This window comes from Ambystoma mexicanum, chromosome 8, assembly GCF_040938575.1.
Source record: "Ambystoma mexicanum isolate Mex_15411 chromosome 8, UKY_AmexF1_1, whole genome shotgun sequence".
In the NCBI taxonomy this organism is placed as follows: Eukaryota; Metazoa; Chordata; class Amphibia; order Caudata; family Ambystomatidae; genus Ambystoma; species Ambystoma mexicanum.
Window position 1 is genome coordinate 1,489,792,501 of NC_090929.1, and position 975,175 is coordinate 1,490,767,675.

The 975,175-nt window shown below is 47.1% G+C and overlaps 2 protein-coding genes across 4 annotated transcripts; both read left to right on the forward strand.

Annotated features, from left to right (window-relative positions):
- The first annotated feature begins 196,663 nt into the window (after positions 1 to 196,663).
- On the forward strand, positions 196,664 to 231,521 carry LOC138473137 (rootletin-like). The gene is made up of 2 exons (XM_069611669.1): positions 196,664 to 202,478; positions 226,504 to 231,521. The coding sequence occupies exons 1-2, from the start codon at positions 196,824 to 196,826 to the stop codon at positions 226,534 to 226,536; spliced, it is 5,688 nt and encodes a 1,895-aa protein (XP_069467770.1). The 5' UTR covers positions 196,664 to 196,823; the 3' UTR covers positions 226,537 to 231,521.
- Positions 231,522 to 465,499: 233,978 nt separating this feature from the next.
- MFSD13A (major facilitator superfamily domain containing 13A) lies at positions 465,500 to 974,078 on the forward strand. 3 transcript variants are annotated; one of them, XM_069611670.1, is made up of 9 exons: positions 465,500 to 465,588; positions 485,834 to 486,101; positions 570,490 to 570,569; positions 600,926 to 601,375; positions 637,900 to 638,017; positions 726,599 to 726,695; positions 828,521 to 828,692; positions 905,531 to 905,724; positions 964,700 to 974,078. In XM_069611670.1, the coding sequence occupies exons 2-9, from the start codon at positions 485,937 to 485,939 to the stop codon at positions 964,954 to 964,956; spliced, it is 1,533 nt and encodes a 510-aa protein (XP_069467771.1). In that variant the 5' UTR covers positions 465,500 to 465,588; positions 485,834 to 485,936; the 3' UTR covers positions 964,957 to 974,078. The 3 variants fall into 3 exon arrangements, with proteins under 3 accessions (XP_069467771.1, XP_069467772.1, XP_069467773.1); XM_069611671.1 differs by lacking the exon at positions 465,500 to 465,588 and adding an exon at positions 485,667 to 485,742; XM_069611672.1 differs by lacking the exon at positions 465,500 to 465,588 and adding an exon at positions 565,934 to 566,099 and having other exon boundaries at positions 485,973 to 486,101.
- The last annotated feature ends 1,097 nt before the right edge of the window (positions 974,079 to 975,175 follow it).

Here is a 975,175-nt window from a genome sequence, read left to right on the forward strand (position 1 = left end):
ACATTTTTACTAAGCCGCTGTTAGACGATCTGGACTCTCTAGGTGTCACCTACACTAACTATGCAGATGACACCCAGATTCTCATCCCACTTTCTGGAAATTACAAACAGGAATTGACCTTGTTGAATGAGATATACCTCATCATCCAGGCATGGATGGCTCGTCATGGTCTATGCCTGAATGATGACAAAACGGAACTCATCATACTGGGAACTACACAGAAAATCAAGAAATGTAGCCAATACTACACAACCTTTGTCATAGATGGTCACACAATTACAGTTGCAAAGGAGGTAAAAACACTAGGCTTTTACCTCGACTCTAGCATCACCATGGCAAAACACGTTAATTCTATGGCATCCTCCACTTGTAAGCTGATTAGAGCAGCTAGACCTACCTTTCTTCATATAGGTGCACAACGCTGGCAAGATGTTACGCTCAACTGGTATCCACGTGGACGCCACCCAGCCCTAGTTGGATGATTTGCACTCTCAAACCCTCTCCCAGTCCCTTGGTAAGGCCTCTGGTTAAAGATGGGTCTGCAATATAGGAGAGTTGGATTCAATACCAGACTGTCTTTATGTTTTTCCCACCTCCCTTGGCCTCAACTCCTTCCTCCGCCTTGGGCCTTCTCACCTTAATATTATAAAAGGTGGATTCTCCGTCCTGCTCCTCGTGGCAGGGGAGCGTAGATGTGGGGGGTCAGCAGCGACCAAGTTACTTCACTGGTGTAAGCCCCCGTGGGAATCCAGGCCTGCTGCGACTCTGTAGGTTTGCTGCTTTACAGTCTTTATATGCAGTTCTTATGTTCCGCTTAGTTCGAATAATAATGTCTTGCTTCTTTCCTTTTAGGTATGGAAAGGTATTTTGGTGTCGTCATGCAGTTTGAAGATGAGCATGGGCCGGTAGGCGAAAGCGCGGTGTGCGCGATGCTGTCCGGTGAGTAATGCGCGGCGACGTTTCGCCTTTTATATTGCTAACCTGTGTCTTTTTTCTCCTTGCAGGTCGCGATGTTGCTCGCCGAGCGCCGTAATGTTCCAGCGATGATACGGACCAGGAGAGGACTACCCAAGTAAGAATTGTGTGGCTTTCTTCGTTCGGGAGGAAACGTGAGTAAATGCTTACTAATGCTGTCTTTCTTTCTCCTCTCTTCAGGTTATGGTATTCCAGGATGCATGCAGTGCCGGATGATGGAGTTTGTACCTTCAGGTGAGTGGAACTGAAGTCGGCGATGGATTGAAGACAGGATACTGTTCCAGGTAAGTTTCGTAGTGTTCTTTCTCTCTCTGCAGGTCCTTGGTTTCAGGTAAGCTGGCATCAAAGAACTGGACATGGTGAGCGTTACGCTGCCCACAACAGAATAACGCGAAGCGTGTTCTGCTGTTTGGGTGCGGTTTAAATAGTCTCAGGTAAAGTAGTCCAGGTAAAATTGTCCCAGGCCTGCCACACCCAAAGTAGTCCAGGTAAAGTAGTCTCAGGCCTGCCACACCCAAAAGACTAGACCGCATAGCTCGGTTCCTTGTAACTGAGCTATGTGTGTGCCTCCATGTTGGCTAACCCCCCGACCCCCACCCCCTAAGTTAAATAGTCCCAAGTAAATAGTCCCATTCTAATGTTGGTCTTCATGATGGTTATGAGGCTGGCGCCAAAGGCGCCAGGACTGACTCCAAGAGAGCCTTGGATGAGGTTTTAAGGCCTTTGACCTGGCCCTAAGTGGAAGGCTGACTTGCCAGTGAGGGCCAGGGGTAAGGGTCATGACACAAGAGCACTTGTGCTATCCAAGCTGTATTATTGCAACGCTCTTTACCTGGGATCCAATAAATATATCACGCAGAAAATCCAAATACTGCAAAATAATGCCCTTAGAGCGGCACTAGGAATTTCCAAAAGAGAACATATAACAACGATTAGAAGACAATCTAACTGGCTCTCCACAGCTGACAAAATTAAACTTAAAACTGCACCTCTAACATTCAAATGCCTCAATAACGCTACACCAAGCTACCTAACAGAGAAATTCAATAGAAGAGTCTCATCTAGACCTACTAGAGCAGCCTATTCAAATTGCCTATCAGTTCCCCCCTTAAAAATGACTACAACAGGGGGAACTAGTTTCCCCATCAAAGCGGCCCAACTGTGGAACTCCCTACCACCTACTCTAAGGACTAACTAATACCACCCACTCTTTAGATCAAATATGATCAAATGGCTCAAAGAAAATGACATATAGTCTAGTTGCTCCAGCTACTTAACTTAGTAACCTACTGGACCCTCATCTCCCATTGCGATGACTCCTCTCTTGTAACATTGTACAACCTGAATGTTGTACTGACTGTTTTCTGTAATGCACCTGTACCACTTGCTGTATTCTCATTTATTTGTACCGTGATGCCTATGAAACTTTGTAACATGCAAGCCTAAAGTATTCTTATCTCCGCGCCCTGATACCTTCGGATCTGGCGTGCGCTACAAATCAAGAAACAAAACATACATCACAGAAACCTGTTTAGATGACAACTACAAAGTCACACTACACAGCTGTCTAGCCAACAACTTCAAATGCACACAGGTAAACAGAAAAGGAAAAAGGAGGTATACTTGCAATAGCCTACAAAGAGCACCGGAAAATAAAAACAGACGGCCCGCTGAACATCAGAAACTGCGAATCACTCGTCCTTCACCCGACAGCCAACTCAAACAAACCTCACATTCACACTCATCTATAGACCACCAACCTACGGCGCAACCTTCGTACAGACCTTCATAGTAGCCATCAGGAATGTAGCCATCAAACAAGACCTCAGAATTCTTTGGGGAAATTCAACATATGGTTTGAAGAAGAAAACGCAAACTCTCAAAAATCACCAATCAAGCAACTCGAGACAATGAAACTACGCCAGATCATAAAAGGAGCGACACACACCACACAGCAGGACACTCTCGAGGCAATCTTTATCAACAAAAATATGATCTCTACTGCGCCACCAATATAAATACTATGGAGCGACCACCTCATCATATCATTTGTGATCCAACTGCCAGCAAAAGCACCCAAACAACCCCCAAAACTCTGATCTGAAAAAGAACAGTTTCATCAAAAAAAGTTGTAACTTAGAAGAACTGGAATCCTCGAACCCAGAACTGGAATCCTCGAAACCATTGACCGCAAGCCTGGACGGAACCGGCCTAGACGAAAAAGCAGACCTAATCCAGAAATGGATTGGCGAGACAATAGACAGCATCTCCCCGGAGAAATCCTTCCTCACTTCACAAAAGAAAGCAGTGGCAAGATGGATCACACCCCGCCTCAGAACAATGAAAAAATAAATAAATAAATGAAAATCCTAGAATGGAGGAAAAAACTACGACCAGGCAAAAAGAATAAACTATCAAAAACAAATCAGAACATACAAACACCCAAAAATAACTAACTATTCAACATCATAAATGAGATGAGAAACCCACCTGCATGCAACAACACACTAGTACCTTCACACAAACTATGCAACAACCTTGCAGATCACTTCACAAATCATAAATCGAATCATACAAAATAGAGCAAATCTACCAGAACGTGCACCATACCCTACCGACCCTGGAACCACAGAACAACCTGCAAAGCTTCACACACACACACACATCAGAAGAGGGATTCATTAAGCTAGTGAAACTTAGCAATAAAGCTGGCTCCCCAATGGACCCCTGCCCACCAGACATCTATACATCAATCCTTGCACATGGCATGCCATTGGAATGCCACAGAAACATCTTCAACCAATCGCTCTCAATGGGGAGAGTACCATGGTCTTTCAAATCTGTGTACAGCAAGGGTGATGTGGAAGACCTCTCCAACTACAGACCGATATCAAGCATTCCCTGTCCGGCAAAATTGCTAGAAACCTATGTCTACGAACTAACACTGGAAGACGTAGGAGTACACCAACAATTGGACCAGGTAGAAGTCGGCTTCAGACCTATGAGTGGGACAGAGACGGCACCCCTCGCAGACTGTAACACAAACTGTGCACTGATACTACTTTACCTCTTTGCAGCATTCAACAGTCAGCCACAACATCCTAATCAAGAGACTGGAAGAAATAGGGATCACTGACATTGCTGCTCTGGATTAAATCGTTCCCATCTGAAAGAACACAAACAGTATGGATAAAACCATTCAAATCCATGCCGCGGCACAGTACGTGTGGAGTACCGCAAGGATCCTTCCTATCCACACTCCTCTTCAACATCTACTGGACTCCACTAACCAATCTCATCAAAAGACATGGCCTCACCTGCTACAACTAGGCAGAGTACACCCAAATCATCTACAAAATCAAAGATGTACAAGAGGAGAACACAACGCTAGTAGACGGTCTGAAAGAACTCTTCAAATGGATGAACACAAACAGCCTCAAACTCAACCCGGGCAAGAGCGAAATCATGATTATATAAAAACCAGGAAAACAACCAATACATCCCATGGCCCACAGAACTAAGAACAGCACCCACACCATCAAAAATAGTAAAAAACCTTGGAATCCTAAGGGACAACAAGCTAACCTTAGAACCGCAAGTAAACGCAATAATCAAGAAATGCTTCTTCCAACTACAGCTGATCAAAAAAAAAAATACAAAAAAAAATAAAAAGCCCTACCATTCCCTTCCTGCAAAGTACACAGAACGCAGTGGCCAGACTTATCCTCAAACTCTCACAAAGGGACCACATACCTCCTGTGCTAAAGAGGCTACATTGGCTGCCAGCCAAAAAGCGAATCCCATTCAAAACAATGTGCATAACGCACAGAGCAATCCACGACCAAGGAGCAGAATTCCTACAAAATAAAAAATTAAAATTACCATCTACCAACCGACCAGAACACTCAGACCAGCAACGACATCCACCTGGAACCTAAACCGTACACAAGGGAAACACTTGGTGGATCAGCATTCTCTTGCCTAGCCGCAAAAATGTCGAATCCCCCACCCTGCCCCGAGAGAAAGACAAAACATGAAGGACCATCTAAAATTCTAAAAAACTCCTAAAAACCTGGCTCTTCAACTCAGAACCGGACGAAAACGAATGAGCAACACCCACACCCCTCGTAATGAACACACATCGCAAGACGGAGGACTAGACCATAGCACGACATTAGTAGGGAGGTGGAGAGACTCCGAGTGGCAGGGAGACCCGGGCTCCCATGGAAGGCCCTGCCGGAGGCTAACGAGAGATGGGAGCATTCTAGGTTGAACCACAGACCGATTAACCATGGGGCCCAGGCAGATCAAGGGTACAGGGAAGAGGTTATGCCAGCGGTGTAGACATCCATTTCTAAACACGGGGGTGGGGGGTGAGGAGGCATCCTCACTAAGTAGCCCTGCAGACAACCCAGAACAGAATATAGGAGGGAGACCACCCAGCCTAGCACACCACAATACGCGACACTGCCAAGGATGTGTACCGTAGGTGGCCAAAGCGGAGGAGGAGGTACGATGGAGCGCCACCACTAACCCACGCACTAAAAAACTCATTCCTGTGCTTCGACCTCTCATACTGAGCAAAACACAGCCATACCTATATTGCACAAACCACACGCACTTCAATACACTACACTGCAACTACGAAACAAACCACACATAGCTTCACTCGACAGCACATGGAACTACCGACCGAAAAATCACACCTATACTCAACGAACGGTGTAAACCGAACTGAAGTCGCCAATAGCACATCACAGCTCTCCTGTGCTTTTCCCGCTCATTCCTACTAACTTACCCTACCCTCTTACTTTTCAGATCTGCCAGAGCGCCAGGCTACCACAACCGTGGTGATAGTGCACGGTATAAATATCCTTTAACATAACAGTCTAAGATAGAGCCTGTGTTAGGAGTAGATGAGGGGAAATGGGTCATATGGAACTTCTAGGGTGCTGTTATTTATGCCCGGGTAACCGTTTCATGGGTGACCGTCAATGTAGCCTGTCAGCCAGTCCTTTTCCTTCCAAGTATCAAGTCTAGACCCTACTTTGTTCCCGTGGCTCTTCTCAGCTTGACGGCTTCCTTTCCATTTGCAAGACTTTCCGCATGATCACTGACCCTTGCTTGCTCCTCGCAGGGCTGGCAGACGTTCCATTAGCCCAGTGCTGCCATGCTTCCTCTTTCTCCGCTACTAGCAACTCTCTCAACTTCCAGATCTATACTGCCTTCCCCTCCCCAGGGGTTCCGGTTGCAGACACAACTGGTGGCACCAGATTGCACTGCAAGCTCCTGTTGCCAGTTTTCCTGGATTAACCCTAGACCTCGGGCGGTGCATTTGACTTTGTATCCTGAGAGCTGGCCTCTCAGGAGCTTATCTGGATAAACCTCCAGTGTTGGCAAGAGAGAATGCTTTGCAAACCTGCTGAGACTAGACCGAAGGTGCTCCCAGGGGATCCCTGGCCCAGTCCTGCCTTTCCTTGCGGGAACCAGAAACTATGCTTAAAAACAGTCCTAGCCCTGGTTACTGGCATCAATAAAAGAGGGTGAGTAACTCGCTTCAGCTCCTTACCAGCCATCTTGCCCACATGTCCTACTGGGGACTTTACAGTGGTCATACCAGCAAAGTACGGGCTAAGCCATACAAAACATTGATGGATGGGCCGGACGCAAATGGACATTCTGTAAGGCTGATCAATTGCAAGCTAGGACATGGCCCACCCCATCCACTTCAGCGTCCCCCACCACTAGCACCAGTAATGTGCAGGCCCCCATATCTTGTACTCCTTTTATTTGGGTCCCTACTATGCAACCCCCGTCCCACTGCAGAAAGATTTGCTGTGGACCCCCAGGATGTGTAGACAGACACATTGGGTGTCATTACGAGTTTGTCGGTCCGGAAACAACAGTACCGCTGTTTCCGGACCAGCAAACTACAGGTTCTGCGAGTTGGTGCCTGGCAGGCTGAACGGCACCCGCTCACAGACCTCGACGGATGCACCGGCACCATTCATGAATGGTGCATTGGTCCTCCCCATTCCAAATGGGAATGGGGAGTAATATTTTCTGGCACGCGGCAATGGGGAATTACCAGGACCGCCAGGGCTGTAATGCCCCGGTAAGTCCGCATTGCCGGGTGCCGGAAAAAAAAGACTGATGGGAGCCGTGCCGGTATTTACCGGTACGGCTACTGCCAGTGAGGCCCATTTAGTACAATACGAGTTACACTTCTTTGATAGACCTGAACAATTCACAGATGACCAAGGCTTGGTTACATTTACCTTGTCTTATGAATGCTCTAGTCCGGACTACTTTATTTATCCTGGGAAAAAGGACCCTATGCTGCACGATTTTTGACACATTGATCACAGAATTTAGACCCAGGTTTGAAACAAGTACCCAAAGTAGACGGCTATCTCAGGATTGATAAGCTTGCCTCAAGGGCATCAAGATCTAATTCCATATGTGGCTCATTTGCAACAATTAGAGGTGGAGGCGAGGTGGACGGATGAGTCCGCTGCAGCTGCTTCCTATAAAGGGTTGACAATGGAGCCAAGGACACCATCACCATGGGAAGTCAGTCAATCAACCCACCTCAACAGCAGAGCTAATCAAATGCAGATTGATCAAAAGCAACAAAACTATCGCAAGGAAAGACAATGGGATATAGGAGAAGCTCCTTTGACACAAAAGGAACAAGTTACTTACCTGTAATTGTTGTTCTCCAGCATGGGACTGGCATGGATTAACATGCTCATGAATATTCTCCGTCGTCAGGCTGGGAATCCTCGGTAAAGAAAAATCAGTATCAGTTTCGTTTCTGATCGGTCTTTCGTAGTAGTAACCAATCACTGATCTCTGTCTCATACTGACCACAGCCAATGACTGCCCTCTCCCTAAGCCCCGCCTCTGGCAGCCATCCTCAGATTTGGTAGCACGTAAAGTGGCAGTATGACCAAGTGAAGAGCCGCAGAGGGGTAGGCGGGAGGGTTCGCATGTAATCCATGCCAGACCCATGCTGGAGAACAACAGTTACAGGTAAGTAACTTGTTCCTTCTCCAGCATGGGGTCTGGCATGGATTTGCATGCTCATGAATATAAGAATACATAGCAGTACACACATGCACAACCACGGGAGGTGGCAAAAGGCTCAACATTAAGCAATACAACAACTCAACATTAAGAATCTCTTACCTCCTCACCAGGCTCACCTTAAGCGAACAGGTTGCGCAGCACTGCTTGGCCGACCCTGGACTGGACTCCTCCCTGGAATCCCGATCGACACAGTAGAATCTCGTGAAGGTGTGCGTCGCTCTGGTCGAATGGGCTCTCGGACGGCCTGGCAGCGGTTGGTTAGCCAACCGGTGGCAGTGCATGATGCAGCCGGAGAGCCATCTGGAAATAGAAGACTTCGAGAGAGCCTTCCCTTGATTCACAGGTCCAAAGTTCACAAACAGCTGTGATGTCCTCCGAAAACTCTTTGTGCGGGCCACGTAGAACTTCAGCGCTCTAGCCACATCCAGCGAGTGCAAATTCCTCTCGGCCGCGACGAAGGAGACGGGAAGAAAACAGGTAACACCAGGGGCTCGTTAAGATGGAAGTCTGACGGCACCTTGGGCATAAAGGAGGGGTGTGTCCTAAGCACCACTCTCGAGGCATGGAAAGTCAAGTACGGTGCTTTGCAGGATAGGGCCTGGATCTCTCCCACTCGTCGTGCGGAGGTAACGGCCACCAGGAATGCAGTCTTCCACGACACAAACTTCGTCGGGCGGAGTGCATCGGCTCGAATGGGGGCCCCATGAGCCTGGTCAGCACCACTTTAAGTTCCCACGCCGGGGCCAGGGCCTTCACCGCGGGAACGACCGGAACAGTCCTTTCATAAACTCTTTTACCAGTCGATGGGACCACAGGGACGTCCGTCCTGTGGTTCTGGTATATCTGGAGATCGCCGCCAGATGAATCTTAATGGAGGCATGGGCCAGCCCAGCCTTTGCCAGAGATAGCAGGTACGGCAGCACTTGAGGGGCCGTAATCCGTAGCGGGTTGATCTTCTGTGCTCGGCACCAGATAGAGAAACTCTTCCACTTGTGACCGTAGCATTTGAGAGTCGAGGACGCCCTGGCCTTTGCAAGAACCTCTCTGCAGTCGGCCGGTACATCGTACCCTCCAAACTCTAGCGCTGCAGGAGCCAAGCCTGCAGGTTCAGAGACGCCGGGTCGTGGTGGAAGATGGCGCCTCCTTCTCTGGAGAGAAGATCCGCGTCCGCCGACAGCTTGATGGATGGGGACGTTGACAAGTCCAGAAGGTCCGGGAACCAGATCTGCCTCGGCCACGCCGGTGCGACGAGGATCATCCTGCACCGGGACCTCTTGAGCTGGTTGATGAGTCGAAGCAACAACGGCAACAGAGGGAACGCATACAGGTATAGGCCGTCCCAGGGGAACGAGAACGCATCGCCCATGCTTCTCGGCTGGGGAAACCTGCTGGCGAACCTCTGGTACTTCGAGTTCGTCGCTGTTGCGAACAGGTCGATTTGGGGTTTGCCCCATCGTCGAAAGAGTTGATCCACCTGATCCTGGCGCAGCTCCCACTCGTGACACACGCGCAGCTCCCTGCTGTGCGAGTCGGCGATGGTGTTTCTTTCTCCTGCCAGGTGGAAAGGAACCAGGAACATCCCCTGGGTGACCGCCCAGTGCCACAGATCCTGTGCCTCCTTGGATAGGGCTGGGGATCTGGTGCCTCCCTGCTTCCGTATGTAAAACATTGTCGTGGTGTTGTCCGTGAAGATCCGCACCACCTTGCCTTTGAGCGACGGGAGGAACGATTTGGGAGCCCAGAACACGGGTCGGACTTCCAGGATGTTGATGTGCAGGAGCTTCTCCTCCGGGAGCCAGAGGCCTCTTGCGTGGAGATCTCCGGTGTGGGCGCCCCAACCTTCCAGGGAAGCGTCCGTCGTCACCGTCTCCTGGTACGCCGGCATCTGAAAGTCCTTGCCCGCCGTGAGGTCCGCTCGAATGCCCCACCACTGAATAGCCCGCCGGAACACCTCGTTGAGGGGGACCCTATCGTCGAGCGTGCCCGTCGCCTGCATCCAACGGGCGTCGAGAAATTCTTGAAGAGGGCGCATCCGTAGTCTGCAGAGGCGCACCAGGTAGATGCAAGAGGACATCATCCCCAGGAGGGACTTGATGGACCTCACCCTGGCCACGTCCGTGGCTAGCAGGCGCTGCACTTTGCCCAGAATGGTCTTTGTCCGTTCTTCCGACGGTGCCGCCAGGCGCCTCACTGTATCGAGCTTCGCTCCCAGAAACAGGGCCACCTGCGACGGCACCAGGTGGGACTTTGGGTAATTTATGGCGAATCCCAGGTCTATGAGTAGCTGGACGGTCCTTGCAGTGTGTTCGACGGCGAGTTCCCTCGTCGTTGAGCGGATGAGCCAGTCGTCCAGGTAGGGGTAGACGTGAATCCCCTGAAGGCGCAGCCGCGCTGCCACAGGTGCTAGGCACTTGGTAAAGACCCTGGGGGGCGACTTCAATCCGAACGGCAGTGCTCTGAATTGGTAGTGGCGTCCCTGGACGACGAACCTGAGTAACTTTCGGTGACTTGTGAGGATGGGAACGTGGAAGTATGCATCCTCCAGGTCCAGCGACGATAGAAAGTCGCCTTCCTCCAGCTGTCCCAGCACGTGCTGGAGGGTGACCACCCTGAACTTTTGTGACCTGATGTATTTGTTCAAACGACGAAGGTCCAGGATGGGGCGCCAGCCGCCCGTCTTCTTCCTGACGAGGAAGTACCTTGAGTACACCCCGGAGCCCCGGAGCCTCTTCGGGACGAGCTCAATTGCGCCTTTTCTGAGCATCGCCCGTACTTCCAACAGCAGTTGCGGGACGTGATTTTCCTTCCTGGCCACAGGTGGAACGTGAGGGCACTTCTTCAGGAATTCGATAGAGTGTCCTCTTGCCAGGGTATCCAGCACCCAACAGTCGGTGGAGATGGACTTCCACACGCCGACGAACTTTGTCAGCCGGCCTCCCACCGGGGTGCTTCGGTGGGGCCCGACGCCACGGCCGGTTCAGTCCTGCTTGGCGGTGGTGGCCTTGCCGCCCTGGCCACCTTGCCGACGGCGGCGAGGCCCTCCCTGCTTGCCGCGACCCCTGTAGGCATCCTGAGACGAGGAGTGTGCCGCCTGGCGGTAGGACGACGAGCCACTGCTGGATCCCTTGGAGGCCCCCTGTCTGCCTCCGGAGCTTCGAAAGGGCCGTCGTTGCTGAAGGGCTCCTAGGGCGCGGGCCGTCTCCGTGTCCGTCTTTATGGCTTGGAGGGATTCGACCGCCTTCCCGAACAAGTTGCTGCCGTCGAACGGCATGTCCAACACCCTGGTCTGGACGTCCTGACGGAAGTCGGTAGCCCGGAGCCAACCCCGTCGTCGTAGGCAAACTCTGTTGCCCAGCTGGCAGAACCCGGTATCAGCAATATCGGTTGCCACTGTTATGGCGTGGTCCGACGCCACCTCGCCTTCTTGAAGTATCTCCAGGGCCTCGGACCTCTTGTCGTCCGGTAGGAAGTCCAATATGGGGGCCAGTTTAAACCAGAGCTCCCTGTCGTAATGGGCCACGATCGCCAGGGCGTTGGCCGCTTTGATCGTCATCGCCGCCAACGAAATGACCCGTCGCCCCATGGCGTCCAACTTCTTTCCCTCGCCGTCTGGCGGGGAATTTGACGTTGAGGCTCCTGACCCCGCCGCTTTCTTCTTCGCCGCCGCCAAGACGACCGAGTCTGGCGTTGGCTGGGCCCTGAGGCACAGGGGAGCGGTCTCGGGGACCCAGTACTTCTTCTCGTACCAGTCCCGTTTGGCTGGTGCCGTGGAGGGGTTCTTGAGTACCGACAGGCCCTCCTCCCAGATGTCATCGATTAGAGGCACCGCGATGACAGTCTTCCTCTTGGCCTCCCGGCGCTGATAGAGGAAACCTTCCTTTTCCTGCTCCTCCGGGCAGAGTTGGAACAATTGGGACGCCCTGGCGATCATGGCGTGGAACGAGCCAATTTCGTCGGGCGGAGAGGCCCGTGCGACGGGAGACGGGAGACCTGTTCCGTCGTCGTCGCCGTCAGAACCCGTCATCGATCCCACCGCACCGTCATCTCCCGACTCGTGGGAGGATGAGGAGGGAACTGTAGGCCTTACGGGGGCGAACGGAGGAGAGGGTTGGATCCTCCGTCGTTTGTTCTGAGGACTTCCCGACGGGCCAGGTTGCGGGTCCTCCGGCCTGGGCCATGGTAATCTCGTCCTTATCTCAGAGCATAAGGACTGGATCGCAAACAAAATGGCCACCGACCTATCCTGAGGCCTAGGTTCCGGCTGCGCCAGACGGGAAGGCTGCTCTTCCTCGCCATCGTCGTCTTCCTCGGTTATCTCCCGAGGATCTTCCTGGCGGGATCGAACCCTCTCGAATTGGACTTTCGAGATCCCTCACGACCCCGGTCAGTTCCCCCTCTGAGGCTGACTCTGAGCTCGAGGAGGCTACCGTGCCCCCCCCCCCTTTTTCCATCACGGGGGCCTGGACAATGGGCTGAAAAGAGGATTCTCTCCTTGGCGGCAGGGAAACTCTAGTCCCGGAGGCAGTCTCCGCTGGCGGGGTCTCTGCCGGCTTGGCCAGAGTCGCCGCGATCGCCTCGATAGAGGCCTTCACCACCTTAGGTGCGTCCTGGGCCTTCTCCTTAGGGGGAGGGGCGACACCTCGCTCCCCCTCTTCCGAGATCGGACAGGGCTTCTCCCGAAGCTTACCCGGGGTCTCGGACTTCCTCTTCCCCGAACCGGAGCGCTGGCTCGTGGTTGACGGTGCCGGGGAAGGTGCGCCCTGCCTGGCGACCGAAGAGCCCGACCTTTCGGCGCTCCCAGAGCCAGCGGACTCGCAGCGCTTGGCCTGGTGTTGGGCCCCCGTTGCCGGGGCGCCCGCACAGGACTTAGAAGCCCGCTCGGACCCTTTCTTCTTCTTCTCACCCGTTGAGCCCTTCTCCAACCAGCTGGTGAGACGGGATCGACGGTCCCTCATGGTCCGCTCCGACAAGTTCTTGCAGAACTGGCAGTCCTTCTCTACATGAGTCTTGTCCCCATGAAGACAGTAGAGGCATCGCGAATGTTCGTCCTCCTTAAACACATTCTGCAACCCGCATCCAGGGCAGCTGCAAAACAGCTTGGGTCCGGGTGACGAACTCGCGTCCTGGTCCATCTCGAAGTAGGCCGCAAATCTTCTGGAATCCTCCAAGAAGTTGATTCGATGAAATCTTCACCCTTGAGGGGCATAGGAAAATCCTGCAACGGGTCCCCGTTAACGGAAGTAGAAACGGTGGAGCTTGAGGCTCGATTAACCGAAAAAATGTGAAAATTCACCTGAAAAAGCGTGACACACGCATTAAAAGCTCGAGAGCTAAGCACGAGGACTCCCAACACTTGAACGTGCGGTAAAAATCTGAGGATGGCTGCCAGAGGCGGGGCTTAGGGAGAGGGCAGTCATTGGCTGTGGTCAGTATGACGCAGAGATCAGTGATTGGTTGCTACTACGAAAGACAGATCAGAAACGAAACTGATACTGATTTTTGTTTACCGAGGATTCCCAGCCTGACGACGGGGAATATTCATGAGCATGTGAATCCATGCCAGACCCCATGCTGGAGAAAGGTGGGATCCACACCCCAAGACTGCTACATCTGGGGCGGTGAAACCCATGCAGAAACAGATGTAGCATTGAAGCTCACTAACAAGTATAGAAAGAGACCACAGATCAAGAGAAACTGTTTATATTGTGGGCAGGCGGGTCATTTTGTTTGGGAAGTGCCCCCAGTGGGAAATAAATGCCACAGCTCGTTCTTAAAGGACGGCTAGAGTGCAAGCCTTTTAACTCATCCCATAAAGAGGGGTTATTTTGTGTTACAATCTGCGTTTTCCTTGATGCTGCGGCCCTTGGAGGTCCGTGCTTTGGTGGATTCAGGGGCATCTGGCAACATTGTGGCCCATAGTTTTACCCCATGTCACAAGATACCACTAGAAGCCAAGGCTAGAACTATCCCTATTTGTATGGTGTATAGTTCCCCCATGTCCTCAGGGGATTTTTGTTTAGAGACAAAGCCTATTATTATGGTCACTTCTGCAGGCTCCGTGTAAACAATAATATTTCATTTAATTATTTCTTCATACTAGCCAACATGACCTACTTCAATCTGTAGGTGTTTATCCAGTCCTGGTATTTTACTTTGCATTCTGAGACTTGTAGCTCCACTTTTCCCCATTCTAAGTCTCGGACCTCAAGTCCCAGAATGCAAAGAAAAAAACAGGACTGTATAAGCAAGATTGTACGGGTAATGTTGGCAAGTATGTTTCTTCCAACTTCCTGGTGACTCTAGGGACGTCCTGTTTGAAGTTATGTAATTTGCATATGGACTGGATGAAGTGGACAAGGAAGAAATCGTCTTTTTTTCTCAACATTCTGTACCCAGCACTGTTGGCAGTTTTCCAGTCTAAAGTTACCGGATTCCATAGAAGGCATGTGCATCTGCTGCTGTCCAGGTTGACAGAAAATATGTTATTTGGAAAGTTAGCAAAACAAGCGTTTGAGTGAAGGCAGGTGCCCTTTCTGGAATGTGTAATGTCTCACAGGGGTATTGTTATGAACCTGCAGAAGGAGAAAGCAGTATTAGAGTGTCCGCCACCATGTTCCTTGAAGGAGGTACAGTGATTGTTGGGGTTCTCAAACGTGTACACGAGCTTTATTGAGGGTTACTCTCTTGTAGTACAAGAGCCTTGACAAAAAGAAAAAAAGACAAAAAAGAAAAAATAAACTATTGACGAGAAAGCCAGGAAAATGCCTTCCAATCATTAAAAACGAAATCAAGAAAAAGAAGGTATGGCCCTCAACCCCCACGTGTGGACACATCTTTTAAACAGATGCCTCATCCACTGCCATGGAGGCAATTTTGTCCCAAATCAAAACACTTTTGCTAACGGAACATAACAAAATATGATCTGTAACATTTAGCCATCAAAGCGGGGCATTCTCCAAATGTCATTATGTTGTGGGAGCTGAAACCTCCAACTGTCTGGACTGTCCACAAGAACCCGGGGATTTTGAGATCGATGAATTGTGCCAACAATCATCATGCTATATGGATTCTTCTAAACCCATACCTCCCTATCCCACCGACAGTCAATTTTGTGGTTACCTATAGACCAGGTAACCGGCATGGGAAGGTGGGCACTTGTCGAGAAAGAGGGCAATATGTATGGGATTTTGTGGAACTCTTCGACCTGCCACCTCCTGCTTTGGGAGTGGATGTGAACTCACAGGAGGTGGATTTGTGTTCCAAGTTCAGAAACTTGAGTGTAAGATTAATCGGGTAGACTGTGTCCATGAGGAAGAGGCATTTTTGTCCAATGGTGTGCTCTTACGCAAAGATTTGTTTGCGCCTAAACAGCCTCAACAAAAAACAGCTTGTTATGACAGCCCATTAAGGCCATCTGGGGAGATTGGGGGGAGGGTGGCGGGGGGGGGCAGAGGGAGGATGGCGCGGAGAGGCCTATGGAATTAGTGCACGAAAATGAGCATAAATATGAGTGCTATACAATAAGTAGATATCTCAAAAAGTCAAACACACTGACAAATCATTTTTAATATATTATTTTAAAAGGTTCATTTGTTCAAATAATTACTCACTTCTAACATTCTTATGTAGTACATACTTGGATGAAAAGAAAAAGAAATGTATTGACAAATGTCATTTGTTTAAGTATACACGAAACTCCATGCACATTAATTATATAACATGATCTCAAAGTTGCATAATATAGGATATCCTATTTGCTTAGTTTTGAGTTGAAATGTCCATATTTTAACAAACATTCTGCCTGCCTGCTAACTCATGTTTCGACCATTGGTCTTTCTCAAGGCAATATGGGCGATCTGCAGTGATAGGTCAGTAATTTGTGTTCAGCATCCAAAACCAGTTAGATTGTCGATTGCCTGCCAATATATCCTCCAGTGCTGGAAAAGATAGAGCAGAACAAGAACCAATTAGTGTTGTGATGCAAGTTAATATTGTGTATTATCCTTGATGGTGTGTATCTAGTTTTAAGAATCTCTGGAAAGTATCTCTTGCCAACCACTGACCATGGTCCAAGGGCGTAGTCAATCACGCAGAGTTACTTTCAGCTTTATTTCATTTCAAATATGATCTAGAACCAGAATATATTATTGTCAGAGTTTAATATTACTTGAGTAGTGACCAGAAAAATGATGAGGTAAGTTCTAGATCTGCAAACGGTTGCAGAAAAAGGTGCTTCCCATGCAAGTGTATCTGTGGGATAAAAAGATATATGCAGGGCTTTAAGTGGGGTAAGAAATCGAGGGGGGGCCCTCACTTGGGGGCGTGGCTTGTGGGAGGGGCGTGGCCTAAAAAGTACGCAAATCGTAGGGTATACACACAAATATATATAAATGTTACATATTTGTGCGCGCACCTTACTATGGTTTGTGTACTATGCAAGCCATCTTTTCTAAACATAGAGATATGTAACATATTTCTACGTTTATAAAAGATGGCTTGCAAAGTACACAAACCATATAGTAAGGTACGCACTCAAATATATAACATTAAAATATATTTGTGTGCATACCCTACGGTTTGCCTAGTTTTCAGGCCATCTTTTTTTTTAAGATTTCGGGTTTATAAAAGATGGCTTTGAAAGTACACAATTCAAGCCATCTTTTATAAAGCTTTGACTACGGACAAAATTGTCCGTCGACAAAGCTTTATAAAAGATGGCTTGAAATGTGTACTTTCAAAGCCATCTTTTATAAACGTAGAGGAATCCCCAGGTTCGCCGAGGGTTAAAGACACCTCGGTGACCTGGGGAAACAAAGGGACAGTAACTGCCTCTGGTGACCTCTCGTGCGAGGGGTCACCAAAGGCAGTTACTATGACTGACAGAAGTGGCAGCCAGTCACAGCGTCGCTGTGGCTGTCTGCCACTTCTGTCGGCTCACCTGACTTCATGGCAGGCGCATCTCCCGTCGCGGCTGCGGCCGCGACGGGATAATGCATTCCGTCAATGTTACGGTTGGACGGGGGCCCCGGCAGGGCCCCGGCTCAGTCCCACTTGTTGGAGACTGCCGGGGCCTGGCCCCGGCAGGCCCCGGCCCACTTTAAGCACTGGATATATGACATGAGGTGTATCCTACTCTCAAAGTACTAGGGGAAACTAATCCACATCTTTATAACGTTAATGAACCAAACGAGGTCTGACAATATGCCCATTAATCTCCCAATTTTTAAGCAGATGTTATGCATCCATGCTGCATGTGTTCAGCCCAATGTGCCAGCATTTACCCACCAATTTATATATACCGCTAAGACATCATTACGTGGCATATGACGTCATAGGCAGAACATCTACATTGCAGCGTATTGATCATACTATGGAAAAATAATGAGACTTGTTTGGCTTAACTATCACAATTGTTGTATATTGCTGTATTTAGGAACACTAGGATAACAGAGTTCTAAGATTTATTATATTTTAATTAGGATTCCCTCAAACTAAATAAAGGTAAATCTTCAGTGGTCAATACTGCCAATCAGAATCCAGAGGCTGCAATATATACATGTTGCCATTCGCTTGGATAATTAATCCAAATTAATTACACAAAAAATGTTTCAGTCATCAATGAGAGTCAAGTAGAATGTTGTGCAAGTACTGTTCTGTTAGGTTTAGCTAGTGCACTAAAAGTGTCAGTATATCTCTTCCAATCGTGATATACGAGTCATATGTTTATTAGATACACAATTAAAATCTGTAATCCGCATCTTATAGGGCAAACAGAATGAACATACATATTGTTGATAAATACATTTAAAGTGATTTGCACGTGCTTGTATTGCGGAATTGGCAGAGTTCAAGTACTTGGGGTCTCGATTAATACAAGTAATACAGAAGCCAACACAGTAAAAGCATTGAGGGCAAAAGTTACAAATGTTGGCTAATCAAGCAATGCTCATAAGGCTCATAAGTAAGAAATTCTGCTGCTTCTCAATGATCCAGATTGTAGAATTCTACAACTTTAATGTCACGGCTACCATAATGTATGGTGCAAAGTCTTTATTCCATATTCCTGACCAGGGGTGTCACGGTATTAGTTTTATGGCGGTACGATAACCTTCTTGCCAAATTACGGTCTATCATGGTTATCGCAGTATAGCAGGTGGAGTTAACCAATCTTAACAAATATTTTCTAAAAGGTCATAAATTGTCAGATTTATCATCACAAACAAAACCAGGCACCCAGGGCCAGAATTGGGCTTTTCAACATACTTACCACTGACATGCCACCCCTTGCTTCCACCAAACACAAACACACATGTGGAGAGGGTGAGGGGCGGGAGGAGCCCTGCTGAGAGTGGCAAAGCAAACTGAATAGCTTTTCTTAAGTGGTCATTTAGGCTTTTAGCTCCCTCACTGGCTTCTGGTGAAGATGAACATGTTGCCATCTTTATAACCTGCATGTCACAGATCAATGGAGGCTGATGGTAGTATACGCTTGTGCGCATACACACGCACGTTCTCTTTACGTTGCAGCCTTTAGTTTACTTGTGGGCCAAACGGTGTTCAGTAATCACAGACATGTTACCCTTTGGTATGGCAGCAGGGAATACCCACAGAGATGAGTGAATTTCGTAGTGTGACTTATTATATGTAAATTCAATGATAGAACCAGGGAAATACCCCATTGTCATATGTTTAGGAAACATTATCCATTATAAATATACAGACCCGAAGTCCGCCAACCCAAAGTAAACCCTTTTCCTTCTTGGCAAAGTATTTATTCTTCCTTTTGCTAACATATTGATTTTGTGTCAGGCACGTGTGGTTTATGGAATGGCATTAAAAACTGCTCCAACTGAAACTACTTGGCAGATGGCACATCCAACAGTGCAAGACCAAGACTGCGCAGCACTTGCTTACTGCAGCCTTTCCAAATCAGATTGAGAAGCACACTTAACGGTATAAACGGTATACCAGTACAAAACAATGTGACAGTTATTATTGTTCAATTGAGTGGTTCACGGTATCTTTAATAGTATACCGTTATACCGTTACATCCCCGACTCACTGTGGGCTGCAATAGAGGGTCTCACACCTTCCTAGGGAGACTCCCAATCAAATGATCAGGGGATAACTGGGACTGATATCCCTGAAGACAAGGGTTGATTGGGCCTCACTGTTTATACAGGAAATGCATTTTAGATGAGCTACCCCCGATTTTTGGCATTTTGAAACATGAAATTGATGGGGAATATGGTAGAACATTCAACTGTGGGTAAATATGTAGGACCCAGCTTGATAGAATTTGCTCCTCGGAGGAGCAACTTGGAAAAACCTACATACGTTAAAACCCAACTTATGGAGATCCAATTGGATTCTCACCTCCGAGGACGCAAATTACTGTACCATTTGAGGTATGAATCCAAGGCTTTTGGAGTTCTCCCAAAATACCTGTGCAAATTTTCCAATGGTTATTTTACAGCACAGTTTTTGCAGATACACTTAATAATTATAATTCCCAGAAAAGAAACACTGTCAGATTGAAGGCGAGACCAACATTGATGAGATTACTGTAAAAAAACAACAACAAAAAATACAAAAAAAATAAATCAGGGAGTGGCAGGAACTCTAAAACATATACTGCTCTTTTGCACAGCCTGCACCGAATTGGGGTCCATGGATTTTAAATCCTTCTTGGATTCAACAACTACCTTGGCCCTGTAGGAATGGTGGCTGCTGCTATTGAGCGTGAAAGCGCTCCTTTAGTTTTAGCCAAAGTACGGTTCTTCAAGGTTATCCTTAAATGTAGAGGATTAAGTACCTAGGGGATAACCCGTGGAACAATTGTTGTTTTTGTATTGGAATGTTTAATGAATTGATAACTTTTTTTATACATGGATTTTAAAGTGATGGATTGTGTTCTTTTATGAATTGCAAAAAAAGGTTTGTAAATCAAATGTTGCAAAAAAAAAAATAAAAAAAAACAAAAAAAACAATGATATATAAAAGTCCATTTGAGCCACGTCACACATTCCGCAATGCCACCTAAGTTACCCTCAGTTCTGAACCACAACAGCAAGGCATCGTGGGTATGCAAATCAGCCAAAACTAGCCCCTTCTTCCACCTCTTAGCTGCCCTTCCCCCAAGTTCAAAAGAGTTCCACAAATGTCTTAAGATGACCTTTCCCAAGTTCAAGGAAATGCAGTTCCACACAATCGTCGGGGTTCCCTTTGCCAAGTTTCAGAAAGCACAATTCAAAAGAAAAGGAGTCTTGGGGCTCCATTCTCAAGACAGCATTTTGCAGCACCTCACCTCTTAGAGTTCCCTTCCCCAAGACTTTAATGTAACCACTAGTATTTGTTTCAGTCTTTCAAGCTTCAACACAACTTTGGTTAAATAGGAGGACTACAGAATGGGCGCCCCTCATTCTGTAGTCCTCTATATATTTCACTTTACTTGCATGAAGCCTCCCTGTTCCTGGAGGCAGCTATGACCCATCTTTGTTGATTTGATGTCCCGTGAGTACTATTCAGCCTAATGAATATGGGAAATGCTTGATGGCAGAGGGGCACTTGAGAAATAGAATACTGTACATCCTACCAGACGATGATTGATGAAGGCCAATACTGTGCTATCCACATCCAAATTCTCCCCTTCATTCAAATAGAATAAGAACCGTTGATCCATGCTACCCAGTGGTGGGGTGCGACTCTGGAAGGTTGATCCTGCACCCTTAGCGAGGATAGCAAGAGGAAGATATACTGGTGTATCCAGAGTAAAGAAGCCAGTGAAAGCAAGATTTGGTGGTTGCAGATGGTCTTCATAAGTCAATTCCGACAGACCAGACAGGGATCTACAGGATGACCAGGGCAAGAGAAGGCTGAATTTTGTGGCCAGCTTTTAGATGACACACACGTGCAAATGTGTGCCCCTGATGAATGTCTAGTAGTAATTAGCTTAAACTCCTCGCATACCATGTGTTGCCTTGTGCACGCCGGCAACGGCAATTACACTGATTTTGCGCGGACGCCGTCCTCTCTTCACTGCTCGCCCACAGCTCTGGCTGCATGCTCATCAACCCAGAGGCTCCCACACCTGTGGCAGCTCAACGGACCACTTGCCTTGGCCTTCACAAGCACTCTGCGATGTCGGCCGGCATACTGGCTCCTCCTCAGGTTCCACCACAGCTGCCTCCTCACGACATGGGTCCCCTGCTGGTCTCTCCCACACAGGTCTCCCCGTTGCTCTCTCTGCTACACCACTGGTCTCCCTTCATACACCTGCAGCCACTTGACAGGTTGCAGGTGTGAACTCCCAATTAGACTTGCCTGACAAAAAGGACATGCCTGATCCTCACAGTACTCTGCAGACATCTTCCTCGTCCCAGTACCAAAGTGGTTAAATGAAGGTTTAGTGTTCATTACTCTTAGTCGCCTCTTCCGAGTACCAGTACCGTCAAGATTTAATGTGGAGAAATTAGGATTTTGCAATATAAAGGCCCAGGGAGGTTTAGGTTGGTCTTCATTAGGGAAAGGGACACCCCACTCCTAATCCCCAAGGACCCTTCACCCATGTGATCCTAACAAGAATAAATCATTGTCCATTTGAAATTAAATAAAGTTGAAAGTAACTCTGCATGATTGACTATTCCCTTGAACCATGGTCAGTGGTTGCCTGCAGTAATGGCAACAGATACTTTCCAGATATGGTTAACTAGATGCACACCTTCGAGGATAATACACAATATTATAAACCATCAGCCAGCACTTCCAATCCACAGTTTACCTCAGTCTTCTTTTGGATTATTATTATTGTGTTTTGGGGAAAGATTGGGAAAGGGGTAAGTTAGGATAGAATTCTAGACAGGGGATATATATATATATATATATATATATATATATATATATATATATATATATATATATATATATATATATATATAGTTTAACTTGACATCCTGCAAGCACCCTTGTGACTTCTTTTATAATACAGTAGGGCATCAGTTTAGAGAAAGCGTATTATTTTTCTGGACTAAATAAACAAACCCTTAAACCAATATCCAGTGGTCCAAGTCCTGTTTCTGACCTACCACACACATACAAAAAAATATGTTCACACTGACTGTGCCCTTACATTTCCCTGCACCAATATATGCTGGTATCCATAGAAAGAAAAAACAAATTCGAAAATAACAAAAGTAGACACTTAAATATTTTTTAAATGTTTGCACATTTAAAAAAAAAAATAGATGGGGGGTGGGGTAAGGGTATAACCTGAGGAAGGAGTGGGTATAGGTATAGTCGACTTGCATTATTAAAAAAAACAACAAAGAAATAAAAAGGTGCTAAGAAAAAAAAAGTCATTTCCGTTTTTCGACCCAAAAAACGTGCTAATTTCCACTTAGTTAGTATTTATTTGGTTATTTCACGGTCCTCCATATATGCTGGTATTCCCATAGTAGAACATCCCTTGTTTGCTTTACGCAGAATGCCCGTAATGATACTATAAGACAAGTAGTCCAAGCTGGCTCTGTCAGTATCCCCACTAGAACATACTGTTGGCTTTGCCTGTAAAAATGGCATACCGCAATAAGAAAACATGTCCAAACAAGCCAGTCTAGACACACAATAACAATCATCATGTTTGATGTACCATTGATGCCCAGTAAAAATAATACCATGCCACAGTAAAAAAATGCCACACTGTCTACACCAAAGCATGTCAGTTTAGCCACATAATACCACTCATGTTTGCTTTTCCCGTGATGCTCAGCAAATAATGACATGCAACAGTAAGAATATCCAGCCAGGCTGGCTGGACCAAATGCCAGTCCAGTCACAACATACGTTTTCCCCCCTCTTCATCCCCACACCCAAATCGGAGCCTCTCGGCACAGCACAAAACCAAGAATGAAAATGTAAGTGACAGACACAGACACACACACACACACACACAGACACACGTTGTATTCCTCGACTTCTACCCTGTTCCGTACTCTGCTTCACATGCTGCCTCACACAAAGGACCACTAAGTCCCGTGCAGCAAGAAGAGGAAAACAAAAACATGACTACAACCCCCAGAATGCAAATGGCTGAGAGCCTATATGCCAGGAATGGCTTGGCACCTCACATTTTGCATAAATCAAAACAAGAGCTCTTAACACTCGCCAACAGGCTTCTGAAGGTGATAGAGACCCTTATCCATCCGGACCAATGTGGATTCATGCCCAATAAATCTACTCGCATGAATTTACGCAGAATCCAACTGGCGCTGAGCAGAGCCAAAGAAATACCGGCCCCACTTGCCCTCCTGGCAGTGGACTTGGCATTTGCCTCGGTGGGGTGGGACGCTTTGTGGGCAATCATGGACCGGAAGAACTTGGGGCAAACATTTATATCATGGGTCAGGCTGCTCTATGCATCCACGGAGGCCACGGTAAGGGTGAACGGTAGGTCCTCTAAATAATTTCCCTTGGGTAGGGGTACGAGACAGGGGTGCCCGCTGTTTCTGCTTCTCTTCCTCCTGGCCATCGAACCACTTTCTATTGAGCTCAAAGCTAACACCAACTGGACCGGATTCGCCTGGCGCGGGGGGGGGGGGGGGCTGGGAGGGAGAAGACAGCCTCTCGCTCTACGCGGATGACCTCCTTGTGTACCTTAGTAATCCGCGCACCTCATGCCCTATTGTCTCCCTCATCCTTAAAGAATATCAAAACTTTGCGGGCCTGAAAGTGAATGAAACCAAAACCATTTACTTCCCAATCCAGGGTGGCGAATCTGCGATTCCTGAGACCTGCCCATACCATACCTCTATCAGGGAATTTACATATCTAGGCATACGACTCGATCCGACACTTTAATGGTTCCTCCAGCTGAACCTACAACCGGTACTAGAGCGATTTAACAAAGACACTTCCCACTGGCAATCACTCCCCCTATCAGAGCCGCATTATTCAAAATGATGACCCTCCCCAGACTCCTTTACGTTCGCCAAAACGCCCCATTTACCATCCCCAGACAAACCTTCACACTTATTGATAGGAACCTCTGCACGCTATTATGGGGAGGGAAGCAATCCAGAATCGCCCTTGACACGCTCCAGAGAATGGTCTGGAAGGGGGGGTATCGGTCTACCCTGTATACGTACGTATTACCTCGCGACACAGATCGGAGTGGTAAACGATTGGATGCATGCAGACCCCACACTACCACACATCCGTATCGAGCTAGAGACCATGACCCCATTAACCCCGCTGCAGACTCTGTATGCCACCAAAAACCACCTCCCGAAGTTACCCAAGACTACGCATCATATCCGTCGCGCTTGACGGGAGGCACACAAACTGATCAGCTGGAAAGGAAAGCCAACACTGTCCCAACCTATATGGCACAACGCACTCCTTCCAGAAGTAGTGAAAATTGGCTCTTTCGCTCACTGGCACGCAAAAGGGATACACACACTGGCACATGTGATACAGGAGGGTCGCCTCCTGGACTTCGGGACCATGCAGGTGCAGTTTGATCTGGCGCCCATGGAGCGGTTTCGGCATGCGCAGCTGGCCCACGCCATCCACACCCAATTTCCAGACACGACAAACATACCCCCATGTTCTCCCATTGAAACCAATATCCTCCCACAACGCTCTCTACAAGGCCCTCAACTCTTTCACGGCTACACTGCTCAACGGGCTCAAAGCAAAGTGAGAAAGGGATGTGGGCCAACTGGAGCCGGAAGACTGGGTTGATGCATTAATGTCCGCCAGGGAAATCGGGATAGAAAAAAAACTCTTACTAATACAACTGAGAATCCTTCACCGCTCTTATCACTCGCGTACTGCAATGGCCAGATGGGGGGGCTAGAAGATGGACATGCATCAGATGCAAAACTGAGCCAGCCACCTTCTACCATATGATATGGGACTGCCCAGTGCTACAGGTCTTCATGATCTCTGATGCCCTGACAACGCCAATCCCTAGGTATCCCAAAATGGTACTCTTGGGCATCTGGGGAGAAGTAGACTTGACAAAATATGAAAATATGTTCCTGTCAATAGCGTTAGGGGCAGGCAAGAGACTTATCGCGGCTAAATGGGGTTCTGCAGACCTACTGTGCCTGAACCGCTGGAGTAATGAACTGGACAGATGAGCGGCTTCAGAACGCCAGATCTATAATGCACGGGGTTGCCCCCGCAAATTTGAAAAAATATGGGGCAAATGGCTTGATGGTCATTGAAGCCTGCCGATGGATGCAGATCAACACCTCGAATAACACTACTTGCCTGCTTGTCCTGCAACTGTCCTAGGCCCTTGACCCTGTGGGGCCCCTCTTGCTCTTAATATTGCTATGCCCCTCTCATTTGTTGTATGCTGATGATTCATGCTTATTGTTATGCTTTTTAAACCCAATAAACAGAGTTATAAAAAAAAAAAAACCAAGAGCTCTTACATATATGTAAGATAAAAAAAAATATCCTGCTCTTAGTTACTGTTTAAAGCAGTCTTTTACTGTGATGCATGATATGAGCACAAGTGGCACCCCGCACCTGAAAAGTTGAAACATACAGACACCAACTGGTGGTTTTCAGTTTAATAAATGGTATCATTTGTAATAGAGTAGAATTTTGGGGAGGTTGGCATACCCTATTAGCAAGGTGAATAGCATAGCTTGTTTTGTTAAAAACGCTCAAGATCTTGTGGTGATGGTACATGTAAGAATTCTGTATGAACAAAATGTTTCTTACAGCAGATCGGGATTTCTCTGAAGTGCAACTGGGCCCTCATGTCACTGCTAATGGCCATATTATTCCCTTCTTGCTCTGCAGCCACGGTCGGACTGGGGCCATCGGTCGTTCGGCCACTGGCCGAACGACATTGAGGACCTGGGGGCCGTTTTTTTTTTTTTAGGTGTTTTTAATGGTGAACTTATGTTTGTAACTTACAAGTAATGCAAGTTACTTTCTGGCTGCTGCCCAAGCAGCTCGCCAGCAGCGGCAGATGTGATGCCAAGCAAGGTAACACACACACGCACGTTGTTACCTTGCTTTAATGATTTTTATGATGCATGCATGCATGAATGTATGCATGCATCGTAGTAAGGAAGAGGGGCCGAAGTGCAGTGCTCGCTGGCCTGCCTCAGTGTGGCCTCCTCAGCCCAGCCTGAGCCTCAGGCCCGGTCATCCGGCGACAGCGTGGTTGGTGCCAGTCAGGCCGCGCTCCTGTGTGAGACAAGTGCAAATTCTAACACCTGTCACTTACTGGGCTGGGCACTGGGCTGCAGCCTGCAGGGCTGGTCCAGTGCGCACACGCGGCACAAAAAAATAAAAGTACACTCTCCATTTCAACTTTGCTGGTACCAAGTAACAACAAATTTGTTGCACTTGCAAAGTTGAAAGCAACTTGTCCGAGTGCCTGGGAGCTGCCGGAGACCGACAGCGCAGGCCAATGAAATGACAAACTGCGCTGCCAGTGCCAGGCCTGAATTGGTCAGGTCAATTCCATGACGTCTCTCTGGAGTCAGGATATTGGGCCTGGGCATTTTGGGCGCTCAGTCAGCCGCACACACAGAGGCGGCAGCAGCAGGCAGTCTGAGTCTGCAATAGCGCCCCACCCCCCCCTCAAGTTCTGGCTTGGGCACCTAGTGGCGGCTCAAGCCACCCTCCCAGCAGCAGCCAGTGTGCTGTGCAGCAGGCAGCCATCCCAGCACAGCCGGCAGCAGCGGAGAGGAGGAGCCGTCGTTGTCATCGACTAGATTCACACTCGCCACCACTTTGGCTTGTGTATTTGCTGCTTGCCTTGGGCCTTGGCCTGGCTGAGCCCGAGCTCATCATTTGAACAGGAGGTATGACTGAACAGTTGTGGCCTGCTCTGGCACCAGGCAAAGGGCGTTGGGGACGGTGTAGGTGCTCTGCCTCTGGGCACTTGGCAGTCCAAAAGGCAGGCGAGTGAGTTATTCTTGTTCAGAGATTTCATGGCCTTGGCAGGCTGGTTTGGTTTCTGTTGTGAGTGCATTTGCTATTATCGGCCGTCTTCATTGAACTTCTCTGTGGTGGAAGTAGTTTAGACAGCACGAGGTTTGTGTTTTCTTGTCATGTTGTGCATTTTCTGTCACAAATGTATTTTCTTGAGGAGATGTTTTTCGAACCAGATTGGGAAGAACTGGAGCAATCAATCTTTTTTCTATTATGTGGCAGATGGTGCATTATTACACATTTAAAGTCTCGCGCTGATGAGACTAAAGATGTACATAATGATGAACACCGGGAAGTGAATTTGATATCAGTATACGTAATAAGTGTACTCAATTCTGTTTATTTCATTGTCTCCTCATGGTATCTTGAATTTCCCATTTCATGTAGCTTGCTGCAAGTAACTATTTCTGCTTTATGTGAATTCTGCATACTTTATTCCACTATCATGACATTCGGGCTTCTTAAAACATGTCTTCATGCCTGGTTAGTCCAAGGTATGCAATACTATGGCTATCAATATTTACACTGCAATTAAAATGACACACTGGACTAACGTTGCACAATTTGCATCCGAAATACAAAGTATTTCATGAAACAATAAGAAACATTTAATTTGCTTGCAGTTTTTCAAAGCGTACCAAATACATATCCATGAAAAAGGAATATGGATATGAAATGTTTTCTTAATCGGATAATTCCTCACAATGCGTCTAGGTCCTAATTAAGTAACCACAGGGGTACAGCAAGCACAACAAAGTCCAATATCTGCTTTCATGAACAGAAATGTGGGCGCGGGCAGCCGGTGCAAATCCTGTCTACCCCAACCCTGTCCTCCTGGGAGATTCCCCACAGAAATAGCCAGATTGAACACTGTGCACTCTGCAAAAAAAGCATTTGAATGGGACAGAATGGTTATAGCATGCACAGCGAAAATATTACACATCTTATGCTGCATATGAAGCTATGATCTGCATTTGAATTTCTTAGATGAGTAACATGTAAGCTGATACACAAAAGTACTGAAATACAAAATAGACCACAGCAGGAGATCAAACAGACAAAATAGATAGAATGCCTAATATGTCAAATGATTAAAAAAAGGGAGGCCTGAGTGATATGGGACTCCAGGGCTTTGATACGTCATTATTTCCCCAGGACCGCACCATTTCAACCCATTTTTAACACAAATGTATTGGTGAGAAAATCCCCTAAACATCCCTTCGTGGCAGTGGGTCCCTGCCCGCCCAACCCCCCCCCTCCTCTCCCTCTGCCTATAACCTCCCCCCTCCTGGGCAGCCCTCTGCCCGGCAGCCCCCGCGGCTAAGGGCCCCAGGCCAAGGGCGACTCCTACAGTGCGGCTCCCTGTGTGTCTGCAGGTGTCCGCAGGGGACGCCAGGCGCCAGTTCCACCTGTTCTCCGTTCCCCGGCCCACCCCTCCTTCTCCTGGTTACATCCACTTGGGTCCTTGCCTCACTGTATTCATAGTTTTGGTATACTATGGTGCTTTTTTTCTCCCCTCGCAGGATTCTCAAACTTAGGTGGCCTGGTACCTAATACGCATTACTCTTTGCTCTGATTTGTGTTATACTAGGGTGCTTTTTCTCCCCTCGCAGGATTCTCAAACTTAGGTGGCCCGGTACCTAATACGCATTACTGTTTGCTCTGATTTGTGTTATACTAGGGTGCTTTTTCTCCCCTCGCAGGATTCTCAAACTTAGGTGGCCCGGTACCTAATACGCATTACTGTTGGCTTGCTCTAATTGTGGTAACCTGTGCTTGCCGCTCACTTCCGGTCTGCGTGCTCTCGTTTCGTCTGTCTCCCCCCCCCCACCTCCCTCCTTACTCCATGGTGCTCTCCGTCTCGCCTATCTTCTCTAACTGCTTCTCCATCGACTATCCTGCTCTCCTCACTAAATCTGGTAGGAAAAAGTTTAAAAAGGACATCCTGGTCTCCAACCCAGGCCTCCCTATCGCTGACACCTACACTAATGCCTGCTCTAAGGAAACTCTCACTGACATCCTCTTTTTCGTGCCTTCGCCTGACCTATGGACCCTTCATATGGTCTCTGTGCTCTCTCCTTTCTCCTCCTCTCCCATTAATGGTGGCACCCGTTGGGATGTCCTCTTGGCCCCCTTCCGCTCCTCTAAGGCCATCATTAATGTCTACGCTAACGGGACCATCTTGGTCCAAGGCCCTCAGGCCAACCTTCACCTCTTCGATAGACGCTTCCCACTCCTCATCAACTTCCTCTCCTCTCCTGCTGTCCCCCCTCCTCTATCCTTGGCTACCTTGCCTCTACCCTCCCTCCCTGCCCCCTCTCGTGCTCCTTCTTCACCTCGTGCTCGTGCTCCTTCTTTTTCACCTCCTTCTTCAATACCTCCGCAGGGAGTACCTCTGATCTGTACCCCTCCCCGGAAGTTCTTCAAGGATGGCAGCCTTCTCCACATTGCCACACTAAACACTCGCTCTGCCATCAAGCACTCCTCCAATATCTGTCACCTTCTTGAGGAACTAGACCTCGACGTCCTTTGTCTCACTGAGACATGGTTCACATCCAGCTCTGCCACCAGCTTTGACACACTCCTACCTGACGGATACAAGATCCTCTCCGTGCCCAGGCCCAACCGTGCAGGGGGTGGTGTTGCCCTTATCTTCCCTGAGTGGATTCCTGCCACTGTCACTCCTACGCAGACCTACTCCTCTTTTGAATGCCTTGTCTGCCGACTCTCTCTCTCTCCCAGCCATTCCCTTACCGTTGCTACTATCTATCGGCCACCTGGTCAAATTTCCTCCTTCCTCTCTGAGTGGGCTGACCTCTCCTCCGCACTCCTGTCCTCAACCACTCAACTCCTCTTTCTTGGCGACTTTAACATCCACCTTGATGCCTCCTGCCCCCCCACTGGTCTCTTTCGTGACCTCTGCGACTCTCTCTCACTCTCTATTCTCCCGTCTGGGCCTACTCACTCTGCTGGGCACACTCTTGATGCTCTGATCTCTTCTGACCTTCCCCTCTCCGTCCCTCTCTCCACTCCTCTCTCCTGGAGTGATCACTTTCTCCTATCCTCCCACCTCACCCTGCCTACCCCACAGGTAAAGCCACCCTCATCACTGCCACCCACCTTCTCGGTCATCCGACCCATGAAGCGTGTGTCAGTTGAGGCTTTCGCTGCTACCTTCTCGCCCCCCCCTGCCCCTTCGGCTGACTCCCACCCTGACACAGCCCTCTCCATGCTCCACTCTGCTATATCTGTTACTCTTGATTTCCTTGCCCCCGTCATGAGAATCCGCCTGAAGCCCAAAGCCAAATGTAACTCCTGGTACGACTCGGATCTCGCCACCCTAAAACGCAAGTGCAGGGTTGCAGAGAGGAAATGGCGTGCTTCATGTTCATCCTCTGACAAACTGGCCTGCCGCCTGCTCCAAAGGCAGTACCGGCTCTCCGTTCTCACCAAGAAGAGAGCCCTTATCCAAGCCCGCATCTCTGCGGCATCAAACAACTCCGCCGAACTCTTTAAAATCTGCAAGGAGCTGGCCAACCCTGTTGCAGTCTCTACCTCTCCTGTCCCCTCCCAGGCCCTCTGCACTGCACTGGCCTCTCACTTCATCTCTAAAACTCAGGACATCCTGTCCTCGCTCTCCTCCTTTCACCTCCCTCCCTCCCTACCCGGCCCTTCCTCTGGCCCTTCTGCGGTCACCCCTCCTCCCTCTTTCTCTGCCTTTCCACCTTTCTCTGCTGACGAGGTTTCCAGACAAGTCCGATCTATGAAAGTCTCGTCTAAACAGGTTCACCCCTGTTCCTCCAAAACTATCAAGGACCACATCGACTCCCTGGCTCCTGCCCTGGCTGACTTTTGCAACCACTCCTTCGCCTCTGGAGTCTTCCCTTCCCCCCTCAAGCACTCCCTTGTGCACCCTCTTCTCAAGAAACCCTCTTCCGACCCCTCCTGCCCGGCTAACTATCGCCCTATCTCCATCACTCCCTTCCTGGGCAAGCTCCTGGAGAAACTGGCCATCTCCCAGCTTAACCTCCATGCTGAATCTGTTGGTAGTCTTCATGACCATCAATCTGGCTTCAGAGCTGTCAGAAGCACGGAAACTGCTCTCCTGAACATCCGTGAAGACCTGCTCTTGAACCTTGATTCCAACACTCCGTGTGTTCTCATTCTGCTCGATCTCTCCTCTGCCTTTGACACTGTCAACCATGCCATCCTGCTCAACCGTCTCCGGGAAAACCTGGGTATCACTGGTCAGGCTCTGGCATGGTTGACCTCTTTCCTTTCAAATCGACCCTCCCAGGTCCAACTGGGGTCCTTCCTCTCCGACATCTTTTTCTCCACCTGTGGTGTCCCCCAGGGATCTAATCTCTCTCCCTGGCTGTTCAACCAGTATCTGGCACTCCTTGCCCACCGCATCGCCGCTCTCTGCCCTAATTTCCAGTGCTATGCGGACGATACCCAGCTCATTTTCAGGCTACCCTCAGCCTCCCCCTCTCCTTCCCTCATCTCTGACTGTCTGTCTGCTATCCAAGAATGGTGTGCCGCCAATGACCTCTGCCTTAATGCCCGTAAGACTGAGATTCTACTCATCGGTACTCCCACTCCCTCCTTCCCTGTAGCTCTCTGGCCTGCCTCCCTTGGCCCCCTCCCTGCTCCTACCTGCAAAGCAAAAAACCTTGGGGTCATCTTCGACTCCACACTCTCCTTCTCTCCTCATATTTCTGACGTCGCCAAGAGGTCACACTACCAGCTGCACCTCCTCAGAGGTATTCTTCCCTTCCTCTCCTTCCCCCAGAAGCTCACTGTCTCCCGAGCCCTGGTTCTCTCGAAGCTGGACTACTGTAACAGCCTCTATCTTAATCTGCCTGCCTCCACTCTCCGCCCTCTGCAACTCATCCAGAACAGAACTGCGAGACTTGTCCTTGGCCTCAAGCCCAGGGACCGTATCTCTCCAGGACTGAAATCTCTACACTGGCTCCCAGTGGCTGCGAGGATAAAGTTCAAAACCCTCTGCATTGTCCACAAGGCCTTCTGGGGCCTGGGTCCTAAATACCTTCAACTCTCTCTTCCCAAATATCTTCCTTCCCGAGCCCTTCGCTCATCCGCCTCCAACTCCCTCAGGGTTAGCCGCTTCTCGAAGCAACGAGCTGGGGGTAGATCTCTCTCCGCGGCAGGGGCCTCCCTCTGGAACAGCCTTCCTGCCTCCCTGAAACTTGAGGAGAACCATCTCCGGTTCCGGAAGCACCTCAAAACCTTCCTCTTTGCTTCTGCTTTCCCTCTCCCTCTCCCCTGCTGAGCGGCTAATTAATTTTCACTGAAGCTGCACTGATCCTGCAATTGGACCACTCTAAACGGCCTCGGTCCTGGGCCCTGCCACTCTCCACTTGCACTGATGCCCTGGAACCCCTTTGCACTGCGGGTCTGTCTCTGTATCCCTACAGTCCCCCCTCCCCCAGCACTTGTTCTGCACTTACCTCACACTTGCCACCAGCTGGCCCTATTTATTTATTTATTACGTACGCCTCTTACCTTGTACTGCACTTCCCCCCCTCCCCTTCCCCTTGCACTATTCCCCTCCCCTACCCCTGCACTTGCGCGATCTGAATGACACCTGGCCTAGTAGGATCGTTTTCTGTCCCCCCTTGTACCCCCCTCCCTGCCTCCTCGCGCCTTGAAACACTTGTGTATAGGCGCGTTACAAATACCATATCATATCATATCATATCATAGTGACACGCATGCTTCCACTTGGAGCCGCAGACACATAACCCCCGTAAAGCGCAAAGCGACCCTTCTTGGCATACCTACTGCGCTCTCCGGGACGTGTCGGATGGACCGGAGAAAACAGTAGCCAACTAGCCACCAAGGTCTCCTCCTGGGGGACAAGAAAGCATTGGAACTATAGTACTACCTCATGCTCTTCGACAGCCTATGTAATGAGGAGCATTGGGAATGTTTTTTTTTTTAAACTTGTCTTTATTAGTTTACAGATATCAACATTCACCAAACATTGTAACAACGACCCCCCCCCCCCGCCAACACCCCCCACTTTCCCCCCCAGGGGGCACATGTGATTTGATTTCAGGGATTACATTATGCACTAAAAATGTCCATTACTTTAATGTTGTGTGGGCACCATTGTTCCATAAAGTCTGACTGGAGATACTCTAGGACTCGTCCCCATTCTTTTGCAAACCTGTCCCTCGTTCCTTGGATTGTGTGGGTGACTTTTTCCATCGCCAGCTGCGCCCAGACTTTTTGTAGCCACGTGAAAATCAGTGGGGTGTCTTTCTTTTTCCAATTCTGGGCTATTGTTGTCCATGCCGCAATGAGAAGTCCCATAAAGCTTCTCCATTATGCTTTTATGTATCTTCTAGCAGTTTCATCTCTTATTCCACACATCCAAACTCCCTCTCCCATTTGTCCCACATCTGGGAATATTTTCCCCATCTCTCCCTTAACTTCTTCCCAAAACGGTTCTATTCCTTTGCAGGCCCACCAGGTGTGTTTCCACGTCCCCACCTCTCTGCATTCCCTCCAGCATAGATTTGACGTTTTTGGGAACATTGTGTGGAGTCTTTCGGGGGTATAGTGCCACTGTGTAACTATTTTAATCCACATTTCTCTTACTTGTGCTGATCTGGGGATCAGTGTCCATAAGTCCACCCACTGTTTCCTCGTCGGTTCCTCCCCTAGAGTTCTGCCCCATTTGGTCATGTAAGTCCACTTAATTTCCTCCTCTTGTGTGTTGATAAAGGAATATAGAGTCGAGACCCATTTCTTTGCCCCTGAGTTGGTTATAACGTATTTTTCAAACGGAGTGAGGGTTCTCGTTGCTGCCTTCTCAATTTCCGGGGATTTTAGCCAGTGTTTGAGTTGTTCGTGTCTAAATTTATCCCGGTTAGACTGTGATGAGCGTGGGTGGCAGGATTCGTATGTTCTAATTTCATTGTTAATGAACATTTCCCCAATTTTCGTTATTCCTGCTTCCTCCCAACTTTCATATGCCCCCTGCTCCATCCCCGGTGGAAACTGTGGATTCCTACAAATGGGTGTGAATGGGCCTAGCGTGGTGGTCATTAAACCTTTTCGTGTTTGGCAGTCCTGCGCCTCCATAGTTGTTTTCATTATTTCACTAATCCATAAGTTGGGGTGTCTGTGTTGTTTCTGTTTCCAGAGTAGCTCCACAAGCGGGGTTCTTGCTACTGCTCTGTCTTGTGTTGCCCATATCGGTTGCGTATTGTCTCCCAGCCATTCCCTTAGAACCTTTAACTGGGCCGTGTGGTAGTATTTCTGGAAGTGAGGGAGCCCGCCTTTGGAGCGGTTAAAATTGCCCTGGCCAGTCTCGGCGTTTTCCCCTTCCACAGAAAGGACGTGATTACTTTCGCTCACGTTTTAAAGAAAGTCCTGGGTACCCCCACCGGGAGCGCCTGGAAGTAGTATAATAGCTTTGGGAGGATGGTCATATTCACCGATTGAATTCTGCCCCACCATGAGATCAACAGGGGGTTCCATCTTTCCAACTCTCTGCGTACCCTTGCGAGTAGCTGCGGGTAGTTTTTACCATAGAGCTGCCCTACCCTATGTGTTAATGTTATTCCCAAGTATTTAATGCCTTCCTCTGCGATCTTGAGGTTCAATGCTTTTGCCTCTCTTTCCATCTCTCCCCGATCTCCCATCAGTATTAAGATTTCCGATTTGTGCCTGTTAATTTTTAGGCCCGAGATCTCCCCAACTACTAGTCGAGCTCCCCAACTACTGCTGCTAATGTTCGGTCCGGCTCCTCTAGTGCTATTAAAATATCGTCCGCTTATGCGGTTACCTTATGTTATATGCCTGCCATGTCTATCCCTTTAATGTGTGTGGCTTCTCTTAATTTCATTAGTAGGGGTTCTAGAAAGATAGCGTATAGAAGTGGGGAGAGCTGGCAGCCCTGTTTTGTTCCACGGGATATTGAAATCTTTTCAGTAACCTCCCCATTGATGGCCACTCTGCAGGTTGGGGAGTTATAGTTCGCTCTTATTCTTGCAATAAAGTGTTCCCCAAAACCCATGAATTGCAGGGTCTTAAATAGCATGGACCATTCTACCCGGTCAAAGGCTTTCTCCACATCTACTGCAAGTAGAATAGCCGGGTATGCGTTATGCCTATTTTTTCCACCAAGTGAATGATCCTTCTAAGGTTGTCGTGGGTTTGCCTTCCTGGGATAAAGCCCGATTGGTCTAGATGGATTAGTTTTGGGAGAAGTGGGGATAATCTTGCTGCTAATATCTTAGTGTATATTTTGGCGTCGATATTTGTCTATATGATGCTGGGTATGAAGGGTTCTTCCCTGGTTTGTGAAATACTAGGACCTTCGCTTCGTTCATTGTGGGGGTCACGTTGCCACCATCTTTAAACGAGTTTAGAAGCTTGGTTAGGACCGGGATTAGCAGATCCGAATATTTTTTATAAAAAGGGGCAGTGTAGCCATCCGGGCCTGGTGCTTTGTTCATCGGGAGATCATTTATTGCTTTTTTAACTTCCTCTTCCCTTCCTCTTCCCTTATAGGGATCTCTAGGGCCTGCCTGTCCTCTTCTGAGATTTGTGGAAAGTTGAGGGTTTTTAGATATGTATCCTGGGCATCTACCTCCGGGTGGCCTGTGGAGTACAGTTTCTGGTAGTATTCTCTAAACACTTCCCCTATGTCTTGTGTGCGTGTGTGGTGTTCCCCTTTCGCGTTTATAATGTTCTTTATCGTGGTGTCTTTCTGTTTCGCGCAGAGTTGTCTTGCTAGCAGCCTATCTGCTTGGTTTGCTTTTATGTAGTATCTTTGTCTTCGGTACAGTAAGCTCCTTTCCGCTCCTTTTGTGCATAGCGTCTCTAGTTGGCCCTGTGTGTGTCTTAGTGTTTTCTTTAGAGCTCTAGTGGGTTGTGTCATGATTTTCTCCTGTAGTTCCGTTATTGACCTTTCCAGTTCCTTTTCCCACATATACCTCCGTTTCTCCTTCGTGATTTTTAGTGCCATTATCTTCCCGCAGATAACCGCTTTGAACGCCTCCCAGACAGTGCTCATAGATACTTCCCCAGTGTCATTATGTCATTTTGCGTGAAGTATTCTTCTATCATTTCCCTTACGGATTCCCCCGTAACCGGGTCTTGGATTATATCCCCAGGTAGCCTCCACCTCCAGAGACCATTAGATTTCCCCGGGAGTTTCAAATCATGCCACAGGGGTGCATGGTCAGATAGTGCTATAGCACCCAGTTCTAACCCCTGGATCTTGCCCATGAGCCCCACTGATGCCCAGAAGTAGTCAATTCTTGACATGGAGTTATGCACATGTGAGAAGTATGTATACCCTCTTTGCTCTCCTTTCAGTTCCCTCCACACATCGTTTAGGGCAAGTTGGTCCATCTGCTGCTTGAGGCGTTTTGACGGTGCCCCTTGGCCTTGTACACTCCCCGAGCTTCTATCCAATTGTGGGTTCCATGCCAAGTTCAGGTCACACCCCATTATCACCTCCCCCCTTGCAAAGGTTTCCAGTTTTCCCAGGGTATCTCTAAGAAAGCCATCCCGTCCCACATTGGGCGCATATACTGACGCAAGAGTGATCCGCTGCCCCTCTAACACCACGTTTGCGAATGCATACCTTCCCTCCTTATCTGTGATTGCGTCCTCCAGTATGGCATCCCTTCCATCCTTCACCGCAATCAGGACCCCCAATCTTTTTTCTGTTGCATTCGCCTGAGCCCATATTTTGTATCCCCTTACTCGGGTTTTCTGTTTGTCCCTTGCTCTAATATGCGTTTCTTGGAGGAGCAGCAGGTCCACACTTTCCCTTTTGAGTAGTTTCTCCAGTTTCACCCATTTCGTGGGATGATTCATCCCCCTGATGTTATATGTTACAATGCGTATCTTCCCCATTTCGTAAGGAACGTGCCCCTTAACATTGAATCCCCTTTCTTTGCCACTGCTCTGGTTTTCATGCCCCAACCCCCGTTTCCCCTTCCCTTGAACCCCCCCCAACCAATAACCATAAAGCAAACATGTTGCCCCCGAGCAGGGCAAGGGTCCCTACTGATGCCAGGGCGTTGCGCCCACAGCTCCCTGCCCTCCAACCTCTCGGGGGAAATTTTCGTAGGGGATCCTAAACCCCACATTACCGTCTGTCCTTACCGGATTCCAAGCCGAAGGGACCCTCCCGGGCCGCCGTCTCTGACTTTCTTGCAGCCATATTTTCTCCGTCCCCCCTCGAAAGTGCCTTGTGTGGCTGCCGCCGGGGATGCCCATGGTGTTCCTTTTCTCTTTATCTGATCAAGGCAGCTTCCTACGGCTTTCCCTTCCCGCGTTTGGCCTTTTTTGTTTGATTGTTTCCCAGCCTCTTGGTTTGCTCATTTGCTCCCCTCCTGATATTGCGTGATCTGCTTCCTCCCCGTCGTCCTGGAGCCCCAGAATATTGAAGCCCTCTTCACATGTGGTCGCTCTCCTCCGTCTCCCCTCCCATGTGAAGGTCATGCCAAATGGGAAGGGCCACTTGTATCGGATTCCTTTCGCCACCAAAGCCTTGACCAGTGGGGCCATCGCTGTTCTTTTTTGCAATTTGACCAGGGCCAAGTCTTGGTAGAGTTGAATTTCTTGTCCGTTCATAGTGATACGATCCATTTCTCTAGCCTTCCTCAGGATCTGCTCTTTTTGTGGGTATGAGGAGAGCGCCACCAGGACATCCCGTGGTCTCTCTCCCGGTGCTCCAGATCTTTTTGGTCCCACCCGGTGGACCCTGTCCACTCCGGTTGTATCTATCTCTGGTGCATCTAGTATATCCCTGAAGACCTCCTTCACTGCAGTCATCAGGTCTTTATCCAGTACTGTTTCCACCATGTTTTTGATGCGTATGTTTGACTGTCTGCAGCGGTTCTCCAGATCCTCACATTGTATTTCCAGGTTATGGGTGAGTCTCACCAAGTGATCCTGTGTTTCCCTAACCTGTTGCGTTTCCTCCTCGACCCCCTGGACCGTTCTTTCCAATATGTCTGTTCTCTCCTCCAGTTTGGCCACGTCGACCCTGAGGTCCAGTACCGCCTGTTTCATGTCGTTTTTCATCATCGTGAACTGCTCCTGTACTGAGGACATGAATTTTTCCTGCAGTTCCTGGAACCAAGATTGCATATCATCCCTCGAGGGTGGGTGATGGGGGTTCGTCTGTGCCATGCCTTCGCCTTGTTGGTTCTCCTGGGGTTTCCCTTTAGCTTGCGATGTGGTGTCCGTTGACCACACTTGTAGGATGTTTGCGTCATGCTTTGAGATCTACGGGGCCAGTTGGGTAGCGTTAGTTTTGCTTTTTGCCCTTGACATGTTCCGTTCGATTTCCTGGGATGCGCTTGGGCTTCTGTGTTCGCCTATGGGCTAAGTGATGTGCCCCCTGGGGTGCTCTTGGAGATGCCATCGTGGTTCACCCGATGTCGCCCACTTTTGTTGAGCCCGTGCGTGTAAGGGCCTTTTTGACCCTTATTTGCTTTTGTGGGTTTCTCTGCCTGGTCAGGGTATCCCATCTCGGCAGCGGGGCCACCCTGCGTGGGTCTCGTTGTTCCGATGGGTTCCCCTTTCTCCCTCCCACTGGGCGTCTGTGATGCGCCCGGGGGACTCCTTCCCCTGCACCCCTCATCAGACTGCCGTTACCGAGTCTCTTCCCTTTGGTATTTAAATTGCCCCGCTTCTGCTATGTGGGGGTGCCGGGGGAATTCAGCTGGTTCGGGCTCTGTTTCCCCTTTCTGCTCTGCTCACCTGTGGGGGGCGGGGGGAGGATTTCTTTCTGGGTGTCCGTCTCTCTGTCTCCCCATGGCTATCCGTGGGGCCCGCTCGGGGCTGGAGCCATTCGCCAGCCTTCGGCGCAGTCTGCGCACCTCCCTCAGTTTGTGCGTAGCTGTATCTGGCCCCTTGTTCCTTGTGCTTCTTGCTGGTTGCGCCTCCTGGCCGTATGTTGGGGACCCTGCCTCCACCACCGCCCCCCAGCGTCTTTGATGGGGGGGGGATGGGCCGGCAGCCAGCTCCACCGCCTGCAGGCCGCCGCCGCACCCCGGTCCGGTTCTTTTTGGTTAGTATGCCTTTGCGGGGCTCATGGGGGGGGGCAGGGGGTGGTTGCGCCCCAAATCCTCTGACTCTTTTCTTTTTACTTGCGAGGCGTTCTCGTCTTGTTCCGCTGCGGTTGTGTTGTCGGCCTGGCAGCAGGGACCTCCCGATGGGGGAAGGGCGGGCCCAGCTTCCCTCACTTCCTCGGCGCTCCCAGCACCCCGAAGGTCGTTCTGTTGGACCGGAGGTCTTGGGGAGCGAGGGGGTGGCGATCCGCTCTCTCGCCGCATGTGTTTTGTTGCTAATTCATGCTTATTTTGGCGGCCCGGGGAGAGCGCGATTTAGACGCGACTCATCACCCCGGCGGCCATCTTGGAATCCCATTGGGAATGTTTTAATGCATTGTCCAATGCTTGTAACACACATACCTAGTGCTCTGCCTCTGTCTTGAGCAGCCTCTAGAATGGAACGTTGTGCCGCACCTTTGGCACACTTCCCTTGCACTCCTGAATAGCCCATATAATGAGCACTGGCTCACACCTGCCCAGACCTATAGCACACACAGCTTGTACTCTTGGGCAGTTTCTGGAACAGGATCGATGGCATTTTGATGCAGTGAAGCCTTTGTCGCTGGTATTTGATACGCCTTCAGAGGGCAGAGGGCATATTTTCTCTCCCACCTTTTTGACAAAGTGGCGACACATACTAGCACCGAAGGGAAGGGATTGCTCCCCCCTTTCACGAACTTTATCCATGACCAGAACCACTTTATCATAAGCTATCCGCATAACTAAAAGACAGCTGGCCTGCTTTATCACACTCCTGCCTGCTTGCCTTAACACTGTGTCACACTGGCAGCAAGTAAGAGGGGGCGATTCAGGATTTGTCACACACACACCGAGTCTACACAGGGACAGGGGGTCTAGGGTCCGACTGAGCTGAGAATACAATTGTCTCGGGCACCAAGGAAAAAGTGGCTCAGTTGCAATAGCAATTCATTCCTTTTCTGACCGACTGTTTGAATAGTACCCGAGGGGGGAGATTTTTTGATAAAATGTGATGCAAATTGTGTAATTTAAAGAATATTGATTCAGCAACAATGGTCAAAACTACTAGCCGCATAGTGAAGTAACTCATTAAACTGTTACTGGCTCACACCAGCATTTTGCGTTTTTGGTTTGGCCTTGGAGGATACTGCACAGGTGCAGCGAGTACTGCACTGCGTGGAACGCTTGTCGCATGCTTACTGTAGCATGATTGGGTGAAAGACGAGAGCATCTAGAAGCATCTCCTTGCCTTGATTACACTACGGTAAGCGCCGCCATCCTGCGCTGTATTTTCAAAAAATGCATTTTCTGCATTTATTTGCACTCAACCATTCCTGATTACCCTGCATAGAAAATCGTATGCCTAGAATCTCTATGTATTAAGGAGCACCTCTTTGTTTATTTCTGCCTCATTCCGGAGCACGAGGAAGTGCCCCCATCCAACATGGCCGACCGTCGCTTCCTGGAGTCTCATCTGCCCACACAGGATCCCTGCACAAACCAACGGCATCCGCTGATTGGCTATTGAGCATTCTTACTCCCCATTGGGCACCGGCAGGCGAAGCCGGCCCACGTTCACTAAGGCCCAAGGAACGAAGGCTGCTGCCTGTTTTACGCCTGTTCTATGCTGATCGTATGCCGATCCCAACTTAATGGGGTAACTCTACACTCCTTCTCAGTGCGCCGATTCACTGTCAAGCTGCGCAGACTACGCACTGCACGCCCGACACCATAACCTGCATTGGAGTCGATGCTCCATCCTCCCTGTGTAAGTCATTGCCTTAGATTAGCATCACCACGTGACTTGATTGCCATCTGCTTGTTCTCTTATTGCCCACCTACGAGGAGCACATGCCCTGTGCACTCACTGTCTGCTCATCCCATGTGCTCTCCAGTGGCACTAAACCTGTCCATTGCAACATCGTCTGCTACTAAAGTGAATTCACCGGCAGTTCATTACCTTGCTCTGTTTATTTAGCCTGTACTCACTGTCTGATTACGGTCTATCACATTCACAGTAATGTGCATCTGCTCATAATTGCATACTGTGTACCACCTTGCCTTGCTGCATACAGCTGCCTTACCTGATTATGCTATCCTTGACTACTCATATCCCGTGTACACTGTATCCCACGATGTGCATTAAGCCACAGGGTCAATAACTAGCCACATACTATTATTGCTGTACCCTATGATCGCTATCAATGCATTTGTGTTGTGCCTTATGGTCGCCCTTCTGGCCACTATCAGACCACTTGCTCTTAGACCATACTAGGTCAACATGCCCCTCACCAATAGCCTAACTGCTATATACTCACCCTTGCACACTTTCAGTGCCCTACCCACCAGATTACTGCCTACCTTTCTCCTCCTTATACTGCACTCTGGTTGGACCGTATTTAACCACACCACCACCACTGTCCGCCACTCTCAACTGCATCACACCACAACTATGCCATCCTTCGCTCACCACACCAACCCCTACCTTAACAATCCAGCCCTCTGGATCCAACACTTCGCTACTAGACCTTTACCAAACATACCCTGCTCCATCACCTTGAGAAATGCGGGACTCGCTTCCCATCACTCTGCGCATCGTAGCAAACCCCCCCAGACCCCCACACCGCCCACACTCACGCCTAATCCTCCACCATCCCTTTCCAACTCCTCTAACTTGAGCAATATCAAAGGTGCGCTTATCAATGCCAGATCACTCTCGGCTCACGCCCTTGAAGTAGCGGACCTCATCCTCAACATCGACCTTGACTTTATAGCAATCACCGAAACCTGGCTCCATCCAGCCTCAGGTCCTCTTCTCTCCCTCGCCATCCCTCCAGGCTATAACATTATTAGACATGATCGTAATTCCAATCAATCCAAAGGTGGTGGCATTGCCATCATCCATAAAAATGCTCTAAACTTTCACCTCTCGGCCACACACCACTTTTCCACTCTGGAAGCACTGACAGCCAAACTGGCTATTACCCCTAACCACTCTATCACCTTCCATCTACTCTACCGGCCACCCGGCCCGCTCTCCACCTTCGCGGAGGACCTCTCCAACATCTTCACTCTCAACACCAAAACCAATTCCCAGGTCACAATATTGGGGGATTTCAACCTAGGTCTTTCTGACCCCAAGGACACTGATGCCATGACTATTGACAATATCCGTACGAATGCTGGATTCACACAGTTCATAAACCAACCCACCCATGACAAGGGTAGAACCCTTGATTGGCTAGCCGCCCATAACTGTCCCATCAACATCACCTCTAACCAACAGTGCTCATGGACTGACCACAACCTAATTACATTCAACATCGAGTCCAAACCCGTCAGCCACTCAAGCATCGCACCTGCTACGGCCACCCGTAATAAACGTGATATCACCTGCGACAGACTTCTCCCTCTCCCCCTTCCAGCTCTCAATGACCAGGCTCTTTCATGCTCTGACCCTACGGCCTTGGTCGACGGCTTTAATCGGGCTATGCTTAAAGCCCTAGATACCATTGCACCCTCTAAACTGAGAAAATCCAAACCTCGAGCCCATCTGAACTCCTGGTTCACACCCCAGCTTAGAACTTTACGCAAAGAAAAACGAATTGCGGAATCTCACTGGAAAAGTAACCACTCTCCAGCCAACAAATCATGTCTACTCCTGGCCACCCTTAACTACAAGGATGCCATACTCCAGGCAAAAAAAGACGCATACAATAAACGTATCCAACAAGCCAAATCCAACACCAAAGAACTGTTTACAATCCTAAAAGAACTTGAAACTCCCGTTACTACACCTGACACCTGCACCAAAGACAGCACCTGGTGCTCCAAAATCCAAGAGGCTCTCATAGGCAAAATTGCCACTCTCCAAATTAAAATTAATAACAAACAAACTAGCCTCCAATCTAACCCTCTACCAATCCTTATACCTACCATAAACTACTCCATCCCTGACTCTCTGACTCCTTTTAGCTTCTCTCCACTCTCCATTCCTGAAGTGGAAAAGATCATCGCTAGCCTTAAACCTTCCAACTGCCATGGTGACCTTTGTCCTGCGCCTATTATTAAGGAAGCAGCGCACGACCTAGCACCCTTCATCACTACGCTCATCAACTCCTCCTTTAGCTCTGGGATTGTTCCGGACAACCTGAAGGATGCGTGGATCATCCCGCTCCTGAAAAAACCTACTTTGGATCCCAGCATACCTACAAACTATAGGCCAATCACCACTGTCCCATTTCTACTAAAAATCCTTGACCGTGCGGCGTACCTACAAATTCAAGAATACCTTGAATCAAACAAACTTCTGGGACTCAGGCAATCGGGGTTTCGGCCACGCCACGGCACTGAAACTGCCCTTATCGATTTAAAAACGCAGATCGAAGATCTCAAAGACAAAGGCAAACTTGCGCTATTACTTCTCCTGGACCTCTCGGCTGCTTTTGATCTTGTTAATCATAAAATTCTTTGTCACCACCTCAAATCAGATGTTCACTTCTCAGACAAAGGCTCTATTTGGATCAGTTCCTTCCTCAATAATAGAACAATGCGTGTGTTCTCTCCACTAGCAGCCGCCCCACCTGCTCCTGGCTCCTGTGGCGTGCCTCAAGGGTCCTGTGTCTCGCCCATGTTATATAACGTGTTCACCAAACCCCTTTTTGATATTCTGGACCATCTGGGTGTCACGTATACCAATTACGCGGACGACACCCAGATACTATTCCCTATCACAGGTGACTACACTACTGATTCCCTCGCCATCAACGCCATCTACCAGGTTATCCAAGCTTGGATGGCTCAACACGGACTGTGTCTAAATGATGAAAAGACAGAGCTCCTCATTCTTGGCTCACCACAAAAACTCACTAAACTCGACCCTGCTTTTAAGTCCTTCACCATTGATGGGAATACCATCCTTATTGCTAAGGGCACGAAAACCTTAGGGATTTACATTGACTCGACCTTATCCTTGACTAGACAAACTAACTCAGTCTCATCAGCAGCAGCTTATACCTGTAAGCTTATTACTGCATGTCGCCCATTCCTTTCTACAGCTTACTGTGTGACCTTGGCCAGGACCCTCGTACTGTCCAAGGTTGACTACTGTAATGCCCTTTACCTTGGTACCTATCGCTGTAACTTAAATAAGTTACAAATTGTCCAAAACAATGCGATTAGAGCGGCCCTCAACATTCCCAGGCGCCAGCACATATCTGACACTAGGCGTAACCTTCACTGGCTCTCTATCCCAGAGCGCATTTCCTTGAAGTCTTTGGCTCTCACCCATAAATGCCTTCACAACCAAGCACCCTGTTACTTGACAAACAGATTTGCCCTCCATAGTTCCACTAGACCTCGCAGATCGGCCCAAGCCAACTGCCTTGTCATCCCACGATTCAATCTCCAAAGATCAGGTGGAACCAGCTTCCCTATCTTGGCAGCCAAACTTTGGAACTCACTCCCTAATGAGCTGAGAGCAGAACCTTCCTTCCTGAAATTCAAACACCTTACCAAAGCCTGGCTGTCCTCCCAAGACATCTAACACTGCTCACTGCCCTATTTGTACTCTGACCTACCTTTGTTTTTGCATTCTGCTTAGCTACTTACTGCTACTCTCCCGATTGCAAAATCTTGTAATTCTACTGTAAAAACATTGTTATACTGCCATGTTATGCATTTATCATGTTGTATCCAAGTTATGCGCCCGGTTGCCCCTGGGCCTGGTGCGCTATATAAATAAATAAATACAAATACAAATCATCATTCAAGCCAGAAACTGTGTGAAACCTCCTTGTTCCCTTGCTAGTGCCTTCATATGAATCCACATAAAAGGATAAATACTTTACAGTTAAGCTGGAACATACACAGTTAGGATTAGCATGTTATTTTGTTACTACCTACAAACATACTTGCATACATAGAAGCAATAGCCTATATTTGTTATGCATGTGTTTGAGTTGAACGAGTTTCCATTCAATTTCATATGGGGTAGCACAACGGCAGCCATGGGGTGAAATTCAAGCAGGGATAGCAGCTTTCAGCAATACATGGACAAGAAGAGTGACATGGGAGGGGCAGAACTGGGACAAGAAGAGTGACATGGGAGGGGCAGAACTGGGACAAGAAGAGTGACATGGGAGGGGCAGAACTGGGACAAGAGGCAGCATGAAAATGTGTTACTGTGGTAATGCAAGCACAGATTGTTAAGGCCGGTAGATGTTGTGCATTTTCTTTTCAATCAATGAGCCAAACTGTACTGGAGATCGGAGCTTGTGCCTTGGAGTGCATGGGGTCTTGAAAAGCGTGTTATTTACCTAATGCACATGTGGTGCCAGCAGACCAATCCCCCGGAACCACCTGCCTCCATTTCACCCTCTCACTGTCTTTCTCTTTCCCACTACTACCATCTATCTCTCTCTGTCTCTCCTTCCGTCCCCCTCTCTACTACTCTCGCCTCTGCTCTCATTCCCTCTATTTTATTTATTTATTGTGCATTTTTAAAGGCGCTTATACATCAAGTAAATTGTGTTTCAAAGCGCTCCAATTGTTTCTCTTACACACACACACACAACTCCCTGCTGTCTATTTGAAAGCTTATATTCACATGACCTTTACGCATTTACTGCAATCCCAGAGTTCCCTGCACTAGCACGTTACCATCTGGAAATTCTTTAGCAATTTGCATCCACCAAATGAAACAAGGAATGCATCAAAACATCACAAATCATCCTCTATTGTTTTTTAGCTACATTTCTATACAGCTTTTATGGTCCTGGATGCTCTACTCCTTTTTTTGTGACAGACTGTATGGTATGGTTTAGTCCACAAAAGGAACATTATGATTTTCCTCAGGCGTTTACACAAAATATAACATGCAACAAACATATAAACCTTCCATAAGTAGCATTTTCTGTAAAGTCGTGAATTGGCGCGATTCATGGATGATGGTTTGAGGGACACTTTTGTGGCGAGGGGTGGGCCACTTTCTTTGGGTGTCCGGGCCTATTTCTTGTCCTAGTCTGACCATGTCTGCAGTGGGTGGAGTAAATCACTCGAGCAAACAAACTATAAATAGAAAAGGGAGCTCGGAGAGTAGACAGGGTAATGTTGTTCATGGTTCTAAGGTTGCTGTCACCAGAGGGGTACCATTGCCACCAAACGTCAGGGGAGCAACCACTGTTGCGAAGTTGGGGAGCAGGGGGGATCAATATCACCAGAAATACATTTTGGATTATAGTGTTGGAGCGCTTTTGCAGGATTACTTTGCTAAATTAAAGTGTCGGTGTCCCAGACAGCCTTAAGAAACTCACATGTCCGATAGATGGTTCACAGATTATTTTACATGAAATCTACATTTGTTGGCAGGGTTTTGAGACTGTAGAGTAATTTGATTATGGGTGTATCCTTGGTGGCTTCTCAATTTGCCATGGGCTCCCTTCACCCTAGCCCAGACTCCCCGTCACCCACGGTCAGCATGAACACTAAAAATCAGTAACCCCTACTGTCAAAGGCAGACTCTCTACCATTGGTGGGCCTAAAGGCCACAGCCTTATCTATCTTACTTCCTCCGAGGCTCCGTAAGGGTAGCCTACTCTAGTGTTCCCCCCAAATCGCGGTCTAAATGCTCCTTGAGATGGTTCCAGTTTCTACACTCTTTTTCCCTCTACCTCTCACTCCCTTTCACTCCTCTTCCTGGGCTTTTTCCCTCCCGTTACTTTTAAATAATTTCCCCTCCTACTTCCTCTCACGTCCTCCTCCCATCTGCTCTCCCACCTTCCCTCCATTCCTCCTCTCTGTCACTGCGGTCTCCTCCCTCCTACTCTCTCACAATGTATGCCCTGGTAGGCCTCCGACCCCAGGTCAGAAGAGCTCCCTGTACCCCCTTGACACAGTCAGGCCACCTCTGACCCCGTCACAGTGGTCTGTTGTGAGGTAAATTAGCTGTATGCAGTGATAAAATGGTTAAACCCTGCAGGAAGGAACAAAGGACCTGCCATGAGTAGGACAAATGGATCCAGTGTGGACTGCCATTCACTTAGGACGGATAACTTATTTTTGGAAAGCATGGGCAAAAGAGATTCATCAACCCCCATTAACTGTCATCCAAAGGAATGATGGACTCTAGAAGTTCGCCTGTGGAAAGAAAATGGTCACTTGTAGAGCATGGGGCCTAGAGGTTTGTTCATGGACGCACTACTGTTCACTTCTAGTGGCAGAAGACATTGCCCCTGGCCAAAACACTACATTTAACCCCCAAGAAGTACAGATTCTGATCAGTATTCTGATGACAAAACACAATTTTACTGGTTACATGTTGGGCATTTTCTCATTCAGAGAAACACGTTTACCTGTTGTAATGATTGGTTTTCTGGTACCAGTAAGATATTACCTATTATTACCTGAGAAATGTGATGTTTTTATGGATTGAGGTATAGAGAATCTGTCTCCCATAGGAAAGGTGAATTCTGGGATTTTTTTCCATGGACAAAAACCACTAGTCCCTTGTAGGAAGTAGGGGTTCTGCGTATTCACACATGGACAAAGAGCCTTTCAAATATAGGAATAATGCGATTACTCAGCTGTACACAGCGCTGCAAGAGAGTAATGAAGGCTAGCGGAAAAATGGGAAAGGGTTTTGGGAGCACCATTGTTGCAGAAGACATGGTCCAAAGTCTGAGCCGCCATCCCAAATTTTCATGCAATACCTGCCTTAAATTGATCCAATTTAATATAGTGCACAGGGTCTATCATACAATGCATAAGTTACACATGATGAATGCAGCACTCCCCCATACTTGTCCAAAGTGCAACAGAGTCTGCTGATTTGCGGCACATGGTCTGGGGATGTCCTCAGATAACTGTATAATGGCTGGCGGTGGTATATCGAATTAGCGCCCTTCTGGGGAGGGAGCCAGTGTGGAACTCCTGGATATGTCTGTTGGGGATACTCCCGGGAGGGAACAGGGTGGAACGTAGGCGCTCGAATGCGGTAGCAGCCTTCCTACTGGTTCTAGCAAAGCGCTGATTGGCTATACCATGGAAGAACCCCAGTGGTCCCCTAATACAACAATGCCTCCAGGACATTCTGAAGTGCGCCACCGCAACGAGAGACATAGGGCCTCATTATAAGTGTGGCGGTCCGGTAAAAACTGTGCCGGTAAGCCTACCAGCACTGTTGTTACCGGAACGGCACACTAAGAGTCTGCGGGTGGGTGCCGTAACAACCGCCAGGGTCAGACCTGGCGGGCGGAACGGCACCCACCTGCAGAGTTTCACAGAAGCACCGTCACCGTTATTAAGGTGCCGGTGCTTCCATGGTTCCCATTCCCGTTGAGTACTATGGGACTCAAATGGGAATGGGGCTTAACATTTACTAGCGCCCGACTTCCCGGAACGCTGGGGTCGTAATCCCCCGGTGATTCCGGCAAGCCAAGCATCAGTAGATATTGCACGTCGGTGGCAATCCGCCGGTAGTACCAGCAGGGTTACGGCCAGACTTGTAATGAGGCCCATAGTCAAAGAGCAAAGCACGCAGGAGGGCTTGGTGGATGTGAGCCTGTAGTGGAGCGCACTCATCAATGACTGATCACTGGATTACCTGCGCCCCCTCCCCCTCCGAGGGCGCATGAAGACACTTGCAGAAATAGAGAGTTGGATAGATCGGTAAAGGGCCCAGTGGCACTAGAGACAGAGGAGACTCCCCCCATGAGAAACAGGGTTGAGACTACTTCAGGGATTTTTTTTATTGGAGAGATGGGTTTCCGTTCATATTGGTTTGTATGTTCTTTTGCAAAACGTAATAAATAAAAGAATTATAAAAAAACAAATATAGGAATAATGTGTATGTGGGAATTGCTGATGGCCAAATAACCTTTACCTGTAGACAAAATGGGCTCAAGGATGATCACAAGCACAGGGAACCAGTCATTAAAAAGTGAAACATGCCAGTAAGAGCTATACAAAGTCAAGCTATTGTGAAGTTGGAAGATTTGATTCTAGTGACTAGCAAAGTGGTGGCTGCCAGTTAGTTACCTACAGGAAAGATTCGTTCTGGGGAGTGGACACAGGATAATCTGCTAGTTACTTGCAGGAGGGTTAGAGTTTGGGTATTACCAGGGACAGAGAAATTAGCCACCTGCAGAAAGGTTCTGGGAATTTTAAAAGCGACAAGGGACCCGAGAGGAACAAATGGAAGAGTTGCTGTAACCTTAATGACTCCAGCTGAGCTTCCACAGCACCCTATTGTACCAGCCATGGTTAGGGACTGTCCAAATGCCCCCGCAAATTACCCCCATCTTACATATGAGTAGCACAGATAAAACTCAAGGTCAATGTATTACTACGGAGTCAAAACATTAACAGAAAAAACAAGAATAGATTATTGATCAACAGACAATACATTATGGGCCTCATTACGACAATGGAGGTAGCCATGCTGCTATTTACGGCATGGCTACCCCCATACCGGGTATCGGGTACGGGTTCTCTGAATGCAGAAATACCGGGCTATTCTGACCTTGGAGGGTTCGAAATTTCCCCGGACCCGGTAAATCCCCATTCCCATTTGAGCCCCCATAGGGCTCAATGGGAATGGGGAGGATGCAAACAACGGGCCCGTTAATGACGGGCCCGTTGTTTGCACCCTGGTCTGCTCGTGGGAGCCGCTAAGGATGCCTGGTTTTAGTGGGTCCTGTAAGGAGACCTCGTAATGAGGCGGTAGTGGGTAGGGGGGGTCGGCAGGTCTACCGGCCCGTTAACCCCCTACCGCCTAACGTGTAATGAGGCCCTATGTCACTATCGGAAGGAGGGATGCAGGTATTCACATACCCTTGGATGTAAAACATTTTATTAAGAATTACCCGGTTTGGGTCTTCGAGCATGGACTGGTGACATGCCTCGGGTAGTAAGGAGAGGTGCTCAGGTGGGTCAAGCAGAGATATAAAATTGATAGAAAAGGTGGGTTCCACGAGTTCACACGGCTGGAGAAATTGTTGACGGTAGGAAGAATGGGTTCATGCAGGGATGGAGAATCTGCCATCTGCAGGGATGGAGAATCAGCCTTCTCTCTAGAGACTGTGAACTTTGCCTGTAATGAAGGATGGGCATCTTCAAATTCACTCAGGGAAAGTAGAATAAGTCACATGCCTGATGGGAAGGTTTCGGGTTATGAAACCTATAAGATAGCTTGGCAATTTAAGAGCCTGCCCCAGACAATTGTAATGAGACTAGAGAACACAGGTTTGAAGCGTGGAAAGTCCAACTCAGCTTTTCGCCAGTTTGAGGTCTATATATTGAATACCATCACAATGGCTAATAAAAACATCTATTCTTAGAGGACTCGGAGGCTGGAGGAAACCGGCAGGATATGCTACACAACAAGATGGTTTTCAATTTAGTAGCAGAGAACTTCTCAAAACAGTAGTGCCATCTGGAATTAGCACACAAGTACACATAGCCTCCCATCTCTGTGATTGGAAGGTCCAGAATATCACAGGGATACAAATGCTCACCCTCCTAGACAGGATGTGCTGAAGTGGTTAGCCAAGGGACTCAGAGCAGTTCACCTGCACTGCGGGATAGACTCGGTGGATCAGACCAGGCATACAAAGTCGGTCACCTCAGATAGTGGACATCCTTACAAAATAAACAGAAAGCTGGAAAGGGACAAAGGATTTAACAAAGAAACGTAACTTCCTCTCCCTGAGTTGATGCCCAGGAACATGAGGTCTCTCAATATAATCTCTGGGACCAAATAGGTTTAGGAAATTGACACAGGGATCGAAATCCAATTTCAGAACCACCCTTAATACTGGATGTACTCAAGGGAATTGCACAGGGATGCCCAACCCCCCACCATTAGAAAGCCTCAAGATTCTTGGAAGATTTCTGGAGTCCTCTGGGTGAGGCTGCTGACCTTACCTGGCCAACCATCTCTGTCCTCTCTAAAAGGCAGCAACTGAGTGATTTTGGATGCTATGGCAGTGCAATACCTGGCCTATTACTGCAAACACTCCTCTAGAAATAAAGTGTTCTGTATTCTGCACATTCTGTCCTCGTCCTCTCTCTGGAGAGATCTCATCCAAAAGGCACTCGGTTTCCACATATATCCCCTTTTATCAATCTGCACCCCAATAGTAGGACACCTCCCTCCACTACCCTCTCTGAGGTTGGTCCTGCTCTGCTCTCTGTCCGCCTCTTCCCTTGAGCCCCTCCTTCATGATCCATCAGAATCGCTCTCTATGCACTTAGCCAATCCAATCGAGTAGTTAGGATAATAATATTACGGGAGTGCTTTATTATCCTAACAGCCTTGCTTTATTAGCAGACTGCTCTTTGGGGCGGTGAGCATTTTAACTTCTATGGGTTTAGGACACTCTGGGAGAAACACGTACATGAAAATAAAGAAAGCCATACTGAAGAGAAGAGCGTGGTCTTGTGAGAAGGCACAAACCATTTAGATGTCCCATCATTTCACTGAACACTTTCCAAGTTGGAGGGCTACTCGGCTCAGGCAGTACTTTGAAGTGTTCAGAATTTCAGACAATATTCTGTCGAGTTGATAGGGGTGGGCTGTAGCAGTGGATGGCTTTGCTCCATTCCGTCTCAATCTAGCGTCAGACTGACAATTTCTCTCTCTCGCTCTGGCTTAGTGACCTGGCACAGTATTAGTCCAGCAGCTTGCACCTGCAGACTGTGACGATGATACTGGCCAGTTCGCAAACATTTGTATCAATTTCACATGGGGGTAGACTGGCATATTGGTAGGCTCATGTGCAGCATGCTGTGTGTTGAGTTTGTAAGGCCTTGAATGCTGCAGTCAGCTGCAGCAGTCAAGGCAACACTGGTATAGTCATCACATGCCAAATAGAGGCAGAAGCGAGTTGAAAGGGAGTGGAGTGGTTATGGATGGTCTCATTAGTACGACAGTGTTATTGCCAGCCCAGCACAGGACTCCAATTAAAATTGAAGTCTGTGTGTCAATGGCATAACACAAAATGTTGGGGGGATGGGGGCGAGTGATCTGTAAGCCCTGTTGATGGGCTCCACCAAGTTCCTCGAAGAAGCTCAAGGTTTAGAAATCGAGGGGAGCTGGGAGCTATTCAGCTCCTGCTTGTAGCCGAGCGGACACCTACATCTACCAGGAGCTGCTTTTGGCTACCCAGGCCTACTGATGCCGTTTAAACACACCTATGTGAATGTAACACTGTGCATTTGGGACAAGCTATGAATCAACATTAGGAGATAACTATATGACTTTTAAAGCATAAGGGGTTGTAAATATCGACAAAAATATATATCTTTGCATCTGAATGATCATGCTGTCTGAGGGGTAGGTCATGACCTGCCCGTGGTGAAACATACCAGCCAACAGTTTGCACAGACAGTAACATTATTATGGGTCAGCTTTTGTTGCTGGTCAGGGGGTGGGAGTTTCTGAAGGGGAGGGGGAAATGGGCGGCACCAGAGTGGGCTCTGGCATTTTAAACAATTCAAGGTTAGTGGCAGCAGGTGCATATTTTGGATTGGAGTGAAAATGTCTTTTTGGTTTCACCGAAAAACCAAAAGTGTAGAAAGACTGCTCGGAGACCACTCGGAGCAGCCTTTCTAAATCAAACCGTAATGTCCCCGCCATGCAGGAGCGCGCAGAGGGACATTCAGGCGCCCGCCGGGCAGCGCAGGAAGACAGAAGCTGGATGTGTATTAGGTAAGTGTGTGCGTGCATGTGTGTAGAGGGGTTATGTTTGTAGTGTAGAGGGGAGGGATCTTGGGAGAAAATGTAAATCTGTTTATGTGAGTCGAGCATGAGTGTTTGTGGTATGAAAGGGAGGGGGTGGGTAAGCATGTCTGTTAGTGTGTGCGTTTCCGACGGAAGGGGAGGAGGGGCGAAACGCCCCCGGAATGCAACAGTTTGGAATATCGAAGGGCAAACCAAAGTGGCTATAATAAATCAATCTCTTTTTTTGCGTGCTGAAATATCACACAGAACCAGTATTTTTAGAGGAGTGAAATGAACATCTCCCACAAAGTAGCACAAGTGTACAAGCATAGTGTGGGAAGCCATCAGTGGTGTAGGGGATTAGCCCCCCGAGAACATATTTAATACAATGCTTTAATAAAATGGGTGCACTTGACCGCACCATTTCTGAGAAAAGGGGAGTAAAAAGCTGTACAAGGTACAATTGGTTCTCCATCGTAATACATAAAACATTCAGTAGATGTGACGCTGAGTGGGGCACGAAGCAGGGGTGTGGCCTCAAAGGGGACCGGAATGCCCAAAACAAGCAGTCATACGGCCCTGCAAATGTGTCCTTTGGGTCATGCAGCAAGGTCTGCATTACTCTCCTTTGCATCCGGTCTGCATTTTGTAAATAAATCTCTCTGGCCCAGTCCGTAAATAAATCGCTGTCTTTTACATCAAACTCAGTATAACAAAATTTGGTCAGGCTCATTTTGTTAAAAGCTGTATTGCATCAGGAGGACCACCAACATTAGCACTCACATGCTGGGGTGTCCCCTAAATGCAATTTTCCATTTTTACAAAACAGGGTGCAAAACTAAGCAGTAAAATCACCTTTACATTTTACTCTAATATGTAAAGGCCGCCTGCAAATTACATTCATGATGGACAAGTCTGCAGGATACCCATGCCTTTACCAGGTGTTACGCAGGCAGAGTCCACAGGAAGCAATGCGTTTGTTTTAGGTCTGCATGAAAACTGGGCAGTTTTGTAGCAGGCGTAGGCACGACGAGGAGCAACAGTATTCCCCCTCTCGCATCCCCCCCATTCTGCCTGCAAAAATGTTTTCCCATTTTGCCCCAGAGCTTAACACGAGAGTAAGACTGGCGGAAGCCTTGCGCGCCTTATTTGTACAGCTTTTAAAATGAGCCCAAAAGATTCACTCTGTAAATAAATCAACTTTGAGAATGGGGCAAAGGGACCTTGCTGCGCTGCATTAAATCAAATAGCATTTTGGGAACATCAAAATGACCTCGGGTTTCTATAGTGGAAAAAGTATATATAGTCTGTGAAAGTGAGTTACGAGACAAGGCGCAAGGGTAGAATAATTGGGCGGTGGGGGAACCAAAGGTCATGTTCCATATTCTTGAGTGGGCCAGGACACCCTTAACCTCGCTGGTTGTTGCACCCATGCCAAAACCCCCATATGTTTTAAACGGAAGTGTCGCGGGTGAACACATAAAGCACCCCAAAACCATCTGCAGTCAGTGTTACTGATCCTAGGTGTCTTCATGACAGGAACTGACATTACCCATAACCCCTGCAGCCGTCCATTTGCCTTTACTGCCAATTATTCTTTGCGCATGCACCCCCATGCACTACTCCTTATCCCCACAAATTGGCATGACACAGAATTTCAAATGGCAACCTTGGCCGCAGTTTTATTTCCATGACAACAGAATTATTTGTACACATTTGTGAACTTCATTCTGCCCGTGTGGCGTTTGCTTGCCGGACTTCCTTTGCTTCCCCCTCTCTTTGTTACCGTAGGCCCCCAACTCCCCCGACCCATTGTACCTGTTCCAATCCTGCCCGCGCAGGTGTCCGTGGGTGGGGAGAGCGCCGTTTGTTTTTTGGGGGAAGCTGAGCCTTATTTGTCCCTACCAGACGCCCCCGCCGTTTAGGCCCCCAAGAGGCGCTGGTCCGGAAGAGCGAAGACCCATTCCGTTTCCTTCTGGCTCGTCCGGAGTCTATCATTTGTGCTTGGTTGCCCAAACACCGCCAACTTGTCACATCCTGGCCTGGGTGTCCTGCGACAGCAACACCCCAGGTCTCCTGCTCTTTTGCTTGTATTTCGTGGGTGGGTGGGTGGAAAACGAAATTTCTTCCATCAGCGAGGCGGCGACCGGGTCCCAGTGCAGGAGCGAGATGCCTGGCACCCCGGTCCCGCCTGCTTAAATCCTGATGTCCCCGCCCATTTTCTTTTGTTCTGCCCTTCGCGGGCTTTTGGCCCATTAGGCCTTTGGCGCCTTTCCGCCCCTCGCCTTTTGACCCCCAGGGGATGGTTCCAGGTCCTGGCGGCATGACACCGCAGGGGTTAACCTGCTGCCTCCTCCATTTTTAGCTGATTTTTCCGTCGTCAGCTCCATAACCCCTGCAGCCGTCCATTTGCCTTTACTGCCAATTATTCTTTGCGCATGCACCCCCATGCACTACTCCTTATCCCCACAAATTGGCATGACACAGAATTTCAAATGGCAACCTTGGCCGCAGTTTTATTTCCATGACAACAGAATTATTTGTACACATTTGTGAACTTCATTCTGCCCGTGTGGCGTTTGCTTGCCGGACTTCCTTTGCTTCCCCCTCTCTTTGTTACCGTAGGCCCCCAACTCCCCCGACCCATTGTACCTGTTCCAATCCTGCCCGCGCAGGTGTCCGTGGGTGGGGAGAGCGCCGTTTGTTTTTTGGGGGAAGCTGAGCCTTATTTGTCCCTACCAGACGCCCCCGCCGTTTAGGCCCCCAAGAGGCGCTGGTCCGGAAGAGCGAAGACCCATTCCGTTTCCTTCTGGCTCGTCCGGAGTCTATCATTTGTGCTTGGTTGCCCAAACACCGCCACGCCACTGAGTGGGTTCTCGCCCACTGTGGCTCCCCTTCCTCCTGTCTCCTACTCCCCTTCCAGTAATTTGCTAAAGATGTCCCCGAAAAAAGAGCTCAGTTTCGTTCGTGGACAAGTTTTCCACCGTCCGATAGGAAGTACTCGGGTGTTTCCCCATCACTCAAGCCATGCCTATTCTGATCGGGGACCCCTGCCCTTGTAATTTTGCAACACCCCCCCTCAGCCTCCTTCTTCCCTTCTCAACTACTGCCTGGCTCTCTGCCCCCTTCCCTTGCGCCGGGGGAATCCCTTCCGACCCTACAGTTTCGCCCAACTGTGCTGCTATTTCCTGCAATGATCTCGTAATGTCCCTCAGCCGGACACCCCTCCCCAGGCTGGTCAGGTCGTTCCCTCCCAGGAGTATTACCAACCCTCCGGTTTCTGCCGCCTACTCAGCAATTTCCATAGCTGCCCCTCTAGCTGCGCCAACTGCATCCCTGGCACCCCGTGCCACTCCCTCTTGCCTCGCCGGCCATCGGCGCCTCCCGCCGCCGAGTCCAGCTCGCCTTAGCCTTTGAGATGCATGCGCGCCCCACTACCTACACGGTACGTTTCCTCCTTCCTTGTGCTGCTGTGAAGTGACAACAGGAGGGAACGGCATGGTTAACTTATATTTTGTGTGTCTGATATATCGTTTGCAACAACCTGAAGACCATCTCCCCAACTTTTGCTGTCTTCCGGCCATGCCTGCTCGGGGACCCTTCTGCCCCTACCACCTTTCCATCTTGCTCCACCTTAACCAGGGTGGGCCAGCTCTGGGACACCTCTGCCCCTGCCACCTTTCCAACCTGCTCCGCCTTAACCAGGGCGGGCCTGCTCCTGCTCCACCTTACCAAGGTGGGCCAGCTCTGGGACACCTCTGCCCCCGCCACCTTTCCAACTCGCTCCGCCTTAACCAGGGCGTGCCTGCTCCGGGACATTTCTGTCCTTGCCACCTTTCCTTCTTGCTCCACCTTACCCAGGGTGGGCCAACTCTGGGACACCTCTGCCCCTGCCACCTTTCCAACTTGCTCCGCCTTAACCAGGGCGAGCCTGCTCCGGGACACTTCCGCCCCTACCATCTTTCCGTCTTGCTCCACCTTAACCAGGGTGGGCCTGTTCCGGGACACTCCAGCCCCTGCCGCCCGTCTCCTTACCATCCCGCTCTGCTTTAACCAGGCAGGGCCTGCTCTGGGACACTTCTGCCCCTGCCACCCCTCTCCGCCTTAGCCGTGGCTGGCCTGCTCCGGGACACTTCCCTGCCCCTGCCACCTTTCCGTCTTGCTCTGCTTTAACCAGGGTGGGCCTGTTCCGGGACACTCCTACCCCTGCCATCTTTTCCCCTTGCTCCTCCTACTGCACCCGCAAAAAGGCTCCTCCCCACTTTTTATCCAGCAAAAGCTTCCCAATCAATTTAACCTGGCTCAGCCTGCCCTTGCAGGAGTTCCCCTGTTAGGAGAGGGCCATTCCTGGCGGGTGAGGTTGAGCTGACTTCCTTTTGCTTGATTTCCAAAACCACCCTGCCTTCATTGCCCCTTCTCTTACTCTTATCCCTTCCTTTCCTTAATGGAGGGCTCTACCTTTCCATATTCCTTATCGTGTTGGCCCCATTCTCCTGGCCCCTACCCCTTAACGGGTTGCCCGAGCTTTGTTCTTGATATAGTCAACCGATACTTGGAAATGGGAGGTTTCCCCTTCCCTTGACATGTTCGGCCCATTTCCCCTTCTTACTCCTCTGCCGATGGGACCTTTCCCTTCCTTCCGCCGGCCAAAGCTCTCCCGTCATGGACCCAGCGGCCTGCCCGCCCACAGCTGACCCCGGCTGATGGGGTGCTGTTCCCGACCCCCACCATCTGCCTTGTCCTCTCCGACAGGGTAATGCCCTTTGTGATCCATCCGTGTGCCATTCCAGTGGCCATGCTTTGCCACACCACCGGTCTCTCAGGATTGCGTCAAAGCCCCGGGACACCGAGGGCTAGGGAGCAGTTCGAGCCCCCCCAGAAAAATGACCCAATAGAACCACATGCCATCCTGTATCCTACTTACTCTGAATGCGCATCCCCTCGTATTCCTATAAGAATCCAATCACTAACCCAGCCAACGAGATTATGGATTCTTGCACTCTACCTCTGCGCTCCAACCCCTGGTCAATGGCCTGCCGGTATCCTCCTGTTGGGAACCGCCGCCCAAACCTAGGCATACGAGTAGAGCCCTTGCATGTCGGCCCTTGGGTGCCATCTGAGCCCCTTCTCTATAGTGCGACGCAGTGTTTGGTCTGTGCGCCAACCCTTTACCTTTTGCAGCCATTCATAGCAATGCCCCCCTCTATGCGTTCTGGAACAAACCCCCTGCGCATGAACAAATGTGTACCGTCAGTAACCCCTTTCACCACCCTGAATCCAAGGTTGCTGCTGGACCCAACACCCCTCGTTGCTCTGCGCCGTCCTGCTTCCAAAACTCGCACGCTGCCCGTGCTCTCAATTCCCCGCATAACCCTTCGGTTACCGTAAGATCCCCTCTTCCCTTGTGGGCTAATTTGGTTGCTGGCTTGAGCGCTCATAACTCAGCATGTTGGGGTTGGCCGCCCTATTCAGCGCGCCAACTTAACATTGACCGCCACAATCCCCGAGTTCTCCGTTACTCCTGCGGCCTTATGCTGCAGTGGGCTAGCGGACCCACCCTTAGACAAGCCCAATTCACCCCGGATATATCTGCGCCATACTGCTCATGGTGCCAATTTTAACCCCTCCTCGGTGTGCACCCTATGCAATGGTCCAGCAATGCCATAGTGTTTCCGGCGCCCTTCAGTGATACCCCATCTATCATGACCGCGACATGCCATAACGCTCCTTGCGCCACCTCCATTACCGACCTCGAGGTGTTCCCCCCTATAACGGACAGAGTCCCTTAGTGTCATCTCGAATTCATTTCCACGCGGCACCCGCCATTGCTTTTTGTTGCATCCCAGCTACCTCATGCGACCTGTCCTACCCCTGATGGCGCCCTCTCCCATTGGTCTTATGGTAACTTGACGCCCAACCGTTGTGCCCCTTCGGTCTTATCTTTAACCCAACCATGGAGGCACCCTCCCTTCCTGTACCAGGCATTCTCCTTCCCCGCATGTGTGCGCATCACTTCCAACTTGCACCCTACTGCACCCCCCGTTCGCACCGCGGCGAACCGTTCCAGCCCAATACAAAAACCTACTGTAACATGGCGGCATTCTCCTGCCCCTACCCCTGCAGTGTTGGCCAAACTCCTTATAATGCTACTGTTGCGCTATGCATGCCGCGCCTTAAAACAAAGCGTTTCCCGAGCATAAATGTATGTATCCCCTCCACATCGCTGCCCGTAAGGCCCCCCCCACCGTGCTGGGTGGGCCTTACTACCTCATGTTCTAACCTCCCACAACGTAGCGCCGAAATTTGGTTTACCGGAACCAACGGCCCCATTCCTTTTATACCAACTGCTCTGCCCATTTAAATATCCATTTTTAGTCGGCCCCTTTAAAGTATACCTTTTTAGTCGGCCCGTTTACTTCATCTGTATTTAGTCGGCCCATTTAAATTATACATTTGTAGTCGGCCCGCTTCCACCCTGAAACAACCTTGACACCTTGTTCACGGGATCAGAACCCGGCGCCACTATCCTTACTTCTTGCTTTAGTAATAACTGGCTTTTAACTAGCGCTACGAACCCTCGGTTTCGGCTGAACAGCTGAGTTTGGCCCCGCCGGGATTCGAACCTGCGTTAACAGGCTCTGCACGGATGTCGAAGCGAGCGCTCTACTCGCTGTGCCACTTGACCGGCTACCCCTTTCCTGACATCAGCTGCCCCGTGAAAATGCCATACTCTAATAATCTCTCTTGTTCCGTTACAAACGTGGTTCCCAAACCACAATCAGCAGTGCTGCGCACTGGGGCTTTAAAACCCAACGCTTGTCCTAACTCCCATAACTTTAGCCTTCCATACACCACACCACCCCACACTCATAATTTAGCATTTATACAACGCTACGCTCTCCTCCCTGTGCTATCCGGCCGGTATTCCATACATTAATTGCACTCGATAAACCAACAGCTGGGTATCTCCTCTTCCTTCCCTAGGCCCTTGCCAGCGATAACAAATGCAACTGCAGAACCTGTTGGCAGTTAAAACCTTTAAATGACTTGACTCTCGCCCCTCTACTTTCGTATCCCTGAGGGGCATCTCGCGCTCATGACCCTCTTGCTGGTCGGCCCATGCTCTACACCCTGTTCTAATAACGTGGTGTCCGCCCCCGCCTCGAGCTGCCGTTTGCACGCCTCCCGGCCCCCGTGCCCCCACACCATTTTTAAAACCGCCCCCACAACCTACTGCCTCACGCTACCAAGTAAGGGTGATAACAACTGCGGGGGGGGGGAACATCGCATTCGGCGGCTCCCACGGCAACGTACTCCCCCCTGCTTACCTACGCACCTCCCCGCCACGGCCCGCACTCCCATCTCCTCACGAGAGCGCTGCATCCTCCGGGCCTCGCCTTGGCAGGAACACTTCCATCGCTCGAACCTGTTCCTTTGCATCTCCTCCACAGCCACAGGAACCTGATCAGCAACCAGCACGAACCGACGCGAACTCTTCTTCCTGGAAACGAAATTTCTTCCATCAGCGAGGCGGCGACCGGGTCCCAGTGCAGGAGCGAGATGCCTGGCACCCCGGTCCCGCCTGCTTAAATCCTGATGTCCCCGCCCATTTTCTTTTGTTCTGCCCTTCGCGGGCTTTTGGCCCATTAGGCCTTTGGCGCCTTTCCGCCCCTCGCCTTTTGACCCCCAGGGGATGGTTCCAGGTCCTGGCGGCATGACACCGCAGGGGTTAACCTGCTGCCTCCTCCATTTTTAGCTGATTTTTCCGTCGTCAGCTCCATAACTGGTGTTTAAGGAAAAGACACAGCTGTATCGGACCTCAGAATGGGAAAATTACTGTATTATATCCATTACCTTTTATGTATTTTAATTTTTGTTTATGACTACGTATGCAAGTGTATAGTTAAAGGTTGAATTATTTTTTAACCAATAAAACAAAGAAAATTAATCTTGGAGTAGGACAACATACCTTTCGGGTTTCTAATGCGTGGGGGGGGGGGGCGGAGGAAAACATCTAGTTGAAAACTTCTAGGTCCCGAAAAGTGAAGAGAGAAAAAAGAAAAGAAAAAGAAGACGGACACACACGGGTTATTAACGCCAACTTTTCCCTACTTCCAAGATGTGCGTCCAGGGGAACTGCGATCTTCCTTACAGTCCCTACTGAGAAGGACCTCCAGCCCAAGAAGGTGCATTTACCAAAATCTCTCCAGCCATGGACCTCAGTCCTAACATGCAGCAGCTCCCTGGGGAGGATGGAGGAAACAGCACAAGAGGGGTTTAACTCTTGGGTAGGACTCCCTTAGGTTCCCTATAAATGGTCCCCAGAGAATTGTAGACATGCCCCTTCCAGCAGTCTCCAATCTTTCAATATCTCTGGGGGGGGGATAGGGTGGAAGTAGCAGATATGATTAACAGCGCTTCACTGGTCCCTGCGGTCCAGCAATTTGCACCCACCGCCCTCTGCTAAGCCCTAATTGACTGTCTGCCGACAACAATAGGAAACCATAACCCAAATGGAAAAACAGTATTCCACCTGAAAAGCGACTCCTTGGTGCTACTCGGATGGGGATATCGTGTGTGCATTTCCATCACTAAATAATATGGCACCAGCATATTAAGTGTGCAATAAAAGTAGTCCGCCTACCCAAGTACCGAAGCACCAACAGGGCAACATGCCACAGTATACCATCTGCCTCGCTCAATAAACTGCAAGATTTTAAATACTTGGGGAACCAACATTACCCATTCCATTTGGGATAGGCTAGTCCAGTGCTGGTTTTAACTTTGCATTCTGGGACTTATATATCCAGGACTACAACTGGTCATTCCAGGGCTACAAGCTACAGAATGTAAAGTTAAACAAAAGAAGTAGGCCTGAACTTGCATCTCCCGAATGGAATGGCTAGCGCTGGCATGCATGCTTCTGCCCCCCTCCTACAGCAAATAATCATGCACTGGTTTCTATGAAGGTTTTGTATAGTCAGGTGTATCAGAGCGTAATCCAGTGCACGCTATACGCGAAACTGTCTTCCCTCACTTCTGGTTGCATCTCATGTCAGCCATGGCTTTCTCACAGAAAAGGTGAAATGGAGGACATATTAGCACGGTTAATGGCACGTAAAACGTTTGCACACGTACACATGCACACATTCTACTCTTTGGCCTTGGTGCCGTATTAATGCGTCCCTACAGATATCGAGCAAGAGCGCTGGCATGCTTGAAATCTGTGCTGCGACTGCCTGCAAATCCCATGGTTATTTTTGCAATGTATCCTGTAAAGATGCACCGTTTTCTACAACATAAATTAATGTTGGGGACCAGGCTTCCTTATTTGCCTTCTGCCGTCTCCTTCTCAAGAGGGGCAGTGACGTGTCCAGACTCTTGGCTGGGGTGGCCCCAGTGGGGCACCGACGTATGCAGGGGTGGCATGAAATACGAGCACACGCACAATGATCATGGTTTAGGATAATGGGGTGGCACAGAAGAGGGGATCTCTGCACCCATTGTGAAAATAAAAAAGGTGGGAACCCATGGTGAGCGATACAGGTGGTAAAGGGGACTATACCTGCCTGGCACAGAACACCAACGATTTACTGAAAAGCTGCACATTTTAGGAGTTTGCAATCGTGCAACACAGTGCCTTTTTCTTCATAATGCGTTAAAGAGTTCTATAATACAACCCCAAATTCCCCTGCCCCACAACCCATTCCTCTAGCTATACCCTAATGTTTTTGGTGCTTCGATACAGCAGCATCACTGTGGGCTCAGGGCTGAATAAATTGATCCTCAAACCTAAAATTTGTTGGAAAGGAGAGAGGGTCTTCGCACCCCCACCTAGGCAATTCTGAATGAGAAACAAACGATAGATTGCACTTTGAGAGAGCAGGGGGGAGGAAGTGTGCGTAATCACGTAATGCATGCATTATGAGCTATGTAGTAGAGGCAAGTGTAAATGTCTCGGGAGGATAGCTCAGCGGCAACGTGCTCGCCTTGGAAGCAAGGCGACACGGAGCAACACGTGTTTGGTCCCCGGGTCCGCGCTTAGAAACCTCTGGGTATTAAGCACGTTATAAATAACCGATCATATGATCTTGGTTATTGGCAGCCATTTTGGAACATAGTATCAAGCACAGTGAAAGCACCAAACTTGTTAGTGTTAAGCCTGCATCATTTGCACAGACATAACCCATACGAGTGAGTTTCAGGGAGTTACAAGCCTTTCGGTGTCTCAGAGGCTGTAGGCCTTTGCGCCCGGGAAAATGTGCTCTCCAAGGCCACGAGAAGAGGGAAGAGCATCTCTTGGCAGTTACTATCCCACGATACAGATAGAATGGCCCCTCACCCCCAACCTCCCCACGTCAGAAATACAGCCCTACTATGCCTTCATCCCAAGACCCCCACATACCACGGTGCCAGCCAGACCCAGACCACTGACCATAAAGCTGATCGATCAAAAATAAAGGCCATCTCGCCTTCACATCTGGGGCACGCGATTTGTGCCGAGAGGTGCCAGGCAGGAATGAAATTATAGCCGAAAACGAGGGTGGAAGACCTTGGTGGCGCATCTCGGAATGAGTGAAGTATGAGAGTTGGTATGACCTCGGCTCTCCCCCTGGGTCCATATCTGTGTCTGCCAGGTGCACCATTACTAACGGGCTTGTTATGCCCCGTTCTACTGCGGATGGCGAGCCTAGCAGCACCCACGTGGATGGAGACGGACAAGAAGGCTGGGACCAATGGCCTAGCATAGGGTGACCACCGGGGTCCCGGCAGTTTTTTTCATTTTTGAAACCCGTCTGGGGTTTGCATGTTTGGGGGGCTACCGTAATTAAAACCATAATTATTTTTCACAACACTTTCACAATTTTGAAGTTGGAGGGTTGGCTCGAACCCCCAACCTCTCAGATACAAGTCAGAACACTTACTGACTGTGCCACAGAGACTGGCTTGGAAATTAATGTACAGCAAGCCATGTAATATCAATTAGAGCTAACACTCTTTTTGAATTAACATGCCACAAGTCAACGAGAAAACTGCACAAATGAGATTATATACAGTTTATAGAAAGGAGAAGTGCTGGAAATATGGTTGGGAGGGCGTGTTGGGGGAGGGGTGGTAATTGCTCGGCTGCAATGGGGAAGTCCCTCTTTTATGTTGTTGGCCGTCCCGGTTTTTTTTTTTTTAAATTTGGTCACCCTAGCCTAGCATCCCCTGTGAAGTGGGCTGCCCATGTATAGGGTCTCGCCAACCAGCCTCACAGGTTTTCACTGTATGCAATGATGATATAGATGACGCCAGGCGCCCTTTTAGCTTGTGGCAAAACCCGAATTTGGATAGAACATTAGGCGGCAGCAGAGTTCTTTGCTGACGCACTCCTGTTTTATAGGAATGAAAACGTGTTATCCTTGCAAGCGGTGTCTCGGGTCTTTTTCACTAGCGGGTTGCAATTGCTCTAGTGCGAGTGTACAGGGGCTTGCCTTCAACTTCCCTCCATCTATAACATTTGAAACTGGGGCAGAAAGAACACATTCATTCCTCTTTTAACTGAAAACTTTGGGTAGACCTACAAGAGGCAGTACAGCATTAAGACATCATCATCTTGGTATAGGCGATGAGGGGGTTACCCAGAGGGTACATTGCATTGTCCTTGTAGCGCACCCTAACTTAGTATAAGAAATGTGATCACATGACTTATTTGTAATTCAGTATAAAAATATGTTCTATGTGATGGTAACTGTAACCCTGTATAAAAATGCTACAATGTATTGAAATTTTCGCTGTGATACCCGCGGGTCTGGGCGAGTAACAAATGTAATGAAATAAAAAATAAAATAAAAATAATTGCACATCACACCATGGTGCCTTTTGTGGGCATTTTGCTTTCCTCAATACGGTACCCATGCCAGCCCATGGTCTTCAAACCTTTTCATGCTGAGCCCCTGTCCCATCTCCCTCGAGCAAAATAATTGCTTGTGGGCTCCCCTCACAAGCCACATATGCTTATTATTAAATGCTTAGTTTTTCTATTTCGGTTACTTGTTGTTTGAAAGTTACTTGTCGTTTTAATTATTCAATCCAATCTCTCCCTAAATATCTTCCCTCTCAAGCTCTTCGCTCATCCGCCTCCAACTCCCTCAGGGTCAGTCGCTTCTCCAAGCAACGAGTTTGGTGGTAGAGCTCTTTCTTCGGCTGGGGCCTCCCTCTGCAACAGCCTCCCTGCCTCCCTGAAACTTGAGTAGAATTATCTCCCCTCAAAACCTCTCTTGGCTTCCGCTTTTTCTCCTCCTCGCCCCTGCTCACTGAAACTGCACTGGTTACCTGGTCACCCTCTGATCTCAGGCCCAGGTCCCCTCCCCCGCCAGTTACTCCTGCACTGCCTTCCTGGCAACCCCTGTACTTTGGGACTGATTTTTTGTATCCCTACAGTCCCACTACAGCACTTGACACCTGATGTCTGCACTTACCCTTGCACTGCCACCTGCTGGCAGTACTTTTACTTCTTTATTCATTTTATTTTTCCATGTACTGCCCCCTCCCCGGTTCCCCCCTGCACTTTCCTCCTTCCCCTTCCCATGCACTTGCGCGATCTAAATGACACCTGGCCTAGTAGGATCATTGTCTGTCTTCCCTCTGTTCCACGGCGCTTGCATCGCCTTGAAACACGTGTGTTTATGCGCGTTATACATGCCATATCATATCATATAAATCTTGCTTTATTTCGGTGAGAGGGACCATAATAGTGCAATCACATACAAAACAATTCAATCAAAGAATCACCTTAAAAACACAGAGTAGTATGTACAAAACCAGATAATCCTCCATCTTCATTAATGATATAAATGCTCGTTAGCTAAATGAAATACACTTTCCCGTTGGAATAATAAAAACAACAAACTAGACCTTTAAAAAAAACATTTAAATCAAATTACACATGATGAGCAAATACACTAGGCGAACAAATGCTAAAACATATACAAGCGTGAAAGGATACAATGCATACCTATATTAATATTACTCAGGCTATGCTATTTAAAAACAGTTGTTCTCTTTACCCATGATCTGTGAATGTATTTAGCAACCGCAACAACTGTAAGTGCACCTCTAGTATGTTTACTAGAGGTACATTGCTCTGGTACCATGAAGTAGACATTTTTCTGTAAGGTAAATTCTCCTGTAGGGCAAATACAATGGGTACACCAATATGAAATGCTCTACTGACTTTACTTGGGCTTCAAAAAGTGGACACTTAGTTGATTTATTGCTGAGAGCAATGGAGGGACTGGCAGTAATCTAAATTGGATATACAATGAGCGCAACAGCTTAGGTCTCATTTGGTCGAGGTATAGCTTGGGTCATTTTGGCTTTCCCAGTAGGTTCTCAATAACCCAGAGGTTTGAATTTTATCTGGCATCTCGGATTTGCATTTTTTCAAGCAATTCTGTTTTGAGATCCTTTCTTATGTCAGCATCTGAGCCAGGCGCGTCCAGGGATCCATACGACATAAGTTGCAGAGAATGTTTCCTACGTGGACAAACCACTGTAAGGAAGAGCCACCCTCTTCGCCAAGTACATCCAATATTGCATCTCTGAGCTTTCAGGCACACCCCTTACCCGTAACCAGTAAGAGTGACCCGAGCATTACATTCTGATCAAAGTATGACAAGCCCAACTTCTCTTGCAGAAGGACTATTTGGTAAACCCAATATCTTCTTTAAATAAACGAATTTGCTGTGACCCATAACTTCGTACAACTCACGTGCCCCCATATTTCCGCCCTGCACAGTGCAGATTGTCAAGCTTGTGTTTTGCATGTCCCAAGGCATGGGCTCACAGGGCCATTTCCGTGCCTGGCTGAAAGGTGACTAATGGCACCACGATGCCTGCACGGGGTAATTCCACTTTGAGATCCCATTTACCTCTGTGGGAAAATCTTACCCCTAGGAAGTCGAAGACTTCCAACTGCTCAACAGCAATATCATTTGCATGTGTTGCAATGATGCGGACACGCGACCCTCCCCCTCCCCCTTTGTAAAAACCATGGATTTTGTTTTACTGAACTTAATTTTCAACCCCTATCTCACTACCACCTCATTATCTTTGCATAATAAAAGGATGGCAGAGAGTATTAATTGGGGGGGGGGTATTCCACAATAAAATATGTGGTATGCCATCAAAGGCAGTGCGGAGATCAATAAACAGAGTGCACACATTCATACCTCCGAGTGGAACGTATTTGCTGATTAGCAAGGACAACCTAAAACATTGGTCCACCATACTTGTGCCCATCCTAAAACCCACCTGCAGGTGACGGATCAAGAAGCCTACGGCCACCCATGCCTTTAGTCTCCCAAGGACCGCTTTTGCGAAAAGGTTTCCTGTTGTGCCAGGAGGGAGATTGGGTGGGAATTCGGGGGCAAATCTCACAAACCTTTCTTCTAAAACTGAATTTCCACTATAGTCCATGACCTAGGGATGCAGTTGAATTGGTTATTGCAGTGAATAATTTCGTAAGGTATGGGGTGCATATCAGATTCAGATCTAAAGAAATCCACCAGAACTTTAAAAAAACATTCACAGTAATTCCCTTTTTAAAGAGCTTTGTGCCTCCCCCATCTCCCCAGGCATCTTTGGGGACCCCAATCGGGGCCCAGCTCCACAGTTTGAAGACCACTGCTTCTAAAGGAATTATAATTTTATTATGATTATAATTGGCTTTTTATAACACACTTAATAATGAAGAGGTTTCAAAGCGCGGATCCAGGATACAAACCTATGTTGCTCCGTGTCGTTTTGCTTCCAAGACGAGCGCATTGCCACTAATCTATACTATCCTTTAATGTAGGTGCCTATGATGGCATTCTGACTTGTTCCATACTGCATTTGCCTATGTTCTGCTACCTGGGGACATCTGTGTATGCAAATTTCATTCAATTGGCTTTGCATAACCATACTCATCGCGCAGGACAACCGGGCATTTGTCTTTCGTAAAATCAACATACACTAACAGAGGATATTTTCTTTTAATAGGGTTTGAAAATGTTTAAACGTTTGCTCGTTTTAAACGCCTAGAATCAATGCCAAAGTTTTCCCTGCAGTCCCGAATGTGACATTTCACCTTTAGTTTGATGTTTATCACCAGGTCATATAGTGAAGTGCTCGACCCTTGAACTGGGAGACTGCAGGGCGAATCCCCAGGTTGCACTTAAAATCATACATTTTGAAAACATGCCCCACAATACAGGTTTGGTGGTAGCCTGCTGGTAAATCCATCGAGACACTACCAACTGGTAATACCGTTAGCACCACTCGGTCTGCCGGAATTACTGCCAGATTATAGGTGACTTTAAATCCTGTGATTCCCCATAGGACTCCATGGGGTTAATTGCCAGGTATTACTGGCATTTTTTGGTGGGGTGGCGGAATTACTGGCATCTCAGGGCTGCAGGTAAATCCAGCCACCCCACCATCAAACTTTCAGTGTGCCGGTGGGTTAACGGGCCGGTATGTGGTAATACCAGCACGTTATTACAGCACTGGCACACTCATAATGAGGCCCTTTGTCTTGTTTTACACATAGCCTCTAAAATACCTTGGGGGGACGGCATCTGTCCGGTTGCCCCCTTCACTTGAGCCCTGTCTTTGGGAGTACTACCTTTTATTGATAGGTACGAGGCTCACACCTGGACGTCCGCAACAGAAAGCCGTGCAATCCATCTTTTGCATACATCATCCCTGAGCTGTGCACTGTTCTGTCTTGCATGAAGGTGTTGGGAAAGGCAAATCGCAACGTCGTACTTACTGTGCCCAGTTTGTATTTCTCAACTATGTACTGCAACAAAGCCACTAACAACCTCCTTCTCAACCACACTTTCGCAGTACAGGGGGTCGCCTGCCATGGTCATCCGGCAGGCGCCCCTGGGTGCTATCTCTGTGAACACAACACAGTCCCACTATGTGTGGGGGTTGGGGCCTGCCCTGGACATCCGGCAGGGCCCCTGGAGCTATGGGACATCAGCACCATGAAGTGGGGTCACAGCCTGCCAGGCCTCTGACCGTGCGGACATCGGCTGCCATCCTGGCATGCGGGTCCCACGGCATCAGGGCGTGCAGGCCTGTGCTTCCACGTGTAGGCCTATGGCCTACATCGATAATGAGACACGGACTCAGTCGTTCCTCTTTGGGAGTCTGCAGCCGCTCTGTCTCACTTGCCTGCAGGAGCTCCTTTTATTAGCTTGGGCCATGACACAGTCATGACCCCTCTTAAAGGGGCAATACACGTGGGAGAGACACCTCCCCTTAAAGGGGCAATGCACATTGGGAGGGTCACCCATAACACTGACCAACCACGCCACCTCAAACGGCAAGAGAAAACATCCTCCTGAACATTCGAAAACCACACATTTCTCTAATGCAACTCTGAGACGTGTCCCCATGTGTAAAGAATACACAACAACCCCACTTACAAAGAACTCCCGCTGCAGAGGCCAGTTTCACCAGCCAAGCACTTTCCCCACTTCTCCCCTGAACAACCCAATCCCACCTTCCCTTTCAGATCCTCAAGAGCGCCTGGAGCAGTGCGCTGTGTAAACCCACAACATAACCATACATGCCCCATTCATTCAGATGTTTGTCGAGTCCTAGGTTTTCTTTGTAGTCTTAAATCAACGTGATATAACTCCATAACTACAAGTTATAGAATTCAAAGAAAATAAACAGGCCTCGTCTGGCACCTCCAGAATTGAACTGGGTACAGATAGGACATGAATCCGGAACAGAGCACCACCACCGTGCAGCAGTAGCACACATTTTAAGGTTAAATTCGAACTCTGGGTTATGGCCACTGTTTCACGCAGGGCGGTGGGAACAGCGAAAAAACGTCACGAAATTGATGTGCCTGTTGCAATAAATGTTTTCTGTAAAGTGTTAGTGTTTCCCGCAGCTGGGTCCGCTACGCATTATACCAAAGACAGAAATAAACACTACATAGGATGGCCATATAACCCCGTCACAACGTTTCAATTCCAGTGATATGCTCCAATAAACATGCTTTCTGGAATTGTAGTCTGCAACTGACTAAACGGTACTTTACTTAAACATCCGATACAGATAGGCTGTGAGAAAAGAAAGACTGGGACTGAATAAATCAAATAGCCCGGGTCACCTGGCAGCCCCATATCAGAGTTCAGTCACAGCCCATTCTTGAGAGGAAAGAGCCCACCAATAAAACGGGAACACACATTACATTGGGCGAACTGCACAGACGTGGTTACCTCTTTCTTCAGAAGTCAAGCGCGTTTTTCGTTGCTGGATTAAACTCCAGTCCTTGATTTCTGCACTCGTATAAGAACCGGGCTAATATTTCGACTGTCCAATAAACCGTTCTGGAGGCAAAGCGCCCGAGAGCCGTGAGTGCGGCGGGATTTGCTCACCCCTGACTGAAGCGCTTTGATGCGGGTGTCCGGGATTATGGGCTCTGCGCACACAGGCGCGGCGCCTGTAACTGCCCCGAGCCGACGCCGGGCGCCTCCCCGCTTATCTGTTCCATTGTATCTACCCGACAGCCCTCAACACACCTCCCATGGTTACCAAGCGGAAAGAAAGGGCCGAGAGCACTCACTCACTCACAACTGAAAGAGGCGGCGGCGGCGTTACCGAAACACGCTCCATTAGGCCATCGTGGATGGTTTACCAGAAAACCTGACCACAGGCGCAGCGAACTTTATTTAATTCGTCATTTCAGCTAATAAACCACACGTGCGCAGCGCCACCTAGCAGCCTTCACTAGATGTTCACCTCCAGGTCAGAGCAACCCAAGCAAAGCACCATTGCATGCAAATTAGCTGTAAAGCTAGCTTTTGTATCCCATGTGACAAAAGTGTCATTGTCTCAGAGCGCTATTTTCTGCCTAACGTCATCAGCTCAAAATGGACAGCTCTGAAAGATGAAATATTACCAGTTCACCCTTATTGCAGTTCATCACTCCTTAGGTTCACATATTTCTCCTTTCTTAGGATTTCCTTAGGATGGCTTCAGTCCAATGAATCCAAGATGTCCACCCTCTAGTGGGTGTTTTTCATCCTCTCTCAATATATGCAATATTGTCACTCTTCTGTCAAGACTATTCTTTGATTTTCAAACTCTTCACTTCCAGCAAGGAATGTTCTATAGTGTCTGCTCCCCCACAGATTCAATCTCGTATGTCCTAATCTGAGCCTATTCAGCTCTATGGGCCTTACTGCAAGTTTGGTGGTATTGTGGCGGTAAATCCGCTGAAAACTGACTTACAGGTACCATCACTTTGTCCCGTGCAGTTACCACGGGATTACAAGTGGTGGATATTCCCCATTTTTGGAGTCCCAGGACGTCATGGAGATTTTTGGCAGAGTGACCAATGGCGGAATTTTTGAGTTAAAGTGGAGGATTTACCTCCGGCAGCAAGCAGGAGGTGAATGTGTCATTTGTCCTCCACAAATCAGCAGAGTTACCCTGTGGTAATTCTGCCGGTGGTAAATCTGCTAAAAATTATAGGGCCTCATTATGAATTTTGCAGCATGTCCATGGTAAATCCATCAAGATACCGTCAAACAGAACTGCTGTTACCGCCACGTGGACCTGCAAATTTACTGCATTATTACAAGCGGTGGTAGATGGTGTAAATCCCCATTTTTCTGAGTCTCTAGCCCTGCATAGAGATTGTGGCAGAACTCCCGCTGGTGGAAACTCCGCTGGTTTCACCGTTTTAACCTTCACAATCTGAGCCATCTGACACTGTGCGTTTTAAGGCCTGCTGTATATCAATAATAATTTTATTTTTGAAGATTTGAATGGCTTTCTGTTAAAACATATTCATGCTAAACAAGGTGTTGACATGCACATTTTGCATGTAATTGGACTTTGGAAGGTGACACCTTTGCTGTTTGAAGAACACAAAAAACAACTATCAGAAGAAGTGATCGACCTATATCATAGTGCAATCAATAGTACTAGACAACCAGACAAATGTAAAGAAATCAATATTTACACTGGGGAAATGGTTTGGAAACAATTGCAGGAAGAGCATTACAAGCTACTGCAAAAAATGTATGGTTTAAAGGAAATTACAGTGAAGTGCTTCCTAAGAGTAAACATGCACAAAAAGGTTTTTATGTTTATGGATCAGAGTATTGCAGATTGAAGAAGAGACAGCAGAATGCTGTATCCTATAGAAAGGGAAACCAGCTTGCTGCATTTAGCTTTTTACAGTTTGAAGTGGATTCAGCAATATATAATGTTGCCTTGATCAAGAAATTCAAAATAATTGGAAGCATTGGACAGTTGTGGACTGTATAAAAGGGCGACTTAGTTGATGCTATGCCAATAAGTGCCATATCTAATGCCTGCAACCAGGTGCAAGTAGAGAGTGACTCATATATCACTGCAACGCCAAATCGATATGACCTAGATTAAGAAGCACTGTATTCTTTTAATTGGCTAAGGAAAGCCACACTGCTTGCAAAGACAAAGGGGGTATTTACGAGGTAGGAGGTAACCATGCCGCTATTAGCAGCATGGCTACCCCCTTACCAGGTACTGGTTCTGGGTTCCTTGAATGAGGAATTACCGGCCCATTCCGACCTTGGAGGGCCCGGTAATTCCTCATTCAAGGACCCATCACTATTCCCATTCGAGCCCCCATAGAGCTCAATGGGAATGGGGAGGGTGCTAACAATGGACCTGTTTTGTTAGCACCCTGGTCTGCTCGCGGGACCCGCTAAGGGCACCTGGTAAAACCAGGCGTCCTTAGCGGGTTCCCGCGAGCAGACTCGTAATGGGGTGGTAAGGGGTTGATGGCTCCGGCACCTTTACTGGTGCCGTTAACCCCTTACTGCCTCACTTGTAATGACCCCCAAAGTGTTGTCACCATTACTCCATTGTGCATTCTACTACTGACAGCTTTTTAAATGTAAGTGGGATGTCAAAAAACTGCTTTAAGAAGAGCTGTGCTATTAATGTATTTAAGTACCCAGGATGTTAAGTAAAACAAATGTTAACTTCTGCCAAATGTTTTATGAAAAGAAAATGACAAATATTTAATACAAAGGGCCTCATTACGAGTTTGGAGGTAGCCATGGTGCTATTAGCGCCATGGCTGCCAACAAAATCGTGTCCGGGTCCGTGGTCTGTGAATGAGGAATTACCGGGTCATTCCAACCTTGGAGGACCCGGTAATTCCTCATTCACAAAACCATTCCCTATTCCCATTCGAGCCCCCATAGGGCTCAATGGGAATGGGGATGGAGCTAATAACGGGCCCGTTAATAACGGGCCCGTTATTAACTCCTTGGTCCCCTCGCGGGACCCTGAAAGGGCATCTGGTTTTACCAGACGTCTGTTCCGGGTCCCGCGAGGGAACCTCGTAATAGGGAGGAATGAGTTTACCGGCACCATTACCGGTGCCGGTAAACCTATTCCGCAAGGGTCGTAATAAGGCCCAAAGAACTGTAACTGTGTTAAATGAAGTTTTGCATTGTCTTATTTTTTTAATTAAAACTTTCTTTAAAACTTGAGCCATACGAATTTTGTTTGAAAAGAATACAATCTGACTACACACATAGGTGAAAACCAATCATTTGCTTTAGTTTGCAGAGAAGAAAATGCACACATGCAATAGATGCAATGGCCTACAAGACAATGGATAGAGTGCTTTTCCTATTTTATTATTATTGTATTTATTGAGCACGGACCTAGCTTTGAGAAGCAACGGAGTGCTTTACAGAGGTATACAACAATACACACGCATAACGGAGTGCTTTCCAGAGGTAACAACAGGAACAGATATACAACAGGGATTGGTATACAGAGGGGCACAGAGGAGGGGTACTGTACCGGGTAGCGGGGAGGAAAGGGGCGGGCGCTGTCTAGCGAGTCAGGTAGCGCGAAGGGTGATTTGATGGCGTAGGTGTTAGCCATTTCTTCTACCTACTGGTGTAAATTGGTATACCCTGAAGGTTAGTGACTGGGGATTATTTGCTGAAGAAATAAGTTAAGTGCAGTTGAACTTTTAATTTGTACCAATAAAATGCAAAATAAATGAAACCTAAACTCTGCGAAATTTTTTACCACATTAAAATCCTAAATAACTGCAACCAAAGCGTTGAAACTAGGTTGACATTTTTCCAACATTTAAATCCAGTAAAAATGCGTGCCTAGTGTTACTGGATTCCTTTTACCGAGAAAAAGTTGGAAACAATCAAAAATAAATCTTCCAATGTAAGACCAAACAATCCTTGCTTGTAAAACAATGCAAAATAAATGCAGAAAGATTGTGTGGTGTTACTGGATTGGTTTTTATTAAGAAACAAGTTGAAAAACATTCTAAATAAATCCTCCAATTTAAGACCAAACAATCCTTGCTTGGAATAAATCCTAAATAAAGGCAAACAAAATACAAAGCTTGAAAACAATACAAAGGCAATCCAAAAACAATGCAAAAAGTGGATTTCTTTTTTGCTAGGGCGTGTTTTCTAATTGCTTGATTGCTTGTGCCTTCATGAGCTGACGCCTCAAATACACTGGCCCCAATCTACGAATCAAGCAAGTTGATCATGGCAGCCTGGGCGTCCTGTAGCGTGGCTCTTTAAATTGCCAGTAAGTGATTTCTCCTACTACCTTTTATAACAACCTTTTCTAACATGTTGCATGCGTATTACCTGTTGTCACAAGTCTCTCCCCTTCTCACCTGTTTCTGTTGTTTGCTTGCAACCTTCTGTGGCATCTTCTTTCTCACGGTCTGGGATTTGTATAAACCGGTGTGCTGGTCCTTGGATTCCAGCGTGATGTTCTCAATCTAACTCAAGGATATGTTCAGATGACCAGGACGGAGACCAGAAAGAAATTATGCTCGCACTCGGAGGCACGGAACGCCGTGACCCGAGCGAGGGTGAAAATCCAGGAAGATTGGAGGTAAGGCAGAGGAAAGGGCAGAAGGAAGGGGAATTCAAGGAACCGGGAACCAAGAATCAGAAAAAAGCTCTGAGCGAACTCCAGCAACACACTTCCAACTACAGCAAGTGGTAGCATTGAGACACGCAGAGCCGCAGGGGCGTGTCTGTTTTGTAGAACGTAGAGCGTGGAGCGCAGAGACTGGTAAACAGCGTTCCGTATCAGGCGGCCATGTTGGAAGGATTACTGTATTCAATCCCCTATGGGTCAGGGACCACGAAGTCCAGAAGGGACGCAGACGACGGTTCATGACAGTATGCCTCCTCTGAAGCCAGCGCCTCTGGGTTTGCCCAGATGGATAAGATGGTATCTTCGAACCAGCCTGGGGGCATTCATGTTTGACATGGGTTCCCAGGTGCGCTCACTGGGAGGGTATCCCTTCCATTCGACCAAATATTGTAGTGGACCACGTCGGTACCTAGAGTCACAGATTCTGGAAACCTCATATTCGAGTTGGTCATTGACAATCACTGGGGGAGATTTTGGAGCTGTTCGAGATGGCTGAAGATATGATTTTAACAGAGGGGTGTGGAAGACTGGATGGATCCTTTTCCATGATTCTGGTAGTCGAAGTCGAAAGGCCACTGGATTGATGACTTCTTTTATAGAAAAGGGTCCGTAATATCTGGGAGCCAATTTATTTGGTCACAGATGTCGGGGAAAATGCTTCGAGGATAACCAGACTTTATCGCCTACTGAATAGGAAGGCCCAGGCCTTCTTTTAGAGTCAGCATAATGTTTAACGTCTCTTCGGGCCTTTTCTAAGTGTTCTTTTGCTTCTTTGTGTACATTAATAAGGGTTTCAATCCAGGAATCAACCGCAGGAACTGGGGTAGGGTGTGGAAGAATGGATGGTAGAACTGAAGGATGAAATCCTTGATTACAGAAGAAAGGACTGGTTTTGATAGCTGAATGATCCGAATTGTTGTAAGCGAATTCGGCCACAGGTATTAAGAGTGACCAATCATCCTGGACCTTGGTGGCAAAGCTACGAAGATACTGTTCTAGAGTTTGTTTACACGTTCAGTGGCTCCATTGGTCTGTGGGTGATAACCGGAGGACAAGGCACATTGGATTCCCAGTATACAACATAATTGTTTCCAGAACTGGGATATGTACTGGGGTCCTCGGTCAGAAATGATCTTGGAGGGTAGCCCATGAAGCCGGAATATGTTTTCCAGGAAGATTCCGGCAAGTTCAGATGAGGATGGCAGTTTGTATAAAGGTGTAAAATGAGCCATATGAGTAAATAAGTCAATGGTAACCATGATAGTTGTGTAGCCCCTGGAAGATGGTAGTTCCACGATAAAATACGTGGCAATGATTTCCCAGGGTCTTGTTGGTATTGCTGGTTGGAGCAGGAGACCTGCCGGTTTCTTATTATCATGTTTTTTTCTGAACGCAGACTGCACATGTCTGGATATGGATCCTGATATCACCCTTCATCTTCGCCACCAAAACTGTCTTTGTATTAGATGGAGGGTGTTGGTGATGCCACAGTGTCCTGAATGAAAAGTATCATGACATAGGCTTGTGCAGGGCTGGACTGGGCACCAAAAGTGGCCCATGGAAAATGTTTTCCAAAGTGGCCCATATTTCGTTGAACTAGCGAGCACAGCGTGTGAGCCCAACCCTTCTAGGAGCGGATACTCCCAATCCCCTCCTTCTAGGAGGGGATTGGGAGTATTCCCCAAGTAAATGTTGAATACAATTAGTCAAAATGATTGGATTTAAATCATGTTTTAAACATATAATGATTAAAAAGTGATGTTTTAAATAAGTTCTTGATCTCTCAGAGTAGATCTTCAACGATTGAGGGGCCTGGGATGTTACACATTTTGCAGATGACAAAAGTGAATTCATCCGGGTTTAAAGGTGCCAGACAACATGCATCCTAATCCATTTCATCCTATTCCTATGCTGGGAAGGGCACGCAGATAAAAGGAATTCTTAAACAAGCATTGGGAATGCTAATAGTTTTGGATTTTGTGTAGGTATGGGAAAGGCATTTGCCAGGCACTGCCATAGTGGTATTAACTGGATTGTAGTAGCTGCAAAGTGGTGAGAGTAGCTGGGCATATAATAGCAATGCCTTTAAATGCTACACAAGTTTAAACTGTTGGCGTTGCCAATGCTTGATTTTAACATGACTTCATTGAAGGACAGGCGTAGGGCTTATAAATCGAATGGTTGAAAGCAAAACTGGTTGACACTTCTATTACACCAATAGCACTTTTATAGTTCCAATTAAGTCATTAACTCTCAGAAGACTGATCTGAGAAAACACGGGCAGGCACTTTGAACACAAAGTTTGATGGGAAGGCTTGAAAAAGCTAGCTCAAGGAGATCTCAGGAGGACGCATTTTGGATGGAGAGGGGCAGAAAGTGGATGGAAATGGCCATAGGGATTAGCATGGGCATGGGCAGTCAATGGGTCAGTAAATAACCTGAGCTGAACACAAACAACCCTCACTCCTACTTACCTGCCCCTCTGAGCAGAACACAAAAAACCCTCACTCCTAATGACCTAACCTTCTGAGCAGAACACAAACAACCCTCACTCCTATTTACCTACCCTTCTGAGCAGAACACAAACTACCCTCATTCCTATTTACCTGCCTTTCTGAGCTGAACACAAACAACCCTCCCTCCTACTTACCCACTCTTCTAGGTCCCTTGGCAAAGTCAGCAGCAGGGAAGTTGGGGGGGGGGGGGGGACGAACCACGAAAAAAGTCCTGTTATCCCCCCAACCCCTAGATGCAGAGCAGACGTATCCATACAGTATCATTCAACTTTTTGGTAACATAAGTGGGAGGTGGCATTTTAACACATAACAAATAAAATAAAACTGCAAATCATCACAGGTGCAGGAAACTCATCTATTAGAGGTCTGTCCAGGCGCGCTGGGGCAAAATACATGCAAACCTCCTAATTTGCATCATCCGTCTTTGATACTTGGAGTCACCATGGTAGTGACTTTAGAATAAGCTGCCAAAACTAATTCAAGTGGCAAATAACGTTGTGGTGCAAAACACCTGAATTGCACTATTATATGTGCAGCAACTCTATTGTCATTCAGCTTTTTTAATAATACTATAATATATTAACACAAACTATGAAGTGAATCACTTATGGAGCTGCAGATAAGACGCAGTGCGATTCAATGATCTGCCCAGGATCACACACTTTGGTTAAACAGTTAAGCAACTGAGCACATCTTCCCAGGTTTAGATGATATAGATATTTATTAAGGTTTTGCTTTGCATTACATGTGCTTAAATACTACTTTATAGCAATGCCTTGGAAGCAAAGCACATTACATAAGAAACTAGACGTTCATAGTAAACTAACTATGAACTATATACATTGTCATAGAAATATGTTGAGCAATAACAGTATGGCTTTAATGTTATCCTCCCCATCCTGCATGCAAAGTCACAATAGCATCATGTAGATTAGTAACCCCCCCTCCCCCAACCCTTGGGTTTTAAAGTCACAGTCATTATTTCATGAAGCCTGCAGCATTATTCACCCTTTACACTTCTGATCCCTCCCTTCCATGCACATTTCTAAAGGGAGAAAAGTCCCTGCTAATGGCTCTGGTGGTCGTTAGCAGGTGCCCCTCTCCAACTCACCTCCACTTAGGAACATGTCCCCCCCACGCCCCAACCCACAGCAGCGTTGTCTCGAGGTCCTTATTAACATGTTTGTTGTTCATTTATGGGGAAGAAACCCAGATCATGTTAGTTCTACGTGCACAAATACACACCTGTGTTGCAGTTGCTTTGCCGACCGTGCAATACTTCAAACATATATTGTGTTATCACATGCGCTGGTTTTGTGGTGGTATTTTTAATTCAAGGCGACACAAAAGCGCCTCCCCACAGAACACACAAACTCCCTGGTCATTAATGGCGAGCCCAGTGAGGGATCAAATGTGCAGGCGTTCTAGGTCCGAACATGCGAAATAGGCGCAGGTCACTCAGTTATAGCTCCCAGACGCCCGCCTCTGTGCGCCTTCTTGCAGATGAGTGGGGCTGGGCAGGTAGCAGAAGCCCTGCACGTCCAGGGCCTCCTCATTCTGGCCAGGGGTGCAGCAGGAAGGGTGGCCCCCTGTGCGGGTCCCCCAGCCACACAATCTCAGCTGACAGGGCTGGGGGAACGTTCTAAAAGAACCTTCCCCCAAAAGTAAGGCATTGCCCAAACACCTGTAAAATGCGGCATACTCACTGGATCCGGAGACCCGCATTGGCGCTGCAGGGCTTCAGGCAGCTGTGCTAGGGGTCGCCGTAACGTCAGAGAGGGACCCGGCACTTCCTCCCCTTCACCCCCTTTCCCGTGGGTCTGAGCACTCACTCCAGGCTGTGTTCTCTCACTTTTTCGCCTCTCTCTCACCACCCCACCGACCCACTCTGTGCCCACCCACACCCCACTCTGCATCCCCTCTCACCCCTTTCTGTGCCCACTCACGCAATCCTTACTGTCTCTCCCCCTCACCTCTCGAGGGCTCCAGAATCCCTCCTTCCTCCTCCCTGTACGGGGAAGCTGGGTCTCTCCCCTAGAGCAGGTCATTAGCTTAAACCAACAGCCCCAGCCAATGGGACAGGGGCTGCAGGAGGATTGCTAGCCATTGCAGGGCTGAGCCCCCCCCCAACCCCTTCGCCCCGGCTGGTGAGTGCAGTGCCTGCATGGATGGATCATGTCATGAATTAATTATGTATCCTTCCCCCAAGAAAAGAGGCCCTATGTCTGCGAGGCCTACCGGGGAAAGTCCCGGTGTCCCTGTGGGCAAGTCCAGGCCTGGGCTTGTGATCCTTTGTCTCAGTCCAGGAGTGGGAATGACCAAGCGATTGTCCTTGAACAGATATCCGTCCTTTGTTTTGAGATTCCATCGATTGTTTCTCTTAAACTCCTTCCAGGTTTCAGAGGACTGAGTTTAAATTTGAATGTCCTCCAGGAGGGTGATTGCTTGGGCAACAAATATTGTGTGGGGAAACATCTTAGGAAAAGTCCGATCTTCAAGGAGTTCATAATCAGGACGTCTGGATAAGGGATCGGCTATTATTTTGTGTGTTCCAGGGACATGGTGAATTTGAAACTGGTATTGAGCAAAAAAGAAGGCCCAATGGGCTTGATGACTGTTTCTGCATTCTAGGGATTGTAGGACTTTCAAGATTCGGATGGTCCGTGCGGACTTGCACCGGGTGTCTGGCTCCCAGGAGGGGATGACGCCAGTCAGTGAAGGCTTGACGGATGACTAGTAATTCCTTTTCCAAGACGGAATAATGAGTTTCACTGGGAGTCAAGATGCGAGAAAGATAGGCGATGGGGTGTTCTAGCTTGTCACCCAATGTTTGTTTTAGGAGTGCCCCAATGGCGTAGTTGGAAGCATCAGTTTCAACAAGAAAAGGTCGATCAATGTCGGGTTGAGCTAGGATGGGAGCTTGTGTGAACTCTGACTTCAACTGTTGGAACGCCGTGACCCAATCACGGGTGAAAATCCAGGAAGATTGGAGGTAAGGCAGAGGAAAGGGCATAAGGAAGGTGAATTCAAGGAACCAGGAACCGAGAATCAGAAGAAGGCTTTGAGCGAACTCCGGCAACACATTTCCAACTACAGCACGCGCAGAGCTGCGGGAGTGTGTCTGTTTTGTAGAACGTAGAGCGTGGAGCGCAGAGACTGGCAAGCAGAATTCCGTATCAAATGGCCATGTTGGAAGGATTACTGTATTCAATCCCCTACGGGTCAGGGACCACAAAGTCCAGAAGGGACGCAGACGACGGTTCATGACACCTGTTCACATTCCTCGGCTCGCTGGCACTCACTGTCTTCTGAACACCTGTTTGCGATCCATACCAGGACTTCTCTGCAATTGTGGCACACATGGTAAAATTCTCCCATTCTTACTCGCTGACTGCTCGTGGAGAGTCACATGTACATTATTTCATGTTAATATACGCTCATAAGTACCAATGTTCTACATTCCTGCGTACTAATAGTCAGGTTTCCCCTTTGCCTCCACGCAGCTATGCAGTAAGGAAGGTGCTAAACCAGGGCACGTGCAACCGTAGAGAGGTAGCAGCAGTGGTCAAAAGGGCGGGACCGGTTGGGAGCGGTGCTCCTCTACTTTTTTTCTTTACGTTTTACTGTTCCTATACATTTATTTAAAAAAGAAACCGTTCCGGAATGGTTTAACATTTAAAACAAAAGTGTAGGAAGAAGTTTAAACTGCACTGAGCATTCCCTTAAATAGCAGGTGTGTTTGTTTGGGGGTTTGGATTGCACGTGGGAGGGGGCATGGTGATGGTGTTTGTGGGGAGCGGGGGCAGGCCATCACGGAACATAGTTCCACTACTTCTTTTCGTTCACTTCGACCACTGGGTAGCAGGACTGCTAAAAGGAGTAGCTTGGCGCGCCACAATGCCGAGCAGCTCTGCTCCTCTCCCCACTAGTCCTGGGTTTAGGTGGCTGCTTCTGGCATATAATGCTGCCGTCTTGAGCCTGCTAACCTCCCTCGCAGCCAATCTATACCTTGCATGGACTCCGGTGGCTGTTCTCCGAGGGTCCCGCTACCACCGCTCCACTGTTGCTATTTTCCACACCTCCTTTTAAATCCGGCTGCTTCTGGCATATGTGGTCATGCGTTCTTTCTTCCTTGTCTCTCTCTACCCTCTCCCACTCTGCAGGCACCCACATCTGGTATATGCAGCAGCCACCATTGACAGGGGTTCCCCATCCTTATTCTGTTTTCTTCCTTGCCAGGGGTGCTTCTGGCAAACGAAGCTGTCGCCTTGCTCAAGCATCTTCTCCTGCTCTGCCTAAGTTCGATGTGGGCTCCTCTGACCACTGATCCTGTGTTTCAGTTGTTCCTCCCAACCTTAATACCATCTAGGTTTAGCTCATATATGTTTGTTTCTGTGTGCAAGACTTGATTAGAGTTAATCAGAAAACTTGTTGCCCCTTTCTCAGGACGCTTTTCGGTATCTCTTCATTGCTCCTTTTCCTTGATCCTTGAGGAGAGACACGACCTTGCCCTCTTCAACAAAACCCAGCAAACCCTCCATAAGGCCGAGGACAATAGCCCAAGTGAGCTGCAGCAGATGTCAATGGTACACAGAGCGTATCAACGCTGATAAACTGGAGCGAGAGAGACTCCTGCTTCCGTGGTACCGGCCTTGACTCCAGTTATAGAGGAACGCCAAGCAGTTCATCACAGCCGGTGAGCCGAGGGGAGTGCTGATAAGAACCGGACTGTAGTGAATGGAAGTCGCAAGTGGCAAAGTAAGAAAAGCTTAAAGAACTGTAACATTATAAAGGGGAGACCAGCTGCAAAAGAGAGCCAGCACCACGTGGGTTCTGCTGCATGAAATCCTGGTCAAACCCCATTTGAATGATACTACAGATTCCAGAAGGCCGTAAGAGAGCTGCCAAGATAGAAAGTGGTCATACAGGGGGTTGAGCAAAATCCCTGTACAGCCAAAAGCCTTTGACCTAGAACTATGAGAAAGCAAGGGAAGTAAATGCTGCAAACATTGAAAGTAAATGTGAATGTGAAGTTAGCAAGAGTGAACCCGGAAGAGGGACACTGACGAAAGTCCAAAGAAACAGTGGGCCTCATTCCGAATATGGTGGTAGTCATGGCGCTGTTTGCGCCATGACTACCTCCCATACCGGTGCCGACTCCGACCTGGTTTAATGGGGATTTACCGGTGTAGTCCGACCTTTGCAGGACCGGTAAGTACCCATTGAAATAGGCAATCCCCATTCCCATTTGAGCCCCCATAGGGCTCATGGGAATGGGGAGGGAGCTAATAACGGTACCGCAATTTGCGGTACCGTTATTTGCTCCCGCTAAGGGACCTCGGAATAGGGCGCAAAGGGATTACCGGCACCGGGGTCCTTACCGGTGCTGGTAATCCCTTTGCACCCAACTCAGAATGAGGCCCAGTGTGTTGACAAGGGTGAACCCGGCCAAGGGATGTCCACTGGAACTGTTTAATAAAAACAAAGATTTGTGAGCGAAGGAAAAGCCACAGTGAACCCGGTGGAGGGAGGCTGGAAGTAAAAGAAAGGTCAGCGCCCGGGAGTGGGGGACCCAAGTGTGAATCCATCACCCGAGAAAAGCCATAGTGAACCCATTGGAGTGAGTCTAAAGGCAAAGAGGGGTTTGCACCCGGAAGAGGGGGACCCAGGGGTGAATCTATCACCTGAGAAATACGTACAATAGAACTTTGTGTTTGTTTGTTGTTTTTTTTCTTCGTAAAACCTATCAGGCCCTCGGGACCACAAAACCACGACCACCAAAGGCCTTGATATCGATAAGAACTGTTTTAGGATCCAAGCCTGGAAGAGGGAGATTCAGGGGGTGAAAAGCTATCACCCAACACCACGAGGAACAGGGGTCAGTGCCCGGAAGAGGGGGACCCAGGGGTGAAGAATCCTCACCCTAAGTGAAACTAGGAAACAAACTTTCATTTTTTTGAAGGAACCTTTGTTTTGTTATTTGAAGACATCAGAGACTCGAAGGCAAAAGACTTTCAAAGTGGAAGAAACTTGGCCATCGAGGCCCTGATAAACTGGAACGGAACTGTCGACTCGTGCTGTGAAAGTCTCAGACACTGGTGACTCCTCCCACCAATCCTCCTCACCTGGGTCTTCGGTTGAACTGTCCTGTGTCTCCGTCTTCTTCTTCCTTCTGGCTTTCTTTGTCTCTTTTCCCTTGCGTTCCTTCTTCTCATGGAGGTAAGGGCGAGCTCCTGCGGAACCCACGTTACCGAGGTAAGGTACGCCTGACAATGGGGACCCCAAGGAGCCTACCCCAAACAGGAAAAAAGCCTTACAGCTGAAAAAACCCTGAGAGAAGATGTAAGTCCAGAGGAGTGTTTGAGTAGCTGATCCTTGATGAAAGGTTTCTGTTGATTGTGTCCTTGTAGTCAAAGAATGAAGTATTCCTTGGGGTAGGTAGTGTTTTGATAAGCACAAGTAGTACGTTCCAGAGTGGAGGTAGCAGGTTCTCCTGAACCAAAAACCTCAGGTGAAAACAGCAACAGGATGTACTGTGTGAGAGGCAGCTCTTGTGCGCGTGTAGAAGTAGAGCAAGATACCAAACTTCTACTAGCTGGGTGAAAGCAAGCAAGGGAGAGACCAGAGATGAAAAGGAAGAAAGGGTGAGTGGGTGCGAGACCCAGAAAGGTGAAAGGCAAGGAAAGAGTGAAAACCTGCAAAAGCTCCGATACGGCTGTGGGCTGGAGAACGCAGGGGAGCGAAAGAGCCAGAGAGAGAGAGGGGGAAGCAAACAGGAATCCAAATGCTTCAGAGTAGATAAATGCAGCGGAACAGAGAGTGAGCGAGGAAGGCTCAGTAAACAGTAGCGTCTCACTGATAAAATTTGGTAGCAACGTTCCGGGCTGCGTCCTGCAATCAGGTAAATACTGGTGGCGGCCATCTTTGAGGAAAACACTAGACCGCTGCTGACAAAGCGCAATGGAAAGTAGTGGGACATTCTAATGGAGTCTCCACCGGTGCCAGTGTTTCCAGGGGCGAAGCCTGACAGTATGACCCCTCTTCATCGGGGGGCCCCCTGGTTTGCCTGGATGTTGTCTACGGAACTGTCTGATAAGACGAGGGGCCCGAATGTGGCTTCTGGGCTCCCAAGTTCTCTCGTAAATGGAGTAGCCTTTCCAATGCAGCAGGTACTGTAGGACACCACGTCTGTATCTGGATTCGATGAGTTTGGAGACTTCGTACTCTTCAGGCTCCTGATGTTGAGGTACTTTGAGACCTGGAATCTTCCTCCCATAAGGGTCTGGCACATAGGCTTTTAAGAGAGATGTATGAAATACTGGATGCACTCTCTTAAGTCTTTGTGGTAACTGGAGACGAAAGGCTACCGGATTGATCTTCAAGAGTATCAGAAAAAGGGCCCATATACATAGGGGTAAACTTCCCTGCATGGACCCAGCGGGGGAGATATTTGGTGGATTACCATAGCAGGGTGCCCTGGTTCCAAGGAGGATTCAGTCTTCTTTTCTTATCAGCCAATGACTTGTAGCTCCTTCTGCTGTTTTCCAGGGATACGAGGGCAGCTTTGTGGGTGCGCTTACGGTCTTCTAGTATTTCTTCTATCGTGGGTGCTTTGGAATGAACCGCACCTCTGTACGGGATGTGCTTTGGGTGGTATCCATACGTACAGAGAAAAGGACTCATGTTGATGGCTGTGTGTTTAGTGTAGGCGAATTCCGCCATTGGAAGGAATTCGGTCCAGTTGTCTTGTTCCTGATTGCAGAAGCATCGTAAATATTGTTCCGAAGTGGAATTTAGTCTTTCCGTTTGGCCATTGCTTTGAGGGTGATAGCCAGAAGACAAAGCCCTTTGGATTCCCAATTGTCTGCACAGCGAAGCCCAGAACATCGAGGTGAATTGGGAACCACGATCAGACACGATGGTACAGGGAATTCCATGTAACCGGACTATGTCACTTAAGAATACTGTGGCAGTCTCAGTGGCTGAAGGTACCCCACGCAAAGGAGAAAAGTGAGCCAGTTTGCTAAATGAGTCAATAGTGACCATGATGGACATGTGACCTTTTGAGGGTGGCAAATCCACAATGAAGTCCGTCGATAGATGTTCCCATGGACGAGATGGAAGTTCTTCTTGTTGAAGCAAACCTATGTGTCATGAGGTGAGGTACTTGTTGGAAGCACACGTCGGGCACGATGACACATAGGTTTTGACATCCTTGTATACTGTGGGCCACCAGAAATGTCTTGAGATGAGATCCAATGTAGCCTTTTAAACCCTTGTGGCCAGCTGTGGGAAGAGCATGGCACCAAGAGATCGCTCTTGCTTTTAGATCCTTAGAAGGGATATACAGGGCATGGTCTCTAATATAGAGGCGCTTCCTTTCCTTCAGTCGATGACGTAGAATACTAAGGATGCAGTTCTTCGGTAGGCCTGATCTGGCCTCCTGTAGAAAGATGTTTACCACAGCTAGGAATTTCTTGCCAGCCATGTCCCTGGTATTGACCGGTTTCTTCCCTGATGCTGCGAGATAAGGCATCTGCTAAAATGTTCTCTTTCCCTGGGAGGTAGGTGATATCAAAGTCAAATTGAGAAATAAATATGCCCAGCGGGCGTGACGAGAGTTCCGGATTCCATCTGCTGGAGTATGCGCAGGTTGCTGTGATCGGTGCGCACAATGAAATGATGGGCAGCTCCTTGGAGCAGGTGACGCCACTACTCGCAGGCTTGTTGTATGGCAAGCAGTTCCCTCTCTATGATGGAGTAATTGCGTTTACTTGGTGTGAGAGTCCTAGAATAGTACGCTGCTGGGTATTCGATACCATCCTTCCCTTCTTGTAGAAGTGCAGCTCCTAGAGCACCCCCTGAGGCATCTGCTTCTAACACAAATGGAAGGGTCTGATCTGGTTCAGAATGGGAGCCGTGGTAAAGGCATGCTTTAGTGTGCGAAAGGCTCCGTCAGCCTCTTGGTTCCATTTGAACAGTATACCCTTTTTGAGAAGCGAGGTGATAGGCAGGACTATTTCAGAGAATCCAGATATGATGCGTCTATAGAAATTGGCTAAACCAAAAAAATGCTGTAGTTCCTTGACATTCCTTGGCACGTGCCACTGGAGGACTGCTTTGATCTTTCCTGGATCCATCTGGACTCTGTCCTGAGAAAAAATAAACCCTAAGTAGGATAAAGAGGGAACTTCCCAGAAACAATTTTTCTGGTTTGGCGAATAGGTGGTTGTTGCGTAAACAGAGGAACACCTTGTGGACATGTTTACAGTGTGCAGATAGGTTTGCCAAGAAGACCAAAATGAAGATAAACCACTACGGTAGAAAACAGTAGATCTGCAAAGACCTTGTCCATGAACGGCTGGAATACCGTGGGGGCATTCACTAGTCCGAATAGCATAACCTGGTATTCGAAATGCCCTAGAGGTGTCTGAAAGGCCGTCTTCCATTCATCGCCATTACTTATCCTTAACAGGTGGTAAGCACCTTGAAGGTCCAGTTTGGTAAAGACAGAAGATCCCTGTACAGGCTCCAATACTTCCTTAATCAGTGGCATGGGGTATCTGTCTCTGACAGTGAGGTGGTTGAGTCTGCGATAATCGATACATGGCCGGAGCTCGAGGGTACCCTTCTTTGGAATAAAGAACAGAGCGGCCCCTGAAGAGGGCAGGGATTCCCTGATGAGGCCATTCTGGAGGTTAACGTCCAAATACTCCTTCAGAGCCTTCTGCTCTGGTAGGGAAAGAGGAACTTCCTACCAAAGGGTTTTGAAGTGTCAGGAACCAACTCAATTGCGCAATCTTCCTTCCGATGAGGAGGCAGGATATGGGCTATCTTATCCTCGGTATTGCAGAGGTATGGACTGTGCCATGGATGAGGATAAAGAGATCCTCATACTTTCCTGAGGTTCTGGGTCTGGTTTTAAAAAGCAATGCTGTCTGCAAAGGAGGAGTTGAAGCAGATCCTGTTGGCAGACCAGTCCATTCCCGGGTTATGGCGGCGCAGCCAGGGAATACCCATTATGACTGGGAAGTGAGCCGCCCGGATGACATCAAACACGATCACTTCTCGATGTTGGAACATAGAAACCTGGATAGGTCTAATTTCCTGGGCTATGGGTCCTGATGTCAAGGGAGATCCAGCCACCCCTTCTACTGGAATGGACCATTGCTTGTCTTGTAGAAGCAGATTGTTGTCATTTGCCCAAGAAACGTCTATAAGGTTTCCAGCCGCCCTGCAGTTGAGCACGGCTAGAACTTCCAATGATGACGAAGGGTCTATGGATAGCATTACCTGGAACACCATTAGCCTGGTGTCTTGCGTGGCATCTTCCCGCTGAGTGAGATTGCAGGGACTGGAGGTAGTACCCCCAAACCTTTCCCTGATTAGGTTCGAGGAGTGGCGTTTCCCTGCCGACGTGGTGGAACTCCGAGCCAGTTCCTCAAAAGATGTTTCTGAGAGCTGCAATATATACATAATCCGAGGTCTAAACGTCTCTTGAGTTCCTCCGTGGTTAAAGGACCCAGACTGTACCAATCTGCATGGGTTCATCACCCTGAAGTCCGGGAGTCCTCTCTGAAGATAAGGAAGGGTTATCCAAGGGAGACTGAGACGGTCTGGTTCTTCTTCTCTCCTGCCGTCGTTCCGAGAGACGGAACTCGATTTGTAAGGAAAGAGTCACCAGTTCCTGAAAGGTAGCTGGTCTTGCTATGCGAGCTAGCTTGTCCTTTATGTCTTCGTGAAGACCTCTTCATAAAAGCGTTCGTTGAGCAGAGCCTGGCCATCCTGCATCGGTAGCCAATTTTTGGAAGGCTGACACATAGGTTTGCACATCTTGGGATCCTTGTCTTAAGTCGAGCATCGCCTCATAGGATGAGAACTGAACCTCTGGTCGATCAAACCAAGCCTTAAACAATTGTGTAAACAGGTTGTAATGGTTCATCGCAGGATCAGATTTGGTGATTAGAGGTGTGTGTTCCAAGCTAGAGCGTTCCCTACCAGGTTTGAGATAAGGAAGCTCACTTTGGCACGGTCTAATTCATAAGCTCTGGGACAGAAAGTAAAGTACACTAGACATGCGTCTAGAAATTCTTTTAGGTTCTTGGGATTCCCATCATATTTCCAGAAAGGAAAGGATAAGGGAGGGAAATCTCCCCTGCTGTCTTCTGGTACTGCAATCTGTTGGTGCAGAGTGACGTTTTCAGCTCGGAGTGACTGTACCTCTAGAGTCAACCCCTGTGAGGCGGCGACTAGTTTCTGATACTGTTCCAGAGAGGCCATGGGAATCTCTGGGCGTTGCAAACTCTCAGACACCGGTGACTCCTCCCTCCAATCCTCCTCAACTCAGTCTTCGGTTGAACTGTCCTGTGTCTCTGTCTTCTTCTTCCTTCTGGTTTTCTTTGTCTCTTCTCCCTTGCATTCCTTCTACTTGTGTAGGTAAGGGTGAGCTCCTCCGGAGGCCACGTTGCCGCGGTAAGGTACGCCTGACAACAGGGACCCCAGGGAGCCGACCCCAAACAGGGAAAAAGCCTTACGGCTGAAAAAACCTTGAGAGAAAATGTAAGTCCAGAAGAGTGGCTGAGTAGCTGATCCTTGATGAAAGGTTTCTGTTGTTTGTATCCTTGTAGTCAAAGAATGAAGTATTCCTCAGGGTAGGTAGTGTTTTGATAAGCACAAGTACTAAGTTCCAGAGTAGAGGTAGCAGGTTCCCCTGAACCGAAAACCTCAGGTGAAAACAGCAACAGGGCGTACTGTGTGAGAGGCAGCTCTTTTGCGCGTGTAGAAGTAGAGCGGGATACCAACCTTCTACTAGCGGTTTCGGGCTGGAGAACGCAGGGGAGCGAGAGAGCCAGAGAGAGAGTGAGGGAAGAAAAACGGGAATCTGAATGCTTCAGAGTAGATAACTGTAGCGGAACAGAGAGTGAGTGAGGAAGGCTCAGTAAACACTAGCGTCTCACCGACAGAATTTGGTTGCAACGCTCCGGGCTGCGTCCTGCAATCAGGTAAATACTGGCGGCAGCCATCTTTGAGGAAACACTAGACCTTTGCTGACAAAGCAGAATGGAACGCAGTGGGACATTCTAATGGAGTCTCCACCGGTGCCAGTGTTTCCAGGGGCGAAGCATGACAGAAAGCTTGAGTGTGTTCCAGTGCTCCAAGATCCCATCTTGTCCCGTGCTCAAAACGTGAGGAAGGGAGACCCAAGCTACCGCATCCTGACATATTATTTGTGAACACTTCTTTCTTTTCTTGGAAACTATCCCACACCTTTTTTGTATTAGTTGTAAGGTTTGGCAATATGTTTCTTAGTATAGGCCCTTTTCATTTTGACACAACGCCATTGGGACTGCCTTATTTTCATTTTGATGGTTGACACCTGCTCCCATCTTAGCTTTAGGTTTAGATCTTCCCAACCTGCATACAGTTTAATAAACACCCTTGAACTGTGATCACTTGTGTCTGTCTTTACTGTTGCAATCATGAGTTCCTTACACCATGTAGAGAGAGCTGAGGTACAAGTGTCCCTATCGGCCTGCATTAGCTATAGTAGATTTTGAAGAGGGTGGAGAGGCACTCCCACCTGTTAGGATGTCTGCAACAATGGCCAACAACAGCACGTGCACGGACGTGCGCTCCACCTCCACATTAATTGCAGATTATAATTCCAGTCTATCAGTTAGTAATGGTGACCGCGAGAGAGACAAGAGTAAAGAACAGCCTGGACTTCGATCTGCGTACAAACACATATGTAGTTGGGTGTCTTTCAGGTTGGAGTAGGTTTGTGTGTGTGTACTTCTTGAGGTGTCGAAAGCCTGCCTCAGCAGTGGGGATAGCAGTGCTGGGGTAATCGAGCAGAGGTAGGCTACGAGGATGTTGGCCGTGCAACATGTAGAATGGAGAGAAGCCTGTTGATGAACGAAGGGTGTTATACGTACATTCAGAGGTACACAGCATGGAGAGCCAGGTGTCTTGATATTATTAAGAGACGCACTGAAGAAATAGCTTGAGAGTCTGGTTAACCCATTCCATTTGCCCGTAGGTCTCCAGATGGTAAGCTGATGAAAATCGTGTCCATGCCCATGTGGGATGTGAGGGCCTGCCAAAAGCGGGAGATGAATTGGGGCCCACGATCAGACAGGATGACAGAGGACAAAAAGGCAGAATATGTGCTTGAAGTACAGATAACCAAGACAAGCCAAAGGTAGGCCATTTTAGTGAAACAATCTACCCAAACTAATATGGCATCCTTACACATATCAAGTTGTAAATCGGTGATGAAGTCCATGGTTACCATGTACCAAGGTTTGTGTGGAATCGGCATGGGTTGTACCAGTCCCATGGGTTTATTCATTATATTTTTACCTTGAATACATATTGCACAGGTCATGAATCTTCTTACTGACCATTGTAAGGAACTCATAGTGGCCACAGTGAAGACAGACACAAATAATCACAGTTCAAGGGTGTTTATTAAACTGTATGCAGGTTGAGAAAACGCCTAATCTAAACCTAAATCTAAGATGGGAGCAAGCGTCGACCATCAAATGAAAATAAGGCAGACCTAGTGGCATTGTGTCAAATAAAAAGGGCCTATACTAAGGAACCCATTGCCAAACCTTACAACTAATACAAAAAGGGGTGTGGGATGGTTTTCAAGAAAAGAAATAATATGTCAGTATGCAGTATTTTGGGTCTCCCATCCCCACTTTTTTAGCACAGAGTAAGGTAGGATCTTGGAGTACAGCGCACTCTCGAGCTTCCCCAGCACGAGATGACAGTTCTGTTCCAGTTTATTAGGAGTCTCGATGGCTAAGTCTCGTTTCTCTTGAAAGTTTCTTGCCTTCGAGGGCCTGACATATTCAAATAACAAAAACAAAAGTTCATTCAAGAAAATGAAAGTTTGTTTCCTGGTTTCATTTAGGGTGAGGATTCTTCACCACTGGGTACCCGTCTTCCGGGCGCTAACCCCTCTTTACTTTCAGCCTCCCTCCACTGGGTTCACTATGGCTTTTCCTTCTTTCACAAATCTTAATGTCTTTTTAAACAGTTCCAGTGGACATCTCTCCACCTTGTTCACTCTTGTCAACACACTGTTTCTTGGGACTTTAGACTTGCCCCCTTATCATCAGCATCCCTCTTCCGGGTTCAAGCTTGCCAACTTCACATTCACATTCGTTTTCAATGTTTGCAGGATTCACTTCCCTGGCTTTTTCACAGTTCGTAGGTCAAACGCTCTCGACTGTAAGGGGATTTTGCTTGAACTCCTGTATGACTGCTTTGACCTATCTTGGCGACTCTCCTATGGCCGTCTGGTATCTGTAGTTTCATTCAGATGGGGATTGACCAGGGTTTCATGGAGCAGTACCCACCTGGTGCCGGCCTTCTTTTGCAGCTGGTCCCTCTTTTACAATGTTACAGTTCTTTTAAGCTTTTCTCACTTTGCCACTCTGCAGCTTTCATTCACCACAGCCCGGTTCTTATCGGTTCTCCCCTCGACTCACCGGCTGTGATGAACCGCTTGGCGTTCCTCCTAACTGGAATCATGACCGGTACTACGGAAGCAGGAGTCTCCTTCACTCCGGCTTATCAGCGTTGATACACTTCATGTACGGTTGACATCTCCTGCAGCACACTTGGGCTATTGTTCTCGGCCGTACGATTCTTTCAGCAGAGTTTTTGCAGGGTTTTGTCAAAGAGGGCAAGTTTGTGTCTCTCCTCGTCAGCCTCTCGAGGTTTGTCGCCTTTCTCCTCCTTTTGAACTGCCAGGTCTGGATAGCTGTCTCGTTGTGCGGTTTGCCTTGCTCATACTGTGCTCTCTTGCTCCACCTTTTATCCCTGTGGGGAAGGGAAAGTTCCATCAGGTGTGTGTGATTCTGATCAATTTCCTGACTTTGCCTGACCCTTGCATCGGGACATGTCAGGTAAATGGCTCTGGTGTTAGTCCATTCTCTGGTGTGGCGTGAAAAAGTTTGTGTCGGAAAGGGGGGTGGGGGCAGTGGTTTTGAATGTCCTATGTGGTAGGATGGGGAAAAAGTGTTGAAAGAAGGGGGATGCTGAGTTTCACCCATCAGTGTCCCACTCCCACTCCCCGAGGAACTCCCATCCAGGTGATTCTCCCTCACTGGTCCACCCCAAAGAACTGGATTCAATAGCGATGGCCGTGTCCTGGCCAACTGGATGACAGATCCCTGGGGACTAGCTAGGGAGACACCGTCAGGTTTCTTACACGTTCAGGAAGCAACTAAAAACTAGCCTTTCTCACTGACTATGAAGCTATGAAACCTTTTGTATTTCCCTTTCCTTTTGCTCTCTCCCTATATCTCCCCCCTAACTCCACCTACATCCAATGCCTCTATACCTGTGGGCTTTCGTGCACTTTACAAATGTCAAAATAAATAAATACATTAATTACATGGCCAATAGCATCCTGTTTCATACTAGGCAACCAACACAAGCTTTTGAGGATGGCAATGGCCTTTTTCTGACCGAGATGCTAATAGACCTTCACGTTGTGGGACCATTCCGAGGCTTGTTGCCTGGTCTCCTGGGTAGAAAGATATAGGCATCCCTGGATATACAGAAGTCCCTCCTGGAACTCCACATTCCAGTCTTCAAGTTCATTGGCATGGGGGGATAACCAATCCTTAATAGCTGTGGTCATTGGAAAGGGCGGAGTACAGTGACAAACAGAATGCTCGGTCAGGAGGACGGTGTCTGGATAGCGAGGCAACAGGTCTCTGACAGTTACACGGGATAAGGAGTCGGCCGTGGCATGTTTCATGGCAGGACGATGCTTAATCGTAAAGTTAAACGCCGAAAAAACCAGGTGCCAGCCTGCCTGTTGACCATTAATGCACCTTAGGGAGGTTATGTCCTGGGTGCTACGGTGATCTGTGTAAACCACTGTGGGCCATTTGTCACCCAATCGATAATGTCTCCAGGCCTCGAATGCCTCCTCGATTGCCAAAAGCTCTGTTTTCGTTACTGTGTAGTTGAGTTCAGTGGACGTAAATTTATAATTCTTGGGACAAGATGGGGCCTACAGTGTATAGGTGCGTTATAAATGTCATATCATATTATAAGTCTTTGATAAGGAACAAACCAAACGTCTGCCCCCACAACGTTCATACAACTGTCCTATCAATTTTGTTTCTGATGCCCTAATCTCCACCTGCAGGGTGTATTCCCTTACTAAACAAGATGACCTGGTTCTTAAGGAATATCTGGAAACCACTATCAAGAACGGTTTTATTTGTACCTCATCTTTACCAGCTGTTAGTCCTTTGTTTTTTGTGCCTAAATGGGAAGGCAACTTCCGGCAGTGCATCGACCACCGCCGGATTAACCTGGGACCATAAAGAATTGATACATGATCCTGCTTATCTCCGTCTTCATTGATCAACTCCTTCAGGCTGTACTATTCACCAAGAGGGGCCTTGTTAAGGTGTTGAAGAAGGAAGCTGACCCAAAGGTGTTCTGGTGTTGGTTATAAACCTTTATTTCTCAAATAGAAAACCTCACTGTCCTGATCTATAAGAAGGGATTCTCTGCCTCATACTCAAACTAAAACTAAACGAATTGCCAGAATGTTCGTCAAATGAAAGTTACACCGTCCTGTGTCAAATCCTAATCTAATCCTCACACTATAACTAAAGGATAAACTAACACAAAGTTCCTCCTTCAGGAGAATGGCTCCCTTCTCCTGCTTCTTGAACAGTGTCCAACAAATGTTCCCTTTCAACAGAAAATACAAGATGGAATGACTCCCTTTTCCACGGTTTACAGGCTTCCCCCAGTCTTTATACAATGTCCAAGAGACTGACCCCCCTTCTCCCGGTGGAAAAATATGCAGTTCCCAATATAACCAAGGGGAATGACTCCCTTTCCCTGGTGTCTCCAGTACAACTCTTACCCCAGAGCCAAGAGAATACCTCCTTTCTCCTTGGATTACTTTGTACAGTTCAACACAAGCCAGGGTGAATGACTCCCTTCCCCTGGCGTCTTCAACACATGTTCTAGGCCTGCACCAGGAGAATGACTCCCTTCTCCTGGTGTTGCTTGATTCAGTTCACAATATGGCCAGCGGGAATGACTCCATTCCCATGGCGCCTTTATCACAGATCTTTGTCTGATACCAGGAGAATGACTCCCTTCTCCTGGTATTACTGGTGACCATTGGTTTCCTCACTATCACTGCGCCGAGAAAGTTTTCCTCTGACACGTTCCTTCTCTCTGTTGGGGTCCCAGACCCTATTCTGGTGGCCAGTGGTCTCCTCATTGCCACTCTGTGAATAAGATTTCCTCTGATGCTTTCCTTCTCACAGTTGGGGTGCCAGACCCTTTTCTGGTGGCCAGTGGTTTCCTCGTTACCACTGCGCCGAGGAAGATTTTCTCTGATGCTAGCCCTCTCACTGCTGGCGTCTCAGACCCTTCTTTGGTTATGCGCATTAAGGCACTTGCTCATTTTGGGCTGCGGAAAAACCACCTTAGCCTCTGTGTCAATCCCTGGATCCCCTACCGATCTCATATACCTCCCATTACCTCTTACAGGGTTTAGGTACATTGCCAGGACTTCCTGGGATGGGGGACACTTTTCTGACTCTGTGAACTTCTCTCCTCTGCACTTGTGGCTTAACGGCATCTTCCTGGCTTCAGGATTTGTTCCGTCTCCCCTCGGCAGGCAGAGAACTTCCTTGGCATACTCTTGCCACTCTCCGCTTTTCCACAGCGGTCAGTCGGCATTTGAATCTCCTGCTCTGGAGACTTCGGATGCCAGCTGCTTTCCCCAATAGGACTGGATACCGCTGCACCTGCCACCAATGGGCTTCATATCATGGCTGCATTCAGCTCTGCTGCCCGGCTTCTGCCCTCTAACAATCCTTTGTTCCTTTTTATACTTTGTATTCAGTTCCTCCGATACAGACTGCACAATTTCTTCTTGTTTGCGATTTACTTAATCCTATTATGTTATGTTATTGGACACTTGTATATTGTCTTTTTTTACCATTGGTATGATCTCAAAGCGATGTGGGTTGAACGCTCACGAGTACCGTAGTCCAGGTCAGTGGAGAGAGTACAGTAGTAAATAGTGCTTGGGTGCACTCAGTATGTGTGCAGCCAGTCTGGTTAGCTGCATACTCATGCCTCCTTGGGGGCGACCTTATACCAGTGTTATCACAGTCAATGATCTTTATGTCTCCTGTGTTCTTCCTCATCCTAGTGCTTTTGGTCTTAGGCCCCATGTTACAACAAAACATTGACTTGCTTTTAATGTAGTGGGTCCGGACATTAGGGAGGGCTAAGGAATGTCAGAGAGTAGCAACATTCATTGGGATGTAGCCCAAGGGATAGTCCTTATAGCCAGAAGGGAAGTCCCTCCCCATAAGGTGCTCCTGCCTGCAATAAATCACCCCTAGGGGGACTATTGGGCAGCGGCTGCACCTCCCTAGCCTCATGGAAAAGGGCTCCTCCCTTGGGTGAAGTGACAACACCCTGTGAATCATCACATACCCTTCCCCTAATGCTTCTGGCTTCCCCATCTCCCTCTAAGGGAAATCGGAAAAGGAAATCGACATTTTCCTGTTCCTTGTCCTTCCTGTTTTCCACATGAAAACAGAAAGGCTGGAGATCAAGGAACCAGCACATTATCCTTGGGTTTGTCTCTTTCCTTAGACTGAGCCAGGTGAGTGGTGAGTGGTCAGTTTTTAGGATGAATTTTCTACTTGTCACGTAGTATTTTAAATAACCCACCGCCTATTTGATTGCTAAGGCCTCAGGTTCGATGATAGCATAATTAATTTCCCTTGGGAAGAGCTTCCGACTGATGTATAAGACTGGATGCTCTATCCTGTCATACTCTTTGGATAATACAGTCCCTATCCCTACCTTGGAAGCATCCGTCTGAAGGATGAATTCTTTGTTGAAATGTGGAACTTTCAGAACAGGCTCACTGCATAAGATGTGTTTCAGGGCCTCATTACGACTCAGGCGGTAAGTGATTGAAATTACCGCCATGGCGTAATGAGCGTTAACGCCATGGTCCGATGGCGATAAGAGCGCCACATTACGACCCATCGCGCACGAGCATTACGCCATGGCGGTAACGTAAACTACGCCATGCCGTAAACAGCCCTTACCGCCCTCGTTAACAGCGCAGGGTGACCTACCGCCACCCATCATTGCACCGACCGTAGTCAGCGGTCACCGTAATTAGCGGTGACCGCAATTAGGCGGAACCGGAAATAGCGTAATCGCGGCGGAACGGGAAACAGCACAGCGGCCATCTTAAAAAACACAATCCATTGCCATCCTACCCAACCACACCACAACCAACCCTCAAACCCTGAGATTCCCATAACCCACCCATTTCCACAGCCAACCATGCCTAAAGTTGTCAAGAAGGCATGTGACAGGCAGCGGCAGGAGCGCTTCAGTCGAGAGGAACTGCAAATGCTTGCAGACACGCTCCAGGAGAAGGCTGATGTTGTCTTCTCCAATGAGATGACCCGAACAGCCATAGGCCGCAAAAAGGAGGTGTGGGAACTTGTGGCACAACGTGTCAGTGCTGTTGGAACCACCCCACGCACCTCCAAACAGTGCCGCAAGAGATGGGACGACCTGCGGATCAGGGTCCGGGGCATTATGTCTGCCAACCGTAACCTGGCCCTGGGAACTGGCGGGGGAGCAGACTCCCCACTGAAGATGCAGCCATGGGAGGAGACATGTGCCTCTCTGATTGGCATTGAGTGCATCGAAGGTGTCGGCGAGATGGAGAGAGGGGCCCCGAGATCTGGAGACACAGGTAGGTGCCTCATATCCAGCCTTGCAAGACACCCTGATACACGTGCACCTGACAATCACAATGTGGCAGACGCAACACATCAGCAGATGAGCCACACCCTGCGCACATGCAGCATGTACACTGTACAGTAGGCAGACACACACCTGCATGCAAAACCGAACCTAAAGGGAGGCAACCTGTATGTCACGGGCTACTAACTCCACCATCTATCCATTTCACTCTTCACAATGCCTGCTCAATGTCCGCTGAACCATCAATAACAGTCACCCTCCTCTGCTCCACCACAGGCTCGCAATCGGACACTGGCAGGGACGACAGCACCAGCACCCCAGCCAAGAAGGCCAGGAAAGTGGGAGAGGGCAACCATGCATCCACCTCTGCTGGACCCAGGCAGAATCCACGCCAGGCTGAAGAGCCCAGGGCATCAAAGTCCCCCGAGGAAGGGGTCGTGACAGCACCTGCAGCCCAACCACACCCACTGTTGCCCACTGAGGGCAATGCATCAGCAGGGAGCAGTACTGTTGGGGAGACTGCAGCCATCGCTGCCTGCTCCGACAGTGATGTGGAGGATGACACCGGACTTGACCACAACACACAACTGCACTCACCACACCTATCCCCAATCAGCCATCATGGAGATTACACCCAGGGCCCATCGCCAGCTAATTCATGGCCAGCAACTCCAAGCCCAGTGGGAGTTGTGGAAGATGGGAGTAGCCCCATTGGTCCCCCATTGGCACCCCCCATTGGGCCAGAATTCCAGCTGTCGCTGGAGCAGATTGCCAACAGGCAGGAAGCACTGGGCACACTCCTCACGCAGCATGTAGCAGAATGTGTAAGTACCAGTGCAGCCATGGAGAGGAGTGCTGATGGCATCAGGGCTGCCATCCAAACTGCCAGCAGGGACATTTGCACCGAACTTGCTGCAGGGCCGCAGATGATGAGCCAGCTCATCCAGACAATTCTGGACACATGCCGTACTGAGCAGCCCGCTACATCCTCGGCTGCAAGTTCAGCACAAGCCTCTCCCGTCCGCAGGTCATCCAGGACCCTGAGGAGCACAGGCAGGGGGGCCCCAGGTTCCGGGAGAGGGGGCAGTCAATAGTGTGCTGAACTATACTCATTTCACCACGGGCACTGTCACATGTTTGCAGGGTGTTCAGGGGGGAGGGGGAGGGGGGTATTGGGTGTGTTGGAGTGTACAGGGGGGAGGGGGAGGGGGGTATTGGGTGTGTTGGAGTGTACAGGGGGGAGGGGGAGGGGGGTATTGGGTGTGTTGGAGTGTACAGGGGGGAGGGGGAGGGGGGTATTGGGTGTGTTGGAGTGTGCAGGGGGGAGGGGGAGGGGTACTGTTATACCTATTCAGTAGTACAATACACTTTTTCTTTTCTCACAAACTAAAAGTGTGGACATTGCTCATTGCGTATCTGTGCTTTATTGTTACAGTCCACAGTGTTGACATACCAGACACACACAGTGCCCCAAGTGCCATCCATATGTCACACACTCGCTGTGTGTGCTAGAAGAATCGGTCAATGACATTCTGACGCATTATATGGCCCTCCTGTGCATCGCTGCCTCCCTGAGGTGCTGCCCCTTCCCCATCATCATCATCCCCATCATCAGGTGGTTGTGGTTCTGCGTCAGGGGGCAGAGGCACGTTTCGTCTGATGCACATATTGTGTAGCATGACACATGCCATGACGATCTTTGCAACCTTCTCATGGCGGTACAGGAGTGCCCCGCCAGACCTGCTGAGGCAGCGGAAACGTGCCTTCAGTAGGCCAAAAGCATGCTCTATCACCACACGGGTACGTGCATGGTTATGGTTGTAGTCCTCCCCATGCTGGTTTGATGGGTTCCGGACTGGTGTGAGGAGCCACCTCTTCAGGGGATAGCCCGCATCACCTGTAAAATGTGAGAAAAGAATGTGTCATGAACGAGATTGATATGTGAACAAGACGCACAACCATGCCTTGATTCTGACTGTTACTGTGCACCAATTGGAGTTGTCGATATGGATTTACACCGTGCAACCAGTATGTGTTCATGGCTATCATGTACTGTTTTGCATGCTAAAACACAATGCAGGGGGGACGATTGCCTTGTGAGTGGCCATCCACTGTGTCCGTTCAGGACGTCATTCATGTGACCTTGCACGTGTCCTGTGAGCTTGAAGCTCACATGATAGCAACATCGATGTCTGGCTCATTATGACCCCAGTGAGCATTACTGGTGTCAATGGGGACAGTTTGTGGGTCTTGTAGTGGTGCATTGATGTCCCTGTCTGTCATGTGCCTCCTTTGTGCGCAGTTGTGGGGGACAGGCCTTTCAGTAGTTGGTGCATGGTGACGTGCATGTTGGTGTTATTCTTTAGGGTCAATGCGGCCACAATTTGCACAATGCACTTGCAAATGGTTGTGTCGTTTTTGGGATGCACTTTCATTCACATGTTGGGATGATTAGGTCAGGCATGATGTGTACACTTCTCTGTTGACGTCAGTGCTGCCACAGGGAATGATCTGGCTACTGCTAGTTGCACCCACCCCCCTGTATCTGCCAGATGTAATATGCATTGGTACGTCATTCAACACCCACTTTGCATTTCCATGCTCATGTCATTAGACTCACCGAGTAGGTAGGATCTTGGGCCTGCATGTCGCTCCATGTAGGGTGGTATTGTTGAGTTCCGAAGGATCATAGAATCATGGGTTGATCCGGGGAATCTGGCACAACAATGTGTGATGATCCTGTTGGAGTCACAGACCATTTGCACGTTGATTGAGTGGAAATGTTTACGGTTGCGGTACGGTACCTCCATGGCATGTGGGACCACCAATTCAACATGGGTGCAGTCAATGGCACCAATGCAACCAGGTATGCCGGCCAGTGCATGGAAACCCACTTTGGTGTTGGCAATCTCCTGGGCAGACCGTGGAAATGAGATGTGGTCATCTGTGTGCTTGAGGAGGGCATCGAGCACTTGCATCAGTGTACGCGAGAATAATGGTTGTGATATGCCATGCAAGTGCCCCACTGTGTGCTGGTAGGTGCCTGTGGCCAGGAAGTGGAGCACGGACACTACCTTCAGTAGGGGGGGGGTGGCAGTGGGTGTATCAATCATGCTGACGATGTCGTTGTGTATCATGTCCACAATGGTGGTGATGGTGTCCCGGTCCAGTCGGTACAGGGTGTGGATCTGCTCAGCGGTGAGGTTGAATGGGCTGGGTCTGATGCGTGGGATTGGGGGCTGCCTGCGTGGTGGCACTGGCTGTGCTGGTGGGGCTTGCTGGGCCTGCCTTGCCCTCCTTCTCCTCCTGCGTCTCCTCTGTGCAGCCTGTTGTTGTTGTTGTTGTTGTTGTTGTAGTTGTAGTTGTTGTAGTTGCTGTTGTAGCACTCGCATTGCTATCAGGTCCTCCAGCCCCAACATTGCTAGTCCTATTGGTATCATTGTGGAGTGTGACTGGGTGTGGGAAGGGGTGGGGTGTGCTCTTTTTGTACTTCCTGTGTCTGTATTGCCTTCACCTGTGCTGTTTCTGTGCACCTGTGGCAGCTGCATTCACTTTACACGGCCCTTTACGGTTGGTTCGCGATGGCGTAATTTGCACCATGACGGTAAGGTACTTAACGGCCTGGGTGATGGTGTTAGGGGCATGTCCGCTTGGGTCGGCATTCCCGCACCTTTCCGCCATGGCGCTAAGTACGGTGTGGATGTTCGCGTGCGCGCGCCCTTGGCGCAGTCAGTGGCTGCGTTAGCTACGATGCCGCTAGTGACATCGTAGTTTACGGTCACGGGTCGTAATCGGCACGAGCGGAAGACGATGGCGGTAATCGTTTACCGCCATCGTTTTTCGCTTTGCGCCAGGGTCGTAATGAGGGCCTCAGTGTATTAAAACTTGCCTGATCTTCCTTCTGCCATCTGAGTTTTTGTGGCTTTGCATTTTTCAATTAATCAGTGAGGTATGATGTTATGTTAATGTTAAAGGATATTTGTACCGCGCACTATCACCACGGAGTGGCCCTCTGGCGCTCTGGCGGCTCTGAAAAAGGGAGAAGGGGGGGCGAGTTAGTGGGAATAAGCAGGAAAAGTGCAAGAGAGCAATGATGTGCTGTTGGCAGCCTCAGCCCGGTGGGTCCGTTGGCTGGGCGTGGGGTGTTTTACGGTCAGTAATCGTTGTGTGCTGTTGTGCAAGTCTATGTGTGGTTTGTTTTGTTGTTGCAGTGTAGTGACGTTTATGCGGATTGCTGTGTTTTAGGTTAGTGGTTGTGTTTGGTTAGAGTTTGAGAGGTGTATGCAGAGGGATGAAATTGTTAGTGGATGGGTTAGTTGGTATTGCTGTCCTTGCAATTGTGTCTAGGTGTGATGCTTGCTATCATTCACTATTCCTACTGAGTCTCGCCCTTACTAATTTTCAATATTCTGTCCAGATGCGAGGCAGGCCAGTGATAATGATTCCATCCAAGTGTGGCACTTGTCACATGCTAACATTCATATTTCTATCTAGATGCGATGGAAGCTAAAGTTAAGGATTCCATCTAAGTGTGGCACATGCTAACATTCACATTTCTATCTAGATGTGACAGAAGCTAAAGTTAAGAATTCCATCTAAGTGTGGCACATGTTAACATTCACATTTCTATCTAGATGCGATGGAAGCTAAAGTTAAGGAGTCCATCTAAGTGTGGCACATGCTAACATTCACATTTCTATCTAGATGTGACAGAAGCTAAAGTTAAGAATTCCATCTAAGTGTGGCACATGCTAACATTGTTACACCTGTCTAAAGTGGCGCAGGGTAATCTTCACCAGTCTCTATATGTGTGGCACTAGTTAATATTGGTTATTACGCTGGTGTGTAGTGGAATGCAACATTTAGAGTTTAGCCAAGAATGGATTGCGGCTGGTGGTCACAAAAGCTCTCTAGGTATGCAAGGTGCAATTCTATGGCAGTTTATGCTATGGAAGGTAGGGTAGGGTGGCGAGGGCTTTCTGAAGTAGAGTGATTGCTCTACACCCCACCCATGCCACACTCACGGTTTTGTTGGTGTCTGGCTTCCTTTGCTTCCCCTGCTGACACCTGCAGACACATCTTGGAGCTGCCTCTGTAGGAGCCACCCTTTGCCTTGGGTCCCAAAGCCGCAGGGGCTGCCGGGCAGTGGGCTGCCCAGGGTTGGTGAGTTTGAGTAGTCACCCGACCAATCAGGCTCACGGGCGGAGTAGGAGGTGAGAGGAGGCAGAGATGTCAAGGGCCCTAGGATGCTAGGGGTACGGGGGCGGGACTAACGGAGGGAAGCTGCTGTGGGTCTAGGGACACAGAAAGGGCCTCGTAGCCCCAAAATGGTGGAATGGGGGGGCAGGGACAACACAAACACACACGCTTACCTGGGCCAGGATGGAAATGGCCCAGGAAGCGAAAATGCCGCGGGTTAGGCCCTCCAGGCATGTTTCTTGGGCTTGGCCAATCAGGGCCAGGGGAGGACACAGGGGGCGGGACTAAGGGAGGGAAGCTGCCGTGGGTCTAGGGACGCAGCAAGGGCCTCGTAGCCCCAAAATGGTGGAATGGGGGGGCAGGGACAACACAACCACACACGCTTACCTGGGCCAGGATGGAAACTGCCTCTGACGCCAGGCACATGGTGAAGACTCTGGGCACAGACTCAGTCCAGAGGGAAGAGCTTTGAACTGGTAATGCTTCCCTTGAATGATGTTAGGCAAAGTTTGAATGCAGTACCCTCTGGGAACACTGCAAACAACTATGACTACAGGTATAGGTAACCCAACCTTTGGTATAAGCTTGTACTACACAGTTTTGTTAGCGCGTTGAGCAGCCAGACTTATCTCAAGAGGGGAAATGTGAGCAGTAGCGGAGTTACACAAAGATTCACAGTTGCAGGTATTCAAATAAACTTACACTCAAGGTTTTTTCTTGCATAAACAATTATTAATTTATCAGTCAGTTATAAAGCCTTCTCTAGAAGGGAGCAATATAATAGTAACACAAATGCAATTCAATACCGTACACTCGAGTTTCTGAATCAGACAAGACCCTTTTGGGATGGCCCACCGACACAACCTACACCCACAGGTTACTTCAATAACAAGGGTGCTGAGGACATTAATATCTTACTGTTGGCATTCAGAACACTCTTGTAAAGTTGGTAAATGGCAAAGGTTATTAGAACACAAGAGACCACAAATATTCCTAAGCAGGTAAGTACTTCTAGATTCTCCAAGAAGTCATACAATTCAATAGGCTAAGCCAAAGTCAGATATAAAGGAGAGTACTAGACTCAACGCAGAGATAGATTTAAGGCCCAGGTTGCTTATATCTGCCGGATTGGAAAAAGTTAAAGAACTCCTTCTAGCTTCAGAGTGTGAAGATATCAAGTATTGGTCTAGTACGGAGTTACCCAAGCATTTAAGGATTGAAGGAGTGTTCTTGATTGAAAAAATAGATTTACCAGTTAGGGGGGCATGACCCCCTCAAACATCCCCTGCCCCATCACCCTGAGAAGTTGAAGGAAAATTGCTGACCTCGAGCGGGAAGACCTCTTGCTGGACAATAACCAAAGAAAGTGTAGCTTTTTGAATGGCTAGGACAGTGTTTGCAGCAAACTCGATATCTTCACATGAGCCTAGCCCCACTCCTTTACTGACATTTCTTTCGATAGTTCTCCAACATTGTAAAGCCAATCTGGAAGATGCAGGGTTTTTGCAAGGTCGTTGTTCAGACTCCCATTGCAACTGGGTCCAACAAAAGGGGACGCTAGGGACATCCCCATTGCTGCTTCACAAGCAAGATAAGTGATTTTACTTCTTAAAGGATACATTGGCAATTAAAGAAAGTCAAAGGATGATTTTCCCACAAGAAGAGTTTTGCACTGTACGGCTAACCACTGCAATGGGCCCTTCCTGGCACAGACTGCCAAGACGCCATCGTCCACGGCACTCCGCTCAAAACACCAGGCTTCTTAATAGTGCTTGTGCGCCTGTCAAATGAGTCATCACAGCAACAAACAGCAGTCAATGGGAAGGTCTGACCAGAATGCACTCCTCCACGGCACTCTGCTCACTTATGGTCAATTGCAGTATGGCTCTTGTATTCTCTTAACGTTTTGTTGTACCCATGGTTTTCACTTTCCCCCCTTGCAGCCTGGTGGGAATACCTACACAGTTGAGGCACCAGTTTCATTCAGAGATGTCCAGGACCATAAAATGATAGGACATCCTTTGGTAGCACTTCATTGAGACGATTGTCAAGCAGTTGCTACAGACTTACGTTACAAACCCCTTGCATTTCCCACATGCACAAGCTGCTTTAAGCACTGTGCATTTTTGTGACCTAAAGTGTCCTTCCCCGTGAATTGCAAGCCTATGCTCTTTCAAAAAATATATATTGCTTTTTGTTATTTTCAAATGGCAATTACAATACTTCAAGCATTCAGCGTATTAGTCAGAATTTGATAGATTTTTGGCTAAAGGTACTGCTAGTTCTCAGATCCACTACAAAAATTGCATGTTTTCCTACCCAGCAGTGTCAGGGGAACGCAACCATGCATTGCTTCCGCCAGTATGCATGGATGACATTAGGATACAAGGGCAAACGTTTACTGCACAATTATTTCTTTTAGTAATTTTTTCAGAAAATATGGTAATTATAGCTAAAAAAGAATCTTGGTTGATCCAAACAAATGAACACTTTCTGTAAATGGAACTTATTTAAAAGTTTCCCAGATACATTACCTACCCTCTGCAAGCACATCATATTAAAAAATTAAAAAAGGAACAGTTCGTATACTGGCATTAAGAATTCTGACAGGACTAAGTCATGTGTTTTGCTAACTTCTAGGGACCCTGCTTTCTCCCCACCGCTTATGGACAAATAGTTTGGAATAAACCTCTGGTATTACCCAGTCAGCCCTGGAAAAGCCCTTGGGTCTCTTTTGGTCTTTGGGGGAGGTGTTTCTTGTACAGCCCTGACTTTTTCCCATTGGGGTTGCACTAGTCCATTACCCACAAAAAAGCCTAGATATTTTACTGCCGACTGGCATAAATGACACTTTTTGGGATTAACAGTAAAGCCGGTTTGCTTCAAAGCATGGGTGATCTCATATAAGTAGAATATGTGCTCCTCCTAGGTTTTGCTGTGGATCATGATATTGTCCAGATTCCACCACAGAAATGGGAAAAGGGTCGCACTATCTGGTCAATCAGTCGCTGGAAGGTTGCTCGGGCCCCATGAAGTCTGAAAGGAAGGACTTTGAAATTAAATAATCCTCTGGGGATGGTGTGAGAAACCTGAAGGTGTCTCCCTAACTAGTCCTCAGGGATCTGTCATCCAGGTGGCCAGGATACGGCCATCGTTATTGGATCATGTTCCTGGGGGTGGACCGGAGAGGGGGGATCACCTGGATGGGGGTCCTTGGGGAGTGGAAGTAGGACACCGACGGGTGGGACACAGTATCCCCCTTCTTCCAACACCTTTTCCCCACGTAGGATATGCAGAAACATTACCCCCCCTTTTCCACACGAACACTTTCGCACACCACGACAGACAACAAACATGTTCCAACACAAGGGTCAGGCAAATGACCAGAACCACACACACCTGATGACCCTTCCCCTTCCCCACAGCGATAAAAGGTGGAGCATGAGCGCACAGGACGAGCAAGGCAGACCGCACAATAAGAGAGCTAATTCAGCACAGCAGTTCAAGAGGAGTAGAAAGACAGCGCAAACTGAGAGGGTGCCCTTTCCAAGCCAGGCCCGTGAAACCTCCACAGAAGGGATCGTAAGACTGTGAACAATAGCCAGCGTGTGTTGCAGCAAATGTAAACGGTACACAGGGCCCTCCTCCACTGATAACCAAACCGAGGGGAGATGCTTGCCACCGTGGTACGACCTTGACTCCAGAGACAAGAAAAGCCCAGCGGTTCATCACAGCTTGTGAGTTGAGGGGAGAGCCGATTAGAAACCAAACTCTGTTTGAACAAAAGTAGCAAACAGCTAATTGAAGAAAAGTACAAAGAACTGTTAATACGTCAGGGGAAAACCAGCTGCAGAAGAGTCCGGGACCATGTTGTTGCTCACTCGAGAGACTCTGGACGATCACCCTATTGTTGAAACTATCGTTACCAGAAGGCCTTGGGAACAGGGTGAGAAAGGGGTCAAAGTGGTCATACAGGGGTCTAGTAAAATCCTCTGTACAGTCAAAAGTCTTTGACCGGCAGAAGATTGTAATGCTAAGGGAAGTGAATCCCGCATCGTAAGAAAGTAGAAGAAAATGTGTGATTAGAAAATGTTGGCAAGAGTAAACCCAATGGACGGACGCCGACAAAGGGGCGAGGTCTAAAGTACAGGTGAACAGTGTGTTGATAAAGGTGAACCCAGCAGAGGGATGTCCACAGTGTACTGTTTAAAAATACATTAGGACTTGTGAATACAAGAAAAGCCATAGTGAATCCGACAGAGGGAGGCTGATGATCAAGAGGGATCTGCGCCCAGAAGAGGGGGATCCAGGGGTGAAAAGGCATCACTCAACGCGCAAGCAGAAAGGAACTTTTGTTTATTCTTTTTGAACACATCAGACCCTCAGAGGCAAGAGACATTTTGAAAAGAGACTTAACCACTGAAGGTCCTGATACCTGACAGCGGAACTGTAGTCTCGTGCTGGGAAAGCTCAAGCGCGTGCTGTGCTTCGGAGTCCCGCCTTGTACCATGCTCAAAATGTGAGGAAGGGAGACCCCGACCATCACATCCTGATTTATCGTTTATGAACACTTATTTCTTCATTGTGAACCCTGTCTCACACTCTTTTTCGTTTTCAGTTGTAAGGATTGGAAATAGATTTTTTTAGTATAGGCCCTTTTTATTTGACAAGATGCCACTAGGACTGCCTTCATTTTCATGTGATGGTCCTAGCTTGCTCCCATTTTAGCTTTAGGTTTAGATTAGGCGTTTTTCCAACCTGCATATTCAGTTTCATAAACACCCTTGAAACGTGATCACTTGTGTCTGTCTTTAATGTTGCACCATGAGTTCCTCACAGAGGATAATGCCGTCTTCTCTTTATGAGAAGGTTTCAGTGGCACCTGCCGATAGCCCTTTGTTAGATCAATCATGGACATATATAGACAGCCGCTCCCAGTCGGTCGATCAGCTTATCAGTCCGAGGCATCGGATTATTGTCGAACTGGGACACTGCATTCAACTTTCGAAAGTCTATACAAAACCTCAACTACTGATTAGGATTGGCCACAAGGACTATTGGAGATGCGCACGGGCTCTGAGATGGCTCAATTATGTCTGTGGCTAACATTTTCTCCACCTCCTGGAGGACTATGTCCTTTCTTGCCTCCAGAATTCTATAAGGCCTTAAGTTAATTACTTTTCCTGGGGGTGTGTAAATGTTGTGTTTGACATCGTTCACTCGCCCCCAGGTTCATTACTCGAAGACATTCGGAAACTGGTCCAGTAAGTCCTGGATATCTTGTTGTTGTTGCTTAGGGAGATCAGAGGGGATCAAACTACATCCATCTGTTTCGTCAGATAACAAGGTAGCCATTAGGACAGAAGAATATTCTCCTAGGTCCTCTTTCCATTCCTTTAAGAGGTTGATATGGTAGATTTGTGTTGTAAATCTTCTGTCCGGCAGAGCGACCTTATAGTCTTAAGGACCTGTCCTTTCCGAGATTTCATAAGGTCCATACCATCGTGAATGAATTCTGTGCTCTGAGGTGGGTAAGAGGACTAATACTTTCTGCCTGATGGAAAAGGACCGGGAAACCGCCTTCTTGTCATAATGACTCTTCTGACCCTCTTCGGCCTGTCCTTGATATTTTTGCACTATGTCCCACACTATAGTCATGTGCTTTTTGACCCTCTGAGCTGTTTGGGACATAGGTAATATGGCCTCTTCCCTTTACCTCCCAGGTCTCCTGTAGCATGTTCAGTACATCTCTGGAGTCGTGTCCGTAAAGGAACTCAAAAAGTAGGCATGGGGAGTTTTTCTGATGGCAAAAACGGCCCAAGTATCATTGTGTTCCAGTTGCGTCCATCTGGTTCCACTAGCTTTTTCAAAATGTTTTACAAGGTTTTATTAAAATGTTCTACTAAGCTGTCTGTTGGAGGATGGTACACAGAGGTGTACAGGGTTTTTATCTGTAAAATTTCCTCTACTTCTGCCATCAACCTTGGCATAAAGGTACTCCCTAGATCAGTCAATATTTCTTGTGGCAAACCTACCCATGACAGAAAAGGGATTAGGTGTTTAAGAATCTGTTGTGAGGTATTATTTTTCAATGGCAAGGCTTCCGGGTGCCAGGTCGCATAATCTAGTATCACTAGAATATACTTATTGCCCAGTTTGGATGGCTCTAACGGACCCACTATATCCATGCCAATTCCAGAGAACGGCCCTCTATTATAGGGAGGGGTTGTAGTGGTGCAGGTGGAGGAGATTGTGGAGGTGTTTTCTGGCATAGGGGACATGTGGCTATAAAGTTCTTAACATCAGCGTAAACCCCTAACCAGTAAAATCAGTTGATAATCTGCCCCAGTGTTTTTCTGTTCCCAAGTGTCCAAAGACAGATGAGCATGAGCCATTTCGAGGGAAATTCTTGTATGACTTCTAGGGATGACAATCTGAGGCCTGACTATAGCTTCTGCAGTAAGGGCTCCCCTAAATAGAAGGCCTTGTTTTAGAAAAAACATACCCTTGGGCACCACTTTTAAGAAGGCTTTCGGTATGATGGTATCATTTCGCAGAGCGAAAGCTAGGTCCGGAATCATCTCTGCCTCTTCCCGGGGTTACTGTAGTACAATAGCAGGGGGTTCTTCATCAGCCTCTCCAACACACTTAGTGCCTCCTTCTGTGAGTTCTTCTTCCTGAGCCTCTCTGGGTTTGGGAAAAAGAGCTGCTTCTAAATTTCCCTGTGTGATGTTCTCTCCTGTTCTTACATGGTAAATGTGTTTCCCATTATTCTGTATTAATATCCTTATGTCACCCTATAGTCTGGGTCTGTTACTCCAGCCATTATTTCAGGCCATATTTCCAAACTAAACCAGAGTCGGACATTAGACAGATGTAGATACCCTTAAGGAGGTGACATAATTAGTGTTGTGGGAATCAACTGACGTTTTCCTACTCCTACTTGTATAGAGACATCTTGACTGCTGTGTAAGTCAAACCCTATAGATTCACTAGTAGCTACAGTGGGACCAGTGGCCTGATTGCTCAATTTGGAGTATTTCAGGGTTCCGCAATTTATATCAGTTGAGTCTACCACCATATGTAAGGCTGTCGAATGAAGGAAGGTGACACAAATGTGGCATGGTTTTGGTTATAAACATTTCTTTCTCAAGTAGAAAACCTCAATTTCCATATCTCTAAGAGGGGTTTCCCTGCTTGAAATTAAAACAAAAGGAATTGTCAGAATGTCCATCAAATCAAAGTAACACGATCCTATGTCAAATCCTACTATAACCTTCACACTTTAACTAAAGGATAAACTAACAGAAAGTTCCTTCTTCAGGAGAATGGATCCTTTCTCCTGCTTCTTGAACAGTGTCCAACAAGTGATCTCCTTAAACAGACAATGCCAGGGGGAATGACTCCCATGCCCTGGCTTATAGCCTTCACCACTCTTTATACAATGTCCAAGAGAATGACTTCCTTCTCCCGGTGTAAACTTGTGTAGTTCCCAATCGAACCAGGGGGAATGACTCAGTTCCCTTAGTCTCTCCAGTACAACTCTTAGCCCCGTGCCAAGAGAATACCTCCTTGCTCCTGGTGTTACTTTATACAGTTCACCACAGATCCAGGGGGAATGACTCCCTTCTCCTGGTGTTGCTTGATTCAGTAAACAATATGGCCAGGGGGAATGACTCCCTTCCCCTGGCACCTTTATCACAGCTCTTTGTCTGATACCAGGGGAATACTCACTTCTCCTGATATTATTTGGTACAGTTCTTTCTCACTGTTGGGATTCCAGACCCTTCTCTGGTAGCCTGTTGTTTCCTCACTACAGCTGCGCCAAGGAAGATTTCCTGTGATGCTTTCCTTTTCACTGTTAAGGTCCCAGACCCTTCTCTGGTAGCCAGTGGTTTCCTTGTAACCACTGCGCCGAGGCAGATTTTCAGTGATGCTAGTCCTCTCACTGCCTGGGTCCTGGACCCTTCTTTGATTATGCCCATTAACTTCCTTGCTAATACTGGGCTGGGGAAAAGCCACCTTAGCCTCTGTGTCAACCCCTGTTCACTTCGGTCTGCCTCCACTCGGCGGGCAGAGAGCTTCCTTGACCTCCTCTTTCTGCTCTCAACTTTTCCAAAGCTGTCAGTCGGCTGTTTTTCCCAACAGGACTGGATACTGATGCACCTGCCACCACTGTGCTTCTCGTCATGGCTGTGTTCAGCTCCGCAGCCGGGCTTCTGCCATCTAACAGTCATTTGCTAATTTTTATACTTTGTATCCAGTTCCCCCCAATGCGGATTGCACAAGTTCTTCGTCTTTGTAATTGACTTAATCCTCATGCCTCCTTGGGGCCACCTCGTACCAGTGTTATCACAGTCAATGGTCTTTATGACTCCTGTGTTCATCCTCGTCCTAGTACTTTTGGTTTTAGGCCCTATGTTACAACAATACGTATGCCTGCTTTCAATGTAGTGGCTCTGGACATTAGGGAGGGCTAAGGAATGTTGTGGAATAGCAACATTCATTGGGCTGTACCGCAGGTGATCGTCCTTATCCCCAGAGAGGTAGTCCCTCCCCGTGAAGTCATCCCACATTAAAACACTGCTAGGGGAACTATTGGGTAGAGGCGCACCTCCCTAGCCTCATGGAAAAGGGCTTCCCCCTGGGGAGAAGTGACAACACCTTGTGAATCGTCACAGCCTATAATCGAGTGGAAGACAGTGTTTTGTACTTAATATGTCTAATTCAAATATTTAGTGATGCCCATTGGGTTATGTAGCGTTCCGTTACAATTCCAGCATTTTATGAATTAGGTGTTCCATGAACTACTGGACACCTTTGTGATCGCTTACTTAGATGACAACTTGGTGTTCTCACCCTCATATCAGGAACACATGGTACACATCAGAGAGGTTCTATGTTGACTCTGTCAGTATTCCCTCTACACGAAATTGGTAAACATTATTTTCCATGCCCAGAAGGTTGCGTTTTTGAGGTTCCTTCTGTCTGCACAAGGTGTCCATATCAGTACCTCAAAATTCAAGGCTATTCTGGAATGACCCAGAAAAAAAACTGCAAGCTTTTCTTGGCTTCACCAATTTTTACAGGCGCTTTTCAACAATCATGGCACCCCTGACATGATTTACCACTCTATCCATTCCATATGTCTGGTCTAGCCTAGCACAGGAAGCCTTTGATTTCCGAAGGATGCGTTTACCTCTGCTCCTGTTCTGCAATACCTGAACCGTGAACTCTAATTTTTTTTCTAAAAGCAGATGCTTCTTCTTTTGCCTTAGGGGCGGTAGACTCTCAAGAGTGTTTTCCGCAACAGGGTACATGCAACAGGTGGCCTTTCACTTTCGGAAACTCTCGACAATGGAATTGCATTACTCTGTTACTGAAAAGGAATTACTGGCTATTGAGGATGCCTTCCGTGTTTGGAGACATCATTTATTAGGGGGTGAATTTCCTGTCACAGCTTTCACTTATCACTTTAACCTACTGACCTGGCCCCATTGAAATGTACCAATAGTAGGCAAGTCTGCTTGCATCTTTTTTTCCTCTGCTTTTGAATTACGATCAAATTCTGCCCGGCAGAAAGACCGGAAAGGCAGCCGTGCTATCTAGGAACCATGGTGGAGACACATAACCACACACACTCGATTATGTTCTACAGAAACAACATTCTGTGGCAACCTGTATGGCACCACCCGCATTAGTTACTGATATATCCGTTCCCGGGTCCTTACCAATGTAGAGGACCTCATAGAATGGAATGCAGAACTTTATGAAGGACTTTATGAAGGCTTTTGGGAGACTTATTTTTTATTTTTATACTATGTAAAAGGGAATTTATTTCTTCCAACTAACTCTCTCAGGGAACAGGCCTAACGTGTATCATGATGCCAAAATCGTCAGACATCCAGGACAGAAGAAGACCTTATCCCTCTTACATGAAGCACCAGTATATGCAATAGGTGACCAGGTCTGGTTGGCCACCCGCTATTTGCGAATATATGGTTCAAGGAAATCAGTTCCCCGTGATGAAGGCCCTTACCAGATCACTCGAGTCATCAACTCTGTTGCCTTTTGATTAGATTTTCTGCTGTCCTGGAGAATACACCCAGTTTTCCATGTCTCCCTCTTAAGATCCTACAGGGCTACCAACTTCCTACAACCTCTTCCCGCACCTGTAAAAGTTGGTTCTGCTGTAGAATACGAGGTGAAGCAAATCCAGGCTTCCCGATAATTGGTGGGGTGCGGTCCCGAAGAAAGATCTTGAAAACCAGCTTCCGAAGTGCCTGTTGCTTGTCTCATGTCCTGTTTTTATGATCATCATTCAGACAGTCCGCAGGGACGATGGGCCTTGGGGAGAGGATCTGGTATGCGGCGAGCGGCGTGAGACAACTGGAGGTTGCACAACAACAAGCGCAAAAGAAACCACACTTTCTGCATCACCAGCGCAGCGCATGCAGCATCCCCGAATGGGTCATCGCACACGCTCCATTAAAGGATTCTGCACCTTCTGGAAACGTACTCGGCGGGGCGCTGCATTAAACCTTATAAGCCAGGTAAGACATGGCCCCTGCACCTCACAGCTGTATATCTTCCTGCCACGACGCTTATGTGTTGATTGCTTTCCTGCTTCCTGAGACTCACTGCCCCCTTGATTCCTGGCTCTGACCCTCATTCTGGATTGTGATTTGGCTTTGTCGATTTCGTTTTTTTTGATTACTTGGATATTCAACCTTGGACTTCCTTTCTGACTACTCCTTGGATTGTGATTTTGTTGTAGACATTTAGTTTTTGGACTCTTGTTTTGTACTCTTTCTGGATTCCCGTGGATTTGTTCTGCAGGGCTAGTTCTAGATGTTTCCCTTTCCTTCTTCACCTTCATTACACAAACTGCTCCCACCTGAGTCCTTTAGGTGTTCCGCGTGCCGCCCGGGATAGCTCCTCACTAGATACTCCCTAGTTTTTGCTTAGGACCTGTTTTCGCGCTTCCTCGGCTGGTCCTTATGCCCCCCTCCTCCTTTCTGGTTTTTCTCTGAACTAACAACAGGAAATTGGATATTGAGTTGGGGTTGGTGGGTTCTGGCTCTATACATATATGAATCCTGTCCCCTTGTTTCTTTACAGCTCCTGAGCATGGGTGCAGGTGCACCTTTCTGGCCTTTGGCCCAATCATCCTGCTGCAGAGTTTATTTAGACCCTCGACTGGACATTTGGGAGAAAGTCTACTTAACGACTTGCCTGGGAAGCACACAGAGAAATTGGTGAGTCCTGACAATAACTAAGATAGGAGGGCGAAAAGATAAATATGTCAGCTAGATACACAATAACGTACATGTCTAGGATGTAATGGAACGTCAGTCATTAACTTTTTAAAGGTCGCTGGGGCATTGCACAAGCCAAATGGCATTACTGTATATTGAAAGAGGCTGTGCCGTGTACAAAAGGCGGTCTTCCATTCAACCCCGTGACGCATCCGGACAAAGTTATAGGTCCCTCTCATGTCCAGTTTCGTGAAGATGACAGCCTGTATTAACTGGTCTAAAAGTGCACAGATCAGCAGAATCAGGTATTGGTTCTTTATGTTAACCTGATTAATTCTTCTGTAGTCAATACAGGGTCTTAAGTTCCCTTCCCTTTTCAGCACAAAGAAGATAGGACTGGCTGCAGAAGTGCCTGTTCATCCTTTGGGGTCAAGGAATACACTCTACCAGACAGGATCATTGCCGCTGGCATGAGGTCTATCGGGCAATCGTAGGGACGATGTGACAGTAAGTGTTTGGCCTGCCGTTCATCAAAGACACCTAAGTAGCCGTGATATTCAGAATGTACAACTTGGTCAATGCCCCCGATGAGATGGCCGATGGATACTAGAGCCTGACAAGGAGTCTGGAGTGATGGCAGACCAGTGCAACAATGTTGAAGATAAAAGGGAGAGGTGAATTCAAGTGTTTTCTGGGCCCAGTCGATAGAAGGGTTGTGACATTACAACCAGGGTATCCCCAGAATGATACTGAACTGGGGGGCTGCGATAAGATCTAACAAATTCTTTCACGGTGCTTGGAATGCATGAGCAGGGTTAACTCGGTTGTGCGTTGACTAATAGGATTGGATATTAGAGACGTAACATCAACAGCTCCAACTGGTTCAGGTTCCACCTTTTCTTGGCGAGGCAAAGGGTAATGTCAACATAATTGCTGGTAGCCCCTGAATCAAGAGTGGAGTCAACAGCTATCCAAGTCATTAACGCTCTGGTAGGAATCTTTTTAGAAAAGCAGTGGAGCTAAATTAGCACATATCGATTAGCTCTTAACATGAACACAAAAAAGTTAGATTCTTTTTCAAACATAAAAAGTTGTGATTTATTACATTTTCAAGAGTAGATATTTTTTTAAAACAGTGACATATGCCATCCTTGGCACAGAAAAACATTTTATACACAAAATATGCAATGATTATGCATATAGGTGGGTTAGTACATCAATGGTGACTGTAATTACATGTACTGCTAGTGTTGTGGCAGTACGTAACAATTGTCGACACACACAGAGTTCAGGTGTTTCTAGTACGGTGAGTAGATGGAGCGGCCAGCGGTTGAAAGTGTGGAACCTGCTGGTGGATGCACGGGACTGCCTTCAGGACTGGGGAACTTTAGAGCACAGGAATGCTTGTTAAGTGCCAGGCACCTGAAAATGGTGAGACAAGGGATGAAGTGTTATAAAGTAAGATTTTAAAAACAAGGAGTGTTCAAAGGGAGACACTGCGAAAAAAGGAACCTACCTAGGGTAGTTGGAGTGTCATGGCAAGCGTGGTTTGATAGGAGCCCGATTCTGGGTAAGTCACTGGCGAATGGGTTAGTCCATGAAATGGGCCAACGGTCTCTGAAACAATTTGGAAACCCGAGTTGGTTGGGATGTAATGAATTACAATGAACATTGATGGCAATGGTAGTTTACAAAAAGTTACCTGGTCTGGTCAGAAAATTGGGTCCCAGGTGGTTCTAGATGAAAAGATGTCTCTATCTAGGGCGCGGAGTAAAGTTGTGGTCTGTTGTAGACAAAAGAGAAGGGGAGTAGGCCTTGTTAATGTTGGGCAGCTAGTTGCAGAGGTAAAAGGCGATCGTGAGGCATAATATTGCAGGCGCAAGTGTCATGGTGCTGGTGCACAGTTATACAATCAATATCGAGTGCCTGTGGTCGCGGTAGTTGCCTAGGTAGTAGTAGGGCATGCTAGTGCAGGCGTCAAGTATCATGGTGCTGGTGCCCAGCGGTACTATCAATTTCAAATGCCTGTGGTCGACAGGTTTTTTGGGATTGTGTTCGTTATTTTTTATTTATTATTGCGGCCTGAATGTGAATAAGAGGCCGATGCCCGTGTAGATGAAAGTTACGGTTTTAGAGGAAGAAAAGTCTGGTGTCCCATGGGGGTTGGGGCTCCCGTGATGTAAATGCAGTGGGTGGTGGCAAAAGGGTTGCAGAACCGCTATGGCTGGTGGATCCCAAACGTTTGTGAAAATGGGAGCAATCTGAAGCGAAGCTTACCTCTGCAATCGAGCTGTGTCGGCGACTGACGGTGCTGACTGATACGTGTGCATGCGTATATGGATCGAATTGTCCAAGGCGCGGTCATGTGGCGCATGCGTGGAGCGGCTAGCGGTACTGTACCTGCGCATGCTCGTTGCCAGGAAAGAGGGTTAGTAGTCTATGGGCTAGCCGGCAGGCCTCGAAAACGTCAGGGAATAGGGCAACGTAATAAGTAGTAGTTATCTAAGACGGTCAGTGTCAAAATAAATCAAAAGATGGTGCGAAAAAGCAAGAAAGGGCTGCAAATACATATATTTCTTGGTTCGTGGTAACTGTGGTTTCTGAGAAAAAACGTTTAAATATTTTTAAAACAAGCATGAAAGAACAAGAAAATCTGTTAATTCTATAAATACTTCAAACATAAAATTGCTTATGATTTGTGGCATACAGGCAACATGTCAAACAGTGGTCCAAGGGGTCCTGTATCTGCAGACATTTGTTGGTTCACAGTAAGTAAGATCTCAAAAAAGTGGAACACAAAAGATTTTTCAAGAAAACATGGATGAACAGAAAATTCTGCTAATCAAGGATGGTATGTAAATCTAAGAATGGTTACACCTTAGATGGGAACGAATCTGAGGAGGCTAATGGTCTGAATAGATTCAGGTGGGAACTGTACAATTGGGGACAGCGCCTGGTGGTGTTTAGGGGTTGGCTGTGTACACGGCACATGGATGAAAAGATATATGGATCATTTGTTAAAGAAGAGGTTCCACTCGATGGATATGTTAAGACCGTCTTTGACAGAGTCAAGGCGGTATATCCACTTCTATTCCAGTTTGCGGAGTGCCAGATCGCGATCACCTCCGCGGAAAGGATTGTTGACGGTCTGCAAAATGACCCAGAAAATGTTGTTATGACTGTGTTTTTCCAGCTTGAAATGGGCTACTAGGGTTTTGTCCTCGACGAGATTCTTGACACAGGAGCGGTGTTCACAGATTCATTGTTTAACTTCTCTTTTGCATTTACCGATGTAAATTAGGTCACAGGGACATTTGATGGCATATACTGACCATTTTGTTTTGCAGTTGCTGAAGTTAGGAAATGTCCATCTGGTCTCTTTTAAGTCGATGTGTTTGATGTTTTTGGTTAAACAGCACACTGAGCAGTTGCCACATTTGAAATTGCCTTTTACGAGGGGGAGATCCCACAGCGTGGTCTGCCTTGTCTTTTCTTTTGTTTTGTCTTCGTATGTGTGCACTAAGCGATCTTTTAGATTTCTATTGCGTTTAAATGCAAATCTGGGTCTTTCTGGTTTGAAGGCATCTGTGTTCAATTTGTCCCAGTGGCTGAGAATGCTCTTCTTGATACAGTTGCTAATGGACGTGGTTACACATGTCATCCTTGTTGTTTGCATTTCTTTGACTGTTGGGGTGAGGCACTGTTCTCTGTCAGTGTGTTTAGCTCTTCTGCGAGCTTGACGTATAACGTGACCGGGGTATCCTCGTTCTTTGAGACATATGCTGAGATCGCTGCTCGTGGAGTCATATTCGTTCGTTATTGGTGCTGCAGTTTCTTCGTAGTCTAAGGAACTGATCGAAGGGTAGGTTCATTTTAAGGCCTTTAGGGTGGAAGCTGCTGTAGTCCAGAAGGGTGTTCTTGGACGTGGGTTTCCTGTATAGGGTCGTGGCTAAACAGTTGTTAGAATCTTTGTAGATGTGAAGATCTAGGAAAGGTATCTTATTTTGGTTTTGCTCGAAAGTAAATTGGATGCAGGGGTTGCGTTTGTTTAGCCAGTCTACAAAAATGAGCAGTTGATCATACATATCTTTCCAAGTCATAAAAACATTGTCGATGTATCTACACCAACATCCAATAGAGTTTTTGAAGGGATTAGAGGTGTGGTAAATGGAATGCTGTTCAAAAGAGTCCATAAAAAGATTTGCCACGTCTGGGGCGAAGGTTGCCCCCATGCTCGTGCCGTGACACTGCTGGTAAAAGGTTTCTTCGAAAATGAAGTCGTTTTCTGTTAATGCTATCCTTGTGCATTCTAGCAGAAAAGAGGTGGGTGGATCTAGGCAGGTTCTTTTGTCCAAGTAGGTAGCCAGAACTTCTATACATTCCATTTGTGGAATGCTAGTGCAGAGTGACTCTGCATCAAGGGTCCCTAGTAGATCGTTGCTGTGCACAGTTAAGGTTCTTAGCTTTTTGATCATTGCAGTAGTGTCCTGTATGTAAGATGGCATAAGGCTGATGGAAAGTAAGAACCAACAAGAAGAATTGAAAACCCTTGAAGACAAAATAAAAACAGACTGCGTAATCACAGAAATCAAAACCCACCTGGAGAAAATAGAAGAGATAGCTAAATTAAAAAAACTTACATCTGACAAAAAACTTTGGAAATTACAAAACGATATAAAAGCCTACAAAGAAGAGAAAACTTACCCTTACCTAGTATCTGGTTTCTATGACCAACTAAACCAAACAACATCTAACAATAGACAAAACCCAAGAAGGAACAAGAAATTTGTAACATTTTCAAACAGCTCTCACAGCAGTGACTCCGATTTTACAAGCAGTGGACAAGCAGGGACAAACCAAGGAGCTAACTAACCACAGCAGCAGTTTTTTCAAGGGCGAGGCAAACGCGGTCGGCCGAGACACCAAGGGCCCCACCAAATGCGAACCCGCCAATGGGTCCCGCCAACACAAACATTGTAATTCCAATTTTCAATCTCAGCGACCACATCTTATCCTCCGACAAAATCAACCTTCTCAGTAAAGGTCTTAGCTTTATACTAAACACAAAAACTGACCAGTTCAGTACAGAAGTAGAACTAAGAACATTCTTCAGAACTATTCGCCTATGCTATTTCTTCAGGTATAACCTAGAAAAAGATCTACCAGAAACAACAGGTCTAAAACCTCCGTCATCCTTTACACCTCTGTCATCGATGGTATGTCCGGAGATCCTCAGTTTTGAAAATCGCATTTTGCTAGAAATGCGAAAAATGTTTAGAGATAATACTATCCACTATAAAGACAATCTTACCAGATCACAACGTGAGGCACTCAAATCACTAGAAGGAGATCACAACTTTTTCATCAAACCAGCAGACAAAGGGGGAGGCATTGTCCTTTGGAGTCGCCTCCTCTATAACAACGAAGTGACCAGACAACTGTCCAACACTAAGTTTTTCAGACAAATTCCCGCCAATCCAACCACCAGATTACTGGCCGAAATCGAAAGCCTAATGTGCCATGCTTGGCAAGAGGGTTGGATAGATGAAGAGAAGGCCTTCCTGGTAAACCATCATCCAATTATTCCAGCCTTTTACCTGCTCCCAAAAATACACAAAAATACAGAGAGGCCACCAGGACGACCAATAGTAGCCGGGATCGGCTCAATATTGGAACCTTTATCGATCTACATCGATCACTTCTTGAGACCTTTCATCAGACTTATGCCATCTTACATACAGGACACTACTGCAATGATCAAAAAGCTAAGAACCTTAACTGTGGACAGCAACGATCTACTAGTGACCCTCGACGTAGAGTCACTCTACACTAGCATTCCACAAATGGAATGTATAGACGTTCTGGCTACCTACTTGGACAAAAGAACCCGCCTAGATCCACCCACCTCTTTTCTGCTAGAATGCACAAGGATAGCATTAACAGAAAACTACTTCATTTTCGAAGAAACCTTTTACCAGCAGTGTCACGGCACGAGCATGGGGGCAACTTTCGCCCCAGACATGGCAAATCATTATGTGGACTCTTTTGAACAGCATTCCATTTACCACACCTCTAATCCCTTCAAAAATTCTATCGGATGTTGGTGTAGATACATCGACAATGTGTTTATGACTTGGAAAGATACGTATGATCAACTGCTCATTTTTGTAGACTGGCTAAACAAACGCAACCCCTGCATCCAATTTACTTTCGAGCAAAACCGAAATAAGATACCTTTCCTAGATCTTCACATCTACAAAGATTCTAACAACTGTTTAGCCACTACCCTATACAGGAAACCAACGTCCAAGAACACCCTTCTGGACTACAGCAGCTTCCACCCTAAAGGCCTGAAGATGAACCTACCCTATGGTCAGTTCCTTAGACTACAAAGAAACTGCAGCACCAACAATGAATATGACTCCACGAGAAGCGATCTCAGCATACGTCTCAAAGAACGAGGATACCCCGGTCACGTTATACGTCAAGCTCGCATAAGAGCTAAACACACTGACAGAGAACAGTGCCTCACCCCAACAGCCAAAGAAATGCAAAACACAAGGATGACATGCGTAACCACCTTCACGTCCTTTAGCAACTGTATCAAGAAGAGCATTCTCAGCCACTGGGACAAATTGAACACAGATGCCTTTAAACCAGAAAGACCCAGATTTGCATTTAAACGCAATAGAAATCTAAAAGATCGCTTAGTGCACACATACGAAGACAAAACAAAAGAAAAGACAAGGCAGACCACGCTGTGGGATCTCCCCCTCATAAAAGGCAATTTCAAATGTGGCAACTGCTCAGTGTGCTGTTTAACCAAAAACATCAAACACATCGACTTAAAAGAGACCAGATGGATATTTCCTAACTTCAGCAACTGCAAAACAAAATGGTCAGTATATGCCATCAAAATGTCCCTGTGACCTAATTTACATCGGTAAATGCAAAAGAGAAATTAAACAACGAATCTGTGAACACCGCTCCTGTGTCAAGAATCTCGTCGACAACAAACCCCTAGTAGCCCATTTCAAGCTGAAAACAAAGTCATAACGACATTTTCTGGGTCATCTTGCAGACCATCAACAATCCTTTTCGCGGAGGTGATCGCGATCTGGCACTGCGCAAACTTGAACAGAAGTGGATATACCGCCTTGACTCTGTCAAAGACGGTCTTAACATATCCATCGAGTGGAACCTCTTCTTTAACAAATGATCCATATATCTTTTCACCCATGGGCCGTGTACACAGCCAACCCCTAAACACCACCAGGTGCTGTCCCCAATTGTACAGTTCCCACCCGAGTCTTTTCAGACCATTAGCCTCCTCAGATCTGTTCCCATCTAAGGTGTAACCATTCTTAGATTTACATACCATCCTTGATTAGCAGAACTGTCTGTTTATCCATGTTTTCTTGAAAAATCTATTGTGTTCCACTTTTTGAGATCTTAGTTACTGTGAACCAACAAATGTATGCAGATACAGGACCCCTTGGACCACTGTTTGACATGTTGCCTGTATGCCACAAATCATAAGCAACTTTATGTTTGAAGTATTTATAGAATTAACAGATTTTCTTGTTCTTTCATGCTTGTTATAAAAATATTTAAACCTTTTTTCTCAGAAACCACAGTTACCACGAACCAAGAAATGTATGTATTTGCAGCCCTTTTGTCACGTCTCGGCTAAATTGGAAACTGCCTTGGCGATTGTCTGAGCGCTATCCGGCACGTAAAACTCCTTGAAACTACAACTCCCACAACCTTTGCTATTATAGCCACGTGACATACACGCATGACGTTGCTGTGTTTTCATTTGTTGGGAACTACATTTAACTCCCATCTATCCGGAGATCGAGTGCTCCTAAACTGCTGTTAGTTACGAGCTCTGTTCCCGGATACCCGTTTGAATCCTTGACTACCTGGCGCTTGAATCAAGTTATTGTCTTTGCCTTGTCCTTGTCTGCCTCCCGACGCCTGCCTCCTTCGATTGTTCCCCTTGGATTAAATGAACCCGGCTTACCCATTATTGACCTCCCACTTCTAAATCCTTAAGTTTTGGTGACCCGATAACCCGAACATTTCCGTAAGGGAAATAGCGTGAGGTGAACGCTAGCTTCCCTGATCTTTTCATTTCTTTCCTTGCCCACTCCTGTTGCTTTGAACCTTTTTGGGACGCTCTGCTGTTTACACTTTGGATTGCTTCAAACTTTTTTGGGACGCTCTGCTGTTTACACTTTGGATTGCTTCGAACCTTTTTTGGGACGCTCTGCTGTTTACACTTTGGATTGCTTTGAATCTTTTTGGGACGTGCTGCTGCATTGACACTGGATTACTTTGAACATTTCTTGGAACGCCCTGCTGCTTTCACCGTGGTGTTCCTAGGATACTGGCACACCTTACCTTCACCCCTTCATCCTCTTTGTTTTCTGCATTTCGATACTAGTAGGTTACTGGTATTTAGTTCCTACGGAGCAGGTAAGAGTGGGTAATTGTGGGCGGTGTTGGCTGTTTATTCTCCGGCACAACTTGGCTGCATTTCCTGAACAACTGTATTGTTCTTTGTCCCTCTAGCTCTGACGATTCTGCTCCGGCCTTTTCGCTCAAGCCCCCGGCCTGCCAGGTGTATTGATCCCTGTAGGCTGAGCTCTTGGGAGGGAAGTCTTTGGCACATCACCATAAAGACCCAAGGTTCCTTGAGTGAAAGGAGCTTCCCTAGGGGAAGGATTATCTGCAACGACCAGAAAACAACCTCTGAGTTGTGACACCTTTCTTGCTTTTTTGCACCATCTTTTGATTTATTTTGACACTGACCGTCATAGATAACTACTACATATTACGTTGCTCTATTCCCTGACGTTTTCGAGGCCTGCCGGCTATCCCATAGACTACTAGCCCTCTTTCCTGGCAACGAGCATGCGCAGGTACAGTACCGCTTCCCGCTCCACGCATGCGCCACATGACCGCGCCTTGGACAATTCGATCCATATACGCATGCGCGCGTATCAGTCAGCACCGTCAGTCGCCGACACTGCTCGATTGCAGAGGTAAGCTTCGCTTCAGATTGCTCCCATTTTCACAAACGTTTGGGATCCACCAGCCATAGCGGTTCTGCAACCCTTTTGCCACCACCCACTGCATTTACATTACGGGAGCCCCAACCCCCATAGGACACCAGACTTTTCTTCCTCTAAAACCGTAACTTTCATCTACACGGGCATCGTCCTCTTATTCACATTCAGGCCGCAATAATAAATAAAAAATAACTAACACAATCCCAAAAAACCTGTCGACCACAGGCACTTGAAATGGATAGTACCGCTGGGCACCAGCACCATGATACTTGACGCCTGCACTAGCATGCTCTACTACTATCTAGGCAACTACCGCGACCACAGGCACTCGATATTGATTGTATAACTGTGCACCAGCACCATGACACTTGACGCCTGCAATATTATGCCTCACGATCGCCTTTTACCTCTGCAACTAGCTGCCCAACATTAACAAGGCCTACTCCCCTTCTCTTTTGTCTACAACAGTCCGCAGCTTTACTCTGCGCCCTAGATAAAGACATCTTTTCATCTAGAACCACCTGGGACCCAATTTTCTGAACAGACCAGGTAACTTTTTGTAAACTACCATTGCCATCAATGTTCATTGTAATTCATTACATCCCAACCAACTCGGGTTCCAACTTGTTTCAGAGACCGTTGGCCCATTTTATGGACTAACCCATTCGCCAGCGACTTACCCAGAATCTGGCTCCTATCAAACCACCCTTGCCATGACGCTCCAACTACCCTAGGTAGGTTCCTTTTTTCGCAGTGTCTCCCTTTGAACACTCCTTGTTTTTAAAATCTTACTTTATAACACTTCATCCCTTGTCTCACCATTTTCAGGTGCCTGGCACTTAACAAGCACTCCTGTGCTCTAAAGTTCCCCAGTCCTGAAGACAGTCCTGTGCATCTACCAGCAGGTTCCACACTTTCAACCGCTGGCCGCTCCATCTACTCATCGTACTAGAAACACCTGAACTCTGTGTGTGTCGACAATTGTTACATACTGCCACAACACTAGCAGTACATGTAATTACAGTCACCATTGATGTACTAACCCACCTATATGCATAATCATTGCATATTTTGTGTATAAAATGTTTTTCTGTTCCAAGGATGGCATATGTCGCTGTTTTAGAAAACATATCTACTCTTGAAAATGTAATAAATCACAACTTTTTATGTTTGAAAAAGAATCTAACTTTTTTGTGTTCATGTTAAGAGCTAATCGATATGTGCTAATTTAGCTCCACTGCTTTTCTAAAAAGATTCCTACCAGAGCGTTAATGACTAGGGTAGTTGTTGACGCCACTCTTTTCTCAAAACTTCCACCCTACCCTCTGGAGTCAAGCCTCCTTATATAAAAAAAAAATAGGGTTCCTTGCCTTACCTCATACAGCCCCTGAATCAATCAAAACAAGTACTGTACAGGGTTCTCACCGTAGGATCATGAGTTTGTCCGCCAGCAAAAAATGAGTCTTGTTGCTAGGGAGGCCATTAAGGGGTGGTTGACGAATCCGGCTCATCCAACACCCTCGGTCTAAGGATGAGCCCTCCCAAAAGCTTCTGTCTTCTTCTGTCTTTTTGGAAATTCCTTTACATAATGTCCTGTCTGCCCACAATAGAAGCATGCATAGGTGGTAGGTCGCAATCATTCTCAGCAGCGGTTAAGGACCCCTTATCGGCCCAGTTTGCATGGCTTTGGGGGACAACTCGGAAGACACTGAAGGCACCTGACTATGTCACTAGGGGGGAAGGAAGGTGTCTTCTGAACCTCTCCTCTTCGTTCAGCTCGCTGTGCGTCCACTTGCAACACTAGATCCACCAAGTCAGGGTGCAAAGGGGGGAAGAGCAAGAACCACGGCCAAGGCATCCTTAAGTGCCTCACTTAAACCCTTGTAAAACACAATAGCTGTTTCTGCTCTGGCTAACCAGTTTTGGCTGCCAGTTGATAAAAACTTGTGACATAGTCAAGAAGTCCCATTCTCCCCTGGTGTTACTCACCACTCCGAAATAGGCCGAAGATGCGGAGGAGTGACCTTGGAGATGATGGTGGAAGAATCGATATTCAGCCTTCCATCCCAGCTCCCCTGAGTACAAGACTCAGGCTTCCTCAAAGAGGGGCTCTTTTCTACAATGTACCTCTCTGCTGTTTCAATTGGGACAGACAGAGGTGTCAAATGAATAAAAGAGCGGGGAGAACACACACCGCCAATACCAATGCTGCAAAGGAATACAACGATATTAGACAGTGTTGAAGTTAAGGCAAGTAACCAGAACAGTTGAATTAAATGGAAAAACTACCTAGATAGGTATTGGAGTGGAGCTTTCCCCGAGGTGGATCTAAATAAGGATATTTGAGGAAATGAATCCAGCAAACAGAAGACAACGAAAGGAGAAAATAACAGGTGTAGAAAAGTTCTGGATAGTAGACAGCAAGTCCTCTGATTTAGTTCCGTATGCAGAAGCGGCAACCTAGAATGAAGTACCGCAAGAGACAGAAATGAGCCGGATCCAGTAACGTTCCGAGTCAAAAAACCAGACGAGCACGACAGGAATGAAGGAGGAGACAAGCCAATCCAATAATCAGGCAAGGGTCAAAACCAGGAATTCAGATGAGGAATCGTGTGGGAAGACACGAAGAAGTAACGGACGTAACCGCGTGTAGCTTGTAACGATAATTAGCAGCAACGAGCCCCTTGAAAGACGGTGGTTTTATAGCCGTAAAGGGGGCGTGTCTTGCCGTATGTCTTCCACGTACAAGACGTGTCAGCTGACCCGGAGTCCGTCGTAGTTTGTACAGGCGCCATGGCAGCCTGTATCTGGTCCATAGAGGAGCTTGTAAAGAAGTCGTATTCTGCAAGGAGGCCTGCGGGGAAGCCTGAAGTGTAACACCTGGGTTAATTTTAGGAGCTCTAGGTCCCAGTCTTGGGCCTTGAAACAGGTATCAAAGACTTTTTTTTTTTAATTTAAAAAAAAAAAAGAATTTTATTAAATTTATGTAAACCAACAAAAAATACAACCAAACACGCATTGCAATTCTCAACCAATACATAAACATCAATCAGTCCTTGTCCACAGACCCCCCAATCCCACCCCCCATTACGGGCCTATTTGTCCTTCACATTCCGTATCTGCTGCGTGAGGCAGGGTATCACTATCCTCGGATTCCGCTGGATCCAATATTGTTCCAAATAGTTCAGCTATTAATAATTTCTATGCCATCAGGGTACCCACTTCTTCTTCCCCATTCATGTTACTTGCCTCTTGCCATACCACAGTTTCAGCCTCCGCCCATTTCTGCAATTCCTTCCACCACACCTCCACCCATGGTCCGTGACACTTTTTCCACCCCATGGCAATCCTCTGCTTTGCAAGCACATATGCCCAGTCTTTCAATTTCCCAATATGTTTAAGTTTCCGTGACCTGGGAAACCCTCCTAGCAAGCAGGCCCATGCCGTGTCTATGACGAGCGTGACCCCTTTCTCAGCTAGTTTTTGTGCCACTCCTCTCCAGAAGCACTCAATTACTGGGCATGACCAAAACATCAAAACATATGTGTCATATCAGCGTTCTCCACGTCGCACTTAGGGCATGCCTGTCGCTCAGCATTTCTAAACTTAGATATCCTCAGAGGGGTCATATATGCTCTATGCGTTACATACAGTTGTATTTGCTTCAATCTGGCATTCCTTGATACTTTCTTATGGTATCCTAGGGCACGCTCCCACATCTCATCCTCCATCTGGGCTCCCACTTCCGCTTCCTAATCCAATCTCAAATGTGTCAATTCTTTCCCAACCTTAGTCATTACCATTTCATACAATCTAGAAATCTCGTGCCCTCCCTCTGCTATGTCATATATTGTCCCCATAATGGCGCCTGGTTCCTCCACCAATACTGTCTCAGGCCACGTTTTCCGAATTTTCTGCACCAACCTATGATACGTAACATATTGGCCCCCATGCAGTCCCGTCTCTTCCCTTAGTCCTTCAAAATCCTTGATGGTCCCCTCTTGCCAGATATCCCCTAACGTTACCAGCCCGACCGACTCCCAGTAGCATCTGACAATCACCCTCAGTTGCTTATCTCCCCCTACCAAAGCAACCAGCGGTACCTGCGGGGAACACGGAAGCGGGTCCCCATCATTCGGCATGCTTGGCGCCACATTTTCCACCCTAGCATTATCATCCCAGAGCGCGCCTCCATTGCTAACTCAGGCAACCAGATAATTTCCTTCAAGTAAAAACGGGGTACAGTCTCGCCCAAACAACCTAAATTCAGGGGTCGCTTCATCGGAGAGCCATGTGGCCACATATTGTAATTGACCCGCTACATAATAAACCTCAAAATTAGGCAGTTTGATCCCCCCTTTCTCATGAAAATTCTGCAACTTCCATAGCGCCACTCTGTTCCGGGTGCCATGCCATAGGAAGTCCCCACACATATCGTTCAGTTTAGCAAAAAATCTCTTAGGAATCATATATGGTATATTACTGAAATAATGCAGAAGCCTAGGCAGGACCACCATCTTAAGCATCGCCCCTCGTCCCATCATTGCTAAGGGCAGCTTCTCCCAAAACTTCATAGATTTACAGACTTTTTCAATAGCCATCTCAGTATTATGTCTATGTTCCTCTTCCACCGTATGATACACATCTATTCCAAGGTAGCGGAAGGAACTAACCGTCCACGGCACTGACAAAACTGGTAATCTTTCTACAGGGGTTCCCTTATAACTACCCAACGGGAATATGCTAGATTTTTGGGGATTCACTGCTATGCCGGACAGCCCCGCATACCTCTCCATCACCTCCAGAATATACTGAAGATTTTCTTCTGGGTATCTCAAGTATAATAACAAATATTCTGCATATAGGGATATCAGGTGTCTTTCCCCCCCTACCTCAATACCTATCGTATCATATTGTTGCCTGAGGTATACCGCCAGGCGCTCCAGAGCCAAAATGTACAACATCGGGGACCCGGGACACCCCTGTATAGTGCCCCTACTAAGTTGCCATCTCTCGGATATCACCGCTCCCGTTCTAACTCTGGCTAGTGGCACACTATACAGCATCTTCACCCACCTCGAAAGCTTTTACAGCGTCTAAAGACACAACCGCCATTTCCCCTTCATTGTTACTCCCCCATTCTACTACCCGATGGAGTCGCCGGTGGTTGTGAGTTATATTCCTGTTCGGGACATAGCCCGTTTGGTCTGAATGTATTAATTTACTAATTACTTTTCCAATCTGTTTGCCAGGACAGCCGTCAATATCTTGCCGTCCTGGTTCAGCATCGATAATGGCCTGTATGAGCCACAGCTATGCCTTGGTTTATTAGGTTTGGGGAGCGGTATTATGATCGCTTCTCTGTGCGACTCAGGCAACCGTCCCACTTCAAACGCCTCATTAAGCATTTCTAGCATTGGGGGGAGTACTTCCTCTCTATATGCTTTATAAAATTCACTAGGGAACCCATCCGCTCCTGGGGTCTTACTGGTAGGCAGCTGCCTAACAACCTCCTCCAACTCCTCCAAAGTAATTGGTGCATCAAGCTCTTCTCTTTCTTCTGCACTGATCTTGGGCAATCCTATATCCTCCAAAGTTTCACGTCTCTCGTCCTGGCTGCCCCCCCTCCCTGTCCTCATACAGTACCCTGTAGTAATCCGCAAATTCCCTATTGACTCCCTCTTGGGTGTCTGCTACCTCTCCATCTTCTCTGGTTATTGTCCTAATCGGGGGCCTAGGGGTTTCACTCTTGTACAGCCACGCTAAGGGATGGCCCGTTTTATCCCCACCCGCATGCTGTCTCTCAACATACTTTTTATAATTCAGGTTGCAGAGCCTATCCCAGTGTTCCGCGCACTGCTGCTGTAGTTTAAGCACTAGCTCTGTATCGACATTTCCCTTTCTTAATTCTCTTTCTAGTTCATCTTCTGTTCTTTGTAGGTCAGCCATGGCCCCACCCTGCAGGCCTTTTGATTTAGCAATGACAATCCCCCGCATCACCACCTTGAAGGCCTCCCATAGTGTGCCCGCCGAGTCAACACTGCCTGTATTCACCTCGAAATAATTGATAATCTCATTTCTGATATCCTCTCTAAAAACTGGATCTTTGAGCGCCTCTGCATGGAGGCGCCATGTCGGAATCCGCGCCCTAGGGCGGCAATATTGCCACCACAGGACCAGGGGCGAGTGATCCGACAGGACCCTCGGTTTATACTCTATTTGCGAAATCTCTATCACTACATCTGGTGTGGCAAAAATATAATCAAGTCTTGTGTGCAGCTGCTGCGGGGCTGATTAGTGCGAATATTGTTTCTCCCCAGGATGCTTCGTTCTCCACACGTCCACCAACCCAAAATCATCTAGTAGCGTCTGCAATGCTTTAGCTGCTGGGGCTGGCCTGTCAATCTTGTCATCAGATCTGTCTACCTTGGGGTTCAGTACACAATTGAAATCCCCTTCCCAAATCACCGCACTACCTACACACATACTTAGGTTGGTGCACAGGGTCCTGAAATATGCCACCGTGTTTTGATTAGGGGCATACGTGTTTACAATGCACACCTCTTTATTCTCTACCACCCCTTTCACTATAACCATCCGCCCCTCAGTATCTACCACTTCCTGTGTCAGCTAGTACGGAACGTGCGGCGCCACCCAGACCAGTACTCCCCTAGCATAGGCAAAGTACGAGGAACCCACTACAGTACCTTTCCATTTTTCCCCAACCAGCTCCAACTTTTCACGCGTTAAATGCGTCTCCTGCAGCAATGCAATATCTATCTTTTGTCTTTTCAAGTATAGCATTACCTTGTTCCTCTTTAGATAACTGTTAAGTCCCCTGACATTCCACGTTACTATCTTAAGATCTCCCATAGCTCTTTAGTACCCATCTTCCTTCCTCCTAGCCAATCCCACCCGCTCACGCAATACGGATACGACCCTCTAGCTCTTCCATATAGGCTCTTATGTAGACTTAAGCTCCCCATAACTATGTACATACCAAACTCCCCTCCTCCCACCCCTCCCCCGACCCATCCCTCCCCAAACAACTTTCGCCCAGCTCCATTCCTGGATCTCAGGCACTCCCACATCTAGCCCCGACTATCACACACCTATGTTCGGGGCCCAGCAGGGTAAAGCTGCCCTAGTGGCCGCTTAACTAACAATACTTGGGGGGGGGGATTGCTCCAGTTCCGTTACTCCTGTTTCTACATGTATTACGCTTTATGTGAATGCTAGACCACTATGAATACATTTGCACTATATTCCAGTCCGTACCGAGCTCAAGGCCCGCATATTAATCAATGTTCAACCAGTCTCATTTCCCGTATAGACAGGATCACCCACCCACTTACCCCCCTGTGTAAATGGTGCAAGCTCCTCAGGAATCACCATCTCGCCGGTCTCGGTCCACCTCCTTTTCCAGGCAACCCTGCAAATCCAACCATGCCATCACCTCCTCTGGAGTATCAAAGAAGAGGGCTTTGCCTTTATGCAACACCTTAAGCTTCGGGTGCCTGCTTCGCGCAGCCTCCTTTTGACGGCCACATAGTTGTATCTCTGCCGCTGCACCAGCATCGTATAATCCGGGTATGCAGTGACGTTAGTGGAAGCTCTTTCTATTGTTCCGCCTTTACGAAAGAATTCTAGAATCTTTTCCCTGTCTTTATAATTCAAAATCCTCGCGATGATCGGTCTCGGTGGAGCCCCAGGTCGTGGTTTCCTCATCAAAGCACGATGCGCTCGTTCCACCGTAAACCCTTGCGATAGTTTGTCAGCCCCTATCTCCTGGAGGATCATGTTCTCCACATAGTTAGTGGGGTCCTGGCCTTCTTCCCCCTCCGGCAGGCCGATCACCCGTATGTTATTTCTTCTCGCCCTCCCTTCCGCTTCTTCTACTCGATTTTCGAGATTGGCAACCTTCTGTTTTAGCACATGGACTTTCTTGGCATTACTAGTGCTAACCTCTGTGTTGGTCTGTACTGCGCTTTCCAAACCAATGGTTCTTTCAGCCAGCGCTCTTACATCTTGTCTTAACAGTGTGAGTTCAGTCCCCACCGCATCAATTTTAGTTTCCAGGGCTGTCCATAGGTCCGCCATAGCCAAGCCCCATTTCATGCTTAACTCCGTTATAGCCTCCAGGATCTGATGTTTGTCTCCCTCTGGGGCTTCCTCCGTAGAAGTCGCATCCTTGCTCTGCGCCAACACAGTAGGGATCCTCTGCGTCTTCGTGAAGACCTCCATTGTCGATTGTTTGGCCTTAGACTTCGCTGGTTTCACCAACATGATGTCACCCCACGTACGTGTGCGGCACCAGCTCAATGTCGTTGTCAGCTCCACAGGTTCCGCCGGTTGTTAGGGCCTTTATCTCTCGATTTTTGTGTAATTACGACCCATGCAATCGCTCTGCAAATGGATTGCGGCCTCCCACGTATTCCTATCACTGGCTTAAGCCTCCATCGTCGAGCTGCCTGAGCCCATGCGGCCTGTGCTAGGTCAAGCGTCTACTTTGGAGAGTGGTATTCAGTTCTGGCAATCAGTACCTGGCCTTTTCCCGTGTGCCACGGTGTTTCTACTAGTGGTGCGCCAACATGCAACACCCCACTAGCCTCCTATGTCTCACAGGCCATTTTATGCGACTTTACTTTGCCTCTCTATCACGCTTTAGCATCAACCTTCCTACATCCACCTCTGCACATCTGCTGGCCACCTCTTTCGGTAATGCACGTATGCGGGCTTGTCTCTGCTTATCCTCAATCACTCGGCACCAGCTGCCGTACCAACTACGCAGCGGGGCCTTATGACACGGCCATCACAGTCCGCAGTGTCTCCTCAAGCCACTTTGCACTGCCGCGATATGTTAAGTTCGTGTAGCGCAAGTCCATTCCACGGGCGGTCCTTACCATCGGTGCCTCCGACTTCCCTCTCCCCGCGATCGCGGCCTTCCTGTCCACAGACCGCCACCGTGTCCAACTTTCGCTGCCAGCCGTCCCGGCTATACGCAGCGAGACGTTCCCAGTGGACGCTTGCTGAGGCAGCGCTCCTCCGATACAGGGTCCAAGGCCCTCCTAGCGTCCTTCAAGTACGGCCGGCGCCCCTGATTTCACACGCAGCGGGGTCCAGCCGTAACGTGTGTGCCCACAAGCTCCGTGTCGCTTATTCAAGCGACCTCACATCACAAAGTCGCCAACTCCAATCCGCCTCGGGGTTGCTATATATTGACAGTTTCAGCGGGGACACTTAGTATCCGTGCGCAGCCAGGCGTCTGCAGACGCTCGTTACAGTGCCAAGCGTCAGTTTCGTTTCGGATCAGCTTTCCCTTTGTGTGCCGCCATCTTGGCAACAAAGTATCTTCACGACTGTAGCCAAGAAGTCTTTTTTCTCTGCGATCCGCAGGCCCAGCTCACTCTCCTTTTCAGATTCCTGTAGCATAGGTATTCCGATGCTCAATCCTGTGATTTCAAGGCACACATGCCAGTTGAAAAAGCGTAATTTAGCGAGATGTCGTCGGATCATCAGGCGCCCTGCACGGAGCACTTCCTACTCCATGGCTAGTTAGCCACGCCCCAAGGTATCAAACACTTTGGTCATTTCAGTAAACAACAGATCAAAGTCATACAGGACAGGGATGCAACCTTATAACAGAGAGTTGGCCCAGGTGGCGGCTTACCTCCCAAATGGGAGAGCACGAATTCCACCTTCGAGGTTGCATTGGGGAAGGCAGCAGGCCAACACAAAAAGTGCAGCTGACATTGGTTTAGGAAGATGCATAACTTGCAAGGGTCTCCCAAAGAACGTTCAGGGGCTTTCAAGGTAAAGGGTGTGGGTCCACCTGCCTGTTTAGCGGGGTTATCATGTGCACTGTCCCCATGTCATCAGGGGGAACAGTAAAGCATCCCCCTTGTATGGCATCAAAACGCTGATGAATTGCTGCATTGGCGGTATTCATATCTGCCCATAATGCTGTTATAGCTTTTATGAGGGCTACTAAGGGATCCCCGGCACCCTCCATGGTTAATTTAGGTGGGAATGAAGGTTTGAGCCCCATGTGAGTTAACATCCATCTTCACAATTGACAAGCCAGAGAAACCGACAACTCACTCTACTGGCCAATCAATTGTGCAAAAGGAAAGGGAAAGTGGAGGTCCGCAGGGCGATCTCGGCAGATGGTAAGTCTGAATTGCAAGATCCGCATGAGGACGATGAAAAAGAACCTACCCAGACAGCATAAGGGCACGATGCTAAGGGGAGGAGGAAGGGGGTAATATACACGACACAGTCGCCAGTTCCAAATAGGTCAAGGAGCCCGAGGAACAATCCAAGGGAAAGAAGAAGAGGTTCAGAATACCAAGTCCAAAATCCGTTATCTAGAGAAATCCAAAAAGCAGTCCTAGGTCATGAGAGCCAAGCCGAGCCAAACACCAACACCAGGGAATCCAAAAGGCAGAAAACCACGTAGCAGAATAAGTCCAAATCCATAAAAAACGCTGAGCCAAACACCAAAGACAGAGGGTAGTCCAAAACCACAGCAATGTTTGACACGCACGGGAACATTTTCTTTTCCATTCATAGCACATCATTCCATTCCATTCACGGATGTGGACATATACCCAAACAGCTACTGGCACATGAAGGCAATGACGCCCCCCATTATTTTATATATTTTTTCAATAGAGTGGATTTTAGCATATCTGACCACCACACACGTATGTGAATTGTCGCATTCAAAACAAGAGCACGCTTGGAACGTGCAGTATTTACATGCTACATCATCCAGGAGCTCTAATTCCCGGATGACATCTAAACAAATAGCAGCCACCTTGGTTTACAACGCAGGACAGCTGGCCGCTGGATATCGGTTGCGGTTCGGCTGCTTCCTCGGCATGTAAACGCCCAATTTGCCCTTAAACTGTTGAACCATTACGTATCACAGACTCTACAGGCAGCTAAATACTTAACCTTTGCATGGCATTGTTGAATTTTTCTATAGAATCGCGCCGCTTACCAGAAGTAGAGGCAGGACAGAGGCTTCAATTTGTACCTGTTTGGAACTTTGTGAATTTTTGGAGGGTTGCCTTTGGAATGTGGGCAGGCATAATCAAATAAGGTAGGGTTGCCTTCTCTAGATATATTCTTTGCAATACATTCTTTGCAAAAAAAAATATTTTGCAGCGTATTTCTTGTTTTGTCACTGTTGATCCTTCATGGCAAGCATGTTTGTTGATCACAGCCACTTTTTCTTTGGCAGGGTACCAGTTCCTCCATCAGGGATTTTTCATAGATATTCTGAAGCTAAATCTTTTACTCCTAGAGTGTGGAATCACAACACAAGATCCTCACCAGGTGAATGAGCACTTATCAAATCTCATTACAGATGTACGTAAGTAGAGGAATTATAGACCTATGGACATGATATGATATGGCATTTACAACGAACCTATACACAAGTGTTTCAAGGCGCGGCGAGGCAAGGGTGCGGAAACAGAGAGAGGACAAAAGACAACGATCTTACTAGGCCTACTGACATTGAGATCGCACAAGTGCAGGGGAGAGTGGAGGAGAAAGGTGCCAGGGGAAGGGGAGAATGGTGGAGTGACGTACAAGGGATCAAAAACAAGAAGTGCAGCCAACAGGGGGCAAGTGCGAGGGTTAAAGTGCAGACAGCAGGTGTCAAATGTGCAGGTAAGGGGACTGTAGGGCTACAGATACAGACCCAAGTGCAGGGGTTGCCAGGGCCCGACTTCAGAGGGTAGCCAGGTGATCAGTGCAATATCAGGCAGGAGATCAGCAGGGGAGAGGAAGAGGAAAGGCAGAAGCAAAGAGGAAGGTCTTGAGGTTGCTTCCCGGAAACAGAGATGGTTCTGCTCAAGTTTCAGGCAGGGAGGCTGTTCCAGAGGGAGGCACCAGTCGAAGAAAGAGATCTACCACCAACTCGCTACTTGGAGAAGCGACTGACCCTCAAGGAGTTGGAGGTGGAGGAGCGAAGAGCTCGAGTAGGAAGATATTTCCGAAGAGAGAGCTGGAGGTATTGCGGTCCCAGGCCCCAGAAGGCCCTGTGGACAATGCAGAGGGTCTTGAACTTGATCCTTGCAGCCACTGGGAGCCAATGGAGAGATTTCAGGGCTGGAGAGATATGATCCCTGGGCTTGAGGCCAAGGACAAGTCTTGCAGTCTTGTTCTGGATGAGTTGTAGAGGGCAGAGAGTAGAGGCAGGTAGATTTTAAAAGAGGCTTTTGCAGTAGTCCAGCCTAGAGAGAACAAGAGCTCTGGAGCCAGTGAGCTTCTGGGGGAAGGTGAGGAAAGGAAGAATACCTGTGAGGAGGTACAGTTGGTAGTTTGACTTCTTCGAGACGTCAGAGATGTGAGGAGAGTGTAGAGTCGAAGATGACCCGAGGTTCTTAGCCTCACAGGTGGGTGCAGGAAGAGGGCCAAGGAAGGCCGCTCAGAGAGTGACAGGAAACGAAGGTGCAGGTGTGCCGATGAGGAGGATCTCCATCTTACTGGGATTAAGGCAGAGATCATTGGCAGCACACCACTCCTGGATTGCAGACAGACAATCCGAGATGAGAGAGGGAGAAGAGGCAGCAGAGGGGAGCCTGAAAACGAGCAGAGTGTCATCTGCATAGCACTGAACGTTGAAGCAGAGAGCAGCAATTTGGTGGGCGAGAGGTACCAGGTATTGGTTGAACAGCCAGGGAGAAAGGTTAGACCCCTGGGGAACACCACAGGTAGAGAGTGAGATAGAGGAGAGGAAGGACCCAAGTTGGACCTTGGAGGGTCGGTCCGAGAGGAAAGAGGTCAGCCAGGCCAGGGCCTAATCAGTGATACCCAGGTTATCACGTAGCTGGTTGAGTAGTATGGCATGGTTGACCATGTCAAAAGCAGAAGAGAGATCGAGTAAGTTGAGGACAGAGGGGTGATTAGCATCAAGGTTAGAGAGCAGGTTTTCATGGATGTTCAGGAGAGCAGTTTCCATGCTTCTGGCTGCTCTGAAGCCAGACTGATGGTCATGGAGACAACCAACAGATTCAATGTGAAGATTAAGCTGGGAGATGGCCAGCTTTTCCAAGAGTTTGCCAAGGAAAGGAGTGATGGAGATCGGGTGATAGTTAGCCAGACAGGAGGGATCGGCTGAGGGTTTCTTGAGAATAGGGTGCACAAGAGAGTGCTTCAGTGGGGAAGGGAAGGTTCCAGTGGCAAAACAGTGATTGCAGAAGTCGGCCAAGGCTGGAGCAAGGGTGTCAAGGTGGTCCTTAATGGTTTTGGAGGAGCAGGGAAGAACCTGTTTGGATGAGACTTTCATAGATCGGACTTGTCTAAAAACCTTGTCAGGGGTAAACAGAGGAAAGGCAGAGAAGGGAGGAGGAGAGGTGGCTGCAGGGAGGCCAGAGGTAGAGGAGAGAGTAGAGGGAGAAGGAGGAGAGGAAGAGAGGGTGGACAGAATGTCCTGGGTTTTAGAGATGAAATGAGAGGTCATGGCCGTGCAGAGGGTCTGGGAGGGGACAGGAGAGGTAGGGACTGCAGCAGGATTGACCAGCTCCTTGCAGATTTTAAAGAGTTCAGCCGAGTTGTTAGATGCTGCAGGGACGCAGGCTTGGATGTGAGCTCTCTTATATTGAGTGAGAGATTGTAATATGTAAATCTAATCTGATGTACATGTGTTTACACCATAGATCCTGTTACAAAAGAAAGAAGACTAAAAGTCAAGGGAAGACTGATTGCTCCTGAGGAAGGGGGGTATCCCCGAAACGCATAGAGCTAACCAAAATTGGAACATTTATGTTTTTGTGAAATTATTATCTTACTATATGTTTGAATGCTTTAATGTATACCGCAACAAAATATAGATCTACCAAATGAATCGTTTATGATGAAACAGTGAGAATAATTATTTAAACCCATGAATATCTAAATTTGACTGTAAGTGGTGCAACAAAATGTGGATTCCCATGTGAGGGGTCATGCATTTAACTAAACAACTTAGCATTGAAGAATTGACTGGTACCTAGTAACTAAAGGTGTGCGGGGAACATGTCTATCTCACAGAACGTGGGCACTTTTTGTATGTTCTTCTAGTAGTACAAAGCCATATCCTCATTGTAAGCACAGAGTCCAGAACACTGTGGAATCCAAGAACGAAGAACACAACGCACTTCACTTGGAAAACAACAGGTGAGAAGTGCCAGTGCGGAAAGACAGAGTGCTTATGAGTCTTCCGGCAATGGAGTGTGTCATGTGATAATGTCACATGACGAGGTGTCCATGCGTGTCGTGCCAGAAAGTGGAGTCTTGTCCTACATGGCCTGGCCAGGTGGCACAATGGTAACCACCAGGGACGTGGTTTCAACCAGCTGGGTTGATGCAGTGTTCCCGACATAGTGAGTCTGGGGAGCACGGTTGTGACAGCAAAAAAGAAAAAGCCCTTAGGTACCACGTATGCCCAATCTGATGGACTGCCCCTTTTGGAGTGGAACCAAATTTGCATATTGCCATTCCCCTTTCTGTAATGGCTTGCCGGATAAAGGACAATGGTTTAGAGGGTTTCCCAGAGCTGAGCCAGATGTTAAGATTAATTCTAAACCTTCCAGCCATCACCTTTTGTTTTGCTTCAATCTGACAGAATGGTCTGGTAATTCGATGCAAGAAAATTCAGTGGAACCTCCAATTAAGGTTTCACTGAGAAGCTGCATAGACTGCAAAGCCAGAAGCAGATCCCAAGGATGCTGGGTAGACTGGGAAGAAGGACGGGACAACTCAAAGCTTTGCAACAGGTGAATCCCATAAGGCTCCAACTGAGACCCTCCTCCCTAAAGTGTCTCTTACTACTTTGATAGCCCGCCATTGAACCCTTCCCAAAGAGTAAACAATCAGAGATGCAACTGAACTCTCTTCTAGAGGAAGTGAAGAATGTTAACATCCCATAACCAAAAGTCTGGAAAACCCTTCAACGCTCATCGTGCCAGATAGGCGGACCAATGGTGACCGTACAACTGCAGAACTGATGGATGATCTCTGTGCTGAAAATGTACTGTAAGCTACAGAGCGAGTCCCTTACACTGCAACCCCAGCCTTTTAGCCCCCCAGCCATCAAAAGAAAGCAAAAAAATCAACTTGTTGAAATACAGTCTGCAGGGACCTCTGAGGGGAACTGGGAGACTAACCTCCAGGATCACCTCCACTTGGCATACAAAAGGATTTAAAGGGAATACACTACAGTTTTAAAGTTTCAGTGATTTAAAGTAGAACCACAGCCCCCTCCCTCCTTATCTATGCCCATACACTTGAAATGAGAAGGGTTGGTGGGAAGGCATACAAAAGGCCCACCCAAATAGCAGTCCAAAAGGAAAGGTGAGAGCCTCAAACATCCACGACATTGCATTGTCAGAGCTGGCACAATACAGGGAAAGACGAGCCTTGTACCAAGAGTCAAAACCCCTCATTACAGTTTTGCCGGTATCCCACCAGTAATTCCAGCGGGATACCACCAAAACTGCCTTACCGTTTCTGTTGCCCGATGTCCCGGTATTAACCGGGATACTAGGGGCAGTGGAGACGCTGGTAAGTTCCCATTCCATGGAGTCCTACAGGACTTCATGGATGGGATTGCTGGAATTACCAGCACAGTGGTACCACCAGTGCTGGTTTTTCCAGCATTTATTTGCTAGTAGGGGCCTAAACTACCGGCAGGTTTGCAGGTAGGGGGCTGAGGTACCAGCATTATTTTCGGATCTGGGAACTCATAATGAGCCCCTTAGTCATCTAAGGACACCCACATCTCCAGTAGATCTCCAGAAAAAGCGCTGGTGTGGAACTAGTAGCCACAGTCTGATGGAAGACACTGGACACTTCAGGTTACACTCAGGGAACTAGTAGCCACAGTCTGATGGAAGACACTGGACACTTCAGGTTACACTCAGTTACATGGATATATGACATGAGGGTAACACCCACTAGCTCTCACGAGAACTGCCGAACATGGGACATTCCCTCAGCTCTCACAGCATCATTCTACACCAACATTCTCCACTCCCCCATCCACCTCACATCACCAGTATTCCATGCAGCAGTGCTGCATGCATGCAGACCAGACAAGCACAGCACAACGCTGCAACCTCTGTACACACCCAAAGAACAGGCTACCATAAAACTAAGCCTAGCCGAGGGGAAGACACCATGCCAAGCACACTGCAACCCCTGCAAACCGTTCATTATGTGCACATTACACAACCCAACAACAAAACAGAACCATAGAGACTCGAACAAATACCCACACACAGAGAACAACCAGCACACTCTTCCATACACCCTCCTGAGGGCCAGAGCAACCTGACTTTATTTGTAAGTGCTCTTTTTCTGGTCCCTCTGATTATGTATTCAGTAGTTCAAAGTTGTATTTCTCAGTTCCTGCGAAAAATTTGCAAAAACCCTAGGCTGGTCATCCCGTGCTTAGAGACTGGTCTCCAGTATTAAGCGTGTTATGAAAGATTAATTAATCATGACATTATGGATAGGATACTCACAGAAGTTGGGAGACCCATGTACAATGACAAGTAGACACTGGAATGGTTGCACCCTTTACCCACATTGGCCTCAGCTACACGTCAACATCTTCAGCCAATAATCGCCCCCACTGTCCGAAATCACCGCCAAAGTCAGCAATCAACCCTGGAGTCAAAAATCACCTGCAAAGTCCGAAATCACTACTACATTCATGTCTGTCTTCACAGCCTTGCATCTTCTCTCTACAAATTGACAAGGGGGGTCCTGGGAGTCCCTCTGCCAGACATTAGTCCCGGTTACGAGGGACTTACCCAGAGTCTTTAGTTCACTATCTTTCACAGAGAAGAAATATCCCAAACATATCAGTCTTTGTCCTGCCCTGGGGCAGTCCAGCACCGAAATGCTAGGCAATTCTCCTCTGAACAAGAGTACCAACAGCATCCCCAGACACGTGTTTCGGTCGGGTTGGACCTCATCAGTAGGGAGGAGCTGTGCCTCTCTAAGAATAGTGAGCAAGGGGTCCACGTCTGGATTCCCCTAGTAACTTAGGGTGAGACCCAAAGTTACTTAATTATGCAAATTGACAAGGGGGGTCCTGGGAGTCCCTCTGCCAGACATTAGTCCTGGTTACGAGGGACTTACCCAGAGTCTTTAGCTCACTATCTTTCACAGAGAAGAAATATCCCAAACATATCAGTCTTTGTCCTGCCCTGGGGTAGTCCAGCACCGAAATGCTAGGCAATTCTCCTCTGAACAAGAGTACCAACAGCATCCCCAGACACGTGTTTCGGTCTGGTTGGACCTCATCAGTAGGGAGGAGCTGTGCCTCTCTAAGAATAGTGAGCAAGGGGTCCACGTCTGGATTCCCCTAGTAATTTAGGGTGAGACCCAAAGTTACTTAATTATGCAAATTGACAAGGGGGGTCCTGGGAGTCCCTCTGCCAGACATTAGTCCTGGTTACGAGGGACTTCCCCAGAGTCTTTAGCTCACTATCTTTCACAGAGAAGAAATATCCCAAACATATCAGTCTTTGTCCTGCCCTGGGGCAGTCCAGCACCGAAGTGCTAAGCAATTCTCCTCTGAACAAGAGTACCAACAGCATCCCCAGACACGTGTTTCGGTCTGGTTGGACCTCATCAGTAGGGAGGAGCTGTGCCTCTCTAAGAATAGTGAGCAAGGGGTCAACGTCTGGATTCCCCTAGTAGCTTAGGGTGAGACCCAAAGTTACTTAATTATGCAAATTGACAAGGGGGGTCCTGGGAGTCCCTCTGCCAGACATTAGTCCTGGTTACGAGGGACTTACCCAGAGTCTTTAGCTCACTATCTTTCACAGAGAAGAAATATCCCAAACATATCAGTCTTTGTCCTGCCCTGGGGCAGTCCAGCACCGAAATGCTAGGCAATTCTCCTCTGAACAAGAGTACCAACAGCATCCCCAGACACGTGTTTCGGTCTGGTTGGACCTCATCAGTAGGGAGGAGCTGTGCCTCTCTAAGAATAGTGAGCAAGGGGTCCACGTCTGGATTCCCCTAGTAACTTAGGGTGAGACCCAAAGTTACTTAATTATGCAAATTGACAAGGGGGGTCCTGGGAGTCCCTCTGCCAGACATTAGTCCTGGTTACGAGGGACTTACCCAGAGTCTTTAGCTCACTATCTTTCACAGAGAAGAAATATCCCAAACATATCAGTCTTTGTCCTGCCCTGGGGCAGTCCAGCACCGAAATGCTAGGCAATTCTCCTCTGAACAAGAGTACCAACAGCATCCCCAGACACGTGTTTTGGTCTGGTTAGACCTCATCAGAAGGGAGGAGCTGTGCCTCTCTAAGAATAGTGAGACCTCATCAGTAGGGAGGAGCTGTGCCTCTCTAAGAATAGTGAGCAAGGGGTCCACGTCTGGATTCCCCTAGTAACTTAGGGTGAGACCCAAAGTTACTTAATTATGCAAATTGACAAGGGGGGGTCCTGGGAGTCCCTCTGCCAGACATTAGTCCTGGTTACGAGGGACTTACCCAGAGTCTTTAGCTCACTATCTTTCACAGAGAAGAAATATCCCAAACATATCAGTCTTTGTCCTGCCCTGGGGTAGTCCAGCACCGAAATGCTAGGCAATTCTCCTCTGAACAAGAGTACCAACAGCATCCCCAGACACGTGTTTCGGTCTAGTTGGACCTCATCAGTAGGGAGGAGCTGTGCCTCTCTAAGAATAGTGAGCAAGGGGTCCACGTCTGGATTCCCCTAGTAACTTAGGGTGAGACCCAAAGTTACTTAATTATGCAAATTGACAAGGGGGGGTCCTGGGAGTCCCTCTGCCAGACATTAGTCCTGGTTACGAGGGACTTCCCCAGAGTCTTTAGCTCACTATCTTTCACAGAGAAGAAATATCCCAGACATATCAGTCTTTGTCCTGCCTTGGGGCAGTCCAGCACCGAAATGCTAGGCAATTCTCCTCTGAACAAGAGTACCCACAGCATCCCCAGACACGTGTTTCGGTCTGGTTGGACCTCATCAGTAGGGAGGAGCTGTGCCTCTCTAAGAATAGTGAGCAAGGGGTCCACGTCTGGATTCCCCTAGTAACTTAGGGTGAGACCCAAAGTTACTTAATTATGCAAATTGACAAGGGGGGTCCTGGGAGTCCCTCTGTCAGACATTAGTCCTGGTTACGAGGGACTTACCCAGAGTCTTTAGCTCACTATCTTTCACAGAGAAGAAATATCCCAAACATATCAGTCTTTGTCCTGCCCTGGGGCAGTCCAGCACCGAAATGCTAGGCAATTCTCCTCTGAACAAGAGTACCAACAGCATCCCCAGACACGTTTTTCGGTCTGGTTGGACCTCATCAGTAGGGAGGAGCTGTGCCTCTCTAAGAATAGTGAGCAAGGGGTCCACGTCTGGATTCCCCTAGTAACTTAGGGTGAGACCCAAAGTTACTTAATTATGCAAATTGACAAGGTGGGTCCTGGGAGTCCCTCTGCCAGACATTAGTCCTGGTTACGAGGGACTTACCCAGAGTCTTTAGCTCACTATCTTTCACAGAGAAGAAATATCCCAAACATATCAGTCTTTGTCCTGCCCTGGGGCAGTCCAGCACCGAAATGCTAGGAAATTCTCCTCTGAACAAGAGTACCAACAGCATCCCCAGACACGTGTTTCGGTCTGGTTGGACCTCATCAGTAGGGAGTAGCTGTGCCTCTCTAAGAATAGTGAGCAAGGGGTCCACGTCTGGATTCCCCTAGTAACTTAGGGTGAGACCCAAAGTTACTTAATTATGCAAATTGACAAGGGGGGTCCTGGGAGTCCCTCTGCCAGACATTAGTCCTGGTTACAGGGACTTACCCAGAGTCTTTAGCTCACTATCTTTCACAGAGAAGAAATATCCCAAACATATCAGTCTTTGTCCTGCCCTGGGGCAGTGGAGCACGAAATGCTAGGCAATTCTCCTCTGAACAAGAGTACCAACAGCATCCCCAGACACATGTTTCAGTCTGGTTGGACCTCATCAGTAGGGAGTAGCTGTGCCTCTCTAAGAATAGTGAGCAAGGGGTCCACGTCTGGATTCCCCTAGTAACTTAGGGTGAGACCCAAAGTTACTTAATTATGCAAATTGACAAGGGGGGTCCTGGGAGTCCCTCTGCCAGACATTAGTCCTGGTTACGAGGGACTTACCCAGAGTCTCTAGCATTTCGGTGCTGGACTGCCCCAGGGCAGGACAAAGACTGATATGTTTGGGATATTTCTTCTCTGTGAAAGATAGTGAGCTAAAGACTCTGGGTAAGTCTCTCGTAACCAGGACTAATGTCTGGCAGAGGGACTCCCAGGACCCCCCTTGTTAATTTGCATATTTAAGTAACTTTGGGTCTCACCCTAAGTTACTAGGGGAATCCAGACGTGGACCCCTTTCTCACTATTCTTAGAGAGGCACAGATCCACCCTACTGATGAGGTCCAACCAGACCGAAATACGTGTCTGGGGTTTCTGTTGGTACTCTTTTCAGGGGAGAATTGCCTAGCATTTCGGTGCTGGACTGCCCCAGGGCAGGACAAAGACTGATATTTTTGGGATATTTCTTCTCTGTGAAAGATAGTGAGCTAAAGACTCTGGGTAAGTCTCTCGTAACCAGGACTAATGTCTGGCAGAGGGACTCCCAGGATCCCCCTTGTTAATTTGCATATTTAAGTAACTTTGGGTCTCACCCTAAGTTACTAGGGGAATCCAGATGTGGACCCCTTGCTCACTATTCTTAGAGAGGCACAGATCCACCCTACTGATGAGGTCCAACCAGACCGAAACACGTGTCTGGGGTTTCTGTTGGTACTCTTGTTCAGGGGAGAATTGCCTAGCATTTCGGTGCTGGACTGCCCCAGGGCACGAGAAAGACTGATATGTTTGGGATATTTCTTCTCTGTGAAAGATAGTGAGCTAAAGACTCTGGGTAAGACTCTCATAACCAGGACTAATGTCTGGCAGAGGGACTCCCAGGACCCCTGTTGTTAATTTGCATATTTAAGTAACTTTGGGTCTCACCCTAAGTTACATGGGGAATCCAGACGTGGACCCCTTGCTCACTATTCTTAGAGAGGCACAGATCCACCCTACTGATGAGGTCCAACCAGACCAAAACATGTGTCTGGGGTTTCTGTTGGTACTCTTGTTCAGGGGAGAATTGCCTAGCATTTCGGTGCTGGACTGCCCCAGGGCAGGACAAAGACTGATATGTTTGGGATATTTCTTCTCTATGAAAGATAGTGAGCTAAAGACTCTGGGTAAGTCTCTCGTAACCAGGACTAATGTCTGGCAGAGGGACTCCCAGGACCCCCCTTGTTAATTTGCATCTTCTCTCTACAGCCACACATCTTCCCACGCAGCCACACATCCACTAACATGATACACTATCCTCCACAGTCAAATATCCCTCTCCATGTTCTTGCATATTCCCAAACAGCCAAATCACCCTACTCACCAGCTGCTAAGCCACAAACAGCCACACATGTGAGCCCTCAGCCAAGCATCACTCCCAGCCTTACAACGCTCCCTTAGCCATGCATCACCCCTTATTGTCACGATTTAGCCCCATTGCCACCCATCTTACACCACAGTAACGGATCGCTGCCCCGGTGACCCCCCAACCCCATAGACAACTTATGGGTGTAAACTTCAATTGGCCTCCACAGCCTCACATCTGCCGTCCAACCTAGCTTCAGTCCAAGCTAGCTTCAGTCCCATCACACAGACACACACAAATCACCTGCAGAAGCCCACACTGGTAGGAGACCAACCCCGGCAGGCTTCTAGGCTTCCACTCAGTGTTGCACTTAAGGCATTTGTGATGTTATTAAGTAAGTTCAGAGAAAGACAAAAACACTTCCAAAAAGCAGGATACAGGAGGTGAAATAATTGCATAGACTGCACTGTTTTTTTTTTAAACACGCTTTATTGGCATTTCAATATAACAATCCCACAACTTCCCCCACCCTCCCTAGCCCCCCAATCCCTGTTCCTCCATCGACATCAACACCCACATCAGTCAATACCACCAGTACCCAAACCCCCCTCCCCTCACTCCAACTTCCCAATAACTCCATTATTTCCATTTGCTTCCATTAATCATAGCACAGCAGGCTTCCATGTCCATTGTTCGTTGAGGGATGGGCCCCATTACCTTCCAGTCACCTCGCCAAACACCCTCCTCCCTCGTATCCTCCTCGCATTCCCCTTCCTATATCTGTTCCCTCAAGGTGGGCGTGAATCATTGTCTTTCGCCAAGTCATTTAACAGTTGGGACCAGTGGAGCGTCACCACTTCTCGCTCCTCCCCCATTACCCCATTCTGCAGTACCGTCAGCTCCGCTAGTCCCCACCTCTGTACATCTTTACACCATAAATTGATCAGCGGGCCCTGGGGCGATTTCGACGCCATTGCCATTCGGCATTTAGCCAGTATGAGCAGAAATCGGCCCATTCTATTCCGAACCTTATTACTCTTCCCCCCTGGGAGTTTCCCCCATAGGCAGGTCTCCGGGCATCGTTCCAAGGTAGCTCCCAATATCTCATTCAATCCTTGACGCACTTCATCCCAATATTCCATTATGACCTCACATTCCCACACCATATTCCAAAACCCCGCCCCTTCCGAGCCACATCGAGGACATTCCCCCGTCTGACCCCCCCCATCGCCTTAAGTGCCCGAGGGGTGACGTACACCCTATGCAGGATATTAAATTGGACCAGCTGGAAGCATGCATTTCTCGATGATTTCCGCACCAGATCCCAAACCTGTCCCCATTCGTCTTCTGATATAGACCGCCCCATATCCCTTTCCTACTTTTCCTTAACCTTCAGCTCTCATTCACCCCATCCCTCCCCCAGAGCCCGGTATATACGAGAAATACGCGCCCTACCCCCCTCCTTGTTAAGTAGCACTCGGAGAACTGGAGATGGTTTCGGCTCTACAGGAATACCCTCCAACAACTCTGCCAGTCTGCGAACCACCGCTCCATATGCCAGAAAGATCCCCGACGGCAAGTCAAACTTATCACACCACTCTTGACAAGTAAGAAGCCTCCCATCCTCAAAGAGGTCCCCCACCTTCTCACATCCCTTCTCCCTTAACCTCCGTACCCCTACACTCCCAATCGCTTGGCGAAGCTTCAGGTCAGCCCCCCAAGGAAGGGCGCCCTCATATCGGCCCCTCACCCCTTTGCCACCTACATATTTCCTCCATGTCTCCCTTACCGCCTCGAATACCACTGATGTCCCTACGTTTCCCAGCGGATGCCACAGGAGCTCCGCCGCCCTGTGGCCCAATCGCCAGGGCCCCACCAATACCTGTAGAAGCTCTGCTCCTGGCTGTTCCCATACCAACACTGACTGCAGCTGTGCCGCTACAAAGTAGTTTTCATAATTCGGAAGACTCAGCCTCCCCTTCTCTCTAGTTCTTCGCAGCGTCTGCAGGGACACCCTTCTCCTTCCTACCCCCCATAACAATTCCCCAATCTTGACATCCAGCATTTTAAAAAACACTTTCTTCGCCATATATGGTATATTCGCAAAAAAGTAAAGCAGACGTGGAAGGACCACCATTTTACACAACGCTACTCTCCCCATCAATGATAAGGGCAACGCCTTCCAAAACTGAATGGAGTCGCCTATTTTGGATAACGCCCTCCCCGTGTTATGCATGAATGTGTCCACCACCTCGTGAAATACCTGTTCCCCTAGGTATCGAAAAGACTGTCTCCCATCTAATCCCCAATTCTGGCAGTTTCTCCAACGGGCACTCCCGTAACCCCCTCAGTGGGAACAAGACCAACTTTTCCGTGTTTATACGGAACCCTGACATACGCCTAAAGTTTCGTAATACTTCTAAGAGATCTGGGAGATATGTTTTAGGGTCCCGTACATATAACAACAGGTTGTCCGCATAAAGGGATACTATATGTGTCTGCCCTCCCACCTCAATACCAGCTTCCGCCATCTCCTGCCGCAGGAACGCTGCCAGAGGCTCCAAAGCAAGTGCAAACAAGGTTGGAGAGGCCACACACCCCTGCCTTGTCCCCCAACCCAACTCCCACGTCTCCGACACCCAATTGTTTGTCCTCACCATTGCTAGCGGTTTAGTATTGAGCAAAGCCACCCATCTACAGATGTGCTCCCCGAACCCCAGTTCCCGCAACACCCGAAACAACCACTTCCGTTCCAAGGAGTCAAAAGCCTTCATAGCGTCAAATGACGCAATTGCCATGTCCTGATTTCGGCGCTTCACCTGGTCCATCACATGATGCAGCCGAGAGATGTTGACCGACGTGCTCCTACCCCCCACGAACCCATATTGATCGGGGTGTATTAAACCCGGCGCCACCCTCGCCAGCCTAGCGGCTAAAATCTTCCCCAGGATTTTCCCATCTATATTCAACAACGAAATGGGTCGATATGCTGCGCAGTCCCTCGCATCCTTCCCTTCTTTTAGGATCACTATTATAGTCGACTCTCTCATCGATTCCGGGAGACACCCCACCTGAAATGCCTCCTCGTACACCTTTGGAGTTGCGGAATCAGGAGGTCCGCAAACTCTACATAGAACTCCACTTGGAGTCCGTCGCTACCCGGCGCTGTACCCCTCCTCATGGCACCAATCGCCCAACGGATGTCCTCGTCTCCCAACGGGGCCTCTAGCTCTTCTCGACAATCCTCCCCCAATCTCCGTAGCCTCACCACCTCCAACAAATCTTCCACCTCCGTATCTACATACCCCCCCTCAGTTGCATATAATCCTTTATAGTACTCCACAAAGACATAATTTATCTCTTTCTGAGTTCCAACTAGCTCCCCCGTACTAGATCGAAGCTGGGTTATTACTTGAGTCAGACCTTCCCTGTTAATTAGCCAAGCCAGGAGCTTACCCGCCTTATCGCCCTCCCCATGAAGCCTAGCATCTCGTCTGCTATTATCAAATTGGGCAAGTTCCAACAGGGTCTCCTGATGGCGTTCCAGTGCCCGCGCGAGAGCCTCCCCCACCTCTACCCCGCTAGCTACCTCTCTATCCAGTTCCGCAACCTGCGTCTCCGTTTGCCGCAACGTCTCTAAGAGCCGCTTCCGCATCCCCACTGTCATGGCCACACATTCCCCCTCTTACAGTCGCTTTAAAGGCCTCCCATAATACTCCCCTGGAGTCCACCGTACCTTCATTCAACTCAAAATACGAGGCAATCTTCCCTCTGAGCTCTGCTACGAACGCCCCATCCCGCAACACCTCCCTCTGCATCCGCCATAACCGCCTCTGGGGTCCCAGACCGGGCCCACATAACGTCGTTACCAAGGGGGAGTGGTCCGATAGGGTGCTTCCAAGATACATCGTCTCTCCAAAGTAATGACAATACTCTCTCCCCGTCACCAAATAATCTAGGCGCGAGTATGAGCCATTCACACTCGAGTGGTAAGAGTATCCTCTCTCCTCCCCATGTTTCTCCAGCCACACCTCCACCAGGTCCAACTCCCCCATTACCTTCCGTAGTGAACCCGCCATACACTTCTTAGCTCCCCCCCTGGTTCCCCGTCCATCCAACCGCTCATCCAAATGACAATTAAAGTCTCCCCCCCACACTATCATTTCCCCTCTATAAGCTCTAGACTGCACTGTTTAAAGTTTATCTTCAAGTTGTGGAATCACAGAAGTAGTCTCAAACATGTTGATGTTATTTGTCTCGTCTTGAGACATCTCACGGAGTCTCTCCCGTCGCCAGATTAGAACTTTACCAAATTCAATTGCCTTTCGTTTTTTTCTCGGGTGTGAAAAACAGAAGGCAAGCAAATTCTACCTTCTTACTCAACTATTGGCTTCCATTTTCTTTCTTTCTTTTGGGAGACATGCAATACCACAATTTAAAGGAGGAAAGTACTTTGACTTCCCAAAAATATAATATTCCCGAATCTATCTGTCGCAAACACTTGTCGCACCCACTCCTTGCAGCTCCCTGACTGGACTGCCCGGTTATTAAACCTGGACTGGCAATTGATGTGTTTGGGGGGCCGTTCGTACCATCACTTGTCATCTATAGAACAAGTCCTGAGTGCCACCAGATCTCCTGTAAATGGCACCGGGAATGTTCATAAATCCCAGGAGATATAAGACACATTTCCAACAATATATTTCTCTGAAGGGTGTAAAAGAAAGATTTTACCAAACCAAATGCAATCACATTGTCTCCTATTGTAGGTCACGTGTTCGGGTCGCAGGTTACCAGGCAGACTGGTCCCAAAACCGACCTGGACAGTTTGCAACTTTTTGGTACCTTCTGAGTCGGCAACACATTCTCTGGAAGCCTGAGCACAGAACATGTCACGCCATCATCGTAACATAAATTATTGCTTTACAAGGGCAGCCCTAAAAAAGAGACCGTAAAAACATAACCTCTTTTTCTTATGTGTTGCAAGTCTGGGCATGTTTAATGAACTGCTTGTTTTGTACAGAATATCAACATATATCTAAACTATTTGCTAAAAATACTTGCTGGTTACACGCAGACAAACACACTTGGGAGCCTGGAGGGACACAGAAAACGAGAGGCAAAAAGACCGTGTAAATATAATTGCTGTCGAACCCTTTCTACAGCACGGAGATCCCCTTATTGGTCACATGGAAACTGTTTCCCCAAACTTCTCAACATTTCTGAACTTTAATCGGGGCGATTATTTGTAGGGGAAAATCTAGGTGGTTTTGTGAGTGCAGGGTCTTTACTCATGAACTATGTGTTCCTGTAACTCCTACCAATGTATAGTGCTGCGTTGCTTCCTAAAGCTAGGTTCACGCTCAATAAATCACCCAAATAAAATAATAACTAATAAACGTACGAGATAATGTCGCCCTCGGCTCTGTATCCTACCTCCCACTTTAATTTAAACCAATCCAACACAAGGCATAGATTTCAAGCTGGTGATTCTTTGCAGAGGAGGATTGTGCATCAAGTCCCAACATTAGTGTAGTGCTGCCCCTTTAAGGGCACACGCACACGGCGTAGGGACATTTCACTCCACCGCGTGCTGTATAAATAAAGGGGGCGTTCCCGGCCATGCAGAGCGACCGTGGAGCCTGAACCAAATGCAAGTTTATGCAGTGGCCTTTGTGAACGGCATAGCTCTCAACCATTTGTCTCGCAAAGGCGGGTGAAATCACCCGATTTTGTTTTTGGCGGGTGAGACGCCCATTGGAATGAATGGGCGTGCAGGAGGCTTGGCGGGTGAGTCAGTCCTTTGCAAGGCGGGTGACACCCGCCAAAAGCGGGTGAGTTGAGAGCTATGGAACGGGGTGGGGCTCACGGTACTCCGGACATTGGAGAGTTACAACAATTAGCACACAATTATGAATGCTCCACTTGGGACAGAAAGGGCTTATTTTTTCTGTGCAAAATTTGACATCAGGTTTTATCCAAATTCTTGTACCCTATCTCTATTTTTAGTGGCTCTTTAGCGCTACCTCTAAGCTGAAACTACTGCAGTGGAGTACGAATAGGAGAGAGAGGGCCTGTGAATAGGGGGACATAGCCTTTGGCTGTTGTCAACCACCAACAGATTGCCCATGGCCATGCTAATGCCTATGGTCATTCCCACTGACTACCTGCCTCTCCCCACCTAAAAGCACACCCTCCAGGATTCTCTTTGAGTAACCTCTAAACTTTTTACTGTACAGGGCATGCCAGTGTTATTTCACAGACTTCTTCTGAGAGTTAATGCCTTAATTATCAGCGGTGCAGAGGACATCCTTCCTGTACAATATAATTATTGTGTTTGTCTTTGCATTTAAACCATACTAGTCTTCAGCAAATTAAGGCCTTAACCTTGTTTGATGGGCTTCCACAGGAACATCAAGCTGGTAGACTGTTCAAGACACTCTGTCCTTAACGCTGGATCATCCTGTCCTTGGAACGCAACATTGGGGGAAACCACCTACACTTTAGGAAGAGCTAAGAGCCAAAACTGTTTTAACAAGCCTTCTGAGACGAAACCAGCAAATTTGACCCCTCTCCCCAAGGGGTGTGACAAATCAAGGGAATTCATCCCTTCTCCCCAAGGGGAGCCTCCCCCTTTGAAGCTAGTGAGGTGAGCCTGCTGCGCAAGACCCTCCCGAGGACAAGGACTTGTGTTCTGCTGGGGAACTCCCTACGCCATTCCCTGTGATGGTATTCATGGGACAAACTGATATGCAAAGCACAACCACATTATGAACATTGGCCACATACGAGAATAAGGTATGTCCCTTTCAACAAGAGAAAGGCTCTGTCGCTTTAAGAAAAAGCCTCCAATTAACTGTGGCGATAAGGTTGCAGAGAGACAACATGCCGAATGAGGGAGAACGAGAGGAACACATACCCCAGCAGGGGAGGCCCGCCATAAGCGTAACACATGATGGAGGTGGAGCAAAGCAGAGCCTAGAAAGCCCCCGAATTTCAGATCCACTGTTTTAAAAAAATATATATTTTTATTATTTTGCAACAAACATTAACCTAAAACCCCATTCCCCCCTCCCTCCACCACCACCCCACCGCCCTCGGGCTAGTGTTTTCGTACGTTCGATTGGGGCCAAGGAATTGATTAACCATATTAGCTTAAGTCCAACAACTTCAAGCGCTTGGGGAACCAATGCACTCTGTAATCTTCCTTAAGGAAGATTAGAACCTCCCCCCATTCTCTAGCGAAATGTGACAGAGTATTGTTCATAGCGTAAGTGGCCCATTCTAGCACTGCAAGGACCCACACTTTCCGAAGCCAGTCCTGATGTGTTGGGATGACCTCCCCCTTCCACCACTGTCCGATCAGCAACATCGCGGCCATGGTTAGCATTGTGTTCGGCTTCCTGCTGCCCCAACTATCTCCCTCCTCATACCCCTCCCCGAGCCCCATCCCAGCAAGACCATTTCCGGTGACACAATCTCCTTAACCCCAAATTCCTGGGCTTGGGCCTCCTGTACCTCCCTCCAAAAATATTTGAGTTTGGGGCATCTCCATCAAATGTGTGACCATGTACCCTCCCACCACCACCCCTTCAGCTTTCTCATGTGGACCCTGGATATATTTTTTGTAGGCAGGCCAGTGTATAATGTCACCTATATAACAGCTTGTACCAATACTCCTGCAGCTGGGTTGCCTTAACTACTTTCAGACTTCTTTTCCATAATCTCTCCCATACTTCCCTCGGGAGCTCCCTTCCCATCGTGCCTTCCATTGTCCCACGTGGAGCCATACCGCCGGGGGGATAGCCTTGTCCAAGAGTTTATACATGTTTGAAATGAGTCCCTTAGTTCCATCCTGTGCCACAAGGTATTTTTTTAACAGCGTCAGATTGTGGCATGCCGCTGCCTTCACCGCGGGGTTCTGAAGCCAATGCCGTAACTGAAAGAACCTAAGCCTTTTGGTTTCTCCCACCTCGAAGCACTGTTTGCAGTCCGTGAAAGGTCTAATGGTGGATCCTGGAACAAGTCTCTCACTTTCCTACATCCCTCCTCCCACTGTTTCCCAAATGCACCTGCTTCTGTGCCCGGAGAAAATGTGGGGTTGTTGAATATTGGAGTGAATGGAGAGGGAAATGTCGTGATCCCATACTTCCTTATCAGTTTATCTCACGTTTCCGCCACCAAGCTCGTGATAGAGCTCTGGTACATATGTTTTGGTCTGTGGTGTCGCTGCAGCCACAAGACTACTTCTAGATCTTGCTTCACCACTGCACGGTTCATTGCCACCCACTGAAACCCCTCTTTCCCCGTAAACCATTCCCATGTGATGCGCAGTTGGGACGCCTCATAGTACAACCTAAAGTTAGGAAGTCGCATCTCTCCTTCCCCTCTCTGGACGACAGTAATGCTCGACTGACCCTTGCCCTCCCATATAAAGTCACCCGTTGCTATCCCCAGGTCGCAAAAGAATTTATTCGGGACCATAATCGGAAGTGCCTGAACTAGGTAGAGCAGTTTAGAGAGCATCCCCATCTTCGCTGCAGCCATTCTCCCCATCCAGGAGATCTTAAGCACCTTCCATTTTAAGAGATTTGCCTTGATTGTTATGATATGATATGGCATTTGTAACGCGCCTATACAAAGTGTATCAAGGCGCGACGAGGCAGGGGGGGGAACAAGGGGAGACAGACAACGATCCTACTAGGCCAGGTGTCATTCAGATCGCGCAAGTGCAAAGGGTAGAGGGAAAGGGAAAAGTGCAAGGGGGGAAGGGAGAGGGGAAAGTGCAGTAAAGGGTTAATAGCATACAGCAAACAGGATAAATAACAAGGGCCAGCTGGTGACAAGTACGAAGTAAGTGCAGACAAGTGCTGGGAAGGGGGGCTGTAGGGATACAGACACAGTCCCGTAGTGCAGGGGTTGCCATGGAGGCAGTGAAGGGGAGAGTGGCTGGGCCAAGGACCGAGAACGGTGAGTGGCCCAGTTGCAGATTCAGTGCAGTTTGAGTAGTATTAGCAGGGGAGAGGGTGAGAGAAAGCAGAGGCAAAGAGGAAGGTTTTGAGGTGCTTCTGGAACCGGAGATGGTTCTCCTCAAGTTTCAGGGAGGCAGGAAGGCTGTTCCAGAGGGAGGTCCCTGCAGCGGAGAGAGATCTGCCCCCAACTCGTTGTTTGGAGAAGCGGCTGACCCTGAGGGAGTTGGAGGCGGATGAGCGAAGAGCTCGAGAAGGAAGATATTTAGGAAGAGAGAGAGTTGAAGGTATTTTGGCCCAAGGCCCCAGACAGCCTTGTGGACAATGCAGAGGGTTTTGAACTTGATCCTCGCAGTCACTGGGAGCCAGTGCAGTGATTTCAGTCCTGGAGAGATACGGTCCCTGGGCTTGAGGCCAAGGACAAGTCTCGCAGTCCTGTTCTGGATGAGTTGCAAAGGGCGGAGAGTAGAGGCGGGCAGATTTAGATAGAGGCTGTTACAGGAGTCCAGCTTTGAGAGAACCAGGGCTCTGGAGACAGTGAGCTTCTGGGGGAAGGAGAGGAAAGGAAGGATACCTCTGAGGAGGTGCAGCTGGTAGTGTGACTTCTTAGAGACGTCGGATATGTGAGGAGAGAAGGAGAGTGTGGAGTCGAAGATGACCCCAAGGTTTATTGCCTTGCAGGTAGGAGCAGGAAGAGGGCCAAGAGAGGCCGGCCAGAGAGCTGCAGGGATGGAGGGAGTGGGTGTGCCAATGAGTAGAATCTTAGTCTTACTGACATTAAGGCAGAGGTCGTTGGCGGCACACCATTCCTGGATAGCAGAAAGACAGTCAGAGATGAGGGAAGGAGAAGAGGAGGTCGAGGGTAGCCTGAAAATGAGCTGGGTATCATCCGCATAGCACTGAAAGTTGGGTCAGAGAGCAGCGATGCGGTGGGCGAGAAGTGCCAGATACTGGTTGAACAGCCAGGGAGAGAGGTTAGATCCCTAGGGGACACCACAGGTAGAGAAAAAGATGTCAGAGAGGATTGACCCCAGTTGGACCTGGGAGGGTCGATTGGAGAGGAAAGAGGTCAGCCACACCAGAGCCTGACCAGTGATACCCAGGTTATCACAGAGATGGTTGAGCAGTATCAAAGGCAGAAGAGAGATCAAGCAAAATGAGAACACATGGAATGTTAGAGTCAAGGTTCGAGAGCAGGTCCTCACGGATGTTCAGGAGAGCAGTTTCCGTGCTTCTGGCAGCTTTGAAGCCAGACTGATGGTCATGAAGACTACTAACAGATTCAGCATGGAGATTGAGCTGGGAGATGGCCAGTTTCTCCAGGAGCTTGCCCAGGAAGGGGATGATAGAGATTGGGCGATAGTTAGCCGGGCAGGAAGGGTCGGAAGAGCGTTTCTTAAGAAGGGGGTGCACAAGGGAGTGCTTGAGAGGGGATGGGAAGACTCCAAAGGCAAAGGAGTGATTGCAGAAGTCAGCAAGGGCAGGAGCCAGGTAGTCTATGTGGTCCTTGATAGTCTTGGAGGAACAGGGGTGGACCTGTTTTGACGAGACTTTCATAGATCGGACTTGTCTTGAAACCTCGTCAGCAGAAAACAGGGGAAAGGCAGAGAAGGAGAGAGGAGGGGTGGCTGCAGAAGGGCCAAAGGAAGGGCAGAGAATAGAGGGGGGAGGTGATAGGAGGAGACTGAGGACAGGATGTCCTGAGTTTTTGAAATGATGTGAGAGGCCAGTGCCGTGCAGAGGGCCTGGGAGGGGACAGGAGAGGTAGAGACTGCAGCAGGGTTGGCCAGCTCCTTGCAGATTTTAAAGAGTTCGGCCGAATTGTTAGATGCCGCAGAGATGCGGGCTTGGATAAGGGCTCTCTTCTTGGTGAGAACGGAGAGCCGGTATTGCCTTTGGAGCAGGCGACAGGCCAGTTTGTCAGAGGATGAACATGAAGCACGCCATTTCCTCTCTGCCACCCTGCACTTGCGTTTGAGGGTGACGAGATCCGAGTCATACCAGGAGTTACATTTGGCTTTGGGCTTCAGGCGGATACTCATGACAGGGGCAAGGATATCAAGAGTATCAGATATAGCAGAGTGGAGAGTGGAGAGGGCTGTGTCAGGGTGAGAGTCAGCTGAAGGGGGAGGAGGGGGCGAGAAGGTGGCAGCGAAAGCCTCAACTGACACACGCTTCATGGGTAGGATGACCGAGAAGGAAGGTGGCAGTGATGGGGGTGGCTTTGCCTGTGGGGTAGGGAGGGTGAGGTGGGAGGAGAGGAGAAAGTCATCACTCCAGGAGAGAGGAGTGGAGAGAGGGACAGAGAGGGGAAGGTCAGAGGAGATCAGGGCATCAAGAGTGTGCCCTACAGAATGAGTCGGCCCAGACGGGAGAATAGAGAGTGAGAGCGAGTTGCAGAGGTCTCGAAAGAGTCCAGAAGGGGGACAGTAGGTATCCAGGTGGATGTTGAAGTCACCAAGAAAGAGGAGTTGAGTGGTTGAGGACAGGAGTGAGGAGGAGATTTGACCAGGTGGCCGATAGATAGTAGCCACGGTAAGGGAATGGCTAGGAGAGAGAGAGAGTCGGCAGACGAGACATTCAAAAGAGGAGTAGGTCTGCGTGGGAGTAACAGTGGCAGGAATCCACTCAGGGAAGATAAGGGCCACCCCCTCCAGCACGGTTGGGCCTGGGCACGGAGACGATCTTGGAACCGTCAGGTAGTAGTGTGTCAAAGCTGGTGACAGAGCTGGCCGTGAACCATGTCTCAGTGAGACCGAGTACGTCAAGGTCAAGTCAGAGGAATGTTTGACGGCAGAGCGAGAGTTAAGAGTGGCAATGAGGAGAAGGTTGCCATCTTTGAAGGACTTCTTCCGGGGAGGGGTACAGATCAGAGGTACGCCCTGCGGAGGTGAAGAACGAGCAAGAGAGGGGATGGGGGGATGGTAGAGGCAAGGTAGTCGGGGACAGAGGAGGGGGCAGAGCAGGAGAGGAAAGGAAGTTGATGAGGCGCGGGAAGCGTCTATTGAAGAGGTGAAGGTTGGCCTGAGGGCCTTGGACCAAGATGGTCCCATTAACAGCATAGGTTGGTTGTTTGCCGTATTCCATCCTGCTAAGGTTGAGGTTATTTTAATTTCTAAATATTTAATCCATTTGGGTTCCATATAAATGGTGACGATTCCTTCAGCACGGCCACCTCCCTTCCCTCGACCGTAAGGTTTTGAATTTCTGATTTCTTTAAGTTAATTTTAAAGCCTGAGGCTGCCCCAAACTCAGACAAAATTTCCATACATGCCGACAAGTATTCCCCTGGGGTTGTTAACGTCAAAAGCATGTCGTCTGCGAAGGCCGCTACTTTCTGTTGTATACCACCAATGGGATCCCATGGACTCCTTCTGCCCCCCCTTATTCATTCCAGCAGTGATTCTAAATATATAGCGTACAGGAGGGGGTTGAGAGGACACCCCTGTTTTGTCCCCCTACACAATTGAATACCTTTGGACATTGAACCATTGATCCAGAAACGTGCCATTGGGGATACATAATTTGCCTGAACAATTCTCAAAAAATTCCCACCCAGGCCCATCTTTTACATCACCTCGAACAGAAAGGGCCATTCCACCCGATCAAAAGCCTTCTCAGCATCAAGAGGTAGTAGGACCACGGGGATCGAGGACTCATTCACTTTTTCCACCAGGTGTGCCACCCACCTTATGTTGTTGAAGTTTTGCCGGCCCTGAATAAAACCGGACTGGTCTGGGTGGATCAATGTCTGCAATATTCCCCCTAGTCTGTTGGTCATAATCTTTGTGTACAGTTTTGCATCCATGTTTATTAACGGTGATGTGCACTTCTTCTCGTCTTTATTGGGCTTAGGGAGGAGGAGGATTTTCGCCTCCTCCATTGACGCCGAGATCCTGCCTGTCTCCCTGAAGCAATTGAATAAACTTGTCAGCTGTGGGACCAGCAATCCCGCAAAAGATTTAGAGAAATTAGCTGTGTAGCCATCTGGTCCCCGCACTTGGTTTGAGGGGATATCCCTTACAGTCCTGCAGACCTCATCCTCCGTGATTTCCTGCCTTAGTTGTTCGCTTACTTGCTCTCCTACCTTGGGAAGGCGGATCCTCTCCAGGAGGTCGACCAGGGTGTTTTCTGGCTGGTTCTGGGACGTATAAAGGTCCTTATAGAAGTTGGCAAAACACTCCTGGATCTTTTTTGTACGAGTGTACCGGATGCCCCTCTAAGAAGCTGTGCAAAAAATCTGTCGGTCTTATTAGCCTCGGCATAGAATCATTGTCGTACAGACAGTAGTTATCTTTCTGCTTTCTTTGTTCTCAATATGTTGAGTTGGCTCACTGCCTGACGATATTCCCTCGCTGTTCTCCTAGATTGGACGTCTGTGGCCTGTGTCCTGTTTGCCTTGACGTCAGCCTGTAGTTGGGCTTCCCTTTGTGCCTTCAATGCAATAAGTACCCCCCTGGTTGTGGCTTTGAATGCCTCCCAACGTACACTCTCCCACGTATCTGAGACCTTATTAAGGGCAAAGAACTCTCTGATCCTCTCCTCCAGTTCCCCCCTGACCACCAGGTCCTGCAGGAGCTCCCCCGGCAACTTCCAACCCCACATTCCTGGTCTAAACCCAGGCATTTGCCAATCCATTGTGACCACCTTGGGGTCAGCTATGCCCAGAGGACCCACCTCAATACCCGAAACTGCTCCTAGGCGGGGAGCTGAGACCCAAATGTAATCGATGCAGGACTGTGTCCTGTGAACACTGGAGAAGAAGGTAAATCCTTCCTTATTCCCCTGCACCCCCCCAGACATCCCTTAAACCAAGGGCTTCGAAGCTGTCCCTGAGCGAGATAGATGCCACAGCCCCTTCGTACGCATTCCCCCCTTTACTCTTATCTAGATCCCGGGACCATGCCATGTTGAAGTCGCCCGTAGTACCATACTGCCCTGTGCAAGCCCTTCGGGTACCCCTAGTAAATCTCTCAGAAACCCCTCTTGTCCCACATTAGAGTCATAGATAGATGACAGCGTATACATAGCCCCTGCATATTTCCCCACTACAATAGCCACTCTGCATTTCTTCGAAGGGTTAGAGGCTTGATAGACACTTGAGTAGCCCCGCAATTTCAGTCGTACTTGGTCTTTCTGCTGAAGATGGGTCTCCTGAATTGCCAACAAGTCGGGCGTGTTACTTAGTGAACAGCCTTGAATGTTCCCTTTTGAGGAGGAAGTTAAGCCCTCTCACATTATGTGTGGACCACTTGAATCTTTATCCTCTGAGGGTTCCACCCCCCCATATTCCCATTGCCAGCTCCTTTCCCTGTCCTTTTCCCCTGTCTGCTCCATTCTTCCCTTTTTTCTCCCCCCTCTCCTTTAGTTCCTTCTTCTCCTTTGTCCCTATATAACCCCTTATTCCTCTGACCTGTGCCCATCCACTTTCTCCCCCATTTCCCCCCAAATCCCCCAACACCCACCCCCCCTCCATCATTCTCCCACTGTTGTCCATTCCCATTGGCGGGTCCTCGTCAGGTCTCTGCCTGGGGAGAGTGGTCCTCCTGGTGGTCTTGGCTCGATTCCAGTCGTAGAAGGTCCTCTCCCTCTTGAACTGAGGTAATGCGTTTTTGGAATCCTTTCTACTCGAAAATCAGTCCAAAGGGCAATGTCCATTTGTAGTGGATTCCTTTTTTGGTCAACTCCCTTATCACCGGGCCCATTAGCCTCCTTTTAAGCAGAGTGCTGCTCGCCAGGTCCTGAAAGAGGGATGTTGTGGTGCCCTTGTATGTGACCAGTTCCTGCACCCTAGTTGCTCTCAGGACTGCTTCCTTCTGGGCATGCCATGAGAATGCCACCAGCACATCCCTTGCCCTGCCAGTTCGATGTATCCTGTCCAATTTGATGCTTTCTGGGCTTATGTTTCCCAGGAGTTTCGCAAAGATCCTCTGTACTTCCCCTTTTAGATCCCTGTCTGCCACGGCTTCTGGGAGGTTTTTGATCTGTATGTTAATCCTCCTTGAGCGGTTCTCCATGTCCTCCATTTGCAGTTCGAGATTGTGTGTGGCCACTTGGAGCTGCTCCATTGCTTCACCCTGTGCCGTGGTGTCCTTATCCAACTCTTGCAAACCTTGTTCCAAGAGGTCCGTCCTGTACCCAAGCTGGCCAACCTCTTGCCTTATTTCCGTTAACGCTGAGTTGAGGTCCATTCTCATTAGTGGGAATTGTTCCTATAATGCTTTTGTAAGTGACTCCTGAAGGGACAACATGTCGTGGTGGAGGTCCTGCCTCGAAAAAAAGGTCCTATGGGGTCTGACCCCTCGGTCCCCCCTTGCTCTGTCATTTCTTGGGGGCCTTTGCCCTTGCCCTTCGCCTCTACTGGGCCCCATATGGTGGGGATGGTGCCCAGCATGTCCGCTGAGGGTGCCGTCTGTTTTGAGGCTTTTACCTTTGCTGATTTGGACATCTGTTTTTTGCCTTTCTCGTCCCACCTCACCTCAGGTTGCTTTGTTGTGTTGTGGCAGATTCCCCTGGCTCTCCTTCTTGTTTTGGGTATAAGAGGGTGGGCTGCCAGTCTCCCCTTATTGCCCACTTGCTGCCCTTCTCACACATCTGCCGGGCTCCCTCCTGTTTAAGTCCTGTGTGGGTGGGTTGCCCTCCTGGACCCACGGGTTTCAGTTCCCCCTTCTTAAGAGTGCTGCTTGGTGCTGTGCCAGGGATGAGTACCTCCAAGCTTCCTCTATGTGGGTTTGTCCTCATATTCCCTGCCCTTTCGACAATGGGCCGTTAGTTTTCATGCCTATGGGGTTCTGATGGATTCCCTGGCTCCTGGCTGCCCCATTGCTGCACGGTGTCGTCCGGGGTGTGCCAGCTCTCCCCCGCGTTCTGCGATGCTCCTCCCGTACAGAGTAAATCCCTCTGAGCTGGTGGCAGTAGCCGGCGGTGTGGTGACAGCAGAATGGTGATGTGAGGGCCAGGTGGGACCCCGCTCTTGCCTACTGCGCCTCTGATCCTGCCGCCTATATGCCACTCCTCCTCTTCCAGCTGCAACATGCTGCCAAGCCGTTACTAGTGCCTGTATTCCCCAGACCCACTGCTGCGTTATCGTTAGTGTTTCCTTTCCCATACTTGTGCTTATGGTCGGGTCCTTTGCTCTGCCGGCTCCATCGCTTCCTTCTGTGGTGGCCCCCTGCAGCCTGAGCGGGGGTACCGCTCTCCCTCCAGCTTGTGTTTATGTAGCCACTGGACCTGGATGTGCTTGCTCTTCCTCTCGGCCCGTGCTGCTCCTCCTGCACTGTCCGAGTCCCCCTCAGCTGGTGGCACTTGCTAGCAGTGTGGTAATGCGAGGGTCTGACGGGTCCTCGCTTCTGCCTGCTGCTCTTCAGTTCCAGCCACTTGTGTGCTGCTCCTCTTCCTCCAGCTGCTAGGTGCCGTTGGGACGTTTTTAGCGCCTGTGGTATCTGGTCCCACTGCTACATTGATGTTAGCGGTTTGTTTCCCTTGTTTGCGACTGGTATCAGATTCTTTCCTCTGCCGGCCTCTCCGCTTCCTTCTCTGGGGTCTGTGGTGGCCTGGGGCAGCTCCCTGCAACCCGAGCGGGCATGCTGCTCTCCCTCTTCCTCCAGCTCAAATTGATTTAATAACTGTTTTTTCTCTCTGTTCTCAAACACTTGTGTGATTTCCAATGGCTCCAGGGTGGTGAAGACGCCGTAGAAATTCGGCGGGCTTGCAGAGCTGCTGCCGACACGTCTACCTAGTATTAGCGGCCATCTTGGATCTCCAGATCCACTCTTAACGTGGGAGACAGATGCTGCAGCATGTACAGGTGGAGAGAAGCCTGGGAGGAGAACCCAGGTACCGGTGGCGGTGTGACCACAGTTACTTCGTAGTGGTCAGGCTTCCCGATCAACATGTCGACACCACCCGGATGAGAGTGCAGCAACCTTTCCCGGCAGCAGAAGGAATACCGGAATGTCGAGCAGAATGAGAAAAGGACGCCATTGAGCTGACAAAGAAGTTGAAGGAAGAGAACGGTCCTGAGCGACTGAAGGCACTGTGTACATTCCCCCATTAAGATAGAGGTAATGGGGAGAATGGGAGGACTGGGAGGCCACACGGGACTCGTTATGTATGGGAATGTACTTGTCCCAGTGCAATTGATGAACCCCTGAATATAAAATTGAAGGAAACCTGTCCTAGTAACGCTGAATATAAAATTGATGAACTTGAACTATAATAATCTGAGAAGGAGAACCTTGAATACACTGGGGAATACGTACATTAACAATGGAGTAATAAAATTGAGAGAAACTCATCCCACTGTACTTGAACTATAATAATCTAAGAAGGAGAACCCTGAACACACCAGGGAATAAGTAGATAAACTCTGGGGTAACAATTTCCATGGGGAGAGAAAAAATACCATAAAGTGAAGGCAAGAGAAGCCTATGAGATAAAAAGTACACAGGAGATACCAAAGCTGAGAAGAGGGAACACTAGTTATCCCCTAGAGATACCCCATCCAAGAGAGTATAACTTTCAAGAATACCCAATGCCCAATAGCCTGGATCAAAGGACCAACCAAAGTTCAAGAAAGGATCTGTGCCAATGGGAGGCCGACCTGGGTCGCCCGATTGACGACCAGACCTGGGTGGACATCTGGTCACGCACCAACTCCTCCTCCACTTGTGTAACCAATAAGGAATGTGAATATAAATTGATGCTGCGATGGTACTACCCCCTCTTCGCCTGCATCATATGAACCCGCGTGTGGACCCAGCCTGCTGGAGGGGTTGCCCTCAGCAGGGCTCCTTTTTCCACATGTGGACCTGCCCAAAGGTCCGGCAGTTCTGAGAACGGTGCCTGGCAACGATCAAACAAATCACTGGGATGACTCTTCCCCTGGAACCCGAAACGGTCCTTCTGGGGGTTCCGACTCCCGGAGTTTTCCCCCGTACTGGAAACAGGGTGAAACTGGTAACCCAATGCCTCTTCGCAGGCAAAATTGTGCTGCCCCGCTTCTGGAAGTCTCCGGACGGCCCATGTATGGCCCATTGATGGGGAAAACTGTGGGACATCCTGATTGCAGAAAAAGTGACCGCAGCAAGGGCGGGAGTCCTGCACCGCTTTCAGAATGTATGGGCCCCGGTCTTAGACTATGACCAGCAATTCCCTGCCCTAACTTTCAAACCACTTGGCGCTCGATGGGTCCTGGAGGACCAGGGACTCACCTGAGAGGGGGGTGTGGCGGGTGGTCTGGCAGAACTAAGGGGGGGAGAGTGGGGGGGAGCGGGGGAAATATTGAAGGCTTGGGAGGTGGCTGAAGGGAGTAAAATTACCAAGCATTGTTGTTTGTAATTGTCCTGTCTTGGTTTAAAATAAACATATTTAAAAAGAAAGGACTTGTAGAGGGCAGTCCACAAAGATAGGGGAAAAGCCAAAACCCTTGTGAGAGAGTAAAGAGTTGATACAGAAGGTGACCAGAGAATATATGAAAATAGGATATTAAGAGGAACTCTGTAAAGAATACCAGTACACCATCAGGAGAAGGGAGTCATTTTCCTGACTTTAGTTTGTTAGATTAGTGGTAGGGTCAGTTAGGGTTAGAGTTTTGGACAGCAGACTTCTTCATTCAGACATTTCCTCACTACTGACAAGCAACTTAGTTATTCATATAGGTAGGGAACATCCCATAGTATTAGGGAAAGATAGGCCTCATTCCTATTATTTAATAAACGCGTATTGGAAATGTCATCACAGTTCCCGCGTTCTTCTTCTGACCCACCACAATGGGAGCCACCCTCTTTGGGACTAGGGAGGTGGGCCTGGTAAGCTTAACAGCCCCAAGGGGACGGGACAAGCGGGATTTCATTGGAGGTGACCCCCCCTTAGAGGGCAAGCAATCCCAAGATAGAGATATTTGTTATTCATCCTTTTCACACAAAGAAAAGGGATATACTGGTTGGTTATATAGGAATTGAATGATGCACTGACCCATAACTTCCACACAAATGGTTTACTTATCTTCTGACCCCTTTGAGACACACGTGCCTGAATAAAAAATGCAGAGAACAAACACACTCCTTTTCGGGGATGGAACAAAAGGATACAACCCGCACTGAAGAGAGGAGAGCGGAGGAGGCAGATCAACACCTGGCATGACGTTCAACCGTGCGGAGAGGCCCATGGAATGCTAAGACACCGACAGAGGAAGAAGCCAGTGATGCCCGGAGAGTCTCGCACCGAGAGACTGATGGTGGGTCAAGGAAAAAGAACCACAGTGTTGCGTGGGGGAGGACTTGACACTAACTATGGCTGAGAACAGAGAAGCTGCAGAGGAACCAACGGTGCAGACCTCAAAGCTCCACGTCTGCCCAAGGAGGACTGCAACAGAGAACCAGGTATGCAGTGGCTCTGGGTGATGTGGGAAGGGAAGGCCACTATACCCCAAGGCAAGGTGCCAGCAAACATACCCCAGGGTGGGGCAAGAGAAGGCATAGTCCAAGGCAGGTCACAAGAAACTATATCCCAAGGCAAGGTGTCAGCAAAGATTCCCCAGGGTTGGATGAGAGGAGCCATAGCCTAAGATGGGCTACAAGAAAATAAACCACAAAAGGGGGTGTCAGATAACATACCCCAGAGGTGGGTGAGAATGACTATACCCCAAGGCTGGAGAAAGAGAAACCATACCCCATGGTGGGGTATGCAAGATCATAAAACAATATAGGTTGAAAGCAACCCAATCCCAAGAGAGAACGTAACAAACCAAAGTCCAAGGTCGGCAGAGAAATCTGACAAGCTAGAAAAGGTTAACAACCACTGAAGAGAGCTGAACAAGACTCTTAGGTGGGGAACCCAGGGAAAATACCTGGTACCAAGTAGCAGATCAGAAAACAACCTAGGTTGGTTCGTCGACCAGAGACTGAGACAAGCTATCTGATAAAGTGTAGTACGTAAGGGACTAATCAGAGATGGTGTGAGATTGAAAATTATCTTTATGGGTGGAATAATTATAGGATGACTGACAGATAAAAGAGGGGAGTTCGTGACTCTGTTTTTATACCACTGGGATGATTCCCTTTTTGTTAAATTGTTTCCTACTCCTGCCTCGCAGCCATAAAGTTACTGATCTTGACGGCCTCCCATTGGGTCTGAAAGGTGGGGAGATAAATAGGTGTTAGGTTTAAAGTCATTGGGCCTCAATACAAGATTTGCGGTAAGCCACAAATGGAGGTGGAATGGTAATACCGGCATCGACTACCAGTCCGGGCCATTACGAGTCAACCACCCGCAATTACCGCCACCGCTTGAACCGTGCCCCTCCGTACCGGCAGGCACGCGTACACGCGCCCTTCATGGCAGCAATACCGGGACGCCGCTAACAAGAGGACATCACAAGTCACGCAGGCATGTACCTACCGGCATCCCGAAGGCGGTAAATAGGGTTTCCACAATGCCGGTATTACAGGCATCGTGGATCACCCGTAAATAGCAATCTGCTCTGTTCCCAACTGCCACAGGTGCACACAATCACCACAGGTGGAGGCAATGGAGTCTGTACCAGCACAAAAGGAGCACACACACACCCCTTCCCACACCAAAATTATCCCACTTGCAGTTGCAATCTTGGGGTTGGAGGACATGCCTGCATTGCTACACCAGCAACAACAACAACAGGCACCACAGAGGAGACGCAGGAGGAGAAGGAGGGTGAGACAGGCCCAGCCATTCCACCAGTGCAGCCAGTGGTACCTTGTAGGCCGCCACCAATCCCTCACATCAGAGCAAGTCCATACAACCTAACCCCTGTGCAGATCCACACCCTATACCGCCTGGACTGGGACACCATCACCACCACTGTGGACATGATACACGACGACATTGTCAGCCTGATTGAAATCCGCACTGCCATCCCCCCTCTACTGAAGGTAGTGTCTGTGCTCCACTTCCTGGCCACAGGCACCTACCAGCACACATGTGCATCCGGAGAAACGTACCACTGCCACCTGACATTGACCTGCATGCACTGGGTGAGGATGAAAATGATGATGGAGGAGAAGCAGCACCCTTGCCAGTTCGCGATGCACAAGATGGCCGTGCTGTGCGCCAATCAGTGATTGACGATTTCTTCTGAGACACTGGGATGCTGATGGTTCTGTGTTAGTACTACACTGGGCACTGGGATTGTGTGCATATGGACACAGGGTGTGTGGGGGGTTGGGCACTGTGCACTGTCATGAATTGAATAAACACACACAAAATGAACAATGTCCAGTCATGATATGATTTTGCACACAACGGGTGTATTGAAAATTAAACATCATTGTGGTTGAACCCTCCACCTCACACACAAACTCCCCCCTCCCCCCAACACCCCATACCCCCTCCCCCAACACCCCCAAAACCCCATGCCCCCTCCCCCATTTTACATCCCACACATGATATGCTATGAATGTTTTTCATCAAAATGCAGTCAGCACATGCAGGGTGGCCCTGCTAGTGGCAGTCTCTCTTATGTTCTGGGGGCTGCATATCTGTGTGGCGTGCTCTGCGCCTAGTGAACTGGACACGGCTGGTCTGAGCGGAGCTTGCAGGTGTGCTGGATGAAGTGGACGTCCCTGCTTGTGCATCTGACGGTGCAGGACGCCGCTGCTGCAGGTGATCGGCAATCCTGCCCAGGACCTGCGTCACTGCTGCTAGACTCTCCTGTATCACCATCATGTTTTTGTTCATGGCCACAATGTTTGCAGCATTTGTCACACGGATTTCCCGGCGGGTCAGGTCACCCTCCGCAACGTACTGCCTGACCAGCTCAATCATCTGATCCTGGCGGGCCTCCATACTGGTCATGCGGGCTTCCATGTCACAGTTGGCTGTGGAGGTGGACGGGCCACTTGCGGGGCGGGCCAATGGAGGGGTGTCCTCTGATGGGGACCAAAGATGTGGACTCCCCAGTACTCCGGACTGGTGCTGATGTGTGCTGACTGGGGTGCCCTGTGTGGTGTGCTGGGGGGTGGGCTGGGGGCTCGGCGTATGTGCGCCATCCCCATGGAGGTTGTCGTACATGTCTGATTGGTCTTCAATGTGGCCCTCTGCCTCTGCAACGCTATGGGGGGCTGAGGCAGCTACGTCCCCGATTGAGCTGGTGGCGGCAGACTGTGTGCCATCCGCCTCTGTTTCCACGACAGTGGACAAGTCCAGTGTATCTATGTCTTCAGGTGGTGTCTCGGATGTTGTTTGCCTCTCCTGTGGCCTGCCCTGTATTGGTGGTGCTGCTCTGGGTGTTGATATTGCCCGAGAGGTTGATGGTCTTGTGCCTTCTTGGCTGGGGCTGGATCCCTTGGAGGGTGTTGTGGCCTGTGCGGCAGCCTCCTGACCGTCACTGTCAGCATCTGTGCCTGTGGGGGACCAAGAGAGGCAGGGCATCAGTGATGGTGCTACGTGCATGATGCATACATTGGTGTTGTTCCCATTTGATGCATTGCATACTTGTAGGTGTGGCGGACAGGGTGCTTGCAATAGGGGGGGCATATTGGCATACGTCGAGTACTCACATTTTTGCACTGGTGTGTGCTGTGTGGCCTACCGTTGTATTGCGGTTTGCGTGATGTGTGACATGTGATGTTTTGCTGTGTGTTGGGTGTCTATTGGTTACGGGATTGGCATGCAGCATGCATATCAATGTGCCAGTGTTTGAGCCACCATCTGGACATGGATCTGTTAATGTGTGTATGATGGGCCAAACATTGCCTTACTTCACTATCACATTAGTTGTGCTACATCATGCTTTGGTTATCTGTGGTTTGTGGGGACACTCACCTCCATCTGCCGATGACGGCACCCCTAACTCCACGTCTCCAAATCCCTCGATCGATTCTATGCTAATGGTGCTGCTAAAGGTCTCCTCTCATCTTGACAGTTTTGTGGGAGAGTGGTCCCCGCCGCCTGTTGCCAGGCCCTCCCTGCGGTTGACAGACATGATGCTTTGAACGTGGAGACGTAGGTCGTCGCACCTTTTCTTTACATCCTTCGCAGTGCGGGTGGTGGTGCCAACCGCAGTGACCTTCCTTGCCACCTCCTCCCAGATTTCTTTTTTGCACAGTTGGGCTGGGCGCCTTAGGTCTGTTGCGAACACTTCATCAGCATGGCCAACCAACGTGTCAGCTAACATATTTAGCTCATCATCAGAGAACCTCTTCTTGCGCAGGCGGGGGGTGGATTTCCTGGTAGCTTTGGACATTTTCAGGTTATTCGGGCTGCTCTCGACTCAGTACCATTGCTGTGTTTGGAGGATTGGGATGGTGTGTATTTTTTAGGATGGCCGCCGGCGCATTTCCTGTTCCGGCGCGATGACGTTACTTCCGGGTCCGGTATTACGGATCCGGTATTAACATGATGGTATTGCCGGGTCCGTTATTTAGGGGTTGCTCCTGGGCAGAGGCGGTATCAGCGGGTTTCGGGATGCCGCTATTGGGGGGTTGGGGGCTCTTTAACGGCATGGCAGTGCTGCCATTACCGGCATGGAGGTACGCGCATGCACGCTCTCTCATAATCAGCCGCCATTTGCGGCGTCGAGGGTACACGGATGCGCTAGTAGTGCCATGCCAGTAATGACAGTGTTTTTACTGCAAATCTCCTAATGAGGCCCATATTGTTGTTTCCTCTGACCCACCTCCCTGCCTGCTTTTGTTCTAACACGATATTCCCGCCTTTCTCTTGGACCAGGGACAATAGGGCCTGTAAAGTCCCCAAAAAGCTTCTAGGGCTTCTTCCCCTTTGACTATTCATTATCACAATCTCAGACTCCCCTAGACAAGTGATCCTCTCTCACTCGTCCACCCCTAGGGTTAGGATCCGAAAGCGACGCCCCTCCCCTAGCCACCTGAATAGAGGATTCTCAGGGTCTACATGAGAGAATACCCCTAGGTTTCTCACAGACCACACACATTTGAGCAGATGGGCATGGTTGGTCAGGGGACATTGCATGTGGGCACAGCATTGTGGGAATGGTTGCAGCAATGTGTGTGTGACACATAGCCAGTTGGCCTTTGGCCTGTGTGTGGGGATGGCAGGGTGTCCATGCTGAAGCAGCTCATGTATTGCTTGAATGCTTGTGATCCTTCAAGCCCCCACATCTCCTCCCCGGGTGGCACACACCTTGTGTGAGTGGGTGTGGTGGCTTCGTCTATGGCACTGCCATGGATCTATGGGGCGCTGCTTTGCAGCCAGCAGTGTTGCGCTGTGGTACAGTGATTGGCTAGCTGCGCCCATGTCGGAGTAGTGGGACATGTACTTCCATGTGGCTCGTCTGCTATGCCTACATGGTGCAGGAAAACTGACGCTGCAACATAATGGTGTGACTGCTGCACGAGTTTGTGGTTGCTCACGCACCACTATTCCACTGGCATTGGGTGCACCGGCAGGGGTGTGGTGTGCATGGCACTTGAATAGGTCACTTGCCACCCCTTCCCACTGCTGTTATGCTCAGGGGTGCCCTTGGTGCCTTGCCCCATGGCTGTTGTGGAAAGTGGCTGATGTGGCACCCTGTCACTCCACCCTGATTGGACTGCCCAGCTTCTGGGTCTGCTGACATGTGTCCCTGTCCACTGGGGTGTCTTGTGCTAGGCTGACATTTGGCCATGGACTTGTGCTGAAGGGAGGGGGGTTTGACTCACTTCCTGCCTGCTGGCACCCACCCCTCCACCTCCGACCCCCTCTATACCCTCCATGTCCAGGACTGCGCTGCACTTCTCCTCCTAGGCAGTGAGGACCAGTGGTTCTACGGTCCCACTTCCAGTCGCCAGCGACACCTGGCGGTGTTGGGACAGGAGTCATTCCATCGTTTCCTGCAGTCCTCCCCGTCACGTGGTACGCTGTCCACTGCAGTAACTTTCTGGGTGATGGCATGCCAGATGGCTGTTCTGCACTGGCCTGAGGTTTTTCGCTGCCTACTGTAAGGAAAGGCTTGGTATCATCAATGAAAACCGACATAAATGAGACAGAGCTCAAGGGTGGGGTTGCTTAAACGCCTATATAAACTTAAATCTAAGGATGGGAGCAAGCTACAGCCATCAAATAATAATAATGCAGTCCTAGTCCAGTCAGGCCTATACTTATAAGCCTATTGCCAATCCTTACTTCTAAATACAAAATGGTGTGGGACAGTAATTTAAGCAAAAAAGGAAAAGTGTTCAAGAAACAATATGTCAGGACAGTTGAGCAGTTGACCTCCCTTCCCCATGCTTTCAGCATGGGACAAGGCAGCACGCTCGAGCCTTGTGCACCGTCTGGCTTCCTCGGCACAAGGACACAGTTCAATGGTTCTGCTGGTCTCAGACCACTCTAACAAAGCCTTTAAGAAACAAAAAGGAATCGCAAAAGAAACGTCTCTTGTCAAAACACAGGATTCCTCCACTTTGAAACAAAGTTCACTTTGCTTGTTAACCACAGACTTCCTTTGCCAGAATACAGGCTTCCTCCGCCTTGAAACAGAAGTTCACTTTACTTGTCAAAACACATAGTATTACCTTCTTTCCCAGTGACTGCTGGTACTTGTAGTTCCTTTTGTTACTTGTAAAGTTGAAGATCTCAGTAAGTTTCTTTGCCATTCAAAGTCTCTTGATGCAGAGGGTCTGATGTAGCAAACAAAACGCAAACTTTCATTTCCTTTGTCAAGATTCTCACATTCACATGTTCACGATTGGTCTCCCTCCTTCGGGCTCGGACCACCGGTCCCCCTCGTCCGGGCTCAGACCCCTTTTCTACAATTTTCACAATTTGGTGTCCCACATTGAGGCCCAGACAATGGATCGCCCCCTTCCGGGCTCAAACCCTTTTGACACCAGAATCGAAGACTTTCGACTTTGTGCAGGATTTTGCTTGACCTGTCGCAAGACCACTTCGATTTACAATTCTTTATAACTCTTTAACTTTGACTTTTGGTACTTCTCAGCTGGATATCTTACAGAGTGATGAAGAAATGTATCTAAAACTTTAAAAAAAACACTTGAATGGTATTTAGGGAGTGCAGCCCATACCAAAGGCTATTGAGCTTAGGTCTTTTTTCACTATCAGTTTCACACGTGCCCAGCACAGAGACTTGACACAGTGGGTTGCACCACAATCAGAATTTATAACAACCAAAGAAATCATTGTTCGATTGTCAAGAATTTCTGTTACCCAAAGTGGTGCCCGCTTTTCCTCTTCTTTGCGGCATCTATTCCTTCTGTGCAATTCACTAAGCGGAAGCACACATCAAGATGTCATATGAAGATATTGATCATCTCACAGAAAACAGAGCAACCGCACTCGGATTCTCTCCCGAAGAAGCTGATGCCATTCTAAATATGATCAAAGACACCCACCAATCGACACAACATTCAGACCCACAAAAGAGGATCAAACAGCTGGAATATATAATTAGGAAAATCATTAACAGAAAATTGCACGCAATCATTTTGGGTCGATATTTCAGAACACAGAGAATTCCTCAATAATAATAATAATAATAATAATAATAATAATAATAATAATAATGTCTCTATATACCATTAAAGGGATAGTCCAGTAAAAAATGTTATTTTAAAAATAGATAGGCAACATTAAAAAAATAATACTAGCACTTTTTTTTAAAAACTTCCTATGTAAAATTTTGAGCTATTCAAGCTCAAAATTCGCAAAAGCAAGCACATGGGCGCATCCATTTTGTGAAATGGATGCCTGCCTGTGCTGGCTTTTGCTTTTGCTGCACTAATGAAGGAAAAGCCAGCCAGCTGTAGTAAACAAAAGCTACCGCTGGGTGGCTTTTCCTTCATATGTGCTGTACGCGGAGGACGGGGACTGGAGACCAGAGCAGGAAAGCTGCAAAATAAGCACTAGCTGCGTTTTTTTTTCTAAGTTTTCCGGGCTGGAGGAGCTTTAAAAACGTTGTATTTATGTTTGCGGTCACTTTTGAAGCGACCGCAAACATAAATACAACGTTGTGTTTGAAAACGCTGTGGTTTTTCTTTCCACGTTTCTCAGGCTCCTCCGGCTCAGAGGAGCCTGAGAAACTCGGCAAGAAAAACCGCAACGTTTTCAAACACAACCGCGTTGTGTTTCTGCCTGCTGTGGCTATCACTTTGGGTCTCCGGTGCTCCCCCAGAGGAGCACCGGAGACCCAAAGTGAAAGCCAAGGCACGCAGAAACACAACGCGGTTGTGTTTCTGCCTAAATCTGCCTTCCCATTTGGGGCTCTCGGGCTTCCCAGGGGGGGCCCGAGAGCCCCAAATGGGAAGGCAGATTTAGGCAGAAACACTGCAGCATTTAGCATTTCCCATTTGGGTCTCTCGGGCTCCCCGTGGGGAGCCCGAGAGACCCAAATGGGAAATCAGCTGTAGGCAGAAACACTGCGGCATGTAAACACAACCGTGTTGTGTTTCTGCCTGCCTTGGCTTTCACTTTGGGTCTCCGGTGTTCCCCTGGGGGAGCACCGGAGACCCAAAGTGATAGCCACAGCAGGCAGAAACACAACGCGGTTGTGTTTGAAAACGCTGTGGTTTTTCTTTCCGAGTTTCTCAGGCTCCTACGAGCCGGAGGAGCCTGAGAAACTTGGAAAGAAAAACCGCAGCATTTTCAAACACAACGTTGTATTTATGTTTGCGGTCGCTTCAAAAGCGACCGCAAACATAAATACAACGTTTTTAAAGCTGCGGTTTAATTTCTAAGTTTTCCGTGCTCCTCCAGCCCGGAAAACTTAGAAAAAAAAACGCAGCTAGTGCTTATTTTTAAAAAAAAATGAATAGCACTTACCGAGATTCAGCTGCAGCTTTCCTGCTCTGGTCTCCCGTCCCCGTCCTCCGCGTACAGCACCAATGAAGGAAAAGCCACCCAGCGGTAGCTTTTGTTTACTACTGTTGGCTGGCTTTTCCTTCATTAGTGCCGCAAAAGCAAAAGCCAGCACAGGCGAGCATTCATTTCACAAAATGGATGCGCCCATATGCTTGCTTTTGCGAATTTTGAGCTTGAATAGCTCAAAATTTTACATAGGAAGTTTTTTTTAAAAAAAGTGCTAGTATTATTTTTTTTAATGTTGCCTATCTATTTTTAAAATACATTTTTTTACTGGACTATCCCTTTAAGACCCACCTTATGCAAGGAAAGTAAAAGATTTTGTTAAGAAATGGGAGCAGATCCTTAATAAATGCTCCCTTGACCTAATTGTATTAACTATTAAGGAGTTTACTGTCAATATCGACACTCTAGAGAAAGAAATCAAAGAGCTATATACAGAAATCACGGCACTAACAGATGCGGAAACCTTTACAGATATAGTCACTGACATCAACAACCGTTTAGAGGCATACAAAAGCAATCTGAAAGAAAAAAAGATTCGTAAGTTCAAAAGGGACACTTATGATTATCTAAACAACGAGGTCTACACATGGGCCGATAAATATCAGTTTCAACCACCACGAAAAAACAACCCATCTACGGACAAAAGTAGTTCAGATTTTGACAAAACTCCGGGTGTAACTAATAAAACAACTGCTCCTCTACCATCATTAGCAAACGACCCAGGAGAACCACAAGTGGTATAGAAAGTGTAAACACCTCAGGCTCTACTTTTTTAGGCACAGACCAAAAATGAAAAGAACGAGGAGGGGGAAGAGGAAAAGGCAAAGGGATTCTGACAAGATTTCAGCTACAACAAACTTAGTAGTGAACCTATCTAAAAGGGTTCTACCAATTCATGAAACTAGAACATTGCAAAAAGGCCTGATGTTCGTACCCATCTACAGCACTAACATTTTCAGCACCAAGGTAGAGATACACAAACTGATTCGTAAACTCAAACTCAAAGTATTCTTTGCAGAACTAAGCACGGCAGAGGTTTGTCCCACAGACGATTCAGATTTCATCGAATTGAAACCTAAAAGCACATTTACAGCTCCTATAAACGTGCCTTCGATAGAAATCTTTGAGAAAATTGAACTGGCAGATATTAAAAAACTCCACTTTGGAAAATCCAAAGACAACAATCTAAACAGAGGAGAGCTGTCACAAACCTGCATATTATACTCAGACACCGGTATTACCATCCGCCCTGCCGACAAGGGAGGAGCATTAGTAATTCTCAACACCAAAGATTACTTGCAGGAATGTGAACAACAATTAAATGACGGATAAGTTTATGCCAAATTGGGAACAGACCCAACGAATGACATTAAAAAAGATCTGGAAATAATACTGAAATCAGCAGAAGAGATGGAATGGATCTCTCATAAGACCAGGGCGTTCCTATTTACAGCATATTCACAAACACGACATTTCTATCTGTTGCCACAAATTCACAAAAGTTTAGTTGATCCACTAGGACGACCAATAGTAGCAGCCACTGGTGGCATCTTACAACCATTGGGTACCTACATTGACTTTTTTCTTCAACCTTTGATACAAAAAATGTCCACCCTTTATTAAGGACAACACCCATTTTCTTCAGATTCTGAACTCAGTAAAACTCAGCGAGGACGATATCCTATTCACAATTGTTGTCTGTAGTTTATAAACCAGCATCCATCATGACCAGGGACATGAAGCAGTTGGATGGATACTTTTACAAGAAGAAGGGATAGGAGCCTCTAAAGAATTTATTATGGTACTCCTACAATTTATTGCAAACAACTCCTATTTTAAACACAAAGAAATCTATCTACAAACCTCAGGTGCGGCTATGGGAGCGACCATGGCAACAGCGTATGCAAACCGCTTTATGCACAAATTTAAAGTTACCCACATCCTTAACCATCCCATTTGTTCTAAGAATATTAAGAAATGGGTCCACTATATCAATGATATTTTTGGAATATGGCAAGGAGAGCGAGAACAACTCAAATAATTTTTTATCTTCATGAATACGATTGATCCCAGAATTCAATTCACGGCAGAGATTGGGAATCCAGGAATACATTACCTCGATGTACAAATCAATATACAAGACCACCAAATATCAACGACCCTGTTTATTAAACTGACTGATAGGAACAACCTTCTACATAGGTTAAGTTTTCATCCACAGCAAACACTAAATAATTTACCCTACAGACAAATGCTGAGGATCAGATAGTGAGCAACCCAAAGGAGTCTGATGCTCAGCTAACCAATTTGTGTACGAAACTCAGAGAAAGGGGGTACCCTGAGATTGATCTGACAACGACAATATCCAAAACAAGCACCGAAAGCCGAGAGAATTTGTTACAAAACAAAACTGAGGTAACCATACCCTCAATTGTGTACGTCTCGAAATTCTCAACCCAGAGTCAGCAGATTAAAAAAAAACATTATTAAACATTTGATTATTCTGACCAGTGATGAAAAAACAAAAGATTTATTCAGCAATCCTCCTACCTTTGCCTATCAAAGGAGCAACAATCTGAGGAACTTACTGGTTAAAACTAACACTAAGCATCGGCTGAAGGCCACAAACATAGGAACCTTTCCATGCCTAAATTGTGGAAACTGCAACAACATCATCAAAGGATCAGCAGTATTTCATCCCAACAGGGATGAAAAAATACCCTTGAGAACATATGCTATTTGTCTTACGGAAAATGCAGTATATTGCATATGATGCTTGTGTGGCATCTATTATGTAGGGGAAACAGGAAGAAAGATACGCATACGGATGAACAAGCACAAATCGTGCATTAGGAATAGAAATGCCAACTCGGCAGTAGCAAGACATTTTAATGAGAAAGGACACAGTATCTCCCAATTGAAGTTTCAGGTATTGGAAACTATTGATACGAAAGATAAAATAAAATACTTTAAGAGGCTGAGGGCACAGAGAGAAGCTTATTGGATACACCGGCTAGATGCCTTAAGTCCTAATGGAATCAATGAAGAGTGGGATCTCACCTGTTTCCTTTGAAGTATTGTAGTGATATTTTTCTTGTTGCCAAGCCAGTAGATCATACCTCTTTACATCTTGAGTACCAGTTTGTATATTTGTTTCATGTACATCCTAACTAGGATTCAATATATTTGGTAATAGAGAATTTAGGTTAATGCCAACACTCACACATAAGCAAACTATTGTTGGTATACACGGGCAGCTGCAGTGATATGTAAGTAGACCAATATAAGACGACTACTTAGCATATTCATGCTCAGCCGGATTGGAGATCCTCGTTCTTCAACAAATTATTTGGAAATTGGCACAATCTAAGTGTAGCACTTCCAAGGCTAATTTACCATTCATAGATGCCCGCTGCGAACTCCGCATAACCATAGTTCTTTTTTTACCCTGTCTCACAAGCTTTTTTCCTAATTTTAGAGTTAAACTCATTAATACTGGTTTTATAATTTACCATTACGTTTATGGAACAAGGATCACTTGATTTATGAATAATTTGCAGATGGAGCGTTTATTTGTATTGGCTTACATTTTTCTTTTTTTCTTTTTTCTCCCCTGATCATTCGTTAAATGTAGTTTTACTGATGTTTGTCACCGTCACGTGGCCTGTACGTGCATTACCATGCATTTGAATTGTGATATGTAATGTTACATTTTCTTAATGGAATTGTGATCGTTCATGTGTTGATTGATTTGAAATATTGGATTGGTGTTGATCGAATATAACAGAAATGCCCTGATGAAGGACTCACCAGTCTGAAATGCATTGGAAGAGATTTGGCATCTCCAAATAAATCATATATATTTAAAACTACATAGAATCAATGAGTTTGAAGTATTATCTCAGAAATGCAGCAAACCCTTAACGAGCGATGAAGTAATTTATCTAAAACTTAAAAAAAAACACTTGAGTGGTATTTAGGGAGTGCAGCCCACACTGAAGGCTATTGAGCCTAGGTCTTTTTTTCGCTATTAGTTGTCCCTCCCTGCCTGACTCTGCCTGACCTCATTATCGGGACAACATGGGGACTGCCTATAGGAATCCATTGCTCATTGATTCCTATGGATAATTATCATGACTCCCATCTGCCTCTTCTTCGTCCCAGTAGTTGGACTTCTAGAATGGAAGTAGGGATCGTGGGTGTGATGTCGTCACATTCCTCCCCTGTCACGTGTGAGGGAACACGAGGCAACAGGAAGGGGAGGGACGGGATATGACGAAGTAAGGGACTTCGGAAGTTCGTGTGAATGAATAAAGACGTGTTAAGAGAAACTCCGCGTTTGCGTATTATTTGTATTGTGTAACGTCCTACACAACTCGACACTGGCGACGAGGGAACCCAAGCAGCACATCACATGAGAGCATACGGCGGGTGTGAGTAGATACGCTCCCCGCCAGCTAAAACTTCCTGGAAGTCCGAGCGAGGTCTCGTACGCACCTGCAATAGACGACAGTTGGTCAGCGGGTGGAGCGGGTCGGCTCCCCGCGATTGTCGCACGCAGTGCGCGAGTAGAGCACGTCGGCTCCTCGCGTTGACCCTTTTCCAAAAGAAAAGGATTTAACGTGCGAGTGGAGCGTAGTTCGGCTCCTCGCACGAAAGCGTGTGAGTGGAGAGCGTCGGCTCCTCACAGCGCTTCCCGCCGAAAAGGAAGGCGGCAACATCAGCGGGTGAAGCGCGTCGGCTTCCCGCGACGGCCCTCAGGCGAGGGATTTAGTTCTGCGAGTAGAGCGCAGCTGGGCTCCTCGCAGTGAAGAGTGTGAGTGGAGAGCGTCGGCTCCTCACAGCGCTTCCCGCCGAAAGGGAAGGCGACATCATTCAGTGGGTGGAGAGTGTCGGCTCCGCGCGATCGCAAGGGTGAAGTGTGTGAGTGGAGCACGTCGGCTCCTCACAGCATTTTCGCGCCAAAACGAAGGCGGCAACATCAGCGGGTGAAGCGCGTCGGCTCCCCACCACACAGAAGGTACATTGATTTCATATCTCTTCACATAGCAAAGAGACTTCCCATCGCCACCAAGACAAGACACGTGTCTAGTGTCATCCAAGCTTCCACTCCAAATCAAGGCACAGTTATACGTCCCCTGTCATGCTTGATGATTCTTCTGAGGAATCACTTACAGTACAAATAACCCCTGTCAGATCAACTCGCACAAGCATGACGGACGGCCTAATATCTCAGCTACCCCCCAATTTTGACCTGAGCGACTCCAGCACACTGGGACCAAGGTGGAAAAAGTGGGTGAGGGACTTTGAAGTCTGTCTCAAAGCGGTAGGACCTTTGGAGGATGAAAGGAAACACAGCTTGCTCACCCATGCTATAGGATCAAATGTGAGAGATATTTTGGATGAAATTCCTGAAGATGACATAGATACCTACACCAAATTGAAAACAACCCTAACCAACTACTTCACGCCGCACACAAATGTGGACTACGAGCGTCACATCTTCCACACCACTAAACAGCTAAAAGGTGAAACAATGGATGCATTTGTAATGAGGCTAAGAATAAAGATGAAACATTGCGATTTTAACAACTACTCGAATGAAGAAGCCCTTCGCTCACAGATTATTGTAGGATGTGAAAGCAGTGAATTCAGAAAAAGGCTTCTACAAAAGGCTCGAAATCTGGAAGAGATTCTACGCCTAGCTCGTTCCGAGGCGGCACTAACAGCACAGGTAGAAGGTCTTGATGACATCACCATCATCCACGGGAAGCATGAAAATTTACACAAACTTGAGAGTAACGCTAAAGGACACACAGACCCATTCTGTTATCGGTGTGGACATGAATATCCTCATGAAGGCATCTGCCCTGCCATGGGTCAAATCTGTTCTGCCTGTGGAGGAGAAAATCATTACAAAGCTGTATGTTTCATTTATCGCAGCAAAACCAGAGGGAGTGGAAGGAACAGACGCCCCTCACCAGAGAAAGAATTTAGGCGTATGAGTCCCAATCGTGAGTCACACTACCAGAATGACACATCACGCCGCCGACAACGAGAAGAACTGTCAGAGAGAAGACAATCAAAACCCACACATGAATGGCGCGACAACAAACCTTCATCTTCCGGGCGGAGAAGACGCCCCCGACGATACGTCAGGTGTCTGGTGGAACAATCACATTCTGACAGCATCTCCAGCACCTCCTCAGAGGACAAACCCAAGAAGGAATCAAATCTACGTAAAGGAGAACCAAGAATAAAAGGCTACCTATATGCACTGGGAAACCCTACAGCAAAAGAGAATAGCCCCACTCTCGTCATCAATGTCAACCAAGTGGCGGCTGAGTTCCTAGTCGACACAGGAGCCACTGTGAATGTAGTGAGTGAGGAAGTGTACAACAACATGCCAAATGCACCACGACTACAACCAGCGAGAGCACTCATCTTCCCATATGGTTCCAAGACGCCACTACCTTGTAAAGGCTTCTTCACGGCATCATGTCGATACAAAGATCACGTAAAAGAAATACCCATGCATGTTCTCGAAGCAGCCACAGATAGTGGATGCATTCTAAGCTACAAGTCCGCAGTCGACATGGGTCTAATTCATGTCTTATACAGACTCATGATGCACAAGCACCTAGATCCCACTGCCAACATTGACAAGATTTTCCCTGCATTATTCAAAGGACTGGGAAAATTGAAGGACCGACAAATTGAATTGCACATAGACAACAATATCCCTCCGGTGGCACAACACTACCGTGGTATTCCCATCAATATACAGAAGCAAGTAGAAAACGAATTAGTGAAACTTTTGGAAGCAGACATAATCGAACCTGCTGAAGGCCCCACTCCTTGGGTATCCCCCATTGTACCAGTCCCAAAGAAAGACTCTGCTGACATTCGTATTTGCGTGGACATGAGAAGACCAAATGAAGCAATCCTGAGAGAACGTCATCAATCTCCCAGAATAACAGACATGGTGCATTTGCTTAACGGAGCCACCATATTTTCAAAGTTGGACCTCAATAAAGGGTACCATCAGTTGGAACTCCACAAAAGATCCCGGTACATTACCACTTTTGCTACTCACCTGGGCCTCTACAGATACAAGCGGCTCAGTTTTGGAGTTTCTTCAGCAGCCGAGATATTTCAGTCAGAAATTCATAATGTAATAAAGCACGTACCGAATTGTCTAAATTACAGTGATGACATCCTTGTGTTTGGACAAACCCAAGAACAGCACGACGACACCCTCATGCGCGTATGCATGGCACTGGAAGAAGCACACCTCACCCTGAATAAGGACAAATGTGAATTTAGAAAACCAACCCTGCGGTTTTTCGGCCACATCTTCTCCAAAAATGGAATGACTCCAGATCCCGAAAAAGTCAACGCACTCACAAACACAACACCACCGACCTCTGTCACCGACTTGAGATCATTTCTGGGTCTGGCAAGCTATTGCACGAGGTACATTAAGGATTTTGCATCCGTCAGTGCACCTTTGAGAGCCCTCACTAAACTGAACGTTGACTTCCGATGGACGGACGAATGCCAACAAGCGTTCCAAAGCATCAAGGATCGCATCGCTGATGCCAAAAACATGGCATATTTTGACCCACAGAAACACACAGAGCTGATAGTGGATGCCAGTCCAGTCGGCCTAGGAGCCATCTTAACTCAACTAGATCACAATGATAACCAGGCCATACACATAGTGTCATACGCCAGTCGCAGCCTATCAAAAACTGAACAAGCATATTCACAAGCGGAGAAAGAAGGCTTGGCGGTTGTGTGGGCATGCGAACATTTTCATCTGTTCCTATATGGAAAACCTTTCACCATAGTCACTGACCACCAGGCACTACTATTCATCTATGGAAATGCTCAAGCCAAGATGCCTCCCAGAATAGCTCGATGGGCCTTAAGGCTACAGGACTATCAATTCAACATTATTCATCGACCCGGAAAGGAACAGAATCCTGCAGATTTTCTTTCACGTCATCCCATTCAAGACTGCCACTCCGATCCATCCATTGCGGACCAATACATTAGGTATGTGGTCCAAGAATGCACACCACAAGGACTGGACATGGAACTCATAGCCAGAGAAACCAACCTGGACCCAGCAATACAGGTCATTTTGAGATGTCTTGAGACAGGACATTGGAAACAAGCAAAACAACTCAAGGAAAGTGCGGAAGAAGTAACCAAACAAGACATCACCTGTCTGCTTACGGTGAAAGAAGAACTTGCAGAAATAGAGGGACTCCTACTGAAAGGGACAAAACTAGTTATTCCTCGCTCATTAAGGAAAAGAGTCCTTGATCTTGCACATGAAGGACACCGGGGAATAATGTCCACAAAAAGGATGTTAAGACAAAGGGTATGGTTTCCTCAGCTAGATACTCAAGTGGAAGAACTACTGAAAACATGTCCCACGTGCGTAGTTCTTAACCCTCAAACCAGACCAGAACCCCTCAAAATGACTGACTTACCCAACGGAACTTGGGAAGAAATTGCTGTAGATCATTTTGGTCCTCTGGAAGGGGGTGAATATGTCTTAGTAGTCATCGATGAGTACTCAAGATTCCCTGATGCGCAAGTTGTGTCATCAACAGCAGCACATCACACCATCCCCGCATTGGACAGGATGTTTGCCACATACGGGATCCCAAAGGTAGTAAAATCGGACAATGGACCACCATTCACAGGCCAAGACTTCAAAACCTTTGCCGAGTACATGGGTTTCCACCACAGGAAAGTAACACCGTTGTGGCCTCAAGCGAACGGCACAGTTGAACGGTTCATGGGAAGCATCAAACGAACCACGCAACTAGCTCGCTTGACAGGAGAGCCACTGGAAAAATTACTATGCAAATTGATGAGAGACTATCGAAATACCCCACACAGTACCACTGGCAAGTCACCATCAGAAGTCATGTTTGGCAGGAATGTGCGAACTAGGCTACCACACATAGAACTCGAGGAAGAACGGTACAAAGGAGACACTGAAATGAGACTGCATGATGCGGCCCAGAAAATGAATATGAAAACCATGGCAGACCGGAGAAGGAGAGCCGAGGAGAATAATCTAGAGCCAGGGGACATCGTCGTAGTGCGACAGCCACAACACCGCAAAAACATGGCGTCGTTCAATGCAGAGCCCCTCACCATCACACAGAGGAAAGGCTCTCTCATCACAGCTGAAGGAGCAGCCCACACAATAACAAGAAACAGCTCTCATTTCAAGAAGATGCCTGGAATCATACCACTAGTCGAACCATGCGTACCAATGGACACTCAGATGCGAGATGCACCCTATGAAGGAGACCAAGATGACTCCGACGCTGATGAACTCCGCTGGACACCTCTGGAGTCGCGTGAGAGAAATAACTGGAGACCCCAGAGATCCCGACGTCGACCACCGCGCCTCATTGAGGAGATGCCCTGATAGTGAACTTAATGTTTAGTATCGGGGGGGTGTGATGTCGTCACATTCCTCCCCTGTCACGTGTGAGGGAACACGAGGCAACAGGAAGGGGAGGGACGGGATATGACGAAGTAAGGGACTTCGGAAGTTCGTGTGAATGAATAAAGACGTGTTAAGAGAAACTCCGCGTTTGCGTATTATTTGTATTGTGTAACGTCCTACACAACTCGACAGTGGGATTTGTAGGTTTTCGTGGAGATCATCGACATGGTATTCCTCCCATTCCGATACACCCCTACCTGTCATGGGAGATTGTCAGCAGAGTCCCATCATACAGAGTCCCATCAAGGAATGGGAGGAATACCATGTCTTGCCTGAGGGCGTGTCTCCCATAGTCCCAAAGGACCTCCTGCCCAGGTGATACTCCCTCGCTCGTCCACCCCCAGGGTTGGGAAACAAGAGTGATGGCCCTCCCCTGGCCACCTAAACAAAGGATCAAAGAGAATCACCTTGGAGAAACGCCTCTGCTTTCTCACACTACTGCCGCACAGCTTCTGAGAGTGGGCCACAACCTCATCAGTGAGGACCACAAGCTCTTCCTCACTGAACTTGGGTTTCCTCAAGCAATTTTTGGGCACCTTGCCACTGGTCCTCTCCTGTGACATTTTGGCTTGTTTCCATGTCCGGATTGCTGCAGGAAGTGGGAGATTCTGAATGGATTGACTTTTTCAAGATGGCCGTCACCATGCTTCCAGATCCGGCGATGACGCAATTTCTACCAGCGATTTTTCCAGTGGTAACGATTATTTCGGTGCAGTTTCCACCTGGTGGCACTAGCGTTCCTGCCGGAGTGGGGCACGCATTCATGCCAGGTTGTGATGCAGTGCTAATACTATCGCACGACACAGGGGTAACGCTATTTCCGCTCTGCAGAAATTGCACCAGAATACCACTGGACTCTTTGTGCTCAATTCACCCTTCCAATCCGCAATACCAAAACAGATTTTTCACCCACCTCTTCTTGGGATCATGAGTAGGTTGCTGTCCATTGATCAAAGTTGTCATGTTGGACGGTACCTTTGTATTTTCTATTGCAGGTAAGTTGGTACAGTGTAGATATTTTAAAACAGAGCAATGTATTTTGAAGTAGATTCTTTTGATAGCTGTTAGTGAGTGCATATTGTTGTGGTTTGTATAGACAGGTTGTCTTTTTTTAGACCGATAATCAGTACAGTGTAGTCCCCAAGTACCCACAAAGGAATGTCCACACACTGTATTAGTTAAAACACAGTCTTTATACAATTAAGGTTCAAAATTATATACACAATCACAATAACTCACTTTGTGCTCAGTTAATCTACAATGGCAAATATATACAGTTCTAAGTGGTACCACAATTATTATCAGATTTCATTAAAGTGTCATGCTTGCCCCAGTGTCTCTCAAGCCAGTAGAAGCCTGGCCATTCAAAAGGACACTTATCAAAAACCTATGGGTGTTCTGTGGGATTGTCGCCAGTCCTTCTGCATACTGGTCCCAGGCCCCAAGGGACACTAGGGAAATCTCTACAGGAGCACCGAAGGCGATCCCTGTAGAGGAGGGGAGGACAGTGGCCTCCACCTCAGACATGGGATAAGGGTAAGTCAGGCTGACAGCCTGGACTCCAAGTGCCTTACCTTTACACTTGAGGTCACCCTTCTTGTGATCCAGAGCTCCACAATCCCAACAAGTGCCAGGAATGCGGGTTACGGTACTGGAACCACTGGGAGCCTGCTTTGCAGCAGGTGTACCACTACTCTTATTCCCACACATAGATGATTTATCCACACGAGATTTTTGGGTCTTAGGAGAGAAAGGTTTTGGTTTACCTGACTGTGATTACTTTTGGGACTCCTCAGCTTTCTGAGAGGTCCCCTTTTCTTTGTCCTTGTCCTTCTCACTGGAGTCCCTAGGGTACACCCGGTGGGAGACCCACTTGTCAGCCAGCCTGCCCAGCTTAAAGGGATCCAAAATGTTCTGGTCAGCAACATACTGGCACAGCTCTGGTGAACAGGCTTCATAAAAATGCTCAAAAACCAAAAGGTGGGACAATTCAACAAAGATTTTCACCTTGTATCCATCAATCCACCCCATCATGTTCATGTGCGCAGCACTCACCCAGTCAACCCAAGACACATTCTCTCTTTTCTTAAAATCCCTGAACCTTTTAAGGTATTGGGTAGGTGTCTTGCCAAACTTGCCAATCAAAGCAGACGTCATGCACTCATACTGACCCCTTTCTTCCACACTCAGTTTCAGAATACAGTCAAATCAAGTCTGAGGCACTCTGCTTAACAAACACTTAGCCCAATCTCTCTTATCAACATCATGAATTGCACAAGCCATTTCAAATGCTTCAATCCACCGAAGGATATCAGAATCCTCCACATACACACCAACCAAGTCTTTCATAAACTTGGTGGCTGGGGACCTGACACTCTCAACTGGTTTTGCTGAAGTCTCCACTCTAGCTTTCTCCAGCTGGATTTTCTGACACTCAGTGTCCTTGTTCTTAAGTTCTAGGTCCTTATCTTTGAGTTCTGGATCCCTATTCCTGAGCTCCACTTGTTGTGCCAACTCCTCTTTCTTAAGCTCAGCTTCTATTTCCAACTTACGGTATTCAAAGGCCAATTTCTTCCCTAATAACTCAAGTTACAAGGCATTCCCTGAAGAAACATTGCTGGAGGTCGGAACAGAGGCAGCAGGAATGGTGGCATTCCCAGAATCAGATTCAAAAGTAACCCCAGGGGCAGGGACCTCATTGGTTACATCCTCCCCTTCAAGAGCTTCACAATCAGTCTGGTAGTCCACCAGGACAGCAATCAGCTCAGCCATAGACTTATCCTCAGTCTAATTCCCTGGCTTCACAAGCACTCTGGAGAGCCTCTAAACTCATCCTAGTCAATTTACCATTTGCAATAGATTCCATTGCTTATAATGCAGTTATCTAGCACACAACTAAACCTCAATTTAACAAAGTGCAGATATTTTGTAAGTGGCACGGTTATACACTGATTCTTAAAACTAGTGTAAAGACTGGAGGGGGGTGTCTGTGCTCCTGCTCGCTATATGGTAGAGGAGAGGCGCAGAGGACCCCAGCCAAGATTCTCTATTTGGTAGCTATGGTCGAGCAATCAAGGCCTAGATTCTCAGGAGGTGATGCAGACTGGTTCTTAAGTACAGTGTAGTCCCCAAGCACCCACAAAGGAATGTCCACACACTGTATTAGTTAAAACACAGTCTTTATATAATTACGGTTCAAAGTTATATACACAATCACAATAACTCACTTTGTGCTCAGTTAATCTACAATGACAAATATATACAGTTCTAAGTGGTACCAAAATTATTATCAGATTTCATTAAAGTCCATTACCTGTGCTCAGGTCAAATGTCATACAAATCAATTAATAAAGGTTACCAACAATAGACATAGGAGGAAAGCAGTTGGTTAGAACAATTGGCAGAATACTGGCCCTTACCACTAGACACAGTTCTGTGTGGAGATCTCCCTCACCTGGGCAACCTGTAAAATAAAGATATACTACAAGCCCAGTCCATATATTGTTCAATGAGTCTTATTCCCTTCTAAAATGTGTCTACCACCCCAATGTACCTGGAATAGCAGAGTTCCTCGAGGAGGCGTCGAGGGATCCTTCTTGAGTGACTCCCTTTAAAGCAGGACCCACGGATCGTCGATGGGTCTCGAAGAAAGTTAACTCGTCGTTGAGAATCCTCGATGGAAGTTTGGCGGCATCGAGGCAGCAGCTTTGGTCCTGGTGGTGCTCGTAGACGACGTCCTGCCATTGGTCGAAGTGTACGAAAAAAAGTAGTGGAACTATGTTCCTGCTGGCCTGCCCCTGCTTCCCACAAACCCCATTGCCACAACCCCTCCAACACACAATACACCCCCCCAAACACTTGCACCTGCTGTTTAAGGGAACGTTCAGTGCAGCACACTGAAAGTGAAGGTTTCAACTTCTTCCTACACTTTAATTTTAAAACAAAACCATTCCGGAACGGTTTCTTTTAAAAATAAAAGTATAGGAGTTGTAAAAGGTAATTTAAAAAAGTATAGGAGCACCGCTCCCGACCGCTCCTGCTCACTTCGACCACTGCGTCCTGCAAGGAAGAGGTATGCGGTGCACCTCGATGTCGATAGTTCAGGTCCACAAAGAGTTTGTGAAGAACTGTGGCCCAGCAAGGGCGTCGAGTCGTCTGGCGTCTCAACGGTCTTTGGGTGGTGGGAAACCCACTGGCGGATGCTCCTCAGCACGTCGACAGCCTGGCCTTCTCCGGCGGGATAAGGCGGTCCACAGTGCGGACGAGCGCATCCGGGAATCAAAAGTCTTAATCAATGGAGCGTGTGGCTCCGGTCGTCGATGGCACAGCGTCAAGCGGTCCCCACTTCTGAGCAACACGGCTTTGATGTGCCTCCAGCGGTTATAGCGAACCTGCAAACCCTGGTCGACGATGGTGGACGGAATGTCCGGTGCTTATCTCCGTTCTCCTCGGCGGCCCCTGTCTCCCGTCGGCAGCCTGTCGAGGGCCTGACTTCCAGGGAGCTTCAGCAAAGGCTAGCGGTGCTCGATGGTCCCTCAGAGCTCAGGAAGAGGGCGCCTAACCAGGTCCTCTCTTGGATCAGTCTCAACGTCACAGCGTCTTTCAGATTGCGGTGAAGGTAACAGCAGTCAACCTTCTTCTTCGGGCTCGGCTTCGAGATCAAGCATCAGTTTTGACTTCAGCTTCTGAATTAATTCTAGCAGTGAGAGGCCCCCAGATATACTGTTGATCTCCCATTCATTCTGCTGGGTCACACTCAGGCACCCAATCACTCAGAAGGGCATTCAGCAGTCAGTCAGCCAATCAGGCATACAGTGCATTCAGGCCATTCTCCTCCCTCTCAGACACTCACAACAAGGAATGTGTATTGGGACAAGTACCCAGCCATTGAACACTACACACTGCATTAATACCAGTTTCGGGCAGGGCAGTCTCAGGCATTGCGTTTCATACTAGAAACCAGACATCCACAAGAAGTGCATATTGGTCACACCCTCCATTCACCCAGGTCCCACCCAAAGGGTGTACCCACAACATACAGTCACTGGGAAGGCTCCAGCAAGTCTGGCCTGGACCTCACCATAATACCATATATGGAACTGCCACCCAACAGCCAGTCAGGCGGAAGGGACGGAGTCAGGGCTTCCCAGGTCTTTGGGAAAACATGGTAACAAGTAATAGAAAGCAAGAGGCCACAGGGGCCATCTTGTTTCCTATCAGGAATCAACTGATTCCAATAGCAGGGCCTGGGTATCCCAAAATGGAGGATACTCAGAGCCCCTGTCAAATTCATCATGGAGCTACCACCAGCCCATACCCTGCTCTGTGGGACACATACAGCATAAACATACACTAGGGACACAGGGTTGTACCCCCATCCATGTGCCATAAGGGTAACCCATGGGTCTTTACACCAAACCAAAAATAGGAAGTGCTGCACTGCCAGGAGTCCTACATGGACTCCTGGGCAGAAAACAATACAGAACACAAATGAAAAAGGACCACAGGACAAGGACAGGGAGGCCCTGTTCCTCCAATGCATTTCCAGCATCACACTCCTTCCCTCCCCTCCAGCCTACTTCTGCAGGAGGCTGTCCTGATACATTCTGGTTTCACCATCATCGTCTTGTGGCCAATGCTGGATTTGACTTTTATGGACTTCATTGATTCACGATGCGTCACCCTTTCTCAACTCTCATGCTGGACTTCCTTTGCTCTTTGGACTCAAGGTGGCCCTGAATCATGCTTTTCCCATCTTCACCTTATATCCTGGCTTGCAACATTATGTGTTACTACTGACTTCTGCAATTGTATTCGCTCTCCGCTCTTGCTTCTCCACTCTTTTTGACTGCTTACTCTCTGTTCTCTCCTCATCTCCCTTTCCCTATCTCCACCCCTTACTATATTCTATGCACTTACTCTATCAGAATTGTCCCTGGACCTAGTATGATAGCCTTTCTAGCGCCCCTCCTCCCCCCTCCAGCACTATCTGAAATGTCGTCAGGCCTAGTACGATAGTCGCTTGTTTTGTTCCTCCCCTCTCTTTCTGCACCCCTCTCCCTCACCTTTTGTTTTTCCACCGGCTCTACCGGAAATGTCGTCCAGCGTAGTACGGTAGTCACCTGTCTGTTTCCATTTCCTTCCCACTCCCCCCTCCCTTCCTTATCTATGTCTTAGCTCCTGCATCTGAAATGTAATCAGGCCCAGTGCGATAGTTAATTTCACATCCTTGCTGTTCATGGCCTGTAAAAATGTCATTGTATTTTCCCTTCTTCCCTCCCTTGCCCTGAAGCGCTTTGAAACACATTGTGTATAGGCGCTATATAAATAGACTATCATATCATATCAGGACCCTCTTGGCTCGCACGCGCCTTCTCTTCCTCTGTTCCGGAAACATTCTCTGTGTTCACGAGTCCCGACCTGGGCTTAGCGTCCTCTCCTGCACAGCTCTCCCCCATAGTGTGCTTTCCCTCTTTAAATGTCCAGCGCACTGAATGTATGCAAAACAACTAGTCTGAATGTGATACTGTGAGTGTTTCTTTGCACAAACTCCTTACTCCTCTTCCTCGTTTCAGTACCTGAGTAATTATGGGAGTTGGAGTCCATGGATGACATGGGATTCCCAACTCTTATTTGGTTTTCCATTGGGATGTCATAAAAGGGTATATTAGAAAAAGGTGTTGTGTTTGTGCTGTAGGTGTTTGAGTCAAAGGTGGGGTCCTGAGCAGAATGACAACAGGCCATCAAAAACGCAGGTGTTAGGGTTTCTTCGTCATGGGAAAGAGGGGAATATTGCATCTTCTCCAATGGAGTTAAAACATCTCCCTGGTAGTTATCTCTCACCCATGTGATCCTCCCTCATATAACCGTCCCCGGTGTCAGGATCAGGTAGCAGTTGCCGTCCCCTGGCCACATGGGAGGAGGTCTCTGTGGTGGAATTGGTGATGACTCCACTGGATTCATCACATACCCTTCACCTAATGTCACTGGTTCTCTCAGCATCTATTGGAACACGAGAAAGGAAGTCAACATTACCTTGTTCCATTCCTTTTCTGTGCTCCACAGTAAAACAATAGGGCTGTACATCTAAGAACCAGTGCAAGACTATTGCATCAGTGTATTTGCTGGGTCTCATCCATGGTAGTGGGACATAGTCTGTAACAAGTCTGAATTTTCTGCCTGTCCGATAGTATTTGAGGTAGGTTATGGCTCACTTGATTGCCAAGGTTTCACTTCACGAGTTGCATAGTTTTTCTCTCTTGGAAATAATGTCCTACCTATATAGAGGATGGGATGTTTTATACAGTCGTGGTTTTATGAGAGAACTACACCTAAGCCAATATGAGAGGCGTCTGTTTGCAGGATGAACTCTCAGTTGAAATCTGCCACCTTCAATAAAGGTTTGCTACACAAAATGTGTTTGAGTTTGTCAAAGCATACGTGATCTTTGTTACGCCATTTCATTTTCTGGGGCTCAGCATTTTTAAGTTTATCAGTAAGACAAGATGTTATGGATGGAAAGTTAGGGATAAAACACCTGTAATATCCTACTAAACCCAGAAATGTTCTTAGATTTCTTTTCGATTTGGGGTTTCTTTCACTGCTTTGACCATTTCCGTCTGGGGGTGAACCAGTCTGTTCCGTACGAAAAAAAACAAGATATTTGACTGCGGATCTAGCTAGATGACATTTCTTTGGGTTTGCTGTGAGTTCAGCTTTTTGTAGTGCCATAGTAACTAAATACAGATGGTTAACGTGTTCTTTCCAAGACTTACTATGGATGATGATATCATTGATGTATGCTCTACAGAAAAAGGCATAGGGGCTGAGAATTTGATCCATTAACCTTTGAAAGGTAGCTGGTGCCCCATGCAAGCCAAAAGACAATACTTTAAATTGGAAAAGCCCAAGGGCAGTAGAAAATGCTATTTTAGGTTTATCAGCTGGATTAACCGGGATTTGCCAGTACCTTAGATCAATCATGGAACGGTAAACGGCAGACCCCAATCGATCAATAAGATCAGCAATTCTGGGCATTGGGTTGTTAGCAAATTGGGGGACATTTACCTTCCTGAAATCAATACAGAACCTCCACGATTGATCTGGCTTGGCGACTAACACAATCAGTGATGCCCACAGGCTTTGAGAGGGCTCCATAATATCCGCCCTTAACATATTTTCTAATTCTTCTTCAATTATGCTTTTTCTAGTCTCAGGTATCCAGTATGGCTTCAGATGTACTACTGTTCCTGCAGGGGTACAGATATAATGATATGTCTATACACCTTTTACTCTACCAGGTTCTTCTCTAAACACATCAGGGAACTGTTCTTTTTTTTAAAACTCTTTGTTTATTAGTGGTCACGTATAGGCTGTCACACCACAGCACATCTGTTTAACTGTTACATCAGGAGTAAAATATCCGTTACATTTCACATAACAATATTATGAAGACAAGTCAGCATCAGTAATCATATTACATAGATAGGATCTGAACGGGCTCCAAATGTCCTTGCGTCTGCATGCCGAGGGTCGGGTTAAAACAAACTGTTCCTCTGACTGTCATCCAGCTTCATTTCCCCGTTAGGGTCCCAGGACTCCTGTATGTTAGCATCATGCGTGGGGGGTATACCCGGGAAGTCCCAAAGCGGTACCTCTGGATTGTAGGGGGCCTCCACTCCCAGCCTCTTGAATATAGCCACCCATGCCCTGACTGTACAGCTAACCGGATTGTATGCACATGTGTCTTTATACTTTGGATCGAAAATAACTGATTGTATATTCGTGGGATGTGTGGTGTGTTCCTCTATCCATGCATGGGGTGTACTGTTCTCGTCATTATACCAATATTTCGCAAATTGGGCTTGGGAGACGTAATAATAAAGCTCGAAATCGGGGGCCGCTATCCCTCCAGAGGAATAGGGCTCTGTCATTTTCTCCCAGCTAATCCTAGCAGTCTTACCGTTCCAGAGAAATGTTACCACCATGGATCTAAGCTTGGAGAAGAAGGCCCTGCCCGGCCATATAATAATATTGACAAATAGGTATAAAAGTTTAGGGAGGACCACCATTTTAAGAATGGCAACACGGCCGGCTAAGGAAATTGGGAGCCGCCCCCAAATCTGAAGCTTGGAGCCTAATGCCTGTAGGGAGCCCTCATGGTTATCTGCGTAGAGTGTGAGCTTGTCCCTGGAGACCAGTATTCCAAGGTATCTAATGTGGTCTGCGGACCACTTGAGTCCCCCTGTGTCTGTAGGGCATCGGGTGGCAGGTGTTAGAGGGAATATTTCCGATTTCGACATATTTATAGTATACCCGGAATAATCTGCAAACCCCTGGATCTCTGTCATGACGGGTGCTATATTTACCTCAGGCTCCCTGACATATAACAATGTGTCATCCGCGTATAGCGAAATTAGTTGGGTGGAGCCCTTCATAGTGATCCCTTTGTCAGAGTGTCTAAGACGGACTGCGGCCGCCATAGGTTCAATGGTCAGTGCGAATAGTAGGGGCGAAAAAGGGCACCCCTGTCTGATCCCCCTCTCCAGGAGGAACATCTCGGAAATGGCTTTATTGGTCAGGACACGGGCTCCAGGTTCCGTATATAGGAGTTTTACGTATCGTATAAAGGTGGGACCCACCCCAAACGCCTCAAGCACCGAAAGGAGATAGATCCACGATACCGAGTCAAAAGCTTTTTCAGCATCAAGGGATATGGCCACTGTGCTCCTCGCGGGGTCGATCTGTGCCATAATACCAAAGAGTCGTCTGAGGTTTAGGGCTGTAGATCGAGTAGGGACAAACCCATTCTGATCGGGGTGGACTAGGGTCGGGACTGCCGGCAGAAGGCGATTCGCCAGGACCTTTGCAAAGATTTTAGCGTCTGTGTTGATGAGAGACAAGGGCCTGTAGGACAAAACGTCCTGTGGTGGTCACCTGGGCTTGTGGAGTACCACTATTATGGCCTCTCTCATAGTTGAGGGCAATCTGCCGGATTCAAGCGCCCCCTCCCACACTTGTAATAGTATCGGCACAAGTTCCTCACGGAACTCCTTGTAAAATTCAGCGCCCAACCCATCTGACCCCGGTGCCCTGCCTGTTGACAGATCCTTGATTGCTTCCCCAATCTCTTCCTTCGTTACCGGCTGGTCCATCGCCAGTCGCACCTCGTCAGGGAGCCTAGGGAGGGAGAGGGCTTCAAGATAGGTCTTAATTTCTGCGGATGTTTTCTTATCTTGGTTAGAGTATAGCCTCTTATAGAATTCCCTAAATTCCCCATTAATGTCCTTATCCCCAAGGAGAACCCTCCCCTGTTGCGTGCGTATGCTTGTGATCTGTGTGGGTTGTTTATCGTGTTTAATTAGGTTGGAGAGCGCCCTGCCAGCCTTGTTGCCCTCCACGTACCTGCGTGCCCGAATCGGGGCCGCCACATATCGGACCTCCCTCAATGCAAGCTTGTCAAATTCCTGGAGATGTGTGTGTATATCAGCTAGTACTTTCTTGTCTTGCGTATTTGAATATGTTTTCTCGAGTGCATCTAACTTCCCTTCAACAGACGATAGTTCGGTCCTCACAGCCTTTAACATACCCGTAGTTCTAGACATCAACAGACCCCTCATCCAAACCTTGAATGATTCCCACACTATCGAGAGTCTGTCGACCGATCCGATATTATTGGACAGAAACTCCGAAATTTCAACATGGAGTGACTCCACTACCCCGGGGTCACATAACATTCCACCAGACATCCTCCACCTCCTGAAGGGACTCGGGGCGTTCCGGAATAGTAGTTCCAACAATACTGGGGAGTGATCATGGAGGGTGCGGGGTAGGATTTCACATTGCTCAACCGAGGGTGTCATGGGCATGGAGACCAACCAGTAATCAATCCTGGACTCGGAATCATGTACCGAGGAATAAAACGTGTATCTTCTACCGCCCGGGTGAACCTCTCGCCACGCATCAACCAGTTAGAGCTGTGCAATGACATGTCTAAGATTCAGTGCTGTCCTGCTTGGGGGTCTCATCACCGTAGAGGATCTATCAAGAACAGAATCAATGGCCAAGTTGAAGTCCCCCCCCACAAGATACCGGAAACATCCCGTGATATAAGCATCTGATATATATCCAGGTAGAAGGCCGGGTCATCAATGTTGGGGCCGTATGTATTAACCAGGAGAAGCTGTTGGTTAGCCACCTCCCCCCAGACCATGACAAATCTCCCCTGGGGATCGACCTTGTGACCACCAACCCGAAACCCAAGGCCTGGGTGAATAAGGGTGAGACCCCCTCTGGACTGGGTCGAGTAGTCCATGTGGTACCTCAGGGGACCCCACCCGGGCAGGATGTGAGAATTACCCGTCCCCACTGCATGGGTCTCCTGCAACATCAGTATTTGTGGATTATGCCTGGAGACGTAGTTGGATATCTTCCTAACCTTAACTGGATTGTTCAATCCCCTCACATTCCACGTCAGCAGCTTAACCTGTAGCCCACCCCCGGGGACCCGAGATGTAACATTAGCCATTTTCAAATCTGACGAGTTCACAGTATTCGTACCATACAGTCAGTGCCAGCCCAGCCGTGACCAAAACTTTACTTTTCAACCAACAGGCCGTCCCCTTCCACCCTCCCTTTAGAGGTAGCTCCGGAAGGCAGCCAAAATCCTCAACAAAATGCCACCATAAATCCATCCAACAACTGAACGTAACTTCCCCTTCACCCTGACCCACCCGCCCCCCCTCATCATCACCCCCAACTTGACGATGTAGCCCATACAACTTATGGAACATTCCACGGGGGGCCATGTTGCTTCACATGGCCGCCAATCAGGTCCAACAGCTCCACCAACCAAAGTGCCTGGTGTACCTTAATCAGTTACTCATATGGGCCCCGGGCCCAAGCAGGGTCGACACGCAAGTGTTTCTCATTCCACGGGTCTGGGCCTGTTGTTTTGTGCTGGTCTGCCCCCTCTGGGAGGAAGGGGTATGGGAGTTTCAATATAATGCATGGCCTCTGCTGGGGACTCGAAGAAATGGGCCCTGCCCGCATGTTGAAGCCTCATTTTTGCCGGGAACATTAAAGCGTATGGGATCTGGCGCTCTCTTAGGAGCTTCTTAACTGGCTCATAGGATCTTCTGCTCGCTTGAACTCCAGAGGAGAAATCAGGATAAAAATGTATACGACTTTCCTCATAGTAGAGGGTTCCCGCCTCTCTCGCTTTTCGTAGGATTATGTCTCTGTCTCTATAGTTGAGGAGCCGAGCAATTATGGTGCGTGGTGGCGCGCCTGGTTTAGGTGCAGAGGCCAGCGTACGGTGTGCTCGTTCCACCAGAAATTGTTCAGAGAAGGCCTCCGGTTCGAACGGGGTTTTAAGCAGTGTCTCAAGATGTGTCTCCATTTGGCCCTTTCCAAATGATTCTGCTACGCCCACAACACGAATGTTATTGCGCCTGGAGCGCGATTCTAGGTCCTCGCACTTGCTCTGTAGCTTCGTCATGCTTTCCTTGATTTGGATGATATCACGGCTGTGGTGCGAGATAGTGTCTTCAATAGTGCTGATACGGGTTTCAGTTTCCGTTATGGGTAGGCTTTCCTTCTCCACTCTAGCCTTTAAGGAGCCGATGGTAGAGACTATGTCATCCAGCTTTGTGTTTATTGAGCGAAACCCATTTTGGACTATAGCTGTTAGGTTGTCCAAATTCTCACTGGATTCAGCAGCAGGGTTCTCAGTGTCGGCCGCGTGGCGTCGGCCGACGCGGCCTGACCCTGACCCCCCGTGTAGGCGTCCATGGGGCCCTTCCTCAGCTTCCCCGGAGTCTTGGAGCCCTTTGCCGGCCTCTGTGGTTCCCCCATGATTAATGGCGTTCCAGGTGGTGCAGTATACTGTATGGTCTGGTTTCCCGCCCACTCGGGCACTGGAGCCTACCGCCTCAACAAGAGTGATTGCGGGTCCGATTTAGCTGCAACCCCGGCTGACCATGTGGCATCCCGCGGGGGCTCCCTCTCCGCCCAGCCTCGTCTCCTTACCTGTCGTCCGTGTGGGTATTACTACTGCAGAGTTCCTCAGGCCGCGTACTGCGATTTGCACCGGATGCCTCGCCCCGCACCGCCCTGTAGGGTTTGTAAGGAGTTCTCTGGGGCTGAGCAACTGCGGCAACCACTACCGGGGCTGGGTCGGGCCTTGGGCAGGTACGGGCCGGAGAGTCGTCCACGCCGCAGCAGCCCAGAAGCCGTAACGTGTCACCAGAAGAGTGTCAGGGCAGAGCCGGGTCTAAGCTCCTCCCCTTTTGGGCCCAGCCGTTTCAGCCGCGCCGCGGCTCTGTAGTAGACTGCTCTGGAGCTCGCCTCCGGATTCCTGTCACTCCGTGTACCGGTCAATCTGAATCGTGCCGTATCTCTGGCGACCCCGGACCCCGAGACTCAGGATTTCGTCTGGTCACCCACAGGCGGCCGGGCCAGCCCCCCAGCCCGTCCGAGCCGAAACAGGCAGCGCTGGACGGATAAACTAGCTCAGGATTTCTCGGTGGAGCGGGAGCTCTTAGATCAGGCGGCCATTTCCAACGTGCGCAAAAGCGCCCCCCCCACATCAGGGAACTGCTCTAAGAGGTCCATTCGATCTTCCTTTTGATTCTGAGCTACATCGGAGGGAATCTGAGTATTCAGGCAGGTTTCATCAGATAATAGGTTGGTTAAGACTACGGTAGTGTCCTCGACAGAAAAGGATCTTAATACAGCTTTTCTATCATGAGACTCCTTCTGGTGTTCCGGAGACTTAACCATGTTAGTTTGCACCATGGATCTTACTGATGTCATGTGTTCTTTTAATCGCTGGGCAGTTTGGGATAGTGGTAAAGTGGCCTTTTCTGGTTCCTCCCAGGTTTCACGCAACGTATCTAGGACATCTCGCGGTTCTCTCCCATATAAAAGTTCAAATCGGGGAAAATCCTGTGGATGCCTGTGGTGTTTTTCTAATGGCGAAAAGGGCCCATGGTGTCACCCAATTCTTTCCATCAACTTTTGCCCTGGTCCTATTAATATGCTTTACTGCACTTGTTGTGCAATGGTTTTCTGACATGTCCCCGTATTTTTAAAAACAGGGCAAACTTTGCCCTAGTGCTAATACCGTGCAACTTTGCACTTGCACAGATGCAAAGTTTCTGTAATCTGGTCCCAGGTCTGTTCTGAATCTGCATTATCGCACGTATTGCAGGCACGAGTAACCAGTTCTTGAACAATCTTTCAGAAGACTTTGCATTGGAGACTGCATGCAGAAACTGCCAGAGCCAGTGTTGCAGCTGTCCAACACTGGTATATATGTCCTGCAATTCACGGACAGTTCTTATTAAGGTGAATATTGTGACCAATCAAAACGGCAGAGTCCAATGTCCATTATTCGCTTACAAGGGTTTCTTACTGAATCACTATAAGACATGTTTAACAATAAAAATTGTGGGCTTTATGATGTTCCCATAATGCTCTTTGCTTTTACGGAAATCAGCAGGATTGGGTTCTATGAAGACTAGAGATAATGTCCCACCCCCTCTTTCTCACAGCCCCTCCAAAGAGGTGACGGTTCCCCCAGTAAATGTTTCCATTTCCAGCACTGCACCAGCGCACAAACATTTCGCTAGCACACACTCTGCCCGTAATTACATCGTGAATGCACCCCTGATATCCACTGCAAGATAAACTTCTATTGAATGTGCTGTCATTGAATTGTAGTTTGACATATAATGCGCTTGTCACAGCTGTAGCACACAGCTGGTGTCGTTGCTGGACCACACACGTCTTCCCCAAGTGCCCGCTCCTCTCGTTTTCTAGCATACGTGCAAGCCTCAACATAAATCGCCGTCTTTTGAAGACGGACTCTAAATTCCCACTCGCCACTTAGTCATCGTCCCGCTTCGATTGGATCGTCCTCCTATCGTATGTCAAACCCCACAAAAAGTGCCTATCTACAGTGACTAACGTGATTAACCCTCAAAACAAACCCGATTTCACTCTACAAGTTTCTATAGTATGGGAGGATTGTACGCCAAGTGGGCGTGCCACAATCTACTAGTCAAAATCTCCAGTGGGAAGTGCCCGCATGGAGCGTCTGTCCCTTGGCTTCCCCCTGTCGTCATGGTTACCCCTCCCCTTTCCCGTTTTCTGTTGGGGCCGCAGCGTCCCTCTGTTGCCGCGGCAACCAATGCCGGGACCCACCGCGCGGACAGGACAGCCTGCTACACAGAACTCCGCAACAGCACCACAGAGCACCGGGCTGTAGCAGGTGAGAGCTCACAGAAGCCCGGTGCCCAGGAGCAGCAGAGGGCATTAAGAGCTCCCCCGGCGCCAGAGAACGTACCCCAGCCACCACCATGAGTACAGAGACCGGGCAGGACAGGCTGGAGACGGTCATCCAGCGGCTGGAGGACACCGTCCTGCACCCAGAGGCTGCCAGAGAGGACAAGGGGCTGGCCGTCCGCGGGGACGGGGAGAGGTCCGCTCTCACGCCTGTCCCAGCGAGGATCCGACAGATCGTCACCGAGAGCCTAATCGAGGACGCCCGACATGCCGCAAAAGAGCCGACGGCAGCGGGCAACGTGCAGGAAGAAAATCGCCTCCTGCAGGGGGAGCTCTCTCGCCTGGAGACCTTGCTGGCGCATGCGCGCGCGGAGCGGGATGAGGCCCTCACTAGGCAGCACGCGGTGAGTGCGAGGCTGGAGCTGGCGTTGAGAGGGGAGGGCCAAGCAGCACTGGCCGTGCTAAAGCGCAGGTTTGAAGATGAGGAAAAGGCCTATAAGCGCAAGCTGGCGGCCTACCAAGAAGGGCAGCAGCGCCAGGCACAGCTGGTCCAGAAGCTCCAGAACAAGGTGCTCCAGTACAAGAAGAGATGTGGGGAGCTGGAGCAGCAGCTCCTGGAGAAAACTTCTGATTCGGAGCACCAGAAACTGTCCTTGCAGACCCGCCTGGACACAACGGAGTCCCGACTCCGAAGGTCAGAGCATGAGCACAGCAGTGACCTTGAAAATGCCCTCATCCGCCTAGAAGAGGAGCAACAGCGGAGTGCTGCCCTGTCTCAGGTGAATACTCTACTGAGGGAGCAGCTGGACCAGAGAGACGCATCCAGCCACAGACTATCCGAGGAGCTGGAAAGGGCCTCTTCTGAACTACATAGAGCGAGGGCTGAGCTGGAGCAGCAGGATACCCAATGGAAGAAGGACAGGGAGATCTACAACACTTATCTGAACAATGAGCACAGTGGCATCCTCACCCTCTGGCGCCAGGCTGCCACCCTCCGCAGTAACTTTGCAGAGCTCCGTGCGACTGCAGAAAGGGGCCTCAGTGAGTTGAAGGCTGACTCTGCCAGAACTGCCAGACGCCTCCAGACTGCCTGCCTGAACCTGGACTCCAACCTGCGTCTGTCCCAAAGCAGCACTGTGTCCTCACTGGAGAAGCAGACACTGCAAGGGGCGCGCCTTGAGCAACAGCTCAGGGACAAAGTGCGGGAGATGATCCAACTGCAGAGCCGCTGGGATGCTGAGAAGGTGGAGCTGAACTCTAGGATCTCAGACTTTGCAGCGCAGGTGGAGAAGCTGCAGGAACAGAACAGTAAGAAAGAGAAAGCCCTTGTATCCTTGAAACAGGATAATATGAAGCTTGACGAGTCTAAGTTGGATGAGCAACAGGAGCTTGAAGCCTTGAGGCGGGAATATGGCTGTCTTCAACGTGTCCTAAGCAACATCACCCAGGTCGCTCAGGTGGATGCAGAAGGTTTGGTTCTTGGCCCTTCGGAGAGCTGCAGGACAGCCGCCATGGACGATTCTAAAAGGCCTTCATCCCCATCACGCTCTCTGTCGCCTTCTTACCGGCGAGCTTCACCTACCCGCCCACACTCTCCGCAGCGCCAGGATGCTGCATTGAGAGCTGTTCAAGGTGCCCTTCAAAGACGTCAGCAACGTGAGCAGGAGCTTCGTTCTCAACTGGACACTTCCCAGGAATCGCTGGCCCTTACAAGGAAGCAGCTGTCCGATTGCCAGCAAGAGGCACAGTCCACAGAAGTGAGGGTACAGGAACTGCAGAGAGAACGGAAGGACTTGCAGGAGGCTATGCAGGACCTACAGCATGATGGCCAGCGTTGGAAAGCTAGCCTGGAAGTACTTAGTGGGGAGAAGGAGGCCCTCGAGTCCACATTGCAGAATTTGGTGCAGCAAGCGGATTCCTCACAGCTTGAGCTGGAGAGGTTAAAGGCTGTGAACTCTGAGTTACACCGGCAGAGGGACTTACTGGAAGAGCAGAAGGAGGATCTTGTGAAGGATAAAGAAAGGAACCAGAAAGAGCTAGAGCGGGGGCAGAGGGCACTGGAGCAGCTGGAGGAGAAGATCTCTGGCCTGAAGAAGGAACTGGTGATGGTGCGGGAAGCCCTGAATCAGGCTACACTGGAAAAGGAAGTGCTGGAGAGTGAACAAGATGGGCTTACCCGTGCACTTTCTAAAGCAGAAACCAACTGCTCAGATCTGGAACTTGCAATAAATAGGATGAGGACTGAGGAGGCTACTCTGAGGGACTCTCTGGCTAAAATGGGAACACTTACTGAAGGGCTTGCACAAGATAAGATAAACCTGAATCGTATCATCTTACATTTGGAGGGGGAGAAGGCTCTGCTGATGGAGCAGAAGCGGGAGCTGGAACAGGACCGAGCTTCCCAGAAGGAGCAGATCTCTCACCTGGAGCAAGAGGTGACCCACGTTGGGGCAGAGAAACGAGGGATCGAGCAGAGCTGGCGCATTGCTGAAGAGAAACGAGAGAACCAAGAGGAACAGCTGGCAATGATTCGTAGGGAGAAAGGACAGCTCCATGATCAGTTAACCCAGATGAGCAGCCAGAAGCAGGCTCTTAGTGAGCATCTCATGCAAAGTCGCCGGGAGATAGACATGCAAGCCGAGTCTCTGCTACGAGCTATACAGAGGAAAGAAGAGCTTACCAAAGAGAACGCAGGGCTGGGTGTACAGCTTACTGCTCTTGACAGGGACAGCAGGGCTATGATAGAGGAACTGGCTTCTCTGAGAGCTGAAAAGGAAACTCTTGAGACCAGCCTTTATGAAACACAACAACTGATGGGTCAGCTTGAGGCTCAGAAGGAACATCTAGAAGGAGAAAACAGAAATATCCTGTCAGCCAAGGAGACTGCTCTATTGGACCTTGAAAGATCACGCAGTGAACTGGACATGCAAGGGACTGCTTTGAGGAGGGATAAGGAGCTACTGGAGCAGAGATTGGTGCAAACTGAGCAGGAGGCTCAACTATCATTAAAGAACCAAGCGCTTCTACATAAGGAGGCCTTAGAGCGTCTGAAGAAGGACAGGGAAAGCCTGCTCCTGGCATTAACAGAAGAGAAGGAGGATGCTGTACACAGACTGCAGCAGGAGAAAGAAGAAATACTCTCACAGTACGATGCTGAGAAGCAGGACCTCAATGAAGAGATTCTTCACTTACAAGAGGAACGGGATGAGAGTTTGCTGCAAGTGGAAAATGACAAGCAAAAGGCTTTATTCATGAAGGAGACAGAAAAGAATCTGTTGTCAGAGAAACTGAGCCAAGCTCAGCGGGAGCTTGCAGGTTTAAATATGGAGCTGGACCGTGTAAAGCGTGAAAGTCTTAACCGCCAGGAGCAGGATAAGAATACAGTTGCAAGCCTCACAGCAGAGCTGAAGGCCTTCCAGGTACAGTTCGGGGATGCTATGACCTCCCATGAGAAAGAAGCCAAGAGCCTGAATGAGAGAGTTAAGGAACTATCAAAGCAAAAGGACACTGTCGGAAGGGAGGTAGAAGAATTGAGAACCCAGTTGCGGCTGGCAGAAGATGCCCGTGATGCGATACGCAAGGATCTTATAGAGTCCCACCGTCTGCACCGGGAAGCAGATGAGGCCCGTGATGCCCACCGTAAAGAATCTCTAGAAATGCGTCGAGCATTGGGAGATGAGATAAGAGAGAAGGAAGCCCTCCAGCGATCCAACATTGAGCTGAGAGCCAGTATCAAGAAGATTGAGGGAGAAAGGATCAGTCTCAAGCGCTCCAACGAGGAAAAAGAGCAGAAACTGGCTGTTCTAGAAGAGGCAAGGACTGTGACTCAGAAAGAGGCCGGGGAGCTGCGAGCAAATCTGCGGGAGGTCGAGCGGTCGAAGATGGAGGCACGACGGGAGCTGCAGGAACTCCGTCGACAGGTAAAGACCTTAGGTGGGGAGAACAATAAGCGCAATCAAGAGGTGACAGAGCTGCAATCACGTGTTCTCCAGGATGAACAGAAAGAGCAGCAGAGACGCAGAGAGGTTCTAGAACTAAAGCAGAGAGTTCTGGAAATTGAAGCTGGACGAGAATCATCTCGCAAGGAGGTCAGCGTGCTTCAGCAGAAGTTGGAGGAAATGGAATCAGAAGTGCGAATCCGGGACAAAGAATTCCAGGAGCGCCAGAATGAATCCAACAAGAATGAGAAAAAGCTGAAGGATGAACTCCACAATATAGAAGTAAAGCTTCAGCAGGCCAGTGCCACTGCTGATGACCTTCGACTCCGCCTTAGTGCTGCAGATGGGCGTATTCATGCACTGGAGTCTGAGCTTGCGAAAGTGGATGCCGCCAAGAGAGATGCAGAATTCAAACTGGGTAGTCTGCACTCCACATTGCGTCGGACTCTAGGAATACGAGGGCGTAGCCCATCTCCACAAAGAACACGTTCTCCCATGAAAAGTGCTGAAAATACCATTGGCAGTCCGACCCGGGAAGGTCGAACTACCCCGGCTTCCAGGATAGGGTCTCCTGAGAGGAGCACCTCACGCTCTCCATTTGGACTTATCTCTCCTTGCAGAAGTGAGCAGACTCTTGGGGAAATTGACCCAGAAGAAGTTAGAGACTCTTTGCGAGACTTCCTGCTAGAGTTGCGAGATACCCAGAGGGATCGAGACGATGCTCGTATAGAGGTGATGAACATGAGTCGACAGATGAGTGAGCTGGAGGTTGACCGAGACAGGACCAACCTTCGGATCCAGCAGCTCCAGAAGTCACTGTCAGATTCTGAAGAAGGAAAGCGGGGCGTGGATGGTCGCCTCAGCAGTGCACAGACAGCACTGATGCTCCAGGAAGAAACTATCCAAAGGCTGGAGAGGGAACGGCAAGCTTGCACAGAGGAGATTTCCAGTCTGGAACGCAGCCTGCATGCAAGTGAGGACGAGAAGAGGGACCTCCAAGAGAGAATCACTAAGATGAAATCAAAAGAGGCAAAGCTGGAGACAGACAAGCGAAAGCTTAAGGAGATCCTGGAGGCTTCAGAGAGCCGGGCTAGCAAGCTAGAGGTTAGTTTGCGCTCTCTTGAAGGGGATCTCCAACGCACCCGACTCGGCCTGACCGACCGTGACTCTGAAGTCCAGACCCTACTAGAGCGGATGCAGCTGCTTCAGAGCCAGCTGGGGGACAGTGAGCGCCAGGCCGCCTCCTTGCACCGGGACACTGAACGCTTGAGCCTCACACTGGCCAAGACAGAGGATGACGAAAACCAGCTGAAAGAGAAGGTCCAGAGCTTGTCTCAAGCGCTTAGTGACTCCTCCATGGGATCTAGCAACCTCCAGGAGAATGTATCACAGCTCCAGAAAGCATTGACCGCTGCAGAGCAGGATCGTCGAGTGCTTCAGGAACGGCTAGATTCAATGCGACAGGCACTATCAGACAGTAAGAGACAGAACCACACATTTGCAGAGACTGTGCAGGTGCTGCAGGAGCAGATAGGAGAGATGGACTTGAGGTGCAGAGAACTGGAGGGGCAAACCAGGAGCCTTCAGGAGCAGCTTCAGCAGCGACAGAGGAGAGAGCTGGCAGGGGAAGAAGAAGTGCAAACACTGCAGGAAGAGAGGAGCCTATTGCATGACAGAGTGTCAGCACTACAGAGAGCTGTGGCACATATGGAGGGTCAAAACAAGGAGCTTGAGCGCACCACCCTGCAGTTGGAGAAGGAAAACATAGTCTTGAAGAAAGCTCTGGACAAGGTGAGATCATTATCAGTGTATGAGAAAACTGCTAACATAAAAATGTACTTACCTGTTCTTGCACAAGACTTACACACCACCATATTCCAACTACCGGTCCTCCACCTACCTACACAAACTTACTTTCAATGTCTTCTTAATCATGTATAATGAATGGGGCAGAAGTCATGTGTTTGTTTCCATTGTCTTAGCAATGCGGGGCTCGCATGTGTTGCTAATTGTTTTTCAGAATGACTTATAAGAGACAAATTCAATATTTCATTAATACGCGCGTACATCGTCACTCATTGCAAATCAAGATATGTTAAAGAAAAGAAAGAAATCTTTGCCGAATGTTTACCAGGTACCTCCAATATCCCTCCTATCTGCCCCCACCCGTAATTTGGCTGTAGAAATTGCTACTCCTGGGTTTCTGCTTACATACAAGCATGCCGTTCAGTTTTACTAATTTTAGTAGCTGGATGGTATGGTCTGGTAGTTAGTAATCACTGTTTTGTAATGTGCTGTAGCCTGTCGTTTTCATTAAGGCCTTTTAGAATACATACTTTAGCCCGCCATCAGGGTCATAGATCATGTGGTATAATTTATGGTGATGTTATTGATGGGTCGTGTGATGTCACTTCCACTACCCCTATGATAATAGTGAAATCATTGAACTGTCGCCTCTCCTCTCAACAAAGAGATCAAATGCAAAATAGGAATGCCTTAGCCATTTCACTGCATGGTGGGTGGTACGTGGAAATCTACGGAGGTCATTATTTTTATTAATTCGTCCAAGAATGTTACTGTTCTCTTAATCTTGGGACCAGCAAGCGCCGTCCTTTCCGGTCATAGCACACCACGCTCAGGCTGGTGGGACAGCTGAGCCCTCTAAATTCCCCATACATATGTAAATAGGGGGATGCTGAAGGTCACTATATTTTCATGGTTTGCGATTTGGGAGGGTGTGTTCTTCTCAATTGCTTGGATGTTCCAAATCTTGCCATACCAATTGAGTATAGTGGAGCTCCCAGTCCACAATTTGGTAGTTTTTGTCTATTTGACCATTGCGAGTATCAAGTAACAAAATGTAACGTGAAGATATCTTGTTAGTGATCTGTTTTCATTCCCTGCAAGTCAAGCTTCTTACTGTGGCTGGTCCAAGAGAACACATCAAGCATCAGAGGAGAGCAGAATATCAAATGCCTCCTCCAAATATTTGATCTCTTCAGTGAACCTTTTTATCACAAGGTATTTCCATAGAACATCTATTCAATCTCCCTATTCTCTACAATCTCTGTGATCTGTTTCCAGCTGGGGTGAAATACTATCTGAATAAGGTATTCTATATATAATTATAGATGTGTTAACTACGGTGATTTATTCACCAAGTAGTTCTTTTGTGACATCTATATAATGAGAGCAAAGCTCGAGCTGTCTATGATGTCGCTCGGAACCCCCAGGTGAAAGGCACCTCGAAGTTGAATGCAACCAATCTATAATTGATCTGTCTTCCCCAATAACACAGGATATGGAAAGTGGGACGACACATACTTTATTCAAATACACAAGCGGCCTAGCACCCGACCATCTTCACCTCCCTGTGCCTCACCAACCGTCTCCTTGGCCAATTCCACTTCCACATCCTATACCTCGCAGGGCCAATAAAAGATATAACACACCCCCCTCCCACAAAACCAAACAACCTAAACAAAGAATAAAAAAAAAACAAAATAAATAAAAAAAACTCAATGGGAATTAACACATAATAGATAAATGTATATATCACTACACATACCCTTAAACTGGTCCTAAAACCAACAAAGTGGTGAATCCATTAAAAACATCATAAGTCCTCTCAACTCATCACATAGTCCTTAGACCAAACCGGGGGTCTCCTTATTCTACTCCTTGCAACTGACTCACATTTACTGCTTCCATATTGCACCCTAACATAGTATCCCTGCTGGCGCACAACTCCTCTACATAATTGTTTTCCACTGCTACATCATTGTTTTCCATCGCTAGGTCCTCACCCATCCAAATACCACACCTTTTTCTACCACAACCAACATCACACACTCCAGCAGCACGGCAATTCCATCTACTCACTCTGCCCATGTTCCACACAGTCCTGTCCTCAACTCTGACCTCCTTCATTCTCACCGGATCAGAAAACTTGGACCCTCCCTTGCCAGGAGGCACACCTTTCTTAATCCTCACAAACTCTCTAGGCTTGAAACTCGCCCCTCGTCATGCTCACCACACTCAGCCTTTCCATACCAATATGGCTTCCCCTTTCCTTTCCCCACACGTTGTCCCATGCAGGATTAAACACTGTGTTGGGTTCTCTACTCTTCATGATCACAAACAGGAACCGGATCACTGACGTTCTCACACTCCACAACCTTTCTTCAGTCGCAGACCTCACATGCCAATTGTTCCTGATGGCTTGTTCCGCAGCCTCCACCATGACTCTGATACATCTTTCCACTTTCCCATTGGTCTGGGGTGGTAAAGTGCTGAAAATGTCCACTCAATCCCTACACTTTGGCATACTTCATTTTCTCACTTCTAAACTGCACACCATTATCACTCACTATCCTAATAGGATACCCTTCTTTGCTGAACACACCCTCCAAAAATGTAATCACATCACACGTGCTGGCTCCACAAACGCATTTGGCCTCGACCCATCCAGACCAACGGTCCACCATCACTGTAAGAAATCTCCTCTCTCACCCAAGTCTGCTGTATGGACCGACTATTTCTACACCCAACTGCTCCCACGCCTCTTTAGGTATGGGTACAGCACACAGCTCCTTACCCTATATCTTACAGCTCATATGCGAATTATGCCACGGCCAACAATTCCTCACAAATCTCTTCACCATTAATTTCATGTCTGGACATCATTCATTCTTATTTGGCCCTAAGATTGTGCTTGGTCCCTGTCGATCCCGGATGGCCCTGATGAGCCTTCTCTATCAGCTTTGCTCTCAAACTCTGCTGGGAAAAACGTATCACCTCGGACCAAAAATCCACCTTCCAACGACTGAGCCTCTCTAACCTCCTAGAATGGTAAAACACTCTTTTCAAGTACTCGCTTGGTAGGCCCACCCACAAGTCGTGAACTTGACAACTTTCCCAAGCACTTGGTCTCTTGCAAATTCTTCCATCCACTTGTCTTTGGAAATAACATCACTCACCACTGCCACCACATCCTCTTCCATTTCTTCCTTTCCTGCTACCTTGTCTTTGCCGGTAAATGTGAAAGAAAATCTGCAACATTGTTTCTCACTTCAGGTACATATTTGACCACAAAATCCTAATCTTGTAACCTCACGATCAATCTTGCCAACCTTGGTGTAGCTTCCCTAAATATATTTGTGGAAAAAACGTACTCCCCAAACACAAGCCAACAACTCTCTCTATCACTGAATATCTGCTCTCTACATCCGTCACTCCCCTTGACGCATAACAAATCACCCTTTCCTGACTATCCATTACCTAGGACAAGACTGCCCCCAAACCAACTCTGCTGACATCCACAGTAAGCTTGGTGTCTCTTGCAACAACAAATCCACCCAGTTCCACAGCTCCACAAAGGTTTCTTTTATAACATTAAATGCATGGACACACTCTTCGTCCCATGCAAATCCACTATCCTTCTTAAACAACCTTATAATAGGTTCCGTAATACTCTCAAACTCTTGCACAAACTTACTGTAGTAGTCGCACAATCCCAAAAAAGATCTCACTTCTTCCTTATTGGTGGGTGCTGGTACGCTTCTTATGGCCTCTGCTGCATCCACTTTGGGTCTGTACCCATTTCCACTCACAACATGCCCCAAAAACTCCACCTCACGCTGTTGGAACTTACACTTACTTCTTTCCACCTTCAAACCTTTCGCAGCCAATCTTTGCACCACCATTTGTAATCTTTCATCATGCTCCTTTTCTCCTGCTCCATTCACTATTATATCGTCCTGTTACACCAGTGTTCCTTTTATTCCTTTAAACACCTGCGTCATGGCCCTTTGGAACACTTGGTCCGGTAGTAACGGTGCCGGTAAACTACTGGCAACATTGCTACCGGACCGGCAAACTACAAGTTATGCACGCGGGTGCCTTTCTGCCCGCCAGGTTTAACCTGGCGGGCAGAGCGGCACCCGCGAGCACAACTCGTCGGATGCACCCGCCCCATTCATGAATGGTGCTGGTGCATCCGACCTCCCCATTCCCATTGAGCCTATTGGGCTCAATGGGAATGGGGAATAATGAATACCGGCACCCGGAAATGGGGACGGACCGGTTCCGCCTGGGTCGGAATGCCCCTGTACGTCCCTATTGCCAGGTCCCGGTAATTTCACGAGTTTGGCAGCAGCATGCCGGTTTTACTGGCACGGCTACCGCCAAACTCGTAATGAGACCCTATACAATACATCCCGAAGGGTGTGATGAATGCTGTTAAATCTCTGCAATCCTTTGCCAAGTTTATCTGATGATACACATTAGACAAATCCAAAGTTGTGAAAATATTCGCCCCTCAACACAGTTTAATATCTCAGATATAATCGGCATTGGAAAATTGTCCACTTGGATGTTCCTGTTTAGATCTCTTAAATCCACACAGATCTGAAGTTTGACATTCTTCTTCACAGCTATTACAATGGGACTTAACCATTTGCGAAGATTCAATTTTCTCAATGACCTCCTCTTTCTCCAACTCTGACTCCACTCTGACTACTAAATCAAATGGAATAGGTCTGGCCTTCTTATGAATCACTGGGACCCCATTCCACCTTGAGTATGATTCTGTGCGTGTATCCCTTAAACAAACGCAACTTAGATTGGAACACCTCAGACTTCTGTTCATCAACCTTTCCTGCATCAGGTTTTCCACCACCCACATAAAGCAGGGGCTCATCTTCACAAGGATCAAGTCGAATTTTAAGCTTAGATTGATCTCTCGAACCAAGAGTGTTCACCCCTTTGTTAGCCATGTATATCTTCAATTCAGCTGTGTGATTCTTGAACTGTACATTGCTCTTGAGCCAACCAAGGTTATGTATTCTAGATCCTTCAAAACACCCTGGGATTCTTATACCAGAACAGTGTTACTTGGATCCGAGTCCTTTGGCCTTTTGCTCTTGCCACTTCTTTTCTCTTATCTGTATATATATGGGATACATTACTCACCGTAATCGTATTTCTGATGCTTGTATCTGCTTAGATTCACATGCTGTGCATAGGCCGACTTCTAATGGAAGCTGCAGAGTATTACAGTTTGTTTTTCAAAACTCGAAAATGGGCGTCGACACAGGGCGTGCCAGTAATACTATCCCTAGTGTGACGTCCACTGTACCCATGATCCCTCACGCGTCTAGGACCCTCAGATTGTATTTTTCCTGACATGAGGTAGCATGAGGAGTAGCGTGAGTACAGATGATCCAAGCAGATAGAAGATAGATAAGATAAGACTACAAGCATCCATGCGCCTTCTCTCAGAGGGGAGGAAGGGTGGGTCGCATGTGAATCTAAGCAGATACATTACTCACCGTAATCGTATTTCTGATGCTTGTATCTGCTTAGATTCACATGCTGTGCATAGGCCGACATCTAATGGAAGCTGCGGAGTATTACAGTTTGTTTTTCAAAACTCGAAAATGGGCGTCGACACAGGGCGTGCCAGTAATACTATCCCTAGTGTGACGTCCACTGTACCCATGATCCCTCACGCGTCTAGGACCCTCAGATTGTATTTTTCCTGACATGAGGTAGCATGAGGAGTAGCGTGAGTACAGATGATCCAAGCAGATAGAAGATAGATAAGATAAGACTACAAGCATCCATGCGCCTTCTCTCAGAGGGGAGGAAGGGTGGGTCGCATGTGAATCTAAGCAGATACATTACTCACCGTAATCGTATTTCTGATGCTTGTATCTGCTTAGATTCACATGCTGTGCATAGGCCGACATCTAATGGAAGCTGCGGAGTATTACAGTTTGTTTTTCAAAACTCGAAAATGGGCGTCGACACAGGGCGTGCCAGTAATACTATCCCTAGTGTGACGTCCACTGTACCCATGATCCCTCACGCGTCTAGGACCCTCAGATTGTATTTTTCCTGACATGAGGTAGCATGAGGAGTAGCGTGAGTACAGATGATCCAAGCAGATAGAAGATAGATAAGATAAGACTACAAGCATCCATGCGCCTTCTCTCAGAGGGGAGGAAGGGTGGGTCGCATATGAATCTAAGCATATACATTACTCACCGTAATCGTATTTCTGATGCTTGTATCTGCTTAGATTCACATGCTGTGCATAGGCCGACATCTAATGGAAGCTGCGGAGTATTACAGTTTGTTTTTCAAAACTCGAAAATGGGCGTCGACACAGGGCGTGCCAGTAATACTATCCCTAGTGTGACGTCCACTGTACCCATGATCCCTCACGCGTCTAGGACCCTCAGATTGTATTTTTCCTGACATGAGGTAGCATGAGGAGTAGCGTGAGCACAGATGATCCAAGCAGATAGAAGATAGATAAGATAAGACTACAAGCATCCATGCGCCTTCTCTCAGAGGGGAGGATGGGTGGGTCGCATGTGAATCTAAGCAGATACAAGCATCAGAAATACGATTACGGTGAGTAATTTATCACTTCTGAGGCTTGTGGAATCTGCTTAGATCACATGCTGTGCATAGATTAGTGAGCAGTGTTAGAAGGAGGTGGGATTTGAGAAGGGTCATGAACAAATAAATGTCTTAGAACCGCTTATCCCACTTGAGTATCTGTCTTGGAATGGGTGTCAATGCAGTAGTGCTGAGTAAAAGTGTGAATAGAGCTCCAAGTAGCTGCTTTGCAAATGGTGTCAAGGGGAACATTTGCAATGAAAGCCAGAGTGGCCCCAATGCCTCTTGTCGAGTGGGCTCTGGGCGTAAAAGGCAAAGTTTTGTCAGAAAGAGAGTAACACAACTGGATACAGTTGACAATCCACTTGGAGATGGCACCCTTAGAGATGCGATCTCCCTCTTTGCCTGTGGCTACGGAGACAAACAGTTGATCTGTTTTCCTAAGCGGTCTGGTCTTATTTACGTAGTAAAGGACTGCCCTACGCACATCTAGGGTGTGTAGTTTAACCTCAGCCGAGCTTTGTGGGTTTTGGAAGAAAGCCGGAGCTCGATGGACTCATTTACATGGAATTTAGAAATAAACTTAGGTGAGAACCTAGGGTGTGTCCATAAAACCAGCTTATCCTTATGAATAGTAAAGAAAGGATCCTGCACTGACAGAGCCTGAATTTCACTGACCCTTCTTATGGATGTAATGGCTACTAAGAAGGCAGTCTTGTAGGTCAGGTGTTTGAGACTTGTCTTATGCATGGGCTCGAATGGGGGGCCCATGAGTTTAGATAGCACCAAGTTCAGGTCCCATCCTGGTGGTGGGTTAGATATAGGGGGATGAAGTCTCTTTACTCCCTCCATGAATGCTTTAACCACGGGTACTTTCCACCACGACACCTTGCTATGTTAGGTGGTGTACGCCGACAGTGCTGCCAGGTGTACCTTTAGTGAGTTGAAAACCAAACCTGCGTCCAGCAGGTGGAGCATGTATGTCACGATTGTGGAAGGAGTGCAATCAACTGGGTTGATTTGTTTATTCTGGCACCAGATAACGAATCTCTTCCATTTGTCAAAGTAGCAATGCCTCGTGTTCGGTTTCCTAGACTCTTTTAGGATGTCCATACATCTCTGTGGTAAATTGAGATGTCCAAACTCTATGACCTCAGGAGCCATGCTGCTAGGTTCATGGAGTTGGGTAGAGGATGCACCTTCTGACCTTGGTGCTGGGACAAAAGATTGTACCAGCCCGGGAGTTTGATGGGATCGCACACCGAAAGTCTGCGTAGGTGTGGAAACCACGGTTGTCTTGCCCACATGGGAGCAACTAGGACGAGCGTCATCGACTCTCTTTTCATCTTGTTCACCACCTTCCTGATGAGAGGAGTTGGTGGAAAAGCGTACGCAAACATCCCTGACCAGTTCATCCACAGGGCGTTCCCCAGGGAGTCTGGTTGGGGAAACCTGGATGCGAATCCTGGGCACTGTCTGTTTTCGCTTGTGGCGAATAGGTCTATAATGGGTAAACCCCACTCAGAGAAGAGATCTTCTACGATATCTCTGTGTAGACACCATTCGTGTTCCTCCGGAAGGGGATCTCTGCTCAAAGCGTCCGCTAGAGGATTGAGATCCCCTGGAACATGTTGAGATGACAGAAAGATGTTCCGTCTGAGTGCCCATATCCAAATTTTCTGGGCAAGTCTGGACAGATTTGGCGAACGAGTCCCTCCTTGCTTGTTCAGGTAGAACATGGCTGTCGTGCTGTCCGTTCGGATCTGCACTGACAGGTTCAGTAGGTGGGGTTTGAACGCTTGAAGTGCTCTGAAAACTGCCAGAAGCTCTAGCAGGTTGATGTGATTCTTGGCCACTTCGTGAGACCAGAGACCCTGAGCTGTGTGGTGGAGATGGTGAGCTCCCCATCCTGTCAGGCATGCGTCCGTCGTGACTACCGCCTGTATCTCGGGATCGTAAAAGGGTTTCCCCTTGGATAGATTGTCTCTTGTCCACCAGTGGAGGCTTTGTACAAGTGTTGGCGAAACGACCACTAGATCGTCCCACTGACCACTTGCCTGAGACCACAGTTTCACCAACCATTCTTGCATGGGACGCATGCGCAGGCGCACGTGGGGGACCAGGTAAATACATGACGCCATCATGCCCAGCAAACGCATTGCTTTGCATACTGTTATCTGGCGACCGGTTTGATATTGCGGAATTTGCAGTAGTATATTCCGAATTCTTTCCTCTGAAGGAAAAGCCAACCCCTCTTGAATATTTAGAACAGCTCCTAGGAACTGCTTGGAGGTGCTGGGCACCAGACTTGATTTTTTCTCGTTTATGGAGAAGCCCAATTCGAAGAGGAGGTCGATAGTTCTTTGAATGTTTGTCCTGCAAATTACTGGGGTCTCCCCCGTGATGAGCCAGTCGTCCAGATAAGGGTACACTGGGATTGCCTCCCTGCGTATGTGTGCCGCCACCACCGCCAGTACCTTGGTGAAAACCCTTGGAGCCGAGGCTATCCCGAAGGGCAGTACCTTGAACTGGTAGTGCTGACTGTCCACCTTGAAGCACAGATATTTTCTGTGCGCTGGGAACATGGAAATATGAAAATAGGCATCTTTCATATCCAATGTTGCCATGTAATCCCCCTTTTTTAGGAGGGGAATTACCTCTTGGAGAGTAGTCATGTGAAATTTTTGGGGCTTGACATACTTGTTTGCAGGCCGTAAGTCCAATACTGGGCGCATTGTCAAAAAGTAAGTTGAATAAATACCCTTGTTTACCTGGTGTCCCGGGACGAGTTCTATCGCATCCTTTGCGAGAAGAATTTCGATCTCTTCGAGTAGGATCTTCTGGTGGTCTAAGGAGTGTATTCTTTGTCATGGAGGGTGGTTTCGGGGACGCTCTAGGAGTTCTATGGACACTGTGGACAGCACCCATCTGTCTGATGTGATCCCTTCCCAAGCTTGGGTGAAGTTGGAAATGCGTCCCCCTACTGGGGATGCGTGAGAAGGGACCCTGAACGGAGCGTCACTGTTTTGGTGGAGGCGTGCCCCCTCCTTTATTGGGACTGCCTCTACCCCTACCACGACCTCTTTTGTTACCCCTGCCATAACTCTGGGTAGACTGCTGGTTAGAGTTCCATGTAGTACCCTGGCCTTGGGAATAGTTTGAGCCTCTTTGGGAGTTTTGTCCGCGAGGCCGACGAAAATTGCCATTCCCTCTCTGGTTAGGGGGTTTGTTGGTTAGTTGCCCTAGGGACTTGAGTGTCTCGTACTCGTCCTTGGCATTCTTAAGCGCGTCCTCGACCGCCTTTCCAAAACAATAGATCCGGCTCCACCGGCTTATCTATCAATGATGCTTGGGTCTCGGCCTTGAAACCAGACTGCCGTAGCCAAGCATGCCTTTTGATGACCGTGCTTTCAGCAATTAATCTGCCGGCGTTATCCGTGGCATCAAAGGTTGATTTTAAAATGCAACCTGACACGGCTCTCCCCTCTGCGGAAACTCGTGCCAATTGGCTCTTTAAGGGTTCTAGGGTGGAGTCTATGAGAGCCGCGACTTCTTCCCATTGGTGGCAGTTGTAACTAGCCAGCAGGGTGGTGGAGTTTGCAATCCTTGCCTGGTAGGCGGAAGTGGAGGCTACTTTCCTGCCATAAATCTTCTTACTCTCCTTGTCGGGGGGAGCTTCGGACGATGACAAGGGTGTTCCTGCCCTCTTACGGGTGTTTGTAACAACCAGGGAGTCCGGTTTGAGATGTCCCCTTATGTATAGTGGGTCAGATTGGGCTGCCCTGAAGAGCTTTTCAATTCTGGGATTTACTGCCCTAGTGAGATTGGGGTTAACAAGGGAAGGGTCTATCCTCCTTTGTATTGACCTAAGGGTAGGGATGGCCTGAGCAACAGGTCTCCTTTCTCCCACCAGTTCCTCTGCAAAGTCCCTCTCTTCCTGAGCACCCTGGGTGTCAATGTGGAAGTGCTGTGCCGCTCTGGACAGGACCTCATTCAGGAGAGGTTGGTTGTCGACAGGGGAGTCGGTAACCGCGGGCTCTTTCTCTACCGGGGAATCTACCCTGTATGTATCTGGGTCGTCCTCTTCCTCCTCCTCCTCTTGGTGCTCATCATCCCCATAATCCATGGATCCTCAACAAAGGATGGATCTTCCTGATATTGAGAATAGGGCTGTATATAGAAAGGGTCTGAAGATTGTGCTTCACCCCGGGACTTCCTACTTGGGGGTATTGGATCCTTCGAGCCTGAGGGAGTTGACCCTTCTGGGGTATAAGAGAGAAAGTGTTCCGGGTTCTTGGCATAGAAATCTGCCAATGATGACATCCTTGACATTACTCTGTCTATGTCATCACTGGACCATTCCCTTGAAATGGGAATAACTCTTTCCTGGAGTATTTTCCCTGTTTTATCCTGACTAGACCTACTGGTTTGAACAGGGGTCTTAGGGACAACAGATTGAGATTTGTCCTGGCTAGACCTACTGGCCTGAACAGAGGCCTTAGGGACAGGGGACTGAGACTTGTCCGTCTGTTTAGGTGGAGTAGAATGTAGTTTAGGAGTGGAAGTAGGCTGGGACTGCTTACTTCGTTGTTTTCCCTCCTCCCCATGGGTGGAAGGGTGCTTCCCCGACTTTTGGGCCCCATCAGAGATTTTTGATGCCTGGCGTCGAAATTCAGGGGTAGAATCCCTGTCTCTGGAGAGTGTAAGGGATTCGGTAGCAGCCTTACCGCTGCCTGCAGACGCAGACTCCTGGAGTGCGGCTTGGGGGTAGAGGTTGGCGTCGTCCTCCGACGACCGAACCTCAGTCACTAAGGGTAGCGAGGCACTTTTAGCAACAGTGGAGGGTTGCTTGGTGACATGAGGCGATCTCGAACGCGAACGCCCAGAGGACACCGACTCGGTGGACCGTTCTCTACGTGCCTCTTTCCGAGAACTCGACGTGCACGTCGAGTCTCGGTTGGGCGTTTGTTTGCTGGAAGTGGTGTGGGTAGCGCTCGTGTCGCCGGGGGTCTTCCCCATAGCTGCCCTGCCAGACAACCTTCCGAGGTCGGGGACTTGCGCTTGGCTGTCCATCAACGCCACATTGCCCTCGCCGTCCGAAAGTATGGCGTTGCTGCCATCGCTGAAGGCACCCTCCGCGGCCATGGCCTCTTGTCACCTGGCGTGGTGGGCCCAACGCTTTGTCGAACGGTCCTTAAGGGCCTTTGGTTTAAACTGACTGCACGCTCTGCAATTCGCCTCGGGGTGGTCCCTCGGCAAGCAGAGGTTACACGTGGCGTGTCTGTCAACCCAAGGATACTTGCGGTTGCACTTGGGGCAAAATTGAAAGGGGGTACCCTCCATACGCACCCTATGGCAGCGGGCTGGGAGTGTAGGAATATAAGTAATGTACCTATATTAATCAGAGTGTAGGATATGTGCCACCCCCCACTCTCCCTACTTGCAGGGCCGAGTCCCGAGGACTTCGAGGCCCAGGCCGAGGCCAGAGGCCTTCCGAGGCCCAAATCCGTCGCTGTAGTCCGACAGTAGAATTTTCTCCGATCTGGCGTTGAGTGTCGATGTTTCAGAGACTCGACGTGTAGGTGGAGTAAACGGGGAAATATATAACAATATTTGCAAAATCTGACTAAGTCAGGGAACTCCGCTCAGTGCTTCCGACCAGCATGGCGGAAAAAAACAATCTGAGGGTCCTAGACGCGTGAGGGATCATGGGTACAGTGGACGTCACACTAGGGATAGTATTACTGGCACGCCCTGTGTCGACGCCCATTTTCGAGTTTCGAAAAACAAACTGTAATACTCCGCAGCTTCCACTAGATGTCGGCCTATGCACAGCATGTGATCTAAGCAGATTCCACACGCCTCAGAAATATATATATAAAAGGGACATTTTTGGATATGTGTGTCTGTTTGAAATGTTCAGCATATTTCGCAACATGCTACAAACCAAAAATTTGGCATGTGGATAGGTTCCATGGTGTAGACAATGTAAAAAAATATAAAACAAAAATGTTTCTATTTTTTTAAGCGGTCTACAATGCTTACCCCTGCCATGTGTCTGCCGTAGTTCTACGCAAACTTCAGCATTTCATTGTTCGTAAACTTTCCACAGTATCAGTTTTCCAGCTGACATTAGCGGCACTCACTTTTGCAGTCATGCAGGTGACACAAAACAGTGCTTTTTGTGAGAAACCAAAGGGTGTCTCACCTGCTAGTTCTCAGGGACTCGTCATCCAGGTGGTCAGTCACGCCCATTGTTTTTGGATCCAGTTCTTTGGGGTGGACCAGTGCAGGGGGGATCACTTGGGTGAGGGGTCTTCGGGGAGTGGGGATGAGGCTACCCTTGGTGAGACGCAGTATTCCCCCTTTTCCCATACCCATGCCCCCTCCTATTTTTTAGGATTCTCCAATGTCCCAGCCCCCACCCCTTTTCTACACAAACACTCGCCGAGGAAGAGGGCGACTGAGAGTAACAAGGCTAACCCTTACTTATCTCATTGGACATGTCCCGCTAATCGGGCCAGGCAAAGCCAGGCACTTGACTTTAATCACATATATCTGATACCCATTAGCTCTCCCCACATGGATAAAAGGCGGCACATAGTATAAGGAACTCATGGTGGCAACAGTAAAGACAGACACAAGTGATCAGAGTTCAAGGGTGTTTATTGAACCTTATAATGGGTGGGATAAACGCCTAGTCTAAACCTAAATCTAAGATGGGACCAAGCTATGACCATCAAATAATAATAAGGCAGTCCCAGTGGTGTCTTGTCAAATAAAAAAGGGCCTATACAAAAAGAAAAACGATTGCCAATCCTTACTACTAAGTTACAAAAAGAGTGTGGGATAATGTTCATGTCTCGGGAGGATAGATCAGGGGCAAAATGCTCGCCTTGAAAGCAAGACGACACGGAGCACGGCATGTTCGATCCCTGGGTCCGCGCTTAATACCCAATCATATCAGAAAAGAAAGAAGTGTTCACAAAATGATAAGTCAGGATGGTTTGTCTGGGTCTCCCTTCCCCATGTTTTAAGCACGGGACAAGGCAGAACTTCTGAGCACAGCACACTCTGGGGCCTCGTCAGCACGAGGTTCACAGTTCAAGTTCAACAATATCAAAAACCTTCAGAGGCTAAGTCTCTTTCCTGCAAAAGTCTCTTGCCTTGGAAGGCCTGCTGATTCAAAATTACAAACTAACGAACAAAGATTCTTCTTTAGTAGCCTTGCACTTTAGGCGATTGCTCTTCACCACTAGGATCTCCCTCCGCCGGGCTCGGATCCTCCTTACAACTCGGGCCTCCCTCCGTCGGGTTCACTACAGCCTTTCTTTAACACTGTTCTTGTATTTCTAACACAGTTTGTGTATTGCTCAGTTCATCAGAAAGCAGGGTTTTCCTTCTCCTAGCTTTCTTTCGGCATCCCTCTGTCGGGTTCACACTTGCCTCTCTTCACCATTCACAACCTTGTTGGAAAGCGGGGTTCCCTTGCCCTAGCTTTTTCCTTGCAATGGGTCAGAGACTTTCGATTGTACAAGGGGTTTGACGTGACCATTGTAGGACCACTCTGACGCTTCATGTCACCCTTTCCTGGGGCCTTCTGGTCTTTGCAGTTTCAACAAACAAAACAAAAAGGGGCCAGCAAGAGTCCTTCGAATGAGCACTCCTATGGCGCCTGACCACTCTGAAGCTGGCCCGTGTTTGGGCTTTCTTAACAGTTCAAACATACACACAAGTTCTTTCTTCTTGCGTTCAAAACGTTGCTACTCGCAACCTTGGGGTCAACACAGTTCGGTTTGCTATCAGCTTCCTCCGACTCACCGGCTGTGCTGAACCTGTTGGCTTCTCTGATCTCTGGAGTCAAGGATAGTGCCACGGTACCCAGCTTGACTCCCCGCCTGCTTTATCAAAGCGGGAGGCCCCTGTGCACCGTTGACATCTGCTGCTCCGCACACCAGCTGTAACTCCTGGTCCTATGATTTCCCTTTCGGAGGTTTCGCGAGTCTGAGTTGAAAAGAGCAAAGGAAGATCCCCCTTCGTCATCCTTCCAGGTCTCGCCGCCTTTCTCCTCCGCTTGAACTGCCGGTTTGGTGTAGCTGTCTCCTCGTGCGTTCGGCCTTGCTCGAAGTGTGCTTTCTTGCTCTGCCTTTTATCCCTGTGGGGAAAATAGAGGGTCGTCAGGTGTGCGTGGTTACTGTCAATTGCCTGACTCTGCCTGACCCTTGGGTTGGGACATGTCAGGTAAACTGTTTTAGTCTGTTGTTCGTTACAGTGTAAGAAAGTGTTTGTGTTGGAAAAAGAGGGTTGGTAGAGTTTCCAGATATTGTATGGGGTAGGATTGGGAAAAGTTGTCAGAATGAGGGGGATTGTGGGAATGGTAGTGTTTTGTCAAAGCAGGTTGGGAATCCGGGAAATAATAATCTGAAGGAGGTGGAGAAGAATTACTGGGAGTATCTGGGTAGGAATCAGGAAAACAGGGATTCTGGGGGATGTGGTTTCCGAATACAACAAGGTTTGGGCTTCTAGGGGATTGACCAGATGCAGAGTGATTTGTAGATTTCGGTATGGGAGATATTTTGGGTGGAAGGGAGGTTGATTTGGAATAGCCTATAGCGGCCTCGGATATTTAATCTTCCTCCCCAGTGTAATACTGCGTCTCAATTGGGACATTCCCCCGAACACACCCCCGGGAACACCTACCCAGGTGATCCGCTCGCTCTTGTCCACCCTGAGGGTTGGAATCTGAGAGCACCATCCCGTCCCTGGCCACTTGAATAAAGTATTCTCGAGGTCTGCTTGGGAGAATACCTCAGGCTTCTTACGATAGAGACACACTCTGAGCAAGTTGGAACACGAGAAGCAGCAGAACTTCTGGGGCAAAGGCAAACCTACTGGAGCAAAGCAACGGATAGAGGGACGAGAGTAAAAGGTAGAGAAACCCCAGAGTTCCCAACAGGAGGTTGGTGCCTCCAAAGAACCGTAAGAGATATGTGGAGTAGGCCAAATGCCAGACAAGAATTGTGCATTGTGTTTCAAAGGCACCAGCGACCCTCCCGGTGAACGACAGAGTTGGGGAGGTGAGGCCAAGCCTGTGGTATTAACCTTGACTTGTGAATTAAAATGGCAAAGACAAGAAAGGGATGCACACAGCCGGTGAGTTGGCAAACGACATGAAAGACCGGTGTGTGTTAAGGAAAGATTGAAGTTGTAACAGTGTATCTCACAATTGAAGGCTGCACACGTGTGGATGAGACGCGAAGAACTTAAACTACCGATAACGGAGAAGCCAGTGATACAGAGTAGTGGAGTGGTCTAGCGAAAGGAAGTAACCCACTTGAAAGTCTCTGTGAAAGGTGAAATGTTTCTGTTATAAAGCAACAAACTGAATGAACTTCAAAAAGCGTGATGATCAAGATTGACCCTGGCTAAAGGGCAAGTGAATAATGCATATTGAACTCTTGTGCTTATGATACTGACCTACACAGACCAAGAAACACTGGGGCAAATAACACAAGAGTGCTAGCTGAAGTAAAAGTCTAAGTGGTCCTACGGAGGTCTGTAGTAAAAGTCTCACACATTCGAAAGTCTTCGACATCAGGAAAAGGTCAGAGCCCGACTGAGTGAGACCTGAAGTGTGATAGGTTAGGGGATGGGAACCCCTAAAGAATGTGAATTAAGTTTGGGGAAGGGAACACCTACAAGTGCTGTGACTGAGGGGTCCGAGCTTGACAGAGGGAGACCTGCGTGAACTTTTGCTGAACTGTGAACCCTTTTGTTGAACTGTGAAATAAATTTTGGAACGCTAGAAGAGTGACTTTAACGTTGAAGGCCAGGTGGGCCTCAATTCACGTTTTGAACTACTTTGTTTTGAGACCCTGAGCCAGAATGTGTCATCTTGTCTACGGGGGCCGCCTTACTCTGTGCTGTCCAACGTGGGGGGAGGAGCGCTGACTCAGCCACTTTGATTCTTTATATTCTAACACTGATTTTCCTTTGCATACATATTTCCCATTACACACTTTCTGTATAAGAGATAGGGCAGGCATTAGGTCTTGTTAGTATAGGCCATTTCGATTTGACAGAGACTGACTAGGACCGTGTTTTCTTTATTATTTGATGGTAGAGACTACTCCCATTTTAGCTATAGGGCAATGTAGTAGTTTTTCCAAACCCAGATAGTTGAATAAAGGCTTTACAAATTGTACCTCTTGTGTCAGTGTCATACTTGTGATACCATGTCTCCCTTACATTTTGTAGTAAGGAGTGTTATAATGCGGGTGACATTAAATGGTGCATGTCTCTTCAATAGTGTCCGCAGTGACGTTGTCCGTCACGTCGTGTCAAATCTCTCATGATAATTACAAGAACTTCATTTCCCACAGAAGTTGATGAATGTGTGCAATCGGAACAGTATGGCACTCCAAGCTTACACGCTTCAGCCCTACTCGTACGGCACTTATGTTGAGGTTTCTGCTATCTCGGCTTTAGATAGGGACACCAATGATGTTGCTGCGCAATCTCAATGCTCCAACTAAAAGTAGCTGGAATCGTTTTGTGAGATTCATGCTTTTCTCATCTCAGCTTTATGTGGCTTGCTCGAGAGTTCGGAACAAAGACAGTTTGTTCACACTAGTTCCTACAGGTAAGACTAGCAATATTGTCTACAAAGAAGCATTGGTTTAGGGATAATAGTATACCAATGATATCAGTAGGCAAAGGGGGCTGGCCAGTGCAAATGAAACTCCCCATAACTCTCCATACAATACAATTCTCAAACACAGTAGTAGTCACAAGGGCCTGCCGGGAACAAATCAAACTCACCATAAGGAACGACGCATGGTCATCTCCATGCGTTGTTATTCGGGTAACGCAAAAAACCATGCAACATCATCATCTATATTCGTTCATTTAATACATTTCAAACTAGGGCTGAAGTAGGAATTACTGTGCAAAGCATGAGTACCCCTGCTAGTAATGGTATATGGTGGACTGCTGTCTACCATCACTTTCAGCATCCAATTCTCGACAACTATCTCGCAACTAGCATATTCAATCCTTCACTGTTGTCTTCGCACACTACTATGACACGCTCATCCTCTGAGTCAGACTCATCTTGCACTACTAATACTCTTCTTTTATGCTTGCAAACCACTGCAAAATGACCTTTGCATGCCGCACAAATCTGGCAAATGTCTGGGCAGTTCCTGGACGTAGCATAGTGTCCTGCTCTCCTACATCTGAAACATCTATATCTCTTTCTTGCTTTTCCCGATCTGTATGTGCTTTTCTTTGTTTACTTTTGTTTCTCTTTTGGAACATCACCTTTACGCTCATTGTGCTTTTGGTGCATCTCACCACTGAAATCCTCCTCCTTCTCATTCCGTATTTCCTTTTGCTTCCTGACCACGTTGGCACATGTTTGTTCTCCTGGCTCTTCTTCCTTGCTCCATTCAGACTGTAGAACTTCCTTCTTCTTGCTCTTAATTTCCTTGCAGCACCTCTGAGTATGCTCAATCGTTTTCGCAATTGCTAGTGTCTGCTGCAGTGACGGGTCTCCCACCATCCATCCATAGTCGCTCTTGAATTGCTGAGTCTTTAGTATGTATAATGATTTGATCTCGAACAATCTGCTGATCCAAAATGGCTACATGCCGCATTTCCTCTGATGTTCTAGCAGTCTCTAGTTTGTGCGCGATTGGCAACTAGCGCACTTGCTCAATGGATGGGGTCCCCTCCCCCCGGCGTACATCTGGCCTCTCTCTCTCCAGCCCTTGCCAAAATCACTCTCCACGCCTCTGGGTCACTCAACTGAGGTTCCAGCGATTCCGTCAATCTCAGCTCGTCTGGAGCGCCTCAACCAGCAGGCTGCCAGCCGTCCTGCATGGGTTTGCACCGCTGGAGATGGAATCGCTCATCGCCAAAATGTTGTGTCTTCCCCAATAACACAAGATACGGTAAGTGGGAAGACACATACTTTATTCAAATACACCAGCACCCCGGCGCCCTGACCATCTTCGCCTCCCTGTGCCTCATCAGCTGTCTCCTCGCCCACATATCAGTTCCACATTCTATACCTCACGGGTCCAATAGAAGATACAACAATAATTGTATGTTATGAATGGGTCCTGCCCCCATTTTCCAACCCCTGGGCTGTCCTTGTGGAGCAGCATTGCAGAGTGTGTAGAGTGGAGGCATGTATATACAACAAAAACCATACAAAGGGCCTCATTACAAGTGTGGTGGGGCAAACATAAATGTTGGTAAAGTTGTGGTAATTAGATCATCACCGCTTTAACGCACTGCCAAATGTCAAGTTTGGGGGTAAGATGGAGAAAATACCCCCCAGTACGTGCTGGAGGTTTTTACTCCAGTTTACCTAAAAAAAATGGAGGATTTTATGCCGGCAAAGCCATAATAGAGTCCGATGGCTACAGGAGTCAGGATCAACATTTCCACTCTCCCACTCATAATCAAGTGGATTTGCTGTGATTGTGAGTGGTTGAAAAAGTAAACAAGTTTGGTGCTTTTTCAACAGAAAATTCCAACTTCCCTTACCACAGTTCATGTACATGACTGCAAAGTGAACAGCATTTCATCTCCAGCCACACTGACCCTGTGCATACATTCATTGACAATGTACCAGTGGCGGCGTCTCCATAATGGGCAAGGTTGCACTGACCCACAGGCACCCTTGCCCATAATGGAGGAGCCAGCTCAGTGTAAACACTGAGCACTCACTCAGTTGCTTTATGCGACCGAGGGAGCTCCCCTCGGCTGGCTTTAACTGTCAAAGGGAAACACGGTTTCCATTTGAAAGTTCTGTTCCTCAGTTTTCCATATTCAATGAGCCAAGCAAAGCGGGGGTGTTTTGCTTCCCCAACCTTGCATAGCCAATTGGGCATGCGGGCTGAGGAACTGCATATTTGTACGTGCAAGGGAGGCACATCCTGTTCGTGTCTGGTTCTTGTTCGTGCTTGGTTCCTGTTCGTGCTATGTGGGAGCTGGTGCATTGGGAGGAAACATCAGGACCTGGGCACGTTCATTTAAATATGTGTATGTCTGTGTGTATGCTTGTGTTTTAAACATTTTCTCAGGGGTGGGCTGATGCCCCCCAACACTTCTTGATTGGTTTGCGCTCCCTCGCTACGCTCCATCACACAGGCATATTTGGGGGAAATATTTACGCTCCTCCAGTTAAAAAATGCACCAGCCGCCAATGGGATGCATAGCCAGAAACTGAAAACTATACAATTTTACAGGGGCAAAATGAGATTTCAGCAACCATTGCTAAAGAACCAAGGGAGAGGTTGCCTCCTTTCGCCCTGTACTGGGCGCCTTTATTTGACATTTCATCTGTTGAACAGACTGTCCTTGACTTTCATTTGAAACTGAGGTATGAGTTATATCTCTTCTGTTAAACTGACTCTTTTTGACTGACTATTACTTAAAGCTGAGCAGGAAGTGATGACTCTGCTGCCAAATACCACCTCTAACTACACATTATTTGAAGCTGTACTGGGATTGATGTCTGCTTGAGTTCAAAGAAGGCAGTCCCTTGCTGAGTGCATAGGGCATTTTTGCAACTGTTGAACATGAGTTGACTTTTTTATATATATATTAACTTGATGCAAAACTTGTTTTGCATTAAACCTATTCTGAACATGCTTAATGTCACTTTATTAACCAGCTCGGTAAAATATAGGTATACTTAAACCAGTTTGGCCTGTTGACCCTTATTTGATGTGCCACCCCTGCACCATCTTGTTGTATTTGTGCTCCTGGGTTTACCCCCCTAATACGTATTTCTAGGGACGCCACTGATTACTGATCCTCTTGGCATAGCGTATGCACTACATGGCTGTATGTCTAATGATTCACGTAGTGCGTGTGCTCAGCCAATACAGGACCAGCAATGTGAAAATCACTGCTGGGATTTGGTAAACAGGTTCTTATTGACATACTGTTGATGGAACAGAAGATCCTTGCATGTATCGCCTTTCCCCCCTGGCCTGCTTTGCCCCCATGGAAGGCTTTGTCCTGTGGCCTTCTTTCCCTGTCTACCCCCACCTGCCCATTACCATGACTGGCCTTGCCTGCCCCCACCTGCCCATCGACTCCCAAAGTAAACTTGTGGCTGGAGCTGGAGGGTTGGGGTGGGCAGAGGAGCTCAGGCTGTGCTGCACAGTGCCCCCATGCTCCCATTTATTTCATGTGGTAGGGAAGCAAATGGTTATAAATTAATATAGCTCTCTAATGAGCGCCACTGTGTACGGCCAAAACAAATTGCTAGATGTCGGATAATGCTTTTACTAATCAATTTCTTTAGACTTCTTTTATTAACAGATGGATTCATTTTTGCCAATTTTTTAACTTTAATAGTATTTTTAAAACCATGCCAAAGGATCTGCATATTTATGTCAGATTTAAGTTCACTGTGGTGGTACCTTTCGCAAATTGGCAAATCATAAATACGGTGATCTTCATTGTTGCCCGCGAGCGCAATAACTATGGGTGGGAAAGTTGTTTTTATGTTCAAATCGCATAGTACTCTACACAAGTAAAAAAAAAATATGGAGGCTGGTATCTATGCACACACAGGCAAAACTCCACTCAATCACACACACACAATCCCAAAATAGCCAATCTCCCACTATACTCGCTGTTTACTCCAAAGAGCTGAAAGCAAGGTAAAATGTATCTGTGATTATTGGATACCTTCTGGCGATGTCTGTATTGGCCAGCAAATGCACATTTAAAGTGACACAGCCATTTGTTTGTGAACATTTGAAGCCTCATTAGAGAATATGTGCATACCACCAGCACCACCGTAGGACTTCATTCTTTGCAAAAATCTGGCCTAGATAAAGCAATGGAGAGAGGGGGTTAATGGCCACATAGTATCACCAAACAGGTTTATTCACCCCTGCCCAAAAAACAAAGAAAAGCAGCCAGTGGGGGTGGTCAAAACCTAAATGACCACTTAAATATCCATTTGGCCAGGTCATAGAGGGCCCACCAATGTGTGGGGTCCATTTCAATTGCAAGAGTTGGAAGGCTGAACAACAGAGCCTTGCCATTACCCCTTCCCTCTCAGGCTTGCGCTCTACACAGCTTTTGTTCACATGTGGGACAACTGGCTTGCTGTGTTGTGTGCATGCTTCTGGGGTGCTAGGGAGTGTCACACTGTGGATGAAATATTCAAGCTCAGTAACAACACATTTTTTTCTTCTGGGTTTAGTACACAATTGTACCACCATCAGTGCTCTAAAGCATGGTAATAAGCAGTATAGAAAACAGACTATATCAGTTATATTTTTGTCCATGGCCTGTGAACACCACCTTTGTATGCTGATTCAGTGCAAAGTATTGGAAAGAGAACATTAATTCATTGCTTGCTGACAAAGCAATTTTGGCAGTGGGTATTGAAGTCTTTTGTGGCAGTACTTCTGAATGCAGAGGTGTTTCATGTTGGCATGTGGAATAAAAGAATGTAAAGGTTATACTTTTCGTTTTAGAAAAGAAAAATGTGATGGTTTCTCCCAGTCTGCCTATACTGCAATTTTGTAAAGTGCACAGGGTTGGAGACTGCATTCTCTTCTAAGATCCAGAGGCAAAGCTTCCTCATGTAGTTATTAATGTGGGCAGATCACTCGTTAGACACATCTGCACAGCTCTTTTTCACCTGTAGGACAGCTAGCTCTCTGTTAGGTTGTTGCTTCTGGGGGTACTGGGATGATTATGTTCTCACACTATGGATAACATGTTCAAGCCCAGGGTCAAATCAGTTGTTCTTCTGGCTTGGTAATAATGTGTACTAACACCAGCGTTGTGAAGTATGTTAATAAGCACTAGAAAAACTGTATTGGTTAATACATGTGCTGCAGAATTGAAATCACAAATAGCAATAAAGACAAGAAGTACACCACAAAATGCTTGTTTGTTCCCCCACATGTTTACTAAAAATGTCTGGATGGGGTCGTAAATTCACCACACGCCCCTTCCGTCTTCCCCACATGAAAATCCAGCCCCCTGTAAACAGCTTGTAAGGTACATTCAGACCTCCGGCAAAACTAGTTGTGCATCCCTGCACTGTCATGTCATAGCAGTTGATTATGTCTTTGATAATCCTCTGCTACAAAGTCACAGCAGGAAGATACAGCATTTGGAAATGAAAATAGTTGCTGATGGCTTCTGTGGTAAGTCAGACATAGGAAATGGACAAGAGGTGATGTTTGAACAACAAACGGGAGCTCATCAGGACGTCTTACAAATAAGTTCTGACCCCTCATGGGTTATCGGCAGGCCTTGACGCTCATCTCCCGCTTTCAGGGTTGCAGCGTGATCCTTGTTCTCTACCGCAGTGCTTGTCAGAGGAAGTGGTCTCTTTGGCTTGCACTGAACTGCAACTCCAGCTTTGCTCTAATCCTCATTGCCAGTTTGCTTATGTGGTTCCACCCTTTGATGCACGCAGGGACTTCGGTGTCATGAAGGTAGATATCGGTCGACCACTTCTGGGGTGGTCGCGACTCCTTTTCGTTTGGTGGGCCCGAGCCCTTCTGGCTCCCGGCCTTGGTCAAGCAGAGGCGTTCTGCTCACTGGCTCTGCCTTAAAGGGGACGTTCCTTTCTCTGCTTTTCTCCGCATGAATGCTTCTCTCTCACTTTGGATCCTGCTTCTTCAGCTTTTCTCTTGTGTCGGCCTCACTGGCTCTTTTTCTTGTTCACTTAAACAAGATGGCACAACTCATTGCTCCTGCGCTTCCTACAAGGCTAACAACAATAAAGGGACAGAAACCACACCCAACAGTTTTAAAGGGCCCTTTAGATCATTGCCCCGTTCAATACCCATATAACCAGTATATACATGGGATCTTTTACTGGAGGGACGATCAGTAAATCCTGATTTGGGATTCCTTGTTCCTTTAGGGGGATCACCCCCAGCGGGATCCTGCTTGCCCTGACCCCTAAAACGTGTTAAGCATAGCAGGTTTACCACCCAAGTTTCAAAGGGTGTGGCACAGGTAGGGCAGATATAGTTGTAAAGATCTGAAAAACAAATGATTGCTGCTATCTGAGTTGTCAAATGTAAACCCAGGACAACGCTTTTCACATGTTCTCATGGCTGTTTTTCATCAAACAATTCAGAGAAAGAACCAAAAGTCAACTTTTGCATTTATTCACAAACTAAATGATACTGCAGAGTTCAACAATAAAACAAATTGCATTGAGTAATGATAACGAACAGGTTGATCAAATATGTAATGGACAAATAACTGCATACAAGTTTACAATCAGATCAACCATTAGCCCACTTTTTTAAAATTGCTTTCAGTACTCCACTTTCAACCTTGTTATTTACGCTCCCAAAAAAGGTCAATTTTAACCAATGCCTTTTCTTTTTCTTTGCAGGGAAAATATAGTACTGTAATACGTGGTAAATAATATACTCCTGCCTACTGCTTAAGAGGACACAAGCAACGCAGTCCTGAGGAAAGTTTCAACGTGATGCCAAAATGAACTGTGACGAGATTTGGGCTATAATTGTGCAGTATCAAGTTTGAAATTAACATGAAAATAATGTAATGTCCTAACGTTATTAACCTCCTGTCCTTTCTCTTTCTTCGGCCTTCGGCCGGTAATATCCAGCTCTGTTTCTCTCTTTGTGTCTGGCTATTTGGTGTGATGGGAAACAGAGCATCCAACATTTTATTACAAAAGAAATACGCATGCAAAGATTCAAAGTGAATTAGAGAGTTGGATTGATTAATTTGTTCATATCAAGTGAAATTATTTGGAGCAATATTACAGAGTGGCTCGACAAGCTTGTCTCTATTTGGAGGACAACAACGTTAACTGAGATGCAGTTTACATTTATGGTACCAAACACGTTGCATGATACACATGATATGCAGGTTAAGTCATTTCATACCCAGGTGCCCAAAAGTGGGCTATATTTCTTTAAAACTATCTTTGCTCAGGGTAAGTGCCTGGGGAGGTCTCATGTTCCTCAGGGAGGTTTCATAAAAATGATGTATGTTGAAGATCAGGGATTGTGCTAATTGCATCAGTAGCCTTGCAACATATTACACACCTAAGTAGGTATCATGCTAGCCCCCTGCAAACGAATACTAACTTTTGAATAGGTCCAAGTACTGGGTCTCTGCAAATCATCAGTTAAACACAAAGCCAAAAGCCCTTCGCATCCCACTAAATGGAGCTTCCAGGCCAGGGCTGTCACGAGTGGGCATTATTCAACTCTTCCTGAGGGTCTCAGGGTGACCCTTGGTTTGGTCACTGAATGAGTTCTCCTGGAACTCCTACCCTCCCTTATATGTAGTCCTGATTTCTGCTGCTGCCACACCTAGCCACACGGGAAATAGATGCCCTCTTTTGCATACCACTAGGCATACATTTTTACCTCCAGGAATACTGCCTACCTCACTCATCATGCTTCAGTAACACCATGTAAACAGCAGTCACATTCATAATCCTGATAGGGATCCCCTACAGGTTCCAGCTGGCCAATTTGTAATCAAAGGAATTAATAAAAGGGAACCTGCTTGGTCAGAGCCATGCTGGTAGCCTAACCCTACAGCTCAGTGACTGGCCACACTAACGAGCTTAAAATGTGTTCATGGAAAGAAGCCAGCACCATCGAGAGAGAAGAGAGAATGAGGGTATCACTGTACCTTTGTGATTCAGCCGCATGTTTCATAGATTTGAGGAATCTATCAATGTAGCTCATGATGACTTACAGAGAGAGGAACTAAAGACATTTGGATGGGAGCTGTACAGCATGGCAGTTTATTTGCTCAGTTTATGATTTATGCTGCATTGCAGTGCACCATCTACTGCCTTGTTAGGGGATTGGTGGGGTAAGAAGTTGGAATTACGGGGAGGTAGAGGCATTGGAAAATAAACATGCAGCGTAAGCATCCCTCTGGGTTGGTGTTGCTCACTCACTGGTCCAGAGCCATACAATGCATTTGATATTCTCTGCCGGATTGATATCATTGTACTGACATCATATTAATGAATGGGTGCCAGGATTATGACTGACTGCTTGTCACAGGACTATATCAGGGTTGTCTGTGTTCAGGATCTTTTGGCTGTCACCTCACATAGGCCAATGGGCATGTAGAGGGCCAAATGGCCAAATCACTAGTGATTATGGCTCAAATTGAGGGGACTATCCAACAAGGAGGAACCTTATACAAGAGTGATTTAATGCATACACCTGGTGCTGGCTATGCCAGTTCAGCATCGGAAAGGACTGGGAGAGCATTTGCTGCTCGAGAAGTATGTATGGATCCCAGGGAAGCACAACCAGTAGCGCCTCCAATGTTTCAGTACCCAAGAAGTTATCCAGGGCAATCTTCCATTTCTTGCTGAATCTTCTACCTCTGATAGTGATGCCCCACCGCTTAAGAACCTCACTACCACTACTCTAGAATGGCAAATAGGCTCTCCAGACTTACTCATATTGCATTAAGGTACTTTATGTTCCTGCATTTATAATGTAGTTTTACAATTGTCAGTGAAACAAAATCACAGAAAGAAATTCTGTATGCCTGTTCCTAAGACCACATTTTTCATAAGAATGAAAATGGAATCTTGGATGCAGAGTGGTGGCAATCCGCACTCTGAATCATTAGGATTGTGTCATGGATTTACCGTCTCCTTGGGCTCGGATATAAGGGCAGGTTTAAACGAATAAAGGAAAAGAAACAAGCAAAGAGGGTGCTTTAAAAGAATTTGATTGAGCATGGATATCAGTTTAGACTAAGACTGCCACCACCGCTGCATCAGTAGACTATGCTTCCTCCCTGCTGCACTGTACAGCATCTGCACGCCAAATGTCCAGCCCGACGACCCCCCAGAATTCCGATGGCAGAAAATGCTGACCCCTGCTTTCCTCCCATACCATTATATCCCATACCCCCGACCCCACCACAGTACATGTGGTGTAAGGGGGGTTGGAGAAAAAAAAGGAATTTCGGGAGTCGGAATTCTGGAGGCGACATTATGGTGCATTTCTGCAGGGCGTGCGTGTCTTCCTTTCCCTCATCTCTGTAGGGATAGGAGCCGGACCTCTTTGAGGTAAACGAGGACCGGGGAATGGAGCTGCTGCTGGACATTATTTCCACTGCAGACGAAACACTGTTTCCAGAGACCTTCTGTGCAACCAGGGACACCAATCTCCGTGACTGCTGGGGGCTAAGAGGTTTCATATCCACTGCCCAACTTGGGTTTCTTTATTCTCATGTAACCCTGAAATAAAAGACCTTGCAGCATACCACTAACTGAGTGTATTTCCAGTCATGTGTATTGTAAAAGGCCTTGCGACGAGTAGCGTGTAATCAATAGGAATGCAGAGTACGCTGCAAAAGGAAGGACATCAAGCCACAAAAGTCTTAAAGCAAGTCATACCATTGATACCAATGACCGATTCATCGGTAAATCGGAAGTGGGTAACTTGCATGATTGAAACGTGTATCCGGGAACCTGTTTCGACAAGAAATCAGGAAAAAGTTGGGGAAAGCACCCTGTGGCATCAGCACTCCTGCATAGTGCATAGATATACACATCTGCCATGATTATGAAAAAAGATTCAGAGAATATGCATAAGTGAGGATGTTTTTTCCGCGAGTGCTTTAATTTGTTCTCCCTCGGCATGGACAAGAGCACCACTGATGTCCTTCCTTGCCGATAAGTGCAGCACAATTTTCATCTGCATCCTTCTTTCCATTACAATTCCTCCATCCTTACCCAACTTGTCACCCTACAAATCGTAAAGCCCCATGAAGCCTTAAATGTAGACTTTCTGAGGAAATTATGAGTTACAACTAGCGCACATGGATGAACTTTTCACTTTCTGAGGCACATCTTGTCAGGACTCACCAGGGATGACTAGGGTGCTGGCCCGCCTTGCCGCTGCGGGCATCCACGCTCTTGGTACTGGTCACCCATGGAGCCTCTACCAAGATTGAAGCCCCTTAGACTTGGTGCCTGCTCCAAAATGGCAGAGCTTCCAGTCATTCGTATCGGAACTCTGGTATTTGTTTGCTGATGGCACAGGGTAAGCGTGCCCTGTTGCATTCCCTTCCTTCACCCCCCCCCCCCCCTTGTTCCTTGCTCGTCTTCAGACCCCTTGAGATTCCTGTTCCTATTCATGATTCCTTCTCGCCCTGCCTCCAGGCCTTCCTCTGGTCTCTCTCTGGTGCTCTGATGCCTTGTCCTGCTACCGTGCTTACGAGCACCTGGGATCATTTTTGCGTGTTTCCTTGCTGCTCAAGACCAGAATCCAGCCTGCCACTCTCCTGATACAGCTTACTATTGATTTATTTTCCCGTTCTTGGGTTTCCCTAGAAGATTTGCTCCTGTCTTTGGGTCACCTACCTGTTGGAAATTATTACCACAGGAAGGTGGCTTCGGCAGACACGCGGCTGCAGTTCGGCAACAAATAATCCAAGACCCCAGCTGTAAGGCTCGCACTTGACACATCTTGGGGCTATTTCGAATTTTAACTGACAGCATCACTGTTCTTATTTTCCACCCTCTTTCCCCATGCTGCTTTAGGTACCGTAGCATGGCTTCCCGCCTGCCATCAAATATGCACACATAAGTCTATCTGAAAGCCAGGACGCGAGCGCAATTTTACTTCTGGATTCTTCGCTTCGTAGTAATCACAATAAATAAGTTAATATGCAATTAGTTAAGCAAGCAACAGAGTGGGGTGCTATTTCAAAAATTAAGAGTCTCTAAATAACCCAACGTCAAAGTCATATGAAATGAATTAAGCCAATAGCAGAGTTTAAAAATAAAGCCTCATCATTTATTTATTTGCATTTTTAAAGCGCTTTTTTAAAGCACGCAGCTGCCCTCGAGCATCGTGGTGCTGTTACAAGAAGGTTTACTTAGAAAGGTGAGTATCATGAAGGCAGTGGACATGGTTACAAACATGGTTGAAGATAGGTTACATGGGAACAGTGAACTTTGGTACAGTAGTATAATACAGACATTGTTTGCATTGCAGTAGAGTTATAAGAGGGATTCACTTAAATAAGGTGGTTATATAAACGTATTAAATGAGAACAACAGTGATAGTTCATACTGTGTTCTGCTTAAAAAGTATTGACCTTCGACTTTGCTTTATGAATAATAGAACCTTTTAATGTTTACTTACCTAAGTGCTGGTTCCTCACCTCTTCCACATAATTTGAAGACCTCTGATTCTTTTTTATGCCCATTTTTCTATCACTACCTGTTAACACACATCTAACACTACTTTTAACCGCCTCCCTTTTAAAAAAATACAATGATGATTGTATCAATTTCAGTAAAAAATATGCTTAACCAGGTTTACAATGTAGGTTTAATTTTTTTTTAACAAACAATGTTAATAAAGTGTTTTTTTGTGTGCTGTTTTTGTAACTCATATTCGTTACTCGTTTTTGACTTTTCTGTAGCTTAGTTGCCCCTGCCTCGGAGACCTGCAGTCAACAGGCGGGCATAGTGCCATACCTTTCATTCTTCTAGAGCAGTACAATGTGAACTATATAGATGCGGTCCTTTTTTCATTTTAACTGAAAATGGGACAGGTGTTCGTAATTTAAATGCTGAAAGATGATAAACTGAACGCTATGCACTAATTATCTGGGAGATTCACAGAGAATCAGAAAGGAGCCTAAACTGGGACTCTCGAGTCATGGAAGAAAACAGAAGATAGTTAGCAAAAGGTATTGTGTATTTCACGACAAGATGATTACTCTGATATATATATGGGGCTGATTTACCGAGCTCAAACAGACCGTGTAAGTAGAACATGTCATTTTGTGGCGTACTCAAAATATTTTGTGAGCTTAGTAAATGTAGTTTTACTTACACTATGTTTTTGAGCTTAGTAAATCAGCCCAATGCAACAAAAAAAAAATAAAAATAAAAAAAAAAAAATATATATATATATATATATATATATTTATTTCAATGTTAAGCAGCATCCAAGACGCTGTTCAGACGCTGTTCAGGCGAGCAGCACTCCACACGAAAATGTTCCAAATAGTAGTCACGGGCAGCCAGCAACAAACACTGCTACACCGGTTGTAAATTATAAAACAACGTTTATTTTCGTTTTTAGCAGTTTAAAAAATCAATTCACCCAGTGAGAGTCTCTTGCCAGACGGCAGCCTGACGCGTTTTGCCACAACCTAGTGGCTTGTTAACAGTAACGCATCACTCACAGGAAGTTCGTTTTTATAAAAAACACCACAGTGAAAAACATAGAAGAGGTGACTTGCAGAGTTAGCATAGTGGCTAGTAGCCATTTTGGCTTGGGCTACTAAGTCTGATTACAGATCTCGTAATATTGAGCCCAATCGAACCGTATTAATTTATATTGCGCAAGTGAAACATGACTCTTAAAAATCGTGATGAAAGCACAATTCTTAATATTTAAACTCTAGCATCTATAATCTAGACAATAGCATGTCACTGTGTCCGTAATGTTAAAAATGGGGCCCAATCGTGCTTGCTGTAATAGCGCCAGTATAATGCTGTGTACATAATTTAAAATGACACATTTCTACAATCCGAAAGAAAGGGAAATCCTCATAAAATCCTTTTCAAAATGGTAAATCCATAACAATTAATAATTTTTAAAGTGCCAAGTGCATCAACATGGGAGAATCTCTACCCTAACCATAGGCAATAATAAAGATTGCCCACGCTAATAGCTCAGGAAAGTCTTCATTCTACTAAAGGCAAGGAGGCGAGCATTATGCTTTTACTTTCTTTAATATTGCCAACTAGCATTTTAAAAGTTTAAACAAATGTAAAAGTTTAAAGTTTATTAATAGAACAAAATTTCACCAAGTCTCTTAGGACCACTACTCCCATGATCCCGAGGTCCTTTGTAGTCCTGACCTCCTCCTTCCCACCAATCCGGGCATAGGTCATGGTATAAACACTCTCCCCCCTCAGGTCCATTCCTCTTTCTTTGCAATCTGAGACTAACTCCATAACACTTGAACTGTCCAACTCGTATCACCGGAACTGTTTCAGTCCGAAGCTGGCGTCTTCAAACTGTCCAACGGGGACAACTTGCTCAAATGAAAACAGCTCATTGATGCACGAGCTCACAAAGTCTTCTGGTTGTCTCCTACGAGAGTAGACAATATTCACATGAGGGTGGGAATGCATTCAAATGTTACACATATTCTTATCTTGAAACATTCAGATGTCATTCTTTCATTATTCATTCTAAACATTCCTTTCGTCAAACTGGGTGGGATATAATGCTCGCCTCCTTGTCTTTAATAGAATGAAGACTTTCCTGAGCTATTAGCGTGGGCAATCTTTATTCTATGACAAGACAGGAGGCTCGCATTATGCTTGTTCAAAGCTTGCTAACACTCTATTCGAAATATCAGATACTGGTTTAAAATAGAACGTCTTAAAGGTAGACTCGGAGGACCAATCGGCTGATTTCATAATATCTTGTAATGGCACTCCTGATGCAAATGCCCTAGAAGCCATCGCCCCTCTCACCGAATGCGCACCAAATAAGGATAAATCTATTCCTGCCCAGTGCATCACTTCTCTTACCCACCTCGCAATGGTTGCTGAGGCTACCGAATGATGGGGCTTCCTACGCCCTATAAGCAATTGTGTTACGCCGCGCGGTCTAATCTGTGCGGATGCTGCTTCGTAATCCTTAATGCATTGCGCTACACATAGTTTTTTATTTTCTGTAAAATACGGATAGGAAATCACTCTTGAGTCGGTCTTTGTCCTTTTAACGATATTAAAAGCTACTCCTTCTGAATAAAATATCTTCCTATCAATCTCCAATGCCTTAACATCTGATACCCTCCGGCAGGCTACGAGGCACAGAAGCATGGCTAGTTTGCCTGACAACTGCGACCGTGACAATGCGTCATTCTCCGGCCACCTCTGAAATAACTGAAACACGTCTCTGACGTCCCAAAGAACCGCAGAACTGCCGGATGTTCTCCTGCTGCCCTATTCTCCACCTTGTCGTGGCCCGCTGAAATTTCTGATCTGTACACCCGTATAGTTCTATAGGCGCAGTTATCCTGAAATTTTGTAGCTAAGAAATTTAGAATATATACTAGAGGGTCAGAAATGGGACCCAGACCGTGCTGTGAACACCATTGCACCCAGCCGTTCCAAGCTGTGTTTTAGCTCCTAACGGTGGAAGGCGCCCAGGAATCTCGGATACAGAGTCTGCAGCGAGTTCCGAAATTCCTGGCAAGTTCCATCTTTCCCTGAAACCCGGCATGCCATGAGCTGTAGAGACCCTGCCTCTATCAGCGGGTAGGTCCGACAGGTCGGATCGAGCAGAAGGCGCTGCATGCTGCGAACTATCCTCGGAAAATCCGTAGAAAGTTCCATCGCTACTGGAAACCAGGCTTGAGTCCTCCAGTAAGGCAACACCATCACTAGCTCTGCTTGGTCTCTGCGGACTTTCGCTAGCGCTCTCGTGATCATCACGAACTGGGGAAAGGCGTAATGCACTGCTCCGTTCCATGACTGCAGGAAGGCATCTGTACCCACTGCACCCGGGTCTATTCTCCAGCTGCAATACTGTGGCGTTTGCGAATTCAGCCTGGAGGGAAATAAGTCTATCTCTAGGGGACTCCATATCTCTTTCAGGCGTCTGAAAATCAGGGGGTGTAGCCTCCAATCGCTGGAGTCTACAAGATATCGAGAATTCCAGTCTGCTATACTGTTCTGACTCCCTGGAAGATATTCTGCTGTTACTGCAATGTTGTTCTGCAGGCAACAATGCCAAAAATCCTTTGCTAATTCCGCCAGCATCTTGGATCTCGTGCCTCCTAGTTTGTTGATGTAACGGACTGCTGAGATGTTGTCCATCTTGAGCAGTACACAACATCTCACTCTGTCTTTCGTAAAGGCCTGAACTGCGAATGAGCCTGCTAGGAGCTCGAGACAATATATGTGGAGATTCAACTCTTCCTCCGACCACTTCCCCCCTGTCTGAACTTGTGAACACCTGGCTCCCCAGCCGGCCCTGCTCACATCGGACTCTATGGTCAACTCTGGCACGTCTCTGAAAATCGCTCTTCCATTCCAGGCTTCCATGTTCTCCAGCCACCATTGTAGTTCTGCTATGGCTTCCTGATCTAGATCCACTACCTGATGGTATTTCAAGCCTCCACTGAGGTGTTTTATCTTCAATCTCTGTAACACTCGGTAATGCAATAGACCCAGGAAAATGGCTTGAATGGATGCTGCGAGCAGCCCCACTACTCTGGCCAGATTTCGGAGAGAAATAGATTGTTTCGCTATAACAGCTCTGAGTTCCTTCTTTATCGCCCTCACTTTGTAGCTCGGGAGCTGCAAGATTGCTTTCACTGTGTCTATGGTGAAGCCTTAAAATTCCAGTCTATGGACTGGCGCTAATTGTGATTTCTCTAAATTCACTAAGAACCCTAGAGAGGATAGGAAATTGAAAATCCACCGTACGTCTTTCATGATCGTCTCCTTGTTGCATCCCATTACTAGGACATCGTCCAAGTAGATGATCATCCGTATTCCTCTCTCTCTGATAGCAGCGACTACCGGCTGACGCTAGTCCGAAAGGAAGACTTGTAAAGCGCCAGATCTCTTTCCCCCAACGGAATCTCAGATATTTTCGAAAGGCCGGTGCTATCGGAATTGTCAGGTACATGTCCTTGAGGTCTAGACGCGCTAACCAATCTCCTGAACGCAATAGATCTCGAAGGAGGTGAATGCCCTCCATCTTGAAGTGATTGTATTCTAACCAGCTGTTCAGATCTTTCAGGTTTATGACGGGACGGATTTTGTCCCCCCTGTGCACTAAAAACATGTTGCTGAGAAACCCATGATCTACTCCGCGCTCGCGCTCTATCTCTTTCTTGTCTGCCAATTTTGCCAATTCGCTGTGTAACAGCGCTAGCTCTTCTTGAGCCATATGAATGGGAAAGGGCTCCCTGTCTTGCACGGGGGTGTCTGTGAAATCTAGATGCATCCCCGCTACCATCTGTAAGACCCAAGCATCGCTTGATAAAGCTTGCCACTGCTTTAGAAAGATGAGAGTCCTCCCCCCGATAGGAGTACATGGTGTACTCACCGCCTGCGGCACCGGGTTGGCGGAAGGAGCCCCTTCCTCTCGGATGTCTTCCTCTTGCCGGGAAGAAGGTGTCTTGTTGGCGCCCCTCCCAATATTGGGCGCGCAGACCTTGAGGCCTTCTCTGATAGTTGAAGCGACCGGACAAGCAATGTCTGGAATGCCCGGTCCCAGCAAAAACACGCCCTGGGAAGATTTTTCTTATCGAGCTCTGGGCTCTTTCGAGGGCCATGTATGTACCCACAAACTGGGACATTTCCTTTGCGAAGGCTTCTCCAAAAAGGAGACCTTTGGCGCCTTCGCCGGCTTTGTATGTGGCTAGGTCGCTAAGTTTTTTATCAATCTTTAAGAGAACTCCTCTCCTCCTTTCCGATGATAACGCGCAGTTGGCGTTGCCTAGTAGGCACACAGCCCTCTGGGCCCAGTTGCCTACTGCTTGGACATCTACCGGGGTGCCTGTGTCCTTTGCTTTGTCTACCAGATCCATAATTTTTGGAAGCGGTCCTGTGAGATCCAGGAGCTTGTCTTGGCAACCCTTCCAAGCACAATCCACACCTTTTCAAATGTCCTGCGCAGATTTAGTAACAAAGGTGACCATCTTAGGATCTAAGTCTGGTGTATCCGTTAATCTTCCCGGCAGCTCCGGTCTCGAGCATTCCGATCGCATGCGGGATCGGACCTCTCTGTCCAGCGGTTTCCTGATGTGCTGAGAAATGTACAACGCCACTCTGGGCGAGGGCACCCATTCAGACGATTTAGGGTGTCTAATAGCTTCCGGGTCAAACATATCAATGATATTGTCTTCCTCTTCATGGGCATTCTGTGCTATAGGTTCAACCGTCTCCTCTTCCTCGCCACCCTCATCATTGGGGGCGTAGCCTTCTTCGTAATCCCTTGAATTGTACACCCCTAGGGCAGGGGGTTTATCATGGCTCTCGGCCATTTTAGCTAGAAAAGCTTCTTTTAATCTGGCGACAGGGTCGCTCTGACTGAGGAGAACAGTGTTGTCCCCTTCCTTTGTGCCCGCGGGGGTCTAAGAGTCTAAGCTCTCTCTGGCTTTTTTACACCCCTCCTTGTCAACCCTTTACGAGGGTGTCCAGCTGACGTTCCCTCCCCAGGGCTATCCGCCCGTCTTTTCCTGGCTGCTAATTGCTCTCGTTGTTCAGCCAAGTTTGCTTCCAGCATCTCTAACCTCTGCGTCAAAGGTTGCACTCCTTGAGAAACTGCTTGAATGAGGGAATCACCCAGTACCTTTTTAAAACTGAGGGACAAATCGTCCTCTTGCCATGCGTGGTCTTCTTCCCATTCTTGCTCGCTTCATTCAGGTGTGGTGGAATGGGAGTCTCCTGGGTGAGATGAATGAGCCATAATCAAATGTTAGCAGGGCTAACTGCTTGGGAGTCAGCTTATAATAAGGCTCTTAATCAGAGTTCCTTTTAACACACTCTGAGCTTTTCCAGCTACGTGCCCGCTCCCTTTTTTTTTATATGAAGCCAAAATCTTGAACACACGCTCCACTACTCTCCCAATCCTTCTGCGGTATTCCTCTGTGAAAACGAACGTTCGGGAGCCGCAAGGAATGCTGAGAAGATTGTTAGGTGAGGTTGCCGCTGGGTCCTAAAACTCTCGTACGCAGCGGCGCAAGCCGGCTGCAAACTTACACGCGTAGGCTGACCTTCGCGCCTCCGGGTCCTACTGCCCTGTTCGTTCGGCGGCGCAGCCGCCTCTATATCCCTCACAGAGAGCGGGGTGGCTGCCAGAGACGAGCGGCTTTGCTCACGGCTCCACCCCGCCTCTCCTCCCGAGACATCGAGCGAGTACCCGGCGTTCGGAAAATTACGCGCTCTGACAGAAATACTGCGCGCGCCTAAATATATAAGCAAACGCGTGCAGTCTACACGACTTAAAGTATGAATCAAAAGGCTATAATACAGAACGGAACTCTAGGATAATGTCTAAATCATTATTAAAACTACACTGCAAATACTATAATAGTATCAAGGAAACACTTATCTCTCTGAGTCAGCAAAAGAAAGGGGAATGGACCTGAGGGGGGAGAGTGTTTATACCATGACCTATGCCCGGATTGGTGGGAAGGAGGAGGTCAGGACTACAAAGGACCTCGGGATCATGGGAGTAGTGGTCCTAAGAGACTTGGTGAAATTTTGTTCTATTAAGAAACTTGAAACTTCATTTGTTTTCCTAAGGATATGTAAGAAAAACTAAATCGAAAAAGTTAAAGTTGAACTTTTAAAATGCTGAGTTGGCAATATTAAAGAAACTAAAAGCATAATGGGAGCCTCCTGTCTTGTCATAGAATAGCACAATGCATTGGAGTCTGAAAAATGTGTCTTCAGACCATAGGCAGTCATTGCGTATATGTATCACCGTTATAAGAGATATATTTATGTGATTATAAATAATTTCGCATTTTCAGGACAGTGTTGTGATAATGTAAAGTGCATACTGCATACCTAGTGCATTGAAAAATATTTCAGCATAGCTGTTTCCATGTGAAAAAAATGCATTCCTATGATTGGGTTCATTTCACATTTTAAAAACAACACTGTCCTGATATAAAGTGCATAGTGCATACTCATTGCGTTCACTAAGCGGCATTCATATAATAGGAATTGCATAATGCATTCCTAAAATATAGATTTAAAATGCAAAACCACATACACAAGATCTGCTTACAATTATAAATTTGCAATAATGCATTCCTATGGTTTCTATATTGAACATGGTATGGAAAAGATAAATATAAGAGAGAAATGTGTTCTAAGGTGCCATGTGCATATATAGAACACAGAATACAAAAGTCCAGGCGCTAAAAAGTCAGATGGCACTATTTTAGGTATTCAGATATCGAAAAAATTTATAAAGAATACCGCTACTCAGATTGTTTGTTTGTTTGTTTGTTTATTTATTTATAATGCGCTCCAGACCCATAGGTTACCGGGCGCAGCAGCAAGTATATGCGAGGCTTACAATGTTACAAACCTACATGAATAAGATTACAATATTACATATTACAATATTACAAGAATGTACAATTACTGGTTGCAGTATTTACATGAATGTACAGTTAGCAATAGCAGTTATAGCAGTTAGCAGAGTTAGCAGTTATAAACATAGGGTTACACACATCTGAGTACATTAAGTAGGGCTACACTTGTGAAGGTTCATTACAGGTGTCTAGTCGTTGTTAGCGTTAATGTGTTTGATGAAGTTCCTTCTGACGTGTGGGAAGGGTTGGTCTACTCTTAGGTTGGGTGGCAGAGCGTTCCACAAGTTGGCAGCTCTCACAGGGAAGCTTGCACCACCTATTTTAGCAAGTCTAAATCTGGGTACTACCAGGCAATTGGAATTGGCGAGTCTCATGGGTCTAATAGATGTTTTTCTTTTTATTTTGTCCGTCAAGTAACTAGGAGCAGAATTATTTAGGGCCTTATGGGTCAAGGAGATCATCTTTAGGTGGATTTTATTCTCCGTGGATAGCCATTTGTGTTGCCGCCTAATAGAGGAGATATGCTCCCTCTTCTTTATGCCTAATGCAGCTCTAAGAGCATTGTTTTGTAGTGTTTGGAGTCTTTGGGTGATGGCTTTATTGGCACCACTGTATAGGGCATTACAGTAGTCGAGTCGGGAAAGTATTAAGGCTCTAGCCAAGGTTAGACAGCTAGTATTGGACAGGAAGGTCTTGCCTGCTCTTATCAATTTACAGGTGTAGACAGTAGTGGAAGCTAGGGAGTTGACCTGTTTAGTGAAGGACAAGGTAGAATCGAGGTAGAAACCGAGTGTTTTTACTTCCCTCGAGACTTTGATAACATTTCCATCTATGTTGAAAGCTGAGTAGTCCGGGCCCAATTTGTTAATATTGGCTTGTGTACCCAGAATGATCAACTCTGTCTTATCATCATTCAGGCAGAGACCATGAGTAGCCATCCATGCCTGAATGATGAGGTACACTCTATTCACCAACTCCCTGTCCCTACTATGATCCCCAGAACGTGGGAGGAGAATCTGTGTATAATCTGCATAGTTAGTGTAGGTGATACCAAGATTGTCCAGATCATCGAACAGAGGTTTGGTGAATATGTTGTATAGAGTCAGGGAGACGCAGGATCCCTGAGGGACTCCACAGGTGATGGGTATAGGGTCTGCTGCTGCCGATGGGGAAAAAACTCTCATAGTTCTCTCACTCAGAAAGGATTCTATCCAACTGATAGCTTGGGTGAAGAAGTGAGCGGCAGAGTCCAAGTGTCTGCAGAGGACCTTGTGGTCCACAAGGTCAAATGCAGCTGAGAGATCTAGTAGGAGGAGGAGGGCTGTCTTGCCTTGATCTCTCAATTTGTCTATTTGGGTCTTTAGGTCGATAAGGGCTGTTTCCGTTCCATGTAGTGGGCAGAAGCCAGATTGTCTAGATCCAAGTAGTTTATGCAGTTCAAGGTATTTTTGAATCTGTATATAGGCCACTTTGTCCAGGATTTTCAACAGAAATGGAACTGTAGTGATTGGACGGTAGTTAGTCGGGATGAGAGGGTCAAGAGTTTGCTTTTTGAGCAACGGGAGCACCCAGGATTGTTTTAAATTAGCTGGGATGATGCATGTGGCGAAGGATGCGTCGACAATTTTGGAAATAAACGGTGATAAATCTCTGGCAGCGTCTTTTATTAGCTGTGCTGGGCAGATGTCACCTTTGCAATTCGATGGTTTGAGGGTGAGGATGATTTTTTCTATCTCTAGTGTGGTGGTTTTGGTGAAAGAGAATTTGCTAGACTGGGGCTTGTTGGTAGCCTTGGGTGGTGGCAGAGTAGGAAGGTTGAGCAAATCTTTTTTCAGTTGAATTTTATTTTGGAGGGTGTTAATTTTGTTGGTTAGAGCATGTTGGATATCTGTGCACCAGGTCTGATCTTTGGTACAGGTGTCTGGTATGGCAATGGGTGACTCAAGTTCCTTCAGTATGGAGAAGAGTTCCTTCATGCTTGAATTAGAGTTGGCGATACAATCATTGTATGAATTCCCCTTAGCCAGACAAACTGCATTTTTGTATTGTCGGGAAATAGATGTTAGGTTGGCCTTGTTCTCAGCAGTTGGGCATAGTTTCCAGTTAGATTCATATTTTCTCTTGGTGAGGCGTAGGGCCATGAGTTCAGGAGTAAACCATTTATTTAGATGGGCTTTAGGTTTGCTTGTACGCATTTTAAGTGGGGCAATTTTGTCCATAGTATCAGTCATGATTTTGTTATACTCATGCACTAATATGCTGGGGTCTAGGTTGTCAGGCAGTGCATTTAATGTTGGAAGAATAGCGGGTATGACATTGTCTATTGTCATGTTCTTTTTATTTCTTGTTGGGCATGGAAATGCCATGGGGACGACTGTAGAGGATGGTCGGGAGGTTAGAAGATTGAAGGACACTAGTGAATGGTCAGTCCATGATAATGCCGAGACGGATGAGATAACTGCTGTACAGTTTGAGTCAGCGACCCAGTCTAGTATTCTGCCTTTCGTATGGGTTGGGTTGTTGACTTTTTGGGAGAATCCTAGGGAGTTAATAGCGTGGGCAATGGTCGCAGCGTGCGCATCTGCTTGGTCATTAAATCCTAGGTTAAAATCCCCTAGTACCAGCAATTGTGAGGTGGTTTTGGCATTGAAGGTTAGTAGCTTGTGCAGATCCTCTTCGAAAGTCCCAAGCGGACCTGGAGGTCTATAGATTAGGTGAATGGTTAGGGTTTGATTATTGTTTATGAGGAGTTTTGCAGTGAGGGCTTCACAAGATTGTAGAGTTTGGGCAGGGGCTAGTCTTAGCGAGAGAATCGATTTGGAAATGATGGCAATTCCGCCTCCGCGGGTGCCCTCTCGGTCTTGCCTACATATAGTGTAACCGTCAGGGATGGCTAGCATAAGTGATGGTCCTGCTGCCTTGTGTAGCCAGGTTTCGGTTATTGCAATAAAGTCCAAGTTCGCCTCAGTGATTAGATCAGCTATATCAAGGGCATGTGCAACTAATGACCTGCATTGAGTAGCGCTCCTTTTTAGGAGTGATCCTTTGTTTCCTCTTTGTGATGTGTAAGATTAGGAGTACTTTTCGCGCTGGATTTTATCTTAGATTCGGATGTTTGTATGTACATTGAAGCTGGGGTGATATTGGAAGCGTTGCATTCCTTACCATTATGGCGTTTCATCTCACGTATTGTAGGAGGGAGGAGTCGTCTAGGTGTCTCGTGAAGTTTGTTAAGTCTAGCCCGTAGTTTGTTATTTCTATCGTGCGTGGAACTAGGCCGGGAGGTGTAAGCTAATGGTCCTAGCAGAGCTCGGAATTTTGAGTCAGTGTAGACATGAGTTTTGGTAACTATATCTGTTGATATAAGTGAGAAGGGTCCGAGTGCATGTAGTGGGGCCTCTGTGTGGCTGACCTGCTTGCAAGTGGCAAGGAGTGTAGCAGTAGCCATAATGCAGTAGAAACTAGATAGGCTAGACATTATGCAGAGCTAACACTTAGTTAGGTGGGTAGTGGTCATGCAGGGAGGATGTTCCCTGTGGTAAGGTAAGGTGATCTATCCACATAGATTTGAGAGTATCACAATGGCTAAAAAAGCACAACACCTAGATTTAAGCGTATCACAATGGCTAAAATCACAGCACCTAGATTTGAGAATATCGCAATGTCTAAAATGCACAACACCTAGAATTGAGAGTAACACAATGGCTAAAAGCACAGCATCTAAATTTGAGAGTGTCACAATAGCTAAAATGCACGGCACCTAGGTTTGAAGTATCACAATGGCTAAAAAGCACAGCATCTAGATTTGAGAGTATCACAATGTCTAAAATGCACAGCACCTAGAATTGAGAGTATCATAGTGGCTAAAAGCACAGCATCTAGATTTGAGAGTATCACAGTGTCTAAAATACACAGCACCTAGAATTGAGAGTAACACAATGGCTAAAAGCACAGCATCTAAATTTGAGAGTAACACAATGTCTAAAATACACAACACCTAGAGTTGAGAGTATCAAAATGGCTAAAAGCACACCACCTAAATTTAAGAGTGTCACAATGGCTAAAATGCACGGCACCTAGGTTTGAAAGTATCACAATGGCTAAAAATACACAACACCTAGGATTGAAAGTATCGCCATGGCTGGGAGGCACAACACCTAGATTTGAGAGAGTCTTAATGGCTGAGAGGCATACCTAGTTACAGCGTGACATAATTAAAGTTGCATGCATGGGCGGCAACTGGGAACCCGGATCGGCCATACAAGTTTGACAGAAATGCAAACATCACGTTACAGTAGGCTTGGTGGGCCGCGTGGCATAGTGGTGCATAAAAGAGGCATATATGTGGTGTGATACAATGCATACAGTACAATGGGTAGTTTCTTAATATACTGTATAACAGTTGACTATAGACCATCCAAGGGTATGGAGACAGAGCAGTACATATAAACAAATGGCTGTTGGCATACTTAAAAGCACAGGGTAGAGTGTAGATAGTGACGGTGGCCGTACACAAATAGTCTGAGGCGGGGTCAGTATAAGTGGATTAGTAGCGCTGGAATATAGTGCAGAAGAGTACTTACAGAAGAGACCAGGCTGCTCAGCTCCTTGCTGCCCGACGCGGACAGCCGCAGACAGGCCCTTAGGCTCGCCCTTTGGCTGCCGCCTATCGGTGAGCTGCAGGGGCGGGTGATTGCAGGAGCAGCCAATCACTGGCTTCGGGTGCTACTGGGCTTGTTGCTGGTGCCGGGGAGTCGACCTAGGCGGCGGCCATTAACCGCGTTGTATATAATGGCGGGCAATGGAGCCACGGGCTATTTGGGGGTGTTCAGTGCCCAAAATTGCAAAATTTGCAATTTCGCCTGGTCGGGTGCAAATGCACTTAAATATAATGCCAAAAGCAGGCAAAATTAAGGGAAGGGCCACGTTGCTCGTTGCGGGCGGTGGGGGCGTCTGGGGGCTCCACTTCTTCCTGGGTCTAATAATGAATTTTCATAAATAATAATAGCCACGTGTATACACTTTGTTGCAAACAATTAAATTCTAAATCATATTGCAAGTCACCATAAAAAAGTGAGAGATAAAAATAATGATAAGTAAAAAGAAATGAAAGAAAACTTTGCACAAGTATATATATATTCACTGGAAAAACTTAAGTTAAGGTAAAATTCAGCGGATGTGGGAAGTCATGACCAGTTTACCTCAGTGCGCTCCCATTGATGTCCCCCATAATGTTATGTCCCCCATAATGCCATTTTGTATGTCACTGGTAATCCCTTCTCTTATAATATGTGAGTGCCCATGGGCATTGCACCGGGAACATGGCAAGTTAATCTGGTCATGTCCTCCCACATCCGCTGAATTTCAAGGGTTTTGTTGTGTTAAATCTGCTCAATTTAACTACACCTTAATTTAAGTCTTTTCAGGGGATTTCAAGTATTTTGTTATACCATAGTTTTTTACATGCCGTGTCCACTGTACATGTTCTCTCAATATGTTTCTTTTTGACCCACTAGGTGGCCACGAATTCAGCCTTTGCCACTATACATGGCTTTCAGGCCCACTAGCCAGGGCCTCTGGCCCTGACCAGTGAGCACGGCCATGTCCACTGTACATGTTCCCCTAATACGTTTCTTTTGGACCCACTAGGTGGCCACTGCCTTTGGCTGTGGCCACTATACATGTCTTTCGGGCCAAACTAGCCAGGGCGTTTGGCCCTGCCTGGTGAGCACGGCCTTCGGCCATGCCCACTGTATATTTTAAAACACTACCGGGTCACTATACACGGCCTTCGGCCTTGTCCACTGTACATGTTTGCCCAATATGTTTGTCTTTTGGGCCCACTAGCCAGGGCCTTCGGCATGCCCACTGTATAGTTTAAAACACTACCAGGCCACTAGCCATGGCCTTCGCCTTGTCCACTATACCGGTTCCCCAAATGTTTCACTAGGTGGCCACGTCCGAAAGGCACTATACATGTCTTTCGGGCCCACTGTATATTTCGGCCGTGTCCACTTTCCATATAGCACCATTTGGTTCCTTAAAGTGACCCAGTAGCCATATCCTTCGGCCACACCCATTACCCACCACCTCACTGTAACTCTAAAATTCGACTTTTTTTTGTATTAATCAACATTTTTGAACTCTCTATTTTTAAAACCTTTTATTCCAAAGCCATGGTTATATTAGCAATGACAAATACCTGTGATTATGCATAGGCGCCCGCAAATAACCATGGTTACCTGTAAAAAGCACTCAAAATCAAAATCTCTTCCTTGCCCTCACAGACACTCACCAAGTGCCCTCCACTTGCCATGCTTCCCTTCCCTCAAGTCCCTTTTCCCTCCCTAGCTCTCTCCCATTCCCCCAACACACATTGTTTCATGTGACGCCCTTTAATTTCCGATCGCTTTGTCTATTATAACCACAGTTATCCCGCCGAATAACTACGGTTATGCGAAAACGTTTGAGCTCTGAACTTGGTCCCCAGTTCCCCCTACTGCCCAATTTTGCATTGTCTTTCCCCCTCCCCACCTCTAGCCTGATGCCGTTGCATCCTTTTCCTCCTCCAAATGGCATTATTTCCACTTTTCATTTTTTCGGGTAGCTGCTGTTATTCCCGTCATAGCCGTGGTTATCTCTCAAATCCCAAAAGAAAAATAATGGGACTTTTCATTTCTGAAAAGCCTCTCCCCTGCAAAGCACCATGGGAGATATAGCTATGATTTTGGGCGACAGAGGCACCCCCTCTCAGTCAAATATTTGAACAAATACTGGATGGAATAACCCCAGCTCCCTCCCAGAAACTGGGTCAACGCTTCATACCCAAGTTATTTCTTACCTCGTCTAATTCCATCCAGCGGTTTTTGGTGTGGGCTGCGCAGAAATGTGGACTTTGTCTCAATGGGGAAATGAATACGAGTAGGACGAAAACAGCAGTTTTTACTTTAACTACACTTTCATTTTTTTAGCAAATCTTTCCCAAAATGTCCAATCTGTTGGGGTTGGGGAGGGAGGAACGGGGGGTGGCAGTGACAAACCTTTTGTTTGCTAAACTTTAGCCAAATTGTTATGCGAGTCAACAGTTATTAGCAATTCAATTTTCTGGTTTCCTATTTATGTTGATACTCAGCTTAACTATAGTGCAGCGACCACCGCACTATCATATATTGTCATGAACCGTCGTCTACGTCCTTTCTGGTCCTCCAGGTCCCTGACTCGCAGAGGATTGCATGCAGTATTCCCTCCAACATGGCCGCTCGGAACGGAACGCTCCGGATCAGTCTATGCGTTCCACACTGCTCATCCTACAAGAGAGACACGCCCCCGCGGCTCCGCGCGTCTTATCGCTACTGCTACCTGTAGTCGGACGTGCTTTGCCGGAGTTCGATCGGGGCTCTCACTTGATTCCTTGTTCCCAGCTCCTTGATTCCCCGTCCTAATCCTACCCTCTCCAAACTCCTGGAAAACCTTCTGCGCTCAAGTCACTGTCCTCCGTGCCTCCAAGCGTAACCTGTTTGCTTCCTGGTGTTACCCTGGACATTCATTAAGCTCCTGGAAACTGAACAGCTATCCTCACGCTGGACGCCGAAGATCAGCGTTCGGGTCTATACAAATCCCAGACCGTAAAGAAGAAGAAATCCCAGAAGGTTGCAAGTACTCAACAAAAACAGGTGAGACGAGGAGAGACTTGTGACATATATATTATACGGATGCAGAAGAAGGAGGCTGACACAAAGGTGGTATGTTTGGGACTAAAGCCCTTTATTGAATAGGAAAGAAAAAGAAAACATATCTATCCCTATTCCTAGGACGAGGTTCCCTGCCTCAACTAAAGAGATAAGGTGACTTTCAGGATGTCTGTGAACTCAAAAGTGTCCACCCTCCTGTGGAAAGAAAACCTTACTTCTGTCCCTTACACTCGAAACTAAAATAAAGAATAAGACAGCACTGTTGTCCCAGGAGAATGACTCCCTTCTCCTGGGTTAAGGTTCCTGGTTTGTTAAAACAATTCACAAATCTTAGAACAGTCTTGTGTCTCACATGTTAGGAGGGGGAATGACTCCCTTTCCCTGATGGTAAACTTCCAAACAATACTATTCTTCTTCTTCTGTATTGGCCAGGAGAATGTCTCCCTTCTCCTGGCGTCCGGTCTCACATAGTCCAGGGGAATGACTGCCTTCCCCAGGCTCTTTGGACCTTACCTCCTATCCAGGTTACCAGGCCAATATCTCCCTTCTCCTGGTACATTGTTATAATTTCCTTACAACCAGGGGGAATTACTCCCTTGCCCATGCCCTCTCTTCATTTGGATTCAAACCTACAACACCCAATTTTAAGTGTTAGGAGGATCCACAAACCTGGCTTCTCTTCTTCTTTGATTTGTCTCTCTTGGGCCACTACTTTGCCAAGTACCGCAACAAGGAAGATGACTCGTATCACTTTCTTACTTTGGGTCCCAGACCCTGGTTTCTCTTCTTTTGAACTCACCTACTTGTTCACTTCCATGCCAAGTACGACCATGAGGAAGATGACTCGTACTTTGTTTAGGGTCTGTGACCCTCTTTTGGCTGTCATTGGGCATATCTCTGCCACTGTCGTGAGGGTTTCTCCGCCCCTAGTTCTCTTTATGGTGCTTGGCGTCCTCGAACCTTCCCTGGTGGTCAACATGCTTCATTCTAACTTTCGATCATGAGACCCTGCGGACTGCCAGTGTCCTTGCATCACTCTCCTTCGGATCAGCGACACAGGTTTGGATATCTGTTAGGCAGAATTGCAGGCAGTACCCTCTGGGACCACTACACACAATTAGGACTACATGTGTTAGCCAAACCAACCTTTGGTATAAGTCTGTACCACACAGTTTCTGGTAGCGAACTGAGCAGCCAGGCTTATCTCAAGAGTGAATGTGAGCAGTACAAGTAGTTACACAAAGGACTGTCAATCACAGTGGTTCAAGTAAACACTTATACTCAAGGTTTCTTGGTAAAATACTTATTAATTTATTACACAATCATTTAGAAAACATTTCACAAGGAGAAAGCAACTTAATATTATAAACCAATACAAATCAATACAAAATTCTAAGGTTATGAGACAGTTTGAGCTCCCCTGAAATAGGAGCCAAATAGCAGTTCAGTACTTAGAAAGGAGTAAAAGGTACAAGGTAAGTAAAATAGATCACATATACTTTTTAGGCAGTGCAAATAGCTTCAGTTCAATTCAAGTCAACCGGCCAGGCCAAAGTCAATGGGCTAGTGTTCTTTGCAAAAGTTCTTAGAAATAGTTTAGGCGAAAAAGGATATGTTGGGTCACAAGCTGATTAGGCTTGCAAGTTGGGAAAGTTTCACTAACTTTCACCGCGAGAGTGGCGTTCTCTCAATCGGATTGGCACAGTACCTTTGTATGAAGAAACAAATGCTGCTGAAGTCGTGGTTCCTGGCAGGTCCAGCAGATCTTGCTGTTCCCGTGCCTCAGTCGTGGGGACAAGAGGGAGGACGTCGGGGGATTCCTGCACTGCACAGGATCATTGAAGAAAGCAAACAAAATGGAGTCACTTCAGTTCCAGTAGCTGTAGATTTAAGAACACAAGCTGGTGTCCCTCTCCCTGGTTAATCCTAACCAGCCTTGAGAATGGTATCCAGGTGTCTTACAAGTTGATTGGTCCCACCAGAGTTTGGCAATTCGGACCTGCAGCAGGGCTTCACCGGGCAAACCAACGGTCCAGGAGTTTCAGCAACTGCCCTCCTCCAGCTCGTCTTCGGTTCTTTCGTTCCAGTGGTCGACTCTGCCTTCCAGTCCTGGAGATGCGTTTTTTTTAAAAAAACACTCTTTATTAGCATTTTGTAGTAACAAACCAGAAAGAAATAACGATCCCAACATTCCCTTCCCCTTCTCACCCACCCCCCCCAAGTCCCCCATTGAAACTTTCTATTTACCTTTTATAAGAGTATCAAGACCACAACCCCAGAGGTTACCCCTCTCCCCACCCTGCCTCCCACCTCTCCCCAGAGTCCAGGTTATGTCCTCCAGGCCTCCATGCCTTCCATAAACCACCACGTGCAGCCACCATGATCAGAGATGGCTCTACGACTCAGACGGCTCCACCCCCACTCCTTTAGTCTATATCCTCCCCCTTCACCCTTATCTCCCCATTCCTCACACCTCCTCCGTCACTTTTCACGGCGGCCGTAGATCATTGTCCTTTGACAAGTCATTCAGCAATTGAGTCCAATGTATCGACAGACCCTCCCCTTCCATTTCAGTTTCTGCCTTCTGTATAATCGTTAGTTCTGCCATGCCCCATCTCCGGGCATCCACCCACCACATATTTATTGCCGGGCCTTGTGGACACTTCCAAGCTATAGCCATTCGGCGTTTCGCCAAGATCAATAGGAATCGGCCCATCCTGGTCCGTAGCTTATGCCTATTTCCCCCTGGGAGTTTACCCCATATACAAATTTCCAGACTCCGTTCCCATCTGGTCCCCAACAGCCCGTTCACCCCCTTAATAACCTTGCCTCAGTAATCCACCATTATCCTACATTCCCATACCATATGCCAGAACCCCGCCTGTGCCACACCACACCTGGGGCATTCATACGACCGCTCCCTGTTCATTGCCCAAAGCCCCACCGGGGTCACATGCGTCCTGTGTAAAATATTAAACTGGACCAGCTGGAAGCGGGCATTCCGTGATGTCTAGCGAACCAAAACCCAGACCTGTGTCCATTATTTTTCCGATATTTGCCATCCCATGTCCGCCTCCCACCGCTCCTTTATCCTCAACTCACCCTTGGGGTTCCCTTCCCGCAGGGCTTTATAGATCCGTGAAATATGCACCTTACCCCCCGTCTGGTCCTGCAAAACTCGGAGCACCGGACTCGCCTCCGGTTGCTCAGGCATTCCCTCCCACATCTCCGTTAACCTTCGAACCACCACTCCATATGCCAGAAAAAGTCTCTGCGGTAGGCCGAACTTCAAGCACCATTCCTCGCAGTTAAGTAGGTCTGACTTGTGCGAATTGCCCTAGAATTTATTACCACGGAAACACGTCGGTAACAACACATATCCTATCTTTCCACGTTCCTACAGGTATCCTGACGAAAACGGTACCCAACATGTGTGGGTGCATTGACCTGGGCAGAAAAGAAAAAGTATCAACTGTCCACAAGTCCAGCGGCCATCCCATGGAGCCCCGGCAGGGTCCCCATCCCTACCCAGAGGGAAAAGCTCTAATGCAGCGCAGTCAGAGCTCCAGGAGGGCCGGGGGTGATATCACCAGCCTTGGGTGCCATGCGGGTCGACCATCCCCAAGTGCAGCTTCATTCCCAGGGAGCTCAGGTAAGGTCCCCATCCCTACCAAGAGCGAAAATCTCTAACGTAGCACAGTCAGACCTCCACAAGGGTGGGTGGTGATGTCCCCGGCCTTGGGTGCCTGTCTCCCATTTGGGTGGACAGCACCCAAGCTCAACGGCTATCCCAGGGAGCCCCGGCAGGGTCCCCGTCTCTTCCTGGAGTTAAAAGCTGTAATGGGCCAGGACAGGGACGCCGCCGGGGCTCCCCGGGACCACCGCTGAACCTGGGGACAGTCAACACACATGGGAGACAGGCACCCAAGGTTTAGGACATCACCCCAACCATCCTGAAGCGCTGGCTGGGCTGTGTTACAGAATTTCCTATCGAAAGGGATGGGGACCATGCCGGGGCTCCCTGGGCCTGCCACTGCACTTGGGGATGGTTGATCCCAAGGCCAGGGACATCACCCCCAACTATCCTGAAGTTCTGACTGGCCTGCGTTACAGCTTCTTTCTCTGGTAAAGGACAGGGACCCTGCCGGGGCTCCCCGGGACTGCCCCTATGCTTGAGGATGGTACACCCACATGAGAGACGGATGCCCAAGGCCGGGGACATCACCCCCAACTGACCTGGAGTTCTGGCTGGTCTGTGGTACAGCTTTGCCCTCCGGGGAGGCATTGGCACACTGCCAGGGCTCACTAGTGGGAAAAAAGCTGTAACACAGGTCATCCCGAGCTCCAGGGTGGTTGGGGGTGATGTCCACGGCCTTAAGTGGCTGTCTCTCATGTGGGTGGACCATTCCCAAGTCCAGCGGCAGTTCTGGGGAGCCCCAGCAGTGTCCTCTTTCTTCCCCGGAGGGAAAAGCTGTAATGTAGCCCAACCAGAGCTCCAGGCTGGGGTTGGGGATTGTGGACCCACATGGGAGATGGGTGTCCAAGGCCAGGGACATCACCCATGACCATCCTGGAGTTCTGGCTGGGCTGCGTTACAGAATTTCCCTCCGGGAACAGATGGGGACCCAGCCGAGTCCCCCTGGGACTGCCACTGTGCTAGGGGATGGTCGACTCACATAGGAGACAGCCGCCCAAGGCCAGTAACATCACCCCTCACTATCCTGGAGCTCTGGCTGGCCTGCGTTACAGCTTCTCCCTCTGGGAAAGGACGGTGACCCTGCCAGGGCTCCCTGGGACTGCCACTGCACTTGGGGATGGTGGAACCACATCGGAGACAGTCCCCGAAGGCCAGGGACATCGCCCCTGACTCTCCTAAAGTTCTGGCTGGCCTGCGTTACAGCTTATCCCTCTGGGAAAGGACCGAGACCCTGCTGGGGCTCCCTGGGACCACCGCTGGGCTTAGGGACAGTCAATCCACATGTAAGACGGGTGCCCAAGGCCAGGGACATAACCCGCAACCATCCTGGAGCTCTATTTGGGCTGCGTTACAGAATTTTCCTCCGGGAAGGGATGGGACTCTGCCGGGGCTCCCTGGGACTACCGCTGCACTTGAGCGTGGTAAACCCACATGGGAAACTGGTGCCCAAGGCTAGGGACATGACCCCAAACCATCCTGGAACTCTGGCTGGCCTGCGTTACAGCTTCTCCCTCTGGGAAAGGGCAGAGACCGTGACATGCCTCCCTGAAACCACTGCTGGGCTTGGGGATGTTCAACCCACATGGGAGACAGCCGCCCAAGGCCACGGACATGACCCCATAAAACCCTGGAGTTCTGCCTGGGTTGCGTTACAGCTTCTCCCTCTGGAAAAGCACAGGGACCCTGCCGAGGCTCCCTGGAACCACCACTGGGCTTGTGGACGGTCAACCCACATGAGGACAATCGGCCAATGGCCAGGGACATCACCCCCAACCATCCTGGAGCTCTGGCTGGGCTGCATTACAGAATTTCTCTCCAGGAAGGGATGGGGACCCTGCTGGGGCTCCCTGCGACTGCTGCAGCACTTGGGGATGGTCGACCCAAATGGGAGACAGCCGCTAAAGGCCAGGGACATTACCTCCGACCATCTTGGAGCTCTGGCTGGCCTGCATTACAGCTTCTCTCTCCAGGAAAGGACAGGCACCCTGCCAGGGCTCCCTGAAGCTGCTGCTGGGCTTGGGGACGGTCCACCCACATGGGAGACAGCTTCCCAAGGTCAGGGACATCACCCGACCATCCTGGAGGTGGGTTGACCATCCCCAAGGCCAGCGGAGGTTCCAGGGAGGCCCTGCAGGGTCCCCGTCCTTTCTGGAGGGAGAAGCTGTAACACAGGCCAGCCAGAGCTCCAGGATGGTCGGGGGTGACATCCATGTGGGTCGACCGTCCCCAAGCCCAGCATGGAGCTCTGGCTGGGCTGCGTTACAGCTTTTCCCTCTGGGGAGTGTTGGGGATGCTGCCGGGGCTCCCTGGGACTACCGCTGCACTTGGGAGTCAATCCACATGGAAGACAGCTGCTCCCAGGGAAACAGCAATGTTCTGCTTGCATGGGGGGGGCATTTGTGGCCTGACGCTGCAATTGTGTCCCAGCTCACCAAAATAACTCCCCAGAAAGGCCACTCCTGCCAACACAATAACAATAATTCAGCCTCAGTCTCACCCACCCCACTGACAATGGGCCCTAACCGTAGAATAAAAAAAAATGACTTACATAACAAAGCAGATGCTTATAGCGTAAAAAACCTGTAAACAATGAGGGGGCGTGGCCTGGAGCGCCAGCGATGCGGCTGCTTCCTTGAGGGCCTCCGTCCGAGACCCGCAGCATTCAGCATTTAATCAATCCCTGGCGATCGGATCGAATCGCCTGATGGAGTTATGGCTAGCTGATATGCTGGGGCACCTGCCGATGTGCAGCAAGGCTCCACTATTCCCCGATTGAGCACTGAAATGGATCGAATTCTCCCGTGCTCGCGGTCCGGCAGCGACGCTTCCAAGATGGCGGACGGGACCTGCTGAGGGAGCAGAGGAGGAGCTGAGAGGAGAGATTTCTCGCTCCGTCGCCCGCGGCACGCTCCTGTGGCTTCCAAAGTGCTGACGGGGACGGCGCCGTGAAAACGGTGGGCTCCCCTCTCCGTGGGTGAGCAGCGAGGAGCACCGGAGCTGGACCCGGAGCGAAGACTGGGAGGACTGCGGCACCCGAAAGCGGCGACAAAAGAGAGGTGAGCCCAACCCTCATAAGCATCGGGGGCGAGTCACTTGAGCCCCTGACAAGTGGCGGTACTCCGGCTCCCCCTTCCCCAACACCACCGCAGCTACGGCAGAGGGACCCAGACACAGGGAAGGAGAGAGCCCCGTTCCACGGCCATAGGAGCCTGAACCTGAACCCCCGCTGGCCCAGCCATCTGACGAATTCCTGGGGCGCCCCTGCCCACCGTCACCCTGATATCCCGGATCTCAGCCCTGGCGTAGAGCCTAAAGCATCATCTCCCTGGAGGGCAGTCTCACCGCTTATTTCTTGCCAATCACACCCGAAGCCGGGTAGCTAGCGAACTGAATCCATCAGGCTATCATTCCTGGTGACCAAGAAGTTCCCACAGCAGGCCCTACCATCGACGAATCCTTTCCTTCACGTGCCCCCAAACAAAGAGATCACCGAATCCCGACTGCCCTCCGCGACCCAACCAGGAGAGGAACCCCAGGGCCACTGTACTAGCAAGATGTCGAAGCTCGCTAAAACAACCAAAACCTCGGACATTTCCACCATGCTCCTAGCAGCGGATAAGGCAAAGAAACCGGACCTCCCCCGTAAACTCACCCCAAGGAAGGCCCCTGAAGAACAAAGTAAGCTGGCCACCAAAGATGACATCTTGGCCTTCATGTAGAACATCAAAGCTGAGTTTAGGTCCTGCATGACCGAGCTCACTACACGTCTAGAACAGACAGACCAACGACTCACAGAAGCCGAACAGAGGGTGGGAAAAGTCGAGGACTTGACCCAGAGCCATGACGCAACGCTAATAGAAATGCGACGCGAGATCCAAGCGCTCCAGACTAGAAGCGAAGTGCTCGAATTTAAGCAGGAGGACCTGGAGAATAGGGCACAACGGAACAACCTGCGCATTTGAGGGGTCCCGTCGTCTATCCAAGACAGAGAGTTACCGGAATACATATGCAATTTTTTCCAGGCCCTCCTCCCGCTCACAGACAGAGCCCAACTCGTCCTGGACCGAACCCACAGATTGCGCCCGAGGCGAGGAGTAGACTCAGACGGCCCCCCAGACGTAATCACTAGGGTCCATTTCTATGCCACCAAAGAGGCCATCTCGGCGATAAACCGCACCAAGGACGAGCTCTCATTCATGGGTACCCCACTTCAGATATTCCAGGATCTCTCCCTGATGACCCTACAGAAAAGAAGAGCTCTCAAGCCCTTGACCCTGTTCCTCCAAAGCCAGCAGATCCGCTACCGATGGCTGTTCCCTTCCACTCTTCAATTCACATACCAGGGAACCCTGCGCAAAATCAGCCATCTTGAGGAAGCGAAGTACATCTTGCACCCAAACTCTCCGGAGGCCACGCTCTCCTCCAGTCCACATCTCCCGCCAGAAGAACCGGACCAATCAACCCAAAGACAGCAGCAATAATCCTGGTCTAAAGCACAGAGACGCCGGAAGATGCGATGATCCAGTCATATCCTTCTATCGTGAAATAGCCGATCCCGGAACTAAAGCGGAACACAACAATGCCACGGGCCCCGAGCGGCCCACACCCCACTCCGAGGAGTATTTCACCAACCCACCCTTGGAGGCAAACCAAGTCCAATGGTTCTACCCCTGCCCCGTTGGCTGGGAAAACTGTTTTGGCCCCGTTGGCCATGGAGGAGGCCGCACAGAAAACCCCAGCCCCCCACACACATTCATGTTCACCCTCCCGTTCAAGTTTACCCTCCTGTTGGAGAGGTCATAAAACACGACCACTAGAGAACCGCATTGTCACCAAGCTCTTAGATGATGCCTGAAACTCATAGCTCTCCCCCCCAGAACCCACCCCAGCCATCGAGGAAAGTCCACGATCCCCTGAACCACACCTGAAAGTGAAGTTCCTGACCCTCAACGTCAGAGGCTTAAACGGGCCGCAGAAGAGGAAATCCATGCTATGGCGTCTATAGAATGAAGAGGCCTCGGTCGTATTCCTTCAAGAAACCCACCTGATCCCAACAGATTTCATTAGGCTCTGCGACAGACAATTCCCGTTACAATTTCTGGCATCGAACGGCACCAAGAAAGGTGGAGCAGCGTTACTCATCGCTAAGACACTTAGACCACAAATCTTAGACACTTTGCTTTGCCCAGACGGCCGCTTCGTAGCAATTAAATGCCAGATCTACGGCCAGCTGGACTCCCTCATTTCAATCTACGCCCCGAATGATAAACAAGAAGAGTTGTACTCAGCTTTGGAAGGTGCCCTCCGGCCATTCGTTGGCAATAATAGGGGGAGACTTCAATGGAGCCCCTGACCCAATCAAAGATAAGTTTCACCCCCCAGCTCGTAAAGACTATAGTGTGGCAACAGCCCTGCTCAAACTATTCCGAACCTTAGATGTGGTCGACACCTGGAGAGTCTTACATCCGGAAGTCCGCGACTATTCATTCTACTCTTATGTACACAGAACTTACTCCCGCATTGACCTGCTGCTGGCTTCCCCCCAAGTAATGGCTTACACCGATGAGGTAACCATAGGTCCCAGAATCCTATCGGATCATGCCCCGGTCATGCTAACATTGAGAGCCCATGACCCGGATCCGCTCCCAAAACGCAAGTGGTCCCTATATGAACGATCCTGAATGACATGTCACTGAGGGACATGGTAGCGAAAGCCATCAAAGACTACTTCAAGGAAAATAAGAGCGAAGACACCTCACCGGCCAATATGTGGGACGCAATGAAAGCGGTTGTGAGAGGGGTCTTAATCTCCCAAGGAGCGGCCTATCACAAAAAGAAGCGACAGTCTCGCCAGATCTTACAGGAGGAAGTAGAGAAAGCAGAAGCTGTATGTAAAGCAAAAAACTGGACGCCCAGAACCCATCGAGTCCTGCAGATAGCTCGGAAGAAGCTAGAAGCACATTCTGCTGAAGACACAGCCCAGATTCTCGCCAGAACTAAGCAGAGCTACTACGCCAAAGGAAACAAGCCCAACAAATTCCTGGTGGAAAAGCTGGCGAAGACCAGAAAGAGAAACTCCATCCTGGGCCTCCGTGATTCCCAGGGCAGAGTCCAGTTCGCAGAGGGAGACAAGCAACGCATTGCAGTAGCTCACCTCACAGACACAATGACAGCTTCCCCGAGACCGCCCGAAGAGCAGCTCTCTTACCTGCGAGACACAGCGCTTCCCCAGATCGCCCCTACGGTACGAGACGAGCTAGAGATCCCGATCACAAGCAAAGAGGTCGACAAAGTCATCAAGAGTCTCAAACCAAGGGCCCCGGGTCCAGATGGATTCTCGACCCGCTTTTACAAAGTCTTCCGCTTGCAGCTGGTGACCCCCTGACATCGCTCTTTAACTCTTTCGCCGCTTCGGGGTCAATTACCCCATCAATGCAGGAATCGATCACTGTCCTTGCCCTGAAGCTGGGAAAAGACCCCGGAGACATCACGGCATATAGACCCATCTCCCTACTAAACCTGGACGCTAACATTTACTCAAAAGTCTTGGCTAACCGATTAGCGGGGGTGCTCCCGGACATTATCGACCCAGACCAGACAGGATTCGTACTGAACAGATCCGCTGCAGACAACGTCCGCAGGGTCCTAAATCTGGTCAAAGTCACTCAGCGAGATGCGCGAAAACTGGCTGTGCTAGCTTTCGATGCGACTAAGGCCTTTGACAAAGTGGACTGGTCATTCCTCCGACTCACCCTAGAGTCCTTTCACTTCGGACCCGCATTCCAGAAACTCGTCTTGGCGAACTACCAATCACCGAAGACCTTGCTCCGCGTTAAGGGCTCCCTATCTAACCCGATCCCTTTATCATGCAGCACCAGGCAAGGATGTCCCTTATCTCCCCTGCTCTTCACCCTGGTCATGGAGCCACTGGCCCAACGGATCCGACTGAACCCCAGAATCAAAGGCCTCCAAGTAGGCCCCACTCAACATAAAATAGCACTGTATGCGGATGATGTGTTGTTAACCATATCGGACACCACCCAATCGCTGAGGTCCTCCCTGGCAGAAATTCATCGCTTTGGTAAAGTTTCATTGGCTCTGGGGGTGAGACTGGAGCAGGAAGATAAGGATTCCTTCAGAGCCCTCTGCCTGATCCAACTTAGCGAAAAGTCCATCCCCTACCTAGGAGTACAGATCACAGCCCGACCGGAAGATGCCTACCAAGCGAATTTTCAGCCGCTATTCAAAACCTTGGAGGAAGACCTCACTCGCTGGCTCTCACAGGAGATCTTGCTTTTGGGCCGTATAGCGGCATGTAAATGAACCTCCTTCCACGGCTGCTTTACACTTGCTTGGCCATTCCAGTTTTGATCCCCCGGCCCCCACTCTTGCACCTCCAGAGGAAGGTACTACACTTCATCTGGAAAGGTAAAAAGTCAAGGATCCCGCTCAGGACGATGCTGAGCAGTCCGAACTTAGGAGGCCTAGGGGTCCCAGACCTCCAGAAATACCAGATTGCGGCCCAGCTAGCTTACACTGAAGGCTGGACGATAAGTTCAAACAGACCTAGATGGGTTGAGATTGAACAATCCCGCTTACCCCTCCCCCTCCGCTTCCTCTTGCATCTTCCCCCCGTCCTCCGGAGAACTTGGCCGACCATCCTATCTTCCACTAAACAGACTTTAAAAGCCTGGGAATGGACACGTAAACAGAGAGGAGTCCCCAGAGACCTAGGCCCAGCTTCTCCGGTATTTCATAACCCGGCGTTCTCCCCAGGAAACCATCCAGCGAACTTTAAGAACTGGATCGCCGGCGGCCTCAGCTCCCTAAGCCAGTTTTTGAGGGGAATCGGCCACTCACCTTTGAACAATGCAAAAACACCTTTGGCCTGGCGGAAACAGACAGATTCACATATGCGCAACTACGGCATTGGTGTTCCCATCCAGCAACATGCGAGGCAGCGACACTAGACCTAGACCCTACAGAGCTGACAATCGCTGATCCCCCACACCGAGGGCTAATCTCAGCGATGTACAAGCTGTTGCAGACAAATTTTCTCGTCGCTAGAGCAACCTACATGAACCAATGGGAAACAGACCTAGGACACCCGATAGAAGACCAGGTCTGGTCAGACATTTGGTCTTGCACGCGTGCCTCTTCCTTCTGCATTACTAATCGTGAGTGTGCCCATAAACTACTTCTAAGATGGTACTACCCGCCGCTCAGACTGCATCATTTCAACCCAGCCTTGGACCCTCGATGCTGGCGTCGATGCGGCCTCCAGGGATCGTTCATTCATATGTGGTGGTCTTGTCCTGTGGTTGCAAATTTCTGGGCCCAATGCATCACCACCATAGCAGACATAACTGAGATAACGCTGCCCTTGGAGCCAGAACCAATTCTATTAGGAGCCCCAATCCCAGGCATATACCCAAGATCGGGCAGAAGAGCCACCCTCCTTACTCACCTGCTCCTGGCCGCTAAAATCATGGTGGCACGAACCTGGAAATCGCCAGAAGGACCCCTAATGATCCTATGGTGGCTGAAACTCGGGGACATTTTTGTCGCGGAAAAGATCACAGCGGCAAACAGAGGCCTCCTTCACCGCTTCACGAACATTTGGTCCCCAGTAATAGACTATGGGCCTCATTACACGTTGTGCGCTAAAAACCGCAAATTAGCGGCATGCGCTATTAACGTGTCCGCCCTCGCAAGAGGGCGCTAATGGCGTACCATTACGAGTACGCGGACACGAGCATAGCGCCATGCCGTTAATGACCCTACCGCCATGCCGCTAAAGTCCCCAAAAAGTCATTTACCGCCGTCTGCGAAAGTGCAGATAGCACCTCCGCCCTCGCGCCATTAGCGGTCACCGCTATTAGCGGTGACTGTTAAATTGCGGAACCAGAAATAGCGTCATTGCACAGGAACGGGAAAGAGCACGGCGGCCATCTTTAAAAACACAATCCATTGCCATCCTCTGCACCCTGGACCTGTTTTGAGTTGGGAGCTGTGCAAATTCATCTGGGACACCTGCATCATGCCCAAGGCTTTGAAGAAAACCAGTGACAGGCAGCGCAAGGAAAAATATACCAATGAGGAATTGGTCATGTTAACACAGACCCTTGCAGAGCATGCAGAGGTAGACTTTGCAAATGACATGCGCCGGCCAACCTTGCTGAAGAAAAAAGCCATCTGGGAGGAGGTAGCTCTCAAAGTCAGTGCTGTGGGCACCAGCACGCGCACTGTGCGCGAATGCAAGAAGAGGTGGGACGACCTCAGGCTGCGGGTGAGGGGCATCCTGGCTGAGAACCACCGCATTGCCAGTGCCGGTGGAGATGGCTCACCAATCCGGATGAAGGAATGGGAGGAGACATGCGCAAACATGATTGCCGTTGAATCCATTGAGGGAGTGGGCAGCATGGAGATCGGCGTGGCTACCACTTCAGATGGAGGTGAGTGTACACATGACAGGATGCGTTGTGAATGTACTGTTACGCCCATATGTGAGCACAGACTCCTCTCATGCATGGACACACATCCACACATGCATCCATCCCTCACCATGTCAGTGGCAGACCCAAACACACACACATGCACACATCACCAGAGACAAGTCCCAAACACAACCATGCATGGATGAGGCACTGAACTGGCACATCACCTGCATCCACAACCACTGAGTCCCAATGGCCACAACTGCATCATTCATGTAATCTTCATTAAGTAAATTGAATCGCAACCAATGACATCCCCCTTCTCGTCCCTGACAGGCTCACATACAGATGGGGAGGATGCCGCTGATGCATCAAAGGCACCAGCTACATGCAAGAGGCCAAGGGCACAGGAGACGGAGGATACCCCAACAACATCCAGGAGCAAGGGGGGAAGGCCACACCTGACGAGTAGGAAACATTGTCATAGTGCCACTGCCAGGGCAGTAGTAGCTGCACCACCAACTGCGGCCCCACCACCGGAGGTGAACCCACTGGCATCAATGCCAGCCACCGAGGGCCCACCATCAGCTGCGGCTAGCTCCGCTGGTGAGGCAGCCGCCACTGCCCCCCTATCCGATCCGGAGGACACCCTAGGCCAGCACATGGAGATGCACACCCCAAGCCCCCCTGGAACCCCAGCGCCTGTGCCATTCCAGACCCCTGGGTCTGATGGGACTGTTGAGGACACCAACCCTGCAATCATGTCCCCCATGTTACCATCACCTGCTGCAGTGGATGCATCGGAGGGCACAGCATCCAGTGCACGGTCACCTAGCACTGCCCCCCAACTCACCACCATCCTGCAGCGCCAAAACGAGCTGACTGTGCTGGTTGGCCAGCATGTTGAGGAGGCTGCCAATCTCAGAGAGAACATTGTCGAGACGGCGAGGCACTGCACTGAGCGGATGGACGCCAACACCGACAGGCTATGCAATGAGATAGCGAGGCTCAGGGAGGTCCTTGTCCGCATGGCTGACACTATGGACCGCCACTTTTCCCAACAAGGCCAGTCTGCCCCGTCCTCATCTTCCGGGTCGAGACAAACAAGCCCCCTCTGGCGCTCATCGCGCACCACCAGGCGCACGTCTGGCAACCCTCAAGATCCTTTCAAGGACAATGGAAAATAGGGGGTTGATGGAGATTCCTCTGTATGCATTGTCCAGGGAAAACATGGCACACATGAGGGACTGTTGTGGGGGGTGGTGGGAAGGGTGTTATGGGTCTGTTGTGGGGGGTGGTGGGAAGGGTGTTATGGGTCTGTTGTGGGGGGTGGTGGGAAGGGTGTTATGGGTCTGTTGTGGGGGGGTGGGAAGGGTGGTGGGATGTTTTGGGGCTTGCACTTCTACACCTTTATGTCACTCAATACACTGGTTTCTGATCAAAACACAGGCTTGGACATCTTCATTGTGTGTGTACTTTATTGGCGACAGGGTCCATTGCGTGCTTCAAAACATACACCAGTGCATTACCCCCCATATCCATATGACAGTACGAAAACATGTTCCTCAGAATATTTGGTTGATCAGATGCTGTCTCACAGCACGTCCCTCCTGTCCTTCCCCTCTTGCAACACCTGCATCCCCTTCACCTCCGTCCTCATCACCATCATCATCCTCATCAGGTGCTTCTATTTCAACGTCAGGGGCAGTGGCACATTCCGTCTGATACATATATTGTGCAGCATGACACATGCCATGGTGATCTTGCCCACCTTCTCATGTCCATACAGGAGAGCACCACCAGACCTGCTAATGCACCTAAAACGTGACTTCAAAAGTCCAAAAGTCTGCTCGATCACGATGCGGGTACGGGTTTGTGCACGATTGTATTCCTCCTCGTGCCTGTTCTGTGGGTTCCGTACAGGTGTGAGGAGCCAGGTCTTCAGGGGATAGCCCGCATCACCTGTATGGGGGAATGAACGGGGTCCTGTTACTGTTCACCTCAAGATCGGCCTGTTCACATCACACAAATTGACATTGCATTGTGATTCAAGTACTAAATTGACAGCATACATGCAGATGGTCTGTGTGACAGCAACGTGCAAGGGGGAGGTCGACCCTGCAAGTAGAAATGCCACATTAATGCCTCCAACAGTAATTGACATGTCCTGGGTGAGGCCAGGTTTTAGGTGTCCCTGGCCCAGCCAAATTTGGTACCACACTGTTAGTGTACTGACATCCTGACACCGATGTTGCCATGCTGTGAAGCATCACTTCAGTGGTGCCATAGGTGTGTGGTTCAGTGCTATGTCTAGGGGTGATCCCTTTGCATACATTCAAGGGCGCATTGCTGGATTGATGTTGTGCTGCACTGATTCTGTATTACTGTCTTGACGCCATATTGCTGATTTGTGTAATATGTGGCGTGGCATGATGTGCAATGTGGATGGATGTGTAATATTTTGCAACCTGCATTGTTCTCAATGTTGTGCACCTTCGAATTGCATGTGGGTTCTTCTCAAGTACATCGTGGCCTTCCCTGAAGGACATTGGCATACATCTGTATGTCCATTTTCCCTACGGACGCCAGTCAACACCCAGTTGGATTATGTATCTCTCCCCCCCCCATTCACACCCAGTTGGAGGATGTATCTCTCCCCCCCCCATTCACACCCAGTTGGAGTATGTATCTCTCCCCCCCATTCACACCCAGTTGGAGTATGTATCTCTCCCCCCCATTCACACTCAGTTGGAGTATGTATCTCCCCCCCCATTCACACCCAGTTGGAGTATGTATCTCTCCCCACCCCATTCACACCCAGTTGGAGTATGTATCTCTCCCCCCCCATTCACACCCAGTTGGAGTATGTATCTCTCCCCCCCATTCACACCCAGTTGGAGTATGTATCTCTCCCCCCCATTCACACCCAGTTGGAGTATGTATCTCTCCCCCCCCCCAAATCACGTTGCCATGTGCTTGCCCTGCTTCTCACCAAGTAGCCACGAACGTTGTCCGGTGTGTCACTCCATGTAGCGTGGGATAGTTGAGTTCCGCAGAACCATGGAATCATGTGTTGATCCTGGGAATCTGGCACAGCAATGTGTGATTATCTTGTTGGCGTCACATACCATTTGGACATTGATAGAGTGGAATTGCTTCCTGTTTCGGTACACTACTTCATTGTGATGTGGGACCACCAATTCCACATGGGTACAGTCGATGGCCCCGATGCAACTTGGAATGCCTGCCAGTGAATAGAAGCCAACTTTTGTGTTTGCAATCTCCTGGGCAGTCTGTGGCATGGATATGTGTTCAGGTGCATGCTTCAGGAGTGCATCGAGTACCTGGTTCAGCGTGCGTGAGAATACTGGTTGTGAGATGCCATGCATCTGTCCCACTGTATGCTGATAGGTGCCTGTGGCCAGGAAGTGGAGCACACTCACCACCTTCAGTAGCGGGGGGATGGCAGTTCTGATGTCTATGAGGCTCACAATGTCGTCATGGATCATGTCCACGATGCTGGTGATGGTAACCCTGTCTAGTCGGTACAGGGTGTGTATCTGCTCAGGGGTCAGGTTGAATGGACTGGCTCTGATCCTGGGTATTGGTGGGTGCCTCTGTGGTATGATTAGGTGCCGTTGTGGTGCTTGCTGTGCCTGTCTTGCCCTCCTCCTCCTCCTCCTCTTCCTGCGTCTCCTTTGTGCTGCCTGTTGTTGTAGCAGCTGCGCTGCAATGAGGTCCTCCAGGCCATGTAATGCTGCCAGTATTGGAACCATCTTGGTGTGGGAAGGGGTGTGGGAAGGGGTGTGGTGTGCTCCTTTTGAGCTGCCACAGTCTCCATTGCCTCCACCTGTGCTGATTTGGTCCACCTGTGGCAGGTGGGAACACTGCTCATTTCCCTTAACGGGTGGTCCGCGATGCCGGTATTAGCACCATGGCGGTAACGGGTTTGGGGGGATTTACCATGCCGCTATTAGCATGTGCACTGGCCTTGTGATGCTGTGCTAATAGCGGCACAGCGTAATTAACGGGATGGAGGGTAGCGCGCACGCGGCCTGCCCGCTACTAGTGGCACCGTAATTAGCGGTGCCGCTAATAGCGGTGTGCCGGGTCGTTATCCACATGGGGATTTAACGTTACCGGTAATACATTACTGGTAACGTTAAATCCCTACCGCCATCCGTGTAATGAGGCCCTATGACCAGAGCTATCCAGCTCTAACTTTTAAGCCACGAGCGGTAGCAAACGCTCTAATGGCTGGGAGCACGGAGATGATACAACGGACAGAAGAACAAGATTTGGACGTTAACTGAGGGGGAACGGGAATGGGGTTGGTAAGGGAGGAGATGATCAATGAGCTGTATAGATTGTCATGAAAGAGTATGTTGTAATCTACTTTTCTCTGGTGTGTCGATCAAAAATAAACATGTTTTTTAAAAAAAACCTGTAAACGAAACAAAAACATTCTTTATCTGTGGTCAGCTGTAAGTAAGGCATGGTATCAAACAGTGAAGACAGACACAAGTGATCACAGCTCAAAGGTGTTTATTGAACTTCATATGGGTTGGTTGAACACCTATCTAAACCTAAAGCTAAAGATGGGAGCAAGCTACGGCCATCAAATAATAAAAACGCAGTCCTAGTCAAGTCTCTGTCAAATAAAAGGGCACATACTAATAAACCTATTGCCAATCCTTATTCTAAATACAAAAGGGTGTGGGACAATGGTGTATGCAAAAAGAAAAGTGTTCAAGAAATAATAGGTCAGGATGGTTGAGCAGTTGGCTTCCCTTCCACACTTTTTCAGCACAGGGCAAGGCGGCACATTCGAGCTTCGCGCACACTCTGGCTTCTTGGCCACAAGGATACAGTTCAGAGCACAGACATCAGGGCCTTCTGCCTAAGTGTATTTTCCAATAACAGTCTCTTACTGCAGAGGGTCTGTCATAACAAACAAAGTCACAAAGTTCCATTCCTATCCGGATTTTCACATGCACAAGTTTGCATTTTCAATGTTCATCATGGGTCTTCAGGCTGAGACCCCCTTTTTATCACAATGTTGACACTTGGTTTCCCTCGTTCGGGCTCGGACCATAAATCTCCCTCAATCGGGCTTGGATCCTCTTGATATGGATCTCCATTGTTCGGGCTAGGATCCTCTCTATATGGATCTCCCTTGTTCGGGCTCAGATCCTCTTGATATCAATATCGAAGACTTTCGAATGTACGATGGGTTTTGCTTAAACTGTCGCAGCAGCACTTCGATTCACACAATTACAGAGACCGGCGATTTAGCTCATCCATGGTGCCGGACCACTCTGTCAATGGTATCGTATCTTTCCTTCTCAAGTTCAAACATTCATCAGCAGTTTAGCTTTACCCGCATCTTTCATCACACGCGTTTAGCAATGTTCGTTCCAGCGCTCGTTATACAATGTTGCCGCTTGCAACCCTGACTTCAACACACACCGGTTTTGCATCGGTCCAACTCACTGGCTGTGTTGATCTTTCTGGTGCTTCTCTGTTCTTGGATCCAAGGGCGATACCAATGCAGCTGCTGCTGTTCCTCCCTCCTTGGTCTGTTACGCAGGAGGGCCTTTGGTATCTGAGACACACAATGCAGCATTCTTCAGTCTGGTTTCCTGGCCTTATGCTTTCTGCCTTGAAGGTTTCTTGAAAGTAACAGCTGCTTGCTGAAAAGGTCAAGGGTAATTCCCTTCTTACGAACCCTTCTTGGTTTGCCGCCTTTCTCCCCTCGTTCAGCTTCCGACTTGAAACTGCTGTACCTTAGTGTGCTTTGCCTCGCTCAGAGTGTGCTCTTGTGCTCCGCCTTTTATCTGTGTGGGAGGGCAAATACTATGAAATTAGATGGGAAGACAGCGGGATAAAAAGGAGGGGCAAATAAGGAAGTAGCTGGCTGTAAGGAAAGCAGTGAAGCAGACGAATGGGCAGAGATAATGGAAGAAGTAGAAAGGCAAGAGAAGGAGGAACACGAGAGGGTGTGAAGAGAAAAGCAATTGGAATAGGAGAAAGAGCAGGAGCAGCGAGAGATGAGGAGAAAGAGGGAGCTCGAGGAGAAAGAAAGGCAAAGGGAGGAAGATGAGAAGGAAAAGCAAGTTTTGGTAAGAGGGGAAAGGAGGAAGTGGGAACAAGATTGGCTCGAAAGAGAGCACAAATGCAAGGAGGAGGAAGATCGCTCAGTAAGAGATATAAGACTGAAATGGGGATTGACTGCCTGTGATGACAACGCAGGATTGGATAGGCAAGCGGAGCAAGATCGCAGCAAGACATATTATAAGGCAGTCGCACTGCCAGACAAAACCAGCACACGGTCCTCCATGAGGGGGGACGGCGGGAACCTGATGGACTTAGGAGGGGAACCACATGGAGGCAGGTACTGAGGAGACTGAGCTTCCATGATGATTTTGACAGCGACCTGGGAGACACAGAGTCAGAAGACGACTTGGTAGAGAGTGAGGAGGAGGGGTTGGGGCAACCTGTTCGTCGATTGACAGGGAGTAAGACCGATCAAGCTCGGCATGGGGAGCAGACAGAGATGCAGGAGAATTGCAGGGCGACAAAGACGAGAGACCACGATGGTCGAGGGATACATAATGCAGCCTGGATAGGGTAACCCATATGCGCAGAGCCTTAGGGACCTCCTAGCCCAAAGGAGGGGGGACATGGTAAGGGCATTCACCACCACCAAAGACACTGGTGTATCAGAGGGGGAGATTAAGTTGATCATCTCCAAAGATGCTCCTCAACAGACCCCCAACTCCTACAATGTACAACAACACTTACATCATCTTTCGCAAGTACCCCGTGCACGCCCCTGGACTGTATGCGCAATGGACTGTATGTATACTATATAACCCTCCATGTGAATGCTGTGTCTTCAACTGTATATACTTTTACCTCTGTGTATTGATTCACTGTATACTGCCAATTTCTGTAACTATTGAATATGCATATCCTTGCAATGCGCCCAGGTACCTCTGGGTTTGGTGCGCACTATAAATAAATAAACAAACAAACAAACAAACAAACAAGAGGATTAGACGGGGAGATTGGGTTCACACAGATGCCCTTACTGGAAAAGGGAGGGAGGGGCGACCTCAGAACATAACATGGAAGCATATAGACAAGGAAAACTTCAGATGTAGACTACCCACATTGACCGCGGGTGCAGGGAAATGGATATACGAGATGGAAAGGATGACGGCAGGACAGAAATTAGCAGTGGGTGACATCAAGGTTTTCTTAGTAGCGACCCTCAGAGAGGCCTCTGATAACATGTGGAAAAGGGCAGGGTAATCAGGAGTAACAACCCAGAACATGGCGCACAATGGTTAGTCATTTGCTAACTGCTGAGCAGCCGTATGGCAAGCTCTGCGGATTAAGTACCCAGACACGTCAGACATTAGTGCGATTATGGCACGCAAATGGGGAAAGACGAAGACCCCTTACATTATATTCAGGCTATTCAAGAGCTATGGTGCCTTGAAATGTGAGAACCATGGGATAAAACAGTGGCATTATTCTATCAAATACAATGCCAGGGGTTACCAGAACAGGTGCACAGGCAACTAAAGATGTTGGTAGGAATGGAAGCAAAACCATGGTCAGAAATACAACAATAGTACATTGCTGCAGGTTAATGTAAGAGAACGTGAGGAAAAAGTGGGAGGAAAAAAGCAGGAGGAGGCAAAAATGGTGCTGAAGAAGCTGTCTAAATACACCATGGAAGGGGCAGTATTAACAAGCACATGAGGACAAGGGGCGCCATAGACACAGTACGCACCACCACCCATGGCAGGGGGTTCATGGGGCGGACGGATGAGCAGCATGGGTTTCGAGGAAGAAGGGGCATCCAAGGGGACGCGGGTATGGGCAGCAAATGCAACAGAGCCAAGGGATTTCCAGGAGGGTATCGAGGATATAGGCAACAAATGCAGCACGGTCCAGAATTGTTTTCTGGAGGGTACCAGAGGCATGTGAGAGAACTGCCCCAGTGCTGGGTGTGTGGACAGATAGGACATATCTCAAGGGTATGTAGAAGCAGAGGGGGGATGCAACAGAATGGGGGAATGCAATACCATCCAGCGTATCCAGAGGAACAGAATGAATTGTATGCACTGGACCAGGCACAGCAACAAGGACAGACACCAAAAGCATACCCGCAGACACACCAGCCCATGACACAGACACCACATATGCAGGCGCCTGTGCAGCATTATTTGCAGGCACCACAGATACTGCAGATGCAGGGTAACGTATAGCATTAATACACGGCACAGCAGATACCACAGATGCAGAGCAGCACACAACCAAACAACAGGACAGTGGCACGCACGCACTCCATGGCACTCCCATTATAAAACTAGGGGGTCACAGTGGTTGGGGGCAACTAATTCTTGGGAAAAGGAATGTCGATATACCCTCAATAGGACAGCCCATAGACAGACTTGATGGGCTCCATCCTATCGATTACACCCAACCTGGCGGAGGAACCACGCATAGGGGTGACGATAGGTAACAAAACTTTTTCGTTTCTTGTAGACAAAGGAGCGACTAGATCCTACATACAGCAGGGGAAGTAAAGTATGTCAGGCAATGCCATGAATGCTCAAGGGTTCTCTAGGGTGACGTAATTGGTTGCTTTTACAAATGATATTGCACTTTCTATAGGGGAATACAACTTAGCTTTACCCCTACTATATTCTCGACAGACACCCATAAACATACTGGGGAGATATCATGAGTTAACTTAACATGACCATTTCATTCACTGACAAGGGGATAGTGTGTTCCACACCAGGGATACATCTCCTAAACTTGAGGGAGAAAATTCACGCCTATTCACGCCTATTGTGGACAGACGGTACCGACGGGGTGTCAGTAGATGAGGAACTGTTTCAATATGGGACCAAAATAATAGGGATTCAGGGGAAAATGTGTCTCCTTCCAAATGGGTACTTATTCAGGCCAGAAATACATTAGATGAGAAGGAAGGGACGATAGTGCCACTAGAATTATAGGCAGTAATATTGGGGGACGACTGGATAGCAGTGCATGGGACAGATGACACAGGGTGACCATGGTGAGCAGTGATCGCAGTGGCAGAAGGATACAGGTTGACTACGGTTACAGACAAAGAACTATTCAAAGACAACAGATCAGATCATGAGATGGTGTTCGAAATGAGCATCACATATTGGGTGAGGATACATTACAAAGAAGTACCATAGAGAATGGCAATGATGCTAAAAGCACTGCTGCCAGTTGTCAAACCACACGGTCACCCATCACAGGTCAGGCAAACAGGAACCCTAGGCTCTCCAGCCCACACGTTCTTCTGTATTTGCCTGTGTTCAAATTCACATTCACTTAGCTTCTCTTTGTTGGCCTCTTGACTTTATGTACAGGTTTACACTCTCCTGGCTTCTCCTGGTTATCCTCTTGGCTTTGCTATAATGTTTCACACATCTCATGCCAGTCTTTGGCCTTGCCACATCGTATTAATTCATAAAGTTCCCTTTCAAATGGTTTTATGTATTCCCCACCTTTCTGTCGCAATCTCTTTCACAATTGTGCTCTTTTCCATAGGTTGCTTTCAAATGGGCACTTTCCCTTTTAGATTTCATCAACTATTAGCTTGGCCCATAACGTTTTATTCAATTCGATATTCAATATGTGTAATTTCGCTTTGTTTCAAGTTTTCATTCAGTACGGTATTCAATGTGCATGATTAAAACTTGCTTCCAGTTTTCATTCAGTTCGGGATTCAATATGAGTAATTTAACTTTACTTTTGAGTTTTCATTCAGTTCAGGATTCAATATGTGTGATATGGCACTTCGGTACTCATGCGTTGCCCCTAGGAGCGCCCCAGGCTTTGAGAGACACTCATTTCCACTTCTGATCCTCAGAGTTCCTCCTCCGCCAGCTATGCTACTTCTATTCTGCTTCACAGGTGAGCGAGCCAGTCTTTACGAGCCCCGCTGGCACACCGGGTGCTTCCTTGCACACGTTGGTAGCTCCGCTATCCTCCACGATGCGACCATGTCCTTTCTTCCTACTCCCTTGCCCGCAGCTCCAGCTGCTTTCGCCGATCAACGCAGGCTCCCACACCCATGGCAGCCTAATGGCCCTGGTCACCCTGGGCTCCAGAAGTCTTATGGGACATTGGCTGGCATCCTAGCTTCCTGGAAGGTCACACCATGGCTGCCTCCTCAAGATACAGGTCTCCTGCTGGTCTCTCCCACACAGGCCTTCCTGTTGTTCTCTTTGCTGCTCCTTTGGTCTCCATGTATACACCTGCAACTACTTGACAGGTTACAGGTCTGGGGCATAATTAAAGGGAAATTCCTGACCTTCAAAGTACTCTGCAGGCATCTTCCGCGTCCATTACTAGAGTGGTGATAGGGGTTTTAGTGTTCAATACTGTCAGTCGCCTCTTCCTCGTCCCAGTACTGTCAGAGGAAAAATGTGGGGACATGAAGAGAGAGGTTTTTCAGTAGTCTATAAAGGCTGGGAGGGCTAGGTTGGTCTTCAATAGGGAAAGTGGTATCCTCTCACCTGTGTGCACCCCACTCCCAATCCCCGGTGTCATGTAATATTATCCCCACCAAATATATTGCTGTATATATGGTCGTCAGGAACGGCCATATGCAATATTTTTAGTGGGAATCATTTTTGGGGTCATTGGGAGTGAGGGATGCGGGGGTGTCCCATGCTCCCTTTAAAATAATATGGGATTTGCAGGGGTGTCCCCCGCAGTTTCCATGCCTTAATATCGGCGCAAAAATATGGCGATATTTTTGTATGCCGATATTTTTGCGGGCATATTAACACATGGAAACCAATCCCCAAGGACCTTCCACCCAGGTGATTCTCCCTCGCTTCTCCACCCCCAAGGTCAGGATCCAAAATCGATGGCCTTTGCCTGGCCACCTGAGAAGAGAATCCAGGGGAATAGGAGTGAGGATACCCTCAGGTTTCTCACAATTCATAATATACATAGTATAAACAATAAGTTAATTTAAGAAAGGAATGGGGAATCGGTATGGGAACTATCAATAGAAGTATTTGGAGGTTATATAAAGTCATCACCAGGATAGGGAGGGAAAGAAGTTTCCTCGAAACGTCTGTCATTTATATTTTCATGATTTGATTGAGGTCATCACGGGGGGAAAGGGTGACAGGTATAAGTAGGGCAGTCAAAATCCAAATTTCTAATGAATGACTTTTAACATATGTTACAAGTTATTTAAAGTATTTTCTAAGTTCTTCTATTTTTAAAGACAATTTCATGATTTCATTTGTACAGTTGGGGATTGGGATTGTGTTTGTTGTTGTTGTTGATGTTCTTCATGATTACTTTTTGGTGTGGTTTCTTGATCTACATTATGTAGTGTAAAAAAATAAGAAATTAATATTTAAACAAACTCTGTATAAATTACATTATTATTTGCTTTCAAACATATATTGTTTACCGTTGGACATTTGGTCATCGCTCATTTAATCTTTAGGAAAGTACTCCTCTAGCCACTCAAGTGTGCTTGCCATTTTCTGTCAAAATATAGAATGGTGATATTTGCTTATGATAAATGTTTATATAATGAGTGGTAATTATACCAAAAAAAATAAAGTGTACTTACTATTTTGTCACAGATTATTTTACACTGTGTGGTTTGTAAGGAACTCATGGTGGCAACAGTAAAGAAAGACACAAGTGATCACAGTTCAAGGGTGTTTATTAAACTGTTTATGCAGGTTGGAAAAACGCCTAATCTAAACCTAAATCTAAGATGGGAGCGAGCTACGACCATCAAATAATAATAAGGCAGTCCTAGTGGCGTCTTGTCAAATAAAAGGGCCTATATTAAAGAAAACTATTGCCAAACCTTACAACTAAATATAAAAAGAGTGCGGGGTGGTGTTCACAAGAAAGAAAGAACTGTTCACAATTGATAAATCAGGATGTAGTAGCTGGGGGTCTCCCTTCCCCACGTTTTGAGCACCGTTTTGAGCATGGGATAAGGTGGGACTCCTGAGCATAGCACACGCACAAGCTTTCCCAGCACAAGATGACAGTTCCGTTCTCAGGTATCAGGACCTTTGATGGTTAAGTCTCTTTTCTACAAAAAATCGCTTGCCTCTGAGGACCTGATGTGTTAAAAAATAACAAACAAAAAGTTCCTTTCCAATGTACGTTGGGTGATGACTTCACCCCTGGGTCCCCCTCTTCCGGACTGAGACCCTTCTAATATGTTTGCCTCCCTCTGTCGGGTTCACTACAGCATTCACTTGTCGTTGGATGATGGCTTTTTACCCCTGGATCCCCTCCTCCAGGCTGAGACCCCTCTCGAATGTGAGCCTCCCTCCGTCGGGTTCACTATGGCTTTTTCCAAACAATCTTAACTGTTGCATTCATATGTTTTAATGTCTTTTTAAACAACGCACTCTGGACATCCCTCCATCGGGTTCACTTTTGTCATCACAATGTTCTTTCTCTTTTCTCATTAAGCGGGATTCATCTCCCTTAGCTTTCCAATGGTTTGTCGGTCAAAGACTTTTGACTGTACAGAGGATTTTGCTTGACCCCTGTATGACCACTTTGACCATTTCTTTGCGGCTCTCCGAAGGCCTTCTGGTATCGGTAGTTTCAACAAACACGGGATCAACCAGAGTCTCTCGAGTGAGCACTGTAAGGAACTCATGTGGGCAACAATAAAGAGACACAAGTGATCACAGTTCAAGGGTGTTTATTAAACTGTTTGTGCAGGTTGGAAAAGTGCCTAATCTAAACCTAAATCTAAGATGGGAGCAAGCAACGACCATCAAATAATAATAAGGCAGTCCTAGTTGCGTCTTGTCAAATAAAAGGGGCTATACCAAAAGACCTATTGGCAATCCTTACAACTAAACACAAAAAGAGTGTGGGATAAGATTCACAAAAAGAAAGAAGTGTTCACAAATGATAAGTCAGGATGTGGTCGCCGGGGTTCTCCCTTCCCAACGTTTTGAGCACGGGACAAGGTGGGACTCTTGCGCACAGCACACTCTCGAGCTTTCCCAGCACGAGAACAAAGTTCTGTTCTTGGCTATCAGGACCATCGATGGTCAAGTCTCTTTTCTACGAAAAGTCTCTTGCCTTTGAGGACCCGATGTATTAAAAAAAAAACAAGTAAGAAGTTATTTTCCAAATGTATGTTAGGTGATGACTTTTAACCCCTGTGACCCCCTCTTCCAGGTTCAGACCCTATTGAATATCAGCCTCTGTCACAAGTCTCTCCCCTTCTCACCTGTCTGTATTGTTTACTCGTGATCTTCGGAGATGTCTTCTTTCGCACAGTTCGGGATTTATATAACCCTGTGCGTAGGTCCTCAGATTCCAGTGTGTGGTTCGTAACCCAACTCCAGTATACGTTCGCACTCGGAGACCCGAATGCGATAGAAATCCAGGAAATGCTAGGTAAGGATAAGGGGAAGGAAGGAAGAAGAGGAATTCAGGGAACCGGGAACCAGGAATCAAAAGTAAGCGCTGATTACCACATATTCTGGAAACCTCATATTCTAGCTGATCATTGACTATCACAGGGGTAGATCTTGGAGCAGTTCGAGAGGACTGGACGTACGGTTTCAACAGAGAAGTGTGAAAGACTGGGTGGATCCTTTTCCAAGATTCTGGTAGCCGGAGTCGAAAGGCCACTGGGTTAATGACTTCCTTTATGGAAAAAGGGCCGTAATACCTGGGAGCCAATTTATTTGGTTGTAGGTGTCGGGGAAGAAGTTTCGAGGACAGCCAGACCTTATCACCTATTGAGTAGGAAGGCCCTGGTCTTCTTTTGGAGTCAGCATGATGTTTAACGTCTTTTCGGGCCTTTTCTACGTGTTCCTTTGCTTCTTTGTGTAGGTTGATAAGGGTTTCAATCAAGGAGTCAACGGTAGGAACTGGGGTAGGATGTGGGAGAATGGATGGTAGAACCGAAGGGTGGAATCCTTGACTACAGAAGAAAAGGCTGGTTTTGATAGCCGAGTGATCCGAATTGTTGAAGGCGAATTCAGCCACAGGTATTAAGAGTGACCAATCGTCCTGGACCTTGGTGGCGAAACAGCGAAGATATTGTTCTAGAGTTTGGTATAAGCGTTCAGTGGCTCCATTGGTCTGTGGGTGATAACTTGAGGATAAGGCACGTTGGATTCCCAGTATACAACATAATTGTTTCCAGAACTGGGATATGTACTGGGGTCCTCTGTCAGAAAGGATCTTGGAGGGTAGTCTGTGGAGTCGGAATATGTGTTCCAGGAAGATTCCGGCAAGTTCAGAAGAAGATGGCAGTTTATATAAGGGTGTAAAATGAACCATGTGAGTGAACAAATCAATGGTAACCATGATAGTTGTGTAGCCCCTGGAAGGCGGCAGTTCCATGAAAAAATCTGTGGCGATGAATTCCCAAGGTCTTGATGGTATCGCTGGTTGGAGTAGGAGACCTGCCGGTTTCTCAGACTGAACATGTTTGGATATAAATCTGAACATCATCCTTCATCTTCGGCCACCAAAACTGTCTTTTTATTAGACGGAGGGTGTTGGTGATGCCACGGTGCCCTGAATGAAGGGTATAATGACATAGGCTTGTGATCTTTTGTCTGTAATGATTCAAAACTAACCTGTTTTGTGCAGCAATCAACGAGGCACTTGGGGAGTCCCCTGAAGACCCTGACACCTCCCCTCCCCTTAAAAGGGAAAGAAGGGGTGGTGCGAGGGATCCCAGGGAAACCCTCCTGGGGAATAAAACCCTGCTAGAACGGATGTGTAGCTGGATGGATCAATTCGTCCCTTGTATGCCGCTCTTCAATACGGGAAGGAACTCACAGGTTCTAGCCGCGGGATCCCGAAAACGTCTGGACTCTAAATAAACAAACAGGATATGAGCCGAGGGACAGACACGTAGTTAAATCAGATGAAAAAAGGGGTGGAGAAGTACCCAGTGTGTTGGGAGGAAGAGCCCAACGAAGATTCTTGAAGGGCCTTGGATGACAGGAGTAAATGGCAGGATAAAGACAGAAGGCTGTGGGAAGGAATAGAAGGAAAAGGTAAGTAGAAGCAAGTATGTAGGTAACATGCACCCTAGCTGCGAGCTCACGTAGCGTCTGGGGAGAGAAGCGACGCGCTGAGCTTTGGATCCGCTGGGCCATATCCGGAATCCCCAGAACAACGTGATGACGTCAGAGGACGTCTGACTTCCAAACGCGGAAACGCTGCACCGCTACCCAGAGTAAGAGGAGCCATGTTGGAAGAAGGAAAAATAGACAATGCTCGCAACCTCCAGCGTTGCCAAAGAGAGCGGCGGCGCCAACGAGCCATGACATTATCGCAGTCTCGAGTGGGAATGACCAAGCGATTGTCCTTGAACAACTATCCGTCCTTCGTTTTGAGATTCCATCGATTATTACCATTAAACTCCCTCCAGGTCTCAGAGGATTGAGTTTGAATCCGAATATCCTCCAGGAGATTGATTGCTTGAGCAACAAATATTGTGTGGGGAAACATCTTTGGGAAGGATCGATCTTCAAGGATTTCATAGTCAGGTCGTCGGGATAAGGCATCGGCTATTATGTTGTGTGTTCCAGGAACATGATAGATTTGTAATTGATATTGAGCAAAAAAGAAGGCCCAACAGGCTTGACGACTGTTTCTACATTCTAGGGATTGCAGGACTTGAAGATTCCGATGGTCCGTGCGGACCTGAACAGAGTGTTTTGCTCCCAGGAGTAGATGACGCCAATCAGTGAAGGCTTGACGGATGGCTAGCAATTATTTTTCTAGAACGGAATAATGGGTTTCGCTAGGAGTCATGGTGCGAGAAAGATAGGCGATGGGGTGTTCTAACTTGTCATCCAACTCCTGTTTCAGGACTGCCCCGATGGCGTAGTTAGAGGCATCAGTTTCCACAAGAAAGGGTCGATCAATGTCAGGTTGGGCTAAAATAGGGGCTTGTGTGAACTCCGACTTTAACCGTTGAAAGGCCTTGTCTTGGGCTGGTGTCCAGTGAAAGGGAGTATCCTTTTTCAACAATGGGCCTCATCACAACTTTGGCAGTAACCCTTAAATCCGACGGTCGCGCTATTACCGCCGGATTTAAGGGTCCGCCAAATCAGGACTTCGGCGGATTTCGCCCCAGCTCTGAGCTGAGGGGAAATCCGCCGAAAATTCACGCTATTACCGCAGGCGGGAAATCCGCCGGCGGTAAGAGCGCAAAAATTCCCCATTGAGCCCAATGGGGAATGGGGCATTCCCGAATGGGCTCAATGGGGAATGGGGATTAACATTACCGCCGAACTCGTGATCTGACGCTATAAGCGCCGGGGAGTTCGGCGGTAGGGCTAATGCCGCCGGCGGTATTACAGCCGGCGTTACTGCCAAAGTCGTGATCAGGCCCAATGTGATGATCGGATGTACAATCTCCGAAAAGGACGGTATACATTTCCGGTAGAAGTTAGCAAGCCCCAGGAAGGATTGAATTTGTTTTACAGTAGTTGGAACAGGCCAGGATATAATGGAATCTACTTTCGAGGGGTCCATTCCAATTCCTTTTGGGCTAAGGACGAATCCAAGATACTGAACAGTAGATACATGGAAAAGGCATTTCTCTGGTTTAGGCAGAAGTTTATGTTCACGTAGACGTTGTAAGACTGCCTTTACATGCTCTTCATGCTTCAGATGGTCCTTAGAGTATATCAGTATGTCGTCCAGATATACAATGACGAAGAGGGGTCTCCCATCAATAACCTCTACAGGTTGCATGATCTCTCGAGTTTCATATGGAATATTATGAGTAGTGACCCAAGCATGATCTATGAATATCTCCATGGCCCTGCAATCCACTGATGCCAAAATGGGGTAAGATTCTTTCTTGGAAGGCGACAGATAGGCCTGCAGAATTACAAGGTTGTTTTGTCCAGGAGAGTTCAAGGATGGAATAGATGTGGAGCAAACATCTCTCTCCCGAAACTGTGCTCCATCTAGGATTGGGAGCTGGCGTTTCCTGGACGCCGTGGAGGAGCAATAGGACACTCTCCCACGAGATGTTTATCAGAGGCACAATACATGCACAGACCAGTGTGAATCCATCGCATCCTCTCTTGCGGGGTTATGAGTCTGCGGAGGCTCCAAGTTGCATGGGTTCTGGGTCCATGGTCGGAGAAGCTGAAGGCTCAGGTCTAGAAGGATGGTCAGTAGTGGCCTTCTGGAAGGGTGACTTAAATTTCTTCTTCCCCGCCTTTCTTTCCTGGATACGAAAGTCGATTTGCAAGGAAAGATTCATGAGAGCCTGGAAGGAACTTGGGCGAGCTACCCTGGCTAGCTCGTCCTTTATCTCTTCATTCAATACTCTTCGAAAGAGGGTGAAGCTGGCCTCTGGAGACCAGTCTGCTTCCTTGTCGAGTTGTTTAAAGCAGGTCACACAGGTAAGCATATCCTGGGATCCTTGTTGAAATTCTAGTATACGTTCTTGAGCACTGTAAACCTGCTCTCGGCGATCAAACATGGCCTTTAGCGCCTGCACGAAGCCATCGTAATCATCCAGGAGGGCGTTGCCCGAATTAACTAAAGGAGTTGCCTAGGTCAAGGCATTATCAGTGAGGTGTGAGATCATAAACCCCACCTTTGCTCTGGGAGTGGAGAAGTAGCAGGGCGTAAAGGTGAAGTGCACTAAACATGAATCGAGGAAGGCACGAAGGGTCTTCCAAGAACCATCATATTTATCCACTACTCCTCCCAATAACACGCTTTCTTTGGCTGCGGTGTCACGTGACAAGACCAGCTGTTTCAACGCAGCATTCTCAGCATTAAAATTTTGGACTTCTGTTGTTAACTCCTGCATGCCTCACATGAGGTCCTGAACTGCGGCCTCCATTTCAGTAACTGTATCAATTTGTTGGCGTCTCAATCTGTCACAAGTCTCTCCCCTTCTCACCTGTCTGTATTGTTTACTCGTGATCTTCGGAGATGTCTTCTTTCGCACAGTTCGGATTTATATAACCCTGTGCGTAGGTCCTCGGTTTCCAGTGTGTGGTTTGTAACCCAACTCCAGGATACGTTAAGATGTTGAAGACCAGGAAATAACGAGGTTTGCACTCGGAGACCCGAATGCGATAGAAATCCAGGAAATGCTAGGTAAGGATAAGGGGAAGGAAGGAAGAAGAGGAATTCAGGGCACTGGTAACCAGGAATCAAAAGTAAGCGCTGAACGAGCTCCGGCAACACACGTCGGACTAATGCAAGCGGTAGCGTTGAGACGCGCAGAGACGCAGGGGCGTGTCTGCTTTGTAGAAAGTAGAGCGTGTAATGCAGAGACTGGCAAGCAGCGTTCCGCGTTCAGCGGCCATGTTGGGAGGACTACTGAATTCAGTCCCCTGTGGGTCAGGGACCAGGAAGTCCAGAAGGGACGCAAACAGCAGTTCATGACAGCCTCCCTCCGTTGGGTTCACTACGGCTTTTCCTCAAAACAATTTCACAAGTCTTAATGTCTTTTTAAACAGTTCACTGTGGACATCCCTCTGTTGGGTTCAACGTTGTCAACACACTGTTAATCGGGACTTTAGGCTTCGCCCCTTTCCATCTGCATCCCTTCGTCGATTTCATTCTTGCCAACTTTTATCAATCACACAATTTCTTCCACTTTCTTATGATGCAGGATTAACTTCCCTTAGCTTTACAATCTTCTGCCGGTCAAAGACCTTCGACTGTACAGAGGATTTTACTAGACCCCTGTATGACCACTTTGACCCCTTTTTCACCTCGTTCCCAAGGCCTTCTAGTAACTGTAGTTTCAACAATAAGGTAATCACCCAGAGTTTCTCGAGTGAGCACCCACACGGTGCCAGATACCTCTGCAGCTGGTTTTCCTCTCTCATATTAACAGTTCTCTGTACTTTTCTTCAATTAGATGTTTGCTACTTTTGTTCAACACAGTTCGGTTTCTTATCAGCTACCCCTTCGACTCACCGGCTGTGATGTACCACTTGGCTTTTCTTGTCTCTGGAGCCAAGGATGGCACCACGGTGGCAAGCGTCTCTCCCTGGCTTGGTTATCAGCAGAGGAGGGCCCTGTGTACTGTTGACATCTGCTGCAACACACGCTGGCTATTGCTTGCAATCTTACGATTCCTTCCACAGAGGCTTCGCGGTCTTGGGCTGGAAATTGCAAGGTTGCTTCTCTCCTTGTCAATCTTTCAGTTCTCACTGCCTTTCTCCTCCTCTTGAGCTGCCGTACTTGGATAGCTGAGTCGTTGTGCAGTCTGCCTTGCTCGTACTGTGCTCTCGTGCTCCACCTTTTATCCTGGTGGGGAAGGGAAAGGGCCGTCAGGTGTGTATGATTCTGGTCAATTGCCTGACTTTGCCTGACCCTTGTATTGGGACATGTCAGGTAAATGACTACAGTGTTAGTCCATTGTCTTTTGTGGTGTGCGAAAGTGTTTGTGTGTAAAAGGTGGGGGGGGGTATAGTGTTTCTGAATATCCTATGTGGTAGGATGGGGAAAAAGTGTCCGAAGAAGGGGGATACCATGTCTCACCCATCGGTGTCGCACTTCCACTCTCCGAGGACACCCCATCCAGGTGATCCTCCCTCACTGGTTCACCCCCAGGAACTGGATCCAATAGTGATGGCCGTGTCCTGGCCACCTGGATGACAGATCACTGGGGACTAGTCAGGTAGACACTTTCAGGTTTCTCACATAACCTTCCTTCATGCAATGTAGCCCTATTTGTGTTACATCTGGGTCCCTGCGCACCCCGCGCTTCTCACAGAGTAAATGTACCGTGGGCACACCGTGTCATTCTCTATATCGACTCCTGGCTGCCCCAGTCTGGCGTTGCTGGAGGCTACCTAGGAGACGCTTCCACTCAGTGCAGGAACAGAATAATGGCCATGTGACCAGTCAGCTGGTCTCGCCCATGATGCGGGTACACAGACTCCGCTTTACAGCATCTGTTTAAATGGAAGCTACTCCCGCACAACGCAGCTTCTAATTGCAGTGTTTTGTTGATCGTCTTACATTTTCTTTGACCTCGGATTATCCATTTTGAACTAGCGTCGCCTGTTCCTTTGGTACCGTTGCTGCCCGATCGTTGACGAACCGGACTGTCTTGTGGACTCCACCTCTTCACGTCTTGTCCTTCGCTTCAAGGTACTTGCAATCTCTTATGCGGCTGCAGATACCGTTCAATTCGCAGCTACATCCAGCACCATTCACGTGCAACCTTCTTCGGCTTTTCCTATTACAGATTCTCTCCAGGTTCAATAAGAACAATTTGCTCACATTTACGATTCTACTCCTTTTCCTACCATAATCTTTCCTTCAGCATTCTGACCACCTCTACAACAAACTATAAACCAAGTTTGAACTCAGCTCTGGGCTTGTTAAGAACTTCCCACTACGTGCGCCCTGGACGCTCTGCTGAACCGGTGCACCAACCCCACCCTAGTGCGGCCTTCGTCCGCCCGGGAAGTATCCTAAGCAAACTTTCCAATTTTTTATCTTATCCCTCCATTGTGGACTTATTTCCTGGATTTATTCATCTCATACTCACCACAGAGGGTAAGCAGACTAGGTATTAGTTTTGGGTATTCTACTTCTTTTGGGTTCAGAGTGTTTATATCGTTTTCATGTTTTGACTTATCGTAGATTCATCCTCCATAGATTCCAAACCATAGGACCAGGTATTATTCTTACTGCAGTCCTAGTGTATGTTTATTTTTCTTCTTCTTGCCCTTTTGCTAACCTGTTTGTATTTCATTACAGCATTGGTTCGGTGGTGTGGATATTCCCTGCTCTTTTATGCAATCAACATCTCTGCCTGTCAACTCATAAACAGCAGAGAAGTATATTGCAAAGAAGAGCTCTCTCAGGTTGAGGAGGCCGGGTTTTGAGTACTCCTTGGTTGGCGGAAAGGTTGCTCAGAATTCTGGCTAGCGAGCTGCGGTCCAACAGAGGTTACTGTATCTTGGTCTATCGAGGTATTCAATTCAACGCCCCAGCCTGAATGGTGGTGGTGAGTAACAGAATAAGAAGCCCAAAAAAGAAGTGCTAATGGAGCCGACAGAGCCCTTGGCACAAATAATGCAGATGGTAGCGGATTTACGGACTGAAATGACCACTGCACAAGAGGCCCTTCGCCAACGCTTCGATACTCTACAACCATGGTAACCTCACCTGGACTTCAAGGGGCTGAATCCTCGGGGCTACAGCTTCCGGCTCTGGGTTTCCCCCTCAGAGGCAAGAGGCCACTCCTGTAGTGGTATCCACACAATTTCCCCTGGCTCTGCCGGAAAGGTTTTTGGGTGACCCTAAACCAGAGGTCTTCAAACTCTGGCCGGACCCCAGGGGGCGGGTGCGAGAGCCCAGCCTGAAAGGTAAAAATAAAAAAAAAATTTCTTTTTAGGTTGGAGAAAATGGCCAGGGGTGGCTCACATGGTCGGACTGGACCATAAAACGGACTCAGACACCAATGAAAAAGTGGCCCGCAGTTGCAAATGAATATTCATTCCTTTAGTCACAGACCGTTTGAATAGTACCCAAGAGGGTGTTTTGCATTAAAATGTAAGCAAATGGTGATATTTATTCAGCAACAATGGTTAAAACAACTAGCTGAATAGTGAAGTAACTCATCAAACTGGCTCACATTGGCCAAAAAAGTGTGCCATTTTGACTGGCCTACACTAGCATTTTTAATGTTTAGTACGGGCATTGTCCTATTGCCCTATAGACCAGTCTGAGCTTAGCGGCTCATCCATAATGGCCGAGGGGGCATCCACGCAATGGCCCCCTCACCCATTACGGGGGAGCTGAGGAGCCAGTCCAGTGAAACACTGAGCAATCCCTCAGCTGATTTTTCCAGCTGAGGGAGTGCTCCTGGGCTGGCTAAACTGTGTGTGTTTGGTTTGGTCCGTTGAGCTGATTTTGGGGATTGGGGGAAGAGGAGGGAAGGAGGGTTGTACAATGCCTTTGTTGCACAATCCCCCTACCCACCTGCCAAAATCAGCTCTCCTTTTGAGGCGCTGTGGAGCCCAGGGGACAGGGCTGGTATTTATTTTACTGGATATCGATCATAGATGTCCAGTCAAAAATAACATGCTTTCCACCTTGGCCCCCCAGCGCCAATTGCAAACTTTGGATTTTTACACATTTATTTTAAACTATACTCTAAAATGCAACATTTGAACCCATTATTTTAAAATAATTCACAGGGGGAAACCCCCCGAACCTCCCTTGATTGGTTCGGGCTCCCTCACTGCACTCTATCGCTATGGCATTTGTATGGGGAATATTTATGCCCCTCCGCTTAAAAAACCAGATCCCACTGGCCCTCGGACTGTGTTGGGAATGGAGTGTGGGGGAGCTCAAGGACTGTGGTGGGAGCGGGATGGGCGGGAGCACTGGGATAGTGGTGGGAGCAGGGTGGGAAGAGCCCAGGGACTGGGTAGGAGTGGGATGAGGGAACCCAGCGACCGTGATGGGAGTATTTGGGAGAGCCCAGGTACTATACTGGGATTAGGGTGAAGTGACGGCACACAATATTTCATAGCCATTTGTACATACTGTCCATTTGACATTTTTGGGGGGGCCCGGCCTGCCCAAATTTTGCTCAGGGGGGGCCAAGGCCAAAAAAGTTTGAAGATCACTGCCCTAAACAGTACTGAACCTTTGTGAACCAGTGCAAGTTGCACTTTCTATGTCGCCCTTCCTCCTTCCGTACTTCTACTACCAAGGCAGCTTTTGTGTTGTCACATTTAGGGGTCACAGATGCCGCTTGGGCCAACCCTCTCCTGGAGGCCAACAGTCATGTGTTGGTCAACTGTGATGCTCTGTTGTTGGCAATGAGTGGAGTATTTGACACCCGTTATACCACACAGGCATCTGATTTAGAGCTCCTTAAACTCAGACAGGGTACATCTTCTCTCCTTACCTATTTGGCTTGCTTTAACCAGTTAGCTGCCGAGACCAACTAGCCCGAAGAGAAGAATTCTGCTGTTTTTTACCAAGGGCTATCAGAAAACTTAAAGGATACCCTCTCCACCGTTCCGGTGGTTCCAACTGTGTTCAGAGAATTACTCTATCTCGTTCTTCAGATCGATGCTCGCAGAGCTGAGAGAAGAGGTGAGAAAAGACCAGTCCTTCCTCCAGTGGTTTCCGACACGTCTTTCTCATCATTTTCCATTCCTGAACCCATGCAGATAGGGGCTGTTCGAGGACCCTTGACTCTGGCTCAGAGGGAACATCGCCGAGCTAACAATCTTTGTATGTATTGTGGTTCCTCTGACCATCTGCTTCCCGAATGCATCAAGAGACTCAAGAAAAAGACGTGAAACGCCAGATCCCAACAGTAGACGGAGTCACTACGTCGGGAAAATCAGTCTTGCACTCACCAGTTGTAGGACAAGCAGTCTTGTTCCATCTACCTGTTACTTTTTCTGTGGCATCCGGCCTCCCTTTCCCCGCTACAGCCATTATTGACTGGGGAGCCAGCGGAAATTATATTGATCAACAGTTTGCCACCGCTACAGGAATACCACTGGTTTCCAAAAAACAACCTGAGACGTTAAGTGCAGTGGATGGTTCCGCACTGATTTCTGGTTTGGTAACACAGCACACGGTTACTCTCATCATGAGCACTGCCGAAGGGCATTCAGAGGAAATCACGTTTGATGTTATCAAAGCCCCCGCATACAAAGTCATTTTAGGTATTCCTGGCTTCAATATCATAATCCCGCCATTGATTGGGCTTTGAGATTGGTTCAGTTCCCTTTTGTTGTTAGCAACAGTCAGTGTTTGTCATCGCATGGGGTTACCAGAGGAACGCCCTGTCATGCCTTAGCTACCACGTCCTCCTTCATTGGGGCTGTCTCTGCTACGTCAATCATTCCTCCTGAATATGCTGGGTATTCTGATGTTTTTGACAAGGGTATGGCAGAAACACTCCCGCTGCAACTGATCTATGATTGTCCTATAGATCTAGTCCCACGGGCAAAGATTGCACCTGGAAGAGTGCATTTGTTGTCCTTGAAGGAGAACAAAGTCCTCAACTCAAGGACTATCTTGACAAGGCACTCGAAATGGGTTTCATACGGCCTTCCAAGTCACCCGCGGCATCACTGCTTTTTTCCGTACCCAAGAAAGAAGGCAATTTACAGCCACGTATTGATTATAGAGTCTTAAACGCTGTGACTGTAACGCTCACCTGATTCCCGTAGAGGCGCCGGTCTTGACTGGGCGTATACCGTATCTTCAAAGGTGACGTGTAACACACGGCTGGCTCTTTGGGCTGGACCTCTGTGCACTGTATGTTTGACTCGAAGGGTAAGATGTCTGCAGATAGAAAATATGGGATTAATGAACTGGGTTATTGAATGTCTCTCTCTTCTTCCCTTTCTCTTCTCCTGTAGAACCCCGAAAGTTAACGCTCTCACCTTAGGTAAGTGAACGCCGTGCTCTCCATCTGCCTCGGGGCAGGGAGCTGTAACCAGTTTCTTCACTGGATAAGGGGAGCAGGCCTCTTGACTTCAGAGGACTGCTGTCCATCGTTTACTGCACGAACGGTAAGTTTCGAGTAATTCTAATGTCTTTAAAGTCTTTGGTAATGATGTCTCTTGTTTTGCAGGGTTCCGGCGATGGTGGATGACGGGCTGAAGTGAGTTGAAGATGGAGCCCGTGTGATGAATAGAAGCGCCTGGAAGCACGTAAGTAAGCGCTTGTTGCCTGCTTCACGATGCGCTCTAACTGTCTTTTATTTTGCAGGTACAAGTTCGGAGCGGCTGCAGGGTGCCGGAATACCCACTGGGTTAGATGTGGAAAGGAGTAATGGCACGTGAGTATTAAAGTTCCCCAATGTCTTTAAACGCACCTTGTTTTGTCTTTCAGATGCGGGATGCAGCGCCGAAGGCCTCCGGAGCGTGCGAAGAGTTGGTAAGCTTTTGTCTTTCAGATGCCGGAATGCAGTGTGAAGACCTCCGGAGCGCACGAAGAGTAGGTAAGCCTTTGTCTTTCAGAATGCAGCGCGAGGCGTTGGTGACAGCCGATGGCCCAGGTAAGTGAAGAGCTGTCACTGAAGACCGTAATGCTAACCTGTTCTTTCTTGTCTTTATAGGTGTTGCTGAAGACTGGATTCAGGATGGTAAGCCTTTTTCCTTAGGCCCAGGATCAGATGCAGAAGACACGATGAGCGTTCTGCTGCAGAGGATGCAGAATAACGCAAAGCAAGATTCATCCATCGGGTGTGGTTTAAATAGCCTCCTGTAGTGCTTAGGTGTCTCCTTCCACAGCCACGCCTAGGTAAGAAAAGAGTTCCTGCTTTCCAGAAGAGTTCCAGTGTTCTGAACCTAGGGAGTGGCTCCTGCCCCACCCAACAGGAAAAGTAGTTCCAAACAGAAGAGGATCAGAGGCTCAACTGGCAGGCAAGTAAGCAGCATGGTCTGCTGCAGGTAAGTCCACCCAAGCATTATGAGCCCGGCGCTTCCAGCGCTGGGACTGGGCATATTTATGAGCCTGGTGCCACTGGCGCCAGGACTGGGTCCAAAAGGTCCCAATTGGGACTGGTTGGCACTCGGAACCTGGGTTATGAATCTGCTTCCAAGGGTGTTGGGAAAACCCTGACCTTTTGGAAGCAGAGATCATGACAGTACCCCCCCTCAAGGCCCCTCCCAAACCGGGCTTCTCCGGGGGTTTTGGCTTGTCAGGAAATGTTCGGTGAAATCTTTTGATTGGGCGAGGAGCGTGGACATATTCAGCAGGTTCCCAGGATCTCTCTTGGGGGCCGTAGCCTTTCCAGTCAATTAGGTAAAATAGTTTAGATTTGGAGATCTTGGAGTCCAGAATGCTTTTGACTTCAAACTCGAGTTCCCCATCAACTAGGATAGGTTTTGGAGATTTAGTTAGTCGGGTTTGAGGTTGCACGGGTTTTAATAGAGAGACGTGGAAGACCGGATGTATCTTCATGTGCGGGGGCAAGTCCAACTTGACCGCTACTGGGTTTACTATGGTAGTGATGGAATAGGGACCAAGGTATCTTGGGTTGAATGTGCGTGGCCCTTTTAGAGGTAGATATTTGGTGGATAACCAGACTTGATCCCCTACTCGATATTGAGGGGCTTCCTTCCGATGTTGATCTGCTCCTTTCTTGTATTGTTCTTTAGCCCTTTGAAGGTGAGAAACAGCTTCCTTAAAGGCTTGGTTGATTGTAGAATGCAGGTAGTCTACTGCTGGTGTTTCAAGATCTTGGAGGGGATCCAACTCCGAGGTTCGAGGGTGACTGCCGTACAAAAGAAAAAACAGGGTTTTCCCAGTTCCCGAATGGACAGAGTTATTGTAGGCATATTCGGCTATCCAAAGGATGTCTTTCCAAGTTTTTTCAGTTTGTTGCAGCATGCAGCGTAAATACTGTTCCAGAGTTTGATTGGTCCTCTCGGTTTGTCCGTCGGTCTGAGGGTGGTGACTGGTCGATAGTCTCACATCAATTTGAGCCGACCGACAGCAACTTCGCCAAAAATGAGAAATAAATTGACTACCTCGATCCGAAATTAGAACCGAAGAAAACCGTGCAGTCGGACGATGTTTTCGAGAAATTCTCGGGCCAGAGTTGCTGCTGTTGGCAAGCCTTTGAGCGGAATGAAATGCGCCATCTTGGAGAATAAGTCCACGATTACTAGAATCGTATTGTATCCGGAGCATGGAGGTAGATCGGTGATGAAGTCCATAGAAAGCGTATGCCAAGGGCGAGGTGGGATGTCAATAGGGCGTAAGAGGCCTGCTGGTCTTTCCTTTTGACTCTTGTTTTGGGTGCATACTCCACAGGACATTATAAAGTCTCTGATATCTTTTTTCCAAGACGGCCACCAGAAGTAGCGCTTGATCTTTTCTGAGGTCTTGGCTATACCGGGATGTCCTTCCATTAAAGAATCGTGATAACAAGAGATTACTTCTTTCTGTAAATCTGTGCTGGGTAGGTATAATCGTTCTTGGAAATACAATAAGTTGTCCTTTACTGCAAAGTCCTTTCCTTGCAGATGCCAATTCTGTATGTCTGCTGGAGTTACAAGTTGCCTGGCTTTATCCTTAACTTCCTCTATGGATTGTGTGGCGATTACACCCAGAATTCTTTGTTCGGGAATGATTGGTACAGGTTTAGGGTTGATCAAGTGTTCTTCCACTCCCATCCGAGAAAGGGCATCAGCTTTACCGTTTTTTGTACCAGGTCGATAGGTAATTATGAAGTCAAACTCGGCAAAGAATAATGCCCAACGGAGTTGCCTAGAGGATTGGGCTTTTGCGGTTTTCAAATATTGCAGGTTTCGGTGATCCGTAATCACAGTAACGGTGTGTCGGGCCCCCAGCAGATAATGCCGCCAAGCCTTAAAGGCAGACTTGATAGCCAGAAGTTCCTTGTCAGTAATCGTGTAATTGATTTCAGGAGGCGAGAATTTGCGTGACCAAAATGCCACGGGATGCAACTGATTGGTTACCGGGTCCTTTTGTGATAGAACTGCCCCCATGGCAAGGCTTGAAGCATCAGTTTCCACGATGTAGGGGAGTTCGGGCCGAGGGTGTTTTAAGATTGGTGCAGAGATAAATTTAGTCTTCAAATCCTGGAAAGCTTGTTCCGCCTCGGTAGACCATTCAAAACGTTTGTTTTTCTTTAACAAGGCAGTGATGGGCTGGACTATTCGAGAGAATTCGGGGATAAACCTGCAGTAAAAGTTAGCGAAGCCTAACATGCTTTGCACACCTTTTACGGAGGATGGTGATGGCCATTTGAGAACTGCATCGACCTTCTTTGAATCCATACGCACTCCGCCAGGTGATAATATGAATCCCAAGAATTCAACTTCAGTCACGTTGAAAACACATTTTTCCAACTTAGCGAAAAGTTTGTGTTGACGCAATCTTTCGAGGACCATTTTCACGTGTTTCCGATGTTCAGATTCCGATGAAGAATAAACGAGGATGTCGTCAATGTAAACAACAACACACACATCTATGAGCTCTCTGAGGACATCGTTCATAAAATATTGAAAGGCGGCCGGGGCATTGCAAAGTCCGAAGGGCATGACCTGATATTCAAATAGCCCATACTTGGTGCGGAAGGCCGTCTTCCATTCATCGCCCTCTTTTACTCGTACCAAGTGGTAAGCTCCTCTAAGATCCAGCTTTGTATATATGCATGCTTTTCTGACTTGGTCCAGGAGTTCAGGGATCAAAGGTAACATATCTATTCTTAACGGTGATCTGGTTCAGGGAGCGATAATCTATACAAGTTCTAAGGTCTCCTTCCTTTTTTGGAACGAAGAACAAAGCTGAAGAAGCAGGGGACTTGGAAGGACGAATAAACCCATTTGCCAGGTATTGATCCAGGTATTGTCAAAGGTGAAGGTTCTCAGGCTCGGTGAGGGCATAAATTCTACTACAAGGAGGAGTAGATCCAGGTATCAGGTCTATCTGGCAGTCATAAGACCTATGAGGAGGTAGAGAGTTAGCCTGATCCTTCCGGAAAACATCTTGGTATTCTAGGTATTCGGGAGGTAACTGGGGAGTCTCTGAAGAAATTGCTGCCAGTGCAACACCAGGTGGAGGGTGACAAGTAGAGACACATTCTGGAAACTGGACCGTTCTTGCTCGCCAATCGATCAGAGGATTGTGTTTCTCTAACCAAGGTATTCCTAGAATAATCTGAAACTGAGGGGCCTTGATCACATCGAACACGATCTTCTCATGGTGTCCATCTTGACTTATTAGCGTCACTTCTTGAGTGGTATGCGTTACTGGCCCGGAGGCTATCTCCGTACCATCCACCGTAGTAATGACGTCCTTTACAGCCTTGGGACAAAGAGTTAGATTCATCCTCAAAACCATTTCATGATCCACATAATTGCTGATGGCACCGCTGTCGACGTAAGCTTCAATTGCATGTAATCGATCCGGATTATCAGGGCTAATGAGGACCAAAGGTATCACGAAATGCAAGGTCACGGAACTGGTTTTCACGCTCGGCAAGAGGACCTCTATTCTTGTCGGGCGAGGTCGTTTCCCTGCTCAGAGTTTGTAACTTTGGTAACTGCAGCTCCTACTGCCTTCTTAGCAGGTTTCACCGGACAGTCTCGAAGAAAGTGCCCTGAGTTTCCGCAATAGAGGCATAATTGCAACTGTTTTCTCCTTTCCCGCTCCTTTTGTGTTAGAGGACATTTCAGACCCCCTATTTGCATGGGTTCCCCGGAGTCTACTCCTTTGGAAGGAGTTGGCGGTTTGGAAAATACTCGAGCATCAAACTTGGAACGATCGGCCTTCCTGTTCTGCAGTCTGTGATCTATTTGAACGACTAAGTCTATATAGTCCGAACAATCTTGTGGGGGATTCACTACTTGGGCTAACACATCTTTGAGCTCTCCACGTAGACCTCTATAAAACAGCGTAATCCTTTTGTCCTCAGGCCATTGAGTTTCCACTATCAGTCTGTTGAAAGACGCAATATAAGCCAAAAGGTCTTGATTACCTTGTCGCAACGAAAGAAGCTCATTGTCCAAGGCCTGCCCCTGTGAATGTCTTGCGAACAGTTTTTCCATACTGAGCTAAAAAGCTTGAAAATCATGGAGGACCGGATCATCTTGATTTACTAGAGGGATCGACCAGTCTGCCGCATTGCCACTAAGGTACGAAAGCACGAAAGCTACTTTAGCTTGATCAGTTGGAAAGGCTGCTGGCCGGCATAAGAAATGCAACCGACACTGATTGATAAACACTGCAAACCTCTTTGGGTCACCAGAAAATCGTTCGGGCGGAGCCAGAGGTACATTCCCAGGTAGGTTGATCTGCACTGGATTCATAGAGGATGTAGAAGGAAGATTTCCCCCAGATGCGGGTAACGGGGTCTGTCCGGCTTGTGACTGTAGCAATTGTCTAGCGAGATCATCTGTTCACTCCTTGGAAATAATCAGTTCCCTTCTTAGAGCGTTCGTTTCCTGACGGGCTGCATGCACTTCTGCCCTTAGTTCCCCAAGTAACTGGGCTAGTTGGTCGGTATCCGAGGTTTCCATAGCGCCTGGACGGAAGTTTTGTGGTAGGCTTTGCGTTCTGTAACGCTCACCTGATTCCCGTAGAGGCGCCGGTCTTGACTGGGCGTATACCGTATCTTCAAAGGTGACGTGTAACACACGGCTGGCTCTTTGGGCTGGACCTCTGTGCACTGTATGTTTGACTCGAAGGGTAAGATGTCTGCAGATAGAAAATATGGGATTAATGAACTGGGTTATTGAATGTCTCTCTCTTCTTCCCTTTCTCTTCTCCTGTAGAACCCCGAAGGTTAACGCTCTCACCTTAGGTAAGTGAACGCCGTGCTCTCCATCTGCCTCGGGGCAGGGTGCTGTAACCAGTTTCTTCACTGGATAAGGGGAGCAGGCCTCTTGACTTCAGAGGACTGCTGTCCGTCGTTTACTGCACGAACGGTAAGTTTCGAGTAATTCTAATGTCTTTAAAGTCTTTGGTAATGATGTCTCTTGTTTTGCAGGGTTCCGGCGATGGTGGATGACGGGCTGAAGTGAGTTGAAGATGGAGCCCGTGTGATGAATAGAAGCGCCTGGAAGCACGTAAGTAAGCGCTTGTTGCCTGCTTCACGATGCGCTCTAACTGTCTTTTATTTTGCAGGTACAAGTTAGGAGCGGCTGCAGGGTGCCGGAATACCCACTGGGTTAGATGTGGAAAGGAGTAATGGCACGTGAGTATTAAAGTTCCCCAATGTCTTTAAACGCACCTTGTTTTGTCTTTCAGATGCGGGATGCAGCGCCGAAGGCCTCCGGAGCGTGCGAAGAGTTGGTAAGCTTTTGTCTTTCAGATGCCGGAATGCAGTGTGAAGACCTCCGGAGCGCACGAAGAGTAGGTAAGCCTTTGTCTTTCAGAATGCAGCACGAGGCGTTGGTGACAGCCGATGGCCCAGGTAAGTGAAGAGCTGTCACTGAAGACCGTAATGCTAACCTGTTCTTTCTTGTCTTTATAGGTGTTGCTGAAGACTGGATTCAGGATGGTAAGCCTTTTTCCTTAGGCCCAGGATCAGATGCAGAAGACACGATGAGCGTTCTGCTGCAGAGGATGCAGAATAACGCAAAGCAAGATTCATCCATCGGGTGTGGTTTAAATAGCCTCCTGTAGTGCTTAGGTGTCTCCTTCCACAGCCACGCCTAGGTAAGAAAAGAGTTCCTGCTTTCCAGAAGAGTTCCAGTGTTCTGAACCTAGGGAGTGGCTCCTGCCCCACCCAACAGGAAAAGTAGTTCCAAACAGAAGAGGATCAGAGGCTCAACTGGCAGGCAAGTAAGCAGCATGGTCTGCTGCAGGTAAGTCCACCCAAGCATTATGAGCCCGGCGCTTCCAGCGCTGGGACTGGGCATATTTATGAGCCTGGTGCCACTGGCGCCAGGACTGGGTCCAAAAGGTCCCAATTGGGACTGGTTGGCACTCGGAACCTGGGTTATGAATCTGCTTCCAAGGGAGTTGGGAAAACCCTGACCTTTTGGAAGCAGAGATCATGACAGTGGCAGTCAGGAATCAGTATCCACTCCCCTTAATTTTCATTTTACTTGACCAATTGGGAAAGTCACAGGTGTTCATCAAGCTGGACCTCTGAGTCGCCTACAATCTCGTACGTATAAAAGAAATCAACGAGTTGAAGACGACTTTCAAGACTCAGTTTGGCCTTTATGAATATTTAGTGAGGCCTTTTGGCCTTTGCCATGCCCCTGCCACGTTCCAAGCGTTTATGAACGATCTGTTCCATGACATTCTCGACCAAAACGTAGTGGTTTGTTTGGATGACATATTAATCTACCCTTCTTCCTTGACTGAACACGTCCAGCATGTAATGTCAGTTTTGCAATGCCTCAGAGACTCTTTGTTAAAGCAGAGAAATACGTGTTTCACGCAACCGAGGTGGAATTCCTCGGTTTTGATCTCACTAATCATGACATCAGAATGAGTGAGTCTAAAGTCAAAGCCGCCATGGAATGGCCTACCCCTAAAACCATCAAGGCCTTGCAATCATTCTTAGGTTTTGCTAATTTCTATAGACGCTTCATTCATTAATTTACCTCAATAGCTGCACCTCTTACAGCACTAACCAGGGCCAAGGTTACCTTTGAATGGTCTACCGAAGCCCAGTTGGCCTTTGATCAATTGAAGGCAGCTTTTACATCGGCGCCTGTTTTGCAGCACCCAAATCCAGATCAGCCATTCTTTGTGGAAGCTGACGCTTCGGGATTCGCAGTGGGTGCTATTCTTTCTCAGTCTTATCCACAGTCTGGGGAAAGCCATCCTGTCGCCTAATTTTCCAGAAAGCTCTCCTCCTATGAAAGAAACGATACCATCACAGAGACGGAGCTCTTGGCGATAAGAGACACTTTTGTTGAATGGCAACACCATCTCTGGGCGCTAAACACCCGGTGATGGTTTATTCTGATCACAGGAGTATTTTGGCTTTTAAATCCATGAAATGTCTCACCTCTTGCCAGGCCCGATGGCATCTTTTCTTTTCGCAATTCCAATTTGTCATCACCTATCAGCCAGCAAGACTCCACATCTCAGCTGATGCGTTATCCAGGTTGCAAGCTGATAATCATCCGGGCCATACCGAACCCCTACTTCTTCTTCCTAGTCAGGTGGTGTGTGGTTGTTCCGTTCAACCGTCTGTGAGGACTCTTATCAAGGAATGGGTAGCCTCCCAAACAGCCGAGATTGCGTAACTCAACCTGGATATAATATAGGGACTGCCTTTCACCCAAGCACGTGTGTTTTTACCAGCTGTTCAAGCGAATTTGCATGCTCTGCAATTGGTCCATGATTCTGTCATTGCGGCTCATCCAGGACAACAGAAGACCCTGGAATCCTTGAAACGATGGGCCTGGTGGCCGTCCATGTCTAGGGATGTCACAGACTACATAGCCTCTTGTTCCGTCTGTGCTCAATGCAAGTCTTCCAGATCCAAACCTATGGGTTTACTTCAGCCTATGCCACTTCCCTACAAACCTTGGCAGATGGTCCCGATGGACCTTATATTTGAACTACCAGTGGTTAATGGATTTGGCACCATTCTAGTGGTAGTAGACTACTTCACTAAATATGCTGTGTTCATCCCCTGTTCGGGTCTGCCATCTGCACCTGCATTGGCTGACATGTTCCTGATGCATATCTTCAGGCGGTTTGGGTTGCCTTCTATCATTGTCACAGACAGGGGTTCTCAATTCACCTCTCATTTTTGGAAAGCACTTACCTCTTCTCTTCGATGATCGGTTTTCGTCCTCTTATCATCCTCAAACGGATGGTCAAACAGAACTTGTTAATTCCACCTTGGAACTATACCTACGATGTTTGTGTCTTCAGTACCAACAGACTTGGTTGTCTGCCCGCCACAAGCAGAGTTTTCATATAACAACTTGCTGCACTCTTCTACTAAGACATTGCCCTTCTACGCTCTATTTGGGCATCATCCATGCTCGCTTCCATTGGATTTCTCCTTACCTAGTGACAACCCTGCTGCACTCGCCTGTGTAAGAGACATGGATCAAGTGCATCGGGACGTGTGGTTGCATCTCTTGCGCGCCCAGGTGAGAGCTAAGCAGTATGCTGATGTTCACCATTCCCTGGCTCCGGTCTACCGTGTTGGGATGTCAGTGTGGTTGTCGACACGCCATTTACGCATCCCTGGCCATAAGACTTTGTTACCTCGCTTTGTGGGTCCCTACAAGATTGAGTCCTTGATCAACCCGGTGACTGTCTGCCTGTCCTTACCTGTATTATGGCGGGTTCACCCAGTATTTCATGTCTCACTATTGAAGCCATGCCCACCTGCCACTCGTTTGCCTCTGCGTCCTGCACCTGTATTGGTGAATGGTGAGGAAGAATTTCGAAGTCGCTAAAATCCTGGACATCAAGTTTTTGCAAGGTTCGCCTTTCTATCTGGTGGACTGGAAGGGGTATGGTCCTGAAGACCAAACCTGACAACCGCTCACGCACATCCATTCTCCGGATCTCCTGCGAGCTTTTCATGCTGCCAGGGAATTGCCATTGCCTTTAGGGGCGGATGCTGTTAAACCTGGGTCTCTGCGCGCCCCGCGCTTCTCACAGCATAAACGTACTGTAGGCAAACGTTGTCATTCCCTATATCGACGCCTGGCTGCCCCAGTCTGGCGTTGCTGGAAGTAACATAGGAGACGCTTCCACTCAGTGCAGGAACGGAATAACGGCCATGTGACCAGTCAGCTGCTCTGACCCGCAACACAGTTACACAGACTCCGCCTTACAGCATCTGTTTAAATGGAAGCTACTCCCGCACAACGCAGCTTCCAACTGCAGTGTTACTCGGAAGTTTTGTTGATCGTCTTACCTTTTCTCTGACCTTGGATTATCCATTTTGGCCTCACTTTGCCTGCTCCTTTGGTATCGTTGCTGCCCATTCGTTGACGAACCAGACTGTCTCCTGGATTCCACCTCTTCACGTCTTGTCCTTCGCTTCAAGGTACTTGCAATCTCTTACGCAGCTGCAGATCCTGTTCAACTCGCAGCTACATCCAGCACCATTCACGCGCAACCTTCTTCTGCTTTTCCTATTACGGGTTCTCTCCAGGTTGGGTAAGAACACTTTGCTCACATTTACGATTCTACTCCGTTTCCTACCATAATCTTTCCTTCAGCATTCTGACCACCTCTACAACAAACTGTAAACCAAGTTTGAACTCACCTCTGGGCTTGTTAAGAACTTCCCACAACGTGCGCCCTGGACGCTCTGCTGAACCGGTGCACCAACCCGACCCTAGTGCAGCCCTCGTTCCGCCCGGGAAGTATCCTATACTAACTTTCCAATTTTTTTTATTTTATCCCTCCGTTGTGGACTTATTTCCTGGATTTATTCATCTCATACTCACCGCAGGAGTTAAGAAGTCTAGGTATTAGTTTTGGGGATTCCACTTGTTTTTGGTTCAGAGAGTTTATATTGGTTTCATGTTTTGGCTTATCGTAGATTCATCCTCCATAGACTCCAAGCAATAGGACCAGGTATTATTCTTACTGCAGTCCTAGTGTATGTTTATTTTTCTTCTTCTTGCCCTTTTGCTAACCTGTTTGTATTTCATTACAGCATTGGTTTGGCGGTGTGGATATTCGCTGCTCGTTTATGCAATCAACATCTCTGCCTGTCTACTCATAAACAGTAGAGAAGTATATTATATTGCAAAGAAGAGCTCCCTCAGGTTGAGGAGGCCGGGTTTTGAGTACAGCATGGTTGGAGGAAAGGTTGTTCAGAATTTCCAGCTGGCGAACTGCGGTCCAACGGTGGTTACCGTATCCTGGTCTATCGAGGTCTATTCAACGCCCCAGCCTGAATGGTGGTGGTGAGTAACAATTTGTTTCACAGGGGAACCGGCAACGAAAATCTACATTTCCCTTGTCTTTTCCTTTTTGGTGTTCCACAGTGAAACAATAGGGTTGTAGGTCTAGAAACCATTGCATGACCCGAGGGTTAGAATCTTTGCATTGGATAATCCAAACTAGGTGTGAGTGGTCTGTAACAAGCAGGACTTTTCATCCTAATAGATAGTACCTAAGATGGATAATGGTCCACTTGATGGCCAGGGCCTCTAGTTCCAACACAGAGTATTTTTCTTCACATGGAAACAGTTTTCCACTCATGAATAATATGCAGCGTTGAAATACATTGCAAACCTAGGTCAGGACAGCTCCGAACCCTGTAAGGAAGGCATCCATCTGTAAGACAAACTCTTTAGAGAAGTCGACTACCTTCAGGATTGGGTTCTGGCACAGAGTCTGTTTCAAGGTCTTATAACATATATCATCCTTGTCATTCCAATGGAGTTTCTGGGATTTGGCATTCTTAAGTTTATCTGTCAGCCGGGCTGTTTTGTCCGAAAAGTTAGGGATAAACCTACAGTAATATCCTATTAACCCGATATCACGCTTTGTAGGATAGGTGAATTCTAGGTTCTCACACACTCCGTTCTCCCTCTCCTCCTCACCTGTATCTTCTGAGGATGTTGTATGTTGTTTCTCCTTTTTTCCTTCGTAACAGATGTTTTTTCTTGTAGAGGTATGGTCTCCCTCGGGTAGCCGCCACCCTGCCGTCTCGTTAGAGCGGACCAGCAGGGGACCCCTTGCTGCGAGAGCCAAATCAGAGGAAAAGGACTAAGGCAGAAAAAACCTCTCAGGAATATTGAAGAACTTGACTGGATGGAATAGATGTTGTATAATCGTGATGCAATAGATGTTGAAGTTGAAGTATTTCCAAAATAAACGGGAATCGGGTAAGAAGGTGGATCGCCGCTGAATACGAAGACTTGGGGAGCAAATGAGAAGTACTGGAGGTCCACGGATCCTAAAAGTAGCCAGATGAGTGTGGGCGAGTGTAGAGCCCACAGGTAAGCAGACGTACCGCAGGTGGGATAAAGAAACAGATACAGTGGCAGAAAAAGAAGGAAGACAGGAAGAAAGGACAAGTGAGGAATTAGAATAGACAGTAAGTTGTGACATGGGAGCCACGAAAGAAGGTAAGTAAAAGAAAGAACGGGCAAAACCCGGAAGCAGAGGAAGGAAGGTAGAACCTGAAAGGGAACCGGAACCAAAGGTAAACAAACCAGAAACAACCGCAGCTAAAAGAGGACAGTAGCCACAGGGCGCACACGCGCCGCAGAAGAAAAACAGAACAGAAAAGAAAGGAAGGCAAAAGGTTGAAAAGAAGGACTTGAGAGTAACTCGGAGCTATGGCAAAAAAGCACAGCGCGTAGACCCAGGGACAAGTGAAGGTTTGCAACACGCAGTTCCAAGGGAGGGGCGTGGCTTTAGAGACAAAGCTTCCGTGAAGAAAAGAAACTAGACCCGCACACTAGGAAGTGAAAAAGAGAACAGTGGCACATTCAATGGCGTCTTAGTTTCCATGCCCCCCATAGACGCCAAGAAGGGAGGCGTGTGACACACGAGAAAAGCTCTAAGATCTCTTTTGGTCTTGGGAGTTGGTGTATCTAAAACGGCTTTTACCTTGTTGGGGCTGTACATTTCCATTTCCTTCGAAGAAGCTAAGGTATTTTACGGCTCACTGGGCCAATCTGGATCAGCAGTTAGGCCTACATTTCTGAGGACTTTCATGATGGTGTAAAGATAGAAGAGATGATCCTCCCAACTTTTACTATAAATGACAATATCGTCAATATAAGCTCCACGGAAATAGGATTAGGGTTGCAGGATTTGATCCATGAGGCGTTGGAAAGTGGCTGGTGTGCCATGTAGGCCAAAGGGAAGGACTTTAAATTGGAGTAGTCCTAGAGGCGTTGAAATTGCTGTCTTTTCCTTATCTGGCCCATATACAGGAACTTGCCAGTATGCTTTGGTTAAATCTAGGGTAGATAGAAAGGTGGCTGCTCTGAGTTTATTAATTAGATCATCGATGCGTGGCATGGGATAGGCATCGAAGTCTGAGATGTTATTACCTTGACGGAAGTCTATGCAGAATCTCCAGGAATGGTCAGGTTTAGTGACCAACACGATAGAAGAGGACCATGGGCTTTATGATGGTTCAATAATACTGGCTTTCAACATTTTGTTGACTTCCTCGATCACTCTCTGTTTACAGGCTTATAGGAGTCTGTACAGTTTTAAATGAACCACTTTACCCTTGGGTGTTCTAATATAGTGATATGTACCCTTCACTCTTCCTGGTTTTTCTGAGAATTCATCAGGAAATGAGATCACTACATCCTTTAGATCTTTTTGTTGTTGGATAGATAGCTCAGAAGGAATTAAGTCAAAGTTATCTATGTCTTCGTGAACCAGATAGGCTAGTACTTTGGCATGAGTGGCTGACGGATTCTCCTTGCACTCTTTTAAGAGATTTACGTGATACAAATGGATCTTCTGTTTTCTGTCTGGTTGGGCTACTTTATAAATACAGGTTCCCATTTGTTATACTATCTCATAAGGTTCCTGCCACATGGAGACAAGTTTGTTTTCTGAGGTGGGTAAGAGGACCAGTACTTTCTGTCCTACTGAGAATGATCTTAAATTAACTTTTTTGTCATTAAGTGTCCTTTTGTTGGCTCTGAGCCTTTTCCTTATGAGTACAAACTAAGTCTCTAACCAATTTCATGCGTTCTCGCATTATGGTGGCGGTTTGCGAGATGGGAATGGGGGCCTCCTCTCGTTCTTCCTAGGTTTCCCGGAGCATGCCCAAGACATCTCGGGGATCTCCTCCATAGAGCAATTCAAAGTGATAGAAACCTGTGGAAGCCTGGTGGGGTTTTCATCACTGCAATTCGGTCCCAGTCTTTCCCTTCCTTGTCTACCAATTTCCGTAAAATTAGTTTTAGGGTTTTATTGAAACTTTCTACCAAGCCATCGCTTTGGAAATGGTACACAGAAGTTCATAAGGTAGTAATGTGGGCTCCTTGACTTCAGCCATAAGCTTACTCATAAAATTCGAACTCTGGTCTGTTAGTATTTCCTTGGGAAAACGGACCCTGGAGAAATACAGTAGAAGATGTTTAAGGATCTGCTGTGTGGTCTTATTTTGCAATGGGAATGCCTCGGGATATCGGGTTGCATATTCCACGATCACAAGGACATATTTATTGCTTAATCTGGATGTCTCCAGAGGTCCAATTAAGTCCATACCAATTCTTGAAAAGGGGACTTATATGATAGGCAACAGGTTCAGAGGGGCTGGTGGTGGGATGTGCGTGCTGGTCTTTTGACATATTTTGCACGTCTGGATGAATGTTTTTATATCGGCTTAGGGACAATTATGAAAAAGACTAGTAGAAACTTTAAACGGTATTTAGGAACAGGCACTTAAGAGATAGTTAAGACTTTTACATATTTAGGGCTTAAGATTATGCAAGGGGATGGTATTATACCTATTAAGTGTGCATTACAACATAAACTAAATACCCTTGTTGCAAATGCAAAAGATATTGGGCCTCATTACCAATCAGGTGGTCCGTAAATAACGGTGGCGGTAAACCCGCCGCCACCGTTGTTTCCGGACCGCCTGATCCCGACTCCTGCAGGCGGGAGGTGATGTTCCCGCCAGGTCTGACCTGGCGGGTTTAACACCGCCCGCCTGCAGGCGGACGAGGAAACACCAGCAGCATTACGAGATGCTGCCGGTGTTTCCATGATCCCCATTCCCATTGAGTCCTATAGGACTCAATGGGAATGTGGATTAACACCATTCCGCCTCCGTGATTCCCGGGAAACCGGGGTTGTAATGCCCCGGTAATTCCGGGAATCACGGAGGCGGAATGGTAATACGAGTCCGGCGGTAACCAGGCGGTTTTACCGCCTCGGTTACCGCCGGACTCGTAATGAGGCCCAATAACTTGAAATACGGCTTCTTTTCCCTTATCTACAAACAATGAGGCAGAATGCACACCTATGTTAGATCGTCTTCAAGTTAGAAATGTTTACAAATGTAGTGGTATTTTGCGTGCTGGGGAGAAAAATGCAACTCTGGCACATAAAGTTGCTGTTATCATGAAAGAACATATAGTGTCCTTAAGTAATGGATACTCCTGTCCCCTGCACACCATTATTACTGCTATTAGTCAAAGTTAAATATGTCTAAATAGTATACATTATAATCAGTATATCCAAAATCGGTCTTCAACAATTCTTTTTTTTAAAACTCTGTTCATTAGCATTTATTAACACAATAACCAAAAAAACAACAAAAAAACAATCAGCACTGCGTGCTGGTATCCCCCTCTTCCTCCCTCCCGCCCGATACAGCCCCATCATTTCAGAGATTTATTATTGTTCAAAAGTCCAGATGTGTTAGTGTCCCATGCGCTGAGTCGCGTTGATCTTGTGTCAGTGTAATAGCACATTTCATCCCTTGGTCCTGCAGCAATTTCTTGACTTCCAGAAATGTCTTCCTCGACACTTGTACCTTGTCCGAGAAGTCTGAGAACAGTTTGATTTTGCTGTCCTTATAGTGAACTGTCCCTTTCTCTCGAGCCTTGCGTAGTGCCACATCCCGGTCCCGATAATTTAGTAGTGGTGCTATTACTGGGCGTGGTGGTGCCCCTGGGATGGGCCTCTTTCCGCTTGGTATCCAGTGTGCCCTTTCCACTATACACAGCTCTGAAAACCCCTTGGGGCCCAGTGCTTCACGCATTATTTCTTCTACTAGGGTCTCCATAACTTTCCGATCAACCTTCTCTGAAAGACCTATAATTCTGATGTTATTTCTCCGTGATCTAGACTCCAAATCATCCTGTTTGTCTTCTCACTCCGGACATCACTCTGGTGGTGGAGGTGGAGACATCCTCCACTTCTGAAACCCTTCTTTTTGCCTCGTCCAACCGTTCACCATGTCTAGGCGGGCCTGCATGTGGGCTACCTTGCAGGTCAGGTGGTCCAATTTACCGTCCAAGGTTTGAATGCTGGATTGCAGCTGTGTAAACATTTCTTTAATTACCTGAAATGCGCCTGCCGGGCCTTGAGCCGGGGTTTGAGGGTGCGCTTTCGTGGTCACCATCGGTTTGTTATTTTTGACTGGAACAGGCGAATCAAAGTGAAATTTGGCATGCCTCCTTTCCCTGATTTGGACATCGCGGGGGGCCAAGATAGTCAGTGGATGAGGGATTGGCAACGTCTCTGATGCTTGTTTTTTAGGGGCTGTTCACCACCACCAGCGCAACGTTGCCCGGAGCGAGCAGCTGCCTCCCGCTAATTCTGTCCAGGCTTGTGATGCTATGCTCCACAGGAGGTGTGTATTGCCTAGATTTCGTTGGATAACCAAAACCCCGACCTGCAGGTGTCCGCCCGGCGCACTGTCCCGTGGGCCCACTCCTTTACTGCATCGTCAGTGGGATCCAGGCTAGGCTCGATCTCAGCCTCAGAGTTCCTTTCTGTGTGCCCTGGTGGATTTGTAGTGGTTGCTGTGGGCAGGGCCTGATTCTCAGCCGCCACCACTGTGGGTTTCGGCAGTCCAGATTGCGGCAGCGCAGGGTGACTTGATAGCTTCCAGTAGCTCTTTGGGGGTCCCGGCCTTTGTCTTTGGGTTGGCGTTTGTGTGCAACCCCACCTGTGTGACCGATGGCCAGTGTGGCAGGCAGTGATGTCTGGACAGGCCTGGCTCCCCCCAGGTCGCCAGACCAGTCTCTCACCTGTTGTCTGTTGGTTTTGTGGGGTATACGGTCACCCCCACCTGCGATCTCCCAGCATGCGTGGCGCATTTTGCATGGCGCTTAGCCTCTTGACGTTATGGTGGCTTCAAGGTATGGCCTCCACCCTGAGTCCCTGATGCAGTCAGGAAGACTGCAAATCTTGCCTGCTCTCAGCACTTGTGCCACTTGGGAGAGGGTGCAGAGTGATTTGCTTAATTCTCTTAGCCTGCCCTGTTCTCAGCACGGGTCCCACACCCTTCTTCCACCAGTAGTTCAAGACTCCTCGCCCGATGTTGCCTACCAGGGTTATGTCATGCTGAGTGTTACCTCGGTGCTTTTACCCCTATGATGCAGTGTTCCGTGTTGCCTTTGGCCCAGATCCGGAGTGGGTTGTGCCCTCCCACGTTATAGGGCTTGATTCAGGATGCCCAGCTTGTTCCTGAAGTATTTGGGAAACATTGTGTTACATGCCCGTGCCGTTCTGTTCTGCAGGTTCTCTCCATTGTGCCCTGTCTCTTCTGGCGGTGGTGTGCTCCCCCTGCCCCGCGGCGCCCGATGCAAGCGCCAGCTGTCAGCGAGGTAGCCCTGCTACAATCCTCAGGTCCGGTGTGGGTCCGGATATGTGCATGGACAATAGCTCCCCCTCCGCCGCCACCCCCAGTGTAGCGGGCCTTGTCGCCACGTACCTGGTCCTGCGTACTGGCAGAAGTCTGCGGCAGACGTGGAGAGCGGCCCGACCCCCTTCCTCATGTGCAGCGGGGGAAATGCATCGCACCGGGTCCAGCTCTGATCCTGGTGTACGTTGGCAAATGTTGTTGAAGCAGTCGTGACTCGGAGCGTCTTGGCCGCCAGCTCGGACCGCACAGGCTGCGTGGTTAGAAGGGACCCGCCTCCTCCATCAGGGATATTATGTGACCAAACATTGTCCACTTTTTTAATCCGGCCGCCTTCCGCTGTATTGTGCAGTTCTTTGTCCGGTGGGGGATTCGCTGGAGTGTGGGACCTGTTCCGACGTTCCAAGCTAGTCCGAGTGCTCCAGCCTCTGTAGTCCTCCTCGCCCTGCGTGCGGCCTCTCGGCAGGCTCCAACCAGGACCTGTTAGATGGCCGAAGTTCCTCATCTCCCATAGTCGTCCGTCACTGATTGCCCCCAGACACGGCTGGACTGGTGTCTTTGCCGCCCCCGGGTCCTCTGTTGACTGTTGGGAGGTCTCAATTCCTGTCGGTAACGTTTCCCGCGCCACTAGGCCTCAGGCGAGGGCGCCCCCTGTCCGGGGTCTCCACATATGTCCGCAGTATGATCAGTGCCGCTAGGGGGGCCCCGCTGGCAACCGCTGCGCCTCCTCCCCTGGCCGGGGTGCCAGTCACTTCACGGCTCACTGCACCAGCTGGCCGGGAGTCCTATGTGTTGAGCTCCCCCTTCCTCCGTTGTTGGCTTGGCGCTCGTCAGTCTCCGCTGTGGAAGAGGAGGCCACAGGCACGCTCCAAGGCGCCTCCTCCCGGCCCTTCCGAGGTTCCCAGGCTGTGAACAGCCTCTCAGACCAGATTCCAGGGTTCCACAGCTCCGATTTTCATCAGGGCTTTTCTCAGCTTGTGCCGTGTCAGCTTCTGCCCCAGTATCTCTGTTCATTGGAGGGTTTCAACAGGGGATTCTGCCAAATGTTGCTCCGGATCTTGGTTAGGTGGCGCAGAGCTCACAGGCTTGCGGCCATCTTTGTTGGGCTCTCTAGCGCCACCCCGGTCTTCAACAATTCTTATGAAGTGAACTTTCACAATTCAATTTTTAATAAAAGGGTTTGTAACAATACAACATAAATAATAGCTCAATGCATTTCGAGTCCTGCTCTTCAACAGGGGCAAAATTAGTGTTCTTCAATTTTCATAAATCATCTAAACAATAATTGGAAGATATAATCAGTTTCACCTTACTTAAATACATATAAAGTTGTACTTTATATTTCATATGGAGTCAAATTATTAATCACCTGATTGATTTATGCCTTGCGTTTTCTCAAGATAAAATTCCCTGAGATTATCATAAATTGCACACTTCATAAGCGTCCCTTCTTTATGGGGCTAAAGTTGAAAATGGAAACAAACAATAATGAAGATAAAGAGAGTAAAACCTCATTTTTTCAAAGTCAATCCTTACCAAGATATATGGAGATTTAAATAAAGGGCCTACCTAACAATGTATGATGTTAGGCGCTCTATATCTAGGTGTCTTCAATCAGATCATTAGTTCTAATGAAATACTGCTAACTTGGGGAGATGATGTCCGCCCCCTAAGAAAATGAAACGTGGACATCCAAGATCTTGATTATATAAACGTCTTGTGGATATAATCGCTAAATAAAAGTGGAGACTCACTGTTATGACTGACGGTTCCCACTCCTAAATGCTTCTGTTCAGTGTGATATTGACTTGTCAATTCGCTTTCACTGTGCTCCGTCAATAAACTCTGGTGGACTAGATGGGCCTATTAAACTAAATATTTTTTTAATCGTGTCAATGAGGACTACATTGATTCACTTTTAGGCTATGCAGCTTATTGATAATAAGTAGATAGCCTCCATAACTTTTAAATGACCTCTGTCTTTGTGGTGAACCTCATGGTTTAGCATTTTTGCTTGAATCTCTGTCCTTAGCAAGAGCTAAGATGACCATCGAGTTATTTAACGTAAGCAGCATGATGACATGACATCATCACGTCGCCCAGTATCAACAAAGAAGCGTGCATGGAGCGCAATCTCTACAACAATTTAATCAATGATGAAATGATGACTGGTGGCTGGTTAAATACCAGTCCACGGTCTATAGTCATTAAGTTGGTATATCAAAAAATAATCAATAGCTCCAATACTATAATTCTTACGTGTCCTCAATCATTTGTTATACGCTATGGTTTTTCTCTCTTCGGGGTACATTGGTCTGGATAATAAAATATGTTATTATAACTCATATATAAAACGTGGTTTTGTCATAAGGCGACACAATTTGGCAACCATAGTGTAAACTAGTGACTCGGCATAAGGTTGCCTAGGTATAGTAATAATTTGTCATCCATATTCACAATCTGTCGAGGGACAAGGCCTCCTTTTTATGTTTCAAGATTATATTCAAATGCTGGATGTTTAAACATTAGTTGGCAGTTATACAATTCGTTACATTTCCAGCGAAGCTATCAATTTCACTGGATCAGCTTCAGACAGATATATATTTGCAGTCTTTAGCTCATCATACAGTTACATTGTGTTCTTTATTTATAAATCAAGATCAATGTCTCTTCTAGTCTATAAAGTATTGGATAATATTCATGATTTATTCGATTGAGCAATAACTTGAATTAAGTACCTTTGTACGGAATTGTCAATGATGATGTTACCTTTGTTGTTATTATATTGAGATTCCATTTTCCAAGTAGTACTCTCGACAAATGACATTAGGTGTCTGTCTTTAAAGAGGTCAAATACGATATTAATGTTGTGACTAGTCCTCTAGGACATGATAGTGTCCCGAATGACGATATTATATGAGTAAGGCTTATGTTGGGTTTATTGGAGCAAGATAAAGGTTGCTCCATTGGATGGTCTCACTTGAAGCAATCAGTCAACATATTCATATCATAGTAATGGGATAGGGCAAGTGTGAAATCTTCATTCATACCTTTAGGATCAAGTGTGTCCAACTCATGGATCCAAAACTGCTTTTCCCTTTTCCCCATGATTAGGTTTTATAAATCCAAAGCTAGTCTATGTCTGATATGTGGTGTGGACACTTTACTGCGTTTCTATGACATTCGTGGTTGTACTTAGAAGGACAGTTCTAGAAAAAGGTGTTGTTCCTCCCGATGTGGATTCCAATGTCTGTCATCCGCTACGGATTAGGCCTTGTTTCTATAAAACCAATGGTAATTTTGTAAGCTTTGGCACTTTTTGGAAAGATTCTGCTTTCGGATACGGATACTCTTTTGGTACAGATCAAAAATCAGATAATAGGTAAGACAAATAAGAGTTTGAATCTGTGGGTTGCTAGATGAATTAAAATATTAGCTGAAATAGATGTAACTTGTAAAACACTTGCAGACAACCCAGAAGGGATACAAAATAAACTGTGGCAACATGACTGGATTACTACGATAGGTGAATTTACAAAGTGCATGCTATTTCATCACGCGATCCTAGATGTCAAAACTAGGAATACAATAACTAGATATCACTGTAAATTTCTGAATGCGAAATTGAGAGCGCAAATTTGAAAGGTTTTGGCTTAATTTATTTCAGACAGGAGAGGTGGTGGGTGTACATAATGGGGTACCCAGAACTCTTAGAAGGTGTCAGTTCTGTAAAAATGGGGCTCAGATTGAGACCCTAAAGCACATTATAGTGGAATGTCCCGGCCTAGTACAGATTCCACAACTGTACTTTTATTGTATTTTAAAAGATTACAGGGTATTATCCTTGGATGCCTGGTGGTGTAGACTGCAAATAGGCACTGAAACCTCATTAGTCTTAGCTGTAGAGACATTTTTAAATGCTGTTCTATAAAAGGTCAGAATTGACAACATGGAACAAATACTAAATGCATAGCTTTTATGTATGTTTTTAGGTGAACTGATTGGTATTGAACCTCAGTGGTTTTAAGGTAGATATGAGGACATTTAGCTCATTTTTTAGTAAGACTCTACGAATTATTGATTTTAATTGATTCCTTTTATTCTGCAAATGTGTTGTTTACAAATGAAGTATGTATGAATGTGATTTTCTCCTTTTTGTAATGTTAATATTGATATGTGAAAGGTTCTGAAGACCCACAATAAATCTTCTTTAAAAAAAAGAGATGAAGCATCCAAGTACATCAATGATTACAATCCTATCATTGCTCTCTTGTGGAATGCTAATATAGACATTCAATACAGTGCAGACAATTCAAATGCCGTCTAAAGGAAACTAGCTGGCTGGGCATGCTCTACGTTTTTCTATTTGTAAACTTGTGTGGTTTATTTAGAACTAGCTGTGGTTCCTGGCGTTGCCCGTGTCCTGATTGAGTGGTGTCTCGTGTGCTGTGGAGGATGTTGCTCTTGTCCTCTTGTCGGCAAGTCTTGCTTCAGTTTGCTCCGGTGTCTCATGTGCCCTGGAGGATGTTGCTCTTGTCCTCATGTCAGCAAGTCTTGCTTCATTTTGCTCTAGCATCTCATTGGCCCTGTAGAAAGTTGCTCTTGTCCTCTGGTTGGCAAGTCGTGCTGCTGTGTTTTGTGTTTCAGAAACTCTTGATATTGATTTTCGCTTTGCATCAGATGGCGCTTTTCCAAGTGATGTTCGTTTTTTGTGCAGCATGCTTCAGTCACTCAATGGCTTCAGCACATTTGAGAAAATGTCCAAGAAAGATTGATTGATTGTGCTCTCTTCTTGTGAGTGAACTTAAGTAAACTGTAACCTTGCCATTTCCCATATTTGGAGTGGCGTGATAAAAATAATGGAACATTTTTTTTATTCCCTCTAAAATGCTTTAATAAAAACTTTCAAACTGCATACAGTAGTAATACATTTCAACAGAATAACCAACACATCGAACATTTTTCTTCAGACACTTTTCCAAATTTTGCATCTTTCTAGTACCTACTGTAGTGGATCGGGGTGAGCATCATTAAATGAGGGTGTCTACGGAGTGAATTATTTGCATCCAAACAGACTGCAATCTTGCCCCAGACAGGATGAGGAATCCATGAAAAATTTGGTAGCACCGGGTTTAACAGTGTGGATTTGTATAGCCAGACAAACATACACACATACATACATTCATCTTTACATATAAAGATATCGCACTGGTTCGCACTGAATGCCATGATTATCTGGACATTTTCAGGGACCATGCTATCCACCCTCTTCCACCGTAACGTGTTTATGACTGCGCTATCACCTTAATCCTAGGAGAAGTAGTACCCTTCAGAAGGATGTTCATATTACCAGAATCTGAGAAGGATGCTCTGAAAGTATACTTACACAACAACCTTCAAAGTCGTATGATTGCTGAATCCAAGGCACCTTGTAGAGCTTCGCTCTTTTTCTTTCCCAAAAAGGACTGCATAGAACTCAACCCACGTTGGGATTACAGGGGACTGAACACTGTTAAATCAAATCACAAATACCCATTGCCTCTCATTCAAGATATACTTGAGGTTGTTTGTGGAGCAGTCATTTCACCAAGCTTGAACTACGCTGCGACTACCGCCTGATTTGAATTAGAGAGGGTGATGAATGGAAAACAGTGTTTAGGACCCCTTTTGGCCATTATGAATACAGAGTAATGCCATTCGGCTTAACCAACGCTCCCGCCGTATTCCAACGCTTTGTGGACCATGCTTTCTCTGGCCTTCTATTCCCAACCGTGATCATCTATTTGGATGACATCCTGATTTACTCCAGATCCACTGCAGCTCATCCTTCTCACGTTAAACAAGTGCTGTCAAGCTTACGAGAAAAACTCCTTGTTAAACCAGAGAAATGTCTCTTTGGGGTCATGACTGTTCCCTATCTGGGGTACATCTAAACTCCTGAAGGCGTACCGATAGATCAACAAAAGGTCAAAGCCATTTTACACTGGCCGGCTCCTCGATTAATGAAAGAACTACAGAGGTTTCTCAGACTGTGCAACGTTTACTGAACGTTTATTGTGCATTACGCTACCATGGTCCTCCCTATCACTCATCTTCTAAAGAAAAATGTTCCCTTTAAATGGGATTCATCAGTGGACAGTGCATTTCAAGCATTAAAGGAAGCCTTCACATCTGCTCCAATTCTATGTCAACCGGGTACTGAGAACCCCTCTATCATCGGGGCGGATGCCCAAGAAGGGGCCCTAAGAGCTGTTCTATTACAAAAACAATCTGATAACATCAAACATCCTGTGGCCTAATTGTCACATACACTTTCTAACACTGAGAGAAAATACACAGTCTTGGAAAAGGAACTCCTGGCTATTAAAATCACATTTAAGAAGTGGAGACATCTTCTACTCGGAGCACAACACACAGTGGAAATATGAAAGGACCACAAATATCTGAGAGCACTGCAGAACATGGAATGCAGACACAGCTGGCAAGCCCGGTGGACTTATTTTTTCGCCCCAAAACTGTTTATTTGTGACATATATACCAGGTTCCGACAACATTATTGCTGATGCCTTGTCTCGCAAAGAAGGAAACATATCCTGCAGCTTTTCTGGAAAAGTCATGTTTAACCCTCAAACAGTAGTGTTCCATGTCAACACTTTTCTTCATGACCTTCAAAAGGAAACCAAAGAATACGTCAAGATTACTCCTGCTAACAGACTAGATGGTTCTTTCACCTTAAAGGAAGGAGTTCCTTACCAAACACAATCAAATCTTTGTACCAAATGTCGAACTGCAACAACAGATTATGGCTCTTTGTCATGATAGTAGGAGTGCAGGTCATAGAGGCATTCGACACTGCAATAGTTTTGGTGGCCTACAATGAACACCGACATCCGTCGGTTTGTATCATCCTGTCATTTATGCGCTTTGAGAAATCTGAGGGTCTCCTCCCCTTTCTCTACCCGATATCCTCTGCTCAGGTGGACAGGGAAGGGCCATCTCTTTTAGATCCCGATCCTTGGGGTGGACATGCGAGGGAGGATCACCTGGGTAGGGGAGTTTTGGGAAATGGTAGGAGGATGCCCTTAGATGAGACGTGGTATCCCCCATTTCTATTCCATGATGAACCCTTAATCCCAGAATGCATTTATGGGATATTGTTACCCTTTTCCTTCAGGCCAGGATAACACCAGAAGATATCAGTCTAGAAACACCAGGAAGAGGGTGAACAGGAGGAGGTTCTAGAGTGAGATATGGTATCCCCCTTTTCCTAATGAGAATCAACCTCCCCTACGCCTGTCTTTATAGGCGGTTGTAAAACATCTCTCCTCATTTCGCCTCATTTAAACCATGACAGTATTGGGATGAGGAAGAGGCGACTAAGAGTAGCAAACACTAACAGCTCATTTCACCACTCTGGTACTGGGACGAGGAAGAGGCCTGAGGAGTACTGTGAGCATATAAAAAGGGGGAGTAGCAGAAGAGCGAGGAGGCAGGTGGGCCGGAGAGTGCGGCCATCTGAGGTGAGGCAGCTGGGCCAGAGAGCGTGGCCATCCGAGGTAGAGTAGGCAACATATGGCACAATGAAAATGACGCAGAGAGAAGGAAAGCCAGGAAGCTGAGCGAAGCCCATTGCATTGTGTTCCCCATTGGGACTGGAGAACACACAGGAGCCGCCGACCGATGCAGGAGAGACCAGCGAGAGCGAGCGCTGCTCACTGCAGCTCCTCGGGAGAGCGAGAGGAGCACATGAGAACCCGTGAAGGAAACCAGTACACCCGGAGGAACGGCCACACACGGTGAGTGACAGGAAGGTTCACTCAGGCTGGGGCGCTCCAGGGGAATGGTGTGGGTGACCGCTAATGCTGAGCAAGAAGAAATACACAGAAGAAGGGCTCTGGAGGCTATGCAAGTAAACTACTGAATTCCGACAATTTTGACAAGCATGAAATAAGTTTGGAATAACAATGAATGGTGATTGTCAGAGAAGGCCGCAAGTACGGGGACGGGGTGCAGTTTGACAATCGGTGACGCTCAGTGCAGTGGACATGCAGGTGTGTTAGGTTCACTTCTCTAGCCTCTCCGAGTCCAGTGTGAGACCGGCATCTTGTCTGTGCATGTGTGAGTGTGCCTACCTCACCCAACACCCGAGACAGCGAAACAGCAGATTAGCAGGAAACTGCTGGAAAACTGCTGGAATCAAGAAAACAACCAATGCTGCTGTCATTGCCGTAGCCGTCCTATCCGTGGCTGATTTTGGATCGATTGACTCCTGGAGGGTTGCTGGAAGGCTCCTGGAGGGCGTTGACGGCAGCGGCGTACAGTGGCTTGTTACAAAGAAGGTTGCTGTTGAGCGGTCGGGCCTGGGAATGGGGGCTCCTGGCACTCACTGTGCTCTTTGTGGTTGAGGTCCACACAACCACATTATTTATAATTATTTATTTGGTTTTATTAAGCACCTAATCTATAGCTTATTGTAGGGCGAGCGGTTTAGAGTTTTTTTTTAGAGATTTGTTCTTTTTCTTGGATCTATTGGCGGTTTCCCGACATGCTTTGCTGCTAAGCTGCTAAATTGCAAAGCAATCTATAGTAGTGGCATTGCTTTGTACCTAGGATATTGCTGGAGGTGGTGACTGCGGGATGGTGAGCTTTTGAACCACTTCCTGCACCCTCTGAGCTACACCTTTAAATACCCATAAGTATCTAAGTATAAGGTGTATAAGATGTCAAGATGGCCAAGGTGAACATATCTGCATCACTCTGCACTACTCTATACTACTCTACTACTCCCTACTATCCTGCTATTGCTAGTTGTTATTTTCAACTAGCAGTCTCCAGCAATGTTTGGTGTTTTGGATCAAACGTATTATTGCCATGGTGGCGAAACTCCGGGCACGGAAGGGAGGTGCCATAGCAAATTGTATGGACACAACAGTTGCTGAGGCTTGCAATCCATCAAGGCAGACCAGGATTAACTGGGTTGCCTGAAGTCCGATGGCCACAAGGGCGTCCTCTGTGATTGGGAGTTTGAATGAAGAGGAAACTAGGGTGGTTGTAGCAACCAAGGTGGCTGAGGCAGAGGTGGTGACTAATAATGCTGTTGCTGAGGTGGCTACTGCGATTGATGTGGTTAGCCCTTTCAGCCAGAGAAGTTTGGTGGTTGCCACTGCCACTGCTGAAAATGCTGACGTGGACGACACTTCAGCCAAGACGATCTCCAGGGTGCAAGGAGCAGGCATAGTGGAGATGGCCTCAAGCCGAGCGTCAGTACCTTTGGACGCTATTGTCATGGACACAATTATGTGGACGTCTAGCTCAGGGAAAAAGTCGAGGCACAATCCAGGGACTGAATTTGTTTGTGACGAGAGAGCGGTTACATCACCCATGACTGGTATCCAGTAGCAAAAGGTCTGCGGGAGACGCAAGTGTTCCACAGACTGTGGTCACTTTCTGTTTGTTCTTACATCACCCATGTCACCAGTACCCATTGTGTCAATGGACATAGTCCCTAATGTTGCTCATGATCTTGCTGCTGTGGCCGAACCCTTGTCCAGATACATTTTAGAGGCATTGGAGCGTTCAATCGACCGATACTATGCTGAGAATTGTCTAACAGGAGATAGGGTATTGCCGGAGAGGGGGGAGTGTGCAGCCTTGGATGAGGCCTTGGAAGATGTTGAACCCATTCACATGGGTGAACAGGGTGGAAACCGAGAGGATGATTTAATTCAGCATAAAAGGCTATCCACCACACAGGGCAGTCCCGTGGGCCTCCCGGGTCAGGACTTCAGTGGAGGGAGCAACTTTAATAGAGAACTCCTGTGTATTCCATCCATAATAACAAAAATGAGTAGCAACCAACCAGTGTGCCCACAGGGTGGCCCAAGGAATTCCGCATTTGTATCTACCGATCTTCTGGACTTAAGTCTGCTGTCAGATGGCGAGGCAGCTGCCGGACCCAGTGCTAGTACAAATACAGACCATATCTTATGTTTCTCAACACATCTTAACAGGCTTTCCACAGCATTCTTGGAACTGAAGGATGCCTTCAGATTGTTGACAGATAGGTTCGACAAGGACGCCGAAAAAATAGACGTTTGTCTGGGGGTGATCAGCCAGTTGGCATAATCCCTGTCCAGTTTAGCAGCAAGGGATGTTGGCAAGGATGTTGGCAGGAATAAGGATATGTTTGTCCAGTCTGGGCCTGAGCTCACCAATATACTCGATAAGGGCAGTTCACAGCCTCCCCCGGAAGGGCTAGAGGCAAGCAGTGAGGTGGGGTCATTGGGGGCTACCGAGCTCACGCGAGGACAAAGATAGCGTACAGACAAAGGATTACATCCGCGCAACCCGAAAGTCTGGCTGAAACTAACATCAGGTTGCCCAGCTTTCAATCTGCTCTGAAGCCTGATAATTGAAAGCAGAGTAGAGTGTACAGATTTAATCTGTTCTGCTGTGGAAATGACATTCAGAGTTTTGATGCCACTTAGGGTATTTCCTGTGGGGGAATTAAGAAGGGTACTTCCAAGATCGATCCTCTGAGCAGTTGACGAAATACACATTTAATTTGTTGCTTTAAGGGCCTAACGTATGGTAATAAAAATGCTTATAAAAGAGCCTTAGCGAAAGACCTACAGGAGGTGCTTGGGGTGAATGATATTTTGTTTCAACTGTCTCCCACTATACGCATTCTTTCAGAATGTACGGTTTGTAAGGGGTGCAATGTTCGCTTTTCTTTTGTTAATGCAAACTTTCACTTGTGCATCCTAAATTGTCGTGATGCTCTAGCTAGGAGGAGGATCGAGGTATTTGAGGACACGAAGGCCGACATATGCCATCTTCATGACTCATGATACTATTGGCATGAAGAGGGGACAGGGGAGGGTGGCTCACCGGAACCCACACATGCCCTTTTTAGGCAGTAGTATTGATCTTACCATTGATCCTAATCGTCCGATTGTTGATCTGACAAGGACAGAACTGGAGCAGAGGTTGAGACAGGCCACCCCAAGGAGTTTCCAGGTCTTCCAGCAGGCAAGTGAGAAGGTGTATGCCTTCCCTATACTGGCCCCACCTTTGAAAAAGCTTCAGGGAATATGGGCCAACAGTTGAGATTGAGAACTGGCACGGCCCATCATGGGGGCAAGTGAGTTGTGTTTCGTTAAATGTTGTGTCTGATTGGTCCCATGTTCCCCAGTCAGCTGAAACCCTGGTGATTGTTTCATGGAATGTGGCTGGTATTAAATCCAGATTGGGCAGCCCAGAGAGCAAGTCACTCTTTGAGAAGGTTGGCATTATTCTATTACAGGAGACCTGGGCAGTAGAGGATGTCCCAGTGGATGGGTTTGTGGCATTTGCTTAGAGGCACAAAAGAATCCTAAGAGACGCTGTTACGGAGGTCTGTCAATCTTGGTTAAAACCTACTCATTTAGTGAATTGTTCCCTCTGGAGTCTTCCGATCCATTCTTGCAGGCGGTCAAAATCAGCAGGATGGGTAGGAATGATGGGTGGTCCATTTCTATAACACTGCCCATGTGCAGTTTGCTAGGGGCTGTCTTTTGGTGTTGTCCTCCGTTATGGAAGGCCTGGTTAATTTGGCTGCTGCTAAACGTCTGTTTCTCATTTGTGGGTGGGGGGGGATTTCAATGCCAAGCTGGGCGGCGGTCCAGGAACTGCCCTATTTGATTCCTTGGATGATAATCTGGCTGGGATATCGATTCCCATCATGAGGGATGTGAGAATTTGTGCAGAGGGGCTTAGGTTTTGGATGTTCCTTTATGAATGGGGGCTGCTTTCGGCTAATGGCCACTTTCCCGATGATATACCAGGCAATTTCCCCTTCTCGTCAGCTTTGGGTTACTCAACGATCGACTACATATGTGTCCCAGTAAAATTCTGAGACCGTGTCATCGAGTTCAAGGTGCTGGGTGACATTTGTAGTGATCATTTTCCCATCCGGCTTGTGCTTAAAATAGAGGGTAAGCGAGCATTGCCGGGATCGTCGTATCAGCCCGAGGTGTCCTTGATGGCCAAAGGTGCAGATTACAATGGAAGCTAGCTCATCGAGAGAGGTTGCAGAGGGATATTGTCATAAACAACTGTTGGGGATTGGATACTGTTTTCTCAGGTGGTTCTAATCAGAGTGCTATTCTAATTAATTTTGTATCACTTCTGTCTAATCTATCGGCCTCATTCACCCTAGAGGCCAGTACAAGATTGGCAAAGAGGCAGCCGGGTTGGTTTAACTCAGTCTGCACAAAATGTAAGAGCGTTTTACTTGAAACCTTGAAGAATCCCCTGTCCTCAAAAAGGGATATAGTTGTTCCCAGGCAGCTTATAAGAGGTCCACCTCCCTTAGAATGAAGTAAATCAAAGCTAACTCCTGGGGGGATTGGGTTAATACCTCTGCCACTAATAATGCTAAGTTATTTTGGGATATAGTGAATAATGGACCATTTTACACATTTCAAGAGATGCTGATGTTATGGTCTCTGATCAGGCTTGGGTTGCACATTTGTAATAACAATATTTCCCCCATTCAGTTGGAGGTTAGACCAGTTCTTAGAATGGCCGAGCAGTACTTGAACCTTTATCTGGTAGTGGCTCACTCTTTGTAGATTAATGAGGAATCTATTTGTTTTGCTTTTATGGATTGGAGCACCGCATTTGACATGGTTAATCGTAATAAACTCTGGTGTGTGCTCAGATCCATGAATTGTCCAGATTGCATTCTTCCACGGTGCCCTGTGTGAGGAGTGGGGTGCATGGATGGTGTACTTCTTTTTTTCAGGTGGAGGGAGGGGTGCGCCAGGGCTGTGTACTAGCCCCTCTGCTCTTCTCTCTGTATATCAATGGTCTTCATGACCACTTACTTAACTCCACTCCCGATGTCCCAAGGATGGGTAGTCGGCTCGTGCCATTACTATTTTATGGAGACAACACGGTCTTGCTGGCCTGCACTCCCAGAGCCCTGCAGTGCCTGATTGATGACTATTCTTCACTAAGGGATTAATTGGATCTAAATGTTAATGCCCAAAAAACGGCAGTCATGGTCTGTAGTGACCTGCGTTTGCGGCACTAAATCATATCCCCCGCCCCTGAGCCTGACATCACTAGACACGTACCGCCCATTTCACAACACCAAAGCACGTCCCGTGTCAACAATCTCTGCGCCTCAGCTACCGACGTGTCACCATGGAAACGGCAGGAAGCCTCTTTCCTCGATAAGAATAAACAGAGCGTTTCACAACACACAACAGCAGATTTTCTTTTCCATTCCTCTCGCTGTATTTCTTTGAGTATTCTGTGACTCGTTTCTGTGCTCTGGTCAGCTACCTTCGTTGCTTGTAGCCCGTGTGAACAGATACCAGTACGACCGCTATAAATTATTTTCGTTTCTTTACCACACAATGGCAACAATAATGCCCTACTTGTAAGAGCCTGAGTATTCTGAGGAGGAATTACTGGAAAGAGCAAGCTCTGTAAACGATGGGGATTTGGACAACATTTGGGCGGATGGTTCAACAGATGAAGAGCCTGGGCCTAGTCGCATGGACTGTGTTTCCACCTGGTGTACCTGCAATCGGTGCGCGCTAATGCCAACCGAGGTGGAGAACTGCTGCTGCTGAGAAAACTCTGGATGCTTGTCCTACATATCGCATGGCGATCCACAGCCGCAATGCGTTACCGAGCTGCCAGACTTCACGGCAGTCTGTCTCACACGGTCCGTGTTGAGGATTTTGATGGTGCTTATGCACAAACTTCGTGCAACAGTTCGCCCTTGTAATCCAAGTAACGAGTAAGTATAGTCTGGTTGTGATGTCAGTAAGGCCACCACTATTTCACGGTTGTCCCCTATATTCTCGTAACTTCAAGATATCATTGTCATATCAGTTTAGTCTTGCAATTCTCTATTAATAGTCGCATACAAGTCGTTCAATATTGTGCAGTGTCTAGTTAGCATTTGTCCTGGCAAAAATGCCATTGCATACAAGAATTGTCATTGACAACTACGGTTTAATACACTTATCTTGGTCATTTAAAAACAGACTGTATCTTTCTCTTTCATAGGTGGTACCGGCTGGTGGCCTATCGTTCGTACACATGGTGGCTTCATGGTAGGCTTGGACACCGCGTTAGACGAGTAATACCAGCCTGTGTCGTTGGCGCCATTAGACAAACTTTCCCCAGTGACAGCGGTCAGTACAGGGGATTTTCCCTTGCTGAGCTTCAACCAGACCTTTACAATGTCTAGTATTTTTGTGCCATCAAAATAAGAAACCAAATAAAACACAACATATTTTTTATCAATGGTTGTTTCAGTTTTTAAGTGAATCAAGTGTGTCTCCATTCAGCAGTATTCCGGTGCCTTGTCTGCACACCTCCCGGCCCCTCCATCCCACCCCCCACTATCAAAGGCAGTTCGCACCAGTGGATGTGTGCTGCCATGGGGTGCTGTCAGGGGCGTGAACGGGCAAGGTGCAAAACAACATGTACACTTCAAAAGGTATCCTACGCCCAGGGGCCATTGTTCACATGGCCTCCTCAGACCCCATGTCTCCAGGCAGGCTCCCATGAAGCAGACCGTGCCCCTGCAATCCACATAAGTGTGTCTCCATTCAGCAGTGTTCCGGTGCCTTGTCGGCACGCCTCCCGGCCCTTCCATCCCACCCCCCACTATCAAAGGCAGTTCGCACCAGTGGATGTGCGCTGCAATGGGGTGCTGTCAGGGGCGCGAATGGGCAAGGTGCCAAACAACATGTACACTTCAAAAGGTATCCTACGCCCAGAGGCCATTGTTCACATGGCCTCCTCAGACCCCGTGTCTCCAGGCAGACTCCCCTGAAGCAGACCGTGCCCCTGCAATGTACATAATACCACGATATATACACGTCATTCATTCACAAACACACCCCCTTTTGTTATTCTTTATAAACCACTGGATATTTACCATGAGAACATCTTTGAGCACTGCAAGTCAACTCGTGAACGTGCTACTCTGTGACCGCTTCGAGTGAACTCGTCAGTGTGCTACCTGTAAACATCTCTCTGTTCTCCTGCCACTAATTACTCTGCTTGCTGAATCCAACTGTTTGTTGGTCAAGGTAAGGGCATGTATCCTAATCATATCTCCTTCATTTGTAAATTTATATCTATTCTGAAGTATCGAACTCCTTAGTGCATTGCTATTGACTTGAGTTTCTTTTGTTATTTTATCGACTTATCAATTTTTATCAGTGTCAATTGGCATCGTATTGCATCCTTCGCGGATCGTGTCTATAATATAAGCATGTTTCCTTTTCATGATCGATGGTACATTCAAGGGACAAGTAACATGTTCTGATTTTCCACAGATCAATGAATCGCTTCTGCAATTTATCCCATAATACAGCCGCACACGCTGCACTGGTTTCACTGTGGTGCCTAAAACTAAGCGTGCAATGAACAATGTATGGTCCAATTCATTCTTTCTCACATGTTTATGCAAAATCATTTTCTAATAATGTTGACCTTTATTTTGCAGAATTTACAACAATGCCTGCATGTTCTATTTTCGATTGCCCTTCTAAGACCCATGACAAATCCGAAGGCATTACAATGCATGTATTCCCTAAGACTGTTGATCTAATAAAAGAATGGGTCAAACGTTGCGGATATCCACCGGAAGAACTTGAAAGTAGAGTCAAACAAGTCTTGGAGGACAAGAGGGGTCATCGATACCGCATCTGCAGCCTGCACTTCGACCCGGATATGTACGACACATCCTTGTACACAAAGAGGAATCAACTGAGAACAACTCGGAAATTGCTCCCAAACGCTATTCCGACTTTATTCGTGAAAATGCTGCCACAGGTGAGTCACGCTTCCGAATTTAGATTTACGCCTGTATTTTTGGTGTAAATGTCACTTATAGTACTTTCCATATTTATGTGATTGAGTAGCTGTTGAAATAATTACTATTTTGCTAAACATCAGTCCTTGTTTTGTAGAACCCACATAGAAAAATGATTTATGGGGACAGATAACTATGCTATATTATGCATTTCAACAAGTGTAATTTTCTCGTATTCAGTCTCCTTACATGACATTTTGTAATGTTGGAATTTCTAAATCGAATAATACTTTCCCTTTACCACTCCATGACTATCCACCGAATATGAAGGAACAAGATTCAACATCCATGTCTTGCCGGGAGTCATCAACCTCTTCGAGCGCGTATCAGGTAATCGTACCTAGCTATTCAATTCTAGACTGTTTTTATGCACGGAATTCTAGATAGTGTGATCATATTTTCGCAACGTATCATTGCTTTACACAATGTTTCATTCCTACTTTACTATTGATATGTACCTTTGTCGTCTTTCCAAATTGTGTGTCCGTTTCCAATCTTCTCGTCCTTACTAATGCAAGTACTGTGTTTCAGGGTGATGCTGAAGCGTCCACTACAATTACAACATCCCTCTTAGTCAATCCGGTCTCAGAGGTATGGGTCTTCACATTTCAATAGGACGAGATAATCTGATCATATTTTCATATCGTGTAATTGTTTTACACAATGTTTCATTCCTACTTTACTATTGATATGTACCTTTGTCGTCTTTCCAAATTGTGTGTCCAGTTTCCAATCTTTTCGTCCTTACTAATGCAAGTACTGTGTTTCAGGGAGCGTCCACTACAATTACAACATCCCTCTTAGTCGATCCGGTGCCAGTGGTATGGGTCTTCATAGCTCAATAGGATGAGATAATCTGATCATATTTTCATATCGTGTAATTGTTTTACACAATGTTTCATTCCTACTTTACTATTGATATGTACTGTACCTTTGTCGTCTTTCCAAATTGTGTGTCCAGTTTCCAATCTTTTCGTCCTTACTAATGCAAGCACTGTGTTTCAGGGAGATGCTGCAGCGTCCTCTACAATTACATTATCCCTTGTAGTTGTTCCGGAACCAGACCTTACAGTTGATCCGGAGCCAGAGGTATGCGTACTGACATTACCATCTAATGAAAGAAAGTCGGTCTAATTATATGTGTAATGCCAAAGACTTATTTTAAATGGATACTATTTTTTGAGGGGATGTATACAAGATCCGTATATTGAACCGGAGGGACGTGGATCTGAGTCGGTGCGCCAGTTTGTTGATGTTAGAGTAAAGAAGGTTTCAAAGAAAAGAAATAAAAATAAGGTTAGTTATAAACACTTTATATTGTTGGCAATAGTTTTGTGCTAAGGCCTTCATTATATGCTTTTTGTAATGTAAATTGTACAACACTGTATGTTGGATTTACACTGAAAATCCCTTTTCCCGTCTGTCCTGTAGTTGCCCGATGGAGTACGGGCTATGCAGACACAGACAGCGATACAAATGACACATGCTGCTTGCCAAACTGATCTTAAGGTAAGAAGATCGTGAAGGATTTGAGGGATACACAGTGTATTTATACGGCAAATTGCTGTTGTTTGGGGATTAGAATAGCGATTGATACTGGATTTTCTATATTTTCTAGACTCTAGGCTAAGATGGCCAGGATTCCATTTTTAACTGAAGAAAGGAAACAGGGTGTGCTCCGATTGCCAGCACAGCCAATTGCTGAGCAAGCACCGTCACCACGTGGACCTTATTGTGCAACCAAGAATAAGTAAGCATACATTTGACATAGTTTACTTAAAAGGTCTCTCATGCCCTTTTTCTCTTTTGGGAACATAGACCCTAATTCTCTAACGTATAACAGAAATGCTTCTGAAAACAATGGTCAGTGTTCATCTAGCACTGCATAGGTACATGTCATTCAGGGCCTGAGTGAAGGCTTGTACAATGGTCATTGTATACCTAGCACTTCATAGGTATATGTCATTTAAGACTTGAACGATGGTTTACAATGCAGTGATTTTAACTTGAGTTAGATCAATTAATTATTAACATGAGTGTCCATTAACAACTATTGCCTGCAAAACTGATGTTTAGAATCGTGTTACAGCCATAACTGGAATCTTTTTCTTAATACCTATGTTACCTGCCCATTTTTTAGGCACCGTATCTGTAAACAGAATAGACCTATACCCCAGAATCTTCTGCAGATTCGACATCATATGACAAATACATTACAGTGCCTTCACTCGACGATTATAAGGTAAACTTATTTCTCCTTTGTTTCAGCCACAATGAATAACTTAGTCTTATTTGGCAACACACTAACTTCCAAACACTTATCAGTGGATCACTTCAACAGGGAGGATTGAATTGCATGATGGTTACAATGGTTTTTTGTGGTTGTTTTGTGGCTCTTTACTGACACTTCGATCTAAAAATAAGTTTCATTGAAAGATCTGAAACCTCTTTTTGAATGTTCCCACATAAGGACCGGCCTTAATTATTGAAACTAAACCATTTCACCAATGTTTGCGATTAATGCCTGGCCTTGAATTCGTTGTTCTTGAACATGAAACTGATGTCTAAACTATTTTGCAATAGCTTGACATATTCTTTGTTTATTTCTGCTATTTTACAGTTCATACCTATTTGGCTCAAGAAGAAGGGACATTGATCCCGAAACGCGTCAGCCTTTCCATTTCTGAACTGTCTACACACATGGATGTTACTAATTTGGATAACATTTGACATTGTATTTTGATTTGTTTTCTGCATCACCTTTACCCTATGATAATACAATTTGTTTGTATGGATTAAACCATTATGCTTTATTGCCTATATCATTGTTTGTCTTTATATTTACCTTACCAAAAGAGTACCAATTAGTACACTCTAGAAAGAAGAACATTTTATTTATCCATCATTTGATGGAATATTGATAGTGTGCAGGGAACGGGAGGGCTCCTACCTATGGATCCTCTTTCTTTTCTCTACGTCAAGTTTCCTCCCCCACACCTTAAAACAATATACAATACTTTTACATACCACACGAAGATCACATAAGATTAGGTGAGTGCTTCTACAATCCCCCTCGCAGTTTGCCAAACTGATTTCACCATGGAGGAACTAATCATTAAGGTGCGTCGTGTTCACACTCGAGATGCCCATGTCCAATTGCCAGAAAATGAATTTAATAAGACCGGCGATTCCAGCAAAGTGTTCTTGGACCATTGCTACAATGCGCCTGCTCCGCCAGAGGAAGGTGAAATTGAATTTATCGATGATAGTTTAACATTACTAGATGAGCACTTGACACAATTGACACCCGACAAAAAAATGCCCCCCGAAAAACAGTCCACATTGATGTTTTCTCCTATCCATGCTCAAGTAACAGATGTTGAAATGACAGAAACTGAAGCATCAACACTATTTGCCGACGAAACAGACAAAGATATCGACTATAGTATGTCCGGTTTGGCTGATATATCCACAACGGTTCAGTCCGAAACAGCAGTGTTGCCAGATGACAGTATAATAAAAGAGGCCAAATACATAGTATTCAACAGCAGCTTGATGGAGATTATAAAGATGCTGAAATGTGTGCATTCAGTGGGAGGGAAAGTGTGTGGAAACCCATTGGTGAGCGTGACTCGTCTAACACAAGGCAGTAACCTCAATGTACATGCCACCTGTGAAAAGTCACATAAAGCATTTTCATGGTCCGCTCAACCGATGCTGGGGAAACTGCCAGCTGGCAATCTACTGTGTGCAGCAGCTTTACTTTTCAGTGGCTCTAGTTTCACAAAGTTATCCAGTTTCTTTCAGTTTGTGGGACTACATTTCATTTCTAAAACGCAATACTACAAATACCAACGTGATTATCTATTCCCTGCCATTAGTGATGCTTGGAAAATTGAACAATTGGCTATTCAAAGTACATTCCCCGACAAACGGTTCAGGCTAGCCAGCGATGGACAGTGTGACAGCCCCGGATTTTCTGCTAAGTACTGCACCTACCATCTTCAGGACATGGAAAGTAAGAAAATTGTGAGTTCGGTGGTTGTGCAGGTGTTCCAATGTAAAGCATCGGTGGCCATGGAGAAACTTGGTTTTGTAAAATCACTGGAAGATCTACAATTGAGGGGAATGCAAATCGACCTCATAGCCTCCCAGTCTTTCAGCAACCATCTGTCGTGACTTGCCACGTAGTGAAGAGAGTATGGACCTCCGTTCCCAAGTTCCCCACAGGGAGGTAGAATGAACTCCCTGTGCGAGCCTTGGAACCACAGGTGGATGGTGTTTCACAGGATCCGCAGCATCGAGAACCCCAAAGCTGTTGGAAGGAAGGCAAGGTTAGCACAAGCAATAACAATACCTTGAGTCAGTGATAAGTACTAGAATAGGTCTTACCTAAACTCAAAGTCAAGGGCTGTGGTGTTCAAAGCTGTGGTGCGAGGGAACGCCAGCGATCCTGAAAGCCAGATGAAGAAACGCCGACTCTGGAGGAATCACCTGAGAGACTAGAGTCTTTCGTAGTACTGTGACAAAACGTAGTTCAAGGAATCCAAAAGCGGTAAGCAAAAAATGTTCCGAAGATCAAGATCCAGGTTTAACAAATCAGAAAGGGAAGATCCAAAACCAGTCCGTTTCCGTTTAGCCAAAGTCCAAGTATCAAAGTTCGAGCAAATCCAAGGAAAAGTTCGAGGAGCAAGAAAGCCAGTCCGAGTGTCGTGAGCCGAGGTCTTGAACAAGAATATCCGTAACGCAAACGCCTAACAGTGTAGAAAACAGCTGTGAAGCGAGGAGCGTTTGAATCGCCCGGCTTTTATGTCCGTCGACATTCGATCACGTGATTTGGTTTCGTGACACGTGATTGGGATGCCGACGCGAAACCAGGAAGCGGGCGCGATTGGCTGCCCCGCCCATTCGTATCCTCCATGGCAGCTGCCAGCGAAAACGAGGAAAACGAGGAAACGAACTAAGCCGCTTCCTGTGGCTGACACTAGACCACGGAGGCTGATGTTTCCTATGCACCACAGGTAACAGGGCATAATGAGGAGGCGATTGTGTAGAGGGCATTTGGGCTATGCTAGGTGTCTGGGTGTCCCTATCTCCAGAAGGGGCATGCAAAGCTGTGAGTGAGGAAGGATTCTTCCCGGAGAGTATGACACCATCTTTGGTGGAGCTCCAAAACATGTGATGGGTCTGTGGAAATTCTACTGGAAAAATGGCGGTCACTAATGCACCACTGTTCCAACGTTCACCACTGGACAGAAAACCAACATTTCCACCAATGTGAACATGGCCCTTTGTCCCCAAAGCAGGCACGGAAGAAGAAGTGGTTGATCCCACCTTCACCTCCATACAAAGCCCTTGAGAAGATTGTGTTTGATAAAACTCTATCAAGAGATCTTAAGGGACTCACAGAATTCTGTCACACAGGAGATTTGGAGGTGTTCCACAATATGTGCCTAAAGTACAGGCCAAAGAGATTGCATTTTGGCATCCAAGGGATGAAATGTAGGACTTTACTTGTGGTATTGGCGCATAACGAGAATGTAGGCCGGGAACAATCTAGGACTGCAGGAAACGTAGGGATGCTTCGCTACACTATGGCCTTTACGAAAAGAAGCAAAAAATGGGTTGTCAAACCAGTATATGAGAAAATGGAATTCGAGTTTGTGAAAGATCTTATTGCTAATGTCGTCGAGATGCATACTCATGGAAACGCGCACAAATCAATTCAGAGCACACATACATTGCCACAAAACATTGCCAGCGTGCCATGTCCACCCAAAGCAGAGCTTGTTAAATCGTTCAAATCCCGGTTGAAATGATTACCGTCTGTTTTTATTTTTGCAAAAAATGTTTCTATAAACTGTGCAAATAAAGTATGCAATTTCTCTTTTGAAATCTATCCTCACAGTCCTTTTCTTAAAAGTATATTACAATTATTATGATTGCTTTCACATTTCACAGTTTAGTCGAGATACTGTGGGACCTTCATTTTTCGTGTTAATGACCAATGGGTAACAGTGTGTAAGAATATTTGGATTTTGGCAGTTGACTTGCAATAAAGTTCTGCAAAAAGCTGAATATCTGCTCGTCATACAAAAGGGATTAGACCTAGGCCACAAAACATTCTAGGTACGCAAGAAGTACTGACTGTGAAAACATGCCATGGGGTAGGAGGCCATGAGATAAACAGAGGTGGGCCTATCACTAGACACATTTTGACTAATTTTATGGGTTACATCAACTATAATTTCAGAATAGGGGGCATTTTTCCCCTACAGCTCAGCAGCGCCACGAAACACGAGTAGTGACAGCCCCAAATTCCATGTGCCCGTGCTTCAAAATTCATGTTCTCATGGATGAGTTGACATGGGATGTTGCGAAGTAAGAATGTATGTTCATTTTGAGTGAAGGACACCAGCTTTGAATTTTTGCTTGGGAGCTCGGAGGCCCACGCGTCCCGCGCACAGTATAAGGTTCTATTGTTTTTTGACCTTGAGAGGCAGGGACCATTCCGAAAGGGATCGAATTGAAGGGGGTGGGGGGTGTAATAAAGTATGATATGATAAGGTTGCCCATTCCGAAACTGCACCTAGTTACATATAAGTTCAGTTTATGAGAAATCATTGACACGAACGGAGGAGTCTGCATTACGGTCTGCAAAGCGCCAAGAAAATGGAAATGCCGAACATAATGTAAGTTTCTCTTTAGACGATTTCATACCAGAACTAGTCGAAATACGAATCGCTGACTGTTATTGCTGGGTCACATTGTACTTGTTCGTTCTGTGTGGGATATTGCAATGAAGTGCTAGTACAACATTTGTGTGCTGGGCTATCTACTGGGCACATGTGCAGGCCAGCATCGAGACGCATGTAGACCACCACTCGTTTCTTCCTGGCTCTACGCTAATAAATCATTACATTGTTTTTGCACCTCGAATTCTTGCCCTAGTTTACGCATTACGTTTAGAGCTCAACATTCTCGATCTAACTAGCCTCGGAAGCAAATAGCAGAGTACTTTGATATTCCACGTTGTATTCTCTCGTTTCACATTGTGTCGCCTCTGCGCTAATAAAGAAAATGATTCATTGTAATAAAGAACGGCTACTGAGACACATTTCGATTTTTATCTTTTGCAAACAGGTACATCGTGCTGTTCTGCGATTGTCATCTATTCCAGACCCCGACCAATGGCTTCTTCAACCGCCAGCTGCAGCTACATGTCAATCACTGGATCTACTTAACCGTATTTTGGGATGACAGACACGGTCCAATATGTCCATACGCGGTACCAGCGATTAGGAGCAAGATAACAACCTTTACGGTGGTCTAGTGCCAAGTTGATGCACCAGCCTTGCAATTCACTGAGCGACCGAAGTGCTTCATTTAGACAAAACGAACACCCTGTGTACCCAAAAGGAACAGCGCGTGACTCACGATAAACATTTGCAGATTTATGGAACGAGAGCAAAGAAAAATATTTCCATTTTCTTTGATTATGTCAGACGCCGAATGTTATCGAAACATTTAATGTGAAATAAATGTACTTTACCAATTGTACAGTCTTGCTGTTTCCTTTTAAAGTACAGTTTCATATTCCTAATTGTGACGCGCTGTGCTGTGAGACGATGTGTGTTGTTTTCCGGGTTCTGCGTCTAGTCGCGTAGGTGACGACTTGGCGCGTTTGGCTACGCTGCCCAGCAACATCACAGAGAGAGGCAGAGAATATAAATCATTTGGTGATGTCAGGCTCAGGGGCGGAGGATATGATTTAGTGCCGCAAACGCAAATCACCCAGGGCGATGCGGTAAGTGATAAGATTATCACAAGATGGCCGCGCTCTGCTGCCTGATTTGACTTGTGTTCAAGAGACGAAAACTCGGGTAAGGTGCATTGGAAATGTTTGTACGATCGATCGAATTATGGTTAAAAGCACATGGCCGACCCATAGGGACAATAATATTTTCTGACCGAACCATTCCTTTAAATTAATACTTGCAGTTGTAAACATTGCAAACCTCTGCTCTTGTTTGTAAGTGGTGAAGTTGGTTCTGTCAAAAACCTTCTAATTAAAACAATCCGAAAATGTGTAGAAGTCAAAACAAATAACAACCTTTTCGCTGTTGTAACGGCCCCCACAGGTCTAGCTGCTTACAACATAGGAGGTGTAACTTTACACTGACTACTCCTCCCAGTAGAACACCAAAACAAATTAGAATATTACAAATTGTCAGCAGAAGCTGAAGTACGCAGAATTCTACGACAAATGGAAGTCCTCCTAGTAGATGAAGTAAGTATGGTTTCCAACCTAATGCTTACTTTAATTCATGTAAGAATGCCAGAAATCCTAAAAACCGGATACGATTTGGGGGAAAACATCCTATAGTTTTTGGAAGCCTACTACAGTTAACACCAGTGAAAGGGCAACCAATATTAAAAATATTAGGCTGCAAGGAAAGTTGTAATACACTCAGCGGCATATGCAAGGTCAATTTGTGGCATCATTATTGCTATTGAGAACTTGAACAAAACATTTGTCAATCTGCAGATCAAACATATGCTCACATTCTAAAAAGCATTAGAACAGGTGTGCTTACTGAAGACGCAAAGTCAACCTTGAAAATGTAAAGGTGCAGAAGTAAGAATCTTGACATAAATTTGGTGGAAGTGGATGTCATAAAGTTTTATTTATGTCAATGAAAGGAAAAGGGGTTGGGGAAAGGCCTAACTGTCCCTAACACTAAGAGGGGTTGCCCTGTCTCGACAAAATACTATTGACCTCGTCAGGATGTCCGTCAAACAAAAATGTACACCGTCCTGTATCTAAACCTATTTCTGTTCCTGACAGTTTTAATCTAACTAAAGGAAAAGTGGGTGTCTCCTGAATTCCAGAAAAAGGCCTCTCCCTTTCTGGATGCTGCCACCAAAGTGCAGTTCTTCTGCAAAAGAATGTATATATTTCAATGTTCACTGTTCAAAAGTTCAGCCAACTTAAAGATAGCCCAGTTCCCCGTTCTACTGGGGGGAACCTCTTCCTAGGCTCCTGGTTCCTCCTATCCACAAAATAACATTCATCAAAGATCCTCTGGGGAATTTGTCTTGCACAGTACGTAGCACATCAAATGATCACTAACCTGCCAGACATCACTGTAGACTTTTCCAATAGTGTAAAAAGTCTGGTTTACTCAACTGCCAGACTTGATTTCCACAACTCTCGCTCTCAAAGGTATTTGTGTTTTGGGCTCCATGCCACTGGTTATAATTCTTGTTTGTAGGTGGGTCCTTGATCCTTGTGTATTCCACAGGTGGGATTTGCCCACTTTCATCTGGGTCCCAGACCCTGTTCCTTTGGCTTAGCGTGATCCTTGTCCCTTTGTTACATAGTGTCATCTTGGACAGACCTCTATACTCCCCTGCCAGGTACTGTCCCCCCTAGGTGCACTTTCAATGTTCGTATCTGCTTGTTTGTCTCTGCTACTATTCCGTTGTGTCACTCGGGACGTGTGGTTCTGTTTCGCACAGTTTGTAATATATTGCATATTCTCTTTCTCCTCCCTTGTGCTCTTCGGGATGTTCTTAGTGTGTTTATGAAGTTTGTATCTCTTTGTATGCCTCCTTTTTCAACCCCTTGTAATCTTTGGGTTATTGTTATAATGTTTTAATAGTTTATTTTATACTGCACATGATCCCTTTCACGCCCTTGGGCTTTTTGGGATGTTCTTATTGGGTTTATCAAGTTTGCAAAGTTAATTTTATATTGCACAGGATCCCTTTTACCCACATTGGCTTTTTGGGAAGTTTTAAAAAGCTCCCTCAGCTCCCTCGAGGCCCCCCTGACCGCTCCCGTCCTTTCCCTGCCTTTGGCAACTCTCGGGCGGTCTCCGGTCTCTTCGGGGGTTGGAGCAAAGCTTCTATGTGCCTGCCACGCTCAGCGTTCTCCTCATTGCTCTGCAGCTCCAGAGTCTCTCTTTCACCTTCGGCTGCCTGCATTTCTGTTCATGGTCAGTTTTCGCTGGTCTGGCTTGCCATGTCTCTGCCACTGATTTCAGGTACCTGTGGCAGTCCGTGTCTCTGCCGCCAGCCTTTGGGTTCCTTGGAGCATATTGCTGTGGCCATGGCCAGTGTCCAGATTGTTAGGGCTATGGTCTTCAGCCATGCCCCTAACAATATGGACACTGGCTATGGCCACAACAATATGCTTCGACCATGTCACGAACAATCTTGCCACTTCCATAGCCACAAAAATATATATTGTTATTACTATTACACATAAATATTAGTCACACTCAGTAATTTCATTACATAACTATAAAACCCAAATAAAGCATTTTTGTAACTTATCACATAACTCCATAATACTCAATAATGTCCACAGACACATGATGATGTCCGTGTTGCCTGCGAACAGTAAAAATGACTGCAAATTCGGCGACAACCCCACAGCAATTTTAACACACAATAGCGCTTCCATTTTTCCATTTCTTTGCTCCTCCACCCTCCCCAGACACTCTTTTATCCTCACAATAACCCCAAATGTATTTGCCAGAGGGATTTTGCACCGCGCTGTCTGCTGATGATGGACATGGTTCGCGGATCCAACATGACTTCCGCCTCAAACGTTTTGACACACTTCACATTTTTAATGAACCAATCAGTGGTCACGTATCACATCCGTGAACGTCACACGTTTCCATGCTTGGCTCAGAGGCATCCGCGGACACTGAACCAGGAAGTGAGTCTGCGGACTAGACAGAGATATTACTAATTTTTTGGACCTACCTTTTGGGCAGTTTTTGAAAATCTACTGGACGCATTAACACCAAATTTGCAAAAGCACGCTTTCGGGACCAGGCTGTTCCTCCCGCAAGTCTACTGCAAATCTGTCCAGTGGTTTGGGCTGTAGCCGCGAGCAAATTCTTTTTACATTCATGTCTATGCATAATTGTCTGCAAAATGTCTGCCAAATCCGTTGCACGAGTGAAATGTTATTAGCGATTCATGTTTTTTGATTTCCTATGTAACTCGGGCTCACCTTAACTATATATATATATATATATATATATATATATAGTGAGAGAGAGAGAGAATAAATAATATAGACAATCTTTACTTTGCTTGCATGTGTAGAAATTAAATATTGAAATAATGATCTTACAGCAGAACTAGCTTCTCTTCAGTTGAATGGTGAATTTTGTTTATACTTTGTGTTGTCTGTTTAACATGAATTACTTGCTTTTTCATTGTAAAGTATTGTTATGATCTGGTATCATTTAATAGAAAGCCTTACATTCAATCAGATAGTACCATACAAAACCACCCCAGGCTCATCGTCAGCTATACATGATCAGCTAGCCTAGTGAGCCTCCCCCCCCCCCCCGGTATCCTTGGACACCCCACTGGAGGTCACCAGAGTTTGGCAGGGGAATTTGTAATATTCCTTATGCAGGAATAGACATCCACTGTCCCCTTGCCAGTTGCCTACTCTGGCTTACGGTCCCTTATCAGACACAATGGAGAGACTGTCAACCATAAAGTCTCTATGCTTGGGTAGCAGACAATGTTAGGGAACTGACAGATTCATGTTCCCGTTTGGATAGATCATGGGTGAGATCCAACAGTCCCTTGAGGCCATGCAGCAGGAGTTAGAAGCAGCTAACCGGCTGAGGAAGGACACTGCATAAGAGATACAGGTAGCACATGAACAGGGATTGAAGAGTATCCAACTTGACAGAGAGCAGGCCTGTGCAACCGCAGCTCTGACCACAGAAGCCCAAGCAAGGGATGATGCTCAACTTGCTAAAGAGAAGCCTTCTGCAGGTGCTGCTGCAGCATCTGCAATGGCTGACTGTAGATCACTAGAGGCTGCTGCTCCAGAGGCCTATACTCGAGCTAGGAAGGATGCTCCCCTGGACTGAGAGCAGGCATCTCGCTGCAACCAGCCCCTTTCTGGTGCTGCCTGAGAGACCCCTGCTGTAGTGTGTTAACTGGCACATAGTAATGTCAACCTATGCACACGATGGTGGAGGCTAGCCAATACAATCCCAGTTGCATGTACCTTGACTGGGATGTTGGCACACCAAGGGCAGAGTGTTAACCATATTCAGGAGTTTGTAGTTTGAGAGTCTTCCACCACATATCCTTTCCTGGCCCTACAATCACCCCCTTCTGCCCAGCAGTCCCCTCTGCACCCCACCACTACTCCTGCTATCCCATGCTTGGTTAGCCCACTACAGCAACCAAGCAGAAGACATTGGTGTAGCAGCCAAGGAAGGAGAAGTAACTCCTCCCTATACAATTTATGTTGGGCAACATTGCATTCACCTATTGTCTGTTCAAGAACTTACTTACTTTTGTTCCATTGTTTTATGTTTAAGAGGCCGGTTTCCCACAGATGAGTTGTTGCCCATCCTCAACATCTTCATGATGGAGATTACCCTGGACATTTATTTTCTTTGACTCCCCCATGGTATAGTTTTACTTTGTCAACCATCCCCTTGACATGTTCTTTTTTGGAAGTATTCACATCACCCCAAAAGAGGCAGCAGCAATCCTCACACCCTTTGCCACATCAGAAATGTTGGTTGGTTCTGTTCACAGTTTGTGTGATAATTGTATTGCATGCATTTTCATAGGTGGGGAGGGGACAACGTCTTCATTGCACTAATGTACTCACCTCTACCAGAAGAAACTGATGATTTATCTGGCAAGCACTTCCCCATCCACAATATCCTATTGTGATGACGCTCAGGTGGCTGGCTGTTGCGCTATGGCTATAATTGTCAGAGCCTCGATTGTCATTGCCCTCATCGGGCATGGGCACATTGTGCTGGATGGTGATGCTGTTCAAAATACAGCACATGGCCACAATGAGTCAACCATCTCTGGCCAGTACATAAATGCACCACCAGTCCTGTGCAGACACGAAAGCAATACTTGAGTAGCCCAAATGCCATCGCAAAGGCACTTCACGTGCAAGGTCGGGCAGCATTGTATTGGTACCGTCTGGGGGGTCACTAGATTCTTCAGTGATTTCATCATCCAAGGCCAAAAGGGAGGTCCAGTAGTACCTGGGGTGAAGAGAAGAGGGTTCTATTGTTTTGGTGCTCTCTGGGGTTTGCTGGATTCTACAGTGATGTCATCAGCCAAGGGCAAAAGGGGTATACAGCATCCTCTGGGGAGAAGAGAAGTGTAACGGTCATTGTTGTACTACAGAGGTAGTGGTGTTTGCAACTGGCTTACAGAGCAATAGGCATGAAACATGCATCATGCAAGATGAAAGTGGCCATTCACCTCTGCAGCCCTTGGAGAACAGATGAGACTAATGTGTCAGGGGGTGGGTAAAGCCATACATGGGAAGGCCAGAGGGACATTTATGATGTAATTTTGGGCTATGATGAGGGTTCTGATGTTCCACAACATGGTTCTAGGTCTATGCAGATGACTGCGCATCACAATGTCCTGGCGCGTAGTTCTCCCGGTGACTTGGCTGAATTTGAAGTCCTCGGATCACCATGCATTCTGTATCCTGTAGGACTGGCTCTGTGATGACTATGGGATACTTACAAGTCCTAGAGTGCTCGGAATAGTATCTGGATTGGATGGCGTGTATATACATGGCATTTGGGGTAGAGTTGACCAAAAGATAGAGACAGGATGTGCCACACGGTTTAGAGAAAAGTATATGGACTCTTGCCTTTTACCCTGCAGCTCTTTCAACATGGTGAACTCCTTTTTCATTCGGAAATGGTGTTGGTCATGTGATGTATCTTGCACGTTTTGTAAAATGAATCTGACATACATCAAGCCAGGGTGTTTCTGACATCCTGTGGCTTCAGGGGCGCCACTACAACTGGGCTGGGGCATATGCACATACCAGTAATCCACTTTCGAGAGTACATGCTCCAGAGAGTACATGCTCCAGTCACCTTTGATTGGACGCTGCGTTTTGGTCATCCTCTTACTTTTTTGCATATCCCACCCGATATGTGCTGGTGCTCCACTATAATTAGGACTGGGAGCATAAAGCAGGGGCAACGCGTTTGTCTTGGAAACAAAGCCACCCAGAGCAACACAGGTTCTAATCCAGACCGCGGTTAGCGTGTAATAAAAGATTAACTATTTAATTAACCTCCATGCCCCTGTCCGCACACATTACTCAGGCGGGTGTGACCGCCAATTTCATGAAGATCAGGAACCTGTATAATCCCAAATATGGGTCCAGAAACCACTCAGCACACATGTCAACATGCCTACTCTAAAAGGAAAACTGTTTTTCCGTTGTGGGACATGTAGTGCAAGATTTATGGTGGGAATAGATTACCATTTGAGTCGCTGATTGCAGTGGCATGACTGCAGTCATGACTTTCAAATATGAAAGGTCGCATAGCAGAGGTGAGACCATGCATGTCATTTCACAGTAGTCATTTATTTCCACAAAGGGAGTGCCCCCTCTTCCACTGGAGCTGAATGAGCCATGGTGACAGAACACTGAGTCAATGACCATTCTACTTGTGGTGAAGAGTGTTGCATGAGTGTGCATGCTGACCATTGGAGTACATGGCAGAGGAAGATGGTAGATTATTGTTTTGAGAGGAATGTGAATTTACAGAAAACATGTCTATACCTCTGACGTAGTGAGGCCCAGTGGACTCTGTCTCCCTTGCGCCACCATCATGTCAGTCATGAATGCCACATCATCGCTGCATGCTGTCACCCAAAGGTACAGTAACATACAGGGTAGGTTTGTGAGGGTATGCATTTGTTAAGTGTTGCTGTTTCATGTCAATTCCCAGTAACCATGCCCTTCATTGATATCATTCCAATTTTAGTATATGTGCTGCCGAATATCATTCCTCCATGATGGTAGGCAAGTTGCTCTGGGCCTGGATTGTGGGGGTCATGGTTGGAATCTGGCACACACACATGCGTAAAGAGCAGGTACGCATCACAGAAAATCTGCACATTGATGAGATGCTATTTCTGTAGACCTGCTCTCTAGCCATGGGTGGTACAAGAGCAACGTTGGTATGGGCTGGGTCTGGGCCTAAAAGCATGGCGCAGCAGGGTGTGCGAGTGAGACACAGACACAATGGTGGAAGTTCACCGGCCCCATTCACAACTGCTGTAAAGGCACGAACCGGGTCCCTTTATTCTCTCTTTTGCGTCATGACGCAGAGCGGCATGACACGTGTCACATGACACAACACTCCTCCCATTTTTTATAAAAACAGGGCTCGGACCCTTTGAACGGGTTACAACTGATAAACAAAACAAGGTGTGGGTTTCACACAAACATTACAAGCATATAGTTCTTGTACACCGGGCAACTCACAGCTTTTCCGGTGGTAGGGTCTCATGTACTCAAGTCATAGTCTTTGAGTCGCAACGGGGGCTTTATCAAGTCTCTGACGCGGTATTGTCTTTCTGTTCCGCTGGCAGGGGCTGGACCTTGGACATGCTCAAGTTCTCTGGGTGCCGGTTCGGCAAGCGTTACAGGGTAGGGCTCCCCTGCGTCATCAACTCCATCATCCGACTCAGGAAGGTGGACTGTGGAGTCCCTGTTCTGTCCTTGCCAGTTGACCGGCATCCGGGGGCATGCTGAAAGCCTTTTGAAGAAACTCGAGTTTGGTGTGAATAGTCCGTGATCAGCGGCGGCTGTCTTTTGTGAGCCTTGGACCCGCACGACCTTCTGCGGGTGGGCTTGTGTGGGAGCGAGAGTTATCCTTCAGAATGGCGCCTCCTTACTAGGACAGTGTCTTCGACGGCTATGTTGTGGTTTCTTAGTACTCGCTGTTTTTTTCCCTCTGGATTGCTATTTCTCTTTGGGCTTGTACTTCTTGGTTGTTTATTGTCCCTGGGGTCCTTCCCTCTAGGTCTGGTAGGAATGTGCGCGGGCACCACCGGAAAAGGGCCTCTGCGGAGGCTACTCCCGTTGAGCAGTGAGGTGTTGTCCTGTATTCGAGGAGAAATTGGAAGAGGGCTCTTTTTTTGCATGATCCTTGTCTGTGTGCTATGCGGAAGCACTTAATAAGAGTACGCGTGAAGCGTTCCGCTTTGCCGTTTGCCCGTGGCCACAACAGCGCGATTTTTCTGTGGCCAATTCCTCTTCTGGCTAGGAACTCCTCCAAAGCCTGCGCTCTGGAAGGGGGATCCATTGTCCGAGCACATTTCCTTGGGGAAGCCAGGGGTTGCAAACATCTTTTCTATGACAGAGATGACATCTTCGAGGGCTAGTGACGGGACGACGGGTATCTGGACCACTGGTCCACCATCACCAAAAAATGTGAATTCCTCTGTGTCGATCTGAAGTCCATGTGGACGGTGTCCCACGGTTCCTCACTTCTCGGCATGTTCTGGATAGCCGGTTCTCTGGTGTGAGGGGCTGCAGCTTGGCACCAAGTGCAGGCCTTGATGAACCCTTCTACCTTTGACTCTAGAGCTGGGCACCAGAACTTAAGTCTGAGGCGGCTTTTAGTTTTAGCTGCGCCCTGGTGGCAATAGTGAGCCAGTGCTATTACTCGGTCAACCAGTTCTGCAGGGATGACATTATGTGGTCCTCTAAGTAAGAGTCTGTCCCCGAGTTCAGCCCTTGCTTTCCACAATTGTTCTGTGTGTGCCAGGCTTCTTGTGTCTTGGAGCCTAAATCTTCCAGAACTGACTTCCACTATCCCGTTTCAATGGCATGGCGCAGGATCTAAAAACATCCGCTGTTTGCAGAGGCCTCCTTGATCTCCTCGAGGTTCATCGAGTTGGGGACGGAATTTTCTATGACCAGTTGCAGGTGCTCCGCGGCTGCTGCTGCTTCTTTTGGGTAGGCATTGCTTGTTGGCTTTGGGTGTCGAGATAAGTAGTCTGCAGCATTGCTCAACCCTGGTTTGCACCTCAGCTCTACGTTCTATTCCTGGAGTTTCAGCCGCCATTTCTCGATGCAGGGAGGAGGGTTAGCTGAACCACCTGTCATGATGGGAAGAAGGGGATTGTGGTTGGAGAACACCTTCACTGGCTTCCCATAAATATATGTGGAAGTGGCGGCACCCCCATAGTACCGCTAGGGCTTCCCGCTTGATTTGCGAGTACCTTTGTTCTGTGGGTGAGAGCGCACGGCTCGCATATGCCACAGTGCAATGTGTGTCGTCTGTGTTTTCTTCAGTGAGGATGGCTCCTAACCCGAACGGGCTTGCATCCACAATGATTTTGGTGCTCTTCTGTGGGTCGAAAAACAAAAGAACGCACTAATCCGACAGCGCTTTATTATGTTATCGAATGCCGTCTGTTCTAGGGCTGACCATCTCCAAGTCGTTGTCTGCTTGGTAAGGTTCCTCAGGGGTTCTGACACGGTCGGTAGATTTTCAATGAAACGGCCACAATACGTGACCATGTCTAGGAAACTTACTTCCGAGACTGTTCCCGGTGTCTTGGCTTCTTGGATATCTTTGATCTTTGCCGGGTGGGCTGAAATTCCACTCCCTTGGAAGACGAAGCCGAAGAATTCGATTTTGTCTTTAAGAACTCCCATTTCTCACGGTGGAGAGTTAGGCCTAAAGCTTGGATCCGGATTAGTACCTTTTCAAGTTTCTCTAGGTGCTCTGTCTCTGATTTGGCATGTATGAGAATGTCATCACTGACATTTAGGGTACCTGGTAGTCCTGCCAGCGCGCCATGGATGGCATTCTGGAAGACCTCAGCGGCAGATGAGATGCCAAAATTGAGCCGTTTGTATCTATAGAGGCCAATGTGAGTGGTGAGAGTTGTAATGTAGCGGCTGTCCTGGTGGAGTAGGAGCTGGTGGTAGCCGGACCGGAGGTCAAGCATAGAAAATACTGTGGCGCCATCTAATTCTGCGATGCTATCATCCAGGGTTGGTGTTAGGTGCCTGTCTCTCTTGATTGCTTTGTTGGGCAACCTCATGTCCACACAGATGCAGACTTTGTCCGGTTGCTTTGTGTGCCACAATGATTGGGGAGATCTAGGGGGTGGGACCTTCTATTCTCTCAATGATATCGAGGTCAAGGAGGTCTTGAATTAATTCTTTTTCAACCTGCTTGTGGAGGTGGAAGGGTACTCTTCTGTGTTTTAGGGCCACTGGCTCAACCATATCGTCTATATGTAGCTGGACGGATTTACCTGCCATCTGCCCGATCTCTGTGAAGATGTTGGGGAATCTCTGGAGCAGCAGTTGGACGTCTTCCACAAATTCCCAGTGGGTAAACTGGACCAGTCCTAAGGCTTCGGCTGTGGCGCAGTCAAATAGTTGCCACTCTTGTGACGTAGATCCTGGCCCGTATGGACGCTCTGTGATGCTGTACGGTGGCAATGAAGGCACCCTCCAGCGGCAGAGGAGATTTCCCCCCAAAGGCGAAGATGCGTATGTTGGTGTCCTAAAGTGCCGGCGGTCCCGGTCCTGTCCCGTATTGTTTGTCAGCCATCACATTTACTGATGCTCCTCTGTCGAGGAGTACGTGGACCGAGGTATCAAGGATGGACACAGCGCACCGGGGCTGGTGTTTGAATCACCCTCCGACCATTAGTACCGCTGACACCAGTTTTTCACCTGGGGGGTCTCTTTGTGGACCGATGGATGCTGTGTTGGCACAGTGGCTCATTTTGTCCTGCATGAAGCTCTTGGGGCGTTTCTTTCCTCTTGGCACTGCAGCTGGGGCTAAGGCCCTACATACTCTCGCAAAATGCTTTGGAATGCCACACCTTGTACAGGTGTATCCTTTTACTGGGCAGTCTTTTTCATGCGGCAGGTCATAACTGCATTGTGGGCAGGGCATTGAGGTGTTTTGCGGCTTCCTCTGCCACCAGGCATTTCTTGGAGCTTAGCACCTCAGTGGTTGCCGACATACTAGGTACACTTCTCCCAGTTTTGGAGGCCCTTGCATCCGCTAATTCATGAGAGCGCCCTAGCTCGAGGATCCAGGGAAGCTTGATGCCTGGTTCTCTCAGAATTTGCTTCCTGAGCTTCGCTGAGTGACATCCAATGACAATCTGGAGTCTTATTTCTTCTTCCTCATTCTCCCACCCGCAATTCGATGCAAGGTGTCTGAGGCGGCTATGGTACTTGTCCAAATTCTCGTCACTCAGCTGCAGGGCTGTGCGCATCACAAACTTCTCATAGTCTGTGTTTACCATAGGGGCGAAGTAGTCATTCAACGCTTTGACGGCTGCGTCATATAAGTCATTCGCGGGCTGTAGTGTCTTGAAAAGTTTGTGGACTGCTGGTCTGGCTGAGTATATCAGGGTACACCTTTTCGTGAGGTCAGCGTTGTTGAGATGGCCCTCCTTGTTGTCGTGGTGGTGTAAGGGGCACTGCAGGATCGTCAGCCGACATGGCGTCCGGTAAGTGAAGTGGGTGCAGGGGTGCACATGCACTCCGAGTAGAGCCACTGCCCCAGTCCTATGGCCAGTGAGAAGGCCTTCTGAGGGGTGCACAGGTGCTCCTTGGGAGTCGCTGTCCCACGAGGTGTGTCTAGCAGTATACCTGGCGTTCTTGTGATGCTACTGCCTCTGTGGGCCATGGTGTGGCAGGGGGGCATAGTTGCAGCACACGAGCACTCTCCTGCGAGAGCCATGCTGTTTGTTTCTAGGTTTGTTTTTTAAATCCCTGGTCACTGTGTAAGAGGGACCAGGGTGTGCTGGGCTCACCAGGAGTTCCAAAAATTCCAACGCGATGCAGCAGGGTGTAGTATTCGGGGTGGGGACCCTTACCGTCGTGTCAGAGGACGAAATGCACTGCTGCGTGCTGAGGGATGGTGTTCCGTGCGGAGAAGAATCTCAGAAGCAGTAGGATATGAAACCGGAATGCACGTGTCCGGGTTCTCAGCACACGTTGCCAGTGTTATGGGCTGAGTCCGCGCCTAAACGCATCATGCAGAAGGTCGCAGCGGGGCGCGCGAGTGAGACACGGACAAAATGGTGGAGGTTCACTAGCCCCAGTCACAACTGCCGTAAAGGCGCGAAGCGGGTCCCTTTATTCTCTCTTCCTCGTCATGACGTGGAGCGTCATGACGCGTGTCACATGACACAACACACGTGCATACAGTTCAGGACCCTGCCCACATTGTGGAAGCCAGCCACAGCATAAAACTGGCCCTTGAACCGGTTTAGGGAACTTGAGATAGTTTGGGTGGAAATGTGGTGCCGTTTCGACATGGGAGGGGTCACTGTTGTCACTGCCTCCCTGTCGGCCCAGTAAAGGGCTTGATTTCTGCCAGAAGGTTGACGATGGAATGTCCAGGAGGAAGGTGGCACGGGCCTGCTTGGCAGTGAGAGTGAGGTGGGGCCACGTGGCCCTTTACTTCCTTGGTGTGTAAGGCCTTCAAGCACTCCTACCCCTCCTCCTGCCCCGGCACTGCTGCTGGTGTGAGAGCTGTGATGCAGCTTGGAGTGGGAGCTGGCTTTCCAGCTGGTGGGCTGCCTGGAGTGGAGGCTGTGGTGCAGGCTAATGGCCTGCCCAGGGAGGGGGATGGAGTGCAGGCTGATGGGCTGCCCGGCGCTGGGGGCTGATACTGCTGGGCCGAAGGTGCCTAGCCAAGGATTTTTCATAGATTCCTCAGTTGGAGCGACAAAGTGGTTGTTCCTTCCATTGCAGTCGAAAAGGGAGACTTTTGGATCAGTGTTTGTTGTGCTGTCTTAACCCCCAAATTACTGGTTTGTTCCCTGTGTAGCTTGTTGGTGCTTACATGGCTTGTTTGGTACTGACAGATTTGGCCCCCCTGTGTCAAACATAACTTTTACTCATACAAATTGAACCTGCTATGAGTGTAATGTTGTTGTATTATTCCTACCAGCATAATTCAAAATCGGAAATTTGAGGCCTAACCATATGGCACAGTCTTTACGCCCGTGTCTGATGGTCTAGAGTTATGAGTTTAGGGCCAACCTGCAGTGGAGTGCAAGACATCTAAGCCTTGCTTTTACACAAATATTGTATTATTCGATGACATAAAACATGACCCTTGTAGAGCTGTCCCACTACTTATGTCACCCTGCAAATGAAACCAATGAAAATCCTAGCTTAGTATGGGATTTCTAAGGAGCATGATCAAAAGATACCAAATGCGCTGTTGACTTCACGCAGCAAATTCCTGTCTTATTACCACACGCCGGATGTTTACTCAGGTAGTAATCTCTGTTTGGCTCTAAAGCCACCTTCAAGTGATAGCCTGACCTAAACGCACTGATAAACTGAGATTGCAGAGCTGGTCTCGGATATCATGTAATGCTCAAGGAATGCTCTCTTCTTTCATTTCCAAGCGCAACCAAGAGATTTCGACAAGTAAACAAAAGCTAAATACGTGTGTGTCAATATGTTCTTAAAGATTTAGCTACCATGAATACTTAGCCCTATGTGTTTCATTAAGTCTTCTCAACTGCGAACCATTGTTGTTTGATGTCCCAACAGCAGATCATTATATAGACTCTGATGGGGCAACAAATGGAATTCAGGTTTAAGGAATGATTGGCAGAGCAAAGACTGGAGGCCTATTCTTGCTAATGTAATTATTTCAGCTTGTGTTTCAGCCATTTTTTCCACCGTCCATGCCTTTCTCCCGCAGATAGAGGGGGGAAAGTGGGGTTGTGAAGAACGGCTAAAAAAGCAGGCAAACAGCCAGACTGTCAGATAAAGAAACACCACCTTACGATTACCTTTACTCATAACATTCTGGGAACCAATGCTGTTCTTTGCAAGCCCCACTATACGGCTTGAATCATTCGCGGGGCGTAGGGTCTTGAAAAGTTTGTGGACTGCTGGTCCAGCTGAGTATATCAGGGTACACTTTTTCGTGAGGTCAGCGTTGTTGAGATGGCCCTCCTTGTTGTCGTGGTGGCGTAGGGGGCACTGCAGGATCGTCAGCCGACATGGCGACCGGTAAGTAATGTGGGTGTGGGTGCAGGTGTACATATGCACCCCGAGTAGAGCCGCTGCCCCAGTCCTATGGCCGGTGAGAAGGCCTTCTGAGGGGTGCACAGGCGCTCCTTGCTAGCCGCTGTCCCACGAGGTGTGTCTGGCAGTATACCTGGCGTTCTTGTGATGCTACTGCCTCTGTTGGCCATGGTGTGGCAGGGGGGCACGGTTGCAGCAATGAGCACTCTCCTGCAAGAGCTGTGCTGTTTGTTTCCATGTTTTTATTTTTTATCCCTGGTCCACTGTGTATGAGGGAGCAGGGTGTGCTGGGCTCACCAGGAGTTCCAAAAATTCTGGCCTGGGCCAACGCGATGCAGCAGGGTGTAGTATTCGGGGTGGGGAACCTTACCGTCGTGTCGGAGCAAGTAATGCACTGCTGCCTGTTGAGGGATGGTGTATCGTGCGGAGCAGAATCTCAGAAGCAGTAGGATGTGAAACCGGAATGCACGCGTCCGGGTTCTCAGCACACGTCGCCAGTGTTATGGGCTGGGTCCGGGCCTAAACGCATGGCGCAGCGGGGCGCGCAAGTGAGACACGGACACAATGGTGGAGGTTCAACGACCCCATTCGCAACTGCCGTAAAGGCGCGAAGCTGGTCCCTTTATTCTCTCTTCCGCGTCATGAGGTGGAGCGTCATGACGCGTGTCACATGACACAACACACGTGCGTCCAGTTCAGGACCCTGCCCGCATTGTGGAAACCAGCCAGAGCATAAAACTGGCCCTTGAACCGGTTCAGGGAACTTGAGATGGTTTGGGTGGAAATGTGGAGCCGCTTCGACATGAGAGGGGACACTGTTGTCACTGCCTCCCTGTAGGCCCAGTAAAGGGCTTGATTTCTGCCAGAAGATTGAAGATGGAATGTCCAGGAGGAAGGTGGCACGGGCCTGCTTGTCAGTGAGAGTGAGGTGGGCAACGTGGCTCTTTACTTCCTCAGTGTGTAAGGCCTTCAAGCACTCCTACCTCTCCTCCTGCTCCGGCGCTGCTGCTGGGGAGAGAGCTGTGATGCAGCTTGGAGTGAGAGCTAGCTCGGAGTGGAGGCTGTGGTGCAGGGTAATGGCCTGCACAGGGAGGGGGATGGAGTGCAGGCTGATAGGCTGCTCAGCGCTGGGGGCTGATACTGCTGGGCTGAAGGTGCCTGGCCAAGGATTTTTCATAGATTCCTCAGTTGGAGTGACGAAGTGGCTGTTCCTCCCATTGCAGTGGAAAAGGGAGACTTTTGGATCTGTGTTTGTTGTGCTGTCCCAACCCCCAAATTACTGGTTTGTTCCCTGTGTAGCTTGTTGGTGCTTACATGACTTGTTTGGTACCAACAGATTTGGTCCCCCTGTGTGAAACATAACTTTTACTCATACAAATTGCACCTGCTCTGAGTGTAATGTTGTTGTATTATTCCTAGCAGCAGAATTCAAAATCGAAAATGTGAGTCCTAACCATACAGCACGGTCTTTAAGCCTGTGTCTGATGGTCTAGAATTATGAGGTTAGGGCCAACCTGCAGTGGAGTGCAAGACATCTAAGCCTTGCTTTTACACAAATATTGTATTCTTCTGGGACATAAAACATGACCCTCGTAGAGCTGCCCCACTACTTATGTCACCCTGCAAATTAAACCAATGAAAATCCCAGCTTAGTATAGGACTTCTAAGGAGCATGATACCAAATGTGCTGTTGACTTCACGAAGCAAATTCCTGACTTATTACCACACGCCGGATGTTTACTCAGGTAATAATCTGTTTGGCTCTAAAGCAGCTTTCAAGTGATAGCCTGACCTAAACGCACTGATAAAATGAGATTGCAGAGCTGGTCTCGAATATCATGTAATGCTCAAGGAATGCTCTCTTCTTTCATTTCCAAGCGCAACCTGGAGATTTCAATAAGTAAACAAAAGCTAAATACGCGAGTGTCAATATGTTCGGAAATATTTAGCTACCATGAATGCCCTGTGTGTTTCATTAAGTCTTCTCAACTGCGAACCATTGTTGTTTGATGTCCCAACAGCAGATCATTATATAGACGCTGATGGGGCAACAAATGGAATTCAGGTTTAAGAACCGATTGGCAGAGCAAAGACTGGAGGCCTATTCTTGCTAATGTAATTATTTCAGCTTATGTTTCAACCATTTCTTCCACCGTCCATGCCTTTCTCCCAGAGATAGAGGAGTGGAAGTGGGGTTGTGAAGAATGGCTGAAAAAGCAGGCAAACAGCCAGATTGTCAGATAAAGATACACCACCTTACGATTACCTTTGCTCATAACATTCTGTGAACTGATGCTTTTCTTTACAGGCCTTACTATACTCAGAGAAAATATTTGTTAGGACCAGCTCTAAGGATAGTCCTAGACATTACCGTCCCCTAAGGCACATCTAGCAAGGAATGGCAGCCCAGATGGTCCCTTAGAGTAGAAAGTCTGACCACATTATCCGAGTCATGGGGGTCAAAATGTCACTATGCTTAGGGTAGAAAATAATATCTTTGCACCAGTCCGATTGGTGGTCACAGGGTTTTTGCAAGTTGCCTTATAAGCCATGCATATGAATTAGAAAACAAAACGCATGTACACTGTGAAGCTAGACAGGCAGGATGGCAGACAGAAATGCCAGGAACACATCCATGGAACTACATTTAGGCTGCACCAATGGATTTCCTTGCTCATCTATTTCTCTCATCATTGCAGCCGGCAGTGTCGGAGCAGCCTGGTGGCGGTCTACTTTGGTTAAAGTGTTGGCAGCGTAAGGGTTGAAGCTGTAGTACGGCTCGCTGGGCTGCAGTGTTTTGGCATGTGGTGCACATAGAAGGAGCTAGCATCTTCATTGGTAGATTCTATTCGCATATTTAGACCTCTGCCATTCTTTATAGTATTTCTTTGTTTGAAGATTAGATGGTTTGGAGTTGCACTAGGGAAATTCTTTCTTTAAACATGAGATTTCAATTGTAATAAATAATGGTAAACCTAAGGTTACTTCTGTACATTAATGAGGGCCCTCGTTATATGAATGAAAAAAGCAAGGCTCTGTCAAGTAAGATAGTATATCCCATTCATTGTATATGAGTCTAAATGTTCTTTTTTGTTTTTGAATAATTTTTATTGGTTTATTTAACAACAAACAACACATAACCATCACACCCAACATTTCCATCGCAAGTTTCTTAGCTTACATTACACATTTCTATTCAATGTCTTCCCCCCTCCCTTCCCTTAAACTTGAGCTCCCCCCGCTGTTCCTCTGGCTCCCTCCTCCTGAGGTTGATTCCTTTCGTCGTTCTCGGGCTTGTCGTCATCGCTGGAGTTGACATGGGTGGACCCGGGCAATGCAGCCACCATTTGCCTCCATGCTATCAGGGGTCCCACTCCCTCATCCTCCCCTCTATTGGCTGCCTCATGCCAGACCACCGTCTCGGCGTCTGCCCATTTTAAGAGGTCATTCCACCATGCCTCCAGTCTAGGTCTGTGGGCGGCTTTCCAGCTCATAGCAATTCTCCTTTTAGCCAGAATGTAGGCCAGGTCCTTAAGGTTACATACGTGTTTCAGATTCTGTGGTCTAGTGAATCCCCCAGCATGCATGCCCACACAGATTGCAGATCTAATGTAATCCCTTTTTCGGATAGACTTAGCCTAATTTCCTCCCAGAATTTCCCCACCTCTGGGTACGCCCAGAACATATGGATCATCCCTGCCTCTACTTCTCCGCACTTGGGGCATGAGTCTAAATGTACTTGTATATGTTTCCATAATGACTCTAGGACTTTGTTTTTCTGTAGGCTAGTCCATCTCTTCAATGTGGATTATATCCCTCTTAATTATGTATTTTCTCTATTGTGTTAATATTCTTGCTGGTGATGCTACGAAAGAAGACTGGAACAAACATGTGGATAATGTTCTAAATTGTAAGCTAATTTTGAAACCATAAAGCTAATTGTTTATATTATGTATTGTTTCAAGTTACCTTATACCTGTGGCTTGCACTAAGAACTGTTTGATGAACCCCCGTGCCGTATGGCCATCGCCATTAACCGCGCAGTTTGATTTCTTTTATATTGCGAAGTTACACTAAATTTACGTGGACATGGCATGATATCATCACGTATTAAACATGGATGTTAACTATGATATTCACCATCTTATCGGTATTGGAAAGATGAATGACATTATTAGTATGGTACACATTCCAACTTCACTATTGTGTATCAACATTTGCTTGATGTCCCATTACATTATCTTGGGCAGTTTTTCGTAGATGTCACTAAAAATACCCACATCAAACACCGAATGTCACCATTATGTTAGTACTGGCTTAACCATAACGGATGTTGAAAAGCATTTGTGCTCATGTTTATAGATTACCTTGTTCCCCAGTTAAACAAGTCTGATAATTCATTCTTTAATGCTTAGTAATGAATATTGAGGTGAACCAATGTTGTAATGAAGTTCTATTTGTAAATCAGTGTTACAAATATTATTTGTTGTAATGATGTGCCATCCAATGGCCTCATTCAACCAGAGCCCATGGTTAAGGGTTTCAAAAGTAAATGTGTATTCCTTTTTAATAGTTTTTGTTCTACCTCTATTTGACGGAAACCTTGCACATTTTGGATCATAATCCACTGTAGATAATCATAATGTTTATGTAATGGTGCTGTTTCTATCTTATTTTTAAGAAGGTATGATGTTTAATATGTGTCTTAGCTTTTTGGGTTTTTTGGCAAAGTATATCAGTCCACAGCGACATGTGATCATAAAGAACGCATTCAAACTCTTGCAGTGGGTAACATTTTAAATGTTTTATTTCCGATCCAACCCCTTATCATTTTTTGTGGTTTTCTTCCTGTATTTGCACATAGGGCATTTACCACGGGAATATTGGCGTTTGATCGGTTCCAAAACCCATGTTGCTGTCAATGGGGGATTGCTATTAACTTGTTTTATGATGTAATTTCTAACAAGGTTTTAATACAATATAAGCGCCCGACCTCACACAATATCAAACACCAAATCTGAGCTTGGTTTTCGAGCACCACTAGCCAGACACAGGCCGTCATTGTGGCACTCCACCTAGGAACACCTACAAACCACTGAACACACAAGCCACAGAATCTATCTACATACCATGATATACATCCCTAAGCATTATGGAAATATTAACTAACCGCCTGCCATTGTACCCCTGCCTGGGCAACATAATCCCTCCCACATGACACTCTCTCAAGGGGATTACTGTGGCCAGGTAACCAACCTATCTGCCTCCCAAGCCTTAGTCCATACCAACTAAGTATCATGACAGCCCCTACCAACCGAATCGCATCAATATGACAGCCAGCTCACACACTGTCTCAGTTTCCCACCATGAAATCTCACAAGATTGATTAGTCACTGCACCTCTTATGTATACGAAAACAAGCAAATACTAATCAAAGATATGGTGAAAAAAATACAGCCCTGCTTCACTTAGATAGATTGCGGTGTCTGGCAATGCGTTGCCCTTGGAGGAGTTGTGTGCATTGGCCATGTCTCGCGCTTGAAGGGCAGATGGGGTTTTCTCATGTATTGCACCTGAACGAATTCGGGGAGTTACCCGGAATCGCACTAGGAGGACGTGAGGGGTGGCCGGGTGTTGTGCTTGGATGTACTGTTTGGATTGGTCATTCATGGTACTTATTAAGATTGTGAAGGTTTAGCGTGTGTGCACTATTTGTGAAGATTCACCATGCTCTCCACCTGGAAGAGACTGAAAGTGGTAATTTGTGAAGGCTAGCCTGTGTCCCTAACCATTTGTCACAGTCGCAAGAATTGACAGAGGATGACACTACCTGATCAAACAGGTGCATCTACAACAAATCTTCACCCGAGTTTCTAGGTATGTATGTATAAATGCACCACTCCCCAGGCAGGGTTACACACACTCATCAGAATACAGCAACGACTACGACAAATTTGGTCTTGCTGGTCCCATAATTGTTCGGCCTACTTACACCAGACTACGCCTCAACACCTCTGCCAAGAGCTATGAGAAATTCGGACCAGCTGGACACATAACGAGTTTCTCACACTCACGCTTTCTGCTGGCCTCTGTAAGCACCCATTCACATGCCTGACCTCGTGGGTTGCTTTTTACCAGAGCCTGGCCAGTCCTACTAAGCCTTATGATGGCCTAATGCGCACACGCATTCTAAATCTACTCTGTGACTTCTGGACTTCGGTCCCCAAGGGCGTTCACACCACTACCACATTGAGACTATAATAATGCTAAAAGGCGTTATATAAATGTCAACTGCAATACAATACAATGAGTACTTTTCTTAATTGCAAATAGCGGATACTGTGATCTGTTGTTGATAATCCAAATATTGTTTTTTCAGTTCTTCTTTGTAATGCTCTAGAGGATACTGTAGTCCGTTGGTTGATATTCCAAATATTCTTGTTCCAGTTCTTCTTGTATTTCGTTGGTAAAAGTATTTACACATACTATTTGATTATTATTATCTCTTTACTGTTAAGTTTCCATGAACGTTATTATTAAAGGCTCTTCGCTGCTTGACTCACCAATGTCTTTGCCTAACTTCCATTTAATTGCTTATTAGTCGAATGATTCGCTTTTGTTATATAAGATTCAATGGTAATGCTATTTCTTTTGAGACGTAAAACCTGTCCTAATGATAGGTTCTCTTAACTGTGTTTGGAATGATGACTTTGATAGTGTCACAAGGGATTCCTGTCTGTTGCCTTGTGATAAGGTTTCAATTGTGATCCTCCTGCATGTCGTAAAATTGTTAAATCAAAACAAATCATGTCAGGATTAGCCGTGATAGGTGGGTTGTCAGTAATATCAATGTCCACCTCCCCTTTCTCCTCACCTGTTCCTTCTGAGGATGCTTCTCGCCGGGTAAGCTTCTTCTTTGTTTTCTTTCTTTTTGAGAAGAGATAAGGTCGCCCGCGGTAGGAAGCCACCCTGATTCCCTGCTAAACAGGGAAGCAGTGGGCCCCCTTTCCGCAGACACCAATCGGAGAGGAAAAAAAGCAGTAACTTGAAAAAAACCTCTCTGTGTTAGTTGATACGGTAGACTGCCGGGTTGTCTTGAATATCTGGGACTAGAAGAATAGAAGACCGGAGCGCTACCGTTAAGGTGTTCTGAAGGGTGATGCTGCAGTGCCTTGATGACCCAGGGCTAGATGGCTCCAGTTCCGAAGCGAGCGCACAGGAAGGGTGCTCTTTGAGGGATAGGAGCGAAGGCTCAGACTCTGGCAGTCTGTACGTTCAGTAGGTAACAGGGAGAACATAAACACAGGAGCGCAAGGATCCCAGGAGCAGCGAAGTGGACGAGGGAAGTCGAGGAGTCGAAGAAAACAGCAGTCCAGGAAGGGAAAGGGCGAAAGCAACGAGCAGCAAGGAGGAGTGGAGGCAAGGGAGAGGAGAGAGGCACAGGAGAAGGCAGAGCGCAGAAAAACAGAAAAAAAAAGGAAAAGGGAATCCTGGAAGGAAACGGAAGGCAAAGGAAGAAAGACAAGACGGAACGCGAAGCGATACAACGGGAGCAAAGCAACAGAGCGAAATGACAAAGTTGCAACGCGCCGAACCCAGAGAGGGGTGGGGCTAAATACGGAAGCCAAGCAACAGGACAGAAAAGACTAGAGCGGTAAGCCAGGAAGTAGGAAGAGAGACCTGGAACATCCTAATGGCGCCGCCAACGCCAAGCGTTCCAAAGCCTCCAGCAGGGACCGGGAGCCGGCGGGGTGACAGTATACCCCCGCCCTAGGGTCGCCCCCCCCCGGCTTGCCCAGGAAAAGACGGTGAAACCTCCGAACCAATGCAGGGGCATGCACATGAGAAACCGGCTCCCAGGAGTCTTCTGAATGGGGATAGCCTTTCCAATGGATGAGGTATTCCAGACGGCCCCGCCGATAGCGGGAGGCCACCTCATACTACTCCAGAGGGATATCAGTAGGCACCGGGTCCCGTGGCGAAGGGCGATGATAGGGGTCCACCTTGTATTCCCTTAATACTTAATAGAGACGAATGAAATACAGGGTGAAGGTGGTGCATGTGTTTGGGTAGCAAAAGGCGGAAGGCCACAGGATTGATCCTGCGTAGTATGGGAAAGGGGCCCAGGAACCGGGGTGACAATTTAGAGGGATGTAGCCAGCGAGGTAGGTACTTCGTGGATAACCATACCTTAGTACCCCTCTGCCAATCGGGAGAAGATAAGCGCCTGGGATTGCTCTGGGAACGGTAGCGCTGGCTGCTTGCCTGTAGGCTCTTGACGGAGTTTTATGAGCTTCTGCTATACTGGTGAGTAACAAATCCACAGAAGGAGTGACAGATGGAGGGAAAGACAGAGCAGGAGTAAAGCTGGGATGATACCCATAGGAACAATAGAAAGTACTGAAGTCAGTGGCGCTGTGAATGTAGTTGTTGTAGGCAAATTCTGCGGTGGGAAGCAGGCTAACCCAATTTTCCTGTTGACTGTTAGTGAAGCATCGAAGATATTGTTCAAGGGTGGCATTTGTCCTCTCTGTCTGCCCATTAGTCTGTGGATGAAAACCTGATGACAAGGCGCGCTCAATGCCCAGCCTTTCACAAAGTTCTTTCCAGAAGCGAGAAGTATATTGAGGGCCTCTGTCAGAGATGCTCTTATCCGGGGTGCCATGCAAGCGAAAAATCTCTTTAGCAAACACTGCTGCCATTTCTGCTGCTGTAGGTAAACCCGCTATGGGTGTGAAGTGGGCCATCTTGGTAAAGCAGTCTACCATAACCATAATACAAGAACACCCTTCTGAAGGCGGCAGATCCACTATGAAATCGGTCGAGATCAGGCTCCAAGGTCTTTTAGGCACTTCTCCATTCTGCAGGAAACCAATAGATTTTTGAGTGGAATGCTTTGACCGACAGCATACCGGACAGGAGTGGACATAAGAGGTGACTTCCTTGGTCATGTTGGGCCACCAAAATCTACGTCGTAGCAGTTCCAGAGTGTCCTTTACCCCTCTGTGTCCTGCCACTGGATCAACATGGCCCCATCTCAACGCTGTTAGACGGGTCTGCATATTGGGCAAGAATAAGCATTGTTGCTTGAAGCCTAGACCATCCTGGATAAGAATGTCTTTGGAGCGTAGAGTAGCAGGGGGAATCTCAGCAGACTGCGTCGCCTTGCGTACATCCTCCAAGAAAGAATCTACTGAGCCGATGATCTTGATGTCAGGGAGCATAAGACTGGGGGGATCTTTCGAAATTACGCCCGGATATGGTCTTCTAGAGAGGGCGTCTGTTAGGACGTTCTTAGACCTTGGCAAGTAGGTCAAAAAGAAGTCGAATTGAGTAAAGAAGTGTGCCCATCGGGCCTGGCGTGAATTAACGCATTCCTTGTTCTGTAAGACCTTGAGATTTTTATGGTCCGTTCTTATTTCAAAAGGGTGGTTAGCCCCCTGTAAAAGGTGACGCCATTCCTCACAAGCGGATTTCATGGCTAATAGTTCTTTTTCGATGACAGAGTAATGGGTCTGGCTGTCATTTAAGGTTTTAGACAGGTAGGCCACGGGTATTCTACACCGCCATGTTCTTGCAAGAGGGCGGCACCCAGGGCTGCTGATGAGGCATCAGTCTCTACTATGAATCTTAACCTCTGGTCAGGTTGGCGAAGAATGGGAGCAGAGCGGAAATCCTCCTTCAACAGCTGAAAGGCCTGATTCGCCTCTGGGGTCCATGTAAATGGTGGTGATGATTTCCTGAGTAGCCTTGTTATGGGAAGTACTTTATCGGAAAAGCCTTGGATAAATTTGCGATAAAAATTTGCAAGCCCTAGGAACCTCTGCACCTCCTTGATAGAACCGGGAGTGGGCCAAAGCAGTATTGCTTCTATCTTGACAGGATCCATCCGAATGCCCTCCGAAGAAAGTATGAAACCAAGGTAAGTAACTTCAGTAGCTCCGAACACACATTTCTCTGCATTAGCCTTTAGGTGATTGTCTTGTAACCTTTGGAGAACCTGGTGAAGATGTGTAGTGTGAATCTGAGCGTTCTTCGAAAACACCAGGATGTCATCCAGGTAGACTATTGAAAGGGGCCCCTAGGGGTCCCTGGTGCTATGGAAACAAGGCAATGACCATACACGAAAAGATGCGCCAGACACGAGGTTTCAAATTCCCAATGCTAGGGTTTATTGCAAGCAAAAGATAGTATCAATTGGCCAATTCTGATCTCACGCCCCGCGACGTGAGTTTCCTAGACCTCGAGGGACGCAAGAGAGCGAATTACGTACATCAGTTACATATATACAAAATGCATATCATACAATGAGCAAAGTCATGTTCAACACCCCTCTGTATTAAGATCCTTTGAACTCGGGATGACGATGGACATATCCGACGATTATAATGCTTTCGATGTCTATTCTAGTAACAATGTGCAATTTAGAAAGTGCGGAGGCATCTTTTAGAACACGGTGGTTCTGTTCTTGGAAGCAATCTGTACACAGGGGAAGAGCCACATTCCAAGCTTTGCTATCTATGAGGTACTATTCGTGTCCTGGGAGCTGACACGTTCTAAAGGGTTTTGCGAGGGGGGGGCGTAAGAGAAGCATAATTCAAGCCTTTAACTGCATTATTCTAACATATTCTACCATCGTACGAGACGGGCTGGCAGCTGTGAAGTGATTAAATGCCATGCAGCTTCCTCCCAAGGCTACAGAGAGGGAGCGTGGGCATTCCTCTCTGGGCTACTCATGAGAAATTTCAGCAAACTCTTTAGTCCCGCGACCTTGTCCTTTCATATTCAGACAACAATGTTAACAGTTGAGCAGAGTAAGCAGAATCCGCAAAAATTGCAAGCTGCAAAGCAGTTTTTAGACAAAAAGCAATGAACAATGGCTAACAAGCAAAATGGGGATTCTTACTACATTTAAAATGGCCGCTCGTCGGTCAAGCATAGCAGTTCATATTTCTCCAATTTGGTGCATAGGACGGTTGGCCCACGGCCATCAAGGTACGTCTATCATTCAAATGAAGGGTATTCATTTTTCCAGATTGACAAACCCTCCTTTTGGCCGTGTGTCAAACGTCTTATTTATTCATTGTATGAGTCTGGGGTATCTGCATCCGAATCATCTCCATCATTACTGTCTATCACCATGAATTGTTTTACTATTTTTGTTTCCTCAGTGTCTCTGTTATTCCGCCCATGTGTTTGTTTTCCTCTCAACACCATGTGCATACATCCCTTAGTACATCCATCAGTTATTTCAGTGCATATTATTGGTAAGCATTGTATGCAACAGCAGCATGTTATGAATATCCTGAGTACCATTAGTATCGAAATTAACTTCCATCCCCAAGACCGCAATAATCCCCATAACCAGGATTCTATCCCCCAACCCCCTGCTTCAGTAGAGAGTGTGGAACTTATCACATGTAATTTCCGGATCGCTTTAAATATCGTAGGGGAGTAGTCATCTATATACACACAGTATGCAGTTTTTACGAGCTTGCAAACTCCCCCACGATCAACTAATATTATATCGAGAGCCATCCTGTTTTGAAGTGCCATCAGTCTTATTCCTTTTTCTTTTAACGTCATATTCAATAAAATATCCGTTGTGTAATCTATTGTTTTTTGTAATATTCCAGACAGTTTTCTTATATTGTAAGAGTTTTCTAATTGGGACAAGAACGGTATAAATGATTTGGCTATATCCATTGCTATCATTCCATCCTCACTACTCATTTGAGTTCTACCTTTTGTTCGTCTGGCTACTTCTGCTGTCTCCAAGAGGAACACTCCTGGAAACAGTAGACCTAGGTAGCATGCACCTTCCCAGTTCCTAGGTAACCATGGATATGCTTTTTCTCCACATATAAAATAAACAGGGTCTCCCACGTACACGGGTTCTATTTCATGTTTTAAAACCACGATGTTCAGGCAGTTGCTAAACGTTCCTACTTTATAGGAACCCTTTTTCTGTAGACATAGGGGAGCAGTTTTGGGGCTGTGACCCACTGCATAGGCAGGGGGCACAGCATCTTTGTTCCATTCATCCCTCATCAGAAATGTCATTACTGATGTTCTTTCTGCTGGCGGGGTTGGTCTATTCTGCCTATGTAATCTATCTAGTCTTGTTATTTTTCGTGTATTCTTTCTCACGGGTTCTAGTGCAAATACGTGAGCTTTTTGGAATATGGAACAACCCACAGGTCTCATGATTACTTCCTCAAATTCATTCATATTGGTCTCATCTAGCTGACCCGTATTACTCTTGTTCCATTTCCCAAAGAACATTGCACTTAACGTTACTTCACAGGAATAAATCAATGGCAATGGTTGTGCATACCAGCCTATCCCTTTCCCACCGTGCTGTGGTAAATGGGCGCAAACCCAGCAATCTTTTTTCTTTAACACCGCATGGGTCATGTTCATGATGAGCAACAGTCTATTGTTGCCGTAACCTTCTCTATGTCTTTCTTCCATTGGGGGCAAAGTACCAGTGATTACATGAACCGGGCTTTCAGTAGCTGTTTTTGGCAAAAAGTGTTTCTAATGGGTGTACGTACTCCAGGAACCATAGTGTAATAGCTGTTATCGTTGGTATACTATCATACTTAAGAAACATAGGACCAATGTCCAAATCAGTACCTTATTCCTTTTACCATGCTTTTTCCCTAAATTAACAGTCTCTAAGTCTATTATTTTTTTAGCAGGGGTGCAGGAGGAGGCTGAAACCGGTCTTGACTTGTTCTTCATCATCCTTCTTCTTGCTGGCGAAGTTCGTCGTGAATGTCTCTCGTTCCTGATGCCAGAAAAGTTCAACGAAAAATGTCACAGTTCAATTCTCCCAGCCTTTTCACAGCCTGGATCATTTATCCACTCCCAAGCAAGATTAGTTGTTCTTTCTCCCACTGCTCAGACGATTTCTGAACAGTTCTTTATTGATAGAGTACCATGTGCATCCAGCTTGTCCCGCTCTGGCTTAGGACACATGTACTCTATCAGCCTTAGTACTTATGTGCGTCCAGCTTGTCCTGCTCTGGCTCCTGACACATGTACTTTATAAGCGCACCGAGGAGCTGTGAGTTTTGAATTGTCCGACTTGCACAATTCTCACACTTCTCTCCTCTACGCCCCTGGTTCCTACTCCGTCCGTGAGTAGAACCAAAGGCCAAAAAGAAAAGCACCAAAGATCTGTGGATCACTTTGCCTGTCGAGGCCGCAGATTATATTGATTCACTCCTGCTATTGTATGATCCGTGAATAGTGCCCTTGCATTTCCAGTATCAGGCTCAGTGTCAGCCTGTGGCACAATGATGGGCAGCGATGGGCGTCGTGGCAATGATGTAGTTTCTTTCTCTGGCTTTGGTGCATTCGCGAGAACTGGTGGGCGCCAAAGGGGTGCACGTGTTGTTTCTGCTCGTGTTTGCAATGCAGGGTTTGTGTCGTTCGGCAGTGATGTTGTTTCCGCTGAGCAACGTTGGGGCACTTTTCGCCCTTTCCCCCTTACTGGCAGCCTCCTCAGGCTCTGTTTCGAGTTTCACTTCTCGTTTGCACTTTGTTTCAACTTTCACTTCTCGCTCAGGCTGGTGCTGTGGCACTGGACTGGCAACAGTTTCTTTCGTTTCTGAGACCGTTGTCTTTTTCTCGTCGTCTGGATCAGGCAAAGTTTTCAGTGACGCTGGGAACCTTTTTGCATGGGTAGCATGGATCCATGCCTTGAGTCCATCCACTCGGATGGCTGTCTGTGTTGCCAAAAGTACTTGATAGGGGCCGCGCCACCTGGGTGCTAATGCTGTCTTCCGTTCAAAGTTTCTGATTAGCACCCAGCTCCCAGGCTCCAGTGAGTGCCCCGGTCTTGTATATCGCATCGGCAACGCCTCCTGCACCTGCTGATGAATCAAACGCAACTTTTGTATTAAAAGTAAGTGCTTAACATAGGATGCTCGACCTTACATAATTTTCTGGGCTGCGGTGCGCACCATACATTTGCTGGTCTCCCCATTATAATCTCATAAGGGGAGAGCCCAGTCTTAGCCTGCACAGACGTGCGCATACACAACAGCGCTAGGGGTAATGCATCCACCCAACTCAACTTGCTCCCAGCGCAAATTTTCGCTATCTTTGACTTCAGGATTCCGTTGAGTCTCTCCACAAGCCTGGCAGAACTGGGATGCCTGGAACTGTGGAATCGCTTCTCTATTTGCAGACCTGCACAGATCTGTAGCACTACTGCGCCCACAAAGTGGGGGCCGTTGTCTGCCCACAGGACACGAGGCAACCGAAACCGGGAGAAATACTCCTTCAGCATTACTTTTGCTGTGGACATGGCAGTACAGTCTTTTAAAAGATATGCCTCCACCCACTTGCTGAATGCACAGATTACTACTAACACTTACTTGTAGTTCTGGCACCTTTCCATTTCTATGAAATCAAAATGGACCACCTCAAACGGCATAGAGGGTGGGCCGAAACTACCTGCTGGAGTCACGGTTCCCTTTCCTACATTGTGTTGCAGGCACGTGATACAATTCTGCACTAGCCTTTCTGCATTCTTTTTTATGTGCTCATATTTCCATACTGTGGAAAATGCTGTACCATTTTCTTTGCGCAAATGTGGGTAGGGCTATGCGCCATTATAACCATTGCAGTTACGTAACAATTTGGCAACATCCAGTTCTTTGTTTCCTTGTCCACCCGACATCCTTCCAAATCTAACTCAGCAGAGCACTTAGCCCACCCCTGAATCTCTTCGGTCGTGGCCTCAGCCTGTATTTCTTTGACTGTGGCAACTCCATTCTCTATCATACAAGGTACTTCCTCAGTCTGTACTGTCATCATTTTATTCCCCAAAATCTGTGGCTGTTTGCTTCGCAATCCTGTCTGCAAACGCGTTTCCCTCTCCCACTCTGCATGTTACTTTCTTATGCGCCTCGCACTTTACTATAGCTAGGCGCTTTGGAAACGTGAGCGCAGACAACAATCGCACAGTCAAAGGGCCATGCTGAATCCTGGCTCCATGTGATGTCAAGAAACCCCTCGCAGCCCAAAGTCGGCCAAAATTGTGAACCACGCCAAAGGCGTACTGGCTGTCAGTATAAATATTTACGTTCAGATTCTCAGAGAGTTCACAGGCTCGGGTCAGTGCTATTATTTCTGCGGCTTGTGCCGAATTGTAGGGGATCCTTCTGCTCTCTACAACTCTCTTTAGGGTAGTAATTGCATATGCAGCCATTGATGTGCCATCAGGTAATTTAAAACAAGAGCCATCGCAAAATAACTCCCCATCTGGCTCTTTTTGTGGGATATCGCTCAAATCAATCCTTCCCTTTGTTTCTTCTTCAGTGATCATTAAACAATCATGGGGTGGTGATTCGTTGTCACCAATTTCTGCTATGGGCAGTGGCATTAATTCTGCAGGATTCAATGCGCTACACCTCATAATTTGGATGTGGGGTGCAAACAAGATGAGCTCATATCTTGTCAGTCTAGCTGAGGTGTTGCGCCTGCATCCTATTTAATAGAACGTCTATAGCATGTGGCACCATCAGAATTAAAGTGTGCCCCAATACCATTCCTTCCGTTTGTTTCACTGACGCAGCAGCCACTGCGATGGATCGCAAACATTGTGGTAGTGCGCGCGCTACAAGGTCCAATGCGCAAGAAAAATAGCCGCACGGCCTATTTCTTCCACCTTGTTCCTGTGTCATAACCGCCAATGCACATCCTTCACTCTCACTCACAAATAGTCTGAAGATCTTTTTATAGTTAGGAGTGCCTAAAACTGGCGCAGCACACAATGTAACTTTCAATTGCTCAAACGCTTTCTGACATTCCTCATCCCACTGTAAAGGCATCTCTGCATCCTTTTTAGTCAATGTTATCATCGGCTTCACAATCAACGCAAAATTACTGATCCACTGCCGACAATAAGAGGCCATGCCTATTACAGCTCTCACTCCTTTTTGAGTTTTTGGAATAGGCATACTAGAAATACTTTTTATGCGTTCTGGTGTTAATCTTCTCCCTTCTTTCGAAAGTAGGTATCCCAAATAAGACACCTCCTTTTGATTATACTGGAATTTCTTCAAACTTGCCTTATGACCATGGGTCGCTAAATGTGTCAAGAGTAATACAGTACTTTCTTTGCAGATCTCTTTCGTGTCAGCAGCTAATAACAAGTCATCTACGTACTGCAAGAGTACGCAACCTTCGGGTAGTTCTAGCATGTCTAGCTGCTCTTTTAGCACTCTGCTGTAAATGCTCGGGCTTTCTGTATATCCTTGTGGAATGCGTGTGAATGTGAATGATCGACCTCCTAGAGTGAACGCGAACAGATATCTACTGCTTTTATCCACTGGGATGCTAAAGAATGCGTTCTTCAAATCAACTACACTAAAGTATTCTGCAGTGGCCGGTATCATTGTCAGTATTGTTGTGACATCTGGGACCAAAGGGAATTGTGGGTCTACCACTTTGTTTAACGCACGCAGATCAATTATGAAACGATAGGGTACTTCATTGCCTCCTTTCTTGTAAACTGGAAGAATCGGGCTGTTGCACGTGCTCCCTGCAATTTCCTCAACCACCCCCAATCTCACCAGGTCAGTAACAATGCTTTTCAATCCCTTCTCACCTTCAACAGAAATTTTATACTGGGGAATTCGTGGTAGTGTTACACCTTCTTTCAAAGTTATTTTTGCTGCCTCTATTTTCAAGCATCCTACATCATTATCATGCATTGCCCACAGACAGGTTGGTACTCCACTTAACTCTTCTGGCAACTCTTTTGACATGAATTCCGTCACCGGTGCATCGTGAGGCCACATCGTGAGGAACACCCCGTCTGCCGTACAATGTATGACTGCCCCCAATTTTCTCAACAAATTTAATCCTAGCAAGTTCTCGCCACAATTCTCTGTCAAAAGAAATGGACACTGTTCCATAAATGGTCCTATTGTAATTGGGATAGCTTCGGACATGGGGTTAATTACTGGTGTACCTGCGAACCCTACAGAAACATTCTTCTGCCCCGACAGTGGTATCTCCGGAACCAAGTGGTGGTCTATCGAACACTTTTGTGCCCCTGTATCTACAAGGAAACAGTACTCCTTATTCCCGACTCTCATTTCTACGTAGGGTCCTCTCTGATTCACGGGAATAGACACTGGTTTGGTTCCGACCCCTGTCGTGGGCTGTCCTATCGCGAAAATAACACATCGTCCGATGTGTAGTCACCGCTACTGCTATAATACGTGTTTGGTTGTGTATCAAAAATATTCCCATTTCCCCCTCCATGTCCTCCACCCTGATCATTTCTCTGTTGGCCCTGCCCGCCCTGATTTTGGTTCGAAACGCTTTGGTTCAATGTCTGGTTCTGTTATGCTTGGTTTTGGCCATATGATTGGGTTTGAGTACCTCCATTGGTATATCCCTGCTGCTGCTGCATGTTACTTCTGCTTGGGCCGTTCGACCCCTGATGTCCTCTATGAGGCCTTCTCTGACCAAACCCACCTCTATTCTGTAGGTGCGGGCATTGCACTCGCCAGTGTCCTTCCTCCTTACAGTACGCACATTGATTTAATCCCAATGACACCCCATGCATATTATTCAAATTTCCCCGGCCTTGTGCATTACCTCTACCTCTATTGTATCCAATGACCTGCTGCAGTAACACCCCTACTATCGTTTGCATCGCCTCCTTTCTCATCTCCAATGGGTACCCATTACATATCTCACTTACTTCTTTTACTGACGCTCTTTTGTTCAACATCCATCGCATTGTTTCCCCTACCCATACCTGCAATCTTTGTTTATCGCCTATCTGTCCCGGTACCGGCAAATGCTTTGTACCACCTGGAAAAACTCTCGGCCATGATTTTTTTATACTCAACCTTGACGCCTCCTTCCTACCTTTCTTAATAAACTCTCTACTATACTCAGGTGTAGCAAACATTTCAGCATATCTGTCTTCCATTTCATTTTTTACTTCAATCAGTTTGTGCACATGTTTTCTTACATCCTCATCTCTTTGCTCACTGCGTGCTAACTTATTCAAATCTAACAACCGCGGTGGCGGTAAATTCCCAAGTATCTTTTTCCAATCTCCCACCAAAATTTCCCCCATGCATTCCAACACTACCTGTCTCTCGTCTCTTCTTCGGTACCCATACAATGAGGCCAATGCTGCCGTCTCATCATTTCCTTCTATGTACATTTCTGCCTCTTGTCGTAATTCAATCTTTCTTTCTTTGCTGATTGCTCTTCGAGTTACCCGTCCAAATCCTGTTCCTTCAACCCCGCCTCTCGCCTCCCCAGTCTCAATCTCGACTTCGGGAGGGGCGGATGGTGCTGAATCTGTCTCTAGAGCGGGAGGTGCGGATGGGACAAGTGACACAGGTGGCATCTGTGAAGGGCCTTGCTGGGTGCTGGGAAATTGTGTGTCCGCGGTCTGCGCTTGTGGGAGTGCTCGTGCTATGGGCGGGGCTTGGGTTAACGCTTGCGTGAGTTGAAGTGCTCGGGCTGCGGGAGGGGGTATGAGAGCTATTGGTTGGGCCCGCGCAGTCACTGCTGGCGTGTTTGGTTTCGATTCTGGTTTTGGGCCTCGACCCGTGTTAGTTAACAAATGTTCCATTAATTCATCTGCTATGTGTAGTTCCCGCTGCGGGTATATTCTGTCTATGTTCATCTGGTCCCGTATCCCTTCCCGTCTTAGACTCTCAGTCCACTCCTCCTCTTCCTTTTCTTCTGCTACCTCAAGCTTTGTTTTGTGCCTACGCACATGCTTCTTTCTACTCCTTAGTCGGAGCATCGCTTCCCTCCTCCAATCTTTGACGGTCTCAAAAGCTGCAGGTCGTGCTTTCTTTCTAATCAGCACCCTCTCTAGGTTATCTATCCTCCCCATCTCAAAACTACCATTAATCGTCCACTGATGGTCGGGTTGCTTTCTAGTTTGCCTATGCCAAATTTCACAAAATATTATCGCACCCACACCATATTTCGCATACATATAAGCCGGCGTTCCCCCAGGCGGTGCACTTTGGCCATATTCCAAGGACTGTCTACCGCAGCTGAAAAGCCCCGCTAAAGTGGACAGTACTCCAGGCATGTTTCTTTAACCTTCCCCTTTGGTTAGCCACTTTTACCTGGACGTATGAGTTTGCAAAATCAACACTCTACCAAAAATCAGGTTTTCGTTTGAATCGGGGAATGACTCACCTGATAAAACAAGTCGCCTGTTCTAACGCAACCTCTCCCCACGTCGTGTCTGCGCTTCTCTGGCTTCTGCCTCGTCTCGGGACCCTCGCCTCTTTTGCCCTCTGGCCCGGTACATCGATCAGGGATCAGATGTGTGCAGATCTGCGGAAGGAATCTCTCCTCACTTCTACAGGGCGCCCCGTACACTTCTTGATCCCGGCTTGACCGTCCCGTCCTCGCCGCTCTTCCGCCTTTACTCCGTTACAACGTATACGATGGGGCAAGTGGGGGAGGGTCCCTATTCGGGCGCCATCTTGAAAGGGGCCCCTAGGGGTCCCTCGTGCTATGGAAACAAGGCAATGACCATACACGAAAAGATGCGCCAGACACGAGGTTTCAAATTCCCAATGCTAGGGTTTATTGCAAGCAAAAGATAGTATCAATTGGCCAATTCTGATCTCACGCCCCGCGACGTGAGTTTCCTAGACCTCGAGGGATGCAAGAGAGCGAATTACGTTCATCAGTTACATATATACAAAATGCATATCATACAATCAGCAAAGTCATGTTCAACACCCCTCTGTATTAAGTTCCTTTGAACTCGGGATGACGATGGACATAGCCGACGAGTATGACGATTATAATGCTTTCAATGTCTATTCTAGTAACAATGTGCAATTTAGAAAGTGCGGAGGCATCTTTTAGAACACGGTGGTTCTGTTCTTGGAAGCAATCTGTACACGGGGGAAGAGCCACATTCCAAGCTTTGCTATCTATGAGGTACTATTTGTGTCCTGGGAGCCGACACGGGTTTTGCGAGGGGAGGCCGTAAGAGAAGCATAATTCAAGCCTTTAACTGTATTATTCTAACATATTTTACCATCGTACGAGACTGGCTGGCAGCTGTGAAGTGATTAAATGCCCTGCAGCTTCCTCCCAAGGCTACAGAGAGGGAGCGTGGGCATTCCTCTCTGGGCTACTCATGAGAAGTTTCAGCAAACTCTTCAGTCCCGCGACCTTGTCCTTTCATATTCAGACAACAATGTTAACAGTTGAGCAGAGTAAGCAGAATCCGCAAGAATTGCAAGCTGCAAAGCAGTTTTTAGACAAAAAGCAATGAACAATGGTTAACAAGCAAAATGGCGATTCTTACTACATTTAAAATGGCCGCTCGTCAGTCAAGCATAGCAGTTCATATTTCTCCAATTTGGTGCACAAGACGGTTGGCCCACGGCCATCAAGTTACGTCTATCATTCAAATGAAGGGTATTCATTTTTCCAGATTGAAACTATGACACAATGGAATAGGAGGTGAGAGAAGGTACAGTCCATAAAGCGGTGAAAAATGGATGGCGCGTTGACCAGGCCGAATGGCATAACGCAGTACTCGTAATGCCCAAATGGGGTGCGGAATGCGGTCTTCCACTCATCTCCTGAGTGAATTCGTAGAAGGTGGTAGGCTCTTGGAAGATCGATCTTGGAAAACACCTTGGCTCCTTGAACTGCCTCCAGAATGTCCCTGATAAGTGGCATAGGATATCAATCCCTTATCTTAACTTGGTTGAGGCCCCTGTAGTCAATGCATGGTCGCAGTTCACTCGATCCTTTCTTAGGGACAAAGAACAGAGAGGCTCCAGCAGGAGAGTGGGAGTGCTGAATAAGTCTGTGGTGTAAGTTTAAGTTGAGATACTCCTTAAGGGCCTCCTTCTCTTTCAAAGAAAGAGAAAACATGCGCCCAAAAGGGACTACTGCATTGGGCAGAAGGGTGATGTGGCAGTCCTCTGGTCGGTGGGGAGGTAACTCTTGAGGACCATCGTTCTGAAACACCTCCTGATACTTGAGATACTCCTTGGGAACACTGTTCACCTTTAGAACATCCATTTTAAGAGATGGATCAGGAAGAGTATGGACCGTAGCAGACATGGTTTGTACAGAGAAGGACTGTCGACAATACTCGGATGTGAAAGTCAGTTAATTCTTCGTCCAATCTATAGTAGGGTTGTGTTTCCGCAAACAGGAAACCCCCAGGATAATCGGGAAGTGTGCGGCTCTGATTAAGTCAAATTGGATGGTCTCGGTGTGATGGAGCACCTTCATTACCATAGGGGAAGTGGTGTGTGTGATGAGCCCGGAACTTAAAGGCTTGCCATCGACACCCTCCACCTTTTGGTCCTCCTCTTTCTCCAAACGGCCGATGCCGGTCTTGTCAGCCCAGACAACATCCATAAAGCATCCTGCCGCCCCGCAATCTAGCAGAGCTAAGACTTCAAAGGTTTGTTGGGAGAGACATAGTTGGACTCCGACAACCGTGAGACGGTTGTCCTCGGTGGAGTTGGCTGGAGTTACAGATAATGACACAAAGGGACCAGAGAATCCCCCTCTGTAACTTGTCCCCACTAGTTCCGAAGTGTGGCGGTTCCCGACCGTCGGGGTGGCACATCAGGACAGTGCCTCAAAATGTGTGCGTTTAATCCACTGTCACAAGTTTCCCTTTTTCTCACCTGTTTTCTCTGTTTTGCGGAGTCCTTTGTCGGGGTTTTCTTTCGAGCAGTTCGGGTCTTGTACAAGCCCGCTCGGCCGTCTTCGGATTCCAGGATTCGTTCAGCTTCTTCGTCCGGGATCTAGGAAACTCCAGGAAGCTTGGAATGGAGGCAGCACACGGAGGCGGTCTGCGCGGAACGCAGAAGAGACAGGATCAAGGAAGGTAGTAGGAAAGGAGAAGGAGGAAGGTCCGGGAACCAGGAAGCAACACAGTTCAGGAGAACGAACTACAGAGCACGTCAGGCCACAGCTATCGGTAGCGTTGAGACGCGCGGAACCGCAGGGGAGTGGCTAATTTATAGAACGTGCTGCATAGGACGTAAAGGTCGATAGACCGCGTTCCGTGTATACGGACATGTTGGGTGTAGTACAGCGAGTAACCCCCGATGTGCCAGGGACCAGGAAGACCAGAAGGGGCGTGATCGATGGATCATGACAGCATGCCCCTTCTAAAACCCGTTCCACCGGGTTTACCTGGATGTATTCGGTGGAACCTTCTGAGCAATCTGTGGGAGTTTAAATTCGAGACTGGTTCCCAGGTACGTTCACTGGGTGGATAGCCCTTCCATTCCACCAGGCATTGAAGTCGGCCTTGTCTATATCGGGAGTCACAAATACGAGAAACTTCATATTCCAGCTGGTCATCGACAATCACAGGGCTAGGTCTAAGAGTAGTCCGGGTGGTTTGGATGAATGGCTTCAACAGAGATTTGTGAAAAACTGGATGTATCTTCTTCCAGGAGTCCGGAAGTTGGAGTCGAAAGGCCACAGGATTAATGATTTCTTTTATAGAGAAGGGCCCATAATACTGGGGAGCCAACTTATTCGGTCTGAGATGTCGGGACAGAAGTTTCGAGGATAGCCATACTTTATCCCCAATAGTAGTAAGAAGGTCCTGGTCTTCTCTTTGAATCTGCATAGTGCTTGGTTTGGATTCGCTCACTTTCAAGATGTTCCTTGGCGTCTTTCTGTACATTGATGAGTGTTTTCGATCCAGGAATCGACAGTTGGAACAGGTGTTGGGTGTGGAAGAACAGAAGGTAAAACCGAAGGGTGGAATCCTTGGCTGCAGAAAAAAGGGCTGGTCTTAACAGCCGAATGATCCGAATTATTGTAGGCAAATTCGGCCACTGGTATTAAAAGTGACCAATCATCCTGGACTTTGGTAGACAAGCAACGAAGATATTGTTCAAGGGTTTGATTCACTCGTTCTGTGATACCATTGGTTTGGGGATGATATCCCAAGGAAAGAGCTTGTTGGATCCCTAATATCCTGCAGAGGTGTTTACAAAACTGAGAGATATACTGTGGTCCTCTGTCCGATATGATCTTGGAAGGAAGTCCATGCAGTCGGAAGATGTGTTCCAGGAAAATACCAGCAAGTTCTGATGAGGATGGTAATTTATACAGAGGAGTAAAGTGAGCCATATGAGTGAATAGGTCAATGGTGACCATGATAGTGGTATAACCTCTGGAAGGCGGCAATTCCACAATGAAGTCTGTAGCTATGATTTCCCAAGGTCTTGTTGGTGGAGTTGGCTGTAATAAAAGACCTGCTGGCTTCTGGGTATCATGTTTGTCCTGATTACAGACAGAACAAGATTGAATGTACAGTTGTACGTCTGTCTTCATCTTAGGCCACCAAAATTGTCTTTGTATTAGACGGAGGGTGTTGGTAATACCACAATGACCGAAGTGAAGAGTATCATGGCAGAGATTTATTATCCTTTGTTGTAGTTTCTGTGTGGGGGTGACCAGGTTATTATCCTTGAACAAGTATCCGTCCTTGATTCTTAAGTCCCATTGATTCTTCTCTGAAAGTCCTTTCCAAAGTTCCGAAGTCTGAGTTTGCACGCAAATCTCTTCCAGGAGGTTGTTTGCTTGAGCTACAAATATGGTATGAGGAAACATCTTGGGATACGTCCAATCCTCCGGAGGTTCATGTCTGGACGACGAGAAAGTGCATCAGCCATTACATTTTGGGTTCCAGGGACATGGTGAATCTGAAACTGATATTGGGCAAAAAAGAAGGCCCACCAAGCTTGGCGACTATTCCTACATTCCAGGGCTTGCAATACTTGTAGGTTTCGATGATCCGTGCAGACATGGACTGGAAATTTGGCTCCTAGAAGTAAATGACGCCACTCTGTGAAGGCTTGACGGATGGCTAGCAGCTCTTTCTCTAGGACGGAGAAATGGGTTTCACTAGGAGTTAATGTCCGAGAAAGGTAGGCGATGGGATGTTCCAAACTATCCTCGAATTGCTGTTTTAGAACGGCTCCAATGGCGTAATTGGAGGCATCGGTCTCCACTATGAATGGTCGATTAACATCAGGCTGAGCAAGAAGGGAATAGTTTCTTACCTGTAACTCCATTTCTCCAGCATTGGTATCTTTCATGGATTCACATGCTTAGAATATTCCCCGTCGTCAGGCTGGGAATCCCCGGTACATTATATAGACCCTTTCCCGTAGGAAAACTTTTTCGACGCTTATGCGTCCTATCCACCTTGTTTTGTATCATGCGTGCCCGCACCGTCAGGACGCCATGATATAAATACAGGACCCGCCCCCGCGCTCCCTCAGATTTCGGCCCCCAAAGTAGTGGGGGAACCAGTTTGCATGCCCAGGGGAGGCAGGCGGGCGCATGTGAATCCATGAAAGATACCAATGCTGGAGAAATGGAGTTACAGGTAAGAAACTATTCCCTTCTCCAGCATTGGATCTTTCATGGATTCACATGCTTAGAATAGATTACATAGCAGTACCATCCCGAAAAGAGGAGGCGTGCATGCAAACTCACATACTTTCCTCACAATGCCCGTTCCCTATGGTCGTGTACCCATCAGCAATTGTTAACATAGAAAACGAACAATATTCAATCATAATTGCAACAAGATCTAACCCCTCAACCGGGGCTTACCTTATTGGAATAGGTGTCGAAGCACCGCCTGTCCCATCCGAGTATCTTCGGCATGTTGTTGCGACAGGCAGTAATGGCGGGTAAAAGTGTGTGTAGCCACCCAGGTAGCCGCCATGCAGATGTCCCCCAGAGGGACTCCAGACCATAGCGCCGTCGACGATGCCGCCGCTCTAGTTGAATGAGCTCTTGGGCGTCGCAGAAGAGGCTTCCCAGCCTTGGAATGGCAGTACGAAATGGTAGATGATACCCATCTTGACAGTCCTTGCTTTGAAATGGCTTTGCCTTTAGCACCCAAACCATAGGCCACGAACAATTGCCTCGTTTTCCTGAAAGGTTGCGTGCGATGAAGATAAAACTTGAGAGCCCTTTTTACGTCTAATGTGTGTAACGTGCGCTCCGCTCCCGAGCATGGCTCTGGAAAAAACGTAGGTAAGACAATAGAGGAATGTTTATGGAACACTGAAGGAGCTTTCGGTATGAACTGTGGGTTAGTGGCCAGGACCACCTTGTTCTTGAAAAATCTTAAGTATGGTGGGTCTACCATTAGAGCTTGGATTTCCGAGATACGTCGGGCTGAAGTGATGGCCACCAGGAAGGCCAATTTCCACGACAAAAACTTTAGAGACGATGATGACATTGGTTCAAAAGGAGGTTTCATAAGAGACGCTAACACCAGGTTGAGGCTCCACACCGGAGGAAATCTCTTCTCGGGAGGGAAACTCCTAAACAAACCTTTAAGGAAGTGCTTAATCAGGCGGTCGCTGAATAATGGTGCGGAATGTCGTTGACGTGTAAACCTGGAGATGGCGGCCAGGTGTACTTTTATCGACGACACCGATAAGCCCTTTTGAGCTAAGAACAGTAAGTATGGAAGGAGCTGTTCCGGCGTAATCGACTGCGGAACCAAACCTGGTTGATCCACACACCACTGACAGAAACTCCTCCATTTGTACGAGTATGAAGTGTTTGTGGAAGGTGCTCTTGCCTCTTGCAGAATACGACGACACTCCTCCGGAATCGTTAGCTGACCAAATTCGGCGAAGTCAGGAGCCAGGCCGTCAACTTGAGGCTGTCCGGGTCGTGATGCCAAACGATACCCTCCTGTCGAGACAGAAGGTTGGGGATCTTCCTGAACCTCATTGGCTCCGCCGCCGCCATGTGCAGCAGGTCTGAAAACCACACCTGTCTGGCCCAATACGGGGCCACCAGAATCACCCGACATGGGTACTTGAGGATCCATTGCAACGTCCTCCGGATAAGAGGAAATGGAGGGAATGCGTACAGGAATTTGTTCGTCCATGGGAAGGAGAACGCATCCCCCAGTGAGCCCTGCTGAGGCCATCTGCTTGCATACTGCGGGCATTTCCTGTTGTCCTTCGTCGCGAACAGATCGATGGAAGGATGTCCCCACTTCTTGAATACGTGTTGTAGTTGCTGGTCGTTCAGCACCCATTCGTGGACTTCGTTCATTTCCCTGCTGAGGGCATCGGCCTCCACATTTCTCACACCTGGCAGGTGGAACGCCAAGATTAGCATGTTGTGTTGCAGGGCCCAGTGCCAGATTTTCTGTGCCTCCATCGACAGGGACCTGGAACGTGTTCCTCCTTGTTTCCTTAGGTAAAACATTGTAGTCGTGTTGTCCGTCATGACACGCACCACAGAGTCTCTCAATTGAGGAAGAAAAGATTTTAGAGCCCACCGCACTGCTCTCAGTTCTAGCAGGTTGATATGCAGGGAGGACTCCTGCAACGACCACCGGCCTTGTACCTGTAACGTATCCAGATGAGCTCCCCATCCGCTCAACGATGCATCCGTCACCACCGTCTTCTGGAACTCCGGTTCCACCAGAGGCATTCCTTTCGTTAGATGAGTAGAAACTCTCCACCAACAGAGTGCTTGTACCAGTTGTTCGTCGATGACCAGTCTGTCGGACCAGCGACCTTGGCTCTGCGCCCAACGGTCCGCTAGAAATTCCTGGCAAGGCCTCATAAACAGACGGCAGTTGTTTATCAACGGAATGCAGGATGACATGGTCCCTAGCAGGGACATGTATTTGCGCACCGACACCCTGGTACCGCATCTCCATTCCGAAGCCTTGCTTTGTAGCTTCTGTATTCTTTCGCTGGATGGTCTTACAAGGCTTGTGTGCGTATGAAACTCCGCTCCTAGAAAGACCAAGGTCCTCGAAGGCTCTACGGAGGACTTGCTGAAGTTTATCGCGAAGCCCAGTTCCTGTAAGAGGGACATCGTGGCCCCCAGACTGTTTCGTGTTTGTTCCATGGACGAACCTCTGACCAGCCAGTCGTCTAGATAGGGATCGACATGGTGACCGTCCTTCCTTAAATGGGCCGCTATAGGGGCCAAACACTTGGTGAACGTCCTGGGGGAGGACTTGAGACCGAACGGGAGGACCTTGAACTGAAAATGCTTTCGCCCGACGACGAACCTTAAATATCTCCTGTGTCGTGGACGAATTGGGATATGAAAATATGCATCTTGCAGGTCTAGCGACGACAGATAATCCATGGGTTGCACTGACCTGATAACCTCCTGGAGCTTTAGCATTTTGAACTTTGAGCTCTTTAGCCATTTGTTGAGTACCCTCAGATCGAGAATGGGCCTCCATTTTCCATTTGGCTTCTTGACAACGAAGAACCGGGAATAAACCCCTTGTCCTTCCTGTGCCACAGGAACCCGTTCTACCGCTCCTTTTTGCAGCATAAGCGCCACCTCTTGTCTTAGAACTTGAAGGTGGTACTGGGCCGAAAACACTGGCGGAAGACTTGGAGGCTTGTTTTTGAATTGTAGCGCATGACCCATGCGAATCGTGTCCAGAACCCATCGATCTGTGGTGATGCATTTCCATTGGTCGATATGATGAGAGACTCGACCCCCCAGGACGTTCCGAAGGCCGTCATTGGTTGCTGGTTTGCTTGCCCTTCGTCGACGAGGGACCCGAGCCGCGTCGTCTGGAGGCTTGATAATCTCTGCCTCTACGTGCCGACTGGGATGCACGTCTGTAACCTTGTGAGGAGTATGAGGGCCTGCTAAATCCACGGTCCCTAGAGGCTCCAATGCGGGAGTTTCCGGAAGCACCCCTGAAGGGGCGAAAAGAGCGAAAACTTCTACCTGTCTGGAGGGCGCCGAGAGACCTAGCGGTATCTGTGTCTTCTTTCATCCCCTTCAAGGCTTCATCTACCTTGTCTCCAAACAGATGTTCTCCTTCACATGGCATGTCTAGGACCTTGTATTGGACTTCAGGTCTGAAAGTAGTACATTTGAGCCACGCTTGTCGACGTAATACTACGCCATGATTGATTTGTTTGAAACCAGACTCTGCTAGGTCCACCGCAATATTAATTGCGTGGTTCGAGGCCTCCTCACCATCTCGCACTAGCAACATGGCTGCTTTTCGATGTTCTTCCGGCAGATGTTCTAGGATAGGGGCTAGTTTATGCCACATCTCCCTATCGTATCGTGATACAATCGCCAAGGAGTTGGCTGCTCTTACCGTCGTGGCGCCGACTGAGAGCACCTTTTTTTCCAAAGGCGTCCTGCCTCCTGGCCTCGCTTTCTGGTGGGGTTGAACATTTTTGCTGTACTCTGGCCTTCCTAGCCGCTGCCGCCGATACCACAGAGTCTGACAGAGGCTGTGATGTTAGACATTTTGGAGTGGACTCCGGAGCTTTAAACTTTTTCTCAATACGCCCCTTAATAGCCGGTTCCGAGAACGGATGACTCATCGTCTTGAGGCCTTCTTGCCACACGTGGTCCAGGATTGGGATGGCAAATACCGATTTCCTCCTTTGACCCATGTGATCAAAAAGAAAACAGTCTTTCTTTTGCTCCTCAGGAATTAAGCCGAACTCGGAACACGCTTTTCCCATCATTGCATGGAAGGCTCCCACATCATCCGGAGGAGATGGTTGTGCCTGGCTCCTCGTAGACTCTACCTCTACATCCGAATTCCATGTTGGGTCTCTCGACGGTGACAGGGAAATGTCCGACCCTGAGTCACCTCGTATAGAATCGGACTCCGATAGCTCACCCTCCTCCTGCGCTCGAGGACGATCCTTCACCACCTGGGAGGCCGACGGGCTTTTGGTCGTCGAGCGAGCTGCTTGAGCTTGTTCGTCGACGGAAGGTGCAGAAAATAGCAACGATGAAGTGCCAGACTGAGGGATCTGCGTATCCAGACGCTGCAGGAGCTTCTGAAGTGTATTAAGCACATCCAGAGACAAAACCGTCTGGGGGGTCAGCAACGTCGAGGATAGAGGGACCACACCCCCACTCGCACTCGTCGTCGACGTATTGGAAGGCCGTAAGCCCAAGTCCGACAGCTGCATAACCATGCCACATTCTCCTTCCACCGACGACACCGACAAGGCCGTGTCTGGCTGCAGTAGGACCTCAGGGGGGGCCGGGTCACAAACCTCTGGCTGCCAGGCCATAGATTGAGTCACCGTCGACGAAGGAATCCCCATCGCTGCACCTTCTTCGAGGGAGGTTCTGACCTGCTCCTGGAGGCCGTGGAACCAACTTCTGATGCCGGATAGGCACCCGCTCCGTCGTTAAGCCAGTCGACCAACCTTCTTTTCCGGCCTTTAAGGGTTTTTTGGGAGAAACTCTGGCATATCTCGCATGTATCCGCCGTGTGGTGCGGGTGGAGACAGTAGATACAATCCATGTGGGCATCACCTTCATAGACTTTTTTGAGTCCACATGTCGCACAAGGGCGAAATAAAGCTTTTCCGGACATATTTTTTCCAGAATGTAACGTCGCCGAAACGAAAATACAACCTAATTCCGACTAGCAGTAACCACGAGGATCCCACTACTTTGAAAGACGGTTGAAATCTGAGGGAGCGCGGGGGCGGGTCCTGTATTTATATCATGGCGTCCTGACGGCGCGGGCACGCATGATACACAACGAGGTGGATAGGACGCATAAGCGTCGAAAAAGTTTTCCTACGGGAAAGGGTCTATATAATGTACCGGGGATTCCCAGCCTGACGACGGGGAATATTCTAAGCATGTGAATCCAAGAAAGATCCAATGCTGGAGAATGGGAGCTTGTGTAAATTCAGACTTTAACTGTTGGAAGGCTTTCTCTTGGGCCATGGTCCAATGAAAGGGAACATCTTTTTTCAATAAGGCAATTATTGGTTGGACAATCTCAGAAAAGGAAGGTATTAATTTCCTATAAAAATTAGCCAAGCCTAGGAAGGGCTGTATCTGTTTCACTGAGGCGGGGCTAGGCCAGGATAAAATAGCCTTGACCTTGGACTGACCCATACCGATACCATCGGGAGTAAGGACAAACCCTAGGTAGTGAACAGTAGAAGTATGGAAGATGCATTTCTCGGGCTTCGCCAGGAGTTTATTTTCGCGTAATCGTTGTAAAACTGCCGTCACATGTTCTTCGTGCTTGAGAGGGTCCTTCGAAGAATATCGTCCAGATAGACAATCACAAAAAGGAACAGCATGTCCGAGAACACTCGATCCATGAAACGTTGGAACACCGCTGGGGCATTAGCAAGTCCAAAGGGCATGACTAAGTATTCAAAATGCCCAAAGGGTGTTCTAAAGGCTGTCTTCCACTCGTCATCTGCCCTGATACGAATCAAATGATAGGCGCCCCTGAGATCCAGCTTGGTGAACACAACTGCGCCTCTTACGGCCTCCAGGATGTCTGAGATCAAGGGCAACGGATAGCGGTCCTTGAGAGTACATTGATTTAGACCTTGATAATCCAGACACGGTCTGAGTTCTTTAGTGTCTTTTTTAGGAACGAAGAACAGGGAGGCCCCTGATGGAGATTTAGATGGTCGTATGGTGCCATTTGCGAGATTAGTATCCAGGTATTCACAAAGGGCTTTCTTTTCAGGTTCTGATAGGATGAACATCCTTCCAAATGGAATCACCGCGGAAGGTACTGTCTCAATAGCACAATCTTCAGGTCTGTGGGGAGGTAAGGCCTGAACAATGGCGGAGGAGAAAACATCGGAATATTCCTGGTAAGCCTCCGGGACCCGGATGATGTTTGAAACTGAGATTGTGTTCCGATGAGTTGTAGGAATCTCCTTAGATGGTGTAGGATCAAGGTCTAGATGTAAGCAGTGGGACATACAAAACTCAGAACCCAGGAACAAGAAACCCGCTGCCCAATTGATATAGGGGTTGTCTTTTTGAAGCCAGGGCATAACCAAACCCATGGGGTAATGGGCGGACTTGATGATGTCAAATCTTATCCTTTCTCGGTGTTGATTTATAGCAAGCTCGATCTCCTTGGTCTGCAGTGTTATAGGTCCGGAAGAAAGGGGTCTTTCATCAATTGCTTCCACAGGTTGCATGATAGTCTGGGATTCGTAAGGAATATGGTGTTTTAAGACCCATTCATGATCTATGAATACCCCATAGCTCCACAGTCGACCAGTGCCAGGATGGGGTATATTTCTTTCTTGGATGTTGTCAAGAAGGCCTGTAAGATTACCAAGGAATTTTGTCCAGGAGAGTTCAAGGATGGAATAGAGGTGGAGCAGACATCTCTCTCCCGAACCTGCGCTCCGTTTAGGATTGGGAGCTGGCGTTTCCCGAGCGCCGTGGGGGGGCAACCGGACATTATCTTACTAAATGTTTGTCGGATGCACAATACATACATAATCCAGTATAAATCCTTTGCATCCTGTCTTGTGGTGTAATGGGTCCACGGAAGGCCCCTAATTGCATAGGTTCAGGCTCATTGCTTGGAGTAGAAATGCCTTCTGAGCTCGAAGGGGTTCCAATGGGGTTTTTCTGGAGTGGTAACTTGGTTTTCTTCTTTTCTGCCTTTCTCTCCTGAATGCGAAAGTCAATCTGTAGAGCGAGATCCATTAGGGCTTGAAAGGAAACCGGGCGTGCCACTCTGGCTAGTTCGTCCTTGATCTCTTTGTTTAGCCCTCTTCGAAATAAAGTAAAACAAGCTTCAGAGGACCAATCCGCTTCCTTAGCCAGCTGTTTGAAGTGTGTGACATACGTGAGCAAGTCCTGGGTACCCTGATGAAAGTCGAGTAGACGTTCCTGGGCACTGTAAACTTGTTCCGGGCGTTCGAACATGGTCTTGAGGGCCTCTATAAAGCCGTCGTAGTCATCCAGGAGAGCATCACCAGAGTTAACCAATGGGGTGGCCCAGGTCAAGGCATTCCCGGAAATATGCGAGATTATAAAGCCCACTTTAGCCCTGGGCGTAGAAAAATAATAAGTCTTAAATGTAAAGTGGACCAAACAAGAATCTAGGAATCCACGAAGGCTCTTTGCTGAACCGTCGAACTTAACAACGCCACCTAGAATTACACTCTCCTTCGTGGCGGAATCACGGGATAACACCAATTGTTTTAACGCAGCGTTTTCCGCCTTTAAGTTTTGCACTTCGGTCGTCAGCTCTTGCATGCCACGCATAAGATCTTGGACGGCCGCTTCCATGTCTGTATCAAGATCGGTCAGGTGGCGTCTCAATCTGTCACAAGTTTCCCCTTTTCTCACCTGTTTTCTCTGTTTTGCTGAGTCCTTTGTCAGGGTTTTCTTTCGAGCAGTTCGGGTCTTGTACAAGCCCGCTCGGCCGTCTTCGGATTCCAGGATTCGTTCAGCTTCTTCGTCCGGGATCTAGGAAACTTCAGGAAGCTTGGAATGGAGGCAGCACACGGAGGCAGTCTGCGCGGAACGCGGAAGAGACAGGATCAAGGAAGGTAGTAGGAAAGGAGAAGGAGGAAGGTCCGGGAACCAGGAAGCAACACAGTTCAGGAGAACGAACTACGGAGCACGTCAGGCCAAAGCTATCGGTAGCGTTGAGACGCGCAGAACCGCAGGGGAGTGGCTAATTTATAGAACGTGCTGCATAGGACATAAAGGTCGATAGACCACGTTGCGTGTATACGGCAATGTTGGGTGTACTACAGCGAGTAACCCCCAACGTGCCAGGGACCAGGAAGACCAGAAGGGGTGTGATCGATGGATCATGACATCCACAGTACATGCACAGGTTGTTGTCCCTGCGTCGTTTTCGTTCTTCAGCTGTGAGTAGTCCTCGAGTGGTCCCAATCTGCATGGGTTCTTCTTTATTCAAACAGGTAGGAGTGGGGGAGGACGGGCTGGGCTCAGTCAGGATTGGAAACCCACGATGCTTCTGACACTCTGAACACCTCTCTGATAGGCGAAAATCCAGCTGGATGACAGTAGCCCAAAGATCTGTAAGTGTGGCAGGCCGGGTAACCCTTGCTAATTCATCCTTGAGGTCTTCTCTCAGGCCCCTACGAAAGATAGTGTATTGGGCATTCTCCTGCCAGCCTGCATCAGCAGCCACCCGCTTAAAACGGAAGATATATGACAATAGATCAGTGTTTCCCTGGCGAATATCCAGCAATTGTTCACTGGCTACCAAGGCAGTCTCTTGTCTTTCGAAAGCTAGTTTGAACTGGGCTGTGAACCCGTAATAATCTTGTAGTAAAGGACTGGCACTGGGCACCAGTGGGGTAGCCCAGAATAGGGCGTTCCCCGTCAAATTGGAAATCAGAACTCCTATGCGGGCTTGGTCTGAGCCGTAGGTCTGAGGTCTGAAAGTGTAGTAGATGATACAAGCTTCCATAAACTCCTTGAATTTGTTAGGTGAACCATCATATTTTCCACAGGATAAGGGCATAGGAGGAAGGTCACTTCGGGACTGCTCAAAACGGTCTATCCTCTGCCTAAGAGCAGTATTCTCAGTTTTGACCGCCTGTAATTCCTGCGTCAAATTATGCACAGCTGAAAGAAGCTCTTGCACCTGTTCCGGGGTAGCCATTGATCTATCCTCTTGGCGTTGCAAACTGTCAGGATTAGCCGTGATAGGTGGGTTGTCAGTAATATCAATGTCCACCTCCCCTTCCTCCTCACCTGTTCCTTCTGAGGATGCTTCTCGCCGGGTAAGCTTCTTCTTTGTTTTCTTTTCGAGAAGAGATACGGTCGCCCGCGGTAGGAAGCCACCCTGATTCCCTGCTAAACAGGGAAGCAGTGGGCCCCCTTTCCGCAGACACCAATCGGAGAGGAAAAAAAGCAGTAGCTTGAAAAAAACCTCTGTGTGTTGATTGATACGGTAGACTGCCGGGTTGTCTTGAATATCCGGGACTAGAAGAATAGAAGACCGGAGCGCTACCGTTAAGGTGTTCTGAAGGGTGTTGCTGCGGTGCCTTGATGACCCAGGGCTAGATGGCTGCAGTTCCGAAGCGAGCGCACAGGAAGGGTGCTCTGTGAGGGATAGGAGCGAAGGCTCAGACTCTGGCAGTTTGTAGGTTCAGTAGGTAACAGGGAGAAGGTAACAAACACAGGAGCGCAAGGATCCCAGGAGCAGGGAAGTGGAAGAGGGAAGTCGAGGAGCCGAAGAAAACAGCAGTCCAGGAAGGGAAAGGTCGAAAGCAACGAGCAGCAAGGAGGAGTGGAGGCAAGGGAGAGGAGAGCGGCACAGGAGAAGGCAGAGCGCAGAAAAATGGAAAAAAGAAGGAAAATGGAATCCTGGAAGGAAACGGAAGGCAAAGGAAGAAAGACGAGGCGGAACGCAAAGCGATACAACGGGAGCAAAGCAACAGAGCGAAATTACAAAGTTGCAAGGCGCCGAACCCAGAGAGAGGCGGGGCTAAATACGGAAGCCAAGCAACAGGACATAAAAGACTAGAGCGGTAAGCCAGGAAGTAGGAAGAGAGACCTGGAACATCCTAATGGCACCGCCAACGCCAAGCGTTCCAAAGCCTCCAGCGGGCACCGGGAGCCGGCGGCATGACAAATCACTTCAGGGATAATGATATTGGCAGGTTCAGTGGAGCTGGCCAGCAAAGGCTAATGTGAATGATAAGCTTGTATAGGACTTCCTCTTGAACAGTTTGCTAGGTTAAAAACTCATTTATTTGACGTGCTAATTATGAGGTTGATGCTCAACAAATCAACATTAATCATGGGATGCTTATTTGTGTGCTGCCTGAAGTGTGATCCATTTACCCAACTGTAGGATGGCTGCCAACGGGTTTGTTTGCAAACTAATTCAGGTTTCCAAGCAAAGGTCCCAGTCCAGGTTTTGGCAACAACCCTTAAAAAAGATACATATTAACAATGTGTGTGATTTTTAAAAATGTGACACCATTTTTTGTAGGTGTTATTTAATATCGTTCCCTAAGAGCAAAAATGTTTGGCCAATGAACATTGATGTTTCTCCAGGCAATACTGCTTCTGTGGTGAACAAACCAGGTTAGGTGGAATAGTTGTGTACTTTGCTCATTTTCTTTCAAGTGGCTGAAAGAAATGTATAGTACCACCAGCGATTCTAAGATACAGCTAACAGTCACTGCAGATAAATGAACTGAAGAGTTTTCCCAACTGTGTCCGTCTTTCCTGTTTTACCAATCACGCAGATTGTCATAGTCTGAAAATGGACAGTGAAAGTCACAGAGGAAGAGGAAAGACGTGGAGTCTTGCTAAAACTGCCAAGCGAGAAAGGAGACTTGTGGTGCTGATGGCTCCAAGTTGCGGACCTGACTCTCAAAGGGTCTCCTAGTCATTAAGCATTATTTGATGGCTTTTAACTCCTCTTTTGTATAGGGTGACCCTCTCCATGTTCCACACCCTGATATCATCTTAGAGGATTGTGATAAATCCGAGGTGTTAGTCACTTCTCACCATGCCCTTGGGACTAGGAAGGTGAGCCCACTACACTTAACACCCCTAGGGGACAGGATAAGCCGGATCCCTCTGGAGGCAACACTCCCCGCCCCCCAGGACCCCAGGAGATAGGGAATCCCCATAGACAGACAAAAGTCACTATCCCATTTCCCCAGAGACTAACACCTCTATGGGGTACGCAGGAACTAAGATGTGAAAACTCTTCAACAATGGCTGGCTCTGCTTCTGGCCCAAACTTAATTTCATCCTCTTTAGGGAAAACAGCAGAATGATGGAAAAAACAGCCTCCTGAAGTCACTCCAGGTGAGGTACCAATAAGGAAGGAGTATCAGGCAGCCCACAAACTTTAATTTTGCTGCAGCACACATTGAGAGCAGGGACGCTCAGATAGACAGAATGCTAAATGTGTCATTGCACCCAGAGAGCTGCACTAGGAGAGTGCAATTTAGCCCGGCAGGCTGGAAACCAGAGCTGGCGGGTGGCAACCTGAGCGAGAATGGAGTACCTTAGCGGGCTGAGGCAGAGCCCGTAGGAGGGACCACCCACAAGTTCCAGTACTGAGCAAGCAGTCCAGTTTAGGACTCATGTAAGCGGCTCTGCAATGAGACAAGAGGCAGTCGGTCTACATAGCCCTCCCAGGGAGCACCGCTCATCAGATACAGCTATTCAGTGGCTCCAGAGTCACGTGAGGTGGATGGCTACGCGAGAATGACAAGCCCCGGTGTGGGAGGAAGAACCAGAAACCCTTGAGTGGTCAAAGAGACAGAAACAAGCCCCAAAGTGGGGGGCGAACGAAGAAACCCCAGAGCGGGGAGAGAAAGAGAGAAGCCCTGGAGTATGGGATGAAGGGAAAAGCACCAGAGTGGGTGGAGAGAAAGAAACAAGCGCTGGAGTGGGGAGCGAACCGACATGCCCCAGAGGAGGAGAAAGAGACTGAAAGAACCCTGATTGCGGAGAAAGACAGATCAAAGTCCATCAGAGGGAGACATACAGTGAGACTTATAACGGGCACAAGAAGAGGTGAGTGATTTGGCTGGCATGCCTGCAGAGAGATGCAGGGGTCCGGCATCAGAAGCCAGTAGCCCCCTTTCATTGTGCAATTCCCCAAAAGTATATCTAGTTTTTTTTTTTTTAAACTTATTTGTATTGTTTGCTTATACAGAAATAAACATCAACACATATATTCCTCCCAACTTTGCCCCCCCTCCGCCCCCCCGGAAGAGTTCGGGTCTTCATCGGTTTTGCACTTCAGGAACGATTACGTGCTGTATAAGTCTAATATTTTGATGTTGTGTGGGCACCATTGTTCCATGTAGTCTTATTTCAAATATTCCAGCACTGATCCCCATTCCTTCATGAAGGAGTTGTTTTGGTCCTGAAGATGGTGCCTAATCTTTTCCATTGTCATTTGGGACAACACCTTTTGCAGCCATGTGAATACCAGTGGCGGGTCTCGTTTCTTCCAGCTTTGAGCTATCGTTGCCCATGCCGCGATGACTAGGCCCATGAAGCTCCTCCATTGTGCTTTGTGGAGTCTCTTGGCCTGTGAGTCTTTAAATCCGCACAGCCACACCCTCTCCCCCATTTGGTCTGCCTCTGGGAATATTTTTGTCATTTCCGTTTGCACTTCTTTCCAGGAGCCCTTCACTCCTCGACAGTCCCACCAGATATGCCTCCAAGTTCCTGCGTCCGGGCACCCCCTCCAACAGCGATCCGACGTATCCGGGTACATTGATTTGAGCCTCTCTGGGGTGTAGTGCCATTGAGTGATTATTTTCAGCCACATTTCTCTAGTTTGGACTGCACTGGTAAGTTTAGGGATGCCTGCCCACAGTTCCTCCCATTTCTGCCTGGTTATTTCTTCCCCCAGTGTGGCCTCCCATCTCCTCATGTATGTCCATTTGATTTCTTCTTCTTGTGAGTTAATGAAGTTATATAGTGTTGACACCAGTTTATCTAGTTTGTTTTGTGTTATTCTTTTGAGTAGTAGTGAAAGAAGTTAGCTGAAGATTAGGATTCCAGACAGAAGACTTCATTTATGTTGCCAACCTGACACCCTTACGAGCACACTTTTGACTTTCTTTTATATAGAATTATAGATTATAGGAAAGATTAGGCCTTTTTACACTAGAACAAGAATAATATTTGTTTGAAACATGCCTCCTTGTCCGTCTTCTTATTCTGACCTACACCAGAATGTGACGTTCACTTGGACAGTGTCTCACCAACTCTCTGATTTTACTTTATCTTGACCCAGTCGCCTTCCTGTTTGTCAGAGTAGTGGGTTACTTTGCTTTTGTTGTATGCTTTCTGGTGCCCTTTCACCATCCATATTATGTCCTCTAAAGACACCGATACATCCCAACAGAGATGATGCATGATACATCATCACTGACGTTGGGCAGCCATGGAGGAATAAACATGGAGTCTGTTTGTTGACTTTGCATCAACTGAAAAGGCGAAACACGTTATGGTTTTTGGGGCAAGTCTGTGCGCAGTTATTGCTGCTTTGACTGTGAAGTATGAATCTTTGCATGCTGCAACAGCCAGTTGCGAAATTCCTTTTATGAATCAGTTGACACTTTTGACTTGTCTATTGGCCTGGTGGATGTACAGGGCAGTTCTGCACTGGGTAATGTTGTTCCTGAGTAATAATCGTTTTATCTCACTCGACACTTGCTGAACACCATTGTCCATCACTAGGTATTTGGGCAAAATCTCATGCTGCAATATCTCTTTGAGTGTCTTCACTACCATGCGTTTTTTATTGTTCGGAAACAAAATGTGCCTTAATCGATTTAGACAAATAGTCATGGCATAATGCCATACTATTGCTCTGGGTTCATATGACTTAAAGGGCAGATGAAATCAAGCACCCCCCCCTTCTCTAAAGGTTTGTCTGAGGTTTCTATTTTTGTAAGCAGGGCTTACGCCATGTTCAATTCTATGTCACTGTCTATGCAGTCAGGACACCGCTCTACCATTCCATCTATTTCACTATCCATTTGCTGCCACCAGAAGGCCTCCCTGACTCACCTCTTGGGAAGGCTTCCTCCTTGGTGTCTTTGATATGTACTTGACATGATATCTGCTCTAACGTTTCAGGGTAGGATGGCCTTGTCACCCTTGAAGATAATGTTCTGTGTGGTTGCCAGCTCATTTGAGATTTGTCTGAAATCTCTCAAGCCATGCAGCAACCTCCTTTCACCTGGTAAACTTTGCACTATGTAGTTACTTATTTTCTGTAGGGTGTGTGAGAAACCTGAGGGCGTCCTCGCACTGACTCCCCATCGATCCCCTTCTCAGGTGGCCAGGGAAAGGCCTTCACTCTTGGATCTTGACTGTGGGGGGTGGAGAAGCGATTGAGGAACACCTGGGTGGAGGGTCCTTGGCTATTGGGCAGAGGAAAACATTAGGCGAGACATGGTATCCCCCATTACCTTATCAAAATGAACCCTCGGTCCCCACAACAATTATAGGTTATTGTCACTCACACTATTATTTGAGATAAATGTCAGCTAAATACTAAAGTGAGGAGAAGACAGAGTTGTAAATAGTTCCTTTATGCAAACTTCCCCAAACACCACTCTGGTACTGAGATAATTAAGAGGGCTATGGAGGAGTGCAGAGGTAGAAGCCAGGCATCTCCCTTTAACTATGGAGGCAATTGGACTGAATGACCACCACCTGTGGTCACTTACTAAGCCCAACAAATATAAAAATGTGGGCTGTTCAAAAGGAGAGAGGTCTCACAGCAGTCTGGAGTGTGGAGCCAGCTGGAGCTGGAAGCTGACGACCCGGAGAGACAGGAGCGGGAGACGCGAGTGCGGAAAGCTGTGTCAGGCAAGCACTAGAGATGCTGGGACCGAGGCTGGCCAAGAGAAGGTCAGCAAGTCCTACGCACCCTCCATGCCGGGTGCTAGTAGGTGCTGTGGGACGCCCTAGCACCCCGCTTGCTGCAGAACTGCCGCCTGAAGCTGGTGAGTGTAGAAAGGGAGCACTCATACTGGGGTGAACCGAAAACCTAAAATAAGCCTTTCTTGAATATCGAAGGTTTTGGGAAACTGTTAAAAGCATGTTTGAATATTGAGGCGAGTGCTTATAATCTTGAATGAACTGAAGGTGAACCAGATGAGTTTGAATACCGAACGAACTGAAAGCATTACTAAGTACCGTACAGAATGAAAACAAGTAATGAGGAAGATTGAATAAGCATTTTTGAATGCCACTTAGAGACAAAAGCAAATAACGAGCATGTTTTGAGTGAAGGAAAGGCAACATTGTGCAGGTGGCCAATACCACAGAGTGAATTGATTAATATACAAGTGTTGGCAAAGCAAGTAAAAATCCCAAGAAAAGTGCGAGAAGAGAAACAAGTATTGACACAAGCCACATGGTCAAAGAACTACAAGTTAAAAGGAAACCTGTATTAGCAAAAGCCAGAGAAGTACCGAGAGTGTAACCAAGTGAATGGTGGCCAAGCTAGCCACGAAAAAGTGTTGGAATAAAATAATCCTGATACAAGAATTGCTCTTTACTGTCAAGGGAAAGCAGTGGACAATTGTTGATAAAACATATGGAAAAGGGTATCTTATTTATTTATTTATTTCATTTGTAAAGTGTGCACACAACCCGTAGGCAATGAGGCGCTGTTGCAGGTACAAAGTACTAGACAAGCTAGTGTGGAGCAGGCATAGTCACATACAGATACAAAGTACGGTAGGTATGGCCTGATGGCAGTTATAAAGTACACATATAGAGTCATGACCACTGGCGATACTCCTACAGCATAAAGTATCTGGCTAGCGTTAAACAGGCATAGTTACATACAGTTACAGGTAGGACAGGTGTAGCATGATGGTAGTTATCAAACAAACAAATAAAAACATGATCGACTGGCCTGAAGCGGGGAGTATCGGTTGCGTGACCTGTAATGGGTGGAACATGTGGTCTGGTAACTGCGCCTAACCTGAGGGGGCCCCTGCATGGGAGCAGTATTGATGAATCACAGCCAAGAAAAGGGTATCGGTTGCGTGACCTATGATGGGTCGACCGTGTGGTCTGTCAACTGTGCCTAGACCGAGTGCCCTTCATGAAAGCAAAAAGAAGTCAACAATGTTGATATCAAACGGAGCAACTCAATGAAAATGTACATGAAGGGACTTGCGTTGTAACAAACGTGTGTTAGTTAACTAGTGAAAATTATCCCTGGTAAAAGGGTAAAACTTTAAATCTTCTATCTTGAACTTGGGGAAGGGAACCCCAAGACTTTCTGGAACTGTATTGAACTTGGGGAAGGAAACTCTGAAAGTTTTTTGGAACTGCTTTGAACTTGGGGAAGGGGAGCTGAAAAGTAAGCCCAGAGCTGGAAGAAGCTCAAAACTTTATTTGGAGGACTATTTATTTTATTACTACCATCCCTACACATTGTTTAGCTTTAGTTGTGAGGGCAAGTGTGGGTTTTGGACACAGACTTTTAAGTTGAACTTGCTGACTCAAACCTTCCTTCGTTTCGTTAGATAAGGAAATCCCACCTTAGCATTGGGCAAGTTAGGCATTCAACCATCCTGACATTTGAGTTAATAAAACCTTCCTGTTTGAACTTTGAATCTGTTGTCTGTGTCTTCCTTCATGATGCCTTCACATATGACATTCATTCTCAGGGCTCTTCTCCAATGTTAGATATCCAGCGCAGGTGTGTTACTTTTGCATATGTCGGTGATAGTAGCCATTATTCATTCATCTTGGGAGAAGGGTTGTAGATATGCAGACTGCCTGGTTGTTCTTCCACCTTGATAGATGAGCTATGGAAAAGGTATATTCTTGTAGCTTTTCCACTAATCTTTCTAGCTGTTGGGTGACAGAATTCTTTCCTCCTGGACTGAGCATGCGGACTTAGGGCATGGGATTCATGTATAAGATAAACCTGTTGCCCCATAGCTACATGTGGAAATGTTCCACCAACCAGGCATAAGCCAACATCTCCTTTTATATAATTGCAGAGTTGGTTCCAGTGGCCGACAGGGATTTGGAAGTAAATGCAAGTCTGTGCGACTCTTCTGGATCAAGGTGATGCTGGCATCCACTGTTACGTGCATTTCACGCTTCGGATTGAAGGACTTGAGGCATTAATATGTGCTTTGATATTGATGAAGGCCTTTTGTTGGGGCTCTGACCAATGGAAGGCCAAGCGTTGTTTGACCAGCAATCTCAATGGCTCAGTTATTTCTGAAACTTCTAGGATGTATTCGGCATAGTATTTTCATAACCAGAGGTATGACCTCTGCTCTTCCTTAGAGGTGGGTAAAGAAGTGTCTACTAATATTATTATTATGGTATTTATTGAGCGCAGACCTACCTTCAAGAACCAACGGTGCACTTTACAGAGGTAAATACAGATGCATAACAGAGCGCTTTTCAGAGGTAACAAGAACAGATATACAGCAGGGGTTAGGATATAGAGGAGCGGTACAGCTGTACAGGATGGCATGGAGGAGAGGAGCGGATGGCTTCTAGCGAGTCCGGTGGCGCAGGGACGACATGATAGCTTAGGTGTTGAGGACGAGAGAGGTGGGTCTTGAGTTCTTTTCTGAATTTGAAGATCGAGTCTGATGCTGATGGGGAGGAGGGTGCATAGTCTTGGGGCGTAGGCAGAGAAGGTTTGTTTTCTGGTCCTTCCCTTTTTGCAGCAGCGGATTTCAAGTTTGCACGTGTGCTGACTTCTGGTGGTATGCTCTCCGCCGGAGATGCTGAGTTTCTCCGTGAGGTACGACTTGAGGGCAAATGCCTTATAGATGATGCAGCAAGACTTGACAGTGATTCGTGCGTGCAGTGGGAGCCAGTGAAAGCCGATGAGGGCCGGGTGATGTGGTTGTATCTGCGTAGACCCTTGATGAGGCGTGCAGCCGCGTGTGGGACACTCTTCTGGGATACAAGGGAGGACGACAGGAGGCCTTCCAAGAGGGCACTGCCCCCCATCCAGGTGGGATAGGACCAGTGCTTGAACGTTGGATCTGAAGCTGTCGGGAGGGAGGAAGGGCTTGACTTTCCACAGGAGGTATAGCTGATACCAAGCTGTCAGTTTTCTTAGCTATGTGTGACTTGAAGGAGAGGTGTGTGTCGATGTGGAACCCAAGGAACTTGACGGAGGAAGTGAGCTCGGGTGTGAAGCCCTCAGGGTTCATGGTTGATAGCCAGGTCTGCACGTCTGGGGTTTCGGTGTTGTTGCTGAGGAGTAGGAATTCGGGCTTGTTGGGGTTGAGCTTGAAGCATGCACTGGACATCCAAGACTGGATCAGTGAGAGACTGTGTGTCATCAGCGTATTGGTGGATGTGGATGTTGTGTGTGGCTAGTGGAGCTCCGAGTGGCTCCATGTATAGAATGAAGATCACTAGTGGGAGGATGGAATCCTGCAGGACTAAACAGGTGACGGGTAGCATTGGCGACCTAGGGGAGTCCAGCTGAACAAACTGCTGGCGGTTGGCGAGGTAGGACTTAAACCAGCGTAGGACAAGGTTGCTGATCCCCATGCACCGATGTTGGGTGTCCGTGAGTGCCTGGTGTTCTACTCTGTCAAAAGCGGCCAAGAGGTCGAGTAGAACCAGAAGGCAGGGGTAGCCGTCATGAAGGATGTTAAGGGTTTTGTCGATTTCCTGTATGTTTGCCATCTACGTGCTGCATCTTGGTCTGAAACCAGATTGGTACGTTTGGAGGAGATTGTTGGTGACCATGTGCTGATGCAGTTGCATGGCTACTGCTTTCTCGATGATCTTATTTAGGAAGGGAAGATGGGGGATGGGGCGATAGTTACCTTGGTTGTCGGGATCTAGTGGGTTTCTTTATAAAGGGAGGATTTGTCCTGTTTTTAGGGTTTATGGGAATGTGCCTTGAGTTAGGGAGCTGTTGATGATCTCCAGGTAGGGAAGGAGAGCTTCTGTGCAAAGGGTCTTGAAGATGGATGCTGGGAGGATGTTGTCCGTATATGATGTGGCTTTGAGGGTGGCCAGGGTTTCACCAGGTCCTCCGTAGAGAGTGTCTTGAATGTTGTCCAGGGTGTGGAGATTTCACGAGGAGGAACGTGAGGTGGGTCTGTGGATGTAGAGCTGGTGTCTATGTGCTGGCGAATCTTGCTGATTTTGTCAATGAAGAAGGTGTTGATGGCGGTGGATTTTCCGATGGTGTGTGGTATGGCAGACTAGAGTAGAATAGAGGGTTGACAAAGTGCTTGACTATTTTGAAGAGGGCTCTGTTTTTGTTGTGAGCTTCTGCTATGGTGTTCTGATAGTAGGAGGCCTTATTAGTTGTCGGCGGGTTGCTCTGTGTTCCTTGAGGAGCGCCAGGTCGGATGCGGTCCTGGAGCAGTAGCAGGTTTTCTATTGTTTCCTGATGACTCTTTTGCTGAAGTTGAGTTCTTGTGTGTACCAGGGTGCACACGGTTTTGGTTTGCAGGTATGTTGTTTCAGAGGCGCTTGTCAGTCGATTGTCACGCACTCACTCCTCAGTGTTCCCAGTGTTCCCAATGCCCGTCCCAATACCTACATTCCGCCCCGTCCTCTTGCCCGGGTCCGGGACTCACGTGTGCCTTCCCCAAACTCCCATGTATCAGCACGAGTTTTTCGGCATGTTACACACTCGCGGACACGCCCGTTCCATTGGCGTGTTCCTTGGCGGTTGCGAGACCGGCATTGCGCTCCTCTTCTGCGTCACGTGACCAACGCTTCCTGCTCACGTGTCTCTGACGCAAGCTCACGTGATGCGGTCGCGGGTCACGTGACCGGGAAGTAATCTGCAGCGCCAGTATTTAAACAGCCGCATCCGAACAGTCGATGCTTCACAGCTGTTTACTTGGACACTGTTCGGCGCCTCGGATACCAGCAATTGGACGTACTTGGAAACTGACCTCGGCTTGGATAAAGGACTGCTATTGGACTCTTCTTGTTTCTGGCTTCTTGGCTTTCTTGTTACTAATCACGGACTGCTTACTGGACTTCTACTCGCTCAAACCCTTGGTTCTACGTTTTTGGTTTCCTTGCCTGGATTCCTGCATCAGGTGGGCCCAGCACTCGCACCATTGCCTGACCTAAAGGGCTGATTGCTTCATATTGGGGAAGGATGCCCTGCTGAGTCCCGGAACCCCTTCTATAGGTTCGGCAGAGTCATCGCTGTCCCTTTTTGGTAAGACCGTTCCACTTACTTGTTGTCTGGTTTGTGATTGCTGTCTTGTTTGATACCTAACCGGTGCTTTATTTGCAGTGGCTCGGGGTTCCCAGAGGTTCGTGGTTCCGGAAGACCATCTCCGACCTGTGGCCTCAAGGGTTGTACAGAGAGTGATTTTGGACTCTCTCTGTGCAGCACTTGTGGACAGAGGACTCTGCTGACTACACGACAGTCAAGACACAACAGACTGTGAAGCCATCCTGTTGTGTAGTCAATGGAGGGAGCTGCAGACGACCCCATGGCTGCTATGGTCCAGGCCATAACCCTGTTACGTGCAGACATGGCCGCAGCCAATACGGCCATACACCAACGACTAGATAACATTCAAAGCACGAGACACCCATTGCCCCCTGATGCTGAATTCGGGGATGTGCCACCAGGCCCACAGCCCGCCCCGCCTCCTGTTCCACCTCCACAAAACCCCATACCCGTGGTGCTCCCTTCCCCTTTTCCTTTGGCTGCCCCCGAAAGGTATCATGGGGATCTTCATAAATTCAGGACCTTCCTGAACCAATGTAAACTACGCTTTTTGTGCAGACCCAAGGACTTTCCTGACTCGACCACTAAGGCGGCATTTACCCCCTCACATTTGGCCGGTTACAGCCGCCGCATGGGCTAACCCTCTCTTGGAAAACGATAATCCGGCACTTTACGATTTTGACCTATTCATCACGGAAATGTCTCAGGTGTTCGACACTCGACACAAGGTTCAATCCCGAGACCTAGAACTCCTTGATTTGGGACAGGGAAGGGGGTCCTTAATCGAGTACATAATGAGATTCAACCAGCTCGCAGCAGAGACGTCCTGGCCCGAAAGCAAAAAAGGCTCTGGTGTTCTATAGGGGCCTAAACAACGCCACGAAGGACGCTCTTGCTGTTATCCCCTCCTTGCCAGCTCCTTTCCAGGATTTAGTTGATCCCACCCTCCAAGTGGACGCCCGGCCTTGTGAACGCAGGGCCGAGGCTGGTTTCGCTCATTCCTCAGCACCACCTTCCACCTCTGCTACTTCTGACGCTGGTCACGAACCCATGCAGATCGGGGGCATACGAAGCCGATCACACCAACCGAGAGAGAGCGCAGGAGGGTAGACAATGCATGTTATTATTGCGGCCTGACTGGCCATTTCGTTAAGGAGTATCCTCGTCGGCCAAAGCTCAAAACCTCGGGTTTTCAGACTGCTCGACCCTAGAACCGGGGGTTGGGTTGAGCACTTCTTGTTACACCCCAAACCCTTTTCCTGCATTTGGTCGTATCAGGCCCATTCATGTGCAGGCCATTCTCCAACCCACACCTGATGTCACACATCCTGTTACGATCATCATCGATTCTGGGGCCATGGGCAACTATATTGATATAACGCTTGCACAGACCCTGAACTTACCCCTTCTAACCAAAACTAGACCAGAACCAGTGCAGGCGGTTGATGGTACATCCTTGATTTCTGGGTCCATTAAACAGGAGACGGCTCCAATGCTCTTGACTATCCATTCTGTACACAAAGAAACCCTGAGTTTTGATCTTATCTCGATGCCTCCGTTTGGTCTAATATTGGGGATACCTTGGCTCCAAGAACATAATCCCTTAATAAATTGGAAAATAGGTTCCGTACACTTCGAATCAGACCTCTGCCAACACTATTGCCTTCCCGCGATCACGGATGTCAACACACCCGCTCAGGCCTTGGGGGCCATTGCTCACTTGTCCATAGAGGATACTACGGACCCACCAACAGAACATCATACGGTGGGACTGGTTTCCACGGTTGTTGCCACACAGTACCAGGATTATGCTGGGGTGTTCCACCGTGGTTCCTCTGAAGTACTTCCACCACACCGTCCCTACGACTGTCCAATAAACCTGATCCCAGATAGCACCATTCCCACAGGCCAGATACATTCCCTTTCTCTCACTGAAGACCTGGCCCTGAAGGAATACATCCAGAAGTCACTCCGCTTAGGCCATATACATCCCTCCACTTCCCCAGCGGCTAGTCCCATCTTCTTCGTCCCCAAAAAAGAGGGCGATCTGCATCCATGTGTGGACTATCGCCGACTTAATGCTGTCACAAAAACAAAACCTTATCCCATTCCTCTGATTACGCCTTTGCTCGACCGCCTGACACCCGCATCTATCTTCACTAAATTGGACCTACGCGGTGCCTACAATCTGGTCCGTGTACGCCCTGGAGACGAATGGAAGACCACCTTTTGTACACGCTATGGCCTATATGAATACACGGTCATGCTGTTCGGCCTGTGCAATGCGCCAGCCACATTCCAGAGTTTTATGAATGACATCTTTTCCGATATTCTGGACGTGTTTGTAGTGGTCTACCTAGACGACATCCTGCTCTTCTCCCGGAATCTGAAGGAACACATACAGCATGTACGTGAGGTACTTTCTCGCCTACAGAAACACTCCTTGTTCACCAAACCAGAAAAGTGCCAGTTCCATGCAGACACCGTGGAGTTTCTCGGCTTTCACATCACGCCTGGGGGTTTGGCCATGAACTCATCCAAGGTGCGGGCAGTATTGGACTGGCCTGTTCCTAAATCCCTAAAAGCGCTTCAGTCTTTTTTTGGCTTCGCTAATTTCTATAGGCGCTTTATCTCCGGGTTCTCGTCTTTAGTGGCTCCCCTCACTTCTTTGACTAGTCCTCGCACTCCCTTCCTGTGGGCGGAGACGCACCAGCAGGCCTTTGAGGCTTTAAAAACGGCTTTCACTACTGCCCCTATTCTACAACACCCAGACCCAGAGTTACCATTCATTGTGGAGGCAGATGCCTCCTCCTTTGCCTTGGGGGCGGTTTTGTCGCAGAACTGCTCCACCACCGGTCGGCTTCACCCCATGGCTTTTCACTCCTGCAAATTCACCTATACCGAGGCACACTACACAGTTACCGAAAAGGAACTGCTGGCAGTCATGGATGCCTTTCGTGTTTGGCGACACCACCTCCTGGGTGCTAAAAATCTGCAGGATTTGGTGTCCTTGAAATGTGTCAATAGCAGGCAGGTCAGATGGCATTTGTTCTTTGCCTCTTTTGATTTTGTCATCAAGCATCGCTCGGGCTCGGACCACGGTTAGGCCGATGCCTTGTCGCGTTCCCCTGGGGGGGGTTGCCTTGCCGGTATTTCCTGACACCCTCTTGGACTGTGGCAAAGTGGTGTGTTTATGCACCCCGTCTCTGCCTTTGCTAAAGGCTGTTCGGAGCTGGGTCACCCTACATCCTTATCAGTTGTCTGAGTGGGACCCTGTGTTTCATGATGGATTGCCCTTCGTCTCTGATCGCCTATTTCTGCCCACTACAGATACCCGCAATATGGCCCTAGAATGGTCCCACGACACCCCTGTTCACGGACACCCCGGCCAGTTACGTACGTTAGCACTACTGAAACGTTGGTGCTGGTGGCCATCCATGAAGAGGGACGTGGAGTGCTACGTTAACACCTGTGCAGTCTGCGCACAATGCAAACATCGTAGGGGTCGTCCTGTGGGTCTCCTGCTCCCTTTGCCCGTCCCTCCCAGACCCTGGCACACATTAACCATGGATTTCGTCACCGATTTACCCCAGGTCCAGGGTTTCGAAACTTTGTGGGTGGTCATAGATTCATTCTCTAAAATGGCTCGCTTCATTCCCTGCAAGGGTATTCCCTCCGCACCTGCACTGACTAAACTGTTCTTTGAGAGCATATTCTGTCTCTTCGGGCTACCTTCAGTTCTCATCTCGGATAGGGGTTCCCAATTTACATCGTGCTTTTGCGGGCATTGACCAAGTTGCTTGGTATCGACGTCCGGGTTCTCCTCAGCATATCACCCCGAGACGGATGGTCAAACTGAGAGGCTAAATCAAACCATGGAGCAGTATTTACGCTGCCTCACCCTGCAGCAGCAGACACCGTTGCTAGGAGTGGTCCATCTTGCGGAGTTCGCATATAACAACGCTGTGCACTCCTCCACTGGTTTCTCCCCTTTCTATGTCCTGTATGGTCAGCACCCCCGTGTCCTGCTCGTCCCTGACCTGCCCTCCTCTGTTAACCCGGCTGCCACTGCTTGTGTTAGGGACCTGTCCTCCATCCACGCTCAGACCTCGGCCCATCTCCTCGAGTCTCAGGCGTCCATGAAGGCGCAGGTGGATAGGAAACGGGTTATGGCCCCGTTGTACTCAGTGGGGTCTCGCGTCTGGTTGTCAACTCATCATTTACGGCTGGTGAGTTGCCGCAAGCTCTTGCCTCGCTTTGTGGGGCCCTATGTAGTGAACCCGGTGGTCAACCCAGTGGCCTATCGTCTAGAACTCCCGGGGTCTTGGCGGGTTCACCCAGTTTTCCATGTCTCCTTGCTCAAGCCCTGTCCCGGTCCTACATGGCTCTGCGCCCCTATGGCCCCGGTGTCTCTGACTTCCCCGGATGTGTTTGAGGTCTCTGGTATCTTGGGTTCACGTATCAGTAGGGGGTGTCTGCAGTATCTCGTGGATTGGTCTGGGTATGGGCCAGAGGAGAGGTCCTGGGTCCCTGCTGTCGATGTCCAGGCTCCCTGCCTGGTGGCCCGCTTCCATCGGGACAATCCTTCGTGCCCATGGGGTCGTGGGCCTTTGTGAGGGGGCTCTGTCATGCACTCACCCTCAGTGTTCCCAGTGTTCCCAATGCCCGTCCACATACCTCCATTCCACCCCGTCCTCTTGCCCGGGTCCGGGACTCATGTGTGCTTTCCCCGAACTCCCATGTATCAGCACGAGTGTTTCGGCATGTTACATACTCGCGGACACGCCCGTTCCATTGGCGTGTTCCTTGGCGGTTGCGAGACCGGCATCGCGCTCCTCTTCCGCGTCACGTGACCAACGCTTCCCGCTCACGTGTCTCTGACGCACGCTCACGTGATGCGGTTGCGGATCACGTGACCGGGAAGTAATCTGCACCGCCGGTATTTAAACAGCCGCATCCGAACAGTCGATGCTTCACAGCTGTTTACTTGGACACTGTTCGGCGCTTCGGATACCCGCAATTGGACGTATTTGGAAACTGACCTCGGCTTGGATAAAGGATTGCTATTGAACTCTTCTTGTTTCTGGCTTCTTGGATTTCTTGTTACTAATCACAGACTGCTTACTGGACTTCTACTCGCTCAATCCCTTGGTACTACGTTTTTGGTTTCCTTGCCTGGATTCCTGCATCAGGTGGGCCCAGCACTCGCACCACTGCCTGACCTAAAGGGCTGATTGCTTCATATTGGGGAAGGACGCCCTCCTGAGTACCGGAACCCCTTCTATAGGTTCGGCAGAGTCATCGCTGTCCCTTTTTGGTAAGACCGTTCCACTTACTTGTTGTCTGGTTTGTGATTGCTGTCTTGGCTTGATACCTAACTGGTGCTTTATTTGCAGTGGCTCGGGGTTCCCAGAGGTTCGTGGTTCCAGAAGACCATCTCCCACCTGTGGCCTCAAGGGTTGTACAGAGAGTGATTTTGGACTCTCTCTGTGCGGCACTTGTGGACAGAGGACTCTCCTGACTACACGACAGTCAAGACACAACATCGATGGAGGCTGAGAGGGTGGCGTTGAGTGCTTCTAGTAGAGTGTCACAGTTCAATTGGGGGTGTTCAGTCCATGTGAACGGACGTTGGAGAGGTCGTCCATGAGGGCTTTCACTGGGAAGTTCTTGGAGGACCTGAATGTTTGTCTAGGGGGTTATGCTGGAAGTTGAAAGGCACGGGCAGGTGGTCAGACCAGTCAAGCGGAAGAGGATACCTGTAGTTGAGGGAAGGCAGTGCAGTGATGATTAGGTCAAGGATGTTACATTTCTCGTGTATTGGGTCTTTCATGTGCTGTGTGAGGCTGAGGGTCTCGAGAAGGCAGAGGAGAGCTTCCTTCATCAGTTTGGTGGCCTTGTTGCCTGGGAGGTTGAAGTCGACTAGGAAGATGTTGATGGCGTGCGTGATGGACATGGTGGTGACCAGGTCGGTGAAGTCTCTGATGAAGGCAGTGTTGGGTGTGGGTGGTGTAAGGGGGGCATGGTATCACAAGTAGACACAGACACAAGATTGGCAAATTCAAAACCCCTTATTGTAACTTTAAAGGGGTGTTTAAAAAACTCATAGCTTACCCTATAGCTAAAGATGGGAGTACTCTCAACCATCAAAGTAAAATAACACAGTCCTAGTCATTTGCCAGTTAAAACAAAATGGCCTATTCTAAAAAAAAAACTATTGCCTGCCCTTACTCTACTACAATAAATGTGTACAGGGAAAGATGTATATGTAAAGGAAAAAGCAGTGTTCAAAAGAATATGTCAAGGTAACTGAGCAAAACTCCCCTGCCCACATTTTTAGCATGGGATAAGGTGGCACGCTAGGGTCTTAGAACACACTTTGAGTTTAGACACAAAGACACAATGTGCTCTGTACCCACCTGGAATCTGCAGCCCATTTCTCCACACATGCCATTGCATGGATCAAGTTGTTCTTAAGTGGCAGAACCATGAGGGTTTTCTCTACCTCTGCAGCAGCTGACCCAGTACCCATCACAGGTGGCGTTCCCCAGGGATCCTGTGTCGCTCCGACCATGTATAACATCTTCACAAAGCCCCTTTTTGATGATCTGGACCTTCTGGGTGTCACCTACACAAACTATGCAGATGACACTCAGATTCTCATCCCACTTTCGGGGGATTACAAACAGGATTTGGCCTTGGTGAACAGGATATATCTCATCATCCAAGCATGGATGGCCCGTCATGGTCTATGCCTGAATGATGACAAAACGGAACTCATCATTATGGGGAACACACAAAACATCAAAAAACTGAACAATGACTATTCATCATTTGTTATAGATGGCAACACCATCTATAACAAACACTAGGTTTTTACCTCGACTCTTGCCTCTCCCTAACAAAACAGGTGAATGCAATGGCCTCTAGCACCGCATACACCTGTAAGCTGATTAGAGCAGCCAAACCATACTTGTCCACCACCAGCTGCCTCACCCTATCAAGAGCTCTGGTATTATCCAAATTGGACTATTGCAACACACTATACTTAGGGTCTAATAAACACACGCTGCAAAAAATCCAAACCTTGCAGAACAATGCCCTTAGAGCCACACTAGGAATCCCAAGAAGAGAGCATATATCAGACATCAGAAGGCAATCTAACTGGCTCTCTACAGCTGACAAAATTAAACTTAAAACAGTATCACTAACGTTCAAAAGTATCAATGGCCCAGCCCCCAAATACCTAACAGAAAGATTCAAAAAAAGAACTTCCAATAGACCCACCCGAGAAGCATATACCAACCAGCTAGTTGTACCCCCATTTAAATTGAGCACAGCCTGAGGCAACAGCTTCCCTGTCAAAGCGGCCCAGTTGTGGAACTCCCTCACATCCTCCTTAAGATCTGACCAATGCTATCCACACTTCAGACTCAACTGTATTAAGTGGCTCGAAGAAAATGACCTTTAAGTGACCGACACCAGGACTACTCACGCCTGACCCACCTGTTAACCTGCAACTAAACGTACACGGACATGCTCTTTTAACTCTCAACGTATACTGTGTATACACCCCTGTGTACAAACACCTGTGCATATAACCATGCATATTGCCATCCTTTTGCTGTCAATGCATCATGTAACCTGGAATGTGTAACTGTGTGTAACTGTATATGACCATGAATACTGTCATCCTCTTGCTATCAATGTACCTTGTAATTACTTGGAATGTGTAACTGTGTGTAACTGTAACCTGTAAGCTTAAAATATTCTTGAACACATGCCCGGATACCTCCGGGTCTGGCGCGTGCTATAAATAAATAAACAAACAACAAACAAAAAAGGATGCAGCTCAGGACACGGACCAGGGCCTTCCATGAAAAAAGTCTCTTGGTCGCACAAAGTCTTTTGTTTGCACACAGTTTCTAATTTGCAGGATGCCTTCAGTTCAGTCAACAAAACAAAAGATCAATTTTTCCAGGATTCATAGTTCACAAACTTCAGGCTTTATAGTTCACATAGATCTCCTCTATCGGGCTCGGACCTTCCGATCAGACTTTCTCACAGTTCGCTACAGGTCTCCTTCTGAAGGGCTCGAACCCTTCAAATAACAATTGCTCACAGTTCGCTACACATCTCCCTTGGCCAGGCTCAGACTTTCCAAATCACAATTGCTCATAGTTCGTTTTTATCATCGAAGACTTTTGAATGTGCGAGGGGTTTTTACGAATTTCTCAGCATGACCACTTCGATTACATTTCACTTTTCATATTCATATTCCCGCTGATGCCAGATACATTTGTGATCCATGGGTTTCTCGGCTTTTCACTTTTCAGCTTGCACGACTATGCACATTTAAACAGAGACCTTTGATTGGGCCCTTTCGGTATGCCGCACCACTCTGTTATCTCTCCATGTCTCACTTGTTCAATTCACAGTTCAGCAATACTTTGGCGGCTCAATCACATTTAACTTTCACTCGCATCTTCTCGGTATATGCGCAACCTTTATTCTGGTGATACACTGTTGCCCCTTGTAAATTTTATCTTTAACACTGACCGGCCTTTCACGGCTTTCTTTAAACTCACCGGCTGTGCTGTTTTCTGTGCTTGCATCGTTGATCTAGGAGCCAAGGTTGATACCACAGCTGCCGCTTCCCCTCCCCAACCCGGTCGCTCACCCGGGAAGGCTGCTGGTATCTTTCGCACACAATGCCGGATTCACGGTTTTCTTTTGTCGAGGTCACTTGTGCAGCCTTCAAGATTCTTTGGATGTAACGATTGTTCGCCGGAACATCCAAGGTCTCTCCACTCGTTGATTTTGCTTCGCGGTCTGCCGTCCTGCTTCACTGCTGGCCCGGAAGAACTGCTCCATCTCGTGCTTTGCCATGCTCAAGAGTGTGTCGCAGTGCTCCACCTTTTATTTGTGTGGGGAAAGTCAATAGGTATTAAGCGTATGCAATTGTGGTCAATGGCCTGACTCTGCCTGACCGTACTAACGGGACAGGTCCAGTGTAATGTTTGAGTCTTTCCTCGCTCAGACCTCCTTTTACTTGGCTCAGTGTTTGTGCGGGAAAGGATGGGTGGTGGAAAAATCGGAATATCCTAAAAAATAGGATGGGGTAAAGGTTTTGAAAAGGGAGGGCTACCACGTCCCACCATTGGGTATCTCACCCCCAACCCCGAGGACCCCTCACCCAGGTGATACTCCCGCACTGGTCCACCCCCAGGATCTGGATCCAAAGGCGATGGCCGTGCCCTGGCCACCTGAGCAAGAGATCCCCGGGGACTAGGCAGTGAGACGCCCTCTGGTTTCTCACATTCCCTCCCCTATGCAATGTGAACGCATCTGTTTCACGAGGGAACCGGGGAAAGGACGTCAACATTCCCTTGATCTTTACCTTTACAGTGTTCCGCAGTGAAACAGTAGGGTTGCTGGTCCAAGAACCATCGCATGACTCGAGGGTCAGACTCTTTCCTCGGACTTATCCATACTAAGGGTGAGTGGTCAGTGAAAAGTGTAACTTTTCTCCCCATTTCATGGCCTGGGCTTCTAATTCTAATTCAGAATAGTTATTTTCTCTGGGGAATAGGTTACGACTAGCAACTAGGACAGGATGTTCTAGACCATCATGTACCTGGGATAATACCGCTCCTAAACCTGTCAAGGAGGCATTGGTCTGTAACTTTTAAGCACTTTTAGTATGGGGTTCTGTCATTGGGTCTGTTTTAGGTTGTTATAACAGATATGGGGCCTCATTACAAGTATAGCGGTAAATCCCCGGTATCACTGCGATGCTGGTCCCACCGTTACCGGCACCCTGTAGTGCCGGAATCAACTGCCAATTACAGTTTGACGGCCGTGCGCATTCCGGCATGCAGGGGCACTGGAAACACAGGCACCCGCTAATACCGTGACTGGAAATACCTTGACCGGAAATTACGTGATCGCCAGAACAGGAAACTAGCCGGCGGAAATCATCAAAATCACAATTCATTGCAATCTGAGGGTACCAGCAGCCATCCACCCCTCCTGACTCCAGAAATAAATCCCTCAGCATGGCATCTCGCATCCAGGAGACCCGGAGGCAGAGCTGCACATGCTCACGAATACCATAGTTGAGCATGTTGGAGAGCTGTTTTCTACGGACCAGCAGATCCCAGCAGCGGAAGAAGGAAATATGGCAGGAAGTGGAGCAAAAGGTGTTTGCGGTGGGCATGAACCCGGCGGTGAAGGACTGCCACAAGCGGTGTGGGACGACCTCCGACTGAGGATCAGGAACCTTGTGTCTGCACACCACAGACAATGCATGGCAACAGGTGGTGGACCCTCCTCCACAATCCGACTCCTGCCCTGGGAGGAGAAGTGCAGCAGTGTGCTGCACATGGAGGGATTTGAAGGAGTGGGTGCTGTGGAAGCCGGAGCCGGCACACCTGTTGAGAGCGGTGAGTACATTGAGCCCCAAAATCAACAACACACCTGACTGACAGGCAGCCCCCCTTGCCACTGTGGAATGCAGGCCCAACACGCACCACATTCCCAGTACCTGCAACTACATTGGTTCCGAGGACAGCACCAGTGGCCTGTGATGTCACTCACTGTGAAACCCCGGACCAGCCACGTGTGGAGGCACACATGAAACAATCCCCATGGTAGCATGTAAGCACTGTCCCGGTCTGCAACCATCAGCGCACACAAACCCGGCGCAGCAGCCCTGTACAGCGTCCCATGGCAATGCACACCACCCCCCGTCACCCATTTGCTGGGACACATGGCCAACACACTGGACATGTCACCCCAACAGTAATCACCCCCCCCCCCCCCTGGGTGGCAACCAAGTCCCATGACCGGTCCCCCTTGCTGGCCACATTCCCAAACACCTGACAGGCCACCCCACTGTGTCACCTGCACACTGTGTCACACCCACACCCTGCAGGCACACTCACGCACCAGGATAAACACCCATGGCACTGTTCTGGGCATACACCCAGGCTCCCTGTCGATGATCCATGAAATCCATGATGAACACTTCGCAGGCACCCTGTACAGCCAAGTTAACATGCATGCCCCAAGACAAAGGCCCGAGGCACCCAGTCACCACGTATTGCATTGTGCCTGCTATGCCACAACTGCCACCACAAAAATGCCAGCCCTCACCTGCACCCACACGTGGCCAGCCTCCCAATGAATGGCGGGGGCATGGACCTTCCAGGTCCCTGCCAGACCTATCTCAAGCCCCCATTCACATGGTGGACCTGCAACTGGGTCATCTGTCAACTTGTGCCTTGCACCTTACGAAACCCCCCCTTGATGTTCCCCTTTGACATCCTAACACCCCATTCCCGGACATACCCGCATGCCACTGTCCCCAGGCAAATGCACGGTCACCACCCCAGTTTTCCCAGTAGAGCTGTGTTGCATGTGCCAACATCCCAGACCTTGCAGCTGAGGCCACACAACACATGCATGAGTGCACCATGCCATGTACCACGGCATGTCCCCTCAACAGCACACCACACGATCAACATATTGCATGTATCAGGGCAATTGAAAGCCACACTGGTCCCTAAAATCATGCCTCTCTTCCACCCTCAGGCACTTCATCTGACAGTGATGGAGGCTGACCAGGCACCTCAAGGGCCACTAGACGTGGAAGGCGGTCGACTCCATGCACCACCACCACCCAGGACATGGCAGCACCCACTGTGGCTGTCACTGCTGCCCCCACCACCCCAGCAGCACCTGCAGTGGTCACAACAGCTGCCCCCACCACCCCAGAAGCTCCAGCAGTGGTCGCAACAGCTGCCCCCACCACCACCCGGCAGCGCCTGTAGTGGTCATAACAGCTGCCCCCATCATCCCGGCAGCTCCTGCAGCCCCTGCCATGACAAAATTGCTTACAAGGGCGACGGCAGGAGGACGGCCATTTCCCCAAACCCAACAACCACCATCATAAGCGCCTGATGCCAGCATATGAGTAGCCGGAATTCAGCCCTGTCAACCTGCACAGCCCCCCAAACCTCCTTTCCCAGTGTCAGGGATATGGATGGCCGTCTGCGCTGCATTGAGGAAAGGCAGGAAGGATTGTCGTCCCTGGAGCAGCAGCACCTGCAGGAGTCCCGCCTGAGGCGGGGGTGGGGGGGGGGGGAGACGGTCCTGCTGTGCACTGAGGACCAGCTCATGCGCTAAAGTGTTCAGGCCACTGGGCGTCGCAGGGCACGTGCCCTCGGACATGCAACGTCACCCATTGTACACCTGGCCAGGCGGGTCTGTGAGGGCAACAGTATAATGTCAGCCATGGCCGAGTCTCTCGCAACGGCCCTGCAGGCGGCCCTAGATCGACGGGACACAGTGAGTCATCACACATGCCGTCCACCTGCTAAACAACTGCTAGTTCACTCCAGAGCTGGCCAAGGCGCCCGTCTGCTACACAGCACACGGTTGGCCAAGGCAGCAAGCGGCCACATACATAGGCCCTGGACAGACATGTGGCATGGATGTGTCTCGGACTGACACATTGACATTGTGTCACAAGTTGGGGAGGGGCTGTGGGGAGAGATAGTTGGGTAAGGGGTGTGGGGAGGGGAGTGGGGAGGGATAGTTGGGGAGGTGATGTGGGGAGGGATAGTTGGGGAGTGGCTGTGGGGAGGGATAGTTGAGGAGGGGGTGTGGTGAGGGATAGTTGGGGAGGGGTGGTAGTCTCATACCTTTTTAATACACTGGGTGTTGCATTTCAAATCATGACTGGACATTCATTCCGTTCATGAAAGTGTGATTTATTTACTGTACAGTGCTGATTGTGGTGTATGGCCTAGGCCATGTGCATGTGCTCTGTGTCTAAAAGTAGTTTGTGTTGAGTTGATAGCGGGCCTCACGTCCGTTCAGGTCATCCCTGTGATGGGGCAATGGCATCTCAGGCTCACTGTCACTGCTGTCGTCCATCTCTGCTGGAGGCATGTCCATGTCTGGGAGTAGGGGAATGTTGTGCCTGACGCACATGTCATGTAATATGGCACAGGCCAGGATGATCTTGCACACTTTCACGGGGCTGTACATCAGGGCATCCCCAGATCTACTTAGGCAGCAGAACCTTGCCTTCAATAGTCCAAATGTTTGCTCAATGGTGCACTTTTTGCGGATGTGGGCACGGTTGCAGGCATGCTTATGCTGATTTTGTGGGTGCCTGACGGGTCATGAGCCATGGCAACAAGGGGTATCCGGAGTCACCTGCATGGGAGGGACACAAGGGGGCACAGTCATTGGGGTGGTAGTGACAATGCAGCCATGTTTGGATGTGGGTCGTAGCAAATGGCACAGATAACCCTAGTTTTTGGTGTATTGTATTGCAGGGGGGTGGGTTGCACCCACATTTCCTGCACCATATGACAGCCACCTTGGCCATTACCCTTATGCCGGCACAGCCTTCTACATTGTCTATGATGTGTGCCATGTTTATTTGCGTTTGCATGTTGTACATCGGCCATCTCTCCCCTTCATTTGTCTGTGTTCCTTCATCATTCAGATTCATGTTACATGCTTATGGGTATGTGTGCTTGTGAAAGGCAAGTCACCTGGCTTCATGCTGTGGAATGCACTGCTGGTGGGGAGGTAGGTCAAATGTGTCTGACATGGCTGTGACGCAGGCGGTGGACGATGTGCACAGTGTGTACATGCTGGGGTAGGTGACATGGGGACAATTAATTCTGGTACCTGTAGTGCATGTAATGTGCCTGTCCAACTGTGCACAAATTGTGATGGTGTGTCCTTCCATTTGCCCATGCCCCACATGCCCTCCAGCTCATGGAAGCAATCTGTGTACATACTGTTGTATAACGCACATGCACTGGTGAAAGTGGACAACTCGCCCCCTTCACACTGCACATGCTAGGAGTAGGTACTTTCACTCACCCAACAGCCAGGTCCGCTCTCTGCTGTATCGTACCATGTACTCTGGAGCGTGGAGTTATGCAACACCATTAAGTTGTGCGTGGATCCAGGGAAACGTGCACTGCAGTGGGTTATTAGGTCTGCATCACACACAATCGGGATGTTCAACGAGTGGTACATTTTCCGGTTGCGGTAGACTTGCTCATTGGTATGTTTGACCACCCGTTCAACGTGTGTGCAGTCCAGCACACCTATCACCTTCAAAATTCCTGCCAGGGCATGAAAGCCTACTTTTGTGGCATTAACCTGGGCCAGTGTTCTGGGGAGGGCAATGTGGTCAGACATGTGACGCAGTAGGGCATCCAGGACCAGGACTACCACCTTGAAAAACAAGGCTGAGATATCCCGTGCAGCTCTCCCACAGTTTGTTGATAGGTGCCGGTGGCCAGGAAATGCAGCACCGATACTACCTTGAGCAAGGGGGGATAGCAGTCGGGATTCCAATTAGGTTTCCGGATGTCGTCCTGGATTAGGTCGAGTATGGTGGTTATGGTCACCCTGTCCAGCCGATACAGGGTGAGGATCTGAGTGTCAGTGAGGTTCCAGGCTTATGCTGGGTATGGGGGGGCTGCCTGCAGGGTGCTACCTGCTGGCAATTGTTCATCTGCATGGCCATCATCCTCCTCCTTCTCCTCCTCTGCCTCCGCCGCCTCCACTGCCTGTCTGCCTCTTCCAATTCCAGCTCATATTGGATCCCTGCATGCAGGGCCCCCAGCTCCATGACTGCTACTGCAGCTGCCAGCGTGGTTGTGTTGTCCCGTGAGGATAGCTCAGTGGCAACGTGCTCGCCTTGGAAGCAAGACAACACGAAGCAACACAGGTTCGATCCCCGGGTCGGCGCTTAGAAACCTCTGGGTATTTAAGTGCGTTATAAATATGTAACTAAGACAACAACAACAACAATTCTGTAACAGCGCCTCGATGCCCCCGGGCTGTGTGAGCGCTTTAAAAATGCTAATAAAGCCTGTCGCTGCACACCCGAGACTGCTTAACACCTGCTCGGCAATGCCGGTGTTTCCGGCACGGTTTTCACAGTGGCACCAGCATTTTTATGCTGGTGTTTTCATGTTGACGGAAGTTGTAATAATGCCATACTACTGTTGTGCCGGACTTTCGAGGGCTGCCGCTGTTGGCATTTACGGTGCTGCCGGCGACGGTAGCACTGTGGGTCATGTTTGCGGGTACGTAGTTTCCGGCATCACGGGTCGTAGTGTGCTGGTCCGGAAAAGGGTGTCAATACGGTGCTACCGGCACCGTTGTTTCTGGACCGCCACACTCATAATGAAGGCTTCTTCAGTCCAGCAAACTTTGAGGCTTTGTGTTTTTTCGTTTATCAGTCAACCTTGATGGTTTGTCGGAGAACCTTGGGATAAACCTATGATAATATCCGATCAAACCCAAGAATGCCCAAAGGTCTCTCTTGGTCTTGTGTGTGGGGGCGTCTAGATCAGCTTTTACCTTTTCTTGCTGCGGCTGTACACTACCATTCCCATCAAAGAAGCCCAGCTATTTTACTGTTGATTGAGCTACTTATCATTTCTTGTCGGCAGTCAATTCGGCTTGTCGGCGTACCCTCATAGTGGTGTAAAGATGGGGTGATGGTCTTCCCATGTTTTGCTATGTATGATGATATCGTCAATGTAGACCCCACAGAAATTGGATAAGGGTTGGAGTAGCCTATCCATAAGCCATTGAAAAGTTGCTGGGGCCCCATGGAGGTCGAAAGGGAGTACTTTAAATTGGAATAGCTCTATTGGGGTCGAAAAAGTTGTCTTTTCCTTATCAGCTCCATGTACCGGGACCTGCCAATATCCTTTTGTTAAATCCAGGGTTGACAAAAATACTGCACTTCCCAGCTCATCTATCAAATCATTGATACGAGGCATGCGATAGGCGTCAAAGGCAGAGATGGTGTTGACCTGCCTAAAATCTATGCAAAACCACCAGGATCTGTCGGGTTTGGTTACCAAAACGATAGGGGAGGACCGGGGACTTGAAGAAGGCTCACTGACATTGGCTTTTCGCATATTCTTAACCTCCTCAACCACTATTTTCTTTCGTGCCTCTGGGAGTCTGTATGGTTTTAGATGTACTACTTTCCCTTTTGGGGTCCTGATGTAGTGATAAGTACCCTATACCCTTACAGGGTTTTCACTAAATACGTTGGGGAAAGCACTAACAAGGTTATTTAAATCTCTCTGTTTATCTTTAGATATCTCTTGTTGAATTAGTCTAGATTATCCATCTCTTCAGGTACCAGACAGGATAATATGGAAGAGTTGGAGGCAGCTGGGTTTTCTTTCCACTTTTTCAGGAGATTTATATGATACAGATGCGTTTTTGTCTTTTATCAGGTTGGGCTACCCTATAGGTACAGGTTCCCGTTTATTCTAGTATCTCATAGGGCCCATACAATTTTGAAACAAGTTTATTTTCAGAGGTGGGTAAAAGGACTAATACTTTCTGACCTATTGAAAATGATCTAAGATTCACTATCTTATCATAGGCCTGTTTTTGTTGGGCTTGAGCGTTTTCCATATGAGTATGAACTACAGTTCTAACTAGCTTCATGTGCTCTTGCAATCGGTTAGCTGTCTGTGATAAGGGTATTGGTGCTTCTTCTCTTTCTTCCCATATCTCCCTGAGCATGTCTAAGACATCTTTGGGCTCCCTACCGTACAGTAATTCGAAGGGGGAGAATCCGGTAGATGCTTGAGGGGGTTTTCTCACTGCAAACAGGGTCCATGGGATCATAGGATCCCAATCTTTTCCATCCTTATCTACTAACTTTCTCAAAATCGTCTGAAGGGTCTTATTAAATCTCTCCACCAATCCATCTGTCTGGGGGTGGTAAACTGAAGTTCTCAAGGTAGTAATGTGGAATAATTCTTTTATTTCACCCGTGAGCTTACTCGTGAAATTCGTTCCCTGGTCAGTTAGAATTTCCTTGGGGAATCCAACCCTCGAAAGGACGGGTAACACATGCTTTAAGATTTGCTGAGTGGTGCTATATCTCATGGGGGAGGCTTCTGGGTACTGTGAGAAATCTGATGTTGTCTCACCCATTAGTCCCCAGGGATCTGTCATCCAGGTGGCCAGGACACAGCCATCACTTTTAGATCCAGTTCCTGGGGGTGGACCAGTGCGGGAGGATCACCTGGATGAGGGGTTTTCGGGCAGTGGAAGTGGGACACCGGACGGTGAGAAGTGGTATCCCCTTCCTACCAGGTAGGATACTTAGGAACTCATCCCCTCCCTTTTCCCAACATGAATACTTTCTCACGGACAGCTCACTGTGAGAAAAATGGACTAACACCCGAGCCCTATACCTCACATGTCCCAACACAATGGTCACGCAGAGTCAGGCAATTACTGATAATTAAACACACCTGACTTCCATCACACTTCCCCACATGGATAAAAGGTAGAGCACAAAAGAAACTCTGAGCAAGGCAAAGCACACATGGAAGCAGCAGTTCCAAGATGGTACTGTCGTGGCCCGGTGTACGGGTTCCCCTCTCTCGTCAGCAACGTATCCCCAAAGTCACTGTCCATATAGGAGATGCCGTTGTCTTTATTGTTCGTGGAAAACGTTGTGGTCGGTGCCATGGAAACGGTGGCTACTGCATGGCTACGCCCCCCTGGGTCACGTGTGTTGTGTAACACGTGTGCCGGGTCTGCATCATGTGACCGCCACATCCACGGCCCGACGCGAAAGACGCTTGAGGGTTGGCCCATAAAAATCCCTTTCGCCCACGTGACGGCGCTTCTAATTATGTGTTTTCTACCTGAAATTCGGAGCTCCATGACTGCTGTCTTGTCTTCGTTACTTTCCCTGGTTTGCAGACTTCTGCCTCGCCCACGGATTCCTTCCAGTCTTTTGTCCTGTTCACCTTGCTCAGCTGTTGCCGACCTCGGATTTCTCCCCGGGCTGCCTTTGCCTAGCGATTTGGTCACTGGTCTGTCTACATGGATTATTGGCTCGGTACGTCCTTGGAACACTCTCTCTCTTACCAATTCTACCTCTGTTAATGCCTGCTTGTGTACCGACTGTGCCTGCTACTGGATTGCATTATTCTCACTCCTGAATTTGGGCCCTGAGCCTTCCCTTCCTCCATTTGTCCTCTCCTTTTCCCCTTGTCCCATACCCCATCTCATTAAGCGCGATCAGCACGTTGGACTTGTTGGACGCTTTGCTGAGTGCTGCACCCCGGACCTGTAGCAACCCTCGTTCCGGGCAGGACAGTTATCCCCTACTAACATTCCCTCCCGTCGTTTTGCCCACCTCTTGACCTGGATTCAGGAACGGATTTGGACCATCTTCTCTCCCAACACATGGTAAAAAAAAACATTTAAAGATTACTATTAGTCCCTTGGTTATTCTTAGTTCAGGCACTTATCTGGTGTTTTCTCCACCCTTTGTAGTGTAAAGCCCCGCCGCAGATCCTCGGCAGATCCTCGCTTGGTTAGAAGTTATACCAGGCGTTGGTGGGTACAGTTAGGGTTTTTCTGTTTGGCTCGGTCACGGTTTCTAAAACCTGCTTGTCTTATTCCTAACAGCCTGGTGGTCCTCCGGGGGTGGTCAGATCATACGGTCTAAGTACCTTGAACAGTGGGACATATTCTTAGGAAGGTTTCCCTCAGTGAGGGGGGCCTTGGCATAGGGTCGGCGAGGTCTCAGGGGATGGAGATGTTACGCTCACCTGGTATCCACAAGGACGCCACCCAGCCCTGGTTGGATGATTTGCACTCTCAAACTCTCTCCCGGTCCCTTGGTAAGGCCTCTGGTTAAAGATGGGTCTGCAATATAGGAGAGCTGGATTCAATACCAGATTTTCTTTGTTTTCCCACCTCCCTTGGCCTCAACTCCTTCCTCTCCATTGGGCCTTCTCCTCACCTTAATATTGTAAAAGGTGGATTCTCCATCCTGCTCCTCGTGGCAGGGGCGCGTAGATGTGGGGGGCGAGCAGCGACCAAGTTACTTCACTGGTGCAAGCCCCCCTGTGGGAATCCTGGCCTGCTGCAACTCCGTAGATTTGCTGCATTACAGTCTTTATATGCAGATCTTATGTTCCTCTTAGTTCGAATAATAATGTCTTGCTTCTTTTCTTTTAGGTATGGAAAGGTATTTTGGTGTTGTCATGCAGTTTGAAGATGAGCATGGGCCGACAGGTGAAAGCGCAGTGTGCGCGATGCTGTCCGGTCAGTAATGCGCGATGCGCGGCGCTGTTTCACCTTTTATATTGCTAACCTGTGTCTTTTCTCTCCTTGCAGGTTGCGATGTTCCTCGCCGAGTGCCGTAATGTTACAGCAATGATATTGACCAGGAGATGACTACCCAGGTAGGAATTGTGTGGCTTTCTTCATTCGGGAGGAAACATGAGTAAATGCTTACTAATGCTGTCTTTCTTTCTCCTCTTTCCAGGTTATGGTATTCCAGGATGCATGCAGTGCCGGATGATGGAACTCGTACCTTCAGGTGAGTGGAACTGAAGTCAGCGATGGATTGCAGACAGGATAATGTTCCAGGTAAGTTTTGTAGTGTTCTTTCTTTCTCTGCAGGTCCTTAGTTTCAGGTAAGCTGACATCAAAGAACTGGAAATGGTGAGCGTTACGCTGCCCACAGCAGAAAAACGCAAAGCATGTTCTGCTGTTTGGGTGTGGTTTAAATAGTCTCAGGTAAAGTAGTCCTGGTAAAATAGTCCCAGACCTGCCACACCCAAAGTAGTCCAGGTAAAGTAGTCCCAGGCCTGCCATGCGCAAAAGACTACCGCATAGCTCAGTTCCTTGTCACAGATTACAAGACCAGTAATTTTGATCAATCACCAACAACCGTCTCGGATGCATGCTGTCGAAGCATACATAGACAGCGGAGCAGTTGGGAATTATGTAGACCAAGATCTGGCAGCAGAGATGGAGCTTCCCTTATGCTTTAAGTCGACTACTGAAAAGTTACTACTATTGATGGTACAGAAATAGCTTCCGGACCAGTAACCCAATGTACAGCAGCACTAACCCTACTGTGCCAGGATGGACACCGAGAATCTATTGCATTCGATCTCATCAAAGCTCCTCAGTTTCGACTAATCTTAGGGATGCCATGGTTGGTAGCTCACAACCCTCTAATAGATTGACATGCCAAGAAGTTGGCCTTTTCCGATGATTGCGTTTGCACCTGTTATTACCAAGAAAAGGGGAAAACAGACTTATATACATCTGCTACTCCCAGTACGGCAGCAATTTTACTAGGTGTGACTAGTACTCTACCAAATGAATACCAAGATTTTCAAGACGTGTACCAGAAAGAACAAGCCAATACTCTACCAGCGCACAGGCCCTACGATTGTCAGATCGAACTCATACCTGGTGCGCAAATTCCTTGTGGTCGAACCAGAAAACCTCCATTTAAAATCTTATCTTGATCAGTACCTGGCAAATGTATTTATCCGCCCATCTAAATCACCGGCAGCCAGTCCCTCATTCTTCGTACCAAAGAAGGAATTATTGGATCAAGTCAAAGACGCCCAAATCTTTACCAAACTGGACCTTAGGGGGGCGTACCATCTTGTTCGAGTGAAGAAAGGAGACGAATGGAAAACCGCCTTTCGTACCAAATACGGCTTGTATGAATACCAGGTAATGCCTTTTGAACTTTGCAACGCTCCTGCTGCATTCCAGTACTTTATGAATGATGTTTTACAGGAGTTAATCGACATTTGCGCACTGGTTTACATTGATGACATCTTAGTGTATTCTGCCACAAAAGAAGACCATGTCAGGCATGTCCGCTCCGTCCTTACTAAACTCCGCCAACATAAACTATATGCTAAACTCGGAAAATGCTCTTTTCGTGTCACCGAAGTGGAGTTCCTCGGTCTTATCCTCACACCAAAAGGTATCAGAATGGATAGGCACAAGGTAGATGCCATTCTTAACTGGCCGTCACCAACTTCATTTAAAGGAATCCAGAGTATGTGTGGCTTTGCAAACCTTTACCGCCGATTCATCCCAGATTTTTCCCAAATAGTGCATCCAATTACATCACTATTGAGAAAAAAACAATAAAAAGTTCCATTGGACCGAAAGAAGCAGAGAAGGCATTTCAAGAACTTAAGAAAAAATTCACTTCTGCTCCAGTTCTACGGCATCCTCGCCCAGACCTCCCTTATATAGTTGAAACAGATGCCTTTAGCATAGCCATGGGAGCTGTTCTCTCACAAAGGGACCCAGGAACTGGCCCGTTACACCCTGTGGCTTTCTGGTCACGAAAACTCTCACCTCCCAAACTCAACTATGCTATCACAGACATAGAACTCTTGGCTATAAAATCAGCTTTCAAGGTATGGCAACACTATCTCCTTGGTGCTAGGCATACTGTCACGGCCATAACTGATCATCGAAACCTGCAATACCTAAAAACAGCAAAGGCTAAATCATCCCGTCAACTGCGGTGGGCTCTTTTCTTCGCTGAATATGACTATGTGATCACCTACCGGCCAGGAGTCTGAAACGGAAAGGCTGACGCCTTGTCCCACATGGGTGTTGATGAAAAGGTATACATAACTCCAGATCCAGTAGCCATCATTCCAGAAGACAAACTCCTGGGTCTTACGACAACATTGACACAGGGTGCACTCCAAAACAAGATCCAACTCTTAATGGATCCCACTTTCTGACAAGAGTGGTGTACTCAAGGGGAACATTACACCATTAAAGACCAGTTACCATATTTTAGGAACTGTCTATACTTGCCAAGTAAAGATTTACAAGACCAGGTTATTTCGGGTTATCACGACTCCCTGATTGAAGGTCATCCTGGAATTGCCAAAACTCTAGCTAAAGTCAAACGAAACTATTGGTGGCCCACATGGCATAAAGACATCATACAATGTATCCAATCTTGCTGTGTGTGCACAAAACAAGTCCCAAAAGCAGAAACCATCTGGTCTTCTCCAACCATTGGAAATTCCTCCCGCATCATGGCACACACTGTCCCTTGATTTCATTACAGATCTACCTCCCAGTCAAAGATTCAACACCATCTTAGTAGCTGTAGACTTGTTCTCTAAAATGGCACACTTTATTTCTTTTAAGGGCCTTCCAAATGCTTCCAATTTAGCAAAAGTATTCTTGGAGGAAATCGTACCGCTACATGGCTTTCCATCGGTCTTGATCGAGGTAGTCAGTTTGTATCCAACTTCTGGAGGAAATGCTGTTCAATGGCCCAAATTGACATTCGACTATCCACAAGTCACCATCCTCAAACAGATGGCCAAACAGAAAGAACAAACCAAACCCTCCAACAATACTTACGTTGCATGTTACATCAAGTGGAAAGAAATTGGAAGGACTTGTTATGGATAGCTGAAAATGCCTTTTATAATTCATTACACACCAGCACTGGACAAACCCCTTTCTACACTATATATGGTAGACATCCACGTACTTCAGATGTGGATCTCCCAACCCGTTTGAAAATGGCAGCGGTTAAAACCCTACATAATACTTTTTCCCAGGCCTTCAAAGAAGCAGCAGAACATTTACTCCAAGCCAAGAACAGACAAAAGAAATTCGCTGACCAACATCGTAGTAAAGCCCCCGACTATCAAATTGGAAACAAGGGCTGGTTAGCATTAAAATATGTGCCCATAAAAGGGACTCAGACCTTTCGTCCCCGATATCTGGGACCTTATTCTATTGAATCCATAATAAATCCAGTGGCAGTTAAATTAGCACTACCACCCACTGTGCAGATTCATCCTGTGTTTCACGTATCACTCCTGAAACCGGTACACCACGGTACTCGGGCTACAACACCACCAAAACTAGTATTAGAACCAGAGTTTGAAGTAAAGGATATCCTAGACTCAAAATACACCAGATCCAAACTATACTACTTAGTTGATTGGAAGGGATACGGCCCTCAAGACAGATCATGGGAACCTAGTGATCACATCCATGCACCTCGCTTAATTAAAAAGTTCCATCAGAATTACCCAGCCAAACCAGGACCAGGCAGAAGTGCCACTATGAGAGGGGCCTTGGGCGGGGGAGTGCTGTCATGACCCTTGCCCATGGCCCTCACTGGCAAATCAGCCTTCCAGTTAGGGCCATGTCAAAGGCTTTAAAACCTCATCCAAGACTCTCTTGGAGTCAGTCCTGGCGCCTTTGGCGCCAGGCTCATAACCATCATGAAGACCAACATTAGAAAGGGACTATTTACTTGGGACTATTTAACTTGGGGAGGTTCAGCCAACATGGAGGCACACACATAGCTCAGTTACAAGGAACTGAGCTATGCGGTCTAGTTTTTTGGGTGTGGCAGGCCTGGGACTACTTTACCTGGAACACTACGAAACTTACCTGGAACAGTATCCTATCTTCAATCCATCGCTGACTTCAGTTCCACTCACCTGAAGGTACGAACTCCATCATCCGGCACCGCATACATCCTGGAATACCATAACCTGGAAAGAGGAGAAAGAAAGACAGCATTAGTAAGCGTTTACTCACGTTTCCTCCCGAATGAAGAAAGCCACACAATTCTTACCTGTGTAGTCATCTCCTTGTCAGTATCATTGCTGGAACATTACGGCGCTCGGCGAGGAACATCGCAACCTGCAAGGAGAGAAAAGACACAGGTTAGCAATATAAAAGGCGAAACAGCGCCGCGCATTACTCACCGGACAGCATTGCACACACCGCGCTTTCGCCTACCGGCCCATGCTCATCTTCAAACTGCATGACAACACCAAAATACCTTCCATACCTAAAAGGAAAGAAGCAAGACATTATTATTCGAACTAAGAGGAACATAAGAACTGCATATAAAGACTGTAAAGCAGCAAACCTACTGAGTCGCAGCAGGCCTGGATTCCCACAGGGGGGCTTTCACCAATGAAGTAACTTGGTTGCTGCTCGACCCCCACATCTACGCGCCCCTGCCACGAGGAGCAGGATGGAGAATCCACCTTTTACAATATTGAGGTGAGGAGAAAGCCCAAGGGGGAGGAAGGAGTTGAGGCCAAGGGAGGTGGGAAAACAAAGACAATCTGGTATTGAATTCAGCTCTCCTATATTGCAGACCCATCTTTAACCAGAGGTCTTACCAAGGGACCGGGAGAGGGTTCGAGAGTGCAAATCATCCAACCAGGGCTGGGTGGCGTCCCCGTGGATACCAGGTGAGCGTAACAAAGGCATTGCTATGAATAATTACTTAAGCACATGAAATGTAAAGCAAAACCTTGATAAATATCTATATCAACTAAACCTGGAAAGATGTGCGTGGTCGCTTAAATTGTCCACATCCCAGTTTCACCATTTAACCAAGTGTGTTATTCTGAGCAAATCATTTAATCACATTCTGCATAATCTGCAGCTCCGCAAGTGACTCTGACTTACTTCAAAGTTTATGTTAATGTATCAAAGTCACTTCCATGGTGCCTCCAAGTATCAAAGACTGATGATGCGCCTTGCAATGTCCTTTTCTGTGAAATCACTTCTGTTGGTGCAATCCATATAATAATTAGGAAGTTTGCATGTATTTTGCCTCAGAAGGCTTGGACAGAGCTCTAATAGATGAGTTTCCTGCATCTGGAATGAACCTGCAGTTTTTTTTTGTTGTGTCTTAAAATGCCATCTTCCACTAATGGTACCAAAAAAGTAGATTGGGGCAGGGGTGGGCGGTTTGGGGGCGCCAATGAGACCATGTGGAATTCCACACACTGCATTTCGTTGCTCCCCCCCCACACTCTTACAATGCTGGATACTCCCCTGCTTAGTTTAGTAAGTGAAGCAGTTTTTGGTGGCCTGTAACCTGAACCATGACACCCATTTATTAGTTTGCACCAAACCATCCTGAAAAAGTGTCTGCAAAACTCGAAATACTTTTTGCTAGTTTGGTGAAGATTATTTTTGGCGGCAATGGGGAAAAGTTATACAGAGCTCCTAAAGGTGTGCTTTTAACACAAAATCCCAAACGGTTGCTTCTGCGCACCTAGAGCAAAAACGGCTTAACAAACGTTCACCATGTTTGGAAGGCGTAGAGCACTCAGCTTCATTTCACAGAATTTGCAGAGTACGACAGTTTTGGGTCACAGGTTTTCTCAGCTTGACTCTTCCCAAACTACTTGGGAAGGGCCATCTTCTGCCAACTTCATATTGAAATAAGGATCGTGGTGCTTCAGTAGCATCTGAAAAGTGGCAAGACTAATTTTAGAGGTGTTGCAGAGCTGTGGCTTGCCACAGAGAATGCACTATTTGTTATTGTTAGTTTGTCTTCATACCTGGGGCCTTAATGTGTACTGTGAGCTCTGCCCACATTGTCCAAATGTAACACGCGCCCTCACTAGTGTCAGCCAGCAGCCCAGCACCCCAACAAACATACACAAACAATACATTTTTTTTTTTTAAAGTACCTCGGCTCTGCTTTCAAATGCCGCCCGGGTCACGTCTCATGTTATACTGACATAACTTCTTCGCTCTCACGCACCTCCAGACAGAAACCAGCAAGCTGAATGAGCTTCCTAGTTCCTGTCTGTGTGTCGCACGAACACAAAGCCGGAAAGCGATTCTCTGTGCCGCAGCCCCTGGAAGGGCTGCTGCTAGCATAGCAGCACAGGTACCAGGCCTTGCAACACTCAGTTCAGTGCCCTGGCTGCTGAATATGAGTCAGGCCAGCCAGGGTGCGGGACTGAGCCACACAGGGCATCCCAACCCTGAATGTGTTGCTCAGCATTATGTAATGAGACAGCGCACATCATGCTGGGCACCCCAGCCGGGCTCGTGCTGTCCAATTACATAATTGATGATTGCGGCCCCCCTGCCCTCCCTCCAAAAGATTGGGGGACAAAAAGGCATGCCACAGATGTTGGGGGGGAGACAAACGCCCCTGCCCCCCCTATAATTACACCCATGTGCATGTCCATCGATCTTTTAACCGTATCGACTATGCTTGGGTCTCAATGACCCTATTAGGTAGAGTAACCCAAATCACATGCCACAGAATCGGTTTATATTGATTTTTTTTCGAATGCCATTTTGTAGAAAACATTTGGCCTAAAAAAAATATCTGAATGTCTTCTTTTTTTTTTTGATGGGGGGGTTCCCCCCAAACCTCTGTTTTTTTTTAACTTTTTTTTTTACTTACGAAACAAACAAAAAAAACTATAAACTAAAAAAAAAAGACATTCGAAAAAAAAATGAGGCTAAATGTTTTCGACATAATTGTATTTCGGAAAAAAAAAAATCTAAAAAATTACCGGATACCCACAGATTCACACTCTCAGACCATGCTCCTCTCATCATAGACCTGGAAATTCATATGGGGACACAGGGACTCTGGGCTTGGTGCTTTCCGTCTGAAATCTTGGTAATGACCCAGTAATGAAAGGGAAAATTAAGGGAAGATAGTGGAATTCCTTGAATTTAACCCGTTGGAAGGGACCTCAATTAATGTGACATGGGACGCATTTAAGGCAACACTTTGCAGTGAATTAATAGCAGAAGCAGCTATTAGATGTAAACAAAAAATCGCATTAGAGTTAGAGCTGGAAAATGAGTTGCAACGTGTAATGGGAAAAATGGCAACACAAGGGGTTCCAGCTATCCAGAGAGAGTATAGAAATGTGAGGGGCAAACTTAATTTACTTCAGGCTCAAAAATCAGGAAAATCCTTATTATGCCTTAAGCAAAAATTTTATGTTAAAGCCAACAAGGAAGACTGCTTATTGGCCAGACAATTACGCCAAAGAAGAGAATCACAAACTAACCAGCTGATTCAACTACCATACGGGGCAAAGGTTATGGAAACCTCGCAAATCACCACACAGTTTCATATATTCTTTACAGATCTCTATTGTTCAGATAACACAGAAGCACAGGTTACATATTTAAGGGTGGTTGATCTTCCCTGTATAGCTCCAGAAGAGGGGGACCATCTTGAACTAGACATTACCCAAGAGGAGGTATTAAGTGTCATCAACGCCCTCCCTTTGAATAAATCACCAGGCCAAGACGGATTCCCAGCCCTATGTTATAAAACGTATCGGAAGGTATTAACCCCTAAACGTACGCACTTATATAATTCATTTAAACAATGTGGCTACATATCTGCTACCATGGAAGAGGTTAAGATCGTGTTATTCCCAAAATCTGGAAAGGATCCCAGTAGATGTGGATCATATCGCCTCATAGCTCAAAAAATCTGGACGCTAAAATGTATACGAAAATATTAGCCAATAGGATGGAAGATCTCCTTCCTACAGGTATATATCCAGACCAATCAGGTTTTATAAAACTCTGTCAAACACACAACAATATCAGGCGTACTTGCCACATTTGAGAAAAAGTGGAAAAAAGGATATCTTAGTGGTCTTGCTTTCTCTTGACGTGGAGAAAGCTTTCAATCGGATCGAGTGGTCCTTCCGCTTTCTGGTCCTGGTGAAAATGGGCTTCGACCTGAAATTTATGGAAAAATCAGAGCAAATTACAGACAGCCTTGCGTGAGATTGCTGATAAATGGTCAACTCTCGCCTCCCATCTCTCTCCAACTCGGGATCAAACAGGGTTGTGCCTTGTCACCATTGTTATACACTATATGCCTCAAACCCTTTTTCTTGCTAGGATCAGACAGACAGAGGTCGTTCATGGAATAGACTTCAGAGGGTTAGCACATAAAATTATGACGTATGTTGATGACATGCTTCTTTTTCTATCTGATCCATCGAATACCTTGCTAGGCGTGGAAACCGAGTTGGGGAAGTATGGCTCTGTAGCGGGTCTGAAAATAAACCATACAAAATCGGAAATATGGGCGCAAGAAAGAATTAAACTTTTGGGTATTACTATTACACCTACGATTGCCAGGATATATGAAGCAATCTACCCTCTATTATTGAAGGAAATTATGGGCCAAATAGCCAAATGGGGTCGGCTAACGGTATCTTGGTTAGGTTGAATCAACACAATAAAAATGGTTATCCTCCCTAGAATAGCCAAATGGGTTCTGCTAACGGTATCTTTATTAGGTCGAATCAACACAATAAAAATGGTTATCCTCCCTAGAATACGTTGGGCCTGATTCATGGAATGTTTTCCTATGGGATTGCGCCATTATAAAACACTTCCATGAATCAGTTCCTTTATCTCTTCCAGGCATTACCAATCCGGGTACACACCTCCTTTTAAAAATAAATTACATAGAGCAGTGTCTGATTTTATATGTAACAACAAACCCCTATGTGTGTCAATGGATGTTTTAATGACATCTACAAATAAGGGGGCCTGGGTCTGCCAAATTTTCGTAAATTCTACCAAGCAGCACAAATGCGCATAGTGAAAGACTGGTAGGAAGAAGATACTGGAAAGCGATGGCTCCAAATGGGATGTGCAATAGGGGGCGCACAACTCGGGACGACACTCTATGGCTTCCTAAATGTGGTCGCTCCCCCAACCGTCATATGAGCAAGTTCACAAGCTTGGTGGAAGAAGTTTGGGACATGGCGGTTAAGCAATACCAATTCACAACATTTCCCTCACCATTTGCACCCTTATTCTCTAATCCACAGTTTACTCCAGGCCTAGACCCACAGGCATTCAGTAAATGGAAACAGGCAGGATGCACAAAGCTATGGGATCTCTTTCGGGCGCAGATCCTAAACCTTCCACCCAATGTAAGCAAGAACTAGGCTTAAATGAATTGGCAAAACAAGGGGGTTCTGGGAATCTCTCTACCAGCACGAACACAGCCCAATGACCTGTTCTTGGGTGAATAACCCTTGGGAGAGACTCTACCAAGTCTTTAGCTCACTGTCCCTTTCACACATTTCCCTGCATATCAGTCTTTGTCCTGCTCAGGGGCAGTCCAGCACCGAAATACTAGGAAATTCTCCTCTGAACAAGCGTACCAACAGCAACCCCATACACGTGTTTCAGCCTTGTTGGGCATCATCAGTGAGGTGAAGCTGTGCCTCTCTAAGAACAGTGAGCAAGGGGTCCACGTCTGGATCACGCTGGTAACTTAGGGTGAGACCCAAAGTTAATTTATGCAAAACAAGGGTGGGTCTGGGAATCTCTCCACCAGCACGAACACAGCAGAATTGGCACACTTCCAATATTTCCAGATTTGGCACTGGATATTAGCCCCCCCGGATAAACAGGCTGCAATTAGGGACTTAACCAAGTTTGAAAAATGTATTATCTCTAACCCAGGAAATAAGGCTCTTATTTCAAACCTATATAAAATTATAGAAGTAATAATTTGATAACGTTTGGGCAAAATGAAGTCCATTATAATCATCCGGAATTTTTCGTGAACATTGTGAATAACCGAGATTTGTTTTCCTCTTTTGACATTATGTGTCTGCAGGAAACCTTGTTGATGGACACGCCAATTATAAATGGTTACGATGTAGTCTACGTTGAGGCTGAATGAGGCACTAGGGGCCCATTTCGAGGGTTACTGATTGCCATTAAGAGAAGTTTGGGTCTCGTATTCCGTAAAATAGATTCAAAAAGAATGGGTATGTTGGCAATCCTGTTTGAAGGGATGGGAAAAGACGGGGAGGGTTTAACCAGTGTTTGCTGTTAAATGTATATCTAAACACTGATCCTGTTACTATGGGGGAGGCTTTGAATTCCTTGTCCTTTCTATTGTTGGAGGACATTCCAGAAGATGGAGCTTCGGTTATAGTTCTGGGTGATTTCAATGCAGAATGTCTGGACAATTGCTGGTATCACGATTCGGCAAGGTCAAAAACAGCAAGCGAAGCATGTAATAGGGGACAAAAGGTACGCCAGGAGTTGGAGGCATGGTACCGGGTGCCGTTAAATGGTAACTTCACGGGTGATTCCCCCCCAAGCTTCACTTTGACGAAATGGTCTATGGAAGTCACCAATTGACTAATATTTCATTTACGCAGATTTATTTCAGAAAGGGGTACCCTGAATGTAAAAAGCTCAGGATTGAGTGACCATGCTATGGTTTGTTGCCAGGTCCCGGTGCACGGGTTAACACGGTCTGAGGGTAAGGCCTTGAACGTTGAAATTAACCCTTGGAACCATCTTGTAAAAGGGTCTCCAAGAATAGCTACGGCCTTTGACAGAAAGATTGGGAGCCTCTTATGCTTAGAGGCGGATGTCCTGTGTTCCCCGGAAGAGTTTGCTCCCTCTGTCTCTAATGTCCTAGGGGCTTCATTGCCTGTTGAACACCTGGAAAAGGGATAAAGGCAGGTGGGGCATATCCAGGGTTTTGTTTTTTTAGTCCAAGAGCAGAAAAAGAAGATGTGGCTAGAGATTAGGGGGTTAAGGAGGACTAGGTCGCCTGGAGCGTTAGGGGAGTTCTGTAGGGTTAAACAAATATACAGCAATTGTCTAAAGGGCCACAAATCTCTTATGGGTATTAACGACTCTGAAATAATGTTGGCTTGCATGCTGGGAAACAATACTATGAGATTCTGGCAGTTGATTAAGCCAAGGGGATAGACCAATATCTGCAAATCCAAGCAATATCTGAAGGTGCATGGGTTACTTATTTCTCAGAAGTTTATATAAAGGTGGGGGCGTTGGGCGGTTGCTAATTCGTACATGCTGGCTTGCCCTTATTTGGACCCGGGACGATATTACAAGGTTGATTAAATCTAGTAAAAAAAACGTATGCTCCTGGGCCGGATTGTTTGACTAAATTGACTTTGGTCCCAAATGTTGTCTTTTCTGTTTGGTAATATTTTGGTAACTAGAAAATTCCCGGAGACTTCGTGTAAGGCCGTGGTTCTTTTTATTTTTAAGGGATGTGATAGACTGTCCCGATGCATTATATGCCAATTCCTTTGGTGGGTTCCTCAAATAAAGTTTTTGCTAAAATGATTCTAAAGGCATTGCAAGAGTGGGCTACGGGTGCTAAGTGTCTGGATTACTATGAGGCAGATTTCAGGAAGGGGGTGATAACAACACTAAATAGGTTTGTTTTGGCGCTTTTGGCTCAGAAAGCAAGGGATAAGGGGAGGCCTGTTTATTTGAGCTTCCTGGATATTAGTAAAGCTTTCGACCATGCTAACAGGGCCACCCTGTGGAAGAGTCTTTCTAATAGTGGATGTCCCCAAGCGTTGATTGGCATTTTGGAGGCTCTCCATCGTGGAACAAAAATTAAAATTAGACTGGATTCACATGGTGCCTTTTCCCGTTGGATAGAGACAAACCGGAGACTGCGACAGGGGTGTGTATATAAAGGACATGCTTGCCTGTTGGAAAACTGCCAGGACAAACCCACCTAAATTGGGAAACCTGGCAATACAATACCTAGCGTACGCAGACGACAACGTCATCTGTGATATGACTCTTGATAGGCTTGCAAGGAGCCTTGCTGGCGGGTCAGTATTTCTTTAGTAAGCTTGACCTCTCAATTAACACCTTGAAATATAAAATCTTGGTGCTCAACAGGGTGAACAGTAAATGGAAAAAATTTGGTTGGGATTTGCAAGGTCACGCTTTAGAGGTGGTTTACATGTATAAATATCAGGGCCTGTGTATTTATGATGGAAATGGGAGATAAAAGGCATCTGAAGCTGAGTTAGAGTCGAAATCTTTGGCAGCGACTAGCCAGCTGATCCAATTCGACTACAAGTTTCGAAGGTTCTCATTTTTACCTGTCTTGAAATTGTTCAAACAGAAAACTGTCCCGAAGTTTGTTTATGGTGCCCAAACAAGGGAAGACAGGGTTTGCTGGGCAAAGTTAGAGTCTAAGTTATGGAGAAGGCTGCTGCGCCTGCCGACCTCAGTCCCAATCACTGGAATTCGCTTTGAGTTGGGGCAATTGCCATATTCAGACTGTGATTGACTGGGGAAAACTTCAGTTGTATGCTGGCATAGTCTCACCACCTAATGCCTCGTTCTTTGTCTACCTGAATGAATTGTGGGCTAAAGGTACTTGTAAGGTATTGATGAATTGGGACGTATGGTGTACAGAGACTATTTTTAAAATAGATTCCTCAATGCATGAATTGCCAATGAATCCTAACAAAGTAAAGCAAAAGCTGTTTAGATATGTGTGGATACAGCTGAGGGTTGTTCTGTTGGAATATCGTTGTTTTAACAATCATTTTACTTGGTCGTTGAGGAATTATAACACCCCAACCCAATCCCTGAAAAAGCATCCGTCTAGGAAATTTAGGATCCAAATGTTGAGGTTAAAGTTAAATCTGTTCCCAACTATGGATTTTTTGGCCAAAATGAGAAAGGTCCCTATGGGGAAAAGGCTCTGTAGGCACTGTGCTTTACTTTACGAAACTCTAAAACATATGTGTGTATCTTGCCCAGCTGTGCATCTGTTGTGAACGGAAAACACTGCGTTGCGCCCATGCATACTTGAGGAGGATTTATGGATTAGAATCCTTAATACAAATGAAACTGTCTATTAGATTACTAACATTTTTGAAAATTGTTTTAGTATAGGAGAAAGGGTTCTTACTTTCCTTTCTCGTTCTCCTCTTAGTTTCGCGCAGATATTAAATGGATGGAAGCTCTCGTTTATACCCTGTGGTCAGGTCGATTGGGTAATTTACTGCTCTGTGTTATTAGTATGTACACTTGCTGTTTTAGCATTTTTATAGGTTTATACTGTGTTAACCAGAAGATCTATTTGGACTGTAGGTGTTAAGATTTGTTAAGATTTTAAAGTTGTAAAGTATGAAGTTTATAGTTTTAACTATGCAAAGATTTGAAATTGTAAGTAATTAATTAACTCATTTATTGCACTCTCTGTCATTTTAAGTCATTGATGATTGATGTGTGAAATATTCAGTTTTGTACTAAATACACAATAAATAAAAATACAAAAAAATGGATAGACATATGTACAAAATGTTTGGCTTGGTAAAACCTTGTATGCTTAAATCAAGCATCATACTAATACTAGAAGCAAAATTAAGAAAATGTCCTAAACAGAAATGTAAAGCTTATGTAACATTGCAACATGTACATGGAAATCTAAAGACCCACCGTCGCTCACCCAATAGTTTTCTAAAGTTTGGAACTTTGTTGCTCTTGAATGGATTACTTACTCACTGCAAGAGGACCAAGAAAAATGTGCACAAGACTGTGCTGAGGTTCAAGATTTTCTTTTGCAAGATTATAATATCAGACATTGCCCTCACCATCTTTGGATTCTTGACATCTAGTGGCTCTTTGAATATTGTGATTCTACCATGGATCAGGACAGGGGGATGGGGGTGGGAAAGAGGGTTATTAATGTTTGTTATTATACGAAATGCCAATAAAAAAATAAGAAAAGAAAAGGGAGGGTTACCGTGTCTCACCATTGGGTATCTCACACCCACTCCCTGAGGACCCAGGTGATCCTCTCGCATTGGTCCACCCACAGGGTCTGGATCCAAAAGTGATGGCCTTGCACTGGCCAATTGATCAAGAGATCCCTGGGGACTAGATGGTGAGACACCCTCTGGTTTCTCACAGTGGTCAGTAGATGAGATGGAAGGAGACTGTGTCTGTTGCGGAGAGCAGGAAGTGGCAGTAGAGGACTTCGAAGGAGCCAATGTTGTTGGAGGACTGCAAGGCCTCTGCCTTTATTGTTCGGCTTGTCTCTGTGCTAGATGCTGTAGCCGTCAGGGACAAGGATATCTACGATGTGGCTGGAGGTGGGTGTCAGCCAGGTCTCGATGATGAAGATGGCACCAAGGTTGTGTGTAGTGTCAGAAAACAGAAGGTATCCGGACCCACTGATCCCAGAGGATCTGTCATCCAGGTGGCAGGACACGGCCATCGCTTTTGGATCCAGTTCCTGGGGGTGGACCAGTGTGGGAGGATCACGTGGGTGAGGGGTCCTTGGGAGTGGGACACCGGATGGTGAGACGTGGTATCCCTCTCTTTCCTGTAACACCTTTACCCCATCCTATCAAATAGGATACACAGGAACTTTAAACACCCCCAACCCCCCACTTTTCCTGCACAAACACTTTCACACAGACAGCCCGCTCTGGGAGATAACAGACTAATACCCGAGCAGTATACCTGATGTATCCCAATACAATGGTCAGGCAAGGTCAGGCAATTACTGACCATCACTCACACCTGACTTCCATTAAGCTTCCCCACACAGATAGAAGGCGGAGCACCAAAGCACACTCTCAACGAGGCAAAGCACACGGGGAAACAGCAGTTTCGAGACAGTGGCTGGGCGAGAGAAGAAAGACAGCAAAACAGGAGGGGATTGCAAGGGGGGACGTTCCCTTGACCTTTCTGACAAGAAACCGTCACTTTCAAGAGCCCACGAGATTAGAAAGCATAAGACCAGGAAACCAGGCTGAAGAATCCTGTATTGTGTGTCCGAGATACCCGGGGCCCTCCTGCATCATTAATCAAGGCAGGGAGAAGCAGCAGCAGCCGTGGTACCGTCCTTGGCTCTAAGAACAAAGAAGTGTAATTGAAATCAACACAGCCGGTGAGTTGGGGAGTCAGCTACAAGACCGGTCTGCGTTGAAGCCAAGGTTGCGCTGGAGTGAACATTGTTAAAACGCATATGATAAAAGACGCAAGTAAAGTTGAACTGCTGATGAGTGTTTTAACTTTGAAGAGACTTTGATACGATACCTTTGACAGAGTGGTCCGGCACCACATGGGTGCTCAATGGAAGGTCTCTGTAAGGTGTCCAGCTGAGAAGTGGCAGAAGTGAAAGTTGAAAGGGACATATCAAGAAGAGAACAAAGAACTGTGCACCGAAGTGGTCCTGCGATGGGTCAAGCAAAATCCAGCATACAGTCGAAAGTCTTCAATTTTGATATAGTAAAGAAAGTTTTGAAAATGAGATAAAATTGGTACGAGCCCGGCGGAAGGAGACCAATTGAAGGTTTTGTGTTAAAGTGGGTCTGAGCCCTGCGGAGGGGGAACCCGGGGTGAACAGTGAATCAACAGAGAAGTTGTGCATAGGAGAATTCTAAAGAGAAAGGAACTTTAAATGTTTGTTTGTCACATCAGGCTCTCTGAAATAAGAGACTTTGAATGGCAAAGAGACTTTGGCACAGAAGGTCCTTATACTGAGATTTTAAACTGGATCCTCGTGCTAGAAAAGCCAGAGTATGTGCTAAGCTAGATTGTGCCGCATTGTCCCGTGCTGAAAACATGGGGAAGGGAAGCTAACAGCACAACTATCCTGACATATCATTTCTTGAGCGCTTTTCTTTTGTATAACAGTGTTTCTCACACCATTTGTATTTAGAAGTAAGGATTGGCAATAGGTTTCTGACTAGAATCTGAGTTTATGGGAGTACAGCATTTTATTTGTTCACATACCGGTATGCCATATTTCTCACTGCTTCCCCATAAACCGCATCATCCTCTATTTCTTCGGGGAAGGACACTTCCTTTAAACCTGCAAACTTTCTCTGGTCTTCTACACCCAAGTGCACACTTTCTTTACATACAGCACTCCCTCGTCATTGTGTTCCATGAGTTATCACAGAGTAAACACAGTGTTTCGTATGTATAGCCTTTTATTGAGTAAGACCCGATATGCATTAAGGGTCAAAAATGTTTAATATGTGTTTTATCAATTTTCCTATAAAATAAAAATGTATATTTTTTCTATTGCCACATGAGATTTGGGTCTAATTGAGTCACTCATCCTGGGTTTCTTGGAGGGCAGTCCAGCTACAATGTGTTAATTTATGCCTTTTTCCGCCAGACAGGATCACTGTGTATAAATATTGATCAAAGTATATTATAAACAGCAGCAACCCCTGGTTCCACAGAATGGACGGTTTCCCTGGTAGTTGAAGGAATGATGGCGGTGGTGTGGCCCCCTGTTTCTTGGAATCCCAAAGTTTCAGTGGAAGGACTATATCCCCAAGTCACGTGATACAGCAAAGAGGACAGCAAGCATGTGGAAATAATTACTGTGTTGTATTCTTTTGCTTGACAAAAGAAAGGAATAAAAATGCATTTAGGGGAAAGTCAGAGGTACAGATGAAGACAGCTGGTTGCTCCCTTCTTAATTCCTGGGAAGGGCTCATGCATGCTCACTTCCTCATGTCTCTTGGTCCCGCCCACTCACGTCAACCCATGCAGTTAATTGATGTGACATGAGCGGCTGGTGCCACAAGAATGTTAATACATTGAGGCCGGCGGCTCAAGGCAAATCAGCTAATGTCCGACATCAAACCTTTGTGATGAAACTGATGATGTGATCACTCCTTTCCCAGCGGTTGCCTCTCCCCATGTGGCCAGGGGACGGCAGCCGCTACCTGATCCTGACCCTCGGGGTATCTATATGAGGGAGGACCTCATGTGGGGAGGCAACCCTTAGGGAGGTGTCACAACATCATTGGATGAGACATGATATTCCCCCTTTCTTTTTAGTGATACCCCCTCCATTCCTCATGCCTTGATAGCATATTGCGATGAGTCCCTTCAACTACCCAGGGGACCTACTGTTGATACCTTCCAATGTTCCGTACAGAAAATACCAAGAACTGTCTATCATTCCCATGCATGTGAAAGTACTGGGACGAGGAGGCTGAATGGAAATGAGCATCTGTAAGGACGAGAAGGGCAGGGCGTGCTGTAGTGGTTACGAGCATATGGTAGGTTCCGGGAACCAGCAGGAAGGGGAGAGACACTGCCTGGGGGAAGTTTCACGCTCTAGGTGCTGACTGAGGGACTGTCTTGCTGCAGAGAGGACCGTGGAGCCAACCGGCTCAGGGAAAAGGCCAGAGAAGGAGGACTGCAGGTGCCGGTCCATCATGTGGAGATAGCGAGAGGAGGAAAAGGAAAGACTTCCTAATGGCCACTGGAACTGGACAGCAGTATCCGCACTGCCCAAACACAGAAGCGTTTGGCAGGCAACCGGGAGCCGCGAAGGACATGAAAGGCACCCTGCAAAGCCGGTGAGTCTGTAAAGTGGAGGCCGGACACCGAAGCGCTGCTTCCCGTTTACCATGAGGGAACCGAAGAACACCACGGAAAACTGGTGAGTCCTCAGGAGGGAAACTGGGACACCGGGGCACTTTGGCAACATTACCAAGTACAAATGAAAGCAAGTGAAGTGAATGAAAGGGAACATGAGGGAACTCTTGCAGGAGAGTACACCAGGCAAAAGCCAAGCTTGTGAGTGAAGTTACATTAAAGTGGAGAGGAACCTAGCAGAGGAGTACACCAGGCATCCTACACAGTTGGGACTTGCATCCAAGTTGTTTTTGTTGACCAGAGAATTCCAATGAAGACGCATGCCTTAGGAGTTTAAAGTGTCTTCAAGAGAAACCTGGGGAAGGGAGCCATCCCCTGTAACTATGCCCTTTATGCATTAGGAACGTTTGTGTTGGAGTTACATCTTCCTTTTGAGTTTGAACATGTGTGCACTTTCAAGGCGAATGGCATTACCCTTAACACCTTTTAGAATGTGAGGGCCAGAATAGGATTTCGGAAACAGGACATTTTGCTTTGGACATCTTGACTTCGGACAGACACTTAGTTTTGCTTGAGGTAGGGAAATACCTCTTAGAGCAGGCATAGCAAGGCATTTTTTAACTCTTATTATATGAATAAAAGTCTTTAACAGTTTTTCCAAGATAGCCGCCGGATAGAGTGGCTATGCTGAGGAGCGCTCCGTCCCACTAATTGAAAAACCAACATGTGAATCTCAGGCCGAGGTGTCTTTTAGAATGTCAAAGACTGTAGAATTTGTTGGCAACTCTTAGGCAGAATCCTCTGCAGTACCCTTAGGGCACACTACAGAAAATGAAATCTACAAGTGGTAGTACAATGTCACCTTTGGTACAAGCCTGTACTACACAGTTATAGTGGTAGCAGTAGCGGAGCAGCCAGACTTACCTCAAGAGCAAATGAGCAGTAATAGGGATTACACCAAGGATTACAATTACTGTGACTCAAATAAACACTGACTCAAGGTTTCAGGTTAAAAAAATATAAGTACATTTATTTTTAAACCATCTGTTCAAAAAACACTTCACTTCTATTAAACAAAACCACACTCTAAATATACCACACACAACCAATTCCTTTGGTTCAGGTCAATTCAAGGTAAGTACATTGGGATTTGACAGACCGGTGTTTTGAAACAAAAGACGTTAGCTGGGTTTAAGCAGCGCTCACTTTTTGACAGTAATGACAGTTCAGTCTTACGAAAGAAAAGCGTACCCGCGGGAAGAATTGTTACCATAGTGAAAACACATTTAGCACATTGAATAAAAACCAAGGAATAGGGGATAAAAATCATAGGCAATACTTTTGTCAAGGCACTCGAATTAGAGGATGTGTTCTAAGAGACAGATCAAGTCAATAGGCCTGCTCAGTGTCAAATGGAGCAGGGCTCTGTTGTCGAGGATCACCCAATTAGAACAGTTCGAGATCAACGTTGCCAGGAGTACTTGGATATTGTCAAAAGGCAGGCAAAAGTTATAAAAGGGAAGGAAGAAAGGACAAGCCTTCGGCAAGGAAAAGAGTTCACCCCGATTCCTCAAGGTCGGACGGAGAGAACGACCAAATGGACACAGTACCTTATACGATTGAAGAAAACTGGTGCCACGGCAGTTCCTGCAGACTCACGGTTCCTGTAGCTTCAGTCGTGGGGACAAGAAGGAGGACGTCTGGAGCGATCTGCACTACCCAGGGATGAGGCCAGCAGCAGCAAAGCAACGGTGAATAAAAGGTGCGCTCCTTTAAAACAGCAGAGGGCTTTTCTGATGGCTATCCGGACCACTACAGTTTCGTGCAGCGATTTCGACCCAGGAGAGGATTCTCTGGCTGTAGAAACCACCAGGCTCAAGGGAAGAAGACTCTTCTCTGTCGTTGAAGGGTAGATAGTTCAGGACTGCAGCAGGGCTTCACTGGGACTCAGGAGTTGCAGCAGCCGTCTTCTTCTCCACTTCTCTTCGGTTCTTGTAGTTCCAGTGGCGACTCTGACTTCTAGCCCAAGAGTCCTGCCTTTTATGCCAAAATCCCCCATTCACACAGCCTGGCTGTTAATCACATAGCCGGGGGGTTGTCCAGTCCGGACAACCACCTCAGCCAATGGACACAAAGTGTGACTTGGGTCTCCAAGGAGACCCTGTACAGGGGGTTACTAAACCTCTCCCTCACATTCAGCCCACCTAGACACCCAGATGCCAAAGGAGGGCTTCTTCGCAGAAGCCCGCCAAAGGACGGCGAACAAAGAAGGCAAACCTGGTTTGCCGCACAATGTAAAACAAGAAGGATGTTAACACAAAGAAATGGCGACTAAACCCGACCGGAGCCAAAATAAAATATATTTGGTCAAGCTGGTTTATGTTCGAGGCTAACACAATAGCCTAAAACAGTACCAGGTTTATATACCATAATCGCGGTAGAAAAGGTAGGGAAGATACCACTGCCGCCAGCCAAGTCTTAGTGTTAAGGGAGTGAAACAAGGCTCCAGGAGGTACAGACAAAAAGGGATCAGAGTTAACCCTTTCCAATACTCCATGTAAGATGGGGTGTACTGGGTCTGTAGGTTAAATGACTACATCAAGTAAATGGCAACTTTACCTGTTTCTGGGGGACAGTAGTCAGCCCCAGAAAAATGGAGTCAGTGGGAAGTCTTAGAGACAACCCTGTGTCACTGCACTGAAGGTGCTGTGTAACACACACAAAAAGTTGGGCTCAAGGAGTGGTGTGGCTCCAGAGCCCAAGATCACACAAACAGTAGAAATACACATGGCAAAACACATGTAAGAGTGGGAAAAAGGTTCACACTCTTACCAGGTTGAAAAAATAAACCCCAGAAATCCAGCAAAGCTGCTGAGGGACTCACTAGGTAAGGGAAATTAGCCATAAATGAGAATTCTCCCTAACAGCAACAACATTTGATCCCTGCTGCGATCAATATTGGTGGAAAAATGTCACAGAGACGACACAGCGAATGCAAAACACGCCCTTATTGTTTAGGGAGTGGCTGTTCCCGGTGAATGAACACATACCCACGACTCTTTCGCAATATGCCGCTGGGATCATAGCAATCCAGGTACGGACCATCAGCACCATGAGATAAGCACCACTGCAGCGAAAACAGAAGCACAAACACCGGCAGAGGTGAAAAAGAATTTCAGCAACGGGAAAAGCAGCCCGGCCCCAAGGCAACCGGCACACAGCAACATCTCTCAAAGCAACGTCTCTCATCTACGGGTCAGCACCTCTGCACAAGAAATATATAGAGCGTTTGAAACATTGCGAATTGTATGCAACAAAGGAAAAACGCATAATAAGCAATTTTGGGAGATCTGCGCCGCAACACACGTGCTGGCTGAGTTATTTGTGGGGGAAAATAAACCTGGCAGAAAATGCAGAATAATTCCAGGAGGTATTTCTGACCAATGAACACGTTCATTGTGCCAGCATTCAGGGCGGCGACAACAGAACATAGGATTAGGCATAAATACCTGGGACTGATTGATTAACCACTTTGCCAGCAGGCAATAAGATCATTGTTAAAAATAAAGTCTAATGTCCGGCACCAGGAAGAGAACTACACTACCTGGACAAGTGGATCCACAACAGAAACAATCCAAACCTTTGGACTCACTTTGGGGCGAAAAGTAAAAGCCAGTCATGATCTCTGGGCAAAGCTAAATTACAAGAAGTGCCGGCAACCTATTCAGGAGAATTGGACATGGCGGCTTCCAAAGATGACTTTCTCAATAGTTTTCAAGAATTCCAAGAGAAATGTACTTCCTCATTCCAGCTTCAGTTCTCTACTTTCACTTCAGAAATCAGAGGATCATGAGCAGATTTGAGCAAAGATCTATCTACACTGGCTGAAAGAACTGATACCAATGAACGAGCAATTCAAGAACTGACGGAGGAAGGTAAGCAGATTCAGGTCGCTCTTGAAGAACTGTCCAGAAAGACACTTAATTTGGAATTGCAGTACGAAGACTTAGAGAACCGCTCTCAGCGTTCGAACATTCGTATAAAACACTTGCCGGAATCAATATAGGATGCAGAACTGAAAGATACAGTGTGTGGTATATTTGCAGACCTTATAACAGAAAGCGATCCTACAAACATTCATCTGAGCAGGGTTCATAGAATTGGACCCAAAAGATCAGAACTTGGCTCTCCGCCTCGGGATGTACTGGTGGCCTGTGCTAATTATCTGCAAAAGGAGCACATGTTGAAGTAGGCGAGAGATTCAGCGACTATCACACATAATGGATCTGAGATCCAGCTAGTTCAGGACTTATCAAGGCTGACTCTCCAAAAATGCAGAGACATGTTGCCAGTGGTAAAGACCCTTCAATCGCAAGGCATTAGACACAGATAGGCTTTTCCTATTGGCCTAACTTTTAATAAGGATGGGAGACAGCAAAGGATAACCTCTAGATAATCTGGCATGGCAATATTACACATTGACGAGGACTTTCAGCAGACCCTTGAGGATGGGGCACAGGAAACATCTGTGTCTCAGAAGTCACTTTCAAGATCAGGGGAATGGACTTTCATGGATCGACAGAAGAGGAATCGCAGGGGTCTGCAAAAAGGAGATTGGAGTTCCTAAACCAGGCCTTGGGTTAGATGCCGACGTCTGGACCTTGATAACATTGTTTGCTGTATAAACTTGGTTGCTGAAAATATGTTGGAAGATCGGACGGAACGTGACATCTTGGATATTATCTGTTCAGGTAATAGATGGGGGAGCTAGGAGTCTCCGCACTTAGCCCTGGGATAAAGGGTGATTCACAGCCGGGGGTGGAACCCTCGGGATACAATAGGTACTGTGTTTCGCACCAGGGATTTGGTCAAGAAAAATAGAGGGGGAGGTGGGGGTAAAGTTTATATCGGAAGTAGGGTGACAGTAGAGTTTAGGAAGTTGAGGGGCACATAGAAGAAAGGGGGGAGGATACCCATTGTGTACGATACATGTATTGATGCTGTGGCAACATTTTGGCTGTAAGGTTTAGACCCATATACTTTAGAATTCAAGTGTTTAACGTGGAATGTAAGGAGACCTTATCCCACAGAAACGGAGAAAAGTTTACTCTTTCTTGAGGCAGCACCAACCTGATTTGGTGGCGCTTCAAGAAACTCATATTCGGAGAGCAGATAAAAGCAAACTCTATCTTTGGTTATACCCCACTATTATACAGGCAACTGCGGAACTTAAAGCAGCAGAAGTACTAATCTAATAGCAATAAAGAAAAGGTTCAGAGTTTCAAGTTGTTCGGTCTAAGGCTCATAAGGAGGGTAGATATGTATTTGTGATTGTTAAATGCAGGAAAGTTAATTTAACAGTAGCAGCTATATATGCCCTGAACAAAAATCAGGAAGCATTTCTGAAACATAAGATGGGGCAGTTAGAACTATTTATGGAAGGTGAACCAATACTAATGGGCGATCTTAACATAGCGTGGGACCCTGAAAGGGATTGTAGCAAATTTATGAGATATAAAACACCTTTTCCATCAGTAGCCTTACAAAAGAAATTTAAGATTTGACATTAGTGGACGTCTGGCTTACTATTAAGGGAGATGATAAAGGCTATACTTTTTATTCTCACGTACACCGGACATTCACCCATATAAACTATGTATGGACATCCACCATACTTCTAGGCTCTGTTATGCAAATTGAGACCCACACACTAAATCTCTCCGACCATGCCCCAATCACTGTATTTCTCGATTTAAAAAAGAAAAAAACATATTTTATGGCCTTGGAGATTTCCGTTAGCGTTGCTAGAAGACTCCTCGACTATAGACGTGATTGCTGATCACATAAGAGAATTTTAGATTTCTTTGTTGTTCCAAAGTTGATTACCCTTATCCTTGCATATCCTCTGTTCTTCATCTCTCATTTTCTCATCTACTTCTATTCAAAGTTTGGGCCTAGTTATGTTATGTAGGCTACATATGTTGAGGCAGTCTCGGTTGGGTGAATTGTTGTGCTCTTTCAGTGCGGGGATTCATTATAGATGGATTATGATGAGGTGTACCATATGTTGCATCATGAGCTGTTGGGAAATTGTTTGATTGCTTTTTCGGGTGATGTTGGGGTGCTGTGAGGATTTTGGGTTGTTGTTGCTCATGCATTGGATGGGTACATAAAATAAGTCATATGTAAGGTCCGGTCTCCATTAACACCCCAACCTGATAGATTTGGATGTTTGTTAATGGGTGAGTGTTGCCAAGGTCATTTGTTGTTTGTGTGGGGCTGTACTCATTGGGTATTACATTTCTGTGCATGCTTCGTTGTATGCTTCATTGATTTGGCTGGTTGCGGTTATGTTCTCATGTGTGTGGCTGGAGTAGTCTATTGATATGGTGCGTGAATATGCATTGTTAGTGTTTTAGGATGTCTGTATGGGATTGTCTGATATGTAATGATTGTTGGTGGGGGAGTGCTCTGTGGTGTGAGGTGGATGTTTCTTCAGTGAATCGGTTTTCTGATGGTGATGCAGAGACTGTTCATGCTCTACGTTATTTCAACAAATATTGGGGTGAGTGTGGTGGTTGCATAGCTTTTAAATGTGGTAGTGTTTGACTAATTGGAGGTTTTTGGGGGGTTCGTTTTTGCTGGGAGTGTTCATAAGCTTATAGGAGGGCTGTTCAGGACACTGGACTGTTTGGAAGGTTATATCTAGTATAACAGTTTTTATCTGTTGTTGCTGACTTGCTTCTATTTCAGAGAGGGGGGGTTGTTCACATCTTGTGGTTGCCTTTTAGAATTTTCTGGTTTGGTTGAGGATCCTTTTTTTGATACAATTGGCTTTGATAGTGAGTCAGAGAAAATGACAAATGATTTACGTGTACTTTCGTGGAATGTAAATGGACTGAATAATTCAAAGAACAGGCTGAAGATCATGAGTCAAATGAGGGGGTTGAAATGCGACATTTGTTTTATTCAGGAGACTCATCTGCTTAAAGATGAGATTAGCAACCTTATGAAAGGTTGGGTTGGTAGAGTCTTTGGCTCGTGTTTCTCCACTCGATCAAGAGGTGTGGCAATTTTGGTTAGAAGGAATTATCCTTTGAAGGTTGTGCGTGAAATATCGGATGGTGAGGGCAGGATGGTGGCGTTGTTGGTTAAAATTCAAGGTTGTTTGATGACGTTATGCAATATTTATGCCCCTTCTGTAGATGATGGTTCGTTCTTTAGGAAGGTGGCTCAGACACTTCAAAATTTGGGGTCGGATAACGTCATTCTTGGTGGTGACTTTAATACTGTTTTGGATAAGGATTTGGATAGGAGTGTGCCGGGAAATTTTAGGCATAGTGAACGCCATTATGTTTCTCTTACAAAATTGCTAGAGGAGCACGCTCTGTGGGATTGTTGGAGGTTGCAACATCCCCAGGCTAGGGAGTACAGTTTCTATTCCAGTGCGCATTTGGTTTATTCTAGGTTGGACAGGTTATTGACAGCTGGACTAATGACAAAGAATTTTAAATTTGGCGAAATGGGCACAATCCTGTTGACGGATCATGCACATGTGATGGTGTGTATTGACTTGGGAGGTCCTGTTCAGAGACAATACACGTGGAGAATGGATAATACGTATTTGAAAATAGAAAAGGAAGTGGATAAGTTAAAGGCAGAAATTGATTTCTTTGTTTCTGTAAATCACAATGGCGATTCGCGACCGGAAGTAGTGTGGGAGGCTTTGAAATGCACTATGAGGGGTTACTTGATTAATTTGACGTGTGGTTTGAGGAAGGAAAATGCTGATAGACAGAAGGAACTTGAAATGAGGACTGATGTTTTATCCAAGATGGTCATGGCTGACCCGTTTAACAGAGATGCTTTAACTGAATTGAGGAAATTAAAGAAAGAAGTTAATGACTTAATTGATGAAAAGATGGAGAAAAAAATACTATAACCTAAAATGTGAGTAGTGTGATAAGTGGTTGGCATATAGGTTGAAAATGAGGGAATCTGAACGGTCAATTGCATCTATTCGGGATACGGCGGGCCGTCTTACTTTTATGCCGCATTAAATTAATACTGTTTTTCGGAATTATTACATACATTTGTATAGGAGTGAGTTTGAGTGCCAGTAGGGAGTGTGGACTTTCTTGAGAGAGCAAACCTTGCTAGAATTTCAAATTATGATTCGCAGGTGCTGGAGGAGGATCTGACTCTGGATGAGATCAAGATGGCAATCAGCAAATTGAATTTTGGGAAATCACCTCGGTCGGATGACTTTCCAGTAGAATTCTACAAGATATTGCCAGATTCGGCCTTGAATCTACTTAAAGATATCTATGTGTCCTCTTTGGCTAGTGGATTATTCCCGGCTTCGACTAGACATGCCATGATATCTGTCTTTCCGAAGAAAGGTAAAGATGAGACACTCCCTGGGAGTTATCGCCAGATTAGTCTTATTAATACGGACAACAACATTTTGGCTAAGATCTTGGCTGTTCTGTTGGAGGGGCTTATGCTGAAGTTGATTGATGAAAATCAGTCGGGCTTTGTAAAAGGGAGAAAGACATCCAGCAACATCAGGCGTTTGTTACATACTATTAATAGGGCTGCGGCTGATTCGGAGGATGCAGCCGTTTTTTCATTGGATCCAGAGGAAGCTTTTGATCGGGTGGAATGGAATTTCTTGTTCCATGTCCTCGAGAAATCGGGATTTGGATTGAATTTTAGATCGTGGATTAAACTCTTATATTCGGGTCCGACTGCCGATGTTAGTACCAATGGAATTTGCTCTAGTCCTTTTAGTCTGGAGAGGGGAACGCGACAGGGTTGCCCTCTTTCGCCTTTGTTATTTGTTCTGGTGATTGAACCTCTGGCGGCGGTCATAAGGAACAATTTGGATATAAGTGGAGTATCTTGTTGGGGTTTGCAACAGAAAATCTGGTTGTTTGCAGATGACATACTTTTGGTCCTGCGGGACCTGCATTTGTCTTTACCAATGTTAATTGATGTCTTAACTTCATTCCAGGAGATATCTGGTTATAGAGTGAATTGGAGTAAGTATGAGGTGATGCCGCTGGCTTCTGGGTGTAACAAAAAATATGTTTCTGATCTCGGTTTTCGGTGGTGTCCAGACAAGATGTTGTATTTGGGGATTTGGATCACTCCGGAGATTTGTGATTTGGTGAGAGAGAACATGAATGTGCTAACTGTGGCTTTTAAAAATGATCTGGCACGGTGGGGATTGCTGAATTTGTCGCTTTGGGGGAAGGTCAATCCGTTAAAAATGATGTCGGCCCCTAGGATTAACTATGTTTTAAGTATGATCCCATTGCATATTGAGGCTTCTTATTGGAAAGAATTGGACAGGCTTGTACAAGGTTTCTTGTGGGAGGGAAAACCGGCGAGATTGAGTCTGTGGAAACTACAATTACCTTTGGAGAAGGGCGGGTTAGGTGTACCGAATTTCAGGGCCTATCATTTAGCCTTCAGTTGTGCTTTCATGGTAGATTTTGTGGAGACAATTCCGAGTGTATGGGCTGTGGCCGAGGCTGGTGCTAATGGTCCTCTGTCACCTAAGGCGTTATTAAGCACAGTCTCGAAAGGTGTGAAAAATGTGTTGACTACTTCATTGAGAAATTCCTGGAAGAATTTGAATGTCTTGTTGGGTGTGGATGCGTGCAGGGATCCGGATGCATCGATATGGATGAATCCATCTATTAAATTGAATGGCAAATCGTTTTTCTGGCCTGAATGGTTTTTGGGTGGTATCAACTGGATTGGTGATCTTTTCACTGAGGGTGAATGGAAGAGCGCTAGAGATTTACAAAGGGAATTTTGCATTGAAGGTTTTAGAGTCTCGGATTACAGGAAACTGAAGCAGGCTGTTGGTGAAATTGATTTTCAGAATAGTCTGAATTTGGAATTTCTCACAAGGAATTCATTAGTGAATGAGGGCGGCTTGGCGAGCCGGATTTATAGGCAGGTTCTAATTGAGTATAAAGGCAATGATTTGCTGAGGATTGAATGGGGTAGAATTGGGGCGGACATTACTGTTGAGAGTTGGACTAGGATGTGCGAGAATGTCAAATTGTGTTCCTTGGGTTTGACAGAACGGACAAGACAAATTAAAATTCTAAATAGGGTCTATTGGACCCCAGAAAAATTGTGGAGGAGAGGTTTGAAGGATGGTCCGGAATGCTGGGCGTGTGTTCAGGAGGATGGTACAATGGAACATATGATGTGGGATTGTGTGAAGGTCCGAGGGTTTTGGAGCGATGTTGGTGAAGTTTGTGATGAAATACTTGATGTGACAATTGATTTTAATTTTGAGACAATAATTTTGGGGAATGATTCCCTCTTGGATGATCTCTCTCAATGCCAAAAAAAATGGTTATTTAGAGGGGCTGCAATGGGTAAGAAATGTATCCTTCAAAATTGGAAATCTGTTGCTACGATAAGTAAAGAAATGTGGCTGAGTGAGATGCGAGATTTGGCAGCTATGGAGGAACGTTTGTATAGGAAGCAGGGCAAGGAAGGTTTGTTTACGAAGATTTGGGGAAAATTTGTAAAGATTTGATTTTGTGGGTGGTGAGATGTGAACAAGGGGTGGGTGGGTTTCTAAGGCTTTGTATATACATTTTATTCATATGTTCTTGTATTATATGTTGTGTTGTGCTTCTGCATTGAAAATACATTTTAAAAAAAAAAATAATAAAGAGAATTCTTTGAGCAAAATAAAGAGGGAGAGACGCAATTACATACTATTTGGGATGCCTTTAAGTGCCTCGTAGGGGAGGAGCAGACAAGACGACTGTAAGAGGTAAGCACCATCTAGATAGTGGCATTCACGAGCGAGGATTGCATGGAGGTACACGCCTAGTAATACACACTGTTATTGTTGCAGGGAGGTTCTGTACCGCACTCGATAGGACACAGTCGAGGAAGACACTGAACACAAAGGCTAAGGTAATTTTCAATGCACGGTTTTAAACAACAAGGGATATTTAAGCGGTTTGAATACACAAATGGGGAAACTGACAATATTGTTGTTGTTTTCTTTCTTTTGTCCCACTCCAAACCGGAACGTGAATCACTATATGTTCCAAAATGATGGTATGTATATTTAATATTTGATTTGATGAACACAAAACATCTATGGACATGCATAATACTGATTTAAATTTGATGATCTTAATTTATAAATGCGTTGTTGCAAACTGAAAAATATAGCCCTGAAGATGGTGCTAGGCACCAAAATGCATTGGCAATAGCTCAGATACGCAAAAACAGGAGTCTTGTTATCGCCTTGAAAATAATTTGTGATTAAAACACAGTTGTTTTATAAAACTTACAGAGAAGTTTCAAAAATGATTCTGAACATTCTCAAACATTTGGTAAACAAAAATGTTTATAATTGTGAACAAAAGGTACGTTTAAATAAAGCACAAAGAATTTGAAGCAACATAAAGGAACGAATTTAGCTCCGGTGAGGAGCAAGAAGGGAGCACCAGGTTTTACGGGGTGGTTTCCACCCTGTTTTTCCGGTTATGATACTACTGAAATCCGCCATAACAAACTTTATCTGGCAGGGGAAGCAGGCACGTATGCATTGGGAGAAGCTGGTGGCCCCTTTGGAGAAGGGTGGTCTGGCTCTTCCAGACTTTGAAGCTTACTGGATAGCGGCACAAGCATCCTTTCTGCCATACTGCTATGACGTGATCCCAGACAGAGCACACATGCAAATAGAGAGGGTGCTGGTCTCCCCCTTGCTCCGGAGGGCAGTCATTTGTACCTTTCCGCAGCGGGTCTCCAAGCCACAAAACATGGTCCAGCTTACCTGTAGTGCCTGTAAGAAATTGAAGGAGTGGCTCGCAATTGGTTGCTTTATTCCCCACTTCTCCCAATGAAACATGTCCCAGGTATTCCGCTCACGGGGGAGACTGTTTTTGTCCATGTATGGACAGATTGGGCCTTACATGCTGGCGGGACATTTTCCCTAATGGGCAGTTTCTCAAGCTGGCGGACTTCAAGGCCAAGAGGAAGGTGTCAGCATTGGATGTTTTTGTGTATTTTAGACTGCGGGTCGGACTAAAGGACAGGTTCGTAGACTTCCCCCGGGAACCGAAAGTAGCACCAATCTTGCATGGGTTATTTGGCTCAGAGTCTAGGCCCAGGATTGTCTCTAGGTTGTATGTCGCTATAACTGATGGAGGCACAGGCTGGGCGGGAGACTCTCAGGCTAAATGGGAAGGTGCTTTGGGTGCCCCTCTGTCAGATGACACTTGGAAATACTGCTGCCTGCAAACCTGTAAGGTGGCTATCAACAGGAATTTTAAGTTGATCCAGTTTAAGTTTTTGCATCAATATTATTTGACCCGAAAGACATTCATAGATTTTTTCCTGAGGCTTCAGGATCTTGCCAAAGGTGCAGTGCATCTTCAGTGACCTTCCTACACCTTGCTGGGACTGCCCGCAAATCCAGGCTTTCTGGGAGCAAGTGTTCGATCTGCTTGAAGGCGTGGCTGGGGAACTGGTGGAGCAAACTCTGATTGTGGCGTTGTTTGGATTCACGCTCAATACGCCTAAACATGTCAGGAAATTATTTGGGGCTTTTGCTGTTGCTGGCTAAAAGGAGAGTGCCGTGGTGTGGGGTGGGTGCTGCTCTTCCTCAGTCGAACAGTGGAAATCTGACATTTTACACTGTTACAAAACTGAAAAGGACTACGGTTCTTATGTGCACCCAGCATCAAGGTCAAAGAATATTTGGGGCCCGTATGTGGCTTACCTACTGTCACTTAGAAGTGGTGCATCTGAAGTCGCGGATAGTCACTCCTCGTGCTGAATCCGAAAATGTAAACCTACTTTATTTCAGTCCATATTATTTTTTCCTTTCCTGTTGATTTTCCTCCTAGGCTGTAACGATTATGGTATGTGGGATGGGGGTTGTGGGTGGTGTTGTCTTCTGGGTGTGAAATGGTATTGCTTGTTTGTTTTTCCTTTAAATATTAATAAAAAATGCATAAACACTCTGTATATACATAGCCCATTGTGTATATATGTAAAGCCAGATAGTGACTACCACCAACCCCCACTATGTTCCACCGACAGACTTATCCCATTGTTGTAAGTACTCAATATAGTCTGCACACTGTAAATTCTGTATGCCTCATATATGTCTCTATTATTGACTGTATGTATGTACATTTATATATCATGTTTTAAATGCCTTCATGTATTACTTTAACATGTATGAACAGCGCCCAGATGCCTGAGGGCTGGGTCTTTTTTCTGCGCTCTACAAATAAATAAACTCAAACTCAAAGTCAAAAGTTTAAAAAATAAACGCAGTACAAGTAGGTAAGATGCAACATTGCAAAGCCCCACTACATAGTGCAGGGGACTACATCAAGAATGCAGTACAAGTAGGTAAGATGCAACATTGGAAACCTTCACTACATAGTGCAGGGGCTACATCATGAATGCAGTGCAGGTGGGTAACATGCAACATTGGAAAGCCTCACTACATAGTGCAGGGTGCTACATCATGTATGCAGGTAAAGTATGCAAGATGAAGGTAAGGCAAAATAGGGATGAAATTCCTCCTGGCAGGGGGCTAAGACAGATATACAGGTGTATAGGTAGGCAGAGGATACATCAGGTAGAAGCAGAGAGCAGAATGCATAACTGTGTTAGGCTATAGTGAGGTCAGGTAGGATGCAGGCATGTTGGGCAGGCAGAAGGCCAAAAAGGTAGGATACGGGCAGTGCAGTGCGAGGCAGAGGTATAGTTGAGTAATGCCTAGGCAGATTACCGGTGTAATCCAGGCTGAGAGCCAAAGTCAGGAAAAGGTTTGTGGGCCGGCAAATCAAGAATTGATCGATCATGTAGGCAGGATAAATGTTATGAGCATATTGTGGCGTGCACATCCTTACCTTACGGCAAGGGACGTTGCCACAGTTCGTCATGTGCGCAGTACCGCCGTGATGTAGTGTATGACCCCATGCGCCATGTACGAGCCTGGACAGGCCCAGACAGGAGGGTACATGGCCTTTAAACTGGGCCCTTTGAGGGGGCCGGCTTCGCCTTCCAGCTCCCTGATGACATGAGGAAAATTGAAATTGAGCCCACCAATCCGCCGCTTGCGAAGACGGGATCGTGCAGGCCGAGTCCCCTGCAGCATTGGGGAAAGAAATGGTGGCCATCTTAGCTTGGCGGCAATGCTCGGTTACCATAAGCAAAATCCTGGCAGCTCCTGCATACTTGGGGAGAACTCTGGCATCTTGCAGGGTTACTCCACCAACTAAGAACGGCCATGCACCACCACCCACAGAATCGAGAAAGAGCTATCAATCTGTCAATCCTTTCTGTGTCCGTGTCAGGTTTCCCGTGTTGAGCAAAATTAAGCTGCAGGCTCTACTCCTGGGGGTGCCCTTCCGTCAACTCCTTTAAGTTTCAGCTTTGCAACCATACTCACCCAGGAACCCAAAGACTTTGGTTTCCGGGAAGCTGCTCGCGGGTCATGGGAATAAGGCTACTGGATCGCTAGTCGGCATTGTTTATGGTCAGAACTACAACGGTATCTGATTGTCTTTGAATGTCCGACTTTGGTTCTTGATTAATGAAAACATTCTTGTCTAATGCTTTCGCTTTGGCTCGTCTTGCACCGGTCCAAGAATTTCACCTCTAGTGGCATAATACAAATGCCCCCGGCCGTCCCTCTTAATCATGGCCCCAGTTCCGAAAATCAACTAGAACCAGAGTCCTATTCCATTATTCCTAGCTGAAGTATTCAGGCGACCGGCCTGCTTTGAACACACAAATATTTTCAAAGTAAACGCTTCGAACCCCCAGGACACTCAGTCAAGAGCATCAAGGGGGCGCCGAGAGGCAGGGGCTGGTACAGGCGGTAGCTCGCCTCATGGCGGACCGCCACCTCGATCCCAGGATCCAACTACGAGCATTTTAACTACATCAACTTTAATATACGCTATTGGAGCTGGACACCGCGGCTGCTGGCACCAGACGTGCCCTCCAATGGTTCCTCGTTAAAGGATTTTAAGTCTACTCATTCCAATTACAGGGCCTCGAAACAGTCCTGTATTGTTATTTTTCGTCACTACCTCCCTAAGTCAGGAGTGGGTAATTTGCGTGCCTGCTGTCTTCCTTGGATGCGGTAGCTGTTTCTCAGGCTCCTTCTCCGGAATCGAATCCTGATTCCCAGTTACCCGTGGTCACCATGGTGGGTACAGAAAGTACCATTGAAAGTTGATAGGGCAGACATCCGAATGCATTGTCGCCGTCACAGGGACGTGCGATCGGGCCAAGGTTATCTAGAGTCACCAAAGCGGCCTGCTCCGCCACGCACAGGCACAACTTGAAGCGGTAGGGGGTTCGCCCGCACGCCGCAAACGGTGTTGCAACAGAGGGGAACAGCACCCCATGGAACGTGCGTTCAGAACTGCTGGAGAAATGTGCCCGACCCCGTCCACTCTGATCTGACCACTGGGGAGCTGCCGGGCTGCTCCGCCTTTGCTCTGCTTGGACGGGAGAGCCTCCCACACGAGGGGGCCCTCCCCGAGGGGGGCATACACTTGACACGGTCCCAAGGCGGGTGGAAGCGAATTGCTTGCAACAACAGCCGAGGGTGGCCAAGCAGTCCAACCCTAGACGGACCAAGTGCGCCAAATCGATCCCATGGAGTGCTCGGAAGAGCGCCACCAGCAGGCCATTCTCTGGTGGCGCACGCCCACCAAGACCCCCGCCACCACCAGCCGCCCTGGAGCTTTAGCAGGGCCCATTTAGAGATTTTCCCTGTGTGGAGGGACAGGGACCCCGCCAGGCTTGGGGACCCCACCAGGCTTGGGACCTTTTCGACCCACGCGTGTGACAGGTGCCTAAGGCCAGGAGCAGCATCCCCAGCCATCTCCCTGGAGCTCTGGCCGACTTAGAGCTTCACCCTCCACATTAGAGCTTTTTCCCTCCGGGGAGTGACAGGGACCCCCCGGGGCTCCCAGAGGCCGCCGCCAGGCTTGGGGACAGCCGACAGGCACACAAGGTCAGAAGCAGCAGCCCCAGCCATCTCCCTGGTGCTCTGGCCTGGGCCGCCTCAGAGCTTCTCCCATCACATTAGAGCCTTTCCCTCCGGAACTAACGCACAAACACTGTGGAACTCAGGGTCAGCCACTGCAAACGCATTTACCCCCACGTGGAGGAAAGGGACCCGCTCAGGGTGCCCCTTGACACACGCATCCAGTCTTGGACTTGACCGCACACAGGTGACACTGGACCGGGAGCAACCCACGAACGCCATGGAACTCAATGCTGTGCGCTATAAGCGGTTATAGCCCAGTGGAGGAAAGGGGCCCGCTCAGGGCACCCCTTGACACACGCACCCAGTTTTGGACCTGACCACACGCGGGTGACACTTGCCCGAGGACCAGTAAGCAACCCACGAACGCCATGGAACCGAGGGCGGAAACAGCACCACGGCCGCCCTGGAGGCCGCAGGGTGGGACTTCCACACCGACTAGTAACCCCCCACAAAGTGGGGGCTTATGGAACCCGGCCAGAGACAAATGCAGGAGCCAGTCACGCCAGCCGCAACTCAGGCCATCTGGTCCGCCGGCCACAACTCAGGTTATGATACTACTGAAATAGTAGTTTCCACCCTGTTTTTTCGGTTATGATACTGCTGAAATCCGCCATAACAAACTTTATCTGGCAGCAGAAGCGGGCATGTATGCATTGGGAGAAGCTGCTGGCCCCTTTGGAGAAGGGTGGTCTGGCTCTTCCAGACTTTGAAGCTTACTGGATCGCGGCACAAGCATCCTTTCTGCCATCTGGTCCTACTCCACAAGCAGATGGCCCGGTGGTCGTGCCTGCCCCGACCCCACCGTCCAGGGGCACACGCTTAAGGTACCCTCCCCCATGCTCTGGGGTGGGGGCTTAAGGTGCCGCCTCTCTTCCCCGCCCTGCCTGGGGTATAAGGCACCACCTCTGTGCACTCAGGCTGCGGAGACACTTCCACACCGACTATTAAGGCCCCACAAGGTGGGGGCTTACGGAACCCTACCGAGACAAATGCAGGAGCCAGCCGCGTCAGCCGCAACTCGGGCCATCTGGTCCGATGGCCACAACTCTGGCCATCTGGGCCTCCTCCCCAGGCCAGTTGGCCCGCCAGTCGTGCCTGCCCCGACCCCACCATCCAGGGGCACAGTCTTAAGGTACCACCCCACGCACCCTGGGGTGGCTTGCAGCCTGTCTTCCTCTGCCCTTTCCGGGGGCCTAAAGTACCACCTCGAAGACCCGGGCTGAGGCCATCTGGTCTGCCATGGTGACTGGGAAAGGTGAGAAGAGCACTCCCCGCCCAGCCCACATTCCCCCCACGGGTTTGCACCTAGGGTGGGTGGGAGTTTCCTGTGAGCCCCACGGTGCAGCGGGAGGAACGATGGAGACCCTTGGCGGCGCCGCCTTGCGACAAAAGCTTGGCTCAGAGGATGACTTTCAATAGATCGCAGCGAGGTAGCTGCTCTGCTACATAAGAAACCCTGACCCAGAATCAGGTTGTCTACAAATTATTTAGCACCAGGTTCCCCACGAACATCCATTGCACTACGGGCGAGAGAGGTGGCCCCCTTTTGTTCACACTCGAGTCCCGAGGCGAGCAGCTCTACGCACCGGCCCAGAGGCCATCTATCCTAGGCCAACTGAGGCTCCACAGCCCTGCGGTATCGTTACGGTTTAGGGAGGATTCTGACTTAGAGGCGTCCAGTCATAATCCCACAGATGGTAGCTTCGCCCCATTGGCTCCTCAGCCAAGCACATACACCAAATGTCTGAACCTGCGGTTCCTCTCGTACTGAGCAGGATTACTAATGCAACAACACATCATCAGTAGGGTAAAACTAACCTGACTCACAACGGTCTAAACCCACCTCAAGTTCCCTATCAGTGGGTTAACAATACAACACTTGGTGAATTCTGCTTCACAATAACAGGAAGAGCCAACATCGAGGGATCAAAAAGAGACGTCGCTATGAAGGCCTGGCCGCACACAAGCCAGTTATCCTACTTTTCTGACACCTTTCACGGTCTGTATTCATATTGAAAATCGAGATCAAGCGAGATTTTGCCCTTCTGCTCCGTGGGAGGGTTCTGTCCTCCCTGAGCTCACCTTAGGACAAGTTAGAGTCAAGCTCAACCAGGTCTTCCCTGCTGATTCTGCCAAGCCTGTTCCCGTGGCTGTGGTTTTGCTAGATAGTAGGTAGGGACAGTGGGAATCTCATCCATTCATGCGCGTCACTAATTAGATGATGAGGCATTTGGCTACCTTAAGAGAGTCATAGTTACTCCCGGCGTTTACCCACGCTTCATTGAATTTTTTCACTTTGACATTCAGAGCACTTGGCAGAAATCACAACGCGTCAACACCCACCGCAGGCCATTGCAATGCTTTGCTTTAATTTAACAGTCGGATTCCCTGGCTCCAGTTCTAAGTCAGCTGCTAGGTGTTGGCTGAGGCAGAATGCCGGCCCCGAACCCCAGGAGGGGAACAGAGAGAGGCGACCACAGCAGCTGGGGCGATCCACGGGAAGGGGCCCAGCTCGCATCCAGAATTGGCGCCGGCCCTGGGGGGTGACGCCTTGTCCAGTAACGGCGTGTGCCCAGCCCCACGCCCCAGCCCGAACGACCACCCCTTAGAGTGAATTCTTATCCCGAAGTTACGGATCTGACTTGCCGACTTCCCTTACCTACATTGTTCCAACATGCCAGAGGCTGTTCACCTTGGAGACCTGCTGCAGATATGGGTACAGACGGGCGCGAGATTTACACCATCTCCCCTCGATTTTCAAGGACCAGCGAGAGCTCACCGGATGCCGCCGGAACTGCAACGTTTTCCACAGTAAAAGACACTTACAAATCACTCCCAGTCAGGTGAATATATATCAAAAATACAAACACATTTATTCCAAGGCCTTTGCAATTCCAAACACAGTATGAAAATCACAGCAATACTATTAAACCAACACAATCCTATCTATACACATATATACAAGACCAATTGGGTCCAAAGGATGAATGCACCAAATGGGTTCACAACCTAAACAGGGAAGGATGCAGGCAGTGCAAATAGTCTTCAGACCCTTCTGTATCAAACACAATCCTAACTGAGAGGCAGTCTAATCCCTAAAATGAGAGGAGCCTAATGCTCAAATGTACTTGTGAAGCTGGTGGACGCGATAGTTCAAATGGGCAAAGCAGGGTCTTTTGTAGGGGCTGTAGCAGCTCAGGAAGGCAGGTGAGGTGATGCAGAATAGGTTCCCACTATTCGAGGAGGGCCTCCACTTGAGGGCAGAGTCGATTCCAAGAGTTGGGAATAGTTCGCACTAGCAGTGGAAAGGAGAGGGGGCCTCAGGGGCCACTTGTGTGCAAAAATGGATGGAAGCGCTAGGGGCCACCGGTTAGGGTTGCAATTACTCACCGACCCCCGGCACACTCCGGACCACACTTCGGTAGTGGAGTCCACTTCGTTTGCAGTTTCCAATGCAGCAATCTCGCAGCTCTGTGGCTTTGAGCGACGAAGATACAGCATTGACTTCCCTACGGGACATTGGCGATTTCTCTGCTCCTGGTGGATGGATCAGCTAGTTCCGCCTTAGCAGGCTTCAGGGCACAGAGGACCTCAGCTGCAATGAAATTGCAAAGTTTGTCACCACGGCTGGGCGACACGGCAACCGCGTAAACTCTGGTTCGGGCAAACTCACTTTACTCCAGACCTGGGAACGCCAAGTGTACGAAATTCGGTCTGAGAGTGCTGTGAACACAGAGCTTGCGATGTGCCAAGTTTCAAGGGCCTCCTTGAAACAGCAGCGGTATCAGGACAAAATGTCTGTGCAAGCTGGTCAGTCCACTGGTTGGCCCAGGGACACTTCCAAAGAGGCTTACTTTCAGGTTAAGATGAAGGTGCCGAGAATAGTTGGTCCCCCTATTCTAATGGGTTGAAGCGTCTTCGGAGACCTTTCAGGACAACCAGATGCAGAGGGGTCCAGCGGGACAGCAGTGGGCTCAGGGTACCAAACCTTCCAGCGGGTCACCAGCGGTTCCTCGACTCGGCTTCTTAGTTTCAGGTTACTTGGATACTATCAGTGAGAACTCCAGAGATCAACATGGTATGGGTGTTTGGGGCCTTCTCTTATCCCGACTCTCCTTTGCGCCAAAACAAAGAGGACCCAATGGGCGATCTGCTCACATACAGGCATACCATACGTGGACCGATCATGGTCCACGGTGGTTCCAGGCATTCACAGCACCCAGGATGTGTATTGGAACCAGAGGTTCCAGCCTACAACCTGGGGGCGTGCACACAATGCATGCAGAAGCCCGCGAAAGCTTGGCGCTTTACGGAAAATGCCCAAATAAGGACCTGGGGAAGGTGAAGGGGCAAGATGGCCAAAGGACAGGACAAATAACCTTGTGGCGTGGCTATTTTGGAGCCAGGCCACCTACCTGTGCCAAACAAGGTAATCGCGGTTTACCTGGCAAGAAAGAGTTACAAATATGCGAAATGATAAGCTGCCACCAGGCCTGTCCAAGGCACATCTGCACTTCTCCTAAAAAATCCTTCGAGAGTTTCTAGGGCCTTTGGAAATTACTAGACCCAAGTGCACTGTGCTGTAAGGTACATTGTACTCTTGTTACATGTTGCAGAAAAGTTGCAACACGGACAAGGACTAAGGGAAACAAAGTCTCGCAGTATTGACTGTCTTTAAGGGCATGTCAGTTTCCCCATCAAAAGTGAGCGAAAAGCCCAGGGGAGTGCAGCAGAAGGGTGTGCTCCTCTGGTAAATGCAGACTATGGTGTTTAGACATCAGCAAAAAGTTGGGGGGTTCACAACAGGAGGGAAAAATTAAACATGAAATGGAAATCTTTCCTAACACCCGCAGCGTCAGTTCTGCCAAAAGTTGACCACTGGGCACTTGCATTCAATGCTCGGCTCCACGTCAGCAAGCCGGGCTTCTTACCCATTTAAAATTTGAGAATAGGTTGAGATCATTTTGGCCCCAAGACCTCTAATCATTCCCTTTACTAGATAAAACTGGGGTTTCCGTGCGCCAGTTATCCTGAGGGAAACTTCGGAGGGAACCAGCTACTAGATGGTTTGATTAGTCTTTCGCCCCTATACACAGGTTGAATGACCCACTTACACATCAGGACCGCTCCGGACCTCCACCAGGCCTAGTTCACCATTTTCAGGTCCTATCACAAACGCTCATGCTCCATCTCCCTGACAGAGCGGGCGAGACAGGTCAGTGGTGCGGCCACAGCGACGGGATCCAACCGCAATCTGCGTGCGCCGGTCCTCACCTTCATTGCACCAGAGGGTTTCATTCGGCGCTCCGACTCGCGCACATGTTAGACTCCTTGGTCTGTGTTTCAAGACAGGTCGGGTGGTTAATGAACATCACCTCAGACCCCTGGCGCCCTTCGTGGGCCTCTCCGCCCAGCAGCACAACATGGTCGGGGCACACTGAGGGCAGTCCACCACAGTGGCATCGGGAGCCCTGTCTCCCGTCGCCGCTACGGCGACACCCAAGAGGGGCCAGGATGGTTGCCAGAGAAGGGCACAGCGGCGGTCAATCACTCTCGGCCCCACAGACACAGCAAAAATGCTGTCAGGGGGCTGTAACACTTTCTGCCAGAGCAGAGAGCCACCTGCCCCATGGGGCCTTCCCAGCCAGTCGCGGTGCACCGCCACAGAGGAAATGCGCCCAGCGGGGGCCGGGTGTACCCAGGCCGCAGTCCTGCAAGGGCATCCACCGTTCCAGGTGACCGATCTGCGTGCCGTGTTCGGGGATTCCCTGCTGACAGGGGTGCGCCCACCAATGCCCATTCGCTGGCGGGTCAGAGCGAGGAGTGCGCACCCCCGGCCAGCGCAGCGGCTGACTCGGTGTGGAGAGGGGGCCGCACGGGGCTCCCTTTCCAGCGCGTAGTTGGGGACATCCCCAGCAGGTTAACTCAACCGTGCCAGGCGTCCCCGTCCATCTGCTTGGTCGCGGACTTCCCTCCAGTGGAAGGGAATTCCCCCTCCCCAGCGCCTGGTTGCCCACACACTCCCGCTCTGCGGGAGGTGCTCCGGGCTGTGGGTGTGGGCGTCTGGGATGCAACCGAGGTCGGGCCTGCAGCTCTCCCTCCGGCTGCTCCGCTGTTAATGATCCTTCATGCTCCCATTCACAAGCAGATACCACAGCCCTAGATCACACTCAAATGCCCCATTTCTTTTTCCAAACACACGTTCCAGATTTAAATGCCACCTACCTCCCGACACACATGCCACACTCCCTCCATCCAAACCCACACAAATACATCAATATCCGTCCCTCCATACCTACACCAAGATGCTCCACCCCTAAGAGACACACCCATATGCTTCACCTCTACCTCTAGACTCACACTCAGATGGCACCATCCGCCCTCTCTCTATACCCACAACCGATTACCCCATCCCTTCGACACACACATGCTCCCACCCCTCCCATAAACCAGCATCCTTCTCTCCAGACATACATACGCCATCCCTCCATTTACACCCATATGCCCCCCTTCCTTCCCACCAGAGTGCTCCAGCCCTGACCCACATGCTCCATCATTCCCTGACATGCCCCCATCATATGCCATGTCCCTCCATTCCAGATCAACGATACTCCCCTCTGATCCAGACTCCACCAAGATGCCGAATCTGTTATCTGTTATATTGGTTAACTATTTAGAATCCGATATCAAAGGTTACACTGACCTGATCAGACAGCAACTTCCCACAGAGAATACAAATGCTGAAATGAAAGCCCCCCGGAAAGTACTGCCCTCGCCTCACCGGAAAATATAATATACCAATGAGGGAAGGTGCACACCCCCCAGGGAAACCCTCAGGGGAAGAAAACCCTGGACGATGCCGCTCACAGGAGGTCTGGAAGAGGTCTTGAGATAAGTAGAGGTCTTCGGTATAATGGAAGGCTCGTGGTGTAGATGGATTCTCTACAGGTATAGACAAGACAGGTAAGAATTCAATAGTCAGGAGAGAGCCAAGGAAAAAACAGGATAAACGGTAGACTGGCACTTACTGGTGGATATTGCAGAATCTACTGAAATACTATAAAGGGATCTGGAACACTGGATTTCCAACACTGATGTTCCGAAACAGAGAAAGCGAGCCCACCCTTAGAGAAAGAGATAATTATCTTCCTGCAGAAGTAACAGGGGAAAGTAAGGCCGAGGGCTGGTGTTTAGAAAACGCCAACTTACTTTGGAGGGGGAGGTAGAGAGTGTGAAGAGTTCAGAATGGATGTTGGACACGGTTAACTTGCCGGGAAAAGACGAGGTCCAGTATTGAAGCCGATTTGAGAGAGGAGAAGAGAGTCTGATAGGAAGACGAATAAACAGACAGAGGTCAGAGAGAGTGAGAATTCACATAAATCAGCAAGGTTAGATAGCCTAGCAGCGAACTTACGGAGAGCCGAAATCAGCAGTAGCGACGCAGCGAATGGTAGTACTTCCTTCACTATATACGATCACGTGACCAGCCATCCGCGTCTCTAGGGAGCGTGTTGAGTCTATACCGCTGTCTGTACTAACGGCACGGAAATCAGTGGCTATCTTGGATGTGTTGAATCTTATCACTCCGCATACCCGGCGGTGCTGCCAGAGAGACCAGCGTCGTAGCGGCGTGACAGTATGCCCCCTCCTCAAAGGGGGTGAACCCGGCTTTCCCGGGTGAAACCGAAACAAATCGACATAGAAGTCTAGGGGCGTGAACCCCAGAAGCAGGTTCCCACGTTCTCTCAGCAGGGGAATTACCTTTCCAATCCACCAGAAATTGAAGGCGGCCCCTATAATAACGGGAATCACAGATACTAGCCACCTCGTATTCTGCACCGGTGTTGGTCATAATCGGGGGAGGATGTGCCTTGTTAGCCCGTAGAAAACAGTCATTCACTGTCATCTTGATCTGAGAGACATGAAAGACTGGATGTATACGAGACCATGAGATGGGTAATGCCAAACGAACAGCGGTAGTTCCTACTAACGCTATCACCTTGAAAGGGCCAAAGAATTTTGGAGATAGTTTAGATGGAGTCAAATGCTTAGGGAGGAACCGTGAGGCCAGCCAGACCGAATCTCCCACCTTTATTTCTGGTATCTCATGGCGATGACGATCAGCAAACCGTTTGGCTCGTTCTTGTGCCGCTTGGAGAGACAAACGAGCAATCCGATGCCCATTCTGTATATTTGGAAGAAGATCGTCCACCCCTGGACAACCAGTGGAGGAAGAAGAGACTGTAGGAACAAAAGCAGGGTGGTATCCATATGAACAGTAGAAGGGGCTAGTCTTCAACACAGAGTGGGTGGCGTTGTTGTATGCGAATTCCGCTAACGGAAGTAGATCCACCCAATCATCCTGAGCAGCTGAGACAAAACACCACAAGTAACACTCTAAAGTCTGGTTGAGGCGTTCTGTCTGTCCGTTGGTCTGGGGGTGGTATCCCGAGCTAAGAGCTCTCTTGATTCCCAGTGAGTGACATACTTCCTTCCAGTAGAGAGATGTATATTGAGGACCTTGATCTGATACTATGGTTTCTGGTAGGCCATGTCGGGAAAACACCTCTGAAATAAACAGCTTGGCCATATGAGAAGCTCCTGGGATCTTGAATAACGGTGTGACATGTGCCAGTTTGGTGAAATAGTCAATAGTGACCATAATGGTAGTGTATCTAGAGGAAGGTGGAAGGTCCACTATAAAATCGGTGGAGATTACTTGCCAGGGTTTATCCGGGATAGGCATGCGAGCCAACAGCCCGAATGGTGGGGCTCGAGAAGTCTTGGATTGTATACATACCGTGCCTGCTGCTATATAATCACGTACATCAGAGCATAAGGTGGGCCACCAGAAGTGTCGCTTGATCAAATCGAGGGTGGTTTGATATCCACGATGGCCAGCTGCCCGGGAGTCATGGCACATTTTCAGAACTTCCTTTTGAAGGGAAGGTGTAGGGACAAGGACTTGTTCCCCATAAAAGTAATAACCTTGGTCCTTTGTGAGATGGTGCGATGTTCCCAGATTCTCACATAATTGCCAGTGTTGAGTTGTGTCTTGTTGTAGCCTTTGAAGAAAGTCGGTAAGCACTGCAATGAATTTAGCCTTTGGGAAAAGTCTCTCCGAACGAAATTTGTGTGTAGGTGTATCCTTAAGAGAAAGGGCGTCCGCCCAGAGATTTTGATTTCCTGGTAGAAATGTGAATTCAATCCGGAATGGTAGGAAGAAATGGACCCATCGTGCTTGTCTGCTATTGGTTGTCTGGGCTTGCTGCAGAACTTTGAGGTTATGATGATCTGTGCGTACCTTCACCGGAAATGGAGAGTCTAGTAGAAGGTGTCTCCATTCTTCAAATGCCTTTTTTATAGCCAAGAGTTCCTTATCAAGAACAAAATAGTTTATTTCAGAATGATTAAAGGTTTTGGATAAATACACCACTGGTCTTTCCTCCCCTTCATCTGAGCTTGGTAGTAGTACTGCCCCTAGAGGGTGATGAGAGGCGTCAGTTTCTACGATAAATTGTCGAGACTGGTCTGGAGTCGATAATATGGACTCCGTTGTGAATAAAGTCTTCAGGTTCTCAAAGGCGTCTTGAGCTTGTTTATCCCACGTAAACACCACCCCTTTTTTTAATAACCTGGTGATGGGAAGGATGGTTTCTGAGAAATTGGGTATAAACTTCCGGTAGAAGTTTGCAAAACCAAGAAAACGTTATATGTCTTTGATATTAACCGGGGATTGCCAATCCAGAAGGGCAGAAACTTTCTTGGGATCCATGGAGATTCCTTGAGCAGTCAGTACGAATCCTAAATAGGTAACACGTTCTTGATGGAATGCGCACTTCTCAGCTTTGCAGTACAAAAGGTTGGACTGTAGGCGATCTAGGACTATGTTGACATGTCGGATGTGTTCTTCCTTGTTTGAAGAAAAGATCAGAATGTCATCCAGATATATGACGACGAAGTGAAGGAGGATGTCGGCGAACAAATGGTCCATGAAGCGCTGGAATACTGCGGGAGCGTTAACAAGGCCGAATGGCATAACTCGATATTCGTAATGCCCAAACGGTGTCCGGAAGGCAGTTTTCCACTCATCACCTGGAGCTATCCGTATCAAATGGTAAGCACCTCGGAGATCCAACTTCGTATAGACAGCTGCTTCTAATATATCCATTATCAATGGCATCGGATATTTATCAGGCACAGTGATCTTGTTAAGGCCACGATAATCGATGCCGGGTCTAAGTTCTTCAGAATCTTTCTTTGGAATAAAAAATAGAGAGGCTCCAGCTGGGGATTTGGATTCCGTTATGAGTCCATTTTGGATATTGGTATGTAGATATTCTTTGAGGACCTTCTTTTCACGTTGGGATAGCACACACGTGTCCAAAGGGTAGAGGAGTGTCAGGGAGTAGGTCTATATGGCAGTCGTCTCTCCGATGAGGAGGCAGAGTTGGAAATTCAGGTATTGCAAACACCGTTTGATAGGATTGGTGGCATTCTGGAATAAATCCAAGCTGACTGATCAGAGGTACCGTAAGAGGACTAACCACCTCCGAAGGGATCTGAACCCCAACAGTATCGTGAGAAAGGCAATGATTGACACAATGTTCAGAGCCTAAAAATAATGTACCCGCTGTCCAATTAATATATGGGTTGTGAACTCGCAGCCAAGGAAGACCTAATATGATTGGGAAGCGGGCGGTTTTGATCAGATCGAAAACCAAAGACTCTTTGTGGGAAGCGATCATGCAGGTGACTGGTTTGGTCTGTTCTCTGATGGGTCCAGAGCTTAAGGGATTACCATCTACCTCTTGAATAGATGTGGTTGAAGATATAGTCACTCTATCCCTCTTTCTGCAGCCCATTGATCATCCAAAAAGTTCTCTGCTGCCCCGTAATCAATTAATGCAGGTATACCCCGTAATAGTAAATCTGGTAACAATATGGTCAGGGAGAGAACTACCATGGTTTGGTTATCAGAAGGTGGTTCTAATGATAATCCAAATCTCTGTGGGGAACCCTGTGTCTGGAATCCTGCCGCTTTCCCCTCTACGGCAGGACCTTGGCGTTTCCCGGTACCGGAGAACAGCGAGGTGGGACTATGGGGCAATCGCGTAATATGTGTGAAGAAGATCCACAATACATACATAAACCAAGGGTCTTTCACCTTTCTCTCTCAATACCAGAAAGAGGGCCACGAACCGATCCGATTTGCATTGGTTCGTCCCCTGATGGGGGCTTGTTAGCGGGAGGATGAAATTCTGACATTGACCGAACACTCTTTTTCTTCTTTTTCTCATGAGAGCGCTCGTGCAGACGGTAATCTATCTGCATTGTGAGAGTAATCATATCTGCCAGCTTTGCAGGGCGAGGAACCTTAGAAACCTCATCTTTGAGATCCTCAGACAGTCCTCGTCAGAAGAGAGTGAGAAGTCCATCATCAGGCCATCCCATTTCGGTGGATAATTGTTTGAATTGGGTGATGTAGGACATAAGATCTTTAGAACCCTGTCTCAGATCAAGTAGTCTTTCCTGAGTGGTAACCGATATTTCTTGTCGGCTAAACATTGACTTTAGACTGTTAGTAAAGGCCGGATAAGAATCAAGGATGGCAATACCAGAGGTGACCAACGGGGTTGCCCAGGCTAATGCGGGTCCGGATAAATGTGATATTAAGAACCCCACCTTGTCCTTATCAGTAGGAAAAAAATGAGATTTGAAGGTAAATTGGTTTCATGATGCCTACCCCCGGGAACCCAGACCAAGTCCAGCAACCCGGGAAGCAAGCAAGCAAGTTATTCCAAGCAAGCCCAACAACCCCTGCTAGGGGCTATTTGGGTGCAGTCCTGGCGTCTATGGCGCCAGGCTCATATGGAGAGTCAGTCCAGGCTCATAGATTAAAACTTACCTGATGTAGTGTTACGCTCACGTGGTTCCCACAGGGGCGCCAATCGGACCCGGACAGCTGCGGTCTCCACCAACGTGATGCGTAGTGAAGAGATGACAGTCTGGACTGGCCCGCATAATCTTGTCTGCTGGACTCATAGAAGTATTCTCCTGCAAGTGGAGAAAGGGATTTAGCCACCCGTGGACTTTAGTGATGGCCCCCCAACAGTTCTCGTTCTCCCCACTAATCACCTCCGATATTCCCTTTTGGTAACCTCACCTTATGTTTTTAAATGATGAGCTCTCCATCCTGCATGGCATGCAGGGGCGCGTAGATACGAGTTACTTCACTGGGTTGAAGGTACTGGAGGAGTTCCGGAGGAATATTGGCTCCAGTGTCTATAAAGTTCAAAGAGTTCAATATGTCCGATGTTCACTCTTGTTCCATTCCCTCGTTAGGTTGCAGCTGGGTCCAAAAGAATATTGCCTGGAGGGAGCTGATGGCGTTCAGGTAAGAGTCTGTATTACCAAACACTGTCCGGTAAAAGTTGCATGAGTTTAACTTGCTGTTTTCTCTCCCTTAGACAAGACAGGTAAGAATTCAATATTCAGGAGAGAGCCAAGGAAAAAACAGTTTAAACGGTAGACTGGCACTTACTGGTGGATATTGCAGAATCTACTGAAATACTATAAAGGGATCTGGAACACCTGGATCTCCAACGCTGATGTTCCGAAACAGAGAAAGCGAACCCACCCTTAGAGAAAGAGATCATTATCTTCCTGCAGAAGTAACAGGGGAAAGTAAGGCCGAGGGCTGGTGTTTAGAAAACGCCATCTCACTTTGGAGGGTGAGGTAGAGAGTGCGAAGAGTTAGAATGGATGTTGGAGGCGGTTAACTTGCCGGGAAAAGACGAGGTCCAGTATTGAAGCCGAGTTGAGAGAGGAGAAGAGAGTCTGATAGGAAGACGAATAAACAGAGAGAGGTCAGAGAGAGTGAGAATTCACATAATTCAGCGAGGTTAGATAGCCTAGCAGCGAACTTACGGAGCGCCGAAATCATCAGTAGCGACGCAGCGAATGGTAGTACTTCCTTCACTATATACGATCACATGAGCAGCCATCTGCGTCTCTAGGGAGCGTGTTGAGTCTATACCGCTGTCTGTACTAACGGCACGGAAATCAGCAGCCATCTTGGACGTGTTGAATCGTATCACTCCGCATACCCGGCGGCGCTGCCAGAGAGACCAGCGTCATAGCGGCGTGACACAATCCCTTCTACAAGACCCATACCATGATGCCCCATCCTCCCTCCACGCAGCAAGAGGCCCCTATCCCTCCTCCGACCAATGAACCCCCATCCCTCCCTCCAGACCCACACCAATGTGCCCCATCCCTTCTTCTCAGACTCACACCAATATCTCTCTCTAAACACCAAGATGCCCTATCCCTCCCTTCAGACCCAGACCCATTTGCCCCATCCCTCCCTCCAGACCAATGTGCCCCATCCCTAACAGACCCACACCAAGATGACACCATCTCTCCCTCCAGACCCACACAAAGATGCCCCATCCCACTCTTGAGATGCACACAGATGTCCCTCCCATCAAACCCACACCAATGTGCCCCCATTCCAACCCTCCAGATGCACAGATGTCCCCATCCCACCCACACCAGGATGCCCCATCCCACCCTCCAGACCAACAGATGCCCCATACTTCTTCAGAACGACACCAATGTGCCCCTTCCATTGCAGACCACACCAAGATGCCATCATCCCTCCATCCACAGCAAGATGTCCCCATCCTGCCCTCCAGACCCACACCTACATGACCCATCCCTCCTCCCAGACCCACAATGTGTCCCCATCCCACCCTCAGACACAGACCAATGTCCCCATCCCCTCCCTTCAGACCCACACAGATGTCCCCATCCAACCCAACCCAGGATGCCCCATCCCTCCCTGCAGACCCACACCAATGTGCTCCGTCCATCCCCAGACCCACACCAATGTGCCTCCATCCACTCCCTCCAGAGTCACAACAATATGCCCCACCCCACCCTCCAGATGCACACAGATGTCCCCATCCCACCCACACCAGGATGCCCCATCCAACCCTCCAGAACAGATGCACCATACCTGTTCCTGACCAACACCAATGTGTCCCCATCCATTGCAGACCCCACCAAGATCCCAGCATCCCTCCATCCACACAAGAGGCCCCCATCCTGTCCTCCACATCCAGAACATAATGCCCCATCCCACCGTCAGATGACCCATGCCACCCTCGAGACCAACCAATGCCCCATACCTGTTTCAGACCGACACCAATGTGCCCCCAACCATTGCAAACCACACCAAGATGCCACCACCCCTCCCTCCAGACCCACACCAATATACGCCCACCCCGCAGACCCACACCAATGTGCCCTTTCCCCTCCTTCCACACCCACACCAATATGCTGCCATCCCTCCCCAGACCAATGTCCCCGTCCCTCCCATCAAACCCACACCAATGTGCCCCACCCCCACATCAAACCCACAAAATGTGCCCCCAGACTGACACCAATGTGCCCCTATCCATTGCAGACCCCAAGATGCCACCATCCCTCCAACCACAGAGAAAGATCCCGCCCTACAGACCCACACCTAGATGAACCATCCCTCCCCCAGTCCCACAATATGCCCCCATCCCTCCCCCAGACACACACCAATGTGCCCCATCCTTCCCCTAGACACACCAATGTTCCCCATCCCCTCCCTCCAGAGCCACACCAAGATGCCCCTTCCCACCCTCCCAGCCCACACCTAGATAACCCATGCCACTCTCCAGACCCACTGTGCCCCATCTCCCTCCAGAAACACACCCACGTGCCCCATCCCTCCCATCAAACCCACACCAATGTGCCCCCATCCCCTCCCTCCAGAGCCACACCAAGATGCCCCATCCCACCCTCCCAACCCACACCTAGATGACCCATGCCACACTCCAGACCCACTGTGCCCCATCTGTCACCCACCGGATGGAATGCATGTTGATAGCGGAGAGACCCGAACCTGACTTGATTGTAGAGCCCTGGTTAGACCTAAACCTGGGCCTCCTCTCTGTTGAGGGATATTACTTTTTTCAATGATATGCCCCCAGACTGATCTAATTAGACAGGCAAGGAAGGCTGATCATTTAAAACAGCGGTAGCACGCAACGCCACGACCACCAGCTGCAAAGGAATAAACACAGTTTAGAACTTTAGGTGGAGGTGACGACTAAGGTACAATTGGGTAAGTCTGGTGTATACCTGAACTGTGGTGTCCTGTTCCTCTTCTAAGATACCCCCGCCCTTAGTTATCCTATAGAAGAGAGGAAGGTTAGCTACCCAACTATTGGAAGATCACAAGTAAAACAAAAAAGTGGGGGGGGGATATCAATCCAATGACAGTGTCTGAGTTCTTACCGTGTTGTTATGGGACGGCAAAGAAGAACTGGAAAGTACCACAACGAATAAAATAACAAAGAGGTATGTTAGTACAGGGGCTACTCCGGCGGAACGAAGAGCGCACTAGAGTCGGGGTGGTGCACGTTCAGCAAAGCGTCCCAAATGTGCACCTACAGCTGGAATCCTTCAAGGCAATAATGCGGAGTAGATAATGGGCCTCATTACGAGGTAGGAGGTAAGGGATTACCAGCACAGGTAAGAGTACCGGTAATCCCTTACCTCCATATTCCGAGGTCCCTTAGTGGGTCCCGCCATGGGTGCCTGGTTTTACCAGGCGCCCTTAGTGGGAGCCGCTAAGGGACCAGGGAGCTAATAACGGGCCCGCAATTAGCGTGCCCGTTATTAGCTCCATCCCCATTCCCATTGAGCCCTATTGGGGCTCGAATGGGAATGGGGAATGGTTCTCGGAATGGGGATTTACCGTGCCTTCCAAGGTTGGAATGACCCGGTAAGTCCCTATTTCGAAAACCCGGACCCAGAATGCGGTAAGGGCGTAGCCATGGTGCTAATAGCACCATGGCTACCTCCTACCTCGTAATGAGGCCCATTTTGAGTCACAAGAGGAAGAGTCTATAGTGCAAGGGAATGCAGGAAAGTGGGAGTATCCTTACTACACGGATAAATGGGCAGGAGCAGTTCATGCAGTATGAGGCAACAAACAAGATTAGGAGGGTACTTGCTATTGTTTTGTTTCAACGAGGCGTGATCCGAAAGCAGTCTGTGTAAGCAGGAAGGAACTCTGGTACACGAACGTTCAAGACAGCAAAACGTATCCCAAAGCAGTCCGTTTATGCCAGAAAGGAGGTCTGGCACACGGACGTTCAAGACAGCAAAACGTAATCCAAAGCAGTTTGTTTAAGGAGGAAGGGAGGTCTGGCACACAATAGGGTTCAGAAAGGTCGAAGACGGAACTTCACCAAGACGCCAGAATCAACTTCAATTGGAAGCAGCGTTCCGCGTCCCTCACAGAGTTTTGACTGACTGGAAGCGAGGCTCTGGGTTCCCATTGGATACTGCAGGGACCGGGCTCGGGTGAGATGGGAACGTAATCCAGTCCCAAAGCGGGAAACAGCAGCAACGGCCTGTTTCCATGGCAATTTCCCATGCCTATGGAACAGAGCTGAAAAGCAATGTATCCTGTGTTGAAAGAGGTTATTGGGCCTCTTGGTTCTGGGCAGTAGAGTGAGCATGCATGTCCCTCCTGCGGGGCACCAACGAGCCTTGAGCTGTAACAGTATCTCTCCCTCCAGACCCACACCCATGTGCCCCCATCGCTCCCCCAGAACCACACCAATGTACCCCAACCCTCCCCCCAGCCCTGCACCACTGTGTCTCTATCCCTCCCTCCAGACCCACACCAATGGGCCCCCTTCTTCCAGACCCACACCAAAGTGCCCCATCCCGCCAGACCCACACCAGCGTGCCCCTATCCAACCATCCAGACCCCATCAAGATGCCCCATCCCTCCCTCTAGACCAATACCATATGCCCCATCCTCCCTCCACATAGCAAGATGCCACTTCCCCCTTGCAACAGATGCCCATTGTGGTATTACCCCTTTAATGGCACATACACGGGGCAGAGTGCCGTTGCACTCCGCCGCGTGCACTATCAATAAAGTGGGCGTTCCCAGCCGCAGCAGAGCGACCGGGGAAGCCGAACCAGCAACAAGTGTGTGTGCGTGGCCTTTGATGGTGGTGGGAGGGGCTCACTGGTACTCCGGTGACGGAGACACTTCACAGTGGCGACGAAGCAGTGATCTTGTCAACCCAGACACAGCGGTGAAGGCAGTGATTTTTTTTTCTTCTTTGATGATAGTTTCACCGTTCTGAATGCCGCGGAGAGGAGAAGATCCACGCAGTTTGGCCGCCATTTTGTGTACAGGCTCGGGATGGTTGCGGCTCTAATTTAGAGTGCATGTACGCCATCCGGGCTGAATTTTTGGATACCTTATCAGCGGAACAGTCGATATTGTACATGCTGTGCTTTTGAAAGTGTTTTTCGTCATTTTATCGTTGAGTATGAGGTGAGGAGCTTGGAGAGGCCTGCAATTCCTTTGTCTATTCTCCTGGGCCCACCCTGTGCAATTTTTGCAGCCACTGGAGTCGCTAGGAGGTCCCTTGGCAGCAACATCTGCAAAATCTGTGCACTGCTGGACTGGGGTATTCTGGGTGCATGCCTGGTGCCTCCAATTTTTCACATAATGGTAATTTTTCCAAGGTGCCTGGGAAGGCAGCCTAAGCCTTTTGCATGGTGGTGAAGGAGTCATCAGAAGATTTCAGGAGCAGTGTCTCATCAACATTGTCACACTCATCCTCTGGGTGCTACATAAACAGTGCCTGACAGACATTGTCACACTGATCTTCGATGTGCAGATTTGTGAGTTGCGGTCCCATCTAGGTCGGGTGGAGTGCCTGTGCGCTCACTGCCATGCACCGCTTGTTATGAGACAGCAAGGGGCACTTCAACCAATGGCTGAATTTGACATCTCGGGTGCTCTGTCCAGTCTGGCGCCAAGATGGAAAATATGGATTGACCGGCTGGACATGTACTTCAGAGCCACGGATGAGACCAACGACAGCAAGCTGGCGACACTACTGTATTCTGCAGGACCTGCAGTACATGAGGTGTTTCAGTCCCTGCAGCCTCCCAATGCCTCTTATGATGCAGCCAAGACCGCTCTGAAGGAGTACTTCATGCCTCTGGTGAACGCTGACTATGAACGCTTCATGATGTGCTCTACCGGGCAGAAGGATGACGAGACATTGGATACTTTCTACGGCAGGTTGCGCTGATTATCTCTGCCATGTGCATGGGACAATGCTGATACGATGATCCACAACAAACTGATCCAAACTGATCTGGGTGCGTGTCAGGCAAGTTGCGCAGACAGGTGCTGCGCGAACCAGGGATCTAGCTGCCTCGCATCTTGGAGCTTGGACGGTGTCAGGAGGTGTCCAAGGGGAGAGCATCAAGAATGGAGGTGGGGGTGCGCCGGCGGAAGTTGGATGAGGTCTGTGCAGTGGGCCGTGGCCAAGGCGGCAGAGGCGCAAGACATCCAGGTGGTAACCAGCGTGATCGTGGCACAAGAACAAGGGGTCCTGCATGAAGTGCAGATATGGCCTCCCACACCCCGCAAAGTGTCCAGCGCAGGGGAAATCATGTGGCCGCTGCGGGACGTCAGACCACTATGGCTGGATATGCATAGCTCCACTGCCGGTCGTGGTCCTGAGGGGACCCGATAGAGCGGGATTCTTCCGGCAACAGCGCACGCCTAACATCGCCCAGTTCTATCAAGGGGAGGAAGGTGCCCCTCAGGAGGACGATGATGAGGAAAAGTATTCTTTGTGTCGAGTGTTGGTGTTCTGGGGCCCAAGAACAGGAGATAGTCACTGTGCCTGGTACAGGTGAACGGGTCATCGGTCCCGGTGCTGGTCGACACAGGGCCATCAGTGAATGTCATGGCGCTGGAACATTATGATGCCATGGAACGCCCGCCGAAGCTAGTGACTCCTAAAGCATGCATCTTTACATTCGGTGGTGAGCAACCCATCCCGTTGGATGGGGCGTTTGTGGCCAAGGAAGGACACGGAGGGGCATCCATCAGGGCCCGCTTCTAAGTGACGACCGTCGGCAGTAACTGTTAGGAAAGGTTTCCATTTCATGTGTAATTTTCCCTCCAGTTATGTACCCCCCAACTTTTTGCTTTGTTTAAACACTGTCGTCTGAATTTACCAGAGGAGCACAGCCTTCTGCTGCACTCGCCTGGGCTTTTCGCTCACTTCTTATGGGGAAACTGACACGCCCTTAAAGAGTCAGTACTGGGAGACATTGTTTCCCTTAGTCCTTGTCAGTGTTGCAACTTTTCTGCAACATTTAACAATTGTACAATGTACCTTACAGTACAGTGCACTTGGGTCTAGTCATTTCCAAAGGCCCTAGATACTCTCGAAGGATTTTTTTTTAGGAGAAATGCAGATGTTCCTTGGACAGGGCTGGTGGCAGCTTATCATTTCGCATATTTTTAACCCTTTCTTGCCAGGTAAACCATGATTACCTCGTTTGGCACAGTTATGTGACCTGGCTCCAAAATAGCCACGCCACAGGGTTCTTTGTCCTGTCCTTTGGCCATCTTGCCCTTTCACCTTCCCCTGGTCGAGCCGACCAGGGTCAGTCCTTATTTGGGCATGCATTTTCCCACAAAGCACCAAGCTTTCGCGGGCTTCTGCATGCCTTGTGTGCGCGCCCCCAGGTTGTAGGCTGGAACGTCTGGTTCCAATACACATCCTGGGTGCCAGAGAGTCTGGAGTGCTGTGAATGCCTGGGACCACTGTGGTCCATGATTGGTCCACGTATGGTATGCCTGTATGTGAGCAGATCTCCCATTGGGTCCTCTTCGTTTTGGCACAGAGATTCTGGATAAGAGAAAGCCCCAAACACCCATACCATGTCGATCTCTGGAGTTCTCGCTGAATGAAGGATAGGATCCAAATAACCTGAAACTAAGAAGCCAAGTCGAGGAACCGCTGGTGACCGCTGGAAGGTTTGGCACCCTGAGCCCGCTGTCGTCCCGTGGGACCCCTCTGCATCTGGTCGTCCCAGAAGGTCTGCGAAGGTGCTTCGACCCATTGGAATAGTGGGACCAACTATTCTCGGCACCTTCATCAAACCTTGCAAGTAAGCCTTTTCGGAAGTGACCCTGGGCCAACCAGTGGGCTGACCAGCTTGCGCAGGAACTTTGCCCTGATACTGCTGCCATTTGGAGGAGGTCCTTGAAACTTGGCACATCGCAAGCTCTGTGTTCACGGCACTCTCACACCAAATTTCATACACTTGGCTTTCCCAGGTCTGGAGTAAAGTGAGTGCGCGCGAACCAGAGTACACATGGTTACCGTATCGCCCAGCCGTGGTGACAAACTTTGCACGTTCATTGCAGCTGTGGTCCTCTGTGCCCTGAAGTCTACTACCCTGATCCATCCACCAGGAGCGGAGAAATCGCCACTTTCCCGTAGGGGAATCAATGCTGTAAGTTTGTTGCCGAAAACCGCAGAGCCACGAGATTGCTGCTTTTGAACCTGCAACCGAAGTGGACTCGACAACCGAAGTTTGGTCCGGAGTGCGGCAGAGGTCGTTGAGTAATTGCAACCCTAACATGTGGCCCCTAGTGCCTCCATCAATTTTTATGCATGAGTGGCCCCTGAGGGCCCCTCTCCTTTCCACTGCTAGTGCAAACTAGAGAACTATTCCCAACTCTTGGAATCGACTCTGCCCTCCTCGAATAGTGGGAATCTATTCTGCATCACCTCACCTACCTTCCTGTGCTGCTACAGCCCCTACAAAAGACCCTGCTTTGCCCATGTGAACTACTGCAGGAGCCAGCATCGCAAGTACATTTGAGCATTAGGCTCCCCTCATATTAGGGATTGGACTGCCTTTCAGTTAGGACTGTGTTTGATGCAGAAGGGCCTAAAGACTATTTGCACTGCCTGCTTCCTTCCCTGTTTAGGTTGTGGACCCATTTGCTGCATTCATCCTTTGGGCCCCATTGGTCTTGTATATGTATAGATAGGATTGTATTGGTTTAAATAGTATTGCTGTGATCTTCTTACTGTGTGTTGAATTGCAAAGGCATTGGAATAAATGTATTTGTATTTTTGATATATATACACCTGACTGGGAGTGATTTGTACGTGTCCTTTAATCTGTGTACTCATTGAGGTCTTTCAGTCACCCTCACCCCTCCTGAGACCTATTCTTGACCGCCGCCAAGCTACCTTGATTGGTCTGACTTGTTCAGAAGGTTACCCTGTTCCAGGAAACTAGGCTGGCCTTCTGAACCTCTGCCCACCAGGTCAGAGTTCAGAAATCCATCTTAACAGTAACGCCTTGCTGAGCTGTGCGGCGGCTGCGGCGCTGGGCATAGTGAGTTTTGCCTACCCCGTCTATGTGGAGGATGTACAGGAGTTCCTTGCGAAGTACAGTCGGCTATTTGAGGGCATCGGGCGCATGGCAGGTGATCTGGTGAGGCTCCACATTGATGAGTCCATCCAGGCGATCGCTTTGAAGCATCGCGGAGTCCCGTTCCATCTGCGGGATTTGGATGACAAAGAACTGGACAGCTTAGTTGATTTGGACATCATTGAGAAGGTGGAAAGCCCGACACTGTGGGTGTCTCCCGTTGTCATCGGCAGGAAACCTAAGCAGCCGGACTCAGTGCGCATGTGTGGACATGCAGCTTCCAAACAAAGCCATTAAAAGAGACTGCCATCTTACCCCCACCATAGATGACATAATCGCTGAGCTGCAAGGAGCCCGGTTCTTCTCCAAACTGGACTTGAGGGCCGGGAATCATCAGGTAGTGCTGCACCCCGAGTCATGGTACATAACAACATTTACCACACACCGTGGTCTCTTCCGCTACAAGCGCCTGAGCTTTGGGGTGTCATCGGCGGCTGAGGTCTTCCAGAACATTATCCGTGGTGCACTTGCTGACTTGGAGGGAGTGCTCAATAGAAGTGATGACATCTTGGTTTTTGCACAGTCAGAGGTAGAACACCTAGGCAGGCTGGCAAGGACCCTTGAGCGACTTCAATCTCTTGGACTGACACTGCACAGGGACAAGTGTGAATTCCTGAAAACTAAGATCGAGTTCTTTGGCTTTGTCTTCAAAGAAGGGGTTGTGTCACCCGACCCTCGGAAAGTGAAGGACATTGTCGAGGCCCGACCTCCGGAGAACGTGCTGGAAGTCCAGAGTTTTCTGGGAATGATCACATATTGTAGCCGGTTCATCAAGAACCTTGCATCCCAGTCGGAGCCGCTGCGGGCACTGACTAAGAAAGATGTCACCTGGCAGTGGAGGACGCTGGAGCAGGCTGCTTTTGAAGATGTAAAGGGGCCTTGACAGCGGAGGACACCATGGCTTTTATTGACCCGTCGCTTCAATCTGAAATTGTGGTTGATGCCAGCCCATTTGTACTCGGTGCGTGCTCACTCAGATCGACTCCAACTCGGAGGTCCGGCCAGTCGCTTATGCCAACAAGGAGCTGTCAGAGACGGAGCAAAGCTATTCTCAAATTGAGAGAGAGGCCTTGGCGGTCTTGTGGGGCTGTCGTCACTTCCGGCTGTATGTCCTGCGGAGACCAGTGACGGTGGTCACGGATCACAAGCCCCCCTTGCCCATACTGGCGGGATCGTCCTTGAAGCCGCTGGTAAGGATTGAGCGGTGGATGCTGGCCCTGCTGGAGTACGGGTATCCCTCGTGTACCGGCCCAGCAACAACAATGCGGCCGATTACATGTCCAGACACCCGGGGGGAGCCAGAGGGGCTGCAGAACATCAGTGCAGAGGAGGCCGATGAGCACATCCGGCTGGTGGTGGAGGCAGCCACTCCAAACTCAGTGCCGATCCGTGAGCTGGAATAGGCGGCGGCAGCGAGAGGGCTCATGGATATTTGTGGTGAATACATTGGTGCTGAGGACCCAGGAAGCGAAGGCGGTGTTGGAACAGCTATCGAGGGTCAAGGATGAGCTGGCATTCTCTGAGTCAAGACTGCTGCTCAAGGGTGACCGGATTGTGATCCCGCAGCTGAAGGTCACGCAGGTGATTGAGCTGGCACACCTAGGGCATTAGGGCACCGCCAAGACAGGGACCCGCCTGCGATAAAACGGTGTGGTTTCCGGATTTGGAGAGGCGGGTTGAAGAGTTTGTGGCGCCCTGTGTGTGGTATCAGGCGGCGTCCCCGGCTCAGCGGGAACCCAATCATAGAGACCATGCCGAGAGGCACCAAGCCATGGGAAGTCATCCACGCTGACTTCGGGGCCACAGGCCGGGACACACACTTCCTCGTGGTCGTGGATGAATGGTCCAGGAACCCGGAAGTAGAGTTCTTAGAGTCAGTGGCTTCTGAGAATTGGCAGTCGCCATAGAGAAGATCTTTGCCACACACGGACTGCCCCAGGTGCTGTGCTCGGAAAATGGTCTGCCTTTCCAAGGGGATAGCTTTGCCCAGATGATGGAGGAGTATGGGGTCCATCACCAGAAGATCACGCCGTTGTGGCCCAGGCAAACAGTGAGGCGGAACGGTTCATGAGGACTTTGAACTAAGTCTTTTGCATTGCTCAAGGCCAGGGTCACAGTCTGCAGAGGGCACTCTACCAGTTCTTACGGGAGTACCGAGCCACCCCACACACAACGGGGTGTGGCTCCGGCTGAAGCGATGTTCAAGCAGTGCCTGAGGGGCCTCATCCCGGTCATAGGGAAACGAGAACCGTTCGTCATCACCGACGAGCAGGTGGAAAGGGAGAGGAGAGTCAGGACTGAGCGGGAAAATATCTGACGAGAACTTCGCCCCCAGCAGTTTGTCCCTGGAGATGAAGTGCTAGTCAGGAATCATCATCTGGAAGGAAAACGATCTTTGACATACGAATCTGGTCCGTTGGACGTGGTAGCAGTGCACGGCTCGATGGTAACAACATCGGATGGGGCTGCCTATGTCACCCGCGACGCCAGTTTCTTTAAGAAGCTGGGAGAAGCCAGGCCAGAGCCGATGCAGAGAATGGACGTGATTGATGTACCGGACGAGGGCGGTGGCCTGGTCCACACGCCAAGCTCCCCGGCTTGGGGGAGCTCAGGGGAGGAGGGCCCGATCTGGGAGGCGGGCAGGAGGTATCCCCAACGGGTTGGGAGGGGGAAGCCTGCTCACCTGAGTGACCATGTTCTGGACCCCTGAACTGGGGGGAACACCCCATAGACTGGAATTGATATGCAGGACGGGGTGGCTGTGATTAAAGGGGTCAATTTCTTTGTGTGCAGTGTGTTCTTATATTGTGTAGGTAGTTATCCTCTGTTCTTTGTTTGTTATGAAAAAGGAGGAGTGTGGTGCTGTCCCTTTAAGGGCACATGCACGCAGCGGAGTGACGTTGCACTCCGCCGCATACAATATAAATAAAGTGGGCATTCCCGGCCAAAGCAGGACGAACGGGGAGCCTGAAACCAGCAACAAGTATGTGTCCGTGGCCTTTGTTGGTTGTGGGAGGCGCTCACAGGTACTCCGGTAACGGAGACACTTCACACCCATGTGTCGCTCCCGAATCACACGCAGATATCCCCAGCCTACCCCCTCTAAAACCACCCATCCTAAACACACCCTCATGAAACATTACTCTGTTAGCCCCCTTTGATCAGTTAAACACCACCATCCACGGTCTCCCTGTTCCTTTTCTTAGCCCTCCATACCATTAATGTTGAATAGCTGAACATGAAATGTAATTTCCAGCTTCCCTGTCTCAATCTGGTGTCTTGTAGGAACATCCACGGTATCCCGAATAAAATGCAAATTGTATTTTCAGCCAGCCAAAGCACCCTGATTGCTGCTGTTCCTGCAGCCTGGCAGCCAGAGCCTTACCGTTCAGACAAGACGAAGTCGGACGCTTCATGGTCTTGCAGAAACGTTCCTGGTATCCGAAAGACAATCCCCACCCCAAACGCTACAAGCCAAAGGCACGCAGAGTCTGGTTGCACTTGCACTGGTAGCCAGAGCCTTCCCGCATCCCGCTCAATCCCGCTCACTGAAAGTGCTCCGGACCCGCTTCATTGCTTGGGAAAATCACACGGATGACATCAGAAGTCACGTGAAGAAGAGTGGGCGGGCCATTGCTATGATCCGTTTCTTGGATGGGAAGTAGTCGCTACCCTTCCTTTAGCCTTCTCTGTCACACATTACAAAGGGGCAAATGAACAACCCCCTCCCCAGGGAATGCCAAATCGCCCCCATGCAGGAGAAAGAAATAACGGAACTGTTATGTTGGAAATTCGCACCCAAATGCGTCTGTCTGCATAAAACACATATCCCCATCTGCTGCACATACATATCCCCATCTGTTGCACATAAATCCTCCAATTCACCACTCTCCTGCGGGGAGGATAGCTAACTATATTCACTGTACTGTTCATTGGTACAGTGGAAGTGCCATTGAGAAGGGAGGAACGTGCTGTGCCCAGCCCCACTCCATAAAACACATCTCGCTTTGAGCAAATCGCCCATCTGCATGAGAAAACCCCCAAAAGAACTGGATCCGCCTGTACAAGTAAATTTCACCCCTGATCATACCTGCCTAACCTCTGGATTTTTCCCAGAGACTCAGTAATTTTAACCATTTCTTCAGGTCTCCGTGAAAGACCCTGGAATCTCAGGCATTTTGGTGTTCTTTCCGGTCCGTCAGATCCTCCCTCCCCCCGATTGGCTGCCAAAGACTGCTGCTAGCTAATCGGGTGAAGGTGTGGGCGGGATCCGGAAACGGTCAGTGCGCACTCATTGGCCGGGAGCAGCCCCTCGGGGCTCCACCATTGGCTGCCGCTGACTCCCGTCAAAGAGGGGCTGCCGCCAGCTGCCCAATTGTTGTTGGTAGGGGCCGACGTGTAGCGCTTGCTGGCCCTCTGAAAGGTGGCAGGCCGTGAGTCTCCCGCTGCCATAGCCATTACTCACTTTGCATCCGTCCTGTCAGTGAAGGGGAGTGCGCACCAAGCCTGTCAGAAAGTGTATAAGAAAACAATGACGACTGACTTACCGTGTTTTTTTTGTTCGTGGCGCAATTACAATTCTTCTAAAAAATATTCGACCTGAAGACTAATTTCTTTGTTAGAGTGAATTCAGTTTTCAATATTTTTTGGCAGAAGATGCATGTGTGCAAACCAGCGTGGGTTTCAGCACAATTCATTGTGTTTTATTTAGTAACAAGTAAATAGTACTTTTTTAAATTAAGGAATTGGGCATGCTTGAGTTTAAGGTGATGCACGTGACCAAGTGCTATACGGACGATTTAACAAACTGTTTTCCACGACTTAATTGAAAATCACTCGAAAACCATTAGCAAGCGCAGTGCTCGTCATTGGGCTGGCTCTCGGCGGATCTGAGATCCGGCACCAGATATGTAGCCGGATCTCGGGATCCGGCCAGAGTCAGCCACCCAAGACCATGAACCGTGCGGCACTGGAATTCTGTAAAAAAGGATTCCTTTCAGCTGTACATGTAGCAAGCATTGTGTATTTTCACACCAGTGCCAAAGCCGGCGATAAAAGGCAATGCTGCCGTCGCAGGCGTTTTGAATTTTTTTTATTACGTATTCCAGCATTGCTGGATGTCCACTAAGAGCCCCGCCCCCTATACACCACGCCTCCTGGGCACCGCCCCTCTAACTCCTCCCCCACCCCAGCCCTTGTGTTGTGGGATCCCCACCACATTTTTTCCATTTCCACCACTGAGCAAATGCACATGTTTACGTGGAGCATTTTTTTAAATAAAATAATGTGTGCTTTTCTATATAGTGCTTCATGCCGAATTTCTCTCACTTCTTATCGCTTTTAGCCCCTTAAATTCTGACCTCTATCAAAATAGGGGCTTAACATGTTATTACCTAATTTTATAATATGTGCTCCCACTCCGTAGGGGGGTTGGGCCGAGTTTGGCTGCCCTGCGCCTTTGGCATCGCTGAGCTATCGAACGAGAACAGTTAATCCTGGGTTTCTGGGGTAAAGACGTGTCTGTACCCCAGAAACCCAGGATTAAGTAACCATTTCAGAAAAAAGAATGCGGTTATACTCTGGTAAAGAGGCGTTGCTAGGGGTGGGGCTGAGGGGGCTATAGCCCTGGGTCTTTCGGTTGTAACCCCGGATAGAAGCTCAGGTGCTACAACCAAAATGCTAGCTAGCCCCGAGTCCCGCCAGTCCCAACATTAGTTTAGCCCCTGATCTTTTCCAGACCTAGCAACACCCCTGCTGTGGTACATCATTTCATTTATTGCATTCCGCTGACAGGTGGGCGGATGCGTGTGGGCAGAGCAGTGTGCACATGGGAGAAGTCTTGTGTGGCTGTGGGCGGGGCATAAATCTCAGGATTTCTGATTTTCAAATGTAGGCAGCTATGCCCCTGATGTACATTACAAACCCCCAAAATACACAGAAATACCCCCTCCGCAATATTGCCTCACCCCTGTGATGCACATTACATATCTCCAAAATACACTGAAATAAGGAAAAAAACAAAACTGAATCCACCTGTTCTATAAGTAAATCTCACCCCTGATGCACATTACAAACCCCCAAAATACACACAATTACCCCCCGCAATATTGCTGCTCTGCATTAAAGTAACAATCAACGTGAGAGAATTTTTGTAATTTTTTTTTTAGATTTTATATGATTTTATTCATAAAACATTATAATGAATTTTTTCCTTTGTTTTCCCTTTTTCTTTTTTAATTCTTAATTTAGATGTTCTACTACTGTGTGATAACTATGTACTTTTTTAAACTTGTTTTCACAAAACAAACAACCAGTGAAACAACGAGAAAAACAGATTTACAGCGACAACATCTCCAACACCCCCACCTGCCTACCCTCCCCCCCGCAGGACGACCCTTGGACCCTGTGGAGATTCTCAAGCTTGGAATAGGTCCAATATCCCAATTCTTTGGGGGCACCATTGCAGACATGCCGAGATTTCAGCACCGAAATCGGGAGAATGCATTTTCCCCATTGGAATGCATTGGGGATATTGTTATTTTAGGCAGGAGACAGTAACAAACAGTACTGTTTTTAATGGAAAAATCGTGAGTCTCCCGCCTAAATCGGGAGAGTTGGCATGTATGCCATTGCAACATATAGTCTGACTGGAGATAGCTCAAGACCACCCCCACCCATTCTTCCGAAAAGGGCTTATTGGGTCTTTGTAAATTGTGAGACAGTTTTTCCATTGCGACCAGCGCCCAATCCAACTTGAGATAATTTTAAGACTTACCATAAACCAAATTCAAGCACCAAATAACAATCAACTATACGAAATGTGCTTTGCAACGGAGGAATCTCTCCTCCAACGCCGTACCTTCCCACTCCTGTAACGCCTTGCCATCGCGCTCTTGCCTTCCCGCTCCTGCAAAAAAGATGACGAAGTGAACGTGGAAACCCACGTGATGCAGAGCAGCCCACGTGATGAAGTGGAGGAAGAGCGTTGCTAGGGTCCGTTTCTCGAGTGGGAACTAGACACTACCCTTTACCAAGCGCTCATGTCCTGATTCCAGGCAGCATCAGGTGAGTGCATGCAATCCAGCTCTTGAAGTGAATTTTATATGCATTTCTTTTAGCATCCATTAACTTACGACGTTCTCATCCCTTTGTTATATTGTTAAGAGGAGCCCTTTTTCAACCTCTGGAAATGCACTTTGTAATTGGAATTCGTTTTGTTGTACTTATCACATGTTGAAATTAAACAATGTAGGTACGTGACTTTCTAAAGCATCTGGTTTTGAAATTACACAGGGCAGCCTATTGTTGGTATCGTAGACACTGTAGCTTCTCCGAATTTACAGTACGGTTAGGCTCTGGAATGCTCACAGACGCAGTAACTGCTGTGCAGCTACTACACAGACCCTGATCTGGTGTAAGTGACTACTACTAGTTGGCGTTGTGGAATGTGTGACTTGGCTCAAACGGACACACACACCCACACACCCACTCATCCTCCTACACACCCACGACCGCATCTCTTGGGTACTGGGCATCACCGAGTAGGCAGGAGCTAGTACACAGCACACTACAAATGTAACTTGTCCATGAGTTGCAAACACTACATTTCTGTCCATGATGTTCCGTTCTGATTTATATGTCCATTAGATGTGTCCTTTAGTCACCTTTATTCATGTTACCCAACGTACCAAGTTAATATCACATATGTATATTTGTAATGCACCAGTGGCCTGGGGAGTCGAAAGTAGCTCCTTGTAATTGGTGTGTGTGTGTGTGTGTGTGTGTGTGTGTGTGTGTGTATAAATATATATAACGCAAGGCATTTCAAATGCACTTCTATGATTGTTTCTCTAGGCAACGCACAATTTATTTCAATGATAAAACTGCCGCTTTTCAGCTAGTGATAGGCATTTATCTCAGAACACTTGATGTACTCCAGTATCAAAACAAGTATTGTATCTGAGAAAAGTTACTTGAACAAATAACATTTAAAAACATATATTCATTCAACTTAATTCCCCTATATAATTGTGGGCCAGTGAATGTATTGGATCAGTGTAGGTCATTTAAATGTAGACAACTGGCAGCTTGCACATGACTCGCACAGATTTGAATTTGGAAACTAGTGCTCTCTGGGATTGTGCATTCTTTTCTGAACACATGAATTATCAATAAACATATTGGTGCTACTTTCAATCTATATGGGTGTCCAACTGTCAATCTATGCATGAGTGCACATATTTCAATGTGCATGTGTGTGTAGTTTTCAGTATTTTCCTTTTCGTTTACCTTTTGGTTCTACAAGTTTGGGCTGGCGATGTAATCGTCTCCTGTAAAATATACAATGTTAAAACACCCTTTCCCTGTCACATTACCCATGGGTCCGCCTGTGCATTTCAAAACCAGTGACTGCAGGGGTTTAACGCCTTGCACGATTCTCTATGAAAAGAATGAATTCTCTGTTAATTTCTGTTTGCGTAAACATGTAATTTAGGCCTAAACTCACAGCGGCCGTAGATATGCCCGATAACACTTTAGTTGTGTCATGACTACACTAAGACCTGTGTGATTCTGTGTCGGCGTGAGCCAAGGATTCTATTTAATGGTGCTTAATTTTACAGAAGCACTCTGCATTTAAGTTGCGCCCAGTGGTCAAAGTGTACGAAAAGAAGTAGTGGAACTATGTTCCCTACTAGCCTGCACCAATCCCCATAAACCCCATTGCCACGCACCCTCCCACGCACAATACAAACCCCAAAATACATGCTCCTGCTATTTAGGGGAACACTCAGTGCAGTGCACTGAAAGTGCAAGTTTCAACTTCTTCCTACTCTTTTATTTTAATACGAATCCATTCCGGAACCGTTTAAAAAAAAAAAAAAAAAAGTATAGGAACAGTAAAACTGAATTAAAAGTATAGGAGTACTGCTCTCGATCGCTCCCGCCCACTTCGACCACTGGTTGCGCCAAAAATCTATATGCTTTAAATTGCACCTCTCAATACAAAATGCATTGGGCTTTAAAGAAATGGTATGACGCTTTATATTTAAATGTAAATTGGAGACACAGGACATTATATCTAAAACTGCACCTGAGTCTTCTTCATTTTAGGGTTCTCCTCTAACTCCCAGCCCATTTAATTCCTGGGATTTTACCATGGAAAATATAGGGGCAATTTGTCGTTGTCTTGGAATTCCACTTACATTTGAAATATGGCTTTTCATTTCTGGAGAATCAGCAGGGACCCAGTCAGTTTGGAATTCCTCAATCAGCAAGCTCTCTTTTTAGCTGGTTGTTTGGAAGCCATTTTCCGACATGGGGTGGTCATCCATCTCTCAATGGCTTTTGTCTCCAGTCTACATGGGGATAGGTCATCCAGGTGGGTTCAGTTTTGCTCCACCTAATCACCTCCTTATAGAAATTATTCTTCAATATTCCTGGCCTAATTTTATCTCAATTCTGTGTGCATGTGATTTTATAATCCTGGGCTCCTTCGTGACTAGGTCTAGCTTTCATCGGTCTCATGATACAGTAGGGAGGGGGGAAACATACTCTGTATCTATCTAAAGATATGATTTTTCAAAGGATTAAATGTTTGATTTCCAAGGCACATAAAAGGACTATTTCGATTTGTAAATGAAGAAGATGCCGACTTCTGCTTGCATCAGGCACTGTTGATGAATGGGAAGTCTCTTTTCCATTTTACTGACATAGAAAGCTCAAAGACTTGTAACTTTCAATTCAATTCACTCCTGATTGTTTATGGTTTTCATTATCTTGATACTGGTTAAAACAGGATGTTAGCAGGGAAATCTTACATTAACACAATAACATAGGCTTAGCTTTTGATCAAGTCTCACGACTGCATTCTTTAGGTGAAGGCTGCAATCCTTCTAGCCGCATACAGTGACTTGTTCAGGCATGTTCCATTTTGAGTTAAATATTAGTATTATACATGGTTAAATACATGCATGGGAGAATAGAATTGCATGGGCTGTCAATTCATTTTAAGGATGGGCTTTTTTTTACCTCATTTTTGTTCAACAAAATTGATGGCAAGTACAGTCACTGAACACAAATGAAGTTCTTTTAATACACAAGTGCAATTTCTTTCCATACTGGGGATCCAGGATATTACTGTGCGGAAATCTTGCATTTGTGCTATATTCACCCTTAAATGTTCTGCATCCTATTAAATTATTCTTGATTCGTTTTGATGAGCCTTATCTTTTTATATGGGGTGCAGCTCCGGTTTGGTTATGTGCATTTTTGTGCATGTCCTTACATACTGATGAAGCAATAGTTAAATAAATACTTGATTTACATTTCTTTCTTTAAAGTATGAAATCTGGCCTTTTTGCACTGTCATGTGGGAGGAGTTCCTGTGTATATAATCACAGTTCTCTGCATTGACAGGCCAATCCCTGGAATCAGCTAAAGGCATTGCAGTCTTTTAAAATTCACTTTTACTTTGTTGAAAATATTCTTCGGTGCGCAATACTATTCACAGTTAACATTTTACAGAGGTACCCTTTTCATGATGGCAGTGAGCAGAAATGTGCAATCAAACCGTAGGCATGGTTTTGTGAATGGCACTCTTGCGCTTTATCAGACATGCTTTATTCTCGGTTCATTTTAGACCATTATCTGCGCTGCATTTTCTTGAACAGTACATTGTGCACAGTTGTGTGCAGCCAACAGCCTGCTTTGCCACCACTGTGTACACTTATATCCTGTCCTATTCTTATACATCCATCAAAGTGTATGGTTTCTTGGCTTGATTTTGACCTACCATGGTGTGGACTGCTGCAACGAACTTCGTTCACTTAGAATGGGATGGCCCCTAGTTATGACTTTGGATAAAGGTTTGGGACACCATGAGCAAGATGGTTGGGTTATTTATTTATTGTTCGCTTGTTAGGCGCTTATACAGTAAGTACATTTGGTTTCAAAGTGGCCACAGGGCACCAGGGAGGGGATATAGGAATGAAATGCATTAAAAACACAAAATACAGTGGAGGGGGAAAAGGACGGACCAACTATGCCTTGTTAGTATTCCGAATGTGCAAATGCAGCAAGGAAGAGGGCAGTGGGGGTAGGTGCAGAGGTGTCTGTGCTCATGGGTGAGCTACAGATGAGGTGCATACAATGGTAAGTGCTACACAGCCTGGAGCCGCATTGGGTGGAAACTGCGAGTGGGAGGTCCAGGGCCCCAAGGATATGCATAAGGGCCCAAGACTCCAATCACATCAACTGTAAGATTAGCAGAGGAGAGAAGAATGGAAGGAGGAGGTAAAGAGGAAAGTCTTATGGAGCTTCCGGAATTTAGGAAAGTCCTGCTCAAGGCGCAGAGGGAGGGAGAGGCTGTTCCATAGGAGGGAGCCAGCTGAGGAAAACAACTGACCTCCTGCCCTCTGTTTAGCGAAATGTTTTACACACAAACAATTGGTGCCAGGGGAATGTAGAGGTCTAGAGGGAGAATATTTACTAAGAGAGAGTTGCACATAGAGTGGTCCCTTGCCCCAGAGAGCCTTGTGGATGATGCAATGGGATTCAAATTTTATATGTGCAGCAACCAGAGCCAGTGAAGACATTTTAGGGCAGGAGATCCTTGGCTTGGGCATAAGGCCAAGGATAAGTCTTGCTGCCCTTTTCTGGACCCAAATGATGCCAGAGGCCTCCTCTTGGGTCTCTTTAGACAAGAGTTAGATGAAACGGGAGCTCTTATGCATAGCCACCCTACTGGCTAGGTTCAGGATTGGTGCCCACACCCCATATCCCCACACTGAAAGCCTAACTAAGGGACTTAGCATGTTGTAGTAACCAGAAAGATGCATACTGCAAGATCATTGTCCCTTTTAACAGACACAAAAACATCAGCGTAGTTCTTGGAGTATTTATCAATGACTATAAAAGCAGCTGAAAAAGCTGGTGCAATGGTGGTATGAGGGACACATTATTACAAAATAGACGTTTGCAAACAATTTAATGATGGAACTACTTGGCAACTTCATCAGAACCTGCTTTGGAAATGGTGTCCTTAATCCAAGCTGTCCTAGCAACTGGTGTACACTGTGGTTAGATCGCTGAATAAATCAGCATCTTTTCTAACCACAACACATACCCAACTCTCATGATGGACACCCTACTTAATTCTCCCAAAAATTCGCTTTAGCCACCCGGTCATCCTTTCAGTCCATAATGTGATGTATTGGTACAGACCATCTCTATTTGCATTGAAGAATTTCTCAAAGATCTAGTAGTTAAAGGCCTGCACATCCTAAAAGAGATATCACGTTTCATCTGCACCACAGAATCCTTTCAGTGTTGGACGGACAACACCATTATTGCCATATCTGACTTGGTTGGTCTTTACACCAACATGCCCCAGAGGATAGAACGGCTCTTCAAATATCCAGAGTTCATACGGAATTTCTCATCACTAAGCCTCTAGTTGGAATATAACTATTTTCTATTTGAAATGTTTATAAAGACAAAACAGAGCAACTTCACTCCAGGCTTGACAGGCCGTGTAGTATGGAAACCTATTTGTCTGTCTAGAACAGAGGTCAATACTAGATGAAAATAGATGGATGAAAGGAAGCTCTACATGGCTGTTCTTTGTCGACAATGTCTTCTTAGTATGGAATTAAACCCCAGAGCCTGTCAATTGTTTCTTCAAATTCAATCAATTCAACCATAGAATTCCGATTCAGTGAAGGACTGGAACAATTAAATTACCCAGATACATGGATTGAGACCTGTACTAACTGAATTTCTTTTTTTTCTCTTGCTCAACCAAAGAAACCACCAATAGAATATATTTTCTCCATGCACCTGAAAACTGATAGGACTCTATTCTCGGATGATTGGGGCAAAAAGGATCAGCAGTACTTCGGAACAATTTCAGACCACTGTTCTAACACCAAACATTAGGTCTGACAATACCTTTAGCATCAATGGCATTCTTACGGACCAAACACCAAAATGAACAAACACGTTGTACTAAGACGTTGGAATCGCCTGAATGTAAGAACAAAAATGAAGAATACCTCGAGCCATCTCATTCCAGTAGATATTCTCACAGTTAAGGACAATCAATCCTGTACTCGCTGCTCAGAAAAAAGGTACATATCCATGTTCACAGGGTCACACTGTAGTAATGTTCTGCAAGAACAATATTGTGCACATCCCGTCACTGGCAGGAAATCACTTTTCAGCTTTTCTCACAGATTGTGTAATTTGTGTACTGACATGCCCCTCTGGCGTGTTGTATGTTGTGTCAACTGAGCATAAATTAAAAAAAACTTCTAATTGAGCAGACAGTGTATGCAACAAAAACATTTAATCAATTTTTGCTAGATGTTCTACACAGATGAACCACATTGTAAGCCAATTATGAACATTCGTTCTGGATAATAAACTGACAGAGCAACCTTTTGGAATTTCTTTTTACAAACCGACTCGTTGAAAGATCTTAACAAGTTTTCTGACTGCCATTTTGTAGGCAACTTGATATTGTGGTATTGGTCATTTATTGTTACACTTGCCTACATGTTGGACCTTTCACTTGTATGTGTAAGATCAATCAGTATTTTAACTTTTTCTACCAGACCGCTATGGATTTTAGAACATGCTGGGTATTTAATTCTTGTGTTGCTCTCTGCCCTTTTTAAATCGAGAAACAACTCAAGTGGTTGAAATACTGAGAAACAGGCAGACTTCTACCCAGCCCGACAGATAAGGGGTGTATCAACTAAAAATGGGCAAGTACTCCTAAGAAATAAAAATAGAGAGTTGAAATACTCCCAATGAAATATGTTAAATGGACAAATAGGACCTTGTGCCCTTGCTTTCTCTCTAAACAACAAATCCTCCTTGATGGGCAGATAAAATAGAGCTAAATCTCTATAAGACGAATTGGAAGGTTCCATTAGTTGCACATTATGAGTGGTGTTGTTTTCAGGAAGTAGTTTACAAACCACTTCAACACATTATCTTTGCACTTCTGCACTTTATGGTCTTTTTACTGTAAAGTTTTTAACATGTGCCATAATGTGTGAGTTGTCTTGCATTTATTTTTATGGATTTGTACATTGGCATCCTTGGTTAAAAGTCTTTAGTGATTCAATTATTTTTAATTGATGAATAAACTTGTTGAAAATTGATGTGTATATCTTTTCCTAGTTCCATTTAGGTCAGCTGCACCAGCAGTCCAGGAGAGTTTGTTGTGTTACCAGGTTAGTTGTACCAGAGGCAACCTTCCTGCTGCGTTATCAAATTCCCTGGAGTCTCTCAGTTTGTTTTGCCCTTGCTTTCACCCAAACGGCTCCATGGGCATGTTTGGACCAGTAGTATACATAGTACCACAGATAGAAACTACTATAATTACAGAAGGGGTCAAATGTATCTTTTAATGTGCATGAATAAAATGGTACAAAGAAGTATTTCTCACAAATATATTTATTTTGTAGATAAATATATTTTTACTTGCATATAAAATACTCCCACTGGGAACAGAACTTAAGTTTTTTACTCCCATAAAAATCATTTTACTCCCAAATTTCAAAATGGGGAGTAAAGTACTCCCACTTCAAAATCCTATCTGGAGCACTGCTTCTACCATTATCTCGCTCACAGAACTGAATGGAGACCTCGGTGAAGCTATTATTCAGGGTAGTAAGAATCTGTAAGTTCCACATGAGTTTTCCCAGACATTCTTATTTGATGTTTTCTATTTTCCTAGCACTTGAAAAAGGCAACTAATACTCCTAAAACATATTGTGCTGTAAAATGTTACATAGTTACTGGTAATGTTTCCTCTGAATATTACCGTACCCACTTATGAACTGTCCTATCGGATATTGAAATCTGAGTGGTCATACGTGATGAATGTTTGTTTTTGATAATTTGTCAAATCTTTAATTTGAAAAAATATATATTTAAACAAAGGGGACAACAGCCGGACCTCCGGCACCCCAGAGAAGGATCTGCACTCCAATCGATTCCCACATCTGTGTTGCGCTGTAACTTCAAGAACCAGCCTGACTCAGTTGTTTTCCTCTGGTAGTATCCAAAATTTTATTAATTGTTAAACCAATAAAAAATAGTTATAAAAGGAGAACGCTCGTATGACGCGTTTCGCAACGTGCTTGCTGCTTGTTCACATCAAATGTTTCAAACACCAGGGTGATACATATACTCTTTCACATTGTTAGTCTCTATGGTTTCCACTCTGCAATTGTCCTATATCTGTTTCCTCTTTTCTCCACCTTCTACACACGAATATCATGGCAGCCATTTTGAGCTAGTTTTCAAACCAATAGTGGTGTGCATGTATGAGTTTAAATACACATTTTTTTTTTCTTCTCACTAGTGAATCTGATTGGCCATTTTCAATAGTCTTTTTCCTGTGTAGAAAATACGGTTTTACAGAGGAGGACAATTGCTTGTATGATGTTAAAATTAATCAAAGCCTTGACTGCAATAATTATTGTACATTCAATAAAAATATGTAGCACTTGAGAAATGCTTTACGCATGAATAAAACCAAAACAGTAGTTTTTCCGATATTATGATCATAAAGTGCTTGTGGCATTTAGGAAAAAGGGGGGAAAGGGTAGGCAATACTGTTCTTATTTTCCTTGAGGTTATAAGGTACTTAGTGCATCAGAACCATAGCAGCAACAATCGCTAATTCCTTAAGGTGCATCGTGCATAAGAAGGTGCTAAATTCGTTGGCAAAAGCATGGCAACAACCCTTATTCCAATTACAATTTTAAAGTGCTAAGTGCATAAATATAAAAACATAGCTGCCAAAATGTGTTCTTTTCTACGTTTAAAAGTGCTTAGTGCCTTCTTTCAAATTGTATATTGTAAATGCATCATGCATAATCAATGTCGCTGCATTAAAGGTTTGTGTTAAGAATGGGTACTCTGTGTCAGTAACTATCTATAGCAAATATCATATAGAATAGACTATACTTGTCTTAAAATTTAGACAATGGTCTTATGTTTGTCCACAGGGTCCCAGCTATCACCAGTATTGCATTACTCAACCACATGGGTATGTGTCATGACTTTTTCTAAGCAACACTAAAGAATTCGAGATAAGGAAACCACACGAGACTGTGCTTTATCACCTAATCACCAATAAAAACAAAATATGGCACCTGCCATTTTTGCAAATTCTAAAGTGAAATTACAACCAGAATGTAAGTAAAAATTCTGTGATTACATTACCATTAATTTGCTATTTGATGGTGGAACACACTTTTTTGTTTACTTTTTTGATAACTCTATTGTTGACGCAAATAGAGACCTGTTGGGGGGGAAAAAAAAGATGTTAGATACAACCACACTTGCTTTAGACTTGTATGTCAATTTTAAGTTCCTAAAAACGTGTACAATTCTTTATCCAAATTGTGTCCCTTTTGGCTTTTTGGTTTCAAAATCTAGAATAAATCTAGTTTCCATTTGTTGAAGTTCCAGTTCTCGGTTACCCCCTCTGGGGTTTTCTTTCACATGATATACACCGAAGAATCTGAAAATTTCAATTTTGCCTCCATGGGCTTCTTTGAAGTGTACTGCCATTGGATATGCAACATCGAAGTTCTTGATTGCTCTCATGTGCTGAGGAATTCTCAATTTTAGCTTGCCAATAGTGCTTCCAATGTACCATAACTTGCACGAGCACATGAGGGCATATACTACAAATACTGTGTTGCATGTAATTCTTGCCTTTAGTTCCATTGTATGGCCCAATACTGGATGTGTGTAGGTGGTACTGTTCATGGCGTATTGGCAGGCTTTACACTTTGAACACTTAAAGAAACCATTTCCATTTCCGGTTAGCCATGTGCCGGTGTTTGGTGTTTTGGTTACAGGTGGCATATAGCTGCTAACAAGTAAGTCTTTAATGGAACAAGACTTTCTATATGTGATATTGATCCTTTCTCCTAGGTGTGATGCCAGAACATCATCCGAACGTAGCACATTCCAATGTCGCTGGAGTATTTTACGTATGGCACCGGAATGTGTGCCATACGTTAGGATGAGCGGAATGGCGTTTTCTTGATCAGTTTCTTCGCAAGCTCGATTTGTTGAAAGTAATTCTGTACGATTCAAATTTCGAGCCTTTAGATATGCTCTTTCTAATACGGCTTTTGGATTGCTTTGTTTCTTGAAGTTTGTTGCAGTTAGTCTACATTCTTTGTCGAAGACGTCCAGATTAGGACAGTTTCGTCGAATTCTAACAAACTCGCCATATGGAATACTCCACTTTAAAGCAGTCGGATGGTTGCTGCTTGCTAATAGCGGCATATTGGAGCTCGTTGGTTTCCGATGGAGTTCAGTAATTATTTCATGTTGATTTGCTTTTACAACTACATCAAGGAAGATGATTGACTCCCGACTATGTGTTTCGGTGAAATGTAGGTTCAGATTGTTGATGTTCAGAATTTTCACAAAGTCAGACCAGTCTTTATCATCTCCTTACCATAGGATAAAAAGATCATCAATAAATCTTAGCCAAAGAATAACCTGGTTGGTGTATTTACTGTTGATTTCAGTCCATACTATTGTTTTTTCCCACCAACCCATTGTCAAGTTTGCGTAGGATGGAGCAAAGCTAGTTCCCATGGCCGTACCCCTTAGCTGATTATAGAATTTATTATTGAATAGAAAGACATTGTTGGTTAAACATAAGTCTATCATTTCCATAATCATCTGGCCATGTGAAAGGTAGTTCAATGATCTGCTGTCCAGGAAATGTTTGCATGCAGCTTTTCCATTGTCTAATTGATGTGTATAATGACACTACGCCAAGTGTTGCAAACATATAATCCCCCTCCCATGTGATTCCATTGATTTTATTAAGGAAATCCATTGTGTCTCGTATATACGATGGTAGGGTGAATACCAAAGGCAGGAGGGTCTGATCAATATACTTGGACATGTTTTTGATAGGAATCTCTGGTGTTTATATAACTTCTTAATGTGTTCCTTCACACACTTGATTTAAGCAATACAGCTTATCAGCTCACAGTCCTGAATTAAAATATGTAGCTTGTCTATTTTTTAATATGTATAGAACATGTAATGACTAGTAGTAACATGTTATTGGGATCATTTGTAGGAAATTGTAATGTATAAAAGTCGTAATGATAGAAATATCTGAATAGGGGATTATTTGCTATAGACTTTTATTTCAAAATAAAGACAAATAAACACTAAGGGGGGTTTCCTGTCAGAATGATCGAAATAATAAAGATCCATTCGTGTGACAAAACCTATTTGTTCCCTTTACACTAATCTACAACTAAGGATAATGTCTCTGCCCCCTTTCGAAAAGGGTCTTCTTTCCTCTGGATTGCAGTATTTGACAGTTTCTCGGCAAAATGACATATGCCAGGAGGGATGTCTCACCTCAGCTGGATTTCTCTTAGTGTTCCAATGTTATACGATGATTGCACTGTTTCCTTCTTTTAATGTTCCACAGATTTAGGAAGGGTTAGGATTCCCTTCCCTGGGTTTTGTTCTCAACTTTATATTTGATTGCGGGTTCTAGGTTTTAGCTAGCAGACTCGTCTATCTTCTGCCCAAAGTCCTGTGAAGTAGAGGAATGGTCCTTCTCTGACTTCCTTAAGCCTGTTCTTCACTTTCTTAACATTAGCCTCCATTTGTATTCCCCTCCCAGATGCAGTAACTCTGCAGTGTGCCAAACTTACTTTGGTTATTATTTTTATGGGCATCGGTCCAGGTGTCGCACTTTCTTCCTTCTAAATTCAGTCAACCTGATACACTAGCCTGCCAGGTACTGTGACGAGGATGAGTGGGCTGGATGTTTACCCACTGATCATCTATTCACTGTCCGGGGGGCCTAGGACTCTTGTTTCTTTCCAGGTTCCCAGCTTCCACACCATTGCTTTTTATCGTTCAGAAACTCAAGGGCTGTAAATGACTGTTGCTTTTCTCCCCTGTTCCCTCCCACCTGGAGTGCCTTGAAACACTTGCTTTGTGTATTGGTGCTATAAAAATAAACATTACCATACTATACCATGGACCCCTTTCACCTCCCCTTGCATCCGCGTACCCGTCTCTATGGCCCGTGGTGGTCTTGGGTCTTCTGTGACGCTTCTGGGCGCCTCAGTGCATCTCCGCCAGTCATCGTCTTCCCTGTTGCTTGCGGCGGCTTAGCAAGGGGAACTTCCTTTCGGCGGTTGTGCTTCCTGTTCTGCACATTCACAGTCTCCACAGGGCTTCTGCAGCTTCTTCCCCCTTCTTCTTTGAGCGGTCCCTCCAGACCGGACCCTCCTTGCAGTGGCATCCTCCCATTGTGATGTCCTGGTCTGCCTTCTCTCCACTTCCTCCTTCTCTGAACTCTCGGTACCTCCAGGGAGGGCTCGACATTAGGTTGAGTCCTTACTCAGTGTTTATGCAAACATCAGGTCCATGCCGACTAGACTGCTCTTGCAGCTTCTGCGTGGTGCTGCTCATTCCTCTGTGCCTCTTCTTCATCGCAGTACTTCCAATGTTATACCTCTGCATGTTGTTCGTCACAGTTTGACAATAAGTTGAATGCGTATAGTCCCTGCTTTTTCTGCCTCAGTATGCGTTAGTGTGTTCAGGAGTTCTGCCTTACAGAGGTACAATGAGCTTTGGGAAACTGTGTTACCCTTCTCAGGGTGAGAGGGTGAAGGAGGTTGATATGGGGGTGGGGAGTTGTGGGATACCATGTTCTCCATGGATGGTCCTCCCTCATCCCATAGGGTTGCCCCTCCCTATGCGCTCCTCCCACGGTGCACCACCCCAAGGGGAATTATTGGCCTGTGGCCGCATGGGAAGAGTCCCCCCGCATGGGAGAAGGGACGATATCCACGCATGTGGTTAACCAATTAAATGGTGCATTTTAGCAATCTGCATTGAACTATTGCTTTTTTTTCTCGTTGGACAACTGTTTTTTGTTAAACACTGGACTATTCAAAACTGTTGGTTGTGTTAACATTTTCACAGTAGTAATTGTAAGCCCTCATTTGGAGCTCTATAGTTCATGAATTTCTCAATTTAGACGGGTTATCCCAGCCTGGTTAATATAGACGGTATTGTGAGTATCTTGTGAGGGTGTGGATGGGGATGGGTGGGTTAAGTATGTCTCATCTCAATGCTTTTTCGAGCCGCTTAATTACATTTCCCCCGACTAGTGTTTTTGACCCAAGTATGTTTTAAGTATTGTCTTCTACTGGTGTCCAGTAGGCGGGTTCCCTGGGTTATCCTAAGAGCACACTCACAGGTGGGACTCTCCCCTATCCCTATGCATGTTCTGCCAACAGCCCTTTTACCCTGCTAATTATTTTTGTTTTAAGTGACTTTGACAGGACAGGTCCCCTCTTAAGCCATTGCTAGGCTCTTCTGGGAACTATCTGCATATACCACTCATTCACCAGAACTCCCTCGCTGAGCTGCAGTTACCTTCTTCCTTTAAAGGATGTTAGTAGGCTGAACCTTGAATTTGCCCATAACCATGCGGTTTAACACTCGGCTCGTTTTCAGGCTCCCCTTTGCCACCTCTTCTCCCTCTCTCATTTCTGACTGTCTGCAATCCAGGAGTGGTGTGCCGCCAACAACCTCTGCCTTAATGCCAGTAAGACAGAGATCCTCCTCATCAGCACTCCTGTACCTTTCTTTCCTGTCGCTCTCTGGCCGGCCTCCCTTGGTCCTCTTCCTGCTCCCACCTCTGAGGCTAAGAACCTCAGGGTCATCTTCGACTCCACGCTTTCCTTTGCTCCACACATCTCTGACGTCTCTAAGAAGTCAAACTACCAACTGCACCTCCTCAGGGGTATTCTTCCTTTCCTCTCCTTCCCCCCCGAAGCACACTGTCTCTAGAGCTCTGGTTCTCTCTAGGTTGGACTACTGCAACAACCTCTTTCTAACTCTGCCTACCACTTCTCTCCGCCCTCTGTAACTCATCCAGAACAGGACTGCGAGACTTGTCCTTGGCATTAAGCCAAGGGATCGTATCTCTGCAGCCCTGAAATCTTTTCATTGGCTCCCAGTGACTGCAAGGATTAGGTTCAAGACCCTTTGAATTGTCCACACGGCCTTCTGGGGCCTGGGTCTGCAATACCTTCAACTCTCCCTTCGGAAATACCTACCTACTCGAGCTCTTCGCTCCTCCAACTCCCCCAATGTCAGTCGCTTTTCCAAGCAACAAGTTGGTGGTAGACCTTTCTTCGGCTGGGGCCTCCCTCTGCAACAGCCTCCCTGCCTCTCTGAATCATCTTCGGTTCCGGAAGCACCTCAAGACTTTCCTCTTTGCTTGTGCCTTCTCTCTTCCTCCCCTTCTGGAACTTTATTTTCAATGTAGAGAAAGAAGACATCAATTTTAAAAAGCAATAACATATTAACAAAATTATATACAAATTCACAGAAACATCAAAAACAATAGTATCTATAGAAACGAAACCCACCCTAACCCGCAGTTCACATCTCATTGCCTACAAAATCTAATTCAATACAGTTCCAAAAATCTCCCCCATATCTTTGCAAACAAACCATTTTTGCCTTGTCTCCTATATAAATGTTCCTCCATAGCTGCCAAATCTCGCATTTCACTTAGCCACATTTCTTTTTCTAATGTAGCAACTGATTTCCAATTCCTAAGGATAATTTTCTTACCCACTGCAGCCCCTCTAAATAACCATTTTTTTTGGCACTGAGATAGGTCATCCAAGATGCAGTCATTCCCCAGAATTAACGTCTCGAAATTAAAATCAATGGTCACTTCCAGGATTTCTACACAAATTTCACAGACATCACTCCAAAACCCACGAACCTTCACACAATCCCACAGCATATGTTCCTCCCCTTCTGATCTGTCTGTTTCTGCACTGGGCACCTCGCTACCCTGTAAATTCGGGCCCAGATCCCTGCCCATCCAGCTGCATACCTGCACTGCCTCCTGGCAACCCATGCACTTGAGTCTGTATCTGCAACTGTACAGTCCCCTTACCTGCACTTATTAGACACCCGTTGTCTGCACTTAATTCTTACACTTGTCACCTGCTGGCAGCACTACCTGTTGTGGTTTTGATCACATGTTCAGCACTTTTCCACTCCTCGCCTGCCCCTTGCACTTCCCCCTTCCCTCTACCCTGCATTTGCGCATTCTCAATGTCACTGGGCCTAGTAAGATAATTGTTTTGTCCTCCCTTGTACCCCTCCCTTTCCTCGTCGCGCCATGAAACACTTGTATGGGCGCGATATAAATAAAATATCATATCAACCGTTTCAGAGTTGGATGCCGATATTTGTAGTATTATTCATGCCAGTTTCTGGCATTTATAGTTGCAGGCATACTGCCATTGACTTGTCAACAATAAATTGAAATTGTTTTAGATATACGTATAGCGCAAGGCTTTGTATAACATTTGATTACAAGCAGCTTAAAATACATTTTCATCAGTTATTACAAAGACACTCAGGAAAGACATTTAAAAATCTCAACCATATGGATATAACGTCTAACAGTAAAATAAATCAAGTTAATATCATCGCTTGTAAAAATTCATACCATAATCTAGACATATCGAACATGATCACAACATTGTTATACGATTTAAAATATTGCAGACGCAAATGATTCAAGCTTTCACATACAACTAAAAGATGAAACAATGTTTCTTCCAACAAATTGCCACATAATCTACAGTATTTATGGTTATATTCAATTTTGTTCAGCCAACTTTTTGGTGATCGAGCCACTGATATGTTAAATTTCAAAAGTAGATATACCCGAAATATATTTGGACTCGGATATGCCAACATATATTTCGGAGTAGCTTCTCGAACTCTTCTATGTTGGCAATATTCTGTAACAGATGACAGTGATTCAAAATGTAGCATATTATGGTGGAAAGCAGATACAGCCAATTTCTTTTTAAGCCACAGTTTAATATCACCAACTACATATGGATTACCATCCTCATAAAGCAACTTACTATGAGTACGCTTTAAGAAACCAATTGTACCAACAGGTTTAGTGGCATCCAAAGATAAGAAAGCCTGTATGTAGGGGACAATTATTGTGTCAATTGAGACAGTGGTTAAACGCTGAAAGAGCATCACACATTGTGATAAATAGACATTCCAAATGCCCTTTAGATCAAACTCGAGATAAATATATTCAGTACTTATCTTTATGGGAAGTCGGAACAATCGCCTCAGTAGTTTAGCTTCAAAACGAATAAGTGCTATTTTAAATTTATGACCCCAAATCGCTATTGCGTAAGATAACATAGCAATTATTTTTGATTTGTATAGAGATATAACAGCTGCTGCACTGTAACCATTGTTCCTACCAATAAATGCACTTAAAATGTTAGAGGTCTCACATTTCATTTTAGCCTCTGCCAATTGCAGATCCCACTTCAACTTGTCATCAATGACAATCTCTAAATATTTACAATAAGACACTTGTTCCAATGGGGCATCAAATATGGACCAATATAATTGCTTAGGTCTCAACTTCTTAGTGAAAACCATGATTTTACTTTTTTGGTTGTTAATGAGGCCATTATTAGACGCATATTTGGCTAATGCATTCAACATAAGTTGTAGCCCTGCTGGAGTGTAGTCAAGAAGTAGGAGGTCGTCTGCATATGCAAGCCAGCCCACCGTCACATTCCTGATTTTAATGTGGTTGGCAGTATGAATGTTAAAAGAAACAATCATATCAGCCAGGTATAAATTAAAAAGTGTTGCAGCTATCATACATCCCTGCTTTACACCACGTTTGGAGGGCATAGATTTTGATAGTGTTCGTCTTAACGCCTTGGGAAAACTAACTGATGTGTCAGCATGTAGCAACATCAGCTTGCGAAGCAAACCACTCGGTATCCCTCATTCTGTCAATTTGCGCCATAGCTGGTTTCTACATATCGTATCAAATACAGTGGAAAAATCTATAAAGGCACAATAAACATCAAGGTTCCGCTGCCCCCAAGAATGTTCAATTGCTGAGCTTAGAATAACAAGATTGTGTAAGGTGCTTGATTTGGGACGAAAACCATTTAATTGAGTGGAAGGATCTTGTTGGTGTCAATCCAAGAGCTTAATTCATAGAGCAATACTTTGGTAAAAACTTTAGATGCAGAATCTAACATCGCAAGCATTCTAAAGTTAGAAGGATTATCCCAAGCACCCTTCTTGTGCACCGTCAAAATATTACTCGCTTTCCAGGATGTTGGTAACTTTCCATGTGTGCCGATATGACTAAATAGAATGTGCAGAGCAGCACCCCATATTGGGGGGTCACTTTTGATCACCAAGTTTGATATACCATCAGGGCCTACCGCACAAGATGATTTTAAGTTTTAAATTATGGCTATGATATCTAATACCGAGGCCGAACAATCCCAAGGTGATTCTGGGATCGGTATAGCTTCAGCAACAGTATCACTCCTTCCTATAGTTGAGGCTATATGATCTGCCCATGACTCTTCACTGATACAGTTTATAGTCCAATCTCTTTTTTTGTTCTTGGCTATAAGATGCCATATCGCGTTTACATTACCCAATAAGGACAGTCTGGCTATCTTTTTCCAGAGTTGTAGTTCCAGATCTAACTTGTGAGATTTTAGCCAAGATTGATAGGTTTTCTTCAGTTCACCAATCTGAGATGATATAGATGAGGGTGTCATCACCCCCTCTTTGGATTGAACCAACTTTTTTATGTTACTACGTAATTTCCTTTTCTCGTTTTGGATGATCTTATCATTACCATTAAGAGCAGGTCTCGATATATTGACTCTCTCCATAACAGATTTGTAAACTCGTTGTTCTATACTAGAACTTTGTATATTCGCCATGACTGATGAATAGTGACCAATTAATTGGTCGTTGGACCTTGACAGCGATGTGTATGAACGAATAAATGCCGGTAACAATTCTCGAGCCTTTGATTTGGCTTTTTCATTAGTATGAGATTTCATTAAAATTCGGTTCTGTCCTTCATTTAGCAATATCTGGCCATTATTGGCATATAATGATGGTATATAATTAGTATTCTGACTGTCAATAAGAAGACATAAAGGAAGATGATCGCTTTCCTCACGACATAAAACTCCCATATCATTGACAAAGGACATACCAAGGGCATTAGAGAATATATAACCAATGGTTACTGCTGTCAGGCCTTCAACCCGCGTTGGAGCCATATTTTGATCGCTCTTAGTAGTACCATTCAGACGTGTCATATTATGTGCTTGTAAAAGACTGTGCCACTTTTTCCCTTGATAGTTGGAACCTTTTTTAATGGGATTAGATTTTATGGTACCATCCACCAATTGCTCAACTTGATAGAGCTCATCAATTTTGGCATTAAAGTCTCCAAGAAGTAAACATTCTACAGACAACGGTCCAAACATGCCTCCTGGCATGCGGCGCCCCTTTATCCAGAACTGGCCCTTTAATGTTGCTTTGCATGCTTGAATTAGCAGATCCGTGCTTACAACGCCCGAAAAGTATTACTGCAAGTGCCAGGATTCAAATTGCTTTTGGCTACAAAGCCAGTTGTGGATGAATGTTCCAATAAAAACATACTTGCCAACTCTGTTTTACTGAATCAAGGGATTTCAAAGAGTTCTGCAAAGGACTCAAGTGTGATTATGTTGAGGATTTGCACACTGAAGAATCTCAAACCTATTTAAATGGATGAAGGGACAGATTTTGTGGTAGGGAAAGGTTACTCGCCCAGTGATCTGCCTGGATATCTTGTGCAGGGTGCAGTTCCGTCTCATGTATGTCAACCCCTCCCACATTAACCCTTGTTTTGTTAATTATGGTATGGTTGCCACCCAAAAATACTTCATAACCCCCAAAAGTAAAATAAATACCCCATCCTGCTAAAATCGTATTATTATTTGGGTATTGATTGAGCGCGGACCTAGATTCTGGAAGCAACCAAGCGCATTACAATTATAGGGGAAGGACATGGTGAGGGAAGCAGAGAAACAAGCGAATGTGCATCCCCTGGGGAGGGCGAGGACTGACAATTTGTCAGCAACGGTGTGCAGATTCTCTCTCGTCTCACCTTTTGCAGTTGACTATCCTACCACCCTGACTTGGAGATGGGGAAGTGGGGATCAGAGGATGTCTAAGGAACGTAAGGAGCTAGCTAAGTTATTCGGTGACATGCAGCTCATGCTCCACTTTCTGGTTCTTTCATTTCCTTGCCTTGCAAAGGACTAGAGATGATCATTAAATCTCTCGATACAGCGTTTAAAACTGGCATGGTGGTGGCACACCGTTCCTTTATGTCACAAATCTATATTTGGCTACTGCGCATTCAGTGTTTCCACCAAGTGCACGATTTTCCGAAGGGCCAAAGCCCTTCTGTATGTACTGTGGCAGACCTAGCATCTCACATAATGTAATATCTTATATGTCTCCACACCCTTTAGAACCGAATATAAAAGCTATAGTTTAAAAAAAAAAAAATGAAATCCCTGAAGATTGTGCTGTTAAATTTACCGTTTTCACTCATTATTTTGCAAACGTTTATAAGGAACAGGCTCCCCTCCACCACCTGCAGAGCCCTTCTGTAGCACTCGCGCGTGCTCTTATTCAGGCCAAATATTTACACCACGTAATTTGAAAGTTAACCGGACCACTAATATATTTTGTAAACCTTTCCCTTATGCCAAAGGGTCTTCAAAGTATGGGTGCCTACAGGTTACACAGAGTCTTAATCTTTTTTCTGTGCTCTGCTGTGAGTATCTCTGGCTGACTCGCCCTGCTAACGTTTAAGTTAAAATCCAACTAGTCCTCAATGAGGGACGTTCTGCCAACCATATTGTTGTTAATAATTGTTTATGATGAAGAATGGACGAGAAGAACGTTTTTTTTTTTTTTGTATGCGTTATATATAGCTTTTAATCCCAGCCCACGTTCTTAGTAACTCATGTATTGCCATCACACTAATACATGTTTGATCTGGAAACGTGCATGGAACTGAGATGTTTAGAAGTGTCAAACTCCAAAGGTTACAGACAAAGGAGGAAGTCGAGAACAGCCGCCTGGCACGTCCTGTTGAGCAGCTGATCCCGATGAGAGAATGACGTAGTGTGTGATAAAACCCAGGAAGTAACTGTCGTGGTAAAAGAAAAAAAAGACACGCCGCAATTTAGCCAGACCATTCTAGCTGTCGCGGGCTCTGAAGTAAAGACGTACAGATTACTTTCTGTTTCGTTAGGCGTGGGACAGTGCGATGTGTATATTTATAAATCCTTGTCTTCTTCCTCTTTGTTAGGTGAGAATGGGCCGATCCGTCTGGAGTGCCAGCAGCTTTAGGGAGCTGCTCTTTCTGAACTGGCGATGATCCCGCGCTGCGGAGACCTCATGAAGAATCTACAATGGGCTTGCGTCTGTTGGCTGCTTGTTTTAACCTGCCCACTGCCGTGCTCTATGGGTCCCTGTCGCTCTTCGTTTCCATTCTGCACAACGTGTTTCTCCTATACTACGTGGACACTTTTGTGTCCGTCTACAAGATCGACAAGATGTCCTTTTGGATTGGAGAGGTATTACAATACTTTTCATGTTTGAAATATCGTATTGTACAGCATTCAACGTGTGAAATTATGCCAGAAATGATGCTCCTTTCGTCCGTTGTTTTTGTTTTAAGCGTTTCTTGTCAAACGCATGCTCATGATCTAATAAAATATCAGTGTTGGACCAGCATATTCCAGTTGTTTGAGGTGCAATTTGCTAGCAGTGGGGCAGGGAACTCTATAAAAGCAGCCTCGCTCGCCTACTGGGAAGTGTATAAATGAACAGCTCAAAAAGTCTAGTAGACAGTCAAGCGTCGAAGTTGTAGGAAGAACCAGACACTGCCTGGGCTACCTTCCAGCCTCCAAGGTGCTTACTGTTGACGTTTGCGGTTTGGGAAACCAGAGAGAAGGGACAATTGCAAAGTGAACACTGTTGGTCAAGAATGACCTAATGTGACTTTCAATCCAGTCCTTTCAACTGAGAAATTGCATCTTTACCATTCACCCTCCCAGACTGAGCACTGTAGTGCTTTGTCCTGGAACACGCTACAAAAGGAAATTATAGACAACAGGGAAGTCCTGAAACTGGAGACATTTATTAGGGGGTTGGTTGAGATTAGTTGACCAGTGGATGATAAGTAAATGATAGAACATAAACCAGAGACATTGTCGACGTGATACAGGCAGTAGTCGTGCAGACTGTTTATATGCAGGCTAACTGCGCAAAGAAGAATGAAGCAGGGGCTCTAGGTCAAGGGGTGATGTGCGAGTTGGTAGAGGGTGCCCTTAAAAGGGCAAGGAGGCAGAGGTTTAGTGAGTAGTTAGAGTGGTCCGATAGTTGAGCTTGGTCCCCCTTTTAAAACTCTTACGCTTAAATGTTTTTGCTTTGTTTGGACCCCAACCTAACCTTTTGGGGGTAAGTAAAGCCTTGTGCTTTATTTTTGTGCTTGCCTGTCTAACCTGAATTATTGGTTATTGGACTCATTGTAGTTCTAGACCACCCACAGCCCTCCTGCTAGGCCTTGCCGCTCTGTTACCTCACTTTGAGTGGCTTTGGCTAAAATCTGTGTCTCCTGGTTCACCATAATGGGGTGGCCTCCCAAAATCCAACCCCTAGGTGGATTTTGTAAATCCATTTACCATCTCATCTGATATAGAAGTCTCTGGGACTTTGAAAGCTAATGCATTGTGCCATCTCACCGTAACATCCAATGAAAGGTATCAAAAGTTGGATTTCGTGCTATCACTAACAAGGGCAAATCAATCGGCCTCAGGGCTTTGGTAGCCAAGGGTATAAACACCCACCTGTTTAAGGGCTAACTTAATATAGTCCGCCCACAGTTTTTTCCCCTCCTCTACAAACATACTGTTTGATTACTACACTAAGACACAATGATTGAAATGTTGAAATATTTCTGGTGCGCAATTTATTTTGGACTACATGTTGCATGATGCGTTTGGCAAGAAATTTAATTCAAGATACTGTAGTGCTTGTGTGGTGACAAAAACAAAATCGGCTGAGGTACTAATGCATTGAAATGTGTGCTTTTGTTTCTAAAGTGCTTGGCTAAATATATAAACAGTGACCACCAGTTGCCTCCAGTTAACAATGGGAGCTGTAAACGCACCGCTCTGACCTGCACCCTGCTTTTTTTTCATGAGGCCAGGCCCTCTGTCCTAATAATAATGCTTTTTTCGCATGCTACGAGTGCTGAGTAGAGTGCCTGACTGATAGGGAATCGGCTAGCCTCCTTCGAAGCACTCTGGCAAATTGCAAATGGTTATGTCGCACCTTTTTCAGCTGAGTGATTTCTGTCTACATGGGATGCAAAGGCCAAGTGGTCTTGATTATTAGAACACCATAGTCTTAATAGCTTTACTCAACCAGGTATTTTATTAAATAATTACTTCCATCATCAAACATTTTAAGGACCTTTTTTGAAAACCGCATTAGTTCTTTGTGTATTACAAATTGGAGGAACAAGAGAAACCCATATTGCCAATGGGATACAGTAAAACCTTTAAGCAATTTAATTCACAAAATACTTCAGAGAGTGCCCATTTACGAGTAGACAAAGTGGGGGAGGGAGGGACGGGGTTAGACACCGTTAAGACTGGGGCAGAGAGCACGATGCACGAGTAGTGTGAAGTCTGCTCACGGAATCATGTTGTGGGAGTTGTGAAACCTAAAACTACGATGTTCATATTCGGCAGATTCACTGTACACCACTTCACTTCCGTGCCAGTGCTGTGGCCCAAGACCACTGCAGAACAATGTTGCTGTTCTTAAGGTACAGGTGCAATTTTAAAATGTGCTTTGGCCTCGTGGGTTTACTTGAACAGAGCCCCTGATTCACAGAGCGTTTTCCAATCAGGGTTTGTCATTATACAACGCTTCTGTGTGAATTAGTCCCATTGGATCATGCCTTCCACCATCACCTGGATATGATCCGCCTTAGAAAGTGCTGTTCTGTCCCTGCTTTTGTGTTATGTAGAGAACATGCTGGGATCGTGTAACCTTCCTTTTGGGGATGATGTAAGGTGCAAATATCTTATTACACACTTATCTATGTGGTCTTTTCGTAGTTCTTCACTGTTGGAGACAGTATGCTTGCGTCTAAGGAAATCGGTATAGCGCACGAAACACATTATTACAAAATGGATGATGCCAATTTGAGAATGTATAATTGTATACTCAAAGGTGCAGGGGAGAAAAGACGACTCTGGCACAATGGGCCACTGAATTATGCAACAAGAATAAAGTGCCCTTAATTGGTGAACACTCCCGTCCCCTGCACACTCTCTAAGCTGGTAATGCTACCAGTCAAAATATATCAGAATACTTAACACATTATTAAAGGTAATATTAAGCACCAAAGGGTGAGGTATCTCTTAAAGTACAGATGTGTTCTTTCAAAATTATCTGATATTTCAATTTTATCAAAGTTAATAGCAGAACATACAGTCACATATATAATGGATTTCACAGATTTCTCTCACCCCGCCTTGGGGTTTTGTTTCTTCTACCCCACCTTGGGGCCAGGGCTCGAAACTTAGTTGAGATGGGAGCTGTTTAGTTCCTGCTTGCAGTCTGGGAGTGACTGGTTACCTGGACACCATTGGCTACCAGGTGCTTCTTCTAACTTCCTAGGCAAACTGATGCCTAACAAACACACCTATGTATATTTAACTCTGTGAATTTGAGACAATCTATAAATAAATATTAGGACAAAAATATAAGGGGTCATAAATAATGGACAAAATCATACGTTTTCACCCTATGAGGAAGTTAGATTTGCCCAATGCTTTGTACTAGCTCCCCTTACTCCATTGGTGTAGCTCTTTCTCACTGATTAATGCTTGAAACCCACAAGATGTTTATAGCTCGTACTTATCCAATCTTAATTTCGATCCTTGGGTTTCGGGTCTCTCACTCCACCTTGGGGTTTCGTTGGGCCTGTCCTCGCCCATCTCGCGATTCCCTGGAGTCACCTCGTACCTCTGTTCCTGGGCCAATGCTTTCCAGGAGAGTCCAGAAATTCTGCTGCCAATGTACAGCCTCATCTGTTTCCTCCAAGCACCGCGTACCAGGTGGAGCTTGTCCTTTTTCTACATTGGGCCTCCGACAGCGCCCTGCTTTTGGCATCCTTCTTCGCCCGTTCTCTGCTTCTCTGTCAGTCGTGGTCCTCTGTTGCTCCTTTGGGCTGAGCGCCCCTGGCTTCTGGAACGACAGGTTTGTGTGCGTTCTGCGGGCTCAGCCACGGCTCTCCTTGCCACACCTGGAATATGCTCTTCCTTGTCCTGCCACACCTCCCTCCTGGAATGTCCCTGCCTTCTCTGTTTCCACAGACTTCTCTCTTCGGCTTCAAGGCAGATTGCCTCTTTATCTCTCCTTCTAAAAGAGGGTGGGTCGCTCCAGCCTCTTTTCACTCCAAGCTGGTATACGGAGGGTCAGAAACCATGATGTGTGGTGTGGGGGGCCTTATGAGTTGGATGCAGTATTGTGGTGTTTCTGTGATCATCAGTGGCAGTCGAGGGGGAGCACACTGCTAGTCAGTCATGATGCTGCTCCATCTTCAATAAGTAGTAATGCTGGGTGTGATTCACTGTGAACCATGAAAAAATAAAGAACAGAGTCATGTTTCTAAGATGAGGGGGGCAGGTATTTGTTTTAATTTTTTATTTGTATTTAATCAAGAAAATGGATATTTACAAAATTGAGGTATACTGTCAATCGATTTATCACTGTCTTTAAGTTCTTGAAGTTCTGCTTAAAGTTCAATTTTAAGGTAGCTTGTGTCAATGTCATTGGATCAAAATGAATTAAGGTTGATTGATACTTACAGTAATCACAGGCAGAGTCAGCATCAAGTCACAATGGATTGATTTAAAGGACATTTTATATGCTGCATAATTATGTAGGTCACGATTAACCACTTTGTTCACTCACCGCTGATCAGTCTAGACCAGCATGTTGGTTCGTCCATCAACACAAAGTCTGAGAGGGTCTCTTTTAGGTAACATAATCTGATCTGTTGATTCACTGGACACTGGAGCAGCAGATATCGTACTGTTTCTTTTTCAGTTTTTGAGTTACAGAAGCGGCATAAATTAGTTTTTGCTAGCCCTCTGATGGCCAAGATTTAGTTCGTAGGAAGCAAGTTGAGTCTAGCTCGCAAAAGGAGATCATGTCCCTGTTTGTTTGAGAATTTTTTTATGAAGCTCTGGAGCTCATTCAGTTTTTTTGTGTTCGGTGGCAGGTGAGCTGTCAATTTGTTATTATCCGCTGCTTCAAGCATAGATATCCAGTCTTGCTCCTTTAGTTTCGTTTGAATTCTAACAGGGTTGTTAAATAAGGTATCGTCACACCCAGTCGAGTCCAGAGCGGCTGTGTTTGAATTCCACCAAAAGAGTAGTTTTTTGGATTTCGAAACCTCTAGTTCTTGATTGATCAAGTTGTAGATCGAAGGAGCAGGGGCCATCCGACACTTTCAATAGAGCATCAACTTGCTGGATTTGACCATTCCTTGAAGAGAGGACATACTTAGTTCGTGTTGTATGTATTTATTTTATTGGCTATCTATTTTATTGGTTATTTATAAGGCACTTCTACAACAGGACAGTGTATCAAAGCGCCACAAGGCAAAAAGAGAAGCCAACAAGGCAGCAGTAACATAGCAAGTGTTCTGACTTGAGTGTCGTGTAGACCGTTGAGGCCTCCGTCCCCAAGTGACGCACAGGGGAACCAAAAGAACCCCGCTGTGCGACCCTTGGAGCCACAGGTGGGAGAGGTTGCTTCCCGGAACCTCTGGAACACCAATGCTGCTGCAGAAAGAACGGGGTTAAGTACCAGGCAAATACAATAGAATACAAGAATCACAGGATCTGAATAATCTTACCTATCCGGTGGTCGGAAAACCCGGGAAACCTAGTGAGGGAGGTTCGAGACTCAGATGAGAGGCAGTCCCCAGAACAACAGGGACCGGAGTCACACGTGGACACAGGAGAGCCCATCTGAATCTAGAGCTGGAGGCGTAGCGTGAGGCCCCAAAGGGCAATGGCGTAGAAGTCCAACAAAGTTCCAAGGGATGATCCGAAGGCAGGTGAGGGACGGACCAAGGTTCATCAATGAGTAAACAATTCCAAGCAAAGGTACAAAAGGATAATCCGAGGGAGTCCAGGTGAGTGATCCAAAGTCAAGGAAAACCAATAGAGCAAGTCCAAACGTAGCGCCAAACGGAGTCGAAAGACAGCTGAGAAGCGGTGAGTGCTCCGTGCATCAAGCGTTATGTACTGTGCGCTTCCGAGTCATGTGACGCCTTCCATCATCACGTGGGAAACGCCGCTCTGAATCACGTGAGCGGATGATTGTTCGATGTGGAAGCGTTCCGCCACCCCTTCTGCTGTATGCTCTCCATGGCAACTGCCAATGCAGGAAGGGCTGCAACCGGGCACGTACACTGTAACCGGTACAGAGCTTTCGGTCCTTTGGGGCAACCACATCACGTGAGTCTTGAAACCTGGAGGGAGTAGTGTGGGAACCCGGGGAAGGTGTTGTGGAGGTGTTAGCAGTGTTCTGGTGTGCAGAGGAGCGTCTAACAGCAAGTGACAATGAATAAAAAGAAACACAATAATGGTCCTACTAGCCCTTGTAACATTCAGAGCATGCAAGTGCAGTGAAGACAGAAAAAAGGGCTCTGGACCCCCGGGCGTGGGGGAGTGCCAGAGTTGTCTGTTGGAGGGCAACAGACAAGTGCAAGGGCGAAGACATACCAGACGCAGGAGTGCGGGGGGGGTCTACCGACAAATAGGTAAGTGCAGAGTGGGGCAAGCAACCCGATAGGCATGCAGGTGTGGCCTCAGAGGGCAATGCAGGGGGGATGCTGATAGTGATTGGGCAGGGGGGGCCAGGATGCTATTGGGCTCTTGAGAAATCAGGCTACCAATCTCAACGATTTGCGGGGGTGGTGGTTAGCACGGAAGGGGGAGAGGGAAGGAGGAGGAGAAGAGAAAGGTCTTAAGTAGTTTGTCGAACTTGAGTTCATCCGGTTCCAGACGGAAAGAGAGAGGCTGTTCCATAGGAGGGAGCCAGCTGGGAAAAGGGATCTGCCACCAGCTCTCTGCTTGGAGAAGCATTTGACCATCAGAGAGTTGGAGCGAGAGGATCGAAGGAATCTGCAAGGAGAGTATTTAGTAAGATAAAGCTGCTGCAGGTAGTGCGGTCCCAGGCCCCAGACAGCTTTGTGGATGGTGCAAAGGGTCTTGAATCTGATCCTTGTGGCAACCGGGAGCCAATGGAGCTTTTAGGGCTGGAGACATACGGTCACACGGCTTGAGGCCAAGGATAAGTCTTGCAGCCCTGTTCTGGATTAGTTGAAGAGTGCAGAGAGAAGCGAGAGGCAGGTTGAGGAAGAGGCTGTTACAGTAATCCAGCCTGGAGAGAACCAGAGCTCTAGAGACATTGAGCTTCTGGGCGAAGGTGAGTAAATGCAGAATGCCTCTGAGGAGATGGAGTTGAAAATGGGCCTTTTTGGCAACTTCTAAGTTGTGAGGAGTAAAGGAGAGGGAGAGAGGAGTCAAAGATGACTCCAAAATTTCCGCCTTTAGTGGAAGGAGAGGGGGATGAGCCTAAAGAGGGCATCCAAAGAGCAGGGGGGAAACTGGGAACAGGTGCCCCGATAGGAAGAATCTCTGTCTTACTGGCATTGAGACAGATAATGATAATAAGTTATTTATATAGCGCCTTAATCCAAAGCGCTTTACAGAGCACATATTTGCATACAATATCACCCAACCGAAATTGGTACTCATTTATCGACCTCGGAAGGATGAAAGGCTGAGTTGGCCTTGCCGGGATTCAAACCTGCGACCTGCAGATCACGCTCAGATCGCAGCAGCGAGCACTCAACCCGTTGAGCTATCTTACCGGATGCACTCCAGGACTGAATAGCAGATCGGCAGAGGGGTCGGCTGAAGGATTCTTTAGGAGGGGGTGCACAAGGGAGTGCTTGAGAGAGGAAGGGAAAGAGCCAGAGGCTAAGGAGTGGTTACAGAAGTCAGCAAGAGCCGGAGCAAGGGAGGAGATGTTGTCCTTAATTGTTCTGGAGAAGGAGGACGACGATACCTGTTTGGATGAAACTGTCATAGAGCAGACTACTTTAGAGACCTCTGCCGTTGTGATGGGTGAGAAGAAGGGGAAAGTAGGTGGGTTTGGAAGAGAGGCCACAGGCAGTGGTGGGGGGAATGGAGGAAGGGAAAGGAGAGCGAGAGGTCAGAATATCCCGAGTTCTGGAGGTGAAATGGGTGGCCAGAGCAGTACAGAGGGCCTGAGGAGAGAAAGGCAAGATGGAGACTGCAGATTGGCCAGTTCCTTGCATATTTTGAAGAGTTCATTCGTGTTGTTGGATGCTGCAGAGATACAGATCTGGATGTGGGCCCTTTTTTTGGAGCGGGTAGAGACGATATTGCCTTTGGAGGAGGTGACAGGCCAGTTTGTCAAAGGGTGACCCGAGGTCATCCACTTCCGTTCAGCAGCTCTGCACTTGAGCTTTAGAGCGGCTAGATCGGAGTCATACTAGGCGTTATGCTTGGCGGCAGGTTTAGGCAGATCTTCATGATAGGGGGGAGAATGTCGAGAGTGTTACGGATAGCAATATGAAGAATGGCGTGGACAGAGTCAGTGGGGGAGTCTGGAGGAGGTGAGGGAGGAAGGATGGAGGTAGAGGCAAATGCAGCAGCTGACACTCGTTTAATCGGTCGCTGGTGGGGCTTGGTCAGGGGGCCGAGAGGTCTCAGATGAGAGGAGAGAGTGGTCGGACCAGGTGAGAGGGGTAATGAGAGGGTTGGAGAAAGGGAGAGCAGTGGGGATGAAGGTATTCGGAGCATGTAAGGCAGAATGGGTATGACCCAAAGAGAGAATAGTGAGGTAAAGAGAGGTACAGAGATCACAGAAGAGTGTAGAGGGATGAAGAATGGAGTCGAGGTGGATTTTGAAGTCACCCAGGAGGAGGAGTTTAGAGGTAGTGGTCAGAAGAGAGGAGGTAAAGTCAGCCCATTCGGAAAAGACTGACACAGGGCCAGGAGGTCTGTAGATAGTAGCAATGGTGAGAGAGCCAGAGTTACACCAAGCTTGCAGATAAGACTTTCAAAGGAGGAATAGGGCTGGGTGGGTATGAGAGAGGTAGGGACCCACTCGGGGAAAATCAGGGCTACTCCACCACCAGATCAGTTGGACTGAGGCTTGGAAAGGATATTGTAGCCATCAGGGAGGAGGGAGTCGAAAGCAGCGACAGCTGGCATTGAACATGTTTTGGTGAGTGCGAGGACAACGAGATCAAAGTCTTTGAGGAGGAGGCAGGTGCCAGAGGAAGGTTTGACAGCAGAACAAGCATTCAGTGTGGCTGAAGGTTTTCCGAGGAGCGGTACAGGGGGGGTGGTATACCCATCAGAGGAGGTGCAGAGAGAGCGGAAGGAGGGGGGTATCGGGAGAAGGTAGGAAGTTGATGAGGGCTGACAGGTGCCGGACAAAGAGAAAAAGATTGGGTTGAGGACCCTGGCCCATGGTAGTGCCATTGTGATTGGTGTTAATGATGCACTTGGAGGATGAGAAGTACGCCAAGAGAACTTCCATCTAGTACCACCATTAATGGGTGAAGAGGGGGGGGTGGAAGGGGAGAGGGTAGAGATCAGATCAGTGGTCCATAGGTCTGGAGAGGGGACAGAAACAATGATATCAGTGATTGTCTGTAAGTAGCACTGACATAAGTATCAGCGATAGGAAGGCCAGGACCAGAGGCCAAGAGATCTTTCTTGAACTTTTTTCTTCCAGGCTTTGTGAGAGAGGAGGGATAGGTGATAGTTTAACAGTTTGAATAGATGGAGAGTGCCATTGAGTTGGATAGAAGAGAGACAAATAGAGCGGCTGCAAAAGTACAAGCACAAACTCACCAGGCGGCCTAGCAGCCAACAGAGGCATGACGATGCACAGATTAAAGCGCACCTAAATTCGAATTTTCCCAGAAGCACACAATGCAGTACTATATTTAGGATGCACAGATCTAAAGCACATCTACATTCAAATTTTCAGCAAGGCTTAAGACACAGCAAGCATTCATGTTGAGACACAACAAGAGACAATTTCAAGTGGTGCTGAAATTATAATGTACAGTGAGGCAACCGGGGGAAAGGAGGGAGAAGAAACAGCCAAGCAGTCAATGGTAGAGGCACCAGAGGAGGTGTGTAAGCCAGAACATTGCTACCCGGATTCTTAGCAGTGCAATACAGAAGCAGGTGATTTCAGGTCAGGCAATACACGAGACACAGTATGAACATTGGGGGCGATTGCCTGAAGGCAGGATGATTGAGGCGGCATGGAGAGGGGCTTCTCTAGCACCAGACAGAGCCAGACGTGGGGGGGGCTTTGTTTGGGCCTTCGTGTTGGGGGCGGACTCGAGCCAGCTGGCTCCTGATCGGCCCAGAAGTTGCTCCACGCGTCTGGTATTGCACCTGAACCATAGGCAAGGCAGCCTCAGAAGGCACTCCAGTGCTGATGGGGAGGGCAGCCATCTTGCAGCAGGACAATAGCGCCACATGTTCGTTTTGCAAAATTTGCAGGCAATTTGGATTTTCAAAGCCCTGCAGGAATAGCGAACATCTACCAGTGGTAGAAATAGGTATAGCTAGTTGTCTGACCCATGAAAAGGAACTTCTTCAAACATGGCTGGTCCTCTTCAAAATGGACCACATATTTGAATATAATGTGGGCGATCTGAAGTGTTTGTAGATGTCGACAATTATCTGATCATCCCCCTAACTAATGGCTCTCAATGGGTAGTCTGGCAATAAGGCACCTGTGCCCTTTTCCATGGAACCCCAATGTGGAGACAAGCCATCTGTGCTGACACCGGGTAGACACCAAGTTAGAGGAGGGTTTAGGGAGGGATCAGAGTTACTTATCTGCCCATATCAGTACAAAGAAAGCCATATTGGGCAATGCTGTCATGGGGATCGGTATCCTAAGGGGGTCAACAGTCAGTTCAGATAAGATGGATGTTGAGGGCAGCCACTGGGTTAATGGCTAAAGTTGTGGAGGAGAAGATGATCATACAGTTGGTCAACTGCTGCAAGTGGATTTAGGTCATGTGTCCTCTGCTCCACCCCCTGATAATCTTGTGGTGTCATTTTGGGCACTCCTGAGTCCTGCCCCTTTTTTCCTTCTTAAATCTTCGATCACAGGGTGCCTCTCCGTTTTAGCTGTCCAAAGAAAAGTGTAATTACTTTTTGGTCCATACATCCCATCTAAGCCAGCAGTGGGCTGTGCTTCACACCCCACTCATCCCTTCCCAAACCAACCACCACCCACATATGCACACCCCCAATCCATAGACCACTCCCACGTGTTTTCAGCTCTTAAAGTCTCTCTCATCACCCACATGCCACCTCCAAAACACAAACCAGCCTCTTACTCATCAATGTCTATTAACAGTCCTACATGCATCAGACATTGCTGATCTCCTGTTCACACACAAACTACACACACCTTGTCAGAGACACAGCTTGCCCCCACCTCCAAACTCATCCTGAATGTCCTTATCCCCACAGGCTATAAACAAAAGCTTTTGATATTCTGGACCAGAATATCTTATTTGTATCCAGTAGGAAGTCCATTATTCTGGAAGTTCCGTAAAGTAGATCCAGAGCCAAAATAGGAGCCCATCAATCTTGAGAAGAGATTGTTGAATGGGACGTTCCCCAAGGATCATGTTTGTCACCATTGTACATCATCATATACTTAACCATATAACCGAATTGTACTAGTAGCATGCGCTTTGCCCAAAATAATAAATATGACACAAATATCTGTATTAGACTCTTAAAATGTGGATTACGGTTTGTGGTTTATTAAGTAATCTGACGTTGTAGAACATTCAGCCTGACATTGCAATACATTCAGCCGACACATGTTTCGACACTGCGTCTTTTTAAAGGACGACCGCAACCATTAAATGTGTGCCATCATATAAGTATAAATATAACCATAAAGAAAAGGTACATATCAGTGGCAGGATGGGGTATGCAGATGGGAAGTGCAGACGAGACACATGAGAGACAGACTGATATTGAATAGGTTGTTTCCATAATGATCATTGAAAACCAACACAATGGTGTGTTACATGCTGTATATTACGCTTTAAAATCTTGAAACATGCCTGTTAGTCATACCTATATATACGTGAAGCACCCTAATGCTGGTACATGCATGAACATTGCATTCTCTAAGTGAGGCCAACTATTATATGAATGACTTGCTCTCACCCTGAGTAGCTGTGTGGTTATTGGCCATCGGATTAGTCTATGGTGTGGGTTGGTTAATACCATGGATATATGGTTATTGACCTCCATAAATCACTGCTGAATTTAATATCATGAATTCAACTCACCATTATCACTGAGTAAAGGTTCTCTGCAATGTGAACTAGAGAAAATCCGATATTAAGCCTGGTCAATGTGTTTCCCAAACTAAAGCTACCTCCAATTGGTGGTTGAATTTGTAAACTTACCCTGCACTGTTGTAGCTGCCAGTTAGGTTATATAGTAGCAGTTTCTCAGCTATTCTCCAAGTACTGTGAACATTGACAATTACAACTAGATTAGTTGTCGGGCAAATGCCTCTGTAGAAGATAGTCCCCTGCCTTACCTTAGTATGGTATATTCTGTGTTCAGCATTATGGCCGTGTTGGCCGGTGCAAATTATATCTTCAAATATGTACCTGTAATAAACAGGAGTATCCCATCAATTCCAATATTTGGTGTGGCATTCCTTCTACATATGATAAATTAACTAGATAGTTACATTGCTTAGTGGTCTTTAACCGTAAGCTCCACAGATAGTGTGTGGCTCTATGCCACAAATACAGAAACTAAAGAACTTTGAAACAGCACAACTAAAAAGCTCACTTAGTATGATGTTCGATGTCCTGTATGGAATCATTTACAAAGGCAACCCGCGTCTCAACACACGGGTGTCATTTTGATCTGTTTATACTATTCATGCGTGCGTGGAACGTCACACGCACATTGTGTGTGACGTCACGCCCATCTCAATAACCCGAAAGGAGTGGCGGCTCCCTGCCGCGTTAATGATAAATCCCCCTAAGTCAAACAAGAATTGGGTTCTGAGAAATAAGTGCCAATTACTATTCAGTACATTTATATTGCTTCAATCAAATGCTGGTAATGACCAATGTGTGCTGAGTCCAGATGTGTCTATTATGAATATAAATCTGTCACCAATGGATGACTAATATATGTCATTGACATAATCATTATGAGTGAATTGTTAGCAGAATCAGTGCTAGCATGAATAATGCAGCATTCTGGGCGCTCCATTAATATCCTTTTTACAAAGTACAATACAAATCTCAGTATTGCAAGCATATTATGGTGACACGTATTGGTTGCATGTAGAGTGACATGTCCCCTAATTGTATAAAGTTTTACAATAGCAGCATGCATAATTTGGAGAAAAATGAACAATGATATGTACATAAGAGTCTGGGATGTTGCATCTCTTACTGGGCCAATCTAAAGAACATGAATCTTGGAAAATAAATGTGTTTACATTGTTCAATAACAAGAGTGAAGTGATTATATGAACTTGTAGAATAGTCTTTGATAAGAGTCTGACATGAGCAACTGTTGCTACACCAATCTTCAGAACATAAACTTGAAAAATGATACATTATTTGAAAGCAAAATAATTGAGTATATAGACTTCTGGAATAGTCCTCGATAAGCTATCCACGGTTCTTGCATGCAAACCTTCAAAACCAGGAATATTACATACATCGGATGATATCAGCAGTAAAGTGTAATCCTCAAATGGTAACAACACTAAATAAAATTACAAGGAAAAATGCATCTCATGCTCCGAATTAAGAACTTCAGTGGTACTGCGTAATCAACATATGCATTTGGATTCCAAGCGTCTTAGTATAAGTGTCAGGTCACCCCCACGTTTGCCACATTTGGCTTTAGTAAGCCCTATGAATCTAACCCCACTGTTGTCTTGCATCTGGTGGCATTTTTGCCAATGTTGTTCTAGGGGTAACCTGAAATCCTGACTGCTGAGACTGGATACATGTTCTGAATCGTATTCTCAGAGGTCTGATAGTGCTCACTATATATAGTTTATTGCGCACACACAGATAATAGCACAAGCTACATGCGTGGTTTTACAGTTGATAAGTCCTTAATCTGAATTTCAGTACCTTCCTTGTACAGACATTTATCATATTGGCACATACTACAAGTACCACATTTGTGAAAGCCCTTTATCGTTTTCAACCAGTCACTACCACTGGTTTGGTTTACTCGGGTGTTGCATATCACGCAGTACCACTGAAGGTCTTAATGCAGAACACGAGATGCATTTTTTCTTGTAATGTTATTTAGTGTTGTTAGCCATTTGAGGATTACATTTGATTGATGCTTATATCGTCTGATGTATGTAATATTCATGGTTTTAAAGGTTTGCGAGTAAGAACCTTGAATTGCTTATCGAGGACTATTCCAGAAGTCTATATACTCTCTTTTGCTTTCAAATAATGTATAATTTTTCAAGGTTTATGTTCTAAAGATTGGTGTAGTGACAGTTGCTCATTTCAGACTCTTAAAGTCCATATATTAATTTCACTCTTTTGTTATTGAACAATGTAAAAACTTTTTCTTTTCAAGATTTATGCTCTTTAGATTGGCGCAGTAAGAGATGCAACATCCCAGACACTTACGTTATTTGACATGTGTGCAAGCGATGATATGTACAAAGTGTTCTGTAGGGAAACAGCATCTCAATTTGAACTCATTCCTATTGTGGTCACAAAGACCCAAGCAAAGATCGCCTTAAAAAAAATCGGATTCCACAGCATTAGACAGTTGGTTATATAAGAAGATGGAACTTTCTGGTCCATTGAAGGCGTGTGAAGATATGGAGTAAATTCATCGGAGTCAACAATTAACAGGACCTACATCGGAGGAACCAGGGGACAATGAAAACCTGTTTGGTTCCTGGAACAGTTATCCGGAGATTAAATTAACAAGTACTATTCCCCCATAAGAAACTGGAAGTTCAATGGGGAACCAAATACCTTAATAAATCAATGCAAATTACGGATATGTATGCAACAAATGACAGCCCATACCTGAATTTTAGTAATGTTTTCACTATACTACAATAATGTGAACAGCTACAAGTTATTAGTTCAAAAGATATTTCACTGGTAGAGGTTCCCCAGTCTGTATATGTTGTTAATTGGGCAATCGTCCACTTGGTCTCTCCCATAATTGTGGAACTAATTCTGTGCAGTGCAGCAACATTGTTAGACTTGGGCTACAGGATTGAAAGAAAGCAGGAGGGGGAGGTTGATGGGAAGAAGTTGAAACCAAGGCAATTGACAGATAATTACACGAATTTGAAAACATATGATATTGAAGCCTTGGCAAAACAGATTTACTCATTGATGAACAATAATTCTCATGCACATAATCGACTAAATGTTGGGAGAGAGAGGGGGGCTCTAGTTCTGATTAGGAGGCATGACGAGGTCAAGGTATAATTACTCCTTGTAATTAGAGATGGTAGATCTACCCGAAAACATGGGGAACAGGGTCCTCTATTACCTCCGAACGTACTTTCAGGCCAAGAGCAGGGGACGTTTGATTAATTCCATCAAGACGGTGATAATATAACACAACGGTCAGATATTGGGGTGGGTTTGGCTTCTTGGAGTGGGTTCAAACATCTGCTCAAGGATGGGGTTGATATGAGGCTAGTAAAAACATACAAGGATATACATCTACAGGAAACCTGGTTAAAAGACACTCCTGTGTTGGATGGTTTCGAAGTCTTTAGTAAAGCGACGAGACAAGGCCCTATGGGAAGACCAGCTGCAGGTTTATTGTCAGCCTTTAAGTGTGACTTTGGTTGGTCTTCTAAAGAGATTGATATAGACCACCCAGGAATTGTAGCAATCTCTGTTTCTCTGAAGGGGAAAGATGGGGAAGGCGCTGACAGAACTACTATTGCTGAATTCATTTTGGAATCATTGTGAATGCCATGAGATGTATTTTGTAGACTCTGTGGAAAATATAAAATGACTGAGTAAGGGGAAAGTTTGTAACATAATCTTGCTGATTTAAAATTATTCATGTTAAAGACACCTATGTACAAAATGTGAGAAAGAGGAAGAAAGATCGGGAGGTGGTCAGATGGTGCGAGTTACTAAGTGATTGGGACCAGCAATGTTTAAATATGGTAATGGCAGGTGAGAATATGATACAGAAGACATGGTTTGGTAATATCGACTACTATACATTATTTCTTCGTTTCAAGATCATTGCTTCACATGGTAAAGGACTTTGATTTTCATAGGCCATCCTGTAGTGATCATGCACTGCTGGGATGTCGTTTTAAGTGGTTATGGGAGGAAAGGGATACATTGGGATCCAGTTTCAGGTAAATTACTTGGGGAAATCGGTTGATATGGAATGACTGGTCTATTCTTAAATTCAATGACTTCCTAAAAGACTGTTTGGACTCTTCTTCTGTGGATTCAGTTGAAGAGGCTCCCTCCGTACAGAACTCCATTTATTGAAATGAGGCTAGATCTTAGAAGACTAAGACATCACACAGATCCTGCTAGTACTGGGTCAAAGCTAAAAAAATGAAAGCAAATATTTAAGAACTGGGTGAAATGCCAGAAAGGTTGTTTATTTCAATTGGAGGGAGAGATGATTCTTAGGACTGGGAAGGATAAGAATAACTAGGAATTTTGCAGAGTAATGAATGACAATCCAGGCAGACAAGAATTCATCCAAGCAAACGGTATAGCAAAAGAGAATTGAGTAGCAATTTATCGAGAGGACCTATGCCAGCTTGAGTCTAATGACTGGGATCTCGAATTAGATGGGGAGTATATTGAGCACTTGATAACTGCATCTAAAAGCTCACGGGTGGCAGGGCTGGACAGAGTCTCCAATTTTATAATGCAATGCAATCCGATGCGACTCTATTGGCAGAGATCCTACTTACTCTGTTTTGGAATATCATACTAAATAAAACGATACCTGACTCTTGGAGGGTTGCGATTTTAGTGCCCATCTTCAAGAAGGGCGATGGGTCCAGGAAATTATAGGCCTATCGCCCTCCTTGATTCCTGGAGCATGATTTTCTCGACCTTGGTGCTTCGGGCACTGAGTGGGTGTTCTGAAACTGCCAGATGTATGGACCACAATCAGTCAGGTTTCAGGAGGGGTCTCGGGACGTCAGGTAAATTGGTTCATATTATCTAGGATGGTGAACATAAAGAAATTAGAGAGGAAGCCACTCTACCTGGTTTTCGTAGATCTCTCCTTTGCTTTCGATGGGGTGGTAAGGAGTCGCCTATGGCAGAAATTAAAGGCTTTGGGTATTCCTACATGCTTGCTGGAGATTCTTGTCTTCTTGCATAAAAATCCAAGTGTCTGGGTCCATTTAGATAAGGAAGGAAGATTGTCAAGGGCGGTGGCAACATACTGGGTTATTGACAGGGTTGTGTGTTAGCCCCAGCCTTGTTCAATTTGTATTTTGCCGACCTGGGCTCTTGGTTGGATGGGGTGAAGGCCTGCCAGCCACCCGCCCCCGAGTTTTGGTTCTGTGAAACTTCTTTATATGCTTTACGTAGATGTCATTGTGATCATTGACCAAACCCCAATTGCCCTTAATGGTCGATAAATGCATTAACTTCCTTTATGGATGCTCATGGACTTGTGGTAAATTGTCATAAGACTAAGGTACTGGTCTGCTGAAATCAGAAGAGAAAAAGAGGCAATTATTTTGGAAAATTAAGAACTCCCCTATTGAATGTGTAGGAAGTTAACTGTACCTCGGATTTACAATACAGGGCTGTTCTAATAAAATGATTAGATTGGAGGCCATGAGGAAAACATTTATTATGTTTAGTGCGCACCTGAAAATAATTAACTGGAAAGTGGAAACATTTTCTTTAAACGCTACAGTAGCATGCTACAGGTCTAAGGTGTTACTTTTGCTAATGTATGATGTTGATATGTTTGTAGAAGTGGAGCAGAGTTAGTCTCTGTTGGAGGAAACTATTTGGCGGAATGTCTTGAGTTTGCCTAAGGGTGCCCCGGCTTCTTTTATACAGTATAAGTCGGGTATGCAATCAATGGAATCCTGTTTCGAATGGGAGTGCCTCTCTTCTTAGAAAAAAACAGGTTGCCAGAAGAAAATTCCTTATTCTCTGAGTTAAGGGCCTTGTTGATAATTGAATCTTTAGTACATTTAAGAGGTTGGGTAAAACTGACTGAGAATATTTTATTAGATCTGGATAGATCATTGGAGTCCTTGGACTGTGATCCACAAAAGGTGAAACAGGCTGTGTCAGAAAGGGACTGGATAAGGAAAATATTTTGTTTCCGTAATGTGGCAAAAAATTAAAAGCCTTACTCATGCCCTGAAGTGTATCTTGCAGGTCCTATTTGGAAAAGCAAGTTCATGCGTTTTCGCTTGAACTTGCTACCTAAATTGGAAATTGTGGGGGCAAGAAATGGCCTTGAAAGATCTGTAAGACATTGTAGGCTATGCAATGCCCCGGGTTCGATTGAAACTATTGAGCTTCTTTTATTATATTGTACGCAATCAAGCCCAATACGTTGTAAATAGTTCATCCGCACGTGAGACAATTTAGATTAATGGATTTGGATGTTTTTTGGGATCCGCTTTGAATGGGAGATCGATAGCACTGACTCTGGCTGCGATCAGATGCATTGAAGACATTTTAGCGATGATATCCTGATGACATGGATTTTAATCTATTTGTGTCATTAGTTATTGTATAGAATTGTCAAGTGTTATTGCATCATTTTATGTTTGGGTTTTTATGTTTTTTTTATGGATTGATTGTATTTATGTATGTGTTTTTTTAATTAAATGTGTGTAAGGTTTTCTTTGCTAAACCACAACAAAAACATAAAGAAAACAAAAAAAAGCGCTATATACAGGGTCTCCAAATTATGCCATTAAATAGCATACTATGGCAATTGCCTTTGGTACTTTCGGAAGATAATCGAACCCCTTCTGTTCTATCTTTGGTCTTAAGCCTTTGACATGCTGTATAGGGTTTTTTGATGCCTATGGGTTGCAGCACCTCTTAAGCCAAAAAATATAAATAAATAATTCTAACACAAGACCTACAAAGGAAGACTGGTGGGTGACTGACTATCATCCACAGGACTTCAAGGACCTGCAACCCTGCAGGACCACAGTACACCTGAATTAATGGAACTCTTCACTTGCCACTACCATCCACCTGATCTACCGACTACAACAGACAAACAAGAACTTTGTTGACAACATCACAGACCTCATGAAAACAGTATTTGTAAATGGCACAACTAATCTCTTCCTCTGAGACCACAACCTGCCCCTGGCCCAATATATCAGGAAAACAAGAGAGTCAACTTGTCACAACAAAGGCAACACACTTTACCTGGTATTCACCAACTCTCCAGCCATCGTATGTGTTCATACTTGGAAAGGAATAGACCATCATTGACTGGCAAAGTGTCAATTGAAAGTGACAGGAGGAGCCCAAGAGATCAACAACCCAGAAACCCCTTTCATCGGTAATTTGATGACAACCGATATTACATCCCAGAGAGAATGAATCAAAACACATAACCACTAAGTGTAGAGAACCCTGCAACTTGGTCACTCTGCTCGTGGAACACGAGAGGCCATTCGCATCTTTTTGATCAGCCAGTACCTGAATTGTCTCCATACCAAATTATATGTCTCCAAGAGACATGGCTGAGCGTTTCTCCATGCTGTGATGGCTATATAACTTTTTTGAACCCGGCTATACACAAAACTGTAGGCCGTCCTTCAGCAGGGCTGATCACTTTGATCAAAACCGATACAGATTGGGCTCTGGTATCATCAGTGAATATAAATCCTTGGATCCAATATACCATCTTAAAGATTCAGGGTAAATTGAATCATGAGAATCTACATATGAACGGAAAGGCAGCTGATAGACATATAGCTGTTATGAACATACATTGGAACCCGGCTGCAATCTAACGATGATAACTTCATAGATACCGTATTGCTGACAATAGATGAACTAGGAGATACACATGCAAATCTGGAGCTAATCGTCTGTGGGTATCTGAATATTCATCTACTTGATAATAAAGGACAAATCAAGGGCCAACACAAATTGTCACAATGTGCACGGAGATAGCAGAAAGAAATAACTTGCTGAAATTTGATATTAATCAATAAGTGCAGTTTTGACGGAACTATATTGCTACCGACTTGGAGCCGCAGTAATTCAGTGGCAACCATTGATTACATCTACACGTCATTGCAGCTTCACCATTCAATAACGAAAATTCAAATTATTCCGACTCTCAAAAGTGATCATAACATGGTGATAATTGAAGGCATTAATCTAGGCCATCAAAAGAAGGAGCCTGCAATACCACTAGAAGTCAATCATAAACTTTCAAGATTAAGAATAAGCACCATTCAAGCAAACACACTTCCTAGACTTTTTCAGAAAGCGGAATTAGACGATGTAACAAAACTGAATTATGAATGGTTACTTGTGCCTTTTCAGAAGCCACGTCCCCTTGCAGGCCTAACCTCGCATAAGCATCAGTTTAACCCTGAATTAGCTGATAAAAAGAAAATCCTACGGAAACCCATACGGATATTGAAAAAGGTTGATAAACCGGAAAATTACCAAAAAATCAAAAATGCCAAACAAGTCTACTCCAATTGGAAAAAATCTCAGATAATGATGTTAAAAAAAGATGCTGAACTGAGTCTGGTAACGTTCAAAAATCGGAATATGAGAGATTTGTGGTACCTCTTGAATAAGAACTCCCAATATCAACAGCAGCTGGTCTCAAATATCTAAGATAAGTGGATTGGTCATTTTGACACAAAAAACAATCGTGGGATGTTTTCCAGCAGAAGCCCCCACAAAAATGGAATTTGCAACGGAGAAATGAAGATATTCTTGGAATGATACAGCACTTGAAAGGGTCGTGGTCTCCTGGGCCCGATGGCCTGCCCAATGCGGCCCTAAAACAAGATCCTGAGGCTTGGGCAAACATGATGGAGCAACTGTTGAGGTTGATTAACAAATGAAACCAGATTCCATTATCATGGAAGAAACCAACTCTCATTGTAAATGCTAAAATTCACAAGGCGGAGGTCTCCATCAATAAACACACTATTAAGTGAGTTTAACAATCATTTATTGCAATCAAGACAAAAGCTTCCGCGGAAGGGCCGACACATAACACATCATAGAGATGCTGCCAGTGTGTGCTGCTGAACATTACAAAGAGCATGCCTTTTATAGGAACACGGATACATTAAGTCTTATGGCTGGCTTCAAGCCCAACCCCTTTCCATACATACATTTTCCTGCCAAAGCACTTTTGGCTGTTATTCCAAACATTGCGGTGAGATTTACAAAGGCCGGACATTGTAAGTGATCATTATTCATATATCTTATCTAAGCAAGTCAAAAACATCCTTCAGGATGCACGTTCAACCTTTAACATACGCGATCGCAAAAACAAACCAATTCATCACATTTGACACTGGGGAATTCGCAAGCTACACATATCCTGCCGCGGCAGTGATAGCAATTTCCATATATGGCTGTTTAAATATTGGCAGGACATATCTTTTCCAGAGTGCCGCACAAGCGCTTGATAAGGTTTCCCTTTCACACACATTCTCAGCAAATAGCAAGTCCAAATATAGATAGGTTTATGCGTATGTTTCGAAAAGAGTGCAAATGCTAACAGTCATTATTCATAGATATACCCAAGGGTCAGTGAACACATGCTGACTTGCAAGGCCACTTCCCGTGCGAGCGATGCATGAGGCTTAACAGATGTTGGCTATGTGTGTTTTTTAGAAAGGCAAGCTGAGAGTATAATTTTCTGATTCTGTGAGTGCTGTAGGCCCCAAGGCGAAACCTTGAGCCTTTAGGCCTTGTACACAGACATGAAGGCAGTTGCTTTAACAGGGAAATGATGCTATAAGCAATGGGGGAGTCTTGCTGAAGCAAACTATTATGGCAATTTCCAAGGGAAAAGGGTTTTCATATTAACAAAACGACCCTTTTGCGTCAGCAAGACTATCTCAACAATCCTAGTATGCATTTAGGTTTATAACTGGTCCTCGTTGTGGCTGTTTGTCCACCACTGGGCATAGCGCGACTGTTGCGCTCTGCTCATTTAATTGTCCTGTATACATTATGCATCGTAGTTCAAGTGTTCCCCTCTCTTTATTTTCATTGTCAGTCATATCAATCTTTTGTAATCCTTCTATTGCCTCTTCTAGTCTTAATATTTCATTAGTGATCATGGCATTTGTAGGTTTTGGTACCAGCGCCCCCATCATTTTCCTGCAACAATCTCCTATGACAGATACACATAAGGGAAAACACTGAATGCAACAGCAGCAAGCAGCTATTAATCCACCTATAACAAGAAGGGGGGTGAGGAGCTTCCATCCCCAGCTCCGTAATAGATCCCAGAACCACGATGTCCCATCCCCAGGCCCGAATTCAGAATGTATTTGAGCTGCCATTTTATGCATTTCATCGATCCCTTTAAAGATATCGGTGCTATAATCAGGTATAAATGTGCAACAGGAAGTGCCAATTATTTTACAAGCCCCGCCCACCTCCGCCAGCATTGTGTCCAATACCAGGCGATTTTGCAATGCGACCATCCGAACTGCCTGTACTTCCTTAGTGAGGTTAGTCAGTATGTCACCGGTCACGTTTAGTTCCCTTTCTACTAATCTAGCCAAATGCCTAATGCTCCTGGAATTCATAATTATCCCCATGGGCATCACCATACCTTTCAGAAAATCAAAGAATTCATCCCAAGTGGTGTCTTCCTTAGTTATTACACCCCTTTTCCTCCGCCCGTAATTTCCTATATCCAAGTTCATTCCTTTTCTTTCCTGTTTTAGCTTTACTGCCCCTAAAGGTTTATAATGTAATCCTAACATTACATAGCCAACGGTACATCTTCCTTTCCAATAGTTGGGCAACCAAAGAAAGGCTTCTTTCCCGCAGATAAACATTGCCCCTTTAGGGGGATAGAAGGGTATAGGAAAATTATTCAGATCTATGATAAATTGACAGTTATGTAGGCCCATAAACATGCCTTCCCGTTCCACCCTAGGTGAGGGTGGAATCCATGGATGTTCTTCTCCTTTTGGTCTAATAAACATACTTTCGTTATATACTCTGTTTCGCTGATAGCAAAAGGGTGCCATACGTACTATATTATGCACATGAATTGGGAGGGGTAGCACTTCTTTATTATTCCTTTTAAATATTGTTAGGGGGATCATCTCTTCCTCCCTGTTTGGACAAGCAGTAGATCTGTTTATATATTGGATGGCACTAGGTGTTAGGGAAATGAACCTCTGGTTACGGGGTCGGGTAATGTTATTAGAGGAACGCAAGATAAAATCTCTTAGGGGCATACATGTATCATTTGCAGCGGGGGTTGCATACCACTCGGGCCCACTTTCATGGCTGTGGGGAACATACGTGCATATGTAGCAATTGGTTTTATTTAGAATCTGGTTTGTATCATTCATCCATGTCAGGATGCTATTTCTGGGGTGTTTTTTTCGATACTCCTGATCTATGTGAGGAATAGTTATCAATTCTGGTGTGGGAGGCAATGGTGTAGGAGGCAACAAGTTACGGGCAGCATAAATATCATGGTGCTCAAGGTACCACAGAAATATTGCAAAGCCTACTGTTATAAAAATGCAAACTAGCGATAAAATGAGTTTCTCCTTTGGGGTACATGCATACCTATTCACTCGAGGACGCCTCTGTCCAGCATCCTCGTTATCCATTGTAACAACCTGTTTTGTTCCCTCGCACAGGGCTAACCCCAATAGCTGAGTTCCGGAACTTGGCCGTTAAATGTCGCACGTATTATATATTTTATATATTTACACAGAAATGTTCAAGAGTATCCCTAACAATTACCCTAACGGTGCCGTCCGTTTATGCGCTAAGTCGCAAGGGTCGCACAGTATAACCCGTTCTGCTGTCACCGCTTCTGGCACCTTCCTTGACACGTCTCGTTGAGGCTACTTCCTACCCTTGAGGGGAAGCTGAGGCCGTTTCATCTGTGTGTCGGTGAGGCTATTTCCTTACCCAGGAGGGGCTGCTGAGGCCACTTCGTCTGTACGTTCAATTGTCCTTGCTTGTTCCGACCCTTTACCAAGTCCTTTTTCTCAGCCAGGTGTCAGAGTTCAAACATAGGCAATCAATGCTGTTTCCTAGGACGTAAGTTGTACCTTGGAGTATCCTCCGTAGGTTCGGCTGCAAAGTGACCCGTGTCCTTGGTCGGGGGGTGGTCTATCTGAGGTGGTGCCCTTTTAAGATGGTTGGCATGGATCCACGTCTTGTGACCAGCAACCTTCACAGCGGTCTGAGTTGCCAATAGGACCAAGTACGGCCCTTTCCAGCGGGCCTGCAAGCAGTTGGTCCGGTCAAAGCTTTTCACCAAAACGTAATCCCCTGGTTTGATGGCGTGGCCTTCTCCTTTTAAGGCCGATGGAGCTGCTTCTTTCACCTGTTGATGGATAATAGACAGTTTATGCGTGAGTTCAGCACAATAATCTCTCAACAGTGGCTGCTCAATATTTCCAATAACCTTTGGTTTTGGGATGGACCATACGCTTGGAGGGCGGCCCATCACAATCTCGAAAGGGGACAATTTGTGTGTTCCCTTCGGAGTGGTCCGCATGCTCAACAACGCTAAAGGAAGGGCATCTGGCCACTTCAGGTTTGTGGAGGCACAGATTTTTGCCAGCTTGTTTTTGACTACGGCATTCGATCGTTCTATAATCCCTGCACTTTTGGGATGGTAAACGGAATGGAATCTCTGATCGATACCTAGGGCAGTGCAGACATACTTCACAACTTGACCAGTAAAATGTACGCCATTGTCAGAGTACAAAAGACTGGGCACCGTGTACTGGGGCACCCAATATTTCAGGATACATTTGGCTGTGGAAATGGCAGTGTTGTCTCTCAGGGGGTAAGCATCTGTCCAACCGGAGAACCCACACCTCATCACAAGACAATATTTTAATTTGGCAACTGGTTCCATCTGTATAAAGTCCATATACACAACCTCGAAGGGCTGTGTTGGGAGCCTGCTATGACCTGCTGGTACCTTTACTGATTTGCCCACATTGTGCTGGAGGCAAATGGCACATTGTGCTGCCCACCTCCTGCAATAGGATCCAATTTTCCGGTTCTTCCATACCTTGCTCACGATATCCTCCATTGCACTTGCATTGACGTGGGCATTTCCATGGGCCATGTCTATTACCATAGGCAAATAACTATCGGGGAGCAACCACCTCATTTTAATTCTGTCCAACCACACCCCCTTAGAGGTTTGTTCGTTGTTACTGTCCTTAGTCCATGTCTTGATTTCACAATCTGCCGCTTCCTTTTGAATATCCTTAACCACCTCCTCAGGGTCATTTTCTAGTCCACCACCATCCCTCTTCCCTTCCACATCCCTTTGCAACATGTTACACTCTGGAAGAGGCAGTTGACAGTGTTCCGCGGCATATTTAGCCACCTGGTCTGCTAAATCGTTTCCCTGCCCCACAAAATCTACCACCTTCTTATGGGCGGAGCACTTTACTATAGCCACCTGTGCGGGTTCAGCCAATGCTGCTAATAACTTATTTATCAAATTGCCATGTTTTATTTTTGTTCCATGCGAGGTGAGAAACCCTCGCTCTTTCCACAGCAGGCCAAAATTAAAGGCTACACCATGTGCATATGCTGAATCCGTATAGATGGTTACAGCTAAATCTTTGCTTAGTTCTAGAGCTTTTGTCAATGCCCTTAATTCTGCAGCTTGCGCTGATAACTCGGGTATGCGTTCCATATGGACAATCTCACTTTCAGTTGTTACTGCGTACCCAGCTACTGTCTCGCCATTTTCCAGTTTGTAACAGGAGCCATCACAAAATAAAATCCCATCCCCTCCTTCTAGGGGAAGGTCGCTCAGATCGACCCTGCCTCGGGTCTGTTCGTCAGTGCGTATAAGGCAATCATGCATGTCTTGATCTCCCTCCCCACTTGGCAGGGGCAGAAGGGAAGCTGGGTTCAAAGTATTGCATCTCATAATAGTCACATTTGGCGCAAACAATGTCAGCTCATATTGTGTTAACCGGGCTGCCGTGAGATGCTGAGTCTGAGTTCTATTGAGCAATACATCCACTGCATGGGGAACTCTTACAATGATAGTGGTTCCCAATACTAAACCTGCACTTTGCTTAAGTGCTAACGCTGCGGCGGCAACTGAGCGCATGCATGGGGGAAGCGCTGCGGCCACGCTATCCAAAGTGCCAGAGAAATAAGCACAAGGCCTTTGCCTTCCACTTTGTTCCTGTGTCAATACAGATAGAGCACAACCTTGCTGTTCATGTACAAAAAGAGTAAAAGGCTTGCCGTAATTGGGTGTCCCGAGCCCTGGGGCACTGCACAAGGCGCTTTTTAAAGCGTCGCAGGCCTCTCTCATTTCTTGTGTGCAAGTAAAGGGTACCTGATCCTTTTCTGTTTTCAAACATTGTAACAGGGGCTTAGCTATCAGGGAGAATTCTGGGACCCAATGACGGCAATATGAGGTAATACCCAACAATCGTCTCAATTCTTTAAAGGTACTGGGATAGGCCATTTCCTGTATTAACCGTACCCTTTCAGGTGACAATGATCGACCCTCTGCAGTGAGGACATATCCCAAATAATCAACCTTAGGCATTACATACTGCATTTTCTTAAGAGACACTTTGTGACCATGGTATGCCAAATGCTGCAACACAATCAAAGTACCTTCCTTACAACACAATTCGGTATCTCCACAAATGAGGATGTCATCCACATATTGGATGAGCATTACGCCAGGGGGTAACAGAATTTCATCCAATTGTTGTTTTAGCGCTTGGCTAAAGATAGCCGGGCTTTCTGTGTAACCTTGGGGTGCTCGACAAAATCTGTACTGTCGTTGTGCTAACACAAAGGAGAATAGGTGTCTGGATTCTTCAGCTATGGGTATGGAGAAAAATGCATTCTTTAAATCCACAACACTAAAGTAAGTGGCCGTGGGAGGGACCATGGTGAGAATACTCGTTACACTGGGGACAACGGGATACCTGGGCTCTACTACCTTGTTTATTCTTCTAAGGTCAATAATAAAACGATACGGAGTCACTTCATCTCCTTTCTTATGCACGGGAAGCAACGGAGAGTTGCATGGGCTATCATCACACTCTTCGACAACCCCAAGTTGCATTAGGTCGTGTACAATCTTAATCAATGCTGCCTCGCCTTCTGGAGATATTCTGTATTGAGGGGTCCGGGGTAGAGGGACTCCATGTTTTACCTTGATTACAACAGGGGGAATGTCCAAAACACCTACATCATTACTACCAGTAGCCCAAAGCTCTGCGGGCAGTTCCTGTAACTCTGGTGGTAATGGTTCAATCAAATAACACCCACCAATTTTGGATTTACATATGGTCATACGAACGCCTGTTGGGGAACAATAGATAGTCGCATTTAAAGCTTTCAAAAGATCCAACCCAAGGAGATTCTCGGGGCACCTGTTAGTAAGTAACCATTTGTTAGTCAATTTCACTCCACATATAGATGTTTCAATTCTCTGGGACACTGGAGTACATATGGGTTCCCCACCGAACCCTACCGAAACCTTATTTTCACCCGATAGTGGAACTGAGGGGACGGCCTTGGCGTCAACCGAGCTGTTACCTGCTCCGGTGTCGACCAAGCATTTAATGGTGGGGTGCTGTCCTATCTGTAAGTTAACATATGGTCCCTTTTGGTCTACAGGAACAGACACCGTCTCCTCGCATTCACTAGGGGCGTTTCAACTCATTGCTGCTGTGTTATCAAAAAACATCATTCCACTCAGTTCGTCCTCCACAAACCCATTGCCATCCACTCTAACCATTTGTCGCTGCGCTGCACCGTTTGAGAATACATTATTTTCGGGGTTTACAAACCTTCCTTGGCCTTGAGGTGGTCCCGCGGGGGGTCCACCTCGGCCCCTTCCTCTCCCACCCGCCGGTTGACCATTCCGTGCCATTAATATGGGACATTCATTTTTCCAATGTCCCGTCTGCTTGCAAAATGAGCATTGGTCTATTCGCGGGGGTGTCCATTGCGCAGTGTTACCAGTGGGGTTCCTTACCTGGGGTTTCTGGCCCTTTGGTTTATTGTAAGGTGGTTGCACCAATTGTTGCATTAGTACCTTATTCTTTAAATTCCTGTCTGCCTGTTTCTTCCCTTCCAATTCTTCCTCCTCCTGCCGCTCGTAATATTTAGCCATTTCTAGGATCTGGGACGGGGTGCTTGCCTGCCAGGTACTTTCGCCTAACTTAAGTGGTTTCTTAATGCCTTTTCGCAGACCTTTGACGAAACCCATAACAAAATATCTTTGGCCTGTTGATTCACTGGTAGTCTGCCCACTATGTGTTTTAAATGCACTTTCGAACCTCAGGAAATAATCACCTACTGGTTCCGTCTGTCCTTGTGTTACTGCATCCAATTTTTCTACGTTCACGTCAACTTCCGGCAGGACTTCACTAAGTGCCTTTAATATTCTAGACCCCAAGGTTTGCATCTCTTCTGTGATTGGTTCAGTAGGTTTGCGATCCTCGTCCTGCCCTTGCAATGTTGCCCAAATAATATGATGGTCGAGGTGATTTTGTGCCCTGAAGGGGTCCCAGATGTCGGCTGGTGTGACAGCGGACATCACGTTATCAATGTCCCTTAATGTTAAAGTGCACATTTTGAACAGCGTTCTTAATTCTTTATAGAACCCTGCTGCATTGGTTCTAGGATCTGGGGTACTGTTTCGTATGCTTATGAGTTCCCCTCTTGTGAGGGGAACGTATACATAGGTTTTAGTAATGGTGGGTTCCTTGGTTGGGTCTATGTTTGCTGTTACTATGGGTGCACACTCTCTTAAGGGCCCAGCAAAGGGATCTGGTGGCAGGAGAACTCCCAGAAATTCTGACAATAACCTTAAAGTTCTAAGAGGGTCTGCTAATTCCCAATTTAAATCATATGTCTTTAGTTCACTTGCACATCTCCTTGCTTCTGCACAAACTTTCCCATTCCCCTCTCTTCCACATTCCGTTCCCACCCTTTTTATGAGTCCTTCCAAACACGCGAGTTGAATTGCAGGTTCGTGTGTTTCTATCGTATCTATCCAGGCTTTCCCTTTTCCTTTCTCTTTTTCGTTCATTATGCCGTTTATTAATGCCTCGGCTCTATGAGCGGCTTCTCGTTTGGCTTGCTCCCTTCTTTTTTCTTCTAACTCCTCTCCCCTTTTCTCATCATAATGGTCTCTTTTTGTTCCTTCTACTTGTTCCATTATTAGATCGTACTTTTCCCACATACTCTCTCTATCCCGCTCAGTAGCAAGGGCTTTGTAATTGTCCCATAGGCCTTTCGGCCAGGGTATTTTTGCCTCGTTCTTTGTCCATCCATTAAATATGTCAGAATGAATCTTCATTATTTGGCGAAAATCCTTTTTTTGGAATGTATTTAATTTCTTGCAAACTTCTTCCCCAGGATTATTAAATAATTCTAGGGCCATTGCTTCGAGTCGGGCGAATTGTTCAGGAGTGTAATCAGGATATCTATCAAGGTTTCTACCTTCCTTTTCTTCAATGGTGTTTGGGTCCATAGTGCCAAGGGGAGTGTGCGGATCTGGTCGGTACGGAGGAGGTTTGGTTGTATCTGGGGTGGGTGCGATTGAGAAGGGGGCTGTGGGTGTTAGAGGCGGGTTTTTGGACGGGGATCGGGTAGGTATCGTGAGTCGAAGAAGACTCTCTGTCAATCTGTCTATATCCTGTTCAATTGCGGGGTCAGGTTTATGAAGAGTTTTATTTGTTCCCGAGTCTATTGTTGGGAGTAGAGGATACATTCCTTTACCATACTCTATTAATCCCTTTCGATCTTCTACTTCCATTTGTTGTGCAAATTCCTTGTTATCTAATTCGCAGGCCTTTTCCTGCAACGTTCGTCTCTGTTTCTTTCTATCTTTCTTTTCTAAAGACATTTTCTGTTTTATCGCCTCAGTTCGCCACTGACGGATGGCGTCATGTTGAGCTGGGCGGACCTTTTTTTGTAGTAATACTAGCTCCAAATGTTCGATCGTTTTAATATCAAAAGTTCCCGCTTTAGGAGGCCATCTAAACTGGACTGACTTCTTTGTGTATCCCTCCCAATTTTTACAAAACTGCACAGCTCCCAACCCATAGTTAGTTAGCATAGTATAACACGGGGTGCCTTCAGCAGGCGCATGCATAGGTCCCTCATTCTTATCACGGTCACATAAGTTTCCCATTATTAATAATATCCTTTACCAAAGATCAAATAATACGTACCATAAAACTGATACCAATTGTGGCTTACCATCCACCAATACAATTCTCTGCAGATACAAATCACTCACCGCACCAGGGAGACCTCCCCTCTGTCTGGTTCGTCTGGGCCTTGGCAGAGCAGTCTCCTCTCCTTCTTCCCGATCTCTTGTCTCAAGATGAGGACCGCGCTGTTTTGCATCAATCGTGCTATGAAATATGGGCCCAGTTAGTCGTCGCCGGAGACAGGAGCTCGATGGAAGGCACGCATCAAAGCGATGGACTGCGTCTGCAAGAAACCGCCAGCACAGGGACGCCAATTGTAAATGCTAAAATTCACAAGGCGGAGGTCTCCATCAATAAACACACTATTAAGTGAGTTTAACAATCATTTATTGCAATCAAGACAAAAGCTTCCGCGGAAGGGCCGACACATAACACATCATAGAGATGCTGCCAGTGTGTGCTGCTGAACATTACAAAGAGCATGCCTTTTATAGGAACACGGATACATTAAGTCTTATGGCTGGCTTCAAGCCCAACCCCTTTCCATACATACATTTTCCTGCCAAAGCACTTTTGGCTGTTATTCCAAACATTGCGGTGAGATTTACAAAGGCCGGACATTGTAAGTGATCATTATTCATATATCTTATCTAAGCAAGTCAAAAACATCCTTCAGGATGCACGTTCAACCTTTAACATACGCGATCGCAAAAACAAACCAATTCATCACATTTGACACTGGGGAATTCGCAAGCTACACATATCCTGCCGCGGCAGTGATAGCAATTTCCATATATGGCTGTTTAAATATTGGCAGGACATATCTTTTCCAGAGTGCCGCACAAGCGCTTGATAAGGTTTCCCTTTCACACACATTCTCAGCAAATAGCAAGTCCAAATATAGATAGGTTTATGCGTATGTTTCGAAAAGAGTGCAAATGCTAACAGTCATTATTCATAGATATACCCAAGGGTCAGTGAACACATGCTGACTTGCAAGGCCACTTCCCGTGCGAGCGATGCATGAGGCTTAACAGATGTTGGCTATGTGTGTTTTTTAGAAAGGCAAGCTGAGAGTATAATTTTCTGATTCTGTGAGTGCTGTAGGCCCCAAGGCGAAACCTTGAGCCTTTAGGCCTTGTACACAGACATGAAGGCAGTTGCTTTAACAGGGAAATGATGCTATAAGCAATGGGGGAGTCTTGCTGAAGCAAACTATTATGGCAATTTCCAAGGGAAAAGGGTTTTCATATTAACATCATCCCAATCTTAAAAACGGTGCCCGCAATGGTATCATGGAAGAAACCAACTCTCATCCCAATCTTCAAACGGTGCCCGCAATGAGCCTGCCAACTATCGGCCCATAGCTCTACTTGACCCTTTGGGCAAATTATTGCGCCTGGCAACAAGACAGACAGGCTTTACTGCTAATGTAGGCACTAATATCATTCTCTTGGCATTAAATCTGATTAAACATGAAGCTCTGTCAACAAAGACTAACGTTTATGCAATTTTCATTGATCTCACCATGGCATTTGATGCCATAAACAGGCAGAAATTATGGTCCAAACTGTCAGCGTGAAAGTGCCCGACACAGATAATTGAACCCATCAAACTTTTGTATTCAAATACATCAATCACAGTTAGACTTTCAAAAGATGGTGTAACAACTTCGGCAATCAAAACGTGGAATGGCCTGAACCAGGGTTGCCCGTTGGCAGCCACTTTGTACAGCTTATTCATAGCGGACTTCGAAGATAACATCAATGATCCCGCTCTTAATCCTCCAAAAATTAACTCTGTTCCAACACCGGTCCTAATCTACGCAGATGATAAAACAAGTTCCAGTTTAAAAGTGAGTCTTCAGAAAATGGAAGAATATATGGCCTTTAATGGCTTAAAAGTCAATCCTAAAAAAAAAATACATGACCTTGCCAAAGCAGCATCCAAAGAAAAAAAAAGCAACATAAATTTCTAATTGATGGCAAAATAGTGGATGAAGTTTCCCCCTTTAAATATTTAGGAGTCCTAATTAATCAGGCCAAGAACGAGAATGAATGGGCATCCGACATTGAAGGGAAAACGCAGTCTCTGGCAAGACAGGGATGTCTGCTTTAGCGATAATTTAGAACATTTTCCATGAAACCATTAATCACCTTTTATCGCCAAAAGGTGATCCCCCCCCATCTTTACCTATGGGAGCGAGGCCGTGTTGGGTGCAGACAACATTAATTGGCAAAAACTGGAAGCCATATTCTGGAGAAAAATCCTTCGGTTAACAAAGAATTTTCCGATGCCTCGAATAAGGCATGAAATCGCAACACAATCCTTGGACTCTATAGTCTGGTGAAAGCAATTCGATCTTTTGCAAGTGCTTACCGATGAAGAAACACCACCCATTCAAATACTACAGAGTACAAATGATGCATTGAACAATACCAAATTGACTGGGGGTTAAGCAATTGAAGCAGAAACTGATGAATAAAGACATTTCCTTAGAAATGTTAATATATCGCCCACAACATGCCAAAGTAAAGCTGCAAAGGAATGATTGGCTTAAGACTTGTAAAGACAAATCAAAGTACACCATGAACATCCATTGCGATGCTGATTTAAGAGCCTTCAATGAGCCTCTTCTATATTTGTTTATTTCCAGATCCAAAAGTTTGAGATCTATTTTTAAAGATCCGACTGAATCTACTTTCGACCCGTGAAAGGTTAACTGAAACTAGGCAATTACCATTCTCAGAAAGCCACTGCCGTTTTTGTATGGTACTAGATGTACCTGAAACATTGTATCATTTAATCATGGTTTGTCTGGCGCTGGCTCATAAGAGAGCCCTATTTGGTACTTTTTTTGGAATTGCAACTTATCAACTAGAGCCTGCTTCAAGATGGGATCAATTGCTGAGTGGGCAAGACAATAAAAATCAATCTTTACGCTCACGCAATTCATTGCTAACATATTAGACCTGGACATGAAACATTCTAATGAAGTTAATTGTCTGTGATCACAGGGAGACCTGGGATGACGATCTGAAGCCTGTTTGTTCTTTTTTTTTTTTCTCTTTGCTTGCTTCTTGGTAATAATGTTGTGTGATGTATTATTGGACTTAAGAAAATTGATTTGTATGATGTATAGAAATGAAAAGTTTATTTATAAACTATATCATTAAAATAAAAAAAGTATGTGTTCATCACTTCCCTTGGGGTGGACAGACCGCGCAAACATGCCCATCCTGCTTCAGCATACACCTCTTCTCCAATCGAGGCTGATCAAGGCTGCTTCTGCTCTTTGAAGAACTTCTTCATGGACACCCTGAAAGAAATCCTCATCACCCTGGCCGCCTCATCCAACCCCTTGAGGAATAGCAAAGTCACCAATGTATCCCTCACTCAAGGCACCTTTTCTAGATGCACTAAAACGTGGCACATCCTCCCACTGCTAAAAAAAACCCCACACTCTACCTGGATGACTTGGCCATCTATCATCCCGCCTTGTATCTATATATCCTCTACAAAGTGATTGAGAAGACTGTCATCATTCAGCTGCATGAAAGTATTCCTCGGCTCAATCTCTATCAAGACTGCTGATCCAATCTCTGACCATGATGAAGCACGGAAACCGTCACAGTCCAAGTTACGACAATGCTAACAAATCCTGGACAAAGTGGACACCTGCTTACTTGTCCTCCTTGGCCTCTACGCTGCCTTTGATAATATTGACCATGAAGACCGTCCTCAAGATCCTTGCCATGGACATGTGTTTCGATGCAACAGTCCTACATTGGTTCATGTAATACCTCTCCAACAGAGACCAATTTATCAAATCTGCAAAGGCTCTAGCCTGTCACAGATTGCATTGCATCCCTATAAATTGAACAGCTCTAAACTCCAGCCAAGCCACATAGGCTTGCATCAACAAATTAAATATTCCTGTTGACTTTGACAGAGATACGTTTCACAAATGTGCATTACAACTATTGACTTTTACAGCCTTCTCTTTTCAAGCACAAATGGAAATACAGAACATTACTAAAGTTTTTTTCAGAATGCATTTTAGGGTTAAAATTAACTGGAAGCCATAAAAAGCTTGGTGTATTTAAAAATGCATGTCTTTCTATTTGAAAAGTACAAGATAAAATATGGCCTAAGCAATGCGTCTCATTTCTAACTTGTCGTGTTAGATTATTTTCAAAATAAATGTTCTCTATGCTATGATCACTTAGCAATTTACTTGCATTATTCTTTTGTTTAAAAAACTTTCTTTGCTCATTTTAAATACATCATAAATACAGGAAAAGTCAATGCGTTCAGACAAAACAGTAGTCCATGGGCCGTGGCCAGCATCTCCTCTGGTTAATAAGAGTCCATCCTGCCTCGCTCCCAAGCGAGGAGACTCGGCATCCATTTTTGCCAGATATCGCCGGAACGGAGGCCAATAGTCAAACGGGCGGCTTGTGATTGGCATGACCGTGGCATACTTGGACTCCCTTAGCTCACACATTTTCATGCAATCTAGCCAGGAGTTAAGTTGGATGGCTTCTCTTTCCCCATTTCCTGGCCACCAGATGCCTGGCCACTCCCACTGCCGTACCCAGTAACTTCCTCTCCATGCGGGACCTCCCTTCAATTAGGGCCAATAGCCATACCTCAGGTGCAAATTCCTGTTGTGTGGGTAGCATTACTCTCACTGTCTCTTCAATCTTCCTCTAGAACCCTCTAGTTTGCGGGCATCTCCAAGCTACATGAAAAAAATCAGCAGGCTCACCACAACACATCTCCTACAGCTCGGGGAGCAGTCGGCGTAGATTCTACTCGGTTTCATTGGGGTATAGTAGGCCCGATGCAAAAATTTAAAGTGATTCAATCTAAATCGGGCATTTAGGGATATTTTCCGGGTTTGGCTACATATAAGTTTCCATCGTGCATCACTTAGGTCATAGCCCAAGGAGGCTGCCCAGGCACTCTTGTAGGCCATTCTCCCTGCATGTATTACACTCCGGATCTCTTTATAAATGGAAGATACCAATTTACTGGAGGTCTGAGGTTTAATAATGAGCCGCTGTACTGAATTGGGAGTCGGGGATCTCGGGAAGTCCGGCCACATCGTTTTTAATACCCCTCTTATTCTATAGTACATCAACAGGGTCACCGCATTGTGCTCGCCTCTTTCCAGCAGTTCTTCCCATTTTATAAACCTCCCCTCCTGCGTCATGTCTCCCAACGTTTGCACCCCCAGTTTGCGGATGTGATCCTTAAACACTTTTTTGTGTGTAAGTGGCATGCCTATAACATTATAGATTGACCAGTCTGGATGAAAAAGTTGTGTAGCATCGGAAAATCGGCTCAGCCGCTCCCAGGCTTTACAGGACACGTTTACTGGCTGTACCTCCCCCTTGGGAACACCTCCCTATTACCCCACAACATTCCCATTAAACTGTTTGGGAAGGAGACCGCTTTCACTGCCATTTCGTGCGGGCAAGCCGGGCTCTGGGAGTCCCAGCCCACTGTATACTGCACCTGCACTGCCAGGAAGTACCAATGAATTTCTGGCACCTCCAGACCTCCATGCTCGTATGCTAGCGTCAGGGTGTCATAAGCAATGCAAAGTTGTTTACCCGCCCACACCAATCTGGACATCTTTGTCCTCACACGGGACCAATAAGGGCCAAGTAGCCATATTGGGACGTTATTAAAGACATATAACAGCTTAGGTAGAATGACCATCTTCTCAGAAGCCAGTCGCGCTGCCTGCGAGATGGGGAGGGCATGACTCCACCTTCTGCTCTAGCGCCTCAAGTACTTTAATATAGTTGTCCCTGTACAATGTCTTGACCTCGGTAGAGACCATGATGCCCAGATACTTCAATCCCCCCGGACACCATCAAGTTGTTAGCCACATCGTTCTGCAGTATCTCTGGCGTCAGCGGAAGAACTTCAGATTTATTCCAATTGATATTCAGGCCCGATAGTTCCCCAAATCTACGTACTTCCTGCATTAACGAAGCTAAATTCTGCTTGGGGTTCTTAACATACAAAAGGATATCATCCACATAGGGCGAAATTACAGCTCTATGCGTATTTACACAGATGCCCCGGTGGGAATGCAGCTACCGAATATGTCAAGCCAGAGGTTCCATGGCCAGAGCAAACAAAATTGGGGAAACCGGGCACCCCCGCCTTGTACCCTGAGTAGGATAAAAAAACTTGGAGGCCACTCCGCTTGTATACACAGCTGCGCGCAGGGCAGTATAAAGCAGCTTAACCCAGTTTATATAGGTGAGACCAAACCCCGAGCGCTTCAACACCTCGAATAGAAAAGGCCACTCCACCAAGTCAAACGCCTTTTCGGCATCAAACCCTACCAGCGCTATTGGGACCTCTGGGTTAACGTTCTGCATCAGCGTAAATAAGCGCCTCAAGTTATACTGTGTGGACCGCCCTGGAATAAAACCCTGCCTGTTCCGGAAGAACCAGGGCCGGCATGTGCGGTAATATTCGATTAACTAATATTTTTGCTAATATTTTACTGTCAGCATTTATTAATGCCAGGGGTCTATAAGATGCCAGCAGACGGGGATCCTTCCCTGGCCTGGGGAGCACGGTCCGCAATGCCAATCTCATTGTTTAAGGTAGTGAGCCTCTGGACATATCATCTTCATACATTTCTAGCAGGTGGGGGGGGGGTCACAATGTCAATGTAGGCCTTATAGAACTCGGTGGTGATGTCATCTAACCCAGGCACTTTACCGTTGGGAAGCGATTTTATAGCCTCACAAATCTCCTCCTCCGTAATGGGGACATTTAGCGCTCCGCCCTGCTCGCTGTGGAGCCAACCCAGTGATACCAAATCAAGATCTTCCACTAACTTATCTTGCCCACCTGTATAACACGAGCTATACAACTGCCCATAATAGCTATAGAACTCTTTATTTATCCCACGCAAATCTTTGATGGTCTCCCCATCCGCACCTACAATCTCAGCTATGGGGACAGTTTGCCTCTCCTTTCTGGTGGCCCAGGCCAGTGTTCTACTCGGGCGATCCCCCTCCCCATACCTCATTGCTATAATAGGGTCTCCCAGATATTTTTCTTCTCTCGCTGCTAGTTGTTGGTATTCTTCCCTGCGCGCCCTCCGTTCGTCCTGTGTTTCTAGGTTATCACAGGCGCTCTGCTTAATTTCTAATTCTCTAATAACACCCTCCAATCTCCTCATGGACCCCCTCAATGTCTAGTATCCCCTTCTCTAGATATGCAACACCCTCTAATGTACACTTTAAACGCCTCCCAAATTGTACTTTGGCTGGGCCCTGAACCCACATTAGCTTGAAAATATGTTTGGATGTCTTGCTCTATTCCAACATGAAAGGCCACATCCTCCAAAGATGCAGCTCGAAAGCGCCACCGAGGCGGAGACGGGCAGTCTGCAATACTATTAATTTGAAACAGAACAGGGGAGTGATCCGGGAGGGTACGCGGAAGTATCTCGGCTCCCTCCGCACACCTGGCGACAGCAGCAGAAGCCATAATATAGTCAATCCTGGAGGAGCTGCAGTGGACCCCAGAGAAAAAGGTGAACTCCCTAGCAGTTGGGTGCTCCTCCCGCCATAGATCATGGAGGTCATGATATGCGGCTATAGTAGCCCAAGCCCTAGCTGCCTGCAGAAGCGCCTGCTGTTGTGAGGCCGGTCTATCCATATCTAGTGAAAGAGCTAAGTTGAAATCGCCCGTCCAAAGTATTTCGTAGCCAGGGAATTTATGAATGTGCCTAGCACATTGGTGAAAAAAGTCTGGGCTGTCTACATTAGGGGCGTATACATTTATAATTAAGATTTTTGCACCTCCAATTTCTCCTGTCAGCAGTATATACAGGCCCTCCTCGTCTTTAATCTGTTTGTGTAGGCAGAACTGGAGGGTCCCATGAATGTATATTGCCACCCCTCTAGCATGTGAAGAATAGGATGAGCAATACTTATGCACGCCCCAGCCTGCTAGTCTGGGAAGACGCGTGTCGTCAGCCAAGTTTGTCTCTTGTAGGCAAAGTACGTTGACCTTGTGATTCCTACTGAAGTTAGCTCTGAGGCGAGATTTCTTTTTGTTCATAAATCCTCACATTCCATGTCATTATTGTCCGCTGCCTGCCTTTCCCCTCACTCATCTAAAAACAGCCAGCAAGTGCAAAAGGCTACAGCCCCCATCCACATTAAGTACGGCATTGAGGGACCAGGACCCACTAACTCTAGCACTAGTGTCAGAGCATGTGCAAGACAAAACATTAACACATTTAACACCATTCCCCAATAACTGTAAACACCTCCCCTTCCCCCGCCCACTCCCACCCGCGCCAGTAATCAAAACTAATCGGCTCTCTGCCCGCCGCCCGCACCTCTACCCCCACTCCAACCATAGTGGAAGAACTATAACTTCAACTAATCAACCGCAGTCCCTGCGGTGACCGGGGCCACTGAGGGCAGCTCAAGCGCTCCATATGGCTACGGCTGACTCAATAGACTCGTCGCTCCCCCTCACCCCCAACATCTTATGTGGCAGAAAACAATAGCATTGCTCCAGACTTCCAACACTCCCCCTCAATAGACATCAGCACTAGTTCAGGAGGGCCTCCTGGGAGATTCCCCCCCCCCCCCGGCTCTGGTAGATTCCTGGAAAATTGCTCCGCTGCCTTTGGCGCCATGAAGAAATTTCCCGCACCATTATGGTGCACCCAGAGCTTAGCCGGATACATCATGGAGTATATTGCTCCTTTACTCCGAAGAATAATTTTAGCCGCTTGAAAGGTTTTCCTTTTATCTTGAATTGCCGGGCTAAAGTCAGGGAACAGAAGTATAGTACATCCTTCCCATTTTAAACTTTCTTCTACCTGGCTGCTCTCAAGATGGCGTCTCTATCACGGTAACAAAAACTCCTTGCAATAATAGGGCATTCCGGGGCACCTGGCGGTGGTCTGGGGGCCAAGGAACGATGCGCCCATTCCACCATGTACATGTTAGATAGAGGCAGGCTATGCAAGACATCTACCAAGAGTTTCTCAACAAACTTCTCCATATTGTCTATGTTGGTCGATTCTGGAACTCCAGTGATCCGCACATTATTTCTCCTCGATTGTCCCTCTAAGTCTTCCTTCTTCACAGCAATTTTCTTTACCAGTTGCTGGAGGGACGTAACCTCATGCTGCAATGAGGTGACATTGTCCTCTGTGGTTCCTATCCTCTGCTCTGCCTTTTCCATGCACCCACACAGTTTTTCTATTGGGACAGCCGAGACATCAACTTTATAAGTGAGGGCATCTTTTTTGATCCCAAGCGTGTCCGTGCTCCCCTTCAATGCCAGAAGTGGCTGGTTCAGGGCCACAGTGTCCACCTATTCTGCCATTGGATTCTGTGTGAGGGTCGCCTGGGACTGTCCCTGTTTCGGGCGGGCAATTTGCTCCATCCTTGCCTGTCTCTTCTGATTTACCCATAAAGCCAATATGAGGGAAGGAACCGAACAAGGCACTCCGACCTAAATGAGGCCGGCGGTTATGTGGACCCTAAACAGGCCCCTCGGCCACACCAGAGGAATGGCAGAAAAATAAAATAGTCCCACATGCTCACCTTCCCGCCCCCTCAATCGAGCACTGGCTAGCGGGAGTCTCAGTTGCACGCCAGTGCAGGACCACTATCCGAGGATACGGTAAGCAAGCCCGACCGGCGCGGGTAAATCAGTGGCAGCCCGGCTAAGAGGCGAGAACCCCAGCCTGCCAAGAAGCGCCGCTCTCAAAATCAGCTAGAACGGCAGACCATTCCAAAGAAGTCTAGGGAGCAGATTCTGGGACCCAGCGCAAAGCTTTAAACAGCCAACAAACGCTGCTCGGATGCTCACTGCTGCACTGGCCCACCTCCTGTACTTTAATGATGTCAGCTTCTGAATTACCCTGATTCATGTACTCCGATGGAGTCTTGGACCTCCCTTTAATTGATGCGCAAGTACCGAGCAGTTACAGTGCCCTGGCGTGCATCCTATATTTATTCCAGTGGCTTGCAAGCAGGGTGTTAATAAATATGCCAGGGATAGCAAATGTGCATCAATGGGGGGATTCTGGTGGGGACGTATGTTTCAGACACTCCGCTCCAGCTATGTCCATGCACACCTCACACTTGTCACAGGATAGCCGCCGAGAACCATGCAGTTTACATGCATGTAGAACCAGGAGGATCGTGTTTGTTGCCTTCAAGCCCGTTGATCCTCGCCACCTCAATCGGGCTTCACACGCCGCCACGCAGCCTGCGGCTCCCTCTCTCGCACTCGCCCTCAACCTTGAGGCGAGCCAAACCACATACAGCTCCACCCTCCGTGCCAGCGACAGCAGAGAGAACAAGGCACCAGCTCACGGCCCGGCTCCGTCAGACCGGGTTCCACCGCCCAAGAAACCAGCAGCACCAAGGATATCCTTGGAGGTCAGCAGGGGAGAGACCAACCCCAGGCGCAGCCCGGCCCTTTCAGACCCGCAGGCTCGCCGGCAAGAGGTCCGCTCACCCTCAGCAGCGGCACCCTCCTATCTGCCTGATGACAGCTCCACTTGGGCTGGCTCAGCCCCCTCCGGCAGCACGTCTCTCCGCTGGCGGCAGGTAGGATCGCCGCAACCGGTACATGCGCGCCGATCACCTCCAACACCAAGGGAACGCCCCTCCCCCACTCTCCTCCAACGAGCGACCAGGCCCTTCTCGCACTCGCACCTCCCGAAGCAGCAGCAGGCCCCACAGGATCGTCCGGGGGTGCCAGAAGTAGTGCACGTTCACAGCGCCAACAGTCAGGAGGTCCGGGGACGGGAGAAACCGGATAATAGAAGGATTATTAGCTCAGCCGTTACCGGAGCTTCTCAGGCAGCGGCCATCTTGGTCTGCTGCGCAACAGCGCCCCCTCCCCAATGTTACTTGCATTATTCTTAACACATACTTATGGAGAGCGCCCAGTATTTGTTAAACGCAAGAAAAACTTTGAAAATATTTAATTGCAAACTGCAGAGCAAAGGCAACATGGGCTACAGACAGGTGCACATCTGAAGATGCCTATATAAACAAAAGACACAAGTCCAATGTAATATGAATAAAACACCAAACCATTGTGAATGCTTAATTGAAACAAACTGATAGCCGAAAATGTGATATGTTGATCCATACAGAAAAGGCCCATCTTGTTCAAACATGCCAGTTTATAAGTGAGCGACTGCTAATGAGAAGATTTGGCTTAATTTAAGTTGTAAACAAACAAGATTATCAGTTTATTTTATTGTGCATTTGTTAAGCGCTTATACATTAAGTCCTTCAAAGCACTCAAAGGGCAACAGGGAACACAGTGGAAGATAAACACTAACCTACTATGCCTAGTGAGTATTCAGAATGTGCAAGTGCAGCAAGAAGAGGGAAAGTGGGGGTAAGTGCTGGAATGTCCGTGCTCGTGGGTGAGCAGCAGATGAAGTGCATAGTATGGTAGACAAAGAGGAAGGGGAAGGCTATTCCATGAGAAGGAGCCAGCAGAAGAAAGTGATCGGCCTCCATCCTCTGTCTAGCCACACACAGAGAGCTTGTGCCAGAGGACCGTAGAGGTCTAGAGTATTTAGTAGGAGAAAGTTGCAGATAGCATGGTCCCAGGCCCCAGACAACCTGGTGGATGATGCAGAGGGATTTGAATTTAATTTGTGCTGCAACTGGGAGCCAGTGAAAGTTTTTAGGGCAGGAGAGATGCGGTCCCTGGGCTTAAGACCAAGGATAAGTCTTGCTGCTGTATTCTGGATTAGCTGGAGGGGTCACAAAGTGGAAGAAGGTACATTCAGGAGAAGGCTATTGCAGTAGTCGAGCCTAGAGAGAACCTGGGCTTGGGTAACCTTGAGCTTCTGGGGGAAAGTGAGAAAAGGGAGAATTCCTTTGAGAAGGAAGAGTTGAAAGTGGAACTTCTTGGCAATGTCTTGAGTGTGAGGGAGGAAGGAGACAGAGGAGTCCAAGATGACTCCCAAGTTTCTGGCTTCAGATTAAGGAGCTGGGGGAGATCCAATAGAGGATGGCCAGAGTGAGGGGGGAAAAAGACTTGGCAGGGTGGGAATTATCTCAGTCTTGCTGGCATTGCGGCAGGGATGCACTGTTTTCTCCTGATTAGAATTGGGTTGGCTAACGGGGAAATGGGTGGGCCTTAGCCTTTATAAAACAGCTATTTCAGATTGTTGGGCTGAGTTATTAAAATATCACAATAGGCTGCGTCACTGTGGACCATGAAGAGCCTGCCCAACTGCAGACCCTGCCTGGGTAAAGAAGCAAGCAGAAACTTGAATGACTATGCCAAGACTTTAATTCTAGTCTGAGCCTAAAATTGGCACATTGCCAAGTTTTCCAAACACTGATTCTTTAAAAAAAAAAATGTTTTCTCCAATAATCAGGCAAAACGGAATTCCAAATGCGAACTGCCTTAGAAACGAGCAGCAAAAGGCTTTCAGATGCCGTCACCCTGAAACCGTAAACTGCTCATCGGACTAAACATTGGCACTTCGACAATATTTCCACAATATTTTGTTGGCTGAAATAAGCAACATTTGCAATATATATTTTCATTTTCCATGGTTGCACCATTAAGGGACACCATAATATATTTTTGTTAAGTTAGCCTTTCAACTTTCCCTCTGCTGGTGAAACAATGCGTTTTTGGTTTGTGGTCTGTGTTTTGGAACAGTGTCCATCTATAACCTGTGTTGCTACTCCTACTACTTGACGAGGATAAGGGAAGCCAGCAAAGCACAGAGGAATTCTTTTTATGGGGAATTTAAGATGCTTTACCTGTAATCGTTTTTAGTTCATGGCTTTTAGATTGCTGTTGGTTCACTAACCTAAAAGGTTAGTCTTTCTCTCGCTTTCTCTCTCTTTCTCTTTCTCTTTTTCTTTCTCTCTTTCTCTCTTTCTCTCTTTCTCTCTTTCTCTCTTTCTCTCTTTCTCTCTTTCTCTCTTTCTCTCTCTCTTTTGTATGAAAGAACTGTGTTTAAAAGGGAAGGTACATCTTAACAAATCGAACTTGTATTTGAAACCGAAAAGGGGCCTAAGCTTGGGGAAGAGAACCCTGAGAGGCCTAACGAAGAAAGCAAAGTGTATCCTGACAAAACTGAATTTGTGTTGGAAACTGAAAGGGGCCTGAGCTTGGGGAAGGGAACCCTGAGAAGCATAACCAAGGTGGAGATGTATTGTTTTGTAGCGTTGAAAGGATTGAAGCTTGGGGAAGGGAACCCTGAGGAGCTTCAAAAAGAAACTGTTATATTTCTTTTTGTGGTGATTGGAACTTGAACACGTTAAAACTTGGGGAAGGGAACCTCAAGGAACCCAAGGACAGTGAAGGTATTTGAGAGTATTGCAAGGGATTTGTGGCGAATGTTTTATGAACAGCCCTGTTTTGATTCAACTCATTTTTGTGAAACTGACAAACATACACCTGGTGAGAAGATCACCTGAAATCGACCTTGGTTTCCTATTTTCTGTTAACCACTCTTTTTCTTTTAAGAGACTTCCTAACGCATGTTGTCAAAGAGTGAGGGCAAACATAGGTTTAGACACGGACAGATTTTTACTTTGGACTTCAAGACTTCGACAGTCCTTTGAAACATCAGTTGAGGGAACCACCCCTTTAGTGTTGGGGCTAGTGAGGCTTTACACCAACCCAGGAACTTTAGTAAATAAAGATTTTTTAACTAACATCTTTGAGTCTAGGTATCTCTTGACACCATGCCTGTCTCACACTGGCCATAGGGCCGAACGAAATGCCTCAACAAAAGAAAATGAAAAGAGAGAGATTACCCGGCCATATGATGGCTTTACCTGGCAAATGCCTATTGTGGTGACAAGGAATGAAGAGACTGACCAAGTGGTGCCATAGTGGTTTCTATAGACTTTCATTAAATGAAAATCCAAACCTATCTATCCCTAACTCTAAGGGGGATCTCCCTACCTAAGCTAAAGGTGCTCGCCAGGAGGTCTGTGTGAATACAAACAAAAAGGCACCATCCCGGTCATAAGGGTTCCTACTCTATCCTCTACCCCTGTCACTACAACAAAACACCATAAAAATCAGCTACTATTTGTAATCCAGAAGAATAACTTCCTTCTCCTGGATGCAAAGCATCCAAACGCCTCTCAGGTTGTTCAAAGCAAATGTTCTATAAAAGTTCTGTGTGCTCTGTAACCCAACAGAAAATCAAATAATCACATAAAGTTCTCGTGGGGCTTGGAGAATGTTCCCCTTCTCCTAGCAGGTTCCACACAGTTCTTAATAAGATTTGTAGCTCTCTAATGAAGCTTTTCCCAATCTATGGGTTTTGCACATCTCTTGATCCGCCCCACTGGGACGATGAAACTGCTCCTAGAGTCCCTGGTGACTCTCCAGCACCACACCTTTGTGGAACTGGACTGCAAATTGTATCCCCAAACTGGTTTGTTTTCTCCATTTCTTTAGGGCTTTACTGTCTCAAAGGATTCTTGATTCTCCTGGATTTTAAAGCGAAATGAAAATGACAAGGGCTACGATTTTTCTACTTATCTTGAGGAAGGCAAAGTTAAGGTCCTAAACTGAAAAGACGGGACTCTTGCAGCATCTGGGGTTGACTAATTAGCAATGCGGCACAGACTGGTGACAGAAGATGATTGAGGTTTGGCTCGATGGACCAGCCCTAGAGGATTCTGGGGTGTGCTGTGTCTACGTCTCTATCAACGATTGCCCTCTTGAGAACTCTGTCCTTGTCAATGATATTCCAGGAGACCTTTGACAGGTATTGATTTCTTCGGATTGTACTTGAGAAGGTAACCCATTGAATATGTTTGAAGGGGCGTCTGGTTTCTGGAGCCGTATTGACAGACTTTGATCCCAGCGGCCAAGGTTAGGTTAGCTTGGATACTTTACTGCTCTTAATCTTTGTGCATGTTCAGCTAATAGTTCTTTACACCCTCATGATATTATTTTTGTCTTCTGAGTCTCTCTTAAGTTTCCCTTGGCCCTCTCCTGGACTTTTAATAATTCCTGGTACCTTGCACTTTGTGTCGGCAGTCTTCACCGGCTTGGTCTGGGTTTTCGTGATGGTCAGTCGCCTTTTTCCACTCTCGTCGTGGATCCATTCCTGGACCCTGTACAGCAGAAAGCGGACCCAGGGACCCGACCTTCCTTCCCCGTACAGATCGTCCACCCACACATCTCTGGATACTGTTCAGGTCTCTGTAGGTAGCTGTGCGAATGGGTGCGGTTAGTGGTTTTGGCACAGTTGTTGGATGCCCAGTCCACAGGTCATGCCACCACGACCCAATCTCCGTCCTTCCTTAGGACCGACTCTCGACTGACTGGTACATTGCTTTCCAAACGCCAATATATTTCTGGTTAACCCGGGGTGTTCTGCCACACCTCCTCTTGCTCGGCTTGACTCCTGGCCACCAAGTTTCATTTGTATAATAAAAACAAGGGGGGTTCTGGGAGTCCCTCTTCTGGCGCGACCACGGCCCATTGACCTGCTCTTGGGTGGATAGCCCCCGAGAGAGTCTCAACCAAGTCTTGGTCTCGGACCATGCTACCTGCAACTTTGTTTCTGCTCTGTCCATCGGCCTGCGAGACATCCTCATGCGGTCCCTTGAACTACACCTTCAATGTCTCTAGCACAAGCTTCTGGAGCCTGCCTGGATAGCCTCCAAAAGAATGTTCTCTTGCAATAAGAACGCCCAGGGGGAATGCCTCCCTTCCCCTGGATTGCGGGTTTCAAACAGCCCTTATGCAAGGTTCACCTCCAGGAGAATGACTCCCTTCCCCTGGTGTAGCCCTCCACAGTTTCCAATACAACTAGGGGGAATGACTCCCTTCCCCTGATATTGCTTGGTACAGTTAACAACAATGCCAGCAGGAATGTCTCCCTTCCCCTGGTGTCTTTAATACAGCTCCTAGTTCAGGACCAGGAGTTGCTTGTTACAGTTCACAACAAGGCTAGGGGGAATTACTCTACTCCCCTAGCATCTTTAACACATCTCCTTGCTTGCTCAGTTTCTTCTCAGTATGTGTTCTCAGATCCCAGACCCTCCTCTGGTTTTCAGCGATTCTCTTTTCCCCACTGTGACAAGGAAGATCTCTAATATTTTCAGTGACTGCTTTTTGGTCCCAGACCCTTCTCTGGTTGTATTCAATAGCGGGCTCCCCACTACGGATGCCAGAGGAAGCTTTGTGAACCAGCCTCCTCTTCTATCCCTGTGTCCCCTGTGGGTCTCCTGTACCTCCAGATACCTTACACCTTAGGAGACTTGGGGGTAGCTGGTCCATAGTGGCAGATTAATCTGTTGCAGCGACATCGAAGATAAGCTCTGTCTGAGTTTCCTGGTTTAAACGCACCACTTCTGTGGACATCTGCCGCAGGCATGCCTCTCCATCCACGCACTCCAGAAGGCAGCTACGGCTATAACAAATTCGGTCTAGCTGGTCACATAAATTATCGCACTGAAACCCCACACTTGTCTCGACACCTCTGCCATTAGCATAGAGCGACAACCTACAACAGATTTGCTCTAGCTGGGTACACATAGTCTCCTGCACTAGTGCTCTGACATGAACACTCCAGCACCTGCCCACCTACCTGACCACTTGGGTTGCTTACTGGAATGTAGCCAGCCCTCTGAAGTCCTAATCTCGGCCAAATGCACACACACACCTTAAGGTCTACTCTTAGAAAGTGTTCCCATACCTAGACTTTGGTCCCCAGGGATGTTCCAACCACAAAGCGCATTGAGGCCATACAAATGGGAAAATGGCGTTCTATAAATGACTACAATACAATAGTGTGGGATTGTGGTACGTCACTGAGACTTTCTGAGACTGCTGATCTACACTCTTACTCTGCAGGTTCACTGCTGCTGCGCCGTCGGCTCCAAGGTACTTCTCTCGTCTGTTCAGCTGCTCCGTTCTCCGGCTTGGTCTTCTACCCGGGTTTGCTCCTGCATAACCCGTGGAGGACTCCCACGGCACTTGACTGGCATCCTTTTCCCTCCAGTCCTTCAGCAGCGCTTGGACGGCTGGCACTGGTTTGCCTCCACACCTGCGGCCAGACCTGGCGGGAAATGACAGTCACGCTTGACACAGCTGGGCTTGACACATTCAATAGTCCTTTGCTCCTTTTTATACATTGTATTGAGTTCCACCCATGTGGATTGTACAAGTCCTTTGTCTCTGTTAACAACTGACTCCTTATGCCCCCACAGCCCACCTCCTTCCAGTACAAGCAGTCAATGACCTTCATGTCTCCTGTGTTCTTCTTTGTCCTAGTACATTTGGCTTTAAGATTATCTCTGGTATGGCAACAGTGCAGGGTTTGACTTTCACTAAAGTGGTTCTGAACAGCAGTGGGAAGGGCTAAGGAATGTTGGTCAGTGACAACATTCAATGGGCTTTACCCCAGGTGATCGCCGTCCCCAGAGGGGGTGTCCCTCCCCATGAGGTTCTTCCGCATTAAACCACCCCTATGGGGACTATTGATTAGCAGCCGCACCTCCCTAGCCTCATGGATAGGGCTCCCCCTTGGGGAGAAGTGACAACACCTTGTGAATAGTGACACAGCCCTGATTTAACGTCCATTCAATAGACTACAGCTGTTCTGATACGTTTCCTGGTTGCTTGTATCATTCTCGAGTGCTTCTTTGTCTCAGTACCTAAAACATCAGGATGGTTCGATGTTTCACAATAACACATGGTTTTGGACATGGGTTTAGACCCATAAGGTTCAGGTACCATCGTCAGCCAACTGAGTTGGGGGTTTAAAGGGTATGTGTCGCCAAATCACATCCTTATACCTAGGAGAGGAGTCTCTCCCCATGAGATCCTGCAGCATGTTACCATCCATAGTGGACTATTGGTTGACAGCCTCATCCCGCATGCCTCACGAAGAGGGGTTCTCTCTTGGGGAGAAGTGATGCCACCGTAAGAATCATCACACTATCTTAATACCTCAAGCCAAAACCATTGGCTTTGTCATTGCTTGCTGTTATGGGGAATTTTGTGCCTGGAAGAGCTATACATCAAGTGGCCGAAGGAACACTTGGTTAAAACACTTTTATTACTCCAGTAGCCATTTGCAGCTGTAATTAAACCATTTACTCCCAGCACACTGCATAGAAGTAACAGTGACAGGCTACATTTCGATGTTATTTCTTGATAGAAAAAGCTCAAAGAGCTCCCAGTAGGATGTGTTTTTGGTTGGAGGGGCAAGTAGTGAGTGGGAATGGCTATAGGGAGAACCATTGATATGATATATTTTATTTGTATCGCGCTCATACTCAAGTGCTTCAGAGCACGACGAGGCAAGGGAGGGGAACAAGGGAGGACAAAACAAAGATCTTACTAGGCCAAGTGACATTGAGAACGTGCAATTGCAGGGGAGTGGGAAGGGGGAAAATGCATACAAAGTCAATGGGGGTGGGGTAAATACCAAGAGCCACAAGCGGTGCCACTCCTAACATGCAATCTCCATCCTACCTGTACTCCAGTACAATAGTTGTGGCTTAAGGGACACCTAAGGTGACACCTGCCAGTGCCGGCTATGTTTCTATCTGTTGCTTGACCTGTCCAGCCAAAAGCCAAGGTACCTTTTGTACAGCCACTTTTTAAAGTCAGCATTGTTCACTAGGGAGCACAAATACCAGTTCTGCCTGTATGCTTCAATAAACAAATCCTCTACACCCAGGAGCGTAGCTTAGGGTTGGGGGTGGAGGGGAGGGAGTGATGCCCTGTGGGTTGTAAGGAAGGCATGGTATCAAATAGTGAAAACAGACACAAGTGATCACAGTTCAAGGGTGCTTATTAACTTCAATGGGTTGGTTGAACGCCTATCTAACCCTAAATCTAAGGATGGGAGCAAGCTACGACCATCAAATAATAATGACGCAGTCCTAGTGGAGTCTCTGACAAAATAAAAGGACCTATAATACAAAACCTATTGCCAAACCTTGCTCTAAGAACAAATGGGTGTGGGAAAATAGTGTATGCAAAATAAATAGTGCTCATGAAATAATATGTCAGAATGACTGAGTACTAAAACTCCCTTCCCCACAATTTCAGCATGTAATAAGGTGTCACACTCGGACAGCAGATCACACACTGGCTTTTTCGGCAGGAGGGTGCAGCTTGGGACCTAGGTCAGGGATTTGCACGACAAAATATCTTCCAACAATAAAGTCTCTTGGTTGTAGGAGCCTGGCGTATGTACACAAAACATAGTTCGTTAGTTTCGCAGGTTAAGATTCACAGTTTATGTTGGGCCTTCCTCAGTCGGGCTTGGACCCCTTTTCACATGCCAATTCACGATGGGCCTCCCTCAGTCGGACTCAGACCTTTCTCTTAAAATTTCTCAACAGGTCTCCCTCGGTCAGGCTCGGACCCTTCTCTTGACAGTAAGCACATCGAAGATTTTCGACTGTACGTTGGATTTTTCTTAGACCTTCGCAGGACCACTTTGATTCCCTGAAAATGTGCTAATAGTTCAATGTTCACTTTCCCCTTCCCTAGGAGTTAAACTTCTTGGCTGGATACATCAACCAGAGACCTTCGATTAGGCACACTTGCAGTGCCAGACCACTCTGATATATTGTATCTTCATTTCACAGTTCACTTAGTTCCCTTTCATTCGCGCCCATGCAGTATACGCGTCAACTTCACTCTTACCCAGATGCTTTCTGGTACTTTTGAGTCCTTTCCAACAACTTGCATAGGCTTCCCTCTCTCAGGCGCGAGCTTCATTCATTCAATGCTCAGCCGGATTCTGGGCAATCATCGGCTGTATTTATCTTTGGTTGTTCGTCCTCCCCAACCCCGCCGCTCACTCGGGAGGGAAAAGCAGGCATCTGTGTGGCACTTCCAAGAAGGGACCGCCTCCACTCTGTGGGTCTTGCCTCTTGGAAATGTAATTCCTTTTGCTTGGCTCTCATAAGCTTATGCTGAGTCTCTGGGCAATTTAATTTCCTCAGCTCGGTTTGCATCAGCCCAGAAAGAACTGTCCTCTCTTGTGACCAGTCCTGCTGGCTGAGTGCTTGGGAGTTTTGTAGGGATTCTCTGCCGGAATCAGCCTTGCAGCCTACCTCCTGTCTTCCCAAGAACAACTCACTTCTCTTCCCTGGCAGGCTCCTTTTTAAACACCTGTGAAAGGTTAATGTGTTGCAGTTGTGCGGTTAGGGTTGGGCATGCCTGACCTTGCCTGTCCTCATTAACAGGACAGTCTGTTGTTCAGATGGAAGACTCTGTCTTCTGTGTCTTAGTGTGTGTTTTGTCAGTACTCCTCATCATCTCAGTCCCTCTCTTCCTCGTCTCAGTGTTTGTGTAAAGAAAAAGGGCAGAGGGAGTTGGGAAGTCATTGTATCTTACAAAATAGGATGGGGCAGAAGTTTTTGCAAGGGGGGAATAATGCTTCTCACCATTGGGTGTCCCCACCCCACTTCCTGAGGACCCCTCACTCTGGTGATCCTCCCGCACTGGTCCACCCCCAGGGACTGGGTCCAAAGGCGATGCCTGTACCCTGGCCACCTGAGTGACAAGTCCCTGAGGACTAGCTAGTGAGATACCCTTTGGTTTCTCAATCGGTGCCATGTTCTTTTGCAGGACCTAAGGTCCTTTTTTGTCATATGAAGGACTCTAACTGCCTCCTGCTGCTCTTCTGCACCTCCGCAGCATCTCCGAGTTCGTAGGCAGGTTGTACTGGCACCGGCTTTGTTTCCCACAGAATGATGTTGCCCACTGGCTTATTGTGTAATGCCTATTCCTTCTGCTCTTCTTGACCCTCTGTTTCATCACTGCGGTGGAATGCAGGCTGGTGTGGCCACTACCCCTTCTCCCACTTGATGGTGCCAACCAGTGGCAGTGTTGCCACAAGATGAGCACTCGTAGGCCTGCAGAGGCATTGGAACTAAAGAAAACGAACATGCAGCAAGTTAATTTAATGGACCCTTGCAGATGGGAAGTACACAACAAAGAGTACAGTATCTCCATATTAACTTTACCAACACCGTTAAGCATGTGTTTATTTATAATAGTGGGAGAGACAGGAAAAAGACACTCGACAGCACAGTAATTTATCCTCCACAATAAAAAGAACTTTGTTCTTCGTCTGAAGCACTGAAATTTCCTCGGCCGTTGGTGAGACTTTCTCTTCCTGTGGTATTGTCTTTACATTGAAGGCACTTTATGGCCTAACACTGGTTTCTCAATGAACTTCAGCTGTGTATGTGGCACAGTCTGCTTATTGTAGAATCTTTAAGCAATGAGCCTGAAACGATGATGAGCTTGGAGTGTGGGAGCTTAAAGTGAGCATTGCTTGTACTGAAGCTGCTGCTGTCTCCAGTCTAGCAACATGTCGGGATGGAGAGATTGACAGAGACGAGAATTCTTAACATGGAGCCGGAGCTTCAGAAAAGCAAAGCAAAAGTGCATTTGGTTATCTAGAGGAACTTATTTATTTACTTAAGGAACTAGAGTCCCCCATCCCCACACCTGACATCTGCACCAAGGACAAACAATGGTGTTCAGACAAACAACAGGCATTATCCAACAAGGTAACCACCCTCCAAAACAAAATAGTCCAAAAAAACGTCTCCCTTAACCCCACCTCTCACACTGCTAAAATGACTCATGACACCTCCTAATAAACCCTTACCCGACCCCCCTTCCCACCCGCTTTAACTTTACCAAAACTACTATACTCGAGGTAGAAAAAGTTATTCTCTCCCTCAAGCCCTCCAACTGTAAGGGTGACATCTGCCCAGCTCAGCTCATTAAGGAAGCGGCAAGAGATCTTGCCCCATTCATTTCTAAACTCATTAACACTTCCTTTACTTCCAGCACCATCCCCACCAACCTCAATCCTGAGTACTCCCTCTGCTAAAAAAACAAACGCTTGATCCACTTATGCCGACCAATTACCATCCCATAACGACAGTGCCATTTCCCTTAAAAATATTGGACAAGGTTGCATACCTCCAAATTCAGAGATATCTTGAACTGCACAAACTCCTAGGAGCACGTCAATCTGGTTTCCGCCCCCAGCATACGAACTGAGACTGCCCTTGTAGACTTGAAGTTGCAGGGTGATGAGCTGAGAGATAAAGGTAAAACCGCCCTTCTCTTACTGCTTGACCTAGCCGCGGCATTTGACCTTGTGGACCACAAGGTCCTATGTAGCCACTTAGATTCAGCCGCCCACTTTTCTCCAGAGGCTATAGCATGGCTCATTCTTAAGTGACAGGATGATGACTCTTCTCCACCTCAACAGCAGCGGACCCTATCCCCATCACCTGTGGAGTGCCCCAGGGCTCATACGTCTCAACCACACTGTACAATATATTTGCTAAGCCCCTTTTCGATGATCTGGACCATCTCGGTATTACCTACACTAACTATGCAGATGATACCCCGATTCTCCTCCCACTTTCCGGGGATTACGACAAGGATTTGGCCTTGATGAATAGAGTGTACCTCATCATCCAGGCATGGATGGCCACACATGGTCTATGCCTGAATGATAACAAGTCAGAGCTCATCATCCTGGGTACCCATGTCACCCTCAAGAAATTAGGAAAGGACTATTCATCTTTTATAATTGATGGTAACTTTATTAAAGTGGCCAAGGAGGTGAAGACCTTCGGTTTCTACCTTGATGCCACTCTTTCATTCTCCAAACAGGTGACGGCCTACACCTGTAAGCTCATTATAAATGGCAAACCATTTCTCTCCAATAACAATTGCATCATCCTGGCTAGAGTCCTTATACTTTCTAGGCTCGACTATTGCAATGTCCTCTATATTGGTGCCAACAAATCCATTATACATAGGCTACAAATACTTCAAAATAATGCCTTAAGAGTGGCACTTGGTGTGTCCAAAAGAGGACACATATCCATGATCAGGCGTCAAAATAACTGGCTCTCTACTATAATAAAATCCAGTTAAAGACTGCTTGCCTGACGCATAAAGCTCTGAATAATGCCGCCCCTAGTTATCTCATGGACAGATTCCATAGAAGAATATCCACCAGACCTATGAGACAAACTAATTCCAACTGCCTGAACACCCCTAGATTTAAGCTCTCTAAAGTTGGTGGTTGCAGCTACACCGTCAAAGCTGCCCAACTTTGGAACTCCTTGCTACATTACATCAGAGAAGACCAACTGCATACAAAGTTCAGACTAAGCCTTATCAACTGGCTCAAATCCACTGATGTGTAAAGACCTTGTAACAAATGCATACCTTCATCATGTATATTAATCCTACTGCTTGTGTTGTAATTTTTTACATACCTCCTGTTCCTTGTCCTTTTAATCCTGTATTTTAATTGTGTATTTTAATTTTAATTTTCCTGTAATTTTTGTACATACATCTTGTGAACCTAAGCTGTGATTTTTCTGTAACTGCTGCGCCATGTTACCTTAGGGTTTGGTGCGCATTACAAATGATTAAACAAACAAACCTAGAGGGGGCACCATTTTGATAGCTCGAATGGAAGGGCGTGATTATGTACCGCAAATTTGCCAGAGTTCAGTGCACCATAAAATAAGCTTGTTCGAATATGTTTAAAATAAAAAGAACTCAACTAACTTTGGTGAAACACTGTTTACTGGTTTTGCTCACAAAGTCAGGTCAAAGTGACTGTACCCATTAAATAAATTAAGTAAAAAAACAGGCCATAAATAAAAACAAACCATGGTCAGTACTGAACTCAGACAATAACATTACTGGGGAGGATCAAACCGACAGCTTCTGGGTCCCAGTTGATTGAGGGACTCCCGGGGCGACTGGTGGTTAACATCTCTGATCTACCACCATGATTACTGGAATGACTGCACCTAAATGCTTATGTACTTGTCACTCCTGTGTCTATGCTTGTTGTGGACAGGGCATGCAAATGTGTATGCTTCTACCCATGCTGAATGACAAGATGGCACCTAGTGGTAAATTTATGATGCGCCTGGTGCAGCTTTATCAGGGATCAATTGGGGCCAAAAAAGTGGTGCTTGATGGCTTCAGAGTTTTTCCAAAGCCACCACTTGTTCAGGGTCCTGGAAAGCTGACCTAGTGGACCGGCAATGGGTTTTCTTAACTTTGGTCTAACCAAAATCTCTGGGTAACATAGGTTGAACAGTAAGGTTTAGCCTTAGATGATCTGGTGCTTGGTGACAGGTACAGATGACATCAAGTAAAGTGAAAAATAATTGAATTGCCACACAAATGTATACAAATACGAGTAAAAAAAACACATGCATTAAAAGTCAGTACTGCTCTTCACTAGACAAAAATAGAATCTACATATAAACGTGCACAGTTGGCATCCCAAACAAGGGGCTACTCCCCATTTTAGAAAACACAGTGGTATTCAGTAATGCAAAGCACAGACCGTACTAATCAAACTAAAATGGGAGTGAAATGCTACACAAATGGTTAACCAGTCAAAATCATTTACCTCATAAGGTACTACCGAACGGCTTTTAAGTCCTTCCTTACCTAACCAATGCAGACGCCACAATTATGTTGGGACCAGTTGAAGGGTAAGTAACTGTAAAGGATCTGCCCCACCTCGTTGCAGCAATTGTTTCCCAGTGATGTTTGCAGCATTTTTTATGGTGGGCAAGCCTCCAATACTCTTCCCCTCCCCCCACACCTCCCAACTCCCCCTACTACTCTTTGTATAATTTTTTTATTATTCTCTGACACAATCCCTCTAAAAATGCAGTAATAAATGCAGGGAAACGGAAATGCCTGTTTACCAAATGCTGTGTAGAACAGCAATTACAAGGTGGGTGGGTTCAAGGTTAAAGAAAGTCCCCCACAAGACTTTGCAAATGCCAATAGTTGCATTGTTTTGATAATGACACACAAGTTCATTTAAAGGTTTCTCCAAAAAAGATGGCACATCTCTTCCTATTCACTGATGTGTCCCAGGAAGGAATCCTAGACCAGAACTCTACTGACCATGGTCAAGCAAGAGCATTTTTAATATTTATTTATTTGGTATTTATAATGCGCCTATACAGCAAATGGTGTTTCAGGGACTGGACCTTATGCCTGGTAAATACCCATGGGAAAAGATGGCTTGAATAATGGTGTTCTTGCTCATCCCACTAACTCTAATCCATTGAAAAGCAGCACCCATGTAAGTCTGGGGATTGTAGACAACATCTCACAGTTCCAGGAGGTCCAGGAGTTGCGGGTGTAGTGGTTGCTTTGGTGTCTGATTTGTATTGGGCTAGCAGTGGTTCCCATCTCTCGCAGGGCTATCTACTCCAGTGGTCCAGCAGCCTGACAATGATGGACAACCCTCTTTGACACACACAACATTGGGTATCCTCAGGACATGGTGTGGCGAGTGTCTTCAGTGACTCTCTATAGGGTCAGGCAAGCTCACGGTCATAGGTGGTAAAATGCAAGATACAGGAAGGCTCCTCTTCACGGTGGTAAGCAGCGACATATGACCAGGTTCAAGTCTCAAGAGGATGGTTCTCCAGTATCCAATCGGCAGCATGGACACTTATTATGATGGTGCACTCTCCGGAGAGCTCCCTATGGAGCCCCGCCTTCCCTTCCCTTTCCATGGGGCCATCTTAACACAGTATTTTCAGTAATTGAACGGGACGCGCAAGGCGTCCCGTTCAATGACTGAAAATACTTTATTTTTAGCACCCCGTGTTACCGTTAACTTGGGCTGCCGGGCTATTACTCCCTCCCGCCCCCCCCCCCCCCCGACTCCCCGTTCCAGCCTTTGGAACGGGGGCTTAACGCCACAATGGTATATGCCACAATGGTATATTTGTCAGGATGTCTTCTCAGTGCTATTGTTTCCACTTCAACAACTTCATTTCTACTTGATTCACTATGACAGCAGTCATCTTCGTCTCATAGTAATACACATTGTTTAGGCTACTACAGTGTTGCATCTACTGACATCCAGATAAACCACCACAGCTTCAGTACTTTGGACTACTACTACAACGTCAGTGTTTTGTACTTCTAGATAGGCTTTGACAAGGTATACTTTAAAGTACTTCAACGCCTTCAAGTAGGCAGTGCACTCTTCCTCTGAACTTCTCTTAAAAACAGGCAGCCTCCTTGCCTCACTTGTCTGTCTGCCACAATAACAACTTAGGTTTACCTTTAAGACTCACTTCTCTTTGATTTCTACAATCGTTGGCACTACAGGTTGTGTAAACTTCAAAATGGTCTTTATAGTTTCCCTTCCTCAACTTTCTCAGCATAAGTAGTTACCCAGAAGATGAATGAAGCAAGATGAATCGTAGTAACCCATGTGCTGCTGCTGTTTTGAGCTCGCACTGCTCTGCAAAACCTTTGTGGAGTGCTGGGATGGGAGACATGGCCAAAAGAGTGGACTCAAGCTGGGATACCGTTACGAGCATAGAACAGATGTAGATGATGGAGCAGCTGAATTTCGCAACATGTGGTGAGTTTTGACCGTTGTGTTATACAGCTGGGCCTGGGGATAGAGGGATTCAGAACAGGGCCCTCCTGCAGTATTGTAGTGTGCACACAAAGCAGCAGTGAATCGCGAGCCTCGTGATTGTGGCACTCGGCTGAGTTTTTAACATTTTTTATGTCCGTCTGTTTTGAGCAAAACTCCAATTGTTATCACCAGTCACCCAAAATACGTTTCTGGTGTAAGGGAACCAGACTTTTTCTGTACCCTTTCTTGTGTGTTCTATTTACTACACTATCAGGAATGCCTGTTAATAGACATACATACAACTAGATTAAGAACAGTTGATATGTGTTCTGCTCTTTGTAAATCCACATTTTCTGGAGCTACGGAGATTCCTAATCACAATGGTAATATAGTGGGTTCATCATCTCAGCTCTCATGGGAACTGGTAGATGCCCCTCTGATGCCAGGTGACCGTTGTATAATGAACCTTTTTGCAAGAAGCACCCAAAGAACGCAGCACTTACAAAATGAGAAAAGAGACATAATGAGGGATGAACTTTGTCAATCAACAGATTCCTTGACCACTAGCCAGGACGCAAAAAGACTGTACAATTGCGAGTGGACAACCAAGTGACATATAGAACCCTTCTACCACCCTGGGGGGGAGCAATAAATGCCACTACTACTTGGCAGGTTGTTAAGGAGAGAATTATTTGTGACCTAGCCAAATGTGAGAATGTTATGGACTTTCAAGTGTGGGTACAACCTTTTGATAAGATAATTCCTCAGTTAGTTAGGGTGGACAGAGAGTGTCAAGCACACTGATCATTGTACAACAAGGATAGTTGCAAGCAAGGTTGAGGCAAGTTGTCCAACCAACCTGAAGTTAGCCACTAGTTTACTGATTACAAGTGATGCATCCCTTACAGGCAACACTAGGCCTCATGGGATTGCTCATAGCACAGCCATGCTGGATGGTTCTACTGCTTTAAACTGTAATGTGATCATACATTGCCCAAAACGTACGGCACCTAGCTCTTTCATGACTAATCCAACCTCCCCCTTCGAAGAGAGATTCACGTATGAGAAAGGCCTCAATGCCAGAGATCATGGACCCCCATTTAAAGGGATTGGCAGCGGGTCAAAGAAATATGGTTATTGTGAACATTCATAAATCTGAAAGACCGGAGATGAGCAATTCCCTTCAGAATAAAGTTTTGGCCTGGGTACGATCTAAAGCTGGAGAGAGTTGTTTCAGGACCCAGGACTTTAGACTTTTGCAGAGGGTCCAAATCAAGGAGTGGTCTTTGACAAATTACTTGGATTGCTACGCCCACAGCCAATGATAATACAATCTCCCATTTTCCTAAGCTGCTTTAACAAATTGGGTAATGCAGACATGCAGTATGAGTTTAAGAATTATGAATAATTGATTTGGAGCATTTTATTTCTTTTCACTTTGTGGTGTTTTGGCTGTTCTTATCAATATCTTGTGTTATTATTTGTTGTAGCACCCAGAGGCCATTGGGCGAGTGGGTGCTTCATAAAAACTGAATAATAATAAGTAGCAGCCTTGATGCCACTCTTTTAGCTTCAGGTAATGCTTGCACATATGTATATTAAGCCAGTTGAACTGTTATTAACTTCACAGTAACCGCTAGATTGCTTCTCAACTTCGAGAAAGGCTGGTTCCACCTTTAATATGGGGAGGCTCTTTGCTTGGGCAATGCTTGTTCTCTTCTTCAATAGTAGATACACTTCTATATGAAAAGGTATGACGCATTAAAGTAAAAGAACAGAGTTCAGTCTTTCATTTAGTAATCACAATTAGGCACACGCAACCACTCCTTAAGGTAGTTTTCAGATGTTAAAGACTTGTGTTGAGTTATATTCCCATATTAAATGAAAGGATAGGGTTCTGTCTTCCTTTGGGAATCGCAATTAGACACACGCGACCACTCTTTGAAATAGTTTTCACAAGATAAAGGATTAGGTATTCGGTAATGGTCTTTGCAGCGTTTACTCTTCTTAATTAGTGACGTACGACCACTCCTTCGATAGATAGTCTGTTTAGGGTATAACAATGGGTTTAATCAGCATTTGCTTTCCACACAAGTAAAAGGACGTTCCTTATAGATGCAAGTGCTACTTTTCCATTGTTCATTCATTAGAACTTCAACACATAACTTCAGCTCTCTTTAAATCACACGCAAGTGAATAAGGAACTGGATAATGTTGCTGGCAATGCTCGCGCAAGATATTAGAACACCAGTCTTCACTCACTTCCTTCTTTACATTTGCTCTGTGGGTTGCACTGCTGCCACAACCTTTACTGCTTCTAGCTTCTTAGGGACCCACTCACTTCTTCTCTGAAGGAGTCCCCGGTCCGGCCATACGTTTATGGAGCCCCCCTCGGACCTGAGTCCTGCGGCTTGACAACTGCTCCTCGCCTCGGTCTGCAACACGTTTGCTGCATGCAACCACGTCAGTCATACTCACATGGGGAAAGACCGCTCTCCTGCATGCCTTCCACTGAGCAGCCTCTGCACTTCAGAGATTGTGGGAGCAGAACCCTCTCAGAACAAGCAGGTATAATCTGCTGTCTCCACGTTCCGGCATCCCTCTTGTTCTCCTACTTTTGCTTCATTTGCCAGCTTCATGTTTTCTTCTATCTGCTACAGCTCGCATTCCAGTCACAGTTCCAGCTCTTTCCTCTCCTCCCTATTGCCTGCACCTGATGGGGCCTTGTATGCCTCCCAGTTCAGGTGTAGGCTGTTAGGCTTGATTGCCTGACTATTGCAACTGCATGTCTCTTCAGCCCTCTTCCTCGTCCCAGTACATATGGAATTATGGCACATGTAGTTCCTTCCAGCAAAGTTGTTTCTCTTAAGTATTGAGTTGGTTTTAAGGTTACATTTATTTCCCTTAAACTCATTAAAAGATGGACTCTTAGAATTTGTGGTTATAGAGGAAGAAATTTGACTTAAGGCACTTTTGTTTGATCCTTTTACCTTGTACATTTAGGAGTAAGAAAGGTGTTCATCCTGAAACGCTTTAACAAATCTTCAGAGGACAAACATTGTGTCTCACCTCACGGGATCTCTTCACCACCCTGAGCTTTGTCTCCTCCCAGGTGATCCTCCCGCAGTACACCACCCCCGAGGTCAGGATCAGGAAGTTTCTGCCTTTCCTTTGCCACCTGGGAGGAGACTTTAGGCAGGGTTTCAGTGTGGGATCCGTTGGATTCTTCACAGTATGCTGTGAAAAGCTGCACTTGTTTTATTGCATTTTTTGTGAAATAATGATGGATTAAGTATGGGTACTCTTGTATCTGTATGAAGAACGTATTAAACCATAAGACTTCGGGAACACTATTGAAAACCTTTGAGTCTCTATAATTCTGTGTTTAGGAGTAGCGTCGTCTTTTGAATAAAGCGGGAAAATATTAACAAAGCTCTATATGGTGAAACTAAAAGCAAACAAGTGTATAATATGTTACTTGTCTGTTTAAAGACTGCATTCTGCTTGCATGTTAGGGGCACCATCTGTGTGTTGGCCGTTTCTGTTTGGTGAATAGTCTTGGCAACACAACCGCGCTTTTGCAGCTACCCTGACATTAACTCTGGCCAGTGCCTATTGTGAGAAATCTGAGGCGTTTCTCCCAGGGATCCTTTGATCAGGTGGCCAGGGGAGGGCCATAGCTCTTGGATCATAACCCCGGGCACCGACGAGCGAGGGAGGATCACTTGGGCAGAGGGTCCTTGGGGACTACGGGAGACACGCCCTCACGGGAGACATGGTATTCCTCCTGTTCTGATGCACCCCTAACCGACATCCCCTCAGTTGTCATGGGATATTGTAAACCGAGTCCATCATACCCCAGTACCTTTCTCTAAGGAAAAGACAAAACCATCAGGGAAAACGGAGACCAGCCATAATTCCAACATGAGTTTTACCCCTCTTTCCTCGAAACCCACTTTTTAACAACCCTACATTCAAACCCCTTTTCCTGACAAAAATCTACATTTGTATCCCTTTTTTGTAGAACACCCCAATTCCCATAATCCAATTCCCCTATTGAAATACCCAAGGACTGGGACGAAGAAGAGGCAGATGGGAGTCATGAGGATTGCCCATGGGAATCCACAGGCAATGGATTCCTATGGGGCAGTCTTCACCTTGTCCCGATAATGAAGTCAGGCAGAGTCAGGCAGGGTGGGACAACTACTCACAACTGACTCCAATCCACTCGAGCTGGGAGTATAAAAGAAGCAGCCAGAAACATCAATTTGAGCGAGCTGGGGATGCTGAAGGGTGCCAAGATGCCAGAGGGAGACCATTGTTGCCGGAGAAAACCTCGAACGCTTGGAGGAGGCAGTTAAGTCTGGTCTGTGGTTTGGAGTGCTTGCAACACTGAAGTACCAAAAGGCCTTGCATTTAAAAGTTGTGAATCAAAGTGGTCCTGCAACGGGTCAAGCCAAACCCTGTGCACATTCGAAAGTCTTTGATACTTGATTTGGTCCAAGCCTGGCTGAGGGAGAATAATTAGGTTAAAAAGGGGTTCTGAGCCCAGCTGAGGGGCATCCTGTGTGAACCCAGAGTCACCCGAAAAGAATATCCTGCAATAATTGTGGAAAAGGGATCTGAGCCCAAATGAGGATGATCCAAAGAGAACAAACATTGTACTAAAGAGATCTGAGCCTGACTGAGGGGGGATCTGTGTGGAAAGTGAATCACCTAAAGTGAATACCTGTAAAAATCCAAAGAGGAAAATAGCTTGTCGTTTTTGGCCCTCTGAATGAAAAGACTTTAGAAGCAAAGAGACTTGCGTACAGAAGGTCCTGATGCTAATGATCGAACTGTATCATCGTGCTAAAGAAGCCAGAGACTGTGCTACGCTCGAGTGAATCTCCTTGTCCCGTGCTGAAAACATGGGGAAGGGAGGCCAACGGCTTGAACATCCTGACATATATTATTTTTGAACACTTCTTTCTATTGTCATAAACACTATCCCCCACTCTATTTGTATTTAGAGTTAAGTATTGGCTATAGGTTTATTAGTATAGGCCCTTTTATTTTGACAAGACACCACTAGGACGATTATTATTATTTGATTATCATAGCTTGCTCCCATCTGTAGATTTAGGATTAGATAGATATTTTTCAAACCCTTTTTAAGTCAATAAACAGAGTTGAAATGTGATCACTTGTGTCTGTTGTCTTACTGTTGATACCATGGTTTCCTTACACTAGTGTGGAGAATCTGATGGGATTCCCCCCAGGAACCTGGTCTGCGACCATTCTCATGTGGTCAGGGGAAGGCAGGCACTCTCTGATCCCGACCCTGGGGTGGTCTACTGCAGGAGAATCACATCAGGGGGGAGATCGGACCGGGAAGACTGGGAGGAACCCAGAATCCCTCAAGTCTGAGGGTCTGCACCTAAAGCAAATTAACACACCTGAGGGGCATAAAAGGCTGCTGCAGGAGGGAGCTTCAGGAAAAAGCTGAAACGGGAGCTTGAAGGTCGGCGGCAGCAGTAGGAGAAGTAGAACCGGAGGCTGGCAGTGCACAAGGAAGTGTGACCACAGAAGGGACTCCAGAGTAAAGGATGAGCAGATTTCACCTGCAGGCTCTGAGTTGGTCCTGTGCTCACATACCCTGTTTGGCTGTGGCTGCTTTGGAAGAGACTGGAAGAAGCTGGCAGTCTCTCCAGGTGCACCTAATTGTCGTGAATGCAGAGCTGAAGTCCTATGTTTTACCCGAGGTCTGTGTGCAGAAGGAAGCCGAGGGAAGCTGGAGAGAGGAAGACTCTCCTTTAACGAGGCCCGATCCTAGACAGGTGTGGATCCTGAGAGTGCCTGTGGTAGAGGGAGCAGAGGAAACTAAGTCTGGAAGAGGAAGAATCCTGCAGCCAGTGTAATTCTGAAGGCAGTAAATGAAGTGCCGTACTCCAAAGCAGCAGAAACTCCTTGCCGATATCTGTAGCGAGCAAGCTGAGGTTCACTCGCGTAGAAGGTAAAGTAAGGGAACTCATTCGTAGTTGTGGGAAGTCTTGTTAAACAAAAGGAAATGTATCACATGCTTATCCTGCAATCCCGGATGTGCTCATGCGTGAAGAAAGACTTTATTTTCCATTGTTACTCCAAAATCATTAACGGTAGAAGTTACCTGCCTCCTATTGACAGGGAGAACGGTAGCAGTTATGATTTAACAAACCGTGGCAGACTTTCCCAAACAGTTACAAGAATATCTCGCTTCAGAAAGGCCCTTATGAAGTGTTGTGTTTTCCGATCATTGTTAAAGACGAATGCTATCCATATTAAAGAGAACGCAAGTAGCAAGTTGGAGTTTACAATCAAGAAGCAATCGTGTATTCCTACATCTAATTTTAAGTAAACCTTGATTCTTGCAACGTTCTACATTTGATGGTAGTACATGCTTGCCCAAGCCAAACGACAAAACGTTCCAAAGCAGGCGCCAGCCCAATTATGAACTGAAGCTTGTTGTCTTGAAGTTATTGAAGTTAATACTACCCCAGGATCCTCTGATACAAGGGTGGCAAAGTCATATAAAACTGGGAGAGTGGTATTACAGCTTTGGGCTAAACCCTAGAGACACCTGTAAAGCTTGGGAAGAGAACTAGGTGCTTGTAACAAGACATAAATACATAATCTGTGAAGCTGATAGTGTGGCAGTTAGAAGCTAAAGCAGATTTCGTGCTACCTAGGTTGAAGAGTCTTGCTTAAGTTACCTAATAATTTCCACAATATTAAGTCAAAGCAGAATAAGTAGAACTGTGGTTGTCTAGAATTTTTGTCAGAGCATTTACACGTTTATGAAGTTGTAGCAGAAGAAATCTGTGAGGCAGAGAAGCCTGCTCTCGCAGTAACATGGGAAGGAGGAAGTTGCCACGGAGAGCATCTCCCTTAAAGAGAAGCATCCAGACAAAGGGCATGCAAGACACTGCAGAAGAGTAAAGTTGTTAATAAAGCGCAAGTGGCATTTAAAAAAAAGAATTAACCAGGGTTACCATTGGTGCTGCTTTCTTCGTGGAACTTTGAAAAGGGAAATGTTCATCCAACGAAGAAGAAACTGTTTTCTGTGGATTTGTTTTTTAGTGACTTTTTGTTTCTTTGTAACCTTTCAAGAACTGATTTAAGACTTTGGGTTTTAATGGTAGAAGTTGACTTTGGACATTTCTGGGGGAGCGGAATCTGCCCAGAGCAAGTAAAAGTCATCCAAGACCTTAATTATTTGGTAACCTTTTATTCATGTTGTTTATGTTCTACACTTAATATTTTGTTTTTTTAGTGTGAGGGTTAGTTTTGTGTATGCTAGGAGGTCCTCCCTTCGATCCTAGACCAGGTAGGGAATCCCCTGGTAGAGTATGTTTAGTTAGGGTTTATTTATTATTTCTGTTGCAAATACAAGGTCAAAGCATGAGAAAACTAAACTCTGTTGTAAGCCGCACATTACTGACTCGGTATACTAGTTACAGGATATTCAGAAAAGTGTCCTGAAAGTGCTAGATCTTCTGCTTGAAATGCTTTGCTGGGGTCCTTATAAAGTCTGGTTTCATCACTTCCAGGGTGCAACATACATTTTAATCCACTAGCATCTGGGTGCTATGAGGACAGGCAGTGTGGCTGATCACACACTGCATATTCTGTGCCATGGAAGTAGGTGCTGAATATGGGTTTAACCCTTTTCCCAGATTTCCTTCTGAGTCTGATTAAAAATGTTGAATTAAGTCCAGTTTCCACCTTTTCATTTCCTGAATCTAAAAGTAGGAGTTAGAAAACACAGAAAGCCTGGGGAGTCACGTATTTCCTCCACATTTAGAAGCCTGTGTCATTGCCTATGAGTCAGAAAAGGATGTGCAACTTTTTTGGGCCCAACCAAGCCTTTCATAGTGCATATATGAAGATACAGAGAGATTTTGGGTCCTCTTGTGGCACTTTGAGCTTTGGCCGTGGCAATTTAAGGGGACTGGAGAAGCCTTACAACTGAAACCAGTGGCCCTATGTACAAGAGCTCTCTGCCACCGAAGACAGCACTGAGGCATGAGCTATATATGACTAAGGAACCTATGACCACAACTGTTCTATCAGTTCCCCATGGTTTGCGGTAGCTCAAACATTTGTTCATGAAGTTTGCGCATTTGTACCTACCTCCCCGCCTTCAAGATATCCACGAGCCAAGGACCAAAAGAAGAGCAGGCACAACTCTCCAAAGTGCACAGAACTTGAGGCAAGCTACGTATCGAAAATCTTAGCCAACATTTGCCTGATCCAAACATGGCCACTGGGCCTTTTTATGGTTTTGCTGCAGACCAGAAGAGAGGTTGACCTAGTGTCTCACCACTCACATGGGCGCTGGCAAGGAGACTGTGATATGGGAAAAACCAGCACCAGAATCCAACACAACCACAGACCATGAAGGAGGCCTATATAAAGCCAGAGTAGGGAGAGGCAGAGACGGAGAAGCACCCATTTCCTGCGGTGCTGCGAACATGACAAAGCCCTGGTCGGCCACCTAGCAACCGACACAGAGACCAGATCGCCGGGGAGAGCGCAAATGCCTGAACTCCATGTCTGATGGAGATTAACTGCTGAGGGACGCCGTACCAGCGAAGCGAACATTCCCACGGAAAGACTACAATCGAGAGGTACGGATACCATAAGCCAAGACTGGGAGATTCCCATTTACTTCTCCTACTGATATATTCTCATTATATTGACTCTTAACAGTATGAATGTTCACATAATGATTTTCATTCACGTCTCTCCTTCTCACTGGTATATTCTCATTATATTGACTGGGACGAGTATCCATGTTCATTGTGACGATTCACAAGGTGTCGTCACTTCTCCCCCAGGCGGAGCCCTTTTCTATGAGGCTAGGGAAGTGCGGCCACTACCCAATCATCCCCCTAGGGTTTGTTTAATGTGGGAGGACCTCATTGTGAGGGACTCCCCCTGTGGAGAAAAGGACAATCCCTTGGGGTACAGACCATTGAAAGTTGTAATTCCCTAGCCCTTCCCACTGTTAAGAACCACTTTATTGAAAGTCAACCAGTGTACTTTTGCCATACCAGAGCTAATTCTAAAGCCAAACGTACTAGGACAAAGAACACAGGAGACATGAATGTTATTGACTGTGCTTGTACTGGTATTAGGTGAGCCCGAGGAGGCATAAGGAGTCAGTTGTTAACAGAGACAAAGGACTTTTATAATCTGCATGGGAGAAACGTGATAGTGTTTTAAAAGGAACAAAGGACTATCGAATGTGTCAAGTCCGGCCGTGTCAAGCGCGGCTGTGCCAAACAACGCCAGGTCTGGCAGCAGGTGTTGAAGTGAACCAGAGCAAGCAGTTCAAGTGCTTCAGAAGGACCGGAGGGAAGAGGACGCAGTGAAGTGCTGTGGGAGTTCTCCACAGCTCCTGCAGGACTGAACCCGGGCAGAAGACCAAGCCGGAGAGTGGAGTCACGGAAACAGACGAGAGAAGTACCTCTCAGCCGACGAAGCAACGGCAGTGAACCAGCAGAGCTGGAGAGAAGACCCACGGTCCCAGGAAATCCCAGCGACATACCATGATCCTCCACAAGGTAACAGGAGGTACGGGGGACCTGGAGGGTACATAGGGATAGAAGGGAGGCTGGTTCACAAAGCTCCCTCTAGCATCAGTAGTGGGTAGCCCGCTATTGAATATAACCAGAGAAGGATCCGGGACCTGAAAGCAGTCACTGAAAGTATTAGTGGAAATCTTCCTTGTCAAAGTGGGGGCTGGCACTGAATGGAACAAAAACAAAACTTCTCCTGTTAGGGACGTGGCAAACGTTGGACAAACTGCCTGCAGCATGAAAGAGTTTCTCTATTGCCGCTGCCCTATTGATGTGCTCTCTAAGGTGAAAATGCAGGGGTTTATTTAGATTCAACTCTTTCAGTGAACAATCATGTTCATTTTATTTCCTCTTTCTCGGCATACTATCAAAGGTTGTTAGGCAGGATTCTGCCTCTTTTCTCAGAGGAAAATTGTGCTACCCTACCCCGAGCCATCATTGGTGCTCGAATAGACTACTGTTGTAGTTTGTTTGGCAGCTCTCAGTACAACCTAGATAAGCTACAAATTGTACAGAATAATACAGTGAGGACTGTGGCCCATCTGAAACGCGGGGCACATGTTACTAATGCTGGACAGGCCCTGCACTGGTTACAGTAAAATAAAATGTTAAATTCAGGCTGCTTTCTATTGTTCATAAATGTATGTTTGGTAACAATCCCATGTACCTCAAACGGAGACTTTTGTAAAAAGAATGCACAATCCTTAAGATCAAGTCAATGTAACTTGCTATCCGTACCTCAAGTTAAGGTTGAAGGAATCGGTAAGCCTGCTTTCAATTATTTGGCCCTGCAACTGTGGAATAGTCTGCCCATAGAGTTACGATTAGAGACATCTCTTGTACATTTGCTTGGTTTTTTATTGATCTTATTCTTCTTGGGGCTTTTTTTCTCTATTTCATTTGCTTGTCCCTTGGGTTTTATGCTGCTTTTAGCAGCTTTTGGTTTTATCTGTCTTTTTATTTTACTGCTGTTGGTAGATGTTGTTTTGTTTTTATCATGTCTGTTTCGTCATTTACGTGTTTGGTTATGATATAAGTCATTTATAATGTGCCTTTACACAAGGGTTTCTAGGCATGACAAGAAGAGGAAGGAAGGAAGGAAGGAAGGGAGGACAGAGGGAGGACAAAACAACGATCTTACTAGGCCTTGTCATTCAGATCGCGCAAGTACGGCGGAAAGGGACGGGGACAAGTGCTATGGGGGAGGAGTGCAGGTAGCTCATAGGTGCTGCCGGTAAGTGGCTCGTAAGTGCAGAGAGTCAGGGGACTGTAGGGTTGCAGATACAGACCCATAAGTGCTTGGGAGGCCCGGAGGCAGTGCAAGGGCAACTGGACATGCAGGAGCCTGGTCCCGAAGTTCAGTGGGTGGCCAGGTGACTAGTTTGTGGAGCAGTTCGGGACATCAGCAAGGAACAGGGAGAGAGAAAGCGGAAGCGAAAAGGAAGCTCTTGAGTTGCTTATGGCACCGGAGGTGGTCCTGCTCAAGTTTGAGAGAGCCAGGGAGGCTGTTCGAAGTGTTGTATCGCCTGTTTGCCTACAGTCTAAGGTGCTTTATAAGTAATCAAATAAAGAAAGGAGGACCACTGACCACCAGAGAAGAGTTTGGGACCCGAAAGCAGATACTGAGAGGGTTGAAGGAAATCGTCCTCATCACAGCGGGAAGGAAAGAACCACTGACCATCAAAGGAAGGGTCTGGGACCTGAGACCAAATACTGAGAAGAAACTGAGCAAGCAAGGCGATGTGTTAAATATGCTAGGGGAAGGGAGCTATTCCCCCTGGCCATATTGTGAACTGTGCCAAGCAATGACGTAAGAAGAAAGGCGTTCTCCTGATCCTGAACTGGGAGTTGAGCTAGAGACGTCAAGGGAAAGGAGTCATTCTCCCTGGCTCTATTTAAAACTGTAGAGCTACACCAGGAGAAGGGAGTCTCTCCTGGAGACAAACCTTGGAAAAGGGATGTGTGAAACCTGAAGGCCAGGGGAAAGGTAGGCATTACCCATGACATTCTTATTGCAAGAGAACATTCTTTTGGACGCTATCCATGCAACAGGAGATGGGAGCCATTCTCCTGAAGAAGGCACTTTCTGTATGTTTATACTTTAGTTATAGTGTGAGGGATAGAAGTAGATTGTAACACAGGACAGTGGGGTTTATTTTGACGGACATTCTGACCAACCCTTTAGTATTAGTTTTGCGGCAGGGAAACCACTCATAGAGATGGGGATAGATAGGTTTTTGGCACTGAAAATGAGTCTATAACCACCGGCATGCCACCATTGTGTCAGCTTTCTTTTTTCAACACCCTTACATCATATGAGTTTTTCACTTCGCTTCTTCACACTAGTATATTGACTGGGATGAGTCTGAATGTTCATAAAAGATTTTCCGTCTCCTATTTACTGCTTTACCTGATTCTGTCAGGGATAACGTCACCAGGTTCCAGCTTCGTTTGGCTTGGCCTTTCTCTTTCGCTAGCCCAAGCCCTTTTCCTCTTCCAACCTCTCATTCTCTGTAACTTCCTTCCAGATGGCTTTTCGGTATCCCAGGTAGCATTTTATTGTGTACTTCGAGCCATGTAGCAGTCTCGGCGTGATAATTAGGACCTCCAGTACAACACTGACTCTCTGTGGCCATGCCATCGCTTGCTGCTCCTCTCTCCCTCCAGTTGACGGGGCGCTGCACGTCTACCACCTCGACTCTGGCTCGACAGCCAGTTTGTAAGTAGTCTCGGTTAAATGGAATTTATCCTCTAAAGATATGGTTAAAGAGGTAAAGTTAAAAGACTCTTTAGGGAGTTCCTCACAGGTCCTTGTCCCCACCGGGGGAGTCTCTCCCGGTGAGGTCACGCTTGCCTCTACCCCTAGGGAGGGTATTCAGAGGCAGCTCACCTCCCCAGCCTCACACAAGGGGACTCCCGCTGTCATGATTCCTGCCCCTCATGTAACCAGCCCTCCAAGATGTCAGGCTGGAGCCAGGCCACGATCACCTTCATAGCCCTCAAGGGCCTCTCCATCCCTCCAAAGACCCACTTGGAGTCGGACTTGGCGCTTGTGGCACCAGACTCACTCACTCCCATAGGATAACATTGGGGATTGGACTTGAGTGCATTGATGGGGACAAGATGGATGCCCCCACATATTTCGGTTTCCTGAACTGCATGTGCAGTCTAGTCTTTTAGGTGTGGTTCAGCCCAGAGACACCTGGGATACCCAGAGACTATTTAAGCCACGCCCAGGCTGAGAAACATGCTTTGTGTTTTCTGCACCTGCAGCGTGACACTCACCGTGTTCGGATCGGTCTTCAGTAGGCCTGCATCTTTCTTCTGCGCTCAGCTCCTACAAGAACAAGAACACTGTTAGGAACAGCCTTACCTTGCGGCGCTTCTGCCCATCATTCATCGCTTCTTCTGTTCTGCGGGCATCTTTGGCGGTGTCATTCCCATCCCGGCACGCCGCTTCCTAAGGAAAAGGGAAAAGAACAGGAAAAAGGCATTAGTAAGCATTCAGCAAATCTTCGCTTATTTTTAAAGACTGTTTGAGCTTCAAACGCTTACCTGAATCGCAGCCGCTCTAGGGGAACTCTGTCTCCGGAACTTCTCGTCCATCTGCAAGAGGGAAAAGACACTTCAGGTTAGCGTGGAAACATCTAGAGGCGCCACATACCGCGCTTACTCACCGCATTCCTTCTTCATAACCGGCATCCACGCTGAAAACGTCGCGGCACCTAAAAGACACAGAAAAATAACTCAGTTCAATACAAATACGAAAGGGTCGCATCGCGCATCGCGCTCTCACTCACCTTCAGCGCTACTCATCTCAGCAGCACGTCGCCATCCCGAGACGCCGGCCATCATCCAAGGAAGGAAAGGAAGGAAGTTAGAGAACTGTTCAAAAGACTCATTATACTCACCTGTCGGACTCTTGCCAGTGAAGTAACTAGGTAGCAACGAGCCCGCATCAATCAACGCGCTCCTGCGCTGAAAGCAGGACAGAGAGCACACTTTCCAAGAAAACAAGGTGAGCTGTGGATCAAAGGGAAGGGTTGGACCCTGGGGAAGAAGGGGTTCAAGCACACAGAGACAATAGGGGGTTAAACTCTACCAATCCTGTGTTTCAGGCCCAGTCTCCAGTAGACTCCAGGGAAGGGTTCCAGGTCGTAAGAGGTCAGAACAGGCTGAGTGACGTCCCCGTGGATACCAGGTGAGCGTTACAAAACACAACGCCTCACATCAAAATCCACCTGGCCGTCATGGAAACGTCAGAAACCGACCAGTTAGCCCACATGTTGGGGCAGCTACGTTCCGAAGTACATGCAGCCAGGCAGGAGGCCAACACCCTGAGGAGAGAGCTGATAGTAGCCAAAGAAGGCACTGATGATTTAAGCCGGCAACTTCTCCAGTCACAAGCAGGGCATGCACCATTGCCGGGAAGCGTGCCCTCGATGCCAGCACCATCAGCCAATCCCGTTCAGATGACCCTTCCTGGGGCAGTTCCCTTGGCCCCGCCCGAACGATTTACGGGGGATCCCAAGATGTTTGCAACGTTCATGAACCAGTGCCGCCTGCACTTCCTTTGTAGACCAGGGGCCTTTCCGAATGACCAATCACAGGTCGCTTTTGTGCTATCCTACCTGAGTGGTAGCGCCGCGGACTGGTCTGTACCCTTTGTGGCCCAAGACGATCCATTGCTACATGACTTCAGGGGCTTTCAGCAGGAGATGGAAAAGCTGTTCGCCCGTCATACTCATGGGCAGACAACGAACTTCTGTCCCTACACCAAGGGAATCAAGACCTATTAACATACATAGCCATGTTCAATAGACTCGTAGTTGAAGCAGAATGGCCAGTGAAGAAGAGAACCACGTTATTTCATCAGGGGTTGCGGGGGGAGCTCAAGGATGTTCTCGCACAAGTAGTGAACCCCCGTAAGACTGCTCAGAATTCATTGCATTGACCTTGTTGTTCAACTGGATCATAGGTCGAAAACGATAGATTCTTGGTGTCCATCCTGGCATATGGATATTTGCTGGGCTGGCACTTGGAGATTGGTGCATACCTTCATGAGGTCCTATTATATTGACAGGGTTTCTACGGAGGAGTCAAGGGTCGGGGAAAGCAGTGGTGCACAACTTGTTTGGGTGATGTGAGTGTTTTCTGAAGTGAGTGTTTCCTTCAGGTGAGCTTTACCACCACCCTTGTTTTTTTTGTATGTACTGTGTGATTAATCAAGGTTTTTCCTCTATTCACACAAATAGAATATCTCCAACTGCCTGTGCCAGCGAAGTCCGTGGCTGTCGGCGGCCTGGCTGACCACTGTGGACAAGATGAGCAGCTGGTCAAGCTGCCAACATACAGGGAGATATCAGTATGGAGAGAGAAACACACTTAACAGCTGCAGGTAAAAGGCTTCAGCATCCCTCACAACTGAGTAGCAGCATAGCTGAAATAGCACAGTGGTAGAATTGTTACCTCCCATGTAAAGAGTCCCAGGTTAAATCCACAAAGACATGGTGAAACAAAAGAAAAGCTTATTTGACAGAGCAAGAGGAACACAGAGAGCCATACCTGACACCTACCCAGGAGGAGCAAACCAGATAAACTGGAGAAAAGCTCTTATATAGGAAGGTTAATTGAAACTCTTAATTGACTCGACTGATATTCAAACTGACCAATAGGGGATGAACTACCGTTATAGGCCTATGTGTAAGCACTACTTCTACCAATGGGGAAACTGACCGTTCAGCCAGTCAGTTGTTGGCTAGTGGAGAAAGGACTGTATAAAATGAGGGTCAGTTCAGTGGCAAGGTGTCTAAGCCTGGGACTGGTTACCTGTCTTGTTGGTTTGGGGAACACAGTGGAGAAGGAGCCTGAAGCAGCGGAAAGAAGGCTGCCTTGTGCCTTGTGGCTGCCCTGCTGTGCTGAAGAGGGAAACCTCGGAGAGCCCAGCTGAACCCAGAGGGGGGAGAAGAGGCTTCACCATTCTGATCCAGGAGCTCGGGGGAACTGGAAGAAAGGCAGCTTGTGCTACCCTATGGAAGGGACTAGACAACCTTAGGTTCCCCAGTGAAGGATGGACTGTGGGCTGTCTGAGGACTCCTGGAGGTGAAGAGGCGAGAAGGGGTGAGCCCATTTCAAAGGAGGCACTTGCTCAGAGTGGAGATGCACCAAGAGAGGGGACGAGGGTGAAAATACCCCAAGAGAGTGGAACAAGAGTCAAGAGACCCTTGGAGAGGAGAGGGGAAGAGAGAGTGAAGACGCACAAATAGGAATACAATGGAGAAACAAGAGAAATACCCAGAGTGAGCAAGATGGTGTGAAGCCCTATGGTGGAAAAGAAACACTCCAGAGTGGGGTAAACAAGTGGAAATGGCACCCCGAAGTTGCCAGATAGACTTGAATATTCCAAGTAAGACTTTCTTTGGAACTACGTTAGGAGCACTTAATCATTATACTGTCACCTAAAGAACTTCCTATCCAGGGAACCAGAGTGGGACTAAACCTGGATAAGAAGTAGTCATTCATCTTTTTAGTTGTTTTAAACCCATTACACCCTTGTGTGTTCGTTTTTCTAGCAAAGTAGTAGACTAGTTTAGGATTTTAAGCTAGGGACTTTGTTTTGAGACATCCTAATCGTTGTATGTTTTCTTTGAACCTTTGGGTTTTAGAATAGGGGCCATAGCGTGGTTAATTATTTTGTTTTAACCAGCTTTATTTAGCATCTTTCATATCCAATCAAAAAGGCCAATAATATGTATTAAACAGCAAATAAATTGTTAAAACAATAACAAATGGAAGGGGAAAAAAAAATAAAACGCTGTCGCAGCTGAGAACTAAACATCTGCCAATGTCCAGTTCACAACAGGTCAAAGTTCTGAAAACATCTGGGGTTTGTGGGTTAGATGCTCGTAGTCCGTTTAGAAGTCAATAACCAGGGGCCATGCCTGGCAAAAAGCTGTAAAGGTGCCATTCAAATTAGCTGTATTATTCTCCATAGCTACTAGCAACCAGATTCTCACCCACTACTGAGCCACAAAGGGGCCTTCTGGTCGCCAGGAGTAGTTTGGTAATAACCCTCACTCTCGACCCTCCCATGGGGTATACACAGATTCTCCTCCTGCTTTCTGGGGATCATGGTGAGGACTCAGCGTTTGTGAATAAGGCATACCTTATCATTCAGGCATGGATGGGCACACACGGTCTGCCTGAATGAAAAGACCAAGTTGATAATTCTGGGTACTCAGTCTAAGATTAACAAATTAGGTCATAAATACTCCTCATTTACCATTGACGGAAATATCATCAAGGTTTCCAAGGTGGTAAAAACTCTTGGTTTCTACCTCGACTCTACCATGGCTTTCGATAAACAAGTCAAATCCTTAGCCTCGACCACTGCCTACACATGCAAGCTTATTAGAGCCGGCAAGCCCTTTCTTTCTAATGAAAGTTGCATTACCCTAGCCAGAACATTAATTCTCTCCAGGTTACACTACTACAATGCCCTCGACAGTGGTGCCAACAAATCAATCATCCAGGGATAAAATTCTGCAAAATAAAGCTCTAAGAGCTGCACTAGGCATGAACAAAAGACTCCACATTGCCTCAACCAGACTTCAATACAAATGGTTCTCCACCCATAATAAAATACAGTTAAAAATGGCCTCTTTGGCTCACAAAGCTCTAAATAATGCTGCACCTAGTTACCTTATAGACAAAATGACAAGAAGAACCTCTAGTAGGCCTACTACAACTGGTAATACTAATTTCCTTGTGGTACCAAGATTTAGGCTAACTAAGATTGGCGGCAACAGTTTCCTGGTGAAGGTTGCCAAGCTCTGGAACTCCCTGCCTCATGAGCTTAGAGCTGACCAACCTTACTTACACTTTAGAAAGAGTTACATCACCCATCTCAATTTGACTATTGATTAGGTAGTCCTGCTCATATATTACACATCACCTCCTTGACGCCCTCTATCTATTAATCATTTATTGGAACTGTACTGTATAGTTATGAACTGTATATAAACTGAACCTTTACACTTCCTTTTCACCTATTCTATGACTGTAAGAAATCTTACCTGTACATATGTGTTTATACTGTGAACTACTTGTAACCCTGTAAGCTTTGCATATACTTCTCTGCTGCGCCCTGTTACCTCCGGGTCTGGTGCGCATTATAAATAAACAAACAAACAAACAAACCCCTCCTCATCCATGCCACCCAGTATCACCACCTTTGGATCCCATGGCAGTGCCACCCCAGTGAGATCTTTATTGTATGAACAAATTTCTTTCCAAATAAATCTGTGAGACTTTACATTTCCACCATAGATGCCCTACCGTGCCTCTTTCCCCGCATCCCCTCCAGCAGGAGTCTGGGATACCTGCATTAATACCATGGAGTCTAGTCGATGACTGGTACCAAAGGCAAAGAATTTTGTATGCACATTCCTTAAGACTTGTGCAACGAGAAGCTTTGTGTGCCCTTTCCCAAATATGAGCCCATGAAGTGGGTTGGAGTTCCACTCCCAAGTCCTCAAGCCATTTTTACATGTATGGTAAGGTGTCCATCTCCTCTGTCGGATCTAGGAGTCTCTAACATTTAGATGCACGACCTTTTAGATGCTTCTTCCAAGAAGGTTAATTCTAGGCCCCTCGGTTCCCTTGTGCCCCTTTCCCTTATATCCCCATTAGAGATCCAGTGATGAATTTGTAGGTAGTGAAACCGTTCTTTCTCCCCTAATTAACGTTTAACTTTACATTCTTCAAATGTAAGGGGTTATGAGTTTGTATAAATGTCTCCCTTGAGATTCCGAAGCACTAAAAGCGCCTTTCATCATACCTGGGCTAAATTCAGGGTTTGACAAGATCGGGACTGGGCCCCACACCACCCGGATCTTTACTGGTCGTTTTCACATTTCCCAATAATAAAGGGAAGCTTTTGTGGTGCACAATAATGGACCACCCTTCTCCTGGCTGTGGGGGGGGTGGAGAGGGTGTGGAGGGGGAATGGCAAGTCATCCTATGGAATGGTCGTCCTCTCCTTTTTGAAAATGCATCCGTTTTTTCGAACTTGCAGCGCCCCAATCAAAAAGCTTTCCATTTGGGCTCCCACCAGGTATCATTTCAACAATGGGATGCTGAAACCACCCTGCCACAGTGAGCATAAGAGAGTTGGTCTGTTAACGTGCGAGGTTCCCCCTCGCATATAAATCGCAGGACACCTCCCTGTAATTGAGCAATGTGGCCCAAGGGTATCTTTACTGGTAAAAAATGGAAGGCATATAGGAGACTGGGGACAATTGACATTTTTACCACTGCGACCCTTCCGAATCAGGAGATCTGCTGATGTTCCCATTGTTGAAGATCCTGAACACAGTCTTTAAAAAGAACCGGGAAATTTGCTTTGTATAAGTTGTCATGTTTTGGACTTAATGCCACCCCAAGTAGTTCAACTTGTTGGGCGCTTAAGAGAGTAGGGTCGTCGCAACCAGCTCTGCCATGGTTTTGTTCTGATGCTGAAATATTCATCCCTGTGCATATGGCATAATTAATAGAAAAGCCAGCGTGTCTCCCAAATTCTTCTATGATCGCTATAGCATTGGGTAAGGATCCCTTGCTTTGGTATGGCGCAGAAGCATATCATCTGCATATAATTCTATTTTGTGCAGATATGCGTGGCAATTCCTTCAACCTGATCACTCTACCTAATCTGTTGTGCAAGGTGCTCCATTGCTAAGGCAAAGAATAAAGGGGAGAGGGGACAACCCTGCCTCCTGCCATGTTTGATTACAATGGGGTTTATATAGCTGTCATTTACTTTTATCCTAGTAGCAGGGGCATGAAAGGTGGCCAAAATCATGTTAGTAAACGCTGTACCAAACCCGTACGCCTCTAGCACCCTTTCCATAGATGGCCATAGCAAGCTATCAAAGGTCTTGTTCGCATCTAGCAAATAGAGCAATCGCCTCCTAGCCCATGTGGCTACTCACTCCAGTCAGATTGATCACCCTTCTTATGTTGTCAAAAGTGGATCTCCCCAATATGAACCCTCTTTGGTCACTGTCAAAAAATGTAGGCATAAGACTGGAGATCCTATTGGCCACTATCTTAGTATAGATTTTTGCATCACAGTTGAGCAATGCAACGGGCCTATAGGATCCACAATCCAACTGGTCCTTACCCGGCTTCAGGATTATGGACGTTCTATACCCTGCCATAGAGGCTGTGACTTTACCTATCAGTTGAAGAGAGTTAAAAATGTTCACCAAATTAGGGATCAACAGTGGCCAGAATGTTTTGTTAAAATTATGTGAGAAATCCATCAGGGCCAGGGGCCTTGTTGTTTTGAAGCTGGTGAATGACCCTGTTGGTTTCTTAGGCTATTATCAGACCTTCTAAACAGTCCCTATCTGCTTCTGAAATGTGAGGGAGGCCGTAAAGATTCAGTGCAGTCCTGGGTGGGTCGAGAGAACAATCAACTTTCACAAATCACTTCCCATAGAAGTCCTCCACAATTTCAAGCTTATTTTGTTCCCTGTTCTGGATATTGTCCATGGGGCCCTGTAATGCTTTTATCGGATGTGCCAATTGTGCCTGCTTCTGTTTTGCTACCAGTAGCTTATTAGCCTTGTCTCCCTTGGAATAATAGTATTGTTTGGATTGTGCTGCCGAACCCACCTACAAGGCCTCCAGGTTGGCCTTCACTATACGAAGTTCCCTGTGTGACTTCACAGATCCCTCTGTTTATGGGCTCCCACTCTAGTTTTCAGTTCCCCTTCAAGAGTCTCTCCAATAGGGGCTTTCTCACGGCATAGAGCCAGCATTTTCCCAATCAATTCCCCTGTAAAAACACTGCTTTCCCCGCATCGCACACTAATCCTAAGCCCAGGGGTCAGTTCCCAAAAGATACGTGGGGGTGGGACTCATTAACATAACAACTGAATGTGGCGTCACCAGAAATGAGCATATCAAGCTGCCCTGTGAAAAAAGTGGGGGTACTTGGTCTACCCGCGTGTATGCAACTTCAGCCCTGCCTATGTCCATGTCTCCCAAATCGTTTTTCTTAAAGAAGTTACTAAACACCCTGGCCATTTCCCTCCTAATCACTTGGTCCCTTAGGGCTTCACTATTCAAATGCCAATGGACTCGCCTCACGGGAGCAGGGCTTAACCCCTCCAATGTGTTGGTGATCGGCGCATGATCCGTTAGGTGAGCAGCTTCTGTTTGAATGGCCGTGGTGTGCGGAACAAGGGTCGGAGCAGTAAGAAACATGTCTATTTTTGAAAAGGACTTATGTATGCATTGCCGAGTAAAACGTATAATCCTGGTGATGGGATCGCCAGGATTCTATTACATCCACCTCCCTCAAGAGCCTTGTGATGGATGTAAAGTTGCAGGGAACAACTGAGGAGGCTGCAAGGTCTTATCCATCTGCGGGTTTATCACACAATTTAAAATCTCCTCCAATAATGAACTCCTCAGACCTGAAGGGCTGAATGATCGGAATCAACCCTACAAAGATTTGATCCTGATCTTCATTCGGGACATAAAGCCAGCCAAGTTGAGAGAGTTAGGAGGAAATAGAGTCGCAAGGGTCAAGGAGGCAGAGTGTACGGATAGGGGAGTGGTAGATGGATTAGAGGGGGTCAGATGAGAGATTACAACTTGTAATGTTGTACTTATTTATACTCTGAAATAGAAGAATGCTCACTTTTTGTTTAACTTTTATGTATATTTATTCTTTTGTTGATCTGATGCAGGCATTAAAAATATTTCAGTCATACAGTACTCAGTCCTCAATATTAGCAATAACCTAATTGAATATAGTCTTTCCATTGTAATCTTCTCCTACTCCTCCAAATTTAAAGCAACCAACAGCAATTTGTGTAGACATCTAAAAATGGGGCACAGTAAAACTTAAATGTATTCTCCCAGTAGCCAGGTAAGGCCATACTAAAAACCCTGTAAACCCATAAAATGGAAAGGGCTTAAAAAATAAATAAAAAAACAATCCAAAATCCATGGCTTTTAAGGGCAGTTACCTAAAACCTTCGAAAGCCGTGGATTAAATACAGATAAAGCATTTGAAATCTACTGATTTGGATTCCTCTCTTCCACCCACAATGCTTTGATGGGCCGACTTAAACTGGCCAAAAGGTCTTCATGTGCTATGCCCAAACCCCTATCACAATGAGCTCAGTGTGCCACTAGCACAAAGGATATGAATGTGTTTCACCGATGGAAGAATTGCACACATTTTTTAATCTTCCTTGAATTTTTCCCGATTGCCATTAGTTCATAAGTTTAGCAATGGTGGCTTTTCATGCAGTTTTGGCGGGATATGCTTCTCATTCTTTTTATTTTCTCATTACCTATGGTGCCCCTGGTCCTAATACTGTTTTTTGCAGCCTTTCTTGGAGGTTGCTGCTTTGCTTCAGGTCAAACACCATAACTTCATAGTTACTGGTGATCTGAATATTACATTCAATCTTCTGCATGCATCGTCACTGCAACTCTTTTTCGATACTTTTCTTGACCTTGGCCTTACACAGCTGGTTGTTGAACCTACTCATCAGCAAGGTGGTATTTTGGATCTGTTATTCACATCAGATCCTAATATTTCAGTTTTACCTGTTCATCATGTTCTTTGGTCCGATCATTATCTTGTGTCATTCTTGTTAGCCAGGGCTTCCAGCTTGTAGAATATGCATTCTGCTACCGTACCAAGGGACTGGTTGTCTGTGGATTTAGCCCTGATGACTTCTGTGCTTAAATGTATCTGTCCCACTGACATTCCTATTGATTTTAATGTCTTAACTCACGCATTTCTCATGCTGCTAATAATCTTGCTCCATTTAAGTATTTTCGAGCATGTAAGCATCCCTCTCAGCCGTGGGTTTCAGAAGAACTTGCTTGTTAGACTAGAGCTACGGCAAGTAGAACGGAAGTGGTGTGTCTATTATGGCTTCAGTGGAAAAACTAATTTATACCGCTCTTCCTAGAAAACACCACACGACTGTGAGAAATCGGAGGGTATTCTCCCAAGTAGACCTCGATAATCCCTTATTCAGGTGGCCAGGGAAGGGCTGGCGCTCTCAGATCCCAACTCTGGGAGTGGACGAGCGAGTGAGGATCACCTGGGTTGGGGATCCTGGGGTTATGCTGGGGGGGGATCCCCCAGGCGAGACGCAGTATCATACCGGGGAAGAAGGCGAGGAGGACGAAGTCCCTGAAGCTTTTGTAGGCTGTTCCAAATCTACCTCCCTTCCACCCACTGATTCTCCCTTACCCAAATCCAACATCCCCTCTGCATCTGATTCACCTATTAGGAACTCAAACCCTGTAAACTACATCTTCTAGAATCCCTGTCTTCCTGTAACTCCTAGTAATTCTTCTCCACGTCCCTCTGATTATTTCCCGAGCTCCGACTACTTTGACAAAACATTACCGTTCCCACAATTCCCCCTATTCATCTCACAAACTATACCAAACTCACCCTTCCGAGCTTACCAAACCCCCTAGGACGAGGGATATAATTTCTTATGATACCTTTTCCCCATCCTGCTCAGCAGGATATTTAAAAACTCTATCCCCCTCACCCCCTTTTCCGACACAAACTTTCTCACACTGTAACAAACAGACTCACACCAGGCCCGTTTACCTGTCATGTGCCAACACAAGGATCAGGCAGAGTTTTTACACACCTGACTGTCCTTTGTCTTCCCCACAGGGATAAAAGATAAAGCACAAAAGTACACATTGAACAAGGCCAGATAAACGAGGAAGCAGCTATTCCAGGACGGCAATTCAAAATGAGGAGAAAGGCGGTGAGATCGGAAAAGACGACAAGGAGGGAATTGCCCTTTTCCACCCAGACCTGCAAAGCCTATGGAAAGGTAATTATAAGACCGGGAGATACAGCTGGCGTATGGTGTGACAGAAGTCAACGGTGCACTGGGCCCTCCTGCACTGATAGCCAGGGTAGGGAGAAGAGCTTGCTGCTGTGGTACTGTCCTTGACTCCAGAGGCAAGATAATCCAACAAGTTCAGAACAGCCAGCGGGTCAGCGAGAATTGATAGTAGACCGAACTGTGCTGAGCCCAAGGTTGCAAGCGGCAACCTTGTATAAACTGTGATTGAAAAACTACAAAGACCAAGAGGCCTACGGGAGGCCGGCATAAAGTGTCAAAGTGGTCATGTGAGGGTCAAGCAAAAGCCCTTGTACAGTTGAAAGTCTTTGACACATTGTGGTCGCCAAGTGAACTGTCTTTGTGGCAAATGTGAACCTGACTGAGGGATGGTTACTAATTGCGGTGACCAGTGACACACCTGAGAACATTGTATTAATAGAATTGTGTAAAGCCTGACTGGGGCTGAGACCTAGGCTTAGGTAGGTCTAGAGTGACTTTCTTGTGAGCTGTGACAAGTGTGAACCTGACGGAGGAATGCCGAAAGAAAGCTAGGCGAAGGGAACCCCGCTTTTCTGATGAGAGGATCAAATCATGAACTGTGTTAGAATGGCTATGTGAACCCAACGGAGGGATGCCAGGAGAAAGGCTAAGGGAAATGAATCCCGCTTTGTGGAAGTGAAGTGAACTGTGTTAAACTGGCAAATGTGAACCCGACTGAGGGATGTCCACAGTGAATTGTTGATTTGAGCCCGACTGATGGAGGCTATTGTTGAAAGAAGGATCCGAGCCCGGCTGAGGGGGATCCAAGGGCGGAGAGTAATCGCCCAACTTGAAGGGTAACCAAAGGAACCTTTTGTTTGTCGTTTATCATCCATCAGGCCTTCTGAGGCAAGAGACTTTGGGTAAAAGAGACTTGGCCACAGAAGGTCCTGATATTGTGTAAAGGAACTGTAAACTTGTACCGGAGCACCAGGAGTGTGCTGTGCTCAAGTCATGCCTTGTCCCGTGCTAAAAAACGTGGCGAAGGGAGACTCTCGGCCATGATATCCTGATTTATCATTTTGGGACCACTTCTTTACTTTCTTATGAATACTTTCCCACACTATTTTGTAACATAGCGATAAGGATTGGCAATAGGTTTCTTAGCATAGGCCCTTTTTATTTGACTAGACTCCACACGAACAGTATTGTTATTGATGGTCGTAGCTTGCTCCCATCTTAAATTTAGGTTTCGATTAGACATTTATCTCACCCATTATACAGTTTAATAAACACCCTTGAACTGTGATCACTTATGTCTGTCTTGCTTTGATACCATGCCTCTCTTACATAACGATTTGACTGGCTAAACTGAACTTTTTTACTCATAAGGTCATGACCACTCTCAACTGTTCCAAAGAACTTTGCCGTGGTAAAATCTTTATCTTCCATGACTCGTTTTTTACTCACTACAGCTCCTTCCCAGCTACGCTGTGATGTTATGGCCACATTTTCTTTGTACTACGATTGAAGCGATCTGTCATAGTATCTTCCTTGAACAGACTGCTCCTGCTCAGATAGTCGACCTGCCGAGGCAACGTTCTGTAGCTAGCTGGTCTAATTTCCCTGTTTTCTGTAATGATATTCTTCTCCTAGCGGCTGGCAAACTTAAATCACCAGCTCCTTCTGATCCAGTTCCACTTAAGGTCCTTAAGAACATGTTGCCGGAGCTGATACTTTTGGTCAATTTCTTGCCAGTCGGGCTGTATTCCTGAGCCACTCAAACAGGCCATTGTGATCCATTTGATTAAAAAAAAAAGCCACCACTGGATGAAACTGATGTGTCTAATTTCTGTCCTATTTCCTTATTTCCTTTCTTTATGAAACTCCTCAAAGCTGTGGTCTCTCCTTTTCTTGAGTCTTCCTTTTTGTTGGATCCCTTCCAGTCATGTTTTCGGCCAGGTAGCGGTACCAAGAGTGTCTTGGTTTCGGTGGTACACGATCTAGCCAGGCTGGTCGATGGAGGCATTGTCGGGGCCCTAATATTGTTAGACCTGTCAACAGCCTTTGGCACTGTGGACCACTCCATCCTCCTCGACCGCCTGGTCTCCGCCGGCCTCTCGGGTACTGTGCTGGCCTGCTTTACATCGTTCCTGATGAGTAGGCGGCAATCACTGTCCTTGCCCCCCTTTTTGTCTCCAGTTGCTCCTCTTTCCTGTGTTGTTCACCAGGGAGCAGCCCTATCCCCGATGCTGTTTAACATCTATGTTCAGCCTCTTTTTGAGCTCATCCGCTCTTACGGCTTTATGTGCTAGTCTTACGCGGATGACACACAGATCCTGGTGCAGTTAGATCTCAACCGGACTAAGGTGTCAGCCGCTTGTGTGGCTGCCTTGCGGCCGTGAGAGGTTGGATGGGCAACAGTTGGCTGAAACTAAATGATAAGACAGAGGTCCTGGTGATGGGCATTTCTTCTTCTGTGCTTGCCTCTGAATCTTGGTCCTCTTCCTTTGGCCCTCTTCACTGGGTGAGTCTCTTGTTACAGTAATGGTCGTTAAAATTGTCTATTTATCGTCATCTCTTTCTATGGCCACTTTGTACTGAAAGTGCTTCCTAGAGTTTTGCCTTTTCTGCCCACTCACCGCCACCCTGTAGTTGTATTATTATTGCAATGCACTGAATTTAGCTCAACCAAAAGGTCTTACTTGTCGTTTACGACTTCAAAACCTAGCAGCTAGGGTAGCCACGGCTACCCCGTATGGTTCCCTTATCAGTCGGGTTCTGAGATCACTTAATTAGCTTCATGTGGAAAACAGAATACTGTTTAAATCTCATTGTCTTGTCCACCGGGCCTACTATGAGATCACGGCTGTTGTTCTCCAGTATAAGTTTGTGCCATATGTTCCTGGTAGGGCCCTCCAATCTGAAATTACTGTTTGGTTACAGTTCCCAAATTTCATCTGAGCAGAGTTAGTGGTCGGGCCTTCTCTGTAGCAGCAGGTAAACTCTGGAACGCCTTTCCCGTGAGCTTAAGACGCACTTGCGACCATCTTCAATTCCGTTGTCTCCTTAAAACGGCTCTATTTTAGTTCTGGTGGTTGTTTACCTTGTTATGTTGTATCCTTGCACGAAGATGTCTTTCTAGGCGAATATCCGCGCTACAAATTTGACTAATATAACATGAAATAAAGCACTGCACTCATGTTGTGAAAATTAGAGTGCGGTATTAAAATAACAGAAGCACATTGAATTAACGATGCATCGCTTTGCAAAAATGCTGTGCCTCGTTTGTGACAAAAGGGCCCTCATTTTATTTCTGTGAACCATTCAGTTTGTATAACAAAATTCAGTTAAATATGTGGAGTGCTTGGTGGACATAGCTGCAGAGAAGTTTAAAAAGAACATATAAGTTGTTTAGAAGTGCAGGCCATGGCATGAATTTCTTGTAAAATATCACTGTTGCTTTTCAACGCAAAAAGCAGACCTGTAAGCTTCTACTTTCATTGCGTTACAAACATAATGTGTGTCAAACCAAGTAGCAAATAATTAACTTATTTGTGTGTTGCAACTAAAATGTGTTCAATGCAATAGGTATGACTACATAGGTTCAGGCTTATATAGCTTGCCTTGGTTTGTGAATCTTTCAACACTGGCTTATGCATACAATATGCAACAAACCTTGGTGCAAAAGTTCCCCTCAATATCTATCTCTCTCTCTCTCGCTCTCTCGCTCTCTCTTGTGCTCTTTCTCAGCCACCCTTTTTCCTTCCCTTACTTCTTCCCTTTCACGCGCTCTTTTGCTTGCTCTCATGCGCTCTTTTGCTTGCTTTCTCACGAGCCCTCTTTTGCTTGCTTTCTCACGAGCCCTCTTTTGCTTGCTTTCTCACGAGCCCTCTTTTGCTTGCTTTCTCACGAGCCCTCTTTTGCTTGCTTTCTCACGAGCCCTCTTTTGCTTGCTTTCTCACGAGCCCTCTTTTGCTTGCTTTCTCACGCGCCCCCTTTTGCTCTCTCACGCGCCCCCTTTTGCTCTCTCACGCGCCCCCTTTTGCTCTCTCACGCGCCCCCTTTTGCTCTCTCACGCGCCCTCTTTTGCTCTCTCACGCGCCCTCTTTTGCTCCTTCCCACTCTTTCTCATATATCTTCACTTCTTTCCTCCTCTTCCATTATAACAGCCTCCATCCTGCCCTTCCTCTCCCTGCTGCCACCTGTTTTCACAGTGAGCTAACAATACTTTCGCCTAAAGTAACTGATAAAATGTGTTTTCACAGGCCATACACACTGCTTCGACAGTGGTCGGGCAATAAGAAGCCTGCACATCTGGTGTTTATAACCTGATATCTAATGCAATATGGTGTGACGTCTGGCCACTATGTAAACTCCATTCTCTTTCCTTTAGACAGTATTTCTTGTCTGGAACAGCCTCAATGATCCCCTTTTTGGTTGGCTGAGTGACCGAGTATTCCTAAGCACACAGCAGTAAGTACACTTTAGTAATATTTTAAGGTCTGCTTTGCATGTTGATGAACTGTGGAACTGATGCTTTCAATGAAATAAAGGGTGCTTGTGCTAGTATGTGTTATTGTATACTGTATGCTGTGGCTGGGCATACAAATACTGCTCCACTGTTTGGGCTTTGTGAAAACGGGTTTTAAAAAGGGTAAGTTATAATCCACAGCCAGGCTAGCAAACGGATAGTGGTTGACACCAAGTTCTTTGTTTCAAATGTATTGATCAATTTATTTCTTGCTATTTTAAGTGCATTTGACTATCAGGTACATGAAAACTAATCTCAAGAAAAGGGGAAGACTAAGAAGGAGTAACAAAGGGAATAACTGGAGGGTCTTTGAGAAATTGAGATTTGGGGGGAAAACAGAAAAATTGACTGTTGTAAGTAGATGGAATGGGAGTGAGAGCATAGCACCGTGGCAGCCTTAGAGACTAGGACCTAACAGGGAACACAAGAGGGTCTAGCTGCTCATATTGTATTCATAAGGCATGAAGACATTGAACACATTGTTTGGGATAACTTTTGGAGGCCATGTTGATTGTAAGTTCTCCAATTGATCCAGTTTCCTACCGCATTTTGCTTGCTCTCTTGCAAATAGCAAATGGGGGGGAAAGCATCATACCTGATTTTCAAAGGTGATCCCTTTGTGCCTGTGTGTCAATGTTCTGTTTTTCATATTGCAATATCTGTATAGTTCCTGCTCTGAAAACACATGGAATTCGAATAGGAACCTAACTTTGTAGGGCATAATGTTTAACCTAGTTGAGACTAATATTCGTATCTTGCTTAACGATGTATAACCATGTTAAACAAATCTCCAATTCAATAGTTTCTGTGTCGACAGTCATTGACGACATGCACAATTGACGTGCATTTTATGTGCCAGAGCAGCCATGAAAATCAAGGAAGGTCAAAAAGCTAGAGGAGCTTATTGGGATCAGCCTCTCCCTAATTGCTGCCATGTTTTTGTATGTATGAAATTATCTATTTGGCCATTAAACGTTTTTCAAAACAAATACTAAATACCTTAAAGATAGGTTAAGCTATTTTACTTTTTTTGGTTAAGTAAGGTAGGTACAAAAGGACAATGCAATAAAGCTGTGTTCTTACCCCTGTTAATAAATATAAAAACATTGACTAAATGTAATAAGCATCTATGTTTAGTTCCCTGTTACTAGTCCCCAACATACCTAGATGTGTCCCTATCAAATTGTTTGACCGTGAGAGTTCTAGAACAAATGTATTTGGATCTCGCCTCCTTAAATGTGAAATAGATGGGAAGTAAACAAGGTGTAATGTATTTAACAAGAGTGTGGGAGCCACTAGAACGAACATGGTTCAAATAACTTGTTTTATGGAATTTCATCCACTTAGACGTGTCTACAACCATGTTTTTATCTCCCTTCACCCTTCGCAGATGAAACATATTCATTTGCATAACAGTGTAGTCCTACCCACAAGGGCAGTCCAGCACCAAAATGCTTTGCAATTCTCTGAACAAGAGTACCTTCAGCAACCCCAAACATGTGTTTCGGCCTTGTTTGTCCTCCTCAGTGGGGTTAAGCCCAGCCTCTCTGAGGCACAGTGAGCAAGGGCTCCACTTCTGGATTACCCCCGGTGACTTGGGGTGAAACACCAAGTTTTACAAATTTAACAAGGGGTGTCATTTATGTTTCCACTATCTGCCATATTAAGAGGTGTCGTGTCCTCAAATACACTGGTTTGCATTTTCTAATTTATACTATTTTATCTGCCTTTGTTGTGAGACTTGCAGTAACTGTTGGTGGTGTTCATGTTTTTTTCACAAAGCAAACACAATCATCAATTGTTTGACTCAATACATTATACATGCCAATATAGCTGTTCATTTCTGCATTTTCACTGAACAATGTTAAGCACATTAGCAATCATTATCTAAGCATTCTAATTGCTGTGTCATTATCCCCCGTTCAACTCTGGGGTCATCAAATTCTGTCCCCGAGCTAGTTAATGATGGGCCCAGAGGTGGTATTGGGAGAACACCTGATCACCTCTGGTGCGTTAAAATAACTCTATTATTATGTGAGGATAGTGGGGCCAGCTTCGCGAGACTGGGATGGTCCGGCCGCTACATAACTTGCTTCCCAGAGGGTGGAAGGAGGAGCATTCATCTGGCTTGCCACCCCCACAATTGTGTGGTAATCAAGCTACTAAGGACACCAAAAACCTATTTCGAATGGATTGTGTCCTGCAGCGTATTCCTCATCTTTGATAACTGTACAGAACTGCTGCTTCTGAAAACTTTTTCGGCAGAGGGCGCCCTGCATCGAGCGCATTGGGTCGATGTCCCTCGAAGGCCTCCATCAAGGGTGACGTCATCAGATGATATAAGTAGCACGCACAGCGCCTGTTGGCCTCAGTTCTGTTTTTCCGCAAACGTGCTTGCTTCTGAGACTCGGCGCGCCTCGCTAGTTGTTTTCTGACAACGCAGTTTCGATAAATTGTGAGAAATCCTCGATAAAATGTCTTCGTCCTCCACTCTGACAACACCTCCACCAGCTTTAAGAAGTGCAAGGAGTGTGACTCGAAAATGCCGATCACAGATTCACATTGTTCTTGCCTGTGGTGCTTGGGGGAAGGCCATGACACTGATTCCTGCTCAGTGTCAGGCTATTACGGGAAAAGGCCTGCAAAAATGAAAGGAGAAGTTACAGGTAGGAAAGTTGTCCAAGCCTCGTAAAACCAAACCCGATCGTTCCTCAACCATTGAGTCGGGAGATTGTTCTCCTCTACGCAAGAGAGATAACGCCACTCTTCGTCCTTGATGAATCTATCGAGAAGGAGGCAATATCCTTGTCAGGCGAAACCCCCGAAAGAGTAAAGTGCCCCACCAAATAGTCGACACCTGCAGAGTGGGAGGCATTCCGCTTAGAAATGCTGAACATATTTTGAAAATCAGGGGAAGCCTACGTCCGCGCCTTCTATCAAAGCCGGCAGAGAGCACTCTCGATCTGACACTCGCGCGCCCTCGAGCCCGGGTAGTCGAAGGAATACTCATCGAGAACGTTCAAGGCCTCCAATGAGTAAAAGTCACTTGAGACGTGATGAGCGTTCGAGATTGTCAATGCTGTCGAAGCCTGCAGTACCCACAAAGCCGAAATCTTCAAAGGGGACCGTCGAGTCGTCATTGTTATCCAGGCCATTGGAGCCATTGGCATCGACGCCACTGCCAACGTTTAAAAAAAAAAAAATGTTTTAATGTTTTTATTTTCAACTTGACAACCCTACAGCTTCATACATTCTGTCCAATAGCTCTTACTCACAGTTCCATGTTGCATTTTCTTTTACCCCCACAAACCCACAACACCTCTTCTCCCACAGCACCTCTTGATCTACCCCCGCCCACTACTATTGCCATTCCCATTGCTACTCCACCCCTAATGGGCTATCTCCTCCAGGGCTAACCTGGTCTGATACAAATAATGTTGCTATTAGCTGTCTCCAAGCAACCAATGTATTTGTTTCTACTCCCCCCCACCCCCTGTACTTGCTGCTTTGTACCATACCGTTGTTTCAATATCCGCTCATTTCTTTGTCTTGCCACCAGACCTGTGCCATTGGTTTCCTACTCGCTTTCCAACTCATTGCTATTCTGCGTTTCGCAACGCCAGGTCTTTTAGTTTGCTCACGTGTTTAGCTTTGAGGTCTGGGGTCCCCCCCTCCCCCCAACAGGCATACCCAAGGGGAGTCACATCCAAGTTTATCTCTTTTCCAGCCATGAAGTGAGCCACCTCCCTCCAAAAATCGACTATTTCGGGGCATGACCAAAACATATGTACCATTCCCTCATCCACCTCGCCACATTTCAGATATTTCTGTGTACCTGCGTTTGTGAACTGAGCTATTTTCTTAGGGGTCATGTATGCCCTGTGAGTGACATATAACTGGATCTGTTGCAACCTCATGTTTCTCGATACCTTTTTGTGGTACCCCTGCACTCTACTCCACAGCCCACCTTCCATTGCTTCTCCCACATCCTCCTCCTAGTTCCGTCTCGTCTGGACCACTTCTTTCCCCATCCCAGACATCAGCAATTCGTATATCCGGGAGACCTCATGGCCCCCGTCTGACACGTCATAGAATGTTTCTTTGACTGCTGCCGGCTGTGGTGCCAGCACCACTTCGGGCCACGTCCTATTAATAATCCTCACCAGCCTAGCATATGGAATATGCTGTCCCTGATGCAACTCTGTGTCCTCCACCAGTGCATTGAACTCCACAACCTTCCCGTCTCGCCACACGTCTCCCATTGTAACGATGCCTGCTGGTTCCCACTTCCTTTTGATGTTCAGCCTCATTTGCTCATCTATTCCTGCTAGTGTCACTAGCGGAATCTGCGGGGGAACACAGGGACGGGTTCTCCAATAACTGGCAAGCCCTACGCCACATCTTCCCTCCCAAGCTTAACAGTCTGCCCTCTCCCCCCCTCTGTTTAGATGACCACATCCTCTTGTTCAGGAAATAGGGGATACATTCAGCCCTCACAGTTTGTGCTAGGGTGTTTGATCTTCGGATAGCCACCCAGCTACGTATTGGAGTTGACTGGCTAGATAATATACTTCAAAGTTTGGCAATTTAATGCCTCCTTGTTCATACGAGTTCTGTAACTTCCACAATGCTATTCTGTTCCTAGATAAACCCCGGCATATGCTTTGTAATTTCTAAAAGAATCGCTTGGGTATTGAATGTGGGCTGTTCGCAAAATAATGTAATAACCTGGGCAGTACCACCATCTTTAATAACGCCACTCTTCCCACCATGGCCAAAGTTAGCTTGGCCCAAAACACCTTTTTTTTTTTTTCTTTCTATTTTGGATACCACCTTTTCTGTATTTTGCCTATGTTTATCTTCAGTTTTATGATTTACATCTATCCCTAGTATCTGAACGTCACTGTTTCCCACTTTATCTGTAGAACCGGCAGTTCGTGTTGCTGTATCCCTGCGTACCTCCCTAGGGGGAATATAATTGACTTCATGGGATTAATCGTTATTCCCGACAGCCTCGCATCTGCTCCATAATTTCTAGAATGTATTGCAAGTTCTCCTCTGGGTATCTCAGGTATAACAGCATGTCCTCTGCATACATCGATATCAAATGTTGCCTTCCTACAGTGCTGATTCCTACTTCCTCTTATTGCTGCCTAAAGTACGCCGCCAATGGTTCTAGTGCTAGGATAAAAAGCATTTGGGACCATGGGCAAACTTGTCTGGTGCCTTTGCTAAGTAGCCAGTATTCTGAAATGCACGCCCCCATTCTGACTCGCGCCACTGGGTTACTGTGTAACAATCGGACAAATCTCAGGTAGACAGGCCCAATTCCGAATTCTTCAAGCACCGCCCCAGCCAGGGTCATCTGACCGAATCAAAAGCTTTCACTGCATCCAGTGAGACTATTGAAGCCTCTTGGGAGCTCCCCTGAACGTAGCCTATAACATGATGGGGCCTCCGCAGGTTGTCGGATATGTTCCTGCGTGGGACATACCCTGTTTGGTCTAAGTGTATGAGTTTGTTTATAACAGGACGTAACCTATTCGCCATCACTGCTGTCAGGATCTTGCTGTCCTGATTGAGCAGCGAGAGTGGTCTATAGGACCCTCACTCCATGTCCGGTTTGTTGGGTTTGAGGAGCGGAATAATGATCACCTCCCGTAAAGACCCGGGCAATATACCTGTGTTGAACGCTTTGTTTAGCATTGCGAGCATTGAGGGGAGTATTTCTGTTTTATAGGCTTTATATAATTCACTCAGGAGTCCATCTGCTCCTGGGGCTTTGCTGGTGGGCAGTAGCTTGATTATCTGTTCAAGCTCTTCTATTGTTATCAGGACCTTTGGGTTCTCCCTTTCTGCTTCCCCAAGTTTAGGGAGTGTGATCTCTATTAATGCCTCCTGGGCATCTATCTCTTCTCCTTCAGTGGAGTTTGCATATAGCCTCGTATAGAATTCAAAAAAGCATTTGTTCACTCCTTCCTGGGTTCCACGTATCTGACCATCCCTTGCATTGCTCTAATAGTTTGTCTCGGTGTCTCACTTTTATATACCCAGGCCAGTAACCTGCCTGGTTTGTCATCTTCAGCATGCTGCTTCTCCACATGTTTCCTATAACTTAGCTTGCCTAGCCTTTCCCAGTGATCCCTGCACTTTTGCTGTAATTGGTTTATAGTATTGACCTCTTCTGGGGATCTCTTGCCCTCCTGCATCTTCACTTCTAACTCCCGTTCTGCTTTTTATTTAGTTCCCGTGTTATCTCGTCTTGCAGCCCCTTAGATTTAGACATTGCCACTCCCCTAACTACTACATTGAATGCCTCCCACAGTGCTCCTGCTGAGTCCACACTACCCGTGTTATGTGCAAAATACTCCACTATCTCTTTTCTCAAGTCCTCTCTGAACACTGTGTCCTTTAATGATTCGGCCCTGAGTGTCCATGTCGGGATTCTAGCTCTGGATGGTAGAATCTGCCACGTTACTACCAGCGGGGCATGATCTGAGAGGACCAGGGCTTTGTATTCTGCCTGTGTCGCTTCTTTTATTAACTCCGGTCTCATAAATGTATAATCTAGCCTTGTGTGTAGGTTCTGTGGGGCCGAGTAGTGAGAGTATCCTCTATCCTGTGGGTGTCGCAATCTCCACACATCTTCCATCTGAAAGGCATTTAGCAGGGTGCCCAGGGCTTTCGCTGCCAGGGATGGTTGCCTGAAATTCCCGTCCGTCCTAACCATCGCCGGATCCAGGGTACAGTTAAAGTTCCCACCACACCACTGCTCCGTCCATGTACGGACTTATCTTAGTATAGAGGGTTCCAACGTACTCTGTAGTGTCTTGATTTCAGGGCATACACATTGATAAAGCATACTTCTTTATTTTCCAAGAGCCCCCTTAGTAATACCATCCTTCCATTTTTGTCTATGGTGGACTGTAGTAACTTGAACGGGACGTGTGGCGCTATCCATGTTATGACCCCTCTGGTGTACGCAGAATATGTTGCTCGCAGCGATAACCCTTTCCATTTCTTTATTATCCCATCCTGTTTTTCAGATGGGTTTCCTGCATCAATGCTATATCTATTTTCTGTCTCTTCAAATACATTATTACCCTGTTTCGTTTAATATAGTTATTGAGCCCCCGCACATTCCAGGTTACTATCTTCAATTCTCTCATCTTATCCATTTTCTAGCCCCCACCTTCTTCATCTCACTTTTTGGCTTGTGTCTGTAGGCTTGTCCCTTATTAACTCTCCTGCCTCCCTCCTCCCACCTTCCCTTAAATACCCCAACTCCCCTCACTCTACCCCCCTAAACCCCAACTGTTGCCCAGCTCCATTCCTGGATCTCAGGTTACCCTGCATCTAGTCCCTTTCTTGGCTAATTGCCGATACTCTGGGACCAGCAGGAGGCTACCGAACTACTGGTGCCCTGACTACACTAGCTACTGGGGGTGATAGCGTGTTCCTTGGTGCTGCAATCTCCTTGGCAGCACCTGTCTCCTGCATTCAGTATACAATATTTGCACAGTTTGCGCATTTAACCTTTATATAGACCTTTCACCGTAGCCTCCCCTTATATTGCATCAATTTCTAGTTTAGCAGCTACTATCTTGCTTTAATCATTACCACATCGCATCCGTTCTGTCCAAAGTTTGCTTCAGAGTATATACAGGTTCACTTCCCCATACTGCTCTCCGTCTGGTCGTCCGCACTTGCTGGGCTGTTCATCCTGTCCATATTTTGTCGCATCCTCCGGAGTATCGAAGAAAATTGCCTTGTATTTATGCAGAGCCTTCAGTTTCGCAGGGTACAGCAGCATATATATGAGGCCTGACTCTCGCATCCTTCTTTTCACCGACGCATCTCATGCGTTGCTTCTGTACCAGGAAAGTGTAATCCGGGTACGCCGTAATAGTTTCTGACGCTCTGCTTATCGTGCCGCCTTTGTGAAAATGCTACAGGATCTTCTCTCTATCTTTATGGATCAATATCTTGGCGGTGATCGGCCATGGAGGGGCTCCTGGCGGTGACTTCCTTGTCTGCGCTTTATGTGCCCTCTCCACCGTGAACCCTTGGGTGAGTGCGCCCTATCCTATCTCTTGTAGCAGCATGTACTCGATATAATTGGTCGGGTCCCGGTCCTTCTGTGCCTTCTGGAAGTCCTACAATGCGTATATTGTTCCTGCGCGCCCGTCCTCCTGCTTCATCTGCTCTGCACTCCAGGTTGCGTACTTGTTTTTGTGATATGGAGACGTCTTTGGTGTTGGTGGTGCAAGTGTTCGTGTTTGCTTTGACCTCCTTTTCTAGGTGTTCCATGCGTTCAGCTAACGCCCGAACATCTTGTCTTAGAAGGCCTACGTCCACACTAACAGCATCGATCTTGCACTTGAGGGATGTTTTCAACTCGGCTATGGCGGAGTCGATCTTGGACTCCCATGACGATTTTATATCCGCTATTGCTGCCAGGACCTGATGGTCATCTCGTGGTGGGGCCCCCCCTCTCCTTGTGTGCTTAGCTCTGCCGTTTTTGCAGCCTTGGCTTAGCAAATATATCCATTGATGCCTGCTTCCCTTTTAGTTTAAATGTTGTCGCCATGTGTACTAGCAGCCTCGTCCAGAACTAGTGCTAGTGTAGCAGGGTAGTCTTGTTTCGGAGAGAGTCTGCTGTTCCACCACAGTCTCTATCATCATCCTTGCATACTGCTGTCAATTGTGGGGCTGTATCATTGATTTTCACCTGTTCCGACCTCACAGGCAGGCATCCAGGTTCTTCTTCACTATGAGAGCCAGAAGTGTCTTGAGGAGGTCACCCTGGCCCAGCTGTCACGCGGCAATAGCTGTGCGCCACTGGTCTGCCCGCCCCTTGCTGTGTTGCTGGGGTTCGCTATCAGCACCCTCTGCGCTGCAGTGCCCGGTGTTGCTGTAATATGTCGCAACTTTGCGCCCTTGATCCAACTTTATTGTCGTAACGACCCTCCTCTTGTCCACTTCAGTTATCTGATTCCATTATGTAATTGTAATGACTCCAATTCGGATTTCCTGCCTTATGTCTGTGTGTCAGTCACACGTTTGCTCAATGTATGTAACCCCACTTGCTCACTGCTTTTCCTGTAGGAGAGCGTTCAGTGAACAGTAGCTCTATCACAGCCACCATCCACGGGTCTGGTGTGTTCGTTCTGTATTTCAGCCCGTTCGATCTGCTTGGGGCCTCGGTTTCGTTTCATCCTTCACCATGCCACAGTGTCACAGTATTTGGCAACTTTGTGTTTTATAGCGCTGCAGCAGTTTGATGCTGGCCCAACTTCTTTCTCTCAGGGTCGCGGGCTGCACCTACTGGGCTCAGCAACTGTTATTACACGGATGGGCTCACCCCTCTGCAATGCGATACCGAGCTGCATACGACCCAGCTCCTCCTCTGCAGGTCCGCGGGTCCCGTGCGGTCCCGTGCGGTCCCGTGCGGTCCCTGGACACAGTTAGCTGCCTTTTTGCTTCTGGTAGCTGGCACAATGCGGCCGTCCACACCTTACAGCCTCCAACCTCTGCTGCTGTTCCTGGTCACTCTGACAGGCAGTATAGCGTTCTGTGTTGCTCCATGTCCTTTCAAGCTGGAGCGCCCCTGGGAAGGTGGAGGGGGGTTGCTTGTCTAGTAGTTGCGGGTACCGGACCGCCCCCGTCCTCCAGTTGGGGCAGAACACCACCACAGTGTTGCGTGTCCTTCGCTGCAGGGGCTCACTTCATCGTACTGCTTAGCGCTGTACGGCGATGCATATATTCATCCGATCAGAGGGATGCAGCATGCTTGCCTTTTCAAGTTACTACGTTGCACTTCCAGCTAGCTTCATTCGTCTCCGTTGCCTTTCGTGTTGCGGTCAATGTCCCTCGGCTGCATGGTTCGCATACATATTCCTTTATCCAAAGGTGACCGCCATCTTGTTTGGAACACTGCAGGACCGTACAGCTGTTCTTCACTCCATTACTTCTGTTCGCCTCATCCGTTCTGCTCGAAAAAAAATGCAGTCGGCGCATATTCACACAGCAGTGGATCTGTTCATATGCTGGGCACGTTATTTTGGTAATCTTCGCGCATCAGGATCTTCCAGGATCAACAGGAGACTCTCGGCAACACGACTTATCCCATGGCTGGCTTGTTAAGCCACATTTCCCCCCGCCCCCACTGTCAACGTTGACGCCAAAACCATCGGCGCCAAAAGTACTGGTTGTTTCAGCTCAGCCTCCAGGTCATGAGGAAACACATGAGTGCTAAATCAAAGTCTTCTTTGAAGCCTACAACACCTGTGAGTGTTCCTGAGAAATCATTTACCCCTTTGCCAAGGAAAGAGTATTTCAAATCCCTTTCTTCCATCTTTGAAGAAGAAGAAAGGTATGATGTATGACGATGCCCCTTTTGGCCTTCAATTCGGAACTCCAAATGTGCTGGGGTACCTCATATTGGAAGAGAGCAATATGGAGGATCTCTGTGATGCTCTACATAATGCCAGTGGCATTGATACCTCTCCTGAATTGGAGTTTAGTAGGCCAGAACCTGGAGAACATGCTGACTCTTCATATCGTCGCCTAATGTCCAAGGTGGTGGAATACCTAGGCTGGGCTAGACCTCCAGTACAATTTGTTCAAGATGACCTAACGGATATTCTGGACCAAGGTCCACCTACACACCGATTTTATCTTTTCTTGTGGCTCTACAAAATAGGGTGGCCAAAAATTGGGAGACCCCAGACACCAATCCTGCGGTGGACAAATCCCTCACAAGAAAATACCGCCCTTCCAGTTGCGACTCCGGCTACCTGTCCAAGCACCCCACTCCGCAGAGTCTGGTGGTCCAGGCAGCCACAGCTACATCGAACAAGGCAGCGTACCCTACCATCCCTCCGGATAGGGGCGACAAGAGTGTGGATGGATGGGCATGGAAGGTATTTTCAGCTGGGAGTATGGCCCTGAAGTCGGCCAACTCCACATGTGCCTTAGCAAACTTTTCGTACACACTGTGGGAGTGCATATCCATGGCGGTGGAGCACATTCCAGAAGGGGACGAAAGGGATTGTTTTCCAGCTATTGTTAAGGATGGTAAGGAAGCCATGCGCGTGTCCCTTCAGTCTGGATTGGACACTGCGGACAGCATCAGCAGGTCCATGGCTACAAGCACTGTAATGCGCAGATTTGCGTGATTGTGGAATTCGGGTTTTTCACCGGATGTGAAGGCTCGTCTTCTCAACATGCCATTTGACGGGTCTCACCTTTTTGGCAGCAAGGCTGACGAGAGCCTTGAGAGGGTGCATACCTCAAATGTGGCTGCCAAATCTTTACGGGCCGCTGTTAGGCAACCTCAGCCATTTCGCCTGACAGGACAGCCATGGAGGGGGCGATCCTATCGCTACCACTCCTCATTTGGAAAGGCGAGAGGAATGGCTAGTCAAAGAGGCCAACGGAAAATCCCTTGTGGTGGACGAGGAAATGGAGCAGAGCCAACTCCAGCTGCAGCTACCTTGCCATCAGCAGCTGCAGCAACCGCTTTTTTATTTTGATTTTTTAAAACAATTTTTATTATTTTATCAAACAACACACCAAACATTACAACCATTTAGGACGTTCATATTCTGTATCAAAATATCACATTATACAGTGTTATCCACAGTCCTCCCCCCATCCCTCCCCACGAACTCGAGCCGTCTCAACCGTGCCATCTGCATGAGCATTTTCCGTTATCTCAATGTTTGTCAACTCGTATGAGTCTTCCGTTTCATGATTGACCTGGTGGGGGTTTGCCATTGAGGTCACCAGTTGCCTCCAGGCTATCAGGGTGCCCACCTCTTCCTCTCCCCCCCCTAGTGATAGCTTCATACCATACCGCGGTTTCAGCTTCTGCCCATTTCAAGAGGTCTGCCCACCATATCTCTACTATGGGCCTGTGTGTCGCTTTCCAGCACATTGCAATTCTGCGCTTGACTAGGATATAGGCCAGGTGCTTCATCCTGCTTATGTATTTCGAATTACGTGGCCTGGGGAAACTCCCAAGCATGCATGCCCAAGCCGAACTCACTTCAAGCACCACTCTTCCCCTGGCCATTCTCGTCTTTATTTCTTCCCAGAATCTCTGCACCTCAGGGCAAGCCCAGAACATGTGCAGCAGCCCTGTCTCCTCCTCCTCACACCTGGGGCACTTCTGTAAAGCTGAGCCACCAAACCTGGCTATTCTCCCGGGGGTCAGATAAGCTATGTGGGTGACATACAGCTGGATCTGCTGGAGTCTCGCATTCCGGGACACCTTCTTATGGTATCTTTGGGCTCTATACCACTGTCTCTCTGTCATGGGTTCTCCCACCTCCTCCTCCCAGTCATGCCTCAGTTGGAGCAGTTCCTTCCCTGCCTTCGCGCTCAGGAGCTCATGTATTAGAGATATTTCATGCCCACCCTCCGAGCCGTCATACATCATTTCCAGGGTGGAATCAGGTTCTTCGCTAGTACCGTCTCAGGCCACCTCTCCCTCACCCGTTTCATGAGCCTGGTATAAGTGATATATTGGCCTCTATGCACCCCTGTCCCCTCATGCAGCCTCTGAAATTCCAGTGCCATCCCCTCCTGCCATATATCTCCATGGGTGGCTAAGCCCACCGGTTCCCAATATCTGCGGACCCCTTTGATCAGTTGGGAGTCTTCCCCGCATAGCACCGCCAGCGGGACCTGCTGAGAGAGCGGGTCTGGGTCGCCCACAGTTCTCCATGCTCTGCGCCAAACTTCCCAGCCCAGCACCAATAGTCTCCCCATCCCCGCCATTTTAGTTTTATGCAGCCACACCGTCTCTCTGAGAAAGTATGGAGCTGAATCACCTTGCAAAAGCCTATCTTCTGCCAAGTCCTCTGCAGACACCCACCTAGCCACATACAACAGCTGCCCCGTCAAGTAATACAATTCAAAATTCGGCAGGTTTATGCCCCCCTTGTCACATGTGTTCTCTAGTTTCCACAGGGCCACCCTATTCCTGGAGTTGTGCCATATGAAGCCCCTGCACATACCATGGAGTCTCCCAAAAAAGCGTCTGGGGATCAAGTACGGGACATTAAAAAAAAATGCAAGTGTCTGGGCAAAACCACCATTTTGAGCAGCGCTGCTCTTCCCATCATAACTAGGGGTAATCTAGACCAGAACGCCATGCTGCTTTTAATTCCTTCAATTGCTTTCTCCGTATTGTGTTTGTGCTCTGTCTCTATCCTATGGTAAATGTTTACGCCCAGATATTTGAATGTCTCGGTCTGCCAGGGTATCTGCAGGATGGGTAGCCTTTCCAGTGGGATACTCTTATACCTTCCCAAGGGGAACACACTAGACTTCCCGGGGTTCACTGATATGCCCGAGAGGGTGGCATAGCGATCCATCACATCCAGCACATATTGCAGATTCTCCTCCGGGTAGCGCAAGTAGAGGAGCATATCATCTGCATACAGTGATATCAGGTGTTTACCTCCCGTTGTGCGAATCCCCACCTCCCCGTATTGTTGCCTCAGGCAAATTGCCAGGGGCTCTAATGCCAGAATATATAACATGGGCGACCAGGGACATCCCTGTCTAGTCCCCCTGCTGAGTCGCCATTTATCTGAAATTGTAGTTCCTGTTTTAACTCTCGCAATCGGGGAGCTGTATAACATCTGGGCCCATCTGATGTATCCTGGTCCCATCCCATATCCTTTCAGGGTCGCCAGCAACCACGGCCACTGCACTGAATCAAAGGCTTTAACCGCGTCCAACGACACGATAGCCAACTCGCCCGAGTCTTTCTCGGCTTGATCAATGATATGGTGCAGCCTCCTATGGTTGTCTGTGATATTTCTGCCGGGGACATAGCCTGTTTGATCTGGGTGTATCAACTTGCCAATTACCCTCTTAAGTCTGTTGGCCAGCACTGCCGTGAGTATTTTGCTATCCTGATTGAACATAGACAAGGGCCTATAAGACCCACACTGCACATCCGGCTTTCCCGGTTTCAGGAGCGGGATGATCACTGCCTCCCAGAGGGACGCCGGCAGTGTCCCCCTCTCCCCCCGCTCGTGGGCTTCATTAAACATGGCCAGCAGCGTCTGGAGTAGCTCCTGCTTGTATGTTTTATAAAATTCACTGGGTAACCCATCTGACCCGGGCACTTTACATGTGGGCAGGTGTTGGATCACCGCCTCCAGTTCGTCTGAGGTGATGGGGGACTCTAGATCTTTGCGTTCCAGGTCATCCAAGGTAGGCAGACCTATATCATCTTATTGTTTCAGGTATTTCTTGACTCATGTCTTCTCCCGTGTCCTCACATCATCGTTTGTAATATTTGAGAAACTCCTCGTTCACCCCCTCCTGGGTATTACAGATTTGGCCCTCCGCGTCCCTGACCTCTCTAATCACCAAGCGGGGGGTCTCATTCTTGTATAACCATGCCAGTAATCTACCTGGCTTATCCGCCCCTGCATGTTGCCTCTCTGTGTATTTCTTATAATTTAGCTTGCATAATCTGTCCCAGAGTTCACTACAAGTCATCTGTAAGTCTCTTATCTTGGCGCTGACCTCTCGGGTGGTCCCCTCACTTTTTATCAGGCCCTCTAGCTCTCTGTTTCCTGCAGTTCCCATTCAATACCCCCTTGGAGCCCTTTGGATTTTGATATAGCTACCCCACGCACCACCACCTTAAATGCCTCCCATACTGTTCCCACAGAGCGTACACTGCCCGTGTTGATTTCAAAATATTCCTTGATGGCCTCCCTCAAATCCTCTCAATATCCTGCATCCTGTAGAGCCTCAGCTCTAAGCCTCCACGTCGGGATTCGTGCTCTGGGGGGCTGATGTCGCCACTCTATGACCAAAGGTGAATGGTCGGACAACACCCGGGCCTTGTATTCCGCACCCACCATTTCTCCTGCTATCTCGGCAGCGGCAAACACATAATCCAGCCTCGTATGAAGGTCATGTGGTGCAGTGTAATGCGAGTATTGCCTGTTTGTTGGGTGCAACCGTCTCCACACATCCGCCAAGCCGAGGTCTGTCAACAGTGTCCTCAGTGCCTGCTGGTGCCGGCTTTTCTGACTTGTCCTCTGACCTGTCTATCCTGGGGTTCATGGTACAATTGAAGTCCCCTCCCCACACCATTGCGCCACCCACCAAGGGGCTAATTTTACTGTTACGGGACCTAAAATATGCTGCTGTATCCTGGTTAGGGGCATACAAATTCACAATGTTCACTTCTCTGTTCTCCAGGAGCCCCACCACCACCACCACCATTCTACCTTCTGGGTCTGTCGTTGATCTAAGCAGCCGAAATGGCACATGCGGTGCCACCCATGTAATCACCCCTCTTGCATATGCCGAGTGTGTGGCTCCTATGACATTACCCTTCCATTTTCTCCTGACCACCTCCAGCTTCTCCTTGGTGAGGTGGGTCTCCTGTAGCAGAGCTATGTCAATCCGCATCCTCTTTAGGTACATCATCACTTTATTACGTTTTAGATAGCCGTTGAGGCCCCGCATATTCCAGGTCACAACTCTGAGATTACCCGATGCCATTGACTTGATTTTCTTCCCCTCCCCTCTCCCTCTCTTGTCTACCTTGATGGCCGGTTTTCCAACTCTTTACCCAACCTCAACAACTTCCCCCAAACCCCTTTCCCCAACCCTGCCCCACTACACACAACCGCCCCTCCCACTCCCTGCCCAACCCCAACAAATGCCCAGCTCCATCCCTGGATCTCAGGCCCACCCGCGTCTGGTCCTGTCTCGTGAACCGAGGGCTAGGACCCCTTGGGGCGTCACCAGACTAACAGTGACCTAACTAAGCGTAATGCTATGGGGTTCAAGGGTGTGGAAGGTTGCCCAGAGCAATTGCCAGTGGTTTAGATTCATTCGAAACCTTCCACCCATCACTTTTGTGATCAGTTTGTTTCTCCTTGTGAGAGAGGGTATGCCCAGACGTGGGTCCCTTGCTTGCTGCGCCACAGGGAACCAGGCTGCACCTCACTGAGGAGGTCCAACAAGGCCGAAACATGTCTGGGGTTGCTTGGTTTTCTGTGCAGAGGGGACCTGGCCTAGCAGTTCGGGCTGGGCTGCTACCTTCGGTGCCGGCAGCTGCTGACTGATTTGCACATTGCTGGTCCCCTTTTGCAATGGCACAGACGGGCTAAAAAACGGTGGTGTGGAAGGTTGCCCAGAGCAATTGCCAGTGGTTTAGATTAATTCGAAACCTTCCATCCATCACTTTTGTGGTCAGTTCAAGGGATGTCTCCCAGGAGCTCCCTCTTGTCTAATTAGGAGTGTTCGCTGCTAGCGGATTTTACAAGCATGTATTTTCTGCAACACATTCCCCACAGGCTTTATTTAGTGCTATATTCTAGTCCCAGTGTCTTGTGCTATGTCACCAGAGATGCCCCAGCCACGTGCTACTTATCTTCTGCAGCTTCTGACTGGATACCCGGTTCCTGGGAGCGACCCTGCATGTCCAGCCAGTCCATAGCATCCTCCGGCATCTCAAAAAACAGGGTTTTGTTTTTGTGGAACACTTTCAATTTGGCCGGATAAAGCAGCATATATCAGTGTCCAGCCTCTCTTAACCTCCTTTTCACCGACCCAAAGTTCACCCTGCTGCATTGTACGTGCAAAGAGTAGTCCGGGTATGCTGTGATTTTCGCAGGCCCTCTTTCGATCGTACCTCCTTTCCGGAAGAATTCGAGTATCTTCTTCCGATCCCGGTAGTTTAGAATCTTTGCAATCAGCGGCCGCAGGGGGGATCCCGGGGGTGGTCTCCTTGTCAAGGCCCTGTGCGCCCTCTCAACTACAAACCCCTGGGTCAGTGCTCCACCAGTTATTTCCTGCAGAAGCATGGATTCCACATATTCCGTTGGGTTCTGCCCTTCCATTCCTTCTGGCAACCCTACAATCCGAATGTTATTGCGTCTGGCGTTCCCTTCTGCCTCCTCTGCCCTGTTCTCCAGATTGCCCACACGCTGCACTAGGGCATGGAGTTCCGATCCATGGGCGGCACACGCTGCTGTGTTTGGGGCCATCTCCTTTTCCAAGTTTCCGGTGCGCTCTGCGAGCGTCCTCACGTCTTGTTTCAGCAAATTAACTTCTTCCTGGACCGCTCTGATCTTGCGGTCCAGTCCCACTTTTAGTTTGTTCATTGCCAGGCCCAGTTTGGTCTCCCAGACAACTTTCAGGTCCGGAATCGCTGCAAGCACCTCCTGGATCGTGCCTGGTGTCTCCGCTGCCGCCGTAGTGGTATTGTGTCTGCTTTTGCCCCCTTCTGCCTCTGAAGATGTCTTGGCATAGGCATCCAGCGTGGGCTGCTTGCTCCTGGGTCTGACAACTTTATTAGACATTGTGCTGCGCCGTACGGGCGCGAGCCAGCAGCGCTGCCCCTCTCGCGAAAGCCAACGTGGCATCAGGCCCCTCTCAGTGCTCAGGTGTCACTTCAGCTGTATTTGGATATATCCTTATCACTCACCGCACTTCTAGAATGGGCTGTGTCCTCCCACGTACTTGCACCTCTGTAGTATTGCTCAGCCAGCCCCTGCCGTATTTCTTGCAGTGGCCGGTGGTTAGGTGCACTCACTGTCCCTTCACTCCCCCACTCCGGCATGTCGTTGGCCCCTGAGCCCACTGGCCCACAGCCTTGTATGAGGTGCTTCCCTCTGGCTCCTTATCACTTGTGGATGTGTCCAGCAGCGGGTCAGCCCCCCTTTGTCATCAGGCCACCCTGTTCGGGTCCTCCCCTGCTAGCATGTGCCATGCTTGCTGCTTCCCCAGCGTGTGTGCAGCAGTTTGGTGTGCCAAGCAGAGGTTCGTGCTCGCCGGCCCCTCTTGGGCCTCATGTGCCAATTCTCAGTCTCTGTGCGCCCAGTGGCTTGGGCGCACCAATTTCAGTGCACTCCACCGCTGCAGCACGTCTTCTGGGTCCCCTCCAGCCCCTGTGCCACCCAGGCCAGAACCAATTGCCTCCAGCGTGTGCACGGCTTCAACAAGAGTTTCAGGGTGGGCTACCTTTGTTCCTTCCAGCCGGTGTCCGGGCCCTCTCATGCAGCCTATTGTATATTCTCTTCGTTGGTGGGTGTGTGGGAACTTCAGCTCTAGTAGATGGCACCGGCTTCAGTGCGACCCAGCTTCATCTACCGGCTATGACACCGTTCCGCCGTCCTCTTCCCTGTGCCTTGCCACGCCGCTGCTCATGTGCTGCAGCTGACTGTGTTGGGGCCGAACTCCCCGGCTCACTCCAAGGCCGCGTGCACCGTGCCGGTGATCAGCTGTGCGCCGCTGGGGGGGCCTGGCTGGGCACCACCCCCGGAGCGCCACCGCCGCTTGGCGGAGCCTCAGCGCCCGCGGGGGCTCCTCTATCCAGCCTCCATGCACCTCACTCACAGTGCGTCGGCTGCAACTCCTGCAGATCGTTCACTCGCCGGGGGGTGGATCCACCCGGTACACCGTCCCTGGTGCTCATGGTCCTCGCTGGGGCTTGCACTCCTCAGTTCGCCCAGCTCCCGGGACCAAACTCCTCACGGGCCCCCTCTCAGTCGAGCGCTCCGCAATTCACATGCAGCGCACGCCGAGGCACCGTATCGGCCGCCTCTTTCGCGGTGCCCAGCGTCCGAACGCTCGGGGCGAACCGCTCTAGCCTTCTCACGTGTGTGGGAGTTGGGATGCGCGGGTGCTCCCCGGCTCCTCTCCTGTTGCAGCCTGATGTATTTCGGCTGCTCCAGCAGGCTCCTGCCAGCCGAGCCCCAACGCTGCTCTCGATCTGGGCACACAGGCCGGGAGCTTTATTTCTCTCAAAGTCGCAGCTGGCTCAGTCAGTTCGCGCCAGCCTACATTCACGGCCGGGGCCTTGCTCGCGGTCCGTTTGCGACCCTTTGTTCCCAGACAGCCATTTTGTCCGTCCCCTGATCTCGGGAGCTTCTTTCTGACGGCCACAGTCACTCCGGCTCTGCACCGATCACCACCACGAGTCGAGCATCTCCCGCTCCAGACCTCCTTATTTCTTTTTATGCGACGCCGGCATGCTTTTTCTTCCTGAAATCAGCTTGAACTGCAGGATCAATGACGGATCTCCAGGAGCTCCCCGAGAGCACGTCCCTTCACGTAGCCATGAAGCCGCGCCCCGCAACCGCTTTTAAACCACTTTGAGAGCTAGCATCACGAGTCACTGGTGGGGGACAGACTGTCTCAGCATCTCGAAGAATGGCGAGCCATTACTTTGGATACTTGGGTTCTGGAGACAATAGCCCAAGGTTACTGCCTCCCGTTCATAACACAGCCTCACACCAATCCACCAGGGAAACACTCTTTGAGGATTCCAGATCCACTCCTTGTGCAGGAAATACTAACCCTGCTAGGAAAACATGCTATAGAACCAGTACCTGTAGCGGAGAGGAACAAGGGTTGGTATTCCCCATATTTTTTGATGCCCAAGAAGGACAGGGGACTGAGACCCATTTTGGACTTGAGATACTTGAACAAGTTCCTCAGGAAGGACAAATTCAAGATGGTCACACTTTCTCAGATCCTTCAGGCCCTCCAATTACAGGACTGGTTGGTATCATTGACCTTCAGGATGCTTATTTTCATGTGCCAATCCATCTCGAGCACACCTGCGGTTCGCCGTTGGCGGCTCGCACTATCAGTTTCGAGTCCTACCATTCGGGTTGACCTCTGCCCGAGGGTCTTCACCAAACTGATGTTGGTGGCAGCGCATCTCAGGAGAGGGGGGGGGATTCATGCCTACCCCTACCTGGATGATTGGGTGATCAGGGCGCGTTCTCCCGAGGAAGCCCTGAATCATCTCAAAGTAACCTGCCACTCCCTCCACAGACTGGGCTTCTCCCTCAATTTCAAGAAGTCACAGATGACACCTTCCCAGCAGCTCCAGTACATCGGGGCTGTATTAGACACATCCTTGGGAAAGTGCTCGACACCCACAGTGAGGGCTCAAGACATTCTTCAGATGGTTTCCAAATTTCAGAGTGCCCAGAATCTTCCAGCCTTCGATTTCTTGAGGTTGCTCGGCCTCATGGGATCCTCCATTTTTCTGGTGCCAGAGGCCCGCCCGAGAATTAGATCCCTTCAATGTGCTCTAAGAACTCAATGGTCCCAGTTCTCAGGAAAGACGACGGACCTACTTCAGGTTCCAAGCAGGGTTGCACAGGATCTTCTGTGGTGGGCCTGCGAGGACAATATTCTGAAGGAGAAATATTTTGGCAACCATGGCTGGAGTTTACAGTAGTGACGGATGCCTAACATACGGGGTGGGGAGCCCATTCCGACAGTCGGGCAGTCATCGGTCGTTGGTCTCCATCGGAGTCCAAACTATACATCAACATTTTGGAGCTCTTAGACTAGCGCTGAAGGCCTTCCTGCCCTCTGACGGGGAAAGAATGTCCTGATAATGACTGACAACACAGTGGCCATGCATTACCTCAACAAAAGAGGAGGCGTAGGGTCTCTACCACTGTGCAGAGGAGCGATGCAGCTCTGGCACTGGGCAATTCGAGAAGAAATCTCCCTATCGGCAGTTTACGTAGCCGGGCAGGAGAACACGACGGCGGATGCTCTGAGCAGGCAGAGCACAGTCTCCCAAGAGTGGGAACTAGCTCAGGAAGTCCTTCAAGAGATCTTCGCCCTTTGGGGAACCACTTGTAGACCTCTTTGCAACCAGAATTAACCGGAAGTGTGAAATGTAATGCTCAAGGGAATTTCCTCCGAGATGAGATGAGAGGAGATGCGTTTGTGGTGGATTGGGAGTTCCCACTGCTATACGCATTTCCCGCCATTCCTCAAGTAATCAGAAGGTTGAGACGCTTCGGAAGCCGCATGATCTTAATTGCCCCAGATTGGGCCAGGAGAACTTGGTACCCAGACCTTCTGGATATGTCAATCTGTCCTTCAATAAGTCTTCCACAAAGATAGAATCTTCTCTCACAAAGGGAGGGACAGGTTCTCCACCCAGAGGTCAACACTCTCAACCTTCATGCATGGTTTCTGAAAGGTTGAGATATAGGGATTGGGACCTCCAGGATGACGTGATGGAGGTGTTGCTATCGGCAAGAAGGCCAGCAGCAAAATCACTGCACCGTTGCCGCTGGAATACATTTTGCGACTGGTGCAGGGAAAAGAATGTTGACCCTTTTGTATGTTCAACTCCGGATGTGTTATCTTTTCTCCTATCATTAGCACACAAAGGTCTTAATATTGGGACCATGAAAGGTTAGCTGGCATCGCTTTTCATTTTCAAGCGCTCTTTGGAAGAATGCTCCTACTTAAAAATTCCCTTGATAATTCAATTTCTAAAACGGCTCACAAACGTGTTCCCGCCTTCTACTTTTCAGGTTCCAGTTTGGGACCTTAATTGGTTCTCAAATTTCTAATGTGTGCTCCATTTGAACCTTTGCACCTTTTGCACACATGTCCATTGAGGTTATTAACCTTCAAAACCATATTGCTGGTTGCACGTAGAGTGAACGAATTCCAGGCCACCCTATATGTATACCGCAAGGACAGGGTTGTGTTTAGGGTAAAGCCCTCCTTCCTACCTAAAGTTGTTTCAGATTTCCATTTAAATCAAAAGATTGATCTGCCAGTGTTTTATCCCCCGCTGCATCCCAGTAAAGAGGAGATGCTCCATAGATTGGACCCTAGAAGAGCTCTAAGCTTTTATATTTCTAGGTTCTCCAAATTAAGAGTGGATGACCAAGTCTTTATTGGATACACTGGAAGAAAATTAGGACGGGCTGTTTCTAAACAGACTTTGTCAAGGTGGATCATCCTTGGTATCTCAGAATGTTACAGATTGGCGGGCAAGCGCCCGCCAGAGGGGTTGTGGGCTCATTGGACCAGGAGTATAGCCTCTTCTGCAGCCCTGCAAAGGGGAGTACCCATTAGATCCATTTGTGATGCTGCAACATGGTCATCTTTGCATACGTTCACAAAGCATTATTGCCTGGATGCTTCCCACTCTCAGGATGTGGCTTTTGGTAAAGCAGTGCTTTATTCTGCCTTATAAAAATCTCTTTGTCAATTCTAAATTCTCCTCCCTCCTCCGATCCTACAAACTGCTTTGGGAGTCTATCAAAGATGAAGAATACGTTGGAGGACACAATCCATTCTAAGAACAAGTTACTTACCAACTGATATTGTTCTTTCGACTGGATGTTCCTCCAACGTAGTCAACATATAATCTGTTCTGATATGGCTATGGGGAAGGAGGGAAAATGGATAAAAATATTTGCGTGTCCTCAGCAAAAAGGTAATGGTGTAAGCCACAGGACGACATAAGTCTTCCTAAGTCAGTGGTGTAGAGGGCGACTAGCAGAGGTCCTAGAAAGGATCCTTGGAGGACGCTGACAGGGAGAGGGGTGGGGACAAAGTTTTGAAAGACATTTTAAAGGATCAACCTTCCAGACTTGTACAAGTGCCATCTCGTGGATTTAAGTGGATCTCCAAGGCCATTATCCTGAAGGTATTGTGACGAATCAAGGGAATTCCGAAGGGTGAGCCTCTACCTGTGAGGCTAAGGAGGTGAGCCCACCTTGCAGTACCCTCCCTAGGGGTAGAGGCAAGTACCGGGAGACACTCCTACTTGGGAGACAAGGACTCCCATTCCAAAAAGGTACTACCTAGAGAACATGACATTTCCACCTATTTACCTGAAGAAAGTGTCAGTATGTGTAGTTGTCAATTGGAAACTGTGACTATACCTTTGAACAAATAATTCCCATTTACTGACATGAAGAGGCGCTGGTGGTGGACCTGCAGTGCTTTAAACAGCACTGATACCGCTTTAGCAGAACAGAACGGACTGGTAACGGAGAGACCAGAGAACCTGCAAGCCTGGAGGCACGGAGGAAGATACGTGGGGAGGAGAATAGAAGCAATACAAGGAATATGACACTACACCGGGGAAGTCCCATGGCTATGTAGTGTATGAAAGGGCAGGAGCTTGCAGCAGTGAGGGAGAACACCAGCGGGAGCTTGCAGCACTGAGGAGAGGCTGGCCACTCTGTATCCTGAACAAGCGAGGGAACAAGAGCCATACCGAGGCACACAATGCCTCACCCGACACGCAGAAGAGAACCAAAGTTGGACACGCAGCGTCCCAGAAGTGAGAGAATGAGCGAGAATGAAGGTGATGGCGTGACCACAAGAAACCTGTGGTGGACCTGCAGTGCTTTAAACTGCGCTGATACCGCTTTAGCAGAACGGAACAATCCGGTAACAGAGAGACCATAGAACCTGCAAGCATGGGGGCACAGAGGAAGCTACGTGAAGGAAATTTCCAAGGCCAACCTGAAGATGCAAAGAGAAGCGCAGAAGAGAACGGAAACCCTGGTGATGTTTCCCATACCAGTCGCAAGTAATAGCGAAGACAGTTGACCCGAGAGATGGACAGAGAAGTGGTATGGGAAAGCTCCTACTCGCTCAGTACTGAAAAAGGCTCTATAATATTAAAAACCAATAAAGTAAAAGAGAAGCCTTATCGGAATACTCTTACTCTTCTTCTTTACTGGGATGAGTACATCAAGTTAATGCTTAAAAGAGTGAATGAGAACCATCACTTTAATACTCGTCCCAATGAGCGAGAGGAAAGCATCATACTAATACCCAGAAGAGGGAATCTTCATGTTCAGCCCAATCAAGAGGAACTAAGTCAAGAAGAGAGATTGAAAACCAGGGAAAGCATCAAAGGAAAGATTTGTAAATCCCTAACAACCTTATCAGGGGAAAGGAGGAAGACCCCTATTAATAATAATGGAAGTTATAAGCAAGAAGTTGATAACTATAATAAAAGGGGGGGGTGCGTGGCTAGCAACCATGTGAGGCAGATGTGCTCACTTGAGGCTCCTGTGGATCCGGATATTGAGGAGCTCCATACGATAACTCCATCAAGAACGGCAGCAGAATACACCAGGGAAGCTGATGGCTGTGTGAGAAGCTCTGAACGGCCTTAGAAAGCAAGGAACATCGAGATGTAGAAAGTGCCCCTGCGGAGGAAGAAAAGATGGCGGCGGAAGAATGAGAGAGGCAGTGAAGCCGTAGAGCTGGAGAGCGTTGCTGCGAGCTGAGGGCGAGACACCTGCAAAAGTATGTGTAGCAGCCGATCCGAACTGCAGAATAAGCAAAGACATGTGCAACGGCAGATAAGGGTGTCCAATTGGCCGCTGCTGGAGGCTGCAACGACAGCACAGCAGTCACCGTGGGATGGTGCGGCGGACATTGAGCCGACACTGAGAATGTCTGCAGATAGGCACACATATCCTGTGTGCATCTGGATGCTGGTAGCAAACACACAGCTACCAGCATGGACATGAAACGGGCCAGAGAGTGGCGGTGACGGTGGACCCCCTCCAGAAACAGCAGCAGTGGCCGCGGACAGAAAGTGGCGGAGAAGAGGTTGAGGGAGAGACCCACAGACACTGGTTAAGGCGGTAAGGAGTAGGGGCCCAGAGCAAGAGTCACAGATTCACAGATAACAATAAGCTGAGGAGAGGGCTCCCCCACCCCACCATCCTCAGAACACTAACACAGCGTCACAACAGAGGGCGCAGTGGGATCTCCTTCCCCTGGTGGCGCCGGGTAACAAACAAGCTGCAGATCTGTACCCACCGGCCACGGCCCTGGTACCGAAGGAAAAAACGAAGAGCAGCACATAGGAGGGAAGCCGAGGAAAGCAGCGGGTGCGGAAGACCCAAGAGAAGGTGGCAAGCAGAGGCTTGTAAGTCGGAAAACGTTGGATGAGGGCTCAGATAGCATCGCTGTGCTATACGCACACCGAACACAAGGCTCCAGAAGGGACAACAACCTCCGGGGAGGCGGACTTTCCCCCTGCCTAATGAAAAACGGGCCGTAGTGATAGCACGACATGCCCACAACTGTATGACCCTTGGAGGAGTCACAACAGACATAGGGAGTAAGCGAGGCATATGGAAAGGCCCTACACCCAAGCAGAAAACAAAAAAAGGAAACCAGAGAACAGAGCAACGCCAGGAACATCAGTGCATTGTACGACAAACGGAGGGCGATAGGTCCGCATGTTGTGAAATTGTGAAGAGAGCACAGCAACACTGCAGCCAGGAGGTGACAAGGAGTGGTTACACTAGACCTGGCCTAGAAGTGGTACACGTGTCGCAATACTGGAGGCTGCTTACTAAGGAGGAGGGGGTACTGGCGATCCCATAAGTAACCCGAGGGGAGGAAGAGACAGGTGGAATCGGAGAGTGCTGATGTAGCGGAATGGATTAGACAAGCAAGCCCTGGGCTCCCCCCCCCTGTCCTGGCATAAGGTCCTACCCCGGAAACTCAAGAGGGCTAGACACCAGTGGACGCCCCCACTCGCAGGAGCCAACGCAGCGCCTGTAAGCCTAAAGATCTGACAGCTTGCATCACACAACAAAGCCAAGAGGCGAGTGGGGAACAGCAAGCAGCGTGAGTCCCAGAACCCCAGGAGCACAACAAAAAGAAATAGAAAACTGGAGCGAGTACCTAAGGTAGAGCACGCTGCATCGAAGGGGCCTCAATAAGCGGCAGTACGACCGACGTCGGCAGAGGTTTGGGGCCAACCAGGAAGGAGTACCCTTGTCCCGAAGCACAACTGAAGTCTAGGCACTGGTGACCTCAGGAGTAGGGAATCCCCTTCAGAACAACTAAGAACAGAGGGCAGCAAAGGTAAAAATAAGCAGACCTCTTTGTAAACATTCACAAAAGGCCATGCCCATCGACTAAGTAGACAGTGGGGACAAAGGGAAGGAATAAGCATCGCCCCCAGCAGGCATGGTGGACCAAGGGAAACAACGGATAGCTGCGCTTCTAACAACGTTAGAGGTCAAGATCGACGCAATGAGCATCGACATTGGACTATTACGGCAAGATGTCCGAGCCATAGCGGAACGCACTGGAAAATTGGACAAGCAAGTTAAAGAGAACACAGAGGTCATGGTGCAGACGACGAAGGACATGGACATCCTCCTGCAGAAAGTCAAATTACTGGAAGATAGAGCAGAGGATGCAGAAGGTCGGGCATGCAGAAATAACATAAGAATTTTGGGGTTGCCTGAAGGAACGGGCGGTTATGATCCACCACTTACATTGAAAACTTGCTGCTACAAGAAATAGATGCAGGAGAACTCAAGCAAGGGTTTACAATTGAAAGAGCACATTGTTCCCTCATCAGAAGACCACTACCAGGCGCTCCACCCAAGCCTGTGATAGCTACTCAATTATAAAGACCGGGAGAAGATCCTGGCCTTTTCCAGGTCGGGAGGGATGATGCAAAGGGCATCAGCAAAAATCTCCGTATACCCTGACTACACCTTTCAGGTCCAGAAGAGGAGGGCCCAATACATCGCAACGAAGGCAAGGCTCAGGAAGGTGGGCCTAAAGTACATGTTAATACGCCCAGCAAAGTTAAAGGTGATCTACAATGGCAAAGTTCTTTTTTTTGAGACGCTGATGCAAGCACAGGAGTGGATGGAGAGTGTACAGATACCGGAGGCAACAGAGCAGAGCCACTGTTCTTAGACAAGAGGGCAAAGATACTGAGCAGACTGATAAATTGGCACTGAAAATGAACAGATTTGCAAGTCAAATTGGAGATCTACTTATGCTGCACAAAGAGAGTAACTAACAAGCAGTATGGCAGCGATATAATGGGCTAAACAGATAACAGGAGCAGTATAGTGGATCACTGAAACCCGGTAGAGGGAACGCTGAGTGCAGACCCATTACCTCACTAAGAGTTCGTTTTAAGGCTACTAAAAGGCGTAGGGCTCCAGGAGACTAGTCTAGAGATCAGGTCGAATGGAGCAGAAACAGGGACATCCTAGCAGGTTTATAGTGATTGCATCGAATGTCAAAGCATTGAATGCCTTAGCATCTAAAAAAAAAAGCAACGAAAAAAAGCATTGAATGCATTCTTTTTTTAATGGTGTGATTCCCCCCAACCCCTGATTTTTTACCCCTTTAAACCCATTATACTTCAAATAAAACCTTTACCTTTGAAAAAAATGCATTCAATGCCTTTTTTCGATGCATTTTTTTCGATGCTTTTGGCATTTAATGCTTTGTATTCGATGCTATGGCTGGATACCGTCCTAGCATGCTTAGCATAGCTGGACAAGTTAAGTTTGAGTTTGGTTTAGAGTTGGTGTGGGGTGTGGGGGGGAGGACAGAAGAGGAGAGCCTGGCATATATGGATGAACACTGCATCAAACTTCTATTAAGGCTGGCAATAGGCTGGTGGCCTCATTGATTCCCTAGGCATGGCAATATAATGGCTGACACTGTTAAAATCGTGACATGGAATGTCAGGGGACTAAATAATTATGTAAAATGCAGAAGAGTGGGCATGTACATTAAGAGAAATAAAGTGGGGATAGCATTATTGCAGGAAACGCGTTTAGATTCACAAAAACAGAAGAACCTGACGGGTGCCTGGGGAGGAGTGCTGGTGGGCTCCACTTACTAGACATATGCGAGAGGGGTCCTTATCTGGCTAGACCCTGCTAAACCATTTAAAGTGCTGACCACGAAGACAGACAATGAAGTCAGAATGGCAATGATACATGGTATGTTAGAAAACCGGGAGATATGTATCATGAACACCTATGCACCAAATCACAATGCTACTGTTTTTTCAGATCATTGTATGCTAGGCTGGGACCTTACACAGATGGAATATTGGAACTGGGAGGGGATTTTAATTGTACACTGGACCCCACATAGATAGATCGGACGGCAAATATAAACGGCCCCGCCCCTTCCCCCAGATAAGGTGTTAAACTCGCTGCTCAAGCAATTTCAGTTACGAGATCTATGGAGAGTAAAACACGGAAAGGACAGAGCATATTCTCACTACTCGGCCCCAGACAAGGTCTCTACAAGATAGACTATGTGTTCGCAAGTGAGGAACATGAGACCCAATTCGCAGAGGTGGAATATTTGGCTAGGGTCCTGTCAGACCACTCCCCACTTACAGTAAAATGGCAGGTATTTGCTCTAAGACCACCCATACCTATGTGGTGGTTGAGAAGCGAATCAATGTTCATTTGTTGAGCACATTAGGAAGAATACAGTGGAATTCATTGAAAGGCATGGTATCACAAGTATGCCAGTGACACAAAAGGTACAATTTGTAAAACCTTTTATTAAAGTTTTTGGGTTTGGAAAAACTCCTACTTTGCCCTATAGCTCAGATGGGAGTAGTCTCGAACATAAAGTAATAAATAAAACAGTCCTAGTTGCGTACGTCAAATCAAAATGGCCTATGCTAACAAGACCTAATGCCTGCCCTATCTCTTGTACAAAAAGTGTATGTAAAGGAAAAATCAGTGTTCAAAATATAAAGAATAAATGTGACTGAGTCAGCTCTCCTCCCCATGTTAGACAGCACAGAGTAAGGTGGTCCTCGTGTGCAGGATGCCTGGCCTTCCACGTAAAAGTCTCTTTTCAGTCTTCCAAACAACATTCAACAAAAGGTTCACGCCGGTCCCCCTCTGTCGGGCTCAGACCTTTCACAACCGAAAGTGTGTTGGTCCCCTTCTGTCTGGTTCAGATGTTTCACAACAAAAGTTCAACAATACTTGCAGGGCACTCCCTTCCCCAAACTTATTACACTTCGGGTCTCCCTCAGTCGGGCTCAGACCGTTTCCAGATGTCGAAGACTTTTGAATGTGCGTGTCTTTCTCTACAGACCTCCGCAGGACCACTTTGACTCAGTTAAACATTCAGCTTTTTACTCTCCCCTTCCCTCTGGGTTTAATTCTGATCACTTGGCTTTTACAGTTCATTTGCTTTATCGTTACAAACAATGCACCTTTCAGGGAGACTTTTGAGTGGGCTACTTCCTTAAGCCAGACCACTCTGTTACTCATTATCGCTGATTCCACAGCTGTCCTTATTTCAAAGTTCATTCACACGTTTCCCTTTCTTCACATCTTATCCACACGCGTGCAGCCTTCACTTGCGATATAATGTTGCAACTTCAATCTTTCCTTAGTCCACACCTGTCTCTTGGGTCTCTTGCCAACTCAACAGCTGTGTGCGTTGCTTTCTTGTCTTTACAGTTTTCCAATTCACGAGTCAAGGTTATTACCACAGGCTTGACCTTGCCTCCTCAACTCTGCCGTTCACCAAGGTGGGTCGCTGGTGTCCTTGGACCACAGTGCAGCCTTCTGCTTTGGGATTTGACCTTGTCCAAGTGTCTTTTGCGGCCTTTTCGAGGTAACAACCTCCTGTAGGGAACTCTTGGGGTTTTCGACCCGCTGCTCCCGTCCCTTGGTCTTTCGCTCATCTTACAGTAGGTTCACCTTTGCCCTGGAAGTTCTGCTCTTACTCGTGTTCCATCTTGGTCAGAGGGTCTCTAGGTTCTGCCTTGTATACGTGTGAGGAAAGCTAATAAGGTATCAGGTGTATGCGCTTAAAGTCAAGTGACTGTCTTTGCCTGACCCGATTATAGGGACATGTCCAGTGCGATGTGTAAGAGTTAGTCTTGTAACTCTGTCGCCCTCTTCCTCGGCCCAGTGTTTGTGTAGAAAGTGGATGGGGGGAGTTGGGACCTCAGAGAATCCTAAAACATAGGATAAGTTAGGTGTGCAAAAAAAGGGGGAATACCGCGTCTCACCATCGGCTGCCCCACTCCCCAAAGACCCCTCACCCAGGTGATCCTCCCGCACTGGTCCACCTCCAGGGTTTGGATCCAGAGGCGATGGCCGTGCCCTGGCCACCTGAGAGAGGGAGATGCCCAGGGGCTAATAGGTGAGACACCCTGGTTAGTGACTCAAGGAGAAGGTTCAGATCAGAAAAGGAGTAGTTCAGAGGAAAAGGGGGGGGAAGGGGTTGTCGGTAGAGAGATGGAACAATGGGATGTGATGTCAGATGGGGTTGAAGGGATAACGCTGAGGGCCTTATTGATAAAGAGCCCCCCACTGCCACAGAGCGTGGTAGAAAGTAGCAGAGTCAGTGTTAGTAAGAGTAAGTGGGGCAGCACAGAGGGACGTTGAATACAAATATAGGTGGACGATTATTTACAGGCATGGACAAAAGTGTAGATGGGTAAGCGCCTGTGTGCATGTCCATGCTCAGTCTACTTGACTCCCTCACCCGCCCTTTGGGATAGTCATTTAAAACCTGAAATTAGATTTTTCTCAGGATCTTGCTGTAAGAGTCCTATTCACACTGTCACAAGTACATTTTATCTACATCTTATATTTCCTAACCATAGACTTTGTGCAGTAAATTGATGTTCTTTTCTTCTAATTTTCTAACGCGCCTTCTTCTCTTGCAGGTCTGGTGTGGAGATTTCATCTCCTGAAGTTGTTCTCAAGAGACTGAAGGCCTTAAGCAAAAATGGACCACTCTTTGCCATTTCCTTCTTGACGTTTTGGGTGGCCTGGGCCCACCCAGGTTTACAGTTCCTCATCTGTCTCTGCCTGTATGACAGCTTTCTCACCATGGTTGATCTTAACCACAATGCCTTGCTTGCCGACCTAGCTGTTTCTGCGAAAGAAAGGACTAGATTGAATTTTTACTGTTCTCTTTTTAGTGCAATAGGCTCACTCTCTGTCTTTTTGTCCTATGCTGTCTGGAACAAGGAGGACTTTTTCTCTTTTCGGATATTTTGTGTTGTGTTGGCCATCTGCTCTGTTATTGGGTTTACTTTACCAACATGGCTCTTAAGACAACGATTTGAAGCTGAAGTTAACACAAGACACAACGAGCAAACAATTCTACAAGAGTAAGTTGACAATCATTTTTAAGCAGAGTAAATGCCCCTCTATAATATGCAAACCGTGTCTGTGTGTGCTTTGTTTTGTATTTTGCATTTGTCTCTATCCTAGTACATATGGCTTGGACATGGCCTCACCTTGTGGTGGGACTGAATCATGCTTCTCGAATTGTTCTAAACCAAAGCTAGACACCTCCATGTCAATTTGTACTTTAAAATAATCATATAGCCTCTGCTGCTTAGTGTTGCATCCAATGTATTACCTGTTTTGCCAGGAAGTGTGGGCTGAAACCTGCTTTATGGATGTGCTCAGAGCACTTTGATGAATAATGGCATTTCTCCTCTTATTTTGAAAAGGAGAGCTTTGAACGCAGGTCCATTTTCATGTGTCCTGAAGACCATGTCATGGTTGGACCTTTGTTTATTTTTTCATTGGTTGTCTACATCTTGTACAATTATGATGGAAATCTGAATGTTTGTATACATTCCTGGCGGTTGCACTTACCTTCTGGGCAGTGCGTTCATTCTGTCTGCTCCAGGATGCCCTGCGTGCAGCTGATTGAGGGCTTGTCGCCAGTATTTCTCTGGTAGAACAATGTGAGTGTCCCCAATAAGACATTTTGATTGTGTGTTTTTGTGAAAGTGGTTAAAGCTTAATATTTGTTTCAGCAGGCTAGCAGGTATGAGGGAGTAAGCTGGAAATATTTGTGACGGGGTCCTGCACCTGACCCTGCCAAGAGGGGATGGGGGTCCCGTCTCAACCGGGGATAGGAGGCCTAAAAAGGGTACATGTCAGAGCCAGTCCTGCCACAAACGCAGGGTGATTAGCACATGTACTTGCCCCGTGCCTACTGAGCAATATCCAGGCCAGTGTTCTTTTTGTTTCCCTTGGACCATGAGTGCCAAGATTCCGAATGGTAAAGACCAAGCCTGCATCTCTTTGGAGAGAGGCAGCGACGCACAGAACTGATGAGGAATGTTGTTCACATCAAACGAGCAATCCAGACGTTCCACTTACTCCGGATACAAACTGTGAAATTCACGTACATTTAGAGGGCCAACATTACACAACACTGGCAGACCCGCTTATGTAAAAAGGGTGCAGGACTTTAAGCCTGTTATGTTATCTAATGCCTGTATCCCAGCCCCTGAGGAAAAGAAAGTCCACGGTTAGCAGCCCAGGGAACCAGCTGAGAGGGAGAACCAATTGAAGATGTATGGGAAGGATAATAATGGGCAGAAAGATCGAGGTAGTGTAGGTTGTTTGTATGAGGTGAAAGGAGACGGTGGACCAAAAGACCAGCAGGAGGAAGGATGGTACAGGAAGCGTGGTGGAGGAAGGATGGTACAGGAAGCGTGGTGGAGGAAGGATGGTACAGGAAGCGTGGTGGAGGAAAGATGGTACAGGAAGCGTGGTGGACGATTACATGGTTAGGTATTGATTGGTGAGAGAAAGTGTAAATTGAGTGAGAATGTAGGTCTGTCAGTCAGTGTTTGGAAAAAGTGACTGGGTGAGTGAAAGGAGGGGGGCTGGGAGAATTTGTGGGTGGTCTGTAGAGTGGAGTGGGAGCAAGGGAGAGTAGTAGCGAATAGACAGAGGGTAGAAGCAAGGAGTATAAAAGAGGAAGAACATTGAAGGGACAGAAGAGAGAACGAGCAATGAGAGAGACAGTGGAAGAGCAGCAAGAAGAGTAGGAGGAAGGGAAGGAGACTGAGGGAAGACAGGGCGAGGAATAGGAGGGTGTGAGAGGGAAAGACAAGTGGAGCCTGGGCAATCAGAAAGCACCCGTTCCAATTGAGAAGATCAATGTTATTTTTGTAGGGCCCCTGAATACGATCACCCAGCTAATCCCAGGAGGAGACCGGTTGATAAGGCATTTGCCTTTAAGACATTACAACTAGCCAGACAACTGTTAGACAGTAGGGATTACCGATCTCTAGTGATCATCTAGAGATTCAGGGATGCCTAGGCTAAGCAGGGAAAAGCCCGCGCGATACGAGAGAGTGAGGGATGGCCCTTAGTGAGCACCTTCTCAAGCCTTTTATTTAAAACAATGTAACTATCCTTGAGGGTTGGTGTGTTCCTGAGGCCATTTGTGACACATTGTTACACAGATATTTTATAAAAAATACATTATATTCTTAGTTCTAAGTAACTTGTGGCTATAATATCTGTTCAACTAGCCTCTTGAATGGGTTGAGGATTTTTGTGTGCATTTACAGCATCCAGAACTTCTGTGAGGAAAGTGTCTTTAAATGTCATCAAAGGCCAAAATTTGCTGAAGGATTATTGTAGGTTGTGCTGTATTGAGTGTTCTTTTTGGTAATCTAACAAATTTGGGACGGTATAGCCCATGTAGTAGGCACATTTGTTATGCCTCCACTCTAGCAAAATAGTTAATGCTCCTCAAACACTTTCACTATAGCCTTAGTTAGAAGTTAACTTTGAGGAATCTAATCTTTGAGTTGTTTCAGATGTTGACTCAAATGTAACAATATTGTTTCTGGTCTGTGCGTTTTCTGCACAGATGAGTATAGTTTCCCTGCGTTGCCACAGGGCACATCTGGTTAGTTTGAATTGCTTGAGGCATGACCACATACCTTCCTGAGTTTAGGGTTGTTATGAGGAATATTAAAAGTGAGTAATGAAGATTACTCTTAAGTAATCAAAATAGATTCCTGCATAATGACTTTTATGGTCCTCGTTTTTGCACCGCTTCTCTTACTAATAGCCATCCTTCAGCTCATCTTATCTTCGGCCTTGTCGGTCAAACCATATTTCATTGTGAATGCATGTATTTAAAACGTTTCTTGGGGTGCCACATGGCATGAAAATGCATGGGAGTGCAGGACACTAAAATGCATATGTGACTTATGCAGAATATATCAAACTAATTTAACTTTTTTTTAAAAACACTCTTTATTCACATTTTTGTAAAGAAGGCAAACAAAAACAAACCCAACATTTCCCTCCCCGCCTCCCGCCTTTTCCCTTTCTCACCCGATTTACATGAGACCTCCTAAGCTTCATCATCCCTTTATCACCCGTCAGCCACTCCCATTTCATGTGATTAACTAGCATTGTGTATCAATCCCCCGGAAACTCGCCCCCTAACCCTTCCATTCCCTTTTTCTTCCTTCCCTTTTCCTTTTCGTCTAAACTAATTTAACTTGAAGCAGAAAGCAGTATATCACAAAGTGATGGTGCAGAATATACTTAAATTACCTTTAGACAGTACAGAGGAAACTAAAGTGGGTTTATAGTTGTATGCAGCAGGGAATGCATCTGCATGTGCTTAGGCATATATATGATGTGATGACGCATGTACATACCGTTGGCATTGAACAGCTTGAGAAGCTGTTCATGCTCTGGCCTCACAATTTATTTATTTTTTTTATTTATTTATTTGAATTTATAAATCGGCCAGCGGCCCGAGGGCATCGTGGCACTGTTACAGAATATTCACTTATGACATGGTACAGATAATTCATAGGCAGTGGTAGAGGTAAAAAAGAAACATGACAGCGTTCCAGGGTTACATAGGAGCAGTATTAGAGGCAGTACATTTGGCAATGGACTAGTTGAAGAGATTCGTTTTTAGCACCTTCCTGAAGGTTGTGAGGGATTGTTCATTTCTTAGGTTACGTAGGAGCGCATTCCAAGCTTTTGGTGCTAGGAGTTCAAAGCTTGTGCCGCCCGCTTTGGCTCTTTTGAAGGCTGGGACGGAAAGCAAGCGAGCGTATTGATCATGTATTGGTCTGTGTGCTGGGTCTTGGTGAATTCTTTCTGCTAGGTATGCAGGGGCTGTCAGGGCAAGGCATCTGTGGGTGATAGTGAGGGCCTTAAATGTAATGCGTTCCTTGATAGGGAGCCAGTGGGCATCTTTCCTTGCCTGTGTGATGTGCTCTCTCCTCGAGATGCTGAGGTAAAAATGAGGGCGCTGTTTTGTGCCATTTGAAGTCTGTTGACGTTATTTGCGGAAGTGCCTAGGAGTAAAATTACAGTAGTCGAGTTTTGCGCCAATTGTAGCTCTCGCTATGTTAAGGCAGTTTTATGGTGATGGGTGAGGTTTTACTGCATTTATGATTTTGGTAGTAAGTGCGGCTGAAGATGAGATGGCACTAACTTGTCTGTCCATTGATAAGGTGGAATCTAAATATACACCAAGAGTTTTCACTGCAGTGGCGGCTCTGATAATAGAGTTCTCTATGGTGAAGGAACTATATTTTTCGTCTAGTTTTTTTAGGGATTCTTTTGGGCCTACTAGTAGGATTTCTGTCTTTTCCAGACCATTAGCTGCCATCCAGGCCTGGATGTGTGCATAAGTCTTCTGAAGGGTGTCAAGATCTTGTTCATAGTTTCCTGTCAGTGGGAGAAGAATTTGAGTGTCGTCAGCATAGTTGGTGAAGGCTATGCTGAAATCTTCTAGGTCACTGAAAAGAAGAAGGGTGAATAGGTTGTAGAGAGTGGGGGAGGTACAAGACCCTTTGGCACTCCGCATTCGATGGGTGATGGCGAGGCCTAGGCATGGTCGGAGAATACCCTCATGGCTCTACCCTCTAGGAGCGAGGTGATCCATGCAGTGGCTTCTTGTGAGAAGTGGGCAGTGTCAATGAGGTGTTTACCCAGGATCTTGTGGTCAACCAGGTCAAAGGCCGCCGATAGATCCAAGAGTAATAGGAGTGAGGTTTTGCCTTTGTCCATGGCTTCAAGTAGTTGGTTCTTGAGGTCTAATAAGGCTGATTCAGTACCGTGACGAGGGCGGAAGCCGGATTGCCTTTTACCTAGAATGTTATGAGTTTCCAGGTAGGATTGGATCTGTAAGTAGGCAGCCTTGTCAAGAATTTTCAACAAAAATGGTACAGTTGTGATTGGACGGTAGTTGTTAGGGGAGTCAGGGTCAAGGGTGGGTTTCTTTAGAAGTGGTCGTACCCAGGCTTCCTTAAGGGCAAGCGGGACTGTGCTGTTGGCGAAGGAGGCGTTGATGAAGGTAGTGATGAAAGGGGCTAAGGCGGTGGCACAGTCTTTGACTATATTAGCTGGGCATGTCTCCCCTTTACATCGAGAAGGTTGGGTCTGTTTCATGATCTTTAGGACTTCAGGGATGGTGACTTGTCTGAATGCAAACGGTGTGGGTTTGTTTGCGCCCTGCGGGGTGTCTGGAGTTCGTGATATTGCCGGAGGATTTGTAGTGGGTAGTGGCGCTTTGGGCAGTTTGGCAAATTGGGACTTGATTTTGGTCTGAAGTGTTTTGATTTTGTTTATCATGGCATGCTGGATGTTGTTACACCATGTTTCGTCTTTCTCGGTGGGTTGTGTGGTGGTGGGGGGAATTGTCAGTTCGTTGTAGATGGAAAATAGTTCCTTTGATTGGGAGTTTGCTTTTTCAATTCTGGAGTTGTAGGTGGCGGCTTTGGCTTTGATGATGGCCAGTTTGTATTGTTTGGCAACTGTGAGGTACGTGTCTCTAGTGGTGGTGGAGGGGTTCGTTTGCCAGGATTTGAATTCTGCTTTTTTTGTTATTCGAGCATCTTTGAGTTCCTGTGTGAACCATGAGTTGGCATGAACTGTGTTTGGCTTTTTTTAATTCTAGTGGGGCTATTGCGCCTAGAACCTCTTTCAGAGTGGTGTTGTAGATCTCTACCAGCTCTTTGGGGTTATTAGATGTGGGATGGGCGAGCGCTGAGGCTTCAAACCGAGGGAGGATTCTTTCAGCAGTGAGTAGTTTTTTGGATCTAGCTAGGGTGGGTGGTGCGGGTGTGTTGGGGTTCCCTCCTGTTTTTGAGGTGAAGAAGTGCAGTAGATGGTGGTCAGTCCATGGGCGTGGGGTATTGGAACTAATGTCTACTGCGCAGTTGTGGTCTGCAATCCAGTCTAATATACGACCTTTGGTGTGGGTGGGATCGTTAATTGGTTCTATAAAGCCTAGGTCTTGAATTGCTTTGGCAAGGGCTTTACCTTTTTTGTCATTAGGGTCTTTGAATCCTAAGTTGAGGTCACCCAAGAGGGTGGCTCTAGTGTTAGTTTTGAGGTTGTCCCCTAGGATGTGGGTGAGGTTAGATTGGAATTCGTGGGTTGGGCCTGTAGGTCGGTAGACAGTGTGTAATGTTATGTTGTCCTTCGGTGTAGGTAGATATTTTTACTGAGAGCATGTCAAAGTTGTCAGCCTCAGTGGTTTTTAGTTGCCTGGCATTAAGAGACTCCTTGAGAATTAAGGCGACCCCTCCCCCTTTCCTAGAGGTTCTGTTTATGTGGCTGCTTTGAGGTCTTACTCCCTTCTAATAACTTTGCGCACTCTTGGAAAAGCAGTACAAAACGTTTTAGGAATATTCAGAAATTGGTGAATGTTTTTTGGGGAATCTTTCATCAATCATCAAACTGCACCAAAATTATAAGCACCTCCAAAAAATTATCGTCCCATGGGGAATCCAACTTGAGCATAACTACAGAGTAGTTCTCGCCTACTCAGAGATAGAGAAGTATATATATTTCTGGAGCTTGTGGATCTGCTTGGATCACATGCTCTGCAAAGTCCAACATCTAGTGGAAGTCGCTGAGTATTCCAAGATTGGATTTCGAAACTCAAAGACGGACATCGACAGGGCGTGTTTAGTAATACTAAATAGTGTGGCATGTACTGTACCCATGGTCCTTCACGCGTCGAGGTCCCTCAGATTGTTTTTTTCCACCATTGAAGTCGGTCACAAATGCTGAGTTCCCTTCCAGGCTGATGCCTTTGATTAACTAAAGTTGTACTTGTAGGCTTTCTTCCTTTCATTTGTTGTTCGCCTTGCTGCATGACTGCTCAACCACTCGATGGCACCTGACTAACACCCACATCGTTGACGACTGATGGATCGACGACCAGACGCGGCCTTTACGGCCTCTCCGGCCCATTACAGTAGGGAGGGACGGGGGAGGTTCTTTATACTATTCTCTTTTAGAGAATGTTTATTCCATCATCCCCTTCTATTTTTACCCATCTGCCCTTTTAAAATATAATGGACAAAACCCCATTTAAATTTTGCCCCTCCTGCCACCGTAAATTCCTTTGGAAGGAAACGCACCAAGCGTGCAATCACTGTCTCCCAAGGGATTACGCCAAAAAGCATTGTAAATCCTATCAGCTTTTCCGGCCTAAAACCCGAAAGGATCGGCGACAAAATGCTGTCCCGCTCCTGCCTTGCAGGACGGAAGACTCCAGCGAGGGTCTTGTTGGGGTCATGAGTGATGCTGAGGGTGAACGGCAGGCCCCAGACTCCAAGAAGCAGGCCAGCAGTCCTGTGATGAAGAAGACACTCGGCAGCCAGGGCGCACGCAAACGCACTAAGGACATACCCCACGGCCGACTCTCTGCGACACCGCTGAGCGTCGAAACCCATGCGGTGACCAGGGATAAACCCTCCTGCTCCTCACTGTCCTCTGGGCCATCGCACTCACTTTCGTCTCATGGTAGCTCCCAAAAACCGAAAGCGAAGGTGGGTTCGGACACTGCATATAAAAAAGGCCCTCCTTTCGCACACAAAAGAACAGGCGGCGAAAGGCATTTCGGCATCTCCAAAGATATGCCGTAAATACAAGCAATAATTAAGAAACACGTCAGTGCTTCACTCTTAAAGCAAGGTTGCCGAAAAACACAAGGTTTCGACGCCCTTGACCCCAAAGGACACAAACAGTTTTCTAAACCCATAGACACCCTCTCTGGAGCTATGGGCCGTAAAGATACCATTCGCTCCCACCCCACCCCTGTTAAGGATGTCACTCCTTCCCAGGCCCCTGTCATTTCGGGCTTCCCACCCTAATGCCATTTTACATCCGAACAATTTGATAACCTTTTAGGGAGAATTTCCTGTTTCCTGGACTTCATGGACAGACACCCCGACCAACTGGCCATTCTTGGAGACGCCTCACAGCCAGAGGCATCAGCAGAGCCACACCCTGCCAAAAAGTCTCACCTTCAGCCACAGCCAAGCACCTCTGCTCTAAGAAATCCGGCCTCTGCATTCCAAGACACCTCTCAATACCAAGACCCCTTTTAGGACTCATATTATGATGACCAAGCAGATACAGGGTCTCAGGTCCCTCTATGACCAAGACCAGTTTTACGATGATGATGACATTTACATAATTCAGTCACCAGACCGTCAGGACCAGCCTGTAGCAGATTTGCCAGTTGACAGTCAACTCCAGTACAACGAACTGCTACTAAAGGCGGCGCAACATTTTAGTATCGACATTCAGAAACCCCAGGCCGACAAAGACTTTGTGGAACATATCCTGGGGGACAAGAAGTCCGCCACCCAGTTTATACCTCTCCTGGAGTCAATACAGAGACTTATCCAGCCATCCCTACTAACACCTACTCTTACGAGGGCGGTCAACCTGAGAATAGAGAAGCTGTTCAGACCAACGCCCACTGACCCCCCCCTGTATAATGGGTGTCGGCTCAAACCAGATTCCCTAGTTGTCACCACCACCAGAAAAAGGGCAGGCAGAAGCCACACCAGAAAAGGAGAGCAAGAAGATATATATGCTTGGGGGAAACGTCACCTCCTCTGCAGCTGTTACGGTCACCTGGTATCCACGGGGACGCCACCGAGCCCTGGTTGGATGATTTGCACTCTCAAACCCTCTCCCGGTCCCTTGATAAGGCCTCTGGTTAAAGATGGGTCTGCAATATAGGAGAGCTGGATTCAATACCAGATTGTCTTTGTTTTCCCACCTCCCTTGGCCTTAACTCCTTCCTCCCCCTTGGGCCTTCTCCTCACCTTAATATTGTGGCAGGGGCGCGTAGATGTGGGGGGCGAGCAGCGACCAAGTAACTTCACTGGTGCAAGCCCCCCTGTGGGATTCCAGGCCTGCTGCGACACCGTAGATTTGCTGCTTTACAGTCTTTATATGCAGTTCTTATGTTCCGCTTAGTTCGAATAATAATGTCTTGCTTCTTTCCTTTTAGGTATGGAAAGGTATTTTGGTGTTGTCATGCAGTTTGAAGATGAGCATGGACCGGTAGGCGAAAACACGATGTGCCCGATGCTGTCCGGTGAGTAATGCGCGATGCGTGGCGCTGTTTCGCCTTTTATATTGCTAACCTGTGTCTTTTCTCTCCTTGCAGGTTGCGATGTTCCTCGCCGAGCGCCGTAATGTTCCAGCAATGATACTGACCAGGAGAAGACTACCCAGGTAAGAATTGTGTGGCTTTCTTCTTTGGGGAGGAAACGTGAGTAAACGCTTACTAATGCTGTCTTTCTTTCTCCTCTTTCAGGGTATGGTATTCCAGGATGCATGCGGGGCCGGATGATGGAGTTCGTACCTTCAGGTGAGTGGAAATGAAGTCGGCGATCGATTTGAAGACAGGATACTGTTCCAGGTAAGTTTCGTAGTGTTCTTTCTCTCTCTGCAGGTCCTTGGTTTCAGGTAAACTGTCATCAAAGAACTAGACACGGTGAGCGTTACGCTGCCCACAGCAGAATAACGCAAAGCACGTTCTGCTATTTGAATGCGGTTTTAATAGTCTCAGCTAAAGTAGTCCAGGTAAAATAGTCCCAGGCCTGCCACACCCAAAAGACTAGACCGCATAGCTCAGTTCCTTGTAACTGAGCTATGTGTTTGCCTCCATGTTGGCTGAACCTCCCCTCTTCCCCCCGCCCCCAAGTTAAATAGTCCCAAGTAAATAGTCCCATTCTAAAGTTGGTCTTCATGATGGTTATGAGCCCAGCGCCAAAGGCGCCAGGACTGACTCCAAGAGAGTCTTGGATGAGATTTTAAGGCCTTTGACCTGGCACTAACTGGAAGGCTGACTTGCCAGTGAGGGCCAGGGGCAAGGGTCATGACAGCAGCGTACCGAAACAAGAATCGCTAATAATACTACACTGTTACCTAGTTATGGCTGCCACAAATGGGATGAGCTGGAATGCCAAATAGAAACCGTCCCAGAACCACTAAAGACTGAACTGCTTAAAACTATCTAGGAGGGAAAGCAAATCTTGAACTGCATCCTGAAGAACAACCTTGATGCAGCTGATAACGCAGGATGCATCATAGCGGAGGGAACACTCATCAAGCGGAATGCCCGGCTTAGGCAGTCAGGGTTTAAGCTAGAGACTCAAGCAACCCTCTTAAACATGCCAGTGAAGCAAATGTATTGTTTGGGATGGCTGTAGAGGACGCCCTATAGAGTGCCAATGAGGAGTACAACAGTCTTAAATCCCTTGGCCAGTTAACTAACAAATCCTAATCCCAACGGTGTTCCCCAAACTCTAGGGGATTTCGAGGCCATGGTGCGCAACGCTCCTCAGGCTGCTCTAAAGGAGGACAGTTCTCGTCTTGGAGCCAGTCACAAGGCCCTGGTTCCTCGTACAATTTTCAAAGAGGAAATAAAAGGGGCTGAGGAAGGGGCAGAACCTCACCTGGGAGGTTTCTTGCATTCATTTGGTTACTCACGCAAGCCTGCCCATGTGCCCAATGCAGGAATGGTTAGCTAAACAGTGGTCTCGGGCAAGCATACAGTGAGACCATCTAGTGGTTATTTCGCGAACCCTGGTTCAGGCTCTTCGCTGGTGGTCCAAGGACAACCTGTTAAAAGGAAAACCTGTTTGCGCTTCACTAGCACAAGCGATTCTAACTACAGACGCCTCACTCGCTGGATGGAGGGCCCACTTCCTCCACCACACAGCCCACAGACAGTGGACACACTACCCAAAGACATATCAACTTCCTTGAACTATTGGCAGTTCTCAAGGCCTTTCAGCAACATTTCAGGGGTCAAATGGTGCAGGTCCTCACAGATAGCACCACAGCCATGTTCTATCTGAATAAGCATGGAGGCATACACTCTCAGTCTGTCCAATCTATCCCAGAAAATATGGAAGTGGGCACTCAAGCGGAACATGTACCTAACATCTCAACATGTTCCAGGGTAACTCCATTCTCTGGCAGACACTCTAAGCAGACATCCTCTAACTGAAGAAAACGAGTGGCAGCTCGACAGAGATATCCTAGACAGAATATTCTCACTATAGTGTCACCCCCCACTAGACTTGTTTGCCACAAAGCTAAACGCACAATGCCCAGACTCTGCGTCCAGGTTTCCCCAATCAGGGTCCAAGGGGAACGGCTTGTGGATGAACTGGTCAAGGAAATTTGCTTACGCTCCCCACCCCCCTCCAAACTCCCCAACACCACTGCTGAGCAGGATAGTGCACAAGATGCACCAGGAACAAGTAACCCTCATCCTGGTTGCTCCTATGTGGGTGAGACGGCCTTGGTTTCCACATCTGCTCAAACTGGCGATGTGCGACCCAATCAAGTTCCCGTTCCCATACAACATGTTGACACGACACAAGACAATCAATGAATTTGGTCGAGCTTACACCTACACACTATTGCACATGGAACAGATGACAAGGGAGGAAAAGGGTGGGACGAGATATGGATAAGATGGGAGATGTGAAGATAGTTACCTGGCATGTCAGGGGGCTCAATAGTTATCTGAAAAGAAATAAGGTAATGATGTATTTGAAATGACAGAGGATTGATATCGCCCTGTTACAAGTGACTCACCTAACGAAGGAGAAGCAGGAAACAGTGGGGAGGAAATGGAAGGGCACCACCATAGGAGCGACATACTCCGCGTATGCCAGGGGAGTTATCACGTGGATAGCACCACATGTCCCCTTAAGCTGTTACAGTCCACCATAGACCCGGATGGGAGAATGGTATTGATAAGGGGCTTGGTGGAAAATAGAGAGCTGAGTATCATCAACACGTATACCCCGAACCAAGACACACTAGGCTATATTAAGACCTTATATAGCCAGATCAGCCCATACATGGGAGGGGCAGTCATATGGTGGGGAGACTTCAATTGCACGTTGGATCCCAGGGTGGATAGATCAGATAAGAAGGTAATGAGGCCCGCCCCAGCAGCCAAGGCCCTGCAAACCCTACTGGGTGATTTTGACCTAGTAGACATATGGAGGATGCACCACCCATAGCACAGGTAATACTCCCACTATGCGGCACCACAGGACCTATACACACAGCTGGACTATATGTTTGCCACATCGGAGCTGACTGGAGAACTAGGGCGCTCGGAATACAAGGCAAGGGTCCTATCAGACCACTCGCCATTGATCGTGGAGTGGCAGTATTCCCCACCCCGAGCACGGATCCCAACATGAAGACTTAGAGCAGAGGCTTTGAAAGATACAATGTTTAGAGAGGACCTGAGGAAAGAGATAGTTGAATACTTTGAGCACAATACCGGGAGTGTGGACTCAGCTGGCACGTTATGGGAGGCATTTAAGGTAGTGGTGAGGGGAACAGCAATATTTAAATCTAAAGGGCTGCATGGAGAGATCACCAGAGAATTACATGAAGCAGAGAAGAAATTAGAGGAATTTATGCACAAGGAAGGGCACTCCCCTGAGGAGGTCCGGACTATTACACGGTTGCAACATGACTGCAAGGAATATTGGGGGAGATTATGTAACTTGAACTACAAAAAATATGTAGAATGACAGCATGCAGGAGGGGATAAGCTGGGCAGGCTGCTGGCCTGGTTATGCAAATGTGAGACACCCAGATAAACAATTAGAGCCATATGGGACACAAATGGGCAATCACTCGATACTCAGTGGGAGGTGAACAATAGATTTGTAGAATTTTACCAGCAACGGTTTGCAGATACTGGCGGGGAGACAGAGGCGGATATGATGGACACATTGGAAGACATTGGCCTTCCCAAACTGGAGACAGTAGAATGGGGGGAACCTAGAGGTCCCAATTACCTTAGAAGAACTGGAAGCAGTGATCAAGCTTTTACCCACCAGTAAGGCCCCAGGGGCGACGGACTCCTTACTGAGTTTTATAAAACGTATAGGGCGGGACTGCTCCCCCCGATGCTGGCGATGCGGAATGAAGCTTTAGAAAAAGTGGTATTGCCGGAATCCCTGAGGGAGGAGACTATCATCCTGCTCCTTAAACCTGATGAGCCAAGCATGGATAGCGGTCGTACAGACCGCTATCCATGCTGAACCAAGACAGCAAGATTCTTACTGCAGTGTTGGCAAACAGGTTGAGACCGGTCATTAACAAACTCTTACATCCTGATCAGACGGTGTATGTCCCGCACAGGAACATATCTGATAACCTTAGGAGGCTCTATCACATTATTGAACAAACGGAACAAGATTCACAAGAGAGTGCAATAATTTCATTAGATGCAGTGAAGGCCTTCGACTCTGTTAAGTGGCCTTGGTTGATGGCGGCCTTTAAAGCATATGGGATGGGGCCGGTGTACTTGAGGTGGGTGCAGCTGCTATATAGCACGCCACTGGCTTGATTTAAGACTGGAGCAAACATTTCTGACCGGTGGCAGCTGGGTAGGGGCACCAGGCAGGGATGCCTGTGGTCCCCGATGTTGTTTATTCTGGCTCTGGAGCCCTTGACGATATATTTGAGGCAACAGTACGGAGAAGTGGGAATTCCTACAAAGAGTGGGCTACATCGATGTATTCGGGTGATATGCTGTTATATCTGAGATACCCTCAGGAGAATCTAGAATATGTATTAGAAGTGATGGATATATACGCTGCGTTTTCTGGAATAACAGTGAACCCCAAGAAGTAGTGTATATTCCCCCTGGGTAGGTACAAAGGGAAACCGCAGGAGGAGCTGCCGGTACTCCAAATACACTGGGAGAATCTGACATTTAGATACCTGGGGATTGATGTATACCATACGACCGAGGTTGAATATAAACATAACGCGGAGAAGTCTGTGACAAATATTGACAGTGTTACCTAGGTTGTTGCATTTCTTCGGGAACATACCTTACATGATACCCAAGCGACTCTTTGCCAAGCTCCAAAGCCTGTGCAGAGGATTCATATGGAACAATACTAGAAATAGGATAGCACTGTGGAAATTGTAAAACTCATATGACAAGGGGCGCATTAAGTTGCCAATCTTTGAGATTTATTTCCTAGCCAGTCAATTGCAGTACATGGCCAGGTGGCTATCGTATGACACAACACCGGAGTCCGGATTATTGAAGGCAGAATGTACCCTGTTCTTTCTGAAAGAATGGATTTGGTTGCCAAAACCATGACAAAGGGGGGGGGCACGAGAATGCTAGAATTGGGTGGGAGAGTATGACAGAGAGCTTGCCAGGTCATGGAGAACCATGCCCCGTGTTCCCCTCAGATACTGTAGTGGCACTGTCTGGGGTGGATGAGCAACTGTGGAAGACAATTCGGAAACATTGGGAACCGAATGGCATTGCAACGCTAGGGGATATATGGCAGGATGGGGAAGGCGATGGAATTCGACACGCTAGTAGAAAACACTGGTCTGTACCGGGGACAATATATCACTTACACAAGATTGGTATGGATGGTGAAAGATACATGGACAGATACAGTGCTGGAGGGTCAGCCCGACACGGTCATAGAAACAATTTATGACGTGTCAGACAGAGACCACGAGGTCTCCCGAATTTATGAACTACTCATGTCCAGGGTGGGTAAAGAAGTGCTCCAGTTGAGACGGTACTGGGAAGAGGAAGCCGGGGAACCCATGGGTGACGGGTTGTGGGTGAGAGACCAAAGGTATCACAACAAGGTGTCTAGAAATGCGAGACTGCAGCAAATTCAGCTGTATATTACCCATAGGGCGTACATGACCCCTCAGAGGATCGCGCAAATGCAGGGATACAAACATGTCCTGAATGTGGAGAGGGGCATGATACATATGTTCTGGGCATGCCCTGAAATACTGAGATTCTGGAGGGATGTGGCCCACCGATTAAATGAGAAAAGGATTAAACTGGAAGTGGAATCTTTGTGGGCATGCATGGTAGGGGGGTTTCCCAGGCTGTGCAAGATGAAACATGTAAGTAAACTAAAGGACTTGACCTACATACTGGCCAAGCGCAGAATAGCCATGGGCTGGAAAGCTAACCATAGACCGAGGGTGGAAGTGTGGTGGCGCGACCTTCAGAAATGGGTGGATGCAGTTAACAGAGGAGGGGAGGACCTAGGTGAGGCATTGAGAGCCGGCAGGCATTTGGTGGCCGCACTATTTGATTCGGCCCAGACCGACTCTGGAGAGGATGACTCCTTGACAGGTGCATAAGAGACTACACTCTTAGAGTATACAGTGGTAAATGGTGAAGTGGAATAAGCTTGGAGGGAGGGGGGAGGCAGCGGGTAAACGATGAACATATCATGCGATTGGTACATCAATGACTGTTTATTGTTTGGTTATTTTGGTTGGTTTTTGTTGTGAAAATCAATAATTTTAAAAAATAAAATAAAAATTAATGAATTTGGAAGCTTGACTCCTTAGAGTTTGGCCACTTGAACCTTCCACAAAGGTGAATGGATATTGTTAAGGAGGCACGAAAACCCAACACCAGGCACTGCTATTTTTATAAGTGGAAAAGATTTGTGATATAGTGCACATCACAATCACTGAGCCCATTCGCATGTTCTCCAGCTAACATTCTACACTACATGCTTTACTTACTAGACTCAGGCCTAGTATTTAATTCCTTAAAGGTGCATCTGGCGGCCCTATCGGCTTACACCACTTCACACAACAAGGTGTCCTGGTGGAAGGTCCCTGTCATTAAGGGATTTATGCAAGGGGTAAAGAGGCTCTACCCCCCAATTTCCAACCCTCCATGGGTTGGTATCTCAATGTTGTGCTCTCCAAGCTCATGGGTTCACACTTTGAGCCTACGTACAAAGCCAGCCTAAAGCATTCCTGATAGCTATCACCTCCGTAAAACGAGTTAGTGAGCTACAGGCATCGTCTGTACAACACCCCCTTTTCATTATACACAAGGACAATGTTGTCCTCCGAACACATCCTAGGTTCTCACCTAAGTTAATTTCAAAGTTTCATGTAAACCAATCCATAGAACTTCCCACCTTCTTTTAAAATCCACCAAACTCAGCAGAACAAAGCCTCCATACACTTGATGTACGGAGTGTGGTCTTGTACTATGTGAACAAAACAAAACCCCTAAGGCAAACATACCAACTCTTTGTTTCCATAGCGCCTGGTAGAGAAGGCAATCACATATCAAAGAACGCCATCTGAAGATGGATAGTGAAATGCATACAGCTCTGCTAATCCGGATCCAAGAAAGTTCTACCTTTCACACCAATAGCACACTCTACCAGAGGTACAGGAGCTACCTTAGCTTTCAATGCAAAGGTCCCTCTGGATGCTATCTGCAAAGCTTCTACATGGAGCTCTGTCCATACGTTGACACACACTCTAAAGCAGATTCACAGGTGGGACAAGTGGTCCTAAAACATATTTTTGCTGCTGTACCTTCTAACTTCCCACCTCCCTCTCCGGATACTGCTCGCTAATCTATGCAGAACATTTGATCTAAGCAGATCCACAAGCTCCAGAAGGGATACGTTACTCACAGTAATTGTGTTTCTGGTGCTTGTATCTGCTTAGATTCACATGCGCCCTACTGGAGTAGAGGGCGCATGGATGTTTTCTGGGTTATCACTGTTTCTGCTTTATCACATCTGTACTCGCGCACCACTTCATGCAACCTCATGTCAGAAACATACAATCTGAGGAACCTCGACACGTGAAGGGCCATGGGTACAGTACACGTCACACTAGGATAGTATTACTTAACACGCCCTGTCGACGTCCGTTGTGTTTCGAAAACAAATCTTGTAATACTCTGCGACTTCCACTATATATCGGGCTATGCAGAGCATGTGAATCTAAGCAGATACAGGCATCAGAAATAAAATTACGGTGAGTAATGTATCAGATATTGCAAGGTTTGCACTACCAGCACTGTAGTTAAGTTGGACTCCTCATAGAACGAATTGCTACAGAACTCTCCAAAAACAATACAGATCCCACTCCAATTTTTCGGGAAGGTTTTCCTGAGGTTCTGTCAATGGAGCGGGGGGCTGATATAGGGAGGTGTGACGTTTCACGTACTCTTGTCACTTCTCCCCAGAGAGTAACCCCTTTCCATGAGGCTAGGATAGTGAGGCTGCTACCCAATATTCTCCCTAGGGGGGGTGGTTTAATGCGGGAGAACTTCATGTGGAGGGACTCCCCACCTGAGGATAAGGATGACTACCTAGGTCACAACATCCACAGCACCCATGCCCACCACTCCTTTAGGCCTCTGCCCCCTTCCTCTGACACGCTGCATAGTGCCTGCATGTGCTATTGTCATCCCTTAACTGTAACTAGTAGAACACGTACTGCGCTGAAGATTACAGAAAACATGCTGAGTAAACTTCAGTCAATTAGTATATCTATGAAGGGTGACCTATGGCTACAAGAAACATTTTAGTCTTCCGCAGAGTCGTAGTCAACAAAGCATCATAAAGAGGAGGTGGATTTACGGAGAAGTCAAGCCAGCCCAGGGGAGGAAGCTGTGGAGCCACGGGAGTGGGAAAACGACAAAGACCAGGAATTCGAGAACATTGGTGGAAAGCAGAATATACTTCTCTGGGACCGGACGTTGATGGGCCCTAGGCGGAAACCGGTGAGGTAGTGGTACGACCTCCAGGAGGAGATGGACCAGGCGGTCCACAAACTGTACCGACACTGCAAGGAGCCACAAGACACAGAGCTGCCAAGAACGGAGAGAAGACCGTTTCGGAAGGCGAGGCGAAGACCGTCTTAAGTGCCGGGATGAGCCACTGCCTTATGACAAAGCCCCAGAAGGTAACGGGCAATACGGGCGGGCCGGTAGGGATGTGTTGAACGAGAGGGAGTTTCCAGGAAGCGCCTGAAACACAGTGAGGCATATTGAGGGGGCAAGAAGGGTCTGGGACCCTACTGCATATGAAGAGTGCATCTGAGGAGGACTTCCTCGCCCGAGTGTCATACTTAAGACTACTGGCGTACAGAGAAAGGGTCTAGGACCCCACACAGCATATGACAGATGCATCCTCGTGCGAGTGGTGTCCACGGGACCACTGAGACACAAAGAAGGGTCTCGGACCCCGTGCAGTGTCTAACGAATTTGGTAGGAGAATTGGGGGAAGTGAGACATTCCCCCTGGTCTAGAAGTTACCAGAGGAGGGTCTGGGACTCTCCAAAATAAAGTACAGCATTGTCAAGAGTCAAAAACCATACAGTATTTGTACCAGAAACCAGTGGTATGTAGTAATTCTCCCTGGGTTACAATTGATGAACATTTTGAACAGTACATATCGATCAGGAAGGGAGTCATTCTCCTGGCAGTTGAATTACTGAGTGTACTCCAAAAGAATGCCAGGGATCTTTTGTTATGTCATGTTAAAGGTATTTGTGCCGCACACCATCACCACCGGAAGTGGTCCCCAGGCGGGATAGGCATAGATAGGTTTTTTTTTGCAGTTTTTGCAAAGCTCAATAAAGGTTTATAGCCCAAAATGACACCTCCTGGTCAGTTGTCTTCTTCTGCACCCTCGCAAAACATGGGTTTCAATTGGGATTTCTCCTGGGCCATTTTTTACTGTAGCATACAGTACAACCCAAATCCCTAGCAAAGATGTGCCCCAAACCTTCACAAGGTCCTTGAGCCTGGTCTCCCAATCATTTTGTAGTTTGGTGAAAATCCATCCAGCTGTTTGTTTTAAATCTATCCAAAAGTGGGAACAATCTTGTTGGGGGTATCTGGGTTGTTGGCTGTGCTCCAGATAGGATTTTGAAGTTGGAGTACTTTTCTCCCTATTTTTAAAATGTGGGGGTAAAATGATTTTTGAGGGAGTAAACAAGCAATTTCTGTTCCCAGTGGAAGTATTTTATTTTTGAGTAAAAGTATATTTATCTGCAAAAAAGAAATATTTTTGTGAGAAATAATTCTTTGTACCATTTTATTCATGCACATTAAAAGATACATCCGACTTCTTCCGTAATTATAGTAGTCTCTACCTGTGGTACTATGTATACTACTGTTCCGAACATATCCATTGAGTGGTTTGGGTGAAAGCAAGGGCACAAGTTCCGATATGTCCATTTACCATGTTTCTTTGGGATTTTTTACTCCATATTATTATTATTTTTTAAGCGTATTTGCCTATTTTTAGGGAGTGGCTGATACACCCCTTATCTGTAGGGCTGGTTGTAGGACAATTACATGATCCTGACTAGAGAATTGCTGTTCATGGTCTGTCACAAAGCCCACAAATGTTTGGTTGAGGCAACCAGATCTAATTGGTTTGGGGCCTGGACTTTTCAAACCACCCACCTTTGTTATTTGATGCCTTTCTACCCGATACTGCAAATACTTTAAAAAAGGGGCATGTTTCAGCCACCTAAACTGCACCCTGACTCTTGGTATGGTCAGTGGATCAGAGAGGGGTGATGAAAAATGCCAGCAAGACTGAAATAAGTGGTTGTTTTTTGGCTGGGCTAGCGGGCCCAGCCTTCATGTGGGTCATCCCAAAGGCCAGAGCTGCGCTCATTCCTGGTTTGAGCTCAGTTCTGACCTACAGACTGGACACAGGGATATCCTGGGCAAAGTAGATGCTAGCCATGGCCAGAGGCAATCAAAACGGCAATGGTCAAAAAGGGGTTGCTCAAGCCCACTGCTCAGTGTAGTGCTTGCTGAAGCCTGGTCATGGCCATACTTTGGGTAAAGTGGCAGTTTAAAAAAGATTCTAAAAGGAACGTTATCGGTGCAGTGCAAAACAACAAAGCCCCACAAATTCAAAAGTTACTGGGCTCACAAGTTTCTCCATGCATGACCATTCTGCAGTCCTTTTTTCCCCCTTGGAATTCTGGGATTTCTATTCCTGAATTTAAAATAAAAAAGGCAAAACAAGTCCCAGAATTCGAAGAAAATGGCAGCACTGGGTGAAGTTCTCATGCATTGCATGGAGAAACTTGAGAGCTCTGCATTTTACTCCTAAAGCAACCATAACCCCTGCCATCGCTCACCCAATGAAACCCATAACTCAACCACCTTCGTGCGCTGCTCATGATGCCCCATATGCAAAAACAAATGCCCTACACATTGTCATATTAGTTAGGGGTAGAAAACAGCAGTACCTCTCAGTTCTCAAAGATGTTTTTTTTATTAATTTGAGGGTAAACGCAAAACCAAGTCCCAATTAACTCTAAACATTCTTTTAAGGATCAGATTGTCTTTGGAAAAGAATACTAGACACATGAGCAGCGTATGGCAGTGGGAAGTTATGGTTGTTTTCGGAACCAAAACTAGTGAATTTCTGACATATACGGTTCTTGTATAATATCATGGGCGAGAACAAAATCAAAAACGGAAACCTGTGTTCATTTTCCTATGTAAAGTGTCATGTAACCCTAACTATAGAACCACAGCTACGTTTAGGATGCATAGATTTCATACCTAGGTACAACAGGATATATCAGCAATATTAATAGGGGATAGCTGGGCTGCTGCTTTCTGCAACACTATGCTTATCCTGCTGTACCTTGCACTTCGTATTTATAAATTCGGATCTGCCTTGCTGTTAAGCCTCACCACTGCTGTGACAATGCTCATCCACCACTGAAATCCTGGTGGAAGAGCTGCGAGCACCTTGGTCCCGCATGGAGTGGTGTGGGAGTGCACCCTGAGGTGCTGGTCACTCTAGTCCTACTGTGGTTCCAGAAAGCCGACGGATCTGTTCTGCACCTGCTACCAATGGTGCCTCTCTAGTTTGACAGCTGTTGACCTATCCGCTCCATTCTGCCCGCGAGCAAAGCTGCTCACTCTGGTTCCTCACTGTCAGCTTGTCCTGCAGTGAACCATCCTTATGAACCATACTTATGAGCTAATGGTTACTACTGCAAACCCATTGCCCCCCTGTGGTTTGGGGTGGGTTTGGGTAAGGACCGAATCACCTGGGCGCTAGCTCAGAGATGTTATTGTTGTATAATTAGATTAGACTCAAGAAAAATGAGACATCACGTCACTTCTTGATTAGGATGATTTATGAACACACTTAAGCCAACACATGTTTTAACCCTACATGGGTCTTTTTCAAGGCTGTGGTGAGAATACAAGGTAGGGTGCACATTAATAGTAATATGCAAACAATCGAGTGGGCGGAACCAATGTGATTTGTGAGGTGAGAAGTGTTCAAAGTTGGTGATAGTATGACATTTGAATATCGGTATGCCAAATTGATGCATGAGGCATGTTTAGACTTGTTAATTGCATTGCATTGGTAATTGAAGTGACAATAGTAAGTGAACAAAGTGCACATCAGATGAGATGGTTGGGGTAATGCAGAAATGTGCAAGTTGTTAGAGTATAGTAGATGTTGGCATGATTGAATACATAGTTAAAGCAGTGGGAGCAAAATAACAAGTCAAATGAAGGTTAGCACCAAGGAAAAGGAGGAAAGAAGAAAAGAGGTTAGGTTAATAAAGTGTGGCATTAGAACCTGACCTGGTTGGGCCAATGGAGTTGTGTGGTGTGGGTATGATCCCTTACCGTGTGTAGTGAGCACTGTAAATATAAGGTGGTGGTGAGCTCGGTGTGGGGCTCTTGTTGGTTAACCTGTAGGGTTTTGTATGGTGTCAGCCCAGTAAGTATTGGGATGGCAAACATTGGGGCAGTTCTTTGCTTGGCTGTTCTTGGGAGCTTTACTATGGAGGTAGTGTGTGGTGCTGTTACTCCGTTAGTGACAAATGTTGGGTAAGCAAAGTCATGCATAGCGGATGATGAACCTTAGAGTTGTCGGTGCAGCAAACAAGTGGAAGCGACAGGCCTGAATATTTAGCAGGCTGTTGGGGGCATGGTACAGGCAGGCTAATGCCTGTGTTAATGCTGTTGTGAATTGTCTGGCAATAAAAACAACTTGTCACAATTCCTACAGTAAGAGGAATTTAAAATGATCTGATAGGGCAGTTGAGCAGATGAGACATGGGCACGCACTTAACTGAAAGGCCAGTAGGGCCTCTGAATAAAGATGGGCGGTCACAGCGATCTTATGATCCCGGCCGCCATCTTTGAATACAGAATAAGTCGTAAGAGAGGGTTCTCGTGAGTGGTCAGATGAGTGCTCACTTCTGATTGGTTCAGAGTATAGACTATGGGAATGGGCCCATTGATGACACTGTAGTGCTGTGTAATGGAAATGATGCTTGATGCATTGTTGATCGTGGCAATGCAGTGTACCTAAATGTAGGTTGGCTGTTTGAAACCCATGCCTGTCAGTAATGGGAATCTTAAGGAATTGGGGTAAGAGGTTTATATGTTGGAGCTCCATGTGGAGTGCTGGGGAGAGTAAGGGCCAATCTGAAGTGTGTAAAAGAACACTAGTGTGGTAATCAAGTGGAGCAGCAATGTTTGCCTGGAGTTGACTGTGGGAGGACAATTGATGGTGCTTGGGAGTAAGGACCCACTTTAAACCTTGCCAAGACGTGAGTACCATCTTTTAAGAACCCCTCATCGTCGGCAGGATCTACTAACTTACTTCAGTGATCAGCGGAGTGCACATTCTAGTGCTTTACCCAACACATATTTCCGCTGCAGTTTGGCCTTTGAGCTGGAGCCTTGACTTTGTAAGGCTGGCTGAACACTCCTCTCGCCCACGGCTTTGTGGAGGAGTGCAGTCTGTATAGCAGTGGCCATTTTGAGAAGAAGTCTAGTGCAGATTAAACTGTGGGGAAAGTGTTTGGACAGAGCGCCCAGAGATCTCAGAAGTTGCACTGCTCCAAGAAATTCTTAAGTTAGAATGTTGACAGCATAAACAATCCTACTAAAACTTGGAAAACGGATACATACCTTGACCACCATGCGATCTGAGATTGCAATGATACGGGAAATGCACACACTGCTCCCAATGAGGGCTTTCCTAAAGCCTGGACAAACGAGCGATACTGCACTAGGTATTGTTCTCAATCCAGTGGTGTTCTAACATTGAAGCACTCTTCACTGGGTTTTATTTGCACTTCATCAGTTTTAAATATGTGGTGGCCCTGGTTAATAGCTGTGCCCAATCTATTTTATTTGTGAATATTTATGGTCTGAATTTGAACAACCCAGATTTCTTCCATAATGTAACTTTGTTAGGTAGAATGCTCGTCTTGTGTGTAATTCTCATCACAGTGTCAGACCCCCAGCACTTTTTGCTTGACTATTGATTTTTGTTCGACTCTCCTGAGTGAGTGGGAACCCTTTTCCTCACTCACTTTCACTTTCTGTGACTCTGAGATGGAGTCTGCTTTCCTCCATCTCTTTGTGGTATCTGAATTTTCCTATTGCAGCACACAGCCTCTTCTGTGCAGTGTTGCTGGAAGCTCCCTTGAGCTTCCACATTGGTTTTCTTTTACATTCCTGTAATAACGTACTGTTACCAGGAGAGGGTCATATTTTTTTATCCTACCTATGCTTGTCGGAAGAAAGCTAAAAGTCCTGATCACGTAGTGGTTCACACCACTCGTCATCTCCCTCAGGGCGGTCAAAGAAAAGGCAGCACAGATCTCCATCTTTGTTGTCGAGTGCCTCCCCAGAACTGGTCTCGTGCCCAACCAAACCGGCCTCACTGGCGGAGTGGGAAAAGTTCAGACTAAAGATGCCCAAAGTATTTGAGAACGCGGCCTCGAACTCCTCGAAGAAAGAGAAGAGCCATGCCAGTGTAGACAAGCATATAAAAAGAAGGCAAGGGACCCTCGGGCCCGGGTGTCCATGAGAACTCCTCGAGAACCCTCCCTCAAGTCAAGAAAAGGCTCCTTCGAAGGCATAATCATCGATGCCATCAGCGGCGAAGGATTCCACATCAAGCCCTAGAAAACCCAAGACTCTTACAGCATCGAAACCTTCGACGCCATTGTTGAAGCAAGTCCCTAGATCCTCGAAGGATGTCGAGAAAATCTTCACTCCACTGCCAAGGAAGAATTTTTTCAAATCCCTTTCCTCAATGGATGATGAACCATTTTAAGATGAATCTCGTCCATTTGCATTGCAGTATGGGACACAGAATGTTCCAAAGGCCCTAATTTCTGAGGACTCAAGAATAAATGATCTACATGACACCCTGCAATCTGCAAGTGGGTTGGACACTTCCCCAGGAATAGTTTGGCAGGCCAGGTCCCTCTGACCATGCCGATGGATCTTACAGACAACTGATGTCTAAAGTGATAGAATATCTCGGATGGATTAGGCCTGCACCAGTATTTGAGCAGGATGACCTAACTGATATTTTAGACAAGGGACTCCAGGAGGACCCTATTCTACCATTCCATATAGCTCTGCAAAAGAGAGTTAATGCCAACTGGGAGACGCTAGAGTTACTTCCAGCTGTGAACAAAAAACTAACCAGCAAGTACTGTGCGTCAATTAGTGACCTGTACTACATAACAAAACATCCAACTCCTGAAAGCTTGGTAGTTCAGGCTGCCACTTCTACATTCAGGCAACAGGCATACCCAACTACCCCCAACCTCTGGGCAGCGATGACGAGCATTATGACGCTTGGGCTCAAAGTTTTCTCTGCAGGAAGTATGGCTCATAATCAGCAAATGCCACCTGTGCACTGGCCAAGTTCACTTTCAGATTATGGAATTGTATAGCGATGGCGGCTGAACATATCCCCGAAGAGGAAGAACGAGACGGCTCTTTAAACATTGTCAAGGATGGGAAAGATGCAATGTGCGAATCCTGCAAGACTGGTCTAGAGTCTGTGGACAGTATCAGCAGAGCAATGGCGGCTAGCACTGTAAAGTGCAGATGTGCCTGGTTGAGAAAGTCTGGTTTTGTTCCAGATGTACAGTCCAGACTTAACATGCCCTTTGACGGCACTCATTTATTCGGCAGCAAGGCTGACGAGAGCCTGGAGAAGCTGCAGACCTCCAAAGCTGCAGCCAAATCCCTTGGCACAGCAATCAGCCATCCACCTACACCCCCCACTGGTACATCTTGGAGTGGCAGGTCCTTTCGCTATTACTCGTCTGTTAGAAGAGGGAGAGGACTGTTGAATCAAAGAGGTCAGAAAAGATTCCCCTGAGGTGGACGGGGAAGAGGTGCTAAGACCACCCAGGCACGGGCTGATTTACCCTCAGCCGCTGCATCAGCTGCCTCAAAACCTCTCTTAAGCCTTACTCCACGAGTCCAAGGTGGGAGGCAGACTCTCACAGCATCTGAAAGAATGGCAGGGTATTACTTCAGATGCGTGGGCATTGGAAATAGTTGACCAGGGTTACTGCCTTCCCTTTCTAAAAAGGCCTTGTGATCATCCACCGGGGAACAGCTCTTTCAAAGTTCCAGATCCGCTCCTTATGCAGAAAATGTTGACCCTGCTAGTGAAAGGTGCTATAAAACCAATACCTGTAGCGGAAAGGAACAAGGGTTGGTGCTCCTCTTACTTTCTAATACTGAAGAAGGACAAAGGATTGAGACCCATATTGGACTTGAGATGCTTGAACAAGTTCCTTCGGAAGGACAACTTCAAGATGGTTACCCTTTCAGATCCTTCAGGCCCTCCAGCTTCAGGACTGGATGGTATCCTTGGACCATCAGGATGCTTACTTTCATGTGCCAATCCATCACAAGCACAGAAAGTACCTGATGTTCTCCGTTGGCGGTTCTCCTTATCAGTTTCGGGTTCTGCCATTTGGGCTGACCTCCGCCTGGGGGTCTTCACCACGTTGATGGTGGTGGTGGCTGTGAGTCTCAGGAGAGGGGTGGCGGGGGGGAGATTCACGTCTACCCCTACCTAGAAGATTGGCTGATCAGGGCATGTTCTTTCGGGCACATGGTCCTGGCACATCTCGGCTCCACCTGTCACTCCCTCCACAGACTGGGCATCTCCCTCAACTTGAAGAAGTCCCACATTATACCATCTCAAAGGCTCATATTCATTGCGGCTGTCCTGGATGCATCCTTGGGAAAAGCCTTGCCACCCAAGGTGAGGGCTCAAGAAATTCTGCAGATGGTCAACAAATTCCAAAATGCCCTGTCTTCCGGCCTTTCGATTTTCTGAGGTTGCTCGGCCCTATAGCATCCTGCATTTTCCTGGTGCCTGAGGCTCTCCTTAGAGTGAGATCCCTCCAATGGGCTCTAGGCACTCAATGGTCCCAATTCTCAGGCAAAAAGTCAGACCTCCTTAAGATCTTCTGTGGTGGACCTACCAAGAAAACATTCTGAAGGGAGAACCTTTTTGGCAACCATGGATGGAGATAAATGTGGTGACAGACGCCTCACTCACGGGGTGGTGAGCCCACACCAACGATCTGAAAATCAGCAGTAGTTGGTCTCCATTGGAGTCCAAACTACACATCAATCTTTTGGAGCTGAGGGCAATCAGACAAGCCCTGATGGCCTTTCTGCCCTCTGTACGGGGAAAGAATGTCCCGATAATGACTAACAACAAAGTGGCCATGTGCTACCTCAACAAGAGAGGTGGCATATGGTCACTTACCACTGTGCAGAGAGGCAATGCAGCTCTGGTACTGGGCAATATTCAAGAAGGAATCTCTCTATCAGCAGTTCACCTAGCTGGAGAGGAAAACCAGGCAGTGTACCCTCTGAGCAGGCATAGCAGAGTCTCCCACGAGTGGGAACTAGCTCAGGAAGTCCTTCAAAAGATCTTCACCCTTTGGGGAACCCCTCAAGTGGATCTGTTCACGACCAGTGCCAACAGGAAGTGCCAACTGTACTGCTCCAGGGAATTTCCCCCAAGAGGAGCTCTATGGGGCGCGTTCGTAGTGGACTGGGAGTTTCTACTCTTGTATGCGTTTGTTCCAGACCCTGTCATTCCTAATGTAATCAGGAGGTTGAGAAAGTTTGGGAAACCCATAATCCTAATTGCTTCGGATTGGGACAGCAGGACGTGGTACCCGGACCTTCTGGACATGTCTATCTGCCCTCCAATACATCTTACACAAAGAGAGGACCTCCTCTCGCGAGATGAGGGTGGGGTTTTCCATCCAGAGGTCAAGATGCTCAACCTTCATGCTTGGTTTCTGAGAGCCTGAGATATAACTATTGGAACCTCCCGGACAACGTAATGGAGATTCTGCTTTCGACCAGAAGGCCAGCAACAAAGTACTTGTACCGCTGCCGTTGGAAAAAGTTCTACAGCTGGTCCAGGGATAAGCGTGTGAACACTTTTACATGCAGTACACCTATGGTGTTATCGTTCTTGTTACGTAGACCGAGGATTGGTCACTAATAGATCTAAAATCAGTGTACAAGTATATGGCACTGCAAGGACAATTGCCCCTGACCTATATATAAATGTACACTATCTACTAACATCCACTAGTCTGTCCTGCTTTGCTCTTGCTATAGCTCTCTTGGAATGGGGCACCTTTTGAAATTGATGAAAATGTATTTCTAATTACTGATGCCCCTGTTCAGTTCTGCAAATAATTTTCTATTCAAGAGATGATGTTAAGTAGTTACTTGTTAAAGGTCTAGCACTATAATTTCATTTTGTTTTCTGGTTTCTTTTTTCCTTTGACTGTAGAACAGACTTGAGACCTTTGCTCTACTACTGTCTGCAGCTCCTCTTTTTCTTTGCCCTTCCTTTATATCAGGACACCGCACTTTGTATTTTGCTGTTTTGATATAGGAAGCTGTGAGTAATAAAACTGTATCACTAATCAATAAAAACTGTTGCTCTTAATCATATAGAGCTTACCAATACAATATAATCTATTGGTCTTGTTTACTCTCTACGGCGTTCTAGATTTCATCACAAGTATGAACCACTGGTGAATTTCTGATAACACCACTAATTTAAATACAATCAATCGCATACCATAATTTAGAGTATGTTCCAACTTTGTCAGGCGGCTACCCCCTGTGTGACACATCGTTCTTGTTACACCTGGCTAATTTGGGGCTCCACGTTGCTACAATTAAAGGGTATCTGGCAGCGCTATCTATTTTTAAGCGCTCTTCTGAAGAGTTATCATTCTTCAAGATTCTACTAGTCATACAATTCTTGAAAGGATTAACAAATATCTTTCCTTCAGTCCCTTTTCAAGTCCCAGTTTGGGATCTCAACCGAGTTCTAAAATTCCTAATGTGTGCTCCATTCGAGCCTATCCACTCCTGTTCATTAAAATTATTGACTTTAAAGACCATTCTCTTAGTGGCCCTTACATCACCCCGCAGGGTGAGTGAACTACAAGCCTTGTCCTGCAAGCCTTATTACACTGTCTTCTTTAAGGATAGAGTGGTTCTTAAGGTTAAACCTACCTTTCTTACAAAGATTGTGTCTGAGTTTCATTTAAGTCGAAAAATCATTCTACCTTCTTTCTATCCCCCACCTCATCCTGGAAAGGAAGAGGAGAGGCTACACAGGCTTGACCTAAAATGTGCACTTAGCTTCTATATTTCCAGAATGTCTAAATTAAGACAGAACTATCAACTTTTTATTGATACATGGGCCATAATTCGGATATGGCGGTGTCGAAACAAACCTTGTCTAGGTGGATCATTCTTGCAATCTCTGAATGCTACAGGTTAGCTGAAAAAGATCCTCCTGACGGTCTCGGAGCTCATTTGAGCAGGAGCATGGCTACTTCGTCTGCCTTACAGAGGAGAGTCCCAATTAAGAATATTTGTGCAGCGGCCCCAAGCACTATAGTCTGGACTCTTCCTCAAGCTGGGAAGGTGTTTTTGGGAAGGCAGTGTTATATTCTGTACACACAGGCCAATATGAACTCCCTTAATTCTAATTTCAAACAAAGATTCGGACTCCCTTCTCCAGAAATACTAACACTGCTCTCGGAGTCTATCATAAGATGAGGAATACGTGGGAGGACGCAATCCATTCGAAGAGCAAGTTACTTACCCATGGTAACGTTCTTTCGACTGGATGTTCCTCCCACGTATTCCTCATCGCCACTCCCAGACCTACCCTGCAGTTGAATTTCCATGTTATTACAGTTTACGCTCTTTCAGGGTGAGTAGCTGTCGGGCGTAGGATAAACCAATACACTTAAAAAATCAGAACTGAAGCCAACGGTTGTTTCGCATGCTATATACCGTTGATGACCTCAACGCCGAGATGGAGGACTGCAAATTCTGAGTGGCTTAAGGAACGCGAACGTCAGTAACTGTGAAGTATGTACAAACTGTGGCAACATCACACAGATATCTGGGCTGCATTTTGAAAGCATAAACAAGGTGTATTATTTACTTCCTCCCATGTATTCCCCTTCTTTGATATATTCAAGTCTGCTTGCAGCTTGCTTTTGATTTTTTTTGCAATGTGCAGCGTTGAGTCTTGGTCTTCGATGACCTCTGTATCGTCCCTTGTGGTGTCGATGCTGGTATACGAAGCACGTGCGTTGACCATTACCTCTGTTTGATTTTTTTCTGCATTGCTGCGTGCTTCAAAGCTATTTGATTCCGCAAAATTTCTATTGCGTTTAGTTTTACAGTCAAGTCGATTCGATATTTTACAACATGGCCACGACACCGAAGACAGGTTTCAAACAGTGTTCAGACTGTGGTGCAAAACTTTCCATAACAGACCCTCACTGTGTCGGTCTTTGGTGTGTGGGTATTGGCCACAAGGTGGATGACTCTGCCTCATGCCAATCTATGACTGTCGAGGCCTTGCGGGAGAGGAAAGGGAAACTTGATGCAAGTAAGCCCTCTCCCAAATCCCCATCCATTACCCCGTCGAAGAGAAAGTCGCCCTCCGAATTGAGGCATGTTTTGCCGAAGAAAATTTCCGAAATATCAGAGATGATCGAGGTCTGGTTCAAGACGCTCGTCATCTTCTCACAAGAAGAGTAAGAAACAGCGTCATAGATCCTCGTCTTCCTCTTAAAAATGCTGGTAATTTTTCAGTTTCAAGCTCCTCTGAGTGCCCCTCAAGGAGTCAGGGAAGCTAAGCCACCCCTCGGCGTCTGACAAGACCAGAAGGGAGTCTCGTGCGTCTCACTCATGCACGCTCAAGAGCCTGGGAAGAAAGAGAGGCTCCTTCACGCAAGTCGAAGGAGTCTTCGTCGGCACATTAGAAAAAGCCAGTGTCTACCATCTCAAGGCCTTCATTCCCGGTATCGAAGCCTTCATTGAAGGTTATGAAGCAGTCGAGTTTATCGCCTGAACCTTCAAGGCATGTTATCCACTTGAAGCCATTGAAGCATGTTAAACAGTCAGCTCATTCACTGACCGCTTCAAACAAGTCGTCGAAACCCTCAACGCCTTCAACAACATCGAGGCATTCAGCACTTCCGAAGACTATAAAACCAATTGTTGAACTGATCAAGTCATTCAAACTCCTTCCTCAACCTGATTTCTTCAGGCAAATGGGTTCTATCTTTGAGGAAGATGTGGAGGAGGATCGAGCCCCTTTTGGTTACAGCTTTTGTGGACCCTCCTTTTCTGAACAGGCATCCTTCACCAGAGCGCCTGGTTGTTCAAGCGGCAACAGTTTCGTTTGTCTGCAGCTTATCCACCTAATCCGGCAGACAAAGAATATAGAAAAATTGACTATTTGGGAAAGGGAGTGTTTAGTGCAGGAAGCATGGCACTAAAATCCTACGAGTGCCTTCGCTAAATACAGACACCCTTTGGGGTGTAGCTGCCCTTGCAGCAGTACATATTCTGGGGGGAGAGGAAAGATAAGACAAGATGGTATGAGGCAGTCTTTCCAGACCAGCCGGGATAGAGTGGATTCCGCAAGTAGGTCAATGGCTGCAAGTACTGTGCTTAGGCGCATGTCATGGCTCAGCAAATCAGGTTTTTCTGTGGATGTCTAGGTACGTTTACTTGACAGGCCTTTTGATGGAACCTTTCTGTTGGGAGGAAAAGGCTGACAATAGTCTGGAGAAGCTACAGGCTTCTAAAGCTGCAGCTAAATCATTAGGGGTGGCAATCGTACAACCTCAACCTTCAGGTCAAGGATGGAGAGGACGTCCTTTTTGTTTCTATTCCTCCGTTTCTAGAGAAAGAGGACAGTTCTCGCCTCACAAAGGGGTCAGAGAAGAGCTCCTCGGGGAGGCAGCGGAAGAAGAGGCAGAACTCCCAGTGCAACACCCGCAGAGTTACCCTCAGCTACAGGTGGTGCATCAAAATTACTTCCTCACCCATAAGTCTGTGGTAGTAGGCAGACTGTCACATCGCTGAAGTTGGCAAAGCATAATTTCGGACGCATGGGTGCTACAAACGGTAGCAGACGGTTACTGCCTTCCATTCCTGAAGAAACCTCCTGATTGCCCCCCGAAAGCCAGATTGGCAATGGTTCCAGATCTGCTTCTTCAACAGGGATACTCATCCTGTTGGAGAACGGTGCAATAGAGCTGGTACCTGCGGCAGAGAGGAACCGGGGTTGGTACTCTCCCTACTTTTTGATTCACAAGAAGGACGGAGGAGTGCGACCCAGCTTGGACTTGAAATGATTGAACAAGTTCTCAGGAAGGAAAAGTTCAAGATGGTACTCTTTTGCAGATTCTTCAGGCCCTTCGACTCCAGGATTGGTTGGTCTCATTGGACCTTCAGGATGCTTACTTTCCTGTGCCCTTCCATCAGAAACACAAAGTAGCTGAGGTTCGCGGTTCTCATTATCAGTTCTGAGTTCTGCCATTCGGACTCGCCTCAGCCCCAAGGCAGTGGTGGCAGCAAGTGTAAGGAGACAGGGGCTTCACATCTACCCTTACCTGGATAACTGGTTGATCAGGGCTTGTTCTCCGGAATAGTCACAGAATCATCTCAGTTGCACCTGCCACTTTCTCCACGAGCTGGGCTTCTCCCTAAACTTCAAGAAATCCCACTTGACGCCATTGCAGAAGCTTCAATTTATTGGAGCAGTCCTGGATTCAGCCCAGGGAAAAGCTTTGCCACCCGAGTTAAGGGCTCAACATCTCTTGCAAATTGTCCAAAAATGTGCCCAACATCTCCCTGCTTACGACTTCCTAAGGTTGCTCGTCCTCATGGCATCCTGCATTTTTCTGGTGCCAGAATCAACTCTAAGAATGAGATCCCTTCAGTGGGCTCTCAGATCCCAGTGGTCTCAATCTTCCGACAGAATGACGGACCTTCTCTAAGTCCCGAAAAGGGTCGCCCAGGATCTCCTGTGGTAGGCCTGCCGAGGTAATGTGATGAGAGGAGAACCCTTTTGTCAACCATGGCCGGAGATGACAGTTGTGACAGACGTCTCCCTCACAGGATGTGGAGCTTGCATGAGATATCTTTCATTAAGCAGACACTGGTCTCGGTTGTAGTCCAGACTCATCAACCTTTTAGAGCTAAAGGCAATCAGACTAGCGCTGACAGCCTTCCTGTCCTTAATAGGTGGGAGGAGTGTCCTCCTAATGACGGACAACACAATAGCCATACACTACCTCAACAAGAAAGGAGGTGTGGGATCACTGCCCCTGTGCAGAGAGGCAATGCAGCTCTGGTTCTGGACACTGAGAGAAGGAATCACTCTTCTAGCAGTTCATCTAGCAGGAGAAAAGAACAGTGTGGCGGACATGCTGAGCATGCAGAGCACGATCTCCCATGAGTGGGAGTTAGCTCAAGACGTCCTTATGGAGATCTTCGCCCTTTGGTAAACCCCACAAGGTGGATCTGTTTGTGATCACTGTGAACCGGAAGTGCAAGTTTTTCTGCTCCAGGGAATTCCCGCAAAAAGGAGCTCTAGGGGACGCGTTCGTGGTGGACTGGAAGTTTCGACTTCTGGACGCATTTCTGCTAATTCCCATCATTCCTCATGTCATCAGGAGGTTGAGAACATTTGGGGAAAACTATGATCCTCATTGCTCCGGATTGGGCCAGGCCAGCATGGCACCTGAACCTTCTGTAAACTGCTATCTGCCCTCCAATTAGTCTTCCCCAAAGAGAGGACCTTCTCGCAAGAGGGAGGTCTCATTCTTCACACAGAGATCAAGACTCTCAATATTTATGCATGGTGTCTGAAAGGGTGAGATATAAGAATTGGGACCTTCCGGAAGATGTAATGGAGGTGTTACTTTCGGCTGGAAGGCTAGCAACTAAATACCTTTACCACTGCAGGACATTTGCATAGCGGCAATCTGGTCTTCCCTTCATGTGTTCAGTACATATTACTGTGTAGATTCTTTGTCAGGCGAGGAAGCTAAATTTGGCAAATCTGTCCTCCATAATATAAACAAATAAGTACATTCTTGGCACCCACATCCTAAGTCATACTGCTATGGGAGTCTATCATAGATGAGAAATACGTGGGAGGACACAATCCATTCGAATACCAAGTTACTTACTGTGGTAACGTTCTTTTGACTGGATGTTCCTCCCACGTATTCCTCATTTCCATCCCATCCATCCCCGCTTGCTTGCCTACAATTTACGTGTCTTACACCTTCCTTTCTCATAACGACAAGATTGTCTCCTCCTATGACACAGCATGCAAATTAAAGGAGAAACATAACTAGAACAGAATTAGTGGTCAGCGCGCTTGTTTCATATACCAGCGTCGACGTCACGAGGGACGCTATGGAGGCCGCCGAAGACAGAGACTCGACAACGCTCGACCCTATTAAATAAATTCTGAAGTAAGCTCCAAGCAGACTTGAATATATCAAAGATGAGGAATACATGGGAGGAACATCCAGTGTAAGGAACTCATGGTGGCAACCGTAAAGACGGACACAAGTGATCACAGTTCAGGATGGAAAAATACCTAATCTAAACCTAAACCTGTCGGTCTCTCACGCCCCGAGGACCCCCATTCAGGTGATCCTCCCTCACTAGTCCACCCCCAGGAGCTGGATCCAATAGTGATGGCCATGTCCTGGCCACCTGGATGACCGATCCCCAGGGTTTAGCAAGGGAGACACCTTAGGTTTCTCACACCAGTCGAAAGAAAGTTACCACTGGTAAGTCACTTGTTCTATGTCTGACTGTAACTGAATCATGCGGTTTTCTGTTTGGATCATAGATTGATAAATAACTTGTTTTTAAAAATGTGTTGTTGCAGAATACATAAATACTGTAAATATTTGTTGCTTTTACTGTCAATTGTTTGATAAACTTCTTAACAAACACATTTTTGCCAACTATGGTAGGCCAGAATCAGGACAATGTAACACGGTGTAGAATGTTCTTATTTTGTTAGCTTCAAACAACCTGTCCCTATTACCTTAACCATATTTTGGAAAAAGGTGCTCATCAGAATGTCTACAAACTAATAAGTTATACGTACAGAATCCTATTCTAACCTATCTGGGTCCCTGTTTCTTAATGGAAAAAAATCTAAATGGAAAAAAAACAATAATAGAAGGCATTAGTGAGGCTTGAACCAGGGTAGGGGCTGACTTCTCACTCCCAGTCCTGTCCTTGCTCCGTAAAAGCCTTTTCCTCACAAGTCCATTTCATATACGATTTTACCTGTGTGCTAGGAACCCTGCCAAGAATTCCAGTCCAAGTCTCGTTCCACTTCCTTTCACTATGGGAGCCTTTCAGTCTTTTCTCCCCCTATTTCAGGGAAAGGAGGTATTCTTTCATTCTTTCCTCCCACTCGGATTCTTATTTCTCCCCATCACACCCCTTTCAGGGAAGTTTACTGTCTTACTCTGGCATGTTCTTCTTTCCTCCCCACTATGGGCTTTTCTTGATCTCACTCCCCTCTCTGAGATGTTGCTGTTTCGCCCTACTGTGGGAAAAGCTTTCTTTTTCACCCCTTTGCAAAGATTTGTCTTTTCCCACTCGGGGACTTTTCTTGGATTTGTTCCATGCTCTGTTTTTTTCCCCTCACTTTGGAATGCCATCTCTTCATTTCAGCAACCTCCGTTTCCCCTGGAGCCACTGCGTACCTCCTTGCTGCTGGCAGTGCTCCACCGGGAAGGCATTGCATCAGGCCGGTTCGTCGGCGAAGATACAGCTGCATGGACTGCTTTGCAGCTGGGCTATCCTTCGATTTGCCAAGGTATTTCTTCCTTGGGGTTTGAGGCTTCCCCGTTGGTTGGGAGAGACTCTTCCCCCTTCTCCCCGAAGAGTCGTAGGCTGGCTGAGTTGCTTTTGCGGCTTCTCATCTGGGCTATGCTTTGGCCTTGCAAGACCCTTTGACCTAGTTCCTGCAGCCTCTCGTGGCTGCTTCGGCCTGCCTACCATGGCGTCTCTCCCCTTTCAGGTATGCATCCTTGGGTGGACTGTGGACACAAGCGTTCTCTCTCTCTCTTGCTGGATATGCCTCTTTCTTCCATGTTGCTGTTGTTAAATTGCACTGGGCTTGACAAAACTCTGATTGGTTGGCGATTATATCTACCTCCCAGGGGTTGGTTCCTTTGCTTTCTCTACCTTTTGGCAGGAGATTGGGCACAGGTAAAGTCAAAAGCCAAGTCAACCAGGGTAAAAGGGTGTGCATAGTTATTAGAACCCTTATTTTCTAAATATCCTATAGAGGAGTTAACTATGGGAGAAGGAGGGTGCCCTATACCCTTCTCGTGGTCCCAGTCCCCTAAGGGGGCGTCAACCTCAAGCGGATCCCACTTGCCCTATCCCCTAGGGGGTAAGCAAATGGGGGCTCACCTCCCTAGTCTCTAAGGGGGTGGCTCACAATCTCCCTGAAATCGTCTCTTAACCTACTACTTTTTGTGGACATACTTTGATCTATGCTTTACTCGCCAGTGTCATTCAACAGTGGAATTTTAGCTATGGCATGCTCTTGTCGAACTACATATGTTAAGTTTGTACTGCAGTGAAAGTACCCATAGTGCAGCTGTTCTATCATATACCCAGTCTCCCCCATCAGTATTTGCCCTAACTTTGTTCAGAGATCTGTATTTATCTGTTTAAAGCATACATTTTTTGTAAACAAACTCTAAATCAACCAAGAGCAAGAATGTTCACAATCAGAGGAGTGTACTAAGAAAGGAAGGTATGGTGGGTGGAGGAATGCTTTCCCCATTCCATCTGCTTCCTCCTGCTTAATATGACAACCTGATACACAAACAAAACTCCAAGGATTATGAGACATATAACCCACTAACCAAAACCTCAAATCTCTGCATAGTTAATGCACAAAAAAACACACAAACACCTCTCTCACAGCAAACTGCACAGACTTCACCACACTGCAACAATAAACAATCAACACATAGATCGCAACAACAGCATGCAAGGACTCGCTTCGATCCTATATGCACACACAAGCTCAGCGCACAGTGAAAACTGAACTGAAGCTGCCAACAGTACACCACCTCTCACTTTCCTGCGCCCTCTTCACCCACTAACCCAGCCACCCCACCTTTTTGTTTACAGATCCGCCTGAGTGCCTGAAGACCAACTCCGTTTGTGACGGTCCACTATATGAATACCTTTAACATTAACATTTAAAAAAACAATTCCACATGTATTACAAAGTGATATCTGTATTTTCTGCTAGATTTGTGAACCTTTGTTGTCTGACTAATGAACTATTTTGGCATGTAACCAATTATGGATACCATAGAATCATCATGGTTTGTTGCATTCACATTTTAAGCTCATGGATTCAGCAACTCACTGCTCTTTCCAGTTTTAGGATTAATTTTGAAGATTTAGTGTCAGTTTAAAATAAAACTACAAAGAATGGTTCCATTTTTTTTTTTAATTGAAAGCGTTTCTTTTTTAATGTGTTTTCAGACTCTATGTAGATGAAACATCTATTGCACAGGAGCAACGAATAACATTAGCTGAGTACCTCAAACAATTATCCCGACAGCGCAACTTTGTCTGGTTTGTCTGCATGAACTTACTTCAGGTATCTTTTATACTAGAGTTTACAAAGCTGAATATTTCAAATGTGCAAGAAATGAGTACATGGCTTCTGCAGCATGTGATTCTTCCCAGGTGCCTATGTTTGGCAATACTTCTTCACAGAAGTAGGGGACACAGTGCCATTTGTGTACTGAATATTTTATTTTCATTTTGCACGACTTCACTTATAACACTATTCTGTGTGTACATCTGCAACACATTGTGATGTGTCTAAGGTTGACCATTTATGGAGTCGTCTCGTCACTTAGGAGTTTCCCTTTTTTCTATTTTCTGCATGCTGTGAAGGAGGATCTTTGGTCATTAAATCGCTTCATGGTATTTCAAATATTTTCCCTATTTCTGTATTTGTGCTGCCATGGCCTTGCTTTTTATTCCTGTTGAATTTCCTACTGCGTTTTTATTTAATTTTTTTCGAGTAGTGGGAATTTCGAGTGGATTGTGTCCTCCCACATATTCCTCATCTTTGATATTCGATATCCAGCTTCAGCTGCTTCGGAAACAAATTTCGTCAGAGGGCGCTGTTCGTTGATGGCGTCGGCTCGATGTCCCTTGAAGGGCTGCATCTCGAGGATGATGTCATCAAAGGCATATATAGCACGTGCAGCGCCTGTTGGCTTCAGTTCAGTTTTTACACGAATGCCATCGCTTTGAGAAATACGCCACGCTTCTTCACTTCGTGACGACTTCATTACTTTGAGAAATCGAGAATGTCTTCTTCTTCAACACCGACAACCCCGAAGACTGGGTTCAAAAAGTGTTGTGATTGTGGGTCAAAAATGTCATTGACCGATCCTCATTGTATATGTTTGTGGTGCCTCGGGGTAGACAATAACACCTCGGACTGCTCCATGTGCCAGTCAATGAGAGAAAAAGGCCTTTAAGGAACGAAAGGGGAAGTTGATGGTAGGTCGAAACCCCAAATCTCCTACCCCGACCAAAAAAAACATTCGACTGACTAGTCGAGAGGCGACTCTCCTCGGAGGAAGAAGGTTAAGCGGTCGAGATCGAGGGGTGGCTCCTACCACTCCTCATTGTCTAAGAATAAGTACCATAGGTACCCTTCTTTAACTTCATCGCCGGACGCTTCCCCTGAGAGAGTATTTTGACCAAAAGCATAAGTCGAGGTCGTCGACGCTGGCAGCGCCTTGGACACTGAAGGCATCGACGCCAGCAGCGCCATCAACGCCGAGCGCCCCACCAAAGCCTATGGCGCCAATGAAAGAAGTTTTGACAACTCCTCCAGCGTCAAATCCATTGTTCATAAAACCCCTCATACCTGAGAAGACGTATGGACCTCTTCCAAGAAAAGTCTATTTTAAGCCATAGTTCGAAACGGGAAAGAAGCCATGTGTGAGTCTCTTCAGTCCGGTCTAGATTATGCTGACAGCATCAGCAGAGCCATGGCTACTAGCAACGTAATGTGCAAATTTGCGTGGTTGAGGAAGTCTGGTTTTGCACCGGATGTGCAATCCAGACTCCTCAACATGCCCTTGGATGGGTCTCACCTTTTTGGCAATAAGGCTGACGAGAGTCTTGAAGTTGCAAACCTCGAAGGCGGCAGCCAAATCTTTAGGTGCCGCTATTGGGCAACCTCAGCCTTTTCGACCTAGTGGACAACCTTGGCATGGCAGATCATTTAATTACTGCTCCTCAGTTGGAAGGGCAAGAGGAATGGCTCGTCAAAGGGGCCAAAGATGATTCCATTGTGGTGGACGAGGGAGAGGTGCAAAGCCAGCTCAAGCAGGGGCATCTTTACCATCTGCCACTGCATCAGCAGCCTCAAAAGCTCTCTGAGGTCTTGAATCAGTTCACCAGTGGGTGGCAGACTGTCTCAGCATCTGGAAGAATGGCGAGACATTACTTTGAATGCTTAGGCCTTGGAAACCATAGCCCACGCTTACTGCCTTCCTTTTATACAGAGACCTCAGAACAATCCACCGGGGAACCACTGTTTGAGGATTCCAGATACACTCCTTGTGCAGGAAATTGTAAACCTGCTAGAGAAAGGCGCTATAGAACCGGTGCCTGTAGCGGAGAGGAACACAGGTTGGTATTCCCCTTATTTCCTAATACCCAAAAAGGACGAAGGACTGAGACCCATCTTGAACTTGAGATACTTGAACAAGTTCCTCAGGAAGGATACGTTCAAGATGGTCATGCTTTCTCAGATCCTTCAGGCCCTCCATCTCCAGGATTGGATGGTGTCATTGGACCTGCAGGATGCTTATTTTCATGTGCCAATCAATCTCAAGCACAGAAAATACTTGTGTTCGCGGCTAGCGGTTCTCATTATCAATTTCGACTTCTGCCATTCGGGCTGACCTCCGCCCGAGGATTTTTACCAAACTGATGGCGGTAGTGGCAGTGAGTCTCAGGAGAGGGGGGTTCCTGTCTACCCATACCTGGACGATTGGCTGATCAGGGTGCGTTCTCCCGAACAAGTCCTGGATCATCTCAATGTCACCTGCTAATCCCTTCACAGACTGGACCTCTCCCTCAATTACAAGACGTCTCATATGACACCTTCTCAGAAACTCCAGTCCATCGTAGATGTTCTGGATACATCCTTGGGAAAGAGCTTGCCACCTGAGGTGAGGGCTCAAGACATTCTACAGATGGTCACAACATTTTTAAGTGCCCAGCATGTCCCGGCCTTCGATATTTATTTTTTTAGGTTGCTCGGCTTTATGGCATCCTGCGTTTTTCTGGTGCCAGAAGCCCGCCTGAGAATGAGGTCCCTTCAATGGGCTCACAGAACTCAATGGTCCCATTTCTCATGGAAGATGTCGGACCTACTTCAGGTTTCAAGCAGGGTCACACAGGATCTTCTGTGGTGAGCCTGCGAGGACAACATTCTGAATGGAGAACCTTTTTGGCAACCATGGCCGGAGATAACAATAGTGACAGATGCTTCACTCACGTGGTGGGGAGCCCACAGCAATGATCTGACAGTCTGCGGACGTTGATCTCCATCAGAGTCCAAACTACATATTAATCTTTTCGAGCTGAGGTCAATCAGACTATCACTGAAGGCCTTTCTGCCCTCTGTAAGGGGAAAGAATGTCCTGATAATGACAGACAACACAGTGACCATGTACTACCTCAACAAGAGAGGAGGTGTAGGATCACTACCACTGTGCAGAGAGGCAATGCAGCTCTGGTACTGGGGATTTCAAGAAGGAATGTACCTATCGGCAGTTCATCTAGCCGGAGAGGAGAACAAGGGGCGGACGCTCTGAGCAGGCAGAGCACAGTCGCCCACGAGCAGGAACTAGCTCAGGAAGTCCTTCAAGAGATCTTCACCCTTTGGGGAACCCCTCAAGTGGATCTGTTAGTGACCGGTGTCAACCGGAAGTGCGAACTGTACTGCTCCAGGGAATTTTTCCCAAGAGGAGCTTTAGGAGACGAGTTTGTGGTGGACTGGGAATTTCCACTTCTGTGCATGTTTCCTGCAGTCCCTGTCATTCCTCACGTGATCAGGAGGTTGAGAACGTTCGGGAAACACATGATCCTATTTGCCCCGGATTGGGCCAGGAGGACGTGGTACCTGTACCTTCTGGACATGTCAATCTGTCCTCTGATGCGTCTTACACACAGAGAGGACCTACTCTCGTGTGAGGCGGGTCAGGTTCTCCATCCAGAGGTCAAAACACTCAACCTTCACACTTGGTTTCTGAAAGGCTGGGATACAAGGATTGGGACTTCCCAGATTATGTAATGGAGATTTTGCTTTCGGCCAGAAGTCCAGAAACAAAGTCTTTGTCGTTGGAATACATTCTGCGACTGGTGCAGAGAAAAAGATCAAGAATTTTTGTATCCTTTCTCCTATCTTTAGCCAATCTGGGCCTCCAGGCATTGGTACTATTAAAGGCTATTTGCGGCGCTGTCCATTTTTAAGCGCTCAACAGAAGAATGTTCATACTTCAAGATTCCACTGGTGACACCATTTCTAAAGGGGGTCACCAATGTGTGCCCCCCCCCAATCTTCTTTCCAGGTTCCAGTTTGGGACCATAATCTTGTTAGAAAATTCCTAATGTGTGCACCTTTTGAACCTTTACCCTCATGTCCTTTAAGGTTGTTAACCTTTAAAACCTTTCTATTGATAGTTCTTACATCAGCCTGTAGAGTAAGTGAGTTGCAGGCACTTTCTTCCAAGCCACCCTTTACTATCTTTCATAAGGATAGGGTTGTTCTAAGGGTTAAACCATCATTTTGTACCCAAAATTATTTCAGATTTTCACATAGGGCAGAACTTTGTTTTACCTTCTTTCTATCCCCCACCTCATCCTAGCAAGGAGGAGGAGAGGTTACATAGGTTGGACCCTCACAGAGCTTTAAGCTTTTATATATCTAGACTGTCAAAACTCTGTATTGATGATCAACTTTTCATTGGATATATGGGCCACACACTGGGTCAGGCTGTTACTAAAAAGACCTTATCCAGATGGATAATTCTGGCTATGTCAGAATGTTACAGGCTGGCAGGGAAGGATCCTTCTGAAGGTTCAAGGGCCCGTTCCACCAACAAATGACTTACCCCTGGTAACGTTCTTTCGACTGGATGTTCCTCCCACGTATTCCTCATCGCCCTCCCAACCTACCCCACAATAGAATTTCCCATGTTATTACAGCTTTCGTTTCTTTATGGCTGAGTAGGGTCATTCCTGTGGTTATGCGGGTATTTGTACTGTTAAGAAAAAACAGAACCTGAGCCAACGGGCGCTGCACGTGCTATATATGCCTTAGATGACCTAATCCTCGAGACGGAGGCCTTCGAAGGACATCGAGTCGACGCCATTGCCGCACAGCGCCTTCTGCTGAAAATCTTTTCCAAAGCAGCTGAAGCTGGATATCGAATATCAAAGATGAGGAATACGTGGGAGGAACAACCAGTCCAAAGAACGTTAACAGTGGTAAGTTTGCTTAGTCGTTTCTCATTCTGACCACCAATCGATTTTGAAAAGCAGCTGTTATCTGTCTTTATTAGACAAATGAGTAAAAAAGACAGATCTTCAGTATGTATGTTCAGGCATTTATCTGATGATCAGTATCCTCATATATTTGAGTATGGCTCACCCAACTATGAGGAAGGAAGGCAATGAAGGTGATGGCTGCTTCCTCCTGAAGGGACAGGGAAACATTTTCTTTTAAGCACAGCGGACCTCCTTCTCCACCACCACAACTCTTCATGGATACATTATGGGTATTTGGAGGACTATTGAGTGGGTCTTCCCCCTCTTTGAGGGAAAGGTACCTATACCCTTTAATGGATTTATGTTGGTTACTATTAAATTTTCCAAAACTGTGACCCCTCTATCTGCAGACTCTGGTCTTTCTAGATGGAACGTTCTCATGTTGACCTTCTGTCGAGATTTTCTCGATGTCCAATAGTTTCTGAGCTTTGCCCAACCTCTCTACTTTTCCATCGGAGTATTAGCGCTGACAAAAACACAGCACTAATACTCTTGGATATCTCTGCAGCATTCAACACAGTCCACCATGAAATCCTCATCAGGAGATTGGAAGAAATAGAAAACACTGACCTAACCCTACTATGGCATGAATCCTTCTAAACAAACAGAACAGAAACCGTATGGATCAAGCCTTACAAATCCACCACAAGGGTATCGCAAGGATCCTCCTTTTCACCACTGCTCTTCAACATCTACCTGATGCCTCTAATCAGGGTAATTAAAAAACACAGCCTCACTTGAGGCTGTGTTTTTTACGCTGATGACTCACAGATCGTCTACAAAATGCAAGACACACAGGAAGGAAACACAACTCTAGAAGAATGCCTACAAGAACTCTACAGCTGGATATGATATGGCATTTATAACACACCTATACACAAGTGAACACTAACAGCCTCAAACTCAACCCAGACAAAACAGAAATAATGATCATGCCCCAAAACAGGGAAAACAATCACTACATCCCATGGCTGACGGAAATGGGAACTGCACCGATTCCAACCGATAGAAAAGATCCTGGGAGTCTTAATGGACAGCGAACTAACACTGAAGCCACAAGTAAATGCTATAATCAAGAAATGTTTCTTCCTCTTACACGCAGTAAAAAGGATCTTATGAATCCTCTCTTTCACCCACAAAACACTCGACATCATGGCACTCATGTCCAGAGTAGACTATGCCAACAGCCTATAGCTAGGAATGCAAGAACGACTTAAAATATTTAAAAAATTCCAGCGCATCCAAAACACTGGGGCAAGACTACTGCTCCAACTACTGCGAAGAGAACACATTACCCCAGCGCTGAAACTGCTACACTGGCTACCAGTAAAACAGTGAATGAAGTTCAAAACGATGTGCATAACACACAGGGCAATCCACAGCCAAGGAGCAGAGTTCCTTAAGGAGAAAATAACTGTGTACCATACGACAAGAGGACTAAGACCAAGCAACGACGTACGACTAGAACCAAAACCTTACAACAAGAGAACATTCGGGGGATCTTCGTTCTCTCACCTGGCAGCAATATCCTGGAATCACCTACTTAAAAAGATATGCAATACAAAGGATCATCTGAAATTCAGAAAAGGGCTCAAGACTTGGCTTTTTGCTCCGGAAACTGGATGAAACGACTGCAAAGGATTAGAACACTTCGGGAACAAGATACTCAAGGAGGAAACCATAACCCTAAATCAATTCCTCACCTAACCAAAAGGCAGAGGGACCCCTGCCACCCACCCCACATAATAGTAACCCACAGAAAAACCTAGGTAGGTTAAATCCATGCACAGGACGGGCTGGGAGGGACCGGAGTCCTCTAACCTAAACATCTCCAATCCAGGATGAGGGAGCCGAAACATACAAGGATATAGAAGTAAAAGAGGGAGAGGAGGAGGAGAGTAAAATAAAAGGAACAAGAAAAACCCATCAAACACAACTCTCAAGGTTTCTCATACATGTCATACAGAAAACCACACAACCACCTCTCTGCACAGCAATCCACGCCCACTTCACCACATTACAACAACAGACTTAACAACACATAACAAAACATAACAGCACAAGGGAGTTATCACAGACCCGTAAACCACGTCAAGCTCAGCGAACCGTGCAAACCAAACTGAAGCTGCCAACACAACCTCACACGTTCTCTTTCCTATTCCCAACAACACCGTACTAACCACCCCCCTTTTTTCACAATCTCCTTTTCAGATCTGCCAGAGCGTCTGGGGACCATTTTGGGGCGACAGTGCACGGTGCAAAAATACCTTCAACATTGACATTTGACATTATTTGTGTCTACTAGTAGATGGGTGGTGTCCAGAAAAACCTCTGCCAGTGATCACGCTCCCTCTGATGAGTTACACATCTAAGGTTGCATGCTTAATATGCTACTAACTGGATAAGATACTTCAAATTGAGACAGGCATGTGATATCTGATGCCATTAAGAGCCACTGGTATGAGCAGCAATGGAATGATTTTTGAGAGGAAGTATTTTAACGGAATAATACTAAAATGTTGCCCTGAAAATTGTGACCTCTTTATTACTGCGCCTTTTCGCGGCAATAAAATGCTGACTCCCACTACACCGACTAATAGGAGCAGAGGTTGCGGGGCTGTCCCCCGCTTCCCTTTGTCGGTGTAGTGAGGGTCAGGGGTTGCAGGGGTGTCCCCTGCTTCCTTTAGATGATCGCGGGATAAAAAAAAAAGTTTTAAAATAAAATACAAAATCACCCTGCAACGCCAGTTCAAACCTACGTTAGTGGGCGAGAACTGTCGCAGCAGGGTCGGAGGAGAGACCGTGGCACACTTCATGGACTTGACCCCTGTTTCTAAGGAATCTCCCTTTGCGACAGAATCTGGATACTTTCATGGTGTGTCGCCTTTTGAATTCAGTGACATCAGAGGACGCTGTTCGGTTGCTAATGGAGAATTTGAAGCCTACAAACAATGTGTCCTTTTCCGTTACCAGCGAGTGTTGCGAAATGGTTGGCCCAAGATCACATCTTATTTTTATTAAATGTATTAGTAAATCTTTAATTAGCTCAGTATCATGGGAGCTGAAAAGGACTATTGCCCCTTCTCAAAAAAATCTCATCTGGACCCGGTGTATCTCCAGAATTACCGACCGCTAACCGGCCTAAGTACTGGAGAAGATTGTTACATCTCAATTGCAGCAATACGTCGAGAGAGAGTCTTTATTAGTCCCTCTTCAGTCAGGATTTCAGCCAAAATTTAGCACAGAGACTGCGTTGCTGGCTGTTTAGGATGATCTCCTACAGGTGGCAGATCAGGGAGAATTGTCTCTATTGGTCATGTTTGATCTCTCTGGTGCATTTCATACAGTGGATCACTGTATCTTACTCAACCGCTTCACAGAAGCCGGAAACGTATCGGAACCAGCCATTAAATAGTTTGATTCATTCCTAACTGATCTAACTGACTGGCATCAACTGGTGAGATTGGGAGGGTTCATTTCAGACCCCCTCCCTAAACACTGTGGAGAACCTCAAGGATCCTCTCTGTCCCCTCTTTTTTTTTTTATTTGTACTTGCTGCTATGCTGATAACACACAGGTGCTCATCAAAATAGGTAATGTGGACAAGTCATTTGTGAGGGTCAAACAGTGTTTGGACGAGGTCAGTGGTTGGATGTCCTCCAACTGGCGTCAACTTAATGCCAAAAAAACGGAAGTTGCACCGTTTAGACCCAAACACCTTCTTGACCAGTAGAGGCATCCCCACCCACCTTGGGTATGGAACTGTTGTTTGGCACTAAAATAAAAAAATCAAGGCTGCATATGGCAGGAGAACCTGAGCAGTGAAGCTCAGGTGGGTGACAAGGTACAGTCTGTGTTCTATACTCTGCGTCTTCTGGGCCAAGCACTCGCTCCCGTTTGTTCCCGCGGATGACCATGCAGTGGTTGTGGAAGCTCTGGTGAATTCCCAACTTGTCTACTGCAATGGCCTTCTTTCAGGTATTCCATCAAAACATTGCTAGCGGTTGCAAAGAGCACAAAATACTGCAGTTAGATGGATATTTAGAGTGGGGAAATCCTCTCCTATCTTAGGACTACAGCGATCCCTACATTGGCTCACCACAAAGGACTGATTTGATTGTAAAGTCCTTTGTCAGGGGCACTAGAGAGCTGTGCCAAGAAGGTGGCCTCTCATTGAGCTCTGTGCGTCGGCTCTAAATAATCCTGGTCAAGAGCAGCTTTGCAGGCAGCCCGGTGCATCCTGTTGGTGCAGTTGAGGTGCGGAGGGTGACATTTCCGGACAGTGTGCTTCTCTGGCGCTGGCGGTGTGATTGGCCTGACGGTGTTCCCAAAAACGGGGCAACCGCTGTGGTGCTGAGCCACCTGCTGGGTGAGCAGGCTCCCGGCCTGGCTCTCTTGGCGTGGAGACAGCTGGTGGTGGAGGCCGGTACCCCCTGCCTGTGGCAGGCATCCTGCCCCCCTCAATCCCATCCGGGCCAGACTAAGTGTGCTGGACGGGCTCGGGCGTGGTTGGAAGGAAGTTGCTGCTTGGAGGATGACTCCTGGAGGGATGACTGAGGAGCGGCGTTGGTGAGGGGAGCCGCAGAGGCCTGGGGGCGTAGGCAGTCTCGAACATGCTCCCGGCACCTGGGCGGAGTTGGGCCGCTGATCGCACTGGGGGCATCCGCACATTGAGGCCCTGGGCGATCCCGCAGTGGATCCTGGCCTCGTACAGTCTTGGCTGGAGCCCCCTGGGCGGACAAGCAGTGGGGGTCCACCAGCAGTGGCGTGAACGGCCTGCAGGGAAGAGGACAGGCAATTGGCCGTTGGAGCAGCGAGTGAGACAGTGGTCTCCTGTGTGGCCCCCACACTACCCCCTTTACGGCAAACTTTGGTGGTGGTTTTTGGCGTTAAGTGGCCGGCATCTGCATCAGGTGGGAATGAGGCCGGACTAGAGCCGGTCCTGGAGTGGCTGAATTTTGAAGATGCAGGGAGGCAGGGACCTTGGTCTGTGTGGGGGCGCAGACCTGGGCTTAGTTGCCACCATCCCCTTGACTGCGGTCATGTGGGGTACATGCTGGTTTTCCAGCGTTCACATCCCGGAGAGTAGTGTGGGCCGCTGGGAGGCCTTGGGTGGAGGCGGGGGTCCTGGTATCTGGATGCCGGCTTTTTGGATGGTGAGATCTGCAGTGGCACAGCAGTGAGAGGTGACTTGTGCACATGATGGATGCCCCCCCCCCCCCCGACTATCTTTTTCGTGCCAGCTGTTTGGAGCTCCATGCCCTTGACCCTTCTCCTGTGCGCGGAGGCTGCCGGGGTCCACTGGTCCTGCCATGGAGAAAACCGGCAAAATGCAGAGGAAGCTTACCTTTGAGAGAGCCCCTCCACCAGGACCCCCTGGATTCAGCCCCAGGCGGGGGTGCTAGAACCCATGGAGTCCTTGGGAGGGGCTGTCCCTGTGCCAGAGATGGACATTAGGGATTTATTGCTTGACCTTATGCCTTATGGCGGGCATCGGGGGGGCTGGACTCCAAACTTGACTCTGTCTCCTCTAAGGTTGATATGTTGCAGCACTGTCTGGACAAGCACGGCAACCGCTTTGACGAAGTGGATCGCAGGATGTCTGGAAGATGGATAGACGTCGCTTGCGGCCAGGGTGTCTGCTCTGGAGGTGCAGCTGAAGTCAATGTCTGCCAAGAATGAGGATTTGGAGGGCAGCACCCGCAAGAACAATATCCTTTTGGTTGGTATCCGAGAATGACAGGGGCAGATCAAGATGGAGAAGTTTGTTGAAATCTGTGCAAAGTGGTCTTTGGAGGGACCACTCTTTCTCCCCTGTTTGTGGTTGAGAGGGCTGTTAGGGAGAATTCTCTTATAAGGCTAATTTCCCAACCCTAGTGAGTCCCCCAGCAGCTTTGCTGGATTTTGTTTTTTTTTTCTCCTGTTAAGAGTGAGACTCTTTTCCTCCCTCTCTTAGGCATGATTTGAGGTATGTCTTTGCCTTATTGTGTGCTTATAGGCTATGGGATCTTTTACTCCATAGGGTATCATCCTTTTTAGTGTATGTGTTACACAGCACCCTCAGTGCAGTAACACAGGGGTGTCCTAGTGACCCCCAAACATAGACTCCATACCTTGTGACTGACTACTGTCTCCCACGGCATGTACAGTCACCATTGGCTTTATTAGTCCAAAATTGTGAACTGAACCAGTACAAACCATCATATTGTGGATGTACTAGAAGGGGTTAATTAGATTGCCCCTGGGTCTGTTTCCAAGGGGGGCACTGTCCAGTACCCCCTTGTCGAGTTTCTGTCTGGTGGCAGTGGTTACCAAGCGAAATATTCCACCGGAATATTTCCTATGGGATTTTCCCATTGATTTTAAAACGCACCACTTTTTTTGGTGCAATGTTAAAGATACCGCCGGTTTATTTATTTAATATAAAATCACCGGTTGGGTCTTTTCGCCAGAACTCTTTCCCAAAATGGCGTTTGTGTCCGTCTCTGTAACTCCAACCAAGGTTGGGCCCTTTGTTCCACTTTTTGGCGGGCTTCTCCACAGAAGCCCTCCAACTGGTGCCACTCTGTCTGGGTTCCACAGGATGTGTGGGTGGGGGAATTGGCACCCTGGACTGCGTTGCCTTAGCAACCCAAGTCGCACTCTGTTCTGATTGGCCCGGTGGTGAGCTGCCCGGCTCACCACTCAGCATGTATGAGTGACAGCTAGGCTGTTGAATGGGGGGTTTTCTGCATAAAAGCAGGGCTTTTGGGACTGGAACTTCAGAAGTCGCCACAGGACCTACGAAATCCGAAGAGGGTAGAAGTTGAGCCATCTGCAACGACGACACCACCGGTGGAGCCCTGCTGCAACAACCTCACCACTTTACCGACGACAAGAGAAGATTTTCTGCTGTAAGAGTCTTCTCCCTTTGAGCTGGTGGGAACAACCAGTTCGCCATTCGCCTTCCAGGATGTCCTTTGGTAGAATCGCCAGTGCCAGGCACCTCGGCGGCCGGATAGCCAAGCTTCACCACTGTGACCGCAAATAAAAGGAACGCACCTTTTAACTGAACGAACTCCGCGGCTGGTCTCTTCCCTCGGCAGTGCAACGACTCCACGTTTCCTCCTCAACGAGATCTTCTCTTCCCCTGGTCGAAACCACAAACTGCACCCGTTGCCAGGAACAACTGCCACTGCTGGAGCTTCCTCACTTTTAAAGGTACTGTGTTCCACCTGGCCTCCCTTTCCACGGTTTGCTAAAGGTGACCCTTAAATCCTTGGCTTTCCAACTGGGTTGGCCCCCAGACCTTCTAACTTTACCTTCCGCATCAAACCAACCTCTTTTGAACATTTTTGCAAAGACTTTAGCGCATTTTAAACTGTGTGATCTTGGGCACATTCCGCCTTGCACCATTTAAAGTGGGCCTGGCCTATGAACTTTGGCTCTACAGTAGACTCTGCCTTCACTAACTTGCTGTGGTCTTAGAAAAGTGTTGGGAACTGTTTTATTTTCATGACCTGCCTTTTGCTCTCCCTTTAACGTAATTATTGGAGTGCCATCTAAGTTACGCGCTCACATCTGTTTTTACAAATAGTGGTATTTTAATCTAGACTCGTCTAATAATTATTAAGGGAGGTGTGTATACTTTTCTGATTGTGTTTGAACTTGCTTTGATCTATAGTGCTTAGTGTATTTCTTAAAGTGTGTTTTAAATAAATAATTATATACTTTTGATACCAACCTCTGGTCAGTGTTTGCTTGCTCTACTGTGTTTTTAGCCCTATTGTGTATCCTCTGTATACTGCCCTCCTCATCTTGAGAGAGGTCTGACTGCTCGGCCACAGCTACCAGGTAAATCTGGGTGGTGCAGACTGCTACCAATTGGGTTTACTGCTTACTCCTGTAGTCTTAATCTTCTTGCAGTGTTTCCCAAGGGAACTGCACAGGATTCTGCCTAACAAGGGCTCACCATACACCAGAGGCATGACCGGGCCGGCCCCCCGTCCCATTATCGCCCACCTTCTGAATTACATGGACCAGGATATGGTCCTTCGATTAGCCAGGCAGAAAGGGGACCTTCAATATGACGGCGATACATTTCAGATTTACCCTGATTTTTCAACGGCGGTGCAGGCATCGAGAAGATCTTTTTCAGGGGTTAAATGTTGCCTCAGCGACAGCAGTATTTCATACTCCCATGTTGCTCCCTGCGAAGCTCTGCATCCAGCATGATGGGAAGACACAATTTTCCATGTCCCAAGAGGTGGTAAGCTCCTTCCTGGATGAGATCGGAGGGTGACTCAACAATTGGAGACCCCGGAACGGGGCCAGGAACCAGGGTCGGGAGGGCCAGGGGGCCCCTGAGGCCTGCTCATTGATGCAGCTGGCCTGGGGGTTGGTATTGTTATGATTGTGGGCAGTCTGATTCGTAGTCTGGTGACCGACTGTTGTTCTGTTCGTCAGGAGCCCGATTCCTGCTCGCTGACAAACCACGGCTACACAAGTGGTTATGGGGAGACCGACTCTGCCGACTTGGTGCTGGTGAGAGAGGATGGCCCTTTGGGTAGGCACATGGAACATTGGGGGTGGGTATCACCCCTGCAAGGTCAGGAATGTTGCACAGTAACTCTGTAGGCACTGGGTGGAGGTGGCATTTATTCAGGAGACCCACCCCTCCTCAGAATGCAGTTGGGGCTCCCATTGGGGATGCCAGCAGTATTTCTCATACTCTTCCTATGGGAGGGGGGTGGACGTCCTAATAGGCAGGGGGGTTAAGTTTTGTCTGGTCTCAACAGCGAGAGATGATGAAGGGAGGGCCCTGCTGGTATGTGGCATCCTGGAGGGGGTGATGGTGGCATTGGTGAACTCAACCGGCCAAAATGTAGATAGCTGCAATTTTTTTTTATTATTATTATTTTTTTATTTGATTTAATTGTAATACAATTTTACAATTTTTACAAAACAGACAAGCAGATGAAGGTTCATCCCTCCAAATTAGATTAGATTGCGTTCCATCCAAGTTAAATTCAGGAGTTCCTAGCTTAAGAGAGCAAGAGTTTAGGCTTCAGTTTACGCCTGTCTCCATTACTGCCTTACTGTCCTTTTCGCGCCTGAACAGTTTTTTTTGTACTCCTGTACTAGTCCAATTTTTTTAAAGAACAGAGTCACTGCCACTGACCATTCGGTTTCCCCCCCCCCCCCTCCAGTAAGCCATTCCACCAGTCCTCTTCGTCAGCTGTAGTTATGCTGCTCAGGTGTTTCATTAAATAGATTTCTCTTGCCTCGTGGGTACCCTTGCACTTTAACAGAAGGTGTCTGATGGATTCCACCTGCTGGGTATTACAATACTGGCACTTATCCGTGGTTACCTCTCCTCTTCTGGCCAAAATCTCATTTGTTTTCAAGAGGTTCAATCTGATTCTGAGGAAGGTGTTACGCAGCTTTTTGTCCGGGAATTTTTTCAAGTACCCCCTCACTTCGTTGACTCTCTTTTGGCTTTTCGGAAGGGTTTTACTTGATTTATACGAGGCAACGTTATCCTGCGTTCTGTTCCAATCCAATTCGGTCAGCTTTTTCACCACCTTCGTTGGATTTTGTATTAGGATTGCTCTAGTGAGGGCCACCTCTTGTAACAGGTTTTCAGTGTTCTTCCCATGATGCTAGTATTTTGTTTTTCCCGCTGGCCAGTTCGTTCTTCAGAATCTCAAATACAGGCACTGACGAGTCCATGATCACTTTCCTGAAGAGCATCAGGGTGTTCCTCGCCACCGTCCCCTTCACAGATGGTAGGCAGAGTTCTTGTCTGATGTGACATATGGGAACAGACATTGGCAGTCCCAGCGCCTTCTTCCAAAATTGGCCCTCCAACCTGTCCCAAAACTGCCTCGGGATTTGTGGCATTGCTTCCGCTCCATACGTTATACTCAGGATGACCTTGGTTTTAAAGAAAGACAGTACTGGAATCAATGAGAACTTTCCATATTTCATGTCGATTGTCTGTGCCTGGCATGACAAGGTCTTTGTTTTGGCTATTAGCATCTCCTGCATTGGAATTTCCGTGGGGCTGTTACTTAGCGTCACTCCCAAGTATTTAAAGCTCTTTACGATTTCAACTTTTTCGTTTTCTAGGCTCCATTTTTCTTTGCCTGCTGTTCGAGTTGTAGTTTCGAAGGCCATGATCTTGGTTTTGCTTTTATTTAGTTCTAAATGGTTGTTTCCCAGATGCACAAGAAGACTGTTCAACTGCCTTTGGAGCCCCACCGCTGTCTGGTCTAATAGGATATCATCCGCATAGAGGAGTCTCTGTATTTTCTCTCCTCCTAATGATGGGGGAAAGCACCTAGTTTTGGCAAAGTCGTCTTCCAGGTCTGCTATATAGGCATTATACAGAGCTGGAGCTAAGGGACAGCCCTGCTTTACTCCTCGGGCGGTATGGATAACCTTTGACAGTGCCCCTGCCCCATTCACCCGGACTCTCATGGTGGTCTCTTCACAGAGAGCTCTTATTGGGGATAAGATTTTCCCTGGGCAGTTCTTGCCAATTAGTTTGTCCCACAGGCGCTCACGGCTCACACGATCAAATGCCTGCACTAGGTCGACGAAGGCCATGAATATTCTCGGCGCTCCTTGTTGGACTCTTGCTTTCAAGGAGCATAGTACCAGAATGTTAGCTGAGGTGCCGATGTTTCTGACAAACCCCGTCTGGAATTGATCTCTATAGTTGGATTCCTTTAGCCAGTTGTTCAGGCCGTCCAGAGCACAAGAGCCAAATAACTTCCCAATAACGTCCAGGAGCGCTATAGGACGGTAATTTCTCGGATCTTCTTTCGCTCCTTTTTTAAAGATTGGGACCACATTTGAAGTCTTCCAAGAGGGAGGCACAGATTTAGAAGTGTTACAGTTCTGGAAAATCTGGCTAATTAGTGGAACCCAAGTTACAACATTGGTCTTCAAATCTATGTTGGAGATGCCGTCCGGTCCTGGCGCTCTAGAGTTTTTTAGCTTCGTAATTTTTGATGTAATAGTATCATGATCACAGGGTATTTCCCAGTTTGTCACTTGACACCTCCGGATGTTCGATATCCGGCTGTCCTCCTTTTTATATAGCGATGCAAAGAAGTCCACCCATTTCTCTTCGCTGACGCTATTCTGGAGGCTGGTCTGGGTACTTGTTGTTTTCGTATGAATCAAAGACCAGAATTCTTTGCTGCTTTTCTTTGAAAGTATACTCAGCATTTGTTCTGCGTCTTGCTGTAGAAGACTTGCACACTGATGTCTCACCCAATTTTTATACCTGCGTTGCGCAAGGTGGTATTTCGCTTGCAAGTTTATTGAGTCACTGGATTTTGCCATTCTCTGGATTTTTCTCAAGGCAGCTCGTTGCTTTACCAGTTCCTTATTGTAACTGTGTCTGTGGACTGAGTGTGAAGGGCCCCCTTGTTGCTTCGATCTGCGGTAAATTTCCAATAACGGCACGTAATCGGCATTAGCAGCTCCAACTGTCTTATCAATAAGCTTATTGCTGATGGTTTTATAAACCGTCGTTATTTCACTGATGGCTTTTGCCGTTAACCTAAGGCGATTGCCACTCGGGTTAGCTTCCAAGCCTTGTAGCATGGATTCTTGCGACGGCCTATAATGGTGCCAGGTCTTTTTTAAGATATTGTGATCGCTTTTGTCCGTTTTCACCACATTGAAAGACTTTATCATGCTCAGTAAAGCCTTCGATACAGAAGTATGATCAATAGTTCCCTTTTGATGATTTCTTTGCCATGTTGGGATCCTCTTGTTCTCTTTAGAGCGTAACCAATGCAAGTTATGCAGATCCCATTTATCCATCAGGTTACCCCATCGTTTAGCTCTGTCCCCTTCAGTTGTAGATCTCATGCATGTGGGAGTCTCGTCAACCTCCGTTGTGCAGTTTAGGTCGCCATTTATAGTGATGAGGTTCGGTTGTTGGCTTTCGCTTTCATTCTCCAGGAGGTTGTCGATAGCCTCTAGATATTGATCTGTAGTAGTCTCTGCCGGATTCCAGTATTTATAGATAACTATCAGTTTTTGTAGAGAGTTTTCCTTCCCTGTTCCAACGCCATCCCATTGCCACTCTAATCTAGTGCCTTGGATAAGCGGGGAGAGATGTAATTCTGCCCTGGGCACTAAGCCACATCCCGATCTTACAGCGGTCACAAGACCAGCCCTTGGCCTTCCTGTGGCTCCCTTCTCTGCCGGGGTGAAGGTCAAAGTGTATCCGTCAAGGCAGGGTTTCACCAGCAGCCACGTTTCTTGTAGACACAAGATATCAAAGTCTCCTAGATTAACATCGGAGCTTACCGTCAAGTGGGAAAACCCTTGTGTGTTCCATGAGCCCATTATCAAGGGCGATTGCTTCACCAGTTGGCTCGGCGGGGGTTTTCTGTCCACTAATTGCTAGATTTTGTTTGCATATTGTCGTGTATTTGATATCCACCTCCTGTTGTGCTGTCTAACCCGGGCTTCTGGCTTCGGTGCCACTCTCCGCTCGAGAAAATTTCATGGGGCTTCCAGCAATTGTGATTCTTATTTTTTCTCCCGGTCCTTTTGGCCATCTTTCCGGGTTTATTGCTCGGTTACCATCTGAGTGTTTCTTACGACCTAGGTGTGGTGACTCCTCTCTCCTCTTCCTTTCCCTTGACCTATTGGGGCTGTGTGTGTTTTGCTTGTCTTGAGTCGAGTAAGATTTATGACTCGGCCGACGCTTTCCTTTATCTTTATTGTGGTGATTTTGTTCTGACAGTATTCTCTTTCTTCTTATTAGGGATCTCGTCACTGAGGAGCTATGCGTCCGATGGTACCTCTGATTTTGAATGGCCTGAATTTCCTTCAGTTCATATCCCAAATACCAGAGGTTTTCTTTCTCAGCCTTCAAGATGTTGTTTATTAATAATGATGATATGTGTATATAGGCCTGATCGTTCCGTCCTTTCTCACATGGTTCGACAATTTTTAAGTCTTGAGAGGTCAAGAGTCGTAAATTTGGGATTTGCTCAAAGATATACAGCATAGTGTTCCTGTTCAACCTAAAGTCGTCTGGATTTTCACTCCTTCTCTCCAGTTTGAAGATGGCATAATCTGTCTTGATGCGTTTGTTCATTCTACTCCTTTTCCATACCTTATTGCTCTCGTGCGACGATCGTCCCCTGCTTCGTTCTCTCTCTTTATTTCGCTGACTATTGCTTGAAAAATTCTCTGGAGTCCTCCTAGTTTTGGACTCTTTCTGCCGAGACCTCTTGTCTCCAGTACTTAGATCATCGTTGCGTTTGTCATAAGGAGAGTTGCTCTCTCTTCGTGTCTTTAGGACGTTAGCTGTGAGGGGTTTAGAGGGCTTCCTTTTCTTCCATTCCGTATGTCTGTATTGATCTTTACTGTGCAGTCTTCCTCTTTGGCTCCCAGGGTGGGGGGCTGGGGTTACTTCACCTCTACACACACTCTCAGCCACTCTTTCAGTATGTGATCTAGTTTTATGCGATGGGATGTCTGTTTCTGAATCTTCCACTGTATATGTACTTAGATTTAAGAAGGCTTCTATAGAGTTAAACTCTTCCTCCACTTTCTCTTCCTCCGAGAATTTTCTTTTTCTTGATTAACCCTTTCATGGTGGTTTAGCGTTGGAGGTTTCCCTCGTTCCCATTCGTAGTCTCGCTGTTGCTGTTCTTCTTGGCAAGTTTGGTGGGGTCGTTATCTTTCGAACTACCTTCTTGGCTTCTATTTTTTCCGGCACTAGTACCTTTTTTAAATTGAATTTTTCCACTGGTTTCACTTTCTTGTTAAAGAGGTTTCCAAGTTCTTTCTGTTTTGTATTTGTACATTTAGTTTTGGTTTTGCCCTCTGACCCCTTTTCCGCTTCGATCGGGGTTATTCCTGAGCAGTCGAAGTTAATACATCCATTTTCTGACAGGGGCGTAGCTTTCTTTCCACCAGGTGGCAGATCGCTAGGTTTGGTTTGGCCGTTCATACTCGTTTGTGCACTAGTGTTTTTTTCCTCCATGTTCAGTGCCAAGTCATTATTTTTGTTCCAACAGTTGGCACTGGTCTGTGTTCCTTGTGTATTCCGCTCCAGGTCTAGAGAGCACGATGATCCTTGGTCTCTGGTGTTTTCTTGTCTCACTTCCTTAGCCAATATGTATTTTTCCAAGTATAATAACTTGGTGTGTATAAGGGCAGTGATTGCAGCTTGATCTTTCACAGAGTCATTCAGTGCTTCGTATAGTTTGTTAAAAGGAGTTAGGGCGATCGTCACAGTGGACATTATACCCATTAGGTCTATTTTCTTATGCAGTGTTTCCTTTACACTCCCGTGTAATGAGATTCTGTCGGTCCTCACTCTACCTGGGGTAAGGCACGCCTCGTGGGCCGGTGTTGGTTTTCCCGTGGCGCCTCTGGGCGGTGTCTTTGGCAGGTTTTTTTCATGTATATTCGAGGCCGAACTAAGACCCAGGGGACTTCCAAAAGCCTTCTAGGGGCCTGGATCGATCTGGCTAGAGGTTTCCTCTTGCAGGTGCCCACTTTGAGACCACACGTTCGATTCCTCCGTCACCTCCAAAGACTCGTGGGTACTCTTTAAGTTGTTAGTGGTCTGGTTGGGCCCCAAGGGCGGCACACCTGCCTTCAGTGCAGGGAGGTGCGGAATAGGAGAGGCCAGGGGGGGTTTCCCAAAGTGCCACCTTACTGGCGTTTCAAGTTGTGGCAATATGTTCCCAGTCCTCTGTTTAACAGCTCCCCTCTCCTCTTGACTATTGGATGGTTGTTCTTTTAAAATAGACTCTTCAACCGCCACCTACCCCTCCAAAAGCTCTCCATCCGATATTTCATTTTTGTGGTGTGGAGGGGGCTTACACCCTTTTTTAAAAAAAAGTTTGTCACCTGATTATGGGGCGGTACTTTGAGTGATTTTACTTTTTTTACTTGATCCTCTGTAATAGGGTTTGGTGGAGGATTTCCCCCTGTTCAGATTCTTTTGTTTTAGTGCTGTTAATGCACGTTCCTTTCTTTTGACTGGCCTGCCCTCCGCAGGGTACATGCAGGCCGCCAGCTGGTGTCAGTGGCCACTCCTGCTGCTTGTTGGCCAGCGAACTCAGCCCTGTTCTCTGTGGCGGCTTGACTCCTCTCCCCCTCCTCCGCTGGGGACATCGGCTGCTCCATCGGCCAAAGCGAGCAGGGAGCCCCCTCCTCCTCCAGCGCTCCGCAACCCGCACCGCTGCCAGCGGCGTCCCCCACAAACGCCACGCCCGCCGCGGCGGCGGCGCCAGGATCGTAGAGTGCCGCGTCCTCTCCCGGCCGCCGGGGCTCCAACCACGGCGCCGAACCCGCTTCCCCTCCAATTCCCTTGCCCAACTCTCCACGGCCCCGTCTCTCCTCTGGCGCGTGGACGACCGCCGCAACCACCCCCCCCCCCCCCCCCCCCGAGGAGGGCAGGAGTCGCCGCAGCCGGCACCGACCCACCTGAAGACACCGCTTCTGCGGCAGACAGCGGCCTCAGAATGCCTCCCATGTCTCCCGGGTCATGAGGCGGAGCGGTGAGGAGGGCCGGTGGGGGTTTGGTTGGGGGGGTTGTTGTCGTTCTCTTTAATGTTATTTAGGAGCTTGGATGTGGTGTTTAGGCTGGTGATGGGGACGATGGTTCCGGTTTTGAGGGTAGTCACTGTATCTACATCAGAGGGCACCACAGTAACAATGGAGTCTATATTGCTGGCACCTTCGCTAGTTCCTTTGGTAGACTTCTTCTCATTTTCAGGAAATTCAGCATGTGGTACACACCCCACCTCCTTCACCCCCCTCTGCACAAGGCTCGCAAAAGTTTGCCTGTCCTCCAATGCAGGTTGAGCCAAGGGTTCAGAGTCCCGAATGTTGAAGAGGATAGGGGGTGCACTAACAGGGGTAGTGCTTAATTTATTTGGAGAGTGCAACAATTCGGTAGGGTTATTCGTAATGTTAGTGTTATTAGTGGTGTTAGGGTTGTTGGAGATGTTTAGAGGTAGCTTTAATGGGGGCTTCAGAACAGGTATACGCAGTTGTCTTGGTCTTAGTGTAACCGGAGATGGCCCAGAGCCTGTACCTAGCTTCTTTTTACCTCTAGACTCTTGAAAGTCATCCCGACCAGCCGGGTCCTCGTTCTCCTTATTTTGTAACGGCCCCCCGTCACGTCTGCATCTAATGCTTCTGAGGCGACGCTCCTCGCTCTCCGTTGCCGTCTTGCCTGTCATGACTGCAGGACTGCTCCACTCGTCGACCACTCCGTGGCCGCTCCGCGGCCAGACTGGGCTTTTAACACCAGCTCCTCCCAGTCAGCCAGCAGGGTAACAGTGTCATGATGCCTACCCCCGGAGCACCAGGCCAGGCCCGGCCCAGCACCCCCGGGAGCAGGCATCACGCCCCCGGGTAAAAGCCCAGCGGCCCTTTATAGGGGCTCTTCAGACTCTGTCCTGGTGCCGTTGGCGCCAGGCTCATGTTGGACATCAGTCCTGGCGCCATAGGCGCCAAGCTCATAAGGGGAAGTGTTTGGTGCACTTACCTGAAGCAGACCATGCTGCACACTCACCTGATGCAGACCATGCTGCATGAAGAACCAAGCCAAATGAGGCTTAGGAGGGACTATTTTTCTGAAGGAACTATTTTGTTACTTGGGTGGGGCTGTTGAAGAATACTCACCTGGAACTTCCTCCAAAGCTATTTAAGCCACACCCGGACAGCCACACGTGCTTCGCGTTGTTCTGCATCCCAGCAGCTGAACGCCCACCGTGTCTGCTCCTGCACCTGGACTCCAGCCACGCCTGCCTCGAACCTGGAACACCTGTAAGGGAATAAGAGAAGAGAAAGGTGAAAACCAAGAACGTATTCAACCTTCTTACCTGCATCCGGAATCTTCACGCCAGCATTCCTGAAGGAAGACTTCCATTTAAAAGCACCGCGTTGCTTGCTGCAGCGCCACGCTTCACTCACCTGCTCCCGAGACGCCGCCCGGCTCCATCGCGGCTCTCAGCACCGGTCGCCACATCTCTGCACCAAGGGGAGAGAAGAAGAGACAAAAGGTGAGCAAGGGAACACAAGAGGAAAGCCGAATTTTCAGCCATATTACTTACCGGCTTTTCTTGGTGAACCATTCCACATCTCGGGTCGGCGCCGCATCTTTGGCAGGCACCGCACCCCAGCCCCTATGGGGAAAGGACAAAAGACATTACAGGGGAATTATAAAGACATTTAGAGGGGTCGCCCTCATCACTAACTCACCTGATTTTACCACCGGCAATTTAACCCCTCAACGCATCGCCTTTGTTCTGCACCTGAAATAAAGGACAGAAAAAACAACATAAAAGGAGGCTCACATTTGAACTTTTGCATCTTCATACTTACGGGGTATCGCTCAGAAAAGTCAAGTGGATGTGCCAGCGCCATCCTGAAAACCAGTGAAGTAACTGGACGAACGCGCGCCCCTGCACCAGAAGCAGGATGGAGAGTTCATCCTTCCAAACCATAAGGTGAGCTTAAACCGGGGGTTTTGGAGGAAGTCAGAGAAGAACGAAGGGGGATAGGGGGGAGCAAGCACACTATTCAGCAGACAGTTAATCCCCTTTCTCATCTGCAGAAGGATATTCCTACGGGCCAGACAAGCAAGATTTGGGGGTCCTGTTCAATCGGTGGTCCGAATTCTGCGCATCACGCTTGAAGAGGCCACAGCAACCCAGACCAGACCAGCGCCTCCGTGGGAGCCAGGTGAGCGTTACAGAGTAGAAAGACTCTGCTCAAAGCAGCATAGAGTAGAGTGACTGCAGGACTGCTCCACTCGTGGACCACTCCGCAATGCTTTTGACTGGGTGATGGTGCAGCTGGCGGGGTGTCGGGGCACCACCAAAGTGTGTGGCGGGATCTAAAGACCGTAATGGACCATCTAATGGATAGATCTGGGGCTCTGTGTCCAAGGCGAGGTCACAGGTGCAGGAAATATACAGAATTTAGGATGTCAATGTTTGATGGAGGCAGCACAGGGATGAACGTGACAACGCTTTCCACTCCTGGATTCACGGGTCCAGCTCCAGGCTTGATTACCTGTTGATGTCCCTTGCAGGACGGTTCATGGGAGGTGACTGCTGGATACTGCCCCAGACTCTGTCAGATCCCTCACCTGTGCTCCTAGAGTGCCTGCTGCGTGGGGGAGGGGAGAGGGCCCACTCTTGGCGATTTAAACCTGACGCACTGCAGGACGAGACCAAAAACCTTTTTGAATACAATGAGGCCACGCTCTCCTTGCAGGGCGTGCTCTGGGAATGTTTTAAGTGCTATTTCTGAGGAGTGTGTATGGCCAAGGAGAACAGGATACTCTGGAGTATCAGGAGTGACCTTGCAGCAGGTGAGGCGCGGCTTAAGCAGTGAGAGGGTGACTATACATTCACAGCGGACCCCAGGACCCTGGCCGAGCTCCGGAAGGAACTTGACGGGTTTAGGGCAAAAGCTGATCGGGAGATTTCCTTTCTGGGCAGGGGCCATTGGCAGCGCGGAGCAGGTGTCAGTCGCTGTTTTTTTAGATGCCGAAAAGGCATTCAACTCCATCGGGTAGCTTTTCCTATTTGCGGTGCTCCAAAAACTTGGGCTGGGTGCTCGAGAATTATGGTGGGCCGTGCGAGATCCGAAAGCTTTGATATGGGGAGGGTGAGGCGACAGAGGTGTCCGCTTTCCACACTCCCGTTTGCTCTTGCGATGGAGCCACTGCCAACGATTCTGCGGGAACGGCACATTCAGAGGGGGCTGAGACTGGGACTGCACAGGCTGACCATCTCCTTGTATGCGGACGACGTGGCCCTTTTCATAGACCACCCGTTGAGCAACTTGAGCCCCGTGATGCGCAAAGAGCTCAGATTAGGGGAGTTCTCGGGTCTGAGTATTAATCATAATAAATCGGTGGTCTTTCCCCTCACTGAGGGGACGAGAAGGGTTGAGGATTAGTTTAGCCTCAAGTGGGAATTTTCTGGGGTCCAGTATCTGGGGGAGAGGTGTTGCGCAGCCGGGAAGACCTGTGTCACGATTATGCAGTAGCGAGATGGCGGACACTCGCACTGACACTGCTGGGCTGCATTTCGATTGTGAAAATGATTGTGCTCCTTAAATTGCTGTATCTCTTCCTTAACTTCCCCTTGTTCTTGTCGGGTGGCTTCTTACTGCGGCTGCGGGGGCTCATTCTCTATTTGCTTTGGGCAGGGAAACCTGTGAGGGTGGCGTATGTTACGCTAATGCAACCATTCGCGGGGTGGGGGGACCTTGGCTCTGCCAGATCTGGAACGCTATTACTGGGCTTCACAGGCGCATTTCCTTGGACATTGGTATGCCATACACTTTGTGGGGCCTCATGTACAGGTGGAGAGGGCACTCACCGCCCCAGACCTGTCGCCCAGAATATCACCCAGCACCCTGAACATTAAGATCACCTATGCAGTTTGGAAGAAAATAGCAGGGAAGTTGGGTGTCCATACATTATACTCGTCCCTCCTTGTACGGCATGCAGCTGGGCTGACTGACTGACGGGAGACCGAATCTACCTTCGGTGGGTGGATAAGTTAGGTCTTGTCAGCTTTGGAGGGAGTGACTCTGCCTCAATATATTTATGTACTTTCGAGTGCAGCACGCGCTCAGGACACTATTCCCCTAGTTTCCCAAACAACCCCCCACGTGGGTGTTAATACAGGTGGTGATTCAATCTCAGGGAGGTGGCTGCCTGGTCTCGCGACTCTACAGTAGCCTTATTACAGACCTGTTGTGGGAGGGGGAGGCGCCGAGATGACCGTGGGAGGGATTCATGGGCAGGACCATAGCGGATGAAGACTGGACATATGGGCTAGGACAAACAGAGGTTTTCATTGAACTCCAGATTTAAGTCCATACGTTTCAACTTCCTGTGCAGGTGTGGACCTACTCCGGCATGGTTTCTACATTTGGGCTGGGAATGTCCACAGATTTCCAGCTACTGGTTTGGGGTACTGGAGATAGTTTCTCTGATCATTGGGGAACTGCTAGAGCCAGATCCTGTGCTTGTGCTCCTGGGATGTACGATATCCCTGCAGCGGGGCTGAGGCGTTGGCAGGGCTACTATTGATGGTGGCTCGTAGGAGGGTGGCCATGGCCTGGGGAGGGGCCACCCTCCTAGTGTGCAGGGTTTGCTGCAAGATGTAGCACACTGTCATGACGTAGAGACTACTTTTTTTTTTTATCTTCACTGCTGCACACTCGACCGCCAGAGGTTTGGGCTTCATATGTATAATATTTGATTACAGCAGCTGATTAGAACTGTTGGTGGAACTGTGGGCAATGTTCTTGTCATATATATTGCTGATACACATTGTAATATGTGTTGGTGGGTCGCGGGCTGGATCGGTCTCCTTGCATGTTTTGTTATTGTTGCTAAACAAAAAATAAAGATTTCTTTTTTCAAAAGTCCTCAGTCTAATATTTAAATGTTTAAACAACCTTGCTCCCTATTATGACCCTAAGTGGGGTCAACCTGTTGAAAAGATAGACTAGATGCTAGGTATCTTCATGTTGATTTAATCAGGTGTCATCACGAGATTACTTAAGACAGTTACGGGATCAATGGGCGCCCACTGTCTCCCACCACCCAGGCTACATCATACCAACTGACCTGGGTGGAACATCAGCGCACAGCATTCCTCTCAGCCAGACCACAAACATTCTATTAAACCAACACAGAGCACCTTCCGCTCCCCACTGCCACTTCCGAGCCCAACCAGCCCCACCTTGGGCTACCAAACGGACACAACCACAACCCTCAAAAACACTAAGCTCCTTTTATCCTCCCCTACCACAGGTGAATCATGGGGCTGCCACCCCCAAGCACAAACTCCCCACTTCGGCACTGGCACAAGTCCCACCGCAGCTAACCAAGAAAACTAACTACCAGACAATCAACCCAAGAAGATGTGACCAAAACTACAGGAACACTGCACCACACACACTCACAACACACAAAAACTCACCCACGCAGCATACACACCAGGGCCACAACACAGCCAAACTGTGCCAATAGCAACATTAGGCCTCAACCCAACACACACTGACTACCCTCACGGAAACCACTGGCAGCTTGGTAATACGAAACAAGAGAAAGCCTTAAGATCACCTAGAAGTGTCATGAAGGGCGACGCACAGTGTGAAACAGTTTTGAAAACAAAGTATTAATAAAACGGACTTGACAAACACAGCCAAGCACTGGACTCCCGTCCACTACACCAAATATCTTCATGGACACTCACAACTAAAAGATACAACACAACTCTAAGGAGTCAGCCTAACACCAACTAACTCCCGCACAGATAGATTACAAAGTGTCTCCACCCAGACACTGACGACAAGAAAAAACAGGCGTGCCCACATTTTTGTGCCCCGAACAGCGTGGAGACAGGGCCCTGCCTCACACCTGTTCCCTCAATGAGCTACCACAAAACCTATGCTAAACACACAACACCTTTTAGTTTGGTATACACACCATGTCAACACACAATCAATGGGTCAACCTAAACCTGCAGCCCACTGCATTCAATCACAGGGCAATCACACTTGCCCATGCATGGGTGTATACACATACACACCCATCAAACGAGACACCACACATCTCACCTCACATCAACAGTGCAAAACACATCAAATGCGCACTCAACCACGCAACTGCAGAGCGCCATAAAACCCATACCTTCCACAAAGCTCTCCTCATCCACGCCTTCCAAACATTTCAATCACAAAGTCATCACCAAACTAAAAACCTTTAACATTAGTGCATATATATAATTTTACATTTGCAGACTAAACATCCACGTTGCCTATTCAGTGCAACTTACATACCCTGAAAATCCTCAAGATGTGAATCTAGCACCAACCACACCTTCACGCATCCCTATATCCTAATAGATCTCATAGCAGGAAAACATGCCACCTCAGAGTCCATGTTGAAACCTCATAGTCCTGCAAAGCCTCAAGAATGTTATCCTAATTATGCAGTAAAATGTTTTAAATATCTCGCTAGGTTGCTACACACAGACCGCACTGAATCATTCCAGTTAAATCTCTTGAAACCTCCACCCTTCAAAACAGTCACAAATCAAATTCCCTCAGTACTCAACCCCAGATCCAACTACTGAACTAGCAAAACGCCATGCATCAAAACTCTTTGGCATTTCCAACACTGCAATAGGGCATAAAAAATAACATTTCCGACATGAACTGGATAGCGTCCCACATATTCAAATTTAAAAAAAAAACATAGCAGCACAACCTCCCCGAACCAACCTTCAAAGCGTCTCTCATGTTCGAGGATTCAAATGATGCCTGCCCTTGACATCGAATCCTTGCATAGTTTTTTTTCTTTTTCCAGCTCAGAACTTACTTGATGGGGTTCACCCAGCATCCACCATAATACGTCGCTCCCAGGAAACCAAACCGCAAATAAAGAACGTCAGACCTCTGATGACTTACAAATGATACACCGGCACGGCCATGACTTTCAACGCCTCTCGCCAACTCTGTAAGGTTTGACAGATCGCCTTTCTGGTGACGTTATAATCACGTTGCCGGGTGCTTTATTCTAACCCTGACATTACTCGCAACGAACACTTGAACACCAGCACTCGTAGGGACTAAGAACACTTGGGGCTCCAGCATTCCATTCCATTGCCGAACACCCTCCCCCGAGGCCCTCTTGACGTCGTCATTGCGTCCTGGGGAATGGAGCCGCACTGAGCTCCACAGTCCCAACGGTCAAAACGGCCACTCAGCAGATGGTGCGGAGCTGCTTGTTAGGGAGAATTCTCTGTAAATGCTAATTTCCCAAACCTAGTGAGTCCCCCAGCAGCTTTGCTGGATTTTTGGGGTTTATTTTTTTCTCCTGCTAAGAGTGAGACTCTTTTACTCCCACTCTTAGACATGATTTGAGCCGTTCCTTTATCTTTCCTTGTGTTTTATGGGCTATGGGGTCTTTTACTCCATAGGGTCTCATGTGTTTTTGATGTGGGTTACACAGCACCCTCCGTGCCGTAACCCAGGGTGTCGTAGCGACCCCCCAACATAGACTCCATACCCTGGGACTGACTACTGTCTCCCAGGGCATGTAAAGTCACCATTGGCTTTACTAGTCCCAAATTATGAACAGAAACCAGTACAAACCATCATATTGTGTACGTACTGGTCAGGGCAATTCGATTGCCCCGGGGTCTGTTGTTCGAGGGGGCACGTCTCCGTCCCCCCTGATCGAGTTTTGGCTGGTGGCAGTGGATACTACTTTTTATATTCGACCGCGAATATATCTCTATGGGATTTTCCCATTGTTCGAGGCTACCAACTTTAATTATTTAATTCCTATAGCTTCGAACATACCACCGATTTATTTATTTAATATGAATTCACCGGTTGGTATTTTTTGCCAGAACTCTATTCTAAAACGGCGTTTGTGTTCTCTTCTTTGACTCCAACCCAAGTCGAGCCCTTTGTTCCACTTTTTGGCGGGCTTCTCCACAGAAGCCTCCAAAAGTGGTGCCACTCTGTCTGGGTACCACAGAGGGTGTGGGAGGGGGTTTAGGCACCCTGGACTGAGTTGCCTTGGTAACTCAAGTCAAACTCTTGTGTGATTGGCCCAAACCACTTAACATGTTTGACAGCTAGGCTGAATGAATGGGGGTTTGCTGCATAAAAGCAGGGCTTTGGGGACTGGAATTTCAGAAGTCGCCACAGGACCTAAGAATCTGTGGAGGGGAGAAGCTGAGCCGACCTGCAACAACGACACCACCGGTGGAGCCCTGCTGAACCGTCTCACCACTTTTCCCGACGACAGAGGAGATCTCCAGCCCGGAGAGTCTTCTTCCTTTGACTGGTGGGGATAACCAGTTTTGCCTTCTTTTCACCTTCCTGGAGCATCTCTTGGCCGCCTTGGCCGTGCCAAGCACCCCGGCAACCGGAATACCACGGTTTACCACTACCGCGAACAGAAGGGTAGTACCTTTTAACCGAAGGATTCTGCGGCTGGTTTCTTCCCTGGCAGTGCAACGACCTTCATCTTTCCTCCACGGCGAGACCTCCTCTTCCTCTGGACGAAACACCGACTTGCACCCGCTGCCAGGAACAACTGCCCCCGCTGGAGCTTCCTTCACACTTAAGGTATTGTGTCCCGCCTGGCTTCCCTTGCGACAGATCGTTCGGGGTTACAGTAAAGCCTTGACTTTCTAACCTGGGCTGGCCTGGGACAACCTAGCTAACTTTTCCTGACTTTAATTTCATCCTTTTTGTGTGAACTATCTACAAGACTCTTTGGGCATAACCCCACTGTGTGAACCTGGACCCCTTCTGCTTGCTCTCTCCAAGAGCTGGGCCTTGCAATTGACGTCCTTGCTCTCCAGTAGAACTCTGCCTATCCTGCCTTACTGTGGTTCTTTTAAAAGTATTGAAACTTGTGTGCTTCCATAACTCTGCCTTTTTCCCTCCCTTTTTTTTTATAACTTATTAGAGTGCCATCTTATGTTAAGCGCTCACCTCTGTCTGAAAATAAGTGGTGGTTCTCACTACGACTTGTCTAATAAGTAATTTGGGTTGTATATATATATATGATAGTGACTGTGTGCTGAATTTACTTACCTCCTTTGTGCTAGTGTAATTTACAAGTGTGTCCTTAAATAAATAATTATATACTTTTACACCAAAGCTCTGGTCAGTGTTTGCTTGTGCTACTGTATCTCTGTACCTATTGTGTATAATCTATATACTGCCTAACTCTTCTTGAGGGAAGTCTGACTGCCCAGCCACAGCTACCAAGTGAATCGGTGTGGTACAGACTGCTACCAAGTGGGTTTACTGCCAAACACCTGTAGTGCTAAATCTTTTGCACTGGTCCCTAAGGGAACTGCACAGGTTTCTGCCTAACACCGCTTGTAACCCACAACATTGGGCCACACAGAGTGCTTCCCAACACACTGGTAAAGACATTTTATTAGCCATTCAGGATGCCAATCCACCAAAGTACAGTCTTTGTATTTCCCACACACCAATACAGTGAAACACCTTGTTGCACAAGTAACTGCAGTGACTGTTGGCCCCACAAATTCCTTAATTACACAAGGATAGCAGCTCTTGCTACAATCTTGACTTCCCATACGAAGCAGTCAGCCAGACTGAGACGTTCTCTGGCTAACTTAACATCCCAGCGCAATACTGACACAAGCATCCTTAAAACTCCTTGCAAGATAGTCTCTGCCCACAGTTCATGGATGCCTCTTGTCAGTTGCTTCACCCTGGGTGCTTCCACTACACCGGGCACCTGCGTGATGGTCTCTCTCTCACTTTCCTCCCAGGAAGCCATGCAAAAGACACTCTTTGACCCTGGGATGACCACTTGGTTCCCCCTGGGTGGTGGGACTTAACATGGTGGGCAGTGGGCTCCCGCCTTTACTTTTCCCAGTCTCTTTCAATCCTGTGCTTCACCCCCCACAGCAGTCTCTTTTCTCCTCTCTCTCTTCCTTTTCTCTCACGCTCACTGACTCCATCCATAGAGGTACCTGTCTCTGTCTCTTCTCTGGGTTCTCCAATCCCATCCTCGTCGCCAATTTGTTATGACCCTAAGTGGGGTCAACCTGTTGAAAGGATACACTAGATGCCCGGAGATTTTCATGTTGATTTAATCAGGTGTCATCAGGAAATTACTTAAGACAGTTACTGGATCAAGGGACGCCCACTGGCCCCCACCACCCAGGCTACATCATACCAACTGATCTCGCTGGAGACTCGGCGCATTGCATTCCACTCAGCCACACCTCAAACATTCTATTCATGACCTCACACATCAAGCACTCGGCATACATTCAGGCAGACAGCTACACAACCTAAAGGGAAAGCGTATCCATCCTAACACTCCCTCATACTTGTCAAACTAAATTTGCAGATACCTACCTACACCCCAGCTGTGCTCAGAGGACAAACTGCTGTTTGTAGTCGCTTTCTATCTGTGTCTGGAAGGGCAACTGAAGATTTGCAGTGTAGTGTCCCAAATTGTGGAATGTTCGCCCGATGGAGATCTGTGCTGTGAAATCCCTTCTGCATTTTCTTAAAGCCTTAAAAGCCCTACTTGCTCTAGTGATTGACAGGTGGTTACATTACCAGGACCTGGCTTTCTGGCTACACCTATCATAGATGAGTCTTTCCCCTGTTCTCGTTACTGATAGTGTTTTTCCATCTGCGCCCAAATGCGATTCAGTTCGTCCAGAGTGCGATATAAATAAATCAAATCAAAGAAGTGTGGGGTCTTTAGACTGTGAGTGACTGTGAAACTACATCCTTCAACCAGTTAGAATACTTGGATTGAGGTATCAAGAACTGATGAAATCAAGGAAAAGCCATCCTGTTGATATTGAAACGTTTCTTTGTGAAACCTCATATGCCTCATTCAACATTCTTGCCCCCACGGTTGTGACGATCCCAAATAAACCATTGGTTAAACCTAAATCTTGGTGTCTGGCTCATGTTGATCGCTCTCTGCTTCGTTGGACCCCTCCTGAAAAGAGACAGTCTGAAAGCTTAAATAACAAATCACAACCTTCTAGATCTGACCCAGTCGTTAAGGGAACTTTTTCTGATGAATCTTCTGTGGGTAAACCAGCCCTCAATATGGGTGACATTTTTGCCTCTCAGGTTTTTCACGCTGTCCTCAAAAGGACCAAGGTAAGTGATTTGGCTGTAGATTTTCAAAAAATGCAGCAATTGGTTCGGGACAGGTACATTCAGCCTCTAGTGAATCAACAGAGATTCTAGAGGTAATTGACAATTGCAGTATTCTTACCATCAGAAGGTTTGTCCTTTCTTCGGAATTTGGCCAGAGTCCTCTTAATGAAACCTTTCTCTGAGCAGGGACAATGCAGACACATTTGATCATGCGCTGCCATGCTGGTGAGGTATGAGGTGGCATGCCTACCTGAATGCATCCACTTTAAAATCTGTCCAAGAGAACATTTGCATACTCTTACGTCCCGTCCCCTTTCCTCCATACTGCATGGGTGCACCTTCCTAGGGACGGGAGACAGGACCTTTTTCGCCATAAAAAACCTTCTTCCCCTTTAAGATTTAGAAGCGTGCAGGGGTGCGGCCCTGGGAGCATGCGCTACCCTGACTCCACCCACCGGTGCCACTCCCCAGTCACCTTTTCCGCATCAACGAGAACAGCCCGATTTTACCAGCGCTCCTGGGTTTGGCTTCGGCCATGTAATACCACGCGCTCTTCCCCATATTCTTCTTCTTCTATCTTTTTGTCTTCTCTTTGTCATTCAGGTACTTGGTCCTTCGGCGTCACGCTCCTCCCCGGCGCATGTCGACTTCAGCAGGTTTCAGCAGGCTACCAGGGGCTCTTCCCTGCATCTGACTCCCACGCTCTTTGCCTCCGCTGCCTTGGCCCTGACCACGGCTGGCAAGATTGTACTGCGTGCAACGCCCTGACTCCACACGCACTGAAGAACAGGATAGCTAGGTGGAGGGAGCTCTTTGTAAGGTCGCCTCCAGAGGACTTGAAGAACTTCGTCAAGCAGAGATCGAGGCCCAAAGGAGGGCTGCTATTTTCCATCGCACCCCGTAAGGGCGACTCCTTCCTGAGGAAATGCCCAAGCGGGAAGAAACTCTTGAGTTCTGGTACCAGCACACGCACCAAGGCTAGTTCAGATACTTTGGATTCAGAGCAGAGGGACTGCAAGGTTCTTTTACCGGGTGTTCACCCAAAGGGCAACGCCCTAGTTCCTGCTCAATGTCCGAGGGGGTGGCGAAAATGCTGAGGGCAATATGCCTTCCATGCCTAGACCTGAGGTGCCAGGTAGGCCTCATGCTCCACTACCAAGAGTCTTGGAGGAGGCTGGGCCCAGGGATCCAGGCACCACGACTTTGGCACGCAGCTCAACAAAATGGCTGCTGTGCCAGGCAACGTGGCCGCTTGTCCGATGCCATTCCTAGGAACAGAGCAGGCGGGTGAACAAGTTTCAAGGTGGGACTAGTGTCAACCAGATACGTGGCCTATAGTTTATCCATCAGCAGCGCAGGGCAGGTTTCCCCTGAAACCCAGACAGTGCGCTCCGGCCCCAACAGTCCCCAGCCGCTCCATCAACATATCCTGCCGCCTCTTCTGCCTCCGAAGACAGGTTCGAAAGGTTCCTGGTGTTGATGCTAACCCCCCAGATGGGGGCCATCCTATGGGATGCAGTCAGGCACTTGCTCCCCCCGGTCACTCCACCGGCATCCATAGTCATTCCTCCCATGGCTCCGGCACCACCGGCCCCAGTGCAGCCCCCGCTGCCCCTGCCAGCTTTTTCGATTCTGGTTCCCCTGCCTCCCAAAGCTCAGGCGGTCCCGGAGCAGCCTCCGCTCCTGTCTCCACGCCGCAGCCCACGGCGCCCAGCACCCCTCCTGCTGCGCCGGTCCAGCCAGACACACTGGTGGATACAGATGAGGAGGAGGAACCTGAGACACTGTCATCAGCAAAGGCCTTCCACGACAGGCTTGCAGGTTTGGCAGAATATCTGGGCCTTCCTCAACCTGAGGTAGAGCAGCCAGAGGAGGGGGGTTTTCGCAGAAGTCCTCACCCTAAGACCCCCTACTATGATGGGTATCCCGATGCAGAAGGATGTCGTGGCTTTGGCTCAAGCCACACTCGGCCCAACCTGTCAATTGGCACCTCGATGGCAAGTATAGACAGATTGAAGGGGATATACACTCTTGTTATCGACGCACCCCTAGCCGTATTCTTTGGTGATCGCTGCGGCGTCACTCTACTCTAAGCATCAGTCGTCCTCGGCCACCTCGTCCTCGGCACTGCTAGGCAAGGAGAAGATCTTGGAGGCGTATGGGAAGAAGCTGTACTCCAACACCTCCCTGCGCCTGCGTCAGGCTAACATGGATGCCATGCTGGCAGCCTCTAACCAGAGGTTGTGACGGGAAATAGCAGACTTCCATTCGGAACTTCTGGTGCAGAGCCAGGCACGCTTCAAGGCGGGTCTAGGAGAATCCAGGCTGGTAGTGCAGGACATCATGGAGTCCACTGTGGCCCACATCGATGCCTCTTGCCGGACCATCTGCATCGCCACGCACCTTAGGACGGCCTGGTTCCGGGCTAATAAGTTTAACCTGGAAGTCCAGGATCGCATATTAGACCTTCTGTTCGAGGGTAGTGACCTCTTCCACTCTACCACCCACAAGTATTTAGAAAGAACAGCTTGCAAACTGTGAAGTCTTTATCCTGACGAAGGCAACGCCCAAGGCGTACACCCAGTCGCATCAATGCTCCGACAAGGGGTGGCCGTTAGGCGGGTTCTGGGGGTTCCAGGAACAGAGTTCGAGACAACCTGACCCCTTGCCGAGTCAGCACCGGTGCAAGCAGCAAAAAGGGCAGCGAGCAAGGGCTTCTTCCAGTCCCCCTCAGCAGCAGCCTCAAATGGTAAAAAGGCATGACGCGTCCCTTCGGGTCCATGTGTCTTCAGTGGGTGGCAGGCTTGCCTCTCACGTGCATTTCTGGCACCAGAACTTTGTGGACCCCTGGATCCTCTCTGTAGTATCCAGGGGGTACCGCCTACCGATACCTCCTTCCTCCCCTCCACTACCACAGATTGGGACGGCAACTCTGTAGGCAGAGATCCAGTCGCTCGTCGAGAGCCAAGCAGTGGAAGTACCACCCTCCCAGAGAGGATTAGGCTTCTAATCCATGATTTTCACCATACAAAAGAAGAACCAGGCTGGCCTAAGAGTTGTGTTGGGCCTATCCTCCCTCAACCTCTCCCTGCCTCTTCATAAATGCAAGATGGTTACACCAGCACTCATTGTGGAGACACTAGACAAGGGAGACTGGATGTGCTCCCTGGATCTGAATGACACCTACCTACACATCCCGATTTGGCAGCCTCATCGCTCCTTCCTACGCTTCAGGATCATGGGCTGTCATTTCCAGTACAAGGTGCTAGCCTTTGGCCTCAACTCCGAGGGGGTTTACTAGACTCATGAATGCAGTGGCAGCCCACCTCAGGGCCACCGTGTCTACCCGTACCTGGATGACTGGCTCGTCAGGGGGCAAGATCCCCGGAGGTGGTTACCCACACTTCCTCCGCGCTTATGAGCACATTCTACGACCTGGGGTTTACTATCAACCTCAAGAAGTCTCCGTTGCAGCCCCCGCAGAGCCTCACCTTCCTGGGCCACATCTGTGATATGAGCTCCAAGAAGATATTTCCCTCGAAGGACAAGATTACGGCCATCAAGTGGGCCACTACGCACTTCCTTACCAGAGCTGTGACCTCGGCTTGGTGCTACCACCACCTACTGGGTATCATGGCAGCAGTCCTCCTGGCCATGCCACACATGAGGCTCCGGATGAGGAGATTACAGCTGCACTTCACAGCCTCATGTAATCAGGAGAACGGTTCCCAAGCAGAGCTGGTCAGCATACCGCCTTCTCTCCACTTGGACCTCACGTTGTGGTCCAGGGACTGCAATCTGCAGACAGGCAAGCTCTTCTGACAGCCGTTCCCTCAGGTCATCATCACTACAGACTCCTCCTTAGAGGGCTGGGGAGCCGACCTGGACGGCCACAGCGTCCAACAGTCTGGACCCTGCAGGAGTCGCATATCAACTGGCTGGAGCTCAGGGCCATCTGGCTAGCCCTCAGAGCCTTCCTTCCGCTCATAAGGGGCAGGACCATCCTGATCCAGACCGACAACTCCACCAGCATGTACTAGGTCAACAAGCAGGGGGGGTATCCGGTCCCCTCTGCTGTGCAGCATAGCGGTCAGCATGAGGGATTGGGCCCTGGAAAACATCTACCGCTCGGCCGTCCGCCACCCGGGGGAGGCAAAGGTGAAAGTGGGCAGGCTCAGCAGACTGGGAGCCGACAATTACGAATGGCAATTGAAAAACCAGGTGCTCTTTAACACACGGGGCCATCCTCAGGTGGATCTATTTTCTTCCTGGAAGAACAGGAAGTGCCATCAGTTTGCGTCTTGGCAGGGGCTGGGCCCCGGCTCCCTGGGTGACACATCGCAGATTCAATGGGAAGGCATGACAGCCTATGCCTTTCCTCCCACACCCCTGATCCCCAGGGTACTCCGCAAGACGAAGGAAGCTTGTCACCTCAGCATCATCTTGATAGCTCCTTGGTGGCCAGCGAGACTGTGGTTCTCCGAACTGCTCAGCCTCATGGACAGACCACCCATTCACCTTCCGCTGGGTCCGGCACTGCTCCTGTCCCTGCAGGGGGGCAGGGTCCTCCACCCCACACCTCAGAAATTAGACCTTGCAGCGTGGTTCCTGGGAAGATCACCCTCAAGCACCTGAGCCTATCACAGGCAAACCTGGAGATCATTCAGGGCGCCAGAAGCAAGGCTACCAGGAGCCAATATAAAAGCAAATGGAGCGGGTTCTGTCACTGGGCAGACTCTAAGGAGCTAGACCCCCTTATGTGCACGCTGTGCTCTCCTTCTCGGCACACATCACGCACTCAGACATTCAGGTGGACACATGTCGCTCTTACCTGGCAGCCATAATGGCCTACAGAAATTCAGAGGATGAGGTCTTCTCCTCTTCTAACCCAATTGTCAAGAAACATCTGGCGGGCTTGTCCAGGGTTTACCCGCCCATTAAGAGGTCACACCCTGTGTGGGACCTCAATGTGGTGTTGGGCGCCTTAGCGCACAAACCATTCGAGCCAGTGGCGTCGCGGACATCAGGCTGGTCACCATTAAGACTGCTTTGCTGGTGGGACTTGACTCCGCTCGCAGAGTCGGCGAGATCCAGGCTCCGGTGGCCTCAGAACCTTATATCACTTTCCACAGGGATACGTGGTACTGCGGACCCACCCCGGCGTTCCTACCTCAGGTACCCTCCGCTTTCCATCTAAACGAGGAAATAGTCTTATCTACGTTCTTCGCTGACCCCAAGGACGAGGCTCAGAGTTTCTTGCACTGTCTGGATGTCAGAGGCACTCTGAAATTCTATCTGGACAGGACCAAGGGCTTGCAAAAGTCTGACACACTTTCTGTCGCCTTCAGGGGCTCCATCCCGGTTATCATGCATCCAAGGCTTCTATTGCACGGTGGATGGTTGCGGGCATCAAAGAGGCCTATGAAGGGCAGCACAAGCCACTGCCAGCCAACATGGACGCTCATGCGGGCAGAGCCAAGGCCACGGCCTTTGCCTTCCAGCGGCAGGTTCCGTGCAAAGTCATAAGCAGGCCACCAACCTGGGCCACCCCTTCGGCTTTCTGTAAGGATTACTGTTTGGACACCGGCTCTTAATCAGATGTGGTCTTCGCACAGGTGGTTCTAAGGAACTTATTTGCTTAAGGAGAGTTTCCTCCCCACCCTGGGGCTACATTCAGTTGTAATCGCCCATGCAGTATGGAGGAAAGGGGATTGGACATAAGAGTAATTATGAGTTACTCACCGTAGTGACTCATGTACTCTTAGTCTTTAGTCGCCTTTCCTCCATACGTCCCACCATCCACTACCCTAATAATACTGGTGTCATTAGGCAATTTTAAATATTGTCGACGAGTCAATGGGGACTGAGGAATGGCGCCGGTGGGCAGAGTCAGGGTAGCGCATGCTCCCAGGGCCGCACCCCCGCGCGCCTCTAACTTTAAAGGGGAAGAAGGGTTTTTTCTTGTGAAAAAGGTTCCGTCTCCCGTAGCCAGGAATGGACGCCCATGCAGTATGTAGGAGAGGGGACTAACGACTAAGTACGTTAGTCACTACGGTCCGTATTCTCACCTGTGGTGGGAACACTCTTTTTATACTAAACTCTGATTGCATTGTACATCAATGCTCAGCGAATATACTCTGTCCATCCTTATCTTTCAACTCTTCATCCTCCAATCCCTTTTCTCCTTTGTTATTCAAGTCCTTTAAGCCAAGGCAACCTGTAAGGCAAAAGGCCTTATGGGTTCCAAAAGGAGAAGATTGTGCCCCGAGGTCAAATGTCTGCCACACACAATTTGGGTTCTTTTACCTCTTGACTCCTAAATTCAAATTCAGGCAAAAAGACTGTTGCAATGTTTGTAATGTTCCTGAGTGGTTACTCAACATTGCCCTGCCAATTCCTAATTTGAGTCCTCATCAAGGAGGTAAATGTGATTGATGTTCCCCAAGAGACTTTGTTTCGTAGGGTTAATCAAGGATGCTTATTCTCCTATTCCATTAAGAAAAGATCAGCGTTACCTTAGATATACAATCTGAGATCATCTTGTGATAATTTGGTTTTGGTTGGGGACAGATGTTTGTTGAGATAACCTTTCATTAGCAAATTATTCAGTCACAATCTATTATCTTTGTCTGCCATCTTCTCAGTGAGGACCGTGTCTGGGTCTTCTTTATTCTGAATTTTACTTCTCAGCATGACCTAGTCATTGGTCATTTTAGGCCATTCAGAATTATGATTGTCAACCTTGTTTAGAAAGTCAGAATATTGATAATAATGTCTGACTGAGTTAGATTAAACTTCAATGCTAGCATCACTTTTAACCCTTTAACATTAGGATGTTATGTCATGCTTTTATAGTGTTCCAAATCACCACCGTAGTAGTTTCAGAGCACCAAGACTTGTCCATGAAGTGGCATACTATGCCCCCACCAGGGGTATCCAGACAGTAGAAAATGTGCGCTGGGGGGACAGTAAGAGGATGGGAAAGCAAGAAGTATATGCTACAAACATATTGGGCGACGAATGTTAGGTGATGGCAAGGGCAGGGTTAAAACGTTCAATTTGCAAGCTACTGGCCAGGCATGAAAGTCACTCTCCCTTCAATTCTCGACATAGCACACACCATTTCTTACTGGCCAGGGGTCAATTATCACCAGCCAGTGACTAGTAGTCGGTGAACATTTTCAAACCTGGATGGGTACAGGTCAGCCATGTTTGTTGGATCATAGTTCTGCAAAAGGGAAGGCCCTGATGTGTCCTTGTGTGCTGTTTTTAATAGACAGATCTAGAGAATTTTTATTTGGTATTTCAATGTAATATTAGATGCATGAGAGTCTCAAAAGTGTTCTCGGGCAATCCGGGACGGTTGATGGCACAGTTGCCCAGACATCTCCATACGTTTTACTCTATTTTTGAAAGGGAATGCTGTTGGTAACAGAAGGTCAGAAAAATTATAAGTTACTCACCGTAGTGACTTAGTCCCCTTTCCTCCATACTGCATGGGGGCGTCCCTTCCAAGGGACGGGAGACAGAACCTTTTTCACCAGAAAAAAACCTTCTTTCCCTTTAAGTTTTGAGGCGCGCTGGGGTGTGGCCCAGGGAGCATGCGCTGCCCTGACTCTGCCCTCCGGCACCACACCTCAGTCCCCATTGACGCGTCGACAATAGATTTAACATTGCCTAATGACACAAGTATTATTAGGGGGGAGGTTGGGTTAAGGACTAAGAGTAAGTTAGTCGCTATGGTGAGTAACTTATAATTACTCTTATGTCCCATCCCCTTTCCTCCATATTGCATGGGTTATTACAACTGAACGGTGCCCCAAGGTGGAGAGGAGACCCTCCTTAAGCAAATAGTTTCCTGAGAACCGCCTGTCCGAAAGCCGCATCAGATCTAGAGCCGGCATCCAAACAGTAATGCTTGCAGAAAGCTGAGGGAGTGGCCCAAGTGGCTGCCCTGCTTATGACTTGCCAAGGGACATGGTGCTGGAATGCGATGGCCGTTGCCTTGGCCCTGACTGCGTGGGCATGCATTTTGGGAGCAGCTTGTGCTGGCCCTCATACGCTTCTTTGATGGCGGAGACCATCCTGCAGGAAATGGAATCCTTGGAGACCTGATCGCCTGGTCTTGAGCCTCCGAAAGTGACAAACCGGGCATCCGATTTGGTCCTTGGTCCTGTCCAAGTAGAATTTCAGGGCACGCCTGACATCCAGGCAGTGCAGCACTCTGTGCTTCGTCCTTGGGATCGGGAAAAAACATAGGAAGGACTATTTCATTGTTGAAGTGGAACGCAGACGGCACCTTGGGCAGCAATGCTGGGTCTGTCCACAGGAATACTTTGTCCTTGCGAAAGGTAGTGTATGGTTCGAGGCGACCAGCGTCTGGATTTCGCTGACTCTACGAGCCGAGGTGAGGCCGTATAGTAAGGCCGTCTTGATGGTGACCAGCCTGATGTCTGCAGACGCCATTGGCACGAACGGTTTGTGCGCCAGGGAGCCCAAGACTATGTTAAGCTCCCACACACGGTGCGGCCTCTTGATAGGCGGGTAGAGCCTTGCAAGTCCCGTCAGATGTTTCTTGAGGATAGGATTGGAGGAGGAGAAGATGCCTTCCTCCGAGTTCCTGTAAGTTCCGATGGCTGTGAGGTATGTCCGGCAGGTGTCCACCTGCACGCCGGAGTGGGAGAGGTGCGCAGAGAAGGGGAGCACGTCGTCCAAGATGCACGCCAGGGGATGAATTTCCTTGGAGTCTGTCCATTAGCAGAATCTGGTCCATTTGCTTTTGCACTAGTCCCTGGTAGCCTTGCTCCTAGCGCCCTGTATGATCTCCAGATTGACCTTTGAGAGGCTGAGGTGCCGCAGCATTAGATGCTCAGGTACCACGCTGTGAGGGCTAGTTTCTGTGGCGCGGGATGGATGACTCTGGGAGGCCGGGGTCCTGTCCCTGCCAGGATGCGAACTGCGGGCACTTCTTGATGTGCCAGGCGGCAAAGAGATCCACCTGGGGTGCCAGGCGGCAAAGAGATCCACCTGGGGGTGACCCCACCTGTTGAAGATTTCCTGAATAACAAGGTTGTTTAGCTGCCACTCGAAATTGTCTGCTCCCAGCCTGCTGAGCCTGTCCGCTTCCAGGTTGCATTCCCCCGCGAGGTGGACTGCCGTGAGGTAGATGTTGTTTTCCAGGTCCCACTCCCACATGCTGATTGCCAGTCTGCACAGAGGAGGGGATCTGGTTTTCACTAAGTTCTCCAGCATTGGATCTTTCATGGATTCACATGCTGTGAATATTTCCCCATTGTCAGGCTGGGAAATATTAACAGCATGTGAATCCATGAAAGATACCAACGCTGGAGAAATGGAGTTACACGTAAGAAACTACTCCCTTCTTGAGGTCACCTGAAGGCGACTTCGGGAAGAGCTCCCTCCACCTGGCCAGTCTATTCTTCAGCGGTTTCGAGGACAGCGAGCCACACGCTGAATAAGCTTGCCAACCGTGGTCTGGGCCAAGGCAACGTAGGCAAAGGGCGTGGGGGTCTGAACTTGGGAAGAGCCCGTTGCAGGATGGACACCTGCCGAACCCTGTGGAAGTCGACATGCGCCGGGGAGGAGCGTGACGCCTGAGGACCGAGTGCCTGAATGATAAAAAGACAAAAAGAAGACCAAGAGAAGAAGTAGCCGTGCGTGGAATTACATGGCCGAAGCCAAACCCAGGAGCGCTGGTGACTTCGGCCTGTTACCGTCGACGCGGAAAAGGGGACTGAGATGTGGCGCCAGAGGGCGGAGTTAGGGCAGCGCATGCTCCCAGAGCTGCACCCCTCCGCGCCTCTAAATTTAAAGGGGAAGAAGGTTCCATCTCCCGTCCCTTGGAAAGGACGCCCATGCAGTATGAAGGAAAGGGACGGGACGTAAGAGTAAGGAGTGGTCTAACACAGTAACATTGAAAACACCTGGAACCTTGATGTAAACAAAGTGTATTATTAAGAGTTTGTTCCTTGCTATGTCTTGCTAGACTCTGGAGTTCATGGTGGTGCCTTACCTGGGAGTAGGTTTTCAGAGTAACAACTTTGTGCTATAGAACATGGTAACAACTTTGTGGTGAAAAGCCACCTTACAGGACTGAGAGGAATGAAGGGAATCTTTCAGTTTGCAAGCCAACAATTTGAACAACACTGCACCCAGAGATCAGCACTGAGGGGTGCCTCAGACAGGAAAGATAGAGAGAATCCAGATGAAACTGATATTAGTGTGCTCCAGAACAGAAATGGCATCCAACAAACTTCGATACCACTCTCCCTTGCACACCTATCTACTGGTGATAATTAACCATTCATTATTCATGAAACATCTTATTACAGACGTAATAGCAGGTAAAAATATTCATTAAGTTCTTTTTTAACTTTGGTTAAATTTATGTGTGGCATTGACATGGGGGTTGATGATGTTGAAGGATTACTTGTATGTATAATTGACTATGGTCTAATGCCACATTTTGTATTAATCAACTTCTCCAGCATTGGATCTTTCATAGATTCACATGCTGTGAATATTCCCTGTTGTCAGGCTGGGAATCCTTGGTTAACCCTTTTTCCATAGTAATAAAGAGGAAATAAGTAGGTGTCTTTTATGTAGCCCATTACGCTCCTTAAGGGTGCTTTTTGTCCCCACCAATGGGACAATTGAGTATGTAGCCCCTCCCTAGCAGCCGCTCTTTAGATTCTTAAAGCATGTCATGCTGGAAGGAGCCTTGTGTTTTTCTCCATGGAGAAATCTACATAATCCATTGAAAAATGTCTTCAGAATATAAAAGGAACATCAACCTCTTAACACAGATAAGTTCTGGTGGGATGTAAGGGATGTTCAGGGCCTGTTCTACGTGTGGTCTAAAAATTGTATTTGAGGGTGACGGGCATACAGATTGCATATACGGTCGGTACCCACATTACTCCACAGAGGAGTGCGACATATGTTGGGCATTCAGCGCCAAAATGAGGAGACATGCAGAGCCGTTTAATATGTTGGCTTAATAGGTACAGTTATCCCCCATCAGAAGCATAGTCATTGAGAAGTCTGGCAGTACTTCAATGCTCTGAGAAAAGGGCACGGTCAGAGGAGAGACCAACCAAAACGCCCAGGCGGCATGAGAAAGAGCCTTGGCGCACCGTCTACCATCCAGGGTTCGCAAAAGAAGGGGCTGCCACAACGGTAACTGGTGCAGGAACGGGAACCCCACTGATGGAGATCTCAAAAAAATAAAAACATTTTCCACAGTGGCAACGAAGCAGCCAGTCACAAGGCTGTCTACGCACCAACCGCAGACCCCCCCTCCCCTAGTCAATGACTCGCACAAAGCAAATGGCAAATGTCGTCTACGTCCCCACACTCATCTCACTCATCAATGCAAAAGTCAAAGCACCCATCGGAGAAACGCTAGACGACGGATAAACACTCATCGACGTAGAGGTAAACGGCAGGAACATCACAACCGTCACTAATGGCAAAAAAATCGTTGTCAACCCCAATCCCAAGAGGCGCAGCACATATGGCACTGGGCCATCACCAACTGATTCTGTTACAAGCGCACCACTTCCCGGAGGTTCACAATCCAGTGGGAGATGCCTTCTCCTTCCAATGGACCAACCTGTTCGCCTGTGTCTTCCCTCTGATACCAGTCATTTGCATGACATACAAAATGATACGGGCGTACCCCTGCACAGTGATCCTAATAGCACCCAACTGGCAGCGCCAAACATGGTATTCGGGCCTCCTACAACTGTCCCAAAGCCGCCCAATTCATCTTTAAAGTTGCGCCGATGTCATCTCGCAGAAGCAAGGCAAAGTACTGCAGCACAATCCACAGTCCCTCAAATTGACAGCAATGCTCCTGATTTAGTAGAATGTGCCCACTTGATGATATCCCAACATCCTTCGAGCAGCGAGGGCACCATCTACCAATCGCTCATATCAAAGCAAGTGGAAAAGATTCTGTAGGTGATGTGCACATTAACCGAATATACAACTACTCTCAGCACACCCATAGAACATCATTCCGTATCTTCGGTCATTAGTGCAGGGAGGTCTCTCGCATGCATCAATAAAATGACACCTTTGGCCATCTCCAGATATACCAGGAGGAGAAGGGCTAAGCCCCTCTTCAGCGACAGGCTAATCAAGCACTTCCTGTGGGGGCTGTTCTGATCGTCCCCTCCACCCCCAAAGAAAGTACCTTTGTAGTGGAGTCTCAATGTAGTCCACGCTGGGCTCATGAAGTCGATGCTCAAACCTTTGGCTATCACTCCCCTAAATTCCTCTCATGGTAAGTTGCTTTCTTAATAGACATCCCATCCTCCAGGAGTTACAAGCTCTTACGATAACTGAGCTGTATTCCGGTTCCACAAAGATAGATTGGTTCTTAGAACCAACCCTCTTTTTATAGTTCAAGTGCCCTCTGAGTTCCATAAATGCAAGATCAGCTGCACATTCTTTATAGAACTCACCAGGCAGTCCATCGGAGCCTGGAGTCTTTCCTGATGACAGTGACCTAATTGTACCCATTAGTTCTTCCACTGTGGTGTGAGCATCCAGGCTATCGGCAGCCACAATGTCAAGGTGGGGGAGTTGTATCTTATTTAATACTTCCTGTATATCAGGACATTGAGGCATAGGTTCTTCGTGATAGAGGTTGCGGTAGTATTCCATGAAGACCGCATTGATCCCTTCCTGAGTGGAACATGTGTCGCCTTGCTGTGTGTGTATTGAGTAAATGGGCACATGTTATTCTTCTTATATAGCCAGGCCAGCAGCCAGCCAGGTTTATCGCCCTCAACATGTTTCTCAATATATTTGGAGTAGCTATGTTTGCCTAATCTCTCCCAGCATTCCATACACATTTTACGCAATGCAGTTGCATTAGTATCCTCTTCCTGTTGGACCTGTTTTGCCTGTGCAAGCTTTTGTAGTGCCTCCTCTATGGAGGTGATTTCTCTACTTAATGAGGTGTGTATGCCGCCTGACTTGGCAATGGCTGCCCCTCTGATGGCCACTTTCAGAGCCTCCCAAAGACGCCAGTGACGCTGCCCGAATTATGTGTGAAGTGTTCTGTAATACCATTTCCCGAAATAGGGGCTCCTATAGCGCTTTGGTCCTAATTCTCCAAGTAGAAATGGGGGGTCTAGGAGGTACGTATTGCCATTTCAACAAGAGGGGGGCTTGGTCCGATAGAACCGACCGCTTATATTCAGCAGCTACGAATTTGGGGACTAGGTCTTTACCCACCAGGAAGTAATAAAGTCTAGTGTGGGCGGCATGTGGTGCAGAAAAGTGTGAGTACTGTCTAGAATTCCGGTGGAGAGTTCTCCATATGTCTACTAGTTCAAAGTATGATAAAAGTGTGATCAGGGACCGGACTGGTGGGGTGGGTCTGTGGAACTTGGTACCTGTCCTATATAATTGTAGGTTTATGACACAATTAAAATCACCCCCCAGGATCCACCACCCCCATTTGATCTTGCCCTCTCGGTATGGCCTGAGGCGTGGATAAAGTGTTTGAAAAAAGGCAGCTTTGTCATGGTTAGGGGCGTATTTCTTAATTAGACAGGTATCTACGTTTTCCAAAAGCCCCTGTACCAGCACCATTCTGCCTTCGTCATCTGATTTATATTGGGTCACTCTAAAGGGCACAGATGGGGCTATCCCGATTAATACCCCACAGGCGTATGCTGAGAAGGGGGAGCCCACGGTTCGCACGCCCCACTTCTAGCAATTACCGCTTGTTTATCTGCCGTGAGATGGGTCTCCTGTAATAGGGAAATGTGTATTCTGTGTCTGCGCAGGTATGCGTAGACTCTGTTTCTCTTCACATAACTATTCAGCACTCGGACGTTCCAAGTAAGCAGTCTCAAGTCGTTGGCCCTATTAGGCTATTTGTCCTGGCAGAGTGCCTCATGTTGGCCCATCCGTCTACTTTCTGCTGACTCGCTACCTTGGGTGTATACAAGTGGCATTTCCTGTATGTTCTCCGGGCTCCATGTATGGGGCTAGTAGACGGCTTTGTTCTGGTATGCTCTGGAAGATGGACCTGCTGTATTCGACAACATAGTAGTTCATTCATTGATGCAGGCAAAACGGATAACCCATAACTTCCCTAACTCTCTTAACTAAGAACAATCGCCCAGCATTGTTTACTATGCTCAGACGCATTTCGCGTCCGCCCTCCATATTGATACCGGAGGGAAGCGCAGTCGGTGGGTGCAGAAACAAGCGTCCCAGAAAGAAGAACTCTGAGGGTGGGTTGGCAGCAGCCCAGAATCGGGCCTTCACATACAGACGCCACGATTGAGTTGTTAGAGTGGGTCCTGCTAGTAGAAATTCTGTCTCTCAAGAGAGGTAGCCTGTCTAACCGACAACCCGCTTGTCCTGGGGTACACGGCAAAGGGTGAGTAAGAGGTGTTCCATATTGAATAAGTGTAGATGGTTGCATCTCAGTGTAGACGGTTGCGTCTTAGTCACAAGTTTGTGTGCTGCCTCTGTTGAGAAATTGTTTTAAATCAAGTCATGGCGGCTCTGCCATATGTTAGAGGGCTAATTTTCTCTCTGTCCTTCCAGGCGTGTGCTTCTTCAGGAAGGTCAAAGAACAGGGATCGATTTTTGTGTAGGACCTTTTAATCGTGCCTGGTATAGCAACATATATTTCAGGTCCACTTTACGTAGTCTGGCTTTAATTGATGAGAAATTAGCTCTGGAGGGTATAATCCAGATATACTGCTAGGCTTGCTGAGGCCCTTCGCATCGTAACCCCTTGTCTTTAGTGGGACAGGATCTTTTCTCTATCCTTGTAATTGATGATTTTTGCTATGATTGGTCTTGGAGGGGCTCCTGGCGCTGGTCTACAGGTCGGCTCTCTATGCGCCCTTTCTATTGTGAAGCCTTGCGAAAGGTTTCCGGTGCCCACTTCCTGCAGGAACATATTTTCCACGTAAGCTGTGGGATTGGTTCCCTTTGCTCTTTCCGGAAGGCCGATGATGCAGACGTTATTACATCAGCCTCTTCCTTCTGCATCCTCTGCTCTGTCTTGGGTGGATTTCGTGGATCATGAGGGTGTTTTCAGTTGGTTGTTTCTCCAGGTTCGTGGTCCTGACGGCCTGTTTCCTGGCTTCTTGGCGTAGTAGGCGTACATCTACCTTGACCGCATCAATGTTTGAGCACAATGAGGTCTTGAGTTCTGCAATAGCCAACAGGGTTTGGTTGTCTGACTCTTCAGCTACTGTAGTTTTGTCCTGTGTCTATGCCATCTGTCTACGCCATCTGTGTAGCGGGTGTCTGCTGTTGAGTTTTAGCGTAACTCAATTGTTTGGCTGCTCTTTGCTTTAGGCGCTTTAGGAGGCATTCAGCCCACTTTATGTATTGCGTATTATGCACTAGGTGTGGATTCTTCCACACCGGTGTGGAGGAAATAAGTGGTCTGGGGCTGGTTCTTGACCTTACTTTGTTGCACACTTTATCTTGAGTATGGATGAAGCGCAGAGGTAAAAAGAATCTTTTAGCGTAAGCTCGCCAGCAATCTGCTTTTTCTTCTTGCTCCTAAGCGTCCATTCTGGCTGCCGGTGTCTTGGGGTTGCTTTAATTCACTGAGGTGTTCACAGGGCCTGCTTCGCTATGATGCAGTCCTGGGCTGCCAGTGCCTGATTCTGATGTTTTGTTCCTCTGGCACGCCAAGGCTGCTCAAAGCAGCATCTGGGTGGTGTCTAGCCGGAGCAAATTAATGGCTGTAATTGTGACTGTCCGTTGTGCACATGGGTCCGTGGACTTCGCGATATGCAAGATGCTGCCTTGGTTCAGTAAAAGAGGTAAATAGCCCTTGTTGGCGCTTTTCTGCGCGTTGGTTTATGGATGCCTGGAGAGATTCTATGAAGCCCCATGGTGAGAGCGGGCCAGCATGGGCATGCGCGAACTGGGGGACTGATTTCCGGATCAGAACTTCTCTGGCGCGCCCACGTTTGTCTCAGCATATACTAGGGCCGGTTCTCGCTAGGCTTTCACGCACCAGTTATCTCACTGTCTCGCGTGGTGTTTTGTTGCTCCCGTTATAATTCCACTTTTCAAAAGGTTGCGGTCACCATTGTCTTCCTACTCCGGCAGTTGACCAGCAAGACTTGTGGGATGCCGCACTCGCACTCCACTGGGTTGGATTGTTGCGTAGACCGAAAGTTCACTCTAAAAGGGTTCAAGCAGGTTGCTGACCAGCAGGCAAAACAAACGGTACAGCAGTAAAGCGTTTTTTTCCTGGATCATGTCGGACCAAGCAGAAGCTATTGGAAAAGCGACCTCGCACCATGGCTGCTGGCCACGCCCCTCCTGGATGGTTTGGAGCTTATGTATGTTTTGGGATGAGGTGCAAGCAAATGGGACATTGCAGTAGTCAAGCCTGGGGCCAATGATTGCATGTGCAATGGTTAGTGCAGCTGTCTTGGGATAGAAAAGGTCTGGAGGCATTAATCAGTTTTACTGTGTGGGCGGCAGAGGAGGTGATTTAGCGTTCACTTGGCATGTCAGAGAGAGAGAAGCATCAAGGCGGATTCCTAGTGTATTCACTCAGGTGGAGATGGGGGATCAGTGTGCTGCCGATTTTGAATGCTATTTAATGGGGGTTGAGCTTGTTAAGCACAGCAGGTGGCCCTATTAACAGGATCTCTGTTTTGTCTCCTTTGAGATCGATGTGGTTGGTTGCCATCCTGGCCTGAATAGTTGTGTAGATGGCGTCAAGGGTGTTCGAGTCTTCTACATAGTTTCCAGAGAGAGGGCAGAGAATTTGTGTCCTCGGCATAGTTGGTGTAGGCGATGCTGAGGGAGTCCAGAATGTCGAAGAGCGGTCTGGGGAAAATGTTGTGTGTAGGGAGATGCAGGAGCTTTGTGGTACTCTGCAGGGGATCGGTGCTGGAGGGGCACTGGCAGGGGATCGGTGCTGGAGGGGCACTGGGGTTATCTGAGCATATTCTCATGACTCTCCCCTCTAGAAAGGAGGCAATCTAAGCAGTGGCTTTGGCAGAGAAGTTGGCTGAGGTGGTGAGGATTTTGTGGTTTACCAGGTCGAACACCACTGATAGATCAAGGAGGAGTAGAAGGGCAGGCTTCCCCTCATTTCTGAACTCATCCATCTGGTTTTATTTAATCCAAAAGAGCTGATCGAATCCATGGTCTGGGTGGAAACCGGACTGGCGCATTCCTAAGATATGGTTAGTTTCCATTGGATTTGTAGGTATGCTGCTCTGTCGATTTATTTTTTGTAGGAAAGGATTAGTCATGATTGGCTGGTAGTTGTTGGGAGCTGCTGGGTCTAGTGAGGTTTTTGTTAGTAGCGGGAGAACCCAGGCTTATTTGAGGGTGGTTGGCACTATGTTTGTGGCAAAGGAGGCATTAATGAAGGTGGTGAGGAGTGGTGTGAGGGCTTCAGAGTAGTCCTTGATGATGGGTGCTGGGCATACATCATCTTTGCACTTGGATGGTTTTAGGCTTTTTAAGATGGATGGGACTCTGCTCTGTGACAGCTTTGAAGCAGAACTGTGGAAAGGTTAGAGGGGTGGTGGTGGTGTATGGCTGAGGTGTTAGAGTGGCTAGTTTAGGATTTCTTTATGAAGTGTGACTATTTTATTGAGCATGGCTGATTGGATATTGGTACACCAAGCTTTGTCCTTGATGATAGAGAGGGGTGGGTTGGAAGGGGTTTCAAGCTCTCCAAGAATAGTGAAGATTTCTCTGCTGTCTGATTTCGCATTGGCTATTCTCGTGTTGAAGGCGGTGGATTTGGCAGCAATGATGACTTGTTGAGTTTGGATGCTTTGGTGAACTCCATTTTAGTGGGGACTGAAGGGTTTTATTTCCAGCTAGATTCCTGCTAGTTGTTTTTTGTCTTGTAGATCTTGTAGGTCGGGGGTGTATCAAGAGTTTAGGTGTCTGATGGGTTTCGCTCTTCGTTGGGCTAGGGGGGCAGCAATGTTGACTGCAGAGGTTGCAGTAGAGGTGTAGAGGTCTGCTAAAAGGTTGGGGTCGCCTAGGTGATGAGGCTCTAGTTTGGACATGACCAGCAGAGGCAGGATGCGGTCTTTAGTGAGCTTGTGTGAGCTGTGTGTTAGAGAGTGGGGCAAAATGAGGGTGGTAGTCTTGGTTGTCCTAGAGTGTTGGATAGTAAATGCAGTGGCACGGTGGGCGGAACAAGGACAGGGGGTATTGGAGTTTATGGTGATCGGGCAGTTTAAGTCTGCAAACCAGTCCTGCCTATGGCCTTTGTCATGTGTAGGGTCGATTATATGTTGCCTAAAGTTTAGGGCCTTTAATGAATTGGAGACAGAGATGGCTTGGAGGTCTGATGGATCATTGAGGCCTAGGTTGAGGTCACTGAGGATGAGGGCCTTATGGGAAGGGAGTCTTTTTCTTATAGAGCGACCCCTCCTCCTCTTACATTAGGTCTGTCTTTCCGATATATGGTATATCCCGGTCAGATCAGTAAGGATAGGGCAGGGCCGGATGCTTCATGGTGCCACGTTTCTGAGATGGCAGGGCATCTAGGTTACGGGCTGTGAGTAGAGCATGGACAGTTAGGGACCATCCGTTGACTAGTGTGCATTTCAGTGCTGCAGTATTAGCTGTGGGGGTGTATGGGAGGTCATAGGAGCTTATGGTGTCAGGGTCTAGGGTTTCTATAGAGTTAGCAGGCATAGTAGCTGGGTTTGGGGCGTTTGTGTGGCATGAGGCATTATAGGCAACATTAGCAGGTAACACAACAGGTTTTTTTTTTAAAGATATTTTATTGAAAGCATAAAACAAAAACAATGTGTTTACAACATATTACATAAAGGGATGACATAGCAGAAACATGTTATATTATAGTAATACTATAGAACGTAAATTGTTGTATCAACTTGACGCATTGAATTGAGATTATGTATAAGTGAAAACTAGAAACAAAATTCAAAAGATTAATGGGGAGAGGGAACATATAACAAACAATACAGACAAGAGAATAAGGGAATGCGGAGGATTAGAGGAGGGGGAAAGATAGGGTAAGGGTAATCTTATAACAAAGATAATGATATTATATTGACATGGGTTAGTCATTTGAGGTAAGGAAGTCGAGAAACATTTTTCATTTCAATTCATACTTATTCTGTAGTGTTCGGGATGAAGCTATGCAACCTTCCAGTCTGTATATTGCATATGGAGTTTCATCATATTTTGTGATTCATCAATTCAGATTGTTTCCAATTGGTAGTGAACTTGAACAGCAATTAGAATACATACATCAAATAAATAGGAAGTGTAGGAGCCTAGGGGATTTTGGAAGATGTAAAATCTTAAATTGTAAAGGTTTGTCTAACTTAAAGATGCATTAAATAATTTGCCATACATTTTTCCAAAAATGTTTAATATATTTACAGTCAAAAAACATATGTTTGAACGATCCTTCACAGTCACGACAGTTCCAACATTTATTATCCAGAGATATCTTACACTTGAAGAGCTTGGGAGGGGTAATAAAAAATTCTGTCACGGAAAAAGAAGAGTTTGGGTTAGATTGGCTGATACAATTATGGTTGATGTTTTCTTCTAATAAGACGGCCAGGTAAAGTCTTCATACATTATTGAACAATCTTGTTGCCATTCTTGCTGAGTTTTCCATTGGAGATTTTCAGTTAAGTCATTAGTAAGGTCTTTATGGGAGGCTGGAAACGAATAGTTGCGCATATGATTTAGTCTAGGAATATCGATTTGTCCGGAAGATTCCATTAAAAGCTCCAAATGATCTGATAGCATTCATTAGTAGGGAGTATTGGTGATGGAAGGATTTAGGTGTGACAAATTTCACCCTGAATTCATTGAAAGTGAGCGGTCTACCTTGATGAAAGAGTTGATTTAACAAATTATATTCCTTTTAAATCCAACTTTCCCTAAAAATAATTTTATCATTGATTCGAATTAGGTCATTTAAACAAATGATCTGTGATGCAGCCTTCAAGGAAGTAGTTGGGATGAGATACATTCTAATCTGTTTAACAGTGAACTGAACATTCTTGTATTTTAACTATTTTTGGTAGCAAATAAATGACATTCAGATAAAGAGAAGGGAGAACCCATAGTAGCTTCAGCGCGAATCTGTCATGATGCCTACCTCCAAGGAGCCAGGTCCGACCCAGCAACCCCAGAGGCAGGCATCATTTCCCCCAGGGGAGTGCCAGCGGGCCCAAGCTGTGGCCCTTTGGACGCAGTCCTGGCGCCTTAGGCGCCAGGCTCATGTTGGACCCCTGTCCTGGCGCCTTAGGCACCAGGCTCATAAAGCTAGACATGTGTTCAAATGTTTTTATGTGCACTTACCTGATGCAGACCATGCTGCTACATCCAGGCCCTCTTGAGGCCTGAATGGAACCGCTTTACCTGTGGGACTACTTTCCACCCGGGTGTGGTCGGGGAAGGATACATACCTGATCGGTGGAAGGATACACACTTGGAACTTCTTCCATAGCTATTTAAACCACACCCGATCAGCAACTCACGCTTCGCTTTGTTCTGCTCCTCGCAGCTGGACGCTCACCGTGTCAGCTCCTGCATCTGGACCTCAGCCACGCCTGTCAGTATCCTGAGTCACCTGCAAAGGGAGACAAAAGACCTACCTGCTAAATCAGCACCACGGAGACATCACACAGACGATCCTGAAAAGGAAGACCTCATTTTTAAAAGCATTTCGCTACGATCGCTGCAGCGCTGCATTTCATTCACCTATCCTGGACGCCTCCATCTTCAGCAGCGATCATCCGGATCCACAGCCACTTCCCAGAGTCTAGAGAGAAAAAGACAAGAACAAGGTGAGAGAAGGAAAGGAATAGGAAAAGCTCAGCTTCCTTCTAAGACTTACCTATTGGGTCATTCCCATTTCATTTCGGGTCTTGCCGCTTCCAGGCATTTTCCGGACTCCGGCCCCTATGGGGAAAAAAGACAAAGACATTGAATGAGCGAATGCAAAGACATTACCCGAGCGCTCATCCAGAACTTACCTGTCATTTACTGGAACTGCACGTTTCACTTCGGGTCGGCGCCATTTCTCCGGCATTCCGAACCCCGGCCCCTAAGGGAAAAAAGACATAAGCATTAGCGCTTGCTGCAACAAGACAATGAACAGTATTATTAAGCTTGGACTTTTGAACTTGCAGCAGAACTTTTACAGCGCCTTACCTGAATAGTCAAGCTTACCTGAACTCCCATCAATCCTCAATCCAGTGAAGTAACTGGGTTTCAACGCGCCCCTGTATCAGAAGCAGGATGGAGAGCTCATCCTTCCTGACCCTAAGGTGAGACTTCACAGGGAATCGTGGAAGGGTATCGTGGAGGGTTGGAAGAGAGTGGGAGGCTTGAGTATAACTCAGTCAGTAGGTAATACTCCCTTTTCACGCACAGGGCAATATTCCTGCGAGCCAGAGAAGCCAGAGTAGAGGGGCCCTTCCTGTCCATCTTCAGTGTCCTGCGCTTCACCATTGAAGAAGCACCAGCACTCGAAGCCAGACCTGCGTCTCCGTGGGAATCAGGTGAGCGTTACAGAATCCATGTCGGAGTATCAAAATATTCAGCTTGACAAAACCAACTTTGTGCTTACTTTAGTATAAAGGCAGAATGATATTTACTAAAAGAGGTAAATCCTACCCATCCACACATAACCTTTTTCTTTAGTTTACTGAGGGAGGTTGTGTTTTTTCTTGCCCCACAGAAATTTTGCAAGAGATGCATCAATGTCTTTAAAGAAATTACTTAGTGTTGGGAGAGGAAACATGAATAAAATGTATAGTATAATCAGGGAAATCGTCATTTTGATAGATTGGAAACGGCCACACCAGCATAGATATAACTGGGACCAAGACTCTGAAGAGACTTTTAATTTTGGTTAATACTATATTTCTATTTTCTTTAATGATATCTTTAACCAACGAGAACATTTGCATTGCTAGATATTTGATTTTCTTGGAACACCATCTCATGCCAAATGGTAGGATAAGATGTTTAGTACAGTAAGTATTCAGGGGGAGGATTTCCGACTTATCCATGTTTAATTTGTATCCCGAGGCTAGTGAAAATTGAGATATCGTGTCAAGTATATAACTTAAACTTGTTTCAGGATTCTTGAGGAGTAGAAGGATATCATCAGCATAGGCTGCCAGTTTAATTTGCGTGTCACCAAACGTTATTCCCTGGATGTGAGGGTGGATTGTTAGTAGTTTTTAGGAATGGTTCAAGGGCTAAAATAAATAATAAATAACAAAGGAGAAAGAGGACATCCCTGCATTGTGTCTCTACCTAAAGGAAAAAAGGGGACATCTGACCATTTATGAATATAGTGCTTTTTGGATTTGAATAAAGAACACTGATCATGGATCTGAAAGTTTCATGAAGGCCATGCCATTGCAGCGGATCAAACAAGTAATCCCATTCAACTCTATCAAACGCTTTTTCAGCATCTAAGGCAACCGCTGCACAGGGATCAATTGAGGATGCTGCAACATTCAAGGAATCTTGAAAGATCCTAATATTAGATGCTGAGAGTCTTCCTTTAACATAACCTACCTGATCTTGTTTGTTTAATTTAGGAACAAAGGGGAGAAGTCCATTTGTTAAGATTTTTGCGAAAACTGCAGACGGGATTAATTAGGGAGATAGGCCTGTAGCAGCTTTGTGGTAGCTCGGGATCTTTATTAGATTTAGGGAATGCTAGAAGCATGGCTTCTATGAAGGAGCCTTGAGATTTAGAGTTTGAGATAAAATGAGGGAAAAGTTCAAAAAGTCTGGGGGCAAGTATTCATTCAAAATTAGCGTACAAGTCAATGGAGAAGCCATCTGGTCCTGGTGCTTCGCTTTTTTTAAGCCCCTGTATTGCTTTAATGATTTCATTTTGTGTTATGGGTGAGTTAAAGGAATAGTGCACTCAAAAATATGATTTGCTAAAACGATGGGCAATAGTGTAAAACATAGTTTAAACATATTTTGAATGAAAGTTCCTATGTAAACACTTTGAGCAAACAAGGCTAAAATCGTTTACATAGGAGCATCCATTTTGCCATTTTAGGCAGACTCCTCAGCTCTGCCCTGGTGGCACTAAACAAGCAGCCTCCTGGGAGCTTTTGCTTACTGGAGCCAGAGCAGATCTGAGGAGGCTGCCTTCACTTTCATTTTATGTTTTCGGTGCTCCCCAAGTCCAGGGAAGCACAGAAAATGTAAAATGTATGCAAAAAGCAGAGGCGCAGCAATTACAAATACAACCTTGTTGTATTTGTGATTGCTGTGGTTGGAAAACCACGGAAATCATAAATACAACAACGTTGTTATTCTGACTGCGGCGGCTTTCGCGTGGAGTCTCCTGGGCTCCCTCAGGGTGGGGGAGCCTAGGAGACTCCACACGAAAGCCGCTGCAGTGAGAAACACTGCAGCATTTTGAAACACAACCGCGTTGTTTCTGCCTGCTGCGTCTTTCACTTTGAGTCTCCCAGGCGCCCGGGAGACTCAAAGTGATAGCCAAGGCTGGCAGAAACACAACGCAGTTGTATTAAAAAAGGCTGCAGTTTTTCTTTCTAAGTTTCTCGGGCTCCTCTGGCTCAGAGGAGCGCGAGAAACTTAGAAAGAAAACCGCAGCATTTTTAAATACAACAATGTTGTATTTATGTTTGCGGTAGCCCAGCCCAGAGGGCTCCAAGCTGAAGCTACCGCAAACATAAATACACCATTTTAAAAGCTGAGGTTTCTTTCTAAGTTTTCCGGGCTCCTCCAGCCCAGAAAACTTAGAAATAAAACTGCAGCTAGTGCTTAAGAAATTAAGAAATAAGCACTTACCGAGAGGCAGCTTTCCTGCCTGCTGTCTCTGGTCTCCGTTCTCCGGCACCAATGAAGCAAAAGCTACGCAGTGGTAGCTTTTGTTTATTACAGCTGGCTGGCTTTTGCTTCATTAGTGCCACAAGGGCAAGCACAGGAGGCATCCATTTCGCAAAATAGATGCCTCCTAGTGCTTCCAATTTTTAAGTTTGAGCTTCATTTGCTCAATACTTTACATAAGGACTCTTTAAAAAAAAAAAAAAAAAAATATCTTTTAGATATATTTTTGATTATTGGCCATCTTTTTAGCCAATAATATTTTTGAGCGCACTATTCCTTTAAGAGAATCAACATTAATAGTCAGATAATTTGAACGTGTAATATTCCATGGCAATGCCGGAATATTAGGATTATTGGAAGTGGACTCGCAGGAATATAATTGATGACAGAATATACTAAATACATTGATCTCTTTATCTACAAATGTTCTAGTAACAGAGTATTTTATTAATGTGATACTGCTTTCTTTTTTAATTTAGAGGTAGGAGACTATGGATTTACTGGTTTTGTTGGAAAATGTATACATTTTTTATTTGTTTTATAGGCTAGCACATGAGTATTCAGAGGTACGTTGTATTTAATTCTTAACTGTACAATATTAAATTCAGTTTCTTTAGAAGGCTTAGAAACATATTGTTTTTCTAAAAAGTTTACATTTTCTTAGAATATGTTCAGATTTGTGTTTCAAAGCCTTCTTTTTTCTTGCCACAAAGGAGATTTTTTGCCCCCAAGTAGTGCTTTATAGCGGTCCCAATTATTAGGTATAGAGGCGTCACTTGCTTTATTAATCTAGAAATAATTATTGTGAACATTTGTCAAGAAGGGAGCACATTTTTCGTCTTTTAATAGGGCCGAATGAAATCTCCATCGATTAGGAGGGGGGGGGGGGGGCTCTGTTGCGCACTACAGAGATGGCTGCCTGATTCTTGAGCTCCAGCTCCAACCAGAAATCCTGCATTGATTTATCCTGTTCGGAGTCGCCTGCTTTCCTGAAAACTGCTGTGCAGGAGGTCCATATACTCGTCCCCCTTGTCAGAATATTTGGCTGGGCTGGGTCCAGAAACGAGCAAGATGTGCTGTGTTGAGCCCCGACCGACTCTCGCTGTGGGTGCGGGCCGCTGTGGAGCACCACAGGGAGATGCCATGGATCCAGACGAGCTGAGGGCCGTGGAGGGGCGGGGCCTGGGAGCGCGGCCTGCGCCCAACTCGCACCTGTATCGGGAGGCTTGAGCAGGATGCCAGTGTCGGCTGGGGAGGGCTGGCCCAGCCCGGCCCGCCTCTCTCTGCGCGCCAGCCCTGTGCCCCCCCCCCTGGATGTGGCGGTCCCTGAGGCTCCACGGCCGGGGACTTACCGGCGGGTTTCGGCATCATACGGGGCCTGGAGACCATTCTACCCTACCTAGTGAGGAGTTCTGGGGGGCGGTAGAGGGGGGAGGGTGTCCGGCAGGCGGCCCCCACCTGCTGCTGGACCTTTGCCTCTATGCGCGTTGGCGGGCCCCTGCGGGAGCAGCTGCCCTGGGCCGACGAAAGAGGAGGCCGCCGCATCCCTCTGCCTAACGCGGCAACGTGAACGCCTCGAGCGTCCAGATCAACCCTGATTGCCGGCTCCCCGCGGCTCAGAATCCTGATACATACGTGGGCTGACGGGCAGTGCGCACCGATTGATCTTACTTTAATAAGGCCTCTTTGAAACATAGGCACAAGTACGTGAGAAGGCTTGATGTAGTCTTGCGGGGCAGCGCCACCCCGGCTCGCCTAAACTCAATAACTTGTTGACACGAAACATGGGAGAGCCCAATCCATGGTCAGTGCATGCCTCATAAGCCCGGATACCCTGCTGCATATACTGCCCTGCAGACACGATCAAGCGAACTTAGGGCGGCCGGCTAACGAAAGACACCACAGCAGGTGGAGTGGGGGACGACGCCTTGCTGCACGCACCGCCCTGAAGCAATACAAAAGCCTCAAAAGACACGGGCGAGCTACCCCTGGTGAATACCTGGCGAGGGCCACAGCAACAACTGAATACTGGGAGACAACATGGGCGAACCCCAAAAGACAGGGAGAGGAAGCAAGACCCCCGGTAATAAGAAAAAAGGCCCTATGGATGCTTACACCGACATCCTTTCCAAACCACTACTGCAGAGATGCACGGCACTGCCGGCGAAACCCCTAATGTAGAGAGTGGTGATAAGGAGGACAAGCTCGCACTCATTGTGCAAGATGGATTCCGTGCGGTAAATACGAAGCTGGATGATACGGTGTCCACCATGGGCTCCTTAAAGGCCAGGGTTGAAAAAGAAAGTGCGCGCATCACTGAGACGGAAGATAGAATAAGCACTAATGAGGATGCCATCGCACACCATAGTCGAGACATCTCCCAGCTCAAGGAGGCCATGTCCAAGATGCAAAACAAGTGTGAGGACCTTGAATCACGATCAAGACGGAATAACATCCGTGTGGTGGGTGTGGCGGAAACATTCGGAAAAGGCCAAATGGAAAAACAACTTGAACTGCTTCTTAAAACATTATTCAGTCAAGAGGCATTCTCCGAACATTTCTTGGTGGAGAGAGCGCACCGTACATCAGCCCCTGCCTCGAAACCTGGTGCACTGCCCCGCACAATAATTGCTAAACTCCTTAATTACAGGGATAGGGATGCAATCCTCCGAATGCCAGAGAGGCTGGCACACTAACATACGAAGGCAACTGGATACACATATACCCGGATTTTTCTGCCAGGGTTCAAGCTAATAGAAGATCCTACGAACCAGTCAAAAAGACTCCTTAGGGGAACGCCAGATCCCGTGCGCCCTTATGTTCCAAGCTAAAATGAGGATCCAGCATGCTGGGAAGGCGCACTTTTTTGAGTCTCCGGCCGAGGCCACACAATACATTGAGTTTTCCATACCACTCCCGCCTAGGGGGAGGGCAGACCGGCGCAAAATAATAGACCCAGACTACACTCGTACACAGAACAGGGAGCTATTGGCTGAGATACACACAAAACTGCAGGAATTTGACAAACTGGCTGCCAGTGAGGTACGCTATGCAGCGGCTCCCATGCGGGCACGCAGATACGGGGAGGGCAACAAGGCTGGTAGAACACTGTCTAACCTACTTCAGCATGATAGACAACCCAACCAAATCACCAGCATTCATACATCACAAGGGGAGGTTCTCCCAGGGGAGGAGGAAATAAACAAGGAATTTGTCAAATTCTATAAACAACTATACTCTAAACAAGACAAAAAAACACCCGCAGACATTAAAACATAGCTTGAGGCTCTCGCCATCCCAAAGCTTTCTGAGGTGGACCCCCTTGAGATGGAGCGGCCGGTAACACCGGAGGAAATCAAAGAAGCAATCAAATAATTGTCATCGGGGCGGGCTCCTGGGTCAGACGGGATAGGGGCAGAATTTTATTAAGAATTCCGAGAAGAGCTGGTCCCGATACTCATGATGGTATGGGAGGAATCCCTTGAATATAATATACTAAACCCTACCTTGAGGGAAGCAGTGATCGCGGTACTCCCCAAGCCACGGAGACCACCGCAGGATGTTTCTTCCCATCGACCCCTATCATTAATTAACACCGATGCCAAAATATTTGCCAAAGTATTGGCCAACAGACTCCTTCCAGCGGTTCCAGGGCTAGTTCACCCGGACCAAAATGGGTTTATCCCTACAAGGTCCACAGCCCTAAACCTCCGAAGGCTCTTCGGCACAAATAGACCCGAAAAGAAGTGCTGCGGCTGTTTCCTTGGATGCAGAGAAGGCCTTCGATTCAGTCTCGTGGGTCTACCTTCTGGAAGTGCTGGAGGCATTTGGGATGGGACCCAACTTTATTGGATATGTAAAACTCCTGTACACCGAGCCGGGGGCCCGGGTGGCCACCAACAGATCCATCTCTGAACTGTTCCTGCTCGGCAGGGGCACTTGGCATGGTTGTCCATTCTCTCCCCTGCTATTCGCGTTGACTATTGAGCCAATGGCAGCTGCGGTGAGACTGAGACATGCTGAGAGGGGCATAAAAATGAAGGGTTCCATTCAACTAATATCATTGTATGCTGACGATACGTTGTTATATATCCGAGAGCCGGAGGAAAACATAGCACCCATAATGGTGGAGATACAAGATTTTTCTTCTTATTCGGGGTACACAGTAGCTAAATCTGAAATTTTCCCACTTACACAGGCTAACAAATGCCCTGAGAGGCTAAACGGACTCAAATGGTCGGAATACAGTATTGGATATTTGGGGATACTGGTATCTAGAGAAAGGCACACATTGTACTTGGATAATTATGAAGTCACATTGCAAACTATTACTACGAAACTCCAGTTGTGGGGACGCCTCCCACTATCTTTGTACGGCAGAGTCGCCGTCCTTAAAATAGTAATCCTACCCAAGTTACTTTATTTATTTGTTAATATTCCCATATGGCCAGGCAGGTCCTTTTTTACTTATCTCCGTTCAACGGTCGTGTCATTCCTGTGGAATGGGAAAACAGCCAGGATAAGCTGGGAAAAGATGACTGAGTCATACTCAACTGGCAGTATAGCGGCCCCTGATTTCGAGCTATAGTATTATGTTGTACAAGCTCAATTTGCAAAATTTTGGTATAACGCAACACATGAGATACCCCATGTATGGCTAGAGGAATATGCCACACACCCCACAGATATACAATCAGTCATATTTGACACACAGTACAGGGACACATGTGAATACAACCCGGTCAGCTGTACGGTCAGAGCATGGGAGGCCATATATAAGAGACTGAGGGTGACAACGCCCTACAATCCAGAGATACCTTTATGGAACTACCCAGGCATACCCCCCACACATGACACTACAATACAGGAATCATGGGACCCTAATTTTGAAATGAAAATAGGGGACATGTTCATTGATGGTAAATTTGTGACCCTAGGGGAATTGGCGAGAGCCATGGGAGGGGGTCCACTGAGAACTCTACAGTACTACCGAATGAGGTCGGCGTTTCAGAAAAAATGGCCACTATTCCCGGATGAACCCCAACCACATCCTTGTATACAGCTGGTAATCCCAACGGACGGCCTGGGGATTTCCAGACTATACTCCGCGGTACAGGCCCATTCCCCCACAGTTAACCTAATCAAAGAGAAATGGGAAAGAGACTTACAGACTCCTATTGAGGAGGAGAAATGGGCAAGGTATTGCGCGCTCACTAAAAGGATATCCCTAAATTCCGGGCTGCGGTTAATTCAATTTAAAATACTGAATAGACTGCACTACGCTCCGACTAAAATTGCTAAGTTTGCCCCGGAGACCTCACGCGAATGCCCAAAGTGTAAGATTCCACAGGCAGGACACTTACATATGTATTGGGAATGTCGGGCGGTGGTGGGCTTTTGGAAGGAGGTGTCGGAAATGTTGGAGGAACTTACACAAATCCCCCCGGCCCTGGCGCCCCAAAAATATTTATTTGGAGACATAGGCAAGTGCTCTGAAAAGACTAGAAGGTTATTTAATATTGCATGCGCTGTTGCTAAAAAATGTATTCTGCAAAAGTGGAAAAGCTCTACCCCTCCTAGTATGGACCAGTTTCTTCGGAAGCTCACGTATGTGAATGAAACTGAAGAACAGTATGTACTGACTCAACCCTCGGCCTGCAGGCCCAAAGACATATGGGGCCCATTTCAAGCTTATTTATGTGATATGGCCCCTGACGATGATGAATCTATGTAATTTCGTATGACTATAATAACTGTGTAATGCACCCATCTCGATTGTATATGATGCAGTATGGAAAGGTTGTTGTGTCTCTTTGTAACCACTAATAAACATAATTTGGAAAAAGAGAAAAAAAATCTCCATCGATTAGATTTGTAGATAGGATGGGTGTCATTAATTTGAATATGAACAGGGGCATGATCAGATAGAGATGGGCATTCTATGGTGGAGTTGATTAACCTGGCAGCTAAGGGGTTGGCCATAAAGGTGTAGTCAATTTTGGAAAAAAGTCATGTGGACTAGAATGAAAAGTATTATCCATTTCCGACGGGTGTAGCAGACGCCAAGCGTCAGCAAGGCCTAATTCAGAGATAAACTTTAGGAATTGGTTGTGAGATTTTGAATTTTTGAAAGGAGATTTAGACTTTGTCTTGAAATGGATCCACTATTTCGTTGCAGTCCCCACATAAAATAAGTTTCTGTACATTTGAACGAAGCAAGCTTTTCTTTACGTTTTTGCAAGAACACAGGATCCGATGCGTTAGGACCATATAAATTCAAAATTGAGTAGTAAGTAGAGTGAAAGAGAATATTTAATAGACCCCATCTACATGTGTCACCAGTCTCTGAGCTAATAATCTTGCAATCAAAGTTTTTATTGATCAAATAACTCAATTTTTCTTACCCACCCATAGTTTCTTACAAAACGGTTATTTTGTAGATGATGGCCCAGACAGGTATAGTGTGGAGTTCTGTCACCCTTTTTAAAATTATAGAGCTTTTATTTGATAGTAAGAAATTAGAATTATAGCAACCAAAAAATTGCTTAAATGAAGTAAAGAGCAAATTTTATGCAGATATAATGCAGTGATTTCACAAGGTATCCAACAGAAGAAACAGTTATTTAGTACATATAGCCCTTTTTGGAGTCACAAAGTACCTGAAGCACTAATAAGTGAAGGTTTGATGCTGTTTCCACTTCATTTGGCTGCTATGGCCTGTGTTGTGAGGAAAAAGCGTTTCGGCCAGCAGGCGGCGTGCAGGTCTCGCGTTGACCGGACCCACTGACTAGATTTTCCATTTCATTACAGCGGCAGCTCGCTGCTTCACAGGCCTCTCACTGATCTCTTCCTTCCGTATTGCATCCCACCAGACCTGCAATCCCGCCGCACTTGGGCTCACCAAGTTCCATAGGGTCTCAAACGTGTAGAAGGTGAGGATAAAATTCACACTAAAGGCACCTCTTATATTCCTTTAATGTGACACAAGGAGTGGAGCCAAGGAGCTAGCCTGCCATTCCGCTCGGCGTCAAGCCATGCCCCCTCATACAGGAACACAACAGGGTTTGGAACACTTGATTGGCATGAGCCATTATTGGCAGCATTAGCAGGCAACACAACAGGGTTTGGAACACTTGCATGGCAGGGTGTAGTAACAGTAGGTGGCATTGCAGGGTTTGTGTCAGGATTGACTTGCTTGGCAGCAATAAAGTCATGTCAGTGCACTGTTATTGTTGTGCATGCAGGAGCTGCTGTAGCTGCAATGTTAGTGGCTCCTGCATGTTTCCTCTTTGGGTTAGATAGCTGGCATGGGACGCCTTTAATTTTGGTGTGTGCTTCAGAGTGCTGGATAGGAATGATCGGAAAAAAGTTTGGCACAGTAGTGCGCATTCTCAGGAGGGCATTTGTAGAGGAGAGCGGCTGTGAGTGGGATCGGCATAGAAGGCTGGTAGCTCTGTACCGGAGCTGTTTGTTTATATGGTGTACGTTGCTTGGGCTTTTGTATGGCAATGGGAAGCAGCATTGCTGTTGTGGCCTCTGCTTAGGAAGCAAGGGGCCGTTGAGGTGGGGAAGTTGATGCAGCTTTTTTTGCATGTGTCAGGCAGATCAACAGCGTTTGTCCGTAGCAGGAGCTAGACATGAGTGTGTATGCGAGGAATTGGAGGGCGATGGCGCAGCACTCTGAGCGACGGGGTGCTCAGGGTGATTTAAAACAGGTCCGTGTTTGTTATTTGCTGCACTCCTGCAGCATGGGGCATCCTGCAGAGTCTGGTGGCTGGCGGTTGCGGTTGGAGTGGAGTCTCTTAGTAGCTGTACGGCGAAGACTCGTGTCTTCGAGTTGTGCAGGGTACAGGGGCATGAGGAAGGGCTGCGGAGTGGGATACTTGTGGCACAAGTGATGATAGATATCCTGTTGGAATTCAGGAGGGTATCAGCATTGAGCCTGTGGGAGACAGTTTTCCCGGGACTGTTTGGCTTACCTTTACTTGGCAAGCCACAAGCTTCCCTTCCGACGCCTCATGCTGGGATATGGCACCTCCATCTACTCTCGGTACGGGCAATGGCCACTGGTATCACAGCTACTGTCGAGCGCAGAAGACTCCCTCGCACAATAGTCCTTTCAGACACTGGAAGGTGTCACCCATGGTTGAGTCTAAGAACCAAGTACCAATTACGCCTGCCTCCCTGTACTGCCTTGGAGAACAGCGCTGCAACTGCACAAGCTTTTGAGCTCCCTGTGCTTTGGAGCTCCCCATGCTCTGGGCTCCCTACAGCCACGGCATCATCCTCCTGTGAGTCTCCTCGAGTCCTGCTAATGCAGGGTTCGTAGGCTATGAGCATCAAGCTTTGAGCCCGTCTTTCCCTGCTGGACCAGGTGAGCTCAGCTGGGCAACCTGTGGATGGCAAAGAACTGTGGTGCAAATGCTGTGGGGGCAATTGGTGCCTCGGATACCTTGATTGCTTGTTGGGGCCCCTGTAGTAGGCCTCTAGTTCATCTCAGGCCAAAGCTTTCTCTGGTGCTCTGTTGCCATCCATGACTTTTGTCTACTACCTCCTGCTCCCATCATCTATACACCTGAGCACACCCTCGCCCCTCTTTTTTCCTTCCCTAAGCATTTGCTAGCTTGGGTTTGGGTTAAGGTTTTTGGTGGAGTTGGGTCACCAGAGGTGACTGCGAGCAAGTTCTCTTGAGCCACTCGAGCACCCAGGTTTCCTGGCTCAGCCCCCCCCCCCCTCTCCTTGGAGCGAACCACTGGGGCAGTATTTTCAGCCTTTTTGCCCATTTCTCTAGATGTAGTCTATATTTGGCCCTGACCTGTTCTTCTTAATACCTCAGCAAAAGTGCGCTTGTTACCCTATGCTGTCTGCACCTGGACTTCTGCCTAGGGCGCCAGAACTACCATCTTCCACTGCCTCCATGTTACCATCTTCTTTGACTTTCCAACCATGTGCCTTTCCTTGGACTGGTACTTGCGCTGTTCTCCCATTGTCATCTGCTGCCGACATTGTGCCATCATTCCTGGACCTCTAAACTAACTTCCTCGTGGCCATTTAATCGCCTCTGCTGTGGGTTTCACATAACTGCTATTTTAGGAGCTCCCTTGGACATCTGTAGCCCTGGGCACCCTACTCAATGGGCATCCCCCCCTTTGAAAGGCTTCAATTTTAATTATTTATTTCGGTTTGTGACCGATCATGTGCTGACTAGTCATTTGTCTACTTTTTTTCCTTCCTATTCTTTTTTCTGTTTTTTAATGCCGTGTCCTATCCCATCTAGGCTAACCTATTGCACTCATTGTGTGCTACTCTCTGCTCGTTTACGTAATGCATCTAATTTGTCCTGCCCTCTCATTTCTTCCAACGCTCTTCCTCAATTCCACTTGGTCTATTAAATGCTTGCTCTATTTGTAATAAATCACATTCAAATGGATTGTGTCCTCCAACGTACATCTTTGACATGTAATGTCCACAGCTGTGCACTTGGGAAAATGTTTCAGCAGAGGGCATCATCTTGCTTGGATCTAATTTCCACTTTCTTTGTTTAACTGAAACTTGGATCACCCCTGATAACTATGTAACTCCTGCTTTTCTTCACTATTGCTTCTACTTCTTTTTCCCACATCCCCACCCTTATTCTCAAGATTGTGTGATGAACAAACCAATACCAAAACCTCTGACCCAGCCTCCACTTCCTCCTCACCTGTCAGGGCTTCGTCAGATGATTCTTCAGAAGATATCTCCCTTCTGGCTCTCCAAGCGTGATCTGGGTTTTTTGGGTGAGTTTTAGGATGAGCCCCGCCTTTGGAAAAACTCACTTCCCTTCCCATCCTGCTACGCTTTCAATGCTGCACTCATCATTTGACTCTGATTTACTTATTGCTAAGAAATCCTACTTCTCTGAAGTTACTTTCCCTATCTCACCACCCTCGTCATCGCTATCAGCTTCTACACAATATCCTATCTCCAAAAGCCCCTGATCCTTCTGCTTTTCGTCGCTTTCTTCCTCTGATTTTGCAAACTACTTAACATCTAAAGTAGCTAACCTTAGTCTAGCTTGCACCTCCTCTACCTCTCCTTCTGCTCCTCACTCTCCTGCTCCATTATTTCACTCCTTTTCATCATTCTCTCCTCTTACAGACGTTGACACTTCTGCTCTCAATGCATGCTCATCCTACTGCCTCTCCTTCTGACCCTCTCTTCTTCTCTTATACCCCAAGTATATCCCCATCTTCTTCCATAACTTACTTCTCTCATTAACTCCTCCCTTACATCCCTGTTTTCCTGCTGCTTTCAATCATGCGCTAATTCTCCCGATCCTGAAAACACCCGGTTTCCATTCTACCCGGTCTCTCTAAAATTCTTGACCCGGCTGCCTATACCCAGGTAACCTGTTATCCGAGTCTCCATTCTCTTCTTCCTTAGCAGTCTGGTTTCCGCCCGTTTCACTCCACTGGAACTGCCCTTCATGTTTCTAATTCTCTCCTCACAGCGCCCCACTCCAAGCTTTCTTCTATTCCTATATCTGTCTGCGGCGTTCAACACTGTGGACCACTCCCTTCTTATCTCCTTTTTTTCACTTAAGGTATCTCTCGTCTGCTCTCAAATGGTTTGGCTCTTAACTTTTGTAACTGACCTATTCCGTTACTTGGGCTGGACATCTTCTCCCTCACTCCCTCTTCTCTATGCTGTCGCACAAGGCTCAGTACTTGGCCCTCTCCTTTTCTCTCTATACACCGCTCCTCTCTCTGCCCTCATCTCCCCCTTTCACCTTTCCTTTCACCTTTACGCTGATGACACCCAGATCTTTCTCTCTTTCTCTTCCTTTGATTCTGCACTACACTGTTTCAAATTGTCTTTCAGCTGTTCAGAACTGGATGTCTTCCCATTTTCTACATCTTAATTCCTCAAAATCTCCCTTCTACTATCTCTCCCACTCCATCCTCCTTCCCTTTCCACCTTCAGCGGGCAACCTGGGCGTTATCTTTGATCCTTCCCTCTCCTTCTCCCTTCATATTTTCTTATGAAGGCTTTATCTTTGATCTTTCCCTCTTTTTTCCTTCAGCCTTTCCTCTCCCCTCGTGAGGCTGCAAACGTCAGCAGCATGCAGTACCTTCAGTGCATGCTTCCGGCGGAGGCCCTTCTCCAACATGGCCGCCTGCACAGCAACATCTGATCAGCTGTTTTTTCCAGTCGACGTGTGTGCCCGGAGGGAGGCCGCCTGATTGGATGGCAGCAGCACCTTCCTCCCCTCCAGGACCGGAGCCGGCAGGCGATCGCCAGCCCCCTCCCAAGGCTTGTGTGTGCTTAAGGGCTGTTATCAGAGGGGGATGCCTTTGATCTCCCCGCCTCGTGAGGCTTCAAACATCAGCAGCATGCTGTGCCTCCAGTGCACGCTGGTGGCAGCTGGTGAATTTTCTAACTGTCGTGGCCTAAATATTTGTCCTACATATGCCACAGCGACCGAGCGTAGCGAGGGTGCCCACACCACTCAAGGGTGAAAATGGTGTATTTTAGAGCACACTTTTTTGAAAAATTGGGTAAAAAGCCAAACTGTTTGCAATTGGGTTTTGTAGGGTGACTCATGAAATAAATCCGATAGATGCAAGTCACCAGCAGTGCACAGGAGCATTTCTCCAACACATTTTCATGATGCCTTTTCCCACAATATGTGCCAGTATAAAGCATGTTCACACTGGCTATGCCCATACCTTCCCATGCTGACGGCAATATTATACCCCATTATTCCAATATAAGATAATACTCATGTTTGCTTTATGCATAGTGTCAGTAATGATACTATAAGAAAACATGCCTGTGTTTGTCCTGCCAATATATGGCAGTATCCCCACATAAGAACATACTCCAGTTGGCTTTACCATTAAAAAATGCATGCCAAAGTATGAAAACATGTTCAAACTGGCTGTACTAAAATGCCAGTCGAGCTACATAATAACACTTATCATGCTTGCTTTATCAAAGATGCTCAATACAAAATGTCATGCCTCAGTAAGAAATGGCTAGACTGGTTGCATATCAAATGCCAGTCTTGCTTCATAATAACACTTATCATGCTTGCTTTATCAACCATGTGCAGTAGAAAATGCCATACCTGCCCATGATGTGCCAGCGCCTTGCAGTCAGACTTAATCACATTAATGATGAATGTGATTGTGTGATTGCGAGGCGCTGGGGGGCACCGTGTAAGACATGTTTTTTTTACTGGCTATCTATCATAGATGCCCAGTAACACAATGATGGGCCTGTCCCCTGGGTCCCGAATGCCTCACAGATGCACACAATCAATGTGATTATGTGTGTATGCCAGGCACTGGGGACCATGGGGTGGCAATGGTCTTTTTTACTGGACATCTATATTAGATGTCTGTACAAAAGTACCCCGTGCCTGTTCCCTAGGCCTCGGAGTGCCAAACACACAATCACCATCAAAGTGATTGTGTGTATGGAAGGCGCTGGGGGGCCAGGGGGACACGTATGCTATTTTTTTACTAGCCATCTATCATAGATGTTCAGGAAAGAAATACCATCCCTGTCTCCCACAGCACCTCAGACGGAGAGCTGATTTTGTCCGGTGGGGAGGGAGGTTGTGCAGCAAAGGCATTTTTAAAATGCCTTTGTTATACAAACCTCTTCTCCACTTGCCAAAAACACACACACACACACACACACACACACACACACACACACACACACACACACACACACACACACACACACACACACAGACACACACACACACACACCATTCACAGTCACGAGTGCCCATCAATCATGCACTCACTTATAACACAAGCATAGACTCATCTATACACATATTTAAATAAGAAATAAATGAGCATACAAACACATTACACAACACACACGCAGCGTACACTGTTTCATTCACACGAGCATCCATCATGCACTCACTCATAACACAAGCATGCACGCATCTATACACATATTAAAATGCTAAATAAACGAACATACAAACACACACATTTACACAACATACACACAGAAAGCACTCTCTCATTCACACCAGCATCCATCATCATACATTCACCTAACACAAGCATGCATGCATACATACACATAATTAACATTTTTAAAAATGAACATAAACATACCTTCTGCTGTGGGTGCGGAGGTGTCAGTGCACCAGCCTCCTGCAAGCATGAACAGGAATCGGGAAACCTCCTGGTTCGTGCAAATGCATGCAAGGGGCCTGAGCATGGGTTCAGAGATGCCCCACTCCCGCCTGCTCTGTCTGTATGTGGGAGCAGCCGCAGGAGCACACCTTTGCACATTCAGACGTGCAGTTCCCCAGCCCGAATTTCCAATGAGCCATGCGGGGCTGGGGAAGCAAACCCCCCCACCTTTGCATGGCTCATTGAACTTGCGCGGCTGGGGAACTGTAACTTTGAAAGGGAAACAAAGTTTCCCTTTCACAGTTAAGAACATTCCCTCAGCTGAAATAAACAGCTGAGGGAGTGCTTGTTATTTTTTTATTTTTTTTATTGGTTTATACAAAACCTTTAAAAAACAAAAGAAAACAAGAAAACAAAACCATGAAATAAAAATACAGTAAAATTGCAAAATCAACAGTTTTTGTGCAAGCGAAACACCCAGAAGAACAAATCTCAATATCCAGTAGTAATTTCTAAGGTATTAACTTAGTTAGTTCTTCATCAATGGTTTCCAAATGAAAGGTCAGACCTACGTCAGTTTTTTATTGGCTTCTGTAAAACATTCCTCCCACCATTCTTCCATTGGTCTTAAATTGGTTAAGCCTGAATTTCATGAGCAACATTCTTTTTCACTTATTTGGACATTTTTCAAGGTATGTATATATTGTGTTGTAGGCTTTTCCTTCCAAAGGGCCATTTTTCATGAGCAAGTGTTTTGTATTCCGGTACTTATCCAGTCTTGTTCCCACCGTTATTTCTGGATTTTTTTATCAGTGTATCTTTATCACTGTTAAGGTCTCTTAATATTTGATAACATTGATTTATCCATGTGGCCAGGACAGAATTCGATTGTTTATTGACATGATCATGCAGGATTTTCAGCTGCGGAACACCATCTGGCATAATTATTTTGTGAAAGATTGACAGAGTATTCCAGATGACTATCGCATTAATGGAAATCAATCCTAGTTGGTATCGCACTACTGCAGCAGGTATGCCTTTAGCCACTTTCAAAATCCTTGTCCAAAAATGTTTACAAGGGTGTCCCACAAAGCAGCCGGACATCCTAAGTCCGTTTCCGCACCAAAAATTAAGGATGGCGCAGCCTTTTGGTTATAGAACTTTATTGTCGGAATGAGGGAAAATGTGCCATATTTTTTGTCAAGAACTGTGGCTTGGGCACTGAGTTGGCGGCATTTTGCTTTAGTTTTTTCTACCCATATTTGGTCATTTATGTTTGAATTCAGCCACGTGCCTAAATATTTTAGATGTTTCACGTGTTGCAATATTTCACCATCTAACTTCCATTTGTACTTTCTCACATTATGGGCAGTTTTGGAAAGATCTTGTAATGTTAGAACAACTGATTTGCTTGAATTTGTATATACAAACCATTGTCGCCAACATATTGCTCCAAAGCCTGGAGTTTCCGTTGGAGTCCAATAGGCATGAGATCCATCAACACTAGATCGTCCGCGTAGAGAATCCAGCTAACGACAGAATCATACCATTCCATCAATTTGTGCTGGAGTTGTGTTGCTTAGATTCTTCCTACGACATCAAGTAAGGCAATTGGATGATAGTCCATTGGGTTTGATCTGTTACCTTTCTTGAAGATAGGCACGACAATTGCCTTCTTCCATGAATCGGGTGTGGAACCTTGTGCTGTAATTCTGTCAAATAGTATTTGACAAAACTTTGCCCAACCTTCAGGATTAGATTTCAATATCTCATTTGTTATGCAGTCAGGGCCCGGAGCACGGGATTTAGATTTATTAGAATATCATCTTGGTCAAATTGTATATCCCAATGCTGGAGAACTGGCAATGCTGGATTAGGAATGTACCTTTTTTTGAGAACAACATTGAGAAATGCATAATCCATTGTTCTTCTGTGACCATATTTGGTTGGCTCGCCTGCTGCACACTGCATTCGTTGTTAATTGCTTTCCAGAATTCTGATGAATTCTTCTCTTTTAAGCATTTCATTATTTTTTCTGCATCCTGTTCTATCGATGATCGATGCGCTATTGTCCAATTCTTATACTTTTGTTTGATCTTTTTCTTCATTTTCTGTTGTTCGGTTATGGTGAATTTGTCGAGTTGTCACAAAGCCTTGCACATTTCTCTCTTTCGCATATTAATTTGTGCATTATAAGCATGTATATGCTTATAACTCTGTGTTCCATTTTGATTTGCCAAGATGATCTATTGTTCCAGCAAAGGGGTATAGTCTACACCAAGCGTTTCAATATGCTTCTCATAATCAGCTTTCAGTGTATTTACCTGCTGTGCTTTCAGTTTGTCTATTTCCACTGCAATTTGGCATTGTATCATAATTCCATGTTGGTGAGTTGTTGTTCCAAAACATATTAAAGCATGCTTTAACCATGTTATGATCACTATCTTGCATATGATTCACTTGCACCTCATTAGTATGTCGAGACACATTTTCTAAAAAATACATGTAATCCAGTATCGAGTATTTCTTTGCTAGGTTATTTTAGCTAGTATGTCTCCCATGACATTACCATTTAACCTGCAAGGTTCCGTAGAGTGAACTCATTACACCATCTTTGCGCCAGATTTTGTTTTGCTAGGGTTGCCTTCTTATTCATCTCTATACAATTTAAGTTTAGATCTCCACATACAATAATGTAAGCAAGGTTGTCAGCAATCATTATTTCGTTGGTTTGATCAATTACTTGGTACACAAGACACTGTCCCTGCTTCGTGATGATGCCAGTAAAGGTTTATGATATAAAATAGTAATGTCTTGTCCCCAGTGTCGTTTCTCCTTGCAATAGTCGCCACTTTGATGTACGGCGACAGGTTCTTATACTCCTGCAGTTTAAAACCACCTTCTTTTCTCACGAGTGTGAGGAAACCAGCGCTAGGACGTCCTTTATTTTTTCTAATAGCAGGATTGACTGCAATTTCAAAGTTCTCCACAATGGGACATGAATCCAACCAAGTTTCCTGGAGACAGAGAAGATCCACACCCCTTGCCCACTCTCCATTAGAGTTCAACAAGTGCATGAATCCTCTAGTGTACCATGAGCCCACAGAGAACATTTCTTCTTTTTGCTTCTTTAGGCATTAACTTTGGGTATTATTTGCCAAAGTGGCTGCTAACCAGTCCCACTCTCTAGTGTTCGCATGACTCATCACTTTTTCATTTGATTTCATAGACTGCTAAGAGAGCCTTTAACTGTAATTTCTAATTTGCTCAACTTGTTTCACTTCTTGGGAAACGTGATGTTCCTGGCGACTTAGATTGAATTGTTTGTAATCTGATTTCCAACTCTCATCCAAGATAATTTGTGGTTCCAAGTGATTTTTCTTCAGTAATGGCTTTTGCGAGATCTTTCAGTGTGTGCCAAATCCGTTGGTTCTTTATCCAGATTGGCTACATCCACTTCTACTATATCGAATCCACATGGAAACAGAGCTGGTGCTCCATGCAGCAAAGATTCAAACTAGTCTTGAGTTCACATATAAATAGACCTTATCCAGGGAGATGTAATTCTTGAATTCGACAGCCTGGATATCATTGGACTCAATAGTCCGGAGCACTGGCACATGATGGAATAAACTCAACACATTCTTTCTGTTCATTATTAATCCGTCATGGATATTTAGTATTCTTTTTAAATTTAGGCAATATTTTGCTTTTATTTTTTGCACTTTGCTTTTATTACCACTTTGGTTGCCATTAGAAGATCGATCTTTATTGAAGTTCGTTTTTACATTATGTGCGTTAATTTCATATGCAACATTTGGACACAAACTTCTTTTTTCAAGCAATTTACTCCCATGCACTTTTTTTCTCTACATCTTCAGATGTTTCAAGTGGAGCCATATTCACAGATGAGGGATAATTATTTCCCTGACGCATCGTCCTTAGAGCCACTTTTTGCCTCTTTTCATCTAATGTTTGGAAAATGCCCTCTTCATCTTCGTCAGTATCGATATCCACCACCGGAACTTGCTTAACCACTACACAGACACGCCCTGTCGATGGCACACAGTTTTCTTTTACTGACGCCTCCGGTACTACCAGATTTTGGTTCGCAACCGGTTCTGGAATCGAAAATCCTTCTATACTCTCGCTTCTCCTTTGTTCATCTTCTTGTGCATCTTCATGAGTTGATTAATTCATTAGTATCTCAATATCAATGTCTTCAGGCCCCTTTTCTAATTCTTGATCCGGCTGGGTTGGCACAAGTGTTTGTTCTACCACGTTGTTAGATCATGTTGATATTCCCACTTGTTTACCCCTTCCTGTGCCCACATCAGTCTGATTATGCTAATGTTCACAGCCGTTCGCAGATAAATTCACGTTCACTGTTTTGAGATTTCTTAGGAATGATCTTGCACCCATCGTTATTTTTGCTTTTTTCTGGTTTTTAGTTTTCTTCTTTTGAAGCACTCCTTTTGTATTTAGCTTGTTTCTATTTTTTGCAAAAATATCGAACAGCCCCTTTGTGGCTTGCGTCATGTTTTCCAATTGGGCTGCAGCTTCATTTTGTGTATCTTGCACTGATATTATATCACCCAAATGTTGCAAACATGAGCACTTTACTCTTGTATTGTCTTTCAGATGAACTTTCTTATTACAATCTCCCACGTTGTTAATTTCATTTTTGTCGCATTCAGGTGCCACCAACTTTTCTTCAAAACCATCCACAAAAATCAAAGGGGCCGGCCTAGTTGGTGGAAAGTACTCCACAGAGAGCAAATGACACACTTGCCAATCCTTCTTTGACTTTTTGTACTAAAGTCATAGGTATTTCTTTCTCCTTCTCAGGTATAAGTTGACTTTTGTTTTTCTCAGCCGTATTGTTTTGTTTGCCAGATCTGTTCTTGCATCTATCGTATTTCCATAATTAGCCTTGGCCTCATTCGTAACATCTGAGCATGGTTTATTGAGGAGCTTCAAGGCTTCACGCACTACCTCTGCGAGCAATTATTTGTCTTCGGTTGAATTTCGATTTGCATCCAAAATCAGTTTCAAAATATTGTCATTATGGATCTTATCATTTTTCATATTCCCATTATTCGTTTGTATTTCATGTTCCAAGTTATTTACTTTTGGAATTTAACAATGCTATAAGCGTAGTTAGGTCTTTAATATTCCCATCCATTTGTTCATATATTTTCGGGTAAGGTGACAATGATATGTTCATAGCTGACATAATTAAGGCTTGTAAATCTGGCGACATTATGTCTGCCTTAATTGATTTGAGCTGCACATGACATGGCTTTCTTTTCCAGTTTGCGCGTCTTATTTTGGGAAATGGGCGCTCCATTAATGAAGAGTCAACTGAATAGGCAGAGGAATCAGTGGACGTACTATTAGAGCTACTTTGTCTTTGGTTGGTTGTTAATAAATTTGAACTCGGCCCTTTACCGTCTGACAACGGTTTTTGTACCATCGATGTGGCTCTTTTGGGGGATTGCAACGTGTGTTGATAGCTTTTACCCCTCGCCTGGGAGCAGGCACTTCCCACAATGGACTACTTCCAATTCTTGTCCTTTTACGCACTGGCCCATATATGGATTTATGTAAACATTCCTGTGCGGAGAGGTTCGCCTCGCACCCTGTCCGCATTCGTTTGACATATCATTGGCCTCAAACTGCTCAGTAGTGGCACGAATTGTTGATGTTTGTACATCCTTCTGGAGATTAATACTGCGATCATTGAAGTCAAAGTACATTTTTGTTAAATCTTTAAGGAGTTTGTCTGCCACACTTAGTGATCTCCTTCTTTCATTTACATTATCGCTTTCATTTGTGAAATATTGCACTTCATTAGCATGAAAACTGCTTGTTAACTTCACGCTACATTGTTTGTCATCGCTCATTTGTGAAGCACTTTTTCAAGTCGCAGATTCTGTAGACGAGTTCGTGTTTGACACGTTTCCCTTCCGACCATCCTGTTTTTCTGACACGTTGTCTAAGAGCATTTTATCACCATTTTGGAACCACATGCAGATATACTTTTCGCTAAGCAGGGCCTTTCCTTGAGCATGGTTAGGATTTATTTGGTTATTCAACTGCAGGACTCTCGCTGCCAAAACGTGCAATTGAGGTATTACCTCGGTCAATACAGGAACTTTAACTATCGGGCTGCACACATACGGATGCTCTGAGCAGGAGTAGTATTTGCAGCCGCGATTTCTGTTTATTGCCATAATCGACTCTGGGGACAGGGCTCCAGCTGGTTCCAGGCTACTGATTGTCTGGATAATAAAACAATCATCACTGTTGGGCATGGTACTTGCCACAGTCGCACTGATCCCATCGTGCATCCGCTCACACTCATCAGCATTCCCCTCGCCTGTTTTTAAAGTACTTGTAGGTGAAGACACAGACCCATGTTTTTTTTTTTCTAAGGGCTTTTTTGGATAACCATCGCTCTTGTCGCAGCTGTTGTAATTATGCAGCTCGTTTTCGGATGACATATCTGATAAGCGTTTTTCTATGATGTGAATAACTAAGGTATCGCTTACTTGAGTTAAAGCAGATTTTCTTCTTGACAAACTCTTTACTGGAGCACATATGTTCTGTGTCCCATGGCACAAACGGCTCCAGACTCTCCCTCTGTTCCATTACGGTCCAGGGGTAGCAAAAATAAAAACAATTCCGAGGCGGTACAGAGCAGTACAAGCAACTCCTTTAACTCCTACGACTCCAAAGACACAAAAGACTCTTTGCAGACTCCGCCTGTAATTTATTGGGCTGCCTCCTCCATAACGGGTGAGGGGGGCCAAGACCCAGTGGCCTTCATACCGAGTTTGGAGGTAAGTTCCGTCCATTACCGGCATGGCGCAAATAGCATGTCCGAGCTGACAATAGACCGCTAAAAGCGCACCATTACAAGTTTGCGGACATGAGCTTTGTGCCATGCCGGTAATGAACGTTGCGGCATGCCGCAAAAGATCCCAAAAAACCCCCTACCGGCATGAACCGCACCGTAGCGAACACTACTGCCATAGAGCAACGCGGCATTAGCGGTGACTGTAAATAGCGGTCACGTTATTTACGGTCACCGGTAAATTGCGGAACTGGAAATAGCGTCATCGCACAGGAACGGGTAGGAGCAGGGCGGCCATCTTTAAAAACACAATCCATCGCCATCCTCACCAGGCAGGACCCCTGGCACACTGTTGACCTACCGGAAAGTAAATACCACTACTGAGGAATGCCCAAAGGGCCAAAGAAGGGAGCTGCCCGCCTCTGAAAGGAACGGTTCAGCCTAGATGAGCTGCAAATGCTTGTGGATACCCTCCATGAGCATGTTGGGACTGTCTTCAGCAGCAACATGCGGAAGGAGGCGGTGGTGAAGAAAAAAGAAATATGGGCACTAGTGGCCCAGAAGGTGAGCGCTGTGGGCAATACCCCCCACACCACAAAGGATTGCTGCAAGGTGGGACGACCTGCGCTGAGGGTGCGGAGCATCCTCTCTGCGAATAGAAACCAGGCCTTGGAGACTGGAGGAGGCCCAAGTTCGCCTATGAAACTCATGCCGTGGGAGGAGACATGTGCAGCCATGATAGGCTCTGAATCCATTGAAGGGGTTGGAGAAATGGAGTGTGGTGCAACGTCATCCGCTGATGGAGGTGAGTGTCCAATGTCAATACTGCCAACACCAATGTTATGAAAGTCACTGCTAAGGTCTGGCCAAGGAGTCATGGCATGGTCGGCCACACTCCCCTCAACCCCCCACCCCCTGTAAATCATGCCGAAGCAAGTGAGACCCAAGCTAGTGCCAGGTGCAAGGCTGTAACGTATATGACACATACCACACAAAGTGGCCCATTCCATGAGGCACACAGGGCAGTTGATGTAAACAGTGTGCATGTTAGACAGCACAGTACCCGGCTAACATGAGTGACACTGACATATGCATGCATTTACCACCCAAGTATTGAATGATGTGCCGTTCCCTACCCAAATGCCGATAACCCACAAATATCTGAATGTGCTATTGTAGCCATGTATAAATGCTGGCTCTCAAATCATCACTCATGCCGTCCCTCTCTTCCACCCCCACAGGCAGTGAACTTGACAGTGAGGAGCAGGAGAGCAACCGTCCCAGCACTTCCAGGGGCGAAGGCAGGGGCCACCGTCTCCCAGCGAGGAAGACAACACCTGGACGTACACCACCAGCTCCAGCAAGGCCCGTGGAGGGTGCACCACCCCCACCCCTCCCTGCACTGGCTGAAGACACATGCCCAACGCCACGGTCTGAGGAGTCGAGTGTGGCTGGGGAGGTGGCAGCCACGGCCCCCCTCAAAGTTGCGGGCAGCCCCAATTCCATCTGGGGAGCGACTGAGGATGACACAGTTGAAGTCGTGCACACCCCTGAAGCCTACTCTAACCCCCAGTTATCCTTTAGTGACTCGGGTGAGACCGACGCACTTGAGCAACCTGGCCAAGGACCAACACAGGGACATGCCAGTCCTGTGCCCAGTTCCCTTGAGGAAGCGCCGGCAGGACATGTCAGCCCGATCCCCGCCAGAGCCACTAACTCATCCGCCGATGCACAGCGGGCTGATCAGCTCACATCCCTGATCACAGATTTTGTGCAGGACAATCGGTACGCCAGGGAGGAGTGGCGTGATGAATTGAGGGCACTGGGCCAGGTAATAACGGACAGCACCAACCGGCTCTGTGAGGTGCTCGGCCGCATAGCCGATGCTCTGGAGGCTGCTCATCCTGGCCAACAGCCTCAGCATGAGGACACCCCTTCAACGAGCAACTCCACTCCGTCGGTCGCTCCGTGGCCAGCACCACCGGGACATGCCTCCCCCTGGCTCCGGGAGTGCAGAGTGACTTTACTGCCAGCCACATGTGGGCTACGTGGACCCTATGTGACTAGTGTTGGTGTGTTTTGGGGGAGGGAGAAGAGGGAGAGGGTGTGTGAGGAAGTTGTGGGGTCGGGGGGGAGAGTGGGGGTTGAGGGTGTGTGGGGAAGTTGGGGGTGAGGGTGTGTGGGGGAGTTGGGGGCGGTGAAGGTGGTGGAGGGTTTGTTTTTCACTTAGACATTTTCACTTTTAATACACCGGTTGTGTTGCAAAGAAAAACCAGAGTGGACATTCATCATTGCGCATGTTTCATTTAATATATAACTGTGCATACTGTACATGTATCCCCACACCCAGTGCCCTATGTCCTCAAATAATGACACCCTCTGCTGACTTGTGTGTCAGAAATATTGTCCAATCAATGACTGGCGCACGGCACGTCCCTCCTGTGCATCGGCACCCTGATAATGTCCTGCCACATCTTCCTCCTCCCTTTCATCATCGTCTGGTGGTAGCAGTCCTATGTCAGGGGGTAGGGGCACGTTCCGACGGATGCACATAATGTGCAGCATTACACATGTCATGGTGATCTTGGACACCTTCTCATGGCTGTAGAGGAGTGCCCCACGCGACCGGCTGAGGCAGCGAAATCGAGCCTTCAACAGGCCAAAGGTCTGCTCAATCACCACACGTGTACGGGTATGGGAACGATTGTAGTCCTCCTCGTGCCTGTTCTGTGGGTTTCGGACACGGGTCATGAACGACAGCTTCAAGGGATAGCCACCATCACCTGCATGAGAGGGGAATGAAGGTAAGTGTTCGTACATTCATGGTGGACAACTATACTAGTCTCACATGGCAGCAGGTAATTTCTGCCCACACGCACATGTCCCTGGATGCATTTACCCCATTTCTGGCCACGCTATGTGTCCTGTGCAATGGACTGATGGAGTGGGTTGCATCTTCGAGATGGATCATGGTGTGCACTGACATCTTGTTGCACGCGCATCGTATATACATGCAGCAGTGTTGGAGTAAAATCATTCATGTGATGTGTCCTGTGAGATTTTGTAGTAGGGAGTGTTGGCTGTAGTCAGTACCATATTGGTCATTCTGCACTGATCAGTTCCATGGTGACTTGCAGCGCTCCTATGGGTGTGCGGAACCAGGGAGACACTGTGGTAACCCTGGTTGGCTCAATTCAATGCACTCCCAGGGATGACTCATGTGTGGTGATATGCTGGATACAGCAACATAGTGCATATGCAGTGCATAGTGCAGGATGGCCTTACGGTGTGTGAGGGCCGCCGATGAGTGGTGCATGTGTTGTGAAATGTGGGCTGGTTAACAGTCATGTAGTGATAGGTGTCGGACTTACTCCATCACTATGGAATTTGGTTGTCGTGTGCCGTTTCAGTTGCTTTGGGGCACAGTATTCGGTGATGTGCACATCGTGCACTGATGTCAACATTACCACCCAGGTGGAGTATGTATCCCACCCCGGTGAAGTATGCATCTTTCCCACCCCACCCAGGTGGGGTATGCATCCCCCCCTTCCCACCCAGGTGGAGTATGCAGCCACCCGCCTCATAACCCCGATGCACTGCCATGGGCCAGTCAGGCAACTCACCAAGCAGCCAGGCACGTCGTCCAGCAGGTCGCTCCATGAAGCGTGGTAGCGTGGAGTTCCGCAGGACCAGTGAGTCATGAGTTGATCCTGGATATCGGGCACAGCAATGTGTGATGATTTTGCTGGCATTGCATACCATCTGCACATTGATGGAGTGGTATTGCTTGAGGTTGCGATACACTACCTCCATGGCATGCGGGACTACCAACTCCACGTGGGTGCAATCAAGGGCACCTACACAATTTGGCATACCTGCCAGTGCATGGAAGGCAACGTTTGTATCAAATTTCTCCTGGGGAGTCCGTGGTAGGGATATGTAGTCCCTTGTGTGCTTGAGGAGGGAATCCAGCACTTGGTTCAGTATCCGGGAAAATAAGGGTTGTGATATGTCATGCATGTGCCCCACTGTGTGCGGGTAGGTGCCTGTGGCAAGGAAGTGCAGCACAGACACTACCTTCAGTAGAGGGGGGATGGCGGTGCATATTTCTATGAGGCTCACTATCAGGTCCACTACAGTGGTGATGGTGTCACGGTCAAGCTGGTACATGGTGTGGATCTGCCTAGGTGTTAGGTTGAAGGGGGTGGCTCTGATGCAAGGGATTGGGGGCTGCCGGCGTGGTAACGGTGGCTGCACTGGTGGGGCATGCTGGGCCTGTCTCACCCTCCTTCTCCTCCTGCGTCTCCTCTGTGGTGGGGGCTGTTGTTGTTGAGGCCTTGCAAGCTGGGCCTCCAGCTCCAGTAATGCTGCTACTACTATTGGTATCATCTTGGTGTGGGAGGGCGTGTGGTGTGTGGGTGTGCTCCTTTTGTACTGGCCCTCACTCCATTTCCTCCACCTGTGTTGATTGTGTGCACCTGTGGCACTTCTTAACACTGCTCAGGGTTCTTTACACTTTCTGGAGATGCCAGTATTTACACCATGCCGGTAAGCTCTTTTTCGGCCTTCGGGAGGCTGTTATTTGCATGTCCACATTATTTGGGATCAGCTTTGGTTTACGGCATGCCACTAATGCCGGCATGGTGTGTCGCGCACGCGCATCGACCGCTATTTCCGACATCGTAAAGTACGATGCCGTAAATAGCGGTCTGGTTGGTCAGAATAGCCCGTAGCGGTAAGCGATGCCGGTAATCCTTTACCGGCATCGTTTTTCCCTTACCTCCAACCTCGGAATGACCCCCAGTAGGTCGATGCCACCTCGTCCATTATGGACAAGCCGCCCTGGCCGGCGGGGGCCATTGTCTAACATGGCTGCCCGTGCGGCAACATCTGACCAGCTGTTTTTTCCTGTCATTGTGTGTGCCCGGAGGGAGGCCGCCTGATTGGATGGCAGCATCGACTTCCTCCCCTCCAGGACCGGAGCTGGCAGATGATCGCCAGCCCCCTCCCTAAGGCCCCCCTCCAGGACCGGAGCCAGCAGACTGTCGCCGGTCCCCTCCCTAAGGCCCACACTAAGGCCCCTGTCCGGCTGAGGCAGGCGCCCCACACACTACCCCTTCTACTTTCTGCACCTCACACTCTGGAGTTGATTTCCACACTTATTTTCGGTAAGCACATCTAGCCACTGGCCATAGGTTGCTCTGCTCCGTTTGCAATGTGACTTCCCTCTGATTCTGCCTCACCTGCAAGGTATTCTGACTATCATCATGTACTCTTTACCCAGGCGTGCCCTACTACCTGTGACTTTTTTTCCCATTTGTACTGATTTCTAGTGCTCTGGCAACATTTTGAATCTAGATTTGTTTAAATCTGTGCATTTCTGACATGGTGCTTTTTTCTATCCTGCATCTTCTGCACAGTTTTGCCTCTGGCTAATTTGATCCTTGGTCGCTAGTCACCCTCTTCCCTCCTGCCATTTTCTGTGTTCCTTCTCTCTCTTCCTCATGTCTGTCCCTCCCACCCCCCTTTTTCCCTCATTTATGTTAAATGCTCTTACTCTATCTGAATCGCTGTCAGGCAAGTACAATACTTATGTTTTATGTTCTGTTAAACTGTCTCAAAGCATTCTACTATGGCATATGTCAGTACCATTATAACTGATTGCACTTGTCCAATCCGAACGACTCAAGGCCCAGTAAGAATGTTTATTACTGCACGTTTCCCCTTGTTTCTCTCCTGCCTTGAAGCGCTTTGAAACACTTGTTCTTTGTGTATAGGCGATTTACAAATGACCAATAAATAAAAAAAATACTTCCTCTATTGCCCGCTCCTGCTGCTATGCTCTGTTTTAACATTCGCCATGCTCGCTACTATCTTTCCTTTCACGCTACTAAACTTTTTCTTTTCTTTTCTTATATAGACTACTGTTCATCTTTATTGCTTAGTCTCCCTGCCTGCCACCTTCTTCCTCTTCGTTCCATCTACAACTGCGTTCGTCTCATTTTTTCTCTAAGCCCTCTCTCCCCCATCACATCCTCCCTGCTCTCAACTGCATTACTTCCTTTGAATCCCGTTTTTTGTATCACTTTTTGTCTTTGCTTTCTCCCTCTGCTGATGTAACCTTTACTCATACCGCATTTGTACCATTTTGATTTGTACTGTTTTTGTATTCCGCTTTACTGTTCAGTGCCTTTGGCAAAAGGCACTTTATGAATTCAATAAAATAGAAAATACAATACAAATCGCCTCCTTGAGAGGGGATGGCATAGAACCGAGCACCGTAGAGCAAGTTTCCCATTCACTGGTGACTGTCTACATTAGCAACCGACCCACATTGGCGTTCTCCTCCACCAGCACAGGTGTAACTCTGTCACCCAGTCAGCCAGGTTCCGCTGCAAAATACCCTAAACTGCTTTGATCCTCCTGCAGGCTGCCTTTCTGTTCATGGTGCCTCCACAGCACTGATCATGTTAGCTGCAGCCTTCTCTCACCGCCCCAGTGCAGGCTCTACCACTCTAGTGCTTCCGACTCCACAGTCTGCCACCAATGCCCCACACTGGGTGCCTGCAACTCCGAGGTTGCTCTTCTCTTACTGCTCTAGGGGCACGAAGCCAAATTACCCTTAAGATCTGCTGTTTCCCCCTCTACAAAACACTAATTTTCTGTATCTTCTAGGTTCAGTTGGCATCTACTTGCAGAGTGCTTCTCTCATTGGGTACCAAGCAGTTATGAAATCAATTCTCGGGTCCTTTCATCACAAGACACCTTCCATCTTGACATTGGTGGTAGGCCTAGTGCGTTCCATACATGCAGCTAACCTGCCTCCTGACTCACCACTTATACACCTTACGCATTGTGGTTTTAATGTTCATCAACAGTGTCTCAGGGGTTGGGGAAGTCGGCATGGTGGCTTGTATGGAGTGCAACCTTTCAGCTCCATGTATAACAGAGTCTCCCCAACAATGACCTTGTTTAGTTATGCCTTTCCATTTCCACTGCAGGTTCCTCATACAGGGTATTGTGGAGTGCACCAATGCAGATGATGATGTCTCTATTCGCACATGAACAATGATCCTGCCATGCTGGCTGTTTTGAGATTATTTGGTTGTGTTTTAGGGAGTCTACATTCTTCCATTGGCAGCAGTAAGGCTCCGGACATTTGGGAACATTCGAAAAAGGCCATCACACCCCGCTCTGTCCATGATAAATCTGGTAGTATGCGCACACAACTTCCATGTTTAATAGAAAGGATTCAAGGTCGTCTGTCCTATCTTGATTGACAAATGTCACAGCTGAGGGATCGACCGATGCCACAAAGGTTTTGGCTTTTTAAGACCACTATGGTGGTGATCCAAGCAGTACAAAGCCAAATAACATAAAGTCCAATAGAAGTTCACTTTTTGTATTTATTTGGTTATCAAACAGTAGGTTTTGATTGGGCTCCATGGAATGGGTATTAGGTTTTCACTACTTAATCAGGTTTTGTTTAGGTCTGTGGGCCTCAGGCCTTTCCTGTCTCCACAAGATAAGGTTCGCCTCCTTGGCAGAAAACAGTCACTCTCGATCATTAATAGTGTCCCACATGTCTTTCTTTCTTGGTGACTGCTGATGACGTCCGAAGATGGCATGAGTCCACCTGGACACTCATGCCCGGTACCTCACATTGCACCCTTGGATGCAACAGAGTTTGGGCGTCAGCCAGTTGTACAGATGGTAAGCGCCAGTGGACTCCAGGCTTCCCCTCCCAGTGGTAGTGAGTTCTGTTAGGAAAGATATTCTTTTTGCTGCTTTCCTGCCATAAACTTCTATGAGACACCCTTTCTTTTTGCTTTGTTTTGCATACTGACCTGACTCTGTAGACAAGTAAAGCCTTCTACTTAACTTTTTTTTTTCTCATTCTCATGGGTTAAACCGATCAGTCCGTAAGAGTATCAGTACTGAGAGACTCTTTGTATTGTTACAGTTGCACATCACCTTAAATTGAAGTGTGCTTAGCATACTTTGTATCTTTCTATCATTTTCTATAATTGCTTTTTGGTTACTTTTACAATGTTCCTGGGATGAGCTAGTGGCATATATTTCTACTGTGTTTTTGTATTTTTACTTGTGTACCTTTCCATTTATTAAAGGTAGCTTGCACCCTGAGATGGCCATGCCACAAAGATTTTGCTCGTCCTTTGCCCATGTTGTTCTTGGGTATTCTTTGTGCCCTCTCGGGTCTGGAATTACCATATTTGGAATGCCCTTTCGCGGGGGGTGGGGGGGGAGTTGCTGCTTTCACAGGCTAAGGGGCAGTTTGTGTGTGATCCTGGATGTTTGGGCTGGCATTGCGTGGTGCCAATACACATCTGGGTGCCTTAATGTCTGTTACTGGGCAGATGTTGTGGCCAGTGGCTGTCTATAATTGGATAGCCACTGCCAGTTTGAATGGTGCAGATCCTTGCCTTTGGTGGGCTTGGACAGCGCAAATCTTGGATAAAAGAAGTGCTCCTGCAGCCATTCGAAAGATCATCATTGGACCTAGGTCCCCTATGAAGAAGAGCAGCCTGCTGACGACCTGAATACAGTCCCGCAGCTGACCAGCATCGACTCCTCTGTCCTGATCTCAAGAGGGCCTTTATTGGTTTTTCGACCCCTGGACCAGTCTCACCCCCTGTTCCTGGATTCGTGCTTTCTGGGCCTTCGTAACTGTCCATGGACCAAACGGTTGACTAACCAGCTCTCTCCTGGGTTACCTCGCTGCAGCCGTTGCTGTTCCGAATGCATACTTCGAAGATCTTCGACTTGTACTACAAGATGTCCGCTCCTGCATTTTCAGCTTTCTTGCATCAACAGAAGCTTTGCTCGGCCTGTGCCTTTGTTCGACCATTGAAGATCTCCTGTCCTCACCTGATCGTGGTGATTCCAATTGCAACTCTTCTTCATCGCTCCCTCAAGGTGTACGGAGGTGATCTGCTCTGTGGAAGTCTTCATCTTTCTTTATTGGGTGTTCTGATGGAAGGTGCCTGGAATTCAAAATTCTGCACCCGTGACGCTTTGTGAGGTAATGAACCATGTATAGTTTTTCGTTGGCAACTGCAGTGCTTGTCTGAAGTTGTGTCAAATTTGCACTGTAATTGCTCATGTTTTTCTCCTATTTTCCATCACACTGGAAATTGCGTGAGAAACAGATGCTTCACATTCTGCATTCTACATGCACTTTGCATTGCTGTATATCTCTGCGGGCAATCTTCCGTTTTCTCTACATTATACTTTAGTGACGCTAGTTGGTAAGAGCTTTTTATGAACAATCCATGCTGCGACAGGATACATTAAGAGTTATGGAGATTATTTCATTGAAACTAGCCTCAACTCGCCAGGAAAAAGACAAGGGCCTTATTTTGATGGCGTTTTTGGCCCTATTCCTAACAGTTTTTATGTTTAAGACACGTTATGATGGTGATCCATTTTGATTTCTTGCAAAAGTGTTTTTAAAACTGATGCAATGTAAAGAAATATGTTTTGCACAATTTTTCATACTAATGACCCACAATTTTTTATGCCGACCGTGGGCCGTTTGCCAGGGAATGATTTCATGCACAATACCTTAATTTTGATCACTAACTGCACAAAACAAAAACCTAAGGTTCTGCCAGCATTCTAACCTGTTTTGCAAGTTACAAAAAACGTTCAGGGTCGACGTTTCGCTCATTGAGTTAAATGGCATGATATGATATGATAGGTTATTTATAACGCGCTTAATACCCAGAGGTTTCTAAGCGCGGACCTGGGAATCAAACCTGTGTTGCTCCGTGTCGTCTTGCTTCCAAGGCGAACACTTTGCCTCTGAGCTATCCTCCCGAGACAAGGGAGCATAGGGTTAGAAGTCAAATTGAAATGTATATTTGACATCTTCCTAAAACTGTCCACCGCTGACAGCCTTGGAATCCGTCTACCAACCAGTTTGAAACCCGGCTTGCAACATTATTTTTCATGTTTAAAAAAAAAAAATGAATGGTCAGAAAGCTCCCACTTCTGGGCCATCTCACTGGATAACGAGCACAGTGGTGCTGAGAGTGGGGGGTGCTGGCCGGTGTCACCGTATGAAAGTCTGTCGGTGTCTGAAAAACATACCAGTTGTGAACAATCCTTGTGCTGCTGAACTTGTGATGTTGGCAAATGAAGAAATGGCTTCAGTGGGAACCTGGTTGGGAGCGGGATTAAGTGAAGAGATTTCTGAAACATGGCGTCCAATGGTTCATTGTAAAGAAAGTCTTCCCAAACGCATGGACAGTGTGATATGGCAGTGTATTCTCATTTCTAAAGAGACCATTCTTCATCGAAATTGCTTCTTAGTTCTCAGTGATTGAAATAAACTAAGATAGAGGCCTCTTTAATTCACTAAAATGTTAGCCTTTCCCACAGTAACTGGATTTGACATTTTTGCAGCTTAAACAGGTTTTATATTCCATCTGAATTTTTCTGCATAGTTTGAAGCATGTGTTATAGCCGAATTCCTGTCTACCTCGAACATTGTATCCCAGTAATAGTATAATAGTAAGTCCTATAATGCATGTCAGCATTTTAGTGATAATAAAGCATAGCAAACATTGTACCAGGAGACATATGCAAACATGAATATAATGCATTCAGTAAAAATAATATCCCACAGTAATACCGTGCAATAGAAAGATGCCCCGCAGAATACTAGGCTATGAAATAATGCCCACCTGTAGGCCATGCCCACTGAACAGGTTTCATGAGTAGTTTTTCAGACTGTTTTAGAAGTGGAAGGCAAACTCATTTAAGCTGCCAATTAAACATGTGACCAGCAGCAGAACACACTTGCGCTCTCACTCTACCCTCACTCTACCGCAGCACATTGGCAAAGCAAGGTTTACCACTGGGCCTGTATGTTAAAAAATTATCAATACACCAGTTGAGCTATATTTTCCAATAGGCCAGGGTCTATTAAGCTGCCCCTCTATCCCTCTACTTTGTGTGACTGAGTGTCAATGAAAATTAATAGTAATAAAGTTGCCAAAACACCAACGGTTGGCTTTTTGCTGGCTTAGTTCTTTCCTAAAAGATAGATCATTGGAGAATGTCATTCTTTGTGGCTGAAGATGGCACGTTTGGTTCCACAGGATCAATTCGCACTGCCCTGCATGATCGTCTTGCATGCCCAGAATAATTATCTATTGCAGCATTGGTCAGGAAAAGAGTTGTGTGAGGGGTCAGAGGGAAGACTCGAGCACAGTGGTGGCATCTTTTTGATCAGAAACTTTTATTTATATGAAAAGGGTTGGAAAAATTCATCTGTCCCTAAACCTAAGAGGGGGTTCCCTGCCTCTAAGAAAACTAATGAAACTGTCAATGTCCAAATTATAAAGTCCGCACCTCTTGTGTCTCAAAAAGCCTACTTCTGTCCCCGTACACGAATAACATAAACCAACTGTGAAGAGTAAAAACATGTTTCTTCTGGTTCCAAAAACAAAAGTTCCCAGTCTCTTTGGCAAAAAGTGACAGAAATAAATGTTCAAAACTATAAGATTCCAATAATAAGTATAGTCGTGAAACGTGAAACTGAGAAATGCTGATGCTTTTTTATGAAAGGTATTTCAGCTGTCCAAGGTTACAAGCACTGCAGCCCAATTTAAAGTAGACCTGCTTGCTGGAAGGACCAGTACAGGCTTAAAACGTGTAGCTGTCTTGATGAAAATGTGTGGATTGTGCCACTTACATCATAGGAACCATGTTAGGAACTTGAGTTACTGTTGCATAGAATGTTTAGTTGCCCTGCTAAGCGAGGTGGTAGTCCTTTTGGCAATGTGCCTTGTGAAATGTAAGAGTTCAGTCAACCTTTGCCCTCTCGGCTGCTACCTTTCGCAAGTGTAATTACATTTTTAGACATTCAACACTATGGGCACAGCACATTGTCATATTAAAAAAATAAAAGCTTTACATATAAACACACAAGTCTTTGTCAAAGATTATAATATTTGTGTAAATAAACTTTTTGAAATTCTCGCATCCTTGTTCCATCCTTGGGGCCTGCAACAGTGCCACTAGAATTAGGTTTCATGATGCTCATTGCATTCAATTGCAACCAAACAAACCTAGATCAGAAAAAATAAAAAAGAATTAGGAGTCATTTGCAGAAGATATTGACCCCTGGACTCTTCTTAACTGCTAGCCGTCTTTGAACAAACGCACGTTTGGATCTTACTCCATAACTCCAGGGGCCCACAGCACCCCTAGTTCTGGCGCCACTGGCTGCGCAATATGCCACTGCCAGAGGAGCACATGTTTCAGGAAAGTAGTCTATGCTTATCCGGCCATCCTCTACAACTCCATACTGTTAAATGAAGACCACCACTTAATACTTGATGACAGTTTTTCAAATGAGAGATCTTACATCTTACATTTGAAACAATTTTCCTCCGTTTGACCTAGGAAAAGCAAATTGTGATTCATGGAAAGGTTTGAGCCAATGCTTAGCCACTGCGGATTCCAGTTAGTAACATTCCACTGCATCAACATTTGAGGGTGTATGTGCCTCTACAGAAGGGCACCAACCATACAAATTAGTCTTGCTGAAGCAATGTTCTCTGGTTCGGAACACAAGTAGCCCCAGACCCTAATTTGAGTGTAAACTGTTGCATGTGGCAGAGATGCTTTAATTGATCAGTTACTAATTAATGATTGACTCATTAATTAGGAAATGCTCTGTTTCTGTTTAGTCACCTGTTGTGGATGACCCGAGTCTCAATGGTTTAAAAGTCGATCTGTCTGGTTATCCATATAATCATATAAGATAATAGAAATCAGCAACTACTTAATAGCAGTAAAGGGTGAATAGCACTACAATATTGACATGTAACATGTCAATGTTACCTATACAATGTACCCATACAATGTATATTAATAAGAAATATTGTTTTGCTTGCATTGACAATTTGTAATTTTTACTTTTCTAATGCACTTTTTTCACCCACAGGTTTTTCACTGCCACTTTAACAGCAATTTTTTCCCCCTTTTCCTGGAACACTTGCTGTCGGACAGAATTTCTATGTCCACAGGATCGTTTTTACTTGGTAAGTATGATCCATAAAGCTGATCAGTATTTGAATACTTTGTACAAGGTGCATTTAATTTGCTACTTTTTTCCTACGGGGCCCGTTGTATTAAGATCTAACCATGGCTATATTTTTCCAGTGCAAGTGCAGCTGGACGTCAGTTTGTCCTGCCATTATTTGGCTTTCTCAGGGTCCTACCTTGTTCCATAGAACCTTGCCCGTTTTTTTTTAAAATTATTTATTTATAATATATACAACATATCAGCAACAGCAATATTTACAAAAACCAAAAACAGGAAGTACACAAAGAATAAAAAAATAAACAAGGAAGAAATAACTTAAAAGAAGTCATTAAACACATTCCAGATCTTCTCATATGTAGACAATTTACATTTCAATTTGTAAATCAATTTCTCTGTCCGTGACAGGTTATGCATTTCCTGTATCCACTCCTCATAGGAAGGTGAGAACCGCCCTTTCCACCCACGGAGAATCAACCTCTTGGCCACAATGAATGCACGAAAAATCCACTTCTTGTGAGCTGAGCTGACATCACCCAACCCGGAATCATCACCCAGGATTACCGTCCTAAAATCAAGGACCGGCCCACCTCCTGCAATCCTGTCACACAGATTACAAACTTCACTCCAAAAATCTCTGACTCTCACACAATCCCACAACATGTGTCCCAATGACCCGACTGCCTGGACGCACCCCCAACAGTTAGAATTGTCAGACATGCCTCTTTTATGCAATGTTTCAGGGCACCAATAGGATCTTGATCTGTCGAGACTGTTCACTTAGATTCAGAGAGCACAAAGATACATTACTACACATATTCTGCCAATCATCCAAATCAATCTCTGATCCTATTTTCTCACTCCATACTCTCTGCAAATTGTCATTACTCCGAAAATGTGACACCATTAGCTTGTAAAGCCGACTGGCCAGACCGCCACACTTCCCACTAGAGTCTGTCAGCAAAGCGCACACATCCAAAGAGTCAGACCAGTCAACCTCACCAACCGCCCTCTTTAGCCGTCTATATGCAGAGTCTGATAAACCATCAAAATTCCATCTCTCTCTCAGCTCTGCTGCAGTCAACCATCGATCATCATTCCCCAAATCAGAAACCTGTGTAATATCCATCAAAAACCATTCAGGCCAAAAAACTGGCCTCAAATTGTCCCTAATCGTAGGATTCAACCAGATAGAGGCACTCTTACACTTGAATGCATCCCGACCAAGCCATGATAAAACTGCAATCCAAGAATTGCGCAAAAATGACGTTGCCAACAAATTACCACCCTGAATCTTGGTATTTGTGTTGAACAAGGCTGTCGGTCCCAGCGGCCCATAGGCACTCGATTCTGCCACCGCCCAGCTGTCTAATTCACTAGTTAAAAATGGAACAAAAGAATGAGCAGAAAAGGCCAAATGGTAGGCCCGAAAATTTGGTACCCCCAGTCCACCTAAATGAACTGGAAGCTGCAACTTCCATAGACTAAGTCTTGGTGGCTTTTTGTCCCACAAAAATTCCTGAACTAGGCGGTCCAAATCATTCCAGTAACAGCTCTTAATTTTCAAAGGAAGCATGCTAGAAATAAAGTTGATTTTAGGAGTTGTATTCATCTTCAGGGCATTAACTTTACCCCATAAAGAAAGATTAAGCAAAGACCACCTTTCTAGTTCCGATTTACATTCTCGAATAACCACACTCATATTCTCATCTACCATCTTGGAAAGAGGATACGTCAGCCATACCCCCAAATAATGCAAGCGAACCTCACACCACATAAACCCCTGCCCCGTAACCAGGGTCTTATCACATCTGTTCATCAGAGGCAACACTTCAGATTTCAAACGATTAATTTTATAGCCTGAACAATCATGAAATTCAGACAAAAGCCTCATCAAACTGGGTATGGACACCTGCAAATTCTCCAGTACCAATAAAAGGTCGTCCGCATAAAGCCAAGCCTTTTGTGTCACACCCCAACAACTCACTCCGTGCAAATCTGGGTCATGTTTGATGCTAACAGCAAGAGGCTCAATTGCCAAAATGAACAACAGATGGGAGAAAGGACAACCTTGACGCGTGCCGCGCTCCAAACTGAAGGGTTCTGAAATTACTCCATTAGTCTTAACGGCAGCAGTCGATCTGGAATATAGAAGAGCAACCCAAGAGATGAACTCCTCACCCAAATTCATCCTCCTCAGTACAGAATATAAATAATCCCAACTAACCCTGTCGAACACTTTTTCTGCCTCAAACGACAGGACAGCTGCATCACAGTTCGTCCTATCCGCCATTTCCATACTAAGCAATAACCTCCTGATGTTACTAGATGTACGCCTATTTTTCATGAAACCTGATTGTTCCTCTCCAATCAAAGTAGGCAATAATTGCACCAGGCGCATAGCTAGGACCTTAGCAAGAATCTTATTATCTGTATTGATTAGGCTAATCGGACGATAACTGGCTGGGAGATTACAATCTTTACCTTTTTTCAAAAATACCGAAATAGACGCATGATTAGTACTTTTAGGCAGCGTCCCGCGTCTGTTTGCTAGAAACAAACACATCTCTCAAGAGCTCCAAGGCTGAGTTCGGAAGAATCCTATAAAACTCACAATGGAGGCCATCGGGGCCCAGGGATTTGCCTGCATTCAGCACAGAAATTGCCCCTTTGATCTCATCCACCGTAATCTCAACACCAAGTAGATCACGATTGTTATCCAAAACCTTCGGCATCAGCAAATTACCAAAGAAGTCCTCACCCTCACCAGTAATACCAGCCTCATTGCTATACAAATTCTCATAGAAGTCACAAAATATCAAGTTAATTTTATTTGGATCAAATGTAATCCTACCATCCTTGTCAACCACAGAAGCAATTGCAGACTCCGAAATCCTTTTCTTCAACCTGTATGCCAACCATCTGTCACAACGTTCCCCCTTCTCAAAATATGTACATTTAGAATAGAACAAGCCTCGTTCAGCCCTCATCGTCAAAAAGTCTTCCATTTCTTTTTTAAGTTTATTCAAAGTTGCCAAAGGAACAGCGTTAGTCGGATCAAGCATCAGATCCCTCGAGATCCCACTAATACGTAGATCTAGATCACGCCTCTTACACTCCTCCTTTTTCCGTTTACCACATGACAGCCCTAAACAGACACCACGCATACAGCATTTAAAGGCTTCCCACGTGTTCTCTACACTGATCTCCTCCGAGCGATTCTCCATAACAAAGTAATTTGCCTCTGAAACAATCTGTTCTAAAATGTCATAATCTAACAGGATAGATGTGTTCATCTTCCATGAGAAACTTCTTTTACACTGAAACTTAAGTCTCAACTTCATCTCAACAGGGGCATGATCACTCAATAAAATATTACCAATACCACTTGAGACGACACTCTCCGAAACATTCCCACCAGTAAAAATCAAGTCCAATCTAGAGAACACACCATGCACACTAGAAAAGAAACTGTATTGTCGCTTGTCTAGGTTCTCCAGACGCCACGTATCTTTCAAATCATGTTCCTCCAAGAGTGAAAGAAGCGCTTGATGATGATAATCACAACGTAACACACGCCTGGCCTAACTTCTATCCAAATCAGGATCAACTACCGTATTGAAGTCACCCCCAAGCAGAATATTAGGATTATTCAAATCCAAAAGGGTCTGTGCCACCATTCGAAAGAAGGAGCCATCATCCACAGTAGGAGCATACGCATTACAGAGGGATAATAACTCCCCCCTGAATCTCAACCAGCAATGCAATCATCCTACCATCCTTATCCGCACATTCCTTCAAAATTTTAACAGGCAGTTTCTTACGAAACAAAATGGCCACTCCCCTCGACCTTGACGAAAAGGAGGAACCATAAGCTGAACCCACCCACTCCTTTTCCAACTTAGAAATCTCATCCTTCAAAATATGAGTCTCCTGCAAAAAACAGATATCAGCATGCATGTCCTGTAACATGTGAAGTACTTTCTTTTTCTTTAACAAGTTATTGACCCCATTCACATTCCAAGAAACAACACACAGATGGTCATTAGCAGACCTATCCGTGTGAGAGGTCGCCATTATAACTTGAAGGTCTGGAGCATCAAAAGCAAAAATAAAACCCAAAAAACTGTAAAAAAGACACACAAACAAAAATGAACAAAAAACAAAGAAAAACAAACCAAAAGAATAGTTAAGACAGCGAAGTCTGTTCAGCCCAAACAATAAATGGAACAACATTCAGAACCATTCCCAGGACCCCTCCCAAGAGTCAATAATAAAACATCAAAGCATCATTACCCTACTAATAAAAATAAAACAGTGCATAAGTGAAATTCAGAAAACTACCATTGATGTACCCCCAACCCCCAACCACCAATGACAAAACACAAATGTGTTAAGAGAATTGAAGCAACAGACTGAAACTAGAAGCCATAATCTAACAACCCACCCCCCAGCAACCACCAAAATGTCACCTTCAAAAACAGAACTCAGGACTGAGAAATGAGTAAATAAAGGCCAAGGTGTACAGTGTCATGTCTAGGAGTGACAAAAATACAGCCATTGCACCATTTTATGAAACTAATCAACCACATAACCAGAATGAACAAGAAGCCCAGCATGAAATGACCTGGCATGAAGAAACGTTTATGCCTGAAGGCCTTCATAACAGAATACACTCTTATATATATATATATATATATATGCGCTGTAATATAGGTTACATTTCAACCATGCTTAGTACCATATCAAAAAGTGGCCAAAACTGTGTGCTTAATGGCCAAGGTGACAAAGTGCTCCTGCAGTGAAAAAAAAAATCAAAACATGGAATGTCATATTTTGCACAGTTAATAATATGGTTCGTTCCAATGTGCAGAGAAAACAGATCTTGCAGGTCAGCGATTACACACATTCTAACTTAATATTTAGGATGAGTCAACAAAATGGTTTGTATGAGCAATAATGTATGTACAATCATAAGTTTCATGCAGAACCACCTAGTATAATCCCTTCAATAGTCCTGGCTAGAGGGTAGAAACAAGCACATAGCCAAATGTCTTTATACGTTCCCATAGATGGATAACCTATGCATCTGCATTTAGGTGGTAAAGTACAGAAGGAACAACGGATGTAACCAAGATAGAGTGTGGGCATGTGTAACACATAAATGTTTCTCCATTAGTCAGTAAAGGTGATAAATGAGGGCCAGGACCCATATCCACCCGTTATCCATGCTGATGCTGGCCGATGCAAACAATCTTTGGCTAAGCATACGCTACTATATGCTGCCCGTATCCCGCAAACCGATACGAGCAACTCCCAGCCCGAACACAGACAGAACCATGCCGTGACCCCAGGCATCCAAGGTGGAAGCGTAAATGTATAGTTCTTTGCAGGCCGCCTCCTTTCCATTATGCATGCGGGAGGGGCTCAGATTAGGTTAGTGCAACCTGATTGTCGCACGCATTACAATAACCCCGCCATGCCATCCGCCTTGGTGTCAGGCACTCTCCATTATCCAACATACCCCTCAGTCCACTTGACACCTCTCAGTTCCATACCAGCAGAAGCAGATGATCAGCTCCGAACAGTCGTCTCATCTCACCGCAGACCACCGCGTCATGAATCGAGTGAGATCCGTCTCCTTCCCGTAACAGAACGCAGTCCAGTCAGCTGACAGCACGTCACGCACACACTCCGCTAGGTGCCTTCTTCTAATATGACCACGGCTCTATGGAGAATCCGAAGTAAGTCACGCTGAACGCCAAAGTATGCTCCAAATTCCAAACCTTTTCAAAAACGTTACCTGCCATGCCCAGTCGGCGCCATCTTGTGAAAATCCATATGTAGTAATAAAAGCAATTAAAAATGAAAAATAAAAGTCAAGTCATGGTGGGGGGTGGAAGGTAACCAAATCAACCACTGGCCACAGCAGGCATAGGATGACCCCTTTTAAAAGTATCCAACCAATCTAGTGCCTGAGCAGGATCAGATGTAGACTTCTCCCCATCAGGAAACACAATAGTTAGGACACTATTTCTGCTGAGAAAGGACTTCAAAGAGAGCTGTTTAGCCAAGTCTTTGGCTCCCTTAAATGATCTCCTCATGAGTAAGACTTCCTTAGGATAGTCAGGATAAACAAAGACGGATTTACCTTTTGTAGGAGGCATTTCCAATCAATCTTGCAGCTCTCATCAATCTTTCCTTTGATCTTAGGTTCATAAAAGAAACCAAAACATGCTTAGCCTTGCCCCCCAGATGTTTACCAATCCTGAAGATATTATCAATGTCTTCAATCTTGATGGTATCACAATGAAAACAGTCTCTAAAAACTTGAAACACCAGGGAAGGCAGGTCCTCATCATCTCCAGAGTCTTCCACACCAACCAATCTGATATTTCTTGCTCTAATCCTCAGCTCTAAATCCAGACGTTGGTCTTTTTCCTTTTTCAAATCTGACTTCAGACTCTTGTAGGCTTGGAAGCTGCCAGCAATCTGAGAGCTCATAGATGTGGAAGATTTCTCCAGCTCTGTGACCCTGCCATCTAATTGTCCGGTTTTCAAATTGAGCTCTGCCATAGTCAGCTTAATCTCTGAGTAACATCTTGAGCCACCAGAAGAATGGTCTTGTAAACATCTCCAAGGCTTGGGGTTTCCTCCATCTCAGGAACCTGCTTGGGTTTCTTTGAAGCCGGGTTATCAGCTTCACCAATCTTTTTCTTAGAACTCATTACAATTTCTTTATAAATATCTTCAGGGAGAGGTCCAGAGCAGTTGAGTTAAGCTGCTACTCTGCTGCCATCCATTCTAGAATCTACCTTGCACAATTTGTAACGCTATTTAGTGTCATTGGGTTGTGAATTAATTCAGGATTTGAATGGATAGATGCTTGAGTTTGTGTTTTCTATTAATATTTTAAAGTTTGACAAATATTTCAGTGAAAATCTAAACATAAGCTCTTTATTTATTTTTCAAGATTTAAAATCCTGCTTTTAATTCTCATAAATATATGCTTGGTTATTCTACCCTGCAGACATACATAATGGGTGACATTTTCTTCCTAACCCTATTTTCATGATCCTTACACCTACCGATATAAACGGTCCTACTGGTGGTACAACTAGGATTTCTACTGCTTTTGCTAATACTAATATTATCCAGTAGTACTATTGGTAGTGTTAGTGGTTTTAGTCTCATTGCAACTACTACTCGTATTGGCTGTACACAAAGTACTATTAGTACTAGTTTAAATTATTCTTTTTGTTTTTTTTAAACTTTGGTTTTATTGGCATTTTAAAGAGTATAACAAGCAGGCAATATTTGTAATCATCAGTTGTTCACGGTGCACTTGCCCAGCAAACTCCCCCCCCACCCACCCGACCGCCCCCCTCTTCGAACCCCCCCTCCCCCCACCCCTCGTTTTACCAACTTGATCCATGACATAGGGAGATTTGGACTTTTCTTTTGCGTCCATTACTTTGGTAGTGAATGTGAGCGTCGGTGTTCTCCGACGGCCGACGGCCGACCGAATGTCCCCGGGCCGTGGGCGCCCATTCCGCCCATGGGGGGCCCTGGTACTTTATGGTCCAGTCTTTCGGCTTAGTCCCCCCGAGCCCCGCTCGGCCACCCCCCCTGGCCTCAGTGCACATCCCATCCCCAGGCCTCCCTTACCCCCTGCCAATTTTCAAGGAATGACCCAGAATCGTTGTTCACCATGGCCGTTAGTTTGTCCATTAGAAACAAGTTTTTCAATTTCTTTAGCCAGTCAGCCTTGGATGGGGTCTCCGGGCTCTTCCATTTCTGTGCCAATGCCACTCTCCCCGCCCGTAGCATCGTTTCCCACATTCTGGGGTACCTGTAGAGGTCCGAGGTCTCTGGCGGGAGGCCCAACAGCACCGTCAGGGGGGCCTGGGGAAGCAGTTCCTCCGTGACCTCAGCCATCCAGCCCCTCACCTCTGCCCAGTATGCCTGCACTTTCGGACAGTGCCACCACATGTGGCCTCGTGAGCCTCTCTGGCCGCAGCCCCTCGGGCAGTCGGGGGACACCGCCGTAAACATTTTAGATAGTTTCACAGGGTCCCTGTGCCATCCCTGCAGAATCTTAAAGTTATGTTCCATATCTGCCGTGTACAAATTACCGTGAAAAGCAATTTTGAAGATCCTAGCCCAAGCGTCTTCCGAAATCACCTCCCCTGCGAGATCGTTCCAATATGAGCGAAAGCCCCTCCGTTCTACCAATTTCACAGTATTGAGGATTCTATACATTCCGGAGACGGCTCCCTTTCTAGAGGTCGCCATATCAAGGAACTTCTCAAAGGGGGTCAACTGCCTCCTCAAGTTCTCTCCCCATGATTGGTCGCCGAGGATTCCCTTCAAGCGTAGATACTCAAACACGGAAAGAGACCCCCGCCCAATGGCGTCCCTTAGGTCCTCATAGGGCAGGAATTCCCCCTCCCGGAACAGTTGTCCCACCCACTCCAGACCCGCGTCAGACCATGCCTGTGCCTAATCTGAACGGGTGTCCCCAGAGAGAGGACATTGGGGATGGCCACGTCGTTAGGTGCGCCGTCTGGGGGCCTTCCCTCCAGACTGCCCAAAGGACACCCAAGGTGGGATGGGATTTCAATCTGTTCGGGATAAACTTGTGTGGAGCCCAGAGAAGATCGCGTACCTTGAGGGGGTGAGCGTCCATGTCCTCCAGGTAAGACCAGTAGGTGCGCATCCCCTCCCTCATGTGCTCCAGGAGGACTCGCAACTGGGCGGCTCGGAAATAGAGCTGGAAGTCAGGCAAGCCGAACCCTCCCTCCTCCCTCGGCAGGGTCAAGACCGCCCTCGCAGTCCTCGGGGTCCTACCCTGCCAGATAAACTCTCGGACCGCATTCTGTAGTGTCCTCATGAGGTGGTCGGGAATGTTGGATGGGAGAGAGGTAAAGAGATACAACAGGCGCGGCAGCACGTTCATCTTTACTGCCGTCATGCGGCCGTACCAGGACAAGATCATGGAGCTCCACCTCCTGAGGTCCCTGGTAATGCTAGCCAGGGCCGGGTCATAGTTAGCGGGGGATAGTTGGGATAGGTCTCTGGTGAGGAGGACTCCCAGGTAGCGAATAGAAACCCTGCCCACTGTGATGCCGTGAAAGGTTCCCACGGGGTCCAGAGCTGGGTCGTTTACCCGCATGGGGAGAAGGACCGATTTGGAAGCGTTAATTTTCAGCCCCGAGAAGTGCCCAAATGTATTCACCAGGGACAGGAGGGGGGGGAGGGAGGCCCCGGGGTCCACCAGGTACGCCAGGATGTCATCGGCGAACAGGGAAAGCTTAAATTCCACCTCCCCTCTCGTTATCCCTCTGATCTCCGGGAGCGACCTCACCGCTATGGCCAAGGGTTCCATCGTTAGGATATACAACAGGGGGGACAGTGGACACCCCTGTCTCGTGCCCCGTGAGAGGAAGAAGGGGCTTGACAGCCTGCCGTTCACTTGTACCCTGGCCTTCGGAGCTCTGTAAAGAGCCATCACCCAACCCCTGATGTGCGCACCGAATCCCATTCTCTGCAGGAGTAGCTCCATATATCGCCATTCGACCCGGTCGAACGCTTTCTCCGAGTCCAGAGAGAGGAGGCTCGCGTCAAGATCGGAGTTCTGGGCGTGGTGGATCAAGTTTATGGTTTTACGGATGTTGTCTGAGCCCTGCCTACCCCTTACAAACCCCACCTGGTCTCCATGGATCAGTGTCGGCAGGATCTTCTCCATCCGTTTCCCAATGATTTTGGCAAGGACCTTGACATCAATGTTTAGTAGAGATATAGGGCGATATGAGGAACACTCAGTGGGGTCCTTACCTTCCTTGGGAAGGACGACAATTATGGCCTCCATCATGGCGTCCGGGAGGGTCCCCCCCTCTAATACTGCATTGAAAACCTTTGCTAAGTGTGGGGCCAGAGTAGAGCGGTACCGTTTATAGAAGGACACTGTGAAGCCATCTTCCCCGGGGGAGGTCCCCGCCTTCATCCCGCTAATAGCATTGCCCACCTCCTCCTCTGTCACCAGCCCCTCCAGTCCCTCGGCCATCTCCCCGGACAGGGCCGGTATCCGAACCGAGTTGAGAAACCCCTCTATCTCCTCGTCCCGCCCGCCACATTCCGAGGTATAGAGTTTTTCAAAATATCTCCGGAAGGCCTCTCCTATGTGGGGAGTGTCATGGCCCATGGTCCCCTCCTCACTCCTCACTGCCTTTACCATTCTTTCCCTCTGGACCTCCCTCAGTTTCCAGGCTAGGATTCTATCCGCTTTGTCCCCCTTTTCGTAATACTTCTGCTTGACCAGTTGGAGGCTTCGCTCCGTTTTGTGTAAGAGGAGGTCTCGCAGCTGGAGCCGATAGTCGGCTAGTGATTCGAGCCGACCGTGGTCCAAGGGGGCCGTTCGGGGCCCCACCGGTTGCAGTTGGGCAATTTTCCCCCTCAGGGCTTTCTCCTGGGCTTCCCTCACTCTTTTGGCCTGGGCGCTCATTTTGATGAGAAAGCCCCTTATTGTGGCCTTGAAGGCGTCCCATAGGGTGTGTGGGCCCACCTCGCCATTGTCATTAAATTCAAAGAATTCCGTAATAGCCTCTAGCACCTCTTGGGCACGGACCTCATCTTTCAGCAGGGAATCATTACATCTCCATCTCCCTCTGCGGTCGTTTAGCCAGCCCCTTGCTATGGTGGTTCGAACCAGGTCGTGGTCCGACCAGGGGACGGGGTCAACTTTGTGGCCTGAGACATACGAGTGCAGGGACTCGTCCACCAGGATGTAGTCAATTCTAGAAAAGGACGAGTGGGTGGACGAATAATATGTGTAGGAAGGAGTACCCGTTCCGGGGGAGGGGAGTGTGTCCACCAAGCCCAACTCTGCGTTAACCTTCCGGAAGGACCGGGCCATGTGGACGTCCGTGGGCCTGGGGAGCTGAGGGCCAACACGCCTTCTGTCTAAGTCGGGGTCGATTACCATGTTGAAGTCACCTCCCACTACCAACCCCCCCCGGACAAAGAGCTTGAGTTTCTCCGCCACTCGCTCCCAAAACTGGGCCTGGCCCTCATTGGGACCGTAAATCCCCGCCAGGGTGAGCGGTGAGCCCTGTAGGGATCCTCGCACCAGCAGGTATCGGCCTTCCGGGTCTTTCACTATTTCCTCTTTTACAAAGCCCACGTTTCTCCCCAGAAGGATGGCCACCCCCCTCTTATTGGACCTGTGGGACGCGCAGAACACCTCTCCTATACCTCCCCCCCTCATCGTGGGTTCCTTTCCTCTTGCCCAGTGAGTCTCTTGCAGGAAGAGAATATCAAGGCCGGCCCTTCTGAATTCTCTAGTGACCAGGGACCTCTTCGTGGGGGTGTTCAGGCCCCGTACATTGAGAGTGCCCACCCCCAGGGCTGGCAGACCCTCAGCCGTCATCTAGCGGTTCCGTTCTCCGTGTCGGCTCACCTACACCACCTGTGTTTGGATACTCCCATGGTTGGATCCTATGCACCCCCCCCCTCCCCACCCCTTCCGGAGGGCCTGTAACTAATCCCCAACTGCCCCCCAGACCCCCCCCAAACTGAAACCCCCAAACTCCCGCGTTGACCCCCTCCCCCCTCCCCGGCGTCCAGCCAAGTTGTCCCGCCATATCTGGCTTTTGGCCGAACCACCAGCCCGCTCCCCTGGCCGGGCCGATCGTTTTGGAAGCTGTTCCTCCTGAGCCCCCCGGGCCCCCCAGGGCCCCACCCCTTCAATACATCCCGTATACTTGCTGTTCGTCGGGGCGTAGGAATCGGTACGCCCACTTGCTCCTGACTGAGCTGTCCCAACCTGTGTGCAGCGATCCCTTTCCTAGTCATCCGGGTCTCTCCTCTCCCCGTCTTTAGCTGGTGATGGCGTATTCATTTTCCTGAACTTTCGTGCGCCGGTTCGCCTCCTCCTTTCCCCCGACGGGCCGGGTCCACTAGGTCCTGCCCTCTCCGGCCCCGACGGGCCCCTCCTGTCATTCGTGTCCGTTGCATATTCCAGCAGGGCACCCCGGATGTCCTCTTCAGTAACCAGGGTAGTTCTTTGACCCATGTATTCGAAAGTCAGGGAGAAGGGGTAGCCCCATCTGTATCGCACTCCCTTCTCCTTGAGTAACTGCGTGAGCGGGCGACACATTCTCCGCTTGGCTAGCGTGTAGGCGGAAAGGTCTTGGAATATTGAGACCTGAGCATTGTTGTAGGTGATATTTCTGGCCTTCCTGGCTTCCTCCAGCACCTTAATTTTCTCCGAGTAGTAGTGGAACCTGACCAGTATCGACCGGGGGCCCCCCGGTCTGCCCCCCGCCCTATGCACCCTGTCGAATATAGGTTCTGTGGTCATCTCATCGGCGAATAGGAGGGTGATGATGTCCCGCACTGCTCTGATGACGTCCCTCTCTGTCTCTCCTTCCAACTCCGGCACCCCGAAAAATCTGAGGTTATTCCTTCTCTCCCTATTCTCAAAATCGTCCATCTGTCGGGCTCTCTCCTCTTCTCTCTTTTCCAGGGCCTCCAGCCTCACCTTAAATTGTATGTCTTGGGTCACTGATGAGGATTGGTTGGTCTCAACCTGGAGTAATCTGTCTTCGACCTTTTCCACCCTCTGGTCCATTTTCTCGAGTTTTTGGGCTATGTCAGAGCGCATGTCCCTGATTTCTTGTAGGATCGAGGCGAAGCCCCTCTCCATAGCTGACGGGGGGGGAGCCGCATCCTCCGACTGGGCCATGGTTCTTTTGGGGCCCGAACCATTGTTGCCCCTCTTGGCTTCTTGAAAGCGGAACTCCTGCAAAGTCTCTCTCCAGCTCATCCGGTGTGTGTCCCGAGGGCGGGGGGTCCGCCTTTTGCGCCCCCCTCGGGGGGGGGGGAGGGGAGGCCTCCCCGGCACGGGCCGCAGGCGCTTCCGTGGGAAGGGGAGCAAGCTTCACCTCACTGAGGGCGGGCACACGCCCCACCGTCGTCCGGCGGGGGCCTCACACCCTATCTCGGGGTCACTGTGGCCGGCCGGGGCCCGTCCTTTCTTTTTTCTTTTTTTATTTATTTATTTATTTATTTATTTATTTATTTATTTATTTTTTCCCTTCCTTCCCCCCTGGGACCCTCGGCGGGGGGGGGGTTGCTGCTCCTGTCCCCCTGTCACTTAGGATTGATCCCCACAGTGGGGGGGGGATCCTTCCAGGCGGGCACTCGCCCCACCGTCCCTCGGCGGGGGCCACTCACCCGGGTAGCTGCTGGTGGCAGGAGGGGGGGGCCGGCGCTCGAGCGCACCTCCTCACCTCCGATCCCCGGCACGAATCCACTGCCTCCCCATGGGGGCCCGCTCCCGCCGCCCGTGGATCTTCAGCTTCGGCGGGGGAGGAGGGGCCCGTCCTCTGCAGCGGGCGGGCCCGAAGGCGCAGGAGGGGCTCCGGCGAACCCCGACGGGGGTTTTCTCTGGGACCGCGTCGTCCCGTCTCCGCTCCCCGCCTCCGGCGCTGGTCTCTGGCTTGCGCTCCGCCCGCCTCTGCTGCGTGTCGTCTGGGCGGAAAGCTGCACTGCCTTGCTGGTTCTGCGGCGGGGCGGGCCGCGTATCTTGCTTTCCCGCGGCTCCCGCGAGTCTCGATCTCGGGCTTCCCGGGGTCCGCAGACTCCGTTCTTTCGCTGCGGGGGTGCCCAGGGGGGTCAATCGGCCCGTAAATGCGGGTGGGGCCCCGGGGGGGTCTCAGGGGGGGGCTCAATTCCCTCTAATAGACCGGATCCGGCGGGAGCGATGCGATCAGGCAGCCATTGCCTGTGCGCCCCCTGGTGGCCTCAAATTATTCTTTTTGTAGTGCAACTGTTGCTGGTACTGATGACCACTACTACTTGCCTGAGCCCTGTTCGTATTTTATGGTTTAAAGCCGGCGCTTTGTCTTACGGCGCTCAATACATATACAATGAATATAATGGCTAGACTACTATATTAACATTGTGTTGGTTATTTTATACGCCTCTGGATGGCATGAGGAAGATAAATGTTAAATTCTTCTTCAAACGGAATTCTAGTATTGCCTCCAATGGTTACTCGCTTCATGTTCTGCTAGAAATGTATTCTAAAAAGAGGATAGTTGCGTTCAGCTGACTTCAGCTTCAGGTCTGGAAAAAAGCAACATCTTGCATTTTTCATCCGGATCTATGTGAAAGAACAGAAAAAACTAACAGGGCTGAAAAAAAACACTTTTTTGGGTCGAATTACGAAAATGTTTTTGGGGTTTTTGCATTTTCTTCTTTTTTTAAAAAAATAGAGGGGAAGACATCCCTGGCTCCCACTTCCACTTCTACTAACAATCTACAAGCCAACGAGACTCCTCAGATCAAGCAGTGAAATCCGCCTGGAGCTGAAACCATGCATCAAGAAAAGACTAGGAGGCTCCTCCTTCTCCCACCTGGCCACAAAAACCTGGAACAACATCCCGAAAGAAATAAGAAACACCAAAGACCACCTACAATTCAGGAAACTACTAAAAACCTGGCTCTTTAACACAACAAAAACAAATTGAAACAACCAAACAGGAAACCGAGAGAACAGGTTGACAGAAATTAGGAAGACACCGACAACACCCAAAAAACGACAAAGGAAAGTCCTACCACGAGAGAGACAACGCTAGGTTGAATAGGACACAAGTGACAACCCAATGAAGACAGAATTAGCACCCCTGCCCAATTCCATCCTACAACCTCACTCACTCCATGAACACTAGCAAGTGCCAATTATGCATGTTAACAGCTGCCATTTTGGATGGAACCATGGACATTGGCACGCGCAGAGCCCGGACGGAGTTGTGAATAATGGCAGATGCCGCACCTAGAAGTAGCTACAAATGATTGGTATGTACCTTGCTTAGATGTCAGGGTTGTAAGCGATAGCCTGCATGAGCAACTGGGTAGGATTATGAATGGCGACCATTGCCACATCTGGATAGAGTAGCAGTTGCTGAACGAAGCCACGTCCGGACTGCACCGGAACGCTACCAAGGCCAGATTAGGATGGAATCGCAAATACCAGCTAGCCGCACACACAGACAAGTTCCAATGGTGGGCAAGGGCCGAATTTGGGCACAATTTTGAAAATTGGAGAGCGTCATTTATGGAAGGGATAGTGAATATCGGCTGGCGCCGTAACTAGATTGACATGCAGTGATGCTTAAGCGCCACACCTAGAGAAAAAAACGTAGAAATTCAGCACATCATTTATAGACAGCGATGACAATAACCAATCCACTAACAATTTCATCCCTCCGCCTACACCTCTTAAACTCTCACCAGACACAACCACAACCCTATACCACAACAAACCGCACAAACATCACTACACCGCAACAACAAAACAAATCTCACATAGACTCGCACAACAGCACATGACGTCTACCGGACGGAAACCAACCCAAGCCCAGCGAACGGTGTTAACCGTGTTGAGGCTGCCAACAGCACATCAATGCTCTCTTGCACTTTTTCCCCGCTTACTCCCACTAACTCACCCCCCCTTCCCGTTTCAGAGCCGCCAGAGTGCCAGGGGACCACTCCAGTGGTAATAGTGCGCAGTACAAATATCCTTTAACATTAAGTCATACCCTTACCACCACCCCACCCCATCTAATTTCTAATAGAAATGTGCAGAAATAAAACAAAAATTCCACTAAAGAAACCTGATCTTCAGCTTTGTTTTCTGATTCATTTTTTTTTTGTTGTTGGGCATTATCTTCCTTTCCTTCGTGATCTGGGAGCTAATTGCTCCAAGTGCCACATCTGGGGCATCAGCTGTTTTTACCTGGTGCTAATAAGCATACCTACTTACATTTCTGAAATGTCATCTACTCCCTCCTCCACAGCTTCCATTTCACATGGTGTATTTGGCAGTCAAATAAATTGCCATGGTTCAATGGCCTGTAGTGGCCCATTTATGATGGATAGAAAATCCATGTTTGATAGATTCTTGGGGGTAACAAATTATGTACCACTTGGCATTTCTTGACACACCCATCCCCACTTTACCTGCACATCATTGTATTATTTTTATATGTCTGCACATTGCCATACACATCATATTTCCAAGTGGTTGTTGACCTTCTCTGACATGGTAGTGATGTTTTTCCAGTTTAGTTGAATTTACTGGAAACTACTGTGAGATTGTTCATAAAGCATTATAATTTGGCCAGTACATTGCGTAGACTAAAATACCAATTTTGTAGTAAAAACTATCAAATTGCTTAGTTTCTGAACAAATTGTGCTGTTCACACAACTCCTACATGACTTGATCACAACTTGATCCCATTACTCTTGAATCAGCTACAAAGGATAACACTTTTTAATTGTAATGTCATTGAGCTGTTGATAGGGCCAGCTTTGTTCAGAGTTCCAGGATCTACCATCAGGCGACCTGCCTAGCTAAAGCTAATTTTTTTTTTTACCAACTTTATTTAATTTTCAAGGCATCACAGACATGAATCCATTAGAAAAACTCAGTACAGCCCCTATCCGGGGATTCAGTGTAAATACATATGGCTGTGTTGCCCATGTAAATAGAGTTACAACCCCTGAACTCCCCCCTCCCCTTTTCTTTCCCAACCTATCCCAACCTAAAGGTAGAAGGTTCAACATTCCAGTTCGTAAGTGCAACAGAGTGAATCATTTATAGTCTAAAGTTCAGTTTCCGTGATTTAGAAACGGGGTTTTCAGATGATAGATATCGCTCGAAGCAGCCTTGGTTTAAAGAACATCTGCTCCTTGTCATCCATGAACTCGTGAAGTGGCACCCAGGTGTTTAAGTATTTGGTATAGGAGCCTTGGGCCAGTGCCGTCACTTTCTCCATGGCCATCACCCCCCATAGTCTAACCCACCACATGGCTGTTATTGGGCCTTCTTTTGTCTTCCATGCCTGTGTGAGTGTTATTCTGGCCGCGCTCAACATGTGGGTTATAAGGGTGGCTGTAGGCCCTGAGTTTGCGTAACTCCCCTCCACTTCTTCCCCCAGCAGAACCACCAATGGATCTTGAGGCCATTCTACGCCGGTGACCTCTTTGATATGGCTTAGAATCTCCTTCCTATAGGTCGCTGCCACTGGGCAGGACCACCACATGTGTATGAGGTCCCCGGACTGTTTGCAATTTCTCCAGCAGGCTGCGGGATATTCCGGGTTGATTGCATGCATGCGTGCAGGTGTCATGTACCATCGAAGGCAGAGTGTATATGCTGCCTCCTTTATGCAGGTGCATTTGGATCCTTTAGCTGCTCTATGCCAAATGCGACTCCAGGTCTCCTCGGAGATTGGTTTGCCCAGATCTGCCTCCCACTTTTGCATGTATGTAAGTTTGTTTTGGGGGTTAGCCTCTCCTGTCAGGCGATATAATCTAGTTATGCCCTTTTCTGGTTCACCTTCTTGTATTGTTAATTCTATGCCTGTCAGGTTTCTGGTTGCCCTTTCTTTTACTTTAGCGCTGGAAACCCAGTGCCTGAGCTGACAATAGTGATATCGTTCCCGTTCCGGTAAGAGGAATTTGGACTTGTAATCTTCGAAGGTTAGGGGTGTCCCTTCTGCGTATAGGTCTTGTAGGTTTATGTTGCCCTCTCTGCCTCCCCATTGTGTCCAGAAGTTAGCTTGCATTCCTGGGATAAAGTCTGAATTATAAGCGATCTGGGCCTGCGGGCCTTCTCCTATTTTGATTTTCTTGTCATAGCACTCTGTCCCAGTACCATAAAGTGGTCTTTGTTGATTCCAATAGTGGACCCTGTTTACCCTTGTGACGTGTGGCAAGAAAGCAGAGATTCCCTAGGGGAGTCTTGGTCGCAATTCTTTCTATTGTAACCCATTGATTGCGGTTCTCTCCAGCTGTCCATTGTAACATCGGGGCTATTTGTGCCGCCCATAGGTAACGGAGGAGCTCCGGAACCCCCACTCCCCTGGATATTTGTGGTCTGAAGAGCACCTGTCTTGGTATTCTTGGTCTCTTTCCCCCCCAGATAAAGGACATCACTCCTCTTTGTAGTGTTTGGATAGCTGGACCAGGGATTTTTATCGGAAGGGCTTCCATCACATATAAACATTTTGGGAGTAGGGTCATCTTAACCGCCATAATACGTGCCATCCAGGACAATTCCTGCATTTCCCACCGTTTTAGATCGTTAGTTAGGGATTTGAGAAGATTCGGGATGTTAGCACCATATAATCTATCATAACAGGAGGTTAGTTGTATCCCCAAGTATTTTACCGATTTACATTCCCATTTTAGCGGATATCATTTTTCCCATTCCGGAATTCGGGTCATCTCTTCCGTGATATTAAGAGCTTTAGATTTAGGATAATTAATATGGAAGCCTGAGACCTGTGCGAACTCCTCCAGTAGTCGTATGGCTGCTGGCAGGGAATTTCCGGTGTCTCTTTGGAACAGAAGAATATCATCTGCATATAGTGTTATCTTCTGTTGCTCTACATTGCCCACCTCCACTCCTCGAATCCCTGGGTGTTCCCGGACTCTACGTGCAAACGGCTCCATGGCCATGGCAAATATCAGGGGTGACAATGGACACCCCTGTCTTGTGCCTTTCTGAATAAGGATGTCTTTTGTGAATTTACCATTGATCATGAGCTTGGTGAAAGGGTGTATAAAGTTTGCCATGACCATGCGAATGAAGATCGGCCCACAACCAAATTTTTCTAGGGTTAGTCAGAGAAATCCCTAGTGTAAACTATTGAAGGCCCTGGATGCGTCCAGAGCTGCTACTGAACATTTTTGGCCTGTCCTCCGCCCCAGTCAATCATGTCAATAGCCCTCTGTATATTGTCATATTGTCATATGTGTGGCGCCCCTTCACAAACCCAGCCTGGTCTGAATGTATTATCTCTGGGAGAATCACTGCCAATCTTCTCGCTATTATCATGGAGTAAATCTTTGCGTCCCCGTTTAATAAAGAGATCGGGCGGTAGCTTGTACATTCAGCTGGGTCCCTGTCTGGTTTCAGCAATAATATCGTAGTTCCTAGGCTCATGTCCTGGGATATTTGTCCTTTGTCCCTAATGGAATTAAATAAGTGCGTCAGGGGGCCTACTAGTATGTGCCGAAATGTTTTGTAATACGTATTGCTTAATCCATCCGTCCCGTGGCTTTTTGACTTTTTAATGCCCTTATTGCTTCCCCCACCTCCGCCTCTGTTATTGGGGCTTCCAGCTGTTGTCTATCTGCTTCATTAATTTGTGGTAAATCTATCTGATTTAAAAAGGCTACTTATGCTGCCTCATCAAGGTTATCTTTCCCCATGTTAGTAGAGTGGAACAAAAACATTTCTTCTTCTATTCCCTTCTCTCCCCTGATTATGTCTCTGTTTCCCTTATATAGCTGGGTTATCCGATTCCGGAGTTTCTGGTGTCTGTTTGGCGGCGAGGAACCGGTTGTCTTTACCCCCATGAATATAGTAGGACTGTTTTGTCTGTATCAGCAGACGTGCTGCGTCATCTGTTAAGTGGGTTTCTAAAATTGCTCTAGCTTTTTTAAGTTCCCGCCATGCCCTCTGTGAGCCCTTTTTTTGATATTCTTCCTCCGCCACTCGTATGTTAGCCTCCATGTTACTTTGTACTCTCGCCAGTGTTTTGGTATAGTTTGAAGCTTGTGCTATAAACTCCCCCCGTATCACTGCCTTGCTTGCATCCCAGATGGTTGCCCAGTTCATCCCGGGGGTGATGTTTTCTTGAAAGTAGTTTCTTAAAGTTTGTTCTATACCCTCCCGGACAACAAGGTCTTTTAATACTATTTCATTCAAACGCCAGGGTTTGCGGGGTTGTTGTTGTGGGTGGTCTAGTTCTATTTTCAAGATAACCAGGGCGTGGTCTGAGAGGCATCGTATTCCATAGTCTGTGACTTGTGGAACCAATGTGTCTGAGATGAGTACCATATCAATACGGGAGTAACCTTTATGCACAGCGGAATAGTGAATATAAGTTTTGTCATGTTGTTTATAAAAACGCCATGTTTCTAGCAGGTGTAATTCCCTTAAAAATTTTGCGAATGCCTGCCTAAATGAGTGGTCATGGGGGGAGTAGCTGGAAGGGTTTTATCCATGGCAGAGTCCATGACCCCATTAAAGTCACCACCTACGAGGATCTTCCCGATACCCCACTGTGCTATTTTAGGGAGTAACTTCAGCAAAAAATCGTCCTGTTTAACATTGGGAGCATAGACTGAGATCAGTGTGACCAATTGTCCACATAGTTTCCCTCCCAGCATCAGGTATCGGCCTTCTGGATCTTTTTTGACAAAATGCTTTTCGAAGTTAACACCCTTTGCCAATAAGATCCCCACTCCCCTTTTCTTAGACCCACTGGAGGCCAGGTATTGCATCGGGAAGGTTCTGTGTTTCAGCCTCCATTCATCGTCCGAGAGTAAATGTGTCTCTTGTAACCAAACCACTGAGGCTTGCATGTCCCTCAATCTGTTCAATATAGATTTCCGCTTGACTGGAGAGTTCACCCCCTGTAGATTCAGCGAGATAAGAGTTAAGTTCGCCATTACCTCATTTTCAGTCATTTATCCCCTTCATTATGATCCAACTCATGTCTGTTGTAGAACATCTTGTATATGTATTGGGCTCTTCTACCTCAAACAGTTAACATAAAATTTCCCCCCTCCCCCTTAACTATTGGATTAGAACTTCCAACTTGGAGTATGAACATGTTACCCATGTGGTATATCACCGGGTGAACTATCCCCCGGGACACGAGGGGTCTGTTGACCCATTTCCCTTTCTCTCCCCCTCCCCTTTTCTTTTACCCCGTTTCGCCGTCTGATGGCACGCGTATCAGCTGTTCTTTGTTCATGTTGACCTGTGATTTCTCTACGGGCGTAGGCGCCCGTTTCTTCATTTCCTGTCCCTTCTGGTGGTGCCCTCAGAGTCTCTCGCAATTAGAATCTGCGTGGCCTCTCAGGCATGTCCTGTTGGTTGTGCCTCTTTGTTGCGTCTCCGTGCTCGCCCTGGTTTCCATTGGTCTCTCGGATGACTCCCCGCCAGTTCGTCGTCTTGAGATAGGGAACCTTCCCCGTCTGTGGGGTCGTCTCCTTTGTTGCCTTGCATGATTTCCGCCATTTCTTATTCTTTGGCGACCGAGAATCTCTGGCCTTTCGACTCAAAACGGAGGCATGTTGGGTGGCCCCATCTATATCGCACCTTTCTAGTTCTCAGCTGTTAGGCAGAAACCTGTGCAGTTCCCTTTGGGAACACTGCAAAAGATTTAGGACTACAGGTGTTAGCAGTAAACCCACTTGATAGCAGTCTGTACCACCCAGATTTACCTGGTAGCTGTGGCTGAGCAGTCAGACGTCCCTCAAGAAGAGTTAGGCAGTATGCAAAGTATACACAATAGGTACTCGGATACAATAATACAAGCAAACACTGACCAGAGCTTTGGTATCAAAATATATAATTATTTATTTAAAAACACACTGTTTGAAACACTCCAGCACTCTTATTGTAAAACACTCTAAACACAGTTACTATTATAATATATACAACTCTTATTCCTTATCAGATAAGTCTTAGTTAACAGCACTTATTTCCAGACAAAGGTGAGCGCTTAACTATAGATGGCACTCCAATAAGTTCATGAAGAAGGGAGGGAAAAAGACAGAATATGGAAAGATACACCACTCTAAGATTTATGAACACTTTTAGCAAGGCAGAAGAGCAAAAGTCACTTGTGAGCCAAAGTCCATAGGCTGGGCCCACTCTTAGAGAGAGCAGAGCACAAATGCGCCCAAGATCACACAGTTACACTAGGCTTTGAAAGTCTTGCAGAGAGTTCGAAAAGAGTTTAGAGAGGCTAAGAAAAGTTAGCCAGGGTGTCCCAGGCTAACCCAGGTTGGAAAGCTGGGGGCTAAATCTACCCCGTACAGTCGGTGGCAATGGAAGCCAGGCGGAACACGGTACCTTAAGTGGGAAGGATCCTCCAGCGGTGGCAGTTGTTCCTGGCAGCGGGTGCAAGTCTCGGCGTCGTCCAGGGGAAGAGAAGATCTCGACTTGGAGGAAAGCTGAAGGTCGTTACACTGCCAGGGAAGGAACCAGCTGCTGAGTTTTCCGGTAAAAGGTATTACCCTTTATTTCGCGGTCGTGGTAACACGTGGTATTCCGTTTGCCGGGGTGCTTGGCACAGGCAAGGCGGCCACGAGATGCATCGGGAAGGCGAAAAGACGGTGAAACTGGTTATCCCCACCAGTCAAAGGAAGAAGTCTCTCCGGCGGGAGATCTCCTCTGTCGTTGGGAAAAGTGGTGAGACGGTCCAGCAGGGCTCCACCGGTGGTGTCATCGTGGCAGGTCGGCTCAGCTTCTCCCTCGTCCGATTCTTAGGTCCTGTAGCGACTTCTGAAGTTCCAGTCTCCAAAGCCCTGCTTTTATGCAGAAAACCCCCATTCACTCAGTCTAGCTGTCACTCAAACATGCTAAGTGGTGAGCCGGCCGGCTCACCACTTGGGCCAATCAGGACGGAGTGCGACTTGAGTTGCCTAGGCAACTCAGTCCAGGGTGCCTAAATCCCCCTCCACCCCTCCTAAGTACCCCAGACAGAGTGGCACCACTTTGGAGGGCTTCTGTGGCGAAGCCCGCCAAAAAGTGGAACAAAGGGCTCGACTTGGGTTGGAGTCACAGAAGAGAACACAAACGCCATTTTAGAACCGAGTTTTGGCAAAAAATACCAACCGGAGAATTAATAATAATTAAATAAACCGGCGGTATGTTCGAGGCTATCGTAATTAAATAAATAAAGATAGTAGCCTCGAACAATGGGAAAATCCCATAGAGAAATATTTGCGGTTGAATATAAAAAGTAGTATCTACTGCCACCAGCCAAAACTCGATCAGGGGGGACGGAGACGTGCCCCCTCGACTAACAGACCCCGGGGCAATCGAATTGCCCCAGCCAGTACGTCCACAATATGATGATTTGTACTGGTTCTGTTCAGAATTCAAGACTAGTAAAGTCAATGGTGACTTTAAATGCTTGGGAGACAGTAGTCAGTCCCAGGGTATGGAGTCTATACTGGAGGATCACTACGACACCCCTGTGTTACTGCACTGAGAGTGCTGTGTAACACACATCACAAAGACACATGAAGCCCTATGGAGTAAAAGACCCCATAGCCCATTAAACACACCTAGAGTCAAAGGAACACACTCAAATCATGTCCAGGAGTGAGGGTAAAAGAGTCTCACTCTTGGCAGGAGAAAAAAATAAACCCCAAAAATCCAGCAAAGCTGCTGGGGGACTCACTATGTTAGGAAATTCAGCCTAAACAGAGAATTCTCCCTAACATCAGCCAATCAGTGACCACTCTCAGTTTCTTCCTTCGGGCCAGCATAGCTTGGGATAGATCTTGGAACAGTTGGAGCGATGCAGAGCGGAAGATAATAGGCTCTTTTTGGCAGGCGGCTTGCATTATGTCTACTTTCAGTTGATATAAGTGGATCCGGGTCAGAACATCTGGGATCAGGTTCTTATTCATTTGATATGTGGAGTAGGTTCTGTGTGTCCGGTCCAACATGATTTCTTTGTTCACTTCCACATTCAAAATGTCACGGAACAGGTCGATCACATATTGGTTCAGGTCTGAGTCCGCCACTGTCTTCGGAATTCCGCGAATACGGATATTATTACGTCTGGACCTGTTTTCAGCATCTTCCTGTCTGTTTTGTACTTGCTCCATTTGCTGCTCCAGTTCCTGTACCCTATGCGGCAGGATGTCGTGTTCATGAGCCTGCTCCGTTAGCACTGTTTCGACCTCGTCTATCCTCTTTTCCGCTGCCAGGACTCCCTTGTTGAGGTCCTAAATAGATTTAGCCAGGCCACTTGCGCTCTCCTTGATATCTTTCTTAAGTCCCTGCAGCATTTTTAAGAGATCCGATTTCCTGATAGGTGGGTCTTCAAAAATTTCGGGTCCCTCTGCAGTTGGGTGATGCACCTGAGCTAATGCTTGTACCTGGTTGCGTTTTTGTGCATCCGAGGTTTGAAGCATCGTTTTGATGTCGCCGGACCCTTGTCCTTTGGATTTCGTGGTTTGTTTGGACATCGTTATCTGTATCCCGGAGGTGATTCGTCTCAGCGCGGAGTCAAAGCATTGAGTCTCTTGTCTTTACCTCCGTCGCTTCCCCATCAGGGGTGTCTTGAGGTGCTATTTCGTTAGAGGAGCCGTCGCCATCAGCTCCATGGTTCTCTGCCTGCGCTTACCAGAATCTTCCTTTCTTTCTTTACTTGCTGTCAGTACCGGAATGGGCTCCCAGTGGGGTCCTTGGTGATACGAACCGCCTTTTATGCCTGGGCTTCCCGTGTTCTTAGGCATCCGGGACCCTCTCCAGCTGGAGTATTGCACTCCTGATCAGGCATGTTTCCCCAGTTTTACTGTTAGTCCCCAGAAAGGGTGGGAGGAGTGGGGGAAGCGCCGCGGTTCCAGCTGTGGTCTTGTATGGTGTGCCTCAGCGGCTTCTGGAGTCTTATCACGGCACCTCCTCCCTCCCCGCTGATCCTCTCCGGAGCAAGGTTTGGCAGCCCACAGTGATCCGACCGCGGAGTGTTGCTATGCCAGTCTGATCCAGCGTTCCACTTCTCCCCTTCTATATTGCAGGGGGGTGCGTTCCAGCCACTAGGTTCCATTGTGGAGCTTTGTGAGCCCCCTTCCATCCTGCCCCCAGCGTACTCCAGCAGGCCCCGTGGTGATGAGTGTTGCGTGTGGTGGGGGGATTCCTACTCACTGTGGCAGTACTTTTCTTAGGGGTGCTTTCCTTTCATGACATTAAAATTTATTCATCAGATTCCACCAGCGTGGGGGTATTGGAGCATGCCTCCTTTCATGGGCCTCTGCCTCCGGGGCTAACGCAGCTCCTCCTCTCCCCCTCACCGGTCCGTTCCAGAGTCACTGGACTGGACGCGTGTTAACGAACCCCTGCGTGCCGGGCTATTCAGCAGATCCTCCCGCTCCTCCTCACCTTCAGTGGATTTCGGGGCTGCCAAGTGTGTAGAGTTCTGCGATCCCTCTCTGCCGTGCCATCGTTGTATTCCTGCAAGTCTCGAGGCTTCAGGTGGGAGAGGGCACCCACTGTCAATGGATACGTGGCTTCATCGGCTCCCGTATTTCGATTCTTTTTGCCTTTTCATGGGGCGCATTGCTATTATTGGTGCCTCTGCAAAGCCATCAGGTCGATCGGTATGGTCCGTTGATTATATCCCGAATGCCAGGTGATTACAGGTCCGTCGGCGCTCCTTTCCGTCCGCCATCTTTGTTGCGTGCGGTGCCCGCATCAGAAAGTTCAAATAACCTCTTTGCAGCGGTTTAAATGTTTTCCGCTCTGATACATCTGCTCTCCTCGGTTTCCGACGTTGATCCGTGGGTTCTGGTTGCTCGCATATTTTATTTTAAGGGTATTAGCGGTTCGAGAAGGGATTGGGACCGGGAGCTCAACGAGGAGGCATCTACGGCGTCCTCGGCTGGCCACCGCTAAAGCTAATTTTTACACGCAAAAAGTAGAGAGGGCTTTGAATCAACCTAGGGAACTTTTAGCCTTGGTCCGCTCGCTCTTGACCAATACTAGCACTCAGGCTGGCCTAACTCCCAGTCAATCCCATATAATATCTCTGACTTTTAAAAAAAAAAGTTTGCGATATCCGTGACCATGTTCGCCTGACCAGTTTAAATCTTGATTCTTTGGATCAGCCACCCTCGCTCGCACCCTCTATGGTCTTTTTGTCCACTTTTCCTCTATTCTCAATTTAGTAAATTCTTAGAGCCACTAAGCGGCTTAAGTCTGCTTCACCGTTGGACGCTATCCCTGTAGAGATCCTTCAGGACGTTATGTTGGAAGTTGCTCCATGGATCTGTCAGGCAGTGAATGCCTCTTGCACACAAGGAGTTGTCCCAGCAGAACTGAAACAATCCCTTGTTATTCCTCTCCTGAAAAAGCCATTGTTAGACCCCACAGTTCTTGCCAACTTTCGCCCTTTCTCACGTCTCCCTTTTTTCATGAAACTTCTTGAATCTTTAATTTCCCCTCTGCTCACCACTTTTCTGGAACACTTTAAATTTTTTGATCCTTTTAAGTCTGGCTTCCGTCCTAGTCGAGGAACCGAAAGCGTGCTGGTTGCAGTAATGGATGCCTGACACACCTGGTGAACTAGGTTAGGGGGCCTTGATTCTTTTAGCTCTATCTGAGGCCTTCGACAGAGTGGATCACAGTGTGCTGCTCAAACGCCTCTCCCTTGCCAGCCTTTTGGGACATGTCTTCTCATGGTTTACATTCTTTTTGACAGACAGGAGCCAGACCTTAGCTCTCTTGCTCCTCTTCATCCTCTACGCTTCTGTCCTGCAGGGTTCCCTAGGGCTCTCTGTCTTTGTTTAACATCTGCATCCAGCCTCTTGCTTTGCTCAGCCACTCCCACGGCTTACGCTGCTACTCCTACGCTAATGACACACATCGTCCGACTGGACCTGACCCAGCCGCACACTGCGTCTCGACTTAGGGGTTGCTTGGCGGTGGTGGGTAGATGGATGGTCAGCAATTGATGGAAACTGAACAGATACAAGACTGAGATACCAGTGACTAACCCCCCCCTCTCGGCCCTCGCTCTGGCCTTTCTCCTTCTTAGCCCTCGTCTCTCTGGTCTCCAGCTTTCTGGCCCCCTGAACTGGGACCCTGTCCATCTCCAGCAGCAGAGGTTAAAAGCGTGGGCGTCAGATTCTTGCCATCCCTATCCAATGCAGCACAGTTCAGTGCCGTCTGCAAGGCTTACTTCTACCATTTAATAGTGCTTCGAAAAGGTTCTGCCTTTCCTACCTTTTCCTCTGCGCCCTTTAGTGTTTGCCTCGCTAACTCATAGTCGCCTGGACTATTGTAACTCTCTATATCTTGTCAAATCACTGTCTTCTTTGAATAAGTATACCTCTACGGTGAGTCCTTCTCAGGACCGTTGTGATGCTATGTCCCATTTTTTGCATCTAAAATTGAGGCTATCCGCACCACTATTCTCGTGTCTGCTTCGCTACTTGCTCCAGAGAGGGAACTGTCTGGCCCGAGTGGCCCGACTGAAGGGAAAGAATGGTCTTCCTTTCCGCTCTTTACTGAGGCAATGATATCTACTGCCATACAATGTATTAAGTCAGGCTCTCCACTGGATGTGGTTCCACTAGCAATCATCAAAGAGATCTCCTGGAATCTTAACAGAATTTACGTCGACTATATATCATTCTTGCCAGTCAGGGTTATCCCCAAGGAACTGAAGATTGCCACGGTTATCCCCCTTCTGAAAAAACCTTCACTGGACCCATCTCTCCTTTCTAACTTTCGGCCTATTTCTCTTCCATCTTTCTCTATGAAGTTCCTGGAATCTTTGGTTTCTGCTCCATCTTCATTTTTGGAATCCTCTAAAGTTCTCGACCCTGCTCAATCTGGTTTTAGGCCTGGTCGGGCCACTGAAAGTGTTCTTGTATTGGTCTTGGACAGCATGGCCAGACTGGTTGATGCAGGTGGGGTGGGCGCCCTGATTCTTTTAGATCTGTCAGCAGCCTTTGACACCGTTGACCACCCCGCCTTGCTGACTCTCCTGACTCAGATTGGAATCTCAGGTCAGGTCCTTGCCTGGTTTTCGTCGATCTTGGCCGATCGCACACAGGTCCTCTCTTTTTTCCTTCCTTTTGGACTCCGGTTGCCTCGCCCTTGGGGTCCCACAGGCTCCGCTTTGTCCCACATTCTCTTCAACATTTACATCTAGCCTCTAATATGTATCATCCGCTCCCTCTGCGTCAGGTGCTATTCTGACGACACTCAGATCCTGAGAAGTTTAGATCTTGATCAGACTGAGATGTCGTTCTGCCTTCATCGGTGCCTGTCTGCTGTAGGTGAGTGGATGAGCCGCAATTGTTTGAAGTTGAATGGGGACAAGACGGAGGTGATGGTGGTAGGCGCCCCCCTTGATCCTGCACTTGGGTGCCTTCCTCCCTTGGCTCTCTCCCTGTTCCTGTGACCAAGGTGAAGAATCTGGGAGTAATTCTTTCAGCCTCTCTCTCTCCATGAATGACCAAGTATCTGCAGTATGTCAAGATGGTCATTTTCATCTTAAACCCCTAAAAAAAAAGCTGCCCATGCTACCGGCCACCTTCCATCCCCCGATGGTGGCGGCCTTGGTGCTAAGCAGATTGGATTATTGTAATTCTTTACATCTTGCCCAGCCCAACGGCTTGATCCAATGGCTTCAGCGCCTTCCAAATATGGCCGCCCGGGTGGCAACCGGATCTCTTTACGGGGCCCGTGTCTCTCCTGTGCTACGTACTCTGCATTGGCTTCCGGTGGCGCAGCAGATTAAATTTAAGGCACTTTGCATTGTCTCTCGGGCACTGCATGGACAGGGGGCAGAATACCTCCAGTCTAAATTCACCCAGTATCTTCCTACCCGCTCTTTGCGTTCGGCCTCAGCCGGTTTGTCACAGGTGCCCACTTTTTGCCGATCACGCATTGGTGGGCGGGCTTTCTCAGTTGTCGCTGCACAAATCTCGAATCATCTACCACTGACAGTAAAAATCCTGTCTAATCACTTGGCGTTCAGGAAGGCACTAAAAACATATCTGTTTTAGTCTATTACCACTTGGATGATGCCTCTTCTACCTCTCTCTAGCGCCAAGATACTTTTGGGTGACCGTGCACTGTACAAATTTCCATAACATAACACATCTTGCCCAACCTCTATATCTATTTCACCGGCTGCAAATGTTTCAAAACCTTGCAGCCCATATAGCTATGGACACCCCTTTTGGCATTCATATTTCACCTGTACCTTGAGCACTTCATTGGCTGCCAGTCCAAAAACTGATTGGTTTCAAATCTCTCTGCATGGTTCACCGGGCCTTTCACGGCCTTGGGGCAGAGTATCCGCAGGAGAAATTTCAGCCATATGTCCCAAAGCGACCCCAGCGCTCTCAGGTGGCGCATTTCCTCCTTGTTGCTCACTTTTGCCTGAACAGAATAGGGGGCTGCTCCTTCTCTATCGCAGCCACAAAACTGTGGCACACTCTCCCCCCAAAACACCGATTGAAGTTCACCTCGTCTTCAGGCATGCAGGGAAATCACAAATGTTTTAGGTCTGTGCCTCCTTTTCGGATCATCTAGTGCCAAGTTGCCTCTGGTGTTCGTGTGCTTTATAAAAACCTAAATCAATCAATCAATGTTGGTGTCCAAACATTTTATTAAACTGAATGCGTTTAGAAGAGGGCGCTAGTGAGCCGAACAAGATGGCGGCTTCCTAGGGAGCTCCGTGTGGCTCGGAATTAATCCTGTCTAATCCATCCTTTCTGTGGGACCGTTTCAGCCGCTGATCGCCAGAAGCCGACTTCCGAAGTCGAGCTGTGCCCCCCCGAAGCTTTCCTGGACTCGCTCCTCCATCCACGGCCTGAGATACGAGCGTCTGGTTGCAGGCCGCGGCTCGCCGGACATCGGCGCCCTCGTGACGGGCTCAGCCGAGGCAAGAGAGTCGCTCATCGTGAATCCTGACAACGACCCGAGGAAATTCCATCTACCCCCCTACCCAGGAGAGAACGGGAAGCTGGAGCTCATAACCCGGGACCTGCGAGACGACACAGCAGGCGAGAGGTGACCCTTCGGAGCCGTGGAAATCGGCGCCCGGCAAAGGTCATGTGGGGCGGTCCCCACGGCGCCGCGGATGTGAGACGCGGCTGTGCCCCACTGTACAGTAATCCTTGGGTGGCCGGATCGCCGGCTGTGGCCGGAGACACCCACACGAAGGTAAGAGCCCTGCCGGGCACCTCTGCTGCCTGTACTCCGACGCTTGACCCACAGGACCCAACGCCGAATAACACACGATCATACGCACGCCACTGAGCGAGGTGGACCGCGTTGGCGGCATCGAGGGCGGTGGTCTCCCGGAGCGGAACGAGGACCGCTGGGTTGTTGAAGCGCTGCACGAGCCATCCGGCCCGATCACCCCTGGCCGCGATAGGGAGCTCAGCATCTAGCCCCAAACACTGCCGCGGCCATACTACGCTGCCTCTCGCGTCAGCTTGTCAGTGAAAGTGCCCTGGAGGAACACACAGCATGGGGAAATACGATAAGTCCCAAAAAAAACTCAATTTCGAGGCCAGCTCAGCCACCAGGCCATCGAATACCGCGAGCAGACCAGCGTCCCCAGCGGCGGAAGGAGGCTCCATAGAAGTCCAGATCCCTGAGCCCGACATCAAGGAAATCCTATTGGACTTAAAAGCTGGTATAGGTGACCTGGGAAGCAAACTTGACAATTTGTCGTCCAAAGTAGATCGTATCCAACATCGCCTCGATCAACACGCCGAGAGACTGGACACTGTCGAACAGCGTGTGTCCAATCTGGACGATGGCACAGTATCCCTGACCACTAGAGTCTCGGCGTTGGAATCCCAGATAAAAGGTATCGCTGCTAAGAACGAAGACCTAGAAGGCCGTTCCCGTAGGAACAATATCAGAATTATTGGAGTAAGAGAGCAACAACTTCAAATCAAGATGGAGGACCATGTCGAGCGTATTTGCTCCGAACTGTTCGGCCCGGAGGTTCTCTCACATTTATTCATAGTGGAAAGAGCGCACAGAATCCCTACGGTCAGACCGGTCCCGGGGGCAAACCCACGCCCAATCATAGCCAGATTACTTAATTACAAGGACCGCGATGCCATACTCAGAGCAGCCAGAGAGAAAGGGAATCTCCAATTTGATGGCGACTCGATTCAGTTCTTTCCCGACTTCACACCCTCGGTTCAAGCACAGAGGCGCTCTTTCACTGCAATCAAACGGCGGCTTCAAGCCAACCAGATTCTCTACTCGATGCTGTTCCCCGCCAAACTCCGCATCCAGCATGAGGGGAGAGCCCACTTCTTCGCTTCGCCTGAGGAGGCCACTGAGTACCTGGATCGAAAGAACTGTGGGCAGGCTCCCAACAACCAGAGCCCGCGCAGGGGCGAACGCATACGCAGGAACCCACCATAAATGCTCCCAAACGCGGCAAAATGAGGCAACACAGATCCTTTCGATGTCAGCGACATCTACCAGTTCCCACAGAATCATATGATTAACTGTCTCTGGGCCACACAGCCTCTTGCGAGGCGTCTAGCGCCCCAAGCACGGCAGTGTCGATGGCTCAACTGATAAGGGTGGGTACATCATGGGCGAGTTGGGGGTTGCCCAGGCAGGGAGGGGTTACAAAAGTTACTCATCCCGGAGGAAACGGGGTGGGTAATCTGCAGGCCTGTTGGGGGTTGCCTGCACACGGGAGAGATCCCGAGAATTCCAAACTGTTATTGCCTCAGCAATTGCGTTCTAGCACTCTACAATCTCGAAGTCCTATGCCAAAACCTGCAATAGGTATCACACCTTTCGATAACCTCGTACCTAATATGAACCACAGGGTCGTGGTGTCACCAGCCCGCTCTTTTAGACTACTACGATCTGGGGTCGCTTAAAATTGCTACATGGAACATCCGCGGTGGGAACCAGCCTTCTAAACTCAGGAAAGTTCTACAATATCTACGGCGGCACAAAGTCAACATTGCAATGCTACAAGAGACCCATTTGACTCCAACGGCGGAACAATCCTGGGCCCGGTCATGGGGCTGCCACAGATACTTCTCCTCATACTCCTCTTACGCGAGAGGGGTGGCAATACTAATTGACAAAAAAGCCGGCTTCAGCCTGATCGGCTCTAGGAGGGACGGGGAAGGCAGGTTCCTACTGGTGAGGGGCCTGCTTGCTGGGAGAGAGGTGGTCCTGGTAAACACCTACGCCCCCAATGTCGACGGACCGAGCAACTTCAACTGGATTATGCCCAACCTGGGTACATACGCCTCGGCGACAGTGATGTGGGGTGCAGATCTCAACACCCCGCTTGACCCGCGCATTGATAAATCACACGGCTGCAATAGCAGGGCTTCCAAAGCCAGCCGCCAAGTCACGGAGATCTGTCAAGCCTTCGACCTGTCTGATATCTGGAGACGCACTCATCCGAAGTCTCAAGATTATACTTTTCACTCAGCGGTCCACAACACCAGCTCCCGCATCGACTATCTCTTGGTATCAACACTCAGCCCATTCGAGTGGGGCCCATGCCACATCTTACCACGATCCCTCTCCGACCACTCCATGGTCACACTTGACTTTACAATGTCTAAGTCTCCAAGACCTCCCGTGAATTGGAGGTTTAAACCTGGCTCACTTTCAGATCCCATCTTTGCTGATGAGCTTCGTCAGGACATCACCTCCTTTTTTGCAACAAACCAGGGTTCAGTCGACTCAGCCGGCACTCTATGGGAATCATTTTAAATGCTATGTGAGGGGTGTCTGCTTGGCCAAAGAAAACGGTATCCTGAAGCTAGTCAGGCGTGAGTTGGCGGAATGTGAACGACGCTTGAAGGCTCTTGAAAAGGTTCGGGCAACATCCCCTGACAGGCAGTCCCAGGCCGAACTAAAGATTGAACTAGATACATTTCAAGAGACAGCAGAACGTGAACTGAAATTTTTGAGCCGGAGACACAAGATCAGACAGTATGGTGAGGGGCAGAAACCCGGGGCGCTTCTAGCCCGCCTTTTGAGACTGGATCAAACACCCCCCCGAGTAGAATATATCCGAGACGCGCAGGGAACCCTCTCCTACACCGAAGAGGGAATCACTAACACATTTCATAAATTCTACCAAAACCTGTATAGTTCTCACACCACTAGCAACCTCGAAGAGATTCAGAACTACCTAAACGACACAGAACTGTACTGGGTGAGCCAGGAATTACGCGAACCCCTAAATGCTCCCATCTCCTTAGTAGAAATTACAGACACAATAAAATCTCTCCCAAGCACCAAGGCGCCTGGTCCCGACGGCTTGACAGGCGAATTCTGTAAAAGCCATGCTGCCGTGATTGCCCCGATACTCTTACAAGTATACGAAGAAGCCCTGGAGCGCGGAATACTCCCTCCCACCCTCCGTGAAGCCAACGTGACTCTCCTGCACAAAGTAGGCAAACCACAGGACGATTGCGCTTCCTATAGGCCAATCTCACTAATCAATTTAGATAACAAGATCCTCGCCAAGATCCTCGCTACCCGCCTCCTTCCCCTCATGCCCGCACTGGTCCTAGGAGACCAAGCCGGATTTATCCCAGGCCGCAGCACGACATATGGCATTAGACGATTCTTCGGCGTCATCGCCGCTTTGGACCCCTCACAGCAAGCCATAGCGGTACTGTTAGACGCCGAGAAAGCGTTCGACTCCGTCGAGTGGCCTTACCTCTTTGCAACTCTTACACAAATGGGCTTGGGTAAAACCTTTGTCAAATTGGTCTCTCTTCTCTACAACGACCCCTGCTCCTATATCACCCTCGGTAGCACTAGATCTCCCGGAATCAGGCTGGAGCGTGGCACTAGGCAGGGATGCCCCCTATCCGCCCTCATCTTCGCCCTAGTCATGGAACCACTTGCATCAAGACTGAGAGAGCGCCGAATGGATAGAGGCATCACCCTGGGCCCTCACAAGCTGATCGTCTCCCTTTATGCGGACGACGTGCTGCTTTTTATTAAAGATCCCCAGACAAACCTCAATCCAGTTATGCGTGAGGTAATCCGATTTAGCGGCATATCTGGCCTCAAAATAAACCACTCGAAATCGGTAATATTTCCACTCACGAAATCCACTCCTATGTTTCGAGATGACCACGGCTTTAAGTGGGAAAGTTCCAAGGTGCGCTATCTAGGGATCCTAATGTCACTTAATCATGATGACATCTTTAAGGACAACTACGGCCGGATGCTCCACTCCCTTCAAGAGCGGGTCCAAAGGTGGAAGTCCCTCCCGTTAACACTCTGGGGGAGGGTCTCACTCACCAAAATGGTGATTCTCCCCAAGCTTCTCTATCTATTCACAAACATACCCCTAATACTCTCGCGCGCCTTTATTCAGAAAATCAAGTCCCTCATCCTAGAATTAATATGGGCGGGCAAGCCGGCACGAGTCGCATATGCGACGCTGACGCTGCCGGTGACTCAGGGCGGCCTTGCGCTTCCAGATGTAGAAAAATACTACTGGGCGGCCCAGGCCCAATTCCTTGGCCACTGGTATGCGTCTGAATATATCCGACCACACGTTCAGGTCGAGCGCGCCCTAGCATCGCCCAACTTCTTGACAGCTGTCATTTTCAGCGAGCAATCGGTTCCGCACAGCACACTAAACACAGTCCAATCATCATACGCCATCTGGAAGAAAATAGCCCGCAAATACGATATACAGATAAGATATTCCCCGCTATTACCCATCAGGTTTATCCCCGGCATACCTCTGACTAACGAAAAAGTCTTCCTGATCTGGCTGGACAAAACCAATATCCAAACTCTGGGAGACCTCTTCCCAGAGGGCATGTTCATAACGCCGCAGGCGATCAGGGAGAGAGGGGGCAACACCTCGCTTGACATTTTTCTCTATTTCAGGCTACGGCACACCCTGCAGGCCATCCTCCCATCATTCCCTAAGCAACCCCCAACGTGGACCCTCCTGCACAGGGTGATACAAGCAAGGGGAGAGGGGCGGCTGGTTTCCACGATATATCGATTACTGCTGGCTGACACTACGACACCCGCTGTCAATGCCAAACAGCGCTGGGAAAGAGCCCTCCATGTCACGATACCCGATGTGGAATGGTCCTACATTCTCCAACAAACTCAAAAAGTAGCTTTAAACACTCGATATAAGCAGATACACTTCAACTTCATCCATCAAACATATTACACTCCCCAAAAGAGGCGACGTCATCACCCTGACGCCTCCGATCACTGTGAAAGATGCGCTTTTCCAGACGCTGACTTTGTTCACCTCGCATGGCAGTGCCCGGGCGTGGCCCGTTTTTGGTCTGCGGTCCTACAGCACACGAGTGATGTGATCGGTGAAACGATTGCCCCGCAACCGACCATTGCCCTCCTGAGCATGACCAAACACCTGCGGGCTCCCGGGAGAAGGCTCGCTTCTCTGCTCCTGGTGCTCGCCCGCAGAAGAATTGCCTTGACCTGGGGTCGCGGCCCCCTTCCCTCACTGGCAGCGTGGAAAAGCGACATCCTGTACTGTCAAGACATGGATGCCGAGTTTCTACGGACTCTCCCTCTACACGCACGCCCCCCGGATATATGGGCTCCCTACGTTGAATATTTACTCTCTACACCTGATGTCCTCACCTCTAAATCTTCACCCACAATCCAGGACACAGCTATGAGCTCGACCCCGATCAATCTTCATGACCCTCAGCAGAGCACTTTGTCTTAGAGACCCTCTGAACCATTGCAAGGTGACCTCCGAACTTATGAAAATGCATTGTAGGTGTAATGAACGCAATATCTCTGTATGTTGTTATGTTGTTTTGACCTATCACCAAAGGTCGTTATTGTATGTGTGTATCAAAACCCAAAAATAAAGGTTTTAAAAAAAAAAGAAAAACTGAATGCGTTTAGTACAGCTAGATTTTCACAAAATGTCTTCCTGTCATTTCCTTTCTTTTTTTTAAACTTCCCTCTCCCCTCAATTGCCTCCTCCCTCCCAACAACAAACCTGCTTATAACAGTGGCTGTTTGTAAAATAAAAACAATGATATTCCACACACACACATGGCTAGCTATCAACCGATATCAACCAAATGTAGTCCCCTGAGTCTTGTCAGGCAAGAAAGATCTCTAAAATCTTACTTCATAAAATCTACAAAGGAGATCCATAGGTTTTTGTATGTCTCAGCATTTCACTGTTGCTGTAATTTTTTTCTATTTCTTTCCTGTGCCACACCATAACGTGCCATAATGTCAATGTAGGTGGGTCGGATTTTCACCACTGATTAAAACTGGCTTAAGTATCATAAGTGGGAGTTAATTATAAAAATTGACAGGAGATGTTAACTATCATAGACAATGACACAAGGAATCTTTGGAGACTAATCATAACTGAGGGCCAAGTGCAGCCGCAATTGGACCCCAATTATGCAGCAAATTGGGAGGAGATCATAGTAGGCACTAGTCCTCAACTTCAGAATACTAGCATGGCGGTGGGTGACTTGGGAACATAAGGGAGGGATAGAGAAAATAATTAAGATCACGAAATCCAAAAATTCGAGAGCGCCAGCCGATGATTGCCTTTGAATTGCTGTTTTAAAAATTGCCCCTGAAATATGTAGCAATTGGGTATTGAAGACAAAGGATTCTTATTCCAGCATATAAAAAGGGACCGAGGGAGGCCACCAGGGGACGCATGCAAGATGGCTGCCTGATCAACAAGCTCCATCCCCAGCACTGGGTGTTTTGAAGAGATATTGTGGAAAACAGGCTGGGATTCACACAAAGTGAATCGAACGACATCTGAGCTGGTGATCTGCTGAAGAACATGGGGTTCGGGCCGCCAAGGGTCCCCAGGGCGCTGGAAATCAGCTCAGTGTTGGTGGGGGCCCTTCCTCCCTCTGTGCCGCACCTCAACGCCAAAGAGACCGCTGCTCGGCAGACATCCCCGCAGAAGCAGCAGGCGGCAGCGTCTTGTGCAGCTGCGGGCTGGGTCCTCATGCCCCCAAACTCGGGAGGCCCCCCTTGCATACACAGGTGCATGGTGCCCCCCGCAGTGGTGCAGTGTCCTCTATCCGGGCCGACACGGGAGCTCGCCCGAGCCGACAGCGGCCGTAAAGCAGAGCAGAGCAAGCAGAACCCGCCAGGCGGCCCTTCATCAGAGGTGAGGAGGCAGGGAGGGAGCACATCCTCTTGATGTAGGACCCAAAAGAATAGCTCCACGGCCCCCACAACGAGCACAGGGGCCGGACTCAGAATATCAGCTGCTTCCAAAGCCAAGGGGAAGCAGTAAACACCTCGCCATGCTCTGTGACCTCAGTGTAACTGGACTGGGGGCAGATCATCAGACATGCATAAACCCAGCTGGAGATATATGAACTTTTGGGGCCCATCCACCCACTCCTTGACATATTGAGGCCCCGGGGCCTGCCCTGGGGGGACCCTGCCCCCCCTCATTTGAGGCCTACGGGCTGACTTGGCATTATCCATGTGGTAACACTGGGCAGTGAGGAAGGAGCCCAACAGCCCTAGACCCCCTGGACTAGGTCAGTAGTTGCATCATACATTGCAACGCAGCGTGGTAGAGGTGCCCTGACCCTGCATTGATGAAAGGCTGGCCCACATTGCGGGGGAAAACCCCCACTCACGGAAGAGGGGGCAAGCAGACTCTTCGAGGGGGGGGCTCAGTGGTGACCACACCGCGGCGAAAACGCTTCATTGGACGGCTTGGATGGGGAGGTTTGGCCTTCCTGATGGGGGCAAGGAAAGTGAGGAAGTATCCTCGGCGGAACAGGAAGGACCAGCGATGAACTTCCCAGATGAGGGGAATGCCCAAGACCGCACCGACACCCCTCCGCCCCTCCATATAGAAGACCCAGCTACTAGAGGCCACATGCTTTGTCATTAGGAGAAACGTCACAAAGCCGGTGGCTCTGCACTGTAGGATATCCGTTGGGAGTCAGTGCTCCATGAGCTGGAAGAGTGCACTAGAGAAATTCCAGTACCGAGCCGAAGACACTGCGATGGAGCCCGGCAATGCCCACGCGGCACCTGCGGGACTGGGCGCTATAAAAGCAAGTATCCAGACTGTCCTTGAAGAAATCAGGGGGACGAGAACAGATATGGGGGCACGACTGGAACACCTCACGGCTAAAGGGTCCATGTTAGATGACAGAATAGCCGGGGTCGAAGCCAACCAGATGTCTAATGGTCTCCTGGAAACGCAGATGGAGGCTGCGTCTCAAAGTGGATGACATGGAAAACCGTGAGAGGAGAAACAACCTCTGCTTCTCATGACCTGGCAGAAATGGAGGGCGAAACCCTGCTCGGCTTAGAGCGTAAGATACAGAACATAATAAACGTAGCCCTCGGGGCAGAGGCTGGAGAGGAGATCACGATAGAGTCCTTCGAGTAGCGGGAGGAACAAGAGGCCCCCGCACAGTCCTGGCACGCCTGCATTATTTTAGGGACTAAGCTAAGATCCTGGAGAGAGCACGGAGCCTGAGGGACATTCAATACGGAGACTCAAGAGTGGCAATTTTTCAGGACCTCTCGGCCCATACGCTGTTGAGAAGGAAAATGCAGGGCCCTCACAAGATGGCTATAGGAGAAGGGGGTCAGGTACCGATGGGAACATCCATTTGCGCTGTTCTTTGAATGGGAGGGGGAGAGATCCCTTATGGCCGAGGAGGACATTCAGAGAGTCACTGAAGACAGGGAGGGCCCCCCACCCTCCATGGAGCAGGGCGGAGCGGGACCCCGCCCGGAATACCAGAGGTCTTGAATCGTTTCGGGGAAAGAGCAGAGCAAAGGGATCCCGCAAATTTCAGAAGCTCAATACGCCGCCTCGAGGACGGGGAACACTTGAAATGCAGCAGGGATGCGCCCTGCTGCTGCTGCCTGCGCACGCTCCGCATGCGCTGTCTTTGGGCCACTCTCGGTCCTGAAGAGCTGGAGTTAGTCATGAAAGTTGCCATTGTTGGCCCAAGTGTCTTATGTTCTTACTGTTCCACCCGGATCAGGTGGGGTTTGTATTGAACAGACAGGGGGCGGATTGCATGCAGAAGACTCTTCATGTGCTTAGCTCATGCGGTGGTGCGGTATGAGGAGCGGCTCCTATTATCCCTGGATCCCGAAAATGATTTAGACAGGGTAAGTTGGGCTTTTATGGGTGAGCTCTTTCTATCCCTGGGTCTGGGTCCGAGATGGCTGGGTTGGTTGTCTGCCCTATATTCTGACCCCTCGGCGAGAGTCGTGGTAAATTGGAATGAGTCAAAATCATTCCCGCTGGAGAGGGGCAGACGTCAGGGTTGCCCCCTATCCTCGCTTACATATGCGCTGGTAATGAAACTGGGCGGAATCTGTACGGAACACTGGGGGGGATTAGTGGCGTCACCATAGGGGGAATGCACTGCAAGATAAGCCTGTTTTCTGACAACGCACTACTTTACATCACCAAGCCATCCCAATCCATACCACACGTGCTACATTCTGGAGCATTATGGGAACCCATCAGGCTTTAAGGTTAAAGGCATGGTCTAGTAAAACATTTTATTTAAAAAATAGATAGGCAACATAAAAAAAAATACTAGCATTCTCTTTTTTAAAACTTCCTATGTAAAATTTTGAGCTATTCAAGCTCAAAATTTGCAAAAGCAAGCACATGGGTGCATCCATTTTGTGAAATGGATGCCCTCCTGTGCTGGCTTTTGCTTTTGCGGCACTAATGAAGGAAAAGCCAGCTGTAGTAAACAAAAGCTACCGCTGGGTTGTTTTCTCTTCATTAGTGCTGTACGCGGAGGACGGGGACCGGAGGGTCCTGCAGCACCCGGTTCTTGACGTTCTTTGGTCCATCTGGAGGGAGGTGGCAATAGATGGCTAACATCTTGGCTATCACCCTTAAGCTGCACCTGCCCCCCCCCCCACTTAGGGATGGGATTGAGGAGCCGTCGACAGTCCAGCACTGGTATGAAGCCGAGCTTAGCAAGGCAGGACAGCTGTGGGATGGGGGAACCTTCATATCCCTAAAGGGACTGGAGGAGGCCCTGGGCCTAAGTAAACTCTCACCTTTTCGTTACCTGCAGTTAAAAGATGCCTTGACTGAGGAAAGATGGGGCGATACCCTCAGGAGGGAGCTGACAGAATTTGAAAAGTTTCTGATTTCACAGAAGGGGTCCAAGGGACTGATATCCAGACTCTATAACCTACTTCTGCTGGCGGCCTCAAGGGAACCCCACCAGACCCTCTCACCCGTGCCCCCAAGAGTGAAGTGAAGTCGAGATCTGGGTAGGAAATTGATGACACGAGGTGGGCCGGGATGTGTAGACAGGCCAATCGCTCGACCACCTCCCTTCAATACAGGCATCAGGCTCTGAAACTATTGCACAGATGGCACTATCCACCAGTAAGGATAGCCCGGATGAGGAAAGGATATGATCCTCATTGTTGGAAGTGCCCCACCGAGAAGGGTGACTACATGCATATGTGGCGGAGGGGTCGGAAGGTGCAGACATATTGGGAAGAGGTCCTGTCCTGGATAAAGGGGTGGATGGGATCAAGAGAGGCATCTCCCCAAGGCTGATTCTTTTTGATGTGAATGCGGAAGGGGAGTCTGGTGAGGTGCAGGGCCACATGTTCCCTGTAATGTTGGTGACGGCAAGGTGCTGCTTAGCACAGAAGTGGAAAAGCACGCGGATGCCTGGGGAAAGAGTGGATCTCTAAAGTCTGTGATCTATGATATGGAATACTTAACGGACCTCATAGATGAATCTAGGTCTAACATTGAGGGCATGTGGCTCTCGTTCTTTGAGAGGTACAGTCGGTCGACATGTTGAGGCCGGGAAAAGACTTGATGAAATGACTTGCTGGGCGGGCAGCGCAACGACAACCCCTGGATGGGAAGGGGCACCCAGCAAACATGTTACCGAACATGGGGCATGGGGGGGCAGGGAGGTTCATGTGTCCAGCGTTATAGCACACACAATGGACTCACCTTTTGATGGATGAGGAGACTTTGAAAGGCATCCGACTCTTAACACAGTCCAACTTGAAGAATTTGTGGCTGAGGGGGGAGGGGAGGAGAAATTTTGTATTGGGGATGAGTAAAAAGTTATGGGATTGTTAACTTGTGGTGTTTGTTGTGTATTGTATTTTATTGTGTTTGCATTAGTTTACTGTAGTTGCAACGTAGGTAGAATTTAGAATAGTAGAATGTGAGCATTGGAACTCTGGAAGTTAGTTAGAATAATAAAGTAGCGTTGAGCAGTAACAGTGTTGCCGGCTCGTAATTATATATGAAGAAATAAGCATATAACAATTGGCGACGAGGATTAAACGGAAAGGAAACTTTCATAAAGGCGGATGGAACCAGGATCACTGTGAGCAGAAGTACCGAAGGTGCGGCGCAACTGAATATAAAACGAAGAGTATAAGCGGAGCGAGGCAGCTGAATATAAAACGAAGAGTATAAGCGGAGCAAGGGCTTTGACCGCAAAAGTATGAGGTAGGAAAGCATTAATACGTCCGTAAACTGAAAAGAAGACCGCGCGCATAGTGGGGACAACAAAGTAATTTGGAAATTAAGGCGTCATTTGAAATAGAAGCAACGTACCTGAACGCGTGAGCTGACGCGCCGGTGATGTTGACGCCATAAAGGGACGCACAGGCGCAGTAATACACACGGAAAAAAGGAAATAACAAAAAGACTAGAAAAAAAGGACCTGCGGACGTGAGATTACGTGCAGCCATATTGGGAACTTCGGGGTTTTTTTCCCTTTCAATGAATACAAGCAACACGAACGAATAAATTAAACCAATGAAAGGACATTTAAAGGGACAGGAACCCAAATAGATACATAGTAAAAACTGGAATGGAAAGCAATTGAATTAACACAAACGAAAGTTGTAAACATTTATGAAATATTAAAAGATAACATACGAATGAAACAAGTAAACAACAAGGAATTTCAGTTGAAAACAAAGCAGCAACACTGAAATGAAAATACGAATGCAGAGTTAAACAAATTAGTGGGAATAACTGTAAAACACAGCAAAAAGGCACAGAAGCAAACGAAAGAAAATTCAAAGATGTTGCAAGAAGATACACAATCCGCAGGGGATGCAAATGGGCAGCAATCAGTGCATCAGTTGACAGCCAACACATTGTTGTCAACAAATCCACTAAACTATTTAAGGAGGCCAAACCCGTTTATGCTGGAGACGCAAGAGACACAAGGCCAGAGATGGCAAGAGTGGATCGAGGAGTTCAAGGAGTTCCTAAGGGCTGTAGGGGTTCAAAATGCCCCAAACAAGATGGACATCTTCACAAATTTGGTTGGAAAGGAAATAAAGAGCATTATCAAGACAATTCCTCCCCAAGAAAGAATAACATATCCCCAATTGGTGACTGCAATCAATACACAGATAATAATCCCCCTAAATAGAGATTATGAAAGATATATTTTTAACCAGTGCAAACAGAGCCCTCAAGAAACGATAGCCTAATTTGTGCTCAGATTGCAAAAGAAGACCACATTCTGTGAGTTCACTAACTTCAATGATGATGAGGCAATTCGGCTGAGGGTAATTGAAGGGTGCCTATCGCAATTCAGAAAATACCTATTGAAGAAGGCTTTACCGATGAGGGAAGTATTGGAACTAGCCAGAGTATATGAGAGGGTAGATGCCCAAGCGGCAAATATAGAAAACCCGAAGTACATAGACACCATAGCCCTCATAAACAAGAATGTCCAGTGGCAAAGAAGACTTCCAGGCATAGGATCACCTAATGCGGTGCACAGAAGTAGCAATGAAAGACAATGTTGCAGCTGTGGTTTTGAATTTCACCACAAAGGGCCATGCCCTGCGATGGGTCAGCTATGGTTAAGGTGTGGGCAAGAGAACCATTTCCAGACATTGTGCAGGGAAAGGATAAATGCGCCATTTGTCAACAACTCGCAAGTCACCCTGAATAGAAAATACGACATCCAAAGCAATGTTGGAGGACGGAATCCTACAGAAAGGGATGTGAGATCTTATCCTGGAACAAGAGGGACTTTACAAGTGAATCAACCCGGATTTGTGAGAGCCATGGACGAACTACAGATCGTAAGAGCTGAGCAAAATCCACATGATTTGAGGCCAGGGGCAATAGCCGCTGATGAACTACAAGCTCGAGAGAGAATGTCGTATGAGGACCCATATGAGAATCCGCCAATACCAACTATGATATACGAAGAAGATGTGGAACCAATGAACTACCAAAGGGAATATGAATATGACGATACAGCAGAGAATATGTGAGCTAATAGGCGGCCATGAAAGTGATAAAAATGCAATAAGAGTAATAGTGAACTTGAATGGAGAGGACATACCATTACTGGTAGACATAGGAGCTACGGTCAACATTATGAGTGAGGAAGTATACAGTAAAGTAGCTAAACAATACCCTCTGAAAACCTCAAAAGCCACGATTTTTCAGTGGGGAGCGGAACAACCATTATTGACTATAGGACTGTTTGAATGCAATTTAATTCACATGGGAAAATGCATTCCAGCCAAGGTGCATGTCATTAAGAGCCCCGTTATTGGCAGGTGCCTCATAGGTTGTGAGACTGCAACTAACTTGGGTCTCATTGAGGGGCACTACAACCAATTGGAAAAAATACAAGGAGTGCCGTCAGAGCCTCAAACTGTAAGGTCCATTATGGAAGAGAGAATGAATCTAGAGATGTTAAAGAAGGAATTCCCAAAATTGTTCCAGGGAATTGGAAAACTGAGATCCAATGAGGTACATCTATCTACACGTTGATAGTTCAGTTCAACCTGTCCCACAACACCCAAGACGAGTGGGCTTCCATTTACAGACGAGAGTGTCGCAAGAGCTGCAACAATTGAGGAACAATGACATCATAGAAAGAGTAGAGAGTGGTCCAATTCCATGGGTTTCTCCTCTGGTGGTAGTTCCCAAAGCTGATGGGCGGCTTCGGCTCTGCGTGGACATGAGGGTACCAAACACGGCCATGTTGAGAGAGAGACATCCAGGCCCAAACATAGAAGATATGATTATTCGTTTAAACATAGCCAGAAGATTCAGCAAATTAGATCTAAACCAGGGCTACCATCAGCTAGTGATCAATCAGGAATCTCGTCCAATAACAACATTTAGTACTCATGAAGGATTGTTTCGGTATAAGAAACTTAGCTTCGGAGTTTCTTCTGCTGCTGAAATTTTCCAAGAAGCTATCAGAAAAGTGATTGCACCAGCTCCAAACGCATTCAACTACAGTGACGATATTCTTGTGTACGGGGCTGATCAAACTCAACATGATAATGCTTTGAGACAAGTATGTAGACTGTTACAGGAGAGCGGACTAACATTGAATGCACAAAAGTGTGAAATAAATAAAAGCAGTCTAAAATTCTTTGGACATATATTCTCGGAGGATGGCATGAGGGCAGATCCAGAGAAAGTGGGAGTGATACTGAAATTGCAGTCCCCAAGATATGTAGCAGAACTGAGATCTTTCCTGGGGTTGGTGGGATACTGTGCAAGATACATGCCAGAGTATGCTACATTGACTGAGCCTCTGAGACAGTTATTGAAAAAGGATACAGAATATATATGGAATGGAAAATGCGAGGAAAGTTTCAAGAAGATAAAAAGTGAGCTGGCGAATGACAGGCAATTGGCATACTTCAATCCTAACTGGGAGACTGGAGGTGATCACTGATGGTAGCCCAGTGGGATTAGCTGCCATTTTAGCACAAACGAATCCTGATGTAACATTGGAAGACAAGCAAATAAACATCATTGCTTATGCTAGTCGAGCATTAAGGTACATTGAGCAGGCCTACTCACAAGTGGAAAGAGAGAGCCTCGCTGCCGTGTGGGCTTGTGAGAAATTTAACCATTTTATAATTGCGAAACCCTTTGTGTTGGTAACAGATCATCAGGCACTTGTCTCGATATTTGGAAATCCCCGAATCAAGATGCCCCCAAGGATTGAGCGATGGGGCATGAGATTGCAAGAATATGATTACAGGATTGTGCATATGCCAGGGAAAGATGCAAACCCAGCCGACTATTTGTCAAGACATCCAGTAAGCATGGCAGATGCAATATTGCAAATAGAGGCGGAAGAATATATATCGTATTTATCATCGAATGCTTTGCCCATTGCGATAACCAGGGAGACATTCATAGAAAGAAGCCGATCTGATCCTGTGATAGGAGTAGCGATTAGGCTTACAAGAACTGGAAAATGGCAATGTGTTAACCAAGAAAAAGGCTTAGAAGGAGGGGATATGATAGACTTGAGGAAACTGACGAAAATTAGCAATGAACTGTCTGCAACCAAAGAGGGAATACTCCTAAGGGGGAATAGACTTGTGGCGTGGCACGTAGGAGTTTAAGGAAGACTTTAGAGGTGTTGGCTCATGAAGGGCACAGGGGAGTAATGAACACACAAAAAATATTAAGGAACCAAGTATGGTTTCCATGCATGGATCTGATTGTCGAGGACCCTATACAAAAGTGTGCTGCATGCCAAGTAACGTCCCCCGTGACTCATACAACGCCTCTCAATATTGTACCTTTGCCCAGGGGCCCCTGGATCCAAGTAGCTTTGGATTTCTTTGGCCCGTTGGAGGAGGGTGGATATCTCCTGGTGGCAATAGACGAATATTCAAGGTTTCCTCTAGTAAAGCAGGTCTAGTCCACGGCATTTTGTCATGTGGCATTGGTACTGGATGAGCTTTTTAGCGAGTGGGGAATATGTCAGATAATCAAGACAGACAATGGAGCACACTTTCAAGGACACAAATTTAGTAGGCTCGCTGCTCACATGGGTTTCCAGCACCAAAAGATTACACCCTTGTGGCCACAAGCCAATGGAATGGTGGAAAGATTTATGAGTAATTTGAAAAGAACCCGACAAAGGGCGGTAGTGGACAACATGCCATTTCATCAAGCAGTTTCCCAAATGCTGAGGAGCTATAGAAATACCCCTCATGAGATGACTGGTTACTCTCCAGCGGAATTGATGATTAGGTACAAGCCTCGAATCAGGCTTCCCAGATTGGAGGATTACACGGCGGAAGAGGATGACGATATCAGAGAAAGGGATCAAATGAAGCGATTAAAGACTAAAGAGTGGGTGGATCGCAAGAGCAAAGCTGCGGAAATAAGATTACAGGAAGGGGACATGGTAGTTGTGAAGCAGAAGCAGCGAAGAAAAACAGACTCAAAATATAAACCAGCACTGCTGAAGGTCAAGAATGTAAAAGGATCCATGGTCATGGCTGTGGGGAGTGATGATGAAGTCACGAGAAATGTATCCTTTTTTAAAAGATTCATAAAAGGCAGGCATGATGAAGTACTGGGGGTGAGGGAGTGCATTAAAGGGGACAAATATTTCTGACATGGAAATTGGGTTGACCTGGTTGTATGCAAATGATGAGGAAGCGTTGGGTGGTGGTGAAGGTGGCAGAGGGTCTTCTTCAATAGGAGAGGATGTAAATGAGAAGGGAGAAGGAGACGTGGGAGAAGTAAATCCTGAAGGCAGAAACTTTGACGGTGATGTGATTTCCAAGGCCATAGACATTGGGGATGAGTTACATGAAGTAAACATGAGAAACAGATCTCAAAGAGTTCTTTGCAAACCGGCGAGACTGATTGAACAAACGTAATTGTTGACATGTTAATAAGTAGTTAAATGATAAGTAAGGGGGGGATGTTGTGTATTGTATTTTATTGTGTTTGCATTAGTTTACTGTATTTGCAATGTAGGTAGAATTTAGAATAGTACAATGTGAGCATTGGAACTCTGGAAGTTAGTTAGAATAATAAAGTAGCGTTGAGCAGTAACAGTGTTGTCGGCTCGTAATTATATATGAAGAAATAAGCATATACCATTGTTTTCACCCAAATGCTAATAAAACTTGATTTTCAAAAAGAAAAGTGACTGAGAATTAAGGTTCGTAACTATCGACTTATAGCCCTGCTAGGTGCTTCATCTAAGTACTTTGACAAAGTACTAGGACAAGATATTTCTGCATTGGTTGAGGATAAGTAAATTCTTCCACCATTCCAAACAGATTTAGAAGTGACTATGGAACTTCCAATCTATTGACCCTTTACTTGCTTTTGAGTAACACTATAGGGAACCCATAGGCTTCCTCATGCATTTGTGAATCTAACCTCTACATGTCACTGTTTACTTCTTTGTAAATGGTGTTCTCTGTGGAGGATGTTAAAGAATTGAGGATTACATTGGTTTTGCTAAATAATGTTAAATATCCTTTATAGTGTGACAAGTCCAGTGCCCTGGCCTTGTCAAGAGAGGATGAAAACCACTCTGACGGGTGGGAATCCTGCAAGGGATAAATCAAGAGCCAATACTTCCCCTGTGGAGGATGGCGGCAGTTGGGAGGATCCCATATCCTATTCCCCACCCCTTTTGTGCAAGTATAGTCTTGTGCTGTACCAGGTTGGCTCATGGCATGCCTTGCAAACAAAATGCTTGCCAGTCTTTCTCTCGTAGGAGCAACATACCGGGCCACGGAAGCGGAGAGAGCCAGCAGATGGAGAGCAGTCACATAATGCCTTACGTTACCTGCGCGAGGCAGTTGGAGAGCAAAACCCAGCCAAGTATGAACAACCCTTTGGTACACAGACTGGACTGTCTTTACCTTATGGAGACCTGGGCTATGACTCATTTACACATACTGTCCGCTGTGCCATTGCTATTCCACAGTGAACCCATGTAGGGAAAGGGGATAGGCCTACGCTCATTATTTAACATCTTTGCTGCATCTACCCCTTCCCGGATGGGGTAGATGTGTCCAGATTGGCTCAGTGGACCAAAGAAGATAAAAAGGGAACATAAAGAAGTAAGGAAAGAGTCAGGAAGTTGTGGGCTGTTTGGGTGAGGTCAAAGTACGAGCCAGACCAAGAAGCCAGCAGGAGGAAGGAAGGAGCAGCGGCGTGTGGAGACGATTTCTTTAGAAGATGAGGTATTGCTTTGTGAGTGTGCGTGGTAATGCGTTGAGTGTGTGACAGCTTTGGTTAGGTGACATAGCCTATGAAGTGAATGTGACGTGTCTTGGACTAAGTGGTGAGAAGATGTCTGATTAGGAGGTTGGTGAAGTAGTAGAGTGGAGGAGGGGGGAGTATTGTGTGAACATCATAGAGTGGAGGCCAGTTTTAGGCCGAGTGCGAGATCGCAGGGTATGAGTAGAAAGTAGTAGCAGACAGAGTAAGAGACAGGTGTAGTCGGATGGACGAGAGTAGTGAGAGAAGACCATCAGACAGTGAGATTAAGAGTAAGACGTGGGCGTGAGAGAAAGAAGTCCTAGTCACCAATCAAACAATTCTGGACAGAAGTTGCCAACACAATGAATCTCATACTAAACATCAATATCTCAATCACACCGCTTAAATAGCTTCTTGGAGATATTGGAAAGGCTTCCACTAAGACCCGAAGACTGTTCGCAATAGGAGGCGCTGTGGCCAAACTGAACATCCTTAAGAAATGGAAATCTAAAGCCACCCACCCCCCCCCACCAAAATGTGTTAAGAGACTTAATCAACACACAGGAATCGGAAGAGTCATACGTCCGGTGGATAAATTCGACCTTGAGACCTAAGGACATATGGGCCCCACTCAGGTCATACCTGCTTGCCGACGAAGAAGAGACAAGGAGAGCCGCAGCATCCCCTGAATGACATTCCAGCTTAAATCCTTTACCTCCCCTCCTTCTCCCCACCCCCCACGTGTATATGTATTATAAGTGTCATAAAACAATATGCTGTATACAGAAGTTGTTATACAGGATGGGAATATATCTTGTGCCCACATGCGAAAATGTCAGTAATAAATAAAGTTAAAAAAAAAAAGAAAAGTCCTAGTCGGCCTGAGTGTCTGAAAGGCACCATCCATTTTTCCTTTTGAAAAGTCCCTGAGGGAATTTAGATGGATTAAACCATGTGCCTTTATGTTAATACCACAGTTAATTTAGTCTCAGGCAAAATGAGTGTGAAACAATCTGTATTTACTAACCAGGGCTAAGGACGCCTGGGTTAGGGAGGAGGTGTGTTTTAGACATGGTGAGAGGGGAACTGCTACCGGGCCCATTAAAAAACCAATAAAAACCCATGATTCGTATTTGAGTCTGGGAGTGTTTCTTGTGCCGTCTGTGGCAACTGACATTAGGTTAGATTGGACAGAAATATTGGTGTAATACAATTTTCTATACATACAGGATTGAAGCAAGACTCTGTACCATGCCCTTATTATTTAATCTATACATGGTGAAACTTTTCACACTGTGGGGCAGGGGCAATCCTTTCCTCCTAAATTGATACAGACCAGAACAGTGGTTGGCCTATGCTGATGAAACATTTATTTTGCATTGCATTCCAATTAGTTTTCAGAGGGTGGTGACCATTTGTGGTCAATATAGTAGAGCCCTTGAACTCTAAAGTAATTATAACAAAGCCAAAGTAATAACTCTCAGACGCAAGCACCGATGTCGTATCTATAAGTGACACATATAGTGCTACAACATTTAATCTGTGTTATGAAAAAAACAGCAGGGTGTGTCCTTTAGTTACATATGGCTCTGGAAATGCCAAAAAGAACTGTCATCTAATAAAATGGAACTAACATCGGCTGCCGTAGACAGTCAAGTCCATTTACTGAATGGAGGGTACATCCTAGTGCCATTAGGAGAAGCTTATAGGCGCAAGTATGTGGCAATCGTTTTCTTTGGCAGTGAAACATGTATTTCTTTTTTTTTTTTGTTGCTCTTTTGGCTGCATAGACTTGAGGGTTGATGCAGGCGGCTAATCTTCGGTTTGCCCAGAGATGACTCCATCATATTAATGAGGAATGGAACCGGGCTAATTTCTTTAATAACATCAGCCAAGGTTCACCAGCAGCCATGCTATAGGGACGCAGATCTGGCAAGCTCCAGCATGATGTGAAATTGATGTGCAAGAAACTGCCTAAAATCCCATGTATTTGAGGTGCAATCAGCGCATTGAAGATCAGAGGCATTGCAGCATCGAGCGGTGGGAGGCTGGAAGCTATGCTCCCTTCCCTGCGGCAACGCAAGTGATTGAGCTGAGGGGCACCCGACAGCCAAGATGGCGACCGCTTCGACACGGTTGGTGAGCTGAGGGTCCCTGGCGACCACTGCCTGTGGCGAGAGGCAGAGCTGCAGCGCGACACCGCTTGGTGACTGTAAGCGGCTGGAAGAACTATGTGCCCGGGAGCGCCAGATGAGCAGGTTGCGCCTCCCAAACCCGGCAGGGGAGGACGCAGAGGACCGGACGGAAGAGCAGAGTTGAGAGAGTTGTGGGAGAAAAAGGGGCACAACAATAGGCGTTGCGGACCCGAACTGAGAGGCACGCAACCATTGTGAAGCGAGGAGGGGAACTACCCGAAACTAGCATCTGACTGTTGGCGAGGTGTGCTTGGGGACTCCTTATCTCCCGGGGGGGGGGGCTACGTGGGATCTCCTGCATCCGAGGCATTCCCAGATCAGGAGGGACGGCGTGTCTGCGGCCTACGAGCACTCCCAGGGGCTGGTTCCCTGACACCTCTGCACTGCTGAGATTGATCTCCCTCATGGGCGCATTGCCGAGTTGTGGATCAGCGCACATGGTAACCCTGAATGGCGGTTGTCTGGTCACTGGCTCGGGCGCCCTTTGTGGCAGAGAAGCAGCACGAGGCACACAATGAATTGATAAAGGGCATCACAAGTCCAGGCAGAGATCACACAGAATTTGTGCATACAGGGCAGAAGCACATATGCCCGAAAGCAGAGCAAGGGGAAGTGCAAACGGACTGTGATGGAGACTTTCACAAGCAGTGAGGAGATTGTCCCTCGCGCCTCTACAGTGTCGCCCCCGGGGACACAGATCACTGCCACAGTGGAGTAACAGGGAGAGGGCCAATCCTTGTGGCCATTGCAGCCCTACAAGTGTATTTCGAGTACAAAAATGACGCGTTCAAAGTGGACATGGGCCTACTGAGACAGGATGTCTGTTCAATACCTGAGCGACTGGTCACAGCGGAAACACAGGTGCTGGAAAGCAAGGCGAATATTGACAGTACTCAATCCAATGTGGCAGATCTGGCTGAGAGGGTGAGATGCCTGGAGCGTAGAGCGAAAGGTGCTGAGGGACAGGCAAGGAGAATCAGAAGGATCCTTGGCATTCTGGAGGGAGAAGAGGGGCCAGATCCGACTGCGTATATCAAAAACCTACTTCTGCAGGAGGTTGGAACCGGGACACTTACGCAGGACTTCACTGTGGAGTGGGCATATATATCCTTGGTTAGAAGGCCTCCACCTGGAGTCCCCTCTACCCCCCCCCCCCAGGCCTGTGATAGCTAGATTGATGAACTACAAGAATAGGGAGCGCATATCAGCGCTCTCCAGAGACTGGGGGGTCATTAGGAGAGCATCCTCAAAACTGGCGATATACCCGGACTACACCCTACTGGTTCAGAGGAGAAGAGCACAGTTTGACCCCTTCAAAGAGAGATTGCAGCAAGCAGACATGAAATATATGTTAATTTATCCAGTCAAGCTTAGAGTGCTGCACGAGGGCAAGGCACACTTTTTTGAGAATGCAGGGTATGCACACGATTGAACGAACAGGGTGGGAATAGCACCCCTCCCGGAGCAAGGTAAGAACTGACCCAAGAGGGATGAATGGACGCGGCTAGCTGACCACTGTGAATGTTTTGCACGGCAGGAATAGCATGCAAGAGGCAGGACTTAGACTTGCCTGGAACTAGGATTGGAGGTAGCGGCTTGGCAGGTTCGTCACACCTGGCTGCGACCACACCCAAGTTGACAGTTCATTTAGAGTACCAGTTTGTAGGTATTCCCTGCTGCACACTGCCTGGGAGGAGTGGTCCGGGGGCGAGAGAGGTGGCTGGCCATGAATGTGCTGTTGGCTATTGGGCCACTGTTTCACGGTTTGGGGGTAAGCATGTTGGTCTTCCCCTGTTGTGTGGGTTTAAGGTTAGATTTGTATAACTGGTTGGGTGGGTCTATTGGAGGGTCCTTTGTCACGAATCACTAGGGCTTTCACTGCAGACCGGAATACTTGGATGCATGGGAAGGGCGCTGGTGCCTCTGGCAGGATGGGGCCTGTGGCGAACTGGTAGGCCTGAATGTCGATTGGGATAGCTAGCAGGGTGAAAGTGGTTACTTGGAACGTGAGGGACTTTAACAGTTACATTAAAAGGCATGGAGTCCATTCATACTTACACAGGAAGGGAATTGGAATAGCGCTCCTGCAGGAAACTGTGACAAAGTGTCTCACCCAGGTGTTGTCTCATCCACTAGTCCCCAGGTGGCCAGGACACAGCCATTGCTTTTGGATTCAGGTCCTGGGGGTGGACCAGTGCGGGAGGATCGCCTGGGTGAGGGGTATTCGGGGAGTGGGACACCAGAGGGAGAGACGCAGTATCCCCTACCCTGTAACACCTTTACTGCATGCTACCCTGTAGGAGTTTTAGGAATACCCACCCCCTTCACCCCTTTTACAACACGAACACTTTCACACGGGCAGCCCACCATGAGGGAAAACAGATGAACACCCGAGCTGTATACCTGACTTGTACCAATACAATGGTCAGACGAGGTTTGGCAGTTACTGACCATCACACATACACACCTGACTTCCATTAAACTTCCCCACATCGACAAAAGTCGGAGCAAGAGATCACTCTCTGAGCGAGGTTAGGCACATGAGGAAACAGCAGTTCCAAGATGGCAGTTTAACGATGGAAGAAAGATGGCAAAACAAAAGGGGATTGGAAGGAGGGAAGTTCCCTTGACCTTTTCGACAAGGAACCGTTATGTTCATGAAACCTCAAGAATACAAAGCATAAGACCAGGAAACCAGGATGAAGAATCAAGCAATGTGCGTCAGTGGTACCCGGGGCACTCCTGCATCAGTAATCAAGGCGGGAAGAAGCATCAGCTGCTGTGGTACTGTCCTGGGCTCTAAAAACAAAGCAGCGTCAGTGAAATCGACACAGCCAGTGAATTGGGGAGAACGATACAAGATCGGTCTGTTTTGAAGCCAAGGTTGCAAGCAGCAAACATTGTTAAAATGCGTGTGATGAAGTACTCAAGTAAAGTTGAACTGATGAGTGATTGAACTTTTAAAGCAAGATACTCTACCCTTGTCAGAGTGGTCCAGTGCTGCATGGGTGGCCAGTCGAAAGTCTCTGTAAGGTATCCAGCTGAGAATTGGCAAAGTGAAAGTGAGAAAGAGAGCATATCAAGAAGAGAGTGAATAATTGTGAATCGAAGTGGTCCTGCGACAGGTTGAGCAAAATCCTGCGCACAGTCGAAAGTCTTTGATTACTGAAAATAAAGAAAGCTTGGAAAAGTAGAGTTGGTCCGAGCCTGGCGGAAGGAGATCAGTTGAAAGCTTCACCCAAGAAGGTTTAGTGATAGTGGGTCTGAGCCTGGCGGAGGGCGATCCGGGGTGATTCGAAAATCACCCAAGAAGTTGTACATGAGAATCCTGACGAGAAAGGAACTTTTGAATGTTTGCATCAGGCCCTCTGAAGTAAGATACTTAGAATGACAACAAGACTTTGGCACAGATTGCCCTGATACTGAGATTTGAACTGCATCCTCGTGCCAGAGAAGCCAGAGACTGTGCTAAGCTCGAGTGTGCCGCCTTGTCCTGTGCTGAAAACGTGGGGAAGGGAAGCCAATGGCTTGAATATCCTGACACATCATTTATAAGTATAGGCCCTTTTATTTTGACAGATTCTACTAGGACTGCGTTATTATTTGATGGTCCTAGATTGTTCCCATCTTTAAATTTAGGATCAGATGGGTGTTTTTCAAACCCAATTGAAGTTCAATAAACACTCTTGAACTGTGATTGTGTCTCTTACTGTTTGATACCATGCCTTCCTCGACATATGGTGTCAGTAGTGGGATGCGACTCAATTGAAACAAATTGGGGAACACTAAAATTCCAGAAACATAGTCATAGAGCCACAGATCCCTCTCTTGCCACGAAAGAATCCATAGGCTCTGATATCTGTAGTAGCAGAGAAGCTACTATCCCTCCGGGGAAAAGAGAAATGATTTCCACAGACGTGGTCCTAATATCCCCTCCTGGGTATTATATAAGATTGGCTCCAAAATCTGGGCTGGCCTGGAAGATCGGTCTAGATGTCTTAGCGTGCGTTTTAGATCCCGACTTCTGGGGAAGCATAAAGGTTCTCCTGCAGAACCATGGAGAAACTCCATTTGAGGCATCGTGGGGACAAAATTGCACAGGGAATTCTTGAAAGGGTTCTATGTCCCCGTTTTATAGAGGGTGAACCAGAAGAAACTGAGTGAGGTTGAGGTACCTTATGCTTTGGGAAGCAGATGAACCATCTACCACTGAGACAAAGAGGGAAGAAGAACCTACCATCCTTCCCGATCTAGCCTTCGCCCAGCTAAATGATCCAGCACTCGCAGAGGCCTTCTTGCATGTGATTCCTGAGGGGGAAGGATTATAGAAGGGCAGTCCCTTTTACTTCCTATGGCAAGGATTACTGTATAGAAAGGAAACTCGAGAGAAAGCCTAAGTAAAACTCGGTAATCCCCAAAATCCATCGGAAGATTGTGCTTGAGATTGCGCATTCTCATTTGACAGGGGGACACTTAGGACAATCTAAGACCCAGGCGCATGTCGGTGGGATGTTTTACTGGCCAGGTATCCATGCTGATATAAAGAACTTAAATCAGACATGTGAAATGAGTCAGAAGACTAGTATGCACATTCCTTTTCTCCCGAATTGGGATGGATATCATTGAACCGTTGGAAACCTCTAGACAGGGTAACAAATACGTCCTTGTAATCGTTGATTACGCTTCCTGATATCCAGAGGCATTCCCCATGCGGACCAACACAACCCAACAAGGGGAAGACTTGACAACTGCAATGGTGTCTGAAGACACGGTTACATTTTGGAAACTGACTTCACCACACCGAAGAGGATACCAAGAGTTACAATGCCTCATAACGGGGGTGGCGTGGCAGACCCACTATTTCAACCTATACTCTGATTGGGGGGAGGGTGCTGGAGGGTAGCATGGCCTGACAGCTGCACGCAATGAGGGGGTCTTGTCCATTTCAGATACCAAGGTTTAACAAGCATTACGATCCCAGAAATTGGGTAAGGCCTCAGGGCTGGACTTGATGCAGGTGAAATTTTACTGTGGCGACCCGTCATTCTGGGTCCTGCTATTGTCTAAAGTCTTTAATGTGGCCATCCATTCTAAAGAAGTCCCTAGCAGCTGGAAATAAGCCACTATTGTCCCTATATATAAAAAGGGGGGCAAAGAGCGACCAGAGAATTACCCTCATATCCTTATTGGGCTGTGTAGGGAAAGTATTTGGGACAATTATGCAAACCAAATTGCAGGTGTGGGTGGTCGACTCGAGCATTATTACTACCACACAGGCAGGGTTCAGAGTGGGTAGAGGAACCGTTGATCATTGTTTTCTTTTGTTCCTACTCATTGAAAAATATACCAAACTGCTCAAAATGAAGCTATAAGTCATCTTTGTAGATTTGAAAATGGCGTTTGATTCGGTCCTTAGAAAAATGCTGTCTCAGGTGTTGGAAGAGAGAAAGGTTCCCCAGCCACTAATAGAAACCATCAAATTGCTCCACGCCAGCACCTCAGGGTCAGTCCGTTGTGGGTCAGGTGGTGAACAAACTAAACCGTTTAAGGTCAATAGGGCAGTCCGACAAGGATGTGTTTTGGCTCCTCTCCTAGTCTTGCTTTATATCCAGGAAATAAAAGATGCACTTGAGTTAGGCGCCATGGATGCGGCCAGGATTGCATCCAAGAGGTGGCCCGTTCTCTTTTTTCGCTGATGAAGTGGCAATCATCATAACAACCCAGAAGGGTCTTCTAGTAGCGCATGAGATATTTCATGTGAAATGCAAGGCCTTAGGGTTGGAAGTAAACGTCAGCAAAACCAAGGTTATTATTTTTAAGCCTCCTTTCTCCAAGTCCCACAAGCTGAGGGTAACGATAAAGGACAGTGTATTGGAGCAAGTTGGGCATTTCTATTACCTGGGGATCAGGTTCAATGAAGTAGGAGGCTGGACCAACCAAATGATGAAAGCCAAGATCAATCTCTCTAAATACAGTGGGGGTATTTTGTTGTTTTTCCACAGCCATGGCAGTGGGGCAATCTCTCCTGCTATGGAATTGTTTGACAAACAAGCTGTCCCAGCAGAATTATACGGCGCTGAGGTTTGGGGACATGCGCCAATAAAACGTTCATCCTTTATTGAGAATGCATTCCTAAAAAAACTACTATTATTATTGAAAAAATGCCTGACTGACTTACTCCATTTGTCCCTACAAACATAGCCTATAGCTGACTGGATTGCCCTAAGGACCTGTCCTGTATTGGCTACGCTTATGGCCGTCCCCTCGTCATTCACCTTACAGGGACGCACTTAGCGAATTCTTAAATGGGATGGAGCTGATAAATGTTGTTCCACTTGAATGTTGTTCTGTCCCAAAAGCTATATTGAAAGCAAAGGCTAAAGCTATTTCTATGGCTAAATTGGAGTCCTTAGACTATGAGCTGAAGAAGGGACCAGAATTTTTGCCCATTGACATACTGGGGAAGTGGAAAAACATCCTGAATGAGATGCACCCCACGAACGAGCGCTCTCTTTATGTGCGCTTCAAACTAGGATTTTTACCTACGGCACGTTGCACTCAATCTTGGTCTGTCCTTAACACTGGTATATGCCCCCTTTGTGACACAGCTGATGAATCCCTTTTGCACTTTACATTAATATGTCTGGTTTTATTGTCCTTGAGACGCATGTACCTGAGACCCATCCTGTTATTGAATATAAGGAGTACATGCAGAGCTATGATGCTCTGTTCTTGTTCCTTGGATCGGAAGGTTCTCTCCCCGATAGCGAGATACATTCATCGCACTTGGATCTTAAGAAATTAAGTATTGCCTAGCGTCTGAATAAACGTGTGGAGCATCCTGAGGGGCTGCAAGCATGCTCTACCTTCAGGAGTGCCCTTGTGCAGAGACACTACCTCTTGAGTTCTATGTGCTTTTAATGTTTTATCCAATTTGCTTTGTCTCCACTAGCTGCGATATTGTATACCATACGTGTGCATGCCTAATCCCGTTGTGAATTGACTTATGGCTGTATGTTTGCTAATGGTTTAAGCCGAAAAAAGCATTAATAAAAAAACAACCCAACACATTTTAAAACATATGTTACCATACTTTTTCAGGGTTGGTTTGCCCAAGGAAATTCTTACGGATCAGGGCTCTAATTTTATGAGCAAACTCATGGGTGAAGTCATGAAATTGCGCAATATTTCCACCTTGAGAACCTCAGTTTACCATCGCCAAATGGACGATTTGGTAGAAAGATTTAACAAAACACTTAAGATGATCCTAAGAAAATTGGTAGACAAGGAAGGGAAGGACTGGGATTGCATGATTCCCTGGCCCTATTTGGCGTAGCAGGCATCCACCGGATTCTCTATATGCTAAAGAAAGGACTAGGGGTTTTTTTTGGCAAGAGGGCAGGATTGAGCCCCTTACTAACTGAACAATTTATACAAAGAAATCATGTCGCCTTTTAGCTATTCCCAATCGGTATAGACCTAATAGGTCTGACCTCATGAGGAATGACATGCACACTCCCAACTTTTCGTACAAGACACAGTTATGTTGTGTGAGTATACTCATTGAAACCCAACACCTATAGTACACAAATACAATATTGTTTTATTATGCATCAATTATCATTAAAAACAGACCATTCATATCAAAACTGGTCATTTTCTAAAAATTCTCTGAAGACTCTACAACAGCAATAAAAAGAAATTGTAAAGAAGAAGAAAAGAGAAAGTAAGTAAACACACAATAAGAAAGTAAATCTCATGGAAAAAAGAACATATAACGTATTCACTGAATCACCCTAGTATTGACAACCACAAACAATATATGATATAAAAATACACAAAAAACAATTGGGTATTATAAATCAACTAAGAATACACAATCACTAAAACTAGCATTTCAAACAATCAACCGTATTCATGTCTAGTGTTGTAACCCACAATTTGATTAGAGGGTTCCTAAGTTCAATTGATCTGTTTAGCCATTAGAGCTTTGGTAGAACTGTGGAACTAATCACAGTGTTTTCTTTAACCCGACATGTTTCATTCCCCCAAATAAAATTTGTATCAATAAGAGGGAAATTCATCGGGGGACAACAATCACTGTGTAAATGGTGTTGATTTACCCATATCCACCGAAGAGATCATTGAAGCTATCAAATCTCTTAAAACCGCAGCCCCGGGCCCTGACGGGTTATCCGCAAACTTTTACAAAAAATTTGCCAGAATACTAGCTCCTCAAATGGCAGTCTTGTTCAACTCCTTCCTCACCTCAAAATCAATAACGGAATCAATGGCAGAATCTCTCTCAGTCCTGCTACACAAACCCCAAACTAGCTACTTTCTACAGGCCTATATCGCTACTGAACAACGACTGGAAGATCTTTGCAAAAGTTCTTGCCAATAGACTGGGACCGACCCTACCAACCTTAACTGATCAAGACCAAACAGGCTTTATCCCTGGAAGAGGGACCCATGACAACATCAGAAGGACAATTAACATCATCGAAAGCACCCATAAACTAAAGGTAGGAATGGCAGCCATATCCTTAAATGCACACAAAGCTTTTGACCTGGTTGACTGGGGGTATATCCAAGCAGTCTTGAAGCATCTGAGATTTGGCCTTAATTTTATCACATGGGTAATGGCAAATTATCAATCTCCTACCACACAGCTACGGGTCAATGTCACTAGATCCAACAAAATTCACATTTCCAGAGGGGCTAGGCAGGGGTGTCCACTCTCTCCCCTAATTGTCGCCCTATCTATGGAGCCTTTCGCTGCGCGAATCAGGCAAAATGCCAATATAAGTGGGTTATCCGTGGGAGGTCACGAGTATAAAGCACTATATGCGGATGATGTCCTAATAACAGCTACATAGCAACGTCCCTAGAGGCCCTGTGGACGGAGATCTCAGAATTTGGGGCCCTGTCGGGATTCACGGTAAACCTGTCTAAATCCGCAGCCATGGCGCTTAATCTCTCTAAGCAAGAAAAAAACACTCTCAGCCCTTTAATGCCAATCCCATGGTCGACTGGCCCAATTGACTACCTCGGGGTTCACATCCCTAGTGACCCACGGCGCTTGTACTCGAGCAACTTCCCACAAATAATGAGAGATATCCAGAAGGATCTTAAAAGGTGGAATCCCCAGGAAATATCCTGGTTTGGCAGAATCGCAGCCATCAAGACTAATCTGATCTCCAGATGGTTGTACCAATGTACGGCACTCCCAGTCAATATCGCAGGCCCTGCCCTGGCAACATTACAAAAGAAAATCCAAGCTTTCGTCTGGGGGGGGGGGGGGACCTTGTATCGCCAAACGAATAATGTTGAGGGGGATACCACAGGGAGGATTGGGAGTACCAGACCTAGCTAGATACACACTAGCAGCGCAACTGTCTCATGCTTTCAAAGGGGCCCAGGAGTCGGAGGCCCCGAAATGGGTTACAACTTGAGGAATACTGGAGTCCAGCGGCGCCCTCAGATCTCCCACATCTTCCATTTATAAAACCACAGTGGACCCCTGCTGGCAACGCTGACAACAGTCCGCTGCTGGAAAGAAGCAGCCCGAAAGTGCGGTATCCGTGGTCCATTGGGCCCCCTAACTCCCATGTGGAATAACCCTGAATTCTCTCCAGGCCTGTCACCGCAGTATTTTCAACCATGGATCGAAGGCGGCCTACGAAAGACCAGCGACTTCCTGGAAGCAGATGCACCCATCTCATTCGAAAGGTGTAAAGCAAAATTCGGGATAGACGAGCGGGAAAGATTCCACTATGCACAAATACGACACTGGATGTCCCACAGAGTGACTAGGGAGAAATGCTCCAGAGACTTAACAGCTTTAGAATTATACTTAACGACCCCCACAAGCAAAGGCAGGATTTCGACCCCGACAGACCCATCTAAAAAGGAAAGATATATGCTTGAATGGGAAAAAGACCTGAGTCAAGAAATTGAAGTAGAGGAATGGGGAAAAATTTGGGCCAGGCTGCAGAAAAGTTCACAATGCATCACAAATAGAGAAGGGGGCTACAAACTATGCTACAGGTACTACACAACCCCCGCTCAAATCAATAAGGCCAACCCAAACATTCCATGAACCTGCTGGCGGGGCTGCCCATCTATCGGCTCACTATTCCACATGGTATGGACATGTCCAAAGGCGGAAGCATACTGGAGAGAAGTAAGCAAACACATTAAGGAGATCATGGGTCTTTCCATTCTGTGGGACCCCGGAATCATCTTGCTAGGCAACACAGGTGATGGAGTATTCCCAATCTCGGGCCAAATCCCCAGGCTATGCACACATCTACTCCTAGCAGCAAAAATAGCGCTGGCCCGGGTTTGGAAAAATAAGGAAGGCCCATCTGTGGCACTCTGGTGGGCGAAATGCTGGGACATAGCAGTGGCGAAAAAATAACTGCGATCCGAGCAGGGTCTCTGAGTAGAGCACTAAATATATGGGACCCATTTATGGACTACGCTGACAAATTCCCGGCTCTCACCAAGCGCCCTCCACTGACCAGATGGCTTCAAAGCAGCCCGCTTTACTGAAACATTTCTTCACACCGTAGTTCCACATCACCCCACTGTCCACTTGGCGGCTGAGAACAGACAATGGACAATGTTCACTCTATCACACTGGTCCTTCCCACTCCGGTCCTCCTGGAGAGACATTATCGCTCTATCACACCCACCGATTGCTGCTCTATGATTGCTGTTATGCTTACTGTAATGCTCTTTTGTAAAACTCAATAAAATGTTGCTATGAAAAATAAAATGGTGTTGATTTTGCAGAGCTGTGGTTCCAGCACTTGTGTTATAATCTGTCCTCATGGAGTTGGCAAACTGCCTTTAAATCTGCAGTTACCTAAGGGAATAGTACAACATTGTGTAAATTAACCTGATGTCTGATACATTTCTGCAGTCTCCTCACCTAAGTTGTATAAATACAAATGGTAGGGCTTACCACAAGTCAGTCCGAAGTCACTGAAAACTGTGGTTAATGGAACATCTTATAGTTAGTTGCCAAATCTAAAAAAATATAAAAAGGAAACTCATGTCCACATTGTTCAGATTCAGGCAAGTCCAGCGGTCCAAACATCTCTAATCGGTAAGAGCATTTATTGTCTAGAGAACCAATTTATTACTTTCTTTATTCCATAAAAAAAAGTAGTTCTTCAAAACGTTGATAAAATGCATAGCCACTAGAGTAACTCTTTACATATTACATGACCTAATTCAATCACTCGTCCAATTTATAAGAAGAGATTAGTCAGGTAGTAAGCACTAATGTAAACACTACGTTAGCTTGGTACTCATTCATGAAAAGCACTGTTCGTCCATTGTTGATTTACAACAGGCTTTTTCTTTTTTACTCAAAGCTTTAAGCTTTCCTCTGGTTCCCTGTGTTTGCTGATAGCATGCAGCTAACACTTTAACATGTTGCAGCGCTGGAACAAAGAGGAGGAAGTATTCGGTTTTTGACGAACTGCGAGCTCTACTTGCTTATTATGAACATGACATGTGCATGTAAAGTTAGTTCAATCGTTCTTGCTTATTCGAAGACGACGAAAAAATTGAAATTAAAAACTGAAAATTTCAATTTTCTGTGCACGTTAATGCACCCCCACCGGATTCTCTCCTTTTGAATTAGTTTATGGTATAGAACCAACAGATATCTTAGACATGCTCCATGAAGCCTGGGACGAAAGAGAAAAGGCACCTATTCCCCTCACACGAACAGCTACCCGATTACAAAAGCATATGAAACTTGTTCGCAATCTAGGCTATACTCACATGGAAAAAGCCCAAGCACAACAAAAGTCCACATACAACAAGAAGGTAAACGTAAGACCTTTCTCAGTAGGACAAAAGGTATTAGTCCTCTTACCTACCTCTGAAAATAAACTTGTCTCAAGGTGGCATGAACTATTTGAAGTATTCGAGCAAACGGGGACCTGTACCTTTAAAATCGCCCAACCGGACAGGAAATTCTACCACGTAAATCTCTTAAGAGTGGAAAGAAAATCCTTCCCCACCCACTGACTCGATTGTCTTGTTTGGTGCTGGAGGAAATAGATAACTTTGCATTAATTCCCCAAGAACTACTGGTCAACAACAAGAAGACTTCAGAGTTAGTCAAGACACAACGGCTACAGCTTACACAGAATCTAGCTGCTAGGCTGGCGACGGCACCCCTTATGGAGCCCATATCACCCCGGTGCTGCGCTCACTCCATTGGCTGACAGTCTGCCAGCGTGTCCGTTTCAAGGCCCTGTGTATAGTCCATCGGGTCATTCACTGTCCAGGGGCCGAGTTTTTGCAGGACAAATTCTCCCGCTATCTTCCAGAGTGGGACCTACGTTCATCCACTGCGGACCTTCTGGTTGTCCCAAGATATCGTCGTGCTAGGGTCGGAGTCAAGGCCTTCTCCATAGCCGTGGCCACCCTCTGGAATGGTCTTCCCTTCGCAATGAGGAAAATTCCCGATCATCTTGCCTTCATGTGTCTGTGTAAATTGATCAGCCCTCCCTCTCCAGCGCCATGATGCCTTCGGGCGACAGTGCGCTTTACAAGTGCAGACAACAGAACATAACATAACATTCCCTGATGTATTCTGTGAGAAACTGGCAAGAGTGCACAGCACTTATAATTATATCAAAACCCCAAAAGGAAAAGTGGTCCATTTGTAACCATATAGACTCCCAGAAGCCTGAAGACAGATAGTGGATGAGGAAGTGAACAAAAGGCTAAGGGCAAATAGTTTCAAACCCTCTTCAGGCCCATTGTCCTCCCCTATTGTGTTGGTCACAAAACCTTACCAATCCTGGAGGTTTTGCATAGTCTTCTGCAAAGTCATAGGTCAACGCCTTCTCCTACTTTGGTGCCTATTCTATGCAGCGCATCGACAACTTCATTGATAAACTCGGATATGCCACCTTCCTATCAATTGTAGCCTTAACCCGGGGGTACTGGTAGGTCCCAGTACATGGACCTGATAAGGAAAAGACAGCTTTCTCAATGCCCCTGGGACTATTCCAGTTCAAAGCCCACTCTTTTGGGTTACACGGGGCCCTGGCCACTATCCAGCGGCTAATGGACAGGACAGCCCTACTCCGATTTCTGTGGGGCTTATATTGACCTCATAGTCAATCATAGTAAAACTTGGCAAGACCATCTTTTCCATCTCTTTACTTTTATGAGAGCCCTCAGAGAAACTGGATTAACTGCCAATCCATCCAAATGTAAGTTGGCTCAATCAGCCGTGAAATACCTCAGCTTCTTTGTAGGGAATGGCAGTGTCCAGCCTCAACAAGAAAAAGTGAAAGCCGCTCTAGATACCCCCATGCCTAAGACCAAGAGAGACCTCAGAGCATTCTTGGGGTTAATCTGTTATTACCGTAGGTTTAACCCTAGTTTCTTAGACAGGACAGCCAGGTTGACAGACAAATTAACAAATGCTGAACCCCAGAAAATTAATTGGACTTATGAGGACGATGTATGTTACAACAGCTTAAAACAAACTGTTCCAGAACCCTATCCTAGGTAGTAGATTTCATGAAGGAGTTTGTATTTCAAACTGATGCCCCCTTACAGGGTAAGGAGCAGTTTTGTCACAAGTTTGTGAAGGATTAGAACACCCTATCCTATTCACTAGTCAAACTCTTCCCACGTGAAAAAAACGACTGTTAGAATTAGAGGCCCTGTCCATCAAATGGGCCATCACCCATTTAAGATACTATCTCCTAGGATGGAAGTTCACACTCATCATGGATCATTCTCCATTGGTGTGGATTAGCCAGCGAAAAGACTCTAACCCTCGACTCATGCAATGGTTCCTAGACCTGCAACCCTACTGTTTCACTGTGGAGCACCGAAAAGGTAAAGACCAGGGCAACATTGATCTCCTTTCTCGGTTTCCCTGTGAAACAGATGCGGCTACATCGCAAAGGGGAATGACATGTGAGAAAAGACACAGCCATCGCTTTCGGATCCAGTTCCTGGGAATGGACCAGTGCGGGAGGATCACCTGGGTGAGTGGTCCTCGGGAGTGGGACACTGGATGGAGAGACGCGGTATCCCCTTTCTTGTTACACCTTTACCTCAGCCTTCCGTGTAGGATATTTAGGAACTCTACCTCCCTCAGCCCATTTTATAACACAAGTACTTTCACATGGATAGCCCGCGATGAGGGAAAAGAGAATAACACCCGAGCCGTATACCTGACGTGTTCCAATACAATGGTCAGGCAATTACTGACCATCGCACACACCTGACGTCCATTAAGCTTCCCCCACACCAAGCAAAGGTGGAGTATGACAGCACTCTCTGAGGGAGGCAAGGCAAACAATGAAACAGCAGTTCCAAGATGGCAGTTTAACGAGAGAAGAAATACGGCAAAACAGAAGGGGCTCACAAGGAGGGAAGTTCCTTTGACCTTTTTGACAAGGAGCTGTTGCTTTCATGAAATCTCGAGAATAGAAAGTAAAAGACCAGGAAACCAGGCTGAAGAATCCTGCATTGTGTGTCTGAGGTACCCGGGGGCCCTCCTGTGTCAGTAATAAAGGCGGGAAGAAGCGTGCTGCCGTGGTACCATCATTGGCTCCAAAAACAAAGCAACATCAGTGAAATCAACACAGCCAGTGAGTTGGGGAGAACAATACAAGACCGGTCTGTTTTGAAGCGAAGGTTGCAAGCGGCAACATTGTATGACGAGTGCTGGAACTAACATTGTTAAAATGTGTATGATGAAGAACACGAGTAAAGTTGAACTGCTAATGAGTGATTGAACTTTTAAAGCAAGGTACACTGCCCTTGACAGAGTGGTCCGACGCCACATGGGTGCCCAGTTGAAAGTCTCTGTAAGGTGTCCAGCTGAGAACTGGCAAAGTGAAAGTGAGAAAGAAAGCATATCAAGAAGAGAGCAAATAATTGTGATTCGAAATGGTCCTGCGACGGGTTGAGCCAAATCCAGGGCACAGTCGAAAGTCTTTGATTTCTGAAAGCAAAGAAAGCTTGGAAAAGTAGAGTAAGTTGGTCCAAGCCCAGCAGAGGGAGATCTATTGAAATCTTTGTGTTAAAGTGGGTCTGAGCCCGGCAGAGGGAGACCCATGGAGAATCGAAAATCACCCAAGAAGTTGTACATGAGAATCCTGAAGAAAAAAGGAACTTTTGAATGTTTGTCGCATCAGGCCATCTGAAGTAAGAGGCTTTGAATGACAAAGACTTTGGCACAGAAGGCCCTGATACTGAGATTTGTACTGCATCCTTGTGCTAGAGAAGCTAGAGACTGCTTTGCTTGAGTGTGCTGCCTTGTCCAATGCTGAAAACGTGGGGAAGGGAAGCCACCGCCTTGAATATGCTGACATATTATTTCTTGAACACTTTTGCATAGCATTATTTCCTGCACTATTTGTATTTAGAAGTAAGGATTGGCAATTGGTTTATTAGTATAGACCCTTTTATATTGACAGACTCGACTAGGACTGCATTATTATTTGATGATCGTAGCTTGCTCCCATCTTTAGATTTGGAATTAGATAGGCGTTTTTCAAATAACCACCCATGAACTGTGACCACTTGTGTCTGTCTTACTGTTTGATACCATGTCTTCCTTACAAAACCCACCTAACAGCGGAGAGACAGAATGTTTGGGCTAAAAAGTGGGGAGGGAAGCTGTTTGGATCACCCTTTTCTGCATATGCTAGGGGTGTCCTGGTTTGGGTGGTGCCCACCATTCATGGTTCTAAAGACTAAGCAGGACGATGAGGGGAGGATGGTGTTGGGTTCAATTCACTGTATTTGCGACTGACCTCATATAGAGGGTCCTAGTGGATCTGGGGGCGGGGGGAGGGGCGAGTTCAGTTGCACTTTGAACCCCTCCATTGACGGGTCTGACAAAAAGCACAGGATGCCGGCACCGACTGCCAAAACCCTGGCGGCGCTACTGGGACACCTTGCATTAACAGATATATGGAGATCTGCTCATGGGCAAACTCGCAGTTACTCGCACTACTCGGCTCCACACAATGTGTTTACCTGTATAGACTAGTTAGTTACTGGAGTGTATATGCTGATGGAGTATTTGCCAAGGTTCCTGTCGAATCGGCCCCACTACTGGCCACGTGGCGGAGGACAATGCACAGGCCGCTGATCCGGGTTTAGAGGCGGGGAGACGAAGCATTGGTAGACGATACATTCAGGGAACACATGGCGGATAGTATTGAGCGTTTCTTTGAGAATAATATGGGCAGCGTGGACATTACGGGCACTCGGTGGGAAGCTTTCAAGATAGTAATGAGGTGGGAGGCTATAGGCAAGATGAGTGGCATCAGTAAGGACCTGCTGGGGGCTCTCTCAAAGGCGGAGATAACCAAGAGTACATGAGGGCCAAAGCAGGGGCGGGAGACCTGGTTGGGATGCAGCATAAATGCATGGCGCATTGGGATAGGCTGGATACGTTGGACTACGCAAGATGCACAGAAAAGTTGCATGGGGAGGATAAAGAGGGGAGGTTGCTTGCGTGGGTGTGCAATGGGGAGGAGAGAAGGGAAATTACCTCTACTATTAACGACAGGAGGTGGATAACACAGAGAACGCAAGAGGAAATAAATGAAGTGTTAGCTGGCTATTATGAGGCTCTGTACAGTCGAGTTGTGACAGGGATTCAATCAGCCATCAGGGAGGCTCTGTCACAGACTTCTTTGCAAGCCTTGACACGACACAGAAGGAAACGCTTGATGCCCCAGTGACCGTGGAGAAACTGCAGGAGACCATTAGGATATTACCAACAAGCAAAACCACAGGAGCAGAAGGGTGGCCCGGTGAGTTTTATAAGAATTACTCAGAGGTCTTAGTGCCTGGATTACTGGAGAAGCCAGAAGAGGCATATGAGAAGGGGGTACTGCTGCACAGTTTACAGGAGTCCATACTAATACCGATTATGAAACCTGGGAAATCCCATTGGAGTGCGGCTCTTATAGGCCTCTGCTCATGGTGAACTCGGACTGCAAAATGTTCATGGCAGTTCTATTGAACAGACTTAAAGGGGTGATAGGCACGTTAGTCCACTCAGACCAGACTGGGTACGTCCTGGGTAGGAATAACTCCTGGAATTTGAGACGGCTGCATCACATTATAGACTGTACTAATCACATGCACGGGGACTGCGAGGTTGCCTCCCTAGATGGGGTAAAGGCGTTAGACTCTGTCAGGTGGGACTGGTTGTATGAAACACTGGGGTGTTTTGATATTAGACCAGGTTTTTTTATAAGGTCTACACAGAACCCATGGCAAGAGTGCAGACAGGGAAGCACATCTTGGGATGCTGGGAATTGAGAAAGGGAACAAAGCGGGGTGCCCACTGTCCCCTATGTTGTTTATCTTGGCTCTAGAGCCGCTGGCCGCTTTCTTGCGGTCGGAATATACAGACACAGGTATCACAGTGCAAGGGACTAGGCACGTCATCTCGCTTTATGCGGATGACATTCTGCTTTACATAAGTGAGCCAGATGCCAACCTTCCATACGTGTAAGAAGTCCTTGTTCCCGTTGGGCGACATGGGGGGTCTCGGAAGGGCCCGTTACCGGAATTGGGGTTGTGGTGGACCCCACAGACGTTTAGGTACTTAGGAGTTAACATCTGGCATGCCTTTAACATCACACATGAGCAGAACACGCAGGTGGCGCTGGATGGCCTTGAGAGGTCCATGCACTTTTGGAGGAAGTTGCTGCTGTCAGTGGCCGGGAGGGTGGCCCTGATGAAGATGGTGGCGCTCCCCCGATTGTTGCACCACTTCGAGAATATCCCATATATTATACCCGGGAGGTTCTTCCAGCAGGTGAAAATGATCACTAGAGAAACAGAATTGCGTTGAGCATTCTAGAGGGACTATGTCAATGGGGGGGATCAAACTACCCAATTTAGAACTATACTATGTAGCAGGACAATTACAGTTTGTCATTGATTGGCTGGCGGACGAGGTCTTGCTGGATACGCAGCTCCTGCAGCCCTGGGTGGAACCCTTATTACTTGAAAGAGATGCTTTGGGCAAGCAAAGTCAGTTTAGCTAGGTTACCACACCTTTTAACACATGGAAAGAGACTGTGGAGAAGAGCTTAGAAGCTTTTGGGCATCAGTGATCCCTACTCCCCACATATACCTGTGAAAGCGATAGCGAGGGACGTCTGGACATGGGAAAGGACATTAGGAAATATTTGGAAGAGAGTGGGGTGGCCACTGTGGGAGACTTGCACCGACTCAAGAATGCAGCGTTCACTGGGGGCAATTTCTGATGCATAGGAGCATGGTTCCGATAATTACAAAGGGGTGGCCTAAGACTCGAACCGGAATTGAGAATTACAAGGCATTAGAGGTCATATAGGACATGTCGGAGGGGGGGCCATGTCGTATCTCGACTGTATCAGCTACTCCTGGGCCAGTGTGAGAGACGACCTGCGAGTGCAGGTGAGCTGGGAAACTGACCTGGGCAGAGCATTCATGGATTTGGAATGACGAGGGTGCTCCTTTATTCGAAACTAGTCTCGAGAAATACCAGATTCAAGCTGGCACAACTATATTTGATGCACCGCACATACCTGACACCGCACAGGATATTGCACATTAGGGGGCAAGTAGGCCGGGCTAACCGATGGGGAGGGAACTGGAATACTACACATGTTCTGGACCTGCTCAGTGATCAGAAAGTTTGGGGTACTAATTGCAGACAGGAGGGCGGGGGGGTGGAATAGAAATGCATGGCTGTTCCCCAGAGGCCTGTCTATTGGGCATGTTCCCCAGAGGGAGAAGAGGGGGAGAACGAGGGAAGCATACTGCACACCTGGCAAAAATGAAAGACCTTATCTGTGTATTAGGAAAGCGCAGGATAGCCATTGCCTGGCAGTCAGCGGCTGGTCCTAGCATTGATGCATGGTGGGGGAACCTGCAAAGTTGGGCAATGGCGTTGACAGTGGTCTATGTACAGGTGCCTGAAGGACGTGAGCAAAGATGTTGCTTCCTGGAATGCACTCACCCAGGCAATGTTTAGTACCCTGCCTGTAAAACAGTACATGCAATGCGGGACATAGTGTTTGATCAATAAAAAGCAATAGAAAGGGGTCGCGGTGGTGGGGCATGAGGGAACCCTCTCCTGTCGGGCTTTCCTGGGCTTTCAAAGTCTAGTGATAAATGAAAAGGGGATGCAGGCCCGGCTAAGAATGGCCACCAGGGTGATAAAAGCTGCCCTACTTTCCGTTGGATATGTCGATGGGGCCTCATATGCTTCACGAGTCTGGAATACTGTTGCAATGAAATGCGTTACGGATAATACACAAGGAACCCACAGGAGCCTGGGGAAGCCAGAGGGCTTCATTTTAGTTTTAATTTTAAATAACATTTTTCCTATTCCTCCAAGGAACTTTACGACCCAAGATGTCCTCTCGAAATGAGAATTTCAGACAACTTGTGAACCTCCTCGACCATGAGCTTTATGTGCTGGGTAGTAAAGCACCTAATGCCTTGATGTACCCTAGGGAGGGAAGAGATGGAGAGGGGCTTTAGCGAAGGGGGAGTTGTTGAATGTTTATTGCTATGCAAAACCTAATAAAACAAATTTAAAAAACAAAATTAGTGAAACTTAGAGTGATAACTTTGCTCTTCATGTACATCACTCAGATTAAAATACTTGTCTAACCACTGTTAAACATCAATTAGAAAATGCTTTTGACGGAGGGCTTGGAGGATTTGCATTAGAATGTTGAAAGTTAATCAGTAGTCTAGAGGTTCCTGATCTCTATGGCATGAATATAGCGGTGGTCAAATTATCCATCAAAAGCATATTAAGGGAAGACAATCACACTTATATATGTATTGGGACAAGCCGAAGTGGCTTAAGGAGCATCATAAACCTATAAATGGTAATGTGAGTCATTGAACGCAGAACATTTCTCGTATTTTGACCATTGTGCACTGAATATAAAGGAAAGTAATGAATTTAAAATCTGTTTATGGGAACAATTGATGACTGGTAATGTAAATATAATATTGGCAGACATTCATTTGTGGGGATATATTAAGTCTAATTAAATTGTGGTAGGATGTGCAGCAATGACTGTAGTAACAATGTTGTAGATAATCTACGATGATATATTAGTTTTGGGGTTATCGGGGTTAAGACACAGCACAAACCCTCACCGGACAACCAAACTCTGCTAGTGCACAGTAGGCAGGCAGCAGTGAACACAGTGCAGCAGTACCACTGAAGGCAGACACGTCTCCATTGCTGAGGCTGAGGTCGGCGCACCTGCGCTCCTGCCTTTCTGCAAATACAAGCAAGGTCCCCACTAACCCATACACAGCACCATTGCGGTAGATACCATCAGCCACCTGGCACCTTTAGCAGGCTCATCAAAGGACATTGCATCTGGCACAATACAGCAGGAGGAAGCCACATATACGTCCCAAACAGAGGACTTAACATGCAAAGCGCACTGTTCTATTCTTGATAGTCACGCAGATTAAGATACCTCAGTCCCCAAGTACCACACTGATAAAAAATAATTCACTACCAATGCAATCTTTGAGGCCACAGGTGTAGAGTGCCGAAAGGCTGGAACCAGGAACACCTGAAGGACCATCTGACCACTGTAAAGCAATGAATGATTAGGTCAAACAGTAGCAATGGATGACAGTTCAATATACCAAAACAATGTGTTAAAGGGTTATCCTAATGAGCTGGCCAGAAAGCCTTGAAGGGGTAGGGAGAGTAGGAGGGGTCGATGGCAGCACTCTGGGTGGAAAACACCTGAGCCAAACAGGCAGTACAGTGGATGATCCTTGAGAAATTCAATTAACAATCCGAGGTCAGTAGCCAGAAGAAATACACCAAAGTCCAAAGTTCAAAATCCGAAATGGCAAAGCCAAAGGTCGTAGTACCGGAGGACAACAGTTCAACTTAACAGCAGGGAAGAGCAATCCAATCCAATCCGTAGAACGTTCCGTAGTCATGAAATCCAAAATTCCAAAGTGATCAAAAACGCTGTGCAGCACTCCAATGAAGCAGCTGTGAAGCGTTCACTTCGCGTTTCCCTTGCCCTTTTGACTGTGTAAAATGGTCACGTGACATGAGTCACAAGGGAACGTGGAATCGCGTCACGTGACCCTCATTGTGAAGGGAGAGAGCCGCCGGCGTACGGTCACATGACCGGAGGCTATTGTGTGTTCATGTTGGAGCGCCGCCGTAAATTCGTAGAATGTCTCAGTGCGCTCGTAGACCAGCGCTGCTTGGGATGTAAGCGCCAAGGTAAATGCCAATATAAAAAAGGCCGTAGCCTGGATATTGGCTGCTGCAGAGTGTGTGCATTGTGGCGAGGGCTGTGGGGAACTTGAGGGGTGACATTTGTGGGACCAGGGGAAAGGTGTTGGATGCGGGTCTGGGAGGCGTGGCTAATGCGGGCCTGGGAGGTGGTGAGAGAGTGGGAGGAGACGTAACACGCACCCAGGCACTCCCCGCCACCCCAAGCAGTGCTTCCGGCAGAGATTGCAGCAGCCTTAAGGCACAATATAACGCTGGCCAAACTCTGATGAGCAAGATAAGCCAGCACCTACAACAACAACATATGTCTGGTGGCGACAGATTGCGGAACTGAAGACACCCGACGCGGAGCCAAGCAGCTAGACGGACCTCAAGCATAGTGTCCAAATAGCCTAAAAATAAATCTAAACAACCCACTCTGGACACGTTCGCGGTGCCCTCAAACTCCAGCGAGAACACAAATGCAGGGTCTCCAAGGCAACCATGCACAACTTGAACAGATCCATGGGGACCAACAAGTACTTGCAGATATAGCAGCCCTGAAAATTCCGCTGGAAATGAAGATGGATGCCATTAGCCTTGACGTCAATCTTTTGAGACAAGATGTCAGAGCACTAGCAGAACAAACCGGCATCTTCTAAAAGCAAGTTATGGAGAATACCAGAGCCCTGAGAGGCGCCACTAAGGACATATCGATAACTGCACCAGAAAATGAGGAACCTGGAAGGACGTGTTGAGGTTGCAGAAGGGCACGCCAGAAGGAATAATGTCCAAATGATTGGGCTGCCAGAAGGAGAAGGCACAAGCCCTATGAACTTCGTGGATAACATTCAGCTGCAAGAAATGGGCCTGGGCAATCTAACCTAGGGCTTTACAGTCGAAAGAGCGCATAGATCTCTGATCAGGAAACCACTGCCGGTGGCCCCACCAAATATATGCTGCTATACCCATCCAAGCTGAAAATAATAAGTAATGGTCGTGCATTGTTCTTCGAAACCCCTGAGGATGGGCAAACATGGATGAATACCGAAAACCTACCCGCGAGGTCTGATAGTCAAGAAGAAGGAACAATGGACACATGAAGTGTGTGCCCCACTGGGCTCTGGCGAGACAGAGAGAAGATTGCAGGATATCAACACTAATGCTGACAAGCTCACAAGTATGATGACCTTTGGCGACTCAACAACTTGGGGACGTCAGGTGTATCCCACTTGGACCCCAGGCTACAGCGAGCAAGACAATAAGAAGTGCCCTTTACCCGAGATCAGTTTTTTTTTTTCTGGATACTAGCACTTAAGTATCCACCCGCCGCAGGTGAAAAGCAGGAATGCCTGAGCATGAGGTACAGAGCTGGGCATTTGTTGGGGTAATGGAAGTTAAAGGGGAAGGTTGGGATAGGTAGGGAACAGCCTATAGGATCACACACCGCACGCATGATGACTCTGTGTACCGCTTAGAACGTCAGAGGCCTTAACAGTTACATAAAAGAAAACCACAGTGATGACATACCTACGCCGCCAGAAGATAGACATACCGCTCTTACAAGAGACGCACCTCACCGGGAAGGTGGCAGGGCACCATGGTGGACTCCCCGAATTCAGCATAGGCTAGAGGGGTATTAACGGAGAGAGTGCCTCCCACAAGATTCAGGATACTTATAATATGCTTTCCCAACACACCTTTTTACTAGACTAGATTACTTGTTCACTGGCGAAGAAACCTTAAGCGAAGTTGCCTCTGCAAAATATAAAATGTGGGTGCTATCAGATCACTCACCGCTAATATAATGGCGTGCTTTCCGACCCAGAGCATGCATTCCGACTTGGAAGCTTAGGGGCGATGCCTTGAAAGATGACAAGGTTTGTGAACACCTCCGAATAGGAATCAAAGACTACTTTGCATGTAACACTGGCAATGTAGCATCCGCTCGGACACTATGGGAGGCCTTTAAATAAATAATAAGAGGAACAATAGCTAAGGCTGGGGGCATACAAGCCACAATAGTAAAAGACATAACAGAGGCAATCGAGAAAATAGATCAGACAGGGGAACAAACAATAGAAAGAATATACAAGGCTGACCTCCTGAAGCATGATTGCTTAAGGCACTGGGACAGATTAGGCACCCTAAGCTATACTAAATATGTAGAGAAACAACACGCGTATGGAGACAAACCGGGGCGCCTTCTAGCCTGGTTATATACAAGAAAATCCAAACGTGAATTAATAAAGACAGTAACAGACGAAGACGGGGCTGTGCAAGCTACACAGGAAGGGATAAATAACTGTTTTCTCAAATACTATAAAGAACTATATGCAAACACGACTGCGACGCAACCTGCTGATATAGAAGAAGCCCTAGCGCATATAGTCCTTCTACAGTTAGACAAGGATCCCTAATTATACCAGTGCTAAAACCTAACAAACCCGACACAGACTGCGGCTCATATAGAACCCTATTGTCATGAACCGTCGTCTGTGTCCCTGTGACTTCCTGGTCCCTGACCCATAGGGGATTGAATACAGTGATCCTTCCAACATGGCCACTTGATAAGGAACGCTGCTTGTCAGTCTCTACGCTCCACGCTCTACAAAACAGAGACACCCCGCGGCTCTGCGTGTCTCAACGCTACCGCTTACTGTAGTTGGACTTGTGTTGCCGGAGTTTGCTCGGGGCTTTCTTCTGATTCCTGGTTCCCGGTTCCTTGAATCCCTCTTCCTTCTTCCCATTCCTCTACCTTACCTCTGAACTTCCTGGCGTTCCGTGCCTCCGAGTGCGAGCTTCATTCCTTCTTGGTATCCGCCCTGGACATTTGAACGTACCCTGGAGTTGGATTGCGAACCTCACGCTGGAATCCGAGGACCAGCGCACGGGTTTGTACAAATCCCAGACCGTGAGAAAGAAGACACCACAGAAGGTCGCAAGCAAACAACAAAAACAGGTGAGAAGGGGAGAGACTTGTGACAGATTGAGACGCGTAAAAAATGATACGGATACAGAGATGGAAGCTGCATTTCAAGACCTCATGCGAGGCATGCAGGAACTAACCACGGAGGTCCAGAACCTTAAGGCTGAGAATGCTGCATTAAAACAGCTAGTCTTGTCACGTGACTCTGCAACTAAGGAAAGCGTGTTATTGGGAGGAGTAGTGGACAAATATGATGGTTCTTCAAAGACCCTCCGTGCCTTCCTTGATTCATGTTTAGTGCACTTCACCGTCAAGCCCTACTACTTTTCCACTCCCAGAGCTAAGGTGGGCTTTATGATCTCACACCTCACTGGTAATGCCTTGACCTGGGCAACCCCCCTAGTCAATTCGGGCGACGCCCTCCTGGATGATTATGATGGGTTTGTGGAAGCTCTAAAGGCCATGTTTGATTGCCCAGAGCAGGTTTACAGCACTCAAGAACGTTTACTCGAATTTCAACAAGGATCCCATTATATGCTTACCTATGTGATCCGTTTTAAACAACTCGTGAAGGAAGCTGATTGGTCTCAAGAAGCCAGCTTCACCCTCTTCCGAAGAGGTCTGAATGAAGAAATAAAGGACGAGTTAGCTAGGGTAGCTCGCCCAAGTTCCTTCCAGGCTCTCATGGACCTTTCCTTGCAAATAGACTTTCGAATCCAGGAAAGAAGAGCAGAGAAAAAGAAGTCTAAATCGACTTTCCAAAGGGCCGCACACAGACCATCCATCTAGACCAGAGCCCACCGTTTCTCCAACCCCGGACCTAGAACCCATGCAACTGGGGACCTTCTGTGGACCCATTACCCCACAAGAAAGGATGCAACGGATTCACACTGGTCTGTGCATGTATTGCGCCTCCGATAAACACCATGTGAGAGAGTGCTCTGTTGCTCCTCCACAGCGTTCGGGAAAAGCCAGCTCCCGATCCTAGATGGGGCACAGTTTCGGGAGAGAGATGTTTGCTCCACATCAATTCCATCCTTGAACTCTCCTGGACAAAATAATCTTGTGATTCTACAGGCCTTTCTATCGCCTTCTAAGAAAGAATCTTACCCCATCCTGGCATTAGTGGATTGCGGAGCCATGGGCATATTCATAGATCATGATTGGGTCACTACTCACAACATTCCACATGAAACTCGAGAGACTATGCAACCTGTAGAGGCAATTGATGGGTGACCTCTGTCTTCAGGACCCATAACCCTTCAGACTAAAGATATCCTACTCTCTATAAACCACCATCAAGAGAGGATCAAATTTGACATTATAAGATCTGCCCACTATCCAATGGTTCTGGGCATGCCCTGGTTACAAAAAGCATGACCCCTACATCAATTGGGCAGCAGGCTCCTTGTTTCTTGGTTCTGAACACTGCATGTCCCACTGCTTATCCCTAGATTCCTTACCAAAGTCTTCTGAAGACTCGCAAGAGATTCAGCAAAGTCCAGTCACCGTCTCTAACATCATCCGGATTCCCAGGACCTACAAGGCTTTCACAGATGTATTTTCGACCGCTATAGTTCAAGCTCTCCCTCCTCACAGACCTGAGGATTGCGCCATCGATACTGAACCTTCAGAAGTGATCGCGTTTTCGGGAGGATGTTTATTTTATCAGAACCTGAAAAAAGGGCCCTCCGGGAATACCTGGATTCTAACTTGGAAAATGGCACCATACGACCATCTAAATCCCCAGCAGGTGTTTTGTTTTTTTTCCGTTCCCAAGAAAGACACCAAGGAGCTCAGACCATGTGTAGATACCGTGGCCTTAACCAGTGCACTCTCAAGGACCGCTACCCATTGCCTCTCATCTCGGATATCCTGGGAGCAGTCAGAGGTGCAGTAGTCGTCACAAAATTAGATCTAAGGGGTGCCTAACATCTTATTCGTATAAAGGAAGGTGACGAATGGAAAACAGCCTTTAGAACTCCCTTTGGCCATTTTGAATACCTGGTTATGCCCTTTGGACTTGCTAATGCCCCAGCGGTCTTCCTACATTTTATGGACCGGGTGTTTTCTGATATGCTGTTCATCTTCGTCATTGTATAACTGGACGACATACTGATATACTCCAAGGACCATCTAAAACATGAAGAGCACGTAAAGGCAGTCTTACGACGTCTACGTGAACATAAGCTCCTGGCCAAACCCAAGAAGTGCCTTTTCCATGTATCAACTGTTCACTACCTCGGATTCGTTCTTAGCCCAAAGGGGATTGGAATGGACTCCTCGAAGGTAGACTCCATTCTATCCTGGCCCGTTCCAACTACTGTAAAACAAATACAATCCTTCCTGGGGCTTGCTAACTTCTACCGGAAATTTATACCAGCTTTTTCAGAGATTGTGCATCCTATTGTTACATTGTCAAAGAAGGATACCCCCTTTCTGTGGACCTCAGCCCAAGATACGTCGTTCCAACGGTTGAAGTCTGAGTTCACACAAGCTCCCATCCGAGCTCAACCCGACATTGATCGACCCTTTCTCGTTGAAACGGATGCTTCCAACTACGCCATTGGGGCAGTCCTAAAACAGGAATTGGGTGACAAGTTAGAACACCCCATCGCCTATCTTTCTCGCACCTTGACTTCCAGTGAAATTCATTATTCCGTTCTGGAAAAGGAATTACTAGCCATCCGTCAAGCCTTCACTGACTGGCGTCATCTCCTCCTAGGAGCCAAACACCCGGTGCAAGTCCGCACGGACCATCAGAATCTTCAAGTCCTGCAATCCTTAGAATGTAGAAACAGTCGTCAAGCCCGTTGGGCCTTCTTTTTTGCTCAATAGCAGTTTTAAATCCATCATGTCCCTGGAAAACACAAAACATAATAGCCGATGCCTTATCCAGACGTCCTGATTACGAACCCTTTGAAGATCAGACTTTTCCTAAGATGTTTCCCCACACAATATTTGTTGCCCAAGCACTCACCCTCCTGGAGGATATTCGAAATCAAACTCAGTCCTCTGAAACCTGGAAGGAGTTTAAGAGAAACAATCGATGGAATCTTAAAACAAAGGATGGATATCTGTTCAAGGACAATCGCTTGGTCATCCCCACTTCTGGACTGAGACAAAAGATTACAAGCCTATGTCATGATACCTTTCATTCAGGACACCGTGGCATCACCAACACCCTCCATCTAAAACAAAGACAGTTTTGGTGGCCGAAGATGAAGGATATCAGGATCCATATCCAGACATGTACAGTCTGCAATCAGAACAAACATGATGATAAGAAACCGTCAGGTCTCCTGCTCCAACCACCAATACCAACAAGACCCTGGGAAATCATCGCCACAGATTTTATTGTGGAACTACCATCTTCCAGGGGCTACACAACTATCATGGTTACTATTGATTTGTTTACTCATATGGCTCATTTTACACCTTTATACAAACTGCCATCCTCATCATCTGAACTTGCCGGAATCTTCCTGGAACACATATTCCGGCTTCATGGGCTACCCTCCAAGATCATGTCTGACCGAGGACCCCAGTACATATCTCAGTTCTGGAAACAATTATGTCGTATACTGGGAATCCAACGTGCCTTGTCTTCAGGTTATCACCCACAGACCAATGGAGCCACTGAACGTGTAAACCAATCTCTGGAACAGTATCTTTGTTGCTTCGCCACCAAGGTCCAAGATGATTGGTCACTCTTAATACCTGTGGCCGAATTCGCTTACAACAATTCGGATAATTCAGCTATCAAAACCAGTCCTTTCTTCTGTAGTCAAGGATTTCATCCTTCAGTTCTACCATCCATTCTCCCACACCCTACCCCAGTTCCTGCAGTTGTTTCCTGGATTGAAACCCTTATTAATGTACACAAAGAAGCAAAGGAACACTTAGAAAAGGCCCGAAGAGACGTTAAACATTATGCTGACTCCAAAATAAGACCTGGGCCTGCCTACTCAGTGGGCGATAGTCTGGTTATCCTCGAAGCTCCTTCCCCGACATCTGCGCCCAAATAAATTGGCTCCCAGGTATTACGGGCCATTTTCTATACAAGAAGTCATCAATCCAGTGGCCTTTCGACTCCGACTACCAGAATCATGGAAAAGGTTCCACCCAGTCTTCCACACCTCTCTGTTAAAACCATATCTTCAGTCATCTCGAACAGCTCCAAAATCTACCCCAGTGATTTTCACTGACCAACTCGAATATGAGGTTTCCAGAATCTGTGACTCTAGGTACCGACGTGGTCAACTACAATATTTGGTCGAATGGAAAGAATACCCTCCCAGTGAGTGCACCTGGGAACCCATGTCAAATCAGAATGCCCCCAGGCTGGTTTGAAGATACCATCTTATCCATCCCGGCAAACCCGGAGGAGCTGGGCTTCAGAGGAGGCATGCTGTCATGAACTGTCGTCTGCGTCCCTTCTGGACTTCCTGGTCCCTGACCTATAGGGGATTGAATACAGTGATCCTTCCAACATGGCCGCTTGATACGGACCGCTGTTTGCCAGTCTCTACGCTTTACAAAACAGACACGCCCCCACGGCTCTGCGCATCTCAACGCTACCGCTTGCTGTAGTTGGACGTGTGTTGCCTGAGTTCGCTCTGGGCTTTCTTCCGATTCCTGGTTCCCGGTTCCTTGAATCACCCTTCCTTCCTCCCATTCCTCTACCTTACCTCCGAACTTCCTGGATTTTCACCTGCGCTCGGGTCAGAGCGTTCCGTGCCTCAGAGTGCAAGCTTCATTCCTTACTGGTATCCGCCCTGGACATCTGAACGTACCCTGGAGTTGGATTGCGAACCGCACGCTGGAATCCGAGGACCAGCGCACGGGTTTGTACAAATCCCGGACCGTGAGAAAGAAGACACCACAGAAGGTTGCAAGCAAAGGACAAAAACAGGTGAGAAGGGGAGAGACTTGTGACACCTATCACTTCTGAACCAGGACAGGAAGATACTAACAGCCCTGCTGGCCAATAGACTCAAACACCCAGATCAAACAGTATACATCCTGGGCAGGAATATCACCAGAAACCTGTGTAGACTACACCGCATTATTGACCATACCAAAGACTGTGAGAACCCCTACGCAATAGCCTCATTGGACGCGGTCAAGGCATTTGACGCAGTCAAGTGGCCATGGCTACTTTGAATAGCTTTGGCATGGGCCTCACATACACGAAGTGGGTGCGATTGCTGTACAGCAAGCCGGTGCCAGGGTTAAGACAGGTAACCTGATTGCTGAGCAGTGGACCCCGGAAAGTGACCCTAGACCGGGATGCCTGTGGTCCCCAATGTTATTTATACTAGCCCTAGATCCCCTAGCAATGTATCTATGGGAAGAATACCGGGAAGCCGGCATAGAAGTGCAGGGCAGGTGGAATTTAATTTCCTTATACGCTGATGACATTCTCCTTTACTTACAAAACCCAGAGACCAACTTGCAATACATTTTAGACGTGCTAGGCCGTTACACAGATTTCTCATGTATCACAATCTGCGGAAAGAAATCGTGCCTGTTCCCTCTAGCGGGCTATAAGAGGAAGATGCACATTACCGCTGCTGCTGGGGCAATGGGCAACGGAAACATTTAGATATTTGTAAGTTAATATCTACCACGACCCAAAGACGGAACACCTACAAAACACGCAGAGGGTAGTAGAGAAAGCAAAGAAATCCATGGACTTCTGGGCTAAACTACCCCCATCACTGATGGGCAGAGCAGCACTACTGAAGATGGTGGTGCTCCCTAGACTGACTACTACACTACTTTGCGAATGTCCCGTATGACCTACACCGAAGGTTCTTCAAGAAGCTGAAAACATTATGCCAGGGATTCCTGTGGTGTAAGGGTCGAAACAGACTAGCCCTTGCGAAACTGCAGAGACCATATGAACATAGAGGCATAAAGGTACTGAATTTTGAGGCATATTTTGGGGCAAGCCAATTAGTTTGTCACGAGGTGGCTAGCGGACAAGTCATCGCAGGACACCCACATACTTCACTCTGCATGTGCCCCATTTTTTATGAAAGAAATAGTCTGGATTCCATTGGCCTAAGCCCCTGCTCCTACTGAGACTAGGGAAAGTAATATGGAACAAAGCTTGTCGCCTACTGGGTGATCAGTTGCCTTATTTGCCCCAAATCCTGTTAGTAGTACTGAAGCAGAGGACTAGCAAACCAGAATACAGGTGAGGCAATATTGGGAGCCCCTAGGAATAGCGACAGTTAGTGACCTACTTCTCGACTGGGTACCAAATAGACTTTAGTACACTAGCAACAGAAACAGGTCTGCACAAAGGACAGCACATATTACATGCCTCCCTCTTATCAAAACGAAAGCAGTCATGGCCAGTGCATACTCGGGAGCTCAAACTTGCAGCAACAATAGAAACGCTATATGATATCTCAGAGGGAGGCCACGAGGTATCTAGAATATATATATATATATTTTTTGTTATTCTGCAGTTAGTTTAATTCGTCAACAAATATATGGTCTGCTCATGTTCCAAGATGGGAACAGGCTAGCAAACACTAGACTTAGCTGGGAAGAGGACCTACAAGGTACAAAAACAGATAAACAGTGGGGGGGAGTTATGATATACCATAAACAGATGTCCAGAAATGATAAACTGCAGCTCATACAGTTCTATATAACGCACAGAGCATACCTTACACCTAGAATAATGGCGAGCTTTGGCAAAACTACAGAACAGAACTACCCGAAATGTGGGCTGCGCAAGGCGGACATGGTGCATATGTTCTGTGCCTGCAGGGATATACGGCGATACAAATAGCAAAAGCTGACATAATATTGGACTTGGGGGCCCCCCATGGCCTGCCTGCTTAGCATATTTGTACGCCCGAAGATGAAGACATTTATTAGCAAATTAAAAGACTTGGCATACATTCTGGCTAACTGCAGGATAGCAATGAACTGGGCAGCACATAGAGGTCCAGACGCAAAGGTGTGATGGAGAGATCTCCAGAAATGGACGCTGGCTGAGATTGCGGTGTGGCAGGAAGCAGCCCGACGTGGCTAAGAAGAGCACAACACAGATTTAAACTCTTGGAGACTATTACTACATGATCTGCAAGCCTCCGTATGCACTGCTACCCAAACACAAGAGGGAACCCAATTGAACGCGTTGGTTTGCGAATGACATTAGAGTAACAGACACAACTCACATGCATAAGATCAGGGAGGAAGACAGAGACTTAGGCTGTTATTGGGTGTGGCGTTGGGGGGATCCATGCGACAGACAAACAATAGTTGGAATGTGTTATTACATGCATGTAATGTCTGCACTGCTTTCTGAAAAGCAATAATTCTTTTTTTTAAAAAAATGATATATTCGTTTTATTTTATTTCAGAGATTAATGCTTTAGTTGCCTTAAGTGATTGATGAAATATCCTCTGTTTCCCAAGTAGGTATGTTAACTCATCAGCAGCCCCCCAAACTGTATAAGGATAATCCTGGATCTCCAAACCTTCTACCTCTTTGATCTTAGATTGTACTTCTAGCTAAGAATGTCTAAGCGTTGGTCCATACCAAAAGAGGTGCAAGAGAGCCCACATTGGCCCAATCCCTCCAACATCAATTTGGTTTCTTTTTTTATTATAAAATTGTTTTAGTTGATAATTCAACTTTTTCAATCATAGATACATAGATATATAAAACATCTTATTTAGTTGTTGAAACAGAAAATAATTACAATCAATAGCAAGTTAAAAAGGAAAGGATTGTACAGTTGGATAAAATTTGAGTAGAGTGATGAATTAGCTTGTTATTTTGAGATACATGATTGTCAGAGATGATGATGTTTTTCACTACAGTATGCGTCTCGACAGTGTCTTTTGTTAGATTGTCCTGTATCATATCATATTTCTTAAACAATTACATAAAATAGGTCTTGGTATGAGTTGTTCCATGGATATCTTTTAAAAGATAAGATTAAAAGAATGATGGCAGGTATAGTAAGATTGGTTGTGTAAAGTAGAAATATAAGCATATTTTAGAACATAGTTAGAAAAATACTGATATCTGAGGTTAAAATTGGTTGTGCAAATTAGAGATAGATACTCGCTAATGATGATAATGCAATGTAGCGCAATTGTTGTCTTGTGCGACACCGGGGTTGGTTTGTTCAGGCATCGTAAGAGAGGCCTGAAGTTTAGTTCAGTTTAACATATAGCATTTTACATTTTAAAACTGAATTAAAAGAGCAGTGACGGACGTAAACAGAGTGTCGATGTAAAATAGACCATTAGGTGTAGAGTTGCTAGATGTAGCACATGCTAGCCATAATATCACTCTGGCAGGAATTTGTATTTTAGTCGCTGTTATTGGTAGCGCAAGCACGTAAGTTGTCTGTTCTATGGTTGAGCGATAGAGTTAAATGGCTGTCCATTTGGGTCTATGTCATTCTCAAGATTCAGATTCATTAAAAATGGGATAGTTGCTAAATTCAAAGAAGTGCTAGTCGCATTAAACACGGTCATCCACATTTGCTCTTTTGTCAATTGGGAGAGGTGTTTGAGATGTTTATGAAAGTAAGAAAATCTAGGTTGCGCTAGAGCTGTGCATTCTGTGACTAGATGTTGTAAAGATTCATCTTGCTTTGGGGAGTTGCAGAATCTACATGTGGTGTCTATGGTTTTAATCTTATTGATTTTTGCTAGTCTAATTCTAGTCAGCCGAAAGGTCGAATTGTAGCCGCATTATTGACAATGCATAGGACGAGCCAGGGATTTTGTTTAATTAGTGTGCAACTGTATGGAGTGGTTTGGGAATAAATGCGATGGCTTTAAATGCTTTGTCATTGTTACATAATTCGCATTTGGTTCTCCAATCCCAACACCCTAGTTTTGCTTTTGCTTTGTCTGGATTTTCTAGTAGAAGTTTGGGGGTTATGTCAGCTGCTTCAAGAATAGTCAAATGATTTTCCACTTTTGTAAGGGACCAGGCAATGAAGATGTAAGTGCAAGATTTATAGCTGGAAGCACATTTTTGGTGGCGAGTGAAGAGATAATGCATTTTCTATATGTAGCAATCATTTGCCAATAAATATGAGCTGCTAGTGATAGCAGGCCTAACTCAAACCTAATCATGGCGATTGGGGTAAATAGGGGTAATGAGAGAATAGATTTCCAGAAGGCCCCCTCATCTTGGAGGTAGCTCCCATCTTGGGGAGTTGTGGGGAAGCTTTGTCTGGGCACCGTAGGTGATTATTGGAATGGCCTTGAGTTTATAAAACATGAGGACTTGGTTGAAGGTGAATTTGCCGTATTTTCTTTGTAATGCCTTGCCTTGAGTGGTTAAGAGTTTCATTCTAGAGCTCAATTGAGATTTGTATGGTTGATGTGATCGATGTGTGTTGAAGTTCACACCAAGATATTTGTATTGGGAGACCTGTGTAAGGGGGGGGGAGCCGGATATCATACAATTGAATTTATATCCTGTTTTGGAAAGAGCGATAAAATCAGGATATCGGGTTTCTTAGTTAATTGAAAGATGATTCTCTTCAGCATAGACGGTAAGTGTTGCTAAATTTCTTTGAAGTCCAATCGGTGTCCTGTCCAAGATGACTAAGTCGTCCGCATAGAGTAGCCAAGATATTTCAGTAGGGCCTAACTTTGGTGGAAATTAACGGACTGCTTCCAGGGCAGAGCTTATGTCTTTAATATAGAAATGAAAGGGAATGGAAGCAAGTATGCAGCCTTGTTTGAGTCCGATGTAAGTCGAATTGGTTCTGTTAGTAAGCCATCAGTGGTCAGCTTAATTCTTATGGATGTAATGGTGTAGAATTTTTGTATAAAATGAAGGAGAAGTGGGGGACAATTTGCATTTCGAGGTTTCATCCATAGGATTTCGCACAATATTAGGCCAAATACCTGTTTAAAATCCACTAGGGCTAAAAATACAGGTTGTTTGCTTGAGATGGCTTGTGTTTTGATCATGGATAAAACCAGTTCATTTAAGACTGCCTACACCTTTCACGAAACCTGGTTGGTGTTTGTCAAGTAAATCATTCTCATCTAACCATCTCATAAAATCACGTAGTATAAGTCTTGCGACTATTTTACCTCGGTCGTCTAAACAGGCAATCGGCCTATAATTATTTCGATCGTTCCGGTTTCCTTTTTTGAAAATTGGAATTATGCACTCTTGCCATGACCAAGAAATTTGACCTGACACAATGATTTTTCTGAAGATCATTTCCAGAATGAGGGCCCATTTCTCAGGATTTGCTTTTAAAACTAAATTGGTTAGGAGATCGGGGCCAGGGCCCCTAGAAGAGCTTAAGCTTTAAATTATTATTGTGATATCCAGTGTAACAAATATGAATTCAGCAGGCATATATGGAGGTGGCTGTATCATCATGACAGGAAGGTTAGGTCTGTGAAGTGTTGGGTCCATCTAGTCTTGTTTATCGTATTTAGTTCTGACGACCGATTGGCATCTCTATCAGGGCTGTTGATTAGGCGCCATATTTCAGAGGACGATTTTTGTGAATGGCTTGTAACATTTTCTCAGAATCTTCTTGTTTCTTTATGGCAATGATCTGTTTGATTTTATTCGTATACTTATTCTTGAGTTTCGATCTACCCTCCCTTGACTGGCTCTGAGAGTTTGTCTGAGTTTCGTCCTGAGATTGTATATCGTTGTATGATGGGCATATTTGTGTTTAAAAATTGGATGGTTTGTATACTGGTTTAGCTGAAGAATGATTTTTATGTGATGAGTGTATTCTTCTTCCCCAGAGGAATTATTGATTGATCGATTTTCAGATAAACAATGATCAGAGTATCTATTTGGGAAGGATTCCATCGTAATTGATTTCTACTCTGATTGGTTGTTAGCGGAGTTATATAAAATTGTGCATCTTGAATATGATGGGGTATCCAAGATATCTCTAGGATTTGGTGAAAAGATTGTACAGTTGGATAAAATTCGAGTAGAGTAATGAATTAGCTGGTTATTTCGAGATACATGATTGTCAGAGATGATGATGTTTTTCACTGCAATATGCGTCTCGACAGTGTCTTTTGCTAGGTTGTCCTGTATCATATCATATTTCTTAAACAATTACATAAAATAGGTCTTTTCATGAGTTGTTCCATGGATATCTTTTAAAATATAAGATTAAAGGAATGATGGCAGGTATAGTAAGATTGGTTGTGTAAAGTAGAAACATAAGCATCTTTTAGAACATAGTTAGAAAAATACCAGCAGTTACTGTGTTGTGGATTAGGGGATCTAACAGAACTAGATGGAATGGGATTCAATGTTATCAATAAATTGGGAATTTGTAGGTGATAGGGGCTTCCAGTAAACATTCAGAAAAGCGGCTTTAGGATAGAGACGATGAGTCAGATTGGGGGGAAGTGATTGTTACAAGTTGAATGCCAGCGTCAGGGGAACTCCAAGGTTCTAGATGTAATATTGCATCAGGCTTTACAGCTACCAGTAGACCAGCTGCTGGGTGCCCTCTAGGGCCTTTTATTGCTGCAATCCATGCGACTTGATGATTGGGCCAAATGGGCTCAGTCGTAAGCCATGTTTCTTGCAGCATTATGTCGTAGCATTTCAAGGCACTGGTTTTCGAATTAAGATGGGAAAAGCCTCTGGTATTCCAGACGGCTAGAGAACATGAATGTTTGGACTGATGGAGAAAAGTCTAGGATAGGGTGGTCTTGGTCGAGGTGTGGGTCGCTTCGCAAATCTAAGTCCACTTGGACTGTGGTTGGACTGATGTGGTCGCTTGTTGATAAAATTGTTGATTTGCGTGATTGTTTTTGTCACATCTGCAACACGGTCGAGTTGGTTCGGATAGAGCAGAGTTGACACCAGATTGCAGTAAGTGTTGAGGTTTTGTGTGATCTTTGACTACTGGAATTGCCAGTGGCGGTTGGTTCCGTACTTCCAGTAGTAAGCCATGATTTCTCAAAATATCTCTGGCTCGCCCTACCATGTTTTTTACTATCTTTGAAGGCATTAGTATTTCCACAGTATCCTAGCTTGTTGGTGTGATATACCTTACTAATTCCATTGAGCTTATGGATTCTAGTTCAGGGATGGTGTGGAAAATTGCAAGTATTGTGTATCTGTTAGGATATGGGTCTGAGCGCAGTCTATCTAACATAGTGGGAACTAAAGAGTCAGAGTCAAGTAGACCAGTGCTAGCATGATCAATTTTAATGTTCATTATTCGAGGGTTTGAAGTATCATGTAGAGGCTGGGTTGGGGGTGCATGGTCTATGTAATTGAGGTGGCTAGTGGTGGTGAGATGCTGAAGGGGCACCTTGTCTTTGGGGGGCGTGAGCTGCACCCCAGGTTCACGATGTTGAAGGGCAAAGGTATCAAGTTGTTGATGGTGCAGCTGGTCATTGATCTCGGTTAGGTGTGTAGCTGTCTCTCGGTGTTGATGGATTGCCGAGTGATGATGACCACTAGGCGGACCCATAATGCAGGGTTAGTAGGAGGTGCACTGTGGTGACTTAATGTCGCAAGTTGTAAAGGACTGGGATCAAGCTCTGCAATCTTAAGCCCATGGGAGATTGTGTGTTTGGGCTCTATTGTCTTGAAAGATGAACGTTACATCTATATTGACACAAAAAGTATGTCTGGGTTTGTGAGACATGAGATCATTGCTGTGTAGGCTATGGTGGATAATCATTTATTAATCAGTCATTAATTCAGCAGTAGTTGGATCTAGATCAATCTGTTCATGGGACACATAAGGTACATCATCAAGTTTGCTCATATGTGGGACAACAAAATCAAACTTACCTTGAGTAGCAGACTGAGGTAGTGAAGGAGGAAGAGTCATTGGTGGACGCTCATCAGAAGGCGTTTCCTCTTCGATGCTAGTTGAAGATACTTCGTTGGATGCCACATGAAGGTTTTTAGGTGGGACAGTCAAGTTATTGGTAAACATTTTAATTTGTTGATTGCCTTTTTTCTTGTGCTGCAATCCTGTGTTTTTGCTCGTCTTCACTGGTTCAAGGACCAGTAAAGATTTTGGGCCTGATTACGGGTCAGGCGGTCCGGAATTAACAGTGGCGGTAAACCCGCCGCCACTGTTAATTCCGGACCGCACAATCCCGAGTCCTGCAGGCGGGAGGTGATCTTCCCGCCAGGTCTGACCTCCCGCCTGCAGGTGGACATGGAAACACCAGCACCATCACGAGATGGTGCCGGTGTTTCCACTTCCCCATTCCCATTGAGTCCTATGGGACTCGTGATAAAGGGGATTAACACCATTCCGCCCCCATGACTCCCGGGACACCGGGGCTGTAATGCCCTCGTAATTCCGGGAGTCACGGAGGCGGAATGGTAATACGAGTCCGGCGGTAACAAGGCGGTTTTACCGCCGCGCTCACCGCTGGGCTCGTAATGAGGCCCTTTGTCTTTTTATTTCTTTTTTTCATGATTTTTTTAGCTCTTTGGTCAGGACAAAAACATCATATAGAGCAATGTTTTCTTGTGAAACTTCAATTGTTTCAGGTGACAGGGGAGTAAGGAAGAGCATCTGGAATTAGGTGATTTAACAATGTAGGGGGGTGGACAGAATCGGAGGCATAAGCTTCGTCCAATGGGTCGCTCTCCCTCCCCTTTTCGGCCATGCTCAAGATTGGTTGTGAGGATGCATTGATAAAATTATCATTCACAGCTGAATCAAAATTAGCATCAGGCGTTTTCACCATTAACTTGCAAGCTATCCAGTCGACTTTAGCAGTTAACGTGTGCAGTGAGACTGAATGCAAGGATGCCTTTTGATCTAGGATTTCGTAAAGTTTAATTAGCGAGAAGATGCTTGCGTTAATGGCTGTGAGGGCTGCATCTAGGGCTGGACTGGTAGTTGGCGGAAAGCCAAAGGAAGGTCTCGGGTTGGGCTTTGTGAATGACGCAACTAGCGAGGAATCAGAATCTGACCCTGAAGTGTTTCTCACTCTGTTTCCAGTAGGAAACATATTGGGAGAGGTGGAGAGCCTCGTTGTTTGGTGAGAAATTATTATTTGGGTTGACACTTTGGATTTAGCATAAGGGCGGGTATCAGTACTTTGAAGCACGTCATGTTGGAGAGCTTCTGAGTAAAGCAGGGGAATAGCCGAAGTATTTAAAGTATTTCTTGTCAGCGATGTTAATGTGATATCCGAGCAAGGCGGTGGATTCGGAGGAGCCATAGGAAGTACTGGAGCAGTATGGCGGATAGCTGAAGGTATTGGAGGGCGTGGCATGCCCAAAGTAAGTTGAACAAGGACATGGCGTTGGCTTTGAAATCGGTTTTATGTGACTGTTTATACAAGTGTTTGAGGGAACACTGGATGGATAGAGAAGTAGGAAAGCAGAGAGCACTAGTTGGGGCAAGAAGAAGGATAATGACGCAGATTTAATAAGCTGCACTTTCTGACTAGCAGATATAGAGTGCTCAGCTCTGCGACCTTGCGGACCAGAAGTCGGCATTCAAGGGGCACTCAAACGGGTGCTTGCGGCCAGCTGAATTTAAGGAATCCACGTGATGAGTGTTCAAGTGTCCAATTAAAGAGTAGATAGGCCAGAGGTAGAATGTTTTCCAATCAGCGCGCAGAGTAGCGTTGGTGCAGGGCTCTCAGCAGGACAGCAGTCCGCACTCGAGGGGCACTCTAACGGGTGCATGCGCCAATTCGGTTTCAACAAATGTAGTACAGATGGAAGTCTCTTGAAGGCCCTGCTAAATATATTTTTTATGAAATATTCTGTTTTGAATGGGTTTCCCTAACTCATCCTGCCATTGTCTTCTGTGATTCCAATCGTTAAAACTGCAAAGAATTATATATAATTTGGATATCCACCCTTTAGGGCATGATTACTTGTTATTTGGCCCTTCAGATGTTTTAGACCACAACTCCCTTGATCCTTCACCACTTACTGTGCTGCCTAGGGATAATGGGAGTAAAAACCAAAACATTTAGCCACTTAAGGAGTAACCATTGTTTAGAGTAATCGGTCCCTTGAAATACTTTTTCCAGATGTCAGAGGCAGCCTTTGCCTTCACAAGCGGTGGAGGACCCAGTGTCCAAGTTGCCAATATCTATATGTCTCTTCCTCACCCAAATGTAAATTCCTTTTGCATCTTTCTAAGATCCAGATCCAGGATCCAGCTGAAAATCGAGAAGCACTCCAAGACTGGCTTCAACTTTCACTGTCTCCTAATAAGGTTGTATTGCAGTGTCGGCGGACCTAAAGTAAAAAACAGGATGTTCCCAAAGCAAAAATAGGTGTCAGGATGTTTTATCCTTTAATAGGGTTGAGTCTTGCAGAATAACCTTTCATGTCCAATGTCCCTTCTGCAGTGTGCTGCTAACTATGCCCTCCCATCTGCCTAAGCAAAGGGGATGTATGTCTTCACTACGTCTGCATTAACTTTGTCACATTTACCTCTTCATAGCTTTACTTCTTTTAACATTCCCTTGGTCATTACAAGGGGGGTAGAGACCCCCTGTACCCTCCTTTTTTTTTCTAACCCATATTCTTCCACCCAAGCCCTCCTTGACCCCAACTTTAACCTTACAGCTAACTTTGCCATATCCATTGCCACCTTGACAATGTCAAGATGCAGACTAAGTGAAGGTAAGAAGAAGTAAATGCATAAAGTAGTAAATATCTGCCAAAGTGAATGCAGAGAAGGTAAGTGCAAAGAGGTTATTTTGGCAATGTTAAGGGTGGCTACCAAGCAAACCTACAGTTCAATCAGTTAGTGAGGTTACTCCACCTCTCCCTTGAAGCAGTGTTCAAAGTGGGCGGAAGCAGTTGGGAGTGGTGCTCCTCTCCTTTTTTTTAAGTAAGTTTTGGGGGAAGCATTTTCTTTTTTTAAATAAAAACATAGGAAGTATGCTTTTATTTTTAAAAAGAAAATGCTCCGTAATGGCTTTGTTTTAAAATAAGTGTAGGAAGAAGTTGAAACTTGCACTGCACTGCAGTGCGCTGCACTGAACGTTCCCTTGAACAGCAGATGCATTTGTTTGGGGGTTTGGATTTGTCATGGGAGGGGCGCTGCAATGGAGTGTGTGGGGTACTGCGGCTGGCCAGCAGGGAACATAGTTCCACTACTTCTTTTCGTACACTTCGACCACTGCTTTGCAGTGCAGGCTTTAAGATGAGCCAACCCCTTTTCCCCTGAGATCTAGATTCTAGATGCTGTCCTTCCAGGGCCCTATACCGCATAATTGACTTTTTTGTATAGTCTGTCGAGAAGGTGAATTGGTGGACATAGTGAACAGGGAGAGGTAACGAAGATTAATACCTGCCTGCACTTCCATCTCATCTTTCAGTCTTCACGCTTACAATGACCTTCCCATCCCCAACGTATACCTCTTCCCGCTGTCTGGTCCTGCCTAAGGCAAACACGGCCCGCTGGAACATGCCTGCATTCAAGAGCTAGATTCAGGTTCTCACTCTCCACCTGATTCCTATTGCTGCTGCCTGATGTTACTCTCTTGACCTTTCCTCCTCCTGATGTTATTCCTCTCTTCCACCTTTACTATCCCCTCCTCCTCATGATGTTCTTATCCTTGCCTCTTTGCTGTCTGGCTTTACCCCGATGTTTGTTGCTCTGTGTCACCCCTTCTCTTGTCTTGCTGCCCTAGCTGATGTTATCCTCTCAACATACCACTGTCCTTCTGCTGATTCGATTTTGACAGAAATTGCATGGTGCAACTATTTTACCGAGGTTTATGGTATAGAAATTCCCTTTTCAGCAAAAAATTTGATATTGGGAGATAAAATTTGTGTGGAAAAAAAATGAATTACGCTTATCATTGGATTAAAATGCGGTAAGTTTGCATTGTTTCAGCAGAGGTTGCAAAAGCCCCTTGTCTGGATTAGGCCCCTTGCCTGGATAAGATCCTTTGTCATTGCAGTAAGTGATAGCTGGGACCCATTTTTTTGCTTTGCACTACCCTTGATTCTTGAATGGAGAATGATAATCTCACTCATGTTTTAGGAAAGCTGTCAGTACAGGTGATCTTAAAATCACATTCTGTTATGCTTTTTTGTGATTTCTTTATAGTTCTTGAGTATAGTCTTATATTACCATGTGAAATATATTATTAAATTATATTTATTTCACTTATGATGCAAAAATGCAAAAAAAGTTCAATAAAATCTGATGGTGATACTTTCCTCTCTTCTTCTACTGTCTTACCTTTTGCCACCACCTCCTTTGCCACTCTGTGTTTCCTTCTAACTCACCACGACCACCTTCTCCTCTCGTTCACACTCACTTACTGGTGTTATTTCTACCTCCTTCACCTGCTCAATTCGAAATCGCTGTTTTCAGCTCTTCCTTTACCCTCTTGGCTCTCACCACTTCTTTCTGCTGCTGTTGCCTCTGCACTCTCTGCCAGCTCTCCAACCTCAGCTTCTTCCACCACTCTTGATTCTCTAGCATTCTTCAAATATGAGTGTCCTTCTCCTACAACCCATATACTCAGATTGAGGGGCTTGGCTTGTACATTGCTTTAATCTCTGTCTCTTGGCTGGGCTTCTGGTGTGGGTCTGCACCTGTGGTGGCAGTTTGGGTTTGGCTGGGATTAACTGGGCCAGCTGAAAGCATTGCATATTTAGGAGGGGAGGATAAACCTACAAAAGGACGTGATGCCTTCTTGGTTTTCACTTGCAAGCTCTGTAAGCAGCAGACTTCCCATCACTTGGCTTTAGCTTCCTTTGTGCCTCTGAGCACGATTACTGGTGCATAGTAGTAGGTTTAGGGATGGCAGTACAATATCCCTGTAACCACATGACTGGATCGGACACTGCCCAAGGCGAGGTGCCCATCGCTGAGTGTTCCTTGCCCTTATGTCGAGGGCTTATTTGGATTGGTCTGAGGATCTCTGATATAACGCCTATGACTTGGGAAACCAACCAACCAACCAACCACTTACACTTCCCCACTGTCAGTCCCCAAGGTGAGGCAGGGGACATGGCCATAAAATCGAGATCAGATTGGGGGACATTCCTATTCTCTCTAATGGGCCTAGAAGGGGAAGGAAGCACAGTTCTATTTATATTGGCAAGAATATACCAGGCCTCCATCGTGGCTCGCATTATAAAATAGCTATATCAATTTGGTGCCCTCTCGTTTTGGAGGCCAATTTTGTGTCCAAATAGGTTTGCCTGCAATAGCCTAGTCTACAAACATCTAATGCTATTTCTGAATGTATCTGCATCCACCCAACTATTGTCTGAATTTGAGATGCAAGATAATGTTTGTAGATGTCCGCCCCTCCCCGGGGTTCTATGCACGTACAATACTTTATTTATTTTATAAAACTGTTCTTTTTTCCCTTAAACACATTTTTAAATTAATTCTTGCAGTTTTACATATAGAGGTCTGGGTAGTATATTCATATTAATACCTGAGAATTCTCCCCAGCCAGGAAAATTAAGGGCCATTCCAGTTCGTATGGGGTTCTAATAGAATTTAATAATGGTAGATAGTTTGCGTTGTTTAAGCTCAGAGGATTTTCAGCGATTAATACCCAAACATTTAATGGTAATTCCGTTGCTGCCAATTTGTTCTGGCATTAAGCGAATTACTGCTAGGTTTACCATACCATTGAACTAGGATTTTGGTATTATTTAGGATATACCTCCAATTGCAGGAATTTGTTTATGTGGTAATTTCTCCAAATCCACCATGGAGTTCAGTGGATGCCATAAATGGAGATTACACGATGCTGGGCCTTCGGACCCAAGCTTCATCCCACTGATGATGCCCAATGAGGCAGAAACATGCCTGGGATTGCTAACTATCTTGTGCAGCAGGTACGTGACTGCCCCTTTTGGGGTGGGACCAAGCCTGGTATTCATAAAGTCTTTTCCCCTTTCTGTAATAACTTGGCCGGCTGAAGAACGATGGTCTGGAGGGACGCCCAAAGCTATACCAGAGGATAAGATTAATTCGGAACCTTCCAGTTATCACCTATTTTGCTCTGGTAGAGATTAACATCTCCATACCACTCATAATCCTGCACTAATTTAACCTGACTGAGTAGTGGTATCAGTAATAGTTTGTCGGTAAGTCTAACAGAATTACCACCAAACTCACAATGAGGCTGTATATAGTCCAGACAAGGATGTCAGATTGTGCTGCATTCATTTTAAAACCCGACAATAAACTAAAGTCAAGTCGTTTTATCATAACTGCCCTCAATAGAATGGCTAATACAACCTCATCAGCAGACAAACTAATTTTGTGATGAATCTTGCCCATTGTGGTGCCGAATATCTCATGGTTTCTCATCTTTTCTGCCAATGGCTCCATCACCAGAGCAAATAAAGGGCACTCCTGTCTCGTCCCTCTTGATACATTTCATACTGGACCTTTGAGCTTTATTAATCGTGTGTTGGATTATTCTTGTGTGTTCAAAATAATTCTGTTTAAGCCTTAGCACCTCATAGGGCTGGAATTCCATGGCAGTGGATGCCCAGAATCCCATCCTGAGGGAGGCAAAGGTCTTAAGGAGGGCTTTGGGCACTTAATGTCTGGCAATTCATATACACCCCCCTACCCTGACAACACCCCCGTCGGCTTTGATGTGCAGAAATAAAGAGCTGAGAGGATGGCGCTGCGTCGTCCCCACTTCAACATGGCTGGGCTGGGGGGGACACTGTGGCGGTGAGGTGTGCAACACTGTGTGATGGGTCGAGGTTGCTTCTAAAAGCGAAGGCACTTCAGGCATTGGACACTGAGCCAAACCCACCCTTCAACATATCCTTCGATATGTATCTTACAGTTCTCTCAACTATTCCCGGCATGCACATTTATATTTTGGGATCAAGGTCAGTCTCCTTTAGTATTTTATGTGTTCACTAAAGTAACTCAAAGGTCGCTCTGTTCTAGTTTTCACTGTAGACATTTTTAGGTAAGATATATTATAGAATGGCACATATCAAACTTAGTTTAGGAATTGAGGCTAGATAAATCTGCTTACATGGAAATCTAGAAGCATTCATATTGAAAACATCATGCTTTGTTTTTAGTGACTACGGGAGCGCTCTGCAAACTTTGGCTTTCCAGATGTTTTGGACTACAACTTATCGGATCCCTTACCATTGATTATCCTGGCTACTGCTGTTAGGATTTGTATCCCAAAACAACTGGAGTGCCAAAGTTTGCAAATGCCTGGGCAAGTGCTTTGGAGAAGGATGCAGCATGACAAGGCCTCATGGCAGGTAATCTCCAGTTGAATGGGGCTTCATGCCGCCTTTTACATCTTTATTTTTCCATTGCTTTCACTTTTTAGGAGGAAAGTCTCCAGCAGCAGCATTAATGCACAAAGTCCCCCTTGCGACCTTGTTGAGATGATTTCACATGATTTGAGAGCATTCCTGGTAAACCTGTGCAGTGGCTGTTTCTTCATTCGTATAATCTGTCCTCAAAACTCTCTTCATGTGGGGGCTCATTTCTCATTGTTGCCATACATTTCTGGTCACTGATTGGTAGAAAGGTAGCCAATCCCAGGTAGCTATATATGAAAAGTCCATTGTAGCTATAATTCTCACTTACTTGTACTCTGAAGGGGTGTATGCTGCATCAGGGCCATATGAAACACTAATAAATATTGTGTAACATATAGTCTTCAGATTCACAAAAATCCACTAATCCTTGGCATGTGGCAATGTTGTTTCTTGTGAAAGTTGCAAATGTGACCTAAAGTTCGACTTGGGCCAAGTGATTATGGGAGGCTATAGATGCAATGTATGCCTGATTAGATTTGTTAGATCATTTTTACATTTTAAAAGCACCTAAACCCTGAGGAATCAGAGCGCTGTTGCGGACCAGTAACATGATACAAAAGCTTCAGCAGAAATGTGTCATCCTGCCCATGACACACAGACAAGGTAAAATACAGATTATTGCGGTAGTGAGTCATTGTTCTCTGGTGGGTTTAAGGAGGACCGTAGGCAAAAGCCATGTTTTCAGGGCTTTGCGGAAGGCCCAGTAGGAGTCTTCTGCTTTTAGTTCAGGGGGGAGGGCGCTCAATTGGTTCGCAGCAACCGAGGGGAAGCTCACCCCACCTCCTTTGGCTCTTTTCACTTTGGGCTGGGACAGCCGGTGTGCGGGGATAGACCGAACCGGCCTGCTGCACTTTGCTCTTACAATTTTCTTAGCATGGTATTGCAGGGCAGTGTTGCTCAGGCATCTGTGGGTAATGGACAATGTTTTGAAGATAATCCTTTATCTAATAGGGAGCCAACTCACCTTTTTTCTAGCAGCAGTGATGTGGTCTCTTTTGTGAATGTTTAAGGCTGCTCAGAGAGTTGTTTTGGATTATCTGTAATTTATTGATGTTCCATTTGGAGGTCCCAGCAAAGAGGACATTGCAATAATCCAGTGTTGCTCAGTGATTGCTTTATCAATAGTTAGGCAGCTCTCGGGGGACAGCAACTGTCTCGCTGAGTTGATAAGTATGGCGATGTAGGCTGCCGAAGAGGCCACCGCACTCACTTGTTTGTCAAGTGAAAGGGATGCATCCAGATAGACGATCAGTGTTTTTACAGCCGTTGATGTATGGATGTGGATTCCTTCTATCCTGAAGGTGATGTACTCGGGGGGGCTGAGCTTCTGTCGCATAGCGGGAGAGCCTACCAGTAAGATCTCAGTCTCGTCATTCAGACATAAGCGGTTCGTGGCCATCCAGGTCTGGATAGTTGCGTACACTTTGTTGAGCCTCAGGGAGCCTTCGTCGTAGGAGCCTGAAAGGGGAAGGACTATTTGGGTGTCATCAGCATAGTTGGTGTAGGATATGCCGATGTCATCCAGTAGGTCAAGTAAGGATTTGGTGAATATGTTGTACAGGGAGAGGAAGACACAAGAGCCTTGAGGGACGCCACAAGGTATGGGGATAGGCAGGGCAGTCACAATATCAGAGAAGACTCTAATGTATCTGCTCTCTAAGAAAGATGCTACCCAAGTGGTGGCCTCGTTGGAGAAGTTAGCAGAGACGGTGAGGTGGTGACAGAGGGTGCCATGGTCTGCTAGGTCGAAAGTGGCCGAGAGATCCAATACGAGGAGGATGGCTGGTGTGCCCTTATCTCTGGAGGCATCCAGTTGGATTTTTAGATTCAATAGAGCTTATTCGGTGCTGTGACCTGGGCAAAAGCCTGATTGCTGAATCCCTAGGATATGATTAGATTCCAAGTAATGTTGGATCTGAATGTAGGATGCTCTATCCAGGATCTTAAGGAGGAAGGTTACAGTAGTAATCGGGTGGTAGTTGTTTGGCATCGCTGGGTCCAAAGATGTTTTTTTCAGTAAGGGGAGGACCAGGGATTCTTTGAGGCTGGATGGGACCAGGTTGTCTGAGAAAGAGGTGTTGATGAATTTAGTGATGAAGGAGACTAGGGCTTCGGAGCAATCTATGATGATCTATGCTAGACCGATATCTCCTTTACATTTGGACTATTTGAGGTTTCTGAGGATATTGGCTGTTTCTTGTCTCTAAAGTGGCGTGGAGATGCAGGGTGTATTTTAGTGATGGGTGGTGAGTTGGGAGTAGTGATTAATGCTTGTTTATTTGATATTTCTTGCTGTAGCATGTATATTTTGGTGCGCATGGCAGTCTGAAAGTTAGTGCATCAAGTTTTGGTCTTTGTTGATGCTGTTAGGGGCTGGGACAGGAGATTCTAGTTCTGAGTATTTTGAATAATTCTTTTGAGTTGGAGTTGCCCTTTGCAGTTCTGGTATTGTAGACTTCAGCTTTGGCTGTCTAGATGGCTTGTTTGAATTCTTTAGCAATCTAATTTGATGGAGGTCCGATGGCTTTTTTCCAAATGGCTTCCGCCTGCCTCTTCTGAGAATGCAGGGCTTAGAGGTCAGAGGTGAACCAAGGGTTGCAATGGCAGTTCGGTTTGGATTTTCTGGGGAGGAGTGGGGCCATCAGGTTTACTGCATTGGTCAGTGTGTTGACATAGATGTCAGCTAGGCTTTGAGGGTCAGTATTAACGTGTTCCAGGCAGAGTGGCGACAGAGAGAGTACAATCGACACTTTGGTGATTTTGCGGGAGCTGTGGGCTAGTGTGGGTGGTAGCGTGGGTAGGGTGGGTAATGGTGGCATCCGTGCAGGAAGAGAGAAACTCAGTATGTGGTGGTCTGACCAGGGGCAAGGGGTGTTAGAGGTGATGAGGCTCTGGCTGTTCAGGTCAGCAAGCCACTCTGGGGTTCTGCCTTTGTTATAGGTGAGTGAGGCAATACGATGTGTGAAGCTGAGGTCTGTGAGAGCATTGGCTACTGTGGTGCCTGACGTATCTAGGTGGTCGTGTAGGCCTAGATTGAGGTTACCCAGTAGTAGAACTCAGGGCGTGGGCTTAATGTTGTTGCCTATGGTGTGGACAAGGTCTTCCTCAAAGGTTTTTGATGGGCCTGGCTGGTGATAGAGGATGTGTGTGGTGATGGAATCAGTGGGGGTGACGGTCAATTTAATTGAGAGACGCACACAGTGACCCTCAGTGGATAATATGTAAGGTCTGATTTGGAGGGAGTCTATGAAGATGAGAGCGATGCCTCCACCTCGGGTAAGTGGTTTATCGCACCTCAGGATGGAGAATCTGTTCGGGATGGTTAGAGAGAGTGATAGGCCAGAAGCTTGGTGAAGCCACGTTTATGTGATGGCCAATAAGTCTAGATTTTGATTCAATATCGATAGCATGAGCCGACATATAAAAGATATTATAGTTTTATTCTCATCATGATCCTGGATTGTAAAACTATGACTGTGCTGGATAATATTCTTAAATTTATGGAATGTTTTGGTAATCGCTCCAGAACAAAGTGTAAACTCCTTACCTCTAGCCTTTAAAATGGATTATGATTCTCTGGAGATTATCATTTGTAAACCATTTGTTGCTATCTATATCTTGGAATACCTTAAAGTGAAACCTGCTTATGTTTTCCGGATAATAAGCATCCAAACTCTCAGAATGTCATTACATCTATACAAAGTTTAACCAGCTTTTGCCATTGTAGTTTAGTGGTCTCCTTTTGAAGAGAGCTTTTGCCTACCAGCACTTCTTCACTCGGGTGGTCAGCTTGAAATGTCCATGCCGAAAAACAGCAGACCATAAAAAATCTCTTTGAATGATTGAATAATTGAAGCCAGCACTGATGGCATTCAGAGATTGCATTGATATCCAGAAAGGAAACATGGTGTTTCATAAGTTATGGGGTGTGTAGACTTTACCTTAAGTGCCAGTGATGTGGATAGGCTAAAACGCATGATCTGACATTTGAATCCGTAGAAAGCTATGCTGGAATAGAATATGGGGTCTTCTTTAACTTGTCCAGAACTCTTCAGGATGCTGTATTCGTCCTGCCAGACTCTGCTACAAGGTGCCACCATCCAGGCACCTTTCAGTCTTCTGACTGGGTTAGGCATGAGAATGTTCAGGAGCAGTTTGACCCATGGGCACTTTCTTGTTCCAGTACTTGCACATTTTTGGGTGTCAGCCTTTTCTCAGCTCCTATTAATGGTTTTCTATGCTATACCTTATGCCCTATGCCCTATGTATCTCTGGCTCTTGTCGACCCCCTTTTCCATCAGTTATGTAGCACACATCTGGCCACTTCTTCCAGTACACTTTGCCACCCTTTATCTCTTCCTCTTCTAGATGTCTTCCTTCCTTCCTCCTGTCCTGTATGTCCCATCCCCCTCTGACCTGAACCTTTACTCTTTCTCACTATGTGTCTCCTTCTCCACTGTGTTGCCACCTTCCTCTCCTCTCTTTTAGCACTCCATCCACTTTCTCCTCTTTCTTCCACTGCACTCTTTTTATCACTCTTCATCTGTGCCAACTAACCCCTCATTATTGTTGTGCTTGTGTCCCCTTTTATTTCCATTGTCTGCCATTGGGCCCCTGTGTGTAGAAAACGTGGCAGCTGGATGTAACTGGGAGGGAACTATATGATTTGTATTCTTGTAATTAGTCTACCACTTTGACATCTGAGCCTAATAGTAGTGCATGCAAGGTTGCGGATCAGAGCATTGATGGCTCAAAAGGTCTGGCTGCATTCTTGAAGGTGCACTGCTTTACTTGAATGCCCTATCTCAAGATGGTGCCACCAGGGGCTCCTGCTGCAGATCCTCCATGCTGATGGGTTTCTGTATTTCTTGGTGTGGATTGCTCTCCACCCCTGTCACCCCCATGCTGTTACACAGCTCAGTCAGTTGACCAAGTTCATGCTTCAGGCATTCACAGTGGTTTGTTTCTTGATGCTTTTCAAATTGTCTTGTATGTTCCAGCAAGCTGAACCTCATGATGCTAACCTTTTCACAGTTTCTGAATGCATGGCTCAGGTTACGTATAGGATGTATGGAGCATTTTCTTTGTAGCATGATGAGCCATGATTCACTAGGCTAGGGATGTGATGGAGGCCATGGGGTTTACCTTGTATACTGCCTGTGGGCAAGCATGGTGGTGCACGCTGCAGTACCCGGCCCCCAAAGTCTTCAGAGACCCATCCACTAGCTTTGCGTATATGCCTTCCATCACTGAACCCTAATATTTTGAAAAGTTATCTGAGGTTTCCTATTGGGGAATGAATAGGTGTAAACTGTGATGAAAATACCTTACATAGGCCACATGGCATGTACAGAAGACCAGACCCAGGGAGTACAGTTTCAAAGGTTTCATTTACACAAAAGTAAGGGAAGGACTTCTAGTTTGTGACCATGAAGGAAGCACATATAATTCTCACACTGCATGTGATCTTCTCGCCTCCAAGTATTGTTACAGGTTTTACAAGGGTCCCTGAACCTTACAGTGTCCTTTACTAGTCCATTGCAGGTTTTCCAGGGTTCCAAAAGCTTGCCCTGCTCAGGTGTTGACCAGGTCCTTGTGAGCCTTCTTATTTCCTTAGCAAGCCACAACTGCATCTTCTTCACTTGGAGGAAATTGATGCCAGGAGCCAACAGCTGCCCTTTCCACATCCAAACCTGTACCCATGGTGCTGTTGCTTTTCTCATCTAGACATTGGTCTTTCTTCCCTCCACCCCCCCTGACGCACTTTCTCTGGCCTCTGAGCCTGAATCTTGTAATTCCTTCCTCACTCTTCCACCTGCCTTGGGCCCACTCTGCATCCCTGTTCCTTCCTCCACTGTCAAACTATTTTCAACTTCTGTTCTTACTGTTTTCTTTGCCTCCCGAGTTCCATCTTCACCTCCTGATAGTACCCCCCCTTCTTGATATTGCCTTATCCTCCAGACATTATCACTGACTCCACAGTGTTCCCTGTACTTCCTGATGTTACCTTCTTCACCTTAGCACAACCTATGCCGCCTGATGTTGTCACCCCTCCTCTCTACTCCCTATCACTGCCTCAATATCACCTTCACCTCCTGCTGTTACCACCTCTGCCTCACTACTACCTTCACTTTCAGATGTAATCACTTCCTCCTCTGTGCTACATTACCATGTGATAAAACTACCTAATTCTCACTACTACCTTCTCCTGATTGTGCCACCTGTTTTTTCTTTCCATCTTGCCACCAACAACCTCCCACGTATCACTCTACACTGCTGAGTTCTCTGGGCTTGGGGCCGTTCCCCCTGGGTTACCCTTTGCATCAGGAACTGGACATGTGGTTCAAAATTGGTACAGGGCTGTGATTGTCATTCCTGGGCCCACAGGAACATACTTTGTTAAAGGGGTCAGATCAGGTTTTTATTGGGCGTGCCAGCCATCTTGGAAACCATTTCTTCCCTCTCTTACTGTGTAGCTTTGCCTGGGGAAGGACAGATATCGACTGATACCCTAGCATGTGGTGATGTTGCTTGTAAACCCCATGACAGTCTCTCCAACTCTGATATAGTTGTAAAGAATCCTGGTTCTTGGTGAATGTGCAAATCTGTCTCCTCTGCATGGCAATTCTCTTCAGGTACATAATGAGTTAGACATGTGTACCTTTTTCACAGGAATTCCTGCTGGTGGAAAAATATGAACTAGCAATATTGTATCCCGTGCAAGTGTTAGGGGCTCAGGGAGCATTTCTCTAAGCCTTTAAAAAATCACTTTTTATATGACAGGATGTTTTGCAACAGTATTAGTGCGAGTTTTAAAGATATCTTGAGAATAAAGCGGTTGGTGGATCAAAGTGTTTATTTGATCTGAAGATTCGAGGTTTGGTTTATGAGGTGGTACATATAAGTTTGTAACTATCACCTGCCACATGAAGGAGGCCATGAAAGGGTAACCAGGGGATCCACCTCCCTCAACCCCCTTCTGGTCCCCGGCCCATCATCTACAAGCTCGGAGAGGCTCCCACGCCATTAATCGCCCTTTTTATGGTCTCCATAACCATGCTGCGGACTTGTTACAATCTACCATATTCGAGGACAAAATGTGTTAATTGTGATTAAAAATATATTTGTCATCAGGGTGTGTGCTAGGAATTAAGGTAGTTACTAATAGTTAAGTTGATAATGTTTTCTTAGAATAAATCGATGATGGCCTGCTTGGTAGCTAAAGTCATACAGGGTGTAAATGTGTTGTGATTAGATTCAGTCCAGCATTGCCCTCCTATTTAAAAAAAGGTATTACTACTTGTGAATATTGGCTATAATTCACTGAGGTATTCAAAAGATCGTAGACATGTGGGCAATGCTCATCAATTTTAAACAAATTAGTAAAGTGCAGATTCAATGCTTCTTATTCATAATCATGTACAATTGCAAGTCTTTAATGTATCCACACTGTCTTTTTCTTTGTTCGCAGGTGTCGCCTACATTGCTCCCCATTTGAACAATCTTTATTTCTTGTCCCTGTGTCAAAAATATGGTGTTTATTCTGTTATTCGATGGTTGTTTTTCCTGAAGTTAGCTCTTAGCGTGGTGATGCTATTTGCTGGACCTGACCATATATACCTTCTTTGCTTCTTTATAGCCAGGTAAGTAAGAATTGCTCCACTCTTTCTTTTCATTTGAAGTAAAGAATTCATGTACTTTTAATCTGACGGTAGAATTGCTGATTCCAGCAAATGTGATTTGATGATTTTTTTAAAGAAAGAAACTTGAATTCCTGAAGATAATTTCAAACTGATAATGCAATGTTTAGTTTGACAGATCTACATGTTATCAGTGTTTGTGTCTTTCGCTAAGTTTACCTTGTGCACTTTAAACAGTGCAGAATGATTTCAAACCTAACCAATCTATTCAGTTATTACTGGACTACACTGCCTGTCCTATACTTAAAGTATCTTGGAGATTATGGACCATTCTCCCTTTTCATTTCACCCTTCATTTAAAGACCTGGCTCTGCAATGCCTCCACCTACTTGGGTGAATGGATTTTACAAGGACAATACAGCCTGTACCATTACCTCCTTTTGAGTGGAGGTAATTCCTCCAGTCAAAATCACTTAGTTTTTAGGGTCCATAGGTGTCCTAACCAATAATTGGGCAGTATTTGCAATTTCCGCCACACAGAGGCCTTATCGTTTTGGAGCATTAACTTTTAGTGTATGAGTATATGTGAGATATATTAGTTAACGTTACTAAAGTGATAATTAGTTTACTCTTTTGTTAGCCATTTTTAAGAATTTATGGGATTTCTTAAGAGACACCAGATGTTCTCTCTCATACAGATATAATGGACCATGCAAAGCACGGGACTAGCCTCTTCTAACAACTAATGTCAAAGTAACATCCTTAATTATTCTGTTTAAACCAGCTTTCTGTTATATATTGCAGTCAAATCCCCTGCCACCCCCCAAAAGGCAAGGCTTACTTATCTGCCTTTTTGTGATCTTGTAGATCATGAAGTGATCTCTTTGGCCCATCAACATTGTGAATTCAGAAGAAACTCCTACAACTTAGATCCATTATGAAATTAAATTCTGAACTGAGTACAAGACATTAGTGGGGTAGAGCCAATCCGTCCTTAAGTATTAATGAGGTTACTTTTGCCAACATCAGATTTCCTAAGGTCTGACAAAAAATGTCATGGTGTTCTTCACACCATCATTTTCCCCCAATCTGTTTTTCCAGGACACATCTTTCTAGTAAGGTCATCTTCAGTGAAAATCAACCAAAATAGACAACCAGCTCTAGAACGAACACCTCCACACCCCATATATAATTATATTTGTGTCATTTGTACTAATACTAATTAACACTCTCAATACAATGTAATGAGCTATAAACTACTGTACTCTTTATTTACACTCAAGACATAAAATATTCTTTCACACATGCTTTATAAATCCATATTGCTAGTACAAAGCAGTGCCATACTTGCACACAATTTCCACTACGGTTAGCACCCACTAAGCACAAAGCTTTTTATCTTTTTTGTTTCTTTCAAAAGTGTGGAGCCCCCCCCCCCCCTATTGAGAACGATCATCGCTCAAATAACCGGTTCTGTGCAGTTTCCCACTCAGGAGGATCTACACTACAACCAAGTTTTTAGCTTGCTGTACCTTTCACAAAGGAGAAATATCTACCAACTCCCTTTATTTCCCCCTCTCCCTCTCTTTACATTTCTCCCTCTCTCCTTGTACTCCTTTGTTTGTAAATGAGGTGTCCTCTTTGGGTCCACTCTTTCCTTGGCCCCACGTACCTCTGCTATAGTCTCTTCGCTCTACTAACCAGTTCCTACTCTCCGTCCAAAAGCCTCCCTGTGCACAATCTGCTATTTTTCCTTACTGGCTCCTGAGCTCTTGAATTCTCTTCCGCTTGATGTTTGATCATCTCCATAGCTTCATCCTTTCCGCTCCCGTTTTAAACTTTATCTGCTTAGCTCTGACCTGTAGTTCTTTCTCTTGCTTTTCCTCAATTTTTTGTTTTTTGTTTCACATGAATTTTGTTCCTCATTTATTTGTGCAGCGCTTTGACAAAAGCGCTTTAATCATTTTACAAAATACAAATACCCATGATTAAATTGCTGTTCAATAGCAAACCCGCCAGATGCTCAGTGGGTAGTGATTTCTCTTGTACTAAGCATATAGAGCAAACTCTTTCCAGAGCCTTGTGTTCAGTGCAGCACTATTGTCTACCCCAAACCTTGCCACAGCCCCAGGGGGGCATTTTGACTGCCTTTGGGTGGAGGTTAGGCTCTGGCAAACAGTGTATGTTGAAAATCATGACACATTGTTTGGTTTGGGAAGTGTCAGGTGCTCACAACACTGAAGAAGAAAGTATAGAGATGTGACCAGGAGGGCAGGAATAGAGGAGTCAGATTGACATGAGTAGTTGGTAGGGGAAAAAAGGTGTTAGAGGACTGGGATGAAGAATTGTTACAGGAAGTAATCTGAGAGAAGGAAGATTAGAGACCCTGAAGTGGGAGATCAGGAGAGGCAGTGGATGTAGACAGCCCTGAGGTAGAGCATAAGAGGGAGATGTTTCTTATAGATTCAGAAGATATATAAAGGGCGCCTGCCAGAGCCCTGATATGCCCAGGAGGGTACCTGTATACAAAATGCTAGAAATCGGGGTGAGGGATCCGTAGACAGCTATCTGGTTTGGACGCTATTTTATTTTTGCCTCCAACCAATTTTTTGCACAGATGCCAATTTTAAAAGTTTACATAACTTTCGATCACAGGAAATACAGGTGAGTATCAACCTCTCTGGTATCGAGGTACAATTTCCAAAGTGGTGCACAAGTCTCAGGTACAGATAATTGAAGACAAAATATGACGAAGTGCTACCCAGGACTGTAGTAGGTCCGGGGATGCTGAACAAGACGGTGTACACAACACTATCTACAAACACATATACAATGGGGTTGTGTCACAGGACATCAACACTGTATTGTTTCGGCCATATGGGCTGGGTAAGAGCCCAAAGTGGTAGTGGCCTTCATCAGGATGAACGCTGATCGTGGTACTGTCCGTGTGGGTAATCGTCTGTTATAGTTGCAGCAGGGGCGCTGTGCTTTGAGAGTCCTTAGAGAATGCAGGACTATGAAGGAACCGTGACACTAAGTTGCATGGGATGACTCAGAAGTTATTCGGGTCCTACAGGCAGGAAGATTAGGCCTGTAACGTCTGGGAGCGGAGCGCAATGGATGCGGCTGAACTCCTCGTGGCAATGGTTGCTGCAGCATAGTCCTGCATTCTCTAAGGACTCTCAAAGCACAGCGCCCCTGCTGCAAGTATAGCAGACTATTAGGGCCCTCATTGCCTTCCCCAGCTTGACATTATACAGACTGAGCAGAAGATCGATGCAGGGTGTTGCCCTGTGTCTTGCCCAAGAGAAGACTTTAACAACAAGAAAGACCAAGTCCGAGATGAAAAAGGCAAAGAAGGGAAGAACATCATGAGAGCAGTTCAAAACTGTGGTCTCTAAAGAACCCAGAAGGGACCAGGGCATGGATGTTTGGAGACACCTAGAAACTTTACCTAGTGACTTTTTTACAAGACCTCTCCCAGGAAGGGAACCCTCAGAAAAACTCTGAATTGGGGGGCACTGTTGAGCAGCCAAGCAACATGGCTGCCTAGCCAGTGAGCTCCGTTCCTGCCCACCAGAATCTGCTTTGTATCGGCGCTAATCCTCATCATCCCCTACCGCTAATGCCACGATTCTTCTACTGCTGCTTTCCTCTCCTTGTGTCCGAAGTCTGGGGTGAAATCGGAGCTAGCATCCTGAGTATTAGGTGCCTGGGCCAGCGGCGGCATCCGGCCTCCTTGCGTGGCCGCTCTTGCCCGTTGCAGCGTCGGCCGCCGGGCCCCTGCCGTGTTCTATCTCTGGGCACCGTCATCTGCTGACTACCTGCGGCCCCTCTGCCTCGGCTGGATCTTCTCTCCCGCTTATGCCAGGCGAGGCGGGGCCTTGGGACACCCGCCGCCCCGGCCGTGTACGTGTGGCTGGCCTGCTCGGTGCGGCTGCTCCGACGGCTGCCTGCCGGGTGGAGTGCCGGGCCGTTCCTGCGGCCGTGGATTGGACTGGAGCCCCGGCGCCCACTTGCATACATGTGCGGCCCCCCCGGGCTGGAGGATCGGGGGCCGCCTGAGCTGTGTTGAGGGGCAGCGGGGTATTCGCTCGTTGGCCTGAGGACACGGAGACGCCGTGTGAGCGTACCTGCTTTCCCCACCACCCATGCAGCGGCGTCTCCGGCCTGCAACGGCCGCGGGACGTGGGCGCTGCCCCCCGTGGCAATGAACAGGATTGGCCCCATTACTCCACCGAGGAGCTATCAACGCTGCCCCCCCCCCCTGTGGCGCACCTGTGCTGGAATGTGGGACACTCAACTGCTGCACAGCCCTCGGCGGTGTGGATCGCGACATTAACCCCTGGCTGGCCGCGGTTCCCGCGCCTCATTGGCCCCAGTCCTGCGCCGAGGAACATACGGGTCTAGCCACCCTAAAGGCTATAAGGTGGGTGCTGGAAGCTGTTCTATGCCCTGCTGGGGTTCTCCACCCACCCCGCTACTGGTATTTCACCCAGTGTGTTGAGATACAGCCAAGGGAGACTGCCTAAACATAAGCCTGCACCGCTCCCCCCGAACTCTCTGTGCCCACGGTGCCTGTGGGCCCCCGCGGTCCACCCGCTGTGACTTACTATCCTATCACTTCCATGGCCACCTGGAGGGGCCCTGTCTGATTGGACTCCACATATTCAAGTGCTGGGGATCTCCCACTCGGATCTGCTGGTTCCAGGGGGCTGCAGAGGGGGGAAATCATCCCACTATCTAAACGCACGTAGCTGTGAACAGTTTCACCCGTTCAGCCCTGTGGGGACACCCTGCTTGACTCACTAACGGCTCGCAGCCATGTGGGCCCGGGCATACTCCTAGCGACACAAATCACACAGGGCTCGCCTGTCCTCCCCCGGCTCTCTCCACCTGCAGCGCCTATGGCCGCGACGGGGCCTCAGCGTGGTCCAGCACAAAACGGTGCGATCCAGGCCTCCTCCACCATCTATATCATCGTGTTGGCCCTGACTCTTCCCCAGAAGAATGTCTAACAGATCGCGTGCCACTAGCAAAGCCGGGGCTATGGACAAGTTCGCCAGGGCGACACCCAGGGGAGACCAGGCATCGTCCGCTACAACCCAGGAGGGCGGCGACCTTCTGCCGGACCCCCCGCAGCCGGACTTGGCCACTATGATGGAATCCATGGCTAAAAACTTTGCAGCATTTCATGAAAAGCTAGATGACATTAATGCGAATGTGGCGTCATTAAGGGCTAAACTTGACCAGCACGGAGCTAGGATTACTGAAGTGGAGCAGAGGACTGGCACCACTGAAGACAATGTGCATGTTCTGCAAAACACAGTGTCAGAGCTCGTCCGAGACATGAAACAGGTCAGAATCTAAATGCGATGACCTCGAATCGAGGTTGCAGAGAAATAACATTCGCATAATTGGGGTCCCTGAAACTGCACTCAAAGGGCGCATGGAACTAGCGGTGGAAAAACTCATCAGAGATCTCCTGGATGACCCTGATCTCTCGCCATTCTTCACGGTCGAAAGAGCTCACCGCTCCTTCGCACCTCGGCCGCGGCCAGGGGACTTCCCCAGACCTATCATAGCAAAACTGCTCAGCTATAAGGACAGGGATCATATACTCCGCCTGGCCAGGGAGAAGTGGGAATTAAGGATGGATTCACAAGTAATCGGGATGTTCCCCTATTTTTCAGTAGGTGTGCAGATGGAGAGACGCAGATTCGCTGGGGTGAAGAAAATGCTACGTGATAGGAAGATTGAATACGCTATGCTTTTCCCTGCACGCCTTAAATTCACTCATCGTAACAAGCTCTATTTCTTCACGGTCCCGGACGAGGCTGTAAAGTTCATCGAGGCACAGATTCCACTGGCAGAGCCGCCTGAGGTCCCGATGGACAACAACTAGAACTGGCCGCTGTCCTCCCCTTATGAGTTAGTCTTGATGCCCGTTAATACATGCATCCTTGCTCTGTAACCTCATTTATGTTAGCCGAGCCTCTGATTATGTTGTTTATTCAAGATTCATATCAATACTGGTGGGCGGAACGGCAGCGGTGGCCCCCACTGCAGCTGCAATTCCTGTAGAATCTAAATGTTTGTATCTTCGCCCCGGTTGGGCTTTTTTTTCATGCATCGCCAAGTTGGGGATGGCATCCAATAGTTCACTTTAGGGGTGGGTATTCACACACTGCTAGTTGGGACAGGGCAGTGAGGGCGGGGGGTTGGAAAGTTGGGGTAGGTTATATTCAAAATGGCGCAGGGGTTAAGACGGGTTACACACGATGGCAACGGTGCAGCATGGCAGCACTCATGGCGTTTATCAAGGGCAGTGCCTTTGCTTGGGATGTCCCGTAGGCTGCCTAAATGATGTCATGGAATGTACGTGGCCTGACAAATTTCACGAAATCTCGTAGGATTGCGGCCTACGCACAACGGCACGGGGTCAAGGTTCTCCTACTACAAGAGACACATGCCCTTAAACACCTATCGTCGAACATTGCACAAACTTGGGGTCTTAACAGATATTTCACCCAATACTCCACCCAAGCTAGAGGGGTCCTGACTCTCATTCACAAATCTATCCATTTTACTCTCCGCTCATCGCACATTGACGCAGAAGGCAGATATGTGATCCTGCATTGCACCTTGGCTCACGAAGAATGCTTACTGGTCAACGTATACGCGCCCAACATTGACTCCCCCGAGTTCTTTGACGGAGTGACGGCCATACTCATGAGATACATAGACGTCCCCATAATATGGGGGGGGACATGAACCTAACACTGGACAGTTTACTAGATAGGACGACGACCAGTCGCAGACCCACACCACGAGCGACCAAACGTCTCCTCTTACATATGGATTCTCTCAATTTACATGATGTATGGAGAACGCTCCACCCCCATGACAGAGACTATACTTTCTATTCCACTGTGCATGACAGTTCCTCGAGAATAGATCTGTTTCTACTCTCTGGCAGACTGGTAGGGAAGGTCTCGGATGTCGCGATACTTGCATGCACGCTATCTGATCATTCCCCTGTACTCCACAGATTCAACTCGGTGACGCAGTGCCGCTAAGACCCCACTGGCGCTTCAAATCCACCGCCCTATCAGACATTGTCTTTAAAGCCGAGATCCTAGCCGATATAACTACATTCTTTGAAAAGAACAATACAACCGATACACCCGTAGGGATTCGGTGGGAGGCGTTCAAGGTTTATATCAGGGGGATGTGCATCTCTAGAGAAGCTGGGGTCCTGAAAGCTATAAGGCAGGCCTTAACATACTCGGAAACCAAACTTAAAGCACTTGAACAGGACTACCTGACCACTCAGTCCCCAATGACCCTAGCTGCAATCAGATCAGAGCTGGAAAAGTTTGAGTCACACGCTATGAGGGAGGTACAATACTATACACGCCCTGTTGCGGCCCGTAGATATGGGGAGGGGGACAGACCGGGTAGAACCCTGGCCAGGCTAGTGCGTGCTGAGACTGGTGGGACCCGCATTGACAACATCATAGATGGCAGTGGAGTGAGGCACTGGTCAGATCAGTCCATACTAGACACTTTCACTAGCTTCTACGCCAATCTGTATGGTCCCCAACCAGAACACTCTGCCCAAGACCTAGACGACCTCCTTGAGAGCATCCCTATGACCCTTATCTCCCAAGACACCCGTGAAATATTAGACGCCCCATTTACCCTGGAGGAGATAGTTCAGGTGATATCGGACCTCCCCAAAACAAGGCGCCTGGCCCGGATAGGCTCACTTCCGAGTTCTACCAGGAGCATGTGGCTATACTAGCGCCTGTGCTACACGGGGTCTGGGCCGAATCACTTTGTTTGAATTGCCTCCCCCCCTCCCTTAGAGAAGCTTTAATAACTGTCCTCCCCAAACCTGGAAAACCCCCAGACGAGTGTTGGTCTTACAGGCCCCTATCCCTTATTAATACCGACACGAAAATCTTTGCTAAGATAATTGCTAACAGGTTTCTCCCTTTCATGTCCCACATGATCCATGAGGACCAGTGCGGTTTCATCCCGGGTCGATCCACAGCGCTGAACATCCGCCGCCTGTTTAATGTGATGTCCAGAATTGACCCAGGCGCGGACGCGGTGGCGGTAACACTAGATGCCCAAAAGGCTTTTGATATGGTCTCATGGCAATATTTGTGGGCCGTGCTGGAGAAAATGGGTGTGGGTCCAAAAATGACCTCTTACATAAAACTGTTATACACGGACCCACGAGCTAGAGTTCTTGTAAACTCTGTTCCCTCCTCTCCCTTTACGCTACACAGGGGCACTCGTCAGGGATGCCCATTCTCTCCCCTCCTTTTTGCGTTCACTATAGAACCCATGGCTGATCATGTAAGGGGTCGGCACGGCAATAAAGGCATACGATTAATGGATGCACCAGAGATCATCTCTCTATATGCAGATGACGTGCTCCTGTATGTCAGAAATCCTTCCACATATTTGGACCCGATCATCCGTGATATCACCAAGATAGGTACGTTCCCAGGTTTCACAATCAACTACTCTAAGTCCGAAATTTTCCCTCTTACTGTGGCAACCCAACGACCGTCTTGTGAGTACCCTCTACGCTGGTCCCCGGGTGGGGTTAGGTATCTCGGGGTACAAATATCACTAGCCAAGGCCTCTCTATTGACAGACAACTACGAGGCAGCAGCCCACCTAGTCTTCTCCAAGTTCTCCAAATGGCGCAATCTACCTCTATCCCTAGCAGGCAGACTCTCTCTAATAAAGATGGTAGTGGTCCCCAAACTCCTGTATGTCTTTGCTAACGTGCCAATCTGGCCTGGGATTCAATACTTCAAGAAGCTCCACTCGGAGTGCGCCCAATTTCTCTGGCATCCAGGCTCAGTCCGCAAGAAGTGGCAACACATGACGCTGCCCTATGACAAAGGGGGTTTCACGGCCCCAGACCTTCGCCTGTACTGGAATGCTGCACAGGCCCGTCATGCCTCCCATTGGTACATGTTCCAGAATCTGCCCATACACGTAAAACTTGAGAAACTGGCGGGAGGTGGAACTAACATCATGTCCCTGCTACTGTACCGCGCATTCCAAACAGATGCTCATGCGGACCCGGTGGCCGCTACGGTTAGGGCCTGGAGGAGCATCCTAGGCTCTGACCAGGAACAGCGCCCATACTACAAGTGGCTTCCCCTGTGGCAGTTCCCCGGACTCCCCCACCCACACACATGATCCAAATCTCATACGCTACTGGGAAAACCTGGGATACCGTGCCCTTGCTGACCTCTTCCCCGATGGTGTTTTTATCACCCCCCAAACATGGCGCCCTGATCACTCTAATTCTTCACTCGAAATGCTGCAGTATTATAGGCTTAGAGCTGCAGTACGGACGATGTGGCCCTCATGCCCTATTGAACCCCCAGACTCTCCTGAAATACAATATATAGCAAATTCCGGAGGTGCCAAAAGCATAATTTCTAATTTGTACAAAATGCAACTGAATAACACTGCGGACAACTCTCTTAAACCACGCGAGGCTTGGGCTAGGGAACTTGGAGTGGAAATCACAGACGATCTCTGGGGCATAATGTGTACACACACACACGAGGGGTCTCCCTAAGCGCCAGATTCCGCTGCATACAATTTAAGCTCCTTAATAGGCTCTATTACACACCGTATAGAGTTGCGTCATTCACAGGCACCCCGACCCCTGTGTGCCCCAAATTCAAATCCTGTGAGGCAGACCATGTACACGTGTCCTGGGCTTGCCCTGCCCTCAACACATTCTGGACGGCCGAAATAGTTGGTTCTCCGGTGACTATGGAGCCACTTGCCATACTATTTGGTGCTTGGGAAGGTGAGAGTGTAAAGAAAATGGCAACATTTGTAAATGTAAGTATTATGGTGGCCAAAAGATGCATATTGCAATGCTGGAAGCGCCGCAATCCTCCCACTTTTACGATGTGGCTGAAAGCCCTTACCTGGACACAAATGTGCGAAGAGGAATACATTGGATCCCTACCTCTGACATCTCGCCCCAAAAATGTCTGGTCGGAATTTTGTAGCTATTTAAATGGCAGAGATGAAGTGGAACTGACCTCATCTCCCCTACCAGGACAATCCGACATGCCACGGGTGATCTAACTTCTCCTATTGGTTTTTGCCTTTTCTTTGTGCTTCTCGACGCCTCCCCGCGATATCAGTTGTTATCAGCTTGTGATGTATAACCTAACCATGGTGTGGTGCCGATTGTACGGTTATGTTGTCAGCTCATTGCCATGTAATTTGAACTGTGCCTGTCTTGACCTTTATGCCAATAAATAAAAGTTTAAAAAAAAAAAGAAAAACTCTGAATTGAAGAACTGCAATTCTGAACTTTTAGTTAGCCTGGAATTTTGAGTTAGTTTGAGATCCGCAGAACGCTCCTGACAATTTTATTTAAAGTTTACGAAGTCCCTATTTTGTTAATTTGTACCACACTTTATATAGACCCCTTAATAAAACACTCGGACATTGAGTTACCCTTGTAGTCCGGCAATTGGATCCCTGGTGGAGATGGCATAGCACCTGAAATACTGTAGAGCATCATAGCAGAGAATTTGTTCAAGGAGAGATCCCAGCAGATTGCTTTGTCTTTGACCATATGGACAAGATACGACAGTCGGTCAAATCCATTTCCATCATTTACTACATCTGTGAAGAGGAAGTTCTCACTTCGCATGATCCTTTTATAAGTCCTACCATGAAGTGCAGAGTTCAAAAAGCAACTCAAGAAGAACCCTTATAGGGAGAGTCCTCAAGTGTTTTCTGGTGAGGGCTTATAAACAAAAGCCTGTAGTGTTCTGCAGGGTTGCCACCAAGTTGGTCCTAACTCACCCTATGGTAAATGTGACGGAGCAGCCATGGGGGATAACAAGGTGCAGCTGGTTACATATAATCAAACAGTAAAGAGAAGGCTACACTTTATATGTACTACAAAATATGAATGTATTCAGAAATATCCACTGAAAGTGAAGTGCTTTGGAATTTAGAAGAAGTATGCATAAAAACAGTAAAGTGCCTAAGAGAAACAGCAATTAAAATCAGTGACACACACTTTTACCAGTATAGAAAAATGCATTGACTATTTGAGAGATTTTAGGAGTGGGAAAGAAGTTCAGAATGGTGAATAACGCATTTAAATATCAAGGCTTATTAATGATCAAAATCCAAAGAGTGGTCCTAAAAAAGGCCCAACCCCTATCCTAACCAGGTAAATAAAGCTTTAGTTCAAGAGACAGTTTGAACTCTGTAGACAAACTGTCCAAAAACTGTTGGTCATGTTGCAGTACTGCAAAATGTAGCTCAATGAAGCCGTCCAAATCAAGGGAATATTTTGTGAACATTTTCTGAAATATCATATGGTGTTGGAAATTCATTAGTTGGAGGGGACATCTAATGGAACTGTCCAAACATTTAAAAAGTAGGCAGATTTGGTGCAGAGTCAATCTGCAGCAGACACTTTTGCTTACCAGTTCTGCTGTTGCAGTTGGAGCTGGTTTGAAGAGGTGGGCTATACCATGCAATACCCCTTTCACAGCACGGAGCGCTGGTGCAGAGTCAGTCTGCAGCAGTCCGTGGTGGTAGAGCAGCTCTGAGTCTGGACACTTTTCTGTGGCGACTGGGGAAATTGCCTCACTTCACGGTGAACAAACTTTTAATTAATTATTTTTGACATTTTGGCTTGTCTGCATTTCTGCAGTAATTAAATGTTCTTTGTGGGATCTACATCATCAGCAGGCAGAGTGATAACTGTTGGTTCATAGAGCCATTTGGGCTTCCTTTGAGCTGTCTTCGCTGTACCTTGCCTGGTGGGCAGGACGCCAAAGCGTGGTGCTTGTGGTGCAGCTGTGACACGTGCTGCAAAGCTTGTCGCTATCGCTCGGCCTGGTGTTATGGGAAAACCTACAACGGTGATGGTGCAAATTTGCAAGGAAGGTGAAGTTCTGCTGGTTCAGACACTTAGTGCTGGTGAGAGCTGCAAAATATGTGGGGAAAATAGTACAGCTCTCTTCTGCCGTTCAACACAGACTTGTCCTCAAAAGACCTTCAGAGTCTCCGGCATAGAAAACAGGGACAAGTATATGGTGTAAATTACCAACTTTAGCTGAGGCTTTGGAGAGAAGGTTATCTAGCAAGTAAACTGTCTCGGCAGAATACCATACTGAATGAGGCGACAGGATCTCCAGGTTGGATTTTCACAACCATTGAGGCTCAAGCCTCTACTATGGATACAATGTTGACTGGCATTGCCTCATTCACTGAGTTGTTGATGACACACATAAATAGTGAGCAGGTGTCTCAGCCCCACTTCAATCATGTGGCTCGTGTATCGGCTGATGATTGGTAAAGACGCAAATCTAAATGAGCTATCAAATAGACAGTAATGTATGAGGATGTGTGCACCAAAAAGAATAGGAAAGGGCATTCTAATGAGCTTGACCGTCGAAGTCTGGCGGTACTTGTACCAAAGGCGCCACAGTCGGTGGCCATACCAACAGGGAATCCAGACGAGAGTCCCCAACTCCAAAGCCGCTTTCAGGGGGTCGCAGGATCACACTAAGGGCAGGGTGAAAACCCTTCCTCATTATGTGGTTAACACCTCCTTCTCCATTGAAGAGGGGTCTGAGGACGAGGTGATCTTGGATCCTGATAAGAGCAAGGGGAACATGCGTAACTAAGTCAATCGGGTCCAGGGGCGCACTAAAGTAAACTTACAATCCAAGGCTAAGCAGTGTAAAACCAGAGGAGGGCACGCAATAAAACCTAGGACGAATGGTGATGACGGCAATGAAGTGGTGTACTGCCTTGAAGGATTGTTTGGCACGGTAGACGCTGAGCCTCGTGGTGTTGCCTTAAGCGTTTCAGTGCAGACTGATTCCTGTGTTTCCACCCCTGAACTGACTGAGGTTTCGTCTGTCTGTGAGGCCTCAAAGAAGCTTAAGGTTCTCAAAATCTGTACTGTATTCTGTCACAGTGACACCTTCTACTTGAATATATCCAGAGTGTTGGAACTGTTTCAGGGTATCATTCCATTGCATTACATAAGAAGCGATGATATGCAATATGTGAAAATTTCAAATATGCGACTTCGCTTATTCATTTTTGCAACATCGTGATTTACTCTCAAGAATGGGTTATGAATGCTTGGTTGTGGATCACATTGCAGGTGGGAACAATTGTGATGGCACTCTTAACAAATTTCCACTCTCCCGAAGGCACGACTGCTCCATGGCAGTTGAACATTTGGCTCAAAACCTTCAAAAAAATGTGAATTTCAGCAATGATGCTCTACAGAAAAGAGCTCTATGGAGGACTACCTTGGCACTTCCTCCCAGATGCCCACGACGGGCCTCCTTCAGGGCCACCGTGGCGGTGTGGTTAACAAAAGTCTAGCTGCTAGGGAGCCTGAGGAGTAGTGCCATTGGGAGTGGCTTGCAAACCTGATAGGGCAGAGGGGGCTGGCTGGGTCCTAGCCTCCCGTTTCTCATGGTGTCCTGGGACACAAGGGGCAACTCATTTGATTGAACAGGATGGATTACTGGAGGTTTTAGACACTGTTTGTGTCATGGCATTCAGCCTCTACAGCCATTGATGGATAGTGTATTATCTCTAAATTGGCTAGCCAAAGATTTAGGTTTACGCCGAAGGGGGACTTGATTTTGGGTGTAAAACATCCCCTGTTACTCAAGGAATTGCCCCACATGTCCAATTTTATCCTGATGGGAAGAATTATGTCAACTGGAGATATTAAGTCTGGGGCTGGGGGAGAATTCAAAGTCCTTAATGTTTATGTCCCTCCTTATATTATGAAGAAAAAATAAAGGGGTAAACCTGCACTATAGTCCCTGATCCTTCAGGTATTATGCAACACAAAACTATATATTGGATCAGTAGAACGGGTTGACTCTGGCAAAATTTAGAACATATCACATTTTATTTAAGTTACTTTATTACAAATATATATCTTTGATTTCATAAGTACTCTAAAAAATCCAACAATTCATCACCTTATTCATACCCTAATACACTCCCCATTCTAACATATCTATCTAAAAAACACCAAAATCTACCCTGCTTTCAATTTTTGGCACAGCATCCACTATTTATTGTTGTTTAATAGCATATTCAACAATGACCCAGTCCATAATATCAAGTGTCATTATGTAGCTGATGTGGTATTTGACCAGATATCTTGTTTGTAGAAAAACGTCGACACATGTTTCGGTCAGAGACCTTCTTCAAGACGTCGGGCAAGAGGACAATACTCCGCCCTATTATAAGCTTGTATAGGCCAGGATTCAATCCCCAAGAAGCAATTCCTAGGATCGTGAAAAAGGACCACAGGAATTAATCCTCCACTGGCCTCGGTATTTATATCGAGCATATATCTGATGGTACAGAGAGCAACTCGTGTGGGACCTACACGGTTGTGCAGGCAGGACGTACACTAATGTACTGAAATCACTAGATCCTCAATGGACTCCTCGATAACTGGGTCCAATCAATCGACAGCCAAAGGCAGGAAAAACCACTACTACGGACGGCGTTCCATTCGCGCGTAACCGCCAACTCTGTTAACACAAATAACTGTTAACAGAGTTGGCGGTTACGCGCGAATGGAACGCCGTCCGTAGTAGTGGTTTTTCCTGCCTTTGGCTGTCGATTGATTGTACCCAGTTATCGAGGAGTCCATTGAGGATCTAGTGATTTCAGTACATTAGTGTACGTCCTGCCTGCACAACCGTGTAGGTCCCACACGAGTTGCTCTCTGTACCATCAGATATATGCTCGATATAAATACCGAGGCCAGTGGAGGATTAATTCCTGTGGTCCTTTTTCACGATCCTAGGAATTGCTTCTTGGGGATTGAATCCTGGCCTATACAAGCTTATAATAGGGCGGAGTATTGTCCTCTTGCCCGACGTCCTGAAGAAGGTCTCTGACCGAAACACGTGTCGACGTTTTTCTACAAACAAGATATCTGGTCAAATACCACATCAGCTACATAATGACACTTGATATTATGGACTGGGTCATTGTTGAATATGCTATTAAACAACAATAAATAGTGGATGCTCTGCCAAAAATTGAAAGCAGGGTAGATTTTGGTGTTTTTTAGATAGATATGTTAGAATGGGGAGTGTATTAGGGTATGAATGAGGTGATGAATTGTTGGATTTTTTTAGAGTACTTATGAAATCAAAGATATATTTTTGTAATAAAGTAACTTAAATAAAATGTGATATGTTCTAAATTTTGCCAGAGTCAACCCGTTCTACTGATCCTCCTTATATTATGCCACATGTTGAAATCCTTAAGGAGCTGGAGGCCATTATTGATAACATCGAGAGGCACCTTCCACTACTTGTGTGCAGGATTCCATGTGACACGATGTAGAAGAACCAGATCTGGAGTTCGGGCCCACCACTCTTCTGAGTTGCAGACTTGATGAAGCCTGCGACCGAGGTATTGGTTAGGCAAACCTGCTATACTAATTTGGCTTCTACATGGCCAATGGAGACCGGCCCTTGGATAGCCCCAACTCCTCCAGCATTATTGACGATATCTTTATCTCGCAGGTCCCTACCTTGATTGAAGACCTGTGTCTTCCATCGACACTAAAGTGACCACCACCCCATTTTTGTTAGTATTGCTATGAGGGGACAACAGTCTGAACAGGAAACCCACGGGACATTGTCAGTAAATTCACAACTTACTTGAGTTTCCTGGAACTCTAATAAGATTGAGAAGGCTTCTAGGTTGGCACTGGTTCTTTTGAGCTCTTATTCACTGGAAAGTGTGACCAGGTTGCCTCTCAAAACTTGGAATCTGCTCCATTAGCCATACAGTGTTACGACAGGATGTTGAGAAAATTAGAGATGGCATCACCTGCAGCTTTAGCGGCTTCTCCAGCAAAGGAATTGGCCTTACATCTTGTCTCCTTCACCCTTAAAATAAAGAAATTAACAGCAGGGAAAGGCTTCTCCGGAGAGATCTCCGTAAATCGGCTAATTTACAACTAACCCGTCAAAACATGCCCATATGGTGAAAAAGATTAAGGCTAATGATCACAGATGGTTCAAGAAACACAAGTTCCATGTGGAATGTGCATAGTGGCGTAACCCGGTTTATAGCTGTACCATAAATAATCATAAAGTGTTCTGGAAAATTATTAATGGCAGTGGTGTACAGGGATAAAACGTTGGGGGCGACGGGGCAGCCATACAGATAAGGACTACTCCCAACAAAAAATAGGACTCTGACACGTAGGACCTTGTGCCCCTTCTTTCACCCAAATGGCTCCATGCATATGTTTGGTCCAGTCGTGTACATAGTAGCATAGGAAGAAACTACTATTATTACTGCCAAACTGGAAGAAGTGAACCTGTATCTTTTAACGTGTATGAATAACTAGGTGCAAAGGAATTATTTCAAAAACAGTTCGGTTTCCCCAGTTAAAATTATTTTACTCACTTATAAAATATTCTCATTGAGAATTGGTCTTGGGTTTTTACTCCCTAAAAATAATTTTACTCCCAACTTTAAAAAATAGGGAGTAAAATACTCCCACTTCAAAATCTTATCTGGAGAACTGGGGGATCTCTGCAACAGAATGGGAAAACCACATGCTACAGACTTTGGGCGTATGCCGTGCCCAGAATTATGATAATAACAAGGAACCATCAGATATGGCCAAATTAATTATAGCCTGTAAATCACCGAAAGCACCTGGCCCTAACTGCCTCTGTAAACAGCTCATTAAATATGACGCAAAAATGTATGGATTCTGTTGGATTGGTGAAGGCCAGGTTTTTCCATCTTGCTGGAGGGGCATTATCATCCAGTTTACAAAAAAGGAAGTCGTTCTGATCCACAGAATTATCGACTCCTAGCTATGTTAGACGTACCGGCCTAAATATTTGCCAGGGTGCTTCTCGATGAGCTTAACTGTTGAATAGAGCAATATAATATCATCCCATGCAATCAAACAGGCTTTAGGAAAGGCCATAGCGCTACCATCAATGACCTTGCCCTTGTCACTATGGTGCAACAGGCCTGGATGATTCGCAACTGCTGTATATGGTACCTTTATAGATTTCTGTGTATCCTTCAACACCGTTGATAAGGTTGTGGCCAAAGCTAATGAGCTGGCACATACCGCTTGGTCTATTAAAAATGATCGACCTGCATGAGCAAACCAAGGTTAAAGTGCACTTCGGCCAGCTGGCCAAAATGACAGGATGGATTGGCACATATGGGGCTCAAGCAAGGGTGCATCCTTGCTCCAGTGTTTAATTTATATCTGTCAGATGTTGGAGCAGCCTTTGTAAATTCCGACACTATATCGCCTAAATTAGGAGATTCCCCACTAAAGTGGTTGGCCTACGCAGATGATATAGCCTCGCTAGATCTCACTCCCAGCGGCTTGCAGGTCGCTCTGGATTTACTCAGTGTATATTCCACCTTCAATTCTCTTAAAATTAATATTGCTAAGACCAAAATAATGGTCTTTTTTCCAAAACAGAGAAAAATGAAGCATTTTACATGTCGGCTAAATAGGGCAGAGATTGAGATCGTCTCATATAAATATCTGATGATTTCTCTTGATACTCAACTGTCATGACACATCTGGAACAGACTCAAATTAAAACCGTGCAGGTAGCAGTGGCTATTTTCTCACTTGCCTTTAAGGCTGGTGGGTACACTGGTGAAATTATACCTGGTCAAGATCCTGCCGATTAGTCTATACTGGGTGGAGATATCAGCCCTGGGGAAAGGCTTGGCATTGGTCAAATTGGAACATGCACTATTGAGGAGACTCTTGACGTTGGCACACTACTCCCCTGTTGAGGCCATCTATTTGGAGGTTTGCTTTTATCCCATCTTGGTGAAGCTGAGCATGAGCTACATCATCATGTACTAAAACTTGTAAATGGCCTGACTGGTTAATTGTCCAGATTGTTGCTTGACCTGTTCAGCACCAAGAAGAGTCTTACGTTAAAGAGCTGTTTGGTCCAGATTCAATCTTGTGTAGACATTTGGAAAAGGCACACTGTGGATAACCCTATGAGTTTACCAAGTGGCAATTCAAATCAGTCATGGAAACCCGATGAAACACTCCGAACAGAGAACAGCTGATGGTGGACTTAGCCTCTAAATCAGCAACCATTTTATACTTTAAATATCTCAACGCACGTATGCGTGCCCCGAGCTATATTTTTAAATTGGTTTTATTGTTTTTCAAACCTAGAGAATGCAGTTTTCATTACAAAGAATACAGAATAACTCAACTGCTTTACAGTTGCACATACTTAACGACTAACCACAACCTGACCCCTGCCCCCCTACCCCCACCCAGCAGCCCTTGAGGCGACAGCTGGTCTAAAGTAAATTTTACAGTCCGGCGAAGCAGTTCATAGGCAAAAGACTTTTTTAGAAAAGTGGCCCTTGCATAAGACATTTCGGAATTAACATTAGAGTAGTAGGCAGATCATTGCAATGACGCTTTAGCTGTATCGTGTTGCACACTCAACTTTGTGCAATATACTTGGCTCGGAACTCGGACCATTCATTGTCAATGGAAGTGCGATCACCATGAATGGCTGCTGTTAGCTTGTCCATATTGAAGATATTACGGGAGATGTTGATCCACTCAGCTTTAGTTGGTAGACTAATTCTTTTCCACACAGTTGTAAGGCAGGCCCTCGCAGCAAGCAAGAGCCCATGTGTCATTATGGGCAATTTGAGTGTTTGTTCTTCCGTTTCGACCAAACTAAATAGGATCAAGAGTGGGTGCTTCTCCCTTTCCTCTCCTTCAAGCTCTTTTATCCAACTGAGCACTTTGTCCCAATATGCCTGGACCGCCCTACATCCCCACCACATGTGCCAGTAGTCTGCTTTCTGGCCGCAGCCCCACCAGCAGACAGGACTCACATCCTGATACATCCTGGCTAGTGGGTCATACTGCCACCTATACAAAAGCTTAATCCCATGCAATTTGTACTGACAAGAGATAGAGGTTTTCGAGGTCCTTCTACAAATCTTGAGCCATGTTTCTGGGGTGAGATGTCTCCCAAGGTCTTTTTCCCATTTATGTTTCAAAGTGATCGAGGGGGTTGTGTTGACACCAACTAGTGCTGCATACATTGCACTGATGAGTCCCTTGGAGCCTATGTATGTGTCTAGAATTTTTTCGAACAGGGTGAGGTCTCTCTGTAGCGCCTCCGTCCAGACCTCCCGGGTCATAACACCTTTTAGTTTTAGGTATTGGAAAACTGAGAGCTGACCTATGCCGAGAGCTTCCTCCAGCTCTTGGATAGTGATGAAAGCGTTATTCCTCCGCAATTGGCCTGCCCTTTCAAGCCCTGCCTCGTACCATGATTCAAAACTGCCTGGATCAGGAATGTCATCCCGAATGCCCGGGGCCCTTAAATGCGCCAGGGGGGAGGGCCATGTTGTGACTCCTTTCATTCCTTTGTTTGGTTTTCATATGGGCCATATGGTCCCGAGGATGGGGTGATTTTTAATGCTATTTCGTAATTGGGGCCCAGGTACCCATAATCATTCCCCCACGATAAAAGGACGGAGATAGTAGTTGTCTAAGCCTATCCATTGAGGGTCTTTTTGTTGTCTGACGTGTGGGATTAGCACTCGCAGTTGTGCTGCTCTATAGTACTGCTCTATGTCTGGGAGACCCACCCCGCCATCGTCTTTCGGGAGTTCGGGCCAGGATGTCCCAGGAAGAGGTGAGCGACTCTGGTTCAAGCCAGTCAAAATTGACTCCCAACTTTAGTCCATTGGTCTAGGGAGCAATAGAATGGTGGCAGCACAGATATTTCAGCAATTTACACTGGATAGAAGATGAGGAAGATCTTAAAGCAAGATTCCACAGCACATTCGAGGGGATTGTGTCCTCTGACGTATTCCACATCTTTGACAGTAATTACCACAGCTGTGCTGCTTCAGAAAACTTTTTCAGCGTAGGCGTCCCGAGTCGATGACGTCGATACGCTCCCTTTTGGCCTTGGTTGGGTGCATAAATTGTGGCATGGGTTACGACTGTGTTTTGAATGGATCCCACTATTAACATGGCCCTACCCTCCGTGTCAGTCCAGGAATTTAGGATCTTCATGCAGAGGTTCTTCCGGACCAGGATCCCCACCCCAGCTTTTTTGAGGACACCCGAACTCCAATATGTATGCCCCACTAGACCACTGGGGATCCCCTTCTCGCTATCCTTCTGATGCTTCGTCTCTTGTAAGAACATAATATCAATGTTAGACCTCTTAAATTCCCTCGCTACCAGCGAGCGTTTAGTGGGGGAATTCAAGCCTTTTACATTGAGTGTGCATATGCATAGCTTGAAATGTCTAGGTGTTGCTGCCATTGCAATGTGTGAGGTAGCCCAATAAGTGCGCCTGCCTCAATGTCTCTGCTCTAAGCGCCTGCCATATGCCTATTCCTACACAAGTAAGACGATTCCTATGTGGCCCTATGGGGGCCGCTGAACATCCTTGTAGCTCAGCCTTCAACAGTATTAGGTGTGCCTTTCTCTTCTTCTCATTTTCGTATTCATCCGTTCCACCTGACCCTTCGAGTTGCACTAGCCCACCCCATCCCCCCCCAAGCCATACGGCGTCCGATCCGGCTGGGTTATGTTCACCCAATCGTCTTCGGACCACCAACGGGAACCGCACCTCAAACGGTCCCAACCACTTAATTATAAAACATAACCATGAGCCCCCAACTCCCCCCCCCTGCATATGTAAACATGTTAACGAACTGAACTGCATTTCAACAATAAGATCTCGGTCATTTGTGCCCGATATTCGGTCCCCGGCAAAACTTTGTAAGGGCCCTCCTTCATTTCGATATCGGTTCACACCACCTCCTACGTGCTACCTTTCCCGGGCCGCACACAAACCTCAGCTTCCTCCACCTTCTTTAAGGCCCACTAAAGTGCATCGATTCACATCATCTAAGTGTACCCTCACCCCAGGTTGCTTTGTGAGCACCTCATCCGCATCAAGTGGGGCGGTGTGAGGACAACGATTCCACCCTCCCCCGTTGCTACCCAATGGGTGTCCATCTGACATTCTCAGAGGTCTCTAGTTAGCCTAATGTCCGTCGTCAGGCGCACCCATGAAAAGAGAAACAAGTAAAGGAACAAAGTGGGTTCAATGTTCGGTGTCCGGGGGGGCGTTCATCCGTCTATATTTCCTGGCGCCCTGCATCTTCTTTCTCCGTGGACCTTTGGTGTGCCATTCCTTTGCCTCTGGCCTGTTTCCGCTCTGTGATGGTTCCTCCTCTTGGGTACCCAATAGGTCAAATATGCAGCACATAATATCCTTTTCTGAGATTTGTTTTATGGCATTGCTTTCCCATTCAAAGGAAAGCGAGAAGGGATAACCCCAACGGTATCGGACCCCTTTTTCTTTCAGCATTTTGGTGAGTGGTTGGCACTTTCTCTGCATTGCTAGTGTGAGGGGGGATAGGTCTTGATATATGGAGACATGAACCGGGCCCAACGTGACTTGCGGAGTGTTTCTGGCCTTGTCCAAGACCCTGGCCTTGTCTGCGTAGTAATGGAATCGGGCAAGCACCGATTGCGGGCCTCCTGGTTTTCCCCCAGCCCTGTGGACACGTTCAATTTTGGGTTCATCAATTGAGTCATCATTGAAAAGCGACTTCATTATGCTATGCAATGTTCTTTTCAGGTCTGACTTAGTCTCGCCTTCATTCTCCGGAATTCTGAAGTTGCGTATGTTATTGCGCCGCTCTCTGTTTTCCAAGTCATCGATTTTTAGGTGAAATTCCTCCTCCCTGGCTTCGAGTCCGGCGAGTCGCAAGTCCATTTAGGTCTCTAGGGTGTTCAGCGAGGTCTGGTTGTGCTCAATTTCTTCAAGCCTGTCCTCCATCTTGTCCATCCTTTGGGTTATTTATTCGATTTTGCCACCAATGTAAGCTCTCATACTCCGCATTTCGTTGAGGATATCGGTGACGTCCGCTTTGGTGGAGGCTGGCTCGGGGCCCGGTGATGACATAGTGGCGACTCCGGATGCGCAATAGCTGTGTTGTGAGAGTGAGAACTGGTATGCCGCCAGTCTCTCCTTGGCGTTCATACGTTGGGTTTGGCGGTGTTTGGGCAAGAGATCCCACTAAGGGTACAGCCAGAGAGCAGAAATCAAGGCTTGTCCCTGGTTCCACAGCCACCCGACTGAATATGGCTCAAAGGTTGGAGGGTGCCCTCTGGTAGAGGAGTCTGGGCAGTTGAGGATGGGCAGGGTGCGTGCTGCGCCTTGGTTTATTGGGGGGCACCCGTTTAACAGTGTTGAGGTCCAGTGGAGGCGGGCATCTTTATGGACGTTGGCTCTGAGAAGGGCACACACTCCGCAGCACACGGGGGCCCAGCTCTCAGCGCGGGGGAGCCTTTCCAGTGGGAGGGGTGCTCCGTTGTCAGCGTGGTCTTGGGTGTAGGCCCAGGCAAGATGGCGTGGGGGAGATCTCCTGACCAGTAGCTTTGATTTAGATCGAGGTTCAGGCCCCGGGGGGGGGGGGGGGCGAAAGACTGGTGGTTGTGCAGAGGAGGGCACACGCCCCATAGATGGGGGCCCAACCCTCTGCACTGTCCTCACTTCGTGCGCAAGTCTCTTGCCCTGATTTCCGTGGCTGGCTGTGGCGTCTAAATCTCCCAGGGCACTGCGCTTGTCCTTCGGAGCTGCTGGGCCAAAGGCGTAGGCCGCGTTCAATATATGTGTGTGCCACCTCAGTGGCCTGTGTCCCCGGCCTTGATATGGGGGCCCTCTTGAGGCCGCGTGCTGCCTGTCGCAGGGGCCCGGTTATGGTGGGGGGCGGTTCCTGTCTGCGCCCTAAACGCTATCTCCGGCCCTGGGCCCTAGAGAGGGCCCCAAGCCAGGCGAAGCACCGCTGCGTGCTCCGAGCAGTGGCGTAACACAAAATGTGGGGGCCCCCCTGCGAGCCATGCTGAGGGGGCCCCCCAACTCGGCAACAAATCACGGGTTGCGCCACACTCTGGGCCGGCCTAGACTGTCACGCTTGCACAATACGCATGAACGTGCTGCTGAAGGGGTATGCCGCACACTGCACTAGGAAAAAGATATAAATATGTGTTTTAATGCAATATACAGCACACTTTCTGAGATAAATTGGCTATAAAGCCAGAGTGTTTGCAATTGTTTTGTAGGGTAACACAATCCAATACATGCAAGTCACCAACAGTGCACAGGAACATTAATGCTTCCAACTGGCTGCACAATGTAGACCAGTGTAAACACGTAATAACATTATAGTACAGAATGCCAGGCCACATTTAGACATACCTAGACTGTTTTCAGAAAAATGCCAGTCAAAGCAATAACACTCATCAAGAAGAGAGCACACAATAAAGCATGTGTCTCCATGGCCTCGAACAACACGGCCAAACTCTTTAAAATCTGCAAGGAACTGGTCAATCCTGTTGTGGTCTATACCTCTTCTGTTCCCTCCCATGCCCTCTGTACACCTCTGGCCTCTCATTTCTCTGCTAAATCTCAGGACATCCTGTCCTCTATGTCCTCTTCCTCTCTCGGCCCATTTTGGCCATCTCTTCTCTCCTCCTCCTTTTTCCTCTTTCTCTCTGACAACACCTGACGAGGTTTCTAGACAAGTCCGATCTATGAAAGTGTCGTCCAAACAGGTGCTCCGCTGCTCCTCCAGAACCATCAAAGCCCATATTGACACCCTCGCTCCAGCCTTGGCCGATTTCTGTAATCACTCTTTCGCCACTGCAATGTTCCCCTCTCCCTTTGAGCACTCCCTTGTGCACCCACTCCTCAAGAAGCAGTCTGCTGATCCTACCTGCTGGAAAACTATCGCTCAATCTCCACCTTTCCTGAGCAAACTCTTGGAAAAGCTTGCCATCTCCCAGCTTACTCTCCACACTGAATCTGTTGGTTGTCTCCATGACCATCAGTCTGGCTTCCGAGCTGCCAGAGGCATGGACACTGCTCTCCTTAACACCTGTGCTGCTCTCTAACCTTGATTCCAGCATTCCTTCTATTCTCATCCTTCATCTTTCCTCTGCTTTCGACAGGGTCAACATCGCCATCCTGATCAATCGACTCTGTGAGAACCTGGGCATCACAGATCAGACCCTAGAGTGACTGACCTACTTCCACTTGGACCGCCACTCCGCTCCCAGGTCGATCGTGGTCCCATTCTCTCCGCCACCTCTCTCTACCTGTGGCATTCCCCAGGGCTCTATCCTCTCACGCTGGTTTTTCAACCTCTACTTGGCCACTTTGGCCTCCCTGATCTCTACCTTATCCTCTAACTTTCAGTGTTGTGCGGATGACTCAGCTTTCCTTCAGGCTCCCCTCATCCTCCTCTCATCTCTAGCTCATTCCTGACTGTCTATCCACGATTCAGGATTGGAGCGCCTCCAACAATATCTGCCTTAATGCCAGTAAGACAGAGATCCTTCTCATTGGGACCCTTGCCACTGTGTTTCCTCTCTCACTATAGCAGACCACCTTGGGCCCTCTTCCTTTGCCTTCCTGCGAGGCAAAAAACCTTGGTGTCATCTTCAACGCCACACTCTTTCTCTCCTAACATCTCGGACATCACCAAGAAGTCCCACTACAAGCTGCTCCTCCTCAAAGGGACTCTTCCCTTTCTCACTCTCCACCAGAAGCTCACTGTCTCTAAGCTGGACTACTGCAACAGCCACTTTCTCAATCTGTCTTCCTCTAGTCTCCTTCATCTGCAAATAATCCAGAACAGGACTGCAAGACTTAGCCTTGGCCTCAAGCCCTGGGATTGTATTTCTCCAGCCCTGAAGTCTCTCCACTGGCTGCAAGGATCAAGTTCAAGAACCTTTGCATTGCCCACAAGGCTTTCTGGGGCCAGTGCCAACACTAAATCCAATGCTCTCTTCCAAAATACCTTCTTTCTCTAACCCTTCACTCAGCTACCTCCAACTCTCTAAGGCTTAGACATTTCTCCAGGCAGAGAGTGGGGGTAGACCTCTCTCCTCTGCTGGTGCCTCCAACTGGAATGGCCTCCCTGCCCCTCTCAAACTTGAGGCGGACAACCTGAAGTTTCGGAAGCAGCTAAAAGCTTTCCTCTTCTCTGCTGCTTTCGCTCTCTCTCCCACCCTGCTGACCTACCTGACCTACATGTCTGCTGTACTGACTGGCTGCTTGGCTACCCTCAGAGTCTCTCTGAGTCCAGGCTCTTTCTTGATTGGTCACCCTTGCACTGCCTCCGGGCCTACCATGCACTTAGGGGCTGTAACTGTAACCCTGCAGTCCATTGTTCTCCTTGCACAACCAATAGCTGCTCTGCCCTGGCTGCACTTACTGAGAGCATTGCTGCCCTGTTTTCCCCTCCCCTCTCACTTGCACTTCCCTGCTCCCTTTTCCCTTGCACTTCTCGTTCTCACAATGACACAAGGCCTAGTGAGATCGTTTGTCTTGTCCTCCCTCTATCATCCCTCCCTTGTGTACACTTGTGTACAGGCGCATTATAAATGACTTGAATCACATCATATCATTTTATCACAGATGCCCAGAAAAATATACAATGTCGCAGTAAGAAATGGCTAGACTGGCAGCACCCAAATGCCAATCTAGCCAGGTAATTAAAGTTAGCAGGACTACTTTATCAGAAATGTCCAGTTAAAAGAAAGTCATACCAAACTGAGGAATGACTAGACTGGCTAAATCAAAATGCCTCTCTAGCCACTAATACCACATATCATGCCTGCTTAGCCTGGACATGGACAACCATTATGATTTATCACACAATCCTGGCCCCCCACACATCCACTCTCCCTCCCACCCACCACCCCAACCTCCACAATCAGCTCCTTGGCCCAGAATTACCTCTGCGTCCCTCTTCCTTGTCCCAGAGCTTTCGTATGAGGCTCCTTGCCTCATAGGTAAGTACTGGGATGAGGAACAGTGGGACTAGGAGTGATGAAGATTACAGGTAGCTAAATCAGGCATTACCTCCATGTACCTCTACCTCTTCCCAGTACTTTTGTATGAGGCAGAGTGCCTCAAACACACGTACTGCCTCGTATATAAGTACTGGGACGAGGAAGAATAGGGCTAGGAGTAAGCAAGGCATTAAACACAAGTAGTAGCGCAACACCATTGAGTTGACTGGGCTTCAGCACTACCCCCCCTGACATTTTGGGCTATATTGACTCAACTTGGCTAACCTTTAGAGCAGTTGCCAGACCGAACAGGACACAGATTTTAAACGGCACCTGGTTTTTGCTGTTAACAAGAACCCAGCAATTACCAACGTAAAGCATTTCACTGTTAGTACCTGCATTCAAATTCCACATTGTTTAGGCGATTGAAATCGTGATGTGGGTTTAGTACTTGCATGCCAGGGGAGTGATTGGAAGGGTAGAGAGGGAACAGGAGACTTATAGGAGCGAGTTAACTGCTTGTAACATTGAATCTGCACTAGAATAGTCTCATTAAAATGCATAAATAATTTGGATGCGCCCACACAAATAAGTTTCCCCCTCCCCACCGCATGTGAAGTTAGCGCCTCTCCCAACATTTGAAGGGTTAGCCCCCCCGAAATGAAGGTTTTCTTGTGCCCCTGTACACAAGCACACACACCATTCACCTTATACACACCCAGTCATCCACACATTTAAGTGTGCACCCTTTCACCATACACTCACACAGGTAGCCACTTATACATTTATGTGTGCACCCTTTCACCATGCAGGCACGCCCCCACAGCCACCCATACATTTAAGTGTGCACCCTTTCACCATACACACACAGGCAGCCGGCTATACATTTGAGTGTGCACCCTGTCACCATAGACTCATACACGCACACCTCATGGAGTTGAGGGGGGCCCTATTACTTAAAAAAGAAATTGGGGCTCATTACGGGTCCAGCGGTAACCATGCCGGTGCTACTGGCGGGTTGCCGCCAGACCCATAAAAAATTACTATGGCCTGACTTCCCGGTGCCACCGTGCTATTTCAAGTCCGGCGGCTGGGAAATCAGGTGCCTGTAATTTCGTTAAACCCCAGACTCCACGGGAATGGGGACACAGAAGCACCTGCACCATTGTAAACGGTGCCGGTGCTTCCGTGACAGGTCTGCCTACCGTGGCTGCTGTGCCTGGCAGGGTCAGACCTGTCGGGCACGGCAGCTCCACCAGGCAGACCTGTAATATGCCGGTCCGGAAACAACAGTGCCTGTAAGCTTACCAGCACCGTTGTTTCCGGACCGGCATGGTCAGAATGAGCCCCATTGTTTCTTTTTTAAGTCACTATAACTTCATTAAGAAATTATTTCAGTTAAGGACCGAACCATAATCAAAATAATTTCTTTATGATGGCTGAGTGGCTTCAAAAACAAACAATTTCTTTTTGAAGGCATAGGGTTCCCCACCCCCCCCACCCCATGACATGGAGGCCTCCAGCCTAGGGTCTTCCATGTCATGGGGTACGGGGGCCCTCAGACTTCAAAAAGAAAGTTTCCTTTTGTAGTCACTCTGCCTTCATAAAGAAATTATTTCTGTTACAGAAATGTTCTTTATGAATGCAGAGTGAATTTCAAAAGAAACTTTTTTTTTTTTTTTTTTTTTTTTTTTTTTTTTTACTGGGGCCCCCTCCCAGCCATGTGCTGGTGGGGCCCCCCACACCACGGGCCCCCCCCACCGCGGGGGCCCCTGTTACGCCAGTGGCTCCGAGGGGGGGGCCACTTACCCTCTCCACAGCTTCCTTTCGCCCATAGCCCGGAGCTGCTCAAGTAGCCGTGCGGGTAGTGCAGACGCACTCGTCTGCCCCAGATGGTCATCCGCTCCGCAGGCGAAGCGGGACAGTCGGAAGGGCTGCGGCCGCCAGGGGTTCGCAGCAGGGCCTGCGCCGCTCGCAGTCGACTCGTAGAGGGAGCCGGGTTCCTCGATGTGGCGCGTAGTCGCGTCCCACTTTCCGGCTGCTGCGTATGCGGCGGGGAGCGGCAGTGCTGTCGGATGGACTTTACTCCGGGATGGGAAGTCCGTTTTTCACCCAAACTTCGCTCAGTGGGTGGGGGGCCACTTCGTGTGGCACGAGCAGCAGTTGCTTCTCCACGGGGGGGTCAAAAGCGGGGGCTCAAAGCGCTTTTGGGACCCAAGGGTGCAGAGCTCACATGGCGGTGCTCATCGTCCGTGCGCCCCCTGGTGGCCAGTCCCATACTTCCCTTTTTAATAGCAGGTTTTCTATATTACTATTTTTTTCCATGGGACTTTTTTTTAATGCACTGTATTTGAAGTTGACTTTGTTAACTGTATAATACTAAATATAAAATAAAATTAAAAAATCTACTGAGAATTTTAAAAGTGTGTGCTCCTAAGTAGTTTGCATTTTCTGCAGAAAAATGTGCCCCACTGATTTTGACAGTCTAGTTAAGTATTACCTGCTGTGTGAAACCAGACAGTGTTCTCCCACCTACTCCCCTGGGATCCTCTATTCAGGTGGCCAGGGAAGGGCCTTTGCTTTTGGATCCCAACCCTGGGGGATAGGGGGAGTAAACAAGCAAGGGAGGATCACCCGAGTGGAGGGTCACTGGGCATTGGGAGGAGAACACCCAAGGGCGAGAAATGGCACTTCCCCTATTCCCATTACGCTTCAAAACCCTCCCCTTCAGCTTTCATAGGATATTTCCAAACCCATTCCATCTCCCCCTCCCTGTTTCCAAATAATACTGGGACGAGGGAGAGGCAACCGGGAGCAGTGAAGATTACCCATAGGAACAACTTTGGGAAAGTAAGTGAAAGCCTACTATAGAAAGAACTCAAGTTGTCCCACAAATAGTCAGGCATGGTAAGGCATTTGAAAAGGACCACTTACACCTGACTCAACTGTTTGTTCAACTATATAAGGTGTGATCTTTCACAGAGTAGCGAGCAAGCTGGGGATGCTGTCCTGGCCAAGGAGCAGAGAGCAGCAGGAGCTGGAACCTGCAGGAGGGCGTTGTACCGAGACGCTGGCCGCATGTTTATGAGGGGCTGCAGCGTGCTAGGGAGCCCTGCCTCCAAGGAGCTGGAGTGAGACAGCCTGCATCCTGCTGGCAATGTTCGGTGAAGTGTTCATTCTCTTGGGACCTGTGCCAGTACCAAGAGTGTCTGAGGGGCAGGTGGTGAGACCCTGACTTCAACCCTGCGTGTCTGGAGGGAGACCGCCTATCAACGTGATGCTGCCCGGTGAGTTTCATGAAATTCAGAGATAGAAACCTGGGAGCGTGTGTTTGACTGGAGCGGAGCGGGAGAAAGGTACAATTTTCAAAGCAGCACGGAACGGAAAGAGAGAGAAAGTATAAGAAGTACAGAAAGTGCAACAAATAACAGAAATGGGAAAAGGAAAAGGAGCTACCGGCACTGAAGAAAGTGAAGCAGAGTAAAGGCATGTGAAGTGTGCAAGAGGCACGAGAAACAAGCGGACAGGTGCAAGTGGGCACGATAAAGAAAGGAAAGTGTGCGAGAGGCACGATGTAAAGATAAGAAACCAAAGGAAGGTGCAAGTGTTCACGGTGAAGAAAAGGGTGCAAGTGTGTATGTTGAAATAAAGGGAAAAAAAGGAAAGGAGGTGCAAGTGTGCACAGTGAAATAACAGAAACAAAGGAAAGCAAGAACGGTTGCAGGAAGCACCTGAAAGTGAAAGGTTGAAAGAAAGAAACGGATGGGTGCAAGTGTGCATGCTGTAAAGAGGAAAGTGTTCAAGAGGCACCATATAGAGAAAATAAAGCAAAGGAAGTTGCAAGGTGAAATGTTAAAAAGGAAGAGCAAGGAATAAAGAGAGGGGTTCAAGATCAGACTGGTCGTGCTTAGGAGGAGCAAAGAACCTGACATTTTTCGAAAGTATCTGATGCTGCCCCATGAAGGGATTATATGGGAAAGCACTGTATATGAGAGAAAAAGTACATCCTGACAAACTCAACTTGTATTGAAGAACTGTAAATGCGAGAAAGGTACCTCCTGACAAGCTGCACTTGTATTGATGGAACTGTATATGAGAGAAAGGTACATCCTGACCAGCTGAATTTGTGTTATAAACTGAAAAGGGTCTAAGCTTGGGTAGGGGGACTTGAGAGGCTTACCAAAGTGGATACCTTTAATTTTGTGATGCCGAAAGAATTGAAGCTTGGGGTAGGGAATCCTGGAAAACTTATAGAGGAACTGCGTTTGTTGCGTTTGAAACTTGGAAGAGTTGAAGCTTGGGGAAGGAAATCCCAAGGAACCAAAGACATTGAAAGTGTTTGAGAATATTGCAAAAACCTGTGGAGAAGGTCTTAAGAACAGCCCTATTTGATTGAACTAATTTTTGTGACATTCACCACCTGAAACCAACGATGGTTTTCTATTTTCTGTTGAACCACCATGTTTCCTTTTAGAAGACCTTCTAACAGATTTTGTCAAAGAGTGAGGGCAAGCATAGATTTAGACACATGCAGATTTTTCCTTTGGACTTTCAGATATCGACAGCCCTTAGAAACACCAGTTAAGGGAACCATCCCTTTAGTGTTAGGGCCAGTTAGGCATTACACCAACCCAGGAACCTTAGTAAATAAAGGTTTTGAAACTATCATATTTGAATCTGTCTCTCTCGTGATACTGTGCCTGTGTCACACCACATGCCAGGGGAGCTGAAGAGTTGGGCGCCGTTAATCTAGAGAGTAATGCGGAGCCCACCTGAAGATATCCAGGCAAAGGTTTAATTACCAGAGGCCCAGCGATAAAAGGTTGCATAGGAGGAGCTGAACCCCCTTGAAGAAACTGTTTGTCAGTGGGTGCTTTAAAGAATGGCTGCATAAGATTGTAGGTCAGAAGATCCACAGCAGGTGTTCCCGTGTACCCATGGTTGCAATGCCTGTTCCGGTTATGTTGGCGATGGAGGATCTCGTACAGGCGACCCACAAAGTGGAGGGCACAACATCAACAGCAGCGAGGAAGCTGAGGTGGTACTTTAAAAATGTGACAGATTGCTCTAGTGGAGACAGATGACTTGAACCAGATGACTTGAACTGGATGCAGAAGCAGCCACAGGAGTTCGGGCCAGGATGTCCCAGGAAGAGGTGAGCGACTCTGGTTCAAGCCAGTCAAAATTGACTCCCAACTTTAGTCCATTGGTCTAGGGAGCAATAGAAGGGTGGCAGCACAGATATTTCAGCAATTTACCCTGGATAGAAGATGAGGAAGATCTTAAAGCAAGATTCCACAGCACAGAGCAGAGTTTCACATTCGAGGGGATTGTGTCCTCTGACGTATTCCACATCTTTGACAGTAATTACCACAGCTGTGCTGCTTCGGAAAACTTTTTCGGCGTAGGCGTCCTGAGTCGATGACGTCTATACGCTCCCTCGAGGACCTCCTCCGACAGTCCATGTCACCAGATGTTATAAGTAGGATGCACGATGCCCGTAGCCTCAGTTCTGTTTTTTCCACAAACTTGTTAGCTTCAAAATCTTGCCGTGCCTCGGTTCTCTCTTGTGAATGGGTTCTTCATATATTTTTGTGTTAAACGAAATTATGTCTTCGTCTTCTGCTACGCCGAAGTCGGGCTTCAAGAAGTGTCGGGACTGCGGTTCCAAGATGTCTCTGACGGACCCGCACAACGTCTGCCTTTGGTGCCTCGGTGAGAGCCACGCCACGGATAACTGCGACGAATGCCAGTCTTTGACGTCGAAGGCCTTGCGGGAGCAGAAGAAGAAGCTGTTGGCGGGCAGGGTTTCCAAACCCCCTAGGTCGAAGTCTGCTGGACTCTCGACCGACGATTCGAGGGGTGACTCTCTATGTCGGCATAAGTCCAGGGGATCTTGTTCCAGGAGTGGGTCCCGCCATTCCTCTGCCTCTTCGAGGCATGCACAGAAGCGCTGTCATCGGTCGCCTTCCCCGTTCTCGTCTGAGGACTCCGCCAGACCGCGGGTTGCTTGTGCCACCAAGCATTCATCTCCGACGGAATGGGACGCCTTCCGTAAGGAGATAATGGCGATATTTGAGTCGCAGGGCACCGTTCTGACCGCACCTTCGAGAGAAGCCGGCACAAAATGCTCTAGGGCCACCGCTCGCATGCCTTCGGGCTCGGGCAGTCGGCGCGATCACCGGGAACCTTCGAGGTCCCGATTGGACAAGGAGGATTGACATTGTGCCCGCTCCAGGTCCCGGTCCTCGATGCCGTTGAGACCGTTGGAGCCTGTGAGCCCTTTGAAGAAGGCATCAACGCCATCGGCGCCATGTCCATCGAGGGAATTTCATGAGGCTCCGGCTCCGAGGAAGCCATTGGTGCCGAGGCAGTCGAAGGATGCGCTCGGGGCTCCGGCCTCGAAGCCGCTGTCGAAGTAGTCGGCGCCTCGGTCGACGCCACTCCCATTGGCGCCCTCCACGCCTTTTGAGGAATTTTTGCTGGAGGTACCCCGGAGAGCTGTGGAAGCTCCTAGGAAGGCGCTCAGCAAGTCTGTGCGGCCTATGCCGCCTATGCCCGACCCATACTCTGTTCCTCCTTCCAGGGTGGACTTGTTCCAACCCTTGGAGTACATTTCAGAGGTTGAGGAAGGGTCTGAGGATGAGGTGCCTTCTGAGGTTCCTGATGACCTGTTGTCTGGTAATAGCCAATTGGAAGACCTTAGTCAATCTTTACCTGACGCAAGTGGTCTTGATACCTCCCTGGAGGTTGAGTTTGGCAGGCTTGAGCCTGGTACGCATGCTGACTTCTCGTACAGGCGCCTCATGTCGAGGGTGACAGAGTATCTGGGGTGGTCTGCTCCACCTGTGGATTTTCTGCAGGATGACCTGACCAAGGTCCACCCGCTGACCCGGTGTTGCCATTTCATATGGCCTTACAAAGAAGGGTGGCAGTGGCTTGGACTGCTCCGGAGAGTCTTCCGGCTGTAAATAAGTCATTACCGAAAAAATACCATCCAGCCAGTGGCGACCCCTGCTACTTGTCCACGCACCCCACTCCGGAGAGTTTGGTGGTACAGGCGGCTACGGCCCCAGCAAAGCAGGCGGCGTACCCTACACTCCCTCCTGATAGGGACGACAAACGCTTTGACGGTTGGGCGAAGAAGGTATTTTCTTCTGGGGGTATGGCTTTAAAAGCAGCCAACTCCGTTTGTGCCCTTGCAAGATTCACGCACACTCTGTGGAATTGTGTATCTTTGGCGGCTGAACATATTCCTGAACGGGGAGAACGGGATAGTTTTCTTGCCCTCGTTCAGAATGGCAAGGATGCCATGTGTGAATCCGTTCAGTCAGGCCTGGATGTGACAGACTGTGTCAGCCGGTCCATGGCGGCGAGCACCGTGATGCGCAGGTTTGCATGGTTGCGGAAGTCGGGGTTTGCTCCTGATGTACAGTCCCGGCTTCTCAACATGCCCTTTGATGGTGTCCATCTTTTTGGCCGCAAGGCTGACGAGAGCCTTGAGAGGTTGCAGACCTCCAAAGCTGCAGCAAAGTCGTTGAGCGCTGCAGTACGTCAACCTTCACCTTTTCATCCTAGGAGACAGCAATTGAGGAGAAGTTCCTTTCGATACTACTCTTCCCTTAGTAGATCGAGAGGGGATGCCAGTCAAAGGGTCCAACGTAAGAGTACCAAAGGTGGAAAACAAGGTACTCGAGTTTCCAAATCCGCTCGGGCAGTTGCCTCTTTGCCCTCAGGCACTGCCGCAGCCGCTTCCGCTCAGTCATGAGGCCATGTCTCATGGTTCGCCGGTTGGGCGAAGGCTGGCGCAGCACCTTGTAGAATGGCGTGCCATTACTTCAGATGTGTGGGTTCTGGAGATCATAGCCCACGGCTACTGTCTTCCTTTCCGGCAGAGGCCTCGCGACAATCCACCGGGGAAGCTCTATTTGAAGAGTCCGGATCCGCTCCTTGCGCAGGAAATCAAATCCCTGCTGGAGAAAGGCACCATTGAACTGGTGCCTGTAGCGGAGAGGAACAAGGGATGGTATTCCCCATATTTTTTGATCCCGAAAAAAGACGGGGGATTCAGACCCATCATGGACTTGCGTGGTTTGAACAAGCTCCTCAGGAAGGACAAGTTCAAGGTGGTTACTCTCTCTCAAGTCCTCCAGGCCCTTCAACTTCAGGAATGGTTGGTGCCTCTCGACCTCAAGGATGCTTACTTTCATGTGTTCATCCCAAGCACAGGAAGTACCTGAGGTTCGTGCTTGGCGATTCGCATTTTCAGTTTCGGGTCATGCCGTTCGGATTGGCCTCCGCCCGAGGGTCTTCACCAAGCTGATGGTGGTGGTGGCAGCGCATCTCAGGAAAGGGGGGATTCACGTCTACCCCTACCTGGACGATTGGTTGATCAGGGTGCGCTCTCCCGAGCAAGTCCTGGATCTGTAAGTCACCTGCCACTCCCTTCACAAGCTGGGCTTCTCCCTCAACTTAAAGAAGTCTCATGTGACACCTACCCAGTGGCTCCAGTACATCGGGGCAGTGCTAGACACATCCCTGGGACAGTGTTTGCCTCCCCAGGTGAGGGCTCACCACGTTCTGCAGATGGTGGTCAAATTTCTACGTGCCCAGAGTCTATCGGCGTTCGAGTTCTTGAAATTGCTCGGCATCCTGCATTCTACTGGTGCCAGAGGCCAGGCTGCGGATGAGATCTCTGCAGTGGGCACTCAAGACGCAATGGTCTCAGTCCTCCGGCAGGATGTCGGACACTGTTCAGATTCCGCACTCGGTTGCCCAGGACCTTCTGCGGTGGGCCGTTGAAGGAAATCTGTTCAAAGGGGCTCAGTTTTGGCAAGTAGGTAACGATGGTGGCGGACGCATCCCTCACAGGTTGGGGAGCTCATGCCAACGAGCTGACAGTCAGCGGTCGTTGGTCTCCATCGGAGTCCAGACTCCACATCAATCTGTTAGAGCTGCGGGCTGTCAGGCTAGCCCTGAAAGCTTTTCTGCCGTCTGTACGGGGGAAGAATGTCCTGATTATGACAGACAATACAGTGGCCATTCACTACCTCAACAAAAAGGGGGTGGATAGGGTCACTCCCACTGGGCAGAGAGGCGATGCAGCTCTGGTTCTGGGCCATCCAGCAAGAAATTTCAATCTCAGCAGTTCATCTGGCCGGAGATGAAAACGCGACGGCGGACGCTCTGAGCAGGCAGAGCACAGTCTCTCACGAGTGGGAGCTGGCTCAGGAAGTTCTTTTGGAGATCTTCGCCCTTTGGGGAACCCCACAAGGGGATCTCTTCGCCACCAGTGTCATCCGGAAGTGCGAAAGATTCTGCTTGCGGGAATTTCCTCCAAGAGGAGCCTTAGGGGACGCGTTCGTAGTGGAGTGGTCCTTCCCACTGCTGTACGCGTTTTAATACGTCGGAGGGGCAGGTTCTTCGAGGGGTTTGGTCAGCTCCCCCAGGGGAGTTCATTCAGGATGATCTCACGGACATCCTTGATCTCGGTCCACCCACTGACCCGGTTTTGCCTTTTCATATGGCTCTGCAGAGGAGGGTGGTGGCGGCTTGGACTGCTCCGGAGAGTCTCCCGGCAGTGGGCAGGTCTTTGTCGCGAAAATACCGTCCAGCCAGTAGCGACCCCTACTACTTGTCTAGGCACCCCACTCCCGAGAGTTTGGTGGTGCAGGCGGCTACGGCCAGGCAAAGCAGGCGTCGTATCCTACCATCCCTCCGGATAGGGACGACAAACGTTTTGACGGCTGGGCAAAGAAAGTGTTTTCTTCGGGGGGTATGGCGCTTCAGGCGGCCAACTCCATATGTGCCTTGTCTCGTTTCACACACACTCTGTGGAACTGTGTTGCTTTAGCGGCTGATCATATTCCCGAAGGGGACTAACGGGATGGTTTCCTTGCTATGGTTCAGGATGGCAAGGATGCTATGTGTGAGGCCGTTCAGTCGGGTTTGGACTTGGCGGATTGTGGCAGCCGGTCCATGGCGGCGAGCACCGTAATGCGCAGGTTTGTGTGGTTGCGGAAGTCTGGGTTCGCACCTGATGTGCAGTCCCGGCTCCTCAACATGCCTTTTGACAGTGAACACCTTTTTGGCAGCAAGGCTGACGAGAGCCTTGAGAGGTTGCAGACCTACAAAGCTGCAGCGAAATCATTGGGCGCTGCAGTTCGCCAACCTCCGCCTTTTCATCCTAGGGGACAGCAATGGAGGGGAGGTTCCTTTCGCTATTACTCGTCCTTCAGTAAAGCGAGAGGAGCTAGCAGTCAGAGGCCATCGTAAGAGTGCCAGAGGTGGAAAAAAAGGTACTCGAAATGCCAAGGCCACTCGGGCAGTTGCCTCTTTGCCTTCAGGCAACGCCGCAGCCGCTACCACTCAGTCATGAGGCCAGGTCCCATGGTTCGCCGGTTGGGGGAAGGCTGGCGCAGCATCTTGTAGAGTGGCAAGCCATTACTTCGGATGTGTGGGTTCTGGAGATCATAACCCACGGCTACTGTCTTCCTTTTCGGCAGAGGCCTCACGACAATCCACCGGGGAACCACTCTTTGAAGAGTCCGGATCCGCTCCTTGCACAGGAAATTCAAGCCCTGCTGGAGAAAGGCGCCATAGAACTGGTGCCTGTAGCGGAGAGGAACAAGGGATGGTATTCCCCTTATTTTTTGATTTCAAAGAAAGATGGGGGATTGAGACCCATCATGGACTTGCGCGGTTTGAACAAACTCCTCAGGAAGGACAAGTTCAAGATGGTGACTCTTTCTCAAGTCCTCCAGGCCCTTCAACTTAGGACTGGTTGGTGTCTCTCGACCTCAAGGATGCTTACTTCCATGTGCCGATCCATCCCAAGCACAAGAAGTACCTGAGGTTCGCGGTTGGTGAATCGCATTTTCAGTTTCGGGTCCTGCCGTTCGGATTGACCTGCGCCCCGAGGGTTTTCACCAAGCTCATGGTGGTGGTGGCAGCGCATCTCAGGAAAGGGGGGGATTCACGTCTACCCCTACCTGGACGATTGGTTGATCAGGGGGGAGCTCTCCCGAGCAAGTCCTGGATCATCTGTCCGTCACCTGCCACTCCCTTCACAGGCTGGGCTTCTCCCTCAATTTAAAGAAGTCCCATTTAGCACCAACGCAGCGGCTCCAGTACATCGGAGCAGTGCTCAACACATCCCTGGGGCAGTGTTTTCCACCTCAGGTGAGGGCCCTTCACATTCAGCAGATGGTGCACAAGTTTCAGTTTGCCCAGAATCTCCCAGCGTCCGAGTTCTTGAGACTGCTCGGCCTCATGGCATCCTGCATTCTTCTGGTGCCAGAGGCTCGTCTCTGGATGAGATCTTTGCAGTGGGCACTCAAGCTCCAGTGGTCTCAGTCCTCCGGCAGGCTGTCGGACCCTGTTCAGGTGCCGCCCTCGGTAGCCCGGGATCTTCTGTGGTGGGCTGTCGAGGGCAATCTGATGAAGGGGGCCCCATTTTGGCTGCCCTGGCCGGAGGTGACGATCGTGACGGACGCATTCCTTCACGGGATGGGGAGCTCATGCCAACGAGTTGGCAGTCAGCGGTCGTTGGTCTCTGTCGGAGTCCAGACTCCATATCAATCTGTTGGAGCTGAGGGCCGTCAGGCTAGCCCTGAAGGCTTTTCTGCCGACTGTGCGCGGAAAGAGTGTTCTGATTCTGACGGACAACATGGTGGCCATGCACTACCTCAACAAAAAGGGGGGGGGCAGGGTCACTTCTGCTGTGCAGGGAGGCGATGCAGCTCGAATTCTGGGCCATCCAGCAGGAAGTTTCGATCTCAGCTGTTCATCTGGCCGAGACGACAACGAGACGGCGGACGCTCTGTGCAGGCAGAGCTTGATCTCTCACGAGACGGAGCTGGCTCAGGAGATTCTCCTGGAGATCTTTGCCCTTTGGAGGACCCCTCAAGTGGATCTCTTCGCCTCCAGTGTCAACCGGAAGTGCGAAAGGTTTTGCTCGCGGGAATTTCCTCCAAAAGGAGCCTTAGGAGACGCGTTCGTGGTGGAGTGGTCATTCCCACTGCTGTACGCGTTTCCTCCAGTCCCCGTCATCCCGCAAGTTCTGCGGAGGTTACGGAGGTTCGGTTCCCGGATGATCCTCATTGCTCCGGCATGGGCCCGGAGGACGTGGTACCCGGACCTTCTAGACTTGTCCATCTGCCCTCCTCGTCTTCCGTACCGAGACGATCTGCTCTCACGGGAGGGGGGGGTCAGGTTCTCCATCCAGAGGTCAGATCCCTCAATCTTCACGCTTGGCTTCTGAAAGGTTGAGGTATAAGGATTGGGACCTCCCTTAAGACGTGATGGAGGTGTTGCTTTCGGCCAGGCGGCCGGCAACAGTCTCTGTACCGTTGCCATTGGAGAAAGTTCTGCGCCTGGTGCAGAGTTCAGAATGTGGATCCTTTTGAATGCGACATTCCCATGGTTCTGTCTTTTTTGCTTTCTTTGGCCCACTGGGGCTTGCAAGTGGGGACCATTAAAGGTTACCTGGTGGCGCTGTCCATATTTAAGCGCTCGTCTCGTATTTAAGAGTGTTCCTATTTTAAGATTCCTTTAATTTCACAGTTTTTGAAAGGGCTCCCTAATGTGTTCCCTCCGTAACATTTTTTGGTGCCAGGTTGGGATTTGAACCTTGTTCTTAAGTTTCTTATGGGTGCTCCGTTTGAGCCTTTACATTCTTGCCCTTTGAGGCTGTTAACTCTGAAAACTGTGTTTTTGGTTGCGGTTACTTCCGCTCGCAGAGTGAGTGAGTTCCAGGCACTTTCAGTTAAGCCACCCTTCACTGTGTTTCAGAAGGACAGGGTTGTCCTTAGAGTTCGTCCTTCTTTTCTTCCGAAGGTGGTTTCGGAATTTCATTTGAGCCAGAAGGAGGTTCTTCCGGCGTTCTATCCTCCTCCACATCCTGGTAAGGAAGAGGAGAGGCTCCATAGGCTTGATCCTCAGAGAGCATTGTATTTCGCGCATGTCCCGGGTCAGAGTGGACGATCAACTTTTCATTGGTTACGCTGGAAAGCGTTTGGGACAAGCTGTGACGAAACAGACTTTGTCTCGTTGGATTATTTTAGCTATCTCCGAGTCTTACCGCTTGGCGGGTAAGGACCCTCCGGCTGGCTTGTGGGCCCATTCTACCAGAGGAGTGGCTGCGTCTACTGCCCTGCAGAGGGGAGTTCCTATTCGTCACATCTGTTATGCAGCCACCTGGGCTTCATTACATACTTTTGTACGTCACTATTCCCTTGATTCCATCAGAGGGCAAGATCTGGCCTTTGGCAAGGCAGTTCTCTATTCCGCAATTTGATTGGGCATGTTAAATTTGTATTCTAAATTCTTTCCCACCTCCTTGCTGGGTACTGCTTTGGGAGTCTGTCATAGATATGGAATACGTCGGAGGACCCAATCCCCTCGAAGAACAAGTTACTTTCTTACCTGCTAACGTTCTTTCGATGGGATGGTCCGACGACGTATTCCATATCGCTCCCTCCCTGCCTTCCCCACTGCAGAATTTCTTTTGCGATTGCAGCTTGCATTCCGCAAGGCCTTGTGTGTCTGACTGGCAGAAAACTGGTGGCACACGTTCTGGGAAAAAACTATAACTGAGGCTATGGGCGTCGTGCGTCCTACTTATCACATCGGGTGACGTCGGCCGTCGGAGGGGGTCCTCGGGGACGGTGCATCGACGTCATCGACGCAGGACGCAGACGCCAAAGATTTTCCGAAGCAGCACTGCTGTGGACATTAACTGTCATAGATATGGAATACGTCGTCGAACCATCCCATCGAAAGAACTTTACCAGGTAAGAAATTAACTTGTTCATCTGTAGGATTAGAAGTACAGCAGTCCAGCCAACCTCAAGGAACCTCAGGAACATCCCATCTCTCCAACAGCTTCTAGGTGAGGCTCCAAGCACAGACATGGATTGAGGTGTCTTAGACCCTTATCCAGTCCTATTCATAAAGGGATGCCTTTGTGAACTCTGAGTGGATCCCGCATAGGTAAAACGTACAGTCCAGCCATATCTTGTGGTCCAAACAAAGACCATCCACAAATGAGACTGCTGCAGTATTGAACTTAAAAAAGTTGTTGATAGTCGCTTTGGTCCTGTTTAGCGATCAAGTGGTTACCAACACAGTAGAAAGGCTACACAGTGATGATTCTAAAAGCAAAACCAACATAACTAACAAAGTCCTATTTCCAACACACTTTCTTTGTGAGACGGCTCACCCAGGGACAAAACAGAGTGTTCCTTGGGGCACTCCTACCCGGGCAGCCATATGGTAACAAATTAGTTGCAACTGTTAGTGACTTCTCTGCGGGACTTTGTCAGCAAAAAAAAGTCTAGAAACGAAAAAGCCAGCAAAATGTTTTGCCGACTATTGAAGTAAGCAGAAGGATCCCCCAAAAGGCATGTCCAGCCTAATTAGTTGATGGGTGTATGCAATTCCGTGGGATTTTGAATCAAGAGAAGTTATGAATTCCGGGGGTGCATTGCAAATGAAACCTATAATCATGTATTACCTGGTATTTTGTCTGAATTTGTGGTGTAGGGCCCGTGTGATGTAATGAATCCAAAATGACTGCCGCTACAATTTATGAATCAGAATTTGATGTAGAACTCCTTTCAGACTGATCCTATCAAATATTTTCTAACCTTTTTTGTTCACCATAAAAACTGAATAAAGAAGGTCCTTAAAAAAATTGTATATCTCTTATTGTTTAGAAGTTTCTGTTCACAATTTGTTTTTCATGATTTCTAAAAAAAAAAGTCCTTATATTTTGCTACAGCTTCTGGTAATTGGCAGAAAAATTTGAAAATAATTTAAGAGCAGTTGAAGTGTGAAATGTATTTCTATCTTCCAGTAAAATCAAAATGTCGATGCCTCCAGGTATCGAAAGTTATTCAAAAGTAGAACTTGAACCATCAGCCAAAAAAAAAACAGATAACCGACTTTTCTCCAGCATTGGATCTTTAATGGATTCACATGATTAGAATATTCCCCGCCGGGAACGCTCTGTCTCTTTTTAAAAGCGTTTTCCATTGGAAAACTCAACACTTTTGTGTCCTACCGACGTCCTTTTGGGATGCTTATGCATGACCCAATAGGACGTAGGGTATAAATAGACCCGCCCCCATGGCTCCTTTCAGATTTCAACCGTCTCCAAAGTAGTCGGGATCACCTTGTGTTTTCTACACTTTGTTAGGTTGTACTTTTCTTTCCCAATGTCGGGAAAGCGTTGTTCCGCCCCTGTGCTACGTGTGGAATGAAGAAAGTTTATGAAGGGGACGGGCACATGCACTGCCTCTATTGTCTCTACCCTCATCACTCTGCGGATACCTCATCACTCTGCGGATACCTGTGACATCTGCAAGGGGTTCTCGCAAAAAACATTGAAGGACCGTAATCGGCGTCTGATATCGTGGCTGAACGAAGGGGCCTACCCTCCATCTGAGGTAGGATCGGTGCGCAGTCTGGCATCCAACAGACCTAAGTCCCCCGCAGTTCCTCGCCGATCGGTGTCAGCTGAGCCTCCAGCAAAGGAACCACGGCCTACGGAAAAGAGTTGTTCCTCTTCGGGGAAACATCTAACGAAAGGCGCTCCTTCATCGTCAAAACATGGTCATTCAGACCAGGCCTGGAAGCCAGAAAAATCTTCGTCGTCTTCTACTTCCAAAAAGGATGGAAAAGACCCTTTGAGGCACTCCTCCGCAGGAGACCATCATTGGTCTTCCTCGAGTAAGAAATCTTCAAAACACCGACCCAGAGACTCGAAAAAGGCGGGATCGCCTAACAAGTCTGCGCCGCAACTGCCAGCGCCATCAACAGGAGTCCTGTCGTCGACGGCTTCACTACCGTCTGCACTGTCGATCCCTGCAGTGGTGTCGTCGACCCTAGTGGTGATCGACGAGGGACAAATAGAAGCTCCCAGGTTTTTATCGTGTACAGTGGATGCTCCAGGGTCTTGGCAACCTGCGGTGTATGACGCAGTTTTACCGGACACTTTATTGCAACAGGAGTCCGCTCTCTGTGTCGTCGATGGAGGAGGAACGAGAACCTGTGGTGCATCCAACAGATCTCGGCTTACAAGGTGTTGGCCCTTCGACTTCGGGGATTCAAAATGTTCCACCTACGTCCTCTCTGTTAAATCCGCAGTCGATATTGTCTCTACAGGTGTTATCTACGCTGCAGTCCCTCTTAAGCCAGTTGGATGCAAGACTGCCTCCCATGGGTACACCTCCAGTGACACCCATCATCGACGCGGCAGGCCCTGCTCTGCGTTCAACGTCCACGGCTGAGTTGCCGGCTTCCCGACCGGTCAGCGAAGAACCTTCCCGTTCACACCCAGAAGAGGGTGAGCTACAGGACTCAGATTCGGATCAAGGTACTAGGGACTCCATCTCGGACATTTCATCGTCGCCGTCGAGAGACCCTACGTGGAAATCTGATGGGAAATAGAAGCTCCTAGGAGTCTGGCACAACCGTCACCACCAGATGACATCGGGGCTTTTCATGCCATGATGGCGAAAGTCTGTGTTTGGTCTGACCGCAGAGGAAGAACGGAAGGAATGCTTCTTATTTGACCATATGGGGAAGAGAAGAAAGTCAATCTTCTCGGTTCCGATCCTGGACCACGTTTGGCAGGAAGGGTTACAGACCATGCGCCATCCATTGTCAGAGCCTGCAATCAAGGGCAGGTTAGAGAAAAAATGTAAAGCCCCAGACTCTATACCAAAGTGTTTAACCGCACAGCCCTATCCTGAATCAGTGGTGTCGGCGGCGGCTAGCAGAAAAGCTAGGTCACAACACAAGTGCACAACACCTCCGGACAGTGAAGCAAGAAGGCAGGATGCCTTTGGAAAGAAAGTGGGCCAACGCCGGTGAAGGCTGCTAACTCGTTGGCGATTATGGCACGTTACGACCGCAAAATGTGGCATCGCCTGGCCCCCATCTTGGAACATCTGCCCGAAGAACACCGAAAGACAGCCATGTTACTGGTGCGTGAAGGTGAGGAGGCATCAAATCACAGTATTAACATCAATGTAGATTTAGCGGAATTGGGGTTCAAGCAGATAAATAATGGGGTGGTGCTAAGGAGACAGGCCTGGTTCAAATGTACAGATTTTAGGCCGGAAGTCCATTAAAAAGTGGTAGACATGCCCTGTGAAGGTGAGCAGTTATTTGGGGAAAAGATAGATGAAGCCCTCAAGGGCATGAAGGAGGATTCAGATATGGCAAGATCACTGGAAGCGTTACAAAGTGGGCGAGTGTTTCGGCCCTTTCGTCCCTTCGACTGAACTTTGGGGAATTCTCGATTTGCCACATCCAGAAACCGGAACTACAATAGATTGTCATACTCCTCACAAGGATACAGGCGAGCGGTTCAGGCGATACGGAGAAGCTATGATTTTCAGACCTCTAGAAGGAGAGGACAGCCTTCGTCTACCAAGAGTAAACAATCGAAATGTCGGCAATGACAATCTTCAAGACTTCCTGGGAGGCAGAGTGGCCCAACGCGTTGACGAATTAGAGAAAATTACATCGGACCGTTGGGTGTTGGACACGGTGAGGCTAGGCCACTCTTTAGAATTCAAGGTCCCGCCATCTCCCATTCCTCCCGTGTATTCGACGCAACCTCATCTTCACATCTTACAGCAGGAGGTTGTACTTATGCTGCAAAAAGGGGCTATAGAATTGGTTCCGGTGGACGAGAGAGGTCTGGGGGTTTTCTCCTGTTACTTCGTGGTCAAAAAACCCAACGGCAAGTGGTGACCCATTCTGGACCTTCGAGCTCTCAACAAGACTCTGCAACGCCTGAAGTTCAAGATGCTTACACTTCAGGAGGTCATCCGGTCGATACCACCGGGGGATTTTCTGGCATCGTTGGACTTGCAAGACACATATTTCCACATACCTATGCGTCAGCGACACAGAAAATTCCTGAGGTTTGTGGTGGGTCAGAGTCATTACCAATTCCGAGTGCTCCCATTCGGTCTAAAATCGTCTCCCAGGTCGTTTACGAAATGTTTGGCTCCGGTGGCTGCATGGCTACGACGAGAAGGTCATCACTTCTACCCTTACCTGGACGACTGGCTAATACATGGCTCGTCGCCGGCGAGGACGCAGGCAAGCCTCGACGTTATCATGCAGCTGCTGCAACGGTTGGGCTTCGCAGTCAACTTCGAAAAATCTTTTCTGTCTCCCTCAATGAGCTTGGATTTTTTGGGCGTGGAATTCCAGACTCAATCAGGGCTGGTGAAGCCTTCTGTCGAGAGAGTTCAAAAACTCAAGCAGAAAGCGGCAGAGTAGAGAGTTGGAACCAGAGTGTCAGTCAGAAGCTACATGTCGCTACTAGGAGCCATGGCATCATGTATCCTGTTAGTGAAGAACTGTCATCTCTTCATGAGGCCAGTACAAGAATTTCTGGCGGACCGGTGGACTCAAAGTCATGGATTATAGTCCGACAAAGTCATGATCAACATTTACTAGAAGCACTTTGGTGGTGGCAACTCTCGGACAATCTGACACTATTGGAGCCGGAATTCCAATCCACAATTGTGACGGATGCCTCCCAAACAGGATGGGGAGCTCCTCTGGGGTCCTTACAAGTTCAAGGTCGGTGGTCCCCAGGAGAACCGAGCCTTCACATCAATGTGCTGGAACTAAGAGCGGTTCATTGGGCTCTAAAATCTTTTTTGCCGCGGATACGAGGATCGGTGGTGAGAGTGTTGACGGACAATACAACCACAATGTTCTACCTTGGGAAGCAAGGGGGCACTCATTCCAGAACGCTCTCGAGCGATGCTCAGGAACTATGGCATAGGGCCCTTAAACAAGACGACAACATCGTAACGTTTCACCTACCAGGGGTGATGAAGGTACAGGCAGACTCCCTCAGCAGAGAGATGAACCAACTCCACGACTGGCAGCTGAAGGATCAGCAAGTGTTGAACATCTTCAGGAAATGGGGTCGTCCTTCGCTGGATCTCTTAGCCACCCGGGAGAACAAAAAATGCAAGCAGTTTGCCAGCAGATGGCCACAGCCCAATTCGCTGGGGGATGCATTCTCCTTCCCGTGGACGGGCAGGTTCGCGTATGCGTTCCTTCCGTTTCCGCTCATGCAGCGGACCCTCCAGTGGATTCAGAAATACCCATGCCGTGTGATTCTGATTGCCCCTCAATGGGCCAGGCAGCTGTGGTTTTCGGACATGCTCCATCTATCCGTGGCAGAACCAGTGAGGTTTCAAGTGACGCCGGACCTTCTGTTTCAAGACAACGGGGCAGTGTGGCATCACAACCTGGGCTCCCTCAGCCTGACGGCTTGGCTCCTGACTTCTCAGAGTTTGGTTTGCTGAACATTTCTAGAGACTGTCGCCGCGTTTTAGAGGCGGCAAGGGCTCCGTCCACGAACGTCTCCTATGCATGCAAGTGGAAAACGGTCTGTGTGTGGTGTAAGAATCAGCCGGGGGTGGACCCTTTAAACATTTCATCAGAAAAAATTGTGCCTTATTTACTAGACTTGGCTAGCAGAGATTTGGCATTCTCTTCCATAAAAGTTCACCTGGCTGCCATTTCTAGGCTTACTCAAAGGAGGCACTCAACTCCGCTGTTCAGCGATCATCTAGTTAAACATTTTCTGAGAGGTTTATTTCGGACTATTCCTCTGGCCAAGAAGTTCCCTCCTGGTTGGAGTCTCAATCTGGTGCTGTCAGGGCTAATGAAGGCCCCGCTCGAGCCTATGTCGTCGACGCCCCTGACGTTTTTGTGTGGAATATGGCCTTTTTGGTGGCAATTACATCAGCAAGAAGAATATCGAAGCTGCAAGTTCTGGTGATTGATCCTCCGTACTTGCGTTTCTTCAAGGACAAGGTGGTGTTAGCGACTAAACCTCACTTTATTCCGAAGGTGCCAACTACGTTCCATAAACACTCTTCTATTGCGCTACCAGCATTCTTCGCTTCGGCTTCCTCACTGGCAGAGAAGGCTCTACATACGTTGGACGTCAAAAAAGCATTGAAGTTTTATCTGAGTCGTACTAAAGAATTCGGGCGTACAAGGCAGCTGTTTGTGGTTTATGGACCCTCAGTAAAGGGAAGACCAATCTCCAAACAAGGACTATCGCGCTGGGTTTCGTCAGCTATTGCCTTCTGTCACTCTAAGGCGGGAAAGCCTCTGGAGAGGCGTCCAAAGGCTCACTCGACGAGATCCACTGCATCACCAGCGGCATTATGGTCGGGGATTCCGCTGGCGGACATCTGTCAGGCGGCCTCCTGGTCGGTGCCGCATACATTTACTCGGCATTATTGCCTGGAGCAACAGCATGGGGCAGATGTGCAGATGGGACATGCAGTCCTGCAACACCTTTTTCAGTAAGGTAAGCCCCCACAAGTGGGGTGCCGGTTTCAATGTTACCATGGCTAATGTTTTTTCTTGCTGATTTTATGTTTGCGTTCCTAATGTATTGGTTTGAATTACACGCCGCCATGAATAGGGATACTGCTATGTAGTCTATTCTAAGCATGTGAATCCATGAAAGATCCAATGCTGGAGAAGGGAGTAGTTTCTTACCTGTAACTCCATTTCTCCAGCGTTGGTATCTTTCATGGATTCACATGTGCCCGCCGACCTCCCCTGAATGCAAACCTGGTTATTGCCTCTACTTTGGAGGTTAAAATCTGAAGGGAGCCGCGGGGGCGGTTCTATTTATACCCTATGTCCTTTTGGATCATGCTAAGCGTCCCAAAAGGACGTCGGTAGGACACAAAAGTGTCGAGTTTTCCAATGGAAACCGCTTTTAAAAGAGACTGAGGGTTCCCGGCCTGAAGACGGGGTATATTCTAAGCATGTGAATCCATGAACGATACCAACGCTGTAGAAATGGAGTTACAGGTAAGAAACTACTCCCTTCCTTGTGTTTCTTATGTCAACAAAAAACGAAATCTCTCATTGTTGATCCAAAATGTTATGAAAATGTTCTAGCGTGCATTAAGAAGAGAGCCGAGTCGAACAATAATGAATACTTGAACATGAGTCTATGATTAGGCAACTTAACACCTAAAGAACAAAAAAGCATCATGGCATTCGAAATGCTTCAAGCAATGTACTCATAAGGCAAGAATGAATCGAAGCAAATGATTATATGGAGAGCAGTTATGTGAGCCAGTGATGTCTATCTCCAGCCATGAAGAGAGGAAGAAGCAGAACAAAGCTACACCACAAAATCAAAAATAACTTTGTATGACAGAAATAAACCAGAAGAAATCAATATTTTTTTTATAGCAACTGGTTCAGCTGGCATCCATTTGAAGAGAGCAGTAGTACTGTCTGGCAATGACACATTGAAGATTTGTCTTAGCGATTGTACAGATCCTGGAGACCCTCACGCAAGAGAAATTGCATGTCACAAGCTATGTTGGAACAAACTTGTAGTGAATGTCTTGTGACTCAAGCCTACACTAATCAGAAAGATGCTGCCAAATTCACTTTACGAAATAACAAATGTTGAATTTGTATCTTAAATCAGTGAGGTTATTGCAGTGACACAATTTCTCCGACACATAGACCTATCAAAAACATCGGTCACCATGAGAGCTTAAAGCTGAAGTGAACTTGAAGTTAATCTGGTAACTCACGACATGGACGGACGATGAAGCCTGCTACTTTCAGCTAAAGCAGACTAATTACACAACCTATGATTATAGGGGCTCTTATCCCTTTTTCCTTTAGCATTTATTCTCTGTCACTGTTTTGCTCTCCGAGGATCCTTATCCTCCTACTATTTCCTTTGCCTTTTTGATGATTCTTGATGTTTTGATTTTTTAGAAAAGAATAAGCCGTTCAGGACGAGGAATTTGTTTTTAAAAAGCTTACACATTTTTTTACAATTTGAAATCAATAAAAAAAAAATTATCCTTGAAGGCAAAGTACCAACAATGTAGGAAATTGAAGAAATTTACAGGAACATTGCAGCTAACAATGTTTTAGAAGGACAGATGAAAACAAGAAAATCAAAGGTTTCATATAAGAAGAGCTTGAAATGTATTGGCATTATATTTAGTAGTCCCAAAAGGGTCAATTAACCACAACGAGTCTCACTGAAAGTAACATGCAGAAGAAGAATTTGAGAATATTGAGAAAAATATGAGAACCCTTCTTGAAGCAACTACCATGTTACAGAGAGCCGTACTAACTTGTGAAAAATGGAAATTGACTAAAAGTTTTGAAGAAAGCAATTTGGCACATGTTGGTCCAAAGGAAGTGTTTTTTTGTGTTTTTTTTTTTGCAAGTGCTGCCAAGGACAGATTGATGTGAAAAGTAATTCAGAAAAGCAGGATACGACTATAATGAACAGGTCTTATACATTTTCACAGATGTTTATATATGAAATTCTATCAGCACGACAAACTTCCTATGTGAGCACTTCTACCACACAGCATACCCGCGAAATGCCCTTACAAGTGGCAGTTGGGCTTCGAATGCACACAGCTACCCACTGCTAATTCATCATTAAATTTCTGCATAGCATGGGAGCTTCTATAGATTACGCTGGGGCAAATAACATGAGTTTGAGCTGAAGAGAAAGTCAAAGTGGTCCTGCGGAGGTCTATAGTAAAAACCTTTTTTGTTTGAACTCTAAAGGAACTTTTGGAACGCTAGAATAAGTGACTTTGTGGAAGGTCAGGCGAGCCTCGAGCCATGTTTTGAACAGCCTTTGTTTTGAGAACCTGAGCCAGAATGTGTCATCCTGTCTACGGGGACTGCCTTACTCCGTGCTATCCAACGTGGGGAGGAGAGCTGACGCAACCATCTTGATCCTGTGTTATAACCCTGATCTTCCTTTGCATACATATTCCCCATTACACACTTTTTGTATAAGCGATAGGGCAGGAATTTGTTTTGTTATTATAGACCATTTTGATTTGACAAAGACTGACTAGGACTGTATTTTCTTTATTATTTGATGGTAGAGACTACTCCCATCATAGCCATAGGGCTAAGTAGGAGTTTTTCCAAACCCCACAAATCTAATAAAGCTTTTGAAATTGTATCTCTAGTCAGTGTCATACTTTTGATTTCATGCTTCGCTTGCATGAGACAGTCCATACATCCACTTCTAGTATAAGGATGTGTCACCTGAGTATATGGTAGCATAGTCAGAGCAGTCAGGCTTATCTTAGGAGGGAGAGAGGGCAGTAGGAAGGAACAAAGAACCTGTAGTTACCAAGGGTTCAACAGAAACACTTACAACCAGAAGTACTAGTCAAAATAAAGGATTATTATAAATTAGGCCAAGTTAAGTCTTGGAGGTAAGTACTTTATCATAGGTTCATACACTCATTATAAAAACACAGCACAATGCCTTAATGTACACAGACCAAAGCATAGACTCTGTTTAGAAAATGAACAGTATTTTTAGGCAGGTCAGACCTTATCAAACACATTTAGTATAGGACACACCTATTCATGGGAAGTAAAACCATCAGTTACTTTTAGATTAATTCACAGTAAGTCAAGGGTAGTAGACCCTGTCAGCCATGCAGTGACACTCAGTTAAGGAATCACTTAGTAAAACAACCCTGCTACCAGGATACTTTTCTGAAAAGTGAAACACAAATTCATGGAACAGCATAAACCTATGGCTACCTTCAGGATAAGTTATACCAGGTCAGTAACACCTTTCAGTGTAATATTCAATTGAAATTGCTCAGCATTTCTCCAGCATGGGGTCTGGCATGGATTCACATGCTCATGAATATTCCCCGTCGTCAGGCTGGGAATCCTCGGTAAAGAAAAAACCAGTATCAGTTTCGTTTCTGATCTGTCTTTCGTAGTAATAACCAATCACTGGTCTCTGCGTCATACTGACCACAGCCAATGACTGCCCTCTACCTAAGCACCGCCTCTGGCAGCCATCTTCAGATTTTTACCGCACGTTCATGTGTTGGGATCCTCGTGCTATTGCTCTCGAGCGTTAGTGCTATTTTTTCGCGCTTTTTCACAAAACTTCGATTCTTTCGGTCAAAAGAGCCTCAAGCTCCACCGATCCTACATCCGATCAACGGGGACCCGTGTCGGATTCATCTGTGCCCCTCAAGGGTGAAGATTTCGTCGAGCTACACTTCGGAGGACTCCAGAAGCTTCTCAGGCCCGGTCTCGGAGATGGCCCAGGAGAAGGGAAGCTCGACGCCCGGAAAGCTGTTCAGGGCCTGCCCTGGATGCCAGCTGCAGAACGTCTTCAAGGAGGACGAACACTCTTTCTGCCTTTACTGCCTTCATGGGGACAAGACGCACGTGGAGAAGGACTGTGCGTTTTGCGGCAACATGTCGGAACGGACCATGAAGGACCGCCATCAACGTCTCGCCAGCTGGCTGGAGGGTAAGAGCCCGTCTGGCGAGAAGAAGAAGAAATCTGAGCGGTCTTCTAAGACCTTTGAGGGCGCCCCGGCGACGGGGGCCCAACATAAGGCCAAGCACCGCGAGTCCGCTGGCACCGGGAGCGCCGAACGGTCGGGCTCTACGGGCGCCAGGCAGGGCGCACCCTCCCCGGCACCATCAACCACGAGCCAACGCTCTGGGTCGGGTAAGAGGAAGGCCGAGCACCCGGCGAAGCTCCTGGAGAGACCCCGGTCGAGCTCTAAGGCAGAGGAGGAGCGTGGCAGTGCCCCCTCCCTCAAGGATAAGGCGGTGAGCGCACCTAAGGTGGTGAAGGCCTTGATCCATTCGACCAAGCCCTCTATCGAAACGGTCGCGGCGGCCCTGGCCCAGCCTGTGGAGGCTGCACCAGTGGTGGCGGCCTCGGGGCCCAGAATCTCCCTGCCTCCTCGGAGGGAGTCTTCTTTCGTGCCCATCGATAGGACCCCCGTGAAACCCTCCGTGGGGAAGAAGGGGGGGCAGGGCGTCGTCGTAGATTCGGCCTCAACCTCAGAAGAGGAACTGATCGAGGTCTTAAGCCACGGCCTAGGCGTGGAACAAGACCAGCCCGTCGGAATGGGCCCCGACGCAGGTGACGACGACATCGTCGAGGATACCGACGGGGCCCCTGCTCGCCCGTCGGATTCCCCTCTGCCAGCGCCGCAAGACAACTCAGCGGCCATTTTGTTGGCTATACAGTCCTTATGCTCCGAGATAAGGACGAGACTACCGTTACCGACGGAGGAACCTCTCCCGTCGGGGGATCCAGAACCGGGACCTTCTGGTGTTCCCCCTACCAAGAAAAGAAGGATCCATCCACCGCCTCCTTTTCAACCGTCGCGCCCCGTCCAGCCCTCCTCCCCGTCCACCCGAGGGGATGATACGGGGACTGACACGGCAGCGACGGGTACGGACGACGAGGCATACGACGAGGATTTTCCGTCGTCGCCTCCCACCAGGGCTTCTCCGCCCGACGAGATTGGATCGTTCCACTCAATGATCGCCAGGGCATCCGAGCTTTTCCAACTCTGCCCTGAGGAGAAGAAAAAGGAAGGCTTCCTTTACCAACGGCGCGAGACCAAGAGGAAGACGGTCCTCGCAGTGCCTCTGTTGGACGACATTTGGGATGAGGGCCTTTCCCTCCTCAAGAACCCTTCCACGACGCCAGCGAAAAGAGACCGGTACGAGAAAAAGTACCGGGTCCCGGACTCGGCCCCCCTATGCCTCCGGGCGCAGCCTACCCCGGACTCCGTCGTCTCCGCGGCAGCCAGGAAGAAAGCGGGGGGGGGTGCGGCCTCCACGTCGACTTCCCCGCCGGACGGCGAGGGAAAGAAATTGGATGCCATGGGACGCAGAGTCATCTCGTCGGCGGCGACGACGATTAAAGCGGCCAACGCCTTGGCTATCGTGGCCCGCTACGACAGGGAACTCTGGTACAAGATAGCTCCCCTGCTGGATTTTCTGCCGGACGACAAGAGGGCGGAGGCCCTTGAGATCCTGCAGGAAGGTGAGGTGGCCTCGGACCACGCCATCACCGTGGCGACGGACATCGCCGACACTGGGTTCCGCCAGATGGGCAACGGCGTTTGCCTTCGACGTCGCGGATGGCTCAAGGCTACGGACTTTCGGCAGGACGTCCAGACCAGGGTCCTGGACATGCCCTTCGACGGGAACAACCTGTTTGGGAAGACAGTGGACGATTCCCTTCAGGCCATCAAGGCGGATACTGAGACGGCCCGGGCCCTTGGAGTACTGCAGCAACGGCGGACGCCCTTTCGGAGCGGCGGAGGCAAGGGCGCCTCCAAAGGTTCCGGCGGCGGTTTCGCTTCCTACCGTCAAGCGGCCCGCTCGTCGTCGCAAGAGGCCTACAGAGGACGAGGCAAGTCTGGCGGCCCCCGCCGTCGTCGCCAAGGAGGCCAAGGCGGCAAGGCCGCGTCCAAGCAGGATTGAACCGGCCGTGGGGTCGGGCCCCCACCGAAGCACCCCGGTGGGAGGCCGGCTGGCGGGCTTCGTCAGCGTGTGGGAGTCCATCTCCACCGACCGTTGGGTGCTGGACGCCCTGGCCCGGGGCCACGCGCTCGAGTTTCAAAGAAGGTGCCCGCGCGTCCCCCCCGTGGCCAGGAAAGAACTTCACGTCCCTCAACTTCTCCTGGAGGTAAAGGCGATGCTCAGAAAGGGCGCCATCGAACTCGTCCCAAAGAGGCTTCGGGGCTCCGGAGTCTACTCGCGTTACTTCCTCGTGAAGAAGAAGACGGGAGGATGGCGCCCCATCCTGGACCTGCGACGCCTGAACAAGTTCATCAAGGCGCAGAAGTTCCGGATGGTCACCCTCCAGCACGTCCTGGGTCAGCTGGAGGAAGGAGACTTCCTATCGTCGTTGGATTTGGAGGATGCCTACTTCCACATTCCCATCCTAAAGGGGCACCGAAAATTCCACACGGCAAGGACCGTCCAACTCCTCACGGACCTGGGATTCTCCGTGAACTACGCCAAATCCCACCTGGTGCCCGCGCAAGTCGCACTGTTTCTGGGAGCGAGGCTCGACACAGTGTCCCTTCTGGCCTCCCCGTCGGAGGAGAGGACCAGGACCATCTTGGGCAAGGTGCAACGGATGTTGGTGGCCGACGCGGCCAAGGTGAGGTCCATCAAGTCCCTCCTCGGGATGATGTCTTCCTGCATCTACCTCATTCCCATGTGCAGGCTCCGGATGCGCCCGTTGCAAGAGTTCCTGGATGCGCGCTGGATCCAGACGACGGGCAGCTTCGAGGAAAGGATCAAGCTCGACGAGAGTTTCCGACGAGCGATACGGTGGTGGGGCACCCGCGCGCATCTGACGGCGGGCATGGACTTCCAGACCCCAGCCCACCAGGTGACTGTGACCACGGATGCCTCCCTAGAAGGGTGGGGAGCGCACACCGAAAATCTGCACGCAAGGGGACTCTGGCTCCCGACGGAGAAGTCCCTGCATATCAACGTCCTGGAGCTCCGTGCAGTGTTTTGGGCCCTCAGGTCCTTCCTTCCGTCCCTCAAGGGCAAGGTGGTGAGGATCTTCACCGACAACACCACCACCATGTTTTACATCAGGAAACAGGGCGGAACCAGGTCCCCAGCGCTGTCCAAGGAGGCGCAGGACCTGTGGCATTGGGCCGTCGCCCAAGGGATTCTTCTGGTGCCGTTTCATCTGGCAGGGATAAAAAACACCATCGCCGACTCACTCAGCAGGGAGCTGCGCTCGTGCCACGAGTGGGAACTACGGCAGGATCTGGTGGATCGCCTCTTCCGACGGTGGGGCACACCCCAGATCGACCTGTTCGCGACGGCGACGAACACCAAGTGCCGGAGGTTCGCCAGCAGGTTTCCCCAGACGAGGAGCATGGGCGATGCTTTCTCGTTCCCCTGGGAGGGCCTGTTCCTCTACGCGTTCCCTCCCTTGCCTCTGCTAATCCGGCTCGTCAACCAGCTCAAGAGGTCACGGTGCAGGATGATCCTCGTCGCACCTGCGTGGCCGAGGCAGATATGGTTCCCGGACCTTCTGGACTTGTCGGCGTCCCCGCCAATCAAGCTGCCGGCGGACGCGGATCTACTCTCCAGGGAAGGAGGCGCCATCCTCCACCACGACCCGAAGTCGCTGAACTTGCAGGCCTGGCTCCTGCAGCGCTAGAGTTTGGAGGATACGACATACCGGCCGACTGCAGAGAGGTTCTTGCAAAGGCCAGGGCGTCCTCGACTCTTAAATGCTACGGACACAAATGGAAGAGGTTCTCTGTCTGGTGCCACGCACAGAAGATTAACCCTCTACAGATTACGGCTCCCCAAGTGCTGCCGTACCTGCTGACGCTGGCCAAAGCTGGTCTGGCACACGCGTCCATCAAGATTCATCTTGCTGCGATCTCCCGATACACCAGAACCACGGGCCGGACGTCCTTGTGGTCTCATCGTCTGGTGAAAGAGTTCATGAAGGGACTGTTCAGATCGTTCCCGCCGGTGAAGGCTCCGGCCCCGGCGTGGGAGCTCAACGTGGTACTGACCAAACTCATGGGACCTCCGTTCGAGCCTCTGCACTCGGCCCCGTTGAAGTTTCTATCGTGGAAAACAGCTTTTCTCGTGGCCATCACCTCCGCACGACGAGTGGGAGAGATCCAGGCCCTTTCCTGCAAGGCCCCGTACTTGACCTTCCACGACACGAGGGTAGTGCTCAGGACGCACCCCTCCTTCATGCCCAAGGTACCGTCGGACTTTCATCTCAACGAACCCTTGGTGTTACCTGTGTTCTTCCCGTCGCCTTCGTCGCCGGCTGAGAGGACTTTGCACTCGCTGGATGTAGCTAGAGCGCTGAAGTTCTACGTGGACCGCACGAAAGGTTTTCGGAAGACGTCACAACTCTTTGTGAACTTTGGACCTGTCTATCAGGGGAAGGCTCTCTCGAAGGCTTCCATCTCCAGATGGCTCTCCGGCTGTATCATGTACTGTCACCGGTTGGCAAACCGACCGCTGCCTGGCCGTCCGAGAGCCCATTCCACCAGAGCGATCGCAGCTACCACGGCGTTCCTATCTGGTGTGCCCCTGCTGGACATATGCAGGGCTGCTACGTGGAGGTCGACGCACACCTTCACGAAATTCTACTGCGTCGACCGGGATTCCAGGGAGGAGTCCAGGGTCGGCCAAGCAGTGCTGCGCAACCTGTTCGCCTGAGGTGAGCCTGGTGAGGAGGTAAGATGCTTAATGTTGAGTTGATGTGATGCTTAATGTTGAGCCTTTGCCACCTCCCGTGGTTGTGCATGTGTGTACTGCTATGTATTCTTTATTCATGAGCATGTGAATCCATGCCAGACCCCATGCTGGAGAAGGAACAAGTTACTTACCTGTAACTGTTGTTCTCCAGCATGGGTCTGGCATGGATTCACATGCGAACCCTCCCGCCTACCCCTCTGCGGCTCTTCACTTGGTCATACTGCCACTTCACGTGCTTCCAAATCTGAAGATGGCTGCCAGAGGCGGTGCTTAGGTAGAGGGCAGTCATTGGCTGTGGTCAGTATGACGCAGAGACCAGTGATTGGTTATTACTACGAAAGACAGATCAGAAACGAAACTGATACTGGTTTTTTCTTTACCGAGGATTCCCAGCCTGACGACGGGGAATATTCATGAGCATGTGAATCCATGCCAGACCCATGCTGGAGAACAACAGTTACAGGTAAGTAACTTGTTCCTTATTTGCCGGAAGCACAGGCCTGGAGGTAAGCCAGTAACTGTGTTTTGCCGGTCCGTAAAAGTTGCTGGGGACAGAACTACTGGCAATTTTCCCTTCACTGGCAAAACTGTAATGAGGTGAAATCTATTGAAAGTCAGTCACAGCTCCCTCCCTCACAATAACTAGTGTTTCTGTGAACAGATATCAATATGACAGACAGTATAATGAAACTATCTTCAGAGAGGGTGCTTTCAAGCATTGCACGTCATTTCTCCACCAAAAACACAGTATCAAACAGAGATTACATGTTGCTTCTGGAGTGTTTTCCTGCTGCATCCCACTGATTGTCAATTCCTTTTTTTAATATGTACATCCCTTTTATTGAGGCCAAATTGTTCAGACACCAAATAACTACAGATATAAAAGCTGTACTCCTGTAGTGAAGTGCTTTGCAATCATATTTTGATCAGTGGACAATGAACAAGGTGATGACATATGATATGGCATTTATAACGCGCCTGTACACAAGTGTTTCTAGATTCAACAAGACAAGGAGTGGGAAACTGAGGAGGACAAAAACAGCAATCTTATTAGACCTTGTGTCATTCAGATTGCGCAAGTGCAGGGAAGTGGAAGGGGAGAAGTGCCGAGCGGGGGGGACAAGTGCAGTTAACTCAAAAGTGCAGTCAGAGGCTCAGTGCAGGTAAATCAGAGTGCAGCCAATGGGTGGCTCATAGGTGCAGAGAGAAGGGACTGCATGGTTGCAGATACAGGCCACAAGTGCAGGGGGTGCCAAAAGGCAGTGCGAGGTGCAACTGGACATGCAGGAACCTGGGCCTAAGTTCAGAGGGCGATCAGATGACCAGTGCGTGGAGGAAGGTAGTAAGCGGAAGCAAAGAGAAAGGTGTTGAGTTGCTCTGGAACCAGAGGTGGTTCTGCTCATATTTGAGAGAAGCAGGGAGGCTGTTCCAGAGGGAGGCACCAGCCGAAGATAGAGATCTGCCACCAACTCTCTGCTTGGAAAAGCGACTGACCCTCAGAGAGTTGGAGGTGAATGAGCGAAAAGCTTGAGAAGGGAGATGTTTAGGAAGAGAGAGTTGGAGAGTGCGGTCCCAGTCCCCAGAAAGCCTTGTGGACGATGCAGAGCCATCACTGGGAGCCAATGAAGACATTTCAGAGCTGGAGAGATACGATCCCTGGGCTTGAGGCCAAGGACAAGTCTTGCAGTCCTGTTCTGGATAAGTTGGAGAGTAGAGGCAGGAGTGTGGAGGCAGGAAGATTTAGAAAGAGGCTGTTGCAGTAGTCCAGCCTATAGAGGACCAGAGCTCTGGAGACAGAAAGCTTCTGGGGGAAAGTGAGGAAAGGAAGAATACCTCTGAGGAGGTGCAGCTGATAGTTTGATTTCTTAGAAATGTCAGAGAGATGAGGACAGAAGGAGAGGGTGGAGTCGAAGGTGGCCCGAGGTCCCAGGTAGGAGCAGGAAGAGGGCCCAGAGTGGGCAGCCAGAGAGAGAAAGGAAAGGAGGGAGCTGGTGTTCCGATGAGGAAATTCTCAGTCTCACTGGCATTAAGGCAAAGATCATTGGCAGCATAGCATTCCTGAATTGTGGCCAGACCGTCTGGAATGAGAGAAGGAGAAGAGGCGGGCGAGGGGAGCCTGAACGAGAGCTTGGTGTCATCCGCATAACACTGAAAGTTGGAGCAGAAAGCAGCGATGCGTTGGGCAGGAGGTGTCAGGTATTGGTTGAACAGCCAGGGAGAAAGGTTAGACCCCTTGGGAACACCACAAGTAGAGAGAGGGATAGAGGAGAGGAAAGACCCCAGTTGAACATGAGAGGGTCGTTCAGTGAGAAAAGAGGTCAGCCAGGCCAGGGCCTGATCAGTGATGGTTATCATAGAGGCGATTGAGGGTGGCAGGCATGGTTGACCATATCAAAAGCAGAAGAAAGATTGCGGCGAATGAGGACAGGTTAGAGAGCAGATCTTTTTTGGTGTTCAGGAGAGCAGTTTCCTTGCTTCTGGCAGCTCTAAAGCCAGACTAGTGGTAATCGTGGAGACACCCAACAGATACAGTGTGCAGATTAAGCTGGGAGATGGCCAGCTTTTCAAAGAGTTTGCCCAGGAAAGGAGTGATGGAGATCGGGCGATAGTTAGCCGGAGACAAAGGATCGGCAGAGGGCTACTTTAGGAGGCGGTGCACAATGGAGTGCTTAAGGGGGTAGTGGAAGGTTCCATTGGAAAAGGAGTGGTTGCAGAAATTGGCCATAGCTGGAGCATGGGTGTCGATGCAGTCCTTGATGGTTCTGGATGAACAGGAGAGAACCTGTTTTGACAAGACTTTCATAGATCGGACTTCTCTAGAAACATCGTCTGGGGAAGAACAAGGGAAAGGAAGAGAAGGGAGGAGGAGGGGTGGCCACAGGCAGACCAAAAGTGGAGGAAGAGGAGGATGAGGAAGAGAAAGAGAGGGTGGACATGATGTCCTGAGTTTTACTGATGAAATGAGAAGCCAAGTCCATACAGAGGGCCTAGGAGGGAACAGGAGAGGTAGAGACTGCAGCAGCATTGGCCAGCTTCTTGCAGGTTTGAAAAGTTTGGCCGAGTTGTTGGGTGCCGTAGAGACACAGGTGTGGATGTGGGCTCTCTTCTTGGTGAGTACAGAAAGTCTGTATTGCCTTTGGAGCAGGCGGCAGGCCAGTTTGTCATAGGGGGCACTTGATGCCCTCCCCTCCCTCTCAGCCACCCAGCACTTGCGTTTGAGGGTGACGAGTTCGGAGTCGTACCAAGAGATGCACTTGGATTTGGGCTTCAAGCAGATCCTCATGACAGGAGAAGTACATCAAGAGTGGTAGAGATAGAAAGATGAAGGTTAGATAGGGCTGTGTCAGGATGCAAGTCAGCCAAAGTTGCAGAAGGAGAGAAAGTAGCGGCCAAGGCCTCAACTGACACACGCTTCATGGGTCGGATGACCGAGAAGGTAGGTGGCAGTGCTGGAGCCGGCTTGGCTGAGGGGTAGAGAGAGAGGTGGGAGAAAAGGAGAAAGTGATCACTCCAGGAGAGAGGAGTGGTGAGAGGGTTGAGTGTGCCCTGCAGAATGAGTCAGGCCAGAGGGAAGAATAGAGAGAGAGTCGCAGAGGTTGCGAAGAAGGGCAGGTAGCATCCAGGTGGATGGTAAGGTCTCCGAGGAGGATAAGTTGAAAGGTAGAGACGAGGAGGAGAGGTCCGCCCACTCAGAGAGGAAGGAGGCGACCTGGTCGGGCGGCCTGTAGATGGTGGCCACAGTGAGAGAAAGGCCAGGAGAGATCGAGAGCCTGCAGACCAGCCATTCAAAGGGGTAGACGACCTGCATAGGAATGATAGAAGCAGGGATCCACTCCGAGACGATCAAGGCTACACCCCCACCAGAACGGTTTTATGGGTTCGGAGAGGATCTTGTAGCCATCATGAAGGAGAGTGTCAAAGCTCGTTACAGAGCTGGCTGTGAACCAAGTCTGTCAGACCGCATAGATCCAAATCGGGTTCAAGGAGACTGCAGATGGCAGAGGAGTGTTTGACAGCTGAGCAAGAGTTGACAGTAGCGATGTGGAGCAGGTTGCCATATTTGAAGGACTAACGTGGAGGGGTACAGGTCAGAGGTACGCCCTGCAGAAGTATTGCACGTGCCCGAGAATGGGCAGAGGAGGAAGGGGGAGAAGGCAGGGTAGCCAGACAGGAGGAGGTGGGTGCCAGAGGGGCGGCGGAGGAAGGAGACAGCAGGGTGGCCGGAGAAGCAGCAGAGGCAGCTGTGGAGGTGGCAGAGGATTGAGGCAGCAGAGGAGCCAGAGAGGGGAAATAAGGGACAGCAGGAAAAGAAAGGAAGTTGATAAGGCGTGGGAAGCGTTTATCAAAAAGGAGGAGGTTGGCCTGAGGGCCTTGGACCAAGACGGTGCCATTTAGGTAGACATTAGTGATGGTCTTGGAGGAGTGGAAGGGGGCCAGGAGGGCCTCCCACCGGGTGCCACTATTAATGGGCAAAGAGGAAAAAGGAGAACAGAACATACACCATATGGGGGATCCATAGGCCTAGAGAGGGAACGATCTTGGGTTCATCCACCGGAAATCCATTCGCTAAATGTTCCAGATCCATTCCTGTTGCAGGAAATTTTGACTCTGCTAGAGAAAGGTGCTATAGAACCAGTACCTGTGATGGAGAGGAACGGAGAATGGTATTCTCCCTATTTCCTAATCCCCAAGAAGGGCGGAGGACGGACACCTATCTTGGAATTGAGATACTTGAACAAGTTCCTCAGGAAGGACCAGTTCAATATGGTCACACTTTCTCAGATCCTTCAGGCCCTCCAGCTCAGGATTGGATGGTATCGTTGGACATCCAGGATGCTTACTTTCATGTGTTAATTTAATGTGCACAGGAAATACCTGAGGTTTGCCATTGGCGGTGCTCATTATCAGTTTCAAGTTCTGCCATTTGGACTGACCTCCGCCCGAGGGTTTTCACCAAGTTGATGGCATTGGTGGCACCAAGTCTCAGGAGAGGGTGGATTCACGTCTACCCCTACCTGGATGATTGGCTGATCAGGGCTCGTTCACCCGAACAGGCCCAGGAATATCTCAGTATCATCTGCCACTCCCTCCACAGACTGGGCTTCTCCTTCAATTACATTACAAGAAGTCCCACATGATACCAACTCGGAGACTGCAGTTTATTGGAGCAGTCCTGGATGCATTCTTGAGAAAAGCCTCGCCAACCCGAGGTGAGGGCTCAAGACATTTTGCAGATGCTCACCAAGTTTCAGAGTGCCAAGCGTCTTCCGACCGTCGACTTTTTGAGGTTGCTTGGCCTCATGGCATCCTACATTTTTCTTGGTGCCAGAGGATCGCTTAAGAATGAGATCCTTACATTGGTCCCAATTCTCAGGCAGGTTGTACGACCTTCATATTCGAAGCATAGTCTCACAAGACCTTCTGTGGTGGGCCTGCCGGGACAACTTTCTGAAAGGAGAACCTTTTTGGTAACCATGGCCGTTGATAACAGTAGTGATGGACCCCTCACTCACAGGGTTGGGAGCCCACACCAACGATCTGACAAGCAGCAGTCATTGGTCTCCATCGGAGTCCAAAATACAAATTAAACTTTTGGAGTTGAGGGCAGTCAGACTGGCACCGAAGGCCTTTCTGCCCTCTGTATGGGGAAATAATGTCCTCATGACGGGCAACACTGTGGCCATGTACTACCTCAACAAGAGAGGATGCATAGGGTGACTACTACTGTTCAGAGAAGCAATGCAGCTCTGGTTCTGGGCAATTCAAGAAGGAATCTCTCCTTTGGCAGTTCACCTAGCAGGAGAGGAGAACATGTCGCGGACGCTCTGAGCAGGCAGAGCACAGTCTCCCACAAGTGGGAACTAGCTCAGGAACTCCTTCAAGAGATCTTCACCCTTTGGGGAACCCCTCAAGTAGACCTGTTTGTGACCAGTGTCAACCGGAATTGCAAGCTGTTCCGCTCCAGGGAATTTCCCCCAAGAGGAACTCTAGGAGACACGTTCGTAGTGGACTGGGAAATTCCACTCCTGTACGCGTTTCCCTCCAGTCCCAGTCATTCCTTACATGATCAGGGGGTTGAGAAAGTTCGGGAAATCCATTATCCTAATTGCCATAGATTGGGCCAGGAGGACGTGGTACCCAGACCTTCTGGACATGTTCATCTGCCCTCCAATACTTCCTCCACTAAGAGAGGACCTTCTCCCGTGAGAGGAGCATCGGGTTCTCCATCCCAGAGGTCAAAACACCCAGCCTTCACGCATGTTTTCTGAGAGGCTGAGGTACAAGATTTGGGACCTCCGGGATGACTTAATGGAGATTTTGCTTTCGGCCAAAAGGCCAGCAACGAAATTCTTATACTGCTGTCATTGGAACAAGTTCTGCAGCTGGTATAGGGAGAAAGATGTGGACATTTTTCAATGCAATAGCCCTTCGGTGTTATCGTTTCTACTACATTTGGCAAATCTGGGGGCTCCAGATTGGAACAATCAAGGGTTACCTACAAGCGCTTTCCATATTCAAGCGCACCTCAGAAGCGGCATCCTACTTCAAAATACCCTCAATAATTCAATTTCTTAAAGGACTCACAAATGTGTTTCCTCCTACACCATTCCAAATACCACTAGCGACCGTAACTTGGTTTTAAAGTTTTTCACGAGCGCTCCTTTTGAGCCACTCCATTCCTGCCCTTTAATGCTGATTGTTAGGGAGAATTCTCTTAAAAGGCTAATTTCCCAAACCTAGTGAGTCCCCCAGCAGCTTTGCTGGATTTTTGGGGTTTGTACTTTTCTCCTGCTAAGAGTAAGACTCTTTTCCTCCCACTCTTAGGCATGATTTGAGGTATGTCTTTGACTCTTTGTGTGCTAATGGGCTATGGGGTTTTCTTTTTGCTCCATAGGGTATCATCTATTTTTTATGTGTGTGTTACACAGTACCCTCAGTGCAGTAACACAGGGGTGTCATAGTGACCCCCAAACATAGACTCCATACCCTGGGACTGACTACTGTCTCCCAGGGCATGTAAAGTCACCATTGACTTTACATACCCTGGGACTGACTACTGTCTCCCAGGGCATGTAAAGTCACCATTGACTTTACTAGTCCTAAATTGTGAACAGAACCAGTACAAACCATCATATTGTGGAAGTACTGGAAGGGGTTCATTATATTGCCCCTGAGTCTGTTTTCAAGGGGGCACTGTCCAGTCCCCCCTTGTCGAGTTTCTGGCTGGTGGCAGTGGTTACCACGCAAAATATTCCACCAGAATATTTCCTATGGGATTTTCCCATTGATTTTAAACGCACCACTTTTTGGTGCAATGTTAAAGATACCGCCGTTTTATTTATTTAATATTAAATCACTGGTTGCGTCTTTTTGCCAGAACTCTTTTCTAAAATGGCGTTTGTGTCCGTCTCTGTAACTCTGACCAAGGTCGAGCCCTTTGTTCCACTTTTTGGCGGGCTTCTCCACAGAAGCCCTCCAAATGGTGTCACTCCGTCTGGGTTTCACAGGATGGGTGGGGAGGGGAATTGGCACCCTGGACTGCGTTGCCTTAGCAACTCAAGTCGCACTCTATTCTGATTGGGCCAGTGGTGAGCCGCCCGGCTCACCACTTAGCATGTTTGAGTGACAGCTAGGCTGTTGAATGGGGGGTTTTCTGCATAAAAGCAGGGCCTTTGGGACTGGAACTTCAGAAGTCGCCACAGGACCTAAGAATCTGAAGAAGGAAGAAGCTGAGCCATCTGCAACGACGACACCACCGGTGAAGCCCTGCTGCAACAAACTCACCACTTTCCCAACGACAAGAGAAGATCTTCTGCTGGACGAGTCTTCTTCCTCTTAGCTGGTGGGACCAACCAGTTCGCCCCTTTCGCCTTCGAAAGACGTCTCTTGGTCGAATCGCCCGTGCCAAGCACCCCGACGGCCGGATAGCCAAGTTTCACCACTTTGACCGCGAATAAAAGGAACGCACCTTTTACCGACGAACTCTGCGGCTGGTTTCATCCCTGTGCAGTGCAACGACTCCACGTTTCCTCCTAGACGAGATCCTCTCTTCCCCTGGTCGAAACAACAAACAACCACTGCCAGGAACAACTGCCACCGCTGGAGCTTCCTCTCTCTTTAAGGTACTGTGTCCTGCCTGGCCTCCCTTTCTTCGGTTTGCCCAAGGTGACCCTTAAATCCTTGGCTTTCCAACTGGGTTGGCCCCAGACCTTCTAACTTTACCTTCTTGAATCGCCCCAACCTCTTCTGAACATTCTGCAAAGACTTTTAGTGCATTTTAAACCGTGTGATCCTGGGCACATTTCGCTTTGCTCCATTTAAAGTGGGCCTGGCCTATGAACTTTGGCTCTACAGTATATAATGCCTTTATTCCCTTGCTAAGAACTCCTAAAAGTGTTGGGACCTGTTTTATTTCTATGTTCTGCCTTTTTCTCTCCCTTTAACTCAACTATTGGAGTGCCATCTGTTTTAACAAATCGTGGTGTTTTAACTCTGACTTGTCTGATGGTTATCAAGGGAGGTGTGTATACTTTAGCTGACTGTTTTAACTTGCTTTTCATTTAGAGTGCTAGTATATTGCCTAAAGTGTGTTTTAAATAATTATATACTTTTTATACAAAGCTCTGGTCAGTGTTTGTTTGCTCTACTGTGTTTTTAGCCCTATTGTGTATACTCTATATACTGCCCTACTCTTCTTGAGAGAAGTCTGACTGCTCAGCCACAGCTACCAGGTAAATCTGGGTGGTACACACTGCTACCAATTGGGTTTACTGCTTACTCCTGTAGTCTTAATCTTTTTGCAGTGTTCCCCAAGGGAACTGCACAGGATTCTGCCTAACACTGATAACTTACAAAACTATGTTGTAAGTAGCGATAACTTCTGCCCGCAGGGTGAGTGAGTTGCAGGCATTGTCCTGTAAACCTCAGTTTACCACCTTTTATAAGGATACGGTTGTCCTTAAAGTCAAACCCTAATTTCTACCTAAAATTGTATCGCAATACCATTTAGCACAGAACATTGTGCTTCCGGCCTTCTATCCTCCCGCTCATCCTGTCAAGGAAGAGGAAATATTTCATAGACTTGATCTGAGGAGAGCGCTAAGCTTTTTTGTTTCAAGGATGTCAAAGTTACGACAACACAACCAACTTTTCATTGGTTATACAGGGCATGAACTAAGTCTGTCTGTTACCAAGCAGACTCTATCCAGATGGATCATACTGGCTATTTCTGAGTGCAACAGGCTAGCTGGGAAAGATCCCCCAGAAGAGTTAAGGGCTCATTCCACTAAGGGGCATGGCCGCATCCCCTGCCCTTCAGAGGGGAGTTCCAATAAAGGATATCTGTGAGGCAGCTACCTGGGCCACCATCCACACATTTACAAAACATTACTGTTTAGACATTTCTAACAATGAGGGAAGATTTGGGAAGGCCGTTCTATGCTCCATTCTAACAAACATTAACTCTTCAATTCTTACTCCCTCCTTCAAAGGAACAAACATACTGCTTTGGGAGTCTATCATAGGTGAGGAATACGTGGGAGGACACAATCCATTCGTAGAACAAGTTACTTACCCCTGGTAATGTTCTTACGACTGGATGTCCCTCCTATGTATTCCTCATCTTCCTCCCAACCTACCCCACTGAATTTTCAAGCTTCAGATCTTGCGCTCTTTTAAGGTCTGATAATTTTAAAGGCACTTATCAAGGCCGTTAATTCTGCATATGGGTGGTGAAAAAACTGAACTGAAGCCAACTGGTGCTGCGCTTGGTATATGTATTCGACCATGACATCAGCCAAGATGGAAGCCTTCAAGGGACATCGAGTCGTCCGTCTCTGCGCACAGCGCCTTCTGCCGAGAGAATTTTTTTTTCCAAAGCAGATGGAGCTGGAAACGTAGATATCATAGATGAAGAATACGTGGACGGAACATCCAGTCAAAAGAACGTTACCGGGGGTGAGTAACTTGTTCTTTTCCACAACCCATTTAACCCCTATCCCTGCTTATTTTATCGGAAACTACAGCTCCCATAATTCCTCCCCACTTCACAATGACAACACTACTGAACCTGAGGAAGATGAGGAATGAGGCCAGAAAGATTACCTCCACTGACGTGCAATTTGTCTGTCCCTGTAATGAGGCTAGGCAGAGTCAGGCACATAATTCTAACTATATACACCTGCCACTTGTTAACACTCCCTGTCAGGATAAAAGGTGGCGTTCACAGGCAAGCTCTGAGCGAGGCTGGATACGAGAAGGAACAGCTCTTTCGGGGCTCAGGCGAACCAGGCTATGGAAGTCAGAAGGCCAAGGGGCTGATCGGCAGTTGCGAAGATCGAGAGAGAGCCAGGCAAGAATTCCACACTTTCGGGAAGCCCTGCGTGTTAAAAGACCGAAACCGAGAAAGCGGAAGAAGGAAACCTTCAAGGTGCTTGGAAGAGGCATGCGACCAAATTCGCGGGTGAACGGCGGAGCTGGGGAGGAGCAGAGGAGGCGTTGGTAATGGCCTTGAAAGCTGCATGGAAGAACATTTATGAAAGAAGACCAGTTTACACAACCGGTGAGTTATCAAAGCAACAAAAGCCTGGTTTGTGTTAAAAGAAAAGGTAACTGTAACCCAAAAGTTGAAGTTTGCGCGTGTGCCGATAAAACATGTAATGGAAAGGAGACTTGATGAGGTGTAAAAGGAATGGATGCAACGTAACAAAGCGGTCCTGCGAAGCAAAACCGCACATTTGAAAGTCTGTGAAATGTTCTGAGTTGAAGTGTATTACAACAGGAACCAAAGGCAAGAAAGTTACTGTGATCCTGAAAGAAAGTTGAATGAGTGAAAAGCTAAGTATGTGAACTCTGAATATGCCAAGAGGGCAAAGCAAAGAGAAAGAAATCCCAGGAAGCCAAGGGGGCAAAGTGAAGAGAAAAAAATACCAAGAAGTATTGGTGTTGCATATGAACTTTGAAAGATGCCAAGAGGGCAAAGTAAAGAGAGTAAGAAACTACAAGTACCAAGAGGCATTGGTGTTGATGAGGAAGATTGTGAATTGTAGAATTGTTTAAAGAGAGGTCGAAGGGATCATGCTGAGATCTATGTAAAATCCTTGCAGTTTCAAAAGACACCCAAGATAAAACGTGGCGAAGGGAACCCCCCACAAAGAGAAAGACAGGCTTGATCCGGGCAGAGGGAAGCCTGTGCAGAACTGTGTGATAAAGTGAAAGGTGAACGACAGGCCACTCACTGAAACACACCGCCAACAACACATGGCCTAGGGCGTCAAAGCCAGCAAGGAAAACGGGGAACCCCATGCATTTTCCAAAAGAGGACACCTCTGGGAATCCACAGAGGTCTGCCTTGCGCAAATTGCCCCAGTTTTTATTAGCCACAATCCCCGACAAAGTGTGATATTTGGTGGGGAAAAAACACAATGTTCATTTTGTCTGGGGTTCTGGTTAATAAATTCTGGGCCGCTTCGCGCAAGTCAGACCTCTGCGCATTCCCACGGGTGTCCTCTTTTGGGAAATGCATGGAGTTCCCTGTTTTCCTTGCTGGCTTCGACACCCTAGGCCCAAATCTGTAGGTTGCCCACATGAACAAATTGTGCTGTGGTGAAAGGCTTAGGGTTACCAGCGGGTTACCCTTTTCATTTTGCGCCCCGGTAGGTGCACCCACACATGTGGGGTACCTTTTTCGTCGGGACACCTGGGGGAACGCGAGAAGGTATGACATCTGTTGGTGGCGACGTGTTTCGGTGAGTGGACACAGGGAAATGTCTCTGAAATTGGCTGGAAATGCAGGCAATTCTCAGACATTTCCCTCTGGCCACTCACCGAAAACACACCGCCAACAGCACATGGCCTACCGTCCCGCGTTCCCACAGGTGTCCCGATGAAAATGGTACCTCACATGTGTGGGTGCACCTACCGGGGGCGCAAAAGGAAAAGGGTCACCCACTGGTCACCCCAAGCCTTTCGCCACTGCCCATTGTGTTCATGTGGGCAACCTACAGATTTGGGCCTAGGGTGTCGAAGCCAGCAAGGAAAACAGGGAACCCCATGCATTTTCCAAAAGAGGACACCCGTGGGAACCCACACATGGCCAAATTGGAGGGGCGGCCCATCTCATGTAGCCCTCCCCAGGGGCAGATAATGGGGGGGGGGCTGTCCTGCACTCCTCCCTGGGTTCAGGCGTCCGTTCCTAGGAGCAAATATCTGGTCCCAGGGAGGGCTGCATGACATGGCGCCCACTCCATTGCGGTTAAGGGTGAGGGGGTTAATGCCCCATCCCATTAGAAACTTCCCAGACCCTTTGGGGTGCCCCACAGCCCCCCTATAAAGCGTTCCACCATTTTCCATTTTTTCTTTGTTTACGAAACTTTCCCTGGTGCAGAGGGGCACATTGGTGTGCCAATCTGGCCCCGGGTGCCCAAACCTTACTGCCCCACCCACTGGGGGGCCTGTCCCACCATTTGTGGCGGCCCTCTCCTCACCCACACCGAACGGAGGGGGGGCACATCATGCAGCCCTTCCTAGGAGGCTCAGGGAGGGCAGCATGAGGTGTCCCCTCCAGCCATTTGGGGTGAGGGAGAGAGGGCCACCACAAAAGGTGGGGCAGGACCCCCAATAAATGGGGCAGTAGGGTTTGGGCACCGTGGGGACAGATTGCCACACTAATGTGGCCATCTGCACCAAGCGAAGTTGGGTAAACAAAACAAATCATACAAATTCATAGGCTGCTTTTTAGGGGGGCTGAGGGGCACCCTAAATTGGCAGCGAATGATGTACTGCAACGGGGGGGTGGCCCTCACCCCCCACCCCAAATGGAGGGCCCCACCTCATGCAACCCTCCCTGGGGGCAGATAGGGGGGGCCCACCTCATGCATCCCTCCCTGGGGTCAGATGCCCCTTCCTAGGAGCAGATATCAGCCCCTAGGGAGGGTTGCATGAGGTGGGGCCCTCCATTTGGGATGGGGGGGTTGAGGGCCACCCCCCGTTGCAGTACATCATTCGCTGTCAATTTAGGGTGCCCCTCAGCTCCCCCTAAAAAGCAGCCTATCAATTTGTATTATTTTTTTTGTTTACCCAACTTCGCTTGGTGCAGATGGCCACATTAGTGTGGCAATCTGCCCCCAGGGTGTCCAAACCCTACTGCCCCATCTATTGGGGGTCCTGCCCCACCTTTTGTGGTGGCCCCCCCCACCGCCCCCAATGACTGGGGGGGGACACCTCATGCAGGCCTCCCTGGGCCTCCTACAAACGGCTGTGTGAGGTACACCCCACCTCCATTTGGGGTGGGGGGCGGAGAAGGCCACCACAAAAGGTGAGGCAGGCTTTGCAGGGATCGCTCAAAACAAGGTGCCGAAAAGGACGAGCTATCTCGTCCTTGGCACTGCGTGTGCACTGTCTAGGACAAGATACCTCGACCCTTAGCACTTAAAGGGTTAATTGTACCAGTAAGCCAAAATGTGCAAGACTGATAGTACTGTGTCATCCATCTATCCCTTTTAAAGGAATGGTTCGGTCAGAAAAAATTATTGGCCAAAAAGATGGCCAATAATAAAACAAATATCTAAAATATATTTATTTTTTAAGTCCCTATGGAAAGTTTTGAGCAAATGAAGCTCAAACTTTAAAATTGGAAGCACTAGGGGGCATCCATTTTGTGATTTCAGGCAGCCTCCTCGGCTCTGCCTTTGCGGCACTAAACAAGCAGCAAAAGCCCTCTACTGGGAGCTTTTGCTTACTGTAGCATGAGCAGAGCGGAGGAGGCTGCCTTCACTTTCATTTTACGTTTTCTGTGCTCCCCAAGCCCAGGGAAGCACAGAAAACATAAAATGAAGGCAAAAAGCCGAGGCGCACAAATTAAAAATATAACGTTGTTGTATTTGTGATTGACGTGGTTGGAAAACCACGGCAATGACAAATACGACGTTGTTATTCTGACAGCGGCAGCTTTCGCGTGGAGTCTCCTGGGCTCCCCCAACCCTGAGGGAGTCCAGGAGACTCCCAGCGAAAGCTGCCGCATTCAGAATAAAAAGTTTTTGGATTTGTAAATACTGCAGCATTTACAAATCCAAAAACGTTGTATTTCTAAATACTGCTGCATGGAAACACAACCCTGTTGTGTTTCTGCCTACAGCAGCTTTTACTTTGGAGCTCTCGGGCTCGTGAGCCCCAAAGTGAAAGCTGCTGTAGGCAGGAACACTGCGGCATTTCTAAACACCCAAGTTGTGTTTCTGTCTACAGCAGCTTTCACTTTGGGGCTCTCGGGCTCGTGAGCCCCAAAGTGAAAGTTGCTGTAGGCAGAAACACCACAACATGGAAACACAACCGCGTTGTGTTTCTGCCTGCCGTGGCTATCACTTTGGGTCTCCGGTGCTTCACCAGAGACCCAAAGTAATAGCCACGGCAGGCAGAAACACAACACGGTTGTGTTTCAAAAACGCTGCGGCTTGGAGGAGCGCGAGAAACTTAGAAAGAAAAACCGCAGCATTTTTGAAACACAACAACGTTGTATTTATGTTCGCAATAGCTTCAGCTTGGACAGAGGGCTCCAAGCTGAAGCTACCGCAAACATAAATGCACCGTTTTAAAAGCTGCAGTTTTATTTCTAAGTTTTCCGGGCTCCTCCAGCCCGGAAAACTTAGAAAAAGAAAACGCAGCCAGTGCTTATTTAAAAAAATAAATAGAATTTACCGAGATGCAGCTGCAGCTTTCCTGCCTGTAGTCTCTGGTCCCCATCCTCCGAGTCCGGCAACAATGAAGCAAAAGCCACCCAGTGGTAGCTTTTGTTTACTACAGCTGGCTGGCTTTTGCTTCATTAGTGTCGCAAACGCAAGCAAAGACGGCATCCATTTCACAAAATGGGTGCCCCCTAGTGCTTGCAATTTTAAAGTTTGAGATTCATTTGCTCGAAACTTTCCATAGGGACTTAAAGAAAATGTATATTTTAGTTAGTTGTTTCATTATTGGCGATCTTTTTGGCCAATAATATTTTCTGACCGAACCATTCCTTTAAGAAACTCTCTAGACCCTGTGGTGCTGAACGTGTGGAATTGAGTTATTTAAGCCATTCTGACATTTCTTTTGAGACACTATATTTTCTTTTTGGATTTTCTTAACACATGTCTCATTTTGAAAAGGAGGGCAAGGTTAGTTTTTTTTTTTTTTTTAGTATAGGCCTTTTTATTTTGACTAGACTGACTTGGACTTATTTGTTTAATGGCCGAGACTACTCCCATTATAAAGTTGGGGCCCGTTAGGAATTCTGCCAACTCAACCAAAATACCAAATAAAGGTTTTCAAAACTTGTATTTATCGTGTCTGTGTATACTATTGATTCCATGCCTTCCTTACAGTACAAAACCAAATAGACAAATGAAGAGAAAATAAAAGCATATATTAATGTGTAATTACGATTGCACAATCTTCTAGGTCCTTATGCCTATTATTCTAGGGGAGACCTGTTGATTTAATTGGTATGTGCCACGTTTTGAGGAGTCAACAGATCTCGCGCCTTTGCTTACATTTTGCCGTATTTGCCGTATTTATCTTGCGCGACTTCTTTTATAATTTCTTATGTTGTCCATTATTATAGCATCATTAATGTGTGGCATACCCTCTCACTTTAGGCATTTAGCCTATGATAGCGTTAATTTCCCACACTGGTTAAATTATGCCAATTCATCAGGTCCTCTTGTCCCACAGTTTGCATCAGTGCATTCACCTTCATTTCTGCATGTTAACTTGGCATTCCCACATTATATACTTGGGATTTACAGCAGACGCTTAAAAACGGTACCTCACAATTCTGGCTATTTTCCCAGGCAGGGTGCCAGCGCCGTATGACCACTAAGGTAGTGAATGGCACAGTATATAAAAGCTGTACAACACAACCCAACATAATGCAGGTGGAGGAGTGGTGGTTCATAGTGGTAAGGAAGTGTCAGGATAATACCTGAGCCACTTCAAGTTGTAAGAGAGGACTTTTGAATCCAACTTGAATGCATGAATATTGATGGTATTTTTGTTGTCTGGGAGTAGGTTGTTCCAGTGGTGGGGAGGGGGAAGGAACAGAATCCTGAGAGTGCTAGAGTGAAGGGAAGGTCAACAGCTGTTGGAGATAGACCAGCCAGGTGGAAGGGAGACTAGTCCTTGAATCATTTTAAATAGCAGTAGAAGGAATGTGTAGAGGGAGCGGTTGTTAAAGAGCCAACAATGTGGAAGTGGTTGGGAGAGGTGCGTGATGACCAGAGGAGATTGTGGCAAACGTGAGAATTTTGTCAATGTAAAAGGCTTAAAAATTCACAAGAAAATAAAATGTGTACTTAAATCAGGAAAGTCTTCTTTTGTGGTTGGCATACTAGCCTGGGTTGTCTGAGACGCTATCCCTTAAAGTGTTCACTTGACTCCTGGCAGTGGCAGGCCAACAAGGCTTTGATGAGGCAGCAGCTTGAGTCAGACCCTGACTGGCTTTCACAGTGGCCAGCCAGGAAGTCTAATTAGACCAGGATATGTGAGCAGGGAGGTCTAGTTAAAATCCAGGCCCTGGACCAAATGTTATTCCTAACGCTGAGTCCCTAGCAAAAATTGAATAGCCCTGTGTGTGTGGAATCTCGTATCCAAACGTTGCCGACCCTAGTTGGTGCTGGTGTGCCGACTACAAAGGGATGTCGAGATCCTGTCCCTATCCTCTCTAAGCCACTTTCCTAATATCTAAAAGTAAGTGCACACCAATTGGGGGTCAGTATCTATATTTAATGTTGCTGCCTCCTTAGCGTGTGTCTTATCTCTAAAACAAAAAATGTAATTTCTATGACACTTGGTCAATAGAACAATATAAAAGACTGATTCTCTCTACACCATACAATGCTGCAGGGAAAATGAGTAATGATAACGTAATACATTTCTTTACACAAGCCCTTTCCTTAATGCGTAAGGGTATCGGAGTCTGGGTTCTCACCAGTACTAATAAAAAACATTCAACCGGTTTCAGCGGGATTCACAGGTAGCCGCTTTCTTCAGGATGAATACTTCTGGATCTATTATTCTTTGAGAGAGAGAAAGAGAGAGAGAGAGAGAGAGAGAGAGAGAGAGAGAGAGAAAAAATCAGTGATGCCCAGATTATCACAGAGCTGGTTGACCGTGTTGAAGGCAGAAGAGAGATCAAGTAGGATGAGGGTAGAGGGTAGATTAGAATCAAGGTTGGAGAGCAGGTCTTCACAGATGTTCAGGAGAGCAGTTTCCGTGCTTCCGGCTGCTCTGAAGCCAGACTGATGATCATGGAGACAACCAACAGATTCAGTGTGAAGATTAAGCCTGGAGATGGCCAGCTTTTCGAGGAGTTTGCCCAGGAAAGGAGTAATAGAGATTGGGCGATAATTAGCTGGAAGTGAGGGGTCGGCTGTGGGTTTTCTGAGGAGAGGGTGCACGAGAGAGTGCTTAAGAGGGCAAGGGAACGTTCCAAAGGCGAAAGAGTGGTTGCAGAAGTCAGCCACGGCTGGAGCGAGGGTGTCAATGTGGTCCTTGATGGTTTTGGAAGAACGTGTTTAGATGAGGTTTTCATAGATCACACTTCTCTACTAACTTTGTCAGGGGAGAAGAGAGGAAAGGCAGAGAACGGAGGGGGGGTGCCCGCAATGGGGCCAGAGGAAGAGGAGAGAGTGGAGGGAGTAGCAGAGAGGGTGGGTTTTAGAGATGATGTGAGTAGCCAGGGCCAGACAGAGGGCCTGGGAAGGGACAGGGAAGGTAGAGACTGCAACAGGATTGCCCAGTTCCTTGCAGATTTTAAAGAGTTTGTCCAAGTTGTTAGATACCGCAGAAATGAGGGCTTGGATGTGAGCTCTCTTCTTAGTAAGATATATTGTTTATGTGGTACCTAGTTTTCAGTGCGCTAAAAGGCTTTCACCAATTACAGACTTAATATTTAAATTAAAGAAAGACAATATGGGGAAAATTAGTGTTGGCTGTGGTACAGGTAGAATTGATGGGCTAGCCCAGCCCAACTCTATAAAGAACAATTAGTCCATTAATTCACCTCCTTCGCGCTATATACCCCTCTTTGAAATAGTCAAAGAAAATGCATATATCACTGTAAATGTATGTGCCTGAGAGCAGTAAATGCCAAATATAATATAGACATTCCCAATAAACAGATTGCCAACACGTGTTTCGACCCTCTGGGTCCTCGTCAGGGAACACTCTAACTGTTCAACTCTTGGGTCTAATTAATACACTGTCCATGTGATCCTTAAGATACATTTGTCATCTTGTCATCAATCATATACACATGAGATCACTGTTAGGGAAAGGGGGAGGAAAAAAACAGAGGGAAAACAGCTATTAGAATACTTCAAAAGCTCTGAATTCAATTTATACGATCTTAGATCATTGTCTTGTGAGTAATTTGACTACCCAGACACAGTAGTCTCTATACCACACACTTTAATTGAATGGGTTCCTAAATTATCCTCATTTTACTAAAAAAAAACAGATGGATGTACAAGGGAGCCCCCAATTTCTAAGATAACCTGTGTCAAATACTATGTTGTAAAAATAAGAAAGGGCATATTGAGTGAAATGAATGTATTACCTGTCAACTGAAATACGCTTCATAGGTCGAATGACTGAGAAAGTGGGTGGCAGTTTGGGGGTAGGATTGGCCTGGGGGGTAGTGAGAGAGAGATGTGAGGAGAGGAGAAAGTGGTCACTCCAGGAGAGAGGAGTGGGGAGAAGCTTAGAGGGGGGAGGTCTGTGGAGATGAGAATATCAAAAGTGTGCCCTGCAGAGTGAGTCAGGCAAGAGGGAAGAATAGAGAGAGAGTCACAAAGGTCACAAAAGAGTCTCCTGGAGGGACAGGAGGCATCCAGAGTAATGTTGAATTCTCCAAGGAGGAGGAGTTGTGGTTGAGGCCAGAAGGAAGGAAGAGAGGTCCTCCCACTCGGAGAGGAAAGAGTGATCTGACCTGGTGGCTGGTAGATATTAGCCACTGTGAGAGAGTGGCCAGGAGAGGGAGAAAACCTACAGACCAGGCATTGAAAGGGAGGAGTAGGCCTGCATCGGAATGATAGAGGCAGGGATCCCCTCCGGAAAGATCAAGGCTACACCCCCACCGGGACGGTTGGATCTGGGTGCAGAGAGGATTTGTAGCCATCAGGGAGGAGAGTGTCAAAGCTTGTGATAGAGCTGCCAGTGAACCATGTCTCGGTGAGACCAAGGACATCAAGGTCCAGTTCTTCCTAGAGACGGCAGATGGAAGAGGCGTGTTTGACAGATGAGCGAGTGGTGAGGCAGAGAAGGTTGCCATCCTTGAAAGACTTCCGAGGAGGGGTACAAATTAGAGGTACTCCCTGTGAAGGCAAAGATGGAGCCAGAGGGAGGGCGGAGGGTGGAGGCAAGGAAGCCGAAGAAGGGAGAGTAGTGGGGACAGCAGGAGAGGATTGGAAATTGACAAGTCGCAGGAAATGTCTGTCAAAGAGGAGGAGGTTGGCCTGAGGGCCTTGGACCAAGACGGTGCCATTAAGATAAACATTAACGATGACCTTAGAGGAGTGGAAGGAAGCCAGGAGGGCATCCCATCGGGTGCCACCATTAATGGGAGAAGAGGGGGAAGGGGAGAGCACAGAAACCATATGCAGGGTCCATAGGTCTGGCAAAGGAATGACAAAGAGGAGGTCGGTGAGTATCTGTCTGGAAGAAGCGCTGGTGTAGGAGTCAGAGATAGGGAGGCTAGGGTTGGAGATCACAATCTCCTTTTTGAACTTCTTCCGATCAACGGAAGGCGGGTGTAGACACTGGGGGGAGAACACAGGGTGCTTTGCAAGCAGAAGAGACGGAAACAAGAAAGGAACAGCAGGACAGAATGTGACACAATGCAGTCACTTGGCACAGCTAAATTCAAAATTCAGCAGAGCAGGAAGAAGCACAATGCGGCCACTGGGCACAGCTAAATTCAAAATTCAGCAGAGCAGGATGAAGCACAATGCAGCCACTGGGCACAGCTAAATTCAAAATTCAGCAGAGCAGGATGAAACAATGCAGTCACTGGGCACAGCCAAGGTCTAATTTAGCAGGGCGGGAGGAAAACAATGCAGCCACTGGGCACAGCTAAGTACACAATTTAGCAGAACAGGATGAAAACAATTCAGCCACTGGGCACAGCTAAGTACACAATTTAGCAGAACAGGATGAAAACAGTGCACCCACTGGGCACAGCTAAGTACAGAATTTAGCAGAGCAGGGTGAAACCCAATGCAGCTACTGGGCACAGCTAGTGGGAGTCCAGGTGAGAAGGAGTGAGGGAGTGACAGACAGGTAGAAGGCGTTTTCTGAGTAGAGGCGCCTAACCGATAGGGAGGGAAAGTCTCGTGAATTGTTTCAGTTGCTCAGAAGAATGCAGCATTGCAAGGCCACAATGGATTCATGTGGGGTGCCTGTAAACCACCCCCAGGCCCAACCAGGCAGCGGACAGGGAGCCAACAGGGCCTTAGTTGTCATTGATCATTATCTGACTTAAAGTACAGAAATGTAATCCTAGAATCGCCACCTGGAGGCTCTGTGCTAAAATGCAGACACACCACACTTGGACAACCTTAATACAAGGAAACAGAAAGTGACTTCAAAATAAATGGTGATTAGATTGGGGGTGGGTTATCTGCCAAATTTGAAAGGTCTTTATCACTTAGGATCGAGAGCACGTTAATGCAACATTTGACATACAGAGAAGATTAAATAGCTGTAATATGAGTGTACACAGAAATGTGTGGCAGGGAGCACAGGTCATGATTTACTAAATCCTAAAATTGTGAACAACTAACCACACTTAGCCATGTGAACACAAGCAGAGCAACACCAAGGTACAGGCATAGGGCAACATGTTCAAATGCCTATTGGCTTGGCTTGTTACGCGAGAAATTCCAACCAGCTGCATCAGGTACAAAATCGAGCGAACCCAAAGAGGCAAAAGGTACCGAAGTTTGAAGGCCAAACCAGAAAAGGATTGTAGGTCAAAATGTTGCTAATGATGAGAGAGAAGAAATATTTTATTTGGACTAAATCTACTAACGGCAGAATCAATACATTAAAATAAATCAAAAATGAAAAATTAACATACGTAACATGCATCACAAATCCCTTAAACATCAAGGAAAGTGGCAGATAGACCGTCTGACAGTTACCCAAAATCTAGCCTTTCATTAAATTCCAACTGCTATGTTACAAAGTTATTATACTGTGCCAAATCACTCCTGTAGTGATCTCAAAGAGCCTGGCTTGTTACATAGTTGCCATATTTGACCTCTGCCTGTGGTATCCAGACCTTGGTATTTGGCTAGAAAAGAAGTGTGGAGAAGTTAAGAAGACTAGAAAGCGAGTGAATTCTACAGACGTGGGGATAGGGTGAACTATGAATCGCCTGTCAAATAGAATAGCTAAGGATATGATTCCGATTGTTTACTTGTCTCTACTACTGGGAGATGAAGATTATGGGCTGGAAACGCTAATATACATATTATTAAAAGCTGTTATAATGTATATGTAGGAATGTATATAATTCTGCAGGTGCGTTTGTGTTAAAATTGGAAAGTGCTATTTATGTGGATTGGATGGACTATAAAATATAGTTATTGCTGTAACTTTATATATTTGTAGCTGGCATTTTCGTGTAATGAATTAATACACTTTAAAAAAAAAGTTACTTACAGTATCTTGTTGTTTTCTTTCTCACACACAGTAACCGAGTGTTCACAGAAGGGACATGCAAACTTCTGAACCTAGTCATAACAGACCTTGTGGATGAGGATTTTGTGTTGAATCGCAGGAAGCAAGCTGCCTCTGCTTTGTTGTTTGGAATGGTTGCACTGGTAACTAAACCAGGTCAGACCTTTGCCCCTCTGATTGGAACCTGGCTACTATGTTTTTACACAGGTAAGTGGTTTACCAATCTTCCTGCATTGGCATTGCAACTGAATATAATTGGTGCTGCTTTGATATACATTTTGTGTACCAGCTCAGTGCTGACTTAGATTTCACATTTATTTGACAGTCGTGGGGTTTCTTCGAAGGACAGTAGTTATAGTTGTAGGCCTGTCTGACATGGTTAGAGCTTATGAGCGTACCTTTACGATGTGAGATAATCCGGTTGAAAAGACCTAAATATCATGGATGGAATGCATAGTATACAGAAACCTTCTGCAGGTAGAGGAAAAGCAAAGGCTAATAATTTAGTACATGGTGCCGTATCCTTGGATCTGAACTGCACTATTTAACATTTAAATGTTAAATCACCTGCCAAGCACAGTACATATCTCCATGAGCTCTTAGAGATCATGAAATTAAATATTTTGTCATAGTGGAGACTTGGTTCTCTACAAGTTGTCTAAATATATTAAATTAAACTTGTTTGCCAAGCTTTGAGGCTATATGTCATACTTGTGTAGGTAAGGGGCCGGGGGTTATTGTGGTGTTTTGTCATAGAAACTTCTTTAATTGGAACTTGATTAACACCACTTTGCTCTCATCATTTGAGCATCTTATATTGAAACATATGGCAGCTATATATTTTTCAGTTTTACTTGCTGCAAAATACCACCCTGATGGGTTCTGCAGCAATTTTTGATTTTTAGCTGATTTCCATGTTTTATGTGACAAAATAGAGCAGCTAGCAACAAAGGATTCATTCAGTAACATTTTAATCTAGGATTGAATGAACTGACCGTGTATGCATGATTTTCTCTTATTACTTAGTCTTTGGGCTTTACTTAACATACAAATGGCCGGACGCGTGATAATGGTCACTTGCTAGATCCTAGTATTTGAAATTAATTAATGATTTCCGTCTAACCAGTCACATTGTCTGACCATTCCCTTTGTCATTTTACACCTCGGAAAACAAATGTTGAATCAAGGCAGCCAGGCCAGAAAGCTAAGATTTGAATATCAGATCATTCTATTAGATCTCTTTTTGCCCTGACTTGTGATAAGCAGTAATTTTCAGCTATTACGGGACCCAAACACATTTTTTCCCATTACACGGATACAATTATAAATATTCTTGGCTATGTATCCCCAGTTAAAATTATAAATATCGCTCTTATGCACAAATGCATCTTTGCTTCCCAAACTAGCTACTTTTACTGAAGCAACAAGGTTGCGTATTTGAACAATAATGGGGAAAGTCTGAGCTAGATGCAGATTGGTTTGCCTTTAAAGACCTTGCACCACAGGAAATACAAGAATGCTATACTTCTGAAAAAGACAACTTTCTATGGCAATAACATGGAAGCTGCAGGGAAAAATAAAAAGCCTGGGGCTTTTCAAAGTATACAAAGAGCTCTGTCTGTAAATACAGTGGATTATAGCAATTCTCCCAGCTACTCAAGACATATGTAATCTTCTAGGTGAGGTTTTCTTTTAAGAAAGTGCAAGATATATCTGCCAGCATCAGTTAAAATCATGCACAGACTTGTGATCATTGATCTAAAAAATCTCTTTTTGTGGAGTTTAACCAATTTTCATGATCAATTCTGATATTTTTAACCTAATAATGTATTTGAATCCCTCCGGCTCATAACTAGATACGTTGTCATCCAAGTACTTTGGGAAAAGTTGCCGTCATGATTACTGCAAGATCTTGTTTGGTTGATCAATGCCTCTTTGCAAAGGGGAAACAATCCTCTGTCCCATAACCAAGCTTTGATTTTTCCTTTATTTAAAAAAAAACACATTGGAACAGTAAACCATAGGCCTTTATACCCTCTGCCTTTTATGGCAAGAATTATGGAGTCAGAAGTAACTCAATTACACAATAATCTGAAAAAGTTTACTTTGCAGTTGTTCATTCTAGTTTCTGTCCGCTTATGTGGGGGTAAAGATAGATATATGAATTTCCAAGAAAATCTATTGCCTTCAAGGGATATGGGTCATCCAGGGGCATTAATATTCCTAGAATTGTAAATGGCATTTGACACTGTGTAGCACAGTAGTCTGCTGGACTGTTTGGATCAAATTTGGGGCTGGTGATAAATGGCTCAGCGCTTAACTTGCGCCACCCCCCTCCCTCTTCCTTACAAAGAGAGGGGTCAGCATGTCCAATTAGGACACTTTTGTTTTTCCTTCTAGACACAAAAACGTGGGGTGCCTCAAGTTTCAGTGCTGTCCCCTCTTCTTTTAACTATCTAAATGCCCACCCTGGCCTGCTTGGTCTAGGAGCATGGTCTAAGGTGCCAGATATATGGTAATGGTGAGATATTTTGCTTGTTGATGAAACTGGCAACATTAAGTCAATCGAGGGGTGTTAGAAAAAGTGCATATTGTCTGCATTGTAACTGGCTTTGTCGCAATGGAAATACATTGGACATTCTTCTATTGGTCTGCTCTGAACTAGGCTACATTATTTTTCTTGAGTAGAGGAGCCGGGCTTTGGACCCATGCATGTTGAGGTGGTGCGTAACTTTAGGGTCATCTTTGACATTGAAGCTCAAGATTGGACTGTAATGAAGATATCACTCCTCCAACTTTGTAACCAGTCTAGTGTAGCACATGGTTGCAAATAACATCACAAGTAATGTTCCTTTCACTTATTTTATGATTTATATGGTTAGGGCATTTAAGGTGTCTGTGATAACCGCACAAAAATCTCTGGATTTCTCACCTTCACCCCAAGTGATACCCTCTGGCCTTTCTTTTGCCTGAACTCCTGGGTCAGGGCCTCCACTTTTTCTGCCATCTTATAAAGTATTTCCTTTTCCTCCCTTCCTCCCTATAAAGACCTGAAAACGTTCTGTCTGCTCTCATAGTCCGCTTTCTTTTTAACTTTGCTCAGGTTCTCGGCCGGTTCTTTCTCTGTTCCATCTTGGTGTGCTTTCCCTTTTTTTTTAATAAACCTTTATTTGTTAAATTCTTCAAACAAAGCAACATTAATACAATTGGAGAACAAAAGGTAGCAAAGCAACCATAAGGCAAAATATGATGGTTGAAAAACAGATGGCAGGTCCATAGTTTGAATTAATGGTGCCAACTCAAGTTAGTCATCCATGCTTAATTCAACATTGAAAATGGGCTTATAAACAGGGCTTAAAAACCTGTTGTGGTTTTTCTCTATATTAAGCAATGAAGCATGGACCATGTATACAAATATTTTTAAAAAAGATAACAGGTATGTCCTTTTATTTTTTCCAGTAGCAACATGTCCCCACCTTTATTCCATCACGTGTTGAATACTGGGCCCTCCCGGTCTTTTGGCTTTTGTATAGGTTTAATTGGGCAGCAGTTAATAGGTGCATGGTTACTACAGCAGATGCCGCTGACACAGGGTATACCATCTCAACTACTTTTCCCAATACCACAACCAAAGGGTCCCTGGGCAGAGCACTCCCATCAATGTATTTTATTCTCACAACGATCTTCTTCCAAAAAAACCTTTGATTTGGGGCAAAACCACCATGTGGGCCATTGAAGCCTTCCTACAGTCCATCCAGCATAATGAAGACTAGGTAGGTATGATTTTGTGGATGTGTGAAGGCAGTCGATACTAGTGGAAACATATTGGATAGGTGCATTCCCTATTTAGTAATACATTGTTATTGCCCGTTTGCTCTGGCCCATATAGTTGGACATGTATCTGGAGTAATGTGAATTCCAGACTCTTCCTCATATCTATTCACGTATGACATTTTTCAGTTAGATAAATCTTATCGAAATATGTCTTTTGGAGAGGCCAGCTTTAAAAGTAAGTTCCAATGGCATTGCTTGCCTAGTGCCGATAGCTTTAATCAGACTTTTTGAAGCCTAGTGGCAAATCTGGGTGTACTATAATTGCTATCTCTGGGAGACGGAAAGCCATCTTACAGGCCTCCAAATTTAAAGGGACCACTGATTCTATAATTGACACAGATGCTTAAGCCCTCCTCTTTTCCAAGCTACGAATGTGTGGTTATGCAAGCCCAGAGAAAAGTCTGTAATCCAACATATCTCCTTTATTCAAAGAAATTACATAGTTTGGATAGGCGGTCCTCCCAGGAGATTACCCGGTTGGAGTGCATATTAGCTGTTAAAAGGAACCTGATCCCTACAATATTACAGGTTTGGCTGGTATGCCCAATTAGAATTCTAATGCCACCTATACAGTAACTTCAGTAGTCATTTCTGGCAATGTTAATCAGTCGGAGGACACTGATGCATGGTTTGGGTTTGAGTGTGCTGAATATTAAAAAAGTACATTTGGGCCAGTCGGTTTGCCCAAATCTTTCATTGGGAAGGACAAGTAGAACTTGAGCAAGAGGTTATGTGGATTCCCTTTCAGTCACTATCATACCTGAAGTCATTAGCATGCATATAGCTCTCCAATCACATCAACAAAGACATCCTTGTATTATTGGGAGAGGGGCAAGAGATTATGGACCAATAGAGGTGGGCTTTGGACCATTATCGCCAATATTAGATAACAGACTTTTCTACGGGCTTGCATAACCACACATTCGTAGCTTGGAAAAGAGGAGGGCTTAAGCATCTGTGTCAATTCCATTTGAATGGAAAATTGATTTCCACTTCTCAAAGGAACCTCTGCGTTAGGTAAACCTTGAGCCCAAGAGATTTTGAATAGTTCACCCTGAATCCTGACACTCTTTCAAAGTCTTTTAGGTTGGATACAAGTCATGGGAGTGTTCATGAAATGTCTGACATGCTAATGAAGAGGTCATCTGCATATAATGATATTTTATGGATAGCGGTGCTTTAATTTCCTGATTCATCCTAATTCTGTGTGCAAATGGCTTCCATTCATAATGCAAATAGTAAAGGTGACAAGGGCCAAGTTTGCCGAGTGCCCTTAGCTATATGTATAAATGTTGACAAAGTGCCGTTTACACGAAGCTTGGAAGGCTGACTCCCAAAGTTAGCAAAGACATAGGAGAGAAACCAGCGGCAAATCCGAAGGTTTTTGACCAAGTACAACTAGTCTGCCCGTTAAGAATGCTTTATGGGCATACAATGCTAACGGCAAAAGAGGGATGTCCTATCTTTTCCCACATTCCAATAGATTGATAACTATCCTAATATTGTCATGAGCACTACGATTGATAATAAACCCAGTCTGAGCCGGCTTCATTGAAGAAGGGATCACCCCTGCAAGGCGTGTGGCTAGTACTTTAGAGTATATTTTGGCATCAACCTTTAGTAGGCTGATAGGACGGTTTGAGCCACAGTCATTTGCCTCTTTGCACAGTTTCAAGAGTAGGGCAGTGATAATCTCCGCTATAGTTGGGGTTCGGGTCATGGAGAAAGAGTAAAAAGCAGAAGTTAATGGGCCCAGGAAGTGAGATTGAAACAAAGGAGTGAAAAACCATGTTGCCGGGGACCTTAGTGATACGAAGACCCGAAATAACATTACTTTTATTTTCTTCCATGATGGGGCATTCTAGTTCGAGACGATCATGATCCTTTAAATTAGGCTGGTTCACTTTGACAATATATTCCTGCTGCAGTGTCTGATTGAAGACACTCCTGCAATAATGTGGAGAATGAATCTATTAAAATCTCAATTTTATTTCTTCCTCTCTAGATCTGTCTTTCCTGTGTTTCCTTTAAGAGAACTTGGCTCACTCTTGAATTTACTGCTTTTAGTTTATATTCCAAAATACGGCTTGCCTTTGTTCCTTGTGCGTAGTAGGCCTGCTTAACCTTTAGTAGTCTGGGAGGTTATGCCTGCAAAGTGAGCCTCCAAATTATTTACTTCTATCTTCAGGCCCCTTAGAGACTTTAGAGAGTTCCTACTAATTTGTTTTTAATTAAAAAATGTATTGAATTTTTGCAAAATTACATAACTTGCAATAGAGGAAAATCAAGTATGTTGCAGTCAGCTTAAAACATTTCCTGTCCTTACTCTTTTCTATAACGTCTCATGTTGCCTTCAGTTTCCCCTGGATCACACGGTTGTCTCCCTACTTTCTCCTCTTTATCTACTATGCAACATTATTCAACAATAACTTTTTTATTATTCCCCTCTTATTTCTCTCCCCTCCTCCTATAATCAACCTGCCCCCTTAAAACATATTTTCAAGCCATCTCCCAACAGTTACTGTGACGCACATCCCATTTGATTCAATCCTTATTTACGATTACAGTCCTCTTCAAACTCAGTTTATTTTCGCAGCCTCTTCCACCAGATGGATCTCAGTCTTTATCCTACTTCAGCACTCAGCCTTCTATTACCTCCCCTCGTCTTGTATTCATCTAGTGCCAGCGTTAATTAAAAAATTCAGTGGTTCTGCATATTTAGTCAGGAAGGGAAAACATTCCACTGCAATGTTTCATTGATCTTCATTTACCCAACTTGTTAGTTTTTCCATCTGGCAAATGTTGCAGACTTTTTGTGCACATTCCTCTGTATTTGGCTTCTTTCTTTGTTGCTATACCATACCCTTTGTATGGTATACCCTTTCCTAATTTCTTTTTTTAACAACCTTATTTATAACCGGTTACAGCAGGTTACGTGAATGCCATACATGAATACAGATAGTTATGTTACATTAGTCAGCTCATACGGACCCTCGCCCCCTCCTGTTCCCCATCAGGTCCGTTCCCATAGCCCTCCCCTGTCATAGTGGTCCCGCCGGTAGGAGGGCGAGGGGGGGAGCACCTATGTTCTTAAAAAGCATTTCGCCTGCTGTGGTTAGAAGGTTAGTGCTGGAAACTGGCTATGGTATTCCTGGATCAGGGGCCAGCAGTCCGTGAAGCGGTGTAGTGTTCCTTCCTTTGCCGCTGTGACTTTTACGGCCACTAGGGTCCCCTAGACCTTTATCCACTATAGGGGCACTAGGGGGCCATCCTGTGTTTTCCATTTGTGGGCCAGGGTTATCTTGGCTGCCAAGAGTAGCTGCGTGAGTAGTTTGGCGGTGCAGCCCGCTTTTGGGTAGCACTCCGGAAATGCCGCTCCCAGCAGGATCACCTCTGGTTTCAAGGGCTTTTTGCATCCGGTTATAGCCTCAATGATTTGTAGGACCACCTCCCAGAAGGCCTGCGCCTTCTGGCATTCCCACCACATGTAGTAGAAGGTTCCGCGGGCGCCACACTGCCTCCAACAGTTCGGATCCAGTGACTTCTGAAAATGGTGCAGGCGCTCCGGGGGGTGGTAGTACCAACAGTGAAGGAGTTTGAGTGCACATTCCTTATTGGATATGCATCTGGAGGCGGAGTTGATTCTGGGCCAGATGTCCACCCATGTTTGATCGTCTCTGGGGTGCCCTAAGTCTGCTTCCCATTTGGACATGTATGTCAGCTTCGCTATCATCATGTCGTCCTGCAGTAGTTTATAGAGCCTGGTGATCAGCCCCCGGCATGTGCCCTCCTTTACAGCGTGTTCTAGAGAGTGTAGTTCCCTCATGTCCCCCTGTCTGACCGCTGATACGAGATCCAGTGCCGGATCTGGGCATAGGTAAATCTCTCTGTTTCTGCTAGGTGGAAGGGGCTCTTGCAGTCCTCGAAGGAGATTGGGGTGCCATTCTTAAACAGTTGCGAGAGAGTTTGGATCCTCCCCCCCCCCTTCTCCTAAAGTTTGCTATGCCCATGCCAGGAGAAAAGTCCAGGTTACGGAGGATTGGGGAAAGCGGGCCCAGATCCTTGGGGAGCCTCTTTCTTCGGTGCCCAGGTCCAAGATTTCAGGGTGGTTCTGGTGGAAGATAAGGTTGTCGACCATAGGTGGCGTGCCGTGCCAGATACGTCTAGCCTGGAGCTTAGTCAGGAGTGGGGAGGGCAGATTTTGGTTTGTTCAATGCATGTCCATTTTGGGGGGTTTTCTGCTCAACCCAGTTGATGGCGTTTGTTAGTTGGGACGCTATATAGTTGTTACAAAGATTGGGTAGCCCCATAACTCCCCATTTTGCCGCTCCGGTCATTGCTTTTAGTGGGATCCTAGCTCTACCCCCTTTCCAGACGAATTTCGATAGCTGCTTCTGTAGCTGCATAAGGGGTTGTTTAGGGAGTTGAACAGGTATGGTGGAGCATAAGTACAGGAATCAGGGCAAAAGGTTCATTTTACATGCTGTGACTCTGTCACAATATGTACCCCTAGGTAAGATAAGGATGTGGTGCTCCATTTCAGCAGGCATGTTGCTTGGAGGTTTTCTATGAGTTCTTTGGTCATGTTTACCCCCAGCGCTTCTGACTTGATATAGGTAATTGCAAAACCTGCCACTTGTTCGAATTCTTCCAGTTCGGCTAAGGTTGTGGGAAGGAAGGTTTGGCTATTGGTCTGGGAGAGCATCATGTCATCTGCATATAATGATATCTTGAATTGTTCCCCTTTCAAATCCATCCCTGTTATATTATCGGTCAAGCGGATTCTCTGTGCGAATGGCTCCATCACAAGGGCAAAGATAAGTGGGGAGAGCGGGCAGCCCTGTCTCGTCCCGCACGGGAGTAAGATCGGGACCAAAAGCTTTTGGTTCATCCTTAGCGACGTTTTTGGGGCTTGATAGTTGGCTAATTGCATCTTGCGGAACGTTGCACCAAACTGGAAGGCTTTCAGAGTGAGTCGCATGAAGGCCCAGTCTACCCGGTCAAATGCTTTTGTGGCGTCTAAGCTTAGCACCGCTAGTTCCTGCTGTCTTGGGCGGCTACTTCGATGAGGTCGAGGGCCTGCCGAATGTTGTCCCCTGTGCTTCTCCCTCTGATGAAGCCTTTCTGGTCCAACCATCTATGATGGTTGGCAGCACCAATGCCAGTCTGTTTGCCAGCACCTTCAAGTAGATGTTTGCATCCACATTGAGTAAGGATATGGGCCTGTACGAGGCGCACTCCTTTGGGTCTTTTCCAGTTTTTAGGAGCATAATCGTTGTGGACACATGCATAGATGGAGTTATAGTGCCTGTAACACAAAACTAATTGAAGAGTTACATCATCGGGCCCAGAAGGAAGGGTCGGAAAAATTAGAAAAATATGGGCGGGAAGCCATCAGGGCCTGTTGCCCTTGGTTTTAAGGCTTTGATCACTGCTTTGGCCTCTTCTGCTGTGATTGGGAGATCCAAGGCGGATCCATCCACTTCTGAAATGTGCGGGAGCTTGGCTTGTGCTATGAATTGCTCCTGCTGGGATAGCGACCAGTGGGAGGCTGTCAATGTGTTGGCGAGGTGGGATGTCGCTCGCTGCAGCTTTGCCTCTTCCCCGTACAGGGTTGCGCCCTCGGGGTCCCTTAGGGCTGTGATGAGATTTCGCCGTTGTACTTTCGCCAGTTTGCTGACCAAAAACCTGTTGGCTTTGTTGCTGTTTGCGTAATAGCTTTGCTTTGTTCTGATCAGAGACTGGGCGGTGTCTTTCACGTAGTGTGCCTCTAACTTGGTGCGGTGAAGCTGCCGGAGCTTGGCTCCCTTAGGTGACCATCCCTTTTTGTGGATTTTCTCTGCTGCTTCAACTTCCCCTTCCAGCTTTTCTTTCATCTTGCTACGTCTCTTCCTATATACCACTGCTTGGGCAATTAGTTCCCCTCTGACCACCGCTTTCATGGCCTCCCATCTGGTCCCTGTGGAGGGGAGGTCCGGCAGGTTCTCTTTAAAGTAGTTGTGGATCGCTTTAGTTATGGCGTCTCGAACTGCCATGGCGTGTAGCATTGGTTCATAGAGGGACCAGCGGGGTCTCATGGGGGGGATTCGGGGGTCAAAGACCCGGGCTGTCAAAATTATTGGAACATGGTCGGCTAGGACCTTCCACTTCATCCGTGAACGATAGAAGTTGCGGGCTAGCCAGTATCCTGTCAATCCGCAAGGAGGCGCGGTGGATGTGAGAGAAGAACGAGAAGTCGAAGGCCTCCGGCTGGAGGACCCAAGTATCTAAGATCCCCAGAGACTTGAATAAATGAGAGAGGCTCAGCTCGATCCTAAAGTCCTTGGGTGAGGGGTGATTTGATTTGTCTGTTAGGGAGTTTGGGACTCCATTGTAGTCACCTCCTATGACCACTTGGCCTTCGAGGAATGGAGAATCGTTGTTTCCAGCTCCGTGAAGGTTCCCTGGCCCTCGTTCGGGGCGTAGACTGCGACGAGGGTGTGTCGTTGGTCAAATAACTCCCCTTTTACTGCGATGAATCTACCCTCCGGGCTCCGCTGGACCTTGTGTTCCCTAAACGGTGTGCCTTTTGCTAGAAGGATCGCTGTGCCACCTCTTTTGTTGTCCACAGATGCCAAGTATTGTTTCAGAAATGTTCTGTCTCGCAGTCGTGGGAAGTCCGTTGAGAGCAAGTGTATCTCTTGGAGGAATACACCGAGCTGTGACGGTCCCTTAGGCGCCCGGAAGGTGGATTTACACTTCTCTGGGGAGTTTAAGCACCTGAAATTCAGCGATACCTAGTGCAGTTTCAAGTGTGGTGGGTGGTTCCCTCTTATTGCTCCGCTTCAGCAATTGGGGGTGGGGGGGTGAAGGAGGGAGAGCTGTCTGTAAGGATCTGCCTTCTGAGGCTGAGCTGCGAGTCCTTTTCTGCTGCAACCAGGCTTTTACTTTTTCCAGTCCGGGTCCGAACGTGACCCGGGAACCAAGTGAACTAACAGCAAATAAAAGCAAAGACAAAAACCAAACTGGGCGCATAGGGCCTTGGGCCAGAGTGTGTGTCCATCCATTCAGCTGGGACATATCGTGGGATCCCGAACGCCGAGATTAAGTTCTGACACGGAGAACAGGTTACTTCTTACTCCTCCCCCTATTTGGCGGGGAGCTTAGGCATGCCTTAAGTGGAAGGTGGCTTCCCCCTAACCCCCCGGGTACCTTCATCAAGTGGATCCGCTGCAATTTCGGGGTCGCTCTTTGTTCCTTCTCCGGGGACGGGTTCATAAAATATTCGTCCAGGGTCGCGGGTTCCCCCCATGAGGTGTCCGGTCAATTGGTCGACAACAAACTGGTCGACTGCAATTTGGTCGACACCATTTGGTCGAATGCCAAATGGTCGAATTTTTTTTAAATTATTTATATATGTGTTTTGTGGGTTTTCGTGTGGGGGAAAAAAAAAAAGAAAAAAAAGGGGGTTGGGCGGGGGACCCCCCAAAAAAAACCAAAAAAAGGGGAAAAAAAAAAAACCATTTGTGGTGTCGACCAGTTGTCTCGTCGACCAAATGTTTTCGACCAAATTACTGGTAACCCCCCCCCCCCATGATACCTCCTGCTTCCTCCAGGGAGTGAATTATGCGTGATTGGTCCTCAAATGAGAATTGGAGCACTGCCAAGAATAACCACCCCCACAGAGTTCCTAATTATACGTTATTTGTCGTTTTTTGTCCTTTACTTGGAGATCATTTTCCAATCGTTATCTCCTGATCTCCCTGTTCGTTCTTAAGATATATCGTGGAGCGAATTATCAGTTTGCCTCTTACTGCTGCTTTGAAACTTTCCCAAATGCTCATATCCATCCCACGGTGGAATTCTCCCAGAATTAATGAGCAATCACTGATGCCCCTCTGTCTTGTAAAATCGGGACCCTGAGACGGGATCACAGTCTCCAAAGAGGCAGCCAAAAAGAAAATGCTCTAATCACCCTGCTTTTTGCTGTGACCGGGCATGATCACATAGAAATCTTGGTTCAAGATCTGCTTTGGGTGTGCATAGAAAATAAATAGCAAATCTATCTATTGTTATGGAGATTTATAATTTGTATTCTTTGTCCTTTCCCCTAGTGAGACCCCCAGCTCTTTTGCTGGAGTTCTGGACGATTTCCTTTCAATCCTGAATGAGTGGAGCATTTTTCCACTCATTCATTCTTGTGGGCTCTGTCGTTTGGAACTCTATTATTTCTACTCTACATGTACTATGGAGTTTGTCTGCTCCATAGTTCTTAAAGGCATCTGTGTTTTTACAACTGCAGCACTCGGCTCGTTATGGGCAGTGTTGCTGGGAACCTTTAGGTTCCTCCTTTAAGATTCTCTTTTCTGTATCCTCAAGTAAACTACAGTTAAGTATACTTAGTATCTCTCCCAAAACACTATAATCTGAGAGATTGGCACACACCACTTTCAGTGGAGTGCCAAAGGGATATCTTGTATCCCCCTTCTCTCTGCTCCCATGACTTAAGTCACATAGACAATCACCTAGTTATGGCTGGTGACAGTGGGTGTGTTCTACCAACTATTGTCTATTTTTTATACCACAGGCTATGTCCATAGCCTCAGTAGTGCACAATTGGGGCACCCAAGTACCAACTTGGGACCTCCCTTCTTTTTTTCACCATTACTATCGTGGTTCTTTGTTAGCCCTTCTTCTACCATTCTGGGAGGAGGGGGGTCTGTCTCTGTGTTTTGCCTTTGGCGGGAACCCTTGGGTATCCCCTCCTAGGCTCCAGAGTGTCTGAGCAGGCATGACGTGTGGGAGGAGTTTTCCACCCCTCTGTCCTTTGTCTTCCAAAGTACCTGAATAGATCCAGCTCCCACTAGGGGCCGGGGTCAGGCTGTCCTGATTGGACAGCCAAATGCCCCTTTCTGTAAAATGCTGAGCGAGATTGCAGAGGAGTGTGTGCTGGAACTGTATAAAAAGTGAGTCTTCTGGAGTGAAAAGCAAGTCGAGCACTGGAAGCTGAAGTAACCAAAGAAGAAGACAAACAGAGATGCCTGCAGACCCTATGCAACACTGTGAAGCGACCACTGCTATCCTGACCCCATTTTCTGTACGACAGAGGAGCTCCGAAGAGGACGACTCATTTTCTTTGGCTGGTGGGAACATCCAGTCCCAAAACGAACTTTGAAACAAGCCATCTCCTGAGAGACTGAGTTTCCAGAGCTGTGGAAACCCAATACCAGGAGACCTGCTGCCCATTTCGAGTGCATCGTTGTGGAAAGGCCGAATCCGTCCAAATACCTGCTGAAGCAGTAACGACACTGCAGAGATCAGATCCAACTCGCCCAGACCCTCTCATCAGAGTGTGGGACTGCAGGAAGCAAAGATTGACCGGGCGTTCCATGTCCACTGTTGGTGCTGCAGAAAAGGTACCAAAACCGCAGAGTGAACCAAGATGTTGCTGAAAGTCGTGCTAGAGGTCCTCCCTCGAGACTGCTGCTGAGACCCCGTCCATTGTCCTGTCTTCAGTCATCAGACCAAGGAATCCGGAGGTCGGGTCCAGAGCTGCAATATCAGGGAGCATCCAGTGCAAACATTTTCTTCTAACCTAAGGTACTGTAATTCTAAGGTAATTACCTAAGGTTATTACCTAAGGTATTAATTAGGTAATTACCTAAGGTAATTCTACCGTACCTGCCTCTCTTGCTTCCTCCCCCCTGCTTTACTCGGGTCTCTCGCTCCTCTGGCCGCGGTTGCAGCCTCGGTCTTCTCTATCACCCCAAATGTCTGTGTTCCCTTGCCCTACTCCTCTCCCTGTCTTCCCCTCTTTTGAATACTTATTCAAAACCTTCACCTACCCCCACGCTACCCCCCCTTTCTCATTATTTATCGCCCTCCTGGCCCTCTCACCTCCTTCTATGATGATTTTGACCACCTCCTCTCCCTCATCTCCCCTACCCCAACTCCACTAACTGTTCTTGGCGACTTTAATCTCCACCTATCCTCCTCCCACCAATCCTCCTCCATTTTTTCTATACTCGACTCCTAGCTCCTTACCCCCTTCCTACCTCACCTACTCATTCTTCTGGCTCCACCCTCAATCTCATCTTCATCTCCTTTTTCACCCCCTCCTCAGTCTCTACTCTCCCCACTTATCTATCCGACCACACTCTACTCTCCTTCTCCCTCACTCCCCGTCTCTCCTCCTCCTCCTCCTCCTCGTCTATCTTTCTCCAGACGAGACCTCCGTAACTTCAACCCCTCTCACTTCTATGATACCTGCTCCTCTATCCCCCCCCTCTCTCTCTCTCTCTCAATTTTCTTCTCTGCTGACAATGCTCTTTCTACTCTATATTCCTCTCGCTCCTCCAGTCTTGTCCAACTTTACCCTCTAACCTTCTCCACTTTCAAGCTTCTCATCCCAGACGAATCTTCCATACCCTAATTCGTCTTTACTCCACTCCCACCCGTGACCACTCCACTACCTCTCCTCTCTCCCCCTCTGATTTCGCTGAGTTTTTCACCTCTAAAATACTCACCCTAGGCCAAAACATTCTGCTCTCCCCCCTCTTCTTCTCCACCCCTTCCTCCTTCATGTCTAATTTCTCCCCGTCACTAATGCTGATATTTCCCTCCTCTTGTCCAAAACTCACCCTACTGCTGCCCCCTCCGATCCTCTACCCACTCCTCTAATTTCCAAAATCTACCCTCTTCTCATTCCTTACCTCACCTCTTTCTTCAATGTATGTCTCTTCACTGCTACCTTTCCCACAGCTCTCAAATACGCAACTATCATCCTCATCCTGAAAAAACCCTCAGCTAACCCGCTCCTGACTTCCAACTTTCACCCTATCGCTCTTTTACCTTTCCTCTCTAAGCTCCTAGAATGACTGGTCTTCTCCCTACTCTCAGCCTTTGTATCTAACCTCCTCCCCCCTACTCAATCTGGTTTTTGCCCTAAGCACTCCATCGAAACTGCTCTTACTTCCATTCTTAATTCCCTTCCTACGGTTCGCTATTCTAAACACTATTCAATTATCATTCTCCTCGACCTCTCTGCTGCCTTTGACACTGTAGATCACCCCTTACTCCTTGACACACTTTCCTCATTTGGTCTCAAAGGCTCTGTTCTTAACTGGTTTTCCTCCTACCTTTCCAACCTTTGTTGTCTCCTGGGGTGGCCGTTTCTCCCCTACTCACACTCTCGATTTTGGTGTTCCCCAAGGCTCTGTACTTTACCCCTTCCTCTTCTCACTTTACACCTCACTTCTTGCCCCAATCATCTCTTCCTTCGGTATCTCTCACCACTTTTACGCTGATGATTCCCAACTTTTCCTTTTTCTCTTCCTTTACTCCTGACATTCACCTTAAACTCTCTTCCTGTCTCACTGCAATCAAAACTTGGATGTCCTCTCACTTTCTCACAATAAACTCTGACAAAACTGAAATTGTATTCCTTCCTGCCAACACTCTTTCCCCCCCCCCCCTCACCCCTTCCATCCTCTTTCCCACCACTCATCTCCCCATCTGTGCCTCTGCCCGCAATCTTGGCCTCCACTTTGATTCTAACCTCTCCTTTACTCACTATATTTCTCTCACCTCCCACGCCTGTCGCTTCCATCTTTATAATGTTCATAAAATCCGTTCCTCTGTCACCTTCCACGCCACCAAACTCTTAATTTCCTCCCTTATCTTTTCCGGTCTCTTCTACTGCTCAGCTCTCCTCTTCGGCCTCCCAACCTCTTATCTTGCCCCCCTCAAATCCCATTACCACTCTGCTATCCGCACTCTCTGCTCCCTCTCTCCTTATGACTCCATCTCCTCCTCTCTCTCCTCACTTGGCTGGCTTTCCTTTCACTCAACTTAAATTTAACTTCCTCTGCCTTGCCTTTAAATCTCTTCACGATCTTACCCCACCATTTCTCCTCCTCGTCTCTTTCTACTCTCCCCTCGCCCCCTCCGTTCTGCCGACCTCTGTCCCCCCTCCTTGCGCTCCTTCTCGCTTCCACTCCATTCAGCTCCTTGCCCTACTTCATTGGAACTCCTTAGCTCTCCCTATCCGTTCCATCCCCTCATACTCTTCCTTCTGCTCCTCCTTAAAATCCCACTTTCTTCAATCCCCCTCCTGACTATCCTTCTCCTCTTTCTCCCCTGATACTCTCCTTCCTGGTTTCCTCCTAATTAACTCGGCAAATTGTTTTACTTACTGATCTTGTTTATTTGAATCATGAATTGTATTATACTGCTTCTTTGTATTCTTGTTGTTTAATGTAAAGCGCAATGGCGTAAAGCGCTATATAAAAGTTAATAAATGCAAATACTGTGGGCAAAAGGGTATTGCTTACCTGATTCCAAGAATCACTCCAGAGCGTTGGATTGCACATAGCGGTGCCCATGGCAACCCTCTTACCCGAGACCCACGCTGCTGCTTGTGCCCCCTTCTTGAGTCCGTTTTAATGTCTCCCTTGTTATTTGTTAACTTGATGCTTCAATAAGCCTAGAAAGTGGAAAAAATCCACAGGAACTCTTCGTATTTCGCTGCTTGTCAAGACTCTATGCGCTCTCCGAGCTGCCTTCAGCTAGGGTTGCATTTTTGGACTTAAAAGGACTTACTAGGCAAAGAAACATTCTCTAGAACCTTGAACTAAGCTTATGTTACACTAACGTCCTCCCTTTAAGTGACTTTACTATATGTGTTTTCAGAGTAAATGCATTATCGTATAAACCGTTGAAAACCGCATGAGTGCGTAGTAACAGATAATACGATAACATTGTATTTTCCCTTTCTAACATAGCTACAAATGTAACCGTGAACAAACACAAAAGTGAAAGTGCCATTTGAAGTGTATTATCAAGTAATCCTAGGTGTTCTCGTATAAACGTCTGAAGTATTTAAAGTGATTCTGGTGTAAATATAATAAATATATACTTTTTATATAACTATAAGTGTAAGTGCTTCTTTGCTGTACCTGTCTGGCCAAGATTCAGTGTACTTACCTGCAGCTCACACCTTCCTCTTAAAATAAGCCTGACTGCTCTGCCACTCTACCAATGTCCTGAGCTAGTACAGACTGATACTAAGAGTTGGGGGATCTGCAAACCACTGGGATAGTTTACTAAAGTCTTACTACCAGTGGGAAAACTCCCCTAACAGCTATACCGAGCAAAGTGTATCCTGTTTGAATAATTCTCCAATCACCAGCACATATATCACCTTATACCGAGCAAAGTGTATCCTGTTTGAATAATTCTCCAATCACCAGCACATATATCACCTTGGAATCCCTTAGACTTCTCACTTTAAATGGGGTACCTCTGGTGATGGGAAAGGCAGTTCCTCCCTTTTTCTGTCTGTGGAAGCCAAAAGTTGTCGGTAGAAGCTGCATCTAGATCCCTGAGCCATTTTAGAGAGTATTGCTTTTCTACAAGTGAATTAAGGCCATGGGCATTAAAAGTAATAATTTTAAATGCTAATGATAACATCAGTTGAGAATAGTGTAGAGTTTGTAAAATTGAGCTCTGTCCCATTGTCCACCCACCTTATTGCTAACCTGCGAATTCAGTAAACTGCTTTTAATCAATGCAACTTGGTAACTTTTACACATTCCCCAATTCCCCTTCTGTACGAATAAACCACCCACAGTCCAGGGCACAGCAGAGCAAATAAATAAACACATTGCTCTTGGGACATGCACGCACGCACACACCGCACCCCCGTGAGAACTACAACATTTTGGCATACTGTAAAGTAGAAAATAAACAGAAGGCATAGAACGTGCTCCTGTGATGAATAACACAGAAACGTACAGTGGCCTGCTGCTGTGTGCTATATTGTAACATGAGGAAAAGTAGAGGATTAAAGGCATGGTCTAGTAAAAAAATGTATTTAAAAAATAGATAGGCAACATAAAAAAAAATACTAGCATTCTCTTTTTTAAAACTTCCTATGTAAAATTTTGAGCTATTCAAGCTCAAAATTCGCAAAAGCAAGCACATGGGCGCATCCATTTTGTGAAATGGATGCCCTCCTGTGCTGGCTTTTGCTTTTGCGGCACTAATGGAGGAAAAGCCAGCTAGCTGTACTAAACATAAGCTACCGCTGGGTGGCTTTCCCTTCATTAGTGCTGTACGCGGAGGACGGGGACCGGAGACCAGAGCAGGAAAGCTGCAGCTGAATCTCGGTAAGTGCTATTTATTTTTTTTTTAAAAAAAGCACTAGCTGGGGTTTTTTTTCTAAGTTTTCCGGGCTGGAGGAGCCCGGAAAACTTAGAAATAAAACCGCAGTCTCTGGGGGAGCACCGGAGACCCAAAGTGATAGCCACAGCAGGCAGAAACACAACGCGGTTGTGTTGGAAAACGCTGCGGTTTTTCTTACTAGACCATGCCTTTAAATCCAGAGTCTGGACAGAGAGGGAATCTTCTATTGGTTTCCTCATGGAATGTTTCCTTAATCCCATGAGTGCTTAAGGATAGCAACCCTCCACTCTTGCCCTCCCCTTAGGTCTCCCAACTCTATTTCAACTTTGTTACATGGGTCAACAGTTCCAGAGCTCACTGTATTTCCAAGGCAGTCTGCTAGGTCATCTTGTTCATTCAGGTGGAGTAGGGAGTTTGCTTCCTTCACTGTTGTGAATAACCAGCATTTGCCTTCAGATGTAAAGTTGAGGGACCATGGAAAGCCCCATCTATATTTTAGCTTCTTAGCTCAGGGCCAATCAATCACTGCTTGGAAGGCTTTTCTTTTGAAAAGTGTTGATATGTCTTAAAAGAACTTGACATGATTGTCTCTAAACAGTTTGTCTGATTGCTGTCTCGCTTCCTCCATAGTTTGCTCCTTTACTATATAAAGTGAATATAGGAGGGAGAGGACATCTGTGTTCCAATCTTCGCGTGTTTGGTTTGTTTGCTGAATCCAGTGCATCCTGACTAGCTCATTTTCATCCTTGTCCGGCAAATGGAATAGGAAGCTAAACAGATCTTGTATAAATGATCAGGGTCAGAGCATGATTGGAAATGCCACAGATGCAAACATTATTGCATCTCAACCTGTTTTCTAGGTCTCCCTGGATCTGTTGTAATGCTTAGAACTTCTGTTGTAGGCGTCTAATGCACTAGCTCTCCATTTAAAAACCTATTTTGCACAATAAATAATCCCAAAGGTTATTTCTTTTTTCTTCAAATTAAATAGTTTACAATGATGCTTCAGATTTTGTAAAATAGTTTTCAATTTCTAAAGGTAGAATTATGAAACAGTCCTATCACAAGCTACACATACTAAAACACAAAATATACTTTGCACAATACACAATATATTAAACATTTACAGCCTGAATAATTAATGCAGGGAACAATAAAAAAGTGTATATATATCAAAAGAAATTAAAAGTAATTGAATTTAGTCAGTGTAAACACAATTCAAACAATCCAGAGTATATAAACGCAAAAAAAGGCTGTTGCAAAGGAAAAATCAACCCATGCTGCACATCAGTCGACCTATAAACATATATGTTTCAGCATAATAACCGTTTACAAAGCAGAGAAAAATAATAAGGACCCTTTATTAGGTGACTGAGTCTAAAAAGAGGTGATATCCTACTACCTTAGCATGACTGAATTGGGACAGGTGTTTTCACCAGAATCTTTCTTTAAATGGCAAATATTATTTTATCTGTGGCTTAAGGAGAAGTTCAACTTCAGTCAGTTCAAAGCTGCAGCTACTGATTTTTTTTTTGAACACTCACTACTGTAACAGCAGGGTATTTAGAAGTATGCCTAAAACCTCCATCTGGAGATAGTGGTTAGCAGCCTCCAGTAGTTGTATTTAGCTGGGCAGCTGCCAATTGTCAACTTCCAAATCAGTTCAATTCAATACTTTATTTCGACCAATGATAGGTCATAAAAGTCATACAAATACACAAAAAAGACAATAAAATACACCAGTGAAATAAAACCTTGGATGAAAGGTAAACAATACAAAAACAATGCACATTAAAAAAGATAGGATAAAATCGCACGTTGGGGACACAGCTCATAAAACGGGCCCTCAAGCGGCTAGGTACTTGTGTCGCTTCCACCATGCCAGGAACAAAAAGTACCCCATGACAAAAAGCTCACTAGGATCGCCAGCCAGACAAAAACACAGCACCAAAGATGCCCTATTAAAGTTAGAGAGAATAACTAGGGTTATGGAAGCTGAGTAGACTTGAAATGCATTGATGCTTAAAGAATTATCATGAATGTGTTGTGTTGAAAGCACACAATTCTACAAATGTATGTTGAAGGTATAAACTATTTGAAATTCAAGTAGGAGTACTTTGGTCATTCCCTGATATATATCAGGCCAACGTGTATACTTTGCTTACTATTCACAGCAGTGGAAATTTTTTTTTGTGCTACTGCCTGAGATGAACAGGGCAGTGCAGAGTTTAGTTTATTCATTTATATGATGCGCACCAGACCCGGGGGTATCAGGGCGCAAGCAGTACAGACAACGCAAAGCTTAATTAACAAGTTACATAATTATACACAGAAAATATAATACAAACTAGTGCATAGAAAAGACATAACTGGGTACATAGGTATGCTCTACAAAAATAGGTGGACATGGCAAATGTACAAAGAAAAATATACACAGGTATGTTATCATTTGCCTTGAGCCAGTTGATATAACTAAGTCTAAACCTGGGGTAGGATTGATCCGCCCTGAGATGGTGTGGTAGGGAGTTCCAAAGTTGGGCCGCTTGGACCTGAAATCTGTTCTCCCCGATCTTGGTTAGTCTGAATCTAGGAATGTTAATGTAGTTGGCATTGGTAAGTCTTGTGGGTCTCGTGGAGATTCTTCTTTGGACTCTGTTTACAAGGTAACTGGGGGCAGCGTTTTTCAATGCCTTATGTGTCAAGGAGGTAGTTTTAAAGTACATTTTGTTGAGAGTGGAAAGCCAATTGTTTTGACGCCTTATGGCGGAAATGTGAGACTTTTTGGACACACCTACTGCCGCTATAAGGGCGTTGTTTTGAAGAATCTGGATTTTTTGGGGGATAACTTTGTTGGCGCCAATATATAGTGCATTACAGTAGTCGAGCCTAGATAAGATGAAGGCTCTGACTAGGGTAATGCAATTATCATCTGAGAGAAAGGGTTTGCCCGAGTGACACAGTAAGTCTTTGATACATTTTATCATTAATAGCTGACGTTTAACAGGACTTTGGCTTGAAAAACATCACAGTAACCAGTACGAAGACTTCAAGATTTTGACACTACTCTGCACACAAGAGTATACTTTGATTGGGAAACGTATTTCACTCCTTCCCAGATGTGCTGCAACTTTGTTTTTCCACAGATCTACGAGTTTAAAACGACCATCATTAAATCGTTGTAGATTTGGTCGACTCATTTTGAGTGACCTTGGTTGACCCCCTCCATCCCTTTTTCTGTTGAGAGGATCCCTACGATAACCCACTACCTGCCCCACATCCCCTCCCCCACCTCTAAACTCAGAAATATATATATTTCTGATGTTTGTTAATCTGCTTAGAATCACATGCTGTGCATAAGTCCGACATCCAGTGGTCACTGCGGAGTATTGCATTTTGTTTTTCGTAGTCGAAAAGGGGACGTCGCAAGGCGTGTCTGTAACACTATCCCTATAGTGACGTGCGTTGTACCCATAATCCCTCACGCGTCGAGGTCCCTCAGATTGTTTTTTTCCGCCCAGCTTCTGGTCGCCTTACGCGGAGCTCCTAGAGAGACATTGCAAATACTTACTACGGACCTCGGTCCTTAATTATACTTATTATATTGTTAAAGATCCCTCCCCTCGACGTTAGCTGTGAAGCTGTTTCTCCGCCGAGCAAGTTTTCGACGGAGGGGAAGAGACGGAGGAGATCCTTCGGCGCTGCCGAACACGTGGCCTGGCCTCGCCGGCCAACATACAGTAGGGAGAGTGGGGGTTCGAACTTTTATCTTCTCTTTGAGAATGTCTTTCTTTCTCCCCTATCTTTCCCTTGGGGTTGTTATCACCAGTTATTATTGCCTCAGCTATGGAGAGGACACCTTTTAAGTTTTGTAGGGGCAAATACACTTGGAAGGACAAACACAAGCTCTGTAATCGTTGCTTGCCCCTCGATCATAAGGAGGACAGCTGCACGGCCTGTAAGCTCTTGAAACCAAGAACCCTTAAAGAACGCAAAGTTAAGAGGTGGGCGGACTACGCTATGTCGAAGTCAGTTTCCTCACCTGCCGCCGCTGTTACAGAAAGTGACGAGGAGGGTGATAACTCGACGTCCGTTACGGAAGTCATTAACCCCCAGAAGGAGCGCTCGCGCTCCTCTACGTCCGTCCCCAGCCTCGACGGGCTCGGCTCACGCCCTGCTCATGGGGATGAACACCCCGGCCACAAGGAGGCACACAGACCCCATAGGCCTAAGCACACAACCCACGGCTCTTCTTCGTCGAAGACGAAGGATACATCAGCGCCAAAGGGGACGCAGGGCACTCCGGCGTCTACCTCAGACCGTAAGGGTCTCAAGCCCCACCCGCAAACGCAGCCGCAACCAGCGATTGGGCTTTCATCAAACACGGGCGCTACCCCAAAATCATCCGACGTAACGCTCCGTAGAGCGGCCGTCGAGGAACAACGCGTAACGCAGGCAACGTCGACACCAGAGTCCTCTACTGACAAACTCGTTGTCGAGAGCCTGGCGAGAATTGTTTCCGAAGACGCACGTAAGCGGACGACGAAACAAACGTCGAATACCGCACAAAAAGCTATAGAAACGCCGAAAAAGCATAAGAGTAGCCAGGAACTGCCCCTTTCATCTAAGGGCACTTCAGAACTACCGGAGGGCTTTTCCGGAGGGCTTTTCAGATGGCGACGGAAACCTTTCTTCGACGTTGTGGGAGCGTTCTAAGCGTTTTGAAGGTGAAAACACTGATTTTCCCCCTCTAGACTATTCAGGGGTCCCCCATGAGACCCTTGAAAGACTCCATTCTTGTATGGAGAAAATGGAAAGGTTTTTGGGAAACCAAAACCCACCCACACCCAAAAGACTAGGAGAATGGCCCCAGGATGACCCTAGGGTCAAAATTCCTAGGCTGTTTCCCCCTTATACGTATATGACCTCACGGAAGAGGAGCAATATCTCCAGGAGGATGATGAGTGTTTGGGTGGAGAGGAAGAACATGAGGAAGAGGGGTTTGAAGAAGACCCTTACACTAGTGCAGGAGCTTTCGAAGAAGATACAGCTACCTCGCAGCCTTGGCAATCCCCATCAGTGCACTCAGACCCTGATGTCTTTCACCCGTCTCCTCCCAAGGATTCACCTATTGGAAACACCTCTCCCATAGATGACCAACCTTCACTTAATGCACTATTGCGCAAGGCAGCAGCGCATTTTGAAATAGACACAGGGGAGACTCTTCCTGACATAGACTTTGTAGAGAAAGTTATTAAAGAAAAAGCCCCTGTTAGTCAGTCTATTCCGCTCCTGGCTTCTATAAAGAGAAGAATAACTCCTTCCCTTTCCAATCCTGCCTTAGTCAGAGGGGTCAACCCTCGGATAGAAAAGCTCTTCAGCCCTTCGCCCTCTGACCCGTTGTACATCAGAGGCCATTCTATTCCGGACGCCCTCGTAGTTACTAATACAAGGAAAAGAGCAGGGGTAACACTATCCACTAGTGAGGCACCACCTGACAAAGAGGGCAAAAAGCTCTACGCACTTGGGAAGAGAATCACGATGTCCGCCGCCTTTTCAACTAGGATTGCAAATAACAATTCCCTACTAGCTAGCTACGCAGATGCACAGTGGAGCAAGCTGCGCAGCGAAGCAGAGGACGCACCAGAACCCCTGCGTTCACGCCTGTTAGCTACAATCTCAGAGGGAACTCTTGTAAACCAGGGCATCGTAAATGACTCCTTAGATGCCACAGAGACGGCTGGCCGTTCCCTGGTTCAGGGAACACTTCTCAAACGCCATGTCTGGCTGCGCAATTCGGGATTTAAGCCGGAAACCCAGGCTTCCCTGATAAATAAGCCCATAGAAGAAACACATCTGTTTGGGAAAGCAGTTGATGAGGCCCTAGAACATGCGAAGAAAGAGTTTGATACCATCAAAACTCTTGACCAAATTTCTAGGCCCCCTAACGGACGCGGCTATGGCAATAGACGCTCCTTTCGTGGCCAACGCCAGCAGCAAAACCAACAGCAATTTTACTCTGCTACCAACTGGCCCTCTAACCAGGGTAACACCCAGTTCAGTCAAAGAGGCCAACGCCGTGGCAGGGGAAGAGGTTGCGGCTCCAGCCCCAAAGGTTCCACGCCCAATACCAACAAATGACCCGAAGATTCGGGTCCCCTCCCATGCATCACCGGTCGGGGGCCGGCTAACATCGTTCCTTTCAGCATGGGAGGGAATATCGTCAGACCGCTGGGTATTATCCACCATAGCCCACGGATACTGCATCGAATTCTTCCCCGAAGTACAGACCCCCACGGAACTGACGCATGACACCGGAACACCTCACCATTCTTCTACAAGAAGTAGAAGAGCTACTGAAAAAAGAAGCTATAGAGGTTGTCCCCCTATCTCAGGTAACAGAAGGTATTTATTCAGTGTACTTCCTTGTACCCAAAAAGGACTTAACCATTCGCCCTGTATTAGATCTGCGCCCAGTGAACAAGTTTGTCAAACCCCAAAAGTTTCGTATGGTGACCTTGCAGGAAGTAATCCCACTGTTATCACAGGGGGAGGATTACATGACAACACTGGACATGAAAGATGCATACTTTCATATTTTAATGTTGCCAGCACACAGAAAATACCTCAGGTTCAAGATAGAGAACAAACACTACCAGTTCAGAGTACTACCCTTTGGGATAGCATCTGCACCAAGGGTATTCACGAAGGTACTGGCAGTGGCAGCGGCCCACCTGCGCAGGTTATCCATCCCGGTATACCCTTACCTCGACGACTGGCTCATAACAGGGGATTCTTACGAAACATGCTTCTCCAATACCCAAAAGACCGGGCTTCCATCAACGAAAAGAAGTCCAGCTTAGACCCCAGCCAAATCAAACAATTCCTAGGGGCTCTAATTCGAACAAAGGACGGCCTCGTCTTCCCCTCCAATGAGGGAGTCCAAAACATGCTGTATCAGATCCCCCATTATGTGGCAGGTCGAGAGGTGACGGTACGCAAAGCAATGCGCTTGCTAGGAATGATGGCGTCATGTATTTATTTGGTACCTCACGCGCGCCTGCGCATGCGCCCAATGCAAGAGTGGCTCAACAGCCAGTGGTGTCAGGCCAGCGGACAATGGGACGATCTAGTGGTCGTCTCGCAGGCCTTGGTTCTCTAGCTACGGTGGTGGACAAAAGAAAACCTGTTATTAGGGAAAACTTTTGCCACACCCGCAGTGGAAGCCACTCTAACCACAGACGCATCCCTTACAGGATGGGGGGGCTCACCTATCCCATCAGACTGCTCATGGAGCGTGGACTCCGAGCTTAGCATCCAAGCATATAAACCTGCTGGAACTACTAGCGGTGTTCAAAGCACTGAAAGCCTTTCAGGAACACCTACAAGGAAAGACAGTGATGGTCCTCACAGACAGCACCACAGCCATGTACTACCTCAACAAGCAAGGGGGCACTCGCTCTCCAGGACTGTCCAAGCTGTCCCAGAACATCTGGAAGTGGGCTCTCAAACACAACATGTTCCTACTATCACAACATGTACCAGGGGAACTCAATCTGCTAGCAGACAAACTCAGCAGAGACTTCCCCCTGCCCGTAGAGTATGAATGGCGGTTACAAGAAGACATCGTCTTCGACGTCTTCACACAGTGGGGTTTCCCAGAAATAGACCTGTTCGCAACCCTGGAAAACTCTCAATGCCAAGATTAGGCCTCCAGGTACCCCCAGAACCAGTCCAAGGGGGAACAGTCTATCGATTCCATGGTCAGGGAAATTTGTTTACGCTTTTCCCCCGACTCCCCTTCTCAACAAGATAGTGCACAAGATGCACCAGGAACAAGTTACCATGATACTGGTGGCCCCTATGTGGGCCCGACAGCCATGGTTCGCTCACTTGTTGAAGATGTCTCTATCTCCTCCAGTGAAACTGCCCTGCCCGTACAACATGCTGTCACAAGACAGGGGCAGGACACTGCACCCATGCCCTCAGACCATGAATTTAGCAGCCTGGCTCCTGAGGTCATAGAATTTGGACATTTACAACTTCCACAGAGGTGCATGGACATCCTCAGAGAGGCCAGAAAGCCTAACACTCGTCACAGCGATTCTAGCAAATGGAAAAGATTTGTCATCTGGTGTAGAGGGAAGAGTATCAACCCCGTTGACTGCTCTCCCACACAAATTATTCTGTACCTGACCCATTTACTGGACTCGGGTCTAGTATTCAATTCTATTAAAGTACACCTGGCAGCGCTTTCGGCTTACACCACTTCACAACTCAAAGTATTGTGGTGGAAGATCCCAGTAATCAAAGCCTTCATGGAAGGGGTAAAGAGAATACACCCTCCAATAGCAAAGCCAGCTCCTGGCTGGGATCTAAATGTGGTACTCACCAGGCTCATGGGGTCACCCTTTGAACCCATGCACAAGGCAACTCTTAAAGATCTCACTCTTAAGACTGCTTTCCTAATCGCTATTACCTCCATTAGGAGAGTAAGTGAACTACAGGCCCTTTCGGTTTTAGACCCCTTTGTAACAGTTCACAAAGATAAAGTGGTTCTACGCACACACGCAAGGTTCGCACCGAAATTCATCTCCAAATTCCATGTCAACCAGTCTATAGAACTACCAACGTTCTTTCAAAATCCTTCAAATCTAGGAGAAAAAAGCCTGCATACACGTGATGTGTGCAGAGCTGTCATGTTTTACATGGAAAGAACTAGTCCACTGAGAAAGACTAATCAGTTCTTTGTCTCGGTGGCAGCAGGAAGAGAAGGAGATGCAGTTTCAAAATCCACTATATCTAGATGGATTGTACAATGCATCACTCTCTGTTACACTCTTGCTAAGAGAGAACTACCCTTCAAGCTAAGAGCGCACACTACTCGAGGCACTGGGGCATCCATAGCATTCATTGCAAATGTTCCCCTTGAGTCCATCTGCAAAGCGGCAACCTGGAGTTCTGTACACACCTTTACAAAACACTACTGTCTAGATGCCCACTCTAGATCTGATTCCCAGGTGGGACAAGCAGTATTAAGACATCTTTTCTCTACTGTTCCTTCTCACAACCCACCTCCAACTCCGGGTACTGCTCGCTAGTCTATGCACAGCATGTGATTCTAAGCAGATTAACAAACATCAGAAGACAATGCATTACTTACCGTAAAAGCATTTCTGATGGTTGTATCTGCTTAGATTCACATGCGCCCACCCTTCCTCCCCGCTCGGATGGAAGGAACATAGACATCCTTTTCTATATCTCTCTCTTTTCTGTACTCACTCGCGTCTAGAAGGCTCCCTCAGGGCAGAAAAATACAAACAGAGGGACCTCGACGTGTGAGGGATTATGGGTACAACGCACGTCACTATAGGGATAGTGTTACAGACACGCCTTGTCGACGTCGCCTTTTCGACTACGAAAAACAAAATGCAATACTCTGCAGTGACCAGTGGATGTCGGACCTATGCACAGCATGTGAATCTAAGCAGATACAACCATCAGAAATGCTTTTACGGTAAGTAATGCATTGTCTTCTGAGGCTTGTGGAATCTGCTTAGATCACATGCTATGCATAGGCCGACATCTAGCGGAAGCTGCAGTGTATTACAGGTGTTGTCTTCAAAACTCGAAAAGGGACGTAGACAGGGTGTGCCAGTAATACTATCCCTAGTGTGACGTCCACCGTACCCATGGTCCTTCATGCGTTGATGTCCCTCAGATTATTTTTTAGCCCATCATTATCAGATGCTAAACGCTGAGTTCCGTTTCGGCTAACTCCATTTATGTACAAAAAATTAGAGCTAGATCTCTGTCCTTTTTGAAGACGCACCACGACAACAACTTTGACGGTTTTCGAGGACAAATATCATCGGACAAAGAACTTGACTCGACGATCCTACGCCTTAGAAGGCCGCCCCAGGCCTCGGCCCAGACAGTAGGAAGAGTGGGTGGGGTGATACATATCTTAGCTTACTAATAGAATGCATTTTTCCCCTTCTCCCCCTTATAATCACCAGGCTGCCCTTCGAATTAATAATGGAAAATACACCCTTTAAGTTCTGTCCCAGTTGTAACAAAACATTTCCCTGGAAGGATTTGCTCCGGGTGTGCAACCTCTGCCTTCCCAGGGATCACAACGATGATCATTGTAAAGCTTGTAAGCATTTTATACCCAAGACCCTAAAGGACCGAAGTCAACGCGCTGGGCCCACCACGCCATGCAGGCCGAGGTTGCCATAGACGTGGAGGGTGCTTCGAGCGACGGCAGCATCAGGGTCTTTTCAGATGATGAAGGCGATGGGGAACCTACTGATTCTCATGTGCAAGCCCCTGACCCCAACAGACAGGCCGGTAGCACTGTTACGGGGATGACACCGGCAGCATTAGCACAGTCATGTCATCCAACGCAAAACACACAACCCAAGGCCAGACGACGACAATACCATTGACACGGCGCACACGGTGTTAAGGGGAAGGTCCACGAGCTTCCTGTCCTCTCGCCGCATGGTAGGCTCCCAAGGTCGAGAGATAAATCTGACTCGGACGCCATGTCTAATACTGTCGCCGAAGACCGAACATCAAGAGACCCTGTTTTGGCACTGCCAAAACTCGACAATCTTCCTTAACGTCGAAATCAGCAAAACAACTGTAGACATCAAAATTGTCGCACTTAGTCAAGAAACATGTCCCAGAAACACTGCTTCAAGGGCGAATTTCGAAACCCCATACCTCGAAGAGCCACAAGCCCCATAGGGAAAAGGAGAGTGCATCACAGAGGGAGAAAGAGAGTGCTCCCCATAGGGAAGAAGACAGTGTTTCCCAGGGGGAGGGTACCTTAGCTGCAATTTATACCATTATTAAAACCCGTACAAAGAAGGATTCAACCCTCTCTTGAAACTCCTAACCTCACGCAGGCAGTAAACCCCAGAATTGAGAAGGTGTTCCGCCCAACCCCATCAGATGCCCTCGACAAAAGGGTCAATTAAAACCAGATTCACTGGTAGTCACCACAAAAAGAAAGAGGGCTGGAACACCACTCGCTTCATCGGAAGCACCCCCTGATAAAGAGAGTAAGAAACTATACACTTTCGGAAGGAAACTGGCCAGCTCTGCAGTTTTCCAAAACAAGAATTGTCAACAACACCACTTTGCTGGCCAATTACAACTGCCACAAACGGGAGGAAAATAGCCACCGTAATGGCCTTGGTTCCAGAACCATTAAAATCTCAACTGTCCTTCGCAGTAGCTGATGGTAAGGCTGTATCGAACTGAATTTTAAAACATGATTTGGATGCAACTGACAACGCAGGCAGAATTATAGCAGAGGGCATAATTATAAAGCGCCATGCATGGCTGTGCCAGTCAGGATTCAAATTGGAGACACAGGCAACCCTCCTCAATATGCCGGTAGAGCCAAACGTGCTTTTTTGGCAGAGCAGTAGAGGATGCATTAAAGAGTGCAAAGGAAGAGTATGACACTGTTAAGTCTCTGGGTCAACTCATCAATAAGCCCTTGGGCCAAAGGTTTGGAAATAATTTTCATCGTTTCAGGGGCCAAAATTCTCAGAGAGGATCCGGATATAACCAAGGTCAGGGTTCATCCTGGGGTTCCAATGAAGGACAATCATCTCAAGGCTTCCAAAGAGGCCAGCGAAGATCTCGCAGCCGGGGCAGATCCTCCTCTGCCAGGGGTCGGTCCACACCCCGAAGCAATCACCACCCGCTTCAGGTACCCTCTCATGTCACTCCAGTAGGAGGACAGATAACACACTTCACCCACGCATGGGAGGGAATCACCTCGGACAAGTGGGTGCTTTCTACCGTAGCGGGAGGTTATTGCATAGAACTACTGCAGCGTCCCTCCTTCCACCCCCCTACCCAAGGGTATTTATTCAACGTACTTCCTTGTGCCCAAAAAAGATCTGTCAATGCGCCCTGTATTAGACCTGCGCCCTGTATTAGACCTGCGCCCTGCAAACACCTATGTCAAGCCACACAAATTTTGCATGACAACGCTACAAGAAGTAATCCCACTGCTAAAGCAAGTGGACTGCATGGCAACATTGGATATGAAAGATGCTTATTTTCATATTTCAATGTTGCCAGCGCACAGAAAATTCTTGCGTTTCAAGACAGCAAACCAGCACTACCAATTCAAGGTGCAACCCTTCGGCATAGCTACAGCTCGAAGGGAATTCACCAAGGTAGTGGCAGTGGTGGCAGCGCACCAGCGCAGGGAAGCAATACCAGTGTACCCTTACCTGGATGACTGGCTGATCACAGGAGAAACAACCCAAATTTGCATGCAAAATACACAGAGAACAATCAACCTTCTTTTTCAATTGGGCTTCTCAATAAACGAGAAGAAATCAAGCCTCCTACCAGACAAGACAAAACAGTTGTTATGAGCGGTCATAAAAACAGAACAAGCGTTAGTCTTTCCATCAAAGGAAAGAATCCAAAACATACTGCTGCAAATACCGCAGTGTGAAGCTGGTCAGCAGATAAGTGTACACAAAGCGATGCGTTTGCTCGGCATGATGGCATCTTGCATTTACCTGGTCCCACACGCACGATTGCACATGTGTCCGATGCAGGAGTGGTTAGCGAAACAGTGGTCTCAGGCAAGTGGTCACTGGGACAATCTAGTGGTCATTTCGCCAACACTAGTACAAGCCTTATGCTGGTGGACAAATGAGTACCTGTTGAAGGGAAGACCCTTCCACGACCCGGCGGTGCAAGCGGTAGTTCAAACAAACTCATCACTCTCGGGGTGGGGGGGGGCATCACCTTCATCACACAGCACATGGTCTGTGGACTCACAGAACAGCACATATCAACCAATATCCAAAGCTCTCCAAGCCTTCGAAACACACCTAACAAATCAGTTGGTACAAGTTCTCACAGATAGCACCACTGCAATGTTCTACATCAACACGCAGGGGGGCACACATTCTCCAAATGTGTCCAAGCTAGCACAGAAAATATGGAAGTGAGCATTAAAATGGGGGATGTTCCTAACTTCCCAACATGTTCCAGGGGAACTCAACACCCTAGCGGATTCATTAAACAGAGATCTTCTACCAGAAGATCACGAGTGGCGACAGAGATGTCGTACACCACAATTTCTCACAGTGGGGTTTCCCCACGCTACACTTGTTTGCCACAAGAGAAAACAAGCAATGTCCAGACTTGGCGTCCAGGTTTCTCCAACCGGACTCTAAGGGGAACGCCCTATGGATGAGTTGGTCAGGGAAATTTGCCTACGCTTTTTCCCCCAAATCCACTTATGAACAGGATGGTGAACAAGATTCACAAAGAACAGATGACACTGATCCTAGTTGCTCCAATGTGGGCGAGACAACCTTGGTATCCACATATGCGCAAACTAGCGATGTGTGATCCGATCAAGCTCCTGTGCCTGTCCAACTTACTTTCCAAGCACGGGGGAACAACATTACACCCTCAACCTCACTCACTGAACTTGGCAGCATGGCTCCTGAGGTCATAGAGTTTGGACATCTTAACTTACCTCAAAGGTGCATGGATATCTTCAAGGAGACACGTAAACCAAACACCAGACACTGTTATTTTGCAAGTGGAGACGATTTGTAATTTGGTGCCAGTCAAAACAAATAAACCCCGATAGAATGTACTCCAACTCACATTCTCCACTACATGCTCCACTTGTTAGACTCAGGGTTAGTATTTAACCAAAGGTTCACCTGGTGGTGCCATCCGCATACACCACCTCTCAAAGTAAGGTGTCATGGTGGAGAGTACCTGTCATTAAGGCATTCATGGAGGAAGTAAAGAGACTCCACCCTCCTATATCAAACCCACCGCAGGCAGGGACCTCAATGTAGTACTTGCAAAGCTCATGGGAGCCCCCTTTGAGCCTATGCACAAGTCAAGCCTTAAACATCTTGCGTATAAAACTTCTTTCTTGGGGGCAATCACCTCCATAGGTAGAGTCAGCGAACTTCAAGCATTGTCTGTGCAAGACCCTTAAGAACACACCCTATGTTTTCACCTAACTTCATTTCAAAATTCCACGTAAACCAATCCATTGAGCTACCGGCCTTCTTTCAGAACCCAACAAGCTCAGCTGAGAAAAAACTACATACACTGGATGTAAGGAGGGTGGTCCTTTACTATGTAAACATGACTAGACCGCTCAGGAAAACAGAGCAACTGTTTGTCTCCATAGCTCTAGGCAGAGAAGGAGACCTTATCTACAAAAATGCCATCTCCAGATGGATAGTCTGATGCATACAGCTCTGCTACTCTTTATCAAGCAAAACACTGCCTTTTACACCGAGAGCTCACTCCACAAGGGGTACAGGAGCTACTCTGGCTTTTATCGCAAACATCCCGCTGGACGCCATTTGCAAAGCAGCTACATGGAGCTCAGCACACACTTTTACTCAGCACTATTGCATTGACACACACTCTAAAGCATATACTCCGGTGGGACAAACGGTTCTAAAACATCTATTCGCCGCTGGACCGTCTCACATCCCACCACCTTCTCCTAACACTGCTCGCTAATTTATGCATAGCATGTGATCTAAGCAGATTCCACAAGCCTCAGAAGGGATACATTACTCACTGTAATCGTATTTCTGATGCTATCTGCTTAGATTCACATGCGCCCACCCTCCCCCCCCCCCCTTGGAGTAGAAGGTGCATAGATGTTTATTCTGAGCATCTTTGGGTTTTATCTGATATATATCTGCTTTAATACACTTGTACTCACACTACACTCCATGCAACTTCATGTCAGAAACAAAACAATCTGAGGGACCCTGACGCATGAAGGACCATGGGTATAGTCAACATCACAATAGGGATAATATTACTGGCACGCCCTGTCAACGTCCCTTTTTGAGTTTGGGAGTTAAGAGTTCAGGTGAGACGGAGTGAGGGGTGGGACAGTCAAAGGTGTGGAGGCAGAGGATGAGTGATTAGTTGGGGGAACTAACCTTCAGGGATGTGGGGAATGTACCGAAGTTTTTTAGTGGGCTTGGTAGGAGAGAAAGTTCTCCTCAGCCTCAATGTGTTCATTTGAGGGTGTAGAGGAGTACCCCCAGGCAGCGGACAGGGAGCAGACAGGGCCTTAGATGAGGGCATTTGGTGTTGGTGCTGGCTCCCACCTCCTGGTGCACCCAATTGGCTGAAGAGGATAGGTAGCCACAAAGGCAAGGAGCCAGTACAGGGTCCATGAGCAGCCATTTTTGAATATGAAACACACAAGTAAAGCAGACAGAAGGTCGCCAAAGAAGATTCTTTTATCACTAAAACCAATGGCATGCATCAGCTACCAGTAGCGGTTTTGATGCTGCTTCTATTTTGTTGGAGATAAAGTAATTTAAGCCGTGTCACATACACAGTAAAAATGCAGAAGAAAAAGGCATTATGGTGCTTTTAAACACAGCGCTTCCATTTAAAAGCTGAAAATGCTTCCAAACACTTAATGTGCCTGATGGCCGTACCTACCTTACCCATCAGGCAGCTACCCCAGAACATGTCTGTTTTCAGGATGGACTATGTGTGTACAAATCTGCCTAGTAATAAGTTTCTCTTAGTGTTGAGCATGTTACACTATGTAAAGCAATGTCTTATGGTGTTGTGGGTGGATTTTACTTTACATAGCCTGCAATAGCGTTCCACATGTTTAATGTTTAGGCCTTGGTTCTATCACCGCTGGACATGTTAAGGGATTGAAGCATGGGAGCATAAACTGCCTTCTAATTATAGAACTAGAGAATTTCACTTTGTAGGATTGCATGTCACATATTATGAACATCTTCTCTAATAGGTCCTGTGGTGCCGTATATTCCTCTAGCTCTTGTAATAGTCCCAGACCTGAACTTTTGGCTGTAATTGCTTAATCAGGGCAAATGTGTCTTTCTGCCAATTGATCAGCCAGTCGATGGTTTCAATTAATTAATTACATCTGGATATAAAATGATTTAAAAGCTGTTATCCTTATTGAATTCCCTTCCCAACAATTTGTGTAGAGAGATTTCATGTTTAATAATTTTGAGATGGAGCCCACAACTACTTATTTTTCACATGGTATACAATGAGATTAGTTCAAGTTGCAGACGAATTAAGCATACAAGTATGCTGTTTGGAAGTCTCAATGCTTGTCTTATTAGGACACCCTCTATTTGTGTCATTTATTTTAAGTTGAGATGGGCATAAATCTCCAAACCGTATATAAAAGTCAGGACAATGCATTGTTTACACACCAAAACGAGTTCATTGATAGTAAAGCCTGCCTGAGTTTTAAGAAGGTTTCCCAAGGCAGAAAGTTTTCTTAAGGCTTTCTTCTTTCTAATTGCTTATAAAATTCCTCATCCTTTTTTTAACTTTTAATATTGGACCTGAGATATGTCACATGAGACCACTTCGATTTTTAGTTTTCCTTCTTTTGGTCCCGGCATACATTGTTGTTTTAAAAAAAAGGTTTATAGCTAAATCTTTTAGCCTTGACTGTTCGCTAAGTGCCGTAAGAGATCTTTGCAGACAAATCCAGGTGGGGTCAAGGATGATATAATCCGCGTACGCCAACATATTTAGGTGAGAGCTCAGTGCACCTTTCATATCTGCAGTGAAGAGATTGAACAGTAATGGTGTCAGCACAAATCCTTGCTTTAATCCGGTATTTATATCCACAGATCTGGTAACAAGGCCATCACTGGCCTTACTCTAACCTCCGTACCAGTGTGTAACTGGATTGGCATATTTAGCAAGCCAGCATCTATTCCCCAATTTCGCAGATTGTTCCACAGGACAATTCTGCTAACACCATCAAACGCTCTGCTAAAATCCACAAAGGCAACGTATAATGGAGGGCTCATGCCTAATTGTGCATGTCTTTTAAGAGGTCTTAGTATTAATATATTGTGTACTGCCAGGCAGTGTTTTCTAAACCTTGCTTGGCACACATCAAGCAGGTTTATCCTGTAAGCCCATATGCTCAAGGCTCTTAAAAAAATAAAAAGGTAGGACCGGGATTCAAAATGGCTCTGACTCGAGAGCAGATGCAAGTTGGTGTGCTCTGCAGTGGAATCTGCTGCAAAGAAGCTTTCCTTCCTCCCTATGTGGCGGCTTCATGATTCCCACTGCGGACACTCTCCCCCAAAAAAACGCGACAGGATTTGAGTTACTGGACCCGGAACGATAGACCCCTCGGCCCAGGGACCAGTGCAGCCGCCAACGGACGCCCTCTCCTGACTTGGAGACATCGTACTAGTGGTGGGGCATAGGGAGCCAGAACAGATAGGTGACATGCTGCAGGCCGATCGAAGGGCCTGCAGGAGGAGAGGAGCGAGGTTAGGGTAGCGCTGGACCTAGAATTGGGGGCTGGCAACCTCCAGAGAATCTGTGAGCGGCGTTGCCCTGGCGTGCTGAAAGGAAGAGGTGGATTGGGTGGGGGAAGTGAAGCACCCGCTCCATTCTTGCAAGGAAGTAGAATGCGAGAAACCCTTGCAGGCCAGAGGAGACTCTGGGGCAGGCAATATGAAGCCGCAAAGACAACAGTGTGGGGAGCAACCCACCTGTGATTGAGTGAAAGGACCTGTACTCGCTGGGGTGCATCCGAGGCCCGGGAGGTGAAGATGAGCTAGAGGGGACAAGGACAGTGGCAGCCCAGCACGGAAGCTGGGTAAACCCTCCCTGACCCCTTTGGAAGACCAGCTTAAACCGTAATACCCACTTTGGGTGGCTTAAATCCAAGATGGGGACCCTACCAAGCAACAAAGCTACCAAGATTTCGTTAACTTTGCCTCAGTGACCACCAGGAGAAGAGTGCAGCACTGAAGGGGTGGGACAGAAGTCCACACCCAGCGGTGTGCCCGAGATGCCTTTGCATGCCTAAGCCCAAGGCAAAGAGAGGGAGTACTCGGCCAGGCGCTCAAGCTCTGGGAGACCATGTTAGCCTGCAGCATTCCTGGAGTCAGGGTGCATCCTCGAAGGGTGGAGGCATGCAGGACACAGGGAATCCTGTTAGGACTAACATCACGGACAACCTTAATAAAGCAGAGCTGCTACAATGCTTAAATCTTTCCAGCATCAATTTGGCTCCCTTAACGAGGAACTCCAGCAATCAATCAGGGAGATAAAGTTAGACTTAAACCAGATAGGGCAGAAAACAGACTCTAATGAAAGGGCGATCCAGGATACATCTGAGGATGCTGGATATAGCGGGGAGCTACTGAAGAATCTAAGTAGAATATCTATGAACCTGGAGGTTCAGTGTGAAGACCTCAAGAACCAATTCTGGCACTCCAACATCGGCATACAAAATCTACCCGAGGAAGCGGGTGACGGGGACTTTAAACAGTGCATCCAGAATATTCTCAGTGACTTGCTGGGGGGGGGGGGGCACTCCTACGGACAACATCAAGTCAGAGTGCACCACACTGGTCTGAGAAAAGGAAGGACCAGACCTCAAGACATAGTCACAGCCATGGCGAACTACCCTCAAAAGATGCGATACTAGCTTCTGCAAGAAGGACTAGCCCTCTTCATGTGAAGGGGTTAGAAATCCAGCTACACCAGAACTTAGCCTTGGCCACGTTTCAAAAATGCAGGGAGATGAGCCCTATGGCGAAAGAACTTGCCAGAAGGGAGATAAAATACCATTGGACCTTCCCATTTGGTCTACTATTCCAACTCGAAGGAGTGCAACACCACATTACAATGACGAGGGAGGTACTAACTCTGTTGCATCTAAGCGAAGATGATGTGGACACCACGACGGAGGCCAATTCACAAAGGAAAAGGAAGACTGGTTCATGGAAATGGTCGCAGAAACTTAAGGGACTTTGTTAAGGTGGTGGAAGAGGTTCTCCGAGGGGGGGTCCCCTCGTCATGAGGGTGGATTAACATAGTTGTCGAGCAGCCTTGTGGCAGGCGGCCAGTAATGGGAGGAAAGAGGGTCTTCTATTAAGGTGCGGGAGCGTGGATTGAGTGAGCTGAGGGTGGTTGGAGGAATTGGGGTAAGAAGGTCTTGTTTCTCCTTTGAGAATGGAGTGGGGGTTCGTTGTTTTGAATACATTGGCGGGCTTTAGGGTGTCCATCGGTTTGTGTACAAGGTCAGTTGTTAGGTTCCCTGAGCAACTAACGGTCAAGGGCCAAAGTGGTTACACCATGACTAGTCCTTTGTTTCTTTGCATGTTGGTTGTGTTGGGGGTTGGAGGGAGGACGGGCTAGGGAAGGAGGGGGGTTGCGGCGGCAAGGATCCAAACTAGACACTTGCACACTAGGAAGGGTCCAGATCTGGCCATTGGGCAGACACAGCTACTCGGAGGCAAGGGGAAAGGTTTGTTGAGCATAGGTTTAGCTGAAGAAATTGCTTCTAGTGGTGGTCTCAAAGTAGTGATTCTCTCACAAAATATTAGGGGCCTAAACTCCCCTGTTAAAAGGGAAAAGGTGAAACACCTCCTTCAATATCCTAACCCGGACATATTAGCTTTCCAGGAGACACACATTAGGAAAAGAGAGAGACAGAGAACGATACTGAGAAGCTATTCAAGGGTGTGCCAATCTAATCGGCTAACAGGACAAACGGAGTGTTGATTGCCCTTAAGGACATGGTAGATTTCACGTTGTTAAAAGTGTGGGAGGACAAAGAGGATCGATTTCTAATTATTGGTGGGCGTCTGGGTCAGATGATGCTTACCATTGCGACACTGTACACCCCTAATGTGGGGCAGAATGGTTTTGGGATTCGAGTACTGGGAGAATTTGCAGATTTTGCAGAAGGGGAGGTGGTTCTCACGGGGGATTTTAACCTGGTCTGGTCGGGAGATTTAAACAGAAGTGCACCTATATTAGGGGGTACACGGACTGTGTCAAAACGCCTGATTGCAGGACAGGCTTGGTCTCAGGGATTCTTGGAGAGTGATGCACGGGCAAGAGTGCAAATACACCTTTTTCTCCGGGGTCCATCACACTTTCTCTAGAATCGGCTACATCTGGATGACCCCTTTCTTAACAGGCTGTGTAATCACAACAGACATAAGGAGCATTACGGTTTCGGATCACACCCGGTCCACGCTACTCTTGGCATCCCGACCAGTGGTAGGAGGCTTTGGAAATTGAGTTTTCGCAGGGGAGCTTCTCCAAGACTTAATGGTAACAAGATGTAGTCAAGCCACCATCCCCAACCTCCAACAGTACCACTTGATATGCTTTCAAGGCAGTCATTAGGGGGGAGCTGATTACACTAAAGGCACAGACTGTTAAGCAGTGGAGGGGCTTGGAACAGAGCCTGGATCACAAGGTGAAAAATGAGAGAAGCAAATTGGTAGAACAGACCATTAGAGGTAACTTAAGGGCATTTTGGGAATTGCTGGGTCAGCGCGAGCTTCTTCAAACCATAAAGGCTGAGAAGGCCCTTCTGGGTACTAAACAGCTGTATTACACAGAGGGGAACAAACCAGTGAGGTTGCTGACCAGGGCTCTGCAGGGACAGCGGGCTTCGGGTGTAATGAGATGGAGGATGTAGAGGGTAAAAGTGTCACCCAGACAGACAATTCAAAAGACATTAGCCTCATACTACTCCACTCTATATACTTCGCATTCCCCGAACAGTGAAGCTCAGTATGTCTACTTAAACTCCCTGCCCCTCCCACAGATAGCGACTGACGATAATGCAATGTTGGAAGCCGGCATTTCCCAACAAGAGGTAATGAAGGTGATAAACAAATTTCCCCTGCACAAATCTCTTGGCCCGGACGGCGTTCTGGCTATATTTACAAAACCTTTCAAAATGACTCTGGCTCCCATCATGGCCAAATTATTTAACTATTTTCGCAAACCGGGACATGTAGCGCTCTCAATCAAGGAAGACAAAATTATAATGATCCCCAAACTGCGCAAAGATCCTTCCAAATATGGGTCATAGCAACCCATAGGACTGATCAGCATTGACGCTAAAATGTACACTAAAATATTGGCAAATAGATTGGAGGGCCTACTGCTGGGACTCGTAGGGGAGGATCAAGCAGGATTAATGAGCAGCCGACAAACGTTTGATGATATCTGCAGGGTTTCCCACATTGATCAAGAAATCCAGGAAAATGTATATCCCGGCGATTCTGCTCTCACTTGACACCTTAAAGGCCTTTGACCGGGATGAATGGTAATTTCTCTTTCCCACAATGAAGAGGATGTGATTCGGAACGCACTTCCTATAAATGATAAAGGCTAACTATGTGGCACCTTCAACCCGGTTGGTAGTTAATGAATCCCTCTCGGAGACTATTGAGCGTCAAAGAGGTACAAAACAGGGTTGTCTCCTTTCCCCTTTATTTTTTGCGATATTCCTGGAACCGCTATTGATTTGTCCTGAGGGAAACAAAGCAAATAAGGGGTATACCTTTTGACGGAAGGAAACACAAAACCTTGGCATTTGTGGACAACCTGCTTCTTGCCGTCACAGATCCACCTTCCTCCCTGGGGGTAGTTCAATTTGAATTAGAACGATTCCAGGGAGTGGCAGGCTTAAAGATCAATTTTAATTAATCAGAAATTCTGAATTTGAACCTTTTTAGTTCAAACCCTTCAAAAGGCAAAGGAGAGCTCCCCCTTTAAGTGTCTCAAGGACGGAATTGGATTCCTGGGAAGCACTTTGACTAAAACTCTGGATTCTCTTTACGCTGCCAACTACTCTCCTGTAATGAAGGAGATAAAGAGTGACCTCTTCAGGTAGCGTCCCCTGAATATTTCCTGGCTAGGCTGTAAAGCGACCATTAAGTGTCAATCCTCCCCAGGATTCTCTACTACTTTCAGGCTCTTCCAATTCCAATCCCAACAAACATTTTCAAGGAGCTGTTAAAAGTAACGGGTGAATTTGTATGGAGGGATAGGAGGCCTAGGGTGTTGCATAAAAGTATGAATGCTACCTTAACGTAAAGGGGCTCTAGCTTTTGCAAATTTTAAAACATACTAGGAGACTGCTCTTCTCAGATTCCACTAAACCATGGGTTGAAATGGATAGGGCAGTAGTTGCGTTCCCACTGCACGAGGTGCTATGGCTTTCCAAAGGGGAGAGGCCACAAAAACATGTACCTCAGTCAGATTACTGGGCTGGTGGGGAATATCTGGGACAGACAATCTGATCAGGAAACACTGTCTTCCTACTTTCCCCTCGCCATTCACTCCACTGTTCTGAAAGCCGCAATTTACTCCGGGGCTAGAGGATAGGGAATTTGGCAGATGAGAGAGGACTGGGTGTAAACAGGGCTGAGATCTCTTTGACGGATCATCTATGCATTCCTTTGTGTAATGCAGCTTTCCAGCTAACTGAAGGGTAGCGGCACAGATGCAGTCAACCTAGGCATTGGGTCTGTGATGATTCCTACGGACTCCTCACTAATTCCGTTCCTCTCCTCCCAGGTGGCCAGGGAAAAGCAGACGCTTCCTGATCCTGGCCTTGGGGTAGTGTTATGCGGGATCATCACGTGTCAGAAGAAAAGGCCCAGGGGAATGAGATAACTGAGGGATGAGACACATTATTTGTCTTCCTCTAGGGAGGATACCTCCTTAATGCCAAAGTGTGTAATGGCCACAAGAAAAACCTGTAAATAGGGGTGAAAACAATCACAAACTCCTAGGCCTTTGGAGAAATTAAAATCCTTCCAAAACCTTGGAGACTGATAAAGGCAAAGACCTCCCTAACACCCAAAGCCACAGTAAAAGGAAATGTGTGAATAATAATCTTTTAAAAGAACTGCCTTCCCCTTTTCAATCAAGTCTGGTGACTAATCATTGTAATGTTCCTTTAAAGAATACTAGAATAAACAGATTTGGCTTCAAAAGTAAAACTCAAAAACCTAACTTTGTCATTAGGGACTTCAAGTCCCATAATTCCCTAGGTACTGGGATGAAGAAGAGGGCTAAAGAGCAATGTTACAGGAGCGGTCAGGTTGTTAAGGTAGATGACCCACACCTGAGACCGACCGAGAGGCTTAAAGAGGTTGTTCACTCAAAAAAGTTATCATTTAAAAAGATGGGCCATAATCCAAAATATATCTAAAAAATAAATATTTGTGAAGAAAGTTCCTATGTCAAATTTTTTGGGAAATGAGGCTCAAAGTTTTTAAATGGGGGCATCCATTTTGGAAAAGCAGCAGCCTCTGTTCATGTTAAGCTGTGCTCTTGCGGCACTAATCAAGCAAAAGCCCCCTACTGGGAGCTTTTGCATACTGCTGCCAGAGAACCGAGCTTAACATGAAGTGAGGAGGCCACCACAGTAACTGTCTTGACTTTCATTTTACGTTTTCTGTGCTCCCCAAGCCCCCGGGAGCACAGAAAACATAAAATGAAAGGCACTACAATTATAAATACTTCGCCGGACGCTGGCGGAGTTTTCAAAATTGCTGTGACTTTGTTTTCAAGTTTCCTGAGCACAGGAAACTGAAAACGAAAGTCACAGCAATTATGAGTACTCTGCTGGCATCCGGCAAAGTCAAACAAGTAAAAAAAAAAGTAGTGGCAAAGACTTTAGTCGCATTTAGCAAAGCTAGGAGTCTATAGTTATTTACATCCTCTCTTCCACCTGCTTTGTACACTGGGATGAGTAAGGATTGTTGCCAAACGTGAGGTATGTGTGGTTGTAACTCTAAGATAATGATAAGAATTTGGCCCAAACAGCAGAGTTCTCCTTCAGGATAATATTGCTAAGGCCATCTGGTCCTGGTGCCACTGTACCTTTTTAATCTTTTTAATATTTTCTAAGTCATCTACATCATAATTACTTGTTATAGTGCTCTCCAGGATAATCAATCTGTTTTATATGTACAACCCATTGATCTTCTGTTATGTTTATTAATGCCATAGCAGAGTCAGCCATACCATTAACAAGGCTTCAGGTTTCTTTTAGTACCTTTTTGTTGCAAGCGTTTTAATAATGTTTGCCATTTCTTGGTCTTAATCGATTTTTTTAAATTATTTTTCAACCAGTTTATTATATATTTGAGCTTAAGGTATTTATACGTCCCTGCTGTTCTATTAGTACTATTGTTTTTATTTTTTGCAATTCTCTTATAGCACGTCTGAGTTCTTTCTTCCTCCTGACTGTTAGTGTCATAAGTATTGTGTTTGAAGCTCTTCATTATCTAACTTCTGAAGCCCCTTTCATTTATTGTTTTAGTCAACCAATGCTCTACTTCATAAGGGGTGTTTTTCCCTTCACAGTCCCTTTTCCAGGTTAACGCTAAGGTTATGATTCATAGCTCTTATTGCTGCTTTTGTTCACTGAATTAGATTCCCCTGAGGGTTAGGTTAGTGTTAACGTCTCCCTCAAGTAATTTAACTGCATTCTTACTTGTTACATTTAGTCTAATGCCCATGTTAGCATGATCACTAGCTTCTGATCTACAAATAGTCATGTCATGCATCCAGCTCTCATAATTAATTTTAAAAAGTAATCCAGTGTTGCCTCTTTTTCCTGCATGCCATGTGGCATTACCTGTCATGAGTGGAGGAGCTCTTCCATTCATTATGACCATACCATGACTGCATAAGCTAAGCAGTTTTTGCCCAGCATGTTACCTTTGCTACATTGTAATTTAGCTATTGCCCATTTTCAAACACAGTGGAACTCGCAGCTCTTATACCTGCTTTCCAACTCTTACCCATATGTCTAGCCAATCTAATTGTCATGCTTCACAGTCCCACCAGAGGTTGATCCTAGATATTTTGACTGCCCACTTAACACTTTCTTCAAGCCTTCTAAGTAAAGTTACAAGCTGTGAAAGTCACTTCTGGAGAAATTGTACAGGATGCTTATCCTCAATTAAGAGTGGTCTGAGCCAATTTACCTTTCGGTGGAGATATGCTTGAAATAATATAAAAACATGATTTTCTCCTAACTCCTCCTACCTGGAGGGCAATAGCACTTGGGAAGTTCCATCCCAGATAATTTCCCTAACTTAAGAGAGAATTTACCCATCCTGAACTTCGTACAAAGAGCATATTGTTCCAGCTCATTCAATCCAGGTAGCCTTCGACACCCTGTAATGTCTTACTATCAAAATAGGTTTGAAGCCCTGAGTTTGATCAAGCCGTCCCTCGAACCTCATTTTCAACATCATCTCAAAAGTGGACTTACAATTTTCTGATGTCTTCCCTTTGAACCAATTTGTGGTATTCCCATGTCAGCTGCATCTAAAGTTTCATTGTCCAAGACTTGATGTGTAAAACCAAGGCAGGGACCCATCACCCACTTTCTCCAGATGTTACTTCTAAAATGAGCTCTCAGGTTCTTCCCAAATTCGAAACCATAAAAGTAAAGATTTCACTATTAGTATACGATGAATAGGCTGGAAACCTCAGTTCTTCCCTTACCAGAAGGGTGGAAGTGCTTAATGAAACACAAAAGGGCGACTTTAGAAACCTATTCTCCTTAATTATCAATGGTGCAATGTTCATATAGCGTCATAACACATTTGTAGTTTGTACTAGCCACTGCCCTGCTCTCATAAGTTAGGACCGGCGCTGATATATGGCAGGACCCGAACTGACAGTGAAAACGAAAACATCCCCTGCCACCTGAGCCAGCAAAAGGGTGCTTTGTCCACTTGCTTGCTTCAAGATCCTGAGGGAAAACGAATGCTCAGGTAATCAAACCAACGGTCCACCCATCAAGACGTTGTGCTTAAAGGGTTTGGAAGACCCTTTTCCATGAGCTTGGTTTTGGTGAGGTTCATGGCAAGCCTCTTATGGTTGCAAGCCTGAGAGCGCCACAGCAGCCCAATTTAAATATTCTCTGTATAGACTAGCAGGGTGCCATTGTCTGCAAAAAGCAGTATCAGTTCCCTACACATGCCCATCTTTGGAACATCTGCCCCCACCCTCTTGAACCAGTTCACACATGATTTATAATTAGGTTGATATTAGTAAGGGGAAGTATAGAACACTGGCGCACATCCCGTCATATTAAAACGTCCTCAATGGCTTTCCTATTAGCCCCCATACCTTACACGAGCTCTGTTTTTTTTGTAAATTTGGTTTTATTCGTTTTTACAGATACAAGTCATGCAAAGAAAAGATATATTTAAGTATACAATTAACTATCTCATAATGGAAAAGCGAACCCCTATAATTCGGCGTATTTAGTGTCTGTCCTGCAAACACCTTCTTCATACATAGGGTTCGTGCACAAACATGACCTACCCCCCTCCCCTTTCACGCCTCCCTGATCAGAACCTGTATTGCAGGTCGAGCAGCGTTCATCGTGTGGCGAGCAGCGTCAGTGTTAAATGTCGAAATTGCGTTGGTTATGAGAGTGTCAGTTGGAGAGTTCAACTCATACGTTGCCTAGGTCAATTCTTGTACCTCCATCGTCGTGGTGGGGGCATTGTTATGAGATAAGCCGGTGGGCAGGTATATACTTTTATATTCCATCCATAATATTTCAGTCTGAAGTAGTTTTCCATGTAACGATGTTTTTATATGTTCCATTATGCATATATTATTGGAAACATGGATCCATTCATTTTTGGTGGGAGTTGTGGGCCATTTCCACCTCATTACTGGTGTTGCTCTAGCCGCTAATAGCAATTGTGGTGCTAGATCCTTGATCTTGACCCAGTCATCTTCATCTTTCTCAAGGCCAAACAATATGAGATAGGGTGTAGGTGTTCTGTCGATACCATCGACTTCTTTGATCCAGCCCAGGACCTCCGACCAGACCACTTGTATTTTAGGACATCCCCACCACATGTGCCAGTAGTCTGCTCTTTTTCCACATCCACTCCAGTAATCCGGGCTCGTAGTCTGAAACATTTTAGATAATCTGACTGGATCATATTGCCATCTATGTAATTTGATTGCATGGAGTTTGTATTGATTTGAAATGGATATTCGTGTGGCAGCCTGGCATATGGTATCCCATAGGTCTGGAGTGAACTGTTCGGAGAAATCTGTCTCCCATCTGCTTTTCAATGAGTCCGTGTTCGCCCCCTCCCCTTCTATCAATGTTTTGTACATATCAGAGATTAGGCCTTTCATTACAGTTCTTGAGTCCAGTATTTTCTCAAAAGGGGCGAGTTCTCTCATTAATTTGGGTTTCCACATGGCTCTTGTCAAAACCCCTTTTATCTGCAAGTATTGAAAGGTGGATAATGGGCCTATTCCGAGAGCTTCGGTTAGTTCAGGGAGAGAAATGAAGGAGTCTTTCCATTGCAATTGCCCTACTCTCTCTAATCCAACCTCATACCATGATTGGAACCTTTCGACTCCTGGGATGTGGTTGTTGATTCCTGGGGACCATAAGTGGCTGAGGGGAGCCGGCCAGGTAATAATGTTTTTCATGTTTTTGCCATGTGTCCAGATGTCCCAGACGGTCATTAGTATCGGGTGGTCTTTGAGTTTTCTACAGATTCTTTTTTTAGGTGCCCATAACCATTCAGATACTGTAGCTGGTGTAAAGTAATGGTTGTCCATATTGACCCACTGGGTGTCTGTTTGGTTACGGAGGTGTGGAATCAGTACCCTAAGTTGGGCGGCCTCGTAATATTTTTGAAAATTGGGAAGCCCAACCCCACCTTTATCTTTTGGGAGCGTTAGAGTCTTATATGGAATTCTGGTTTTTTTCCCTTGCCATAGGAATTGGAGCATGGCCCTTTTGATCTCAGTAAAAAAGTTTTTGGGAATCCTAATGGGGATCGCTTGAAAAGGATATAGGAACCGGGGCAGGGATACCATCTTAATTGCATTAAGCCGGCCTAGCCAGGATATTGTGAGCTTATCCCATCTTGTCAGGTCTAACCTAAATTGTTTCAATAGGGGAGGGAAGTTTGCTTCAAATAGGTCATTTAGATTCTTTCTTAGTTGTATCCCTAAGTATTGTAGTTGTGAATGTTCGATATTGAGACCGAATGGGGAGAATTTGATGGCATTCTCATCTTTTTGACCTTGGAGGGGAAAAAGTGTGGACTTTGTTTTATTTATTTTGAACCCAGAGAGTTTACCATATTCTTCTATCATGCAGAGAGCCCGGGGGATGGAGACGGAGGGATTTGTGATGTGGAGGAGGATGTCATCTGCGTAGAGGGCAATTTTGTATTCTGTTGTACCGAGTCGAATACCTTTTAGTGTAGGGTCCGCCCTTATTGCGATTGCCAGGGGTTCTAAGGAGAGGGCAAAGAGAATCGCTGAAAGGGGGCATCCTTGTCGGGTCCCCCGCTGCAGGTTGAACCATCGTGAGTATTCTCCGTTCACAAATATAGATGCCTTGAGGTCTGTATAAACTGAGTGTATCGCTCTCCTAAATCTATTGCCCATTCCCACCTTTCGGAGTACTGCCTCAATGAACCCCCATTCCACCCTATCAAAGGCCTTTTCCGCATCGATGGAAAGCAGGGCCGGGTCATTCTCCATGGTCTGGGATGCGTGGATCAGGTGTAAGGTTTTGCGGATTGTGTCTGCACCTTGTCTGCCCAGTATGAACCCAACCTGATCGGAGTGTATAAGTTGAGGGATGAGGGTTTCGAGTCTCGCTGCCAAGATTATGGTGTATATCTTTGCATCAAGGTTGAGTAGAGAGATGGGGCGGTACGAGTAACATTTCGTAGGATCCCTCCCAGCCTTGGGGATAACCGTGATCAATGCCTTGGTAAAAGAATCTGGGGGTTTCCCTGTGTCCATTATTTCATTAAAGAGGAGTGTTAGGAAGGGGGCCAGCGCGGTGATGAAAGTTTTATAAAATCCGGCGGTGTAGGCGTCTTCGCCCGGGGACTTGCCCAATGTTAATCTTTTTATGGCGGCTTGGACCTCCAGTTCCGTAATAGGGGATTCTAATGATTCGACCTCTAAGTCAGGAATACGGGGTACGTCTATTGAGGACAGATAGGACTCTGTGATCGTTCAGGGTCTACCTCAGAAGAATATAAAGTTTCATAAAAGTCGGCAAAATGTTCTGGGATGGTGGTGCGGGCGTGTGATGTGGGGGAGGTATCTCTTTTAATTTCTAATACTCTTCGCTCCGCTCTTTGTTCTCGCAGCCTGGCAGCGAGAAGTGCGTCGGCCTTATCGCCCTTCTCGTAGAATTTTTGTTTTAAGAATCTTAATTTACGCACAACCTTTTCATGCTCCAATAGTTTGTTTGTTCCTTTTCTCTCTGACTTTGTTCATCTTCTGAGGATCCACTTCTTAGCCTATTTTGGGTGTGCGTTCTAATTGGGAGATTTCAGTTCGGAGCCTTTGTTCAATAAGATTACGTTCTCTCTTCTTTGATGAGCCTTCCCTTATCAAGATCCCTCTTCAGGTGGCCTTCCCGGCCTCCCACACTGTTTGTTTGGGTACCTCGCCATTGTCGTTTGTTTTAAATAATTCAGAGATGTCTGTCTCCATTTCAGTTCTGAAAACGACATCCCTCCAAAGGCTCTCGTTGCAGCGCCATTTCCCACTATTTTTATGTAGGTCGGCCCACTGGATGTCTGTAAGGACCATGTCGTGGTCGGACCAAGTAATCGGGGTTATCTTTGCCTGTGACGTTACTTCAGAGAGCTCTCTGGAGAGATGCATGTAATCTATACGGGTGTATGTATTATGGGGAGCGGAATAGAAAGTGTAGCCTTGTTCTTCCGGATGAAGAGCTCTCCATGTGTCTACCATGTTGTACAGTTCCATCATATTAGCTAGCTCGGTCGGTTCGGGTCTATTCTGATGAATCATGGTAGGGTTCCCAGGATTCCGGTCTGTGGCTGGGTTCGCCCATTGGTTAAAATCCCCCCCAAGATAATGTGCCCGGTGGCTTCAAGTAGTATCTTAGGGATTGTTCTGGAGAGAAATCTAGACTGGCCTATGTTCGGAGCATACAAGGTGGCAATTGTGACATTCAGATTACCTAGTTGCCCTCCCTTTCTGAGTGGGCCTGAGCCCCAAAATTCAGGTCCCACTCGTTTTCCGAGAATCCGTCGTTTATCTCTTTTTGTGTATTTTGTTTCCTGGAGTAAAAGAATATCTAGTCCGCTTCTATGACATTCTCTGGCTACAAAGGACCGTTTCGTCGGTGAGTTGAGCCCTTTAACATTGAGTGTTCCAACCATTAAGGAGACCGGTTTCCTTATATTAACGTTCGTAGTCATAGTTCTTTCTTGCTGGGAGTTGTCTCTTTGTATACACTTTGCAATGCGCTATGCTCACGAGCCGCACGCTGATTTGGCTGTTGTGGTTCATTATGTTTGCTGCTCTGACCTTCTTTGTTTCCTTCACTTTTCCCTCCCCCTCTCCCCTCTCTTTTCTCCTTCCTAATTGATGGTGTCCGGTCGAGCCCAGTCGGTTGTCCCAGGTCGACATCGGACCACTTCCGGGGGTCGTTACTTCACGCCCCTTGACCAGAATAAGTCATCGTAGTCCAGAGTGAGCCCCCTGGTGGTTCCCCCCTAATTATCTTCATTAGAGTTCAGGGAATGTGTGTGCGCTTGTGCATCCGTATCACACCACTGACCTATTTTGATTGGAATTGTCTTACCGGTATCATCTGGTGTCAGTTGTCTGTTTCTGGGGAGAGATTGCCCCTCCTGAATTTTCACAACCCCTTTACTCTTTCTCCGGGGGCCTTGGAGTCGCCATTCTCTTCCTTCCTTATTTGTCGCTTCTTGGCTCGCCTCTTCTCCTTGTGACACTAAGAGGTCACATATGCACGATTTTATCTCATAATCCGATCACAGTCTGAATCTAGCCCCCTCGTATTGGAATGTGAGGCAGAAGGGGTAACCCCATCTATATCGAACTTTCTTTTCCTTGAGTATCTTCGTTAGAGGTCCGCACATTTTCCTGAGGGCTAGGGTCAAGGAGGAGAGATCCTGGTAAATGGAGATTTGTGCTTCGCATAGCGTAATCTTCTCGCTCTTTCTGGCTTTCTCAAGAATTCTAGCTTTGTCCCTGAATCGGTGAAATCGGGCGAGGACTGAGCGCGGTCCACTCGCTGGGCCTCCTGCCCTATGAATTTGTTCGGTTACTGGTTCATCCACCTCATCATCCGTTGACGGAAGTTTGATGATGTTGTGAAGTGTCTCCTTAAGGTCCGCTTCCGTTTCCCCCCCTCTCTCTCTCTCCGGAATACCAACAATTATTATATTATTCCTCCTTTCTCTGTTCTCCAAATCATTGAGCTTAAGTTTAAACTCGTATTCACGTCGTTCCAGTCCCGTCATTCTTTGGTCAAGTTGCCCTTCCAGCGTGTCAATGGAGGCCTGATTGTTTTCAACTCCCTCGAGTCTGTCCTCCATGCTATGAAGTCGTTGAGTGATCCTATCTATTTTGCCACCTATATTTGTTCCCAGGTTCTTAAACCCACCCCTGTAGGGCAGCTATGTCTCCTTTCGTGGCTGCAGCCAGATCGTCTCCTGTAGTGGCGCAGTTTGCCATCTTGGCGCCAGCAGTTGTAGGCACGGTGGGAATTGTAGGCAAAGTGAGCTAGTTTATGCTTAGTACTCGTACAGATCACCGATGGTGGGCCTGGGTAGAAGCTGCGTGCGCTGCAATAATCCACGCCTCACTCGATCTAGGTGGATGATGACGGCCTACTCCCTCGAGTTGGGTTGCTGGTAGTTTGCAGATGGGGTGGCGTAGGTTCTTGTGCGGGCCTGGGGTGGTGTCGTGGGCAAGCGGGGAGTCGTGCTCGGTTGTCGGCTCCGAATAGTGGTAGGCACTGTCCCGTGTCTGTTCCGGTTATGAATTACGTCTCTGGTGGACTTCATGCACCTTTCTTTGGGGCCTGGACAACTCCGCCGTTGGGTTCACTCGGAAAGTTGCAGATCTGTGAGGGCACCACTCGGCGGTCTTCCCCAATGTCACTCCGTCACAAATTGGTATGTTAGCAATCCGCAGTTCACTCCTTCTTGCAGCACTTATTCGCGCTCACCGGGTCGGTCGGCTGATCTCATGTCCTCGTGTGAGGATGTTGCACTCCGGGAGCCGAACACACGCCTTCCGGGCTTTCCAACGGTGAGACACACGCAGTTGGTTTCGATTTCCACGTGCCTCGGAGGCCCCGATTTTCTCTTGCATTTTCTGAGGCCGTGGAAGGCCGATTTTCATCAGAATTTTTCCTCGAGGTGGGGGGGGGGGGGGCGTTCACACGGCGAGATCCCGTATTTGTTCAGCGGGGGGTTCCAAAAGACGGGGGCTCATTCCATCTTCCGGGGTGCTGGTTACGGAGCTCACAGAGAGAGCATGCTGATCTCTGCGCCCCCTGGTGTCCGTACCAGCTCTGTTTTTAAACCTATATTCCATATCAAAGCCCTCAGTTCCGAGGGTGTTCCATAAATGGGTCTGTCCCACCAAATGAAAGGTGCGGTCGAGGTCTATAAATGATATGTACAGCATTAATGTATTCTGTAAATAATATCAAAAAGAGCACCTCCTCTCTGGTACCAACCCATCCTCTAAACCCTCTTTGTGCCATGTCTTTATTAATCTCCTGGTCGATCCAGTCTTGAAATCCGGCAAGGAGGATTTTCCAACACACTTAGTATGCGGCATCAATTAAAGATATAAGTCTGTAATTGCCCAGATCTCGATACCCTTTCTTAAAAATTGTAATAACCTGGGCCAATTTCGATCCGGAGCCAAAAATGGAATTGAAACATCTAACCAAAACAGGAAACCCAGATAACAAGATCTGCTTTATAGAGGTACATTTGGACACTGTCCCCACCATTTATCTACAACAAGATTACAGATTGATTTGTCAGATCGTCTACTGCAGCATCCACTATAAAATTGCACATAGAACTGGCAGAAAGTTAAATGTGGTAGAACCTGAGTTGTTAATCAGTTGGAAAAAAAAGAAATGAAGGAATGAAAGAAAGCAGGAAATATTAACTGAATGAAAGAACAAAAGGGAAAGATAGAGATAAAGAACAAGAGAAAGGAGGACAGAGCAAGAAAGACATGGAGAGAATAAAGGGAGTAAGAGAATGACGAGTGAAAGAGGAACGAAATGGAAATCTGGGATGAGCATGAAAGAAGGAAATAAATGAAGAGTAAATGTAGAAGGCACCTCGATTTTTACTAGCTTCCCCAGACTTGATACATTAACAAAATCTTCATGAAAAGATTTGCATGATGCAGCGTAAAGAGAACGATTTGGTACAAGTAGTCGGAGGCAGGGCTCTGTCTCTTTGTCACACTTGGCGGATTGCCTTGGCGGTAGATTCTTGAATGACACTCAACAAGGAGTCCAAACTTCTCATCATTAGTGATCGTTTGTGCTAGCGCTGATGCATCCGAAGGAACAGTGGTTATGGGGGCAGGGTACAGCCATCTATCGATCTATTGGTCTGTGTAGGACAACCGCCCTGGTATTACAGTCGCCCTGGTCTCTGGTAACCAAGGTATACCCAGCTGTAATAGTCTTGTTGAATGAAGGCAGCCTGGCCAAAAAGCTAATATTCGATTATCAGATCATTCTCTTAGATCTCTTTTTGCCCTGACTTCTGATAATCAGTCATTTTCAGCTATTACGAGACCAGAACACCTGTATTTTCCCATCTTCCATTTGGGGTTGGGTTAGGTCCGCACTGCAACCCAATGTAACATCAACCACCCTTGCCAAGGTGTTTTTCACCTCACATTGGTCCTGCGCCAAATTGCTACCTAACAATAAAAGCGCATCTAGTTTGCACATGAGAACATCCGTCATAGCTCTAGGAATATCTTCACCAGAAGAATGCACTATTAAGCTTGGATGAGTTGAATTCACATAATCATTTTCGACTACTGCTTCAGTCTCACTATAGTACTCTTCCCGAGTAGAAGACTGGTTTACGAGGTCGAGACTGGCCGGGAGGTTAGAGCCAATGATATTGCCAATGATGTTTTCGTGATCCATGGCTATCCCTAGATAGTTTCTCTGAATTGCGCGCCATATGTTTAGAAGGGATTCATTGTTATCAATGAGTGGAGAAACAGTAGATGCAATGGTTGTCACACTTGTACCAGCACTGAGAGTGTACACCAGCAAAAGACAGTTGACACAAGATCCGTCATCAACTGCCATGGTCCCAAAAACAGCTGATTTTAGGCTGCCAGGCCTCTTCGGGAACTTTGGTTTCCTTGGCACGCCAAGATCTTTTAGCGTTAGTTACAGCCGAATGGGCTGCGGGGGCGATCCCATTGCGGGGTACTCTGCTCCTGAAGCCATATCGATGTTTAAGAAGCTTCATGACAGCGGGGTATAGGCACAATGAATAGTAATACATTACAAATGTTTGCAAGTGGCTATAAAATGTTAAAGGAGAAGGGAAGCAATGTAAAAAAAGGTCCCAAACAAAGCCTTGATGGCAGACTGCCAGAATACGCCCACCCACTTGGGCTTTAGCGTGCGCGCCTCTAGGAGATTAATAGAGGCCACCTATTGAATCGCTTACAACTCGCTAATACTGTGGTGCGGCAAACACTAAGAACACGCCAACCTTCAAGGGTCATTTAAAAGCAGGACACTCGCTGATGATTCAAGCAACAATACGCCACCCCCCACCCCTCGTCTGCGGCTCACCATTGGTCCTTATTCTGTTCAGGATGCGTTATGCACACCCTGCCATATACAGGCCCAAACCCAAGCCAAAGCCGTCAGGTGGGGCGAGTCAAGATAAAGCAAATGCATGAAATCTGAATAAAACCGCTATAGAGGCGAGGTGCACGGGGAGTATACAACAGCAACTGCTGCTCCTCTGCCCCCACTGCCCCCTCCCTAAACGCCTTACCCACCGGGGCAAGCCACCAATCAGTTCCTTGGTTTGCCTTGGGGACGAAAAAAACCTAGGATTCTTAAGTAGTGCTAGCAGTAGTGCTCACAACAGCAAACACGGTATCCAGGCGATGCGGCCAAGCAATTCATTCAGATGATGTGTCGATGCCGAGCTGCTGTATGCCCAAAAAAAGCTAGAGGAAAGTACTTGGCAACGTCTGGCAACATGTCAAGACGCTCCTCAACTATCCTGAGGCCACCTCTGACAACGTGCTAGCTTTGTGGAAACATCTTCCAGGTCTTTCATCTATTACAAGTGCTAACATTTTACGTGTTGAACTTCCCAATTGGTCCAGCGCTGCAAACTTGGTTTTAATTGCACTTGCATCATCAGCAGTAACAACATTGTTATATTTGTACTCTAATGTATTGCAAAACATGGGTTTTCGGCTAATAGTCAGCCACAAGCAACCACCTGAGAAATATGTTGATGTTAATGCTAGGGGCACTGCCAGGGGCCTTGCGCTCATTCCTTCACACTACAGCGTTACAACTGATGGTTCCTCTGACAGGCCTAGTTTGTCTTTCTTGGTAGAAGGTGTGCCGTTCACTGGGAATGGGATAAGAGAGACAAACATGTGGGCCCCTGAACTTAACAAAATGAGTAAGCATTGACAGCAGCTTGCACTATGGGCCAGGGGCTATCACTTTTCTTTAGAAAACCTTGCTTTCATTTTATATAAACATCGAAGCAGGGGCTCTGCAAATTTGGTCCGCTAGTGACTCGTCTGGTTCTAATGTGCAGGGCTCTTTAGGTTGCCCTAGCATTCCAGGCCCCCCTTTAACATCCTATGAGGTCGCCAATGATTCAAAAGCTTTGACAGTACCTTTGATCCCCTTGTTTGCTCATCCTGAAATGTTGCATTTGATGTCATGGAATATAGCCGCTCTCCACAAACATATGAAGACCCGCCCTGGATAGAATTGGTGGGCTCCTATAACACAATAGCCCTACAATAAACGTGGTCCTTCGGCCCATGACTTGCTGGGTTTTGCAGCATTCCATTTTCCAGCAACAAAGGGGAAGGAAGGGCGTGCAAGTTGTGGTCTGAACCTATGGGTTAAGATGAAGTTATTCACATCAATAGGCATGCACCAAATCCCCTCCACGGACTTAATGGAAATAGACTTGCATTGCCTTGATGGGTCCTTCCACTTGCTTATTAATTTGTACAATCGCTATGATAGCACCGCTAGTAACCTTTTCTTCCCATTGTTGGAAGAAAGAGTTACAAAGGGGAGGGAACGGTAAACTGGCCAGATAATAATCTTGATTTATGGAGTATGCCAAGGGGCTTAGGAGAGGAGGTTTATCAGCCCTGGCTGAAGCAAGGGCCTCTTAAAACCAAGAAGATGGAGCACTTGGCTCAACTCTGGGTAACCACCTCCAGGTCTCTCTAGCAGGAGACGCTATGGTTTTTTGGCAATGTCTTAGAGTGCAGAGGACCACCAATAGAAACTCAACCCAGAATAGCATCTGGGAGGCGGACTGGCTTGCCCACTTTGAAAATCTTTACAGGGTGGGCGACCAGCTCCTTAATAATAAGTAAATGAGGGCTACCACCGATAGCCCTTGGGATGGGGTGATCACTCCGCTGGTGTTGTCCATGTGTGACATTGAGGAGGCTCTCATGTTGCAGAAGCGGAGGAAAGTGCTGGGGCCGGATATTGTCCCCATTGACTGGTATCGCCAGGAGGTTGTTATATGGCTCCCCTACTTGTTAAAACTATTCAACGCCTTATTGAAAGCGAATATAGTGCCTCAAGTAATGGACCCAAGCAATAATTGCCCCCATTTACAAGAAGGTTGATGGGGGTTGCCCAGCTAACTATCAGCTCATCTTCAAAACTGATGCGGGGGCAAGGTATTTGCTAAGGCAGTACTGGGCCATCTGGATGCATGGAGCCGCGAGGTGGGAGCTTTGCACCACCTCCATGCTGGCTTCCAGTGAAATATTAGTACTCTAGAACAAGTCTTAAGGCTTCATCTGATCATCAAGATATATGTGGCACTGCGCTCCATGAACATCTACGCAATCTTTGTTGATCTAAAGAACACGTTTCACAGTGTACCTAGAAGAGGCTTGTGGGACGCATTGACCAAAATGGGCATGCCATCTGGGTTACTAAGAGTGATTCAATTACTTTACAACAACAATGGGGCTGTAATTAGGTATGCACTGGATGGCCAAATCACCCCTAGAATAGAAATAGATGTTGGAGTTGGGCAGGGCTGTGTCCTAGCGCCAAGCCTGTTCTGCCTTTTTATTAATGAGGTCCTTATTCTGCTAGTAGCCAACTATACTGATGCCCCATCGTTTGCAGATGCGTGTATCCCAATCCTTTTATTTGCAGGCAATTAGGTTCTCCTTTGACTGACCCCAAAGGGTTTACGGAGGCAATTGGTCATTTTTGGGAGCTTCTGTGAGAAAAGCAGACTTAGGATAAATGTCCAAAAAGCAGTTGATTTTGTGCACCAGAAATCCAGTTAAGAGTGCGCCACGGCTTACCACAAGCCTAAGTGCTGGGGCCATTGAGCAGGTAATGAGATATGATTACCTGGGGGTCAGGTTGGTGGCTAATTGTGTATTGAAAGACTAGGTGAATCAGGCAGCTTTAAAGTTGACCAGGCATTGTGGGGCCTTATCCGGAGTTATTAAGGCCCATGGGATGGGTCCAGTGACTGTTTCCTACAGATTTATAAGAGCCAATCCAGGCAGGGCGCTCTTTATGGAGCTGAGTCGTGGGCTATTTGTAACCGTAGTATGCTCCATATTGTGGAGCAGAAATTTCTTAAATCTGCCTTGGCCATGCCGGGTTAATGCACCCAACATACCGGTCCTCTGGGAGCTGGGCCTACAGAGCATCAGCTTCATTTGGCAAATGAGGCCGATGTTCTTATGAGGCAGACTCTGTTCGAATAGTAATTTGGGCCCTTGCGGAAGAGCTCTCAGGGATGTTTTGATAAAGCTGGGTGCTTCTAATTTGCCATAGTTATTGGCAATTAGAAATGAACTAACCGTCTCGGGAATGGAAAGTTATTGGCTTCAACCTGAATTAATTACAGAACATTTTAAATTGTATTTAAAAAAGGCCTATGAGAGCAGTTGGGAGAAAGAAACCTGTGCAAAACTTGTAAATTCAGTTTGCCTAGCCCCTTACTTGTTATGGAAAGAGAACCCTAGCTTTGAAATGTATTTGGATAGACTGCAGCTGAAACTTATGAAAGCCGTCTACATGAAGCTTTATTTTGGTATCCTCCTCCTTGGCAGCTTAAAGCATCAGTGCAATCCGAGTAATCATCAGTCTGCCGCTTTTGTCCAGATGAAATTGAAAGTCCCAATCCATTTCATCTTATGTCCAGAATATTTTTATATCGGGATCAAATATTTGATATCACTTTTGAAACAGTTCTGTGCGAGACGGGTTAATGATGCGCTCTAGCTCTGTCTAGCAGGGACTAGTGAACTAGCAACTCACAGTATGGGGAATTATGTTTTTCAGGCCTGGAGGAAGAGATCTAAACATGTTTCTGCAGTGGCGGAAAATTCCCTGGTCCTGCATGGTCAGTCATTTGCCTCCAGATTTTAATTGGATCCTAATCCATCTTTTTTCTCTTAATTTGCTTACCTGAAGTTTTAATGTAGTACGTGATGTTGCATTTTTAACTGCGCCAGTTTTTATTTTATCTATCGATTGAGTTTTACCTGCTGTAAATTATTGTATGTGACTTTTCTGATCTTTTTGGGATCGAAATAAAGTTTAATGAAGGTAGAAGGATCAAAATAAAGAAGCGGGAGAAGAATGTCAGAAAAAAAGAAACAATGAAAGAACAAAATAAAAGGATAGAAAAAGATAAGAAAAGAGGACTTAAACCAAATGGCAAAATAACGTTACTAATGTTCTTGTGAATTAGTAAATTTCATAATGCTAGAATTGTACTTCTCAAATATGTTTCCTATAGTCAGTCATTATTGCCAATTTGTAATAGCAGCTGTTGCCTTTCGTGGTTGGAAGTGTATTGCAGCGCCAAGTCGTGTCTATTATTGATACTTTGTTACTGGTACCATGATACCATGCAAAACAGAAGGAAAGATAGCAGCTCCAGGAGGCGACTGGAGGGGTAATTTCGGTGCTATTTGAACATTTTTGAAAGTCTGTTTGTGTTAACCAATTTGACCACTACAGTCTTTTAAAATTAAATATTTTGGGACAGCTCCCCTTTAAAATAAACGGATTAAAAAAAACCATTGGTTGCCAGTCTTGTCTCGTTTTTCTCTTTTTAAATAATCGGTCTTAACTACAAAAAATTACACTGCACTGGCCCAGATTATCTCAAATCCTGCATAAAGACTCTGCAACCTTTAAGGTACTGCTCTTTCAACCTCAAAACAACACGTACGAGGTAACCACTTTGCAGTCTTGGGATCTCTGCAGTGATGATGGCTATTTCACTTTCCGTAAGAAGGAACCTGAAAACTAATGTTCTCTGTCTTGCTTTGTGATTTACCTACCACTTGACTTTTGCTTACTTCACACTTTCCCCCACCCATTCCTCACTCTCCATTACTGCCTGCTACCTTGCGTACGCGCTCTGAAGCAAGATTTCTATATTGTGAGCTTAGTGCAAGTGATCAATACAAAAAATACTCAATCTTTGCAATATTTCATAACAGAAAGATTAAACTTGCCTGCATTGCTCGACATTTGGAATTTTAACATTTTCGCTTGACACAAGATTATTTAAATCCAGACAAAAGTAGATTTCAATCCTTTGTCTAAATAGGAATTATTTGGGATTGGCGTGCTTTAATACACACTGTTTAGTATATATCTAGACTGATCAGCAGTTCTCAAGTTCCAAAATCCATGGATTCGAGAGCCCTCCAATCTGGTTTTCCCGGAACTCTAGGATTTGTAGCTTTCATATCCATTGTAAATGTAGCACAACAAATTCCAGAATTTAAGTAAGAAAGCAAGGCTGGATGACTTTCTCACGTATGGAATTGGAATAGCCTAATGCTCTAGACACTCAGTGAATGGGGACTGAAGTATGGAGCATCACACATTAGTAAACCGCAGTAGTATTCTGGATGTATGCCAGAAACTAATCCTAGAAGCAGGGAAATGGGTGTTACCAAGACTGATTTTTATGCTAGAGTTTCACTTTGAAGCATATATTTGGGGCCCTCTGCGAAGACTGGATCGTCCGGTTCCTAATATTTGCCCCCCGAATGCCAGCCCTTGAAGGCAGGTATATGGCTGCATTCTGTACTTTTTGTGGTTAATGTGCATCCTGCCTGGGGAAACCTGCCCATAAGTGTGCCCAGAATGCAGGATTTATTCACTGGAACAAGCCTGTGCTCCATGCTGGTTGATGCCACTCTGTGGCTCCTTTCCAATCTCGACTGTTGCCTCCCCCTTATGCCCTCTGTATTCTACTTTTATATAAATGCACCTTCCTGCTACCTTGAGAAGTCCTTCCAGAGCTCCCTTTTTGTGTGTTCTGCCTGCTATTTTCTTTTGTAGAGCTTTCCCGTCCAGTAACAGTACCACACAGCCCTCGCTAAGGGACAACACAGGACTGTTACAGTCAGGAACAGCCCACCAAAATGTGTTTTATTTCCTAATTAAGGAGTTTGTGAGTAAGTCATTCCCATAGACTGTTTAAACAGAGGCCACTGGTCCGATGTGAAGTAGACCTCAAGTTGACTTGCTGGGATCCATGCTGGATTTGTTTAAAGTTTTAACAACAGTTTTATGGTATTATGGTAATAGCATTGGTTCCTACTCACAAAAAGGTTTGCTTTTTGTTTCGATTATGTGGTCTGTCCCAGTAACATTTTTTGGTGTGGTGTGAAGTTATTCTTCAAGACAAGCATTAGCTAGAAGTGTTTTTTGCATAAGGGACAACTGCTCAAGTTGCTTGACTAAATTCATTACTTTCTGCCTTTTGGTATTATTTTATATTAATTGCTGTATTTTATGAACTTTCAAAGGTCATTTTACCAGCTCATCATTGGGTATAATGTGTAAGTGTGTATGGTATTGTGTATATTTGTTGGTGCTGTTTATATTTGTTTTATTTGGGCTTTGGAGATTCTGAAATAAAGTTTGATTTGTTGGATAAAGCCATGTGTCGTGATAATTTGTGTCTGAGCACCAGCCATGGGATTCCAACTTCATAAACTCAGAACCAATTTGACTAGCTTTCCTTGTCAACATGTTAAAATGTCCCTTTAATTTACAGTAGTATTATACAACAAATGATTTCTGTAAAAAAACATTCTATGGTCAAATTCGTCCTTTTAGTGTGCAGCAACTATAGTAAAAAGGACGAATCGAGTGTATATGACTTTTATATTTGTAGCATTATCTTGACAATTATCTTGTTTTTTGTTTCAGGGCATGACATTTTTCAGCGAGATGCCATGAATAATGTTGTAAGTGCCCAGCCTAAACTTGAGTCGAGTGAAGTATGGGCAACCACTCTCCGCCAGGGATGCTTCTATCTTCTTGTTTATGTTCCATTAACATGTGCATTACTGCAGCTGTTAATGTGGTCCCAATTCACCCTGCGTGGAAAACGCCTCCAAACAGTGAAAACCCAACGGCAAGCAATATCACAAAACAAGCCAGCTCAGGATATCAAAACCATATAAAAGAAATTCCTATGGTCTGTCAATCTGATGTGAAAGCAAGCACTTTGAGCAACTATCTGTTTACTTTTTTACTTCTTCAGAAATTAGTTTGTTAAACGGAGTGACATTTTAAATACGTATTTTAATATTTTAGACAAAAGGTGACATCTACATTTTTAAATCATGTTTATTTGGGACAATTGAATGGGTGACTTTTTTCCCCATAAGCCGTATCACAGAATCTGCATCCAATAGGTTACAATAACTGTATTTATTTATCTTGGCATATGTAATTTGGTTGGAACTACTCAAACCATTTGAATGGGGATATAGATTTGATCAGTTGTCTGTCTTGGGAATCAACCAAATCAATCAAACCAAATTCCTACTTGTTTTTAAAATAGCCAGATAGCTTGTACATGGATGGCCCCCTTTGGCTGGTACATATTTATTCTGGTTTATTTGTTCCAGACTTTCAGTTGCTTTATTTTAGTCTGCTTCCAGAAGTGAACTGACCTCCCAGCACTTTATTTCACATCTGCAAACACAGTTGTTTTCTTCCTGCACAACTTGCAAGACCATTCACCTCTGCTGATCCTCCCATGGGCCCTCCTTAGTTGTTTTGGGCCTTTCACTTTTACTTTCCTTAGCCAGAGCATAAAAAGGTACAGGTGCCCCCCATTTATGCCAGATGTTCTACTAGGGAATTTAAGAATACCCATTAGTATGTCAGCTGTTAAATAGAAGTGGTGTGATTTTCTTCATAGACTAACAGTTTTCATTAGAAACGCCTAATTTCTACATGTCTTTCTCCCATGTGCGAGGCTGCTCTTCCCAGTCTGTGGTACCAGTCACTGTTTTTGAAAACTGCAAAAGTCAGTACCTCTTGGCTTAATCATTTCTCATTGCATTCTGAAATCTTCCTTACATAGAAGAGGTTTCGACGCCCAATTAGTCCAGCTAACCCTGGTGTTGGCCATGTTTATACTAAATAGCTGAAGATGTAACTCCCAGAATGAAAAATAAGAGAACCTCAAAACGAGCTGAACCATAGCGTACCATTTCTCAGTGGTACCATTTGGCTCTTTCAGACCAGCTTTGTGCCAAACCTTTTTGCTCTTCATTATCCAATACCACCATTTGACATTATCGTGGATGTGCAGTCCGAGACACGACTTATAGAAGCATACTTATTCTGTTATCCAATCTCTGCCAAATTTCATATTCTGGTAATTTGAATCCTTTCTGCAGTGTAAATATTCTAATCACCATGCTATGTTAGAGTGCAGAAGGAGGAGACTGACATACAGATGACATGATGATTGCTATAAACTTTTATTTGTTTGACAAAATAAAGAGGAAACCTAACTTTCCCTATCTCTAAGAGGGGTTTCCCTGCCTCAACTAAAATACTAAGGGTGTTATCAGAATGTCCACATAAAAATCAAATAGTCCTCCGCCCTGTGTGAAAACCCTACTTCTCTCCCTTACACTTGAACCTAAACTAGAGATGAAGTAAATGTTCTTGGCCTGGAAGAATGCCACCCTTCTTCTGGACTGGTATTAAAAGTTTACTCTCGGATTTGGTTTTTCTTAGGGGAATGGCTTCCTTCCCCAGTTCAAAACTGTTCTCCAGCACAAAAAAAGGTAAAACACTTCTTCTTGGCAGCCACACGGCACATGTCCTTGCACTCTGTCTCACCAAGACTTCATAATTTTGGCTACCAGGAGAATGGCTCCCTCCTCCTGGTATCTTAATTTAGCAGTTCAACACAGCGAGGGGGAATTTCTTAATGTCCTAGTTACCAGGAAAATGGCTCCCATCTCCTGGTACCTGAGCTTCACAGTGCAGTACAACCAGGGGGAAAGCCTCCCTTCCCCTGGCCTCTTTTCTCTTGGTTGTACAGTTCAACACCATCAAGGGGGAATGGCTCTCTTCCCCTGGCATCTCTCTCACTTTGGTAGCACAATCCAACAACAACAGGGGAATGACTGGCTTCTCTTTTACTTTCAGGCTTCTCAACAATAGAGTTCATATATTAATAGGGTCCTCAACCTGGTTTCCTCCCCTGTGACTCACTTGGTGCACTACCCTGCCAAGTACTGCCACAAGGAAGATGGCTTGCAGTTGCCTTCTCTTTTGGGTGCAGGTCCCAGACCTGTACTTCTATGCCTCTTTGCTTCTACAGACGTGGTTTACTCTCCTGCCAAGTACTGCAGCAAAGAAGATGACTTGTGACCACTTTGTGATATGATCCTTTAAGGTTAGGGTCTGATCTATGCACCTATTGGGGAACCATTTCACAGGGTTTGTATCCTAGCCCCGGAGTTCTAGCTCTCTGCTTTTTATATGGTTGCACTATAACCCAGACCCTCTGGGACCCAAACAGGCCAGCCCGTTCCCTCCCGTACCTTCTGGGACTTTTCTCATGGACTCTGGTCTGCCTCAGGCTTTGCCTTTGCTCGTTTCGCATCTCTCTGATCTTCCGTGGGCTTCTCGAGCACTGCAGTGGCTCGCAGGGCTCGGCAGGGTTTGGCCTTCTGCAGTATGTGCACCTGTTAGACCGCTTGGTCCTCCTCCCCTTCGAGGTCTGGTTACTGTTTCACCAAGGGTCCTTCAACGTCAGACCTACTTGGGATGCCTTCTGCTCCGCTTCGCCGTCCCGGACTGTTGCCACTTTAACTTTGGGCGTCAAGCAGCTTCCTGGTCCTCTGTTCCTCCTGGGATGGCTGAACAACATTGGAAGTCCTCAGTCGTTTCTTATCTGATCTTGCTATGGATAACTAGATTGCTCAGTCAAGTTACATGGAGCGTTTTGTATGGCTCTGCACCTCCTCCTCGTCCCACTGCTTATCTGATATGCTCCCTTTTGGTCATCTTTAATCTTCCTCATGTCAGTATCTCTGAGACTCAAATCTAAAAGATGCATACCTTTTACCTCCACCAGATTAAGTCCATAAGATTTTGATCCTGAATAAATAACTAATTCAGCTGCATTTATTTTTTGTTCGGAGATCTTTTCAAACTACAACTGTCTTCAACTCTCCTTTCAGTACTTTGTAGAATGGTCAAAAGACTGATCGGAGACTCTGGAATTTACCTTTATGTAACAAGATTTGTAAGGATGCCTTCTTTTAAGTATGCTTCCTGACTTAATTGAATATTTGCTCTCTTTAGTTGATCAAGTGTTCGCTTGACTTGGCATATTCACGCTTTTGGAAAATACATTTTGTGTCTGCAGATAGGTGAGGATCCCCCTCTCATATTCCTGCTAGTCCTTTCTTTAGCAATCTTTCACAATATACTATTTTTTTCAAGGCACGTGTGAGATAGCTATTTACTGCATAATATTGCCACCCATAGTTTACCCTCCTGATCCAGTTGAAACCGCTTTCCTTTCAAAGATGAGCAGTCAACATAAATGTGTGCCCTTACCCCAAATGGCCTCTCTTGTTAGGCGGCTTGTGGCAGATTAGAGCTGATCACATAGTGATGTACAATGTAGAGTTGTTTTGAATACCTGCACTGCTTCTAAGAAATACATCTTGCTTTCTGTGCTGAATTTAGAGACTCCTGTCTGTTTTCATTAAAGGTGTATAGGAATCAGTTTCCATATAATTGGACGTCAGGACACTTACAAGTCTGACTGTGCTTGAGTTCATTCTTGTTAAATGGAATCTCCACATCTTAAGTAGGAGGGAAAGGCCAACTACTGTGATTAGTGGGGAAGAAGTGGTATGCCATCAGACCCTACATTCTTTCACCTAATATTGCAATGGTTCAAAGTGTCTTGTCATTGGGAACAATAGATAAAGGGAGTAAAATACCCCTGTGGGCTTCTTGAGCAGTTTGTTTTCCATGAAGTGAAGTTGAACATATGAAATAAGTATTTTCAGTGTGACTGAGATTTGGCAGTTTAACAGGCCAGAGCAACGTCCCTCATTGTATCCTTTTGCAGAGTCTGGATCAGAGTCCTTAGGAAACGCATTATCATTTTTAAGAATGCGGCCTTCACACATGCCCAATCATAGAATTACATTTTAGGTACAAACTTAAGTCGGTCTATATCGCCGTATGTGACCCCACTGGAGTAGCATTGAAGGCTGCTGGATATGACGAAGTTTATGCTCATTCTAACAGTAACAAATCCTCATGGTTAAGTACAAAATGGCAGAGAGAATTTTCCTTCTGGTTTGTCAGGTTTCTCTTTAGTGACGAGAGGCCATAATGTCTTTAGATGTTCTCTATAGTTGAGAAACCATTGGGCCTTAATTTTGAAGATCCCATCAAGATATAGCCATCCTCTAAAAGAGTTAGGGTTTGTGGTCTTGTTTTTCACCAGTGCCCATCAAAAAAATGGCATTGGTGTGTAGCTCCCTCTTTGTTAGATCCAGCCTGGTTTAAATGTTAGCATGTCTCTGAAGCAATATATCATCAGATATATTCAATTCAGACATCTCTGTAGCTATTTACATATATCAGTGGGTTAATTGGCCTGCTGGGCTAATTCCTATATTACATTTGCAGGTAACTGCTCTGAATGGCAAGAAAGCTTCTCATCTTAAACAAGATTTGTATCCATCTGAGGTTGGTTAAACAATGTCAACACCTTGTCACGGGTCATCATCCAGCATGTTCCATAGAAGAATCTTTGCTACTTCTGAATCCCAGATGGGTGGGTTACGTAATAATCATCTTAGCAATGAGAATATCTGTTACTAAAACAAGCCCCATCTGTTCCGTCTATATTTAACAATGGGAGAGTTCACCCAAGTGCTCATTATGCGGTTAGCAGATGAGAAATCTATAGGGTTCAGTGTTATTTACAAGAGTAATCAGTTTTGCTCGCTTTCTCCAGGCGTAGCATGCTTTGGATCCCTTTTACAGCTTTGGTCTCATCTAATTTACATAAAAATCCACTGTAAACTTCTCAAACAGTACAGTTTATTGTAACACATGCGTGACTCAACATCACCCTTGTTGTTCCTTGTCTATAGAGTTTACCTGCCCCAAGGAAAGCAGAAGAACATTTTTAGAGAAATCTATGCACAACTTTGCATGGTTTGATAGAATTCTGTCTGAGGGGACTTTGGTGCCCTGCGTATTGTCACCAGATGGAGAACTCTGTATGAAAAGCATTCAGAATCAGAGTTAATTTTCAACTTGGATATGATGATCTTGTTCTGCAGCAACCTAGTGATTGCTCATTTAAATGCACTTTCTATGATACGGAGAAACAGACGAGGTAGAGGCATTGTCCCTTTTTGTCTGCATTTGGTGAAGTTAAATCTACATTGTTTGGTTAACCACCAGATAGCACGCAGGTCCCAATAATTGACAAATGCAAATAATATGCTCAGAACAGCAGAGTTATATAACATTATCCCAGCAAGATCACCATCCTTTATTCCAAACGGAATTTCTGATTTCAAAGCCAATCAGGAATTCTGGTTTCCTGTCCTTGAACTCCTGTGAACCCGGCTGTATTATTAATATTGATAGGGTGCTTCTAGGAGAAGCGTTCTGGTGATAGTGTTGAACGTAGGTTTTACCTTTTTGTTGTTGGCGACTGCTCAGATATATTATCCCAGCAAGATCACCATCCTCTATTCCAAACGGAATTTCTGATTTCAAAGCCAATCAGGAATTCTGGTTTCCTGTCCTTGAACTCCTGTGAACCCGGCTGTATTATTAATATTGATAGGGTGCTTCTAGGAGAAGTGTTCTGGTGATAGTGTTGAACGTAGGTTTTACCTTTTGGTTGTTGCGACTGCTCAGATATACCACAATAAGGGATTGCCTAGGTTTGTCTGTTCGTCGAGCCAACCATAGTAACACTTTCTCTTGCTTTCTTTCTATAATTGCCATTTAAAATGTATGGTTCTCACCATCTTAAAACGCTTGTCTATAAGCGTGTTATAAATGCTGTATCATTTCAGAGTTACTCTGATTGCCAAACGAAATATACCCACCCCGCACCCAACTCAAAAACTATAACTATTTATGAATACATGCTTGCAGTTGCCGAAACATAAGGGGGAAGTTAGTATAGTTGTTGCCTGCGGTTCATAGACTTAGTCAAGAATCCTGTCTTCTCCCTCTTTTATTATTTGTATATTCATGGGAGCAGTCACCACCCAACATAGTCACCCCCAAGTTAGGCAGCAGCTGTGTCTGCCACTATTGAGGTGATACGCGTCAGTGATGCATTTGAACCTGTGGAGGGTCGGTATGATGGTTCCATTCCCCTTATGGAGTCCACTTCTTGATAAGGGAGAGCAAAACTTGGATTCATTGACATAGATCTATTGTTACAACCCTTACCAAAGTTCTAGTAAATTTGAGACCCTTTTTGACCAAATAGCTATACATGTTCTGAAGGAGAAGCTTACTCTGTAAGAAGCTGGACTTATTTCGCAAGATACTAACGGATCACAAAACCCATGCCATAAAAATCGTGAGGCTTCAACCCAATACATTCAACAACGCTGTCCTAAAATATTGGAAATTCAAATTGTCACAAGAACTCTTAACTCTCCGACCCCAACACGTTAAAATGAAACTTATGCGTTAATGACTGGTCAAAAACGATTGAACTAAAAAAAAAACTATCAACAAAACCTTCACTGTTTGTTCTACAGACATTCGCGCAATTCATGATTTACCCAAATATCTGACAATCTTTCCAGATATCAACATCAGAACAACGTTCATGAAAATCCGACTAAATACTATACCAACAAGAGCCAACTTGGCTATTGCTAGACTTGTACCCTTCACCGAGCAGCACTGCCATTTTTGTAAAGACCAGGGTACGCCGGAAACCCTTAATCATCTTGTGATGGAATGCACACTACTTTGCAACCAAAGGGAACGCTTTTGCGCCTTCTTTAAAATCGCATCTGGAACCTGAAGAAAGATGGACTTCCCTATTGAATGGGCAAAATAACAAATGCATTTACATAATTGCCCTCTTCCTCCAAAACATTCTTGAACTTGGAAAAAAGACTCCTTGGGAAACCCTGCTCGACACACAATTTCCACTCCATCCTGCTCTCACCCTCCAACTGGACATGTCCTATTTTCCCGCTTTTATCTCAAAGATCTTGTTTCTCGTCTCACAAACATTTCATAAATGAAAATGTTTATAAATAAACTACACCATTTAAAAAAAAAAAAGAGAGAAGTATTGCTTTGCCTGTTTTGTAGTTGCAGTATGAGAATCCTGGTTGATCTGCATCGTCCATAGAGTTCTAGTACTATACAATGCTATGCACAATCGTGCATCCGAATCTTGCCTCCTCCACATTGATCTAAATGTTAAACCTGCATGAAAAGTAGCAAAAGGTATTGGCTTCCCCAGTACTGATAGCACACAGAGTATCTGTCCGGTTATGTCTCCAGGACTGTGGTAGCTATATGGCTTGCCAGTGTTTTGTTCTGCTCCCTCTGTCTCAGACTATTGTACAACTCAATGATGAGACTCAATGATGAGTGATCCTACGAGTCATAGTGCAAAACATCTGGAGAGCTACAGGTTGTGTTACCCTGACATAGTGGATGTATAGTCCTTAGTTTGTGAAAGGCCTCAGATTGGCCAGCATGCAGCTGCCACCTTGCGTTTTACCATTTGTCCATCTACGACAAAACCGCAGTGTCTGCTGCATCTGTGTGGCCTAATTAATGGGAGTTTCCATGTGTCAATGAACAACAAATCACACCCCACATGCCGTGTATAGTGTGTGCATGTGAGTGCTAGTCACAATATGTCATTTAATGTATCAGTAACTGGAATTTAAATAAAGAATAGAATATGTAAATAGAGGTAAATGCTTTCATTCACACATACCACTAGTCATAACATTATCAATAATACAACTTCCAAATGTCAACAAAGCACCAATGTTTTTCAAATCAATGCATTCTTCCGGATCTCGACAGATGAATAAGGGGGGAAAGGGTGTGATCAATAGGTAGAGGCTTGCGTTGGGAAAACAGTGTAGCGTGCAACTTGCAAGAGTCCAATGTTGCTGGCACTTAGGAATTTGTTCTCGTCTAGCTGGTTGAACTTTGCATTTGATATGTGCGTAATGCCAAAGCAATGCCACAAATATTATGAGAAAACACATTTTAAACTGGGCAACCAAAACTGATTGAGTAAGATCTGCTTGCCTTTTACAATCAAATCTGTGGAATGCCTTAAGTTAAATGTCTCTAAAAAAATGTCTGGTAAATGTAATAATTGGACAATGTGAAAATAATTAATCTCACTTTCTTTATTATCCACTACTTTTATCCGGTGCTCTGTAAATGTATTTATCATGTTAAAATAATTGTATATCCTCCAATGTTGTTTCTCTCCAATAACTGCACTACAGCCAGGAGAATGAGTTATTAAAAGAACACATTGTTTAAAGTAATCAATTATGTGCCTGATTTGAAAGTATTCTACTTAAAAGAGAAAATTAGCATGAGTATTGTTATAGTACCCTGCTCATTCCAAACCACCAGGGCAATAGGCTTATTGTGAAGCCGATTTGCAGAATGACACATCTACAATGGTCACTTTCCTTAGATTTGTCATTTTTAAAATATCTTGTAACAAAACTGAAAAAGGAGGGAAATTGCAGAAAAAAATAATTTTTTGCAGGATTTAAAAAATGGTAACCACTGTTAGTTTTTGTGATAATCCATTGTGTCTAATGCACTGCCTGTGTACCTTCTCTGTAATGCCTTTCATCTGCTGTTAAGTGTGTTACATGGTTTTAAACATGTTATGTTTAAACCTGTTTTGCAAGGGATGCATCAGTTTCTTAAAAGAAGATGAAAAATTACACACAGCCATTCATGCTACCGACCAAATATCCAGCAAGATGACTGTCATTTTCTCAGGATACACCAGCCTACGCATCACAAGTGGACCAAACCATGTATTACAGTGTTTACTGCTAACTTGCCACATAGAACATAAGACAATAATCAGTGTTTCCACTTTGTGCCTATTTTTTCTTCATAAAGGCATATAGTGTGACATTTTTGCATTCCTGTGCTCTATCTACCTATCTAGAACATACTTTGTATTTTGTTGGTAAAACCAATTTAAAAATACTGTTTAAATAAATGTATTTCAACAAATGAAAAAGTGGTTTCATTTTGCATAAAACATTTTTCCAGCTTTTACAGCACATATAAATTGCAAGTCTAGCTTCCAAAAGAAAGAGTGTACTTTGCATAGTATGTGAATAGACACTATTACGTACTATACCTGCTGTAGGGTGATGTTTAAGATTGTTTACAAAGCAAGAGAAGTGGGGGAAGAATGATGATAGATGAAATATTTATGCAATTAATTATTAACATGTTGGTGCAAGTCTAGATATTGTAGGTGCAGTTATGAAGAGGCTTGTCCCTTGACCCAGGAGTGTTCTGAATTGAGAGTGGGCAAGTGTCATGTGGATGGTGCTAATATTTTAAAAACTCTTAACTGTTTTAGGAGAAAACATCTGGGTAATATATGCTATATATCACCTATTATTTGTTCACACATGCGAAAAGGCTGTCCCTATTGGAAGAACACCCTGTCCCTTTCTCTGAGTCTTGCCCTAGACTCGAGGTGTTGCACCGCCTATCTAAAAGGGATAGGGTAGAGAAGCTGTCCCTATTCTAACAAATGTTTAGCTAAGAAATGCCAAGTACAAGATCATGTATTAGAACACTGACACATGGACATTCTACATTAGATAATGTCTCATACTAGAGTATTTTAACTGCTGGTCACTGGTGAGAAATCAAATTTATTAACCAGTATCTTGCCAGTTGGAAGAAAATCTCTCAAATAACCTTGTATTGTATTTAAAAACAACTAAATAGAACTCCTAAATGGTGGAGCATAATTCAATAATAAAAACATACAGAGTGGGAACGACATGATCACTAAGTCAGGTCACGTAAAGATATGGATGTCTGTAAATATAATTCAGGTTGACAGATCTATGGCATAAGTCCTGCTTATGCCTAAAAAGGTCGACCGGTTTCGTAAACCATTAGCAATTTGGTCATCTTCATCAGGACAAACACTACTGCGGGAAGAATGCGCAGGAGCTTATTCCTTCTTTGCTTTCTGTCGATGCCCACTGTGGTGCAGTTGTTTCCTATGGAAAGAGAAAAGAAAGGGAGAAAAAGGGGGGTATATATCAATGTATAGTCCCCTGTTGGAAACATGCTTGTATTTCCATTTAG

Bases quoted from the DNA above. Each gene is read 5' to 3' on its own strand.
- LOC138473137 (XM_069611669.1), top strand. From the start codon at position 196,824: ATGAGTACAGAGACCGGGCAGGACAGGCTGGAGACGGTCATCCAGCGG. The intron at 202,479-226,503 runs GTGAGATCATTA...TTTTCTTTGCAG, and splicing joins TGAAGAAAGCTCTGGACAAG to GGAAAATATAGTACTGTAAT.
- MFSD13A (XM_069611670.1), top strand. From the start codon at position 485,937: ATGGGCTTGCGTCTGTTGGCTGCTTGTTTTAACCTGCCCACTGCCGTG. The intron at 486,102-570,489 runs GTATTACAATAC...TCTTTCCTTTAG, and splicing joins TGTCCTTTTGGATTGGAGAG to ACAGTATTTCTTGTCTGGAA. The intron at 638,018-726,598 runs GTATCTTTTATA...TTTCACCCACAG, and splicing joins TCTGCATGAACTTACTTCAG to GTTTTTCACTGCCACTTTAA.